At 39.6% G+C, this 1,153,433-nt stretch overlaps 5 protein-coding genes, 1 long non-coding RNA gene, 3 other non-coding genes and 1 pseudogene across 29 annotated transcripts; 6 read left to right on the top strand and 4 right to left on the bottom strand.

The window, feature by feature from the left end:
• Positions 1-104,690: 104,690 nt before the first annotated feature.
• ACVR1 (activin A receptor type 1) lies at positions 104,691-232,284 on the bottom strand. 3 transcript variants are annotated; one of them, XM_061135496.1, is made up of 11 exons: positions 232,182-232,284; positions 175,924-176,099; positions 157,430-157,503; positions 138,614-138,877; positions 136,248-136,459; positions 132,105-132,204; positions 128,395-128,541; positions 121,180-121,455; positions 116,779-116,976; positions 106,637-106,767; positions 104,691-105,918 (listed from the first exon to the last, which is right to left on the bottom strand). In XM_061135496.1, exons 3-11 carry the CDS (start codon positions 157,494-157,496, stop codon positions 105,784-105,786), a joined length of 1,530 nt encoding a protein of 509 aa, XP_060991479.1. In that variant the 5' UTR covers positions 157,497-157,503; positions 175,924-176,099; positions 232,182-232,284; the 3' UTR covers positions 104,691-105,783. The 3 variants fall into 3 exon arrangements, with proteins under 3 accessions (XP_060991479.1, XP_060991480.1, XP_060991481.1); XM_061135497.1 differs by lacking the exon at positions 232,182-232,284 and adding an exon at positions 176,834-176,964; XM_061135498.1 differs by lacking the exon at positions 175,924-176,099 and having other exon boundaries at positions 232,182-232,205.
• Positions 232,285-266,054: 33,770 nt separating this feature from the next.
• On the top strand, positions 266,055-271,204 carry LOC133051088 (uncharacterized). Its single transcript, XR_009691773.1, has 3 exons — positions 266,055-266,134; positions 270,713-270,838; positions 271,091-271,204. It is a non-coding gene; the product is annotated as an uncharacterized LOC133051088 (long non-coding RNA).
• A 5,033-nt stretch (positions 271,205-276,237) lies between these two features.
• LOC133051391 (U6 spliceosomal RNA) lies at positions 276,238-276,344 on the top strand. The gene has a single exon (XR_009691873.1). It is a non-coding gene; the product is annotated as a U6 spliceosomal RNA (small nuclear RNA).
• Positions 276,345-317,321: 40,977 nt separating this feature from the next.
• LOC133051343 (U6 spliceosomal RNA) lies at positions 317,322-317,428 on the bottom strand. Its single transcript, XR_009691842.1, has one exon. It is a non-coding gene; the product is annotated as a U6 spliceosomal RNA (small nuclear RNA).
• Positions 317,429-355,001: 37,573 nt separating this feature from the next.
• UPP2 (uridine phosphorylase 2) lies at positions 355,002-458,639 on the top strand. Of its 4 annotated transcripts, XM_061135025.1 has the most exons (10): positions 355,002-355,209; positions 384,502-384,535; positions 417,959-418,023; positions 422,674-422,791; positions 428,530-428,688; positions 431,616-431,730; positions 439,113-439,322; positions 441,492-441,638; positions 455,936-456,087; positions 457,406-458,639. In XM_061135025.1, the coding sequence occupies exons 3-9, from the start codon at positions 417,962-417,964 to the stop codon at positions 456,085-456,087; spliced, it is 963 nt and encodes a 320-aa protein (XP_060991008.1). In that variant the 5' UTR covers positions 355,002-355,209; positions 384,502-384,535; positions 417,959-417,961; the 3' UTR covers positions 457,406-458,639. The 4 variants fall into 4 exon arrangements, with proteins under 4 accessions (XP_060991008.1, XP_060991005.1, XP_060991009.1 ...); XM_061135022.1 differs by lacking the exon at positions 457,406-458,639 and having other exon boundaries at positions 455,936-457,108; XM_061135026.1 differs by lacking the exons at positions 384,502-384,535; positions 457,406-458,639 and having other exon boundaries at positions 455,936-457,108.
• LOC133051187 (large ribosomal subunit protein eL21-like) lies at positions 437,092-437,573 on the top strand (annotated as a pseudogene).
• A 23,618-nt stretch (positions 458,640-482,257) lies between the features above and the next one.
• CCDC148 (coiled-coil domain containing 148) lies at positions 482,258-759,567 on the bottom strand. Of its 6 annotated transcripts, XM_061135101.1 has the most exons (17): positions 759,335-759,567; positions 743,252-743,324; positions 680,797-680,920; positions 680,378-680,440; positions 678,830-678,951; positions 671,483-671,586; positions 661,420-661,502; positions 661,070-661,221; positions 658,831-658,926; positions 658,573-658,754; positions 635,907-636,045; positions 629,567-629,773; positions 574,701-574,841; positions 542,665-542,783; positions 489,281-489,398; positions 486,967-487,107; positions 482,258-483,031 (listed from the first exon to the last, which is right to left on the bottom strand). In XM_061135101.1, the coding sequence occupies exons 3-17, from the start codon at positions 680,813-680,815 to the stop codon at positions 482,885-482,887; spliced, it is 1,833 nt and encodes a 610-aa protein (XP_060991084.1). In that variant the 5' UTR covers positions 680,816-680,920; positions 743,252-743,324; positions 759,335-759,567; the 3' UTR covers positions 482,258-482,884. The 6 variants fall into 6 exon arrangements, with proteins under 6 accessions (XP_060991084.1, XP_060991083.1, XP_060991086.1 ...); XM_061135100.1 differs by lacking the exon at positions 743,252-743,324; XM_061135103.1 differs by lacking the exons at positions 678,830-678,951; positions 743,252-743,324.
• LOC133051388 (U12 minor spliceosomal RNA) lies at positions 628,641-628,786 on the bottom strand. Its single transcript, XR_009691871.1, has one exon. It is a non-coding gene; the product is annotated as a U12 minor spliceosomal RNA (small nuclear RNA).
• Positions 759,568-759,996: 429 nt separating the features above from the next.
• Positions 759,997-1,008,256, top strand: PKP4 (plakophilin 4). Of its 11 annotated transcripts, none has more exons than XM_061135255.1 (23): positions 760,034-760,133; positions 817,971-818,014; positions 825,663-825,799; positions 891,607-891,719; positions 924,031-924,065; positions 945,981-946,112; positions 946,223-946,413; positions 949,066-949,618; positions 957,674-957,862; positions 959,960-960,179; positions 966,376-966,508; positions 967,621-967,834; positions 982,643-982,826; positions 986,671-986,788; positions 988,183-988,374; positions 988,575-988,748; positions 991,739-991,889; positions 996,739-996,934; positions 1,000,833-1,000,917; positions 1,001,041-1,001,158; positions 1,003,592-1,003,720; positions 1,005,415-1,005,488; positions 1,007,255-1,008,256. In XM_061135255.1, the coding sequence occupies exons 3-23, from the start codon at positions 825,668-825,670 to the stop codon at positions 1,007,501-1,007,503; spliced, it is 3,582 nt and encodes a 1,193-aa protein (XP_060991238.1). In that variant the 5' UTR covers positions 760,034-760,133; positions 817,971-818,014; positions 825,663-825,667; the 3' UTR covers positions 1,007,504-1,008,256. The 11 variants fall into 11 exon arrangements, with proteins under 11 accessions (XP_060991235.1, XP_060991238.1, XP_060991236.1 ...); XM_061135253.1 differs by lacking the exon at positions 817,971-818,014 and adding an exon at positions 767,126-767,232 and having other exon boundaries at positions 760,102-760,133; XM_061135254.1 differs by lacking the exon at positions 760,034-760,133 and adding an exon at positions 767,150-767,232.
• Positions 1,008,257-1,130,070: 121,814 nt separating this feature from the next.
• On the top strand, positions 1,130,071-1,153,085 carry DAPL1 (death associated protein like 1). The gene is made up of 4 exons (XM_061135441.1): positions 1,130,071-1,130,184; positions 1,140,219-1,140,306; positions 1,143,980-1,144,040; positions 1,152,806-1,153,085. Exons 1-4 carry the CDS (start codon positions 1,130,127-1,130,129, stop codon positions 1,152,920-1,152,922), a joined length of 324 nt encoding a protein of 107 aa, XP_060991424.1. The 5' UTR covers positions 1,130,071-1,130,126; the 3' UTR covers positions 1,152,923-1,153,085.
• Positions 1,153,086-1,153,433: the final 348 nt, after the last annotated feature.

Raw genomic sequence — 1,153,433 nt, 5'->3', positions numbered from 1 at the left:
TTCCATTTCCAAGTGACAACTATCCCATTATTTACTTATTAATCTATTTCTTAGGTCAAATTTAATATACCATATTTGCCTGTTCCTAAGCAATTTTCTAAGTTTCAGGGCTGGTGCATTTTATTTTTTCTGTTATTCGTTGATATACATCTATAACTACTAAATTAAGCAGTTAAAATGGGGAAAAATTTTTTTCCCAGATGGTCCACTAATGACTCTCTCCTCTGGCCAACCTATTTATACTCCTAGCTAGGCACCTCAGATTCACCCTTGTCCATTTCCAACCCATTATCCATATTGCAAGCTGAGTGATCCTTTGGACACACGTGTGTGATCATGCTGCCTCCCCTCCCCAACTTAAAATGTCTGGTGGCCTTCCTTATTCAGTGAATGGCAACTCCATTCAGCCCGTGGTTCAGGTCAGGCCCTTGAAGTTATCCTTGACTCTTTTTCTTTCTCCAACACTCTTTATCCTATTTTCCGTGTATCATGTAGTAGGCTCTATCTTTGAAACACACCCAGCATCTGACCTCTCCTCACCGCTCTGACTGCCACCGTCATCAAAGTCACCATTGGTTTTACCTGGGTGATTAATCTAGATTCCCAACTGTTCTTTTACCCTTACCCTCTTACAGTCTATGTCCACAGAGCTGCCAAGGTGATCCTTCTAAAACATAAGTCATATCATATTAGTCTTGTGCTCAAAATGCTCCAAGGACTTCCCATTCCATTTAGAGTCAAAGTCAAGGACTGTACTTCAGCTCCAAGACCCTATTACCTGCTCCCTCTAAGATCTCTTCTAAAATCCTCACTCTTTCCTTTGCTGGCTGTTCCAGGAACACTGGCTTCTCTGCTGTTTTAAGTATTTCAAGTACATTCCCATCTCAGGACCTGCGCCTGAGCTGTTTCCTCTTCTTAGAACACTTTTTCTTCTTATAGCTAAGTGTTTTTCACCCTTACTTCTATCTTTTGCTAAACATTTATCATAACAAAAAAATCTTTTTCTGTCACCCTTTGTATAATAAAATAGGACTTTGCACCACTGTTATTTTTTCCCCTTTCCCTTCTTCATTAATTCTCATGGTACCTATCACTACTTTACACATTACATTTTATTTCTTTATTATCTTTGTCTCCCTCCCCATGTAATCCCCATGATGGCAGAAATCTTACGTTCATCATTCAAACTTCGATGATCAGAACAATACTTGTTTCTCATTGGATGTTCAAAAAAAATGGTTGAATGACTAAATCAGTGATGTAAGAATGAATGAATAAAGAAATGAATAAATGAACATAACCTTCATAGTTTCATGGTCCACCTTCAAAGTCCGCCTCCAGTCTTCTCTCTTGCCGTCACTCCTCTCTTTCTCCACGCCCTAGCTTTTAACTTCTGAAACATGCCATGTTCCCTTCTGCACCAGGACCTTTTACTCATTCTACTGTGTCTGTTAGGAATATACTTTCCCTTCATCCCTCTTTGCCTGCTTAAATGTCAAAGAAGAGTTCTTGTATCTATGGGCAGGCCAGATTCTCTATTATATGTTCTCACAGCACTGTGTACCTTTGGGTCACTTATCACAGTTCTAATCCTACATTTATTATTTGATTGCCTCTCCACGAGAGTAGGATAGAGTCTTTCCCATCTGTTGACCAATAAATATTCATTGAATAAATAAATGAATGCAGATTCAGGTCCTGGTAATAATTCTGTAGGTAATTTTCTGTGTAGATCTGGACAAGTCACTTTCTTTCTCTGACCATCAGTTTCCCTAATAGTAAAATGGAGAAGCTGGTCTATGAAAGGCCCTGTCCAGTTTTCCCTTCTGTCCCTTTGATTTTCTGTGGATTTGAAGGTAGCCATATTCAATGCATGCCTTCTGTTTAGGTGAATGAAATCTAGTGAGTTAAGAATACATCCTACACATTCATTGAAGCAAACTCTGCTTTCTTTGTTCTTGAGCTCAAATCATTCTATAGGAAAAATTTATTCCCTTGGAGTTCTTTTGTCTTCTTTCTTTTGTTCTCTGATCCTTTCTACTGGGAGGACAAAGTTATCATGAAGCCTGTCTAACAATGAGGATGTAAGTTGAGTTATGGAAGAACTCTTCTAGAATTCTCTAGCAATCCTGACTCTGCCCATGAATTATGCTGCTTCTTGAGAGTGTGTTAACTCTCTTATAGGGTTTGTCTGTTACCTCATTTATCTCAACATAAGAATGTTGAGACTCTTTGCTTTAAGAGGCTTATTGTGGGATAAAAGAAGGGACTGTGCCCCTGTAGATATGAAGCAAGCCCCAGATAAACGTTTTATGAAAGGACAGTTTTCCAATTAAAGCCTTTTAGCTCCTATACTGAAGTTGTCTTTACATTCCCTGTTTTATCTCTGAGAATTGCAGAATCAACAATAAAGGACCTTATTCAATATAAGGCCCTGAGTCTGTGGATGAAGGAACTGAAACCTAAAAAAAAAACTGACTGAGTTGTCTAAGGTTACAGAACTACTTAAATGCAGAACTAGGATTAAAATCTAAATCTGATTTCTGGTCTAGTGTGTTCCTAGGAACACTTAGGTTACTAGGAAACTCTAGAGACCTAAACATCAGTTACCTAAGTTGATGAGGTGGGCATGACTAAGTTAATGCAAATCAGCACTCCCACCACTGAACTCAGCACTGAATTTCAAGGCCCCACATCACAGCATGGGGTGTTCAATTATCTCTATTTTTAAGTATTCAACAGTCAGATTGTATTACAGACCAATCTGGGCCTGGTGGAGGCAGAGTATAAGTACCCAAAACCCCTTCATTTCAAATTAAATGTAAATTCACCCTATTTTTCTTAAAGGTGGCTCTTTGCTTTAGCTAGAACTTTCCCCTCACAATTGAAAGCCTTTCTTAGGAGGCTCCTACATGCAAAAATGTTGGCTTCAAGGCCAGGTGGGTCAGAACCAATTGCCAGAGGCAAAAGATGTATTTAATTATAAGGTTTTTGTTTCATGTGGGAGAGCAATCTAAGGATGTGGTGAGTGGCTTTTCTTTGAGTACCTATGAAACTCCAGGTAGCACTTGATCAAGTATATCTAGAGTATGTCGCTGAAAAGGGCTCAGTGTCTTTTTGATGCTGGGAAAGCATAGTCTGAAGGCAGACTCTGGAACCCTGTCCTCACATCTCCATGTTTTTTGCTGTGTAGCCTTAGGCAAGATACTAAATCTCTCTCTCCCTCAGTTTTTAGATATCAAGTGGAGACTAAAAGTGTGTACCTGGGAGGATTGTTGTGAGTTTTAAATGAGTTAAGGCATGCTTTGGACCATGCCTGGCACATAAAACATATTCACGACTGTTTTTGTTATTATTTCTTATCTTGGAATCATATCAGTGAAAGATGGGTGATCTCTAGGATCTGCCCAGAGACCTGCATGACAGCAGATGCCATGTGGGAGACTCTGAGGATCCATATACTCTTCACTGTCCCCCAGTGTTGGCAGAGGCTTTGTTGGGCCTGCATTGTTTGACTTCTCCCCCTGCCCATCCTATCTTCCTCTCCCTCCTGTCTTCCTCTTGCCTCACACAGAAGTTGGTCCGTGATAAATACTCCATTTATTTGTAAACTCCATCTCAGCATCTGGAGAACACACCCAGTGAAAATTGACTTGCAAAGGGTGTTAGTGACATATGGTAGAGAGAATTTGGGAGCAATGACAAAATGTAAAATTACTGAAAAACATTTGAATTCTCAGGGTTTCAGTTTCCTTATCAAGTGGAAATTAGGTAAATGAAGGTAACTATCATTAACATGCAATGTATTATGAAGATTAAGGGAAAGAGTAAAGGGACAAGTCCCTAGTAGTGAATGTTTTAAGAGTTAATTTGAAACCCCCTCTATTTTACCCTTCTGTTTTCTTCAATTTACCTTTCCCACTTCCTTTTCCTAACCCAGTTGTTTTTGCTGTTGTCTCATATATTCCTTTTCCTCTTTGTTTTCTGTCTCTTCACTTGTCACCCCCTTTAATTTTTATTTAGTCTTTAATCAATGTTGTTGAGGTCCATTTTACACAAAATGCATACATTTTAACTGTTCAGGTGATGAATTTTGAAAAGTGTATACACATGTGGATCCACCATCACTATGAAGATACAGAACGTTTCCATCATCACAAAAGATACAGTACGTACTTTTTTGTCTGGCTGCTTTTTTTTCTCAACATAATGTTTCTGGGGTTATCCATGTTGTGTGTGCACTGTAGTTTGTTCCTTTACGTTGCTATGCAATAGTCTATTTGTGAATGTTTTGCAGTGTTTCTGCATTTATCAGATGTTGGGCATTTGGCTGTTTCCAAGTTTTGGCTACCATGAGTAAATCTGCCGTGAACACTTATGTACAAGTCTTTGTGTGGATATAAGTCACCATTTCTTTTCCAGTAGAACTGCTGAATCGTATGTTAAGTGTATATTTAACTTTATAAGAAAATGCCAATATCATGTTGCATTCCACCTAAAAAAGTGTGCATGTTTCAGTTGCCCCACATTATCTCCAGCACTTGGCATTCTCAGTCTTTTGTAACTATGCTAATAGATATGAAGTAAAAGTATCTCATTGTGATTTAATCTGCATTTCCCTGATGACTAATAACATTTCACGCTTTAATGGCCTTTTGTGTGTGTTTTGTGATTGGTCTGTTAAAATATTTTTGCCTGGTTTTAACTTTTTTTTTATTACTGAGTTGTATAGTTTTTGGCATGTATTTTCAATGTAAATTATTTCTCAGATTATGTAGTATAAATATTTTATCCCAATTTTTGCCTTGTCTTATTTTTCTTTAGATCATTTTTCAGAAAAGTTTTAAATTTTGATGAAGGCCAATTTATTATTTTTTTCTTTTAAAATGCTCTTTGTGTCCTATTGATAAAATCTTTTGACTACTCCAAGGTTGCAAAGACTCTCTTATATATTTTTCCCTAGAAGTGGCATAGGTTTTACATTTTTAGGTTTCCCAGTTAGTCTGATAGTCCATTTCAAGTTACTTTTTTTTTTTCTTAACATGATATAAGGTACAAGTCTTATTTTTTTCCATATTGATATCCAGTTCTAGTACTGCCTGTTGAAAAGTCTTCTTTTCCTCCACTGAATTGTTTGGCACCTTTGTCCAAAATTGTATGACTGTATATATATATGTGTGTGTGTATATATATATATAGAGAGAGAGAGAGAGAGAATCTATTTCTGTTCTATTATCTGTATGTCTATCCTTATGTCAGCAACAAATTCTCTTGATTATTGTGACTTTTTAATAGTCTTAAAATAAGATGTGTATATGCCCTCAAACTTTGTTTTTCTTGTCCCAATATAGTCTTTTGGCTACTTTAGGTTCTTTGCATTTCCACACGAGTTTTAGAATCTGCTTGTCAGTTTCTACAAAAAATGCCTGCTCTGATTTTCATTGGAATTTCATTGAATCTATTTAGGGGAAACTGGCATCTTAAAAATATTGTCTTCCTGTCTCAGTATGATGTATCTCTTTATTTAGATGCTTATTAATTTTCTTAGTAAGATAATTTAGTTTTTAGTGTAGACATCTTGAATGTCTCTTGAAAAATTTACTCCTAAATGTTTTAGATGTTATTTTAAATGTTTATTTTTTTTAGAATTTCTCATCCTAATTGTTTGCTGCTAGAGGAAAGAAATAACAACTGATTTTGTGTATTAACATCATTTGATATTGAGATCTTGCTAAATTCACTTACTACTTACAGAAGATTTTTTATGTGGATTTCTTTATATGTGTATGTGGCTAATAATATCATCTGTAAATAAAGACAGCTTTAGTTTTTATTTTCTAATATGTATGCTTTTATTTATTTTTGTTTTTTACACTGGCTAGAACCTATAGTACAACAATTGAAGAGAATTAGTATGAGTGATAATCCTGTCTTATTCAATCTCTTCCCATTAAGTTACTTGTAGGTTGTTTGTAAATGCCATTCATTTGGCTTGAAAGTTTCTAGTCCTAGATTGCTGAATTTTTATTGTGAATGGGTATTCAGATTTGTCAAATACTTGTTTTTACAGCTATGGATATGATTGTATGTTTTTTTTATTCTGTTAAAATGATTTCTATCAATTCATGTTTAAAATATTACACATTTCTGAAGTGAGTTTTTGCAGTAATACCACTTGTCATGGTATACTAGCCCATAGATATATTGCTGGATTCAATTTGATATTTTCTGTTTCGACAGGTTTTAAATTATGTTGTTTTGACATAAGGCTATTCAAAGTTTTTTTTTTTTTTTTAACCCCTTTAGTTGGCTTTGGTGATTTGTGCCTTTCAAGGAATTTTTTTCATTTCCTCTAGTTTGTCAAATCTATTGGCGTAAATTTGTTCTGGTATTCCCTTACTATTCACTTTAAAAAATCTATAGTAAAATCCCCTTTCATTTCTGATATTGGTAAGTTGTATCTGCTCTCCTTTCACTTGTTCAGCTTACCTACAAATTTATCAATTTTATTGATTTTTTTCAAAATACAAGCTTTTCATTTCATTGATGGTTTTTGTTGTTTGTTTTCTAGTTCATTGATTTCTACTCGTATCTTTATTTATCTCCTTCTTTCTGCTTGCTTTTGCTTCAAACCCAGAAGGTTTGAAGAAAGTTTATAGCCTTCTTCAAATTTGGAAAAAATTTTGGCACTATATGCTTACATGTCTCTCTACCTACCCCCACTCACCCCCTTTTTCCCCTTTTCCTGGTATTCCAGTCACATGTACGTCTTGTTGGACCCTTGATGGTGGTGGTGTTACTGTTTAAAATAATAATGAAAACAATATATTTAGAGGTTTACAGTGAAAAATGTTTAACAATTATGCCACAAAAGAGAGGAGAAAGGAGGTAAGTTATGTTGTTGTTGCTGCTGCTGTTGTCTTCTTCCTCTCTATGCTTCATTTTTGAGAATAAATATTGCATTTTCTTTAAGTCCACCATATTTTTTTCCAGTTCCTAATCTGCTGTTAATTATCTCCAGCAAGGGAGATGTTATAGATGTTTTCAATGTTATAGTTTTCACACATTGAAGTTCTTTTTTAGTTCCTTTTTATATCTTCTATTTCCATCCTCTTTGTATTCATTCTCCTCTGATTCTCTATTCCTTTTTCTTCCTTTCCTCTCTCCCTCCCTCCCTTCTTCTTTCCTTTCTTTCTGGCTGCATGACTTGCGGGATCTTAGTTCCCTGACCAGGGATCAGACCCACACCCTTAGCAGTGAAAGCGTGAGTTCTTGCCACTGGACCACCAGGGAATTCCCTTCCTCTGAATTCTAAAGCATAATTATCATAAGCGTCTTGAAATTTCTGTCTACTGATTCCACATCTCTGTGCAATTTCTAGATTTGTTACTATAGACTGATTTTTCTCTTGGTTGGTTATATTTTCTCTTTTTTATACATGTGTAGTGATTTTTTTTTATTGGATTCTGAACATTGTAAATTTTATGTTATTTGAGAGCTGAATTTTGTTGTAGTCCTTCAAAGAGTGTTGAGCTTTGTTCTGTTAATCATTTAGCTTATTGGCAGATAAATTTGATTCTTTAAAATGTTGTTTTTTTTTTAAGACTTCAATAAGACACATCTAGAGTAGACTTTATAACTTTATGGCTAGTTAAGACACCATGAGGTTGCTTCTACTGTGGTTTCCACTGAATGCTTTTTCTATTTCATAGGGACTTTTTACCCTGGCTATTTGTGAACTCAGTATTTCCAGTGATGTGTGAGCTCTGGGGGTGTTCTGCTTGCAACTCTCTGGCAGCTGTTCTCCTTAGAAGTTGTCCTTTACATACTTACAGAATTTCACCTTGTGGATGTGTGGATTAATACTTAGCCAAGTTATAAAGGGGACCCAGTGAATACTTCTCTCTCCATTACTCTTCTCCACACTCTCTAGCTCCCTCAGACTCCTTGAACTCTAAATTTTCTCCTCTATCTAGTGAGATTGCAAGAGTCCTTTGGGTTCCCTCTTTCTGCGCTAAGTTTGGGAAATTTCCTCCAGGCAGAACTGCTAGGACTCATAGGGTTCACCTTCATTAGAGTTTCCTGTAAATCAGCTATCAAAGTCTTGTGCTACCTGTTGTTCGTATAGTTTGCTCAAGTTTCTAGTTAATTATGGCCTGACAGTAAGTCCAAACTTTGCTTCTTCCTAATGGCTTAAAGCAGAAGTCCAAATTTTCATTTTTATCCAAGGTTGTACCAGCACAGAGATTAGAGTCCATTTTCCAATGTTTTTTATAAAGCGAAACAAAGCAGTTGCAGTCCCCTGTCCTTGACCCCAATACTCCCTCCCGATGGCAATCACTTCCAAATCGTTCTGTTGTTTTCATGTTTACTTCCATTTTGTTTATGTTGCTATTTCTTGAGACTTTTGTTTTTAAACTCTGAATTTCTACTGTGGAATACAGAGATGTGGCTCTTTATCATATTCTTCAGCTTTACTCCATACATGAAACTTTCGCATCACTCCATCTTCCCAACAACCATTATGCCATAATTTTGGTTGAGTAAATATTCAGTGTTTACACTGTGTTGGTTTGTGGTTATTTTTATAGCTGGACCATATAACATACTATGATTATTTTTATTTATTGGACACATTTTTGTTTCCCTGGTGGTGGTGGTAAGTTGCTTCAGTCATTTTCAACCCTACTGACTGTAGCCTTCCAGGCTCGCTATGTCCATGGGATTCTCCAGCAAGAATATTGGAGTGGGTTGCCATAGTTGATAACTATCTTGCTTTTTTAATCACCAAAACCTCCTCTAGTTATATATTTATCATCTTGTTATGTTTAAACACTTAAGGTATTCTAGCTTTATCTTATTGAAGAAGATAAAGTGTCTAGAGCCTAATGCCTTTTGACCTGCATTTATTTGGTCTTGTCATCCAGGTCCTTAGAACATTTTCCCTGATAGCTCCCTTTACCATAATCCTAAAGATTTCCTTTGCCTGTTTATTGATTTAAATTCCCTGTTTCCTGTATCCCATGTTTTCTTCTTGGCTTCCCACCTCATTTTTGGTGGATAAAATTCTCTGCTAACTACCTGAGAAAAGATACCTGAGAAATTGCTCTGTTATTTGTTTGGTTTTTGTGAAGTTGTATGCCTTTATTTTACCTGAATATTTGATCAATAGTTCTGCAGATTATATTTTTATAAATATTTTTAATTTGATTAAGAGTGTTTTCTCATTTCCTTATTTGTTAAGAATTTCTTAAGAAATAGGTGTTAAATTTTATCAAATGCCTTTTCTGCCCCTGGTTATATGAAATTTTCTCCCCTCAAAACTTGGAAAGTTTTGTTGTCTTCTAGCTTTCTAGTATTGTTGTGATATTTGATCTCTATGTGATCTATTTCTTTTTCCCTCCAGAAGCTTTTAGGGTTTTTTTTAATCCCTAGTGTTTTAAAATTTCATGATGATGCATCTTTGTATGTTTTAGTGTTGGTTTTCCAGATAAGAAAAAGTTAAGGTTGTATGAGTTTCAAGTAGGATTCTGGGACATCCTCCCACTCGTTAGTGCCAATAGAAAAGCCTCAGGGCAAGAGTCAAGAGGCATGCAATACTGGCTTGAAGTGAAGCATAGGTGAACCAGATCTGGTTGCCATAGTAGTGACTGAAACAAGAGACCAGGAGGATCTGATGTTTTACCTAAGAGGTAGCTGATACACTGTGGGTCTTTTTGCTTCCATCATGCTGGGGTTTTCGTGACCCCTTTTAGTCTAGAAAGTGATGCTGAGTTTGTGAAAAATGTACCAAATTACTTTTTGATGATTCCCTCTCCTCATTTTCTCTGTTTTCCCTTTCTGCAACACCTGCTAAGTAGAATTCAGATCTTCTGATTTTTTCCTGAAACCTTATGTTTTCTCCATTGTTTACATACTATATTGTATTGCCTGACGTTTGGAGAGATTTTCTCAGCCCCACCTTCCAATTACTTGTATTTCTTCATTTCCACTCACATCTAAATTGACAAAGAAGTTGATTGTTGTTTCTGAATATATGTATTTATGTATACACATACACACACGTACACATACCGGATGTTATTCAGTGCTTGCAGCATTTGTTTCTGATTTCTCTGAAATATTAATTATAGCTCATGTGTTGTTTTCTGGGTTTTCTTCTTCATAAAAATGAAGTCTTTGTTTCCTCTATGTTTACCTTTTCTTGTTAGTTTTGACCTCTGTATTTGTGTTAGTGTTGCTCTCCAGGTGTTTGCTAATTAAGAGTGGAACTCTGAAAAGCTGCCTGAAAGCTCTCTGTGCATGGGTAAAATATTTAATTAAAAAGCTTTCAACATCATCTCAAAGACTTTAATTCTTGGCTGGTCAAATCCCGTAGAGAAAACTCTTACAATCTTTGACCTGAAGGGTATATGACAGGCTGCCAATGCTCAGGAATCCAAATGGGGCAAAAGACTGAGAGCAGGACATTTAATACACAAACTTTTGTGGGTTAAGTTTAAAGTAGAGGAGTGTATGCTGTGTTTGTGATAGGGATGTTAAAGGCTTTAGATATAATGGAGGTGGGCTTCCCAGGTGGCTCAGTGGTAAAGAATCTGCCTGCCAATGCAGGAGACACAGGTTCGGTCCCTGGGTCAGGAAGATCTCCTGAAGTAGGAAATGGCAACCTACTCTAGTATTCTTGGCTGGAAAATTCCATGGACAGAGAAGCCTAACAGGCTACAGTCCATGAGGCTGCAAAGAGTCTGACACAACTGAGGGACCGAGCATGCAAAGAAGGTAGAAAGACTTCATTCAAGAGGCAAATGACTCTTATCTAACCAGAGAAGGAATTCATCAATATGGTTCTTGCTTTTGCTTCTTAGTTGATCCTTAGGACTTGGGTGGTAGGAATTCAGGGGAGTCATATAGATGCAGCAAGTTGGAATATAGTAGCGGCTCCAATGAGCATAGTTTGGGGTATAACTTTGGTTTCTCAAATATTAAGATATTTCATGTATAATAGAATATATTTCAAATATGTGTATAATAGTAATCAAGTTTCTTCTGGTAACAGAAACACATTGTAAAACTGAAAGTGTAAGTCACTCAGTTGTATCTGACTCGTTGCAACCCCATGGACTGAAGCCCTCAAATCTCCTCTGTCCGTGGCCTTCTCCAGGCAAGAACACTGGAGTGTGTAGTCATTTGCTTCTCCAGGGGATCTTCCCGACCCAGGGATAGAACCCCAGTCCCCCACACTTTGGGTAGATTCTTTACCATCTGAGCCGCCAAGGAAGCCCCTTATTGCAAACTACTTCAAGCCAAAAAGAAAATTCTATTGACCAATGTAATTGACAAGGTCAATGATAGAATGGATCAGGTATGATAAGAATTCAATGCTCAGGTAGTGTCATCAGGAATTTCCTTCTCTATATCTCTTGGTTTTGCTTACATTAGCTTGTTTTTTTGGTGGGTTTCTCCATATGGTTGAAATTATGAGCATCAACTGGAGTCATAAGTGGCTGGAAAAACTTTCCATATCAGAGAATCTTCCTTCTTAGCCCCTATATTTAGGAAGTGTCATGAGAGGAACTCTGCTGGCCTGCTTTAATGGACCAGTCATGAGGGACAGAGAATGATTAATTGAGTATTAATCACATGGGAAAAGAAGAGCTTGAGTCTGGTGCCTTATCAGGCCAATCTGATCCTCTTAGTCACCTGGGACAGAGCAGTTTCTCAGGGAAAAGGAGCTCTAGGAAGGGAGAGTGAAAAGTGTTGTTACAGACCCGAAATTACTCATTTTAGCTTAATTTATACCTTTCAGCAGTTAAACATGGCTTTCCCTTGAGTTTCACGTTGTATATAGTAAAAGTCACCACTGACTTTAGACATGGGTAAAAGAATGGAGTGTTGCAGTTGTGGGGCATTACACATTTATGAGTTATCCCAACTTTTAGATATTTTCTGTCATTGAAGACCCCACTGTTGAGAATGTAACTTCCTGGGGACTCAGCTCCTATCATGACAATCAATAAATCTGGAACTCACAATAATAAGGTGCTGATGAAAACGGTGATTCTTTTTAGGTGCTTTTGTTCGTGTTTCCTAGGAGTCTTCACACCTTTTTTCTATAGAAGCATAGGGAATTGTATTTGTTAGTACTTCAAGTCCTTACCTATTGGTAAGACCTTGGTAGCCTAAGAGGAAGAACTAAATCTTCTGAATCCTGTTTCATGTCAGGAGGAAAACAAAGGAATACGAGTGTCCCAGGCGAAAGACGGAGGCCTTAAGACCTCCAAGAGTTGAAAGGATAGGGAAAACTTCAAGGCCCCAGGACAATTAAAACCTTAATAACTATTGTAGCTTTTCAGATTCAGGGTTTTTAGGTGGTTCCAGTACATATGAAAGAGAGAGAGAGGCACAATGATTGGGAAAACATGTTGGAACATAGACCAGTGGTATGGGTAGAAAAAACCTGGGCATCAGAGATATTGCCTAGGCCTCATCTGGTTGTGTGGTAGTGACTGTCTTGAGCACTGTGTTGAAAAGGGTTCAGAAGCTGCAGGGAGGAGAACTGTAATTAGTTCAGAAGATCAGTCATGATCTTCTGGGTATGATAGAAGATATATAAGCCTAATAATTCTTTCAAGGGCATTTGGTAGAATGGTCTAAGGAGATGTTCAGAATGCAAACCTAAACACAAAGACTGATGCATGGAACAAGAAATTGGAGTTATTAAATGTTTTAATCTGTCAAATACTGTAGGAATTAAACTGAAAAACACATTGGTGGATTCTTTAAGATTGTTAGTTGGAGGCAGGGCTTGGGGAAATCCATGGATAAATACATTCAAAAAATTATGTCAATGACTTCAACAATCACTTGTGAGTTTTTGGGGGGAAAATTTGTGCTTATTAGTAACCAAACAAATGCAAGGACTATTAGAGCAGACTGTTAATTAGCAATCAGCCTTACCTAATCTTAGTGTATTTGTAAGTTTCAGTTACTGCTCAATCAGTCTAAGGATGCTACTTTGTATACAAAATAACACAAAGTTTCCAAGCACCTCTAAAAGTGTTTTCCTTCATTCAGAAATCAAATGTTTTTTGAGCTTCCACTGCATGCCAGATGTGCTAGGCTCTGGAATATAGGGCTGGTTATGATACACTTCTTCTCCATGTGGAGTTAAAATGTAACATATGGCAACAGCCACAGATCTGGAAGAAGAGAGAGGAAGATTCATCCTGCCTTAAGGTTTGGGGACTGCTTCAAAAAGGAGGTAACATTTGAGATAGGCTTTTAAGGGATGACTAAACATGTTTGCTCCATAAATCCCCCTGATATACCTGTGTGCTTTATCTTTAAATTTCTGAGAAGTTTGAGCTCCTTTATAGATAAGGTATGTCAGGGAACTAAACAAAGGAAGACTTGGATTAAAAAAAAAAAAAAAAGAATGTACCTACTATAGTTGAGTGGAGTGTTGAAACATCAAAGGAAGAGCTATAAAACTTTGAGTAAATGGAACAATCTAATTATATATTATATGGTGACAGTTCCTCTATTTTTATTGTAGTAAGAACACAATATGAGATCTACCCTCTTAACACATTGTTAAGGGTACAATACAGTATTGTTAATTATAAGCAGAATGTTGTACAACAGAACTTTAGGATTTACTCATTTGGCTTATCTAACACTTTATACCTTTTCTGCAACTCTCCCTTTTCCCCTGCCCTATGCCCAGATGGTGGCAACCACCAGTCTACACTGTTTCTATGAATTTAACTATTTTTAGATACCCCATGTAAATGGAATCATGTGAAATTTGTTTTGCTGTGACTGGTTTATTTCACTTGGTATAATGTTGTCCAGGTTCACCCATGTTGCATATGGCACAACTACCTCTTTTTTAAGGTTTAATGATCCTTATTACCAAATTCAGACTTAAATTTAAGAAAGTAGGGAAAACCACTAAATCATTCAGTTATGACCTAAATCAAATCCCTAACAATTATACAGTGGATGTCAGAAATAGATTTAAGGGACTAGATTTGATAGAGTGCCTGGTGACCTATGGATGGAGGTTCATGACATTGTACAGGAGACAGGGAGCAAGACCATTCCCAAGGGGGAAAAAATGCAAAAAACCAAAATGGTTGTCTGAGGAGGCCTTACAAATAGCTGTGAAAAGAAGAGAAGCAAAAAACAAAGGAGAAAAGGAAAGATACACCCACTTGAATGCAGAGTTCCAAAGAATAGCAAGGAGACATAAGAAAGCCTTCCTCAGTGATCAGTGCAAAGAAATAGAGGAAAACAACAGAATGGGAAAGACTAGAGATCTCTTCAAGAAAATTAGAGATACCAAGGGAACATTCCATGCAAAGATGGGCTCAGTAAAGAAATGGTATGGACCTAACAGAAGCAGAAGATATTAAGAAGAGGTGGCAAGAATACACAGAAGAACTGGACAAAAAAGATCTTCACGACCCAGATAATCACAATGGTGTGATCACTCACCTAGAGTCAGACATCCTGGAATGAGAAGTCAAGTGGGCCTTAGGAAGCATCACTACAAACAAAGCTAGTGGAGCTGATGGAATTTCAGTTGAGCTATTTCAAATCCTGGAAGATGCTGCTGCGAAAGTGCTGCACTCAATATGCCAGCAAATTTGGAAAACTCAGCAGTGGCCACAGGACTGGAAAAGGTCAGTTTTCATTCCAGTCTCTAAGAAAGGCAATGCCAAAGAATGCTCAAACTACCACACAATTGCACTCATCTCACACTCTAGTAAAGTGATGCTCAAAATTCTTCAAGCTAGGCTTCAGCAATACGTGAACCGTGAACTTCCATACGTTCAAGCTGGTTTTAGAAAAGGCAGTGGAACCAGAGATCAAACTGCCAACAACTGCTGGATCATTGAAAAAGCACAAGAGTTCCAGAAAAACATCTATTTCTGCTTTATTGACTATACCAAAGCCTTTGACTGTGTGGATCACAAACTGTGGAAAATTCTGAAAGAGATGGGAATACCAGACCACATGACCTTGCTCAAGAGAAATCTATATGCAGGTCAAGAAGCAACAATTAGAACTGGACATGGAACAACAGACTGGTTCCAAATAGGAAAAGGGGTATTTTTTTTTTTATTGGGATATTTGTTTTATTGGTTTTTTGCTCTTGATTCGTAGGAGTTCCTTATGTATCTTGACTATCAACTATGAAATATATGGTTTGCACGTATTTTCTCCCATTGGTTGCCTTTTTATGCTGTTGATTATTTAATTATGAAGGCTTTTTAGTTTAATGTAGGCCCACTTTTCATTTTTGCATTTGCTGCTTGTGCTTTGGTGTCATATCCTGCATGTGCTTTAATTTCTACATTATTTATTGCATATTTACTAAATATAATCCAGAGACCAAATGAAGACCTGGAGGTGGTTAGAAGCAAACCCATGTTTCTCAATAAAAAAGATAATCTTATAGTCCTCAAATAAATTTGGATTCCCAAGGAAATGGCCATCTTTGTTGAGAGACTATATAGCAAAGTGATAAAAAGTGCAATTCTGGAGCCTATCTGCCTATGTATGTTGAGTATATCTTAGACAGTTTTGTTGTTGTTCAGTCACTAAGTTGTAGCCAACTCTTTGAGACCTCATGGACTGCAGCATACCAGGCTTCCCTGTCCACCACTCTCTCCTGGAGATTGTACAAGTTCATGTCCATTGAGTTGGTGATGCTGTCTAACCTTCTCATCTTCTGCCACCCTATTCTCCTTTTGCCTTCAATCTTTCCCAACATCAGAGTCTTTTCCAATGAGTTGGCTCTTCTCCTCAGGTGACCTAAGTATTGGAGCTTTATCTTCAGCATCAATCCTTCCAGCAAATATTCAGGGTTGAGTGCCTTTAGGATTGACCGATTTGAACTTCTTGCAAGCCAAGGGACTCTCAAGAATCTTCATCAGCACCACAGTTTGAAAACATCAATTCTGTGGTGCTCAGCCCTTTTTCTTTCTTTCTTTTTTTTTTTTTTTTTTGATCCAATTCTCACATTCATACATGACTACTGGAAAAATCATTGCTTTGACTAGATGAACCTTCATCAGCAAAGTGATGTCTTTGCTTTTTAATATGTTAACTATGTTTGTCATAGCTTTCCTCCCAAGAAGCAAGCATCTTCTAATTTCATAGCTGCAGTCACCATCCACGGTGATTTTGGAGCCCAATAGAAAAATCTGTCACTGCTTCTACTTTTACCCCTTTTATTTTCCATGAAGTGATGGGATCAGATGCCATGATCTTATTTTTTTTGAATGTTGAATTTTAAGCCAGCTTTTTTACATTCCTCTTTCACCATCATAAAGAGACTCTTTTATTCCTCTTCACTTTCTGCCATTAGAGTGGTGTCATCTACATATCTGAGGTTGTTGATATTTCTCTTGGCAATCTTAACTCCAGCTTGTGACTCATCCAGCCCAGCATTTCACATGATGTACTCTGCATGGAAGTTAAATAAACATAGTGATTAATATACAACCTTGTCATACTCCTTTCACAATTTGTAACCAGTTATTTGTACCAAATAAGGTTCTACCTGTTGCTTCTTGACCCGCATACAGATTTCTCAGGAAGCTGGTAAAGGGGTCTGGTATTCCCATCTCTTTAAGAATTTTCCCTGGTTTGTTTTGATCCACATGGTCAAAGGCTGTGAAGCAGAAATGTAGTCACTGAAGCAGAAGTAGATGTTTTTCTGGAATACTCTTGCTTTCTTTGTTATCCAATGATCAATGGCAATTTGATATCTGGTTCTTCTGCCTTTTCTAAAACCAGTTTGTACATCTGGAAGTTCTCGGTACACATACTGCTTAAGCCTAGCTTGAAGGATTTTGAGCATAACCTTACTAGCACATGAAACAAGTGCAATTGTGAGGTAGTTTGAACGTTCTTTTGCACTGCCCTTCTTTGGAATTGGAATAAAAACTGACCTTTTCCAATCCTGTGGCCACTGCTGAGTTTTCCAAACTTGCTGACATATTGAGTGCAGCCCTTTAGCAGCAACATCATTTAGGATTTGAAATGACTCAGCTTTAATCCCATCAGCTTTACTAGCTTTGTTGGTAGTAATGCTTCCTGAGGCCCATTTAACTACACTCTCCAGGATGTCTGACTCTAGGTGGGTGACCACACCATTGTGGTTATCCCAGTCATTTAGACTTTTTTGTATAGTTCTGTGTATTATTGCGTCCTTTTCTTAATCTCTTCTGCTTCTGTTAGGTCCTTACTGTTTCTGTCCTTTATCATGCCCATCCTTGCATGAAATGTTCCCTTGATAGCTCCAGTTTTCTTGAAGAGATCTCTAGTCTTTCTCATTCTGTTGTTTTCCTCTATTCCTTTGCATTTTTCATTTAAGAAGGCTTTTTTTTTCCTTTTTTTAAATCTCTCCTTGCTGTTCTCTGGAACTCTGCAATCAGGTATGTCTTTGTCTTTCTTCCTTGCTTTTTGCATCTCTTCTTTCCTCAGCTATTTATAAAGCTTCCTCAGACAACTATTTTGCCTTCTTGCATTTCTTTTTCTTGGGGATGATGTTAGTCACTGCCTCCTGTACAGTGTTATGAACCTCTGTCCATAGTTCTTCAGGTACTCTATCAGTTCTAATTCCTTGAATCTATTCATCACCTCCGCTGTATAATCATAAGGGACTTTATTTAGGTCATACCTGAATGACCTAGTGGTTTTCCCTACTTTCTTTAATTTAAGCCTGAATTTTGCAGTAAGGAACTAATGATGTGAGCCATAGCTCCAGGTCTTATTTTTTGCTGACTGTATAGAGCTTCTCCATCTTCAGCTGCAAAGAACATAGTCAATCTGATTTTGATATTGACCATTTGGTGATGTCCATGTGTAGAGTTGTCTCTTCTGTTCTTGAAAAAGGGTGTTTTCTATGACTAGTGTGTTCTCTTGGCAAAATTCTGTTAGCCCTGCCCTGCTTCATATTGTACTCCAAAGCTAAATTTGCCTGTTACTCCGCATATCTCTTAACTTCCTACTTTTGGATTCCAGTCCCCTGTGATGAAAATGACATTGTTTTTGGTGTTCTAGAAGGTCTTGTAGGTCTTCCTAGAAGTGGTCAACCTCAGCTTCATCATCAGTGTTTGGGGCATAGACTTGGATTACTGTGATGTTGAATGGTTTGCCTTGAAAATGAACCAAGATCATTCCGTCGTTTTTGAGATTTTACCCAAGTACTACATTTCAGACTCTTTTATTGACTGTGAGGGCTTTTCCATTTTTGTAAGGGATTCTTGCCCACAGTGTGTGCTAAGTTGCTTCTGTCGTGTCTGACTCTTTGTGACCCTATGGACATGTAGTCCACCAGGCTCTTCTGTCCATGGGATTCTCCAGGCAAGAATACTGGAGTGGGTTGCCATGCCCTTCTCCAAGGTATCTCCCCAACCCAGGTGTTGAACCCAAGTCTCTTAAGTCTCCTGCATTGGCAGGTGAGTTCTTTACCACTAGAACCACCTGGGAGGCCCTCTTGCCCATATAGTGGTCACCTGAATTAAATTCGTCCCTCCCCAACCAGTTTAGTTCACTGATTCCTAAGATGTCAATGTTCACTAATTCCTAAAATGTTGATGTTTACCATGTTCACAATTTACTGTCTCAATTTCTTCATGTATAATATGGAATAATAATAGTATCAGGGTTATTGTGAGGATTAAATGAATTAATGCATGATAAATTCCATATTCCTTGGCACATAACTCATTAAACGTTAGCTAATATTATTATTTTTTATGAAGACAACTAAGCTATATTAATGTATTTATTCAGACTTTATTGTATCAGTTCAGTTCAGTCACTCAGTCATATCTGACTCTTTGCGACCCCATGAACTGCAGCACGCCAGGCCTCCCTGTCCATCGCCAACTCCCGGAGTCCACCCAAACTCAAGTCCATTGAGTCAATGATGCCATCCAACCATCTCATCCTCTGTCGTCCCCTTCTCCTCTTGCCCTCAATCTTTCCCAACATCAGGGTCTTTTCAGATGAGTCAGCATTAGGTGGCCAAAGTATTGGAGTTTCAGCTTCAACATCAGTCCTTCCAAAAAACACCCAGGACTGATCTCCTTTAGGATGGACTAGTTGGATCTCCTTGCCATCCAAGGGACTCTCAAGAGTCTTCTCCAACACCACAGTTCAAAAGCATCGATTCTTTAGCACTCAGCTTTCTTTATAGTTCAACTCTCACATCTATACATGACTACTGGAAAACCATAGCTTTGACTAGACGGACCTTTGTTGGCAAAGTAATGTCTCTGCTTTTTAATATGCTGTCTAGTTGGTCATAAATTTTCTTCCAAGCAGTAAGCCTCTCATTTCATGGCTGCAGTCATCATCTGCAGTGATTTTGGAGCCCCCCAAAATAAAGTCGGCCACTGTTTCTCCATCTATTTGCCATGAAGTGATGGGGCCGGATGCCATGATCTTTGTTTTCTGAATGTTGAGCTTTAAGCCAACTTTTTCACTCTCCTCTTTCACTTTCATCAAGAGGCTCTTTAGTTCTTTTCACTTTCTGCCATAAGGGTGGTGTCATCTGCATATCTGAGGTTATTGATATTTCTCCTGGCAATCTTGATTCCAGCTTGGACTTCATCCAGCCCAGCGTTTCTCATGATGTACTCTGCATATAAGTTAAATAAGCTTGGTGACAATATACAGCCTTGACGTACTCCTTTCCCTATTTGGAACCAGTTTGTTGTTCCATGTCCAGTTCTAACTGTTGCTTCAAAAATGACAGAATGATCTCTATTTGACTCCAAGGCAAACCATTCAATATCACGGTAATCCAAGTCTATGCCCTGGCCAATAATGCTGAAGAAGCTGAAGTTGAACATTTCTATCAAGACCTACAAGACCTTCTAGAATTAACACCCAAAAAAGATGTCCTTTTCATTACAGGGGACTGGAATGCAAAGGTAGGAAGTCAAGAAACACCTGGAGTAACAGGCATATTTGGCCTTGGAGTACAGAATGAAGCAGGGCAAAGGTTAATAGAATTCTGCCAAGAGAATGCACTGGTCATAGCAAACACCCTCTTCCAACAACACAAGAGAAGACTCTACACCTGGACATCACCAGATGGTCAACACCAAAATCAGATTGATTATATTCTTTGCAGCCAAAGATGGAGAAGCTCTAAACATTCAGCAAAAACAAGACCGGGAGCTGACTGTGGCTCAGATCATGAACTCCTTATTGCCAAATTCAGACTTAATTTGAAGAAAGTAGGGAAAACCACCAGATCATTCAGGTATAACCTAAATCTAATCCCTAATGATTATACAGTGGAAATGAGAAATAGATTTTATCAGGTGTGATTATTTTTCAGACTTTTGTAACTTTAGGCATCCTGGTTAATCAGATGTGAAACCTGAATGGGGGCATCTGGTGTGTCACAAATGATGAAATTTGCTTATTTTCTCAGTAAAGAAAATCTAATTTAGATGTTTTCTTAACCTACCAATAGCTTTCTTTGACTACCAATGACAATCTTCTCTCAAATCTTCGCTTATTTTAATTCTTTAAAAAAAAATGAGGTTTAATTAACATAGCAAAATGCACAACTCTAAGTATGCAGCTTAATATTGGCCTTTTTTTTTTCTTACATGTAATGCATACCATATAACCATCAGCCAGGTCAAACAGAATATTTCTGTAACCCTACAATGGTCCGCCATTCTTAACTTATATTTTTATAACACTGATTATTGGGCCACAAAGGAACACGCTTTCTCTTGGTTTTCATCTCAAGTCTCTATGTTGCTTTAAATAACATCCCCTGTGTCACTGAAACTTTACATCTCATGGCCTGTCCACTTGGGACATACCTGCCTCTTGGTTAAGAAATAAATCAGGTTTATTTCATAGAATGTTAAAAACTAATATCTAAGTTATTACTTTTTCCCTAGATAATATTTTAAATAAAGCTTTCCATGCTTTAATTCCCAGAAGTGATTAATGAATGGTAGGAATTTTAGCTATTACTCTGGTCTTGCTTTGGTATTGTTTTTGCACCAGAGATATGTAATACTCCTAAAATTGTTTCATGTTTGTGGTCCTATACACTACTGGCATAAATCAAATTCACTCAGCTGGCATAATGGGATCCTGGAACCTGGAGCAGATTTTTTTCTGTGAAGGGCCAGATAGCGTGACTTTTTTTTTTTTTTTTTTTTTTTGGTTTTGTGTGCTATGTAGTTCCTGTCAAGACTTCTCTGTCATAACTAATCAACTGCTGTTATAGAGCAAAAGGAACCACAGGCAAGACTATAGACTTGGGAATGGCTGTGTTCCAATGAAACTCTATTTAAAAAAAAAAAGCAGACAGTGGACCATTTTTATCCTGAAGACTGTAGTTTACCCATCCCTTGTCTGAGCTTAGCGTCATACCAGTTCTGTGACTTAAACTTTTTTTTTTTTTAACTTTTTTTATTCATCAGGAAATATGGATACTGCTCCCATCAAATTTTTATAAAATCACTTTGCAAACTGCCTAGTGCCCAAATAATTGGTTCATAATAATAATACACAAACTTTGAGACTTAACCAAATAATATTGGGGCTCCTGGAAAACTGTCGTCTTTGTTTCTTTTCTTCTATCTCTCTACCCTGTTCCCTGCTGTTAATCCCTATTTACAATCCCTCCACCAATACACACAAATACCATATCTTTGGAGCTCTATTTTCATCTGTTCCAGCTGCACTCTAGGGTCCCGTTTTCCCACACACATCTACCAGGTTTCATTTTTGCATGCTCCCTATCAGCTCTTCCTCTTCAGATTAGACTGTTAGTGACAGAATAAATATCATGACTGGCCCAACTTTATAAAAGGAGTGATTTTTAGATAAACGACTTGTTCTAAGATGCCCTTGGAGCATCTCACAATAACAGTCTAAAAATTCAGGTAGAGTTTGTGATTCTAAACCCAAACGGCAACTCAGCTCTGGGAAACTAGGAGAAATCCAGGCTTAGAGGATGCCATGTGAAACCATGTACATGCATACAGTTGTGTTTACAAAGGAGGGAGCCACTGACAGCATGCACTGGGAGGTAGGTTAGGGAGAAAGGCTGAATCTAGACCTAGCATACCACCTGTCAGTTGCTAAAATATACAGATTAAACAGTGGGTTTGTGGCAGTGCTATGCTGATAAACTAGTTCCCTAAGGGAAAGCGGGAATGCAAACCAGCACTGTTTGTAGCACTTACAGTTTCCAAGGTGTGAATACTTCCACCATGGCTGCGCTTGTGGGTCAGCAGTAAAGAATTCACCTACAGTGCAGGAGACACAGGCTCGATACCTGGGTCAGGAAGATCCCCTGGAGAAGGAAATGGCAACCCACTTCAGGGAAATCCCATGGACCAAAAAGCCTGGCAGGCTGTAGTACATGGGGTCACAAGAGTCGGATGTGGTTTAGCGACACTTCACCAGGGATCAATATAACAAACTATCAAGCTACCAGTGGATTAACAGCCAGCTCACAGAATCACTGAATATTTCACAATCACTTGTTCCTGTCAGTGCTGGTGCATCACTGGTTCCATGGCTTCAACCATCAGGCAGGTTAGGTAAGATGAAACAGTTTACCTCTAATAGTCACTAGAGGAACGAAAGTGTCCCAGTTTTCTAACTCAGACCAGATAGGTTTACAGGCGGCGATTTTTCTTGACTCTAGGTCCTAAGAAAATGCATGAATATTAAGCTCTTCCTCTGAATTAAATAGTATAACTGGTTAACATTATTTCATCTACATACACACCCCTTACTATATTCTTCATGAGCTAATGACTGATTTCCCCCTCAAAGTATTTACTCCACGTTTTTTATACATTTGGGAAGACTTTTGACAGGAATCTCAGTCCTTGCCTTTTTCAAGATGTAGTCCTCAGATAAGCAGCAGCACATCACCCGAGAGCATTTGGGAAAGCAAAATTTCAAGTTGTACTTTTCATGTCTTTAAACCAGATTTGAAAATGCATTAAAGTTTGGGAAATGCTGCTTTGTGCTCTATTCAATTTATAGTTAGAAGCTAGACCAAAAAAACCCTGATGAAATTTGCTATTTACCAGACCACAAAAACAAATAATCAAAATAATCAGTCTTCTCTCTTTGTAGTGATGATTTGAAAAATTCTATATAGATTTATTTTCACTTGAGATATAAAAATATTCAGAATTAGTCTGATTTAAAACATGAAACTGCCCTTTGCCCAGTCACAGCTGTACTCTTCAGTTCAGTTCAGTCACTCAGTCATGTCTGACTGTTTGAGACCCCATGAATCGCAGCACGCCAGGCCTCCCTGTCCGTCACAAACTCCTGGAGTTTACTAAAACACATGTCCATCGAGTTGGTGATGCCATCCAGCCATCTCATCCTCTGTCGTCCCCTTCTCTTCCTGCCCCCAATCCCTCCCAGTGTCAGGGTCTTTTCCAATGAGTCAACTCTTCGCATGAGGTGGCCAAAGTATTGGAATTTCAGCTTCAGCATCAGTCCTTCCAATGAACACCCAGGCCTGATCTGCTTTAGGACGGACTGGTTGGATCTCCTTCTATACTCTTAGGTAACTACTAAAAATGAGGCAAATTGGAAAGATGTTCTTGTCTTCGTTCCAGCCTTCCCCTTCAGCCTTCTGTCCGTCAATCAATCACATGCTATGGTAGAAAGTGTGTGCCCCTCCCCCAAGATGGCTGTGTCCTAATCCCCCAAACCTGTGACTATGTCATCTTACATGGCCAAAGGGACTTTATAGATGGAATTCATTAAGGATTTCAAGACACGAGAGTATCCAAGTGTGCCAATGAGGTCACGAGGCTCTTGAAAAGAGGCAGGCAGGAGTCAGAGGAGCTGTGACCGCAGAAGCAGAGGTCAAAGTTGTCCAAACATAAACCAAGGAATGTAGTGTCTAAAAGCTGAACAATGGAAAAATAACAATTCTCCCCCAGAACCTCCAGAACAACTGTGATCCTGCCAGCATTAGCCCAGTGAAATCTGTTTCAGAGGTCTAACCTCCTGGACGGTAAGATTACAAATTATGCAAATTATGTGTCCTTTTAAGTCCTAAATGTATACTAATTTTTTTGTAGCAATAAAAATCCCAAACCTGTCTCCCCAGTTAGAATGTAAGCATTTCAAGACCATGATTATGTTCTATTTTAACTATAGTGCCTAACCAATAGGTTCTTCATAAAGGTTTGGAGAAAAAAATGAGTGAATGGGGTAGTAGCCATCCTTCTACACTGCATCTAAATCTCATCTCACTCTTTCACTACATGAAACTTTCCCTGATTTTCCACTACTCTTAGGATAAACAGAACCCTTGCCATGGCCTGCATGCCTGTTGAGCTAGCCTGGTGCCAGCACTCACTCCTGGCTACGCTGGCAGTTTTTCATGTTTGAATCCCTCCCCTCCCTCTCCAACTCCCCATGTATGTGATTATACCCTATTTCTTATTTCAGAACTTCCTCAAACATCACTTCCTCTAGGGATCTCACCCTTATTTGCTTTATAGATTGAATTATTTTTTTGTTTTTGTTTTTGCTTTTTAGCACTTCCATTTGTAAATATAAAAAGATCTTTCTCCAACACAAGATTCTAAGCTGTAGGAGAGCAGAGACCATTTCCACTGTATATTTCAGTGCCTGGTGTAGAGCAAGAACCCAGTAGTAATGTGTTGAGTGAAATTTTTTAAATAAAAATTAGTCATTGCATGTAGAAAAGAAAAGAGAAAATGCTTTAGTGACTTTGAGTCTCACTCGTAAAAAATTATATGTTAGAAAAAAGTTTTAAAAAAAAGTTTTAAGAAAAAAATCAGAAGTCTCTATACTATACAGCACTGTTGTTAGATTTCAGTTTCTGACCTCAATTTAGAATCTTCTATATTGAGCATAGCATCTTCTATATTGAACTACATTTAATTTTAGTTGATATTTATCTGATAGAGCTGTTGAATGACCCCCCTTTGCCACCCCTCCCTTCCTCCTTCCGTCTTTCCTGCTTCCCCCTCCTACGCTATACCTGTAGGTACACCCTACTACCTGTAGTCTTTTCTTTCAGAGGTTTATCAAGTGGTACAGAGCTTGATGTATGAAGCCTTGAGACATTACCAGGAAGTTCTACTTGTGGGGACATGAACTCTAAATTCATTATGTCACTCTATGTTCCTTGTGTCAGGTCAGGTATTGAGAAATTCATGATCCCTCAAACATCAATCTATCAAGGAGCTCTTTCTCCTCAGTCAAAATCAGTTATATTAGAGTGGTCTTCAGTTCCCCCATAATATTAAGGGCTCTTCAAATTCAAATACAGAGCTTTTCCTTGAGGAAGCTGGGCATCAGGTCCTCCAAGGCTTTCAGGAGAAAGAAAGAATAGGACAAATCCCAAAAACTTACTACTTTACCTTCACAATTTATTTCCATCACTTAATACTATAATAGATGCATGAATATGAGATCAAAAAGTTTAGGCCATAAATAAAAACTGTGCTTGAGTATCCCAGTCTGACATTCAAAGCAGCCTTATGGCTTTGGTCATGCATGCATGCTAAGTTACTAAGTCATGTCCAACTCTTTTGTGACCCTGTGAACTACTGGAGAGGGATGCCCGGCCCTCCTGCAAGGGATCTTCCTGACCCAGGGATCGAACCCATGTCTCTCAGTCTCCTGCATTGGCAGGCAGATTCTTTACCACTAGCCTTACCTTTGGGCAAGCAAAAGCAGATATTCATCTCTCTACTCATAAAGTTCTTCTGCCCTCAAAAGAAGATAGGATTCTTGTGTTGACCACCTGCTGAGCACTAGCTTTAAGTAGTTAACCTTCTCTTAAGGTGAAAGAGGTCATGTGGTTTTTTTTTTTTTTAGGGCTTCAGTTTACTAAAGATTCTAATCTCATTTGACAAATGCTTAATGGAGTGATAAACTACATAGTCTGTTTAAAGTCTGTTGGTGTTCTGCACATAAAAGGGTTTTACTAAATGATGGAGAGTGATTTTAACCACTTCTTTATCATTATAAGTGCCCATCAGCATTCATTAATATAAGTCAGTTGCTTCTTTTTTACTTTTTTTTTAACCATTCCCACCTCGCTGAAAAATCTTAACCTTCCATCCGGGATGTTTTGAATGCTGCTTTAGCTCTTAGCAGTGGTTAGATATAGAAAAGAGAATTTCACTCTTAGTGAACTAAGCGCATAAAAAAAAGATTTCAGTAGTCTGAAGTTTATTAGTAGATAAAAGAGAACACATCTTAAAAGAATAAAGATAAAAATCAAGAAGATGAATTCTTACAGTCTTATTTAAACTTGAATTTCATCGTTAAAAGAATGGGCCCTCAACTGTTTCTAAATACTTGGAATATGAAATGCTCTTAAATAAGTAACACCTACAAATGATACTTAGTGTTCTAACATTGGGATCTTGAACTTGAAACTATAATACAAAGAAACTGATTGTATGAACTATTAGCCTTCCCTCAACCAGCTATAAGCAAAAAAGAAAAACTTTCTCAAAGCTGAGCAGTGAAGAAAAGTGAATACATTTGTGTATGCATTATCCAGTTTTAAAGTAACTTTTTAATGTTATTCATAAGTGTGTACTCAGCAAAATATTGAAGGGCAATTTGCCAATAGCTCTTAGTTTAGAATTTAAAATTTTACTTCTAAGATTTCTAAAGAATGATTTGCACAAGTGTATAAAAATATACAAGCATATTTAACTTCGGAAAAAATAGCCTAATTGTCTAATAAGAAATCTATTAACTGCTCAAATCACTAATCATCAGGGAAATGCACAATGAGATATCATCTCATACTTGTCAGAAGGGCTATCATGCAAAAAGAAAACAAAAAATGTTGGTGAGAATGTGGAGAAAAGAGAAACCTTGTACACTGTTGGTGGGAATGTAAATTGGTCCAGTCACTGTGGAAAGTAGAATGGAGGTTTCTCAAACTAAAACTAGAAATACAGTGTGACTCAATGATTCCACTCCTGGGTATATAACCAAAAATAGCAAACACCAATTCAAAAAGATATAGGCACCACAGTGCTCATAACAGAACTATTTACTATTGCCAAGATATGGAAACAAACTGCATCAACAGATGAATGGTTGAAGAACATGTGGTATATATACACACAATGTATGTAATACACATATACAAAATGGAATACTACTCAGCTATAAAAAAGAACAAAATACCACCATTTGCATCGATATAGATGGGCTTGGCATTATGCTACGTGAAATAAGTCAGACAAAGATGAATATGATATGTGGAGTCTAAAAGATAACAAATTAGTGAATATAATTAAAAAAAAAGATTCACAGAGAACAAACTAGTAGTTACAAGTGGAGAGAGAAGGGAGGGACAATATATGGGTAGTGGGGTGGGAGATAAAAAATACTGGATGTAAGATAGCTCAAAGATGTGTTGTACAACATAGAGAATATAGTCAGTATTTTTAAATAACTATAAATGGAAAGTTATCGTTAAAAATTGTATTAAATATAGCTTCTGTTACAATTTTTTATCTATCCTTCCAACAAATTATATAGCATCATATATACTATATATATATGCAAATTATGTAGCATTTGAAAAAATTTTTAAATCTATTAAGTAAATTACAGTACAACCGTAGATGTTTTGGGAAGAAAATTATTAACACAAATAATATCCATGCTATATTGTGCTGTGGTAAAACAGGTTATATGACAGTATTATATATGTGTTTATACATTGAAAAGTCTAGAATAATATGGCAAACTATAAAAGTAGATATATCCAGAAAACGAGATTGGAGAAGGAGGCAATATTTTAACCTTCTATTTTTATATACTTCTATGTCCCTTAGGTTTATATATATATTTCTACTGTCAATATATGTATGTCTTTTACACTATTTGCATATGGGTGTGTATTTGCAATAATTTTGTGCAAATGCCTGAGTAGAATTCATGAAGTACTACATTCCTATCAGCAATATGCAAATATGATGCTGTTTGATGCTGTTAGGGATGTGTATTGTTTTTTTTCACTGTTTCCAACTGTGGGCTGCTAGTATGTAAAAATGCAATTCATTATTGAAAATTGGTCTGGCTAAACTCATTTATTGTAGTGGGTATTTGAATTTTCTTTAGAATTTTTTGTCTACATGATCATGTTATCTAGGAATATAGTTTTACAAATATTGTTGTTGTTCCATCACTAAGTTGAATCCAACTCTGCAACGTCCTGGAATATAGCACTCCATGTATCTTTATCCTTCACTATCTCCTGAAGTTTGCTCAAATTCTTGTCCATTGAGTCGGTGATGCTATCTAACCATCTCATCCTCTGCTGCCCCTTTCTCCTTTTGCCTTCAGTCTTTACCAGGATCAGGGTCTTCCAATGAGTCAGCTCTGCTCATCAGGTGACCAGAGTATTGGAGCTTTGGCTTCAGCATCAGTCCTTCCAATGAATATTCAGGTTTGATTTCCTTTAGGATGGACTGATTTGATCTCCTTGCTGTCCAAGGGACTCTCAAGAGTCTTCTCCAGCACCACAATTCAAAAGCATCAATTCTTCAGCACTCAGCCTTCTTTATGGTCCAATTCTCACATCCATACGTGACTACTGAAAAAACCATAGCTTTGACTATATGGACTTTGTTGCCAAAGTGATGTCTGCTTTTTAATATGCTGACTGGGTTTGTCATAGCCTTCCTTCCAAGAAGCCAGTAATTCCATGACTGCATTCAGAGTCCACAGTGATTTTGGAGCCCAAGAAAACAAAATCTGCCACAACTTCCACTTTTTCCCCCCTTCTATTTGCCATGAAGTCATGGGACTGGATACCATATCTTAGTTTTTGAACATTCAGTTTTAAGGCAGATTTTTCAGTTTCCTCTTTTCACCCTCATCAAGAAGCTCATTAGTTCCTCTTCACTTTCTGCCATTAGAGTGGTGTCATCTGCTTATCTGAGGTTGTTATATTTCTCCCGGAAATCTTAATTGCAGCTTGTGATTCGTCCAGCCAGGCCTTTTGCATGGTGTACTCTGCATAGCAGTTAAATAAGCAGGGTGACAATAGACGCCTTTGAGGTTGTGAGCCAGTCTATTGTTCCATTTCTGGTCTACCTTTTGCTTCTTGACCTGCATGCAGGTTTCTTAGGAGGCAGGAAAGGTGATCTGGTTTTCCCACCTCTTTTAAGAATTTTCCACAGTTTGTTATGATCCACACAGTCAAAGGCTTTTGTGTAGTCAGTGAAGCAGTAGATACTTTTCTGGAACTCCCTTGCTTTTTCTGTGATCCAGTGGATGTTGGCAATTTGATCTCTGGTTCCTCTGCCTTTTCTAAATCCAGCTTGTGCATCTAGAAGTTCTCGGTTCTTGTACTCTTGAAGCCTCGCTTGAAGGATTTTGAGCATTACCGTACTAGCATGCGAAATGTGTATAATTGTGTGGTAGTTTGAACATTCTTTGGCATTGACCTTCTTTGGCATTGGAGTGAAAAACTGGTGTTTTCCAGTCGTATGGCCACTGCTGAGTTTTCCAAATTTGCTGGCATATTGAGTGCAGCCCTTTAACAGCATCATCATTTAGGACTTGAAATAGGTCAGTTGGAATTGCCTCACCTCCACTCTCTTTGTTCATAGTGATGCTTCCTAAGGCCCACTTGACTTTGTACTCCAGGATGTCTGGCTCTAGGTGAGTGATCACACCATCATGGTTATCTGGGTCATTAAGATACTTTTTGTATACTTCTGTGTATTCTTGCCACCTTTTCTTAATATCTTCTACTTCTGTTAGGTCTGTACTGTTTCTGTCCTTTATTGAGCTCATCTTTGCATGAAATGTTCCCTTGGTATCTCTAATTTTCTTAAGAGATCTCTAATCTTTCCTATTCTTTTGTTTTCCTCTTTCTTTGCGTTGATCACTTAGGAAGGCTTTCTTACCTCTCCTGCTACTCTTTGGAACTCTGCATTTAAATGGGTATATCTTTCCTTTTCTCCTTTGCCTCTTGTATTCTTGCCACCTCTTCTTAATCTCTTCTGCTTCTGTTAGGTCCTTACCATTTCTGCTCTTTGTCATGCCCTTCCTTGCATGAAATGTTCCCTTGATATCTCTAGTTTTCTTGAAGAGATTCTAGTCTTTCTCATTCTTTTGTTTTCCTCTATTTCTTTGCATCATTCACATAGAAGAAATAAATAAAAATACATGAAAAAACGAAGGCTTTTTTATCTCTTCTTGCTCTTCTCTGGAACTCTGTATTCAGTTGGGTATATCTCCCCTTTTCCCTTCCCCTTCACTTCCCTTCTTTTCTCAGCTATTTGTAAAGCCTCCTCAGACAGTTACTTTGCCTTCTTGCATTTCTTTCATTTAGGGATGGTTTTGGTCACTGGCTTCTGTACACTGTTATGAACTTCCATCCATAGTTCTTCAGGCACTCTACCAAATCTAATCCCTTGAATCTATACATCATCTCCACTATATAATCATAAGAAATTTGATTTACATCAAATGACCTAGTAATTTTCCCTACTCTCTTCAATTTAAGCCTGAATTTTGCAATAAGGAGCCCATGATCTGAGCCACAGTCCGCTCTTGTTTTTGCTGACTGTATAGGGCTTTTCCATCTTTGGCCACAAAGAACATAATCAGTCTTATTTCCATATTGACCATCTAGTGATGCCCATATCTAGAGCTGTCTCGGGTTATTGGAAGAGAGTGTTTTTACTGTGACCAGTATCTTCTCTTGACAAAACTCTGTTAGCCTTTATCCTGCTTCATTTTCTACTCCAAGACTAAACTTACCTGTTATTCCAGGCATCTTTTGACTTCCTACCTTGCATTCCAGTCTCCTATGATGAAAAGGACATTGTTTTGGGGTGTTAGTTCTAAAAAGTCTTGTAGGTCTTCGGAGTACCAGTCAACTTCGTCTTCTTCAGTATCAGTAGTTGGGGCATAGACTTGGATTACTGTGATGTTGAATCGTTTGCCTTGGAAATGAACTGAAATGATTCTGTTGTTTTTGAGATTGCTCCCCGGTACTGCATTTTAGACTCTTGTTTACTACAAAGGCTATTCCTTTTCTTCAAAGGGATTCTTGCCCATAGTAGTAGATATAATAGTCATCTGAATTGAATTCTCCCATACCCATCCATTTTAGTTCATCATTGATTTCTAAAACGTCGATATTCACTCTTGCCATCTCCTGGCATCTTCTAAATTGACCGTGTCCAATTCTCCTTGATTCATGGACCTAACATTCCAGGTTCCTATGCAGTATTGTTCTTTACAACATCTGACTTTAGTTTCACCACTAGACACATCCACAGTTGAGCATTGTTTCCACTTTTACCCAGCCACATCATTCTTTCTGGAGCTATTATTAACTGCCCTCCACTCTTCCCCAGTTGGACACCTTCCAACCTGGGGGGCTTATCTTCCAGAGTCATACCATTTTGCCTTTTCATACTGTTCATGAGGTTCTTGAGGCAAGTATACTTGAGTGGGTTGCCATTTCCTCCAGTGGATCACATTTTGTAGTAACTCTTCTCTAATGGGGCTTTCCTGTTGCTCAGCTGATAAAGAATCAGCCTGCAATGCGGAAGACCTGGCTCTATCCCTGGGTTGGGAAGATCCCCTGGAGAAGGGAATGGCTACCCACTCCAGTATTCTGGCCTGGAGAATTCCAAAGAGTCAGACACAACTGAGCGACTTTCACTTTCACTTCACTTCTCTAAGGACCTGTCCATCTTGGGTGGCCCTGTATGGCTTGACTCATGCCTTCATTGAGTTACACAAGTTCCTTCACTGTGATAAATCTATGATACATGAAGGCGTTTACAAGTATACTTGTCTTCTAATCTCTGTGCTTTTTGTTCTTTCCTTATTGCCTGAGTGAGACCACTTACACAATGTTAAATGTAAGAGATAAAAAGGTATGTTTTGGTCTGGTTTCCAGTCATATGGGCAAAACAACTTAGTATTTCATCATTAAATATGATGTTAAATGTAGGCTCTTTATGGATGCCATTAATCAGGTTGAGGAAATTCCCTTCTATTCCCTGCTCCTGAGAGTCTTCTTAATCATGCATGACGTTTGCATGCATGTCAAATACATTTTTCATATCTACTGAAATTATCATATGGTGTTTTATTCCTCTTTTAATATAATGAGATACATTGATTCTTAAATGATAAATCAAACTTGATTTCTTGAAATGGAACTTAATTTTTATAAACTGCTGGATTCAGAATATATGTTGCTGGATTCAACCTTTTTATCTCCCCCTGCAAGTTTTATTAAAATATAATTGAAATAAAACATCATATTTAAGGTATACAAAATAATAATTTGATATGTACAGATTGTGGAATGATTACCATGACTTAGTTAACATCCATCATCTCACATTTTATATATATATATATATATATATATAGTGTGTGTGTGTATGTGATAAGAACTTTTAAGATCTACTCTCCTAGAAACTTTCACATTACAATACAGTACGTAACTAGTCACCATGCTGAACATTGTGGGTGTTTGTGTGTACACTCAGTCGTGTCTGACTCTGCAGCCCCATGGACTGTAGTCCACCAGGATCCTCTGTCCATGGGATTTTTAGTCAAGAATACTGGACTTGGTCACGATTTCCTACTCCAGGGGATCTTCTCAGCCCAAGAATTAAACTCTTATTTCTTGCATCTCCTGCATTGGCAGGCAGATTCTTTACCACGAGCACTGCCTGGGAAACTCACACTGCACATTATATCCCCACCACTTTTTTTCTGATTATACTCCATTATAGATTATTACAAGATACTGAATATAAATCCATGTACTGTATTAGTAAATCCTTGTTGCTTAGCTATTTTATGTATAGTGGTTTGCGTCTGTTAATCCCATGTTCCTAATTTGTCCCTCCACCCCTCTGTCTTCCCTTTGGTAATCATAGATTTTTTTTTAACGTCTGTGAGTCTACTGCTGTTTATATAGATTCATTTGTATTTTTATATAACACATGTAAGTAATATCTTACAGTATTTGTCTTTCCTGTCTGACTGACTTTGCTTTGTATGATACTTTCTAGGTCCCTTCATGTTTCTGCAAATGGAAATAGTTTATTCTTTTTCATGGCTGAGTATTATTCCAGAGTGTGTGTGTGTGTTAAGAAAATTGTCTGGACACGGGTTTTTTCCCATGTCTTCAGTTCAGTTCAGTCACTCAGTCATGTCTGACTCTTTGCGTCCCCATGAACCGTAGCACACCAGGCCCCCCTGTCCATCACCAAGAGTCCACCCAAACCCATGTCCATCGAGTTGGTGATGCCATCCAACCATCTCATCCTCTGTCTTAGCTATTGTAAAAACAGATGCTATGAACATTGGGGTTCATTTTTTCAAATTAGAATTTTAAATTTTTTCTGGATATGTACCCAGAAGTGGGATTGCTGGATCATGTGGTAGCTTGATTTTTAGTCTTCTAAGGGACCTCCATACTGTTTTCTATAGTGACTGTACCAGTTTACGTTCCCACCAACAGTGTATGAAGGTTCCCTGTCCTCCATGCCCTCTCCAGCATTTACTGTTTATAGACTTTTTGATTAGCCATTCTGACAGGTGTAAGGTGATAACTCATTATGGTTTTGATTGGCATTTCTCTAATAGCTAGTGATGTTGAACATCTTGTCATGTCCCTGTTGGCCATCTGTAGGTCTACTATGAAAAAAATGTTTGTTTAGGTCTTCTGTCCACCTTTTGACTGGGTGGTTTAGTTTTTGCATTTGAGTTGTATAACCTATTTGTATATTTTTGAGATTAATTATTAGTCAGTTACATCATTTGCAGATATTTTCTCCCATTCACCAAGTTGTCTTTTCATTTTGTTGATGCTTTACTTTGTTGTGCAAAATCTTTTAAGTTTGATTAGGTCACAGTTGTTCATTTTTGCTTGTATTTATTATGACTTGGAAACTAATCTAAGAAAATACTGCTGTGAATTATGTCAGAATGATTTGCTTATGTTCTCTTCTAGGAATTTTAGGCTATCAAGTCTTATATTTATGTCTTTGTATGTATCTTATATATATCATGTCTTATATTTATGTTTTTATTTTATATATGGTATAAGGGAGTATTCTAACTTCATTAATTTACAGGTAACTGCCCTGCTTTCCAGCTCAACTTATTGAATAGACTGTCTTTTTGCATTGTATATGTTTGCCTCTTTTGTCATATATTAATTAACTGTAGGTATGTGGGTTTATTTCTGGGCTGTCTATTCTGTTCTTTTGATCTATATAACTGTTTTTGTGCCAATACGATGCTGTTTTAAAAAAAAAAAAAAAAACTTTGTATTGAGGTATATCCGATTAACAATGTTGTGATAGTTTCCGGTGAACAGTGAAGGGACTCAGCCATACATATACATGTATCCATTCTTCTCCAAACTCCCCTCCCATCCAGGCTGACACGTAACACCACATAACACTGAGCAGAGTTCCATATGCTTATAGTAGGTCCTTGTTGGTTATGCATTTTAAATATAGCAGAGTGTACATGTCCATCCCAAATTCCCTAACTATGCCTTGCCCCCATCCTTCCCCCTGGGAACCATAAGCTTGTTCTATCTGTCTCAGTGAGTTTCTTGGCAAATAAGGAGGCTTGTCTCCTCCACACAGGACCCCAGGACTGGGATGCCCAGATTGTGGCTCAGTCTGCTCATTTTCCAGGGAAAGGATACCTTTTTGTTGGTGTTATATTCACTAGTTTGTATTGTTTAGATTTTACATGTAAGTCACATCATACCATATCTTCCTGAATGGAAAAAAATATTTGCAAATGACTTGACTGATAAGGGATTATTATCCAACATATATGAACAGCTCATAAAGCCTGCATCAAAAAATCGAACAACCCAATTAAAAATGGGGAGAAGAATTGAATAGACAGCTCTCCAAAGAGAAAGTGCAGGTGGCCAACAGGCACATGAGAAGGTATTGTGAGGACCTTCTCTTCCTACAGACTACTTCTGAGAAATAGGCTCTGACCCGATGCCCTACATTTTTCTGGCTACCTGTTTCTGTGGAGAACTTTCTTACAGCTTTGGTTGTATAGGATCTTTTTTGCCAATTTCCAGTTTTCCATGAGAATTGTTCCATATGTAGATGTACTTTTATTTGTTTCTGTGAGGAGATGCCGAAGAATTGATGCTTTTGAACTGTGGTGTTGGAGAAGACTCTTGAGAGTCCCTTGGACTGCAAGGAGATCCAACCAGTCCATCCTAAAGGAGATCAGTCCTGGGTGTTCATTGGAAGGGCTGATGTTGAAGCTGAAACTCCAATACTTTGGCCACCTCATGCGAAGAGTTGACTCACTTGAAAAGACCCTGATGCTGGGAAAGATTGAGGGCAGGAGGAGAAGAGGATGACAGAGGATGAGATGGTTGGATGGCATCACCAACTCAATGGACATGGGTTTGGGTGGACTCCAGGAGTTGGTGATGGACAGGGAGGCCTGGCGTGCTCCAGTTCATGGGGTCACAAAGAGTTGGACACGACTGAGCGACTGAACTGAACTGAACTGAGCTCCATGCCCTCTTACTCTGCCATGTTGATTATCAGCCTTGTATCCCCGGAACTTACTAATCTTATAACTGAAAGTTTGTACCTTTTGACTACCTTCATCTGATTTTCCCACCTCTTACAACCAGAAATCTGATACCTATCTCTATGACTTGGGGCTTTTTTTTTTTCTTTTTTAATTTCTTCTATGATTTTTTGGTTATTCAGAAGTGTGTTATTTAGCCTCCATGTGTTTGAATTTTTAATAATTTTTTTCCTGTAATTGAGATCTAATCTTACTGCACTGTGGTCAGAAAAGATGACTGGAATGATTTCAATTGTTTTGAATTTACCAAGAGTAGATTTATGGCCCAGGATGTGATCTATTCTGGAGAATGTTCCGTGTGCACTTGAGAGAAAGGTGAAGTTGATTGTTTTGGGGTGAAATGTCCTATAGATATCAATTAGGTCTAGCTGGTCCATTGTGTCATTTAAAGTTTGTGTTTCCTTGTTAATTTTCTGTTTAGTTGATCTATCCATAGATGTGAGTGGGGTATTAAAGTCTCCCACTATTGTTGTGTTACTATTAATTTCCTCTTTCATACTTGTTAGTGTTTGCCTTACGTATTGTGGTGCTCCTATGTTGGGTGCATATATATTTATAATTGTTATATCTTCTTCTTGGATTGATCCTTTGATCATTATGTAGTGTCCTTCTTTGTCTCTTTTCACAGCCTTTATTTTAAAGTCTGTTTTATCTGATATGAGTATTGCTACTCCTGCTTTCTTTTGGTCTCCATTTGCGTGAAATATCTTTTTCCAGCCCTTCACTTTGTCTGTATGTGTCCCTTGTTTTGAGGTGGGTCTCTTGTAGACAGCATATATAGGGGTCTTGTTTTTGTATCCATTCAGCCAGTCTTTGTCTTTTGGTCGGGGCATTCAACCCATTTACATTTAAGGTAATTATTGATAGGTATGGTCCTGTTGCCATTTACTTTGTTGTTTTGGGTTCACGTTTATACAGTCTTTTTGTGTTTCCTGTCTAGAGAAGATCCTTTAGCATTTGTTGAATAGCTGGTTTGGTGATGCTGAATTCTCTCAGCTTTTGCTTGTCTGTAAAGCTTTTGAATTCTCCTTCATATCTGAATGAGATCCTTGCTGGGTACAGTAATCTAGGTTGTAGGTTATTCTCTTTCATTATTTTCAGTATGTCCTGCCATTCCCTTCTGGCCTGAAGTGTTTGTATTGATAGATCAGCTGTTATCCTTATGGGAATCCCTTTGTGTGTTATTTGTTGTTTCTTCCTTGCTGCTTTTAATATTAGTTCTTTGTGTTTGATCTTTGTTAATTTGATTAATATGTGTCTTGGGGTGTTTCACCTTGGGTTTATCCTGTTTGGGACTCTCTGGGTTTCTTGGACTTGGGTGGCTATTTCCTTCCCCATTTTAGGGAAGTTTTCAGCTATTATCTCCTCGAGTATTTTCTCATGGCCTTTCTTTTTGTCTTCTTCTTCTGGGACTCCTATGATTCGAATGTTGGGGCATTTCACATTGTCCCAGAGGTCCCTGAGGTTGTCCTCATTTCTTTTGATTCTTTTTTCCTCTCTGCTTCATTTATTTCCCCCATTTTATCTTCTACCTCACTTATCCTATCTTCTGTCTCTGTTATTCTACTCTTGGTTCCCTCCAGAGTGTTTTTGATCTCATTTATTGCATTATTCATTTTTAATTGACTCTTTTTTGTTTCTTCTAGGTTCTTATTAAACATTTCTTGCATCTTCTCAATCCTTGTCTCCAGGCTATTTATGTGTAACTCCATTTTGTTTTCAAGATTTTGGATCATTTTTATTATCATCATTCTAAATTCTCTTTCAGGTAGATTCCCTATCTCATTGTTTGACTTGGTGGGCATTTTTCATGTTCCTTTACCTGTTGGGTATTTCTCTGCCTTTTCATCTTGTTTAGATTGCTGTGTCTGGAGTGGGCTTTCTGTATTCTGGTGGTCTGTGGTTCCTTTTTATTGTGGAGGTTTCACCCAGTGGGTGGGGTTGGACGATTGGCTTGTCAAGGTTTCCTGGTTAGGGAAGCTTGCATTGGTGTTCTGGTTGTTGGAACTGGATTTCTTCTCTCTGGAGTGCAATGGAGTGACCAGTAATGAGTTTTGAGATGGGTCTATGTGTTAGGTGTGACTGGGCAGCCTGTATGTTGATGCTCAGGTCTATGTTCCTGCATTGCTGAAGAATTTGCATGGTATGTCTTGCTCTGGAACTTATTGGCTCTTGGGTGGTGGTTGGTTTCAGTTGTAGGTATGGAGGCTTTTGGATGGTCTCTTATTACTTAATGTTCCATGTAGTCAGGAGTTTTCTGGTGTTCTCAGGTTTTGGGCTTAACTCTCCTGCCCCTGGATTTCAGTTTTATTCTTCCAGTAGTCTCAAGACTTCTCCAACTATACAGCCCTGATAATAAAACTTCTAGGTTAATAGTGAAAAGATTCTCCACAGTGAGGAACACCCAGAGAGGTTCACAGAGTTACATGAAGAAGAGGAGAGGGAGGAGGGAGATAGAGATGAGCAGGAGGAGAAAACGGGGAACTCAAGAGGAGAGAGAAAGATCTACACAGTTCTCTGTTCCCAAAGTGTTCTCCGTAGCCCAGACACCCACAAAGATTCACAGAATTGGATTGGGAAGAGAAGGGGAAAGGAGGAAATAGAGGTGTTCTGAGGTAGAAAACGGAGAGTCAAAAGTGGGAGAGAGTAATCAACACACTCCTGAATAAAAATAGGAACTGAATATTGGATTCTTAAATGTCCAAAATTTATATCACATACTGAAAAACAAAGATTAAAAATCTAGAGTAGAGGTTAGACTCTTAAAAATACAATATTAAAAGCAAAAACAAAAACACAAATTTTAGAAATATATATGAAGTTCAGTTTAAAAATAGGGCTTCTCTTTGTTTTTTTTTTTTGCAAGGTTATAGTGAAATGAAAATGAAAATTAAGGAGTAATAGAGGAGTAATAGAGGACTTTAAAAGAAAATAAGAGAAAAAAGAAAAAAAAAGAAAAATTTTTTTCCTAATTAAAAAAATCATAAAAATATATGAAAATGAAAGTTAAGGTGTAGTGGGGGAGTAATAGGGAATTTTAAAAGAAAATAAAAAAGAAAAAATAGAAAAGAAAAAAATTTTTTTAATTAAAAAAAAAAAAAGTAAAAATATATCTAGGAATTTCTCTGGAGCTGTTGCGGTCAGTGTGGGTTCGGTTCAGTTTCAGATAGCTCCTCGTTCCAGATTACACTTCTCGATATCTATAGGCCCCTTCTGGTGTAGTCGGTGTTACCTACAGGGATTTTAATCTGTTGCACAGGTCCCTTCTGAAGCGGTTCCCTTTGTTTATTTGGCTTCTGTTTGCCGGTCTCTTCAGTGTCTAATTTCCGCCCTGACACAGGCGGGCGGAGGTGGTCTCTTGTTCAGGTTCACTAGTTCAGTCGTGCTGCGGGGAGGGAGGGGCGCTGCAGGCAGATATCGCTGTGTGTGGGGAGCACTCACAGTGTTCCGGCCACACTGGGTTTGCCCCCGCTCACGGGTGTGTGTGCTGTCCCCGTCTACACTGCTCAGGCTCCCGGCTGCTCTATATGGAGCGTGCCCTGCGTGGCATGCGGTTCCAGTTTTCGGGTACTCCACAGAAGTGCGGACTCCGTTGCTCCTGCATTTTGTGCCTTCCCTGCCCGAGCAGCTCAGGCAGCCAGGAGCTTGACGGGCGCACTCTCCCCCGGTGCAGTGCGCCTTCTCCCCTCCGCGGTCCCAGCCTCAGTTTCCGCCTGTGCCTTGTGTTTAGCCGAGACCCTCCCGGCAGATGTCGACCATCCAGAATCTCAGGAAGTCTTTGGTTAGAAACTGGAGGCCTGTTTGCAGTGTGGTAGAGGATGCCGTCTCTGAGGCTGTGTTTGCCCCTTTCCCCTCCCGCCTGCCTCCTGCCTCCAGCGGGGATCAGTCCTTTGTTCTGCTAACTGGCCGGCAGTGTGTTCCGGCTGGTTAATTTTCTCTCTCTTGCTATCCCACAGTTTAAGTTGCTATCTCACGAAAGCTCCCTCCGATTGCTCTCAGGGCCTTCGGGCCCGGTCCTTACCCTAAACAATGCCGCCCGCTCCTCTCCGTTTTGCCCCCACTTGCTGGTGGCAGATGCGGGCATCTGGGGTACTTTTCTGCTGGGAGTTGCTTTTAGGCACATAATCTGTGGGTTTTATTTATTTTTCCTCCCAGTTAGGTTGCCCACCGAGATTCGAAAATTTCCCCCAGACCCGCCAGTGCAAGGGTTTCCTGGTGTTTGGAAACTTCCTCTATTAAGACTCCCTTCCCGGGACGGGTCTCCGTCCCTAGCTCTTTTGTCTCTCTTTTTATCTTTTATATTTTGTCCTACTTCCTTTCAAAGACAATGGGCTGCTTTTCTGGGTGTCTGATGTCCTCTGCTAGCGATCAGAAGTTGTTTTGTGAAGTTTGCTCAGCGTCCAATTGTTCTTTCGATGAATTTGTAGGGGAGAAAGTGGTCTCCCCGTCCTATTCCTCCGCCATCTTGGCTCCTCCTCCATAACAAAGTTATTAAATGTACTTCCAGCTTCTTTAACTGATACAGAGTTGTTTAGGTATTATATTTCTCTTGAAGCAGTTTTCATAATATGTTTTTCCAAGAATTTGTTCATTTCACCCACCTTGGTCATCAAATTCATTGGCATAACTTTGTCCATAATATTTTCTTGTTATCCTTTCGATGTATGTAGGGTATCTTCTTTTACTGTTTTTCCTTTTACGGTTTTTCTACTGATAACTTGTGCCTTTCTATCTCTTTCTTGAAACATTGCTTTATAATTTTATTAACGTTTTCAAAGAACTCAAGAAGAAGGAACACAAAAGTTTAATAAAGAGTTAGAAAATATAAATGATCAGATATAGCTGAAAAATATGACACCTGAAATAATACACTGCAAGAAATCAGCAGAATGGGTAATGTAAAGGAATGAATCAGCAGTCTGAAAGACAGTAGTGGGAATCACTGAAATTGAACAGAAAAAAATAATAATAACAATGAGGCAGTTTGAGACCTCTGGGAAAACCTCAAGCATATTACCTTTCACATTATACTGATCCAGGAAATAGAAGGTAAAGAGAAAGGGACAGTAAACTTACTTGAAGCAATAATAACTGAAAACTTCCCTAATGACCTAGGGAAGGAAACAGACATGAAGGTCCAAGAAGTACAGAGTCCAAAGGAGATTAAACCCAACAAGATCCACAACAAGATGCATTGTAATTAAAGTGGCAAAAATTAAAGAAAGAATCTTGAAAGCAGCAAGGGAAAAACAACTGGTTATATATAAAGGAGTGCCCAAAAGACTGTAAGCTAACTTTTCAGCAGAAACTGCAGGCCAGAGGTTAGTGGTGTTATTAGTAAACATATAACCAAGAACACTCTACCTGGCAAGGCTTTCATTCAGATCTGAAGAAGAAATAAAGAATTCAACAGACAGGCAAAAGCTAAGAGAGTTAAGAAGCATTAAACTGAATCTATAAGAAATGTTAAAGAAATTCTCTAAGTGGAAAAAAGCAGAACGCAAGAAGAAATATGAAAATTAGGAAAGAAAACTTCATTGGTAATGGCAGGTATACATAGAAGGCAGTAGATCAACTGTTTATAATACTAGTAGGCTGTGAAATGTAGAAGTGAAGTCACTCAGTCGTGTCTGACTTTTTGCAACCCCATGGACTATAGCCTACCAGGATCCTCCATCCATGGGATTTTCCAAGAAGGAATACTGGAGTGGGTTGCCATTTCCTTCTCCAAGTAGGCAGTAGATCAACCATTTATAATACTAGTAGGAATGTTAAAAGACAAGGCTAGTAAAATCATCTGTATCAACAATGAGTAGCTAATGGATGCACAAAACAAAGATGTAAAATATAATGTCAAAAACAGTAAACATAGAGGAAGGAGTAAAACACAAGGTTTTTAGAATGCATTAGAATTTAAGAGATTATCAGCTTAAAATAATAATGTATGTGTTGCTGTATATAAATCTGGTAAGCTCAAACCAAAAATCTATAATAGATATACAAAAAAGAGAAAGGAGTCAAACATAACACTAAAGCTTGTCATCAAATCACAAGGGAAAATATCTAAAGAAGAAACAGGGGAAAATCTATTTTAAAAAGAAAAACCAATAATAACTCTGAAAACATTTAAGAAAATGTCAGTGAGTACCCACCTATCAATAACTATTCTAAATGTAATGACTAAATGCTCCCATCAAAAGACAGTGAGTTTATCTTTGTGTATGGTGTTTGGTTTTCTAATTTCATTTTTTACATGTAGCTGTCCAGTCTTCCCAGCACCATTTATTGAAGAGACTATCTTTTCTCCATTGTATATTTTTGCCTCCTTTGTCAAAGATAAGGTGCCCATCGGTGCCTGGGTTTATCTCTGGGCTTTCTGTCATGTTCCACCTTCTAGAGTAATGGAAATAAAATAATAAATATATAAACAAATGGGATCTAATTAAACTTAACAGCTTTTGCACAGCAAAGAAAACTATAAACAACGTGAAAATACAGTCCTCAGAAGGGGAGGAAATAATAGCAAATGAAACAACTGTCAAAGGATTAATCTCCAAAATACACAAGCAGCTCATGTCCCTCAATACCAGAAAGATAAACAACCTAAACAAAAAGTGGGCAGAGGACCTGAACAGACATTTCTCCAAAGAAGACATACAGAATGCTGATTAACACATAATAATACGTTCAGCATCACTCATTATTAGAGAAATGCAAATCAAAGCTACAATGAAGTATCACCTCACACTGGTCAGAAAGACTATCATCAAAAAAATCTACAAACAATAAATGCTGGAGAGGTGGTGGAGAAAAGGTAACCCTCTTGTGCTGTTGGTGGGAATGTAAGTTGATACAGCCACTGTGAAGAACAATATGGAGATTTCTTTAAAAAACTAGCAATAAAACTATGAATACCATATGCCTCAACAATCCCACTACTGGGTATATACCCTGAGAAGATGACAATTGAAAAAAACACATGTACCCCAATGTTCATCACAGCACTATTTACAATAGCTAGGATATGTAAGCAACCTAGATGTCCATCAACAGATGAATGGATAAAGAAGCTGTGGTACATAAATACAATGGAATATTACTCAGCCATGAAAAGGAATGCATTTGAGTCAGTTCTAATGAGGTGGATGAACCTAGAGCCTATCATACAGAGTGAATTAAGCCAGAAAGAGAAAAACAAATGCCATATATTGATGCATACATATGGAATCTAGAAAGATGGTACAGATGCACTTGTTTGCCGGGCAGCAGTGGAGAAGCAGACATAGAGAACAGACTTGTGGACACATTGGGGGAAGGAGAGTGTGGAAGGAATTGAAGAGTAATGTGGAAACATACATACTGTCATATGTAAAGAAGATAGCTGGTAGGAATTCACTGTCTGACTCAGGGGGCTAAAACCGGAACTCTGTGACAGCGTGATAGGGTGGGGGGTGGGAGGGGGGTTTGAAAGGACAGGAGCATATGTTTACCTAGGGCTGACTCATGTTGACGTGAATCAGAAACCAATATTGTAATGCAGTTATCCTCCAGTGAAAAATAGACAGTGTCTGACTGAAGACAAAAACAAGACTCATGTATGCTGTCTACAGCAAACAGATACACTTCAGATCTAAAGAAACACACAAACTGAACTTGAGGGGGATGAAAAAGGGTATTCCATGTAACTAGAAGTGAAAAGAAACCTGGAGAAGTAATATTTTATCATATAAAATAGACTCTAAAATAAAGGCTTAAAAAGAGACAAAGGACATTACAAAAGGATTAATCCAAAAAGAAATAACAATTATAAATGTACCCAACAGAGTACCTAAATACATAGGATAACAAACATAACGGGGGAAACTGATGATAATACTAGTGAATTTTAATACCCCACTTACATCAATGGACAGATCATCCAAACATATTCATGTGGCCTATTAGGCCATGTGAATTTTTTAAAATTTTATATTGGAAAATATTTGATTTACAATGTTGATAGTTTCAGGTATACAACAAAGTGATTTAGTTATACACAGATCTATTTTTCAGATTCTTTTCTGGTCTAGGTTATTATAGAATGTTGAGTAGAGTTCCCCTTGCTATACAGTAGGTTCTTGTTGATAATCTGCTTTATATATAGAAGTGTGTATGTATTAATCCCGACCTCCTAATTTATCCCTTCCCCTCACCTTTCCTCTTTGGTAACCGTAAGTTTGTTTTTTAAGCAAGTGTGTTTATGTTTTGTAAATAAGTTCATTTGTATCATTTTCTTTAGATTTCACACATAAATGATATTACATGATGTTTGTCTTTGATTTACTTCACTTGGTATGATAATCTCTAGGTCCATCTATGTTGCTGCAAATGGCATTATTTCATTCTTTTCCATGGCTGAGTAATATTCCATTTTATGTATGTACCACATATTATCCATTCCTCTGTCAGTGGACATTTAGGTCACTTGCATGTATTGGCTATTGTAAATATTGCTGCAATGAACATTGGATTTCATGTATTTTTTTAAAGTGTGATTTTCTCTGTGTATATACTCAAGAGGGGTATTGCTGGATCATATGTGGCTCTATTTTTAGTTTTCCATAGTGGCTGAAACAATTTATATTTCTACCAACAGCATAGGAAGGTTCTCTTTTCTCCACACCCTCTCCAATATATATTGTTTGGTTTTTTTTTTTTTTTTTTTTTTTTGACTAACACATTCACTTTACTTCTATGAAGTCAAGCTTCCTTATCACGCTTCAACCAAATGAATTCCATTTTTCTGCTTGTAACTCAACTACTTATAAAACATGTTTGTGTTTATTCCTACACAATACTAAAGGCTTGAAGTCCAAGGTCTTTCTCTCTTTTTCTCTGCAATATGTATTGTTTATAGACATTTTAATGATGGCCATTGTGACCAGTGTGAAGTAATACCTCATTGCAGTTTTGATTTGCACTTCTTTAGTCATTAACAATGTTTAGCATCTGAAGAACTGATGCCTTCGAACTGTGTGCTGGAGAAGGCTCTTGAGAGTCCCTTGGACTGCAGGGGGGTCAAACCAGTCAATGCTAAAGGAAGTTAATCCTCATTAGTCTTTGGAAGGACTGATGCTGAAGCTGAAGCTCAAATACTTCGGCCATCTGATGGGAAGAACTGACTCATTGGAAAAGACCCTGATGCTGGGAAAGATTGAAGGCAGGAGGAGAAGGGGATGACAGAGGATGAGATGGTTATATGGCATCACTGACTCAATGGACATGAGTTTGATTAAGCTCTAGGAGTTGGTGATGGACAGGGAAACCTGGCACGCTGCAGTCCATGGGGTTGCAGAGTCGGCCACTACTGAGGGACTGAAATGATGGGATCACAAAAAGTTGGACAGAACTTAGCAACTGCACAATAGAAAACTTGACTTATATATTTTATTCAATTTTCTAATTACTTATGTTAGGAGGGTATTTCTGTACTTTTGTTACTCTTTCATGGTCAGAAGTGGAAGCCTGTGTTATGTTTAAGTGAATCTCAACATTTGGAAACAAATTTAAATTATAGAATTTAAAAGTTTAAATTTATAGAATTGTTTTAAGGTGCGTTAGTTTCCTACTTGCTGCCATAACAAGTTACCACAAACATACTGGCTTAAAAATGGCAATTTATTATCTTACAGTTTTATAAGTTAGAAGCCCACACATGTCTCACTGGGCAACAATAACTGTTGATGGGGTTACATTCCTTCCTAAAAGCTCTAAAGGAAGGTTTATTTCCTGAGCTCTTAAAGCTGCTAACAGCCCCTTCCTTTAACCTCACAGCCAGCAATATTGCATCTGTCATGCCTGTTTTCCATAATCGTATCTCCCTCTAACTACCCTCTTCCTGTATTCCTCTTCCATTTTTAAGAACCTTTGTGATTACATTGGTCCCTCCCAAATAATCCAGGATAATATTCTTTTCTTAAAATCAACTGAATAGTGACCTTAATTCCAGATGTACCCTTTATTCCCCTTTGTTGTTGTTGTTTAGTCCCTAAATCATGTCTGACTCTTTTGTAACCCCATGGACTGTAGACCACCAGGCTCCTCTGTCCATGGAATTTCACAGGCAAGAATACTATAGTGTGTTGCCATTTGCTTCTCCAGGGGATTTTCCCAAACCAGGGATCAAACCCACGACTCCTACATTGGCAGGTGGATTCTTTACCAGCGGAATGTTCACAGTTCTGGGGATTAGGGTGAGGGTATAGTTGGGGGCTCATACCCCATAAATAGTATGAAAAGCCAAAAAACTATGACACTAAAATATGAACTCCCCAGGTCAGCAGGTGCCCAATATGCTACTGGAGAAGAGTGTATAAATAGCTCCAGAAAGAGTGAAGAGGCTGAACCAAAGGAAAAACAGTGCCCAGCTATGGATGTGACTGGTGATGGAAGTAAAATCTGATGCTGTAAAGAACAATACTCCATAGGAACCTGGAATGTTAGGTCCATGAGTCAGGGTAAATTGGAAGTGGTCAAACAGGATATGGCAAGTTTGAACATTGACATTTTAGGAGTCAGTGAACTAAAATGGACCAGAATGGGCAAATTTAAATCAGATAACCATTATATCTACTACTGTGGGCAAGAATCCCTTAGAAGATATGCAGGAGCCCTCATAGTCAACAAAAGAGTCTGAAATGCAGTACTTGGGTACAGTCTCAGAAATGAAATAATGATCTCGGTTTGTTTCCAAGGCAAGCCTCTCAATATCACAGTTATCCAAGTCTATGCATGAACCACTAATGCTGAAGAAGCTGAAGTTAAATGGTTCTATGATGACCTACAAAAACTTCTAGAACTGACGCTGAAAAAAAAGATGTCATTTTCGTCATAGGGGACTGGAATGCAAAAGCAGGAAGTCAAGGGATACCTGGAGTTACAGGCAAGTTTGGCCTTGGAGTGCGGAATGAAGCAGGGCACAGGCTAACGAGTCTTGCAAAGAGAACTCACTGGTCATAACAAACACCCTCTTCCAGCAACACAAGAGATAACCGTACATGTGGACATCACCAGATGGTCAATACCAAAATCACATTCATTTTATTCTTTGTAGCCGAAGGTGGAGAAGCTCTATACAGTCAGCAAAACAAGACCAGTAGCTGACTGTGGCTCAGATCATGAATTCCTTATTTCCAAATTCAGACTTAAATTGAAGAAAGTAGGGAAAACCACTAGACCATTCAGGTATGACCTAAATCAAATCCCTTATGATTATCCAGTGGAAGTGACAAATACATTCAAGGGATTAGATCTGATAGAGTGCCTGAAGAACTATGGACCGAGGTTTGTAACACTGTACAGGAGGCGGTGATCAAAACCAACCCAAGAGGAAGAAATGCAAAAAGGCAAAATGTTTGTCTGAGGAGGCCTTACAATAGCTGAGAAGAAAAGTGAAAGGCAAAGGAGAAAAGATATATCCATCTGAATGCTAAGTTGCAAACAATAGCAAGGAGAGATAAGAAAACTTTCCCAAGTGATCAATGCAAAGATATAGAGGAAAATAAAAGAATGGGAAAGATTAGAGATCTATTCAGGAAAATTAGAGATACCAAGGGAACATTCCATGCAAAGATGGGTACAATAAAGGAAAGAAATGGTATGGACCTAACAGAAGCAGAAGATATTAAGAAAAGGTGGCAAGAATTCACAGAAGAACTATACAAAAAAGATGTTAATGACCCAGATAACCACAGTGGTGTGATTGCTCACCTAAAGCCAGACATCCTAGAGTGCAAAGTTAAGTGGGCCTTAGGAAGCATCGCTACAAACAAAGCTAGTGCAGGTAAGGCAATTCCAGCTGAGCTATTTCAAATCCTGAAAGATGATGCTGTGAAAGTGCTGTACTCTATGTACCAGCAAATTTGGAAAACTCAGCAGTGGCCACAGGACCGGAAAAGGTCAGTTTTCATTCTGATCACAAAGAAAGGCAATGCCAAAGAATGTTCAAACTACTGCACAATTTCACTCATCTCACATCCTAGCAAAGCAATGCTGAAAATTCTCCAAGCTAGGCTTCAACAGTGCATGAGCTGAGAACTTTCATATGTTCAAACTGGATTTAAAAAGGCAGAGAAACCAGAGATCAATTTGCCAACATCCGTTGGATCACAAAAAAAGCAAAGAGAATTCCAGAAAAACATCTACTTCTGCATCATTGACTATACCAAAGCCTTTGAATGTGTGGATCACAACAAACTGGGGAAAATTCTTAAAGAAATGGGAATATCAGACCACCCTACCTGCCTCCTGAGAAATGTGTATGCAGGTCAGGAAGCAACAGTTAGAACTGGACATGGAAAAACAGACTGGTTCCAAATAGGAAAAGGAGTATGTCAAGGCTGTACATTGTCATCCTGCTTATTTAACTTACATGCAGAGTACATCATGAGAAACACTGGGCTGGAGGAAGCACAAGCTGGAATCAAGATTGCCAGGAGAAATATCAATAACCTCAGATATGCAGATGACACCACCCTTATGGTGGAAAGCAAAGAGGAACTAAAGACCCTCTTGGTGAAAGTGAAAGAGGAGAGTGTAAAAGTTGGCTTAAATCTCAACATTCAGCAAACTAAGATCATGGCATCTGGTCCCATCACTTCATGGCAAATAGATGGGGAAACAGTGGAACAGTGGCAGACTTTATTTTTTTTGGGCTCCAGAATCACTGCAGATGGAGACTGCAGCCTGAAATTAAAAGATGCTTGCTCCTTGGAAGAAAAGCCATGAAAAACCTAGACAGCATATTAAAAAGCAGAGACAGTACCGACAAAGATCCATCTAGTCAAAGCTATGGTTTTTCCAGTCGTCATGTATGGATGTGAGAGTTGGACGTAAAGAAAGCTGAGCGCCGAAGAATTGATGCTTTTGAACTGTAGTGTTGGAGAAGACTCTTTAGAGTCCCTTGGATTTCAAGGAGATCAAACCATTCATTTCTAAAGGAAATTAGTCCTGAATATTCATTGGAAGGACCAATGCTGAAGCTGAAACTCCATACTTTGGCCACCTGATGTGAAGAAGTGACTCATTGAAAGAGACCCTGATGCTGGGAAAGATTGAAGGCAGGAGAAGAAGGGGACGACAGAGGATGCAGTGGTTGGATGGCATCACTGACTTGATGGATATGAGTTTGAGCAAGCTCTGGGTGTTGGTGATGGACAGGGAAACCTGGTGTGCTGCAATCCATGGGGTCACAAAGAGTCGGACATGACTGAGTAACTGAACTGATTATTGGGGGGCTATTAGCCTACCTCAAAGGAGAAATAAACAATATACCATAACATCTTCCAATTTTTTATAATGGGTTTGGCTTAAGACCTAAATCAAAAAGAATAACTTCAACTTAAAAACCCTACTGTTTACAATCTTAAGTATACCATTGACAATAGACTTTAAAAAGTATTAATTTCTGCTTTTTTGTGAAACAGAATATAGATGTGAGAACAAACTTAAATTTTTTATTCTGGTATCTATAATTACTACTATTCTTTTTCTTATATTCACAAGTTGCATTAAATATATAAACAAATGTAGATATAATGTCACTGTAGTGCACCTCATGTACAGTTTTGCAAATCTTATATAAAGCTATGTCCTTTTATATCAAAGTGAAGTTCCTTTTTCTAAGGATGAGATCTTTCTGTATGTTTTCTAGTCTTGTTGAGAAATAATGAACCTACAGCACTGTGCAGATTTGAAGTGTACAGCATAATGATTAGACTTACATATATTGTGAAAAGATTGCAACAATAAGTTTAGTAAACATCCATCATCTCATACAGTTACAGAGAGAAAATTGTCTTCCTTGAGATGAGAACTCGTGGAATCTGCTTTCTTACCAACTTTCTAATATACCTATAGTAATGTTAACTATAATCATTAGGGTTGTATGTTACATTCCTAGTACTTTATGCGTCTTATAACTTGAACTTTCTAGTATTTTACTACCTTTGTTCAGTTTTCCCTCTTTCCACCATAAATCTGATCTCCTTTTCATGGATAGTGATCGTGGTGGTAGTGGTGGTGATTTTTTAGATTCCATGTCTAAGTGCGATAATACTGTATTTGCTTTTCCCTGTTTTGCTAATTTCTCTTAGCATAATTCCCTCAGTCTATTCATGTCACAAGTGTCAAAGTTTCATTCATTTTATGGCTAAATAGTCATTCTCTGTGTGTGCGTGTATGTGTATCACATCTTATTCATTCATTGTTCAGTGGACACTTACATTTTGTCCATATTTTGGCTATTATAAATAATGCTGCAGTGAAAATGCAGGTGCAGATATCTTTTCAATTTAGAGTTTTTATTTTTTTCAGATAAATGCACAGAGGTAGAATTGCTAGATCATATGGTAGTTTATTTTAAATTTTTTTGAGGTATAATGGTTATACCAGTTAACATTCTTATCAAAGAATTCACAGAAGAACTATACAAAAAAGATGTTAATGACCCAGAGTGCCCCTTTTCTCCATATGCTTGCCAACACTTGTCTTTTGATACAGCCATTCTTTTTCTGACAGGTGTGAGATGATATCTCATTGTGGTTTTGATTTGCATTTTCCTGATTAGTGATATTGAGCATCTTTTCATGTGTCTATCAAGCCATTTTTATGTGCTCTTTGGAAAAATATCTATTCAGATCCTCTGCTCATTTTTTACTCAGATTGTTGGGGTTTTTTGTTTGTTTTTGCTATTGAGTTGTATCAGTTCTTTATGTATGATTTTGGGTATTAACCTCTTACCAGATAAATTACTTGCAAATTTTTTTTTTTCCATTCAGTAGTTTGCCTTTTTACTTTTGCTTCTTTTTTCTTTTCATGCAAAGCCTTTTTAGTTTGATGGAGTCCCATTTGTTTATTTTTGCTTTTGTTTCTTTTGAAATAACATCCAAAAATCATCAGCAAATCCATTATTAGAAAGCTTACCACCTATGTTTACTTTTATTAGAAATTTTATGATTTCAAGCCTTACATTCAAGTTGTTAATTCACTTTGAGTTAATTTTTGTAAGTGGTGTAAAATAAGGATCTAATTTCATTCTTTTACATGTAAATATCCAATTTTCCCAACATCATGTATTGAAAAAACTGTCTTGTTTCCATTGAGTATTCTTGGCTACCTTGTCAAGTATTAGTTGATGATATCCACATGGGTTTGTTTCTGGGTCTTTATTCTGCTACCTTGATCTATTTATGTAGTGGCTTTTTTTCTACCTTACTGTTTGATTACTATAGCTTTATAATATAGCTTGAAATCAAGAAATGTAGTGCTTCTTCTTTCTCATGATTGCTTTGACAAGTCAAAGTATAGTTTCATATAAGTTTTAGGATTAATTTTTTTTTCTATTTATGTAAAAACTGCCATTAGAATCTTGACAGAGATTGCACTGAATCTGTAGTTCACTTTCAGTATTGTGGAAGAGTTAATATTGTTAAATATCTAATCAGTAAACACAAAATACTTTTCCATTAATTTTAGTCTTCAATTACTTTCATAAATGTCTTGTAATTTTCTCTGTAAAGAAGAAATTCCTTAAATTTATTCTGTTTTATTATTTTGACACAATAATAAGAAATTTTTTAAAATTTGAGATTAGTTGTTAGTATTTAGAAACATGGCTTTTTGTATGTTAATTTTGTATCCTACATCTTTACTGAATTCGTGAAGTAGCTCTTAACAGCTTTTATGGTGTGGTCATTAAAATTATAGTAATTATTTGAAGTATTCTTGCTTTACAATGTTGTATTAGTTTCAGGTGTAGAGCATAGTGATTCAGTATTTTTGCAGATTATACTCCATTATAGGTTATTGTACAATAATGGGTATAGTTCCCTGTGCTATATAGTAAATCCCTTTTTAAAACTATTTCATATATAAAAGCTTTTATTTTTCTGTTAATCCCATTACCCTAATGTGTCCTTCCCTACTTTCTTCTACACTTTGGTAACCACAATTTGTTTTCTTTGTCTGTGAATCCATTTCTGTTTGCATATAGATTAATTTGTATTATTTCATAGAGTCTACATATAAGTAATAGTATATGGTATTTGTATAGTTTGTCTTTCTTTGGTTTATTTCAGTAAGCATAATATTCTCTAGGTCCATTCACACTGCAGCAAATGGCAGTATTTCATTTATTATGGTTGAGTAATATTCCCTTGTGTATACCTACTACATCTTCTTAATCCAGTCATTTGTTGATGGATACTTAGAATTCTTCCAAGTCGTGGCTATTTTACGTAGTGCTTCTGTGAACTTTGGGATGCATGGATCTTTACAAATTAGTGTGTTCATTTTTTTGCAGATATATGCCCCAATTGAAATGGCTGAATTATGGTAGCTTTGTTTTTAGTTTAAGGAACTCCCATGCTGTTTTCCATAGGTGCTGCACCAATTTACATTTCCACCAATGGTGAACGAGAGATTCCTTTTCTCCATGCCTTGTCCAGCATTTATTATTTGTAAACTTTTTCATAATAGCCATTGTGACAAGTGATACATCATTGTGGTTTTGATTTCTACTTACCTAATAATTAGCAATGTTCAGCATCTTTTCATGTTCCTCTTGGCCATCATCAGTGGGTCGTCTTTGAAAAAAAAATATCTATTCAGGTCTTCTGCCCATTTTTTGGATTGGATTGTTATTTTTTGATACTCAGTTACACGAACTGTATATTTTAAATATTAACCCCTTGTTAGTCACACCATTTGCAAATATTTTCTCTCAGTAGATTAATTTTTTTGTTGATGGCCTCCTTTTCTGTGAAAAAGCTTTTAAATTTAATTATGTCGCATTTGTTTATAGTTGCCTTTATTTTTATGTTTTAAAAGATAGATCTGAGAAAATATTGCTATGAATTATGTCAAAGAGTGTTTTGCCTATGATCTTTTACGAGTTTTATAATTTCATGTTTTAGTTCTAACCACCTTGATTTTATTTTTGTAAATGATGTGAGGGAATTAGAACATTTCATTAACGACATCAACTTTTTCAGTCCATACTTTCTGTTTGTGTCATCTTCAGTTTCTTTCATCAGTGTCTTATAGTTTTCCAAGTACAGGTCATTTGTCTCCTTAAGTAGGATCCATTCCTTGGGTTTTATTCTTTTTGATGTGATTGTAAATGGTCTTGCTGATAGTTTATTGTTAGTGTGTAGAAATGCAGTGGATTTCTGTATGCTAATTTTCTGTCCTGCAGCTTTGCCAGATTGATTGGTGAGCTCTAGTAGTGTTCCTGGGGCATCTTTAGGATTTTCTATGTGTAGTATCATGTCATCTGAAGACAGTAACAATTTTACTTTTCTTTCTTTCTGATTTGGATGACGTTTATTTCTTTTCCTTTTCTGATTGCTATAGCTAGGACCTTTAAATCTGTGTTGAATAAAAGTGGTGAGAGTGTACATCCTTATCTTGTTTCTGATCTTAGAGGAAATGCTTTCAGCTATTTACCATTGAGTATGATGTTACCTGTAAATTTGTTATACATGACCATTATGTTGGAGTATGTTTCCTCTGTACCCACTTCCTGGAGAGTTCGTACCATAAATGGATGTCGAATTTTGTCAAAAACTTGTTCTGCATGTATTGAGATTCATTTATTTATTTCTTCTTTGATTTGTTTATTAAAAAATCCTGTGGATATTAAAAAATCCTTGCATTCCTGGGATCAGTCCCACTTGATCATGGTGTATGATCCTTTTAATATGTTGTTGGCTTTATTTGCTATTATTTTGTTAAGGATTTTTGCATCTTATGTTCATCAATAGATGAACTATAAATTTCTTCTTTGTGTGTGTGTTATCTTTGGTTTTGGAATTAGGGTGATATCAACCTCATAAAATGTGTTCAGAAGCATTTCTTCTTCTGCATTTTTGGGACAGTTTGAGAAGGATAGGTGTTAAACTCTTCTCTAAATGTTTTGTAGCATTCACCTGTGAAGCCATCAGGGCCTGGACTTTTATTTTTTGGAAGTTTTTATTACTGATTCAGTTTCATTACTGGTAATTGGTATTCATATTTCTTGGTTCAGTCCTAGGAAATTATAACTTTCTAAGAATCTGTACATTTATTCTATATTGTCCACTTTATTGGCATAGAGTTGTTTGTAGTAGTCTATTATGATCTTTTGTATTTCTCTGCTATTGTATATAAGTTCTCAATTTAGGTTTTATTGATTTGGGCACTCTCCCTTTTTTTCTTGATGAATCTAGATAAAAGTTTATTAACTGTCTTTTCAAAGAACCAGCTTTTAGTTTCACTGATCTTTTATTTTTTAATTTTAATCTCTAGTTTTATTAATGCTCTGATCTTTATGATTTCTTTCCTTCTACTAACATTGGGTTTTGTTTGTAAGGTTAGGTGATTTGAGATTTCTCTTGCTTCCTGAAGTAAGCTTGTGTCATAAACTTCCCTTTTAGAAGTGGTTTTGCTGAGTCTCATTGATTTTGGATCATTGAGGGTTTTTGTTGTTTCATTTGCCTCTCTTTTTTATTTTTTCTTTTTCTCTCCTTCTTCAGTGACCCACTGGTTGTTTAGAAGCGTATTGTTTAGCTTCCAGGTGCTAGTGGGTTTTTTGTAGTTTTTCTCTTGTCATTGATTTCTAGTCTCAGAATGTGGTCAGAAAAGATACTTGATATGACTTCAGTTTTCTTAAATTTATCAAGATGTACCACATGCTACACCATCAAGATCACTTGATGGATGGTGTAGCATATGATATACGCTGGAGAATGTTCCACCTGCACTTGAAAAGAATGTGTACTGTTGCTTTCTGATGGAATGTTCTGTTTATATCGAATCTAGTATTTCATTTAAGGCCATTGTTTCCTTATTGATATTCTGTCTGGATGATCTGTTCATTGATGTAATAACTATATTTTGTTGTTGGTTTCTCCTTTTATGTTTATTAGTATTTGCCCTATATGTCTATGTCCACCTATGTTGGGTACATATATATTTGCAATTGTTATATTTTCTTCTTGGATTGATCCCTTGATTATTATGTAGTATCCTTTTTGTCTCTTAAAACATTCTTTATTTTGAAGTCTGTTTTGTCTGATATAAGTATTGGTGCCCCAGCTTTCTTCTGATTTACATTTACATAACTTTTTCCATCCCCTCACTTCCAGTCCATGTGAATCTCTAGATCTGAACCGAGTCTCCTGTACACCACACATATATAGGTATTGTTTTTATCATTTTAGCCACTCTGTGTATTTTGGTTGGAACATTTAATCAATTTTCATTTAAGATAATTATCAACATGTTCTTATTGCTATATTGTTAATTGTTTGGAGCTTGTTTTTGTAGGCCTTCTTTTCCCCTTCTACATTTGTTCTCTTGTGATTTGTTATCTTTAGCATTGTGTTTGGATTTTTCATTTTTGTGTGTATAACTATTAGAGGTTTCTGTTTTGTGATTATCATGAGGTTTCTACATATCTAGCTAGCTGTCTGATTGTTTGAAGTTGCTGATATCATAATATCAAAAGCATTTTAAAAACCCTGCATTGTTACTCGCCTCCTCTCATGATTGCTGTTTTTGATATCCTATTTTACATCTAATTGTTCTGTATATTCCTTAATTGCTTTTATGTCTGTGCTGATGGGTGGGGGCATGTCCCTGCCCAGTTTTTTGGCCTGAGGTCCTAGCACATAAGGCTTTTGGTTGGGGTCAGGTCTTGGCACTCGTAAGCTGGAGAAAGGATTCCAAGATGGCACATAGGTTGCCTGAAGGCTTCCTGAGCCCATAGCTGCTACTAGGCTTGTCCTTAGACACAGCCCTGCCCACCAAAGAGCCAAGAGCCAGCTCCACCCACCAATAGGTAGGCTCTGGTCCTGCCCTTCAGGACACCTGTGCTAGCCTCTAAACCAGACTTACCACCAGGGGGCAAACAGGGACACCAGACACAAAAAAATCACATTCCTGCAGCGTGTAGATCCAGCCCACCCACACTACCCCAAGGCGGCAGCCTCCAGCAGCAATGTCCATGTGGTAGAAAGCTCCATGGCTTCCACCAGCATCTATGTCCTTAGGGGGAGGTGAAGCTGCCCCCTGCCTACCGTGAAGACTTTTCAAGACCATTATGTAGGGCTAGCCCAGGCTTCTATCAAATTACTGCTCTTGTCCTGGATCCCAGTCCACATGAAATTTTGTGTGTACCCTAAGAGTGAAGTCTCTACTTCCCCCAGTCCTTTAGGATTCCTGAAAGTAAGACCTGCTGGCCTTCAGAGCCAAATGCAATGCTCCGAGGGCTCATCTTCCTGGTTTAGGACACCAGGGGATCCCAGTGTGGGGCTCAGAACTCTCACCCCTGTAAGAGAACCCTGCACTATAATTATTCTCCAGTTTATGTATCACCCACCTAGGTATATGGGATTTGATTATATCATGAATCTACCCCTCCTGTGTTGTTGTGATTCCTTCTTTACGTCTTTAATTGTAGCAGATCTTTTCTGGTAGGTTCCAGTGTTTTTCATAGATGGTGGTTCTGCAGATAGTTGTGATTTTGATGTGCTTGTGAGAGGAGATGAGCTCAAGATCTTTCTTCTCTGCCATCTTCCTGATCCCATACCCTGAGTTCTTTTCTTTTTGATTTTCCTATATCTAGGGTAGGTTTTCGATTTGTGATTACCATGGAGATCAGGTACGTTGATCCATAACTGTATCTACTTGTTTAAATGGAATCACTGAAGTTCAAAGACATTCTATAAGATCTATATTTTTATTTCCCTCTAAGATCTATATTTTCACTTTCCTCCCCTACACTTTGTGTTTTTAGTTTACATTTTACATCCTCATGATTTCCCCTTTACTGTTTATTGTAGCTATGGTTGCTTTTGCTATTGTGTTTTTGCTTTTTTAATCTGCACACTGACTTATTTATCTTCAGTCATTACCATGTTTTGATATCTTTACCATGTATTGATACTTAAATTTTCTATTGGGATTCTCTCTTTTCTATAGATTCTTGATGCTTTTTATTAGGAAATATTCAAATTTTCTTTTAGGGTAGGTTTAGAATTCTTCTATGTTTTCTTTTCTGAGAAATAATTTATCTTCCCTTCTAGTTTAAATGATAATCTTCCTGGGTAGAATGTCATAGGTTGCAGGTTTTTCTTTTTAAAAATTTTGATAATATCATACCACTTCCTTCTGACATGCAAAAATATCTGCAGAGAAACTTGCTGATAGCCTTATGGGGATTCCCTTGTAACTGACTCTTTTTTTTTCTTGTTGCCTTTAGAATCCTCTATTTGTCTTTCACGTTTGTCATTTTAATTATAATTGTTTTGCTGTGGCTCTGCTTGGGTTCATCTTTTGGGGGGATATTCTCTGCTTCCTGCACCTGGGTATCTACTTTCTTCTTTAGGTTTGGGAAGTTTTTGGCCATTATCCTTCAAATAAATAAATTTTCAGTTGCCTTCCTTTTCTTCTTCTGGAGTCTTATTATATAGGTTGGCATGTTTTATAGTATCCCATAGATCTCATCTATTGTTTTTGTTTTTTTAATTTGTTTTTCTATCTGTTGTTCTAATTAGGTGATTTTCATTTTTCTATCTTCCAGATCACTTATGCTTTGTTCTGTATCATTTAATTGACTATTAATTAATTCTGGAATGATTTTTTTCTCAGAGATGGAAATATATATTTTTTATTAAGTCATCTTTATAGATTCTAGTTCCTTGTTAAATGGTCTACATTTATATTGATACTCTTTCTTAATTCAGTTAGCATTTTTATTACCAACTTTTTTAACTCAGTGTCTGGTAGACTAATTACCTGTTTTACTTAATTTTTTTTTCAGGGGCTTTCTCTTATCCTTTCTACTACGAGTAGGTTCCTCTGCCATTTATTTTACTTAACTTTCTCTGTCTCTATGAATTTAGGTGAAATAACAATTCATCAAAGTCTGAAAAGTGTTTTTATGTGGGAGCGTCTCTGTGTAGAGATAGGGGTTTTGGCTGGTTTTGGAGGAGCTAAAATTTATGCAGTGTGTGGGGATAGGACTTCCTTTCTGCTTCATGACTGTAGCCACACCATCAGGAGCAATGTCTACTCCCCTTACTGAAGGGGAAGCCCTGAGTTTAATATGGCTCTCTCTAAGTGTGTGTTATCCTTCCTCCCTGCCCTTGGATCTTTGCCCCAAAGGAAGGGAGTGCTAAAGTAAATGATGCCCATGCTCTCCCAGAGATTCGATGCACTGCCTGTGAAGGCATATGTGGCTCCCCTCAGATGCAGTCCAAGATTGTGTTTTTCCTCTTAGTGTGGTTGTCCCAAATCTAGTGCAGAGTTGTGGCTCGGAGTGGGCAGGGCCAGAGCATTTGCCTGGCTGGGACTGGGATTCAGGTCTTGGGGCTGCAGGAACTGAAGCAGCAACCCAGCTATCAGAGGTCTGGACTGCCTCTGGGGTGCTCTTGAAAAAAAATGCCAGCTCTAGCTGCCATCACCACACCTGAACCCCCAGACCTTGAGCCTCCTCTGCTTCCCTAGATCAGATATTTTCCCAGGACCTATTTGCTCCTGATCCAGCATCAAGCTGTGATGTGGAGTGAATGGGGCCGTAGCATTAACTCAGCTGGGAATGGAAACTGCGGTGTGTTGGTTTGTGGGGGTTTAAGGGGCCATGCTTGACCACCTCCAACTTATCTTGACCCATGGATCTAACATCCCAGGTTCCCATGCACGATCGTTCTTTGCAGCATCACGGTTTACTTTCACCACCAGACGCATCTACCACCAGTGTCATTTCTGCTTTTGCCCAGCTGCTTCATTCTTTCTGAAGCTATTAGTGATTGACCTCTACACTTTCCCCTGGTTCAATTCCTGGGTCAGGGAGATGTCCTGGAGAAGAGATAGGCTACCCACTCCAATATTCTTGGGCTTCCCTGGTAGCTCAGCTGGTAAAGAATCCACCTGCAATGTGGGAGACCTGGGTTCAATCCCTGGGTTGGGAAGATCCCCTGGAGAAGGGAAAGCCTACCCACTCCAGTATTCTGCCCTGGAGAATTCCAATCGGACATGACTGAGCCACTTTCACTTCACTTTCCGCTCTTCCCCAGTAGGATATTGGACATCTTCTAACCTGGGGGCCTATCTTCTGGTGTCATATCTTTTTGCCTTTTCATACTATTCATGTTCATGAGGTTCTTGTGGGAACAATACTGGAGCGGTTTGCCATTCTTTCCTCCAGTGGACCATGTTCTGTCAGTGAACACTGACATCTTAGAAATAAACTAAAATGGACGGGAATGGGAGAATTTAATTCAGATGACCACTATATCTACTACTGTGGGGAAGAATTCCTTAGAAAAAAATGGAGTAGCCCTCATAGTCAACAAAAGTTTGAAATGCACTACTTGGGTGCAGTCTCAAAAATGACAGAATGGTCTCAGTTCATTTCTAAGGCCTACCATTCAACATCACAGTAATCCCAGTTTATGCCCCAACCACTGATGCCCAAGAAGCTGAAGTTGACTGGTTCTATGAAGACCTACGAGACCTTCTAGAACTAGCACGAAACAAAAGATATCCTTTTCATCATAGGGATTGGAATCCAAAAGTAGGAAACCAAGAGATACCCAGAATAACAGGCAGGTTTGGCCTTGGCATACAAAATGAAGCAGGGCAAAGGCTAACAGAGTTTTGGTAAGAGGACATGCTAGTCATACAAATGCCCTTTTCCAACAACCCAATAAATGACTATACATATGGACATCACCAGATGGTCAATACCCAGATCAAATTCATTATGTTCTTTGCAGCTGAAGATGGAGAAGCTCTATGCAGTCAGCAAGAACAAGACCTGGAGCTGACCATGGGCTCAGGTCATGAACTCCTTACTTTTAAAATTCAGGCTTAAATTGAAGAAAGTAGGGAAAACCACTAGGCCATTCAGGTATGACCTAAATCAAATCCATTACTATTATACAGTGAAGGTGACTAATAGATTCAAGGGACTAGGTCTGGTATACAGTGCCTGAAGAACTGTGGACAGAGGTTCATAATATTGTACTGGAGGAAGCGACCAAAACCATCCCCAAGAAGGATTGCAAGAAGGCAAAGTAGTTATCTGAGGAGGTTTACAAAAATAACTGAGGAAAGAAGAGAAGTGAAAAAGCAAGGGAGAAAGGGAAATATATTCCCAACTGAATGCAGAGTTCCAGAGGATAGCAAGGAGAGATAAGAAAGTCTTTTTTAATGAACAATGCAAAGAAATAGAGAAAAACAATAGAAGAAGAAATCTCTAGTCTTTCCCAAAGAGAATTAGAGATATCAAGGGAACATTTCATACAGAGATGGGCACAATACAGGACAGAAATGTCAAGGACCTAACAGAAGCAGAAGATATTAAGAGGTGACAAGAATAACACAGAACTATACAAACAAGATCTTAATGACTCAGAAACCAAGATGGTGTGGTCAGTCACCTAGAACCAGACATCCTGGAGTGTGAAGTCAAGTGGGCCTTAGGAAGCATCACTACGAACAAGGCTAGCAGAGGTGATGGAATTCCGGCTGAGCTATTTCAAATCCTGAAAGATGATGCTGTGAAAGTGCTGCACTCAACACATCAGCAAATTTGGAAAACAGCAATGGCCACAGGGCTGGAAAAGGTCAGTTTTCATTCCAGTCCCAAAGAAGGGCAGTGCCAAAGAATGTTTGAGCTCTCAGACAGTTACGCTCATTTAGCATGCTAGTAAAATTAGCTCAGAATCGTTCAAGCTAGGCTTCAGCAGTATGTGAACCAAGAACTTCCAGACATACAAGCTTGGTTTAGAAAAGGTAGAGAAACCACAGATCAAATTGGCAACATTCACTGGATCATAGAGAAAGCAAGGAAATTCCAGAAAAACATCTACTTTCTGCTTCATTGATTACGTGAAGACCTTTCACTGTGTGGATCTCAACAAACTGTGGGAAATTCTTAAAGAGATGAGAATACCAGACCACCTTACCTGTCTCCTGAGAAACCTGTGTGCGGGTCAAGGAGCAACAGTTAGAACCTTACATGGAACAGCGGACTGGTTCCAAATTGGGAAGGAAGTATGTCAAGGCTGAATATTGTAACCATGTTTATGTTACTCATATGAGGAGTACCATCATGCCAAATGCCAGGCTGGATGAATCACAAGCTGAAAGAGTGCCAGGAGAAATAACAACTTCAGATAGGCAGATAATACCACTGTAATGGCAGAAAGTGAAGAGGAACTGAAGAGCCTCTTGATAAGAGTGAAAAAGCTAGGTTAAAACTCAACACTCAAAAAACTGAGATCATGGCATCTGATCCCATCACTTCATGGCAAATAGAAGGGGAAAAGTGGAAACAGTGACAGGTTTTCTTTTCTCGGGCTCCAAAATCTCTGTGGATGGTGACTGCAGCCGTGAAATTAAAAGATGCTTGCTCCTTGGAAGGAAAGCTATGACAAACCTAGACAGCATATTAAAAAGCAGAGACATCACTTTGCTGACAGAGATCTGTATCATCACATCTATGGTTTTTCCAGTAGTCCTGTATGGATGTGAGAGTTGGACCATAAAGAAGGGTGAGCTTTCAAATTGTGGTCCTGGAGAAGACTCTTGAGAGTCCCTTGGACTGCAAGGAGATCAAACCAATCAATCCTGAAGGAAATCAACCCTGAATATTTATTGGAAGGACTGATGGTGAAGGTGAAGTTTCATTCTTTGGCCACCTGATGCACAGAGGTGACTCATCAGATAAAAGACCCTGATGCTGGGAAAGGTTGAAGTCAGAAAGAGAAGAGGGTGGTTAGATAGCACTGCTGACTCAATGGACATGAATTTTAGCAAATTTTGGGAGACTGTGAAGAACAGGGAAGCTTGGCATGCTGCTGTCAATGGCATCACAAAGGGTCATACACAGTTTTAATGATGGAACACACACACACACACAAAACCATGCTGCCATCAGAGGTCAGTATGGCTTTCATGATGCCTCCTGGGCAAGTGCTGATGTTGGCCACCATCAGTCTACCCAGACAACATCTTAGTCCCCTGGTGTCCCTATATCAAGTCTTCTCCCAGGCCCTGGCAGCCCTAGACCCAATGCTACACTGAGGCATTGGAGGTGGGGTCAGGGTGTTCTTCTGCCTGGGAGTGGGGATTGTGACATGTTGGTCATGAAGACGCCTGTGGCTGCATTGCTTCCAGAGGTCTGTGCTACCTCTGTGGTGCTAGTTGATTTAGCTCCAGCAGTGGCTGTTGCCTCTTCACTAGCTCTTTTCCCAGTACCTTGCTGCCTTAGATCCCATGACAGGCCACTGCATGGAGTGAGCTGGGCCAGGAAGTTTGCCCAGCTTGGGTTGGGGGGTACACTGAGGCAGCAGCCAGCAGCACAGTGGTCTCTCTGCCCTGTTGGCAACTCAACACCCACACACTCCTCTTGAGCTGAGTCTAGGCTTCTCCAGCTATTCCACCTGTCTCAGCACTTCTCTTAGCAGCCAAGAGGGCTTGTTTTTCCTGCCCAGGGCCTTGGGACTGGGATACCCAGTCTGTGGCATACTCCCCTGAATGAGACCCCACTCATGCAGTCTGTCTTTTTCTCTCAGACCCCTTCCATGGTTCAGGTCCTGACCTAATGCTTGTTCTCCCATCCTACCTGGTTAGATGGAATCTTTCCCTCAGCTTTGATTATATAAGTGTTCTGCCAGTTTCCAGTTAGTTTTTCATGAGAATTGTTCCACATATAGATGTATTTTTGATGTGTTTGTTGAGAGTGGTGAGTTCTACATCCTCTTATTCCACTGATCCCCTTCCAGGATTTTCTGTATATAAAGTTATGTCATCTTCAAATAGAAATCATTTTACTTCTTCCTTTCCAATTCTGATGGATTTTAATTATTTATTTGCTTGATTGCTGTGGCTAAAACAAACAGTACTATGTTGAATAGGAGTGATGAGAGTGGGCACACTTGTTTTGTTTCTGATCTTAAAGCAGAATGTTTCAGCCTTTTACCATTGAGTTTGATGTTAGTTGTGGGCTTAATCACATATGATTTTTATCACGTTGAGCTGATACATTTCTTCTATACCCAGTTTGTTAAGGGCTTTTGTTATGAATTTCGTCAAATGCTTTTACTGCACCTATTGAGATGATCATGTGATTTTTTTTTTCATTCCATTAATGTGATGTGTCTTATTGATTAATTTGGGTATGTTGAACCATTCTTATATCTCAGGGATAAATCTCATGTGATCTTTCATTTCATGCTGAATGATCTTTCTAACACTGTACTGAATTTGGCTTAATAGTAGTTTATTGAGAATTCGTGCATCTGTAGTTAACCAGTATTATTGGCCTATAACTGTCTTTACTTGTGGTGTCAGTATCTGGATTTGATATCAGTGTAATGCTGGCCTTTCTAAATGAGTTTGAGAATGATCCCTCCTCTTTGTTGTTGTGGGTTTCTTGGGAGGGGTGGGGGGAAGAGTTTGAAAAGGATTAATTTTAATTATTTTCTAAATGTTTGGTGAAATTCACCAGTGAAGCCATCTGGTTCTGAGCTTTTTCCCTTGGGAGACTTTTTATTACTGATTCAGTCTCCTTACTAGTAATTGATCTTTTTCTAGTTTTCTGTTTCTTCCTGATTAAGTATTGGTTGGTTGTATATTTATAAGAATTTTTCCATCTTTTTCTAGGTTGTCTAGTGTTTGGATTGGAGAAGGAAATGGCAACCCACTCCAGTATTCTTGCCTGGAGAATCCCAGGGACAGAGGCGCCTGGGGGATCACAAAGAGTCAGACACAAGTGATGTGACTTTGCACTGTGGAGTGTTTGGATGTAGTTGTTCACACTAGCTCCTTAAAATCCTTTGTATTTCTGTGGTGGTAATTATAGGACTTCCCTGGTGGCTCAGATGGTAAAGCGTCTGTCTACAATGTAGGAGACCCAGGTTCGGTCCCTGGGTCGGGATGATCCCCTGGAGAAGGAAATGGCAACCCACTCCAATACTATTGCCTGGAAAATCCCATGAATGGAGGAGCCTGGTAGTTATAATATCCCCTTACTGATTCATAATTTGTTGGGTTTTGTCCTTTATTCCTTCATTAGTATAGTTTGCCAATTTTTCATAGAAGCAACCCTTCATTTTATGAATCTTTTCTATTTTCCTATTCTCTATTTCCTTTATATCTGCTATAGTCTTTATTTCCTTTCTTCTGCAAACTGTGGGCTCAGTTTGTTTTCCTTTTTCTGAGTTCCTTGAAGCATAATTATTTGAGATCTTTTTTCTAGGCATGTATTGCTGTGAACTTCCCTCTTAGACTGCTTTGCTGCATCCCATGAGTTTTGGTGTTTTGTGTTTCCATTTTTGTTTCCATACTTTTTGTTTCCCCTTTAATTTCTCCTTTAATTCTTTGATTGTTCAGTACACTGTCAATATCCATGCATACATGAATTTTCCAGTTTTTCTTCTGTTACTTTTAGTTTCAAACCATTGCAGCCAAGACAGTACTTGGTATGATTTTTAATCTTCTTGAATTTGCTAAGATTTGTTTTGTGGCCTGCCATGTGGGTTATCCTAGAAAATGTCCTTGTGTGCTTGAGAAGAATGTTACCAGGTAGAATGTTTTGTATGTCTGTTAGATTCATCTGAGCTATAATGTACTTAAAATCTGCTGTTTCTCCGTTCAGTCTCTATCTGTATGATATTTGCTCTACCCATTGTCAAAAATGTGGTATTAAGCTCTCCAAGTGTTATTGTATTGCTGTTTATTTCTCTTTTTTAACTCTGTTATTTTTGCTTTTGTATATGGGAGCTCCAGTGTTGGGCACAGAAATATTTATCATTGTTAGCTTCTTGATGGATTTACCCCTTTATCATTATATAATTAACTTTTTCTCTTCTTACTGTTTTTATTTTAAAGTTTGGCTAAGTGTACCTAATTCTGCCTTCTTTTTTTGGTAGGGATTGGGTGGTAGGGGGAGGAAGAAGTATTAGCATTTACTCAAAACATCTTTTTCCATTCTTTCATTCTTTTTGTGTCTTTAAGGCTAAAATGAGTCTCTTTTAGACAGCATTTTGTTATATCCTGTTTTTTTATCCAGGCATTCCATGTCTCTTGACTGGAGAATTTATGTTTCAAGTAATCTATTTATGCTTGCTTATTGTTGGATAGGGACTTACTACTGCCATTTTGTTCATTGTTTTCTGACTGTTTTGTAGGTCCATTGTTCCTATTTCTTATTCTGCTGTCTTTTGTTGTTTTGATGATTCTTTTTGTTTGTTTTGGTATCAGTATGCTTTGCCTTTTTTATCATGTTCTTTTGTGTAATAACTACAGAATTTTCCCCCTTGTGCAAAGCATTAGGCTTACATAAAATACCTTAAAATTGATAAACCCCTGTTTCAAACTGATAACAATTTAACTTGAATAGAATTCCTAACTCTCATACTTTATTTCTTCCCTCACACTTTAGGTTATTATGTTACAGTTTATATATTTCTATGTAGTATGTCCAATAATAGACTATTATAGTTCAGGTTATTTGTATCAAGACTGTTTAATTTTTGAACTAAAGTTTGAGTTACACATAATCATTATCATTTTACAGATTCGAAATTTTCCTATTTATTTACCATTACCAGTGAGTTTTATGCTACCTTGTTATGCTTTTATGATGATAATTAGTGTCCTTTTGTCTCCACTCCAAGGACTTTAGCATATTTTGTGAGATGGGTGCAACTATGACAAACTCCCTGAGCTTTTGTTTGGGAAAGTCTATCTTCATTTCTGAAGGACAGCTTTGCCATGTATGGAATTCTTGGTTATGTTTTTTCCTTTCAAAAATTTGGATATATTATACAGTTCTATCCTTGCTTGAAATGTTTCTATTAGGACATCTACTGATTTTTATGGGGGATTATTTATATGTAACTTCTGTCTCTCATGTCTCTTAAAACTCTTTGCCTTTAACTTTTGTCAGCTTGATTATAATGTATTTCAGTGTACCTTTACTCAAGTTCAACCCATTTGGAGTCTTTGGGGTCTCATGAATCTGGATGTCCATTTCTCTCCCGGGCAGGGGTAATTTTCACTCACTATTGCTTTAAATATACTTTTGTTCCCTTTTTTTTTGTCCTTCTTGAATTTCTGTAATGTGGATATTAGTTTTTAAATTACATCCCGTAAGTCACATAGGCTTTCTTCACTCTTCACTCTTCACTCTTTTATTTTTGCTCTTCTGACTGGGTAATTTCAAATATCCTGTCTTATAGATCACTAAAGGCTTTCTCTGTGGTCAAGTTTGTTTTTAAAGCTCTCTATTGAGCTCTTTAGTTCACTTATTGTATTTTTTAGGCTTAGAATTTCTAGAATTTTTAATGACTCTTACTTATTTGTTAAATCTCTTATTTTGTTCATGTATTATTTCCTAATTTTATTTTGTTGTCTTTTTGTGTTTCCTTGTAGTTCACTAAATTTAGGAGGATTTTCTGAATTCTCTTTTTGACATTTCTTTAGGGACAGTTATTTAAGTTTTATTAATTTTCTATGGTGTCATATTTATGATCTTTCATGATTTATTTCCTATACTGGTATCTGTACATTTGAATAAGTAGTATCTTCTTCTAGACTTTACAGGTTTGCTTTGGTCGAGACAGTTTTTCACCAATCAGCTCAATTTGTACTGTAAAAGGTCAGCTGATAACATCCTTGGGCAGTTGAGGCTTGCTATCATTGTTGCTGGGGGTGGTCACTGTCCATGCTCCCATTTTGGAGGAGTTGCCACTTGCTTAGAAAAGGTAAACAGGACTGCTGGCTTGATTCCAGTGTAGGATGGGCTCTATAGCTGCCAGCTAGGAAGCTGTCTAGCTTCCTAGATGGTAGGGACAATACTATACTCACGGTAGGCAGAGCTATGAATTAGCTTCTTTGCCCTGACTGAGCAGCCCTGACTCCAGGGCCCACATGGCTTGTTCTTTGGGGACCCAAATAAAACAAACTAGGCACTGAATTTCCTGACCATATGGGGTCCTTTTTTCTTTTTTCAGTAGGGAAAGTCACGGGCTGTGCTGTCTGTTCAAGTGAGTGCCATTGTAAGTAGGGCTGTGTCTTTATGGTCAGGCAGGTCTGGTAGCTATATTTAACAGAGGATGGCGCTAGAAATTAGCTCCCTGCCTAGGTGAACTAAGTGAGCCAACTTTAAGCAGCTTCCCAAGTGTTCTTGATCACCTTTCTAGTTGGAAGTGACCAGGAGCTATACTCAGCAGCAAAAAGTGTTATAAATTAGCTCTCCTGCCTGGGGGGAGTAGGAGAACCAACTCCAAGCTTGGCAAGGCTCTTATTTGTGGTCTTGATTCAAATCAAACTATTCCCCAAGTTCCCTGCCCAGTGGCTTTGCTCTGGGGACAATCAGCTCTACTCTCTAGCATTGCTAGGCTAAACACTTTCCAGGTATTTTGGCCAACCTTCTGGTTGGATGTGGCCAGTAGCTATATTCAGCAGTGAGTCAGCCTATGACTCAGCTCCCCTGCCTGGGAAGAGGCAAACCAGTGTCCGGGGCTGCCGTAACTCTTCGTTAAGGACTCAAATCCGGCAGACCTGCACCCCACCACATTTCCTGGTCAAACTGTACCACTGACTTCGTTCCGCCATTGAGCAGAGCTGCTAATTGGTATTACTGCTTGTGCACTATAGGTAGGAACATAGTCTGCCAAGATCCAAATGCTATCAGTAACTGTTGCAAGCTCCTACTCCCTTCTCCATCACAATCAGATTCACAGTGGTCAAGTCCTCAAGCAAATTTCCCTGTAATTTCTGTGGGGTGAGGCTGGCGTGAGGATTCCCAAAAATGATGCTAGGGAAGCTGGATGTCCACTCCAGGTTCTCCCTTCCCACTGGAGAAACTGAAGGGGAGACCTTTCATTGTTGTGTTGTCTTGGGAGGAGCAATGCAGTGTGTAGTCATTTTTCTTACCTTCTAACATGATGGGTTTCAGTCTCTGTGGTGTAGGGGGGGGTACTTCAACCTCACCCTCATGTTCTAGAGTTTTCTCAGTAGTGTCTTGTCCATGGATAGTTGTTATTTCTTCTTGTGAGGGAGAATGAGATGGAGAATGACCTGTATTGCTATCTTGGTTATGTCACCTGATTTTTTATTTGGTTATTCTTACTTTTTCACATATGTCAACATCTAATCTGATCTTTCATACAATAATCACAGTTAGGAATATGCTTGAGAATGATGTTATTTAGAGGTCATATTAAGTGATTGTAGCAAGTAACAAAAGCTAATTCAGCCTAGGCCTTACTGAGTATTAAAATAAGAGGGGAAAATCTGACTTTGTTTTGCAATATTACAGATTGCAAAGTGCAAAGAATAAGCCTTCATGTGTGAGCAGAAACTGGCAAAGAGATTCTCAGTCAAAAGTCAGAATGCATGTTTTCTTCTGATTTCTCTCCTTTCCTCATTCTCATTTTGCAAGTGCTTTGAACATACTCCCCTACAGCTGGCTCCATCTTCTTCCCAACCAGTTGTACATCTCTGAAAAAAGATAAATGTCACAGCTTTTATTTCTTGTTACCTACCATTGCTCAGTGGAAGCTGCTTATAACCATATATGGTGCATAATAAAGTGTTGAAGAAACATTCATAAAAATTAGCAAATGATTCTCCATTTCCTGATGATGGTATCATATTTTTAAGAAATTTTCAACACATTAAAAAAATTTTTTTTTCAACACATTCCATATAAATGGTATTTCAAAATCATCTTTTTGTGAAAATTATCCTTTCAGATTTGTGTGTGTTGTGGGCCTTTCCTGGAGGAAACATTAATAAAGATTGCGGATATGACTGTAGGTGAATCTTGAAAATACTTCCACAGAGCAGGAAATAAGCAACCCCAAAAAACATCTCTCCAAACTCCAGAACAGATGAAGTTGGGTCCCTGTCACTTTGACACCACAATAGCAAGGCATTTCAACCCCTTAGCTGTCAGTCCTATGAATTGTCACATTAGTGAGAGAAGAGATTTAGTGAATGCTCTATTTGAGCTAGCAAAAATAAGATTGTCACACTCTCCCCTTTATCCCAGAGCTGTTCTCACTGGTCTCTATCTCTTTTCTCTCTCCTTTTGAAATCTTTGCGTCTGTCTATTAGCCTCATGATTGATTCTTTTGATCTGGCTCTGTTAGTAGATATTATCATAAACTACCATTTATTTGTGTATATCTGTGTGTATCTGTGTCTCTACATGTTAAATCATCTAAAAAGCAACTATATATTAGTTCTTTTTAAAAAGTAAAATATGTAGAATGCGTATAGAAAATTTGGACTTTAGATTTTCTTGGTTTGGCAAATTTTATGTAACAACCCATAGTTCTGACTTTTTTGAAAAACTGGAAAATTGGCAGCATGGGGTCATCATTTTTGTAGAGCAGCAGTCAGTTGGAAAACCCACTCCAGTGTTCTTGTCTGAAGAATCCCAGGGACGGGGGAGCCTGGTGGGCTGCCGTCTGTGGGGTCGCACAGAGTCGGACACGACTGAAGCCACAGCAGCAGCAGTCACTTGGAAGTGACTAAAAGCTGCCTTCTTAGACTGGCTGCTTTTCAGAATGCCTTATTCATCATACTCCCTCTTACACTCCCCTCAGCCTACCTAAGTAATTTAAATGTAAGAACCCTAGATTAGATAAAGCTTCCAGGTGAGGCAGGTATTACCGGAAGGTCCAGCAGCATTTAAGATACATCTGTTCATGGTGTTAGAAAGTGTTCTAGTTTCATTCTTTTACAAGTGGTTGACCAGTTTTCCCAGCACCACTTGTTAAAGAGGTTGTCTTTTTTCCATTGTATATCCTTGCCTCCTTTGTCAAAGATAAGGTGTCCATAGGTTCGTGGGTTTATCTCTGGGCTTTCTATTCTGTTCCATTGATCTATATTTCTGTCTTTGTGCCAGTACCATACTGTCTTGATGACTGTTGCTTTGTAGTATAGTCTGAAGTCAGACATGTCAATGTATGACAAAAACCACTACAATATTGTAAAGTAATTAGCCTCCAACTAATAAAAATAAATGGGAAAAAAAAAAGATACATCTGTTCAGCGTCGACTGCAAAGGGAGGGAAATGTATTAGATATCAAGTATGTGCCAAGTGATCCCAGCTATCAAATAACTCACAGTTTAGACAGAGATAGTCAAGAAAACAAACAGACCAAAATACAATAAGGTGCACACTGAGACCCAGGTAAGAAACAAGTTCTTGTTTCCAATGAATATTCTTCTAGGTAGGCACTGGCAGAGTAATTTCAGCAGCAGATACTAACTCAGGCATGGGAATCTGCATTCAGCACACAGCTCCAAAAACTAGATGAGATTGTTGTTGCAAGGCAGGAATGAGGATTATTACTAAGTTTTCCATATCTCAATTTTTTCATCCATAAATGGGGATAATAATAGCCTAAATAGCCTCTCATTGGTAAGTCACTTCAGTCGTGTCTGACTCTTTGCAACCCCACCCCTGGGATTCTCCAGGCAAGAACACTGGAGTGGGTTGCCATTTCCTTCTCCAATGCATAAAAGTGAAAAGTGAAAGTGAAATCGCTCAGTCACGTCCGACTCTTCCCGACCCCATGGACTGCAGCCTACCAGGCTCCTCCGTCCATGGGATTTTCCAGGCAAGAGTACTAGAGTGGGGTGCCATTGCTTTCTAAGTTACTGTAAAAATTGAGGTGATGTATTAGATAATGTTAAGTCTTTAGAGAATGTTTGCATGTATTAAATGGTTTATAGATGCTAGTTATTTTAATTATATATGGGCTCTAAATTAGGAACTTGGCAGTGGTAGGTGAGGGAGTGTGAGCATAGGAAACTAACACTCAGTTAAGGGAACATGTGCAGACCTCAGTGACTGTATCCAGACAAAAAACACTATATAGACCTTGGAGTAATAAAGAACTCCTGGCCCAGCACTCCTATTACCCTAAGAGTACCCTTTGCATTTTTGCATGGCTATATTCTTTAAAAGACTTCTGTTTTGATGTTGCCTGTCACCTGCTACAAACTTGGCTTTTAGTACATCATTAGTGAATGGTTGTTGAGAAGAGCATATAAACAAGTAAGAAATTTTGAAACTAGATTAATATCAGAACCTTGGGAATGGCAGGGCTGAGCACGGAGATGAGGGTAAAGGGGCCCCAGCTGAAGACTCAGCAGTTCTATGGGCAAAGAATATGTGGTACAGTTGCTGAATACTCACAGCTTTGGGGCAGATGAGTCAACTGTATATAGTGTCCAGCAATTAGCAAAGTCACCCGTGTCTTTCATACTATCTAAGATGTTTCTCAGGCCACCAATCTTTTGTTTTCAAATTAGGGTATATTCAAGAAGAGTCTGTTTTTTAAAATATGAATAAATTTACTGTTTGGCAAGGAAGAAGCAAACGACTATAGAAACAGAACTGCAACTTCTGTCTCTTCTCTGTCTTTCTTGTCCCATTTTTGAGTGGCAGAGAGGAGAGGCAGGGCCATCCTGTGGCCAAGGGGGAGACAGTAAGGCCTTTTGGACAAACAAATCTTGCCTGCCTGGGAAACTGGCCTACTGCTGTTGAAGGCCAATTTTTTCAAGATAAGTGCTTTTACCCAACATTGTTGCAACCCTTGTCCAGTGTACAATGCCCTATGGCATGAACTCCTCTCCCCCTTTTTTGCAGCTGCCAACTTCCCCTCTGGAGTCAATAGCTTGTTTACCAGCCTTGGGATTAGGGACTGAGGAATCCCCAAACCGGGGAACATGGTCTCTGAGCACAGTCCGTTAGCTCATTTCCCTTGAAAGCCTTAAGTACATAGTAAGATTCGTTACTGCAGTGCCCAGCTACAACCCTCTCCTCTCCCAAACTCCTTATAAAAGAAGAGGAAATTTGGAAAGAATTGTTTTCACCAAGAAGTAAAACATTTCTGCTTCTGATGTTCTCTTCATCTTGAATAACCCCTGTCATCTTCAACTTTTTACGTGATTAGGGTCAATTTGTGTGCAAGTGAGATCTGCAGCTGCGTAATTAAGAGGATTCAATGGTACTTGAAATGTTACCTAAGACTCCTTCCCTCTTTTCTCAAACTGTGAGTTCTCAGGCATTGGTTCTCAAATTTAGCAACCATCAGAATTTAGCACCTCCATTGTATGGAGGGTTTGTTAAAACCCAGACTGCTGGCTCCACAAAATTTCTCCCCATCTAAGTTTCTAATTCTTTATGTCTGAGAGGCAGCCTAGTAATTTTCATTTCAAATAAGTCACCAGTTGATACTGATATCATTGATCTAGAGACTGCATGTTGAACCACTGCCCGAAAGTATCAAATCAATCTAAAAATCACTAAGCACTAGAGAAAATTTAGTGGCAAATGGCAAAGAGTATAAAGATTTCAGATGAGCTCTTCTGGAAGCAAAGGCCTATATTATATGAAGATTATTCAGCTGGGTACTGATCAGTGCATGTATGTGATGAAACTAGCCAAAGCTGGAGAAAGAACATCCTGAAAGGAAGAGAGGCAACTGCTGTTGGCCTTCACACAGGACCAGAAATAAAGTCTTTTAAGATTGAAAAATGGTAATTCATGGGGTATTTGGTAACGTACATGCAAGAGGCTTGCCTCAGTATTGGGGAATAAATAATGATTCTCAGGCAGAGCATAGCTCCAGGCCCACCTAACAAATTTTGTTGTTGTTTAGTTGCTCATCCGTGTCCAACTCTGCAACCCCGTGGACTATAGCTTGCTAGGCTCCTCTTTCCATGGGATTTCCCCGGGCAAAAATACTAGAGTGGGTTATCATTTCCTTTTTGAATTATCATTTTATCATTACATTTTTGAATTAGCAGACAGGGATATTGAGCAGTTACTTTAAGTGTGTTCCATATGGACAGAAGTTTGAGACATGAAAGATTTTTGTTTAAAAACAAAACACTCATTTGAACTGAAATTCTACAGGTAAAAAAATCTGTATGTGAGATGAAAAATAAGTTAAATGGGGTTAATGGCAGATAGGGCATTACAGAAGAAAAGATTAGTGAATATGAAGTAATAGAAACCCCCAAAAATATAGAATGAAAAGAGAATTATAAAAAATAAACAGAGCATCAGTGAACTGTGGGACTTCAGGTGGCCTAATACCTGTGTAATTGAAGTCTCCAAAAAAGAGCATGGGAAACTAAAAAAAAACAAAAACCTAAAGTAATGAAAAATATCCAAATTTGATGAAAATAATAAATTCACAGAGTCAAGAAACTCAACAAGCTCCAAGAACAAAGACAAAAGCACACCAAGGCGCATCATAATCAAATGGTCAAAAGCAATGATAAAGCATAATCTTAAACCCAGCTAGAAGGTTTAAAAACAGACACATTATTCTAGACAGAAAAAAAGATTAGGATGGCATCAGATTTCTCATAGAAAAAAATGCAAACAAGATAAAGGAACAAGAAAAATGTCAACTGAGAATTATATACTTGGTGAAAAGTTCTTTAAAATGAAGATAAAATACTGTTTCAGACATAGAAAAGCTGAGAGAATTCATCATTAGCAGAGCCACACTAAAAACGGGTAAAGAAAAAATGTTGTGGACAGAGAAAAGTAATACCAGATGAAACTTGGGCTCTTTGTTGTTGTTTAGTCACTAAGTCATGTCAGATTCTTTGCGACCCCATAGACTGCAGCATACCAGTCTCCTGTGTCCCCAGCTGTCTCCCGGAGTCTACTCAAGTTTATGTCCATTCAGTCTGATGCCATCCAACCATCTCATCCTCTGTTGCCCTTTCCTTCTGCCTTCAAACTTTCCCAGCATCAGGTTCTTTTCTAGTGAGTCAGCTTTTTGAATCAGGTGGCCAAAGTATTGGAGCTTCAGCTTCAGCATCAGTCCTTCCGATGAATATTGAGAGTTGATTTCCTTTAGGATGGACTAGTTTGATTTTGCAGTCCAGTGAACCCTCAAGTCTTCTCAGGCACCACTGTTCAAAAGCATCAATTTTTCAGCACTCACCCTTTTTTTATGGTGCAACTTTCACATCCATATATGACTACTGGAAGAACCATAGCTTTGACTATACGAACCTCTGTCAGCAAAGTGATGTCTGTGCTTTTTAATCTGTCTAGGTTTGTCATAGCTTTCCTTCCAAGGAGCAAGCATCTTTTAATTTCATGGCTGCAGTTACCATCTGCAGTTATTTTGAAGCCCAAGAAAATAAAACCTGTAACAGCTTCTATTTTTTCTCCTTCTATTTGCCATGAAGTGATGAGACTGGATGCCATGATCTTAATTTTTTTTTAATATTGAGTTTTAAGCCAGCTTTTTCACTCTCCTCTTTCACTTTCTTTCTTTTTTTTTTTTTTTCTCCTCTTTCACTTTCATCAAGAGGCTCTTTAGTTCTTCTTCACTTTCTGTCATAATGGTGGTATCATCTGCATATCTGAGGTTGTTGATATTTCTCATGGCAATCTTGATTCCAGCTTGATTTCTCCAGCCCAGCATTTCGCATGATATATACTCTGCATAGAAGTCAAATAAGCAGGGTGACAATATACTTCTTGTACTCCTTTTGCAATTTTGAACCAGTCTGTTATTCCATGTCCAATTCTAACTGTTATTTCTTGACCTCCATACAGGAAGTTTCTCAGGAGACAGGTAAGATGGTCTGTCTTATCCCATCTCTTTTTAGAATTTTCCACAGTTTGTTGTGATCCACACAGTGAAATCCTTTAGCATAGTCAGTGAAGCATCTACTATGTTTTTCTGGAAATCTCTTGCTTTCTCTGTGATCTAACATATGTTGGCAATTTGATCACTGGTTCCTCTGCCTTTTCTAAACCCAGCTTGTACATCTGGAAGTTTTTGGTTCATGTACTCCTGAAGCCTAGCTTAAAAGATTTTGAGCATTACCGTCCTAGCATGTGAAATGAGCACAATTGTGTGGTAGTTTGAACATTCTTTGGCATTGCCCTTTTTTTGGATTAGAATGAAAACTGGCCTTTTCCAGTCCTGTGGCCATTGCTGAGTTTTGCAAATTTTCTGGCATATCATCTCTTAGGATTTGAAATAGCTCAGCTGAAATTCCATCGCCTCCACTAGTTTTGTTCATAGTAATGCTTCCTAAGACCCACTTGACTTCACATTCTAATGTCTTACTCTAGGTGAGTGACCACACCATCATGGTTATCTGGGTCATTAAGACCTTTTTTGCATAGCTTTTTTGTGTATTCTTGTTTGGCTCTACATGATGGGGGTGGGGGAAGCACTGGAAATGATAACTGCTTAAATATTGAGTTGGCCAAAAGTTTGTTCAGACTTTTCTGTAATATGTTGGGGAAAATCCAAACAAACTTTTTGGCCATTCCAATATATAGTAGGTTTCCATTATTATTTTAAGATTGTAAACTTTTATCAGCTAGGTTTCTTTGGGTAACCAGGAATTATCTAGATGGGTTCTTCTTCCCAATTCTTATATGAACCCAGGAGAAAATAAAGGAGGGGAAGAGGCTGGGGAACACTCATACAGAACATGTAGCCAGCTGGCTGTTATGATTTTATTGAGATATAATTGATATAAAATATTTTAGATATACAACAAAATGATTCCACATCTGTGCATACTGGGATGTGATCACCACAAGTAAGTGTAGTTAACATCTATTACTATACATATTTATAGTTTTTTCTTCAGCTGAAAGCTTTTAGGATCTACTTAGCAACTTCCAAATATATAATACAGTATTATTAACTATAGTTACCACATTGTACCTACGTCCTCAGGACTTGTTTATCTTATAACTGGAGATTTGTACCTTTTGACCATTTCGTTTATTTTGCCCACCCACTGGCTGTGGCAACCACCAGTGTTTTTTTGTGTACATACGAGTCTGAGCTTTTTCTTTTTTTTTTTTTTTAAGATTCCACATATAAGTGAGATCATATTGTATTTGTATTTCTCTGACTTATTTCACCTAGCATAATGCCTTCAGGGTCTATCCATGTTGTCACAAATGGCGAGATTCCATTCTTTTTTTTTTAATGTCTGAAAAGAATTCCTGTGTGTGTGAAAGAGGGTGTGTAATCACATCTTTATACATTTATTGGTCAATGACTTACAATGTAATTATTTTAGCATACTATAAATAATACTGCAATGAATGTGGAGTGGCAGATGCATTTTCAAATTAGTGTTTTCATTTTTTTCAGATAAATACCCTGAAATGAGATTGCTGAATTGTATGGTACTTCTGTTTTCCTTTTTTGAGGAATCTCCATTCGCTTCTCCATAGTGGATATAGCAATTTACCTTACCACCAACAGTCACCAAAGGTTCTCTTTTCTCCACATCCTTAACCAATGCTTATCTCTTGTCTTTTTGATGATAGCCATTCTGATAAATGTAAGATTATTTCATTGTGGGTTTTATTTTATATTCCTAATGATTAGTGATATTGAGCATCTTTTCATGTGCCTCTTGGTCATCTGTATGACTTCTTTGGAAAAATGTCTACTCAGGTTCTCTGTCCATTTTTTACTCAGTTGGTTTCTTTTTGCTATTAGCTCTATGAGTTCTTTACACATTTTGAATTTCAGCCTCTTATTAGATACATTGTTTACAGATATTTTCTCACATTCGGTCCATTGTCTTTTCAGTTTGCTAGTGGTTTCCTTTACTGTGCCTAAGCTGTATAGGTTGATATAGTTCCACTTGTTTATTTTTGTTTTATTGCCTTTTGCTTTGAGTCAGATCCAAAAAAATATCAGTATCAAGACCTATGTCAGGGAGCTTACTGCCTCTGTTTTCTTCTGAAGTTTTATAGTTTCTGGTCTTCCATTCACAACTTTAATCCATTTTGAATTAATTTCTGTGTATAGTGTAAGATAAGGGTCTAGACACATTCTCATGCATGTAGCTGTCCAAGTTATTTTTTTTTTTTCATGTAGCTTTCTAGCTTTCCTAGCACCACTTGTTGAAGAGACTGCCTTTTCTTCATTGTATATTCTTGCCTCCCTCTGCCACAGCTTAACTGATCATAAGCATGTAAGTTTATTTCTGGGCTCCCTGTTCTGTTCCATTGATCAGTGTGTCTGTTTTTGTACCAATACCATACTCTTTTGATTACCATAGGTTTGTAGTCTAGTCAGAAGTCAGGGATCATGATTTTTCCAGCTCTGTTCTTCTTTCTCAACATAGTTTTTATTTGGAGTCTTTTGTGTTTCCATACAAATTTGAAAACTAATTTTTTCTAATTCTGTGAAAAGTGCCATTGGTATTTTGATATGTGTTGCACTGAATCTGTAGATTGTCTTGGGTAGCATGGTCATATTAGTATTAATTTTTCCAATCAAAGAACACAGAATGTTTCTTTATCTGTTTTTGCCATATTCAGTTTCTTTCATCTTACAGTTTTCCTAGTACAGGTTATTTACCTCCTTTGGTAGACTTATTCCTAGGATGTGTGTGTGTGTGAATATATATATTGATGTGATGGTAATTGGGGTTGTTTTCCTTAATTTTTCAGTCTCATATTTCACTTTTAGAGAATAGAAATGAAACAGATTTCTGTATATTCAGTTTGTATCCTGCAACCATAACAAATTCATTGGTGAGTTCTAGTCTTCTGTAGCATCTTTAGGATTTTCAATGTATAGTATTTCATCTGCAAACAGTGACAGTTTTATTTCTTCCCTTCAAATTTGAATTCCTTTTATTTATTTTTCTACTCTGATTGCTGCAGCTAGGACTTCCAGTACTATATTGAATAAAAATGGCTAGATTGGGCATCCTTGTCTTATTCCTAATCTTAGAGGAAATGCTTTCAGCTTTTCACCATTGAGTATGATGTTACCTGTGAGTTTGCTTTATGTGAGCTTCATTATGTTGAGAATGTGACAGTGTTCCCTCTGCCCATTTTTCTAGAGAATTTTTAAAAAATTATGAGTGGATGTTGAATTTTGTCAAGAGCCTTTTCTGCATATATTAAGATGGTCATACGGTTATTATTATTCAGTTGGTCAGTGTGGTGTGTCACATTGATTGATCTGCAAATACTAAAAAAAAAAATCCTTGCCTCCCTGGAATAAAGGCCACTTGATCCTAATCCTTTCAGTGTATTGTTGGATTTGATTTGCTAGTATCTTTTTAAGGAATTTTGCATCTATGTTTATTGGTGACATTGGCCTGTAATTTTATGTAATATCTTTGATTTTGGTATGACGGTAATGCTAGGCTCACAGAATGAGTTCAAAACATTACTTTCTCTGAAATTTTTTGTAATAGTTTGAGAATGACAGTTGTTAACTTCACTAAATATTTGGTGGAATTCACTTGTAAAGCTGTCTGGTCCTGGTCTTTTGTCTGCTGGGAGTTTTTAAGTTACTGATTGAATTTTAATACTGATAATTGGTGGTTGATTTTTCATTATTTCAATATTTTTAAATAAGTCATAACATTTTCTTCTGGCCTGAGGAGTTTCTTTTGAGGAAGTCTGCTGACAATCTTATGGAGGTTCACATATCATTTCTCTTTTTTCTCTTGCTACTTTTCCATTTTTTGCCTTAGATTTTTGACAGTTTAACTATAATGTATCTTGGTGGGCTCTATTCAGGTTCAACCTGTTTGGGATTCTTTGGCCCTTATGAATCTGGATGTCTGTTTCTCTCCATAGGCTTGGGAAGTTTTCAGTCATTATTGCTTTAAATACACTTTCTGTCCCTTTCTCTTTTCTTCTTCTGGAACTTTCTTAATGTGGACATTATTTCTTTTGATTGTGTCCTATAAATCTTGTAGGCTTCTTCATTTTCATTCTTTTTTCTTCTCTTATAATTTAAAATGTCTTGTGTTCTAGGTCACTAGTTGTTTTGCATGGTTAGGTCTTCTCTTGAACCTTTCTATTGAGTTCTTCAGTTTGGTCATTGTATTTTTCATCTCTGAGGTTGGTTTGTTTTGATAATTTCTATTCTTTGAACTTCTTGTTTCGGTAATGCACTGTGTTTTTAATTTTCTTTAATTGTCTCTCTATTCCTGTACTTCACTACTTTAAAAGGATTATTCTGAACTTTTTGCCTGACAGTTCATAAATCTCCATTTCTTTAGGGTCAGTTAACAGAGCTTTATTAGCTTCTTTGGTGTCATGTGAACCTGATTTTCCATGATTCTTTATTCCTTATGTTGGTGTCTGTGCATTTGAATAAGCAGTCTCCACTTCTAGGCTTTACAGGTTTACTTTGTCAAAAATGGTTCTTCACTACAGCTCAATATGGATTTCTGGACATGACTGCTGGTAATGTCCTAGGGCTCATTATCAGGGTTTTGCTTTGGGTGAGGTCACCACTTAGGCTCTGAGGTCAAGAGTGAGGGTTGCCACTAGCTGAGAACAGTTGGTAGGACTGCTGGCTTTGTTCCCTGCCCAAGCGGAGACTTCAGGAGGGGCTCCATCATTGCCTGGGTCATAGATCTGGCTTCCTAGACTATACTCAGCAGTAATTGGGGTACGAATTAACTTCTCTGCATTGATGGAGCATCAGGATGTGTCACAGGGCCTGCATAGCTTGTTTAGGGGACATAAATCAGGCAAGACTATGTGCTGAATCCTGAAGAATCCCAAGTATAATGATTTTCTTGTCAGCCATTCTTTGCTGATGAGAAAAGCCACAAACTTTGCTCTCTGAACAAGTATCACTATAAACAAGGCTGATAGATGAGCTTTGCAGCTTTCTGTGTGGTCTGGTTAGGTTTCCTGATTGGACAGGCTGAAGGATGCATTCAACAATGGACGGGACTATGAATCATTTAACTGCTTGGGCACAGTGGGAGAACTAGCTCCAAAGCTGGTAAGGTACTTCGTGGTCTTGACTCAGGCTGATCCATGCCCTAAGCTCCCTGGCAAAATAGGGTCACTGTCTTGGCTTTGAAGCCTATCAGTTCTGCCTGCTATTCTCTCTGCTCAAACACTGCTAAGCTACATGGCTTCCAGGTGTTCTTGGCAGTCTTTCTGGCCAGACAGTGTCAGGAGCTATATTCAGAAGTGGGCTAGGCTATGACTCAGCTCCCCTGCCTGGGTGGGGACAGACCATGTTCAAGGGCCGGCAAGTCTTTGCTTGAGGACCCAAATCTGACAGACTTGCACCTCATCCAATACCCTGGTCAGGCTGCACCACTGACTTGGTTCTGAAGAAGAGCAAAGCCTCTGCTTGGGACTGCTAAGAAGGGTGCTTCAGGTAGGAACTGAGTCTGCCAGAGTCCAGTTGCTGGTTGTTGCAAGCTCCTTCCTTTTCTCTATCATAAACAGATTCCCAGTGGTTAAGCCCTGCAGACTCTCCTGCAGTTTCCATGGGGAAAGACCAGATTGGAGGCTCCCCAAAAGCAATCCATAACACTGGGGGAACTGAATAACCATCTTGGGCATTCTTTTCCCCCTGCTGAAACTGTAGGCTCAGGGGAGATCCTCTCTGTGTGGATACCTCTATGCCAGCCTGGGAGGTTAGGTGATACAGTTAGCATAAGCCGCTCCTCTTACCCTTCTAATGTAATCTGTCTTAGTCTCTGTGTTGGGGTTTGTAAGCCTCACCCCTATGTTCTAGGATTCTCTCAGTGATATTTTGTCTGTGAAGAGTTGTTAGTTATTGTTCTTGGTTGAGGGAGGAGCAAAGTCAGGAATGTTTTATGTCACCATCTTGGTAGATGGTGTAGAACTACTAATCTTTTTGAACAGTGATGATGTGTATAATTTAGAAAAAATAAAGTTACAAATTCACTGATAAGTCACCCACTAAGTCTCTTGGTAAATAGCAGACCGACCCAACTTCTGAAACCAGCACAAAATTGACATTTCAACATTCTGTAATGTTTTTCATTATAGAAAGATGGAAAATAGAGCAAATGTGAAGAAATAGCCCAGAGGAGCACCACTCAAAGATAATAGTTAAATATTTTTGTATAATCTGAGTTTTTCTAGGCATTTTTTCAACAACTGAGTTCCTATCTGGCAAGTACATTTGTGTCCTATATTCACATCTAAAAATGTCGAAATTGTGTAAGAAGATCATTTGTTGGGGAAAAAAAAGCCAACCACATACTCATAGTAAAGCAATTTAGCATACATATTCTATTGAAAAGGAAGTCAGTGCCATCATTTTCATGCAAAAAAAAGCAGAAAGATGAATAATTCTTTTGACAGGCAGCAGTACATATTTATATGAAGGGCACAGGTGGCAGAATCAGTGTGCCCAGGTTCAAATCTCAGCTCTCTGCTTTTGGGCTATAGACTGGACACCATCAAAATCACCTTGAGCCTCAGTTTCTATCAAATAAAAATAGTAATAGTGCCTGCCTGCTACTCTTGCTATGAGGAGTACCTGTAAAACAGTGAGTATAGTGCCGGCATGTAGTGAACATTCAATAAACATTATTATTGAAATTATAATAACCATCTAGTGGGTAACATTTTTATAGCACAAAAATATATAATATCAGGCAGGATGAAGAAAGGCCTGTGTCATCAGTGCTAGAGAAAGGGCAGGAGGGAGAAGCTCCTCTCTGGAGAGATTTAGCAGACCTTCGTTAAATAAATGAATTTGTTTATTCATTAATAAATAAATGGGTTACTTTAACAGCAAAGTTGAAGAGCTATGGAAGTGATTTTGGTGGCATCAGATTTGGGGATAAAGAAAAGATTGTATGGGAAGGGTAAAAGCTACTTAGGGTGATCCAGCTGGTGGAAACTATCAAAATTCAATGCAGCAATGAACTCGGAGAATAGGTCTTGCATGGCAGGATACCTCCTGAAATACATGAATTAATTAGGTTTTGAAAAACAGTGCCTTGGGTCCCTGACAGAGAGAGTGTGTGAGGCAGGAAGCTTTAGAGAGAGAAGCTTACGAATAAAGTGCTCAGAAATAATACAGACCTCTAATAATTGACAGAATCCTTCAGGGTATTCCTTTTTAAGTGGAGAAATTATAATTTATTTAGGGGTAGGGGTGGAGGGGGAGACTGGAAGACTAGCTCTTCCCTGGAGAATATAATATCCTAGAAAAAACAGATTAGTCCAGGACATATGTCACTTGATCAAACACAGTAAGAAATAAAACAACAAATGCTGGACCAAATGATCTTCGTTTTCTTAGTTCTTCTCTTAGGGAGATACATAAACCGGGGTGTGTGTAGCAGGGAGGGTGGAAATAGTCAAAGAGAAGGCACAAGGTACTGAAAAGAGCTGTGACCTAAAAGCTTAGGTATCCAATTTTAGTTCTGCTAATTAGGTGAAAAGTCACACTTTACTACTGCCTTGGTTTTCTGATCTGTAATTTGGGGGTGTAACATCTATTCTACCTTGAAAACTATCAGGAAAGACATAATGGGATAATGATCTATCAGTCAAGTTTAGTCAGGGGACAGAGGCCACACCAGATTTGGGGAGGGTTTTAGTAGAGAGAAGAGTTAAGTAGGTATAATTATTAAATGAATAACTAAAAAGGCCAAATAACAGTTTAAAGTATGGTAGAGGAGGAAATTACTAGAAGCAGCTATACACCTAAGGGCTAAACAATAAGAAGAGAGGGTGGAATTATTAGAAATTAGAGGTTTAAAGAAGAGGACCACAGAGCTGACACTCGGATCTTGGAAAAGAGGGTTCTGAGGGGCTGATGCTGGTGCTCTGAGTTTAGAGATGAGGCTCTGTGCCGCTGGGCTCTGCCCTCTGAGAAATGTACACTTGTCAGAAAATCCTGGTGTCTGGAGGTGGGGGGCACAAGAAAGCTACTTCAGCAAATACTAGAAGAACTGTATTGGATCCTGCTACCAGAAGGCACTGCCAGTGCTGGAATTAAGAAGGGAGGCTGAGGGGATGCTGATAGAATAGAAAGGAGGCCCCAAGAAGAAAGTCTTCTCTCCTTTCTCTTCTTGCAGGCCAATCTCCCTCTAGTGCACCCCATCCCCTTCCCAACTGGTTTGCTGTCCTAGCCCACGCATAACAAAGTAGCATATTATAAGGGAGGGTTTTCAGTTGGGAAACAATAGCTTCATGTCTGATACAATGCCCACAAAGGTTTATGAGAACCTGCCTGTCTTACAGGTGTTTTGAATAGGATGTCTCCATTACATTAGAAAACAAGGGGGTTGCTTTAAAGAACTGAGTGAACCAAACAGGTCTTCACTCACCCTAGAGCTTTCGGTCATGATCTGCAACTCAGAGGATGTGATCCAGTGCAATGAAGGTAGAAAATGTTAACTTTGAGGACTGATGCGTGGCCTAAATAAGTTTGCACTGGTCTTGGAGTCAAGAGATCTAGTCACAACACACCAGCATAACTCTGTCCTCACTTTGCATCCTGGATTCCAAGATAGTATGATTCTACATAAATCTGGCTCTTTAGAGGGGCTAGAATATTTTGTCATCTTCTTAGCTCACCCATTTTCTACCTCCTTCTAATACATATATCTTAAGTGAGGTTGGGTCCTAAAGTCAGCAAATAAGAGGGAGGTCAACTGTGGTCTAAATTGCTTAGAAATATGCCATTTTGAGACCCACATAGAACTATTCATCCGCACAGATAATCCTCCAGACTTAGAGCAATGTGTTCAGTGGGTGAGTACCTAAGGAAACCATTAGATTACTGAAAGACCATGTTGTATAAATGTGTATCACTATATGCTAGGCTACATTAAACCAGCACATGGAAACTAAAATCTATATATTTACTTCTTAGAACTTATTCTCATATAAGTTCTGTAATCACTAAGGAGAATGGCAGGAGATATTTAAACAGTATCATTTACTCACTGTACGCTTTTTGTTTCCTTGTTTCGCTAAAATATGTATACCTACCAGGATGACTAAAATGAAAAAGAAACTCTTAAGTTTTTTTGAAGATAAAGAACAACCAGAGCTCTTCTATGTGGTTGGAATATAAACTGAATAATCCCTTTTGGAAAATGGAAACATATACCAAACCTTATAACCCAGTGATTCCACACCTGTGTACCTATCTGCTACCATCCATACTGTGTGATTTTATATAATGCTTAATAATAAGTGAATATTATATATGTTGTGAGGATAGTTCCAACTCTTGGGGTTAGAAGTGAGATAAGAGCAAAAAGGAGACTTCGACAGTGCTAGTAATGTTCTGCTTTTTAAAAAAATTATAATATATTTGACATCTAATATTGCATAAATTTAATGTGTATGATGTTGATTTGTTACATTTATATATTATAATTACCATTGTTGTGGTAATTAGCACCACTATCACACTACATAATTATTCTCTTTTCTAGTGGTTGGAATTAAGTTTTAATCTTTTAGGAAGTTTGTTGATTATAATATCATTGTCTATATCTTCTGTTCTATGCATTAGAGTTCTAGGACTTATTTACTACTTGTAAGTTTGTACCTTTAAACTTCTGTCCTATCTCCCCACTCCCATCACCTCGTAACCACCATTTTACTCTCTGTTTTTACTAGTTTGGCTTTTTTAGATTCCACATTAAGTGATATTATACTTAGTATTGATATAATGTGATCAAGCCCCATCCATGTGTCTCAAATGACAAGATGTCCTCCTTTATTATGGCTAAGTGATATTCCATTACATATATATACCACTTTTTTATCCATTCATCTGTTGATGGGCACTTAAGTTGCTTCTGTATCTTAGCTATTGTGAATAATGCTGCAATAAACATGGAAATACATATATCTCTTTGAAATCCTTGTGGAATTTGTGGATCTTCTTTTAATTTAGAATCACCAGCAATTTTCTTTCTTATTGAAGTATAGTTATTTATAATATTGTGTCAGTTACAGGTTTTTTTTTCAGATTATATACCATTACAGGTATTACAAGATACTGAATATATTTACCCTGTGCTATACAATAAATCCTTGTTGCTTGTCTATTTTATATATAGTAGTTTGAAACTGTTAATCCCAGACTCTTAATTTGACCCTTCTTCACTCTCCCCTTTGATAACCATAACTTTGTTTCCTTTGAGAGTCTGTTTCTGTTTTTTATATAGGCTTATTTGCATTATTTTTAGATTCCACATAGAAGTGCTATCATATAGTATTTGTCTTTTTCATCTAATATACTTCACTAAGTATAATATTCTCTAGATCCACCCACATTGCTGGAAATGGAAATAATATACTGTTTCTTTATGATAAATAATATTCAGTTGTTTATCACAGTTTCTTTATCCATTTATCTGTTGATGGACATCAGGTTGTTTCCTTGTCTTTGCTATTTTTAAATAGTGCCACTATGAATATTAGGGTGCATGTGTCTTTTTGAATAGAGTTTTCATCTTTTCCAGATAGATGCCCAGGAGTGGGATTGCTGGATCCTATGGTAACTCTGTTTTTAGTTTTTTCAAGGAACGTTCACACCTTTCCAGCAACAGTGTACAGGGTTCCCTTTTCTTCACAACTTCTCCATTTATTGGTAGACTTTTGATGATTGCAATTCTGGCCAGTGTGAGGTGATACCTCATTGTGGTTTTGACTTGCATTTCTCTAAAATCAGCTATATTGAACATCTTTTCACGTACTTATAGCCATCTGTATGTGTTTGGAAAAATGTCTGTTGAGGTCGTCTCCCATTTTTTAATTAGGTTTATTGATTTTCTTGGACATTGAGTTGTGTGAGTTCTTCCTATATTTTGTATATTAAATCCTTGTCAGTTGCATCAGTTGCAAAGATTTTCTTCCATTAGGTAGGTTGGTTTTTGTTTTGTTGCTGGCTTTCTTTCCTGTGCAAAAGCTTTTAAGTTGGATTAGATCTCATTTGTTTATTTTTGCTTTTATTCTTTATCTTAGATTTATCGAAGAAAATGCTCCTATGATTTTTGTCCAAGAATGTTTTGCCTGTATTCTCTTCTAGGAGTTTTATGGTGTCACGTCTTACATTTATGTCTTTAAACCATTTTAGTTTATCTTTGTATTTAATGTGAGGGAGTTTTCTAATCTTATTGATTTAAATATAGCAGCATTTGCAGCACCACTTGTTGAAGTGACTGTCTTTTCTCCATTTTATGTTCTTGCATGCACTGTTGTAAATTAAATGACCATAGGTGTGTGGATTTATTTCTCTGTCCTTTTCCATTGATCTATATGTCTCTTTTTGTGCCAACACCTTGCTGTTTTGATTACTATAGCTTTGTAGTATAGCCTGAACTCTGGAAGGCTATGCTTCCACTTTTGTTCTTTTTCCTTGGAATTACTTTGACAGTTCTGGGACTTTTGTGGTTCCATATAAATTTTTAGATTATTTTTTCTAGTTCTGTAAAAAACAAAAAAGGATCAGGGATATTTTCATAGGAATTGCATTAAATCTGTAGAATGCTTTGATTAGTATGGCCATTTTAACAAAATTCTTCCAGTCCAAGTGTGTGGGATATCTTTCCCTTCTTTGAATCATCTTAAATTTTCTTTATCAATGTTTTATAGTTTTCAGTATCTAGATCTTTAATCTCCTTGATTTTTATTCCTGGGTATGTTATTTTTTGGTGTAATTTTAAACTGGGTAGTTTTTGTACTTTCTGTTTCTGATATTTCATTATTAATATAAAGAAATGTAACAGATTTCTGTATATTAATGTTATATGTTACAACCACTGAATTCATTCATTAGAGTGAGTAGATTTTGTGTGGAGACTTTAGGGTTCTCTATATAAAGTACCATGTCAACTTCAAATAGTGACATGTTTAAATCTTCCCTCCCAAATTGGAAATTAAAATTTTTCTTATCTGATTGCTGTGGCTAGGAATTCCAATACTATCTTAAATAGACATGGCGAGAGTGAGCCCCCTTGGGTGGTTGTTGAATTTAAGGCTTTCAGGTTTTCACTGTTGAGTAGTCTGTTGGCTGTGGGTTTGTTATAAATGGTTTTTATTATGTTGAGATACGTTTTCTGTAGACCCACTTTGGTGAGAATTTTTATCATGAGTGAATGCTGAAGTTTGCCCAGTACTTTTTCTGCATCTATTGAGATGATCATGTGGCTTTTGTCTTTCCCTTTGTTAATATGGTGTATCACATTGAGTATGTTGAACCATCCTTGGGACCTTGGAATGAATTTGATTTGATCCTGAGGTATGATTCTTTTTATGCATTGTTAGCTTCAGTTTGCTAATATTTTTTTTTTTGAAATACAAATTCCTTTAATTAAACACATTTTCAACAAATTAAAGTTTTAAAAATACACCAGGTACAAATCTTTTTGAATTTAAGTGAAATCAAATAAGTTAAAAAAAAAAAAACCCAACTTCATTAATGTAGAAATGAGTGAGCATCCATTAATCCATGTGTTTTAAGAACTTTCTGATTAATATGATCTTCTATTTTGTGATAATATTTTCTTTTTTTTTTTTTTTTATTAGTTGGAGGCCAATCACTTCACAACATTTCAGTGGGTTTTGTCATACATTGATATGAATCAGCCATAGATTTACACGTATTCCCCATCCCGATCCTCCCTCCCCCCTCCCACCTCCCTCTCCACCCGATTCCTCTGGGTCTTCCCAGTGCACCAGGCCCGAGCACTTGTCTCATGCATCCCACCTGGGCTGGTGATCTGTTTCACCATAGATAGTATACATATTGTTCTTTTGAAATATCCCACCCTCACATTCTCCCACAGAGTTCAAAAGTCTGTTCTGTATTTCTGTGTCTCTTTTTCTGTTTTGCATATAGGGTTATTGTTACCATCTTTCTAAATTCCATATATATGTGTTAGTATGCTGTAATGTTCTTTATCTTTCTGGCTTACTTCACTCTGTATAAGGGGCTCCAGTTTCATCCATCTCATTAGGACTGATTCAAATGAATTCTTTTTAACGGCTGAGTAATATTCCATGGTGTATATGTACCACAGCTTCCTTATCCATTCATCTGCTGATGGGCATCTAGGTTGCTTCCATGTCCTGGCTATTATAAACAGTGCTGCGATGAACATTAGGGTGCACGTGTCTCTTTCAGATCTGGTTTCCTCAGTGTGTATGCCCAGAAGTGGGATTGCTGGGTCATATGGCAGTTCTATTTCCAGTTTTTTAAGAAATCTCCACACTGTTTTCCATAGCGGCTGTACTAGTTTGCATTCCCACCAACAGTGTAAGAGGGTTCCCTTTTCTCCACACCCTCTCCAGCATTTATTGCTTGTAGACCTTTGGATAGCAGCCATCCTGACTGGCGTGTAATGGTACCTCATTGTGGTTTTGATTTGCATTTCTCTAATAATGAGTGATGTTGAGCATCTTTTCATGTGTTTGTTAGCCATCTGTATGTCTTCTTTGGAGAAATGTCTGTTTAGTTCTTTGGCCCATTTTTTGATTGGGTCATTTATTTTTCTGGAATTGAGCTGCAGGAGTTGCTTGTATATTTTTGAGATTAATCTTGCTAATATTTTATTTAATATTTTTGCATCTATTTTGCATCATCAGAGATATTAACCTGTAATTTTATTGTTCGGTAGTGACTTTTGTTTGGTTTAGTTATCAGGATGATGAATGCTCCATAGAATGACTTTGGGAGTGTCTCCTGCTCTTCAGTGGTATAAATTCTTCCTGTATGTTTGTTAAAATTCCCCAGTGAAGCCATTGGTTCTGGACTGTTTTCACAGAGTTTTATTACAAATTCTATTTCACTTCTAGTGATTATTATGTTCAAATTATCTGTTTCTTCTTGACTCAGTCTTGGCAGGCTGTATGTTTCTGTAAACTTGTCCATTTCTTCTAGGCCATCCAATTTGTTGGCATATAACTATTCATAGTACTCGCTTATGATTTTTTTGTATTTCATGTTATCAGTTGTTATTTCTCCTCTTTCATTTATTTTATTTGGGTCCTTTCTCTTTTCTTCTTGGTAAGCCTGGTTAAAAGTTTGTTAGTTTTGCTTATCTTTTGAAAAAGCCAGCTCTTGATTTTTATTGATTTTTTCCTATCACTTTTTATCTCTTTTATTTCCTCTCTGATTGTTATTTTCTTCCTTCTGCTGTCTTTGTGGGTTTTTTTATTTTTGGTTCTTTTTCTGATTATTTTAGGTGGTAGTTTCAGTTGTTTGAGATTTTTATTGTTTCTTGGGGAAGGCCTGTATTGCCTATGAACTTCCCTCTTAAAATTATTTTGCTACATTGCACAGATTTAATAAGGTTGTATTTCCATTTTTGCTCATCTCAAGATATTTTCTGATTGCTTGTTTGACTTCACTCTATACCCTTTGGTTTTCAGTAGTGTATGATTTAGTGTCAATGTGTTTGTCCTTTCCCCCTTTTTCTTTTCATTTTTGTTTTCTAATTTCATACTATTTAATTAGTTGAGGCTTATTTTGTGACCTAGTGTGTGGTCTATGCTAGAAAACATTTCTTTTCTTGAAAAGAAGGTGTAGTCTGTTTAGTTTATGTTTTGTTTTTTGGATGTAGTGTCCTGTAGATATTAATGTCTGACTAGTCTGTTGTGTCATTTAGGACTTTTGTTGTTTTATTGACTCTCTGTCTAGATAATCTATACATTAATGTCAGTGGAGTATTAAAATCCCCTACTATTATTGTGTTATTGTCAGTTTCTCCCTTTATACTTGGTATAGTATTTGTTTTATATATTTAGGTTCTCCAATATTGGGTGCATATATGTTAATGAGTTTAATATCCTTTTCTTGTACTGATCTGTTTATATATAACACCCTTCTTTTTCTTTGTGGCCTTTGTTTTAAAGTCTGTTTTGTCTGATATGAGTATTGCTACTCCTGTTTTCTTGTCATTGCTACTTGCATGAATTACCTTTTTTCATCACTTCTCCTCAGTCTCTGTGTCTGGTACTCTGAAGTAAGTCTCTTGTAGGCAACATATACCAGATTCTTGCATTTTTATGCAATCTGCTAATCTGCATCTTTTGATCAGAGCATTTAGTTCATTGACATTTAAAGTAATTGTTGATAATTATGTATTGCCATTTTAAACTTTGTTTTCCAGTTGTTTTTGTAGTTCTTTTTTATTTTTGGTTTTCCTTTTGTGATTTGATGACTTTCTTTTGTATACTGCTTGAGTTCCTTTCTTTTTGGTTTTTGTGAATCTGTTGTTGCTTTTTGATTTATGGTTGCCATGGAAATCAAGTATGTTGACCCGTGACTACATCTGCTTCAAAGTGAGTCATTCAAATTCAAACACATTCTAGATCTACATTTTTATACTCTCTTCTCTCACATTTTGTGAATTTTGATGTCCTGTTTTACATCTTTTTGCTTATCCTTTTACTGTTTATTTTAGTTATAATAGCTTTTATAATTTTTTGGTTGCTTTTAGTCTATGTCCTGCTTGTTTAAGTGATCGTCAACCCATTTATATAGTTGCCTTTCCTATTGTGATTTTTTTCTTTTCTATGATCTTGCTGCTTTTCTATTTAGAGACCCTTCAATATTTCCTTTAGGATAGGTTTAGAATTGCTAAATTCTTTTAGTTAACTTGTCTGAAACATTATTTATTGCCCATTCTATTCTAAATGGTGATCTTACTGGGTAGAGTATCAGGTTGTAGATTTTTCCCTTTCAATACTTTGAATATATTATGCCACTCCCTTCTGACCTGCAGGGTTCCTGTAGAGAGATCAACTGATAGCTTGATGGGGGTTGCCTTGTAACTGACTCTTTTTCTCTTGCTGCCTTTAGAATCTACTCTAACTTTTGCCATCTTAATTATGATAGGTCTTGGTGTGTGTCTGTCCAGATTCATCCTGTTTGGGACTCTCTGTGCTTCTTGTACCTGGATATCTGTTTCTTTCTTGAGGCTTGAGAAGTTTTCAGCCATAATTTCTTCAGATACATTTTCAGTCTTCTTCACAGTCTCTTCTCCTAAAACTTCTATTATGCATAGGTCTTGTATTGTCTCATAGATCTCATCTGTTGTTTTCTTTTTTCCATTTGTCTTTCTGTCACCTGTTCTAATTGGATTATTCTCAATTCTGTGTTATTTTGTCTGCTATTCATTGGTCTTATCATGGCAATTGAGTTACCTCTTTCAGTTGATTCTTCTTTATAGTTTCTAGTTCCTTGTTACAATGATCTGCATTTTTATTAGTAATCTTTTGTAATTCCTTTAGCAATTTTACTATCTCCTTTTATGAGTTTAGGGTCTAGCAGACTGGGGAGGTGTGTTTCATTAATCTTTCAGGAGGTTTCCTTGTTCTTAATTGGAAATAGTCCCTCTGGTTTTTCATTTTAATTAACTTTCTCTGTCTCTATGAATTTAGGAGAAAGTTATCTACTGTGGTCTTAAAGAGGAGTTTTTATGTGACAGCGTCCCTGTGTAAACTGTGTATGTCCAATATTTTTGGTGCAAGGGCTAATTTCAATATGGATGCCAGGCATGTCTTTCCTAGAATGTGCTGGCCATTATCCCCTTGGTAGGTGGTGTGATTGGTGTGGTAGTATGTAGAGCCTGTGTAGGATTTGAGGTGGGGCTGCTTCTTTGCTTTGTTGCTGTTACCAATCTGTTGGGAGTTGGGTTTCTTCTCTAACTGTTGGAGTAGAAGCACTGAGGCTCCAGGTTCAGTCAGGCTCTATTGCTTTCATTGTGTGCCCTACCCAAAAAGGAGGTGATTCCTGAAGCAGGTGAGGCCTGTTCAGTCACAGAGGACCTATACACTGCCCATATTGGTGTCCACAGTTCCACTCAGAAGCAGGCCATGATTGCATGTCTTTCTCTGTTGTATTTGTCCTAGATCTAGTGCAAGACTATGGTATGAGGTAGGCTGTGGTTGACGGTTGGAGCATTGTGGCTACAGGAATTGTTGCGGTGGTGGTGCTGCCTGAGATATGGGCTACCTCTATGGCTGGCTTCTCCTAGAATCTCTCTGCCCCAGAGTTAGTGCTAAGCCGTGGTATGGAGAGGGTAGAGTTGGGCCTTCTCATGGGAAACGAGCCACTGTGTGTTCCTGCTCAGGGCTTGTCTACCAAGATTCAGGGCTCGGTTGTTGCATGCTCACTGTGAAGCTGCCCCCTGTGTGCGCCACCAGTGTCCACTGCAACCTGACCACCGCCCAAAGTCTGTGCTGACAGTGGGCTCTGCAGGTCCACTTAGACCACACCCCGGTGCTCCACTCTGTCTCTGCATAGCTGGGCTAAACCTTTGCCCAGATCTTGTGTTAGTCTGTAGTGTGGAGTGAGCAGGGTTGGGGTGTTTACCCCTTTAGATTGGGAAGTACAGTGAGACTGCAATTGCCAATGCAAGGCTGTTCTCTGCCTTGACTATTAGCAAGCCAACAAGTGTGCACTACCCACAAGGTGAGTTTTGACCACTCCAGTTCTTCTGTCTCAGCAGATTTTACAGCCAAGATGGTGTCTCACCCCTGGGCAGGACATCAGGACTAGGATGCCCAGATTACAGCTCAGCCTGCTCATTCCTCAAGGCAAGGGTCCACCCATGTGGGCCTTTTTCTTATAGATCCCCTCAAAGGCTACAGGTGCCAACCTGATACCATTTTTTCCTGTTCTACCCAGTAAATGGAGATCATTCTTGTAGCTTAGGTTTAATGGGAATTCTTTTGCCACTATGCAGTTAGTGCCCTGTGAGAATTATTCCACATGTAGATGTGTTTTTCATGTGTTTGTGGGAGGAGGTGAGTTCCACATTCTCCTACTCTGCCACCATGATTTGTTGTTTTTCCATCGCTAAGTTGTGTCCAACTCTTTGCGACCCAGTGGACTGCAGCATGCAAGGCTTCCCGGTCCTTCACCATCTCCTGGAGTTTGCTCAAACTCAAGTCCATTGAGTCAGTGATGCCATTCAACTGTCTCATCCTCTGTCTTCCCCTTCTCCTCCTGCCTTCATTCTTTCCCAGCATCAGGGTCTTTTTCAATGAGTCAGCTCTTCACATAAGGTGGCCAAAGTATTGGAGCTTCAGCAGCAGTCCTTGCAGTGAATATTCAGGGCTGATTTCCTTTAGGATTAACTGGTTTGATATCCCCCTCTTTATTTTTCTATAGTAAATCTATTTTAAATTTTTTCAGGAATCTCCATATTGCTTTCTTTTGTGGTTGAACAAATTTGCATTCTCACCAACAGTGTACAATGGTTCCCTGTCCTCCATATCATCACTAGCACTTATTTCTTCTATTATTGTTGATAGCATTATAATGAGTGTGAGGTGATAACTGGTTACAGTTTTGATTTTTACTTCCCTGATGAGTGATATTGAACATTTTTCATGTACCTATTGGCCATTTGGGTGTATTCTTTGGAAAATTCTTTGTCTATTTAGTTCTTCACACTATTAAAAATGACTAAATTATTTTCAGCTGTGCTGGGTCTGCCTTGCTGCGTGTGGGCTTTCTCTAGTTGCAGTGAGTGGAGGCTATTCTCTAGTTGTGGTGCACAGGCTTCTTGGCTTCTCCAGTTGTGGAGCACAGGCTCTAGGGTGTGTGGGCTTCAGTAGTTGCAGCACATGGGTTCGGTAGTTGTGGCTCTCAGGCTGTAGACCACAGGCTCAATAGTTGTGGTACACAGGCTTAGTTGGTCCATGGCATATGCAATCTTCCCGGATTAGGGATCAAACTGGTGTCCCCTGCATTGCAGGACAGATTCTTAATGACTGGACCACCAAGGAAGCCCTAGTTCGTCATGTTTTTAATTGGATTTTACTTTGTTACTGAGTTTTATGAGCTTTTTATATAGTTTAGATATTAATTTGTCTAATATATGGTTTGCAAAATTTTTCTCCCCATTCTCATGATTGCCTTTTCATTTTGTTAATTGTTTATTTTGCTGTGCAGATGCTTTTAAGTTTGATGTGGTCTCTTTTGTTGATTTTTGTGTTTTGTCATTTGTGGTTTTTGGTGTTATATCAAAAAAATCATTGCTAAAACCAGTGTCAAGGAAATTCTTCCTACATTTTTTTCTAGGAGTTTTATAGTATCAGGTCAAATGTTTGATCCATTTCAAGTTAATTTTTGTGAGTGGTATTGAGAGATGGGTCCACTTTCTTTGTTCTGTAAGTTTTTATCCACTTTTCCCAACACCATTTGTTAAAGAGCTATCCTTTCCCCATTGTGTTTCTTGCTTCCTTTGTCAGGTTAAATTGACCATATATCCAGGGATTTTATTCTGGGATGTCTGTTCTGTTCCATTGGTCTCTGTCTATTTTTGTATCAATACCATAATGTTTTTACGATGATAGCTTTGTAGTAGTTTGAAATTAGGAAGTATGATACTTCTAATTTTCTCTTTATCTTCAGTATTGCTTTGGATATTTAAAGTCTTCTGTGGTTTCATACAAATGTTAGGATTCCTTTTTCTATTTTTGTGAGGAATGCCATTGGTGTTTTGATGGGCTTTGCTTTAAATCTATAAATGGCTTTGAGAAGTATGGACATTTTAAACATTATTCTTTCAATCCATGAACAAAGGATGTCTTTGTGTCCTTGATTTCTTTCAGCAAAGTCTTGTAATTTTATTATATATATCTTTTAGTTCCTTAGTTAAATTTCTTAAGTATTGATTTTGGCCCCAATGTCAATGAAATAATTTATTTTTCAGACATTTCATCATTACTGTATAGAAAAGCAATTGATTTCTGTATGTTGATTTTGTGTCCTGCAACTTTAATAAAATTTTTGGTTAGTTCCAACAGTTTTTTCATTGAGTCATTGGGATTTTTTTTTAATGTATAAAATTGGATAGCATATGCAAATAGCAACAATTCTACTTATTCCTTTCCAGTTTGTGTGTCATTTGTCTTACCTGATTGCTCTAGTTAGGACTTCCAGTGCTGTATGGAATAAAAGTGGTGAGAGTAAGCTTTCTTCTATCCCTGATCTTAAGAGGGAAACCTTTCAACCTTTCACCATTGAGTATGATTTAGCTATGGGTTTGTTGAATATTGCCTTTATTAAGTTCAGGTAAATTCCTTCTATATCTTTTCTATATCTTTTAAGCGTTTTTATCTTGGAAGGCTGTTGTGTTCTGTAAAATGCCTTTTCTGTGTATACTGAGTATACTGAGATGATCATGTGATTTTTTATCTTTCATTAATTAATGTGGTGTATTATATTCATTGATTTGTGTATGGCAAGCCATCTTGTATCCCAGGGATAAATCCTACTTGGTCTTTGTATATAAACCTTTCTAATGTGTTCTTGAATTCAGTTTGCTAATAGTTTGTTGAGAATTTTGCATTTATATATATCAGGAATATTTTCTTGTGGTGTCCTTATCTGACTTTCATATCAGGGTAATGCTGGCCTTGTACAGTAAATGTGGGAGTGTTCCCTCTTTCTCACTTTTTTGGAAGTTTGAGGAGAATGGGTCTTAATTCTTTTTTATATGTTTGGTAGAATTCATTGGTGAAACCATCAGGTCCTGGGGTTTTCCCCATTGTGAGGTTTTTAAAATTCAGTCTCTTTATTTGCTTTGTTTAGATGTTCTATTTCTTCCCAATTTAGTCTTGATAGGTTGTGTGTTTCTAGAAATTTATTCATTTCTTCTAGTTTAATATGTCAGCACATAATTATTCATAATGGTCTTTTATTACCCTATTTATTTCTAGTATCAGTTATAATCTCTCCCCTTTTCACTGCTAATTTTGAGGGTTTTTTTTTTCTCTTAGTCTACTTTAGAAGCATGTCTATTTTGTTTATCTTTTGGAAGAATTGGCTCTTAATTTTGCTGATATTTTCTATTGATATTTTGGTCTCTGATTTATTTCTGTTCTGATCCTTATTTCCTTCCTTCTGTTAACTTTGGGCTTAATTTGTTCTGCTTTTTTATTCCCTTGTGTAAATTTTGGTTATTAAAATCTTCTTAATTTTTCTAGTATATGCATTTTTCCACTGTAAATTCTTTTCAGAACCACTTTTGTTACATCCTGTGAGTTTTGATATGTTGTTCTTACTTCCTCATTTGTTTTGAGATAATTTTTTCCCCTTTGGTTTCTTCTTGACCCATTGGTTGTTCAGAAATGTTTTTGTCTAGTTCACATATGTACATTTTCCAGCCTTTCCATGTTCTACTTTTATACTGTCATGATCAGAAAAGATAGTTGCTTTGATTTAGACCTTCCTAAATTTGCTAAAATTCGTTTTGTGTCCTATTATATGATCTATTCTGGAGGTTGTTTTATGTGCATTTGTGAAGAATGTGTATTCTGCTGCAGTTGGATGGAGTGTTCTATAAATGTCTGTTAGGTCCTTTTGTTCTAAAGTGTGGTTCAATTCAAACGTTTCCTCATTTTCTGTCTGGATGGCATATCCATTGTTAACAGTGGGATACTGAAATCCCCTTTATTATATTGTTGTCTCTTTTTAAATTAAAAGTTTTTTTGAAGTATAGTTGATTTACAATGTTGTGTTAGTTTCAGTTGCATGGTAAAGTGATTCAGATAAATATATGTATACACACATATCTATATTTACATATGCTCTGCTGTGCTTTGTCACTAAGTCATGTGCGACTCTCTGCTACCTCATGACTATAGCCTGCCGGGCCCCTCGGCCCATGGAATTCTCCAGGCAAGAATACTGGCGTGGGTTGCCATTCCCTTCCCCGGGGAACTTCCTGATCCAAGGATCAAACCTGAGATTTTCACATCTCCTGCATTGACAGGCTAGTTCTTTACCACTAGTGCCACCTGGAAAGTATATATATATATATATCTTTTTGATTTATGATTTTCTCTGGATATGTGCACAGGAGTGGGATTGTAAGATCATATGGTTACTTTTTAGTTTCTTAAGGAACCTCTGTATTGTTCTCCATAGTGGGTATGCCAGTTTACATTTCCAACAACAGTGGAGAATTCCCTCTGCTCCACATGCTCTCCAGGGTGTGTAGAAATCTACAAATCTGTTTGTAGGTTTTTTTTTAATGATGGTCATTCTAACTGGTGTAAACTGATAACTCATTGTAGTTTTGATTTGCATTTCTCTAATTAGTGATGAGCGTTTTTTCATGTGCCTTTTGGCCTTCTGTATGCCATTTTTTTGAGAAATATCCATTTAGATCTTCTGTCCATTTTTTGAGTGGGTTTTCTTTAATTGAGCTGTGTGAACTGTTTATGTATTTTGGAGATTAATCCCTTGTATCATTTGCAAATATTTCCTCCCACTCTATAGGTTGTATTTTCATAGTATGGCTTCTGTTGTTGCACAAAAGATTTTAAATCTAGTTAGATCCCATTTATTTATTTTTGTTTTTATTTCCATTACTCTAGGACATAAATCCAAAAAAATATTGCTGCAATTTATATCAAAGTGTGTCCTGCATGTGTTTTCCTCTAGGAGTTCTGTGTTATCTGGTTTTACATTTAGGTCTTTAATCTGTTGAGTTTATTTTTGTTCATGATGTTAGAGAATATTCTGATTTCACTTTTTACAAGCTGCTGTCCAGTTTTCCAGTGTGACTTACTGAAGAGACTGTCTTCTCTGTTATATAGTCTTGCCTCCTTTTTAGTAGATTAATTGACTATAGGTGGGTAGGCTTATTACTCTTCTCTCTATTCTGTCTCATTGATGTATATTTCTGTTTCTGTGCCAGTACCAGAAGAGTTTTGATTGCTTCAGTTTTATAGTATAGTACAAATTCAAAAGTGCCTGATTCCACCAGATCTGTTTTTTGCTTTGTTTCTCAAGATTGCTTTTGGGTTTATATACAAATTTTAAAAAATTTTTGTTCTAGTTCTGTGAAAAAATTCCATTGGTAGTTTGATAGGGATTGCACTGAATCTGTAGATTACACTGTGTAATCTAGTCATTTTGACAATATTGATTCATCAAATCCCAAATCATGGTATATCTTTACATTTGTTTATATAACATTTGATTTCTTACATCAGTGTCTTATAGTTTTGGAGTACATGTTATTGGTCTCCTTAGGTAGGTTTATTCCTTGGTATTTTATTATTTTTGATGCAGTGGTAAATGGGATTGTTTCCTTAATTTCCCTGTCTGATCTTACATTGTTAGTGTATAGCAATGCAAGAGATTTCTGTGTATTAATTTTGTATTCTGCAATTTTACCAAATTCATCAATCAGCTCTGGTAGTTTTCCAGTGGCATCTTTAGGATTTTCTATGAATCATATCATCAGCGAACAGTGACAGTGTTACTTCTTTTCCAACTTGGATTCCTTTTATTTCTTTTTTTCTGATTGCCGACTTCAAAAGCTATGTTGAATAAAAGTGGCGTGAGTGGACATCCTTGTCTTGTTCCTGATCTTAGAAAAAAAGCTTTCAGCTTTTCATTGTTAAGTATGATGGTAGCTGCGGGTTTGTCATAGATAGTTTTTATTATTTTAAGGTATATTTTCCCCTATATGCCCACTTTTTGGAGAGATTTTTTTCCCCCCAATGGATGTTAAATATTATCAAAAGCTTTTTCTCTATTGAGATGATCACATAGTTTTTATTTTTCAATTTTTCATATCATGTGTCACACTGATTTTGGATATTGAAAAAGCTTTGAATACCTGGGATAAATCTCACTTGGGCATGGTGTATAATTCTTTTAATGTTTGTTGTCTTTGTTCTGTTGCTGGGTCATGTCCAACTCTTTGAGACACCATGGATTGCAGTATACATGGCTCCACTGTCCTCCACTATTTCCCAGAGTTTGCTCAAATTCATAATCTGCCTCCCCCTTCTCCTTTTGCCCTCAGTCTTTCCCAGCATCAGGATATTTTCCAGTGAGTCAGCTCTTTGCATCAGGTGACCAAAGTATTGGAGCTGCAGCTTCATCATCAGTCCTCTTAATTAATACTCAGGGTTTAAAAAAAAAAAAACAAAAAAACTCAGGGTTGATTTCCTTTAGGATTGACTGGTTTGATCTCCTTGCAGTCCAAGAGAGTCTCAAGAGTCTTCTCCATCACAATTCAAAAGCATGAATTCTTAGGCACTTAGCCATCATTATGGTTCAACTCTTGCATCTGTACATGACTACTGGAAAAACCATAGCTTTGACTATATGGACATTTGTCAGCAAAGTGATGTGTCTTTGCTTTATTAATACACTGTCTAGGTTTGTCATGGGTTTTGTTCCAGGAAGCAACTATCTTAATTTCATGGCTGCAGTCACTGTCTGCAATGATTTTGGAGCCCAAGAAGATAAAACCTGTCACTGCTTCTATATTCCTCCTTCTATTTGCCATGAAGTGATGGGATCGGATGCCATGATCTTAGTTTTCTTTAGTTTTAAGTCAGCTTGTTCACTCTCCTCTTTCACCCTCATCAAGAGGCTCTTTAGTTCATCTTCACTTTCTTTCATTAAAGTGGTATCATCTGCATATCTGAAGTTGTTGCTATTTCTCCCTGGAAGCTTGATTCCAACTTACAATTCCTCCAGCTTGGCATTTCACATGTACCCTGCATATAAGTTAAATAAGCAATGTGACAGTATATAGATTTGTCATACTCCTTTCCCAATTTTGAGCCAGTCTGTTGTTCCATGTCCAGTTCTAACTGTTGCTTCTTGACCTGCATACAGGTTTCTCAGGAGACAAGTAAGGCGATCTGGTATTCCCATCTCTTTAAGAACTTTCCACAGTTTGCTGTGATCCACATAGTCAAAGGCTTTAGCAGAGTCAATGAAGCAGATGTTTTTCTGGAATTCCCTTACTTTCCCCATGGGCCAACGAATGTTGGCAATTTGATCTCTGGTTCCTCTGCCTTTCTAAATCCAGCTTGTACATCTGGAAATTCTCAGTTCATGTACTGTTGAAGCCTAGCTTGAAGGATTTTGAGCATAATCTTGCTAACATGTGAAATGAATGTAGTTGTGTGGTAGTTTGAACATTCTTTAGCATTGCCCTTCTTTGGGATTGGAATGAAAACTGGCCGTTTCCAGTCCTGTGGCCACTGCTGAGTTTTCCAGATTTGCTAACACACTGAGTGTAGCACTTTGGCAGCATCTTTTAGGATTTTAAATAACTCTGCTGGAATTCCTTCACCTCCACTAACGTTCATAATAGTGCTTCCTGAGGCCCCCTTGACTTCATGTACCTCAATTCATAGACCTGAGATTCCAGGTTTCTATGCAATATTATTCTTTAGAGCATCAGACTTTACTTTTACCACCAGACATATCCACAGCTGAGTGCCATTTCCACTTTGGTGTAGCTGCTGCATTCTTTCTGGAGCTATTAATGTTAGTAGTTCCCTCCACTGTAGCATATCGGACACCTTCTGACAGAGGGGCTCATCTTGTTATGTCGTATCTTTTTTCTTTTCCATACTGTTCATGGGATTCTCTCCACAAGAATACTGGAGTGATCTGCCATTTCCTCCTCCAGTGGACCATGTTTTGTCAGAACTCTTTTCACTATGTCCATCTTGGTGGATCAGCATGGCATGTTTCATAGCTTGATTGAGTTATACAGTTCCCTTTGCCATGACAAGGCTGTGATTCATGAAGAGGCTTTTTAATGTATAGTTGGATTCACTTTGCTAGTATTTTGGTGAAGATTTTTGTGTCTATACTCATCAGTTATTGACCTGTAATTTTCTTTTCTCTGTGGTATCTTCATCTGGTTTTAGTATCAGGGTGATGCTGGCCTAATAGAATGAGTCTGGAAGTGTTCCTCCTTCTGCAAAATTTTGGAATAGTTTCAGGATAGATGTTAACTTTTCTCTAAATGTTTGGTAAAACTTGTCTGTGAAGCCATCTGGTCCTGGAATTTTGTTGGGAGTTTTTTAATCATACATTAAGTTTCAGTACTTGTATTTCATCTGTTCATATTTTCTATTTTTTTCTTGATTCAGTCTTCAAAGACTACCTTTCTAAGTTAAAAACTTATCCTGTTCATCTACATTGTTCATTTTACTGGCCTAAAGTAGCTCATAGTAGTCTCTTATGCTTCTCTGTACAAACGAAGATTCGAGTTGCAAACTTTCAAAATTGCAAATGTGTGTTAGGAGGAATCCAAAGAGGTCTTCAGCAACTCAGTGACCCTTAGCAAGAACCTCAAGCTAGATCTGTAAGGATGACTTCATTGAATTCATGCAACACAAGATTATTAATGAAGACCTGATGGAATTGGAGGCCCATTTATATGAACTGTCCTCTTCCAACCCTTTACTTTTAATCTTTGTGTGTCTTTAGGGCTGATGAGTCTCCTTAGGCAGCATAGAGCTGGCTCTTTTTTTTTTTTTAATCCATTCAAGCTACTGTCTGCCTTTAACCTGGTGATTTCAGTCCCTTTACATTTACTGATTATGCGAGAATTTATCATTTGCCTTCTGGTGGTTTACCATCTCCCTTGTTTTTTATTTCCCTCTGCATACCTTAGCAAATTCGTGGTTTTCCCTGTAATTTGCTCAGTCTCCTTTTTTTTTCCCCCATGTTTTATGACTCTATAATAGACTTCTGCTTCTTGGTTAACCAGAAGCTAAGATCTTATTGATGAAACAGCCCTTTTTATTCTGATAGCAACTTATCTTTGTTCACCTATAAAGGTTCCCCTCTTTAATCCTCCTCTTATAGTTTTGACATCACAGTTAACCTTTTTATGCCATAAATTTATTAGCAAGCTATAGTGTAGTTATTCTTGAGTTTTTTTCATTTAAACTTTATACTATCATTAAGTGATTAACAAACCATTCTAATGTAAAGTTAAACATTTTCTAATTTCCACCTTTATCAGAGTACTATGAACTTCCGTGTTTTTCTGTCACTGGCATGGTTTCATTTCAGCTTAAACTCTTTTAGAATTTCTTGCAAGGCAAGTCTATTGGTGAACTCCTTCAGTCCTCATTTAGGAAAGTCTTTAATTCTCATGTCTGAAGGATAGGTTTGTTGTTTAATTTTGGTTGGCAGTTTTTATCCTTCAGCACTTTGAATATGTCCTTCTTCTCTCTTGCAGCATATAGAGTTTATGCAGAGAAACCCATTGATAGCTTATTCGGGGATTCCTTTGTAGGTTACTTGAATTTCTCCCTAGTTGCTTCATCATCATTGATCTTTTACTGGAGTATTGCTTTACAGTATTGTATTAGTTTCTGCTCTACAGTGAAGTAAATCAGCTGTATGTACCCCTATATCCCCTCCCTCTTGGGCCTCCCTCCCACCCACTCATCTAGATCATCACAGAGCACCAAACCAGGCTTCCAGTGCTTTATAGCAGGTTTCCCACTAGCCATTTTACACACGATAGTGTACATATGTCAGCCTTCCTCTCCCAGTTCATCTCCTACCCCACTATCCCCAACCCCATCCCCCACCGGCCACCATATCCACATGTCTGTTGATTTTTGACAGTTTTATTAGACTGGGTCTTGGAGACAGTCTGTCTGCATTGGGATAATAGGTTGTGCTATTACCTTCATGGACCTGTATGTCCAATTCCTTCCCCAGGGTTGGTAAGTTCTCTGATTATTTAAATAAACTCTGCCCCCTTCTCTCTCCTTCTGGTACAGTATCTAGTATTTGCTTTTCTGATAACTCTGAGTTTCACTTTTTATAAACCTTAGTCCTGTCTTTTAAATGAATCATTTCTAAACTCCTTCCATTCAAGTCACTTATTTCTTCTTTCATCAGATCTGTTACTTTTGCTCACTAATGCACTCCTCATGTCATTCACTGACTTCTGCTCCAAAATTTATTTGGTTCTTTTTAAAATTTCAGTCTCTTTGATAAAGAACCTGTGATCATTAAATTTATTCCTAAGTTCACTGAATTTCCTTTCTGAGTGTTCTTATAGCTTGTTGAATTTCTTCATAGTAGCTATTTTGCATTTTTTATCAGATCACAATATTCCATGCCTTTGAGTTCATTACTGGAGAATTAATGTTCTTTTTGTGATACAATATTTCCTTGATTTTCCATAGTGTTTGAGGTTATGTACCTCTGCTTTTGCTTCTGCAATAGCAGACACTTTTCTTAGTGAAGGATTTGTTTTCTGTGGCTATCACAAGTCAATAGGCTGGCACCTAAAAACCTTCTTTTGTGTTCCAGAAGATGACACTGTAGCTCACGTTTCTGGTTTTTCCTTACCAAGGTTAGTTTTCAGGGCTGCGTTCAGGAGCACAGAAAGAGCCAGGAACTGTGGGCTGAGTTGCCTGGGGCTTTGCGGATGCCCGTGACCTGACAGGGGGATCCACGAGTGGGGTACTCCCAGAGGTCTGTGAGTAGACCGCCAGCTGAAATCCCAAAGCAGATGGCAGGAAACACATTATTTTGGTGTTCTCTGGCATTCTTGTTTGCTTCCATCCATCTCCTCTCCTTCCTCCCAGTCACAGAAATCCCCCCTCAGAAATCTAAGAGCTGCTGGAGACAAATAGGTACCTCTAGCAGCCAGGCAGTCTGTCACTCACATTTGGGTTTTCCACCTCTGCTGGCAAAGAGGTAGCCACCGATGCCGACACAAGTATAGAGCACTGCAGTGTCATCCTGGGCAAATCAGGTGCCTCAGTGGAGTGCCCTCTCTCCTCTGCCTTTAAACTCACCTCTGTCCAGCTCTAATAGTGTCCTGGAGCCTCCCCATCAGGTTGGCTGAACCCTTACAAATTCTCTGTCTCCCATGAGTGTCCAACACTCAGTTCTCTACTCTTCAGGTTTTCCTTTTCCTGATCACAGCACGTAGGGGTGAAGCAGGCTTACTGTCTCCCTGGGACCCACAGCCCCTCTGAAGTTCTATTTTGAGGTGCAGAGCTACGCAGTAGTCCCTGCTGTCCTGGTATAATGTGCAGAGGCACTTTTGTTCAGTTACGGATGTGACACCAAAGAGAGAAAAGAACAACTCATCCTGCCATGATCCTGACATGCCTCTAGAAGTTGGTGTTCTACTTCTTGATCTAGGTGCTGTTTCCATGGGTGCAATCAGTGTATAAATTTATAAAAATGCATCAAGCTGTACAATTTTATATATGTATATAATACTTCATATGTTAAATACAACTCCACTCCATTTGGTGAGTATACAGCCAAAATAATTGAAAGGGGGAGGACTCAAATAGATATTTATACACCCAAGTTCATGGCAGCATTACTCACAATAGCCAAAATGGGGAGGCAACTGAAGTGTCCCTCAAAAGATGAATGGATATACATTGTGTGTGTGTGTGTGTGTGTGTGTGTGTGTGTGTGTGTGTGTGTGTGTGTATAGTGGGATATTTTCAACTGTAAAACAGAAGGAAATTCTAATGTATGCTATAACAGATGAACCTTGACATTATGCTAAGTGAAATAAGCCAGTCTCACAAAAGGACAAATACTGTGTGATTCCATTCCTATGAGGTACTTAGAGTAGCCAAACTAAAGAAAAAATAGAATGATGGGTGCCAAGGATTGAAGAGAGTGAGAAATGAAGAGCTATCATTTGACAAGAGTTTCAGTTCTGCAGGATGAAAAGAGTTCTGTGGCTGGCTGGGGCAGTAGTAGCATTACAATGTAAAGAGACTTAATATCACTGAACTGTATATGTAAAAATGGTTATGATGGTAAATTTGTTATGTGTTTTATCACAATTTTTTAAGTTAAGAGTGACCTTAATCTATACCCTCCACATAAATGTATACTAATGAAGTTATTAACTTACCTCTGGTGAACATTCCAGAATTTTAACACCTCTATTCTGAGTTACTCTAAACCCTACATTTTAAACCCCATTGAACACAAGTAAAAAAAAAGCCAACAACCAACTCTTCCCAAGCAGCAAAGATAGGTAAGATGCCAAAAACTGCTTTCCCTCACACAGGATCTTTACACTGAACAAAATGCTTTGACCTTCTTCTTTCCACTTATATTCACAAGTCTAAGGAGGCAGGTCAGACAGTCAGTTTCCCCAGCTTTGTAGTAGCGGCAACAGATCTAAGAAAAAAATAAAATTGCACCCCCTCCACCCCACCAAGTTTAAATTTTCTGGTACCAAATTTAAGATGGAGGCATCCTCCTTAGAACCTTAAAGTTCGTTAATAGACTTATGCAAATTTGACTTACAAATTAGTTTTGTGCTTCTGTTTCCATAAGAAAATGCTTTATAATATGTAGATCTTTTTTTATGTTGAACAAAATTCACTTTGACTTGAAAACATTTTATTTAATTTATACAAATAACTACTAAATACAAAAAGTAGATTAAAACAAAATAGTTATTTTTTTTTCTGGCAGAGTTTAAATGCACATAATGGATAATTCCGAAGAAAATGCATTTTCCCCACAGCGTTCAGGACTAAAATTCTACTGAAATCTTTGCTTCTAAATCAGTAATATATTCGGTGGTGTCACGTGGGTAATGGGCTAAATACGTTCTGCATATGAACTGAAAAAAAGTTACAGTCTACACACATATAAATGTGAAGCACTTAAAATGTGAATTTAACAGATAATAAAAGAAAATGTCCATTTCAGAGTATAGTGTTAAAAACATTTTGGTAATAAAATCATAAGACCACATAAAAATAAGCTTTAACATATGCATGCAGCAGTTTTGTAAAAACTGCTACCTGCACAAGTAATAAATAATTTGCAAAGTTGTGTATAAACAATTCCTAATGTTCAGCGTCATTGTAAACATCAGCACGTGTAAAATGCAGCAAAGTCTGACATTACATTTTGTTTTGCCAAATTGAATTCCTATTATCCAAAGACAGACCAGTGGAGTACACAGCCAACATTTTGGCAAGTTGGGTCTTTAAAATTAAGAGTAACAGTGCAAGTAAGGAATGCAAAGAATTCCTAGTGCAATAAAGAAGAGAAGCACAGGCAATATTGCTGATTAAAAATTCACCACCTCCTTGAGTTTCCCGTGGGGAGTGTCTAGGAGACCTGTGAAGATATGCAAAGCCACTGTCTTAATGCCCAGATCTCTTTTAGGATTTCTCTGTGTTCCTCCAGTTCCCTACATTTGCAACATTGTCTGTCCAACGGTAAGTCTCTGCAGTGTGAACAGTTTGTGAAATGCCCAGGTCACAGTCATTGAGCGAGGTTAGGGTGGTTTTGGTGTCTTCCCCAGCACACAGCCGGGTAAGATGTCTGCCTTGTCAAAGCAGCCATTTGGGGAGGGAGACAGATGGATTCTGTTCTGATAACCAGTCAGGCCAGCAATAGGTCCCAGCTGGACAACAACAACAATGTCAGATCTTCCTTCTTGACACCGTGAAAATGTCAACAGTCAGTTTTCAATTTGTCTAGGGAATTATCGATTTTGGTCAAAGTCTTTTTGATACGCAGGGCTGTGAGTCTGGCAGATGGATTTTGATACCAGCATTCTTTCATCAGCTTGGCCAGGGAAGTCAATGTCTGAGGAGAGAAAGAACCAACACCACAGTGAATAAGTAGTGGGGCAGATGTTATGTCAACCATTTTGAGGGCTCTGCAGGTCTTGATAACATCTTCCTTACACAATAATCAAAGCCTTGGCCACTGATAAAGAAGCCACTCTTGAGTGTCTTAAGGCTACCGTCTGACTTTACCAAGTCAATTACATAGGCCAATCTGGACCCCTTGATGCTTTTATGGGTATTAAAAGCCACAGTACTAACTCAGTTAATACTGAAATATGCAAATAGGGTCATTTCTCAATGTCTTAAGATTTGCTACTTACTACTTAACAACAGCAATTAAGGATTGTTAGCATTAAACAGCCTATGTTTGGAATTTCAGATATGCAGAGACAGAAAGAGTTTAAAGGCATTAATTCAAGTCTCCTGGTTTACAGGTGAAACTGCAGCCCCAGTGCTAGTGGCATAGTAATGAGTCTTCCAATTCCTGGAGCTGGTCCAGGGTAGAAAATCTTGTGAATGTTGTCATTTGTTATCAAGATCTATCGATGTGGCTCTTTCAAGAATGAGACCACTTTGTGAACCTGTTCAACTAGGTCTAAAGCCCTTTTACATAAAATAGGGAGAGAAAGCAACAGAACAGATCACTCTACCAGCTTAAACTCTGGTATGAATAGAATTGTATACAAATGTATAGACAGTATAGCTCTGAAATGAAGCAAGCGTAGTACTCTTACCGGGTCTGAGAACCATCTGTTGGGTATGTTAGGCCTCTGTTGATCCACACAGACTACCTTCCTCATATCTTCAAAACTTGGGTCATTGGGAACCACATCATAGAATGGTGGCTTGTAATCCTCCACAATACCTTCATACATGGACAAGAATTGTGTTGGTTAGCAAAAGAGTAGAGGTTTCCAGCGTGTTATTGATGGGCATCACAGGATACAATGCAGAAAAAAAAGAAAAAGCACTGATCACCTTCCTCAAACTTCAAGATGATCCTAAAAGCCACAGGTAGGTCTTAAAAATACAAGGAAAATAAAGCAAAGGAAGGAAGCCCTGCAGAGAACTTAAGGGCAACAACTGTTAGAAGAAAATGTGACTACTACACAAAGAGAATCTCTTTGATTAAATAGGGTCAAGATACCTAAAGAAGGTACATGAATCTAGTAACTTCAAACCATAAACTGAAATGAAATGCAGTCCATGAACTAGAGCTAGAGGCAAATAATCCAAAACCATCAGCAAAATACCCCTTTCTGTTATTAGGGAAAAAGTCACTGCTGTGAAATAATCCATCCCCTTCAGAGGATGCAAATAATGTAATATGAAATACAATTTCCTCATTCATCCCGTATGTTCTAAGTACCCTCTGTCATTCACAGCTGTCTGTTTGATGGCTCTATTATTTCCTCTTAGATCAAAGGCACAAAATAAAATGCAGAGGACAGTCATTTGGAAAGGAGAAGAATGGCTAAAAAGAATGAACTCTTCCGCACTCCCAGGCAATTATGAAAGTGGCTAATTTCTGCTTCTGCTCCTGCATGGTTTTCAACGCCTTGGAAATCTTTTTCCCCAGCAAAATTACATCAGTTTCTTACTTTTTGCAAAGAAAAGTAGTTCCACAAACAGAAAAATTTAAACAAATAATTTGGAATTAGAAAATGGATTCTTTTCTTTATAGAAATAAAACCCAGAAAATCCATTACTTTTCTTCCATCATCAAAGGCCTCAACAATGTGGATAGTGGATTCCCTGGTTTACTGCCCTCTTCCTCCATGTAACTTCTGTTCCTAAATATCTACCAGATCGATTATTGGCACAGACGGGAAGATAATTGTTTTGCAATCTCCTTTCATTTGTCAAAGAAATTAACGGTGAGAAGCTGTTCTAACAGATCCCATATAAATACAAACCGTTTATGGAAAAGATTAGTCATGATAAGGAACATCTGTTAAATACTATAGTTTTGTTAAACTTCATAGATACATTTTAAAAATGGAATGTAGTCTAAATTAGGTTTAAAAATTATAATTGATATTTTAAAATCTAACTTACCCACATTGCTTGACTGTGTTTGTAACGTGTACTAGTCAGTGGATTAGAACCTTTCCTGGCAAATCATAAACAGTTCAGACTGGGCATAAATCACTGCTTTCAAAAGATGACTTAAGATACTTCATCTCAGAGGCCTTATCTACTAATACTCTTGTCAGGTCCCTAGGAAGCATTCAAACAATATTTTAATTCTTTTCAATACACGTATTACTAGGAGACATCACATAAAACAGAGCTGAACACAGACCTGCAAGATAATTTATACCTTTATAAGGGCCACATGAACTTATATGAAACAGTAGGATTGTGCCTACTTTATCATTCTTTAAAAATCTAGCATAATAGCCATTTGGGAGTAATTTGTCTAGCCAGCTTGGGAAGGGTTATGCGACTATGAAGTTGAATTTTTATGTAAATGCAAAAGTACAGTTAGATTTTTAAAACAGAATTTGGGAATACTCAACAGTAAATTTTACTATATGAAGATGTTTTCTTTTGGGTTTATAGTTCTCCATATTTTAATTTTAACAGCCATTTTTTAACAAAAGGAATCAAGTCTAAAGAGACCATTTAATTCATTATGTCTGGGACTTAGTCACACCTCTTGTCAACCATTGGACAAATGGTTGACTCTCTCCATCTAATGTTGATCATGCTTCCCCAGAATAAAATAAGTCTGGGATTAAACTCCACCGTCATCTAGAACTCCCTCAGGTCAGGGAAAGCAATTATTTCAAAGTACATTACATACCAACCATGTGTGGAACATCATACTAAACATTGAGGATGATAAAAATATAAGACATGCTCTCAGTTTTCAAGGAACTCTAGTGGAAGATGAAGACAAGCCCCTCTCTTTTTTTGCTTGGATAATGGAAATCTTATTTAAAAAAAAATTGTTTTTTTACCCCTTTTATATATCTTGAAAGGCAAAGATAGACGTTCTAAGTTTTACTTGCTAGTTTCCAAATTGGCTCAAAAACTACTTTAATCCCTTAAACTGTGTGATCCAGAGGTTGTCCTTTGCACCAAGGATATACAAATAAAGATGTGATGTTGGTGATCAAAATAATGGGAAAAGAAGATGTGAAAAAAATACAAACTAGGAGTAGGGAGAAGAGGTGGGGGACACGGTGCTCAGGGCATTTTAGAGAATGAACACCACACCACCTGTGTGGTGTAAGTACCAGACATAATAAACCTGGTGCCATGGAAGCCTAACAAACTTTCTGGGAGCCAAGACTTGAGGGAACAGAAAGAGGAATTGTCAAGAAAGACTACGGGACGAGAACACGCCAAGGAGAGGGGGCACTCCAGGTGGGGGGCACGGGGGGGAGACGGGACAAAGACAAGGGGTTTACAACGATCCCTGCATGTTGGGGAGGGGCAGGGACGTTTCCTGTGGCTGATGTGGGTGCACATATGGGGGGGTGGGTGAGAGATCAAGGTTAGGCTGTGAAATGACTCATGTTGTCGAGGCAGGAAGTTACTTACAACTGTTCCTCTTCTGCCAGAAAACAAGTGGACTTTCAAGTCCTTTTACAGTAGCACCCAATAAGCAACTGCCAAATCGTGAGCCAGCGAAGAGAACAGCGTGCATTCAGCAAAGGGGGCTAAAAATATAAAGTACTTCAAGTGCCAAAGAAGTGGCACAGCAACAAAGGATCGAGGAGCGCACAGGAGAGGAGCGCTTCAAGAGTGGTCAAGGAGGGACAAAGCCTGCCAGGCCTTGCTTCTTCACTTTAGGGGGGTGAAACTTCAAGAGCCACAGAAAGAATCAGAGAAATTATCCATAACCTCTTCCCCCACAACGTTGGACATGTGCATCTGATTTATACAGTTTTATTCCTGGACATATGTCTAAGTGATATTTTTCTCTGGGGCAAATATACCTTTACCAACAATATCCCTGGCATTAATTCACTGCCTGGTCCTAAGTAAAAGCCTTAATTGCCAGGCCTTAGTTCCAACATCTGTAAAGGACACATCACGATTTCAAGAATGCCCTGGACAGGGCTTCAAACCACATGAAACACCAGAGGGGTCTTTCTGAAAGTGCAAGTGTCCAGAAACAAGGCCTTCCTCGCGATCCTGCATACCCAAACCATTTGGCTTTCAAAGTTTGGGGGATTTTTTTCAATTGCAGATAATAAGGGGTTGTAGACTTAGTTATAATTTGAACAATCTGAAGATATCCACGCAAAGATACCTGCATGGAGCTGCCGTATAGTGCAGGGAGCTCAGGTTGGGGTTCTGTGATGACCAAGTGAGGTGGGATGGGGAGTGGGGGTGGGACAGGGGATGTATGTATGCATGTGGCTGATTCACTTAATGGGGTAGCAGAAACTAACACAGCACCGTGCAGCAATTACACTCCAATATCCAATAATTAATCAAAAGAAAAAATAATACAAACCAACCCAGAATCCACTTCCCTGTTTGTATTCTAGATCTCTGCCCACCAAGCCCAAAATGGGGCAGTGCGTACATCTCATCACAACAGTGGGCTCACTCCATGTCACACTCTCTCCACTGCCCCACAACTTGGGTGGACACATCCAAGTGACAGGTGAGGGAAAGAGAACCCCCAGCACCTACATACATACAGAGTGCTACCATTAACAGTTAATGCCTACAGGAATTAAAAAACCCTTCAGAAATTAGACCATTACAACTAAACCCACTTTATAGAGAATCAGGGTGCTTTATGGTTGGCTTCTGAGAAAATTCTGTAAGTTAACACAGTGTTTCCTTCAGGGATGACCTGTGAGAAAATGGTTCACAGACAAAACTTTTTCATCTTATTAAATAACTATATATGTATTTTTAACATTATCTTCCATTTAATGCCATGGGATGTTGGCTTTCCCACTTCCAGTAGTGACATTAATTTCCTTTTAAAAAGAACTGTTTGAAAAATTTCAAACGATTAAGAAAATAATGGTCCAAGTGGCACTTGGATAGGAAAAAGATCATAAAGGTAGTATGTGTATGAAAGAATCTTGGGAAGCACTGTTTTCAGAGATGCATTTTTTCATGGTAGGAACAAGATTCAAAAACATATATCTGTTGAGACTTGCCTGGTGATCCAGTGGCCAAGACTCTGTGCTCCCAGTGCAAGGGGCTGAGGTTGGATCCCTGGTCAGGGAACTATATCTCACATGCCACAACTATGATACAGCACAGCCAAATAAATGTATCTTAAAAAATAAATGAAAAATGTTACTTAAAAAAAAAAATCTACTTGTGTTACTTTGCTTAACACTCCTCACGGGGATTTCAAACACAGTTTTCATGCCATGGCCCACATAAAAAACGACCGACAGACAAATGGATGGCCCTCTACAGCCAAGGTGATGACAGCCGAGGGGTTCCAGTCCCAGTCCCCCTTGACCCTGCCTCACTGCCAGAGATTTCAGAGAGTCACACCTGAACCAACAGGGCGCACTTGCTGGGACGCTCTTTTTCTCCCCAAGGGAGGTGCACCTTTCTGAAACAGGAACACAGCTGGAAGGACAGCTCTGTTCTCTGCTAAGTAAAGTACACGTGTGGCAGCGATGACCTCATCCCACTACCCCCACTCCAGTTCATGGGCCTGTGGAACCACGTACATCAAAGTCAAGACTAAACACATCATCTGAAATCTGTTAAAAGTCATTTCCGCTACTGAGATTCCCAGCAAAGAAACAGAGCCAAAGCAAATGGTTCAGAGACTGCTGCCCAGTCGAGCCCTACTAAAAACATTGATTAATGTTACAGTTGTCAGAGGAGACGTCAAAGGCGTAGCCATGTTCTGAGTTAAGCTATAACCACACACCTTACATCTCACAAACCTCAACCTAGAGGGAGATGCTCCACTAGAGTTGGAAGCATTTCCTGGCTGTGGAGGCCTTACAAGAAGAAGAATGCATCATTCACTTGATGCCGGGGCTGTTAGGAGGTTGACATCACAGAGGCTTCCCTTGGTGGACGGGCTCTGAAATGTGTGTCAAGGAAGAGAGACCAGTAAGCAGCAAACACCACTCAGTAAAGTTCTGCTGGCCTCTCGTTATTCTGTCATGAGGTCAACTAACTGTCCTCCTCTGGTCTAGACCTTTAACTCAAGGCCCTAAAATTCCAGGAATCAAGAAAAAAATCCTCCCTTACTACTCCACCTCTATATTCTTGCCCCAAAGTGAAAGTGAAGTTGCTCAGTCATGTCCGACTCTTTGCAGCCTCACGGACTGTAGCCTACCAGGCTCCTCCGTCCATGGGATTCTCCAGGCAAGAGTACTGGAGTGGACTGCCATTTCCTTCTCCAGGGAATCTTCCCAACTCAGGGATCGAACCTGGGTCTCTCGCACTTCAGGCAGACCCAAGCCCACACTTAAAGCCTCAGACAAAATAAACCTGAAAGAAATTTCTTGAATACTTAAAAATTTCTCTAATATGTTTCTCCCCTTCGTTCAAACCTTAATAGACACTGAAGTAGTGAAACAAAACCATGAAACACACTGGATGTTAAGTTGCTGAAGAAAATCGCGTTGTTGTGGTTTCTGTACACAAGCCCATTGTGCTTAGGAACTAGACGCACACGTGTTTCCTTGGCCAGCCCGAGGACTCACAGAGGAGGTTTTCCAAAGTATGTGTGCCAAACATAAGCTTATTCTAACAAGTATTTCCTAGTCCACACCCCATTAAGAGATGTAGCTTGGCCAGCAGGGCTTTTTCAATAAGATACAAATGCTTTTTGCCACACTGGATTCCATCACAAAATAAAGCCAGTCACAGGGCAATGGAAGTGTGTCTGCAGAACCCTTCTGTGGGCAGGGAAGAGGAGACACGTGAAGGGTATGACAGAGGCTCATGCTGCTTGGATGATGCTACAGTCAAAGATGTGCCAAAGGAGGGACAGTGAAGATCATTTCAGTTTTTAAAGCCATAAGCAGATGACCCCAGTATTAGAGCAACATAGCTCTGTCGTTTCTACATACAGGGTTCTAAACCCTGAAAGCTGAGGCTTCAGAGAAAGGACTTCTGATCCCAAGAGGGAACAGCTGCAGGATGCTTGGTTGGGGCAACTAGAGGTATTTTGATCAGACCCAAAGCTAAATGGCACAAGTGAAGAGCTATGATGCACCCACTTACCTGTGGTGTCCACATGTCAAGTTCTGCCTCCACGTCACACTGAATCCAAGTAAGAAAGCAGTGTGTCTGCAGAACTATATATTAAACGAAGAAAGGAAGAGTACTCTGCCAGAGAAGTAGCAGAACTCCAGAAAGAAAGGCCAAGGCCTGGCTACAAGACTGAAAGGAGAAAGGAACCCTGCTTCGGCTTGGAAGAGAGAGCAAGTTTCACGTATCAGAACACAAACCAAGAAATCCTGCTTTCACAGGCTCTATCATCATCCTAGGGACAGTCTTTATTTCCCGGCCTGATTGAGACTGATATAATATATTCCATTTTAACCTGGGATCTCAAGAATACAGTCTCTGACCACAGCACAGCATCACCCGGGGCCCTGTTAGAAAACAAAATCCTGGGTCCAGCCCCAGCCCTATCAATCAGAGACTGGGGGTGGGTTCAGTAGTCTGTGTTTCTAGGTGATCCTACTGTACACTTTTCAGCTTAAGCATTGGTGATCCAAGCAAAACCCTGCCTTAGATTCACATAGAAAATTCACCCAGAAATGGTGAGAAAATGGTTTTCCTTCTGACCAATTCCAAATTCAGTATCAAACTAAACACAAACAGTAAATTCCAAAAGACACTACTGAGATAATTTCAGCTGCGAAAATGGACTGAACTCTCATTTCCTGTACAGACACAGCATGAAGTTTATTATTAGTAGCAAAGAAATGTAAAGTTCCCATGAAAATATAAAATGCAACATATTTTTATACTCATGGTTCACTTGAGGATCGTATTGCTCCAGGAGAACTATCTGGTCATCAATTTTTATAATGGACTCAGGAACTCAAAGGACGCATAATTATAATGACCTTCCTAAGATAAGATATTCATATATTTAAATGAGGTACATTTAATATGCAATAATTTCAAAAATATATATCCTTTTAATGTCAGTTCTTAAAGCTAGTAAGAAAGTGAAATAGGTACATCACACCCTGGGGTGAGCGGGATATTGTAAATTAGAACAACTCTTATGGAAAGCAATTTGGCAATATGTGTCAAGCCATAAAAACATCCATATTCTTTGACCTAATAGGTCTACTTTTTTCAGATTAAGAATAATTCCCTAAATGAAAAAGTTATATGAACAAAGACATTTACTACTGGCCCCACATGGAGGAGATGGGATATCTAACAACATGGAAACAGTTAAATTCATGAACTGACCGTTAACATGACCACCAAAAATGAAAATAGATGAACATTAAAATACACAAATGAAGAAGACACAGATTATATCTAAGAATTACAGAATTACAACTAAGTAAAAAAAAAAAAAATATATATATATATATATATATATACACACACACACACATGGTTGCATAAAGAAGAAGGCGAAAGAAACATGAATGTTGGAAGGCAAAGGCAAATCCTACTCATTTTTCTGTTTGGGGACAGTAATAATACTACTAAATATTAATAGATCTATCTGCAAGCAGCATTGAACACTCGCAAGTTTGAGCTTGGATGAACTAATTTCTGTCTTTGTGCATGTACACATTCATGGGAGAAGGGAAACTAGAGAAGGAGGAAAATACCAAATTAGTCATTGTCAAGGGGCAGTGGCTGATATAAAATGAGACTTACCGCCCCCTAAAAATCAAACCACAGAACAGCAGCTCAACCCACAAACTTTTAGGAAACAGAGAACAATCTAAACCATGATGTAAGTAGGAGATCAGTAAATCAGAAAACATCCAAAATAGTCTCTCTCCCTCTACCCTTCACGATTTTCAGAAATAATGTTAGAAGATAGATTGAGAAAACTATTCTTTGTTGAGCTACCATTTTAAACCAATGACTCTAATTTCCAACTGACTCCTATTAATCACCGCTGATCTTCAAAAGCCATTTGGGTTTAAGCCTGTGACACAGGAACGAATTTGCAACACGAGTTCTTACAAAGCCCAAGTCCCGAGTTTCTGCCAAGTTCGGCTTTCATCACACAGGCTGGCCTGGCACAGCTCCAGCACCCACAGCTGGGTTGCTACCATCCTGGCCCTGGAACATTAACTTCCTCTTCATCTGGGGCAAGTTTCCCATCACACGGTTTATTATGACACCAATCCTTTTCTAACGTGTTTAAGATAAACTAATTAGAATTTGATTTTCAGTTCTAAGCCTCTCAAGAATTATTAGGGAGGGGCATGGGGAAATGAAGTCGCTGTGCAATTTCAGGCAAAGTTCAGACAGAACTTTATACATCAGCAAAACAATCACTCTGTTGCAAACAATTCTCAAGGCGCTTGAATGGCACAAAATGCAAGTCAGTAGCTCCCAACAATTGAGAAACAATTACCAAGAAAATGTTCATGACTCCATCCAAAAAAAAAAAATCTTTAAAAGAACTGTTAGGTTACAATTTTTGTGTGTTTATGCTTAATCTGAAACAAGGGCTCTGATACCCTTAGAGAGTTTGTTAAAACTCTGCTGGGGGGTGGGGGGGGTGGGGAGGGGGAGGGAATGCTACCACAAAGGCTTGCCAATTTAAATTATTACATACTAAAACTATGTTATGTTACCCCAATTCCACTTCACAGAACCTCCTAGTCTCTGGCTGTGTTCTTCTAGAAAATTATGGTTACCCCAAGAATTTCAATCATTACAAGAAAGTATCAGTGGAAGGTGAGATGGAGTATGTGTTAGCGACTCCATGCATTCTTTAATACTTTAAATCTAGGATTCCAGTGGGTCCCAGGAACGCAGAGCATCTCCTAAAAATGAGTATCAGTTTAAATATATAGCATTTTCTTCTGCTTTCTGAGAACAATTTCCAGATGTGTCCTCTGTGAAGTAAGACTTCCAGTTGTGAAGGTGTGAAGAGGTCGATTTAGTGGATTTGAGAGATGCTGCTCTGATACCCGCTTTGTGGGTAGATGAGGCACGTGTTGTATTTGAATGAGAATAGGTATTGCCTCCAGAATGCAATAATTTAAGTTTACTAAAGTAAACTTAAAGTTCAACAGTGCATTTTTTGTATTTTTGGCTGATAAGAAAGATGGAGGTGAAAGGTTATGGTAGGGAATATAGGTTAAGAATTATCAACAAATATGTGCTTCCCTAGTGGCTAAGGCAAACACCACCATTTCATGAAACTTATACAAGGACCAGCATGAGCCTCCTCTTCAGAGCTTCCTAAATGTAAACTTCACTTACTCAGCAAGTACAGCCTGCCTCTTACAAAGGAGTGAATTCCTAGTGTGCAACCGGAGTCTCTTCTCAATAATCCAAACTTGAAAGTAAACGTATCTACAATAGCAAGATTCATCCTTAGATTTACTTGAGCATTCTCCTCATGATAAACATCACTTGGGAAAAGAGCAGAGGAGCAGGAAGGATGGGAGAAAGACAGAATCATGAGGATGGAGGAAAGAAGAAAAATACAGACTGAAGGAAAAATACCAACAATCAAGGAATACGTAGTCTCTTGCAGAAATACTTTTTCTACCACCATTTCCTTTTATGCAGTTAAAACAGACTGCCCTTATGCGCCTTCCACCGACCAGCCATAAATCAAATATAAATGCCGACAGCTTCACAAATACGATTCATGGAACCATGTGGACTTAATATTCCCTTTGCCCTTTTAAAGGTAGCAGGATCAAGAGGACTCAGACAACATTATATGAGATCGGTTACCTACCATTGCTCACCATCCGCCTGGCCACCTCCCACAAGACAAGTCCAAAGGCCCAAATATCGACTCTCTTGTAAGAATCAAAACAATCCACCTGGATAGTTTCATCGAGAACTTCAGGGGCCATGTAGCGTTTGGTGCCCACACGGGGGTTGTTCCCCACATCGAGCTGATTGGTGCTCTGGGAATGCATGACTGCCAGGCCTAAAAGGAAGAAGACAACAGTGTCAACCCACTCCCTTTCTCACGGAGGGTTGCAGGAGGTTTTCAAACCAACCCCAGTCAACAGCGCCCTCTTGTGGCGCCCAAGGTGACTGCGCCATCTCCCACCCCCACCACCCCAGTCATCATCCCTGGAGTGCTGTTGTGATGACTTAGGTGAGAGCAGGAAGTGGGGCTGATGCCAGAAACGCCCTGGGTGTAATAGGTTAATATAGGAACCTCAGAGACAAAAAGTTTTGAGTCAGTAATACACCAAACCAATATGAAGCTGGTGTTCAAAACCCACAAGAAAACAGACTCACTTGTTAAATGGGAGCCTCAAAATGACTTAACAAGGAGCAAATTAAGCTCTCAAGCTCCAGTACAACTCCCACTGGTCTCCAAACAAACTTCAGACCGTTTGAAGAAGGGACTTTGAGTTAATTTATCACTACACAAAGAGGCGACTCCTCCGGGCCCTGCTCTGTCCCTAAAGAAGGACCGCTCATCTGAACAACTGTTACTGTTTAGTCACTCATTCATGTCCGACTCTTTGCGAGCCCATGGACTGTACCTCGCCAGGCTCCTCTGCCCGTGGGATTCTCCAGGCAAGAATACTGGAGTGGGTTGCCATTTCCTTCTCCAGGGGAGCTTCCCAACCCAGGGATCAAAGCCACGTCTCCTGAATTGACAGGTGGATTCTTTACTACTGAGCCACCTGGGAAGCTCCATCTGAACGTAGCCTGGACCAAACCCACGGGCTTTTTTCTCCACAGCCACACGTACATACAGAGAACACTAAGCTGACCCCAGATTCAAAGCCCAGCTCTCATGTTAAATGGTTTCGAAGCACTGTCTTAAACCAGGACTCATTTCAGAACTCCTCAGCCAATTAAAGAGACCCACATTCCTCACAGACCAAGGGACAGATACATGCATGGTTTATTTGAGAATGAAATTTTTGATGCATAGGCAGACCAACTGAAAATGATTTCTCTGACACTGAGAATAATGAAAATTGCCAGAGTGGAGTTAGCAGGCTGTGTAAACGTTTGTATCCCAGTGGGGATCCCTCAGGTCATCTGTGGAGGTTGCTTCTCCACCCAGTGCATGGCTCTGAATGGGTGGGATGATGACTCCACGTAAAGCCGGGAGATAGCTTGCATGTCATCTCAGCCTTAATAATTCCCAGAGACACTGGCAACTGCATTTGACTCAATCAGACTGGTTCCTCTTTCCCTTAATTTTATAATCAATCCTAAGATTCCACAGCTACTATGGACATTTCCCAAATCATATATGCCCCTCCACCATTTCCAGAACCAAACAGTCAAGATAACAGAATACAAAACAAGTGCAGCTTAAATAAGCATAGAGATGCTAGCTGTGGTGGTTTAAAAATATATCCATGAGTGTTTTGAAACTTCTCCCTTAAAGAGGAGAAACTTAATTCCCCATGCCTTGAGCGTGGGCTGGACCATCAAAGACAACATGGCAGAAAAGTGTGTGTTATTTTCAAGATTAGAACATAGAAGGCGTATGTTTTCCTGTTTGCTCTCTGGGGGCATTCATAGTGCTGGAGGATACTCCAGTAGCCCAGTGAGCAGGACCATAAGATAAGGAACTGAGCGTGTCATGTGCGTGAGCGGCCATGAGAGTGAGCCGTCCTGGGGTTCCCTCCAGCCCCACGCAAGCCTTCAGATGCCTGCAGCCCTTACTGACGGCCTGACTGTTACCCCTCTAAGATCCTGAGCCAGAACCACAGACCCGAGCTGTTCTGGGACTGCTGACTGACTGTGTGAGAAAATAAATTTGTGTTCTTCTGAGCTGCTAAGTTTTAGAGGTAATTTGTTTCCCAATAATCAGTAATTACAACTAACTAAAGAGACAAACCAACCAAATGAAATGTGCCTCAATTCCTATTTCAAAAAAACTGGAAAAACTTCAAGATGGATATTAAATGATTAAGAATAATCAGTAACTTTTAGGTGTGATAAAGTATGATTATGGAAGAAAAGTATTTCTAGGGGGTGCATTTTGAAGCATTTAGGAGTAAAGAGTTGTGACGTCTACAGTTTATTTTCTAATGAATTTGCAAGTATATACAGTCAGCCACATATAGATAAAGGAAATTTGGCAAAATTTTAGTAACTGCTGAATCTAGGTGTTGTCAATATGAATGATCATCAAACTATTTTTTCAGTCTTTATGTTTGAATTTTTTTATAATCAAAAGTTAGGAAAATACATTACTGGTATTTTTGCTAAAATACTGGTAGTTTTGCAATATTAATAACAACATAATAGTGACTCTTAATTTCTAGGTATAAAGTAAAAAGCTAATATAAATTGTGGTCGCATAGGAACTATCTCCCGTACTACTGATCTACTTCCCTGAACAATGACCCCTTAAAACACAAAGTTGTGTTTGAAACCATGAATCCAACTGGAGGGCTGTAGGCCAAAATAAATGTAATTAAATAATTAATCAGTTGGGTTTGCTGCAAATTTCCCCCAAGTCCCATAAACCAAAACCAACAGCTGCCTCAGTCTGCCCATATTCCCTTGGTCTCTGGACTGTAACAGCATCTACCATTTAAGTGATTATTTGCAAAGCATTTATAAAATTTCTGAATCTTACATAAGAATCGTGTGAGGCATAATTGACTTTTAGTAACATGAATTAATACATGAACACACTATTATAAAAGTTTCAAACAACAGAGAAATACAAGGCACAGTATCAAACACTGAAGTCCCCCTTGCTAAGCTCCCCATTCTTGCACTCAGTATAAGCAGGTCAGCAATTAGGGCAGGTAAACAGATTCAAGGACCTGCACAAAACTACTGCTCAATAACTGAGCAGTACATTCAGCAGTACTGAAACACACATCACCTTAGCTTCCTAACTCCTGCCATAGCCGTAACAGTCTTCTACACCACAGCTTGCCACAACAAAAATGTGTCATGCCTTCTCATACTTGGAAAACACTGTAAAATAATTTCTCAGCATGAACACAAGGACTTTAAAGGGATTCCAAAGAAAGAAAATTTTCTGATATGTCAAATACTTTGTGTTTAATAACAATTTTATCATTTATGTAATTAGAGCTCATACTGCCTAAACCTTTATTAGCATACCTACAAGACCTACAATGATATGAAAATAAGATACACATTTTTTTATCCAAGTAGAGTGGGCATCCCCAATAGTCCACTGAAATGAAGACCCAGTATTACAATTCAATTCTCATTAGCCTATCATTCAGCCAATATTCTACGGGTCTAGGGTAAGTAGGTTTTATATAGAATGCCACTATAAATGAAAATTATCTTATTTATAATGCAATTAAATCTACATTAAGCATCACTCTACCACCTAAGACTGAGATATCTCAGAAGAGCAAATGGTAAATTGGTTTGGAGATTCCCCCGCCTCACCCCCGCCACCACCTTTGCTTTATATAATTTTGCGTTGGTTACAGAAGAACAATTTTAGATACCATTTTAAAGATAAACTCATTCCATAGGTTATTTAACTGTGTACCTACTTTCTTTTTTTTTTCATTTATCTATATTAGTTGGAGGCTAATTACTTTACAATACTGTAGTGGTTTCTGCCATACACTGATATGAATCAGCCCTGGATTTACATGTGTGTACCTACTTTCTATAAAGGCTTGTAAAATCAGAAGGCACCAGTAGTGGTTGCCTCTCAGGGTGGGCTGGGGCAGGAACGAACTGAACCAGCCCAAACTGACTTTCTAGGATAACAGGAAGATCTGTATCTCGACAGGGATTTGGACTTTACAGCTTCTGTCAAAACTCTGAGAGTTAAGATCTGTGCAATTAATGTGAAATGTAAATTTTACCTGAAAAGAAAAAAGTAAACAAAAACTCCCAGTGAATGATACAGTGGTGAGTATGCTGAAGCCACTGGAAGGAAGGGCTCTTTTGTCTGTGTTGACTTTGAAATGTACCAGAGATTTGAGGTGTACTGATAAATAGGAGGCTGGATATGTGATAACAGTAAAATGTTCATGGGAGAATCTAGGTGGTAGATATACAGGTGTTCACCATGAAGCCATTTCAATTTGCATTCTTGAAATTTTCCATAACTGTTAGGAGAGAAAAAGATGCAACCCAGCTAAACGGGAACATGACAAAAGTTAAAACAGTAAATTAAAAAATACTTTAAAAAATTTACCCAAATCTGCTATGCAACACTGTCCATTCTTCTTAACCAGGATGTTTTTGCTTTTTAAATCTCGATGAGCAATGGCTGGTTTCCCTTGGGTCCCAAAGATCTCTATGTGCAAATGTGCGAGACCGCTAGCTATGGACAGCACTATTCTCAGGCAGCTCACAGTATCCAGAGTAGTAAGCTGAAGATAGTCGTAAAGCGATCCCATTTCATGATAATGTGTGATTAACCACAACTGTGTACTGGAGTGTCTTGATGTCATGTCTGAAGCAATGAAACCTGGAGGGTGCAATGACAAAAATTAACAGACAGTGAGAATTCCACATTACAGCTTTAGTACACGAAACAGTGACCCATAGAGTAGAGATCACCCATGACAAAAATAATTACTCATCAACTACCATGAAAGGTTTACAAAGGCGTCAGCAGAGAAACAGAATGTACTTATTAATGCATTCAAAAGGCATTGCTAATGAATAGGAAATTTTCATATTCACTTCCATTGTAAATAATCCTTTAAAACTTTTTTTACCTTTTAAAAATATTTTACATTGCATGAAGATCAGATAGGAATAATATCTTTGTGCTTACCCACAATGATAGTGTCAAACCCTTCATTGTGCTGGCATTCCAAGCACAGATCATTCATCATCCACCCAGAGGGAACACAAAACCTAGAACCTAGACACCTGTGTTCCAGTCTCGATCTGCCTGTGATCTGCTGTGTAATATTGGACAACTCACTTGGGCTCTTTGGGTTGTCTCTGCTGTAAAATCAAGGGGTGAGTTTATATTAAATAGCTGACTGATTCATTAAATTTAAAAAGGAATCTATCAATATATAACAAGCATCCTCTTCGTCAGTCACACAGGACAATCAAGATGATAGTATTTGTAGGCTAGAAAACAGATTTGAAAAGGAAAAATTACAGTATAATATGAGAACAGCCTTATTGTATACTAATATGTGGAAAGGGCAACAGGAGCCCAGAGCAGGGAATTAGAATAACTCAGACTAGATGTTATGGTAGGCTTCCATCAAAAAGTGACTACTGAAGGGGTCTTGAAAAGAAGTGAGATACTCATCCTGTGATAAACCATAATAGAAAAGAATATGGAAATTTATATATATATATATGTATAACTGAGTCACTATGCTGTAAAGCAGAAATTAATATGATACTGTAAGTCAACTATACTTCAATAAATTTTTTTTAAAAAAGAAGTGAGATATTGAAAGATGTAGATACAGAGGAAGGAAGAAGCTTTTCTAGACATTCTGAGGGGACTTTTCAGCACACTGAATGAACCTGAAGTCAGAGACACTTCTGAACCTGTGAAATAGTGTACCTGTCTTTTCTGCTACAGAGATGCTTTCTTAGCATTATAGAACACTATGAACACACTTGATGGAGAGTGAAATTTAGAACTTAGAAATATAAGGGGATTTTTATTTTAAAGGCAGATAAGACTTGAAGAATTAAATGACTTGTGAAAGTATGAAAAAAAAGGAAAACACATTAAAATGCTTTATATAAAGTACTTAATATAAAATTTGTAACACTTTCACAGATTTTGATTTTTATAACATTTTCACAAATTAGGATTTTTCTCAACATACCAGTAGGATAAATATCATTATACTCATTTTACAAATAATTGAGTTGCTGCTGGGAGGGGCCAAGGATCACACGGCTATGAAGTTGCTACTAACTCCAAGTTTGATGCTAGCTGCCCTGATGCACCATACCTTGCGTAAGAAAGTGCTGGGAACAGAGAAAGGTACCTAATTTGATCATCCTCAACAGAAGCTGTCACTAATTAGTGAGAACTAGCAGTGTGCCAACAGAGAAGGCAATGACACCCCACTCCAGTACTCTTGCCTGGAAAATCCCATGGACGGAGGAGCCTGGTGGGCTGCAGTCCATGGGGTCGCTAAGAGTCGGATACAACTGAGCAACTTCACTTTCACTTTTCACTTTCATGCACTGGAGAAGGAAATGGCAACCCACTCCAGTGTTCTTGCCTGGAGAGTCCCAGGGACGGGGGTGCCTGGTGGGCTGCTGTCTCGGGGGTTGCACAGAGTCGGACACGACTGATGTGACTTAGTAGCACTTAGTGTGCCAGACACAGGTTTAAACACCCCATGTGCAACCCTCCAACAACATGAACGGGATGGATTACATCACTAACATTAAAGTTACCGACACTAAGGTCAGTAATGTCACTGACATTACGGCCGGTAACGTTAAGGTCACTGACATCAACATCAGCAAGCCAGCCAGCAGTCTGGCTCTAGAACCCAGACTCCTCCCTACCAATTCATCCTGCCTTCAGACAAGCTGGCTTCTACTCAGAGAAAGACAATCCTGACGTCTGTACCCATGGGACATCTGTAAAGTGAACTGAACAACACTTCTACACCTTGAATCTTCATCCTTCTCCCGCTTCCTCTAAGGTGGTCCCCACAGCCAGCCTTAGTCTCTCACTCTTCTCCAGCCTATCTTCGTGTCCCCATAGCTGATGCTCTTGGCACCCTTAGCTGACCACAACATAAATCAAAATGTGCATTTAGATGTCAGTTATTCTTGCAAAAGAAAATATTTCTGCTACAACAAGGTCCTATTGTACAGCAGTGTGGGTGCCTCGTCGCTCAGCTGTGTCAGTCTTTGTGACCCCATGGACTATAGCCTGCCAGGCTCCTTGGTCCGTGGGATTTGCCAGGCAAGAATACTGGAGTGGGTTGCCATTTCCTCCTCCAGGGGATCTTCCAGACCCAGAGATCTAACCCACATCTATTGTGTCTCTTGCATTGCTGGCAGATTCTTTACCCACTGAGCCATCAAAAGGAATATCCTATTGTATAGCACAGGGAATGACATTCAGTATCCTGAGATTAAACCATAACAGAAAAGAACACATAAAAAATGTGTGTGTGTGTGTGTGTGTGTGTGTGTATATATATATATATATATATATAACTGGATCACTTTGCTGTATAGCAGAAATGAATGCAACATTGTAAATCAACTATACTTCAATTTTTAAACGTTTCTGCTTGATCATTTTATACCACATGATATCCATCTTTAATAACTTTCTCAAAAATGAGTATCCCAAACTATAGAAGCACCACTCCAAAGAAATTAAATCACTGCAATAAATTTGTGTAGCCTTTATTGATTCTTCTGGCCAAGGGAGCGCAGCATCTGATTGATTGAGTGATTAAATAAATAAATAAGTAAATAAGATTCATTCTCTCACCTTCTCTAAGTCCCCAAGTTCTTAGAGAGGGATTTTTTCTGGCCCTTAATTATGCTTTAGACCTTCAAGAAAAATGACTTTCAAATAAGTAGGATTTTTAAAAGCTGTTTACCACTCAAGTCTGAATTTGTAACTACATTTGCTTCAACATGCTAGAGCATTTTTCTGGGACATTTGCAGATTGAGTCAAAGCCCTCTACTATTAGTGGAGACTGAACAGGTGCCCATAAGTTGGAAGTCTGGCCCAACCATTGGATGTGTTCATGACACAGAGAGAAAGTGATTAGGGTAAAAGTCTTTTTCAGAACAGCCAAAGTCATCTTCCCAGGCTCCTCAAGAACTAAAATAAAACCCAAATCTTAAGCGAGGTAAGCAGTACCCTTGTGAGCCTCTTGAGTGGCAGCTCTTGTGGGAGACAGGCGCCAGGCAGCTCTGACCGTGGACGAGTGAGGTCAGCATGCCGTGGAGCACAGGGTTTGAGAGTGTTAGGCTCCTGAGCCGCAATGCTGGGCATTCACGTGGCTCACCATCCTGAGCTGGGTGATCCCACCTCTGTCACGTTTAAAATCACCACCTTGGGGGCTGGGAGAGAGGCTCCACAGGGAGGGGACACATGCATACTTAGGGCTGACTGACACTGTTGAGCAGAGACCATACAACATCGTAAAGCGATTATCCTCCAATTAAAAATTTAAAAGAAAAATTTTTTAAAGAGTATATACAATATAAAGAAAATCACCACCTTGGTTTCCTCATTTGTAAGATATGAATAGCACTGTCCTATACTTCAAAGGGTTACTGTGAGAATAAAAGAATTAGTACAAGTAAAATGCTTGGTAAGATGCCTACCACACAGTTAAGTGTTCAAGTGTAGTTGGTTACTCATAGCTCAAAATAGCTCAGGGTTCAATTACAACCCCAAATTTTGTAACTTAGTATCTTTTACGGAGTTTCCTTCCAATCGATCTCAAAAAATTCTGACATTAAATGGTGAATCAATACCTTTTAAGAGTATGAGACACTTCTACAGATAGAGAGTGTAATGGCTGCACAATATGAATGTATTTAAATCTCACATGATTAAAATGGTCAACTTAATAGATACTGTACCATAATTTTTTGGTGCTATAATCTTTTAAAAATTTATTTTACTGAAGGATAGTTGATGTACAATGTCATGTTAATTTCTGCTATACAACATAGTGATTCAGTTATACATATATATACACACATTCTTTTTCATATTCTTCTCCATTACTGTTTATCACAGGATATTGAATATAGTTCCCTATGCCATAGAGTAGGACCTTGCTGTTTACCCATTCTATATATAAGTTTGCATCTGCTAGTCCCAAACTCCCAATACTTCCCCCTCCACCATCCTCCACCCCCAACAGCCACAGTCTGTTCTCTACATCTGTGAGTCTGTTTGTGTTTTATAGATAAGCTCATGTCATATTTTAGATTTCACAAGTAAGTGATATCATGTGTACCATAATTTTTAAAAGAAGAGTGTAAGATGACAGGAATTCCCTGGTGATCCAGTGGTTTATTAGGACACAGTGTTTTCACCTACCACACAGGATTCAATCCCTGGTTGGTGAACATCCCAAAAGCTGTGTAGCTTGGCAAAAAAAAGTTTTTGGACTGAAATTCTCACATTAACTCAATCTCCCTGGTTTTAGTGATAAGGAAAAGGATGCTCAGAACATACAACTCTGGCCCAGAGTCACATTGTGGGCCTCTAATTATGTGAGAGTAGAAACCAGCTTCCCAAACTCCCAGACACTGTTCCAAACACCGTAACACAGCCTCCCATCATTCACTTACCTGCTGACTTCTACACCAGACAAAGCAGAACAAAGTGTTGATTGTTTTAGGGAGATAACCAGTGAAGGCCCAGAACTGTGTATGTGTGTGTATAATTATGTATTTCTTGGGGGCTAGAGTTGGCAGTACTCAGGGGTGGGGGAAATCATGATCTCATATTCAAGACAATATGCTCTTCTGATAGAAAAGAAAATGATCACAGAAAACCTCCAAGCCTCTCCATCCAAAAAGCTGCTAAAGAAGAAGTTAAACTGAAAAAGGTGGTACATGTTCTATGCGCCTTCTCAACTAAAGGGACTGACTACACAGTAAAATGAATCCACATAGCTGTAATTGTGATGAGGGTACAAGATCTCATGGATTCAGAATTTCCGAGGATCATTACTTAACAAGAAGTGGACAGTGGTTTGCCTTCTGTGATCACACTGAGGGACCCTAACTTCTCTCCCACGAATTGTATTGCAAAGGTGACTTTCAAATTTCCTGAGTGATTAAATCCAATTTAATCAATATCTGCTGAGCACCTACCACGTGCAGGGAACTGTCCCCAGGACTGGGTGTGAAAACAAAAACCTTATCAGTTGCAACCAGGAAAACAGGAGTATCTACCATTCTACAGTCACAGTGAAGATTAATGAGAAAATGGACATGACAGGCAGCAGTGCTGACTGCATGGTAACTGATCATCACTGCTGTTACACACACAAACTACAACATAAGGCAGTGTATGACAAGAGATACATAGTGCAGGTACGAAGTACCGGAGGGCAGAAGGGTACAGGTAGACCCCCTGGGAGAGTCTGGAAGGGAACTGAGAAGTTTTGATGCAAGAAAGGGTGGCTGGAGCGGGGGTATGGGGATAGTGGGTGAGCAGGACCACATGATGAAGGCATGGACAATACTGAGGAGCAACAAATATCGGAAGTGGCTGCATGTGGGCACGTGTATAGAGGAAGCAGCAGAGACTCCTTGAGACCTCAAAATAGAGCACCTGGAATGCTGGGCTCAGACGTCACACATGCTGCAAGCAGTACGAGAGTCAAAGACATTTTGAGCAGAAGCGTCTCAGCTCCCCAATGGAAGATAACTTAGTATCACAAGATGGACTGGAAAGGCAAGACCAACAGCATTGACACCAGTGAGGAGAACTAGGTGATGCCCGGGGCCCAGCGGGGAGGGGAAGGGGAGGGAAGGACACCAGAAACTGAGACCGTTCTGAGATGGAACATACCATCAAACTGTTAAGAGTCGAGCTTTGAACAACTTTCATACCATGATTTGCAGACAACTTGACTCAGGCTTCATTAATATACTGGCAAATACTACACCGGCAGTACTGGAATAGAAATGAATTCTGGCAACAATCTTCCTATAAGCCAAACCCAATCCAATAGCCATGACGTAGCCAACACTATCCTATAATAAAGAGTCAAATTCTACAGAAACTTTACATCCACTCTTAAAGAAGCACTCCAGGCAGCATTCCTCGCACAGGTATTAGTATAAACACATTTAGAGAAACTTTTCAAAAAGAAGTCGATGGACTAAAGAAATATTCTAACCCTTTATACTTCCATAGCAGTATTTCAATCAGCTCTTCACATATTTCACAAATGTTTCCAAGCTTTAGTTTCCAAATTAAAATGTATGCTAAACCCCTCTCTAAATCTGGGCTTTAAAAAGCAATGCCTTGTTTGAAGGAATGTGCATTTAATTATGATGTCCCTGGGAGCTATGAATCTCTAGGAAATCGTCCAAAGATCTTTCTTAGCTTGATTCAAGTAATAAATATTCAAAAAGGGTGGGGTAAGCAGAACTACTGAGGAAGCCTTGAAGTGAACAATATGGGGCAAATTTTTGTTATTTAAATAACAACCTGCAGAGGAAGACTTAGCAATAACAATTTCCTTTTCATCATCCAGAGAATCTTCAAACTTAGCTCCTCTGCAGATTTAAACAAGAGATTGGTGTGAAAAGAAAATTCAACAGTGTATATAAATGCTGACGGTCCCTATGTCACCATTCAGGAGAGACTTGCATATTCACACACACCCAATCAGAAAGGGCAAAGGCAGGCAATTATTTCTTTCTAGAAAAAAATTGATGAGGGGATTGTGTACTTACCTAAGATATTTTCATGCCTTAGCATCACAGTGTTGTACAATTCTGTTTCCCTAAACCACGACTTCTCATCCCGGGAGGAAAAGATCTTCACAGCGACGTTTTCCCCTTGCCAACTGCCCCTCCACACCTCACCATACCTGCCCTTCCCTGTGGAAAACAGCACAGAGGTGACGCTGGGAGGAGGACAGGACAGCTCACCAATTAACACTGTGCCCGCAACTCTCAACCCCTCCCCTTGGAAAAATACCACTAGGGAATACACTGGGTTGCTTAGAAAGTTCATCTGGGTTTTTCTGTAACATGTTATGACCAACCTGATAAATACCACTACCTCTTGCTTGTAAAGACATCTAAAAGCAAGGTGGAAACTGCCCCTCCCAGCCACCCTATTGTGACATCACATTAAACACGCTCAGAACCTGCATTCATACAATGAGCTGCTAGTTACAGAGTTTACATTTACATCCCTCTCTTAAAAGGTATGAAACGCATATGGTTTGTAAAAGCACATGAAAATTAGTAAGACAGAAAATGGTATAGATTATTAGACTTTGGTGTTGATGAAATCCAAGAAACATGTATGTGGCTAAATTGAATAGCTTATGTGATTCCTCCCCGTCATGATGGATCAACAGAGGCATTTTCTAAGAGTCCAAATTGGTGAATTTACATAGGCCTTTATATTTTTCACAAAGGAGAATATGAAGTTTGAGATGTGTGCTCTGAAGGATTAACACACATGTACACACAAACAGAACAATCCAGGTGTAGGAAATAGACGGGCAGCCACTGCCATCCGTAAAGGATTTCTTGGCAGAGGATATATTTCCAAAGAGGATCTGCAAAGTCTTAAACATGTAATCCCAGAACAGTCCCGATTTCTGACACTGGTTATGGGTGTTCCCTTGTGAGACTCCCTGTGATGCCACAAGTGGGCAACACTGGAAAGGCCACTTGGAGAAGACATTTTCAAAGCACGGCGACCAGCTGTGATCTGATCCATGGAGTACAGTCCCGGCACAAGGGGCGGCTTAACGACATGCCCCTGCTTCCACTCTTCTCCTTAATTACAGGTAGGTGATCAGGGAGGTTAGGTGGAGGAGGGAATTACCATGAGACAATGGGGATCATCACGGGGTATAATCAAAGGTGAAGACAGATGCGTAACCTAGAACACAGTACAGCAGGAGATCCGACTTGCAGAGCAGTGGGGCCTTCCGCCAAGGCTGGTGGCTGATGGTAATCTCAGCTGGTAATGACCACATACAGGAATATATGCATATGCGGGAATACAGCTCTTTGCTGGAAAACTAAGCCGCCAAGAACCCAAACATGGAGAAGGAAAGCGAGTCTGTCCAGAAGATTATGTCCTGAAGCATAATCAAACCTGCTCAGTCTAGATTCCCTTATGATAAGCAGTGTCTCCCTACTAAATACCAATAACTAATCCAAAGGGCATTAAATGAACCCAGGAAGGGTCTCTGTGGGCCACTGTCAAGTCACAAAAATCGTATTGGGTACAGGATTAATTTGAATAAAGTCATGGCAATTGTCCAGCATTTGTAGTTTAAGATGAAGACCAGTGCTAAGATCTATAGCATGGACTGCTACAAAATGGAACACTAATCTTCTCCTGCCTTTGGTTCCATTCTGTATCTTTATCAGCCCTTTGTCCTCATATTCTCATTAGGAAGGAGAGAAAAATACCCCAGAGCATTGTGGACATTACTATATAGTTGCCTCAAATCCTTTTTACAAAGGAAAAAGAGACAGATGTCAGCGTTAAGTAGACAGAACTGAAACAGAAACCTACTTCAGTGCTTTTCAAAGGCTTTTAAGTTGTCAAATGCTTTTTGCAGATGCAGCCTATGCATAAGTTCCTGAAAAGAGAAGCAGAGCTGCCTCAGTCCTGGCCATGGAGATGCAAAAGAGGACGCTTTAACACCTGAAATTCAGAGGTACACTGATCCCACCTGGAACAACTGATCTAGTCCAATTCCCTACATTTTTGAACCAAAAATGGTAAGATACTATCCAAATAGTTCATGACATATATTTTTATCCAAGGCTGTACTACATGAACACTGGAAGCTACTGAAATGCATGGCTCTTTAGCATTAAGGCAGTAAAATGATGAACTTGAACTATTTTAAAAAAATGCTGAAGAATATCTATACAACCACAAACAGTATGCATTTTTAAAGATGCAATATTATTTTGTCCTCTGGACTCTGGGGTCCACCCCTCAGGGCTGCTGTTGCATGAATGGTGAGTTACCATGGGACAACAGGGTGGGGGGTAATGTCCCCCTTCACTGCCTTCTGATCCCAATCCAGTCACCCTTGTTCATGATCAAATAGGATGTTAGCTGGTATAAGAAAACTACCTTGGTTGTAAGCAGTGAGCATGTTGGGAGCTTTTCCACTTTTATTAATATTTTCCCTACTCACAGTCCACCGTGGAGGAGAAGCATGAAGTGGGAGTTCAGAAACACTCACAGTAGCTGCAGACCTAGAGAAGAGGCCACAGGCTCCTGTCAGTAGCCGGTGTACCTGCAGGCGGCGGTCGCTGTTTTTACCACCTCTGCCCACCTGCCTTCCACTGCTGTATTTGGGGATGTCCTGGCTCCCATGAAAACAGGAAGAAAAGTCGGAGGGTAGCAGCAGCCAAGGGTGAAGCAGCCTATGATGGCCAGTCACCTCCCAAAAACAAAAAAATGAGATGACAAGAGCTGCAAAGCCAGCTCATGCGTCTCAAACTGGGAGAACTAGGAGGAGAGTGTGGAGATGGTTCTAATCCATTACTTGTACTGTGGCCATCCCTGTATGCCATCTAAAGGAGAAATTACTGAAAACTGTCGTGAGTTGCAAATACCCAAAAATCAGGACTTTCAAAAAAAAAAAAAAGCATACTGCACTATCTTCCAAGAGGACAATTCAGCAATATATAAAGACAAGCCATAAAAAGTTAAAAAATTTGACCCAGGAACCCCAATTCCTGGAAGTTTACGCTACTCACTCAAAAGAAGCAATGTGTGCCAATTTTTTTTCAAGTATTGTTACAGTTATTACTCAATAGACAATTACACAACCACTCAGATACCTGTGATGTGTACAAACATATGAAAATGTGTATGAGCTTAAAACTGAAAACAGGGACACATTACATACACACTATGATTACATCTCTACACAAATATATTCTGATACAGGAAAAAAAATGTGAGAGGCCATAGAGAAATGTACATAGCTCCTTTAAATAAAGGAGCTATAAGGGTAGCTTTGGCAAGTTTATTTCATTTTTTTTTAAGGGGGAAGAATGAGAAAGTAAAAAATTGCAATAGTCAAGATTATTGTCCAAAAACCAACTTACCTCAGATTCACCAATGCCTATCTTTGGTCAGGAGCAGGCATATTAGTTCATTTTCAAGCAGTCCCAATATCGTGAAGGGTTTACTTAAAACTGAAAGCCTTTGACTAGGTATTTTCTATACTAACTAGTGGCAGACTCCTTTGAAAAGAACTTTACCAAGTTCAAGTGCTCCAACACAAGTCACAGATTAGAAGCACAGCTACTCCACAGGGCTATCTCACACCTCCTGACATTTAACAAGCAAGAGACAGAAGAAGCAGATTTTCCAAGGTCCATATACTTCTAGAACCACAGTGAACACTGCACAGACCCCACAAAGAAAGGGAAAAGAGAATTACCAACACACTCCAGCAGTGTAATCTGACGGGCCACTGTCCTCTGTACCAGAAAAGGAAGACCAGAGCCGCTTCCCGATGTACACGAATGATCCAATAAATCCTGTAGTTCAAAACAAGGAGAAAGAGAAAGGATTGAGGAACCGCTTCCAGGTCAGAGCATGCATCTGGGTGTAACTTGTATGGAGGCTGCGATCCTGGAAACGTGGCCCATCCAGGTGCATGGAAAGCCCCACTGGATGAAGGACTGATCTTATTCCTTAGGAAAACCTGAAGCTAGCCCCTTCTCTAATATGGGATCAGTTTCCCTGAGGGATCTTCCTGAGTAGTCCTTTCTTGTACCCAGAGTTTTAGAATAAAATAGCTGAAGAAAGAAAATGAGTGGACCAAGTCAAAGATGTAAATTAAAAAGCCCAATACAGGGCTGAGCCCAAAGGAAAGCACTAGACAGAAAATGGAGCAAAAATAAAAGGCTTTCAAGTCCGAAAGCTGAGCACAGTTGACCCTATTCTGCCCTGCTCATGGTATCTATCAAGGGATGTATGTTAATTGACATGCCAGCTAAGGAACTCTAATAAGGAACAAACTAATTAGGAATGGGGAACAAACAACTCTAATGCAGTGGCCGTGTGCATCCTCAAACTGGTCCACTCGAGTAGAGAGTGACCAGGATGCAGGTTACCTTTAAGGTAGGCAAGGAACAAGAGGCACAAAATTAATACTTCTATGTCATTTCCTTTTTTAAAAAATAGTTGTCTACTCTTAAAATTTTTAAATGAGGAAAGATTCTTTAAATTCTATAGTGCTTTACAATTTTCAAAAGTTTCTCACACATGATTTCATATACTGTATGTCATTCCTGATGTCAATTACCCACAAAGCAGAGAGAGAAAGAAATATAACTTCCATTAAAACATAAAACTATACCCCAAATCTACTCTGGGCTTCCCTTGTGGCTCATCTGGTAAAGAATTTGCCCGCAAAGTGGGAGACCCTAGGTTCAATCCCTGGGTTGGGAAGATCCCCTGGAGATGGGAAAGGCTACCCAGCCCAGTATTCTGGCCTGGAGAATTCCATGGGCTTTGTAGTCCATGGGGTCGCAAAGAATCAGACACGACTGAGCGGCTTTCACTTCCCTTCCCTTCCCTTCAATCTACTTCTAAAAATGAACACACTGCAAAAAAGATTCCCAATTAGTTCATTCATAAATTTTCCATTCTTACTCTCAGTACAAGCCAAGAAGCAGATGCCTTTTTGAATCAGGAATGGATTTTCTATCATAAACAATACTGTGCCTATGGTGATTGTGGTAATGTTACAGCAATGTTGAGCTGACACTCCCCAAAGCTCCTCCTTTCCCAAACATTGTAGCTGGCCTGTTGAAGGAATACATTTCTTTGTTCAAATTTCATCATCTTTTACTTACTCTGAGCACCACTCTGAAATACTGTTGATCAGCAAAATTACCAAAATCTGAACATCCAAAGAAAGAAATTTAGAATTCTTAAAAGCCATAAAATAGATAATCAGCAAGAAATTGAATATAGATGAAGTAGTTTCACATCTCCCTAACTATCTCTTTTGCTGTTCACTTTTCTCTTTATTCATCCATTTTTTTGAGAGAATAATTTTGAAAATTAAACTGTATTTTTTTAAAATAATGTGCAGTCCTGGTTCTAAACCTAGTTCATAGACTTCAGGACAGGGGGGAAAAGAAATATCAACCGAAGACTAACAAACATTACTTCAACTCTTGGATGCCGAGGCTTCTTTTTCAGTGCAGGGGAGCTGTTTAGTAAGGTAGACATTGCTGAGTCATGTAAATGAGAATATCACTTAAATAAGCATGTCTGTAAACCAATAATGATGACTTGTTTTAAACAGTGTTGTTTACTATGTCATATCGTGATATATTGTCCTTTAACATGGCTGAGTGGAGAAGACTATCTTAGCATATGCTACCATTCTGCTTTCAGAATTATAGAAGCCACTTAGATAGTAATTTAGACTAGAGGTTCCCAGCAGTGCCCAATGTGATTAGTTACATTAGCAATTCTAAGAAACTAAATTCTGACTACTCGATCTCATACTTTTTGCTAAAGTTTTGTCAGGATTCAACCTTGCATCTTCCTTGCTAATAACTCAAAGAACTCATTTAGTTTGCCTTAAAATGTGAAATAAACTTCTAAGTACACTTCTAAAGAAAAACTGATTTTCTACTTTCTGAATGAAATGTCCTTATCCCCTCTCTTCCCAGTTTGATGTAGCAGAATTTAAATAGGTAGGGGGAAGAAAGCTAAACAAGGTTCCTTCCCCCTTTTTTTCATACAAAACTTGACTATGGTCCAGCGATGGAGAAGACAGTAGGACGGGCTAGTTCCCAGCCTGTATCAGCCACCATCAAATGTCTGCACAGCTGGCTAAGGGCAGTCGTCCAGGTGTAGCACCTGAGCTCCCAAGGCTGGGGAGAGCAAGTCTTCTCCAGCAAAAAAGCTTCACTGCAGAACTCGCAGTCACTTTTAGGTTTGTTATCTAGCAGATCAAGACTTAATTCAAGACAGTTTTAGGCAATGCATAGTCATGGCATAAATAACATTGAATCACATTAAATGCTGCCACCCTGACCATCTTTCATCAGTCAATGACAAGGAGAGCATCGATTTTGTGTTGGCATGACTTTTAACATCTTTCTAACATTCACAGATCTTTGCCTTTCTTAAAGGGACCATCTGACTCAGCATAATACCCCTGCCCTGTAGAATGTTATTACTTTTCCCTTCAGCACTTGACGTAACCTATTCATACCATGTGGTTCTCTTTCTCACTTAAAGCTTAAAGGTGCTTTAAAATTAACACTTGACAAACAATTTCAAAAAGTGAAAAAAGACAGTCGCTTTTTAATGTGATTTCATCATTTTAAACTGTGCAAAAAGAGTAACTTCAAAACATACAAATACAATGGCTTCTAACTCTGTGTAAGCCACAGGCTGACGGTGAGCCAGAGAAATGCGGATGATCTGAACGGTGTGTGCTGTACATGTCAAATACACAACAGATTTTGAAAGTTTTTTTAAAAAAGGATGCAAAATATCTCATTAATAATTCTTTATGATTATATACTAAAATGATAATTATTATGTTAACTCTGTTATGTTAAATATATTCTTAAAATTAATACCATCTGTGGGTTGTTTTTTTGTTTTGTTGTAACTTTTTTAAAGACAGCAAAGAGATCAAACCAGCCCGTCCTGAAGGAAATCAACCCTGACTATTCACTGGAAGGACCGATGATGAAGCTGAATCTCGAATACTCTGGCCACCTGAGGCCAAGAGCCGATTCATTGGAAAAGACCCTGATGGTGGAAAAGACTGAGGGCAGGAGGAGAAGAGGGCAACAGAGGATGAGATAGTTAGATGGCATCAACAACTCAATGGACATGAGTTTGAGCAAACTCCGGGAGATGGTGAAGGATGGGGAAGCCTGGCGTGCTGCAGTCCATGGGGTCGCAACAAGTCAGACACAGAACTTAGCAACTGAACGGCAACAACAACTAGAAAATTTTAAATTACACGCGCCACACATATTTCTATTGGACAGCACTGGTTTAACCAAATGAATGCCCTCCACAAGGGGGCAGCACAGGAGCACAGAAAATGTAATGGCTGCTTTTTTGGATGTTAGGTTTTAAAGTCTTAAATTACAGGGTGTTAAAATAATCTAGACAGGAAAGTGATTTTTAATATTAGGCAAAGGGTGCCTTTTTTTGCTAAAAGCACTATTATTGCTAAAAATAGAGTGAGTGAGTACCGTAAACTCCAACCCTGCCCTGCCACCATCAAAATTACAGGTGACCATTGTCTGTCCCTGTCCCTTCACTCCCAAAAGAAAAATAACTACCGAGAGTCAACTAAAATAAATCCACTCACTCATTTAATGTAAAGGTCTGTCTAAAATAAATGTTCTCATGTAGAGGAGACTAAACTCACATAAGCGTGCCAGCATATACTTGCTTAGAACATGAGACACCAGTAGTATGTGTGGACATGGTCCAGTCACCAGGAACTGCTTAGCATTTCATACTTGAAATTAACAAGCATCTTCAGCCATCTCTGTCACACGAGGGGTCCCCTGGAGCCCAAACTCACTGCTAAAGTGCTGTCTCCAACGTTGGTGGTGATGAGCCCTTCAATGGTGCCATATTCCACATCTCTGGGGTTGAGGCGTTCTTGATTGCGCCTTTTAAATTTTCGGAGAGCGACTCCCAATAGGCAGGCTAGAAGGCATACTGCGAACACTACAGACAAAATGATGAGGCCAACCTCCAAGTGGAAATTCTGTGTTCCAGGAAAAGATTTCCCTGGAGATGGGGGAGAGAAGGGTAATTGGCTGTAGGATCATTGTTGTTAATATTTAGTATAACCAATACCTAACAAGTAGCTCCTGACCCCGACCACATAGTTTTTATAAGTTGCAAAGTGCTAAAACTAAAATACTTCATAACACCTGGCCAACAGCCCAGTCATTTAACCATTATTCATTTAGACACAATAGGATTTTGAAAAAACTCCACTGAGAACCAACTTAACGCATCTGTGTGAAAAGTGTTTTTAAAATATAAAGTACTATACAAATCTGATACTATCCTTATTAACTGAAGATCTGATCTGTAAGGATGTTTTATCATCAAGCCCTTACAGATATCATGCTGCAATATTCCTATGAGAAAGTGCTATCTGAGTTAAGACCAAATTATCCAATCTGTGGCCTTCTCTTGGATATCTATTGCTGTATTCTCATTGCTATTTTTGCATAATGATTTGTGCCTAGGAACCTATTCATTCAACTTTCTTTAACTCACTTATTCAACATTAATTCACTCACTTAAAACATTCACTCTGATTCACTCACTCACCTAATCACACATTGACTCTCTGGCTCAGACATTATCACATCACCCATTCAAACATTTATGCATTCATTCACCTGAACACTCACATGTCACAGAGGCTTTCATCTTGTGTAGTGAGTTAAAGTTTCTTAGTTGGATAGTGAAGGTCATAATTAAAAGATCCCAAAGCAATTATCACCTGTGATTTCAGACCCCCTTCCTAAGACATTATACAACCAAGCCCTGTTCTTCCCCACGAAGGTCTTACTCTTTCCATGTCCTGGCCCCTTCAGTCATTCAATCTCAAGCTGAATTTCCTTTATAAATTTCTCTAAACTTTCCAAATCCAAATTAATCAATAACTTGTCACATAATACTCCATGGTACATGTCATTTGTAAAATAAAGCATAAAACTAATTACGTACAACATTAAGTTATAAATATCATGCCTCCCTAATTAAATTAGAAATTCCTTAAGTAAATAAATTTTGTATTACAAGTCTAATCTGGCAGAGTCTTCTGCAGATGAGAAACTTTTCATACTGTAGACATGATTTTTATGTGACTGCAGACATTTTTCATGGTCTGTCCACTCTATTAATCACAGTTTAACTCACAAGGTTTAAAACTTTATTCCATCAAGTACCCTTTTTAGTTTTAACCATTTAATACAAAATCTCTTTTATTATTCAATCCTATTTGCTTACCAGACTTTAACCTTTTCTATAGACCTTAAGGTCCTCACCATAACTTTAAAAATTATTAATTATACAACATGATCTTGTATCAGTTTTTTGTTTTGTTTTGTTTTGTTTTTCATTTTTCTGTCTCTCTCTCTTGCTAGTTATCATTTCTGGCCTTGGATACTTCTCATAACCTCTCCTACAGTTTGTTTCTTTTTTGTGTGAGTGAAAGATTAAGGACACCTATTAAAAATGTAGTATATATTAAGACAGTAAATTTGGCTTGGGCTGAATCTACAGACTAAGGTACATTAATATTTGTAGGGGCTTTGAGATGCAGTGTAGGGCTCAGTTTATGGGGAAACAGTTTCAGAAGAGGATTGAAGTCCATATTGACTATAATATGGAGAAGATTCCACATAAACTATAAGGTTGAGGTGAAACCTCACCCAGCTTCAAGTTGCAGTGATAGATCAGTGGGCATCCGATACAGGAGAATGGCTTTGTCTCCTTCCTCTTAAAGAAGGAAAGGTATTCCTCTCAGATGCCAGAGCCTTATGTTCCATTTTCCTCCCTACATACTCAACATAGAGACAAGTACCTAATAAGCACAACTGTTTTAGAAATTATGATCTCATAGCTCCTTTCAGAAAAAGGTATCAGGAGCTATTCACCTTCTCATGACACCAAGAGACATCTCGTCTGCCAAATCGTCCCCAGAGTAGATATCACTTTGCTCTCTTTCCCCAAAACATCCATCCTCCTCATAGATTCCAAAAGGCCATGCCTTTCTCTTCCTCACTGGACCTAACTTCCTTGTCACTCATTGTTCAAAGACTAGAAGGAAAGTCTTGTGGCTACTCACATCTTTAACCCACAAAGAACCAGGATAAGACTAACTAAAACCCTTGATCTAGAAATAGAAAAGTCCATGGGAACCTTTAGTAGGCAGCTGGGCCGTGATGTTCCTGTTACACCAGTCCCCTTGGCAGCACTCCACAGCCTGGCCAGGTGACGGCGGGGTCTTACAGGTCATCTTCCCCTGCTCGTAGACCTGGAAGCAGCCTTTCTGGTAGACGTGGAAGCCATCATTTATGCTCAGCGAGGAAAAGCACTGCTGGCCTTCACAGTGGTCCTCGTTCCCACAGGAGAGGCCTTCACACACACACATGTAAAGTCTGGGGTTTACCTTGGGCTTCTCGTCTGCAGAGTGGGGAGAGAAAGGAAGACAAAAATCACCGTGTGGGTTGTAACCCCATTGGGGGAATCACACAGTCTCTCCAAGACCAATGCAAACGCATTAACTGAACAGAAGAAAGTCAGGTGAAGCATCACCACTGGTCATGATCTTACATCTCTCATCTGACCAACCACCAAATAATAATCACCTCTCAAGGTATGAATGTGTTTCTACAAGCTGGGTGCGCTTTTACATCCTACTAGGCTGAAGAACGGTTATCATCTGTTACAGGCTTCTGAAAATGGACTTCTCCCATTGTGGCTTTCAAGGTATCTTTGGTTTGGTGGGCTCTCATATCCCAGTTCTTGAATCAGAATGTTTTTACCAGAGCATAATGCTCATTGCTTTTATTTTTTGTAGAAGAGGCTCCTAGATACATAGCATCTGCTAATACCAGCTCCCACTAGCTGCATAGGAAACCCTGTCGACTACTCACACAGGGGCAGCCGATGTTCCTGCCATCACCTGTCTGCTTCAGAAACACAACAGAACAGTAAGAGTTCACAAAGGTGCACGGTCTATAATTACATATCCATATTATCGATAGTTTCGCTTAGATGTCTAGATTAATTTTTCCGTAGGAGAACACTTGAGTTTTTACATTAATTACTATGGGAATTCATCACTGCTAAAACATTTTCAACTGGCAGGAAAAAAAAGCGGGGGGCACTAATTATTGAGGATGGAGGCACAAAAAGACAAGGAATCGAACAGTGTTTGAACAGTCAAGTAACTAGTGGGACTAAAGGAAAAGCCTACACAGGTTGGCCCAAGGCACAAGACAGATCATCAGTGAAGCATACCTCACCAGACCTCCTAATTGTCTCTCTCTGAAAACACTCATTTGCAGTTTCATCTTTCAAATCACTCTTTTCTTTCCTGTGTTAGAATAATTAGTTCAGACTGGTTGGTACCAACAGTTTCCACCAGTGGATAAGGAAAGTGAAGACAGACTATAAACAGCCAATTCCTGGAGGCCCCTGATTAGTCTGCTGAGGCCACTTTGACCAAAGCACTGTTCATATAAAGGGGTGGCGCCTTTCCCAACCCCCTGAAGGTCTGCAGCACACACAGCCTGCCTTCAAGTCCCTGAAGGTCAGTGAGAGAATGGCTTCCTTCTTAAAATAACAGGTCGGATGGCTGTGCTTTCAAGAGGAGACCTTAAGGTAAGGTCTTTGAAAATGTCAAGTTCATTTACACAGATTTGTGTGGGTATGTGTGGAGGTGTGGGTTATCTCAAAAAGAGAAGAGCATTCTTCATCTTTCTTCTTCCCTCTTCAAAGCAGTGAAAAATAGTTCACTGCCCACTGTAATGTGGGTGCCTCGTCCCACAGAGTAAGCGCATACAGACACACAGACACAAGCTTTCTATTTATAATTGACTTGCTCGGTCTTTTGAAAACCACAAGGGGCTCATCCAAGAGCAGAGACATGCCCGAAAGCAGAAAATCCAAAATAGCCGCTGACAGTGTATGTATGTCACCAGTCTCACCCCCAAGGAGCAAGAGCCGTCAGACATTTTTAATGAGCAAGAACGCTAATGAGCCGAAGGGTAGTCTTTTATTTTTCCTTGCCTAGAGAAATCCAAGAGAAACTCCAGCACCAATCTATTTCTATGAGGATGAGAAACATATATATCTGTTGACATAATCCAGCAAAAAGTTTACTCTTGCCAAAAGCAAGTTGAAAGATAATATTTCTAGGGAGTCTAGACATGCTTGCCACTCTCAGATGGCACAAAGCTGTGCTGAGGGTTGCCAACTATGCTGCCCAACAGGTGATGGCTCTTTGGAGGGAAATGGATGGGCGGGGTGAGGGGCAGAGTTAGTGGTGTCATACTGATTTGCGATCATAGCTGAGAATTTAAAAGTGCATGTTGAAAAGCTGTTTAGTAATGTAATTTATGTAAATGTGAGACACAAATGTGTATTTTAAGACCCTAAATAATTTTTAAAGGTCATGGATATCCAAAAATACATACTGAACACATTAAAGAGGTTGTATCTGTTGATGCTGGGTTGGGGAAGAGGGGCTGAAGGGGTAAAATGAAAATAATACAGGAGAGGAGCTGGCCACAGACTGATAATAAATAGAGGAGAATGAATCATTTACTTGCTACACCTACAGTCTGCCAGGAACAACAACAAACAACAACCCCAGGCCATAGAGGGCTCACTCATCACCGATTCTATGGAAACAGATGGTTCAGGGTACCAAAGAATTAATTGCACTTGGTGGTTCTAATAAAAAAAAAAGTCAATTAAAAGAAATAAAGTAACGACAATAATAATTTCTCTAACGTGCCTTCACAGTGAACTCGGTTCTTAAAGTCAGAGCCCAAACTCTAAGTGCACAGGCACAAGATGTCTCCTGCCTTGCCAAGGTCTCTGGCTTTTGAAAGGACATGGGGATGGTCTGACAGATGTTTAAATTGTGACCTAGAGAATACTGCCAGAAGTGAGTAGCCTCAAGTAGATACCGTCTTTAGTAAGATTCAGCCCACTAGAACCAACCCTGCCGTGCATCCAGGCGTAACTGGGTACAGATTTTAATCGGATCTTATCCTGTGGGGTCATACTCTAAGTTAAAAACCAAGGTTTTCAGATCTTCCCTGCCACAATCAGAAAAAAAGGAAAAAAGAAGGAAGACAACTCTTAACTCTATGTAATAATTAACTCAGTCTCTGATATGGGCCATGAGTTCAGTTCAGTAGTTAGCAAATGGGAAAGCATAAAAACTCCACCAACTCTGCTTCCTATTTTGCTTTTCACCAACATTTAATTTTCTTAATTTGTGAATTCCCATATGACTGATTAGCAGAGCCCTTAGTGAATCAGGTTTTTTTTTTAATACAGCCAAATATAAAGACCTTAAATTCACAATCTAAGAATGACCCCATGCACCCCCACACACATCTACACCAGACCCAAACATTAGTTAAACGCCACTTTGGCAATTTTATCCAACAGAGTAGATCAACCTAAGAGACCCCAAAAGGATTTTCTGAGCCAGGATCACTAATTCAACAAAGCAGGTTAAAAGCAAGGTAGTAGCATTTTCAGATCCTAATATTCACAATTCTAAGAAACACAACAGGCCCCCAAATGCCTGTGACTCACTGTTTTCATCTTGTTAAAATTTAGGAATAACCATAACATGTGTGGGCCTGGGATATCTTATTTGGGGTAGGCTGGTGGGGTGGGGAAGTGTGAGAATTATCACAAAGCCCTTTTTAGGGCCACAAACAAGGGTCTGTGGACCTCTAATCTCTCAGACTGAGATATAAATACACTACACATCAGGGAACACCGAGGAAGGATAATCACCTTCTGTGACTGATTTTCAACAGTCCAGCCAGGAAGCGTCACATCTGATATGAAGCATTTTACACTTGCCTGTGCAAATAACTAGGAAGTGCCCTGGCAGAAGGCAGTCCGTCTACTCTACCTAATTGACGCTCATTTAAATAATTCAGTAATTGAAACGTCAAGCCAGAGGTATTCCCTCTGTGCAGAGCTCACCCACACTGTTTGTTCAGAGGGCACCTCCCAGCATTACTCAGTGTTATGGCTGGCACTCTGTGCCCTCTGGAGCCCCAGAACCAGGCCTGTGTGAACACACTGGCAGCCCACGTCTGGCTGGGAGCAGCAGGGAGTCCTTGGCGCCACCTGGAAGGATCCGGGGCTGGCTCTGCAACCACAGGCTCAGGCTGGGGATCCCAGGGGTTCACCAAGGCCGAATCCTTTAAAAGATTCTCCTCGTTCTGGGCGATACCCAGCTCACCATCTGGACACACCTACTCTCACAGCCTAATCCTGGGCTGGCAGAGGAAGAGGCAGAGCAAAGAGCATCGCAGATTTTCTAAGACTGTCCAGAGTTTGGGATGATCTTGTGCCTCAGAGTAAGAGGACCCACATTCATGTCTTAAGTGGGACTTGAGCAACCTAGGCACACTCTGAAGGGACTTCCATGTTCTCCTGCCCACCTGCCCAGTCATGCATTCCAGAATGCTCTGAGGCATTTCAGTTGATGATCATTCTTAATGGTGCACAAAACCCCACGTTTCCCACTGAAGTCTTTGACACAGAAGACAAATGAGAAAATGCTCCAAGTCAACCAGCCTGTAGCTGTGATCCCAGGAATCAGCAAAAGGAACAGCTGAATTTCTTACAGGCTCACCTCAGAGCGGCACAAACAACATTGCAATGATTAGACTACTGTCTATGAGGCCATTGTCCAATAGCTCAGAACTTTATAGGCTAAAAAAGGAACCCCAAACATCCGTGGACTTCTTCCAACAGTATAAACAGTTCATTCATTTGAAATGACAGCTTCTATTAGGCTCATAGATATGGGAGGCCTTCCATCAGCTCCTAAGCCGAGAGTGCAGTATGGCACCTTTCCAGAATCTTCAGCATTTGAGATCTCTGGCATTAAACAAAGGCTTACGGAAGGATTTTGCAATGCCAGGTATCACTGCCAGCAAGCCTGCTCCTGAGACAGAAGCACAAAGGTCTGTCCAGACTGCCTAGAGAAGGGCATCTGATGGTCTGGCAAGAAAGCAGCCTATATGCTTGGAAATAAAAGACACCCAGGTGCCTAAATGCTCTCATTACAAAACATCCACTTAGGGAACCCAAATCATTTTTTTTTTTTAACCTGAACAGAGAAATTGATATTTGGTAAAGTTTAAAAGCCAAGAAGAAAATATGAATAGGGGCAACTGAATAGGATCACATATAAATTAGAATAGCAACAATAAAAAATGATAGTAGGGTTTCCACAATTTTGAACTCATGATGCCTCTACTCTAAATGTGCCCTTCCTCCAAGGTTCCCTCACTGAGCTAATGGTGCCCCCATTTCAGATCTATAAGCCTGACTCCATGACCCTCAAAATGGAGACACACAGGGAATTCCCAGTGGTTAGGACTCAGGGCTTCCAGTGCTGGGGCCCAGGTTCAATCCCTGGTCAGGGAACTAAGATCCCATAAGCTGCAACCCTGCCTCCCTCAAAAACGGGGGGAGACACAGTGGTCACCCTGCCCTGGCTGACCTGCGCTCCACCTTTCCAGCCTCACCTCTGATCCCCTTGGTTCTGGGAAGGGTTCCTCCTGCTTCAGGAGCGCAGGTCTACTAGGTATGGAATTCCCCACCATGGGATGCTGGGCTTCCTTCCTGAGGACACCCCTCCACCCAGTCTGTGCCCATCTTTCCCTTCAGATCTCACCTCATTCTCCTCAGAGGAGCCTTTGTTCACACCCCCAAGTGTAAAGCAGGAGCCCCTATCTACATTCACACACACGTGTCAGCACGTGTTCCACGTCCAAGTCTCCCCTCCAGACTGTGCACCCCATGAGGGGAGGAGCTGAGCCCACTCGGCTCACCCTTAGGCTCCCCACAACTGCCTCAGCCCCCGGTGGGAGGACACGCCTGATGAACGTTTAGCTCCAGAATGAATTTTCTCTTCACAGACAGGATTTAGAGGTGGGAAGAGACATGATGCTGGTTTTCAGAGCCGACTGAGCCTATAAAGTCTTTAAATGTCAGCAGAGATCTTCAGGCAAGGCTTAGTCACCGAGCCAGCGTGTCTGTGCAAAACCCTTCTCCCTGCAGGCGCTCGCCACGGCGTCACAGCTGGTCACCTACTCGGGCTTACAAGTGTGGAAAATTGGTACTTTTTGTGGTATGGTAGGTTTTCTGTTTGCTTGCTTGTGTATGTTGAAAGAAAGAAGTAAAATGCAAGAGTTCTGAAAACAAGGAATTATTTAATATATCAATAGAAGAGCAGGGCTTTTATGGGAGGTCCTTCCAGCCTCTATGATGCTATGGTGATCAGAGAGCCCTGGCTCCAGCCAGTTTAGAGATGTCTTGCAGGACTTGCCTGCTCAGCAGGGAAAGGATGCGTCTGGTCTCTGCTACCATTTTTCTCCTATCAGTGAAAATAATGGCATTTTCAGCAGGGAGTGAGGAAGAGTGAATTACATCATTTTCCCCTTCTTGCTCTGCTGAAGGTGATAAGGATTCCTAAGTCACCCTGCATTTGAACTGCTGAAGCTGGGGGGGGGGGGGGGGGGGGGGCGGGGGGCGGAGAGTTCCATCTGTTTATTTTGTGTCTGGGCTGACTCCTTGTCTCTGAAATAATCCCTGTAAATGAAGTCAATTGCAGCAGCCACACCTTTTATTTCAAAGCCAAAAACTCCGTCTGTGTTTAAATGACTAACAAGTTAAAGAGCATTGTGGGGTATTGACCTAAGACAATACTGGTCTGTCTCTTCCGTGATTTTTATGATTCTATGAACACAGCAGAGACTTAGCTTTAACATGTGTGCCATGTCTGTGAAGCAACTCCTTCACAGGGGAGAAACATGGGGGTCATTATTTAATCTTTCTTCATTTTGTCTTCTTGAATTGGCGCTTCATATAAACAAATGATTACCAGGCCTAATGGAAAGTACCTACTGAGGAATTCTTTCCAAGACAATATACCCCTACTCTGCCCCATGTATTCTTGCATCTAAGTGAAGCTCCAGTTGTTGGGAGAGTAACAGAGAGGACCACAGGCTGAAGGAGGGGGAAAATGCACTGGGGAATTATAAACACTTCAGAGAAGTCATTCCTTGTTTAGATTCAGGAGAGCCGGTGATGTGGGACCATCTATAGCATGTCTTAGGCTTGAAGCTCATCTCTGTGGGAAGAGATGTTCCTGACTCATTTGGGTTATCTCCACCATCCCTTAGGATATCTGGGGAGTGCATGGCTGCTCCAGCAAGGGTTTCCCACACAGGCTCTATACTGAAAATATACTGCATGGGACCAGACAGCAAAGAAGAGCCAACAGAGCTCCTACTTCCGTTCCCCTCCAGAGCCCATGACCTTCTTCTCTGGGAATCAGGGACCGAGCCTCCAAGGTTGCCAATCTCTGCTTACCATCAGTCAGCCGCCACCGCACCCCCACTCCCTTTCCGGAAGCTTTCAAACCACAGAGATAAACCCTTTAAAAGATGGGCAGCACTCCAGTTTGTTAACAACAGCCTTAAACTGCCAGCCTCTAGGTATCATGGCACCCAGAGCTCAAGGCAAAACCATCCAGAAGTAGTTAAATCCAGCTAAATTCCTCCTCTCAAGCTCTCCACCCTATCCCATCCCACAGAAAAGCACAGATGAGGTATTTTCTAGACTCTTTTCTTTCCAGCCCAAATGAAGCCAAAGAGATCAAAATACCCAAGGGGGAAAAAACTGGGGCATAGCCCAAACCTCTGACATTGCTGCTTTCCTGTCTCCCAATTTTCCAATCACGTCCTAAGGTCCTGTAGGTTCACAACTCCACAGAAGGTCAAAGAAAGAAGGAATCCCATGACTACAAGCTTTGTGCATCTGTATTATAATGTGATCTTTGCTTGGCCTATCTTTATTATCCCAAGTCTAAAAATGAATACAGTCCACAAGAATTCATGAACTCCTAAATTCAACACACTTAAAGACTGGCTTCTTCATCAGAGACTGAAATCCTACAAGTCACCATGAAAAAAGTTGAGTGTGGGTCATTTTCAGTTTATTGTTTTCTTACTCCCAAGCCCACAGAAAGGCTCCAGGTGCCTACACTCTAGGTGGGAACAGAAAGCCTTTCTTCAGAGTGCTGTGAACCAGAACTGGCTTTTCAAACACACATTCCACACCCCCTCACGGCCCCCCTCCCAGCTCTGTGGCCCAGCACGCCATTCCCGATTTCCATGATAATCTTGGACCTTGGCAGGAGAAAGACAGCTAAATCCGAGATGTGTCACGAGGCCACTGGCCGGGGAGCAAGAATATCTACACACAGACCAAGGCAAGAACAACAGGCCAGGGTTTCTGCAGAGTGCCTTTGGCTCCCATGGCAGAGCACCGACAGCCTAAAGATAGCCCACGTCTCTAGGAAGGGGCACTTTTAAATAGTAGCTTTAGTACTACCAGTCACTTTAGAAGTTTTTCCTTTCAGAGCCTGCTTCCATCCACACCGGCGTGCCAAGCCTGCCCAACGATGGCAAGCCCGCAGCAGAGATGAAAGCCCAGAAGGAAATGGAAAGAGTCCCAAGGGGAAACAGACAGTTCCTAACATGCTGGGATGCTATGCTGTGCCCACATTTGGACTGCTGAGAAAGAATTACCTAGCAAAGAGACACCTTCTAGAAGTGATCCACAGACAGTCACGGGGGATTAATGAGCAGGTAAAAAATCAAGCAAAAGAGTTTAACTCAATGTCTCCCCCTTTCTAAAACTGTGGCAGAGCACACCACGATGGCTGCTATCCAGGGTTTTTTTTAGGAAAGCCTTTCCCTCCAAGAGAAAACACAGACCTCTCCATTTGTCAGACCCCGTTTGGCTGAGCAAGGAGAAGTGTGTGGTGTCTTCAGCACATACTGTACATCCATAGTCACGGTGGCCACTCACTAACCACAAGACTGCCCAGTGGAACCACTCAGAAGAGCCTGCTCCTTTTAAGCCAGGGCCAAAGTTCCCAAGATCTTCCTAAGAACCACTGAGATCCACGCAGCCCCTCACCTTGGGCAGCAGGGGAGCCCACGCTGTCCTAAATGGCAGTCGGCCCGGGGCTGGTGTACGAGGACAGGTGCACGGTGGGCTATTTTCAGTTGCTATCAGCTCGATCGCGAGCCGCACATGCTCAGTAGGCAGGCAAGTTCTGGTTGCCTTTCCAACTCTGGGCAGCCAAGACATACACCTTCCACAGCTGCCAGGGCAACCAGCAGCCCGGTCCTCCTCCCAAGACGGGAGCAATGAAAACAGTGTAACCTGGCCAGCCACCATGCCAGCCAGCAGGCAAGCTGCACCTCTCATGTCCCTGCCCGGGTTATTCTGAGCTGGGCTTACCGACACTCCATGGCAACACAGGAACAAAGGGCCAGCTAGAGAGGGATTTAAATGTCTCACAAAAGTTGCTAGAAAAGTCAGCAGCCCAGCCTTCTGTTTCCATAATAAAAGTAGCAGTGGAATTAGTGTTAGATTATTGTCGTTTGCTGCTGTTAGAATTTGTGTGCTCCCTACAACAAAGGTCTTCTCTTGGAACTAAGGGTTTTGTTTTTGTTTTGTTTTTGTTTTGTTGGCCACTATCGAGTTGCTATAGTTGGGATGCCTTTGAAAAGGCAGCACGTGGGCCTGTCTGCCCAAACCCTGCAGGAGGACTAGTTGTTCCCTGTCCCTTCACCTCTCATCTTGCTGTAGCCTGTGAGCCACTTCACCGCACAATTCCTTCAAAACACACAAACTGAGCCTAATTAATCTTTCAGTGGGCTTGCCAGGTGGCTCAGTAGCAAAGAATACACCTGCCAATGCAGGAGACACGGGTTCAATCCCTGAGTCGGGGAGATCCCCTGGAGAAGGAAATGGCTATCCACTCCAGTATTCTTGCCTGGAAAATCCCATAGACGGAGGAGCCTGGTGGGCGATAGTCAGTAGAACTGCAAAAGAGTCAGACACGGAGTAGCAACTAAACAACAATCCTTCCATAGCTCTCAGTGCCCTCAAGATCCAAAACACAACCTCATGCACCAGGCCCTGCCAGGCTACTTAGGGCCTCAACTCTCAACCCGAATGCCTTCTACAGGCTGCTCTGGCCCTGCTGGACCCCCTGGGCAGTGTCCCCCATACACCCACTTCTCTGGACTTGGCCCTTCCCCTGTTTCAAAGTCCTCCTCAGTTCTTCCTTTGCTGGTCTAATGCCTGCCCATCCTTCCAAACTCCCTGGACCACTGTCCCCAATCCCAGCCCCACGTGCCATGTAGACTCTACCTGCTGACACCCCAGTATGGTGCTGTAACCTGTGTCTCCTCCAACTAGACTTTGACTCTTTGACAGCAAGTACCCTTTCCAGGTATGTTGACATCACCAGTACGGATCCTTGGCCTCATACTAATCAGTCAGCTAAAAGAATGTTAAGACTGGCTCTCTTTTCCCAAACTTGGAATAAATTCTTTGAAAGGACAGGCTTTCCTATCCTGTCCCCGGTCCAGATCAGTTCCTTGGTCTCTTATAACATTATCTTTTTTGTATTATGATAATTATTCATTTGTCAAATATTCATTGAGCACCAACTACGTGCCAGGCACTGTCTCAGACACTAGAGAGAGAACAAAGACCACCGCCAAGTCCCGACCTCTCCCACACTGGGGCTCACTTTGCATGGGTGACCCCTCACCACCACCCTGTTACCATCCCACATGGCACTGCAGATAATGGCTCTTAACAGGTGAGACAGCCCAACTTCAGAAACACAGTAAAAAGGAAGAAGATGCCTCATGACAGTGTTTGATGCTCTTCTGAGAAAGGCTTGATTCCTATGCAGACCAACAGTCTTCCTTTCACAAGGCGCTCTAACTAGCAATACCGTTTAATTATCAAAAATTACCCTAAACCTTAGCAAAACTGACTGTCTAAAGCTCATGAAATAGGAAATGATGTGCAAGATAAACAGAAGCCATGAGTGTTTAACTCTACATAGCATTCTGCAGCATTATATATTTCACAGGAGTCAAAGTTTAAACTGGACTATTTGTTTTGCTTTCTCTATTTTTTACAACTTTCCTGAATGGGTCTGATTTATTGTTATTATTATTTGGAGGGGAGGATTTCGTATTGGCTTGGTGTAAATATCAGAATTCAGAAAATAAACAAATTCAGCAAATAATAAATAAAAGAGGTTACTCCCTGCTCCAAGTCACCATCTGAATAAAAAAAAATATAGGTAGGGGTTTTTGTTTTTGCTTTAAGGTGTATTTCACCCCCCCCTTCCAAAAGGAACTTCTCATTCTCCCTCCTGTTCACTTTCCTTCCCACATCCCGCAAATATACATATCCTCAGAAAGTCCACGCTCCACTCTAACCCATAACAAAGAATTAGATGCAGCATTGTGGAGGATCTAGGAAACACCCAACTCTGCAGAGCTCAGATTCAGCTGATTAGAATCAGGCAGCAGCTGTTCCAGTGTTACCACCACGGCTGAGAAGGCACAAATGTAAACTTCCCTCTTCCTGTCAAATCACTGGCTTGCAGAGAGCAAATGGCAGGCTACATAAAGTTGTAAAATAATAATAATAATAATAATAATAATAAAAGGTCTGGAGCAACTCTGTTGGAGACTGTCTGGGTTAGCTGTCAGAGTTTTCACCTGAGGGCAGCAAGGACTTCGGAGCAATATGAGCTCTTGGGAGCAGAGGGGAGCGGTCTTTCTGAAACTGTGGGTTATGACCCATTCTGGGTAGGCAAATCGATTTAGCAGTTCAAGCAGTTCAAGTTTCTTTCTAAATGAAATAAAACTAAATAGAATAAAAAAGAGAAGAAACAGGAGTACATTAAACATAGAGTGATAGCTCTTTCACGAAATTTTCTTTTCAGGTGTGTGTGAGTCCTACTCCACGATGTTTCTAAATGCAGGTGCACGGGTCCAACTCTAAAGCGTTTCTCACTGTGAGTCAGTGAAGATCTCAAAGGTTGCCCCACCCTGTGTCTTACACTATCTTGGAATCGACATGAGTTCTGAGTAATTATGACTATTGCATATAACCATTATCAGGGGAAGTTGCCTGAGGACATGCTAGATGGCAGAGGGAGGTTCTCAGCAGTATTTGGAGAGTTACACATTAATTTTTTTTTAATTTTTGATTTTTTCCTGAAGGATAGGTGACTTACAATGTTGTGGTTTCTGGTATCCAGCAGAGTGATTGAGTTATACATACATGTATATGCTTTCTCATATTCTTTTCCACTATGGTTTATTACAGGATACTTAATATAATAATTCCCTGTGCTATACAGTAGGACCTTGTTTATAGTAGTTTGTATCTGCTAATCCCAAACTCCTAATTTATCCCTCTCCTATGCCCTTTCCCCTTACAAATTAATCTTTCAACGTGTTTTGTTTTCCTTGGTGTTTACTTTTCAAAAGCAAAAAATAGCACACATGACATGCCTACCAATCTCCTGCTTCCCCAGTTTTTCCATAAGGAGGAGATGTCATCCATGTTCCTTCCCCTTGAGACCGATCTTTGTAAGAGAGAAGCATGGAAACTGTTGCACTGCCCACTCACTGTTGACCACAGGAAACCATTTAATGAGCTAGGGCCTTGGATTTGCTTTCCCATCTGTTCAATATTTGACTCTGATTGAATTTTCAAGTCCGTTCCACACCCTACCACTAACTTCTTTCATATAAATGCATTGAATATGAGCATTTTATAATGTTCACCAGAAAAAAAAAAAATTGGATGTGGCTTTAGTTTAACTACATACAGCTGAAACAAACATTCCCCAGGAAGGAAAAGCTGAAAGGAAGCTTTGTCACAGCTCACCTTGCATCAATAATACACTCACTCTGGTAGGTGAGAAAATGTGACAGTAAAGAAGCGGTATCTTGAACGTGCACAGCTTCATCTGATATTTACATTTTAGGTCCTCATGACTAACAACTCAGGACATCTCATCCCTCTTCCCAACAAATCACTCATACCATTAAAAAAAAGATTTTATTAAAAAAAAAAAGATTTTATTCTGAACAAAAGGAATAAATTATACTAATGAGAAATGAGAGCAACAAATTTAATACGGAGACATTTCTCTTACATTCATTCACCCCTTCACGAACTTCCTGCACTCTCAATAATGAGAAATTCAAAGAAAGGCTTATTCTATTCTTCACCCCCAGTGGCAAAGAGGGGCACCTTTGTCGACCCTAACAAAAAGTCTATTGAAGTGATCTCCTTCCTTCCCTCACTGGGTAATTGGGCTGGAAAGTCTGAGTAGTGATGGTTTTGGAAATACTAAAATCAAGTCAACCCAGAAAATAATTTAGCACTTAGCAATCTTCTCCAGGACAGGCCAGAATCTCTCATGGCAACAAAACTTGCTGTAATAAAATCTAACTATGGCTTGCAAATGCAATAAAATGTGGGTCATGTTAGCTTTGAAATATTTTTGAAGAAGCAGTATGGTATTCCACTCCAAGTTATTTGTGTCATACTCATCCCCGCAGATGCTCATGGGAACAAAGGTAAAACCAAACAAGGAGTTTCTGGGACAAAAATGGACTTCTCCCGGGTGGCATGATAGCAGTATTAGAGCATGATTAGTCTTATTAATGGGAAGGAAAAGGAAGGATATACGGGTAATTAGGACTCAAGTGCTCTTCTCTGTGAGAGCAAATAAAACTCTTCCTGCAGCTGGAGTTGTATATATAATGAATATGAAAAATGAATACTAGTATGAGAGAGAAATAAAAAACACAAACCCAGGTAAAAGGAACTCATCACTCACTATTATGAGCTCTCACATCAGCCTGTCATATAGACTGAATTGAGCTGGTTCCAGTATGTGCCAGATACAATGTCAGTGGATGTAGCTAATTTAGGGTATCAAAAAATGCAAAATTCTGAAGAAGACTGATAATGACAAACTCTTACACACTATTCCTCAAAGTATGCGTGAGTGCTAAGCCACTTTAGTTGTGCCCGACTCTTTGTGACCCCATGGACTGTAGCCCACCAAGCCCCTCTGTCCATGGGGTTCTCTAGGCAAGAATACTAGAGTGAGTTGCCATGCCTTCCTCCAGAGGATCTTTCTGACCCAGGGATCGAACTTGGGTCTCCCCCGCATTGCAGCCACCAGAGAAGCCCTGTTCAAGCTGTATAATCTTAAACAATAGTCTAAATCAATTCAAAAGCACATTCCCACTAACCTATTTCATTAGGGTAATGGGAAGGATTATGGGAAAATTATATATAAAACAGCCTAATATCTGACACATACTAACCACTCAATAAACAGTACCTATAAATCATTTAAAAGGCGTGGTTATAGTAAGTATTTTCCAGACTCATGAGGTCTTTTTGGCCCCAGAGTATTTAGGATTCCACAGAAAATGAAAATGTTCTAAAGCAGGGGTCCCCAATCTCCAGGATCTAATGTCTGAAGATCTGAAGTGGAGCTGATGAAATAATAATTGAAATAAAGTGCACAATAAGTGTAACATGCTTGAATCATCTTGAAACCATCCTCACCCCACCTCAGCACCATCTGTGGGAAAACTGTCTTCCATGAAAGTGGTCCCTGGTGTCAAAAAAGGTTGGGGACCAAGTCAAACTTTGCCAAAATCACTGTTTGGGACCTGTTATTTAAAATGTTATCACTATATCTAATCAATGTTTAAGAGACATTTGGGAATATTTTGGTAGACAAAAGGAAAGAACCTTTGTTTTTTCTGTTTGTCTTTAGTAGACTAAGGAGTACAATACTCAACAACATATATTAGAACAAAATCTCTATGATTTTCTTATTTATGCACCAAGAATGCCATCTAGCTCCACTGAAGCCCAATTAATATGGTGCCATATCTGTTCTAATACAAACATCAAACATGGGTCCATTTCCTTGGTCATCTAAAACCCTGCATGAGACAATCTATAAGGCTCATATAAAGTTTTTAGTTATCTTCCCTATTATTTACCTCTTTCAGTTAAGTATTTTGTACTTAACATTTACTTTATGACTAATGTTGAGTATATTAGAGTGTATTACAATAAGGATTCTCAGTGGTGTTTTAAAAAAATTTTCTAGTAAACATGCAAAAACAAAGAGTCTTTTCATAGAATACGCTATTGATAGTTAACAAGGAGTTGAGTCATAGAAGGAAGACAAGACTAATATGATTAGAGCACTCTAGGTTATAGCTGGATATTGTTTTTTTTTTTTCAAATTAAAAAAAAAGCTATTGTAACTAAAGGATGATGTGTTTTTTCCATACTTATAAACATCCTAGTGGTGGTATTATACTCAATAGCAAAACCTTAGTGGCATCCATTTCCATTTTAGCCAGACTAACGCATTTCATTACAGATCTTCGCTGTGGCATTAAGAGGTCATTTGCTGGATTCTTTGGGCAGCTTAAGAGCTTAAAGCAGGAAAAAACAACCAATGGCTGAATTGCTAATACTTTTCCATAAGGGCCCTTTTCACTTCCTCTTCCCCCATTCGCTCTCCACTTCTTCTCTATTCATACTCCATTTCTACCTCAATTTCTTTTCCACTCTCTTTTTTTCCTATTGTGCCTACACCATGAGTCCACCAGGACAGCACATGAAACTTGAAGGACTGTCCTACCATACTGTGTACCTAGAGAAGCACATGGAATTTGGAGGGATTTCATTTCATAATGGTCTTTGCTTTTTTGTTTTATTATGATCATATTGTATAGCCATAAAAAAAGGGAAAATCTGAGCAACTTGCCTTTTGCCTCTAGACATGATCAAGTGTCCTCTGGGGGATAAACGCCTCAGCTGAGAACTACGGTTAAACCATCAAATGTTCCCAGTCCATTTCTTCTTATTCCTCATTCCTTCGACCTAAGACCATTCAACCTATCTTCTAGTTAATATACCTTCTACTCCTTTAAACTTCCATGCAGGATCCTTATTTCGTATCTTTTTGGTGCTAATTTAAATGACTGCAGTATGACTGGACTGTGTCAAACAGCACCACTTAGAGTGGGATACAGACTTCTGATGTCTAAACTGGGTGACAACAGCTCTTTCCAACAGAAACAGAGTATGAACTACTTCATGTAGCTGCAAATTTTCACAGTCGTCAAAAGGAACAGGTAAAATTCACATTTTTCCTGTCTTCAAAACCCAGTGTGTCTTTATACTTAACAGCACATCTCAATTTGTATTAGCTGCAATGAGAGTGCTCAATAGCTACATATGGCTCGCTCCCAGACGGGACAACACAGCTCTATGACATATCTCAATGACTATGGGAAGGAAGCAGGAACCGATCAAATACTATAACCTAACATATAACAAAATAGATTTCTAGTATATCAAGGACTGTCTTCCTAAGCGTTGGCTACACTAACTTGTCGTACTATATGCCTCCTTGGAAACTTATCAAATGTATAAAGCCAATCACTATACCCCCAAGAGCCTGTAACAGACACATTAGTCTTACTGGCCCATCTGATCACAACAAGGCTGAGATTCACACCATAAGCACCACTCTTCATGGAGCAACCCTTTAAAATAAAGTCCAAACTGCTTAATGCACAATAAAATATAGTTCATTTATATATCTAGAAAGATTTATACCAACATGCTAAAAGCAGTTACATGTCAGTGCAGGGAATTACAGGCAGTTTTATTTTCTTTTTCTCTTGATTATCTCTTTTGTGGACTCTGCATGGGCAGCTTTTTACATATGAGGAGAAGAGAAGATAGAACGAGTAAAGCCCACAGATGCCAAAGCATTTTGCGGGTGTGATCTCACACAACTAAGTTACCTGTGCCCATTTAGGTTCTCACTGTTCCACTAAGCATCATTCACATGAAAACTCTTTGTATAATTAATTGAACTTAATACATAACACTTTTATACATAAAAATAGAAAGTATGTCTTACACTGTCTTAATGTATATGACATTTACTCAAAATATAGCCACTGTTTCAATCAAGGGACAAACAGTCCCTGTTTTGATTCTACCAAAATTTGTTCACCAATTCAGAAAATTCAAGCACTGCAGGCAAGATCACTTGTGCTAATTAAATCACCAATATAATAAATACACTAGTACCAGTAAGAATATTTACAACATTTATATACACACACATATATATTAATCTTTGATGTCTTAGAAAACAGAAAACATACCAATACATACCAATACATTTTCTGTTTTCTAAGACATCAAAGATTAATATATATGTGTGTATATAAATGTTTGTATTCTTATACAAACATTTGTTACTTCATTACATCTTATAGTGTACTCATGCCCAACTACACTATATTACATTTGTCTATAAATACCATTTTAATTATATGACATAGTAAATTACATATTATTTTAAGAGAATTTTCTATTTCGGATAAGGAATTATACTGAATTTTTAAAACTTACATTTATAAGAAAGGTATGGCGTGTATAAGAATTACATTTTAAGAAAATCAAGGGGCATTATCAAATACATATTATAAAAGGGGGTGTTCACATGCCCAAAAAAATCTAGACACGAACTTATACCCCCTCATAAAAATTATCCAATTAATATTAATAGATCACAGACCTAACTATAACATACAAACACTATAAACTCCTATTAATGATGCAGAAAATCTAGATGACCTCATTGGGTAAAGCAGCAACTTTTTAGAAGTATGATCCATGAAAGAAACAATTAATAAGCTGTACTCCATTAAAATTAAAAACTTCTGCCCTGTGAAAGATAATGTCAAAAGAATGACAAGACAAACCACAGACTGGGAGAAAACATATACCAAAGACATACTTGATAAAGGACTGTTATCCAAAACATACAAAGAACTCTAAAAATTAAACAATAACAAACAACCCAATTGGAAAATGGGCCAAAGACCTTAAAGACACTTAAATAGAGATATACAGATGGCAAGGAAGCACATGAAAAGATGTGCTTTTTTGCATACTTCATACATCATCAGGGAAATGCAAATTAAAAGAATGTGACACTACCACATACCTATAAGAATGGCCAAAATCCAGAACACTGTCACTACCACAGGCTGGTAAGAATGTGGAACAGTAGGAACTCTCATACATTGCTAGTGGGAATGCAAAATGGAACAGCCACTTTGGAAGACAGCTGAGCAGTTTCAACTAGACATATTCTAACATACAATCCAGCAATCACAATCCTTGTTGTTTGAGGAGTTGAAAACTCATACCCACATAAAATCTAGTACACAGATGTTTATAGCAGCTTTATTCATAACTGCCAAAACTTGGAAGCAATCAAGATGACCTTCAGTAGTTGAAGGGATAAATAAACTATGGTACATTCAGACAATGAAGCATTACTCAGTGCTAAAAAGAAATGAACTATTAAGCCATGAATAGATATGGAGGAAACATAAAAGCGTAATAGTAGGTGAAAGAAGCCAATATGAAAAGGCTATACAGTGTATGAATCCAGTTACATGCCACTCTAGAAATGACAAAACCATGGAGGCAATAAAAGCATCAGCTGTGGGCAGATGTTGCAGAGGTGGAGAGGGATGAATAGGTGGAGCTCAGAAGATTTTTAGGGCAGTGAAATACTCTGATACTGTAATAATGGATGTAAGTCATTTCACATTTGTCCAAACCCATAAAATATATACCACCAAGAGTGAACCCTAATGTAAACTTATAAACTGGGATGATTATAATGTGTCAAGGTAGGTTCATCAGTTATAACAAATGGATCACTGTGGCTGGGGGGAATGTTGATAATGGGGAAGGCCATACATGTGTCTGGGGAGGAAGTAGATGACAAATCTCTTTACCTTCCTTTCAACATCTCGAAAAAGATAGTCTTTTTTTTTTTTTTTTTTTAAAAGATAGTCTTAAAAATGGGGGAAGAGGAGGATTAAGTCTGACAGGATTAAGAACAAGCTAGCTGACAGTAAACGGAACACTACACAGTATACTTATCCTACCCAACCGTGAGCCACTTACCTTCCATACTAGGGGAAGGGAACGCAATCATCACGAGCACAGGAAGAATCATCACTCCATCCACCATTGTACAACTGTGGAGGGAAAAAACAAGAGAGTCCAGTAAACCAAAATAAAATGTAACTGCAGGAAGACAAATGAAGCATACCATCTTTAAACTTGTCATTCAAGGCCTTTCTTACAAATCCCTCTTACATATGTTGCCTTACTTCTTAGTAATTTAAACATGTACCCTTTACATGGATCTAAATAAATCATCTTAAAGTGTTAATCAGATTTATCTGCTACTGGTGGTCAATCAGAGACACCATTCTCTGAGTCTACCCTCTTATTAAGAGCTCAAAAGGGACATGAAAAATTCTCAGTTATAAGGCTGGGTATTCCTAAAGGACTTATAAGGATGGGTATTCATAAAGGACTTAAGTTTGAATTTTATCTTATCCCACTGAACTCAGAATTGGCAACAAGAATTCTGAGAAGCATGAATAGACTATTCTAACATGATGCTAAAGATTAAGTGACTGAATAATCCAAGCCAAATTACTATGTTTCAGCTTTACTTTTCCTTCAAAAGGATTAGAGGGGAAGCAATTTACAATCACCATAGAGCCCTAAAAAAGAAAAAAAAAAGTAAAACACAAAACTATAGCTTACACTTCATCCATGACAAAGCAATGTATTCTTATATTAACTTCAAATTTAACAAAGCATAGACACAATCAACACAGGAAGAAATCAAATAAAACTTTAACATATGAAACTATATTGGAGAGAAAATAATATATAAACTTTAAGTTGATACTGCCCTAAAACTACATGGGCAGAAGCTCAATGTTCTGAGTCAAAGGACAACAGAAAACTTTTCCATTTGGGTAATTCCTGCAAAATTTTGGAAATTATGATGAGAGTTTGGTTATACTAATTCTTTATTGCAAAGAATAATTTTAAAAAATTAAACTGTGAACTAGGTACAATCTTCTGGATGGCAAAAATAAAGAGAAAATGGGTAAAGTTCTTTAAGGAAATGGTTCATGTGCTGTGTTACTCTTATAGCTTTAAAGCAAAGAACAAGAACCCACTGCTATCTAAGCTGTTTGGAATGGACACCTTCTGACTCATCATCTTAAAATCAAATTTTTTTGTTAATAGTCTGATTGTTCATACCCCACACCTTTATTCTATCTTACCACCCCTCACTCCAATTTGTCTACAATTGCATTTCAGACTCTCTCTTCTCTAATAGCAAGGTGAGGGACAGGGATAAAGGGAGTTTAATGGACTTCCTTTTTGTATTTTTAAAAGCACAAGAAACATGAGTGACCCTTTTTTTCTCTTTCCGTTGTTATTATTTCCATAGATCTTTTCTACAGCAAGCCCTTATTTAATATACAAATGCCTCACCTCACCCTGGGATCCTCACAATATCTCTGTACCTTTGAACAGAATCACTCTGTTGGTTCCCTCCACTCCAGGTGACCTGAGCCTCCCCTCAACCTCTCTCCTAGCCAACTCCCTCCTCCTGCCATTCATGATCCAGTTCAAAAAGCAAATGCCTGGTGCAATAGTTCTCCATCAGCAGTGATTTCACCCCTCTCAGCACTGGTCTAACACCACTCAGAATCAATCATTTGTCTTCGTCAATCTCCAGCACTGGCCTACTTGCCCTCAAAGGGGTACATACTTCCACAGGCCATACAAAATAATGCATTAAATTATGGAATAAATATACTAAAACTTGTATCCTATTTAAAAAATGATTTAATCTAATATAGTGATAACTTCATCTTTTATGACGTCCACTACAAGAGGTATCTTGCGGAAGTGAGAGTTAGCTAATGTGAAAGAGTGGACATGGTTTGCTTCTAGAATAGTCAGGTTTGAAGGTTTATTTAAGTGGAATCACAGGTTGTAAAGAATCCACCTGCAATGAGGGAGACCTTGGTTTGATCCCTGGGTTGGGAAGATCCCCTGGAGAAGGGAAAAGCTACCCACTCCAGTATTCTGGCCTAAAGAATTCCATGGACTCTATAGTTCATGGGGTCGCAAATGAGCCCTCCCCAAATTGCAAGTGTTCTAAATCCATTAAGGAAACTACAGATTAAATATGTTATTAATGACTACCAGAGAATAGTAAGAAAATGGTAGAGCTGATATCGCTATTCCTAGTGGTTAATCAGTTTACTAGAGAAAAGCAATTAACATTCAGTTCAATGGGACATGAAGCAGGCTCACCAAATTCAAAATTAAAAAATACATTAAAAACTGATTTGCATCCAGTATCACAAACAATAAACATTATCCTGAGTGACTTGAGACTTTTGTCAATAATACAATGTCATTACCATTAGCAATACCATAAATATCTCACCTTAAATCTTCTTAAAAATTCTACTTTATGTACATTTTATAATACGTAGATTTATTTTATATAACAGTTATAAGCAACATACACATTGAGGGTATACACTGAAAAAGCTTTTTAACTGATGAGATATAATCATCAAAAGCCTTTGAAAACCACTCAACTATTACAGTCTTATCTTTGAATTTCCAGCCCATCTTTTCTCCTTCCTTCCACAACTATTGGAAGCCTGCTATGTATTAGAAATTAGAAACTTAAAATGATAAATATATACAAACATGGTCCTTACTATTATGGAGCTTCCACAGTCTGTCTATGGTGGTACTCAAATAACCATACAGAAGACTGCACAGTTAAAAACTGAACTAACTGTTAGGAAGAAAGAGAGTTAAATAAGATTGCTAACAAAACAACTTGAGATTTTTCTGGAGGGTGGAGGAGCTTCCCTGGGGAGATTATATCTAAACAGGAACTAGAAAGATGAGTAGGAGGTACTACAAAAAGGGTAAGAGTATGTGAGTTCTCGTTTGTGTGTGTGCATGCGCATGTGTTTATGTTGGAGTGGTGAACACTCTGGTGGAGACAGGAGCGCATTTAAGGGGAAAGGCAGTTTCTCAGCTTCTACACAGACCCTGTGGCCAGGGGAAGCATGGTGCATCCTGAGGACTTAAGACATATTTCACATGAAAAAAAACAAAAAACAAAAAAACACACCAGGCTAAGATACAGAGAGCTTACAGAGAAGAGTGATAAGGAGAGAAAACCCAAGAAGGCCAGAGAGGTAGCCCCCAAACAGAATCTGGGTAAAACATGGTAAGCCCTAGTAAGTAAGCCCCCTACTCACCTCCCTACATTCAAAGCCCTTCTCCACTCCATTGTCCTTGGCACACCAACAGGTAGCTTCCTCCTATCTCTGGACCTCTCTATATATGCTGCTGCTGCTCCCAGTGATTGGGCCCATCTTTCAGGATCCAATCTGGCAAATTCCTACTCCTCTTTCAAGTCTCAAAGGTCACTACCTTCTAGAAGCTTTCCTATACCTTCATATTCCCTCATTATCCTCTCACATACCACTTTGTTGATTTCATTCATGGCACTTATCATAATTAACAATTATATATTCATAGTCATGTGTGTGCTTTTGAACATCTGCCTCCCTCACTAGACTATAAACATTATAGTAAAATCTATAGTCTATTTTGTTCATCGCTACCAAAGCCAAGTAGGTGCACATTTAATACTTGCTGAATTCAAATTTTCCCTGAACTAATCAGTTCGATTTAACTTTAAAGTCCAAAGAATTAGCAATGCCCCCTCCCCACTCCTAACACACAAGCACCTGCAAAGGAATAGTAAGATTAAGGCATTTATCAACTGTTAACTTTATGGTCTAGAATGTAGTGCAGGTAATAATAGTCAGCAGTTAACAAATCCAAAGCTTTAAAATCAAGAATTCTTTCACAATTAAAAAAATAATTCTAAAGACATTCACCACTGGCAATTTTTCCTGTCACAAAACCAACAAAAGTTCCTGCCCCTAAACACCTTTTAACTGATTATTATTGTGCAAAGAAAATTGAAACAATAATTTAGGCTCCTAAATGGAAAACAGGGGAGGAAAAAAAAGGAGTTATAAATTCAGGCTTCCAAACAAATCTGCTGTTTAGAGATAGATAGCTCAAAACCTGCCAAAAATCTTTGGGAAAAAATGTCAGCATCACTTATTGGTCACCACTTTGTTCAGTGTCTGGACTGTCTGCTGACTAGTTAACTCAGCTATTAAAAAGGGTACTTTCAAAAGTAAAAAGGTAAAAGAAATGCAGAAAGGAGAATGTTCTGGAATAAATTTTCTGATATTTTACTTATGAAAAACATCAATATGATAATGTCCCAACTTGAAGCCTCAAGGATCTATTTCTAAGTTTAAAATATGCTAAGAAGAAAATACTGTTTTTAAAAGTAATTTTCAACTCCTTTGTACTCAAGTATTTTTAACTAAGGAGTTTCAGAAGTGGGCTGGCCCAAAAGAGAAACTGATAATGGGAGAAGAAAGTGGCGATAATCAATAGTTCAGGGATGTTTTAATTCAGGGATTTAAAAAATTTGTGATCTCCAAATCTCTTTATACACTTGAAAATTATTGAGGACTCTAAGGAACTTGTCTATGTGGGCTATTTCTATCAACAGTTATTCTATGAGAAATTAAAAAAAAATTTTTTTAGAAATTTTTAAATTGTTTAATGGAGAATGTTTTAATTACTGTATTTGTCTTTAAATAACAACATATTATCCCATTTTTTTCTAAGTTAAAAAAAAAAAAAGAACTAAATGGAAACACAAATGTAGAGAACAAATGTGTGGGTACCAAAGGGGGAAAGGTCTGGGGGTGGCGGGGGGGCAGGAAATTGAGAGATTAGGACTGATATACATACACCACTGATCCTAGGTATAAAGTAGGTAACTAGTGAGAACCTGCTGTATAGCTCAGGGAACTCGACTCAGCGCTCTAATGGTGACCTAAATGGAAAGGAAATCCAAAAAAACCGGGGATCTGTGTATATGTACAGCTGACTCACTTTGCTGTAACAGAAACGAATACAACACTGCAAAGCAACTATACTCCAATAAAAATTAATTTAAAAAAATTTTTTTAATTTTTAAGAAGTATATTCCACCCCACCCCCCAGAATTGTAGTGAGAAAAATGGTATTATTATGCATTCTGACAAACCTCTATGTTTGGCTTAGTAGAAAGCAACTGGATTCTCATGTATGACTCTGCATTCAATCTGTTATGACATGTGGCATCAGCTGAAACATAGAGAATCCAGCTTCACACATGAATCTGTCTGTGAGGCTGAAAGAAGACGACACTGTGCAACACCCCTGAGATAGTCTGAGAAACTCCAGAGAATCCTGGACCATGCTTTGAGAATCAGTGCCTCACTCCTAAAAGATCGGTTCTTCTACCACACCAGGTAATCAGATGGTACTAAATATTTTAAGCTGAGCATTTGCTCAATACCTGATAAAAATGTTACTGTTCACAGGTTAAGATATCTCTTTAAACTCTCTCACATCAAGGAAGTCCACAAGTCCAGTGGTGAAGGGAAGCCACTATATACATCTATTTCATGTAGGAATAGCACTTTATGTATGCAACTAAATAGTGTTTAAATGAGACATGAAACTGATCAGAAGGGGTCCGGTGTCCATCTCCAATCCAATTGAATCCTTCTGCAATATTCTAAGCCCAAAATCTATAACTGAAAACACTCACAGGCTACTGGGGGTTATAGAATATTACCTGAAGGATTCAGAGTGCAAAATTTTGCCTCCAGTACATACCAACTCCTTGCTGTTCTTGGATAGTGCTCTCTATCCCTGGTAACTGATCTTAATATTTCAGACACAAGGCAAAGAGCTACTCAGAAAAAGGATAGGGACCTCCTATCTTAACCTATGTCCCTTCTTTAAATCAGTACCATCTCTTATAATGTCTCAGGACTACTCCCATGGGAGACAGGACAGTCCCATGATATTCTACTAAAAACAGACAAACCATCAGGGCAAAATAGAACTGCTTTTCAAATCCCATGGTACTTTTCAAACTCCATTTATAGATCAGACTGATATCCAGTTAAGGAGCTAGTCTTTAGCTCAATTTTTAACATGTGTGGGCTTGAAACCAAGTTTGGCATTTCTTTTTCTCATCACAATTTTACAGCTGGATAAAGCCACCGATACACTGGAATACATTCCCTCAAAAATCACAAAGCATTTTGATGTCAGTCACAGAATAACCAAAAGTATAATACACTTCTATATTCAACCTTTAGGGCTCATAGTAAGTAATCTAGTTGATAATTATTGACACTATAAAAGATAATTGTTGATACTATAAAAGATACTTCTAAAACCTAGACTTATGAATAGCACACAACTTGTCATCCATATGTAGAGGATGAAAGAGAAGCTGGAAGAGGAACCCTGAGATTCTTTCCCATCAGAAAATCCTACAAAATGTTCATTTGTCTGGCCTGGTGGCCTAGACTCATTAGCTTTGTCCATTTGTTCAATGCATAATTCACTGAGCACCTACTCGTTCAATAGGGACTTGTTTGATACTCTTCTCAATTCAACTTTAACAATCTCCAAGTTAGAATCTTGAAAGATAGGTTATACATTCATTCATTCATTCCTATTTTGAATGACTTTTCCACCATCCACATAAAGATGCTCGCTCACTGTTGGTGAGGACTATCACGACTGTCCTGTTATATATCTTTTATATGGCCTATGCTATGCCTACCACAAGGAAAAAAAATTTTTCTCTTTAATATAAAAGGTAGAAGCAAAGAAGAAAAGAATTAGAGTGATTCTGCTTTCCCTCAGTTATCTGTCAAAACCACATCATTAGTACAGTAACAGTAGTGCTACTTAGGTAACCAAGCACTGTGCTCAGGGACCCTATGTATTATCTTATTTAACCTCTCCCCAAAACACTCTATAATAGGGGCCCCCAACTTCGGGCTTTCAAGTCTGATGATCTGAGGTAGAGTTGATGTAATAATGATAGAAATATAGTGCGCAATAAATGTAATGTGCTGGATTCATCCAGAAACCATCCCCCTCTCCCCAGTGATGGAAAAATTGTATTCCACGAAACCAGTCCCTGGAACCAAAAAGGCTGAGGACCACTGTTCTAAAATAAATATTCATATTAATTCCATTTTACCAATAAGAAAAATCGGCAGGTAGAAGTAACTCGCTCAAGGACACAAAGTCAGACTCAAAGCCCACCTAACCAGAGTTCAGGTCCTAATCAACCAACATACACAACCCTCACTAAACCAGCCTGTCATTGTTTAGCAACCTGTTTTTGTCATCCTTAACATTTTATCCAAGCTTCAACACATTGTGCACTTTACCTTGATTTTCCTCTTGGAAAACAATCTTTACTCATGGTTATTTGGGTCACCTTTCAAGCATGCCCTCTTTCCATTTCTCTAATCTCAAAATTAATTTCATATACTCTAATTATCTCCCCTACCCCTGAAAAAAAAAAAAAATCTTGATGTGAAAGGAAAAATAAGCCATGTTGGTAGTATACAAGCAGTTTCTACCTCCCACTTCTCATCCTCATTCTTCAATTCTCTTGCAACTCACATGGTAAAATAAAAACCGGAATTAGTATAAGTCAGGCACATTTGGGGGCAAAGTTACACTCAGTAAGAAAAATTCTAGACACAAAACTTTGAGGGAAGGTATACTTACAACCACCACCTCCAAGTGGGACAAAAACCAGCCATTATGTGACAATAGTTATGTCCCTTCTCTGCTCAACAAGCAGAGAGAGAACCCAAGGGCAGCTTGCTCCAGACTACCTGGGCCTTTGGAAAGGGTGGAGAGAGGGGCTGTCAGCTATAGATGCAAAGAAAGGCTAAACCAAAGCCATCATACCATATAAGTTAAGTCAGGGTCTTTTCTCCAGTTCACAAATGACCTGTGAAATATTTTTAACACCACACTCTGTCTGAACTGGCAATGTACAAGTTGCCAGAACTTGGTTTTATATAGACTTCACTGCTGCGGGAGGGTTTCTGGTGGGGTGTTACTTTCAGAATATTAGCATGTAATTTGATCTTTCAAGATAGATGAAGACAAATAGCTTCTTGAACAAGTACTACAGAACTGAAACCCAGCTCCTGGATCAGTTCATCTTGTGGTCAGAGGAAATAATTACAAATGATTTCAGGAAAGAAAGCGCTTAGACGGAAAGAGTTACACTCCAAACATTCCAGCTGTGACAGATGGACCCAAGACATGGTTTGGAATGGACAGGAAAAGAAAAATATTTAAAAAAAAAAAAAAAAAAGGTGAGGGGTGGGGAAATGAGGCTTAATTGAATGAAAATAAATAAGCAGTTTAAGTTAAGCTACCATGTAGGAACCGAAGAATCCCCAGTAGGTTTATTTTAATTGTATACAGGACGGAACTGACTTTGTTACACCCCTACCAGATACACAGATAATAGCTAAGCTAAGCTTCTGATACCAATGTTTTGATCACCCACCACATACCTTTCTGGTATCTCAAGACCTGGTTTTATTTCAATGCGCCTGACTACATGGAAACTCTCCTTCATTTTCCACTTCATTCCCTCTGTATCAAATAGCCACGGCTCTCCTGCTTGTTTCAACTGATAGCACCCATCATCTCCCAGCTGTTTTATTTTATTCTCTTAGGCAGCTCAGGGCTCCTCTCTCTCCAGCTTACAAACTGGGAGGTTTTTGTTTTTGTTTTTTTAACCTACTGGTAGATAGGAACCTGTTATTCGTCCCCTCCTACCCACACCCCCTTCTCTCAGATGAGGCACTGTGCAGTCCATCTAACATCCTGCCTCCTCCCAAAGCCCTCAGTTCGATGCCCCCTCAGCACCTGCCGTATTTCTCACCGCCTGCAGTTTCCCCTTCAGCCTTAAAGTCAGATCTTCCTAGCCCTCCAGTCATCTGACAAAGGGTGGCTTGGGCACTGCCATCTGACACAACTGTCCCAATTCTAAGGCCAACATGACTAACCTGTAATAATCTGAAGGGTGGGGAGAAATTAAGATGTCAGCACCATGTAAATCCATGGCTGATTCATGTCAATGTATGACAAAAACCATTACAATATTGTAAAGTAATTAGCCTCCAACTAATAAAAATAAATGGAAAAAAAGAAAAGGAAAAAAAAAGATGTCAGCACCAGGGACATATATGTCTTTTTGTTTTTGTTTTAAGTGGAAGCACTAGAGCATACTTCTGTGGAGATAAGAAAAACCACCCTTTCTCTACCAGCCTGACCACTCCCCTCCACACTCAAGTCCATTCCTCCCTCACACCGACCCAGCCTCACCCCCTTTGGTGTCCTGCCAGCTTCTTCACAGCATTCAGTGTTGTGTGAAATTTGTCATTTATGTTCTAGTTTATTTGTCTTTATGACGACTCTCCCTCTCCCATTCCTCCTTATTCCACACACCAAAATTCAAGCAGCATGACAGTAAGAACTCTATCTGGTGCATGGCTATATATCCCTGTGCCTGGCACATACAGGCACGCAATATGAATTAAAGCCCATTAATTTTAACTTCTTAGTCAATGCTACACTTTGGGTTGGGTGAGGAGAGGAAGGTGAGGTTTAAGGGATTTTTTTTTACAGCCTGGCAAGGAAGTGACTGGGGGAGGAGGCCGCCCCTTATCCTCTATGTAATATAGCTCCAACCAGGTATTGAAGATAAATTAAAAGATACCATTTGTAACCTGGATTTAGGTTTTCAAGGGTGTCATCCAAGAGCAGCAGCAAAAGAAAAAGATGGCTGGCAGACTCCGGGTATACCAGACGACTCCCTGGTGGACACTAGCCCATTTGGCCAGGACTGCCTGGCTCTCTAGTTGCAGACACCAGCTGATCTGCCCAGAGCCATCCCAAGTGACCTCAGAGACAGCTTCTGGGGCTTGAAAATACATCTCCTACGAGTCAGAAATTGACATATTCAACCCCCCCCCACCCCACTCCACCCCGGTCTTCTAACAGTTATTGACGCTATTTGGAAAGTCATGCTTCCATGCCTATTAATAACCTTTAGAAAGAACCCTGAGGAAGTGTCAAGAGAAAAATAGATCTGGCTGATGGAAGCCAAAGACTCAATCAGAGGTTACAATTAGCAATTAATACATTTAAAGAAAAAGTTGTAACATCTTCTGTATCATATGTTATCTGTTCAGGAGGCTTAAAACAAAATACTGAGCCAGTGAATTCAACAAATGCTGAGTCAAGAACACCAGTCTTTACAGAAAGAAACTCTTTTAAAGGCCCCTTATCTATTTAAATAGAGCAGCTACTAACTTTATCCTCATATCAACAATTCCAGAGAATTTAGCCTGACTGATATCATTAAACCTTTATAGTTATTTATATCTTTATAAAGTTTCTTCAGGTGACACTTTAAATAGTAACCAAATCAATCTATTCTACAATAATGGAACAACTAATTAACATTAATCTTTAAAAAGACTTTCCTTAGTGGTCTTTCTTCTCTCCCCTCCCCCTGCGAGAATGTGATTAATGGAATTCTCTCACAACTTAGCTTGAAATATGCTTTTGCCAGTCGAGCAGCTAAAGCAGAATCAGATAATTGTGGTATGACTCAACAAATGCACAGCTGTTCATTTAAATATATCCATCAAAAGTATAAATACGATCATGAGAAAGAAAATGAGCCGTGTACACAGGGTCAGTGTACAAGATGAACAAGTTAGTAGCGAAGTAACCATAACAGAAAACAAGGAGGAGAAATGAGACGGGGAGAGGCTCTGGCACCACGTGGAAAGAGACCAGGAAACTGGCGTCATCAAAAACCACCCACCCAACCCCAAACGCTCAATGGACCTAAATTAGAAATTAATGGCAAGTAAAAACAAATGCACTCAACTAAGTGAGAAGAAATAAAATCCAGGAAATAGAGGATGCCCCCAAGTGCACAGAGGTAGGAAGTTTACAGGGGGAAAATGATGAATCAAACCTATTACGAAAAACAAAGGCCCTGAGGCAGAGAAAAGCAGATAGAACAGGGTACTCACCTCAGTCCTCTCCCCACAACTTTCAAAGACAGACTTTAGGAAATCCAGAAAATGGAGGAATCCTTCCAATAGTCAATCCCAAAGCAAACAAGTGCAGAACACCACCCTGAGGCAGGCAGCCCCTCTTGGATGTTCTACACATGAGTGTTACCTGAATACAAGGAAAACGAAAACAAGAAAGGGAACAGGATGTGAAGAGGAGCAGGAGGAGCACTGATTAAGAGCAAAGGGCCAATGACAGCCATAAGAGCCCTGCTCCTTCCTTCCTCCTCAGGGGTGGACATAAAGGCCCAGCGAGAACTTGAGAAGCAGAAGGACCTCTCAGGTACTCTTGACTCTCTCTCCTCTATCACTGTGTCACTCATAATATTAACACACAGAACAATATAATCCACAAGGACCATTTCCAAGCTCCCCAAATCATCCAAACTCTAGATCTTGCCAGAATGTAACCTCCCTGGTGCTGGTGGGACCTGACCGCATGCCTGGCCTCGCCATTCAGTCATCCTCGTGCATGAGGAACCATTCACACCTCCACTTGGACGCGCAAACCTCTCTTACATTATTATAAGCGAACCTACTTCAGCAACCACCACCTCCCTCAGTCCCAAGCCCTCCTACATCTACCCTTCTCTCCCCTTGCAGAAAACTTCCTACAAAGAGCACTCTACAAAACTCTGTGCACGGCCTCCCTCTCTCCACTCAGTCCATTACCAAACGCCTCCGGGTACAGTTCTAACTCTTTGTACACTTCACCTTATCCTTCAGGTTCTCAAGGCAGCTTCCTCGAAACTCAAGACTCGGAAGCCTCACTCCCCGAGATTTTTCTTTGACTGACCTGAGATGAGGCCAAGGAACCCCCCAGACCCACAGCAGCTCAGGTGATGCCGAGAATGCTGAGGGTGTCATCACTGGTCCACTGTACAGCATGGCAGCACTGATGACCACCTCCTCCCCCTGGGATCTTCCCTAGCTGGGATCAAGAGGCTCCATCTCTCTGCTATCTTTACGTTTATGGTTCACATCTGCTCAGTTTCCTCGGGTGGTAGTTTCTTCTTCTGCCTCTCTCCTCTTAGATGCTGGCTTCCCTTGAGGCATCACATCTCTTGGCCTTCCCTTCTCCTCATTCAGGATGCTACCCAGCTTCACCACCACTGAGCCAGATCGAACCACCAGCTAGGATGCTTTCTTTACTCATATTTCCCTTCCCTGACTATTCCTTCCTTATCACCTTCTTTCGCTATCATATGTCCTTATCTTTTTACTGGATTTAAAATTTAAAAATTTTTTTTACAACAGGCATTTCAAGTTACATAAAGAAAATGGATAATAAACCCTATTTTGACCTCCCAGTTCCAAAAACAAACAATCTCATTTTCTATATTCTGCCCATTTTATTCCTGATGTATTTTAACAAGAATCCCAGAAGTCACATCATTTCACCCACAAATTCTCTAACAGATAAGGACTTTTTCTAAACATGACTATAAAACCAACATTTCATCCAACAAAATTAAGTCTTTCTCCTCCAAATATCATCTAAAAGCTAATCAGTGTTTAAATTTGCCCAATTTTCAACAACTATAAACATCCCCTATTCCTCCCCCTGAAAACTGCGAAGAGAATGGGGATAGCACACCAAAAAGCAACTGTTTTTATTGCCCTTTCAGTTCTCATCATTAGTGATACAGTGTTAGGACTGTAGCAGTGTTGAGAATACTGTATGCATCCTGTGGAAGGCAGCACATGTGTAACTATAGCCAATTCAAATTCTATTGTTCCGGGCTGTTGCGGACAACTTAAATTTTCTGGGTGGAATCAAGGAGTTAGAGATATAATACTGAAAAGGTTAAAAAAGAACCATAAAACTGAATTTGAAATGGAAGCATCAGTATGAACTCATTGAGTATTATATATATATATATATAATAAGTATACACAGTATATAATAAATATACATGGTTATCCTCTGCCCATTAAAGAAGCCTAGAAACAATGACCTACCTATATCAGTGAGCATTCTGGAGGCCCAGACTGTGGACCTAAACTACCATTTCCTACTAAAAGAAAAAGAACAAGTTGAATTCAACAAACACAATGCCATCACCAAACCCAGCCCGTGGGAAATTAGAGGTCAAATGGCTGGGTTCTCAACATATAAGCTGTAAGGAAAGCAAAGGGTTGGAGGGGTAACCTAAGGTTTAGGAAACTTCAAAAACATAAAAAGAAATGCAAGACTAAATTACAGTCGCTAGATACGCACAGGCAGGTGACGAAACCACACAGGAGGCAATGAAGCAATTATTATAGAAGTCAGGAAGCTGGTTACCTCTGGAGAGAGAGAAATTGACAAGTAGGGGACCCACCAAGGAGCTCTAGGGGGCTGCTAATATTCTGTCTCTTGATCTGCATGGTGGTCACAAAACATATTCACCTTACAAAAATTAACTAAACTATATATACTTTGTGTGATATCTGCATCTGCGTTTTACTTCATATAATAAAAAGGTAAAAAGGAGAAAACAAAAGAGGAATGTGTATTATTTAAACAAAGGTGCAGACTAACACACACCCACTCTCAGAGGCAGTAACAACACCGAGTATCAAATATATATATGCAAAAATTTGCCCAGGTTTGTGCTATAAACAAGTTTATACAATAATCTTCTGAAATGTCAACTACTTTCTATCTTCAGTGGGAATATTGTTTTTTCATGTTCCAAGTTTATTAATTTCTAATAGAGAAATAGGCTTCACTTACCAAGTCATAATTAGAAATCAAGTATTAAAATAAAAGTAACAACATCTTATGATAAGTTGGTCCTTCCTCTCTCCTACTTCAATTTTACATACATTTCATGGGTCAAGGATATAGAACAATTATAGAATCCAAACCAGTGTTTCCCAAACACTGTGCAACATTAATCACCAAATAAGAAAAATTAACACCATAAAGCTATGGACCTTCTCTCACAAAACTTATTTAGCACAATCCCAATAATTGTGTTAACAGGTTTTCTTCTTAGGGTGGAGGGAGTGGTGACTAGATATGATTAAAGTTCTTATTTTTTCAAAGCCACACACACACAGATAAATATAAAAATTCTATAAAAGGAAATTTAAAATAAATATGAAAATTCAGTAAAATGGAACTGCCCCTACAAAAGAGAAAAAACATATTAAGCTCCAAGAGTTTAAGAAAAACATTGTGATCCTGCTACATGCATAGGCAGAGAGATCAATGAAACTAAACAGATATCCCCAAAATAAACCACAATGTATATGGGAATTTATAATACAAAAGAAATCAAAAGAGAAAATTTGGGACGATTTGGTAAAATTGCAATGACCAGTCAATGTGACAGAGACTGCTTATTTTCCACTAAAATTCCTTCTTCACTTCTTGGGCACATGCTGACCAGCACAGATTGCATTCCCCACCCTCCCTCACAACTAGATGTGATCACAGGACTAAGTTCTCACCAATGTAATTAGAAGTGCCATGTGATCACTTGCCCTGGACTTTCTCCTTCGTCCTTCACATGGAAGGAACCCAGCTATGGTAGCGACCCAGCTATGACCATACAGATAACTACGGAGACAAATCCTGGAGCCACAAGACAGACAAAAGCTGCCTCCCAGGGACCAGTGGATATGGGTGGTTCTGCAGACTTGCTCTGCTCACACTGGAACTGTTAAGCGAGGACAAAAATCAACTTCTCTGTTCTTTGACCCACAGCATAGTTCAGTTCCTTGGTTACAGCAACTCAGCCTTATCCTAATTAATAGAGCACCTAAAGAAAAACTGAGTTAGGTTCATACCTAACATTCCAGGTGGATCAAAGATTTGTCTAGAAAAAAAGAACAACATGACACTGCAAGGAACCATGAAATAAGTTTTCAGCTCTAAGAATGGAGACAGTCTTTTGATTGTGATACAAAATCCTGAAGCCAAAAAAAGGTTGATTATATATTTATCTCTATAAATATTGGGGCGGGGGTGGGCTGTGCCACATGACTTGTGGGATCTTAGTTCCCTGACCAGGGATCAAAGCCAGCCTTGGCAGTGTCCAGTCCTAACCACTGGACCACTAGTGAATCCCCTCTATAAATATTTTTAAACATCTTTTATTGACTATCTCTTCCACTATAATGTAAGCTCCGTGTAGCAAGAATTGGGATCTCTTTGCTAGTGTATAACCTAATGCCTGGAACAAGTGCTTAATGCATAAGAGGGATTCAATAAATACCTGCTGAATAAATAGATTAATTTAAGTATACAAAATCTGGTGGCTCTGTGGTAAAGAATCCACCTGCCAAGCAGGAGACACAGGTTCAATCCTTGGTTCGGAAAGAACCCCTGGAGAAAGAAATGACAACCTACTCCAGTATTCTTGTGTCTCCTGCATTGGCAGCTGGATTCTTTACCACTGCAACACCTGGGAAGCCCCACTCCAATATTCTGGTCTGGGAAATCCCATGGACAGAGGAGCCTGGCAGGCTAAAGTCCATGGGGTCACAAAGAGTCGGACACAGCAAATAAAACAACAACAACAAAAACCCAGCAAAATATTTTATACAAATGACCAAATATAAATATCACAAGGATGGGGTGCTAATTTGTTAATGTATAGGAGCTCCTGTGAACTGATAATAAAATAGGAGCTCCTGTGAATTGATAATAAAAAGATCAATAACTCAATAGAAAATAGATAAAGGAATTAACACAGAGGGAACAGAACAGGAAATACAAAGGGTCTTAAAACTTATGAAAATATGCTCAGTGTCAATCAAAATAAGAAAAATGCAAATTAAAGCTCCATTAAACTGTCATTTTTTCATCTATTAATTTGGTGAAGAAGAAAACCTATCAGTTTTACAATTATACTGTGATTGGCAAGGATATGAGGAAGCAGGTTCTCATCCATTGCTGGTGGAATCTAAAACTTTGCAAGCTCTATGAACAGAACAATTTGGCAATAAATTTCAACCCAAATTAAAATGTGCATAATTCTTCGACCCAGCAATTCCAGTATTAGAAATGGATCCTACAGATACGTTCACAAATATGTTTAACATGATATGTGAACAAGATTATTCCCTACAGCCTTGTTTATGATAATAAAATTGGAAATGATCTATATAGTCATCAATAAGGTACTGGTTAAGTAAATTACAGCCCACCTCTAAATGGAATGTTAGGCTTCCATTAGGAAAGAATGCAGCTTTAATATTAAGAACTTCCAAGAAACAGTATTTCAATGAAAAAAGAACAAAACGGTGTATGTTGTTACCACTTGGGTTAAAAAAAAAAAAGAAAGAAACTGCAATAATCTTTAGATTATATGTTGATATATATATTTGAAACCTCTGAAAGAATACTTAAGAAATTGGTAACAATGCTTGTCTCTAGGAAGAATAGAGACTTATTTTTCACTCTTTGGTACCTTTTAAATCTTATAAACATTGATTATTATATTCCTAAAAATAAGTATTTTATAAAATAATAACAATACAAATATTCATTCCTCGCCCCTGATATCTAAAAACTTTTCTGGTGGTTCTCGCTGTCAACTACACTAGGAAGCTATTGAGCTGAACAATTTTAACCCTATCTCATAATTAAGAATCACAGGGCTAGCAATTAACTAACACCATCATGTCCTCCTCCTCCCTCAAATAAATATATGCAAAATAAAATCAGTCTCTTAATTCCATCCCTATTCTTCATTACCTCCTCTTAAAACCCATTCAACCACATGCCACCTTAAATGGGCATGAAAACATCTCAAAATGCTCCAAGGACGGTAGCCAGAACTAACAACTATGCTAATATATTAACACAGCCTAGTGCCAAAGTTCCTTCCAGGCATCCAGAAGATGAAAACTTGACATAACTGACACCTCGGCAACAACCCAAAGCTGTGCATCATCTGCTTGGAAGATAAAAACTCACATCCTCAATGACTAAATGTCCAATGTCAACAGTCAAGGCTTTTGTTTTTGCCCTAATGTGAAAGTTCCCCCACCACCACCCACATCCCCCTTTAAATTTATAGGCTAACCCCTCACTTGACAACTGGTTGTTGTCATGTTACAGCCATACACAGAACACTAAGAAGTCATTACTTATATTGAGATTCTTCTTAAAAGGGAAAATCCTGCTTAAAAGGAAAAATGTCTACAGCATATCAAGTAGAAGGAAAAAGCAAGCTGTAAAACCAAATGTGTAGCCACCTCCATCAATTTTTAACTAATATACACAATCTGTGTGCCTATGAAAAGTTTGGATGTGAAAAATTGTGTGTTCCAGATTATTAGCTATAGGTAAAAGAAAAAAGGAGGGAGGAAATTGTATCTTTATATTGTTTTATACTCTTTGAAATTAAATAAAAATACACTTTTACATAAAAAATTAAAGTTTCTGAAAATAATAAATTAGAACATTCCTCAAAAAAGAAAACTTGACAGCTACTAGAGATCGTGCCCCAAAATTCCTAACCTAAGGAGGCTGCAGAAACCTCACGCTTCTGTCTCTGTGTACAAGATGCACACCATATCCAGGCAAACACAACTTTTAATTCAGAGGCACACCCACCAACATTGAGCACTTCAGGTCCCTCCTCACAGGAACATCTTACAGACCCTATGTAAGTTGTTTTTTGTGTTACCACCATAGCTTAACACAGCCTTAACAGCACCTCATCTTGAGAGTGAGACTTCTTTACATGGATTTCAAAGTACTCCAAGAAAGCGAATTATGAAAATGCAGCTCTGGGACAAAGAAAAGTATGGAGACAATTTAAAAAGTCAGTAGTGGCCAGGGAGTGGGTGGGTGGAGGGATTAATAGGCAAGAGCACAGAGGATTTTTAGGGCAGTAAAACGTTTCTGTAGGAAAATTCTACTTAAAAGGAAAAATGTCTATAATAGGGGAATCTATATTATTACACATTTGTCTAAATCCATAGAATGTACAACAAGAGCAAATAGTAATGTAGACTATGGGCTTTGGGTAATTATAATGTGTCCACGCAGGATTCCCTATTGTAATGAATGGACCACTCTCCTGGGGAGACTGAGAGTCTGGGAGAGGTCAGGGTGTGTGGGGACAGGAATGTCTATGAGAACTCAATTTTCCTATGAATCTAAAACTGCTCAAAGACATCGTCTACTTAGAAGGAAAGCGGGAGAAAAAGTAGTGGTCCTGTAAGGTGAAAAGAATGGCAGAAGCATTTTATATGCAGGGAAATGGTAATATATGAACAATTTGGCAGAGCTGAAAGATAACCAAGCAGCCCCACCAAAAAAAAAAAAAGCCTACCTTCAAAGTAAATGCAAGGATAAAGAGCCACCGGTTTGGTCCTAAATTTCCTAGGTTGGGTTCATACAAACTAACAAATGATAACTGTGGCTAAGAATTTCCTGTGTAATAAAAGAGGAGAGTTGTTAGAACATCTCTACAGCCGGCCCTGTGAGGCCGCTGAGAGCTCCTGGAAAAGCTTGGCTACCTTAGAGCTGGCTCCCAGGCATCTCCTCCCACGGTCCTTCCAGCAGTGGGCTCTTCCCCAAGGCTCCGTTCACTCGCTCCCAGCGGTGGGAGAGGCACTCCCGGAGTCTCCAGAAATAAAGAGAACTCTCCAGTAGCTCTTGCGCTGGCAGTGTGACGCTCACAAGCGGCCCAGTGCTGCAGAGGGGAAGAAAAATTAAGCTATTCAGAAGAAAAGTCTGCAGTTGTCAATGTGCAGGCTAAAGTAAGTGCACACTTGACAAGCCTTTCAAACGGGACCACCAGCCACAGCTGATTTACCATTGCAGCAAGGACAGAAAAGGGTCTGAAAACAGACACGTGGTAGGCTGAGATCATGAGTCCACATGAATCTTAAATATTTTTCTAAATAACACAAAAGCCAGTAGGATCTGAGTTGGCAAACTTCAAAATCAAGTTCCTTTAAAGTCCATATACCACGTACTCTAGCCATTACAAAAACAAACCAACAAAAACAATGGTCTTGCATATATTAATTATTTTATGTACTTGGGAAAAACAAGGTTCAAGCTGTCTAAAAGTACAGAATGAAAGTCTCTCTCCAGACCCCTGGCTGCTATGAGAGATGCTCCGTGTACCAGAGTAATCAGTTTCTCCTGTTTCCACCCAGAATAACCTGATTTGGGTCCATTTTCAACCTCCATTTTCAGCGGTAGAGAGATCTAGTTCAAAGACTCGTAAAACAAAGGTGAGGTTAGAGGCATACAGAGGAAGGGAAAGGGGCTGCAGATAACCATAAAAAAAAAAACCAAAAAGCCACCCAAGCTCCCTTTTCCTTTAGGAAGACTTCAAAAACATCAACATTTGCCAAAGGAAGAGGAAATTTTTATTAGAAGCAAACTTTCCCATTCAAAAAACAGTGAAAAACTTACCCCTTTCAGAAAACAGCACTTTGTTGTTGTTGTTGTTGTTTTAATCTCAAGGACCACTTTGCCAAGAATACTTTCAGGTAAATAAATTTAAGCAGAAAACAAATCCAAAATACAGCATTCCTCAATAATTATTCGGAAGTAAAATCACATCAACCTTGGAATTGAAGGGAAATGTTTTACAAATAACTTTGAAAACTTGCCTCATTCAGTTTAAATTCACAATCCAATTGAAAAGAGAAATTGAGAATATAAAAATAAGATGGACAAAAAAATAAGATACTAAAAATAAGACACACAAAAATATCCCCCTGTAGAAAGGTCAACCAGAAACTTGACATTTTCAGCAATCATTTAGTGAAGTTAAAGAGTAAAAATCCATTTCTAGAGTGGACATCTTTAAAAACAAACTCCAGTTAAGCAGTATCCACAAACCTTGAGTTTCAGAACAAACTGTTGAAACCTTGGTATTTTCCAAGATCCTGGGCCAAGGAAATTTGGCAGCTTCACACCAAAGAAGTTACATTCACGTCTGCTGAAGATTAACTGCATTTTAGAAGGTGGCCAGTTCAAATGGGCCAGTTTGTCTCTGCCCTTCCTAGGGCCGGCCATGTCTTCAAGTTATAGGTACTATTTGGGGAGGAGCTTTAGATAAGCAAGAAAATGTAAAAAATACTGGTCCATATTTTTCTGATTCTTTTTAAAACAGTGCTTTTTTAAAATTACAGATGTACTTCTAATTTCCCTGCCAACTTCCCAGCCCTATCACCTTTCCTGAAGGGAATTCCTTCAAGACCCTATTCAGGTTCTCCTGCCTTACTTCAGCCTTCCCTAATGATTTACACATTTTCCAGCTCTTTCCATTCTAATTCCTCTGTATATATATTCTACAAGACTCACTTCTATATGACCTGGCACTTAATCCTCTGTTTTGAACTACGTTGGTCTCAAAAAAATCAATAAATAAATAAAACTAGGCAAGGATGACATATTATTCATTTGCGCTTTCCTTTCCTCATGGTACCTAGGATACAGTTGGTGCTCAAGAGTTACTAGATAAAAATCAAGTCTTCAAATTGAGCATAGTTTAATATTTGCTTTAAAATTATTAGGCTCTCAAATAACCCATAGGTTGAAGTCAAAACTGTGGTGTACTATAAAGAAGAACAAGTCAGTAAAATGAGAGCAAAGGTGGAAAACAAATTCCAAATACTTGACTTTTCAAATGTTCTCCTCAGGACCCATCTCTGCACCAATACATTCCATGCCAATAGCAACCGTGACAGATCTTGACAGGTCTTGTTCAAAACCCCAAGAGCACTTTTTTTCCCCCCAAGAGCATTTTAAAAAACAAAAACAAACAAACAAGAGGCGTGCACCAATTAAAATCAGTGCTATAAAATAAATACCTATACAGATCTCTCTTGATTTACCTGATTACATCCTGATAAACCCATCGTTGAAATGTCCTAAGCTGAAAATGCACACACCCACCAGACATCGTAGAGGAGCCCAGCCTATCTCAAACCTGCTCAGAACACTTACATCAGCTTACAGTCAGGCAAATTCACTTACCACAAAGCTATTTTAGAATGAAATGCTGAATATCTCATGGACTTTATTGAATACTGTACGGAAAGTGACAAACAGAATGCCTGTGTTGGCTGTTTACCCTGGTGATCATGTGGCTGACTGGGAGCTACCGCTGCCCAGCCTCATGAGACAGTACTGCATGTCTCACGTCGTTTGTTAGGCCAGGAAAAGATCAAAATTCACAATTCAAAGTACACTTTCCACTGAATGCGTATTACTTTCGCACCATCTTAACACTGCAAAATCGTGAAGTCGAACCATCGTTAAGTCAGACACCATGTGCATATAGCAAAGTGCTGCAACCTGTCACAAAACTTTCACTGAACTGAGTTTTTCCCAAAACCTTGGCCAATTTACTTGCTTAGCTATGGACGTTTAATTATTGGCAACTAATCATGCCGTGTGAAAATCTGACCCATAAAGGTTAGAGGCACATTCCTGTGAAGTGATGGAGGGTGAGAGTGAGGAAGGGGAAAAGGAGAAATCCAAAACAACGTTCTAACTCCAACTGCAGGCTTAACATAGTAGTACATTTTTCTTTAATCCAATTTACGAGAACATGCATAGTTTCTTAAAAGTTGTTGTAATATGATGGGACTGAGTAACAAGCAAGCATAAAAGGTACTTAAAATCAGACATGTTCTTGGCAGTCAATACAGCAGCTAAGCAACAGGAGAAAAAAATCAGGGCAAGTTTTCTCAACTTTTTAATTATAACTATATTCTTGGCTTCTAGAAGCTGTGACTTTCAAATACTACAGATCCTTGCCCTTTCAAGACATCATCCCCTATGTAGTGATAGATGTTATCGTGTTATTGTGTTATTGTGGTGATCATTTTGCAATATACACAAATATTGAATCATTATCATGTACACCTGAAACAAATATGTCAGTTGTATTTCAATTTAAAAAAAAAGACAAAAGACATCATTCCACACTTTCCCTGTCTATCCACCCAGCCTCACAACCCAAATAAACCATGGTGTATCTTGCTACAGAATTACTGTTAAAACTGAAATGAAGCAGCATATGACAGCAAGAACACAGACTTAGGAAAGAGTCAAACCCAGTTTTCCAACCTACTAAATGTGATCTTACATAAATCACTTAACCCCTGTTTGTTGCAGTTTCCTTTGCCATGAAACAAGGTTAATATCTCCCATCTCTAAGAACTGATGGCACTTCTCTGGTGATCCAGTGGTAATGCAGGGGGCTACGGTTCAATCTTTGGTCAGGGAACTAAGTTCCCATATGTGGTATGCAATAAGCCCACAGGCTGCAACTAGAGAGCCCTCGCATCTTCATTACTGAGCCCACATGCTCGAGAGCTCGTGATCTGCAATAAGAGATGCCCCAGTGCTGCAACTACAGAAAAGCCCCCACATGCCTCAACTAGAGAAAAGCCTGCATGCTGAAATGAAGACCAAGCAGAGCCCTCAAAAACAAGCTTTGAAAAAGTTAGCAAAAATGCCAGCTATCATTAAGTTCTAGAGCTGTGCTAACTACACACTTTCATTATCTGATTTAATCCTAACAACACAAAAATGGAGAGGAAGGTATTAATATTTCCATTTGAAAGATAAGAAAACAATGTTAGAAAGGTGAAGTAAGTCTGTCCCAAGATCACACTTTTGAAATATGTAGCAAAACAAATCAAGTTTCACTGAGTCCAAAATCTGTGTTAATTACCAGTAAGTTAAAACTGTATCCTGACTATTCCTAAGAATTGAAATGAATTCTTATAGTAGATCGTTTTAGTTCCCTTCCCTGTTTACTACTTCTTAAAATAACAGAAGTTCTAAAGGAGCATGGTAGAAAAGCATGAAGTATACCAATCCCAAACAATACACAAATCATCCACATGATACAGCAAGTGTCCTCTTGTTCTGGCTCTAAAATAACATCGCTATAGCCAAGCATATAATGTCAAGGATCCTTGAAGAATACGCTACTCCAGATACTTGAATATGTGGGCAAGGCATTATTTACAAGTAATTCTGAAGGAAAGCAACAAGAGATGTCAACCAGTTCCCAAGATTCCCAATCTCCAGTGGGCAAAAAAGCAGGTCAAATTCCCTACATGACTGATGCACCTGGGACACCACACAGCCCATGGAACCAGGACAATCACATAAGCTGAGGAAAGATAAAGGCTGCCTGAAGCAGGAAGTAGAGAGGAGCACAGTGAAGCGAAGTCGCTCAGTCGTGTCTGACTCTCTGCTATCCTGTGGAGTATAGCCCACCAGGCTCCTCTGTCCACGGGATTTTCCAGACAAGAATACTGGAGTGGGTTGCCATTTCCTTCTCCAGGGGATCTTCCTAATCCAGGGATCGAACCCAGGTCTCCCACACTGCAGGCAGATGCTTTAACCTCTGAGCCACCAGGGAAGCCCGAGGGTCTAGCAAATCTCCTTCTCCAGGGACTTCCAAATTCTCTATAGCCATTAAGCTTTAGGATTTGGGAAGGAGAAACTGAAATTTTCAGAAAGTTCCCCAGATTATGAGCTATTAACAACAACAACAACAAAACTTCCAAACACCCTTTTCCCATTATAGATACCTAAAAGAAAAATTAAAGAAATAAGAAACAAACTTAATAGTATTTACAAAGAACTATATAGCCTATAACAAATGTTCAAATGCTGGCAACTGTCAGTGAGCATTATTGGGGAGCATTCCAATAGCAAGCCAAATCCAGCCCACAGTCTGCTTTGGTAAACAAAAGTTTTATTGGAACACAGCCCCACTTGTTCATTTTACGTATAGTCTGCGGCTGCTTGCACATGAAACAGCAGAGTTGATAGTTGTGACAGAGTCCATATGGCTTGCAAAGCCTAAAATATTTACTATCTGGCCCTTGAGAGGAAAGGTTTGTTGATCCCTGAAATAACCTGCATTTGGATCTATGAAGAAGGTTAACAGCACTACAGGGAATCACATGTTGAAACTGCCATCTTAAAGGCCTATTTTGCTTTGGAAACGTATTTCTTGGAATACCACTCACAGGATTCATATACCACACACAATGCATATAAATTTGTATTTATTTTATTTGTAAGTGTGACTCACCAGTAGCAGCAGACAGGCCCACAAGCACACGTTTATAACAGCAACAGCTACAAGCAATCATGACCAATTCTCTCCTCGGCACTCCTATCATGACCTGGCTCTGGAAAATGTCAATCTTATCCTTTACTTCCACAGGTTAGCTTTCAACTTGACGTCAGTGGATTCCTTTGATGTACTAATGTCTCTATGTTGATTGTTTTAATTGTCAAAGGAGAATTGCAACACTTTTCCCATGTACCTTTTTTAACTGATTTTTCTTCTGGTAATTTGGAAAAATACAAATTTCTCAAGATATCTTGGGAAGGAATTCTACCCTGAAAGCACTATTCTCTTCAGGTGTACATTTAGATTCAGAATAGCACTCCAACTCACTGGAAAAAGACTTCGGGGGAGGAAGCAGGCATGAGAATGAACCAAGTCTCCAGGATGTTTTAAGGAAAAGATTGAAAAAGATTAAGGTCCGTCTCTCACAGAGTCGGACAAGACTTAGCGACTGAACTACAGCAAAGCCTAGGTAGAAGACCAGCCAAAGTGGGGACCGGAAGAAGGTGAGATTTCCCTGGGATGGATTTAAGGTCCAAATATCAGAGCACCTTCTCTTCCAGAATTTTAATTATAATTTGGCTTAGAAGAGAGGAGTTTACTGTGAACCATCACAGGAGGCAGTACAGTAAAGTACCAGACTACATTTCTGAAGATAACCTGCTAGTAACTTATAACCTCAAATACCATCATCCAAAGTGGTTGGATGGGCCATCAAAAGTCCATTTTTCTGTCCAATCAAAGGCTCATTTATTTGTGCCAGAAATATAAAGCACAAGGATGATGATAAAGCACAAGGATCATGATAAAACTCAAGGAAACAAACGCGCTGGAATACAGTAGCAACGAGAGGCTTCCAGACGTGAACCAACGAGTTCCGGGTTGAGTCCTACCCTGCCAATTACTGTGCCAGAAGTCTTGGGCCAACTGTCTGAGCCACAGTCTCTCCCTTGCAGAGGGACAAAATGAACATCAGGCCTCCCTTGCAGAGCTGCCACATGTGAAGTACAGGGCATCCGGTAGGTGGTAACAGATGATAGCTATTATTAAAAATTTAATATTTAAGGAGCAGGTGTAAGAAGAGGAAATATTGAGGAAGACTGAGAATCACAAGGGTTGAATTAATAGGTTGAATCAATAGGTTGAATCATGTGAACTTGTCAAAATTTGACCACTATGACTCATAAAACTAGTAATTTTAAAATAAATACTATGAAAAAAAACCTGAAAGGAGAAAACATGGACAACTAATACCCCGTACTCATTTCCCCACCAGTGGCAGCCTAGAAGAAATCCAGACACCAGATGGGAAGGCTACAGACTAAAATAGAAAACACCTTCGTCAACTCCTCAGCAGATAGGAGGTGTGACTTCAGGGAAAGGAAGATTCGACAGAGACAGAAAGAAAGACACAGAAACGCACACACCCCCTCACTCACATGTAGCCCGTGTAACTCACTAGCTCGCTCTCTCTTCCTGCTCTCTCCTCTTCTTTCTTTCTTTCTTTCCCCATGCAAGACCAAAAGGTGACTTGTTAACCATTTTGGGAAGAAAACACGGCATTTCTGGTCAGCTGATGTTACCAGCTACATAATAAGCCTTTCCGCAGGCCTTGTAGAGCAGCTAGCAGCTACATAAAGAAATTCAATGGATCCATCACATTTACCCCCTTATTTTTCTATCTCCTTTTCATACCATAGGTATTAGTTTCTTCAAATCTTATTCAGTCTTCACCCAATTAATAGGTCTGCAGTTATTTCATGGTCATGTCAATTCCTGGATGAGATCTGAGTTTTGAGATATCCAATGAGCCCAATCCAAGGTAGCTCTATCCCAGCTATATTTAAGTCTCTCAGAGGTTCTGAGGAAAGAATCAGAGCCTCTTGAGTAGAGAGGGATTAACAACAGGCAAAGGTAAGAAAGAAGGAACTTGTCATTTCTTCCATTGCCTCAATGCACTACTCTCTAAACAGAATCAATTTCACCAGTAGTCAGATCACCTCTCTCTCTCTGTTGGGTCCCACTTTCACGTACATAAATCCCATCCTTGCAGAACTTCCGTGCTCCCCATTTCCAGAAGGCATGCATGTTTTATCTGCTGTCTGGCAGGGATGTGGTAATCCTTGATGACTACCCTCACATGTAACACCGTGTAGGCTTTCATCAGTGGATGATCTCAAAGCACTTTTTACAAGAGTTTGCAGGATTACCACCCACGTGGGCCGGAACCAGATTTTCTAGTTTTCTAATGGGATGTCTGTTTCTCCAAAGCCTCACTCTGGGATTCCTGGGTCTATATACATGTTACTAGACAGGCATTAGCAAAGCTTCAACAGTGAGCTTCTTGAAAGTAGGCACTCTGTATATCCAATGTCCTGCTGTATCTCCAATGCCTGGATCAGCATCCCTCTAGCCTTATATAAATATCTGTGGAATGAACAAAACTTAAAACTACAGAGAAACAAGAAGTATTAACAATTTCAAACTCATTAACTTGATAAAGAAAACATCTCAATCACTAAATGCTAAGTTTCTGTGCTGTGCTTAGCCGCTCAGTCGTGTCCGACTCTTTTGAGACCTGCCAGGCTCCTCTGTCCATGGGGATTCTCCAGGCAAGAATACTGGAGTGGGCGGCGATGCCCTTCTCCAGGGGATCTTCCCAACCCAGGGATTGAACCCAGGTCTCCAACACTGCAGGCAGATTCTTTACCGTCCGAGCCACCAAGGAAGCCACACTTAAATTCAAAGCAGCACAAAATGTACCAAACTCTCATCTGGTGGGAACAGGTTAACACAAGAAACACATAAAGAATTCTAGAAAAATTACTATTTCATAAAAGTAGTCTTCATTTTAGAATGGCAGTAAGTTTTCCCAGTACATTTATTCACAAGACAATTACTCCATGGTTAAGTTCTTCAGAACTGTATTGACAGAAATTTCCAGAAACACTGATGGGGGCTATTACAAAACAGTAGGACAAAAATAAATGAACAGAGAACTAATGCTTTTAAAAATCATTCTTCCAGGACTTTCCTGGTGGACCAGTAGCTAAGACTATGTTCCCTATGATGAGGGGCCAGGTTTGATCCCTGATCAGGGAACTAGATCCCACAAGACAGAATGAACAGCTCGCGGGCAGCAACTAAGGCTCCTGCATGCTGCCAAGGAAGGCTGAAGATCCCATGCACCACACTAAGACCCGGCACAGCCAAATAAATAAAAATAAAAGTTTTCTAAATAAAAATAAAAACTATTCTTCTAATGCCCTCTTCTAACTATTTATGTTGCCAACCTAAACAAAATTTCCACCAGATCATTCTCCCTAATTAAAGTTCAACAAGGATAAACTGAGTAAAAGCAATCAACATTCTTTTCCTAATTGTTTGGTTTAATTTTTATTTGCCTATAGGCACACAGGCATTTCCAAGGCTAGGCGGGAAACTGCTTGCCCCTGTGCAGACTAAACAAGGTAACAGACCACAAAAAGCCCAAGTAAAGTTTAAAAAAATTAAAAGTGAACAAGATTTTGTATGGCTGTGTTTTCTTGTTGTTGGGTGCTCTGTATGTGTACTACATGTCCATAATTATGTCTGATAAGCTATGCATTTTATAAGAAGTAGTTGTCAGACCTGTTATAAGTTATCTGAATAACTAACAGGCAAGCTTCTTGAAGAGAAAAATAGTTTATTTATTGTTCAGCTTTATAATAACTGGGTACCATAGCATCCCTTCCATACCAGATAGTCAACAAATACTTGTTGACTGATGAACAATGAGATTAATTTGAAATAAGTTTAAAATCAAGAATCCAGTGGACTTGGGGTCTACCACTGACCGAGCAGCCTTGAACATTAGACTTCTTCAAGCCCTGCTCTATCATCTCAATAGGATTATTGCAGGGGGTCAAGGGGCAAATGAGAGGAAACACTGCATGAATGAGCTAGGCGCACCCCTGGACCAAAGCTGCATGCCACTGGGAAGTCACCTGTGCTCTCTGGCATCCATTTTTCCTATCCAGAAGTTGAGATTGGTGGTGTAAGTTGCAAAGTTCCCTCCCACCTCAAAGATTCTCTGTTTGGGTATTTCTTTTACAATCAGTAACAGGATTCCTCAAGAATTAACAGAAAAGACTACCTTTTTAATTAAAGTCGGTTTTCTAATCTACTCCTACACTGAAATGCCAAACCAATCCACTCAATAAAAAATAATAACAATTTTCATTTAATTTATCAATTTAGTTGTAAGCTCACAGAGGTTTGCTTTTAATTTCATTTGGGGTTTCCGTGATAGATCAGTTGGTAAAGAATCCGCCTGCAACACAGGAGATCCTGGTTCAATCCCTGGGTCGGGCAGATCCGCTGGAGAAGGGATAGGCTACCCACTCCAATATTCTTGGGCTTCCCTGGTGGCTCAGCTGGTAAAGAATCTGCCTGCAATGAGGGAAACCTGGGTTTGATCCCTAGGTTGAGAAGATCCTCTGGAGAAGGGAAAGGCTACCCACTCCTGTATTCTGGCCTGGAGAATTCCATGGACTGTATAGCCCATGGGGTTGCAAAGAGTTGGACACAACTAAACAACTTGCGCTTTCACTTTCACCAATAATTTCTTTCCCAACTGAAGGATAATTGAGTAAGAAAACTCACAAAAGGGAGTAGAAAAACAGTGGGGCGGGAGGGTCTATCAAGACCAGTCTCTCAAGGAGCATGAGAATGCGTCCAGTTTCCTGGTCAAGGAATCTGGATTAACAAAACTAAAGTCAGCGTGTCCATCTCACCCACCACACCAAACCTGCTCATCTTTATGTTCTGTCTCATGCAATAGAACCACCAATGAACACTGATGACCAAACTGAGGAGTTCTGCTTACAAACCCCACCGCTGCCTTTGCCCCAGCCCTGACGATCTCCCAAAAGCAGCACTCTAGTTCTTCCACCAGGATCTCCTCTATGTACTCACCAACAGCGCCAACATGGCTCCCCTGAGCATCTGCAGATTCCTGGCCCAAGACCTCTCCAGCCTCTTCCAGTCATCGCCCCACAGGTACTGAGATAGGACCTTCCAGCTCCCTGAGGATATCCTGCTCGTGTTGCCTTCTGCCTTTGCACTTGTCTACCTGAAAGGTTTTTTTTTTTCCCCCATCTGTCAATTCCTATGCTTCAGGATCAGCTCAAGTATCACTTCCTGAAGGAAGTCTTCCCTGAAGCCCCCATACCCACACCCTGTCTAAGATATATGCACTCTCATCTGTTGTTCCCAAACTTAATTATCACAGCACCTAAAAAACACACTTCAATTTTTCTTTTAATTTCACTGCCTAGTGAGTCTGTGAATTCCTTGAAGATAAGTAGCATTTTTTCATTTCTGAAACATCAGGGATAGTCTTATAAACAAGGGGTCCTTAATAAATGTTGATAGATGAATGGGTGAACCCTAATAATGAATTCAAAGCAGCATAGGAACTCTCTAAGGGAAATATGAACAGTAAAAATTGAGAAATAACTATGCTAATAGAAAAAAGGAGGTAGGTTTACCAGAATACATGTTTTGTGTTGTCATGACTTTTCAGTCAAAGCAATAAAACTCCCCCAGAACCTAAGTTAAAGAGACTAAGAGAGAACTAAAGCATTTTTTTTTAATGCAAAAAGAATTTGTAAACTAAACTTATACACGAAACGAGTTTCCTACTGACTTACATATGAAAACAAAGAAGTATTCCCTACTCCATAATCTTTTTCTAAATCACACATATACAGAAAAGTTTAGACCATAATCTTTTTCTAAATCACACATATACAGAAAAGTACCAATAGCTTGAGAATAACACTCAAATATGCGAACACTGTAATATTACTGAAAATTAAAATGTCAATAGAATGTAAGAAGGGAAATGATTCATCTTATAAGAATAATGTTAGTTTTCTTTCGGAGAAAATTATTCCCAAGGTGGTACGTGAAGCCAGGCCTCCACACAATTCCCTAGATGAGGCTCTCACTTGGATTGCAAGATCAAACCAGTTAATCCTAAAGGAAATCAACTCTGAATATTCACAGGAAGGACTGAAGCTCCAATACTCTGGCCACCTGATGCAAAGAGTCGACTCATTGGAAAAGACCCCGATACTGTGAAAGATGGAGGGCAGGAGGAAAAGGGGGCGACAGATGATGAGATGGTTGGATGGCATCACCAACTCAATGGACATGAGTTTGAGCAAGCTCTGGGAGTTAGTGAAGGACAGGGAAGCCTGGTGTGCTGCAGTCCATGGGGTCGCAAAGAGTCGGACATGACTGAGTGACACCACCACCAGGCTCTCACTCACTGGTCTCCTCCCAGATGCTTCAGTCAAGGTGCTGGGGGCCAGAGTGGGAAAAAGATGAGTTCTTCTCACCATGACAATGCTACCTTCTTAATGGTTCTCCCCATCAGACCCATTTTTTCAACCTCAACCTTTTTACACCACATAGTGGGAAGAAAAGAATACATACCTAAATTACTATATAATTTAAATAAACTTAATAAACACAAAGAATGTAAAAGAAAGGAGCCCATAGCCAAAGTTGAATGTTAAGGAAAAGAGAAGGAAGAACCGGGGAATAAGCTTGCTGGTTATTAGCACTGACTGTCTGGTATCACTTTACATTTACACACAAAGCTGCTTAATGCAGGAGTCATTTTGAATCATGACTGTATTGATTCATTTAATATATTCAAAAAACCCTGCAATGAAGGCAACCTAGAAGTCTTGAGATGCAGATGATTCTCCATCAAAATAAGGGAAATAGAAGACATATTTTGAAAACTCAAAACCATGAATAAATGCTCAGAAAATCTGTACATAAAAAAGAATGAAATAATGCCATTTACACCAACAAGGATGCAACTAGAGATTATCATACAAAGTGATGTAAGTCAGAAAGACAAATACCATGTGATATTACTTATATGTGGAATCTAAAATATGGCACAAATAAACCTATATATAAAATAGAAACAGACTAAAAAAAAAAAAAAATAGAAACAGACTTACAGACACAGAGAATAGGCTTGTGGTTGCCAAAGGGGAGGAGTGAACTGGGAGTCTGGGGTTGGTAGATGCAAACTATTACATTTAGAATGGATGAACAAGATCCTAGTGTACGGCACAGGAAACTATATTCAATATCCTGTGAAAAAGCCGTAATGGAAAAGAATATAAAAAAGAACATATATGTGTGCATAACTGAGTCACTCTGCTATACAGTGGAGATTGGCCCAACACTGCAAATCAACTATACTTCAATTAAAAAACCGAATTAAAAAAGAAAAAAATTTTTAAATGCTATTGCTTTCTTCTTATAAGTGGGCAGAAGAATGTGAGATTTCTTAGTCTATCAAAATTGAATGTAAGTTTAACAAATGAAAGATTCAGAATTTACTGTTCTGGAGGATTCTGTCAATGAAAACTGGTGTCAACTAAAGGAGTGGTCCAGGAATTTGGCTTCTACTTTCTCTTAGTTCAGAAGATTGTAGGGAGCCCAAACTTAAACTTCTACTTCAGTGATCTTAGCTTCAGAATCAGTCCTATATGCTGATGGTTTCTTTAGGGGATGATTAATATGTTCTAACATCAGATAGTGTTGACAGCTGAACAACTCTGTGGATTTACTAAAAGCCACTGAATTGTATACTACAAAAGAGTGAATGTTTCAGTATAAGAACAAGTCAATAAAAACTGTTATTTTGGGGGAGAATGTGAGGGTGGGATATTTCAAAAGAACAGCATGTATACTATCTATGGTGAAACAGATCACCAGCCCAAGTGGGATGCATGAGACAAGTGCTCAGGCCTGGTGCACTGGGAAGACCCAGAGGAATCGGGTGGAGAGGGAGGTGGGAGGGGGGATCGGGATGGGGAATACGTGTAAATCTATGGCTGATTCATATCAATGTATGACAAAACCCACTGAAATGTTGTGAAGTAGTTAGCCTCCAACTAATAAAAAAAATAAATAAATAAATAAAAAATAAAAATCAGTCTTAAAGCTCTTATGCTTTTTTCTATATAACTTAGACTGTGAGTGTATGCTGTAATGTGCCTGCTAAGTGTATGAGCATATTTTGTCTTCTGATTCATTTTGTGGAAAGAGCCAAAACACTAGGATCACACAGTTTGGGAACTGAACCCAAGTCTGTCACTTCCCAGGCTCAGGGATCTTGAGCACATTACTGTCTGAGCCCCAGTCCCCAGCTATAAAACAAACAGACATTACCTATCAGATGAGGGACTGAGCATCTGCAAATCATCACCAAGCTCAGACTGATGGTGCATGTGTGTGCTTAACCTGACTCTTTGAGACCCCATGGACTATAGCCCACCAGGCTCCTCTGTCCATGGGGATTCTCCGGGCAAGAATACTGCAGTGGGTTGCCATGCCCTCCTCCAGGGGATCTTTCCAACCCAGGAATTGAACCCACGTCTCCCGCGTTGCAGGCATATTCTTTACTGTCTATGCCACCAGGGAAGCCCCAGTAACTGGCAGAAAATTAAAATGGGATGGACTCTAAGAATGACATATTAGGAGTAAGGAGAAATAAAATAATAGACGCAAAAGCAGGAAAGATGTGGCAAATGCAGAGTCAGGACCAAAGCCAGACTGCCTAGAATCAGGGCAAACCTCTCTGGAACCCTTTTTTGGTTCTAATAATGCTTTGGGGTAGTGGTGAGATGAAGTGGGATGATGGGGATCAGGCTAATCCCAGAGCAAGTGCTATTACCAATTTTTCTATGAATACTTCAATCTCTGGAGTCTTCAAGTAATTTTTATGAGTAACCACAAAGCAGAGACATTTTCCATACTTCTATATCCCCTCAACTGTCATTAAGCATTCAGTCCACTAATGGAATTAAAGCCTCTTGATTTGGTTTGCTATTAATTAGAACACATAGTTTGGCACCAGGTTTCATGTTATATAGATTAATTCTATATAATAAAACATGCCTGAAGTTTCTTATATTAGCAGCCTTTGCATCACAAGCCTCAAGATTTCACACCTGTGACTAATTTACATCAGCACAAGTTGAAACTTCGGCTTTCCCATCATTTGTGATATTGCAACCCTTAGGAAACAACTTACCTGACAATTAATACACCTAATCTATATTTACCATCAATAAGCCAAAAGCCCAACTGGGCCTGAATTCCTACAGTCAAAGTCTTTATAGTGGTTTTAATAACATCATTCCTCATGGAAAATGTGCACTATTTGCCAAGCCAACAATTAAAAGAAAGAAAAACATTTTGTATAAAGTGTGTATATATGCACGTGTGTATGTACACACATATACACATATATTTTTTAAAAAACATGTTAACTTTATGCCACACATGTTTCTACCCTCAAAAAACAATTCCAAAAGAGTTAAAAAGATGAGTAAGTTGTCCTGTCCTCCTCCCCCCAGGTAACAGCTACACCACAGCCAACTAAATTCTCTCACTCCAAGTTGCTTAGGAGATCCACAGGTTAACAAACTATAGTCTTCTGCAGCAGCACTTTAAAGTGATAGGAGATTAGCAGGAAAAAATAAATTAGCAATTGTTGCTGTTCACCATCCACACAGCCAACAATTCTGAGAGACATTCCACTGAGTTTCAGGTCACTAAACCCTTATCCATTTTATAAGTGTTTGTCTCCTGCTTTTGCTTTTATACTTTTTAAATCCCAGAGGGAAATGATAACGTTCTGTAAGTGTTAGAATGGCTTAGTTTCTAAAATTGGCAGGAAGGAAAAGGCTAGCTTCCATTAGTTCTAATTTTGAAAGCATTAAGTATTGGGGGAGGAACCTCTGAGATAATAACCTTTTATTTATTTTTTAGTTGTCTTTTTAGTTATTTATTTTTTAGTTGTCTCAGGTGCATTTTTGTTGGTTCTATCAGCATTGCTGTGCAATCAGGTTTATTTTAAGACAACACATTCTAGCATAAATTCAACCGAGTTTCCTAGACTTGTAGCCAAATTTAGACTGATTCAACCAGAAGGTGTCCTTCCATCGTTTTCATGTTGGATTTATGAAGCGTGGCTTAGATACATGTCAAGAAGCTATTTTATTTTAAACATAACTTTGTATGATGAATTTTCCTACACACACACAGTCACATAAAATGCTTTAACTTCTACTTCAGAGTTGCAGTCAACTCCTAATGCCTTTGGCAAAGACAAGATCCAATATGTAAAGTAATTTAGGAGGGGAACAGCAAATAAATATAAATATTCCACAGAAATAGGGGTCTGTCAGGTTGGGAAAAGTTTCCATAAAAACTTCCATATGTGAATATATTCTCTCTAAAGAGAGATAAGTGGTTCCCAACTCTGACGTTTATTGTACATCAAATATCAACAATAGTAAGGATACTAAGTATCTCATACTGATTCACTGTCATTTCTCAAATAACTATGAATTCATGTATATGTATATATCTCCACATGTAATACATATTACAATGAATATATGGGTTGCATATAATAAAAATGCAACTACAACCTTTAGTGAAGGCTCTAATTATTATTATTATCATTTTTAGGAAATGACCAGCACTCCATGCCCTCCCCCTCCCCCAGGTGTCCCCCATCATTAACTCTCTTCTCCTACACTGTGGTTAAAACCCAGAGCAGAGGCTGATGTGTCCTGCCCAAGTCAGAATTCAGGCCCTGACATTTGCAACTTTCAGTGCCTTAGGCATATAACTTAATGTGCCTCATTTCCTTCATCTGCAAAATTAAGATAAAAAGAATTGGACCTGCTTCACAGAGCAGTAATCATAAGGGCCGAATGAATGAATACATGCAAGGCACTCAGAGGAGAAGATAATATATGAGCACCATGAAAGGGTAAGCCATTACTATTATTGATGTTGTTGTTATTACTAGAACCAGAATCTTGACTTTTGTGATACTCACTTCCTTTCTTTTCTTAATGGTTCTTACCTTTTAATGGACTAAAAAACAGTTACTTTGTCTTTGAATTCCCTTCTCCTCTCATTATGGAAGATATAATAGAGTGCATAAGAGAGGATGGTGCTGAACAAGCTCTAACGGGCATCAGAACTTCTCAACCTAACCAACAAATAAGAAATGACTTGCAAAACTCACAAGGAACTGCAACCTAGTTCTCCCCAAAGGTAGGACTGAAAACCAAAGGCCAGTCCAAGGATCCCTCAACCTGTAGAGTCTATCCACAGACTAAAGGGAAACTTTCACATTGATGACAAGTACATAGATTCCAGGGCTTCCCAGGTGGCGCCAGTGGTGAAGAACCAGCCTGCCAAGACAGGAGACATAAGATACTCAGGTTCAATCCCTGGGTTGGTAAGACCCCTAGAGGAGTGCGTGGCAACCCACTCCAGTATTCTTGCCTGGAGAATCCCATCGACAGAGGAGCCTGGCAGGCTACAATCCATGGGGTCACACAGAGTTGGACACAACTAAAGTGACTTAACACATAAGCACATAGATTTCACACACCCCAGGGCTATCTACCCAGAAAGCAAGTCACCAACAATCAGCTAGCCAACTGATATCTTGAACTGAATACACATACTGTGTTCTTTATCAGTAGGGATACATATGTGAACATCTATCAAGAAAACTACAGAGTCATTTATACAGTAAAATCTAAAAATGAAAAGCAAAGTGTCCCATCTGGAACTCAATCAAGTCCTTCAAACATGTAAAATTAACACAGTGATGACCTGACATTCAAAAAAAGATAAGCTAAAGAGCAGTGCAAGTGTGACATGTTAAATAAAGGCCATTCAATATCTAAGATTAATCAATGAGGAATCACAGTTCCTCAGAATGGTCTCTCTAGTTGCCAGTCAAATAAAAACTATACTAAGAAAGATCACATACTTTTTTTAAAAATGCCTAACATGAAGGCTTCACCAAAAGAGCATAGTCTGCTGTGGGTCTTACTCCTCTATCTTTAGTCACAAGAGAAAAAAGCAACTTGAGATACCACGGCCACTGCCCCTTCGTGTGGCCTGGGAGGGAGAATCTGCCACCAGGAACCTTGAGATGGCTCACAATCCACACGGAGTTTCTGAAAGGGGAACACAGGCGGCACCTAAAATCACCACTTACTGCTCTCCCTTATACATTTTATCCAACATCTTCATTCTGTGGTGAAAGCCTTCCATTTCAGGAGGGTAATGGGACAAGTTTCACTCCCAGCCAAACCACCATCAGGTATTTTTGTCAAGATTCACTTCCCTCCAGGGTGCTTGGACACACATGTCCTGCCCTGGCTTTGCCCACCAGGAAATGATGGCCACCCTCTCTCTGCCAGCAAGACTTTGTTTTCTTCAGCTCTGAGTCCCCAGGCCCTGGCATGGTGCCTGAAACATGGCATCCACTCAAGGAAGTGTGCTAAAAAAACAACCGACTGTGTCTGTCTCTCCTCCTCCATGGAGCTCTCCTGGATTTAAAAGCAGTGTACACCCTGACCCTCCCTCATTCTGACAGGTCTAGATAAAGAACACCCCAGGTCTCTTCTGGATGCCCACTGCAATGTACACTGAATCACTGGTTCTTCACAATTTGTTTCATTCAAACTGCACCCAAGAACAGGAGCAGCCTTAAGGAAGCTAATTCCGCAAGCTTTACATTTCTTTCACCTGTAAAAGGAGGCTACAGATACCAACTTCCTAATATATGTAAAGTCTGTGGCATAAGACTTGGCACAAAAGTCAATATCCAAATTATCCGTTCCCTCTCCATCACATACCACACATTAAAAAGCCAAAGCAAGGGCTTCCCTGGTGGCCCAGTGGCTAAGACTCCATGCTTGCAGCGCAGAGGGCCTGGATTCAATCCCTGGTTGGGGAACTAGATCTCACACACTGCAATTAAGAGTTCACATGCCTTCCCCATCCCAATCCATGGCTGATTCATGTCAATGTATGACAAAAACCACTACAATATTGTAAAGTAATGAGCCTCCAACTAAAAAAATGAATGAAAAAAAAAAAAAAAAAAAACAGTTCACATGCCACAACTAAAAAAAAATTCCAAATGCTGCAAAACAAAATTTTTTTAAAAAGTCAAAGTAATTTACATTTCAAACTCAAAGGAAACAGACAGGACTAGGGCACTGGAACCTCTTCGGAGCTACTTTCTGCACCACTCAAATAGCACTTCTTTGCTTCCCTCCTCTGGAGACCCCAGGGCTTACAAGGCTGTGGGACAGTAAGCGCCCAAAGTCAGGTCTCGGCTTACAGCCTTGCTGGCCCAGGATCCAAGCAGAGGGCTTGACTCTGGGCTCAGAAAGCACACGGAGAATGAACAGAACTGAACCAAGCCTTTGTCACTCTTTAGACTGAGTTTTGTTTTTTGTTTTTTTTTTGCTAAGTTTGAGCATGGACATTCAAAGATACTTGGGGGGTGGGAGAGAACTAGAGCAAGACATCTGTGGCCAGTGACTTCTCTTGGTTCTTCGTAGAACTCTCAAAGTGTAAGAATCCTAACACTTAGATACATTTTACAGAAATTAACAAGTTCCTATTGTCACAAACCCAAATTAGCAGCAGACAAATAGGCCTGGAAACTACCAGCCAATTTCATTCTGTGAGTAACCATTAGGTTTTAATCAGATGTGGTTCAATTTCTGGAACAGTGAGCATGAAGAAGGGTTCCTTAAGGAAAGGGAGCAAAAGGGGAGAAAGGAGGCGGGAGGGGGAGGCGGAACGAAGACAAGAACCGCCCCGAGCCATCCCTGTAACACAGACTCTTGACTCTGCCCCTCTTTGCAGCTGTTGTCTCGGGCAGTTGGCACGGAGCGCTGCCAGTCTGGGACCGGCTTCCAGTGAGGGCAGCGTGGTTTTATTGGCTACTGAGGCAGTGCACACACCATTAATGGAGTTTTTATCTCTCCATTTTCCTGTCAGGACGGAACCAGCCAGTCTGACTCTGTTATTATCATTAAGAAAGCCTTTTTTTTTTTTTCCCCCTTCCCCACACACACTCTTTAATCCAAACAACATCTGGGAACTTCAGCCTCTATCATATAAAAGGGAAACAGATTGAGAAGGAAATGGGGGCGGGGGGTGGGGGGAGAATACAGTTCCAGACACACCGAACAATAACCGAATTCTAACAGCCAAACTTATCTGGAGCCACTTAGTATCAGAGAAACACCGCTCACTTCAAAATGCAAGGTACTTTCCACCACCCTGCTTTAAACCTCCTCTAGACCTTGACTGTATGGAAAAAATCCCATTTTCACATGTAGCCTATTTTAATTATTTTTTTTCTTCTGGCCACGCAGCTTGTGGGATCTTAGCTCCTCGGCCAAGAATTGAACCCAGGTCATGGCAGGGAAAGTGCCAAGCCCTAACCACTGGACTGTCAGGGAATTCCCAACATGTAGCTTTAAAAAAAGAAGAAGAAAATTGCTGCTTTCCTAGAGAAGTTCACTTGAAAACTTCTAAAGAATAATCTTTAGAAGATAATTTTTTAAAGAATGATTTTTAAAAAGTGGAATAAAAAATAAAAACCCTTTACAAGACATTAGTAGTTAGGACATCTCTAGTGTACAAACTAACAGGGGAAAAACTGGCGCCATTAAGCCCAGAAAACATGTCCTCCTGTAACAGACAGCTGTCTGCTCTATCCTTTAAGTGTGTTTTTGCTTAGATCATGCTCCGTGAGTCATGGAATCAATAGAGGAAAATGCACAGAGCAAGCTACACTGCAGATTCAACTCAGCAGAGTGGGTTCAAGGCCCACAGCTCCTCCGTCCCTTTCCTGTCTCCGCACGTGCATCTGGGGTCCCCAATGTCCTCGAACATGCCCTGTGGGTTCCTCAGTGTCAGTCCTTGCAGCATCAATTCTCCATGAGCAGAACCTAAAAGCTACAGACCTGAATATGCAGATGTACAGCAACCCATCACACACCTCCACCCCTACTCTTAAGTTTTCTAGAATGTACCAAGAACATCTATACTTAGATTAGTAGGGATTAACTTCCCCAGAAGTGCTAATCACCAAGGGGAAGACATAATCGGAACTGAACATTTCAGGAAAGCCAAAATACAAGCGTCAGCAAAGGTTAATAGTTTATTTTTAATTTATTTTTTTGTCCCATTCAGCAGAAAGAGGAGGAAATCACTGTCTGTCTGAGCCACAGGCTCCCGCTCTCGGGAAGCTCTGCCTTAGAGCCCCTTGCAGTCTGCTGATAATGACAGTCTCAGTAACCTGATCCTCGCACGGTGGGAGACTCGAGTAAGCACCGGCCTCTCTCTGGTCTTGCCTTTCTATTGTCCCACCCTGCAGGGCCAGCTGTTTCTGACAGCCAAATTGCTGCGTGCTAAGCAGTGAATGCTGTCAGAGAAGGAATTTTCATTTCTATAATGCATAGGCCTCTGTGGACAAATTATCCAGCTTATGGTGCTGGCTGCAGGATGCTGCTCCAGGCTTGAAGCACTGCCAAAATGCAGCCTCTCCTCCTCCCTTCTGCCCAGCCCCAAGCTGAGAAGACCGTCACCCAAAATGAATCTGAGCGGCCAGAGATACAGGACATGTGCTTTCAGGGACAAACAAAACATATGTCAAGACTGGCTGGCCGGCTACCGTCTTTGATGTAACGGCACACAGTGAAAGCTAACTGTGCTAATGTCACACCACAGAGCTACCTAGTGTGGGATCCATTAAGACCTACTGTCATTTGATAACCTGCAGTGAGTATTTCTGGGGCATCAGCAAAATCATTGGCCCTGGGCTTCAAAGGGATGTCAGACTTACCCAGAAAACACACCCAGAACTAGAAGACGGTAACCACTAAACAACAATCCACGAGATGGAAAAACAATCCTCTTCCATGATGACAAAGTCCCCAACAGGTGATTTATGGAATCATTTTGTAGGAACCGTCTGCCTCCCCAGTTTCTGTCCACACCACCTTGCACCTTCCAGCCACAACCTCTGACTCTGGGCTGGGGTTATGCTGCTGCTATTGCTAAGTCACATCAGTCATGTCCGACTCTGTGCGACCCCATCCCTGGGATTCTCCAGGCAAGAACACTGGAGTGGGTTGCCATTTCCTTCTCCAATGCATAAAAGTGAAATGTGAAAGTGAAGTCGCTCAGTCATGTCTGACTCTGCGACCCCATGGACTGCAGCCTACCAGGCTCCTCCATCCATGGGATTTTCCAGGCAAGAGTACTGGAGTGGGGTGCCATTGACTTCTCCAGGGCTGGGGCTATAGCTCCTCCTGTTTTGAGAGGATGGAGGGGTAGGGGAAGTAGACCAACCAGCACACTGCATTCTCCAGAGGTGTAGGATGTAGCTTTCGCTGGTCCAATCAGAGGGACCCTTGGGATTTTACAGGAACTGCTAGAAAACAAAGTTGGATTTTTCCATTACACTTGAACCTCAGAGAATATACCATAGTTGTTTTGCTATCAGGAAGTGAGCACCTGCCTGAGAATGGAGCTGACAAAGGAAGAAGAATTAGAGGGGAGACAGCAGGGCCCAGGGGTCACTGCTAGAGTCTGGGGTCAACCCAGATCTAAATCCTGCCCTACTCTAGACTCCTCAGTATGACCAACATTAAATTCTCGTTTGTCTAAGGCTAACGCACGTTGTGTTTTCTGCCACTTGCAAATGCAAACTAACAAATGAACCATCATTCCATCCTAAGGACACCCAGGTTGTTGCTGTTGTTGCTCAGTCGTGTCCAGCTCTTTATGACCCCATGGACTGTAACCCACCAGGCTCCTCTGTCCATGGGATTTCCCAGGCAAGAATCCTGGAGTGGGTTGCCATGTCCTCCTCCAGGGGATCTTCCCGACCCAGGGATCGAATCCATATCTCCTGTGTCTCCTGCATTGGCAGGAGAACTCTTTTACTGCTGAGCCACAAGGGAAGCCCTGGAATTCTCCAGTCAAGAATACTGGAGTGGGTAACCATTCCTTTCTCTAGGGAATCCTCCTGACCCAGAGATCAAACCCAGGTCTCCTGCATTGCAGGCACATTCTTTACCGTCTGAGCCACCAGAGAGGGTCCCAAGAACACCCACTGGTGAACACAAAAGCCCATGCTATAACCTCACCGTGTAAACAAGAAAAACAGTTTGCACTTGGGATACTTCCTGTGAGAACTTTGACTTTTCCCTTCTAGTACTTACACCCCAAAGCGAGTGAACACATGCAAAGCGTCACCGGATTTTGGCCTCCTCTGCAAGGCAAGTCTAAATATCTGACCTGAATTCAAGGAGCTGAGGAAGCTAAGATCATGACCCACATTTTCTTTTGGTGTCATAAATCTCCACAAGATGTGGTCCACGCAGCACAGAGAAAGGGGACCCCAGTGAGTGAGTGGTTGCATCAATGAAGCCAACTCAGAGAAAGGCTGGGAAACCATCAAAGCCCTGACCAGAAGCGGGAGGGGGACCCCTGCTCTGCTACTCGGGGTTCGGGTCGACAACAGCAGCACCTGCAGGCTGAGAGCTACCCAGGCCATTTCGAGTACCACATCGTGCAGCCATCTGTTTTATCATTAACCACTGTCTGGCCAACAAGGGCAGGGTTCAGTTCAAGAACACCAGGAACTCTAAGGCGGGAGGCATATCCAGAACCATGATGGGCCCACAGCCACTTGCTATGACTATAAATATCCTCCTGGCTGCCCGCCTGACAGCAACCACACTTCCTGCTCCCTTGTTGGTAACAGAACGGCAGGCCTTTTCCCCCCAAGAAGTTCAGCACCATGTAGCAGGTACGGCAAAGTGATGAACGGTGCGTGTGAACTTACACACAGCCTGGCGAACCCTGTTTCTCACCCTACTCTTGTCCATACTTGGTTTGGATCCCTAAAGATCAAAAAAGAGGGGACTTCAAAGTTGAAATTCATAAAAGATCTCAGTTTGGGGCTTAGAAAAACTGTAAACACAGAGGCTCAAAACTGTGATAGCAGGAGGGAGGGAAGAAGGGAATTAGAAGACCAGCTCACTTTCAACCCCTTCTCATCATGACAGTCACACAAAGGATCTCCAAACCCTTATGATTCATTCTTTTACCTGAGGGGGCAGGATGGGGGTGACGGCTGAACGTGAATCCTCACCTGGGCAGCAGAAAGAGGCAAAAGAAGGCCATTAAGAAAGAGAAACCATGTAAATATGTCAATGGCCACATTTATCCATCAGCTTCTCAGGGACAATAAAAGGGACTAAAATTCTCAGGACTGACTTAGGCTTAATGGTTAGAAGACTGATCTAGTCCCTCGAACCTGGAGATCACCCCGGTACTTTAGGAGTCATTCTAGGGAACCATCCTTTGTCACATCCGTTGAAAAACAGAAACGGTAATAAGCCAGATGCTGAAGACGACCCCGGCTGAAGTCTCTGGCGCCATGTCCTCCCAGTTCCTGGCATGTCTGGCACACAGTTGATGTCCCAACACATAACGGCCCCCAGAATGGAGGGGTCGCTCCTCCAAACAACTGCCTGACCCCTAGGAAAGGCTGATTCAGAAACGAACAGCATGGAGTCCAGGGGGCATTCTGAACCCCACCGGTTCACCTCCTTTCCTCCCAGCAGCCATCCGTGGACTTGACTAACACGTACTGAGCCGGGGGCGGGGGTGGGGGGTGGGGGTGTCTTAGCACTGGAGGTATGATAGCAAATATGACCAAGTTCTTACCCTCGGGCAGTTTACGTTCAGGCAGAAAACTCCACATGGAAGTTCTTTCATTCATCTAACTGTGAAAGAACTGCGATAAGGCCCTAAATCCGAGAAGACTCCCTCAACTATATGAAAATTATATGAACACATGCTCCTACATAAGGAATACTTTAACTCATGAGCCAATTAACTCTGGCCAAAGTCTTCAACATCCAGAACCTAGAGACTATTATACAGAATGAAGTAAGTCAGAAAAATACTGTATACTAACATATATATGTATCAAATCTAGAAAGAAGGGGCTGATGACCCCATCTGTAGGGCAGCAATGGAAACACAGACATAGAGAACAGGCTTATGGACAAGGGTGGGGAAGAGGAGGGGGAGAGGGAGATGAATGGACAGAGGAGCATGGAAGCATATACACTAATATACGTACAATAGATAGCCAGTGGGAATTTGCTGTATGATGCAGGGAGCTCAAATCAAAACCTGGTGCTCTGTGACAACCTAGAGGGGTGGGACTGTGTGGGAGGTGGGAGGGAGGTGGAAGAGGGAGGGGATACTTATATACCTATGGCTGATTCATGTTGATATACTGCAGAAATCAACACAATACTGTAAAGCAAATATCCTCCTTAAAAATGAATAAATTTAAATTAAAAAAAAGAAGTCTTCAACATCCAGTAACAAAACCAACATTCAAAGTCAGACACGGCCCAATTTACTCAATTTCTAGCACTCCGCGCCCTATCCTCCTTCCAGCCCCGAAATTATCTGATACACTGAAGGGCTTGTTGATGTTCAGTGGCTGAGTCATGTCCGACTCTTTGCGACCCCATGGACTGCAGCATGCCAGGCTTCCCTGTCCTTCACTATCTCCCTGAGTTTTCTCAAACTCAGGTCCATCAAGTCAGTGCTTAGAGAAAGAATTTTAATCCAAAATATCGCCTCTGGGTAGGAAACCGTTCTAAGGCTCATCGACTATGATTTCTTTTCTTCAGTCTGGAAACCAGCAAGGCAGCAGATGAATTCAAGGTTTCCTAGTACAAAGAACAATTTATTTAATCACATCTCTGTGATAAAAACCAAGCATACAGATTAAACCTCTCAGACCTTAAGAGTCACAAAATTATGGCTAAAACCACAAATTTAATACTAATTAAGCCACACTCTAACTTCTATCCTCCTAGTTTGGAGGTAGAAACTATGAACTAATGAGAAGTGTAGCTTTACAGAGCAAGCATAATAAAAAGCATCAGCTCAGGAATATAGTCACTAAGTGTGCTTTTATTCCTATCATTTTTCAAATAAATACCATGCAAATAGCAAGGACTGACGTACTCAACACCACACTACTCCACACACATTGGACTGTTTACTAAACCCTGTTAGAATCTGACTGTGGGGAACATGGAAACATTCCTCAACACCACTAGTGTCCCAGTTTTCCTTGCAGAGTAAATAATAACAGTAGCCACAATTTTTTGAACACAGATCAGGCACCAGATACTGCTATGCTAGAGATCTGCATGCATATTACCCTATTTAATTCTCCCAGCATGCATAACAACACAATAGGAATTATGTCCATTTTGCAGATCATAAAACAGAAGCTCAGAGAGGTAAATTAACTTCTCCAATGTTACAAAGCTGGAAACGTGGCAGGATGAAATTGAAACCCATACTTGCCTGACACCATCAGCCATCCTTACCCATTATGTTAAAGTCTGTGCATTCGTTTCCAGCCAGGATATCATGGGAGAGGATTAACATTCGCCTTCCGGAGCAATCCTGCTATAGAAAGCTGTCACTGTAAGTAACAGTTACATTTCACAGACTCTAGCAGTTGTATTAGGATTCACGGTATAATAAAACTACAAATGAAGGTACCACCAGCTTAAAAATAACCAAAAGGCTAAAAATCATCCCTTCAAATGTTTAAAGGGAAAAACATCAGTGTGCTATTTAGACTTTAATAGGGTGAGACTGCCAACATCCATTCAAAGTAAGACTGAGACTAAAGAAAAAGGAAAAAGAAGATATTATCAGGTAACCTTGAAATTAAACCAAATGAAGAAAATAGTTGGGAAAATAGCCTAAGACCTGCGCTCCCCACTGAGCTGAAAAGCAGATGTGCTTACAGGCCAAGGCCAAGGAGAAATAAGCCTGCTGAGCAGATGATCCTATGAAGTCACCTCCTTGGGGAAAGAAAGGTTGGGGACTGCCCTCCTCATGGTCCTCCACTGTGCTGAGGGAGATCAAATCCAGATGCCCACAAGAACTGTCTTCTGGTTTATAAGATCCACTGGGAAGGACTCCAGGAGAGATCCACACTTCCAGGAGACCAGGTAGACCCAACCAATAGAGACGGATCTGCCAGTCAACCTCAAAGCTTTCCCTGGCCGCTCTCCAAACCCACTGTCCCCAGTAGGTCTGCCCTTGCATTTCTCTGTTCTGTTTCAGCTCCGCAATTTCACTATCAGCTCTGCTCTCTCCTAGCTACTCACTTAAGGTTCCTGAGAAATAAACCCCACCACTACCCCCCCCCCCAAAACAGAATACCAAAAATAAAGAAAAAAATGGCAGGGACAAAGATCACTTTCAAAACAGCATCCTGATCATCATTATGGTAGGATTTTTACGTGCCCCTTTTGTTCATTAAAAAAAAAAATCTTTATCAGTTTCTTAAGCACTCTGCCAGGAGTTAAGGGTTGCAGGGCAAAAAAGCCTTCCTGTCCTCAAGTGCTTATAGTCTGGCCATGCAAAATAACAGGACAGGGATGAGGGGTTCCAAAGCCTGCAGTTAATCTAACGATGTCAGAGGTTAAAGAAGCAAACCATGATTGCTGGCTGAGGTAGGTGTGTAGTGGGTTAAAAGGGGCTCCCCCTCCCCACCCCCAAAAGATACATCCCAGAACCTGTGAATGTGACTTTATCTGGAAAAAGGGTCTTTGCAGGCATCATCAAATGAAAGATCTCAAGATGAGACTGTCCTAGATTATCCAGGTGGCCTCTAAATACAATGAGAAGTATCCTTATAAGAGACACACGAAGGAGTCAGAGAGAACAGGAAAAGACCATGTGAAGACGGAGGCAGAGATTGGAGCAAGGCAGTGCAACGTGAGGAATACCCTCGCCCAGAAGAAGGTGGAAGAGGTCAGGAAGCCAGGGTCCCCGCCATAGCCTGGCCAGGCTCAACATTTTGATTTCAGACTCTTCATCCTCACAACCATGAAAGAATACACTGCTGTTGATTTAAGCCCCCAAGTCTGTGGTAATTTGTTTTGGAAGCTCTATGAATCTAATACGGATGGTGAGGAGAATGATGCTTACAAGGTGAGGGGCAAGGAACTACAGGCAGGGAGGCAGGGAGTGGAAACCACGCAAGGGAAGAGTCAGGGTGAAATGAACAATGAGGAAATGCATGCTGCCACATTAGAGATGAGGGAGGGAGGGAGGGAGGGAGGGGTGAGGTGAGGTGGGAGAGAGAGGCAGAGAGAGAGAGGGAGGGAGGGAGAGGCAGAGAGAGGAGCCTGAAATGTATTTGGGTGAACAAGCAACTGGAATGTCTATCTAGGTCATATTAATTTTATTAGCTAAGAGGGGAGTCACCAAAGACGTCTGAGCAAGGGAATAAACTGTACAATGTGGTGTTTTAGGAAAATTAATCTAATAGGAAAAAGGAGACTGAACTAGAAACAAATATCCAGCAGACTTTGCTTTTGTGAAGAAAGATTCCTGAAGAGCAGAAACCAGGTATTCACATTCTAATCCCCAGAATCTATGAATGTTACCTTATATGACAAAAGAACTTTCACAGACGTGATTAAATTAATGATCTTGAGATGAGGAGAGCACCCAAATTATCCAGGCGGGCTCTAAATGTTATCTCAAAGGTCCTTTAAGGAGAAGGCAAAGGGCGGTTTAACAGCAGAGAGAAGATGTGACAAGGGAAACTTAGTGAAGGGATGTGCTTGGAATTTGTGGAAGAAGGAGCTGCAAGCCAAAGGAAACGGACTGTCCTCTCAGAGCCTCCACAACTGTAAGAGGACAAATTTATGTTTTTCAAGATATTAAAAGTGTGTCATGACTTGTCACAGAATATCTCCTCCTCTCAAATTCAGATAAACCTTTCTTCCCCTGGACTCTTACCAAAATTATTCATTCTTGCTTCTCACCTTGGCTCACTCAAGCTGGTCCCCTTTTATTCTTCCAAAGTTCCTATTCAGCATCCTCTGTTTTAACACTTCCTGGAATTGCTTCAGATTTTCGTGTACATCATAACTCAACATTATAACCAGTACATGCCCTACAATGGGGCTGGAGAGAATCTAGTAATTTATTCACCCACCCATCTTGTTCGAGAAAGGATTTAGGAATAGGCTGTTTCCTTCTGGGGTGATGAAAATGTTTTCTATCTTTATCAGGGTGATACTGATATGGATGAATACGGATGAAAAAAATGCATGGAGCTGTATGTTTAGGATTCGTGTATTTTACTGTATGTGTGCTATAACTCAATAAAAATGTAAAAGAGAAAAAAAAGAAGAAAAAGCTGATTCCACCTCTTCTCTAGAGAACAGGAAAGTAACCATAAAGTCTTCAAATAGGAGGGAAAGCAACATTTGTCACACAGAGCCACTGAAGTTTATCTTTAAAATAGGCTGGGTGGGTGAAGAAAAGGTTGAGCATAAAAGAATGTGTATATATGGTCCCCAGAAGGGATCTTCAGATCAGCTTTTAGAAAGGACATTAAAAGGAATAACTAAAAATATAGAAACAAGAGAAATGCACTGGAAATACCAAACGTTTAGGAAGAATTTACATAGGAGTATATTCCAAAAATTTTTTACCCCCAACTGTAATAAAAGATATGCTAACATTTCAACTCATTGCATGCAAGCATACATAAAACTGAAAAAGAATTTCATGAAGTACTTATCTTTGCAACATATGAGTTTTTATTTGTAACTTTTAGTTGGAATGTTGAGTTTGACCATTAAATTGATCCAGTAATAGATGGCAACCCAGTGTGTAAAAGCAATAAGGCCCAGGTAGCAGGGGTTGAGCTGGACAGGAAGAAAATGATAATATCAAAAGGCAACTAATTTTACAGTTACAGGGAAGAAAAGTTTAAAAGTTTTACTTTACAAAAGAGAGCCAATTAAACACACACACACAAAGAAAAGGCTTTGAAACAATTTGTATTAAAAGGAAAAAATCTGGGAGTTCCCATGGGCCTTGGTTCAAGGCCTGGTAGGGCAATTGAGATCTTACAAGCTGCAGGAGCAGCCAAAAATAAATATATAAATAGGGTTGATTCAGGTAAAGAAACAGGAGGTCTGTTTTTAAAAAAAGAAAGAATCTGTATTAAACAGAAAGTTTTCTTAATATTCTCATTAAAATTTTCTTCTTAATCACTGCCAAGTCCCAGCCCATTAGGATCCCAATTTTGAGACTCAATTCAATACTGAATCTTGAACTTAAAGAACCTATATGTTCTGAGATATGAAAAGGTAAACAAAATATATTCCTCACCTTCAAAGAGTTTATAATCTACCAATAAAGAAAAAATGTGAAAAATACAATTACAAACAGTAATGCTGTGGGAACACAAAGGACAGAGAAATTGCTTTTAGCCAGAGGAGATATGACAAAGACCATATGGAGAAAGAAATGGTATTTGAACTGGGGAGGGGTTCAAATTGTTTACGTACAGAGGCACTTAGACACAAAAGTATACACAGGAAAGTGGCAAACAAATAGTTGGCTGTGACAGATTCAAAACATGGCTCCCAAATTCTTTGGCTCTCTTTCCATTAAGAGATGGAATCTACGCTAATCCTAAGAGAAATGCAAATCATAATTGCCTTGAGGTAACACCTCACATTGGTCAGAATGGCCATCACCAAAAAGTCTATAAATAATAAATGCTAGAGGGGATGTAGAGGAAAAAAAGCCCTCCTACACGGTTAGTGGAACTGTAAATTGGTAAAGCCACTATGGAGGACAGTATGGAGGTTCCTTAAAAAGTTAAAAGTAGTTACCAAATGACCCAGCAATCCTACTCTTGGGCATATATTCAGAAAAGAAGAAAACTCTAATTTGAAAAGACACATGCACCCTGATGTCCAAAGCAGCATTATTTACAACAGCCAAGACTAGAAGCAACCTATGTGTCCACTGACAGATGAATGGACAAAGAAGATGTAGCATATAAACATACACACTTGCTCACATGCACACACACACGCATGTGTGCACTCACACACACAATGGACTATTACTCGGCCCTAAAAAAGAATGAAATAATGCTATTTGCAGCAACATGCATGGACCTAGAATTATCATACTAAGTGGAGTCAGTCAGTAAAAGACAAATATCATATGATATCACTTATGTGTGATATCTAAAAAAATGATGCAAATCAACTTATTTATAAAACAGAAACAGACTCACAGTCATAGAAAACAAACTTACAGTTACCAAACGGGAAAGTGGGGGTAGAATAAATTAGAAGTTTGGGGTTAACAGATACACACTACTATATATAAAATAAATAAACAACAAAGACCTACTGTATAGTATGTGCGTGCCCAGTCACGTTCAACTCTTTGCAACCCTATGGACTGTAGCCCACCGAGCTCCTCTGTCCACAGGATTTTCCAGGCAAGAATACTGGAGTGGGTTGCCATTTCCTTCTCCAGGGGATCTTCCCAATCCAGGTACCGAACCCAAGTCTCCTGCATCTCCTGCTTGGCAGGAGCTACGTGGGAAGCCCACTGTATAATACAGGGAACTGTATTCAGTATCTTGCAATAACCTCTAATGGAAAAGAATCTGAATGGGAATACACACACACACACACACACACACACACATATATATATAAACTGAATCACTTTGCTATATACCTGAAACTGACACAGCATTGTAAATCAACTATACTTCAACTAAAAAAAAAAAAAAAAAAAAAGAGGCGTGATCTGTCTCCCCCTTGCCCTGAGCTTGAATCTGGGCTCTGTGATGGCTTGACCAACAGACTACAGTAAAAGTTTCCAGGACCAAGTCTTAAGAAACTAGCAGCTTCCATTTTCTGTCTCCTGCAACACTTGCTCTTGGAACCCAGCCGCCATGCTCTAAGGAAGCTCAAAATAGCCCATATAGAGAGACCACATGTAGGTGTTCCAGCTGACAGCCAGCATTACAAGCCAGACATGTGATGGAAAGAACCTCCAGACGATTCCAGCCCCCAACCTTCACGCATTCCCAGCTGAGTTCCCAGACGCTGTGAAACAGAGACAAGGTATCCCAGCTGTGCACTTTCCAAACCCCTGCTCTGCTAAACTGTGAGTAGAGTAAAACGGCTTTTGTTTAATGCCACTACATGTGAGACGGTTTACCATGCAGCAACAGATTGACTGGAACCGTGTAGTCAAGAGTATAAGAGGGTGTGGTTGAAGATAACCATGGAAAAGAATCTTAAGGAAGATGCCACACATCTTAAAGTCAATTTAAACAGTTTAGAATTTCTTCTATATGCCATGGTAAGCAGCTGACAGGCTGAAGGTCAAGGGAATTATATGACTGGACTAGGAAGCTATATTAGCAGCAGTGCACAGACAGGAGCTCTAGCAAGTTCACAGAAACACTTGACATAGATACGATAATCTTAAGTGTAGATCTCATAATTGTCCCCATTTTACAAACGAAATTCTTGAGAGACGAAGATCACCTAGAATAATCTGACATCTAATTCAGCAGCAAAATCCATTGGCTCTATCTTCAAAATATATCCTGATTCCAACCAACTTCTCATAACTCCAACCCTGGTTCAAGCCTTCACTATTTCTCACCTAGACCAGTGATCATCCAACTAAATTTATCACCCATAATCAATGAATAACTCTACAAAACACCCTGTCCAGTGAGTTGGGTCCACAGATCACATGTCAAATTACAGCAATGTCAAAGTGCCCTAACAGTTTCCAAACACATAAGCTCAATTTATGTACCTATCATATAATAAGTACAAATACTTCTTGGGATAAGCACTATGGCCTATTGTTTCCAAATCCCCTACAGACATCAATCTTTGGATGGAGGAATGAAAAAAAAGAATTCCTGATAATTCTTGAAATCACAAATCATTTAAAAAATATTGCCAACGTTCTGGGACTTCCTTGGCAGTCCAGTGGTTAAGACTTTACCTCCCAGTGCAAAGGGTGCAGGTTTAATCCCTCATTGGGTCAAAAAATCAAAACACAAAACAGAAATAATACTGTAACAAATTAAAGAAAAACTTTAAAAATGGTCCACATTAAAAAAAAAATCTTTAAAAATTTTATTACCAACATTCTTCACTATTTACTACTGACATCTTTTAAAACTTGTTTTAATAATTAAGAATGCTTAGTAGTTATTTACAACAAGTGAAGCATATAGAAAACATTCAGACACTGACTAATGGCAGGAAACATTACTGTACAGTATCTAAATAACCTAGCAAGGTTAGCAGCACTATGCAGAATCACATGTCAAAACAGCCAATTTAAGGACTTATTTTGCTTCCAAAATTTATTATCTCTTGGCACACCACACATAGGGTTTTATTTTTAAAATACTCTACACATAAGTTCATTAATGTCTATTTGCAAAATGACTCATTGTACCCGTTGGGCCATGAACATACTATACACATATAACCTGGCAATAGCAACATACAAGTCCAACTGGTTATTTGGTGATACTTCTTTCGAGCGTGCTCTTCTTGATTCCCAGAATAGTCAACCTTAACCTTCTACTCCATGTGTCAGCATTTCCTGCTCTGGCTGTCCACTTAAAGTCAGTAGTTTCCTTAGAGTCAATAAAATCTCTGCTTCGACTGTGGCTAGTGACTGCCTCCTGGACAATGCAAGTATCCATCACCTTAAAGGATGGAAACTGAAAAAAGAGTAACAAGCTATCTCAGAAAATTCCAAAACTGGGGGGTGGGGGATGCAGTGGAGGAAGTCAGCAAAAACTAAGTCAGAAAGGATTAAGTGATCAGTAGATGCTCTGGAAAAATTAAAATGAGGGGAAAATGTCAGAGTCAACATACACAGACCAAAGTCCCAGGCAAATTTGTCAATGGATTTCAAACACTTAGCAAGAGATAATCCCTGGGGATCTCAATACTAAGAGTAAGTTATGCAAGATGAACGTAACTTCATTTTTCAATATGACTCCAAAACTAGAAGCACAAGGAAACATATTTTAGAAGAGCATCTGACAAAGTCTCTTATGAAATATCTGTGGTCAAGATGAACAAAAAGAGGGCTTCCCTGGTAGTCTAGTGGTTAAAAATCTGTCTGCCAATTCAGGGGACATGGGTTTCATCTCTGGTCCAGGAAGATACCACACACCAAAGAGCAACTAAGCCCGTGCTCCGCAACGATTAAGCCTGTGCTGTAGAGTCTGAAAGCCACAACGACAGAGCCCGTGGGCCACAGTTACTGAGCCCACACGCCCTCGCGCCTATGCTCCACAACGAGAAGCCACCAGTGAGAAGCCCACGTACTATAAGTAAGAGCAGTCCCTGCTCGCTGCCACTAGAGAAAGACCACACGCAGCAATCAAGACTCAGCACAGCCAAAAACAAATCTTTAAAATAATAATAATTAAAAAAAGACAATGGACAAAAAGATAAGCAGATATAACTGTGAGTTACTGCATTCAAAAAGTGCACTAGAACTCATCTCTTCCCAAAGTGATAGAAACAGAATCCCACAGATTCAACAGGTCAGCGCTATGGAATGAGACCTGACAAAATGGAAATGAATCAAGGTAAATTTAAGGTCCTACATGTAGTAAAGGAAATAAAAGACAAAGACACAGGTAGACAAGACGTACAAGGAAAACAGGCCATGGCAGCAGAAACTGAGACTTCCATGGGTAATCAACGCAGTAAGTACAACAATGTGGATCTCTGAAATACAGCAGTTTCCATGTGTACAAGCATGGCAGTCAGAAAAATGAAAGGAGAGAAAAATCCACTCAAGAATATTGCAATCAGTTCTAAATACCAATTTTCAAAGACTTTCAATCAAACAGAAGCATAAGCAATAAGGTGGGCGGGATGGCAGTGACCACTGGGAAGCCCTGGAAAGATTCTGCTCAGATAAAAGAATATCAGGATGAATGAGCTAGGTCTGATCATGTAAATATGATATTGTACTCTATTCCTTATAGCTGAAAAAAACAACAGCTCTGACCAAGGATAAACAGACGCTGCACATACTGTAGACCAAAAAACCCAACCTTCAGACAGTCAGGGCTGTCCAAAAGTAGAGGGAGCTCATGGTAGAAACTGCGTCCCACAACTTTGCAGAACTTCAGCGAAGCCTGGGGATTCACTCAGAGGGTAGAATTCAGAGCATCACTGGCTCTGGATGGTCGGATTAAAGAACTCCTCATAAGCTTGTGACTCTACCACTAAAGAAGAGGCCACTGAGGAAGTGATGAATACACATCACTTCAGAAACATGCAACCAACGGCAGCAACTTCCGAAGAACAGAGGGAAAGATAGCATTATGTTTCAGAGAAGATGACCAAAGGCTGAAGAAGGAGCAGCAGCAATGAAACGAGGAGAATGAGTAGACTCATTTTTTGAAATGCTTCCTCAGGAAATGGCTTATGAAAGTCATAGGGTTCAAAACATTTTGTTTAATGACAGGAAAGATGTAAGCCCATTTCTAAGCTCAGGGGAAAAAAGCCAACAAAAGAGGATAAATTGGAGGAGTTTGAGAAGAAAGAGCAGAGAAAAAAATAAACAGCAAGATCTTGGGAAAGGAGATTAAACTCAACCTGAAAATATCTGGCACAGGGTTAAGTGCTGGATAACATTGTTAAGACTCATCTTCACATGTACAAACAAAAGTATTTAAAATTATGCTCTTAAAGAGTTATGCAAACATACCCAAGATAGGTACCAATTTTACAACAAATATTACAGTCTGCCATAGTTCCATGATCTAAACGATATTAATTCCCAATAAATTTATCACTTGCACGTAATTCCTAAAACCATACAAACATCAAGATTCCTTTAAAAAGGTCTAAACGCCATAGTATCAAAATTCAATGAAGCAGAGGAGGGCTGACCAATGGACTTAACCCTCAGGCATTAAGTACTGATAACTGACTCAATGGACATGAATCTGAGCAAACTCTGGGAGACAGTGGAGGACAGAGGTGCCTGGGTGCTGCAGTCCATGGGGTCACTAGGTGTCAGACACAACTTAGTGACTGACCACCAACAAATTGGGCTGTGCCAATATGCAAAAGACAAAATTTTAAAAATTAAAACAAAATTAAAAAATTCAAGGTATGAGTGGATTGCTGTAATAAAAGGTAGTATGTTGAGATGTTTAAGAAAGTTCTTCCAGAAGACTTATCACAGAAGTGATGTTTTAAACAGTAACATCTCAAAACCAGATTTAAGACAACATGAATAGTTTACACACTGAAATATTTTTCAAAACAGACTAAGCCAAATGAATGCTACTGACTTGAATTATAATATCCTTCCTGTTTCTAGTTTCACAATGACTCAAATACGTAAAATAGATTATATTAGTCTGCTCAGAATGTCACAATAAAATATCATATGTTGGCTGGTTTATACAATAGTAATTTATTTTCTCACAATTCTGGAGGCTGGAAAGTCCAAGATCAAGGTGCCAGATCAAGGTGCGGGCCAATTCAGTTCCTGAGGAGGACTCTATTTCTTGCTTGTAGATGGTTTCCTTCTTGCTGTGTCCTCTTATGGCAAAGAGACAGCAAGTTCTCTGATATGGCTTCTTACAGGGCACTAGTTCCATCAGGAAGGCCCCACCCTCATAATCTTATTTAACCCTAATTATCATCCACCAGTCATGTATGGATTTGAGAGCTGGATTATACAAAAGGTTGTGCTGTGCTGTGCTTAGTCACTCAGTCGGGTCCAAATCTTCGCAACCCCATGGACTGCAATCCACCAAGTGCCAAAGAATTAATACTTTCGAATTGTGGTGCTGGAGAAGACTTTTGAGAGTCCCTTGTACAGCAAGGAGATCAAACCAGTCAATCTTAAGGGAAATCAACCCTGAATACTCATTGGAAGGACTGATGTGGCAGCTGGAGCCCCAGTAGTTAGGCCACCTGATGTGAAGAGCTGACTCACTGGAAAAGACCCTAATGCTGGAAAACATTGAAGGCAAAAGGAGAAGAGCGTAGCAAAGGATGAGATGGCTGGATGGCAACACTGATTCAATGGACATGAACTTGGGCAAACTCCAGGAGATAGTGGGAAACAGGGAGGCCTGATACGCTGCAGGCCATGGGGTCACAAAGAGTCGGACACAACTTAGCGACTGAACAACATCATCATCCCCCAAAGACCCTATCTTCATATGCCATCACATATGAGTTAGAGCTTCAACATGTGAATCTGGGGGAAATACACACAATTCACTCCATAACATAAACAGATAATATTTTTAAAAATCATCCTCAGAACTGCTACTAGTGATTGTTCCAAAATCCAAATCTGATCAGATCCCTTCCTATCTAAAATTCCCTAATAGCGTAGTTTGGAAGGAAGATCTGAATTGTCCAGCAGAGAAGAAGGAATCCTCACAATGTAGCTTTCAACCACCTCTCCAGCTTTACGTCATATCAATTCCCACATGTACCCTAAGCTACAGTTAAACTCAATTACCTGCTGCTCCCAGCATGTACCACACTCTCCTTATGCCTCCTACCTTTAGACTACATGTTCCCTATACTAGAATATTTTGCCCCTACACTGTTAGGCTTAGGTCCACTTACTCTTTTTTTTTTTAATGCTTTGGTAATTAGTCATTTTTAAAAATTATTTACTTATTTATTTTCGCTGTGCTGGGTCTTCGTTGCTATGCAGACTTTTCTCTAGTTATGGTGGGCGTGTTTCTTATTGTGATGGCTTCTCTTGTTCTGGAGCACAGGTTCTGGGGTATGTGGGCTTCAGTAGCTGTGGTTCCTGGGCTCTAGAAAACAGGCTCCAAAGTTGTGGCCCATGGGCTTAGTTGCTCCATGGCATGTGGGATCCTCCTGAATCAGGGACCAAACCCCCATCTCCTACAGTGGCGCGTGGATTCTCTACCACTGAGCCACCAAGGAAGCCCCTCTACTTAAAGTGTGTACCTAATAACCTCCTTTGAGTTGGAACCTTCTCTACCCTCCTCCTCCCAAAGCTGGTTGGGTGTTCCTCCCCTGGACTCGCTGCATCTTCTGCCCGCCCCGGTGACAGACAGCACCTGCCAGCCTGTACCTGAACAGCTGACTTACGTGTCTCCCTTACTAAGCTGTGAATTCTCCTGAGGCCAGGAATAGCGCCTTTGGCCCCTGTGTTAGCAACACATATCAGCGCAAGGCATATCACATAGTTGGTATCCCCCCCAAAAAAAATACACAGTTAAAAGCATGAATCAAATAGACCATAAAAGAGTTTAAGAGAAAGACAATGGAAGCATTTTTTACTTCCAACATTTCACATCCATTTCCCATGGACATATGTCTAGTTAGTTAGACATTTGCACAAAGCTTTGGTGATTATCTCAGTCACCAGCCAAAAGGAACACAACATAGAAATCACTCCAGGGTCAAGAGCAAAGAGAAAGGAAGAGAACGAATAGAACTGGCAAACACAGGACACATAGCAGAGTGTTTATCTGTGAGAGAAACTTTACACTCCCCAGTGTCACGAGTTCATTTATTACCTTTTAATATTTTTCATAAACGCCAATGAACAACTGGTGGACCCCTCACCAAATAAAACATCTCATTCAGACTTGCAGATGGCAATTCCGGGTTATCAATTGATTAAAGCATCCTCCCTAGAAAAACAACTCACTCAAGCCTCCCTCAGCAGAAATGCCAACTTTTAATACAGGAATCTGAGCAGAATTGTGGGGGGTCTTGGGGGAAAGGCTTTATAAACTGTAAAATCCACTGGTGGTCATTACTGTCTGAATTATCCTTGTGAGGTGATGGTCCTTCAGCGGGAGAGTGGCTGAATTAAGTGAGAGAAATGACGTGGTGCTCCATCTGACTCATATTTTGCCTTTTTCTCCTCTCAAGAGAAACAAGCTCTAATGATACATTTTCTGATGACCAAACATTAACTCATCCACTGAACTCTCCTCAATGACTAAAAAGTTCCTTGCTTCATAATAAACCAGTAGCCTGAAAAGTTAATGTAAATACACACAAGGGAGTCAAATTTTTATATTTTTTCCTCAAGCCATGACACCCTAAAAAAAAGTCATCTTAAGAGCAGATTTTTTTAGACATGACTCTAGAAAAGAGGTTATCCGCCACTTGCCCTTCGTAGAGGCAGGGGGAAAAAAGTGCTCTAATATGCTTTTGTCCTGTGGCTATAATTAAGGTTGAAAAAAGCCTTCAGTTTTCCCCTTGAAGACGTCATCAGATTCGAATGACTCCTGTCTCATCCTCATCTCCCCTCCATGTCTTTCCATTTCCCCTAAGCAACTAACTCCCTGCTTTCAACTTTTCACCACTTATTCAAAGCCTCTCCTCTCTTGTCCTAAAAATTGCTGATTCCATTTCTTTACTCTCTTTCATCATCATTCCCCTTCCCCAAATCCTAACACTAGATCTTTAATGACTCATGGGAAAGATAATTAAAAAAAAAAAAAAAAAAGGACAGTGGTCCATTGTGATAAAATAGAGAATTCGTAACACAAAATAACATCTCCCTTGATTCAAAATAACAAGTATTTATTGAGTGCCCACTGTGTGACCTGTAGGAGCTACAAAACAAGATCAGCTTTCAGTAAAGCTGCAAGCTTTGTGACAGGGGCTGATTCATCTCCACATCCCTCCACTCAGCTCATCAAAGTATCTCATACACAGAGGAGGGCCCCTCTGAAGTCCAGAGAGGTTTGGGCCTCTTCCACTGTGATGCCTTCTGGTATTATATAAAGAAATGCCAAAACTCAGTGACAAAAACTGTGTATGTTTCAAATATTTACAAAACATGCCAGGCAATATTACTGGGCTGGTCTCAAGATAATTACATGGTCCAGTAATGAGACAAAAGTTCAAAGCTGTATGATCCAGGATGCCTTCTTTCAATCCTGTTGGTGTATTTCTGGGCTGTGTCATTCAAAAGTAGTATTAAGACCAATGTGAAGGTCTTGAAAGTGGGCTGCTTGGGCCAAAGGGCACTTCTGTCCACCACCAGCACCACCTCCCAAGGTCCCTACATAGCGGCGAGAGGAGTCTTGGCAGAGTCGGTAAACAACCTCAGCAGTGAACACAAGGTCTCTATCCTCAGGGAAGTTGCAAACTAATTTTTTTTTTTTTAAAGACACACTCTCCACCCCCATCCCTCCCCAAATATAATGGAAGAAATGTTGCACCAGAAGACCAGGACACCATCCTGGATCCATCTCTAATCATGGACAAGTCTTCTTCAACACATTTAAACTTCAGGATTTTCTTTTTTTTCTCCCCCTGTAAAATAGAATATATTAATTTTGGCCATGCCTTCTGTACAAAGGTTATCTAAAGGCTCATATAAGATGTGGTGGTATTTTGGTAAACTGCAAAGCCCTTCACAAATGAAAGCTACATAGGTCCAATGGTTGAGTATTTAATCACATGCTGCCTTATCATTGCCATAAAAAGAAAATGACATTTATAAACATATAAAATCATAATTTGGCATTGTTGTGTCCAGCAAACAGTAAGAAAAGGGGAGAAGAGGTGTGTGGCCATGACTTGAAAGTAGAGCAGTCTTATGGGGCCCCAGAGAGCTCTGGCAATTTTTCTGTGAATATCTGAATATTTCCTTGTAATCGTTATTCCTTGTTGAAATAACTTCCATGAGTAACCACAGAGATGACTAGTCCTCAAACAAATCCAGATTTACTCCCTAAGGCCCCATACTCTGCCAGGCGTCTTCTGCAGTTAGAACTTTTAGAGTCATTTGCAGGAGCAAGTCTCCTCCCTCTCAACCCCTCTAATCTCATTTCCTCCCTCATGCTAAGCTTACACAAACAGGACTAACCTAAATTACCACCCTAAATTACCAAAACAAACTGCCCTGGAGAACCCTTATCTGTTTGGGTCACAGGACTACCCTTCCCTTCCCTTCCTCCAGGTGAGTGAAAAAGACATTCCTCCGCTTTCCAGACTCAGGGTCCCTTCTCCCTGCACACATCCCATGGACCTGCGGCAGATCACTCTCTCAGCCCTTCTTCCCAAGGAGGTTGCTTCCCCACCTTAAACTTCATGCCTAGACCTAGACAGGCTCTCACTGGAATCTAGCTCAGCCTTTTCTCCTGAGCTGTGAAGGTTCTTCTTCTGACAGCTCCCCCTGGATGTCCCAGAGAACCTCAGGCAGGACTAGTCAAGTTTATTTTATTTTTTTTTTCCCAGTGGGTTTTGTCATACATTGATATGAATCAGCCATGGATTTACATGTATTCCCAATCCCGATCCCCCCCTCCCACCTCCCTCTCCACCCGATTCCTCTGGGTCTTCCCAGTGCACCAGGCCGGAGCACTTGTCTCGTGCATCCCACCTGTCAAGTTTAGCCTGGCCCCGTCCAGCACTCCCCACTACCCTCCATTCTGCTCTGCTTTCACCATCTATCCACTCCTGCTGTGACCTGAGACTCTCCTCCTCCTACCTCATCAGGGTCATATCAGTGATTCAACCACCTCAGCAGCCCTGAAATCACCACCATCGTCTCCAGCCACATCTGTCACTGTTTCTTGACCAGACTGCTGTTCCCTCTGGCTCCACGTAAGTGTTCCGCAAAGTGGGACATGTTTGACTGGTGGTCCCCCCGACATAATGCTCCACGGCTCTTCATTTGGTCGCTTTCCAACAGTTAATGTTTCTCCTATTACGTAGCAAACTCTTAAGGTGCACATCGAGACCACATTTCCACAAGTATGGTTGTTTTGAACAAATGATCATGCTCATTAGAATAATGTGGGGAACTTTTAAAATTTCTGGGTACATCCCAGACCAATTAAATCACAACCTGGGTGGGGGCGGGGCTGGAGCATCAGGTTTGGAAATTCCAATGTGCAGATGAATTTGGGAACAACTCTATTAGAATGAGCTGAGAGACAAGTATTTCAGGGGAAAGGCTTGAAACCATTTAAAGAAAATGAGTTAGTCAAAGGTATGGTAAACAGATAGGAAGGGTGCTCAACTCACCCTGGTTTGTCCAGGGCTCTAGCACTGAAGATCCTGGCATAGCTCTTCATCACAGGCAAATCAGGACAGTGGGTGACCCTAACTCGTCAGATGAGGCAGTGTCTGAAATTTGGGAATGAGTGCTAGTCTTTCCCAAAATGTGTCCAGCAAAATACTATCCCCTCTCCCTGGGGTGTGAACAGCTGTGTAGCCATAAAGGGTTCCACTGTGGAATAAGCTGGAAAGACCCCAGGGATATCCCAGGATAGATGATTAAGTTAATGGTTTTCCTCATTGCCAGCTTCCCAAAACTTCCAACATACTCTAGTCACTTACACTGTCTGACAGGACATAGCCTGCATTTCTTAAGCTCGTATGAGAGCCTTTGTTGGGAGCACTGTATGACTGAGGATTCAAGAAACTTTTTGTTAAATGTTGCCTCACTTGTACTTCCAGGCAATTCTGGGAAAAAGTAAATCTTCATGATGTCACTTCTTTCATGATCAACCTCCTGTTTAGGAAAAAAAAGAAAAAGCCCAATGGATTTCCTCAATGGTCCAGTGATTGAGACTCTCCACTTACACTGTAGGAGGCATAGGTTCGATCCCTGGTCGGGGAACTAAGATCTCACATGCCGCAAGGTTTGTTCAAAATGTTAAAAAAAAAAAAAAAGTCTGTCTCCTTTTCTAGCTCTCCCATCTTTTATCCCTTTCTGTGTTCTATTGTTTTACAAATTTTTAGAAGCATTCAAATCACCTGGAGATAGTGCCACAATGCTGATTCTGATTCAGTAGTACTGGGGTGGGCCTGAGACTGCCATTTTAGTGAGGCTAACTCCAGATGACGCCACTACTACTAATCCAACTCGTTGGATGGCATCACCGACTCGATGGACATGAGCTTGAGCAAGCTCCGGGAGTTGGTGATGGACAGGGAAGTCTGGCATGCTGTAGTTCATGGGGTCACAAAGAGTCAGAAACAACTGAACTGCTAATCCAAGGACCACACTTAAGCAGTAGGGCTCTGGTCACTCTCAGTTCTAAAGGATGTTGTCTTTCCTACAAGCCTCTGTGCCTCAAAAGCCCTTTTCCCACATGATGCCTTCCCACCCATCTTTTAAGAAGCTTGAGAACATCACTGTCCTGAGAAGATGACTGTGCTGCCCTTTCAAACAGAACCACACATCCCAACTTTATGCTCACAGCTCCGTTCTGGTGCTGCACTGGCGTAGCTTGACCATTTTCCTGTCTCTCCCAAGCTGAGCTCTGTAACAGCCTGCCTCTACACCTTCAGCACGAGGCACAAAGTAGCTAGTCAACAAGTCTATGTAGAAGGATGGAGTGGCTCCACAGGAAGAGAAGCATGATCGTGGTCCAGGGAAGACTTTTTAAAAATGAGGCTGTTAGCAGAATCAAATTTTAGGCTTCGAGTTTTGTGGTTGAGGATCTTCAGCAGGAGAAACAAGCAGAATTTATGCTATCATTGCAGAGTCAAATCACACTGGATTATCATCGCCTATTTGTTACAGGATACAAAACAATAAAATTCCCAATTTCTTGAAACAAAATCCAGATAAGCTTCTGATTAACATTTAACAAACTAAAATCACTAGGCACCATGGGAAATGAAACACTACTGACCTCTAAATGTGCATTCATCCACTTTATGGAGAATCCTTTAGACAACTCTAAGTTTAAATAAACCTTTGTGAAAAGATTACTCCAGCAGGTTTAACGTAGTCACAGCTGTCAAAATCATGGGCAATGTATCACACTTAAGAGAGCATTTGAAAATGTGTCAATAATTATAATTAGACACTTGTACCAGATCTAATATACTTTCACTACCCTTTTACTTCAATTGATGTGAAATTAAAACCAGTGACTTAAAACTGCAACTCTCAGATCATAATTTAATTCTAAAGTAGATATAAAACCTGTCACACTACTAAGATAGAGTACATTTTACTCAAGAGGAGAAAAGGCCACAGTATTGTAATACATCATTTTAGGTAAGGTGACCACCTTTAACACGCAAAGGGTAAAATATATTATCAAGGTGCAAAGTCTTCCAATATTTACTTTACCCATCTGTATCTAAAAATTTCCCCTTCAAAATTATGCACGACCCACACAGCCCGGAGATAATAATTCTTAACATTCCGGTTTATTTCCTACTAGCCTTTTTTTTTCCTATGTCATACAGTATACAACTACAAACCTGAATTGTACTATGCTTTATGTTTATGGAATTATACATAATTTGTGTGTATGGAATTACACGGTTTTATAGTGTCCTGCTTTTTCTACTCAATGTTGTTTTGTATAACCTCCATGGTCAATCTATTTATTCCAAATTTTTCTTCATGCCTACAATGGATAAGGCAATGGATAAGTACAAGAGACAGGATACACGCACACAGGGATTACCAGACAGACACAGTTCCTGCTTTTGGTATTTAACCACAGATATACTGATTATATATACATGATATATATGCTGTGCATTATATATGCATACATACATATGTATATGTATACATCCATATATTATATATATAGTAGTACATGCAAGATACAGAAAAGGAAGCACTAACTACATGGAATAGCCAAGAAAAGTCTCTTTGAGAGGGTAGCTTTTAAGGTGAGATCTGTCCCTGGAAATTCATCTAATATTTCATGATTATACATAATTTCCATGTTATTCATAATGTGTGTGTATGCATACACACATATATAGTTTTTATGCATATATACCTAACCTTTATAGGTTACTGTAGAACATTTAGGTTTTGTTTTTTTTTTTTTAACTATTTTACAGAGACTTGAATAAATTTGTATACTCAAAGAGCTTTAGTGATTTTTTTTTTTTTTTTGATGAGTAACCAGGGGCTCAAAATCTTTTCCAGAATAATTACATTTATATTAGCAGCCCAAAATTTCCAAGTCTTTCAAGTGAAATAATCCAAGCATGTTGCTTAATTTTAGGGGAGCCAATTCCAAAAAACTACTGAAGTACAGGGAATAAACATGAATTTTATATTACATTTTATTTACTTGGTTTTGAATTTTTAAGTACATCTAATTTGGTAACCACCAAGAAATCCAATCATCTTATTAAACTATACCAGTTAAATATCTCAAAATTTTAAACAATCCCCTCTTTTACTTTCTTCATACTATAAAATACTTTGAAAGAGTTAAAGCAGCCTGCTCTGGTCTGTTCCATAAAATTTTTCTGTTTCTTAAAAGATTGTCTATCATAGACCCATTGCTTTTTTTAAAATGCTATTACAAAAATGAAACATTTTTCCCTAAGTCTAAAAATCCATTGGCTCTATTCTTGATCAATAACAAAAAGCTGACTATATGAGTTTCTTTGTCACTAAAGGCCTACTTATCACTCACCGTATTTCAGAGAGAAAGAGAGAGAGAACCAACCACGTAAGGTCTGCTTTTAACATAAAGCACAAACCAGGAACAGTACTTTAAAACAATCAAAGTAAAGCTGTGGTTAGTAAGGCTCCCAAAGCCCAGGATTCTTCACAGACTCAAAATTATAGAGGGGGAAAAAAGTCATGAGGCTCCATTTACTGGAACAGCCAAAACAGAAGACAACTGGACGAGAATCAGCAAATTATTAAACTTCAGAAATAGCTGAGTCTGTGCCCTTCCTGACAGATAAGAAAAGTGCCACAAAGAAAAAGGTTGATATAGTGACTTTTGGGAGCCCCATTACTGGTTTACACCAGAGAACAGACTAGTGCTTGAGTCTCATGGGTTACTTTCTCATTTCCACCATGCCATTGTGCTTCAACCTATACTGTAAATTCAAATGTAAATATCCTTTAATTCAGCAACTCCAACTCTAGATATTGACCCCCAGATATACAGGAGATAGGGCTTCCCAGGTGGCTTTAGAGGGAAAGAACCCACCTGTCAAACCAGGAGACATGGTTCCATCCGTGGGTGGGGAAGATGCCCTGGAGGAGGGCATGGCAATGCATTCCAGTATTCTCGCCTGGAGAATGCCACGGATAGAGGGGCCTGGTGGGGTACAGTTCATAGCGACACAAAGAATCGGACACGACTGAAGCGACTTAGCACAACACACACAGAGCACACACAAGAGATAGACAGATGGATCTGAGTTACACGGTTTCAGATCTACATATCCATCTATATATAAATCAATATGTAGATAGAGTAGTAAATGTAAAGATAGTCACTGCAACATTGTAACACATAATGTTACCTAAAATAACAAGTGAAAGACTGGCTGAATACATTATGATACATCCACACAATGAAATACCTTTCAAAAGAATGAGGAAACTGGATGGTACTGATAGCAAAACATTTCCAAGGTAAGTTAAAAGAAAAAAGTCAGGTATAGAATTGAAATGTGCACAATATGATACACTTATGATATAAGAAAGGCACATCGGTTTGTAAATGTGGAGACTATCACTGGAAGGATACACATTTAGTTTTAGTCATGGTTTTTCTCCAGAAAGGGAAAGCAGAAAGCTTTAGAACAATGTACCTTTCACTATATGTCCTTCCCATACTTCAAGTCTTGCCTTGAGCACATGTAACATAACACAAAATTTGTTTGTAAAACATAAAATACTATAATGAATAAAAATGATTTGGGGGGAGGGGGGCTGCTCCACGAAGCATGTGGGACGTTAGTTTCCTGACCAGGACCTGGGATTGAACCTGTGCCCCTTGCGGTGGAAGCACAGAATTGGCACTGGATTGACAGGGAAGAAAAATACATTATTTTTGAGGTTCTGGTGGAACACCAGTAAAAACATTGTAAGAACTCATATTATTAACATGTACATGTAATGAAATAAATCTATGTGTGTATTAGAAATAAACCTCCAATTTGAGAAAAAATAAATAAATAAAGAGTAAGATGGCCCAAAATGGAGACTGAAATATCCAAGACAAAAATCTTTCTGAGAACAAAAGAAACGCTCTCCTGGAAGATTTCCATGTTTAATACCCACACCTGAAAAAGATCACTCCACCTAGGCTTAGAATGTCCTAGAACAATAGAACTTTTAAGGATTAAAAGGGAACCAGGGGAGAAGGGGAGTAGCTGATTAAGTAACAATGAGTTGGAGGGACTCCTAAACAAACAAGCCAAGACAAGGGGGGAAAAACTCATCTGAATTTGAAAAGGACATTCCATTCTAAACTGGATAAAGGCAGGAATAAATCCCAAACTGAACCAGTCTCTTTTGACTTTTTCCCCCAATTTCAGGGCATCTGTGATACAATTTAAAAAAAAAAAAAAAAATCATTGCTTGAATTCTCTTCAGCTAAACAAGGCTTAGCAAAATAGGCATAAACGTAAGTTAAAGGTGTCACTAATCAAAAAGTATATCTGCCTTTGATTCTATGAGCAGATGTTCATCAGTTCCCATGTCCAAAAGCTGAAGACTGTTATTCTATTCCTTTGTTCGGATAAACATTTGGTTTATTTGCAAGACAGGGTGCACTTGACCCAAAAAAGAGTCAATAAGAGACTTTGAACTGTTTGTAGCTTGTTCATTTATCATTCAGATCTTAGCCTATGTTTTCCCATTTCCAAAAGGCACTTTCCCACAGCTTCAAGTCCTTATTTCCAAGGTTCCAATATCATATTTCCAACTCCTCACTAGATTCAAATAAGCCCTCTTCTGTATCCATGTCCCACCAGAACCTCAATGCCAATACCACACCCTATCTCAAACCAGGTCCTTTTACTAACCTCCTGCTTTAAGATCAACACTATTCTCCTAGTCATTGGTGATCCAAAAGTCAGATATGCTTGCCCACTACCCATCCCTCCCTCTCTTCACAAAAATGATTTAATTAATCTATGGCTTCTCCAGCCCAAAGTCAAAACCCTAATCCTACTTTCATTTCTTCTTAGATTCTGGCCATCTACCCTCATCACTAGACTGATCACCAACAGAAGGCTATATAACAGGGGTCTTACACTCATGCCTACAGGGACAAGGCAGTTAGCATATAGCAGTAAGGCTGGTTAGGAGTCTGAAGAAATAAAAGAATAAATAGCAACTGAGGCTGGGTCTCAGTACCTGGGGGGAAAACAGGATGAGCCAGGACTCTGGTGAACACAGCACGCACATCCCCTCAGACAGACACAATCACAGGTTTCCTGCAGGAATAGAGGCCTACTGCTGCCAGAGCTTGCAATTCCGCAGGAGTAGGTGGAAGTTTGGACTTTTTTGTGCGAAATTTCCCCCCATTTAAATGTTGGCAACCATTTGAAAAAAATGTTTTGAATGCAATATCAAGCAGGACAAAACTGCAAGGTGGATTCAGCCCAGAAACACTGTTTTCAAGCTCTGCTCTTCAGCATGATGACGTGGGGATGCATAGCCTGGATCAAAGCTCAGACACGGGACCTCAGACTTCTTCTGTCACCCCTCTAAGTCTCAGAGTCTCTTTCTGTAGAATGAGGATAATAAGATGAACTACCGCATGCAGTTGTGTGATCCTTGAACGAGAGAATGCAAATAAGGAGCCTGATCAGGGCCTCCTTCACAGGTACTATTATCTTACTGATGCTCTCTAAAAATTAAGTCTAAAACCTCCAGCCTGGCATCCAAAGTAAACCATGATTTGACTCTTAATCTAAGTTTTCTTCTAAAGTGCTGACCTTCAGGTACTCCAGGCACATTGCAAACAGCTTTTTAACTTTATTAACTTCCATATTTGCTTAGCAAAAAAAAAAAAGAAAAAAAGTGGGAGAAGGGGAGGGTATGCAATATAACCATTTAAATAGGACTGGCCATTCTACTCAGGACACTTTGGCCCTGAAATTAGTGCAAACTGGAAGACACGAGTCTGCTGTTTCTTTGCAATGTCTCAGGTCTTAATGTCTCTCCAAGAAGCTATACCTCAAGGCACTGAGTCTGATTCCAGTGATTAAAAATATGTACAGTTCTGTGTTTTACAACTAGGCTCCTAAACAAAAGCCAGCTACCTCATATTTACTTGCCCCATTCCCTGCTTTGGGAATGTTGCCTGTTCCATAACCTACATATATACATAACAGATACCTCTCCAAATGAGAGCATCAAAATGGTACCTCTTTCCACGGCCAGCTAAACAGCTACTTCCTCAAAGGAGTTGGTCTATGCTTATCCCTCTATATCTTGTGACCAAGATACTTGGGAGTTCTGCCCTTAATAGTTACACGTGCAATTCTTCAAACCCTTACTCAAGTGCACCTTGAGATCAACTTGGTTTTTTACTGAACTTGATAAATGTTTAATAGATGAAGAACAAAGAAGGGGGAAAAGATAAAGCGGCAGCAGCAGCAAGGCAAGGAAATGTTAATGATAAGGACAATGACAACAACGACGGTTGCTGCCATGGGATTTAAGCTCTTATTTACATCTTTTAATGCAAAGAGCTGTCCCTTATTAATCCCGTGTTGCATTTCTAAACAATAAATGTACAGAGTCACCTTCCCCACCTCTCTCTCATCCTTTTGGGGCATGTTACCTGCTGTCCCCATATTACTGAAAAGTCACCTTTCCATTCAAATATAATCTAAATAAACAGGGAGCTAAATGGCTCCTGCCACCAGTTTAAATCAATTAGCCCCACCTTCACTGTTGGTTGGGATCAAGATAATGATGCACTCTTGAAGCTGGTCCAAAACCCATATTAGTCACTTTAACCTGATTTGGAAAAACAATCAAAGACCCCTACATAGAGAAAAGAACAACAGGGTGGATGTGGGGGGAGAAGGTGGGGGAGCAAAGGGGTGTGGGTCATCCGTAGAATGACCAAGGCTCATACAAGAAGAAAAACAAAATTCTTGCCCAGATTAGCAAACATTCAATAAACGAATTAAGGCTAATTTTCACAATATCTAGAACAGGTTTTTTCAAACTGCTGGTTAGAACGCATTAGCAAGTTGTGAAATCAATTTATTAGATAGAGACCAGAATATTTTGTAACAAAAATTGAATTAGAAATCAGAAGGCACTGCAACACTGTTCTGTAAAATGTGTAATTCAGCTTCATCTTTAATATGCACGTGGACGCACATGTATGTACTCAGTCATGATGTAAAATGAATTACTGAGAGTCAAAAATGTTTTTAAAACATTGAAATAGAACGTGTGTGTTTATATAATCTCTGGGGACTAAGATTTTCCATTTTTCACTAGGCCACACTCATAAAATAAGAGAATGTCTGTTCTTAACACCTATTGTGCACAATAGTTCAGTTCTTCAAGTTCAAAAAAGCGTATGAAAAATTATCATTGAGCATACTTTTCCCTTACCATTTTCCTATTCCCAGGAAGGAAGGTAAAGGTCACTCTAGAAAACCACCTTCACTTTTTCCTCTTACTGATTGTCCCTCCATATATTTCTTTTTTGTTGTTGTTGTTAGGCTGGTTGTTTAATTTATTCAGTAATCTGTATTTTTTAAGATTGATGCAAATTATCAACACATTTATTAGCAACTATATGTATACAAAGCATTCTATTAGGAAACGTGTGTGAAAGGTGACATGATGGTATTTATCTTTTTTGTATTAACTTAATTGGAGGCTAGTTACTTTACAATATTGTAGTGGTCCCTCCATATATTTCTATCTTGTCTAAGTTCCTGACATCAAGTTACAAGCCCCAAAGCTCTACCTCTCTTAGTGATATTTGCTTATAAGAATTAAACTATCACTTAAGCAGAGTGAGCAAGCACAGTGGATTTTCACCCAGAATGTAACATCACTCATCAATCTTCAATAGTGAAGATTCAGAATTTGGTTTAAGATACCTCCTCAACCTAGCTCCTCTAGACCAGAAATAGTTTTGCTCAACTTCTTATGTTTTTCTCAGTCCCTGCTCTCCAAACTTCAAGTATCACCCTACATCTAACATTTAGCTTTGTCCAAGATCACCCCATCTTCCTTTATCCCCTCTGCACATTTCTCATCAAACTCAAGGTTACTTTTTAGTTCAGTCAATAATCCTTCCATAACTACCTAAAAAAAAAAAAAAAGAAACAAAAACTACAGCAGTCTTATTTTCAAAGGTATCCATACTGCATGGTGGCCACCAAGGCCTATCTGGCTTTCACAAATGACAAAGGCACCCAGCTGTCAGGCATTCACGTGGAAAAGGTCTACATGGGATACCCACTCAAAGCAGCCCTTAAAAACCTACTGAAAGAGGAGTTTACTTTGGATTCCATCCATTTACCCAAAAGGTCATCCACCTTCCACCTCTCACATGAGTACTGCCTACCACACTATTTTCACTGTCAACTGTTTGAGAACAAATGCAACAGAGAAAGTCAGTGTCAAAGAGTCAATTCACCAGTGTTTGAGTACCAGCCCCACTCCCCAGTCCCTGGTGGCTCAGACGGTAAAGTGTCTGTCTACAATGCGGGAGACCTGGGTTCGGTCCCTGGGTTGGGAAGATTCCCTGGAGAAGGAAATGGCAGCCCACTCCAGTATTCTTGCCTAGAAAATCCCATGGATGGAGGAGCTTGGTGCAGGCTACTGTCCATGGGGTCGCAAAGAGTCGGGCACGACTGAGCGACTTCCCTTTTCAGGAGTCCTTAGCTCTGCAGGGTAAGAAAAATAAGTTGAGATCTTCTTCCCCTCAAAAGACGTGTCATCCTGAAATTCAAAAACAATCAAAAAAGGAAACATATATTGAAAAGAATAGATGTCTTTTGAAATCACTAAGTACAAGTTATAATACCATGCATGATAAAGGGATATAAACAATAGTTCCTTCTACTTAAGAATGACTTTTGTCCCCAGCTCCCAAACTCACATTTAAGGACCTGTGCCTGGCGTCATCATCTCTTGAGACCACCTCCCTGACTGTCTGGGTTATTTTGCCCCTCTCATATACAACCATCCATTCATTCTCTTAGCAATTAAAAAATGATTTACTGACTGTGTGGTCTGGGCCAGGTATTATATAAGGTGCAAGAGATACACAAAAGATGAATAAGACACAAGGAGCCCATTAAGAGGATTTGAAAAGTTTTCAATCAGTGACAGAAACTGAATTCTGCAGAATTTTAAAAATAGAGAAAAGAATAACCTCAAGTCCTTGCTCCCAAAGAGATCAGTCAAATCCCAGCATGAGTACTGAAGATGGCCAAACACTAGAGGAATGTCAAAAGGTAAAATCCAGGAAGCACATGCTTGCAATGAAACCACTCTGAGCCCTAAAGGATTTGGTTCTCCCTTAAAGTGTGGAAAAGAAGGACAAAACAGCCAAGACTTAGCCTTATGATGAGAGAGCTGAACTCCTACAAACCCATCAGGACATCTGTGCTAAAGAGGTCCCTCTGACCTACTCCATCCTTCAAAACACAAACTTCCCCTGCTGCATGCATGCATCCACAAAATCTGGAGAGGCTAAAATTTAAAGTCACTTTCCCAGTCACAGAAATAAAGGTCAAATACCCAGAGCAAACAGTGAAGCAACTCCAATGGGCAAAGTGGAATGTTGGTCAGAGACTAAAACCCAAAAATCAAACACCTGAGTAGTGGTGGCTCTGGAAAATAAAGCTCTCAAGATCACAGAAGTCTTTAGACACATAAACAAGCTCAGATTTCCAGAAACACACTTAAGAGCACAAGAATATTGATCAGTCGTGCAGCTGGTTTGAGTATTGGGGTAGAGGGAAATACATTCATTTCAACTTCAAAAAGGAAGCTGCTGGGCCTCTTAATAATTTTATGAGCATAAATTCAAGTAAAACTACCTTCTATCTGAAACAAACACTGTGATGTGCCAGTCACGCCCACCTGAGCTAGCTCTTCCATAAGCGGTCTTCCCAACAGACAAATCCTGGTTTAGAACTTCTGATTCTTCAACTAGCATGGGAAGCAAGAGCACTCTATAGCTAAGGACTAAAAGAGAAGAGGTAAATCTTCCATTTGGTTCTTCTAAGAGCTGGAGTTGGCTGCAGAAAGAAACAGCAAGTTTTCACTCCAAGGGATCAAAGAAGGCATTTTGTACCAGGAAACCCAATTCAATCCTCACTTCCAGGAATAAAGCCACAGTGCCCAATATTTGCTTGGGAAAATAAAACAGGAGACTATGTGGACTCCAATTAAAATCTCTTGACAGCTTTATTTCCCAGCCTCACCAGTTTAAGGCTGTGAACATTTTAGCCAGGCACTGATTTAACTTAAACACCAACTCCCCAGTCTGAACGGTCACACTTAGCACCAGGTAAAAAAACGAAAGCGTTTTAACACTTCATGACAGTATTCCTTGCCCTGTCCTGAGCACGAGATGTATAAGACAAGGTGATACTGAGAACTTCAGCCCAGCCCATCTCTCCCATAACCGCAGTCAGGAGAAACCACACAGCAGCCTGTGCTATTATTTTAGTCACAATACCGGAAATGAGAGTGGAAATAGGAGAAAATGGGTCGGGGGGTGGGCAGAGGGGCTTACCTCAATCTTATTTGGATATGACAACAATCAGCTCGCTTTAAAATTATCACCTGGGTTCTTGTCAATCAACCAACAGTTCTTGTGTGCCTACTTCAAGAACCAAGCTAAGTCTATATAGTGCAGGGAAATATTCCCCAAGTAATCATTATGTTAATAGTTATGTGTTTAATTTTCTTAATCTTTTTACAAAAAAGTATGTATCCTGTATGTAGGTTATAAAGTCTAAAAATAAAATCAGCACCCATGAACCCATCACTCAATCAAAAACCAGAATATCAACCAACACTGTATCATCTACCTACCTCCTCCACCCCGCCCATATCCCCAGGTGCCTGCAGCACGCACACACGCACACACACACCACACACACACCCCACACACCCAGGAATTCATTATCCAGAATTTGGGATTCAATCTAAGTGTCAATGCATCTTTAGGATTATCTCCTAATCATTCAGGTGAGTTCGCTTTCCAAATACAGCAGTGATATACTGTTTCTTCTTAAAACACGGTGTCTTTAAGGCTTTTTTTTTAAGGTAAACTGCTGCTTTAAGGAGAAATACTAACAGACTAAGTGAGACAGACTTAGTTCTGGTAAACTCATGATGATAGTGTACAAATGAATTAAATTTAGCAAACACTGGCAAAAACAGCTAGGAACAAGGGTACCAGCATCCCACAAACTCCAGGTTCAAATCCTTACTCCACCCTTGACAAGCTCTACAGCTTAGGGTAACTCAGTTTTGCCAAGCCACAATTCTTTATTGTAAGGGAATGGAATAATAATAAAACATATGGTTGTTGTGAAAATATAATGAAAAAGTGCATGTAAAGATCTGAGCACAGTGCCTGGCCCGCATCCAGTCCCCTCCTCCCCAAATCATCATATCTGTCATTAAATTCACTCAAAACATATCAAAGGATTTTGCCACCACCAATAGTTTATATTTCCCTAGTTTCTAACATGTAAAAATAAATCAAGAGGCAGGGATCCAACAGCAGAACAGTCACAGAGGACAATTCCTAGTCCCAGCTCCTGTTTGCCTAAAATTATAGTATACACTCATTGATTCCATCTCCACCTTGTGACCTTGAATAGCAGATCATTTTTCAAATCCCTTTCTGCCCCGGCCCTCCCTCCCCGAGAAGGCTGGACTATTCAATCCAACCTTACCTAGAAGCCTATTACAATCATCACAGGACTAGTTCTGTGTAATCTAGAGTAAACTCGGCATAGTCTTCTCTTTACTGATTCAGTCAGTTTTCCATTCCATGGACAGGTGCACAAATTTGGTGAAACACTACTTAGAAAAACAATCAGTACTATTAACAGAATTAAGTTCCTCACATCTGAAGTTAATTCGTCACATTCCAGAACATGGCATACCCCTCCATCTTTACCCTCCATCATCCTTAGTATCCTTTTAAGTTACTCAGAGGTAACAAGAAACTTATTCGTATTCAAATGATCACTCTGTTACAGGTTACAAAAGCTGTAAAACTACTACCTATATCAAGTTTTATTTAAAACCACTCTTTCCACTTCAAGTAAATCTCACCCATACTGAAGACAATGAACCCATCCTGGCCCTTGTTTTCTCATCTGTCCAGAATTTATTGCAACATCATTAACCACCTTTGAGTATCTTCACAAGGGCTGACGGTAGAAATGTGATTATCCAACACACAATTCCATCAACCTAAGGACTACACATCTCAGCCTCAAAAGACTTCTGTTTTTTAATTCCAGGATAGAAAACAAAAACAACTGAATCACGAAAAAAAAGTGGTTTGGTCTCAGAAGCCAGGTGATCCAAATCCTGTCTAGGCCTAAGATAACCTCCCGAACGACCCCTGTGTCCCCATCAGCAAAATGGGGAAGATCCATGTTTCACACTCAAGCATACTGTAAAACTGGAGGGCGAGGCCAGCGTCTGAGGTCAGCACAAGTCTAGCGTCTGCTGGCTGCCGGAGCCCGGGCCCCCCGCCAGCCACCCACCTCCAGAGACAAGTGCCAGGACATACTATAGTGTTTCCATTTAAGGCCCGCCACTTGGATCAGCCCATCTCTTGAAATTTCTTACCACCACCTTTCCAGGAAGAATTTTTTGGGGGGAAAGGGGAGGTGGTGTCTATTTTTTGCCACCGACTTTCCTTGGGCTGTCAGAGCAGTCTGCATCTCTGGAACAGGATTCTTTAAAACCACTGGGCTAGTCTGTGTTTAAATGCCAGGCCTCTTCTCAAAAATATACAAAATGCGGATGAGATCAGTCCCTTCTCTCATCATCTAACTCCCATCACACACACTTCAAAAAAGAAAGAAAGCCCAATGAAATTAACAAATCCATTGTATTACTTTCCTACCTCTCAACCAAAACCACAGTAAGCACAACTTTTTAACCAAGACTTTTCTTCTGCTACCAAGTGGAATGTTTTCTTCCCTAAGGAGCTTCTTTTTACAGCTTCTCTCCCATGCAAGGAGCGTTCAAAACTCCAGAGGGATAAAGGGGGGGGGTCGGGGAAGACTGGGAGACCTATCTAGCACAAACTGGACAGAGCTGCAACAGTCTAGAACCCGACGGAAGTGAGTGCTTCCAGCAGGGCAGAGGCCCACCTCTCTCCCCAGCGCACCCAGGGCTCCAGCCTCACTGTTTTGGTTACAGTGTTGAAGGAAGGGTTTTAAACTTGGCAAAGTACCGTGCAACATCTGTAACCACATTTGCCTTCTGGGGATCGGAAGATGAATCCCACATTCCTGGCTTTGAAGCTTTTTGAAACTGCAGCTAGGAAGAACGGAGGGAGGGAGGGAGGGCGTTGAGCAGAGTTTATTGGCTGTCTCTCCAGCAGAAAATTCCTCTTGGAAGAGACGGATATTTTGAGGGTGGGAGTGATTTGCCCATCCCTTGACTCTCTACCAAGCTCAGCTGGGAAGGTGAGCCCCGTGGTCAGGCGGCCAGATCGATTTACAAGTCAGAGGCGCACAGCCTGAAGGAGTTCGCTACAGGCACACACACACTGCAAACCCGCGACCACCCCACTCCATGCCTCTGCCCTCTCCCACATCCCACCCGCAGTTCAGGCCCACAGCAAGGCAGTTTTGTTCCGCGGCTGCTTCCCCCACCGAGAGTGAATCGGCTTGGGGGGAGAAAGGAATGAAAGCGAGGGGGAGGCACCGCAGACGCCCACCCTCCCACCCCCAATTCCTGCCCCTTTTCCCGCTGGGTTCTCCCCTCCCTCCGTCCCCCGGGCTCCGGCTGGCGCGGCCGGCGACCTGCCCTCACCTCTGGTCCGGCGGCTGCTGGGGGCTGAGCCGGGGGGAGGCGGAGTGCGAGCCAGCCGGGCGCTGCAGGTCGGCGCGGGGCGGGGCGGGGCGGTGCAGCCGGCGAGGGAGCCCGGAACTCCGCGGAGCTGAGGGCCGGCGGCCGTCCCCGAGCGGCGGCGGCGGCGGCGGGCGGGTGCGGGGGGCCGGGCGCTTTCCAGCCCTGGGGTCGGCGCGGCTGGCCGAGGAGCAGCCTGGCAGCGGCGGCGGCGGCGGCGGCAGCCACCCCGGGGAAAGAGCCGGGGGAGGGAGGGGAGGCGGGGTGAAGAGGAGGCGGAGGAGAAGGAAGGGGAGGAGGGCGGGCGGAATAAACTTCCCGAGGCGCCGCTGCACGGGCTGGGAGGACGGCCGCGGGCGGGGCGGGCCGGATGGGGGCTGGCCCGGGGGGCAGTCGCGGGGGGACGGTCGCTGAGAGTAGAAAAGTTCCCCCAGCGCCGAGGGGCAGGCTGCGGCGGCGGCGGCTGCAAAGAGCCGGAGCCGGAGCGGGAGGAGCGGGAGGAGGAGGAGAAGGAAGTGGCTGCGGAGCGCTCGGCCAATGAGTGTCTGGAGCTGTGATTAACCAGGCAGCAACACATCATTTCCTCCCGGCGCGGATCCAGGGAGCCGGGAGGGAGAGGGAAGACGGCGGGGCGGGGCCGTCCCCGCGCCCCCTGCAGGCGCCCGGCCGGGGGCGAGCCCGCCGAGCCCCGCCGAGCTTGGCCGAGCCGCCCCCGGCGCGTCCCTGGCTGTCTGGCTGGCCCGGAGGAGGCTGCGAGCGCGCCGCCTGCGGGGCTCTTCGGAGGCGGGGAGGCGGCGGGGCAGGCCCCAGACGGGCTCCTGCGGCCGGGGTGGGAGGCGGAGAGGCCGCGCGGCGGGGTGAGTGCCCAGGTAGGCGCGGGCGGGGCCGTCTGGACAGCTCCCGGGGGGCGCGCGGGGCGGGCGGGCCGACTGCCTCCCGGCCCGGGACTGCGGGCGGCGCGCGGCTGGACTCCTGCTTGGCTGACTTAGGCTGGATGCACAGAGAAAAGCCTCGGCATTCTCACCCAGGCCATTTCTGACCTGCCTTCAAATCCGCTTCCACTTTGCTCATTTCCTCGCAAGGTCTGGGGTTATGCAAGGGCTTGCCATTTTCGCAGACCGCCTCCTTAGGAATAAAAATACGCATTTGGGGCGGGGGTGGGGGGTGTCGGGGGATCGCTGGTGTTCTGCGGTAATCTAGCCCTGTCCTAGGCGCCATGGGAGCTTACAGTGGAAAGGAAGGAACATTCCCCGACACAGGGAGGTTGACAACCCCGGTCCTTAGATACACAAAACACTCCAGTGTGCTAATATTATCCAGAGCATCAAAAAGGCATGTGAGGATCAAATTTTGCACGGTGCCTGATGAGTGTAAGGAAAGCACTAAGCCATTTTCTCTGCCCTCCAGAAGTTTACAATGTAGTCCTATCACAAAGCCAAATAAAAGCAAGAAAGCAATAAATGCTAATACCGTAAAGTATTTTTATCTCTACAGGTTCATTCATGCAGCAGGCATTACTGGGTGACTGCAGTACTGCAGAAGGCTGCAAAGAAAATGGATGATCTGGTCCCTGCGGGTCAGGAGTTTACAATCTAATTAGAAACACAAGGCAAATATACATGAAACCCCTAAAAAAGAATCCCCAGGTATAATATAAACAAGAAGATGCAGAAGGAGAAGGGCTTTGTACCTGTATGATTGGTGGGAATTTGGAGAGGAAACTCCAGGTCAATCAAGCATGTGTGCCTGTATGTACCCACCTCCCTCTGTAGAACAGTGTGGCAGGGACATCAGTGTCTCTTGGCTGAAACATCATCCCTGCCACTTAAAACCTTTGTGACCTTGGGCACATTTTTACCCTCTTTAAGAAGGGAATATAGCCTGTCTCAGGAGGTTTGTTGTGCGATTCAAATGAGATTACACACATGTGGGAGCTTCTCAAGCTTCTGTGTAAATATTTCTCAGTCTGGTAGGTTTAGGGAGTCCTCATGTTATTAACCTCTTCAGGTAACCTTTATAGTATCCTGTAGGCTGTAAGGGGCTTCCCTGGTAGCTCAATCCATAAGGGCAGGGATCAGGCTTGTTTTTGTCCACAGTGTATCATCATGCCTATCAGACTGGCACATGTGAGTACTCAATAAAGGTTTGCTGAATAAGTCAATAAATGAACTAATGAATCCTATTATGATCTTAACTGTTCTTTTCTCTCTTCCTTCATAGTGCTCTTTTTGTATGGCTGGCTCAATGCAGAACCCTCTAACATAACCCTCATGTAAACTAACTTGTATTCCAGGAGACTCTCTGGGAGGATTCTGGGTAGTTATTTGTGACCTTGTAACATAGATAAGTTGATTGAGTGTGTGTGTATATATAAAAAAAGGGGGATCCACAAGGATACAGCCCTTCAAACAAGCCTCACTAACACAAGGATACAGTCCAGATACAGTTATTTGGCTTGGATATCTTAATCCAGGGTTTCTCAGTGTTGGTGCTGTAGACATCTTTGGCTTCGGCTGGATAATTATTATGGGGTGCCGTCCTGTGCAGGGTAAGAGGTTTTACAGCACCCTTGACCTCTATGCCTTAGATGTAAATAGGACTCCCTCTGCAGTCATGACAACCAAAAATGTCTCTTGTGCTCTGTGTGGGCTCACTCAGTCGTGTCTGACTCTTTAAGACCCCAGGTACTGTAGCCCACAGGCTCCTTTTTCCATGGGATTTTCCAGGCAAGAATACTGGAGTGGGTTGCCATTTCCTACTGTCTAGGGAGGATACGGGGAGGTGAAATCACTGTCCACTGAGAACCACAGCTTACTCCAACATCTAATCCACTGATTTAACTGGTGGAAAATCACACCAGTAAAGTAACTTGGAGGAAATACATCTTCTGTTGGTCTAAGATTTCCAGATCTCCTCCATCGTATGTTTCAAGGAGCACGACTCTTGTTAATTAATTGCCTGCTGCATTGTGAATTGGCAACTCTTCTGTTTTCTGCATATCCTCCTCCTTTACGCCCAGATCAACATGTTCATTTCTAAAAGTCAACAGCTTTCAAAAACTATTAGGAAACAAGAGTCTTGAGCAACCTAAGAGTCCTGTACAATATTTTCCTGTAAAATTGGGGGAATTTATTACACAAAATTTTGCAGAGTGTAAGTAATATAGACTATAAATTGTAAATTTTTAGAAATGATTTCATTTAAAATAACTATGTAATTCCTTTGAGTGATTTTCTCTCATCTTGAAGCCATTACTTTTTGGCTCCAAGTGAGTTTTCCTTTCATAATGGTATGAAGGAACATGTCTTATTAAAACCTATAAAGCAAAAATCAGCTTAGTTATTTATATCAACTTTGAGAAGCAAATTCTTTAGAAGTATATTGTGGGATGTCTAAGAGCTGGTGTTGACAAGAATCATGATGGATTGATGTGCTGAAGTTCAATTTCTAGAAGTTTCTGGAAGAAAAATAAAGATTAATGGTTGAAGGAATGAATAAACAAATTCTAATAAGTCTGTTCATTTGGTTTGGACATATAGAACCCACCCCCCACCCCCCCCTGCAAAAAATCCCTGCTTCCAGCAGGCGATAGTACTGAGTTTACAATGTGAGCGGACATTTTTGTTCAGCGAGACAATATCATCTGTCTCATTAAATAAAGTTATCTGAGGCATTGGTTTTACAGTTTGTTCATACTTAGTTTGGATTTTACAGTTGTGTAACAGTTACAAGCATATGGAGATTAGTTTACATCTAGTTTGGTGGTTGTTCACATTTAAGTTGAGCGTTGAAAGCTAGGTAGGCATAATAGCTTAGAAAAAAGGCAAAGTTTGAGGACTGGATATGGTTTATGGCATAGCGATTCTCCAATTTCTGTTTTGGTAACCTGGAACTGGGACACATACTCTTAGGGGATCTCCAAGTTCTCTATGAACTTTGTTCTTTTGCTTCAGTTATAATTTTTTTTTAATTGATGTCATATTAAAGTAATTAATATGATGCATATTCTGGATTATATGTTTGTCATGCAACCGTGATTCCACCACCATTTTTTGCTGTGTACCTTTCATGTAGTTTATTTAAATGAAATTTTATAGAACTTATTTAAGATCTGTGAAGGTCTGTGGAATTTTTTTCCTCTTAAATGTGTCCATACATTACTCAAGTGTGAGAAATGCTGACCAAACTGCATCTTTACTATTCCTGGAGAATGATAAATTCAAAGACCCTGAGATCTGGAATTTAGTCCTACTCCTGAGGCCCATAAGAAAGCAGTTAACCAGTATTATGTTTCAAAGATTGAAATGACTGGATCAGAATAGTAAGGGGTGGAAAGGAAATCTTAACCTGAAAGGGTCACTAAAAATCCTATCATTACTGGCACCCTTTCCCTCAAACGGTAATCATTTAACCCATCAGGACGGATACTTGTTTATCTTTCAATTAAACTTTGACAGGTATATGAATGACTCATTAATTGTACATTTCTTACAAGACTTTATTGACCGTCCACCATATTCAAAGAGCTGTGGGAGCTACAGCCACTTCCCATTTAGGAAAGTTCATCCAGTCACTCCCGGCACAGCAGGTTACCAGCAAACCAGTGCTAGGCTACAAGCCAACCATATGATAAAAAGGGCACTATCAAACCACTGCAGAAAGAAAGATTATTCATTAAACAGTGTCGAGGCACTTGGACAAAATCCTGTTATTGCGTCCCCTCACACTGTTCCTGAAAATATGTCCAGAAGAAATAAAAAAGCTTACTTTTTAAATTATAAATTAACTCAGAGCAAATATAGGTAGATACCTTTGGATGGGGATAGGACTATTTTTTTTTTTTTTTTGGCCACACCAGAGGGCTTGCAGGATCCCCACCCAGGAATCGAACCCAGGCCCATGGCAGTGAAAGCACCAAATCTTAACTGCTGGACCACTAGGAAATTAACGAAAAGGACTTTCTAAATAAAAGCTGTGGAAGAAATTAAAAAGATTGGTTGAAAAATAATAATAATAAATAAAAATAAGAAAGATTGGCTGGCTTGACTATGTAAAGTTTTTCCCCTAAAATGTCTTAGGGAATAACCAAACAAATAAAACCAGGGGGGGAGCCAAGCAGTTAAGCTACTTACAACATACACTCAAAAGGGTTAATGTGATTTTTTGGTGATTTTTGGCTGCTCTGAGTCTTCATTGTTGCTTGCAGGCTTTCCCTAGTTGTGGCCTACTAGGGACTACTAGTAGTGGGGCTACTAATAGTGGCGTTACTAGTAGTGGGGCTACTCGCTAGTTGCTGTGCATGGACCGCTCATTGCGGTGGCTTCCCCTGTTGCAGAGCACAGGCTCAGTAGTTGTGGCCCACAGACTTGTTTGTACTGGGGCACTGGCAGCCAAATTCTTAACCACTGGACCATCATGGAAGTCGAAACTCTTTAATAGGTTAAAAAAAAAAAAAACTTAAAAATTAACAAAATGTACCTTTTAATAGAAAGTTGAGTAAATGTCATAATAGATAAGGAAAAATAAAATTTTACATATGAATATTAGGAAAAAAGTTCACTCTAAAAATTGAGATGGTAATGCAAATAAAACTAAGATAAAATGTTTTATACAATTTGTGAGCAATTGAGCATATTCTCTAGTGGTAAGATTGACTTTATAAAGGACATTTAGTTGCTATGGAGAGTGTAAACTGGAAAACAGTTTCTTGAAGATAATTGATGTGTATCAAACACCTTAAAAATATTTATACCCAGATACTTTAATCCCATTTCAGGAATTTATTCTATGAAAATAATCATTAATCACACAAAGATTTATATAAAAGAATGATCATCATCTAATAATTTTGGAAATGCAAACAGTAAAGCATATTGAAAACATAGGATACAAAGATAATATTCCAATCCCATGATATTATAAACATATGAATCCCTCACACTCAGATATACACTAAGATGAAAGACTAGAAGACAATTTTTTCAGATGTGTAGTAATAGCTTTGAATCATGGATATGATTGACTTATTTTCTTTTTTTACACATGTCTGTGTGTTCTAACTTTTCTATATTCCATAAGCAGAAATAATCATTATAAAAATAGAAATGCCTATATTTTTAAAGGGTCTGACAGTCATGGGACAAACCTAACTGGTGAGGAATACATATGGACTTGTATGTGTGAAGTGGGAGTTAGGAATTAGAGAATAGAATTCAAATTAGGCATTTTTGTGCTCTGCTAGTAGGTCCATTTCTTTCCGAAGAGAATTTCTCAGAGATCTCAGAGCCTTATCTCATTCTTTGCTTACACCTCAGTCTCCTTGGGACTCATTTCCTCACAACCTTGAGGGCTATCAAGGGCTGTCAGCCACCAGCCCTGTTCTTGGTCTTGCTCACATTCTGAAGCTGCTTGAGTTTCTAGTTCCCTTCGGCCAGTTCAGTCGCTCAGTTGCGTCTGACTCTGCGACTCCATGGACTGCAGCACTCCAGGCTTCCCTGTCCGTCACCAACTCCCGGAGCTTGCTCAAACTCATGTCCATCAGATCGGTGATACGATCCAACATCTCATCTTCTGTCATCCTCTTCTCCTCCTGCCTTCAGTCTTTCCCAGCATCAGGGTCTTTTCCAAGGAGTCAGTTCTTCCCATCACGTGGCCAAAGTATTGGAGCTTCAGCTTCAGCATCAGTCCTTCCGATGAATATTCAGGACTGATTTCCTTTAGGATATCTAATTCCTTTAACTACAGTTAATTTAGCTACATTGTGGAGATTTGGATTTTTAAAAGCTACTTCCGTGGATAAATGCCCTCAGGACAACCAAATTAATTTCTTCCTCCAATTAAATAGTATACTTTGAACACAACTGTGTAGCTCTTGGTAGAATTCAGCATTACAGTGGCTTTTCATTTTTAAGGAACATCCCTTTGCCTGACTGGTCCCTCTGAACATTGGCATCATGAAGACATTGTCATGAATAAGAAGTCAGATTAATTTTCCCAGTCCTAGTATAGCCCCACTCTACCAATATCTAAAATCCAAAAGGCTTCCTTTTTATTAACCTACTTTTGTTTAATGAAACTCCAGAGATCAGCTGCTAAGGTTAATTACATATAGCAGAGGACTAGCTGTGTGACCTTCGGCAGGTAACTTCTAGATTTCAGAGTCTAGCTTCAGCCTAGCTTCTCCTCCAGTGTAAACGTGAGGGGTGAGTTGCATTTCAGAGGTCTCTCAGTTTCAAAATTCCACAACTCAAGAAGCTTAATATATGAAGTTGCTGATGCTGTGTTTGACATTTTGAGAATGAAGAGCTTAAGATTCTCTAGGAACTGTCCAAAGGCCAGTGGGACTGGAATGAAAGGAGCATATCATGAAGTTACTATAGAGGACTGGCCCATTCTTGCAGGTATCACAAAATCCAGCCAGGGAAGTGATGAAGTGATTAAAGGGGTTTAAGCAAAGGAGTGAGTGACAAGTTTGCTTAAGGTCTTTTATCATTACACCCAGGACATCTATGCTCCTTTGTTGACAAGATCTTTCCCCTAATAATTATTTTGTTTTTTTTTAAAAAAAGATAAAAACTTTGCAAGTACAAAAGGGTATATTGTATCAGTTCAGTTCAGTTCAGTGGCTCAGTCGTGTCGGACTCTTTGTGACCCCATGAATCGCAGCACGCCAGGCCTCCCTGTCCATCACCAGCTCCCGGAGTTTCCTCAAACTCATGCCCATCGAGTCGGTGATGCCATCCAGCCATCTCATCCTCTGTCGTCCCCTTCTCCTCCTGCCCCCAATCCCTCCCAGCATCAGGGTCTTTTCCAATGAGTCAACTCTTCGCATGAGGTGGCCAAAGTACTGTATAAGGAAATGCAAATTTCAGAATCACCAGTTTCCCAGTCACCCAACCCTCTCAATACAGAAACTCTCTAAGCATAGCAAAACTACACCTGTTCTCTTTTGCTTTAACACAGATCATAGCGTGCTATACACTCTTCTGTCCTTTGTTTTCTTTATTTATCACCAAACCAATAATACCAGTTCCCGTTGATAAATAGTCTTTGCTATTACAACAAAGTAGTTTCAATCAGTTTTAGTACTGTTTTTGTTCTTCTCTTCAAGTAAGCATAGACTCACAGAAGTCTAAAATTGGAAGGGACCAAAAATCTCATCTAGTCTCAGCTCTGCCTTTTACAAGGAAAAAGTTTGTTACTGAAAAGTCATGTGATTCCTCAAGGTCTCAACTCCTTAAAGTAAGGCTGGATTCAGAACTCAGTTGTCCTAATCATCTTTAGGTCCCTTTATGCTTCTTGATTATAAAGTTATATTTGTTGCAGTAAAAGTGCTTTTTAAGGGATATGCATGGTAAGATCTGATTTAATTTTTAGGCAGATATGTATGAGCACAGAAATGAGTTTGGAAGGCCATTCAATAAGATGCTGTCAGTGGTAATCTTGGCAATGCAGGCAGCAAGTTTATGAGGCATAAATCACATACCATACAATTAACCCACTTAACCCACTTGAGTGTACAATTCAATGGTTTTTAGTATATTCACAGATTTTTACACCTATCACTACAATGAATTTTAAAACATTTTCATTATCTCCAAAAGATACCCTGAGCACATTAGCTGTCCTTATTTACGTTTTTTATTATTATGTCATATTTCCTAAAAATTTTGAAGTAACTGGTACTGTTATAATAAAAATTCATCTATTTGAAACAAAAATAAAACAATGCAATATTCACTGTGAAAATATACAGAGGAAATAGAAAAAAGTATTTCAAATAAGACAAAATCACTTAATTGTAGTACTTCTGATATAAATAGCTATAATATTTTGGATAATTTTCTCTTTGTCTTTTCTGTGCATATTTATATATTACAAGGAAATAACATAGTTTTCTCTTACTCAGTTATATATGAGCATTTCCTCAGGTCAGTAGATACTCTCTGAGAGTATGGTTTTTTGACTGATTTAAGACTATGGGTCCATCTCTCCACACCTTTTGGTGCCTTTGTCACCGTACCCTCTATTATCCTTGCCAATTTGGGAATTTAAAAACTTCTATGTTTTAATTTGCATACTTTTGATTACTAATGAGGTTGTACCTTGCTCATGAATATATCAACTGAATTTTTTCAATTTTCTTTTTATTTAATGCCCTTTACCTATTATTCCATTGGAATGTTAGTGTTATTTTTATTGATAAGAATATAAATAACTTTCTATTTTTCTTTCCTATTGAGCATTGACCAGGTAGAAATTCCAATCTATAAACAAGTTTTAAAGATTAACTTGGTTTCCACTTCTTATTTCCCAGATTTTTTCCAGTGGGACTGGCTGCTTTTCTTTAAGGGGACTCTTCATTTCTATTTTACTAAAGAAATCACTAAGGATGAGGGGTAGTCTGTGAAGTTCCTTGCAGTCTGATGAAACAGTTCACCAATTTCATTCTAAAGATCCACAAATAATACTTTATTTACTACTAGTAATATAAAAACTGTTTTAATAAGCTTTGATTTTCCTAAGTAGCCAGGTAAGTTATGTTGAGTCAAGTTCACCCACCCTTGTAAAAGGTAACATCAACACTTTGCCAAGTATACTAGGGTGTGTGTAAAATGCACTCAAGGCTCACTCCATTTTTCTTTTTGACAACCATGAGTTTTTAAGCCAGCAAACAGTCTGAATTTTTTGTGTTTGAAATTAATTTTTTCTATTGACTTATCGTTGATTCACAGTGTTGCGTTAATTAACAGTCTGAAGTTTAACTATGACTCAGTTCCCCCAAGTGCTTCACCACAAAGTACAAAAGGTTACCAAATCCTCCAGTTTCTAACCTAGAGATCCAACGTGGAATGAAAAAAGTAAACCTATCACTCTTCAGCAGCTAAAGATGTTATACTCATCAGTATAACTTGGAAAGGAAAAGAAATACATAAGCAGCAAGGAAAAGATATTGATGACAGCGATTATTCCTGGATAGAAAATGCCTCATGTAACCCATTTGGTAAAGAGGGAGGAAAAAGGCAATTTATTGATCTGAGTGAACACACAGCAAAGGCTATTCCATACAACCTCTCAAAGAGCTGAGATGAGCTTTCAATTTAGAAAAGCTTACTCTATTGCTGGTAAAGGTTGGGGTTCCCTGTTGACAAATCAAGCAAAGAGTTGTTGACAAATCAAATGTTCATCAGAAAGTCTTCTACTGTGAATTGTCTGCTTCTACTGAATTTTCAGTTTTATGTATTAGGCCAGTAAATTTAATACTCAGAACACAGCCCTAATTATTAGTAGGTACTATTTGTTTTTTAAAATCAAAACAAAAATCACTTTATTATTTTTACAGTGATCATTGTTTAGCCTTTGAAACAGAATGATGGAGTCTTCTATTTTGAAGAGAGTTTAGAAAAATGTAGTACAGCCTCCACTTGTCTTTTCTTGTTTTTCAATTTTTTTTTTTTTAGGATTTCGTGATGTTATAGTTTCTTTTTAAAGAAAACTTTCAAACATAAAAGAAAAAAAATAGAATAACAAACCCCATAAACTTATTGCCTGGTTAAGCAACTATCAAGATTAGGCCAGACTAGATTCATTTATTTCCCATGCCCCCTTACACACCCTTTTTTTGGCAGGCAGGGGAAAGAAGTATTGTTTAGAAGTAAACTTCAGCTGTCATGTCATTCCATTCCTACTTTTTCAGCAAGTATCTCTAATACATAGGGACTTTTTTTACCCAACCATAATGTGACTATCATACCTAACAAAATTAATGATTACTTGGTATATCTCCAGTTCAGATTCTAATTGCCTAGATTTTCTCAGAAAAGTCCTTCATCAAATCATGATCCAGACAATGCCTGCTTATATCATATAGTTGTTCGGCCTATTAGTAAGTCGCTTCTAATTTTGAGATCATTTAATCCTCCCTCCATACCCTACCCTCATGTATGGATGTGAGAGTTGGACTCTAAAGAAAGCTGAGCACTGAAGAATTGATGCTTTTGAACTATGGTGTTGGAGAAGGCTCTTGAGAGTCCCTTGGACAGTAAGGAGGTCCAACCAGTCCATCCTAAAGATCAGTCCTGGATGTTCATTAGAAGGACTGATGTTGAAGCTGAAACTCCAATACTTTGGCCACCTGATGTGAAGAACTGACTCCTTTGAAAAGACCTTGATGCTGAGAAAGATTGAGGGCAGGAGGAGAAGGGGACGACAGGGGATGAGATGGTTGGATGGCATCACCAACTCAATGGACATGAGTTTGGGTGAACTCCGGGAGTTGGTGACGGACAGGGATGCCTGGCGTGCTGTGGTTCATGGAGTCACAAAGAGTCGGACACGACTGAGTGACTGAACTGAACTGAACTGAACCATACCCCACTCTCACCCATGTTTATTATTGTAGGTCATGGTGGTAAGTGAAGTTGATGCCATTGATTTGTTGATGAAACCAGGTCACTAGGTTCCACTTCCATTTTACTTTTTAACTGTAAGAGAAATAGAGGCTTAAAGAATTTGAGTGAATCCCCCGCGAAGAGGTAGTTAATCAATATAGAGCAGAATTCAGAGCTCCTAACCCCATCCTATCATGCCCTTTTCCCATATATAATGTTGTCATGCTGTTTTACAATATCTATGACTTTAATGTTCTAGTGGTTCAGAACATATTAAGAACATTTTAAGCTTTATTTCTTTGGGAATTATTTACATTTAAAATTCCTACTATTTCCCAAAAGTTAGTCAGGATTTAGAATTTGCAGCTTGCGTTTCCCCAATGCCTGGTCCATTGAAGTTACTCTATAAATGTTACTTTCTGAAAATATACCAAAACTCACTGAAAGACTTAAGTTTTCAAAAATTCCAAATAAAATAGTAACTTGTAGCAGACTAATAAAAAGTACAAGTGCTTTGAATTAAAACAAAATTATTCAAACAATAATAAAATGCACCAAAAATTAAGATCAGGCATTAAAACTTAGAAAATGTCAAAAACAAATTGATTTTAGTTAAGCAGGACTTATATTTTTCTACTGGTGATACAATTAGAACATGAAGTAAAACATGATCATTAGTAGTTTATATATTCTCAGGAAGCATGAAGGTAGAGAGGGCACAGGGAAATGAAGGCCAAAAACACATCTTCTTTCATCCCTTTCTTAGAGTCTCCGGAGAAGATGGAGAGAAGAAACAAAACTTAAATCCATTTTAATGGCTCCAGCTTTGTCCTTTTTAACAAGTCAACCAACAAATCATTTTTTTTAACCAGTTTTAGCTAATAAAGACTTTTATTTGCATATGCTGTTTGCAATCTTCCTGTGTTCAAGAACTCTGATTAGGAATTGTTACTTTCAAACACCACAACTTCCTCACATAAAAATGAATTCTTGGCCACATTTTCCCCTCCGTCCTCATAAGGCTGTTAAATCAGGGGTCATCTACCACTCTCTGGAGTTTATTTCAGTTCTTAAATATATCTAAAGCGATTTAAAAATATTTGTTACAATAGAATAGATTCTGCATGGTTGCTGCTGAATATGTTTTTCTTTCTTTTTTTTTGAGAAGGAAGGAGAAAAACACATTGTTTGAAAAACATGTTTTTAAAATAATTTTATAGATTGCAGATTTTGTAAATGATCATGTTAATTGTTGGGAAGGGGTTCCCAACCTTGTTAATGTCCCCTTCGCATTAGGCTTTTGTTCCCCAGCATTGAATATGTCATTTTCTCCCACAGACTGCATTTCTAGGGGTATAATTGCTGTCTCCATGTAAAAGACAACTCATGTGCATAAATTTCCACTCACTGAAACAAGACTGCCTCCCCTAATTTTAATGCAGATGTGATCCAGGGGGTAGGGTTACACTTACTCCCCCAAGCAAAATGAAACAGATTATACATTAAATATTGTCTTTGGAACCAGGTGCATAGAAACAACCAATTACCTAGACAGCCCATCAAGTCCTGATATGTTTACCGCATTGTTTTTTGTTTTCTCTTCAAACATTTGGCGAATTATTCTGAGGCTTTCATTTCTTTATAATGAAGAGAATATGCTTATTAATAAAGGCCACTTTTGTGTGATTCACTAACAGTTGACTCACAAAAAGCCTTTAAAACCACGTTTGAAAGTTGCTGAACTGAACTTGAGTTCCTGTGAAGACAAAGCCTTATTACTATGAAGAGGAGCAGTGCTGGCTCCTCTGCTTCTGCTGCTGCTTCTTTTCCACATAACTGATATCTAAAAACAATTTAAAAGAGAAAAGGATGTGACTTTGTGAAGAAGAAAGATGGAGGGAGGGTGCTTCTGTTTATCCTTGAGATATTTCATATGGTTCGTACTTAAAGGTTACAGTATCCATATTAATTTATCACGTTTTGGTCACTGCTCCTTCTACCATCTTGAATTTTTATGCATATTATTCCTTCTTTGGGGTTTTGAATTCATTGAAAATGCTGATGAATTCAAGAGTTCTTTCAAGGCTGGTTTCTATTATTCCAAGAGACTTTTATCACTTCCTAAAGAGGGGCTATTTTAGATTTCCAGCCATTAACCTTCCAAAGAAATGTGAAGAAGAAATAGAGTGGCAGCAAAGATGGCATTGATGCAAACCATTAGAAAGGTTAAGTCAGGGGGCTTTGTGGTGGGCATGCCTGACAGTGGACTGAGGGGAGGGGTGTTTAGGGGTAGGAAGGAAGAAGATGTTACTGGAAGTTCCAGGGAAAGGCTTAAGGGTAAATGGCCTAGAGATCAACCATCTGCTGGCTGAGTGGTTCCACAGGTACTAATTTGCTGAGAGTCAGTCCTTAAACTGTATACTCTGAACTTTGGAAGTTAGGGGGAGCTCTAAGCAAAGTAGGTGAAAACAGGAAAAATTCTATATATGTGAACAGGGAAATTGAGTGTAAGCCTTATGTTATTCTTTTTGCTAAACATTTTAGAGAAGATGAAAATACATAATGTGGGAGTAGAAAAAGAACTTGAAATCATCAAAAGTAATAATAATAAGGAAATTCTTCATGAAGTGAGCTCTTCGATATATTGATAATTGGGAGGAAAAAAAGGAAATTGGATCATATGCTACCATTTGAGTTTAAAAAGAAGGAGAGATATACGTCTGTATTGGCTAGTATAATTGGACAAAAATTATTGGAGATAGCAGGATGGAGGAAGAAGGAAACAACAGAAAGACAGGGACAGGGTAATATGTTTCACTTCTTTGAAAAGGAAAAAGTTCAGTGTTTAGAGGAAAACATTGCTAGGTCTGGAGTGAGGCAGTCCTGGTTCTGATTCCTGGTTCTAGCACTTTCTGACTCTATAACCCCAGTTTCCTTATCTGCACGATGAGAAGATAGTACTACCTGCCTCATGAGGGAGCTGAAGATGTTAAGTGAGGGAACATATAACCTGCAGTGGAGGAGGTACAGCGCCTGGGATACATTCATGCAGTGTAGGTGGTCACCATTATTCTTAGTAATACTACCACTGGCTTTCTCACAAATGACTGGGTATTTGGGGAAGAGGGTGGAAGTGGGTTATGAGAATAATTTACTAGAACAGAGCATTTTCAGCTCCGAAGGAGTCTGAAGGGTTCAACACCATCAAAAGAATTTATAGATCACCCCTCTGCACCTGGCACTCTTCTCTGCAGAATTAGCAAATAAGGACCCTTTCCTGAGCTTCATATCATGCACCTCTCTTTTCAAGTTCTGATGGAAAGTAGAACACTGATTGGTCTGACTTGGGGCAAGCAACGAAAGTGTCAGCCAAGGAACTTTTTTGCACTTTTTATGATTTTTTAAAAGTGGGGAGAGAGGGGAGAGGATATTTTCCCTACTATCTACATGATTGTAGGCAGCAGGCTGGGTGGCTTTGCCCTGGGCAGGCTGTGAAGGAAATGGTGTTCCTTGCAGATATATAGAAGGTGTAGCTTAAAGGCTCACCTGACCTGTGAATTTAAGGAAGCAGAGAATGAGTAAGTGGACACAACCTTGAATTTATGTTCCCCCAATCTGCAAGATTCCACAGATAGACCCTGAGTGATTCTGAAAACCCAGAAATTATATGCAGAAGTGTGTTTGTATATGGTAATATGCATTTTCAGGGGAAATACATAACTTTAATCAGATTCTCAAAGAGGGCTGATCTCAAAAGGATTAGAAGGCCCTGCTAGACTGATGATGATTTTGTGATTCCTCCAACATTAGGAACTTGAGGCCTCCACAATAAAGATTTTCCTAAGATAAATATAAAGAATTAAAAGACCACTGCTCTGCTATGGTTGCTTCCTAAGCTGCTAAGCCTGCATGTCTGTTTGTGTTTTGCCATATTCATTTTTATTATTACTTGCTGAATATTCTTCTTTAAATTTGTTCACTTTTTAAACTTAAACGCCTAGTTTAGACTCATCCTGTGCAAAAATATCTGTGAAATCATGGGTATATTGTGCCATTTGCAGTTCTTTTCCGAGTGTATGTTAGACAAAATTTATTACTTTTAAAATTTAAAGATGTTTGTATCATTGCCAAAATCATTTATTGCATGCTCAGAGGTGGGCTTACGGCATTTTAGAAAACAGTCTCTAAGTATTCTAAAATTCACATCAAGCATTCCATTTTATAGGGGAGCATGAGGCAATTAACGCAACTTATTAGAGATTCTAAGCAAAGGGGGGAAAACTTTAAGTCAGGTACCAGGCGATGCTGTATCTGCTAATGACTCGGCCATGCTGTCTATCTCATTGCTATGCAGACAGCTTAAAGAGATTTTCAAACGCTCCCATATTTCCCCACTACCACATAAAGAGAATCAACTAGAGGAAAACCTTGATCAATTTAATACTCTGGTAATGATCCCAGTAACTGAGGAGGGGGAGGGAAGAGCCAGTGAGTTTCTTTCTACTCAAATTCCATCTCATTTTTATTTTCTCTTAATGTTTTTTTGAATCCCAAGTTCCAAAACCTGTCCCCTATTATGCAGTGCAAACGAGAACAGATGGGGAAAGTTATGCTGGAAAGGGCTTTGGAGGGCCACAGAGAAGAGAAATATGACTACTCAATGTGTCACACACCAACTTGCAGCTGCCACCAGCCCTTCCACACGACACGCTGCGTATGGAACCAGCCCATGGTGCTTGGAGGAGCAGGCTGACTGCAGGAAGGGAGTGCAGTGAAAGAACAGTCGCTTTACTTGTGTTTCCTTGAAAATACGAATAAAGAGCAGAGCAGCAGCACAGCCAACAAAGGAGAAATAAATCCAGAGGCCAGCCGGGAAAACAGTGAGCGGTACCCCCAAGTTTTCCAAATGTTAACTGAGAATCAGCTTTATCCTGCCTTTTTATATCAAGCGATGCCTCAGCATTTTTCAAAGTCACATTCAGGGCTTCGCTCTGTCTAGGAATGCTTCCTCCAGAAAGACATGCTAGTTCACACGCATGGTGTGGTGTGGCCTTCCAACAAGTATTTGTCAGTGCTTACATGGCGCTTATGCGTTCACTAAATATTTCAAGGGCAAGGCAGCTAATCTGATCTGGTTTCAATTGGCAGGTCTATCAGGTACTAGCTGTGACACCTCAGGAAGTTACCTTCTCTGAGCCTGGGGTCCATCATCTATAAAACAGCTAACATGACTTACTGCTGAGGGTGTTTGTATTCAAGGTAATATATATAAATGTCTGGCACAGGACTAGTGCTCAATAATGGCAACTATTATTACTGTGATTATCAAAAAGCATGGAACATGTTCTCTCTTTTCTTTGAATTCAATATAAAGATAATAAGAATGTGTGTGTGTGTGTATGTGTGTGTGTATACACACACATATACATGACTAAGAATCCCTGAGAATCTATGCTGAAAGTAATTATGAAGTTAACATGGTTCAAATGATTTGAATCAAATGGTGATTCAGGTCAAACAGACATTATCTATGAACAAATCTTCATGTAAATACCTGTGTTATTAAGTCCTGCAGGGACTTCCTCTGCCACTAGACCCACCTTTGTAGATTAAGTGTGTGAAGTCTTCATACCATAGAATACAGTTTTCCTTCCCAGGGTAGTTCATAAATTACCTAGATCAAAATCCCTATGAGCAGGGATGGATGTTAAAATGCAGTTTCCTGGGCCCACCTCAGACTATAGTTTCAACATCTCTAAGTTATTTTAAATAAAAATGATGGTGATTCTTAAGCACATTGAAGTTCAAGAACTACTTCCTAAAAAACAGGGCCAATGATAATTCTAAATCTGAGTGATTAATTTCTAGCTGCCTTCCCTCTCTCAGCACACAGAGCCAGGCCCACAAAAGCAGCAACTGCTTCTGAGACAGTTTTAGGTTTGGTTGGTCTAGCGTCTCTTCCCCACACCTCTGTTCTCTTGCTTTGCATAGGCTTTAGTTAAGGCCGGACCATCAATACTCTTTGTCCATTGGAGACACTCGTCTGGTTACAGTTTGTCTAGAGAGGGTGGTCATACATCCCAGTTTACCTCTGGCAGTTCCAGGTTGCCCAGCATGCTTATTAAAGCACTTCTTTTCATTTTTAAAAGTGTCCCAGTTTGAATGATTAATTATATTATTACCTGAGGTCTAGAGGAACTCTGACTTATATGTAGGACATGAAAAGAGACTGGCAAAATATCTAAGATGTGTTATTCACCAGTAAAAAAGATACGTCTAAATACTATCAGCAACAACAAGGAGGTGATTTTGGCTGAAGTGACACAGGAAAGATCAAATAAAATTGTTTTATTTCAAGTTATTCTATAAATTAGCATCAAGAAAAGAAAGGCACAGAAAAGCTAGGATTCTAGACTGGTTAATATCTCCCTTCTCACCCAAGCAGCTGAGCAAAAAAGCACAGATCTTGGCACCGATTAGAGTTAGATATTTTCTGTCTTTCTACTTACTTCTGTGACTCTGGGCAAGTTACTCAATATCTCCGAACCCCACTTTAACCATGAAAGTGAAGTCGCTCAGTCGTGTCCGACTCTTTGCGGCCCCATGGACTGTAGCTTACCAGGCTCCTCCGTCCATGAGATTTTCCAGGCAAGAGTACCGGAGTAGGTTGCCATTTCCTTCTCCAGGGGATCTTCCCAACCCAGGGATTGAACCCGGGTTTCCTGCATTGTAGGCAGACGCTTTACCATCTGAGCCACTAGGGGTAATAAGCTACTTCAATTGTGAGGATTTCATGATGTGTGTATAGAGCGCCTGGTGCCATGATTAGCTAGCTGTTCAATAGTGGCAGTTCTGCTATTAATTCTTTCCATTGTGGCCACTCTGCACTGTAGTTCCACCAAAGAGATATGACTTTTAAAGTAATGAGTCCTTGTAAGAGGAGTCATGAGGGTGCTGTGGAAATGGGACTAGATTCCTAGATTCCAGTGTATGAAAACTTCTTCCTTTTCCCATCTTTCTTCATTTTCTGACAAACGTAAAGCCACAAACTTTTTTTTTTTTTTTTTGATAGAAAGAAACTAAAGGGATGAGTAGTAACAGAAGATTGATCAAGAAAGGTATATTTATAATCATGGGTGGGGTGAGAACAAAAGAAGAGAAAATGAAGGAAAGAAAGGAAGGAAGGAAGGGAAGGTGAAAGAGAGGGAGGAGAGAAAGAAAGAGAAAAGGCAGTGATGAGATATAATCACTGGTCAGTCAAAACCTGACTAGAATTTGGGCTGAGAACTTCTGTAAGGGGTGCTGCTAGATTTGGGGGGTTGCATAGGTGGGGTGGGACATAGTCCATCCAATGGAAATGACGCTACTGTTCATCTAACTGTTGCCTCTCAGCCTTCCAGGCTGCTGTTTGGGTGGGCGGGATGGAGAACTACTATTCTGTTAAAACAGAAGAAGAGTTTTAAAGTGGAGACCAACACAATCTGGTCGTATTACAGAGCATTATTCACCCTGATGACTCACTCTCTCTGGCTCCTGCACAGCCGAGACAAGAAGTAAAACCAGTGACCTTGAAGATGTCGGCCAAGTATAGATCTAGCCTTAAGGCCTGATTTTTCAAATGAACACCTGTGTGTGTGTGTGTGTGTGTGTGTGTGGGTGTGTGTGTGGGTGTGGATGGAGAGAGAGGGAGTGAAAGTGAAAAGTGAAAGTTGCTCAGTCATGTCCAACTATATAGCCCATGGGATTCTCCAGGCCATAATACTGGAGTGGGTAGCCATTCCCTTTTCCAAGGGATCTTCCCAACCCAGGGATGGAACCCAGGTCTCCCACGTTGCAGGTGGATTCTTTTACCAACTGAATCACCAGGGAAGCACAAGAATATTGGTGTGGGTTGCCTATCCCTTCTCCAGCAGATCTTCCCAACCCAGGAATCAAACCAGGGTCTCCTGCATTGCAGGTGGATTCTTTACCAACTGAGCTTCCAGGGAAACCTAAGAGAGGGAGAAGGGGAATACATGCTAAAGAGTGTATCCATGAGCAATTCTAAAAAGCTGATACAAAAAACTCTTAATATTTAAATAGCTAACTCAACTAAATAAGAAGTACTTACAAAGGAAATAACCAATATGTGAGTAGTCTCAGCTCAAAGCATTTGAAATGGTACTTCATTGTGGGAACACTTAAAATAATCTTTCTTAGCTAGGAGTTGAATATGGAATCCAGTCCCAGTCATGGATTCAAATCTCTCTCATCATTTCCATTCATCATGACTCCATGAATCCAGTTTGCTGAAGATAATGTTTTCCGTTTTACATAGTGCTTGACACACTGCTTGATGCTTGGAGCCCTACAGACAATACTCAAACAGATGCAGTCCCCAGGCCTTCGACAACATGCAGTGGAGAGCAGAAAATAATAAAAGGACGCATCAGAACATACAGATGTGCCGGCAGCTGCACAAATGGCAAATAGTCATGGCCTTAAACCAGATGGTCCCTGCGGTCTAGTGAAAAATTATCATCATGGAACTCAGCAATGGTTTAAGGTTAATAGATATAGTTAATCTTGGAATTGTGCATTGACTCCTCAAAGAAAAATAAAAGGAAAACCATGAAGCTATTTGAAGCTAATTAAAAAAAAAAAAAAAAAGGAGAACTGCAGGAGTTAAGTACTGAACATCTCTAATAGAAAGGATTTCTACTTACATAGTATGTCACAAAGAACAACCAGGACATGGTAGTAGAGCACAGTATTGTAAACAAACCTTGAAGAATCTCAGTCTGGTCTCTATGTCTGTATGGACAAAGACAGACAGTTGGTATGAGCGAGTCGTAAAAGATGGCTTAAGGGTAGACTTGAGACAACTAGCCTCTTATAGTTTGTTATTGGTGTAAGTTTCCCAAAGTTTACAGTAATGTTTCAGGAGTATATTTGTCCTTTGGTATTTCTACTTTGGGTTTCCCTGGTGGCTCAGTGGTAAAGAACCCACCTGCCAGTGCAGGAAACGTAGGTTTGATCCTTAGGTCAGGAAGACCCCCCTGGAGAAGGAAATGGCAACTCACTCTGGCATTCTTGCCTGAATCCCACAGACATAGGAGTCTGGCAGTTCATAGAGTCACAAAAGAGTTGGACACGACTTAGTGACTTAACAACAACAACAATAACTTATACTTTATATAAAATTTTTACTTTTCTTGGGTACATATAAGTTATGGGAAATAAGGTGCTGTTTGCTCAGCATTCATAGCTATAATTAAACAAAACACTCTTAGGGGCTCTTCTCTGCAATTAGCAGAACCCAGCTCAAAACTCAAGGCTGTATATTGTCACCTTGCTTATTTAACTTATATGCAGAGTACATCATGTGAAATGCCAGGCTGGATGAAACACAAGCTGGAATCAAGATTGCAGAGAAAAATATCAATAACCTCAGATATGCAGATGACACCACCCTTATGGCAGAAAGCGAAGAGCAACTGAATGGTCTCTTGATGAAAGTGAAAGAGGAAAGTGAAAAACCTAGCTTAAAACTCAACATTCAGAAAACTAAGATCATGGTATTCGGTCCCATCACTTCACGGCAAATAGATGGGGAAACAATGGAAACAGTGACATACTTTATTTTCTTAGGCTCCAAAATCACTGCAGATGGTGATTACAGCCATGAAATTAAAAGATGTTTTCTCCTTGGAAGAAAAGCTATGACCAGCCTAGACAGAACATTGAAAAGCAGAGACATTACTTTACCGACAAAGGTCCATCTAGTCAAAGTTAAGGTTTTTTTCAGTAGTCATATATGGTTGTGAGAGTTCGACCATAAAGAAAGCTGAGTACTCAAGAATTGATGTTTTTGAACTGTGGTGTTGGAGAAGACTTTTGAGAGCCCCTTGGACAGCAAGGAGATCCAACCAGTCAATCCTAAAGGAAATCAATCCTGAATATTCATTTGAAGGACTGATCCTGAAGCTGAAACTCCAATCCTTTGGCCACCTGATGTGAAGAACTGACTCACTGGAAAAGACCCTGATGCTGGGAAAGATTGAAGGTGGGAGGAGAAGGGGATGACAGAGGATGAGATGGTTGGATGGCAGCACCAGTTCAATGGACATGAGTTTGAGCAAGCTATGGTAGTTGGTGACGGACAGGGAAGCCTGGCTTGCTGCAGTCCATGGGGTTGCAAAGAGTCAGACACAACTGAGCAACTGAACTGAACTGAACTCAAAACATCCCAAGGAAAAGGGAGATTTTATTGAGAAGATTCATATTTTTCCCAGCTCCCAAGAACTGAGATATAGGTAGGTCTCAAAAACAATTGGAACGACACATACACCATGAGCATTCTCTATCTTTTGTCTTTGTTTCTCCATCATTCTGCTTCACGCCACCCTTTCGCTGACTGCTAATCTTTTGGTGATGCTCACAAGTACACACAGGAAATACAATTGCCAATAATCTACAAGTTTACCTTTCTTCCATTTCAAAAGCAGCAATGAGTGAGTTAAATCTCTTTAGTTTAATTCCAGACTCCTTGGGAAGGACTATGATTGGCCCATTTTGGGTTAAGTACCCAACCCTGAATGAATTAACTGTGTGAAAGGAGTCACACTGTAATTAACTTAGCTCTCTTCATAACCATGTTCGTTTAGATGGGAGGAATAGTCATAGAAAAGAATGGTATTTTCTAGACCAGGGGTCTCCAATCTCTGGGATCTAATGCCTGATGATCTGAGGTGGAGCTGATATAATAATAAATAAATGTAATGCGTTTGACTCATCATGAAACTATCCCTCTTCCCCCATCTGTGGAAAAATTGTCTTCCACTAAATGGTTCCCTAGTGCCAAAAAGGTTGGGGACCACTGGTCTACACAAATCATATCAGTGTATCAAGATGCTTTCAAATAGAAGTAAGAGGTTATTCATTATCTCACATAATAAAACAATTTGTCTGAAATTTGGTGAGTCTGAGATTCAAGTTAACTCAATTCAACCAATATATATTGAGCATCTGCTATATGCCAGTATTGCTTTATGTGTTGGAGATGGTTGAGTGAATACAGCAGACAAAAATTCCTATGGTTGGTTAATTCAGGAACTCAACAACATCAACAAATGACTAAGGTTTATGTTTTCTGTTTTTGTTATTTTTTTTAAACTCTGCCAAGGCCAGCAAGTCAGCTGTAATAATCTCTGACAAGAGGACTAGAACTGAGAACACAAGTTTTAGTAATTCACCTAGAGTTACATAATTATGAATGGAGGAATTGTGATCCTAGATTCTTAGCTGGTATGTAATGCTGTTTCTTCCCTTGGCCTGGAGGGGTCCAGCCTCCCCGATGCGTATGGTTGCCTGATACCTGAACAGAATCGGGGATCTATGAGCTAGAAATAAGTGAGAAATGCTTCTAAAGAGGGAACTACCGTGATTTTACAGCCTGTTGCATTGGGGTTTCATGGGGCAAATGTATCTCCAGGTCTTAAAACTGACCCCTTTATTTATTGGTTAGATGCTGTCCCAGAGGTCATGGTTAGGAGGTCAGGAGAGAGCCTGGGTGGCATGCACAGAATCAAGGCACCTGTAAGTCAATATTTCTATTTGCAAAGGCATTGACCACTACTACAGAAGGGATGGGGCTTACGGCCATGCCAACGGGCAGTTTTCCTAAATAGAGAAGTTTGATATGGCAAAAGCATACAGAGTCTGGAATTTAGAGACTCTGAGATAAGTCCCTCTGATGGAACAGTCACAGAGTTTTTCAGGTATGTTGGGGCAACATTTTGGCAGACGTTGAGGAAAATTATCTCAATTTGGTTCTAACCAAGAAAGGTGCTTTTGAATCTCAAGTTCCCAACCTTGATTTAGGTGACCCTCTTCAGTGGTGGAACTTAGGAACTTCTAGTGGGGAAAAGCATAAATTTAAACAGAATTTAGATAAACTTAATATAGGAGGAAGAGGAGGAGGAATCATATAGATAATTATTTCTATGAAATACAAAGTAGAGGTGTAATGTCCTATACAAAGAACAATAAAGCTTCATATTAAAAGACAAGGAAGTCATCACAACAGCTGATAAATAGACAGAAAAAGTGAAAGTCGCTTAGTCATGTTCAACATTTTGTAACTCTGTGAACTATATAGCCTGCCAGACTCCTCTGTCCATGGATTTCCCAGGCAAGACTACTGGAGCTGGAAGCCATTCCCTTTTCCAGGAGAACTTCCCAACCCGGGGATTGAACCTGGGTCTCCCACATTGCAGGCAGATTCTTTACCATTGGAGCCACAAGAGAAGCCCAAAATACACAGAGAAAACGGAATCATATTTGCAATGAGTAGTGGGTACATGAGTATCTATTATATTATTTCCTATGCTTTCTTTTAATTTTTTCTGAACTATTTCATCAACAAATTTGGTATCATTTTGCTTGTTTGGAATCTGTCATTTGTAATTTGATGAGTTGTCATTAGCAAAGAGGTGGAGAAGAGGATTTGAGTTCTGATGTCTCCCTCCTGCCAGAAGGAAGGGTCAGCTCTGGGGTCCCTGATCTTGGATCATCAGCGATGTTCCTCATATCTTTGCAGTCACAGTGCTGCCTTACTCTCCCCTGTCCCCTGCTCCTTTGCAATTTCTTTCCCTTTATATTTGGGAATTCAGTTGCACCCTACAATTTGCCACTGTCCCAATTGCACCAAGGAGTGGGTGTAGCAGAAATTCAATATCCACTGGTATGTGTCATTGTTCCTGAGTCAACTTTGCTTTTCAAAAACACAATATGTTATTAAACAAAATCTTTCTTCAGTTCTGAACAACAGACTAGTGGTTGGGTTTTTTAATACACATTTAAGAAAATAGTACACATGCCTAGTCCACTTAAAGGCTAATCACCTGCCAGGGTTTATTGAGAGCTGCTAGGGTGGGTTTCCTTTTTACCCCCAATACCAGTTGCTCAGTCACATAATGGCAACATTTTGCTATAAAAATGCTAACTTCTCTTCTGTTGTGCTTCTGCTGTTATTCAAAAACAGCCAAATGGATGTTATTGAAATCCGGTCCCAAAAAAAGGTTGAAATTGCTCCCCAGCTGGGCCTGAGACCCTGTGTGCCAAATTTCAGCCTAAAGAGAATTCTTATATTTGAGTCACTGTGAGCAGCTGAAAATATGAGGTTTGGGGTGGAAATGCTAACAGACTCTTAACTATCATTTTGCAAACCATGTGATTATAACACAATGCAAACCTCCTCTGGAGCAACTCTCTGGCAAAAGCAACAGAAACAAGATGTCTGGGGCCCCAAGTTCTGCCTTTACAAGCTTCTGCCGGGCTAGCAGCAGGCAGGGAAGGCAGGCACTGTCAGCAGTGACATGGACAACCTTTCTGTTTTTGCTGAGGTCAAAAGATGGGTCTCTCTGGTGAACTCCTGTGAAATAACAGAAGTGTGTGCAGCTCATTCCTTTACAGGGCTCCTTGGAACACGGGTTTCTGGTCACCCTTGCTTGTTCTGAAGTGCTGTCGCCAACATGGTGCTCGGTTCCAACCAGACACGAATTGTTTGCCACCTCTAGTCCCATTGGCTTAGTCACACTTGCTCCCATTCCAACTTGGCAAAAATGCCTGTACGCCTTGGCCACTTGCTTCTATCATCTGGCATTTAAACGTGGGCTGAATCTCTCCTCAGTAACGTCCGGGGCCACAGAGATGCTTCAGTTCCAGGCTTTGAACACATGTTCCAGGCGGCAAATGCCCAATCATAGATAGAGTTTCCATAGGCTGATCCATTCATGGGTGGAGAGGTGATCAAAGCTTCTCAAGATCAGCCCCCCAAGATTGCTCTTTCCAGAAGAGTCCCTTACCACACCTCCTACAACACTCAGCCCTCTCCAGGGGCTGTGATGGAAATCTTTCCTCCCAAAGCTCAGTTAGCTAGTATGTTTCTGCCACTTAAAAAGCCGGGTCTACTTTGGGCAAGACATTTAACCACACTGAGCCCCAGTTTCTTCATTTATAAAATGGGGATAGTACCTGCCTTCTATCCAGTTGTAAGGACCAAAAAATATGAGAGTGATTCCTAAATTGCAATGCACTATATGCATTTTTGGTAATGTTATTATCTCCAGAATCTCATTAAAATGTCAAAGTTCTGAGTTAAAACTGTGGTTGAAATCAATAGGAATGGATTGAAAAAATTTCCCATTTGAAATGGCAGGCCCAGGTTCTAAGAATCAGTATTTATCAGATGCCTCATATTAATATAAACTCAGTTCTCTGCTAGGGGCTACAGAGGATACACAGAAGGCAGAGATATAATTGCTAACTTTGAATATAATTTAGCAGGAAACGTAAGATATTTGACAATTAATGATAGGTGCTGTAAATACAGTATCAGTTCAGAAGTGAAGAGGAGTGAGGAAGGATAGAGAAATAGAGTTGACTATTTCTATAGCCATGGGAGATTCTATCATTTATCAAGATCCCTTCTTGAGTGGATATGATCTTCCACCCTCCAGGTAGTTTTAGCAGGTTTGCCAGTCATAATATCACTGTGTGATAATAACATAATGCAAACCTCCCCTGGACCAATTCTATGACTACACATGAGGGCTTAGGCCCCAGGCTTGTCTACCATGGCAGCCCATCCTTCTAGCTGGAAAGACTGAACATGGGAACGGCAGGTGATTCAAATCAGGCCAATGAAAAATCTCTCTCAAGATATTATAGTCTTTAGCAGAAGATGGTAACTAAGGGGAGAGCTTCAGCCATTTTGGTATGTTACTCAGTTTTCCTGGGTCTCTCCCACGTATAATATGCTATTAAACTTTTGTGTGATTTCTCCTATTTTAAAAGATCAAGTTACCAGAGGACCCAGAGCATGATCACAAATCAGTGAGATGCTGGAACTGGCTCACATATAGTGTGCTCATCTCTCCCCAGATCCTCGTGTGCTCACATCATGCGGTAGCTTGAAATTGGCCATCGTGGGAATGTTTACACCATAGAAATTGGCAGATGCCTGAAGTCAGGTCTTTTTTTTCTTCCTCCTTGGAGAACCTCCCTAGTAAATGCTATTAAATATTTACCAGGATACCACTGGGTAACATTTTTAGAAATATTAAAATATTTAAAACAGTGTATCACAGTAACCTTATAAAGGCAAGTATTTGGTGTGATGAACACATTCAGGAACTGAATACTTCTTGAGAGGCAGGAAAGGAATGTGATTTGGGAGGGATACACAATGGTTTCAACTGATCTTGAAATGTTTATTTCTTAAGCTGAGAAACAGGTATGTGAGTGTTCATTATTTTATGCTCTATACTTTGTGTTTTTCTAAAATATTTAGTAAATGATGAGATATAGAATCCAGTGTTCTCATGCAGTACAGATACTTGGGTAAGACAGGGGAGGCACCACACTTAGTCTCTATGTTTAAGTCATCCTACCAGCTTGGCAGTGATGGGGAGATCTGTGGTTCTCAGGTTCGGTGACTGAGTAGACCAGATGAATCTGCAGGATCTCTGGGGCTGCACACAGGTGTCACATTTGATTCTGAGGTTTCAGAAGAAAAAGGGAGTAAACAGCATAGCAAAGAGGTGAGCTGATCTGAGGGGAATCTTTCAGGTGCTTGTCATGATCATTTATGGATGACCCTTTGTGCTGTGCTGTGCTTAGTCGCTCAGTCATGTCTGACTATTTTTGACCCCATGGACTGTAGCCTGTCAGGCTTCTCTGTCCATGGAGATTCTCCAGGCAAGAATACTAGAGTGGGTTGCCATGCCTTCCTCCAGGGGAGTTTCCCAACCCAGGGATCAAACCCAAGTCTCCCACATTGCTGTCAGATTCTTTACTATCTGAGCCACAAGGGAAGCCCCAAAATACTGGAGTGGGTAGACTTATCCCTTCTCCAGGGTATCTTCCTGACTCAGGGATCGAACCGGGATCTCCTGCATTGCAGGTGGATTCTTTACCAGCTGAGCTACTAGGGAAGCCTGGATGACCCTTTAGCTCTACCTAACTGACTGCTGTGGAGAAGGCAATGGCACCCCACTCCAGTACTCTTGCCTGGAAAATCCCATGGATGGAGGAGCCTGGTAGGCTGCAGTCCGTGGGGTCGCTAAGAGTCGGACATGACTGAGCGACTTCACTTTCACTTTTCACTTTCACACACTGGAGAAGGAAATGGCAACCCACTCCAGTGTTCTTGCCTGGAGAATCCCAGGGACAGGGGAGCCTGGTGGGCTGCCGTCTATGGGATCACACAGAGTCAGATACGACTGAAGTGACTTAGCAGCAGTAACTGACCACTGGGCTTCCCAGGTGGCTCAGTGGGCAAAGAATCCACCTGCAATGCAGGAGATGCAGGAGACTTTGGTTCGATTCCTGGGTCAGAAAAATCCCTTGGAGTAGAACATGGCAAGCCACTTGAATACTCTTGCCTGGAGAACCCCGTGGACAGTGAAGCCTGGTGGGCTATTGTCCATAGGATTGCAGAGTCAGACACGATTGAAGTGACTGAGCATGCATGCGCAACTGGCCGGTATAGGCCACCCAGCAGGCTGGGGGCTATATTTGGTTACAGGCAGCAAACAGACCTTACATTGTTTAAGTGCTTGCTTCTAGTCAGCCTGGGTTATAGAAAAACTCAGGTTCTTCTAGCAAGGGGCATGTGTAGGAAATGTTAAGGGTAGATTTACAGCAAACATAAGTCAGGAGATTCTACGAGGGGATGAATGTCACTGGGGGGAAATGCCTTAGCATTTCTATATGGATTTCTGGCTTGTTATCATTCCTAGGTGAGGTGGACTAAAGTGCCTATTTTATTTCCATTCCCCCTTGCTCTTGAGAGCAAGTTAATAAAGCATTTATAGGCTGAACTGGATTTTGTACCTTACCTGACCTCCTTCCTCCTCTTCCCATTTAGTGACACTTACAGTTTGCTAAACACACCATGCTGTTTCTGCACATGCTGTTCTCTCTGCCTGGAATCTACTACCCCACCCACAGTCCTTCTCTTTCTTTAAGCTCCTCCTGTGTGAAAACTTTCCTCCCACCCCTCCACATAAGCAGAGCTTCTCTCTGTCTCCTCTGGCCCTGCTTTTCCTGAGACACACCTTCATCATTTTTCTTTGCTCATGGCAAGGTAGTGACTTGCTCACTGGTCCAGCTCCCCTGCTGTAGTGCTGAGCTCCTTTGTGACAAGGATCCTGTGTTATTTAATTTTATATCTCCAGGGCCTAACACCCTCTCTTTTACTCTATCTTTTCTCTTCAAAACTGTCTGCTAACACCCATGCAGAATTTAGCTGAAGGCAAGGAAGCAAGGCAAGGCGGGGTGGAATATGCCAAAGACAAGGAAATGGACACTAATTGGCACAAAGTCCTAATCCCATTCATTTGTGGAACTTCACTTGACCTAGTGCAGTCTGTGGAAAATAAACCACCCAAGACACAAAGGCTGGATGTATGCAGAAGGCAGGAGTGTGGGGATGATAGCACAGCTCCTCATCTCTCTCTTTCCCTTTCTTCTGTGAACTTCTGCTGCTTTTCTGTCTCCTGACCTTGTCTGCAATCTCCTGAATTGTTATCAATAGCTAGCTCTTTCAAGAGTGTGGTGCCCTGAATTCTGTTCTGAACACAACACTAGTAGGTTCCACTAATTAATTAAATTGTACTTCATAGACTTGGAGTCAGGTCGCTTGAATACAAGATGCAAATTTATGCAACATATGCAAATCACTCATGTTCTCAAATTCCATGAACAAAATCTGGTAGCCTTGAGATAAAAAAGCCCCTGCCAAGCATCATCTCTTCTAATTATTGCTTAATTCCACCCCCCACCCCCCTTTAACATTGAACTAACACTTTCAGGCTTGGCAGGAACTGGTAGACATACAATGAGAATCAGTTATAAACAGGAAGTTCCTTAAGGGCAAAGACCCTGTAATCTATTTATTTTATGTTCTCCAGTGGCTGCTAATATATATACTATCAAGTATACATAGTCTTGCACGGTGCACTCCACCAGCAGTACTGACTACTAAATTAGGGATGATGCAGATAAAAGTCAGGAACTCTTAGCTCTGCAAAGCATGGCAGCAGAATCTAGGAACAAGGAGATGGTGACTTGCCCTGTTGAATACATGTGGCTATAGAAATGCAAGTTAGTTAAACTTAAATAAAAATATTCAAGTTCAGGGCTTCTCTGGTGGTCCAGTGATTAAGAATCTGCCTTGCAATGCAGGGACACTGGTTGGATCCCTGGTCTGGGAAGATCCCATATGTTATACAGCAAGTAAGCCCACAGGCCACAACTACTGAAGCCCACAAATCTAGAGTCTGTGCTACGCAACAAGAGAAGCCACTGCAATGAGAAACCTGCACACCGCAGCAAAGAGTAGCTCTTGTTCGCTGCAACTAGAGAAAGCCCACACAGCAACAAAGACCCAGTGCAGCCAAAAACAAAGTAATTAAAAATAAATAAATATTTTTTTAAAATATTCAAGTTCAGTTCTCAGAATAGCCACGTTTCAAGGGTCTAGTAGTTACGGATAGCTGGTGACTTTCTTATTGGGCAGTACAGATATAGGTCATCTCCGTCATTACAGAAAGTTCCGTTAGATAAACCTGCTCAAGATCTTTGTCCCTCAGGTGTGGTCCTCTGACCAGCAATATAGTATCACCTGGGCGCTTATTGGAAATGCAGGATCTCAGGCCCTACCTCAGGTTCACAGCATCAGAATCCGCATTTTAACAAAGTCCCCAATTCATTCACATGTATATTCGAGTGCAAGGCATCAGTCTCCATCTAGAATAGAAATCAGGGGTTCTCACATTTTAGTCTGCATCAGAATCATCTGGAGGGCTGATTACACACAGATTGCTGGGCAGCAAGGTAAGAGTTTCTGATTTAGTTGGTGTATTAGTTTCCTAGGGCAGTTATAACAAATGACTACAAATCAGATGGTTTGAAACAAGAGAAATATATTCTTTTTCCCAATTCTGGAGGCTAGAAGCCTGAAATCAGTGTTGGCAAGGCTATGCTCCCTCTGAAACCTTCCTTGGGTAGGAAAGAATCCTTCCTTGCCTCTTCTTAGCTTCCAGTGGTTTGCTGGCCATCTTTGGTTGGCTTGAAGGTGCATAACTTCAATTCCGACCTCCATCATCATATGGCATTCTCCTCTCCTCCTTGTGTCTATCTCTTCTAATGACAACAGTCATATTGCATTAAGTTCCCATCCTACTTCAGTATGACCTTGACTTAGCTCATTACATCTTCGATGGCCTTATTTTACACTATGATGTACTAGGGGTTAAGACGTCAACATTTCTTTTTGGCGGAGGGACATAATTCAATCCATAACAGGCGTCTAGGGTGAAATCTGATAATATGTACTTTTAACAACCTCTGAGGTGATGCTGTTGTTGCTCCAGGGACCACACTTTGAAAACCATAGGTTTAAAATATCTACAAAGCAGAAATACATAGAACTAAAAGTTGGATCATGTTATAGAAACAACTGTGTTCAACTTCCCAAATGCGCAGAATTCCATTTTAAAGCACACTTGAAAGATTGCCATCCAGCCTGTGCGTGAATATTTCCAATGACAGGGTTCTCCTTACTAGCAGAAGAGCCTTCTCCACAGCTATGCCTGTGAAAATTCACACCCTTTGAACTTCCTAAATATCTGATATATCTAGATATATCTAGATATTTGATGGCAACTGAATGTTTCAACACTGAACTCTACATTTCCTCTGTGTGACAAAGTTCCCGGAGTCCTGTAGATTCTGGCTTGTTCCAGAGAGCAAGTTTTTAGGGGTGATAATCATGCCTCCCACTGGTTATGAATTAATTAGAAATAGACACAGGAATCCAACTGATGATGATCAAATAGCCAGGTTTATTTCCAGTAAATATACAGTGGAGAGTAGAACCTGCACCTTGACCATAATTAGCCCTCCTACTAAGCGCTACCTAATTGACTTCATATGACAGAGTCAGATACAGAGGAGTAGGACGACTGAAGCAGGGCTTACCCTTAAAGCCCTAGGGTAAGAGTTATAGCTACTACCACAAAAAGAAAGGTACCACCATTAGGAGAGGGCAGATTTCCCTCAAAGAGAAAGGAAAGCTACCTAGCTTCTCTGCCCCCAAAACTCAGTCACCCAGTAAGACCTTCCTTCTCCTCTGACTAGAGTTAGCATCTATGTGGCATTCATCTCGACTATTCTCCTCCTTTCAAAAAGAGCCCTGACGTTCACAAAAGCTCCTCTCTTTCATGTTGCCTAAATGTCTCAGGAAACTGATTCCATTCTCGACTCAAGTCAGTCAGAGTAATTCTAATCCCCTTGCAAGTGATTGGTTCCAGAATGTAAGTTTAAACCAATCAGTTCATAGTATTATCCTAGAGCCTGCTGTTGGACCAGGGATGGGTGCAGGATACATATTAGCTTAATTAGACTGAAGGTGAGAACTTTTATTCACTGGTTAGAAGAGAGATTTTCTAATAAGGAAGCATTTTGTCCCAGGACAGATGGTAGCCATCTTCTAACCACAAGAGGAGAGGGTTTGAAGAAAAAGCTTCTACCTAGAGGCTAGAAGAGTTCAAAGTAGAATAGAGATGTAGGTCCCTCACTCTAGTTATGACATGTTTGCACTACCTTTGAATTTACTATCATTGTTATGAAAGACACTAAATTTCCTTGTTGTTTAAGCTAGTTACATCAGTGTTTTTGTCATTTCCAGGTAAAATATTTGACAATAAAATACTCAAATATTATTCCCATAGTTTAGAAGTTGCCTCATGGAAACCTAAAGAAACAGAATTAAGTCTCCACCTACCAATGCTCCACTTTAATTAATTAATTCTGCTCTTAAAGTACGTACCCTTCACTGGACAGATTATTCCAGACACAGTGCTACCATAAGCTCCCAGGATCCAGCATTGTACCTACCATGGAATACACTCTAAGCAATCATTTATTGCACATATGCAGCTGGAGACTGCATTAACATTTTTAGCAGACATATAATAGTTGTCATATTAAGTTCGGATGAAATAAAACCCCTGGAACATTTTTATAAAAATTTATGTCAAAGCTGTCTGTCTCAACCCTGTATCTGAGCAGTTGCATTGTGTATGGAGTTTCATTTTTTTTTTTTTTTAAATTAACCTAAATAAAAGCCTTGATATTTATTGCTATTCAGGTGTTTCTAGGAGAGTCCAGCCTGTGTTGCATTCAGGTGAGACAATTTTTAATTGGGTCCCATCGTTTGTCACACCAGCTATTTTTCCTATTTTGGAAACAACTTCGAAAGAGATACATATTCCTTCTACATCTTCATATGAATCCAATAGCAAAATGTGGACTGAAACAGCAACAAGAAGAGAAGACCAACTCGAGGTTCATCCATTTTTGCCAGAAGTAACCACTCTATTTCTCTCCTTGCAATCCTAACTTGGCTGGTAAAATAAGAATTTCTGCCCTTCCAGAAATGTCAGGATTATAATGTCTATCACTTTTAGCCCACTCCATTTACTTCTAACCATGCTTGGTGAATTTTGGGGAAGGCACTGAAAATGCTGCCTGAATCCTCTCTGAGTTCTTCGAAGTTTCTCTTAGTCTCTCTGCTCAGGACACATTAAATCTCTTCCACCAAGCCCTGAGCTGCCCCCTAGGGGGAAACCTGCAATGGTTCAGTTAAGCCCATGACTGGACAGGGTGTTGGAATATTAGGAATGATTAGGGGATAGATGGTGGGCACATTACCAACCATAGTCGCCCATCAATTTTACCAAAAACAAAGCTGAGGGGTTTTTTCTCTATTGGGTTGACATTTGCATTTATTTTTCTGTTGCTTCAGAATTTATACAGGTAAGAGCAATTTATTATTAATAAACAGCTAGCAAAGCTCAGTCTTAGCACTCTATGTTTAATTGTCTGATAACTTCAAACCCATCAAGATATATAGCTATTGATGCCTTCAAATGAATCAAAATTAAACCAGGTCTATGATAGTCCCCTACTCTGACAATATAATATTCCAACTCAAAAGGGAAAATAAATGAATTTGGTATGACTTATTTTGAGTAAACTCATCATAATTTGAAATGATTACTTTCTTAGTTTGGACTTGTTATAACAGACTACCATAGACAAGGTGGCTTAAACAACAGAAATGTATTCCTCACAGTTCTATTTCACCTTTCCTTCCCAGGCACACAGACCCACTCTATTGCTCTGCCACCACCCCCACATCTTAGCAGAGTTAAGTGATGAAATCTGGCTGATGGAATGTGAGCTTAAGTAACATATATGACTTTTAGGCCTGGCCCTTAAAGATGTCCTTATGATCTCTCCATTGCCACCTCTAATGTCTTTCTGGCCTGGGTAGCAGAAAGCAAAGGACTGCAAAGTCTACACAATGATTGGAAGAGTCGATGATGGAAGGAGCCCAGATCCCTGAGGTATCACCTAAGGAAAGCTGCCAAAAACAGCTCCCTGGCCAAAGAACACCTGGCCACCTTAGACTGGGTAAGAAGTAAACTTATCTTAAGACACTGTAATTTGACGTCTTTTGTCTAATGACTAGTTTGAATTACACTGCCTGATTCAGATTTCTCACCCTTCTTTCTCATGCAACACATATGTCCCCCAGATGCTTATAACTGAAGTAGGGGAGGAGATACAAATAATGGCTGAGATTGAATTTCTCACTGGCTCAATGGGATCCTGAAAACTGCATTTCATTTGACTTAAAGAAAATGAATTACTTGGAAACAAGACTTGACAACATAGACTAAGAGTTTTACCTCATTTCTCTACCCGAATTCCTTTTTCTTTCTGGAAAAGACAGAATTGAGGAATGTGACCTCTCTGACTGACAAGATTCCCCATCATACACCTAACAGCAATTCTTTCCGCCAAAGTAGGTGTCAGCTTCCTGAACCCCCACACCCATCCTTTTATTTTCAGCCCCTCTTGGTCCTTCAAGGGTATGGACATGACCCTAGAAGTAGCTTATGGGTAGCAAAGAGTTAAACCTTTCTTTCAGGTCTTTAGCTTCTTCAGTCAATTAATTAGACTGAAATTTCAACTTCAGGCTGCTCAGCTGGTCTCTAGTAGCGCTGTCACCCGAAATACTGCCCACCACACATGTGCTTTTGACAGCAAGAGCTGCTCAAAAGCCTCTCCACGCCTCTATTTCAGGAATAATCCAAGGAAAGGGCTGATACCTGTGAAAACTGAGTGCTGAGGTCCTCTCTGTCCACCGCTTCAAAGGAATAACTACCCTCAGCCTGCATTTATTTTGTGCTATAGCTCTTCTTTTTCAATGAAAAGTCCCTGTTCTCTATTCATTATAAGAATAAAGAGCTTTTCAAGTGTGAGTTGCTAAACCCAGAAGGGAACAGAGCTATTTTTAAGAGGGTTTCAACTCTGAGCTGCTGTACCGGGCCAGCCTGCCAGCCGCGGAGGTCTTCCAGGGAGGCTGAAGGCAATCACAGCCTCTCTTTAGGAGAGGACATTCAGGAAGGAAGCTCCTGGGGCAGAAGCATCCCAGCTCTCTGGCCCACAGACAGCCCTGGTGCCTTCATACCTGGCTCCTCCAGGCAAAACCACACAAGGGGGTCGGGGGAGTAGTTTTTATTCTCACTCATTTGAGGTTTGCCTGCTGCCTTAGGTTTCTCACATGCACTTCCTCCAAATAGGAAACAATCTGCTTGATTCTCATCCGGGAGCACAGGGAGGAGGGGGGCCGCCTTTATGTCCTCTCCTATCTTCGTCAAGCCATATGCAACTGGCAGCCACCACGCTTCTCTCTGTGGGAAGAGGATAATCAGAGCCGGATTCCGAATGAAAGGAGAAACATGCAGAGTCGCCTGCCTCCCGTCCAACAGCAGTGGAATCCTTGTGGCCCAGGCCAGTCCAGAGCTCTTCTGAAGTCAGTGCAGTTGAGGGGCAGAGTTGGGCTCACAGATTTAGAGCTAGAGGGCCTGGGTTCAAGTCTCACTCTGGGAGCCTCTGTTCCCTCAGGGTAAAAGGAGGACAATGTTACCATTCTCTCAGAGCTGTTGCAGCTAAGGATTATCCATCCTCTTGTTGAGTTTAGAAAGGTTTGTCAACTCTGCCATGGCACATGTGTGTTAATCACTGATCTGAAGGCTTAGATATGCACTCTAATTTATTTCAAGAACAGAAAATGGTGCTGCTGGATGACAAAGGAGATATTGTCAATTTGATAGAAACTATTAATGATTAGGGCTTCCCAGGTGTGCTAGTGGTAAAGAACTGCTTTTCAATGCAGGAAACATAAAAGACACGGGCTCGATCCCTGGGTCGAGAAGATACCCTGGAGAAGGGCATGAACCCACTCTAGTATTCTTGCTTGGAGAATCCCATGGAGAGAGGAGCCTGGTGGGTTACGGTCCATAGAGTTGCAGAGTTGGACACACCTGAAACGACTTAGCACAGCAGACATTAATGATTCGGTAGGACTGAGAGTATGTTTTCTATCTCCCCATCGCATTAAGTTTTCCACCATAGAAAAGGGGTAGGGAATTAAAACTATTTCATTATTCTGGTAGCTTTTGGGAGTAAAAGATTGAATATATGCTAAAAGGTGATATGGAACAAAAATGCTCAATTAATTTCATGCAAAGAATGGCTAAAGAAAATAGAGAAACATATTTGATTATGATGCACCTTGAACCACAGAGGTATAGAGCTTACAGAGATATGCTTCTGTAAAGAAACAATTTTTAAGAAAAAAATAATAGGAAGAAATACAGGCAAAATATGATGATTAGACCTAAGGGCAATGAGTGCATATACATGGAGGTGATAAGGTTATAAAGATGAGGCAACCAATAAGATTTTGAGCTTCCAGGAGGCCAAAGCAAAAAGGGAATATGATGTTACCAAATTTATATCCTTTATGAGGAACCCCCTACTGCTACCAATGCCTTATCCTTTTTTATCATAAGACTTATAAGCATGGATATTTATCTTCAGGAAGAGAATACTTAGGGAGTTTCATTATGGTCTTCTTTGTGTATTTGATGGGCTGCCAAGTACAAAAAGGAAAGATTGCTTTGGGTAATTCCAGACCACAAAACTAGAATCAATGAGAGTAAGTTAAGGAGAACAGATTTTAGTTAAAAATAAAGAACTTTCTAACAATTAGAGTTGTCCATAAATGGAATGAACTGTCTGGCAAAGAAGTGAGCTCCCTGTTACTGGAAGTGATCAAACAGAGGCTGGCTAACCATCTGTTAAGGATAAAAAGGATTTGTGCATAACGAGAGAATTATGCAACATAATACAAGATTCTTCATGACAGTTTTATTTATAATCATAGGAAAGAAAATAGGATCAACCTACATGCCCAACAATAGGGGATTAGTTAGATTATTTAAGGTACTCTCACACCATTTATTTTTTACAGATTTTACATAGCAATAAAATAATGATATTAAAAATGCTTATAATCTATCACTAAGTTAAAAACAGTCTACACAAAATAGCATATATATTGTGATACCATTTTGTAAGGAAAATTTATGTATAAAAAAATAACTCTGAAGAGTGCATACAAAAAAACATTAATAGTAATTACTATGAGTGTTTGGATTATGGGTGATTTTCCTTTCCTGGGCTTCTCACAGTTTTCCAAGTTTTTTACTTCAAGCATTTACCACTTATGTTACTAGGGGAAAAATGTAAAACAAAAAGAACTCCCAAAGAGTCTCTTATTAACTAGTAGTTTGAAATATATGATGTCTATAATTTTTCAAATCTAATATCTTTTAATTTTAATTTTAAACGGGTTAATTTTTTTCTCTTATTAAATAACTTGTCTTTTAAAAAGATTTCTATCAAATATAAACACCTCCCTACCCAAAAAATATTGACTTAAATTATGAGGTTTTGGCATAAAATCTAATGCATTTCTGATTGCTATGGTCATTTTCATCTGAAGTTTCTTTTGGAAATATGTGGGATATAAATTTAAAACTTTGAACATTAAAGTAGAAAGAGCTTAAGAATTGGAATCAGACAACCCAGGGCCTCAAATTTTGGCTCTGTTGCATACCAGTTCAGTTTATTTGATTTTAATTTGGAATAATAATAATAGATAAGATTTGTAGAAGATTCCCTATGTGTCAGGCACTGTTTAAGTGCTTTAGGTGCAATGGAATACTCAAAACAATCCTCTGAGGTGAATTCTATTTTTCTTATTTTTCAGATGATAAAATTAAAGTGCAGAAAATTTCAATATCTTGCCAAGGCAGAGAGCTAGAAAGTATGGAGTGAAATTTCAATGTCAGGCAGTTCAACCTTAGAATCCAGGGTGTTAACCATTATACCACACTGCCTTACAGAGCTGTGAAAGGACTGAGTAAATCAGTAGATGTAAAGTACCTAGCAGAAAATTGGGCAGTCAGTGTATTAAGTTTCTCTCTAAACTTCTCCACAGCTCTTTGCTCCAGAAAGACTTTTAATTATCTTCCCTAAGACTGCATTCAATCAACACATTGAGGGAAGTGTGGCTCTGTGGTAGGTAGTCTTATGAGTGCGTTATCAACAGCACTCATGTCAAACTTAGGGAGATCAGAAGTCATATCCCACAGGACTCTATTCTGGGACTGATTCTTTAATATTTCATCAATGATTTACATGGATAGAATAGAAAATAAGCTCCTAGAGCTGACAGATGATACATGCTGTTAGCAGATGACACCCATCGTCAGTTAGGAAGGCGGGCATCCAGGACAGGATTAGAATTCCAAATGGCCTGGCAAGATGGAGAAGAGGTGGAGGCAGAGAGAATGAACTTCATTAGCAACCAGCACAGAGTAATATGTTTATTAAGGGGGAAAACATTACGTACTTGCATAACAAGGGCATGACTTAACAACGAATGATTGTTGCTGGAAAGAGTTAACGGTTAAAGTTGCTCATAAGCTGCTGGAAATGAAACAGAAAGTTGAATATGATTCTGGAAATGTATGAAAAAATAGGACTAGGTGGGGGTAAATAATTTTTCCTATTACATGCCATATTTTAAAAACTCTTTTCAAGTGCTGTTTTTTCCCCCTTTTTCTTCAATAGTGTTCTGGATATCTTGGAAAAGGTATATGGAAGGCAACAGAAATCCTTACGATTGCAAAATAAAACCTGAGGGGATAGGAACCAAGAACTTTTCAATGAAGAAGACAAGAATTGTGGACAATTCATGTAAGAATTCTTGATGAAGCAGCCTCTGTGTGTCAGTCTTTGTGCTGGGTGCTGAGAGACAAAGAGAATCAGATCTGGTTTCTGGCCTTGAGAAACTCAGAGACAAGAGGATAATCACTGTTAAGTTTATTAAGAGTCTTATTTAGTACTCTGATATTTGTATGATTCCCGGCTAACTCCTACACCTTTCCTGTATCTCCCTTTCTTCCCTTCTTTTCTCATTTCCTTTTCTTTATTCTTTCCCTTCGCTAGACTTTAGGTCTGTTATTGGAGCCCACCAGCATGCCAGGAGTAGCTGGGAGTATTCAATGGAGCCCCTTCTGAGACTCTGCCAGAACACAAAGCCTCTCTCTTCTTACATTTCAAGGTATTTCTATAAATTTATCTTTCACTCTACATGTACTCCAATAAAATTGCAAGCAATAAAGCAAGGCTGGGAGAGAGAAAAATAGGTTCCCAGATGGCAAATAGATCAGTTTGGCTAGAGAAAATGCTAGAGTAGACATCTTATGAATTTTATAATATTAAGGAATTTGAACTTTCTCTTGTTGATGACAGAAAGTCAATCAAAGTTTGTGAGAAAGGGAGTGACAAGATCAATTTAGGGTTTTGGGAAGAGTAATCTTATTGTGGTAGACAGAATGGGTTGTTAGGAGACATTCTGGAGGCAAGCGTCTCATCAAAAGATGGTTATTATGCTATAAAAAATAAGGACCAGGCAGTTAGGCAATCTGAAGAGTTAGAAGAGGCAGAGACATATAGACATGAGAGACACTGTAAAGGAAAAATCAATATGATTTGGTGCCTAAATAAGTACGAGCATCAAAGGAGCAAGGAATTGAAAACAACCCATAGGTAGTAGACAAGGGGGTCTGGGAAATGAAAATATCATTAACCAACATGGGGCAGTGGAAGTTGAAGGTAGCTTGTGGTAAGGGAATCATCACTAGACAGCTTGTCTTTGTGCTGATGGAACATATAAACAAAAGTCATATATCCAGCAGGGAGCTAGGAATAGATTTCTTAGGTGATCATCCTCACGGAGGTAATAGGGTGTTTTAGACACCTCCACCTGTATATCCCACTGACACATCACATTCTACATGCCTAAAACTGAGCTTGACTGTCATTCACAAGCACAAAGCTTAATTTACATTTCTCTTCAATGTTAGTCATGCTTTTAAACGCCCAGGCTACTTAAACTCAGTCATTTCTGGTGTTTTAATCTCCCACCCTTTCTGCTCCCATGATCAACTAGTCACTCAATTGATTCTGAGAGATCAATATGTTGTACATCAATTCCTATTGCCATAATCAAAGCATGATTTATTCCCTTAACTATCACACAGTTTTATAATAGGTTTTCTTGCCACATAGGTCTGTATTTTTCCACTATTTACAGATTGAAATTCAGAGTCTTCCAGGAATGAACATACCTGTCCAACCTGATCCCTGAGAATATCTATACATACCCAATGTGAAAGCTCTACCTCCTTGCCTTTCTTTAATGATGCCAGGCATTTCTATGCCTGGGGTGCCTCTACTGATGCTGTTCCATTATTTTGGAATAACTTTTCCCACTTAAGGATAGTATCTTTCACAGTTCTGAGTCACATGCCAGTCCCATTGTGAGGGCTTCCTGACCACCCATTGCTTGTCTCTCTTCACTCTAGTTGCTTTTTATGAAAGCAGGAGCCTGAACCAGGAGTGGGAGTAGACATGGGAAGCAGCAAAGGATGCTATAAAAAATCTAAGCAAAGCATTGTGGGGAAGGGAGCACAGAGAAGGGAGAAGTTCAAGATAAAAGGACAGTCTTGGTCAGCCCTGGTTGACTGGGGAGAATTACAGCGAGAAAAAAAATAAGATTATTTGGGCTTTGAGTTTGTTCTAGAGTTGAGATACCAGCAATGAATCCAAACTGAGCTGATAATTTAGAAGTCTTACAGAAATAAAAAGGGTGGTTGGGCTAGAAAAAAACATTTGGAGTTTATATGCAAAGAGATAGTACTAGATGCTTGGGGAATCAAGGAATGGAGAAGAACTCCAGAGAAAAGTCTGTCAGAGAGAAGGTTGAAGACAGAGCTACAAACATATTACCAATTTCTAAAATGAGAGGAAGATATTCAACTAGCAAAAGAGCCAGACAAAGACTGCTGCTGCTAAGTCTTGTCAGTCGTGTCCGACTCTGTGCGACCCCATAGATGGCAGCCCACAGGCTCCTCCGTCCCTGGGATTCTCCAGGCAAGAACACTGGAGTGGGTTGCCATTTCCTTCTCCAATGCATGAAAGTGAAAAGTGAAAGTGAAGTCGCTCAGTCATGTCTGACTCTTTGTGACCCCATGGACTGTAGCCCACCAGGCTCCTCCGTCCATGGGATGTTCCAGGCAAGAGTACTGAAGTGGGTTGCCATTGCCTTCTCCAGACAAAGACTGGCTACTGAGAAAATATTACATATTTTAGTTTTCATAAAAGGCAAGTTTTTGTTTGTTTGTTTTTAACCTTTTATGGGAAACTTTTTTTATTTTGACCATGCTGCATGGCTTGTGGGGTCTTAGTTCCCCAGCCAGGGATTGAACCCAGGCCACAGCAGTGAAAGCACCAGATCCCATAGGAAACTTAATTTCTGAGATGTTGTGCTTCTGATTTATGGAAACTGCTGGTTCTCTGCTCAAATTCGATCTCTTTTAATTACAAATCTTGATACTCAGTGGTATGAAAATTAGTATTCCAATATTACACAAGGATATCCAAATAAAACCAACAACCACCAAATATTAGGCTGTAGAATTTAAAGACAAGTGGGAGAGTAGGGGCTGCTTTTCACATAATCTGATAACATATTGGGGGTAAGGTGGAGGTCTAGAATAAGATGTGTTAAAATGTATTCGATTTGTCCAAATCACAGGTTTTGAAAGAACTTCTATTTAGCACAAGGGTTCTTTGTTGCTTTTGAGGAATTTCTTGAAATAAAAATATTATAAAAATACACGCTTGTTGTAAAAATAATTCAAGCAATCCACATAGAAGTAAATATGAAAACACGCTAGGGGAATTCCCTGGCTATCTAGTGGTTAGGACTCTGTGCTTTCACTGCTGAGGGCCCAGGTTCGATTCCTGGTTGGGGAACTAAAATCCCATAATCTGAAAGGCATGGCCAAAAAACGAGAAAAGCCCATCACAATAAACAATGTGGCATATACCCTTCTAGGCTTTTCAGAATACACACACAATCATATATGCATGTACCTTTTCTATATGTAACATGTCCCACTCCCACCATCTAATTTCCCCTAAAAATAAAAAGCTATAGCAATGAACAGGTGGCGCTAGTGGTAAAAAACCTACATGCCAATGCAGGAAACCTAAGAGATGGGGGTTTCATCCCTGGGTTGGGACAATCCCCTGGAGGAGAGTATGGCAATCCACTCCAGTATTCTTGCCTGGAGTAGCCAATGGACAGAGGAGCCTGGCAGGCCACAGTCCATAGAGTCTCAAAGAGTTGGGCAGGACTGATGTGACTTAGCACACATAGGCATAGCAATGAACAATTACATTAATAAATATTTTATTTGTATAGCACATCCACACACATTATATTTCACATGCATTATCTCTTGGATCTTCACTCCGATGTTCAGAAGTAGGCAGGGTGGGATTATTGTTGTCATTTTATAGACAATATCATTTGTCTAAAGTCTCAAAGCTACTGTGATGAAGAATTTACAGGTGGACTTGGGTCCTCCATCCCAAACAACATGTTTATTTCCTATATCACGCGGTTTCCCACAGCGAGTTTTGCATATCCAGGTCTCCCCAGCCTCAGTCAAAGTGTCTTACAGAGTTTATCAGCTTACAACTTGAATTAGGATACTTCTGAACATCACCACACAGCTGCCTAGTAGTTTTCTTGAGATGGGAAAAATGTGGCCTTGTCAGCTTTATCTGCCCAGTATTTGGATTACAGGTTGAAAGTGATGACAATGGAGGGTACAATGAAAATTCTACAGAACCCCACACTGATGTCCCTATATGTAACACTGATATCTTTGTATGTAATCCAGCTAATAAATTATGCTGAGAATGGGCACATCTATTATTGAACAATGTGTTATCAAAAAAAAAAAAAGACAACAGGCCCCAAACGGAGTCACTTAGGATAAGCCCCATATCACCATACTGAGACTTAATTACCATTTTTGCTCTCTCAGAAATGGAATCTTAAAGCAGTCAGTCAGGAATCTCCTGATCATCACTAGTTAGGTAATCTGCTTGATAGATCCCCAGCATCCCCTAAAGAAAATAACCTTTCGACAACCAGCTCACTCTTTGGCCTAACAAAAAAGGGCTGCTCCTCTCTGCATATAATTACAGTCTTTTTGGTATAGCTCCTTGGAGCTCCTTTCTATCTGCTCAACTGAATGCTGCCAGATCCATTTTTTCTCAATCGAACTCTTAAAATTTTTAATACATTTCAGTTTATCTTTTAACGGTTCTAATGAAGAGAAACTTGGGGGGAGAAATACAAGATGTAGTATAATGGAAAGAGCATGACTATATTTCATTTCTGGGAAACATATTTTCCCCCACATTTTAATACCTGAAAATAGACATTCATCTTACAAACCCACGGATCTTTGATTTGGTAAAGAGCAGTAAGTGGAGATTCGTTAAAACAACTAAATTCTTGTCTAGACTGCATTTCCCCATCTTGGGCAGTGTTGTGAACATGAGGTGATGTATATCATGCACAATACAGACTATTTAAGATGCTCTTAATGATAACTACCATTTATTGAGGGTTTACCCTATTCTAGTTACTGTTCTTTGCACACTGAGAGGCTTTTCTCATTTAATCCTCACAGTGAACCTCTAAGAAAAGTCCTATAAATATCTCAGTTTTATAAATAAGCAAAATGAGATTTTAAAAGTTCAGATGAATATGGCTATAGGTTAAAAACTGGTAGTAGCAAGGCTGGGTGTTGAACAAGGTATGAGGCCAGGGACTCCCAAGTACTACTGACCTACTTATGACCTATGACTTCACGTCATCATCCTTTTATTTGCCTTCATCCTTTCCCATTCCTCTGCAGGTTTACTAGCTGATTTTGATTTGTGATAAACTCAGATGCCTTCAGGAGTATAAACATAGAGCTGGTGAGGGATGGCAGACATTAGGGATGGTGAGCAATATGATTCTCAGCCAGGACACCACACACACACACACACACACACACACACACACATACACACCACACTACACACCACATACCAGACTGACCTTTGGATGACTTTTGCACAGCAGTAAAAAAATTAAACAACACATCAAATTTATCAAGTCCCCAAGGAAAACAATAGCAACAACAAACTTGGACTGGCTCTTTAAAAAGTAAAACAAATTAGTGCTCGCTTCGGCAGCACATATACTAAAATTGGAACGATACAGAGAAGATTAGCATGGCCCCTGCACAAGGATGACACGCAAATTTGTGAAGCGTTCCATATTTTTCGTGTAAATCTATGGCTGATTCATATCAATGTATGACAAAACCCACTGAAATGTTGTGAAGTAATTAACCTCCAACTAATTAAAAAAAATAAATAAATAAAATAAAAAATTTTAAAAAAAAGTAAAACAAATTAAAGTTGTTAGAAATCTTTGAAATCTCAAAAAAAAAAAAAAAATGTACTGATTTCAGCTAACGGTTCAGGAACTTTTGCTAAGTTTCAAAGTGTTAATAATAATATATATTCCAAGCGGATTAGAATGAGACCTGAGAAAAACTTCAATAAAGCTAAAAGAGACACAAAAAGAAGAGAAGCTAGCTCATAGTGAATCTATAACATCCCAGAGAGGAGGTCTTCAAAATGGCATTTTAATTAATGCCTCCTACCAGACACAAGGTATTTTCTTTTCTCTCTTGCATCTTTCTCACGCATCAGTTTTGTAGATAGAGGGCCCCATTTTACAGATTACACAATTAAGGCTCTAGGGAGGGAAAAACTTGTCGAAGGGCTCCCAAGCCTCTGCTTATCTTGTACACTCTACTGGGGGCAGAGGCAAAGATACTGTAAGCAGACAGGGTAGAGGGTCCTCAGAGAAAGAGAACCAGGCAGTTTTCTTGATATTAGAGAAGCCAGTTTTGGCCTAAGCCACTCTGTGATGTAGATAGCATGTTAAAAAGCAGAGAGATCACATTGACAACAAATGTCCATCTAGTCAAAACTATGATTTTTTTCAGTAGTCACGTACAGATGTGAGAGTTGACCATAGGCTGAGTGCTGAAGAATTAATGCTTTCAAACTGTGGTGTTGGAAAAGATTCTTGAGAGTCCCTTGGACTGCAAGGAGCTCAAACAAGTCAATCCTAAAAGAAATCAACCCTGAATATTCATTGGAAGGACTGATGCTGAAGCTGAAGCTTCAATACTTTGGCCACCTGATGAGAAAATCCAACTCATTGAAAAAGACTCTGATGCTGGGAAAGATTGAAGGCAAGAGGGAAAGGGGACGACAGAAGACAAGATGGTTGAATGACATCACTGACTCAATGGACATGAGTTTGAACAAGCTTTGGGAGATAGTGAAGGACAGGGACTTCACTATGCAACAGCTGTGTTGCAGTCCATGGGGTTGCAAAAAGTTGGACACGACTGAGCGGCTGAACAATAACAAAGAGAGTCCCAATTCCTCTTCAAGGGATATACACCACAATCTGGTACATATTTTTGAGTTCTGTAGGAACTCAGGCTCCCACCCAGGTGGAGGACTGTAACTATATGCAGAGACCACAGACTGGTCAGAACCTACGATATGATGATGGTGACATTTTCTGACCCTTGAGACTTCAGTCAACTGAAGCCTGCACTCTGTCAATCTTTTCCCCAATTTGGTGCTGAATTCTCCTCTGTTCAAGCCTCTTTATCAGTATGCATACACTGCGCAAGCCCCCTTCATGGATATGTATATACCTTTAGCCTAAAACTTCTCCAATTTTGCAGTACAGGGAGACTGCAATTTCACTGCTCTGGGAAAGGGCCCGAGTGTTCGCCTTACTTGCTGCAAGTAATAAATCCTTCCTTCTCCTGATCTTTGGCTGGCTACCCAGCAAGAGGCAAACTCTGTTTTTGGGTAACAGTATCATGAAGCCAATGATGACCCTCAGTTGTTCTTTTCAAAGCCTCAAATCTGACTGTATTCATGGTTTGTGTTCTCTTTCTTAAGGAGAGCCCTCCAAATTGCACAAACACTGGGCTCCCCCAAGCCCTGGATCCACACCTATATGGGAATCAAAAGTCTGTGACAACAGCCAACTTGAGTAAGTCAACCTCTGACTCCAGCTCTCTCTGGAGAGAAGAGAATGCCTCAGATGCCAGGATCTCCAGCAAGATCCAGGACAGTGGGACCACAGACACCCTGCGTTTCTCCTGGAGGCCTTCTCTGTCGATGTAGTGATTAACTCTCCCGTGCTGGTTCACCACGCAGAGATGCTTGGAGGGCAAGGTTGACTATATTTTTACAGCTTTGGTCTTTCTATTAATTGTGAAGTTGGCCCTAGCCTACAGGAAATAAGATGCCAAAAGGAAGGGGAGTGGATCCCTTCCAGACCTCTACAAGACTCAGATTATACCAAACCAGGAGCAAAAACCCTTTTTAGCATTTGAAAGGGAAGGCAATTGTATTACTAAGCCTCACTCAACCGCCTCCAGACTTTTCTCAGCCAGAGAACAAAGGAAAAAAAGCAAACACCACTTCACACCCTTATTCACTGGAGGTTAAAAGAGACCTCCCACTAGACAAAAGTCCTTCTAAAGGTCAGCTTGGGAGTGTATTGAAGAGGAGGGCACTGGCTAGGGAACAAAATGTTTACCGTCACTCTGAGGCGGGCTGTTTCTGTTTTCCTTTCAGCACGTGCATGGGGTACATCTGTCAGAATTGGACATTTTCATCCTGATTTGCTTGCTGGTGGCCAAATTATACTTCCTTGGACCTCAGTCGTTTTCAGATTCTTGATTCCCATTGAACTAAGAAAGAAGGGGTACCCTGAGCCAGGACAGCACCCTGGGGATGATTATTCATTCATATTCAACCAGTCAACAGCTCTCATTGATGTGTACAATGTGTCAAACACTGTGCGAAGTGCTGGAAGGATGTAACAATGCAAAAGCTGAAGCAGTGCCTGAACACTTCAATCCAGTAGGGACAGACTGATGTTAAACCATGAAACACAAACACTCCGTTGTTTAAATACAACTAGTTGTGTCTGACTCTTTGCGACCCCATGGACTGTAGCCCACCAGGCTCCTCTGTCCATGGAATTCTCCAGGCAAGAATACTGGAGTGGGTTGCCATTCCCTTCTCCAGGGGATCTTCCTGACCTAGGATTGAACCCGGGTCTCCTGCATTGCAGGTAGATTCTTTACCATCTGAACCACAGGAACATGATAAAGGTTTGAAGGAGCACAGTGTGCAAAGAGAGCTTAGCATGAGAGTGGCGGACATCACATGGGTTGTAAGAGAGGAGAATTCTTTGAGGAAGTGAAGGAGTTCTCTACGCACTAGGGGAGTGGACTTCCCAGGTGGTTCTGATGGTAAAGAACCTGCCTGCCAATGCAGGAGATGTAAGAGAGGCAGGTTTGAGCCCTGGGTTGGAAAGATGCCCTGCAGCGGGGCATGGCAACCCACACCAATGTTCTTGCTTGGAGAATCCATGGACAGAGAAGCCTTGCAGCCTATGGCCTATAGGGTTGCAGATGGACACAGCTGAACCGACTTAGCAGGCACTAAGTCACTTAGTCTCCTGCATTGCAGGTGGATTCTTTACTAGCTGAGTCACAAAGGAAGCCCTAGCAGGCGCACAGAAAAGCTGAAATCATGCTGTTACAGGGGAGCAGCAGGCAAAAACGCCCAGGAACTTCATTGCCTGGCACAGGAATTAGAAGAATACTAATGTGGTTGGAGCCCAGTGGGCAAGCCAGGTTGGTGCTGGGGACTAGGCAGGAGGGGGACTATGGCAGGGCTTTGAATTCTGTAGGCTTTGCCTTCTATCTGCAAAGCAACAGGAAGCTAGTTAAGAATTTAATGAGGGAACATGACTTACGTGGTTTGCAGTATTAGAGAAAGAGTTTTAGGGGCCAAGAGATTGATACAGGAAGACTAGATATTCAGTTCAGTTCAGTTCAGTCACTCAGTCAGGTCTGACTCTGCAACTGCATGGACAGCAGCATGCCAGGCTTCCCTGTCCATTGCCAACATCCGGAGCTTACTCATACTCATGTCCATCAGTGTGGTGATGCCATCCAACCATCTCATCCTCTGTCGTCCCCTTCTCTTCCTGTCTTCATTCTTTCCCAGCATCAGGGTCTTTTCCAATGAGTCAGTTCTTCGCATCAGGTGGCCAAAGTATTGAAGTTTCAGCTTCAGGACTGATTTCCTTTAGGATAGACTGGTTGGATCTCCTTGCAGTCCAAGGGACTCTCAAGAGTCTTCTCCAAACAGCATAGTTCAAAAGCATCAATTCTTTGGCACTCAGCTTTCTTTATAGTCCAACTCTCACATCCATACATGACTACTGGAAAAATCGCAGCCTTGACTAAACGGACCTTTTTTGGCAAAGTAATGTCTCTGCTTTTTAATATGCTGTCTAGGTTGGTCATAGCTTTTCTTCCAAGAACAAGTGTCTTTTAATTTCATGGCTGCCGTCACCTCTGCAGTAATTTTGGAGCCCCCAAAAATAAAGTCTTTCATTGTTTCCCCATCTATTTGCCATGAAGTGATGGGACTGGATGCCATGATCTTAATTTTCTGAATGTTAAGTTTTAAGCCAACTCTTTCACTCTCCTCTTTCACTTTCATCAAGAAACTCTTTAGTTCTTCTTCACTTTCCGCCATAAGGGTGGTATCATCTGCATATCTGAGGTTATTGATATTTCTCCCGGCAATCTTGATTCCAGCGTGCGCTTCATCCAGCCCAGCATTTCTCATGATGTACTCTGCATATAAGTTAAATAAGCAGGGTGACAATATACAGCCTTGACGTACTCCTTTTTCTCTTTGGAACCAGTCTGTTGTTCCATGTCCAGTTCTAACTGTTGCTTCTTGATCTGCATACAGATTTCTCAGAAGACAGGTAAGGTGGTCTGGTATTCCCATCTCTTGAAGAATTTTCCACAGTTTGTTGTGATCTACACAGTCAAAGGCTTTGGCGTAGTCAATAAAGCAGAAGTAGATTTTTTTTTCTGCTATTCTCTTGCTTTTTCGATGAGCCAACAGATGTTGGCAATTTCATCTCTGGTTCCTCTGGCTTTTCTAAAACCAGTTTGAATATCTGGTAGTTCATGGTTCATGTACTGCTGAAGCCTGGCTTGGAAAATTTTGAGCATTATTTTACTAGCGTGTGAGATGAGTGCAATTGTGTGGTAGTTTGAGCATTCTTTGGTATTGCCTTTCTTTGGGATTGGAATGAAAACTAACCTTTTTCAGTCCTGTGGCCACTGCTGAGTTTTCCAAATTTGTTGGCATATTGAGTGCAGCACATTCACAGTATCATCTTTTAGGATTTGAAATAGCTCAACTGGAATTTCATCACCTCTAGATATTAAGCTTTGTCAAAAGCCAAGATGATAAGTTCTCAAATTTTAACGAATTCTCTGGAATTTTGACAAAAAATAGATTCTGATTCAGGATGCTTAGGTAGCGTTTGAGATCTACATTTACAACACAGTTGCCCATGCTTCTGGTCCATACAATACTTAAGGGACAGAGTTTTAGATCAAGGTGCCTGCAATGGAAATGAAGAAAAGCAGACAAATTTGAGAGCTTTCCTTGTGGAAGTCTAGAAGGGCTCTGACTTGAACAACTTGGTGGAAGAGGTTGACATTCACTTAGATAGGATGCACCAGAAGAAAGAGCAACTTTGGGTGGGAGATGAAAAGCTCAGTTTTGGATGTACTGAGTTTGATATGTCCTAGGAATATCTAATTAGGCTACAGTACATATGGATATGAAACTCTGGAATGAGGTGGAAGCTGGAGATACAAATTTAGGAGTTATCAATATGTAAGTAGGAATTGAAGCCACGAAAATGGATACTGTCAGCATAGGGAGACGTTCACAAACTCATATTTGGCCTGCCGGCCACCTGTTGGTCTTGTAAGTATGTTGGGAAGAGAAAAGGTTCAAGACAAAGCAAGTATTTAACATCTGAGTGGTCAGGGGAAGCTGGCAAAAAATATATCTGTAAAGGAGAGGCCAAAAGGATGGAAGAAAAACCAAACTGCTATCTAACAGTCATTGCCTCTCCTTCTTGCTGACAGAACAAGTTTCAGACATGAAGATGGTTTGAAATCCATGAAAGTAAACCCTTCCTGTAAGCCACAGTGGCTGATTCATGGTTGATTTAAATTAGACACAATAATCTCATTCCGTTTTGCCTGAAGATTTGGGCTCTGATCAATGAGACAAAAAAGGAAGTAGGTTGGGGTGAATGGGGATACAAGGAAGGCATTTTTCTTTCCCAGAAAAAGGGTAAGAACAAGAAAAGAGCTTCATAGTGCCATTGCTACCTCCCTTTTCCTGCTCTGAACTCAGCTGTGATGTCAGAGCAATGTCAGCTATCCTAGGGCTGAGAGGAGATAGCATAAGGGTAAAAGTTCAGCAGCTAAGGATGGTGAAATTGAAGGGTGTTCAGGTTGCTGATGATACAGCTGCTCTGGAACCACCCCTCTCTAATTTCTTTGTTAAGTGACATGATAAATGCCCCAAATTGCTTAAGCCATCATTATGGGGTTCTGCCACTTGCATTTTCAATTGCTATTTAAGGTATATTGTAGAGCGTAGTTCTGAAACTAGATAGACATATTTCAGGTAGATACAGTGCTTAACTCTGGACATTCTGTATATTTCCTCATCTGCAAAATGAAGATAATAATAGTATCTATTCAAAAAACTATCATATACTCTTGGTGGAAGTGTAAATTAGTAAAACTACTTTATAAAGTATAATAATTTAACAGGGTTTAGTATAATAAAACTGAAAATACATGAAACTTAAGGTACAGCAATTCCACTTTTAGGTAAATCCTACAGAGATTCTTGCACAATGCATTGAGAGATGTCTGTAAGATTATTCCGTGAAGCACTTTGTATAATAGGAATTAGCAACAGCCTAGATATCCATCAGGGCTTCCTAGGTATCTCAGTGGTAAAGAATCTGCCTGGCAAGCAGGAGACACTGGAGACGCAAGTTCGATCCCTGGGTCAGGAAGATCCTCTGGAGGAGGAAATGGCAATCCATTCAAGCATTCTTGCCTGAAAAATCACCTGGATAGAGGAGCCTGGCAGACCACTGTCCATGGGATTGCAGAGTCGGACACGACCGAGTGACTAGACACAGATGCAGATATCCATCAGGAAAAATTTATACATAAGGTACAGTATAGCATCATGATGGTACACAGTGGAGCAGTTTAAACAGATGAACTAGCTCTATGGATATATACAGTAACAGGGATGGAGCTCAGAAGCTTAAATTGCAGAGTGGGATGTACATTATGCTCCATTTATATACATTTAAAAAGCAGACACTACACTACATATTTTTGTGAATCTGTAAGTCTATGGAAAATAGATTGGAAGGACACACATTAGATACACTCAGGGATGAGGGACAAAGGAGATAAGAAAAAAGAGGGGTCATGTCTAGACAGATGATTATATCATGCCAGTAACGGAAGAGTGACGGATTGAATCAATTCAATTCTGGGCATCTGCAGCTCAACCTTAGAAACAAAATAAAATGAAACAAAACAAAATAGTATCAGTCTTCTAGGATTAAATAACCCAGTGTCTAGCACATAGTAAGGACTTAACAAACGGTGGCCATCCTTATCACTATGATGCTCACCTGCTTTGCTCTGCCTTTTTTGCTTTCCATAGGTTCTTTCTAGTCATTTTAGAAAGATGGTCAGTTTGGTAGGGTATTTCTCTCTGTACCTACATTTCTGTTCTCACTATTGGTTTAAGGGCTGTAAAAGCAAAAGGCTTGGTTTGGGCCAGGCCCTGATGTGCAAAGAGGCTATTCTAATGAGTTAAAAAAAAGTGCTACCAGGCATACCCAGTGGTAGCCCTAACCTGCCAATCCCCCAAATAGCCACAAATAAGAATACCTTACTAGTATAAGTACTTGTATCTTGAATAAGTAGTTTATATTAATCAGGACTAGATTGAGTAAGAGGGAAAATTTTTTCATGCTTGTGAAAATTGGGAATTTCAAGAAAAAGAACTGGCTTCAACTTTCTCAACTAAATCGGGGAACTCTTACTGCCTTGCACCTACCTACTTTTGCTATTTCCACAGCTAAAAGTCTGTTCTTGCTGTGTCCACTTCCAGGTACCAATTTTGAGCCAGTTATGCAAGCAACTGAAAGAAGGTTTGACTCACCAAGTGGAAAATAGAATTTGCTGGAAGCAAATACTATAGTTCATAGAATTAAAGGAAATGCTCAGAGCCAGGGCTTGGGAAGAAAGAAAAGCAGGAAGCAACATGATCTTAGTAAGGAGTGCATACTGTTTCTTTAGGTCGTGCCAGGAGCTTCCCAGGTGGCTCAGTGGTAAAGAATCTTCCTGACAAGGTGGAGTCACTCGGGAGACACGGGTTCAATCCCTGGGTTGGGAAGATCCCCTGGAGAAGGAAAGGGCAGCCAACTCCAGTAATCTTGCCTGTAAAATCCCATGGACAGGGGCCCCTGGTGGGCTACAGTCCATGGGGTCACAAAATTATTGGACACGACTTAGTGATTAAACAATAACAACAAATGGGAACAATCCAATCCAGCAACCTAGATTCCCACCGTCATTCTCCCTGAAGAGTCTGACTGGCTTAGTTTGGGTCACGTAGGGTGGGCCCTGTGATTGACAGCCCTAGTAAGACTCCACAGAATTGAGAAGTTGTAGTCCCCTGAAAGACAAGCAGCTTTCAAAACAAGGGTAGGGCTGCTGGCCTAGCAAAAACCGTAGACGTCTACTTCACAGCTAAAAGTAGTTTGCATCTTATTAGAGGGTTCCAAAGGTCACAGACAGAAAGATGTGATACTATAATGTCACTATCAGCTCACGTCCGATGTTGGGAGCTTACTTCACAATTCTATCTTTTTCTCTTCCATATCTGTAAAATGAAGTTTATGACGCATTCCTTTCTTGTATTACCAGATGTAAATCTCCATAAATTAATAATAACTCAAGAGCTGGAAATGGTCTCAGATCTCTTAAGGGAGTGATTCTCGATCTTGTCTTGGCTGAACAGTTTTTTAAAAGCACACACCCAGAGATTCTGATTTAATTGGTCTGGGAGAGAGAGCTTGGGCATCAATATTTTTTTCTGAGACTTTCCCAGGAGATTCTAACATGCAGCCACAATTGAGAAGTCCTGGGAAAGGCTTTCAGGGGTAGTTTGCTCTCATGCACTCTCCTCCTGCTGAAAGTTCCTCTGTGTCTCCAACAGGTGATTGTCAGCTTGTTTTAATGATTCTAGTGAGGAGAGCATTTTAGTTTGCTTCAGCTGAAATAATAAAATACCATAGGCTGAGTGGCTTAAACAACTGCAATTTATTTTCTCATAGCTGTGCAAGCTGGAAAGTCCAAGAGCGAGGTTCCATCAGGGACCAGCTCCTGGTGAGAGTTCTCTTTGCTGTGTCCCCACAGGGTGGAGCGGGAACAAGCTCTCTGGTATCTGTTCTTATAAGGACACTCATACTATGAGATGAGGGTTCTATCCTTATAAACTCATTCCACCTCAATTACCTCCATAAAGGCCATATTTGCAAATACAGTTGGGGTTGTATTTGGGGGTTGAGGTTTCAATACATGTCTCTTTGGGGGATGTAAAGATTCAGTCTGTACCAAGGAGGTCACAGCTCATTGGGCTGTAGTGGGACTCAAATTATTAGAAAACTCTTTTTCATTAAGCCCCAGACTGTCCCTTTCCAAAGCCCTTCTTAGTCTTAGCTCTTCAGAAAGGCTTAATGGAATTTTTTGTAGTTCTTGTTTAGTTGCGAAGTCGTGTCTGACTCTTTTGCAACCACATGTACTTGTAGCCCGCCAGGCTCCTCCATCCAGGGGGTTTCCCAGGTAAGAATGCTAGAGTGAGGTGCCATTTCCTTCTCCAGTGGATCTTCCCTGACCCAGATTTGAAGCACCATCTCCTGCATCAGCAGGTAGATTCTTTACCACTGAGCCCCCCATACATCAGGGAAGCCCTAGGGAAATAGGAGGCAGCTAATCCAATAAACAACCATTTTGCTAGGCATTTTACATACATTCTATCTCTCAAGCCTCAGGAGGATACTGTGAGGAAGATATTGTGCCTAATTTCCAGATCAAAAGACTGGTATCAGAGAGGATGGATAATCTACCTCAATTAATAAGGCTGATCAGTGGCAAAATGAGAATTCGCACTCCAGGTCTTTCTATCTCCTAAGCCCATGTTCCTTCTATGCTTGTGTTGCAGAGTCATCACTTCTATAGAAAACCCTCAGATACATGAAGGTAAAGCTGCCCACAGGACTGAAAGGAAAGTTCTTCTGAGAACTTGCCTTGTCCATCCAAATACTGCTTCTGCTACTGTGGATGTCTTTGCTTTTCTTTCTCTCCTTTTCTCCCCTTTATTTCATATTTTATTATATATGCTTCATCCTAGTTTTGATTTACTTCTCTCCCCCATGATCTTATTTTTCTTCAGTGTTCTTTCTGGACTTCCTTTCATTTCACAGACTCTAGTATAGACCAGGTATTAGCATGAGTAAGAATCATAGAAATATTCTGATTGACTTGGTGAGGGGGGGATGAAGGATCTACATTTCAAACAAGCTCTCAGGTTGCCACTGGTTAGTAGATTTCATTTGAATGTACTGGAATATATTCACTTTTCAGCCTTTCTAACTAGCTGATCTGTAGAAAGGATTTCATATGCTTTTGTACTTTCTCCTCCACAGGGAAGATCAGCTTGTGCTTTTAGTGCCTTCAATTATGACAGGCACAGACAGAAAAAAGGGCTTCCCTGATGGCTCAGTGGTAAAGAATCTGCCTGCCAATGCAGGAGAGGCTGGTTCAATCCCTGGGTCAGGAAGATGATTCCCCTCCCCCGCCCCCAGAGAAGGAAATGGCAATCCACTCCAGTATTCTTGCCTGGGAAATCCCATGGTCAGAGGAGCCTGGTGGGCTACAGTCCATTGGGTCACAAAAGAGTTGGATATGACTTAGTGACTGGCTGGCTGGCTGGCTAAGTAGCTTCAGTCATGTCCGACTCTCTGTGACCCCATAGACGGCAGCCCACCAGGCTCCTCTGTCCCTGGGATTCTACAGGCAAGAATACTAGATTGGGTTGCCATGTCCTTCTCCAGACTTAGCGACTAAACAACAACAAAAAGAAAGAAAAAGCTTTGAGAGGATAGAATGTCTAGGTCATGAGAGCAGCCAACCATCATTTGTACCTAGTATGATGTTCTTTTTCTGCCTGTCACCCTGTCCCCCTTTTTCTACAACAGCACTTCTCTTTTATTTTGGGGGAGCGCTTTTAGCCCACTCTGTGTGATCCTGGTGGTTCTGTCAATCATGTGACCTCACATATTTCACTGTAGGAGTAAACACAGGAGTCAGAAGGGCAGGTCAGAATGTGTGCACCATTTCCCTGGTCACTGTGATTGGAATCTAAGTTGTTCAGCAAATGATCCACGAAGGGCCAATCAGAATTTTTTTTCAAAATGGCTACAAATGCTGGGAGAAAAAAGGTTTATTTCCTTGCTGTTGCTGGCTATTGGGATGATGCAGGTCTGGTGATGCTGGTTGCTTGCTGTCTTTGCTCTCACATGGAGGGAGAACCCAAAGATGGAGAGGGAGAAAGAAGCCCCAGTGGCATTGCATCTAACTTGGACGTAGCCTGTTTCTCTTAGATTGCCCATTCCCTTGAGTCAGTAACTACTGCCTGGATTAATCTTGCTTGAGTTGAGTTTTTGCTTTTTCCAACCAGACTTAAGCTATAAAATGTGCCCACCTTGTTCAACACTGCATTTCCAATGCTTAACAATCAATATGTGCTCACACAATACTCACCAAATGAATGAACAGAGAAAGATCTCACTGTACAAGTGCTTTTCTGGGTCTCAACATTCACTAAAATACCTCTCTTCCAGGTAACTTCACTTGGAACCTACTTCAGAATCTGTTTTGGTTCCTGGGCTGTAGCAGATTTGGGGATGAGAATCAGTCAATTCAGCTCAGTCGCTCAGTCGTGTCTGACTCTTTGCGATCCCATGAATCACAGCATGCCAGGCCTCCCTGTCCATCACCAACTTCCGGAGCTTACTCAAACTCATGTCCATCAAGTCGGTGATGCCATCCAGCCATCTCATCCTCTGTTGTCTCCTTCTCCTGCCCCCAATCCCTCCCAGCATTAGGGTCTTTTCCAATGAGTCGACACTTCCCATGAGGTGGCCAAAGTATTGGAGTTTCAGCTTTAGCATCAGTCCTTCCAATGAACACCCAGAACTGATCTCCTTTAGGACGGACTGGTTGGATCTCCTTGCAGTCCAAGGGACTCTCAAGAGTCTTCTCCAACACCACAGTTCAAAAGCATCAATTCTTCAGTGCTCAGCTTTCTTCACAGTCCAACTCTCACATCCATACATGACCACTGGAAAAACCATAGCCTTGACTAGACAGACCTTTGTTGGCAAGGTAATGTCTCTGCTTTTTAATATGCTGTCTAGGTTGGTCATAACTTTCCTTCCAAGGAGTAAGTGTCTTTTAATTTCATGGCTGTAATCACCATCTGCAGTGATTTTGGAGCCCCCCAAAATAAAGTCAGCCACTGTTTCCACTGTTTCCCCATCTATTTGCCGTGAAGTGATGGGACCAGATGCCATCATCTTAGTTTTCTGAATGTTGAGTTTTAAGCCAACTTTTTCACTCTCCTCTTTCACTTTCATCAAGAGGCTTTTTTAGTTCCTTTTCACTTTCTGCCATAAGGATGGTGTCATCTACATATCTGAGGTTATTGATATTTCTCCCGGCAATCTTGATTCCAGCTTGTGCTTCTCCCAGCCCAGCATTTCTCATGATGTACTCTGCATATAAGTTAAATAAGCAGGGTGGCAATATGCAATCTTGATGTACTCCTTTTCCTATTTGGAACCAGTCTGTTGTTCCATGTCCAGTTCTAACTGTTGCTTCCTGACTTGCATACAGGTTTCTCAAGAGGCAGGTCAGGCAGTCTGGTATTCCCATCTCTTTCAGAATTTCCCACAGTTTATTGTGATCAAACTCTAGATTGGGCAGAACTGGGTTCAGATGACAGCTTTATAACTTGCTACAAAGTTTAGTCTTTGAGACATGGTTTTCTTCCCCATCCTAAAATAAAGCAATTATGAAGCAATTGTCACTTTGATCTGCTCCATTCCTCCTCTTCACTCCTTCTTCAGAGCTGAACCTGCTCTTTTGGCCCAAGGTGGGGTTTGTCCCAAACAGGGGCCAGTGATCGCACCTTTGTCCCAGCAAGATAAGATTAACTTTACTTGGAATTTAAATTGTAAGTGAAAACCCACAGAAGTGGAAGGTGGTTTAGATAGTCATCTGAAGACAGCGCCATAGACTGGGGAAAGCACTAAGAGCTGAACCCGAGCTGAATTCCTCAGAGCTGTTGTTACTTCTCTTTCCTAACTCTACTTGTGTGGGTCCTCTGGTCCATGAGCCAGTCCGGAGGCCTTCCAATAAATCTTTTTTCTTAGTTTAAGTAGGATACAAACCAAGAGCCTAAGCAAAATCAGTCTACCTCATATATCAGCTTAGAGAATTAAATAAAATACCTGTGAGGTAATTTGCTCAGCACTAGGAATATAATAAATGCTCAGTAAATGTTAGCTATAATACATTTTTTTTTTTTTACTTCAACTTGACTTATTTGGCTCCTACATGGTAAACAAATTAATCTCTCCTAATTATCCAGAAGTCAGTGACATAGAGTTGCCTGTGTGAGAAACAGCTTGACTGTGAACTGGAGCCTATACACCAGTATCTACTCTCCTGCCTTTAGTGAGAGTGAGAATCAGATGGAGAGATTCTGATTCAATAGGTCAGGGTTAGGGAGGGGGTCTCCAGAACTCATGTTTTAAACCACTGATTATTTTCTCTATCTGTGATGTGCCAACCCCTTCTGATTGCACATTGCTTCTCAATCTGGGGCTCTAGAAGCAGACTGCTCTTCAAAAAGCCAGAACCCCCAAAGTTGATTTCATATTCATTATGTATTTTAAATTGTCTGTAGCAGTTCCACAGATCTTAGGTCCTAATCTTTGGAACCTGTAAACGTTAACCTATAAGGAAACAGGGGTTTTGCAGATGTGAGTAAGTGAAGGATCTTGAGATGAGGAGATTATCCTGGGTAAGCCCTAATTATTATCATCTGGGTTGCCCCCAAATGCCACCCATGTCTCAGAGAGAGATTATACCCACACACAGAGGAGAAGACAATGCAAAGACAGGAGGGTCAGTATGATGCAGCTACAAGTCAAGAAATATTGACAGCTACCCTAAACCAGAAGAGTCAAGGAAAGGATTCCCCCCAGAGCCTCCAGAGGGAGCGTGGCCCTGACAATGTCTTGATTTCTTCTGAGTGAAGCTGACTTTCCATGTTTGGCCTGCAGAACTGTGAGAGGATAAATTTCTGTTGTTTGAAGCCACCAATTCTGTGGTAATTTGTTACAGCAGCTGCAGGAAACGAATATACCATCCTACATACATTTGTCAAATGTATTGAAAATCTGTCTAACCAAAGCTGTAAGAAACAAACTTCATTCAATTTATATAGGTTTTTTGGGCCCTTTTCTATCCTTTTAACTTGCCAAAAAGTTGAGAAGAGTTGTTAATGTACTACTCCTCTGGTCTCTCTCACAGACCACCCCCTGCTCAATCACCCTTTGGTAACAGGCACCCAGGTTGATCTTTTTCTCATGCAATTTTGGGACCCTTGGATCTGAGCTGCCATCTGAAAACCCTTAGTTAGGCCCCTTGTGAAAAGGGAATGAAAGACTGTGGCTGCTTGCGATAATAAGCCTTTTCCCCTCTTTTCCAGGAGCAGGTGACTGGTCCACTGCACAGTGGCCTTCACCCATCCCTTACCTCCCTTTGAGATGGGGTCAAGTGAGATCAAACCTCAGGGGGAAATCAAGAGTATTGTGAAAGTCTTCTTCCTTCTTTCAGTTCTTGCCCCTGAAGGCGGGTTGGCAAACTTCTTGGCCAACCCAATACATCACAAGTAAATAGTTCAAGTTCCTCTAGCCACATCTTCCCACTTTACTCCCTTCCATATATTTAACCACTGTTAAAAGTCTGATATGTGCTTTCAGATATTTCTTTAAAGGCTTGCAAATTCCATGGGCATTACATGCCTGTGTGTCTACTTGTACACATAGACATAGAGGTTTTGGGGGTTTTGTTTTAAATTGAAAACAATTATGGGAAATGTTTAAATGCTAAATCAAAGCAACTCTGTTATACCAAGGTCAGAACCACGGTTAGGAAAAACAGAAACTCACCCTGGAGCTGGGGATGTGTGGGTAAATGTTATTTAAGATTTTGAGCCCCAGACTCTGAATCCTCCTGGCCTATAGAAGGGACCATCCCTCTCCATTAAGAACTAGCACACTTTACTTGTTTGAAAACCATGCAGAGACTTTTCCGGCAAGGCAACACATACCTTCCTTATGACCTGCCCTGCTTTCCCTTCCTGGCCCCTAGGCCTATAACTAGGTTCAGCTCCAAAATTACACAGCTGGGGACATGCTAGACCTGATAAGGAAGTAAAGGGACTCTACCCAAAGGAGTTGCAAGACCCACCTTAGAATGTATTTGTAGGAGCTGGAACTGGGTCCCAAGGGTGTTCCATTAAGCAGTCTGGAACAATATATTGGATAGAGAAGAGTTTATCAATTTGTGGACACTCTCTCAGAATATAAAGTTTAGCACTCTGTCAAGGATCTGAGGAGATGGTGTGAACTCATCACTAAAACGGATCTTAGAAGCATGGGAAAAAATGATGGCTCATGCTAAACAAAACTGAAATCCCATGGACAGAGGAGCCTGGCAGGCTATATAGTTCACGGAGTCACAAGGAGTTGGACATGACTGAGCAGCTAACACTTACTGTGGTAAACAGTGGAGAAAGGGGTTAAATGGTTCAGGGAAATGGGCAAGCTGAAGTGGATATCTCTGCAGTGGGAAGAGACACCAGATGCTATGTACCATGGGAAGGACTATCACACTCATCATTGCTAAGGCCATAGGTAATGTGCTGGTCAAAGGAGTACCAGCGCCACTCAGAAGTTTATGAGATGGGGTTACCCATGGGGGAGGCCACTACAGAATTAGGCTCGATGATAACAATGGGGATGTTAGGGCTCCAAAACAATGGAGAATATGTAGTGGTATTTCTCAGGTGGTGCTAGTGGTAAAGAACCTGCCTGTCAATGCAGGAGATATAAGAGACGTTGGTTCAATCCCTAGGTCAGTAAGATGCCCTGGAAGAGGGCACAGCAACCCCCTCCAGTATTCTTGCCTGGAGAATCTCATGGAAGAGAAGCCTGATGAGTTACAGTCCACAGGATTGCAAAGAGTTGGACATGACTAAAGCAACTTAGCATGCACACATGCAGTGGTACTTAACTGCCAGAAGCAATATGGATGTAATTTTCTTGATAAATGTAAGAATCACAGGGTAGACAATGGGGGCTATCTTGTAAAGAGAAATGGAGATGGTTAAGAGAACACAGTATCCCTAGGGACAAAATAGATGGGCGTCCAACAAGAGTACAACTCAGCTTGTACTGTCAAAAGAAATCAAAGAAGGATGACTGCTAGATGGAGGACAATTAAATGTTATGATTGCTTGCTCAACTCCGGGACCTGCATTACTTTTTAGGTTTAAAACCCATTAACTGAGTATTCACTTACAGTTAGGTATCCCAATCATTATGGAGACTGGGAAACAAAGGACTAAACTGATTTGATATTCAGAAATCATGGTCTTTCTGTAAGAATGAAGGCTTATGGAGTGTTGACCAACGACCTACTTACAAGCAAATCTACAGGATCTGTTGATCCACTCAGCAGTCATTTTCACGATCCCCAAATATATATTTGGGATTGACCTATGTAGTATTTGATAGAGTTCCAACTTTGGGTTCTTGGCTTTTGGGTTTAAGGTTTCTTGTGGTGAGGAAGTCCAAGTAGAAGCCTCCGAAAATACTCCATCATCCCCCAATCCCATCCAAGGTCCAAAACCAGTATCACAACCCCAGTGTAGGGAGACAGCAAAAATTAGTGCCATCTTTAAGGACATGAAAAAAAGGAAGGATGGTGGACTCTATCCTATCTCCATTTAATTTGCCAAGCTGGCTCCCAGAGGAAACCAGATGGATCTTGGAAAATGATAGTTTACTGTAAATTTAAACAAATTATCCCCCTAATTGCAGCCACAGTACTAAGTATGATTAATATCTTTACTAAAGCAGATTAACATGATTTCAGGTACACAATACATGACCATTGGCTTGGCAAATGCATTTTTTCACATTATGATAGAAAAGAGCATCAGAAATAGTTTACATTTATATAGAGTAGATAATAATACATATTTATACTTTATTCCCAAAGCTATGTTAATTCTCTGCTTTCTATAAGAATATAGATCAAAGAGATCTGGACCATCTGGACATATTATAGAACTTCACATTGATCCGTTATATTAATGATAATATACTAAATGGGGCTAACAAATAGGATGTGGCCAGCACAGTGGAGGACTAGACATACATACTCCATGTGAGATAAACCCTATAAAGAATTGCATCCCTGACATACGAGTAAACATTTTTAGGCTTGTAGTCAGGGGTGTAGGGCATACCTTACAAAGTAAAAGACAAATCATTCTACCTTGCCACTCCCATATAAAGAAGGAAATCCTATGCTTGATAGGTGGATCTCAGTTCTACGGAAAGCATTTTCCACACCAGAGAATAATTCTCCAGCCCACAAACCGGGTGACAAGAAACGTTGCCAGCTTTGAGTAGGTCTTAGTCAAAAAATAATGTGCAACCAATCCAAGTAGCAGTACAAGCAGCCCTTCTGCCTGGGCCACAAACCTGAAGGACCTATATATAGTGTCAGAGACACCAGTGGCAGGAAAAGATGCAACGTGGTGGTAGGGCTTATGGCTAGCCCCAGTGGGAAACTAACAGCACAAACTCCTGAGACTCTGGTTCAAGAAGAACTATATACTTTTTTAAAAATTTTCAATTTCTACATGCTATTGGGCGTTGCTACAGATGGAATGCCTGATTATGAGACACCAAATGGCTATGCCGCCAGAACTGCCCATTAAGAGCTGGGTTGACATAGAGCCCTCAGGTTGCAGCCAGGTTCACACGAGTCTGTAAGTCAAGCCCGAGAGCCCTGTAGCAGTGTGTTAGAAGATGAGGATGAGCCCCAAGCATGAGAAGGACTGAAGAGCAAACACAAGCTGTACGAACATGCACCCCAGGCTCCCCCAGCCTTCCCCATGTGCATCAGCACCTCTCCCCCACCTCACTATGATCGTATCAGGAATCTCTTATCACCAGCTGACGGGAAAGCAAAAATGCCAAGCTTGGTTTGCAAATAGAACAGCTTAGTATGTGGGTGCTTAAAAATGGGAGCAGCTGCACTGCAGCCTCATTCTGGAGTGGTTTTGAAAGACAGTAGTGAGGGGAAATTCTCTTACTGGGCAGAGTTTAGGGTAATGCACCTGTTTACCCACTTCACATGAAAGAGGTGGCCTGAGGTTACCATATATCCAGACTCATGGGCAGGCACCCAAGAAAGAGTAGGATTGAAAGAATGGAACAAGGAGGTGGATGAACATATGGGAGTGGGAACAAAAGTGTGAAAATCTTTGTATTGTATGTTAAAGCCCACCAGAGAGCATCAACTATGGAGGAAGATCTAAATAGCTAAGTTGACAAGATTATTCCACCAGTCCCTGTCATCAGCTACTTCACGGCTGGCTCAGAGGGTACATGAATATAGTGGCCATGGTAGGAGAGACGAATGTTGTACCTGGGTCTGATATCATGCATTCCAACTTAGCAAGGCTGGTTTAATTGCAGCTGCCATCAAATGCACAATGTGCCAGCGGCATACACCAATGCTGGGTCCCTGATAGAAAACTATTTCTCAAGAAGGCCTCTGGTGTCGTTAACTACATTGAGTCTCTTCTATGTTGGAAACACCAGAGGTGTGTTCTAATATTAATAAACACCTATTCCTGGAATGGGTTTGTTTTTCCTGCCTAGCAGTCTTCAGCCAACATAACTACCCATGAACTTTAAGAATATTTTTGTCTCTGGGGCAGAATCTTATATAACATTGTGTCAGAGAGGGGAGTCCACTTTACTACAAAGGAGGTTTGGGAGTGGGCCTGTGACTACTGGATCCACTGGGCATATCACATACCATAACCACCCAGAAGCTACCTGCCTAATGGAACATTGAAACAACCTGCTGAGGACACAGTCAAAATGCTAGCTTAAAGGTGACACTTCATGAGAAATGACATCCACCTCCCAGAAGAGGGAATCAAAAAAACTTACATAACATTGTTTCCCAAGTAAGATTAATACACAGGTTTAGGAATCAAGGGATGGAAACAGAAATTATCCAAATTGTGATCTCTCCCAATGACCCACTGGGGACTTTGTCCTTTCTGTCCCCACAATTCAAGACTCTATAGCGTTAGAGTTTCTGGTTTCCAAAGGGGGTGCACTTTTGCAGGGGAACCCAGTGTGTGTCCCATGGAAATACAGACTACAACCACTACCTAGGTACTTCAGGGTCCCTTGTGTCCAGGGACTGGCAGAAAAGGAGAGGAGGTATCATCTCGGCAGGGACTCTGCGAGGATCCTGGAACCTGATTATCGGGAGGCAGTAGAAGTGTTCTTAGAAGATGGGGGCAGCAATAAGAATGCATGATATCCAGACAGTAAATACACCTGAGTGCTTTTTTTCTATTCCTATGGTCAATTGTGATGATAAAGGGACATGTCAGCAACTCTGGCCTCAAGAAAGCATGATGACCAGAACTTTGTACTTCTCAGGTATGAGGTAACTCCATCAGATAAGTCGCCACAACCTGCAGAAGTAGTGCTGAAACAGAAGTAATCCAGAATTTTTTTAGAGGAGAAAGACAATAAGTATCAGTTACGGTCCTAAGACCAACTCTAGAGGAAGGGGCTGTTATTTGTCCCACTGACTTTTTCCTTTTAAGTTTCTTTTGTGAAGAGAGGTACATCAAAATTCTGGAAGAACAGCTCTCCAAATCTATTTGTATATATCTGAAGAAATGTATCTGAGTGGCAAAAAGGATGTAGTCAATATGGAAATGAACTGCAATGATCCCTCTTCAAGGAAAGGCTTGCTGTCCTGTCAGCCCCTTCAGAGTTAATCCTAGCTGCAGACAATTGCCTTGCTCAAGAACACATCCTGTTCAGGATAGCCTACATCCAATGACTGGTCATGTGGAGGTATAAAGGCCGAGCCATTGGGGTACTATGATGCCTATATTCTAATATAGACAACTTTGATGTCTAATATAGACAGCTTTGATTGTCTGTATTCCAGAGATCCCAGTGGGGTTAAGATTTTGCCAGAATTACATTGTAGTTCAACTTTCCCCTCTGTTAATCATATTTCTTCCCCTTTCTTTCCATGACTGTTGATTTCTAATAGCTGATTCACATTAAACCCTATCTCAAGGTGTGTCTCTGGAGAACTCAACCTATAATATCTAACACCACCCTTAAACCCCGACTCTGAAGATGTGAGGAGGGTATCCATGCAGTGTGGAATGGAGAATAAGAGCTAATCAGGGTGAAGAAACTATATATATGGAAGAGAGAACAACAGCAGAGTTGTGAGATTTACTATACAGGAAAATTAATAAACAAATAAATATTTCAAAGATATTGGAAGTTGGTTTTTTCACTGCTGAAGAAGGTGTAAACACAGAGAAAGAGAAAACTAGAATAAACTCTTGACATGAAGTTATTGGAGGCATTGGTGTAAACTATTGGTTTTTAATACATTTAGATAGAGATAGAAATTTAAAAAATTGATGCAACTCTGTGTACCCACTGAGGGGAACTGGGAACATTGACATGTTAATAAGTAAGGAGCACATTTAGCACTCAAATGTGGCTTTTAGAGACCATTTTCCACTCAAAAACAAAACTAGGGCTCATTGAGGAAGTGACTGATTCTAGAACTAGGGCAGGAAAAGTACAGGATGATTATAAAATGTCTTGTTGTTCCAGAAAACACGTTTGTTAAGAATTGTGAAGGGTCAGAATGTTGACCCTACTTGCAAACTCAAAAGTTAGCCTACCATGGTTTCAGCAATGCTCACAGAGGACATGAAACTCCTAGGTCGGGTATAAAGAACTGCTAGATATGGCCTAGCAAGCAGCAGGACCATACTCTGTCAGTGCCTCTGACCTCCCAACCCTTGTGGGGTCTGACACAGAGGTGGATGCTGCACAGGCAGGCTATGTTACAGCTGGGGAACCCTGAGCTTAGGGAACCTGAACTTTTATAATGGGCTGTAAGCAAGCTGCCCGATCTTTGTCCTGAAGGGAGACATTATTTTGGTAACACTAGAGGGTAAACAAGCTGGCCCCTGCTCTGGAGGAAGTTACTTTATCTACCTTCAAAACTTTTTGCTATACAAACATTCTTCAAAAGATGGTCTAGAACAAAAACACAGTTGGACTTTCTGCTCACAAGGTGTACAGAAACACCAGAGACCCATGAAAGATTATTTTCCAACTATGTTCAAAGAATGAAAAAGATATGTCAAAATGAGGTTTTTCAATAAACTAAAAATGGAACTACCATATGACCCAGAAGTTCCATTTGCGGGTATATATCTGGAAAAAAAAACCCCCACTAATTAGAAAAGACACATACACCTCAATGTTCCTTAGTAGTAGCCTTATTTATAACTGCCAACATATGGAAACAACCCAAGTGTCCCTCACAGATGACTGGGTAAAGAAGACATTATATATATACATATATATATAAATATATATAATATTATATATGTTATACACACACACACACACTCACACACTATGGAATACTACTCTGTCATAAAAAAGAATGAGCTTGTAAAAAAATCTTTTACCATTTGTAGCAACATGGATGGGCTTGGAGGGCCTTATGCTAAATGAAATAAACCAGAGAAAGACAAATATTGTATGATATCCTTTACATGTGGAATCTAAAAAATACAACAAACTAGAAGCAAACTCAGATATGGAGAACAGACCAGTTGGGAGTGCAACATAGGGGTAGGGGAGTGGAGGTACAAACCATTGGCTGTAAGATAGGCACAAGGATGTCCTGTACAACACAGGGAATGTAGCCAATATTTTGTAATAACTGTAAATGGAAAGCAACCTTTTAAAATTGCATAAAAAGATTTTTAAAAAATACCAAAAAAAAGTAAAAGGACACAGAAGCTAGTTTCAAAATGTGCTAACTGGTTAAATTAGGAAAAATCTGTGCCAGAGAATAACTGAGTAAAAAGGACTCTAACCCATTGAATAAAATAGAAAACTATGACTCTACATATGTATTAATATATATAAATAGTCTCTCTTTCTCTCCCTCTATTTTTTTCTTTACTGGCCCTTCCCTCATTCCTGTTCTGTGGATCGAACTCTGTAATTGTATAGCAGCACATAAACCTTGGCCTCAGAGTGTATTTGGGGGGAAACCCATGACATGATGATGTCCATTGTCCTATTTTCCCCTAAACTTGTTGTATTTTCTTTCTTCTTCTTCTTTTTTTTTTTTTTAATTTATTTGGTTGTGCTGGGCCTTAGTTGTGGCATATGGGAGCTAGTTCCCTGACCAGGAATCAAACCCAGGCCCCCTGCATTGGGAACTCAGAGTCTTAGCCACTGGACCACTAGGGAAGTCCCCATCTTGTTGTATTTTCATTTTTATTTGTAGTTGATATTCCTCTATTGGATATGATATCTCTTATGATCTTTGGATATTAATTTCTTATAATCTTTAGACTTCTTACTTAGTCATCCATGTACTAACTTGTCCAAGGTATTCTTTGTTCAAGAGGAAGCCTCAAATTAGATATAATCAAATTCATATCCTTTTTTTTTTTGCTTTATGATTTGTGCCTCTGAAGTTTTAAATAAGCAATCCATCCTCACATGCAGGCCACAAAGATGCTCTCTTACATTTTGCTCTATTAATTTATAGCTATATTTTTTATACTGGTTCTTAAGTCTCCTGGACTGCCATCTTTTTGTTGTGTTATGTAAAGATACTGTTCATGGGGTTCTCAAGGCAAGAATGCTGAAGTGGTTTGCCATTCCCTTCTCCAGTGGACCGTGGTTTATCAGAACTCTCCACCATGACCGGGTGGCCGGTCATGGCATGGCTTATAGTTTCACTGAGTTAGACAAGGCTGTGATCCATGTGATCAGTTTAGTTAGCTTTCTGTGATTGTGGTTTTCATTCTGTCTGCCCTCTGATGGATGAGGATAAGAGGCTTTGTGCAAGCTTCCTGATGGTAGGGACTGGCTATGGGAAAACAGTGTCTTGCTCTGGTGGGTGAGGCCATGCTCAGTAAATCTTTAATCCAATTGGTGGGGCTGTGTTCCCTCCACCCCTTACACAGGGGTAATGGTGGTAATGGTGACCTCCTTCAAAAGGGCTTATGCCAGCACTGTTGCAGTCAGTGCCCTGACCCTGCAGCTGGTCACTGTCAACTGACACCTTCACTGGAGACTCGGGGATACTCACAGGCAAGTCTGGCTTGGTCTCTTGTGTGGTCACTGCTCCTTTCTCCTGGGTCCTGGCGCGCAAGGTTTTGTTGTGCCCTCCAAGAGTCTGTTTCCCCAGTCCTGTGGACGTTCTGTAATCAGAACTTCCCACTGGCCTTCAAAGTCAAATTCCCTGGGGGTTCTCAGTCCCTTTGCCAGATCTCCAGGTTCGGAAAACTACTGTGGCTCCTAGGAATTTTTGCAGCAGCACAAGAACGTCTTTGATGTAATTGCTCTCCAGTTTGTGAGTCGTCTGCTTGGTGGCTCTATGGTGGGGCTAATGGCAACCTCCTCCAAGAGGACGTATGCCACACGCCGCACCTCCCACGTTTGCTGCAGTGAGTCCCTGGCCCTGCGTCAGGCCATCGCTGACCCATGCCTCTGCAGGAGACACTCAAACACTCAAAGTCAGGTCTGGCTCAGTCTCTTCTGGGGGTCAATGCTCCTTTCCCTGGGTCCTGGTGTACACAAGGGTTTTGTTTGTGCCCTCTGAGCATCTCTGGCAGGTATGAGGTTTGATTCTAAAGGCAATTGCGCCCCTCCTGTCATCTTGTTGACACTTCTCCTTTGCCCATGGATGCAGGGTATCATTTTTTGGTGGGCTCCAACATTCTTCTGTAGATGTTTGCTCAGCAGTTAGTTGAGATTTTGGTGTTCTAGCAGGAGAAGATGAGCACACATCCTCTACTGCACCATTTTTTCTGTTTGATAAAGAAAATGTTCCTTGGTACTTATCTCTGTTCCTTCTTGTCTCTGTTCTTGAACCAAACCACCATTACTATGGTGGTTTTGTACTCTGTCACATTAGCTACGCTGGAAATACATTCCCTATAATTCTCTTTTCTGCATAGTTCTGACTTAGTGTTGGCCATGAGAGACATTTTGTGTGATATTTGAAAAGTAAAAATGAAAAAGCAGCTTTTCTTTTTCTTTCCTTTTAATGCTCTGAAGGTCAGTGGTACAGTGATACCTTGTACATACTGTCACTGATCTGCTAGCTCACCTTGCTAAATCAACCCAGATATTCAGCTCCTCCAGCACCTGTCACATCTCCAAGTTCTGCCCCAAGTGCATGGGCAACTCTGGTGCAATGTGCTGCCTTTTTTTTCTGACCACTCATAGCATTGAGACTGAAGGTGTTGAGAGACAGATGTTGGTTCTCCTCTATCCTGTGGGTCTCAATTTGTCTTTACTGGTTTCAGTTTGTCTGTTTCTCATCCATATCTAACTTTCTTTTCAAATGCTAGTTGATCTGACCCATAGAGACTTCAGGCTCAACACTAGATGCAGATGCAACAGCTGCATAGTCTTCTACCAGCTCCCATAATTGCATGGACTCTGCTGCTGTTGCTACTGCTGCTAAGTCGCTTCAGTCGTGTCCGACTCTGTGCAACCCCATAGGCGGCAGCCCACCAGGCTCCCCCATCCCTGGGATTCTCCAGGCAAGAACACTGGAGTGGGTTGCCATTTCCTCCTCCAATGCATGAAAGTGAAAAGTGAAAGTGAAGTCGCTCAGTCATGTCCGACTCTTAGTTACCCCATGGACTGCAGGCCACCAGGCCCCTTCATCCACAGGATTTTTCCAGACAAGAGTACTGGAGTGGGGTGCCATTGCCTTTGATAAATCATTGTTCTATACCATTATCAGAGTTTCTGCATTTATTTTCCATTTCTCATTCATGTAAATATCATCCTGCTTTTTATTATTATTGTTTCATTTTAATATCATAAAGTTTTATTCTATTCTTAAAAGGCAATATAAATATCTGAGGACACAACTTTTCCATATAAGCTTTAGAGTATACATTTTCTCACAAAATCCAACTGGAGATTTGAGGAACTACATTTAGTTGACTGATTAATTTGGGGATGCATGGAATCTTTGATTGGTTTGCCTTGGAAATGAACTGAGATCATTCTGTTATTTTTGAGATTGCACCCAAGTACTGCATTTTGGACTCTCTTGGTGACTATGAGGGCTACTCCATCTCTTCTAAGGAATTCTTGCAGTAGTAGATATATATGGCCATCTGAATTAAATTTCCCCTTTCTGGGCCATTTTAGTTCACTAGATTCCAAAATTTTAGATTCCTAAAATGTCAGTGTTCACTCTTGCCATCTCCTGTTTACCACTTCCAATTCATCTTGATTCATGGACCTAATATTCCAGGTTCCTATGCAATATTGTTCTTTAGCGCATCAGATTTTACTTTCACCACCAGACACTTTCACAACTGGGGGTTATGTTCCCTCATAGTCAACAAAAGAGTCTGAAATGCAGTACTTGGGTGCAGTCTCAAAAATGACAGAATGATTTCAGTTTGTTTCCAAAGGAAACAATTCAATATCACAGTAATCCAAGTCTATGCCCCAACCACTAATGCCAAAGAAGTTGAAGATGAATGGTTCTATGAAGACCTACAATACCTTCTAGAACTAATACCTAAAAAGATGTCCTTTTCATCATAAGGGACTGGAATGCAAAAGTAGGAAGTCAAGAGATACCTGGAGTAACAGGCAAGTTTGGTTTTTGAGTACAAAATGAAGCAGGGCAAAGGCTAACAGGGTTTTGCCAAGAGAATGCACTGGTCATAGCAAACACCGTAATCCAAAAACACAAGAGATGACTCTACAGGTGAACATCACCAGATGGTCAATACCGAAATTAGATTGATTATATTCTTTACAGCCAAGATGGAGACACTCTATAAAGTCAGCAAAAAACAAGACCGGATGCTGATTGTGGCTCAGATCACAAACTCCTTATTGCAAATTTCAGACTTAAATTGAAGAAAGTAGGGGAAACCACTAGACCATTCAGGTATGACTTAAATCAAATCCCTTATGATTATACAGTGGAAGTGACAAATAGACTCAAGGGATTAGATCTGACAGAGTGCCTGAAGAACTATGGACAGAGGTTCATAGCATTGCACAGGAGGTGGTGACCAAAACCATCCCCAAGAAAAAGAAATGCAAAAGGGCAAAATGGTTGTCCAAGGAGCTCTTACAAATAGCTGAGAAAAGAGAAGCAAAAGGCAAAGGAGAAAAGGAAAGAGAAAACCATCTGAATGCAGAGCTCCAAAGAACAGCAGGGAGATATAAGAAAGCCTTCCTAAGTGAACAATGCAAAGAAATAGAGGAAAACAATAGAATGGGAAAGACTAGAGATCTCTTGAAGAAAATTAGAGCTATCAAGGGGAATATTTCTTGCAAAGATGGGCATAATAAAGGATGGAAATGGTATGGACCTAACAGAAGCATAAAATATTAAGAAGAGGTGGCAAGAATACATAGAAGAACTATACAAAAAAATATCTTAATGACCCAGATGACCATGATGGTATGATCCCTCACCTAGAGCCAGACATCTTGTAGTGCGAAATCAAGTGGGCCTTAGGAATCATCACTACAAACAAAGCTAGTGGAGGTGATGGAATTCCAGCTGAGCTGTTTCAATTCCTAAAAGATGATGCTGTTAAAGTGCTGCACACAATATGCCAGCAATTTTGGAAAAGTCAGCTGTGGCCACAGGACTGGAAAAGGTCACTTTTCATTCCAATCCCAAAGAAGGGCAATGCCAAAGAATATTCAAACTACCACACAATTGTACTCATTTCACATGCTAGCAAAATAATTCTCAAAATTCTCTAAGCTAGGCTTCAACACTACATGAACTGAGAATCCCAGATGTTCACGCTGGATTTAGAAAAGTCAGAGATCCCAGAGATCAAATTGCTAACATCCATTGGATCATAGAAAATGCAAGAGAATTCCAGAAAAACATCTACTTCTGCTTTATTGACTACGCCAAAGCCTTTGACTGTGTGGATCACAACAACTAGAAATTTCTTAAAGAGATGAGTATACCAGACCACCTTACCTGTCTCCTGAGAAACCTCTATGCAGGTCAAGAAGCAACATTTAGAACTGGACATGGGACAAGGGACTGGTTCCAAACTGGGAAAGGAGTACGTCAAGGCTGTATATTGTAACCCTGCTTATTTAACTTATATGCAGAGTACATTATGAGAAATGCTGGGTTGGATGAAGCACAAGCCAGAATCAAGATTGCCGGTAGAAACATCAATAACCTCAGATATGCAGATGATACCAACCTTATGGCAGAAAGTGAAGAGGAACTAAAAAGTCTCTTGATGAAGGTGAAGGAGGAGAATGAAAAAGCTGACTTAAAACTCAACATTCAAAAAACTAAGATCAGGGCATCCAGTCTCATCACTTCATGACAAATAGAGGGGGAAACAATGTAAACAGTGACAGACTTTATTTTCCTGCACTCCAAAATCACTGCAGATGGTGACTGCAGCCATATAATTAAAAGACTTACTCCTTGGAAGGAAAGCTATGACAAACCTAGACAGCATATTAAAAAGCAGAGACATTGCTTTGCTGACAAAGGTGCATTTAGTCAATGCTATGGTTTTTTCAGTAGTCATGTATGGATGTGAGAGTTGGACTGTGAAGAAAGCTGAGCGCAGAAGAATTGATGCTTTTGAACTGTGGTGTTGGAGAAGACTCTTGAGAGTCCCTTGGACTGCAAGAAGATCCAACCACTCCATCCTAAAGGAAATCAACCCAGAATACTCATTGGAAGGACTGATGCTGAAGCTGAAGCTTCAATCCTTTGGCCACCTGATGCAAAGTACTGACTCACTGAAAAAGACCCTGATGCTGGGAAAGATTGAAGGCAGGAGGAGAGGGGACCACACAGGATGGGATGGTTGGATGGCATCACCGACTCAGGGGACATGAGTTTGAGCAAGCTCTGGAAGATGGTGAAGGACAGGGAAGCCTGGCATGCTGCAGTCCACAGGGTTGCAAAGAGTCGGACACAACTGAACAACAAAATGATATCTTTAAATTATGAAGTTTGAGAGCTGAAGTCGTTTCATGTATTAAGGTTATATCTATGCACTTAAGATTTTCAAATTCCTTTCATGGATGTGTTGTGTATTCTTGGTCAACTACTTCATTTTAACAAAATACCTTGATTTCTTTTTGGGAAAAAAAAACAGATTTATTTTTTAAAATAGTTTTATTTGGTTACTGAGAGTAAAGGGAATCAATTTTTATTACAGTCATATATTTGTCAACCTTGTTAAAATTCCTTATTAGTTCTGATAGTTTGTTGATTCTGTGTTGTGTGTGTGTGTTTTAAGTAGATGACCACATCATCTACAAAAATGACGTATGTTTTTCTTCTTTGACATCTTAAATATTATCTTTTTGTTGTTCTTTATAGAGCTAGCTAGTACCTATAATACAATATGAATGAATAATGGTGATAGCCTGCCTTGTATTGTATACCTTTGAGCACTGTTTTTTACTTATTTGTTTACTTGTTTATTTATTTATTGAGCACTGTTTTGTGAGAGAGGTATTACTAGAGCTCCAGTGAAGCTGATATGACTAGTATCCAATCTACAAGGCAGGCTCTCATCATTAACTTAACCACACGCTATGCTCTTTCATCTGTCCCATCTTTGAACACACTGTTTTCTGTCTAGAATTTCTGTTCATTTCTCTTCATTTGACAAATATGGACCCTCCTTCAAGACTAAGCTGAGATGTTATTTATTCCAGGAAGCTTGCTCTAAATCCCTTGTTTGGACTAAATGCCCATAATATCATGTACCTCTGTCTTCACACTTAGATATTTAGGGATATGTCTTCTCTCTTAGACTGTAAGCTATCTGATGTCAGGGATGGTATACTAATAACCTTTGTACTCCTGTTAAGTCCAGTACCTGGAACATAGTAGTTACTCATTTAATTTATTTTGAATATATTTGAATTGAACTGAACTGAATAAAAGAATCAGAGTTGGTAGGAAACATGCATAAATTACCCAGAGTATCCTAGAATCATGATCAGGGACCAGTGTTCATGTAGGGGAGGTTTAAAAAGGAAATGGTAATACAACTAAATGCCTATCAGTTAGGGAATGATTACATAAATAATGGCACATTCATATTATGAAACAGTCTGCAGTAGTTTCTTTAAAAAAGATGGCTCTATATGTAGTGAGACAGAAATAAAAATCTACAAAGTACAGTAAATTTTTTAAAAAGAACATTGAGATTGAAGCTAGTGTATAAAATAAGTTACCTTTGTTTGCAAGTCTGTGCACGTGCATATTTGTATGTGTATATGTATGCATGGGTGTATTTATTTATGTGACAGACTCTGATGTTTGCCTACGCACTGTCCCTTCTACCTTCTCCCTTGTAGTAATATGTCTAATTTCAGGACAAGAATTATAATTGGTTTATCTACAAATTTAATGTGATCTTTATCAAATTATCCATGACATTTTCACAAAACTAGAACAAGTAATCCTAAAATTTATAGGGGAAGACATAAAAGAATTGCCAAAGCAACCATGAGGAAAAAGGACAAAGGCTGAATCATAACCCTTCCAGACTTCAGGCAGCATTATCAATACTGTGGTGTGCTGTGCTTAGCTGCTCCAGTCGTGTCCGACTCTTTGCAACCCCATGGACTGTAGCCTGACAGGCTCCTCTGTCCATGGGATTCTCCAGGCAAGAATACTGGAGTGGGTTGCCATGCCCTCCTCCAGGGGATCTTCCCAACCCAGGGTTCAAACCCCAGGTCTCCTGCACTGCAGGTAGATTCTTTCCTGTCTGAACCACCAGGGAAGCCCAAGAATACTAGAGTGGATAGTCTATCCCTTCTCCAGGGAAACTTCCCCAGTAAGGAATCAAACCAGGGTCTCCTGCATTGCAGGCAGATTCTTTACAGCTGAGCCACCCAGGAAGCCCACGGACTATAGCCTGCCAGTCTTCTCTGCCCATGGGAGTTCCTAGGCAAGAATAATGGAGTGGGTTGCCATTTCCTTCTTCAGGGGGTCTTTCCAACCCAGGGATCGAACCTGAGTCTCCTGCATCTTCTGCATTGCAGACAAATTCTTTACCATTGAGCCATTGGGAAAGCCCAGTTATCAATACAAAGCTACAGTAATCAAAACATCATGGTATTGGCACAATTACGAACACATTACAAAGCCCCAAAATAAACACCCATGCATCTTTGATCAATCTACAACAAGAGAGTCAAAATATACAATGGAGAAAAGACAGCCTCTTCAACAAGAAGTGTTGGGAAAGCTTCACAACTGCATGTGGATCAATGAAATCAGAACACTCCCTCATACCCTACACAAAAATAAACTCAACATGGCTTGAACAATTAAATATAAGACAGGATACCATAAAACTGGAAGAGAACATAGGCAAAACATTTTCTGACATAAATTGTATCAATATTTTCTTAGGTCAGTCCCCCAAGCAATAGAAATAAAAGCAAGAATAAACTACTACTCAAACTTACAAGCTTTTGCACAGCAAAAGAGATCATAAACAAAATGAAAAGACAACTTATGGACTGAGAGAAAATATTTGCAAACAAGGCAACTGATAAATGCTTAATTTCCAAAACATGCAAACAGTTCATACAACTCAATTAAAAAACAAAACAAAACCCAATCAGCAAAGGAGATGCAGGCATAAAGGACAGAATTTTGGACACAGTGGGGGAAGGAGAAGATGGGATGATTTGAGAAAGTAGCATGGAAACATATATATTACCATATGTAAAATAGATAGCCAGTGGGAATTTGCTGTTTGATGCAGGGAACTCAAGGCTGGTGCTCTGTGACAACCTAGAGGGGTGGGATGGGGTGGGGGAGGTGGGAGGAAGGTTCAATAGGAAGGGGCATATGTATACCTATGACTGATTCATGTTGATGGATGGCAGAAACCATCACAATATTATAAAGTAATTATCTTCTAATTAAAAATAAAATTTAAAAAAGACTTTCAACCACAAAAAAAAAAATTAAAAAATGGGCAGAAGATCTAAATAGACATTTCTCCAAAGAAGACACATAAAAGATATGAAAAGGCATGTGAAAAGATGCTCAACTTTGCTAATTATTAGAAAAGTGCAAATCAAAACTTCCATAATGTATCACCACACACCAGACACAATGGCCATCATTAAAATGTCTACAAATAATACACTGTGGAGAGAGTATGACAAAAAAGTGGGATATAAATTGGTGTAGCCACTATGAAAAACAGTGTGGAGGTTCCTCAAAAAACTAAAAAAAAACTACCAACTATATGATCCAGCAATCCCACTCCTGGGCATATACCCAGAAAAGATGAAAACCATAATTCAGAAAGGTACATGCACCCCCAATGTTCATAGCAGAGCAATTTACAATAGCCAAGACATAGAAACAACCTAAGTGTCCATTGATAGATGAATGGATAAAGACTTGTTATACGTGTATATATATATATATAACGGAATACTAGTCAGCCATAAAAGGGAATAAAATAATGCCACTTGTAGCAATATAAATGGACCTAAAGATTATCATGTTAAATGAAGTCAGAAAGAGAAAGACAAATACCATATGATATCACTTATATGTGGAATTTAAAATATGACACAAATTAACTTACAGAACAGAAATGAATTCACAGACACAGAAAACAAACTTATGGCTACCAGAGGGGTAAGGTGAGGGGATAAATGTTGAGGTTGGGATTAGCAGATACAAACTGTGCTGTGCTGTGCTTGTCGCTCAGTCCTATCTGACTCTTTGTGACCCCATGGACTGAAACCCACCAAGATCCTCTGTCCATGGGGATTCTCCAGGAAAGAATACTGGAGTGGGTTGCCATGCCCTCCTCCAGGGGATCTTTCCAATCCAGGGATCGAACCCTGGTCTCCCACATTGCAGGTGGATTCTTTATCATCTGAGCCACCAGGGAAGCCCAAGAATAGTGGAGTGGGGAGTCTGTCCCTTCTCCAGGAGATCTTCCTGGCCTGGGAATTGAACCAGGGACTCCTGCATTGCAGGCAGATATTTTACCAGTTGAGCTACCAGGGAAGCTCACTGTATAGCATAGGGCTTCCTAAGTGGCGCTAGTGATAAAGAACCCACTTGCCAACGCAGGAGATGTAAGAGACGCCGGTTCAATCTCTGGGTCAGGAAGATCCCCTGGAGGAGGGCATGGCAACCCACTCCAGTATTCTTACCTGGAGAATCCCTTGGACAGAGGAGCCGGGCGGGCTACACTCCATAGGGTCACAAAGAGTCGGACACAACTGGAGTGAGCTAGCACAGCCCAGCACTGTATAGCACAGAAAACCATGTTCAATATCCTGCAGTAAACCATGATGGAAAGAATATGAAAAAGAATATAAATATAAATAGATATACATATATATGTAACTGAGTCACTTTGCTGTATACCAGAAGCTAACATGACATTATAAATCAACTATATTTCAATTAAAAAAAAAGAATCATGACTGATTTAAACCATATGACAATCTCATTTCTCTTTGACTGTGTTTGGTCTAGGAGCATATTACCAAGTTCTGCTCTGTCGAAAACTTTAGGAAAAGACTGTCCTCTCAGATAATAGGAAGGCATGAAAAGAAAGTCTCCTTTGCTCATTCCTACTTCCTCCCTGCTTAGGTAGTGATTGAAGCAGATGTGGGAGATTTTGTGCTCAGAGTGCCAGCAGTTACTCCATGTAACCATAATGAGGGGCTTGGAGGACACAGTGGAGATGTCCCAGAAGAAAGACTGGAAAAGCTGGGATCCTTGGCTACACCATGAGCTTCCAGACCAACTGGGTATCATTTACCTCCAGATGGCTGTCAATTGAGGAAGAATTGTCCTAATGGTTAAGTCACCATTGATTGAGTTCTCTGTCATTTGCAGCCAAAATTATCCAATTTGCTAAAGTGGCAATACAGTTTCATAGTAATACCCCTTGAGCACTCCCCTTTATAGTCTCAATTACAATATAGTCTCTGGACTATTTCCACAGACAACACAGGAAATAGTCTACAGTGTTAAAACTCTGTTGGATTTCCAGTAGAACCAGATCCATCTTGCTTGCCTTTATCCTTCACCTAAAATTACAGGTAGGGAATTCCCTGATGGACCAGTGGTTAGGAACCTGCACTTCCACTGCCATGGCCAGGGTTTATTCTCTGGTTGGGAAATTAAGATCCCACAAGCTGGCTGGCACAACCAAAATATTAAAAAAAAAAAAAAAACCACTAAAAGGGACTTCTCTGAAGATCCAGTGTTTAAGAATCCATCTGCCAAAGCAGGAGACATGTGTTAGATCCTTGATTCTGGAACTAAGATCCCATACGCAGCAGGGCAATTAAGCCTGTGTACCACAACTACTGAGTCTATGCACCTAGAACCCATGCTCTGCAACAAGAAAAGCCACAGCAGTAAGAAGCCTGCACACCGCAAACAGACAGTAGCCCCTGCTTGCCACAACCAGAGGAAAGCCCTCTTGCAGCAATGAAGAGCCCATGCACCCAGGGCAACAAATAAAAAACTGCAAGTAGCTTTAAGCTCTTCATTAATACCCAGCATAGTAAAACCTTCTTGTGGGTATTCATAAAGCACAAATAATGACACATATGAAGCTATGATGAACTGGACTCTAGGGAGTTTCCAACATTTGCCCAAGACTTAAGCTATTCCAAGTGTCACTTTGTGTTTGAAATCTCTCACTTGATTTTGATAATACTTTTAAACAAAATGTGTCTGGTAGGGCAAAATGGAAAGATCCCAGTGAAACATACAGGAAAACTCCATGTACACAGTAAGAGAGATGAGGGTGAACTAGAGGTGTGTGGTAACGAAGGAAAAGGGGACTGCGTGTAACTGGCTAACGAGGACATTTTAAAGCTATAAAAAGAGGTGAACATCAACTCGCTTTATTGTATTAAAGACTTCTACCTAGAATGTCAGGGAGCTGACCTCCACCTTGCCAATTAATATTTCCGTGACCTTTGAGATTTTCCTTTTTTCCACTTTTCTCACAAAGAAAAAGAGAAGGGTCAACGGAAGGTGTTCATATGGAAGTGAGAGCCACCTTTTTAAAGTCATTAAACTCAAAGAGGAGAGAGCTCTTCCTGACCATACACAGATATTCTTAACTTCTTCTCATCCCCCAACATTTGAAACATATATTAGTGAACTAAAATTTATTTAGCCTAAGGAGTGAGTAAATTTGAGTTTATATTCTAGCTTTCAACTCTCACTATCTTCTGCATGATCCTAGCCAAGTCACACTTCTGTCATTATTTCTCTAAGTCAGTAGGTACTCCTTGTGTTCTCCCTTCAAAGGAAAGATCACACACTTCAAGAGAAGTAAAGCCAAATTCTTGGAAAGATCATTTCACACCATCCCCAGCAGGCACCAGGAACAGGGGCAGTTGGTAGAGGGGCAGGAACATCTGTGATCTGAGTCAAACAGCCATAAGGTATAAACTCACATACTTAGATTCTGTAAGCAGGAAATTCTTGCTGAGGGTCAAGTTTTCCAAACAAGCAGGAGTTTCCTTTTTCTTTACACATTTTCTTGTCATCTTACTAAGAAATAGTAAATGTTATTTAATAATTTCTTAAAGATATGAAATTACTATTAAAGCCAGTAATTCTTAACTCTATCAAAGCCCGGCTCTCCTTTTTATGATAGATATTTTATAAGACCTGCTTACAATTCTGAGATTAAATTACTTTGTTGCTGTTTGGCCACTAAGCTGTGTCTGACTCTTTGCAACCCCATGGACTGCAGCACACCAGGCTCATCTGTCCTCTATTATCTCCCAGAGTTTTCTCAAATTCAAGTCCATTGAGTTGGTGATGCTATCTAACCATCTCATCCTCTAGTTTAAATAATTAATATAACTTACATAGGAACATACTATCAAAAAAATCCCACAATGCATGATTATAATATAAAGGACTAAATAAAAGCAAAGTTCTTTATAATAAAATATGTACTTCAATCTGAAAATGTCTAGGTGTGACTGGTAGATATAATAACATCATCAGATGCCTGCACGTATATGTAGAATCAGTCTGAGAATGCTATAAAAGCAGACTGATGCAGGTTTGTTATACTGGAGACTCAAAAACCATATGCAGAATTGCTACTCGTGATCTTGAATAACTTATGGTAAATTTCTAACAAAATATTCTTAGAAAGTTTGGATCTATTAAGTATTGCAGAAAATATTTGGTTGTAAAATGGAGTTAGATTCTGAGTTCAGATCATTAAAAACTCCGTTTTTTTACAGAAATGTGTGTCTTGGAAGGTGTTGCAAAGTATGCTGGCTACTGGACAATTCTCACTTCATGAGACTGTCCCATGCATTTTAAGAAATATTATATTCCAAGAATCAACCCATTAAGTAGTACTAACCCCCAGTTATTCTAACACTTTTATAAAAACCTTCCCACAAATGTGTAAAATGCTCTCAAATAATAATATAGTCTGTATTGATAAATTATGCTATAAACAGTGCCTGGCACTCAGTATGTGGTAAATATATCCCTATTGATTGGATAGATGAATGAATGTATAAGTATTATATCTCTAAAGATGATTAACTTTTGATGGCAAGTAACAGAAAACCCAATTATCTAATTGTTAGGCAAATAAGGGTTTATATCACCTTTTTTTTAACTTAACATGTTTAGAGTAATACATCTAGGGTTGGTGCCACAGCTCATGATGTTATTGTTTATGGTTCCTATTCTCCTTCCATTTTGCTGTTGTTGGTAAATCTGTTATTTTATCAATTCATGAATTAGAAACCACAACAGCATCTCTGAGTCTTACATCCATATTCAAAGCAGAAGGAAGAAGAAAGGATCACTGTCTGTAGACTTCGTTTTCTATCATACTGGCCAGAACTGTGTCACATGGCTAGTGCTCACTGCAAGGAAAATGGTGGTCCTCCTACCGAAAGCAATAATTCTGCCATATAAAATGTAAAAAAACAAAGAAAGAAACAAACAAAAACGTTCAAATACATTACTGAGCTGCCAAGAAAATAAAGATTCTAAGAAGAAAAACATTGGTGAAGTGCACAGAGAATTCCTAGGAGGTGGGGAACACCAGGAATGGCTTTTGCCGTTAGACATGTGTGTCAAATTCTGGTGATCTATTTCATTTTTAATGGTTTCACAGGAGGTGTGGATGGGGGACAGATGATAAAGCTTAAGACCTGCTCAATATGTGAAGTCTAATAGTAGTGCTTGACCCAAAGTTGGAAAATGTGGTCTAGTGGTTAGCAATCTACCTGCCAATGCAGGGGACATGAGTTCAAGCCCTACTCTGGGAGGACCCACCCCAGGGCAACTAAGCCCATGTGCCACAACTACTGAGCCTGTGCTCTCAAGCCAACATGCCACAACTGCTAAGGCAGGAGCTACCTAGAGGTCATGCTCCACAGCAACAGAAGCCGCTCAACGAGAAGCTTGTGCACCACAACTAGAGAGTGACCCCTGCTCGCTGCAACTAGAGAAAACTCACGGCAACTAGAGAAAGCTCCCTCACAACAATGAAGACCCACTGCAGCCAAAAATTAATATCACATTAATTTAAAAATTAAAAATGGAAACAAAGTTGGAAAATGAAAAGGCAAGCCACAGCCTGGTAGAAATATTCACAAGGACTTATGTGCAGAATATATAAAAATTCCTACAAATCAGTGTCAAAAAAGAAACAATTCAATTTTTTTCACTGTGCAGTAATGCAAAAAGGTACACGTACATGACAATTTACATACATTTTTGTTTTTCAATTTTTTTAAACAATTGATATTTATTTTAAAATTGAATATTTTTCATTAGTCAAATTATAAAATTCAATTCCAACTTTAAAGAAATTTTTATAAAAGAAAAAGGAGAGCTATGGAAAACTTAACTAAAGGGAAGGAGAAAAAGATACATGAGTGAGCTTGAGATCTTTGGTTAAAGTGAATACTTTCAAGTATCCATGTGTTTAGCATCTTTATCCAATTTTTAAATGGACAAACATTTTGAAAAGATAGTTTTAAAAAGAAGATACACTAATAGCCAATAAGGACTGAAAAGGCACTTAACATCATTAGTCATCAGTGAAATGCAAGTTAAAACTACAATGAGACATTATTATACATCCATTTAAAAAGTTAAAATTTAAAAGACTAACCAAACCAAAAGTCAGTAAGGATAAAGAACAATGAGAAATGTCATACCTTGCTTGTGGCAATATAAAATGTACAAACACTTTGAAAACTGTTTGGTAGTTTCTAAATACTGTTAAGTATACACTTACTATATTCCAAGAAAAATGAAAAATTATCTATATACAAGACTTGTGTACATGAATGTTCACAGTAGTATTTTTAATAATAGCCAAGAAACAAACAACCCAAATGTCCATCAACTGATGAATGGATATAGAAAATCTGGTATATCCATGCAATGAAATATTATTCAACCATAAAAAAAGAACGTGCTGATACATGCTACAATGTGGACAAACCTTTAAAACATTATGCTACGTGAAAGAGGTCAGACACAAAAGCCATATAATGCGTGATATTATTTATACAGTATATATCTAGATCAAAATTCATGCAAACAGAAAGTAGATGAGGGGTTGTCAGGGGATGGGGGAATGGGAAGTGAGAAGTGACTTCCAATGGATATGAGGTTTCTTTGTGGAGTGAGGAAAATGTTCTGGAACTGGAGAGTGGTGATGATTGCATAAGTACCATTGAATTCTACACTTTACACAGGTGGAATGTTCAGTATGTGAGTTATATCTCAACAATGTTGTTATAATAACAGAAATAAATCAAACAAACAAAGCATATGTAAAGATCACCATTGTTGCCATCATCTAAGATTACCACTGCCAGTCTCTTGGTACATAGACTTCCAAACTCATTTCTGTGCATCACATGTACTTATTTAAAGAATAAAAACTGAACTATACCATTTGAAAAGTATTTTTAACTATAACACATATAACTTTGAAATTATAAAGTGATATCAGATTAGAGTGTGATTGCCGTGTAACTGATCTTCGGGGGGATACCTCTAATCTTTTGTCATTAAGTATTATGTTAGCTGTGGGGGTTCTGTTGAGTGGTTTTGGTTTGTCTGTTTATCATTAAAGGATGTTGGATTTTGTCAAATATCCTTTACTACATCTATTGACACGATTGTGTGGGTTTTTTCCCCCTTTATCATATTAATTTGTATATTCTATTGATTTTCATATGTTGCACCAAGTATAAATCCCACCTGACAATGTTATAAAATTCTTTTATATGTTTTATTGGATTCAGTTTGCTAATATGTACGTGGTTGAGGAGTTTTATTTCTATATTTATAAGGATTTGGTCTGCTGTTTTCTCTTGTTATGTCTCTGTCTTGCTTTGCTATCAGGGACATTGGCCTCAAAAAATGAATTAGGAAGTGTTCCATCTTCTTCTTTTATTTGTAAAAGTTTATGAAGAACAGGTATTAATTCTTCTTGAAATGTTTTGTAGAATTCACCAATGAAGCTATATAGTCTTGTGCTTTTCTTTGCTGGAACTTTTTTGATTACTAACTTGAGCTGCTTACTTGTTATACACCTTTTCAGATTTTTCTGTTTCTTCATTAATCAACTTTGGTAGTTTCTGTTTCTAGGAATCTATCCATTTCATCAAAGTTATCTTCTTTGTCGGCCTATACTGTAGGCTTTATATCTTAGTCATCTCAGGATGCCATAAAAAATACTACAGACTGGGTAGCTTAAATAGTAGAAATATATTTTTCACAGTTCTGGAAATTGGAAGACCCAGTCCGCCAATCTGGTTCCTGATGAAAAATCTCTTCCTGCCGTACAAACCACCACATTTTTCACTGTGTCCTTATGGGGCCTTTCCCCACATGCACCTAGGGTGAGGGGAGAGGTGGGGTAGAAAGAAGGGAAGGCAAGAGTGGGGGCGGAGAAAGAGGGAGAAAGATCTATCTCTTCTAAAGCCACTAGTCTCATCATTCTCATTGTGAGAGCTCCACCCTCTTTACTTAATCTATCCCTATTACTTTTCAAAGATCCTATCTCCGAACACCTATCTCCTAACACATTGGGTGTTAGGACTTCAGTATGCGAATTTTGAAGGATACAAACATTCAGTCCATAATACCTTATAATCTGTTTTTGTGTGTGATGTTGATAATAATATCCCCTCCTTCTTTAGTAGGGCTTCCCTTGTGGCTCAGACGGTTAAGAATCTGCCTGCAATGCAGGAGACCTAGGTTTGATTCCTGGATTGGGAAGATCCCCTGGAGAGGGGAACGGCTACCCACTCCAGTATTCTTGCCTGGAGAATCCCATGGACAGAGGAACCTGGCAGGCTACAGTCCCTGGGTCACAAAGAGTTGGACACGACTGAGTGACTTTCGTTTTTTCTTTAGTAATTCTAGTATTTTCTTTTTCGCTTGATTCGGCTAGCTAAAAGATTTGTCAATTTTGTTGATCATTTCAATGAACCAATGTTCAGTTTTGTTGATTTTCTTTATTATTTTTCTATTCCTTATTTTATTTTCACTCCAACCTATATTATTTCTGTCCTCCTGCTCTAGACTTAGTTTGCTTTTCTTTTTCTAGTTCCTGAAGGTGGAATATTAGGCTATTGATTTCTTTCTTTTTAAATATAGGCAAATATAGTACACTGTTTTCATTGCATCCCATAACATTTGGTATGCTGTGTTTTAATTTTCATTCATCTTAAAGTATTTTCTAATTTCCTTTGTTATTTCCTTTTTGACTCTCTGATTATGACTGGGTTTAATTTCCATGTATTCATGAATTTGCCAGATTTCCTTGTTATTAATTCATAATTTCATTCCATTGTGGTTGGAGAACATGTTTCATATGATTTCAATCTTTCAAAAATTATTTACACTTGTTTTATGGCCTAACATACATTTTATAGTGGTAAATGTTCCACATGTATTTGAAAAGCATGTGTTTTTTGTAATTGTTGAATGGAGGCTTCTCTCTCTCTCTCTGTTAATACAATTATAATATCATTCAAGTCTTTTACTAGCTTGATGATTTTCTGTCTAGTTCTTCTACCCATTATTGAAAGTGTGGTGTGGAAATCTCCAACTGTTATTACTGAATTGATTCTTTTCCCCTTCAATTCTGTTAGCTTTTGATTCACAAGTTTGGGATTGTCAGGTATATATCTGCTTATGATTGCTATATCTTTTAAAAGATTTTTAATTATACATTTGTTAGTTGCTCACTCATGTCTGATTCTTTGAGACCCCATGGACTGTGTAGCCCGCCAGGCTCCTCCATCCATGGGATTTTCCAGGCAAGAATTCTGGAGTGGGTTGCCATTTTTCCTTCAGGGGATCTTCCCAGCCCAGGGATCAGACCTGTGTCTCCTGTGTCTTCTGCATTGCAGGCAGATTCTTTACCCACTGAGCCATCAGGGAAACCCAGTGATTGCTATAAGGATAACAATTAATGTCTTAATTTATAAGAGTCTAGTTCAGATTAATACCTAATTCATTACAATAGTATATAGAAACTTTGCTCCTGTATGACTTCATCTTCTCTTCCTGTGTGCTGTTACTGCCATGCAAAGTATACCTTTATAGATTGTGTGTCCATCAGTAAAGAAAAAAAAATACTTTAGAATTTGTAAGTCATTCTATCAAAGTGGTCATGCTAGTCTTCTCTGTATTGTTCCAACTTCAGAATATATGCTGCCTAACTGAGCACAGCATAAGATAGTACTGTCACGAAAAGCTACTCTGGCTTCAGTATAGAAAATGAATTAAAGAGGAGGCCAATCTAGAATGAGAAAACTCAATAAAAGATGCTCAAATATGTCTGGTAAAAGATGATAGTGATCTGAACTAGAGTTCAGGACTAGAGTACTAGAGAAGAGATGTAGGCAAATTAACTAATTTGAAAGATATTAAAGAGATAATAAACTAGCTTTGTTAACTGGATATAGGGTTGAGCAAAAGAAAGGAGTCAAAAATGATTAATTCTCTGTATTATGTAACTGAGGGAATTACAGTGCTATTCACAGAGAGAGAGAGATAACACTGAAGCTTTGGGAGAAAATATGATGGGCTCAATTTTGGATATTCTGAATTTGTGATTCTTATAAGATACTTAGATGGAAATAGGAAATGTTCAGTAAATATGACTAAAGACTTGAGAGTGATTAATATGTATATTGTAATGGAAGTCTTGAGAGTGTATTAGAATGTCCAATAAGATAAACAGAAAAATATTAAGTGATAATAGAAGAGGACCAAGGATGGAATACTAAGGAATAATACTATTTTGAGTTTGAGGAAGAGAAGTGGATTCTTAACAAAAGGGTTAAGGGTGGCTCAAGAAAACTAGGGGAGTGTGTTGTCATGAAAGTTGAAAGAATGAAATATTTCAAGAGTTGAGATGCCACAGAAAATAGAAACCTTATTATTTTCACTGTAATTAGCAATAAGGAAGGCCATTAGTAACAGTGGTATATTAAAGTTGGTTGCAAATTCTTTCCTCTTCCCCCCATCAAGAAGTGAAACTTATTTCCTTCCCCTTGATTCTAGACTGCTTTGTGTTTGTATTGACCAATAATATATGGCAGAAGTGAAACCGTTAACTTTGAGACTTGGCAGCTTCTATTTTCACAGACTTGAAACATTCCTCCTAAAAATCTAGCATTCATGCTGTGGGAACCCCACACATGAAGGTACCATGAAGGAAAGGACTCAAGCTTCCAGCCAAGAGCCAACACCACCTGCCAGCCCTGTGAATGAACCATAGTAGATGTTCTAGTCCAGTCAGGCCTCCAGATGACCACAGCTCCAGACAACACCATGCAGGATAGAATTACCCACTAGAATCATAGTCAATAGGCATAGTCATCGTCAATCCCTGGAATCATGAAAGACAATCAGTGGTGGCTACTGTTCTAAATGACTGACTTTTGGGTTTGTTTGTTACTCAGATTTTTCCCTATTTTATGACCATTCTGTAACATCTGTAAAAGACCACACCCTGTTGGAGCACAGACGTGAATTGCCATGGGTTGAAGAGTGACTTGAAGGGTAGGAACTGGCGACAACTATTTTGATAAGTTGATAGTGAAAGAAAGAAGCTAGCTAGAGTGTCATATGTAAGACAGTTGATGTTTGACAAAGATGTTATGTTAGTTTTTTACTATGAACTATTTAAATGGTGTTTAAGAAGGTGCTAGTATAAGCAGAAGACATTGATGATACAGAGGAGAGATGAGTTAATTGAGGGAGGGAGGTTCTGAAGAGATGGGAGAAAAATCTATTCAGGCTCTTTCAGAAAGGATCTGATTGGTCTCTTTAGGTGTGATTCAGCCAAGAGGTCCTGATTGGTAGACTCTCAAATCCTGACTCCTTGGCAGTTACCCTATGGATAGCTGCTTTTGGCTCAGGTACTAACCATTTTTCTAATTATTTATGGCTTGAATCTTAGGTTGTATTAGTCAGGATTTGGGGAGGGGGCTACAGGTAACATAAGATTTATTTCAGAGACTGAAACATAAATCTGAAGTGCTAGGGTTGGTTAATTCAGCAGCTCCACAGCATCACTGAGGTCCCAGGGTCTTTCCATCATGCTACTCTGTTACCCACAGACTTTTGTCTTACTCTCTTAGGTTCAGTTCAGTTCAGTTCACTCAGTCATGTCTGACTCTTTGTGACCCCACGCCAGTCCTCCCTGTCCATCACCAACTCCCAGAGGTAACACAAACTCATGTCCATTGAGACGATGATGCCATGGAACCATCTCATCCTCTGTTGACCCCTATCTTCCTGCCTTCAATCTTTCTCAGCATCAGGATCTTTTCAAATGAGTCAGTTCTTTGCATCAGGTGGCCAAAGTACTGGAGTTTCAGCTTCAACATCAGTCCTTTGAATGAATATTCAGGACTGATTTTCTTTAGGATGGACTGGTTGGATCTTCTTGCAGTCCAAAGACTCTCAAGAGTCTTCTCCAGCACCACAGTTCAAAAGCATCGATTCTTCGGTGCTCAGGTTTTTTTATAGTCCAACTCTCATATCCATACATGACTACTGGTAAAACCATAGCTTTGACTAGATGGACCTTTGTTGGCAACATAATGTCTCTGCTTTTTAATATGCTGTCTAGGTTGGTCATAACTTTCCTTCCAAGGAGTAAGCGTCTTTTAATTTCATGGCTGCAGTCACCACATGCAGTGATTTTAGAGCCCCAAAAAATAAGCCTCTCAGCGTTTCCACTGTTTCCCCATCTATTTGCCATGAAATGATGGGACCATATGCCATGATCTTTGTTTTCTGAATGTTGAGTTTTAAGCCAACTTTTCCACTCTCCTCTTTCACGTTCATCCAGAGGCTCTTTAGTTCTTTTTCGCTTTCTGCCATAAGGATGGTGTCATCTACATATCTGAGGTTATTGATATTTCTCCCGGCAATCTTGATTCCAGCTTGTGCTTCATCCAGGCCAGAATTTCTCAGGACGTACTCTGCATATAAATTAAATAAGCAGGGTGACAATATACAGCCTTGACGTACTCCTTTTCCTATTGAGAACGAGTCTGTTTTTCCGTGTCAACTTCCAACTGTTGCTTCCTGACCTGCATACAGATTTCTCAAGAGGCAGGTCAGGTGGTCTGGTATGCCTATCTCTTTCAGAATTTTCCAGTTTATTGTGATCCACATAGTCAAAGGCTTTGGCATAATCAATAAAGCAGAAGTAGATGTTTTTCTGGAACTCTCTCACTTTTTCAATGATTGAACGGATGTTGGCAGTTTGATCTCTGGTTCCTCGGTCTTTTCTAAAAACAGCTTGAACATTTGGAAGTTCACAGTTCACGTATTGCTGAAGCCTGGCTTGGAGAATTTTGAGCATCACTTTACTAGTGTGTGAGATGAGTGCAATTGTGTGGTAGTTTGAGCATTCTTTGGCATTGCCTTTCTTTGGGATTGAAATGAAAACTGACCGTTTCCAGTCCTGTGGCCACTGCTGAATTTTACAATTGCTGACATATTGAGTGAAGCACTTTCACAGCATCATCTTTCAAGATTTGAAATAGCTCAACTGGAATTCCATCACCTCTACTAGCTTTGTTCGCAGTGATGCTTCCTAAGGTCCACTTGACTTCACATTCCAGGATGTCTGGTTCTGGGTGAGTGATCACACCATCATGGTTATCTGGGTCATGAAGATTTGTTTTGTACACTTCTATGTATTCTTGCCACCTCTACTTAATACCTTCTGCTTCTGTTAGGTCCATACCATTTCTATCCTTTATTGTGCCCATCTCTGCATGAAATATTCCCTTGGTATCTCTAATTTTCTTGACGAGATCTCTAGTCACTGCCATTCTGTTATTTTCCTCTATTTCTTTGCAGTGATCACTGAGGAAGACTTTCTTATCCCTCCCTGCTATTCCTTGAAACTCTGCATTCAAATGGGTATATTTTTCCTTTTCTCCTTTGCCTTTCGTGTCTTTTCTTTTCTCAGCTATTTGTAAGGCCTCCTCGGACAACCATTTTGCCTTTTTGCATTTCTTTTTCTTGGAGATGGTCTTGATCACTGCCTCCTGTACATTATCACCAACCTCCATCCATAGTTCTTCAGGCACTCTGTCTATCAGATCTAATCCCTTGAACTTTGTCACTTCCATTGTTTAATCATGAGGGATTTGATTTAGGTCATACCTGAATGGTCTAGTGGTTTTCCCTACTTTCTTCAATTTAAGTCTGAATTTGGCAATAAGGAGTTCATGATCTGAGCCACAGTCAGCTCCCGGTCTTGTTTTTATTGACTGTATAGAGTTTCTCCATCTTTGGCTGCAAAGAATATAATCAATCTGATTTCAGTACTGACCACCTGGTGATGTCCATGTGTAGAGTCTTCTCTTGTGTTGTTGGAAGAGGGTGTTTGCTATGACCAGTGCATTCTCTTGGCAAAACTCTGTTAACTTTTGACCTGCTTTGTTTTGTACTCCAAGGCCAAATTTGCTTGTTGCTCCAGGTATCTCTTGACTTCCTACTTCTGCATTCCAGTCCCCTGTAATGAAAAGGACATCCTTTTTGGTTGTTAGTTCTAGAAGACCTTGTAGGTCTTCTTAGAACTGTTCAACTTCAGCTTCTTCGGCATTACTGTTTGGGGCATAGACTTAGATTACCGTGATACTGAATGGTTTGCCTTGGAAATGAACAGAGCTCATTCTGTTGTTTTTGAGATTGCATCCAAGTACTGCTTTTTGAATTCTTTTGTTGACTATGAGGGCTACTCCATTTCTTCTCAGGGATTCTTGCCACAGTCGCAGATATAATGGTCATCTGAGTTAAATTCACCCATTCAAATCCTTTTTAGTTTGCTGATTCCTAAAATGTCAATGTTACTCTTGCCATCTCCTGTTTGACCACTTCCAATTTGCCTTGATTCATGGACTTAACATTCCAGGATTGCTCTTTACACATTGGACTTACTTCCATCACCAGTCATATCCACAGCTGGGTGTTGTTTTTGCTTTGACTCCGTCTCTTCATTCTTTCTGGAGTTATTTCTCCACTGATCTCCAGTAGCACACTGGGCACCTACAGACCTGGGGAGTTCATCTTTCAGTGTCCTATCTTTTTGCCTTTTCATACTGTGTATGGGGTTCTCAAGGCAAGAATACTGAAGTGGTTTGTCATTCCCTTCTGTAGTGTACCCCATTTTTTCAGAACTCTCCGCCATGACCCATGTGTCTTGGGTGGCCCTACATGGCATGGCTCATAGTTTCATTGAGTTAGACAAGGCTGTGGTCCATGTGACCAGATTGGTTAGTTATCGATGATTGTGGTTTTCAGTTTGTCTGCTCTCTTAGGTTGACTCCTGTAATTATCTGAAGATAAATACTGCTGCCCATGGGTTCATATTCAAAAAAAGTCATGTCAGGGGACAGAAATGGGAAGTTTCTCCTTGCATGTTTCTTTACCCAAAGTCCAATAGCAGACTTCTCTAATGGTTAGAATCTCATCATAAGCTCAGTCAACAATAAGACTGATTTTAGGTAGGTGGTTTAAACCTTCTGAGCTTCATTTTCCTCAAATGTTAAATGGGTAGAATAGTACCTACCTCAAGATTATAATAAGGAATATTCTATTAAGTGCATAGCATGGTGGTTGTCTCACAGAACCTCTTTTCATCTTCTCTATCCTTCACACTGTGGTTAGAGTTTATTTTCTAAGAAGCAAACTTGAGGTTCTTCTCCCATTCTTTTTTTTTTTTTTTTGGTAACAAGTGCTTTGAGATTTTTAATGTTCTATTTTTATGTGATATATTGAAATATTTTGACACTGAGCATAGGACTGCAGCCAGCTTAAATAAATTTGGTTCATCTTCTGATGCTGGGGTCTACTCTCCTGAAAGCATTCAGAAGAGAGAAAAAATATTTAGATATATATTATAAAGAACTACCAAGAAAGGTAGTACTAAAGAAAGTTCTAACCATTGAACAATTGAACTCATCTCTCATGCTAGTAAGGTCATGCTTAAAATCTTGCATGTTAGGCTTTAGCATTACATAAACCAAGAACTTCCAGATGTCCAAACCAGATGATACCACTCTAATGGCAGAAAGTGAAAAGAAACACACCGTCTCTTGGTGAGAGTGAAGGAGGAGAGTGAAAGAGACAGTTTAAAATTAAATATTAAAAAAATTAAGATCATGGCATCCAGCCCATTACTTCATAGCAAATAGAAGAGGAAAAGGTGGAAGTAGTGACAGATTTCCTCTTCTTGGGCTCTCAAATCACTGTGGATGGTGACTGCAGCCATGAAATAAGAAAACGACTGCTTCTCAGCAGGAAAGTTATGACAAACCTAGACAGTGTGTTGAAAAGCAAAGACATTACTCTGCTGACAAAAGTCCATATAGTCAAGGCTACAGTCTTATCAGTGGTCATGTATGGTTTTGAGAGCTAGACCATAAAGAAGACAGAGCACCAAAGAATTAATGCCTTCGAACTGTGGTGCTAGAGAAGACTCCTGAAAGTTCCTTAAACATAAGGAGATCAAACCAGTCAATCTTAAGGGAAATCAACCCTGAATTCTCATTGGAAGGACTGATGCAGAAGCTGAGGCTCCAATATTTTGGTCACCTGATATGAACAGTTAATTCACTGGAAAAGTCCTTGATGCTGGGAAAGGCTGAGGGCAGAAGAAGAGGGTGTCAGAGGATGAGACGGCTGTATGGCATCACTGATGCAATGGACATGAGTTTGACCAAACTCTAGGAGATGGTGAGCAACAGGGCGGTCTGGTGTGCTGCAGTTGATGGGGTCACAAAGAGTTGGACACCACTGGACGATTGAACAACAACAACAATAAAGGATAAAGTATGGGTGGACAAGTAATAGTATCTACAACATAGGACCACCCACGTGTAAGAAACTGATTTGGTTGCCTTGATTTTAGGGGTGTGAGATTACTATGTGCTGGGCAGGAACCAAGGTGTCAGAGTGTTCTACTTTGGTAAGGGGGACTCCATTGCCTAGGGTAGGAGTCCAGCCATAGATAGAGTACAGATACTGATTTATGTGTTTGGGTGATAAAGTAAGTGAATGTTCAGAGTGATTTATTCTTATTCCAACTGTAGCTCTCATAGAATGGCCTTGGGTTCCACCACAGCCTTGAGTCTGAGCCAGAATAGTAAATCATAAAGTTCCTTGAGCTCCAGAGAGAGTGCTAACATGAATACTAAATAGCATTTGTGTTATCACATCACTCAATAAAAACATATACCATGCATTATCGAACGCAGTGTGCCTTCTCTAGAAACAATCAGATTTCCCATCTAGACTTTCCTCTTGTTGATCTCAATAGACACAGTGCCATCTACTGAAAATAAAGCACCAATAACCATGGTACCCCCAGGGATTCCCAGGAGAGCCCCCCTTTCTGTGGGCTCCCTGTCTCACCCACTTCCCAGATGGACTGGAGGGAGTAGGCGGAATCCACAGCCTGTTCTCCTGTCACAAACTGCAATACATCTGTTCCCTCCCTGGTGCTTTCCGTGAGCAGCAAGAGTAAGACGGTCCTAGAGGACCTAAGGAGCTTGGCCAGAAATTTTAAAATGTCTGTGAAAGCTCTTTTAGGCTATCCTTTTGCCTTCAACCGGATATACACTTCAATGATCCTATTAATATATAGGCACTCTTTTATAGTAAAACATGAAAGAATTATTGACATGTCTTTCCTTGAGTAATTATGATGTTTCCATGTGATAGTGTAGCAATGTATCAAATTTCTTTTATCTTTGTGAGATTTTTAGTAGGTAGAAGAGATAAGAGGTTAATCACATAATCCTGGAACATTATAAAGACTGCCATGTCTTTGGGATTTGTGAATAACCTAGGTTGCTAATGAAATTCACATATGCCAAATTCCACAGTCTAGTTAAGTGTGTCTTCTTCAGGTCACAGTGTCTCTTGGTTGCATAAATGAAGAAACAAGAGAAAGATTATTGCCAACATTTAGTCATCATGGTTAACAATAAAATAGAAAACTGAAGCTCTTTAAAATACACAGCCTCCTGCAGGACATACTCAACTCCTGCCCTCTCCACCTCTTATTCTACCATTCCTCCTCCCGAGGAACCTTGGTTCTGTCTGGTGGCTAGCCCTTCAGGGACCAATTATAATTTAAAGCTTTGGTTTGAATTGATTTTGATTTGACTTTTGGTAGTCAGGTCTGGCTTTCCTTCCATTTGCCTCTCCAAATCTGGCCCCATTTTCTCTAGTGCATTTGCTGCTCCTCCTTTCTGCTGTCTTTTTATTCGATTTTCCAAAGCAAAAATTCCCACAGTTAAGTTTGTGGTTTGTTAATTTATCGTGAATATTCATGAAATTGCCTCATTAAAAGGGGCATTTGAAGCTGAAACCTAGGTATCTGTTACTACGGTAACCAACAACAACTATTTAGAGCTGCCTGCTTAAACTAGGTAAGGTAAGGGTGGCTGTTGGCAGGACGGTGATGGCAGGCCATCATAGACTACTGGGTGGAGTAGACTCTGGTCTGGACTTCTCAAACTTGTGTTGGATAGTCTTCTGGCTTGGTGCTGTGCTCCTGAATCCTCATGATGCAGTTTAGGAATTGCAAGTTCCTTTCTCCATCAGCTTACTGAGGAGAGTTTGAATTATAAGTTTACAACTTGAAACATACTTGGTCACACTTTATGTGTTCCTGAGCCAGTCATTTACCTGTCTGTGCCTTGTTATCAATTTTAAAAATGTGCAAAATATTCCCTGTGTCACCAGGGTATGTAAGCATCAGTAAGGCAATAAAAGTAAACCCTTTTTGGAAACAGGGCGCTACACTCATGCAGACTAAAATCCATGCTTGAGTCTACAGCTGTTCTCTAGAACCTCTTCTGGGTGCTATCAGTCAACCTTCTCTCTCAAACAAAAGACAGTTTCTTCAATAGAGAGTAGTGTCAAACTAACCTTAGTGATTGCCTCTGCAAACCAGGATTCTCCGAGAGTTCCATTATCCACTGGGCCTGTAAAAGTGAACACTGGCAGTTAGGCATGTCTTGAAGTGTTGAAAAGGTGGTTATAAAGAAAAAAGTACCTTTGATAAATAATCAAGGTTACAAGAAGTGCAAATTACATTCCTTCACCTTTTTTTCCTTTGCCTTTCAGTTGCAATTTTGGACAGAATATTAAAGAGATAATCAAGAGTGGCAGACTTTGTATTAAAAAGAGAAAGAAATGTCAAGTCAGGCAATTCATATGGGAATGCAGAAAGATCTATGCACAAAAAAGTGTGTATTTACTTGGGAGTATTTTGTATGTGTCAAACTACATATCTTGTTAGTATTGCTTTCTTGGTAGGAATATAATGCATTTGAATCAATAAGATTAGACAAAAATGACAGAAAAACACATCTTGGCGAATAAAGCATGGAGCCATATAGACAAAGAGGAAGATACTGCATAGTGTTGACATTCTTATGACCACAAGAGAGAGGGTTGCACTGGGGTGGAGTCTTGGTAGGAATTCTTATGGAACACAATATCCAGGATCATACAGAGGAGGGGTTGAGTTATGGATATAAGTGGATACATCAAACTGTCAGATTTCTTGGGCACTACACCCTTTTGTTACTTCTCTTATTAGCGCAACCGCCGTCAGCATAAATAACTGAAGCGTTAGTGCAGATCTGATGACTCATTCATGTACCTGCATGAAGGAACTGGGGTGGACAGTACTCTTTCTTCAGGTGGTCATAAGTAGGCAGTCTGCTACCTCTAATGTTCTAAATTCCTTTCTTCTCACCAACTGGGTAGGGAATCAAACCTTCTCAAAGATAGGTGGGTATGGAGTAGTTCTCAGAATGTTGAAAATAGATGTTGGAATCAGAATGGGTTCACCATCAAAGAAATATCTTACATGTGTTTTGAGAAAGAATACACAACATAATTTCTCACAAAATTGCTAGTTTTGTGGTTAATGAGAAATCTTCAAAGGGAAAAAAAATACCTTTTACTGTTTACATTTCAAACCTTGTAAATCATGAAATGCAGTTTCAGTTTTTAGTGTAGGACCTATAGAGTAACATGGTTATTGCTGTTAGCTGTAAATACAGTTATTATGGTTGCAGCTTGCTCATCCTAAAATAAAATTCAGCATTTGCTGAATTTAAGTTTAGCTTGGCTTACTTTTCTGCCAAATAGAATATAAGGATACTGCATATAATACTGTGCTAGCTTTTTTTTTTCAACCAGAAATTTGAATGTTCTTATCATTTATTATAAAATTTGCATGCAAAAGCAAAATGGGAAATTTTAAGAGCATAATCTTTGGCATGAGATAGACCTAGTTCAGATCTTAACTATGCCACTTTCTTGATTGGTAGTCTTCATTTAACTATAAAAACTGGCTGAGAAAAATGCTTATCTCATATGGTAGCTACGAGGCTGAAAGGCACTCATGGATGTAGATTGTATTGGGGTATTTGCATAGCTTTTAAAAAGAATACTCATTCTCCCCACCCAAGTCCTGAAACAATTAAGAAACTCAATAGCTTACTTTCAGAAGCACCTGGACAACTAATACTCATAATGATAATTCTGCAGTCCTCATTTGAAAAAAGTACTTGAACCAGGATGAGTTCACATGGCTGGTCTGAGGGAGGTGAATGGAAAGAGTGGACATTGATACAATAATAAGACTCGGGACAGGGACCTGGGTCAGATGAGGTGAAGCCAGAATATAGCCAGATTAGCCTCTATATATATATAGGCTAATACACACACACACACACACACACACACACACACACACACACACACACACACACAGAGAAATGCCATATGAATATATTCTTAGACATGGAAGGGGGCAATTGAATGTCCAGAAGATCTGATGTAACCTTTACTCACTCAGATAATATCTAAAATGGTCCATGGCCCAATAGCTTGCACTTCCATGTCTCTCCTGTAGAACTGATGAATCCTATGCTTTATCAGATGGCTGTACTATTTTCTAATTTCTTTACATATGTACATCGGTTGTGATTCACTCAGCTAACGTCTCCATTAATCTGAACTTCTTGGGCAGGGTTAGGCCAACTATAGCCTGTGGCCAAATCTTGCCTGCCTGTTTTCATACAGCCCGTGAGCTAGGAATGGTTTTTACATATTGCAATGGTTGTACTGGGTTGGGGGGGGCGGGGAAGGAAAAAAAAGAATATTTTATGACACATAAAATTTATATGAAATTCAAATTTCAATGTGTAAATAGCTTTACTGGAAATGAAAAAAAATAAAAGCAAAAGAGTAAGGCAGACAGGAGACATGATCATCAATAACACTGACATTGGAGAGCATAGGCTTCCTGACCTGGAACACCAGAAATAGATTTACCACCTGGTCACAGTCCTGGACAATAGGTCTCCCACTGGGCAAAGGTCTTTTACAGCTTGCCTGAGATCAGTTGGGAGCACATGCTCCCTGTGGGGAGATTTGCTACAGAGAGGCAGAGGCTGGATTATAAATAGCCAGTTTCTTCCAAGATCACCAATGAGATGTATTACTCTCCTCCCAGGGAAGGTAAGGGAGGAGGTAGATGTATCCAGGAGGGTTACAGTTCATGGAGTGCCCTCTCTGGGAGATAACATTAGAAAACATAAAGACTATGAGTGTTCCTTCCAACAGTGTGTGTTTAGCACACTGCTTGGCACAAAGGAACATTTATTATATATGATAGAAGATAAATTGAAATGTATTAAAAATTTTAAAAGTTTATTTGAACAAAAACAAACTTGAATCAGGCAGCATCCAATCTAATAGACTGAAAGGAGCTCTGAGGAGCTGTACCAAATAAAAGACTTTCATAGGCAGAAGAGAAAGAGTCATTTTTTTACTAAGCAAAAAAGTGGACTGGTTATTGCAAGGTTATTTTCCTTTAGGGAATAACAGGAGTCTTTCAGGCAGATTAACCAAACTAGTGATGATCAGGAGATTCCTAACTGACTGGTTTGAGATTACATTTCTGAGAGAGCTGAAACTGCAATTACCCCTTCGTTTGGTGACCTGGTGCATAAATGACTCCATTTTGGACTTGTTGTCTTGTTAACCTATGTCACCTATGTCTGTTATAATTACTGACCCTTAAGGAAAAGTGGGCTTCCTTGATAGCTCAGTTGGTAAAGAATCCACCTGCAATGCAGGAGACCTTGGTTCAGTCCCTGGGTTGGGAAGATCCCCTGGAGAAAGGAAAGGCTACCCACTGCAGTATTCTGGCCTGGAGAATTCCATGGGCTGTATAGCCCATGGGGCCACAAAGAGTGGACATGACTGAACAACTTTCACTTTCAAGGAAAAGTGAAAATACAAATTTTATATTGGAGCTTGATACAGGTGTGAGAACGGTAGGTGGCAAGTCTACAAAAGTGAGTGAAACCTGAACGAAAAAGGTCTTCATTATCTATAATGTACATTTCCATTTTGTTTGGTAGAAAATGGATAAGTAAAAATAATTTTAAGTTGAAGAGAGAGCCTCAAGTTTATATGTCCTAACTCTAACTGTACCATGCAGGATAAAAAGAGTGTTCAGGAGCCAGGTACTGAGCTATGCACTTAAGATAATGTTCTCTCTTAATCACCACAATAATCTTGGGAATGATACATAATCATTATTCTGATTTTACAGATGAGAAAACTGAAGCTTTAAAGGTTTAAATAACTTAAGGTACTCAGCTTGTAAATGAAAAACCTAGAATCTGATTTCTAGTTTACCTGACTCCAAGCCTCAGGACTGGCTTCATGGGCTTGTGACCTGTGCATTTAGCTCTGCTCTTGGTATAATGCTTTGCAGTCACCATCTTAAAATTCTTAACAATTTTAGAACAAGAGGTCCTACATTTTTATTTTGCACAGGGTTTCAGTTCTGCCAAGACATCTTTTCTTTCCATTACCCCAGTCACCAGTTTTACAAATCTGGAGGATCCTACACAAATAAAACTTTCCATTTAGTCAAAGAACTATGGAGAATTAATTATTCCACTCTAGGTGGAATAAACATGTAGACAATTATATATGAATGTTTTCACATTTATACATACAAATATTCACAATTTAGAGCCAAATTTCCATCACCAGACAATCCTTTCTCAGATTTTCTTTGGTTCCTGGTACCTCCCCAGTGCTGTAAGTGGGAACCAAGCCAAGAAGTGGTGAGGACATGGTATGAGGTTTAGTGGGGGGTAAATATATTCATGTCTAAACACATGTGTCTGGTTATATTCCAAGCGCAAGAACAAATTAATTTAGGATTATCTTTTTGATGCTTTCCATATTTCAGCTCCCATCAGTTGGCACAAATAATTAAGGGATGATGGAACACACATTGGCACAATTTCGCAACTTTTTTGAGGCTATAGGCTACTGAAAGGCAGGCAGCTATTATAGAAGATGGGGGAGGGTATTTTAGAAGAATATGCTACATAAGCAGCACTTGAGTAGTTTCTAATCACTTTCTTTAATGGTGAACTCATAATACTCTTTGAGAAAAAGCTACTCTGAATCTTTTTTTTTTAAAAAACAACTTTTTTTTTCATTAAAGAAAAACACACACAAAAAAACACACATAAGCACACACACAATTACAAAATGGAAAGTAATAGGCATATAGTTTTTAACTTGTTTTTTTTTTTTTTTTCCCCTAACTAATATTCTGTGCTGGTCCAATCCTTGGGTCATATTAATAAAGATTCCTTGAGAAGGAAATGGCAACCCAGTCCAGCATTCTTGCCTAGGAAGTTCCATGGACAAAGGAGCCTGGCAGCTCCAGTCCATGGGGTCACAGGAGCTGGACATGACAGAGAGTAACAACACAACAACAATAATTTTAAAGAACTTTTCCAAGTTCTAGATTTGCTTTGCTGGAAGCCATATTGATCAGGGCCCATATTAGTCACACATTTAATAGGGAATTATTATAATGAAACCCTTTCTGGCCAGATACTGAGTAAGTAACTTTAAGGTCATATGACATGCTTTGAGTGAGAAACTGCATTCTGAGAAGACTCTTGAGAGTCCTTTGGACAGCAAGGAGATCACACCAGTTAATCCTAAAGGAAATCAACACTGAATATTCATTAGAAGGACTGATGCTGAAGCTGAAGCTCCAATACAGTGGCTACCTGATGCTAAGAGCCAACTCACTGGAAAAATCCTGATGCTGGGAAAAATTGAAGGCAGGAGAAGAAGGGGGCAACAGAGGATGAGAAGGTTGGATGGCACCACTGTTTCAGTGGACATGAGTTTGAGCAAACTCAGGGGGATAGTGAAGGATAGGGAAGCCTGGCATGCTGCAGTCCATGGGGTTGCAAAGAGTTGGACAAGACTTAGTAACAACAACAAAAGAGACATTTTATTCAGTCATATTAGTAAAGTAACCATAATTCTTTTCATTAATTGGTTCCATCTCAGCAAACATGTTTAGTCAACTACAGACCAAGAGAACAATAGTATCAACTTGTCCTTTAACTTTTAATGTCAGCAGTGTGTCCTCACACCATTGTAGGAGAGTGCTGCAGGCTAAAGGAAAGGCTACATGCAGGCATCCTTCCCTATTGTTTTCTCATAACATTCCCTTGGAATACTGCCCTAAATGCTAAGGGTAATTTATCTGCCTATAGAACTGGACATGGAACAACAGACTGGTTCCAAACAGGAAAAGGAGTATGTCCAGGCTGTATATTGTCACCCTGCTTATTTAACTTATATTCAGAGTACATCATGAGAAACTCTGGGCTGGATGAAGCACAAGCTGGAATCAAGATTGCCGGGAGAAATATCAATAACCTCAGATATGCAGATGACACCACCCTTATGGCAGAAAGTGAAGAACAACTAAAGAGCCTCTTGATGAAAGTGAAAGAGGAGAGTGAAAAAGTTGGCTTAAAACTCAACATTCAGAAAATGAAGATCATGACATCTGGTCCCATCACTTCATGGCAAATAGATGGGGAAACAGTACAAACAGTGTCAGACTTTATATTTTGGGGCTCCAAAGTCACTGCAGATGGTGACTACAGCCATGAAATTAAAAGATGCTTACTCCTTGGAAGGAAAGTTATGACCAACCCAGACAGCATATTAAAAAGCACAGATATTATTTTGCCAACAAAGGTCTGTCTAGTCAAGGCTATGGTTTCTGCAGTAGTCATGTATGGATGTGACAGTTGGACTATAAAGAAAACTGAGTGCCGAAGGATTGATGCTTTTGAACTATGGTATTGGAGAAGACTTTTGAGAGTCCCTCGGGCCGCGAGGAGATCCAACCAGTCCATCCTAAAGGAGATCAGTCCTGAGTGTTCATTGGAAGGACTGATGCTGAAGCTGAAACTCCAATACTTTAGCCACCTGATGCAAAGGACTGACTCACTGGAAAAGACCCTGATTCTGGGAAAGATTGAAGGTGGGAGGATAAGGGGATGACAGAGGATGAGATAGTTGGATGGCATCACCAACTCAATGGACATGAGTTTGGGTAAACTCCAGGAGTTGGTGACGGACAGGGAGGCCTGGCTTGCTGCAGTCCACGGGGTCGCAGAGAGTCAGACACGACTGAGCGACTGAACTGAACTGAACATCAGGAGGACTGCTTCACTGTTTGATTATTAGATCAAATAGGATAATGAACTATGAAACTTGTTTTGGAATCAATAAAGCATATTCTGGTGGCTCAGTGGTAAAGAATCTGCCTGCAATGCAGGGGATGCTGGTTTGAATCTTGAGTTGGGAAGATCTCCTGGAGAATCCCATGGACAGAAGAGCCTAGCTGGCTACAGTCCATGGGGTCACAAAGACCTGGACACGACTGAAGTGACTGAGCATGCAAAACATATTCAGGACACCACATGATATTTTGTTTCTGGCTCTCCTATCTTTTGTTTTGCTTCCAGGTACTCTACTGCTCATTTTGGGAATCTTTGCTCATTTGTTTTATGATAAGGTAATCATTTTACAGTATACAACATTGAAGGTGTATAAAGATCACCCACATTTTTAGATAGTTACAATTTGAGCTCAATACTTTTTAGAACCCTGTTTCTTAGTAGTATTGGAGTGAAGGCTATTAGCTATTTTTAAAATATTAGCAAATTCTGATTTCTCTAGAGACACATTTTCAAATTCCCTTTTCAGGATAGATTATCCCTGATTGTTTACTTCTGCTCCTTAATTTTCAGATCTATGCATATTGGCTATGGGGGAGATACCATCATGTCATGGTCTTTGAGTCAAAGTATATACAGAACTCCACCTTTTCAGGCTGTTATCTCTCAATCACCACCATAACTGAGTCTTTGGTAAGTAAGCCTGTCTAGCTTTCAACAGCCTAACTTTTTCCAAGAAATGGTTCAGTGGTAAGGCCAGGTATTTCCATGAGCATTTAGTCCATTGTTATATTTCTTTTGCTGGGAAAACCCTGTGATAACTTTCTCTGGGAAAAAATGCCTTGAAAGGGAATGTCCATTCTCTGTAAGACTTACCAAAAACCTCCTGTTTTATCACTAAACCTGTGGATTAAGTCAAACCCAGCATTTTCCAGGGAGTGGGTACCCATTATGATCTAACAGAAAATAACTTACACGCCCCAAAGACTTCCAAGGCCTTGCTAATAATATTCATCAATGGAAACCTGGGGAATATTTGTAGTGGTGCATTTAAAAGGCATATGTTCAAAGAAGATACAACAGGAGATTGGGTTGAACTCATTGATATGGGTGTAATTCCTAGAGGTTTTAGATTTAATGAGTTAGCTTGTGCAGCTGAAGGTGACTCTCTCTTCCTTGGTTGACTGACTAAAACTTGGACTTGGTGGTGGCCTACATTTAATGAGATGACAGGCCAGAGCTCCTCAGCATGATATGGAGGAGGGAATCCATAGGCTTACGGAGGTAAGAATGTTAGACTAAATTTATCATGTGCAACTTACATGTTGATCTCCATACCTCTGTTCCACAAGATGGCCCAAAATTCATTCTTTTAATTGAGCCATTGAGAAACACATTAATGAACAGAATATTTGCATCTTTAAAACAGTCTATGGTTGCCCTCATTGAGAGGCTAGGTATGACCATCAGGGATGCTGCCACTGAGATAGGCTCCCTGATTTGATTATAAAATGCTGTGGTGTGGGTTCTTCATGTTTCTTCTGATTAGGATTTAATGAGTCTTAGATCTGGATGTTTACATTTTTTACCAAATTTGGAAAAATTTCAGCCATTATTTCTTCAAATATTTTTTTCTGTTCCATATTCTCTCTCCTTTCCTTTGGGGACTACATTTGCATGTAGGAAGCTGCCTGTGCTGGCCCACAGCTCAGTGATGCTCTGGTGATTTCTTTTTAGTCATTTTTCTCTCTGGGTTTCATTTTGAACAGTTTCTATTGACATGTCTTTGAATTCACTAATGCTTTATTCTGCAGTGTCTGATCTGCACTTAATTCCAATTCAGTATATTTTTCATTTTAGACATTGTATTTTTCAACTCCAGATGTTTGATTTGGGCCTTTTTCATACTATCATCTATTTTTTTCCTTAACACACTTATGGTTTCCCCTACTTCCTTGAACATGTGGTTATCATGCCCTTGACTACTTAGTTCTATTATCTGTGTAATTCTGGATCAATTTTAATAGATTTTTCTTCATATATGGGTTGTATTTTCCTACTCCTTTGTGTGCCTGGTAATGTTTGATTGGATGCCAGCAAGTGCAACCTTTACATTTTTAGATGCTGCATGTTCTTGTATTTCTATATGTATTCTTCAGCTTTGTTCTGGAATATAGTTAGTTTACTTGGAAACAGTCTGATCTTTTCAAGGTTTACATTTTGGGTTTGCTATGCAGAGAAAACAAAGTTCAGGACTGATGTTTCCCCCACTACTAATCATGTAATAGATTTCTGAGTACTCTATGTGGTGTCCCATGCATCGGAAGGTTTTCTCATTCTGGTTGTGGTACCACCATTTCTGGATCTATGTGGGCCCTGAGGATAGACCCACCTGCTCCATTTGCGTGTCTTTCCCCAACCTTGGTGGCTTCCTCACACACACTTCTTGATCGCTGCTCAGTTGAAGATTACCTAAGTAAGCTTCAATATATTTACAGAATATTTTTGATAATGTATAACAGAAATACCACATAGAAAAGTACTTGCTGGCTCATAAGAAGAATCTAGGGATAGAAGCTACTTGAAGACAGAGGATGCAGGAGCAAATTAGGTCATCTCTCCTGGGCTTGCTCTTGGTCCATCTGTCTCTTCTCTCTGCATGATATGGTTCTCTTTGCATGATATGGTATGATTTCTTACTAGAGACAGCTTCCTCCTGACAGAAGGAAAGGTGACCCTAAGCAGTGGCAGCTAACATCATTAAATTTCTAGCTCTTTTTCTAAGTTCATGTATCAAAACTCAAAGAAAACTTACTGGTTTGTTTGGTCTACATCTTCACTGAACCAAATATTATACATGCGAGGTGTATTTTTCTGATAAGGCCTAAGTTAGCCCTACCTAACATGTAGACTGTGTAACTTGTAAAAAAAGTTTTCTTGCTAGAAGGTGTGGAGGGAGGGATGTTGAATAAACAAAATAGCAATGAGCAGTGCACCCAATTTCCTCATCTGTAAAGCACATAAAATAATCTAAAGTGTGACAATGTAATGAGAGCTTAGCACAGTGCCTGGCCGATGATAAAACACAGTTCTTATGTTGTCATCAATAAATTGCGGTTGGCAACTCCAGGTGTCAATAAGTTTATTCATTTCTTTTCATCACTAATCTTCAGTAATGAAGTTTCTCCTTTGTCCCTCTGTGTCAAGAGTGACTTAAATTCCTACCTATGGGCCTTAATTTCCAGGTAACTGGGTTCCTGATCATCTCCCATTGCAATTTCCCAGAACACCTGCTTCTGCCTTGTCTAAGCAGAGACCTTGTATAAGCATCAAATTAGTAGTAGGAAACAGATAATCCACTAGAGTTGAGTAATTTGAAAAGAGTTTAATAAAGGGATTAATAACAAAGGTGTTGGCAGGTTATAAGGAAATCATGAGGGGTAGTGAGGTACTCTGGGCTAGTAGAAAGGACAAACGACAGAATGGTGACTAGAAATGAAGAAAGGAGGCAGCTGACAGGAGCAGGGATATTCAGCCAGTCTGTAGTGATCCCACGGAGAGGGAGCTGGTGAATGAATACCCTGACCTCGACAGCTTCCTGACCTCCTGCGTTCCCCACTAGGTGAAACAAACAAGACACCAAAGGGCACAGGAATCTGTCATTCCAGTCCAAGACCAGCCTGCTGCCTGGGGAACAGGGGAAAGAGCAGATTAGAGGAAAAAGCAGTAAACATATCATGCCCATGTTGTGGTCTTAGTTTGGATGGTTTTCTCTGAGTATATGTAGCCCACCCATTTTACTCTGTTGGTTGATTTTCCAGTCCCTTTGGACTCATGATTTTGTCTCTATTCTCAGAATAATTTACCCCTGGTCATGATCACAGAACTTATGTCTGTTTAGGATTTTCCTGGTCCTGAGGTAGGGACCTCTGAAAATCTATAACCTGGAATGGGGTAAAAGACTGCCAGATACAGTCTGTATTTATGACGAGGAAAGGTCAGTTGCAAGTGCCTGGAAATTTGCAGTCTCATAACAGGAAGTTTTGTTCATTTGTTGTGAACCTTGTATGCATCCTCAATCAAGTCATTTCTTCAATGGGGCGGCTTTACAGGTGGACTGGAAAGAATCTGCTGTCAAGAAAGGAGAGCTGTCACTTTATGTGGACTCAAGTGGAAGGAAGAGACTGGGTTAGCTTTAAAGATCTGCCTTTCAGCAGCTTCCACAGATACAAAATTCACCTCATTTCCCAAAGTCTTTGGAGAGGAAGCCAGGGACATAGGCATGGGTAGTAAAACAGAGAAACACTAATGAAAGAGAGGGAGATGAGGTAAGAACAAGTTGTTGGAAAATACACAGATAAAAGTAAAGTCAAGGGAATGAGTGAACTAATGACAAAACGGAAGGCAGTAGTACCCTGGAAAGATAAACTTTCCACTCAGGAACCACAGGCAATCCCGCAATTACGGAGGAAGAGCAGGACCCAGCCCGGCTTCGGCTGTGGCCAATGAAACAGAGGCCAAGCAGCTGTCCATTATTAACACAGTTAGAGGAGAATGCAGGTCTTGCCAGGGTGTCTGTTCTTTATTTTGAATCCTGCATGTTGCTCTCTGAAACACCTCGGAAGCAACTCAGTCGAGGCAAGTAAGGAAAAGAGGAAGCCTGGCTGTCTGGTAGGCCTGCATTGACCAAGAGTTTTGCTGAGCCATTTGAGATTGGTGGGTGATCTCAGACTGGTACCTCAAGAGATGGTCCCTGGGGTGGTTTGAATATTTTGGATATATTACCTAATATTTAAAAAGGAAACTCATAACCTAAGTGCCCCGTGGCTTAAGTGCATGTTTATTTTCTCAGCCTTTGTCTTTCAGAGATCAGCACTCTGTTGCGGTGCTGCTATTGTAAGGATGAAAAAAATAGAACCGTTTTAATGTGCTGTTTGCATTTCCCGACAGTAAAAAAGCAGCCCATTATTAGCTGCAACACTGTTGTGACATCAGTGGTGACTTTGCTGCTCGGGTTTCAGCTCATGAAATATTTTCCTCCCGGATACAATTATCTTTCCCTTCTTTTTTTTCTTCTTTTTTCACCTTTCATATTTCATCCTCATGCAAATGACTGGCTAAATGGCCATTTATGTTTCTGGTCTTTTCAAGAATGGGCTACCAAGATGCTAACACATATTCTGCTTGACCCAGTTTCAAAACTTTGGACCCCCAGGAGCCACTTTCTTACAACGACCCCTGAATGGGCAAGGGAGCTGTCCTTGTTGTATTGAGGAGGTATAGGGGCATGGAGGAGAAGGCAGTGGCACCCCACTCCAGTAGTCTTGCCTGGAAAATCCCATGGACGGAGGAGCCTGGTGGGCTGCAGTCCATGGGATCGCAAAGAGTCGGACACGACTGAGCGACTTCACTTTCACTTTTCACTTTCATGCATTGCAGAAGGAAATGGCAACCCACTCCAGTGTTCTTACCTGGAGAATCCCAGGGACGGGGGAGCCTGGTGGGCTGCCAACTATGGGGTTGAACAGAGTTGGACACGACTGAAGTGACTTAGCAGCAGCAGGGGCATGGAGTGTCACATGGAGTCAGGAGAGCCTGGCACAAGGGAGGGAAGGTCTCTGAGCTTTGTGCTGGTAGAGGTTGCTGGACCCTGGGCGAGAGGGGAGACTGCTCCATGACAGGGAGGGAAAGGGGCACCGGAGGGGCCGCCGTGAGGTGTGGGAGACTGGTGAAAGAGAAGGACCTCTTCTTTGGGGAGGGGGACAGCAGAAGTGAGAGGAGGTGGGTTATATGCAAGGGATCAATTTAATAAGTATACTGAGGACAACTGAATTCAGGATTCTCATTATTGGAAAAGAGAAATAAGCATATAAAAAGAGAGAAAACTAAAATTTGATATAAGAATTGAATTATAGATATTAGTATGATCTCATGGGTTTTTAAAACATGTAGATATAGAAGTATATACAAAATGTACCTACTTGTATGAGTTTGTGATACTTTGTATCTTGCAACCTTTTTCTAAGTTTGGCATATTTCAAAATAAAACTAAAAAAAAATGTTTATATGGGTATAATAGCACTATTTAAAGTAGAAGTATAATGCTACCAATATGATGTTATTAAATGAATTAAATAAGATAATTCATATGGAGGGTATAATATAGTCCCTGGCACACAGTAATCTTCCAGTAACTATTCTTATTATCTCCTGGGATAAAAACATACCATGAAAATTATTCTGTATCTTTTTTCCCACTAAAAATGTATCTTGGAAAGCTTCTCATGACAATTCATACCTTGTTTTTTAAAATTAACAAATCTAGCTTGTATTCTTTATTATATTACTGTTATAATTAGAAAAACAAAAAAACAATAATTGTGGGAGGGGGGATAATCTGCCTCAGTATGTCATCTGCTGATGACTCATAATTTAATTAATTCTCGTTGCTAATGGAAACCTTTGGTTGAACAGGCATAGCTGTATTTTAATAGCAGCTCTTCAGTGGAGAGTATAAGGAAAAAATATCCAATACCACATCACTGGACACATAGATGTTCACACAAATTTTTCCTATTTTTGTAAAGCTCAGAATGAAAAGCACTGGGTAATTAGAGAAGCTGTTAAAAGTCATTCATTCAATCATTTCTTCAATCCATTGACGAATCCCTATTTAAGGACTGCTGTGATCATTCACAGTTGGATGTGCTAGGAAGGCAGCATGAATTAAACAGGGCCCCTGCCCTCAAGGGGCGCTCTCCTTCTCCTTGGGAAGAGGAAAAACACCCAGTCAGTCTTACATGATACATTAGCTGGTGATAATTTAAACATGAAATCAGTCCCTTCCCTTCATGAAGAAAGCTAATTTGGTAATTTTTAAAAGTTCATGCCTTACTAATCATCTATAATAACTCTTAGTAACCTTTTGAGCCTGGGTTTCCAGATATCAAAAATGGAGATAATAATAATTATAAGATTGATACAATCAAATACATTAAGTGCCCAGCATAAAGACAGCCCCTTAGCAGGTACTTGATAAACAAACCCTTATTTGGTGTTAGTTGCACAATTTTGGGTTCTTATATTTGAGACTAAGAGAATAGGAGTGGCTTTGATTTACAGGGAAGCTGTTTCCTTCCCCTGGTTGGGTGTGTCACTTGTGTGTCCCCAGACCTTACTAGCCTGCTCCAATGCCATTAGGCATATTTTCTTTACTGAGCTGTCATACCTTCCACCCACAGAATATGGGAAGTCCAATTTTCTACTGGGTTGCTTTCCAGAAGGAATCCCAAGAAGCATTAATCCCAAGAGCCTGTCGTAGGCTCTTGTCACCGACCTGGCAGCCCATACTTTGAATAGTCACTTGGCACTGCCCTGTAGTTGGGCCCCAGATGACTTCTTAGAGGCCAAAGTTCACACTAAACTCTTGAAAGTGCATCCAAGTCCAAACATGGCCTTGCCAAATATGCTGAACCTTTGGGTCTTTGTCCTGAAAACACCAAGGAAACAAAGTTTTTAAGAGAATTAGCTGGCTTCACTTATATTTTTAAAAAATTTCCTTGGGTTGCTCTGTAAAGAATGGAGAACAAAACTCAAGAGAAGAAGCAGGAGAGTGGGTTGCTCCTCTGCAACCCAAAAGGGCAGAGAAGAAAGGGAAACAGCGCAGGTTTGAGATCTGGCCATTTTGGAGGCAGAATTGATAGTACTGTTGACGGATTTGTTGCAGGAGTGGGAAGGAGTAGGGAAGTTGCCAGCTTGAACATTTGGATGATTTTATATGGCTGTGCCACTTATTAAAAATGGGAAAAACCAAGATGTCTAATAAAAACTCAACTAAGTGCTAAAGAAATCTCAAGTTGGGTGCTTGACAGTGCAGGGACCAATAAGTAAACTTGCGGCTTACAACTGGCCCAGAATAAACCTCAGCGTCCCAGGCTAGCCCCTGGAGGCTTCTGCATGGTCAGAACCAGCTCAAATACACCAATAAATAGTCCAGGCCTCAGTGAAACCTGGACTCATGCCTAAGCCATCAGTCCCCTTGGAGCAAAGCAGTCTCTCTCCTCTCTTATTCTGATGTATGTTGATTTCCATTTCAGGATGGCTAAGGATGGGAAAAATCATCCTGTACATGCACGATGGCCTCAGCTACACTGTCCAGTTAAAGCAATCAGCAAAAGGCTTCAAAGTACATTTTACAAAATCTAGGCTCTCCAGTTTGAGACTACAGTAAATGGAGGATAGTCCAGGTTACAAACACTTTATGGCCAGAAAAAGTACTCTGCAGCACAGTCCAGTTAAAAATGCCCATAATTCCCATTATAAAGCAGAACATTTTGCATCTCACAAACTGTGGCGTCTGTATACAGATGTATGGAAACCTTACTGCCTTCTCCAAGAATAAGAGTGAGGTACTTGTTTCACATTTTTGCAATAAAAGGGACCATTTACATAAAAATGTACCAATTACATAAAAAATAACAACTTTCCAAAAAATCAGTTGTTTGCATAAACAAAGCTAAAAATCTCCAGTGGATATCCTACCATGTGTATCTGAGGACAGTGAAGAAGGCTTTCTATGGAACAAGCTTCTCATTCTTATTTAATATTTGCATTTGTCAGATTCAGTTCAGTTCAGTTCAGTCACTCAGTCATGTCCGACTCTTTGAGACCCCATGAATCGCAGCATGCCAGGCCTCCCTGTCCATTACCAACTCCTGGAGTCCACGCAAACTCATGTCCATCGAGTTGGTGATACCATCCAGCTATCTCATTTTCTGTCGTCCCCTTCTCCTCCTGCCCCCAGTCCCTCCCAGCATCAGGGTCTTTTCCAATGAGTCAACTCTTTGCATGAGGTGGCCAAAGTATTGGAGTTTCAGCTTCAAAATCAGTCCTACCAATGAACACTCAGGACTGATCTCCTTTAGGATGGACTGGTTGGATCTCCTTGCAGTCCAAGGGACTCTCAAGTGTCTTCTCCAACACCACAGTTTAAAAGCATCAATTTTTCGGCGCTCAGCTTTCTTCACAGTCCAACTCTCATATCCATACATGACCACTGGAAAAACAATAGCCTTGACTAGATGGACCTTTGTTGGCAAAGGAATGTCTCTGTTTTTTAATATGCTATCTAGGTTGGTCATAACTTTCCTTCCAAGGAGTAAGCGTCTTTTAATTTCATGGCTGCAATCACCATCAAGGGAATATTTCATGCAAACATGGGCACAATAAAGGACAGAAATGGTATGGACCTAACAGAAGCGGAAGGTATTAAGTAGAGGTGGTAAGAATACAAAGAAGAAATATACAAAAAAAATCTTCATGACCCAGATAACGATGATGCTGTGATCACTCACCTAGAGCCAGAAATCCTGGAATACAAAGTCAAGTGGGTTTTAGGAAGTATCACTACTGGCAAAGTTAGTGGAGGTGATGGAATTCCATTTGAGCTATTTCAAGTCCTAAAAGATGATGCTGTGAAAGTGCTGCATTCAATATGCCAGCAAATTTGGAAAAGTCAACAATGGCCATAGGACTGAAAAAGGTCAGTTTTCATTTCAACCCCAAAGAAAGGCAACGCCAAAGAATGCTCAATCTAGCACACAATTGTGATCATCTCACATGCTAGTAAAATAATGCTCAAAATTCTCCAAGCCAAGCTTCGACATACATGAACTATGAACTTCCAGATGTTCAAGCTGGATTTAGAAAAGGCAGAGGAACCAGAGATCAAATTGCCAACATCTGTTGGATCATCGAAAAAGCAAGAGAGTTCCAGATAAACATGTACTTCTGCTTATTGACTATGCCAAAGCCTTTGACTGTGTGGATGACAACAAACTGTAGAAAACTCTTCAAGAGATGGGAATACCAGACCACCTGACCTGTCTCCTGAGAAACCTGTATGCAGGTCAAGAAGCAACAGTTAGAACTGGACATGGCATAGCAGACTGGTTCCAAATATGGAAAGGAGTTACATCAAGGCTGTATATTGTCACCCTGCTTATTTAACTTATATGCAGAGTACATCATGAGAAATGCTGGGCTGGAAGAAGCACAAACTGGAATCAAGATTGCTGGGAGAAATATGAATTACCTCAGATATGCAGATGACACCACCCTTATGGCAGAAAGCGAAGATGAACTAAAGAGCCTCTTGATGAAAGTGAAAGAGGAGAGTGAAAAAGTTGGCTTAAAACTCAACATTCAGAAAACTAAGATCATGGCATCTGGTCCTATCACTTCATGGCAAATAGACGGGGAAACAATGGAAACAATGACAGACTTTATTATTTGGGGCTCCAAAATCACTGCAGATGGTGACTGCAGCCTTGAAATTAAAAGACACTTGCTCCTTGGAAGAAAAGTTATGACCAACCTAGATGGCATAGGTTGAGACACATAGCAGAGACACTACTTTGCCAACAACGGTCTGTCTAGTCAAAGCTATGATTTTTGCAGTAGTCATGTATGGATGTGAGAATTGGACTATAAAGAAAGCTGAGCACCAAAAAATTGACGCTTTTGAACTGGTGTTGGAGAAGACTCTTGAGAGTCCCTTGGACTGGAAGGAAATCCAACCAGTCCATCCTAAAGACAATCAGTCCTGAATATTCATTGGAAGGACTCATGCTGAAGCTGAAACTCCAATACTTTGACCACCTGACGCGATGAACTGACTCATTGGAAAAGACCCTGATGCTGGGAAAGATTGAAGGTGGAAGGAGAAGGGGATGACAGAGGATGAGATGGTTGGATGGCATCACTGACCTGATGGACATGAGTTTGAATAAGCTCTGGGAGTTGGTGATGGACAGGGATGCCTGGCGTGCTGCAGTCCATGGGGTCACTAAGAGTCGAATACAACTGAGTGACTGAACTGAACTGCACTGAACTGAGGTTGTGCTAGTGGTAAAGAATCCGCCTTCGATGCAGGAGATGTAGAGAGGCTCTAGTTGGATCCCTGGGTCAGGAAGATCCCCTGGAGGAAGGCACATCAACCTACTCCAGTATTCTTGTTTGGAGAATCCCTTAGACAGAGGAGCCTGGTGGGTTGCAAAGTGTTGGACATGACTGAAGCAGCTTAACACACACACACACACACACACACACACACACACACACACACACAGGGTGTTAATAAAAAATAACACTAGGTTTGCTTTCCAGAGAAGCTACTACCAATGAACATCTTGAAAAGGTACCTTTAAGACCAGGTAGGGGTAGGTAGAATCCTTAGAGGAAAGATTTAAATGTCCAAATAAGACATCAGCTCAACTCAGATATAGTGAGCGGAATCCTCACTCTTCTGGCCTCTTTTGCCCTGATTTCGTCTCCTCCCTAACTTCGAGGTGCCCATTCATTTCTTTCTCTGAGGCTGGCACTCGGCTCAATGTTGCCAGCTTCTCTGGCCTCAGCAGTCATTAAATAATATCTCACAACATCTGTTAAACCCTTTCTGTACACTGGTAGGCAATGTGATAAGCACTTTACACACATACTCTGATCACCTTGTATCAATTCTGTGAAGCAGGGATATAGATTATTATATTCATTTACACACAGAAAACACCAACCATGATATGAAGCCCTTTGCCTGACATGACAGAAGTCAGCTTTTTGTGACTTCAAAGCCCAAGCTCTTTCCTCTTTGCATTCAGCCCCTTCTTGTTCTTTTTCCTTGTTTCTCCTGGCTGGTGCTTCCAGTTAGCAGCCTCTCCATTCAGCTAATTTCCCCACAACAGATTGATCTTGCCCAGCTCTCCAATGCCCTGAGGGTTCCCTGGCAACCACCAGGCCGTAAGGTTCTCAGCTAACTGAGCTTTGCAAGTGCTCTCTGCCGCCCCCGCCTGGCAAACCTTAACACAGATTAATCCCTTGGTCAACACATTTGCTAAGAGTAGCATGACTTCCTTACATTTCCCTTTCCGTGAATCAGACGCTCATGTATTACTGTTTAAATTAAGAAAAACAATGATAAATTGTCAAGACCAAGATCTAAGAATACATTTAAGGTCTCAAAAATTGGACTAAAGACAAAGTAAATTTAACCTGTATTGGATACATGGATCCTCAAGAAAAGTTAACGGGAAGTAAGAATATCAGCGTGCTGCAGTCCAAGGGGTCACAAAGAGTCAGACGTGATTTAACAACTGAACAACAACAAAAACAAAAGAATATTTCAAATTCAAAATCTTTTGAGACTTTTCCTAAAGATGAGAAATTATGATTTTGTGATTTTTCCTAAAGATGAGAAATTTAGATTTTTTTTAAAAAGACGTTATATACCCCGATAAAAAACAAAGAAACAAAAGACTGTATCTTTCGCATGATTTCCTGCTTTTGCAGTAGTCCCGCTTATTTGCAGGGAAAACGTTTCTCAGTGAATGCCTGGAAACTTTTATATCAATATAATTTATATCAATTTTTTTCCACATACATGCATATCTATGATAAAGTTTACTTTGTAAATTAGACACAATGTGAGATTAACAACAACAATGATAAAATAGAGCAATTATAACAAAAATAGTGTAATAAAAGCTAACTGAATGTGGTCTCTCTCTCAAAATATCTTGTACTAACTTAATGCCTTTTCCAAATTAACTGAGCACTTACCAGGCAATGTGGTGATAAATTTTTCAGTTTGAGGTACAGAAAAACAAAACCAGCAGAAGTTTCTTTTTCCTTCTTCACAGTTTCAAAGAGAGAGGATTCCGTCTTACCATAGGCCTCGGCGTTCGATAGTTTGCCTTTCCTCAAGTTGAGCACCTTCACCTTTTCACTTCAAGGAAGCACTTTATAGCTCCCCTTTGGCATAATTTAATTGCCGCAATCACTAGACATCCGCTTTGGTGTCACTATTAAGTACAGTAAGGGTTACCTGAACCCGAGCTCTACAAACCACCGCACCAACAACTGATATGTCGGCAAAGGAAAGATTCACGTCCGGGGCAGGACATCGCGAGATTTCATCATGCTACTCAGAATGGCCTGCAACTTAAAACTTGCTAATTATTTATTTCTGGAATTTTCCTCATTATTTTCAGTCTGCAGTTGACTTTGAGTAACAAACTATAGGAAGCAGAACCTCGGATAAGAGAGGATGATTGTACATATGTCTGTTTATGAAACTTTGCCCAGGGGTTTCAGGAAAGCCAGTATTAAAGTGTAAATTTACTGTTTTGAGTAGATCAGTACTTCTTCAGCTTAATAGAAATAAGCCAATGTGAGATTAGTAGTTATCTCTTGAAATGTTAAATTACTTGTTTGATTCTGTTGTATGCCACGCATACAGTAGGTGTTCAGTCAATGTTTGATGAATTATAAATAGTACCTAAATAGCTTTTACAAATTCTGGAGAAGTGGAAAGGAATGTTATTTGACTTGGGTTAACACTGGAATTTCTGCTAAACACACAGTTGTTTGAAAGTTCTACTCAATAAAATACTGTACTAGTACAATGAAGTAGTTGGTATCCTCTTTCCCCAAAGTTAATGACTTTCTCAAGCATTTGGCTTTCTTACCATAGGATTAGTTCCATTATTTCTAGGCCAGTCAATAGGCACAATTCCAAGATTAAGAGCAATTTGGATCGCTATTCTCCTTTCATCACATATTCATTATTCTCTGTTTGAATAAGACCTGTAATCAGTGTTATTTACCAATCTTTATGGTGAAACTTTAAACCACTGATTATTCCTGTCTTTGCAGGTATTAAACACCATTTCAAATATCCTTTCAATAAATTTGTAGTAGCTAATGAGGTCCATTTTTCCAGATTTTTCAGTCCACTGAAGGCACAGTGAAACCCCGAGAGTCTTTAAAAAGTACGTGTTGTTTAATTGGTGGCAGCTGTTGCTTAGAATGTTACCTAAGTACAGAAGTGTTTTCCCTCTCCTGTTTAATAGCTTGTTAAAAAATCACAGTTTAAGTTATCCTTGATATATATATGGAGCACATATAAAGGTCCCCTGAAGTTCTTTGATATTGAAATTTTAAAATATTGTAAGTCTAATATATGCAAGAAATTATAGGACAGTACTCTTTAATTTTGGATTTAATTACTAAAATTTAAAAATGTATATTCTTTAGGTACTCAGGATAGATTTCTTCAAGAGAAAGTATTAATTTATTGTAGTTAATTCTAAAGCATATATGTTCTGCATTACTTGAATGCAGCATTTTCCTGTTTTGTCCTTGAATTCTTTCCAAAAATCATTAAGTACTGGATACATACAATAATAGCAGATAGGCTTAAAAATCACTATGAATCCAGTGTATACCCACTAACATTTTATAGGAGAAATTTTGAAAAGAAACACACAGACATCTAATGTTCAAAATAACCAGAGCCAAATATAATGATTTTACAGTTGAAGGATTGCCAAGATGTACATTTTCTGAGTGTGGTTTTCCTGAGAGTCTGTATGCAGATGAAATACAGCTTTTAAGAACATAATCTTCATGGATCAGGGCTTTCTTGTCATAGCACTGGACTGACTTTCACGTCAAGGTCAAAGTCCTTTCTGCAGATCTAATTTTAGGTTTTCCATTTCTCACCAGGACGCTGCAGGTTTTGAGTTAGTTGCGACACAGACTGCATTCATTGTGCTGTAGAAAGAGGAGGGAAGCCTCCTCTCTGCGGTTTTCCCTGCTTCTGTCCGGAGACTCCCTGCTATGATCTGGTTGGCCACCCCCTGTGGTCACCTCGCCCCATTAAACGGGGTGGTCTCTGGGATGGCAAAGGCACACTCAGGGCGCTCCTTCCTTTTGTCTCTTTTGGATTTTCCGAGACAGTGGTGAACTTACGCTATCATTATTAATCAAAAATTGCCTAGATCTTCAAACTGTAAACCTGAAGGAAAAGTAGTGAGGCCAAAGGGATTTCATTTAGACGGAGATAGAAGAGACCAGGAAACCAGGGCATGAAGATAGAAAATGTCAAATGTCACTCCTTTACTTTTAGTATTATATACAGAGTGCATAGAAGTCTGTAACAACAACAACAACAAATCAAAGCATTTCCGTTTCATTTTATGGCCTTTCACTGAAAGAGACAGAGGAATGAAGATAAAAGGGCCAGGGAGAAAGCCAAGCAAGCAACCTTCATGTTAGCAAAATCTCCAATAAGAAAAGATCTAATATAATAAGCATATATTTTTTTTCCTAAAAAGAAATCACTTGTTTTTTAAAAAGGAATGTTTTCTATATTTATTATAAACAGTACTTTGATTTTATAAGAAGTTTAGAAGCATATACATCTATAAAATATTTTTCCCTTCGTTTTTAGTGAGGAAAGATTTAAATATTCACTTCTGGATGTTGGAAGATTTTTTGCATCCTCTCCAAGTGCCCCATAAAATGTTATTTTCATTGCATAGCAGCCCCATCTGGTGGTTATTTGTAAACTTTCCACTAAAGATACGTTGCATTTTCTCAGTTACGGGCATAAGTGGGATCCTTCCTTTTAATTTTCTCTGTAGGCTGGATGAAGTTAAGCAGGGAAGAAGAAAGAGCATGCATCAATTCAGTTTAAGAGGCCACAGGCTGGAGAGGGGAAAACATGGTAGGGATTCAGTAAATAAATGCTGAATTAGTGCTGGGTGAAGGGCAAGTTGTGTTCAGAGTTGAGAGGGAGGGTAATAAGATCCCCCAGAGAGAACACCATCATTTCCCTCCTTAATCTGCGAAGGCATTTGACCCTGCACCTGTCTGCTTCGTTAGACTGGGGAGGCTTTCTTATGCATCTCTATATCCTGGTTTTAACACAAGGCTTTGCAATGCTAGGTCCTGCCCTGGCAAGGTCTCTGGTTTTACGCGGCTGAAACACAACTGAAACTAGCTTCCTAAGAACTGGAAAGTAACCAAACGGCCAGAGGGACAGAAGAAACGGTCAGCTCAGGGAAAGCTGAAGCACGGGTTCGAATGCAAGCAGGACTGTTTCTTCCTCCGGTGTCTCAGTGTTCTTGCTGTATTGCCTCATTTGCTCCTCTGCTTTTTAACGGGCTCTCTGCTGCTTCCAGATTCACTGCGCCACAGCTCTCAAACAGGCGGCAATAGGCAGTCAATAAGACTAGCTCTTTTTCCTGAGAAGGAGAAGGGTGCTTGCCTATTGGTCTCCTAGGCACTTCTGTATCTGGACAAAAACAGCTCTTAGCAGCAGTAAAGGCAGCTGTGAAGGGCGAACAGCGAATGAGCTCACACACGGGAAGGAAAGTTTTGGGCCGCTTGTTTGTACGGAAGCCAAGCCCAGGGGTTTTCTTTTATGTTGCTTACCTAGGAAAGTCACAGACAGGGGCTTCCCCAGAGACTGTCTTCTGTAGCTACTGTTTGCTCCAAATAGTTCCAGGAGCCTCCTCGTATTCCTGCAGCCAGCAGGAGTGTGCTTCTGTGGGGTCCCTGATGGCGAAGAACTGAGCTATTTAGGAATGAACTGCCCACCCACTGTTAAGTAATGTTCTGTCTCTAACGCAGTCTCTCCATGGAGGAAAATGTGTTGTGCACTTGGCTGCAGCCTTTACTACGCATCTGCTTGTCAAGCCTCAACTGCAGCTCTGAGGGCCCAGCTTCCAAACAGCAAGTGATTTCTGAAGCCAATGTGGGCCTTAGGAGGCAGACCGCAGCTGGGGAGGCGTCAGGGTAACAGCTAGTCTGCTATGAGGGTCTGGTGGAATCAATTAGGAAAGTTAAGCAGGGAGCCCATCACTGGCTGATTGTGTCTCCTAGAACAACGCCATCTAGCAATCCTCCCCAGAGTTATTCCAACGGCGGTGGACCCTGGAGCGGTGGCTTAAGCTGAAAGGTAGTAAAGTTTAGCTATGGGCATCCCACAATCCAAGCTAAAGCCACAGTTTCCTGAACAGTTTTCCAACAGCACTCTGCCTCTTCTTAAAAGTGCAGTTAATCTGGACCTTTCTCCCCCTTACTGTCAGAAAAGAAATGTGTTCCTGATAATAAATGCTTCCTTTGCTACACCGCTATATTTCATCAGGGCTGTAGTTGGCAAATTGCTGCTGCTTAGTATAAACTAAGTAATGAAACATAAGATATGTGCCTTGTATAATTTGTTACTGGTGGACACAGTTATTCTCTATGATCAAAACACAGAAGCAAGCCTCCACCCCAAGTAGGATCAGATCAAATTCTATCACACCTTCTACCCCAGCACAACAAAACAACCAAACCATTGAGTTTCCTAGGGAAATTTGGTTACCAGGTAACTGCTGGGTCACAGATTCTTTTGAAAATTATTCTTATATTCCGAAAGAATTATTGGGTTATATGGTAATGGAGTGGGTTTCCCTAGAGGCTCAACGGTAAAGAATGCACCTGCAGTGCAGGATCTGGAGGAGACACGGGTTCAGTCCCTGGGTCCAGAAGATCCCCTGGAGGAGGGCACGGCAACCTACTCCAGTATTGTTGCCTGAAGAATACCATGGACGGAGCAGCCTGGAGGGCTACAGTCAATAGGGTCACAAAAAGTTGGATGTGATTGAAGTGACTTAGCATGCATGCATGCATGGTGATAGAGTATCTTGGAATGCTCAGCCAAGTTGATTTGCAGGAGGCAGGAAGCTCAGTCTAGCAACAGGATGAGTAGTAAAATTACACATATCCCTATCCCATAAGGAATCTTTGAGTATCATTTAATTTACCTTCATTATGGTCATTAGAAAAAAATGAACAATTTTTTTTTAAAAGAGATCCATTTTTAAAAATGAGAATTGAGAAAAGATTTTTTCAGGCCTTCCCATTAAGATCCTCTCTTAGTGTCCTTGGTATTTACTGAGTAACCTGTAGGTTTCTGTAGAAGTTGATAGGAGATCTATGTAAGAAAAAATATTCTTGTAAACCAGATAGTGCTGTGGACGTCTACACTGTTGGTGTATTTCTGCTACTTCATTTTTCCAAACTAAGTTTGACAAACAAATGCTGTGGGTCTAGGTCTTGATTACCCAAGCCCTCTTCCTGTGGAATTTGAACTTGAGATTAGCTCAGGCAGCTTTGCTGATTGCTAGCCTTCATCTCTAACCCTGGAGCGAGACCAAATATTTCTTAATAATTAAGTGTTGAGATGGTCCCCTTCCCTCCTCACCTCACAAGCTCAGTCAGGTGGTTGATATTTCAGGCGTAAGTCCAATCCTCTTCAATTTTCCCGTCTGCACAAAAAGGAGAGCCAAGGAAGAGTGACTAGACTTTGTAACTGCTCATTATGGGGCCATTCATTACACTTTTTTGTGTGCAGTATGTTAATAAGCCAAGAGACCATGGCAGAGAGTCCATAACTAATCTACTGTTATAAATAAGAGTAATGGCAATGGTACCAGTATATTCTGTGGACATAATGTGCTGCTGGCTAAGTGTGACATTTTGAATAAACTTTATTCTTGAGGTATTTAAAAAAACATAAAGGCAGTAATGAAATATAGAGCACAACATTAGTTGACACAGCAATTCCTGCCTCCCAAGACCCTGCTAAATAACCAGAGTTTAAATCTCCATCTTGAAATATACAGCTCTTCTAAGATTTTAAGTGAGTTGTAAAACTTTTATGTACTATGCCCTAACTTTATTTTTAAAATATTCTCCACTTTTATAGTAAAGGTGACCCAGAAGTACCTTATGAATAATAGAACAACATATTTAAGCTATTAAATTCACCTCTCTAGATGATACATAAGCTTTCCTGGTACTCACACTTTTCCTGGATGGAAGCAGGAATTGGAAAGTATCTTGAATTGTCCATTTACCCAAAACATACTGATTTTAACTCCAGAAATGACTGAATTGTACTTCAAATGGGAAAACTTAAAATTTCTGCCATCCAGTTGAAACCAGAATTCAAAACCTAACACCACTTATTATAGAAACTTAGAGAAAGTCAAATATTTGTATACCTGAGTGTTGAAATAGTGAAAAGTTCATACCCCCAACACCTGGTTTAGAGTTGTTTTTTTGGACATACAAAAGCTGACTTAGGCTTGTGGGATGAATTTGTTCCCATATACAGATAACTCATTTTAAGTCTAAAAACTAATTAAGGTACTCAAGCACTTTTTATTTATTGCCTGTCTCATCACTGAGTTATGGTTCTCTGATTATATCAAGCTCCCATACATCTGTTAGTGAGGGACAATTTATTTTCTACCTTTCTTTGTTTCTTCTTGTTAAGCTTACATTCTTTGAAAATAGTTGTAGTCTAACACACACACACACACATAAAGTAGGTACACACACAGTATGGCCTTCAGCTTACCCACAATATGTTCAACGTTGCTTGAATATGACAATAGTGTCTAAAAAATGAGAAACCGGTTCATCTATTTATTTCTTCTCTTTCACACTGAAGTCATCTATGATAAGTAGGCTGTATCCTAATTGATCAAAAGCACTTAAACAGTTTCTTTTATGTGGTGCCGTATTAAGCATTATCCAAAGGACAGTAGTCTAAGTCACAGACTAAAAGTTCTATTTTCTGTGACCTGTCAGAAAATATCTACTTCCACAAACATTTATAAGAATGCAATTGTTTACTGAATTCAGAGGTCTTGTTACAACTAATAGTCTCTGTTTCAGTATTCATGGAGGGCAGGGCACGTGGCGATGTCTTTTATCCCCAGTAGAACTCTGCCGTGTGAGCATCAGTTTCCTCTATATCTGTGTTCAGTTGCTCTTCCCTTTTCTTTTTTGTCTTAACTTCCAGCCTCAGTTCTCTTGTTAAGGGAAGAAGCCAAGTGGGGATCCAGCCAGCTGAGTTTAGTGGCTGCAACTATGGAAGATGTGGATTTGGTTGTTCCCCATGTGGCTTTGGGGGAAGCACACTGCTTAGTCTCTCTGGAAAGCAGGTGGGCACTGCAGACAAATGCCCTTTTACTTCAGGCAATGTTAAGTGAACAGAAAGTCTATAGTGGGTACAGTTTTAGCAGGAGGAAAAAAGGAAATCCTTTCTCTTTTGTCAATAGACTCTTCCATCCCTATATTACTCACTGGAGGACTCGGAGACAGAAAATCAGAGAAGAGTAGCAAAGACAAGGAAGAGGCAAGTAGGTTGGAGAGAGGAGCTACTGGGGACCTGCCAGGACCTGGCTGAGGGGGGAGGCTGGGATCTGGCCGCCTCAAAGGTCCTGGCCGGTTGATGGGGACTGTGGGGGATGCTCTTGGGTCTCCTTCCTGGGGCCACTTTAGGCCTCACCTGTTGGTTCGCAGGACGGCTTTAATGTCTTCTGTCGAATTTTGAAAACAGTCAAAACATCATTTTCCTTTAAAAAATTGTTGAAAAACCTCTTCAACAATGGCCTGTGCTGGATATTTCTCAAAAATTTAAAATCCTCTCAAGTGGAAAGAAATCAAATCCTTTAAGACACAAACACACACACCTACATACAGAAATTCTTTCCTACAAATAAAATGCATACTTCATTTTACAAATATCCCTGTCTTGTAACTATTTTAAAAACTATTTCAAAGGGCTAGCATTAAGGAGCTTATTGGAGTGATGGATCTGTATTCTGAAGGTGGTTACCCAAATCTACACATATGTTAACATTCATAGAACTATATACTCAAAAAAGTCAATGTCACTGTATTATAATTTTTATTTTTTATTTGGCCATGCTATATGGCCTGTGGGATCTTAGTTTCCCAGCCAGGGATTGAACTGGGTCCCCAGCAGTGGAAGCTCAGACCTAGCCACCGAACCAAAAGAGAATTCTCTATAGTTTTTAAAAGTGAAATAAAATACATTTCACTGACATAAGAAATAAAAAGTCCAGCTCCCTTGTAAGTTGTCTCCCCTCTGTGATTAGCATAAAGCTAAGATGGCTGTTTGGAAGAAAATAGATTTACTTGAAATGTCTAGACTCTGAAACATTAATGCATCCAGTTTAAACAGTCCTTGTTAAACCCTAGCTGTGGAATTTCCAAAAGTCACTTTCTTTGAGGAATGTGTGTTTTGTTTTCCCCTCTGGGTATTCATATAGATTCAGATTCAGGAAGGTTGCGCTCTCCTGACACTGCACCTCACTCTCCTTGAAACTCAGTGGTCCTCCTTTGCAAAGCAGGGGCTCATTTCTTTTCTTTTCTCAGATGGTTGGTAAGAGGATCCCCTCAGATGAGGTCTAGGGAGAGAGCTGAGTCAAACACCTTGTGGATGACAACTGTGGGCATCATTAGGACCAGCTCTGTGTTCCCTCAAGTCCAGAGACTGGATGGCAGGCTTGAGGCGGCATCTCTGCTCTTCTGCTGAAAAGGAGAAGCAGAAACTCTTCTCTGAGTTCCCTGGGAGACAGTAGTGTTGACACCCCCAAGCAAGCTCTAAACAGCCTCGCACTCACACACCCTGATATCCCAGGAAGAAGGGAGGATGCAGCAGAGAGTTGTGTCTGGAGATTTAGGGGAGTCCAGTGGAGCAGAATGAGGACTCCAGGCGCAGGGCTGAAGTTTGGGTGGCACATGCCAGAATTGTCTGTTTGCAGTTGGCAACCTGGTATTATACCGAGGTTCTGTGGTGTTGAATTTAACCCTTGTGGGCAGAGATCATTGAGGCAGCGTAAACAAGTGGGACAGCCTAGTATAAGAATTCCATGATCCTCTTGGTTCATTTCTATTTTTCCAACTTTTAAAAGACATGATTACAGGGAGATAGTTCACAGTTCTTAGAAAAGCATCAGTACAGTGAAAAACGGAAACACACGCAGTCTCAGAGCAAGAAAAGAATGATGAGGATGGTGACCACTTATGTAGGTAAAGGGGGGAGATGCTACTTGGCTAGAGACTTGGAGGTCTTAACATCTATTGGGCCCCTTTGGCAGCCTGGGTGAAGCCTCTGGAACCCATCTCAGGATGATATTTTTTAATGAAGTAAAATACACGAGATTATAAAATTAATTACATAAAAATACAGGGATTCCATAGATTTAGGTTAAGAACAGTTGTTCCTATGCAGCAATAAGGACCTTGTAGCGCTAAATCAGAGAAGGCAATGGCACCCCACTCCAGTATTCTTGTCTGGAAAATCCCATGGACAGAGGAGCCTGGTAGGCTGCAGTCCATGGGGTCACAAAGAGTTAGACATGACTGAGCGACTTCACTTTCACTTTTCACTTTCATGCATTGGAGAAGGAAATGACAACCCACTCCAGTGTTCTTGCCTGGAGAATCCCAGGGACAGGGGAGCCTTGTGGGCTGCCGTCTATGGGGTCGCACAGAGTTGGACACAACTGAAGTGACTTAGCAGCAGCAGTGTCTTGACCAAACCAGGGAAAGCTTAAAATGGTCATTTGTCTAATGGAAGAGGATAAAACACAGTGGAGAGGGTGTATGTGTCCTACATGCTTGGATTCAAGTTCACAGCAAGGTCAGTAATTATTTTCCTTCTTTTGTGATTTTAATTTTAGCATCTCACCTTCCACTGTGATTTTCCACTGAGATATTTAGATAGACTTTTTTTTTTTAAGTTTGGCTTTGGGATTTAAGTTTTTTAATTTTCTTTTATCACTTCTTTCTACTAACTCTTAGTAGAAATAGATTTTTCTCCCTGATGGAAAAAAGGGGAGAGCTAGTGTCATGCTATTGGCCTAGAAAGGTAATGCATAGGACTTCCCTGGTGGTCCAGTGGTTAAATGCAGGGGGCACTGGCTCGAAACCTGCTAGGGGAAGATCTGAAATTCTGAAGAAAAAAAAAGGAAATGCATGGGTACACACCAAAGGAAAAACAGAGGGTAAGGTCTCTATTTCAGTAAAAATGTCTTACAATAATAATCTCTAGAAAGGACTTTTATCTGTTCTGAACATAATTGAAATAAGGTTAAATCTGATCATTATCATTTCTTATAATTAGAAAATATATTGATCTCAAAAGAGTCATGGGATCTGTATACATTTACTTACAAAAGGGTCCTCACAATCCAATAAATGGAAGCCACACCATAAGGTCACTAAGTTATTTTTTTCAAGTGGAGTCAATGAAGTATAAAGGGACGACCTTTCCTAAATCAGTGGCTTCTAAATCTTTTTGACCACCATGTGAAGAGAAGTATATTTTGCATATATACACACATATATATATATGGCATTATATATATTTGTATTTTCATGAAGATAAAATGCAAATTCCAGAATCCATCCTGGGATGTTCTAATTCTTAAGTCTTACAGTAGGGAAACCCTAAACCTGGCTTCTAAATATCTTCCTCAAAGATGCTGATGAATATATCCCCTTGGAGCACATTTTGAAGAACATAAGAGTAATAGCATATCAGGTTTGAGTAAAACAAAGACCTGGGCTCCCAGGAAGTTGTTTCCCCTCTTGAGCAAAACACAGTTCAAGGACTCCGAAGGCTTCCTTCAACTAACCCACTGAAGCCACTTAGAATAGCTGTCTTTGCCAAAACTGTCAGAAAATCTCCACAAGTTGACCTGCAGAGGAGCAGGATTGGGATGTGAACTGCATGGGAAAAGATCTTATTAGAAGTCGGTTTAATTTAATTAGCAACAGGGCCCCACCCTTGGGAAAACCCCGCAGAAGTCGAAGTGGCAGATTTCACAGTGGCCACAAGGTGGCGATGTTCTGCATCTATTTGAAATGCTCTGCTGTTATCCAGTTTTAGCTTACTTTCAATATTAAACACATCATTAATTTTAAAAGTGTGTATTAATTTTAAAAGGATGCAAGTCGATATGATTTAACAGGTGAGACTTCAAACTTGCATTTCACTCAAATACTGACATGCTCTAGATGGAGGAATTTAGTGAGATTTCCACATCAGACCCCAGAAAAAAGATAAAAATCCGTTTGAGAAAAGGCTGTGGTCCTTGCAAAATGAAAAATGTCACTCAAAGAAAGTGTCTTAAAAGCTTTCTGGGAAGCTGGTTTTCTTGAGAAGTAGCAGATGCACTTTGGTCATTAAAAAATAAAAAGGCATCATCTGGTAAAACTTCCTTTTCACTGGTCTGTAGTCAAGATCAGAAAATGAAAGAGACGGAGTAGGGGAAGAGAGAGAAGAAGAGAGAAAGGGAAGAAGGAAACAAAGAAAGGAAGAAAGAAAGAAGAAAAAAAGCTCTGGGTAAACATACTAACACCAGAAAATAAGAGCCAAGCTGAATCAAAAATAAGAGCCAAACTGTGGCATGGCTTGTGTGGACCTGAAACTTTGTCCCAGCCATTCTACTGAGTTCCCCAGGAGAGCAGTAGCAGGTGAGGAAGCCAGTGGGCTGACAGCAGAGAGAAGAGGCCTTGGGATCACCACAGCTCAGCCTCGGACCACCGGAAGGCCAAGGTCACTGTGAGCCTGGGATCCCAGGAATGGGGAGGCTAGCCACTGGGCTTACAGTGAGGTCAAGGCACCGTTCCACAGGGACAGGCTGCAAAAGACCGTAAGAACCTCAGGCCAGCAGAGAGTGCAGGGGACAGTGTTGCTGGTCACTTAGTGGTCTTTGGGCTGTGGATGTACACATCTGTACACACTTGGCTTGATCTGTTCTAGTGAAAGTGTCAGTCTCTCATCCTGTCTGACTCTGCGACCCCATGGACTGTAGCCCACCAGGCTCCTCTGTCCAAGGAATCCTTCAGGCAAGAATACTGGAGGGGGTTGCCATTCCCTTCTCCAGGGGATCTTCCACTTTTAGTGCGGGAGCAGCTGCAGGCCAGAGCCTCACGCTGAGAACATACAATTCAGTGAATGAACAATGTGTTGGAGGAGGTTAGTAGGAGGGGGCCATAGAGAGGTACAAATCACATCCTCACTCTCTGAGGGCACAGGGGAAAGCTGGTTTCACATCCTGCCTCTGCTTCTCTGTGTTTCTTCCATTGTGCCCTTGATCAGGATAGGAAATGGTAGGAGAAAAAAAAACTCTTTCAAAGAGTAAGAGCTGAGAAGGCCATTGTCTTAGAAGTTTGTAGAGTTTAGGCAAGAAAGAAAACCTTTCTCTTTTCTCTTATTCCCCTACGGTGGGGCCAGGGGAAAGCCGCAAGTTCCGCTTGTTTTGAGGGACAGCCATCCTTTGGTTCAGGGGAAATCAGACAAGAGAGGATAGTGGTTGTCTGTAGAGAGGACAGTGGTTCTCTACACAGATCTGGTGTGTCTCCAGGACTGCAGCCCAGGAGAACCTTCCCTGTGCTGCTAGGCACCTGCTTTGGCAAGACCCTCTTCTATCGCATTATCCATGGATCCAGGGAGATGAGCTACTCAACGCTAGGCACACAGAAAGAACCTATTTGCAGAGCAGAAATGGAGATGCAGACATAAAACTTGGGGACACAGTTGAGGAAGGAAAGGGAGGGATGAACTGAAAGAGTAACATTGGAACGTTTATGTTACTATATGTAAAATAGGTAGTCAGTGGGAATTTGCTATGTGATGCAGGGAGCTCAAATTAGGTACTCTGTGATAACCTGGAGGGATGGGATGGGAGGTGGGAGGGAGGTTCAAGAAGGACAGGACATATGTATACCTATGTCTGATTCATGTTCATGTATGGCAGAAACCAAACACAACATTGTAAAGCAATTATCCTCCAATTAAAAATTATAATTGGAAAAAATCTTTCCAACTCTTGTGAGACTGCTGGGCCATATTTAAAGTAAAATACAGTAGGTGATACAAAGGCACAATTCATTGAATGACCCTTAAATGAAAACCTTATCCCACACTCAGTATGAGAAGTGCCTTGTCTTTGGGGTACATGTCTCACTGACCTGGGCTGATTTACTTACACTCAGGCAGTCAGCTCAGAGGCAGAAATGGAGAAACATAGAGGATGTTAATTATAAGAAGCAATTTCTTGAGTCTTTGTTGGTTTTTACCTTGCATGGCAGACTTCACATTTGAAGATGAAGTTTCTGACCCACAATATGGGGGTGGGGGTGGTGTTCAGAGTGATTTTCTGATGAGTAGGAGTAGATTTGCATGAAATTTTTCACAATGTCCCCTTTAGTCTCTGCATATCTATCAGTATGGTACAGGCAGTGTGTGTGTATGCTCAATCACTCAGTTGTGTCTGACTCTTTGAGGCCCCATAAACTAAAGCCCATCAGGCTCCTCCATCCATGGAATTTCCCAGGCAAGAACACTGGAGTGGGTTGCCATTTCCTCCTCCAGGGGATCTTCCCTACCCAGGGATTGAACCCACGTCTTTGCATCTCCTGCACTGGCAGGTGGAGTCTTTACCCGCACCACCTGGAAGCCTACAGGCAGTAGCCCAAGGAAGGCTCATAGGTTGGCACAGTGGCTGGAATTCTGATGTGAGCCTTGTGGGCCCAGAACTTTCAGTAGCCACTCTGCCTGCTTCTACACCCCTCATCACACACTTCACACTCACATGCAAGACAGTGAGTAAGAAATGAACTTTCCTTAAAAGAGCTGTCTTTGTAAGTATGAATGGTCAAACTGTAAAATAAGAAATAAAGACAATTTCCCTTCAACTATTTAGAAATGTTAAACTAAATATTTAGTTTAAACTAGTAATAAATGAAATGCACTATTCTCAAATCAATTGAACTATTCTCTAATTGTTATTGGATTTTGTAAAAAATGAATTATTTTAAAGAAATGTTTCCTCTAGAAGCAGATGCTATGTTGACTGTTGTCAGATTACCAGAATCTTAGACATTTTAACATCACTTTAGATTATTAGCTGCATTTCTTTAATTTCCAACTAGTGCATCCTTGGTTCTGCCTGGTACCCATGCAGATGTTAGTCTCACAGGAAAGTTGCTGAATGGCCAATGTGTTGGACGCCTTGGCACAGTCACAGAATTATGGTATAGAGTAATATATACTCCTCACTGGAAGTAGAGTAAAGTAGAGTAACTATATAATTTATTGTCCAAACTGGGACACTTTTGAGACTAAAGGAGGCACTATTAATAATTACTTCAGGAAAACAGATATAAACTTGGACCTCCTTACTTTTAGGCAAGGTATTTCACAGAAAGGAAGAAGATGCAGATATAGATATTATTCAAAGGCTCATGGAATTTTTCATATTTTAGGCCAAGTTCTGTTTTATTTTAACAGTAAAATACAATCTTAAAAGTCCTGAGACAATTCAATCACTGCTAGTTTTGCATTTTTATAGAGGTCAGCTAATGGAAAGGATCTCCTTTTAAAAGGAGGCATAGAATCTTGATGTACATTTAGTAATTACTCCTGGGGTAGTCCCTCAAAATTTCAGTTGTTGAATTTTGCAAGCACTTAAAAAAGCAGAAAGGTGAGTGGTTGGGCTGTCAACCAGTAGGATGAATGGAAGCTCCTATTGTTATGAAACCTCATGGTTTGAAAGGCATTTTTCAGCGACATCATCAGACATGATTTTTCAAATTGCTGTCTTGTCAAACAATGAAGCATAAAGATGTGCTCTGGACAACTTAGTACAAGATAAAAAAAAAATTGGCCATTATGTTGAAGGAGATAATGAAGATGAAATATTTAGGTGGAGACTGAATATGAGCAGATGACTCATATTCAAATGACTGAATATGAAAAAATTATAAATTAAGCATTATTTCATTTAATATATAAATATATGACTTTTAATATCAATATATACAAATTAAATATTATGAGTAGTCATTTGAATATTTCATCTGTATCCCTAAAAGTTGATATATTTAAACTGGCCAAAAAGTGTCCTTTGACTCTCTTTATAAAAAATCATCTTGTATTTGGGGTCAGTTTATAGGGCTTCCCTTGGGGCTCAGATGGTAAAGAATCTGCCTGCAATCCAGGAGACCTGGATTCGATCCCTGGGTCAGGAAGATTCCCCTGGAGAAGGGAATGCAACCCACTCCAGTATTCTTACCTGGAGAATTCCATGGACAGACGAGCCTGGCAGGCTATATTCTATGGGGTTGCCAAGAGTCAGACACGACTGAGTGACTGACTAACACTATTTCCAGGCATATATTATCATCATATGTATTTCTGTTCTGTGTAGTTTTATAGCACCTGGCATTAAGGCTAGGAGAATGCAGGGTCCCCCAGCTACTTGTTTGGCCAGAAAACACATTGAAACTCCAGGTGATAGATCAAACCATTAGCCTGTGAGTTATGTCTTCTTTATCCTAAGCCCAGCTGCTGTCTTGCAAAATACCACTATGCATGGGGTATGAGATGATGAAGATGAGCAGATCCTAAAGATGATTAGATGACTACCAGGGTCTCTGCAACCAAAACTCTCAGGTCTATACCACATGACCCAGGGGCACTGCCTTTCCATCAAGCAGTCTCAGTCATAGACCCAAGCCTTAACTCAGTTTGGGGTTAAAAAGGTGGCTTGGGGTACCTTTATCAAAAGCCAGACACTGGGTGCATCTGGAAAGAAGGATGTGTCAACCTGGTCTCTTCTGGCTTCTTGGGAGCTTAATATCTAACTGGGGATGGATAAGGCATGCTACTATACTAACCAGTTCTGCAGCTTTAGGCAAATCCCTTAACCTTTCTGAGGGACTTAAATGTGTTTCCTTCTAGAGATGATTACTCCCTTTCTTTATGAAAATAAAAGTAAAAAGACAGAGAACACTTTTAATAAATAGTTCAGAAAATAAGCACCTCAGAAGTAAAAAGAAACAAAGATCAGTGTGACTGAAGTGATTAGGGAATCATCTGATTTCTTTGGATTTCCTGAAAAAAGGAAATTAGGTTTCCCTCCTCCATTAGCTTTTAGTTTCATAGATTGTGGAGTAGGAAGTAAACTCAAGGTCGGAGGAGGAGAATCCATTTACTTAAGGCCATATAGATACACAAAAGGCCCTTAAGAACCAAAGCAGATCATCTGGCGTCCCAAGCCCTAAAGGAAGATATTACTTAGTAGGTTGAGCATCTTATGGCAATGAAAGTCATGTATTCCCGGTGACCTTGCTTTTAAATGTGATGACCCTGTTCTCCTGATTTTGCACTTCAAAGGAACGGCAGAAACTGTGAGGTGTTAGGGGCAAGCTTAGGGATGGGTGAGGAATGCAGGAATGGGGACCCAGAGGTGCTGGAGCACCGGGTGACACAGCAGTTTTCTAACAAGGATCTGAAGAGTCAGCCAGTGCCAGGTTGGGAGGCTTAGAGCTTTGACACCCTTCATCCTCCAGCTTGCTCTACCTACATTTTGGTTTGGCGCCTTTTATAGCTGGAGACCCAGTTACATGAACTTCTTTATAGAACTCACATGAACTGCAACTATGCCATCAGAAACCTATGAGATAAAATTGAGAAAATAGATTCCATATCTGCTGCAATCCAGGTGGTTCTAATTCCTACACTTTTGGTTTTATTTAAAACTGCAATCCCTTGGTTGGGTAAAATATTTCCTTACTTTTTTTTTTTAGCTGCACCACATAGCACGCAGAACTTCCCTGACCAGGGACTGAATGTGCATCCTCTGCAGGAGAAGCGCGGAGTCTTAACCACTGGACTATCAGGGAAATGCTGCTATCTTTCTTTTTAAATTAAATTTTATTTTTTAAAACTTTTAATTTATACCAGAGCATAGCCAATTAACAATATTGTGATAGTTTCAGGTGTATAGCAAAGGGACTCAGCCATACATTTATATACACGAATCCATTCTCCCCCAAATTCTCCTCCTAAGCAGGCTGCCATATCCTGCTTTCTTTTTTAAAAAAGCATTTCCCTCTTGTTTTAAGCAAAGATCACTGGGATCCAGTCATGATCATAAGCATCACAGCTATCACCGAAACGCCTCCCTTGCGTCCTCCCCGTCTGTACTCGTCACCCAGCTTGCACATCATCCACAGCTTAATATCGCATTCAGTTCTGGTAGGCACACTGCATGGGTGATATTGGAAACCAAGAAGTTCCCAGAAAGAGAACTGCTAGGACAATGCAGGATCTGGAAATGACAATAAATGAAGAACAGGTAAAATTACTGCAGCTCTCTGGTATGGAGAAGAGAATCCATACTTAAAAATTGAGAGCTCGCAGCTGCTCCTAATGCAGAATTGGGACCAGATATGGCTCATTTTGGCTTTGTATAAGGAAGAACTTAGTAGAACTTAGAGCTATGTGGTATTAGAAGTCACAAGCATCCTGACCCCAGACATGTTCACAAGGAGACGGAGGTGAGCATCTTTCAGGCGATGCTGTATTGGGGATTTCTCCCAGGGTAACTTGCAGTGAAAGATTCTGTGTTTGAGCTGATGATACAGAAAAATGTACAACAAAGAGTCTACTGCTTTCCACAAGGAAAGGTGCCTTCATAAATATATAAGTAACAGTGTACTGATAGATGAAACAGGTGAGGGAGTGGGTGGCGAAAGTGAAAGTCCGACTCTTTGTGATGTCCATGGACTGTGTAGTCCATGGAATTCTCCAGGCAAGAATACTGGAGTGGGTAGCCTTTCCCTTCTCCAGGGGATCTTCCCAACCCAGGGATCAAACTCAGGTCTCCCGCATTGCAGGCAGAGTGGGTGCGGAGGGAGGCAATAGATGAGGAAGGCTTCATAAGGACGTGGGATGTGGGGGTGGGAGCTGAAATGTGACAGGGACTCAAGAGATTACAGGGGTGCATCTGGGGCTACAGGAATGACACCATGAACAAACAATTGTGCTAGAACAATGAGTCTGCCTAGGATAGAGAGGAGGATTTGTGAGAAGAGGTATCCTTGAGAAGATTAGAGACACCATAAAGACCAGATCCTGAGAATTCTTGAACCCCAAGTCATTGAAATAAATCCTCTGCTGGTACTTGGCTTGCTAAATAGCAATGCCTTTCATATTTGACAGACAGTGCTGGCCTCTTTGTGCTGCACCTCAGGGTGGCCAAATGCTAGGGTAGACAGTAATTTCACGGCATTTTCCTGACCTCTTTCATCACTGGAGGATCTAGCCCTAACAGGCTTTTAAGGGAAATAGTACATTCTTTTGGCATTTGCTAGTATGAGCCTACCCACCCCTAAACCCTCAAAGCCCACTGTATAATTACCCCCAGGAGGCCAGAGGTCATTTAGAACAACAAGTGTAGGCAACACCCAGCTATTAGAACTCAAATTTCAGAGCTCTCCTTAAATTCTGACCTGAAGCATTTTGGAAATGAGAGGAGGCCCCCAAGTTGGGGGGGCCTTTGCAGTTGGTATTTCCTGTGTGTGGTTTGTGAGGTTGGCCCGGCAGTCTGCATGCCTGGTAGGAGGGGTGAAGCTCAAGGAGGCCCCCCTTCTCAGCACTGGCTGCAGGCCTGCTACAGGCCTCCCTGCCTCCTCAGAGGCACATACTCAGCTGCTCTCTGCCTTTCTGCATTGAACTGGGCATCTTGGGAGGGAAGCCCAGACAAGACTCAGGGCTTCTGTAACCCACTACCTCAGAGGGGAGAGGTGGTTCCAACAGGGAGTGCTGAAAGGCAGCTTTTCCCAAAGGGACCTTCCAGTGAGCCTGTGAGCAGTCAGCCAGCTAGCCAGGCAGTGCTCCTCCTGTCTCCTGAGAGAAGGGGAAGAAGCTAGGGCAGGGGCAGTCCAATAGATGGTCTCCTTGTGGAGTGACCCCTTGGCTAAGATGGCAGCAATAACAGGCTTGCATGGTACCAGAGCTGCCTGCAGACGGCTGCTCCCCATGGTCTCATCTGAGGGGTCTCAGAAACCCCACATTAGCCTATGCTGAGGTTTAAAATGATGCCGTTAGGATAGAGTCACTGGATTTTAGCATAAATCTCACCCTGAGGTTCCCCCTTTAAAAATGCAGTTTCACCAGGATGGAATAAATTAGTCTATTGGTTCATTTCTCCTTGACAGGAGGAGTGCACTGCCCTGAAAGCATCAGGGGCTGGAAAAGGCAGCCAGCGACAATTATACGCTCTGAATTGAAAGAGCAGAGTACCAAGGGCCGCACTTACTTCCTTCATGATTTGCCCTCGCCCAACACAGACCCAGGGGGCGCTAGTGGTAAATAACCTGCTTGCCAGTGCAGGAGACATAAGAAATGTGGGCTCAATCCCTGATTGAGAAGATCCCCCGGAGGAGGGTATGACAACTCACTCCAGTATTCTAGCCTGGAGAATCCTAATGGACAGAGGAGCCTGGCGGGCTATGGTCCATAGGGTTGCAAAGAGTCAGACACAAAAAAAGCAACTTAACATGCACAAAACAGACCCAGTCAAGCATCTCCTGGCTCTGGAAACCCGGAGCCCATGATGAGTCTATACCCTGAAATCGATGCTTTTGAATCCGGCTTTATGTTCAGTCTCTCCAGGAGAAAAACAAGAACACACAGGAATGCAGAGTTTGATCATGATTACCAATTTCAGCTCTCCTATCGTGCCCTGTTCTGCCTGCTGTTCTTGCATTCATTTTCACCATCCCAGCCTTTGTCTTTGAAGTTGGCTTGAGAGTCCCAAATCTGTTCTCTGTGGGGAGAGACACAGCCCTCTGCATGGCAAGCTTTCCATGCCTACCCCAGTTAAGAAACCAGTATCTTGAGACCATCACACATAGAGCAAAGGCTTCTGCACAGATCCTACTGACTGTCCAGCAGATGTCAGTAATTTCTAAGATGTGCTGGGAGCCTGACTTGACAATCAAGTGTCTTCTTTTCCAAACCAGCTTAGCATCCAAAGACCTCAGAGGGGATGTGACTGAGCAGAGGGCCTGTAGTAGCAGAGATCCTGAAAAGGAGAGCAAGGAGTGGACATAGAGTCCATGGTCCTTGCGGAGAAGAGCTGAGATCTGTCGGGTGTCTGAGGATTCCAGCAAGCCTGCACTGTAGAGCCCAGGCTGAGAAATGCCTGGTGATTGATGAGGTGGAGATTGTGAGGCTCCAGATAGGAGTTCATGCTGTCTATTTCACTACCAAGGGATACAGTCTGGTTCTGGCATCAGCTAGGGCCAACCTGTTTAAACTAGCCCTAGATTTCTCATTCAGTTTGAATGAGGCCTTAACTGAGCTAACTGAGAAGAGCCCAGGCACGTCAGTCCAACCCACTGGACTCCATACACCCTAAAGGGACCCTACAGCCCACCCCAAGTGCCTGCAAGTGTGCTAAGTCGCTTCAGTCGTGTCTGACTCTTTGCAACCTTATGGACTATAGCCCTCCAGGCTCCTCTGTCCATGGGATTCTCCAGGCAAAAATACTGGAGTAGGTTTCCATTCCCTTTTCCAGGGAATCTTCCCAACCCAGAGACTGAAATTGCATCTCTTAAGTCTCCTGCATTGGCAGGCGGGTTCTTTATCACTAGTGCCATTTGGGAAGCCCAGTCCAAATGCACAAAAACACAAGTGTTGAAACTCATTTCCTGCTGATTAGCAGCTATTATCCTTACAGGCTGTGTGGATAGGGGATGTCTAGGAAGTTGATTTTCACATTAAACCTAGATTAGTGAGCTCTGAAAGACAAGGATTGTGTCCACTAGTTGACCGACAGTTGAAGTTGCTGTTGTTAATGCTTGGAGTTGCTGTTGCTATGCTAATACATGAGTTGCTTGGACAGAAAAAGAAGGGTACACTGTTGTTGGAGATGGGCTAGGGAAATGCCTGCTGAGCTTCTTAAGCCATTCTCCAAGATTCATAGTGTTACACCTTCTGTTATTAAAGTTACATTTTCTGTTTTGCACTTTTCGTTTTCAGAGTGAAATCTAAAGTGTTTTCACTTGAGCCTAAAGAGCAGGAGGAGCAAATACTCAGCCCATTCACCACTACTGTATCCCTTGTGCTAAGCAGAGACATCACATGTTTCTCCTGGGTCCATGGGTGGCCTTACAATTGACCTCAACACTAAGCTCTGGGCCTTGGCATTCATTACTAATCCATTAGTGTTGGCCTACTGTATGCCATGTTAGATGAAAGCTATTTTCAAGCATAAACTATAACCAGTGGTGCAGGTTTATGTAAAGACCATGAACAGGATTTTTGCTAGCTCTTATCTGTGCATATGCTGGTGTAAGGCTTAGAGAAATACACAACTTCAAAATCAATCAACTATAGATTGTGACACCAATGCTGTGAATATAGATGTTTATGGAACGGCAAATGAAGATAAGACCAGTTACTTCTTAGTACTCTATGCATCAGTTTCCTGTCCCTGCGGGCAGAAGATAAATATTCATTGAATGAATCAAAGAATGGTGATCCGTTGAAAGGAGTGCAGTCAAAATTTCACATTTCCAAATGTGTTTTGCTTCTTACTGACAGCTCCCTGACAGACAGTCAAGGAGACTCAAGGTCGTCTCTATGTTCTTTAAAAAAAAAAAGTGACGTATTGCCAACAAAACACTGGCTCAGTCCAAAGCCTGCATTGGGCTCAGAAAGTTTTCTGTGTTCAAACTCTTTTATTTCCTGGGGCCCCAGATTCATTCTCATCTCAGAGAGCCAGTCCTTTGATGACTTGACATAGAAGATGGAAATATAACAATCCCTATAAGGAGAATATATTTATTCCTTAGAGCTATTATAATAAAGTACCACAAATTGAGTGACTGAAAACAATAGAAATTTATTCTTTCACAGTTCTGAATGCTGTATTCTAGCATTACCCTGGTGGCTCAGCGGTAAGGAACCCATCTGCCAACTCATGAGATGTAGGCTTGATCCCTGGGCCAGGAAGATTCCTTGGAGAAGGAAATGGCAATCCACTCCAATATTCTTGCCTGGGAAATTCCATGGACAGTGGAGCCTGGTGCTCTACAATCCATGGGGTCACAAAGAGTTGGACCCAGCAACTGAGTACATACAGAATGTTGGATTGGGGCTACCCTACTTCAGTATAACCTCATCGTAATTAATTACATCTGCAATTATTCTGTTTCCAAGTAAGGTCACATTCTAAGGTACTAGGGGTTAGGTCTTTGATGTATTTCTTTTTCTGAGGTTGAGGGTAGGAAACACAATCCAATCCATGATAGAGGATGAGAAATGATCCAACTTCATCAAATAATTAATGTTGCCAAATCATGCAAAGTAACATCTTAGATAGGTTTAATTTGTGATTCACAGGGGCTTTAGAAAGAAACTAAGACATCTAATAATGTACCCATAATGGATAGAAATGTTTCTGTTCTATTATTTTCCATCTCAACTCTGATTAGGATATTACCATCCACCTAAAAGATAAAGGGTCCATATTCCATCACCAACTTCCAGAACCATCTTATTTTTAGTTTCCCAAATTTGCATATGTCAGGAACACAGAGTTCAGTATTTGTATCAATAGCACTAGCTTTCTTCGCCTTGTTAAGCTGACTTTTCTCCCCAGGGCATTCCACATACCAGATTTTCGATATGGCTTCAATGCATGTAGAAACAGAAAAAAAATATTCCACAGAGGTTAAAGTGATATGAGGCTAAATTGTTAAAAGAGTTGTGTCTTTAGGATAAGTGGGTACTAAAATAGTTGATTTCAAAGAACTAGATTGATCACCCCGTTTTGGTGGCACCAATAATAAGGACAAACAAAGTGATGATACTTTTTGTTGTGTATTTGTTACTGTGCTTGTAATTTTTTTCACTGGGCAGATGCTGGAATGATATATTTTGTTTTATGCAGCAACTCTAGACAGACAGCTAATATTTTTTCCAGTTCAGTTATTCATAGCTCAGCATTGCTGTAGAAAGAAGTCATTTCATTCCTTTTACTTCGGAGAAAGGAAAGAATTTGTGCTACTCTTCACCGTTGAGCTGGAACAGCCTGTGGCAAATGCCCATTTGCAAAACCACGCTGGGGGAGAATTTTTACTCTCTCTGCTTTCTGACCTCCCCAAAGACATCACTGTCAAGTGCTAGCATTAAAAACTCTATTGAGCCCCGTAGAAGGAAATGGCAACCCACTCCAATATTCTTGTCTGGAAAAGTCCATGGACAAAGAAGCCTGGTGGGCTGCAGTCCATGGGGTTACATGACTGAGCATGCATGCATGAGGGTGGAGGAAGATGGGTTGGTAGTAATAAACTGGTAGAACTAAAAAAAACAAAAAAACAAACAAAAAGCCTCTATTGAGGCTTTCCACAGATGCTGGAGAAGAAAAGAGGGGTGTAGGTACCCAACACTTGGAGTAGACTAAACTTTATCCCTGTCGACCAGGTCACCAAGACTAACATTATGCAGAGTCTACACCATAGGTTCTACTAGGGCAGTCATAATTTTCCCCAGGGAGGAAATGCCTTTCCTTAGAGCCTTGGGGCTTCTGCATACTGCACTGAGAAGATGTAATCCATTTTGGCTGGTTGCACTGGGATACTCTCTGTTCTCAATTAAATCAATTATCTGAGTAATCTTCATAATTAATGGCAGAAGACTTGAGCTGTCAGGACCGGCTGGAGCAAAAATATTTGGGCGTGTGGGATAAGCCACAGTTGTTCTGTGGGTGTCTGAGGCTGGGGCAGGGAAGAGGGCTGATTGCATGCTGCGGGCAACTTTTTCAATTAGCAATGGGCTCTAACTAGATGGCAGAGAGCATTTTCGCTTAGAAGACAGGAGATAGTGTTCCTGCTTAGTCTCTGGCACTAGTAAGCTGTGATACATCGAGCAAGATTCTTTACCTCGGAAAGCCTTATCTTTACTTCTGCAAAATGAGGAGTAAAGTCAGATTGATTTTGTTAGCATTTACAAAGAAAATGCTGAATATCAGGCACTGTAGTAAGCATTATATCATTTAATCCCCATAACCAAACTTTTATGAAAAACAAGGAACAGAGAGGATAAGTAACTTACCCAAGATCACACAGCTAGTAATTTTTAAAGACGAGTTCTAAGCTCCCTCCCTGCTGTGATTTTAATGGTCATTCCTAAGTCAAGTGGAAATCTCTGTGTCCCAATTAAGGCTTAAGTTTAATTTCGATTCTTGCTACACAAAGTTCATAGATTAACAGCATGGGTATCACCTGCAGTCCCACTGGAAATTTGCAATCTCAGGTCCCACATCAAATTTATTAAACCGAACTGGCATTTAAAATTAGATGCTTATGAAAGATTGAGAGGCACTGATCTAAGGCTGACCATAGGTCAGTCAAATTGGAACCACTGCAAGGAATTTCTGTTTTCTCTCTCCTCTGGTAAGGTCTGATGGCCCTAGAATGAGGTGGCAGGAGAGGGATGCCCTTTTGCTTGAAGTTAGTCCTGAGCCAGTTGCCCAGTGCAAGAATCTGTGTTTCATCTTCTCATTTCTTATCCAAGTTATGTGCTCCTGACTCTCTGCCCCACTTCCAAAAGGAAACTTCCAGTAGCCAGAAGAGATCTTCGGGGGCCGACTGCAGAGGGGAGGCCATTATGAATGAATCAATGTATGTGCTAGATGAAATTCTCCAGTGTCCTTTTGCAGGCAGGAGAAATTGCTGTTCTAATGCTCCCACCGGTTCCCCTCCTTTCTATAACAATGACTCTACACAAAAGCTTTCTATGGAAAGATAATTGGATTTCTAACTCTATTTGTTCAAAACTCACTTAACATTATAATGACCCTAGTTACATTGTTTGTATCAACTCATTACTAGTAAAATACCAATTTCTGAATAAATATCTAGATTTTTGTACCTACATCTAGCATTACCAAAGCAAGGAGGGGAAAAAAAGCCAGAAATAGAAATCCATTAATAAAGACAGATACCACATATGCCTTGCTGCACCAGGTTTAAATGTGTTGGGTAAATTTAGGTTTCAATCATTTCAGTGCTATTCTTTATCTTATCTATGTATGCATTTGCTTAGTGTTTAATCAGTGTAATACTTTTGGCAAATGGGTCACTGAAGAAGAAAAATATAACCTGGTGTATTCACAACTGAAGTGCCAATATAACTCAATGTAAAATAAATGAAACATATACTTTAGCTTAACAGTGATTATCCCTCCCTAGCAATGGAGATTACAATGGATTCCTATTTCCTGAATACTCTAGAGGTTCCCCTTTGACATTTTGAGAGCAAAATGAGAGAGAGAAAGAATTTCTAAGGCTTTTTGTGTTTCCATTATGTACAGTGGAGATTTCTTTTTCGCCTTTTCAGATATATCATGTATCTATGGCTTTTCCCCACATTTTTCCTTCTCTACTCTTTCCCCTGGACAAGAAAGAAACTAATATCTTCTTTTTATCCTGTTATATATTACATCCCTAGTACTTATTCATCTTGTAACTAGAAGTTTGTGCCTTTTGGCTTGTTGTTGTTCTATTGCTAAGTTGTGTCCTACTCTGCAACCCCATGGACTGCAGCACGCCAGGCTTCCCTGCCCTTCACTGTCTCCCAGAGTTCACTCCAACTCATGTCCATTGAGTCAGTGATGCCATCCAACCATCTTATCCTCTGTCACCCCCTTCTTCTCTTGCTCTCAATCTTTTCCAGGATCAGGGTCTTTTCCAATGAGTTGGCTCTTCACATCAGGCAGCCAAACATTGGAGCTTCAGTTTCAGCATCAGTCCTTCCAATGAATATTCAGGATTGACTTCCTTTAGGATTGACTGGTTTGATCTCCTTGCTGTTCAAGGGACTCTCAAAAGTTTTCTCTAGTATCACAATTCAAAAGCATCAGTTCTTTGGTGCTCAGCCTTCTTTATGGTCCAACTCTCACATCCATACATGACTACTGGAAAAATCATAGCTTTGACTATATGGACATTTGTTGGCAAAGTGATATCTTTGCTTTTTAACACACTGTCTAGGTTTGTCATAGCTTTTGGCTACCTTCATCCGATTTCCCCCTCCACTCATTCCTCACCTCTGGAAAACTACAAACCTGCTCTCTTTTTCTGTGAGTTTGTTTATTTTTGAAGCATAATTGGACTATGACACTACATTAGTTCCTGGTACACAACATAGTAATTCAATAGTTCTATGCATTGAAAAATGATCCCTACAATAGGTAGGGATCTAATTACCATCTGTCCATCATGGACAGTTATTACAATATTAGCAACTATGTTCTCCATGCTGTACATTTCATACTGTAACTTATTTATTTTGTGACTGGAAACTTGCACCTCTTAATTTCCCTCACCCATTTCTTTCATTTCCCTATTTCCTTCCCCTCTGGTTATCAACTATTTGTTCTCTGCATCTATGACTCTTTCTGTTTTGTTATATTTTTTCATTTTTTTTAAGATTCCATACATAAGTGAAAATATTTGTCTTTCTCTGACTTATTTCACCTAGCTTAATACATTCTAGGTCTATCCATGTTGTTGCAAATGACAAGATTTCATTCGTTTTTATGGCTGAGTAGTATTCCATTCAGAGAAGGCAATGGCACCCCGCCCCAGTACTCTTGCCTGGAAAATCCCGTGGATGGAGGAGCCTGGTAGGCTGCAGTCCATGGGGTCGCTGAGAGTCGGGCACGATTGAGCAACTCACTTTCACGTTTCACTTTCATGCATTGGAGAAGGAAATGGCAACCCACTCCAGTGTTCTTGCCTGGAGAATCCCAGGGACGGGGGAGCCTGGTGGGCTGCCGTCTATGGGGTTGCACAGAGTCGGACACGACTGAAGCGACTTAGCAGCAGCAGCAGCAGTATTCCATTGCCTATATATAACACATCTTTATCCATTCATCTATTGATGGGCACTTAGATGGCTGCCATATATTGGTTATAATGCTGCAAGGAACATGCAGGTGCATATACCTTTTTGAATCAGTGGTTTTGTTTTGTTTTCCTAGAAAAAATTTCTCAGAAGTGGGATTGCTGGATAATAATATTTTGAGGAATCTCCATACTATTTTTCACAGTGACTGCATTCATTTACATTCCCAGCAAAATGCATGAGGATTCCCTTTTCTCCATATTTTCACCAATACTTGCTATTTGTTTCTTTTTGATGACAGCCATTCTGACAGGTGTGAAGTGATATCATTGTTGTTTCAATTAGCATTTCACTAATGATTAGTGATGCTGAGCATCTTTTTATATGCCTGTTGCCATCTGCATGTCTCCTTCAGAAAATGTCTATTCAGGTTCTCTGCCCATTTTTTAATCCGGTTGTTTGTTCTTTTGATATTGAATTATGTGAGTTCTTTGTCTATTTTGGATGTTAAACTCTTGATCGGATACATTGTTTGTAAATATTTTCTCCCTTTCAGTAGGCTGCCTTTTCATTTTAAGATAGTTTCCTTTGCTGTATAAAAGCTGCTTAGTTTGATATAGTCCCATTTATTTAGTTTTGCTTTTGTTTCCTTTGCCTGAGGAGACAGAGGCAAAAAACTATGTATTGCCAAGACCAATGTACTTGAGTGTACTGCTTATCTTTTCTTATAGGAGTTTTATGATTTCAGATCTTACATTTAAGTTGTTGATCCATTTTGAATTTACTTTTGTATTTTGTGTGAGAAAGTTGGACAAAATTTTAAGCGCCACTTTACCTCACATTTGACTTTTGCTGTACAGTTACTTAGGGCTTCCCAGGTGGCACTAGTCGTAAAGAATCTGTCTGCCAATGCATAAGACATAACAGACACAAGTTTGATCTCTGGGTTGGGAAGATCCCCTAAGAGGAGGGTATGGAAATCCACTCTAGTATTCTTGCCTGAAGAATCCCCTGGACAGAGGAGCCTGGTGGGCTACAGTCCATGGGGCCACAAAGGTCAGACACAACTAAATGACTTACCATGCACACATGCACACAGTTACTGAAAGAGTAATTTTTTTTTTTTGGAAAATATTAAAGGACTTCACTTATTCTCTCAAGGGTCTTTTTAAATTATCTGATATTTAAATCACTCTCTTATAAAGCTCAAATTGTGTCCTTGTCCAACTCAGATGAAAGCCTGCATCTTTTGCAGAATGTGCAATTTCACTTCGTTGCAATCAATTTGCATTTTATTTGCATTGTATTGTTGACCACATGGGAGTGCCCAACAAAGATCTTGATGCCTTGTATGAGGGTCAACACACCAGCATAATAGGAAGTTATTAAATGTGAACTAATTACAGAAGTGGTCAATTGATTAATGAACCTTTTTCTGTCCTGAGAATTTTTGCTTCCCCACCTAATCTTAGGACTGCATCAATGTAGTTAATGAGTTCCTATCCTCCCATTAAAACTGTATATAATCCAATTCTCAAGAATTTGATTTGGAATCAAATTTTGAAGAACCAGATTGTATTTCAAATGCCCTTGAATGGGAGACACTATATTAAGAAACTGTTTGATGTTTCTCAAGTAAAACAGAAAACCTACCTAATCTCTGACTTAATCTTACTTTCATAAATCTAGATTTCCAGGAATCATATTTTCTTAGAGCAGGGCACATCCACTTTTCTTACATGAGTTGGGGGCCAATGATGTTGTCTCACTTTTCTCTCCGTGCAGGCGAAGGACCAGGTGCAGGTGGGGCAGGCATGGAAATAAGTTCTCTACTTGCAGGGAAAGAGTGAATTCTTACTGGGAGCACTTCTCCCCTTCCATGCTGCCCTGACTAAAACAGGCCTGTGAAGTTCTCTCTTTTCTGTCCTCTGCAGGCACGAAATGTTGATGCTTAAAGACATAAACAGACCAGGAAAGAACAACCTGTCTCTTTCAGAGCACCTCCCAAAACCTGTAACATCCCCTGACTCATCTGAAAGGGGAAGTGTCTGATGTCTGTTGCGATCACAAAAGCAAACCTTCCCTCAATTTGAGCCAGACTCCACTTTCCTATCCTGTGGGATTGGCAGTGGATAGGGCTGAGATCAAACAGGATTTCACGGCGCTTTTGTTAGATTTCCTAAACAGGCAGCTGTGGGCAGAAATTTAAACAAACAACAGGCCTTGTAAGGGGATCCTGAAATAATCTCATCATTCTTGACCTTGTCGCTCCGTTTCCACAGTCTGACCTTAGTTAAGACCAGAAGCTTGCGCTCTGAGGAATTGCGGCGCCCCTTTTGAATATGCTTTGTTCTCCTCTTCCTCCCAAGGAGGAGAGTGGGTGGGGAGGGGAAGGAGAGAGAGGAGGGGGAAGCTCTGAAGAGCCCACGGCGCTGGCTGGAGAGGAAGGGAGGGGCCATACTGTGGGGAGGAGGCCTTTTGAGGAAATGAGCTATTTCTACCCCGAGTCCTCTCACGACAAAATGGCCGCTGCAGAACCTTCTCCCGCTAGCTCGGGGCTGCACAAGCTCCCACACCCCGTCCACAAAGACCGAAACCAACTGTTGACTGTCTCAGAGCCTCACTTCACTATATCTTAGAGTTCTTAAGGCCTGTAGCTTCTCATTTAGGAGAGGGAAGAGAAATCCTCTGGGGAAAACCCCTTTTGAAACGCTAAACTCTAATGTTTAAAATCTGTTAGCAAACCACACACTTCTCCACTCTCATTGGGGCAGCTGGTTTCTTTCCAAATAAATCCCAGGGCTGCTGAGCATTTTAAGGAGAGATCTTTGGGGGTCTCCTTTAAACTCTGCTCAAAAAGCCTGGCCTCAAGAGAACTGGCCAGAGAGGCCCCTCCTGCAGGCCATGATCCTATTTATAAAATCCTTTGGGACTGGTGTGTCTGGAAGGTGGGTTTAGGAACACTGAACCACCTTGGCACTGCAGAAGGGTGTCAGGTGGTAGCCAGGGTCCTGGGTTGTCAGAAGTCATGCCTGTTAGGTGGGCAAAGAGACACGGAGTCTCCATGGGGGAATCAGATGCCGCCTGTATCAGGTGGTTGTCACCGCAGCGATGCAGTGGCTCACAGAGCATTCATGGGAAGATAGGGGAGAGACGCAGTGCATAACCTCACAGAGGATGAGGAAACCTTGATGGGAAAGGTTGTGTTGTTCTGTGTTGTCTGAAAATGGTGATTCTATGGGAGAGGCCAGTCACAGGAAAATAAGAAGTGTAATTGAAGGGCCTATTACGTACTTGCTTAGGAAGACCCAGAGAGCACAGAAGTCGTGATCCTGCCCACACAGTTGCCTGTAATTTAGTTGGTGCCATTAGAGAAAGACACTTGAAGGTAGAAGGAGCAATTATCTGGGGGTAAAAGGCCATATGAACTGAAAGTTTAGCCTCTGACATTTGATTTCTTTGCACAAATTGTTTCTCTGTCAACTACCCAGTTCTCTAAGCTTGGGAAAGCCTCTGAATTGCCAGGAGGCCCAGGTTCCTCACCTTCAAATGTGCATATCATAGTACTCATCTCACCTGGTTGGTGTGGAGATTAAATGAGCTATGCCTGTGGAGCACTTAGTCCATAAAAGGTACTCAAAAAATGTTGTTTTTCTGTTGCTAAATCATGTTCGACTCTGCAACCCCATGGACTGCAGCATTCCAGACTTCCCTGTCCTTCATTATCTCCCAGGGTTTGCTCAAACTCGTGTGCATTGAGTCAGTGATGCCAGCATTAGCTATTGATATCATGTGTTATCCAAAGATGGAATATAATTAATCTCTAAAGTAGTGTGGCATAACCTAGTGTGCATGCATGCATGCTTAGTCACTCAGTCGTGCCTGACTCTTTGCAATCCCATGGACTGTAGCCTGCCAGGGTCCTTTGTCCATGAGATTCTCCAGGCAGGAATACTGGAGTGGGTTGCCATTCCCTTCTTCTGGGAATCTTCCTGACCCAGGGATCAAACAACCTAGAGTAACTAACAATTCTGAAAACAGAAAATAAGTTGCATTTGAGATAGGCTTGGGAAAACAGTTGGATTTAAATTAACAGTTGAGAGGGGTAAAAATCATTTCAAAGCATGCAAAAAAAGTGAGAAAGGCACAGACAGCAGTGTTTCTATTCCTGCACCCGTTGGGACACTGGTTTGCCTAGAGTAGGGGAATAGTGAGCATGGAGGGGATTTGGGGTTTGTTTACAAGAGCAGAGCCTAAAAACTGGGCTGAGGCAAATCCAAGTCACTGAGATAGGGAAGAGGGAGGGGTCCATCCTGCAAGTCTCTGAACAGGAGGCAATGTGGTGAAAGTAGAGTTTCAGGAAGACTATGGGGGCAAGAATTTCAGGATTAAGGGAGCAGAGAAACTATAGTCTGGCCAGCCAGCTAGGGTGACATATTGGTGATCTGGAAATGTGACAGCTGGGGTCTGGAATAAGGTGGAAGGGTGAATTAGAAAGACTTCCATAGGAAACATGAAATAAGATTTAGTGACACTCACATGCACAGTGTACACATTGTGGAATATGAAAGCTTCAGTTCAGTTCAGTTCAATTGCTCAGTCGTGTCTGACTCTTTGCAACACTGTGGACTGCAGCAAGCCAGGCCTCCCTGTCTGTCACCAACTCCTGGAGTTTACTCAAACTCATGCCCATTGAGTCGGTGATACCATCCAACTACCTCATCCTCTGTCATCCCCTTCACCTCCTGCCTCCAATCTTTCCCAGCATCAGGATCTTTTCAAAATGAGTCAGTTCTTCACATCAGGTGGCCAAAGTATTGGAGTTTTGGCTTCAACATCAGTCCTTCCAATGAGTATTCAGGACTGATTTCCTTTAGCATGGACTGGTTGGATTTCCTTGCTGCCCAAAGGACTCTCAAGAGTCTTCTACAACACCACAGTTCAAAAGCACCAACTCTTCAGCACTCAGCTTTCTTTATAGTCCAACTCTCACATCCATACATGAGTACTGCAAAAACCATAGCCTTGACCAGATGGACCTTTGTTGGCAAAGTAATGTCTCCGCTTTTTAATATGCCATCTAAGTTGGTCATAACTTTCCTTCCAAGGAGTAAGCGTCTTTTAATTTCATGGCTGCAATCACCATCTTCAGTGATTTTTGGAGCCCCCCAAATAAAGTCTGCCACTATTTCCACTGTTTCCCCACCTATTTGACATGAAATGATGGAACCAGATGCCATGATCTTTGTTTTCTGAATGTTGAGTTTTAAGCCAACTTTTTCACTCTCCTCTTTCACTTTCATCAAGAGGCTCTTTAGTTCTTCACTCTCTGCCATAAGGGTGGTGTCATCTGCATATCTGAGGTTATTGATATTTCTCCTAGCAATCTTGATTCCAGCTTGAGCATCATCCAGTCCAGCGTTTCTCATGATGTACTCTGCATATAAGTTAAATAAGCAGGTTGACAATATGCAGCCTTGACATACTCCTTTTCCTATTTGGAACCAGTCTGTTGTTCCATGTCCAGTTCTAACTGTTGCTTCCTGACCTGCATACAGGTTTCTCAAGAGGCAGGTCAGGTGGTCTGGTGTTCCCATCTCTTGAAGAATTTCCCACAGTTTATTGGGATCCACACAGTCAAAGGCTTTGGCATAGTCAATAAAGCAGAAATAGATGTTTTTCTGGAACTCTCTTGCTTTTTTGATGATCCACTGGATGTTGGCAATTTGATCTCTGGTTCCTCTGCCTTTTCTAAAACCAGCTTAAACATCTGGTAGTTCATGGTCCATGTATTGTTGAAGCCTGGCTTGGAGAATATTGAGCATTACTTTACTAGCATGTGAGATCAGTGCAACTGTGCAGTAGTTTGAGCCTTCTTTGGCATTGCCTTTCTTTAGGATTGGAATGAAAACTGACCTTTTCCAGTCCTGTGGCCACTGCTGACTTTTCCAAATTTGTTGGCATATTGAGTGCAGCACTTTCACAGCATCATCTTTTAGGATTTGAACTAGCTCAACTGGAATTCCATCACCTCCACTAACTTTGTTCAAGGTGATGCTTCCTAAGGCCCACTTGACTTCACATTCCAGGATGTCTGGCTCTAGGTGAGTGATCATACCATTGTGATTATCTGGGTCATGAAGATCTTTTTATACAGTTCTTCTGTGTATTCTTGCCACCTCTTCTTAGTATCTTCTGCTTCTGTTAAGCTTAACTGAAAGCTTTTATTGATTCAAATACACTCAAGTTAAACCAAGTAATTAAAGATTTGTACACAAGCATGGAGACTCAGGAAAGGCTCAACAAACTAACTAAAGGAGGTCTCGGGGAGACTAACTGGAGATAGTCTTCTATGACTGAAATGGCTCTAGTAAGGCAACTGTGAGTTTCATTTTAGTGCTCTAGCAATAACAGACTTAATTTTGCTCTGCATGTTGCATCTCAGTTTCCTCATTTCTGACCAACTCCCCACGCTTTATAAATATATTTTATATTCTCTATAGTGCAATAGGGATACTATTTGCAAAATATTAAGCTAATATGTTTTGCTTTCCTCCTGAAGTCATATTCTTTGGAACTTTCTACCTCTGAGGATCAACCATAGAATGCTGTGTCCTATGAGAAAGTAACAGATTTGAAAATCAGACTTGAATGAAACAGATGATTTTCTAAATCCCTTTAGAATTTCAGGAACTAACTTGATGGGTCAGATCATAGAAATCCTCCCAGGGAATGGAGATGACACCTTTTTTGAGAACATACACATGCACACAAGGCTTAGTAATGGTGGGAGGATAATGTGATACAGGTGAAGTGATGAAAAACCCACTGTTTATAAGCTGAAGGACAGTGGGAGAAAGGAGGAGGCAGGGGTAGAGGAAAGGAGACATCAGACACCTATTTTTTTCTTCCTCTTATCTCCTCTCATCACCTCAAGGTTAAACGTCAAGGGCAATGGGCAGCATTAGGAACATCTAGGTAACTTGCGTACTTAATGTGAGGAGTCTGCTGCACTCCACACCTGGGAGTCTGGAATGCCGTGAGTTCCCACGTGCCCTCTGCAGCTCTCCGCGACAGCCTCGTCAAAGTAAACCGAGTGGTGCTGTGCGGCGGGAAAGACGAGCTTTCTGATGCTTTAGTGTTTTTGGTCTGCCTTTGGCACTCCGCGATGTGGATTCAACACAGAGAAAACAGAGCTTAGGGAGCTCTCTTTCTTAGCAAGAGGGTTTTGAAGCTGCAGCAGATGAATGGGAGGGAATCCTAGCCCTTTAGCATCGACAAGAGCAGAGTGGGGCCACATGAGCAGGGACGGCCACCAACCACAGTCCACACTTCAAGAGACCAGATCACAAGTGACACCATCTGCCAATGGCTGTTGTGAGGGCCAGCAGGGCCAGTTCAAGGGTGAAGACTGTGAAGACTAGAGAAGACAGAGGCTACCAAATGGTTTTTAGGCCTGTTTCCATTCAGAGTCACAAGGTCACTTGAGCCCTAGTTACCCCATAGACCCGGATACCATCCTGAAATAGAGATGGGAAAGCAATAAAATTCCAAAAAATTGAAATGCTAAAATCAATACCTCAAGCTAAGGACTAAAGTTTGTTTTGCTTTGTTCCTTTTGTTAGTGGATAGGGGTACATGAAGAACATTAAAGGAGTCCGAAATCAAATAAGGAAGCTCTGTTTTCTCTGCACAGTAGGGTTGTAGTTTAAGTGAACTTATAACACTACCACAAGAGCATCTATCTGTTCATAGTTTCCACTCCCTCCAAACCTCACTTGAAAATGGTCCACTGTGATTTCCCAGTCAACTCCTCAGTTGCTCTCTAAACCATTACCTACAATTTAAATTGCCACTGCTAGGAGTCTGCTTTGCACACAGTGCGTTAGTTCAGGAACTCTGCAGTTGAGAATATTTTGGACCTAGATCACCTTTTTGAGTCAGGTTGCAAGTATTGGGACCTGACCTTTGGTTCAGGAAATAGGAGACAAAGCCCAACACAGGGGAGTCCCAGGAAAGTGTCTGAAGTAGATAAATTAATAGAATAGCCATTTCTTTACTCTTCCACCCATGCTTAAAATCATGTGTGCTTAGTCGCTCAGTGGTGTCCAACTCTTTGTGACCCATGAACTGTAGCCTGCCAGGTTCCTTTGTCCAGGGGGATTCTCCAGGCAAGCATACTGGAGTGGGTTGCCATGCCCTCCTCCAGGGGACCTTCTCAACCCAGGTCTCCCACATTGCAGGCAGATTCTTTACTGTCTGAGCCACCATGCTTAAAGTCATGACCAAAGAAAAACTGGGAAAAGTGCCCTGTAAAGGTATAAAAATGTTGACTCTTGACAGCCCGTTCTTTCCTCTGCGTCTTTTCAATAGACTTACGTAACTGTGACCGAGTTCTTCTACTATCATAAATAAACTTGAGAAGTTCTGTAAATTTCCCTCCTTTTCCTCTACAGGGAATCAGGGATCCATCAGTTCTTACTTATGCAGAATTTCATTTACATTTTCTAGTTACTCTGATATTATAATAGTTAATAAACTGTCAGCATTATATATTATAGTGGAATATGATTTTTTAAAAATTCAAATACATATACTGCAACAGATAAACTAAGACCACACTATAAACTATCCTCATTTTAAGATTCAGAAGAGAGCTCAGTATTTTGCACTCTCTCTGGGTTGTAGTTATGAAAATAAGTTATCATTTTCTTTATATGTGCATCTGAGAGAGTTATGGTTAACAATCTAAGTCAGTTGATAATTCTCTCTCACTTTGCATTTATTCCAAGTTCCATTCCATCCTAAAACAACTTCAAGGTGTCCTGTGGTGTATTTCCTACCTCATAAACATTTTTGTCAGGAGCTCCACATGTTCACCCAGCAGGGGTGTTGAGGTTCATTTAAGGGGAACCATGCCTGGTGATCCACACCGGAGCATGAACGCAGGGCTGCTGAGCCAATGGAAAAGTCACATGATGACCTGGGGGCTGTTAGGAGATGGAGGTGGCTGCTGGTTTACTCACTCATCTAACTTCAGCATAAGTTTAAACCTGCCCTTCTTCCAAGTTTGTAAGTCAGTGGCAAGATGAACATGCTGATATGAGGATTTGGTAGCTGACCTCAGCTTTAAACTTGGGTGTTAGTGTCTACTCAGAGACATCACATAGGTTTGCCCAAGGCCAAGTCAGGAGACCAACAGAAATGGGAAAGCACGGAAAATTTTTTTTCTAATTCAGTACCTCTCCTTAGGGTCCCTTGTGAAAATGACCCTCACTTCAATAGCAGTAGAAAACAGAAGAGAGGGGCATATTACAAAGGAATGTACCTTCATTTTTCAGCTTTCCCTGGTGGCTCAGACAGTAAAGAATCTGCCTGCAATGCAGGAGACCTGGGATCAATCCCTGGGTTGGGAAGATCCCCTGGAGAAGGAAATGGTAACCCACTCCAGTATTCTTGCCTGGAGAATCCCATGGACAGAGGAGCCTGGTGGGCTACAGTCCATGGGGTCACCAAGAGTTGGATGTGACTGAGTGACTAACACTTTTCAGTTATATTTGCAGTTAGGAGACAGCTCATCATCCTTATCCCATGCCCCTATGGCTCATCTGTTAACACATTTAATTCCACTAGTGTTCAGTGAACTCTTACTATATGCCAGACTCTTTCAAATTGTCAGAGCACAAATCTGTTCAGCTAGCTTTTCTCCCACCTCAGCCCTGATATATGAGGATATTTGATTGTTTTGTTGGATTTTTACTCAGGACAGCTCAAAATCTGAAGAGAGAAGTATGTAGGGTAAAGAGTCTCGAGCAGCATTCAGTAGGGAGTAGGTGAAGGGTGGGGGCCTCTGAGAACCCAGAGCCAGCTGTTCAACCAGAGATGGGTTAAAGGGTGGGGTTGCTGGGCCTCTCCCCTCAAGCACCTCATCGAGCACACTGACCATTACTGAATATGAAATGAGAGACAGCACAGGTTTTTGCCAGACCTCTTCTCGTATTTTGCGCTTTATGTCTTTGAAAGGGATACTTGGACAACACAAGTGGGCTGGGGCCAGGGCCGTGTGACTGCCCACTCTGGAGGCTTTCATAGCAATGAATGTTTAGGCATATTTTTTCTTTTGCTGCTCTTCCTTATGATCAGGAAAGCAAATGAAACGGAAGGCTCGTCACATACCTTCCCTCTCTGTTCCCCCCTGATGTAGCAAGACCTTTTCTCATATTTTGAGAGACCTCTCATAGTCTCTCCTCTAAGTCAAGTAAATATTTAAAGAATATTGGTTTAAAGAGTTGCAAATTATTGGTTATCCAGGATTCCTGCTTCCGTGTTTAACCATACTCTTCTTGTTTCACTTGGGCCCACCATGAGTGGCTTGAGAAGGAGGAAATCAGAAACCCACATGAGGACCTGATCGGTGTCTGTAAATACCTGATTCTTCCCATGCTGCTCTCCCTGTCAAACCGAGCAGGTTCTTAAAAGATGTGATGGGAATGATCGAGTCCTTGGCCATCCCTCATTCTCCACTGAACATCTGCCCTTTTCCAGGGCTGAGCCCTGACAACTTAGGTCTCCCTAGTGTGACTCCAGACATTCTGTCTGTCCTGCCTCATCACAATTTAATTGTCATGTGTCTGATGTCCCTAGGGTCCCACTAGGTGACTTTTAATAAAGTACCATATTCTAAAATAATGGTTAGCTATGGAACCATGTGTAACTTCTTCCCTATAGAAAGGCAAAGATTAATAGCAAAGCCTGAGAAATGGATAGTTATTTCAAAGGCACGCAACTGTTATGGTAGGCTTGGACTGATGCTGAAGCTGAAATTCCAATTGGCCACCTGATGTGAAGAACTGACTCATTTGAAAAGACCCTGATGCTGAGAAAGATTGAAGGCAGGAGGAGAAGGGGATGACAGAGGATGAAATAGTTGGATGGCATCACCAACTCAATGGACATGAATTTGAGTAAACTCTGGGAGTTGGTGATGGACAGGGAAGCCTGGTGTGCTGCAGTTTGTGGCGTTGCAAAGAGTCAGACATGACTGAGCGACTGATTCTCTTTCTCTGAGACAAATAGAGAGTGACTTGGGGACACCCTCAAAATCACAGCACCTGGGAGCAGATAAAAAAACCTCCTCTTTTATGCCCCAATCTTTCTTTCTTCTTTTAGCCTCATCAGTTAAGTTCCAAATTGTTTGCAAGTGCAATGCAAACCAGAGGACATCAAGTCTGGTCATGTGTTCTTTCACCCATTTTCCTTTTAAAATTTCCTCATCTGTTTGTGGCCCAGCATTTCAAAGCAGAGAGTGGCTTCTCAGGCCCTTTCATTTGAGGTGGGTAATACATTAGTGAGTCTTTTTCCTACTGTGAACAACAGGTACATGGAAATCATAGTCAGGGGGAACGGCTGTAGCCATCAGACTTTCACATACTCTGTGGGAAGTAGGAGCTCAGGCACATTAACTGTCTCTTGCATTTGGGATCTAAGACCATTTCAAAGGTCTAAGTCTGCAGTAGAATAGTTGTCAGCTTACATCTGAAATTCTAAAGTGAACTGGGGAATATTACCTGCAGAGAAGAAGTTTGTAAATGTTTTCCATTAGTTTCTTACGATTATACATTAGAATTTGAATATGTCTGTTTAAGGCTTACACCCTGTCGACAGTTTTCACTTGGAAGAGACTTCAGTAAAATGGCTCTTAGGTGATATTATTTATTTGGACCAACAAACCCCAGCACAAGTTGAAATAAAAATCCCTTTGGTTCTGGGGTTCTTCCTTCACAGTAGTGATTTGTGTTTTCTTTCTAATAGTCAGTCTCCTTGATTTCCTCAGTTTTATTTTTATTTTGTTTTCTCCTGAGTGGAGCAGTGGAAATAATATGAATAATAGGCAACAACAGAGAGTGGAAGGGATTATGCTGTGTTCCTAATGCAGAAATTTAGCTGAGAGAGATTAGCTAAAGAGATTCATGAGAAATAAATAAGAACCTTTCGGGCTAAGGCTTTCCATGAGTGTATTTCAGAATAGACCAGTTCCTGAGGACGGGTAACATATTATTTCCTTTGTTTTGCATTTTTAAGAACCTGTGAGAGCCATTAGCTACTATCTGCTGAAGACATAAAGGCAGAGACTCTAAGTGAACACTGAGAAGTAAAAGTTTGGCTCCAATTTGTTCACATGGATTAATTGCTTAGTTTCTTTCTTTTTTTTTTCAGGTAGTACTTTATCCTGTCCTTGTTCTCTTATAAGGTAAGAGATGAAAAACTGCACTAACTCCAACTGTAAAATTCCAGTCTCTAAAGGAGACCTTAGAATAGGAAGGATCTGGCATTTATTAAATGAACAAGGAGGACAAAAGTTCTCTAATTCAAGGAATTTTTAAAAGTGAGTTTTTAGTTTCTGCAATCGAATATGAATATGGAATTTGAAACAGGGTGACATTCAAAAGCAGATAATATAACTGGTTGTGAGCTAGTCACATCCATGCAGGGAGAAAATATTTATGGAATATCCTTCATTTTATAAAAACTGAATTTGTTAATTTTTTTCCTATGAAATTTATAAACCAGGGGTGGATTTTGTGTACTTCATGATTAAATCAACTTTAATGAATGTGTAAATTCCTCAGTCAGATATTGAGAAAGGGAGTTTGGGGGACAAAATCCTACAGCACTGTGCTAAGGGCATATGGAGGAATGTCTCTTTTACAGAATCCAGACTCTCAGAGGGAATAATTAAATAGAATGAACAAATTTTACTTGGATAGAAGACAACAGTTACTAGCTTTTTACCAAGCATGGTACTATTCACATACATCATTTCACTGAGTCTTCACAAAACCAAGCTAGTAGGATACTATTATTCTCATTTCATGGGGGGTGAAATGTAGAGATTTTGAAATGTAGGTAATTTTCCCAGCTGTCCTGGCACACACATCTAACAGCAAATCATACACTCTTTTTCCTAACCCACAAGGCCTTCCAAGTAAATGCCCTGCCACTCTGCAGCGGGTAATTCATCTTTCAGCTACAAAAACACAGAGGTGGGGTTAAGGTTGCCAGAATTAGCAAATTAAAATGAAGGACCCCATATATGTCCCAAATATTACACAGGGCATACTCATACTAAGAAATTATTCATTGTTTACCTGAAATTAAAATTCAATGGCTCTCCTGCATTTTATTGGGCAATCTTGGGTGGGGAACTAAGGGCATTTGCTCAAAGGGAAGAACATGAAGAAAGAAGGAGGTAAGATATTAGAACTCAACAGTCAGTCTAAGGACTTCCCTAGTGGTCCAGTGGCTAAGACTCCATGCTCCCAATGAAAGGGGCCCGGGTTTGATCCCTGATCAGAGAACTAGACCCACACGCCACAACTAAGAGTTCACATCCTGCTACTAAAGATCCCATGTGCTGCAAATAAAATACAGTGCAGCCAAATAAATATAAATATTAAAAAAAAGTCTATGGTCCAATAAACAGTGAGAGATCTTTCTAAGGAAAAAAGATGCACCTTTACTTTCACATGAAGCTGCTGGAGAAAGCGTGATGGTAGCGATACTTGGATTTGTATAACCTGGGAAGAAGTACACTTGTAGTAAATGTTCAGTAAACAGTGACAGCATTGAGTTACTACTATCTGGAAAGGACTCTTGTACTGTTAGATCCCTAACGGCCAATGTCCTGGACACCGAGAGTAGCCACTCACTCTACAGGCCATGAGTGACTGAATCAAAAGCACACACTTCAGAGTGATATTAACTATTAGGTATTAACTCTGTCACTTTGATCAGATTACAAAACATCTTTGAGCTTCAATGCCTTTCTTTGTATAATAGAGTTGATATCACTCTCTTTAAGAATTGTTTTACTCAATTAATGGCAGAAGTGGCTTATTTTCTTTTTTCTCCTTCTTCACCTCCTTATAATCTAGAGTAGGAATTGGTGAATGTTTCCTGTAAGACCCCAAATAACAAATATTTTAGGGTTGATGGGATATAATGGGGTTTCCCAGGTAGCTCAGTGCTAAAGAATCTGTCAACCAATGTAGGAGATGAGGGTTTGATCCCTGGGACAGGAAGATCCCCTGGAGGAGGAAATGGCAACCCACTCAAGTATTCTTGCCTGGAGAGTCCCATGGACAGAGGACCCTGGTGGGCCACAGTCCATGGGGTTGCAGAGTTGGACACAACTTAGCGACTGAGCATGCATGCAGGGGACATGTCACACTCACTCAGTTCTGCCATTCTAGTGAGAATGCAGCCACAAACAGCACAGAGAAGTGGTTTTGTCCACTAAAACTTTATTAACAAAAAGGTATCGAATTGAATTTGCCCTGAGGGCTGTGGTATGCCAATCCCTAATTCAAAGCAGGGCTCCTGATCTCTTCCCAAATCTCGTCATTACGGGGAAAGGACGGGGAAAGAAGGAAGCAGGTGCTTCTGGACCTGGTGATTTAGCAGGAATTTATCTCTGACAGGGCATCACTTGTATGTGGTGAATAGCAAACTGCTTCTTTTTTTTAAACTGGGTTATTTCTAAGCAGTTTCAGACTCACAGCAAACTGAGAGGAAGATACAGAGAGCTCTCATATACCCTCTGAGTCCACACATGCATAGCTCCCTGCATTACCACCATTCCACACCAGGGTGGTATATTCATTACAAATAATGAATCTATATTGACACATCATAATCACCCAAAGTCCATGGTTTATGATTCATTCCTGTTATACATTCTATGGGTTTGGATATGTGTATATGTCATGGTACAATAACATGTATTCACCATTATAGTATCATACAGAGTATTTTCACTGCCCTAAAAATCCTCTGTACTCCACTTATTTACCTGGTTCCCCTCCAATCCTTGGCAACTGCTGATCTTTTCATTGTCTCTTTAGTTTGCAGAATGTCACAGAGTTGGAATCATATAGTTTTTTGCCTTTTCAGATTGCCTTACTCCTTTCACTTAATAATATGCATATGGGTTTCTCCATGTCTTTTTGTGGCTTGATAGATCATTTCTTATTAGCACTGAATAATATTTTATTGTCTGATTATACTAGTTTACTTTTCTATTCACCTTACTGACATGTAGCCTCATTACTTCTAAGTTTTGGCAATTGTGAATAAAGCTGCTATAAACATCTGTGTGCAGGGTTCTGAATGGACAAACATTTTTAGCTTTTTTGGGTAAATACCAAGGAACACAACTTCTGGACTGTATGGTAAGAATGTGTTTTGCAAGAAACTGCCAAACTATTTTACAAAGTGACTGTACCATTTTTCATTCCCGCCAAAAATGAATAAGGGTTCCTATTTTTCCAAAATCTTTGCCAGAATTTGCTGGTGTCAGTAGTCTGCATTTGGTCATTCTATTGGCATAAACTGGTATCTTGTTATAACTTCCATTTCCCTGATGACATATGATGTGGAATATCTTTTTATGCTTATTTGCCATCTGCATATCTTCCTTGCGGAGGTGTTTATTAAGGACTTTGGTCTGTTTCTTAATTGTTTATTTAATTTCTAGCTGTTGAGTTTTAAGGGTTCTTTGTATATCTATATATATTTGCAAAACATATATCTTTATCTTTTGCAAATATTTTCTCTGTATACCTGCCTTTTGAGAAGCCCTGATTTAGAGGAATGAGTAAGAAAGACATAAACTGTCAAAATTCCAAGGGAAAGAGTTGATTTTTATGCACTTTTATAATAATATCTAACATATACTGGGTGTTTATTGTGTGTTAACCACTGAGATAGCATTTTATATACATTATCTCATTCAATGCAGTCCAGACTTTCAAAGAGCAGGTACTACTACTATCCCCACTTTGTAGATGGGGAAACAGGTTTGGGAAGACTCGCATGATCACCTCACAATCCAGAACTTAAATTCAAGCAGTCTGACTCCAGCGTCTGGATGCTTGACTCCTACACCATATTGCCAGTGGCAGTACTGTTTAACACAACACAGCTCCCTCAAAACACTGAAATAGAGAAGCCAGGTTTTCATGTGCCGAGTGCAGAATGTGGAAAGGCACCGAAGCATGAAATAACACGGTGCCTTTCAGAGGCGGTGAGAAGTTTGGCATAGCTGGTCTTATTCTAGGCTTCTCATTTCTGTGTCTCAATGAGTGACAACTCCATCCATCCAGTTGGGTCAAGGCAGCAATCTATAAATCATTCTCAACTTTTTTCTTTTCCTTAGCTTCATGACCAAATTTTCTACTCCCTTTAATTTTACCTTCTTTACCCTTCAGGTCTATCTATTCCTCTCCATCTCTTCCACCTCCACCACCACCCTGGTCTGTGCTACTGCATCTCCACCTGGACCGCAGCAGTAGCTGTCTAACTAGGATGCCAGATCCACCCCATCCCTGCCAATCCATTCTCTTCACTGCAGCCAGAGTGAGCTTTCAAAATTACAAATCTGATGACAATGTCATGTCTTCTTCCTCACAAACTTTTAATCTCTCTGATAGTTTATCATTGTCATCAGGAAAAACAAAATCCTTGGTTTGACCTCAGGGTTCCATGGGGTCTGGCCCCCTGTCTCTCCTCCCAGCATCTTCCCACAATAATACTCACTCTACCTCACTCTGCTCCCTGAGCAGAATGGCTTAGCCCCTCTTATCCACATGCTCCCTCCCACCACAAGGGCTGTATGCTGACCATTCCCTCTACCTGGAGACTCATTTCCCTCATTCTTTGCCAAGTTAGCACACATTTCTCAAGTCTCAGCTCAGGTTTTACACCCTCGAATTTGTCTTCCTTGACTTCTGTGACTACGTGATATCTCTCTAAAAATGCTCTCATAATAAACCACAAACTTCCCTTTTATAGAACCTACAAAAGCTGTGATTTTAAGTTAAAGTGGGTATTCAATGGCCATATAGCTATTGAGTCAAAGGAGAGCAGCGAGTTCAGGCATAACCAATTCCAGAGGCTCTAATAATGGCCCAGGCCCTCTCCTCTGCTGTCCACTATGATGGCTTCTTTCTCTGCTAAGCTCTCTTCCCATGACAAAGATTATGTTGTCCTTGCAGCTAATGATCCCAGTTTAAAAGCTCACAGGGCAATCTGACGTTTATTTGTGTGATTATGTTTGTAACGTCTGTCTTCTTCCCTGGATGACAAGGGCACTGTATGTCCTGGCACATGTCCTGGCGCAGAATGAAAAGGTGGATGGATAACTAGATCTCGAATGGGGACAAGGAGAGGAGAGGAAGCAGATAAGACTAAATTAGGAGCATAATGCCTTTAGGATGGCTTTCTGTGGGGCAATCTCTGATTCTTTAAAATTAGAATGCAGTTGATACAAACAACATAGAAGAAGATGATTCAAAACAAATGCTTGGAGGAATTAAGAGGCCTTATTTCAATGATTGTAGTGATATGAAAAAGATATTTTAAAGCTATACTTTATTTTTAGTTTTCAGTTCAGTTCAGTCACTCAGTCTTGTCTGACTCTTTGCGACTCCATGGACTGCAGCATGGCAGGCTTCCCAGTCCATCACCAACTCCTGGAGCTTGCTCAAACTCAAGTCCATCGAGTCGGTGATGCCATCCAGCCATCTCATCCTCTGTTGTCTCCTTCTCCTCCTGCCTTCACTCTTTCCCAGCATTAGGGTCTTTTCCAATGAGTCAGGTCTTCACATTAGGTGGCCAAATTGTTGGAGCTTCAGCTTCAGCTTCAGCATCAGTCCTTCCAATGAATATTCAGGATTGATTTCCTTTAGGATTGACTGGTTTGATCTCCTTGCAGTCCAAGGGACTCTCAGGAGTCTTCTCCAACACCATAATTCAAAAGCATCAATTCTTTGACGGTCAACTTTCTTTATGGTCCAACTGTCATGTCCATACATGACTGCTGGAAAAACCATAGCTTTGACCAGATGGACCTTTGTCAGCAAAGTAATGTCTCTGCTTTTTAATATGCTGTCTAGGTTTGTCATAGCTTTATCATTATTTTACAGTATGTTATTTAATATTTTTAGTTACTGAATAATTGAGATGACAGTACAGAGAACCAGTTTTTCTCATTAGTAGCATCTTACAGTAGTATGACACATCTGTTACAGTTAGTGAACCTATATCAATACATTGTCATTAGCTAATAAGGAACAGTTTATTCTGACTTAGCTTTTACCTACTGTTTTTTTTTTTTTTCTGTTCCAGGATACTATATTAATTCTTAAAGGTGACATTAAAAAATTCCATGAACTAGGTGATTTGAAACAGCAGAAATTTATTGTCTCACAGTTCTGGAGGTTAGAAGTCTGAAATCAAGGTGTCAGTAGGACCATGCTCCCTCTAAAACCTGTAGAAGAATTCTTCCCTGCTTCTTCCTAGCTTCTAGTGGCTTTCTGGCAATCTTTGATGTTCCTTGGCCTGCAGCTGCATAATTCCAATTCTTGCTTTGTTATCAAGTGGCCTTCTCCTGTGTCTCTCTCGTCACAAGGCCATCTTCTTATAAGGATGCCAGTAGTATAGGACTAGGGACCCACTCTACTCCAGTATGTGCTCATCTTAACTAATTATATTGCAATAACACTACTACCAAATATGGTCACATTCTAAAATACCGGGAATTAAGACTTCATCATATCTTTTTTAGAGGGACACATTTAATCCATGACAGACCTCATCCAAAATACACCTCATCCAAAATACCACATTATGCTTAGTTGTTGTGTCTTTTTAGGCTCCTCTTGGCCAGGACAGTTTCTTCAGCCTTCCTTGGTTTCAATACCTTGATAGTTCTAATGAATACTGGTCAGGTATTTTGTAAGATGCCTCACTGTTGATACGTGTCTGATCTTTTGTTTATAATAAGATCAGGATAATGTGTTACTAGTAGCAGAAAATCCACAGAGGTAAAGAGCTATTGTCATCTCATAATATCCGGAGTGCATACTATCAACACGATTTATCACTATTGATGTTCACCTTGATCACCTGGCTGAGGTCGCATTTAGCAGGTTTCTCCACTGGAGAGTTGCTCTTCTCCTCCCTTTCCATATTGTACATTTTGCAAGGCAGTCACTGAGCACAGTCCCTAAAGAATGAGGAGTTATGCTCTTGCTCCTTGAGTGTGGAGTATATACATAAATTATTTGAAATTTATCTGTATGGGAAATCTGTGTCTTCTTGCCGTTTATTACTTTATTCAATCATATGTTTATATCAGTATGAACTCATGGATATTTATTTTCTGTTTTGGATCATAATTCAATACTACTTTATTTTGTTGCTCAAATTCTTTCAGCTTTGCCACTGGGGACTCTTTTAGTTGACTCCTGTGTCCCTGTGACATAATCCAATCAATAATTTTACGCGCGTCTTTATTTTTTGGTACTACAAGATAGGATGCTCCAGACTCATTTTGTATATTTTTGCTTCAGTATCAGTCAGTTCTCCAAGAAGACCTGGTAGTTTTTTATCAGAGAATGGTATTAGAAACCAAAATCTGGGCAATGAAAAGGGTTTTGTGAAAGGGAAATGAATGATTTAGGAAGCTGAGAGGGAGAAGAGAGTTTTAGGTACAAAACTCATGAAAAAGGGAGGAAAGGAATAACCCAGGTTAAACAGTGATTTCCTGATTAAAGTTCAGACAGGTTAGGGAGGAGAGGGATAGTGGAGGGACGTAAATGAAAAGGACAGTACAAAGGGTCCCAAAGTCAACCAAGTGGTATCAAAGCAAATGACCTTGGTATTACCTGAGCTGCTGATTATAAGTCATTGAAAAGACCTTCCATAGCAATCTTTAATTCCTGTCCCACCTCCAAAACAACTATCTACTTGGCTATAACTTCAAGGTCTTGTAAGACCATAAAACACTTCAAAGAGCCAAGCAAGATTGGAAAATGTAGGTAAAGAATCCCTGCACTTAGGGACTTTTCCCCTGCCTCTAGGCATTTAAGGAACTTGACCATCAGCAAACCAAGTTGGCTGGTACCCTCAGCCAGTTTTATATTGGACATGAATACCTAAAGGTCTTTGGCTTCTGCAGCTGTTTGAGTTGATGGTTAGGATAATTGGCTGTTCATCCATTCTGTCATTTAACTGGACCATTGAATTTCTTGAGTCTCTCCTGAGTGTTGTTCTATATGAAGTCATATTTTAATATAAGCTATGTATTGCATCTTGATGGTAAAGCATGACCAACCCTGAATATCTGGCTGACATGAAGATAGGTTTTAGTGGCTGATGTTGGCTATGCTGGGCAAACAACAAAAGTAAACAAACCTGTTGTAGGAAGCCTATACACAGATAACAGATTTTTTATTCAAATGTTGGCTATTTACTAAGAATGTAATTTTAGGTATGTTTTGAATATCCCCAGGATTCAGTAGCTACAATATAGGAGTAATAAAATCTACTTCCAAAGATTATTGTGGGGAGAAATGAGAAAATACATTTATAATGTCCTGAGAACAGCAACTGTCATGCAGAACTCTGGAGAGGGTGCACTTCATTTTCTGTACTCCTCTCCTCAACATGACCTCCCTTTTCTCTCCCTCCATTTTCCTCTCTTCAAGTGCTTAAGCCTTTGTCTCATTCCCTAGTCATTTGTGGTTCCTAAATTCAGCCTTCTTCCCAGGCCTCTCATCCCTCAGTTGCCCCAATCCCAAATAGCTTCTTTCTTTGAAGCTTATCAAAACTCTCATTTCCTGAAATTCTGATCTCAGCCAGGTGTTAAGAAAAAACATTTTGCTGACTTGATTAAAATACATCACATTGCTTATAGGCATTAATATGTTACTTACATGTTAATTAATACATGTTTTTGATATATTAATACATCTCTAGGGTGTGTGTGTATGGACTCTCCCCATAGTCTGTATCCAACCTGAGAATGTAGAGCATGGTAATTAGGTGGGCAGGCTCTGGAATTAGTTTTATGGGTTTCATATGCAGATTTAGTCTCATGGTAACTGTGGGAACTTATGCAAGTTACTACAGCTTTCCACATATTAGTGTCTTTATCTCTATGTGGGTCTAATAAGGGTCTAATAAGCATCTAATAAGGGTCTAATAAGGTCCCTGATACTGGGAAAGATTGAAGATAAAAGAAGGGGATGGCAGAGGATGAGATGGTTAGACAGCATCACTGACTCAATGGGCATGAATTTAAGCAAACTCTGGGAGACAATGAAGGACAGGGAAACCTGGCATGCTGCAGTCCATGGGACTACAGAGTTGGACACCACTTGGTGACCGAACAACAATAATAAGGTTGCTGTAGGATGAAATGAGATGGTTCATACAATACACTTTGAAGAGTGCCTCATGGAAATAAGCTGCTCAGTAAATGTTAGCTATCATGATCATTGATAACTGAGGCAGTCATCTTTCCATCCTACCTCTGCTTTGAATCTCAAGAAAGGTGAGACTCAATCTGATACTTCTTTCTCAAAAGTCTCCTACTGACGAGAAAAGCAGCTCCTTTTGTCTTGTACGTAACCAGAGAGCAAAATTCCAAGAACTCAGCATCCAAGCATAAAGTAATTTCAAGGTTTGTGCTGTAGACTGAATTCAGTCTCCCTGCCAAGTTCATGTGTTGAAGTTATAATCTCCAGTGTGATGGTGTTTGGACATGGAGCCTTTGGGGGGTAATTAGGTTTAGTGGAGGTTATGAGTGGGGTATCATCATGTGAGTGCCCTTATAAGAGGAGACACCAGAGAGCTCTCTGTGTATCTCTCTCTGCCATGTGAGGATGCAGGTAGAAGTTAGCCATCTGCAACCAGAAATGGTCTCCTCATCAGGAACTGGCCATGCTGGTGCCCTGATCTCAGACTTCTAAACTCCAAAATCTGAGAAAATATATGTCTGTAGTTTAAGCCTCCTGGGTTACGGTATTTTGTTATGGTAGCTCAAGCATATTAATACAGTTTGAGTGATAAGATGACCCCCACAACCATCCAAGTATAAAATGTCAGAGCTTTTCAGTGAACTGGTAGAAGCTTACTAATTAAAGCTAAGACTTTATTCATTAACATGTGATCTGGTTCACCACATTAATTATAATCTCAGCTACAACCCCAGCCAGATGTCTTTCAGATGAAATATAGATTGTTATCTAAGCTGGGTAAGAATGTAGTAGTCATTTGATTCACATTCCCATGTTGCATATGAAGTCACTGAGCTCTAGAATGTTAAGAGGTTTTGCAGAAGTCTCACAGCTGGAGCCCAGGTTCTCTCCCTCTGAGGCCTGCGTGCTCTTCACAGAGCGCCTCAGTGCAGATCATCAGTCACAGGGAGGCCCTGGAGGGGCTGCAGAGATGAATTAGCTCAAACCAGAGATCCTAGGAAAAGTGCTTTCCTAAGCTCCATGTGCATATGAGAAAACAGTGTAGCGGCATTAACCTTTTAGTTACTCTGACTCAGAGATGCAAAGAATGGCTTACCTGTTTTCTAGAATTGATCTAAAGTTTGTCTGGAGTTTCACCCTATCCCCTTAGTGTAAACTGAGGTGGGGGTGGCTGGGACAGTGGGTGATGACATCTACATTTGCCAACAAACAACATCACTCTCTCTTCCAACTTGAACAGTCTCTTTTGGATCATTGACCGATTTGAGGTTGGTCTCGCAGATCTCTTCCCTCTCTCTGTGTTCCTTCTCAGGATGGCCTTGACTCTGTGTGTGCAAGTTTGCATGCTGTTCTACAATGCTAAGTCTGGTCTTTGTGCTAAATTTCACCTGGACCTGTACTCTTTGGGTGCAAAATTGGTCCTATCCCACAGCTCCACTAGTCCACCAATTCTTTCAGTGGTTTCTGTCCCTTCACTGAGGCAGTCATGTGGGGATTTTCAGATCTTCTAGACCAGAAATGAACAAACTGTGACCCTTGGGTAAAAGTTTGTTTTTATAAATAAAGTTTTATTGGAACATAGCCAATCCTGCTTATTTACACACGGACTATGGCTGCCTTCATGCTACAAATACAGTACTGAGTAGTTAAGAAGGGAACTGGTCTACACCTCCAAAAATATTAACTATCTAGCTTTTTAGAGAAAAAGTTTGTTGCTCACTGCACTAGACCACCGCTGTCCAAAAGAACTTTCTGCTATGATAGAAACGTTTCCTATTTGCCTTTCAATACAGTAGCCACCAGTGACATATTGTTTTTGAGCACTAGACATGTGGCTCATGTGACTAAGGAACCAAATTTAAAATTTCACTTAATGTGAATAAATTTAAAATTTGTAACACATTTATAACAACAACATCATACTCAACAGTGAAAAACTGAAAGCTTTCCCTCTAAGATCAGGAACAAGACAAGGATGCCCACTCTTACATTTTTATTCAAAATTGTTCTGGCCAAAAAGCACAAGAAAAGATGCTCAACATCACTAATTATTAGAGATTTATAATTCTCTAATCTACACTACAATGAGGTACCACCTCACACTGGATCAGATGGCCATCATCAAAATGTCTACAAATAATAAATGCTGGAGAGGGTGTGGAGAAAAAGGAAATCTCCTACACTACTGGTGGGAATTTAACTAATGCAGCCACTATGAGAACAGCATGGAGATTCTTTAAAAAACCCAACATAGAGCTTCCATATGATCCAGAAGGGCTTCCGTGGTGGCTCAGCTGGTAAAGAATCCACCTGTAATGTGGGAGACCTGGGTTCAATCACTGGGTTGGGAAGAGTCCCCTGGAGAAGGGAACGGCTACCCACTCCAGTATTCTGGCCTTGAGAATTCCATGGACTGTATAGTCCATGGGGTCACAAAGAGTTGGACATGACTGAGCGACTTTCACTTTCACATGATCCAGGAATCCACTCCTGGGTACATATCCAGAAACAATTAAAACTCTAATTTGAAAAGATACATGCACTCCAATGTTCATATCAGTGCTAATGACAATAGTCAAGACATGGAAACAACCCAAATATCTATCAACAGATGATTTGCTTAAGAAAATATGGTATGTACACACACACACAATGGAATTTTACTCAGCCATGAAAAAGAATAAAATAATGCATTTGCAGCCATGATTTGCTTAAGAAAATATGATATGTACATATACATATATATACACAAACACATATATGTACACAATGGAATATTACTCAGCCATGAAAAAGAATAAAATAATGCCATTTGCAGCCACATAGATAGACCTAGAGATTATCCTACTAAATGAAGTAAGTCAGACAGAGAAAGACAAATATCATGTGATATCTCTTTTTGTGGAATCCAAAAAAATGATGCAAATGAACTTATTTATAAAACAGAAGTAGACTCACAGACGTAGAAAGCAGATTTATGGTTACCAAGGGGGAAGGGGTAAAAGGATAAATCGGGAATTTGGGATTAACAGATATACATTATTATATATAAAATAGATAAAAGCAAAGACCTACTGTATAGCACATGGAACTATATTCAGTATCCTGTAATAACCTATAAAGAAAAAGAATCTGAAAAAATATCTGTATTAAAACTGAATCACTTTGCTGTACACCTGAAACATTGTAAATCAACTATACTTCAACTTTAAAAAGGATAAATAAGTTAGGGAAAAAATACAGTTTAACTACCTTCTGTGTCTAGTAGCTATCATATTGGACAGGGCAGCCATAGATACCCTGAATAGGCCTCTGGGAGCCATTCTGAATCCCTCGGGATCTTCTCTGGCCCCTTCCCTGGGCGTCTACATTATCACTCTGGAAACATGTGTTCATATTCAAGGTTTTTAACTACAGGTATGCAACTTTCCAGAGAAGGCAATGGCAACCCACTACAGTACTCTTGCCTGGGAAATCCCATGGATAGAGGAGCCTGGTAGGCTACAGTCCATGGGATCACGAAGCGTCAGACATGACTGAGCGACTTCACTTTCACTTTTCACTTTCATGCACTGGAGAAGGAAATGGCAACCCACTCCTGTGTTCTTGCCTGGAGAATCCCAGGGACGGGAGCCTGATGGGCTGCTGTTTATGGGGTCGCCCAGAGTCGGACACTACTGACGCGACTTAGCAGTAGCAGCAGCAGCAGCGTGCAACTTTCCTCAGGCAGGGAAGAGGAAGATGCTATTAGTCCCTGATGATCCAGACTCTTCCATATCTATGAAATGTTTACTATCCAGCACCACCCACCAGTGTCCCAGGTTCTGACCAAGGGATGGGCTGCAAAGAGTTAACTCTGGAATATTCTTCTGTAGTCTACTGGGTTAGGGATGGCATTGTTCCCTCCTTCCTCCTGTGGCTGGGGCTTCTTTTACAAGATGCTGTATCCTCCTCCTCCCTGAGATCACATCCATTCTTTTCCCTTTCCAGGACAGAAAACAGCTTAACCACAAAGGAAAGCTATCGTACCAGCATTCCGATACATGTCCTTCATAGAACGGCTGCATTAACTTGGTTTATATAAGATAGAAGCTGGACTATGCTCAGATTCAATGCACATTTGTTGAGTACCTAAAGTTTTAAGCCCTCAACCCACTGCTAGAAAGGACCCACTCTGCTTCTCTCCTTCTTCTCTCCCTCTCCTCAAGCTGACAAATACAGTTCCTCATTACCCCTTTGAATCTGCTTCAGTAGCTTTAGAAGAAATACTTGCAACATAAGCATGGCTTTTTCTTGAATAACTTACATTTTTCTAAACTATTACCTTTACATAGCATTTATAGCTGATATAGCACTTATCACCTGTCAAACTTGATTACCTAATTAACTAATTTCCTGTTTCCACATTCAGAATATAGGCTACGTAAGAGCAGAAATTCTTTGGTTCACTGCTGTAGTGTACAGAATTGTACCTGAGAGAAGGTAGGTGCTCAAATATTTCTGAGTAAACAAAAACGTGTGGATTATACCTCATAGGATGCCTTTGATGTTTAAAAACAAAATGCCTTCCACTTCAGTGGTGAAGATGGAGATGGAGCAGGCTAAAGAAGTTGAAGGCTGTAGAGAATCCCTCTTCACAGCCTTGGTGGGGATAGTGAGTGGCAGAAATTGTAAAAGAACATGGAATCTCACTTGCATCAACGGATTAAAAATCCACAACTTTGAGAAGTTAAATGATGACCCATTGTTGGTGGAGAAGAGATAGAAATTCATATGCCCTGCTTTCCAAATTTCAAGTGTTCATCCATTCTTTACTTGATTATAACTACAGTACTGTGCTGTGCTTAGTCACTGTCATGTCCGACTCTTGTGACCCTATGGACTGTAGCCCGCCAGGCTCCTCTGTCCATGGGGACTCTCCAGGCAAGAATCCTGGAGTGGGTTGCCATGCCCTTCTCCAGCAGATCTTCCCCACGTAGGGGTCGAACCCAGGTCTCCCACATTGCCAGTGGATTCTTTACCATCTGAGCCATGAGGTAAGCCCAAAAATACTGGAGTGGGTAGCCTATCCCTTCTTCAGGGGATCTTCCTGACCCAGGAATCAAACTGGAGTCTCTTGCATTGCAGGCAGGTTCTTTACCAGCTGAGTTACCAGAGAAGCCATAAAAATACTGAACTTGAAATTAATTTCTGAAACTCACTTATTTACCTAAAATTTCAAGTTATCAACTTCTGGAGGTGTCTTTATTCTTTTAGTAAAAAAAATTAGGTTGTGGGGATTACTTTAGTTTTTGTTTGAAATGAACTGGAATCTTTTCTTAATTATGTTTTGCCTTAGCATCTTTCAGCTGCAAAATATATTCAACTAGTTAAAAAATAAAGGGCTACTTGCAAATAAACTTTCTGAAGATTTATTTCAAATGAAATAATGTATAGAAAAGTATGTCATAAACATGAAGTATTCTGCGTTAGTAAGCCTTTGCTACAATATTGTCTTTATCAGCAATCCTGAAAAAAACTTTGCAATAAAGTTTTCTTTCTCACCTTACAAAGAGTGTAAGATTATGTAAGATTTTAGAAATCATCTAACATTTAGTTCCTTAATGAAAATAGCATAGATTTCCCATTCTGTTGAAGTGATAGGAATCTCTACAACCTCATCAGATAAAAAGTGATGGCTTTGAAAATGCAGGAGAAGGGTTAAAGTGGGAATCAATGAAATTGTTTTTGTAGTAGTAATTACAGATTGGGAAGTGCCGATTTGGTTTTAAGGGATTTTGAGTGGGAATTTACATGAGGGCAAACTTAATATCAGGGTCGTTAACCCAAGGAGAAACTAGTCTTTATAAGCTTGCTGCAGAGCATTATCTGAAGACATTTCTTCCAACAATCTCCTCATTTTATGTAAGTGAACAAAGTCTATGCAACACAAACAGCCCAAATCTAGTACAAGTGTTTGAGACAAATCCACATTTACGTTTATTTCTTGTCCTTGACAAACATCTCCTCATTCCCTTTTCTCCCCAGTCCTTGACAACTACCATCCTGCTTTCTGCTTCTATGAGCTTGACTATTTTAGATTCTGCCTGTCAGTGAGATCATGTACTATTTGTCTTCTGTGCTTGGCTTATTTTACTTAACATAATGTCTTTAAGGTTCATCCATGTTGACACAAATGGCAGGATTTTTTTCTTTTTTAGGACAGAATAATATTCCATTGCATGTGTATACTACATTTTCTTCATCTGTTACTGAACATTTATATTGTTTCCATATCTTGTTAATAATGTTACAATGAGCTTGAGAGGGCAGATAGATATCTCTTCCAGATCCTGGTTTTATTTCCTTTGGCTATATACCCAGAATTCCACTTATATTTTAAGAAAAGGGATTGAAGAAAAGGCTTTTCCCAAATTTTCATCATTATTTGCCACTTTTTCTGCTCTCCAGTGATGAGTGTGCCTCTAGCAGAGAAAGACCGAACGAGTAGAAATGAGCCAGTCATTGACAGAGGGGTGCACGACATGCTGCCTGGTTCATTGTTTCTTCACATCATTATCGTGGATAAATGGAAGGTTAGCTGCATCCAGAGAAATGTACCACAGGGATCACTTTCTTGTCTGTCAGGCACAGAGACATCCAGAACAATCACCATCTGTGTTTGAAGTCTGATTCTCTGGGGCAGAGCCTTGCTGAAGATAAAATACAGTCATGTAAACATGCCTGGTGTTAGCTCTCCTGGAAGCCCTCTTTCTGAGACTTCTTATTTAACTAGGGGATTTGGGTTCCAAGAACCACACCTCATTTCACATTTCTTTATTTTCATGTTCTATAATTTTTTTTAAAAGAGTGTGTTAAGATAATAAATGGTATTAAGATAACAACTGCCATCCTTTATGATGTGTTAATGAACCAGGTATTTAATATATATTTTCTCATTTTATCTTTCAGATACTCATTTATGGTAATTACTATTATTTCACTTTATAGGAAACAAACTAAAGTCGGGAGAGATTACCAACACGTCCAACAGTTCAGTCCACCATATTGCCTCTGTAGTTGCAATTTTTTTAGCCTACCATTTTGAAACAAAACAGCATCCCTATACTGCAATAGAATTGTGCTTACTGTTTCCTTCTGCTTCCAGAGCCAAGAGTATGGCTCTTCTCTGAATACAATGACTGTCCATTTATCCACACACTGATTATACTCAAGGACAATACATCATTTGATATACTGTTGGTCTATTTTTGTAAATTTTGATGTTTTCTTTTTTTAAGCATATTAAAGCCATAATTCTTTTTTTCTAGCTAGCTCAACTCAAGTAAAAACTTGCCAAACTTTGCAATTTTTTTCCTCTGCTTTGCATTAGAACTGTGAAACTCTTACCAAGATCCAAGCCTTTGCATTTTGTTCACCAAACTATGATCTCATCGGTGTGGGAATGAAAGAGTAATTAAGGCAAAGAAATAGAGGATTAGAACCAGGAGGAACATCTCTGGTACTTGTCCACTGCCCCTTCCTTCACCCCCAGAAAGGAGAAAGAGTAGGCTCTGTCTAAAAGAAAGGAGAGATGCCCAGCAACCTGGGTTATTTGTTAGAAAGCCACACATTGTAGCATTTTTAAAATATTCATTTAAAGGCATTTATTTTAAAATATTTTCAAATAAAAATTACTATTTAAAAATGTGGTATACCATGCCTGTGTCCTATTTTAAATGTTGATTTGCTGTATTGTTACATCTCAATTGAGTTAGAGAATAAGAATCAAGTATTGCTAGCAAAATATATACATAGACATATTCTCATAAAAGAAGTTACAGAATATAACAGAATTTTGTGAAATGCTGATATTGGTATCAAGTTTGATAAGCTTAGAAACTACTTATGACAATTCTTTAGTGTTAACTGAAATAGAGTCTACTTTTAGTGCTTAACAAAAAAATCAAGGCTATCAGCCAGGACATGAAAGCAACCTAAATGTCCATCAACAGAGAAATGGATAAAGAAGATGTGATATGTATGTGTGTGTGTGTGTGTGTGTGTGTGTGTATATATGTGTGTGTATATATATATAATGGAATATTACTCAGTCATAAAAAGAAATAATGCAATTTGCAACAACACAGATGGATCTAGAGATTGTCATACTGAGTAAGTCAGACAGAGAAGGGAAAATATCATATGATATCACTTATATATGGAATCTTAAAAAATGGTATGAATGTACTTATTACAAAACAGAAATTGAGTTACAGATGTAGAAAACAATCTTATGGGTATCAGAAGGAAAGGCAGGGGGTTAAATTGGGACATTGGGATTGATACATACACACTGCTACATATAAAATAGATTTGAGCACTGTACAGCCCAGGGAACTCTGCTCAGTACTCTGTAATGACCCACACGGGAAAAGAGTTTTAAAAAGAGTGGATATATGTATATGTATAGCTGATTCATTGTGCTGTATGCCTGAAACTAACATGACATTGTACATCAACTATATTCCAACAAAAATTAAACAACAGCAAGACATCGGCTATTAAAAAACACCAAAAACTTTTGTCCTGATCCATATTCTTTGTAACGAACCATGTTTTTCTTTTGCCCAAGTGCTGGGTCAGTTTTTTTAAAAAAAAATCTCTGTCTAATTTTTATGGCCAATTATCTGTATTTACTAAACAAAGCATGTGCATGTGCAGGCAACATGGAAAACCTCAGTGAACTAGATATCTTTCCTAAAGTAAACAAAAAGAAGTATTGTGCAAAAGTCAACACTGGGTGAACTTTAAGGAATAAAGCTAATCTTAAATTTCAGAAATGAAGAGTGCCATAAATCACACCAATGTTTTCTTAGGTTAGTCTCCCAAGATAATATAAAAAAAAATTGAAAATAAACAAATGGGACCTAATAAAACTTACAGACTTTTCCAAAGCAAAGGAAACCATAAACAAAATGGAAAGACAACCCATAGAATGGGAGAAAATATTTGCAAATGATGCAACCAACGAGGGCTTAAATTTCTAAAATATACAACCAGTGCATACAATTTAACAACAACAAAAACACAACCCAAGTGGAAAAATGGGCAGAAAAGTCAAAGACACATTTCTTCAAAATGAAATACTGGCGGCCAATAGGCACATGTAAAGATGCTCAACATCTAATTATTAGAGAAATGCAAATCAAAACAACAATGAGGATCACCTCACACCGGTCAGAATGGCCATCATTAAAAAGTCTACAAATAAAAAATGCTAGAGAGGGTATGGATAAAAGGGAACCCTCCTACACTGTTGGTGGGAATATAAGTTGGTTCAGCCACTGTGGAAAACAGTATAGAGGTTCCTCAGAAAAACTAAAAATATAATTACCGTATGATCCAGCAATCCTGTTCCTGGGCATATATCCAGAGAAAAGTTTAATTCAAAAAGATATATGCACCTCTACATTCATAGCAACACTATTCACAATAGCCAAGACATGCTGCTGCTGCTAAGTCGCTTCAGTCGTGTCTGACTCTGTGCGACCCCATAGTCGACAACCCACCAGGCTCCCGTCCCTAGGATTCTCCAGGCTAGAACACTGGAGTGGGTTGCCATTTCCTTCTCCAGTGCATGAAAGTGAAAAGTGAAAGTGAAGTCGTTCAGTTGTGTCCGACTCTTAGTGACCCCATGGGCTGCAGCCCACCAGGCTCCTCTGTCCATGGGATTTTCCAGGCAAGAGTACTGGAGTGGAGCCAAGACATGGAAACAATGTAAATGTCCATTGACAGGTGAATGGATAAAGAAGATGTGGTACATATATAAATAGAATATTACTGAGCAACAAAAAGAATAGAATCATGCCATTTACAGCAACAAGGATGCAACTAGAGATTGTTATACTAAGTGAAGTAAGTCAGATAGAGAAAGACAAGTACCATATGATATGGTACAGACAGAGAATCAGGGACATAGAGAATAGATTGGTGTTTGCCAAGGGGAAAGGGGTGGGAGAAGGTTGGATTGGGAGTTTGGAATTAGCAGTTGCAAATTGGTATTAATATACATAGAATGGAAAAAGAACAAGCTCCTACTGTATAGCATAGAAGCTATATTCATTATCCTCTGATAAACCATAATGGAAAAGAATATGAAAAAGAATATATATATATATATATATGTTTTATATGTGTATGTGTGTGTGTGTATAACTGAGCCACTTTTCTGTACAGTAGTAATTCATACAACATTGTAAAAAAATAAAAAATTTTTTAAAGTTAAAAAAAAAAAAAGAATGTCAGCTCACAAGCTGATGGCATTATAGCCCAGTGGGGATCAGCCTTGGAGCAGACCCTCACGCCAAGTTGCTGGGTTTACAGGACATACAGACATGGTCCTGGTCCTCAGGAGGTGGAACTTGGGCCTGAAATTCCTACATTAAGCTGGGACCTTGGAAATTCTGTACCTTCAGTGAAAGAGGATTAAATATTCAGATGACCAGTCTTAAAATGCAAAAGAAGCTTGTCTCTGACAGCAGATGTGGTTAGAAAAAGTTTCTAGTGAGAAACTGAAACAAAACATGATATGTGGTTGTAGACACAATTTATGCTAGCCATGTGGTGCTGAAATCAAGACAGGAATTTAATGTAAATCTGGTCCTGAGGATACCCCTGGAGCTCCTGGCAGAAGCAAATACAACACCACCACCTTGGGACATTTTCCTGAATCCATCTATACTGTGAAAAGTGAAAATGTTAGTTGTTCAGTCATGCCTAACTCTTTATGACCCGATGGACTGTAGCCTACTAGGCTCCTCGGTCCATGGGATTTTCCAGGAGAGGTTACTGGAGTGGTTTGCTGTTTCCTTCTCCAGAGGATCTTCCCAATCCAGGGATCAAACCCGGGTCTCCTGCATGGCAGGCAGGTTCTTTACTGACTGAGCTACCAGGGAACTGTACACACATAGACAAAACAATACGGAGTCAAAAATGAAAATTATAGATAAAAGAGGGAACAGTCCCTTAGGAGAGAAATCAGTGGACACAACAAACAGAAAAATGAGCACTGTAAGAACCTGACATAATTTAACAGTTTGAAGGAAGTTATAAAATGGTGCTATTTAAAATGACTAAGTGGAAAAATGATGGAGTAGAAATATATAGAAACAATAGGAAACAATTTACAAAGAATAGGCAAGTTTGAAAAAGTAACAATTAGCATATCCACAAATGAAAAAATATTCATCAGAAAAAAAGTCTCAGTGGATGGTATATCAGTTATCTATTGCCATAGTATGTTGCCTTGGACTCAAGAGGTATGAAAGTCTAAAAGTATTAGTTGCTCAGTTGTGTCCAACTCTATGCGACCCCATGGAGCCCACCAGGCTCCTCTGTCCATGAACTTATCCAGGCAAGAATACCGGAGTGGGTAGCCATTCCCTTCTCCAGTGGATCTTCCCGACCCAGGGATCAAAACTGGGTCTCCTGCATTGCAGGCGGATTCTTTACCTTCTGACCCACCAAGGAAGCTGAGAAGTATACAACAAGCATTTATTCCTTATGTGCCTGGAGTCAGCTGGGGCTGCTTAGGTGGCATTGTTGCCCTTGGCTGGGATTGCTCACTTATGAGGGGTCAGCTGGCTTGTGGCTGCTATAAGCTGGCCTCAGTTGGGGTGACAAGGGTGACTGGGCTCCGTTTTACATGTTTCTCTTCCTGCAGTAGACTACTGGGTATGTTCTTATGACAATGATAGAGCAAGGGCATAATAACTGACACATTGTCACTCCTGCTTCATTTTCTTGATCAAAACCATGACTCGACCAAGCCCTGAGTCAAGGTCAGGGCAGGGCATCTCACTTATGATGAGAGAGCATTGCATTGCACAGTCATGTGGAATAGGATATTTCAGGGAGATGTGAAGAATTGAGGACATTACTGCAATAGATTGCAGATGAGTGAAAGAGCTTGTTAAACACATCTGAATAGAGAATGAGTGAAAAAGGACAATCTGAAAAAAACTCTCAATTTATAGCAAGCAGAGAAGCAAAGAGATAGGATGCATGAAAAAGTTAAGACATTAGGAGTACAGACTGAGATGGCCTGTCATATATCTAATAAGAGTGCCAGAGAAGATAGTACATTTAAGGAAGAAATAGTGAGAATTTTCCTGAGTTTATAACAGACCTATTTTCTCATAATTTGAAAGCATGATGGGCTGAGAAGAACTTTATTTTCTTTTAAAGTCATACCTAAATGCACTAGTAAAACCTGAGAATGTGAAGTGAAAATTTCAAAGCCACAGGAAGAATAGACAGATTACTTACTAAAATACAACCATTTGCTGCTGCTGCTAAGTCGCTTCAGTCGTGTTCAACTCTGTGCGACCCCACAGACGGCAGCCCACCAGGCTCCCCTGTCCCTGGGATTCTCCAGGCAAGAACACTGGAGTGGGTTGCCATTCCCTTCTCCAATGTGTGAAAGTGAAGTCGCTCAGTCATAGTCTGACTCTTCACGACCCCATGGACTGTAGCCTACCAGGCTCCTCCATCCATGGGATTTTCCAGGCAAGAGTACTGGAGTGGGTTGCCAGTTCCTTCTCCAAAATACAACCAGTAAATGAAAGCAAACTTTTCATCAACAACAATAGATATCATAAGACAACAAACTAATATCCTACGGGGATTGAGGGAAAACAGCCATCAATATGGAATTCTATATGATACAAAAAAGTCACTACAAAATGAGGGCAAAATAAAAGGCTATGCTAAACAAATATTACATAATGTGCTTTAGAAAGAAAAAAAATAAATCCAGAGGGAAGGAATAAGATCAGAGAAGCAACAGTGATCATAGACAGTGCAGATGTGGATAAACAGGGCAGATGTGGATAATTTAAATTTTTATTAACTGATGATACCACTATAACCAAAATAATGACTATAGCTGAGGGAGGCTTGAAAACAGAGTAAATTAAGCTAATTCACAAGGAAAATGTGAAGGAGTAACTAGAGTTAAAGAATTCCAAGTTTCTTATGTTACTAGGAGAAGACTTGAGGTATTAATTAACTGTAAATTTTGTTAAGTCAAGTATGCTTGTTAAAATATAAGGGTAACTATTAGAAGGACAGAAATAGAATATATAACTTCAGAATCAACAGAGGAAAGTGGAGTCTACAGAGAACCTAATCATTCTATAGAAGGCAGGAAGTGAAAAGACGTGCTCTCTGTCTCTATATGTATAATTAGAAACACAAAATAAGGCAGCAAAAATGTAATCACACTGTAAATGTATTAAACTAAAAAATGCTTGGCCTCACTAATAGTCAGGGAAATGTAAAATGAAACAAAGATACAATTTTCACAATTCCATCACATTGTGAAAAGAATTAAACCGCTAATAACAGCAAATTTGTTGCCAAGAATATAGGAAAATAAGTTATCTTACACACTGTTGGCACAAGTGTAACTTGGTACTTTGTAAGGCAGTGTAATAATACCTAGTAAAATAGAATACATGCAAACATATATCCAGATGTTAGAGAAACTCTCATGTGCATACAGAAGGACATATACATAAGGATGTTAACAGGGAAAAACTGGAAGCAACCAAAAACTGTAAGGTAGAGGCAATCTATAAAAAGCAAGCAGTGAAGATTATATATAGTATTATGCTGTCTCTCTGTGTCACATACGTGTGTGTGTGCATGTGTGTGTGTATAACATACACATATATACCTTAAAGTATGTACTTATAAGTATATTATAGCTACATGAGCAGATTATATGTATATACCTTAAACCTGTCAATGCCATGTGGGTAAATAAAAACATACTTATAAGTAGAAGCTATAAAATGTGCCCTAGAAGGACATCCACCAACTTCAGGGTGGTGGTTACCTCTGGGGAGAAAGCAAAAGTTATCTAAGGATAAAGAAGGTGAAGAGGGCTTTAATAGTCTCTTTTTAAAAAAAATCTGTATTAAATATGGCAAAATGTTGGCAACTGTAAAATTTGTGGCAACTTCATAGTCATTTGTTATAGCTGCACATTTCTATATGTTTGAAAAATTTCATAATTAAAAATTTAAAGAATTCTGGCTAACATAAAATACTCAGAGAAACACCAGCAATCATCACAGCAGAGAATGAAATTCAAAGCCAAGGAGAAGTGTTCAAAGGAATCACATTTTTGGAAAGTCATGACATTCCTAAGGTGAGGCATTAACAGAAATTTAACTGTAATCACGATTATGTACTCTAGATTTCCTACTTCTTAGGCAAAAAATTAATGTTTAACCCAATGTATTGCACTTGGTAGTATTAGGAGAGCACCATAAACACACTGTTCTCTGTCCCTCAGCTAAATTCAAATTATAATCAGTCAGCTTTGACATTTCATGACTTTCTGGACCTGGAATTCACCACCTCCACAAAGTATTAGCATTATTTTCCCACCTGAGCCCTCTTGGGCCACAGCAGTAATAACCTTGGTTTTTTTTGTGAAAAGTTATAACTGAACCTTCCTTGCTTTCCAAGGAAAATAGCCCCCATCTCATTTCAGTGTGAGGTTTGTCAAACTCAGAGCTTTCTTCCAACTGTGAGTCTGTGAGTCTGATTTCCCAATATTCTTCATGTTACCACTTTCATCTGGTGCTGAGAATGAACATGGGCTTTAATCTCCAAGGCTCAAAGTGATTGGAATGACTAGGAGCCTCACAGCACTGTGCTTTTTTAATTCCCTTTGCAGGGACAGCTCAGGAGCAGACACAACTCTCTGCATGCAGGGTGTTGAACTGGACCTAGCTTTTGGGGTAAAATCATGGGAAGTAGTAAGCCTGAGATGAGTTAAACTGTAAAGTGTATTTGGGGCACATTTTAAAGGTCAATTTAAATTTTGTCAATGAGTTGATTTTTAAAATCAGCATTAGGACTGGGCTACCATCCTAATGGCAGTCACAGAGCACACACTTGCTATGGCTTGGTTACACCCTCTGCTCCCATAAATGCACGAAATAGACAACCCTTCCAACCAGGGTAAGATCCCAATCTTGTGTCACCTTTAAGACACATGACAAATTTCCTTCTCTTGTTGATACCATTCTCCGTGGATTATTGTCTTCATTAAGGGACACTAACATTTAAAAGGGTTTCCCTGGAGGCTCAGATGGTAAAGAATCTGCCTGCAATGTGGGAGACCATTTCTCACCACTTTGTAGTTGGACAGACCTAGGTGTGAATTCCAGTCTTGGATTACTAATTGTAGGATCTCAAGTACCTCATTTAACCTCTCTTTGCTTCAATTTCCTCATCTGAAAATTGGGGAAATAATAAGACTTATTTCAGAGGCTTGTTGTGAGGACTGAATGAGATAGTACAGAGTCTGCCCTGTCATAATGCTGAATTAATCACAATTGTTACCAACATTCTTCTTTCCATTAATTTTCCTTGTCCTTCAGATTTCCATTCTGAGTTGAGAGTGATTATTTTGAACTTAGAGAAAAGCATTTTCATTTTATTCTTGTCTGCTATTGATTAAAAATATCATGCTTTATTTTCAAGGAAAGAGATTTTCTTGAATTTTTGTTTGGCATTCTGTGTCTTACATTTCCTTTTCTCTAACATCATTAAGAACAGAAACATTTGAAAAATTGAAGTCAAGCATATTCAGCAGTCAAGTGGTTTCAGTCTTAAGGGTCACTGTTGATCAAGCCACTTGAGGTACTTCTGACCTTTGCTGACTTCGCAGAGTGGCTGTTAATTCACTGAGGCATTGGTGTTGGTGTTAAGATCAGTCACTGGGGAACAGGACATTTAAGCTTTATTACACTGTGGGAGTTGTATTTCCAGTAAGAAAGGCCAAGAAAGCAACCAGGGAAGTTGTAAGTTAAGTCCTTTCCATTTGCAGGTTGACAGGATAAGTCTGAGAATAAGTACCACTCTTTTATGTCTTTTAAGCAATGTCAGGCATGAACAAATATAGTTGGTACTTGATAGTCACTTGCTGAGTAATATGTAATGCCTCCCATGGGTAATCACCTCAAGACAGACTGTCATGGACTAATTGTGTCCCCCCAAATTCACATGTTGAAATCCTAAACTCCAAGGTGATGATATTAAGAATAACTAGTTCACAAGGGTGGAGCCCTCAGGAATGGGCTCAGTGCTCTTGTAAAAGTGACCTCAGAGAGCTCCTTGCTCCTTTTCTACTACACAAGGATATGGGGAGATGATGTAGTCTATACCAGGAAGCAGTCTCTTACCAGACACTGGATCTGCAGGTGCCCTGACCTTGGACTTCCCAGCCTCCAGAATTATGAGAAATAAATGTTTGTTTTTTAAACCAGCCAGTCTGTAGTATTTTGCTGTCTCAGCCTGAACAGACTAAGAAACAGACCCTATCAAGGATGGCTGACAATCATCAAGTCTTCCCCACCCCCCAAAAAAGTCCTAAAATTAAATGCCTATATAGCTTGAACTGTGTTCTTTTATTTATTATTTTCAATCTTTGCCCAAAGAAAAATTTGTGGCTATATATACTTTAAATATTAGAAAATACAATTCTGGAAGGAAAAGCAGATCAATGAAATTCTGTAAATCAAGAGAAATCATTTTCCTCAAGAGAAATTCAACTTTATAAAGAGTCCAGATGTCAGTGCTCTGTGAGTCCCGGAAAATCTGTCACTGTTTTGTATTTGTAATCTCATACACAATAACTGAACAAAAACCGAAGCACGGTAACTCTAGCATCTCCTGGGACTGAGACAGGCAGCTGCAGTTCTATGCTGTCATCCTCCCCATGGTCTCAGCATGGTTCAGCTTCCACTAGAGATCCCTGCCAGTGGCCCTGCTCGTGGCGAAGTCTTCTTCATCTGCTCCCCTTCTGTGTGACCCTGCCTAGAAGAGTCTCATCTAGCTCATACAGACAGAGTATAGCATTTTAACAGACTCATGGAGGGACAAGCACTCCAAAGAACAATACAACCCCTGTGGTGTTCCTGGCATTTGGGCTAGTAAGTCATTACTTATAATTATTACTTATAATATTGCTATATTATTACTTGTAATGCTACTTATTATATTACTTATAATGCTAATGGAGACAGCACTTTTGAGACATATTACTAAACTCTTTTTTTCCTTTCTGTGTACATGACCATTTTCATAGTCCATATTCCCACCCATCTGCTGGGGGGATGGGGATTCGAGTAGAGAATTCTACTATCTATTCTTTATCAGATTATTTCCTATTATTGTTTATTACAAGATATTGAATATAGTTCCCTGTGCAATACGGTAGGATCTTGTTGTTTACCTATGGAGTAGGGAATTCTGATGATTTGAATAGAAATTCTGAGTCCCTAGTCAGGCAATGTGAAAAAAAATGATTTGAAAAATGTTTATGTTTTGGGGGAAAGGTGGGGGAAAGAAAAATTGGGAGATTGAGATGGATATTAACATTCTATTATATGTAAAATAGATAACTAATAAAGACCTACTGTATAGCACAGGGAACTCTTCTCAATACTCTGTAATGATCTATATGGGAAAAGAGTTTAAAAAATTGTAGATGTATGTATGCTAGTGCTAAGTCAATTTCAGTCATATCTGACTCTTTGCAACCCCATGGACTGTAGCCCATCAGGCTCCTGTGTCCATGGGATTCTCCAGGCAAGAATACTGAAGTGGGTTGCCATTTCCTTCTTCAGGGGATCTTCCCAACCCAGGGATTAAACCCATATCTTTTATGTCTCCTGCATTGGCAGGTGGGTTTTTTGCTGCTAGAGCCACATGGGAAGCCCAAAGATGTATGTGTGTGTGAAAATGAAAGTGAAAGTCGCTCATTAGTGTCCAACTCTTGTGACCCCATGGACTATACAGTTTATGGAATTCTCCAGGCCAGAATACTAGAGTGGGTAGCCTTTTCCTTCTCCAGGGGATCTTCCCAACCTAGGGATCAAACCCAGGTCTACCACATTGCAGGCAGATTCCTTTTCTTTCTTTTTTATTTTATCTTTTAAATTTATTTTCAAATTGAAGGATAATTGCTTTATAGAATTTTGTTGTTTTCTGTTAAACCTCAACAAGAATGAGCCATAGGTATACATATATCCCCTCCCTTTTCAACCTCTCTCCCATCTCCTTCCCCATCCCACCCAGGCAGATTCTTTACCAGCTGAGCCAAAAGGGAAGCCCAGGAATATCAGACATATCCCTTCTCCAGTGGATCTTCCTGACCCAGGAATCTAACTGGGGTCTCCTGCATTGCAGGTGGATTCTTTACCAATTGAGCTATCAGTGTGTGTGTGTGTGTTTGTGTGTGTGTGTGTGTATGTGTGTGTATATATATATATATAACAAAAAATAAATTTAAAAATGTTTATATCTCTATTAGCATACTAAAAGCTAGGTCTGCTGAACTTGATTGGAGATTGCTAGAAGCCAGGGAGAATTCAGTACATAAGGGCATTTCACATCAGACAGGGAGAAACGGTATGAAGGGGACCTTATTTTCTAGTTATGAGAATGAGAAGGCAGGAGAAATGGGGTAAGGAGACCAGACAAGGGTCCTTGGTTCCCATCCACTCTTGTGGATAAAATTCAAGGAAAAGAGTACTATTAAATATCTAATTAGGCATAGGTCAGCCTGAGAACATTGGAGCAAGAGACCTGCATCTTTTGATCTCACCCAGGGGAAGATGTAAGGATGACCTGACAGGAGAATGTAGGATGTCTCTAGAAGAAGTTCTGTATTCAACCTGGGCCCATTTCCAATATGGGGTGAGTGAATTAGCAGCCACAGTAGAGACAGAAGAGTCAGGAGAAACAGCCAGACATAAGACTAGTGGCTCCCCAAGCCTAGGTCTGGCAGGTAGAGTCTCGAAACTTCCTGAGTCTTCTCTTGAAGAATGCAGAGGTTCTTGGATGTTGTTAGAAGCCAGGAGGCTGAACAGGAAGGATACAATGGAACAGGGCTTTGAGGCTGGCGTAGAGGCCACAGACTTCAGAGATGGGTGCATGATGTTCCACTAGTGCTAGATGGAATTAGCTGCATCTCAGTAGCCTCATTCAGGGACTCATAGACCAACCCAAATAGTCACAGATTCCTCAGAGCGACACAGTGGACGACACCTGACCTGCCACCTGCCAAATGGCAAGGAACTGAGCACATGGCTCCAGAGGCCCTCCTTTCCCTTACTGCCAAGAAATCAAGTAAATTCTCCCCACACACTCTATTCGGTAGATGTTATTTCAGATAGAAGAAGTGGGTAGAGGCAGGAGATTAGAGAGACTGAGTATGTGTATCAATCAGAGCAGGTCATCTGAATGAGACCATTTAACCAAAGACATGAAGCTGCTACTGACTGGCAAGTTTAAAGCCACCACCCTCTGCCCCAACTTCTAGAACAGTGGGTACTGTGAGAAAGACTGGGTGGCTAATAGATAATAAGGTACATTTTCTTCACACATATGTGTAAAAATATTAAGCTGCAGAACATCTATACAACAAAGGAAACAATTGTGTATTTTTAGATATCTCCTTTCTTCTAAAAAAGATTTGAGGCAATTAAAACCTATATATTGTAAAATAAACACTTAAGGGAAGAGCCAAAAATTTAGTAAGTTTTAAGAATAAAATGATGCAGATACACTTAACATATGTGTTACAATCTATAGAAAGATAGTGCGAGATGGGTGATACCTTGCATCTTCTCTATTCATGGAATGCCAATATGTTTGCGGAAGAAATCAGAAAAGCAAAAACTGTGCTAGTCACACCTGTATTGCCAGAACTTCCTAGACTTCTTGGAGCATAGTGTATGCTCAGTAAATATTTGCTGAATGAGTAAAAGAAAAAATACAGCAAGCATTAGCATCCAAATGGATAACAAGACATTTTTTGAACTCTCAAGTCATCGATAGTGGGCCAAATGATGGAGTTGCGGGGTGGGGGTTCTGGTATGGCAGGAAGAAGGGATACCCTGGGAGACCTGCACAGAAGTGGGAAAAAAGGAGGGAGTGGGTTTGGGGACTTAGCTGTGCTTTTCACCCTATCTCCCCCAAGCTGTGAGTTTGGTGCTGTTGTCTGTGTGTGTGTGATTGTTTCCTGGGCAGAGGTGCCTGCTGTAGTTTCAGGTGAATGGATATGACCTTCAGTGGTACCTTATGCAGCAGAGATTCAGGGCCAGCGCAGAACGAATTGTCTGGGAGGAAGGAACAAGGCACTCAGCTTGGCTTCTGGGAGGCAGGCCTAGCCCGGTGGGCCCTGGGGGCACCTTTGGTCTACAATTAGACTTTACATACGTATACTCATAGCTCACTGATTACCCAGAAAGAAAGAGAAGAACATGCTGTAACTTTAAACTGTATTTCATTAAACTTACATTGTGTGATGAATTAAGAATTGTTTTAACAACCCTGCAATATCTTGTCACTAGCACAATTTGACTATTGTTTATTAAAAGAGTTAAGATGCCAGTTCACTAAATGTCAACATTTAAAATACACTGCAATTAGTGTAAGTTTGTTTTTGGCTTTTCCTTATTTTTTAAAATATCAGAATCTCAAAAAGAAAAAGTCACCAAAGGCCTTGTCTGAGATATTCTGGTGCAAATAGTAAAACCACACAGTGCTACTGATGGTTCTCTCAATGTGATGCTTTTTCTGTCACCTCTATGCATTTCACACACTGTTCCCTGGGCCAGGAGCACAGACTTCTCATATTTACCCACTTCCACCCTCAGCACTATTTTTTTTGGGATTACATCTTTCTTCAAGACTCAACCCACGTATCACATCCTCCCAGAAGCTCCCACTTCTTCCATCTTGGGTTCAAGGCCTCTCTTTTCATAGCACTTGTCATATTTACCACTCATCTCTCTTCTCCACTAGAGCATAAATTCCTTTAGGAAAGACACCATCCATTTCACCCTTTTTGTGTTCTCAGAATTGGCACGGTGTCTGGCACTAGGTAGATGCCCAGCCCTTACAGCAAGGTTCTGGGAATTCCAAGTTTCTAATTATGTCCCTCCCCAGCATGAGAGGAGCACAGTTTTAGAGGGTGGGTAGGTGGCACTAGTGGCAAAGAAGCTGCCTGATAATGTAGGAGACAAAAGAGACGTGGGTTCCATCTCTGAGTCAGGAAGATCCCTGGAGGAGGGCATCGCAATCCACTCCAATATTCTCGCCTGGAGAATCCCTTGGAGAGAGGAGCCTGGCGGGCTGCAGTTCATAGGGTCGAAAAGAGTCAGACATGACTGAAGTGACTTAGCCTGAATGCATAATCCTAAGTTTATATGAGTAAATAGCACAGATTCAGCAGAAAGTATATCAACTGGGGAGAGACACGAATGCTACCCAGTTACACAGCAGGGCTCTGATTTCTTTTCTCCAACATTAGAGGTTTGGGGGCAAGATTAAAGCAGAGAAAATTTTTATCAGACTGAGAATAGGAGGTTGCTGGCACTGTGCAGGAAGACAGTTGGAAGTGAAATGCTTTGTCCCAGGCTAGGCACTGTGGAGAACGGACTTGGTGGAACTGATGCAGCCCCTGCTAATCTCAAAGCTGTGCTGAGTCATGGACTCTTCCTGGCACGTGGCCTCTGCTCACAAAACACCCAGTGATGGTGTGAGTTGGCATTGTGCATGCTTTCTAAACACGAAAACTTTTCCTGTTCTTGTTTAGATGACTGGCCTTTTGCAATACAGACAGTTTTAAAAAATTATCGAGGACCAATCTATCATAAGAAGGGCTTGAGTCTTAAGAAGATTGAAAACTAGGGAAAATAAGACAACTTAGAAGACATGAATTAGTACTCCACTTTCATAGACTGTACAAGACTGTTCTGCATTCCACCCAGATGATGACCACTTGTGTAATGTCCTGGAGAGTTGTTATATGGGGTCCATAAATCTTTGCTGGCATTACCTGGCACAGGCAGTGATGAAATCATTAGCTGACAGGCATAGAAAACAAACTTATGGTTGCCACAAAGGAAAGGATAAATTAGGGAAGGGATAAATTAGGAGTTTTGGATTAGCAGATACAAACTACCATATATAAAATAGATAAACAGCAAAGTCCTAATGTATAGCACAGAAAAATATTTTCAATATTTTAGAATAATCTATAAATCAAAAGAATATAAAAAGAATATATACATGTGTGTTTGTGTATAACAATCACTTTACTGTACACCAAGAACTAATACAACATTGTAAATAACTATAATTTTGAAAAAAGATCATTGGCTGACAGAATTTGCACTGGAAACCAACATGTCAACTGGCCTAATTAATTCACTGGAGTAATTAATTATATAGCATTTTTCTAATTAGTGAATGTTTTCACCTGTCAGAACCAGAGGTAAATGCCACACTGGAATTGGCGACGGTGGGTGGGGGGTGCGGGGTTCCTCCTCATTATACTCAACAGTAAATTGAGAGGAGCACAGAATACTAAACATAAGTGGGAAGGTCCCAGCAGTGGGAAGTGGGCATGCTGAGTCTCAACACTGTCAGGGGGCATTGGGAAAGAGCAGCAAGCAGACCACTTTGAGGTAGGTCATGAGGTCAGAGACATATGTGTTATTATAAACTACAATCAAGAACTACTGTTCCAAATTACAAGCAACATACATGTGCAGGCTTATTTTGCTTCAAAGTTTTCATTACCTTCAGTTTCCTTGGGGATTTTTGGATACCCAAAGTGACAAATGTATGTTTGGTGGTGGCAATGACAGAACTTAGGCTGCTACATCGGTTCCCTATTTACGGCCTTTCCTTTTCAATCAGTAAACTTTGCTAGCTGAGATGGACCAAAGGAAGCCAGTATGGAATTTGAGGAGTTTCCCACAAGGACTGTCACCAGGAAGAGGAGTATCTTCTAACATGCAGACTCCAATTAAGACACGGGCATTTGATACCTAACAAGGACATGTTGTATAGCACGTGGAACTCTACTCAATACTCTGTAATGATTTGTATGGGAAAAGAATTGAAATAAAAGTGGATATATGTATAACTGATTCACTTTGCTGTACAGCTGAACCCAACACAACATTGTAAATCAACTATACTCCAAAAAATTAAAAAAAAAAAAGATATGGGCATTTGATTCTCCGCTGTTATGCACATCCTTACAGAGAAATCCATGCACATTTTGGAATGCCTTGATCTGGTGCTGTTTGGGTATTTATGGACATTTGAAGCTCCAGTTTGCTTGAAAGTCATGAGACTAATATTCTTGGTGCTCTCACCAGCATAGAACTGCACCTGATTGCCACTGGGGCTGAGCCAAAGGTGAAACAGGATGATGAAGTTCCTCTAACGTCTTTTAGATTTTCTGTCTGTAGAAGTATAAAGTGATAAACAACAGCAAACATGGTGAATTCATGGATTTCTTGACAGAAATATGCTGTTTTCTGAAAATATTAGTCTTTATTTTGTTATTCTACCTGGGTTGATTTCTGACAGCTGCTTCATTGGATTTCACAGGCAGCCTTGGGTTTAGCTAAATAAAAAGTACCTGGAAACAGGTTTTGTTTAATTATCAGACCTTCTGTGTGAATTTGAATGGGCAAAGTTCAAATGAAGGGGTGTACTGAGGTCCTGAGTTTGTGTGTTTTTCTCACTTGTGATCACAAAGAATGAAAACAAGTTGATGAGAGGTAGGATGGGGTAAGAAAACCAAATGTTTGGGAACTGAAAGTTTTCACACGTACCGGATACATTTTGAGACAACCTGGTGGATTTGTTATGGAAATCAATGGAGGACTTGAAACCATATAGAGTTGTCTTAAAGTAAATAAGTCTGGGAAGACCCAGAGGAATCGGGTGGAGAGGGAGGTGGGAGGGGGGATTGGGATGGGGAATATGTGTAAATCTATGGCTGATTCATATCAATGTATGACAAAACCCACTGAAATGTTGTGAAGTAATTAGCCTCCAACTAATAAAAAAAAAAAAAAAAAAGTAAATAAGTCTGTGTGCTACCCCAGACCCATGCTGGACAAAGGCCAAATGTAAGGAGAGGGTGCACTGGTCAACAGTTAACAAATCAACCAACCTATCCTATTAAAGAGATAGGATGCCACACCTTCAAAGGGGGCCTATCTTCTTGGGGAAATGTTGCCCTGAGAGCTGGGGTATGGTATAAAAGGCTATGTCAGGGGTAATATTTTTGAATTGATAAGGGAGTTTAGAAAGCTAAGGGGAAAGTTCCATTAGCAGTTTCAGAAGAAAACAAGTTTAAAGGGAGAGTGGCATTCTAACATCATTCTACTGTGATTTGATCTGTAATTGAATAGCAAATTACAATATTTTTATTTTCTGTTAACAACTTAAGAGTGACTGTCTTCATATTACAGAGTATGGCTTCGATTTTACCTGCTTCCAATACATCCTTGAGATCTGACAGGAATACATATGTTGGGTGAGTAATTTTGACTTTTTTCTATTTACTTTGACAAGATGGAGGTTTTTTGGACTTTATATTAAGTGTTCAGAAGATGGATTTCTACAGTTATGTAAGTTTCTTAAGTTCAGAGATCACATAAGTGGAACACAATTCAGAATACAAAGGAAAAACAATGCCAATTTTCTTCTCAATGATATTTTCTTTCCTCAGTTCTTGGGAGAATTTAGCTCATCTTTAAGAAAGTGGGGCAATATGTCAATTACATCTCAATTAAAGAAAAAAGAAAGTGGGGACAAAACAAGTCACAAAAAAAAACATGGAAAAAGAACCAAACTGCCTGAATGAACAAATTCACAGTTCAGCCTGAAATTCAGTGTGGAGTTCAGTCTTTAATTCCAAGACTATATGCTGTATCTGAGATATAATTAAAGGGACCTCCTGGTATCTAAGGCAGATTTAACTGTGTTGCAGCATATTACAAAGTGATTTCATATGCTTTGTGATGGACTTTACATAGAATTCACTTTTAAAATACCATGTAGGTTATTCGTCTCAGAGGTAGACATAAATCTGTTGAAGCTGTCTGCAAATTTAGCTCCAATTCTTGCCCCAGGTTCACAGAACATAATAGAGCATTAATCTTCATGAAGCTTAAGGAATTTTTGCAAGTTCCCTCTGATTTGCTGAGAGTTGTGTAAAATGTCTGCTTAAAGCCTCCATCAGGTCAGCATTTTAGAAAATGCTACACTTACACATCCCAAACAGAAGTAGCCTTCCACTGTGTTCATTTCTCCAGGGAAGTCAAGGAGAAAGAAAAGGAAAAATTATGAAGATGGAGGCAATAGTAAAATGGAAAGACTTCTCAGCCAGTACTTTACTTTGGTTAACAATATTTAATACTGACCATGCCATGTAGCTTGTCATAGTGTGCTAAAAGACTTTATTCCCAACCCCATCTCTGGCTTATGTTTTAGCAAAAAAAAAAAAAAAAAGCAAAACAAGGTAGAGGAGAAGACAGTAAATGCAAGTCTATTTAATAAAAATTATATATCTTGGAAAAACTGAAGCAATTGTCTGATTCATATGGGATTGAATTTGGTATGATACCCCAAATTAATACTTTATTTGGTCATTTATAAGCACGATCATCTTAGAAATGCTTCTTGATGAACCCAATGTAATAAAAATCTTCTACAGACATCTCCCTGCCCTAATTTCTAGTCCAAGGGATCATTAGACAATGGGACATCAAGGAAAACTGAAGAATGAATTAAGAGGAGTATTATTATTAACTTGAAAGTATATAATTAATGGTTATGCCAGTTTGAGAATTTCTTCTTGAAGATAGGAGAGGTGGAGTAGATCAGTGATTTTAAAAATACAAAGTCCCAGATCTCCTTGACCAACTAAATCAGATTTTCAAGGAGCTGGGTCCAGGTATTACTACTTTTTAAAGCACCATGTATGATTCTGATATGTAGTTAGAGTTTGACTTACTGGAGTAGAGTAACTCTTTTACAGAGTAACGATTCAATTAATTCAATTCCCACTCATTCAACTGGGAATCCAAAAGAAAAATATCCAGATAGTGAAGCTGTTTTGGCAGAGTAAGAAAGGAAGCATAATAGAAACTGGAAGAGAAAGTGGTTGGTGGTGTTTCTCAAATTTTAATGTGCATGAGAATCACAAAACAGTTAGTTGAAATGTAGACTTCATTAGATCCAGGGTAGGGAGTGAGATTTTGCATTTCTAACAAGTTGCCCAGGTGAATGCCGCTGACCCTGCTGGTTCATTGACCACTTTGTCTGGCAAGGGACAGTGGGTAAATGTCCTCTTGCCCTTCATCAAGAGAAGAAAGGAGATATCCTTTTGCTTTGAAGCTTATTCTGAAAGTGCACTAATGCAATGGAATATTTTATTTTTGAAATCTACTCTGATTCACTAAGAATCTGTTATCCCAAATGTCTTGGAAATTAATAGTATTTCTGTTCTACTTCCTGAACAGTTAAATTTAATTCAGCAAGTAGAATTTTTAAAGATTTAGGAATTAAAAAAAGATGTATATGTACAGCTGAGTCCCTACGCAGTTCACCTGAAACTAAAACACTGTTAATCGGCTATGCGTGTGTGCTCATTGTGTCCAACCCTTTGAGACCCCATGGACTGTAGCCCACCAGGCTCCTCTGTCCATGGAATTCTCCAGGCAAACGTACTAGAGTGGGTTGCCATTAATTAATTGGCTATACTCGAACAGAAAATAAAAAGCTTAAAAAAAAGATATATGAGAGAGCTTGCATGAGGGAATTCATTTCTTTCTGGGGAGGCAAAAAAATTAACATGTGAAATGCTAAAATAAATGTTTTAGGAGCACAGTGGAGAGGAATTCATACTGACCAGAGAGGAAAGATGCTTTGAAAAGCCTTCACAGAGGATATGGTATTTGAATTTGACCTTGAAGAATGAGTAGGAGGGTTTCCTTTTCTCCATACCCTCTTTATTGTTTGTAGACTTATTGTTCATAGACTTTTTAGATGGTGGCCATTCTAACTGGTGTGAGATGGTACCTCATTGTAGTTTTGATCTGAATTTCTCTAATACCTAGTGAGGGCTTCCCTGATAGCTCAGTTGGTAAAGAATCCATCTGCAATGCAGGAGATCCCGGTTCGATTCCTGGGTTGGGAAGATCCCCTGGAGAAGGGATAGGCTACCCATTCCAGTATTCTTGGGCTTCCCTGGTGGTTCAGCTGGTCAAGAATCTGCCTGCAGTGCAGGAAACTTGGGTTTGATCCCTGGCTTGGGAAGATCCCCTGGAGAAGGGAAAGGCTACCCACTCCAGTATTCTGGCCTGGAGAATTCCATGGGCTGTAAAGTCCATGGGGCGCAAGAGTCGGACACGACTGAGCGACTTTCACTTTTAGCATCTTTTCATGTGCCTCTTGGTCATCTGTATGTCTTCTTTGGAGAAATGTCTATGTAGGTCTCTGCCTCTTTTTGAGTGAGTTTGTTGTTTTGATATTGAGCTGCATGAGATGTTTGTATATTTTGGAGATTAATCTTTTAATCAGTTGTTTCACTTGCAAATATTTTCTCTCATTCTGAGGGCTATCTTTTTATATTATTTATGGTTTCTTTTGCTGTGATGAAGATTTTAAGTTCAATTAGGTCCCATTTGTTTATTTTTTAAATTTTCATTACTCAAGGCAATTTTACTCCAATAAAAAAATCTATATATATCTGAAACCACACTTTAAAAAAAAAAAGTGAGTAGGATTCCAATAATTAAAAAACGGAAGGGTAGCAGAAGGCTGTTTCAGGAACAAAGGCCTAGAGCAAGGGTCCTTAACTTTGGCTTCACATCAGATCATCCCAGAAGATCTGAAACATAATCAGAGTTTTAAATTAATTGGGGCCCGAGCACCAGTGTTTCCTACAAAGCCCCTTGGTGATTTTAATGTACAATCAGGTTGAGGATCATCAGAGATATAGAAAGATACAAGGTTTTTGTTAAGGTGTTTTGAGGTATTTGGAGGGAAATGGGAGGTCTATAGAACAGAAAAGTCCCAGATGGTTCTTGGCAAAGATGGCTGGATCCACTGTGGTGTAGGGTACATAATTTTTTGTCACTACTAATTAAAGCAATATATAATTATTATTGAAATAACCAAGGCTATATAGATGATGTGCTTCATAAATATGAGTGTTTGAATTAAGGTGATTTCTATAAAAGCAATCAATTCACTGTCTTGACTTCCATGTCTTGTATTACTTTACCAAGAGAGGGATGAAAAACCGGTGGTTCAGGCTGCACTGCTGTGATGGAGGTCTAAGCCGGGGTAGTGGCCACTGGCGTGGAGAGGACGTGGTGTATTCAGCATGGTTGATGGAATCCTCAATGGCAGTGCTACTCTGAGTGTGATCCTTGGGCCAGCAACACCACACCAATGAGCAGCTTGTTTAAAAGGCAAAGTCTGACACACACACACACCCCCAACCTGCTGAATCAAAATCTCTAGAAGAGAAGCCATAAAGTGTCCAGTGATTCTTATGCTTGTTGAACTTTGAGAAACACTGGTCTATGGGGCTGAGAGACACCATTGGACTCACAGATTACATGTACACATACACTCAGACACAGACATACACAAAACCCCATGGAAAGTTGAGGAGACAAAGAAATATGCAGAGATGAAAAGACAGCAGTGATAAGATTCCCTCAGCAGAGCGTATGGAAGGATAGCCATGGGAGCAAAAGCCTGCCTGTGCAGAAATGACGGTTCTGCAATTTCCTGGTTATATAATCTTGCACAAGTTTCTCAACTTTTGTAAGCTTTGGCTTCTTACAAATTGAATTATTAGTGTTTGTTACCTAGAATGATTATAGGATTAAATGAAGTAATATGTTTATTATATGCAGTTTTTATGACATTGTGGAATTTTCATGCCTAATGCTATGCCTGGCACACAGTAAATGCACACCAAATCTTTGTCATTTTTATTCATTATACTGTATTTCTTCCTTACAAATCAATTAATCCTAAATGAAGGTTTGTGTCCAATATTTGGGCTTGTGGTTATCATAGATGTAGAATGATATTTCTCTTTTGTGTGGTATCTCTCCAGATTCCTTTACATCTTCTTTGTACTTTTTTTTTTTTTTTTTTTCAGAAAAAGTTTTGTTCATGTTAAAAATCCTTACCTGGACTCTATGGATGAAGATGTTCTCTATCACTTGGATTTAGGAACAAAAACACACAACCTACCAGAAATGTTTGGGGATGTAAAGGTAAAAGTATTTCTAACTTTAGGGAAAACAATTTAATTTCCTCTGGTGATATTTCTCCTTATTTTCCTAACATAAACATTACTCTTTTGACTAGAGAAATGTCAGAGGTCCAATAGGAACCAAAGTCATGCTTATTCTCTGAAACAATTTAGATTGTGTATGTCATAAACAATCATTTCCACCTCAACAAGACAGGTTCCCAAACTAAATCTAATGCAAACATTGTTATTTGACTTCTCTGGCCCCTAGAGATAAATCTGACTTTATTGACAATCCTGCTGGGTGTTCAGAATTCATTATGGTTCAGTTCACTGTTTAACATCTTTATTTATAGATGAACCTCACTAATCTTCATTTTATCAAACCATGAAATAACTCAACAGAACTAACAATAGGATCTACCACTTCCTGAAAACAATTATTTAATATTTCATATTATTAAGATTTTTGTTATTTCATAAGACAATATTATGAGAAAAAATTGTTTATGGAATGTTACTAGGAAAATTATGTCTGTATTATTTATTTTATCTTAAATGTATATGTTAATTATAAAAGTGGCTCATGTTCATTATTTAAAATTGGAAAAATATAAAAAAGAATAATGACTTTAAAAAACACACCTAAGAAAAACTCCTACCATCTAGACATAGATGCCATCAACTTATTTTCTTTTCTTTTAAAGCTTTTTAATAGATTTTAAAATAGTTGGAATTACATAACTTTATATCTTGTGTTTTTCATTTAACTTGATGTCATTAATATTTCCCCATATTTCAATATTCTCTTTGAAACACAGTTTTTATGGATGCCAAGTGCCTATGCCATACATTATATAGTCTAAAGTTGGCTTTCATGTTGAAGTATTTTCCATTATAAACAGCACTCAAATTGATATTTTTCTACCTAAAATTTTTTCACATATAAGTCTATTTCTTTAAGATAATTTACAGAAGTAGTCAAAGGGAATAAACTTATTTTTAAATTAATTTTTATTGGAGTATAGTTGCTTTACAACTTTGTGTTAGTTTTTGCTGTATAGCAAAGTGAATTATAAGTCTATATATATACATATATATATATACATCCCCTCATTTTTGGATTTCCTTCCCATTTAGGTCACCCCAGAGCATTGTGTAGAGTTCCCTGAACTGTATACTAGGCTCTCATTCATTATCTATTTCATATATGAACCTAAAAAAATTTTTTTGTGCTCTAAAAGGCCTACACTGAATCACAGTCCCACTACTAGAGAACTGTGCAGTTTTCAGCTGACTTTTATTCACTCCTTTAGCAATTATAAAAACAAAAATAAAAATTCGCACATCCACTATCTAAATCTTCACATTCCCTCTTTTAGGTGGGTATAGCAGATATTCATTTCCTCCATAAAACAAGGAAATTGAGCTCAGGGTGGTCAAAGGTGGTTAACAAGTTACACCATACAGGGGCAGAGCCAGGGCTTGCCCAGTTCCCAGGATTCTTGCCTACTGCACTACGTGGGCTCTTTGAGTCATCGTAACTGAGAACAGTCCATTAATTGGCAGGGGACACTGGAGAAAGGGGAGGAAGAGGAGGACGATGGTAGGTACATGAAGAAGGAGGAGAAGGAAGGAAAGCGGGAAGAGGGGGGTGAAGAAATCAATCTATGATGCTCATTAACAGTAGGTGTTAAATTGCTTCCTCCCCTCCCATTGCTCCTATGGCACAATAGGAGCTGATCTGATGTGACCTGCCTGTGTCCTTACTCCCCTGCAATCAGTGACTCCTTGCCCTTTCATGGCATCCCTCAATCTTTTGCTTCATCTTTTCAATGTAACCTCTCTTCCTACTGCTGTTTCCGATATTTATGCTCCAAGAGAAATTGATCAAGGCCGTCTGTGATACTCATTAACCAGACTTTATCTGAATTCAGATGTTAGGTTTGAGGTTCATGCCTCACAATTTTTCCAGGACCCTTATATGAGGATAACTCTGATTAATTAAATGATCCATCGTAATTAATAAACTAAGGTGCACATCTAATTAAAAAGACATGTTTTTGAGACAGAACATGATCTATTATTTACATATCTAGGTATCTCTCTCTCTTCTACCAGGTTGGATTTTTATCAGCACTCATTCTTATACTTTATTATAACCACTATCCAATCTTAAAAATTCATAACCCACCTGGTTCTGGACTACTTCAGTAGATTCTCTTTTGGATAAAATGACATGCTCTGGTTTAGAACACATTTCTACCAGAGAACAACTCTATTGATTGGGCCATTTGGATGGCTAGGAGGCAAACGTGTGTGTGTGTGTGTGTGTGTATGTGTGTGTAGATTGGGGAACAAGTATGTAATTCCAAATAATCTGAACTGGCTGTTTATTCTTTAGGGGCAGCAGGTAAAGTCTGACATATTTATTAAGGCTCTTCTCAGAAACTTGCCTCCTTCCAGTTACATTCTTATCTTTGATCGAGAACATGCTAGGTTCAATTACTTGACTCACTTAAATTCCAAGATAGCAATCCTAGGTAAGAAGAGAGGACATAACCCATCAGTACCTGTAAACTTAGCCTTATTTCACAGAGATGATCATTATTAATACCACTGTGTTCAAAGGAAAGAAGAACTTTGAGTGTGTAAAATTTTTAAACTTAAAATTTTGAATCATTGAAATGATCTCTATTTTCTTCATTTTCTTACTTGCCGTACTTAAATTAGGGCTTTGTTAGCTGCTACTTCAAACTATCGGTGGCCTAACACAATGTAAGTTTGTTTCTCATCCACACTGAGTACCAAGTGGGTACCCCTGGTCAATGGGTGGCTTTCCTCCAACTGGTGATTAAGGGTCCAGACTTCTTTCATCTTGTTGCTCTGTCATCTTCAAGGGGTGCCTTGCAAGGAGTGCCTGGGTGTTAACACCCATTCAGCAGACACATGGAAGGCAATCTATAGGATCATTAATGGGAGATTTCTCTGGGTGAGAACTGGAAGTGACACTCATCACTTCTGTTCACATTCTAGCAGCTGGAACTCAGGTGTACGGCCTCATCTAATTGAAGAGAAGGCCAGAAAGTTACATTTAGTAGTGTACCCAGAAAGAAGGGGAAATAGCTTTGGTGAACAGCTAATGTCTTCTGTCGTACTGACTTGACTCAATCAATCATTTGAAAAATATAATGGGGGATCTTTAGAAGCTATCTGCTCAAATTCAGCCTCCAAATATATCCTTTATAAAATCACTAACTGGTGCCCTCCATTCTCTCCCTAGAAATTTCAAGTAATATGGAAAAGCATTATACCACTATGTAATGTGTATTTTAAGTCTTTTTACTTCTTTATTAACATATGAAATATATATACTGAAATAGGACTAGATTAATACAACATGGCAAAGCTAAGTCTTTCAAAACAGTAGGCATATTTGAAAGTGAGTTCACTCTGGCAGTCATTAGGCCAAGTCCTTAACATAGTTTTGCAATGCTTCAGACTCCTTCCCAACTCGTTTTTATCTCCTTTGATAGAACTAGGACAAATCATAATTGAGGAGAGCATAAATCACAGAAATTGTTGCTTAAGGTTAATGTTGGTTGGTGGTCTTCAGTTGCTTTTTACTTCTCATCAAAGCAACCAGACTGAAAATTATGTCCAGAGGTGATATTTAGTAAGTCTGATTTAGAAATAACTCTTTAAGAACAAAAATGCTTTTGTCTATACTTATCATCTTTATGTCTCCAGAAACATTCAGAAATTCCCATTGATTACAGCAATATCTACGTTCAAAGAAGAATTCAAACCGCAAGCTATTCCAACATCTGTTTTGGTTTTATGGTCAATCTGAATAGCTGTAATTTACATTTATGGTACCACACAATGAGGTTATTTTCAAACTACTGTATTTTGTAAAAAGGAAACAACAACAAAAATGACCTCCTTGTACTTAGATCTTGAGCCAAGCCTTAACTATCCATACCCACAAGGGGAAAATTTCATGAATAATCAATAATAATTCAAAAACTCACCTTAGACCATGGTCTTATCCTCTTTGCTACTCAGGCTTGACGAATACCTTTCATTACAGTTCATACCAACTTTAGGCCCCAACCGAGAGCCTTGTAAGAAGGCACAGAAAAGACAATAATGAGGGTAGGAGAGAAGCAGAGGGCCTGGATAAAAGGGTAATTACACACCATAATAGAGAATGAGGTGGCACAGGAATTATTGCTAAATGGAAACGGAATGCATCGTGTAGTGAGACCACCCGTCACTCACAGTAAATCGATTGTGAATTGGGCACCTGACTCTACAACCTCAGTTAGGTATCTCCTTCGGCAGATACTCTTTATGCCTGTGAGAGACCTCATCGACAATCTTTCTGAAGCTCTGCCCAACACTGCCTGCATCAGTCAGGCAGCACCAGCTGCCTTTTCCTTGCTGGATTTGAACCAGCTTTATTTGCAAAAATTATGCATATACAGAAACAAATAAGCAAGCTAAAAGCAGGGCTAGGAAATTGCTCTATAATATGAAAGATGGAAGTTACCATTTGTTGACCACTCAAAAAGTGCCTGGCTTTGTCCTCTATCACACTCAACAAAATCCTCGAAAGGGACTATATTTTTTTTCCTGTTTTGGTGATGATGATCTGAGGCACATAGAGATTACATGTATAACACTGAACAAGCTTCTTCTTAATCAGAGACAGAATTGGGGTACAAAACCAGGCTTCTCTAACTTCAAAGGGCAGTCCTTTAACCACTATGTTTCCATATCTCTCTGACTTGGGGCTTCTTCAGATTCTGTACACTTTGCCACTCAGTTCAGATTCCAGAATGACTTTGCACCTGGTACCTTTCTGTGGACTATGCTTCACTGGGTCTCTGATACCTGCTGCCACTCATCATCCCACTGCTGAGCACTGGTCCCCACAAAGCTGGCTGCTCATCCACACTACACTTAGGTCATGCCCATCCTGTCTCTGGCATCCACCTCTCCCAGCCCTGGGGCTGATGTACCCCTAACAGGCTATTGCACAAGCAATTACCAGACAATTTTATTACTGTACTTTATTAGATTTGACACTCTTGACTGCAACACATATTGTAACTTCAAAGATGTTAAAATGTGAATGAATAAGACAAAAATGAAACCAAATCATTGGAAGTGATGAAATACCATACTGCGATTTTTAGTCTACAATGATAAGGCTTGTTCCATGAGGATTTCTTCTGAATGAAAAGTTGGAAAGTCTTGTGCTTCCTTTTAAGTTTCATGTTAACATCGTGTATTTCACAATAAAAACATATGATTTGGAGGGTGGAATCAGAAAACATATCTAAACTCGTTATTCTCTTATGGTTACTCTTACATTACTTACATTCCATGTCCTCAGAATTGCCATGTTAAGCCTGTAGCCCACTAATGCCCAACAACAGGCTACCCATATGAACTTAAAATGCTGGTAGATGTTCACTGTGACAAAAATACCCACCTGAACAAAATCAACACTTATTTTGATTTTGTGATTATCTTTTTCTTTACTAATTAAGTACATCAAACTTTTTTTCCGGTTGCCTGATTTCCCAGTTAATGATGGCAATTATTTAACTCATGAACATTAACCCAGAAGGTCTACATATATCCTGAAGTATATAACTGAAAAACAAAATAACAACATTAAAGTTGAAAGATGACCCTTGCCTTTTATCTCAGGTACTAAGGCGGGTAATTGTTTATTTTTATTAACAGTTTGTCTGTGTTGGTGGGAGCCCCAACAGAATGAAAGCATTTGCACTGTTTATGCACAAGGAGCTCAGATTGGAGGATGGTGAAGAGGACATCAAGGATATCTGTGCTGGGACAGACAGATATTGTATGTACAAAATTGGCCCCGTCCTCTCCATCAGTGTAAGTACTCAATAGCTGCATGTCACGTAGTCATCACAAGCGAGCAAAAGAAAGTGGGACCTTCCAAATATAGGAATTCCTTTTCCTCTTCTTCTTTGCATTTTAACACAGTTAAAGTAAGTGTCCAGGTGTGACATTCATAGTTGGAAAAAGTCCTAAGGGCAGAAAATAACATTCCGTGCCACTTTGGTATACTTTATTAGTTACGACTCAGCTATGCAAGTTAGGGGGAAAAGGCTTCAAAGCATACTTCCTCTCTTTAGTTTGTAACTGATTAATAAGCCACCAGAAATTTTTCTCCTCTGTGTCTTATCCAGCTTTGGGAATGTTTGGCTTTTAGTACACAGGGTCTAATTTTCAGGATTACCAAAGTGGTGCCATTTAACACTATACTAAGCTTGCTGAAAAGCTGCTAATGCATTTCTATGGAGATCTTGTAAATTGCTCTCCTGTATTTAGAACATGCTAACAGTTCTGGACACACGGTGTCCTGAGACAATATGAAAGTGGAATGACTTGCAATCTTAGGGAACACAAAGCCTCTTTCCCTCTTGGACCCAGGGTGGCATACACTTAGCCAAGTGTAAATGCATGTGCACCCAGCTTGCCTTCCAAGTGGGTCTCTCTGCCACAGGGCTGTTATCTGAAACAACAGCTCTGAGGCTGTACATATCTAGCCACTGAAGCCCCCATAAGGAGACAGTTAACCATGTCAGATGACAAGCAAAGAATCTACAACAGGGTGTGACAATTCTAAGGAGCTGCATTATACATGACTCCTGCACTAGGGGATAACTACTTTTCCTCAGTCACTCTGGAGATGGAAGAATGGATGATCATGGCTGCAAGCCTGGACTGAAGAAGGGAAAACTATGCAACACTAGTGGAACAGCCAAGTTGATCTCTCCTCTGAGTCAAAACACATAAAACCTGCTTTGGACTCAAATGGGAGAAACCATTCATTCATGTATTTGTTTATCTAACAGTTATAGAATATCTATATTAGGAAAAACTGAATACCCCCTGATCTTGGCATATTTTGTCTTACTAACTTTTGTTTGACTTTTAGACTACAACTCTTTGTCCTTTTTTGCACAATAAATGGGGAAGGACAAAAAGGTAAAATTTATAAAAATGAGAAACTATCATAAACAAGTAGTAAAACTTCAGATATAAAAACAGCAGTGACTGATACTGTTGACCTGTCAGAAAAAGAACTGAAATATGCATCATGCCCGAAGAGGTCAGCCAATTGGAAATGAGCCTCAGTAGGCAGAAAGAGGATTTCTAGTTGAGATCCCTTCTTTGAAAATTCTTCCTCTCCAAAAGCTGCTGAGGTGTGTGTGTGTGTGTGTGTGTGTGTGTGTGTGTGTGTGTGTGTGTGTGTGAAAGAGAGAGACAGAGAGTTCAGTAGAAATACACAAGCCCATTTGTCACTTTATCACCATGCCGTATATAAAGTGATAATCATAAACTTATCAAGTATCTGATTTAGGAGGAAACTAATAGATCAAATAATGGTTCATTCTCTTCATTTATAATTGAGGAAATGAGATTTAGAGAGTTTACTCATTAGTGGCAGAGCCCAGACTTGTTAATCTTGGACATACAATTAATATAGGTTTGATTCATGCCTCCAGGAGACTTACGATGGATTTGGAAGTCAGAACATGTTCCATGGCAACCAAAAATAGGAAGTCCAGAGGTTCAAAGTTTCCATAGTTTAATATTCTTGATGGTGAAAAAAAGGGAACTCAAGTGAAAATATTGTGCCCATGGCTGAGTGGTTTTCCAGATTTGTTAATGAAGAACTAGTGGAAGCCATCATCTAACTGCCAAGATGCCCCTGGTGCTTTTGTGCACACACATCTTTGTGCCTGAGTAGAATACTGAAGACCACATTTGACTCTCTTGCATTATGTTAGAAATGAAATAGAAACTGATTCTAAACTTAGCTCCATCTACCACAAATTCCAGCATGGAGGATATTTCTGGAACATTATTAGAACATATTGTAAATGCCAAGAATGGCCAAGTCCTCTAACCTGTGTTGATCTTTATTCTATGACAATGATTCTACTCTTCCAAATGCTGAGGAAGACAGGGTTGCAATCATGATCTATAGCAATTTAATCAACAACTTAGTCTCACCTACACATTTAGTATGGGCTTCCCAGGTGGCGTTAGTGGTAAAGAACCCACCTGCCAATGCAGGAGAAATAAGAGACGTGGGTGTGGAAGATCCCTGGAGGAGGGTATGGGAACCCACTCCAGTATTCTTTGCTGGAGAATCCCAAGGACAGAGGAGCCTCATGGGCTATAGTTCATAGGGTTGCAAAGAGTCGGACACAACTGAAGTGACTTAGCAGGCATGCACACACTTAGTATATGCTCCAATTTTTAGGTGTAGGTATAACCCACATCTCTAACTTTGTACCTTTCAAAGCTCACACAGAGTAATAGCAAATGAACATGGATACATGGAGCAATGAAATGGATTTACTCTTTCATTTACTATGGTGGAAAAGGACTAAATACGTGGCAGCCAAATCTATATTTCCTCGAAATCAAGTCAATCTTGCAAAAAGCTCTTTTTCAAAGACTCACTGTGAAAAGCCCAGAAATGGCACTGCCCTGACACACCAGTACACCATGCTGTCCCCACCTTCTGCTCTTGACAATGAGGGCTGAACTCAGTTTAACTGGCAGGGAGATGCCTCTCTTTGATCATCACAGATGGACCCATCTATCAGCATGTCATGTGGGCGTCAGTTAGAGCTGACTTACGTTTTTCTCAGCTTTGGCAAAGTCATAATGATTATGTAAATTTATCTGCGGGCTGTTAACTTGTAATGAAGGAAGAAAATATGTCCTGTGCGTGTATCAGTCTGTGAGATGTATAATGACTTTCCCTTTTCTCTCCACAGCATGGCATGGGCGTCCCCTCCATTTCTATTATGCTTCATGAACTCATTAAATTACTATACCATGCCCGGTGCTCTGACGTTACCATTATCAGAATCGGTACATCAGGGGGAATAGGTGAGATAAACTGATTTCTATACTATACTAATAAATCCAAGTAGTGGTTCCATACAGGGTAGCTAGCTGCCAAAGCATACCAACATACTCAGAGCCCCGCTGAAACCCAGATGGGCTGAAAAGTGTCAGGAGGCTGAGCTTGAGACAATTTGGAAATTTAAACTTAGAGAAAACTAAAGGAATTTAAAGAAATATGTGTGTGTGTGTGTATATATATACACACACACACACATATATATATACACCCATATATGGGTGTATGTATAATCTTTCTCTTTTTACCTGCATGGAACCCTGGAGTGAGACATCACACTGCCCATTGCCCAGATAGGCTTAGGTGTTCTTAAAGGGAAGAGTGAAACAATTGCTAGGAAATTTGCTTTGAGAATAAGAGTAAGTTTCAAGGATTAGCATACATTTTGAAACTTAAAAATTTTATAAGTGACAGAAATAACTGCTTTCAAGTGAAAAAAAAAATCACTAAGACTTGCCTTGTTTATCAGCTAAGTAAGAAGATGTCAATAGTTCTCAGGAAAGCATTGTTTTTAGCTCATGGCAGTGACTACCCTTTACTTGGCTTGGTCTGGGTCTTTTGTACATGGACATACCAGAAGACATCAGGCTAGGCTGTTAGGGAAGAGTCGGCAGATGCTTCCAAAGTTTTTCTCATCACCACCCCTCCTCCCTTATTCCTTGGCTGGCCAGGCAACTGGTCAGAAGCCTTGTTTATATATCCACCCTGGGTTCAGGTAAAGTTCTGAGGAGACCTTCTTTTTCAACCTTTTCCTCAGGAGCAGATCTTGTGAGAGGATGATTCTACTATGTCAAGAAATGCAAACAGCAGGGCATTGTAACTGAAAATGTTGGGTTGACAGAGTGACAGGACTGAATGGGAATTTTTTTTTTTTAAACTGGGAATTATTAAAAAAATTTGGTCTTAGAATTACACAGGTGGCTAAGTCGTGCTTCACTGGAAACAAACATGTTAAAAAAAAATCATGTCCTTTCCATAGCTGTGGTACAGGAATAAAGTCCATCCAAGACCCTCACAGATGGATTAAAGGACATCTATGGATGTCCATTCAGAAGAGAAGGAGAATGTTAGCAATCATTGTTAGATCAGGCATCCTTCAGGATGGTTGTTTAGCTAATGTTATGCCAAATAGGCAATAGTAGGGAATGAGGCATTTGGGGATGAAATGGATAATGTTGTTATAAAAAGTGCTCAGAATTCTTGAGTTGTGGGATACAAGGATCTGTCTGTGCAGCCCGTGCCCATGAAGTGTACCATCCTGACCGCTGAGGTTTCCCTACGATATTAGCAAGTGTCCAGTGTGGGCAAGGTAACCTACTGACTGTCCAGCTTATGGTCATGGACTCTAGGTGTTTTGCTTCATGATACATACATCCCTTGCAGCACAATGAAGGCCTATGAATTGTGGGAAATTAAAGCAATGTGCTATTGTGGATATCTATCATTTTGAAGTTGGTCTCCTTAAGAATTCTTAACTTATTGGTAAGATGTGTTTGTTTGTTTTGTCATAAGAAGCATTGATTTGGAGATGAAGAATGTGCAACTTGTTTTCTTCCCCCCTTATGTTTCCATTCTTTAGATGAGCCAACAAAACTTGATGATGATGAAGTATTTGAATAAATAGTAAATAGTACATTAGCCTTTAACTGGGATATAAATGTTTCAATGCATCTAAATAATAGGATGGCATGTGAATAACTTCATTATTGATGTCCACATTTTCAGTTTCCTTCTCAGTCACTTTCTTGTCTTTAGGACATTGTGAATAATTCAAGAAGCTACTTTTTTGATTTATTTAAAAAGTATCTGACCTACCAAAGTTCTATTATCATAGTCCACTTTGGGGTCTCTACCTGGCTTTTCTAAATCAACCACATGCTGACCCATGTTGGAATTTATTAAGAACCCAGAAGGATATGGCTATGCACTGTGGTAGAGGTTTGTAATTTTTTTCTATACTAAGTCACATAATAAATATTTTTGGCTTTGCAGGCCATATGGTTTCTGTTGTAACATCTGAACTCTGCCATTAGTGTGGAAACAATCATTAAAAATATGCAAATGAGTGAATGTGGCTGAGTTTCAATAAAACTCTATTTACAAAGATGGACTGGATCTGGCCCATAAGTTGTAGTTTGCAGATCTCTGTCTATGGCATCTCTATGGAAACATTTCACTCATTCAATGAATTTTTACTTATAATGTGAACTTATAATGAGTACTTATAATGTGTCATGGATCACAGCTTTGTTGTGGCAAAGGGGCTTGTGTAACTCAATGAAGCTATAAGCCATTCCATGCAGGGCCGCCCAAGATGGACAGGTCATAGTGAAGAGTTCTGACAAAATGTGGTCCACTAGAGGAAGAAATGGCAACCCACTCCAGTATTCTTGCTATGAGAATGCCGTGAACAGTATGAAAAAGCAAAAAGATATGACACCAGAAGATGAGCCCTCCAGTTCAGAAGGTGTCCAATATGCTACTGGGGAAGAAGAGGGCAGCTACTAATAGTTCCAGAAAGAATTAGGTGGCTGGGCCAAAGCGGAAATGACACCCAGTTGTGGATATGTCTGGTGGTGAAAGTGAAGTTCCATGCTGTGAAGAATAATATTGCATAGGAACCTGGAATTTTAGGTCTAAAAATCAAGGTAAATTGGAGGTGTTCAAGCAGGAGATGGCAAGATTGAACATCGACATCTTAGGAATCAGTGAATTAAAATGGAACAGAAAGAGCAAATGTAATTCAGGTGACCATTTTATCTACTACTGGGTGCAAGAATCCCTTCAAAGAAAGAGTAGCCCTCATAGTCAATAAAAGAGTCCAAAATGCAGTACCTGTGTGCAGCTTCAAAAACGACAGAATGATTTTGATTCATTTCTAGGCAAACCATTCAATATCACAGTAATCCAAGTCTATGCCCCAATCACTGATGCCAAAGAAGCTGGAGTTGATTGGTACTATGAAGACCTACAAGACCTTCTAGAACTAATACCAAAAAAGATGCCTTTTTCATCATAGGGGAATGGAATGAAAAGGTAAGAAGTCAATAGATACCCAGAATAACAGGCAAGTTTGGTCTTGGAGTACAAAATGAAGCAGGGTAAATGCTCAGTTTTTTCACAAGAAGATGCTGGTCACAGCAAACACCCTTTTCCAATAACCCTAGAGACAGCTCTACACATGGACATCATGAGATGGTCAATACTGAAATCAGATTGATTATGTTCTTTGCAGCCAAAGATGGAGAAGCTCTATACAGTTAGCAAAAACAAGACCTGGAGCTGACTGTGGCTCAGATCATCAGTTCCTTATTGCAAAATGCAGGGTTAAATAGAAAAAAGTAGGGAGATCGGCTAGGTCATTCAGGTATGACCTAAATCAAATCCCTTATGATTATACAGTGGAGATGATGAATAAATTCAAGGTATTAGATCTGGTAGATAGAATGCCTGAAGAACTATGGAAGGAAGTTTATAACACAGTACAGGAGGTGGTGACCAAAACCATCCTAAAGAGAAAGAAATGCAAGAAGGTAAAGTGGTTGTCTGAGAAGGCTTTGCAAATAGCTGAGGAAAAAAAAGAGAAGCAAAAGGCAAGGGAGAGAGGGAAAGATATACCCGACAGAATGCAGAGTTCCAGAGAACAGCGAGGAAAGGTAAGAATGCCTTCTTAAATGAACAATGCAAAGAAACAGAGGAAAACAATAGGATGGAAAAGACTAGAGATCTTGTCAAGAAAATTGGCGATATCAAGGGAACATTTCATGCAAGGATGAAAAGTGAAAGTGAAAGTCGCTCAGTCATGTCCGACTCTTAGTGACCACATGGACTACAGTCTGCTAGGCTCCTCTGTCCATGGAATTCTCCAGGTAAGAATACTGGAGTGGGTTGTCATTCCCTTCTCCAGAGAATCTTCCTGACCCAGGGATTGAACCTGGGTCTCCTGCATTGCAGGAAGATTCTTTACCAACTGAACCACTATGATAAAAGACAGAAATGGTAAGAATTTAACAGAAGCAGAAGAGATTAAGAAGAAGTGGCAAGAATATATAGAAGAACTTACAAAAAAGGTCTTAATGACCTAGATAATCATGATGATGTGGTTATTCACCTAGAGCTGAACATCTAGAAATGTGAAGTCAAATGGGCCTTAGGAAACATCACTATGAACAAAGCTAGTGGAGGTGACGGAATTCCTGCTGAGCTAATTAAAAATCCTAAACGATGATGCTGTTAAAGTGCTACACTCAGTATGTCAGCAAATTTGGAAAACTTAGCAGTGGCCACAGGACTGGAAAATGTCAGTTTTCCTTCCAATTTGAAAGAAGAGCAATACTAAAGAATATTCAAACTACCATACGATTGAGCTCATTTCCCATGCTAGCAAGGTTATACTCCAAATCCTTCAAGCTAGGTTTCAGCAGTAGTGAACTGAGAACTTCCAGGTTTACCAGCTGGGTTTTGAAGAGGCAGAGGAATCAGAGATCAACTTGCCAACATTCACTGGATCATGGAGAAAGCAAGGTAGTTCCAGAAAAACATCTACCTCTGTTTTATTGACTCCACTAAAGCCTTTGACTATGTGGATCACACCAAACTGTGGAAAACTCTTAAAGAGATAGGAGTACCAGACCACTTTATCTGTCTCTTGAGAAACCTATATGGGGGTCAAGAAACAACAGTTAGAACTGGACATGAAACAAAAGACTGGTTCCAAATTATGAAAGCAGTATGACAAGGCTGTATATTGTCACCTTGCTTATTTAACTGTTACGCAGAGTATATCATGCAAAATGGTGGGTTGGAGGAATCACAAGCTATAATCAAGATTGCCAGGAGAAATATCAATAACCTCAGATATGTAGATGATACCACTCTAAAGGCAGAAAATGGAGAGGAACTAAAGAGCCTCTTGATGAGGGTGAAAGAAGAGAGTGGAAAAGCTGGCCTGAAACTCAACATTCAAAAAATTAAGATCATGGCATCTGATCCCATCACTTTAAGGCAAAAAGAAGGGGGAAAACTGGAAACAGTGTCAGACTTTATTTTCTTGGGCTTCAAAATCACTGCAGATAGTGACTGCAGCCATGAAATAAAAAGATGTTTGCTCCTTGGAAAGAAAGCTGTGACAAACCTAGACAGTATATTAAAAAGCAGAGACATCATTTTGCCAACAAAGTTTCATATAGTCAAAGCTATGCTTTTCCAGTAGTCATGTATCGATGTGAGAGTTGGACCATAAAGAAGGTTAAGCGCCGAAACTGAAGCTTTCAAATTGTGGTGCTGGCCTTTCGGCCAGAACCGCCACCTTCCAGTAATTCACCAAAATGACCAACACAAAGGGAAAGAGGAGGGGCACCCGCTACATGTTCCCTAGGCCTTTCAGAAAACACAGAGTTGTTCCTTTGGCCACATACATAGAAATCTACAAGAAGGATGATATCGTGGATATCAAGGGGATGGGTATTGTTGAAAAAGGAATGTCCCAAAAATGTTACCATGGCAAAACTGGGAAAGTCTACAGTGTTACCCAGCATGCTGTTGGCATCATTGTAAACAAACAAGTTAAGGGCAAGATTCTTGCCAAGAGAATTAATGTGCATATAGAGCATATTAAGCAAACTAAGAGCTGAGATGCTTCCTGAAATATGTGAAGGAAAATGATCAGAAAAAGAAGGACGCCAAAGAGAAAGGTACTTGGGTTCAGCTGAAGTGACAGCCTGCTCTACCCAGAGAAGTACACTTCATGAGGACCAATGGAAAGGAACCCAAACTGTTGGAGCCCATTCTCTATGAATTCATGGCCTGATGGGTGTAAAAATAAAGACCTGGACTATAAACAAACAAACAAAAAAATTGTAGTGCTGGAAAAGACTCTTGAGAGTCACTTGAACTGCAAGGAGATCAAACCAGTCAATACCAAAGGAAATCAATTCTGAATATTCATTGAAAGGACTGCTGCTGAAACTGAAGCTCCAGTACTTTGGCCACCTGATTTGAAGAGTTGACTCATTGGAAAAGTCCCTGATGCTCAGAAAGAGTGAAGCCAAAAGGAGAAGGGGGTGGCAGAGGATGAGATGGTTTGATAGCATCATCAACTCAATGGACATAAATTTGAGCAAACTCTGGGACATAGAGAAGGACAGAGGAGCCTGGTGTGCTGCAGTCCATGGGGTTACAAAGAGCTGGAGATTTTTAGTGACTGAATAACAACAAAACCTATAATGTGATAGGCATAATACTACCAAGGAGAAAACAGGACAAATACTGCCCTTGCCTTTATAGAGCCTATGTTTTATCAGGACAACAGACAAACAAATGAGGAATTACAAAATGTGTAATGGATCTTAGGACAGAGAGAATCTAGTGAAGAAAGTGTTGGTCGCTCAGTTATGTCCAACTGTCTGTGACCCCATGGGCTATAGACTGCTAGGCTCCTCTGTCCATGGGATTTCCCAGGCAAGAATACTGGAGTGGGTTTGCCATTTCCTTCTCCAGGGGATCTTCCCAACCCAGGGATCGAACCTAGGTGTCCTGCATTGTAGGTGGATTCTTTACCATCTGAGCCACCAGGGAAAGCCTCCTGGGGAAATTGAATGTAAAATCTATCTGTGTGACCTTTTAGACCACCCCACACCCCACTGTGGATTCAGATCTTTTAAAGGAAGGGATTTAAACTGACACTTGAAGAACGGGGGTTGGAGTTAGTCTGATGAAAGTGCATGGGGGAGGATGAGACAGCACGTCAGGCCAGGGGAATAACAGTTGGCAGAAAATGGTTTCTCAAGTCCCAGAGACTTGAGTTCCTGAGTCCCAGGAGCAAACCAGACTTTGTAGCAATGGAAGGTCAGACAAGAGGCCTAATATACATGGGGTGGGAGAGGGGAGGAGGGAATGGATGTGATGAAGATCAAATGGAAGAGAGGACAGTGATGCAAAGAAATTATAGTAATCAAAGAGTTGCAGAGAAGATTAAATATCAAATAGTCACATCACTTTATGAAGACTACTTGCTGGCAGTCTCACTTAGTTTATTTCTGACCTAATTTATTCAAATTTGAGCCCGAAGGCCAATACTAATTTGCATGCCCAAGAGTCATGTTTATCTTGAAATCTAAACCCCATCACATTGTAAATGTGAATCTGGAAAGACAGCAAATGTAAATGCCTGTTTGGAGTGTTACTATTAATTGCATTTGGAAAAGAAAATAATTTAAAACTTGAAAATCCAGAGAATCATTAGCAGCTAGCATTAATTAATGCTAGAAGAAGAGATTATATACTATGTGTCACAAGTCAACTCTAAGTGACATTCTTCTGTAACCACCTATTTATTCCCACACTGCAGGGATTGCACCGGGATCTGTTGTAATAACAGATGAAGCTGTAGACTCCTTCTTTAAGCCCCGGTTTGAACAGGTAATCTTGGACAACATTGTCACCAGAAGCACCGAACTTGACAAAGAGCTGGCTGAGGAACTATTCAACTGTAGCAAAGAAATTTCCAACTTCCCAACCCTCATTGGACATACGATGTGTACCTATGATTTTTATGAAGGTGAGAAGAATTTCTAAACTGTGAAAGCAGCAGAGAATTACCAGCAATACTTTGTTATTCAAACCTATAATTTATATTAAAAACTTCACCATAGAGAATTAATAGTTGGGGATTTAAAGAGGCACTGAAACAGCCTTTTCAACTTACTAAAGAAATGTAAGGACATAATAAGCAGAAGAGACATACACATAATGAATTTATTTTGAGAGTGGGTTTAATCCTCCAAGAACAAATTGGATACTCTATGCAATTAGTGATGTTAGTAAAATCTTATCTCTGTTTATACCTTTAATTTAAACTGGAGAAGGGGGATACACTTCTCTGCTTCTGCCATTTTGAGGTACATTCACCAGTACCTTGAAAAGAAGCAGGTACCTAGAAAAGAGTGGGAACCAGGAAATCATGAGAAATATTTGGAGGAGGAAATCCTGAAGGGATGGAATAGTCTCAGATCAGTTCTCTTCTCTCTCAGCCATGAGTAAAAGGTCCTCAAATCAAATTTAGGAACAAATTGAAGGTGACTTCCAACTAGCAGTTTTTGCTACAAGGGGTGGGGGGCCAGGAGAAAAATCATTCCAGAACAGACCCTGCTCATTCCACAAGAAAGAATCTAACCAGGGTTGGTACCATTCCTTGGAGGACATTCTAGAAATCTTGTAGTACAGCTGTGTCTAAGTATGTTCATCAAACCACATATGACTTCATTTTTAATTATTTTTCTTTTCCCTTTGGATCAAACTCAAAGTACTACATTGAATTCTAAGCAATTATGTGTGAAGATACATTATATTATCTATACTGGTTACTTCAGGTTAGTAAATGTGTTGTCACAACATACGTGTTATAAAATAGGAGTTGCTTTGGGTCTGATAGGGTAAAGACTCCATCTCAGCCCACTGGCCCCTTCATTGGGAGGGTCACCAATGAGTTTAAGCCAGAGCTTGCAAAGAGCACATGTAGGAGTCAATGTTTCTTTGGGCTGCACAGTATTTTTAAAGTGTGAATTATTTTGCCAACATTTATATGTTCTGGATATTTCATATGAAAAATGAAAAAAAATTTCATTTTTCATATGAAAAACCCAGATTTTTGGCTTCTTGAAATAACATAATATTAAAAATATAAAATAATTTATGCTCAGCCGCCCTGGCAAGTCACATCTGGGGCTGCATTCATTGAAGGTGAGGTGAGGCTGCTCCCTTCCCACCAGGCACCTCATTGACATTACCTGCTTGACTTGTGGGACGTCTGCGTTTAGACTGGTTCATTAGTGGTGTTAGCAGGCAGCTCCAAGGAGTGCGGGAGGAGAAGAAGGGACAGTAGAAGCAGCATAAAAGATAAAGGAAAGGGGGGAAAGGAGAGGAAAGGGAGACAAAAAAAGAATTGTGCAATATGGAGAACAGTGTATACTGGCCTCCCTGCTTCAATAGGACACCCTCGGAGGTAGGACCCGCTGACGTCTCTTCCCAGCGCATGCGCAGTGGAGGAGTCATAGCATCTGCCTTTTCTCCAGCGCCTTCTGGCCCCACTTGTAGGTGCAGGTGGAATTAAGTGCTAAATAAACACTGAGAGCATCCTAAAAGGGAAAAATGTGATCACAAAAGGCTAGCGTGCAGCCTGGGGTGTGTGGCAGGGAACAGGGTTGACAAATCAACAGTCTGTAGGCTGCTACCATGGTTATGATGGTCAGACGGAATTGCAATATCCAAACCACCCTCCTGATCCTCAAGTAGCTTAGGATCATCACTGGGGCTTGGAGCATTTTATTCTTCTGCAGCAACTGTTTCTGGGCCATCTGCCAGTCACAGGAGCAACCTGAGATTTTCCTCAAAGGGCAGATCTTCCAGTGACCCTCCAGATCCTGCTATCCCTGGGCACAGTGCTGGCTGCTGAGGCCGCTCAGTGGTAACTTGCCCCAGAGTTGGGGAGCTCAGTGCCGTGGAGACCCCACTCTATGTGAGATGCTTGAGCTAGGCACAGTCTTGCCTCATGTCCTCTGGTAGGATGATTCTGATGGCTAGATTTACTGGCTAGATTTACCTTATCTGGGGTGCAGGCCACAGGTTAGACTTAGCCACAGAGCACTTGGTCTGACAGCAAGCCTCTTAGGGATGCCATAGCAACTGTAGTGGGACATCAAGTCACTAAACATTCTCCATTCTCTTGCAGGCCAGGGTCGACTAGATGGAGCACTGTGCTCTTTTTCCAGAGAAAAGGGGTTAGATTACTTGAAGAGAGCGTATAATGCCGGCGTCAGAAATATTGAAATGGAATCTACAGTGTTTGCAGCCATGTGTAGACTTTGTGGTCTAAAAGGTAAGACTTTCATGAATGCCTAGGGTCAAGTTCTCTTCTTTCATGAAGTTATTTTCACACTTTGGGAGAAGAAAAAGGAATTCAGCTATATATTAATTTGGGTTGAAAGTATGATTATGTCATAATATCGTGTGAGTGGGCAGGACATTATTCCTATTTTGCAAATGAGGAAACTAAACCTTAAGGGTCAAAAGTGAGTTGCCCATGATCACTAGATAGTGGGTTATGTAGCCAAGACTTGACAGCAAGTTCAGTTTTCTTCATCCTAATAGTGACTGCTGTTTTTTACTACAATTGAATTTACTGAGACATGACACAAATAACATATCCCTAAAATAGTCCATCAAAGGACAAAATATCAGTGGAGCAGTGTGTTTTTAGAGTTAATTTACATGCATTTTTGCTTTCCCCACTCTTTTATTTTGAAAAGAAATCAAGAATACAGAAAAATTAAAAGAATAGTATAATACTTAGGTACCCTTTAGCAAAATTCAAGTTTTTAGTATTTTCACGTTTGTGCATCCTCTCTAAATATATATGTATGTGTGTGTATGTATATATGTGTGTATGCATATATATATATATATATATATATATATATACACATATATATCCATCTATTTGGTTTCTTCTTCTAAATCATTATAAGTAAATTACAAATATCATGCCTCATGATATTTTTGTACCTCAGCATCATTTCCTAAGAATAAGGATGTTCTCCTAATGTCCATAATACAATTATCAAACAAGAAAAGCTAAGAAAAGTAAAAATCATTTCATAACATCATTTAATATCCATTCCATATTTAAATTTTCTGATTATCCTAAGAATATCTTTAAAGAGTACTTTAATCCAGTATTGAATTAACTTTATATGCTGTGTTGCTTGGTTATTATATCTCTATATTTTTACAACTAGAATAGGCTCCCTACTTTTCCTTTTTTCCTGGGACTGTGATTTTTTTGGAAAGTCCAGGCTGCTATCCTGTAACACACCCATGTTCTAGATTTTTTTGCACACATCATTTCAGGGTTCCACTTGTGCATTTATACTGAATATTTCCTGTAAAGCAGAAGCAAAATCTAGGGGCTTGATTAGAGTCAGTTCTGTGGCAAGAAGATTTCATAGTAACGTAAACTATGCACATTAGTTTCCCTTGCTCCATATCAGAGAAAGGTAAGGTGAAGATATTCCACTATTAGTAATTTTGCATCACTTGATTCAAGTGGTAACTGTCATCTCTCTCCATTGAAAAATTAATGCTTTCTCTTTGTAAGTAACAAGTTACCTCAGGGATAATAATTTGGCATTTTGATAATTTTGATTTTCTAATTCCATCATTCCTCCAACATTTATTAGCTGGTATTTTTCAAAAAGAGGCTTCCTTTCTCACACTCCTCTCTCTCTCTCTTTTTGGTGACAGGGAGTTATTGTCTTGCCGATTTTGTTCAAAGCAGTGTGTATATACAGCTTCTGTCGTTAACTCTTTTTGATAGTCAAATTATCCCAAAATTGGCTAGGAAGAGTCTCTTCTAACACACTCTTTTGTCCTTTTTTGACATAATTCTCTTAGCTCTTAGGCATCACTTGCATTGTCTTTGCCTCAGGTCTGGAATCATCCATTTCTCCAAGAAGCTCTGCTTCTTTGGGTGGAGAATGGCATTATGAAGTCAAATATGAATTATTTTCATACTCATCTTCTAGATAAAAAATCAAGCTTAACTGATGGAAAAGGTAAAGCTGCAAAGTTAGTTAAATGTTATATATTAACTTGGCTATGAAAGCCTCAGATCTAAGGCTAAATAGCATCATCTAAAATAGTATTTTTGAATGGCAAGCAGTCCCCAAATATGAATAATGATGTTCAAGAAAACATTGGAGCAACTTTTTTTTTAAGAATGCCTAGTTTTCTGGATGCATGAGACAAGTGCTCGGGCCTGGTGCACTGGGAAGACCCAGAGGGATGGGGTGGGGAGGGAGGTGGGAGGGGGGATCGGGATGGGGAATACATGTAAATCCATGGCTGATTCACGTCGATGTATGACAAAAACCACTACAATATTGTAATTAGCTTCCAACTAATAAAAATAAATGGAAAAATAAAATACAATGAAAAGTTAGAAAATAGTAAGTTAGCTAGTAAAAATGTTAATAAAGTTCTAATATTTCCATGGTTTTAGAGAGTTAAAAAAAAAAAGAATGCCTAGTTTTGTTTTTCACATGGCAATTATCTTTTTTCATAACAGTCCATAAAAATGTCATCTATTCAAATGTGTTTTATAGCATGGCACAATACAAGAAGCCTGGTTTTTAAATCAGATTTTTGGCTGATAAGATTTGTCTCAATCATTGTCTTCCTAAAGAAGGAAGAACTTTCTCCTATGTATCAACTGGTTTCCTGAGCACTCAGGCAGTATGGACACAGCAGAGGATGACACAGAATCTCTGCCCTTGAGGAGTCTAGAGGGGAGAGAAATAACAACAAAGAGTTATCTATAACAATACAGTAGTGTGTTAGATGCTGAGGAGCATGATGGTGAAAAAATAAGGCAGGGAAAGGCACAGGGGCAACCAGGGTAGGGAGGAAAACCATGAATTAAAATAGGGAAGGGTGCACGGAGAAGGTGCCACTCAGGAAAATGCCACATGGGTGCCTGGGCAAAGCAGTCTGGGAAATGCAAATGTAAGACTGCCGAGCAGGAGCATTCAGAGCGTGAAGGACACACAGGGAGACCAGTGCGTCTGGAGGGCAGGGACAGCAGTGGAGAGGGTAGGGGATGGAGTGAATGCAGACTGGGTGGTCCCCATGAGAACTGTGACTTTCACTCGGAGCAACATGAGAAGCCATTGGAGGCCTTTGAATGGAGAAGTGATGGGATCTGGCTTGCCTTTGAACAGGAGCACACTGGCTGCTGATCTGGGAAGAGCCTACTGGGGTCCATGGCAGAAGCAGGGAGAAAGGAGGGCTGATACCATAGTCTAGGGAGATATGAACCATAATCGAGAAAGTGAGAAGAAATCATGCTAGATATAGCTTGAAAGCAAACCCAACAAGATTTGTTGACAATGTGATGTGAATTTGGAGAGGAACACAGGAGTGAAGATCAACTCCCAGGCTTTGGGCCTGAACAGCTGAAAGGATGGAGTTATCACAATTGGGGCAGAGAAAATTGGGTGGGGCTTTAGGGGTACTGTGAAAGTGAAAGCTGCTCAGTCGTGTCCGACTCTTTGCGACCCCCTGGACTATACAGTCCATGGAATTCTCCAGGTCAGAATACTGGAGTGGGTAGCCTTTCCCTTCTCCCAAGCCAGGGATCGAACTTAGGTCTCCCACATTGCAGGCAGATTCTTTACCAGCTGAGCCACAAGGGAAGCCTTGGAATACTGGAGTAAGTAGCCTATCTCTTCTCCAATGGATCTTCCTGACCCAGGAATTGAACCAGGGTCTCCTGCATTGCAGGCAGATTCTTTAACAACTGAGCTATCAGGGAAGTCCTGGGGGTACTGTAGTAGACATCAAATAGAGGTTAAATAAGCAGGTGGGTTTATCAATCTTGAGTTTAGGTGTCAAGTTTGGACTGGAGAAGTAAAGAAAGAAAGTTGTAAGTTGACAACATGTAGGTAGCATTCAAAGTCCCGCAATGAATGAGATGACAAAGCAAATCAACGTGGAAACCGATGAAAAAGTTAGGGCAGGTGAGGGAGATCTAGCAGAAACTAAGGAGGAGGGGTCAGTGCAATTTTCAGAACACCTGGAGAGTCTAGTGTCCCAGAACCAAAGAAGAAATCTGCAAAGAAGCAAAGAATTATAGCCTGATAATGATTTACTTGATCACAGGTAGAATTTTAATTCTAGTATTTGTCCTTATTGTCACCTAATTTTAATATACAAAGCTACAAACAAAATGTATGTGGTAACATTTCTAAAAGCATATCTTAGAAGCTGTAAGTCACAAGAAGAGATTAATTGTAGAACCATTACTCTCATTGCAGAATAAATGCACACACAAATACTTGTAACATATGAGTGAAGGATGCAGTTGCATCCTTGTCCTCTTTAGAAGGCCATCATTAATACCCACTTTCAGGGAAGCAATAATGTCTGCTTTCCTTCCACAAGTTAGTCAGGTTGGGAGCCCTAGCTGGGAGTAACTCCCCCTTTCCTGAGCAGCAGCCTAGCCAGCACATGACCTGCAGGAACACCTGGATTCAGATTATTTCTGCTCCAGGAAATGTTTCCTCACATTTCTTTCTCATGGAAATAGCAAGTGGTCACTTGAGTCACGCCTCATCAAATATGCAGATGGAGGAAAATTTGGTAACCAATTTAGTCAAACACAACGTGCCAGGTCACAAACTGCTGCCCTGATGTAAGTTTGGTGATGACCATCAGTTCTTTCTTAAGAGGCAGTCAGAGAGAGTTCTAGGCTGTGAACACTGGACCCCAGTCTTTCTCTCTTTGAGATGTTGCCAAAACCTCAGAGAAGTTACTCTGTTGTGAGGGAGTTTTTGCCCTTGCCACAAGTCCTTGTGACCTTGCTCTCTCTGCCCCCTGCAGGTACCCTCCCAGGCTCTTTCCTCTCTGGCTTGCTCTAGCTCCTGCCCTCTGCTGTGTTTCCCCTTTTCTGCTGCTATCGAAGCTGTTGGTAGCTGATTTCAGCCTGCCAATAGCTGTCTTCCAGGCCACTGATGGAGCCTTTTCCTTGAGCAGATCCCTTCTCGGCTGCCAACATTCACACTAAAGGTTGTATCTGTTAAGTATGCAATTCTGTAGTTCTTGGGAGTATTTCTGTCCAAATTTTTTCTTGGTGACAGGGACTCTTTATCTCCCTCAGACACCACTGTTTCCAAAGATGAGTTCTCGGTACAGGAAGATCAACCCCTGGAAGGTCAACCACCAAGGACACAGACCAAAACCCCATGCATATGATTCTGCCACGTTCCCATCTTTCATCCCCACTTCATTACATCCTACCCCAAACGCAGTGAATGAAGCTTGGAAAAGCTCTGTATGAGCTGGAAAAGCGTCATTTGGGGAAGGGCTGCGAGAGCCTTCACAAATGGCTGCTTTAACATACTCATCAGGGAGGTTATATACTAATGGTAAGCAACACTGGAAAATATGTTTCATCTGGCACCAAAAGCTCAAGACTCCCAGGCCTGTTCCCACTCCCCTTCCATCTTGCTCCCACTGTCAGCAACGTCCCATTCCCCATGTGTCTCCAGATGGCCTTCTCTAATGGCCTTTCAGGTCCCTTTAGTAGTACCAGATGACTGGCTTCATACTAAGGCAATGATGCCTAATGGTTTCAGCTTATAAATAATATTTTATTTGAACATGAGTCTTCTAGAGGATCATTGTTCTAACTCAGAGGAGTCACTCATTGAATATGGACTAGTGCAAAAACAGATCTTTCTGCATTCACCAGGACAAGGAGGTCCTGGGACCCCATGGACTAGCACTTCTTTACAATTCATGTAAGATCTCACTTACATTAAGGGACGTAATTCTCACTTCATCAGGGACATTTTGCATGACTACCTAAACTAAACTCACTCTCATTCATTCTACTTACTCATTCACTCTTTCTACCTCATTTCTCTGTATCATATTTACCACTATACCAAACAACATTTCTTGTTTCTTTATATAGTAACTTACATATAATTTTGCATGTATTAATACATGACGATACATATTTAGCATCTATCTCCAATACAACATAAGTAGTACAAGAACAGGAATACTGTCATTTTCTTGCTATATCTTTAGCACTTGGAATAATATATGTATATGGTCTTTCAATAAATATTTGCTAAATGAATAAAAAGAATGACTACTCGACCTCTATAGACCATAGAAGATAGCTATAACAAACTCAATTGGTTCCTCGGTATTCAGCTACATTTATGGCTTGGGATTGTCTAAAGGACTCTGGAATGCTTCATACTCGTCCCAGTAGGAAGTGGCAAAACCTTATAAAGTTAAGCATCCTTTTGCTATAAGGCTCATATAATACTTCTATATCTCCTAATATCTGATAGATGGACAAACTACTTGAAATGGAGTCATGGACACCTCTACATCACTGTTGTTATCCTGATCTCATTATGCTGAAAAAGAATAGTGGAGTCCATTGTAGTTTTAACAAAGATTTAAGTGAGGGAAATAGTGGTCTTCACAAAATTATTCTACCTTGAAAGGCTGAAGCTTCAGAACCATGTAAACCCACTGTACAATGCTGTATAAATATATTCACCTATGGTTCTTTAATATGCACACATCTTTCCATCTCTTAAAACAAAACCTACTTTAATTAAAACCCCTAACATTCTGGTTAAAGATGATAATCCTTTTGCACTGGGAACTTGTGATATGTTCAGTTTTTATCCATCTTTAAAAGACAGTGTTGGCTGCCTTTTGACACATGCTTGCTTGCATGACAATATATGAAACCTAGTATTTATGCAAGATTAGGTTCACTTAAATCTTCTTTGTCTTTAGTTTTTGGCAGCACTCACAGTGGTTTTTCTTTAGGATAAAGGAAGAATTCACTGTTATTTCTTTTGACATATACTGGGAACTTTGGGGATAAATTCAGTCTTCATAATATTACTTTACTACAGTTTGATGAAAGGGAGCAGAATCCTGACTTTAAGTGCATATTATATTCATCTGCTGATCCCAGAAATGAAGGCTATTGGACTCTGGGAACTGCAGGATGATCATTGATAGAGTAAACAAGATATTACAACAAGGATTAAAGATTATATTCAGTCTGGAGCTGGAGTTATTTCTTAACTCAAAAATGGGTTTTGAATTATTATTATACAAAAGCAAAAGGTGACCCATTGCAGCTCTTCACCCTCACAGTATCTGCTGAGAGATACTGTGGCTCAGAGAGGCTAACAACTTTCCCAGGTTCTCACAGTAACTAAGAAGTAGCTGAACTGGAACTGGAACTGACCTCTCTCTGACTTGAGGCCCCTTTGCACCGTGCCCTGCTGTGTCTTCCCGGCAGCCTTCAATGGATACACAAGGTTCAGAGTCTCTATTCACAGGAAAAAAAAAAAATAAGTGCAGATTTTTCTATTTTATATGTTTCGAGCAGACAGTTGTGCTACTTCAGAAAGCACAGCCCCTAAAAGTTAATCATATATCAAAATAGTGTTGAAATCAAGTAAAGCATCACATTGATACTTATTCAGTTTTAAGTATAGACATTATTTCACAAAAAAAATAAGTCAGTGTATTTGGGAAATCAGACACAAATGATAAGTAATTCATTTATTATGCTTATAAAGGTAAATTTTTTTTAAATTGTTTCTTCTTGTTTTGCTGGTTTTTACATATTTTTAATGAAGGTCAGTGTCTAAAATTTTGTTTGATTCATTTTAATTCTACTCTCCTGTCCTCTATCCTACTTCTGCCTGCCTTGTACCAACACACTCACCCATTAGAGAATGATTTGGATCCATGGATCCAACTTTTTGTGTGATAGCGTTACCCATGACCTGCCTCTCTCCATCTGTGACCCCAGTGAGGAATTCTCCCTGCTGGAGCCCCCAACCCCAGCACAGCAGTTTCCATCCTCTGCCCATCCTGACACAGCTCTGCTTGGAGGTCCAGCATCCAACAGAAGTGCAAGTTCCTAAGGTTGAACCTGGATCTCCAGGAGAGGACAGCATGGTCCTCACACCAAGATAATGTGAGACACAGATGCTGAGGGGGTGGGCTTGGGTGAGACCTTTGAGGTCCAACCTGCTCCCTTCTCAGAGAATAAGACTCAGAGAGTAAAAAGTGACCTGTCAAAGGAAGCACAGCTAGATCAAAATGATGATGGACTAGTCCTGATATCTCCTGCCTCTTTGTTCCCACTTTCTACACTACTCCATAAGGTGTAACAGAGTAACATATTTATCTATTGACAGATTACCTATACTTTCCCCATTTTTTGAAAAGGCATGAGCAGCAGCTTTCAATAAAAGATGAATGTATAAATAAATTTAAGCAAAAATAAACAGAATAAGAGGCATGTAGTTAAGGGAGTGAATGGATGTTCTCAATAGCAAAGAGTTACCTAGAAGGGCAAGACTAAATATGAGTAGTCTGAGTTTCCTAGAAGCAAGTTGAAAATGAAGACTCTTTGAGTAATACAGCATTCATTATCTTGTAAAAGAAAGCATTTGAGGTTTGTCATAAAAATTTATTCAAATGTTAAATGTAAGTGATCAACTGTATTACATTGACAGTGTCTTTAGTAACACTTTCATAAAAGATATGGGACAATTTTTGATAGAAGTTAATATTAAATCTTGGTTCTAATCCAGCATTTCTTTGGGAATCTAAAGTGTTAGGGGGCAGGTATGAACATTTGTTTTCATGTGATTTAATTAGGGATAAAATTTAAAGTCTTTAACACAATAGTTCTCAAATATCAGTGTGCAAATAATTTAACTGATAATTGTTTTTTTTTATAAAATACAGCTTAACTGTCTTTTTTTACTCCTCACTCCTAATTCTGTAAGTCTGCTGCTGCTGCTAAGTCGCTTCAGTTGTGTCTGACTTTGTGCGACCCTATAGATGGCAGCCCACCAGGCTCCCCTGTCCCTGGGATTCTCCCGGCAATAATACTGGAGGGGGTTGCCATTTCCTTCTCCAATGCACGCATGCATGCAAAGTCGCTTCAGTCATGTCTGACTCTGTGCTACCCCTTGGACAGCAGCCCACCAGGCTCCTCTGTCCCTGGGATTCTCCAGGCAAGAATACCGGAGTGGGTTGCCATTTCCTTCTCCAATACACAAATACTAGATTGGCCAAAATGTTTGTTCAGGTTTTCCCATAATACATGGGAAAATCTGAATGAACATTTTGACCAACCCAATACTTTACATGTATATGCACATGTGTATTTTTTTGAAGAGAGGTTCCTGTTACAGCTTTTATCAGATTTGCAAAGGGCGAAAAAAAAAAAAAATTAAGGATCAAAGAGTTGAGAATCACTGGGAGTTCCTGGTGCAGCTCTGAGTGGATTGAGCTCCATGTTGACACTGGTGTGTTCCCATCCCATTGCAGCCTGAGGTCACTTAGCTGACAATCTCCTTGGTGACAGCTAGGTAACTAAATGTCCCTCCACAGGGACATCCTCCCTGCCCAATAAGAGGATTATGGTGGCAAAACTGTCAGGCTTAATTCTGAAAAATTGTTTTGGGTAAGTTAGTCCCTTTTAATTGCTTGTGGAAATTGTAATTTTAGATGACAAGATTATTACAAGCTGCTTGGTAATTGGGCTGCCAGTGTCAAGAAAACCACTGAGATCACGGTGACCTGTTCTTGTCCCTCTTTGGCACGACCCATGAAATCCCTGGAGAAGATGTTTAGTAAAGTCAGCTCTTGCTCCTTGACAAGCACGAGTTTCCTTTTATCTCTCTGCCAAGTGAAGGATTAGAGAAGGACTTTCATCTTTTCTCTGCTACCACCAGCCCATGTCAGCCTTCACAGACTAGCTGATCATTAACTTGAAAAGCTGAGGAAGTTTCTAGCCCTTCCGTTTGCTTGTTTACCTGTTGGGCCAAGTTGCTTTACAACCGGATGATTTTTGAACAAATAGGGTCCTAGGTGAGGAAATATTTGACTCAGTTTCAGTTGGATATTTTCACTGCTTGTCACAGTTCACTGAACAGGAGAGTCAATTTGACTGGTAGGTCAGGACAGGTCTGCCTTATGGTTTGCCATGTGCCAGCTCAGTAGAGGAGGGATGGGAGGAAAAGGAGTCTTCTCAGCAGTCTATGAAGTGGGGAGTTGATTGGCTATTTACTAGCTGTGTCCTCCTGGACCTTTTGACCTCCCTAATTCCTCATTTCATCATTTGTCAAAAGAGGCTAAGAATAATAGTTAGCTTATGGAACAGCAATGAGGTCTAAACAGTATCATAAATACCCAGCATCTAGCAAGAGCTAAACCAAACAAAAAAGATAGCACCTATTATAGTTACAGTCCATTTTTCCTTCTGAAATCCAGAAGTCTGAGATAGCAGAGAAGTCAAAGAAATAAATATTACCTTCATACCCAAATTTATCTTCATGACCTCAAAGCTTGTGAAGGTAGCTACATCTAATCTCAGATCCACTGAAATCCTTCTTTAAATAATGCAGATGAACATAGAGATTATGATACTGCTATCAATTTAAAGTGACTGTCACTGATTTCAGTGTATGTAACCATAGTCCTTGAAATAAAATATTTCATGTGAAACTGGCAATAAAAAATTTGTAGGGTACTCAGTGTTTCTCTCGAGTTCTTTTTTTTTGTGTGTGTGTGTGGTTTTTTTTTTAAATTTTATTTATTTATTTTTTTATTAGTTGGAGGCTAATTACTTCACAACATTTCGGTGGGTTTTGTCATACATTGACATGAATCAGCCATAGATTTACACGTATTCCCCATCCCGATCCCCCCTCCCACCTCCCTCTCCACCCGATTCCTCTGGGTCTTCCCAGTGCACCAGGCCCGAGCACTTGTCTCATGCATCCCACCTGGGCTGGTGATCTGTTTCACCATAGATAGCATACATGCTGTTCTTTTGAAACATCCCACCCTCACATTCTCCCACAGAGTTCAAAAGTCTGTTCTGTATTTCTGTCTCTTTTTCTGTTTTGTATATAGGGTTATCGTTACCATCTTTCTAAATTCCATATATATGTGTTAGTATGCTGTAATGTTCTTTATCTTTCTGGCTTACTTCACTCTGTATAATGGGCTCCAGCTTCATCCATCTCATTAGGACTGATTCAAATGAATTCTTTTTAACAGCTGAGTAATATTCCATGGTGTATATGTACCACAGCTTCCTTATCCATTCATCTGCTGATAGGCATCTAGGTTGCTTCCATGTCCTGGCTATTATAAACAGTGCTGCGATGAACATTGGGGTGCACGTGTCTCTTTCAGATCTGGTTTCCTCAGTGTGTATGCCCAGAAGTGGGATTGCTGGGTCATATGGCAGTTCTATTTCCAGTTTTTTAAGAAATCTCCACACTGTTTTCCATAGCGGCTGTACTAGTTTGCATTCCCACCAACAGTGTAAGAGGGTTCCCTTTTCTCCACACCCTCTCCAGCATTTATTGCTTGTAGACTTTTGGATAGCAGCCATCCTGACTGGCGTGTAATGGTACCTCATTGTGGTTTTGATTTGCATTTCTCTAATAATGAGTGATGTTGAGCATCTTTTCATGTGTTTGTTAGCCATCTGTATGTCTTCTTTGGAGAAATGTCTGTTTAGTTCTTTGGCCCATTTTTTGATTGGGTCATTTATTTTTCTGGAATTGAGTTGCAGGAGTTGCTTGTATATTTTTGAGATTAATCCTTTGTCTGTTTCTTCATTTGCTATTATTTTCTCCCAATCTGAGGGCTGTCTTTTCACCTTACCTATAGTCTCCTTTGTAGTGCAAAAGCTTTTAAGTTTCATTAGGTCCCATTTGTTTAGTTTTGCTTTTATTTCCAATATTCTGGGAGGTGGGTCCTAGAGGATCTTGCTGTGATTTATGTCAGAGAGTGTTTTGCCTATGTTCTCCTCTAGGAGTTTTATAGTTTCTGGTCTTACATTTAGATCTTTAATCCATTTTTAGTTTATTTTTGTGTATGGTGTCAGAAAGTGTTCTAGTTTCATTCTTTTACAAGTGGTTGACCAGTTTTCCCAGCACCACTTGTTAAAGAGGTTGTCTTTTTTCCATTGTATATCCTTGCCTCCTTTGTCAAAGATAAGGCATCCATAGGTTCGTGGATTTATCTCTGGGCTTTCTATTCTGTTCCATTGATCTATATTTCTGTCTTTGTGCCAGTACCATACTGTCTTGATGACTGTGGCTTTGTAGTAGAGTCTGAAGTCAGGCAGGTTGATTCCTCCAGTTCCATTCCTCTTTCTCAAGATTACTTTGGCTATTCGAGGTTTTTTGTATTTCCATACAAATTGTGAAATTCTTTGGTCTAGTTCTGTGAAAAATACTGTTGGTAACTTGATAGGGATTGCATTGAATCTATAGATTGCTTTGGGTAGAATAGCCATTTTGACAATATTGATTGTTCCAATCCATGAACACGGTATGTTTCTCCATCTGTTTGTGTCCTCTTTGATTTCTTTCATCAGTGTTTTATAGTTTTCTATGTATAGGTCTTTTGTTTCTTTAGGTAGATATACTCCTAAGTATTTTATTCTTTTTGTTGCAATGGTGAATTGGTGTATTGTTTCCTTAATTTCTCTTTCTGTTTTCTCATTGTTAGTGTATAGGAATGCAAGGGATTTCTGTGTGTTAATTTTATATCCTGCAACTTTACTATATTCATAGTGGGAGACTTTAATACCCCACTCACAACTATGGATAGATCAACTAAACAGAAAATTAACAAGGAAACACAAACCTTAAATGGCACAATGGACCAGCTAGACCTAATTGATATCTATAGGACATTTCACCCCAAAACAATCAACTTCACCTTTTTCTCAAGTGCACACGGAACCTTCTCCAGAATAGATCACATCCTGGGCCATAAATCTGGTCTTGGAAAATTCAAAAAAATTGAAATCATTCCAGTCATCTTTTCTGACCACAGTGCAGTAAGATTAGATCTCAATTACAGGGAAAAAATTGTTAAAACTTCAAACATATGGAGGCTAAATAACACGCTTCTGAATAACCAACAAATCATAGAAGAAATCAAAAAAGAAATCAAAATATGTATAGAAATGAATGAAACTGAAAACACAACAACCCAAAGCCTATGGGACACTGTAAAAGCAGTGCTAAGGGGAAGGTTCATAGCATTACAAGCTTACATCAAGAAACAAGAAAAAAGCCAAATAAATAACCTAACTCTACACCTAAAACAATTAGAGAAGGAAGAAATGAAGAACCCCAGGGTTAGCAGAAGGAAAGAAATCTTAAAAATCAGGGCAGAAATAAATGCAGAAGAAACTAAAGAGACCATAGCAAAAATCAACAAAGCTAAAAGCTGGTTTTTTTGAAAAAATAAACAAAATTGACAAACCATTAGCAAGACTCATTAAGAAGCAAAGAGAGAAGAACCAAATGAACAAAATTAGAAATGAAAATGGAGAGATCACAACAGACAACACTGAAATACAAAGGATCATAAGAGACTACTACCAGCAGCTCTATGCCAATAAAATGGACAACTTGGATGAAATGGACAAATTTTTAGAAAAGTATAACTTTCCAAAACTGAACCAGGAAGAAATAGAAGATCTTAACAGACCCATCACAAGCAAGGAAATCGAAACTGTAATCAAAAATCTTCCAGCAAACAAAAGCCCAGGACCAGATGGCTTCACAGCTGAATTCTACCAAAAATTTAGAGAAGAGCTAACACCTATCTTACTCAAACTCTTCCAGAAAATTGCAGATGAAGGTAAGCTTCCAAACTCATTCTATGAGGCCACCATCACCCTAATTCCAAAACCAGACAAAGATGCCACAAAAAAAGAAAACTACAGGCCAATATCACTGATGAACATAGATGCAAAAATCCTTAACAAAATTCTCTCGAGTTCTTGATGGAACAAATCAAAGATGTTGGTGACTTATCAAAAGTGAAACTTTCATTTATTAGAAAAGAAAGATGCTTGTTCTTTCCCCTTAGTTTTGCAATTATCACAAGATTTTGTCATCATTCTTTAGAAACTAAATGCTAATAAATGTGCTCCTTCACTGAACTGATTCTTATGTTTAAGCATATTGTTTCACTTTTTTTCTCAAATTTCAAAAGGGTCAGGTCTTGCCTTTAAGGCTGTTCATATCTCTTCTCTGGTTACTTCCCTTTCCAGCAGGCACACTCAAATATTGGATCAAGGAGTAAAATGTCATCTCAGGAAAAATGGCTAGCTCTCTAGTTATATCCTCAAGAAAGAAAAGCCTGCTCTAAGAACTGGACATGGGATAGAAAGCTGGAGGTTTGTGTGTCTTGAATGGCAAAGATCCTTCCTTGTTCTTGTCTTGAATACAAAGCTTTTCTGAGCCTTCACCTACCCAGTTGTAGGGGAAAGGAGAAGGGAGAGTACTGACAACTGTTTCAATTAATCTATTTAGATGGAGTGTTTGATGGGAGTCCACAGAAACCTGAATTATAACATAGAAGTCTAGTGGGTTCAGTGGGTTGCGTTCACACAATAGGGAAAATAAGACACAGCCCATGTGCCGGGGACGTGGGGAGTGTCCAGGTAACGTTTCTGTAAGAAAGATAAACACATTTGCTCAGTAATGGTCTTGTTTACTTTTCCAGCTGCTGTGGTCTGTGTGACACTTCTCAACAGACTTGAATGTGACCAGATCAACTCTCCCCACGATGTTCTCGTGGAGTACCAGAAACGGCCTCAGCTCCTAATCTCCAAGTTCATTAAACAGCGGCTTGGATTACTTGACCAGACATCATAGGTGGGCAGCTCAATCCTTCTCTGCAAATTCCTAGTTCCAGTCATGATGCTGAAGTCATATATTATTTGTGGCATTTTTATATAGTTCTCATTCACATGGTAAAATCATAATTGAGTGATTTTATAAAACCCTTTCTCTTAAACATGAATTTGTTGAAAAGAATTTAATAACTTACATTAAATTAAGTTCAAATTTCATTTTAAAATGAGTTAGTCAGTCTAATAATTAAAATTGTAAAACTGTATTGTGACATTTGGAGTTTCATATGCAGCATTAATTAAGTTCACATCAAAATAGATCAACCACTTGTAGATACAGTTATCCGTCACTCTGCTTCTGAAACCAATCCAGAAATTCATGTTAGGATGTTGTCAGGCACTTCTAGGTGTTGGACAAGTGACAGAAATTGATCATGCACATTCAAAATATTTACAGAAAAAAAGTGTCAGTGTAATGTAGGTCTCTATGAAAAAGCTTCGCATAGGGAAATAGGACCATACTTCATTTTTTTTCCCCCTGCAGGATTTTAGTGCACCACAGAATAGGATTAGAGGCTGAGGTTTGCCCATGTTTGTGATTTTATCACAAGCTGTAAAAACTCTAGATCACACATTGATTTTCAGATGAAAACCTTTGGGAATGTAAAGAAAGATCTTCATTTTTCTTCCCAAATCACACACGATTAAACTATTTTCTAACAATTTTTTCTTTTAAGGAAATGCATTTCAAACGGGCTGTATTTTTTAAATTTCATTTCAATATTAACCTCATAGGCTGAGGAATAATAACAGCTGAATTTAGACTTGAGTTCAAGATGTTAAAGTCATCCTTTTGTGTGACTTTGAAGTGGTCTTGCCTGCACCCTGCCCCGCCTATTCAGTTTGACCCTCTGGCAGGCATATGGTGCCACTTGGAGGGTACACCATGCTTTGTATGAATTGATGCTGCTTGGAGGGGGCAGTTCTTCTAAAGATGATACACTTAGGAGTTGGGAGGCATGGATGGAGGATGGGTGGAGGATGGCTTACAATCTTGAATAGTATATAATGTTGTATACATATATTTATATTGTTGTGGCTCAAATAAAGTTTAATCCCAACCTTGATATTTTTTGCCTACTGTAATCAATGACAATAAACAATCCCCAGAGAGGAACATCAGTCTGGAAACATTTTTGGTAATAGTTATGCTTGGAGTGTTTTTAAAGCCGTCCCAATAATTGACCATTAAATAACATAGTTAGAACTAAAAGTAAGGTAGAATGACATTGTAGTTATTAGTGGGGTTTTCACTGTGTTTCATTTTTTTTTTTTTTCAGACAAAGTGGAAAGTACTTCAGAGTGTTCTCCATAAGCCTTCAATTTGAACTTTTATCTGTCCCTGGAAAATCTTATTTTCCTTTTTACTGAGAGAAGAAGAGGTTATAGGGGGAGAGAGAGAGAGAATTAAATACTCACAGTTAATCCTCCTCTGAGCTCCTGTGTGGGGTGTGTGCATGTGTGCATACATGCCAGAAACCTCGGAAACCTTTTTGATGATTCTGCCTCCTTTATTCCTACATCCAATCAATCACATGCCTATTAATTGATTCTAAGACATTTTTCCAGCCTGTGCTCCAGTGAAAAGCCTTCCCTGTCCTCAAACCAGATTCCTCCCAGCTTCACCCATAGCTTCCCACAGCACCCTCCATAGCTTCTTTAAAGTATTCATGACAGCTTGCAATTGTGTTGAGATTTGGGTCTTTAATGTGTTTAGACTATAAGATTCACGAGGACAAACACTACATTTGTCTTATTCACTGCTGTATCCCAAGCACCCAAAAAGTGCCTATCTCATTCTAGGTGCTTCATTTAAGTGAAGAATGTATTCTCTTCAAACATTTCCCTTACAAACTTTCACTAAAATGCCTCTAATCTTTGCAAACCCATCCTCTCCTTATTCAGTCCCTTGTCAGCTCAGCTCTCCCTGGCTTCCTCCCATCACATCCCACTTTGTGAGGTAGAGAGTTCTCTGCATCATCAGTGTAGAGTTGTGGTGATGTCTAGAACTTCTTGTTTTCTCCTATAGCACGTGACTTTCCCCTCTGTTAAAATCAAACCCCAAATTCACCCTCTTTAGGAAGATCTCCAAGCTTAATTCCCCCTTGATTCATCATACCTAGTTCCTTAGATATCAATGTGTTCTCATTTATATGCTGTTTTGAGAACACTTATGCTTTTACGTGAACTTGGGTAATGGATGCCCAGCTTCATTTGGGAGGCTCCTGTTTCCTTTCTACCCTTTGACTGCCATGGAGTGTTATCCACTGCAGGCATTCAGCCACTACTCACCTATGCCTGTCCTAAGTCTAGGAACCACCTCTTCACCTCACTCCTAACCTCACCTTCTGCAAACTCATTCAGTCTTGCCCTCCTAGAAGTCAGTTCAAGAAACACTTAGACTTGCAAAAATTCCTCTGATTATTTCTATTTATGGGTGTTTCCATGCAATTTTGGTATGTTTTTCCTTTGTTCATTCATTCGTTATAAATCCATATCTCTCCTTTTCCCCCAGAAGAATAAGAGACAATTTATAAGGATAAATTTAAGTACATCAAGATAGTATAAACTAGACATAAGTGGGGGGAAGAAAAGAAAAAGGGAAGGGAAGGGAAGGGCCACCACTGACACAAATCCTGAAGCTAATACCACAGTGCACTGCATATAGCCCATGCAGTGGCAGACAGTAGGTCCTGTTTGGCTCTGGGTTGCCCAGCAGTTGCTTCATAAAGAGAAAACATTTACAGCGCCTCTAAGATAAAAATATGAACTACTCATCAGGAGAAGAACAAACTAGCCATGATTCTAAGAGGCTAGAGAGTAGTGTAGTGGTGAGTGAGGGAGGCGGGGAGGGGGAGAGGTGTGTACATTAATGCCTTTACTCCAGGTCGCTCTCAACACTGGTGCACGTTGGGATATCGGAAAAGCCTTCAAAAAACACCGGGGCCCCACCTCAAACCAGCTAAATGGGAGTCTCTCAGACTGGGATTGGGAAGCCCTATTTTAATAATTTCCTCTGATGATGTGCAGCCTGGGTCAAAAGACACTGATTTTAAAAAAAATAAAAGAATGAATAGTCTGTGGATCTAGCTGGCGCTCCTCCAGATGAACTTCTAGAAGCCTTTTGATGATGACCTCATTGGAAGAGTTATATACAGATCAAGCTCTTTTACTTGATTCTTACTCCTCAATGGGAACAGTATCCTTTTTTTCTAATATTTTCAAGTGTACAATATGATGATTTATGATACATACATTTATGATACTTAATGATTACCACAGTCAAGTTAATTAATATATCCATCACCTCACATAGTTATATGCATTAGCCAACCTATGGAAACAGTATGTGTGTCTGTTGACTGATGAATGGACAAAGAAAATGTGTTATATATATGTGTGTAATATATACATATATATACACAATGGAATATTATTTAGCCATAAAAAGAGGAGGAATCCCACCATTTGTAACAACATGGATGAAACTGGAGGGTATTATACCAATAAAATAAACCAGACAGAGAAAGACATATACTGTATGGTATTGCTTATATGTAGAATCCCCCCAAAAAATCAGATTCATAGAAACAGAGAATAGAATGGTGGTTACCAAGAGCTGGAGCAGGAAAAGGGGAGATGTTGGTCTAAGTGGTCAAAGGATACAAATTTCTAGTCATAAGATAAATAAGTTTTGAGGATCTGATATGCAGTATGGTGACTATAGTTTAGCGTTGTATTGTATACTTGAAATTTGCTAAAGGAGTAGTTTTTTAGCATTCTCACAGAAAAAAGAAACAGTATATTAACCATTTTATATCCCCAGCAATGTGCACAGTGCCTAACACATAATAAAAGTGGATTAATTATACATATTTTATCTCTCTATATATATATATTGCTATCAATTCAATTTTTGTGTTCCCCTCACCTAATTCTTGGGCTTCCCTGATAGCTCAGATGGTAAAGCGTTTGCCTACAATGCAGGAGACCCGGGTTCGATCCTTGGGTCGGGAAGATCCCCTGGAGAAGGAAATGGCAACCCACTCCAGTATTCATGCCTGGAAAATCTTACATTGCATCTCTCACCCTATACTGTGGCTATGTTTGGAAATGGGGCCTATAAGGAATTAGGTTCATTGAGGTCACAGGATGGGACCCTTATCTGATAGAATTAGTGTGCTAATCAGAAGGGACACCAGAGAGTTCACTGTCTTTCTCTTTCTGTACATATATACTGAGAAAGGTCCATGTGAGGATGCAGTGAGAAGGTGGCCATCTGCAAGCCAGGAAGAGAGCTCTCAACTGACATGGAATCAGCTGAAATCTTGATCTGGAACTCCTGGCTTCCAGAACTACGAGAAAATAAACTTCTGTTATATTTATTTAATCACTCAGTCCTTGGTATTTTGTTATGGCACCCACAGCTAAGATACATATCATATATATGAATTACATGTGTATACATATATATATGTATATATAACCCCATAAACAAACAAACAAAAACAACCACGATCAATTGATCAGTTAATGCAAATACATAGCTGACTGCCTGTCAACTTAATTTTGCCTAAATATTATCCCCTGACCAACCTTTCAGAATAACATGTGTATATTATTCAGCGTAATTTTCTATGTGAGATCATTACCAGCCAGTTCAGCTCCTCCGCTCCACATTTCACTGCCAAACACACCAGACAACTGACACACGAGGCAATCTTAGTAAAACTCAATCTTTGGTCCAAAATATACTCATTAACTTTTCCTGTCTTATTTTTATACAGTTATAGAATAGTTATAGAATGTTAGTAAGTGCTCTGCACTACGTAGGTACTTAACAAGGACTAAAAGCTATCACCTTCAGAAATACAACAAAGTGAGTTTAAATTTTATATCCTTCTTTTAAAAACATAGCTCTTCATATTTGGATTCATTTAGGAGACCGTTGATAGCAATCTATGGACCAACTCCACAGAAAAAGGCATATGCACACATGTAACTCTGAGTTTGCATCTAATTCATGGGTTTGCACACCTTCCTCAATCTGTCATGGCAGGATGCCCGCATGGCCTGCCACAGGCCCCAGTCCTTCTGGGTGACCCTAGTTAGAGTGCTGTCCTTGATGTTCTGGTTATCGCTCCCTTCCAGACACCTCACTTCAGTGCTGGTAACAGCTGTTCCGGCTACACTACCTTTGCTGTTCCCTAAATCCTGCTCACCCTTTTGTAAATAGTTCAGTAAATTCTCTCAGTTCCCTAGTTTAATTGTGCCATCTGGTTACTGCTGGGGCCCATTAATACAGCCTCCAAGATACATCTGGGGACCCAGAACCATTTAGAAAAATGTAAGAAACTAAAGTCATTTTATGTGCAGATCTTTCTAATTTTTTTTTTTTTTTTTTACTGCAAAACAGAAGTTAGTATGTTTCTTCTTAACTGGTAGAGTACTTTAAAAAATATATAACCTTCTATTCAAGACTGTATACTTGTATTTAAAATTCTCCTGGAACTCTCCAGGACTTGTAGCTTGAAAAACAGAATGTTCAACTTACATTTTCTTAGCTGGCTGCTGGGCATCCTGTGTATGATAGAATTGAAAGCTTGAGTAAAAGATAGATAAATGGCTTCTATTGCATGCCTCCAAGCTACATGTTTCCTCATCCTGTCATGGAAGGAAATTACAATTGTCTGGCGCACCAAGCTTCATAAAGCCACACTGCTCCTCTCCGGATCCTGTTGCCTCTATTTGTCTGTCTATACCAAGAGTAGGTTGTTTTGGGATTTGATCTACAATCTTCATCTCAGGATTAAAACTTAAGCAAACTCAACCCTTAGTTATTAGGGTCTCTCTTTAACCCTTTAAAAAATAGACTATACAACCATTTAATTCATCAGTCTACCTGGACTTTCTCTATCTCTTAATAATCCTATAATTTTGGCCAGTGGGTCTACCATCCAATGTCTCCTAAGATGAATAACTGAAGATACTTATAATCTGCAATCTGCTTCATTATTTAGTTCTTAAGGGTTTTCCTCATTTCTTGTTTGCTTTTTCAACCCTTCGAAATAAGTGTTACTCAATATAGAATCAGCTTATTTTTCTAAAAACTGAGCAATTTTCACTTGAGAACAAAAGCTCACCATTAAATCACTTTTTCCTGCGCTGGTCACCCTGTAGCTGAATTACTTCTCCATATTCTGGATGTTCAATTACAGTACCATTGCAGGCAAATTTCATGCTAGTTCCTGGTAGAGATTGGACTGGCTAAAGACGACCGGCTGAAGGTTCATGGGTTTTAAGTGCTTTGGCTCACTGAAGCTTAAGTGAGGATTTCCTTGTAATGAGTAGAATTTCCCTTCTGTCCCTTGTCACAAGTTTAAAAATCTCACAGCCTGTATAATGTAACCATTTGGGGTCTGCTTTTAACTTGGACTAGTGTACCTTCAATGCAGTAAACTGAAAAGAGCCATAAAAAAAAATGTATAGCTACTACATTTGTTAGTCAATACTAAGTGTAAAAATAAAGATGTGATGCTAAATAAATGCAGAGATGAAAAAAAATCACTTTTTCCCCTGAAACTTTAAATGTTATTTAAACATTATTTTTATAAGTATAGTTTAAAAATTCATCAGGCAAACAATCTAGAGACCAGTATCATCTAGTTTGTACAGGATGAGTCAAAAATTACCCTCCAAAAGGTAGTAATTTAAGATCATGTTCATTTATTTTCTAAATTTCCAAAGTTTCTTAGAAAATCTGTTACTCTCTACAGTAGCTTAGTCATTAACATTGTGAAGCACTGGGTGCATTCCAGAGTTACAGAAATCATTTGAGTAATCTGATTTTGGCCCCTCCTCTGTTAGAAAAGGAAGTACAGATCTTTAAAAATCTGGTTTCTTCTTTTTACTTTCATATGAGTTTACTTTTTCATCTGAGTTTACAGACAGTTGCATTTGTATTTTCTCCTAACATTGTAACCAACAAAAACCACTGATGTGGCAAATAAATGTTACCCATGTCCCACTTACTCTGGGTAAATAATCAGCAGTGGACACCAATCCCACTAGCCAGATCTGTCTCCTACACTGCATGGTCCCGTCCTCTCCTTTTTCCCCTTGGACTCCAGAGGTTGCACCTGTTCTGGAGCTGGTTCCATGACTGATTTAAGGTTGTAATGCCATTGGCTAGCATGCAAATGACAGAACAAATATAAAGGACCTACTATGCACAAATCACAGTTCTAGGTGTTGTGGGAGAGCAAGACACAGTCACCTCCTTTAGACAATGGACAGACATTCTACTAAGTTTGAGGCACTAAAACAAAGGTGTGAATAACTACAATTCAGAGATAATTGGATAGACTCGAAAAGAGAGGTGGAAATAAGAGTGTTCTAAGGAGTTATTGGACTTCCCAGGTAGTGCTAGTGGTGAAGAATCTACCTGCCATTGCAGGTAAACATAAGAGATGTGGGTTCAATCCCTAGGTCAGGAAGACTCCCTGGAGGAGGGCACAGTAACCCACTCCAGAGTTTCTGCCAGGAGAGTTCCATGGACAGAGGAGCCTGGCAGGCTACAGTGCATAGGGTCACACAAAGCCCAACATGACTGAAGCAACTTACCTTGCATGCAAGAAGTTATCAGGAAAATGATGGTATAGAGGTGGAAAAATTTGAAAGGGTTTCTTGGACAAGGTAGATATTTGAGATGAGCTTTATTTCAGGGTCATAATTCTGAAAGGACTCTAAGGAGGCTTTTGTCATCAGAGGAAAAAAATGTGAAATAAAACGAAGGAGGAAAATACAGGACATATACAAGAATAGTAAAGAATCCTGTTTAGCTGGATCTGGAAAGGTAGCTTGGGGTTCTACTATGTGGGACCCCAGAAGTCGGGGTAAGGAGATTGGATCTTATTCCCAGGCAAAGGCAAGTGACTGAAGCACATAGAGCAGAACTGATCGGTAGTCTGTCAGGATAAGAAGAAGGAGGAGTAAAGTGGAAATAATTAAAAATAACAAAAAACTGAAGCAGGTGGAGGTGACCAAGATGTGACTAATTCCCTCCCACAACATTCCAACACTGCAGGACGGGCGGGTGAAGATGGAGTAAAGATAAACTCCTCTGTAAAGATGGTCCGCCAGGCTTCTCTGTCCATGGAATGCTCTAGGCAAGAATACTGGAGTGAGTTGCCATTCCCTACTCAGGGGATCTTTCCCACCCAGGGATTAAACCCACATCTCTTGCATCTCCTGTATTGCAGGCAGATTCTTTACCCACTGAGGCCCCCTGGAAGCCTTTAAAGATAAGTTAGGGCTGCCAAAGACATTATTTTTTTGTTAGACTAGGCAGCTCCCCTACTTGTGAAGGTCAGTGCCTTCAAATTTCACCTAATAAGTTAAATAGCATACATATTTCAGAATAAAAATTGCCTTCTCGTGTGAAAATGATGTGTTTCCAAAATCTTTCTCTTGCTAAAAGGCTAAGGAAAGTTCAAACATGACAGAGCCAGAGCAGTAGCTGTGGGAGAGAATGGCATTTAAAGGGCTGATGAGTGAGGGATGTCAGCGGTGATCTTGGTATTCATTTAGATAAAACTTCCCATGGCTTTGTGGCTAATAAAAAATCTTCTTTCCCTCAAAGGATATATGTAAAGTAAAGACCTGACTCACAGATAGAGAAAGCAAACTAGTGGCTACGGAGGGGTGGGGGTATGTGCGCAATCTAAGGGTGGGGCAATGGGAGGTGTAAACCGTTGAGTGTAAGACAGGCTCAAGGATGTATTGTACAACATGGGGAATATAGCCAGTATTTTGTAATAACTGTAAATGGAAAGAAACTTTTAAAAACTGTATAAAATTTTTTAAAAAGATTTTAAGAGTAAACAAAAAAAATTGACTGAATAAAATTAGAAAATAAAAGTAGGTTCATCAGTCTGCATCTCTATTTCTGCCCTGTAAACAGGTGAATATAGGAACAGAGCCACAGACACAGAGATCAGACTTGAGGACACAGTGGGGAAGGAGAGGGGGGGATGAATTGAGAGAGTAGCATTGACATATATACACTACCATGCAAAAACAGATAGCTAGTAAGAAGCCGGTGCTCTGTAATGACCTAGAGTGGTGGGATGGGGGTGATGGTGGGAGGGAGGCTCAACAGGGAGGGAATATTTGTGTACATATAGTTTATTCGTGCTGTTGTACAACAGAAACTAACACAGCATTGTAAAGTGATTATCCTCTAATTAAAAAAAAACAAAGTAAAGGCTCAATGAAATCCTGTCACATGCTGCAACATGAACGAACCTTGAGGACATGACGCTAAGTGAAATAAGGCAGACATGAAAGGACAAGCATTGTACCTAGAACTGTCAAATGCAAAGACGGTTATGAGAGACTGAGGGGAACCCTGTACTGGGTACAGAGTTTCAGTTTGGGGTGGTAAAACAGTTCTGCAGGTGGATACAACAGTGGTGACCGTTGCACAACAATGTGAATGCACCTAATGCCACTGATTTCTATGCTCAGAAAAGGTTAAAATGGTAAATGTTATAGTAGGTACATTTTACTATAACAAAAAAGTGAAAGCTCGTTGAGGTCTGCATTGTGGTTTTGATAACAACAAATTCTAACTTACTAATTTTTGGAAAGAAAGTTCATACTATATGGTCTGCTGGTTGACAACCTATCAATATATATGGGCTTCTCTGTTCTACAGGAGGAGTCATGTGGCTCTGAGAAACTTGCTTGGTGAGTGAAAAGTCAGGGCCAGGACTAGGTATGGTGATGGTTACCAGTAGACAGACTATTTTGTTTAATGTTCTCATCTTTGATATAGGAATATATTTGCTAAGGAGGCCTGAATCTTCAGATCAGCCAGTTAGAGCATTCTTCCTCAAAATAGTGTAATCAACCAAGGTTATTTTTCAAAGCACAGTTTATCAGTCAGGAATGGAGTAGGAGAATACTAACACATCAATAACTGTCAGAAAGAATGATGAAATCTAAAATACTCAGAAGAGAGACGAGAAGAGTAACATCAAGAAATAGTCCTACCAGATGAAAGCCAGTGATTTTAAAATGAAAATTGCCTGCATCAACCCAATATGCATTCCCTTTGGTTCAAATGCTTTGGTGTCTCAATGATGGTAGGAGACCATTTAATAAGGTTATTTATCTTTTCAGGTTGTCATAATACATATGAGAGTCTCTAGGATTGAAATATGCTACTGGTGAAGGAAAGAAACTGATATGAAATGGGGAAAGATAATAAGATGAAAAATGAAATATTGAGAAGGAAGGGAGACAAGGAAGGAAGACAGTTGTGAAATAATGTTGTCAGAAGCAAGTCTACTTGGGCTTCTAAGAGACGAAGAGCTTGCATATCCTCAAGAACTAGAGATACCTACAAAAGCTACATGAAACATTTCTGGAAGAGAATCAAAACATGCTAATAAAAAGGAAGAAACTTAAAGCCAGAGTAGCGACCTAAGAAGGTCTTTAAGCTGCTCATGAACTTTAAGCTACATGAACTTTAAGCTTGGGCTTAAAGTTCATGTAGACACATTTTGAGTGAGGTGTTGGGACTAAGCCTCAAGAGAAAAAAATCTGTCAACCTGAACAGGAGATCCTAGTGAATATAGTCTGTCTCTGTCTAGGCAACCAGTAGGGAAAAACATGTAATTCCCTGAGAGATCCAAAATTCATTCTTGATCCTTACTCAGGCTTGGAGTTTAAATTTATATTGCATTCAAGGAAATCCTATTTCAAAATATAAACAGAAAATTAGGTTATGGAACAGAGATGTCCCTGGCATTAGTAAATGCAAATCAGTGTGGGAGAACATAGACCCAGTGGGTGGCAGGGGATTCTTAAAAAACATTCATCCTCATTGAATATGAGCTCATGATAAAAAGTCACACAATAAGCAACAATTTTTGTGTGAAGCAAAGTCAAAGGTCATAAAATACAGGAAAATTATATTCAAGAATTTGAGTTACTTGATGAGATATAGAAAGTGACTGCCAAGGACAATGTCTTTAAAATTATTAAAGCTATAATAGACATAATTAAAACACAGAAATGAAAAATGAAAAACGTCAAGACTGTTTCGAATGATTTTGTTGATGATAATAATAATAGCACAGCACTGACCACCTTTCTAAATGCTTTGCAAATATTAATTCATTTAATCCTCACAACAACACTGTTATATTGCATTATGCTGCTGCTGCTGCTGCTGCTGAGTTGTTTCAGTCGTGTCCAACTCTGTGCGACCCCACAGATGACAGTCCACCAGGCTCCCCCATTCCTGGGACTCTTCAGGCAAGAATACTGGAGTGGGTTGCCATTTCCTTCTCCAACGCATGAAAGTGAAAATTGAAAGTGAAGTCGCTCAGTTGTGTCCAACTCCTAGTGACCCCATGGACTGCAGCCTACCAGGCTCCTCCGTCCATGGGATTTCCCAGGCAAGAGTACTGGAGTGGGTTGCCATTGCCTTCTCCATTGCATTATGAGGTATTATGATTTTATCATTTTATAAATGAGAAAACTGGGGCACAGAGAGGTTAAGTGACTTGCTTCGGGTCACAGATCTAATAAGAGACAAAACTGAAGTTTGTACTAAAACATTCTTTATCCAAATGTTTATCTTAGTCCATTTGGCCTGCTATAACAAAAATACCATAAAATGGGTGACTTACAAGCAACAGAAAGGTATTTCTCTCCGTTTTGAGGCTGAAAGATCAAGTTTTGTGCCAGCATACTTGATATCTGGTGAAAAATTATTTCCTTGTTCATAGATGGCCATCTTCTCACTGAGACTTCATATGGCAAAAGGGACATCAGGGAACTCTCTGGGGTTTCTTTTACAAGGGCACTAGTATCATTCATTTGGGCTCTACTTCTGTCTCAAATGTGTCATAATCATGTGATTTAAGAATTGCCAGCTTTCCTTGTCTGTGTCCTTTGCAAAGAGTCAGGTTTTCTTTCGGTCCAGTCTTTTACAGAGAGTAAAGTCATTTCAAGTGTCCCATTTGTGGGGAGTCTACATTTCACCTCCTTCACTTTGTACAGACAAAAGGCCCAGGCTTCAGTTTCATATGGTTCGCTCTATGTAGTCTCACCCTGGGCCTCTTGGAACAGCGGTCAGCAAACTTTTCTATAAAGGGCTAGATAGCAAGTGGGCTTCCAGGTGGCATTAGTGGTAAAGAACCTGCATGCCATTGCAAGAGACATTAAGAGATTCAGGTTCGATCTCTGGGTTGGGAAGATCCCCAGGATGAGAGCATGGCAACCCACTCCAGCATTCTTGTCTGGAGAATTCTAAGGACAGAGGAGCCTGGCGGGCTGTGGTTCATAGGGTAGCATAGAGCTGGACACGACTGAAGTGACTTGGCATTGCACGCACACAGATATTAAGTATTTTACCTTTGCCAGTCATACAATCTCTGTTGAAACTACTCAGTTTTGTTGTAGTACAGAAGGATCACATGGCAAAAGGGGCAAAGGAACTCTCTGGGGTCCCTTTTACAAGGGCATGAATACCATTCATTTGGGCTCTACCTTCGTGACCTAATCACCTCCTAATATCCCCATTTCCTAAAAGCACCACTTTAAAATCTAATATTAGGCTCATAAGAAATTAGGGAAGTCCTTAAGACAGACAGAAAGCAAAGAGGAAGCCCACATCACAGAAGTAGATGAATACAAACAAAAAATGAGGGGCTGCTCTGGGTCAGGGGTCAGCAAACTACAGTCTGGAAGCCAAAATTGCCTCTCCTGTTTTTGTCAAATTTTATTGGAACCCAGCCAAGGCCCATTGTTTACATATTGTCTCTGGATCCTTTTGTACTACAACAGAACTGAGTAGTTTCAATAGAGGTCATATGACTGGCAAAGGTGAAATACTATCTGTGTGCATGCAATGCTAATAAGTCACTTTAGTCACGTCCAACTCTACACGACCCTATGAACCGCAGCCCGCTAGGCTCCTCTGTCCTTGGAATTCTCCAGGACCAGATTTTCAATTTCTCCACAGAGGTTTTCTGAGGGTGATCTTGGTCATAGCCTCCCCAGAAGTCCTCAGTATTGGCACCCCAATTTCATGTTTTAACTTATGTGCCAAGCAGTAAGTCTACTATAAAACTCCCTTTCCTCCTTGACATAAACCTTAGGACCCATCCCAGCTGGTTTACCTTTTCCCTTCCTTTCATTTCTAAGTTCTCTCTTATCTCTGTGTATAAGATGGAAAAGGAGGTTAGAGAAGGAATGGAGAAGACATGAGTTGTTCCAATGTCCCAAGCAGCTAAGGAGCTGGATTACAAACATTAGTGACACTGGTGAGATGCGTCTTGCTCTGAGGTTCTCTCGTGTCTACTGCTTTTACTGTGTATGTTTTATCTCCTCAAATTCAGAGCATGTTTTAGGAACAGAAGAGACTTTAAACTTTATCTCTCTACCATGTATATCTATCCATATCCAGAGAAGATATAGATAAATATTTCTAGGTTGAGTATCCCATACAAAAACAAAGTCATATAGTTCGCCCATCCATTCATCCATCCATCCATCCATTTATTGAGACAACAAACATTTACTGACTGACCCCTATTCACCTTGAAGCCTGACTAGATGTTGCCTGTCATAGCAGATGGTTTGTGCAGGTTCGAGAACTCCTGGGTTCCCCAGCATTTGATACATAGCACCCTCTAAAAATAATTCATTATTATAAAAGTAAAAAGGCTCATGGTAAATATTAAAACAGTATAAAAGGGTATACAGGAAAAAGTTTTACTTTCCTAGTCACCACTACATCAAACTTTTCTGTTTCAATTACTCAAAAGAAAAGTTGCTGACAGTTTCTTACATATCCTTCCAGAAATGTGCGTTATTCTTTTTACACAAATGAGATCATCCTATATGTAATTTCTGTTGTTGCTCTCCACTCCTCACCTATACAATGCATTTTGGTTCTCCTTTCACATTAGCTCATGTAATTTTCCTTACTTTTCTTGTAATACTTTACTGAGATATAATTCAAACACTATGTAACTCACTCAAATTATATAATTCAATGATTTTTAGAATATTATAGAATTATGCAACCATCAGCATAATTCTCATTCTTTTTTTAATGGTTACAGAGACTATTTTATCTTATGCCATAATTCCAATAAATATTTGTTGAATTGAATTAAACCATAGATTTGGACTAAAAACATAGGCTAAAAAAGTAAATTGTCTAGAAACATAACAATAAAGAAGTTCTGAGACTTCTGCTAGTCTTTTAAGTCAATTTATAACTATGTTATATTGATATGAAACATGGATGAAAAAATATTCTCCACACATTATCTGGATCTTTTCTTTCCAGGTAATAGGGTCCTAATCCACATGGACAACTTGATGTTGCACTGTACTGGATTTTCTTCAGCGAGTCAATTATTTTTACTTCCAAGTAAAGTTTTATTTCATTTTAGTAAGTTTAAAAATAAATATCTTTATTAATAATCTTCCCAAACTAAGCTTGTAACATTTCAATAGTAACAGGACTCCCCCCGCCCCAGCATTTGTTTTAAATATATGTGAAGGTAAGTATTTCAGATTAATACAATATTTATAAAATGTCTAAAGAAATGCAAGCAAATTGTTTTTTAAATTGTTTATAAATATTAGGAATTTAAAGCATATGTGGTACTAAGTAATATTGACATGTCTGGGAAAATGTGCAAAGTAGAAGGAAAATAATACAACTACTCTTTCCCTGCAATTACATGTCCATTTATAAAATAAATTCTCTGAGGGACAAAAAAAGATACTTGGTAATATTAGTAAGGCCTAGAGTGAGAATAGGAACATATATTTAAATAATTTCAGTAAACAAGTCAAGTTAAGCAGTATAAAAAATAGACTCAGGTACTCTGGGAGGTGGGAAAGAAAAATAACACAATCACTTGTCAGAATAAAACAGGAATTACTGTAGAAAGGGGAAATCATCTTTCTAGAGATTTAAAAAATATGCACAGGACAGATTTGATGCTACATTCCTCCCTAATGATTGAGACTTGATTCTATAAGTGGTCATGGAGTTTGTGAATTTTGTTATTATAATCCAGTCCCACACTGAGTCTCAAAGTAAAATACTCAGTGTTTCAAAATGTTCAATGTCTAAATTCCTGAAAAGTTTTCCCCCAGGACCTCTCCAGTACTCTGCAATAATCTAAGTGTTCATCCCCAAATGTATCAGCCAACATACAACCATTTTTCCAAAACAAATCAATCGGATGCCAGAAGTAGAAATTTCAGAAATTGTTTTCTCCTTAGATCAAACTTAATCATTTCTGGGATTTGACTGAGAGCTTTAAAAGTCTGTATCCTAGAGTCTTTCCTCAAAACTTCTCTACGCACTCGTGGTCTTAAAAGACCTTCAATTATCCCAGATTTCCTAAAAAATGTATTTTGTCTTCAAAATGATTTCATATTTTACCTCTGTTTCCTATGCACAGCTAAAGAGATGATGTAGCTGTTTTAATGGTGGCAAAATAAAACCCAAGAAAATGCAGTCTCCATTAAAAGAAATAACTAAATATATGCGAGATGTAGGAAGCCTCACCCTCTTCATGTGTTTTAAAAATAAAAACACTACATAGGACTCTGGATATGGGAAAATGGGCTGAACTCTTTAAGAAGAGAAAAAGCAATTTTCAGTAGGCCCTTTCATAGAGTAGAAAATACTGCTGTGGAAAATAGAACTCAGCAATTAATGTGACATGCAAAAAAAATTAATGTAGAAATATTCTCTTCATTCTACTTTTTGGAGAAAAAGAAAATGATAATTAAAAGGACAGATTAGGGAGATGGAGGGATTATCCAGGTATCTACAGAGGGCATGAGACTGAAAAAAGAGTAACTTTTGTGGCTGGTGCATTGAAAAAAGAACAATGTATCAGAGCATCCATAGTAGCAAACAACGAAACCCACTTAAGCTGGTTGGATAGGAAAGAAGTTTATTGGGTTGCCCCAAAAGTTCATTACTTTTGGATTTCTATAATTTCTTGTGAAACAACTCAAATGAATTTTTTGGCCAATCCAATATTAAAGGGTGTTGGATAGTTCCTAGAATTTCTGGGAGGGCCAAAGAATATGCTTAACACTCACTAGGAGTCTGCTTCCCTGAAGACCTGTTGCAGCTCTACTGGTTCCATGTACATATGTTTGTGTCACCTGTCTTGACAGCTAGATACTATAAGTATGGTAATGGTGTTAATTAGACTTATTGTGGTGATCATTTAATAATATATACAACCATTAAAACAATATGTTGTACACCTGAAGTTAATTATATGTCAATTATGCTTCAATTTTTAAAAGAAAGAGGAGGAGAGGTGGAGGGGCAAAAGAAGGAAGATGAGGAGGAGATAGCAATGATGACAATGTCAAGTTGGCAGATTTAGCTGGAAAATAATAACCCATAGGCATACCTCAGAGATATTGTGGGCTTGGTTCCAGGGCACCACAATAAAGAAACTATTGCAGTAAAGCAAGTCACACAAAATTTTTGGCTTCCTAGTGTATATGAAAATTATGTTTATATTATACTTTAGTAATCTATTAAGTGTATAAAATCATCATGTTCAAAAATGTTTTACCTTAATTGGAAAATAATTCATTGCTAAAAAATCCTAATCATCCTCTGAGCCCTTGATGAGTCATAATCTTTTTGTAGTAAAGGCTCTTGCCTTGATGTTGATGGCTGATGACTGATCAGGGTGGTGGTTGCTAAAAGTTGGGGCTGTTGTAGCAATTTCTTAAAATGACAGTGAAGTTTGCATTACTGGGCTCTTCCTTTCGCAAAGGATTTCTCTGTATCATGCAACGCTGTTTGATACCATTTTACTCATAGAAGAACTTCTTTCAAAGTGGAAGCCAATCTGTTCAAACCCTGCTGGTGCTTCATTAACTAAGTTTATGTAATATTCTAAATCCTTTGTGCTCTTAAGTGAACAATGCAAAGAAACAGAGGAAAACAATAGAATGAGAAGGAAGAGAGATCTCTTCAAGAAAATTAGAGATACCAGGGGAACATTTCATGCAAAGATGGGCACAGTAAAGGACAGAAATTGTATGGATCTAACGGAAGCAGAAGATATTAAGAAGAAGTGGCAAGAATACACAGAAGAACTATACAAAAAAGGTCTTAAGGACCCAGACAACCACAGTGGTATAGTCACTCGCCTAGGGCCAGACATCCTGGAGTGTAAAGTCAGTGGACCTTAGGAAGCATCACTACGAACAAAGCTAGTGGAGATGATGGAATTCCAACTGAGCTATTTCAAATCCTAAGAGATGATGCTGTGAAAGTGCTTCACTCAATATGCCAGCAAATTTGGAAAACTCAGCAGTGGCCACAGGACTGGAAAAGGTCAGTTTTCATTCCAATTCCAAAGAAGGGCAATGCCAAAGAATGTTCAAACTACTGCATAATTGCACTCATTTCACATGCTAGCAAGGAATCCTCAAAATCCTTCAAGCTAGGCTTCAACAGTACCTGAACCGAGAAATTCCAGATGTATAAGCTATATTTAGAAAAGTCAGAGAAACCAAAGATCAAATTGCCAACATCTGTTGGATCACAGAAAAAGCAAGAGAATTCCAGAAAAACATCTACTTATGCTTCATTGACTATGCTAAAACCTTTGACTGTGTGGATCACAACAAACTGTGGAAAATTCTTAAGAGATGGGAATGTCATCTTACCTCACCTTTCTTACCTGTCTCCTGAGAAATCTGTATGCAGGTCAAGAGGTAACAGTTAGAACCAGACATGGATCAATGGCCTGTTCCAAATTGGGAAAGGACTACATCAAAGCTGTAGATTGTCACCCTGCTCATTTAACTTATATGCAGAGTACATCATGCAAAATGCCGGGGTAGATGAATTACAAGGTGGAATCAAGATTGCTGGGAGAAATATCAGTAACCTCAGATATGCAGATGACAGAGCCTTATGGCAGAAAGTGAAGAGGAACTAAAGTCTTTTTGATGAAAGTGAAAGAGGAGAATGAAAAAGCTTGCTTAAAACTCAACATTCAAAAAACAAAGATCATGGCATCTGGTCCCATCACTTCATGGCAAATAGATGGGGAAACAATGGAAACAGTGACAGACTTAATTTTCCCAGGCTCCAAAATCACTGGGGATGTTGACTGCAGCCATTAAATTGACAGACTTGCTCCTTGGAAGAAAACCTATGACAAACCTACACAGCATATTAAAAAGCAGAGACATCACTTTGCTGACAAAGGTCTGTATAGTCAAAGCTATGATTTCTCTAGTAGTCATGCATGTATGTGAGAGTTGGACCATAAAGAAGGCTGAAGAATTGATGCTTCCACCTGTGGTGCTGGAGAAGACTCTCGAGAGTCCCTTGGACTGCAAGGAGATCAAACCAGTCAATCCTGAAGGAAATCAACTCTCAATGTTCATTGGAAGACTGATGCTCTAGCTGAAGCTCCAATACTTTGGCCAGCTCATGGGAACAGCCAGCTCATTGAAAAAGACCCAGATGCTGGAAAGATTGAGGGCAGGAGGAGAAGGGGGCACAGAGGATGAGATGGTTGGATGGCATCATTGACTCAATGGACATGAGTTTGAGCAAACTCCAGGAGATAGTGAAGGACAGGGAAGTCTGGTATGCTGCAGTAAATGGAGTCCCAAAGAGTAGGATGTGACTGAGCAACTGAACATTTAACAATCTTCACAGCATCTTTACCAGTAGTAGAGTCCATCTCAAGAAACAACTTTCTGTGCTTATTCATAGGAAGCAACTCACCATCTGTTAGTTTTGTCAGTGATTCAGATACATGTTCAGGCTCCACTCAAGTCTTCTTGCAATTTCCACCACATCTGCAGTTACTTTCTCCACCAGTGCTTTAAACCCTTCAAAGTCATTGAAAAGGATTAAAATCAACTTCTTCCAAACTCCTGCTAATGTTGGTATCTTGACCCCCTTCCATGAACCACAAATGTTCTTCATGGCATCTAGAATGGTGAATCCTTTCCAGACTTTCAATTTTCTTTGCCCAGATCCACCAGAGGAATCACTATCTATGGCAGCTATAGTCTTACAAAATCCATGAATTGCAAAAGGGATGCTGTGTTAGCAGGCATGAAAACATGAATCTCATTGTACATCTGCATCAGAGCTCTTAGGTGCCCAGGGACATTGTCTATGAGCAATAATATTTTGAAAGGAATCTTTTTTTTTTTTTCCTGAGCAGTAAGGTTCACCAATTGGGCTTAAATAATCAGTAAACCACATTGTAAACAGTTGTGCTATCATCCAGGCTTTGTCATTCCATTTATACAGTACATAAAGAGTGGATTGAGCATAACTCAAGGTTTCTAGGGTTTTCAAAATGGTAAATGAGCATTGGCTTAAAGTTACCAGCTGCATTAGTCCCTAACAAGATAGTCAGCCAGGCATTGACTTGTTCTCTCTAGCTATGAAAGTCCTAGAAAGCATATTCTTCTAATAGAAGGCTATTTCATCTACATTGAAAATCTTTTATTTAATGTAGACACTGAAACTGTGCCCCATAGTATTAACAGAAGCTGATAACTAACAGAAATTCTTGAACTTTCATTAGGGAAGAACAGACAAAGGATCAGCTTGTTAAAACCTCTTTGCTTTTAATCTGACTTAATTGATTAAGTTCACAGTAATATTTTTTTCTTCCTCTTTTCCTCTTTTAAACAGCATACCTTCCTAGCTTCATACAGCTCAGTCACTTTATAGGAACTTGGAGTCAGCTGCTGCCCAGTGTGAGCTGGTTGGAGGCTAAATGGGACTATGACCCTAAAACTGGGCCTGCTCAGATGCCCAATGAATGGTCTTTTGATGTCAAAGAGCCAGAAAACTCTACCCTCAGATCATACTAAGTGTCTCCATTTTGAATATGCAGAATCATATAACCCAGATGTACCTGCACAGAACACTGATTATGTCACCATTTTCCATAACTTCAATCTCCTTTCCCATGCCTGAGACCACCCTGCTTATTCTATAAATACTCCCAAGGTGGATCTGAGACTTGTTCTCCATCTCCTTGCTTGGCTGCCTTGCAAATAAATTCTTTCTTGGTTATGAACCTCAGTGTCTCAGCATTTGGTTTGCTGCACATCTAGCAAATGGATCCAGTTTGGTAACATCACGTTTATTAATTATCTTAGCCAGATCTCCTGGGAAATTTGTTGCAGCTTATACATCAGCATTTGCTTCACTTTGTGCTTTTATGTTACAGAGAGGGCTTTTTTCCTTAAACCTCCTAAGCCAATCTCTGCTAGCTTAAAACTGTTCTTCAGGAGCTTTCCCACCTCTCTCAGCCTTCACAGAATAAATGAATGGTCTGGACTAGGCTTTGGTTTAAGGGAATGCTATGGCTGGTTTGGTCTTCTATCCAGGCCACTAAACTTTTTGCATACCAGAAATAAACTATTTTGCTTTCTTATCATTCATGTGTTCACTGGAGTAGCACTTTTAATTTCCTTCAAGGACTTTTCCTTTGTGTTCACAACTTGGCTAACTTTGGCACGAGGAACCTAGTTTTCAGTCTATCTTGACTTTTGACATGTCCTTCCTCAATAAGCTTAATCATTCCTAGTTTTTTATTTAAAGTGAGAGACATGCGACTCTTCCTTTCACTTGAACATTTAGAAGCTTAGGGTTATTAACTGGCCTAATTTCACCAAGAAATTGTGTCACCAGGAATAGGGATTCCCAAGGACAGTGAGAGAGATGAGGAAATAGCAGGTCGGTGGAGCAGTCAGAATACACACATTTATCAATTAAGTTTCCCGTATTATACGGGCATGGTGTTAAACAATTACAATAGTAATATCAGAGATCACTGAGCACAGAACACCACCACAAGTATAACAATAATATTTGAAGTATTTTGAAGACTACCAAAATGTGAAACATAGCCACAAACAAGCAAATATTGTAAAAATCCCACCAACAGACTTGCTTGATATAGTGTTGGCACAAACTTTCAGTTTTGTAAAAAAAAAAGAAAAAAAAAAACAAAAACACAATATCTGTGAAGCACAATAAAGAACAATAACATGAAGTATGTCTGTAGTTAAAATAAATAATAAAAGCTATGCAATTATTCTACCCCAAGCTGAGAGCTTTCATTACCACCCTTGCCAGAAAGTAGATTCTTGCTTTCTCACACAGCTCTCTTAACAGTGAAGTATCAAATGGGTGCATTTCATTGCCACATAGTATACCATGAGAGGCTGGGGAAATGGAGTCTCTAGCCTCTACTCTGGAAGATGAATGCATAATATGGGGTATTCCCCAATTGTGAGAATGGTGAAGCCAGGAAGCCAAAAATCATTGCAAATATTCTCCATTGGCAGTATGGTTCCATTGTTGGAACTAGAAAGACAATAGGTCTTGACAGATGCAGTATTAGAAGTGAGAATGCAGGGCATAGCATCATGAGTGGCAACCAGATTTCAGGTTTGCGTAAGGTGGTGGATGGTGTTATCGTTACTTTGATGTGGGTGGCTTGAGGGAGAAACATGTTTAGTGCAGGAAAGGCAGGTAGGATCAAGAGTTCAGTTTGAAGGCATTCTGGGAAAGAGAAATGACATAGTTTTTGAATCTCTTCAAATTATTTTATAAACAGAAACAAAAATAAATAGAACAAAGCCAAAAACCATGGTGATAATCTTTACTAGTAGGTGACAAGATATTGCCATATACTGCAAAATAGGAATGGACAGGGAGTAAACCATTGAGAGTTAAAAGACTGCAATGTACCATCTTTGCAGGACAGAAGAAATCAAGTGTATCAAATGGACTTGAGAACCCTAGAAGAGTCAAGAAGTATTTATTGGAAACTTCAGCTGAAACTGGAGTTTTATACTCTCTAATAATAAATGAATATAGGAGTTTGCAATAAAGTCTAAAGGAGCCAGAGAAGTCTGGGTCCCATGAATTCCCAGACTAACAAGTCAAAACTCACTTCTAGGACAAAGTCTCACAATAACGAGAAAACTTCTGCAAAGAGAATCCAAAGAAAGTAGCACAGGAATAACAGTCAAAGGAAATAGCAGGTCCAGATAAAATAAGGGAAGGCAGGAAGACAAATCTCTAGAAAATAAGCTGTAAATTAAAAAAAAAAAAAAATGTTGCATAAACACAACAAAAAACTCTAGAACTGTGAAGTTAGAGGAAATATCTTTAGTCACATCCACTTCTGAAAGTTAAGAAAAACCTCATTTCAAATATAAAAGGAAAAATATATATGTATTCCCAATCCCAAAAGGATCAGATCTTAACACTAAGAGGAAAAAACAGATTAAGAAGCAGAATAACATCCCTACAGATCAGGAATGATCAGCATAAGACAGATTAGAATTATAATCTAAAAATTAACAAAATAATGAAAATAATACAAGATAAAAAATAATAATATGAATTGGAAAACTCAGAAATTAGGTGATATAGTCACAGAAAAAATTCTTAGGAGAAGAAAAACTTTTCAGAAACGAGGTTAACTAGAAGGAACAAAAACAATGGCCTAAGGATTTCAATGGACATTTCTTCAAATAAGACATACAAATAGTCAACTAAGCATATTAAAAAATGCTTAATGTCACTAATAATTAAGTAAATGTGAATCTAAACCACAACAAGATACCAATTCACATCTATTAGGATGGGTGGTAAAAACAAATCAACAACAAAACCAGCGCTAGAGAGCTGTAGAGGATGTGAAGACATTGGAAAGCTTGTACACTGCTGTCGGGAATAAAAAAAGAAACAACTGCTATGGAAAACAGTTTGACCAATTTTCAAGAAATTAAACATAGAATTACTATACCATCCAGTGATTCTACTTCTGGGAATATACTCAAAAGAATTAAAAGCAAGGGGTGTGAACAGATATTTGTGTACCAATATTCAAAGAAGCCATATTCATGATAGTCAAAAGGAGAAAACATACCAGCTGTTCACTGAGACATGAACAAAATATGGTCTTAAAAAGTGGTATATATTATTCAGCCTAGAAAAGGAATGAAATTCTATACATGCTACGGCATGGATGAATTTTTAAAGCATGATGGTAAGTGAAATAAGCCATTCACAAAAGAATGAATACTTTATAATTTGAATTATATGAAATACCAATTTGGAAAACTCAGCAGTGGCCACAGGACTGGAAAAGGTCAGTTTTCACTTTGATCCCAAAGAAAGGCAATGCCAAGGAATGTTCAAACTACTGCACAATTGCACTCATCTCACACACTAGCAAAGTAATGCTCAAAATTCTCCAAGCCAGGCTTCAACAGTATGTGAACCAAGAACTAACTTCCAGATGTACAAGTTGGATTTAGAAAAGGCAGAGGAACCAGAGATCAAATAGACATCCATTGGATCATCGAAAAAGCAAGACAGTTCCAGAAAAATATCTACTTCTGCTTTATTGACTATGCCAAAGCCTTTCACTGTGTGGACCAAAACAAACCCTGGAAAATTCTTAAAGAGATGGAAATACCAGACCACCTTACCTGCCTCCTGAGAAATCTGTATACAGGTTAAGAAGCAGCAGTTAGAACTGGACATGGAACAACAGACTGGTTCCAAATAGGAAAAGGAGTACGTCAAGGATGTATATTGTCACCCTGCTTATTTAACTTATATGCAGAGTATACCATGAGAAACGCCAGGCTGGATGAAACACAAGCTGGAATCAAAATTGCTGGGAGAAATATCAATAACCTCAGATATGCAGATGACACCACCCTTATAGCAGAAAGTGAAGAGAAACTAAAGAGCCTCTTGATGAAAGTGAAAGAGGAGAGTGAAAAAGCTTGCTTAAAACTCAACATTCAAAAAACTAAGATCATGGCATCTGGTCCCATCACTTCATGGCAAATATACGTGGAAACAGTGAGAGATTTTGTTTTCTTGGGCTCCAAAATCTCTACAGATGGTGACTGCAGTCATGAAATTAACAGATGCTTGCTCCTTAGAAGAAAAGCTATGACAAGCCTAGACGGCATATTGAGAAGCAGAGACATTACTTTGCTGACAAAGACCCACCTAGTTAAAGCTATGGTTTTTCTAGTAGTTATGTATGGATGTGAGAATTGGACCACAGAGAAAGCTGAGTGCTAAAGAATTGATGCTTTCGACCTGTGGTGCTGGAGAAGACTCTTTAGAGTCCCTTGGACTGCAAGGAGATCCAACCAGTTCATCCTAAAGGAGATCAGTCCTGGGTGTTCATTGGAAGGATTGATGTTGAAGCTGAAACTCCAATACTTTGGCCACCTGATGTGAAGAGATGACTCATTAGAAAAGACCCTGATGCTGGGAAAGATTGAGGGCAGGAGGAGAAAGGAATGACAGAGGATGAGATGATTGGATGGCATCACCAACTTGATGGACATGAGATTGAGCAAGTTCCAGGAGTTGGTGATGGACAGGAAAGCCTGGCATGCTGCAGTCCAAGGGATCACAGAAAGTCAAACAGGAGTCAGCAACTGAACTGAAGTGAAAATAGGCAAATTCACAGAAAGAGAAAGTAGAATAGTGGTTACCAGCAGCTAGTAGAGATCAATGGAAAGTTCTTTTGGATGACTACAGAATTTCATTTTGGGATTACAAAAAGTTATGGGTATGAACAATAGCTATGATAGCACAGGAATAATTCAAATAATTATAATCAAAATATAGTGTTTTTAAGGATCATCCCTTGGGTGATTCAACAATAAAGAAAGATAGAGGTAGAAGGTCTAATCTGACAGTTCTCCAAAACTTAAGAGATTGATGGACATGGAGGAGTCAGCAAAAAAGTTTGAGAAGAGACTAAGGAAGTCGAAGGTAAAGCAGATTGGTGTCATAGAAGCCAAGAGAGGAACATGTTCCAAGATGGGGTGGTTGTAATGATGCCATGAAGTCAGTAAGATGATGACAGAAAATGGGCATCGAATTTGTCAGTATGGAGTTCACTGGTGACCTTGCTAAGAGCATTGCCAGTGGTGAGTGAAGGAAAAGCTAACTCAGGACAAGTGACAGTAACTAGAAAGTGAAGTGAAAAAGTGAAAGTGTTAGTCACTCAGTTGTGTCCAACTATCTGCTCCTCTGTCCATGGCAAGAACACTGGAGTGGGTAGCCATTCCCTTCTCGGTGGGATCTTCCTGACCCAGAGATCAAACCTGGGTCTGCTGTATTGTGGGCAGATTCTTCACCATCTGAGCCACCAGGGAAGCCACAACTAGAAAGTGAGAAGACAACTAAATACCAGGACGCAGCTCCTTGAAGAAGTTTACCTAAGAGGAGGCGCAGAGAAACAGCCTGGTAGCTAGGGGAAAATGTGAGGTTAATGGAGATCAGTTTTTAAAGTGGGATTTATTCAAGCATAGGTATATGCTGAAGGAAAACTTGAAAATATAGGAGAGAAAGAGCATAACCAAGCAAGACAAATTCTTGTGGAATTTAGAGGAGATGAAACTCAAATCACACGTGGATTTCAGCTTATGCTTTTTTGTGTGTGTGTCATTTAAAAACTACTTACTGATCAGGACTCACTAGATTGATTTAATGACCCACAGTTTGAAAAACAATGGACATATGGCATATTATTTTACCTTCTTGAATCTATTTCTTTAACCATAAAATGAGAATGACAATCTTATAATGTTATGATGGTCAAATAAGACATTATATGCAAAGTATATGTATGGTACTGAGCACACAGCTTGTGCTCAGTAAATGTAACTATTATTAAAACTATTTTTAAAAACAGAGAAAGTTAAAAAAAAAAAACAGAGAAAGTCAATAAGGTCTGAGTCTGGGCATAGCCAGAACATATCTAGGCTGCTGGCCAAACTTCAACTAATATTTTCATCATAACCACAAGCATCAGATCTATGGTGTCACTATCTCCTGCTATGTAGCACCAGCTACTTCTATTTGTGTGATTGTTCAGAAATAGCAAAAACTTAATGCTTGAGTTTTATTTGAAACACTTCCTTCCTATAAAATCATCCAGATATTTAATTGAAAACATGGAAATTTTGACAGCATTCTAAGTTTTAAAACATTCCTCCCAAACAACCATACAAATACATTTTCCCAAGCCAAACAGATATCCCTATGCTTGAACTGCTATTTCTAATTTCTAATTTATTCTTACAGGCTAATTTACAAAGTGAAATTGTTTGGATGATTGGTTTGCAGTAAACATGGTAACCAACCCGGTTTCTAAATTTAGAGAAAGGTTGAGTCTCCTCTTATAATAATGGAGAAATAATAGAAGTATTAATGACAATGAAACTTCCATAATTAAATAGTCAAATTCTGAAATAACAAACAGAAATGAACATTATTAGGTAACAACAGCATATATTGTGACTCTTGCAAATGGTTATTTTGAGCTCTTTTCATGGGATAATGCAACATCCAAAATGCAATTTACTAAATGATAATATATGTTCCAGATGTGTCATAATTAAGTTCCATAGTCTTTGGAGAATTTAGTACTATTAAACATAAAAAGAGATTGGAAAATAGTGCATAAAATTCTAAAAATCATAAAAGAAAGACAATAGATTAATAGATGCTACGACTTCTACGTCTGATAATTTGTAAAATTTTAGAAAGTAGTAATTATTATTATCCATATAAATGTATTCAAAGAAAAATCTTGTTTATGTATAATAGGATTTGAGGATGAACTCTAGATTTTAAATACAGTAGACTCCATATCCTTTCTTGGAGGTTTTTGAGGACTGATTTTTGGTAATATCTCTTTGGCATAAAATGTTTTATGAAGTCCGGCTTCTCGGAGTGCTAACTCAAAACGAAGTCTAGGGTCAGAAATTATCTGTAGGAATAAAATAATATAAATATTATATATATAAATAATATAAGTAATACAAATAATATAAAATAATACAAATAAATTTACTGGGGTAAATTTTATCTTTTAGTTCCATATTTCCCCAAGCTGTATAGTTTGTTTTTGCTAGATGGATGACTAGATGACAATAAATTTTGTGTGTACAGTGACTATAGTCTGGTTATTTTTACTGAAATAAAGGTCAAAATTTTTCGACATTATCACTTTTCAGTATATCAGTGGTTTCCAACATAAGATGTATAGAATATTGTATACTAGATTAGTCAAAATAAAACATTAAAATTATTTAAAAATGGGGCCAAAAAAGCTTACTTTCAGTACTATCATTGATTTGTTATTTATTGTTAGCTGGGATTATAAAATATAAGCAACCATTAATTAAAATAACCCTAAATCACAATCTTGTCTATTTGTCTTTAAACAGACATTTTAATTTCTCCATCACTTGGCAATATGTAAGTTAAATTCAAATACATGGCTACTACTTGAAAAACACAATCAATAGAACCTTTCTTCCAAGGCCAGATTTCTATTTCAAGCAGCACTAGAAAATGGTTCTATCAATCTGATTCTACGTGGAAATAGACATATGAGTGGTTCAATTTCTGTTTTCATTTATAGCTGATTGGGCTTTATTTCTTCTTATGAATATTAATGTCAACAGACACTGTTTGCAGTGATAAAAAGGTGGCCACATATAGATTTCAGCTAATGAAGCATTTTACATGAACATTATCCCCCTAGAGGATGGGATAATAAGCTGTTGAAAGCAGCCCCTCCTTCAAGGAGCTCTTAAACTAACAGAGGTAATAAGAACATACACAGATAACTACAGCCCATGGCAACATGTGACGGATGCTCCAAGAGTACTAGAACATATTGGGACATCTCCTGGTGCCAGTGGGACTAGGATGGTCTCAGGTAAGGAGAATAACTGAGCTAACTTTGAGGTCCAACTTATTCTTCTATAAAGTTGGGAGTGGGAGTGGAGGAGGAAGAGAGATCAAGCAAGAAAGGAAGGCATATGCTAATTTAGAGATGAAATAGGTCAATTTAGGATCACGGTAATTTGGGTGGAGTACTTGGTACCATTGGGGAACACTGAAAAAGGACACTTCTAAGACTAGGACTTGAATTTTAAAAGCTTGAAGTCCAAGTCACGGAGTCTGGGGGGCTACTGAGGTTGTGTTTCTGTTTTCAGCATGGAACTAATATAATCAGAACTGTTGCATAAGGAGATAAACCTGATTATAAGTTCAGGATAAATTAAGGCAGCAGGCAAACAAGAGACAGAAGCACAACGAGTGCTTAAGAGTCTACAACAATTGTCTAGACATTAAGTAATAAATGCCTAAAATTAGCTGGTAGCAAAGGAGAGATAACTGTCCAAAACATTATGAAGGGAAGAATGAATAGAACTTGGCAACTGATCAGATACAGGGACGGGGGCAACAATGCATATAAATGGAAAATAACACAGAATTTTTGTTGGCAAAGCAAAATATTTAAGTCTTAGACTTAGGTTTCTTCTCTTTTGCCCCAAAAGAGTCTTCCTGGCCACTTTCATCCACTTCCAAGGATTCATGCTCCACCTGTGTGCTGTTGATATCCTAATTATCTCCACAATTCACCACTTCTCCCCCAGCTCCAGATGTGTGATGTTTAAAACATTTTCATAATCATAGTTTTTTCAACATATATCAAGTGAAATGGACATCTCCCTCCCATACTGATGTCCCTTTCCCCCATTCTTCTCCCCAGAGAAAGCCAAGTAGTTTCTTGCAAGCATGTATTAGACATCTTCACCCTAAACCTAACATGAACAAAGCAAATGCTCTCCCCCTAAGTCTGTTTTTTCCTTCTGTATTCTTATATGGTTAATGGCAGCACCACCTAATGATTGTAATTTACTGAATTACTACTAGGTGCCCGACAATATGCTAGGCAATTGACATTTAGTATCCTAATCATCACAAGAAACTTACAAATTATTGTTTTACAGATGAAGTAAACAAAACATAAAGATGTTAATAGCTTACACAAGTTCACACAGCCCGCAAACGGTGGATGTGGATTTTAATCCAAAGTGTAGGCTCTTCTCAATATCACTTGCTGCCTAGTTTAGAATCACCCTCACTTCCATTATCCTCTCCTCAGCCAGAGCCATACATGCCTCCGCATCCCACCCTCCCCCTACTCCGCCCTCCCCTGACTCCACCCCACTTCCATGAGGTCTCCACCATCTTCAAAGGACCCAACTCCACCTACACCAATTTTCCATTCAGACACATTGCTATCACATGAAGCTTATTATATATTTCACTTGCTTCAAAGTCTCCCCTCTGCTCATAGGTTAAAAGGTCAAAAGTCTTTAGGAAGTAAGATCTACTATACTTTCCACAGTCTGATCCAAATTTATGTTTGCAGTCTTATCTCCCAGCACCCACCCTTACCATGTACCTTACGCTGAAGACGTACAAGTAAGGACCTCTTTTCACCCTCTTCTGCTTGATCAAACCCTTATTTCCTCAGCCCAGGTACCTGAAAGCTTTCCAGCTTCTGACTTCAGTTCTTTACAAGCCCAGATGCCTTCCCTGCTTTGACTTCTAGAGATACTAGTGCATCTTCTAATTAACCCCTCTTCCTATGCCCACTCCTCCCCCATTCAGTTTTGCTGTTGTTTTTATTTTTTTTTTTTAATTTTTATTTTTTATTATTATTATTATTTTTTTCCAGTGGGTTTTGTCATACATTGATATGAATCAGCCATGGATTTACATGTATTCCCAATTGCTGTTGTTTTTAAATTACCTGGAATGAATTCTGTTACTGATGCCAAAATTCCTCAGTTAAGATGGAGCGTAGGTTCATCTTTTTCGCCTTCTCTGACTTCCCACTCAGGGTTGTCTTCACTCCCTTCCTCTTGCTGCTGCAGCCCTCAGCCCTCGATCAGGGAGGTAGGTGATCTCACTCTAGTGGCATTATTCCCCTGCATTCTACTTTCCTTCCCAACCCAATTCCCCTGCTCACTTCCTCCACACAGAAGAAGTTTATCTTGTTCAGGATCAGCCCTGGCACCTGGCTCAGTGCAGATACAGTATATGTTCCATAAATATCTGCCCTATTAATATGTAAATTGTTCTTTTTATTAATATTCCCTAGCACAGTATGCAGCACGTAATAGAGGCACATTAGATTTATTTGTCATTGGATGAATGTATAAAATTTCCTGCTTTTAAAAATAATTAAACATTTAGCTTTTCTTACATTTGTAAAGTTTACAGCTACTTTCTCCTTTAACTTTCGTGATATCCAGTCATTCATATGTCCTGGCTCCCTCTCTTCCATCCACCTAAAAAAAAGCTTCTTAAAAATCCCTTCTCAGTTATAGAAACAGACTAAAATGATTCAGAAGCACCTAAGAATAGTTAAATAATCTCTTAATACTTTTCCCACAGCAAGTGTTTTATGATTAGCTCCGATACATTATTTTCTGTTCATTTTAATTTCAGAAAGCTTCCCTCTGCTTCATCTTATCAGTATCATCAATTGTTTCATTAATAGGATTTATATTATGCATTTAAACAAATTCTGAATATGATAAATATTTAAACAAAAATGCAATATTAACACAACTTTAAAGTAAAATTTTATAAAATCGTTTTAGATTAAAATAATTTCCAATGACAGATTCATAACATTTTCAGTGTTTTGTTCTATGGTCACCTATTAACATTTTATAATATCAAGAATTGTTCAGTAATTACATGCTATTTATGCTAATATGCATGGTATTTAAATATAAATATTATAAATAATTTGTAACCCAAAATACACACTTCTACAATTCTTATCATCATCATGGCTTTTGCATCAATCTTGCTAATTTCCATTATTACCTGCTGTTCATTGTATGTATTCAATGTGAAGAGTGGCTTTTGGAGAATAAATTCTTCTTCAGTTCCAATACCCATCCTTGCTTTTGATGCCACTGTATCTGACATCATTCTAACAGGATCAAATTGAGCAACAATAGCAACCTAAAAGAAGAGAAAACATGGCTGCTTGGAACAAGATACAAGCTAAATGCTTCTGGGCAACATTATTAATGCTTAATATCCATTAAAGTTAAGAACTTTTATTATTGCATAGTTACAGGTATGACTAAATTTAGATAAAAATTTCTTTCTGATCCAAAGTCAAGGGAAATTTTATATAGAAAACCTACATATTGAATCACCTTGAAAGTAACCAAAAGTAGAAAACATTAATTTTTAGCCACTAGAAATCTATGGCCATAGTAATGACTCCATGAAGCTTTCTAGAAAGCTTAATCTGATTAAGCTGAGTCTAGAGTATATCATTTATGGGTAAAGTCATGTGTGTTAGCATTATTGAGCAAGATGGGTGAGTTTTCATTGTATTGAGCAACTAGATTTCCAGGGACTGTTAAAAACCATTGTTTCCCCTTCCACTGAAAAAACTCCAAGAGTCATTTTAACTCAAATACCCTTGTCCTTTATGATAATTGAAATCAATCAAACCTGCATCCTAGTGAAAAGAAGCCACTAATTTTGTAAATTATATGCCACTATTAATAACACCTGCCTGCTAATTCCTAAAGTCAAGAAATAGCAATAGGAAAATGGCATTTTTAATTCCATTTAGAAATTATAATGACATAACTGGAGGTTGAACATACTTTAATTATTATAGGTTTTACTAGCCAAAATGTCTTTTACTATAATTCTAAACACTGATTACAGATAACAGGCACAGATATTTCCTCTTTCAAAGGTCTCACAGATGGAAAAAGAATATTAATCATATGGACTGTAGTTGTCAAAATGATATTTTGAACAAAATGTGTTTAGTAATAGTGACATTAAATTTTGTCCCTAGAAGGCCATGGTATATCATTATTGGCTAATGATTGATAAATTTAAATTTCATTGACTTTAAGATGACCAGGATGTATATTCCTATGCTTTGAATTTATTTCTACAATCTGTTTTATCAAAGATGGATACAATAGTTGTATGCATTTACACTTCCTTTATATGATTTCATTTAACTTAACTTCCTTGGTTTGAATTCAGATTGACATTTAGTAGCTAGGTGACTTTGGGAAAACTCTGGGCTGCCTCAATTTTCTCTTCTATAAAATAATAATTCCTACATCATAGGGTTGGGGTAGGAGTTAAATGAGGTAAGACCTAAGAGCATTTAGAAGAGGGCTTTACACTTATATTCACACAATGTGAATGCACATTACTACAAACCCATGAGGTAGGCTGTTGTTCTGTGTTCAGTCACCAAGTTGTGTCTGACCCTTTGCGATCCCAAGGATGAGATAGGTACTATTACTATTATTCCCATTCTTCAGAGGAGGAAATAAAGTTTAGGGAGGTTAAGTGAAAGGCCGAAGTTCCCTCTGCCAGTAAGCAGTGAGCCAGGTTGTACCAGCTCTGAAGGAAGCCAGAGGTGGAGTTCTTATCCAAGATTCTATGCTAACTCCCAACCACATAGAAGGAGAACCGGTCAGTCATTTCCTGCCAGCTAGGAAATGGTATCAGAGAAGACTTTGGAGCTAATGAGTTGTGCTTATCACTGTTATGTTAACAATACTGAAAAATTACCAAGCAAAACTACTTTATAACACTTCCTAAGGTCTGAAATTCTTGCTCTTGCTGTCTATCAATACTATTTTCAAAACTTCTGTCTACTTTTATGAGCCAAAGCAATAGGAGGCTTTTATTTCCCCACAAAAACAGTGGTTTTAAAAAGTGATTTTTAACCTTTTTGTTGACTGTGGGATATTTCCAAACAGAGGTCCCTTCCCTAGGGAGGATTATCTTGCTCAAGCTTCACCACATTTTTTTCCGAGGAGAATAAAATCCTTTAGCTACATGCAGGGTTTCACTGCTATAAATGGATACTATTCAGCTTACAAACTAGAGGTAATATGGATGTATTTAAATCTTGGGAGAGCTTTTTTTCAAAGGTTCTGATAAAGTTCTTTTCATATGCTAAGAAACTGAAAATAATTCAACATAAATCTAATTGTTCCCAGGAATGAAGATTGCTGTCCCAATTTGGAAAAGTTACATTTTATATAGCAGATGTCATGAACTAAGTCCTAGTAATAATGTTATTAAGAGCACTTAAAAACATTTTTTAAACCATCCATGAAATTCTCCAAATTAAAAACACCTGTTTCCTCAGTTCTTCTAGTCTCTTTTCTCTCTCTTCCTCTTCAAGTGCTTCTTGAAGGGCCACTTCTTTTTTCTCCATCAAACGCTTTTCCAGTAATTCTTGTCTATATTTAACCCTTTAAAAATAATGCACAGGGAAGTTAGGAGAACATTATGATAATGTTGGAGATGATATGGACAGCAGCATACGGGCAGACGTCATCTCAGAAGTGACATCACTGTCATTTTGTTTTTACTTGCTTTGGATGATTTTTCACATTACAACCATAAAGGATGTTTCTATAAAATATAATTTACATTAATTCTAATAACAATCACAGAACTGCAGGTCATGGGGGCAGGAAAATATGGGGTAAAATCCAATCTTGCTCCTTCTTCATTGAAATCATTGTATTAACCATCAGCTGCCACAACTGCAGCTAATCCAACCTGACAGATGACAGATGACAGCCTTCTAGTAAGTTTTAATACAATATGAGGTTTAAAAGGCTATGTTACTGTTTGAATATACCTAATTTTAAAAAGACAAAATAAAATACTATAATATGCCCAAAGTATCTCAATTACTAGAATTTAAACCAAACTTTATATTGTCACTCATTTTGTCAGGAATGCTCTATCTGGATGGATGTGTGTGTTTGTGTTAAGAAACTTTGAAAATTGCACATTGACTGTAGATGGCAGCAAAAACATGACTTTCCCAGAACATTCTGTTTCCATCCTCCTTAACAGCAGATATTAAAACCGAGCACGTTTAAATACCTGTTTTAATACTCCAGGGTTCACCTGGCCCTCCTCTGTTGCTCCTTTGGGGCAGCCTCCCTAACTATCTTTTTGTCCAAGGTATTATTCTACTGAATTATAGAGATAAGATTTGCCTTTTCAAAAACAGTAGACACCTGGCTTCTCAAGGTAGAAGAAGGAGTTAGCTCTGTCTTCTACCATTGATGGTTTAGATTTAACTTCCTCTATAGCATCCTAAAGGAGATCAGTCCTGGGTTTTCATTGGAAGGACTGATGCTGAAGCTGAAACTCCAATACTTTGGCCACCTGATGCCAAGAGCTGATTCATTTAAAAAGACCCTGATGCTGGGAAAGATTGAGAGCAGGATGAGAAGGAGACGACAGAGATGAGATGGTTGGATGGCATCACCGACTCAATGGACATGGGTTTGGGTGGACTCCAGGGGTTGGTGATGGACAGGGAGGCCTGGTGTGCTGTGGTTCATGGGTCGCAAAGAGTCGGACACGACTGAGCGACTGAACTGAACTGAACTGAACTGAACTGAATAGCATCAGGGCTTCCTTGGTGGCTCAATGGTAAACAATCTGCCTGCCGATACACATTCAATTCCTAGGTTAGGGACATCCCCTGGAGAAGAATATGGCAACCCACTTCAGTATTCTTGCCTGGGAAATCCCATGGACAGAGGAGCCTGGCAGTCTGCAGTCCAAGTCAGACATAGCTTAGAGACTAAATAACAATAGCATCAGTCACACATGTACTTTGCCCTTAGCATGCACACCAATATTTTCCATGGATGTCCCTACACTAGACCATTTTTATTCTGGATCCTGACATTTACTGAGGTGTTCACTACACATCAAGTCTTGTGCTAAGTGCTCATTCAGACTTCACATGTTGGGGTACCATTATTTATCCCATTTTAAAGATAAAGAAATGGAGGCATAGAAAGGCGATGAAACTTGTCCCAAGCCTCAATGGCAGAACCTGAGGTCAAACCCAGGCGAACTGGCGCCAGAGCCTGTGAACAGCTAACTACCACGTTCTTCTCTCTTCTCCCCTTGACAGCTCTACTCACCTCGCTGACTGATGAATACCACAGGTTTGTGTCAAACCCTGTGCTGGAAATTGACAGCATGCCGAGAAAAAGACCGCTCTTAAAGAGCCTGTGGTTTAACAGAGACCAAAGACCAGCCCAAGAACTAAACAAGGTATGCAGTATCTTCAGAGAGGTATAAATAAGGTCCACTGAGGATTTAGAGGAAAGTGAGATGCCTACTTGCTGAATTGTGAGAAAGGCTGGCTGACTTCAGCAAGCACTTTATGGAGGAGGCAGCAGCATCTGAGCTGGGTCTGGAGGACTAGGATTTGGAGAGGCCAGGAGGCATGGCCAAGGTGGGGCAGAGCAAGAGCTGGAATGAGGGTGAGTCCAGGGAGGCTCGGGCTCCGCAAGCGCACGGGTGGCCTCCGAGAGTGGCTGACTTCTTCAGTTTTGTCCCCTGGGCACCTTGTTTGCCCCACCTCGTCACAGCACTGGGCAGGGAAGGGGTCAAGGTGGCTAAACAGAGTGAGCGGGTGAGCAGTGATAGAGAAGCCAGGAAAAGCACTGAGGGGGCTGAGCCTGGTAGTCACATGGCTCCCTCTATGATTTGCTCTTGAGGAGGAAAACTCTTTAAAACCAGGTTGCTCCTGAGGCTGGCATTGAAGCAGCAGCACTGGGAAAGGAGAGGAGGGAAGCAGGCAACAGATACTTTAGGAGTACAAAACCCAGAATGGAATTTGGAAAGAAGGTCCTAAGCTCCCTTGATGGCTGTGGCTGTTCTGCCCCATCTCCCATTTCAAGAGTCACCACAACCAGCTACATGGATTAAAGAATTCACAGACCAGATTGCTCCCTTTCTCTGATGCCTCTCTGTCATAGAAAGCTCTATTTCTCATTCCCTCCATTTTCACTAAGGCGTGACACAACTTTCCTAATGAGGTTCTACTCAATTTAAGCACTGAGTCCAAGCTAAGGGAACTACTGTGAAGGTTCAATTAAAAGACACCCTGGGATTTGACAATTACCATATGTTAATTCTCCGAACTTCTGAAAAGTTTCTCTTCCTTTGGGATGTATAGGTTGCTTTATCTGCTACGAACTTTCAGCTGCTTTGTGGAAAAGTAATAGCTGTTTTAGTTAGAGGAGCTTGACTAGTGAGGAAGAGATTAGAAAGGCGAGTGAAGCATTTGAAGCTATTTGGTAAAGAAAGCTGACTCATGCTTTACTTTGAAGTTCATTCATTCATTCAACAAAAATTTGAGCACATCTCTGCGTCAATCACTGTTGTTAGCAGTGGACAAAGGATTTCAGTACAGAAGACATACTCCTCTCCTCACAGAAGTGACCGTCTAATGTGGATACAAAGATCCAGGCAATTATGGCACATGGTAGCTCTTGCCCTGATGAGACAATGGGGCAGAGGTCATGGGAGAAGCACCTTTGCCAGACTTGGGGCATTAAGAGGAGCAGTCATCAGGAAGTGCTCTGAATTTCAGATCTGAAAAAGGAGCAGGAATTCTTCAGTGGGGGAGAGAACAGAAAGAATGTTCTAACTAGAAAAAAAAATATCATATGAAGGCCCAGAAGGTGAGAGAGCATGGTATGCTTGAAGAACTGAAAAATATTTGGAATGACCAAAAATGATAATTGTGAGGTGAGGAGTACCAAGAGCTGAGGCTAGGAACACAAGGGAGGATAGGTGGTGAGGACTTTGCAAGCATGAGGGCTTTGCTCAAGGCAACACAATCGGGAAACTCTCTCCTGTAATGTGGATTGCTAGGAAGCAAGATCAGAGAGACTTACTCCGATACAAAAAAAGCTTTTCTGAATTAGGGCAGGGGAGGGGTGCTTGTAGGAGTTAGGGAGACGATATAGTCTCAAAATTTATGTAGAAAATAGAATAAGTCAGCATTGTCAGTGTTTTTTAAGGGAGAGGGGAAGAGAGGGAGGAAGCTAAGGTTTCCATGCTGCATGGTGAACGATGGCATTCCTCTCTAAAACTGGGGACTTAGAGAAACCAGGGAGAGAAGGAATTAGGTTGAGTTTAGACATAGATCTACTGTCATAAGATCTGGGCTGGAGAAATGGATGGGGATCTTTATCAATGGCATGGGACTGAGACTGAGAAACAGATAGCATATATACTATATATGTATATAGTATACTATAGTGTATAGTATACTATACTATAGTGGAAGATACTATAGTGTAAGAGGAGGTGGCAGGCCTAGAGCTGATTCCAAAGGAAACAACTCTTTTTTTCCCTACATATGTTTTCAGTATTTATCATTTTATATCGTTTACTCATTCACTGACTGGGTGCCCACACTGTGCCAAGTGCAATTCTAGGGTGGATGATCCACACTGATTAAAAAAACCCAAAACAACAAAACCCTGTTCTCACACTTTCAATTACAGGCATATATTTTCATGTATTTAGAAGTTTAATTTCTTTTCAAAAAGGGGGTAAATTACCAATTTAACTTCCCCACTCTGCTCAACCCAAGGAAGGGGGCAACTTTTAAGAAGGGGACAGAAAAGGAAGAAACTAGGAGAACGAGGAGAAATTGTGGCAAAGAAGAGAATGACAACAGAAACAACAATGTCTCATGCTAAAAATCAGCTCTAATCTAAGATAATAATTGGATTAAATAACAGGGAGCCATTGGCAAACTTGGCAGTAGAGAGGTGGCTGAAGAATTAGTAGTAGGGCTTCCTTGGTGGCTTAGATGGTAAAGCGTCTGCCTGCAATGCTGGAGACCTGAGTTCAATCCCTGGGTCGGGATGATCCCCTGGAAAAGGAAATGGCAACCCACTCCAGTACTCTTGCCTGGAAAATGCCATGGACAGAGGAGCCTGGTAGGCTACCATCCATGGGGTCGCAAAGAGTTGGACATGACTGAGCGACTTTACTTACTTACTGACTTAAGAAAGTAAGGGGTAAGAGAGACAACACCTTCAGTAAGGCTGATGCCAATGAAGAGGAGAGAAGCAAGCTGGGGCTGGAGGAAGCTGATCACAGTTGCATTGGTTCCAAAGTGATGACCAAGATGACTCTGACTGTTGTGAAGATTGGCCATGGGAAATTTTAAGGAGGCATACTCAAATTCTTCATTCTTAGAGAAGAAGAATGTTTAAACTCAAATAATAATTCACTGTAAAAGGGTAAACTCAATACACCCTCCTTTTCCCAGTCTGGATAGAAAAATGTCTTTGCCTAAAGAGAAGTGATGCAGAAATATTACTGGGAGAAAGCCAAATACTCACATATTCATGGGAAAAGAAAATAGCAACACAGTAAAGTCAATCATTTGGAAAATTTTCCACATAAATACCTTTAGCCATTTGAAGTAGCAGATTTTCCCCAAATTAAACTGTTGCTATGAAAGTCAATGTCAGGAAGTGGCAAAACTCAAGTCTTTAAGCTGTGCACTGAATTCCCAAACAGGAATCCTAGGTTCATCTCTCAGTCTGTTTTATGCTCCCTGAGTTGACAAAGGTTGACAGTGCAGCAAAGGCGGCCTTTTCCACTCCTCTTGGGGGAGGAGAAGCATCATATTGTTCAAAAGCAACAGCTGTTGCAGAACCAGGCAGAGCATTAACAATAATCTGAAGAGGATTTTGTTTAAGCTTCCAGACCTGAGTGTAGCTGAAGGGACAAGAAGCTTTTATGTAGAAATGGAAAATTTATATATCATTTTGGAGATATTTTTATATGTGTATTGCATTCGAAGAGAGGAGTTGCTGTTGTTGTTTAGTCACTAAGTCATGTCTGACACTTTTGAGACCCTGTGGACTGTACGCTGCCAGGCTCCTCTGTCCATGGGATTTCCCAGGCAAGAATACTGGAGTACGTTGCCATTTACTTCTCCAGGGGATCTTCCTCACCCAGGGATCGAACCTGCATCTCCTGAATTGCAGGCTGATTCTTTACCACTGAGCCATCATGGAAGCTGAAGAGATGAGTATACAAGTGCAAATAGTTTAGAAACATCATGAACTTCAGTGACACCCTCCTTTGCTTCAGTGAAACTAGCAGTAAGAACCAGGCAAAATATTAACTTCAAAATTTGACCTCCCTCCTATCTGAAGGGAGACACAGATAACTTCAGTCTTAAAAGAAGCTACAGGAACTAACAGGGGGAAAAAAGACTTCAGAATAATTTTTGACAGTGGCAGGTTCTAAAGTTTTGGTTTTTTTTTTTTAACTTAAGCAGTAAATAAAACAGCATTAACAATACATCTTAATTAGGTTACACTAACCAGTACGGAATTCCCACCAAAAATGTTTCAAGGAAGTAATTTGCCCTACTGAATTAGAGGCAGTTTCCAAACAAATCTGCTACTTCATTTTTAGGTAATGTGGCTTATTCAACACTGAACAAGAAATCTTTAACAGGCACATGCTGGAGGTGCTATTGCCAGAGGGGTTTGAACAGCAGTGCAGCATAATGAACCTGTTTCTCCCTGCTGGGAAATCCAGTTTTGGCTTAAACCCCACTCAGAAAGTTGTTCTTCCCACCAAGCAAAGAGACACCCCCATGAGCTCTACAGGACTCCAACAGGGAAGAATGTGCAGATCAAAACATAAGCAGGCCAACTGGCAGCACCTGTACAAGGGAGGTGGTGGAGAAGCCAGCCCAGAGAAAAGAAGGAAGAAAACATACCGGGTGTTCCCATTGGCCAGCATCACCCCTCCAATGGTCAGGGCCATGAGATTCTACAGTCAATGAGGGTTCTGGCTAAAGGCATAAACAGAGACCAGTTCCTGCAAATGTAATGTGAATCCTGATACGAGGCAGTGACATCCTGGTACAGATCAGCATGGGACAAGAACAAAGAGGATTCACAGAGAACTCACAGAACCAGGAGATGAACCCAGGCCAGCCCCAGACAGAGACTATTCTTCTAGCTCAGAGTGCTTACTGGTTCCTTTGTGGGGTGTAAAGGCAAGTTCCTGCTGGAACTTTAATTGATTAATCCAATTAGTCAACATAGAGTTATTGGCAAGCCTACTATGTGCCAGGCAGTGCCCTGCAGGCTCAGGATACAATAATGAAAAATAAAATCCAGACAAACAAGATCCCCGCTCTTAAATCTTACGTTACTTATGGTTTGCTGTATATGAGCATGCCTAAATTAACATCCTAGTAAAATACATAAAATTGTTTTAATAAATTATTTTAAATTTATCACTAAGTCCTAAATTAGAGAGCTTTTTCTTATATTGCTATAGCTTGATAGTTCTCAACTATGACTATCATTAGAATCACTGGAACTTATAAAAACTTCTGATGCCAGGGCCCCACACCACACTAACTGCATCAGAATCTAGTTTGGGGGCTCAGGATTGGTATTTTGTTAAAAGTTTCTCAGTGATTCTGATATGCAGCTTGGTCTGAACACAGCACTGCCTGGCCCAGTGGACCCCTAATTCACACTAGTGTTAGGATCACCTGGAGGGCTTGTTTTTATGTATTTATATTTGTCTGGGCTGGGTCTTTGTTGCTGCATGGGCTTTTCTCTAGTCTAGTCGCGGAGAGCTGGGGCTCCTCTCTAGTTGTGGCACACAGGCTTCTCATCACAGCGGCTTCTTTTGTTGCAGAGCACGGGGCTCTAAGGCATGTGCTTCAGTAGTTGCAGCTCCCAGGCTCAAGAGCAAGGCTCAGTAGTTGCGATACACAGGCTTAGTTGCTCTGTGGCATGTGGGAACTTCCCAGATCAGGGATGGAACCCTCATCTCCTGCATTGGCAGGTGAATTCTTTAACACTGAGCCACCAAGGAGGCCTTGGAAGGTTTGTTGAAGCTCAGATTCTGGAGTAGTGACGTGGGGTCTGATCTGAAAATCTGTATTTCTAAGAAATTTCCAGGTGATGCTGGTCTGGGGACCACAGTTTGAGAACCACAGCACAGATAAATATTTAGATTAAAGGAAATCTAATTGCCTATTATTAGCAAGACAAAACTAGGTGCAAATCACTACCTAGATCAGCTTCTTATTTCTGGTTGCATGTGCTAAACATTACAGTTATATGCCTCAGGATTGATCCAAACTAGAAGTTCTTGCTTTTGTGCTACTGACATTCATGAGCAGAAACTTTAATTTGTGTCATATTTTAGATTCCACATATAAGTGATGTCATTCATATTTCATTGTGTGTGTATATATACATATCTCCACATCTTCTTTACCTATAAAATAGAAACACACTCACAGAACATAGAGAACAGACTTGTGGTTGCCAAGGTAGGGGAGAAGAGGGAGAGGGTTGGGGTTTGGGAGTTTGGGGTTATAGATGAAAACTGTTATATAGAGAATGAATAAACAACTAGGTCCTACTGTATAGCAAGGGAGCTATATTTAGTATCCTGGGATAAACCATAATGGAAAAGAATATGAGAAAGAACATGTATACACATAATTGAATCACTTTGCTGTATACTAGAAATTAACACCAAGTTGTTAATTAACTATACTTCAGTTAGAAAAAAAAAAAAGCAGAATCTTTCAACCCCAACATATCCCCTGGCCTTAACACATATGGATGACAGGTTTCCTAGTGACAGTGGTCCTTCCAGGCTTGGGAGAGCAACAGTGACTATCACTGAACCTCTTTCTTTGCAGTTGCAACAATGGCTATTACTGAACCTCTTTCTTTCCCTCAATGGACAAAACACTGGGATATCCTGACGACAACTGGAAACCTCAGACTCCTGGTGATATTTAAAGGGTCCATTCAATAAAATCAAAGAAGGAAGACACAACTTAAAAGCATTTGAGCAATGAGCCACTCCCCTTGGGACTAGTTCCTGCAACTCCGGGGGCTGGGGGGAGGGGGGTAAATATTTTTCATACTGAAAGTGAAGACCCATAAATGAGAGTGATATACATGTTCCTGTTGGCTGTAATCAGTTCCAACCTAGCCATCTGAGTTCACCTGAGTTGGAAATGCAGAGATACAAACAGCTGTGAAACAAGGACTTAAACCTGGGAATCCAGAGTTAAATATAGGATAAGATGTGAGGAGAGGGTTAGTGAAAGAATGTTATAAACATAATTTTGGCCCTTGCTCCAAGTAAGTGCACAAAGGCACTTCTGCCACATGTACCTCCTCTTTTTGAACTATTTCTAAGTCTTTCCATCTAGTTTTCAGTAATCCTTTTATACCCTCACATAGTCTCAAAATTTTCCTAGAATACTCCTTTCCCAGTGGCATTTCAAGTAGGGTATAGGAAATAAAAGATGCATTGTCTATGAAGAATTAAAAACAATAAGTAAAAGCTGGTCTTTTTTTTTTTTTTTTTTTTTGTCTTTTTAATCACTACGCATCAGCAAGTCTCAACAAAGTTAGTGATAAAAACTCCCTCTACTGGAGCATGCATTCCTATCCCACGGACTCAATTGCACCTTTCAAATATTTCCCTTAATTGAAAACCAGTGCTTCCCAGGTAATACTACTTCCATTGCTACCCATTTACAATGGAGAGAGAAGAAAGATAGCATTTTGTTGGCTCTCTGACAATTCCAGAAAAGTTTTACCCATTGACTTGGGTTAGATCATCCTGTTTCTAATACAGCTCTTGGGATCAACTACTGGCTTCCCAGGTCACTGCCCATATTGACTGAGGGTTACTCAAAACTCCACTCTTACAGTTCCTTGATCTTGAACAGTATATGCTTTTCCACTCCTTTAACAGCCCCCTCCTCAGACCAAACTTGGAGCTTGGCATCACCTAAAACCATTGAAACTGTAGATAATTATCAAATCCATTTTACCTGCCTTCACTACTCAAGATCATTTCATGACTTGCATGTTCTCCCCAAGCTGCACGGAGCCTAAACAATAAGATGTTTGCCCGAGGTGCTTTCCAGGAACTGGGAGTCAGTTCTGTCTTACTTGAACTGAAGGACCACCAACCCTCCAATTGAGCATGCCCAAGTGTCCTCTAGGTGACCTTTTGATATCAGAGAGCTGAAATCTTCACCCTCAGATGGTGCTAAGCATCTCCATTTTTGGATGTGCAAGAGGCCTGTAACTTAGTTACCCCTGAGGAGAATGATGATTACCTCTTCCCAACCAGCTTTCTCCATGCTCCCTATACTTCAGACCACCCTACCCATCGCTTCATGGCCATGGGGGAAAAAATGGAAACAGGGACAGACTTTATTTTCTTGGGGTCCAAAATCACTGTGGATGGTGACTGTAGCCATGAAGTTAAAAGACACTCACTCCTCGAAAGAAAGGCTATGACAAACCTAGATGGCATATTAAAAAGCAGAGACAACATATTGCCACCAAAGGTCCGTCTAGTCTAAGCTGTAGTTTTTCCAGTAGTCATGTACGGTTGTAAGAGTTGGACCATAAAGAAGGCAGAGCATACAACATCACTCATTATTAGAGAAATGCAAATCAAAACCACAATGAGGTACCATTACACGCCAGTCAGGATGGCTGCTATCCAAAAGTCTACAAGCAATAAATGCTGGAGAGGGTGTGGAGAAAAGGGAACCCTCTTACACTGTTGGTGGGAATGCAAACTAGTACAGCCGCTATGGAAAACAGTGTGGAGATTTCTTAAAAAACTGGAAATAGAACTGCCATATGACCCAGCAATCCCACTTCTGGGCATACACACTGAGGAAACCAGATCTGAAAGAGACACGTGCACCCCCAATGTTCATCGCAGCACTGTTTATAATAGCCAGGACATGGAAGCAACCTAGATGCCCATCAGCAGATGAATGGATAAGGAAGCTGTGGTACATATACACCATAGAATATTACTCAGCCATTAAAAAGAATTCATTTGAACCAGTCCTAATGAGATGGATGAAGCTGGAGCCCATTATACAGAGTGAAGTAAGCCAGAAAGATAAAGAACATTACAACATACTATCACATATATATGGAATTTAGAAAGGTGATAACGATAACCCTATATGCAAAACAGAAAAAGAGACACAGAAATGCAGAACAGACTTTTGAACTTTGTGGGAGAACGTGAGGGTGGGATATTTCAAAAGAACAGCATGTATACTATCTATGGTGAAACAGATCACCAGCCCAGGTGGGATGCATGAGACAAGTGCTCCGGCCTGGTGCACTGGGAAGACCCAGAGGAATCGGGTGGAGAGGGAGGTGGGAGGGGGGATCGGGATTGGGAATACATGTAAATCCATGGCTGATTCATATCAATGTATGACAAAACCCACTGGAAAAAAAAAATAATAAAAAAAAAAAGAAGGCAGAGCACAGAAAAATTGATGCTTTTGAACTGTGGTGTTGGAGAAGACTTTTAAGAGTCCCTTGGATTGCAAGGAGATTCAATCAGCCCATCCTAAAGGAGATCAACCCAGAATATTCATTGGAAGGACTGATGCTGAAGCTGAAGCTCCAACACTTTGGCCATTTGATGCAAAGATTCGACTCACTGAAAAGACCCTGATGCTGGGAAAGATTGAAGGCAGGAGGAAAAAGGAGTGACAGAGGGTGAGATGGTTGGATGGCATCATCAACTCAATGGACATGGGCTTGAGCAAACTCTGAGAGATAGTAAAGGACAGGGAAGCCTGGCATGCTGCAGTTCATGGGGCTGCAAAGAGTCAGACACGACTGAGTCTCTGTAAAACAACAATGTATTTCAGTTCAGCTCAGTTGCTCAGTCATGTCCAACTCTTTGCGACGCCATGGACTGCACCATGCCAGGCTTTCGTGTCCATCACCAACTCCCAGAGTTACCTAAACTCATGTCCATTGAGTTGGTGATGCCATGCAACCATCTCATCCTCTATCATCCCCTTCTCCTCCCACCTTCAATCTTTCCCAGCATCAGGGTCTTTTCAAAATGAGTCAGTTCTTTGCATCAAGTGGCCAAAGTATTGGAGTTTCAGCTTCAACATCAGTCCTTCCAATAAACACTCGGGACTGATCTCCTTTAGGATGGACTGGTTGGATCTCCTTGCAGTCCAAGGGACTCTCAAGAGTCTTCTCCAACACCACAGTTCAAAAGCATCAATTCTTCAGTGCTCAGCTTTCTTTATAGTCCAACTCTCACATCCATACATGACTACTGGAAAAACTATAGCCTTGACTAGACAGACCTTTGGTGGCAAAGCAACAATATATTTATTGACAGGCAAAAATATTAATGAAATACATGAGAAATTTTTAAAGAATTTGCATTAAGATATATTGGCTACCTCAGATTGAATAGCAATGTATGCTCTATTCTTTATCCCACAAATACCCAGTGCCCCATGCCTCTGGGAAGTGTGTGTATGTTGGGGGGCATGGGTAGTCTGAGACTTGTTCTCCTGTCTCCTTAATTGGCTGCTTGGCTGAATAAATGCTCTCTTTGCTGCACACCTCTGGCTTCTCAGCACTTTGCTTTGCTGCCTGTCAGGCAAAACGTACTTGGTTTGGGAATACCATTTTCCTGCCAAAATTTTACACTGAGGTATTCTGTTCTGACTCCAATCTCCAGAGTCACTGAATAGACCGACAAAGTTGCAGGCTGAGTAACCAGGAATGGATTGCCTTCTAACCTCCTGTCCTTTATGTGTTGATTATTTAACCTTACTCAACCTGCTATTACTTTAGTTTGTCAGGCTCTCCACTTATCAACAACTTTTATAAACTATAAACTTTGTGCCAGGCATTGGGCTAGGTCTTCCCTCATGAAGCTTACTATCATTCTACTTCTTCCTTTTCTCCCAGGCTGTGAGACACAATCAGATTTACTCAGTTTTCTCTCCAGCTTTGGACTGATGGGTCCTATCTCTTCAAAGGCATGACCACTAGTATTCTTTTGTTATCTTCTTTCCACAACTGCCTTGCCAATTACCAGCTCTCATTGTTTACTGAATTTATTATGTATTTATGAGGTTTGAGCCTTACCGAGACATTTAACACTCCTCCAGAATGATTTTACTTACCCCAGCTACTCGATATTCTCCCTCTTAGCAGAGAACCTCACCTCCTACTTCACTGAAAACAAAAGGCCATAAGCATTTACTTTCCCCAACATGCTTTGCTCATTTCCAATCTTGTTAGGACCATCTTAATTCATCCTTTGCTCCTTAAACCCGGGCTTTTAATCCCATAAACCTGGTTGTCTCTAGGATCTTGCTCCAGGAGTGAATCTTTTCCTTTCCTATTTCTTCAGACACGCTCCCCTTCATGGTCTTTTTTCCTCTGCATATAAACTTCTTCAAATGGGGAAAATACGTAACTCTCAACTTTACTTTCAGCTACCATCTTCTTTGCCGCTTCCTTGCAAAATTTTTTAAAGAAGCCACAGTTTGTCTCTAATTCTTTGCTTCTAACTTGGTGCAACAACCCCTGCAGTCAGCTTCTGATCCTTCCACTCAGAAGGATCCTTTTACTCGGTTGGCTTCTGATCCTTCTACTCCAAGTAGAAACTACTCTCCCCAATGTCTCTGTAAACTCAGGACTTTCTTTTAGAAGAAGTCTTCATCTGACTTGACCTGAGCAATGCCTGGTACTGATGACCACCTCCTTCATGAAATGCAAATCCAATTTTTGACTGCTGTTCCTCACCTTTTACTGGCTCCTCCTCATCTGTGTACCCAAGTTTTCAACACGAATCCTCTTTTCACCATTTAAAAACATTGTCTGGGAACATGACTTCAGCTACAATCAAGGCATGAATAGCTACAGCCTCCACCCCCTTCAAAGCCCCAAATCCTTTGATCTTTTGTTTTTTTTTTTTTTTTTCCTCTATGTAATTTCAGGATTGACTGCAGACAAATCCCTCAAATGTTACTGTATTACAGCGATAGTTAAATGCAGAGCTTCTGCTTTAATGGGCATCTGAGCTTTTTGTAGGAACAAACCTAATGAACCAAGGTTAAGTAGAAATCTGGAATTCCTGCCCACATCCTCTTAGAAAAAAGTCACTAGAACACCATGGGTACCATGGACAGGGCCAAGATTTTGCCTACTCAGTTATTTTCCGTTCACTCTAATCCATAGACCAATACTTAAGCTCCCTTATAACATGGCTGCAATATTTATATATAGTTAGCTACTTCAGCTACCTAAAAATCAGAGAATGTATAACTTTGAGCAATACAACTCAGAACCAAGAAAAATTTTTATATCCTTAACAGATTAGGGCCACAACTTTTGGGGTTACTAGCTATAAACCATTTTATAAATTAGGAGATATCTTCCACAAACAATGATTTTAATATTAGAAGACTTGATTTTTTAAAATCCCTGCTGATAGTAATTTTATTGTGCTACTGCCTGTTATGGCCAAATCTAGATTTTAATAATTAGGCCATACTGTGGTAGACATCTGTTGCTTTTTTTTTTTCCACCCTCTAGCATCAACCTAGTAATATCAATTCCCTTTCCAATTGCCTTTCTTCATTCTATGTAGGTTTATTGAAGCCTTTAAACAAGAATCCCTCGACCTTTCCATGTGATCAGATATGGTTAATATTAAGAACATTACAAATATGACCACAGTGATTGGCCCTCAGTGCCCACATGATTTCAGCTGAGTTAATCAGAATCAGAATCTTTCCCTGGGGATTTATATATAGATATTGAAGAAGAATTCTCCAAGCGAGGTTTAAAATTCTCCAAATGAGGCTTCAAGAGTATGTGAACCAAGAACTTCCAGATGTTCAAGCTGGATTTAGAAAAGACAGAAACCAGAGATCAAATTGCCAACATCCATTGGATCATCAAAAAAGCAAGAGTGTTCCAGAAAAACATCTACTTCTGCTTTATTGACTATGCCAAAACCTTTGACTGTGTGGATCACAACAAACTGTGGAAAATTCTTCAAGAGATGGGAATACCAGACCACCTTACCTACCTCCTGAGAAATCTGTATGCCAGTCAAGAAGTAACAGTTAGAACCAGACATGCAACAACGGACTGGTTCCAAATTGGGAAAGGAGTATGTCAAGGTTGTATATTGTCACCCTGCTTACTTAACTTACATGCAGAATACATCATGTGAAATGCCAGGTTGGATGAAACACAAGCTGGAATCAAGATTGCCAGGAAAAATGTCAATTACCTTAGATATGCAGATGACACCACCCTTATGGTAGAAAGCAAAGAGGAACTAACGAGCCTCTTGATGAACTGAACTGAACTGATTGAAGAAGAAAAGCTTTTTCTTCTCTCTTTAGTTGCTAAGCTCAGATGATACAATTAACCCTGGAACTGCTAGTAGCCATGCCTCCTTTTCCTTCTGACTCCCCCAACCCAGACACATAAGGAAGTTCATTTCAGTGTACAAACATGAACAAATAAGTAGAGAGTGAGAGGAACCTGAAGATGCCATTTGAATCCCTGAGGCAAGAACCACTTCTGGATTCTCATTCATGTGAATCAATCCATTCTCTTTTCAGCCTAAGTTAGCTTGAGTTAGATTTCTCTCAGTTTTTTTCTGAAGAATCCTGACTAATAAACATCATTTACAAGGGAATACCTTTTTTTTTCCTCTTTATAACATACAGAGCTGTTTCAAGTGATAATCAGTTCATTTCTTAAATTGATGGCCCATGAAATGTTAACATCCCATAGGACATGTTAACATCCCACATGACATGTATGCCTTGAAAAATGTGTTGGATGTTCTAGTAAGTTTGAGGAAAAATAAAATAAAGTGAAATGTTTCTTTATAGAAGGAACTCACAAAAGATTTATTATGAGATAGTAGAGTGCATTAGGAATCTCCAAAAGGAGGATTTAGTGTGCCAATTTCCCAAAATTATCTAAGAATAGAAACTTTTTAATAGAATCCAGTTTGGGGAATGTTACTTGCCTTTCCATGAACAAGCAGGGATATTCAACTCTGAGCCACCAGGGAGGCCCCAGTAAATGAACTAATGGGCATAAACACAAATATACTTATTGGTATTATAGCTATAAATGTTTGTTTTCACATGTTCCTTCTGTTAGACTGCATTTCCTGAGTACAATCAGTTCAGTTCAGTAGCTCAGTTGTGTCCAACTCTTTGTGACCTCATGGACTGCAGCACCTCAGGCTTCTCTGTCCATCGGCAAGTCCCAGAGCTTGCTCAAACTCATGTCCATGGAGTTGGTGATGCCATCCAACCATCTCATCCTCTATCATCCCCTTCTCCTCCCACCTTCAATCTTCCCCAGCATCAGGGTCTTTTCCAATGAGTCAGTTCTTCACATCAGGTGGCCAAAGTATTGGAGCTTTAGTTTCAGCATCAGTCCTTCCAGTGAATGTTCTGGACTGATTTCCTTTAGGATTGACTGCTTTGATCTCCTTGCAGTTCAAGGAACTCTCAAGAGTCTTCTCCAACACCACAGTTCAAAAGCGTCAATTCTTCAGCATTCAACTTTCTTCATAGTCCAACTCTCACATCCATACATGACTACTGGAAAAGCCATAGCTTTGACTATATGGACCTTTGTCTGCAAAGTAATATCTCTGCTTTTTAATATGTTGTCTAGGTTTGTAAAAAAAACAGATTTTTTTTTTTTTGACGTTCAAGCTGTTTTTAGAAAAGGCAGAGGAACCAGCGATCAAATTGCCAACATCTGCTGGATCATTGAAAAAGCAAGAGAGTTCTAGAAAAACATCTATTTCTGCTTTATTGACTATGAAAAAGCCTTTGACTATGTGGATCACAATAAACTGCAAAATTCTGAGAGAGATGGGAATACCAGATCACTTGACCTGCCTCTTGAGAAATCTATATGCCAGTCAGGAAGCAACAGTTAGAACTGGACATGGAACAACAGACTGGTTCCAAATTGGAAAAGAAGCACCATCAAGGCTCTATATTGTTATCCTGCTTATTTAACTTATATGCGGAGTACATCATGAGAATTGCTGGGCTGGATGAAGTACAAGCTGGAATCAAGATTGCTGGGAGAAATATCAATAACCTCAGATATGTAGATGACACCACCCTTATTGCAGAAAGTGAGGAAGAGCTAAAGAGCCTCATGATGAAAGTGAAAGAGGAGAGTGAAAAAGTTGGCTTAAAGCTCAACATTCAGAAAACTAAGATCATGGCATCCAGCCCCATCACGTCATGGCAAATAGATGAGGAAAGAGTGGCAAACTTCATTTTGGGGGCTCCAAAATCACTGCAGATGGTGACTGCCATCATGAAATTAAAAGATGCTTGCTCCTTGGAAGAAAAGTTATGGCCAACCTAGACAGCATATTAAAAAGCAGAGACATTACTTTGCCAACAAAGGTGCATCTAGTCAAGGCTATGTTTTTTCCAGTAGACATGTATGGATGTGAGAGCTGGACTATAAAGAAAGCTGAGCACTGAAGAATTGATGCTTTTGAAATGTGGTGTTGGAGAAGACTCTTGAGAGTCCCTTGGACTGCAAGGAGATCCAACCAGTCCATCCTAAAGGAGATCAGTCCCGAGTGTTCATTGGTAGGACTGATACTGAAGCTGAAATTCCAATACTTTGGCCACCTGATGGGAAGAGCTGACTCATTTTGAAAAGACCCTGATGCTGGGAAAGATTGAAGGTGGGAGAAGAGAGAGGATGAAATGGTTGGATGGCATCACCGACTCAATGGACATGAGTTTAGGTAAACTCTGGGAGTTGGTGATGGACAGGGAAGCCTGGCATGGTGCAGTCCATGGGGTCACAAAGAGTTGGACACAACTGAGCAACTGAACTGAACTGAGGTTTGTCATAGGTTTTCTTCTGAGGAGCAAGTATCTTTTAATTTCATGGCTGCAGCCACCATCTGCGTGATTTTGGGGCCCAAGAAAATAAAGTCTCTTACTATTTCCATTGTTTCTCCATCTATTTGCCATGAAGTGATGGGACCAAATGCCATGATGTTAGTTTTTTGAATGTTGAGTTTTAAACCAGCATTTTCACTCTCCTCTTTCACTTTCATTAAGAGGTTCTTTAGTTCCTCTTTTCAATTTTGCAAGTCTGAATTTTGCAATAAGGAGTTCATGATCTGAGCCACAGTCAGCTTCAGGTCTTGTTTTTGCTGACTGTATAGAGCTTCTCCCTCTTCGGCTACAAAGAACATAGTCAATCTGATTTCGATTTTGACCATCCAGTGATGACCATGTATAGAGTCATCTCTTGTGTTTTTGGAAGAGGGTGTTTGCTATGACCAGTGTCTTAGCAAAACTCCGTTAACCTTTCCTCTGCTTCATTTTGTACTCTAAGGCCAAATTTGCCTATTACTCCAGGTATCTCTTGACTTCCTACTTTTGCATTCCAGTTCCCTATGATGAAAAGGACATCTTTTTTGGTGTTAGTTCTAGAAGGTCTTGTAGGTCATCATAGAACTGTTCAACCTCAGCTTCTTTGGCATTGGTGGTTGGGGCATAGATTTGGATAACTGTGATTTTGAATGGCTTGCCTTGGAAAGGAACAGAGATCATTCTGTCATTTTTGAGATTTCACCCAAGTACCCTGAGTACACTGGCTATGTCTTAATTGCCTTTGTATCACCAAGAGCTAGCATAAGGCCTAAAACAGAAGGCATGCACCAACACATGAATGATAGAATGAATGATGAATGAATTTCTAAAGCTATAGAAAGTACCCAATTGAATTTCCTAAGTTGTAGGTAAATAACAGGATGTGGGAGTTGATAAAATAAAAGTTTAAAAATAAATTGAATATATACATCTCCATTAAACCTGTCAAATTAGTCACTGGGCATTTTTTTTTTTTTTTTGGTAAGATTTAATTATTTGAAAAGTGAAAGAGAACTTGAATTACTGTAAAATAAATCAGGTGTCCAGTTTCTTTGGACAATCAGGAACCATTGACGCTAAAAGGCAAACTCAAATGACATCCATGAAACTGTGCTTTTGGAGGGGTAGTGCAAGAGAATGACATGTTGGCTTGCAGGAATTATTTATTATGAACTAAAATTTAAAAAGCTACCCAGGCAAATCAGCATTTATTTGCCTAATTTCCTCCTTACATTCATTTATTCATTGTATTCATATTACATGCCATATATACATGATTGTGTAAAACATGATATTCTGCAAAACACAGGAAAAACCCAGAGCAACTGGAAACACCTGCCAAGTAGAGAAGAGCAGAGCCTATATCTGGATTTATATCTCAAAAATCTGGATTTTTGAGCCTATATCTGGAGCTTGCCACTTGCCATCATATGAGTTCACTAAGAAAAGACATCTGTCATTTGAAACTAATTGGGTAATTTGCACAGTGACTCTTGAACCCACAAATGGTTTACAAAGATAAAAAACGGTTTATGGTAGTCTAGCATCACAATTAATATGCATTGCATTTTAAAAATCTTTAAGATGCACATAATCATTTTATCCATTGTATAAAAATGGAACTCATGTGGAGGGTTTACCTCAGAGCTGTCTTTAAATTCTTTCCACTAAGGTTTATAAATAAAAAGAAATGACTTAGAGCTAAGAAAATTATAAGCATGGGTGATTAGTTTTATCAGAGCTTTTTTTTTCCCCTTCTGAAGGATTCTCTGATTGCTCAGACAGTAAAGAATCTGCCTGCAATGCAGGAGACCAGGGTTCGATCCCTGGGTTGCAAAGATACCCTCAGAAGGGAATGGCAGTCCACTCCAGTATTCTCGCATGGAGAATTCCATGGACAGAGGAGCCTAATGAGCTGGAGTCCATGGAACTGCAAAGAGTCAGACATGACTGAGTGACTAACATACACAAACACAGTGTCTGATAAATCTAATCTCAAGGACTGTTTTCAGAATCACAAATATTGAAAAATACATTGTGTTAGTGTGGAACTTTGAAAAGTCACGCTAAAGAAATATACCACTCTGTTATCAAATCATTTTGGTATGGTTTTATATCTTTTTAACTTCTGACTTTAGTTGGTCCTTGTTTTCCAGGGACAGACACCTGTATCATTATGATGGAACTGGTTTTTCTTCTTCAGGAGTCCTGCCAGGATGGCATTGAGACAACAAAAGAAACCACAGTCCTCTCCCTCAAACAAATGGCTTAAGTAAATAAGATTAATAAAACTTGCCTTCTCTAATCCTGTTTGAAAATCCCCCTTACATTCTCTTTCTTCCTTCCCAGGTCTCTCAGAACTTCTGTAGACAGCAAACATCAAAAAGATCAGATTTTTATAGTGATTCAGCCGCCCACGGCAATGAAGTAAACCCTGATTTTCTTTCAGCCTAGGAAAAGATCAGGAAAGAGGCTTCGCAAACAACCTCTTTAACATTTGAGGTTAAAAAAAAAAAAAAAGCAGTGCAGCAGAAAGGTTACTTTCATCTATACCTTTGGGGGGTTTGTTTCCTTTCTCTTTGTTTTTTTTTTTAAGTAACTCTTAATCCATACCCACCCCCCATACAAACATTATAAAATATTTTCTTTACCAAAATTTTTTGGTTTGACATTTAAAGTATACTTTAAAAAAAAAAGACAAAATATATTTCTTCTGGGGGCATGACATCTCTGGTGCCTTTTTTCCTTTGCTCATTCCCTCAAATGCGGATTTGCTCCTGCTGCAGCTGGAGTTTCCCTCTTCAAGTTTCAACTAGCTTCTCAGGTGACTTCCTGCCAAGGCTCGTCTCTCTTAGCAAGAAGTCTCCTTTCTCTCAGAATTCAGCTTCCCTGAGTGAGTTCTGGAGTTCTTTATTCCTTTTGTTGTTGCTGCTCGGTGGCTAAGTCGGGTCCAACTATTTTCGACCTCCTGGACTGCAGCGCACCAGGCTTCCCCGTCCTTCCTTTAGGGACAGACACCCCACAAAGCAGCGCCCCGTACAGTCTCACCGAGTGAACGCTGGTGTTCGGATCTGCGGGCAGAGGGGCTGGAATCGAGAGCATTTAATGCACCAACTCTGTAGCTTTTTTCAGGTAAAAGGTCAAAGCTGATGTTCTGGAAAGGCTTGAGGCCAAGGGAGGGACGTGTATCTTTCTCCAGAGCCCAAGCAAATAAAGTTAAAAATAGTATTATTGACTAAACTGATAGGGAACCAGCTTTGTTGGAAAAAGTAAGAACAATAATCTGGACACAGATACAAATTACTTTACAAATAATACCTTGGTCACAAACAACAACATCCTTTAAAGGATGCCTGTATTTTCTCAACAGCATTATTTAAGCATAGGCAGAAATAAATCTCCAAAAGCCCTGTATTTTTCTTTCCTACAATAAATTAAAGATGTCCACACCCATATTCCATGGGACTTCTCTTTGGAAGCCTTTCAAAGGAAATGGAGAAATTCCTAGAGGAGGGTCATGGGCCAGAGAGGTACAATAAAGCAGGCTTACAAAAATGCACAATTTGTACAATTTAACAGTCTACTAGAATTACAATTAAATCCCAAACTTAGGGAGCAGCTAGGGAAAGGGTGGAGAGGCTGAAGAGAGAAGTAGTACTGTTTCCTAAGTAAGTTGGTGGTGTAAATACAACAGATAATGAACTTTTATGAAACTGTATTTTAATAAACGTTACAATGGTCCAATGTTGGCCCATCTAGACACAGCAGTGGTTGTGTTTCCTGTATTCAGATTTTGCAGAGAGCAAAGCAATAGCATAAGAGGCTCCTTAGGAAGAAGAGCTCTCTCCCAGCACAAGAAATTTGCAGCAGTTGAGCTCAGAAAATAGGCTGACCTGGCCCTCCCAAGTGGCCTAATCAGGACCGCCAAACAGTAAACCTGCAGGAAAATCCACATAGTCCTTATTAAAATGACAAAAGGGTAGTGAATCTTGCTCCTCAAAGGTAGATTATTTACTCTAACCCAAGCTACTGGGCAATCCAATGGCTTGGATAGCAAAAAGAAGGGTATTTTATTTCCTCTAAAAGCTATAAGCTGAGTGTCTACATAATTCTAATGTCTTAGAGATATAGCCAACCTTGTCACATATATGAAAGGCAACTCACATTTTTCTCTCCAAGTGACTCTAAATTTTAATCTTTATTGTCTTCTCCCAGATGTCACAACTCCTCTCTGCCAGATTCCCCATTATTTCAAGAGACAAGAATATTCCCTGAGGCCTCCTTTTGAATATACATTTTTCTGAGATCATGTCTCTGGTTTCCCTTGAGGACTGTCACACCAATAAATCTATCTACTGCCTGAATCCTTAGTTTTGAAAATAATTTTACCACCGTTGCCAGGCACATCCAACATTTCTCTCTTATACATATTCTTCAGTTCAAGTAAAAAGTCTTGCTTGGGCTGTTTTATTTCTGTGCATAAAAATGTTCATATGCAGAATTTGGCATAATTGCAGATGGAGACAAGACTTTCTGCAAAGAGGCCAGTTCTTACATATGGGCCAAGGAAGACCCTACCTGAGCCTGGTCCAATATAAAGTTATGTCCATTACATGGACTCCTCAGAGGGTATGGTTCAGGGGGCAATACTCTAACAGATCATATGGATTAACTTGAACCAAAAGCTCCCAGTATTAAAAAAAAAAAAGAAAAATACAACAACAACAAAAATCAAAAAGCTCTGCTCTTTTAGAAACATTTAAAACTTTCAAGCCCACACACACTCAGATAGTACTGATAATCCTCTCTCTGTTTTTGGGATTTGGAAGAGCTACAAAGAACGAAGAGCCACAATATTTTGACAAAGTGATATAGTCTTCTCTTTAGGTGTATTTGATGGAAACTTTTGGACTTTTCCCCTTCACTTAATAAAATGTCATAAATACAGCAACATTTGAGTATATGGAGACTTTATAGTGATACAATACATAAATATACATACTTCTCTGGTATATATAAAGTGTCATTATCTTTAAAAAAATTACCTTTTGTATAAAACTTTACAATTTTCAAAGTACTCTCACATACATTATCAGTACAGATTCTGTATTAAAAATAACTTATTATTCAACTAATATCTAAGGAGCATTACTCACTCCACTTCTCCTGATTATGTGAGAGAGGGCATCAGCATTTTTTTAATTTAATTAGGATTTATACCCTACCTATTTCCAAACAGGATTTGAAGTGACATTTAGTATTTCAACCCATTGAAAAACAGCCACATGACAAATCAAAGATATTTTACAGAACCAAATAAAAGGAGTCAGGTGTTTCTAAGAAACTGCAACAAACTGTCAAATCCAGGCCATGAACTTGTTTCTCATAGGAGTCAGCATTTGCTTACTAAGTGGAATGCTGAAACTCTGGGCCTGTGTAACAGTATGTTTCCAGACCTGTCTCACCAGCAGGGTCCCTGGACTGCATTTCTCAGGAAGTGGTTGGTAAACCAAATGTTCTGGAATCTTTAGTAGTTGCTCATTTTTAAAATGCGTTTTCCTGGACCTGACCTAGTATTACTGGTGGTAGGATTCTGGGATCTATGTTTTCACATACCCACCGGGTAATATTTTTGCTCTTCAAAGTTTGAAAACCCTGCTTTCTGGTATCAGTGCTTATTGCATAAGAACTATAGAAAACTTGGCAACAAGAAGGTAGAAAGTTGGTCGACTGATCAGTCTCTTGGATACTGCTTTATGCCTTCCTGTTTCTGCTTGTGCTTACCATACTTTCAAATGCTTTGCCTACTGCCCACTTCATGTTTTACTTTGAATGGTTTCATGTGCTTGACCTCTTCTGACTGTAACGTTATTCTCCTTCCAACAGCCCATCTCCTTCCTATTCATCAGCTTTTTAAAAAAATCCCTGCCATAGATTCCTGATATTTGTGTATGTTCCAGCACCCGCTGGTCACTCCTAAACTCATGTTGATAGCTCCACATGCTACTACACTCTCTGTTTGTATCACTTGGGATCAGTTTACTCCATTGTTCTTCAAGGGAACATGGGAGACACTCTCTTTTCCAGCTTCTGGCCATCAATACCCAGATAAGGCCTTAGGTAGGAGAAATGATCTGATCTCTGCTCTTTAATGTTATTTCCAGTTCATGGGCTTTATTTGATTATTCTATTTGAGGTACATATATTATGCTTTCCCTACTCTCTAAACTCTCTTAGACACAGTATACTGCCCCTGACATTTTCTGCTTTTCTTAATACAGTCACTGGCTTATACTATCGTCTTCTACATTTGATGTGACTCCTATATCTGATGATTTCATATGAAGGCACACCCACATCTTGACTTCAAAATTTATGGCCCTAATTTCTACAATATAATTATCAGTCCTCCAGGCATATATTTGGGAATCAATTCATCATCCTGTAACACTCACTTACACCCAAGGTTTTTCTCTTGTTCTCTGTGAATTTTTGCCTTTCCTCTTCAAATTTAGGATTATACTCTGCACTGCTCTCCTCCCCTTTCAGGATTGTAAAACTTTTTACGAATGTAAAAATTTTACAATATTTTTCAAAAATATTTTCTCCACCTTTGAGAACTATCCTTTGTCCCTAGTTCAGAGCCGCTTTTTCTGGCCATGGACTACTTAGGAAACTACTTTTAAAAGATAGTAGACAGCATAACCTGAGAATTTGTTATGTTTAACTTTGTTCCAAAGTTGTCAGTATTAACAGGAAGATCAGGTGGAAACACCATTTCCACAACCAGCTCCTCTGGTCTTCTTCCTAAGACACCAAAGTTTCTGCACACCTTCCACTTTTCTCCAAACTTACCATCCAAACCAGAACAAGTGCAGAGTATCTGTTGGGTGCATGAGGTTAGGACTTCCCTTCTAAATTTTAGGAGAATTTTATAGGGGAGGCAGCTCAGCAGATAAGGCCCAGCAGATTGGCTCATGGGCAATTCCATAGCAATCAGTAGGAATTCACAATGATATCTTCATGTGACCTTTGTTATATGATTCCTCTGCTGGGATGCGTAAGAACCCTAGTCCAGTGCTACAGCTGCCTCACACCAGTTAGAGAGAGCCAACTGCTAAATATTTAGGACCATCGCAAGCAAGCTAGTTGTTAAATATAGCCACTAATAAACTTTCAGTCCCATAAACTTAAAATGAAATAGATTGTATTTAAAAACAAAGGAAAAATACTCAAAACTCACCATTTTTAAATTACAGTTACTGTTATCTAAGCTCTAAAAATAATATGTAATGATGTGCAATGGTATATTTCTTCATAACTCTGTTCAGCGACATCAAGTGGGTCCATTTGAAACAAGCCACAAGAGAGGATCTATACCTCAGAAATCACCAAACTACAAACTGGGACTCACCCCCATCCTCTCCTCCCACCTCCAGCCAGTTTTTCAATATTTATCAGTCTATTATCGCTGTGAACCCACTTAGTATTAAGATGGAAAGCCACAAAAGAACAGTATAGTTATGTGAACTTTCTCAATTTGACAATTCCCTGCAGTCTGCTTTCCTTTCAACGTGGTCTCGCATCTCCCAAGTCAAAGCCTTTGGAAGCAGAACCTGTATCAAATAACTCACCTGAACAGTGTTCAGTCTTGAGTTTTTACTTTATTTATTGGCTTTCCTCTGTAAGATGAAATCAGAAATTCCTTTATAGAAATTTTATATCTAAATGTTCTCTGCTCAAAATCCCTGCTCATTTGCTGACATTGTATCTCAGGCCCTGCATGCACATGTGTGTGTGCATCAGTATCTGTGTTCTGTGTTTCTGTTTGTGCATATCTGTGTGTCCTATGAAATAGCTGTACAGCTACTTCCGATAGGCTCATTTTAACTTAAAATAACTACAATTTAAGCCCAGCTCTGTATCTACTAAAACACTAGAAAGGGAGATCATTAACTGTCTTAGAATCAATATTTTAATTCTTAAGAGGAAATTCAGTAGGAGGTCAGCAAATGTTATTAAAGGATCAGGAAACTGACTCAGGAAAATCTAAAGAAAGTAAGACTCCTTATATGGCAATGATAAGGCTAATGGGAAACTGAAAGCGATCTTGGAGACTGATTGGAAATTTTATACAGAGGAATCTTTGTTCTCTGTTTCCACTCAGAATAAGTCAAGAAGTATTCAACTTACAGCGCTTTATTGAGAGAACTTTACAAGAATTCAATAAGAGAAAATTATCTTAAGGATTTTTTCTCCTAAAGTTGTTTCTTAATCAGCCATTTTAATCAATGATCCCACAGAGGCTTAAATTAAAGGCAGAGTGTCTTATTTCTAAAAAGTCACCCGTAAGTGCACTCAATGGAAGATGGGTTGTCTGGATTTTCCCCACAAGTAGATATGGACTTTAGCTTTCAAAATATTCTTCAAAGTTCTAAGCCCAATTGAAGGTCATATTTACTAAGGCTAACCCGAAGAGATAGGCATGTATAATTAAGGGATAAGGATATAAATACATAAGACATGTAATACCAAATCAGACCAAAGAGACATTATATCTGAAACTCAGTTTCAGATCATGTCAATGAGGTCCTTTTGTGGGAGGGCATGTGAGGGGCTCAGATAAACAACTTTACCTAATAATCCACTAAGTTCATATGTGTGTCTAATTCCATTTTGAACTCACTTATGTATTTGTATGTTCAACCTCTTAGGATAATTACTTCCCTAGTTTTTATGACCACTTCTTCTGGTATACTGAAATTTGTTGAATCTCTATGGATGCATTAAAATCCTTTTGGAAAAAGATAGAGTATAACCACTAAATGCATTCACTAATTGTTTAATGTGATTAGCAATAATTAATCAAATAATTAAAACAGAATTTAATCCTACAAGATTTAAGACTCCCAAGGATTTCCATTATTTGGCCTCTGCTTATCCTGTATCTTCTCTCACCATAAACTTTCCTCAACCCACTGCATACTTTACACTTCAACTACTTTAAATTGTTTTCAGTACCTTAAAATTGCCATAGAAATTTGGCAATTGACATTTCCCATTTTTTAAAGATGTTTCTTTTCACCACAAAGACTTCCTGGCTTCCCCCTGCCACCCTCTACCTGGTTTAGGTGGTGGGCCCTCATGAAGAATATTTTAGTTTCCCATTAGACTGTCAGGTCCTTGAAAATAAGGACTGTGTCTTGTTTGTTCACTACTCTACATCAAGACAGTAGGCATTCAATAATAATTATGTAAATAATAAGTAGATCAATGGCTTTAAAACAATATCACCACTGTGTTCATATACTAAAGACTCCATCCATTCACTCTGACCCTCACAAACATGGCCCAACTTCATGGCCATTATATTTATCATTTTTTGAATCACACTAGAAATCATGCAGTCCCCCAAGTGCAAATTTATAATGATCTTATACACATGCCAATTCATGCTTTTGTATTCTTTGTTAGTAGTTAGATAGCATCACTGACTCAATGGACATGACTTTGAGCACATTCAGGGAGCTAGTGAAGGACAGGGAAGCCTGGCATGCTGCAGCCCATGGAGTCGCAAAGAGTCGGACATGACTTTAGGACTACACAACAACAACTAGTGGTACTTTGGATTTCATTGTATTTTTTTGGCTGATATCTTCAAGCAAATACATATAGTGGCCTCAGGATCTCTTTAATAGGTTGGAAAGAATCATTTAGAATTATCATCCTATAAACATGGTTTGCAGGATAGAAGAAGCAGAAATGGTGAACTGAGTTTCAATTTATCTTGTTTGATTTTGTATGTTACTGGCAGCACAAACTTTTGGCCTTTGTTAAGGGGAGTTGAAAAGTCACTGTAAAGTTTCAGAACATCTCCTCCTTCAAGGAACAAAAGCAGGAGAAACTTTCATCATGATGAGGGAAACCAAACAAACCTTGGTTTTGAAATTGCTTTGTCCTCACGAAGGTGACTTCTTAAGGGAGGACACCAAAACTAGAGTGGGAAAATAGAGGCAGGGGCCATCAGACTAGTCAAGATTAGTCGAATATAAAGAAGTATGCTCTTTAGAAGTTGTGTGTAGACTTTACGAGAACAATAGAAGAGGGTCATGGCAGCAAAGTATGGATTTTTTAAAAAAAATATCTTGGTCTATAGGAGATCTTACTTGACTTTATTAGTTTGCTCTAAAGTATATGATACTTTAAGTTTAGAAAATGATTTTCTTGTGAATGGCTTCAATAAACACATTTGTTGATATTAAGACAGTTTTTGGCTTATATGTTATTTTAAATTGTTATTTTTAACAGATCTTAGGTGCTGCTGGGTGACATTTTCTGAAATAAATCAAGATTTTAAACTCCAAGTTCCTTCTGTCTTATGGGAAAATCACAGGTGAGTAGGATGATCATTTATTACAATCATTAGTGAAAAATATTGTTATCTGCTTATTATTCAGAACAAACAAATTTTTTTATTTTGGAATAAAAGGGTCAAATCATATAAACCTCCAGCTTGTGACTGATGCCAAAGATTGGTGATTAAGGCATAGGCATTTTTTTCTCTCTTTCCCTCTCTTTATAAGCTTTCTCTCTTAATGATTTTAATGAAAAGTTCAGAGAAAAATTGTATTGATTTTATGTCATGAGGCTAAGAGAGCTGAGACGCTCTCAAACTAGTCATTCTGGTAGTGATTACAAATCATTTTGATGGAGGGAAGAAGATATTTAAAAGGTTCTGTATGTTGTTCCAAAAACTCATCTGCACAAGACAGGGATGAGAAGACAGGGTTTAGTGGCACCATGTTTTAAAAAGATGGCCTTTATCTAGGTTCACACACTGAGACTGATTTTTATGTCTTAACTAGTTTATTTTAGTCTGAACAGTCCCATCACTTTTCCCCCCAAGACACTGACTTTTTTGAAGCATTTAAAGAAGTTGTTTTGTAGAATGTCCCTCAGTTTGGATGTGTCTGGTTATTTCCTCTTGATATCTAGTAATCCCCTTTTATTTCTCTTTCCCCTGAATTTCCTGTAAGTTAGGTCTCAAACAGGGGTCAACAAACTACAACTTATAAGCTACATTGAATCTTTTGCTTATTTTTGTAAATAAAGTTTTATTGGCACACAGTCTCATCCATTTGTTTATATATTGTTTGTAGCTACTTTCTACCATAAGGACAGGGTAGAGTAGTTGTGATGGAGACCATGTAGTCCACAAAGACTAAAAAAATTACAATCTGTCTCTTTCTAAAAAATATTTGTCAATTCTTAGACAAGAAAATTGGTGGACTGAGGTAAAATACCTTTGGCATGAAAGTGAACTATTTCCTATTCAATATCTCAGGAGGCACAATGTCAGGCTACCCAACTATTAGTGATGCAACAATAGTACCCTTGATAGCTAGATCTCCCCATTGAAAACATACATTTTTTTTCCTGTTTCCATTTAGTGAGTAATTCATGGAGTGACATTTTAGCTCTGTATAAATATTCTATTACTCAAAAATCTTCCCTCCAAATGTTTTACTATCCATTGGTGATCTTTGCCTGAAATAATTATTTCATTAGGGGTTGAAAAAGGTCATTTTCCAAATCTATCATTTCTTCAACATTGATCAGGTGATACAATAAAACAAAGTTCACCTTAGAAATCTAAATCAGCAGTATTTTTTCCCAATTAGCTCTGGTTCCTTTGAGTGAAAAATGGTATTTAGAAATCAATATCTAAATTGATTTAGATACTAGACTGTATGATTTAGTACTTACAGTGTATGACCTATGGGCCTGAAAGAGTTTTATTATCTGGTCTTTTACAGAAAAAAGCTTACTGATCCCAGGTCTAGTGGAATGACAAAAGGGAGGGGCACCAAATATTTAAATAGGGGCAGGAGGAGAAGGGGATGACAGAGGATGAGATGGCTGGATGGCATCACCGACTCGATGGACATGTGTTTGAGTAAACTCCGAGAGTTTGTGATAGACAGGGAGGCCTGGAGTGCTGCGATTCTTGGGGTTGCAAACAGTCAGACACGACTGAGCGGCTGAACCGAACTGAACTGAGGTATACTCAGTGCTACTTAAATGTCATTATTTCTAGGGATACATTCAGTGATCCTTTTCAGAGGGAGAAATGTTTATTTTAAAAAGAAAAAAACCAAATTCTTACTGATATTTTTATTTTATTTTAATATTATAGTCTCTCAAAAATGTTATTTAATATAGGTATCTTTTATCATACACTAAGTACTAACCCTGTTAACATTACAATATTCACTTGTATGTTTCATTCTACCACAAATGTAAACTATCTCAGGCTCACAATACCAATGTTATCACTGAATGTTAAACCTACTGAATGAAGTTTAGAATTTCTTTCTAGCATTTTTTCACTTAGAATACACTCAAATAAGGATGTACAGAGCATTATTTTCAAAAATCACGTGAAACAATTTTTTTCTTCATGTGGTTTTATTATCTTAATTGGGGAGGCTATAAAAATTCTTATGACAGGGAAATTTGAATATGGACTGGATACTAGATGATGTTATGGAATTATTGTTCAGTTTCTTAGCTACTTCATGTCAAAGTATTTAATGGTGATGTGTCATATCTACAACTTTCTTTTAAATAGTATGGCAAAACACAGTGTGTGTGTGTGTGTGTGTGTTGAGAGAGAGAAAGCAAGATTACAAATAAAACAAATAGGGCACAATACTAAAAATCCATTAATCCAGGAAAAAAATTTTTGTACCATTCTTGCAACTCTTCTTTAAACTTGAAGTTTTATTGAAGTTAACAGTTAAAGAAATAGGCAGAGAAAAACAGAGGATTATTAGTCCAATATGGATTTCAAAAAGTGATTTACATACGCATGCACAAATACTTTGCCACCTTGGGCAAAATTAATTAATGTGTTTATCTTGGGAAAGAAGCTTTTAATTCTGCTCTGCTTTGTCAGGAGAATCAGACCATATTTAGAGCTCCAAATACTTTACTGTGAAAGGGAACAGACAGAAAGGAATGCAATGAAAGAAGACAGTGGTGTGTTAGGTTGAAAAAATGTCAAGTTTTGTTTTCCTCATCCCAGTCAGGTTTATTTATATACTATTTGAGGCTCGAGCCCAAGTACATAAGAATATCTTGCGTTTTGAAGCAACAGTGTTAATTCCTCTCCCTTTCACCATCCCACTAGACCTGGGGTTAGCAAATTTCTTCTGGAAAGGGCCAGATAAATGGTTTAGGCCTGTGGGCCATACAGTCATCAAATGTATCACACTGTCATTGTCACACAGAGCCATCGAGTTTCCGTATGTGTTACACGGTAGGGGTCACTATGGTACACAAAAGCAGCCATAGACAAATGAATGGACATGGTTGTGTTTCAATAAAACTTAGCTTATGGATACAGAAATTTAAATTTCATATAGTTTCCACACAACACAATTTCTTCTTCTTCTTTTTTAACCACTTAAAGGTGTTAAAAAAACATTCTTAGCTTGTAAGCAATGCAAAAAAATAGAGGGCTAGATATGGCTAAACCCAGAGAAAAAAGGGGGAAACGTTAACAGTTGTACCTTTGTGTTGGCTGCCTTTTAGCTGCTCCATTTGGCTTTGATGAAGAAAACAGGCTCCTTTACATGGTATGACAGGTCAAAGCAGCTTTCTCTCTCTCTCTCTCTTTTTTTTTTTTTTTTTGGTCATGCCTTGCAGCTTGCAGACTTTCCTGTTGGCTTAGACAGTAAAGAATCTTTCTGCAGCAGGAGACCCAGGTTCGATCCCTGGGTTGGGACGATCCCCTGGAGAAGGGAATGGCTCAAGTATTCTTGCCTGGAAAATTCCATGGACAGAGCAGCCTGGCGGGCTACAGTCCATGGGGTTGAAAAGAGTTGGACATGACTGAATGAGTAACACTTTCACTTTTTCTTTTCACTGCAGCTTGCAGGATCTTAATTCTCCAGCTAGGGATCAAACCAGAGCCCCATGCAGTAGAAGTGTGGAGTCCTAGTCACTGGACTGCCAGGAAATTCCCAGCTGTGTCACTAAGCAGACCGTAGAAGTCTCCTCTCAGAGCTTCAAGATTAAAGAAGTCCGTGAACTGCTCATTTCAAGTTTGTAATCAGTGTTTTGGGGAGAAGTCGTGAGGTAGGTAATCATACCTAGAACCTTGATCTGTCAGCCCAGGATCCACCTGGAACTAGAGACAAGTGTTTCCCTCAATCCCTCTGCAAGCAAAGCCACCCCACTGTCTTTACGCTCTAAGGCCATTGCCTTGACAGATCCATGTCATGTTAATACCTCTGTGCCATCAAATTACTTTGCTTCTAGGTATGATGTGTCTTATTTAAACAAATGAATATTAGACACAGATACAGGTAACTTCCTAAGTAATAATCTTTCTTTACAATAATTTATGTACTTTGATAACACTTCATAGCAACCCTGAACAATGATATGTGGTTCACTGATCATGTTGGGGTGCTCCTTTGGCCAGTGAGAATCTCCCTCGGAATCTTCCTCTACTATAAGTGACAAATGAGTTGAAAGCCTACCCCTTCCAAAAACAACTTATAAAAAAGAGGACTTGTAGGGATGAGAATGGATATGTAGGGAGAGAAATACATAGCTATGCTTAATGTTTAAAATGGTTGTCAAGGGAAAGAAGCTTCAGACTTGTTCCGCATGGTTTCAAGCAATAGAAGGAGGATTAACGTGTAGAAGATAGTGGGACAGACCTGGGCATACTAACAACAATAAAGCAATAAGAAGAGGAAAAGAAAAAAAATCCAGTATCTATCCAAAGGTGAAGTGGACTGCCCTGAAAGACAGTAAGTTTAGTATCAGGAGGTACATACATGCCTAGGATATCTGATCACTTGTGGAGAGGGAGTAGAAGAGATCTAAAATTAAAGTCATTGAACTATATTACTTTTAAGACATGACTTTTGATAGGCTTGACAATTTTGAGATGGCATTCTTTTCTTTGTTAAAAAAAAGAGACAAATATAAGGAAAAAAAGAGAACAATTCCTCATTTCTCTAGTTTAACGACAACAAAGATAAGTGTGGCTCATTCACCTACAACAAATCAAGGCCCTACCATTTGTCTAGTAGTAGTTTACTTTAGCTATATTCACTCTTACACTTAAAGAATACTTATTGTGACTGAGTTTTCCCCCAATATGTAATATATGAGAGTATGGTGGTAAAGACAGACACAGATTTCACTCTCATAATATTAACAGCTCGCTGTAAAAAGTTAAAAATTTAACAAGTAATTACACTGGTGTTGATATTTTACAGATATAGGGCACAGTGATGCTCTGTAAACATGAGAAAAAATTCATTAATATTATTCCTTTTGAGAGTTTGGGTCTCTGCAATGAACATTGGGGTATATGTGTCTTTTTCAGTTTTGGTTTCCTCAGGGTATATGCCTAGTAGTGGGATTGTTGGGTCATGTGGTGGTTTTATTCCTAGTTCTTTAAGGAATCTCCATACCGACTTCCATAGTGGCTGTATCAATTTACATTCCCACCAACAGGGCAAGAGGGTTCCCTTTTCTCCACACCCTCTCCAGTATTTATTGTTTGTAGACTTTTTGATGATTGCCATTCTTACCGGTGTGAGGTAATATCTCATTGTAATTTTGACTTGCATTTCTCTAATAATGAGTGATGTAGAGCATCTTTTCATGAATTTGTTAGCCATCTATATATCTTCTTTGGAGAAATGTCTGTTTAGGTCTTTTTCCCACTTTTTGATTGGGTTGTTTGTTTTTCTGGTATTTAATTGTGTGAGCTGCTTGTATATTGTGGAAATTAATCCTTTGTCAGTTGTTTCATTTGCTATAGGGCTCAATATTGAAAATGTGAATTCATGAGATTTACTGAGCCCTTGGCTGGGGGAGTGGGCAGGGGGGCAGTGAGAGAGGGGGGAGTCACTGGGCTTCTGACTGGGCACGGGGGTGAGCGGGGTGAGCCATTTACAAAAAGGAAACACTGGAAGAAGAACTGGAAGGGGTGACTAGTAGCTCCATCTGGGCCATGGGGAATTTGAAGTGCCAGTGAGATAGCCACGTGACAAAGACAGGAGACAGCTGACTAAACATTACACATAAGGAGAAGAGTATGGAGAAGAACTAACATTACCAAGTGTGTATTTCAATATGAGTGTCATTTTATAGATGGCATTTCCTTTAATTCTGTGAAGAACCGTGTAGGAGTGTTCAGTGAGGTAAGCAACTTGCCTAAGTTCACAGACACAGGAAGTGGTAAGGTAGTAATTTCAATATAGACGTTCTTACTCCTTGTTCGAAGTGAAAGGCACATCGTACTCTGTCCCATTAAAAAAAAAAAAATCACCATGCCTGGTGATACTCTTTGGATTTTGAAGGCAGTAAAATCAGCATTTAGGAATGCCTCTTCAGTCAATTTAGAGAGTGACCTGAAAAGCTAGCAGTTTTGAACAGTGGCCAGAGCAAGAGAAAAGTGTCCACCTGGTCTAAGCCACAGTGCAGACGGCAATGCCACTTGGCTCTATGACACTGTGGATTCAGCGGTGCACTGGTATATTCTGGATGACCAGACTGTTCTACAGAGCCTGCCAAAAATCTTGTGGGTTTTTGTATCACAGAAACCCTCAGGATTCAGTGATGCACTCACGCTTTCTTTGCAAGTTATGCTTTTTCTTTTAAGAAATAGCTTTTGGCTTACTATTGGACCCTGGTAATTATTCAACTATCATCTGTCAAGCAGGTACAATGTAATAGGCACTATTATAAGGGCTTCTGTGTTTTAGCTTATTTATTCCTCTCAACAACTAGATATTATTTTTCTGTTCTATAGGTATCAATTGGACTTTTGACTTTAAGACACCAGATGACAATGAGGCTCTATCTACTCATAATAAGCTGAGTGTTATCTAAGCCACCTGGCCATAAAGCTGGGAGTGGTTCATAGCACAGGTTAATAAAAAAAAAAAAAAAAAAGTGCACTAGGCTTAAATATGACCTGAAGACACAAATAATTTGCCCAAAGAGATGGCTCACCCTCCTTTCAACTGACATGCCTCCCTCAATCCACAACTATGGCCCATGGGGCATTCTCCATGATGAGCTGATGAGGCAGAGAACAAATGGATCTGACACAAGTAGACTGCTTTGGTGGGTAGGTCTGGGCTGAGGTGTCCTGAGAGGTGGTAAAGAAGGAAATTTTCACTGAGTATAATTTCAAGAGGAACATCTCATTGTTCACTTTACCTGAGCTAAAGGACTAGTGACTGCCACATATTAGAGACTCAATAAATATTTTTTGAGTCAGTGAATAAATGATGAATTAGTAACACTCTGTGGAAAGTAGTTCATAGTTGGGCCAGCTGGTTAGGGACATGGAAGGAATATTGTTAGAAGATTTGTGACAGGAAGCTTCAGAGAGATTATATGGGTGAACCTGATGGAGTTAGTCCAAAGGATAGAGATAACTTACGGAGGGGATTTAAAAGAAATAGGTGAAAGAGATGATGTGCTTTGTGTGTTGTCTGTCTTCTCCAGAAGGCTGATATCTGCTCAATGGGCTCATGGTAAAATGCCCCCCATGGTGAGAACAGGAACTACATGTTACTCAACTGCATTGATCTGCCCTTATCAAGGCTGATCTGGCTATTGTCACTCTGAACTCTTGAGAGAGAGAGAGAGAGAGATATATACTCTTATAACTTGACACCTCAGTACAGACTTATCCAAGATCTATATGAGTATATGTATACTCTTATAACTCTTATATATATATATATATATATATATATATATATACATATATATAAAACACACCAGGGGAACTAGTCAGTGTTAGCTGTTACATTATATCATACCCGTTCCTTCATGGGAAAGGCAGAAAAAGAATTTGGATTTTCTCTCCTTATATACCACGTTTGTACCATCTGTGCACTCAACATCCCACGGGATGTTGCTTCATCCTAAGGAACTCCCTTCATTCTGTAAGATGTAAGGCAACGGGCTGCAGCCCATATGCTGCCATCCTTACAAGACAAATGGCCTGTTGAAGACTCAGATACATAGTGAGCTGGGAACTAATATTTTGTGAGGCTGGGTGCTATTTTACAGGAGGTGATTTTGCTGTGAAATAGTGACCAATATATGGTGCTATTTCTCAGTACAGTCAGTATATGAACATAGGTGGACCACTGCTTTTCACTACAAACCTCAAAGACCCATTGGCAAAATTTGTTTCCCATCCCTGAGATTCTAGACTCTGCTCATGTTAATCTCTAATACTTCCACCAGGTTGACAAAAATAGTTAAATTGAACTGGACCACAAAGAAGGCTGTGGTGCTGGAGAAGACTCTTGAGAGTTGCTTAGACAGCAAGGAGATACAACCAGTCAATCCTAAAGGAAATCAACCATGAATACTCATTAGAAGGACTGACGCTGAAGCTGAAGCTCCAATACTTTGGCCACCTGATGCGAAGAGCCAATTCATTGGAAAAGACTCTGATGCTGGGAAAGATTGTGGGCAGGAGGAGAAGGGGGCAACAGAGGATGAGATGGTTGGATGGTATCACTGACTCAATGAACATGAGTTTGAGCAAGCTCAGGGAGATAGTGAAGGACAAGGAAGCCTGGTGTGCTGCAGTTCATGGGGTCACGAAGAGTCAGACACAACTTAGCAACTGAACCACAGCAACAAGGAGCTAATGTAAGTATTTGCCTTTGGGGGTTTATCTAACACTAAGTAAATAGGTAGAAAAGGAGGTTACAGTGCTGGCTAGAACAGCTGATCTATCAACAGGAAATAGGACTGCTATTATTTAATAGCAACAGGGAGAAGTAGAGGGAATTCCCAGATCTTCTAGTATCATGGGGCCAGTGATAAAAGTCACCCTATACAAGCCAGAATAGGTTGACCCACTAGGTAAAGAATCTCACACAACCAAGAAGCTGGCTAAAAGCAAAGGCCACATGTAATGCATAATAGAGAAGAAAAATCATAAATTGGAGTTGTGATCTTAACCATTTACCTAAGGAAGGCACTCATCCTTGATTTACCATATACATGCAAACACAAACATATCTATCTATATAACATGTATAAATATTTGTGTGTGCATACTTATTTACTTAAACTAATTTTCTGTCTGCTTCTTTCACCTCTCTTTTTCTTACAGTTTTACATGAGGTGTGTTTATTGGTAGTAAACTTTAAAGTTTAGTTCACTGATCATGAAATATTCAGATGAATCATGACAGACTTGAGAATGATATGGCAAAAACATATCACCTATAAGATATTAAATTTAGGGATGGATGCTATAATAAATGAGACTTTAAATTGATTTCCTTTAGGAATGAGGTAGGCATGATTTGGGTTGTAAAAAGTAAAATTACACAGTATTAGGCAGAAGGCAAGTTTGGGATAGTTTAAGTATAGAAAGAAGGGTACATGTTGATTTTGCCAATTAAAGTTATGGATTGTAAGAGACAGTCTTTTTCTTTTTTTTGTCAGCCTCTGCACCCTCTTCCTCTTTTGAAGAAATGCCCACTATAAGCTGATGCCAGATACTTGCTTTCCCAGCCTCCTTTGCAGTTAGAGCATGAGCATCTGGCCTGAGTTCAGCCCATCACAAGCTTCACTTAGAAGTCAGTGATGCAAAGAAGCAAGGCCTGTGGAGACTCTGTTAAGGCCACGGGCAGTGGCAGTCTGGCAGGAATTTGAATCGTGTTGCCAACAGTGATGTCCGGAGTCCAGGGTCAGCAGAAGAGGAAGTGCAAGCAGTGGCATCTAACAGTCAGTGGTTAGACTCACTGCAGTGATTCTGTAGAGGGAGTTGTAGTTATATGACTCCTGACTCTGATCTTCACAGTCTCTGTGATTTCCAGCCATTTTCTGAGCTGGTTCTGTAGGTGATTCCATAAGCTACCCAAATACCTCTCAGAAAAATCATTTTACTGCAAAATTTGACTCTCTAGTTGAATTCTGCTTACCTAGCCCTGCAGCTTTATAAAGTCTTCCTTTATAAAAACTTTCTAAAAGTTTCTGCCTGGAAAGTATCTCATTACCTGAGAGTGATTCCTGTTGTTTACAAACTAGAACCCTAGTTAATAAAAGGGAGCTGGACTAGATGCTTTCTGAGATTTCCAGGGGCTCTAAAATTATATAACTCTATAAAACTCATATTAAAATATATAAAGTGAGAAAACAACCCAGATTGCAAATATGCTCCTTTCAATAATTACTTTAATATCACCTGATAGCTCTGTATGTATACACATATATATTTTTTGTAGGAGTAGTTTCAAACAAAGATAAACATCAAGTTGTATCCACTACAGCAGTAGCATTTTATGGAAGTTGCCATTACCTTTCTCCCTATCCATAGCTTTATACTTCCATTATAGCTGCTAAATTTCTGCCTACCTAGCCCTGCAGCTTTATAAAATCTTCCTAAAGTTTATGCCTGAAAGGTATTTCATTTCCTGAAAGTGCTTAGTAAAACTCCCTAGCTAAAGACATCAATACCCTACAGCGTGGTTGCTTCAGTTTACACAGTATTTACTCTGGACTATGGTGTAGGGTGCTGGAGGACATAGTCTCTCTTTGCTGCAAAAAAGGAACAGCAAGTCATCTAACTCTAGGTATTAGTGTAAATGCTCAATGGGAGAAAGGCAATGCAGTTTCAAAACAACCCAATGCCCAAAGACAAACTTTCAAGTACAAGAAAGAAGTCTGTGTTCCTGGGGAACAGTATATGAGATAACTTAATCTTGAAAATACCACTCAATCTATCTCTTCTATTTGGAATTATAGCATCTATGATCATTTCACTGATACATACATATGCAGGAAAATAATGATGGGCACAAAGGGGATGTAGTAATGCTCATTTTCTATTAAAATTGTATTATGAAGGGTTTCTTAATACTGCCAGCTCTCAGACAAACACATACCTGCTGATATTTCATTTTAAGTCCTGAACAAGTAACTGCAACAGACAAATCAACTTGGTATAGTAGAAATCCAGTAGCTTTTTTTTTTTAATGAGCAAAGATTTCTAAAGTCAAAAATCAAAGTTGTAAACAATAAGTAAAAGTATCCCAAACTACTGTGCAAAAAGCACTTTCCAATTGCCTGTGGTTTGGAAAGGACCACAGATCTGAAGCTGGACTTGTGCAACTCAGGAGACAAATCACCATCCAAGACCTTTAGAAAGCTCCCAGCTGAGCCATCCCTGCCCAGCTGGTGCTCTGTCTGCTGAGGGCACAACTTTGCTTATTCGATTTCACATTAAAATGAATCGACATATTATGCTTTGTCCACAGATTTCTTAGCCTTCCTCTGTTGATCATGCTTGCTCAGCTAAGACCCATTTGAGGACTGCTATCGTTGCTGTTGTTCAGTCGCCCAGTAGTGGCCAGCTCTGTAGTGTCTGACCCACGGACTGCAGCACGCCAGGCTTCCCTGTCCTTCACCATCTCCTGGAGCTTGCTCAAACTCATGTCCATCGAGTCGGTGATGCCATCCAACCATCTCATCCTCTGTCATCCCCTTCTCCTCCTGCCTTCAATCTTTCCCAGCATCAGGGTCTTTCCCAATGAGTCAGTTCTTCGCATCAGGTGGCCAAAGTATTGGAGTTTCAGCTTCAGCATCAGTCCTTCCAATGAATAGTCAGGATTGACTTCCTTTAGGATTCACTGGTGATCTCCTTGCAGTCCAAGGAACTCTCAAGAGTCTTCTTCAACACCACAGTTCAAAAGCATCAGTTCTTTGGTGCTTCTTTATGGTCCAATGCTCACATCCATACATGACTGCTGGAAAAACCATAACTTTGACTAGACAGACCTTTGTTGGCAAAATAATGTCTCTGCTTTTTAATATGCTATCTAGGTTTGTCATAGCTTTTCTTCCAAGGAGTAAGCGTCTTTTAATTTCATGGCCGCAGTCACCATCTGCAGTGATTTTGAAGCCCAAGCAAAAAAGTCTCTCACTGTTTCCATTGTTTCTCCATCTATTTGCCATGAAATGATGGAAATGGATGCCATAATCTTCGTCTCTTGAATGTTGAGTTTTAAACCAACTTTTTTACTCTTCTCTTCCACTTTCATCGAAAGACTCTTTAGTTCCTCTTTGCTTTCTGCCATAAGGGTGGTGTCATCTGCTTCTCTGAGGTTATTGATATGTCTCCTGGAAATCTTGATTCCAGCTTGTGCTTCATCCAGCCCAGCATTTCTCATGATGTACGCTGACATAAGTTAAATAAGCCAGGTGACAATATACAGCACTCCTTCCCCAATTTGGAAACTGTCTGGTGTTCCATGTCTGGTTCTAACCGTTACTTCTTCACCTGCATACAGGTTTCTCAGGAGGCAGGTAAGGTGGTCTGCTATTTCCATCTTTTTAAGAATTTTCCACAGTTTGTTGTGATACACACAGTCAAAGGCTTTAGCATAGTCAGTGAAGTAGAAGTAGATGTTTTTCTGGAATTCTCTTGCTTTTTCTATGATCCAGTGGATATTGGCAATTTGATCTCTGGTTAAAAAAAAATAAAAATAATAAAAAAAAATAAAAAATAAATAAAAAAAATAAATAAATAAATCCAGCTTGAACATCTGGAAGTTCTCAGTTCACGCACTGTTGAAACCTAGCTTGGAGAATTTTCAGTATTACTTTGCTAGTATGTGAGAGGAGTGCTATAGTGCAGTAGTTTGAATGTTCTTTGGCATTGCCTTTCTTTGGGATTGGAATGAAAACTGACCTTTTCCAGGCCTGTGGCCACCGCTGAACTTTCCAATTTTCCTGGCATATTGAGTGTAGCACTTTCACAGTATCATCTTTTAGGATTTGAAATAGCTCAGCTGGAATTCCATCACCTCCACTAGCTTTGTTCATAGTGATGCTTCCTAAGGCCCACTGGACTTCGCACTCCAGGATGTCTGTCTCTATGTGAGTGATCACACCATCGTGGTTATCTGGGTCATTGAGATCTTTTTGGTGTAGTTCTTCAATGTATTCTTGCCACCTCTTCTTAATATCTTCTGCTCCTATTAAGTCCATAATGTTTCTGTCCTTTATTGTGCCCATCTTTGCATGAAATTTTCCCTTCATGTCTCGAATTTTCTTGAAGAGATCTCTAGTCTTTCCCATTCTATTGTTTTCCTCTGTTTCTTTGCTGTGTTCACTTAGGAAGGTTTTCTTATCTCTTCTTGCTATTCTTCGGAACTCTGCATTCAGATAGGTATATCTTTCCTTTTCTCCCATTGTTTGGACTACTATGATTATGTCCAAATGATCTGTTATCAATCATCCAGTATATAAAAAAATATGGACACACATATACACAAAAGCCATAGTCAATTGTTTTACACTGATGAGCAGATTCTACAAGTTATTATTTTTATTCACCTCTATGGTTGTAAGACAGCATGTTGTCTGTCACTGGGGTTTCTTTCAGTCTTTTAAATGAATGGTAATTTGTGAAACTTTTATAATATCATTTAAAAAACAAAACAGGAAGTCTTGCTAAGAACTATATTCGTTTAATGCCTCATGGTGATCCATGGTTGACATAATTTGGCAAAAGTACTTGTAATGGGGATTTGGTTGACAGAGATTTAATGAACAAGAACTTTCCCACTAATTTGGGGAAATCTCATGCTGAGAAGCAAAAGCTTAACAAACGTTTATTAAGTTTCTGTTGAAGTCACTTTACTAAACATACTCTTTAAAATCTCAAAGATTAGACTGTGGACCCACTTTAAAAGTTCTCAATGTCTTCTAATACAGCATGCTGAATTTTACATATTGTTAGGAAAAGACATGGAAAATAGAGAGAAGCATCTGGTTTTACTACTTAGAAAATGCAATAACTGTCAATTCCCTCCTGTTGGCATGCACCCCAAAATACACACTAGATTAAGAAAACCAATTTAGTGTTAGGAAGGCAGCTGACTCTAGTTTCTTCCTTCCAAATAGCCACTGCCATCTTCAACTTCAAATATTTGTTTTACAACTTAGGAAAACTCTCTTCTTTTGGAAAAAAGAAGAACTAGGGTTTGCTATTGCTAAACATATTTGTTTGCAAACACACACACACCTGCTTAGTGAGAAACATGCAAGATTTTTGCTTACAGAAGATTCTTATAATTGATAAACTCTTCCATGAATATAAAGTTTTGCCTACATGACTTTCCTGAACTATTTCAGTGAGGGTGTAGTATTGAGGAAAGAGAAATTAGGAGCACTTCTAAAAAGAATGTAGTCTTCTCAAGAATCCAATAGATAATTAGAGGCCCATACTTCAAAAAGTATGGAAAGAACTCTAGTACACTGGTTCTCAAATGTTGCTGCATTTCAGAATCAGTTGAGGATTTTCAAAAACTATTTAGGCAGAAATCCCATTGCCAGGGATTCTAATCTGATTGGTCTGGGGCCTGACCTGGACATCAGAACTTTCAAATGCTTTCCAGGTGAACTGATTGCAGCAAAGAATGGAAATTCTGCTCTCTTGCTGCATTAGCATTGACCAATGATATGCTCAGAGTTTGTATCTTCTGTTTCTTGGCTGTGCCCAGCTTCAGATTCCTGGTTATAAAATTATGTCCAGAGGAACTGCTTAAGCAGGTTAATTTGCTTTTAGAAATCTTTAAAATTTCTTTCTAGAGTGTATAGTTTAAAACTTTTTAAAAAATTATTATTTATTTGGCTGCACTGAGTCTTATTGCTGCATGTGGGATCTTCCATCTTCATTGTGGCCTGTGTGATTTTTAGTTGCTGCATGGGATCTAGTTTCACTGAACTGCCAGGGAAGTCCCTAACCATTTTTAATACACTAAAACTATTACAAAGGATGTAAATGGAAAGGGCAGATTATTTATTAAAGGCCACAGTTATAGCCATCCTTGTAGAAAAGAGAATTGGCAAATACAGAGAAAAGAAAGTATATGTTTGCTACAAGAGAGCTCAACTTCAGAAAAGCTAGAAATGGAGCATTTGAACATGGATTTAGAAAATGTCCTCATGACAAGGGCAGCCCTTGCATGGAAGGGTGGTCTAAATTTCTGCTTGTTTACTTTGCAACTTTCAGTGGTAATGGAAAGCAATGGTGCTTATTTTCTGCTGCTCTCTGTGTGTATCTAACATAAAGAATACTCAGTAAAGAAAATGTTTGGAAACAATACAAATATGTCTAAAATTACACCCAAACAAAAGAAACATAAACATCACAGAATCATCACAGCTCATAGAGCTGCACGCCACAGTGACTAGGGCTGTGCCCAGGGGGAGGGCACAGGGGGAAGGCTGTGTATTCAAAGTCCTGCTGGAAAGAAAGGACCACTGTGTATAAAAGAAGAGAGAAAGTTTAACTTACATCAGTGGATGGAAAAAGAAGGCTCTGGGGGAAGCCATCAGGAGATCAAATGACAAGGAAGCAGGAAGACTAGAAAAGGACCTCAAATATAGAATTAGAGAAATGAGATCATACCAGGTATAAAAGGGGTTCCCTGGTGGCTCAGATAGTGAAGAGTCAGCCAGCAATGCGGGAGACTGGGGTTCTATCCCTGGGTGGGGAAGATACCCTGGAGAAGGGAATGGCAACCCTCTCCAGGATTCTTGCCTGGAGAATTCCATGGACAGAGGAGCCTGGCAGGCTACAGTCCACGGGGTGGCAAAGAGATGGACAAGACTGAGGACTAACACTTTCACACAGGTATAAATATTTTGGTAAAAAAACACAAAGAAGTGTACGTTCTTATGTCTATTTTGAAGACTTATTTCTCTTGCCTGAAAAGTGTATCTTCTGTTTCATACTTTTATATTTGAATTCATATATTCACTTCTATACATTTCCATTACTTCTTACTTTTCCTTCGAATTTGAAACCCACAAACAGTTGATGAAAATAAAGAAGTATGTTTTATTTATTATTTTTAAAACTACTGGGGTTTTTTTCTTACTGTCAGAAATATAGGCTCATTGTGGAACTTTTGGAAAGTGCAGAAATATAAAGAAAAAAATCAGAACTGTCCATTTCATTACCTGGAGACAAAAACTGTTATCATAGGGTTATGTTTTTTTCTAGGCTTTTTCTTCATACTGATACTACAGAGACAACATTTTGAAAATATTAACCTCATCTATTTTATTTCTCCTGGATATCATGTTTCCCTCTGACCATTTCATTAGTGTGCAAGGGAGAAGTAGGTGAAGTTCTCAAATACTAGTTCCATAGCTTTCTACCCCTCAGTGAATCAACTGTAACTGATGGGGACTTATTAGAAACACTAAGATAGTTATGGGAGAACCCAAGAACATGGGACTAGTTTCCTACTTTCCTGGTATAAAATACCTCCCAGGGAAGGCCTGTATTTAGCATGTCCAGCATGACATAGGAAGGGAGGTGTTTAGAGACTACATTAGGGAACATTTGCTTCCCACAGTTTGCTCAAGGTCTTACTGGAAGTATAAGTCACACGCTGGGAAAACCAGGGCTGAAAAGACCTGGAGGAGGAGACCTCAGGACCAGAGAAAATGTCAGGATGTGTGATCAGGGGCAGCGTTAAATATTGGCTTGCATCCTAAGGCTCAGTGGGTCCAATTCTGTTACCAGCAGATTGCCTAGAGACTAAGGCCTATTCCAAGGGACGAGAAATACCAAGGACAAACTGGCAAGGGCAGTGAAAACTTTGAAAGATAGAAGATGAGTTCTATAGAAGAACATGAAGATGAGAAGTTCTAAAATAAAGAAGATAAGATAGAAGAAGATAAAAGCAGAGTTCAACATTTATATAAAAATGATATCAGTTCTATTAATATAACAGAGTCAGAATCTGCAGGTCGACCAGCCACTCAATCCTCCATTGCCAAGAGGCTAATAAGCTTTTTTGTATACCTCCACTGGCCAGTACGGCTCCTCTAACCACATGAGGTTACTCTGCACTTGAAATGTGGCTAGTTCAAACTGAAATGTGATGAAAGTGTAAAATGTATAGCAGATTTCAAGAATTTCATATGAAAAAAAGAATATAAAATATGTCATTAATAATTTTTATATTGACGGCATACTGACTGGATGTTGTTGTTAGTCGCTGTCTAACAACCCCCCATGGACTGTAGCCCGCCAGACTTCTCTGTCCATGGAATTTCCCAGGCAAGAATACTGAAGTGGATTGCCATTTCCTTCTCCAGGGGATCCTCCCAACCCAGGGATCAAACCCATGTCTCCTGCATTGGCAGGTGAATTCTTTACCATTGAGCCACCAGGAAAGCCCATGGAATGGATAGATCAGGTTAAATAAAATGTACTATTAAAGTCAATTCTACCTGCTATTTTTAAATGTAGATACTAGAAAATTTTAAACTACTTATGTAATTCATATGACATTTTTATTGGATAGCACTGCATTGTACCCTGGGGACATGGAGGGATGAGGTGAAATTATGGAGGGTAATGAGGACCCTAAGGGGTATCAGAATCTGCATGCTGACCAGCCATATCACCCTTATATTGGAGGAGGCTGTCTGACCTCCAATATAGGTTGGAGTTTCTACCTTTACCACCCAAAGAGACAAAGATAATCTGAAATGAGACCATTTAGAAATGAAAGACTTATGGATACGGGGAGAGGGGAGGAAAGGGTGAGAGGTATGGAGAAAGTAAGATGGAAACTTATATTACCATATGTAAAATAGATAGCCAATGGGAATCTACGTATATCTCAGGGAACTCAAACAGGGGATCTATATCAACCTAGAGGGGTGGGATTGGGAGGGAGATGGGAGGAAGGTTCAAGAGTGAGGGGACATATGTACATATGGCTGATTCATGTTGATGTTTGACAGAAAACAACAAAATTCTGTAAAGCAATTGTCTTTCAATTAAAAATTAAATAAATTTTAAAAAAAGAAATGAAAGAACCTAACATGCTTTTAATTTAAAAGTTCCCATTTGTCTTACTACCCTACAAGAAGGGGGCTCCCAAGGAAGTTGAGATCAGTTAATACTCTTCAAACATTTGGGATAATGTGAGTGAATATTTCACCCTGGTACAAATTAAACTTATATTAAATTGATATCACACTTTACATAAATTTTCAAACTTCCTTTTATACTATTTTGCATATATTAATATTAATATTTTACCAAAAAGAAAGGAAACGATATTGCCTTGAAAAACAGATTTAAAAAGTAATGCTGAAGTGGAATATTATTCAATAATTAAAAGGAAAAAAGCTAATAATATACACAACTATATAGATGAGCCTCAAAAACATTATGCTAAATAAAATAATTCAGTGTGTTACATTTATATAGAATGTCTAGAGAAGGCAAATCTTTGAGTCAGAAATAGATTAATGGTCATTTGGGGCTAGGTAGGATTGGGAATTAATGCAAATGGGTATGAAAATCTTTCAGGGGTGAGGAAAATGATTTAAGACTAGACAATAGGGATGGTTGTACAATTATATAAATTTATTCTATATAAGTGCGTGTGCATGTGTGCTAAGTCGCTTCAGTTGTGTCCAACTCCTTGAGATTCCATGGACTGAAACCTGCCAGGCTCCTCTGTCCATGGGATTCTCCACACAAGAATACTAGCGTGGGTGGCCATGCTCTCCTCCAAGGGATCTTACCTACCCAGGGATCAAACTGACGTCTCTTGTATCTCCTGCATTGTCAGAGAGGTTCATTACCACTAGTGCCACCTGGGGAGCCCCTGGTGGTTGTTTAATCATTAAGTTCTGTCTGACTCTTGCGACCACATGAACTGTAGCCTGCCAGGCTCCTCTGTCTATGGGATTCTTCAGGCAAGAATACTGGAGTGGATTGCCATTTCCTTCTCCTGGGGATCTTCCTGACCCAGATATTGAACCTAGATTTCCTGCATTGCAGGCAGATTCTTTACCAACTGAGCTATGAGGGAAGCCCCTATATAAGTGTAAATCATTTAATTGTACACTTGAAGGAGGAATTTATGGTAACATAAATTATTCTTCAATGAAGTGTTTTATATGTTAAAAGTTGCAGTGTTAGTAGCTTCCCATAAACCATGCTGAATTTTCACTCATCTATATGAAAGACAAAATAGAAAGGTTAAAATTGAAAACTGTTAGCAACCTTGCCTTTGTCAAGCACCCTACCAATATATTGTTAGGACATCAAAAATGAAACCTAAACTATTTAAAAATTAAATAATAAAAACATATTTCAAACCATGTAGAAAGTGGTCAAAGATACATAGATAATATATGCAAATGAATATATTAGAAAGTAAAAGAGATTGAAAACAAAATAACTAAAAGCTTTCAACCCAAGAGAACAGAAAAAGCTCAATAATATTCAGTATTATGCTGCTTCCTCTGTTTTCCTTCAAACATCTTCCTCAGTGAAATTAATTTTACCTAATCTAATCTAGATGCTTCACAAGCATCTATCACCTCTGCATCCCCACTGGCACTTCCTAGTTCAGACACTTTTCACATAGTGACTAAAGAAAATTTATAATTGGCTTCTTGGTCACTCGGTTCTACTTATTCCAAAATAATTTCCAGGTCTTCACCAGAAAAAAAAAAAAAAAGAGCAAAACAAAAAATATGAAATCTTCCAGAGAACCTAAGAAGAGACTTGAACTGGAGAGCTACTCTGGAACGATGGTCCTAGAATGGAGATTAAATTTGGCACACAAATCAGCACTCCATAACAAAGTTTCAATGCAAAAAATTAACAGATTTTTAAATTGAAACGATATAGTAACTAACATATTTTTGAAAAGAACAATGAATGAACACAGAATAATTAAAACAAAAAAATAATTAAAACAGCATGTTACTGATGTAGAAATAAAAATATAGGTCAGTTTTTATTTAATCTAGTCAAGTGTCCATATGGATATAAAGGCATAACTAGAAATGTAATATATAATAAAAGAGTGGCATTTAAAATCAGGGGGAAAGGATGAATCATTAAATAACTGGTGTAGAGATGGTGGTCTATCAGTTTAGAACAATATGAAAGGCTTCCCTGGTGGCTCAGCTGGTAAAGAATCAGACTGCAATGAGGGAGACCTACGTTTGCTCCCTGGGTTGTGAAGATCCCCTGGAGAAGGGGATATCTACCCACTCCAGTATTCTGGCCTGGAGAATCCCATGGACTGTATAGTCCATGCAGTTGCAAAGAGCTGGACACGACTGAGCAGCTTTCATAAGTCAGAAACTTAGCTCACATCCTTCATGAAAAGAAATATCAGATGGCTAAACTTTAGAAGAAACATGGATAATTCATAATATTTTAAAAGAATTAGGTTGGTCTATTTGCAGGGGTATCCATTTTGAAGATTGTGCTTTGCAAAAGTGATGCTTAGCCAGGAGTAAAAATGGGGTATGATGTCCAGTTTTGCCTCAAACTCTGTCATGGTTCAGGAGGGGAGTCTTGTCTTTTCCTAATCTGTCTGCTTCCTATAGGGAATCTATGTACTTTGCCACCAGAAAGTGGTACTTTTTCTAATTGTCACAAAAGTCTTATGTGCTAGCAGCAACCAATAAATAGTAGTTAATAATAAATAGGTAATTTGTCCATACATAAATTTGTTTTTTTTATACACAAATGGTTGCTATAAACTGACCTTGTTCCTGCAAAATTCATATGAAATCTAAACACTCATGTAATGGTATTTGAAGATGAGTCCTTTGGGAAATAATTAGGTTTCAATGAGGTCATGAAGGTAGGGCCCTCATGATGGAATTAGTGCCCTTTAAGAAGAAACATCAGAGAATTTGCTATCTTTCTCTTCCCACCCTCTGAGTATAAAGCAAATGTCTATAAGCTAGGAAGAGGGTTCTTACCAGAAGTCAACAGTGCTGGTACCTTGATCTTGGGGCTTGTAGCCTCCAGAACTGTGAGAAAATAAATCTCTGTTGTTTAAACCATCAGTCTATGGTATTTTGTTATGGCAGCTGGAACAAATACAATGTTACCATAATGTAAAATGTATTGGGTCTTTGTTGCTCTTAAAGTCATATTTTACTTAGGCATATATAATTTGTATGTATGTATTAAACAGCTGATATCAGAGAAGACTTCCACTGGAGAGACTGCATGAGGATCTACCAAAATATACAAACAGCTCATACAACTCAACAATGAACAAACAACCCACCTGGCTGGAAAATAGGCAGAAGACCTCAATAGACATTTCTCCAAAGAAGACAGACAGATAGTAGTAGGTACATGACAAGATGCTCAGTATCACTAATTATTAGAGAAATGCAAATACAATGGGGTACAGCACTTCCTCAAATGGTCAGAATGGCCATCATTAAAAAGTCTACAAATAACCCACTCCAGCATTCTTGCCTGGGAAATCCCATGGACAGAGAAGCCAGGTAGGCTACAGTCCATGGGGTCGCAAAGAGACACGTCTAAAAAAAAAGAAAAAAAAAAGTCTACAAATAGAAAATGCTGGAGAGGATGTGGAGAAAAGGAAATCCTCCTATGCCACTGGTGGGAATGTAAGTTGGTACAGCTACTGTGGAAAACAATATGGAGGTTCCCCGCACAAGCATGCTCAGTCACTAAGTTGTGTCTGATACTCTGTGACCCCACAGACTGTAGCCCACCAGGTTTCTCTGTCCATGAGATTTTCCAGGCAAGAATACTGGACTACATTGCCATTTCCTTCTCCGGGGGTCTTCCCAACCCAGAGCTCCAACCTATATCTTCTGCATTGGTAAGAAGATTCTTTACCACTGAGCCACCCAGAGAGTACTCAGAAAACTAGAAATAGAATTACCATATGATCTAACAATCCTGCTTCTGGGAATATACCCAGACAAAACTATAATTCAAAAAGACGCACACACTCCTGTATTTATAGTGGCACTATTCACAATAGCCAAAATACGGAAACAACCTAAATGTTCATTGACAGATGAATGGATAAAGAAGATGTGGTACATATATACACTGGAATATTACTCAGCCATAAAAAGAGTGAAATAATGCCATTTGCAGCAACATGGATGACACTAGAGATTATTATACTAAGTGAGGTAAGCCTGGAGAAAGATAAACACTATATGATATCACTTATATGTGGAATCTAAAGTATGACACAAACGAAATGAAACAGAATCAGACTCACAGACATAGAGATCAGACTTGTGGTTTCCAAGTTGGGGCAGGAGGGTGGAGAGCGATGGACTAGGAATTTGGGGTTGGTAGATGCAAGCTATTACATTTAAAATGGACAAACAGCAAGGTCTAGTATATAGCACAGGGAACTATATACAATCTCCTGGGATAAACATAATGGAAAAGAATCTTTTAAAAAAAGAATGCATAAAAATTTAAAGCTAAGTCACTTTGCTGTATAGCAGAGATTGCCACAACATTTTGAATCAACTATATTTCAGTTTTAAAAAGTGTCCCCATTATTACACCTTTTATTTAAAGCATTTAAAATGCTTAAATATTTTGAGAACAAATTATGTTAGTGTCTCATGTTTTAAAACATCAATTGACAGTAATCTTTATATCTAATGAATGTTCACTATGTGTGCATTCCATTTAATATCTCACTTATTCCTTGCAACAATTCCATGAAGAAGATACTATTTATTTCTTCATTATATAGGTGAAGAAACTGAAGCACAGAAATCTGAAATAATTTACACAAATGTCACACAGCTATAAAAGATAGAGACAGGATTCTTATGTTGACAACCTGATTCTAGAGCCTTCCCTCTCCACTTCTTTGACATTGTTGAGAAATAAAAATAGGGCATTAGGAGGTTAGTGGAAACTATGGCAAGAACAATGTTAATAAAGTGATGAGGGCACAAGACAGCTCATAACAGATTGAGACAGGAAATGTAATTAGTAAATAAATTGCTATATCTCTTTATTATGTTGAACTGCATAAAACTGCCAATACTTAACCATTGTTTGACCTATAAAAATGTAATTTTCTTATGGTTTAACCTAATATATGTGTTAATTTATGAGTACTGTTTTCAAGAAATTTAATATTAGAGTTAGAAAATAGAAAAATTAAATAACAGAAGTTTTCAAACTCTCAAGGCTATGTGTATGTGTGTTTTTAACAGATCTGGAAACTGCTTCAAGCCTTCTTATTCTGACGTGAGAAAAATGTGCCTACAGTTAAAATATCAAATATGAGATTTGTGAATCATACTTCAGTAGTAGAGAAAAACATTTTAACCAATCAACCACATTCTCAGCATCAGGATGGTTGCAAAAGAACACAATTTCTAGTTCTTGTCAGAAGCAAAAGTTATCAGCTGTTTTTCCATGTTAGATTCTCTCTCACTAAATCACAAAATGAGGACTGTGCTTTTATCTACAATATCATCCAAAATTTTCTGAGAATTATGTTCTGATACATTATCTGGATATTTTAACGGCCCTCCTCACTGACTTTCCATTGGCATAAAAGGATTGGATTCATTATTATCTGAATCTACATTTCAGATAAGTAAAATATACAGATCATAAACTCTTAAAAATTGATAGCTCACTTAGCCCTCCAAAGTTATCCGATTCAGTTTTTTTATAGAGAAAAAAACAGAGCCTAATAGAGGTTAAATTAATAACTTTCCCTAGGTCATACACCATTCAAATAAGATACTAAAACCCCGGTCTCCTGGTTCCTAGTCTTTGGTACTATTTTCACTATGTTATAATATGACACCTAGTTTTCTTTTCTGTTATGTAAGACAGACCCATTTAATTTTCCTTTTCTTCTTTTCAACTAAAGTTCTGAATCAGCTTATCTTGATAATTACTAGGACAAGAAGCACAAGGCTGAAATGGCTCTGTAATCAAAGAAACTCCTAGGCTATGAGGGCAGATTCTACTAGAATCATGAGTCCTAGATGCGGGGACTTTACAGCTGTTCCTTTTTCCCCACCCCCTTTAATTCCTGGGGCTCTCTTTTGTTCCTCTAGCTTAGTTTCAGACTATCCAACCAGCCTTTTGATCCCCACATTTGCCTTGCCTTTAATATTGAACTGCTTGTTTCTGCCTCTGACCCATGGCGTGGCCTGCCTTCTGGTATCCTCTTATCTCTTGGTTTGTGCTTAACTGATTTCTCACTGGTTGTTTCATCACTTAGCCTTGAGCCCTAGCTTTGCTATATTCTTGATTTTCTTCATAATAGATTAAACTCAATTATAAATCCTGAGATACCTGGAAAATCAAGTGAATTTTATTCAGAAAATTGGGGGGAATTGCCTAGCATCTGTGTGGAACCCCAGATTCACTCTGCAACTTAATGACTGGAATTTGAAATTATTTCCATGGGTCACAAAGGAAGCTTCCTAGATATAAGTGAACTTTGTTGTGTAAAATGGTTATGTCATCTTAAGTTACAATAAGTCTAAAATGTAATTTTTAGTACTGTAGTAGACTTCATTTTTAGAGCAGTTTTAAGTTCATAATGAAATTGAGCAGAAAGTATGAAGAGTTTCAGGCAATTTTTTTTACATTGACTAACTGTAAAGAAAACTTTATTATGATTTATGTTACAAAATGAAAGACCTATTTTTTAATTTATCTTTTGTGAAAATCCACTCAGGAGCTGGCTAAACTATATAACTATGCCAGTTACCAATTTATTATTGTCTCTCAGCTCCAAATCTACCCTTCATTGTCTGCTCTATGAAAATAGAGATGGACCTTGTAACATTTCTGCTTTGCAGCTGGCACAGTGCTTGGCCATGATGGAAAAGGGTGCTGGAGGGATGCTGAAGAAGGAAGGGCTTTCCTTCCTAGGTTCTGGGTTTATTCCTCCTTCTTGTTCCTGCTTCACGGCTGCCAGCCAGCACTTGTGGGTATACTCAGGGGTGCTTGCGGAGCTCAGCTGCACCCTGTGGGCAGGTTCCCATCAAATTTCAGAAGTACTCTCATGGTCAGATTCCCATCAAGTCTTGGAATCACAATGCTTGACTTCCAGTTTTGGCATCCTGCACCCAGGTAGGGTGTTCCTGCTTGCCCAGTGACTGAGAACAGCTTCTGGATGAGCCCACAACCACACCTTCTACAGTGAGGTCTGAATCCGAGCTGCTGAGAGGAGGGGCCACACTTCCAAATTTGTTTCTTCCATGAGAACCCTCCTCCAGCCCTGCAACATTCTTTAAACTTTTCTATATCCTTTTATGTAACTGAGACTTTTTTTTGTTAGAATTAATAATTTTTTATCTTAAACTTCCCCGATTCAAAATACTATGTTGTCTCTGCCCCTTTACTGACCTTAATTGATACATTAAACTAGGGAAAAGTAATTTTAATTTTTCAGTGCAGTAAATCCTCCTAAAATGAGGAAACTGGATCTCAGATGTCCTTTCCAGCTCTAAAGTTACATTATTCTAGGAAATTCAAGGTTTTTCCTATATCAAATACCTCTTAAGTATAATAAAAGGAATACCACACAGCACAGTATGATTGTGTATTGTCTTTCTCAGCCTCAGTCATAGTAAATGGGTCTCCCTTTTCCTCTGAATAATGGTTTCTTCCTTCTAGGTCAAAATATTAAGTCACTGCAGCAGCCAGTATTATTTCACACACACAGTGGGCAATCAAATACTATGAAATTCTCTGTGATGATTTTAACTAGGAAGCTATCTAAGGAACAAAATGGAAAACTAGAGATTTGTGTATGAATATGAAAGTTTAAAATATAAGTATCATTTTTCAGTTGGTGAATATAAATATTGTAAGGACATATTAAGTACAGAAAAATGCTCCCTCTGATATTACTTATCCTAACACAATATGGAAGACTCCATTCACATAACACATTACAGAAGACTTCTATTACCACACAATTTACTTTTTTTTTTTTTTACCTTTCTCTGTCTTTTACTGACTGTTCAGCCATTAATTTCTTCAGTTCTTCCAGATGGCGAAGATCTCTCATTTCCATTTCCTGCCATTTCTGTTCTTTATCAGCCCAGTATTTTCTTATCTAATGTATAAATATCACATAAAATTTAAATTAACAACCAAAATATAAAAACAAGGAACAAAGTTATAACAACATTATCCATTGGCTCATATAGCAAATACTGAATTTAAATGGCCCTTCATGTTTTTTGGTCTGCCTGCAAAACATTGACAACAGAAAAAATAAGTTAAAACATGAAAGTACAAGTCCTGAGAAACTGCATGGTTTAACAGTTTCTAAAGTAGAAATGTAACATGTGCTCAAGACCTAAAGTTTTAATCTATGGCTAAAATAATCGACTTTCAGGGAACCACAATAAAAGCATATTATTGTTTCTAAAGTATATGATCTACCTGTTACTCAAGAATATTTTTATTCTCTTATGGTAATGTAGTCTTTAACAAATATAGCATTAAATCTATTTTTACTTTAAAAGCATGAGTTTATTTATGCTAATGGACAGCAGGATATTGAAAGCTTTATGCTTCTGGGGATGTGGCAGGAGATAGGTGGGAGGAAGGAGGAAAAGAAAAAATTATCAGGGTTGTGATAAATAGTAATTCTGACTTATGTGGTAAAATGAAGGACAAATTTATCAAGCTCAAAAAAGTGAAAGTACTGTCTGACTAGGCATGTTTCACCTCCCTTTTCTGGGAATGGAGGCAGCAAGAGAAAACCTGAAGCACACATTAGCTATTTTCAGGGGGCTGAAACCATTATTCCCCTAGTGATGAAGCAACTGAAGTTTATATTTAATTGACAGAGGACCATTCAATGACTGGCCTGCCATGCTGTGTCTGGGTCAAGAGACTGAATCCTGCTCGTAAAAAACAGTACCTTCATGGTGAATGGTAGTGAGTTACTACCAGCAGAGGGGCTTTCGTAAAGGTTGGGTAAGCCTCATCCCCAAGGTGGCATTTTTCTTTTTTGAGAAATGAATATGAAAAGTTAAGTGGTTTTCAGACTTGCCAGGCAACGTGGTCTCTGACCCCTGGGAGAACAAGAAGAGGCATCCCAAGTACCACGGCCACAGCCATAGCAACTCTGCAGCAGGCCTGCAACGCCAGCAGCCACAACAGCAACATCCATTCGATGCTTAAAGAGTAACTGGGTGGCTCCAAGGTAAAGTGATTCTACACCAGACATGGTTGAAATCTGAATTTGGGGAGAACAGAGATGAAGCTAGAAAGGTAGGGGCACCAAAGATGGAAGGTGAAAGAGAGGGTAGGAAAGGGAGGAAAAGGAACACTGACATATTTCAGAGACCTAATTGATAAATGCCTCAGCATTCTATTAGTGCCAGATATGGAAATGTTAACAACCATTACATTACCTCCCTTTGGGTTTATAACTGATCTTTATTTTATTCTTCATACTTTTCTGTGTTACCTTATTTTGTGCAGTGAATATATATTTCTTTCATAATCAGAAAGAAAAAAGATACTTCAAAAGAACAGATACTGGATTACAGGGCATTTTTCTCTGGGTTCTGACCATTGACAGTATTGTTTACTCCCAGCATTGACCTCGAGGGGAAGTCAGTGGTCCTTCTGCCGACAATCCCTTGATAAGAAGTGGACCAATCCCAGGTTGCTGGTATCTTCAGATCACTGACACCATCTGGTTCAGTGGCTTGTGCAGGCTCTGGAAATGTGTCACACTTGAGGCTTTTTGGCATCTCAGAACCAACTATTTCCATCCTTGACTCTGGTATCCTCAGCTTTTGCTATAGCTAGCAAATCACTCTCTCTCTTCTTCCCTCCCTCCCTCCCTCCTGTCTTGACTGAAATTCTCCTGAGTGAAGGATGCTTTTCTTAAGATGCCTTGTTTGCCAGGAGGCTGGGGAATGGTTTGAGAATTTTCCGTCTTGTTAATGGCTACTTTGAGACCACGATGCTGTCCCTCTCAGATACAATGCTTTCTTCCTTTGATGTTTACACCATCTGGCTGTATTACCCTCTCCCTAGCCTTATCACCAGTATGTGTGGACTTCCAGGTCACTCTCAAATATTCATTGAGAATTCAGATACGTGAGCCACAGCCACACGGGTCTTGGCTAGAAGAACTCCTTCTACCTTCCTAGTCGACTTACGTCTGAAGCCCCTCTGACCTGCTAACTCACAGACACATGACTTTCCCCATTCCAGTGAGCCTCCTCCCCCTCCAGGATTCTACTATCATGGAGAATGGCTCCAATTCCAAGAGCTTCAATTATAGCTATTTATCTTACAACCAGACCTATGACCCCTTCCCCATCATCCTCTGTGTTCTGCTTGTATAATTTTATTCCTCTGGTATAAGCCTCGCCACAAGGCTTTGCTAATTAATATACTTGTTCCTCTGTCCCGGTAGACTGCAGAAACTGTGATTTATTATCCTCCGCACTTCCAGCAACAACTAAAGTGTCTAGGAGATAGAATATACCTAATAAACATGTGATTGATGAAAGAATTACACGGCTTTATAAACTAGTACCAAATTGATGGTTTCAGTTGAATCTTTATTGACAATCATCATTCCTTTATGAACTCCTGGCCAGTGCTTCTCAGCTGCTCATGGTATCATTTGAAAGGCTGTTCACTATGTCAAGTTCCACACCTGCCTCTATTTCTTTGCTTTTACCAGAAGAAATGGAGATCCTAAAATATCATTTCCTTGATGTCCTGCTCCTCAGAGGAAGTGATGTCCTTCCTTCTTTCCATCTGGGCTCTATATCCTATTCTCCAATTCCATCTCTATAATCTTCCTCCATCACCTACACTTTCTTCCCTTGTCATTTCAAACTCTTGGTCTTTGCATCTTCTTTCTCACATGAAAATCTAAACAAATATTATTCATTAACCAAAATTGTAAAGTACTTTCTTTACACACCCCAAGACTGTAGCACCACACCCTTCACTGTCCCCTTTCAGTCAAGAATACTCTCCTCCAATTTTGCATCTCCTATTTTAGTCCTCACCCATGATGTTCCTACCTCTGCCTCCACTCCAACTGACTACTTCTACCAGTGACTTCTACCAATAATCAAACCAAATTCATTTTATGTAGTGTCTTATTTTTTTTAGAGTCTCTGAATTTGATTCTACCAATGCTTACTTATAGTCTTAAGAAACTAGTGACTTTGGCATTCATTTATTCAAAAAATACTCATTGAGCATCTACTTTAAGCCAGATACTGTGCTATGTACTTGGGATATGTTGCTTAAAAAGAAATAAAGCCTTGGCTTCAAGGTTCTGAGAGTTTCTGGAAAGAGAGATAACAAGTAAATGAATGAAAAGATCATTATGTTAAATTCTAGGAAGGAAAAAAATATGGCGATAAGTTAGAAAAATCTGGGAAGAACTATTAGAAAGCATAGATTTAAATGACATTTGGATTAAAATTTGGAAGATGAGGGTAAGGAAACAATGAAAAGAGATGAAGGATACCACTGAAAGAAGTGTGAGTTTTGGGTTCAATAGCATTGAGTGAGAATGACTTTGCACTTGTTCAGAATTGGGAAGAAACCAGTGCAGCTGGAACAGGTGGTTCGAATTTAGACTGGAGGTGAGTTTGGTAAACTAGATGGTAGCTAGATGATTAGGCAAGGATTTAGTTCTTAAAAAAGACATAGAAGAGTTTAAAGCAAACAGTGATATGATGTGACTTAAATTTTTAAAAGATAGCTTGAGCTATTGAGTGAAGAATGGACAGTAAAGGAGCAAAGGAGAAATGAGAGACCAAACAGAATAAAGCAAAAATAATCACTGGGATTCAGGAACTTAAGAATTCAAATCTAAAATGTGCTTTTGAGTAGAGTCAGAGTACTCATTGAAGGATTAGATACGGTAGTTGAAGTTAAAAAGAATCAAGGATAATTCCGAGGGTTTTGGTAGAGCAACTGGCTAGATGATGGTACCAATAACTGAGATGGGAAATTAGAATAACAGGTTCAGAAAAGAAAGTCAGGGGCTCACTATTAAACATTAAACAGTTGACATGACTGTATGACATTTAAGTAGAAATTCCACATAAACATCTGGAGGTACACAGATGGATGGCTCAGGAGAATTCAGCACTGGAGATCTAAATTAAGGAGACATTCTCTTAAAATGGTATGATGCCAAGGGACTAGACAACATCTGTAGAGTGAGAACATAAATAGAAAAGAGAAGGCAGTCATGCACTTTCATGTTTATATAAAACTGCCTTTTGCAGTTTTATCAACTAGTATAACTTCATTTTCCTTCTCTACATGTCAGTTTTACTCTACCATTAAGACCAGAACAAATGCTATCTTCTTGAATCTTCCTCTGAACCCTCTAGGAAAAATGTTAGCTCAATCCTTGGCACATCACTGGTCCTTTATTAAGATTTTTTACCCTCACTTCTTTGTTTTGCATTGTACTCTTTCATTTGCTTCCAGGAGGGACTGCCACTGCCATTGTTGTTGATCCATCTGGGCATTTACTACATGCCTGGCATGCTCTGCCCTGCATTACTGCCTGCTAAATCTCCCTGTTCATCATTTAAGACTCAACTATAGCATTGCTTTCCCAGCCTTCCTCCTTCCCCTCTTCTCCAGACATAGTTAGGCACTATTTTATGTATTCTTAGCATAGCACTTCCCATATTGATCTGCATTATTCACCTTTGTATGCCTAGGACATTGTATCATGTCTGATACACAATAGGGCTTAAGTGATCATCGCTAAGGTGAGTGGAAGCATTTTCTGATCTCTGGTCTGAGAATAACAATTATGGATGGGAACCAGGCCAGCAGTTTTATTTGCGGGGCGGTAAAGTCTGAACTAAACACTTCCCTAAGGACAGTTCCATTCACTTTCCATCAGTTAATAAGAGCAGGAAGTGTGTGTCATGAAATACGGGCTTTACAAGCTTCAACTAAAGTTAAGGTTAAGAGTATTTAACTAGCCCTTTAGGACATTTGTTGAGACATAGATTGTAAACACACTACTTTTTAGACTTTTTGAGTGGTCCTTACAGCTTTCCAATGATAGGGGAACCAGAAAGCTAGTGCACAGGAGACAAGTTGAATTTAAACCTTGTTTCTTATAGACTTGCAGATGAAATTTCTTGAAAATTTTCTTTTCTGAAAACCTAAACAGGCCCTCATTATCCTTCATTTCCTCTTGTTACCTTTGATTCTATTGGATAGTCCTCTTTCACAGTCCCACATTTTGTTCATTTTGGTAAAGTTAAGCCACCATAAGTATAAACAAACTCAAGAAACTATTCTCTATATAGATTTATGAGCCAAAGTAATGTTGTGCTATCTTTCCAGAGGGTTTAAGGTACTTTTTATATCCCACCTTACTTTTGTAATCTTCCAAACAATTTGTTTCCTATTAAAAACTCGACCAGTAATCATGATGTTTATGGTATTAGAGTGTATCAGAGTTTAATTTTAAAAATCTTGTGCTAATATTACATAAACATTCAACTATAATTTTTTCATTTCTTCAGTCTGAGTTATAATTCAGCATGGAATAAAAATTTCTTATTTACACATAGAAGGGTTTCCCTTGTGGCTCAGATGGTAAAGAATCTGTCTGTAATGCAAGAGATCTGGGTTTGGAAGATCCCCTGGAGAAAGGAAAGGTAACCCACTCCAGTATTTCTGCCTGGAAAATCCCATGGACAGAGTAGTCTGGAGGCTACAGTCAATGGGGTGGCAAAGAGTTGGACATGACCAAGCAACTAACACTTGCACTTTTCAGACATTAGAAAGTTAGGGCTAAAGCATTATAGTAGGAAGATAGTTTAGTCTCCGATTTCAAGCAATCTATGTGATATTGAATCTTTGAACAAATAAACTTCTGGATTTGCTCCTAAGTCATTACAAAGGTTTCAATGACTTATTCAGGAGGAGGTCATAATCTTTAACCAGATAGACAAAATATATGAAATATGAAGTGAAAAATATCCAGTTCCATTCCTCATAAAGCACCAAGGTAAAACAATTTTAATTTTATTTTCTAAGTTTTCATTTACTTAGCTAATTCCTTTCATCTTTTCTACTTTGGCCTAGAATATACACTGCCACACACACACACACAAATGTGTTGTTGCTATATATGAAAACATGACAGGACCTCTTAATAAAAAAAAAGTACTTTTTGTACTTTAAATTTTCCCACTTGTTTCATGTAGATGTGCCTACATCACATAAAATCACCACCAACAGAAGTCTGACTCATTTCTATGCAACCAATTTGACAATCATCTATATTTTGCCACATAAATTTTCATATATTTGTGTGAACTTCTGAATGGTAAGGAACATGCTTTACACTGTAGCATTTATTTGTAACCAGTAGTAGTGGAAAATTCTGCAAGAGATGGGAATACCAGACCACCTGACCTGCCTCTTGAGAAATCTGTATGCAGGTCAGGAAGCAACAGTTAGAACTGGACATGGAACAATGGACTGGTTCCAAACAGGAAAAGGAGTACATCAAGGCTGTATATTGTCACCCTGCTTATTTAACTTATATGCAGAGTACATCATGAGAAACGCTGGGCTGGAAGAAGCACAAGCTGGAATCAAGATTGCTGGGAGAAGTATCAATAACCTCAGATATGCAGATGACAGCACCCTTATGGCAGAAAGTGAAGAGGAACTAAAAAGCTTCTTGATGAAAGTGAAAGAGGAGAGTGAAAAAGTTGGCTTAAAGCTCAACATTCCTGCAGCTCAATTCCAGAAAAATAAATGACCCAATCAAAAAATGGGCCAAAGAACTAAACAGACATTTCTCCAAAGAAGACATACAGATGGCTAACAAACACATGAAAGGATGCTCAACATCACTCATTATTAGAGAAATGCAAATCAAAACCACAATGAGGTACCATTACATGCCAGTCAGGATGGCTGCTATCCAAAAGACTACAAGCAATAGATGCTGGAGAGGGTGTGGAGAAAAGGGAACCCTCTTACACTGTTGGTGGGAATGCAAACTAGTACAGCCGCTATGGAAAACAGTGTGGAGATTTCTTGAAAAACTGGAAATAGAACTGCCATATGACCCAGCAATCCCACTTCTGGGCATACACACTGAGGAAACCAGATCTGAAAGAGACACGTGCACCCCAATGTTCATTGCAGCACTGTTTATAATAGCCAGGACATGGAAGCAACCTAGATGCCCATCAGCAGATGAATGGATAAGGAAGCTGTGGTACATATACACCATGGAATATTACTCAGCCATTAAAAAGAATTCATTTGAACCAGTCCTAATGAGATGGATGAAGCTGGAGCCCCTTATACAGAGTGAAGTAAGCCAGAAAGATAAAGAACATTACAGCATACTAACACATATATATGGAATTTAGAAAGATGGTAACGATAACCCTATATGCAAAACAGAAAAAGAGACACAGAAATACAGAACAGACTTTTGAACTCTGTGGGAGAATGTGAGGGTGGGATATTTCAAAAGAACAGCATGTATACTATCTATGGTGAAACAGATCACCATCCCAGGTGGGATGCATGAGACAAGTGCTCCGGCCTGGTGCACTGGGAAGACCCAGAGGAATCGGGTGGAGAGGGAGGTGGGAGCGGGGATCGGGATGGGGAATACGTGTAAATCCATGGCTGATTCATATCAATGTATGACAAAACCCACTGAAATGTTGTGAAGTAATTAGCCTCCAACCAATAAAAAAGAAAAAAAAAAGAGAAAACAAAGATCATGGCATCTGGTCCCATCACTTCATGGGAAATAGATGGGGAAACAGTGGAAACAGTGTCAGACTTTATTTTTTTGGGCTCCAAAATCACTGCAGATGGTGACTGCAGCCATGATTTAAAAAGACGCTTACTCCTTGGAAGGAAAGTTATAACCAACCTAGATAGCATATTAAAAAGCAGAGACATTACTTTGCCAACAAAGGTCCATCTAGTCAAGGCTATGGTTTTTCCAGTGGTCATGTATGGATGTGAGAGTTGGATTGTGAAGAAAGCTGAGCGCCAAAGAATTTATGTTTTTGAACTGTGGTGTTGGAGAAGACTTGAGAGTCCCTTGGACTGCGAGGAGGTCCAACCAGTCCATCCTAAAGGAGATCAGTCCTGGGTGTTCATTGGAAGGACTGATGCTGAAGCTGAAACTCCAATACTTTGGCCACCTCATGCGAAGAGCTGACTCATTGGAAAAGACCCGGATGCTGGGAGGGATTGGGGGCAGGAGTAGAAGGGGACGACAGAGGATGAGATGGCTGGATGGCATCACCAACTTGATGGACATGAGTTTGAGTAAACTCCGGGAGTTAGTGATGGACAGGGAGGCCTGGCGTGCTGCGATTCATGGGGTTGCAAAGAGTCAGACACGACTGAGCGACTGAACTGAACTGAACTGAGTATCACATCTTGGAGATAAGAGTTTTACAAGACACATATTTGCTAAGTTACTCCAGTGGAAAATGATATGGAAAGGTTACATTGTACATAGCACTTTTCTTGTATCAATTCATATAAATCCAAACCTATTAATAAAGCATCCAGATAGATACTAATGACAGACCATAGACACCAGTGAACCAAATTGTTTAGTCATGTGGGGTATAGAGGTACATTTAATCCCAGCAGAGCATGGGAACATGATACTTGTCTAAGTCAAATTGTCTATGGAAGCCAAATTCAAGGTTTTTTGTGCTAAAGATGGACCCTCGATCACTTCCATCCTCAGAACCTTTCAACTAACATTATCTCTTCACCCTTTATGGTATAGAGATCCCTGGGGGGTTTAATCCAGGATGTGCTGAAGCTTCTGAGCAAAAAAATTAGCCTCAAAAGAATTATTTTGCAGGACATTCTTTATGCAAAGATGGGAAAACTCTCTACATGGGTAAAAAATCAAAGCTAGTGCTTTGCTTTTTAAAATAGAAAATCAGTTTTTACACCCTCCTGCCTGGTTACTTGAATATAATGGACCTTTTTTCAGTCTACAGTTCACACTATTTGTATTTCAGCTACTTCTTTCAGTGTCTTGAACATTTGTGTCACCAATCTCCAATCTGATAAACAAGAGCATCTACCATTAGTGAGAGGGTAAACTGTCATACTCTTTTCGAAGAATAAATAGGGAAATAACTAGCAAAAGTCTTAAAAATTAAAAAATGAAGTTTAAGAATTAATACCAGATACCTATACAAAGATTTATATATAGGTATACTCATTACAGCCTTAAAATAGGCTGAAAAATTAGAAATAATATAATACTGCCCAAATAAGAAATTGGTTAAATGCAATTATTCACATAATGAAACACTAAGCAACACTAAAAATTATGTAATAGAAATACAGAGTAAAATATGCTAGATATATTGACAGATGGGAAAAATCAGGTTAAAAATAATATATGTAGTACATATCCAATTAAATTAAAGTCCTGCCTGGTGGGCTATGGTCCATAGGGTTGCAAAGAGCTGAACATGGCTAAAACAACTTAGCATACATAAGGAAAAAAGAATATAAGAAGACTCTTATTAATCTTTTGCTAAGGGTTTACAATTTGGGGTGGATTTATCATATTTTGTGTGCTTAATTGCATTTTCCAAACTATCTACAATGGACACAAAAGACTTCATAATTACAAACCTTTTTTGTAATTATGTATGTAATACATAGGGATGTATTAAAAGTATAGCCCCAAAAAATCAAAATTTAGAAGGAATATTTATGGGACATGACTGCTATTCATTCTGGAAGTTTCCAAATTCTATTCCCATATCAAATCAGATGACAAAAATACTGTATATCCTTGTATATAACATTTTCTATATTTGTCACCTTGCATGCGTCACTTTCCCTTTCTATAGAAAAGTTTTATAGAATTACGATTTAATTTTATTTCAAAGGCCTTATAAAGGTTAACACAATATTATATGAGAGTTGGTTTAGACGCTGTAAAACTACTGAAAAAGCTTTTCCTTGGGCGGTTTGCCTCCCTCCCCCTGCCAGCTTCTGATGTGCTAGATGTTGTCTATTATTAGCAAATAAGAACTAAATGCTTCCTTTTAACTTTACCCATGTTCAATTACAGCACCCCTATTTAGTCTTGGTGTGCTGACATAACTATATTCCCATCCTCTTAGTTTTTTGTCTCTTATTCTCTTACTAATTTTCTATTTTAACGATTCCTAATAGGAAACAGATGGCACACTCAAAATTAGGATAAATCCAGAAGAATGTAATAAGGGGATGATGATAAAGAAGATTGGAATGCAGGGCAATCACAAGAGCTCATGTGGTAGCCAGGCTGCTCTACCCAGAGCCAGAGAAGCGCTTGTCAGGTGGCCCTCCCCATTTCCTGCGTGGAGAGAGCCACCTGGCTGGGGCTGAGACCTTTGTTGGAGGACACAGCTAGTCAACACAGCTCTGCAGGGTCAGGAGCTGCAAGAACAGCGGTCCCAACCTCACTCTCTTCTCTCATCTTCATCTGTAGTATTCCACTTTGACTGAACCCAACCAAAAGCCCAAGAATAAAGGAGCCTTCTATAAGACAACTCTCAGGGACATAGAGCAGAATGGAGAGTAGACATGACCGAGTGTGGGTGGATATCTAGCACAATAACATTAGTGCCTTTATTATAAATTGTTTGGAAGTATGTAGTTTCTATATGTGTAAGTAAATAACATGAATTTTTTAGGTGATGTTCACTTTGGTCACTTATGTGAGCATTTTTCCCGTAGCAGAGCTATCAACTCAAATTGGCAATAGCTATTTTCTGCCTCAATGTTGTCTTATGTCCCTAGAACATGATGAGCCAAGAAAGTATTCTGGGGTAAACACATTAGTTATCTCCCTCTTAATTGAAATGCCAGGTGGATTTAAAAATAACTGTGATATCTTCTTTAGGAGTAAGGTCTATTTTCAGTCTGGGCATTGAAATATTACATAATGATCATGTCATATGTTGATATTACTAAAATGAATTTGTCTGTAATCTTGTTTAATTTCTCTCTTTTCATTATTCATTAAGAAGGGAGTATATATACTGAGGATGTTGTATTTCAAAGCCTGAAATGTCAGGGAGAGTGAAAAGTGAAAAGTAATCAAACCTGAGTCATTCAATCATGACTTCTTAGAGCTGAGGTGATTTCAGCAATCATTTAATTCAAACACCTCATTTTACAATTGAGTAAGCAAAATCCCACAGAGCCTACATATCTTACCCAAGGTCACCCACCCTGCTAGGGTCTCCTAGTTTGACATATTTTCCTCTATATCTCAGCATCAAAGTACAGTTGTATTCTGTTCATTCACTAAATTCACTCATTCAAACAATATTTACTGAGTGCATTGTGTCAGGCACTGGAGATAAAACAATAAGAAAATGGACAAATTCCTCCTTTTTATTGGGCTTACATTCTAGAAGAGACAGTCAATAAATAGATAGATGTCAGATGAATGATAAATGCTAAGAAAAAAACTAAGTAGGGGAAATGGACAAAGTGACAGGGAAGGAGGATGATATTTTAAGTGAGTGAGTTACGCAGACATCTGGGAGAAGACTCTTCCAGGCACAGGGAACAGCCAATGCAAAAGGCTAAGGCGACCTGTGCTAGGCTGTTTGAAGAGGAAGAAGCAGGTTTTGATGGGTGGAGCAGGAGAAGTGATGGGGAAGTGGCAAGATAGGAGATCCAAGAGATATTGAGTGCAATGCAGGGAATGATGTAATCTGATGTGACTTTTAAAAACACTCTGACTGCTATGTGGGAAACGGATGAAGAGGGAGGGTGAGAATGGAAAAGGAGGCAGAGAAATTGATTAGAAGAGTAAGAGATTTATAACAGTTCTGATTTGAAACATGGAGCCTTATATTCATGACAATAGGTAAGGCATGACAGTGTGAGTGTAGGATGTAAGGGGGAGGGATGAGTCAAAATATCAAGGGTTTTGAACTCAAACTAGGGCTCTGGGACAAGCTAGAGGAGTGGGATGGGGTGGGAGGTAGGAGGGAGGCTCAAGAGGGAGGGGACATATGAATACCTAAGGCTGATCTATGTCGATGTATGGTAGAAACCAGCACAATATTATAATCATCCTTGAATTAAAAATAAATAAGAAAGAAAAGGACAGAAAAAAAAATATCAAGGTGTTTAGCCCAAGCACTGGGAGAATAGGTTTCTATTTGTTGAGAAATGGAATGTGGAGGAAAGAAAAGGTTTAGAGGGAAAAGCAAAATTATATTTGGGGCATATTAGATATGAGACAGTGAGATATGTGAGTTTGCAGTTCAAGAGAGAAATCTCTATCAGAGATATTAACTGGTAATTTGAGTCAGCCTGTAAATGGCATATGAAGTATACTGGATCAATTGAGATCCCCTAGAAAGTTCCCCAAGGGAACTACAAGACTTAGAGGTAGAATGGTGAAGAGGATCCATCCAAATTTATTGGGGACAACCCAGTGAAATAAAACAAAGAGAACAGCTTCCTCAAAGCTAAATATCAAGTTTTCCAAAGAGGAGGCAGTGATCACTTCCATCTTAATAGCTTATGTAAAGTGAGGACTGAGAATTGACCCCTGAAATTAGCAACATGGAAATCACTGATGCCCTTGACAAGCACAATTTTGCTGGAGTCAAGGGAGAAAATGGCTCCAGAGACAGTGGGTGGGAAGAAGTGAGGACACTGTGTGTAGGATACAGGGGTGATGTGATTTTCTTAAGGGAGGAGGTGTGAAGTCAAGGGAGAGTAATTTTTTTTTTTATTAATAAATACAAGTCAGAATGGTACATTTGTAGGTGAATAGGAAAGATCTAGAACAAAAGGAGGGGAATGATGGTGGTGGGAAAGAGATTTGATGGCCTTGAGTAGGAGAGGGGGAATAGGATTCTGAGCATAAATGAAGGGACTGGCCATAGACAGGAGCACAAATACATAATGCATTGTAAAAGAAAGAAAGGTAGGGAATGGGTGCAGATTCTGATAGGTTGGTAAATGCAATACTGAAAGCCCATGGAAATTCTCTTCTTGTGAAATAAAGTATAAACAGGCTTAAAACAAAACTCACATCAAAATCATTAATATTTTCTTCAGTCAACTGAACAAAAGAACAACACCAAGGAGGCAATGAAGCTGGGTTTTTTTGTTTTGTTTTGTTTTAAACCTGTTCACAAAACATGTCTTATACTTGACACTTCAACTGTGATCAAACTATAATGGTCTGGTTTCTTGTACTGTTAAGCTATAGTGGTTCATTAACCCAAGGAGAGAAATCCTGAGAGAATATTAACAAGAATAAGACAGACTGTACCTGTAGAACATGAAAGAAATACTCCTAGTAAGCAGACTACTAAAGAGATTTTAAATTCACAATTACCTATTTAACAGTTCTGAGTAAACTAGGACAGGATCAAAGCCATGAAAATGACCCTAAAGCAAATAGTTTGAAACCAAGTGTTCTGAAAATTGATTAATCACAAAATTAACAGTAAACAGCAATCAGAGTGATGGGCAGCACAGCATAGTGTTTAATATCATGAATGATGGAAATACACCTCCTGGGTTCAAATCTTAGCTGCACCTCTTAGTGGCTATGTGACTTTGGGGAAATTATGTTCCCTCTATGTATCTCTGTTTCTTCATCTATAAAATGAAGATCATATTAGTACCCACCCCTTAGGGTTATTAAGAAGATTAAATAAACACAGAATAGTGCCTTGCACATAGCAAGCATTGCATAGGTGTCTGTTAATTAAATCAAATCACCGTGAATAATCAAGACCTAGCCAGAAAATGAAGCCAAAAATTGACACCTGGAGATAATTTTTAAGACTTTACTTTTAAAATTTCCTACTGGGAAATCTTTTACAGAAAAACAAATACATCTGCTTCTTGATCATCCTGGCTATTTTTTCCCCCTCCATCTGACTTTTTCTTCAAATTGTATCCTGACAAAGATCAGGAAGGATCCATAATCAGTTTTTCCATGCTTAAAAAAGAAATTCTAATGGAAATCTTCACTTTGAAAGACATGGAAACTAAAAAAGTGAGTCTCTTGTATTACCATCCTACCTTTCTCTCACTTACCGAGTCAAATACCAAGAGCTGACTCTACATTTGGACTCATATTAGAAGGTCATAATCAGTTAATAAGTTCTGTTAATGTTCATTTCTAAATTTTAATGACAAAATACAGAATATTATTTTAAAATTATATGATCCTTTTTTTCTCCCATATCACATTCATTTCTTTACTCATATAACATCATTCGGAGGACTGGTTAAAATTCAGAAGATAAAATGTGAACCCCCCAAGTTTATTTTGGAGTCATTTCTACATGAAATATACATTAACTATCTTTTCCTTTTGACATTGGTCAAAAAATCCTGATAGTTAATTTACCTGCTAGATTTTATAGCACCAATATTTGGGATATTTTATCAAGTTTCCAAATAAAAAGACCAATAATTAAAAAGAAAAACACCTGCTTAAACTTTGTGTGATCACATTTCTGGTAGTTAGTAATTGAGCAAACTACAAAACAGAGGTTGGGAAGTCATTCAATAGATTGGTCCTCAGCCAGATGGTTCTCAGCTACTCCTTTAGCTGTAGTAGCAAGAGGTTCCTTTGCAAAAAAGTTTGCAGTGAGAGATTTGGGTGGGTGGATTTTAGAGAAGAGGTCAAATTGGCGTTCAGAGAGATTCAAGAGACATTTTTAGGGTCCAAAGCATCTAAAAAGTTTTTACATTCTATATCCTTCATTTTATAAAGATATAAAAAAGTGTTGTAAACCAATCTGAGATCATCTGAATGTCCCTTCCTGACTAAATGCCTCCATGGTGGATTTTTGTGTTTCCAACCCAGTTGGTCCCCAGTGGTATATTCCATAAACTGGCAGTATACCTTAAGTTATTTTACTCTAAGTGGGATCCAGTTAGGTCAATTAATCTTTCTCTATCTCCCTCTCCCTCCCCTGTACCTCTTCATTCAAGGTTGAGAAACAGCAGCTTGAGGGAAAAGGATGGAGGATCTGGACCAGGAGATGCTAAACGCTCTTTTTCCCACTGCCTAAATCCCCAAGATCTATATCACCCTCCTCTGCAACAGCAGAGAATTCACTGGAAATGAAAAGCAATCAGTCACAGACATTTGAAGGAAATTGCAGAGGACAGTTCCCTATCCTGCAGTTCCTGTGGTGCACAAATGCATACAATAGCAATCAAAGGCCTAAACAGGAAAGAGAAGAATTAATAGAAAGAGAGCTGATGAACCCTTTTGGAATCAGTCAGGGCAAAAATTTTGTATTCTAAGGCCTGAGCTCTGACCAGTTGTGGCAAAACCAATAACTTTCTTTGTCATAAGAGCATTCTTACTAGGAAGCAATCAGAGCAACATGGGCCAGTGTGAGGATGGATGATATAGGATGAGGAAATAAGAGAAGGTCTAGGCATAAATAATGGCAAAGACACTATTCTAACCACCCCAAGCTTAAACCCTCATCAATACCCACTGAGAGGAGCAGGAAAGTCACACCATAATTGTGCATGTCTATGTACACAAATATACACATTTGTATGTTTGTGTATATGTGCATATATATTTAATTTACTATATATAGTTGGGCTTAATTTAACTAATTGAAAATTTCAAATATAGTTTATTCTACTTTGGATTTTTAGTTTTTCTCTTTTAACCCTTTTGTTTTAGGGTTCTTCCCTAAAAGAAATTCTTCCGTATTATTGGGAAGGGTCCTGAGATGGTGGAGGAATAGGATGGGAAGACCACTTTCTCCCCCACAAGTTCATTGAAAGATCATTTGAAATGCTGAGCAAATACCACAAAACAACTTCTGAATGCTGGCGGAGGATACCAGGCACCCAGAAAGACAGCCCATTGTCTTCAAAAGGAGGTAGAACAAAATATAAAAGATAAAAAGAGAGACAAAAGAGTTAGGGATGGAGACCCATCCCCGGGTCTCCTCCCGGGAGGGAGTTGTATAAGAGAAGATTCCAAACACCAGGAAACCCTCTCACCAGCGGGTCTGTGGGGAGTTTTGGAATCTCAGAGGGCGACATAACTGGGAGGAAAAAATAAATAAATAAAACCCACAGATTATGTGCCTAACCACAACTCCCAGCAGAGAAGTAGCCCAGACACTCGCAACCACCACCAGCAAGTGGAGGCTGAACAGGGAGGCATGGGCTGCATTGCTTAGGGTAAGGACTGGGCCTGAATGCCCTGAGGGCAATCTGAGGGAGCTAACGTGAGATAGCAACCCAAACCATGGGATAGCCAGAGAGGAAAAAAGAGAGAAATTTCCTGTGAAAAGCTCTAACCTAAGGCCCTGCCAGGCCGCTCACAGAACAAAGGACTGAGCAAATACCAGAGGAGAACTAGCCGGCAGGGGACAGGCCCATCCCCCACCAGAGGCAGGCGGGTGACATCCAGAGGCGGAAGGCAAGGGGCAAACTTGGCCCCAGAGAGGGCATCCTCTACCAAACTGCGAGCAGGCTCCCCAGTTACTAACCAAGTCTTCCTGGGATCCTGGACGGCTGACTTCCGCCAGGAGGGTCGCAGCCAGAGATCAGCTCCCCAGAGGAGACACACGGCACACCTGAGACGGTGCTCCCGCTGCGCACCCAGGAAGCCCAGCAGCTGGGACGCGGGAGGTGATGAGACCCACCGCCCCACCTGGGGCGTGTACGCTCACCACGCACCTGGTCGCCTGAGCTGCTCGGACCTGGGAAGGGCACAAAACGCAGGCCCAACTGAGGCTGTGCCTTTGTGGAGTACCCGGGAACCTGAACCTGAGCTGCTTAGACCTGGGAAGTGCTCGCAACCCAGGGCCCGCCTTAGACAGTTCCCCTCCAGAGCAACCTGGAGCCTGAGCAGTGTAGACCGGGAAAGCACACACGCCGTGAGCGGGGCAAACCCAGTGTGGCCCAGACACGGCGAGCACTCCCCACACACGCCAGTGATATTTGCAGTGTTCCTCCCTCCCCGCAGCACAATTGAACAAGTGAGCCTAAATAAGTGACCACCTTTGCCCCTTGTGTCAGGGCAGAAGTTAGATACTAATGAGACTTGCAAACAGAGGAAGACAAAATAAATGAAGAAGAGGGAACTGCTTTGGAAGTGACAGGTGCAACAGATTAAAACCCTGTAGTTAGCACTGGCTACATTGGAAGGGGCCTATAGACCTTGAGAAGAAGTACAAGCTGGAACAAGGAATTATCTGAAACTGAACTGACCCCACACTGCCCACAAAGCTCCAGAGAAATCCTAGATATATTTTTACTATTATCATTTTTTAAATTAAAAAAATTATTTTAAGAACTCTATCAATCCTTTAATTTTCATTTTTATAACCTACTATTACCTTGCAAAAAAAAAACAAAACAAAACCCTATTTTTAAAGCAAACTTTACATATATATTTTCTAATTTTTGTGATTTTGCTTTGTTATTTTAATAGGGTATTTTTGAGAGTCTAACCTCTACTCTAGATTTTTAATCTTTGATTTTTGGTATTTTTTATCAGCTTTGTACCTTTAAGAATCCAATCTTCAGTGCCCATTTTTACTTAGTGTGTGATTACTGGCTTGATTGCTCTCTCCCCTTTTGGCTCTCCTTTTTCTCCCCCAGGTCACCTCTATTTCCTCAAGCCTCAGAGCAAGACATACCAAGCTAATTCTCCAACAACGCAGGAACATAACCCTGAGCACAAAAATCCAGGTGGCCAAAAGTCACACCAAACCCATAGACACCTCAAAACTCACTACTGGAAACTTCATTGCACTCCAGAGAGAAGAGATCCAGCTCCACCCACCAGAACACTGATGCAAGCTTCCCTAACCAGGAAACCTTGACAGGCTACTTGTCCAACCCCACCCACAAGGAGGAACCTCCACAATAAAGAGGGACCACAAACTTCCAGCAAACAGAAAGGCCACCCCAAATACAGCAACCCAAACAAGATGAAAAGGCAGAGAAATATTCAGCAGATAAAAGAACATGATAAAAGCCCACCAAACCAAACAAAAGAGGAGGAGATAGGGGGTTTACCCAAAAAACAATTCAGAATAATGATAGTAAAAATGATCCAAAATCTTGAAAACAAAATGAAGTTACAGATAAATAGTCTGGAGACAAGGATAGAGAAGATGCAAGAAAAGTTTAATAAGGACCTAGAAGAAATAAAAAAGAGTCAATCAATAATGAATAATGCAATAACTGAGATAAAAAGCACTCTGGAGGGGACCAAGAATAGAATAACTGAGGCAGAAGATAGGATACGTGAGGTGGAAGATTGAACGGTGGAAATAAATGAAGTAGAGAGGAAAAAAGAAAAAAAATTAAAAGAAATGAGGACAACCTCAGGGACCTCTGTCACAATGTTAAACGCCTCAACATTTGAATCATAGGAGTCCCAGAAGAAGAAGACCAAAGAAAGGCCATGAGAAAATACTTGAGGAGATAATAGTTGAAAACTTCCCTCAAATGGGGAGAAAATAGCCACCCAAGTCCAAGAAACCAAGAGTCCCAAACAGGATAAACCCAAGGCGAAACACCCCAAGACACACATTAATCAAATAAACAAAGATCAAACACAAAGAACAAATATTAAAAGCAGCAAGGGAAAAACAACAAATAACTCACAAGGGGATTCCCATAAGGATAATAGCTGATCTTTCAATAGAAACTCTTCAAGCCAGAAGGGAATGGCACGACATACTTAAAGTGATGAAAGAGAAAAACCTACAACCCAGATTACTGTACCCAGCAAGGATCTCCTTCAAATATGAAGGAGAAATCGAAAGCTTTACAGACAAGCAAAAGCTCAGAGAATTCAGCACCACCAAGCCAGATCTTAAACAAATGCTAAAGGATCTTCTCTAGACAGGAAACACAGAAGAGTTTATAAACTCGAAACCAAAACAACAAAGTAAATGGCAATGGGATAATCAGTTCAGTTCAGTCACTCGGTCAAGTCCAACTCTTTGTGACCCCATGAACCTCTGGGTTGTGAAGATCTTTTTTGTACAGTTCTTCTGTGTATTCTTGCCACCTCTTCTTAATATCTTCTGCTTCTGTTAGGTCCCTACCATTTCTGTCCTTTATTGAGCCCATCTTTGCATGAAATGTACCCTTGGTATCTCTAATTTTCTTGAAGAGATCTCTAGTCTTTCCCATTCTATTGTTTTCCTCTATTTCTTTGCATTGATCACTGAGGAAGGCTTTCTTATCTCTCCTTGGTATTCTTTGGAACTCTGCATTCAGATGGGTATATCTTTCCTTTTCTCCTTTGCTTTTCACTTCTATTCTTTCCACAGCTATTTGTAAGGCCTCTCTAGACAGCCATTTTGCTTTTTTGCATTTCTTTTTCTTGGGAATGGTCTTGATACCTGTCTCCTGTACAATGTCATGAACCTCCATTAATAGTTCATCAGGCACTCTGTCTATCAGATCTAGTCCCTTAAATCTATTTCTCACTTCCACTTATAGTCATAAGGGATTTGATTTAGGTCATACCTGAATGGTCTAGTGGTTTTCCCCACTTTCTTCAATTTCAGTCTGAATTTGGCAATAAGGAGTTCAGGATCTGAGCCACGAGTTGAATGCCCCAACCAAAAGACAAAGACTGGCTGAATGGATACAAAAGCAAGATTCCTATATATGCTGTCTACAAGAGACACACCTCAAACCTAGGGACACATACAGACTAAAAGTGAAGGGCTATAAAAAGATATTTCACACAAATGGAGACCAAAAAAAAGCAGGAGTAGCAATACTTATGTCAGATAAAATAGACTATGAAATAAAGGCCATCAAAAGGGACAAAGAAGGACACTACATAATGATCAAAGGATCAATTCAAGAAGAAGATATAACAATTATAAATATATATGCACCCAACATAGGAGCACTGCAATATGTAAGGCAAACGAAAACAAGTATGAAAGGGGAAATTAACAATAACACAATAATAGTGGGAGACGTTAAACCCCACTCACACTATGAATAGATTAACTAAACAGAAAATTAGCAAGGAAACACAACCTTTAAATGATACAATGGACCAGTTAGACCTAATTGATACCTATAGCACGTTTAACCCCAAAACAATGAAATTCACCTTTTTTATCAAGTGCATACAGGATGTTCTCCAGGATAGATCACATCCTGGGCCATAAATCTAGCTTGGTAAATTCAAAAAAAATTGAAACAATCTCAAGCATCTTTCCAATAACAATGCGGTAAGATTAGATGTCAACTACAGGAAAAAAAGTATTAAAAATACAAACATATGGAGGCTAAACAACACACTTCTGAATAACCAACAAATCACAGAAGAAATAAAAAAACAAAATCAAAATATGCATAGAAACGAATGAAAATGAAAACACAACAACCCAAAACCTATGGGACAATGTAAAAGCAGTGCTAAGGGGAAGGTTCATAGCAATATAAGCCTACCTCAAGAAACAGGAGAGAAATCAAATAAATAACCTAACTCTACACCTAAAGCAACTAGAAAAAGAAGAAATGAAGCACCCCAGGGTTAGTAGAAGAAAAGAAATCATTAAAAATAGGGCAGAAATAAATGCAAAAGAAACAAAGGAGACCATAGCCAAAATCAACAAAGCTAAAAGCTGGTTCTTTGAGAAGATAAATAAAACAGACAAATCATTAGCCAAACTCATTAAGAAACAAAGGGAGAAGAATCAAATCAACAAAATTAGAAATGACAATGGAGAAATCACAACAGACAACACAGCAATACAAAGGATCATAAGAGACTACTATCAGCAACTATATGCTAATAAAATGGACAATTTGGATGAAATGGACAACTTCTTAGAAAAGTGTAACTTTCCAAAACTGAACCAGGAAGAAATAGAAAGTCTTAACAGATGCATCAGAAACACAGAAATCGAAACTGTAATCAGAAATCTTCCAACAAACAAAAACCCAGGGCCAGATGGCTTCACAGCTGAATTCTACCAAAAATTTAGAGAAGAGCTAACACCTATCCTACTCAAACTCTTCCAGAAAATTGCAGAGGAAGGTAAACTTCCAAGCTCATTCTATGAGGCCACCATCACCCTAATACCAAAACCTGACAAAAATGCCACAAAAAAAGAAAACTACAAGCCAATATCCAGATGAACATAGATGCAAAAATCCTTAACAAAATTCTAGCAAAGAGTCCAACAACATATTAAAAAGATCATACATCATGACCAAGTGGGCTTTATCCCAGGGATGCAAGGATTCTTCAATATTTGCAAATCAATCAATGTGATACACCACATTAAAAAATTGAAAGATAAAAACCATATGATTATCTCAATAGATGCAGAAAAAGCTTTTGAGAAAATTCAACATCCATTATATATATAAAACCCTCCAGAAAGCAGGAATAGAAGGAACATAACTCAACATAATAAAAGCCATATATGATAAACCCACAGCAAACATTACCCTCAATGGTGAAAAATTGAAAGCATTTCCCATAAAGTCAGGAACAAGACAAACATGCCCACTTTCACCACTACTATTCACCATAGTTTTGGAAGTTTTAGGCAGAGCAATCAGAGAAGAAAAAGAAATAAAAGAAATCCAGATTGGAAAAGAAGTGAAACTCTCACTGTTTGCGGATGACATGATCCTCTACATAGAAAACCCTAAAGACTCCACCAGAGAATTACTAGAGCTAATCAATGAATATAGTAAAGTTGCAGAATATAAAATTAGCAAACAGAAATCCCTTGCATTTCTATACACTAATAATAAGAAAACAGAAAGAGAAATTAAGGAAACAATTCCACTCACCATTGCAAGGAAAAGAATAAAATACTTAGGAATAAATCTACCTAAAGAAACAAAAGACCTATATATAGAAAAATTTAAAAAAATGATGAAAGAAATCAAAGACGACACAAATAGATGGAGAAATAGACCATGTTTGTGGATTGGCAGAATCAATATAGTGAAAATGAGTATATGATCCAAAGCAATCTATAGATTCAATGCAATCCCTATCAAGCTACCAATGGTATTTGTCACAGAACTAGAACAAATAATTCCACAATTTTTATGGGAATACAAAAAACCTCGAATAACCAAAGCAATCTTGAGAAAAGAATGGAACTGGAGGAATCAACCTGCCTGACTTCAGACTCTACTACAAAGCAACAGGCATCAAGACAGTGTAGTACTGGCACAAAGACAGAAATATAGATCAGTGGAACAAAATAGAAAGCCCAGAGATAAATCCATGAACCTATGGACACCTTATCTTTGACAAAGGAGGCAAGAATATACAATGGAGAAAAGACAATCTCTTTTAACAAGTGGTGCTGGGAAAACTAGTCAACCACTTGTAAAAGACTGAAACTAGAACACTTTCTAACACCATACACAAAAATAAACTCAAAATGGATTAAAGATCTAAATGTAAGACCAGAAACTATAAAACTCCTACAGGAAAACATAGGCAAAACACTCTCTGATGTAAATCATAGCAGAATCCTCTATGACCCACCTCCCAGAGTAATGGAAATAAAAGCAAAAATAAACAAATGGGACCTAATTAAACTAAAAGCTTTTGCACAACAAAGGAAACTATAAGCAAGGTGAAAAGACAGCCTTCAGAATGGGAGAAAATAATAGCAAATGAAGCAACTGACAAAGAATTAATCTCAAAAATATACAAGCAATTCCTGCAGCTCAATTCCAGAAAAATAAGCAACCCAATAAAAAAATGGGCCAAAGAACTAAACAGACATTTTTCCAAAGAAGACATACAGATGGCTAACAAACACATGAAAAGATGCTCAACATCACTCATTATCAGAGAAATGCAAATCAAAACCACAATGAGGTACCATCTCACGCCAGTCAGAATGGCTACTATCAAAAAGTCTACAAACAATAAATGCTGGAGAGGATGCAGAGAAAAGGAACCCTCTTACACTGTTGGTAAGAATGCAAACTAGTACAGCCACTATGGAGAACAGTGTGGAGATTCCTTAAAAATCTGGAAATAGAACTGCCATATGACCCAGCAATCCCACTTCTGGGCATATACAATGAGGAAACCAGAATTGAAAGAGACACGTGTACCCCAATGTTCATCGCAGCAGTGTTTACAATAGCCAGGACATGGAAGCAACCTAGATGTCCATCGGCAGATGAATGGATAAGAAAGCTGTGGTACATATACACAATGGAATATTATTCAGCTATTAAAAAGAATGCATTTGAATCAGCTCTAATGAGAGCCTATTATACAGAGCAAAGTAAGTCAGAAAGAAAAACACCAGTACAGTATATTAACACATATATATGGAATTTAGAAAAATGGTAACAATGACCCTATATGCAAGACAGCAAAAGACAAACAGATGTACAGAACAGACTTTTGGACTCTGTGAGAGAAGGCAAGGGTGGGATGATTTGAGAGAATAGCATTGAAACATGTATGTTATCAGATGTGAAATAGATCCCTAGTCCAGGTTCGATGCATGAGGCAGAGTGCTCAGGGCTGGTGCACTGCGATGACCCTGAGGGATGGGATGAGGAGGGAAGTGGGAGGGAGGTTCAGGATGGGGAACACATGTATACCCATGGCTGATTCATGTGAATATATGGCAAAACCCACCACAATATTGTAAAGTAATTAGCCTCCAATTAAAATAAATTAAATTAAAAAAGAGAAATTCTTCTGTATTATTAGCAAGAACTTCTATTGACCTAACCAAGAATTGCACATTATCTTTGTGGCACAGTGGGCAAACACACCCTTTTAAAAAGACATCAGAGAAAGACCAATCTGTTTGCATGAAGTGAACTCTTACAGTTGCATGAAGGACTGAGTGTAATATGTATCACATTAAAGGCACTTGGTACATACTTACTGAATAAGCAAATAAGGGAATGAATGATCAGTCTATTTGGATCTTTAGTGACCCATTTGGGATTATATACAATCTTACTGTCAATACTGTCAAAAGCAGAGACATTACTTTGCTGACATCCATCTAGTCAAAGCTATGGTTTTCCCTGTAGTCATGTATGGATGTGAGAGTTGGATCATAAAGAAAGCTGAGCACCAGCACCGAAGAATTGATGCTTTTGAACTCTGGTGTTGGAGAAGACTCTTGAGCATCTCTTCGACTGCAAGGAAATCAAACCAGTCAATTCTAAAGGAAATCAGTGCTGAATATTCATTGGAAGGACTGATGCTGAAGCTGAACCTCCAATATTTTGGCCACCTGATGCAAAGAACTGACTCACTTGAAAAGACCCTGATGCTGGGAAAGATTGAAGGCAGGCGGAGAAGAGGATGAGAGAGGATGAGCTGGTTTGATGGCATCACCGACTCGAGGGACATGAGTTTGACCAAGCTCTGGGAGTTGGTGTTGGACAGGGAAGCCTGGCATGCTGCAGTCACGGGGTCACAAACAGTCAGACTGTCAATATATCTTACTAAGAGCTGATACAATTATTCTATGTGCAAGGCGGTGGGGAGTTAACAGAGTTAACAGAGCTCTTCTGAGCCTAGATGGGTGGTCTGGTTCCATAGTAGCACTATTAGGAATGCCAGGTGGCTGAGCAGTTTTAGCAGCCTGCTTCCTGCCAATGGAATTTGGGGGAATCCATTAACCTCCTTTCAATTCATTCTCTCTGTCCCTTTCAGTATAATCTTACAGCATTTTTGATAAAATTTTCTCAAGAACACAGTGGGACCTTGTGGATTTTACGGGATTCTCTTCATTAGACAAAAACCAATAAACACAAGTCTTTTTGAAATAAACCCTTCTCTCTTTTGCTTTCTACTGATGTGGTTGAGAGAAATTGACCTTAAACTTCTCTGAGGTCCTCTACTTAGAGAATATCTATGAGAAACACCCCTTATCTCTTGGAAAGGTCGTTTATATGAATGGATACACTGACCTTTTGATCTTTTCAAGGTTATTAACAAATGGCTGCACATTAACACTTTCAGCTTTTTCTCTGTGCTATTGGAAATAACCTCTTAAGTCTAGAATCTTTTTCCATTTGGATAGGTGGAGAGTTTCCCAAAGCATCGAGTCCTCGTTCTTTTTAGTTTAACAGTTCCTCTCTCAATTTATCTCACTCCCTTTTACTATAAGAAGCAAAATAAAAATACAGGTAGTATATTCAATATCTTGGAAATTTTAGTTCATTATATATGAAGTTCATTATTTAGCAAGTTTTTCCATTTAACTACAGGACAAAATTCCCTAGGTTTTAGTGCCATAACATAACGGTGATTCTCCTTTCTCCAATTTCTAACAACATGTTCATCACTTCCTTTGAATCCTCACCAGCCACATCTTAAACACCAATATTTCTATTAATACTAATGGTCTGTTCAAGGCATTCTAGTCTTTTTTTCTATCATGCTCCTCAAAATTTTTCCAATTTTTCCCTGCTTCCCAAAGCCAAAAAGATTTCCATATTTTTATGTATTTGTTACAGTAGCATTTCACTTCCAGATACTAAAATCTGTATTATTTTTTTAAACTGCTGTGCAACAAACTAGCACAAATTTAGCTACTTGAAACAATACTCACTTATTAGCTCAGAATACTATAAGTCAGAGGTTCAGCAAGGCATTGCTGGGCTCTTTGGTCATGACATCACAAGGCTAAAATCAAAGTGTTGACAAAACTGAGCCCTCATCTGGAAGCTTTAAAGAAAAATTTGCTTCCAAGCTCATTTCTTTTTTTCTGGCAATATTTGGTCCATTATAGTTATAGGGCTAGACCAGCCAAAGAAAATTCTCTGCTTTTAAAGGGTTCATGCAACTACTTCAAGCCCACCCAAGTTATTTCCCTTTCTCAAGGCTGTTTATGCCATATAATATAACCCAATTAGATAGTTACAGATATCTGGTGTATGATACAGGGTATGTATCACAGGAGAGCAGGAAATCTCAGGGTCCATCTTAGAAGTCTGCCTATCATGGGTCTATTCAATAACTCTTTTAAGCCCCACAATCCTAAAGAAGCAGAGCGTAAAATCTAGGAATTCTTTTTTATTATTCGTCTATGTCCACCTGTTTTTCTACTCTTGGTTCTTTTGATCAGTATATTATTTGCAGCCCCACAGACTGCAGCATGCCAGGCTTCCCTGTCCTTCACAGTAGGAGTACACCTTTCCCAGTTTTGAACCAGTCAGCTCTTTCATGTCCAGTTCTAACTGTTTCTTCCTAACCCACATACAGGTTTCTCAGGAGATAGGTAAAGCGGTCTGGTAACCCCATCTCTTTAAAAATTGTCCACAGTTTGTTGTGATCCACATAGTCAAAGGCTTTGGCACAGTCAATGAAGCAGAAGTAGATGTGTTTTCCTGAAACTCCCTTGCTTTTTCCATGATGTACTAATGTTGGCAATTTGATCTCTGGTTCCTCTGCCTTTTCTAAACATAGTTTGTACTGGAAGTTCTCAATTCATGTACTGCTAAAGCCTAGCTTGGAAGATTTTGAGCATAACCTTACTAGCATGTGAAATGAGCACAGTTTGAACATTCTTTGGCATTGACCTTCTTTCAGATTGGAATGAAAACTGACTTTTTTCAGTCTTCTGTGGCCACTGCTGAGTTTTCTAAATTTGCTGACATATTGAGTACAGCACTTTAACAGCATCATCTCTTAGAATTTTAAACAGCTCAGCTGGAATTCTATCACCTCTACTAGCTCCCTTTGTAGTAATGCTTCCTAAGACCCACTTGACCTCACACTCCAGGATGTCCAGCTCTAGTTGAGTGACCACACCATTGTGGTTATCCAAGTCATTAAGATCTTTTTTGTATAGCTCTTCTGTGTACTCTTGCCACCTCTTCTTAATCTCTTCTGCTTCTGTTAGGTCCTTACAGTTTCTGATCTTTATTGTGCCTATCCTTGTATGAAACATTCCCTTGATATCTCCAATTTTCTTGAAGAGATCTCTAGTCTTTCCCAATCTCTTGTTTTCCTCAATTTCTTTGCATTGTTCATTTAAGAAGGCCTTCTAATCTCTCCTTGCTATTCTAAAACTCTGCATTCAGTTGGGAATAATCTTTCCTTTTCTCTCTTGTCTTTTGCTCTCTTCTTTCCTCAGCTATCCATAAAGCCTTTTCAGACGATCACTTTGCCTTCTTGCATTTCTTTCTTCTTGGGATGGTTTTGGTCACCATTGCCTGCACAATGTTCTAACTTTCTTCCATAGTTTTTCAGACATTCTTTCTACCAGATCTAATTCCTTGAATCTATTCACCACCTCCACTGTATAATGATAAGGGATTTGACTTAGATCATATCTGAATGGCCTAACGTTTTTCCCTAATTTCTTCCATTTAAGCCTGAATTTTGCAATAAGGAACTTATGATCTGAGTGACAGTCTGCTTCAGGCCTTATTTTTACTGACTGTATAGAGTTTCTCCATCTTTAGCTGCAAAGAACATAGTCTGATTTCAATGTGGACTACCTGGTGATGTTCATTTGTAGAGTCGTCTCTTGAGTTGTTAGAAAAGCATGTTTGCTAAGACCCATGTGTTCTCTTGACAAATTCTGTTAGCCTAAGCTTTGCTTTATTTTGTATTCCAAGGTCAAACTTGCCTGTTACTCCAAATAGGTATCTCTTGATTTCCTGCTTCTGCATTCCAATACCCTATGATCAAAAGGACATCTTTTTTTTTTTTTTGGTGTTAGTTGTAGAAGGTCTTGTAGGTCTTCACAAAACCAGTCAGCATCAGTATCTTCAGCATCAGTGGTTGGGACATAGACTTGGATTACTGTGATGTTGAACAGTTTGCCTTGGAAACTGATTGAGATCATTCTGTTATTTTTGAGGTTGCACCCAAGTAATGCATTTCAGACTCTTTTGTTGACTATGAGGGCCACTCCATTTCTTTTAAGGGATTATCACCCACAGTAATACATATAATGGTCATCTCAACTAAATTTGCCTGTTCCAGTCCACTTTTGTTCACTTATTCCTCAGATGTCAATGTTCAAACTTGCCAACTCCTGCTTGATCATGTCCAATTTATCTTGCTTCATGGACCTAGCATTCCAGGTTCCTATGCAATATTGTTCTATATGGCATCTAACTTTACTTTCACCAGACACATCCACAACTGAGCATTGTTTCTGCTTTGACCCAGCCAAAGCATTTTTTGGAGCTATTAGTAGTTGCCCTCTGTTATTTCCCAGTAGCACACTGGACAGATTCCGACCTGCAGGGCTTATCTTCTGGTGTCATAGCTTTTTGCCTTTTTCATACTGTTCATGGGGTTTTCATGGCAAGAATACTGGAGTGGATTGCCATTTCCTCCTTCAAGGGACCACATTTTGTCAGAATTCTTCACTGTTACCCATTTATCTTAGATGGCCTTGCCGATGTGGTTCATAGTTTCACTGAGTTATGTAAGCCTCTTTGCCATGACAAGGCTGTGGTCCATGAAAGGGATTTATCAGATTGGCAAAAATCAAAAAGAATAGTTTAAATATTTTATGAAGTAAAAGAAGTCTTATAAAGTTGAAAACATGCAAATCCTGCAACACAGTGATTCCCACCCAAGGTATACCCTAGAGAAAGCTGTGAATACATGCCCCGGTCATTATACACATGGTGGCTGCTGCAGTACAGTTTCAAGAACAAAACTTAAGAAACTTCCATGTCAACCAATCAAAGAACGGATAAATGGTAACCTAGTTCTACAGTGAAACATAATATAGTCATTAAAAGAATAAACTAGCTGTCTTTACTAATATGGCTATATCTCAAAATACATGGTTAAATAAAAAAGCACGTGCTGCAAAATGATACCGTGTGAAAATATTTATGAAAAAAGTAAAAGAATTAAAATATTTTAAAAGCAATAGATGGTCTGAAGGATAGCAATAACATTCATGGTCAAGACTCCTTTGGGGTGGTAAGAAGAGAAATAGTACAGAGTTAAGTCCTCAAAAGAAGACTTCAATTTTATCTATAAGATTAAATATGAAACAGAATGAAAAATGTTAACAGTTTCAATGCTAGGTGATGAGTACTAATGTTTTGATTTCATCAAGCTCTGTACTTTAATTTTTTTCTAAATGTTAAGAAGTAATTTTTAAAAGAAAATAAATAAAATAGATACCTTGGTCGCATACATTTGCAAGAGGTTGACCATGAATTTGACTTAGAGCTCATTATTCATTCCATCACTGTTTTCTTTGTTGTGGTTGCTGCTGTTTTGGTGTTAGGCCAAGTTCAGTCCAGATCAGTTTAGTCACTCAGTCATGTCTGACTCTTTGCGACTTAATGGACTGTAGCATGTCTGGCTTCCCTATCCATCACCAACTCCCAGAGCTTGGTCAAACTCATGCCCATTGAGTCAGTGATGCCATCCAACCATCTCATCCTCTGTCGTCCCCTTCTCATCCTGCCTCTAATCTTTCCCAGCATCAGGATCTATTCCAATGATTCAGCTCTTCGCATCAGGTGGCCAAAGTATTGGAGCTTCAGCTTCAGCATCAATCCTTCTAAAGAGTGTTCAGGGTTGATTTCCTTTAGGATTGACTGGTTTGATCTCCTTGCTGTCCAAGGGACATTCAAGAGTCTTCTCCAGCACCATAGTTCAAAAGCATCAGTTCTTCAGTGGTCAGTCTTCTTTATGGTCCAGCTCTCACATCCATGCATGACTACTGGAAAAACCATACCTTTGACTAGACAGACCTTTGTTGGCGAAGTGATGTCTCTGTTTTTTAATATGCTGTCTAGGTTTGTCATAGCTTTTCTTCCAAGGAGCAAGACTCTTTTTAATTTCATGGCTGCAGTAACTGTCTACAGTGATTTTGGAGTCCAAGAGAATAAAGTCTGTTACTGTTTTCATTTTTTCCACATCTATTTTCCATGAAGAGATGGGACCAGATGCCATGATCTTCATTTTTTGAATGCTGAGTTTTAAGCCAGGTTTTTTTCTGTCATTTTTCCCCCTCATCAAGAGGCTCTTTAGTTTCTCTAATGGCTTTCTGCCATTAGAGTGGTATCATCCGCATATATGTGCTGATATTCCTCCCAAAAATCTCGATTCCAGCTTGTGATTCATCCAGCCTGGCATGTCACATGATGTGCTCTGTGTATGGCACTTAAAATGACACTACATGCAAACAAATGTTTCAAAATACATCCTTTCATGGCCATACTAATTTATAGAAAGGAAGTTTTATGAAGGGCACACAGGTAGGTGACAAATCTCTAAGGATATGCTTTTCCAATACTGTTGTTTCATAACAGCAAATGTTGGAATTGATAAGTTTTCCCCAGAAATGTGTATAGGTCACATCTGTTCGTTTTTGTTTTTAGTTGCTCAGTCATGTCTGACTCTCTGAGATCCCATGGACTGTAGCTCACCAGGCTCCTCTGTTCATGGAATTCTCCAGGGAAGAATAGTGGAGTGTGTTGCCATTTCCTACTCCAGGACATCTCCCCAACCCATGAATTGAACCCAGGTCTTCTGCATTGCAGGCAAGTTCTTTTACCATCTGAGACACCAGGGAAGCCCTATATTATTTGAGACATAGTTGATATTTATGAGTATCTCTTTTGATGGGGACTTGATGACACCACTTAATGTACTCACTTAGAAATTAAACTGTAAATCACATCTTCTTTGTAGCTCATTTTGTCAAAAATTATATAATTTCTATACATGTTGTTTTTCACGCATATTGACTCTACAACAATTTGCTGACATAAGAGCACAAACCAAGCAAGAATAATGATAACTGAAGTCTAAAAATGTAGAAAACCTGACTTTTAGCGTTAAAAAACACAGTGTTATTTTTTTCTTCAGGTTGAATCTTAAAGGAAAAACTTCTAGACAAGAGTTTCATATGGTTTCAATGGACCATATAGCTTAAAGTATAGCAACTGTGTTCACGAAGCAAACATTTATTCATCAAGGACTATGAATTAGTCATTCTTAGCACTTTAAGCAACTCCAAAAGAAAACATTTTACATATTGTCCAGATCAAGTCAATACAGATTAATGGAAATTCCTTTCTTCATGTTATAGAATTGGTCATAAATTGCCTTTTGTGAATTATTTCCACACAAGTCATAAAATCTTAAAGAAATGTATTCTTTACTATAAATTCTATCACTTTTGTGATATGGGTAAATAAAATACCTAAATATATACCCTATATATTTTTTTAAATCCCCTCTGAAATATGTTTTATCTTCCACAGGCTGTCAATAATTATTTTAAAGCTATTAGTATTTTGGAGAATTCTCTCGAGGTCCAGTGGTTAGGATTCCACACTTCCTTTCCATAGGACATGGATTCGATCGCTGGTCAGAGAACTAAGATCCAACAAGCTACATGGTACAGCCAAAAATAATAAAAATTAAAAATACCTTTTTAAAAATAAGTGTTTTAATCAATATTTTGAGAATTTGGAAACCAATGTTCATTCAAAAATAGGATGATGAATTTGTATCAGTATGAAAAACCAAACAATCTAACACATAATAAACCAAGAAGTAAATTCTTTAAAGGAACTTTTGGGAGTCTATGAATTGTACTGACCCTAGTATAGTGTATTTTCCAATAAATACATCTTTTTATAGTCTTTTGCTGTACTGTAGTCAACCAAAATGCTATTCCAGTACCTCTGGCTTTGCCATGTCCCTACTTAGAACATGCTTTAACAACAACCACAAACCCTGTCTTTTCTTTATCAATAGTATCTCTTCTAATCACAAGTACTTGTGCTTATGAAGTCAATAAAGTGGGTTTTCCTCCAGGTACATAAATCTCTGAAGCTCAAATACATTCAAGCAAGACTCCACTAGAACCTTATGAAACTTTCTAAGAACTGCCTATGAGGATTCCATGCCAAAGACCAAAGTCAATCAAATCTCAATCAGGCAATTAAATATTCATTCACACATTTGCAGCAACAGTATAAATACCTCTTTTTTCTTCTCTTCTCTTTGTAACAATTCCTTCTTCTTCCACAGTTTCTCTTTCTCCTCTTCCTTTTCTCTTCTTCTGGCAGAGATTTCCATTTCCAGTCTTGTTACCTCTTCCTGGCGGGCTCGCCACTGAAGAACCTGAAATAAATAGAAATTCATCCAATAAATAAATACACTCAAGTGATTTCACAGATCATAAGGAGACTAGGTTTTGTATCAAGCAGATGTTAAAGACTTTCCAAGGACACATTAAAATTCTGCATGCACATGCATGTGTGATGTATGTGTAAAGTGTAGAAAGCAAGTGTAAAAATCACCTCATTCAGAGACTGTTCACTTGGATTCATGGAATGAAATTCTAAAGAGTCTGTGATTTGATTTCAAAAGATCTGTGAATTCTCATAAATATTATGTAAAAGTTTTGTGTTTTTGCAGATGTGTTTTTCTGGAACATTATTTCTATTTTCTAGTCAACAGTTTTCAAATGGGCTTAATATCCTAAAACTTAAGAATCCCTGATATGTTTCATCCTGATTTTTATAAGTGAAGAAAATGAGCCTGAATGAAGATGAAAAAAATTAAGACATTTAAAAGAACTTCCTGGGTACTAATAGGTGTTATTGGTAGAAATACAATTGGTACAGCACTTCTAGAGAACACTGGGTAATATGTAAATATATATCACAATATGAAATATACATAGTCTTTCACCCATCATCCCACTTTGAAGAAGTTATTCAAAGAAGACAATCAACAGGACATGTGCACAAATTACCAATAGGAATGTTCATTGCAGTGCTGCTTAAACAGAAAAACTGGAGAGTCTTAAGTGTCTGGCAACAAGAAATGGCTTAAATTAATTACAGCATCATCATGCAACGACTGCCATTGAAAAAGTTTCTATATTTCCATATTCATCAACACAGAAAATATCTACAACCTATTATTAGATGTAAAAAAGCAGGTGCAAAACTACATTCATGGTATGATCTCATTAAAATAAAATATCATCTATCTGTCTCTTCATAGAAAGAGATTTGGAAGGAGATCTACCAAAATAATAATATAGTTTATCTCTGAATAGAAGCATTTCATGGAATTTAAAAAAATGTTTATAATAAACATGTCTTATCTTTGTGAGCAGTAAACCAATAAAACTAACAAAATAAAAGCAAACACACATTCCATGTACACATATAGCTAACAAAGCAGAGAGGAAGGAGATGGATACCTATGCAGAAAATATTTTTTTTGGAAAAGGAAGAAACTAGCATTCTCAGTTTAATATATCATGGTCATATATTTGATATAAGCATGATTCACTGTAGTAATATATGAAATGAAAATTGAGTAAATAAAATATCATAAAATATGGTGAACTAAAATAACTAGTTAAGCTCTTTTTGCACTTTCATTATTCAAAGTTTGTTTTCTAAAAATATATTTTGCTCTATTTATCAAAATATAAGGAATATCAAGGAAATTCAGACTTTTGCTTTTCAACACTTAGGTTTCCCCAACTACTGATAATCTTAGCCATATTTACCTTCTTCTTTTGAACCCTATTCCTAGAATAAGATCATCTATGCCTTCTGTCCTAACCTATTACTTCCAAATCATTCCTTCCTTTATCTACCCTCTGTCTGTAATATGCTATATCAAAATCAAGTGCCCTGTCAAATATTGCCAGGGGTCTCCCTCCTGGATTGGTCTCCGTTTCTTTAACCTTATGGTGGTATTTAACTCTGTCAACCACCTCTTCATGTTTAAAACTCTTTCATTCCTTGGCTATAACACTGTTCTCCCCTGCCTCTCCACCAGTTGATACTGCTCTCTTCCCTTCTTCCTGCTTCCTGTGTCTACCTTATACTCCTAAATCTATTGCTATCCTTTCTCAACCTCGGCCTCTCTGTTTGTTATCTAATGCGCTTGTCCTCACCTCCAATTAATGCCCCATTTTAACCTTGTTAATGTGTAGTCTCTAGGTAGGATTTTTTCCTGTTCCTCTCTTTATACCACCATCTTTATTCCTTGCCTCATGGTGTGACCCAAACTATTCTTTCACCTGAAATGCCCTTTTCCCCCCTATTTCATAAAATGCTTCTTGGCCCAGCACATGTCCCATATCTGCCACTAAACATTCTCCAACCCACATTCATCTCTCTTATTATTTCACTGACCATATCATAACTGTTCTCTATTTTGAGCATAGTATTTCTATTTCCATTTAGAGCAGAGGCCATAATATGTAGGTATTTTGTTTTCCCCTTATATTGTCTAGCAGAGTGCTAGCACATGATAGATGCTCAAGTAATACATACTTAAATTACCAAAATAACATTTCTAAATGGAACCAAATAAATAAAAAAGAAATGATAGCATTAGAATATACCCTTTTACAATGCATAATGAAATAATGGGTTCTTGTTCACGATAATCATTTGCTAGTGAAATTGATCTGAGCTGATAGGAAATGTTATAGTAATGGATGGATTAGGCTGACAACAGTTGAAAACACTGAGTAATCTTAACATCAAAGAGAAACAAACAGCCATTTTAGTTTTTTATTTGAATACACCAAATGTGAAAAAAATACGAAACAGATATATTTCAATATTGATTAGTAAGTAGATGCTATTACGGAAACACTGTTCAAGTTTTTAGGTGTGATCATAGTATGGTTATCCTTTTATAAAGAGTCTTTTTAATTTTAGAGATAAATACTAAAATATAGATAAAATGATATAATATCTGGGTATTTGCATAGGCATGAGAGAGTAGGTAAGGGTATAGATGAAAAAAATTTGACTAGTAAGTTGATAATTGCTGAAGTCGAATAATGACAGACTTTTATATATGTCTACATTTTTCTGTTTTAAAATTTTTATTTAAAAAACATAAAATATAATGTATGTCCAAAGAGATTTGTATAATAAAACACTGGAGACTCAAGGTTCTCAGACAATGAGACCTGAGAAGCAGTGAACTAATGTAAAGAAAAATAGTACACATTCAGCCTTTCTGAGTATTGGGACTATTCCTATAAGTTTCAATAGAAAAAAGTTTGTGTTTTGAAACTATTTTACTCACTTTTGATTTAAGACTAATTTATGGGAATTAATCATTGAATGACTTTGCACATGTAATGTTGTATGATTTATGAAGCCAAATATAAGCAAATACCTATAATTGGACAAGATTTCTGTTTCCAAAGGTAAGTATAGCAAGAGAATAACCAGACCAATAAAATTCAGATATCCCAGTTAATCTCCCAGTTTACCCTTCTTGTCATTTGCAAGTCTAAACAATGTTTTTCCTGTTCTCCAGAAAAGATTACAGTAGTTTTTAAAATGGGGCATACACTATAAATCGTAAAACAAATGCAAGTTGAGCAATCAAAAGCCAATGGGTTATAGATGTTAAACTATGTGCACATATATGAATGAATTGCTGGAACAAAAACTCTGGAGCAAGTCAGCATCAGCCTTTCGAAACTAAATAGCTTCTACTTCATATTAGAATCATGAGAATGGTCAGGGACTGTTAGAAGTTTGCCTACAATCAATAACTCACAATATCATCTGTAATTATACCTATATCCCCTCTCCCCCACAAAATAAGGTGAAAATTGAAGGAGAGAACATTGTTGAAGCTAGCATTATATCCTCCTAAGTAGCTGGAGTTGTGAGATCATGACAATGAGAACAGGCTCTGCAACAGTTAGTATCCAGGAGGTAAGGTAATGGGGCTTTTTGTAATACACAATGGATACCGTGAAGACTCCACTGGGAAAAGGGTGCCATTGAAAAAATCTGTACCCAATGGATCCCCACAGAGGCAGCCAAAGGATTTTCCATGAGGAGCGAATGACAACCGATTATGGTATTTTCAAGTCCAAGAACAAGAAAGTTGACAGGTGGGCAGAGGAATCAATATAAGCACAATAAGCTGAAGTACAGAAGAGCAAACCGTGAGCAAAAGGAAGAATACCCCAGAAGAACATTTTAGTGGCTTTTATTTTAAAAGGTTTGGTAATTATATAGCTTTAAATGGAGCATGTGAACATAACTGTGTAGCAATAACAACCAGGAAAGAACATTACCACAGTGGTAGTCCGGAGCACATTATAAGGAAATATATTATTTAGATTATTAACTACAGAACTTTTTCCAGTTCTTTAGTTAATTCTTTGTTTAATATTCCTGCCAAAGGTACAGTCTTTGAATGAAACCTTAACCTAACAGAGAACAAATGAAGTTTAAAATATGTTAATCTGTTGCCAATAATATATTAAGGATTTAAAATGGAAATGGTTAGTAGTATTACATGGATCCTTTGCTCTTGATGTAAAAGTTAAATAGTTCAAGGGAAATTAATTAACATGCATATTTTCAGAATGAATCAAGTACTAGAAAAACACAAAATGAAGCCCATGTAAACTTCAAAGGCAAAAATGGAAATTAATATCAAGGTAACAATATTAACACAATTTTACATCAAAGTTGAGAGCATTGAAAATAACTCTGAAGTTGGCAACGCAGTATAAAGGAAATGAGTATTAAACTGCTGGTCAGAATACCAGCCTTTTTGTCTTCTCTCTGCCACTAACCAACAACATTGTTACTTTGAGCAAATGGCTAGCCTAGTTTTCTCCCATGTTAAAGTGGACGACTGGATCAGGTGACTTCTATAGTTTCCTTAAGTCCTAATATTCTGATTCTATTTTCTATTTTCCTTATATATAGAGACCACAATATGCTCTGTAGTTTTCTTCAAACAAAATGAATTGCAATGAGGAACATCAGTATTTTATGAGCCTGTTAAATAATAATAGACAATTAAACATTAATTGTGAATTCTATCAGCCATTATTTGTGGAAACATTGTATCATGTGTATTGTTTTATATGGGAAAGTACTATTGAGCAGTGTCTATAACTTATGATAAAATATTAAAAACTGCCATATATGAGGGCTTACTGTGTGCTAGGCCTATGCTTTGTAAATGCATTAATCACAGTGTCAAGTAATCCTTGAAACAAGCAAGCTCTCTCTTCTTCATGCTTCATCTGGCTAACTTTTCCTTATCCTACTCAAGCCTAAACTTAGACATCATTTGTTCCAAGAAGTCTTCCCTAACTTACCATGTTCAGATCAGGTGTCTCTTCCCAACTTCCCTAGCATCTTGCCCTCTCTTGTATTACAGCACACATCAGCATTGAACCACTTGGACTTGCCCGTATCTCAGACTTGGCTACAAACTTCTTAAGGGCAGGGACCAGATTTTTCTTATTCGTGGGCTCTCTCCAGTCTTGCATGGTATCCGGCACTTTAAAGGTTTAAGAAATACTTATTGATAAACACACAGATAAGGCTCTGAGGCTATGCTTGGCAGGTAGATGAACAATATTTCCCTTTCTCCCCCACTGGATAGGTCTTTGGAAAGAAAAGTACCCTCTCCAAACACGTTATCCTTTTCTGAGTCTTCCACCCTGCTGGATCCCTGCTTTCCCCATCATAACTGTTTCCAGGATTCCCAAGTGCCACTTCTGCTTGTCAGACAAGGGAAATATCCAGAAAACCTTGTCAGGATTTTCAATAATGAATTATATTTCTAGCAGTGTTAGAGGATATGTGCAAAGAGTGCCAAGCAAATCTTTTTCTTTTTTTGCAAATCTTTTTCTATCTTCTCCTTAAATGTTCCTATAAGATTCTACAGCTGAGTAAACTTCAAATGTTCATTTTATTGAATCTTTAACAGTCTGATAGTTTCATTAAATTCTTTCCAAATGTCCCACCATTTTTCAATATTACCTAAGCTTTTTTTTTTATCTTATATGTTCCATTTATGTTTAAACTCCACTCATGAAATACAGTACCTGTGCTTTTGCATACATTATTAAAACTTCCTGTTCTCTCCTTGGCATTTTTGCTTAGTGGAAAGATTTGGTTTTTCCTCTTGGTTTCACAATTGTCCCTTGGTTTCTTGGGTGACTTCATAAGTGCATTTTTTGATCACCTCTCTTTGATAACTGCTTTCCATTTTCTGTGACTTTTTACTAGTCTTTTTGAGAATCTCAATGACTATGCACTATTATCTGACTGCTTCATGTCCTTTTCTTTTCAAATAAAATCTTGCCAAGTTTCATTTAAACGGGTCCTAGAGGGTCTTAACCTTAGTGTAAAATAAGACTTGCAGAGGAAGAAACAAACTAAATGCTAATAAGTGAAAAACTGTCAACAGATATTTTTTCCTAAGGGACAAAACTTACAAACCTATCATTGTACTATATTTACAAAGCTGACAAAGCCAAATTGCATAACAGACTCAGAAAATGGGGTTAACAGTCAGGAAATCACTTGCCTGCTGACGATGAGTCTAGGGAAACCATTTCCCATTTCTGGGCCTCGAATCCTCTTCAAAAAATGAAGAACGCTAAATCAGTTTTTCAGACAAAGGGTTATAACTCATTAGTGGATAATGAAATAAATTTTATGGATGGGAACTAGCATATTTTTATGGAAGAAAATATCATAGTGCATCTCATGTCATTACAGCAATGCTGTTTCAGGAAATTTTTATTTCCATTCTGTGTGTGCGTGTGTGTGTGTGTTTGTGTGTGTGTGTATTCATTTGTGATGTAAAATACATTTCTCATGTAGGTCACAGTGAAAGAAGCTTGAAAAACACAGCAGTAAATTCTCTATAATCTCTTTCAATGCTGAGATTCTATGACTGTGTGCTATGAAGACCAAAGCTACTGTGCCGCCATCATTAAGCCACAGTCCTTATCCTTTCTGCGGTCAACCAAGGAGCATAATGAGAGAATCCAGGTTTTGAAATCAGAAACCAGAGATTTAGTCCCACCCTTGTGACTTATTAATGGCACTCCCTGGGGCACATTGTTTAACCACCTCTAACTTCAGAATAATGTAAAATGGGATAAAAATGGCACACACCTTACAGGATCGCTGTGCAAATACCATCAGTTTGCACAAGCCAGATTCTCAAGAATCATCCTGACACTGCCTGTCCTTGACACTCCACATATAATCCATTACCAAGTCCTGTAGACTGCATCTGACTATCATTTGGACATACATTCGATTCTTATCTTCAGGCCTTCCATCCTAGCGCTATCAGAATACATCCTGCATTCACACTGGTTTTATTTCCTGCCCACATTCCCATATCACTTCCTACACTTTTTAAAGATTTCCATCACTCTTAGGGTGAAGTCTAAGCTCCCAACTATGGACTACAAAGCCTCCAGAGTTTGGCCCTACCTATATCTGCAGCCCCAACTCCTAAACCCATTACAATAACTGACTCACCCTCTGCTCCAGGAGCCCTGGCCATAATCCAGATCCCTAAACAAGGCATATTTCCTCCTTCTATGTGGATGTTGAACATGCCATTTCTTTCACTTGCATCTTCCCCTTCTCTTTGCATCCTCCACATCTTTTCCTATTTAATACTTAGCTCCAAATTTCAGCTTCAGTGTCTGTCAGGGGAGTTTTACCCACCCATCCTAGTTGCATGCTCCCATAACTTGCTTCTTTTTCAACATACTTGTCATAGTTTAAAATCAGACATTCAGCTTTGTGATTACATGAACAGGGACCGCTTCCCCACTAGACTATGATCTCCATGAAGAAAGGGACCACATCTGATTGGCTCATCATTGTATTTCCAGTGCCTCACACACCACCTGACACCTAATAGATGCTCAATAAATATGTGTGAAGGGATGAATAAATGAGATAAGAAAGCATAACTGCTATACAAATGTTCAGTATATTCCTGGATTGTTACTATTGTTTTCTAGCTGACTTTCCTGACTTGAGTGCCATTTTGATTCAACCAATTCAGTAGATATTTGTATTTTGGATTAATTTTCACATATTTTTGTTCCCTTCACATGATTCTAATAGCAGTGACTTTGCATTTGCCACCATTTCAAGCAGTTTTTATGGCAATTCGGACATTACCTTGTTCAAAGAAAGACTCAATCTTTTAAGGTATAAGTGGACTTGACCCCATGTATATCACCTTATTTCCTATTGCTCCCCAAAGCAAAGAGCCCAGGCCTTCCTCTGCCTCTGCCTCTTCCTCTCTGCCCCACTGCTACACACCCATGTTTATCTCTGTCCCAGGTCTTTGCCTGGGAAACCCTCACTCCTGCTCATCTGTCCTTCAGGGTTGTTCTTCCTAACATCCTCTCTACTATTTATCAACCTCAGCTCTTGCATGCATCTATGACCGTGTCTCAAAATAGATACCATCCAGACACTCTTTAACTATCTTGCTTTATTTTCATTCCACTTACACTATAAAAAATTATTTACTCTAAGAGTTCTCAACAAAAGGAGGATTTTTTTTCTTATATCTATATTAGATGATGTCAACTAAACCTACTGTTGTAATTACTTCCAATAAATATAAATCAAAACATCATGCTGTACACCTTAAACTTATACAGTGAGGTATGTCAATTATTTCTCAATAAAACTGGAAAACATTTTATTATTGGTCAGTTGATTTATTTTCTTAACAGTGTTTCTCCCTAGATTTTAAACTCCATGAGAACAGGGACTTGGCCTTATTTACTTTCTAACCCAGTGCTGGAACAGTGCCTCCTCCAAAGTAGATGCTCAATGAATATTTCTTGGGTAAACAAACAAGAATGGCTTTCATCAAAAAGATAAGAATTAATGAGTGTTGGTGAGGACATGAAGAAAAGGAAACCCTTTTGCACTGTTGGTGGGACTATAAATTGGTGCAGCCATGGTGGAAAACAGTATGGAGGTTCCTCAAAAAAATTAAAAACAGAACTATCACACAATCCAGCAATTCCACTTCTGTGTATTTATCCAATGGAAATGAAATCAATATCTTGAAAGATATCTGCACTCACAACTTCACTGCAGCATTATTTATAATAGCTGAGACATGGAAACAACCCAAGTGTCCTTTGACAGATGAATGGATAAAGAAAATGTGGTACATATACACTGGAATATTATTCAATGGTAAAAAGAAGAAATCCTACAACTTCCAACAACATGGATAGATCTTAAGGGTATTATGCCAAGGAAAATAAGTCAAAGACAGATACTCTATGATCTCATATGTGGAATCTAAAACAAAAAAACAAACCAAAAAAAAAAAAAAAAAATGGACTTTTAGATACAGAGAACAGATTGGTGGTTGCCAGAGACAGAGGGGTTGGGGAGGTAGTCAAAACGGGTAAAGCAGGTCAAAGGTACAAACTTTCAGTTATAAGTCCCAGGGAATATAATGCACAGCATAGTGACTATAGTTAACAATTCTGTATTGTATGTTTGAAAGTTTCTGAGAGAGTAAATCTTAAGAGTTCTCATCATAAGAGAGAAATATAATAAATATGTGTGGTGGTGAATGTTACCTAAACTTACTGAGGTAATCATTTCCCACAATACATAAATATTTCAAATTATACTATATACCTAAAATTAATACAAAGTTATATGTCAGTTATATCTCAATTGTTAAAAAGGAGGAAAAAATATTTTTTTATTAGCCATTTCACAGGCACAAACTATGTTTTCCAACTAGATTATATGCTCCTTATATTCTGAGGTCAAAGTTTACACAATTTTTATAATCTATAAAATCTTCTGCAACACTAAAAATTATTATTAAAGATATCTGCAATCTAACATCTTGCAAGGAAGTTGAGATAACTTTATGCTGAGCCCTAAGTTTAACTTCAGTATCAGGGATTTTCCATAAAGCCATCAACCCCAGAAATGACTACACTTTTCATTCTGCAATTCAGAGTTTTCTTATCTTGGTCTATGGTTAAAAATAAAATACAAATAAAATATGTAGTACATTTGTCTAACAAGGTATTTGCCTAATTAATGCATGTGAAATAGATTACAGAAGAGAGAAAAAGTTACCTAGAACTCCTTCCTGTAATTAGGATGGCTTGCTGTCTAGAGGGAGAAAGTGGGAGATATATATTATATAATGTAAATAAGTATTAGTAAGTTATTCTTAAATTCACAAGTTTATACTAGCATAATTATACACCTCAAGCTCTGATATTTTTCCCTTAGAGTTATTATTTTAATGAACAGAGCCTCAAGAGAAATACTTATGGATTAGTAAACACTGAAATAGTCTTTTTCTATAAGAATAAGATGATTCTGGAGCTATGAAATGAAGACCACTGCTGAGAATAAAAATTAGGGAAAGTGATTATGGAGTGTGATAAAAGTGATTACAGTTTATGGATTTCCTAACTCATAGGACCCAAACAGGAAGCCTTCAATGAGAGTATTTTTCTTTCCATCAACACAGTTCTTTCTAGATATAGCACAGAATCAACAACAGATAATTCAAAATCTTGGCAGTACTTTTAATCTCTTCACTCAAACTTATTACATCTTACCTATATAAAGGGGCCATGAATAGAAGTCAAGCAGAGATCACAAGAAGATTAACTGGGAAAAATCATAAAAGAAAGTGACTTCCATTATCATCAGCAGAACTCCATTCACTTAGGATGTTATTCAGCAATAAATATTTCAATAGATATAGTGCATGTTGATATATGTGTATTGCCTGAATGCCTTTCTGCAGAAAGAACAGTCAAAACATATCAGAAAAAATAAGCAATATCTTCTTGGTGGACGGGGGGAAGCAATAGGAGAAAAGAGAGGAGGGAAAGATAAAAGATAAGATGAAAAATTAAGGGGACCATTATATGAATGCAAAGGGGCCTCACCCAGATTATCCCTAAAAATGCTAGTGGAAGTTACGCACATCAATTTTCTGAGCAGTCACAAGATAATAAATCCCATTATCTTGAACTTTTTCCAAATAGATACTAAGAAAGAGGCAGATTGCTGTACTGATGTACTATGAGATGTTCGTGAAGCTGGGAAATCTTATTCTTCTCCATAAAGTCTTGGTAAACCTCTGAAATGAATGGTCTGAACAGATAAACACTAAAACAATGTGCACTATTTTTAATTCATTTATTTTATATTCAGTTGTATTTAACCAGTTTTGCTTCTAAATGACAACTCCTTTGCAGTTCCAACTTCCCCAATCTTCAAATTACTTACTCTGCATATGTTTCTCGAAGGAATAGCTCTGACCCCTATATAAAATTCTATACTATTCAACCAAGGAGACAACTCTGTCCTAATTAATAAAAACAAATTGAACTGAAGATATGAAGCATGATGGTATGAATCTAATTGCCACTTACGCTAGGAGATTTAGAAATTTGAATTTGGTCTTTTATGTCTATGTTCTATTGCAAGTTTCCTGCCTCCAGAAAATTACTCCCAGCTAGAAAAAAAAAGATCCTATCTGTCATTACAGAGCTAATGTAACTGACCAACAATTCTAAACACCATTATGTGCAAATGTCTCGGGGATTTTTTACATTTAATGCTCTTTTGTCTTTTCACAGGAGTTCAGTGAATTATGGCATTCCAGGTTTCTCATGTGTAATTCCTGTCATGTACTTTCCCTGCCTCACATAGAGATTCTAATCTTTGAATAATATTGCCATTAGCACTTAAATTGAGACATACTCTGTGAAATTAATAAGAAAATATCTCTAATTTATAATTGAATAAAAGCTTGTTTAAGAGTTAGTATCATGTCAGAATTAATAACACTGATTATACATCTTCATCAGCTAGCTGGATTCACCTCTGATGTTCCCAGGGTTTCCGTTTTGGCTTTTTTCCTTCTCACTCAGCCCATTGGGCCTCCAGTACCATGAATGGGCTCATAGCTCCCAAACCCATGGCTCCATATCCATTTTGCCAACTGCCTGTTGGGTAATCTATAGCCCTCTAAAAGCAGTGCATTCAAAGACAGAATCACTATCCTTCCTTCAGAACCTGTACTCCTTATCTAAGTTGGTGGCATCATAGACATACCCAGCTGCCCAAGCCAAGAGCCACTCTAGACCCCTTTCTCTCCAATATCCTTCACATCCTGTCACTAAATCCTTCTTAATATAAGACTCCTTTATCTCACCTCCAGTCCCAGAGCTACAAAGTTCAGTTAAACTTTGATCATCTCATTCCTCAACTTTGAGAATTAGTCCTAACTGGACTCCCCACATTCAGATTTATCCCATGTCAATCCATCTTCCACTGAATAATCCTGTTATAATTAGAAACCTGATATTACTCCACTTTTGTTGTTGTTGTTTTTCAGTTGCACAGTTGTATCCAAGTCTTTGCGACCCCATGGGCTGCAGAATGCCAGGCTTCCTGTCCTACACTATCTCCCAAAACTTGCTCAAACTCATGTCCATTATGCCAGTGATACCATCCAACCATCTCATCCTCTGTTGTCCCCTTATCCTGCCTTCAATCTCCCCCAGCATCAGGGTCTTTTCCAATGAGTCAGTTCTTTTCATCAGGTGGCCAAAGTATTGGAGCTTCAGCTTCAGCATCAGTCCTGCCAGTGAATATTCAGGACTGATTTCCTTTAGGATTGATTGGTTTGATCTTGCTGTCCAAAGGACTCTCAAGAGTCTTCTCCAGAACCACAGTTCAAAAGCATCAGTTTTCAGTGCTCAGCTTTCTTCATGGTCCAACTCTCATTTCCATACACGACTACTGGAAAATCCATAACTTTGACTATATAGACCTTTGTCAGCAAAGTAATGAAATGTCTCTGTTTTTTAATATGCTATCTAGGTTTGTCATAGCTTTTCTTCCAAGGAGCAAGTGTCCTTTAATTTGAAGGCTGCAGTCACCATCTGCTGTGATTCTGGAGCCCAAGAAAAGAAAGTCTGTCACTGTTTTCATTGTTTCCTCATCTATTTGCCATGAAGTGATGGGACCATGATCTCAGTTTTTTGAATGTTGAGTTTTAAGCCAGCATTTTCACTCTCCTCTTTCACCTAGCCTTTCAATAGTTCCCCATTGTCTCCAGCAGAGACTTAAGTTCAAATATCTGTTGGAGCCAGGTAAGTAGCAAAAGTCAGAAAAGTGGGGTGGGTATAAAATACCCAAGTGGTGGTTGGGAAGTGACCCATATTGACAGGCACATGCTCCACTTAAAGTCACATAAGGGAGGCAGTGGCTTTTGATTCTAGACAGTTGTTGCCACAAAGAAAGGAACTCCTAAGTAATTCAGTTCAGTTCAGTTGCTCAGTTGTATCCAACTCTTTGTGACCCCCTGGACTGCAGGACACCAGGCTTCCACGTCCATGACCAACTCCCAGAGCTTGCTCAAATTCAGATCCATCGAGTCAGTGATGCCATCCAACCATCTCATCCTCTATGTTCCCTTCTCCTCCTGCCTTCAATCTCCCCCAGCATCAGGGTCTTTTCCAATGAGTCAGTTCTTTGCATCAGGTAGCCAAAGTATTGGAACTTCAGCTTCAGCATCAGTCCTTCCAATGAATATACAGGACTGATTTCCTTTAGGATTGATGGTTTGATCTCCTTGCTGTCCAAGGGACTCTCAAGAGTCTTCTCCAAACCACAGTTCATGCTTGTGATACTTTTGAACTGTGCTGTTGGAGAAGACACTTGAGAGTCCCTTGGACAGCAAGGAAATTATCCCAATTTTTCAAAAGAAGTTCAAAGTCTGCATTTGTATGCATATTTCCCAATATTTTAACATTGAAAATATACTCATATTCTTAAAAACAAATATTGCTCACTCAGTCGCTTCAGTCATGTCTGACTCTTTGCAATCCTATGGACTGTAGCCTACCAGGCTCCTCTGTCCATGGGATTCACCAGGCAGGAACACTGGAGTTGGTTGCCATTTCCTCCTCCAGAGGATCTTCTCAACCCAGGGATCGAACCCATGTCATCTGCGTCTCCTGCATTGCAGGCAGATTCTTTACCACTGAACCACCAATGAAGCCCAAAAAGCAAATAAATGAAGTCCTAATTTCATATTTAGGCTATCTGTTTTCAGCTTCTCATCTACCAGATAGAATTCTAAGTCTTTACACGATTTACCAGGTCCCCCATTATCTGTCAAAGATTATTCTTTCTTCATCCTTCCTGCACCCAAACCACATTCCCTGTACCTATAACAAAATACATGCAGTTCTTCAAATATGCCATGCTGTTTTAGGTCCCCATGCCCTTGAATAGCCTCTCCTACTTATTAAATACCCTGCTTCCCTAGTGGCAAATGGTTATTTACTTTTCCAGTCTTAGCTCAAGCATCTCCTCCTCTATAAGACCTTCCTGGATACAGCCACAGTAAAATAATTATCCTTGGTATCACTTCCACCTCTAGGCCATAACCATATGACTCACCAATCCCACTGGGCATGTATCCAAGTGAATTAATTGAATTATTATATAAATAAGCTCACTAAATTGAAATTATTTATTTTAAAGTTGCCTCTTCTATATCAGGACCACGTTTAGGGCAAAGACTTATTTCACCTTTTTATGTCTATTCTCAGCCCATTGCCTATTTAGTAGACATAATAGTATTAGAACTAAATAGGAGATATGAGAGTTGTGTCATTTTTACTATAAGTATTAATGATAGGCTCATTCTATGAGGCCACCATCACCCTAATTCCAAAGCCAGACAAAGATGCCACAAAAAAGAAAACTACAGGCCAATATCACTGATAAACATAGATGCAAAAATCCTTGACAAAATTCTAGCAAACAGAATCCAACAACATATTAAAAAAATCATACATCATGACCAAGTGGGCTTTATCCCAGGAATGCAAGGATTCTTCAATATCCACAAATCAATCAATGTAATACACCACATTAACAAATTGAAAGATAAAAACCATATGATTATCTCAATAGATGCAGAGAAAGCCTTTGACAAAATTCAACATCCATTTATGATTAAAACTCTCCAGAAAGCAGGAATAGAAGGAACATACCTCAACATAATAAAAGCTATATATGACAAACCCACAGCAAGCATCACCCTCAGTGGTGAAAAATTGAAAGCATTTCCCCTAAAATCAGGAACAAGACAAGGGTGCCCACTCTCACCACTACTATTCAACATAGTTTTGGAAGTTTCAGCCACAGAAATCAGAGCAGAAAAAGAAGTAAAAGGAATCCAGATAGGAAAAGAAGAAGTGAAACTCTCACTGTTTGCAGATGACATGATCCTTTACATAGAAAACCCTAGAGACTCTACCAGAAAATTACTAGAGCTAATCAACGAATATAGTAAAGTTACAGGATATAAAATTAACACACAGAAATCCCTTGCATTCCTATACACTAACAATGAGAAAACAGAAAGAGAAATTAAGGACACAATACCATTCACCATTGCAACAAAAAGAATAAAATACTTAGGAGTATATCTACCTAAAGAAACAAAAGACCTATACATAGAAAACTATAAAACACTGATCAAAGAAATCAAAGAGGACACAAACAGATGGAGAAACATACCATGTTCATGGATTGGAAGAATCAATATTGTCAAAATGATGATACTACCCAAAAGCAATCTATAGATTCAGTGCAATCCCTATCAAGTTACCAACGGTATTTTTCACAGAACTAGAACAAATAATTTCACAATTTGTATGGAAATACAAAAAACCTCGAATAGCCAAAGTAATCTTGAGAAAGAAGAATGGAACTGGAGGAATCAACCTGCCTGACTTCAAACTATACTACAAAGCCACAGTCATCAAGACAGTATGGTACTGGCACAAAGACAGAAATATAGATCAATGGAACGGAATAGAAAGCCCAGAGATAAATCCACGAACCTATGGACACCTTATCTTCAACAAAGGAGGCAAGAATGTACAATGGAAAAAAGACAACCTCTTTAACAAGTGGGGCTGGGAAAACTGGTCAACCACTTGGAAAAGAATGAAACTAGAACACTTTCTAACACCATACACAAAAATAAACTCAAAATGGATTAAAGATCTAAATGTAAGACCAGAAACTATAAAACTAGAGGAGAACATAGGTAACACACTCTCTGACATAAATCACAGCAGGATTCTCTATGACCCACCTCCCAGAATATTGGAAATAAAAGCAAAAATAAACAAATGGGACCTAATGAAACTTAAAAGCTTTTGCACAACAAAGGAAACTATAAGTAAGGTGAAAAGACAGCCTTCAGAATGGGAGAAAATAATAGCAAATGAAGCAACAAAGGATTAATCTCAAAAATATACAAGCAACTCCTGAAGCTCAATTCCAGAAAAATAAATGACCCAATCAAAAAATGGGCCAAAGAACTAAACAGACATTTCTCCAAAGAAGACATACAGATGGCTAACAAACACATGAAAAGATGCTCAACATCACTCATTATCAGAGAAATGCAAATCAAAACCACAATGAGGTACCATTATGCGCCAGTCAGGATGGCTACTATCTAAAAGTCTACAAGCAATAAATGCTGGAGAGGGTGTAGAGAAAAGGGAACCCTCTTACGCTGTTGGTGGGAATGCAAACCAGTATAGCTGCTATGGGGAACAGTGTGGAGATTTCTTAAAAAACTGGAAATAGAACTGCCATATGACCCAGCAATCCCACTTCTGGGCATACACAACGAGGAAACCAGATCTGAAAGAGACACATGCACCACAATGTTCATCACAGCACTGTTTATAATAGCCAGGACATGGAAGCAACCTAGATGCCCATCAGCAGACGAATGGATAAGGAAGCTGTGGTACATATACACCATGGAATATTACTCAGCTGTTAAAAAGAATTCATTTGAATCAGTTCTAATGAGATGGATGAAACTGGAGCCCATTATACAGAGTGAAGTAAGCCAGAAAGATAAAGACCAATACAGTATACTAATGCATATATATGGAATTTAGAAGATGGTAACAATAACCCTATATGCAAAACAGAAAAAGAGACACAGAAATACAGAACAGACTTTTGGACTCTGTGGGAAAAGGCGAGGGTGGGATGTTTCGAGACAACAGCATCGAAACATGTATATTATCTATGGTGAAACAGATCACCAGCCCAGGTTGGATGCATGAGACAAGTGCTCAGGGCTGGTGCACTGGGAAGACCCAGAGGGATCGGGTGGAGAGGGAGGTGGGAGCAGGGATCGGGATGGGGACTATATGTAAATCCATGACTGATTCATGTCAATGTATGACAAAAACCACTACAATATTGTAAAGTAATTAGCCTCCAACTAATAAAAATAAATGGAAAGAAATTTTTAAAACATAAAATAAAATAAAAGAATCTAAAAAAAAATATTAATGTTAGGAAAACAGAGATCTTCAATGATATCTGAGAGAATTTAACTTAACTTTCATATAAGTAGAACAACTTTAGCTTTAACTGAGAAATACTTCTAATTTGCCTCTTCTCCTAGGCTGGTCAGTCCTTCACTAGTTATGTAGTGGCCTCAGTGCTGTTTACTGTCTCTTGACCCTGTAAGTTTTGCCTTTTCCACAGTTTTATATAAAACTACATATAGTTTTGGACTTGGCTTCTTTCACTTAGCATAACACATCTGATGTTCAACCATGTTGTTACCTGTATAGAAGCTGATTCCCTTTGTTGTTGAGAAGTATTCTATTTTGTGGATGCACCACAGATTGTTTATCCACCCACTAGTTGTAGGGCATTTGGGTTGCTTCCAGTTTTGGGCAATTACAATTAAGCTGTTTATAAACATTTGCTGCAGGTTTTGTATAAATATAAGTTTTAATTTCGCCTGGATGCATACCCAGTAGGATTGGTGAGTCATACAGTTAAAGTGTAAGTTTAACTTTACAAGAAATTGTCAAACTGTTTTTTCCAAAGTGGCTGCACCATTCTGCACTTCCATCAGCAATATACAAGGGTTCCAGTTGCTTCACATTCTCACCAGAACTTGATACTGTCAGATTTCTGGATAGTTAGTTTTTTGAGAGTAGTAGGAGTGGTTGACTGCAGGAGGGCATGACAACCCACTCCAGTGTTCTTGCCTAGAGAATACCCATGGACAGAGGAGCCTGGCAGGCTACAGTCCATGGGGTCACAAAGGGTCACAAAGAATTGCACGTGACTGAGCTACTAAGCACAGCAAAGCACAGGAGTGGTTGAAGCCATTCTAACAGAAGTGTAGCAGAATGTAATTGTGGTTTCAGTTTGCCTGACATCTTCTAAATAATATTTTCCTCACTGTTCTTTATTAGCTGATATTTCAGACATCTCTGTGCCCTACCTAATATCCTCTTGGTCAACCTTTTGACTGCAGCTGTTGTTATGTCAACCAGTTGCTCACAGATAGGGCCTGAAAGCAACTCAACCTCATCTCACTTCCACCATGTATCTTGCATTTTCTGCCCCATGGCTTCTCTGTCCCCACCTCACATTTGAAATATTTGTAAAAATGTTCTCATTCTGATGCACTGTAAAGCTAGAAATGCAATAAACCTTATACCCTAGTGGGCAATTCTTGACCCATGGTGGACTGAAGCCAATGCATACATACTCCTGCCCTTGGAAGGACAGTTTCACCCCTTAGAAGAATAGTTCTAAGACATTTTCTCTATGGCTCCTCGCAGAATCCCCAGTGGGAATGAACATCATCTTAACATTATTTTTGCCCATAATGGTGACCTGCAAAATAATATATCCCGGGGATGGTTTTCCCTTCTTTCCTGTTCGACTCTTTCAAAGCTCCTACTTTTTCTCCTTGAGGTTACCTCCTGAGATAAATTACCTGTGCACAAGCCTTTGTTTTGGTTCCTGCTTTAGGTGGTATCCAGAGTAAGTCGGCTCTGGGAAGTATCTCAGTTCAAAGGAGAAGTAGGTAACAGAACAAAACTGATCCTAGGCTGATACTCTGTAAAGGACACAACACATTTTTTTTTTTTTTCTTCTTTAGTGAGTAGCATATTTAGTCACGTCTTCAACCATGAGCTATAAGACTGAAAAGTTATGTGACTAAACTGTTGGATTTTTAATATTTAAATATGTCTCTTTAATTAGAACCTTAAGAGGATATATGAAGATAGTATTTTAGATTTATTGAGAATAATAAAATATTAACATCAACTTGCTAAACACTAATATTTAACTTTTATTCCTCACTAAAGGCATTTTCAAATTTGCATTGTCTTAGTTTACTTGCACATTTTGTGACAGAGCCTCATGGAAGTAATATGGAAAACTACTGAGGTGGTTTGCCAAGGTGTAGTCTCCTTTGGAAGGGGTGTTTTATTCTGTACAAGGGCTCTTACCAGGTCTGGAAAGCGGATGTGAGTGACAATGACTCTTATGTCATTTAGAACAGAAGCAAATAACAAAGGGAAGAGTTATTTTATGTGAGGAACAGAGTCCTTGATACCGATAACTCTGGCTACTAAAGTTACACTCAAGTGTAGCTCTGTCTTAGCTTACTTCTAAGAAATGTCCATAGAGAGAACAATTTATAGGTAAACGAGGGATTTTGTAAAGGTTTGTATTATTATTATCATGCTTGACACTGAATACCACCTTTCTGATTATCTACACAGAAAGAGCTTTTTGTTAGCAAGCAGGAAAAAGCTAATCTATTCAGAAGGATAGCGGTCTCAATTTTCTTGATGACAATACACAAGTATAACTCTCTTTGGCACAGATCATTCTGGCATGTATACATTATATATATGGGTTGATTGTATCTATGGACATTCTTTGCGTGGGTTTTCTTTTCCTATTGTGGAAGCATCCTTAGTATTTTCATAAAAGGAGAAAGCTGACATGTTGGTAGACAGAAGCCACATGTGTGTTCTCTTAGAGGATAATCTTGATTATAGGCTTCATAGGTGAATGGTAGAAAAAAATCTCTTGGGAAAAATGAGCAATTCAGGTTGAATGTGATTTCAGATAAAAGTGCTTAAGAGAAAATTATACAAATAACCACTTGGTATTTACAGTAAGCAAGCACTGTAAACATTTTCAACACCCTGCCTTTGTGAAACAGATCTATTCTGTTTCAGCATAATCATCACCACCTTTACTTTAACCAACTAATAGAATTAATGATGCAGGTTTTTAAAGTTAATAAACTCTTCTGAGGGCTTTATGTGTACTCTTCTAAATCTCTCAGATAATAATTTACCAGTATATGAGTAGTTTGCAGTACATCTATTTTATTATACTGAAATCAGATAAAATGTTGTCTGCTGACTATTTTTATTTAGGGCTGTAACTATCATTTAAACAACATGCTTTAAAACCAAACAGTGATTTTGTCACAAAAGTAAATTGCTCTTCTCATTTCTCTATTCCCCTAAACACTCTAGGTTGGAAAGTTCGGGCATCTTACATCCTCTTTGCCTCCTTATAGTAAATTAAGCTCCATTTTCCTCCTTTGTTTTATTTGATTATTCTCCATTTCCTCTCCTCCTACCCAAGTTCAAAAGGCTAGGCTGATGCTCATTGGATTAATAGCAGGGTCAATTATCAGTAAGCTTTGAGGAAACATGACCATTACCTGACAATCTTAAATTCGGCATTCCAAAAGGTTTTCATAAGATTTATAGGGGGAATTTCTGGGGAAAGTACAAAGAGCTATAGTTCCACTTGAAATTTAGGAATGATCTCAGAACAATCACAGGGACAAGCAGAGCATATACTCGAGAAAGAAACAAATATATAGGCCCTAAGTGCAAGTTGGTCTCCTTGATGAATGAGAAGATTTTGGCAATTCCTTTCTACCCCTCTGGTTTACAGAAGGTGAATTATAGTTTTCAGATGAATAGAATAAAGTATACTTCAATGAAAGTCAAAAAGAAAAACAGCACAACTATTGCCCATTGTTTGGCAATTCTTATCTTTGACATAGATAAGAAAACAGGGAAACTCTTTAATGCCTTAACTATACATCAGGCATGAAACTCTCCCCAGGCAGGGTGGATTCACACCTTCTGATGAAGCTGCAAAGGCCCCACCCCAGAGAGTGTTTGTGCCAGGTTGGATGTGTGGTACTTTCTGCAGAGGATGAGGCAGCTAAGTGCAAGTCTGATATGGGAAATTACCCTGGAGTATTCAAAGTTCAAGGAAAGCTTGCCTAGAAACAGGTGTATCAACCCTCCCCACCACTACATTTCTTCTCTTACACTAGGAAAGAATGAAACAATAAAATTCAGAATGTATCTCTTAGACCTTAGAAACTTATCTCAGAAATTGAAGCCTTGGAGACAAAAAAGGTAGATTAACTTTTTCTTCTAATTCAAGGTCATGGCTTTGGAAGAGGCTGGAGAATGTGAGAAGTAAATAACTGGCTCTGAAAAAAGTATTAAGAAGATTTGGTTTCTGTACTGTAAATTATGATTCCAGGTTGATAAACTCCTAGAAGAGCATTTTATAAAGATTAGGAAGGAAATTTTGGCAGAAGTCATACAGATCTGACATGGAAGATGTCAACCTTAAAAGCAGACGAAGATTGGTAAAGAAGTATACATTATGGTGACAACAGGCACAGTATGTAGCGAACAAGAGTGAAGGAAGTATTTGATGATTATCAGTAATAAATAATAATATATCCCCATTGTCCCCATGCCACTTCAACCTGGGACTACAAATGAAGTCACATTAGCATCTGTGACTGCCTCTTCAGTCCACTGTAAAATGTCCCCAAGTGTTTCTAAGGATTAACAGAGGGCATACCAACAACTACATGTCTGATCGGCATTTGCTTCTTTCTGAGATCTCAGGGGAGGATCTGCCATCCCTACTTTGCACCCACTAGGTCTGCAGCTCTTACAGGGCCTCTTCTTAAATTTTATCACTGGTGCTTGCCAAGCTACCAAACTCTAGAGGTGCTAACTACATCTCATTCCGTCTGGTCTTTACTGTCACAGTGATTCAGGATTCCTTATAGGAACGAGTCATGCTCATCACTACATGTCTCAAAGGATTTAGATGCAGTACCATTTCTCCAACATTACCCCTTCTACATTTGTCTCAGGAACCTGAATAACTGAATAGATATATGGCATAAAATTAGAGGATCAGTTTAGGTCCAGCAGGATTCTCCCTTGCTCCACTGTACCTCCTGAAAAATTACCACAAGTCTATTGAGAAGGATTCCAACCACAGCCACTGACTATCTCAGAGAAGGAAAATAGTGTTTTCTCTACAGCTCCCTGGACCTTGCCCTGGGCTCAGAGTCTAAGATTGCTGGCTTCCATGGCTAAGTCCCAGAAGAGCAGTTACCCAAAATACAGATGACCCCACACCAGAATTTATGAAGTCTTACAAGGGACATCAAGGTTTTAATGGAATACCCCTGGGTGTCACTACCCTTTGGATATAAATGAAGTCTATGCTCTGACTATTCAACATGTGATCCATGGACCAGCAGAATGGCATCACCTGGGAGCTCACTAGAAAAGCATAGGTTTAGAATCTATCCAAGAATGAGCAGCTTCAGGAGATCTCCAGGCAATTCATATTAATATTAAAGTATGAAAGGGTAATATTATAAACTATATCACCAAAATTTCCATTTTAGAAAATTACATCACTGTTAATGGATTTGAGTTGTGAATATGCACATCTGTGCACATCTGTATCCATCTGCATCTGCAGCCATCACAGTCACTGTGATTCTACACATAGGTGCAAGCATCTGATCACTGTGTCTCCCATGAGTCTCCCATGATATCACACCAAACATGTACACACCGAAATACATATTATTTTATACTAAATTATTTTAGTTCACTTCCCTTTTACATTATTGCTAGTATCACTATAGTGATTTTATCTTCAAGATGTGTATGCAGGTTGATTGTGTTTTCTATGGATTTTATTTTGGGAAAGTAAATGAGATACTGTAGAAAATTTATTGCAGATAAGAGGCATTGGGTCTGGGGACAATGACAACCACCGCCAAGGAACACAGGAAGATACTTGTGAATTTTAAGCAGAGGAGTAACATGGTCAAATGCTTTGTTTCAAGTAGATTATTCTGGTGGCTGTTTGGAAAACAGATTTAAGGTCACATGGCTGGTATTAGAGGAATCAACATGGTACACTGTGCCTGCAGTTCAGATGAGTGTCAGAAGTGACCACAGACTAGAAGAAAAACTGGGCAGAAAGGATTCTCAGAAACAAGGATGAGAGGATTTCAAGAAGGGGCAAGTCAACAGAGTCAAATGGACTTAGAGGAGTTATGTAAATTAGTAGTTAGGTGGCCATAAAAATGCATGCACAGCTGGAAACAAACAAAGCAAATTCACTTTGCCTTGGCATAAGTGTTTGAGGGAAATGAACATGGAAAAGAAGAAAGAGCAAGAAATGTTTTATTGCTTTCATTCTGAGTAGCATTTTCCCTTTTATTCCTATGTTGCTGCAAATGATCTTGTAGTCTTTGGGAAATGGATTTGCTAAGAAACTGCAGAATGAATTCTAGTCCTAAATCAAATGCCAAATGCGTCACTTCTGGCAGGCCAATTTTCTGTGACTCAATGTTCTTATCCATGGCTTAAGGATAATAATTTGTCCTCTCTCATAAGATAACTTTGGTGACAGGAAAATATATGTCGAAATATTTTGAAAATTAAGGAAGATAACTAAATTGTGATTGTTGTACTGTTTAGATTTAGACAATATAATAGGTTTTCATTCAGAACATCTGTATGCACAAGTGGGAGCCATGCCATTCACTTCTAGGTAGTAATTAGGTTTTCCCTTTCTCAAAAAAGAAAGAAAGGACTTTCTGGTATTAACACTTTTCTATGGCTTCATACTAGGGAATTTATGTGAACAAAGGGGCCTAATAATTCTTTGACTTTTGAAGTCTCTTTTTTTTTTCTCAAATCCCTGTCAATCTAGTTTTATAATCAAAGTATATTCTTTGGAGACCTTTGGTGACAGCTGGAAGTCAGAGTTATAGTTGGCTGTATTTATTCAAAGCATTTTGTAAAAGATTCTTGATGGGGGAATTTTAAATCGGAAAAAAATCTCTGGAGAAATGATTATTACTTTAGAAAAATGTAAGTAGTCATGACGACTCTGAAAGGAAGCGTTGTATGGTGAGCATTTTGCTGTCAATGGAAGTCCCACACAGAATTACCCACCTATACCATCAGCACTACTTGTTAGTACCCAAAAAAGTTTATGGCCTGAGCATTTATTCACTTCATAATCAAAGAATTATACATACAGATTTCCTGACAGGCTCTCTGTTTTGTTTTGTTTTTTAAGAAATAAATGTCTAATTTCTCTTTTTAAAAAACAATTAATTGGTTTTGCTAAACAAAAGGATTAACATGTAAAATAATGATATTTAGCTATAAATTATTTATCTGACTCACAGCTCTCCAAGAGTCTTATCAGGCCAGGACAAAACCCTGGAAGTTTACTGAGTTTATGTTCAAAAACTGCCTCAGTTTGCCATTGAGCCAACTTTAAGGTTGAACATAAAGTGAGCTGACAACCCATTCAGATACATTTCTATTATCATTCAAGAGGACTTCTCTCAGCTGTGTGAAATATTGTGAATATGTGTAGGCATCCAACATGGTCATTTATACACAGATAATCATGGTGCTAGAACAGACTTTGAAAAGGCCTCTTAGGTCAGACTAAGCCTTATTATTTCAAATGTCACACATTTTTCCTAGAGTAAGTATGCTTTGTTAATATGACAAATGGAAAAAGTATGATGCTTCATGCTAATTATCAGCCTATAAATACAAATTCTAAGCTGTCCAACTAACACTAGAAATTCACTAAATACGCAAATTCACTACAGAGATACTAGAACTGTATTTTGCATGTGAATATTAGAATTTTACAACTGAAGACAATTTAGTCCAACTCTTGTTTTTGACATACAAAGAAATTGAGGCCTGGGGATATTAAGCAATTTGTTCAAGTCACACAGATAGTAACAGGGCAGAAACTAGAATTTAAGAAATTCCCTTTAAAAAAATTGGAATAATTAAAATAGATTATGGTTTGAAAGTTAACATTGCAAATGTGTTAAGAATATATATCACTGTTGAAAAATACTCCCAGGGCTACTGCATGTAGTTGTGCAGAGTGAATACAGAACACAGCCCAAGGGGTGGTGCCATTTTAGAGATTAAAGATTAAGAGTACAAACCCAAACAACTACTCACATCAGGGTTGACTGTTTATTTCATTCAAAAGTTCTTTTGAGAATTTGGGGAGCAACTCTAAGGCAGTCTACATCTCTCTGAGGTAATGATGAAACTTCTTGATACGTAAGAGTTTGTATCTACTAAGAAATGTTCCAAATTAGGCTAATGAGTTGTCATAATCAAGGAGACTAATGATTGACCTAAATATATCATTACCATCCTTCCCTCTGACTGGCAAATAAGGAAATTATAACTAACATTTATGAAATGTTATTAAATGCCAGGGCTTATGCCATGTGATTTACACATGGGGCCTCATTTAATACTCACTACAACATAGTGAGTTAGGGCTTTTATTGTCTCTATTTTATAAATGAAGAAGCAGATGTTGGAGGGATTAAGCAACTTGTTCAAGGTTAACGGGCTCATAAGCAATCTAGATAAGACATAAACCATGACAATCTGAGTCATGGCTCTGGCCCCATCCACTATATCAGTGTTTGCAAACTTCAGTCACTAAAGTATCCCTTCATAATCAGATCTGCAGATAATCTGTGGATATTAGTGTTTTTCTTTAAATTGACTCACTTTTAAAAAAACATTAAATTTATAATAATAAATATTAAATTTTGATAATAAACATAATAGATTAGGTATGTCAGACTAAACTGTCTACCAAACAACTAGAAAAAATATTAATAACTAGCCAAAATCTTTTAATACAATGATATTAACTTCTTAAAGAGCTAGGAAAAACTTCTCAAAGATTGAAAGAAGTTAGTGGATCAAATGAGGATTTCCTTTGAGGAATTTGGAAAGCTACTTTAATCAGTTCTTTTTTGAAAAACAGTTAAGCATTTTAGGGGCATTCACTAAATGGGGTAGGGGAAGAGCAATACTTTGAAAAGCTAATGGACAAAACATGAATTTTGAAAGGCTATACCAGTGGAAGCCTGCCTTTGCTTGCGAGCACTTAACTAGAAGCATCTATAGATTCTTAGGACTGGAGGAACAGCGAATGGAGGCTAGCATTCACCAAGAGTAGAGATCTGAGTGAAACAGCCTCTGATAAGGGTTGGGATCCTGAAATTTGAGTGAGTCAAAAATGTTCAAACTTCAAACCTCAGTCCTGGGCTTTTAATGCTTTCAGGTATATGGCAGAAGAGTAGAGGATGTTTTCTAAAAGCAAATTATATCACATAGGCATCAAATTATTTCTACCCATGGCAGATTCATGTCAATGTATGGCAAAACCAATACAATATTATAATTAGCCTCCAATTAAAATAAATAAATTTATATTAAAAAAATAAAAAATAAACTTCAAAAAAATAAATAAAAGCCCTAAAAAATTAAATAAATAAATTTTTTAAAATGAAAAAAAAAAAATCCAATACCTAGTAAATATCCATGTAAGGGAGAAATAACTGAGCTTTGGAAAGATCATAGAGAAAATATGGGTTTTGAAGGGCTGTACCATGGGACCCTGCTTGAGCAAGGACTGGCTAAATCTAAAGGCAACTGAAATTCTGCAAAAATCATCAGAAGTAGACTGTAAATTACTGTGTTTATAAGCATAAAAACTGAGCTTGAAATTTTAAACTCTATGAATTTAACTGTGAACATCTATGAACTATGAACATTGGGCATTTAACATTAGTAAAAGGCAAATAGAAATTCTAGAACTGAAAATCAGAAAAAGCAAACAAGAATTCAGTGGTGGATTTAATTGCAGATTAATAATAGCTGAAAAAAGAATTGATAACCCAGAAGATAGTCAGAAAAAAGTATCTAGAACAAAATATAGAATATAAAATAGAGGGTATATATAGGCAAAAAGGTAAGCATAGAAATATAAAAGGTATTTAATAATAATATATATACATGTATAATTTTATAAGAAGCAAAACAGTTATTCATAAACAGTATTATCATAGACAATCTAACATAACATAGAGATATATTATTAGAATTAATAATTCTTAATATATGAATATTAGAATATCATAGTTATTTATAGTTAATATAAATTATAGTATGTTCTAATAATAAATATTAGATATAATATTGTTAAAGATATCATTTTCAATACCATCAAAGACACAAATATCTAAAAATAAATCTAGCAAAAGATGTATAAGATCTCTGCAAAGAAACTATAAAACTTTACAAAACAAATCAAAATTAAAGGAGACTTAAGTAATTTAAAGAAAGGGCTTGCATAAATCAATGAAGAGATGAGCCACGCTGGGCAGGGCCACTGAAGCTGGCTGGGTCATAGTGAAGTGTTCTGACAGAACATGGTCCACTGGAGGAGGAAACGGCAACCAACCCCAGTAACCTTACCTGGAAAACCCCATAGACAGTATGAAAAGGCAAAAAGATAGGACACTGGAAGAAAAGCACCACCACCGCCCCACCGCCACAGGTCAGAAGGTGTCCAATATGCTACTGGAGAAGAGTGGAGGCCAATTATTAATAGCTCCAGCAAGGATGAAGTGGCTGGGCCAAAGCAGGAATTTCTTTTTGGATGTTCAGCTATGGATGTGTCTGGTGGTGAGAGCAAAGTCTGGCGCTGTAAAGAACAATGTTGCATAGGAACCTGGGGTGTTAGGTCCATGATTCAAGGTAAATTGGACATGGCCAAGCAGGAGAGAACAAGAGTGACCATCAACATCCTAGGAATCAGTGAACTAAAACGGACAGGAATGGGAGAATTTAATTCAGATGACCATTATGTCTACTACTGTAGGCAGGGATCCCTTAGAAGAAATGGAGTAGTCCTCATAGTCAACAAAAGAGTCTGAAATGCAGTACTTGGATGCAGACTCAAAAATAACAGAAGAAAACGAAACAAAACAAAACAGAATGATAATTCGTTTCCAAGGAAAATCATTCAATATCTCAGTAAGCCAATTCTATGCCCCAACCACTGATGGTGAAGAAGCTGAAGTTGACTAATTCTACAAAGACCTACACGACCTTCTAGAATGAACACACACACACACACAAATGTCCTTTTCATCAAAGGGAATTGGAATGCAAAAGTAGGAAGTCAAGAGATACCTGGAGTAATAGGAAAGTTTGGCCTTAGAGTACAAAATGAAGCAGGACAAAGGCTAACAGAGTTTTGGCAAGAGAAACATGCTGGTTATAGGAAACACCCTTTTCCAACATCCCAAGAGACAACTCTTTGTGGACATCAACAGATGATCACTATCAAAATCAGGCTAATTATGTTCTTTGCAGCAGAAGACGGAGAAGCTCTATACAATCAGCAAAAACAAGGCCTGGGGTGGACTGTGGCTCAGTCATGAGCTCCTTATTGCAAAATTCAGGCTTAAATTGAAGAAAGTAGGGAAAACGACTAGGCCATTCCAGGTGATCGTGAAGGACAAGGAAGCCTGGTGTGCTGTGGTCCACGGGGTCACAAAAGCTGGACTGAACAGCAACAATAGCAAGGCCATTCAGGTATGCTCTAAATCAAATCTCTTCTGATTATACAGTGGAGGTGACCAACAGATTTGAGGGGTTAGATCTGGTAGACAGAGTGCCTGACGGACAACGGAAGGAAGTTTATAACATTGCATAGGAGGCAGAGAAAAAGAAATGCAAGAAGGTGAAGTGGTTGTCTGAGAAAGCTTTACAAATAGCTGAGGAAAGAAGGGAAGTGAAAGGCAAGGGATAAAGGGAAAGATACATAACTAAATACAGAGTTCCAGAGATAGCAAGGAGAGATAAGAAGGTATTCTTAAATGAACAATACAAAGAAATAGAAGAAAACAATAGATTGGGAAAGACCAGGGACCTCCTCAAAAAAAAAAGGAGATATCAAAGGAACATTCTATATAAAGATGGGTACGATAAAGAAAAGAAATGGTAAGGACCTAATAGAAGCAGTGGAGATTAAGAGGAGGTGGCAAGAATACACAGAACTGTGTATTTAAACAACGTGTTAAACAACTAAAAAACCACAGTGGTATGGTCAATCACCTAGAGCCAGACATCCTGGAATGTGAAGTCAAGTGGGCCTTAGGAAACATTACTATGAACAAAGCTAGTGGAGGTGATGGAATTCCAGCTGAGCTATTTCTGATGCTGTTAAAGTGCTGCACTCAGTATGTCAGCAAATTTGGAAAACTAAACAGGGGCCACAGGACTGGAAAAGGTCAGTTTTCATTCCAATCCCAAAGAAAGGATTGCCCAAAGAAGGGCAATGCCAAAGAATGATCAAACTACCATAAAATTGTGCTCATTTCACAAGCTAGCAAGGTTATGCTCAAAATCCTTCAAGCTAGGCTTCAGCAGTAGGTAAACTGAGAACTTTCAGATGTACAAGCTGGGTTTTCAAGAAGCAAAGGAACCAGAGATCAAGTTGCAAACGTTCGTTGAATCATGGAGAAAGCAAGGGAGTTCAGGAAAACATCTACTTCTGCTTCATTGACTACACTAAAGCCTGACTGTGTGGATCACAACAAACTGCAGACAATTCTTAAAGAGATGAGAATACCAGACCATCTTACCTGCCTCCTGAGAAACCTGCATGCGCATCAAGAAGCAAAAATTAAAACTGGACTTAACAATGGATTGGTTCAAAACTGGAAAAGGAATACAAGGCAGTATAGTGTCCTGGTACTTATTTAACTTGCAAAGTGCATCATGTAAAACGCTGGGTTGGATGAATCACAAGCTGGAATCAAGATTGCCAGAAGAAATATCAACAACCTCAAATATGCAGATGATACCACTCTAATGGCAGAAAATGAAGAGGGCCCAAGAGTTTCTTGATGAGGGTAAAAGAGGAGAGTGAAAAAGCTGGCTTGAAATTCAACATTTAGAAAACTAAGATCATGGCATCTATTTCCATCACTTAATGGCAAATAGAAGGGGAAAAACTGAAAGCAGTGACAAATTTTATTTTCTTGGGCTCCAAAATCAATGCAGATGGTGACTGCAACCATGCAATTAAAAGAGGCTTGCTCCTTGGGAGAAAAGCTATGACAAACCTAGACCACATATCAAAAAGCAGAGATCACTTTGCCAACAAAGGTCCATATAGTCATAGATATGGTTTTTCCAATAGTCATGTATGGTTGTGAGAGCTGGACCATAAAGAAGGCTAAGTGCTAAAGAACTGATGCTTTTGAATTCTGGTGCTAGAGAAGACTCTTGAGAATTCCTTGGACCAACCACAAGGAGAACAAACTAGTCAATCCTAAAGGAAATCAACACTGAATATTCAGGGTTGAAAAGGCCATTGGTAAAGCTGAAGCTCCAATACTTTGGTCACCTGATGGAAAGAACCGGTTCACTTGAAAAGACCCTAATGCTGGGAAGATTAAAGGCAAAAGGAGAAGGGGGTGGCAGAGAATGAGATCGCTAGATAGCATCATCAACTAAATGGTTAGGAATTTGAGCAAACTCCAGGAGATAGTGGAGGTCAGAAAAGCCTGGTATGCTATAGTCCATGGGCTCACAAAGAATCTGATGTGACTTGGCAACTGAACAACAACAACAAATAATTTAAAACATATACCATGTTCTTTATTTCGTAAAAATCTCCATTAATGCCAAATTTATCTATATATTTATTACAATCTTAACCCTCAAAAGGATTGTTTTTAGACTATGGCAAACTGTTTTTAAATGTATATGACAGTTCCTGTTTTTCAGTCGCTCGGTCGTGTCTGATTCTTTGCAACCCCATGGACTGCAGCACACCAGGCTTCCCTGTCCTTCACTATCTCCCGGAATTTGCTCAAACTCATGGCAGTGCTAAGGTCTAAGAATTACTAAGACATTTATAAAAAAAGAAAAACAAGGTAGGAGGAATACTTTATCATGAATCAACACTTACTTACAAAGCAATAGTAACTAAGGCAGCACATTATCGGCCCATGCATTTCATACAGAAGATGAAACAGAATAGAGGGTAGAGAAATAGATTCATACATTTAGACCACTGGCTTATGACATAGATGGAATTGAAAAGGAGTGGGAAAGGATAGACCTTTTAATAAAATGTGCTGGGATAACTGAGTATCCTTATGATAAAACTAAAATTGGTCCTTTACCTCATGCTATTAAAAAAAAATTCCAGGTAGATCTAGACCTAAGTAACAGAGGCAAAATAATAAAGGTTTTAGAAGGCTAAAAGGAAAATATATTTATGACTTTGACGGGAGGCAAAGATTTCTTACACAAAATATAAACATACTAACCCTAAAAGAGAAAAAGGGACATAGTCATTATTTAAAAACTTAAAACTTTCATTAATGGAATGAAATTGGTCATTTGGTCATCCGATGTGGGAATGGTAGACCACCTTATCCGCCTCCTGAGAAATCGATATGCAGGTTAAGAAGCACCAGTTAGAACCAGACATGGAACAATAGACTGGTTCCAAATTGGGAAAGGAGTATGCCAAGGCTGTATATTGTCACCCTGCTTATTTAACTTGTAGGCAGAATACATCATGTGAAATGCTGGGCTGGATGAAGAACAAGCTGGAATCAAGATGGCCAAGAGAAATATCAATAACCTCAGATATGCAGATGACACCACCCTTATGGCAGAAAAAGAAGAACTAAAGAGACTCTTGATGAAAGTGAAAGAGGAGAATGAAAAAGCTGCTTAAAACTCAACGTTTAAAAAACTAAGATCATGGCATCCAGTCCCATCAATTCATAGCAAATAGATGGGGAAACAATGGAAACGGTGAGAGACTTTATTTTCTTGGGCTCCAAAATCACTGCAGATGGTGACTGCAGCCATGAAATTAAAAGACGCTTGTTCCTTGAAAGAAAAGCTGTGACCAGTCTAGAGGGCATATTAAAAAGCAGAGACATAACTTTGCAGACAAAGTTCCATCTAGTCAAAACTATGGTTCTTCCAGTAGTCATGTATGGAAGTGAGAGTTGGACCATAAAGAAAGCTGAGTGCCTAAGAGTCATTACTTTTGAACTGTTGTGTTGCAGAAGACTCTTGAGAGTCCCTGAGACTGCAAGGAGATCAAACCAGTTATTGTAAAGGAATCAGTCCTGAATATTCACAAGAAGGACTGATACTGAATCTGAAGCTCCAATACTTTGGCCACCTGATGCAAACTGACTCACTGGAAAAGACCTGATGCGGGGAAAGATTGAAGGCACTAAGAGAAGGGGACCACAGAGGATGAGACGGTTGGATGGTATCACTGGCTAGATGGACATGAATTTGAGCTCCAGGAGTTGGTGATGGACAGAGAAATCTAGTGTGCTGCAGTCCGTGGGGTCGCAAAGAGTCGGACACGGCTGAGTGAGTGAACTGAACTGAACTACTAAGAAGGGTACTACTCTTGGATAGCAAGGAGATCAAACCAAACAATCTTAAGGGAAATCAACCCTAAATACTCGTTGGAAGGACTGATGCTAAAGTTGAAACTACAGTATTTTTGTCATCTGATGCAAATAGCTAACTCATTGGAAAAGTCCCTGATGCTGGGAAAGATTGAATGCAGAAAGAGAAGAGGGTGTCAGAGGGTGAGATGACTGGATGGCATTACCAATGCAATGGACATGAACTTGGGCAAACTTCAGGAGACGGTGAGGGACAGAGAGGCCTGGCACGCTGCAGTCCATGGGACGCGAAGAGTCAGACATGACTGGGTGACTGAACAACAACAAGAACAACAACAACAACTGCTAAGAAATTAAAAATGATACACACAGAGTGGGTAAATATACCTGAAACTCACATAACCCACAGTAAGTTTATATCCCAAATATTTAATGAACAAGAACAAACTGATAAGAAAAAACAAGAAATACAATAGAACAAAAAGGATAAATAATCTGAACAGGCTATTTCACAAAGAAGTCCAATAGCCATTAATAATGTTAAAAGACCCTTCAGTTCAGTTCAGTCACTCAGTCGTGTCCAACTCCTCATTAGAAATCACAGTACTGCAAATGAAAATACCACAAAATACTACTTCACATCTACCAGATTGACTAAAATGAAAACATTTGCATATACAAGCATCAGCAAGGATGTGGATTGATTGGAAACGGTATATGTAGTTGGTATAACTCAAAATTGGTACAACTCCTTTGAGGAAAAGTGTAGTTGTACCTTGCAAAGTTGTAAATACACATACTCCATGACCCAGTAATCCCCTCTTGGTTGTAGATCCTATAGAAATGTGATACTGGGGAAATATTTGCAAGAACATTCATAACCGTATTGTTCCTAAAAACTCCTAATATGTGGATAACTCAAATGTCCATCAATAGCAAAATACATTAATCATGATACAGTCACACACAATACAATAATGTACTATTTGATTCCATTCACAAATGTTCAAACACAGGCAAAACTATCCAATTAAGGATGCAGGGCTTCCCTTGTGGCTCAGCTGGTAAAGAATCTGCCTGCAATGCAGGGGACCTGGGTTCGATCCCTGGGTTGGGAAGATCCTCTGGAGAAGGGAAATGCTACCCACTCTAGTATTCTGGCCCGGAGAATTCCATGGACTGTTAATCTATGGAGTCGCAAAGAGTCAGACATGACTGAGTGACTTTCACTTTCTTCACTTTCTTCTTTCATCCAATAGTAAAACCATGGAAATGATTATGACAAAAATTTGGTGATATTATTCTGAAGATGAGAGTTTGGGGCTACAGCAAATAGAGTTGGAGGGGAAAACTATGGTGAGAAGTTGAAAGAAAAGAGCTGAGCAAAGCACCTGGGTAGGGGCCGGGGTGAGGTCAAAGTCTAGGAGAGGAGGGGGCAAAGAAGGATGATGTGGAGCGGGGGTCGAGGGAGGGGGTGGCGGTGGGGGGACCTGAGGGGATGTGTGAGATGCAGGTATGGAGGTCAAGGTGAGTCACTGGAGAGAGGGAGCTGAGGCCTGGCAGCAGCTGAGGAGGGGATGAGCTGACGGTACCTAAACAAGCTGGAGAAGAAAGGAGCCTCACGGTGGGGAAGAACTGGGCACAGGGCACGCTCTGCCAGGCAGTGCAGGTTGTCATTAGATATTAGCAGTTGGTACTTTGTCTCTAGCCTGGCTAACTGCAAAAGACTCCAAATGGGTCTGCCAGCTTCTTCCCTTGGCATTTTAGTCTATTCTCAAACCAAGAGTCAGAGAGATTCTGCTAAATTGTTTTAAGTCAGATCATGTCATTCCTTATTCACTCCAATCACACTACTCCAGTTTCTGCTCTCAAACTGCAATAGACTGGGCCTTTACACTTGCTCTTCCTTTGCATAGATTTATCTGTTACCTTTCACCTAGATACATAACTTGCTTTCTCATCTGGAAAGAGGGTTGTTACTGTTTAGTCACTAAGTCATGTCTGACTCTTTGCGACCCCATGGACTGTAGCCCACCTGGCTCCTCTGTCCATGGGATTTCCCAGGCAAGAATACTGGAGTGGGTTTCCATTTCCTTCTCCAGGGGATCTTCCCCACCCAGGCACCAAATCAGAGTCTCCTGCATTGGCAAGCAGATTCTTTACCACTGAGCCACCAGGGAAGCCCTGGAATAGGGTAGAACCTTTTTTTTCTATTACAAGTTAAGCACTAAAGGGATGTTGCCTAACATGCTTAAACTATATATAAAGGACCATCCCTGGGAACCCTGCCTCCCAGCTAAGGAGCATCAAGTTAAAATACCTTTGTTTCGCTCACAGGAAACATCCTGTCCACCTGTGAATGACTCCAGGAAGGAAAAAATTAATACATCCCCTCTGGAGGCTGACCAGAACAAAGAAATGTTTGACTTTATTCCCCTCCCCCTACACTTTTTTATATAAAAGAAGTCTGAATTCTAATTCAGGCAAGATGTTTCTTTGGAATACCATCTCCCGTGTCTACTGGCTTTCCAAATATAGTCACTATTCCTTGTCCCAACAACTTGTCTCTCAATTTATTGGCCTGTTATGTGGCAAGCAGTACAAGCTTGAACTTAGCAAAAATCTCTTTCCAGTTTTCGCTCAATTGTCAGCTTCTCCCAAAGACCTTTCAGAGACAGCCCATCTAAAATTTTAACTACATTCCCCCCACCACCACCTTTTTCTTTCCTTAATATTTTTGCCACTATTACCTATCACTCTCTATACACTTCTATGCACTATACACTTCACTTATTTATTTTGTTAGCCATCCTAACTTCCACTAAAATATAAGCACCATAAGAGAGTGGGATTTAGGGGCATTTTTCATGTTTGACTCCCTATTACTTAGAAGAATGTTTAGCATATACTCGTGCGTGCATGATTGCTAAGTCACTTCAGTTGCATCCAATTCTTTGCGACATTATGGACTGTAGCCTGCCAGGCTCCTGTGTTCATGGGATTCTCCAGGCAGGAATACTGGAGAGGGTTTGCCATGCCCTCCTCCAGGGGATTTTCCTAACCCAGGGGTTGAACCTGCATCTCTTATAGCTCCTGCATTGGTAAGTGAGTTATTTACCACTAGCACCACCTGGAAGTCCCAGTATATACTCAGCACTAACTAAATATTTGTTGAGTAGATGAACATAAGAATGAATGAATGAACACATCCATCCAAAAATGACAGTTAGAAACATGGGTACCTCTGGCTGTTTCTTCTCCTTCACCCAGTTCTGCCCATTTAATTTTCTAAATATCCCTCTAGCCCTTCTTCTACATCTCTATTAATCATCATTCCAGTTCAGACCACCATCATCTTTCACTCAGATCACAGTAATATATGTCTGACTTCTCTCCCCTCCACTAGCCCTGTCCCCAAAAATCCATCTTTCCCCCAGCTATCAGACTGATCTTCTTAGAACATGTCAGTTTCCTACTAAAACCCTTCGATGGTTCCTCATCACAGGCACTGACTAAAACCCAAGCTCCTTGCCATGACACAGGAGACCCCAAAAGATCTAGTTCACACCTTCCTCTCTCACCACTTCTCATTACTCCCCAACACACAAAGTATGAAGAGGAAACACCAAACTGCTTTTGTGCCCTGACACGCTGTTGCTGATCTGGGAGCGTGGCTCATCCATCCAATGTCTGGAATGTTTTCCCACTTCTCATTTGTCCAAGCCGACAAATACCATCCTTTAGGATTTAATTCAAATGGTCGCCTCTCCCGGTGCCCATTACCGCTGCCTTCTCCTGTAGGCTATGTACCCTTCTCCGTGCTCCCATAAATTTCACACACGTCTCTCCTTATCACACTCCATAATAACTATGTGTCTCTTCCATTGGAATCTGAGATCCTTGAGGGCATCTTATTCATATCTGTATGCCTAGTGCCTATTACAGAGCCTGTCACAAGGCAAGCACTCAAAAACATTTGGTGACTGAGTAAATGAATGCGCTATACTACATACAAAGAAAAATAATTTTTATAATTATCACTAAACAAATTAGTAACATGCAACTTGTGTCACTTTCAAATACTTAGGCATTCAACATATGTTTTTTACAAATTCCATCTTCCGTGAAAATAAAAAAAATAGGCACAGAGCCCAGAAGAATCACTTTTAACATGTCTCTTATGGTCCTTTCATGCCCAGGAATTTGATTCCCTTTACTATAAATGCCTCAGGCACCATCAGATCATTTTTCTCATTTTTTGTTCAACTTAATCCCTTCACTAGCCTGCCTCTCTCACCCACAAGAAAGAACTTTCAGCAAGCGACCATAACCAAATGTAACATTCACTATAATGAGACAGTATAGGAGAAATTCAATAAACCTTATTTTAGACATTTATAAAATGGGAATTTTCTCAAGTACTCTGCAGTGAAAATACTCTAACGGGAATTCACTATGTTAGAATCAGTCTGGTAACAAGTGCTAAGTGGTCATTGTATTCAGACCACTAATGTTCACTAGGTAGAAATGTACTTAAACACCATAGATATCAGTAATTAATATATTTAATTGCTCTATTATCATCCAGAGAGTTCTGTGAAAATACACAGCACATCAAAAAGATGACCTCATCTGTCCATTTGTACACTGTCAGTCCTAAACTTGAAAGTCTTTTGATAAAAGATTTCCTGGGTTATCTGGAGCTAAGGGCGAGGAATCAGGCCTAGAGTTTTTCTACCCAATTATCTTCTCATTCACTGCCTAGGGTTTCCCCAGTCAAACAAAACCAAGGTGAAAGGGCGAACTACAAAAAGCAGATCTGCCCTCTGAGTTTCCAGTTGGAGAAAAGTATATATAGAAACCAGAATGAGCTCTGGTATGATTGAAAAAAAAAAAAAAAAACCAACTATGGGGATAGCTTCACACAGAGTTAGATCTAAGTTAACACCATGAATTGATTTTAAAATGTAAACTTTTTTAAACCATGAGGAACATCAAAGCCAGATGTGAACAATTTGAAGCACAAATAGATTATCAGAGAGCAGACATGAATACACAAGATTCTTCCCATAGCACTTTTTAAAAAATAATACAAATTTCATACAAATACAACGTATTTAATGGTATGTGATACTAATACCTGTGCTTATTGAGTATGTATTATGGATTATAACTGGTATTAGGCATTATGATACAAAGATGAATAAAAATGGACCCTTCTTTTCATATGTTTAGGGTCTGGCAATAGACATATAAACATTTACTCAGATGTAATAAATGTAATATGGGAAGTAGGCACGGGGAGAACAATGTGGGAAGGAGGGAAAGAGCACATTTACCTTTTGCATCACATGTAAAAATCAGATCTCTAAGGAAAGTTGCTTTGTATATACAATGTAAAAGGCGACAATACACCTTATACTTTCTATAGAGTAGATTGTGCCATATGAAAGTGCTGCCACTTTAGCCATTTAGCCATTTCTGACACACAGAAACAGTAATTTGACATGTTTTACAAGTGAGTTTAAAGGAAAGTTTATTTATTCCACATATATTTGTTCATTGTGTAGCAAATACAGGTAGAAGAGGAACAGAGAGGAGGAAGAGTAGCCAGCACCATCATGAACTAAGGGAACCTACGTGGGTGTGTACTAGGTCATTTCAGTCCTGTCCAACTCTTTGCAACCCTATGGACTATATAGCCAGCGAGGCTCCTCTGTTCATGGGATTCTCCAGGCAAGAATACTGGAGTGGGATGTCATGCTCCCCGTCCAGGGACGAGAACCTAAGGATTACATTCAGCACTTAACCAAGTCGTTTTGTTCCTGAAATTTCCCCTGAAGAGTGCCACAAACTCAGCCCACCAAAAATTCTGCACAGCTCAAAGAGCCTTGTGTTTGTTCTTACAGAAAACAGGCCATAGAGACCCTTTGCGAGAATGCCTGAAGCAGAGGCAGAGTCTTAGGGAGGCAGGGACTCCCACACCCCATGCTGGCAACTCACATTTGTGGCCGGTTAACTCTCTCTCTTATTTATTCTCTTCTTCCATAGTGTGCTTCAGTCATGTCCAAGTATTTGTGACCCCATGGACCATAGCCTGATTCTTTGCAACCAGAGACTGACCCCATGGACCATAGACTGATTCTCTGCAACCCCATGGACAGAGTAGTGCGTCAGGCTCCTCTGTCCATGGGATGCTCCAGGCAAGAATACTGGAGTGGGTTGCCATGCCCTCCTCCAGGTGATCTTCCTGACCCAGGGACTGAACCCACGTCTTTTTATGTCCCTGCATTGGCAATTGGGTTCTTTACCACTAGCGAAACCTGGGTAGCCCTTCTTTCATAGTAATGATCTCTTAATCTTGGCTGGATGTCAACCACCTAAAATAGACTACACTGTTCAGCTTGCTGCCAGGTATGGCAGGTATGAGTAAGTGCTTATTCATGGGTGGCAAGTGGACCAGATTGTGCAACCTGGAAAATAAACTTGACAGGTGGTCATAAAGCCTTCTTATTGCCTTTCTCCTGCTGACTGGGGAAGTCCTTCCTTCCTCAGTTCCTATAGTTTTGTCTTTGCAAGAAGATCCTACAAATGAAATCATATAGTGCGTAGCCTTTTGTGTTTGGCATTTTTCACTTAGGACAATACCTCTGATATTCATCCATGTTGTTGCACATATCAGTAGTTTGTTCCTTTTTTTTTGCTAAGTAATAATCCATTGAATAATGGAAGTATCATAGTTTGTTCATCCCTTCCCCGGTTGAGGGCATTTGGGTTGCTTCCAGTTTTAGCATTCACAAATAAAGCTGCTATACATGTTCAATTACAGGTTTTTGTGTGAACATAAGTCTTCATTTTAAATGAGTAAATATCTAGAAGAAGAAGTGTGTCATGTGGTGAAAGTACATTTATTAATATAAGAAGCTGCAATAATGTTATACAAAGTGATGATCATTTTGCAGTCCCACAGCAGTGTTTGAGAAGTCAACTTGTTTCACATCTTTTGTCAATATTTGGTATGATCAGATTTTTTATTTAGATTTCCTAAATAGGTTATAGTCATATTCTATTATGGTTTTGTGCTTACCAGTTGGCACTAGTGGAAAAGAACCTGCCTGCCACGGCAGGAGACATAAAGAGATGTGGATTTGATCCCTCGGTCAGGAAGATCCCCTGGAGGAGGGCATGGCAACCCACTCTAGTATTCTTGCCTGGGAGATTCCATGGACAGAGGAGCCTGGTGGACTTCAGTCCATGGGGTCACAAAGAGTCTGACATGACTAAAGCAGCTTAGCACATACATAGCATTATGGTCTTAATTTGCATTTCTCTAATGACTAGTAATATTGAGCATCTTTTTATGTCTTATTTGCCATATGACTTGTTTTAAGAGTGTTCAAATATTTTACTCCTTTTTAATTAGGTTGTTTACTTATTACTAAGTAAATAAGATACTTTATAAATCCTGAAAATTCTTTATAAATTTTGAGTACAAATTCTTTATCAGATATGTGATTTGCAAATATTTTCTCCTAGTGGGAGGCCTGCCTTTTTATTCTTTTAGGAGTAATGCTTTTGGTGTCGTGTTTAAGAAATCTTTGCTAAACCCAAGGTTATAAAGATTTTCTCATATGTTGTCTTTCCTTGTGTTTTTTAGTTTTCAGTTTTACCCTGAGGTCAATGATCCATTTCGAGTTAATTTTTATACAAGTCACAAGGTATGTATCAAGGTTCATTTATTTTTTTCACCTAAGTATTCAATGGTTCCCACGTTATTTGTTCATAAAACTACCCTTTCTCCACTAAACTGACTTTGTATCTTTGTTGAAAATCAATTGAACATAGATGTGTGGGCCTATCTCTAGACTCTCTATTCTGTTCATTGAGACCCATGATTTTTTAGTAGATATGTGCTTATTTTTAATAAGAATTTAAAAAAACACTGACTTTCCAATCCAAGTTGTGGTTTCCTTTCTTAAATTATCTAATCACTGAATTACGATTTCCTAAAGTTATACTGTACAGTCACTGTAAAATACAAACATTCCATATGATATATGTCACACCAAGAATCCTCACTTGCAAAACATCTTGTGAGATGTTGTTATGACTTGCCATTGAAATGCAAGGCTCTCATTGAAAAGAACATTAAAAAGTACACTCTCTTTTAGACTTTATAAATAGATCCCAATGCTGACAAATGTATTGTTTTTAAACTAAGACATTTTAACAGTGGGGCTACTTTGAATATATTACTTGGAACTAATACATTTGAATCTGTTCTAATGAGGTGGATGAAACTAATAGAGCCTATTATACAGAGTGAAGTAAGTCAGAAAGAGAAATTTAAATATATACTGACACACATATATGGAATCTAAAGAGATGGCACTGATGAATTTATTTTCCAGGCAGCAATGGAGAAACAGGCATAGAGAATAGACCTATGGACATGGTGGGAGGAGAGGAGGGAGAAGGGGAGATGTATGGAGGGAGTAACATAGAAATTTACAATACCATACGTAAAATAGATAGCCAATGGGAATTTGCTGAATGACTCAAGAAACTCAAACTGGGGCTCTGCGGCAGGCTGAAGGGTAGGATGCGGAGGGAGATGGGAGGGAGGTCTGGGAGGCAGGGGACATGTGTATATCTATGGCTGATTCTTGTTGATATATTACAGACAATCACAAAGTTCTATAAAGCAATTATCCTTCAACTAAAAAACTTTTAAATGCATGCTAAATATTAAACAGTTAAAAAAAAAAAGAGTGGGGCTACTTTGAATACATTACTTGGAACTAAAACAGATTCATCAAGTCCCCAGGCCCTGTGCAATTTCAATTAGCTATCTGCCAGGAGCCACAGACAGCATAAGATAGCTGTACCGAGGAAATGTTATCTGCCTCTGTGACCAAAAATCACTCTAGCATGGATGTGTATGATTCCCCAAAGTTCTCCTGATTCTGCTGATATTATATCCAAGGTTAATCACACTTCTCTGAATGTCTTCACCTGCAGAGGCTGTAGTACCCAGGCAGTACTGCACAAGATTCAACACTGGGCTAGTGGTGCCTGGCACAGTTAACCACACCAAGATATTCATGAACAAACGTCCTAAATTGGCAGAAACTACTGAATCCTTGCCAGTTCCTGTGATAAACGAAGCATCCAGGTTTTCCAATTATACTGTTTTTTTTTTCTTTTTTGATTAAGGAAGTATATCAGGTGAGGATCATTATTTCCCAAGAAGAAATTTGCAGTACCTCTCATTACCAAAGGAAATATCCCTGAGATGATGTCAGAAGGATAAACAGAAGTAAATATTAATAACACAGTGGGCTTCCCAGGTGGCTCAATGATAAAGAATTTGCCTACCAGGGCAGGGGCCGCAGGAGACATGGGTTTGATCCTTGACTTGGGAAGATCCTCTGGAGGAGGAAATGGGAGCCTACTCCAATATTCTTGCCTGGGAAATCCCATGGACAGAAGAACTTGGTGAGCTACAGTTCATGGGGTTGTAGAGTCGGACACGGCTGAGTCACTGAGCACACACAATTAACACTATGGACATTGAAAGATTGTTATCAGGTGGTAAAAGCATCCTTGCCCCTGCATCTAGTCCCTTAGGCCATGTGACTGAACGGTAAGCTTTTTGTGATCACTCCTCCCTTTGAGATGATCCTATATATGGTCCCATGTGCCTTTAGCATTAATTTCAGCTGGACCAGGTAAGTGATGGGCCATCACTGGTTCTGACTCCTGCTCATCTTAACCTGCAATCATCACACAGGCAAGTTAGAATAGCATAGCAGGACCCAGACATCATCTGTGCCAGAGTTATTAGTTGTGCACAACAGAATCCACCCTAGTTAAAGAAGGGAAGTATTAATTACAGGGCTTTAGAAAGTTCACAGTCTTTGGAAGGGTCTGAGAAGCAAGCTCTAGACTAAGCATCCAGGAACAACATCCAGATCACACACCACAAAGCTGGTCTAGTAAAGGACATACTGCTTCTGGCTGCCGTCACCACTGACCCCAGAAAACGCTGTATTTGCTTGGGATTGCACCAGCAAGATGGATGTCCATGCCATATCTGTCTCTTCCCTTAACTGTATTAGTCTTTACCTTTCATTTCAGTAGTTGGATTATTATGTGCCTCAGAATAATTTCCTTTGTATTTATCCATCTTAGGAGTTTGCTGAGTTTCTTGAAAATACAAATTGATATCATTCAACAAATTTGGTAAGCTCTCATATGTCACTTCTTCAATATTGCCTATATCTCATTCTCTGTCTCCTGTTTCTAGGGCTTTAACTACATGTACATTAAATCTTTTTACTATCTTTCATATTTCTCTAATGCTCTCTTCTCTATTCTGCTTTTTATTTTATTATTTTTCTCTTTATATATTTCAGTTTGAAGATCTATTGCTCTATCTCCAGGTTCATTAATTCTGTCTTCTGATATGTCTAGTCTGCTCTTAAGGCTCATTCAATGAGTTCTTAACTTAAGGTATTATATTTTGCATTTCTAAAATGCTCATTTGATTCATTTTTATATATTTTAATTTTATACTGAAGTATTCCATATTTTTATCCATTTTCATCTTTACTTATGTTTTCTTTAACACATTAATCATAATTATTATAGTTCTTACCTTTTAACTATAATATATAGATCATTTCTGAGACTGTTTTATTCCTTTATTATCTGTCCATCACTTTTTCCTGTTTCTTTGAATGTTTGGTAATTTTTATTTTGGGATGAATGTTGTGAAGGATCTATTGTAGAGGCTCTAAGTTATATTATTTTTCTCTAAAGAGTGTTTAGTCTTTGTCTGAAAGGTAGTTAAATTGTCACAAAAATCTCCTGGATTGTGTTGATGCTTTATTTTTACCTCTTTTAGGGTAAGTTTGTTTCAGTTTTGTCCACAATCCTTAAGTGTAATTCATATCCTTAAGGTATGACCTTTCTGGAGTTTCAGCTGAATGTCTAGAGTGTTCACCAAGATTTCTCCACATGAGCTCAGCTAGGATTCCAATATCTACACCTCCCCAAAACCATGTGACCTCTGAAATCTAGTTCTCAGCCTTCTAGTAGTTGTTCTCTTTTGACCTCTTGGCATCTCATTCTCTGCATTCAGAGCTTACAAGTTGGCAAAGAACACATGAGATTTTTTTGTAGGCATTTTGAAGGCTTTTATCTGCTGTTCCTTTATCTCTGGTACCCTATCCCCCAAATCCCAGGTGCCTCTGCAACCCAAACTCCAATATCTGCTTTCTTCACCTATCGAGATTATAATTTACTGCTTAGTTTATTTCTCTTTCTTCCTTATATTAAAACATGATGTCAGGGGAGTTTCCTTGCAGTCCAGTGGTTAGGACTCCACACTTTCACTGCCAAGGGCCCAGGTTCAATCCCTGGTGGGGGAAATAATATCCTATAAGCTACAAGGTACAGCCAAAAAAAGAAAACAAAATGAACAAAAAAACCATGAATAACCCATGATGTCAGAAAGAAACCCAAGATGAATACAGGGCTCATCTTTAAGGTTTCTCTTATTTTAGGGATCTTATTCAGGCACTGGCTGTCCAATGCCTACAAACACTTTTAAAACAATACCTTGTTCATTTTTTATTGTTGTTTACCATGGTATCTGTTATTCACTATCAGTGGAATTGAAACTCAAAGACTATATTATAGTACCATATACCATGCAATTTATAAAACCTAAGTCTGTTCTCCAACAGCAAAGGAGGCTAAAATCTGTGGAGAACGGAGATTATGGGAGGAGCTGATGCCATGGGAAATATGGAAAGGGTATTTCAAATATGATTTATTTTAAAAAGTATCTTCTATCTCATTATTATCTGATTTCCCTTACTACTATGTTTTCTTGGTTAAGTCATTCATTAGATAGGCAGAGATAGGGGGGAAGGGCACAAAAAAAAGATGAACTGGAGAAGAGTAAGTACCTGATAACATGGTCCATGCCTGAAATACACCTCAGTTTTATAGATTATCAGCTTTTCTTTGTAAAACCATATGTGACTTCACAGCATATTCAATGTTGACAATTAAGACTTGTATTTCACTTCTTAATGACTTTGAACATCCACATACTTGTTTCTACAGAAGATTCCCTTGTAAATAAATAAGGTAGAAAGAAGGTAGTTAAAATAGTACTATATCAAGAGGAATGGTGGCACTAGTGGTAAAGAACCTGCCTGCCAATGCAGGAGACATAAGAAACATGGGTTCGATCCCTGGGTCGGGCAGATCCCCTGGAGGAGGAAATGGCAACCCACTCCAATATTCTTGCCTGGGAAATCCCATGGACAGAGGACCCTGGTGGACTATAGTTGATAGGGTTGCAAAGAGTCAGACACGACTGAAGTAACTTAGCACACACACATCAAGAAGAGAAAAATGCCTAAGGCTTATTATATACTTCAGCAAGAGTCACTCAGCATCAGTCATGTTCTGATCACTGAGAAATTTGTTGCAAAGGTGGTGTTAGAGGAGTAGAGGAGTTATAGGAGGTATATGCTTTACCAAAATAAATAAGACGGGGCTCCTGCCTGCAGCTGGATAGGGGACCTAGATTTTCCAGTGTGCCAGAATCACTGAAGTTATGATTATCTCTAAGGGGCTAGGGATAACCAAGAATGGACTGAACCTAGCCAGAGACCCAAGAAAGTCTTCCTGTAGCAGACATTTGAACTAAATCTTGAAGATGAGTGAGACTTACCCAGATAAAGGCAGGCAGGAACAGCATTCCTGACAAGCCAACAGTGGCAGGAGCAAGGGCACAAGGTCAGGGAATAAAATGTTGTACGATGCAGTAGCAGCTAGAGATGGAGAAAGGATTACAGGGGTTTGGCATGTTTAAACTGTTAAATATGAAGTGGAGTATCAAGAAAGGAGGCTAGAAAGGGAGCCGGGGCCTATGTTACTGAGGACTTAGAAAGCCATGCTAGGAAGTTTAGCCATATTGCAAGCAAAGGGGTGCTACTGAGGAGTTGTCATCAAGGGATGGAATAACTCAAATAACCAGAACACTTTTAGATAGAGCACGCTACCTGCAGTTTAGGGGAAAACTTACAGAAATGTTTTTGTGGGATGTGAAGCATAGCCATTAGAAGGCTGCAGTAACAGTTCAGAAACAGTGGCCAAGGCCCCGTGATAGAAAGGAAAGGCTTTATAGTTAAGACAGAAATTTTTCCAAATTTGATAAGTCGCTATGAGGGTGAGGAAAAAGAGGAAGCTAAGATAAGTTTCAAGAAAGAAGTGCAAATTTATTATGGGAAAACAAAGATTTCTATTTAGGACACTGAGTTCAAGGTATCTGTAGACTTCTAAGTTGATATAACTAGTATGTAGCTGGATAAATGAGGTTCAAAAGAGAGCTGTTCAGAGATGAGAAAAAACGATTTGAGAGTAATTAGCATATAGAGTAGGGAAAATAATAAGAGGGATGGAGAGCCAGTGAAGTAGAAAGAGAAGAACAAAGAGCAAGGACAGAATCCTGGAAGAAACCAGGGTTAGAGGAGGGGCAGAGTGACAAGTACACACGCTGGCTGAGAATCACCTTAAGACATGATGGAGTGAATGATATTTTGGAAGCTGACAGAGTGAAAAGTGTCCAGAGTGAGTAGTCAACAGCGAGAAAGAAGCAGAGGGGTCCACTAGGATCAGGATGGAAGAGTGTTAATTCCATTAAGTAATACAGAGGTCACTCACCATCTTGGAGAGAGGATAGGAATTTGATGGAGGGAAGACATCACAAGTCTTGAAGAAAAAAATAATCTAGATTATTCTTTCAAAAGTTTGATTTCAAATGAAAGGGTAGAGAATAAGGATGCCCAGTACCTAGAGGATGACAGAGAGGAATACCCCACAGAGTAAAAATAAAGAAATAGAGTAAAAATAAAGGAAAGGGGGTAAACAGTAGAACCAAGTGGTTATATGGGTCAGAATCCCAAACACCAGAGGAAAGGACTGGACATGAATGTGTAGAAGATCTCACATTGTGCATCAGGGGAGAGAGCAGGGGACTAGCAGGAGACAGACACAGGGCAGAGGAGATAGGAATTGAGGATTAATCTTATTTCTCCATGACTTCATTTTATTGATAAAGCAGGAAGTGGTTTGTCTTCTGGGAGTGTGACGGGGAGGGTATACGGTGTTAGGTGAAAGTGTTAGTCACTCAGTTATGTCCGACTCTTTGTGACCCCACAGACTATAGCCCACCAACTCCTCTGTTCACAGAATTCTCCAGGCAAGAATACTGGAGTGGATAGCCATTCCCTTCTCCAGGGGATCTTGAATCCCTGTTTCCTGCATTGCAGGCAGATTCTTTACCATCTGATCTACCAGTGAAGCCCAAGAGTCTTTTAAGGACCCATCTGGAGCTTACCTAAAGTTGGCACTAGTGGTAAAGAACCCACTGCCAATGGAGGAGACAGAAGAGACAGAGGTTTGGTCCCTGGATAGGAAAATCCCCAGGAGGAGGGCATGGCAACCCACTATAGTACCCTTGCCTGGAGAATCCCCATGGACAGAAGAGCCTGGCAGGTTACAGTCTATAGGGTCAAAAGAGTTGGACATGACTGAAGTGACTTAGCACACACACACAATTCTTTGAAACAGGGATAAGAGGACTAGGAAGAACTGGTGAACCAAGGATAAGACTGAGCATTCTCATGTGGACATTTCATTCAGAGTCTGGATAAAATGACTTTTTCTTAGCAGTACGTGGCCACCCAGCATGGAGACAGAGAAAGTCAGTTGTGAGACAGATCTGGGAACAAGGCCCCCCAGTCATTCCATAGACAGTTGAAGATGTTAAGGAATCAAATACACAGCTAACAGAGTGGTCCAGGCTAGTGCTGGGAGGGTCTGGGGCTAGCAGTCTGAGAAAATTTAGGGGACCAAACTGAAGGTTTTGTGGGAGCAAGAGAATGAGAGCTCTATTTTCCCACTTTCCTCTCACCCGTCTTGTGAGAGGCCTAAAAGTCCCTACTTGCTACAGCAGCTGTTGCTGATAGAAAACTAAAACAGAGAGAGAACACATTATTTCAAAATTCCTTTAGCTCTTTCCTTAAAGACACAAATCATCTAAATCACTCCCCAAAAGCCCTTTTAAATTCCAAGACTAAGAACAAAATTATGGTTAAATATTTAACTAATGTTTATTATAGCTAGCATGTTGGTTTTAGAAAGATCAAATTTATGATACAATGAAGTAATATTTTTCACATTCTGTAAGTCTATTTTATAGCACATTGGGGCCCACAGTATAATAAATATCTTCTATTATTTTATAAGATTCTTGTATGCAAAGCTGTGTAGGGCAGAGATAATATTGAATTTCAAATCAAATGAGCTGGCATGAACTTTAAGTCAGGCCATTTTGTCTTTCAGGACATCAGCTTTTGGACTTGTAAAATGAAGACTGAGAATAAATCTCCAAGTTTCTTTCCATGTTTTAAAAAAACCATGAGATGAAAGAGGAGAGTGAAAAAGCTGGCTTAAAACTCAACATTCAAAAAACTAAGATCATGGCTTCTGGTCCCATCACTTCATGGCAAATAGACGGGGAAACAATGGAAACAGTGAGAAACTTTCTTTTCTTGGGCTCCAAAATCAATGCAGATGGTGACTGCAGCCATGAAATTAAAAGACTCTTGCTCCTTGGAAGAAAAGCTATGACAAACCTTGACAGCATATTAAAAAGCAGAGACATTACTTTGCTGACAAAGGTCTGTCTAGTCAAAGCTAGTAGTCACGTATGGTTGTAAGAGTTGGACCATAAAGAAGGCAGAGCACCAAAGAATTGATGCTTCTGAACTTGGTGTTGGAAAAGATCCTTGAGAGTCCCTTGGACTGCGAGGAGATCAAACCAGTCAATCCTAAAGGAAATCAGTCCTCACTAGTCATTGGAAGAACTGATGCTGAAGCTGAAGCTCCAATACTTTGGCCACCTGATGCAAAGAACTGAGTCATTGGGAAAAACCCTGATGCTGGGAAAGATTGAGGGCAGGAGGAGAAAGGAATGACAGAGGATGAGATGATTGGATGGCATCACCAACTTGATGGACATGAGATTGAGCAAGTTCCAGGAGTTGGTGATGGACAGGAAAGCCTGGCATGCTGCAGTCCAAGGAGTTGCAGAGTCAGAAACATCTAAGTGACTGAACTGATGAATATAATTTGATATTTTTAATTACTACAGAATTAATACAGTTACCACTTTTCTTTTATGATATATTTTTGTTATGAACTATAATTTGCTGAGCCTCAGTTCTTGATCAGGAACACAGACTCCAGCAATAATACTGTCTCTATGAAAAATAGAATCCATTTTACCAGTTTACTTTATGCTCCAATTTTTCCACTCTCTGCCCACATTTACTCTTTGGAGGCTGCATCTCTAAAAGTTCAGAGATATTTGTTCACCATATTGTGACCATGTGTCTCTGAAGAGACCCATATTATGTTGCCTTCACAGAATCCAGCCCATGATTTCACGGCTGAGTGCTCTACAGCACTCATATGCAAAGCTGTGTAGGGCAGTTGCACACCTTAACTTAGATTTGTCATTGAGGGTAATATCAGAAAATGCCTATAAATCATCTCTTCAAATGTCTGAGATGTTGAGGGCACTCCACAGAGTATGCTTGATACACTGGGCAGCATGATGTGTGGGAAATAACCAAAACACAGCATTATTTCTGTCCCCTATTCAGATATTTCTCCTGTCACTAGATGAAACCTAGGCAGAAACCATAGCTCACTCTTAGATTACAGAGGGTCCCGCAATCACTTCAAGTCACAAAATATAGTCTTGATTCAAAATTAAATTATCTAGTTCTAAGAGATTAAGCAACTCTTCCCTCTTTATTCAGAAGATAACATTTCCTTTTACTCCCTACATGCTTAGACCATCAGAGCCCAGGAGTGGGAAGGAAAAGGAGAGGAGACATAAAGGGGAAAGGCAGTTTTTTCATGGATGGTAACTGGGGCTGTCTGGTAAACTCAGTAGGTGCTTAATGCTGCTGACTCTTCCCTTCCTATCGGTTTTGTTGCCTGGGCTGCTCCTGGAAAATTTCCCCATACATAATTTCCTTCAGCTACTTCTTTTCCAGCTTCAAGTTCCCATTTATTGCTCTTCCAACTCACTGTTTTGGGTGGAGCCTAAACCTCTGGCAGGAGCCTTGTTGGGCAGAAATATCTCAGACTTTTGAAAACGACCCCATGCCACTAGCCAATGATTTCTTAAATATAGCACATAAAAGATTGATAAACTGTATTGCATTAGGACCTTCCAGAAACCAGAAAAGAATGTCACTCTGACTTTAACCACAAGGAAAAGCTGGATAGCCTACAACATCAAAATTTTTCTTGAATCTAACAGAGAGAAGACATAGGACAATAAACTAGCCTGATATTTAAAGAAAGGTGGATACCTCCAACAAGATAGGCAATTCGAGAGCTATTTACCTGAGGCAGAGCCCCTGGGAAAGACAAGGCCATTTCAGAAGGGATAAGAAGATTGCAAGTAAAATTTTATGATGATTCCATAGTTTCATTTTAACAATTTGCTGCTGTGGCAGAGTCTGAGCTTCTGCCATATGGAAGCTACAGATGCAAGGGGAATTTACACCGCTTCACAAGCTTTTCTTCATAAATCTCATAGAATGTTCCTAAGAAAGATCCAGGTCAGAGAAGGCAGCAGAGGAAGACTCCTGTGGTCACACAAACCAGCCAGAGAGGAACAAAGACCTAATGAACAAAAGGCACTGTGGGTGGGGAGGGAGGCAGAGCTGCAAACCCTCAGGGCGAAAGTGTAGACCCTTTGAGGCTAGGGAAAGGGGGACAAAGAAATCCTCCTCTCCTGAGGAAGAAACAGGAAGCTTTCTCCCTCACAAGAACCAGCAAGACCAGAGGTGAACATCTGCCCTGGGGAGGAGGGCATAGTCACTGAGTAGGTTCTGGCACCATTATCCAAGAACATAGGTCCTGCCTGATACTGAGGCTGAACCAAGAAAGCAGAAAGCCTCTTCCCCAAGCAGGCTAGCAAATGCTAGCAAGAATCTGCACTGGGGAAGGTGCAAGAGTGGCAAGACACTCTCTTGGGCTCAGATTCATAAGGAAAGCCTGAAGCCTACTTCCACCACAAGCAAAGTGACACTAATTGCCAAAAACTGATGACAACTGGTGAGTGGACAAACTGTAATAAACCCATATCATGGAATATTACAGCAATAAAAAGGACTGAACTGTTGGCATTTATAATATCATGGCTAGATCTCAAAGGCTCAGTGAAAAAAGACAGACTCAAAAGAGCACATGTAATACTATTTGGTTATATTTATATGATATTCTAGAATAGGCAGAACAATAGGGACAGAGATCAATAGTTGCCAAAGGCTGAAGGTGGGTGAAGTGTCAACTTCAAAGAGGCATGAAGGACTGTTGAGAGTGATAAAACAGTTCTATATCCTGACTGCGGGGGTGGTTACATGTCCAGCATTTGTCGAAACTCATAGAGCTATACAATAAAAAGGGTGAATTTGTGTGATAGTCACTCAGTTGTGTCCGACTCTGCAACCCCATGGACTGTAGTCTGCCAGGCTCCTCTGTCCATGGGAATTCTCCAGGCAAGAATACTTGAGTGGGTTGCTATTTCCTCCTCAACATAGGGATCAAACCCAGGTCTCCCACATTGTGGGCAGATTCTTTACTGTCTGAGACCCCCGGAAAGCCCCCCAAAAGGATGATTTTAACCACATATAACTTACATCTCAAAGATATTTAAAATTAAAAGAAAACAATTTCATTGCAATTAAATTGTTCATCAAAAAACAACATTAAGAGTGTGAAGAGACAAGTTACAGATTGGGAGGAAAAATGGAATTTGCCTATAGAACATATAAAGAACATACAAATAAGTAAGAAAAAGAGCAGACAATGGAATAGAAAAATGGGCAAAGGACCTAAGTGGCTGTTTCACAAAAGAGGATATTCAAATTGCCAATATGCATAAGAAAAGCTGTTCAACATCTTTATTCTAAACGCAAATGAAAATCATAATGAAGTGCCACTACACATTCATCAGACTAGCTGAAGTTAAAGATTTGGCAATATCAATGTTGGTGAGAACGTGGATTAACTGAAACTGGTTGTAAATTTTTATAACCACTTTGGAAAACTATTTGGAAGTATTTAACATGAGCCTTATGATTCAGCAATTCCACTCTCAGGTAATTATCCAAGAGTTACAACGGCCTATGACCACCATAAGTCAAGATCAGGGATATTCATATCACCATTATCATAATATGAAAAGCTGGAAGCAACTCAAATGTCCACCAACAGGAGAAAATACAAATAAACTGGTATATGTATATGCACAAAATACTACCCAGATGATTATGACATGCAACAAGGATGGAACTCACAGATATGATGCGTGAAAGAAGGATCAAAGAGTATATACTGTATGATTTGACTCATATGAAATTCACCAATAAGCAAAACTAATCTTGAATGATTAGATGAATTCAGAATAGTAGTCATGGATGGGGCTAGTATATATTGGGGTCTTCCCTGTAGCTCGGGTGGGAAAGAATCTGCCTGCAATTCAGGAGACTCCGGTGTGATTTCTGGGTCAGGAAGATCCCTGGAGAAGAGATGGCTACCCACTCCAGTATTCTTAGGCTTCCCTTGTGGCTCAGCTGTAAAGAATCTGACTGCAATGAGGGAGACCCTGGGGTTGGGAAGATACCCTGGAGTAGGGCATGGCAATCCTCTCCAGTGTTCTTGCCTGGAGAAACCTCATGGACAGAGGAGTCTGGTGGGCTACAGTCCACAGGGTCACAAGGAGTCGGACACGACTGAGCGACTAAGCACAGTATATACTGAGAAGAGATGTGAGGGAGCATTCTGAGCCCTTCTATATCTTGACCTCAGTGGTATTTCTATGGGCAGCATACATTTGTAAAACTTTATTCAATAGTACATTTATGTTCTATGTACTCTACTGCATGTATGTTTTCCTCAATGTGATACAAAAACAGAAAATATCCCCTTCAGCACATCCTAAGGTCTAGTGATAATGTGTGCAAAATGAGTATAAACAGACTAGGAGTATATAAGGATTTGTCAAGACCCCTGACCATCCCTCCTCTCTTTTATTCTTTCATAATCACTGAGTATTTCTCACCAGCCACAGATGGGGATGAAACATGCATTAGCTCTGTAGCCCATGGTAGATTGGGCCTTGTGTGTGCGTGTTTGTTAGTCATGTCCAACTCTTTGTGATTCCATGAGCTGTAGCCCACCAGGTTCCTCTGTCTATGGGGTTTCCCAGGCAAGAATACTGGAGTGGGTAGCCATTCTCTTCTCCAGGGGATCTTCCCGACCCAGGGATCAAACCTGGGTCTTCCAAATCGCAGGCAGATTCTTTACCATCTGAGCCACCTTGGAAGCTTCATGTAACTTCTATTGCTTTTAGGTCCTAAGCTTATGCAATGTCAAAAGAAATATCTTTTTGTTTAAAAAACTGCAGAGGAGGAAATTTTCCTCTAATGTTTTCAAACAGATACATTTATTTGCTTGTTTTTTGATTTATTCATTTGTGGCTGTGCTGGGTCTTTGTTGCTGTGCAGGCTTTTCTCTGGTTGTGGGAGCAAGGACTACTCTCTAGTCGCCATGCATGGGGCTCATTGTGGTGGCTTCTCTTGTGGTGAAGCATAGGCTCTAGGCGAAAGACTTCAGTAGTTGCAGCACACAGACTCATTAGTTGTGCCTCCAGGGCCCTAGAGCTTCCAGACTTCCCAAGTTGTATAAGAGGCCAGTAGTTGTGGTACATGAGCTTAGTTGCTCTGAGGCATGTGGAATCTTCCCGGACCAGGGATTGAAGTTGTGTCCCCTGCATTGGCAGGCAGATTCTTAGCCACTGGACCACCAGGGAAGTCCAAGGCATTTGTTTTTATATGCTATTAATTGCTATAATGTAACATCTACCAACTTGTTTTTTCTTTCTAGAGAATAAAATGTTGCCACATTTTCCTCCTGTGTCATTTATCAATAAATTAATATCTGTGCCCTTTACTGTGTGTATGCTGTACCTCAATACAATTGGGTATGTGTCGCATGTACCTTTATTTCTCAAGTACAAACAAGCAGTTGGCAGTATAATGCAGTTACAGAAATAAGTTTCAGAGAACTGCCTAAGGTCACTAACTCCCGGTTCAACAGTTTCATGGGTAATAGTATTCTCAGAAACTCTGTGAGGTCCGAACAGTCTCCTGCCCAGGGACTTCATCAGTGAAGGATTAGTCAACTCCTCGTCCTGTCTCGGCTCCTCCAATCTGTATGGGCCAGGCCATTCTACTCTTTAAGTATAAAGGGGATGGGCACATCACCACTCCCAGGCACCCTGCAGAGTCGGCAGGTCCCCTCAGGGGCAGCCTTCACCCAGGCGCCCTGCATGGTCGGCAGGTCCCCTCAGGGGCAGCCTTCACCCAGGTGCCCTGCATGGTCGGCAGGTCCCCTCAGGGGCAGCCTTCACCCACACAAAAACTCATCTCACATTAGTTGTGAGGATTCAGTGTCACCCCCAATCATAATTTTCCTTACTCAGAAGTTTAAAACATGATACGACTTACGTTTGACGGCCCTTCCAACACTCCTAGAGAGGCCAAATCCACCTGGGGCCTCTGGGACTCTTGCACCCGTGATCCATTTGAGGGGCGCAGTTACTCCCAACACAGTAGCCACTCTTGTTTGCAGTCCTGCTGTTAAGGCAGTTTCTCTTCACTTCCCGATTTTGTGCTGTCTGTACTTCCCTGCGAGCCTCAGACACCAGTCCCCAAGACTACACTACAAGGGTTACCCACTCAACTCCCCAAGCCGTCCTGGAGGTTCCTCACTGGGTCTGGGCAGGAGGAAAACCCAAACTGCTTCCCATCTCACTTTGTTGAGAGCTCACACAGCCCATCAAGCTCTCCCCAGCATATCTCTTCACAAATCCTCCCTCCTCTTCATAACTGGATCCTTTTTTAAAAAAAACATCTTTAATATGAATAAGAGGTTCATGAGTCTGAATAGGTATCAGACATTTACTCTATAATTATGCTGCATTTTCATCCCGCACCTCACGCTGATGTACAGCATTCGTGGTTGGTATTGGATATCCACAATCAAAACTTCAATAACTCCTGTTACAGTAACTTCAGGTTGAACTGTATGAAACTGTTGATTGTTCACAATGTTTTGATATAAAGGAATTGCAATTTCATATAGTTCAAACTAACAATTTTATTCAAAATAGGCTTTTTAGAGAAATTTTAGGTTGGAATTGAACAAACAGGAAAAGTGAATTCTGAAATGAATACTCAGGCAAATACTGAAGCATCATCTGCAAAGCGTCTCACCTTGGCTTTCAGATCAGCACACACTTCCTGTTGTTTTTTCCTGTCCTTAGCCAACATGCTTTCCATTTCATGAGTTGCACAGGCTTCGGCCAGTGTCAGCACAGCCTTCTGTATAAAGTCTCTCCTATTCTTATTCCAACTTAATATCAGGATTCTTCGCTGCTCCTTAGCAAAGCGATATTGGTCACAATATTTCTCATGTTCGACCTGAAAAGAGAACGGATGATAAATGCTTATTATGAAACTGAACTTATGTGTTCTGTCATTGCTAGAAAAGTGAATAGAATGAATTAAAATCAATGATTTTGAAAAGTGAGGACCAAATATCTTAATAGTAAATACAACAATCAGGACCAGGTACCAGTCCCAGATTTTTGGGTCCATGGCTAATTGGTGACTGAGGACCAGTCATTTATTCTTCTTAAGTTCTCATACAGGATGGAGTCAGGCCAGGTGGCCCTAGAACAACTTCTACTTCCATATGATAATGGATCTATGAGCAGAAAACATGATTTCTCCTGCATATAATTTTAAAAATACTCTATCTTTAAATCAGTTTTGCTATATTAATAACAACTTCAGGTGCTTTGGTTAGACATGTGCTAATAAACACTGAAAATCACCACAATAATCCTAAAAATTCAGTTTGCCATTGATTAGGGAAACGATCAGATATTAGAACATCTAAACTTAAAATAATTATAGCATTGACTGTAGCTCTTCCCATCCCATGCTCTTGAAGGGCATACCGTTCTTACATGGGTATCAACAGTTCCTGCTGCCAGTGAACACCAACCCTGGGAGATCTGAGTCTTAAAGAAGAGGAAGAGAGAGAGCCTGAGCAGTTTGAAAAACCTCTGTAGGTGATTCTGAAATACTCCTTATAGAAAGGTGTGTGTGTCTGTGAGAGCTCAGCTGCTCAGTCATGTCCAACTCTTTGTGACCCCACAGGCTGTAGCCTGCCAGATTCCCCCGTCCATGGGACTTACAGGCAAGAATACTGCAGTGGGTTGCTATTCCCTTACCCAGGGGTTCTTCCTGACCCAGGGATTGAACCCATGTGTCTTGTATCTCCTGCATTGGCAGGCAGGAGATGCCCCTATACAAAGGCATGTCACCTGAAATTAAGAGTTGATGACCTACATAATTCTTCATTTTGCCAGTATAGACCCACATCTCTGAATTTAATATACTATTTAACCTCTAAGTGATGTGAGAAAAGAACCTAGCAAACAAGATAAGGTGGCTCCTACCTAAAAATATATATATATATATAATTTGCTACTGTTAAATCATGTCAGTCGTGTCTGACTCTTTGCGACCCCATAGACGGCAGCCCACCAGGCTCCCGTCCCTGGGGTTCCCCAGGCATGAACTCTGGTAGGTTGCATTTCCTTCTCCAGTGCATGAAAGTGAAAAGTGAAAGTGAAGTCGCACAGCCGTGTCCGACTGTTTGCAACCCCATGGACTGTAGCCTACCAGGCTCCTCCGTACATGGGATTTCCCAGGCAAGAGTACTGGAGTGGGTTGCTATTGCCTTCTCCATATATAATTTAGGTATAGTTAATTAAATACATGATGGTATAATCACTCACCTAGAGCCAGACATCCTGGAATGTGAAGTCAAGTGGGCCTTAGGAAGCATCACTACGAACAAAGCTAGTAGAGGTGATGGAATTCCAGTTGAGCTATTTCAAATCCTGAAAGATGCTGTGAAAGTGCTTCATTCAATATGCCAGCAAATTTGGAAAACTCAGCAGTGGTCACAAGACTGAAAAAGTTCAGTTTTCATTCCAATCCCAAAGAAAGGCAATGCCAAAGAATGCTCGAACTACCACACAATTGCACTCAACTCACATGCTAGTAAAGTAATGCTCAAAATTCTCCAAGCCAGGCTTCAACAGTATATGTGAACTGTGAACTTCCACATGTTCAAGCTGGATTTATAAAAGGCAGAGGAACTGGCAATCAAATTGCCAACATCTGCTGGGTCATTGAAAAAGCAAGAGAGTTCCAAAAAAATATCTAGTTCTGCTTTATTGACTACGCCAAAGCCTTTGACTGTGTGGATCACAGCAAACTGTGGAAAATTCTGAGAGAGATGGGAGTACCAGACCACATGAACCAACTCTTAAGAAATCTGTATGCAGATCAGGAAGCAACAGTGAGAACTGGACATGGAACAACAGACTGGTTCCAAATAGGGAAAGGAGTACATCAAGGCTGTATATCATCACCCTGCTTATTTAACTTATATGCAGAGTACATCATGAGAAACACTGGGCTGGATGAAGCACAAGCTAGAATCAAGACTGCCAGGAGAAATAACAATAACCTCAGATATGCAGATGACACTACCCTTATGGCAGAAAGTGAAGAAGAACTAAAGAGCCTCTTGATGAAAGTGAAAGAAGAGAGTGAAAAAGCTGGCTTAAAACTCAACATTCAGAAAACTAAGATCATGGCATCTGGTCCCAACACTTCGTGGCAAATAAATGGGGAAACAGTGAGAGACTTTACTTTTGGGGGCTCAAAAATTACTGCAGAAGGTGACTGCAGCCATGAAATTGAAAGATGTTTGCTCCTAGTAAGAAAAGCTATGACCAACCTAGATAGCATATTAAAAAGCAGAGACATTACTTTGGCACCAAAGGTCCGTCTGGTCAAGGCTATGGTTTTTCCCGTGGTCATGTATGGATGTGAGAGTTGGACTATAAAGAAAGCTGAGCACCAAAGAAGTGATGCTTTTGAACTGTGGTGTTGGAGAAGACTCTTGAGAGTCCCTTGGACTGCAAGGAGATCCAACCAGTCCATCCTAAAGGAGATCAGTCCTGAATATTCATTGGAAGGACTGATGCTGAAAGTGAAACTCCAATACTTTGGCCACCTGATGCGAAGAGATGACTCATTGGAAAAGACCCTGATGCTGAGAAAGATTGAAGGCGGGAGAAGGGGACAACAGAGGTTGAGATGGTTGGAAGGCACCACCAACTCAGTGAACATGAGTTTGAGTAAACTCCGGGAGTTGGTGATGGACAGGGAGGCCTAGCGTTCTGCGGTTCATGGGGTTGCAAAGAGTTGGACACGACTGAGCGACTGAAACGAACGAATTAAGTACGTAATGAAAGAGGTTATGGCTTCACTTAAATATCAGCTACTAAAATCCATTCTATAAAGTTCTTAGCTTTAGTCCTCAAGGCCAAGACTATGCTTAAAACTTGTCAAACACTAAGAAAGGAAGTACACACAATACAGAAATACATACTAATTATCCCAATGTAAGAAGTAAATGCAAAAATATTTATCGTATTAACAGTAGCCAAATACAAAAATCTACACACAGTTAAAAACAACAGCTGGTCACAGATACAAATGCAATCAAATAAGGAATAAAATGAAAGATTCAATTTAATAAATTAAGACTTGTATAAAATCTAGAATGAATTATTAATATTATATAACATATTTTTTACATAACAAGAATTTGCAATAAAATAAAGGTCAGAATTAAAACAAATAACTGGATGGGGATTGATGGGATAGGAGACGTTGGTCATACTAGTTGTGTTGCCTTTGCTTCAGTTTCCTCACCTTAAAATTAAGGATAATTATAGTACTTCTCTCATCCACTATTATGTGTACTACAGGAGTTTACACATGACTGACATAAAATAAATTCTATACATAGGTTAGTATTGTTTTTTTAAATTTATTTATTTTTTATTGAAGAATAATTGCTTTACAGAATTTTTCTGTTTTCTGTCAAACCTCAAGATGAATCAGCCACAGGTATACATATATCCCCTCCCTGTTGAAACTCCCTCCCATCTCCCTCCCTCAAGTATTGTTACTTGATTTAAAACAATTACAAAAATACAGAGTATGTAATAATATTATATGGCATGGCCATAATATTTAAAAGATAAGAGTCCATACATGTTTGTTTACATATATGTTTTAAAGTGAGTTACTGTGAAATTCATTGGTGACATGGTAACTTCTGTTTCCTTGTCTCTGTGGTCTTGTCCAGTAAAGGATGCAACCATAGCTTCCCAGGCCTGTCTCAGGGAAACTTCAGACAAGACTCTGATTTATGAATTTGGGTCATTTATGTTCAGACCCATCTAGGGGATCAAGTGGAGTTGTGGTGGGGATAGAAGTCAAACACAAGCAGAGCCACCCAGAGGACCATGGTGAAGCTCTCTGGGGCAAGTAAGCCACAGAAGAATAAATGTTGCCAGAGGGGTCTCCCACCTTTTTATGCAACATGTTGTTGTTCAGTTGCTAAGTCATATCCTACTCTGTGACCCCACAGACTGCAGCACACCAGGTTTCCCTGTCCTTCACTATCTCCCTGAGCTTGCTCAAACTCATGTCCATTCAGTCAGTGATGCCATCCAACCACAATGCAAAAGCATCAATTTCTTTGGCACTCAGCCTTCTTTATGGTCCAAACCTCACATCCATACATGACTACTGGAAAAACAATAGCTTTAACTAGATGGGATTTTGTCAGCAAAGTGATCTCTGCTTTTTAATACGTTGTCTAGGTTTGAGCAAGCGTCTTTTAATTTTGTGGCTGCAGTCATCATCCACAGTGATTTTATTTTATTTTATTTTATTTATTTATTTTGTTAGTTGGAGGCTAATTACTTCACAACATTTCAGTGGGTTTTGTCATACATTGATATGAATCAGCCATAGATTTACACGTATTCCCCATCCCAATCCCCCCTCCCACCTCCCTCTCCACCCGATTCCTCTGGGTCTTCCCAGTGCACCAGGCCCGAGCACTTGTCTCATGCATCCCACCTGGGCTGGTGATCTGTTTCACCGTAGATAATATACATGCTGTTCTTTCGAAACATCCCACCCTCACCTTCTCCCACAGAGTTCAAAAGTCTGTTCTGTATTTCTGTGTCTCTTTTTCTGTTTTGCATATAGGGTTATCGTTACCATCTTTCTAAATTCCATATATATGTGTTAGTATGCTGTAATGTTCTTTATCTTTCTGGCTTACTTCACTCTGTATAATGGGCTCCAGTTTCATCCATCTCATTAGAACTGATTCAAATGAATTCTTTTTAATGGCTGAGTAATATTCCATGGTGTATATGTACCACAGCTTCCTTATCCATTCATCTGCTGATGGGCATCTAGGTTGCTTCCATGTCCTGGCTATTATAAACAGTTCTGCAATGAATTTTAGACACCAAGAAAATAAAATACGTCACTGTCTCCATTTTTTCCCCATATATTTGCCATGAAGTGATGGGACTGGATGCCATGATCTTAGTTTTTTTGAATGTTAAGCTTTAAGTCATCTTTTTTACTCTCCTGTTTCACTCTCATCAAGAGGTTCTTTAGTTCCTCTTCAATTTCTGCCATTAAGATAGTATCATCTGCATATCTGAGGCTGTTGATATTTTTCCCAGCAGTCTTGATTCATCCAGTCCAGCATTTCACATGATGTACTCTGCATAGAAGTTAAATAAGCAGAGTGACAATATACAGCCTTGATGTACTACTTTCCCAATTTTGAACTAGTCTGTTGTTTCATGTCCAGTTCTAACTGTTGCTTTTTGACCAGCATACAGGTTTGTTGTGATCCACAGTCCAAGGCTTTAGCATAGTTATGTACCATACTGTCTTGTAAAATGACAGACTTCATACTATAACCCTATTATTTTCTAGAGTGTAGGAAAAAAATAATTTTAGAGCACCATTTAAAGTATATACATATATGTACGTGCTGCTCTGTGACAACCTAGAGGGGTGGTTTGTGGTGGGAGGTGGGTAGGAGGATCAATAGGGAGGGAACGTATGTGTATACGCATGGCTGATTTTGCAAAAACCAACATAACATTGTAAAGCAATTATCCTCCAATTAAAAATAACTTTAAAAAATATGTGTGTGCGTGTGTGTGTGTGTGTGTGTGTGTGTGTGTGGTGATTTAGTTGTTAAGTCATGTCCAATTAATGCAACCCTATGGACTGTTGCCTGCCAGGCTCCTCTGTCCATGGCATTTCCCAGGCAAGAATACTGCAGTGGTTTGCCATTTCCTTCTGCAGGGGATCTTCCTGACCCAGGGATCAAATTCAGATCTCCCACGTGGCAGACTGGTCTCTTGCATTGCAGAGGATTCTCAGTTATTGCTGAGCCACCAGGGAAGATGTGTGTGTGTGTGTGTGTGTGTGTGTGTGAGAAAGAGAGAGAGAGAGAGTGTGTGTGTGTGTGTGTGTGAGAGACAGAGAGAGAGTGTGTGTGTGTGTATGTAGTTTAGTAATTATTGACCACCAAAACAATTTAACTTGGCAGCATATAAGGTCCAGCACTCACCAAATCATGCCTCGATTTGTGTGGAAGATATCTTTGTAACATGTCCAGATACAAAGTTCTTCTGCCACAGAGATTCCCAGGATACTGATCCAAAACAGCCTGGTAAATCCAGTGGTCTTGATCACTTAACTGGAAGTTTCTGGAAGCAACAAAAATATCACATGATATTATGATTATTGAGTAATCAAAGAGATTGAAGGACCTCAAACTGTTTAAGCTGTTAGAAAACGACAATGATTACATAAAATGAAGTCTGTAAAAAAATACATTAGCCAAATAAAATGTCTGCTCTATAAAAGGCTCTAAATTCTAACACAATGGTTTCTTTCAATTCATTATTTCATGTTGCCATGAGTCCCAGGCTTAATTTGAAGAGGTTTGACAATGAGACATCATATTTTTAAGATATTCTATCTTTCCTATAACAATATTTTAAAAATCATGACAATGAATGAAATAAACAAACATTGGGAAATAAATTATTAAGCATATAGATTAAAAAGGAATTTTGCTAATTCAACAAAATTCCTATTTCTAGACTAGAGGAAATACAAATGTAGACAAATAAACAATTACATAAAGGAAACTAAGGCCCAAGGAAGGGACATATTAAGGTTTGATATTAAAAGATAGTCTAAAATCATCTTTTACTTTATCCCCTCAACTTCCTACATTGTGGCGCTATGACTAAATGTTGGTAGTAAAAAGATACCCAATGGCATTAGATTTCAAAGTGATAAAGAAATAATTTTTCATGGGATCCCTATAAGTCACCTTCCCATTAACATGGCCACCATGCTCCAAAATACCTTTTTGAATTCAGAACTTTCCTAGGCTTTGTGTTCTACAGGAAGTATTAGCAAAGCCCTATGCAGAGTGAAAAGGTTACAGGATCAGCTTGAACTGTAGACTGAATTAATGTCTCTTTATTATTGAGTTTATTTGCATATCATTATTCTTATTTAATAAGTTGGAATAATCAAATACAGATGCAATCAGAGTGAATATTATTAGCAACAAATATTTCTTTGATCTAAGATGAAGACTTACTATTGTTTATTTCTATCACGTCAATGGTCTTCTACTTTAAAGTTAACTGCAATTTAAAGCATTTTTATAATATGTCCTCTACACCCTTGTAAACTATTTGAAGATTTAAAACAATAAAAACTCTTTAAATCATTGATATTAATTGAAATTTTACCATCCTCATTCAAGTTACTCAGTTTCTTAAGGTATTTTGTTATTCTGATAAGTAGCAAGAAAGATACAAAATTATTTTTCAAAGAAGATACCTTCTCTAACAATTCTGTAATAGGAAGAAAAAGTGAGTTGGAAATGTTCCATTAGGAAGAAACAAAGTCTGCAGTTCTTCTGTATGACATAACAATCTATAGCAGAGAAAGAATTCAAGATTTCATTCATTAAACAAATTGAGGGTTTGGGTTCTCTCTGAATCAGTTATGCATGTATAGACAACCATAAGGCTTCCACAAACAAAGAATCTCAAATAGGAGTATTAAGCCTGAAAAAAAGTTTGCCTGGGTATTTTTGGCATTTAAAACACCCTTGGGCTTCCATGATAGCTCAGTTGGTAAATAATCCGACTGCAGTGCAGGAGACCTGGTTCGATTCCTGGGTCAGGAAGATCCACTGGAGAAGGGATAGGCTACCCGCTCCAACATTCTTGGGCTTCCCTTGCGGCTCAGCTGGTAAAGAATCCGCCTGCAATGTGGGAGACCTGGCTTTGATCCCTGGGTTGGGAAGATCTCCTGGAGAAGGGAAATGCTACCCACTCCAGTATTCTGGCCTAGAGAATTCCATGGGCAATATAGTCCATGGGGTCACAAAGAGTTGGACACAACTGGGCGACTTTCACTTTCAAGTCTTCATGGACAGTATCTCAGGTCCTCTCTCAAGGAACTCATTTCATTCATGATCCACATAAATGCATTTTAACAGCAGAGGTAGCCACAGAAAGGGATTCCCAGGTGGCAAAAGTGGTAGAGAATCCACTTGCCGATGCAGGAGACACGAGATGCAACTTTGATACATGGGTTATGAAGCTTCCCTGAAGTAGCAAATGTCAACCCACTCCAGTACTCTTGCCTGGAAAATTCCACAGACAGAGGAGCCTGGCAGGCTACAGTCCACGGGGTCACAAAGAGTTGGACACGACTGAGGATACACACACATGTGGCCACAGAAATCCTCTATTTCTACTTGGCAAGCAACCAGAAAAAGGAATAGATTCAAAGTCCATTCCTTGTTTATGCTTATAAACTGTTTCTGCAATCAAAAGGACTTGAATACAGTTTGAATTTCCATCTATATTTAACTACAAATGTGGATGTGCAGGGGTGTATGTGCTGGGGAGGAGGAAGAGACAGAACCTAGGTCCAGTAAGTTCTGTTTTTGCTTTTTTTTTTAATTTACTTATTTGCACCAGGTCTTAGTTGTGGCACATGGGATCTCCGATATTTGTTGCAGCATGTGGGATCTTTAATTGTGCATGTGGTATCTAGTTCCTTGACCAGAGATGGAACCTGGGCCCTCTGCATTGGGAACCTGGAGTCTTAGCCACTCCAGGGAACCAGAGAAGTCCCAGTTCTCTTTTAAATTGTCATTTATCTACATAAAGACTGCTGTTGATGCTAGGCTCAGTCACCTTGATGAGCTAGAATTCCCATCATCAAGATGTTGATAATTCACAGATATAACTTTCTCCTCTGGAGAATTGCCCTGGGCCAAATGGGAACAATCTCACCCAGGAGGCTACTCTCCCACCCACCTTTGAAAGCAACCCCAACCAATGATTGGCTGACATGGGGTACAGAAGACCAGCCCACTTGCTGCAAGGTGGGACCAACTCTGTGATGCCATTTGTGCTCTGGAGTTTCACTGTGAGAGCAAACGGTAACCTGTTTCAACTGAGATCTTCTGCACAGACATCTTCCCTTCCTTCATCCTGCTTCCCTTACCATCCTTTTCCTGAGAGCTTTGCCCAACAAACCACTCAAACCGTTCTTACAATCCCTGTCTCAGAACTGCTTCTACAGAACTTGACCTAAGATAATCTATGAGCAATCTTACCCATAACTGTCAAAAATATTTTAAATCCTTTGGTAAATGGAGAAGTGCTTCTAAGCTAATTGCTTTGATGATCTCTCATACTGAATTGTGGTGTAAGATTGTGGCTGTCCTCAAAGAGAAAAGTGCAAATAGCAAACATTTACAAAAATGATTTTTAAATAAAAGCACACATTAAGCAGTGTACATTGCTATAAAAAAATATGGCAGCAGAAGAATTTGTGGCACTCAGTGTATTTTTATACATTGCATGAATGTATTAATTAGGTGCCATTTTAGTGACATTAAAACCACATAAACATATGAAATGATAACATTAAAACTAGATATTTCAAACCAAGTATGCTATGAACAATGATCACATCCATTTGCTATTGATTTTAGAAACCTCACATCTCAACAGCTTTTTTCAATTACCACAATGACACAAATTGCAAGTCATTATTTTGGTGTATGTAAGATAAAAATGAAAAACACACAAGAAATTATATATAAATACTCACAATATTATTATTTTAGAGTATTTATAGCAGTTTCCATCCGAAAGGAGATCAGTCCTAGGTGCTCATTGGAAGGACTGATGTCGAAGCTAAAACTCTAATACTTTGGCCACCTGATGCAAAGAGCTGACTCATTGGAAAAGACCCTGATGCTGGGAAAGATTGAGGGCAGGAGGAGAAGAGGACGACAGAGGATGAGATGGTTGGATGGCATCATCGACTTGATGGATATGGGTTTGGGTAGACTCCAGGAGTTGATCATGGACAGGGTGGCCTGGCGTGCTGTGGTTCATGGGGTCACAAAGAGTCGGACACGACTGAGCAACTGAACTGAACTGAACTGAACTGATAGCAGTTTCCAGAGCTGCCAGCTTAAATTTTGAAGCAAATATTCACATCAGCAATACTAATGACACAGTCATACATTTCCATTAGGATGCTCTTTGTGAGGGAGAAAACTCCCATCACCATATATACACTGAGTCTCCTGGATAATAAAAATTTAATAGGTATGTTCAAACATGATAACTTCTTCATAACAATAAACTAGCTATTTCCTACTTAGCATTTAAAATGAAATCAAATTTAATGTATCTGAATTTCTAAATTCAAATTTGCACATTTATCTTTTCTAGTCAAATATTCATCTTTTCATTGTAGAAAAAAATCTGTATGAGATAGTTTAATTATATGAAATAACTAAGGTTAGCTTTTACCTTCCAAAGTTCTTATTTACTTTACCTGTTTTACAGGTGATTATGATGACAGAAGTTGCTAAATTACACATACACTGAAAAATATTCCAATTACTTTTCTACTTTTGAATTTGAAAAGTGACTATAATTTTAAAGAAAAATTTAAAGAAGACTTTAAAATTATCCTAAAATTTAGTACTTTTGAAAATACCTTTAGACAAAAGGTTTCTGCAATTTCTTTCTTTTTTGTTTTTTTGTCCATCCAAGTTTTCTAATTTAAAATGTTTCAGGAAATTTTAGCCTGCAGGAGTGTGAGATATTTACTTCTCAATACCTACCTTCCATCCATTATTTTGGTCGACCAAAATAATTTCATCATGATTTCCCAGAACATGAGAAAACAGGTAACTCAGAACAGGAGGACGACAAGGCTGTGAGAATTCAACCAGACCAAGGCCAACTGCCCCCCTAATTCCACCTGTTTGAGTCATTATAAAAAGTCCTAACCAGACTTACAATTAACTACCAGTTTTCTTCATAGTCATGTTTAAATCACTTCCCAGGGTTGTGGTTCCATCATGTCTAAAGACATTTAGAAGGGTGGGGACAGCCAAGATGGCAAGCAAGAACACAAGACAACAGGAGAAACAAGTCTCTGAAACTAAAGATTGTGTCTTCAAACTGGCAGAAAGCTGTCTTATATTTTCTCAGGGTAAAGGAGGCTTTCCAGAAAACTGGTAATTAGTGCCTCCTTAAGTTAACTGGTGTAGTTACCAGCGTCTGATGACTGCTTTGATTGGCAAGTGATCACAGTGAGTCTAGCCTAAAGAAAAACTCTTATCTTTTCAAGTGTAACATTGTCAGGAGAGAGCCACTGGTGGAAGAATGTAGATAAAAGATTCTGGGACACAATCTGCTTGTTTGGCTGCACTGAGTCTGACTCTAGCAAATACAACTTGACAACACTTTCCAAAGTTGTCTTCCCAAATCAAAATTATTCTAACACTGAAACTAATCAGCCTAGCTCCTGAAACTGTCTCCCCAGCTACTCACCGCCCCATCCCAGGCCTATTGTCCAAATACAAACTATCTTTGATTTTCTGCCTGGTTTACAAAGGGCTCTCTGACCTCAGACTCATTTCTGACCAACAGAATCTGCTCCTTGGACTTTGTTTGGGTGTGTACATTGTCTTCCAGGAGATCAACTGCCACTTAGCAGTCCTCTCCCTCCAGGCTCCCCAAGCTCTGCTCCGTTTACCTTCTGAGATGGGAACTGACAGTCAGAATAAAGTAGGCTCTTGGGAATATGATCAAAATCCACTGAATTGAAAAATCAACAACAAGCAAAAAAGTGATCTATGAGGTAAAGCCAGAACTTGCACCAGCATCCAAACCACCTTCTTCTGAGGGGTGATAGGAAAGAAATATGACAGGGTTCCAAAAGTGATGGCTCCAGAATTTCTTATAGGAGGGTTTAGGAATGGAAATCTGGTCAGGAGGCTAAGAGATTTATTTGGAAGCTGCAAGTGCTATTTTCATAACAAGCACTCTGCTTTTATTTAGATACTTTTTAAAAGTAGTTTGCATGGAAAACTGATTTTTTTTTACCTAGAATGTGTATTTTTTTTTTGGAGGTGGAGTAGCTGGAATAGTGGCAATACACCTAAATCATCTTTGTCCTTACATCCTTCCACCACTAGTTTTAAGAGGAAGTAGAATTCCCAGCGTAAATTTGGAAATAATATGATCAAGACAAAGCAGCTTGTTAAAAGTAAAACATAATGGCTCAACCATCCCATATGCCAGATTTTAAAGAATTATAGTCATCACAAGCCCAGTAAGAAAGAGAAAATTGTAGCAGACATTGCCTCTACCTTTGCTTCTGCTCATCAGAATCCTGATTTTATTCAAGATTTATCTTCTTCCATAATCCCCACGCACCCACCCACTTCAGGAAAAGTGAGCCCCATTCCAGACTCAGGAGTGAATCTTGATTGATCTTAAACCATTCTCAGGCTCTCCGTTCTTCTTGACAGTGTTTGATATAATCATGGACAAATGACCCAATTCTGGACACTGAAATGGGAGGAGAAGTCTTCTGGGGCAAAGGTTTCCTCACTCTTCAAATAAGACACAAGGAAGAGGTCTCTTTCTGCTTATGAGTGTGGCACTGTGGAACTGCTGTAGTGATCTGACAGAAGGTCATCTATCTATCCTGCCAGAGGGCAAGGCGAGACAATGCAGAAAACTAGGTGTCACTGAGCTTGGACTTCTCTATCTCTGTGCTTCAAGTGAAATAAGAAACAGCCTTATTGTTTATGTTACTTTCACTTGGGTTGAGTATTCTCTTTTTCTAGCCAATGATATCCTATTTGATAGTTCACAGAATGGAAGAAAAATGACTTTTTTAAATGTAGCATCCTAATATTGCTTTGGAAGGAAAGTATCAATACTATTAAGGATACAGCGATTCAAGAGATGCAGAACAAGTGCGTCCAGTGACCAGCATCGACAGGGACACCACTTAGCTGACTGGGAATAGACCAGTGTTCTACACCAAAGGCCATTTTTAAGATAAAAAAATAAAACAAGCTCAAACTCAAATGAACAGAATCAGTAAAGAAAAGATCACCCACAAATGTATTATTTGTTTTAATTTAAAAAAAAATCCTATTGAGCCAAAATCTGCTTTCATGTTACCATTTTATTCTTCATTTTTGAGAAACAAAGATATTTTTAGATGCAATAAAGTTGAAGTGAATAAAATTACTTTAATGGATATTATTACTCAATTTTCCAGGTTCAAAAGCAAGAATAATAGAACTGGACTACTTCTTTGGGATGGGATGAGGAAAATTTTAATTAATGATTATGAGGCCTTCTGAAATTTCATTTGTCACATAAGACTTTTATAATATCACCTCAAACCGACTACCAGTAGTCATTAAGAAATTGTAAGACTGGAATAGAAGAATGATGGTTCTTTTTCTCAGTTTATTATTTTTTAGACATTAATAATGCTCACCTTTGTGTTCTTTTATAGCCATTAGTGTAGCAAATAAGCACAAGCCTATGAGTGTGGTGATTATAATTTCTTACATTACTGGTTCTCCATGGTCTCAGTTCTAATGATATGGTTTCCTCAAAGGATTATATTTACCCACAGTTGGACTTCAAGGTATAAGGACTAGGAAAAACTTGTTATTAACAGTTGGTTTGCTATATTAAATAGGCATTATAATTCCTCTCATATCAAAATTTGGCAAACTTGTCCATTGAAATTTTAATCCTGTCTTTGCTTATAACTGCACAGATTTTCTTATTTTAATAACAAATTCTATCTGTATCATCAGGATAAAAAATAACATATATTAATTGTCTTGGACACAAATCTGTCAAACTGATATGTTTCCATTTTCTTCAATCTGATTTACTCAAGACTAATTTGATTTCATACCTAGTGAAGAACAAAATCCTGTCATAAATGACTCTCACTCCATCCTGTAAAACCCTGATTTTTCAGTTTTCTGTAAAAATGTAGCCTCATGCATCATTATACTGTGTAGCTTCTATTTGAAGCAATTATATCAAGAAGGCAGTTGTGGGCTACAGTGATACTAACAATAAATGCTTCTGAACTAGAAATTTATTACCACTAGTCTTCTACTTTCCAAAAAGACATTTAAATGAACATAACATATACATCAATACACAGACTGAGTTATTAATTAAGCAAAAGCAAAAATCTAGGACTAGTTTTGGGGATGTCCTTGAGAAATTGGACCTATTTTTTTCTCCCTTGATAAAATTCATTCCACGGAAGTCAAGAGAATTTAAACTTCATTTTATTCCAACAGCAAACCCAGAATAGGTTGAGCAATCACCAAGTGTGGCTTTTAGTTTGAGAACACAAAGTAAATATTTTCAACAATGTATTTATTTTAGCAGAAAGCTATGAAATACATATGACAAAAAATAAAAATCTCAGTCTGCAATTATTACCTCTCCAAGAGAAGCATAAATTCCCAGGTAAGGCTGGACAATCCATGTTGGAATACGCCAAGAGAAAATGGGAGTTGCAGTGACCATGGACATTGCTTGAGGGGGTCATTTAACCAGTGTGACTAAGTGAATACGTTAGTGTTCAAATAATAATACTCTTGTTTCTGAGCACTTCTCTCCTTATTAACCACCCTTAACATACAACCAGCCCAGACCAGAAATGTAGAACCTGAGACTGGACATGCCCAGGCACTAAAACTTTCCAAAACTTCTGAGACTATATTCTCAGAGAAAAATGCCACCTGCTAATTAAAGCTCTGGTTTTTCCAGGTGGCTCCAGGGGTAAAGAATCCATCTGCAAATGCAGGAGATGCAGGTTCAATACCTGGGTCGGAAGATCCCCTGGAGAAGAAAATGACAACCCACTCCAGTATTCTCGGATAATCTTATGGACAGAAGAGTCTGGTGGGCTATAATCCATGAGGTCACAAAAGAGTTAGACATGACTCAGTGACTAAACAACAATTAAGGCTCTAGCATTTGAATTTCTTGTAACATCATCAAGTAAGCAAATTACAGTTGTTTATTATGCTCCTTTCTCTCTCTTTCATCTATCTTGTATTCATCAAAATATAGTCACATGTATAAGTATATGTTCATTCAAATATTTTTTTTAGCGCTTCCCATGGCTCAACAATCTCAGATATGCAGATGATACCACCCTAATGTCAGAAAGCAAAGAGGAACTAAAGAGCCTCTTGATGAAGGTGAAAGAGGAGAGTGCAAAAGCTGGCTTACAACTCAACATTCAGAAAACTAAGATCATGGCATCCGGTCTCATCACTTCATGGCACATGTGAAGTGAAAAGTGAAGTCACTCAGTCCTATCTGACTCTTTGCGACCCAATGGACTGTAGCCTAACAGGCTCCTTTGTCCATGGGATTTTCCAGGCAAGAATACTGGAGTGGATTGCCATTTCCTTCTCCAGGAGATCTTCCTGACCCAGGGATTGAACCCGGGTCTTCCACATTGTAGGCAGATGCTTTACAGTCTGAGTCCCCAGGCACATAGAAGAGGGAAAAATTGAAACAGGGACAGATACTACTAACTAGCTATTTTGAAAGTGATTAATAGTTAGGGTAAATTGAAAAATTTTAGTTTAAAACATATAAAACTAGTGGGTCTTCACAATGTACACACAGAGGGGCAAAATTGTTAAAATCATTGTGGGTTTTTAAATACCACTCAAGGTTCAGATCTCATAAAATAATAGAATGATAATTATGAATCAATATTTTAAAATTTAATATATTTATCAAACAATAAAGTAGAAATTACTTGTTATCACTGTATAGTTTTTGCCACATATTGGCTTCAAATCTGACATAGCTAAGTGGAGCATCAAACAATTATGTCTCATCTATATGATTAATTCACCAAATGTTAGGAAATTAAAGCCACAATCTCATCTAAGTCTAAAACAAGTAATTAAACTTGTCATGTTACTAGTGAAATACAGTCCAAATAGAATTTAAATAGCTTCACAAACATACTGAATAAATAAATAGGTTCAACTGCAACCAATTCTTAAAAAAAAAATGTTTTAGTAAAACATTAAAGCTGCATTGTCCAAGAGAGTAACCACTAGCCACATGTGGCTATTTGGCACTTGAAATGTGGCCAGTCCCAATTCAGGTATGCTGTAGTGTGAAGTGCAAACCAGATATCAAAGATTTTATATGAAAAAAGAATGTAATGTATTCTCATTAATAATTTTAAATTATTGATTAAATGTTAAAATTATACTATTTTGCACTAAGTTAAAAATACAATATTAAAATAAATTTTATCTTTTAAAATGTTTTATTATGACTAGTTAAAAATTTTAAATTATATATGTGGCTCACATCACACTTGTATGACACAGCACTGCTCTGGTCATCAACATTTTACCAATACCCTGGTACATATACATGCTTGAAGTGGTGTGGTGTGGGGAAGAAGCTTTCTATTCAGATGGAGCAGAAGAAACTCATTCCTGTTCAGCTATCTACTTTTTAGAAACTTTGGGGAAAATGCTCCTCTATAGCTACAACTGTAAAATAAATCAGTAAAATAGAACTTTTTAAATGAGGTGTATTGAAGATTAAAATTACATATATTTGTCATGTCATGTAATAGATACTCAATAAATACCAATGGTCCCCTCTTCCCTCTTTAACTTAGATTTTTAAAAGTCTGTATTTTTGCTTTATAAAATAGAATCAATATGTATGCCAAAATTATTTATAATCTTACTACCTGGGGATAGCTATTATTATAATTTATGCAGGTAGATAATCTCAGTCTTTTTTTTTTTTCATGTGGCTAAATAGATGTAACACTTTCAGAGGGAAAGGGAAAAAAGAGAATCCATGTTATGTAAACTATTTTATGGCCTGATTTTTTAACTGCATAGCAACTTATTGCAACTACCTATGTCATTAAAAATTCTTTAATATAATTATTAATGACAGGGTGGTATTCCATTGTGTGGATATATCATAATTGATAAAGCTAAATCCCCTATGTGTTGGCTATTTAGTCATTTTGAGATTTTGCTATCACTAAAGAAAGAAAAATAGTATTGAACACTGTCAAAGACAACTATTTATTTCACTTTTATGATTATTTCCCTTAGGATTATTTCTAAAGAGATAAAGATAATTTACACATATAAAGATATGTGATGACATATTGCCAGATTGCCTTGCAAAAGAGTTTATATACTAATCATGTATAAAAATACCCATTTCTCCCATACTTTTAATCTTGGATAAATTCCTTTTGTGTTTTACCATTTTATAAGTAAAAATAAGAGTATTTTTAAGTTTTTCAATGAGTAGAGGGGTTTTCATAAATTCCTCTGTCATTTGTATTATGCAGAATTCCATGGACTGCTACCACAATATCAATTCATCTCCCAGAATCTGACCATATACTCTACATTGAACCATTTGTGTACTAAATCCTCTTAGGGGTTATTCTCATTAGTATCAAACGTACTGATATCTGTCCCATTTTAAGCAAAACAAAAAACAAAACAACAACATAAAAGTCTGGCCCTACTTTCTTGCTCTCCTTTGAAAAAGAACTTCTCAAAAGTATTATCAATGCTCTTTGCCTTCGATTGTTTCCTCCCATTCACTTGAATCCAACCCAGTCAGGCATTTGTTACCACTTCTTCAATGAAAATGATTTACCAATGACCTCCATATGGAGTCAGCAGTCAACCACCAGTCCTATTTTATTTGACTTAGCATATCACCTGTCCTTAGCTTACAGTGCTGCCTACTCCCTCTTACCTTGCCTTCTGGAACAGCACACTTTTCAGGTTTTCTTTGTATTTAACAGACCTAGTATCTCCTTTCTTGATTACTCCTCTTCATGGTGACACTGTAATGCCAGCAGACCCAAGGAATCAGTCTTTATCTTCTCCTTTGTCCCTTCACTCACTGTTTTGGTGATCACATCCAATTTCATGCTGGTGACTCACAAACATGTATCTCCAGCTCTGATCTCTCTCCAGAACTCCAGACTCATAAAACTGACTGCCGTCCCAAAGTCTGTACTTGGACACCTGATAGCATCAAACTCAGCCTTCCAAACCCAAATGCCTGATTTCCCCCTCTGCTTTGCTTACAATCTTCCCCAACTCAGTTGATGGTAACTTCTTCCTTCCAATTCCTCAACCACAAAATTTTGGACTATTCTTTTATTGCTCTCTTTCTCTCACATGTCTTATTAAATAGTAGGTGCTACTGGCATGACCTTTTAAATGTGTCCAAAAGCTGATGATTTCATACTACCTCCACTTCCTAATGCAGGCCATCATTATCTCCCACCTGGGCTTTTAAAATAAAGTTCTAAAGGTTCAGTCTTCTCTTGCCCCTTCTTTTCTCCATCATAAACAGAACAACTGCCAGAGTGATACTGCTAAAACATAACTTAGGTCTTGTTGCTCTGCACATTTCCTCACACTTCTGCTTCCAATAGCTTCCCATAGTACTCAGAGTAAAATTGGGTTTTAGAAATGGCTATTGGGCTCTAAATGTCCCACCCTCACTCTTACTACTTAGATTATACTTTCTACCCCCTCCCCATCTATCACTCTGTTCCTGCTACACAAGACTCCTGCCAGAAACGTACCCACCTTAGTAAACATGGCTAGAACACTCATACTCCATATTTCTGCATGACCAACCCTCTTGCCCCCTTCATAACTTCCCTTCAATGTCACTTTTTCAACTGGGACTATTGCCAAAAAAATCTATTCAAAATTACAATCTGCCTCCTCCCCCACAACTCTAACAACTTCTCTTTTACTCTAATGTCTATTTTTTTCAGAGGACTTTTCACCCTCTAATGTACTACTGTGCATAGTTTAATTAGGTATTGTGTGTAACTGTGTGTCTCCAACTTGCTTCATGAGTACAGGGGTTTTGTCTATTTTATGCCACTAGTTGCTCAACAAATATTTGTTGAAAATATGAAATATAAATAACTTCTTCATCTCTTTTGTCCCTTTTCACTTCTGGCTGTTCATTCAATCAATTAGTTAGCAAACTGTCTTCATATGTTTTAATGATTTTAATTTTTTGTGCCTGATATTTGCCAATATTTCCTATTTATCATTTAATTTTTACCCTTATTATTTTTTCATTAAAAAATTCCTTGTGTTTGAATAGATATTATACTCACAGGTTTCAAAATTCAAAAGGTTTAATAAAATGGGGGGTACAATAAAAATTTTCTCTCACACTCAGACCCCCAGTCTTCTAGCTCCTGTCCCCAAGGGAACAAATAGCATCAATTTTTTTGTATTTTTCAGACATATAAGCAAATATATATCTGAATATAAATATATGTAATGAGAGAGAGAGTACACATTTACTTTTTCCTATTTTATAAAATGTGTACTGTACACTGTTACAAGGTTTCCTTAACCTTGTATCACACCCTAATCATCTTGACCCTTGGAGAGTGTTTCATATCAGTAAATGCTAAGTATTTACCTTTTTTTTTTTTTTTTTTGGCTGTGTCATACAGCTTGCAGGATCTTAGTTCCCAGACCAGGGGAGCTAAGGGTCTCCAGAAGTGAAAGCACAGAGCCCTAAGCACTAGACCTGGGAATTCCCTACATTTTTTTTTAATCCAGAAAATAATACATTGTACAGTTGTACAGAAACCTACAAAATTAGCCCCTATTGATATTAAGATGATTTCTTTAATTTTTAGCTACTACAATGAATAACCAAAAATAAATCACTTATATATTCAAGTATCCCCTGGAGTAAGAAATGGCAACCCTCTCCATATTCTTGCCTGAAAAAACTCCATGGACAGAGGAGCCTGGTGGGCTACTTTCCAAGGGGTCAAAAAGAGTCAAAAATAAATCACTGTATATTCAAGTATACAGTTGACCCTTTAACAAGATGGAAGGAGGGTGGGGAGGAAAAGGTTAGGGGCAATGACCCTCAGTGTAGTTGAATATCTGGGGATTATAAACTTCACCAGTCCTTCTCAGTTTCCCCCACTTTGGTGCAACAGGATGGCTGGAGTTGGGTATTTCCCTTTCGCCACGTGGAAGGCTAGAGTTGCTGGACTTGGGTACTTTCCTGCCCACAGGTAGGTTAGGCTTTGATAAAACCGCTTCCCCTGAGGGCGTGCCTGTGTGCTCAGTTTTTAGCTGGGTCTGACTCTTTGTGACCCCACGGACTATAGCCCACCAGGCTCCTTTGTCCATAGAATTTTCCAGGCAAGAATATTGAAGAGGGTTGCCATTTCCTACTTCAGGGGATCTTCCCAACCCAGGGACTGAACACGTCTCCTGAATCTCCTGCATTGGGAGGCTGAATCTTTTCCACTGTGCAGCCTTTGTCAAGAAGAACAAAATGCTCTGGAGTTACTCAAAATGGTTTTTTCCCCTTCCCCTGCCAGAGACTTGAGGGGAGTTTTCACATATGTTCATTGTGGATATCTAGTGGAACTCCTTGAGGTAAAACTCAAAAAAGTGTGGGGAGCCCCCATGACTAAGTTCCCCTAGAATTTTTAATTCTGAGTTGTCCACACTCAGCATCCAGCAATCCATCAATTATAGTCCAGGTTTTTCTACCCCGACACTGGTTCCTATGAAAGTTTCTGCTAATGGGTTTCTTCTCAGATAATTTGTCATTCTCTGTATTACCTGTGTCTCCAGTTTTGGATGCAGTGATTTGCCCTTGACTTTATTCCTCTGACATATAGAAGAAGAGCTGTTGATTTTCCAGTTTGCTCAACTTTCTTCTCCTCATTAGAGCAGAGTAGCAAATTATAAGCCCCTTACTTGCTGGACAGAAAATTAGAAGTCCATATTGATTCTTTAAAGATTTTATACTTGCCTGAGGAAACATCCTGTTAGATTTTATTAAATGTTTATGTCATTGCATATATTTAAATTTTTTCTTCATGATTTCACTGCAGGTAACATGTTTTAAAAGGACTTCTCTACTCCAAGATTACTTAATATTTGTTTTTATTTTTATCTAATTCTTTTATGATTTTTTCTTATTCATATTTTAATGTATCTGGAGTTCATTGAGTCACATGGAATAAAAGATCTAACCTCATTTTCTAATTTCCTGTTATTTAGCATTATCACATAAATAATCCAATCTTTCCCTCACAGTATAAAAATTTTACCTTTACATCAAATTAAATTATTATAGATACTCTCCGTATTTCTATTTTGTTCCACTGAGCTGCTATAGACATATAAAATCTTCTAATTTGCTTTAATATTAAATATATATTAATATTTGATATGCAAGTTTTACCACTCTCCTAGCCACAATGAAGTCAATTTCACTTCTGTCCTTTATTGTGCCCATCTTTGCATGAAATGTTTCCTTGGTATCTCTAATTTTCTACCTAGGGACAACCACAATGGTGTGGTCACTCACCTAGAGCCAGACATCCTGAAGTGTGAAGTCAAGTGGGCCCCAGGAAGCATTACTACAATCAAAGCTAGTGGAGGTGATGGAATTCCAGCTGAGCTATTTCAAATCCTAACATATGATGCTGTTAAAATGCTGCATTCAATATGCTAGCAAATTTGGAAAAGTCAGCAGTGCCCACAGGACTGGAAAAGGTCAGTTTTCATTCCAGTCTCAAAGAAGGGCAATGCCAAAGACTGTTCAAACTACCACAAATTATACTCATTTCACAGTTAGCAAAGTAATGCTCAAATCCTTTAAGCTAGCCTCCAGCAGTACATGAACTGAGAACTTCCAGAAGTATAAACTGCATTTAGAAAAGGCAGAGAAACCAGAGATCAAATTGCTAACATCTGGTAGAACTTACAGAAATAGCAAGGGAATTCCAGAAAAACATCTACTTCTACTTCATTGACTACACTAAAGCCTTTGACTGTGTGAATCACAATAAACTGTGAAAAATTCTTAAAGAGATGGAAATACCAGACCACCTTACCTGTCTCCTGAGAAACCTGTATGCAGGTGAAGAAACAGCAGTTAGAACCAAACATAGAACAGTGGACTAGTTCAAAAGTGGGAAAGGAGCATGTTAAGGATGTATATTGTCATCCTGTTTATTTAACTTCTGTGCAGAGTACATCACGTGAAATGCTGGGCTAGATGAATCACAAGCTGGAATCAAGATTGCCAGGAGAAATATCAACAACCTCAGATGAGACTATCCTAATGTCAGGAAGCAAAGAGGAACAAAAGAGCCTCTTGAGAGTGAAAGAGGAGGTTGAAAAGGCTGGCTTAAAACTCAACATTCAAAAAACTGAGATCATGTCATCTGGTCCCATCACTTCATGGCAAATAGATGGGGAAACAATGGAAACAGTGACAGACTTAATTTTCTTGAGCTTCAAAATCACTGCAGATGGTGACTGCAGCCATGAAATTAAAAAACATTTGCTCCTTGGAAGAAAAGCTATGACCAACCTAGATAGCATATTAAAAATCAGAGACATTACTTTGCCAACAAAGGTCCGTCTAATCAAAGCTATGGTTTTTCCAGTAGTCATGTATGGATGTGAGAGTTGGACGAAAAAGAAAGCTGAGCACCAAAGAATTGATGCTTTTGAACTGTGGCGTTGGAGAAAACTATTAGAATCTCTTAGACAGCAAGGAGACCAACTTGCTAAAGGAAATCCTAAAGGAAATCAACTCTGAATATTCATGGGAAGGACTGACGCTACAGCTGAAGCTCTAATAAGCTGGCTACCTGATGGGAAGAGCCGACTAATTGGAAAAGATCCCGATGCTGGGAAAGATTGAGGGCAGGAGGAGAAGGGGGTGACAGAGGATGAGATGGTTGGATGGCATCATCAAAACAATGGGTGTGGGTTTGAGCAAACTCCAGGAGTTGGTGATGGACAGGGAGGCCTGGCGTGCTGCAGTCCATGGGGTTGCAAAGAGTTGTACATGACTGAACATCTGAACAACCACCCCCAGTTATTCTTCATTCTGAAACTTTGGGCAATTTCACAACCTTAATCTTCCTAATAAATTCTGGAATAATGTTCAACAATTCTTCAATTCCAATTGTATTAAATTGACAGATTAATTTCATGAGTCATGGGTATTTTGAAATCAGATCAACTATTGAATAAAATTAGGAATTTTATAGTCAAAATGATTTAAGACATTAATACGGACTAATTGCTTTTGGAAATGCAGCAATGAGGTTGGTTTCCCATGCTATTCAAACAAGGTACCAACCCAGTTTCTGCATGTTATCTGTACCCTCTCCTCTCCTTGTTTGCTGCTTTCCTTCACTCACGACATGGCTGCCAGCAGCAACGACACTTGTGTACTTTCCTAGTAGAACCACAGTGAAAAAAAATGCACTGCTTCTCACCTGTATCTAACAAAAGTTCTGAGCTTTGCTCTGATTTGGACCACCTTTTGCTGTGGCCTGAGGAAATGAAGCTACTGACTGGTACACACTCCCAGCTAGGGTGTACCTTTGGATCTGGGGATGGAATCATTCCAATCCAAACTGGCAAGCTGCTACTAAATAGGAGCAGCTAAATGTTGGGATTAACCATGATGCAATGAAAATTTCTTATAATTTAAAAATGTCCCCCAGGTCTTTCAGCGTTCTTAGTCATAGCAGTAGGCATCTATTTAAAATATACACACACTAACTTGTGCAGATGTGCACATACATGTACACAAGCTATGCAAATTCTACAAGGCCTAAAGACTAGAGCCAAAAGGTGAAATGGTCTTATCAAAACAATGGCAAATATTGGCAAATGAGAGTTAAAACATATAATTCATTGTGCTAGTTACAACAGTATATTTACATGACTGACTCACCAATAGCCAGAGATTTCTGATGCCCACCACCTCTGTAGTTATTCAGAATAGCCTATTTATTCTCTTTCTCCTCAATAAGACTACTTCTGAAATCTCATTCAATTTTACTGGTGTTTCATCATTCACTGCCAGCATATTTGTCATAGTCTCTGCAGTTGGCATTTGTCTATAATTTGGTCAGGGTAAATGTGTATATGTCCATTCCCCTCAATATTCCAAGCCTTCTCAAAGGGAAGGACACGTTCTAGTCTAGTCTGCCTGTTGAACCCCTTACCAAGGAGCTTAGCAAAGACCACTGTATATTAAGGATTACTGAATAAATATTCATCAAGTAAAATATATCATTAGCTATATGAAATTTATTCTGGATAATTATATGTAACAAACAGACTATTAAACTAGAATTTATGAACCCATATTCTTCCAAAGTAGTTTTCTATTGCTCTCATAACAGGACTTGCCACTCTCACCTATTGTTTTCACCTTTAATTCACCTCAATTGCACAATCATTTATTTAGAAGCTGCTATGTGCCAGTATATGCTTGGTGCTAAGGATACAAATATTGCTAATTACTTTGTCTTCTAGGGTTTACAGCTTCAGCATTGAATATGCCTTCTGGGAACGTTCTCACCAGCGCCCTTCTGTCTTATTTTAACCCTGTGCATTCCTCAGATTCCATAGTGAATCTTACTTCTTCCGTCAAGTCTTTCTGAGCTATTTTTCCTTTAGTGCTGCTTCTTTGTGTGGAAATCTTAGCATATTCATCTCATTCTCTAATCTCAGTAATGGCAATGGACCTGTGAATCTCAGTCTTTACTGAGTGGTGCAGGGTTACCCAAAAGAAGAGCACAAATTGAGTTTAGATTCAAACAGAGGTAAGAAAACATGTTGTAAAAAATAGATCTTAGTGGAAGGGAGCTGCTACATGCTGCTAAGGCAAATCTTCCATGTTTAAGAGCCATTAACCTAGAAATACCACAGTCTCAGCCAGCTTTCCTAGGGGGACAAGATGCCATCTGGGAGGAAAGGTCATGGGGCAGCCAACCCACTTTAAAACGACAGAGTCAGGTTTACCTCCCTTCATGGCACAATCAGTCTAATTACTAAAACCACCAACAGCAAACACAAAAAACTCCCTCATCCTTGCTGGATGAGTTCTAAAATCTCTTTAACAAGGTTGGGTGGGGAAGGGAGAGAGGATGTTTATTTTACAATTAGAGACAAACTAAGTACATGGTTAATATTTCACTGTGATTGAGTTTCAATTAAAGTATAATTAATCAATAAATAAACTATTAATTATATATTATTAATATTTTCTCAGCTTTATTACAAGATGGGTGTCATGTGAGTGTATGCTTCTCGGTTCTTTGTCTCATCACAACAAAGATTTGGAGTGACGGACATTGAAGCCCCCTCGGCGGGTCGCAGCTCTCGGGAGGACAGACCGTGTTATAGCTCTTAAATAAGTCAGTGTTACAGCTCAGTGTTACAGCTCTATTTATTTAGATAATAGCAGGAAAATCCACCTTCTAGGTGTGAGGGCATGCCAATCCAAAGACGGGAAGAGAAGATGGCTCCATCGCGCGGGGGGGGGGGGGGGAGGGGAAGAGAGAGAGAGAGCTTTGGCTCCTCTTTTTATATGTTTCTCTGTCCCTGGGCCTGTCTTATGTAAATTGGGCCAGCCAGGAGTGTTGTTTGTTTTACCTGAGGTTCTCACTCAGGTCCTCGGACCTTCCTTTGTTCTATTTTCGCGGGCTTCCCCTTCCAGGTCTTTTAGCCACCACCATTTTGGACTCCTTTTCCCTATTCTAACTACCTAACAATGGGAATAAAGGAAGATAGAGAGGCAGGGAGGCAGGGGGCTTTTAGGAGACCAAAAACATGTCTGCCCATGAGGAACATGTGACTGTTGCCACGAGAAGTCAGAAAACAGCTTAGGTCTTGAAAGACACAGACTTCACCTAGGATTGCCTTTCCAAGAGCTGAGACACACAGAAGCTGTCACAGAGGAGTCTGGATCAAGAAGCTAAGAAAGCAAAGAGCTCTGGTTCGTAGGATTTAAGATTGTCCTTGTTACTAATTTCTTAACACTAGTAATTTCACATAGAAGAGCTTCATTCACAAGCAATTCATTAAGAAATATAAGAAATACTAATATTTGCACATTCACCTCTTTCAATTCAAAGGAAGAGTCTTTTACTTCTAATTTACTATAAATATGTCCCTTCAATAGTGTTTCTTTCTTTTTAAATATACATTCTTTGGGGAAAATTTTGAATTCAACATAATAGAGTAAAAGGCATGTTTTCCTACAAAATGTTCCTCAGAAATTATATACTTAACACTATATGAAGTAGGTTATTGATTTGACCCAGGGTGGCATTTCTCACTTTGTTCATTAAATGAATTTTAATATAGAATTTACACTAGAGAAGATGGCCTTGCCAACACAGAATTTTAAGTCACTTAACATTATAGTTGTCATTCAGAAGAGGATTGTCATTCTTATGATACAATCAAAAGTCATTTTCTTATTGCCATTTTACAGCAAAATGGATGGACTTAGAGATTATCTTACTAAGTGAAGTCAGAGAAAGACAAATATTACATGCTATCATTTATGTGTGGAATCTAAAAAATAATAAATGAATCTATGTACAAAAAAGAAACAGATTCACAAACATAGAAAACAAACATATGCTTACCAAAGCAGAAATGAGTGGAGAGATAAATTTGGAATATGGCATTAACAAACTACTACACATAAAATAGATAAGCAACAGGATTTACTCTATAGCACAGGGAACTATAGCCAATATCTTATAATAACATAATGGAAAATAATCTGAAAATATATATATGTATAGCTGAGTCACTTTGCTATACACCTGAAACTAACACAATATTGTAAATTAACTGAACTTCAATTTTAAAAGTGCATTTTCTAAAAAAGTTTATAAAACATGTTTTGTGTTCAATATAGGGCAAAATCATGGTAGATTACAGATAACATAATTATATGGGTATATTTTCCACTGTAATCAATTTTTAGTACTCAATTTTAAATTTTCACTGAAGAGGAGCTTCATATCTTGAAGTGAAAATTCAGTTATCAAAAATTCATGTTTATTTCTTCCAACAAATCCACGAACCTATGGACACCTTATCTTTGACAAAGGAGGCAAGGATATACAATGGAAAAAAGACAACCTCGTTAACAAGTGGTGCTGGGAAAACTGGTCAACCACTTGTAAAAGAATGAAACTAGAACACTTTCTAACACCATACACAAAAATAAACTCAAAATGGATTAAAGATCTAAATGTAAGACCAGAAACTATAAAACTCCTAGAGGAGAACATAGGCAAAACACTCTCCGACATAAATCACAGCAAGATCCTCTAGGACCCACCTCCCAGAATATTGGAAATAAAAGCAAAACTAAACAAATGGGACCTAATGAAACTTAAAAGCTTTTGCACTACAAAGGAAACTATAAGTAAGGTGAAAAGACAGCCCTCAGATTGGGAGAAAATAATAGCAAATGAAGAAACAGACAAAGGATTAATCTCAAAAATATACAAGCAACTCCTGCAGCTCAATTCCAGAAAAATAAATGACCCAATCAAAAAATGGGCCAAAGAACTAAACAGACATTTCTCCAAAGAAGACATATAGATGGCTAACAAACACATGAAAAGATGCTCAACATCACTCATTATTAGAGAAATGCAAATCAAAACCACAATGAGGTACCATTACACGCCAGTCAGGATGGCTGCTATCCAAAAGTCTACAAGCAATAAATGCTGGAGAGGGTGTGGAGAAAAGGGAATCCTCTTACACTGTTGGTGGGAATGCAAACTAGTACAGCCGCTATGGAAAACAGTGTGGAGATTTCTTAAAAAACTGGAAATAGAACTGCCATATGACCCAGCAATCCCACTTCTGGGCATACACAACGAGGAAACCAGATCTGAAAGAGACACATGCACCCCAATGTTCATCGCAGCACTGTTTATAATAACCAGGACATGGAAGCAACCTAGATGCCCATCAGCAGATGAATGGATAAGGAAGCTGTGGTACATATACACCATGGAATATTACTCAGCCATTAAAAAGAATTCATTTGAACCAGTACTAATGAGATGGATGAAACTGGAGCCCCTTATACAGAGTGAAGTAAAGCCAGAAAGATAAAGAACATTACAGCATACTAACACATATATATGGAATTTAGAAAGATGGTAACGATAACCCTATATGCAAAACAGAAAAAGAGACACAGAAATACAAAACAGACTTTTGAACTCTGTGGGAGAATGTGAGGGTGGGATATTTCAAAAGAACAGCATGTATACTATCTATGGTGAAACAGATCACCAGCCCAGGTGGGATGCATGAGACAAGTGCTCGGGCCTGGTGCACTGGGAAGACCCAGAGGAATCGGGTGGAGAGGGAGGTGGGAGGGGGGATCGGGATGGGGAATACGTGTAAATCTATGGCTGATTCATGTCAATGTATGACAAAACCCACTGAAATGTTGTGAAGTAATTAGCCTCCAACTAAAAAAAAAAAAAAAAAAAAAAATTCATGTTTAAAAACTATTTCTTACCAATAGTAAAGCGATAAATAAGAAAGATACTTTGAAAGTGAAAGTGAAATCGTTCAGTCATATCTGACTCTTTGTGATTCCATGGATTGTAGCCCACCAGGCTTCTCTGTCCATGGGATTTTCCAGGCAAGAGTACTGGAGTGGGTTGCCATTTTAACCATATACAAATCTTTAAAACTGTTACTTCAGGGAAATTTCTTTGCAGAAAAAAACAAGAAAACCTCTCCTTTCAACAAACAGTCAATTTAAACGTTTACTGGTAGACTATATTCCAAGCACAAGATGTCTATAAAAATGGTAAATCAGAAGTATAGTGATCCCTAAAAAAATAAAAATTTGATGACAAAAATCTACATAATTGAAGAAGTTTTAGCTTATCACCTGTATATGTCTTCTAATTGCAGATCAAAATCTTGAAGTTTCTTTTGATATTTCTCTGTAAAGTTACAGAACTCATTAAGGATTGAAGATTTCAAGTCAGGGTATGGACATTCCAAAGTTTCTAATTCCATGGGCAGTTCACTAAGCAGGTTACTTCTTTCTTCCGAAGAATGATCTAATATCTGAAAAAAAAATTATATGATTGTTCTATTTAATGTAAATGACAAATTGATAGATTACTACCTGTATTGCACTTACTTCCATGCTCCAGTCTGAAAGATAATTTTCTATTTTCTGTTGCTCTAGCCTAAGTTGTTCATAGACAGCTTTCAATTGTTTCTTCACGAAGTCAACCTATAGGACATTTAGAGCAAGTGGTATGCAAATTATTGATTTATTCAGTATTTAAATTTAAAGTCATAGAAATTTTTCTCAAAAGTCAATAAGTGATGACAAATTAAATAAGTGAAAGTCCCTTTCAGGATTGATGGAAGAGGGTTCAAGAGATGTCACATCTAGGCAGTGTCCATCAGGCAAAGGAGCTTTAAAGGGGCTTCTAGACATATAACCCCAAAATGAGTTCAATTATAGCCACTCTGCACTCACAGTGAGTTTTGTTTGTGATAAGGCAGAAAGCTTACCAGACTGCCTCTGTTTCAATCACCCCCTCCTTTCCTCACATCCTTGCTACTAATCCCCAGATGGGCATTGATTTTTAATGTTCATTTTTAATTATTTGTGAAAGCAATATGACAACACTACAAAAACAACTAAAAAATAGAGTAAGAAAAAAATCACCTAAACACCCACATGCAGTGCAACCATGATAAGGGAGTTTATGCTCTAGTCGGGGAGGTAGTCAGTAAACTCATAAAAAAGTAGGTAAGAAAGCATCAGGAGGAGGTAAGTGAGGTATAAACTGGGTGAGGGGATAGGGAGTGACTGGGCTTCTCTCGTATGAGTGGTCAGTACAGGCATCTCAGAGGAAAGGACATTAAAGCTAAGACTAAAAGACAAAAAGAGCCATCAGTGGGACAGAAGAAACAGCCCATGCGAAGGCCTTGAGACAGGAAGGAGTCTGGCTTATGTGAGGAATAGCAAGAAGGCCAGCACTGTTAGGACAAAGTATAGTAGGGAAAGCAGGGTATCAGATAGATAGTGAGACTAAAGAGCTGGAAGGTGGGGTCAGATGTATGGGGAGTTTTGGTACCAGGTGCCCAATGCACAGTGAGGCCAAGAGATATCAAAATGTCAGAGTTTGGAGCAGAGAAAGGCTTACTACAGGGCCCTGCAGAGAGACAGGTAGTTCATGCCTTTAAAAACCCCAAATTCCCTAAAAGCTTTTAGCAAATCCCTTTTTATAGGAAAGGTGAGGGAGGGGCATAGTTAGTTGTTGCAAAATTCTGGTGTCAGATCCTTTGTTCTCCAAGTCAAGTCATGGTCAGGTCACAAAGATCAGGTAACCCTCCACTGAAACAAATGATATTCTGTTCTGACAAGAAAGAGCAAAGTCCCAAGGTTCAACTTCTCCCCTCCTGCCAAGATCCAGACCCTGGCTTGGTGGAGGGAGTCCCTGTGGCAGCTGGTTACCTTGCCTGGGAGCGTTAGTCCAGCAAGCAGTCTGGGTCCTCCCACCAGTGCCCCGGCCTGGCTGAGGAGGCAGATCTCAGCTGGTGGCACCTTCAGGATCTAGTCCCCAGACCTCACCCAGTCATCATCACTGAGAGAGCAAGAAGCCCAGGAACCAGCTGTCACATGGCCCAAAGTTGCGGGGACCTGGTCCTACAGACTGCGGCCCATGGAGACTGCCACCACCATTAGGTCTAAAAGGTGGGGATTGGGGAGAGGTTTGCTGCTGCTTCAGGGCGTGGGCCTGGCCAGTGGGTGGCCATGGTGAAGGTTCTGGAGCCTTGAAAGGACATAGCCCTCAGCCTTTCCCCAGGTCCACCAGCTCATCTGCTGGCTAGAAGTCAGAGGGCCTGGAGTACCCCAGGGAGAGGGTGGAGATCCACTTCTCACCAAACTTTGTGCTGTGAGGACCACCTCGTGGCTGACTGTTGGTGAAGTGGGACTTGTAACCACAGTGCTAACAGTCACTCCCTAATGGTCACATGCTAACGGTCTCTAAGGACCTCGCTTTAACAGTCTCTCTTTAAAGGTCTCACACTAAGGATCTTACACTAAAGGTCAGAAGCTCAAGCTACAAACTTGCCCCATCCCTATTACAGGAGGAACCCTGGCCAGTAGGAGCCCTGAGGGGATTTACCAGGAGGATGACTTAATCCCTGTCTCTAGGATAGGATCTCAGAAAACACTAGAAGGAGGAGAAAGGAGGAAAGCAGGGTTATGAGGTGATTGTAACATTTCTAGGTGAGAAATGAGCATGTTTGGACAGATTCAGGGATAGAATTTGCTTCTATTTAAGCACACAAAACATACACGTTCATCTCAGACTCTTCCAATATAATATTAGTAAAAGTAAAGGAGATATACTGACCTCTTCCAATACTTTCACAGAGTTAGATTCATTGTATGAGTGTGAATACTGTGAAATGTCATGCTGTCTGTATTTTAGATCTTCTCTCAATTGCTGAATAGGATTTATTACATTTTTAAGATATGTGCACCATTGTTCTGATAACTCCTCTTCTATGGTGAAACAAAATCAAAGCAACACATTATTAAGTTTTTTCAAGAACAGGTCATTAAGACGCAGATTTTTTGGATTCCTTAAGAAAAAACGAACAGCATTTAATATTAAAAGAAAATGAAATGTGTGGCCCACTTTCATCTTTAAAACAAAACTCCCCTTTAAATGTGGGACCAAAAAAAAAAAACAAAACCTACCAAAATTCATAAGGTCAGAAAGACATTCATTTCCAATGTTCTCTTCACTGAATAAGGATTTTATTTCAGATTCCATTTTGTATCTGAAATAGACATTATCTTAATCAATTATATGATAATCATAAACATATATACAAATTAAAAAAATAACTAGCAGTAGAAATAGTCAAGCTAATGTGGTTTCATTCACCTGTTCATTAATTCAGACAGCATACTACATTCCTAACATCAATTAGATAATCTCCAGGACACTGAGATAGACAGAAGTATGGCTGCATACCACACAAGTAACAAAATTAGCCAGACAAGGACAGGATATGTCCTTGCACTATTTCAGGTGGAGAGAGCAGTGGGAAGTGGGGAGCCACTGAGGGTTATTAAGCTGACCACACCAATTCAGATCTGTGTTTCAGAAAGATTTCCAAGGCAACAAGATGGAGGATGGGCTGGAAGGAGGGTGGTCAATAAAAATGGAAGATGAAGAGGGGATCAGGCAAACCTGGACCAACAAGCAGGTTATTTAAAAAGTTCATAGATGAGAAGGCCCTGACCTAGGGAGATGGAAGTAAAACTATATATTTTATATACAAAAAATATAATAAATCTTAATAAACTTTTGCTATATTATGTAAATATAGTCATTTTAGAGTAAAACTATAGCCAGCATTAAATGGACATAAAAATACTGTACTCAAACTCTTATTTATGTCAGGTTTAATAAAAATCATAAAAAGAGTTTTGATTTATTATAATTGTTAAGATACAATAATTTAAATGGCATAAAATAAGAAAATAGCAACAATTGTAACACTTTAATATGATTATTTTTATTTTTGTATGTAAGTTTCTAGCCTTTGTCTACATGCATGAATATTTTAAATAGTTGGAATTATAGCCTATCTACCATTTTACATTAAGACGTTTTGAAAACTAACTAACTTTAATAATAATAAATATTTATTTATTCTAAGTAATTTTTGTAATTATTGTTTACCTTAGTGGCTACATAGTATTCTATTTTATATATGTGCCACCATCTTTTAAGCCAATTTACAAATATGAGACAAGGGTTTTGTTTACATGTATAAAAGAGGGGGTGCTACTGTAGATGACACCATTTCTTTAGCATCTGGTCTTAGTCAAAAGCTTTTTTAAGATTACATATGAAATTGATGGGACTAGATGCCATGATCATAAACATGGCATTTGGTCCCATCACTTCATGGCAAACAGAAGGGGAAACAATGGAAACAGTGACAGACTTAATTTTGGGGGCTCCAAAATCACTGTAGATGGTGACTGCAATCATGAAATTAAACGACACTCTTTGGAAGAAAAGCTATGACCAAACTAGACAGCATATTAAAAATCAGAGATATAACTTTGCCAACAAAGGTCCACCTAGTCAAAGCTATGGTTTCTCCAGTAGTCATATATGGATGTGACAATTGGACTATAAAGAAAGCTGAGCACCAAAGAATTGATGCTTTTGAACTGTGGTGTTGGAGAAGACTTTTGAGAGTCCCTTGGACTGCAAGGAGATCCAACCAGTCCATCCTAAAGGAAATCAGTCCTGACTATTAATTGGAAAGACTGATGCTGAAGCTCAATCTCCAATACTTTGGCCACCTGATGCGAAGAACTGATTCATTTGAAAAGACCCCGATGTTGGGAAAGAGTGAAAGCGGGAGGAGAAGGGGATGACAGAGGATGAAATAGTTGGATGGCATCACCGACTCGATGTACATGAGTTTGAGCAAGCTTCAAGAATTGGTGATGGACAAGGGAACCTGGCATGCTGCAGTCCATGGGGTCACAAAGAGTAGGACACAACTGAGTGACTGAACTGATGAACTTGATATACTGAGAATGGGTGCATGATAGTGGAGTATACCCAGAAATTATTTCATAACATATTTTTTAAAAATATTTACTTAGCTGCATCAGGTCTTCATTGCATCATTTGGGATTTTTTCTTACAATTTCAGTACAAGGGCTTAATTGCCCTGTGGCATTTGGGATCCTATTCCCAACTAGGGATTGAACTTGCACTCTCTCCATTGCAAGACACATTCTTTTCTTTTCTTTTTTAATTGCAGGCTAATTACAATGTTGTGGTGGTTTTTGCCATACATTCACATGAATTAGCCATGGGTGTACATGTGTTCCCCATCCTGAACACCCCTCCCACCTCCCTCCCCACCCCATCCCTCAGGGTCATCCCAGTGCACCAGCCCTGAGCACCCTGTCTCATGCCTCAAACCTGGACTGGCAATCTATTTCACATATGATGATATACATGTTTCAGTGCTAGTCTCTCAAATCATCCCACCCTCGCCTTCTCCCACAGAGTCCAAAAGTCTGTTCTTTACATCTGTGTCTCTTTTGCTGTCTCGCATATAGGGTCATGCGTTCTTTCTAGATTCCATATATATGCATTAATATACTGTATTGGTGTTTTTCTTTCTGACTTACTTCACTCTGTATAATAGGCTCCAGTTTCATCCACCTCATTAGAACGGATTCAAACGCATTCTTTTTAACAGCTGAATAATATTCTACTGTGTATATGTACCTCAGCTCTGCTGATGGACATCTAGGTTGCTTCCATGTCCTGACTATTGTAAACAGTGCTGCCATGAACATTGGGGTACATGTGTCTCTTTCAATTCTGGCTTCCTTGGTGTGGATGCCCAGCAGCGGGATTGCTAGGTCATATGGCAGTTCTATTTCCAGTTTTTTAAGGAATCTCCACACTGTTCTCCATAGTGGCAATACTAGTTTGCATTCCCACCAACAGTGTAAGAGGGTTCCTTTTTCTCTGCACTTTCTCCAGCATTTATTGCTTATAGACTTTTTGATAATAGACATTCTGATTGGCGTAAGGTGGTACCTCATTGTGATTTTGATTTGCATTTTGCTGATAATAAGTGATGTTGATCATCTTTTCATGTGTTTGTTAGCCATCTATATGTCTTCTTTGGAGAAATGTCTGTTTAGTTCTTTGGCCCATTTTTTGATTGGGTCACTTATTTTTCTGGAATTGAGCTGCAGGAATTGCTTGTATATTTTTGAGATTAATTCTTTGTCAGTTGCTTCATTTGCTATTATTTTCTCCCATTCTGAAGGCTGTCTTTTCACCTTGCTTATAGTTTCCTTCATTGTGCAAAAGCTTTTAAGTTTAACTAGGTCCCATTTGTTTATTTTTGCTTTTATTTCCATTACTCTGGGAGGTGGGTCATAGAGGATCCTGCTATGATTTACGTCAGAGAGTGTTTTGCCTATGTTTTCCTGTAGGAGTTTTATAGTTTCTGGTCTTACATTTAGATCTTTAATCCATTTTGAGTTTATTTTTGTGTATGGTGTTAGAAAGTGCTCTAGTTTCATTCTTTTACAAGTGGTTGACCAGTTTTCCCAGCACTACTTGTTAAAGAGATTGTCTTTTCTCCACTGTATATTCTTGCCTCCTTTGTCAAAGATAAGGTGTCCATAGGTGTGTGGATTTATCTCTGGGCTTTCTACTTTGTTCCATTGATCTGTGTTTCTGTCTTGATGCCTGCTGCTTTGTAGTATAGCCTGAAGTCAGGCAGGTTGATTCCTCCAGTTCCATTCCTCTTTCTCAAGATTGCTTTGGCTATTTGAGGTCTTTTGTATTTCCAAGCAAACTGTGAAATTATTTGTTCTAGTTCTCTGAAAAATACCGTTGGTATCTCAATAGGGATTGCATTGAATCTATAGATTGCTTTGGGTAGTATACTCATTTTCACTATATTGATTCTTCCAATCCACGAACATGGTATATTTCTCCAACTATTTGTGTCATGTTTGATTTCTTTCATCAGTGTTTTATAGTTGCAAGGCACATTCTGAACCACTGAAACACCAGGGAAGTTTTACTTAGATATTTTAAACAAAAATATAGCACTTATAAATCATTTAGCTCAGTCCCCTTATATTTTCATCATCCAGAAAGCCATAATAGAACATAAAAACCAACAGAATTGGCTTTGATCATACAGGAGATCAATCTGCTACTATGCATGTAATAATTCTAGTAAGCTCCATCCTGGCTTCCTAGATCAACAACCCTGGCCCAACAGACAAGACTAGTCTCTTTCTCTAACTGTCCTAATTGGCTAACAAAATCCAGAAGCAAGTACTACAAGACAAGCTTGTGAATATACATTGTTTCCCAAATCATATCCTATAAAACAGAAACATCAATAAGATGTTAGAGAAAACTGGGAAACGGTGAACTAAACAAATCAGATAAGTTTACACAGTGCTGGATTTTTCAGAAACTTGATGCTAAAGTGCATTGAGATTCTCCAAAAAAGGATGAAATATGAAATATTTTCCTAATTATGGGACAAGGAAATTCACTATTCTCCATGGAGTATCTTAAAGAGTATATCTATTTTGTAGAATTTGATTTAGAAAATATAGATAAAAATTGCAACGGGCTCAAAGGAATTAAAATTGGTAACTCTTGGGAGGAGAACCTTGCCTTTTCACCACTGACATGTAGACTTAGTACCAAGTGTTCACCAAGTTGAAACTCTGCAGCGCATACTATTGCCTCTGCATCTGAAGATCGGACAAATTGAAGGCAACTTTCCTTGTCCAAATTTCCCATTTAAGTACTTCCTACTGCTACTTGACCTGTCCTCTGGTACCACTGAATATGATGACTACAAAAATTCTCCTGAGTTTTTGTGTGACTGTTTGCCTAGAGGATATATTAATCTACTTCCTAGATAAACTCAGTTGCAATGCAACCTCTCGCAAGATAAACCAGCCTGGTGAGGACACATTTGAGCTCTCAGGACTCCTGAGAGTATGACTCAGGAGTCCTGAGAGTATGACTCTCAGGAGTCATATTCCTCCTACTTTCATACTCCTTGCCCTTCCAAGATGCTGCCAAAGTTCCAGGTGTAGTAGAATCAGTCTCCTTAAGACATCAAAAATTACCCAGCCCCACCTGGTATTTCTGGGGCAAAGTTACCAATTTAGGCAGAACAAGTAAAACATGGGGCACTGGAGAGTGGTGGAGTCAAAAGCCATTTATACAAACAACAGCACAGTGGCAAGGACTGTGAAAGATGGAGTAAGAGAGGATGTTAAAGTTCCTTCACTGGAACTAACAGACAGAAGATCAGCAGAAAATGAGGGCACCAGACAGGCTGAAGGCCAGAGCTCTACCCCTCCACTAAGGAAGGAATTCAGCAGTGCAGACAATTGGGGACCTCAGACTATCTGTTTGATTGGCTTTTCTCTCTTGTAAGAAGCTGTCCCGATTTCTGTGTAACAGAGAAGGCAGGGAAGGAAGTCTCACAATAACCGGCTAAGGGATGAATTCTGAGCAAATTCTCAGGTGGCCTGAGTCACACAGTGTGGATACTGGTCTTATTTTCATATTTAAAGATACTTTTCCAGACAATATTTAATTATTGGTACAACCTCATGATATTTTCTGGATAAAGGTGTTATTTTTAAAATAATGCTTTAAAACTAAAATTATGAGTAAGTGACCACATATATTTGTAAAAGAAACTATAGTAAAAGTAGTAAGGCTTACAAGTAAACCTCTCAAACTTTATTATTCAAAAATTCTTATTAAACTAATAATCGTAATTCTTTACCACATGGCCAATATAAATAACCTCCTAATCTCTAAACCAGTCATTCTGAAACAAGGAAGAAAGTGCTCCTGCCAAAGTGTATCAAGGTCTTCAAGGGGGTATAGTTTGGAAACCATGGTAATAGTAAATATAAATTTATAAATTTAAATATAAAATATAATTTTATACTTTGAAATTTTAATCATCTAATCTTCTTACGATAGATTTCAAAGAACTAAGTTTAGGGAAATGTTTTACTTTTTTTTTTTTTTTCCTAGCAAGGCTAGACCAATTACTTCTCAGGTGATGTGAATGGACTCCACTAGAAAAAAAGAAAAAGCTGCTCAGATCCATGTTCAATGAGTCTAGGAGTTGTAGGCAAATGATTCAATACCACCTCCACATAAACTAGCTGATTTACCTTCTGCAAATAACTTTAATTCTCTGAACCTCAAGGTTCCCAACTCTAAAATTAGGATAACAATGATACCTACTCTGCAGGGTCATTGTAAGGATTAAATGAAACAAAGCATGTAAAGTATTGAACATACTACCTGAAAGTGAAGTGAAAGTGTTAGCCACTTAGCCACGTCTGACTCTTTGCAACCACCATAGTGTGTAGCCCACCAGATTCCTCAGTCCATGGAATTCTCCAGGCAAGATTACTGGGGTCATTCTCTTCTCCAGAGGATCTTCTCAATCCAGGGATCAAATCCAGGCCTCCCACCCTGCAGGCTGATTATTTACTGTCTCAGCCACCAGAGACGCTCCAACATACTACTTCAGTTCAGTTCAGTTCAGTTGCTCAGTCATGTCCGACTGTTTGCAACCCCATGAATCCCACCACGCCAGGCCTCCCTGTTCATCACCAACTCCCAGAGTTTACTCAAACTCATGCCCATCGAGTCAGTGATGCCATCCAGCCATCTCATCCTCTGTCGTCCCCTTCTCCTTCTACCCACAATCCCTCCCAGCATCAGGGTCTTTTCCAATGAGTCAACTCTTCACATGAGGTGGCCAAAGTATTGGAGTTTCAGCTTCAGCATCAGTCCTTCCAATGAACACCCAGGACTGATCTCCTTTAGGATGGACTGGTTGGATCTCCTAGCAGTCCAAGGGACTCTCAAGAGTCTTCTCCAACACCACACTTCAAAAGCATCAATTCTTCGGTGTTCAGCTTTCTTCACCATCCAACTCTCACATCCATACATGACTACTGGAAAAAACCATAGCTTTGACTAGATGGGCCTTTGTTGGCAAAGTAATGTCTCTGCTTTTTAATATGCTATTTAGGTTGGTCTAAGCTTTCCATCCAAGGAGTAAGCGTCCTTTAATTTCATGGCTGCAATCACCATCTGCAGTGATTTTGGAGCCCCCCAAATAAAGTCTGACACTGTTTCCACTGTTTCCCTATCTATTTCCCATGAAGTGATGGGACCAGATGCCATGATCTTAGTTTTCTTAATGTTGAGCTTTAAGCCAACTTTTTAATTCTCATCTTTCACTTTCATCAAGAGGCTTTTTAGTTCCTCTTCACTTTCTGCCATAAGGGTGCTGTCATCTGCATATCTGAGGTTATTGATATTTCTCCCAGCAATCTTGATTCCAGCTTGTGCTTCTTCCAGGCCAGTGTTTCTCATGATGTACTCTGCATATAAGTTAAATAAGCAGGGTGACAATATACAGCCTTGACATACCCCTTTTCCTATTTGGAACCAGTCTGTTGTTCCATGTCCAGTTCTACCTGTTGCTTCCTGACCTGCATATAGATTTCTCAGGAGGCAGGTCAGGTGGTCTGGTATTCCCATCTCTTTCAGAATTTTCCACAGTTTATTGTGATCCACATAGTCAAAGGCTTTGGCATAGTCAATAAAGCAGAAATAGATGTTTTTATGGAACTCTCTTGCTTTTTTGATGATCCAGCAGATGTTGGCAATTTGATCTCTGGTTCCTCTGCCTGTTCTAAAACCAGCTTGAACATCTGGAAGCTCACGGTTCATGTATTGCTGAAGCCTTGCTTGGAGAATTTTGAGCGTTACTTTACCAGCATGTGAAATGAGTGCAATTGTGCGGTAGTTTGAGCATTCTTTGGGAATGCCTTTCTTTGGGATTGGAATGAAAACTGACCATTTCCAGTCCTGTGGCCACTGCTGAGTTTTCCAAATTTGCTGGCATACTTAGGGCAGCACTTTCACAGCATCGTCTTTCAGGATTTGAAATAACTCAGCTGGAATTCCATCACCTCCACTAGCTTTGTTTGTAGTGATGCTTTCTAGGGCCCACTTGACTTCACATTCCAGGATGTCTGGCTCTAGGTGAGTGATCACACCATCGTGATTATCAGGTCGTAAAGATCTTTTTTGTACAGTTCTTCTGTGTATTCTTGCCATCTCTTCTTAATATCTTCTGCTTCTGTTAGGTCCATACCATTTCTGTCCTTTATCAATCCCATCTTTGCATGAAATGTTCCCTTGGTATCTCTAATTTTCTTGAAGAGATCTCTGGTCTTTTTGGTATATACTAAATTACCCAGCAAAAGCTAGATGCCATTGGAAGCCCTTACCTTCTGGGGACCTGAGATTTTTAAATGAAGTTTCTTATGGCGATACATAAAAATATTTTACTTTCAATCTTATATTAAAAGGGAATGTAGATTTTAAAGAACGAGAGACACAGAGTTTAAACTCCTGATTTTCTGGTGGTCCTTAAATTCTTGAAATTTTAGCCATTTCTTGAACTTTCTTTCCATCACTAGTAGTTTTTAATTTCACTGACTACACATTGAAATTAGCCTACATTCTATAATAACACAGAAAGTTATCTTGGAATTCTTCTTGTTTATCCGATTTCAGTTGTCACAAGTTGCAAGACAATGTTGTTACTTGAATATTCCTCATTTCCATTATCTTTGTGTCATTCCAGTTAGCCCAAAAGAATTACTTTCCATAATAATATGTATATGCCTCTTTTATCTACCTCAAGAATAACATATACACACAGGAAGAAGGGTATGGAATAGGCAAGATAACTTTCTCCAGCGTCTTTACATTTGAGTCTGCATCAGTGAGCACCATAATTAAAACTTCCTATTGGCTTTCATTTTTTAATTATACAAATCTAAAAAGAAAATTTTCCAATGGGCTCAAACATTATCTCCATAAAAGGCGACATTTTGCGGGATAAGATGGATGTGATTTATTTTCATTTTGGAAATATGAATGATAAAATCTATATAATTTTTTCTTTAAGTTATATAATAATTTAAAACTATTTCCATTCATGAGCCTTTTATGTCACATGTAGGAATCACTTCCCAGAATAGGAAACCCTATAATATGAAAAGCATGCATGTCAAAAATAAAGTTAATGGTATTATTACTTGGAAATTTAGCTTAGAATGAGACCACAAAAATTATCTGCATTTTATAAAATATATGCTTACAGGTATATATTTTTAAAAGTATACTTTATAAATACCACCATCATTAAAACTAATATATATGCCCCTAAAGGAGGGGAAACACATCTGCCTCCTCTTCCTGCCTTGACCTTTGAAAAGGAATTTCTCTCTCAAAGATTACATTTAAGACCAAGTATATAGTGTGGCTCAGTTGGTAAAGAATCTGTCTGCAATACAGGAGACCTGGGTTCAATTCCTGGGTCAGGAAGATCCCCTGGAGAAAGAAATGGCAACCCACTCTAGTATTCTTGCCTGGAGAATCCCATGGACAGAGGAGCCCGGCAGACTACAGTTCATCACAAGAGTCGGACACGATTTGTGACTAAACCACCACCACATAAAATCATTATTTTGTTTTAATTTATCTTGAAGTGACTGCTGAAAATAACAGCAAAAATCAAAAGTCCAAATTGATTTAGTTATGATGTAGATAGAAATCATTTAGAAATCACTCAATTTGAATCCCTTAGTTCATTTACTGGAAACATTTATCTATCTCTTTCTATTTATCCTAGGTAAAGATGAATATGATGGGATGTTTGTCCCCAAGAAGTTTACCACATTTTAAGAAGACAAATATGTAAGCATAACATTATAATCCAATGTGCTAAAGTATAATGTAAATACAAGTATGAATGGGAGTGCAGAGAAGTAAGTGATTAGCAGATATAGAAGATTATCTCTTTTTTTTTTTTGAAGGAAAGGAAATGTATTAATAGGTTAATATATTTATCAGATTCCAAGTAAAACTGAAGAAATGAAAGGGTTCCTTTTTTATTTTTTGAAAAAATTGTATTGGAGTATAGCTGCTTTATAGTGAAAAAGGAAAGGATCTTAATTTGATTTACTGTCCAATTCAACTATAATGTTACATTTTGATTATAATGGTTTAATTAAAATAGAAAGTTACAGAACATCTACCTAGATAAGTGCAACTCAGTAATTCCTGCATATTCATATTGAGATTTCCCTCAGTTCTTACCTGACTTCATTTAGCCTTTGGTGTTCTTGCCACCACACTTGCTTGTGTTGCTTTATTAGTGTTTGTTCTTTAGATAACTTTGAAGTCTGCACTGTTTTTCTGATCTAGATTCAGAGGAACAAAAGAGAAGCAATTCTGATGTTTTTAAAGTGTTTCCAAAATAAAAATGTTTAATTTTTATTTTCTAAGTTAAATACTTTCTCTTTTTCAATCCTATTCATGCATTTTCTAACACTAGCATCTTTCTAAAGAAAGGTATTTTCCTTTCTTTAGAAAGGAAAAAATCTATTTCCCACACATACAATAAATAATACCTTATTCATCCAACTCAAGGAAAATTTGCATGAATATTCTTTATGTTTTCTTGCCTTTTTACACATCTTCCCTGCCAAGCATCATAATATCATTATTCTTATTTTACAGATGAGGACTCTGAAGTTCAGAAAAGTTAAAAAAATTTGGTCAAGACCATCAAGGTCATAAATATCAGAATCACATAGAACCTTGGTGTTCGGATTGGTTTTATGTAATCCTTCAGCACAGGATGGGAAAAAAATCATTGGATAAGTTATTAGGAGGACTGGCCTTAGTTTCAGCATCTACTAGAAATATGACCTTGAATTGTATGTACAATTTTAATCTTTTGACTCCATGACTTTGTAAATAAAGTTTTTAAAACTTCAGGCAAATCTTTATTTGAAGGTATTAAACAAGGAAATAGTGAAAAAGAGCACTGAAACCCAAATTTTCAAATCAATTTAAATTTTTCCAAATTTTATGACTTTTCAAAAAAAAAATGTAGTACATAATTCATGCTTTGGGGTTTCTGCTAATAAGATATGTCAGCCTTGGGTCTGTTTGCCTTAAGATCCATTCTTGGCCAGCTCCCTCATCTGCTCCACATCGGAGAGCAGCCTGTGTTTCTCAGACACCCCTGAAACTGCCTTCCAGCTGGGTTCAGCCAAAGGGAGACACTGGTAGTGGGTGATTGGAGGGAGGGAGGAAAGGCGAGCCAAAGGATTATTCACTCTTCTTTACTCTCAGAGGAGTCTCCACAAGCATCTGCATTTTCTCCATTGCACCAACATTTCCTGACAGTTCTACCCTGGTTCCAGCTATCTCTGGGTAACCTCAGCCTAAGGGGTGTGCTACAACCTTGCTTTTGCTAAATGGCCCTCCAACCCAGACAAGATAATGACTTCCTTCTGCTGTAATCCCTATGTTGGTTCACAGCCCTTTGGCTTCTCAGCTCCATCACCTGTGTAACTATTTCCTGCATTAACAAACCCCCTATTCTAAATCCTTGAGTATTTGTCTGTCTCATGGTTAGACTCTGACTGACACTGAACTTGTGTATTTATATATGCTTAACTTGTGTATTTCATATCCATACTTTTAAATATCTATAAAAGTGCTCATCTCAAATCAGAAACTCAATGAAATATGCATATTTTATATTTTCACTGCTACTAGAATACTCAGTACTCTGAAAGCTTTAAGAGATCAATACTGAAGATATAAAAACTTCAGAAGAGAAATTCTAAAAAGACTCTGTATAATGCATGCTATTTCTAGCTGTCATTCACTGATTACTATAACCTTGAATTTATCTTTCTGCTGTTCTGGTTACTGATTCAAAATTAGGAGTATAAGAAGACAAAATAACCCAAGCATCACTTAAAAAAACACAAAGTCAAATCTTAAGAGTGCTACACTTATGAAATTTTGGAGAAAAGTATATTTAAGTCAGAACAGGTCATTGCAGAAAAACATATAGCCATCTCTATCTCACTGAAAAAATAAAAGTACATATGTAGTGTTTCTAAATTCAGACACTCTTGTGTTTGCTTGAAGAATGCCTAAAACTCATTCCAACTATTTGCCATCTATAGTCTCTGGAGTTTGTTGCATGAGGCAAAACTTTTAAAATTAGATTTCTTTGACATATTTGGTCCATATTATAAAAAAAATTAAAACACATTGGTGAAAAATGTAGACAGATTTTTATAGCTTAAAAAAATCAATGCTGCTGCCTGTGGACCCAGGGAAAGACCAATTAGATAGACTATAAAAGTCAAAATAAAGCTACTATTTTTCACTAGACACTTCCAATATTTTGCAGAACATCCTGACTTCTTTGTAAATTCACTCACTGACTCTCCTCTTATCCTTAGGCCAAAAACTTTTTTTTAAAAAAAAGAAAAGTTTTTAAAAAATAAAAAGATTTAATATTGTATCTTTATCAATAGAGTAATTTCTAGATGATTCCAATTCGGTTTGCTGAACAACAAGCCATCTGAAGTCAATATTTAAGGTAGATGATTATTTATGCAGAGTGCTGATGAATTAAAAATCATAAAAGTAATACATTCATTAAAACATCAGAAAGTAGAGGTTTTCTTTGTAGTTTACTGTGATGAGCCAAGATAATAAAACCCTAAATGCTGCTAAGTCACTTCAGTCGTGTCTGACCCTATGCAACCCCATAGATGGCAGCCCACCAGGCTCCTCTGTCCCTGGGATTCTCCAGGCAAGAATACTGCAGTGGGTTGCCATTTCCTTCTCCAATGCCTGCACGCATGCTAAGTCACTTCAGTCGTGTCCAACTCTTAGCGACCCCATGGACCGCAGCCCACCAGGCTCCTCTGTCCATGGGATTCTCCAGGCAAGAGTACTGGAGTGGGTTGCCATTTCCATCTCCCAAAACCCTAAATAGGCACCTAAAAGTCCTATGGGCCAGATGACCCATCTTTAGGTAGAAGCAGCAGTAGACAATTTAAGTGCTGGCTACATATGCCTGTGTCAAAATTCACTGACATGTACACTTTAGATTTGTGTACTTCACTATATGTGAGTGATAACTCAATGAAAACTGTCAAAATTAAAAATTACACTAAGATGTCATTCCTCATCTATCATCACATTGGCAAAAATTCAAATGTTCAACAAAACACTATGATGTGAGGCCATGGGAAAACATGCTCTCTCTTACACTGCAAGTGGGAATGCAAAATGATGCAAACTCCCATAGAAGGGAATTTGGAGTTTCACATGGATTTATCCTTTGACCTAGCAATCATACCTATACTAATCTACCTGAAAACTATATTGGCCAAAGTATAAAAAGATAAATAAACTAAGCTATCCACTGAAGCACTGTTCGTAATGAAAAAAGACAAGCACAGAGATTCTGTCAATGTGTTCTTAACAAAATAAATTGAACTTGAATTTCATCAAGTCTCTGCAAATAACTACCAATCACTGGAAATACAAGACATAGGAAAATATGTTTAATGACACCACCAGGATATAATCAGCAAAATCCAGACTATAAGAAACTTTAATAAAGGACAAATACTATAATTTCTTCAAAAAATAAACTATAAGAATATAAGAGAATGGAGGAGGAAACCTTACAAAAGTAAATATCAATTATAATATATGGATATTATTTAGATGCTAATTTGAAAAAACGTGAAAAAATTGGAGACAATCAGAGAGATTTAACATCAATATTTGAAATTATTAAGAAATCATTAACATTTTAATAGTAATAGTATTATAGGGTTTGGGGTTTTATAGCCCTAATCTTTTAAAGATACCTACTGAAATAATTATGGTGAATATTATAATATCTGAGATTTGATTCAAAATAATCTGTTATAGAGGGAAATTGTAAGTGAGAATACAGCAGAAACAATGGTCAAGAGTTGTTAATAGTTTAATGTGGATAATATCATGTGGCAATTAATAACTCCATTCACTCTAGTGTTGCAATTGTCCATATTGTAATGTATTTTACAATTGTAATTTTATTCTTGCAATTGTCCATATTGTAATGTTTTTAAAAACAAGAAATAGTAGATGGATTACTTGAGCTAGACAAGAAGAAATATTCATTATTGCTAAGCAAAGAAATTCAAATAAAAATAATTGTAAATATCTCTTTTGTACTTAAATTGGGAATGAAGAGTTAACATTTAATTTACCAAAAATTGGTCTTGATTTTCTGCCCATCTCTACTCTTTGGCTTCAGGTCTCAGCCTTTGAAAGACTAGAATACTCAAGGTGAGCACTGGCATCTTATCTAGCATACCATAACTTGTGCATGATCAATAACATAGCAATTATATAGGTCACTATCACATCAAATCAGTATAACAATGTCAGCAAAACAAATCAGGGAAGTCTCCTGAATTTATTGTTAGTTAAAAATACTTATTGTTAACTGCTTTTCAAATATAGGTAAGCATTCTAGATGTAAGTTGAAGAAAAATCGTATGTGCTTTAAATGTTAACATTCTATCATTCAGGTCAAGTATGTTTACATTTAATATTGCCACAGTAAAGTACTGTAGTAACTAACAATGATCATTAAAGCTGTTAATTTCATGTGCAAAAAATAAGCATATTCAATTAGTAAAAAAAATTGAGAACTGACTGATAATTAATATAAATATTAAGAGAGACTGTGTTAACTATTTAACACTAAGAAGAATAAAATATAATTTTTTAGCCAACATATTTTACAAAAAGTTAAATAATATAAGAAAGGATAACAGAGACAGTATTATCATAATTCTAGCTGGTGTAGGTTGTTTGATATATTAACATTTATAACATTAAACAAAATAAATCTTAAGAATTATTTTTAATTTTCCATTATCTAACTCCATCTAGGCCATGAGTCTTTCAAGAAAAAGTCCTATTTGGGAATTCATCACATCCTTAGAAGAAGAAATTAAAAGCAAAATGTCAACTTGATATCTCTAAATTAAATGAGAAAGGAAGGATCCAAAAATCATGAAAACAATATTCCCAATACATCTTCCTTATAAAATAAAAAAAAGTGAAATTTGTAGAAAGAAAGAAAAGAAGACTGTTAGAAAATGATGAAGTATCCAGGACACATTTTGTTCTCACTGACCAAAATTCAAAACAATAGATTTTACAAAAATGCTTTAAATGGATAATTCTTTATTATTATGAATCTATGGATACCAAAAATGAAAGCAAAAAAAGCTTGCCAAAATGATTGCTACAGACATTTTCAGTACTGAACCATATTTGGTAGTTTAAAGCAAGAGATTTCTTTGCAATTTGCCAAGCTATGAATCCCAGATAACAAGTTTTTTCTAGAAAATATGTAACTAAAAAGCATCTTCATAAATTATATTCTGTGAACAAAAAGGTACTTGATGTTATTTAAAATATTGGTTGTGGATGGTTATTTGTTTAACCTCACAAATGAATAACACAATAACCAGAGAAGCAGCCTAGTTAGCTGACAGTGCTAGGAAATTATTATCCCTGTACTAGTGCCAAACTTTAAAAATCACCTTAATAATTTAAAAATGTTTATTCTTTGATAGCAATTCTATCCTCAAAGAGAAATTCACTTTGACCAAATATTAATTTTTAACATTCAGTGATTCCCCATTCAAATATGGGGAATCTTCCAAAATATGGGGAATCATCCAAAATATGTATCTGGTTTTACACAGACATTCTTCAAGCAGATGGTCAGCACCCCTAACCCTTGCAATGCTCAAGAGTAACTGTACATCTTCCAATACTGAAAAGGGCATAGATAAAATGTTTGTGGTGACATATTTGTTACAACAGTACTTTGGGAGAGAACTAATAAACATTCATACTTTTTGGCCCAGACATCCCAGTCATGGAAATTTATCCACATAAGGTGTCTATGCATAAAGATATTTATGGAAATATGATTTCCAATATAAAAAACTGGATACAAGCTAAATATCCAATAATTGGGATGTGATAAAGTAAGCATCTTTTTCTTCTTGGAGTAGTTATCACTCCTGTTTTGTTGGCTAATTCTTATTGTCCTTGGGATCCCAATTCAATGTCACTTCCTTAGAAAAGCCTTCCTTTCCACCCAATTAGTATCAAGTTCTGTTATTGTACATCAGACATTTTTTTTGTTTGTTTTTTGGGGGGGTGAATTTAGTTTATACTTAGTATGGGCTTCCTAGGTGACACAAGTGGTAAAGAACCCTCCTGCCAGTGCAGGAGACTTAAGAAACCCAGGTTCGATCTGCTGGTCGGGAAGGTCCTCTGGAGGAGGGCATGGCAACACACTCCAGTATTCTAGCCGGAAGAATCCCATGGACAGAGGAACCTGGCAGGCTATAGTCCGCAGGGTCATAAAGTGTCAGACATGACTGAAGCAACTTAGCATATATGCAGGCACATTCTTAGTACTACTAATTTCATTTCAGGGCTTATTTGATAAATACTAGCTTCTATTCTTCCTCTCTCCTGAAAATATTACACCCCATGAGGGTAGGTGTTGTATTATGCTCACCACTGTACATTCAAGGCACACAGTAAATATTTATTATATGCATAAGTACATACAATGGTATATATACAATGGATTAGCACAGAAGTCAGAAATACGAAAATGGCTTATTAGGATGATAGTTACATAAGAGATTTTCCCATAAATTCTCTTTGAATGTCCTGATAACATTAAATCATTTTAAAGTTGTATCTGAAACAGATAATGCCCAACATTTTAAGTGGTCTCCTTAGTTTGAGGGGACATAGCTCATGAATATACGGTAATTTCTCCAGAATAGGGTAACAAATGCGCCTGAAATCATGACAGTTGCCTTTTTAAAAAGATATTAACAATAAAAAGCAATACAAAGCTAATATAGCACAAAATATTAAATACACACAAAAGTTTGTAAATTGCTTGGTGTATTGCTTCGCCCACCCAAATTTTTGGATACAACCAAGCAATGGAAATGCTACTTATAAAGTATTCTATTATTTAAATAAGAGGGAAATATATTGCATGAGTAATCCTAAACTCATCCATGGTCCTAAAATATTGTGCACAATCACTTGGAATATTAACCTCTTTCAAATCTAGTTGAGGCTCACCTTTTCTTAGATCAAGGCAAAAAGAGAATTCTAGAAAAGAGACACCTGGGGGCATATTTTGTGCTGCAGAAGGAGCTGTAAATTAGATGATAAGCCATGGCTACCACTTATTAGCATTTTTAATTTTTTTAGACTATGTTAGAAATTGTTGAAAGCTAATGAAATAGCTATCTTTCTGAAAATAAAGTTGAATTCAGGCTTCACGGGATTGTTACAAACATTAAATGAGTCATGCATGTAAACTACACAGCACAATATCTGAGAATATTCAATAAATGTTCCCATTCACTATTACCAATAGTTGGAAGGTTCTAAAAACTACTTAGAATGTTATTTACTTTCACATTTCATTGTAAATATCATTTTACTTCCTAGCAATTCAATTTTCCAAACTATTAATAGAAAACACACATACACGACTCTAACCTTTAGCTCTGTAGAGGCAGAAGCTAACTTTTTTGCTTCAGTTAATGCATGCAATTGTTGGTAGTCTACTGGTTTATACTTGGTGCTTCTGATTTCATTTTTCATATGAAATATCAGATTATCTGTTTTTCATCAAAAACAGAAAATGACAAAGAAACAGGGTTATGTTACTGGAAGTCAAAATAGAGTTTTGGCAACATGTTGACTACTAGTCTTATTTTTAAACATTTTAAGCAAATATAAGAAGCAAATATAAGCAGAATATAAGCAGAATAAGCAAATATAAGAAGAAATATATTATAATATTCATAGTATATTTGAAATTCTATATCTAGAAATTTAAAAAATATTACCACTATATTCCTTGAACAAAATTACTTCTAAAAGAACATAAAAGGAATACTTTCATTTGTTAATATATTGAGAATTTTAGAAAATTATATTGTCAAGATAGAGAGTGTGATCATTCTTTTTATTTAAAATGTGTTAGTCATTAACTGTAAGTATTTAAGTATCATGTTCATATGAATCAAATTAAGTAAATATAACTTTTAAAGTCATAGTTGCATTTTTAACCTAGAAAAATTGATTCAATTAAATACAAAAGAGGTTGAAACTGATAGCTAAGAAATTTAATAGGCCAGATAAGATAAAAATGACATAAAATGTGTGGGCAGGCATTCTCCATCCAACTATACAAAATGTCCTAGTTTAGCTTGATATTAACTGTTTTGATAAAATAAAATATAAGTAGAGGATAGTCAAGGCTATGGTTTTTCCAATAGTCACGTATGGGTGTGAGAGTGGGACTGTGAAGAAAGCTGAGTGCCGAAGAATTGATGCTTTTGAGCTGTGGTGTTGGAGAAGATTCTTGAGAGTCCCTCAGACTACAAGGAGATCCAACCAGTCCATCCTAAAGGAAATCAGTCCTGGGTGTTCATTGGAAGGTCTGTTGTTGAAGCTGAAACTCCAATACTTTGGCCACCTGATGCAAAGAGCTGACTCACTTGAAAAGACCCTGATGCTGGGAAAGATTGAAGGCGGGAGGAGAAGGGGACGACAGAGGTTGAGGTGGCTGGAAGGTATCACCGACTCAATGGACATGAGTTTGAGTAAACTCCGGGAGTTGGTGATGGACAGGGAGGCCTGGCGTTCTGCGGTTCATGGGGTCGCAAAGAGTCATACAAGCCTGAGTGACTGAACTGAACTGAAACCCAAGGCCAAGAAACATGAAGTATAAAAATTTGAGTAATTCAAGCATCATTACCTCAATGATGTGAAAAATTCACCTGTGCAATGTAAAGCAACTAAGATTTATTAAGTATATCATGGGTCACATGACAGCAAGAAGGCTCCAAACAACTTAAGGCCAAGCACAGTGAAGGAAAGAATGGTTGGTCTGATTATTGTGAAGAAACCAAAGAAATTTTCACTATGTCCAAAAAAATGAACCTTCCATTATTAAAATTTTGAAGATCAACATTCCAGTTTTATATCACCCATAGTCTACCATAAACCATAAAATAAGCTTAGAAGTAGGAAAAATACCTGAGCTATCATTTTTCTGAATCGTCATGAATAGTTGGTCTCTTTTATTCATGTTTTCCATACCTGTCAAGGAAACAAAAGAGAGCTAAAATTTTACAATGTTATTTTAAAACCTGTTTTAAAGAAATGTTCACTGTAGTATTTGTTGAAATCAAGTTCCAGGACTGGGTGCCATAACTCTTTGTATTTTATTAAAATTTGTTTCTCTTTGCTCCTAGAAGCCTCCCCCCATTAGTTTTTTCCTCTCTGTGCTTTTCCTGGTCTTGGTTTTTCTTCTTCCAATCTCTTACCTCTCTCAGATTGTCCCAGAGACTGGTAAATATTTCATGATTTAAAAATTGTGTATGTTTTATCTTGAGTTCTCAGGAGGAAAGCAAGCACATAAATTACAAAATAAAGCAGCTAGAGAAATTACTTACTACTTCTCTTCAGCAACATGGAGATATGTCATCCACTTCTAGAGAGCAGTTGATGCTTAGCTGTCACCTCCTCCAGGGTTGGACTCAGCTGCAGACAAAGGCCTCGCCAAGAGACACATCATTCCTGGAGCAACCCATACCCAAAGACAGAGTGAGGCAAGGAGGTAAGGCAAGCCCAACAGTTTGGGCTTAATGCAGGTCACTCTGATGGGTAATATTTGCTTCAGGGTCCTCTTTGGGGTTGACCCAGACTTTGTTGAACCTGCATGAAAACTGACTTTTTCTTTTGCCCAGCTTGCTTCCTCCTTTCTTTCACAGGTATGCATCCCTGATAAATATCTAGCACCCCAAACTCTGTTTCAGCATCTCCTTCCTAAGAACCCAACCTGCAATAGCACTGAACGGAACCAACATCTTTTTATGGTACATCCAGGGCAAGATACTAGTCAAGTTGTTCCTCAAAAGAGAGTACACATTTTTCATACATTTTTGTTCACTATCTACTAGGTTGAATTACCCATGTCTAGTGGTCTTTGAAGTAATGTAAATCTTCTTAAATGGAAGAGAAATTAGCAAAAATCCATATTTTCAGAGACTCTGCCAAGTTACCAAGAATCATGATGATTGCTCAACAGTTTTAGGGGTAAGCCTCAATGTGTAATTTCTGTAGGGTCTCTGTTAAAGAATTCTTTTTTTAAGTATTTCATAAATTGACAACCCTCCTTACTGACTGGTTTTTACTCACACACATATCCTAACAATTAAGAGTCTTCTTTGTTCTAGAAGATTTTGCACATCCAATCTACCTGCATGGTCTCAGGCACCCATCACCTGGATAACAGCAGCATTCCACTTTGTACCCTTACAGTGCATCCTCCACACAGCAGCCCAAGTAACCTTTGAAAAGCTCTAATCTGACCTTGCTTAAACCCCTTCAATGGTACCTATACCCTTTGAAATAGAATCCCAACTTATTTAAATGATCTATAAGGTCCTGCATAATCTTGCCCTTGGTCATCTCTCTACCCACATTTCAATCACACCAGTCATTCTTTTTCTCAGACCTACCAAGTTCATTCTGCTTCAAGGTCATCCCACTTATGGTTCTCTCTGTCTTAAAGACATTTCCTTCTTCTTTTTGCCTGGTTGGTTCCTTCTCAACCTTCAGCTTGACCAACATGTCACTTCTTCAGAGAGATCTTACCAGACTTTTCCATCTAAATAAGGAAGGACCCTTCTTTCCCTCTCATTCAATTCTCTTTGTTTCCAGGATAATTTGTATTAGTCTTCACATTTTCATGCTTACTGATCTGATATCTGTCTCCCTCCATGCTTGTCTTATTTCTGATTGCATCCCCAGTCCCTGGCACAGAGTAGTAAGTGCTCAATAACTGTTATTTGAGGAAATGAATAAAAGGTAGCTGGTGGTAGCTAGGTATCTTCTAGCTCCTCAAAAGAACTGAAACAACAATTCCTAAATTCACACTATAGCCTCACTCTCCTAATAATAACCTTGCAATTTTTAAAAAGGTGCTTTGATGTATAGCCAACAGAGAAGAATGACAAGCTTAAATACCCTCAGGGCCATCCAGTTAGTTAAATGAGAGAAGTGGGAAGATATACAACCATAGGGAGTGCAGAAAACATGGAAAATTGAAAAGTATTCCATGCCCAAAGATAATCAAATATGCATTTTTTTTCTTTTTCTAAAAACAAGTACTAGACAAATAAAGCAAACTCCAAAACAAATTTGTTCTTTTATTCAGCAGCCAGTTCCTGAGCTCTGGTCTACTCCTGTTCACATCTAGTTTTCATTTCATTCTCCCATGCATAACCAAACAGTCTAAGTTTGCATCTCCATCCAAGAAAGACTTCACCAGTTCCCTGACTGGTTTTAGTTTTCTCTCCTTGGGGAGTCGAGCACTCCCCAAAGATTTAGGATCGATTTCCTTGGGATTAAGATTATAAGATTGAGGCTCTAAAATAAGATGGGGTTTTGCAGATTTCATTTCAGTTACCTTGCATGCATACTCAGTCGCTTTAGTCATGTCTGACTCTTTGCAGCCCTATGGACTGTAGCCCACCAGGCTCTTCTGTCCATGGGATTCTCCAGGCAAGAATACTGGAGTGGGTCATGCCCTTCTCCAGTTCAGTTACGCTGGTCTGCCCCTATTTAATTTGTTCCTCCTGGTTTTCAGAGGAACAGCATGAAAGCCACACCATGTTTCTCACCATTTCTACATAAGGAAGCAGAATTTGCCACCCCAAAATATGTCTCCTTAAAATAGTATTTTAAACTGGTCATTTTCTAGGAAACAGCAGACACAGAAAACACTCTAGGGGCTCACATTAAAGTTTTTTAATGATATGACCACTTGGCTGCTATATTCGTTCTTTCACTTGGAACAGAAGGTATCATTAATCATATAGAGGCTTTAACAAAATTTATGTAGCAGCTTAAAATAATAATAATCGGGCCAATAGCTTGCTCAAGTTGGAAGTCGCTGTGACTAAATTGGGGTTCTATAGAATTCAATGCATGACCCTCAAGAGTCTGACTGCTTCCCAGTGGGAAATTTGAACTATAATACCCACTGAGTTAATGAGTTCTGGCTTTTTATACATGAAGTGTCTTCTGATGTAACTCGTCCTAACACACATATGTGAAGAATCAAATTTCTGCTCTGAATGATCCTCTTCCTAGTTTAGGGAAAATACTAGGAAAATAGTTTGGTCTAGGAAAATCTTGTCTTAAATCTTTACTAATGGCACTGTTACTCCAACAATTTTGATTACAATTTGTGTGATTATGCCATTTCCACTTTACGCTTACTAGTGAATATGTGAAAAATTCAAAGTGGCAACTTCAGCCCATAGTTAAAATGCTTTGGGTTGACTAATGGCTACTTGAAGTTTCCATGTAAAATTTTCCATGTTAAATAATGTAAGAACACTTAGTTTTAGATATTATTCCATGTTCACATTATGTGACATTTTAGAAATTGCTTATAGTGTTGTCAAAATGTTAAGTCTCTTAGATCTACCTGATTACTGAAAATATTTTAAAATAATATACTTTTATGAGAAATTTACTATTCTGTAAGAAGAACATGTTGATATATAATATAATGATAGCCTTGTAATTGCTAGAGGGCTGAAAAAAACATTTTGATATAATGTTAATTTTATCAGATATGATACAGAATCTAAACTTTAAAAAAAAAATTCACAACTTCAACTAGTCTCTACAGGGTAAGTGAACAATCAGGACATCTCTAGAGATGAGAACAAAATAGCCAAGAGACCATTTGTACAATAAGGCAATCTTCTACAGTGTTAAAATTTGTATTCTGTGACAGGGATTGAACCTGGGCCCCCTGCATTGAGTGCCATCTTAGCTACTGGACCACCAGGAAGGCCCCATATTCTCTTTTAAATTCTAAGCAGAATGGCACACATTACTTCTATAGTGAAACATTATATTTTGTAGTTGGTATAAGATAAAATTATTGTCCTGGAAAAACTAATGGAAACAAAGGGTAAATTATGAGAGCTAATAAAAATGATTACATAAAGTACTCAGTTACATTATAAATATCTCAAAATTAGACATAATGGGAAAAGATCTCATTCAAAACAGCAACCAGGAGAAGGACTTCCCTGGTGGTTCAGTGGTTCAGACTTCACCTTTCAATGCAAGGGTGAGGGTTAGTTAGATCCCTGATCAAGGAGCTAAGATCCCACATGCCTTGCCACCGAAGACCAAAACATAAAACAGAAACAATATTGTAACAAATTCAATAAAGACTATTGCAATGTTTCACATCAAAAAAAAAAAAAAATGGAAACAAAATAAACATCAAAAGAAAAGCAACCAAACAAAACAAAGTATTGAGGTATAATCTGTACAAGAAGTTTATAGAATTCATAAGTTTGTAGAACTCATAAAAAACCACAACAAAATGTAGTACAGGAAATAAAGCTTGGATAGAGAGAAACGATGCTAATTCTGTGTACCAAACATTTAACAGTGGCAAGTTTGAGGTAGTAGGATTATATTTGATTTTGATTTTTTCTTTTTGCTTGAGCAGTTTCTAAATTTTTCTCTTTTTAACAGAAGAAAAACACATTTTAAAAAATACTAAGCAGGAACAAATCATTTTTTTCACTGTATTGGGGGAAATGCTACTGTGGTATTCACATTTTACCAGTTTAAAAAGAAACCATTTCATGACACCAAGGAACCTTTAAAATGTGAACTTGTATATAGCAATATAGTTTTCCACTCTAATACTGAATTGAATTATTTCTTACTAACCTTTTTTATTAAAAGACAAGATATATTAAGTACATTTGTAGAATTTCACAGAGCTTGAAAACATTAGCATTAAAATATTTACAAGGTTGTATTTTAATTCTCTATATATAGGTGTTAGCCACTCAGTCATGTATGACTCTTTACGACCTGATGGACTATAGCCTGCAAGGCTCCTCTGTCCATGGGAGAGGCAAGAACACCAGATTCTCCAGGCAAGAATACTAGAGTGGGTAGCCATTCCCTTCTCCAGGGGATCTTCCCAACCCAGGGATCGAACCCAGGTCTCCTGCATTGCAGGCAGATTCTTTACCATCTGAGTCAGCAGGGGAGCCTTAATTCTCTATAGGGAATAAATGCATATATTAAGCTTTTATTTTTTTAATTATAAAAATATTGGTTAAATAGCATCAAACTGTATAGAAAACTATAGGGTAAATAGTTTCCAGCACTTGTATTTAGCCCTAATAGTTATTTTTAATGTTTTGTTTTATAGTCTTTGAAAGACTTTTTTATGCACATAGAAATACACATCCAGTTTTATACAAATGCAAGCATGATATATTTACAATTCAAGTTGCTTTTGTTTTTTCCTTCTTCTTCTTTTTTTTAACTATACCACATGGCTTGTGGGATCTTAGTTTCCTGACCAAGAATTGAACTTGGGCCCTTGGCAGTGAGAGCACAGATTTCTAACCACTGGATTGACAGGGAATTTCTACAAGTTGCTTTTCATTTAACAACTTGATTATCTTTCTATATCACATTATTTATGTGTCCATGTTTATATATATACTTATCTTTAATGGCTATTAAATGACATACAGGTATGTCATATATATGTTACTATCACGATCATTATTTATATATATATATATATATATAATTTAACTAGTACAAGAATCCATGAAAGAAAATTTCAAAAAAATTCTGCCCTTTTACTGTAAAACCAGATCTATAATCAACAAAAATCTATAAAAATCTCTGCCCTTTTCATAATTCTTATAAATTTGCTTATGAAGCAAATTCTATATGTAGTCAACCTTTAAGAATTTTGCTATTTTTAAGTCTCTAATAGCTCCAAAAGGAGAGCTTAAATCAACCTCGTTAATGAAAAGGATTCACATGCAAACCTAATTATCTCAAATGCTTTTCCAGTAAAAGTCTGGGGAGCAGAGTCAAGCAGAAAAAAAGTATTAACTAAGGCAAGAAACCTAGAAATTTCTGAGGAACTTCAGATATCCACAGACAGTGGAGAAAACTTTAGTGGAGCCACTCATGCCCTTACTTCTGCTATATCCTTAGAGTATTTCAATCATTTTAAAAGCCGGGAGAAAAATGTATAAGCACCTAGTTTGAAGCAGCACAAAGTTGGAAAAAAGAGAGGGGCAAATTTGCGGGGGGGATTTCCAGACACTGAGGTGGAGGGGGGGTTAAATGAATTCATACAGCTTATATCGATAGTCTCAGAAATCTGACCAGAGTCATGACTGGAATTTTCAAGTTTAGGCCAAACAACTGGGGAAATTAAGTAATTATTTATGAAGAAATACTATTTCATCCCTGTTTTATTCCCATAAAAGATAACACTGATCTTCTGCTATGAAAAAACTCACCACCTGTCCTGCTTACTTGACTTGCCACTTTGGACCTGCTTAACCTGAAGACTTTGTTACCTTTCTTGTGACACAATTTGGTAATCTACTTTCTTGTCCTGCATACCTGGACTTGAAGTGAGAGGCTTGTCTGGTCCTTCCTTGCCCTCTTTACTCCTAACCCCTTCATCAGTAGAGGGGTATTATATAATTCACTCCCTGAAAATCATTTGTATAGATTTTTGCAATATTCTTTCATCTGTTCTCCTAGCCCCGGCTACTATCACACAAGTGCCTGAATGAGTGATGTCTCAAAAACCCAAGTATTTCTGTTTTCCCATTGCTTTCCAGACAAAGGTTCCAACTCTGCATAGTTGACAAGGACCTCTTCCTTGACAAGGATACAACTCTTGCCTACTTAGCCCCTTTTTTAGCCATTACCGCATACACAATCTGTATTCCAGCCTTCCCAAACCATTTCCAGATCCCTGAACACATACACGCACACAGATCCCTGAACACACACAAAATGCCTCCCAGAGATTTTCACATTCTAGTCCACCAAAACCTGTGAATATGTTACGTTATACAGCAAAGGAGAATTAAGTGCAGCTAATCAGCTGATTTTACCTATGGAGTATACCTGGAATTACACAAGTGAGCCCAATACAATCACTAGGATTCCTAGAAAGAGGAAGGCAGGAGAGTCATAGGGAAGGAGATGTGACGACAGAAGCAGAGGTCAAAGAGAAGATTTGAAGATGCTACCCTGCTTACTTTGAAGATGGAGAAATGGGACCATGAGCCAAGGAATGTAGGGCTATCACTAGAAGCTAGGAAAGGCAAGGAAATATATTCAAATCTCCATAGAGCCTCCCAGAAGGCACATAAACCTACTGAAACCTGATTTCAACCCAGTGAGACTTTTTATGAACATCTGACAGACTTGTAAGAGAAATTTGTGTTAAGCTACTATTTTGTTATTTGTAATTTGTTATTTAGCAGTGGTAAACTGACAATTCTGTTTAACACCTTCTGGCCTATGAAGGAAGGCCTTTCCTTTGTTGACCAATACCTTATTTTTCAGTCTCATTTTAAGCATCCCACTGGAGCTTTTCCTGATCCAGATTATGCTTGTTTTTCTTTCTTGTGCTACTATTACTGTACTTTGTATACCTCCATACTGATGCATTTATTCATTTCTTCAATGTTTATTGAACATCTATCATATACTAATAAGGGGCTTCCCAGGTGGCTCAGTGGTAAAGAATCCACCTGTCCATGATGGAGATGTGGGTTCAATCCCGAGGTCAGGAAGATCCCTTGGAGGAGGAAATGGTAACCCACTTCAATATTCTTGCCTGGGAAATCCCATGGACAGAGGAGACTGGTGGGATACAGTCCATGGATCCCAAAGAGTTGGACACATCTAAGTGACTAATCAACAACAATGATCATATACTAATTAAGGGATATAGATTTATTCAGGCTCTGCAAAGACCTATCCCGGCCATCTCATCTGAAGTAGCCCCCTCCACCCTCAATCACTGCTTATCCACTCAATCTAATTCTTTTCCTTCATAGTACTTCTCACTATATGGCATTATACTATGTATTTATTTATTTACTTATTTATTAATACTTATTGCAACTTCTGCAACTAGGATGTATGCTCCATGAAAGCTAGGCCTTTGACTGATCATCCCAGTCTCTCTAGTGTCTAAAACAGTGCCTGACATAATAGACACTCAGTATACATTTGCTGAAAAAGCATTGACTGATTATATTAGAGATCACAGTTCCATTCCTAAAGCCTGGGAGTGCTAAAGGCAAACACATACTTTTCACCTCCTCTTCTCCATTTTCTAAAAATCTAAGCTCACCTGTATGAGGTGAAAATTATTATAAAGGACAAACTCCAAATGAAAATGGGCAGTGGAAGAAAGTGCATGTCAAGAAGTAAGGAAAGATAAACACTCCTGCATTATCCTGGTGAGCACTGACTGTAAATTCTTGTTAACTACAATTGAAGGTGCCTCTTGACCAGGTATTCAGCTGCCAGACACAGCACACAAACCCCCAATGTACAGAAACCAGGATAATGTATCTGTTTACTAGTAATTTAAAGATGTCTATACTATTTTACTTTTCCAAGACCTTGAGGGTAAGGACATACTTTGCATAGTAGACATAGATTATCTGGTCTTTCTTATCTCCAACATATACTGAGTGAAAAAATCAAGTTGCACTATGATGCATATTATATGATACCATTAAATAAACATGCACAGACACAAAGAATTCTATGTATCTCTCTATTTCTCCAAACCAAAAAAAAAAAAAAGCCTACAGGTTATACAAATAGATCAAGCTGAAGAGGATACTGCAACTGGAGTTTTAGTTTCAAAGGGAACTTTAGCTTTATCTATAATAAAATCTTGGCTAAAATAGTAAGGGCTTCCCTGATAGCTCAGTTGGTAAAGAATCCGCCTGCAATGCAGGGGACCCCAGTTTTATTCCTGGGTCAGGAAGATCTGCTAGAGAAAGGATAGGCTACCCACTCCAGTATTCTTTAGCTTCCCTTGTGGCTTAGGTGGTAAAGAATCTGCCTGCAAAGTGGGAGACCTGGGTTCGATCCCTGGGTTGTGAAGATCCCCTGGAGAAGAGAAAGGCTACCCACTCCAGTATTCTGGCCTGGAGAATTCCATGGACTGTATAGTCCATGGGGTCACAAAGAGTTGGACACAACTAAGTGACTTTCACTTTCACTTTTCACAGGCTAAAATACTGGCTTTTTTGTTGTTGTTGATGTTACAAAGAGAATGTATATATGTATATTTGTATAATTAAAAGTAATAAATACTACCACAAGAAGTCTTTTTCCTAAATAATTATATTACCTATTATAGAATTAATACAATTATATTCAAGTTTATACATGATTACCCAAGTGGGTTCTGGTACTGAATGCCCCGTATACCAAACATACCCATCTTCGAGCCTGTCAAACTGGGACTAGTTCTGAGCAGCTTGACCCTACCAGGTTGCAACAACCCTGTGAAATCCTTGAAATATCCAGTTAGCTTCATCTTTAATTTTGAATATAATTAAATAATTTTTGTACAAACTTGTTGTGCCTTGTACAAGAAATTTCTTCTGACATCTTTAACTAGATGAAACACAGTACTTTTACTCTTGACTAATGATCACAAATGCATTGCTCCTTCTGCTGATTATAAGAAAAGTGTCAATGTCAAGGTTACAAGGAAGTTTACAGATTTCAACAATTAAATGGAATTTTGATATGCTTTTCACAATTACTGCTGAGGAAATGTTATCATCTGATGTATAAAACTGTGGCAGACAGCTGGTTGACAGTATCCATTCTTCTCATTTTCCATACTAGAAGTATCCAATGTTGTTCAGAGTTAAAACACTGGCCTTCCTTGATACCCCTGAGGATCCAAGTGACCATGTGACACAGTTCCACATGTGGATGTGAAACTAGGTGTAGGGAGACCATCAAGATACACACTAACTATTGTAGAGAATAAAGCCAAAGGGAACCTGGGATCCTAATGACATCAAGTACTGCTGCAACAGCTGAGGACTGCTTTTCTCTGGACTTGTTATGAGAAGAATAAATTCCCAAGCTTCTGCCACCAGGTTCAATAACTTTCAGCCAAACACAATTCTGAGCTGATATAGGCTGGGATGATATGAAGCATCCATGTGACTTTGATGCCTCACCATATAAAGCAGTGCAAAAAATGTTTCTAGAAAATTACCCACCAATATAGGCATAGGATAAAAGATACTGCAGTCGTTGCTCTTCAACAGTAGCATGAGAAAATTACAGCTAGCAAAATTTCCTATTTTAAAACTCCAGTAGAGTTTTATTTGTAATTTCAACACAGTTCAATGAGACTACAGGTAAAAAGATGTGTAGGTGGTTCTGGAAGGGGAAAGATAAAAATCCTTGGAAACTTAATTCCACTATCAAAAAGTAAAACAGAAGAATGTATCTGTGGGGTTTCAATACTTCTGAATAAATCGCTTTTGCACAAAGAATCAATTATGTCAGGAATTTTCCTTTTAAATGCTACACAAAAGTGTTGGAGGTTTTTTAGTTTTTAAAGAAAAATAGCAATCTACCACTCTTTAACAACAAAGACTCTAAAATGCTGTTAAACGACAGTATCTGGAACATGATCACACTAATACATTTTGAATGAATGAAATCATAATAAGAAATATTAATTCATTTTTCTGTTATTGCTAGTTAAAGAAAAGATATCCAGACTAAGATGTGAAGAAACAAAGAGAAAGATTAAAGGCATTATGGTAAAGTTTAGAGAGAGTAAGAAAAAAGAAAATCTGAGGGAAGAAAATTATGTTTACTTCCTCTTTCCCCTTTCCAGTTCTCTCAAATTTGGGTCAACAAACAAAACAAAAAACATCTTCCCTCCCTAGAAAAGCAAACTCATATTTTAGTTCAGCTGCACTGAAGTGGTTACAAATTTTACTGCAGAGGAAGCAGGGCACTGATTTTGAACCATCAAAGGTGGGCACTAAGGTAGGTCTGGTTGAGATTTTCAGTGATAGGAGAGCACCTAACTCGGGTGAGCAGCTTACCCTGAAGAAAATGGAGGGAACTGCTGATGTGGGAAGAGGGGCTGGAAGGGAAGAGTATAGTGAGAAATGCCAAATAGCCTTTTCCAGTTTCAATTTATGTTTCAACCTAGTCCTTCACACAGAAAAGGAAAGGAAAATTCTCTACTATTCTTTATTTCATGTTCTCTTTCCACGGGGACCTGTATTCTCTGAACAATGATTAGAAAGTCCTTATATGAAAAATCTCAGAAATATCCTATGAAAGCTAGAGAGGTAAAAAATAAATCAAAACAAAAAACATTTCTTTCCCTCAGAGAAAGAGGGAAGGAAGAGTTCCCTTTTTGCCTGCAGGGTCAGAGGAGGGGGGGGCTGAGAGAAACAAATAATCCTGTGACACAAGGACAAATAATAAGAATTTGCTTGTACAGGATTTTCCCCTTAACTTTAAAAGAACTACCAAAATATGTTGGTTCAAAATATAACAATCAATAATATATGAAAGAGTAACTAACACATGACTACTATCTATCAGTGGCAATCAAAAATATGAGACATCTAAGATATCCATGCAAAAGGAGATTTTTAAAAAGAGAATCCTAAAGAAAACATATTAGGCCAACCAAATAGTTTTGTTTAAAATATAATTGAAGTCAATTTCCGTGTCTTCAAAACTAAGGTATACCTTAATTCCAGAGTAGTGTCAAGCTTTGGAGTAAGGCTAAGGAAGATTAAATTCCAACTCCACTACTCCCATATTGTGGGACTCTCAGCAAATTATTTAAACAGTAGAAAAGATGTAATATTGTAAGGATGTCAGCTCCTCCAAACTGATTTCTACAATCCCAGCTGAAATCCTAGATATTTTGTGTGTATATGAGTTTGGCAAGCTGATTTAATAACATGTATAGAACTTCAAAAACAAATAGCCAAGGGAATCTTGGAGAACAAAGCTGGACAAAGCTGGGGAATTTACAGCACCATATAATAATATTCACTATGAAGTTGCAGTAATTAAGAGAGTGTATTATTGGGAAAAGGATGGATAAGTAGAGCAATGAACAGCAAGTAGAGAGTCAAGAAACAGATCCACACATAAATGGTCACCTGATTTATGGAAGAGGTGAGTCACACTGCTGTGCTGTATGCAAAAAAGAGTCTTTAATAAATAGTCCTGTGTCAATTGGTTGTCCATATGGAAAAAATGAATCCTGACCCCATACCTCCCAACATTCACAAAAATCAATTCCAGATGTGTTAAAGATCTACAAGCAATAGGTAGAAAATGAGGCTTTTAGAAGGACACATAGGCGAACATACTCATGACCTTGGAGTTGGCAAAGATTTTTTAAACAGTTCACCAAAAATGCTAATCATAAATGGAAAACGTATTAAGTTGGGAAATACTAAAATTAAGAACTTCTGTTCATCCAAATACACCACTCGGGAGTTAAAAAACAACCCAAAGAGTAGGAAAATTTATTTGCAATACATATATTCAACAAAGATTGGAGTCCAGAATACATATATATTTTTAAAACACATAGAAGTAAATAAGGAAAAGGCAGACTTCACAATAGAAACTGGGGCAGAAGGCCTGAATAGCTACTGCACAAAAACAAAACAAAACAAAACACAGAAGCTGATAACCAAAAGGCCAATAAATATTTTAAAGAGCTGAACTTCATTCATTAGGAAAATCCAATTTAAAATCAAATTGCAGTACCTCTATAAACACACTAGGGTGGCTAAAATGAAAAAGGCAGACAATACCAAATACTGGTAAGAAGCTAGAACAACCAGAAAATTCATACACTGTAATAAGTGTACAAATTGGTTCAATTGCTTTAGAAAACAGTGCAGTTATACAATCCAGCCAATCTATTCCCACAGAAATATCCACATACTTTCACAGGAAAATATGTGCAAGAATGTTCATAGCAGCACTGTTTCTCATAGCCCCAAATTAGAAACTACCTAAATGTCTATTAGTGGTTGAGTAAATGAATTGTGGTCTTTCTGTCTGGAACAGTCTTTCCTTGGTTTTCACCATCTTGACACTTTAGAAGATTACAGGCCAGTTATTTTGTCAAATGCCCTTCAATTTGGGTCTGATTATTTTCAAAATTAGACCCAGGCTATGCATGTTTGGCAGGAATATCACAGAAATTATCTGTGTTCTTCTCATTGCATCTATCACCTGATTTCCATGTGTCCATTACTGATGATGTTCACTCTGAATGCTTAATTAAGGTAGTATCTGTCAAGTTTCTCTTCTATAGAATTAATTTTTTTTCCAATTTGCAATTAGTATTTTGTGGAGAGTTACTTTGAAATGCTGTAAATACCATACTTCTCTTTAAACATTGGTGTATATGTTAATTTGTCTATAGTATCTATTGGGCTTCCCTAGTGTCTCAGACAGTCAAGAATCTGCCTGCAATGTGGGAGACCTGGGTTTGATTCCTGGGTTGGGAAGATCCCCTGGAGGAGGGCATGGCAACCCACTTCAGTATTTTTACCTGGAGAATTCCATGGACAGTGGAGCCTGGCAGGCTATAGTCCAGGGAGTAACAAAGAGTCAGATATGATTAAGCAATTAACACTTTCATAGTATCTATCTAGATTCATTTTATTTAGTGGGTTACAATCTGTTATTATATTTATTTTGATACTCAAATTATCTCCACTTTGGCCAGTAGGAACCTCTTCAAGATGGCTTTTATGCCCTACTTAAAAACAAACAAGCAGTTTATTAGTTATAGTTCTATAGGTCAGAAGTCTGGATGTCATGGCTGGGTTCTTTGCTCACTGTATGACAAGGTTGACATCACCACATCAACCAGGCTGAATTTTTTCTAAAGAGGCTTTAGAATAGGACATTTAAACAGTGAGTTCTAAAGAAAACATTATATTAGACCAACAAAATAGGTTTAAAATGTAATTGAAATCAATCGGCATGGCTTCAAAACTAAGGTACACCTTCCCTCCAGAGTGCATGCTCAGTCAGTGAGTCATGTCCAACACTTTGTGACCCCATGGACTGTAACCTGCCAAGTTCCTCTGTTCATGGACTTCTTCAGGCAAGAATATTGGAGTGGGATGCCATTTCCTTCTCCAGGGGATCTTCCCAACCCAGGGGTCAAATACATGTCTCCTGCATTGGCAGGCAGATTCTTTACACTGAGCCACCTGGGAAGCCTTAACTCCAGAGTAGGGTTGAGCTTATTACTCTAGCTATAGGACTGGTCACCATTTCTTGTTGTCAGTCAGGGGCCACTCTCAGGAACTAAACATTAATTGCATTCCTTGCCATGGACTCCCACCATTTTTAAGACCACTAAGGATAATCACTCTCATGTTAAGTCCCTCTCATGTCTCTGACCTGTAAACTCAGATTTCAAGTGCTCATGTGGTAAGATCAGGAGAACTAGATAATTTACCTATAGTAAAGTCAACTAATCTAGGGCCTTAATTACCTCTGCAAAATTCCTCTTGCCATATAAAATAACATAATCATAGGAATATTATCTCCTGATAGTCACACTCCCAGGTATTATGCAAGTTGCTAAAGCTGGGGGACAGGGAGCCTTATGGGTCATTTTAAAATTCTTCCTACACATATATAAAGTGCTAGGACAGTGCTTGGTACATGAAAAACACTATACTGTATATGCATTAGCAATTATCATTATTGATTATCTAAACCATTTGCAGAAACTTTAAAAATAGTAATTACACTTCAAAGAAATAAAATTTTCTAAAAGCTTCTGGAGATCAATTTGGCAATGTGTGTTGAAAACCTAGTATTTCCACTTCTAGCAATTCATCCTAAGGACACATCAGTGGTAAACACAAAGATATATGAAAGAAGATATTAATTATAGTATATTAATGATAATAAATAGCTAAAAGGAAACCAAAATCTCCTTTTAGGGGTTTGGTTAAGTAATAAGGCACAGCTATTCAATGGAATACTATGTAAACCCCAAAGCAAAAACAATAAATAAACAAATAAAAATACATGGTATAAAAAGAATTGATGAGAAGGGAACATACTCCTGTTACAGTGAAATGATTACAGATTACAAAATTGCCTATGTAATTGTATCCAGTTTTCACACAAATACCAAATGGATTCCTGCTTTTCTTTCTCTCTCTTTAGCTGTGTCATAGAGAGCTTCTATGGCATGGCAAGATAGATCTTGACCTCCTTATATCACTGGCTGTCAAAAACATTTCTGGTTACTCCTTAGGGAAACCCAGCATCCTTCCAAGAGTATGAGGTGGACTTTTGGCAAGAGAGGGTCATGTGAAAAGGGAGAAAACATTCTCTGACACCATCTGTCTATCTGTGCCATTTGCCAACGCAAGGGCCTCCTGAAAAAGGAGGCTCTGCGTCACTCCCCTGGCGTCCTGTGCTGCTGTCTTACCCAAGACCTTCCTTAAAGTGCAAAAAATATGTGACCTGGCCTTTGATTCCTAATGCACAGTCCTGCCTTTATACTAAATTGGTTAAATTACACTCTCACCTAAGATTTTAGACTATGATTTTTGTTTGGTTTTAGCTATGATGAGAGCATTCCATGATAGAAAAACATGTATTAATTGAAAAGAAAGGTGACAGATATTAACAATTATTGAGAGAGCACCTATAGTATGCTTTATAACACTACAAAATAGCTATTATTAGTCCCACTTTACAGATGAAAAAACTAATATTCAAAGGAGTGAAATAACTTATTCGAGGATGCACATTTGGAAAGTGGTAAAAATAGACTTTGAAGCAACTGGTTCCCTTTTCACCACACCAATGACTCCTGATGATTTCTGAGACTATATATTTTAAATGCCCCTAGAAATCTTAATGACTAACCTAAGACCTGTGCTGCATGTGACTGCTTCCCTATAAATGAAGGCAAATTATCTATAAGCTATTAATTTTTTAACAGAGCAGATTAATTTTTTCCTAAGCTTTTTTTTCAGTTCTAGCATCTCAGACTTTAACATTCAAATCAATAGATGTGCTTTTAACTGGGGCAATTAGATATCATCACAAGTTCAGGTTGAAACAATTTTTCTCATTGCTCTCTCAACACAAAGAGAGACAGTCTAGACAGGAATTAGTCTTTGGAACTAACAACTTTCAATTCAGTTCAGTCGCTCAGTTGTATCCAACTCTGCAACCCCATGGACTGCAGCATGCCAGGTTTCCCTGTCCATCACCCACTCCCGAAGCTTGCTCAAACTCATGTCCATTGAGTCGGTGATGCCATCCAACCATCTCATCCTCTCTTGTCCCCTTCTCCTCCTGCCTTCAATCTTTCCCAGCATCAGGGTCTTTTCCAATGAATCATCTCTTCGCATCAGGTGGCCAAAGTATTGGAGTTTCACTTTCAGCATCAGTCCTTCCAATGAATATTCAGGACTGATTTCCTTTAGAATGGACTGGTTGGATCTCCCAGCAGTCCAAGGGACTTCTCAAGAGTCTTCTCCAACACCAGAGTTCAAAAGCATCAATTCTTCAGCACTCAGCTTTCTTTATAGTTCAACTCTCCCATCCATGCATGACTACTGGAAAAACCATAGCTTTGACTAGATGGATCTTTGTTGGCAAAGTAATGTCTCTGCTTTTTAATATGCTGTCTAGGTTGGTCATAACTTTTCTTCCAAGGAACAAGCGTCTTTTAATTTCATGGCTGCAGTCACCATTTGCAGTGATTTTGGAACCCCCAAAAATAAAGTCTGTTGCTGTTTCCATGGTTTGCCCATCTATTTGCCATGAAGTGATGGGACTGGAAGCCATGATCTTAGTTTTCTGAATGTTGAGTTTAAGCCAACTTTTCACTCTCCTCTTTCACTTTCACCAAGAAGCTCTTTAGTTCTTCTTCACATAAGGGTGATGTCATCGGCGTATCTGAGGTTATTGATATTTCTCCTGGCAATCTTGATTCCAGCTTGTGCTTCATCCAGTCCAGCATTTCACATGATGTACTCTGCATATAAGTTAAATAAGCAGGGTGACAGTTCCTGATTTGGAACCAGGCTGTTTTTCCATGTCCCGTTCTAACTGTTGCTTCTTGACCTGCATACAGATTTCTCAGGAGGCAGGTAAGGCGGTCTGATATTCCCATCTCTTGAAGAATTTTCCACAGTTTTTTGTGATTCCCATACTCAAAGGCTTTGGCATAATCAATAAAACAGAAGTAGATGTTTTCCTGGGACTCTCCTGCTTTTTCGATGATCCAATGGATGTTGGCAATTTGATCTCTGGTTCTTCTGCCTTTTTTAAATCCAACTTGAACATCTGAAAGTTCACAGTTCACATACTTTTGAAGCCTGGCTTGGAGAATTTTGAGCATTACTTTGCTAGTATATGAGATGAGTGCAATTGTGCGGTAGTTTGAACATTCTTTGGCATTGGAATGAAAACTGACCTTTTCCAGTTTTTTTCTTTATATAAAGCAACTTTACATAGATCCAAAATCCAGGATAATTTCTTGTATCTTTTGCTATTCTCTGACATGATTCTTGATAAATGTCAGTGCCTAGACCCCAGATATTACCAATTGTTCATTTCTTCTTCCCCTATATCCTTCCTACATATTCTATTTTCCCTCATGTTCTCAGGATTCTTCAATCTACATTTATCTTCATCACCTTTAATTTCTATTCATCTCAAGCTCCAACAATTTGTCCACTCCCATTTTAGTTTTGGCCAATCTATCTCTGGCCAGTCACCTCAAATCCATTGTTATATCAGGATGTAAGAAGTGCCCTTACAGAGAACAAATGGTTGAGGAGTTCTGTTTCCTTTTGAAATTACTCTTTGAGCATTTCCTTGTCTTCTGGAATAATTTATTTTACCAGTCTCATCTTGTGCTTTGCTTCTCATAGTCCTGGAATTAGTTATTTTTCCAAGGATTTCTGATTTCTTGAAGGATAGTATTTAGAAGTCAAGATATGGACACTAGATGTATTCATGTCTATCGAGATATCACCACTTTTTGAACCCTATGTATGGGCAGAACTAGAAAATATACACATACACACATTTGTTTGTAGCTCTATTTCTCTTTTTAAAATAAGTATATAAAGAGAAAACACCATGCACAATGATATCTCCAACTGCAGTACAATATAAAGTTCACTCTCATTTTTTTTCCTTATCTATATTTGTAACTCTTTATTCAAGCTGTGATAAATCCAGCCTCCATTATCATGTATACCTTTTATTTGATCAACTCCCCATATCTAATCAATCCCCCATCTCCTATGCCACCCCTCCTCTACCCAAATGCCTTTTTCAGCCCATTTGGGTTCCAACAACCCACAGAAGGTGCCCCCCTACCACCATATATGTTCTAGTGTTCCATGGCAGACTATACCCTTCCAAGCAGACCCCTGCTTCTCTCTGATTCCCCATGCTGCCCTCTGTCTCATGGCATGGACATGTCTCACCCTCCAGTTGAGTTTGTAAATCTCATGTCAGTCTGTCCTTCATTCTTGGGCTCTGAAACTCTATGCTGGGTTACCTCCAGTGGGTGCTCCCTCCCTGACTTCATTTGAGTTCTGACACCCACATCTGGCTGCCCTTCCACATGAACTCAGTTCTTATCCTGGTTGGTCTCTGACATAAATGCAGGTCAGGTCTCCCAAATGAATCCCTTCTTTTCTTTTTCGGACTCCAGTACCATATTTCCTTCTCCCTTCCTGTGGAGAGAGCAGCTTTGTTCCTAATGGCTTTAAGAATAATCCTTCAAGAAAGAAAAAAAAAAAAAAAAGAAGAGAAAACTGGACAGAGGATACATTGTCTTCTTCCTAAATAGATAATGTACCTCAAGCAACTTTGTTGCTATTATGGTTGAACAGTTTTCAGTTGACAACTTTCAAAATATTTGATAAATAAATTTCTTCTATAAGTAATCATATTCTTAAAATGGGTACCAACCAACATTTCCTGAAGTCTTTATTCTAAGAAATTAAAATCTATGTCTATTAAATTAATGAAAGTAATTATTTTTAATGATCATAAATATGGGTAACCAATGATAAAGGAAGGGAACAATATTCATTACGTTTATGAGGGAAGAAAAATATCAAACCACTCAAAAGTGTGAGCTCAGAAGCTAGAATATTAGGTTCAAAACCCAGCTCTGGGGCCTTTGGTAAGTTCCTTAATGTATTAATGCTTCCATTCTCTCATCTGTAAAATGAGGATAATAATGATACTTCTTAGAGTCATGAGGATTATGGCAGATAATGTGCATAAATGTCTTAGAAGAGCATCTGACATCAAAAATATCATCAAAAAGTTATTAATATTATTACAAGGTACTCATAGAAGCCTGAAATTGTGTTCATAGACTATGATTCTTAGACCTTGATTTGAGAAACAGTATATTAAAATACAGACCCTGTCACTTAGGTGATCACTTGGCACTAATATCATCATATCTTTGAAAACAAAAAATAGACATCAAAATTGTACAAAGTGATTTAAGACAATATGGTTATATTCTGCCTTAAAGATTGTGTTTGAAACAAAACATAAAATATTTACATTCTCACGGAGAACTTACAGATCTCCTAGCATATATTGGTGGTCTCCAGTGTGAGAATCACTTATAATATTTTCATTCTCTCTACAACTTAAGGGGATATAAACAAAGACTAAATAGTCTTTTTAATTAATTTGATTTTAGTTTAAATAAGGTCTAGAATAACCTAGAACATAAAAGAAAGAAAAGGAAGTTTATGCATGATAGAATTCATGCTTATCAACTGCAGGTCATGAGATTATAATAAAGTCAATTGAGTGGATCCTAGATCAACTCCAGTGTTCAACCTACTTGCTCTTAAGGGCTAGACCATTATTCTTTCAGAGGCCTTTATCCACATCTTCATAAACTAATAAAAGTAAAACTTCACTTTTCTTGATTTTTAAATGATTTCATCATAAAGCTAAGTGAAGAATGCTCTATAGGGCCACTACCTATTTAGATTCATTCTGCTCTCTGACTTAATTAGCAATTATTTTCTCAAGGATTAACATGTATTTACAGGATAAGTTTCTCACATTTTCTAAATTCAGCACAAAAGTTTAAGTAGAATAAGGAAGATGAAATATCCTGCTCTAAAAATGGGCCGGTAACTCCTTTGGTTGTAGTGAAATAATGCCATTGTCAAACCTGACTCAGGTGAAGGATATGCTGTGGCTGATGGAGAAGGAGCCTTAACTGACTGTCCAGAAACAAAAAGGAAAGACTGCATTGATCATTTCTTGCTTCCACATATATGTACCTTTGTACTAATCAAGGTCATTTCTTAGCACTTGTTTCAGTGAAGTGCTGAAAATTCTAGTTGTCTGATGATTTAAGGTGTCCCACTTTATTTTTTTTTTAAGTTATTTTAAGAACTTCTACCCTATTTACATGCTGCTTGGGACTACAGTAGATATAAAATAACTGCCTTTTGTCCTTAATGAAAACCTTCTAAAAGCACCAGGAAGATTTAATACAGCTATGGTTTATGTCATCTTGAAACTTACACATTACATGCCTCAATTCCTCCCAGACAGAATTTGGAATGGGACTCCTTGGGTAAGGAGTCTTCACTCAAAACAAGAAGATAAAAAGACTAAAAGGCATATCAATCACAAGGAACAGGAAATCTAAGGGCCAAATATGCCTGGAGGAGACTTAAGAAAGGGAAAGACTGGGCAAGGAGACCCGGGCTCAGAATTAGAGGAATGATGCTGAAGAAAAGCAGATGAGACTAAAATAAGGGGTTTAAGAAAAGGAGGGATAGGAATACAAATTAATTACTTAGAGCAAAAAATGTTCAAGTCCTTTTCAATAGCCAAACCCTTTTATAAACAAAATTCTTCCTCCAAGATTTTAAACCTAAGGCCAAAGAAAGCTTTTAGTTGGTCTTTATCCAGGGACTAAAATTCCAAGATACAAAGCTTAACAGTTGTCATAAACCATGTGTCCCACTGAAAGAAACTGGTCTGCTGTGAGCATTCATGAAGCTAACCTGCTGAGAGATGGAGATGTTGAACTTTTTTGAAGCCCAGTCTGAGTCCTGCTCTTTACTCATTTGTTCCACCTTTGTTGGTATTCCTGAACCAATCATTCTTTATTTGACTGAAGCTAGATTGTATTTTAGCTAAGAATCCTGACAAATACACTCAGGCAATGTAAAAGTTTGGCAGAAAGTCATTACTGTTTGCAGAACCCCTCAGCATCTCCACAAAGCATCATGGTTCCCCAGATCAGAAAGTACAGGCCACTGTCTTAAGTTAACAACTGTTATTTCAGGCTTGCATTCATGAGCAGAGAGAGATATAATGTGTGGCTGGGGGCAGAAATAAACTTATACATAATTCATTCATTCACTTGACACATTTTTATTGGACTCCTTTTATGTGCTAGGCACCATACTAGACATAGGTGCTAAGACAATGGATGAAAAAATGTGCTTCCTATGTTCGTGGTGACCATCCAATGGCCTGATGTGCTCACGGGAAGTGAATTACAAAAGGTTGTCTCTCCCTGTTATTGATGGTTGCTACTCTTTCACAATAATGCAATGAAAAACATTAGTGCTTAAAATGAATATATTTATCAAGAACATTTAGTTATACATCAATATCATTTGTGAAATGCTTACCTCACTAGTACTAAGACATACTAGGTCAGCTTATATCTGCCATAAAACCTGAGAAAGCATTTAATCAAGATGACATAGATGAATTAAACATTTGCTACCAAAGTACGTTTTTTAATATTACTAGTTATTGAGGTTTCCCTGGTGGTTCAGGTGGTAAATAATCTGCCTGCAATGGAGGAGACACAGGAGATCGAGGTTTAATCCTTGGACTGGGAATACCCCTGGAGAAGGGAATGGCTACACACTCCAGTATTCTTGCCTGGAAAATTCCAAGGACAGAGGAGCCTGGTGGGTTACAGTCCATGGGGTCGCAAAGAGTCAGACATGACTGAGCAAGACATTGTTTCGCTCCTTTACAATACTGGGGAAATGATATATTTCTTTACTTCTGAAAACACAAGTAAATTGCTAGCCCATATTGCTTTTTAACTAACTCAGTGGACATGAATCTGAACAAACTCTGGGAAACAGTAGAGGACAGAGGAGCCCAACATGCTACAGTCCGTGAGGTTGCAAAGAGTTGGACATGACTTAGCGACTGTAAAAAGCAATTGCTTTCCTTAGCACCAAATATTGCTAAAGAAAGCAAAGACTTAATATTGGGGCTTCCCTCATAGCTCAGTTGGTAAAGAATCTGTGTGCAATGAAGAAGACTTGGGTTCAATTCCTGGGTCAGGAAGATCCCCTGGAGAAGGAAATGGCAACCCACTCCAGTATTCTTACCGGGAGAATCCCATGGACAGAGAAGCCTGGCGGGCTACTGTCCATGGGGTCGCAAGAGGTGGACATGACTTAGCAACTAAAGAGAGAGAGAGCACTTAGTATTATTATTTATGAATATAAATGATTAAAGTATTCTTCTATGAGGGATCCAGAACTTCTGAGGATAACTAATCCTTAAATAGTAAAACAACTGAGTCCTAGTACGATTTGTTGCTGCAGTATCATGACATGAATATGAAAGACTTTTGTCTCTACATTGAAGGACAAGGCCTGGGCTTGCAGAGTTAGGTAAGTTGTAATCATTTATGAGAAAATACCTGTGGAGCTGACCACACTAGAGATCAGAAATTCAAGTGAACATTTCAGGTTCCATAGTTTCCACAGTTAACAGTGGCACAAGTGGAAGATGTGAAAGACAAGACCTGGATGAGGATCTGAGCAAGGGAGGGCAGTTTTAGGGTGAAATTTTAAGAATGATCCCCAATTATTCCCTTGAACTGAGTCTCTTTTTGTCCATCAGACAGGAAGTGGTGACCTCACCAGACATATTCACATTGCAGGATCATCATTTTGCCCCATGTACTAAGACATAAATCCACTTCAGGCATCTGAGTCAAGATGATTCTGTCATCTTGACTCCTCCCCCCTAGTTTGAGGTTGCACTGAGTAACAGCTCAGACTAGAAAAAAAAATGACTTGTGTTTCTCTAAAGACCATTCACTTTCTGTACTGGATCTTCCGTTGATTTATCCATTCACTATTTACTAGGCACATATTATATTCCAATCACTGTGCTTAGTGCTGGAGATACTGGAGCTACAAAGATGAAGATGATACCATCTCCCTCCTCCAACAGCGCTAAGCATTCAGTGTCATGGCAGTGGTCTCTAAACTTTTGTATTACATAAAAAAGTTGGCTTAAAGCTCAACATTCAGAAAACTAAGATCATGGCATCTGATCATGGCATCTTTCCCATCACCTCATGGGAAATAGATGGGGAAACAGTGTCAGACTTTATTTTTTTGGGCTCCAAAATCACTGCAGATGGTGACTGCAGCCATCAAGTTAAAAGATGCTTACTCCTTGAAAGGAAAGTTATGACCAACCTAGATAGCATATTAAAAAGCAGAGACATTACTTTGCCAACAAAGATCTGTCTAGTCAAGGCTATGGTTTTTCCAGTGGTCATGTATGGATGTGAGAGTTGGAAAAAGCTGAGTGCCGAAAAATTGATGCTTTTGAACTGTGGTGTTGGAGAAGACTCTTGAGAGTCCCTTGGACTGCAAGAAGATCCAACCAGTCAATCCTAAAGGAGATCAGTCCTGGGTGTTCATTGGAAGGACTGATGCTGAAGCTGAAACTCCAATACTTTGGCCACCTCTTGGGAAGAGCTGACTCATTGGAAAAGACCCTGATGCTGGGAAGGATTGGGGGCAGGAGGAGAAGGGGATGACAGAGGATGAGATGGCTGGATGGTATCGCCGACTTGATGGGCATGAGTTTGAGTAAACTCCGGGAGTTGGTGATGGACAGGGAGGCCTGGCGTGCTGCAATTCATGGGGCCACAAAGAGTTGGACACAACTGAGTGACTAAACTGAACTGAACTGAACTGAATGTTTTAGTATTTTCTGTCAATCAGGGATATTTACCATTTATAACTTATTATAATCATTATAGATTTCCATTATTGTATTCCTTTTGTTACCTAACAAAAGTGCATGAGTCCAACACACAGTGAGGGTGAACAATACCAAAACTTTGGAGTTTGGAACAGCTCTGCAAGGAGACAGATGGCTTATGCCTTAAAAAATCCCAAACTCCCCAAAAGCCTTTAACAAAGTCCTTTTACAGGAAAGGTGAGGGAGGGGTGGGGTTAGTTGTTGCAAACTTCTCGGTGTCAGATCCTTTGTTCTTGAGGTCAGGTTATGGTCACGTAACCATGTTCCTGTAAACCTTCACCAAATAAATATTATTCTCTTTTCTGACAAGAAAGGGCAAGGTCCCAAGGCTCAATTTCACTCTCTGAGGTCCAGGTCCTGCTAAGAGGAGGAAGATCTCAGTTGGCAGCTTCCTCAGGGCCAGGCCCCAGACCCACCCTAGGACTTAATTGCCTTCCATCTTCTCCACCTGTGGGGTTCCACAGACTAAGTCCTATGCAGATAGCCACCACCATTAGGTTCCAGATGCAGGGATTGGGGAAAGGTTCACTGTCACCTCAAGGCCTGGGCCTTGCCAGTGGGTGGCCTTCACAAGGACCCTGGAGCCCTGCAAGACATAGCCCCCAGCCTATTCTCTGGGTCCTCCAGCCCACCCACTGGCCTGAGGCTGGGTGACAGGGAGGGCCCCAGGTGGAAAGCCAGGATCTGCCTCTTTCTTCACTATCTGCCTGACAACCACCACTCCACTATTGGCTGAATCCCTTCACTAATTGTTGCTTTTTGACAGTTGGTTGCTGGTGGGCGGGCCCATTGTGGCACCAACCAATGCCTGAGCAGGACCACTAACGGTCACTCACTGACACTTGGTTGCTTGGGGGAGGGGCACACTGCAGTGCCTGATCAGTGGCTGAGCAGGACCACTAACGGTTGCTCATTGACAGTTGGTCACTTAGGTAAGGGGCCCACTACGATGCTAAACAGTGGCTGAGCACTGACATTGTTACCCTGTGGTAAAGCGATTGGGATGGGGGAGTGGGGGTGGGGAATAGCGCACACCAACAGCTGCCTGTTAGAGGCTGTGCTCAGCTATACTCTATTACATTTTCATCTAATATCTCAGGGCAAAACAAACCCTTAGGATAATGTTTCTAGGTAGCAACAGTTGAGGTAAATCTACATTTTACATGATCTTAATAATTTTAATTTTAAGGGCTTCCCTGGTGGTTCAGAGGTAAAGAATCCACCTGCCAATGCAGGAGACATGGGTTTAATTAAGCCTTAGTTCGGGAAGATACCATGGAGAAGGAAACGGCAACCCACTCCAGTATTCTTGCCTGGGAAATCTCATGGACAGAGGAGCCTGGCGGGTACAGTCCATGGGGTGGCAAAGAGTCAGACATGACTTAGCAACTAAATAATAACAACAATAATTTTAAATCTTTTTGTAAGAGGCTATCAGTTTGCTATTGTGATTATTTTTTCTTTACTTACAGTGGGTCTGATGGCAGGGCCACCACATGTTATTGCACAAAACCACGTGCCAATCTGTTACTAAGGAAGCCCTCACAGAGGTACAGAGGAGTCCGCTCTCGTTTCTTTATGTTGTTTGTTGTGCCTACATTACAAGGGTCGTTTAGAATCCAGGGAGCCTTGTAGAAATACATTTAAAGCACTTGTTGATTTCACGCAGATTAGGGGAAAAAGTTAACTAATCTATAAGTCCTCTTAAGGGTTTCCCACCGGCACTAGTGGTAAAAAAACGGCCTGCCAATTCAGGAGATGTAAGAGACGTGGGTTTGATCCCTGTGTAGGAAGATTCCCTGGAGAAGGGCATGGCAGCCCACTCCAGTATTTTTGCCTAGAGAATGACCTGGACAGAGAAGACTAGTGGGCTACAGTCCACAGGGTCACAAAGAGTTGGACACAACTGAAGCGACTTATCACGCATGCAGACAAATCCTCTTAAAACCAGAAAAAAGTAATTATGAGATTTCATAATATGCTGAATATGAGCAAATGAATGACAGCAAACTTGGTACAATGGGGGATTGAATGAAGGTACCAGGATAGTTCCATGTATTAAAGATTAGAAAGGCTTATTCTATTTCCTTAGATTTGAAATAAATATAAGTAGAATATCTAATACTGCCTTCCTGTACCCTCCTGTATAGGATTGATCTGTGTTCCATTTGGAAGAACACTGGTCTGCAGAGTGAGACAGAGATACTGCCATCCCAGGTATTGGAGCACAAAGGGCAGACAGCCTCGTTTTGCTCGAGGTGGAGGAAGATGGAGGTGGGAAGTTGGAAGGATAGGTGATGTGCCTGGTAAGCCTTATACTAGGGTGGTTTCATTATGTATAGGGAGACAGAAGGCTTTGGAAGACACAGCTATTTAAGTCAGTGGGGCACAAAAGCTGAACATGTTTGGAGGAGCACAAGCAAGAAGTTTAGGATAGTTACAGGTTAGGGGGCCAAGTGGGCAGCCTTAGACACAGAGACATAATAGATGAAAGGAGGATTGACAGAAATCTGCTAGTGCCAAGAACACTGATGGCTTCAATTTAGAAAAGGGCAGCCAAAATTAAATAAGATGAGCTGACAAGAGAGCAGATCACAGAGGTGTATAGATTTTTAAAGAAAAATCATTGAGGAACATGTCATATTAAGACACTGCTGAAGAGCAGCTTTCCTGAGATCCTTGGAACTAAATAAATGATTCTTAATGCTAAGACTATCACAGAGAGCGTAGCAGTTACCCATAAAAGCCTTTCCTAGTACCAGATATCTGTGGGTTAGACAAAATGAATAATTACATAACAGATTTTACTTTAAAGGATATGATGGCCATTTTGCCTTTAATGACCAAAAATCTCTCTTACGTCCTAGCCTCTGATACTCCTCTTCATAGCTTTCTTATACTTTAATACATCTAAAAACTCTAGAGACTGACTAGTGAGAGAAGAGTAAGTTCAAATAGCTGAGTCCATCTCATTGAACCTTATCTGACAATCACTATCCACTAGTTTTGAATTTATTTGCAAAATATTAAGCTTAGGGAATTCCCTGGCAGTGCAGTGGTTAGGACTCCATGCTTTCACTGCCAAGGTTAGGTTCACTCCCTAGTCAGGGATCTAAGATCCTGCATGCTGTACAGGGTGGCCAAAAAAAAAAAGCTGAGCATGGCTCTTCTATATTAACATATGCATACATTCAAACACTACTCTTCTTTTGGTAGATCATCATGCTGTCCACCTCAAATATCTTACAATTTTATTTTTAATTATGCCTCAATAAAGCTGAGAAGACCTATTACTCTTCTATTCCTGGAAAAATTCAAATTTTGCAGAAAGACAATATACTCTGGTTAAGGCAAAGCAACTATTACCATTGACAAATCAGTAGGGAATTGATTTAAGGATCCCAAGTTGCATAGGAACCACCATGAAAGAATCAAAATTTTTCAAAACTGGTTTTCAGAATGAAAGCAAAGGGGAAGAGAGTGAAACTATTCTGGAATTGCCAAAAAGTCGTGAGAAGAAGGATTTCATGTTGCAAGGAAGCCTGAGCAAATTCTATGAGAGTTGGCACACTAAATATTAAGTGGATGTTTTGGGCAAAGTTGTCTAATAAATAACAGCCAGCACTAAGACTTACCAGATGTCAAGGAACTCTTAGCATGGAATTTCCCTAAGTTCTTCCAACTATTCTCACTCTCGCTCACAGAAGGGATAAAAAGAATTCTGGGAGAACTCCACACTCTTGGGGCTAAAGGAGTGGAAGCAGGAAGAGAAAGCCCAAAGAGGACTTTGAGAATCACCCCTTCAGCTGCTCCTTTTCCTGCATCCTATGGCTCCCCTGGTGGCTCAGATGGTAAAGAATCTGCTTGCACAACTGACAAAGAATTAATTTCAAAAATATACAAGCAACTCCTGCAGCTCAATTCCAGAAAAATAAATGACCCAATCAAAAAATGGGCCAAAGAACTAAACAGACATTTCTCCAGAGCAGACAGACAGATGGCTAACAAACACATGAAAAGATGCTCAACATCACTCATTATCAGAGAAATGCAAATCAAAACCACAAGGAGGTACCAACTCATGACGGTCAGAATGGCTGCTATCCAAAAGTCTACAAGCAATAAATGCTGGAGAGGGTGTGGAGAAAAGGGAACCCTCTTACACTGTTGGTGGGAATGCAAACTAGTACAGCCACTATGGAGAACAGTGTGGAGATTCCTTAAAAAACAGGAAATAGAACTGCCATATGACCCAGCAATCCCTCTGCTGGGCATACACACTGAGGAAACCAGAATTGAAAGAGACACGTGCACCCCAATGTTCATCACAGCACTGTTTATAATAGCCAGGGCTTGGAAGCAACCTAGATGTCCATCAGCAGACCAATGGATAAGAAAGCTGTGGTACATATACACAATGGAATATTACTCAGCCATTGAAAAGAATACATTTGAATCAGTTTTAATGAGGTGGATGAAACTGGAGCCTATTATACAGAGTGAAGTAAGTCAGAAAGAAAAACACCAATACAGTATACTAATGCATATATATGGAATTTAGAAAGATGGTAACAATGACCCTATGTGAAATAGATCACCAGTTCAGGTTTGATGCATGAAACAAGGTGCTCAGGGCTGGTACACTGGGATGACCCTGAGGGATGGGATAGGAAGGAAGGTAGGAGAGGTGTTCAGGATGGGGAACATAGGTACACCCATGGCTGATTCATGTCAATGTATGGCAAAAGCCACTACAATATTGTAAAGTAATTAGCCTCCAATTAAAATAAATAAAAATTTTTTAAAAAAAGAATCTGCTTGCAACACAGAAGATCTAGGTTTGATCCCAATGTTGGGGAGATCCCCTGGAGAAGGGCATGGCTACCAACTCTAGTATCCTTGCCTGGAGAATTCCATGGACAGAGGAGCCTGGCAGGCTACAGTCCATGGGGTTGCAAAGAGTCAGACACGACTGAGCAACTAATACTTCCACTTCTCATGCTCTCAGTAGAGCGTCTCTTCTTTTTTTCATAAACCCTTCATTGAATTTGTTATAACATTATTTTTGTTTTGGATTCTGGTTTTTTGGCCATGAATCATGTGGGATCTTAGCTCCCCAGCCAGGGATCAAACTCACACTCCTTGTATTGAAAGGCAAAGTCTTAATCATCAGACGACCAGGAAAGTCCTAGGCCTCTCTTCTTGAGGTAATTCCAGATTTTACCTCACAAAAGCAGTAAAACTTACCCACCTTGTTCTTACCACACATCGACAGCTAATAATTTTTTTTCATTCATTCTTGCTCCAATAACAAAAGTCTGCTATTTGTTCTCCTTCTAAAATGAGCTTTCTTATTATAAAAAATTCAAACAATACATAAAAAGTCCATCATAATCCTATCCCTTGGAAATAGCTTTTTTGTGATTACTCCTTCAGCTTTGTTTTCTCTTTCAATATTCATTGGGTCTGCTCCTTAATCTGAAGCAAAAAAATAAAAAGTTTTTAAAAAGATTAGATTTTTATTTTAGAAGTACAAAAGATGTTCAAAATCTATTCAAAGCAAAATGCTGCCTTCTTGTAGTATAAATATAATAGAATAAAAAGCACCAAGCAATAATGCAGCCTGGTCTATCTGAAGAGAGATAGCTCTCAGTAAAAAGTAAAGTAGCTCACAAACTTGTATGTCCACTGCCATGCTTCTGAGGTGGCCAGAAGCCTGCCTGTTACCTGAGGGACAAGTGGGGGGCCAGGTTCCATAGTTCCACTCTATCTGAGTGGTGGCCCATACCGCAAAATGACCCCTTCTTCCTTGCTGTCCTAGGAAAATTCCCATGACCTCAGCTAGTTATTGGAAGGATGTAATCAGATTCACTGCAGGTTAATAGGTAAATAAATGAAGAAAAGATTGCTTAACCAAGGACCTTCCCAGGATTATGCTTGTTAAAATACAGAAACAACCCCAAAGGCTAGAGTTTCAGGCTGCATGATAAAGTGAAATGGAGAATTTCCAGTAGTGTGCAGAGATCATTTTGATTCGAGGAACTGCTCCCCACAAAAACCAAAAATCACAAAAACATGGAAAGCCTGTCCCTGACTATGTGAATTCTAGCCTAATGCAAACCTCATTGCAACACTACACTGTAAAAGCAGAAGATCCAGGAGGAAGATCAAGGGCTTTGGAATTATGCACCTATGGATTTAAACCCACCCTGCCCCTCACTAGAGGAAGGCCATTGGCCAGATGCTGTGATGCTGTCATTCAACCTCTCAGAGGGCTTTCCTCACCTGTTAAGCAGGGTTGCTATAGGAATTTAAATAAATAAAATAGCATATATAAAGTGTAGCATATATAAGCACATATGGCATATATCACTTATATAACATATGTAAGTGACACACAGTAAATATAGAAATTATTGCTTATTTCTTTCAGGCTTTATACAACATTTCATACACTGCTATTTTCCCAGTCTTCTGTTAAGCAACACTGATGGAGTGGAAGGATAGTCCTACTACTAGTCATTGGGGACCAATATGGCTCCTTTTCTGGAGAAGGCACTGGCAACCCTCTCCAGTACTCTTGCCTGGAGAATCCCATGGACAGAGGAGCCTGGTAGGCCACAGTCCATGGGGTTGCTAAGAGTCGGACACAACTGAGTGACTTCACTTTCACTTTTTACTTTCATACATTAGAGAAGGAGATGGCAAGCCACCCCAGTATTCTTGCCTGGAGAATCCCAGGGACAGAGGAGCCTGGTGGGCTGCCGTCTATGGGGTCGCACAGAGTCGGACACGACTGAAGTGACTTATCAGCAGCAGCAGCAGCATGGCTCCTTTTCATATTGCATCATTACTCACTGAAATGGTTAGAATGTTGTACATTTTCCCCGAAAGAGGTTATAAACAGGGTAAAATTTGGTCCCCAGACATAACCAGCTTAACCTTCACAGTGTTTTGCTTATTTTTTTGAGTTAATTGTTGACATTCAATATCAGAAATACAACATTAAATCCCTATTTCCATCATCTTTTAGAGAAGTTATGTTTCAACCTAAGTGTTCATCACAGATAAAGAAGATGGAATATTATTTAGCTACAAACAATAATGAAATAATGCCATTTGCAGTAACATGGATGAACCTAGAGGTTATCCTACTAAATGAAGAAAGTCAGAAAGAGAAAATCAAATATTTTATGATATCATTTATAAGTGGAATCTAACAAGAAGTACAAATGAACTTAATTACAAAATAGAAACAAAGTCACAGACAAAGAAAACAAATTTATGGTTTGCAAAGTTATGGGGAGGGATAAATTGGGAGTTTGGGATTCACAGATGCATACTACCATAAAATATCTATAAAATAGATAATCAACAAGGATTTACTGTATAGCACAGGAAACTATATTCAATATATTGTAATAAACTATAATGAAAAATAATTGAAGATAGAATATAGATATATATGTTAAACAAATCATTTTGCTATATACCTGAAATTAACACAATAGTGTAAATCAACTATAATTCAATTAAAAAACAAGTTCATGTTTCAAAAGTGTATACCCTCATAAGAACAACTGCTAGAGTAAGTAAGTCACAGCTGACTTTTTTATGTAGAACACAGTTTCTCAAGGAAGCCACAGTCATCACCATGCCTTAGAATTCCCCCAGCCTGTGGAAGAACATCAGTTACCAATTTACCATTTAGTTTGTATTCTTGTCTTGCTAACTCTGGGTTCTCTCTGCTACTTCTCATTTCTAGCCTGGCTCCTATGGGCATTTGAGTTAGTGACCTCTGCCACAAGAACAAATTAATACATTTCACAATATAGCAGTATATTCAGGTTCTGAAATAAGATAACTTGGGTTTGAACACTGATTCTCCAGATTACTAGGTTTGTGACCTCAGACAAGTTACTTCACCTCTCAGAGTCTCAATTTCTTAAACCCTACAAGAAAAATAGTAACTGATTCATCTCCCAAGTTGGTTGTGAGGTTTAAACAATGAAATATATATAAAGAACCTATCATTCCTGGCTAGGGGCAATAAAGGTTAACTACTACACAGAAGGAGATGATGATAATGACTGGTGTTGCTGCTGCTATTATCACTATATATACTTAGATGACTCTAAGTAGTATTACCACAGTTACTTACTGTTGTTAAGTAGTTGAGAAGAATAAAGTTGTCACAGGCTTTCTTTATTCTCACTCTGCTTTCTCAAGCTGGAAATTGAAATTTGTTGGGAAAGCCCTAAGGAAAATGGAGCCTTTCAAAAGTGGGAAAGAGCAGTTTCTACCAGCACTGCCCAGAAGCACAATGAGACCAGCTGCTGAGTGAAGCAAAAGAGCTTCCAATCTCAAAAGCAGTGAGACCACTGTAAGCCAGATCCCCACTCCAGTCCAGGGGAAGAAGGGAAGACTCTGTCCCAAAATCCCAATAATAAATAGGTTTCAGACAAGCCAACCCATCTGACAGAAAACAGAGTGGGGAGAAGATAGGATCTCTAAAGATTTGAAGGGGGTGGTCCTAAGATCACAGAGGAATAGGACGGGGAGACCACTTTCTCCCCCACAAATTCATCAAGAGAACATTTGAACGCTGAGCAAATACCACAAAACAACTTCTGAATGCTGGCAGAGGACATCAGGCACCCAGAAAGATAGCCCATTGTCTTCGAAAGGAGGTAGGACTAAATATAAAAGACAGAAAGAGAGACAAAAGAGTTAGGGATGCAGACCTGTTCCGGGAAGGGAGTCTTAAAAGAGGAGAAGTTTCCAAACACCAGGAAACCCTCTCACCAGTGGGTCTGTGGGGAGTTTTGGAATCTCAGAGGGCAACATAACTGGGAGGAAAATAAATAAATAAATAAATAAAACCCACAGATTGCGTGCCTAACGGCAACTCCCAGCAGAGAAGTAGCCCAGATGCTCGCGTCCGCCACTAGCAAGCGGAGGCTGGACAGGGAGGCACAGACTGCAATGCTTAGGGTAAGGACCGGGCCTGAATGCCCTGAGGGCAATCTGAGGGAGCTAATGTGAGATAGCAACCCAAACTGTGGGATAGTCAGAGAGAGAGAGAAACAGAGAGAGAGAGAGAGAGAAATATCCCATGAAAAACCCTAACCTAGGGCACTCCTAGGCCCACTCTCAGAAAAAAGGACTGAGTGAATACCAGAGGAGAGCTAGCCCACTGTGGACTGGCCCATCCCTCGCCAGAGGCAGGGAGGCAGGCGGGCAACAGCCAGAGCCAGAAGGCAAGGGGCAAACTCAGCCCCAGAGATGGCATTCTGTACCAACTGCGAGCAGGCTCCCAGTTGCTAACCAAGTCTTCCTGGGGTCCTGGATGGTTGACATCCACTGGGAGAGTTGCAGCCAGAGATTAGCTCCCCAGAAGAGACACACGGCAACCTGAGAAGGCACGCCCACTGCCACCCAGGAAACCTAGCAGCTGGGACGGGGGAGACAATAAGACGCACCCCCAACCTGGGGGAGAGTGCACTCACCAAGCACCTGGTCGCCTGAGCTGCTCTGACCTGGGAAGGGCACAAAATGCAGGCCCAGCTGAGGCTGTGCCTTTGTGGAGTACCCGAGAACCTGAACCTGAGCGGCTTAGACCTGGGAAGTGCTTGCAACCCAGGGCCCACCTCAGACAGGTCCCCAGCAGAGAAACCTGGAGCCTGAGCAGAGGAGACTGGGAAAGCACACACGCCCTGAGCGGGGCCAAACCCAGTGTGGCCCAGACACTGCGAGCACTCCCCACACACACGTCTGCAGTGCTCCTCCCTCCCCACAGCACGACTGAATAAGTGGCCTAAATAGGTGACCACCTTTGCCCCCTGGTGTCAGGGTGGAAATTAGACATTGAAGAGACCTGCAAACAGAAGAAGCCAAAATAAACAGAGGGAACCACCTTGGAAGTGAAAGGTGCAACAGATTAAAACCCTGTAGTTAGCACCAAATACATTGGAAAGGGGCTTATAGACCTTGAGAAGTATAAGCTGGAACAAGGAACTATCTGAAACTGAACTGACCACACACTGCCCGCAACAGCTCCAGAGAAATTCCTAGATATATTTTTACTATTATAATTTTTCAAATTAAAAAAATTTATTTTTAAATCCTCTATTAATCCTTTAATTTTCATTTTTATAACCTGCTATTACCTTGCCAAAAAAAACTCTATTTTTAAAGCAAACTTCATATATATTTTTTATAATTTTTGTGATTTTGCTTTGTTTTTTTAATAGTGTATTTTTGAGAGTCTAACCTCTACTCTAGATTTTTAATCTTTGCCTTTTGGTATTTGTTATCAATTTTGTACCTTTAAGAATTCAATCTCCAGTACCCATGTTTACTTAGGAGTGTGATTACTGGCTTGATTGCTCTCTCCACTTTTGACTCTCCTTTTTCTCCCCTAGGTCACCTCTATCTCTTCCTTCCCGTTTCTCTTCTCTACCCAACTCTGTTAATCTCTTTGTGTGTTCTGGGCTGTGGAGAACACTTAGAGAACTGACTACTGGCTAGATCTGTCTCTCTCCTTTTGATTCCCCCTTTTCTCCTCCTGGTCACCTCTATCTCCTTCCTCCCTCTTCTTTTCTCTGTGTAACTCCATGAACCTCTCTGTGGGTTCCAGACTGTGGAAAGCACATAGGGAATTGATTGCTGGCTAGATTGCTCTTGTCCCCTTGGTTCCCCCTCTTCCCCTCCTGGTCTCCTCTATCTCCCTTCTCCCTCTTCTCTTCTCCATTTAATTCTGTGAACCTCTCTGGGTGTCCCTCAATGTGGAGAATTTTTTCACCATTAACCTAGATCTTTTATCATCAGTGCTGCATGGATGGAGAAGTCTTGAGGCTACTGTAAGAATAAGACTGAAAGCCACAGGTGGGAAGTTTAAGTCCAAAACCTGAGAACACCAGAGAACTCCTGACTCCAGGGAACATTAATTGATAAGAGCTCATCCAAAAGCCTCCATACCTACACTGAAACCAGGCACCAACCAAGAGCCAACAACTTCCAGACCAAGACATACCATGCAAATTCTCCAGCAATGCAGGAACATAGCCCTGACCTTCAATGTACAGGCTGCACAAAGTCACACCAAACCCACAGACATCTCAAAACTCACTACTGGACTCTTCATTGCACTCCAGAGAGAAGAAATCCAGCCCCACCCACCAGAACACCAAAGCAAGCTTCCCTAACCAGGAAACCTTGACAAGCCACTTGTCCAACCCCACCCACAGGGAGGAACCTCCGCAATAAAGAGGAACCACAAAATTCCAGCATACAGAAAGGCCACCCCAAACACAGCAATCTAAACAAGATGAAAAGGCAGAGAAATATTCAGCAGATAAAGGAACATGATAAATGCCCACCCAACCAAAAAAAGAGGAGGAGATAGGGAGTCTACCTGAAAAAGAATTCAGAATAATGATAGTAAAAATGACCCAAAATCTTGAAAACAAAATGGAGTTACAGATAAATAGCCTGGAGACAAGGATTGAGAAGATGCAAGAAAAGTTTAACAAGGACCTAGAAGAAATAAAAAAGAGTCAATCAATAATGAATAATGCAATAAATGAGATAAAAAACACTCTGGAGGAAACCAACAGTAGAATAAATGAGGCAGAAGGTAGGATAACTGAGGTAGAAGATAGAATGGTAGAAATAAATGAAGTAGAGAGGAAAAAAGAAAAAATTAAAAGAAATGAGGACAACCTCAGAGACCTCTCGGACAATGTTAAATGGCCCAACATTTAAATCACAGGAGTCCCAGAAGAAGAAGACAAAAAGAAAGGTCATGAGAAAATACTTGAGGAGATAATAGTTGAAAACTTCCCTCAGATGAGGAAGGAAATAGTCACCCAAGTCCAAGAAACCCAGAGAGTCTCAAACAGGATAAACCCAAGGCAAAACACCCCAAGACATGTATTAGTCAAATTAACAAAGATCAAACACAAAGAACAAATATTAAAAGCAGCAAGGGAAAAACAACAAATAACACACAAGGGGATTCCCGTAAGGATAACAGCTGATCTTTCAATAGAAACTCTTCAGGCCAGAAGGGAATGGCAGGACATACTTAAAGTGATTAAAGAGAAAAACCTACAACCCAGATTACTGTACCCAGCAAGGATCTCCTTCAAATATGAAGGAGAAATCAAAAGCTTTACAGACAAGCAAAAGCTCAGAGAATTCAGCACCACTGAAGCAGCTCTTCAACAAATACTAAAGGATCTTCTCTAGACAGGAAACAGAAAGTGTGTATAAACTTGAAACCAAAACAACAAAGCAAATGACAATGGGATCATACTTATCAATAATTACTTTAAATGTAAATGGTTGGAATGCCCCAACCAAAAGACGAAGACTGGCTGAATGGATACAAAAACAAGACCCCTATATATGCTGTCTACAAGAGACCCACCTCAAAACAAGGGACACATACAGACAAAGTGAAGGGCTGGAAAAAGATATTTCATGCAAATGGAGACCAAAAGAAAGCAGGAGTAGTAATACTCATATCAGATAAAATAGACTTTAAAATAAAGGCTGTGAAAAGAGACAAAGAAGGACAATACATAATGATCAAAGGATCAATCCAAGAAGATATGACAATTATAAATATATATGCACCCAACATAGGAGCACTGCAATATGTAAGGCAAATGCTAACAAGTATGAAAGGGGAAATTAACAATAACACAATAATAGGGAGAGACTTTAATACCCCACTCACACCTATGGATAGACCAACTAAACAGAAAATTAACAAGGAAACACAAACTGTAAATGATACAATGGACCAGTTAGACCTAATTGATATCTATAGGACGTTTAACCCCAAAACAATGAATTTCACCTTTTTCTCAAGTGCACATGGAAACTTCTCCAGGATAGATCATATCCTGGGCCATAAATCTAGCCTTGGTAAATTCAAAAAAATTGAAATAATTCCAAGCACCTTTTCTGACCACAATGCAGTAAGATTAGATGTCAATTACAGGGAATAAGTATTAAAAATTCCAGCATAAGGGGGCTACACAACACACTTCTGAATAACCAACAAATCATAGAAGAAATTAAAAAAAATAAAAATATGCATAGAACAGAATGAAAATGAAAACACAACAACCCAAAACCTATGGGACAATGTAAAAGCAGTGCTAAGGGGAAGGTTCATAGCAATACAGGCTTACCTCAAGAAACAAGCATAAAGTCAAATAAATAACCTAACTCTATACCTGAAGCAACTAGAAAAGGAAGAAATGAAGAACCTCAGGGTTAGTAGAAGGAAAGAAATCTTGAAAATTAGGGCAGAAAAAAATGCAAAAGAAACAAAAGGGACCATAGCAAAAATCAACAAAGCTAAAAGCTGGTTCTTTGAGAAGATACATAAAATTGACAAACCATTAGCCAGACTCATCAAGAAACAAAGGGAGAAGAATCAAATCAGCAAAATTAGAAATGAAAATGGAGAAATCACTACAGACAACACAGAAATACAAAGGATCATAAGAGACTACTATCAGCAACTATATGCTAATAAAATGGACAACTTGGAAGAAATGGACAATTTTAGAAAAGTATAACTTTCCAAAACTGAACCAAGAAGAGATAGAAAATCTTAACAGACCCAAAACAAGCACGGAAATCAAAACTGTAATCAGAAATCTGCCAGCAAACAAAAGCCCAGGACCAGACGGCTTGACAGCTGAATTCTATTATAAATTTAGAGGAGAGCTAACACCTATCCTACTCAAGCTCTTCCAGAAAACTGCAGAGGAAGGTAAACTTCCAAACTCATTGTATGAGGCCACCATCATTCTAATACCAAAACCTGACAAAGATGCCACAAAAAAAGAAAACTACAGGCCAATATCACTGATGAACATAGATGCAAAAATCCTTAACAAAATTCTAGCAAACAGAATCCAACACAAATTTAAAAGATCATACATCATGACCAACTGGACTTTATCCCAGGGATGCAAGCATTCTTTAATATCCACAAATCAATTAATGTAATACACCACATTAACAAATTGAAAGATAAAAACCATATGATTTCTCAAAAGATGCAGAGAAAGCCTTTGACAACATTCAACATCCATTTATGATAAAAGCCCTCCAGAAAGCAGGAATAGAAGGAACATACCTCAGCATAATAAAGGCTATATATGACAAACCCACAGCAAATATTATCCTCAATGGTGAAAAATTGAAAGCGTTTTCCATAAAGTCAGGAACAAGACAAGGGTGTTCACTCTCACCACTACAATTCAACATAGTTTTGGAAGTTTTGGCCACAGCAATTAGAGCATAAAAAGAAATAAAAGGAATCCAGATTGGAAAAGAAGAAGTAAAACTCTCACTGTTTGCAGATGACATGATCCTCTACATAGAAAACCCTAAAGACTCCATTAGAAAATTACTAGAGCTAATCAATGAGTATAATAAAGTTGCAGGATATAAAATTAACACAGAGAAATCCCTTGCATTCCTATACAATAACAATAGGAAAACAGAAAGAGAATTAAGGAAACAATTCCATTCACCATTGCAACAAAAAGAATAAAATATTTAGGAATATATCTACCTAAAGAAACAAAAGACCTATACATAGAAAACTATAAAACACTGATGAAAGAAATCAAAGAAGACACAAATAGATGGAAAAATATACCATGATCATGGATTGGAAGAATCAGTATAGTGAAAATGATGGTCAATGCAATCCCTATCAAGATACCAATGGTATTTTTCACAGAACTAGAACAAATAATTTCACAACTTGTATGGAAATACAAAAAACCTCGAATAGCCAAAGCAATCTTGAGAAAGAAGAATGGAACTGGAGGAATCAACCTGCCTGACTTCAGGCTATACTACAAAGCTACAGTCATCAAGACAGTATGGTACTGGCACAAAGACAAAAATATAGATCAGTGGAACAAAATAGAAAACCCAGAGATAAATTCATGTAGCTATGGACACCTTATCTTTGACAAAGGAGGCAAGAATATACAATGGAGAAAAGAAAATCTCTTTAACAAGTGGTACTGGGAAAACTCATCAACCATTTGTAAAAGAATGACACTAGAACACTTTCTAACACCATACACAAAATAAACTCAAAATGGATTAAAGATCTAAATGTAAGACCAGAAACTATGAAACTCCTAGAGGAAAACATAGGCAAACACTTCGACATAAATCACAGCAGGATCCTCTATGATCCACCTCCCAGAGTAATGGAAATAAAAGCAAAAATAAACAAATGGGACCTAATTAAACTTAAAAGCTTTTGCACAATGAAGGAAACTATAAGCAAGGTGAAAAGGCAGCCTTCAGAATGGGAGAAAATAATAGCAAACGAGTCAACTGAAAAGGGTTAATCTCAAAAATATACAAGTAACTCCTGCAGCTCAATTCCAGAAAAATAAACCACTCAATCAAAAAATGGAGAAGGAAATGGCAACCAACCCCAGTATTCTTGCCTGGAAAATCCCGTGGACAGAGGAGCCTGGTGGGCTGCTGTCCATGGGGTCACGCAGAGTTGGACACGACTGAAGCGACTTAGCATGCATGCATGCATTGGAGAAGGAAATGGCAACCCACTCCAGTATTCTTGCCTGGAGAATCCCAGGGACAGAGGAGCCTGATGGGCTGCCATCTATGGGTCACACAGAGTTGGACACAACTGAAGCGACTTAGCAGCAATCAAAAAATGGGTTAAAGAACTAAACAGACAGTTCCCCAAAGAAGACAGACAGATGGCTAACAAACACATGAAAAGATGCTCAACGTCACTCATTATCAGAGAAATGCAAATCAAAACCACAATGAGGTACTATCTCACGTTGGTCAGAATGGCTGGTTATCCAAAAATCTACAAACAATAAATGCTGGAGAGGGTGTGGAGAAAAGGGAACCTTCTTACACTGTTGGTGGGAATGCAAACTAGTACAGCCACTATGGAGAACAGTGTGGAGATTCCTTAAAAAACAGGAAATAGAACTTCCATATGACCCAGCAATCCCACTCCTGGGCATACACACCGAGGAAACCAGAATTGAAAGAGATATGTGTACCCCAATGTTCATCGCAGCACTGCTTATAATAGTCAGGACATGGAAGCAACCTAGATGTCCATCAGCAGACATATGGATAAGAAAGCTGTGGTACATATACACAATGGAATATTACTCAGCCATTGAAAAGAATACATTTGAATCAGTTTTAATGAGGTGGATGAAACTGGAGCCTATTATACAGAGTGAAATAAGTCAGAAAGAAAAACACCAATACAGTATATTAACACATATATATGAAATTTAGAAAGATGATAACAATAACCCCATATGTGAGACAGAAAAAGAGACAGCGATGTATAGAACAGTCTTTGGACTCTGTGGGAGAAGGCGAGGGTGGGATGATTTGAGAGAATAGCATGTATATTGAATCATGTATATTATCATAAGTGAAATAGATCGTCAGTCCAGGTTCGATGCATGAGACAGGATGCTCAGGGCTGGTGCACTGCGAAGACCCAGAGGGATGCGGTGGGGAGGGAGGTGGGAGGGGTGTTCAGGATGGGGAACACATGTACACCCATGGCTGATTCATGTCAATGTATGGGGAAAAAACCACTACAATATTGTAAAGTAATTAGCCTCCAATTAAAATAAATAAATTTTAAAAAATAAATAAATAAAATCATACAACCAGAAAAAAATAAAAGATCTGAAGCTAGAAAACTTCACAGGGGCAAGGTAGGTATCCACAAGTTAGAACTGCCCCCAGGAAGACAAAGCAATGAGGTACTGGTAGAGCAAGAGGGAGAGGTTGGGAAAGCAGGCCGTCAAGAGGTAATGGAGTGCAAGCTGTGGCCTGAGCAGACAAGCCCCAACATCCACTAGAGAACCCAAAACAAGACCAGAAGGGAAGGGAGATCTACATGATGGCACACAATCTGAAATTACTTCTCCTTAGGGGTTTCCATAAAGTGGAGGAAAACAACTGGGTTGTGCACTGAATATACTCAACAGCCCCAAGGCAAGAGGTTCATCATCAACTCAACAGTCAATATCCATCTTCTACAAAGTACTTTCCTGTTTATCATTTGATCCCAGACTAGCTGTACAAAGTGAAATTCTCCTATTTTACAGATGAATAGAGATGAAGAGATTAAACCATTGCTTAAAGGCACAAATCTAGTAAATGGGGCAGCTTGTTAGAGCTTAATTCTTCTGAAACCCATGACTTTGCACTGCTCACTGCACTGTCTTCAGAAACTGTCTTTTGCTCACTGTGTGGTTTCCAAGGTTTTTTTTTCCTTTAAAGTTTTCTTGCTTTAAGGAATTTTTGTTGTTGTTGTTTGTTTCTTATTTTTAATGCAGATATGGGTTGGTTGAATACAGAAAAAAAAGGTCAAGGAAAACATATGTCAAAGCCTAGAAGAGCATAGCTAAAAAATTAATTTCCCTGGAGTGTGAGGCATGGGGTTACCAAGAGTCCTACCTATAGAACAGAGGAACCTAATTTCCTCACCACCACCCCAACCCCCAGACCACTAGAGTGGGGATTAAGATGTGTTAACATTTCCATAGGGTATTTGTAGTAACTTCATTCAATATATCTTCATTCTCCCAATGGATAGATCAATCTTGTATTATTCTAGTGAGGATGAAGGACTACAGTCAAGAAGAGACCTTTGAAAGTTGTAGAAAAATGTAACTCAAAGGAATATTCTCTGCCAGGATTTAGAACATGCCTATACAGATAGCATAACTTTGCCAAGAACTTTCCAGTTAATACTATGATTTCAACAACTGATTAGAAAGTAAAATGTACTATCTCAAGCTACAGTAATATTGTTTTTCAGGTCATGTGATTCTGCTTTAAGAGATTTTTCCAGACCTGAGAATAGAACATGTCTCTAAGGCTCCCAGTCCAGTGAACTAAACAATGTGGCCTCTTCATTTTTAAATGCTGTTTTGAAATGCACAAATCTTAACACTTCATCAAGCTAAGAAAAGAAACAAAAGGAAAGAAATAGTCTCTTTAGCCAGAAAAAGCTGAGATAGGTTTGAAGACGCTGAAGCTGTAAGGTTGCTAAACTAAACAGAATCAATTGATCCAATTTTTTATATCAAACAAAACCCACCACAAATCTTGCTTCTGTTTTTCTGACTGAGAGTCTGTGTTTTGAAGTTACACAGACAAAAATGCCTATCAAACCCAATGATATGTAAGAGATTCATTCACAAGGGATGCTGATATTTCTTAAGAAAGATTTGAAAAATCTAGTGTATAAGTTTCTAAGACTGGGCTTTCAAACAAGACATGTGTACACTCACACACACACACACACACACACACACACACACACACACACGTACATCTTCTCTCCAGGAGGTACTAAAGTACTCATTTCAATCAATGGGAGAAAGCACCTGCAACACATATAAAATATCTATTATATCACCCATTAAAGTCTGTATTTTTAGAGCTACTGACCTTTATGTGAATGAACAATAAAGCTGTTCACAAACCTGACAGAGAGCAGCTTTTCCAAAGTGAAACAGTGAACCACTGTCCCTAATGCACCCATCAAACTCAACAATTAAAATGGTAGCTAGCACAAAATTTAAAACGCCACTGTAACACAACACTGTCAAGATTATCAGTCCTGGCTCAATAAAAAAATTCTTTGTTTTGCTTTGTCATTTATTAAAAAAAATAAAAAGAACTAAGTTATTTTTCAGATGAATGGGCTGAATAAATTTAAGGCCATCAAAAGACACTCAGTGGTCCACAGCTCCTTATGCTGCTGCCAAAGTAACTTGGGCGCTGGTACCCACAAACTGGTCCTAATATCACTGTTTAAGTAACAAACAGTCATTGTGTGGATTAAACAGGCCCAAATTCAAGTCTCATTTCTTCAGTTACTAGTTGTATGACATGAGTAAATTACTTAACCTCTTAGCTTCCATTGTCTCTTGTAATATAACACTAGTTGCCGAATGGAAATTAGGCTATATTCAGTTATAAATGAAGTTGTAAATGGATTTCCCTTGTGGCTCAGCTGGTAAAGAATCCACCTGCAATGAGGAAGGCCTGGGTTCGATTCCTGTTTGGGGAAGATCCCCTGGAGAGGGGAAAGGCTACCCACTCCAGTATTCTAGCCTGGAGAATTCCATGGACTGTATGGTCCATGAGGTCGCAAAAAGCTGGACACGACTGAGTGACTTTCACTTTCAGTTATAAATGAAATCATATATGTAAAGAGTTTAGCATAGTGCCTGGTAGAGAGCAAATGTCCCCAAAAGTTAGCCATTATTATCACTGAGAAATCTTAGAGGGACTGCATGATTTCTTATCTAATCTAAGATACATGAAGTACAAACTGTAAAAGCAAATGAGGATGCCAAGCTACCCCTCAACAGAAATATTAGCAATGAGGAAGAACTCAAGCTAACTCAGGCTATCAGTTGGTTGAAGATTGAAAGTGAAGTTGTTCAGTAATGTCCAATTCTTTGTGACCCCATGGGCTGTAGCCTACCACGCTCCTCCATCCATGGGATTTTCCAGGCAAGAGTACTGGAATGGGCTGCCATTTCCTTCTCCAGAGGATCTTCCCAACCCAGGGATCAAACCCAGGTCTCCTGCATTGTAGGCAGACACTTTACCATCTGAGCCACCAGGGAAATCTTGGTTGAAGATTGGATCACACCAAAAACAACTGTTAATACCCAAACTGTTTCAGCATTCTAAATTTAAACAGATCACACTCCTTTGCAACATCAGTTTACATTAGACTTTGAAACTGAGTTTTTAAACTTTGCATTTATCATGAAATATCCTTAACCATTTCCTAGATCTGTATACACTTTTCCATGTGGTGTTTTCAGCACAGCTTTTGTGCTAGAAATTAAACTAGTTTAAAATTTTTTAAAGAAATAGCATAGCAATTATCTAAATCATCAAACCAGGAAGGCAGTAACCTAGACAGTGCTCCAGAATATTCCAGTCACTAGAGGGGCTCAGCCTTCCTCTCTGAAATCCTTAACTCAAGCATTGTGCTTCCAGAAAATTAGCCAATTCCACCCTGAGATTTGTAAGAGGGCAATCAATGAATGTTTATTTTAAATCATCTTGTAATACATATATATATATATATATATTCTCTTTCAGATTATTTCCCATTATAGACTATTACAAAATATTGAGCAGAGTTTCCTGTGCTATGCAGTAGATACTTGGTTACCCATTTTATATATATTAATAGTAGTGTATACATTTTATTAATTTTGATAACGTTATGGAGCCCTTGTGAATATGTATGTAGATCAGTTCATTGAAACTTTTTGCAAAGAGGTAAGTTACCAACTGACAAACGAGTCAATAGAATAAAAGGGCACAATGGGGAGAATTTAAATATTTTTCCTGTTTTTTAAGGAAAACGAGGAAAAACAAAAATGCATACTTGTGTTTTCTTTATTTTCACTAAGAAACAGGAAAAAAAGAAACAGAAAAGATTAACAAGAGATTAAAAAAGGCAGTAACAACATGAACATGGTGACTTCTGAAACTTTTTCTGTAGTTATTTGTGAAAACATGAAAATTATAACTAGCTTATGGATGTGAGAACAATCTGACTGAAACATCTGCATCTTGACTGACTGCCAGGCTGGTTCTCTGTGATGCAGATGGACCAGTGTCTTCCTCCTCCTTGACTTCAAGGTACATCTCCCCTAAACCTGACTGCTCTATGACCTTACTGCCCAGATTCATACTTACTTGGATAATTTGAATCCTAAAAAAAAGTTTACAATATTTACAGTAGAAGCTCTGACTTGTAAGAGACCTACACTGTCTCTATACAGATCCAAGGGCTCTCATCTGCTCTACTGCCTGAAGCCTAAGCAGAAATTCAATTTTTTTGTAACAGGGCGAACTCAAAGCGTTGGGCAGGGAGTTTCCTGAACAAGCAGGTCTGGCAGTGGAGAGAAACGGGGCTGAAATCTCAACTGTGCTGCCTTGTAAGCCACACATCCTGGAGTGGGACTGTGTCTGCCTGCTTCTCATTCACACATGCGTCCTATGGGCTAGGGTGAGCCCTGCATCCAATTTGGCACACAGGTAAGAGACTGGCCCTCCTGTATTTTCTGATACTCTTCCCCTCACAGTGAGGCATGAAACACTACAAATATACACTTTCAGGAAATCATTTTGAAGTACACGCTGTTGACATTACAGCCAGGTAGGCAGATGACATTTCCAGCATAACCAATGAGCCCAGTTTTGTCTACATTAATACAAGTGTGGTTTCTTTGCCAAACTTCTCTCTTTCTGTCTCTATTTCCTCTCTGTCTCATTTCTCTCTCTCCCTTCTTCTTCCCTCTCTGCCCCACTCAACATTTCTCTCTCTCTCTCTCTCGCCCACTGACCTTATTCCTAAAACCTTGAAGAAAACAAGATTCTTTCTGCCTGAGTTTTCGATACATGGCTCAAATTTGGGTTGAAACAGTTCTCTCTGAAGCCATCTGCCACCCAAGCTGTTTGCATCCTTCACTGAACTCCCATTTCTAAAACCAGGGAGGAATCAAGGGCTTGCGTTGCCAGCTTCCTCTGAATTCACCCCTTGGACTCTGGTTTGCCCTCTGTTTTTCATTGCTGGCTTCTGGTCCTTCAGCTCCTTCCCCAGGCACCTTCTTCCTTCCCTCATACTCTACCTGGGGTGACCCAGTCTCAAGGCAACTGTCCCTCATTATTCTACCGACAAACTGTCAACTTCCTGCTCTTTCCATAAATAGCATCCCCCAAATCCACAACTGTATGAGAATATGTGAAATTTTTATTTCTTAAAGGACATATTAAGCAAAAGAAGTACGATGATGATATATGTCTTATTTAACTGGAAAGGGAGATACATACAGTTAGGATACTGGCACAATTATTAAATTCATAGCACCTGATTGGGGAAAAAAAAACCAAACGGTAAACACATTTACATATAGAGCAAAATTAAAAACAAAGGGGCTCCAACTGAAGAATATTTCTTAAACTGGTCCATAGTCATGGTCCATTATTAAATGTCAGGGTAAGTAGAAACCTTGTGATTATATGCAAAAAATTTTGTGCTAACTTTCCTGGGGAGAGATTACACAGATTTCATCAACTTCTCAGGGGAAATCTCTGACCCAAATATGCTCAAAATATTGAAGGAGAGTCAGTGACTGAAATATCAAAAGAAACTCACTATAAGTAATTGATAACTTTTTTTAAAATTTAGCATTTTAAAGTACAAATATTAAATTCTATGTATAAATATTAAAATGGCCTCATCATTGGTGGGAGTACATTAATAGGATCAGGTTTTCCGAACTTACTCAAATTGCTTCATATACGATTTTTTTAATGTGGAGGCATTCTTTTTTTTAAACTTTTTATTTTATATTGGAGTACAGCCAGTTAACAATGCTGTGATAGTTTCAGGTGGACAGCAATGGGATTCGACCATAAATATCCATGTGTCCCTTCTCCCCCGAACTTCCCTCCCATCCAGGCTAGTTCATAGATAATACTGAGTAAAGTTTCCAGTGCTGAACAGTAGGTCCTTGCTGATTATCCATTTTAAATATAGCAGAGTATACATGTAGATCTCAAACTCCCTAACTATCCCCTCCCCCCATCCTTCCCCTCCAGGAACCCTAAGTTTGTTTTCTAACTCTGTGAATTTGTTTCTATTCTGTAAATAAGTTCATTTGTAGCATTTCTTTTTAGATTCCACATATAAGAGATGTCATATGATGTTTCTCCTTCTCTATCTGCCTTACTTTAATCAATCTGACATTCTCTCATCAATGGTGGGAGCATATCAATAGGACCAGGTAAGTTTTTCCAGCTTAGTAAATCACTTCATATATGATTTTCAAAATGTGAAGGCATTCTTTACAGTAGCATTTCCTAAAACTTCTCTGATGATGTGAATCACTTGGAGTATTTATATTTAAAAGAGTCCTGGACGCACCCCACAAACACTGAATGGGAATTTAGGAGGCTTAGGAATTTTATTGCCTTTTGTTTAAGATTTTACTTTTTCTGAGCAGCATGAGGTTCATAGCAAGCTTTGGAGAAAAGCACAAAGATTTCCCATATATTCCCTGTGCCACACATGTATAGCTGCTATCAACATTCCCCACCAGAGTGGTCCATTTGTTACCACTGATGAACCTACATTTGACATACCATTTTATTCAAAGTCCATAGTTACATTAAGGTTGACTCTTGGTGTTGAACAGTCTATGGATCTGGACAAATGTATAATGACATATATCTACCATAGTATCAAACAGAATAGTTTAACTGCCCCTGCAAATCCTCTGTGTTCTAGCTGTTCAAATTTCCCCTTCAAACTTTTTTGAAACAAGTATCACAGGTCATTCTTATCAATAAGAAGTATTTTGTGAAAAAATTTCCAAACTTAATATTTGTTCCATCACAGAAAAATGAATGGACTCACAGAAGGAAAACCAGAAGTCCATACACTAATTTTTAAAAAGTATCATTTCTAAAATTAGATTCCTTTCTTTGCAAAATTTTGAATAAAAATGACAATTACAATAGTTTAGAGCATTTTGATCTTTATAGCAATGCAACAAAAATTAAAATTAATTTTGTAATACATCTGTAACCGGATAGGTACAAAGGTTTTTCTACTCAATTTTTCCAAACCAGGTATTACAATACACCTACTGAAAATACGTGGAGAACTTCCTGTTCGTGAGTCTTGGAATTTGATGAATGATCATGCCTAAAGTATTAAGAAATTATTCAAGGAATCTTAGCATAAAAGGCAAGACATTAAAAGAAGCAGCAGGGGGTCAAGTATTCTCTCTCAAACATATGATTCCATTAAACTAATAGATTTTTTCACAAAAGGAATGTTTTTTTAATGTATTACAAATCACCCAGGGAGATTATTTATAATGGTCATTCTAATGGGCTAGTCCTGCTAGTTTACTCTACAGTGCCAGCCTTAATAACAACATAACAGGAGGAAATTTCTTTTTAATTTTAAGTATTTAATTTTTAAAATTAATGTAATCAATTCAATTCCACAAATATTTTGTTCAGTATCTTCTCTAAGCCTGGCTTTAGGCTAGGAACTAAGGATAAAATGATGAGTGAAGGCACAATTCCTATCTTAAAGAATATATCCTGTTTCAGATTTTTAAAAAATTTTCTCCTGATTTTCAAAATCTGGGGTAAACTAAATCCAGGGTTGACAAACTTTCCTGTAAGAAATCAGATAAGAAATATTTTATGCCTTGCAAACTGTAGAGACTGTTTATAACTATCCAATTCTATTGTGTAGCACTGAAGTTGCCATTGTTTGCTGTTGCTGTTTTAGTTACTCAATCCAGTCTGACTCTTTTGTGACGCCATGGACCATAACCTGCCAGGTTCCTCTGTCCATGGGATTTCCCAGGCAAGAATACTGGAGTGGGTTGCCATATCCTTCTCCAGGGGATCTTCCCGATCCAGGGATCAAACCCATGTCTCCTGCATTGGCAGGCGGATTCTTGACCACTGAGTGATCAAGGAAGCCCTAAAGCTGCCATAGACAATATTTAATCTAAAAAGCATGGTTACAATAAAGCTTTATTTATATGAATAGTCTGCTGGCCAGACTTGGTCCTTACACTAGTTTGCTAGTGACTAAATAATTTGTGAATGTTTAAATTTTTAAATGCTCATCTAACCCTTTATCATATCTGCTTTCCTGAAAATGTTTAGACTAGAAATAATGAAAAGTGGTATACTGAGGAGATAGGGAATTCAAGAATGACAGAAAAAATAGACTGAGAGAAATGAAGGAAGTTATTAGATGAGGAAAAGCAGCATCACCCAAACAGAAAGTGATTCAAGAGTGATCAAGCTCTACTGAGCAAGTGTGAAATCTTCTAAAACATTTGTGCAATATCAGCAATAATGATATTATTCTATAGAACAATCACTTTCATGCAAAATCACCTTTATAGTTCTAATATGCTTTAAAAAACCAGATGTGTTCAGTTAGTGTTAGTAGCTAAGTCATGTCCGACTCTTTGAGACCCCGTGGACTACAGCCCACCAGGCTCCTCTGTCCATGATATTCACCAGGCAAGAATACTGGAATGGGTAGCCATTCCCTTCTCCAGGACATCTTCCTGATCCAGGGATCAAACCTTCGTTTCCTGCATTGCAGGCAGATTCTTTACCATCTGAGCCACCAGGGAAGCCCCGGATATGTTCAACTATACTTCAGTAATAAAATTTTTTAAAAGTAGATGTGTCAAAGAATTGCAGATAAAATTGAACTGTAATGCAAAAATCATTTTTTTCAATTAAAAAAACAAACAAATACAAAGGAAAACATCAATATCTCCTCAAATAGTACCAACCCAGAGGCATTTCTTTTTCTCCAAATAATTTTCAGCTGACTCTCAAAGGGTCCTTCTCATCATTCACGCCCAACGTTCATATTTTCAATGGCTACAGTGCTCAGCCAGCAAGAGTGTGTCACCACAGGGATATTATGTGTCAGGCACTGTGTGAGGAACTTTCTGGAGGTCATCTTTGCAGCCAAAGATGGAGAAGCTCTATACAGTCAACAAAAACAAGACCAGGAGCTGACTGTGGCTCAGATCATGAACTCCTTATTGACAAATTCAGACTTAAACTGAAGAGAGTAGGGATAACCACTAGACCATTCAGGTATGACCTAAATCAAATCCCTTATGAATATACAGTGGAAGTGAGAAATAGATTTAAGGGACTAGATATGAGAGACAGAGAGCCTGATGAACTATGGAAGGAGGTTCATGACATTGTACAGGAAACAGGGATCAAGACCATCCCCATGGAAAAGAAATGCAAAAAGGCAAAATGGTTGTCTGAGGAGCCCTTACAAATAGCTGTGAAAAGAAGAGAAGCAAAAAGCAAAAGAGAAAAGGAAAGATATTCCCATTTGAATGCAGAATTCCAAAGAATAGCCAGGAGAGATAAGAAAGTCTTCCTCAGCGATCAATGCAAAGAAATAGAGGAAAACAATAGAATGGGAAAGACTAGATATCTCTTCAAGAAAATTAGAGATACCAAGGGAACATTTCATGCAAAAATGGGCTCAATAAAGGACAGAAATGGTATGGACCTAACAGAAGCAGAAGATATTAAGAAGAGGTGGCAGGAATACACAGAAGAACTGTACAAAAAAGATCTTCATGACCCAGATAATCATGATGGTGTGATCACTCACCTAGAGCCAGACATCCTGGAAAGTGAAGTCAAGTGGGCCTTAGAAAGCATCACTACGAACAAAGCTAGCGGAGGTGGTGGAATTCCAGTTGAGCTATTTCAAATCCTGAAAGATGATGCTGTGAAAGTGCTGCACTCAATATGCCAGCAAATTTGGAAAACTCAGCAGTGGCCACAGGACTGGAAAAGGTCCGTTTTCATTCCAATCCCTAAGGATCATCAAAAAAGCAAGAGAGTTCCAGAAAAAACATCTATTTCTGCTTTATTGACTATGCCAAATCCTTCGACTGTGTGGATCACAATAAACTGTGGAAAATTCTGAAGAAGATGGGAATACCAGACCACCTGACCTGCCTCTTGAGAAACCTGTATGCAGGTCAGGAAGCAACAGTTAGAACTGGACATGGAATAACAGACTGGTTCCAAACAGGAAAAGGAGTACGTCAAGGCTGTATATTGTCACCCTGCTTATTTAACTTATATGCAGAGTACATCATGAGAAATGCTGGGCTGGAAGAAGCACAAGCTGGAATCAAGATTGCCGGGAGAAATATCAACAACCTCAGATATGCAGATGACACCACCCTTGTGGCAGAAAGTGAAGAGGAACTAAAAAGCCTCTTGATGAAAGTGAAAGAGGAGAGTGAAAAAGTTGGCTTAAAGCTCAACATTCAGAAAACTAAGATCATGGCATCTGGTCCCATCACCTCATGGGAAATAGATGGGGTGACAGTGGAAATAGTGTCAGACTTTATTTTTCTGGGCTCCAAAATCACTGCAGATGGTGACTGCAGCCATGAAATTAAAAGACGCTTACTCCTTGGAAGGAAAGTCATGACCAACCTAGATAGCATATTAAAAAGCAGAGACATTACTTTGCCAACAAAGGTCCGTCTGGTCAAGGCTATGGTTTTTTCAGTGGTCATGTATGGATGTGAGAGTTGGATGGTGAAGAAAGCTGAGCACCGAAAAATTGATGCTTTTGAACTGCAGTGTTGGAGAAGACTCGAGAGTCCCTTGGACTGCAAGGAGATCCAACCAGTCCATCCTGAAGGATATAAGTCCTGGGTGTTCATTGGAAGGACTGATGCTGAAGCTGAAACTCCAATACTTTGGCCACCTCATGCGAAGAGTTGACTCATTGGAAAAGACCCTGATGCTGGGAGGGATTGGGGGCAGGAGTAGAAGGGGACAACAGAGGATGAGATGGCTGGATGGCATCACCGACTGGATGGGCATGAGTTTGAGTAAACTCCGGGAGTTTGTGATGGACAGGGAGGCCTGGCGTGCTGCGATTCATGTGGTCACAAAGAATCGGACACGACTGAGCGACTGAACTGAACTGAATATATATATACATATATATATATACAATCCAAATTTGTCAATTACCTGTACCTAAATACTGGTAGTAATAAATTACGGTAACTTATTTTTAAAAGCTTTAATAGAAAACAGGAGAGTCACACAAATGCTATACATTTTTAAAAAAAATTTATGTTTTCTTAAAAACTGTTTTCTGGAAAGAACACCGGGCTCTACAATACTGAAGCTTGAACTAAAATCCTAGCCTGACCAGTCTTGCTGAGTTACTTACTATAAGCCTCTTTATTTTTCTGGGCTAAAAATGCATTATCTCTGAGATGAAGGAGTGGATTAGGTAACTTTTAAGGAACCTTTAAATTCTTAAAATTTTGTGATAATATACATTCCTCTCTGTGGCATAAGTAATAAAGAGCGCCAGGGATGATAAAGTTAATTCTAAGGCAAATGTAATAATATCAATAATGTTATTTCAGAAAAAACTGATGATAACTTTATTTGAAATCTTCAAGATCTGACCCCTGCCTCTTTTTCCAGACTTACGCGCTATGTTCCAGCAACACTTTTCTAGTCCTGGTACCTCTCATTCCTTCCTCTATGTCTGGTGCATCTGTTTGGAAAGTAGTTCTTGTAGCTCTTCAAATGACCAACTCCTTACAGTTGAGGTCTTGATTCAAATGTCACCTCCACCAAAAGACCTTATGTGATCATTCTGCCCAAATTAAAGCCCCTGCCCCCACCATTTCCAACCCTCTTTATCAGAACACCCTGTATATTTGCCCACCAGTAATTATCACTATTTCATTGTTTGGTTGTCCATTTCTCCCAACTAGAACGGAAAAATCTTTGGGACTAGCATTTCGTCTGTCTTGTGTACAATTGGAATGATGCCTGGCATGGAGGAAGCAGTCAATAACTGCTTTCTACATGGACAAATGAGTTAGTAAATGAATAGATGTACTGTAAAAGAAAACACTTTAACTTTTAGAAGGGTTACATAGAAGCAGAACATAAACTTGAAACTGTATGTTGTTTTTCACAATTTGAGAAGATAATAACCCAAACTAAGCCAGAGGAAGCATTAGTTTTCGCTTTGGGCTGTGTTTTTCTATGGAAGGTCAATAGAGTTATATGCTGATCAATACCAAGATCATGTTTTAACTGACTAAGTGAAAAGGCTTAAATTACTTAGCTTTTAATATTTGGAAACAAGCAAGTATCAAAATAATTCTATTGATTTCCAAAGAATTGAAAATCACAAGGCCTAATAATAAAGTCATGAAATAGCTCAATGAAAATTTAATTACTGTAGAAAGGTTACATTAAGAATGAGTCATAGAAGTTTAAAGAAACCTTTTTAAAAAAAAAAAAAAACACAATTCTTTAACTGAATCTGATGCCATAAAGTCCAAGATGCAAATAATTTTGAAGTTAACTCTCAATTTCCCACAGTAGACTTCGGAATTGTAGCAGAGAGGATACAACTTTTGAACTTCATAAATCCTGTATCTGGCACCAGTAACTAAGGTTTTGAGCAATTCTTTTAATTTCTCTGGGCATAAATTTTTAATTTGTAAGACAGGACTGGTAATACATGTTTTGCATTATTACTAATACTTATTTTGAAAATTCATGATACTCTAAAGCACTAAACATGGGATTCAGCACACATGAGATAATAAACAACAACTCAGCTGGACAATGAAAATGTACTGGCAGACTATGGAGAACAGTGTGGAGACTGCTTAAAAAACTGGAAACAGAACTCCCATAGAACCCAACAATCCCACTGCTGGGCATCACACCGAAGAAACCAAAATTGAAAGAGACACATGTACCCCAATGTTCACCGCAGCACTGTTTACAATAGCCAGGACATGGAAGCAACCTAGATGTCCATCGGCAGACAAATGGATAAGAAAGCTGTGGTACATATACACAATGGAATATTACTCAGCTATTTAAAAGAGTACATTTGAATCAGTTCTAATGAGGTGGATGAAACTGGAGCCTATTATACAGAGTGAAGTAAGTGAGAAAGAAAAACACCAATACAGTATATTAACACATATATATGGAATTTAGAAAGATGGTAACAATGACCCTACATGCGAAACAGAAAAAGAGACACAGATGTAAAGAACAGACGTTTGGACTCTGTGGGTGAAGGCGAGGGTAGGATGATTTGAGAGAATAGCATTGAGTCATGTATATTATCATATGTGAAACAGATCGCCAGTCCAGGTTCTATGCATGAGACAGGGTGCTCAGGGCTGGTGCACTGGGATGACCCTGAGGGATGGGATGGGGAGGGAGGGGAGAGGGGGGATCAGGATGGGGGACACATGTACACCCATGGCTGATTCATGTCAATGTATGGCAAAAACCACCATAACACTGTAAAGTAATCAGCCTCCAATGAAAATAAATAAATTAAAAAAAAAAAGGAAAATGCACCGGTAGAGTGAGGCTACAGTTCTCAGGAGTACTGTGTGAGAGGGGAGAGAGGGCAGAACTACCTCCACAAGCCCATTTCCTTCTCGAGAAGCGGGATATGATCACTTCCTTTGTAAAACATGAAATCTGTATGGTTGAAAACTGACTGAAATATTTTGAAGGTAGGCCACTTTTCCCCTAGAAAGAAAATGGCAACCAGCTCTAGGAGGTAAATCGTCTCTATATTTTTTAGAAAAGAATCTGCATTCATAATGAATGTTAACACAAAATTATATTCTTCTATGCTACGTTTTGGCCATGCCAAGCAGTTTGCAGGCTCTCAGTTTCCCAACCAGGGGTTAAACCAGAAGACATAGCAGTGAAAGCCTGGAATTCTAAGCACCATGCCAGTAGGGAACTCCCTTTGCCATTATTTTCAGTGTCATATGAACTAATTTTTACTTTTAAAAGTTACTTAATTATTTGTTTGGCTGTGCTGGGTTATAGTCACAACACATAGGATCTTCATTGCTGTGTGTGGAATCTTTTAGTTGTGTCACATGGGATCTCTAGTTGCAGCATGCGAACTCTTAGTTGCAGCATGTGGGATATCTAGTTCCCTGATCAGGGATCAAACCCAGGCCCCCTGCACTGGGAGTGTACAGTCTTAGCCACTGCACTACCAGAGAAGTCCCTGAACTTATTTTTATTTTTTTTCATTTATTTTTATTAGTTGGAGGCTAATTACTTTACAATATTATAGTGGTTTTTGCCATACATTGACATGAATGGGGGGTTCAGGATGGGGAACACATGTTAAATCCATGGCTGATTCATGCCAATGAACTTATTTTTAAAAGGCTATAAATAAACTATCATGCAGAATACAAGAAATGATGCACATTAGGCATTTATAATACAGTCAATAAATATTTATTTAGGATCTAGCATTCTCATGATTCTATAAAAATAAAAAGGCAATCCAATCACTGGCCCATTCATTCATTCACTCAACAAATATTTATGTAGTACCTAATGCTGAAGACATGAAGCTTATTTCCCCCGGGGATCAAGTGGCTGCGGCATTATTAGTTTTATACCAATATACACAAAGTTCATGTTTAAAGGGAGAGAACGGCTGTCTTGAAGAGGTGACATGAGCTGAAATCTATAAATAAGGATTAAGCTGGAGAAGGGTGTGAGTCAAAGGTAGGAAAAGACACCCCAAACAGAGGTAATTGCAAATGCTGAGTTCTTATGGCAATAAGGAAGGTGATCTCTCCCAAGAACTGAAAGAAAGCCAATGTGGCTGGAGAGCATAGGGTATTGTGGTGACAGAAAAAGAGAGGTAGTCAAGGGCCAAGACTTGTAGAGCCTTATAGACTCTGTTTAGGATTACAGCCTTTGTCTTAAAATCAATGAGAATTCACTGAGGAGATTCAAGAAAGCAGTGGCATGCTTTGATCTGCATTTTGGAAAATTATTTTAACCTGAGGTATTGAGAACAGATTGGGGTAGATCATTGGATAGGAATACATAGATGACAGGTAAGAGACTGTTTTAGTAGGTCAGATGAGTGGTGATATTTAGCTTGGGCTAATTCAGTGGCAATAGTGATGGATGGATGGAGTCCAAAAATTTTATGAGGTGAAACTTACAGGACTTGTTGATGGAGAAAATACACAGAGAGGCATAGTTAGGGATGGCAAGGAAATAAGGGACAGGAAACTGTCCAAGTCCCTCTAGGGTTTTTGACCAGCACAAGTGGATGTTATTGTTGTTTAGACATTAAGCTGTATCTGACTCTTTTGCAACCCTGTGGACTGTAGCCCACCAGGATCCTCTCTGTTCATGGCATTTCCCAGGCAAGAATACTGGAGTGGGTTGCCATTTCTTCCTCCAGGAGATCTTCCTGACCCAGGGATTGAACCTGCATCTCCTGTATTGGCAGGTGTGTTCTTTACCACAGTCACTAAGGAAGCCTACACAAGTGAATAGGGTGAAGCTATAATTCACAAGAAGAAATTTTCCTTGGAAGAAAAGCTATAACAAACCTAGACAGCATATTAAAAAGCAGAGACATTCCTTTGCCAACAAAGGTCCATCTAGTCAAAGCTATGGTTTTTCCAGTAGCCATGTATGGATGTGAGAGTTGGACCATAAATAAGGCTCAACACCAAAGAATTGATGCTTTTGAACTGTGGTGTTGAAGAAGACTCTTGAGAGTCCCATGGACTGCAAGGAGATCAAAACAGTCAATCCTAAAGGAAATCAACCCTGAATATTCATTGGAAGGACTGATGCTGAAGCTGAAGTTCTAATAATCAGCACATGATGCAAAGAGCTATCTCATAAGAAAAGACCCTGATGCTGAGAAAGACTGAAGGCAGGAGGAGAAGGGGAGAACAGAGAAAGAGATGGTTGGATGGCATCACTGACTCAATGGACACGAGTTTGAGCAAGCTCCAGTAGATGGTGAAGGACAGGGAAGCCTGGCATGCTGCAGTCCATGGGGTCGCCAAGAGTCAGACATAACTGAGCGACTGAACAACAACAAATAATTCACTGAAATGCGAAATACTGGAAGAGGGTCAGGTCTCGAGGTTGGTGTCTGGGCAGGTGAGAGGATCACAATTTTATTAACTTGACTTCGAGTTGCCTCAGAGATATCCAAGAAGGCAGGCGGGTCTAGAGTATGTAAGAGAGATGTAGGCTGGAAATAGAGGGTTCAGGGTCATTGGTGACCTTTAATGTTGTAGGTGAGATTTTCCAGAAAGACAAAATAAAAAGGAAAAGGGATCTAAACTAAGCCTTAAAAAAATCTAAGTTTAGAATACCCAGGTAGAAGATGATGAACCTGAAATGAGTATTTAAAAAAATGGCAAGAGAAGAAGGAAGAAAATCAGACTAGGATTTATTAAAGAAATCAGTGGAATAGAATCTTTTAAGAAAGAAGGAGTCAAGGATATCCAATGCATAACCACATACATATACAAAAATACAAACTGTTGAAAGGTTTTTCTGAGGGATTAAGGTAGTAATAGCAATATTAAGAATAACAAATTAGACTTCCACTTCTGATCATGATGGAGTATCAGAGACCAAGCTTACCCTTCCACTGAAACAACTAGAAAACTGCACAAAATTTATGAAACCCATGTGAAAACATAGAAACACATTCAAGAACAGTGTCCATGATTGCTTAGAAAAGAGAAACAAGCTGAATGAGCGTCATGATTTCCCTGGCTTTCAGCTTGGAGGTATATTCTCGATCATGCAATAAGGAGGAATAATTCTCAAGCATTAGTAAATTTGAAGAGTCAGAGATCAGCCATTAGGGAAGCTAAGCTAAGGTATCCAGAAGCTTGTGGAGTAGAGTTCCATAAAAGAAGGGAGCTATGCAGAAAGTCAGCTCCGTAAATCTGAACATGGTTCTTCTTGAGTTTTTGTTGAATTCTAAGAGGTGTGTATAGAGGAGAAAACAGTCAAAATCTAAGCAAACATTGAATGGGAAGATGTAAGATGAGCAGTTACTAGAGTTCACAGAGGGGTGGGAGATGTTCAACTTCATACCGCTTGAGTAAAAAGTCCTTGTTAATCAGCCTGGGCATTCAGTAGTGACCCCAGGAGGCTATACCTCAATAGCAAGGCTAATTTTTGTTTATAGTGAAGGCTACTCAGCACTCATCCTACCAAAGTTTAAGACAAGCCTTGATCTGATCCACGAGTCTTAACTGCCTACCAAACAAGACCCAGCACTAATTTTAAGACAGAAAAATCAAGATGTTCAACAATGTAACATTTAAATGTCCATTATCTGCTCAAAAAGGTCTAAACATACCAAGAAGCAGAAATACACTGACTGATAAACAGGATAAAAAATCAATAAATAGAAACAGATACAGAAATGATAGAGATGATAGGATTAGTACTAAAAAAACTTGAAAAAAACCTCTAATAAGTGCTATAAATAGACTCAAAGGTTTAAAAGAAAACACAAACATAAGAGGAGAGACACAAATAAAAATGATCACAGACTATTTTTCAGAAACTACAAGTCACGAGGAAATGACACAACATCTGTACAGTGCTAAATGAAAAGCAAAAGTTGTTGGGGCTTCCCTAGTGGCTCAATGGTAAAGTGTCTGCTCGCCAATGCAGGAGACACGAGTTCGGTCCCTGATCTGGGAGGATCCCATACACTGAGGAGCAGCTGAGCCCATGCGCCACAGCTATTGAGTCTGTGCTCCAGAGTCTGGGAGCCGCGACTACTGAGCCCACGTACCATGACTACTGGAGCCTGAGTGCCCTAGGGTCCATACTCCACAACCAGAGAAGCCACCACAATGAGAAGCCTACATACCACAGCCAGAGAGTAGCCTTCACTCACCACGACTAGAGAAAAGCCTAGACAGCAATGAAAACCCAGCACATTTCATCTCCTGCTTGTGCTCAAATAAATAAAATTATTTAAAAGAAAGTTTTAAAGGCTGGCAACGTAGAATTCTACAAACTCGGTGAAAATAGCTTTCAACAACAAAGGCAGAACAAAGAATTTTTCAGACAAATAAAAGTTAAAAATTTTTCATGTGCTGAACCACATGAAATGTTAAATAAAGTTCTCCAGGTGGAAAAAAATGATACCAGATGAAAAATATATGTAGTGGTATTTATATCATAAATGGATAAAAAAGAAATTATAACAATGAAAAATGATAGGAGGTGGGAAGTGAAAATATTGTGTGATAACGGTTGGGTTATCTAATGGGTAAACTACTAAAATATTATTAAAGATAGACTAGTATGAGTTAAATATAAATCCTAGAGGTTCTACTAAAAAATCAAACCAATAATCTCTTGATAGAGATGAAAATAGAATACTAAAAGCTACTCAATCCAAAGAAGAAAAAAAAGTAGAGAAAATGAACAAAAAATGGAGTTTATAACAAAAGAAGAATGGCAAGATGGTAGGCTTAAATCCAATCATATTAATAAGTATATTAAAATAAATGACCTAGGGGACTTCCCTGGTGGTCCAATGGTTAAGACTCCACACTTCCACTGCAGAGAGCATGGATTTGATCCCCAGTTTGGGCTTCCCTGGTGGCTCAGAGGTTAAACCGTCTGCCTGCAATGCAGGAGACCTGTGTTCGATCCCTGGGTGGGGAAGATCCCCTGGAGAAGGAAATGGCAACCCACTCCAGCATTCTTGCCTGGAGAATCCCATGGATGGAGTAGCCTGATGGGCCACAGTCCACGGGGTCACAAAGAGTCAGACACAACTGAGCGACTTCACTTGCTCACTTCACTCTGGGGAACTAATATCTCACATGCTGTGTGCAACAGCCAGAAAATAAAAATAAAAGTAAATGATCTAAACACTGCAAGTAAAAGATAGAGATTATCAAACTGGTAGAGATCATTTTAAAAAGGCCAACTTCATGCTATCCCAAAAATACACTTTAAAAATATAGACAAACATAGGATAAAAGTATAAGGATGGCAAGATATATATCCATGTAAAAGTAAATATAAGAAATCCGGAGTGATATAATAATATCAGAGAAGGAAGATATTGGAATAAGATATATTACCAGAGATTAGGGGGACTTTTCATAAAGATAAAGGGTTTGATTCATCAAGAAGAGATATTAAGTCTAAAAATATTTACATCTAATAACTGAATTGCATAGTACATGAAACAAAAGCAGGAACTTTCAATTGAAAGAATAAATAGATAAACTCTCAGTTATAGCTGGATAATTCAAGACTCTTTTCCAAATAATTAATAGAAAGTAGATAGAAAATCAGTAAGAATATAAAATATGTATATAACACTATCAAACAACTTGACCTAATTAACATCTGGAGAACATTCTGACAACAGCAACATATATATTCACTACAAAAGCAAATGAGATATTAACCAAGGTAGACCATATTCTGGGTCTCAAAACAAGTCTCAAAACTTAATAGGGTTTAAGATTTTATAAAGTGTGTTCTCCAAACAGAATCAAATTATGAACAGAATTAAATTAGAGATCTGCTGCTGCTGCTGCTGCTGCTAAGTCGCTTCAGTCGTGTCCAACTCTGTGCGACCCCATAGACGGCAGCCCACCAAGGCTCCCCCGTCCCTGGGATTCTCCAGGCAAGAACACTGGAGTGGGTTGCCATTTCCTTCTCCAATGCATGGAAGTGAAAAGTGAAAGTGAAGTTGCTTGGTCGTGTCCGACTCTTAGCGACCCCATGGACGGCAGCCCACCAAGGCTCCTCCATCCATGGGATTTTCCAGGCAAGAGTACTGGAGTGGGGTGCCATTGCCTTCTCTGAAATTAGAGAGATCAGTATCAGATAAAAGCTGAAAAATCCCTCAATATTTGGAAATTAGCATACTTTAAAAAACAAGTTTAACAAATTATTTGAACAGATGCTTTACAAAAGACATAGACATGTCCAATAAACACATGAAAAAAAAGTTCAACATCTTTAGTTATCAGGAAAATGCAAATTTAAACCATAATAAAATACTACAACACACACATTAGGATGGCTAAACTTCAAAATATAGTTGACTCTTGAACTACCCAAGGATTAGGGGCACCAACTATCTGTTGAAATCTGCATGTAAAAATCTGAAATCAGCAGTTGAAAATCTGCATATAGTTGACCCTGGAAGGTCCTACATCTGTGGATTCTAGCAACTGCAGATAGCATAGTACTGAGATACATACAGTTGAAAAAAATTTACTTATAAATGGACCCTTGCAGTTCAAACACTTGCTGTTCAAAGGTCAACTGTATTGACAATACCAAGTGTTAGCAAGATTGTAGAGCAACTAGAACTTCATGCATTGCTTTCAGGGCTATAAAACAGTATAGCTACTTTGGAAAACTGGCAGTTTCTTAAATAGTTAAACATAAGACTACCATAGGGCCCAGCAAGTCCAAGAGAAACAAAACATATAAAGACTTGTACACAAATGTTCATTGCAGCTTACTCATAATAACCAAAAACTGAAACAACTCAAACGTCCATCAACAGATAAATGGATTAAAAATTGTAGTATATACATATAATAAAAAAATCCTACTCAATAAAAAGGAATGAACAATGATACACACAGTATGGCTGAGTCTCAAATCACTCTGCTGAGGCAAGAAGTCAGAAAAGACTACATGCTGTATGATTCCATTTGTGTGAAATTAATCTAAAATGACAAAAAGCAGATCAATAGTTGCCTGGGAAAGGGTGGTGAGGGAAATTGTTGAAGTGATGAAAACGATTCTGTTGATGCTTAGATAGGTGATTGATTTGTCAAAACTTATCACACTATACTTGAAATAGGTACTTTTTTAATGTAAATATGTCAGTAAAGTTTATTTTAAAATAACACTCCACATTTCCATCCTAATGTTCAATATTAAGAGAAAATGTGGAACAGGAAGACAGATAAAGGTTCATCAGAAAACTAGATAACTTGGAAGTTAGAAACTCAATTCTAAATCTTTCATGAATATATTGCTTTTAAGTGTAGACTCTAGAAGCAGGATAAACCAAGGTTAAAATCCCAGCTCTGACACTTGGTAGCTGAGCAATTCTGGACAAGTTAAGTGACTATCTGTGCCAAAATTTACTATAAACTGGATGGTAATTGACCTTCCCAGGCAGCACTAGTTTTAAAGAACCCACTTGCCAAGGCAGGTGATGAGGGTTAGATCCATGGGTCATGAAGATCCGCTGGAGAAGGGCATGGAAACCCACTCTAGTATTCTTGCCTGGAGAGTCCTATGGACAGAGGAGCCTGGTGGGCTACAGTCCATGGGCTTGCAAAGAGTCAAACATGACTGAAGCAACTTAGCACGCATGTAGGATGATGCGCATACCTACCTCATATCATTTTTCAAGAGACTAAATGAAATAATATATATGAAGTGTCAGGCACACAGCAAACGATATGTGTTAGCTGCTGCTGCTGCTGCTGCTAAGTCACTTCAGTCGTGTCCGACTCTGTGCGACCCCACAGATGTCAGCCCACCAGGCTCCCCCATCCCTGGGATCCTCCAGGCAAGAACACTGGAGTAGGTTGCCATTTCCTTCTCCAATGCATGAAAGTGAAAAGTGAAAGTGAAGTCGCTCAGTCACGTCCAACTCTTAGCGACCCCATAGACTGCAGCCCACCAGGCTCCTCTGTCCATGGGATTTTTCCAGGCAAGAGAACTGGAGTGGGGTGCCATTGCCTTCTCCGATGTGTTAGCTATTATTGTGCAAATCAAAACAACTATAGACTTATTCCAGGATGCTCATATGAGTTGTTTTTAAATCCAACACACTTTACAATGAAAATCACCCCTTATATGTTATAAAGGCAGACAGACCAAGATTTCATGGAAAGAGAGCCTGAAAGAGAATCTGAAATATCATTATAATCTAGAGGTGAGTCCCAAGTCTGGACAAACTGGGGCAATTTTCAACATCTTTTTTATGGGTCTTTGTAAAAATGAGATTTTCATTTCTAGAGCTGTCAATTCACCAAATTGAACTATGAAAACTTAAATAAATGCACAGTACATAAGAAGCAAAATTAAGAGATTCTCAGAGCTAATTATACTAACTATAACATTTCTAAACTATCACGTGAAAAAATATAAAATTAGAAGCATCTAATTAAAATGTTGCAAAATAAGCTCAGATTTAGTTGCCTTATATATCCTGAGACATCTATTGAATAGCAAAATTTCCTTCTTTTTTATGGATGGGTAATATTTCATATTGTATACATATACCTTAGCTTCTTTATTCATTCATTGAAGGATAGACACTTAGGCTGTTCCCATGTCTTCTCTATTGTAAATAATGCTGCAATGAAATTGGACAGCAGATATTTTTTCAAGATAGTGATTTCATTTTCTCCAGATATATACCTAGAAGTGGAATTGCTAGATCATATGGCAGTTCTGTTTTTAATTTCTTGAGGAACCTCCATGCAGCTTTTCATAATTTACATCCCCACCAACAGTGTACAAGAGTCCCCCACACCCTGCCAGCACTTGTTCGCTGCTGTCTTTTTGATGATGGCCATTCTAATAGTGATAAGGTGATAGCTCATTCTACTTTGATTTGCATTTTTCTTATGATTAGTGATGCTGATCATCTTTTCCTATACCTGCTGGCCATGTGAATGTCTTTCTTTGAAAAATGTTTATTCAGTTCCTCTGCCTATTTTTTAACCAGATGATTTGGGGTTTTTTGTTATTGAATTATATATCAATTTCTTACGTAATTATGCAATATCTGACTTTTTCTTGTATGTTAGTATTTAAAATAAAAATATTCTGAAGATATTCTGAAATATTCTAAAGATATGCCTTTATTAAAAGGCAAATTCTTTGCTATGTGACATCGTATGGCTTGGGAATTTTAATCCCTCCTTTTGTCAATATAGTTCTTTTTCAGCTTCAAACACAATATCTATGATCTGAAAAAATATATGCACTAAGTATAACTTTTTGTCAATACTGTTTACTATCATGTTTTCTTTCCATCCTAGAAGAGTATGAGAAAGAGTAAAATATTTGTTGATTTACTCAGGTTCAATCTCCCCCATGTTCACCAACCATGTGAATATAATTTTCTAAATATAATTTTCTAAATAGTATAGAATTTTGGCTTCTTTCTAGTCAAAATCTTTTCTTATGGTTTTATTTTTACATGACATTTGTTACATTTGAGTTACAGAATATTAGGCATGTGACTTCTTAATCAAAATGAATAAGCACCACCTTAAAAAAAACTCATAGAGTTAACTATTGAGGTGGAAAGTATACTTTGCACCAAATTAAAATCTCGTTGTTAGATCTGACTGCCTTTTTCTTATTAAAAGAGCTGTTACACATTAAAAACTTGCTTTGATGGAAAATAGGAAAAAATACCCCATTATCAAAAACAAAGACTTGTTAAAGGTAGTATTGAAAATAAATAATTGGCTTTTGTTCATGAATGGCTAAATGTGTTTTGTGGTTTGAAAGAGCTAAGAACAGATTGCTTCTTTTACATTGTTAGCAAAGAAATGTTTTCATCAATTAACATTCTTTGCTAAGAACAGTTTTGTTTTTTTTTTCCAGTGCTTTTTCTCAAATACAGTATTATATAAATAGGCCTGTCCAAAGGACAATTCCTGGGCTTTTTTCTTTGATGTCTTAGAGTATAATAATTATGGCATGCCAGTTCTGAATTATGGCAGAAAACAAAAAAATCACATTTCAAACAGATAATTTACTTGAAGAAAATGTTGCCAGAGGTAGCCATTACTGCTAATTAAATGAAAGGTACATCACCCACAAATCATGGCAGTCTTCCTCTTCATCATGCTTTTGCCTAACATTTTCATCCCAGAAGGATGGAAGTAGGGAATGAACAGTTGTAAAAGAACTATTAGAACTATTAGAACACACCATTCTACTCACCCTGACTCAGTATTACCCTTCCCTCTTCCACCCTGTGCTGAAGTGATTATCGTTTTCTGAGGGTCAGGTACAATAATTGGCAACATTTAAGGAGCAATTTCTCCTAGCCAGGCTCTATCCTAGGTGCTTCATCTATTTTGATTCATTTAATCCTCACAATGTGTGTGTTAGTCACTCAGTCATGTCCGATTCTTTGCAACCCCATGGAGTAGCCCAATTCCATGGACAGGCTCCTCTGTCCATGGAATTCTCAAGGCGAGAATACTGGAGTCGGTAGTCATTCCCTTCTCCAGGGGATCTTCCTGACCCAGGGATCGAACCCGGTCTCCCACACTGCAGGCACATTCTTTACTGTCAGAACCACCAGGAATGTCCAGTCATAACAATGATGTTTGGTAACACGGTTGTTCCTATGTTGCAGAGTAGGAGCGTAAGGTCAAAGGTCATATAGCTGCTGCGTGGCAGAGACTAGAATGCACACCCAGGCAGTCTGGCTCTAGAGCCCATGGACCTAACTGCTCTATTCTATTCCCCCTCAGGGAATAGAACTCCTCAACACAGAGCAGGGGAGCTCTGTCATGCGTCTTCATTTTTTTTTTTTTTTTAGTAAACAGCTGCTCCCTTGATAGGATAAGAGTAGGTCCTAGAGGGAAAGAAAGGAAGGCAAGATAGAAGTGGGAGCTAAGGGAAGAGATGGATCTCAAACAGGGAATAAGAAAGGAGTCTATTCAAAACAGTTTATGGAAAAATGAAAACAAACAGGGTTGTGGAAATAAATTTAAGGGCTACAGCAAAGTGAGAAAAATTTTTGGTAAATTTTTTTCAAAGAAAACAAGGCCACGATTTAGAATGAGATCATGCAGTATGTCATTTTATACACGAATTAACATAAGCCTGGAAAAGATTTTAGTCTGACTGATAGATTTTACAGATCGGTAAACACAGAGCCAGGGAGATTAAACTCTTTATCCAAGACATAAAGAAGCAGGGAGCATATGCAAGGCTAGACCCCCAACCAGATCTCCTGACTTTGAGCTCAGCACCCTTCCACCAACTGTATCAAACACAACTCATCAGCTTTCAAAACACAGAAATGGTGGTCAAGAGGTTTTTACTCAATTTCAAGAATATAAAAAATAATTACAGCATATACATATTGGAGATTAAATGCAAAAATCCCTACAGTTATCTTCTCAATAATCAAATAATATTGCAGGAGAGTAGCACAGATAAAGTAGTTATTTATAAATGCAAGAAAGAAAACTCTTCATATAAATGCAAAATTTTTCCCTAATATTCTCTCCCTATAAACATTTTAAATTGATATTATTTTAGTTTGGAAAAATTAGGCACATACAAATAATACGTAGCAAACAGTAAAATATCTAAATCATACTGACTTTATGAGACTGAATTCAGGAGTCTTGGGCTAGGAGTTGTATAGCCAGGTGTGTGGTTTTTGTGGGGTTTTTTTTAGTATTTATTTACTTATTTGACTGCACTGGGTCTTAGTTGGGGCACTTGGGATCTTTAGTTGCAACATGCAAGATTTTTAGTTGCAGCATGTGGGATCTAGTTCCATGAGCATGCACGCATGCTCAGTCGCTTCAGTTGTATCCGACTCTTGGCAACCCTTAGCCTTCCAGGCTTCTCTGTCCATGGGATTCTCCAGGCAAGAATACTTGTTCCCTGATCAGAGAATCAAATCTGAGCCCCTTACACTGGGATCTTGGAGTTTTAGCTACTGGACCACCAGGGAAGCCCCGGTACAGCCAGTTTTAATGCTGGTTTATAACCTCTAAAGTTCTTCCCAGCTCGAAAATTCTATAATTTTAGAAAACTGACACTTGAAATAAAGAGTGGATTAAAGTATTAAATTTAAGTGTATTTGACCAATTATACCACCTAACATAAGGCTATAAGAAAATTGTTTACAGTGGCTAAAAAAAATGGAGGTATATAAATGATTATGGTATCTATAATATTTCAGACTATCTTAATTAAAAAAGAAATTTTTACCTAATATTAAAAAATAGGAGGAAGGATGCAAAAAGAAAAACTGATTAAAAAGTAAAAAGGTAGAGGCCTTTTCTGAGATAAACCCTCAGATGTCAAAGAACCTTGTTTTTAAGGTCAACTATAGATACAGTAGCATATTCATACTAAAAGTTCAGAAGTTGACATATTTTACTTTTTTTAATTTTGAAAGTTAATAATTAACATTTGTGAGAATGGAGAAGTATATTAAACCTCATTTTCTAGTTGTGAGACAGGCAGTAGAAAAATATGTGACATTTCCAAGGTCAAACAGTATATCATTGAAAGCCTGGGATTTTAAAATCAGGTTTTCTATTGATCATAAAAATGTATTAATTCTGCGAGGGTGGAATTTTTTTTCATATTTCAAATTCTCTACAGCAATTTCCTTTGCTTTCTTTCCATTGTGCTGTTATCTATGTTTCACTTTCACACCATTTGCATGTGTCAAAAGAATAAATAATACTAGTCCTAATATCACTCAAGATCACTAACCTCTCTTGATTTGGATCACAATAATGATCAACATCTCTGATGATGTTAGAGACTTAAATGTGATTTATTGCAGATAAATGATCGAAATGATCGTCAAGACAAAACATCGAAAATTTAGATTTGAATGTTGTCTTCCAACAACTTATTTCGACTACCTGGAGTAGACAGGAAAGAAAAACTAAAAAACCAAGCCAAAACAAACCAAAACAGAAAACTAATGTCTCTAAATATTCTCCGACACATACTTCTATTAATAAGCATTTTTAGCACATATTTAAAAATTGATCTTATAAATTCTTTAAGTATAATGTTGTAGTAACATTACATAAATTATAAAACACAAATACAGAGAAATCCATAAATACAAAAAAAATTTTTAATGTATATAGTGCTGATAATTTTACCAAATTTTAGTGAGAGTTATGTGGTAGAAAATGCTGTATTACCTTGAAAATCTTGGCTTAATACCTGATCATAGAGGGTTCAAAGTCTAAGGTCAGTTTATTCCCATGCTTAGATATAAGGATTATTGAACTTAAATTAGATGGCACAAAGAGATATGGAAGAAGTGCAAAATTAGTTTCATGTACTCAATTATGATACTCAAATTTCAGTTCATCCATTAATTATACAAAGGTTGTAGCTTAGTATTTTTCTAGTCTAGTAATTTTCTGACTTCACTGATATCAATCAGTTTTCTTAGCAAAGTTTTTTTTTTTTCTTTATTTATTTAACATTTAACATATTGGGTCTAAATCCACTGAAATGCATTTGGAAGATTTTCAATCATGTTAAAAATTGTTTGCAAACGTACTAAGTGTTCATAAATGAGAGTTTTAAGACAATGTGCTCATACTATTTTTAAAATTTTGTTTGTAATAACAGCTTTATTAATATCTAACTGACACTCCATAAAGATATTGTCACCCTGCTTATTTAACTTATATTCAGAGTACATCATGAGAAACGCTGGGCTGGAAGAAGCACAAGCTGGAATCAAGATTGCCGGGAGAAATATCAACAACCTCAGATATGCAGACGACACCACCCTTATGGCAGAAAGTGAAAAGGAAAAAGCCTCTTGCTGAAAGTGAAGGAGGAGAGTGAAAAACTTGGCTTAAAGCTCAACATTCAGAAAACTAAGATCATGGCATCTGGTCCCATCACTTCATGGGAAATAGATGGGGAAACAGTGGAGGCAGTGTCAGATTTTATTTTGGTGGGCTCCAAAATCACTGCAGATGGTGATTGCAGCCATGAAATTAAAAGACGCTTACTCCTTGGAAGGAAAGTTATGACCAACCTGGATAGCATATTTAAAAGCAGAGACATTACTTTGCCAGCAAAAGTCCATCTAGTGAAGGCTATGGTTTTTCCAGTGGTCATGTATGGATGTGAGAGTTGGATGGTGAAGAAAGCTGAGCGCTGAAGAATTGATGCTTTTGAAGTGTGGTGTTGGAGAAGACTCTTGAGAGTCCCTTGGTCTGCAAGAAGATCCAACCAGTTCATCCTAAAGGAGATCAGTCCTGGGTGTTCACTGGAAGGACTGATGCTGAAGCTGAAACTCTAATACTTTGGCCAACTCATGAGATGAGTTGACTCATTGGAAAAGACCCTGATGCTGGGAAGGACTAGGGGCAGGAGGAGAAGGGGACGACAGAGGATGAGATGGTTGGATGGCATCACCGACTCAATGGACATGAGTTTAAGTAAACTCCGTGAGTTGGTGATGGACAGGGAGGCCTGGTGTGCTGCGATTCATTGGGTTGCAAAGAGTCGGACACGACTGAGCAACTGAACTGAACTGAATTGACTGAAAGATATAATATCCATTACAAGTGTACAATGCAACCTTTTTTAGTAAATATACAGTTGTGCAACCATCATCACCATTTAGTTGTAGAACATTTCAATCACCTGAAACTTTCTGTCATAATGACATGCATTCAATGTTCCCATTCCAGCCCAAGATAATCATTGATCTGCTTTCTGTCTCTATTGTCCTTTTTGAGAAGTTTCAAATAAATGGTATCACAATATATATGATCTTTTGTGGCTTTCTATTTTCCTCTTAGCATAATAAATCAGAGATTTATCTATATTATAACATGAATCAATAGTTCATTATTTTTATTGTTAAATAGTATTACCCTGTGCAGTACTTTAAAAAATATTTATTTTTGGCCGTGCCAAGTGTTTGCTGCTGTGTATGGGCTTTCTCTAGTTGTGGAGAGGGGGGCCAGTCTTGGTTGTGCTGCATGGGCTTCTCATTTCGGTGGCTTCTCTTTTTGCAGGGCAGAGGCTCTGCAGTGCAGGCTTAGTTGCCCTGAAGCATATGGAATATTCCAGGACCAGGGATCGAACCTATGTCCCATGCATTGGCAGGCAGATTCTTAACCACTGGGCCACCAGGGAAGTTCCATTGCATAGCATTTTATCTAATCATTATTTGATGGACATTTGAATTATTTCAGATTTTTCCTATTATGAACACTACTATAATAATTCATGTAAAAAGTCCATTGTTTAGGCATATGTTTTTACTTCTCTTGAGATTTCTAAAGGTAGAACTGCTGAATCATATGGTAAACTTGTATTTATATTTTAAAGAAACTGCCAAACAGTTCTCGAAAGTGGGTACGTAATTGTGTGTGCGTGCTAAGTCTCTTCAGTCGTGGCCAACTCTTTGTGACCCAGTGGACTGTAGTCCACCAGGCTCCTCTGTCCATGGGATTCTCCATGCAAGAATACTGGAGTGGGTTGCAGTGCCCTCCTCCAGGGGATCTTCCTGATCCAGGGATCAAAACCAGGTCTCTTGCGGCTCCCACATTATAACTGGTTTCTTTACCATTGAGCCACTAGGGAAGCCCAAATTGGGTATAGCCACCGGCAACTTACAAGAACTAGTTTTTCCACATCTTTGTCATCACTTAGTATTGTCGATCTTTTGCCTTTTACTTATTCTAGTAGTTGTATAGGGCATTGTATTGAAGTTTTAATGTGCATTTCCCTAATGATTAATCATGCCGAGCACTTTTCATTTGATTACTAACCATTTGTATAACTTTTCGGTGAAATATCTAGTCAGATATTTTGTCCATTTATAAAATTGATTTTGCCTTATTTTGATATTTGAAAGTTTCTTTATCTATGGCTGATTCATATCAATGTTTGACAAAACCCACTGAAATGTTGTGAAGTAATTAGCCTCCAACTAATAAAAAAAAAAGTTTCTTTATATATTCTGATGTAAGTCCTTTGTAAGATTATGCTTTACAAATACTTTTTTTCCCAGTCTGTCACTTTTTTGATTTTCTTTGTTCTCTTGAAGAACAAAACTCTTTTTTATAAAGTTCAGTTATCAATTTCTTTTTTCTGGATCACAGTACAGTGTTATAGCTAAGAAATCCTTGCTTAAAGCAGGGTCACAGATTTTGTACTATGTCTTCTTGTAGAAGTCATAATTTTAGTGTTTACAGAACTAACAACTCTTGTACAAGTCTTATAATTTTAGTTAGCTCAATAATGCATTTTTTTCTCCAAGATATGAATTGAGTGTAAGTTCACTATTTTGCACATAAATGTCCAATTATCCTAGTAGCATTCTTTGAAAAGACCTCCTTTCCCCCACCGAACTATGTTGGCATCTTTGTCAAAAATTAATTCACCACCAATGTAAGGACTTATTTCTGTACCTTCTACTCTATTTCATTGATCTAATTAGATGTTATAATTTCTCCTACTTTGTTGTTGTTTGATATTCTTGTTCCTATGTTTGTCCATTTTAAGACTGGCTCATGATTTCTACAAAAAGTTTGCTGGGATTTTAATAGGGATCACCAATGTGATCAAGAAGGAAATGGCAACCCACTCCAGTGTTCTTGTCTGGAGAATCCCATGGATGGAGGAGCCTGGCAGGCTACAGTCCAAGGGGTCGCAAGAGTCGGACACGACTTGGCAACTAAACCAATGTGATCAATAGAGGTCTTATTCTTCTTTTCTAATATTTCTTTTTTTTAATTGATTAATTAATTTTGGAGGCTGCACTGGGTCTTTGTTGCTGCACATGGGTTTTCTCTAGTTGAGGTGGGCAAGGGCTACTCTCTAGTCATGATGCACCGGCCTTTCACTGCGGTTGCTCCTCTTTTTGAAGAGCATGGGTTAAAGGGTGTGTGGGCTTCAGTAGTTGTAGCACACAGGCTTAGTTGCCCTGTGGTATGTGGAATCTTCCTAGACCAGGGCTTGAACTGTGCTCCCTGAATTGGCAGGCAAATTCCTAACATTGGGCCACCAGGGAAGCCCTAAAATTTATTTCTAAGTGTTATATTCTTTTTCATGTTGTCATAAATGGAATCATTTTATTAAGTTCATTTTCAAATTGCTAGTTCTTAGGGCTTCCCTGGGGGCTCAGATGGTAAAGATCTGCCTTCAGTGTAGGAGACCTAGTTTTGATCCCTGGGTCAGGAAGATCCCCTGGAGAAGGGAATGGCTACCTACTCCAATACGCTTGCCTGGAGAGTTCCATAGACAGAGGAGCCTAGCTGGCCTCAATCCATGGTGTCGCAGAGTCAGACATGACTGAGCAACTAACACTTTCACATCACTTTTCACTTTTTCAGCACTAAAAATTCAACTCATATTTGTATACTTGTCATATCTTGTGACCTTCTAATTTATTTATCACTTCTAGTATTATTATTTGTTTTTTTGTATATCTGTTAGGATTTTCATGCATAGAATCGTGTCATCTGTGAATAAAGACAGCTTTAAGTTTTCCTTTCCAATTCATATGCTTTTATTTTTCTTTCCTTTCTGCAATGACTAAAACCTCCAATGAAGTGTTGAACAGAAGACATGAGAGTGGACATCATTTTATTCTCAGTCTTAGGGGGAAATCATTCACCATTACCATAAATGTGATGCTACCTGTAGACTTTTCACAGATGCACTTTATCATATTGAAGAAGTTTCCTTCATCATGAATGGGGTTTTTTTTTGTTGTTGTTGTTTGTTTTAGCATTTTCATCATGAATGGGTATTGAATCTTGTCAATTGCTCTTTCTCCATCTACTTTCATCTTCATTATTTTCGTATTTTAAAAATCTATTAAACTCTAAAAAAATATGCCAGTTCTTGACTTCCAACTTGTATCAAGATGATACTAGCGGGTCCTGTTGACTTACTCCCTCAGAGTTCAACCTCAGAGATGCATAGAAGTTATAACCAACTGTGATGACAGTTAATTGGTCTAGTATATAAAGGAAACAGTGACCCAGAGATGGAAAGGGCTGGCTGCCATGGTCAGAGAATAGGATAGGGAGACTGTTCTTGCTCTTATTTTCTCTTCCTTTAGTGTTCTGGTCAGCTCACTAACACTTCTATGAAGCAGATAGAGAACTCTGTAGTTAAGAAAAATAATGAGGTCATGTTTGCCATAAATTTATTTTAGGAGAACTTCAAATCTAATGTTTTAAACAATTTTAATGTGGTGATCATTTGATGTTCCAGAGTTAGCACTGAATCAAGAACTGTTTTTCAAATGGAGATTATTGACTTGCCAGGTGTCCTGCATCTGATAGCCTTCTTTAGCTTTGGACTTCACTTAAAAGCAGTAGCCATATGGATTTTGTCAGTATTAGCATATTTCTAACATAGGTTCATTTATGAGGACTGCCACCTTCATTTTTGACAGTTTTGCTAAAGAAAACTTGATTGACAGGATTTTTTCTTTCAGTACCTTGAATGTGTCTTTCCACCTCCTTCCAGTTTCCTTTATTTCTGATAAGTTAGCTGTTAATTTTATTGTGGTTTCCTTGTACATGATGAATTGTTATTTTGTTTTTGCTTCAAAACTTTCTCATCTTTGTCTTCCAGCAGTTTATGATGTAGCTAGTGTGGTCTCCTTATGCTTACTCTACTCAGAATTTACTGTGTTCCTTGGATCTGTAGATTAAAATTTTTATGAAATTAGGGAAGTTTTAGGCCATTGGTTCTTTTTTCTAGACAACTACGTCTTTAAATTTCTTATATATCCTTCTAGTCTTCCTTTCCTTCTGTTATTCACAGCTGTCCTACCAATTTGAGGCTCAGATCATTTTTTCTCAATATTTTAAAATTTGTTTTTCAGATTGGATAGTTTGTCAAGAATCTCCATTTAGTTCCCTTTTTATAATCTTTATTTCTCTATTTAGAGTCCCCATTTATTAAGTCATTTTTCCTTTTAGTTTTTAAATATATTTATAGTAGACACTTGGATTAGCTGTCTGCTAAATTCAACAATATGCTTACTCAACCTGTCTACTGGCTACTTATTTTCCTGAATTTGGATACTTTTCTGGTTTTTTAAAGCTGTCTCGTAATTTTTTGTTGAAAACTAGGTATTTTATGGATGTCCCTAGTGGTCCAGTGGTTAAGCGTCTGCACTTCCATTGTAGGGGGCAGAGGTTTGATCCCTGGTGAGGGAACTAAGATCCCCACATGCTTCAGGGCACTGACAAAAAAAAAAAAGGAAAGAAACTCTGTGTGGAAAATAGTATGCTAGTTTATATAGCATATTATATAGGTATTTTATGTAAAACACTGTAACAGTTTTAGATGGAGTCTGGTTTTCCATCTGAGATATTTTATTACAACAATAATTACTGAATCTTAAACTTCAAAATCTGTTTCCCTTGGGTTGTATGGCTACTAATATCTCTGATAAATTTTTCTGCTTTTATTTTTTTTAGCCTAGTTCCTAAACATTCGCATAAATGTCTCTAAAAATAGTATAACTGTATTTTCTTCCTACACCAATGGGATGGTAAAATGACTCTACCCTGAAATAGGAATCATGTTGCTTATCTTCTCAAAGTTCTTCTCTTACTCCCAACTTCAAAGGAGGAAAACTGAGAGTTGAGGAATATAAGGCTTTGTGGGGAGTAGGGAGGAATAGATGCCACACCAAGGAAAGCTCTTTTACCCAAATTTGGTTGGTAATGTTTGGATATAGACAGATGATTCATTTTTTATTTTTTGCTCTTCAGAAATTTTTAGACTGCTCTCTTTAAGTCCAATATGATGGTCATAATATATGTGTTTTGTTGTAAATATTTGCATAATATTTTAGTGAAACCTTTTGTTTTTAAGAAACAAAGACTCATTAAAGGCAAAATAGGAAAAGGATGGGTTGGGGTGACTTTAAGTAACAAATCTCTTAAAGTGATATGTGCACTCCCATGTTTACTGCAGTGCTATTCTCAATAGCCTAGATATGGAAACATCTTAAATGTTCATCAAGCAGATGAATGGATTAAAAAAAGATGTACATATATACAATGGAGAAATATTATTCAACCATGAGAAAGAAAGATAGCCTGCCACTTGCAAAAACATGGATGGACATTGAGCACATTATACTACATAAGGTAAGTTAGAGAAAGATAAGTAAGATTTGGGATTTTAAAAAATCCAATTTCTAAAAATCAGAGCAAAGTGATTTACCAGGGGATAGGGAGTGGAGCAATATGATTGATGTCTAAGGCTACAAACTTGCAATAATTGGCAAATTAGCAATGGAGATCTAACATACTGTATAATGAATATAGATAATAATGGTCTATTGCATAATTATGTAATGTGATAAATATTGCTACACTAGCAATCATATTATAATATATGTGTATAAAAGTAATACATTATATACCTTAAATTAACACAATGTTATATGTCAAATATATTTAATTAAAAAAATCTCATGGGTCAATAAATAATGACGTATATATTCTATCTTCATAGGGAGAATAAGAACCCAGAAAACATCAGGATGAAGGCAGCTATTCTCTCTGGCTCACTTGTTTTCTGAATCTCAAATTTCTAGGAAAAAAATACGATTGGTATTATTATAGTTTATGGGTCAATAGTCAGCTGATGGATTGGCTACACCTGTGTCAGGCCCCCAGCAGGGCTGGTTCCATGGTTAGATGCAAGGTCATGAGACATACAGGACTGCTTACTTCAAGGGCTATGCATATAGATACTTGGAATCATGTCAATTACACTTTCCAGATGTTTAATGACTTTCTGATTTTATGAAGTTGTTAAATTTGCATGATTCTATGGTGTTTCAAAAGACAAAGCAACCTGGATGCTTTAGACGGAAAAAATGTAGATAACCCTTATTTAAACTGTTTGACAAACTTGAGTTTCAACTGCTTTCTCCAACATACAGATTTTATAGCCTTAGCTCTGGATATGATAACTTCATGCCAAAAGACATGCAGCCAGTTCTGTTCACATTGGTCCCCTCCCTCACAGAGGAGTAGAGATAGGTCATGGTAGAGATGAGATCTGAGGTCTTTCTCTCTTAGGAGGATACATGGCAGAAACCTCTACTCTGCTCTGCCATACATTACCTCACTTTTCCACATTGAACCTCTAGTCCCATCTTTTTCTAATTACCGCCCAACATTACCGATTCCAATTTTTCATTGTTGAAAGCCAAATTCTTCCAAAGGCTAAAAGAAGGATTCATGACTGTTGGCATTTTTCTAGTGTGGGAGACACTTTACTAGTCCGAGGCCCTGCAGAGGCTATCATCATGACCACAACATGTATCCGATCCTCTAGGAGAATAGGCTCACACACTATATATCTGCACCTTGGGGTAGAAAGAGTTAGTGCCTCAGTAAAACACTAAAGCAGAAACAATCCTCTTTGGAAGTGGGTACGATCAGGAAACTTTCAGAAAAGGCTCTACAGGTAACTATTTGGCTGGGGTGCTAAAGGCAGAGGGATGATTTGCATATTCAGAGAATGTGCTAGAGGTGGGATACAGCCAATTCTGCAATCCTGAGAGGAATTGTTATTAAGCTCTAGCATCCTCTCCCAGGACAAGTTTATTCCACTGCGCTCTTTCCCTCATTTGCCACTTGCCTCTTTTTAACATTCCTTTTAAAAACAAACACCACCCTCACACCCTAACCAGTGCACTTTGTGGAATTTTTATGTTCACTGTTCCCACCTCCTCCCTAGGCATCTAAGAATGAGGAAAGAGTGTTCCTGCTTTTCTCTTTCCCTTGCTGCCTTTGCTATTCTTTGTCAGGAATTCACTACTAGACATTATAGGCTAATATGAAAATAACATTAGAAAGTTACAAAGTTTTCATAATCATGAAAGGTTCAGGCTGACTTCTTTCTGAGATGGTAATTTAAAAGTTTCTTTGGATTTCTTCTATTTACTTTTATTCTTGAGGATGAGCCACTGTCAGGGGAAGCAGAGACCCCATTTCCCACCTCAATTTCCCAGCAGTTAGAGCCACCAAGGTGGTGGGGCTAGCAGGTGAAATGCTTCCTTTTCTCAAGTAAATAATTTGCACTTCTATGTACCCAAAAGGGTGGGAGACAATGCACTGGAAATCTGGATTGAAGCCTTGCAATTTGCAAGTAAAAGGCACATTTGTAAAGGAAAACCTTGTTGGCAAAAAGAGTTAGGGTTTTGAGGGCAAAGAGCACAATCTTCAGAATCATTTCAGTTGTATTCAAGGGCAGAACTTTGAAAGTGGAAAAAATAGAAGCCACAAGACATTCCCTTCAAATTGTTTCTTAGTGATTTAGCCAATAGAAGGATAGAAGGGAGGTAGTGTTACTGAAGGTCACATATTTGTAAGATATAGGATAAAATTTTTGGAGGAGAGGATGCAACACATGATCTAAGAAAGTGTTTATAATCAATGGAGGAAAATTCTGGGGTGGGAGGATGGCCAATGTTTAAGAGCACAAGTGAAGTGTGAGCTCAGAACAGAAGGCTGGCACCCTTCTCAGCCAGGACTGAAAGAAGTGATGAAGTGTGAAAACTGAGACTGAGGTTTAGGAAAGTTAAGTTGAGAAACCTCACGGTGGATGCCTCAGTCAAGTAGGAGACAAGATCATTAGCAGAACTGGAAGAAGACCAAGTACAGTGGAGGCTGAGTAGAGCAGAAATAGGACAGTTTTGGGAGAAGTGCCCTGAATAATGTCTTTGCATCAGTATCCTAGATAATCACCCTCCTGATTAGGAAAGGAATTTAGAGAATCAGTGAAGATCCAGCCAAGACTGGATAGCATAAACTTTTAGTGGAATAAAGTAATTTCTTTATCCAACACTGCTTGGTTGTGCAGGAGCAAGTTTAAAAGAAATCTTTCATTGGAGCATAAAAATGACTAATAATAATGTGAATGACAACATTTTAAGGGACATTATTCGTGGTGGATTTCAGTAACATTTAAATCATTACAAACATGAAATACACAGTACCAAAATACTCATCAAACATGTGATCTGAGAAATATGCAAAAAAGAAAAGACTACAGGAGTAAAAACTAAATTAGTTCTTGTTTCTTTCCTTTTATGTTAGCCTAAGGCAGGGAAAAGGAAATATGTTTTTTCTTTCCATTTGACATATCTTCTATTGATTATTATAAAAAATTTTTTTAAAGTCATTGGTATTTTGTTAGTACATTAAAACTGAGTTTTATTTATAAAAATTTGCACTTTACTTTTTCTATTCTCTTATAAACAAACACCTAAAAGAAAACAAAAGGCTGAAATTGAAAGCATGATGAGCTAATTTTCATGATAGCAAAGCATGAGATAGCACTCCAAGGTTCCTTCTGATTTCTTCCCAATTCTGTAAATGTTTAGGGGGGAGCACTCATACGTTTAGCTGTTTTGTTTCACAGTCCAATCCTGCATAGGATTATGGACAAAGTTCAGATTTTACTACAAATTGTGAAAGACACTTTCTAATTAAGGTACCATTGAATTTTTAATTATGGCATATTTTTATTATGCTGTAATTTATTAAAAATTTATAAAATTTATATATAAATTTTATTTATATATTATATATATAATTATATATAAAATTTATATATAAAATTTTATTAAAAACATAATTTTTAATTATGGCAAGATAACAAACAATAGCATATTATCCAACTTAAAATTCAGGACACTAGAAAGACATATGTGGCTTGCACACACATTAATCTGTTGCTTTTAACAAAATACTTGAAATTTCCAAAATTCTATCAGTTTTTTTCATACAATATGGTCCCTCCAAATTGAAGGGCAGTAGCCTAAACATAATCTTCTTACTAAAAAAATTAGTGTAAAAATGGCAAAATCAACAAAAAGAAGGAACATAAGAATATCAGTGACTATATCACAAAACAAAATAATGCTTAAAAGCCCAATATGTTCACAAAGTTCTATTTTAATAGCAAGTATCTAGATATGAAAATTATTTACAAAAAACAATTGGTATTTACAAACTAGCAAAGTGACTTTAAATGAAAGCAAAGCACTTATAATTAAAGCTCAAGATTTTCTGTGTGACTCCATGTCTCAGTTTATTTATCAGATTTAGAGATAAACTTGAAAATACGCAGAAAACAAAATCTACTAAGTATAATCTATTTCCTTTACTCTCTTGTGAAGTCATCAGAAGACATGAAGGATCAATTGCCTGTGTCTTGGCCCACCTTGTAAACTCTTAGGGGAAAGAGCATGCACCTGTCAAGCTTATAGTGCAGAATGCACACACAGATGGGCGTTTAATAAATATCCTTCAATGGAGAGATTAGAGGTTTTCTTTGGGAGGCAGGGAACACATTTCATGCAGTGACTAGATGACATCCATCATACAATACGTCAGCCTGTTTCCTCATCAAAATATCAATCAAAGGAAGTCTTTGAATGATGTTTAGTCTCCTTTAAGTCTTTAGACCCAAAATTTTGATGCAAGATCCACCCCAGGGAAGGGGGAGTGGTTGGGAAGAACAAGTAGATTTGATGTGGATCAGTGACGTCAGGAAGGAGCAATGATTTAAGGGATGGGGGTGCAAACTCACCTGGAGAAGCAGAAGGTGCACACGTGTCAAAGGCCAAAGGGCAGAGGCCGAGGGACTTCCTAATCGCAGAAAAAGTGAAATGCCCACTCCCAGGTTCTCAAGGATTCCTTTAGGGGCTCAGCTGTCCCTGCCTTTGACGCGACGGACTAACCCTTCCATGCACAGCTGGGTTTGATGGTGAGACAAAGCGAAAGCTGTCCCAATTTCAATCAGCACTCAGGAATCCCTCGGTAGCTCTTCCCTCCACCCCCTCCCGCACCCAAAGCCAGAGACACCTTCATCCTCACTCCCCACCTTCTCCAGGCCCTCTCGCTCTTAACAGCATCGGTCTCTATGACGACCTGAAACCTCAGTTCCCATTGGTCAGTTCAATATGAGGGCCGGTCCAATGGGAAGGGCCAGCCTTCTCCTTCCGACCAATGGGGTAGGCAGGGAGCAGGTCCGGAGACGGCGGCGTGCTGACGTTCCCGGGAGCCTGGTGCTGGCTGGGCAGGCGGGCAGGCGGCTGGGCGGGCGGCGGCGGCCTCTGGGCAGTAGAGGGGGCTCCGGGGCTGAGTCCGCGTCGACGCCGGCCGCGGAGGCGGCACCATGGGCAAGGGGTAGCGGGGCAAGTTGGCCACCGCCGCCGCCAGGGGTGGTGGGAGAGCCGCTTCGGGGTAGGGGGCGGGTGGGGGAGGGAGGGGCGGGCAGCCGCTCGGCCGCGGCACTTTTTTAATTTTTCCGAGTGCCGCAGCGGCGACCCCACCGCGCTGATGTTCCTGATCCCTGGAGCGACGGCGGCTGCTGCCTAACCTGGAAAGTAAGTGTGCGGGCTCGCGGGAAGGCGCGGAGACTCCTGCTCACAAGACCCCCGGCCCTCGCCCCCTCGGGCCGGAGACAAGACCTGCCTGCGAGGGGCGCGGGGAGGGACGGGGACGGGCGCCTCCCTCCCGTTACTATGTCCCCACCGCCTCGCGGCCGCCTCGGCTTTCCTGCCCCGCCTCGTGTTCCTGCCCGCACTCGCCTGCTTGCTCCCCTCCCCCCGGTAGGCACACAAGTTTCACCCTCCATTTGCTTTTCCCGGCGATTACTCTTCCCCCGGTCTCCCCTACATTGCAGCGCACGACCCCTCCCCGCATTGGCCTTTTTGGATCTAGGGCCCGCAGCCCCAAACTTGAGCGCCACGCCGAGCCCTCCTGGACGTCTGCCGGGAGGCTTCCCCTCTCCTGCCCGCCTGGTTCGCCGCCTCGCGCCCCCAGCACCCCTGGGCGCCCGCCTTCCCGAACCCTCGGGGCGGTCCGTCCTTCCCAGCCCCAACTCCTGCACCTTGCCCCCTCCCCCCCACTCCCTCCCACGTCCCTTCTGCCGGTGCTGTCTTGCGTTTGCCGAGAGTCCCGCGCTTCTAGCCGGTCCTGCCCACCCACCCTATCCAGTGCGCCCCTCTCTCCTCGCGGCGTATCCTCACGCTCCACCCCTCCCGGTTCTCCAGCCGCAAGCTTCCCCGGCTGCCCTCTTGCGCGGCCGCTTCCTTCTCTCCCTGCCAGGAGTTGAAGAGGAGCTGCGGCACCCCCGGGCGGATAGAGTGTCTCTGCCCACTGCTGGCGCTGCCCACCCCTCTCTCTTCCCCCCTCTACCCGGGAAGCGAGGGGCTGAGCGGCTGGGCCGAAATTTGGCTGCGTGTAGGCTGAGTGCGACAAACAGCGCGAGCGGGCAGTAGGGGCGCCGCGGCGGCCGTGGCCGCGCGGGGCGCAGCCGTAAGCAGGTGTGTGTGTCCGGGGGGGACGCGCACCGCGGGCTCTTCGGCTGGCGACAGATTGTGCAGGAATGCGAGGAATGCACCGGGAGCATAGTCCACGCGGCCTGCCGCGGCAGAACTAAAGCCTTCCCTAGCCCAGCTCTCGCTGAGCAGCCAGAGGTCACCGGAGCATCTTCGGAGCTGGTGAGCCTCTCTCCACTCCTCTCCTCCCCTGGCTTTTCTCCATGCGGCAGAGGGCGGCGGAGGGAAAGCGCGGCAGTTCTGTCGGGCTTCAGCTAGTCTTTCGTCTGGGATTTTGCTGCATTGGTCTCCAGGACCGTGAATTTCGTGCCGATGGCGGTATAGCCAAGGTTATTGATAATTGCACAACGTTCTTGGCAAGTTTGGTTTGCAAGGTTTAAATAGTGCCTGGATTTTACGAGTTGGGTTTTTTTTTTTTTTTTTTTTTTTGATCTGCAGGAAAGGGTGCCTAAGGTTCTTTGAGTAATGAGCTTGCAGCCAACGTATTTTGGCTCTATCAAAATATGTCTGTTAATGCTCATGGACGGGGATGTTCTTCAGGAGATAACTTGGATGAATCACTTTGCTGTCGTAAAAATTGTAATTTTTTTCTCGAAAATTGTAATTTTTTTTCTTGCATACTGGACTGTGTTTAGACCTCTTACAATCCATAATGAATAGAAACAGAGAAGCAGTGTTTGGTCAGCGATGGGACAGATAGGACTGTCTGGTACAGTTAAATTCGGGGCGTGTCAGTTACCATTGGAAGTAACGGGGTACTACAGATGATGTATATTTTAAGATGTAATTTATTAGTTGAGGTCGCAGTTCTTTCTCTTTTTTTGGCACCGAGTTTGAACGTAAAATAAAAATACAGGTCTACGACTTTTTTTTTTTTTTTAAGGTCTACGACTTTTAAATAATGGTGATTTATGTGTAAAATCCAAAATGATTATAGTTTTGGTCAAATTTATTTTCCTTAATGCAGAAAAGCCAATTTTTGACAGAAGTTGCTTTGCTAGAACAGGGCTTAGATTGTCTTATTTTAAAAGGTAAAGTAGAAGACCACTTCTCTTTTTGAATGTAGTGTATTGCTGTAGGAAGTATTTATTTTCCTTCCTGGTACCAGTGAAACAGTTACGGAAAATGGTAGCATTCTTTCCTTCTCATGGACATGAGAACAGTTGATGGCCAAAATAAGTATTTCTGGATTTGAAAAAGTATACTATGTATGCTTTTATGTGACACAGTTTGCTTTGGATGTTGAATTTACTATAAGCCCCCATGCTTGGCTATTTTGTATCAGATTCAGGAAAATAGTTGATGGTCCAGCTGTCTGCTAACACCTTCTGTGTAGGGATCAAGGGCATTGAAAAGTATAAAATGAGAGCCTTTTATTTGGTTAAGGACCCAACAGGAAAGGAAAAAAAGAAAAGAAAAAACTTTGTGCTGGATAAGGTTGAGTCTTTCGGCTGCTACATTGTTTTTCAGGTATGGTCATAGTAAGTGGGCCTTCTAATTCAGAGGTTTAGCTCTAAATTAGAGTTAGTAACACGGTGTTGGATATTGAGAAGTGTTTGGAGACGTGAACAGGAAACTTATTATGTAACACACTCCTCACAGCAGAGTTTAACACGTGCATATTTGATGTGATATGAATATATTAGAAAGTAAAAGCACATTTAATTTCTCTACTACGTTAGAAATTGAAATAGCCCATTCAGGTATACAGAAAATGTGTATATACATTGATATCTATGATTGGTTGTATAAATAGTTTTACATGCTTCAAGGTAGGCTTTCAGTTAGAATTATAGTCTGTTTGTTATTGATATTTGAAGAGAAGTTTTAAAATTGGTTATCGTTCACAATAAAATAAACTATTTCAATCATTCCCTCCCCAACTCCCACTATTATATAAGAGAAAGTGCTGTATTTCATGTCTTATATGTTATATAGAAGATTCTAAATTGGGGGACAAATGTCCAGTTATCTTAATTCTTACCCATGTTGTTTTTGGAAGGAAATAGAGGACCAAGGTAGTCCTGGAAAGCACGAGTAAGAGAAGGTAAGCAGAAAGTAGGAGCAGTTGGCATTCATCCAGGAGGGGGGATAAAAGGCTACTGCTGCATATACAAGCTGAATAAACCAAATCTAATTCTATCAGTGGTTCTGACATCATTTCAATTTCAGGAAACTACTACCAAACTCAGTTCAACAGGAACTTTAGCAATTTTATAACCTTGAGTATTCGGATTGTCTGTGTTAAGTCCGAGTTAACAATTTTCTTTCCTTTCTATACAAATTGGGAAAGGGATTTTAGTTTAAAGCTCTTAAATTTGCTTAATTTTTAAAAATCCAATTATTGTCAGTTTTCAGACTGAGTTATTTCCTTGTTGTTGACCAGGGGTTGATTTAAATAGAGAATTTCCATACCCTGGATGATGCCAATCATTTACGTCCAGTGCCTCACCTTACTGCTTTGAAATATTAAGGTATTTTGAGATTGCTCCATAAGCTATTTTTTTTTTATTTCAGTCAAGAGGGATGTCCCTAATTTGCTTCATTCTAAAGTGGCTATTATTGCTTCCTTTTTAAGTGAAAGATGAAGTAGAGGTTATTCAAGGGTTCTTCTAGGGTTTAAACATTCATGGAATTGTATGTCACTTTGGGAAGTTACCTTCACACCTTCAGTGTACTGGGAGATAATTACTTCCTCAATGTGTTAAATGGTTTTTTAGTGTCTTTCCTGCAATGAAGAGGGAAAAAAATCTAATTCATAACACCACTGAACTGGATATGTTGGCAGTACCCAGTAACTATTTCATGACCAAACTGTAACTACAAATAGCTGCAAATAGAGAGATAAGACAGACAGACAAAGTGAAACTTTAAGTATACCTAGGTATAAGACTTGGGATACTGCCAATAAGTGATGATAACAGTTCGCGAATCAGTTTGATGCCCAGCAGTGGAAAATAACAAGTTTCTTTTAGGGTAAGGGGATCAGGCCCTGAGTCACAAACAGCAAGGATTCATGTGTTTGCTGGTTGCAGTTGAGAAGTTGTATGTATGTCATTCAAAAGTTGCTCCCTCTGTCACTTCAGTAATTCAGTGGAATTATGTTGATCTTTTGGAGGCTGTGTTGCCGTAACTAAATTGGGGATGTTACATGATGGTGCCCTTCGTTTAAATTTAGAATGCTACAGACATTCCATTTGTCATTGATCTGAATTTTTTTTTTAAATATAATTTAGATTTATTTGATATACCAGTAAGTGTTGGCTACATTGCGGATCATTTCATTATTCATAGTCTTAATAATATTATAGTTTATTATGACTCCTATATAGTGATGTAGTGGTTCATTGCAAGTGATAAAATATCATTAGAAATTAAACTAAATCTTTAACACTATAAAATATATAAATTAAAATATGGCAGTATTTGAATTATTTTAAGTCATGTCATGGTGAAGCATTTTTCATGAAGCGAATAATGCCTGAGGGTTGGTTAGATGCCATTCTCTGAAGGACAGTATATCATACAGCCCTCACAGAGTCCAGAACTCACAAATTAAGTGTGGAGAGGGAAAGGATCAGAGGAATCAGTAACCCTTTTTTCATCAACAAGCAAGGCATGTTTAACTTCTATAATTGTTGCTTTATTCAATATGAGTTTAGTGAGTTACAGATATCCAAGGATGTTTATTCTTCTCTTCCCTAATCTGCATCCCTGTCCTTTCTCCCCACAACACATATACCACCACCACCACCACCACCAATGCATCTGCCTGCTTGGAGAGCCAGAAAAAGCCCCCTTTCAAGAGCCACTTATATAGAATATAGAAATTGGTGCCTAGTGTTGTAGGTTGAATTTAGAGCAGATGTGCATTTTTGTCATAAAAATGATATTATGTATGAATGCAGAAGGTAAAATGTGAGGTTGAAGGTGGGCTATCAGTGTACTGTGCAGGTTTTGGGGGCTGGCCTAGAACTTTGAATACAGTGTTTTATGGTCACGTACAGCCCATTACAAATAGACTTTTAGAACACTGGATAGGTGGTATCTGGAACTCTGGTCCACTGTAAGCTCTCTCTTTAATTGCAAACATGAAAAGGAGGTGAAAAGCACCCTGAGCTGGGAATTAGAAGATCTGCCATTAAACTGTAACCTTGACAAACTATTTAATATTTGGGTTACAGCTTCCTACTTTTAAAGGTACAGGGTTTGGATTGCATTGATCTAAGATATATTTCAACTCAAGATTCCCAGAGTTCTCAGGGTTTTTTGGTTTGTTTGTTTTTTAAGAAAACAAAATGGTTTCAAAAGCATTCCTGTATATAATCAGTCCTGTTTTCCCTTCTATCCCAAATCATGACAACAGGAGATTTGGATTCTCTTTTGAGACTCTTGATTCTCCTTCCTGTTCATCTTAAATAACTTCGTTTTTTTAAACAGTTTAATTTTGGGAAGTGAGGGGAAGGGAATAGACCATATAATGTTTTTAAGGTACCTCTTTACCCCCACTCTAGTTCAAGGTGAACAGTTGTAGTTTAGGCCAGGGAAAGCCTTAGGGATTTCACCCACACACTGAGTAAAAGCCCTTGAAAAGTATCATTATAAGGCAGTGAGGTATCGTAATTAGCAGCCAGAGTGTCATAGTTCAATTCTGGCTCTTCTGTTTACAAGGTGTCTAACTTGATAAATTATCTAACCTCTCTGGATCTTGTTCAGCTCATCTGTAAAACAGAATGACAAAACTATCCACCTCATATGGTGGTTTTGAGGACTAAATGGGCTAATACCTGTAGAGCACTTAAAATAGGGCCTGGCTTAGGGCCAGCTTTAATACATCAAGTCGTTTTTATTCTTATGTTGTGGTACTTAATGATGCTTTCTATAGCATCTACTATGTCCCAGGCAAATTATTGGCTTGTTTTCTGTGATCTTAGTCAATATGATTATGGATCTGAATAGGATATTTCAGGAAAGAAAATTACCAAACAAAAAATATTATGAACTGGATGGTTTGCAAGAGATTGCCTTTAAAGAAGAGAATTGATCAAAATAAATCAACTAAGGGCATTTTTAAAATAGGGAAGTTGGACCTTCCTTAGGCATGTGGTACTTGAGGCATAGAAACACCACTCACCATCATGTGTAGGAGGTTTGGGTAAACAGCTTAATAAACTGTTATGTTTAAAAGTTAAAAACTGACAGTATTACGCACTTGAAAATAAATGTAAAGCATACCTTTTGAATGTTTATACTGCTATGGTATTTGTAATTCTAACTGTGGTCACTATGTACAGCATCTTTGCTAGTCAATGTATGAAGAAAGTGCTAGTGTAATCATTTATGAACTAAAATGCACCTTGTAAATAAACTCTTTTCTGCCTTTCTGTCTGAAATTCACACTTGAAATTGGGAGGAAACTACAAAAGCAAGAAAGACTAGAAGAAAAGTTTGGAAGATACTTGATGTAAACCAGCAGACAGTAATTTAATAAAGAGTCTCTAGTCCTAGACCTGGCTGTGTTACTAAGCTGGTATGTGTCCCATGAGCAAGTCATTGAACTCCTCTGGGCTCTGGTTTTCTCATCTTATAAAATGAAGATGTTGGCCCAGATGCTCTCTGGAGTCTCTCTGATACTTATATTTCACTTTAGCACAGCAAGCGTTCTCATTCTGTTGCATTTGTTTCCTTGGCAAGAATGTACTGTCTTCTCAAGAATTTGTTACAATTTTCCCTCTGGGTTAAGGGGAGAAGATTGAAGTTACACATCTGAAATGCTCAGCTCCTAAAAATACAAATGTTGCAGCCAGACAAACATTTGTCCCCATAATGGCTGAGTTAGTGGCTACCTTCTTGGACTCATTTGTTAACAAAACAGCCAGTCTTCTGTACACATTTGAGGCTTAACCTCTTGTTGAGACTAAACTTTCTGGAAGTTGGGTAGACAGAAGAGAATTTGAGTGGTGGTTAGATGGAGCTGGTTTTGTTAAAATGAGAAAGACTCACTTATCATTTGTTTTGGTCTTATTTATCCTCAGAGGTTTGATTGTCTTCAAAGAAATTAAACTGAGAGTTGTTCCTCTGGAGAAACTGTTGCTTTTCCATGAATGGAGCTTACTCATCCACCTCTCATCATAGACTATAGGTACTGTCATTTAACTGTAATTTTGTAGCACATAACCAACCAGTGTTTAGAAGTTGTAGTGTATAGTTCAACAGGATGATATTTTACTTAAATTTGTGCTTTGGGATCTGTTTTTTTAAAAAGCAATTAAAAAATCAAGTGAAGAGATTTTGACATGAATCCTGCTCTCTTCCACAAAGGGGGGAAATTTGTATAGAACTTACATATGTATGCATTCATATACAATTGTTTAAAAATTTATTGAGATTGGCTGTTTCCCTTTGCTAATACAATAAGTACATTACTTTCAAAAAAAGAATCAATTATATTGCTGATAATGCAACATTGATTGAATTCTTATTGTGATCAAAGTACACACTTGAACCTACTCTTAAGTTTCTATATCTTAGAAGAGAATTATAAACATTCAGTATGAAAACCAGTAATAACCACTTTACAGTAAAGTTAATCATTCTGTCTGATACTTTGCATCTTCGATTGAGTGGGAAATGGGCTAACCTATTTAGAAGTTACTTCTTGTCCTAAGTACCACCAGAGGTCCATGTGAGGGGGCTGAATGCAAGTAGCACTTCAGGTGTTTGCTGAAGGTCTACTGTGTGTGAAGAGCTGTGTTTTGTATTATATACCTATTATTTTAAAAAGATACATGATTCATTTTGGTTCCATTCAGTTACCATTCATCTGTCCCCTGCTCTGTATTGGACTCAGTGCTAGACCTCATGGCCAAAAAATGATTTTTCCTGGGGAGTTTTGTCATCTATGTTGGATTCAGTATTCAGAGTCTGCATCTTTGAGGAAGCAGTGATTAATTTCACAATCTAGTTGGGAAAGATAAGACATAATGAACTGGAAAAAATTGTCCTAGAAAACTTTGGTATATAAATAAACATGCAAAATTGTTCTGTAAGTGTTAAGGATGAGCTGTAAAATGACTTTGTATTAACTAGGTTTTAGCTAAACCTACTTTTTAGGTGTGTGTTATTTGATACATTACCAGAGTCTAGATAGACAGCTGCGTTAAGCACTATCAGTGGCTTTCTTTGGAAAAAAACTTGCATCTGAAAAAGTGCTCCCTACCAATAATAAAATAGTGATTTCAGAAAAGATTTTAATCAATGAAAATTCATTATATATGAAGAAACATAATTTATGCCTTAAGAACTACCATTTTAGGTAAGTTCTTATCTTTATATTGCATTACTTTGGTTTATTGTGGGTTTTTTAAAAATTCTTTAGGCAATTTGTGTGCCTTTATAAGTCCAAACTTATTATCTGTTATTGAAAATACTCCCTTTTGTTATTATGAATAACCAGAAGAATGTTTTGAAAATCTCTTGTGACATCTGCTAGAATAAATGGTCTCATTGAATCATACCTTGAATCTCAGACTGATGCAGTGATGGGGATTTCCCACTTAATTGTCAATTTGTCAATGACTGAATAAGCTGAAAAGTCAGTTTTTTAAAAAGCACCACAAAAGAAATCAGAAAACGCAATTGGACTTTCACAAGAACTGTTACTTTGAGACCTGCAGTAAGCAACTCAGTTATTAACTGTCTAACTCAGACTGTCCATACAGGAAAAATATGTGTCAGTTTGCTATCTCTGGATAGTGTATTGGCAGTTGTCAATCTTCCCAAATATTCCCTATGAGTTACTTCATCAGAACTCTGAATACACTTTTCCATAGAAGCAACACCGGAGTATATCAGTTCCAAGTTCCTTTGGTTCTTCTGCTTCCCTGAGCTACTTGAGGGCAGAGACTCTGTGTTTTTGCATGACTTAATCTTGACTTCCAATCTTTCTAGACATCTCAATAGAATTAATGGGTTTTTAATTCCAGCCTTGGCATACCCTCACCTACTACTCTTGGATAAATATCTCCGTGTATTAGCAGCCCTCTTTACTTTTGTTTACTACTTTTGTAAGTTGTTTTGGTCTTAGATGCTCAAAACTATTTATTGTTCATGTTTCAATGGAAAAATGCATTCTGCCTTATTTAAACAATTACCATTATAATGCAACTTGCTAGATAAATAATTCTTTATATCAAATTACTTGCTAAAAACATTAGAAACTTTTAAACAGACTGAGACTGATTCATATTCATTATTGCATGGTTTATAACTATGGTGAGGTGAGTTTACATACTGCTGTCCTTCTCAGGCCATTAATATGTAGATACAGAGCGCCAACTCCAGCTTGGTCAGGCTCTGGCTGTGTGACATTGAGCAAACTTTCTGTGTCCTTGCCTTTTGTGAATTAGTAATATCTTCTGTATATTCAGTTGATGAATTAAAGTAAAAAAGAAAAGTAAATGCATTTCTAAGCACATGGAGCCTTTCAAAGAAAAAAGTTACTAAAATAATACAAATATAATTAAAACTGTAAAATTAAATACACGTTAATAATCAGGGAAAAAAAACAACAGGAAATTTCACAGCTTGTTGTGACCTAGTAAGTATAGTAAATCTTTATTTGGTTTTAACAGTGTAGTTAGAAATACTCTTTAAACATTTTGATGGTTCCTTCCCGAACCTCAGGTAGTCACTGTGATAAAATTTGAATAAGTTATAATTAAAAAATTAAATGTTTAGTTGTGATATGATTATGAACTCACAGGCACTTATAAGAAATACACACGTCCTATGTACCCATCACCCATTTTCCCTAATGGTAACATCTTGCAGAACTATAGTACAGTATTACATTCTGTATCTTGACATCAATGCAGTCAAGATACAGAACATTTCCATCACTCCCAGGGACCCTCATGTGGCCCTTTTGAAATCACTTTCACTTCTCTTCTACCTCATCCCCTCCTTATTTCCTAGGAACCGCTAAATGTCCTCTTCCTATGTATTATAGAAATATGTTAGTTATATAATTTCTTTAATTTCATCATTTTAAGAATATTACATAGATGAAATCATATAGTATGTAACTGGAGAGTTTTTTGTTTCTACTCAGCATAATATTTTAGAAATTCAAGCAGGTTATTAACATGTATCAGTGTTCTCTCCTGTTCGGTTGCAGAGTAGTATTCTATAATAAGAATGTACCAGAGTGTAACCACTCACACTTTGAAGGACATCTGAATTTATTTTTTAATTTACAGAGCTACTAGAACTATCTGTACAGGTTTTATGTTTTCATAAGTTTATATTTCTCTGGGGGAGATGTCCAGGAATGCAATTACTGGGTTAAATTACAATTTTTAAAGCTTCCTTTCTATAATTATATACTGAATTACATGTGACCTCAGTAATTTAAAAGTTAGATTTATAGCTTTGGTAAATTACAAAAATTTGTCTGTAAAGTCAAGTCTTTTATCTTTTCTTTCCCCACAAATACTGCCTTCTATGAGTTTACCTTGTTTTTAGCAAAGCCCCATTGTTGACTTTATTTTATTATCTTATTGAAGTATAGTTGATGGACAATGTTATGTAAGTTACAGGTGTCCGATGTATTTGTTGTTTAGTTGCCCAGTCGTGTCCAACTCTTTGCGACCCTAAGGATTGCAGCACGCCAGGCCTCCCTGTCCCTCACCAGCTCCCGGAGTTTGCCCAAGTGCATGTCCATTTCATCAGTGATGCCATCCAGCTGTCTCATTCTCTGACGCCCTCTTCTCCTTCTGCCCTCAATCTTTCCCAGCATCAGAGACTTTTCCAGTGAGTTGGCTTTTCACATCAGGTGACCAAAATTAGGAGACCAAATCAGGTGACCAAAATTCAGCTTCAGCATCAGTCCTTCCAAGAATATTCAGGGTTGATTTCTTTTAAGATTGACTGCTTTGATCTCCTTGGTGTCCAAGGGACTTTCAGGAGTCTTCTCAGCACCACAGTTCCAAGGCATCAATTCTTTGGTGCTCTGCCTTCTTTACAGTCCAGCTCTCACAACCGTATGTGACCACTGGGAAGACTACAGCCTTGACTATATGGACCTTTGTTGACAGAGTAATGTTTCTGCTTTTCAACACACTGTCTAGGTTTGTCATAGCTTCCCTGCCAAGAAGCAGTCATCTTCTGATTTCATGGCGGCAGTCACCATCTGCAGTGATTTTAGAACCCAAGAAGAGGAAGTCTATCACTGCTCCCACCTTTCCCCCCTCTGTTTGCCATGATCTTAGTTTTTTTTAATATTGATTTTTGAGCCAGCTTTTTCACTCTCTCCCTTCACTCTCATCAAGAGGTTCATTAGTTCCTCTTCACTTTCTGCCATTAGGGTGGTATCATCTGCATATCTGAGGCCATTGATGTTTCCCCCACCTATGTTAATTCCAGCTTATAACTCATCTAGCCTAGCATGTCTCATAATGTGCTCAGTATATAAGTTAAATAAACAGGGTGACAAGACAGCCCTGTCGTACTCCTTTATCAATCTTGAACCAATCAGTTGTTCCATACAGGGTTCTCACTGTTGCTTCTTGACCTGCATACAGGTTTTATGTGGTACAGTGTGTCGTGGTTCATAATTTTTAAAGGTTATACTCCATTTTCACTTATTATAAAATACTGGCTACATTCCCCGAGTTGTATGGTGCATCTTTGTAACTTATTTTATGCCTAATAGTTTGTACTTCAAAATGCCGTACCCTTAGAGAATAGGGCATAGAGAATGAGAACTAATTTGTTCTCTGTATCTGTGAGTCTGCTGCTGTTCATACTCACTAGTTTGTAGTATTTTTTAGATTCCATGTGTATGTGATATCATACAGTATTTGTCTTTCTCTGGCGTGTTTCACTTAACATAATGCTCTCTAAGTCCATCCATGTTTCTGCAAATGGCAGTACTTCATTTTTTCATAGCTGTGTAGTAGTCTGTTGGATATATATGCCACATTTTCTTTATCTATTCACCTATCGATGAGCACTTAGATTGCTTCCATGTCTTGGCAGTTGTGAATAATGCTATGAACATTAGCCTCATCACTGGTTTAAAATGGAATTCATAAACTTACTCTGTAGCTTAACCTCAGGGTTTGTTTTTTTGTTATATTTTGTTTTGTTTTAGATGGTAAGTATATTTAATTTCCAATAACAATACTGTATTTCAAAATGTATTTGTTAATCTTAGTTCTTTCAAAATTTCACCTATATTTGATGTAAACAATTGTAGGTAACATTCTTGCAAAACAAAAGTTTATTGTGTACCATCCTAACAGGCCAACTAGAAATTTAAAATGAAGACAGTATCTTTGTGTGTGACTGGAATCCATTCAGTTGTCAGGTGGAAGCCAGCAAGGGTAACTGAAACTTTTAAAGGCAAGGAGTCTGCTTTTTTTCCTAGAAGAGAAGATGTTTTCTAAAGCATAACTTTCATTCTCCATCTCTCCCCAATTTCTCCCCCCGCCCCCAGATTATTAGTCCCCTTTTGTACCTTGAATGTCAAATGTGTTTCTTTTCCTAGTTAAAATACCATCAGATCATATATCTTATTCTGTATTGTTTGTATTTATTCTAAGATTTTTATCAATGCTTTTACATTCACAGTCTTCTGAAATCAAAGCTGAGAAGTGATGACTACACTTAGTCCTAAAACATAGCTTATCCAGTTACATTCTTCTTCAACACTGTACTTTTAAGGATTTGATAGTTTTCCTATAGTTGAATAATATGACCTCAGCACCCTTTAATTTCACAGAAATATGATCTTTCCAACAAATTGTATATTTCCTGAAGGCTTTTCGGTAAGTAACTAGTATGCACTTCTCTGGTGAGCCTGTGGCTTCTTTTCCTTAGTCTAACTTAATATCCTCTCCTAGGTGAAGCCTCCTGGCCCTTCTCTCCAGCTGAAACCTTCCCACCTGTGCTGCTTAGCACTTTGCACGCAATGCTGCTACAAACAGGTGTCCTCTGGTGTTCAGGTTCTCCCGCGTCTGTGTTCCCGGCTGTTTTGAGTGCCATCCAGGTTAGCACTGTGTCACAGCTCTCATAGAAACCCTCACCTATCAACGTGCCTGACATAATATTTTTTAAGCACCAGATGCCTGCTTTGGGTGAATGAATAATGAAATACTTTGTTTATAACCTTAGCAGTCCTTCTCCCCTCTAACCTTAAGTGATTCCCCACTCTGTAGGATCACTTCAGACTCCCAACTTGCCTACCAGTGGAGGCCCTTCACAAGCAAACCTAAATTATTCCCCTTCCTGAACCTTCTACATCAGCAGAACTGGCTTCTACTCACTGTTCCTTGCCTCCTTGAGCTCTGTTCTAATCTTCACGGTCCTCCAAGACCTTGTTCGGCTATTCTGGCTGGTGGTCATCTCTCCTTCTCCAAATGCCTCTTTTCTCTGGGTTTTAATGCTAAACTCCCCCTGTTGGTTTTTCTGTTGTTTTGTTGGGACTGTTAACATCTGCTGGTTAACTTGTCTTTTTCCTCTAAGTTGACTGTAGCTCTTGAGGAAGAGCCCTTGTCTTGTACATTTGCTGTCTACCCTCAGAGGTACTTTCCCTCAGAAAGTAGAGGCACCAAACGACAAGTGCCTTTCATGATGTTGGTGGACAGGGTCAACCTCTAACTTAGAATTACTGAGATGTATATTAACGGTTTCTCATATCCTTCTTTCATTAATAGCTATTTGCAAAGCACCTAGCACATGCCAGTCTTTGGTGTATGCCATTTAGATCGTTTGGAGAGCTCAATTGTCAAATAAGCTACATCAAAATGAAGTTTTGATAGTTTGTTTTTAAAGATCCCTTTGCCAAATATGCTATATTAAGTGGGGGTTTTGCTTCTCTAAGGTGTTGTCTCTGATTTTTATATAGTACTGTCCCATGTTGAAAAGAGTAAGTACTGTGGCTGAGAAAACAAAGTTTTATCTCTTGAACTTGTTTTTTTTGACAATGAAAAGTTTATGTTTCTGAAGCTACTGTGATGTCCAGTCTGATATCACTGACCATATGGACTATTTAAATTAAAAATTCAGTTTCTTATCCTCACTAGCCGCATTTTAAGTGTTGAACAGCCACATAGGACAAGTGCTATAATAATAGGCAGATACAGAACATTTTTGTCATTGCAAAAAATTCTGTTGGAGCTGATACAGAGTGTAGCTGGGACCAATTATAAATAAAATATTAAATACTTTTCAATTAACAAATCAGTATGACATAACTTTACAGTTTCCAAAGTATTTCTATTAATATCTATCTAATCCTTCTAATAACTCTGTAAAAATAAGTGATATTCTACTTTCATTTCACGAGCAAGGAAATTATAAGTGAGTCACAGGAATAGAAAGAGTATCAAAATAAACTATAAGTTCAGTTTGTGGTTCAGTTCCTCATACTAAAACAAGATAGTTGTTATTTAGTGTTAATATTTGATTACTGAATTATAGAAAGCATTTGATGTACAAGAATGTGTGATCTTATTTTTTCTTCACTTAAAATTTCATGAGGTTAAAAAAATTCTATTGGGCTTATCTTTTGAAATTTTCAGTAGAATTCATGGAGTTCTAGTCAATAGCCATTTATTACAGAGGCCCAGTGCTTGGTATGGGAAGGAGGCCTTGGGAAAGGGTACAGAAATGATGCACAAAAGGCCTTATCCCTTTGTTTAAGTCCTACATTCAGGGCATTCGCTCTTAGAAGTGATATTAAAGTAGCAGGTGAGCCTCAGCAATGCCAGGAACATCTTTACTGACTGCAGAGAGGCTCGACTGTCTTCATCAGTGTGGAACTTCAGGTCTGCCAGGACCTTTCCCTCTCCTGCATTCTGTCTGCAGGTTGAGACCTGTCAGGGCACAAAGGTATAAAACAGAGTGCTTTTCTGCAAGGAGCTTGTCCCCAGTTCTGGGGGGAAAAAAAAGAAATAAATAGTTGTTCTAAACAGCTTTGATTTGTAGTTTTTCTTGGAAAATTAAATACTGCCTGAAACACATTGAAGTGTGGGTATGCAAAGTAAGTTAAAAAGCCTGCTGAATAGAATTAATTTAGTGTGTAGAGAGTATCACCTTGCTTCACAATCACAGGAAACCCAAGCAGAGACCTCCCACTTCCTTATTTTTTCTTTTCATGCTGATCTAAGACAGAAATTTCAACTGATTATTAAATTTCGATGAACTAGCTTCAGAGCAAAATATATATATATATATATCTCCTGATGTACAATTTGAGTTACTTAAATGTATCTTGACATTTCATGTTTTAGTATTCGTTATTGTCATTGTTCAGTCACTAAGTCGTGTCTGCCTCTCTGCAACCCCATGGACTGTAATCTGTGCTCTACCCTATATTCTCATTTCTCACTGCTTTTAAGAAGCTAGGTGATTGAGCCTCATAGGGAGAGAATGGGCTGTAACTAGTGTGCCGCTCCCTTCTGTGTGTCTGACTCAGTTTGCTTGTAAAGACATTAGAACTGATGGAGTCAGTCTGAAGATAAGTTTTCATTCACCTTTTTGGGATTCATTTTAATTTTCAGTTTTGTGCTGAGCTTCTTAAAGCTTTTTGGAAGACAGAAGAGCTGGAGAATACATTTTCACTCTGTATCTTTAAGAAGCCATATGATAAGATTTATTTAAGTTTGGGCTAGCTATAGAATGAGACTGAATAGCTTAACCGTGTTTAATCTTTCAGTAGTCAGAAATGTTTAAATGCCTTTGTTATGTTTAATATGGTATCTGAAATGGAATTATTTTTCAATGACTAGCTCTTCGTTTCTTTGAAATAATGCTTAGTTCGATAAACGGCAGTTAATAGAAGAAGGAAATTATCTTGATTTTGTAACTATGAATAAGATCGGAGAAATATTAAAACAGGCATTCATTGATATTTAGGTTGGAAGCTACTGCATGTGTCAGATCAACCAGAAGAAAAGATGACTCTTACTTGCAGTGCGTCTTCTCTCATACGTATGATGAGCTTCTGTTTCTGCAGTGATGTGCACTGTTTGAAATAAAGCACAATTTTTCGCGTCAGCACTTGGAGGCTTTTTTTTGACAGTGAGCAGAACGTTAGACATTTCAGGGTGAATAGCTCTCGTGATCCAGAAAATTCGAGCAGACAATTTAATTGTTCTTGACTGTAAAAATTAAATCTGATACTAAATTTAATCCAGAATCTTTTCATGTAGGATTTTCTCCCTTATATCAAACAAAAATTAAACTTGCATGTCTAAGCAACTAAATGGATGTAACATTCAGAAGAAACTTCATGCTAAGTGATTTATAACCCATCCTCCTTACTCCCTGATCATTATTAATCCTGTTCTTTGACTTTTCTGGCTCCATCCATAACCAGGCTCATGTCTTCATCTTTACAACTTTTCTTCTATCAAAGCCCCCTGTCGGTCTATAACTTTCTCTTCTTTACCTCCAAAGCCCTGAGAAAGAGATTCCTCTTCCCTAGGTGGCTTCACAGTGTTTGCTGAGAAGAGGTGTAGGTTGGCAGGCTGGCTGAAGGTGGGACCAGGGTCCTGAAGCTGCTTTTGAGTTAGACTCTTCATAGAACAGGGTGACCGCATTATACTGATGAATTCCCAGCTACAGTGGGCTTTCACCAGTGTTCTAAGGAAGACAGGGTTTTTGCCCTTCCCTCAGCAGTTCAGTAGAAGAGATAGAAGACAAAGATCCAGGTAGGATTTTGTGCCTCTCCCAAGGCAGCTGCTGTTCTCCTCCCCAGGTCTACACCTAGTGGGAGGTGAGCTCTGGACTCTGGCCAGAGTCTTGTGTTGGTACCTGTGGAGGTCCACATAAAAGATCCTGATTGTGGGTTCACCTCCTGTCTGTGACCCTGCAGAGTTCTGTATTCTCTTGCTTGCCCTCATTCAGCCTTTACCAGTTTGCTGAAAACTCCAGCTCATTTCTCCTTGCCAGCATCCAGCAGCATCACCCCAGGTAGGCAGGTCCATCTCCTTGGAGGTGCCTCTCTTTCCTTAATTTCAGGTTAGTGGGTTATACTGAGGTTTTACCCCTCCGATGAGCTGATGAAAATTGTGAGTTGGCAGACTGTGGTGGTGGTGTGGCTATCATGAGGGTAAGATCTCTGTTCTTTTTTCTTTTCTCCTGGGTTATATGCCTTTTCAGCCACTTTGATGAAGCTCAGTATATCCACTCCCAGTGTCAAGAACCCCTGGCCCCACTTTTAAAGTCTTTTTATTAGAGCTTTTTAATTTTTCAGCAACCTATCTACGTGCTGTCTTGCCACTAGACTGTAGACTAGAAGTCATAAAACTGCCTGACACAGAATGGGCACTCAGTAAGTATAGACGTTGTGGTTTGCATTTTAATCTAAATAAAGGCACTTTTCTTCTTATACTTAATGGTAGCAGCATGTTCAGTCTGTGCCCTGCCCACTTGCCATGGCTCTCACAACCAGCTCATTATCTTTTAGGTTTCTGCAGGCCCCTGGGACTTTTAGCCTGAAGGCTCTGCCACCGGTGTTGGGTCAAGTCAGAAATGCAGGAGGTAGCCCCCAACCATCAATCAATGGGAGCTGAACTAGTAGCCCAACTTCTTAGCCTGATAGTTGAGACATTCCTGGGTCCTGCCCTCTGCAGGTTCCCTGAGGTCCCAACAGACAGGAGATCCATTTATTCCGAGCATTGACTCACTAATGTACCCCTTAGTACATCCTTCCCTACCTCACTTGTCGACCTCCTGTCAGTTGCTTGATTTTTTCCCTTTAGCTTAAGACTTTAGAGCAGTTCTTTCCCTTTCAAAGGACTGGAACACTGAATCTGTTTAGATGTGATCAGGAAATTACTGAGCATCAGGTGCACATGTGGGCACATCTCAACTGGAATTTAGTATATGTGCTGCCGAAGGGAGCACTCAACTGGAATTTAAAGGTATGATTTCAGGTTTAACTTTATGTTATTGGTTATCATCCACGTACACAGCAAAACGTACTGTGATGTCACATTTTAACATCCTTTTCCTCACTTTAAATTGGGAGCTCATCTCCTCTGAAGGCTTAATTGAATTAAAATAGCATCACTTTTTGATTAGAGAACTGCTATTTTAAATACAGGAAAATTCACTTTTAAAATAGGTTTTTTCCTAATTATAAACGTGATCCCTACTTTCATAGAAAAATCTTTAAATTCAGAAAACCATGAAAGAGGAAAGTAAAACCCACCTTTATTTCCCTATATCCAGAGGTGATCACTATAAGCGTTTTGTAATAAATAGTCAAATTCCTTAAAAAATGTATTACTATGTTAAAATTAAGCCACAGATATAATCACACTTGTTTGACAGTAACACTGCTGACAGGGTTAGGGTTTATGGAATCACAATGTGCAGTCCCTTCCTTTTACAGGTGGAAAACCTGAGGTCTGGAGAGGTGGTCACTCAGATTCAAGTGCATGCCTGGATCAGGAGGTGGAGGTACTTCCTCAGGGGTTGTATCTGTGTGTGTCTACAGTCTGGTCATCCTTGTGGAAATCGCCTTTGCTGTCTGAGCCTCTCCAGATCCCATTGAGTCCTTCCCTTGATGGATGCCAGATTGTTTTCTGTAAGCCACATCTCTGCTTTATTTCTTAAGGTGTTCCTTAAGGAACAGGATTCTCCTCTTTAAATAGTTCCCTCTCCATGGGTTCCTCTGGTAGAGGCGCTTGGAAGACTTGCCTTCACGTTGGGGGGCAGGAAACAATGGCGTGTGCCCAGCATCTTTGGGATTTGTGTTACTGGCATCATTTTGGTCATCCAGTCTCCAAGGCAGGTTTAAGTCTTGAAGACGAAAAACAGACCTAAGTCATAACCTGAAGCCTAAGCCAAACACCATGTTAATATCCCCAAATTATTAGCCCGGCCATAAGAGATATGTTGATCTTTTTGAGAGCTAACATCTCTTACTGGTCATTTCATGGATTAATTTTGTGTTTGTATTTAGATTTTAGGTTGTATGAGTTCTTTTTTGTCTTTGTATAGTAATTGCTGCTTTATGCTTTAAATTTTAGAAAGTGCTTAAACACACACACACACACACACACATGTTAAGGAATCCAGATATAGCCCCAGATTTGACATTCAAGTGTCTTAAAAAAAAAAAAAAGGAATCAAACTCTTCCGCGTATTCAAAATGTACCTTTTTCTAAAAAGTAAAAACAAGATACACACTTTTCTTGAATGACTCAAATGTTCAGTGAGATGAATCAAGTTGTTGGTCCCTGAATCATTTATTCTCACCATGTCACCAAGATGGCCCCCTCATATCTACTGTTGGATTTATCATCTTGATGAAGTGGCCTAACCCAGGAAAATCTTTCTGCTTTACGTTAAATACCTGGTCTTAGTACTTGAAGCTTTGGTCTAGTGGTACATTGTGATGTTGACAAGTAAATATGAGAAGCTAAACTAAAGATGGTGAACTTCCCTGGCGGCTTAGACGGTAAAGCGTCTGCCTACAATGTAGGACATCTGGGTTCAATCCCTGGGTCAGGAAGATCTCCTGGAGAAGGAAATGACAACCCACTCCAGTATTCTTGCCTGACAAATCCCATGGACAGGATCCTGGTAGGCTACAGTCCATGGGGTCGCAAAGAGTCGGACATGACTGAGCGACTTCACTTCACACTAAAGATACTATTGAACAAAATCTTTGGTTCTAAAAGAAGTTAGTGAGGTGACTGTGAATGATAGGCAAAAGAAATTTGCATCAGGATTTGTCTTTTGTTGGTATAGTTCATATTTGCTTATTGCTTCAAGTATCATGTCTTGAGGTTGTTTTACTTAAATCTAAGAAACTCAGAGTGGGTGGGGAAGGCCTGTCCATGCTACCTAGCTAGTTGGTTTACAGTCTCCTAAGGGCTGCAGTCAAACCCTGCCATGGTAGTGTTAGTGGGATACAAAAAATCCAGTCCTAGAAACATGGAAGTGATTCATGGCAAGGTTGATGAAGTCACCAAAGTAGGTGTGCACACAAATAGCCAGCCACAAAATCCAGGAGTTTGGCTGTCAGTACATTTGGTTATGTATACATTTTTTTGTATGTGAATTCACATTATCCAAATTTATATAGTTGTGAGGCACTTGCCCAGTACATACAGCCTTTCCTTTGTAGGTACCAGACTTTTTTCTGTCCTGAATTTGTTGGTGACCAGAAACAAATTCAGGATAGGAACCAGTTGGTATCCATTAGTCATTATCTTAAAGTAAAGCAGTAAAGCTATCATCAGTAATTATAGATGTCTTAAGAGCTGGTTATGTTATCTCTGACTTTGCAGCACTGGAAATGGCCAAATCTTTAGGTCTGGAGTCTGACCTCATGGTTTGGCCAGAACTGCTTCAGATCCTTAGATGTCTACATGCACAGTGCTAGACCTGATAGGGAAGTCACACATGGGAACTCAGTGCATTCCATAGGCCTTTAATATACAGTCTGCCTCCAAGAAAAGGAAAAAATGTGCACCAAGGAAAGGAAGAAAACTTGACAGCAATAGATGGTGTCCCAGCTATTTCAAAACCACAGGAAACCTCAAAACTGCAAGTCCAATAGGATTGAATCACAGCATCCTGGGCAAGGTACCGTGTTTCCCATTAGCTAATTTAGATGAGAATTCAGAACTCTAATCCCCTCTCTCCCTTCCCCACAGAAAAAAGTTTTTAAAAAACAGGAAATGATCTAGGCCAACTAACCTGGAGGTGTGCCTTCAACAAATAAGGAATTAGAGGAAAAGCTTGCCAAAGTGAATAAACTAATTAACTCCAGCATAAGTATCAGCTCTTGTGCCATTGAAATATTAATTATGGCCTGATTTCTCTGGAAGCCAAGCAGCAAGGGACAGACTCTGTGAAGAGAAGTGAAATATCAGTCTTACAGCAGAGTTCCCTGGAATTCTATAATATTGATCAACTGGAGTTAGGCCAAGGTTCAATTTCCTGATAACAATTTCCTGATTTCAAAAAGTGACTAAAGCCCCATGCTAGCTAAGCTGTAGGAACCAGCTTCTAAGATATGCAAATAACGCTGTGATTACTATAAGGCCTCATATATATAACTGATAAGCCAGGACCAAAGTTTATAGTCTCAGCTCCTAGAGAGAAACTTCTGGTTCAGGCAGAAAAACGTTTTCAGTGTTTTCTAAAATAGACTGGCAGAGTTTAGAGATCTTAAATTTGCAGTTTTGCTTTTGAAAGGGTATGGTTTGAAGCTTAGCCTCTTGTTAGGTCTAAGATGTGAGGTTGAATAGGAGGAATGTTAGTTTTATCCCAGATTATAAAGGCATAATCATTACTTAGATTATTATGTTTTTAATTAGGGAAGCATTCACTATATCTACTTCTGTGCCTTAAAAGTAATCACATTATGTTTTGTGCTTTGTTTCTGCCATGCAGTGAGTTAGAATATTCTAAGATGAGATGCTCATAGGCAGATGACTTGCTGTGATATTGATTTTCAAAGTTTAATAAACCCTTTGGACTGTGTTGACAATGTGGGCTTTAAATTCTTTGTACTGAAAGGTACCCATTTAAGAAGCATACTAGATCCTAATCAAGATAAGTGGAATCATTAGCAAGCATGTGTCATCTGTCTTCTGTCCACCTCTTCTCAGTTTTTCTATTAAATAGCTTTATACATTTTTAAATTGAATCACCTAAATTATTAGTAATGGTTTAAATCTGAATCAACAGGGTGAAGTACAGACAAAACGTTAATTAACTACATAATATTTTAGTAGTTGTTCAGAAACATAATTTAAAGTGTGATGGGTGAAGGGGGTCAAAAGGTACACATTTCTAGTTATAAAAGAAATAACCCAAGAGGATGTAATGTAAAGCATGATGACTATAGATAATAATACCATATTGCATATATGAAAGGTGCTAAAAGAGTAGAGCTTAGAAATTCTCATCACAAGAAAAAAGGTTTTGTAACTGTGTGGTGATGGATGTTAGCTAGACTTACTGTGGTGATCATTTCACAGTATGTACAAATACTGAATCATCATGTTGTAAACCTGAAACTAATATAGTATTATAAGTCAGTTATGCCTTAATAAGATAAAAACATAATTTGAACTTTTGAGATAACTAGAAACTGATGATCACAGTGATAATGAGACTGTGTTTAGAGTTTTTATGCAATATTTTCAAATACAGAAGAGTACAGAGAGTAATGTAATAAATACCCATGAAGTGTGTTAGTTGCTCAGTCGTGCCTGACTCTTGACCCCATGGACTGTATCCTCTGTCCGTGAGATTCTCCAGGCACGAATATTGGAGTGAGTTGCCATTCCCTTTTCCAGGGGGTCTTCCTGACACGGGGATCAAAACCAGGTCTCCAGCATTGCAGGCAGACTCTTTACCGTCTGAGCCACCGGGGAAGCCCATTGGAACCCATTTTCATGTACTTATTGGCTATTTGTTTGTCTTTAGAAAAGTATCTATTCACTTACTTGCCTATTTTTTGATTGACTTATTTCAAGTACTTTTATTCCAGGTATTGTGATTACCTTTGGGGGAAGAAAATTTTGTAGGAATGAATTATAATGTATGGGTAAAATGTATGAAGAATTGACTATCACATAACACACAAAAACAGTGAAACTGGTTATACTAATTAGCATTACTCATCTATATGTATTATTGAAATGTACAAATTAGTTTATAGCTTTAGTGCCAGATTTTAAAACAGTGTGAATGTTAGTTATATTTCATTGTATTCTCCTTAGAGAGTAATAATTGATAAAGCTTGCATATTTGTAAACTGGGATCATACCTTCTTTAACCGTCCTGTCTAATACATATCCACAAGCCACATTTAGCTGTGTAGGTTTAAATTTAAACTTAATTAAAGGTAAAAACTCAGTTCCTCAGTCACACTTGTCACATTTCAAGTGCTGGATTGCCTTTAAGGGCTAGTGGCTGACACACAGGACAACACAAATACACATTTGCATTGATTGGGCGATGCTGGTCGGAATTATTTTATTCAGTTGTCCTCAAGTGACAGATTTTTAAAAAGAAAAAACTGAAGTGCCATTTAATTAGGTTGTTTCCGTACTTACATGTCTTACCATTGTTCTGAGATGAAGACGAAAAACTTGAACATGATCCACAGGGCCTTGCCTGACCACTTTTCTCTCTAAGCAGAAGTTCTCAGCTGGCAGCTTGGCCTGTATACAAGTCCAAATTTCCAGCTTTTCTAAAACAGTAGTCACTGTTTATTTATTTATAATCAATTGCTTATAATCAGTATATGGAAGGAACTATTCTAAGTATTTTTTTGTGAATTAATTCATCTAACTCTCACAACAACCCTATGAACCAGGTGTTATTAGCTTTATCTTACAGAAAAGAACATAGAAAAACAAAAGAGTGAAGTATGTCATTGAGAGACAGATAGCTAGGAAGTGACAGGGCTGGAATTTCAGTTCAGGGCAGTTAATCTAGATCCTAGATCTCCCCCCATACTCATGACCTGTGCTGTCCTGCCTCAGTTAGGCTCTTAGGGTAACCCATAACACCGTTGTTCAGATTTTTGCATTTATTTGTAGGATTGTTTGATTGAAGTCTCTTTCCCCAACAAGAAAGTTGTAAGTCCCATGAAGGAGAACTGGGTCCTTTCCCCACTTCACCATTTTGACATGTAATAGGTAGTTGATGTATGTCTGTTGAAGGAATAAGTAAAAGTGGTTTGACATGACTCATCACTGAGCTTGAACATGATACCAGAACCTTTTAGAAGCCAAAATATTTAATCCTTTAGTTCATTGTCATTTGTAAAATCAGGGAATGATACTGAAATTTCAATAAAGCAAGTTGAATTCTGATATAAAAAATGTGTAACTTCATAATGCCTAGAGATTTGTTTTTGTAGTTTTGTTTTGATCACAAAGTATGAGAGCAGGTATTAATTAGCTTATGTTCAGTAACACTCATCCGTTATGTCAATAATTAAAATACACTGGCATATGCAATCTAATTAAAGTTATGTTTATAATAACTTGTTAATTTATTTAAAACTTTTTAACAGCATTCGTATTTTGTTATCAAAAGAAAATACATATTCTGATTTGGGCCACAGTGAATTTTTTATTTCTAAGTAAACCTATGTAATCATTAAGAGTGGAGTTCAAACTAAAAGCATTACAAAAAATGGAATTTTAGAAGGAGAATTTTTTTTGGCATTTAATTAATAATCATAGTAAACTTATTTTGAAGATACTTGGCAGCTCAGTTTCCAAATTTTTACTTTTGTGATAGGTTATAATTAAACTAGTTTCTTGCTATTTGAATGTATGTTTGATATGATATAAAAAGAAAATTTTATTAAGTTGTATGAAAAACAGAGACAATATTAATTGTAATTGTGTCATGAAAAAGCAGAATGTTTTTTCCTTTGATAATATTAAAGTAATAAATCATGGTGAAGTCAGGAAATTTAAACAAAATGTGAAACATTTTCCGCTACTTCTAGTGGATGTTTTTGAGAGCTACTTGTTTAATGGCAGTGTAGAACTTAGTTTTAGGTGAGATTTAAAAACTTAAAGCACAGAGTTTTGAATGACTATGAGATCCCTGAAACCTACAGATCTCATCCAGTTTTTTGTGCAGCGTTGCAGCTTACAAAGAGCTGTGGGCGGTCCTCTAAGGTTGGGGTTTAGAACAAAGTGGCCTGCATTCCAAATCCAGCTCTTCTCAACTAAACCACAGGATGGAGTATCAGTTAAAGTGTAATAAATTAGTACCTGTTACTTGGCAAACTGATTTTGGGAAGCAGTCTAGAAATATACTTGAAAGATGTATCTTTTATGTTATCAGCAACATGCCATTGTCATGAAGTATGTAGAATAACAATGATTGAAGGCCTTTCTGTTTGCTTGGGATGGTCCCTCTTGAGTGTGTAAAGCTTGAGGATGGATCATAGACAGTGTGTGAATCCAGGGACTGTCCTTATAGGTTGAGTACAGCTATTTGGGCACTGGTCATTTCAGGCATAGCTGTGTATGCAGAGAATACTTACTGTCAAAATTACAGTAACATTTTAAACTCAAAGAAAAGTATCTTCCATGTAACTTGTATATAACTTTATAGTCATGTATCTGTTTCCAGCCCTCTGATACATGCCTTAAGAAATGTTGTATCAACAGCCTTATATATGGTAAAACTGTAAACAGAATACAGAGAAGTGGCCAGAACATGGAGTTTATCACACAGTGGTTCAACCTATGGTAGTTAGTGGTGACCACACAAGCATGTCAGCTTTGTGTAAATAGTTAAAAGCAATTGCAGGTGACATAGTGGAGCCTTAAAGGCCATAAACAGGACTTTCTAAACTAGCACAAAGCCTTTTTAAAAGTGCATTTTGTAAACTATATAATGCTTCTGTATATTTTATCATTTACCAATTGTCTGTACCATCATCTTTGTAAGTATACAATGTTATCATTGTATGTGTTCTACACACCAGGAAACAGACTGAAAGAAATCTATGACTTGCCTAAGATCTTGCAGCTAGTACATAATAAAATGGGAATTCAAACCTTAGTTTTCTGATGTAAAAAGAAAAGGCCTCTATTTAACCATGCAGCTGTTGTGAGTTAATGTGGATGATGTCCTATGTAGAAGGCTCCCATGGGTTTAGAGTTTTGTTTTGTTCAGGTGTGGTGGTTATATAATCATTCAAGTTACATTTTGGTGGATTTGTACTCACAGAATTTGGGTGTTGGGATAGCTTCTGCAAATACTGTTCTACACTTTTTTTTTTCTTCATACATTTTTGTTTGCTGAGTAAAAGGCATTGCGCTGCCCCACTGGCAGGCACACTCTTAGATCACGGAGACTCAGTGATGTCAAAGGAATGAATGAAAAACAGATTTGGCCAATGTTTGTGTCTTGTAAATAACTAGTGATGAAATATAACATGTCTGATAAATTAAGTAGAAAACTCCAGAGATGTGCCTAAATCATAAATGAAAAGGCTGACTTGTTTCTTCAGTTTGGGAATTATTCATTTATGAATTCATTCCACAGAACTAGATCATCTTCTAGGTAGACCCTCCACATTTTTCAGTTTCTTCCCTTTATACCCACAAGTTTATCACTGCAGCTCACTAAATCATTCCTAACCACTGTCTGCATACAGTAGATTTCTGCACACATACACTATCAGATTTCACATTGTCGTGAAACCGGATTATAAAATATTTTTGAGGGAGAGCTGTAAGATACAGATAGGGTATGAACTTTAAAAATGTGTAAAAGTTTAACAAATATTTGTTGACCCTGTGATGTGCTTGGGGCATCCTCTTCTTTAGCACTCAATAGCACACATTATCTTTACTCAAATTCCTTCACCGTTTCCTCAGCACTTCCTGCATCTTCTTCAGAGATGACTCTTCTTTTGTTCTTCCTCTGGCAACTGAGGCTTCTCCAGAGTGGGGGTACCTTGCTGAAATCACTTACGTACCATGTGCACTTTCCTTATCTTTTTTCCCCTTCATTACCACTCACATTTTCCCACCAATGTGAGAAAACAGCCACAGGGAAGAAGGGATCACCTGACTCTGTCTTAACCTTGTTTGCTGCTTTCTGTCTCACTGATACCCAGGTATCCAATATATGGTAGGATATGGTAGACAGCTCGTAAGGTAGCCTTCTATGATCCCTGCTTTCTGGAATTCACGCCTTTCCCTTGAGCAGGGCCTAATATTCACTTCTATTAAATAGAATGTTCCTATTGGGTGATACAATGTCACTTCCAGGAACAGCAGTGTTACCAGTATCATGATCCTTGATAGCTTTGTGCTGGAAGAACTTAGAATTGGCCTCTGAGTGAGGAAAAGGACAAGGCCTCTGACTGTTTAAAAAGAGCTGTCCGAAAAGGTGTTGATATCTGGAAACAGACAGGAACAGGAGAGCCAGGCTCTATACCTTCAGTAGAAGATTTGTCTCCACTTCTGTTGGCTACCTCTGGTCTTGGAGGAGGTAGTGAGTGCATCTCTCTGAGCCATTATTTTCTCATTTCTACAATGGCTGGAGTTCAAATTTAGGATCATGCTAAATGTCTTCAGTCCACATTCTCTACATCCAGATATTTAATATTTTGCTTTTTGATAAAGATGTTTAATTTACAACAACAACAACAAAATCTCATCTGGGCAAGTTAATTATTTCCTTCAAAAACCTTATGTTGCAGATATGAAATTTATATACCCTCTTAAATATTCTGATATTATTTCTCTGGATATTAGCATATCTAATGTCTCTATTAGCATGTCTCTTTTATTGAGTTACTGTTTACAGTAACTTCCTAGAGATATACTTTTTATAGTTGTGAAGGCAATTTGAATGTGGTCACACTATCTTAGTCTTTTTGAGTTTGTGTTCCTGCCACATCAAAAAGGTTTCTGAAGCTAAAAATGACTTACTTGATACGTGTCCCTTTCTGTACGCTGCATGTATTTTGTTCCTCCTGTGGAGCTGGCATGATGTGCCTGAAACCGTCTTCTGAGCTCTAAAATGTTGCTGGTATCTAATAATGGCACGTGAAATACTGACGGGGTTCCCACGACCCTCTGGCCACCTGCTATAACTGGACACAGGCAAACGGCTTTTTTTTTTTTTTGCCATGATCTCTCTTTTCTGAGCCTCTTCCCACTCAGGTCTCCGTAGTTAATTTAACAGTTTCTTTTCAATGTCAGTGTTTCAGAAACTAAATTCTACTAATTTTCTTTGAGCCCATGTGTGTGTGTTAGTCACTCGGTCATGTCCTGACTCTGCGACCCCATGGGCTGTAGTCCACAGGGCTCCTCTGTCCATGAAATTCTCCAGGCAAGAATACTGGAGTGGGTAGCCATTCCCTTCCCCAGGGGATCTTCCCAACCCAGGGATCGAACCCCAGTCTCTTGCATTGCAGGCAGATTCTTTTCTGTCTGAGCCACCAGGGAAGCCCATTTAAGCCCATGTGGTTTACAAAATTTTCCTGTCTTTGAAATCAGTGAAAATATTTTTAAAGCTATATTTATCAATAAGACAAAAGTAGATACGGTAAAAATAAAATTATGTTTAGGAAAACATCAACCAGATATAGGAGGAAGATGTAAAAGTGAGGGGAATCTGGATTCCTCAGGCTTGGCTTCTGTGCTGATGGGTTCTATATCCCTTGCCACTGTTTTCTCCTAACCCCTAGCCCCGTCTTCTTTGAGAAAACACCTAACAATATGAATCATTTTTCTTCAGCTCTTGGTCATTATGAAGGATTAACATTTAGGAGACATCTCAAATTGCATTTTTAAACAGATGCATTAAAAATACTAGATCAACGAGTTGGATTTACTTAAAATATTTTCAGTCAGTTTAAGGGTGTGCAGTTCGTTAGTACAAGACGGCCTCTACCTGAGACTTTTGAAGGGCGAGGTTGGGAGCGTTGTAGCGGCGTGTGTGAATTCAGCTTGTGAGCAGCTCCTGTGCCAGCAGGTCGGTTGGTGCACTGCGCGTGAGAGTGCGAGGGGGGTTAGGGCGCTGCTGGCCCACCTCTCTTTCCTGCTGGGCTGCTGGCACCTCTGTGAGAACGGACCTGGTTACCAAAGCAAATACAGGGGGGGAAGAAAACGCTTTGAAGGGAAAGCAGATATAGTATCTGCAGACAAATATGTTTACTAAAATGTTTTGAGGGGCTAAAGCATACATAAGTAAAGTATGTGTATTTCGTATACTTTCAAAAACACCTGTAACAGATTTCCACTTTTAATGACTGTTTTTAAAAATTGCTGTTGGGCTTGAAATGGTGGTAATAGCTGATTTGTCGATAGAGACTTGAAGTTTGGAAGTGGGAAATAGCAAGTTGGAATAAGGAGGTATTTTTCTGGAGGAAGAAGTACGAATTGCAATGCTCCTTCAGAGTCTGTGCAGGGTCTGGTTTTAAACATCGTTTAATTGGTCTTGAAAAGGGCACGAGTGTCTAGATTTTCAGTAGTGAACACTCTAAAAGACTGACAAAACAGCCTTTGTTTGTTCGCTTCAATTTTTTTCCCCACTTTGTTCACATTGCTAATTTTTATTTTATGGAAAGTTTCTAGTTGGACTTCAGTGATGGTTGAGTTTTTCATGCATCTTGATTGGGAGCCCATTGACACCATTGGTTTGGGCCAAAGTCTGTGTTTTATTTATTAATTCCTTGTTATTACCATCCACTACATATACCCCGAACCCCCATTACCATGCACGCTAGTCTAATGTGGTTAATGTGTGGGGTTTTTTTGTTTGTTTGTATGTACTCTGTATAACCTGTATTTTATATTATATAAACTGTTACATAAATGGTATTATTCTCCACCAGTTAATATTTTCACTCCATGGTTTAATTTGAAGTTCTGTCCCTGGTCCTGTGTGAATATTAGCTTGTTGATTCTGACTGCCATTGGATATTTTATGATGTACATTCATCCAGTTTTGTTCCTCCACTCCTGTGACCAGAATCCAGATTGCTTCCACATCCCCGTCATCACAGAGTGGGCTGCATGTCTCTTGGGACCTGTTTGGTAGTTTCTCTGGGAACTATGTCTAGAATTATGATTGCTGGGTCATAGACTGATGCGTGCCTGCTAAGACACCTCATTCGTGTCCAGCTCTGCCCCCACAGGCAGCAATACTGGAGTCGGTTGCCCGATGACTGCATTTAATTTGCATAATTCTTACCTGATGGTCTCTGGAATGACTGCATCCATCTATATATCCTCATACCCCATCAACACTCAGCATGGTACAGCTTTCAAATACTTTTGCCAGGGTATCAGGTATAAAACATCTCATTCTTAGTTTATATTTCTTTGTGTATGAACTTCATCATCTTTTCATCAGCTTGTCATTTGGGGGAGGGGAGTATCCTTTTCTACAAATTTTTTGTGGATAGCCTTTGACCATTTTTCTGTTGGGATTCCCATCTTAAGTTCATTTGAGGGCAAAACAAAAATCTTCTGATTTTTCATCTATCTGTAAACTTTATCCATGAAAAAGATACTCTTAAATGTGTTTTCAGACACCTTTTTTTCTTACTTACGGCTTGTAGATTTAAGTCCTTCCCTACTCGGTTTCAAAGATGCTCTACAACATTTTGTTTTAACTTTGCAGTTTTACCTTTCCCAGTTCGGCTTTCTTCCATCTGGAGTTCCCATCGTATCTCACTGCCCTGATCCAAAGCCTTCAAGCGGGGCCTTCTCTGGTGGTCCAGTGGTTAAGAGTCTGTGCTTTCACCGCAAGGACCACAGGTTCGATCCCTATTCAGGGGAGTAAGACCCCGAACGCCAAGCAGTGCAGCCAAAAAAATAAAAAACTTCAGGTAGCCTCAGTTACCTATAGAGTGAAGTCAGAGCACCCAGAGGGTGTATGAAGCCTCTCAACATCTGTCTCATGTTTCCTTCTGTGAATGTGTTCCTTCCAGTCAGATGTGTTTTCACTACAGACTTGACTCATCCTTGGACCTCAGGTATACAGAATATCACGTCGTCTGAAAACATCCCCTAACGGTAAAGTGAGCATTGTTACGTAATTGAAAACGTATTTTTCCTGCTTAAGTCATTTTCAGTCTAGAAAAAGACTTTCCTTTTCTTGATTTTTTAAATTGAAATACTTTTATTTAAATTGTAAAGGTAGTACCTTCTCATTACTTCAGAAGTAAAATCATACAAAAGTGTGCAAAGTAGGGAATGATAAATTTTAAATCCCAGCCCTTTCAAAGTACTGTTTCTTCCTCTTTATTTTATATAGAATTATTTGAGTAGAAGCCTGGGGAGGGATGTCAAAAACCCCAATGCCCAGGCCATGTTCCAGACCAAATAAGCCAGAATCATTGGGAGTGGGACCCAGGCATTGGTATTTTTGTTAGCTCCCTAGGTGTTTCTAATATGCAGCCAATATTGTAAATGCTTTTACAACACTTTAAATCATAAAAAATGGGTCATGTACTGTTCAGCATCTTGCTTTTTTCCCAGATACTTGATTTGCAAGATTTAGAAACTCTTTGCTCTATAGCAGAAGTTAGCACAACATTGTAAATCAACTACAATAAAAAAAAAAAAAAAACACACACACACACAAAAACCCTCCCTTTGGTTTAAAGTTTATTTGTAATGGAAAACTCCATTTATTTTGAAAATGTTCTCAAGTCTGCCAGCCTTGTTAAGCATTTGATTAGCATTATAGAATAGTTATTTTAGATAGATTAACTGTCCCTGGGAATAATGGTAACTTTTGACTTGTTAGTAGTAGTATAAAATTCTTCCCTTTTTAAATTAAGATTCAGGGTTTGTCAGAATTCCTACTGAACGGCCAGTGTCCTTGGGGGACCTTTGTTTCTGTTGTACCAAACGGCAGAATATAGTCAAGTACTCAGTAGGACCTAAGATTTGTAAAAAAAACTTAGAAGCCAAAAGAATCAATTTACTCAAAGTTAAATTGCCTTTTTTTTTTTTTTTTAAACTGAAAAATCACCTTATCCCTTATCCTCAGTCGCTTCCTCTCCTCTGGGCCTATTTTCCTTAAACATCGCTCTCCCGATGTTGACATGTTAAGGAACCTGCTTCACCACCTGTGAGCTGTCCTGCGCTGCCTGCTGCCTTTCAGTCTGGTACCCGATGCTGTGACGCACTCTCATTTTCCCAGCTCCCGGTCCTGACCTCCCCCAGTCCTGCTTGTCCCCCCTTTGCTATACTGGGGAATACTTTTGCTGTCCTAATAGAGGTCTTCCCAGCAGCAAGTAGTCCATCGATGGCCACTCCTTAGTGAAATTTCTTTTCTTCCTTGCCTATTAGGATCCTCTTTTTTTGCTGTCTCCTTTTATCTTTGACTTTAGTTTCTTTAGTTTCATTTCCAGCTGACCACTGTCTTTCTTTTATAAGTTACCTTTTCCCCCCTTCTTGTAAAAGTGTTATGCTTGTTTCCAGTAGGAAATATGGAATAGTTAAAAAAAAAAAAAAAGGTAGAGTATTCAAAATCTCACTAGAAATAGCATTTCAGATTTTTTTGATTCTTTATGAAAAATGGGATCATGCTGCATATGCAGTCTTTAGATATCCATAGCCTTTATTTTCTCTCTACCTAATCATATGTGTTTGTTAGGGGAAGCACACTGACTGAAACGTCCACCCTGGCCAGGCACCACAGTAACCATTTGCATGAGCTGTTTTACGACAGGAGGTCCTGGTAAGGGACTCAGAACTAATAAGCCACCACCAACCGAAGGAGTTCAGGAAGGGTCAAAAGGAGACGCCACATGTCCAGCCACCTCCCAGAATCCTTCTTGCTGGCATCCATTTTGGCTGAACAAGGCGTGCACCACCAGGAAGGACTCTGAGTCAGAATGATCGGTTAAAGACAACCCAGAAACTAACCCCATCACCATAAAACCTGAGACAGAGCCACGTGGCAGAGCTGTTCTCCTGGGTTCCCTTACCTACTGCTCTCCACCCAGGCGCCCTTCCCAATAAAATCTCTTGCTTTGTCAGCACATGTGTCTCCTTGGACAATTCATTTCCGACTGTTAGACAAGAGCCCAATTTTGGGCCCTGGAAGGGGTCCTTCTTCCTGCAACATGTTTACTAAACTGTTTCAATTTTGGTTACTGTTTCGGTTTAAAAAAATTTTTTTAATTAATGTGCATATAGTTAGAGTCAGGTAATACCAAAAAGCATATAACAAATTACAGTAGTCACCTTACCTCATTCTTTTTCCCAGAGGCATGGACTTTTAATTATGTTAGCTTTTTTTCTGATATTTTTCTCTCAACTTCTAAACAGCATGGTTGTAAATGTTTCTTGAATCATCAACGTTCAGTTCAGTTCAGTCGCTCCGTCGTGTCCGACTCTTTGCGACCCCATGAATCGCAGCATGCCAGGCCTCCCTGTCCATCACCAACTCCTGGAGTTTACTCAAACTCATGCCCATCAAGTCGGTGATAACATCCAGCCATCTCATCCTCTGTCGTCCCCTTCTCCTCCTGCCCCCAATCCCTCCCAGCATCAGGGTCTTTTCCAATGAGTCAGCTCTTCGCATGAGGTGGCCAAAGTATTGGAGTTTCAGCTTCAGCATCAGTCCTTCCAATGAACACCCAGGACTGATCTCCTTCAGGATGGACTGGTTGGATCTCCTTGCAGTCCAAGGGACTCTCAAGAGTCTTCTCCAACACCACAGTTCAAAAGCATCAATTTTTTGGCACTCAGCTTTCTTCACAGTCCAACTCTCACATCCATACATGACCACTGGAAAAACCATAGCCTTTACCAGATGCACCTTTGTTGGCAAAGTAATGTCTCTGCTTTTTAATATGCTATCTAGGTTGGTCATAACTTTCCTTCCAAGGAGGAAGCATCTTTTAATTTCATGGCTGGGACCTCTTGGGCTGCAACCTACCAGGCTCCTCTGTCCATGGGATTTTCCAGGCAAGAGTACTGGAGTGCGGTGCCATTGCCTTCTCTGGGTGATTAGTCTAGCAGATAATAATTGTGTTTCACTGTTTTCTTTTGACCCACCCTATTGGGGCCAACCCTTCTGTCTTCCTGCTCCAGACTCAGCTAGTTGCTTTGCAGGGCTGCTTCACAACGTCTATTGCACCAGGATAACCTTCATCAAGGGACTGAAGGAATCCCCGACAAAAAGGCTTGTTGAGAGATCATTGATACAATGATGTTAGCAAATTTGGGCATTTGAGAAGGTCTCAAAGCCTCTAGTCTCTCTAGGTGTCAAGTACTTGCTGCTGACAGTGAGCGTGGCTCAGCCCAGCCTTCTGATGTGTGTGTGCCTGCTCGTTTGTCAGCACACTTTTTACCTCTCAGGAATGCCAGTCTTGGTCTGACCATTGGTTTCCTCTTTCCCACTTCCCTTCTCTCTGCCCCCTGGAGATCCCTTCTCTCAATCTCCTTCATTCTCCTGTATGATAACTGAATGTACTGCTAACTTCTTTGGGGGGGACGGGGAGGGGCGCAGGAAGAAAAGTGGAATCCAGGGGCAAGATTTATTGAAAATGAGGTTGACATTTTCAGACTTCTATTATATTTCAGACTTACTAGTATAAAAAATGGGATTATTTTCTTTTTAAAGTTTAGGACCTTTAAATGATTCACTGAAGAAGAGGCAAGAGTTGTTTGCACTTAGCGTATTTCTCATCATACAACTCAAGATCCTCATCCCTTAGGCTACTTTAGGCATTTTGCTCTGTTTTCAGCAGTCTAGGACAAGAGATTATTTGTGCATTGTAAAAATCATTTCACTGTAGCAATAATTTTTTTTTAAACTACAGAGTGGGAAATGAGTTCTATTTGAAACAGAAAAGACGTTTTAGTAGCAAAAAAAGTGACCTTTATACAGTCTTACCTGAAGTTCATTTGAAATATCAACTGTGCCAAAAACATTCTGTGAACTAGGAAGTTATTTGCAAGTGTGAATAAGTGACTTAAAATATGCCTTAGTTATTTGAAGGTAGATGAGCAAATTATGAACCTGATATGTCTGAAGTGATGATTAATAACATTAAGGATGATTTATTTTGGAATAAAATATTTGAACAAGGCAATCACAGATAGTAAAAACACTTTAAATATGATGGTAGATTGCTTTCATTATTCAGTTTATTTAGATTTTTTAATGTGAAAATTTCTAGATGAATTGCAAAGACTTTTTTGAGATATGAAATACTTTCATTGTAGATAAAATACATTTAATATTTATTTCTTTTAATTTGTGAGTAAACAGTTATGAGCTTTTAAAACCGACTAAAAGGTTTACTTTGGCTATTTGCTAGTCCTTAAATTTGAGCAAATATTTTAACTGCTTTGAGTCTATTTCCTTATCAATGAAGATAAGGAATTATCAAGATACTTCACACCTATAGGGTTTTTTGAAATTCAGTGAGACGAACTAAATGGCCATTCTATTTTTTAAGTTCTTCCCTTTTTAATAATAAAAGAAACTATTAAAACAATATTGTACCATTTTTGAGACTGAAGAAAGACTGGAAAGAACAATAGAACCTTGTGTCAGCCAGGGTCAGTGACACTAGCTCACATTGCTACAAGTCTTCTATGGAGGAAGTTGGCACTCGGCATCAACAGCCCTCAGAAATCCAGAAAGAACATCTTGTCCACAACTTCTAATGGACTGTAAGGCAGTAATCACTCAGGTAGACAAAGACTGCTGAGTTTTTTAGAGTATTAAAAGCTGTACATGTAAATATTAAGCTAAGGGGGAGAGGAGCTGGGGGATGAATGGAGTGGGAATTCGGGATTAGCAGATGCAAAGTATGATATATAGGATGGATGAACAACAAGATCCTACTGTATAGCACAAGGAACTGTGTTCAATATTCTGTGATAAACCATAATTGAAAAGAATGTAAAAAGATGCATGTGTATGTGTATATATATATGTATGTATGTATAACAATCACTTTGCTATATAGCAGAAAGTAATACATTATAAACCAACTATACTTCAATTTAAAAAAAGGAATACAAAATATTAGCAAATACATCATACAAGAGACTTCTGTATAGCCAATAAAGTATTAGTCACTCAGTCAGTTTAAACTCTTTGAGACCCCATGGACTGTAGCCTGCCAGGCTCCTGTGTCCCTGGGGATTCTCCAGGCAAGAATACTGGAGTGGGTTGCCATTTCCTTCTCCAGGGTATTTCCAGATCCAGGGATTGAAGCCGTGTCTCTTGCATCTCCTGTACTGCAGGCAGATTCTTTACCTGCTAAGTCATGGGGGAAGCCCATAGCCGTTAAAGACTTCTGTAAAGCCAATACCTATGTGTTTCAAAAATAAAGGAGAGGTGTATGTATGTGTTTTTAACCTTTATTTAAGTAAATGTATATCAATTTAAACATACCTTTTTTAAATGACTACAGTGATATGCTAACTTTTTCTAGTCCGTGTTGGGCTGCATTTGTGTTTATACGTTTTTGAGTGCCTTTGGTTCTGCCTAATTTATAGCTCTATGATCCTTTCCCTTTTGCCTCCTTTTCCTACTCTTTAGTTCCTTTGCTTTTGCTTGCCCAGTGCTAGGTATAAATCACATGAAGAAAATTAATACTGATTGAGGAGAAGTTATCTTTAAAAATTATCTTCCAGTTCTTTAAAGTGTGGCTGTATAAAATGGTCTGCCTTTTTTTTCTGGACACATAGAGGGTTGAGAGTTTAGGAGTCGATTAGACCCTGGCTTGAATCCAGACTGTGTCACCTGCTCAGTGTGTGACGTTATGCAAGTTATTTAACTTCTTTGGCTTCTGTATTCTCAACAGTGAAGCAGGGATAATATGTAACTCAGTTTTACCTTGAAGATTAAATGATATAATGTTTGTAAAATGCTCAGCTGACTCATAAGAAGTATTCAACAAATAATTAATCACATTAAGTTTCCAGAGATGAAGTGAAGGCCAAACATCTTATTTCAAGTACTGTGTCAGTGTTTAAAATACCAGTAAATGTTGCCTACTCCGTGTAGATTCAAAACCCAAACCAAACCAACCGATAAGACAGAAGTATGGAGTACAACTGTTTTACAACTGTTGTTTCAGAAGTATTATGAACTTTGATATGAAGCACAGCAGATAGAGAATGAGGAAAGGACCATGGGGAAAGGGGGAATAAACCAATCTTGGTGGTGGTGGTTTGGTCATTAAGTCATATCCGACTCTTGCAATCCCATGAACTGTAGCCCATCAGGTTCCTCTGTCCTTGGGATTCTCCAACTAAATAAAATGATAAATGATGACCGGATAACTTCCTTGAGGCAATGTGAGCATGGGCAAAAGAAGGGAGGGGAGAGGACTCATAAGTTTACTGTGTAGCTTTTCACACATCTTAAAATGAATATGAATATAAATAATTTGAAATGGACAAAAGCCATATCCAGATATAATAAAAGTGTTTTTACAGTCTTCACTATATTCTCATGATAAACCCTGTATTTTTGGTACTTTGTCTCAGAACTTTGCCATATTATGAGTTTTACAGTGTTCCCAAATGTTAACTGTGTTGTGAAAAGTAATTTTTGAGCTTCATTTTTCTTTACAACATTTTTCAGTGGTACAGATTGTTGGAAATCTAGTTTAATATGCTGATATTGACCATATAACCATCTTCCCCAGGATGCTTCTTTATAATATCTGGAGATTCTGCAGTGTTGAACCTTGGGAGACAAGTTGGTAGGGCACAAGTCTTGAGGCCCTTCCAGAACTTGTTCCTCTCTGCTTTGCTTCTCTGTACACTTCTTTTAGTTACACTAAAGTGTCCTTTAGTTCAGACACTTGCTGTTGCCCCATACCTCCAGCAGGAAGGTTGTAAATGCTTTTTTTCTACAAAGATGGGAGATCTGGGGAAAGCCAGGTGCCCTGCCTCTTCTGACCATGAGTGGCTTTCTCTGCCACAGTGGGTGACAGTCACACTGCAGCCTGTGGCCACAGAAGAGAGCAGAGCTCCCCGCCTCCCGCAGAGATTGAGCCCCTGGGGCTAGTGCATCAGTTCAGCTCCTGAATCCAAAATAAGTGTGGGAGCTTGTACAGTAAGTGCAGTAAAACCCTCCACATGAAAGAAGCTGCCATGGGGTTGCCTTCAGGGATCCAAAATAGCAATCACTTTAGATTCCCTGCATGTTTGAGCTGTTCCTGATGGTGGCTAATGAGGACAGCTTGTGAAACTTAATTTTAAATGCATGAGGCTAAATGACCAACTGGGCTCTTGTTTAATTAAAAAAATGGGCCCCTTTGACATCAGCACTGTAGATATGAGCATTGCCTAAGGTGCACAGTTGCCAACCTCAGAGGGTAACATTCCAGTGGGGCCCCCACTCTGAACCCGACCGGATTCCACAGCCCTCTTGCTGAGCACCTTGCCCCAGCTGGACCCCTCGGTCTGCAAAGCATCCCAGTACCCACCTTGCTCAGTTTCCGGGCCTATTCTTGTTCTGTGACCCCATTGTGTGTCTAGCCCTAGAGAAACTATACCACCACTGAGTTTTGGCCAAATAATGTTTAGCATGTATCTGCATTTCAAGTTAGAATAGCAGAGGTCAGTGTTGTGATAATCCTAAAGGATGATTGGCCATGTGTCCACTGGCCTGGAGAGAAATTTGTATTTGTGTGGGTGGCCAGAGAGAGCACCACTGACCCTTACTACAGTTTGAAAGCTAGGTGGCCTGACTTCATGACAGTGTGTTATCTATCATGCCATCGTCCTAGTACCTACTCATCCACTTAGCTAAAAATGAGGTCAGTTATTTCTGGGAAAAAAATGGGTAACACTTACACCAGGCTGGGGGGAAAAAAGCCCTTGCCTATAGACTTGTCTCAGGCTTCTGGAATAAAATGAAGTTATTGAAGTACAGAGTATAGAGAGTCTGGGTTTAGAGGGCAGGATGCATGAATTGATTAAAGCCTCACCTCCCCAAACTTCAATTTGCAGTATCTGATTCTATTATTATGCACAGTAACATGTATAAGAAAGTTAGATGGTATTCTCCCAGACATGTTAGGAAGTTCTCATTATTGTCTGATGCTAAAGAAAGCAGTCAAGACAGTCATCTTCAGCAGCAATTTGTTGGCACTTTTATGTACAGTATATGAGGTAATTTAGTGTGTTTTACATCCACAGATAATCAGAGCAGACTAATCTTGCATGTTTGTTTCCTAATTGCTCTATTTTTAGCACTCCCATCATGTCTCTTTCTACTGAAACACCCAAATGCAGTGGCATGCACGTACTCATGGTGTAGTGGCAAAGGGGAAGGCTCTAGTCAGCTCAGTTGCTTCTGTAGAGAAAGCAATCATCCCGAGAACTGCCAGTGACAACCTTGTTGTTTATACCAGCCAAGGTCTATTATTAACCACGCAGAAATTTTCGTTTTTGCCTTACAAGTATATTTTTGTTTTTTGGTAAACATGCATAATAGCAAAAAGTAAAGATAACTCATCCTTACTAAAACCTGAGTTCTATCAAGAAAAGATGCAACAGCGTTTATAGATGTTTTGTTTCCCCGGGCAACAGAAAATGCAGTCCTTGTTTAACTTAGTGGCAGTGCTTTGGGAAAATAGGAGCCTGCAGATGGTAATGGCCTCCATTTTTTCCGCAGAGATACCCCCAGGTCTAGGCTTAGCTTCAGCCTGGGGTCCATGACAGCACGTGTGCAATCGCGCCAGCTCTCATGCATTGTGGCCTAGCGCCCTCTGGTCTGTTGAGCTCTGCTTGTAGAGTTGCCCACTTTGAGACTTGAGCCTGGACTGGGCAAAGCCAGCTGGTAGCTGATGAAGTTGCTGTTCCAGCTTAGGTCCTTGCTGTTTTTCTGTGGCCTTCTCCATCACAGCGACCCAGCAGGTCTGTGAATCCCATATGTCCACACTGAGCACCTGTCCTGGACTCTTCTCTTGTTTTCCCTAGTTTCATTCATGGTACCAGACCTCAGACCCTAGCTCATCTTTGATTCCTCTCTTTCTTCTGCCCCCATGTCCGGTCAGTTATCTCAAGTCTTATCGACTTAATTGTTTGATGAATTATTTCTGTAGTATTTCTCTAACTTACGGTCTCAGCTCAATGCCTCCTTCCAAGTTTCCTCCTGCCTGAACTGTTGGGATAGCTCCCAGCAAGGCCTCCTTTCTGCTTTTCTTTCCAGTCAGGCTCACATGGTCTTCCTGAAGCTCACAGGTGATGGCATCACTCTCCTGCTCAGATATTTCCACTAGAGCCCTAATGCCCATCATGCAGATGAGACCTCATCTGTAATACCAGCCAACCTTCATTTCCTAGGATTCACCACTGTCTCCTTCAAGCACAGTGCCATTCAGCCAGACCAGAGTGGTCATCAGCTCTACACACAGGCTGTAGTATGTTGCCCCCATTCTTCTTCTTCCCGTTTGTCACTCACTGTCCAAGGATGTTTCATCCTGCAAGGCCCTTCTCAAGTATTTCTTCCACAAAAATGTTCCTGACCCTGACACCCTCCTTCCCCCTACACGTATACATACACACATGTGCATGCATGCCATTTACCACTTCCCTTGTGCCTGTTTTATTCTAATTACCTCAGATACTTTTTAACAATGTGTTTATAGCTGTGTGTCCCAGTATTTACTTCTGAACTTAATTTCTTTGTGGTCAGAGTTAGTTTCTGATTCACCATCGTATTCTCCATGGTACCAGGCATGGTGTCCCACACATGAATCAATAAATGGATCCAGATTTTGATTGTTAAGATTGTGTTTCGTTCTCTACAAAATCCCTTTGTAAACTGTACAGAAAGTAGTGTCAAGAAAACGAGTCCTTGGCCAGTTTTAATAAAAGTTAACATTCCTTCATCTCTGTGTTAGCTGGTTTATGAGGATTTTATGGTAACATTTAATTATGTTCTATCTTTAAGCAGGGAAAGATAGCATTATCATAGAAACAGAATGGAGACACACCTACCTTTTTTGCTTTGTGGTCTAAATACATAAATCAATATGAAAATATACATTAAATGCATTTTTGAGTTTTCTAACAGGCCATGGGAGTTTGTGTGTTGAAGAAATCGTAAGGGTTGACTACCATAAGAAATGATATCTATTCTTCAGTTAATTAGAAAAGGTTTTCTCTAAGAGAACATTTTAGACTCTAATACTGGAGAAAAAAAATGCAGAGAGATGTAGGTATCTGGGAGAGGGCATGGACTAATGAAAATGTGTGTGTATATAATGTATATTCTGAGCGACTATGACAGGTGTGCCTTTAGGGCCAATCTAGTCATTCTGGCCAGCAGGTCTGTTTTGGGCCGAATGGATACCAGAGAGTTGTGACAGGACCCCTTATCTGAATGCCCAGCCCCCCTGCTTGTACTCTGCTGCTTGAGGCTGCCCTTCACTGCTAGCCATCTTGTAGAGCTGTTGCTTTGTCTGAGAACTCAGAAATCTAGGAGAATTTAGCTGCTAGACCTGGGCACAGAGGGGTTTTAGATTGAACTTCATATGGACAAGGGTCCTGGCTCAACAGTGCTCCAAAACACTCTGCTCCCTGGGGCAGGCTTTCCTGCTCTGCTGCCTCCTGGGCTAGGACCTTGAGCAGGCTGTTTGACTTCTGAGGTGTATTACCAAAAAGGCTATCATTACCAATGATAACCTCTCACTTCATAGGGCAACAGCCAGTGCAACAAAAATCCCAACATTTGTTATTGCCTTGAAACTCTGCCTTTTTGGCCTTTCTGGGTATCCATTGATGTTGCCTAAAGGAATCATTTTACTTCCAATTGCTACACACCAGGTTGTTTTACGTGCTTCTGTTTTTCAGCGTTCCACGGATGCCACATTACTGAAAGCTGTGTCTTAACAGATTTCTCCCTCCCTGCCCTGCACAGCCTCCCTGCTTGAGGTTCTCACATAGCAGCTGCTCACACACCCTGCTGACATCCATCCACAGCACATGTCCAGCCAACAGAGCTAAATTGGAGTGAGCAGGGCTTCAGTATTGGTGAACTGGCTACGCTCCAGGACTTTGCCACTCCAGTCTTACTATCTGATGTTCAGTGTTCTGTTGAAAAAGCAGATTTAAACATTTCAATAAGGGTAGAACTAAGTTTCATAGCTTTGTGAAAGGTGTATAACTATCTTCAGTCTCTCTAAAGTGTGTTGGTTTTGATTCACATTCCTATTTTCTTCTCAAGCACATGTGCAGTATCACCATGCATTGTTTACTAGGTGAGGTTTTTTACTTGCCTAAAGCAGGTTGTGACCTTGATCTTCCCTTGTACTGTGGAATCTATAGTGTCTTTAAGATCACCCTGGGGCTTCTCCAGATATGTTACTTCAGGAGCATGGTTCTTGGCAGTGGGCAGCTTCAGGACAATATAAAGCACACTAGTTCATACTTACATTCTCACTCAGGTTTTCTGAGAGCTGAAAGCACTTGGTAAAGTAAAATGGAGACTATTAATGAGTTTGCTTTACTACATTCATGACCCTCCATATGAATTCAGAAGACTGATCATGAAACCTCAAGTATCAGAGCAGTTATATTTTAGGAACTGGGATAATCTGGGTTGGCTGGTGATGTAAGCTTTGCAATATCTTGATAGTTACTGGAGATAAGATATTAGACACATTAGTCACCTGCAGGTCCATTAGAACCCAGATTCCTGCCTTTGTAGCTTAGGGTCCATACACACTCTGGTTCTGATCTCCTCTGAGGTATATCTTCCTATTCCTTTTGCGGGGCTCCCCCCAAAGCTTTCATAGATGCTAGATCTCTCATTCCCAACTAATGCCCTGGGCCAAAAACCTTAATTTCTATCATCTCTTGAGTCCATTTGGGCTTTAAGATTCCATGACGTGATGCTTCTCCTTCAGTTCCTGCCACTGCTCTTTCCCTGACATCTTACCTGTCTCCATGTCTCATCAGGTCTGCAGCTAAAGTGTCTTCCAATCACCGCTCACCTTCCATGTGGATCACTGCTAACATTTCAGTTGAAACCCTGCTGCCACTGGACTTCTGCGGCCCCTCAGCCCAGCTAGTCCCATGTCAAATATAAAATGTTTCCAAGGCACTGCTCCCTTTTAGAGAGTACCCAGATGCCCTTGGTGCATTGAGAAAGAAAGGTGGTTCACAAAGTGAACTCATACATTCTAACAGGTGCTGATGGTGATTCAGAATGTTAACTTGTGGTACAGCCTCTACAGTGTGTTAGAGATGGGTTCTGTAAGATTAAAAGTTAGACATTCATAAAAGAAAGAATAGTAAGCTCTCCCTGTTTTAAAATAAACTTTTGGCACAAATTCTGTAGACTTTCTGCTCTCTGGCCTTCTATTTATACATTTAAGAATGCTATGAGAATTCTCAGTAAGAAGGCTTCAGGCCTACTTATACTTCACTTTGCATTGCTATCCACATCTGTTTTGCATAAATTCAGTTAGAATCTCCCCTCGTAGGAATTCTTCAGCCTAATTAAAACTTTGAGCCATAACACATGTGAAGGAATTGGAAGAGCTCCTGGAAGCGACATTTGTCAGATGATATAAGCAGTATTCAAGTTGTTAGCTGTATTTGCTATGTTTCTGGTATTTCTTAGATGTACGTCTACTCATGTAGAAGATATGTCACCAGGAGTTTCAGTGATGGTTTATTTTTAATTTGTTTCATAGTTTAATTGGTAGCTGATTAACACTTTAGCATAGATCCTCTTGATTCTCCTTTTACCTCGAATTTCTTCCTTCTCCAAGGATTCAAAAATATTGTGGTAACTTATAAACAGATAGTTCAATAGCAGACTAAGGGAAATTGCTATTAAAATGAAGTCCCATTAAGTAATTTTATAAAGGAAAGAATATTTTTGTAAAGTGAAACTGTTTGCTTATATAAAAATTAATATTTTATCAAATTACTTTCTTAGAGGGGATATAATTGCAATTTTAAAAATTATGCCTAAAATTTAAGATCTTACATATCTCACTGAAATTTTATGTTGAAAATTTGAACATTCCAAATATTTTTAAACACCTCCTTTTTTTTTTTAATAGGAAATTTAAGCAGCTGGGCATAGTTGATAACCATTCATTTACTCAGAACTGTTTTTAATTCCAAGTCCAGTAAATGAAATATTTTGAGTCAATTATTAACATTCTAAAAGTACACCATTATTCCTATAGTTAAGAAATTATGGTCTTTAGCATTTTTATTATAAGCTTTTCTATAAGTATTACCCAAACTATATCTTCATCTTTGTGTACACAGTTATGAATGTACTCTCTGATTTGTTGTTTTGCATTTTCTCAGCCTTAAGTATGTATCAGGACCACCCAAAGGGCTTGTTAAAAACAAATAGCCATGCTTGCTCCCGGAGGCTGATTCAGCAGGTTGGGGGGGTGGTGGCCCTGCGAGACTGCGTTTTCAGCACTATTGGTTAGGAAATCAAGTAAGCGGTGATCTATTGTGATTTTCAGATATAATGAGTTGAGGTACAAGAGAACAAAGGATAGGTAAGAATGGTTTACTGGAGTTGTATGATTCCCAAACTTATATTTAAGTTGCTTTTTTAGCCATATTCCCTTTTTTGCTATTCTGAGAATATTGCATTTTACTTATTTTTATTTAAATGTGTATAGTGCTGACAGTGTGGTATTTCTTGGGAAATGACCACATGTACATTTGCTAGTTTTCATTAATATTTTGAGAGATGGTGAATGGAGCTTTCCAATGACTTCTATACTATTAACTTTGCGTCAGTGCTAGGAATTCAATATAAATAGGTTTCTATAAAGTACTTAGCCAGTGCCAGGTTTCATAAAGGGGACATTCAGTAAATGTTGAACAAATGATTGTATAGCAGTTCATCTTGCCCTAGCATCATGGAGTTATTCCTTGAAAACAACTGATCCAACTTTGAATATCTGAGAGTTATCTTGTTTATTGACTTTGCAGTTTTTATAATCGTTGCTTCTCATACTTGTGTTCCTGAGGGATGGTTATCTCATTGATAATTTAATGTGTCTACTGTCAAAAGTGGGAAGCAAGTTAAACATAAAATTAAGCTTTTACTCTTCTCTTACTTGTTAGTAATAATTACTGGAATAGGTGTATTAACTTTTTTAAAAAATTCTTTTGGGGATGATTTGGGTTCATTATTCAAGCTGGTCTTAAAATCTTCTTATATATTTTCAAAAAACTTTTATTAGCTAATCTGGAATGTAAGTGTATAGCAAGTTAGATATTATTTTTATATGCATCTTCCAAATTCACAGGAGTTTCCAATTCTTTTTTTAAAAATTTATTTTTTTACTCATTTAGGGCTGTGCTGAATCTTCATGGCAGCATGAGGGCTTCCTCTAGTTGCAGCGTGTGGGCTTCTCTTCGTTGTGGTGAGTGGGCTCTAGGGCACAGGCTCAGTAGTTGTGTTAAACAGGCTTAGTTGCTCCATGGCATGTGGAATCTTCCCAAACCAGGATTGGAACCTACATCCCCTGCATTGGCAGGTGGATTCTTAACCACTGGACCACCGGGAAAGTCTCTCCAACTCTTTATCATTATTACTTTCTGATCACGTTTAGGGCTTCTCTCAGCTCAATTGGTAAAGAATCCACCTGCAATGCAGGAGACCTGGGTTCGATCTCAGTTGGGAAGATACCCTGGAGAAGGGAATGGCTACCAACTTCAGTATTCTGGCCTGGAGAATTCCATGGGGTCGCAAAGAGTCAGAGAGGACTGAGCGACTTTCACTATCTGCTAACTATGTTTACTATGATAGTTCCCAAAATGCTGAGAACATTGAGTATCTATGTAATGTTACATTTTCCAGTTACTTCAGTGCAATTTCAGTGATGCTTTAGCTTCGTTTTTGATGACTCTTCTGTTGATTATGACAGATGGAGTCACTGTAGATTGCCAAACAGCCTGCTCATACCAGTTTGGCCAAGATGCTTCTTCCCTATGAGAAAATGGACAAAAGAGCTTAATGGTGTTTTCAGGTGGAAAGTAAGAGAAATGTTCATTCCTGTCCTGATTCTGATGCCATTGTTTCATGGACTCTAGCTTATAAAACATTTCTATACTGCTCCTGCTTGGTTCATGAGGAAATCATAAGAGTGAGTTATATAACTATTAGAATCCTGATAATAAGGGCACTCCATAAACTTCAAGTTTAGGAAGATGATGAGCTCATTTGTGGGCATGCAGAGTTTTTAACTGTCTGAAAGAATACTCTGTTGATGGTCAGGAAGCATGAAAATTGAAATTGATCTTAGAGCTCCAGGTCATATTTTTAGTGGTTATCCTAAACGTGATCACTAAGGTTTCACCTCCCCCAGCCCCCTTTCCCTTCAAATAGATCTTGTTTGGAAAACCAAACACCTTGGGAACTCCTGGGGCTTAGGAGGAATCAGGACTCAAAAAACTGAGTCCTAGTCATAAGAGGATTGACATGCCGAGGAGTCGGGCATGACTGAGCGACTAAGCAGCACAGCACAGTCGTACAAGGAGGGCTTCGCTGAGGCCGAAGTTCTTCCTCCTGCACCCTGCTGTTATTTGTGATAAACTGGAGAACACAGTCCCTACTATACCCATGCTGCTTGTATTTGAAGCAAGGGACGATGAGATCAGGTAGTGAGGAGTGTTAATATGAAAAATAGCAGGGTGGGTGAGAGGAAAGAAAAGAAAGTCATGGGATGACGGGAAGGTGTTGGTGAGGTCAGGCTCCAGGTGGGGATTGACTCGGCTTAAGTGCCTCAGCAGTATGAGGTAAGGGACGTAGAGCTGGAATGGGAGCATGCCAGGGCCTGGCCCAGCAGGGGCAGGGGCAGTTAGAGGAAGGGGCAGAGTGCCGAGCTCCTGAAGTGCAGGCGCGGGTCAAGGAGGCTGGACCGGGCAGAGGCGGACCTCAGCCAGCCTCCACTCTGGTGCGGAAGAGCTCTGCAGTTCTCAGCAGGCGTGCCTTCAACTCTGAGTTTGCGCTGTTCTTCTTCTGAAACACCAAAACATTTGGAAGATAGTACATCTGAACTTTTTTCCTCAAAGCTGTATGTGAAATTCGAATTTTAAAAAGGTTGTGTAGTAAGAAGGAAGTATTTCTGAGTTGGATATGACAGACTTGTGTTTCTTCTAGGACTCTCCTGCTTTGGTTGCTCACTGCCTTGAGAACCAGCAAACCCCTTAGCAAGACTAGGCTAATGAGCTTCCAGGAATCTCTGAAGTGCAAGCCTTGAGGTGAAATGACCTTCCTCAGGGAGCCTCCTGACTGGCTGTGGTTGAGGAGAGAAGATAGTCCGGCAAGAATAGCTCCTGCTTTTCTTTTTCTTTCTTTCTTATTGGTATTATCTTGAGTTTATTTAGAAGAAGGGTTGAGAATAAGGAATTTGAAAAACCACTCAACTAGATGGTTGTCAAGGGTCCTTTTTGTTTCCAGAGTTCTGTGAAGCTGCTGTTTTTATTTGTCTTCAAGTATATATTGCTACCACATAATTGAGCCGTAAAAACATTTAGATTTGTATTGGTGACCTCAGAAGTTTCTGAAAGAAGTGTGACTAAACGTGTTGTTGACACAAGGGCATCCTTAGCAATAAGAGTTGTTACTGTGTTTAATACTATTTGTTTTGTGTTTACTTCTGAAATCTGATCAAGAATTGATGTCATTATCTCTTCAAAATTTATTCTTATGTCTCTTTGCTTTTAAGCGTTTAGTAAAGCTTTATAAATTAAAATATTCTAAAACTGAAGAGAATAGGGAAGGGTTAGAGTGGAACTTTTCCCTATTCCCTCTGACTAAAATGCTCAACATGAAATGTTGCTAAGAAGTTCCTATAAATGTAATTTCACCTGTGTGCTTTTGGAAGGAATGAAACAGCTGGTTAAAAGATTTTGTTTTTGACTAGAGAAGGTAAATCAGATGTGATTAGGTTAATAGGAGAACTGCTGAATGTTTTCTAAAAGTGCCATATTTAGTTTATGGTCATTGTGCATGACTGCACGTGGAGGACACAGTCTTATGAGGTACTGCCACTACTTTGTCTCTTATGAATAACTGTGAGGAATTGTAGAAAGTCAGGGGTGGGAAAGCCTGTTTCATCCAGCCATAGTCTGTTCTGTTCTTTCTTTCCCTTTGAAGGTCAAGGTGGCATGCCCATTACTTGGGTCTTTTCATATTCTGTGCATTTATCATGATGTGTTTACTTGGCAGTGGTACAGATGTATTGATCCAGAAATGATTGATATCACATACTGAATGCTTGTATACAATTTTGGAGAGAGACCTGTGTGACTAAACCAGTATGATGTGTGAGGATGAGTTTATGCTGTAAATGGAATGGCTTTGTTGTGATGTAATTTCAGGAGCTGCTCATGGCAGCTGTGAGTCGAAAGTAAACTGAAAGCCAGCTGGTTTAGGTATCTTGGTGGTGAAGATCAACAGAGTACTGTGAAACTGGGACTCACTTAGGGCAACATGAGACTGTCCCAACTAAGTCTCAGATGTGTTTCATCTGACACTTTCCCAGCTCTGTCCCTTGCTGTACTGGCTCCATTTGAAAACTTTACTTGCTCAGGAGAATGAACTGCAGGTCTTGACAGGGAAGCAGACTTGACCTCTTCGTTACTTTAATATTTTTCGGTTCATTTGGATCATCAGATTATTGAGGTTAACATTGAGGTCTTGCTCAAACTTCTTTTGTCTCTCTCACAGTAGCAGAAGAGTAGAGAAAATACATTCTATTAAGCAAGTGACTAATAAAAAAAAATAAATAAATACAAAAATAAGCAAGTGATATGAAAGTGATGTTTGGGGTCTTAGAGTTCATAGAATTGCTGAAATGTAGACTTCTACCTGAAAAGCCCTCTAAACTTTTGTTGCCAGTTGAATGCGGGGTAATGTAATGTGAACCCAGGCCCTCGTGGTGGACTTTCGCTCACAATTGAAATATTCCTGGGTCTGCCCCCAGGGGTAGACTCCCTCCATCCTCCATCCCTGCTCATTGTGGTTCTACCACAGAGTGACTGCTGCCTTTTTCCTTCAATAGTTATGTCCAATTTTCCCTGCCCAGGGAACATTTTATCCTTTAGACATTCTGTATAAGACATTGAAAAGAGAAAGGAAGATGCCAGTGAGGGAAAATTAGGAACCACTTTGTGTCCTAGGCAATTCCTCATTCTCACTGACAGTTTATAATTGATATATAGGTAGGAAATTGATACTAAGAGATCCAGCTGCTCTAAGAGTAGGAGTGTAGTGACTCAGAAAGAGGAGAGAATTGTTGAGCTATAAAGTGAGCAGATTGCCGTTTCAGTGTCTTTTTCTATCCTATCAAAATACCAGTTTGCTCCATCTTCACCAAACATTTTAAATTAGTCATATTTATGATGCCTCTGATGTTCAAAATTACGTATGTTGCCGTAATTCTTACAGGGTATAAGGGCACATACTTTCATGTAGCAGATGGTACTTTTGTCATAGCCTTTTTAATCCTGGTATGCTGATTGGGCATCAAAATTTTATATTTACTCTGTTACCTTAATTGTAGAGAGATTCTGGGGTGGCTGTGGAAAGTCATCTGACATGTGTTCTCTTTCTTTGTACTGCCAGGGTTCTAAATATTTATCAACATTACTTATTCATACTCTGTAATGCCATACTTTATTGGCGAATGTTCCACCCTTCAGAGGGCATTAGGTAGGTTTTCCGCAGTACTCAGGAGACATGAGCATAACCCTATCAACCTATCAGTGAACTTCGAATCAGTTTATGATCTTCACATTAATACAGGCAAGCCTCCCTCTCTACCCCCCAAATTAAAATGATACAAAAATAGTTTAAACTCAAAAGTCATACTTCTCTTTTGAGATCTAGTTGTGTCATGCCAATTTAGATTCTGATAGATTAAGAATTTGTGATGAATTCATTTTGATAGACTAAAGTTATCTTTGCACTCTGAATAATGAAGTTTTAAGTAAAAAATAAAAATAAAAAATGTTTCAGGGGTATATATAAAACATAGTTAACCTTTGAGGTATTTTAACACAATTTTAGAATAACTAAATGCTGTTTTTGACCTATTCATTAAATCACAGCACATATATCTATGTTTTTATTAGCAGCAATAAAATATGTCTTTAAAGTATGGAATAACTCACTTCACTCCCTTTATTTTTCTGCCCATTTAATCGGACTGGTGATGTTTCAATATATTGAAACACAATCAAGACTTTGATAACAGCTTTCTGGATTATTGTAGGAACCATAACTCTGATGTATAGGGTTTCATTAAAAGTACACTTTAATTATACGCTAGATCTGCAGCTGAGAATGTAGAAATACTAGTGTGACCGCATTGTGACAAAGGTTGTGTTATCTCCTGCTAATGGAATGTAGCTTCCTTGACTTGTGGCTATTTTCCTGAGTTCTTCCTTTAATAAAAACAAAACCCTCACCCTAAAAAGAAACAGATTACCCAAGTAGGAAGATTGAAAATGAAATCAGACTCTTTCTGACATTTTTAGTGCCAGCTACTGAACAAAAGACTTCTTTAGGGAAGCCGTTTATTCAGTGGCTCTTTGACTATAAGCCATGTAACATATTAAACATTTTTCGGTAAGCGCAGCAGTAGAATGCCAGTTTCGGTTTTCAACTCCTCGGATAGTAAAACCTGTTCTGTCAGCAAGCATTGTATGAAATGCCCTAGCCCTTGTGTTAGACACCAAAGGAAAGACAAATGTCTAAGACAAGAGTCCTGGTTTCAATCAAGTTAAGTCTACATGGATGAGGGAACATTTATAGGACAGATACAAGTAGGTGAAAATGAATATTGTGTGCTGGTTAAGACTCTACTCTAGATTAGTTGGACCAGAGGAGTGAGTCATCAAAAAAAAAAAAAAAAAAGGCATTTCCAGAGCACGTTGAGAAATGCCTTCCTAAGAAGGAGGCACATACAGGCTCTGTTGGAGGAAGAAGCAGTTTGGTGAGGCAGAAGGCAGCGAGCTTGGTTTTATGCTTGCTTGTGGAATCTGACATGACAGGAGGTAGAGTTGCTATTCTCAGGAAGCAGCAAGACAGTCCAGAGCTAGAGCTCTGTGAGGGAGAGGGAGAGGCTGTGATTCCATTCAGCCAACCTCACGGCAGATCTCAGGCCTGGGATTAGCTCCAAAGAGAGAGGCTTTGTGTTGAGGGAACTACTGCGTGCAAGGATGCCCACAGTTTGGGGACAGGCAGATGGAGTGGGGTCCCTTCCAGATTTCTACCTGACTTTTGCCTCTGATTTCTGTGGTGATCTATACTGCTGTATAAATTTCCACCATCCACCATTCTTCATCCTTGAAAGGGCTGCTCAATTCCTCTTGTTCTGGAAGACCACAGTGGTCTGGAAGACTTCTGTGAGCCCATGTGGGTTGAGGGAGGAGAGGAAATAGGCAAAGGTCTAAAAGCCCATGTTAGAGGCTTCTACTGTGATACCAGTCTTCACAGAACATTTTCTCAAATCCTTGGGGTTTCAGTTTTCCATACATATTGTATAGTGAAGTGAAGTGAAGTGAAGTCGCTCAGTCGTGTCCGACTCTTAGCGACCCCATGGACTGCAGCCTACCAGGCTCCTCCATCCATGGGATTTTCCAGGCAAGAGTACTGGAGTGGGGTGCCATTGCCTTGTTTACATTGATCAAATTGTGCTTTTTAGTTATTTTGAGATAAATATTATTTGAATGCTGAAACTTAGCAGTACTTCAAAACAAACAAATATTCTGGCCTTTGGAAGGGGAGAGTTTGCTGTAACTTCAAAATATTTAATGTATTATTTATCTGATGAATAACATTTGCTTGGTTAACTGTGTTACCTGACTGAACTTCCTTCTGGAAAGCAGTACTGAATTTTATTAGAGAGAGACACAGGCAGACAGACACACTAAGACCAGTTAGGGAGATGTTTTCAGAGTGAAACATTTCTGTTGTCCAATTTTATTTACATTCAAGCTTTCATCCAGAAAACATTTATTTAGCTTTCCTTTGACTATGACCTAACATTTTAAATGTTATGTATGAAATAGGAGCATATGTAAACACAAACTATTCATAATTGAAACCCTCTCTGAATCAGTCCCCCAGGATGCTTAATAAAAAAAAACTCAACTAAAATATATTTACTCATAAAAATGGATAGTAGTAAAGCCAGTAGAAATAGTATGTTATGCATTGTATCTTAATTTTTTTATATGTTATGATAACACCTTGTTGGAGCGAAGTTTTTCTGGTTGCTTATTGCAAAGTTAAAGACAGTTCTGTATTATTGCATAGTCTTTTGTATGCATTTGTGCTTCCAGGGAGATCAGATGAGAAATAGACAAATACTGTGAACTTTAATGATTACAGGCTTTATTTTTAAGATGTATAAAATAGGGAAAACCCTAGGTGCTTTCTGGATGTCACATGTGGAATACAGAACCATGCTATCCTGGTTCTTGGTATTGAAATTGTTTGCACTTTAGATGAGTAAATACACTGGTTTTTGAAAGCAAAATTTAAAAACAGATTTTAGATATAGATGATAACCTAGAATTAAGGCATGGTTCTGCAGAAGTTGACTTAAACTATTGAATGTTGAAAGAATCAAATTTCATTGCCGTGGATATGGTGGTCACGCAACATACAAGCACAGCAGATAAACGGGAGTGGTAGACTGTGGATAGGGCCCCATGTACAGCTTTCATGGGCAGCTCGGTAAGTATGTAGCTGTTTGTTTTTAATCATGTTCTTGAGTGACTAATGGACAGCAGTTACTCCTGTTAACTAACCTTTTTATTTGTTTTGGTTAACCCTGTCTTACATTTCTGAATTGGGGTGAACCAGTCCTCAGCTAGATTTTTTGGGGGGAGAAACAGCTAGTGGCAGAGGCCAGGCCTCCCTCAAACCATCCTGAGTTTTGAGGTCACCACAGTGCTGAGCCTGTCCTCAGTTCTGCACTTCTAGGAATCAGACCTAATCTGTAAACCAGAGCACTCATTTATTAATGTCTGAATTCTTAATTGCCAGAGTGTTCATGGTTGTTGAGTAGGCTTCTCCCTTCAGGTACCCGGGTAACTGCTGCAGTGATGAACCTAGAATCCTGTCAAAGATGAGCAGAGTTTCAAGAGAGGTCTCGTTTCAGGACCATCTCTTCCTTTAAAGAGCTTACAGAGAAGAGCTTTCTAGTAGCCTCATAGATTTGACTTCCCCAGACAGGGCCAAAATCTAGGATTTCCTTTCCCGTTCTTCACACCCACAATGTTCCCTCCTTCGATTCTGATGTTAATTACATGTGATGGAGCATAAATCACATCTGTGTTTTATAGTCTTTTCCTGATTATAGATTTTATAAAGTTCTTGAGGGGAATGCATTTACTGGTTCTTAGTTTATTTCCCGGGAGAAGGCGATGGCACCCCACTCCAGTACTCTTGCCTGGAAAATCCCATGGACAAAGAAGTCTGGTGGGCTGCAGTCCATGGGGTCGCTAAGAGTCAGACATGACTGAGCGACTTCACTTTCACTTTTCACTCTCATGCATTTGAGAAGGAAATGGCAACCCACTCCAGTGTTCTTGCCTGGAGAATCCCAGGGACGGGGGAGCCTGATGGGCTGCCATCTATGGGGTTGCCCAGAGTTGGACACGACTGAAGCGACTTAGCAGCAGCAGCAGCAGTTTATTTCCCAGGACTTCCCAGGTGGTGCTAGTAGTAAAAAATCCGCCTGCCAGTGCAGGATATGCAAGAGACTTGCATTTGATCCACAGGTTGGGGAGATCCCCTGGAGAAGGGAATGGCAACCCACTCCAGTATTCTTGCCTGGAAAATCCCATGGACAGAGGAGCCTGGCGGGCCAGTCCGTGGGGTCGCAAAGACTCAGACATAACTGAGCAGCTAAACAGCAACAACAGCAGTTCCTTCATCTTTCATAGCCAGAGTTTTCTCTCTCCTTTTCTTCTCCTCCCCACCCCAGTTTTAATCTGTTGGCATTCTCTGAACGCAGTACATTGTGACGTTTTACGTCTCTGTCTTTGTAGTAACTCTCATCTTCCCGGATGTCTCTCTGTTGTGGCATATTTTATGATCTTGACTGTTGCATTTATCACACTATTTTTATTCCTTTCTCTCCTGTTAGAATGTGAGCTCCTTCAGCATCTTGATGATTCTGAAGCCTAACGCTGCTTGGCACATAAATATCTCTTTGATAGAAGTGAAGATACATTGTCATTCTTCCTCTCATTCTTCATCTCATTGTTTCCTTCTTTCACGCAGCAAACTCTATTGAACACCTACTATGTTTCAGGCATTTTATTGATGCTGAGAATACCATGGTGATTTAGATGAAAAGAGTCCCTGGTCTCACTGAACCTAGAGTGTATGATTGGGAGATGCAGAACAGTGAATAGGAAATTCAGTCTAGTTCACTGCATGCTCCATCTGTGATCAACAAAATGCTAGAAGCTTTGTAATTTTTTTCTTGTGCTTTCTTCAGAAAGCTGTTTGGAGATGTTAAGTGTGGAAATTTGTGTCTCTTCTGGAGAATATAGTATTAAGTGCACAAAATCTAAACTAATTAAAGAAAGTGAAATCTCTCAGTCGAGTCCGACTCTTTGCGACCCCATGGACTGTAGCCTACCAGGGTCCTCTGTCCATGGGATTTTCCAGGCAAGAATACTGGAGTGGGTTGCCATTTCCTTCTCCAGGGGATCTTCCCAACCCAGGGATTGAACCTGGGTCTCCCACATTGCGTGCAGCCACTTTACCATCTGAGCCACCAGGGAAGCCCTGATTAATTAAAGGAGGCTAAAACACAAGTATCATTTCTCTGACTTCAACTTGCTGAAGACAAAGACAAAAAGGATTGTTATTACAGTTGTTAATCTACCATACTTCCAGTTTTGATGCCTTTTTAGATGTAGGATTTTCCAGAGCTACTTGAAAAACTGTAATCATTACATACATTGTTACTTAAACCAGTATTATTAAAAGTGACTTCAAGCCATGTATAAGATCAGTGTTTTTGATACTACTCCAAATCAAAACTGTCAGCTTTCCTTCTTTACTTTTACTTGTGCTTTTAGGAAAGCATCTTCTAGATTAATATCTATATTGAACTGGACTTGTTTTAGGCAAATTGTTGTATGTCTCGGATGGGGAGTTGATCTTCCCAACCACGGTACCAGTGTGTACCATATACCACGTCTGTTTCCACATAAATGTTCATGAGACAAGCATGAAAAATATAATTAAAATTCACACCTGGCCTGGAGCAGGTTGAGTTCTTTTTCTGGAAAACCATTTTGTTCCTTCATTCAGAAATGACGTTTTCCAAGAAATTGTTACCCAACTTAACAGCCAAGACACAACTCCATGCTTAATTTTGTTGGCAGGAGCCTTTATTGAAGAGAACTTTAATATTTCTGTACTACTTTCTTTAAAGTACTTAATGTTTTTCTTTTAATACACTGACATTATTGGAAAAGCTGAGAGAGCCAAATTTTAATTGTGAAGGATGGAGCAGTACCTCTTTCTAGCTTTATTTGCTCATTAATAGTAATTATTATCTTGTGGGATTTCCCAAAGCTTGTTCCTCAGAATGTTAATAGGTTGGCCCTCAAAACAGTTGCAGGTCAGATAAGTGTGAGATACTGAGATAGTTGAGATTAAACAGGTTCATCTGTTTAAATGCTCTATGCCACTGCTTCTGAATCTTGAACATGTGTACAAAACACTGGTGATGTTATTCACATGAAGACTGATTCAGTAGGTCTGGGGTGAGGCCTGGAATTGTGTGTTTCTTCTAAGCTCTAAAGGGCTGCCAGTATAGCTAGCCCACAGGTCTCACTGTAAATAACAACGTTTCTAGCAGTCTTCAAGAGGAAGCATTTCCCACCCACACTTATACTTCCCAACTTTGGAAACATTGTTTCTGATGTACTTGAAGTAGTCCATGGAGCGTATTTTGAGAATTTTTAAATTTTAAATAGAATCTTTCAAGTTACAAGTAAATTTATAATTTAAAAAGAAGTCTGATATAACACTTCTGAGACATCTAATACAGAACTTATAGGTTATTATCAGCTAGAAAGCCTGATGTAAATCGGAAGACATTGAGAAATCGTTTCATGAGTCTATTGTTAAAAAATCACTGTCATGAACTAAAAAGACAAACACTGCATAAAATAACCAGTTGTTAGTAGACTGTATACTCCTTTTCAAAATAGATCTTATAAATGATATTAAATGCTCAAGTCCTTAATTAAACAGTTTTACTTTGTTTTTATTGCCTCTGGTTATTCACTTATAAATTACCATATTTCTGAATCCCCATATGTGCTGTGCTAGTGGTTTTATTAGTCTTTAATCTTTAACATTAGCATTTGACATGAAAAACTAATGATAAAAACAAATTTTTATTTAAACAGCTTTAGATTTGATATAGCTTGCCATACCCTTAATTGCATATATTATAAAACAAGAGTCTAGGGAAGATTTTGAGAAATCTATTAAACCTGAAACAAATTTTTACATATAAAAGATTAATAAAATGAATGCATTATAGCTAGGCTTCTCTCTGCCTCTGTCCTGCTGCTGCACCTAGTATTCAGTTCAGTTCAGTCGCTCAGTCGTGTCCAACTCTTTGCGACCCCATTTGACTGCTGCAGCACACAGGCCTCCTTATTCATCACCAACTCCTGGAGTCTACCCAAACACATGTCCATCGAGTCAGTGATGCCATCCAACCATCTCATCCTCTGTCATCCCCTTCTCCTCCTGCCCGCAATCTTTCGCAGCATCAGGGTCTTTTAAAATGAATCAGCTCTTCACATCATGTGACCAAAGTATTGGAGTTTCAGCTTCAACATCAGTCCTTCCAATGAACATTCAGGACTGATCTCCTTTAGGATGGACTGGTTGGGATATCTCCTTGCAGTCCAAGGGACTCTCAAGTCTTCTCCAACACCACAGTTCAAAGGCATAATTCTTTGGTGCTCAGCTTCCTTTATAGTCCAACTCTCACATCCATACATGACTACTGGAAAAACCATAGCCTTGACCTTTGTTGGCAAAGTAATGTCTCTGCTTTTTAATATGCTGTCTAGGTTGGTCATAGCTTTCCTTCCAGGGAGTAAGTGTCTTTTAATTTCATGGCTTCAGTCACCATCTGCAGTGATTTTGGAGCCCCAAAAATAAAGTCAGCCACTGTTGCCACTGTTTCCCCATCTGTTTGCCATGAAGTGATGGGACCAGATGCCATGATCTTAGTTTTCTGTTGAGCTTTAAGCCAACTTTTTCACTCTCCTCTTCACTTGTCACTTTTTCACTGCACTTTCACTGTACCTAGTGTAGTGTCCTCATTTATACATGCTATTGAAGCCCTTCTTTGAACTTCCTGTATATGAGCTCTTAGTACCCCATTTATCTTGAGATGTGTTTTATTGTGGATGTTTATTTACCTTGTCTTTCCATTTAGGCTGTAAATTAGATAAGAGGTCTTACCCATCTTTATATTTTCAGTTACACCTAGTTATAGTATCTTATTTAGTAAGTTGAAGAGCAATAATGTATTAAATAAACTATATCTTTAGAAGATAATTCAGCATGTAAAATTTAATTTTTTAATCTTATAATACTTTAACACTGATAAGTTAAAATTTCCCCCTGTATCCTCATTTCTTATCTTGGTGGTTATATCAGTTAGTATCACTCACCATGTAAAAAGCCATCTGAAATCTCAATGGCTCAAACAACAGATTTTAAGTTTCTCATAATTCTAGATTGTTAAGGAGGTTCTGCTGGTCTTACCTGCGTTGACTCAGGTGGCTGCAGTCAGTTGCTGACTTGGCCAGGCTGACTTGGCCAGGGTAGAACTTTCTAACATGGCCTGTCTTACATATTCCAGGATCTTGGCTGGATTGCGAGGCCTGTGTCTTCACAGCATCTTTTTTTCTTTTTTTTTTTTTTTTCATCTTTTAATCCCGAGCTCTTTTTACAGCATAGTGATTTCAAAGTTTCCGAAGAAGCTGTATAGCCTTTTTAAGATTTTTCTCGGATGTTGTACATATGCAGTCACTTCGGCCACATTCTGAGTCACAAGAGGCCATCTTCACATTCAAGGGGTGGGCAGTAAGCTCTGCCTCTTCCTCCGAGGAGCAGCAGAGGCTCAGTTCCCTGGAGTCCTGTGAGTGCCCTTCATCTCACTAGGTTAAATAAGAATGTTAGTACAGTTTACTTTCTTGAGCTCCTCACACCTCTCCTGTTGGTAGCATGTGGAGTTTCTTTAAACTCAACCTTCAATTTCCTGAGTTATTTGCTTAGTACTATTTCTTGTGTACTAACCCTTCTTTGATCATATTTGTTATTTGGTTGCAGAACTTCCTTTGAAGAGTATTGAAGCCACATTTTCTTGGGTCCTGGTATGTCCTAAAATGCCTTTATTTTTCTTCATATTTGGATAATGATTTTTGATTAGTACTTAAAAATTATTACTGTAATCATCAGGCTTATGTTAAACTGATTCTCATTCCTTTGTATGCAATTTATTTTTCCTGCATAGTTACATCTACAGTCTTTATCCTTGGAACCTAGAAATTTCAATGATTTGGGTTTAGATGTAATCTGTTTCATTCATTTTATTTACTTATTGGCCCATTTTAAATATTAGTTTTCAGCTCAGAAATTTCCATTTCTTACTTGTTTTAGTAGTCTCGTTTTTTCCTTTCTTCTTTGTACTCATGGTAAATAAACATAACTCCTGGATCTAGTCTCAAGTCTCCAAACTACTCTTACCTTTTTTTTCTTTCTCTCTTCAGGCAGGGAGTGGGGTGCGGTGCTCAGATCGAATCCTTTACATCACTCTTATGAAATATTCTTTTTACAGAAATTAATTCTGCTATTCATGGCATTGATAGAGATTTTTGTTTTTATCCTATAACATTTTCAAGGTCTTTGGCTATGTTTCTCTTTCACACACACGGTTTTCAGTTTAAATGTTAAAGATGTTAGTATACCCCTTCGCTCTTTATGTTTAGGGACTTCTCTCCCTTCTGGGCTTCAGAGCTGACTGAGACCTTGCTGTGTCCGGTTCTCTCCATCTTTGCCTGTGACTGCCGCTTGAGCATGTGCAGGGCAGGGGCCAACCAACCACCTAGTGGCATTGTCTCCCTCTTGATCATCTGATCATGGCGCAGGTCTAAGAATTCCAAGATCCTCTGACTGAGCTCCCTCACCTACTGCTCCAGCCACTCAGCAGGCTTGTGTGTATATGGTTTGGTTGCTTCTGGTTATTTTGCCATAGGTCTGCAACCATTATATTTCTAATATTTTGGCACAGTGATGGCATTTTTTCAGTTTTTAGACTGGCTAATTTTCTTATCCTAAAAAAGAGAAAATGCCTTTTCTGATATTTCATGGTGTTGTGAGTTGGAAAATAGCAGAAATGTATGCTCATCTCCCCTGTCAATCCAGTCATCCCCCCTCAGAGTTACATTCTTATCTTGTTGATTATCCTCATCCTATCTTTTTTGTAGCCTCTAACGTGTCAGTCAGCTATGTGCTTTAAAGGATCCCAAATCCTAAAACAAACAACAAGAAAAAAAACTGAATCTATAGTATTTTCCAAAACAGTTTTACAGGATTTACCTGTCATGACAGGAACTGTGTCAGTACTCCACCTGACTCTGGGGAGCATCATTTACACAGCACACAATGTAAGTGGCCATCTCAAGGTGTGAGTCATGCTATTAATACTTCAGTTTACTAATGCAAAAGACTGGTTACTTGTTCCAAATAGGAAAAAGAGTACATCAAGGCTGTATATTGTCACCCTGCTTATTTAACTTATATGCATTAACTTATATGCAGAGTACATCATGAGAAACACTGGGCTGGAGGAAACACAAGCTGGAATCAAGATTGCCCGGAGAAATATCAATAACCTCAGATATGCAGATGGCACCACCCTTATTGCAGAAAGTGAAGAAGAACTAAAGAGCCTCTTGATGAAAGTGAAAGAGGAGAGTGAGAAAGTTGGCTTAAAGCTCAACATTCAGAAAACTAAGATCATGGCATCTGGTCCCATCACTTCATGGCAGATAGATGGGGAAACATTGGCTGACTTTATTTTTGGGGCTCCAAAATCACTGCAGATGGTGATTGCAGCCATGAAATCAAAAGATGCTTACTCATTGGAAGGAAAGTTATGACAACCTAGACAGTATATTAAAAAGCAGAGAGATTACTTTGCCAACAAAGGTCCGTCCAGCCAAGGCTATGGTTTTTCCAGCGGTCATGTATGGATGTGAGAGTTGGACTATAAAGAAAACTGAGCACCAAAGAATTGGTGCTTTTGAACTGTGGTGTTGGAGAAGACTCTTGAGAGTCCCTTGCTGCAAGGAGATCCAACCAGTCCATCTTAAAGGAGATCATCCTGGGTGTTCATTGGAAGGACTGATGTTGAAGCTGAAACTCCAATCCTTTGGCCATCTGATGCAAAGAGCTGACTCATTTGAAAAGACCCTGATGATGGAAAAGATAGCGGGCAGGAGGAAAATGGGATGACAGAGGATGAGATGGTTGGATGGCATTATCGACTCGATGGACAGGGGTTTGAGTGGACTCCAGGAGCTGGTGATGGACAGAGAGGCCTGGCATACTGTGGTTCATGGGGTTGCAAAGAGTCGGACACGGACATGACTGAGTGACTGAACTGAACTGAATGCAAAAGAAAGAAGAAAAAATACAGAATCCAATGTATTTCACTGGATAAGACAAAATAAAGTGTATTATTATACTTTGACAAAAATTATCAGTAAGGAGAGTAGAAATGGGTAAATAGAGGAAAATCCAGTATCTGATTGAACTTGTCTCATTGAGTTAGTGGAGATGATTTTGTGGGTTAGGGTGATCTGTAGTAAAAGGGGTTGTAGTTGAGTCTTAAGTTATTGCTGTATATTACATCCACAACATGCAAAGAAAGCCTTTTATAATCACATTAGAATGTACTTGGCCTGAAACCTGAACAGAAAATTTCTTGTTAATTTGTGAGTTCACTATGAGAAACACACACGATGTTATACCAACAGTTTTATGTAAAAACTTGTCTTCGATGAAGGTAGTAGTGAAAACACATAACAGTTCATAGCTTTCCAAAAAGTATTTCACAAGGCTCAAAAGAATGCTATCCAATAGAATGATAAAAAGTAATGAAATAAAATGAAGTAATAAAAAAGTAATGAGAGGCTGGAATAAAATGAGAATGCAGTTGTAAGAGTTGATCACAAACTCTTCTGAACTTTTTGTGCAGCTAGACAGAAACAGTCATTAAGACTTGCAGTCACCATCATTCTCTCAGGAAAAACACAGTGTCCTGGCCTTCAGGTACTTTTTTACAGAGAGGTGTGATATGGTAGACAACACTCTGAAAACCCCTGAGGAGCATTCACGTCATTTCAGAACATAGATGTTCTCATATCTTAGTCTCCGCCTCAAGATTCAGAGAACTTTGTCTCCTATTTCTGACACACACACAGTGCAGGATTCTTTCTGTACCTTCCCTGCTTCTGAACTGTGGTTAAAGACCTCCAGCGATGGGGAATGTACCACCTCTGGAGTTTTAGTTCTTGAAATTTTAGACATCTGGCTTTTTACTCCAAAAGGAAAGACCATCCTGAGCTTGCCCTCATAGCGCCAACCTTTAATTTTATAATATAAATATAATAAAACATAACTGTTAGCCAAATTTGATTCAGAGTATAAAGACAGTAGTAGTTTAGGTTAATACAAGTTTGCTACAAAACCATTAGTTTTTGGTCTATCTCTTGGGACCAATAATTCTGACCTCGCTTGTGCTTGGCAGTCCTGAAGAGATTCATAGACCTTTGCTTTTCTGCATGGTCCTTTTCTTGTTCAGGTCAGATTTTTCTCTTCCTGTTCAATCAAGTGTTCTTCCTGTGTTCTCAGCTAAGCTTCAAGCTCATCATTAATTTTGTACTTGTGCCTGGAAATAATGGCGAAATCCTTTCACCATCCTACTCATCCTCTCAAATGAATACACTTGTGTCCATTCCTGTTAATGTGCCACCCATCACTGGAAGTGAACATGGACCTGAAGAAGAGGTGTACATTCCCTTGTCCCTTTCTTTCTATCTCTTTAAATGCTGATATTGATACAACATAGCATCACCTTGGCTTTGTGGAAGCCTCTTTTCATTCTTGATTCACTCATTGTGCTCGTGAACCTAAAGTGCCTTCTAAATCTTTCCCCTGTGTGCTGCTGAGCTAACCTAAATACAAGATCCTATGTTTAGGCTTGGTGTTTTTATTTTTTTTACATCTCATTAGAAGCAATTCATTATTGCAGTGTATCAGCAATTTTTATATTTGAATTTCATCACCTGGTAAATTCAGTATTCTTACTCATTGAATAATTTGAGCATGCCCTGTATATTATTATTACATTATGGTTAAAGTTTTTGGTTAGGGCTGGGCCAGGATCAGAGCTCTCTAGCATTATATTAGAAACCTCTGTAGTTTGATATATTTTGTTCAACTATTTACAGAATGTCAGAGGCAGCAGTTGCCCTTGTGCCAGCCCTATTTCTATGCTGATTATAATACCATTCGGGACTTCTAACATCATCATGCCTCAATGAGTCTAGACACACTGCACTTCCATGGTTACAGTGCCAAAGAGAAATTAGATGAGCTTAACATGACTTTTCTTTGGCGTGCCCCTTTTTGGTTCTCACAGTCATCTCTTGGATAAAATCCTTGTAAGAATCTCACCCAACATCTATGTCTAGCTCTCTAGTTTGTAACATGAAGAAAATCTACTTTCTTCTTTCCAAAAACAGCAATGGCATTTTCCTGTTTCCAGTTTTCTGGCACCTTTTCATTCTCTGTGATTTTCAAAAGAGCCAAAGTGGTCCAGCAACTTATTTGTAAGTGTACTCAGGTCCCTAAAATGTAATTTCCCAGATCAGACCAGTTGAGATAATTGAGGGACGCACAAAGCTTAATTTCTCAAGTCTCTTTGCCATATAAGTAGCCATTGCTTTTTTGCTTTGCTAATGGGGAGAAGTAATAATATTCTGTAACTTTAGACTTAGCTTGATTCCTTCCAACTCCTAAAATTGTTATGAGAGCTAGGTAAATGAACAGATTACTTTACTAGGTATATAACTTGTCAGTATTATGGCATCCCTTCTTTGCCCCATCTTGGTGATGGGCTGCAGGGACTGTTCAGAGATGAGGCGTAGTAAAGTGTCTCACCCTCAGGTATGCCTGGGTACCCTGGTCATCATCTATCCCATGAGTGTTAGTGGTTGCCTGCAGTGTCTCCTAGTCTTTGAGGAATCTGAGAGTAGAAATCATGCCTACCTATGCAAATGTCCTCCCTTGCCAAATAATAGTTTCTTTTTCATCACCTCTTCCTGTTGATTTCAGTGTTCTTACTCCATCACATGCTTCTTGCCTCTGTCTTGATCTGATTTGTATTTTGCTGCCTCAGCTAGATGATGAACCCCTAATGGTCAGTGACCATTCTTTATGCCTGTACCCCCGTATCACCCTGCATGTTGTTACGTGGGCAGAGTGGTATTCAGAAGATGTTCATCTGATACCATAGATCGGGACAGTCATCAGAAAATAAATATCATGAAATTAAGTATGGTACACTCACAATGATGTAATGCAATTACAACAGTATTTTTCAGTATCTTTCTTTAAATAGCCAGGATCCTCCTATTTTTAGTCAAGAGTAATTACTTCCCCAGTGACGTTTCTTTCTTTCCCAAACTCTCTTTGTTCGCTGAAATTTTGCTTCTCTTTTTCTTATACATTGGTTATTTCAGGGTATTATACTCCTGACATTTAAAATTTTTGTTTCTTGGCATTATTTGTTTCACTGTTGCATAGTAACATTTTTGTTCTTTGCAACCATCTGCTTATTTTAAGGTGTGTAGTTTTTTGATGGCATAGAATATTTTCATATCTTTACTAGCCTTAAGTGCAAGTCTAGGATTGTTATGTGTGGCATTTTTTTTCATAGACCTTAAATCTTATCTATAATGAGCACTGGCTAAATACAGAAATGCATTATTTTATCCAGTTAATGATATTTTCCCCTGGAGAAGGGAATGGCAACCCACTCCAGTATTTTTGCCTGGAGAATCTCATGGACTGAAGAGCCTGGTGGGCTACAGTCCATGGGGTCACAAAGAATTGGAAACGACTGAGCAGCTAACAACAACAATGATATTTTGAGTGCACTATTTTATATATATCTATTAACATACATACTAAAAAATAAAGATTGTCATAAAAATCATCCCATGGTGTTGTGGGAAGAATTAGTAAGCTCTTTTTGTAAGTGTGGAAGTGGTGGCTCATGTTAAAGGCACTTAGGTTTTGATCCTGGGCCCACATACTTCAAGCCTGGAGGTCCTCCTCCCACTTGAACTGGAGGTCCTCCGTTTTGCAGTTGAGGCTGTGCTTAGCCTGGGGCCCCACAGAAACTGACAATAAAGAATTTACCTCTAGAGCAGCCATGAGAACTCCTCATGGAGAGCCCCATTAAGGCAAAATACACTTGCTCATCAGACCCATTTTCCATTTCTGCCTATTAATATGGCAACAATAAAGCAACATTGGCAGCACCCTGGAACCTAGCCCCAGCTTCACCAATGTGCAAGTCAGGAGAGTGAGGAAGGAGGTAGAGGCTCAGGTGATATGTTCATCTTCCCTTGTCTTACAGATTATGAGTTTGGAAATAAACATCAAGCTGATATTGACATTTGAGGGAAGGGGGAACTTCTCCCCCCTACCCCCACCTCAGGTCATCCTACAGAAATGAACATTGTTGAAATTGAAAAGAAATCAAAACGTGAGACTAGAATCATTTTTAGGAGAAGACTATGAAGAATGTCAAAATAGCATTTGTGGTCTCAAATACAAGTACACAGAGTAATGTATTAATCAAATAAGATCTCAGGAGCACCATAGTACTTGTGGTCAGATTTGCCTAGTGACTGTTATGCAACATGGAAGAGACAGTCAGTCCTTCATTCATGTATTCATTTATTTGGCGAAGATTAATTGGATATTATATATGCCAGGCTCTAAGCTGGTCTCATGGTATGAAAAACTCTATTCTGGAGGTAACAAGAGAGACTGACAGGTAAACAAGTTATTAGAATATTTACAACATTTTTTGTGGGTATCTTTTCCCAATCTTTCTCAAATTTATATAAAAATCCATATCAAATCAGTAAGTTTCCCAGCAAACACACCACTCTCAGTATGTTATATAGGAGAGGCACCTATTCACTTGACAAGAACCCATTTTTCTGTCACACTCTATGGTCCTGAAAAATAATTTCTCTTTCAACACTATCACCATAGTCATTGTCATCTTTGCATAAACAGATTCCTCTAAGGAAACCAAGCTAGCTCTAATACTCCACCAGCAGTCTTGATTTTTTTTTAATACCGCAGAATTTTGCCTGTTTTTTCAAGCCTTTTAATACCGCAGAATTTTGCCTATTTTTTCAAGCCTTTCTTCTAATGCATAAGCCTCTTCTGCAGTCGTAAAGCATTTACAGTTGTAGATATCTTCTTACTCGTGTACTTCTTTGAAAATTGACCCTTATAGCAGTCTAGAGTGTTTACTATTTTTTTCATGATAAGGCAATCATATTTACTTAATGATGAACTGTTTAGGAAATTCAGGAATTTTATAGCATCTAACAGCTATATTGTCCTTAGTGTATTTTTGAGTCCTCTTCCCTAACACTTTGCATGTCATTTTTAGACTATGATGTTGTTTAAATATTTTCTCAGTGTTTTTTATTGTCATTATTATTCTATTGCTATTTTTTAGTGTTTGGTAATGCTCGTTCTCCTTTGACCCTGGGTGTTGCCTTTTAGACATCATATAGCCGTAAGGCATTGTGATCTTGGCGTGTAGAAGTCTATAGTGGCTCCTGGGAGCCCTGTGTGAGGAGCCCCTGCCTCTTCTGCGCAGAAGCAGATGGAAGTGTTAACCCTTTGCCTGCTTGGTTGCAGGAGGAATGCCAGCTCCTGAACAGGCCTCACTGGTGGAGGAGGGGCAACCACAGACCCGCCAGGAAGCTGCCTCCGCTGGCCCCGGCATGGAGCCCGAGACCACGGCCACCACCATTCTAGCTTCCGTGAAGGAGCAGGTACATCCTCTGATTTTAGACTTGGCAATTCATTATTTCTTCAATGCCTTTAAAAATTAATCTTTGGATGTGTTTTCAATTTGTCTAACGTCCTTGACACCTTCACGTTTTCTGATTATAAGGTGTTTACATCCCTGAGTACATTGGGATGACTGGCAGGTAGAGCCGCTCCAGGTGCCAGTCAGAATCGGAACATGCAGGATACTTGTGCGTCTGCAAGTAAGGACAATATCAGTGGTGATCGGTGTCTCTGTCTCGCTCACCTTGCAGAGTGTGTGCATGCACGCCCAGCTTTGTAAGCGTGTTTCACATCGCTGACTTTTCTGTCAGGACTCCGGCAACTTGAGGCCTGTGACAGCCTTAGATCTGTTGACCGTTTTAACATAGGTGTTACATAGGGTCGTCTCCGTGCTTTTTTGGATTAAAGGTTCTATTCGTTGTGTTTGTCTTAATCAGAGTATACTCATCTTGTGAGCTACTGTTCTAAAACTTGTCACACTGTGCCAGTTTGCTTAAATGTCATGTTTATGTTGATTTTTTTAAAGGCACTTAATACTGTTACCCTTCAGATCCAGGTAGCCTTCTAAATTAGATTTTGATCTGGTGGGCTTAGAGAAATTTTAACTGCTTAAGATTTAGAAGCTTAATAAGGTGAATGTGAGTGTAAACCTCCAGGGAGACTTTTCTTTTTTGCCCTCCTCCCTCGAAAAACACACAAGCAACCAAAAAGTATATGCCTTCTGTGAGAGTTATTTTGTTGGAGATAATCTAATAGTGAACTTGTCTTTTTAAATCTTATGATTTAAATTGCTAGTCTTTTTTTCCTCAAGAGATACAAGCTTAGATGTTATGTAGGCTGGAATTCTTTGCCCATGACTAATGATGACAAAGAGTGAAAGGATGTTTAAAACTTCCTTATTTTATTTTTTGCTGTAACTTAAAGATGGGTGTGTATATAAGAGATTGCTCTAAAACTAGGAGATGTGTCTTGCCATTAGAGCTGTATTTTCAAGAAAAAATTATTTTACAACTTATCCTAGTAGCAAGATGTCAAAATATTTTTCATTCATCACAGAAATTTGAAGTTTTTAAACATTTCACAAACTAAGAATTTGGGAAGACACTAGAAAATTAGTACTATTTTCATTTTCTCCCAAACTATAGATTATCTAAGATTCTATCACCTTTAGGGAGGGAAAAAGGACTCCTTCTTCTTAGTTGTTGAGATCTGACCCAAGGAGCTGTAAAATGAGAAGGCTCTGATTTATTTGTGACTCTTAGTGTATACTGCATTTTGGTAAAATATGACAGTAAATTTATCAAAGTGCCCAGAACTAACTTAAAACCAGAAACTGTGCTCAGTAAGCATAGCAATAGGAATCTTTGTGTCTGTACCTTTAAACTAGATAACCCTGCATGTAGAAGAAATTGGAAACCTATCAGAATTTTTGCCCTATAATTCCTTGATGGCCTCAAATGACTTCAAAATTTTATCTTTTGGCAATGAATGGTGTTTTGAATGGATGTCTTGTGGGAGAAAGCAAAAAGAGTTCTGGTTTCTTGGGGCAAAAAATATACAGATATTTGTTATTTATTAGAATTATCATATGTCTCCCACTTTAGTTAGTGGGAAGATACACTTCTTCTATTCTTGTTCTTAAGTTGAGTCCATTAATTTACATTCACTGTTTTCATTCTTAATTTCTTTTAAGATTGTCAGTGCTCATTACTCAATGCGTCGGTCATTCAACCCAGGACACCATATCTATCTCTTGTTCCAAGATACTTGCCTGATTTTAAATAACTAACTCTAGTTCCTATAGGATTTGTGTGCTACAAAGCAAGATACTCTAATTTCTCTATAATTAGAGTAAAAATTTCTTAGACTTTCCTGAAATGTGTCACTTGCCTTTATCTGCCAAATGAGACAGAGCACAGAAAAGTTACCTAAGAATAAGAAAGGTAATTACTATTTACCTTATATATTTGATTCTAAAATACTAGTCAGAATGTCACATTTGTAGTTGTGTTAGACTCAAATGAAATAGTTAATTTTAGATTATGTCCTTGGTCATGTATTGTATCAAAGAGCAGTATTACTGGATAGGATGTACAATTATAGGGAAAGAAAAGGTGCCTCATTTTCTTAGGCTTGGAGTGATGGGATCAGGTCCGCTCATCTCAGAGAACAGACCTTGTTTGATGGTGGATGTGTCTCAGAACGGATGTTTCATTGGGATGCAGAGATTCTTCCAGTGTGAGGGGGAAACGGCTGGGTTCCCATCATGGCTCCATTACTTACTGTGTCATCTTGGCAAGATTGTAACCTCTCTCTGCCTCAGTTTCTCATTTGTAGAATGAAGATAATAATAGTTATTAAAAACATTAAATTAACCTGTGTAAAATTTTGATACTGCCTTACACTTAGTAAATGCTCATAGTAAAGGCTAATATTACTATTATCATCATCATCTCTACATAAGAAGAAAATACCCTCCCTAAGAGAAGCTGGTGATTCTACTTTTAAATATGTGTCTGTTGGGACTGATAAACTTCTTCCAGGCCACTGATCTGAAGACAAAAAAGCTTTTTTGAATACTGAGCCATGTTTATGCTGTGACAATATATACTTCGACATGGCATTAAACTTCCAAAACTTCACCATGTTGATCTCACCAATTAAAACAGCTTTATGTATTTATTATAAGAAGTAGAATAGTGAAAATAAATTTTCTTAACATGCTGACATAGTACAAACCCGAACATCATGTCAAAGCACTTGGTTAAAGAATTGGAAAATAATATCTTTTAACATGCACCTGAATTTGAGAGGAAGAATCTGAGTTCTTGTAAATTATATCCAAGCCACTACAATATCTCATGTGAATTCCCCCTGGACGATTCATGATAAGTAGTAGGGAAGAAAATGACAGGCAACCAGTAGCCATCTTGTTAACAAATCATTAGTCTGTTAATACCTGAAATTGGATTTAGGGAGTCATAGGAACACTGAAATCTTCCTCTACTGGGCCTCTCTTTCCTTCAGATCCTCCCATGCCAGAAGCTGCTCCTTATTCTTGACAAAATACAGAGATTCATATTCTCTCTCTTTTATGAAGCTGTGACCTTTCATGTTGATGTTAGTCCCATAGATGCATGCATGTGCCTTTATAGAAGTCCTTGCTCTTTTGCAGATAGAAAGAAGGAACTCACTTCTGTTCAAGTGCTCCCTCTTTCATGAAACCAACCAAGTTCACCCCAGCCTGAAGTCAACTCTCTGCTGATCTTTCATAGCACTATACCACTGCTCTGACTCATCACGTGCTCCTTTGGATGATATAATTAAAAGCTACCTGAGGATGAAAATGAAAGTTACTTAGTCATGTCCGACTCTTTGCAACCCTATGGACTATACAGTCCATGGAATTCTCCAGGCCAGAATACTAGAGTGGGTAGCCTTTCCCTTCCCCAGGGGATCTTACCAACCCAGGGATCAAACCCAGGTCTCCCGCATTGCAGGCGGATTCTTTACCAGCTGAGCCTCCAGAGAAGCCCAAGATACTGGAGTGGGTAGCCTCTGCCTTCTCCAGTGGATCTTCCCGACCCAGTTATCAAACCAGGGTCTCCTGCATTGCAGGCGGATTCTTTACCAACTGAGCTACTAGGGAATCCCCTACCGAAGGATAGAGGCAGTTTTTATATGTTGCTTCACACCATGTTATAGGCCACTCCTTGCCTGGACCCTTGAATATACTAGAGCTGCGTGAATGATTGTTGAAAGAGGAAGTAAATAAATAATGCTATCAGATCACTTTGTCACCAACTGGCTATTTTGTGAGGATAATGGAATCTGTGGCCACATTCATAGAAACACTACTAAGCAAGGGAATCTCAAGACAGCACCTAGAAAACTAGGATGTACTCAGCTGTACATTCTTACCTTTAAGACAATTTGGGTTGCACTATATCCATATTGATCTAGAAATTAAATCTGATCTCTGTGTGGAACAAACTTAAATTTTATTTCACATGGATGGTCAAATAATGGCATAAGTCTTTTAAAAATATGAAAGAAATTTATATTTCATCTTCCATCTGTCCAACTTAGCTGAAAAGGAAGTGTAGGGAATTAAAGGGTGTGATTTATCTTGGTGATGTCATAAAATATCCACCATCATCATGTAAACCAAGTAATCACAAAAGAAATGTCTTCCAGTTAAGGATCATCCTTCAAGAGAAAGAAACAGTCAGCCCATGGGATTAGCAAAGTAATGTTTTCCTTGGACTCCAGCCTGAAATTACAGGAAGTTTCAGTTGAACTTAAGCCACCAGTTGGCTGTTGGGTTTATACACTCAGGATCATCATTTGGCAGTTTCTACTGTTCAGTTCAACTCCTGCTGAGAACACAGGCTTCCCAAGATGAACATAGGTGTTGGAAACAAATTATTTTGTTTCCTGATAGTTTTCAGGCTTACCCAAGAATGATCTAGTGCCTAGCTTACATGTGGTCAGGTAAAGAAATATGGCCAATGCAGTGCCCTCAGAGAGCCTTGCCAATTCCTGTGAAAATCATAGGCTAAACTGATTGATTCACCCTTGAAATGGACAGCATGCCTTTGGATGGAAAAGAATTGGAATCTGGTAAGACATTGACTCATTCAGAAATTCACTGCCATCCCTGCTACTTAGAAGTGTCAGCATGCTAATGTCACAGGCTCAGGGAAGCAGTGAGCCAGGAGTAGGCTCTTATTATCAATGGGGGAGTATATTGAACTTTTATAATTGGTAGAATCTCATCCTGGATTGTAGAAATACTCTTTAAAAAATCATATGGCCAATCCTGAATAGCGTTAAATATTTCTCATAGCTCTGTTTAAGGTGCAAGTTGATTTACATTCTGTAAAATCACACACGTAATATTTATTACACTCTTTCATCTTCTGTCATTAAGTTTCTTGAATAATTGAGATCTCTATTTGAACTTGGCCTGACTCCCTAGGTGCTCTAACTTCCATTGTTCTCCCACAAACCACACCCTCTTATTTTGGGTTTATGATTTAAGACGTTAGGAATCCAGGTTTAAGATTGAGTTCAATCCAAATAGCATGAAATGGTAAGCAAAGAATAGATTTGGTAAAACGTGCTAGTATTATGTGTACTTCTCTTACTCTGGTGAAGTTCTAAGTGAGCTATTGGGTATACTTCTTTTGTTATCTTTGATGAGTGAAAATTGGTATGTTCTTCATTTGTGAGGCTTTCAACGAGAATAATACCACCTTTAAAGATTATATTTTCTAACTTTGTGAAAATCACAATTCTGCCTTCATGTGTTCATATTAACTTAAGTGATATTTAAATATCAAAGAGTGAAATGAGAGTCATTATAGAGATCCTTAATTTTCAAAGATAAAAAAGGAAATTTAGATCCCAACTGTGTTCTATTGATATTACTTCATTTTTACATGGATGTGTTAGCTTCAGTAATTACACACCCTTTCCTGTATGGCAGAATGCCCAGAACTGAACAAATTCCAGTATAATTATTTACTTTATTTCTCTGAAACTGAAACAACTCAACTGCTCTACACCTGCTTTTGCAACTTCCTTTAATTTGGCCCCTACATTTATTTACAAAGAAATAGTTCTCCCTGACACACCTCAGCCCCATGCAGAAGACTGAATTCTTACTTCAGCTGTAAACAAGCATAGTTTGTAGCCTAGCTAAGAGCATTGTACTGTAAGTACAACACCGAAAACTTCCCGCTTTCCCTTTTAGTAACTTAGTAGTTTTTTCTCTTGGTGACTGAATTATCTTGGCAATTGTAATTATGTAATATAGGAACATCTTCTGTGCCTGAACTGCATCATCAAACACAAGGTAAGATTGGATCTTTTCTTAGTAACTTCTGTGGGATCATCAAATTTTACAGCTTTTTCTCTTTAATATTATGGAATTAAAGTTCAAATTGGGGTCAAGTGGTAGATGTGTTGTGACTCTCTTTGGCCTGGATTCAAGAATTCTGAATGCTGATACTTGGTTATCTCTTAGGAGATCAGTACTCTTAAATTGCATATGACACAGTGAAATTTTAACATTTCTCTTCCATGTGTTAATGATGTAGGGTACCCCCAGTTCGAGTATCTCTGTGGTTAAATAATACAAAAGAATATACTTAACAGGTTTATTTATTCATGTATTTGAGTGTACCAAAAAAAAAAAAAGCTGTCCTTAGATTGCCAAGTTAGCTAACAACAACAGGTAAATGTTTACATCTGCCCATGTTTTCCAGTAGTCTGATAAATGATCAGCTGGATCTGTGAGCACAGTTCCCAAGTCTTTCGTGTCTGAGGCATACATTTTGAATAACTGATTTTTTGTTCTATTTGATTCCCTTGGAGACATCTTTTTAGATGTATTGACACAATAGGTGGTTGTTTTGTTTTACTTTGTTTTGTTTGACGAGCTCTTAACTTCCAGGAGTTTGAACAGCTTCTGTCTGGCTCTTTTTCCATAGCTGAATTACACTTGCTGATATGGAATACATAGTAGAAGACCCCCCCAATATTTATTGGGTAAATGAACTAAGAGTGTAAAAATGTTCACTATCCCACTGTAGTTGATTTACACTTGCTTTTAACTAGGTTAAAAAAAAAATTTATATATATATATATATATATATATATATAGAGAGAGAGAGAGAGAGAGAGAGAGAGAGAGAGAGAGCCTACTGTGAGCAAAGACTGTCCAGGGAAGAGATGGGAGGGATGGTCAGGAGACCAATAAAGGTGATCTGTTTCATACAATTTCTGCCCTCAGAGGAATACAGAGTTACAAACCATATTGTATATGTTTATTTGTGGTAATTGGCACATAATGAATATTCATTCATTGGAACCACGAAATCCAGGAATATATGTACATATGTTCCCTTTTGTTAATCAGGCTATAGATATATATTATATTATGCCAATTTTATATAAATTTGTTAACTTAGGCATTATTATTATTAACTATTAGGCAAAATTATTAGTTTAATTTTTACCATTGAATTAGCTGTACCTTTGGTTTACATTTGAAAGTGATAGAATATTTTTCCTTTATTAAAACAGTCAAAGTGAACCTTGCCTTTGCATACTTAAAATGATAATTTCCTTTTCAGTTGAATAACTCAGTTCACAATTCCTGTTCAGAGTTAAATTATGAATATATGGAATAATTTTTCCCCTGTACATGCAAACTTTATTAAATGTGAAATGAGTGACTGCTGAATTGGTGAGATTGAATGGGTGACAGGATCATTCAGCATTAAATTCTTTGCGCCGCTTGATTATTTTCTTTACAGAATCACTTCTGGAAAGAAAATTATTTCAGAAACATACTTTTTCCCACAGGTATAACCTTGAAGTTATTCCACAGCTATCGCAGAACAGTCTGTCTTCATGTGTGTGTTCTTCATATCTAAATTGTAGTTTTTGTCACTTTTGCAGAAAGGGGTCCATACTACGTTACTGTGTCTGTTTTTATTTTATTTTATGATCACTTTCCAAAGTGATCAGATCTGCTTGTACCTCAGCAAAGTAATTTAGGCTTTGAGTATTTTGTTCTAGGCACTCCTAAGAAAAATCATTTAAAACGTAAAGTTGATTTCAAGTAATGCAAAGACAAATCTGTGTCTTAGCTTATAGAATCTTAATAGTTTTTATGCACTGAAACCTTCATAATATAGAGATTTATAATAATAGAAAAATCCTGCAAACAAATTGAAAGAACACATTATTGAAACATGAAGATAAATCATGTTATAAAATTAAATTCTATATAAATCATATTTCAGATATGAAAATGGCTATCATAAATTGGAAGAATTTTTTAAATTTATTTTTTAATTGAGAGATAGTTGCTTTACAGAATTTTGTTGTTTTCTGTCCAACATCAGCATGAGTCAGTCATAGGTATGCATATGTACCCTCCCTCTGAATCTCCCTCCCATCTCCCTGCCCACCCCACTGCTCTAGGTTGATACAGAGCCCCTCTTTGAGTTCCCTGAGCCATACAGCAAATTCCCATTGGCCACCTATTTTACACATGGTAATGTAAGCTTCCATGTTACTCTCTCCATACATCTCAGCCTCTTCTTCCCCCACCACCTACCCCCCTGCCTAAACCTGAGTCCATAAGTCTATTCTTTATGTCCGTTTCTCCATTGCCCTGAAAATAAATTCTTTGGTACCATCTTTCTGGATTCTGTATATATGCGTTAGTATACAATATTTATCTTTCTCTTTCTTACTTCATTCTGTATAATAGGCTCTAGGTTCATCTACCTCATTCGCACTGACTCAAATGTGTTCCTTTTTATGGCTGAGTAATAGTCCATTGTAGATATGTACCACACTTTGTTTATCCATTCATCTGTTGATTGACATTTAGGTTGCTTCCATGTTCTAGCTGCAGTGAATAGTGCTGCAGTGAACATTGGGGTACATGTGTCTTTTTCAATTTTGGTTTCCTCAGGGTATATACCTAGGAGTGGGATTGCTGGGTCACATGGTGTTTTTATTCCTAGTTTTTTAATGAATCTCCCTACCGTCTTCCATGGTGGCTGTGTCAATTTACATTCCCACCAACAGTACAAGAGGGTTCCCTTTTCTTCACACCCTCTCCAGCATTTATTGTTTGTAGACTTTTTGATGATGGCCATTCTGACAGGTGTGAGGTGATATCTCATTGTAGTTTTGATATGAATTTCTCTAATAATGAGCAATGTTGGGCATCTCTTCATGTGTTCATTAGTCATCTGTATGTCTTCTTTGGAGAAAGGTCTGTTTAGGTCTTTTTCCTGCTTTTTAATGGGGCTGTTTGTTTTTCTAGTATTGACTTGTATGTGCTGCTTGTATATTTTGGAAATTAATCCTTTGTCAATTGTTTAATTTGTTATTATTGTCTCCCCATTCTGAGGGTTGTCTTTTCACCTTGTTTATAGTTTCCTTTGCTGTGCAGAAGCTCTGCAAGTTTAATTGGATCCCACTTGTTTATTTTTGTTGGTTTTTTTTTCTATTACTCTAGGAGGTGGGTCATAGAGGATCTTGCTTTGATATGTGTCATCGAATGTTCTGCCTATGTTTTTCCTCTAAGAGTTATAATTTCTGGTCTTACATTTAGGTCTTCAATCCAGTTTGCATTTTTCTTTGTGTGTGGTGTTAGGAAGTATTCAAATTTCATTCCTTTACATGTAGCTTTCCAGTTTTCCCAGCACCACTTATTGAAGAGGCTATTTTGCCCCGTTGTATATTCTTGCCTCTTTTGTCAAAAATAAGGTACCCATAGGTGTGTGGGCTTATTTCTGGGCTCTCTAACTTGTTCCATTGGTCTGTATTTCTGTTTTTGTACCAGTACCATACTATCTTGATAACTGTAGCTTTGTAATATAATCTAACGTCAAGAAGGTTGATTCCTCCAGCCCCATTCTTCTTTCTCAAGACTGTTGGCTATTCAAGGTATTTTGTGTTTACATATGAGTTGTGAAATTTTTTTTTGTTCTACCTCTGTGAAAAATGCCAGGTAGTTTGACAGGGATTGCATTGAATCTGCAGATTGCATTTGGTAGTATAGTCATTTTCATTATATTGATTCTTACAACCCAGGAACGTGGACTATCTCTCCAACTGTTTATGTTGTCTTTGACTTCTTTCATCAGTATCATAGTTTTTCTGTATATAGTTCTTTTGTCTCCTTAGGTAGATTTCTTCCTAGATATTTTTATTCTTTTTGTTGCAGTGGTGAATGGGATTGATTCCTTAATTTCTCTTTCTGATTTTTCATTGTTAGTATATAGGAATGCAAGTGATTTCTTTGTATTGATTTTGTATCCTGCAACTTTGCTAAATTCGCTGATTAGCTCTAGTAATTTTCTGATAGTATCTTTAGGGTTTTCTGTGCATAGTATCATGTCATCTGCAAACAATGAGAGCTTTACAACTACTTTTCAGATCTGATTCTTTTTATTTTTCTTCTTCTCTAATTGCCTTAGCTCGTATTTCCAAAACTATGTTGAATAATAGTGGTTGAGAATGGACGTTCTTGTCTTGTTCCTGATCTTACAGGAAATGCTTTCATGTTTTCACCATTGAGAGAGAGTTTTCTTAGAATTGAGATCTTTTGGCTTTTGAAGGAAAATTTAATTTTTCTTTCAAAATTGGAGTTCTAGGCATTTCAAATTTGAATTTCAATTTGTAGGCCTTTACATGTGAACATTCCTATAAACCAGCATGATATCAGAATAATATTACTCATGTGGTATTATCTACTCTAATATGCATACATCTGATTAATACATTTTCCTAAAATCATCCCTAAAGCCTAAATCAAGATAAAGGTCCTTAGCCACTGCATATATGGCCTTCTAATCTGTTCTGGTGGAATCAATTCTTAACTCTTTCCTCAGCATTCTCTTTTCCTTTAGAAATTCCTTTCCATCAAAAGTTGACATAAACCATCATTTTTCCCCTTTGCAAAATATTTTCATAAATTGTTTTATTAATAAAAGAATAAACCTGTTTTGCCCAAGTGTAGAATAAATTGGCACCTTCTTTTTTCACTCATGACCTTATCTACCCTCTGTGTTTCTTGCTTAAAAGAGACAGTTGTTGGAAGAGGGCAAGCTTACTGGATTTTCCTCACTGTCCCACTTTTCTCAATTGTTTCTTAGAAAGATGAATATTGTTTTTTTATTCTCTTATAATGTAAGCAGTTAACAGCAGGATCTTGATTTTTCTTTTAGTTAGCAAAGTATAATGAAAAAGTGAACTGTTACTAAATTATTTTGTGGAAAAATACATCTTAGTAATTGCTCCTGTTGGCATTATTCCCAGCTGATTAGAAGATTTGATGGTCTGTAGGTAAGAATATGAAGCTTATATAGGTATGGATACTGAACAGAATGCTGTTTCACTTAATTTATTTGATCTGCACTATAGAATAGGGAAAATATTTTATTCATGCAGAGCTTTTATTTAATTGGATTTCTTTTTTTAATATCATACCCTTTAAAAACTTCTTTTGATTTCCCATTGAAAACTGTGAAGATGCCCACCCTGTTGTCAGAGTTGGAGAGGAGTTCTACTATAAGGACAGTAGAACAAAATGAGAAGAATGGTTAGCAGATCATTTATGTTAGATCTGCCCTTGTAAGTACAGAGACCCAACATTGCTTTATGTGGTTTTCCTGCTTTTCAGTACAGTCAAATTGCTGTCTCTTCTCTTTCTGCCACCATCATCACCACTACTACTACTACAGCAAAGAAGTGAAAAATTTATAAAAGATCTTATCACTGTTAGTGAGATATAAAAGGCAATAAACTCTGTGGAATAGAAATCCATTAGGAAACTAATATCTAACAATTATTATGACTTAAACTGTGTGCCATGCATTGTGCTAAGTGCTTTTCATGAAGGATTTCCTCTATTATTTATCAAACCTTTATGAGTTGTGAAAATCTGTCAGGTTTTTTTGGCCACTGAACATGTGATCCAGATTTCTTGTTCTTTGCATTTTTCCACCTGAATAGACTTAAGTGAGAAAATACATAGCCTTGAGCGGTAGAAGTAAGTTGTTTCAGTAAATTGTTTTTAATCTTTAAATTAGCCAGAATGTTTTCAGTTGCCTGTAACTAAAAACCTAGAATCATACATATAGTTGTTATTATTACTGCTATTTACAGATGGGAAAATTGAAACTCTGGTAAAGTTGAGTAATGTGTCCAAGCTTACACAGTTAATCAATAGGAAATCTAGTATTCATATCCAGGCAGTTATACTTTAGAGATGCATAGTAAATAATTAACATCTACAGTGAAGGTAATAAAGGAAAAAGAGATATAGAAGAAAATTGAATCACTGTTGTTGATAAATATTATTTGAGAAGTTATCTTGGAATATGGAAGAAAAGAATAAAAAAGATATAGATGTCCCTAGACATGGAGGCCAAAGAGAATAAATCTAACGTAAGTATTGTGGATGTTCTTGAAAAAGATGTTAGAATAATTAGAGCAGAAATAATACTTAAATATAATTTTGAAAGTTTTTCTAAGCAGAAAATATAGCTCTGAGTATACAGATTTGAGGTGGTCAGCACATTCCAGGCATCACATATGAAAAAGGGACCTGTCCAGGAATAATTTTGACAAAGTTTTATATTATACAAAGCTAAAGAGGAAAAGGATTCTAGAAGAATCCATATAAATAGTTTAACTACAGAAGATAAGATCAAACTGACATATAACTTGGTGTGGAGCAGTGTGTTTAGAGTATTGGGGGGGGGGGGGGCGGAATGCTTATATTCCAAGAGTTTTATATCCAGCTAGAATGTCTTCAGTGTATGAAGAATGAAAAATATACTTTCAGACATTTAAGAACTCATGAAATGGATTCAGTCTTGTGCCCTGGTACCCTTTAATAGTTGAAGATGTGCTCCCTTCAGAGAATTACCAAATATAAGACTCAAGAATGAGGAATTTATGGTATGAAATAGTTAGTACATCATCTCTTACTTGATTAAGATTCCAAGCCAGCAATCTAGGGTTATTATATGCTATCAGTTAGATTTTACAGTTTTTCTTCAGTGCTTTCCTGCTTCTTATGGTCCCCAAACTATATTCTCCTTCACATAGTTCAGATGGATATATTACTCTGTCTGATGACTGTCCCTGTTAGCCATTGGTACTATTCTGATTCACTCTTGATAACAGTAGGTAAACTGCATATGTATTTTAGACTCCACAGGAAGAATGCCTAGTCAGTATAGGGTATCATTTAGACATTTGGTGGCATTTTTCATTATCACAGCACTTAAGATGTTTTGCAACCTATAAGCTTATATTGAATTCTCTGAGTCATGGTTTGTTTGCTTACTGAATTTGCAAAGACATAAAAAAAAAATCTTAAGTTTGAGCTGGGAACAAATTTCTATACATGTTTTTATCTTCCTTGGATCTTTGCGTAACTTTAACTGTATGTAAAACATCAGTGTCAGTGGTATCATCTTAGGTATGTTAAGATACGTATTTACTTAGAAGTTTTATAAGGAAATTCCCAAAGGTATTCTAGACTATGAGGAATAGGACTGTGTCCTTAGCACAGGACAGATAGGTTAAAGGAGTTTAGCAGTTACCTATCAGATGAGTGAATAAAATGAATGCAATCTGTGTGGAGTAATTACAAATGAGAAAGAAAAATACAGTAACCACCTAATGAAAGGGAGTAATTTGACATTAACAGACAATTAACAAAAGAAGGGATATAAATAACTAATGTGTGAAATAATATTTTTATCACACTAGTAATTATAGAAATATATATTAAAATAATGAAAATATATCTGCCTTTCATATTGCTAACAGTTAGAGTAAAAAACAGTGTGAGTGCAGTGATGTTAGCAATTTCATGCAGTGTTGCTAAGAGTAAATTGGCAACCATTTTGGAAAGCAATTTAATGATAAGTATAATAAGAATGGATATAACCATTCTTAAGGCCTTTATTATACTTGTCATTAATTACTAGTGTGGTAAAAATATTATTTCACAGGCACCTTAGTTATTTATATCCCTTCTTTTCTTAATTGTCTGTTAATGTTAAATGACTCCCTTTCATTAGGTAGTTACTGTATTTTTCTTTCTCATTTGTAATTACTCAGCACAGATTGCATTCATTTTATTCACTCATCTGATAGGTTAAGTTAACCTATCTGTCCTGTGCTAAGGACACAGTTCTATTCCTCATAGTCTAGAATACCTTTGGGAATTTCCATATAAAACTTCTTCTAAGTAAATATGTATCTTAACATACCTAAGATGATACTCTTGACACTGATGAATAATTCCAATTCTAAGTGTCTAGTCTAAGGAAATACTAAGTGTTAACACAAAAATATGAATCATAGTGATGTTTATGATATCTAAAAATTGGCTACAGCTTGATGTCCAAGTGGAATGAATACATAATAGTACACGAGTATGAAAGGCTTTACAGAGCATTTAAAAATCACATTTCTAAAGAATTTTTAATAACAGGAAAAACTCATAATACAAACGAAATGATGAGACATCTAACCATACAGGTAAAAATTTGCTACAGAAATGCACATGAATGTATACATGTGTGTATATATGCACACAGATGTGCAATCATTAATAAAACAAGAGACACTTCTAAATACTGAGTAAGTATCTTCAGGCTTTTTCCTTTGTATTTTCCAAATTTCCTTACAAAAATCATATAATGCTTAATAAAAATTCTGAAGCCATAAAATAATATGACTGAAGTTTTCAAAAAGATAGTAAAAGGTTCAGTTCAGTTCAGTCACTCAGTTGTGTCCTACTCTTTGTGACCCCATGGACTGTAGCATGTCAAGCTTCCCTGTCCATCACCAACTCCTGGAGCTTGCTCAAACTCATGTCCATCAAGTCAGTGATGGCATCCAACCATCTTGTCCTCTTTCATCCCCTTCTCCTCCTGTCTTCAATTTTACTCAGCATCAGGGTCTTTCTAATGAGTCAGCTCTTCACATCAGGTGCCAAAGTATTGGAACTTCAGCATCAGTCCTTCCAGTGAATATTCAGGATTGATTTCCTTTAGGATTGACAGTAAAAGGTTACCATAGATTAAGTTGACAGAGAAGGAAAGAAAAGAAGTAAGTGTATATAGATTGCCAGTTGTGGAAAATATGTCAGATAAATCATGGTTGAAATGGAAAATTTAGCATCACTGTGATGGCAGCCTTCAGATCCAGAGGGCATCATAGCACAGTGATTAGGAGCAGCAGCTCCCACTTCGGTCCCTGGCTATGCTGGTGTGACTTTGAGCAGGTTACTTTAGATAGAGGCTCCTGTGTCTTCATTTGTAGTAAAATGAGGATAATGGTTCCAGTCTTTCTGAAACAGTGAGTATTCAATAAACATTCACTGGCATTCAGAGATACAGTTGTTACCCTTAAGATGGTTTGAAGAAAGGTTGTGGAAGCAGCAAGTTCTATCCCAGGGCCATTTAGGAAGCACCTGCATCCAAACTGAAGAATATTCAAAGGTGTGGGTCCAGGCTGAGACTTGGCCCATGGAAGGGGTTCTATCCAGAGGACCAGGCAGAGGTTGCATGCCTTAGGGCCCCTGTGGCATCATGCTGATGAAGCTGATGAGAGGAGTCAACATCTTTCTGCACCCATGGAGATAGGGGTTGTATCATCTTCAAGCAATTCTGCATATCCAATTATTTGTAGATACATTTACACAGTATATTCAGAAATCTCATTATAAAATTCCTCAGCTATATCTTTACCAGTTGCCTTGGAGGGCTTTTCTACAAAGAATCATTAAGTCAGAAAAGGAAGATGTAGAGAAGTGTACCAAATACCCATATTTTTGGAGTGCTTGACTCAAGGATATAAACTCCAAGGATGCTTTCCACTGTATTTCAGAGCTTAGAGTAGTGTCTAATACTAATCAACTTTCCATACTTGTTGAACATATATTTATTGAAAATGTCTGTGTGTTCATGGAAAATAGGTAGGGAACAAACCACAAACATAATAGCAAACATCAAAGTCACTTCATGAAGTAGTCATTCCCTAGGAATAATGAGGGTGGAAGTAAGAAGCTCCTTCCCCCAAATACATAGTAGGAGGGGGGTTACATATCCAAAAAAAGAAAATAAAAGTTTCCTCATGACATGTGTCTGAAAATTTATACCTGATATTTTTTTCCCTTCCATTATAAAAATCTAATCTGCCTAACAATGATAGTCATGAGAGATTTGTTCAAAAATGAATGTTCGTTTCTAAAGTGGAATGGTGGTCCTCGCATCTTGTTCAGGACCACACTACCCTTGGGCTTCCTCTGCTTATGCAAACATCTGCCTCTCCAACCCCACCGTCTGTGACAGCAGACTGACTACTTCTCAAAATGATGTCACTCATTGGGGGTAGGGAGTGAGGCATCTGTTCTGACGTGATTATATTTTCGAGCTTTTAAGTGCTTCCAGCAATATTTCATTGAAAATGTAGCCTTAGTGAGTCATGTCTAAGCCTGAAGAAACACTGGTGCTTTTACAGAGAAGTTGAGAGTTTGTCACTGCTGGAATGGCTCATACCTCTAATCTATTCTTGCCTTCCATAACCTGGATGCAATCCAAACCCGATTGTATCCACTCTGACTGATTTATTTGAACTGGCAGAACTCACATGGGTAGACTCTAAATGTTCCCTTATGATATATTCCTACACAGAAGAAAGTAAATGTAGTAATTGGGACTGTCTTATTTTATGACTAGACCTATGCAAAAAAAAAAAAAAAAGGAACCTTTTCCAATACAATTCTTATATTTGGAAAATAACTTCCCAGCTTCAAAATCCTTTAGCCCAGGCAGACTAGAAATACACAGAGACAGAGTAGATTGGCCACAGACCATTGCAAAGCACAAGGTCCAGTTTGTATTGTGTGGCTGTTTTAGGTAGCATTTTGACTGCCTGAAATAGGTTTGTTTTTTTTTATTTTTTTTTTTTATTATTTTTATTTTTTTTTTTTCCAGTGGGTTTTGTCATACATTGATATGAATCAGCCATGGATTTACATGTATTCCCAATCCCGATCCCCCCTCCCACCTCCCTCTCCACCCGATTCCTCTGGGTCTTCCCAGTGCACCAGGCCGGAGCACTTGTCTCGTGCATCCCACCTGGGCTGGTGATCTGTTTCACCATAGATAGCATACATGCTGTTCTTTTGAAATATCCCACCCTCACATTCTCCCACAAAGTTCAAAAGTCTGTTCTGTATTTCTGTGTCTCTTTTTTTTTTTTTTTTTCTCTGTGTCTCTTTTTCTGTTCTGCATATAGGGTTATCGTTATCACCTTTCTAAATTCCATATACATGTGTCAGTATGCTGTAATGTTCTTTATCTTTCTGGCTTACTTCACTCTGTATAATGGGCTCCAGCTTCATCCATCTCATTAGGACTGGTTCAAATGAATTCTTTTTAATGGCTGAGTAATATTCCATGGTGTATATGTACCACAGCTTCCTTATCCATTCATCTGCTGATGGGCATCTAGGTTGCTTCCATGTCCTGGCTATTATAAACAGTGCTGCGATGAACATTGGGGTGCACGTGTCTCTTTCAGATCTGGTTTCCTCAGTGTGTATGCCCAGAAGTGGGATTGCTGGGTCATATGGCAGTTCTATTTCCAGTTTTTTAAGAAATCTCCACACTGTTTTCCATAGCGGCTGTACTAGTTTGCATTCCCACCAATGGAACAGAATAGAAAGCCCAGAGATAAATCCACGAACCTATGGACACCTTATCTTTGACAAAGGAGGCAAGGATATACAATGGAAAAAAGACAACCTCTTTAACAAGTGGTGCTGGGAAAACTGGTCAAACACTTGTAAAAGAATGAAACTAGAACACTTTCTAACACCATACACAAAAATAAACTCAAAATGGATTAAAGATCTAAATGTAAGACCAGAAACTATAAAACTCCTAGAGGAGAACATAGGCAAAACACTCTCCGACATAAATCAAAGCAAGATCCTCTATGACCCACCTCCCAGAATATTGGAAATAAAAGCAAAACTAAACAAATGGGACCTAATGAAACTTAAAAGCTTTTGCACTACAAAGGAAACTATAAGTAAGGTGAAAAGACAGCCCTCAGATTGGGAGAAAATAATAGCAAATGAAGAAACAGACAAAGGATTAATCTCAAAAATATACAAGCAACTCCTGCAGCTCAATTCCAGAAAAATAAATGACCCAATCAAAAAATGGGCCAAAGAACTGAAATAGGTTTTTAAACATCTTCAGAAAACCATGTTCCCCCATTCAGCTTTTGATTCCCACAGCATAGTAGTACTGGCAAGTTCAAAGGTCATGACCTTGAAAACTCAGAGAAATGTCAGATGGCCGCCTGAGAGCCAGGTTGTGAGGTTACCAGCCAGGAGAACCGAGCCAAAAAAGAATAGCCCTCTCCCACAGTCTTCAGCAGGATGCTTTGGAGGGTGCTGCTGGCTACTGGGCAAGCTGGTCAGTCCTGGGACCCTGTAGGAGAGGCACATGGAGCCCCGAGCTGGGGCGGCGAGGGGGGGCGGGGCTCAGTTTGTCCTGATGACACCACTGTGCCATAGGGAGTATTTTTAAATGTTAGCCTTGTCCTTATTTATACTGATATCTGATAATCCTGACTCATCAATGAACTCTTACAGAGTTTCACTGTACCCTTACAAAGAATTCAGTCGTTTCTTAGTAGAATGAGAAGCATGCAGACATTGATGTCAGGCTGACCTGGATTCAAATCCAAACTTCCACAAGTAGCTTTATGCTATTGGGCAAGCCCCTTAACCTTTCATAGCCTGTTTCTTCTGTGAAATTACAACAATGCCCAGTTTGTAGGTTATAGGGTGTATATTTAAAATGCCAGTAAAGGGCTTGGTACTTAATAGGTGGTCAAGCCGCTCTCTAGAAGCAGAGCTGTCAGGAATTTCATGAATACTGAAGTTTTCTGTCTTTGGGGTTTAGTAATAAGTCTGGCATTCAGATCTAATTGCTCCTGAAATTGCTTTTGCAAAATGAAGCCACCCACAGGTGTGGAGTATTGTTTACCCTGTTGCTCTTTGTTTCCTGCAGAGCATTTAGTTTTCATTTTCATCTACTGGAAATCTTTATTTCCCAATCTTTCAGTTTTGTTTGGTGAATTGAAAAAAATCCCACTCCAACCCCTTGTTTCTTGTTAAAACCTGCCTTAGGACTCTTCATTACCTGAAATGGATTTAAACATTCTGCAGTCCAAAATAATGTCATAGGATTATTCTGAAAGAGCTCTCTGTTGGATCCAAGAAGCCATTAATTGTTTTGAGACTATGAACCGTAGCTGGTGGAAGTGGCAGATTCTGACTCGGTGCAGGAGACGTGCTGAAGCAATCTGGTGTGCTTCAGGTCCTGCAGCTGCCACAGCGAGGTGGGCAGTGCTTTGGTTTGAGCCCCAACCCCTTAAAGGCTGTTTCTAAATGATCATGTTGCAAAGAATCCACCCATTTCCTTAAATCAGTTTAGAAAAAGGGATTATTTCTTGAATATATTTTTTTAATATTTTCAATTTTAAATATTAGGCCGCACATGCTCTGTGATATATTGCATTTAGTAAGCCCTTGTTTATCTGTAGGACATGTCTAGAATTCCTATCAAACTGACAGCAGAGATGAAACTCTAGTAGGAAATAGTAACCTCTGACTTCCTTTTCTTACTGGGTGCTAAGAAACAGTGCTCCAATGCTGTGACAGTTAGTGTGTATCTGTACAGAAGCACAAATTATTGATGGTTCTTAGTTACTGTTGACATTTGTTGAGTACCAGTGTGCGTGACACTCACTCTTAAGCACTTTGTATGTATCACCTCACGTCATCCTCACAGAGTCCTAAAATCAGTCGCTACTATTAGTCCCATTTTACAGCTGAAGTAGCTGAGGCTTAATGAGTTTGTCAAACTTAAATCTATCAGAATGTAGACACTCATCCATAGCAGAAACCCTTGTTCCTAGAATGAGGCCTGTTGCAAAATAGATGCTTAACTGATGTTTGTTGGATGACTGAACTTCCTAAAGTTCACACACCTGATTAGAATTCAGGAATTGACAAAAAGGATTCAATTCCAGGGGACTCCCAGACACTAAAGCCTGTAGCTTAAACTTACATGTTTTTCTGCCCCTCTTTCCCCTTAATCAGCCCTCTATTAGACAGTTTCAAGAAACAGAGGACATGATCCCTGCCCTCTAGATGCATAATCCAATGAAAGATGCTTAAAACCCAGTAAAGATGTTCAGAATATACTTGCTAAGCTTCAGAATACAAGTTGAGGCAATTAGGCATTAAAACAGTCAGCTCTGCCATAAATATGTGTTAATTGGGCTTCAGGTTTAGCTGCTCTGAAAAATGAGACATCAGAATATCATGGCTTAAATAAACAAGATAGAAATATGCTTCTGTCGCAGAACATTCCAGAGAGAAGTGGTCCAGAGCTGCTAAGGCAGCTTGCCGCATGGCTGCTGTCAGCATCTGAGACAGCTCCCAGTTCTCATCAAGTTCTGTCAGGAGGTAAGGGTGAAGAATCAGGGGAACAGACGTGTTCCTTTCGGAGGCCATGGTCTAGAGAGGCTTGTTCCTCTCAGACATTGAACTGGGTGAACTGGATCACGTGGCCACAGCAGGCAGCCTCAAAAGCCGGGACTGCAGTCTCCAGCTGAATTCAGATACAATGATGATCAACAACTAATGGTTTTTCCCACAGTCCACTTGGCAAAAATGTGGGTGCCCTGGTCTGTGGGCCTTGTTCCTCTTCTGCCCTCTTTTCTATCTGGCTTACTCTACCTTCTTGATTAGTGCTGGGCTGGGCTGAGCTATACTGGTTGCTCTTTGTGGCTCAGCAAAGGTCAGAATCATTACACTGATTTTTATATTCTCCGTTTAACATTTATAAGTGAGATGCTGTGGAGGATAGACTAAAATTTGATTTCCTTGTGTTTAGTTTTTAAAATTTATTTTATTAGAGTGTAGTTGACTTACAACATTGTATTAATTTCTGCTGTACAGCAAAATGAATCAGTTATACGTGTATATATATAATTTCCCTATTTTTTTCCGTTACGGTTTATCACAGGATCTTGAATATATTGATAGTTTCTTGTGCTGTATATACTAGTTTACATCTGCTAATCCCAAACTCCCAGTCCATCCCTCCCCCTCAAACCTCACCCCTTGCCAACCACAAATCTCTTATGTCTGTGAGTCTGTTTCTGTTTTGTGAAAAAGTTCTTTTTTTTACTATTTTTTTTTGATCCTATAAGTGGTTATCATATGATATTTGTCTTTCTCTATCTGATTTACTTCACTTAGTATGATAATCTCTAGGTCAATCCATGTTGCTATAAATGGCATTATTTTACTCTTTTTTTTATAACTGAGTAGTATTCCGTTGTGTATATTTACTACATCTTTATCTATTCATCTGTCAATGGACATTTAGATTGTTTCCGTGTCTTGGCTGTTGGGAATAATGCTGCTATTTACAGAGGTGCTAGTATCTTTTTGAATTACAGTTTTCTCTGGATATATGCCCAGGAGTGGGACTGCTGAATCACATGACAGCTCTAGTCTTTTAAGGAACTTCCATACTGTTTTCCAGGCTTCCCTTGTGGCTCAGCTGGTAAAGAATCCGCCTGCAATGCAGGAGACCTGGGTTCAATCCCTGCGTTGGGAAGATCCCCTGGAAAAGGGAAAGGCTACCCACTCCAGTATTCTGGCCTGGAGAGTTCTGTATTATGGAGAATTCATGGCTTGTATAGTCCATGCAGTCGGGAAGAGTTGGACACGACTAAGTGACTTTCACGTCACTTCATACTGTTTTCCATATTGTCTGCACCATTTCCATTCCCATCAGCAGATGTATGAGGGTTCTCTTCACACCCTCTCCAGCATTTATTTGTAGATTTTTTAAAATGATGGCCTCATGGTGATACCTCATTGTGATTTTGATTTGCATTTCTCTAATAATTAGCAATTTGAGCATCTTTTCATGTGCCTGTTGGCCATCTGTATGTATTCTTTGAAGAAATGTCTATTTAGATTGGATAGTTTTTCAGTTGGATTGTTTTGTTGTTGTTTAATTTCCTTGTGTTCTCAACAAGTTTCTATTTTTCAATGCTCTTTTGTTTCCCCTTTAATCCTAAATATGCCATTTTTTGAAGTCCTGTTAATATTGCTTAAATTTAAAAAAAAATCCTCATCAAACTTTTCATACTCTTGCCATCTTGTAACATAGTAATGGAAATTACTAAATATGCTATGATATCTTAATGTTTCATTTCTATTTCTTTACTTCTCTTTTCCTGCATTTGGAATAACTATACTACCCTCGGGTCTTAAATTTAGATACATTTTCATAATGTCATCAGGTCTCTCTCCAGAGTTACATCTGTTAGTTTTTTTCCCCTATAATACTGAAAATTTTTCCTCTGCAGTTTATAACTGGAAATGAGTAAATTTCATAACATAATCTCAACAAAAGATTACTCTTTTAGGAAAACAAAAAGTAGTTTTCTAATTCAAACTTTTTAATCCCTAAGAGTAGGAAAGTTATCTATCCTTTTTCAACTTTTTATTTCCAGTACCTGGAACAATGCTCAGCATGTGACTACAGTGCTCCAGTATTTGTTGACTAAATCATATTTAACTTTTTAACATTAAAAAAAAAATTCTCCGTTTTAGTCTGTAGGCTTAGTTTAAAGTATTGCAAAATAATCCACTTAAAGTATTTTGACTCCAGTAACTCCCCACTGTGTGTGTGACTCACTCAGCCACGTCCCACTCTTTGTGGCCTCGTGGACTGTAGCCCGCCAGGCTTCTCGGTCCATGAAATTCTCCAGGCAAGAACACTGGAGTGGGGTATTCTTGTCCATGAAATTCTCCAGAGGATTTTCCTGACCCAGGGATTCTTTACTGTCTGAGCCACCAGGAACTATCCCCTAAGTAACCAGTATATTTACATACAGCACATGCTTACACACAGGTGTATGCACTCCCATGTGTGTATACACACATGCATTTGTTTGGAGGCCCGGCTACTGACGACTTCACCCCTTTGAAATGTTCTAAAAATTGCCATGAAAATGTCCTTATAAGGCCCTCACTCTCAACCTTATTCCATCTAGTCTGTAGCATATAATTTGATTATCTTTGTATTTCAGTAGATTATGTTTTGGGTGTGCAAATTTAGCCAAGGAGTTGAGAAGGGGGGAGGTGAGGAGAGGGACTAGAGGGAAGGAAAAAGAAAGGCGGATGGACATCAGAATTAGGAGAGGGACTGTGAACGAGCCAGGTGACATTCCTGGGTCACAGAAGGATACAGAACTGCTCAAAGGCAGGTCCCGGGCTTTAGCGATGCCACCCTACAGCTGTGGCTGTGTGTGTTTCATTAGTAAGATTATGATTAACTATTAAAAAATGTGTGTGTGTTCCTTGTATTCTATTTAACAAATCAGAAGAAAGCGTAACATCTTAGCGGTGTTTGAAATCAGAAAATAAATTACCTTGTGGAGGATTAGCTTTGGATATCCAGAAATGTTAATCCTGTGAAGCAACTCTTTACTCAAAGATGACAGAGAAATGAAAAATTATTAACTGGTGTAAAGAATCCATGTAGCCAGTTTTAGAAAGGAATGCATGAAAGGTTGTAACTAGGAAGAAGAGCACTGAGGGACTAGACCAGGTCTAGCCATCCTCGTTATCCTTATCAGAGAGGTAAGTAGAATTTTGTTAATAGGATGATAATTAATGTTTACTGTGCACTTGGGCCAGGCACTGTGCTGGTGATGACAGTGTGTATACGAAATAAGTTCCCCCCAGGAGCTCTGGGATCTAAGAATTGTGCAGATTATCTTAAATATTTTAAATGCATGGGAAATGAGGTGTAAATGGGTAATTTGCTGTTTGTGAGCAATAGTGATGAAGAACTTGTTTTGTTTGATGACATTGAGTATTGATTGTGGTCTAAATGGGACATGTCACCAGAAGCCAGAAGGTTCTGTATTCTCAGTCATCCATCCAACTCTGTCTACACGTAACTGTTACCATATATAACTGGCTGTTGGATAAGTTCACATGCCTCATCTGTCCAGACTTTAGGAGAGCACAGATCCATGTCACAAGCGAGCCCTCTTTAAGTGCAGGTGCAAATGGGGAGTAGTAACCGTGGAGTGACATTTAAGGAAGCTGGAGCTCAATGAATGAACTGCCACTCTCCCACCCTCCATACACACACACACACACACACACACACACACACACACACTCTCTCTCTCTCTCTCTCTCTCTCTCTCTCTCTCTCTCTCTCACTCCCACTCCCTCCCTCCCTCTCTCCTTCTTCCTTTTACCCTCAAAGGCCTCTCAGTCACGGGACCAGGATCTGATTCCTTTCTCTCCACATGCCCATGTCATTGGGCACCCAGAGACCCAGAACATGTAGTCCTGAGTCCTGAGCATGGCAGAGAGCAGGCCTAATTTCCATATTTAGTTGGGAGCTACTGGGCATTGGGAAGTGGAGCTTTCATTCTGATTAGCTTGCTTATCTCAGGAGGAAGTCTTCCTTTGCTTCCCCTTTGGGGCCCAGCTTCCTCATCAGACGCCTGGGCCTTCTCTGTTTCTCTGTATACTCTGACTGTACCAGCTGTTTCCGCTTCCTGCAGCCTCAGTTTGGTCCTTTTTTGCTCCTCCTATAACCCCACCAGAAGCACTGTCTCTTGTTTGTTCAAAGAATGGGAAGTGGAAAAACAGGCTTAAAATTTTGAGATATGGGTAAGTCTGTTCTTCTAAGTTGTAAACTGCTGGAGGGCAAGTGCCCTTGTTATACATTGCAAAGCATTAATAAAATCTCACGAACTTAATGCTTTTTATAGTAACAAAGCACAACTATAATGGAATTTAAGCAGATGCAGAAGTTAGGATTTTCCTAATAATACCTACATTCAGTTCATAATCTTCACACGTATTTAAACTTGCTTCCAGTAGTTATTCATCATATCCGTGAAAAATTATAGTTGTTCATTTATATATATATGTAATTATATATAAATATATATGTAATGTATATAAATGTGTGTGTGTGTGTGTGTAATACATCTGCATATTTACTACCTAGTGACATGCTTGTTTCTAACCTGGTACCATAGTTTTTCCTATTTGTAAACTTGTGATAAAATTTCATAAGTACATTGTATAATATGATCTAATTAGTTTAATGTTTATAAAAATTCTTTGAACGTAAGTTCTGTACACTTGGCAGTCAGTTGTGCCAAAATTATGATTGCTTTCTTCATGTAATTCCCAGGACCCAGTTTCTCCTACATATAGTTTCTCTCATGATCAATCAAAAAAGGTTTATATGCAAGTGCTTTTGAAAACACTTCAAAATTAGAAGCATATTTATGGTTGAGGGAGATAGTGGATTATATTATACTTGCTGGTTTTAATCTTGAAAATAAATGAATTGTAAGCTCAGATTAAATTGGTATCGCCAGTCATTTATATCTTCAGTCATTTATACCTTGACATTTGGATTCTACCCATCAAACTCTGCATTAGGCTGTCAGATTATTTTTTAAATGTTTCCTGAATTCATAACACTATTCTGGGATTTATTTGAATTGAATTTTATGTAAGTAGAGACTTTTATGTGATATACTTAAAATAACATTAAATATATTGAATAAGTAAAAGATTTCAAATGCCTAGCTTTTTAGATTCCTTTAACCAAAGAATTTTTACTAAAATTTTTACTAGTTCTTTCCCCAATTTACTTTTTCATATAGTTTGGGGTTTTTGTTGTTGTTGTTCAAACATAATTTTTCGTCAGATTTTTGCTTCACTTTCCTTGAAAGATTATGAAAACCATCTCTATTACTGCATTATTGTTGCACTCTAAACCTGCAAACAGAAAATGCTTAGGTAAAGATGGTTAGGTGGTATAAACAAAAGGCATTGTATATTTAAAACCTGATGCTTTTTTGGAATGTTGCTTTTCTAAGTAGTCACAAGATACTTGGGAGTTCAGCTGACCTCGGTATACAAGAAACAAAAGTGATATTTTTGTTGGGATAGTAACAGCATAAGGCATGAGCCAAAAATTGTAAGCAGTAATTAGCCAGGTAAGGTGTCAAATTCAACCCAATTTCACTTTTGAGAAAAATACTCCCTCTCAAGCGGCTCAGCTTGGTGGGTAGAAGATTAAAACAACCACCAGAAAGAAACAACAAGGGGAAGCATTGAGGCCCAGATTATGAATAAAAAGCAGTGGGGTATGATTTATGGACTGAGAGAAAAGTAAGCTGGGCTTGTATACATGAATGGCTGAAATACCAAAGTTCAGGTGGTAAAAGGTAAGAGATGAGTTGTAATCACACAGCACAAGGCTAGAGTAAGTCAGACTTCTTTTTTTTTAATGTTCATTCTGTCGCTGAATGCTGGGTGATTTTAGAAAAGACTTGACTTCACAGTATTTCAGCTTCCCTACTGATTAGGTGGCCAGGGATGGTATGGCAGCTGTTCAGAGAATGGCATATGGAGTCTGACCAATCTGGTTTGAACTTTGAACTCAGTTTTAATGTAAGTGTTAAATCAGACTGGTAACTTATCTATGGCAAGTATGTTTCAAGAATTTTATCAAGTTTCAAGAATTAATTTTGCATTGTGAAATGCAAATTTGTATTCCTTTACACATTTTTAAGAGGAAAGGTAGACTAATAGAGGAAAGAAGAAGCTGTAGTACATCTCAATATTTGATATAGTATATATAACATTACATTTATACCAAAACCAGCAGAGACACTACATGATTAAAAAAAACACTGTAAACCATTATTTCTCATGAATATAAATATAAAAAGGTCTTATAAAATATTAGACCAGCTCAACAGTATGTAAATATTTAGATCATCATGACCAAGTATGGTTTATCCCAAGAATGCAGGGTTGGCTTAGCTTTTGAAAATTTTGCAGTGTAATTCACCAGATTAAAAGAAAAAAAGAGAGAAAACCCACATCATTATCTCAGTGGATAAAGAAAAAGCATTTGATAAACCTTCAGTGCCCAATCATGATGAAGTCTCTCATCAGGCCCAGATAAAGGGCATTTATGAAAAACTTAAAGCTAGTGTTATATTTCATGATTAAAGACTAAATATATTCCAAGATTTTAACCAGTACAGTAAGGCAAGAAAAAGCACAAAAATTGGAAAGGAAAATTAAAGCAAGAAGAAGCACAAAAATTGAAAAGGAAAATTAAAATTATGTTTTTACAGAGAAGACATGATCTTACATATAGAAAAGTTTAGAGCAGGAGTCAGCAAACTACAGCCAAACTTGGGTTATCTCCTACTTTCATATGACCTGTGACTGTGACTTAAGATGGTTTTTAAATTTTTTTGCCTATTGGACTGTAAGATAGATAAAACCATGTTGGCAATTCTAAAATTAATCATACAGTTACCTCATGATCCAACATTCTAGAGTATAACCCAGGAATGAGTGAAATAAAAACATCCACACGAAAACTTACATATGAATGTTTATAGCACCGTTTGTGGATGTTTACAGTACCCCCGAATTAGAAACAGCTTAATTGTCTGTCTGTATACAGATGAATAAACAAATTCTATTTTATTCATACTGCTGCTGCTGCTGCTGCTAAGTCGCTTCAGTCTTGTCCGACTCTGTGCGACCCCATTAGACGGCAGCCCACCAGGCTCCCCCGTCCCTGGAATTCTCCAGGCAAGAACACTGGAGTGGGTTGCCATTTCCTTCTCCAGTGCATGAAAGTGAAAGTGAAGTCTAAATAAAAAAAAAAAAAAAAAAAACCCACTGATAACAACAATATGGATAAGTCTAAAAAACATGCTAATTTAAGAACTCAGACACAGAAGAGTTCATACTACATTATTTCATTTATGTAAAATTTTAGAACCGGCAAAATTCACCTACAACAGCAGAAAGCAAACCCGTGGTTGCCAAGGAGTAGGGGGAAGGGCATATGAAAAGGAGTTAAGGCAATTTTTGGAGAGCGAGATACCCTAAATCTGATTGGAGTTATAGTGCATTGTTGTGTATGTTCAGTAAAACCCATCAAACTCTGCATCTTTGAAGTGGGTTTTATTATATGAAAGTTATACCTCAAAGGTGACTTTAAAATAAAAAATATTATGTTTTAAAAAACCCAAATGTGACTTGTCTTAAACTGGATTGTGAACTTCAGCAGAGCACAGGCTCTTTGGTAACAATTTTTTTTTTTTAATCTCCTTCATTTAGCTCTGTACTCGGTGCAAATATTTTTGAGCAAATACCTTGAGTATAATATAGAAACAAGGTGACCTAATAGGCTGGGAGTAGTAGAATGAAGTTCCCTGGAGTTCAGCCAGCAAGGCTTAAAGGCCAGAATTCAGATCTGTGCTGAGGCTGGGTGAAGCTGCTGTACATAAAATTTTTGTTTTAGATTTGTTCATCCTAACATTTATTTTTCTGTTGGAGAGGAATGTGTGCGATGTAATCCGCCATGACTGGAATTACAGATAAAGCCTTTGGGATGGCAGACAGGGATTCAGATGATTAACTGTCTGTGGAGTACTTTATAGAGTATAGGAAATGATTTTATTGAAATAACATAAGGAGCCTGTGTTGGTAGTTTTAATAAAATCAAGCCTGACTCATCTATTTGAGGACCAGGATTATGGGAATACCATCTTATACTTCTGAAGTATTTTAAGATTGAAACAGTTACATTCATATTTACTTATGAAGAAACAATTGGATGGACAAGTAAAACTTTAACCCTGTGGAAAAAAATTTAATATTTGTATCTGGCTTCTCTATGTTAACACTGAAGAAATTGCTGTAGGTTATACAAATCCATAATGTTACGTTTCCAGCATTACCAGAGGGTATTTTTACAGAGGAGTATCATGTTTTATTTCATGTCTGAAGAATAAACTTGAGTCAGTGTGTTCTGCTTTTCAGTCCCTTAAAATTTTATTGCAGTATATTTCAGAGTTGGGGAGAAAGTTTTTAGTGGCCTTGAGGCTTCATCCCTATAAGAGATGAGTGATTGGGTTGAATCTGTACCCCTCCCCCAACCCCACCCCTGATTTTGACTTCTTCCCCCATTCTTTGCTTATTCAGCACGCTGGGAATAGCTGGGCCTACAAGTAGTTAGGTGCAGTCAGCCCTCTGAAGTTCATCCATATTTCATCCCTGCTTCCTTCTTTTAAAAAAAAAATTATTTATGTTAATTGGAGAATAATTACTTTATTAATATCATGATGGTTTTTGTCATACATCAGTTTGAATCAGCCATATGTATACATGTGTCCCCTTCATCCTGAACCCCACTCCCCATCCCTGTTTCTCTTAACCCTATTAACTCATTGGCTTATCTTTGCCTTATCAGGAACAAGCCCTTATGGGCTTGTTTGGATCAAGATATGCTATTAGTCCAGGGGATGCATCATTTTATTACTTACATTGTATTCTTATAACTGGACATAGATGTGTCTTGAAGAGAGAAGAAAATTGACCCCCACCTCTGGAATGTTTGCAATTAGTTGGTACTTAATCGATACACACCAGCCATGGTATTTTGGCAGATGTGGCTGCTTCCTCCTGGTTAGAGGGTCTTATGGGGTTGGGTCAGCCTTCCTCTCAAGTATTAATAGTTGAGGAAAAAAGATCAGGAATTCTTGGGGTATAGTGAGTAGACTGTCTTTCTCAGAATCATCCATTATTTTTCATGAGCATCCATTGCTGCTGCTGCTGCTGCTGCTAAGTCGCTTCATTCATGTCCGACTCTGTACGACCCCATAGACGGCAGCCCACTAGGCTCCTCTGTCCCTGGGAGTGGGGCGCCATTGCCTTCTCCAAGCATCCATTACACTTGTGCAAAATTAATCCTGAAATAGAATTAGGAGAGAAAAAAACCCACCTTTGGCAACCACCATAGATGGTTAGATGGCATCACTGACTCGATGGACATGAGTTTGAGCAAGCTCCAGGAGTTGGTGAAGGACAAGGAAGTCTGGCATGCTGCAGTCCATGGAGTTGTAAAGAGTCAGGCACGACTGAGCGACTGAACTGAACTGATAATAATAATTGTTTGGAGCATGAACCACCAATGGCTGCTAAAACTAGTGTATAAGGATGATGAGAAACATGATATTTATATAATCTATTTACATAGTCTCAAAAGTATCTCCCTATAGGATGTTATTAATTACAAAAGGAAAACCAGTGACTTTACAGTGGAAAAATATGATGCACACCACCTAAATAAAGTGCTCTAAGTTAAAATTAACAATAATGGGACAAATCAATGATATGTGCCTTTTCCCACTTTCTCTTCCCCCCTCTTTTTAATGTGCATAGATGAATTTGAGTAAGCTAAATTTTAGGTATAATTTCCTTCCCTGTAGAAGTCCCTCCTGTGCATAAAATATCCTAACCAGTAACTCTGGACCATGATTTTCAAGATGGAGCAGAAGCTTTGGTTGCCTTTCAGACTGTGCTATATACCATAATATATCAGCGCTTTGTGACTGGTGAATTTCTGCCCTTTGACAACCTATAGATAGATACCTTTGATCTTACCTAGCAAGGTCATTTGCCTAGCCATTTGCCTCTCTGTACAAATACCTGTTTTGAAGTTTTGAACAGTATGACTTTTTTGGTTCCTAGATGGGGTTCTTGGAAAGAACACAGACCCTCCAAAGATATTCATATAGACCTACATCGGATTTATTAGAGCTAATTGCCCTCTACCTGTGTATTGCTATATGACCTAAATGTCTCCTGAGGTATGTTGGTTCCCACTTGATCCATTTCCTTGATAAATTTAATATCAGAGCTTTCAGTGGTCTGGTCTCAGTGTGATTCTGCAGTCACCATTTGTATGCTCACTGTTCTACAAGCGTGAATGAAGACTCCCTTCCATGGGTTGTCCTGTGTCTTAAGATGTTACAAATCACAAGAGACTAGCTCAGACACGTTTTATGTCCTATCCTTCTATTAAAGTTCATTTTAATAGACAAATTTGGAATTAAAAATGGGCAACTTTTTTCTCATTTACAATTCATTAATAAGCAGAGAGAGAAGGCAGAGATCGACTTAACTTCAGAACCCACAATTTTAATCTTTCATGTTGATGTATTTAGAAAAGGATTATTAATATTCTGGTGCCTGTATTTTACATTTGTTAACAAAATTTTAAATTAAAACAATTTTTTTATATTGCAGTACTTTTATTGAAGATACAGTAGCTTACTTTGATAAATATTATTTTCTTTCAGTCATTACTTTAAAAATTATATGGACTGATAGGAAATAAAAACATCTAAATTGCGTGAAATATTTATAGTTATGCCTAATACATATGGTTGTGATTTTAAAAAGGGTTCTAAAATGATTTAACCTGATGTAAATAGCATTCTACCTCAGAGCAATGTGGCTAATGGTAATAGTGTTATCCCAGCATCTTAAACGAGAAAACACCAGAAGGGTCAGGTACACACTCTTCCGAGGCTCTTTCTGTGGCTCTGCTCCAAACAAAGTTACATTTATAGATCTCTCAGGGAAAACAAATTTTATTCTGTTGACAATGAAAAGTTAAATCGTACAGTCTCTTAATGTGGAAAGTGTTGCCTGAAACATAGAAGTCTATTTGTCCTGTACATCAAGGTGGATTAGTGAGTGAACCTTATAGCATTATTGCCAGAATTATAAGAAAGGCACTTGTGGGTGAAAATATAACCTAATAAAAAGAAACTATGACGATGTGTGTTAATGTTCTTAAGGCAAGTTTATTAAGGCATAGTTTATATACAATAAAATATACCCTTGTAGTGAGTAGCCCTGTGAGTTTTGACACATGAATACAGTCAAGATTTCAACACATTTCCATCATCCTGGAAAATGTTCTGTAACAGGTTTTTCAAAGGATGGCTGTGAGTCTCTGGACAAAGAGCATGGGACACAGCAAGCGCTCTGCCCTCGAGGCTGAGACTCTGCGGTGGGTGACCTCCAGCGCTGCCCTGTGGGTGAGGTGGCCGCTTAGCACCTGTTCAGTAGAAGACCTTTCCAGTGGAGTCTTCCTGCTTCTGTTTCAATGGCTAATCCCTGACATTCTGCATTCCAGTGAAAAAGTGTTCACAGCCATTCTCGTTGCTAAAATTCTATAGCTGTGGATTTTTAAGTTTATGAAGGAGTGATCGTTATGTTTTACATATTCAACATTTATTGCTACTTTGTTAGTTTAGGCTTGCAAAATTAGTACTTTAAAAGAAAACTTAGAAAAACTTCTGGAAAATGAATGGGATGCCCTACAGGGAATTCATAGTTTAGGCAGCTGGGTCTTTTAAATATGGGAAGAACAGAGAAAACAGATTAGGTTGCTTTGCTGGTTATTTATGCCTTTTTAAAATAAAAAATACAACTATATATGCAAAGTGACTTGCATGAATCACTTTTTTTTAATTGTTTTTAATTGAAGGATAATTGCTTTATAATACTGTGTTGGTGCTGCCATGCATCAGCATGAATCAGCCATAGGTATACATATGTTCCCTCCCTCTTGAACCCTGTTTTTTTTTTAGATAACATTTTTATTTACCCTTACTTTTTTTTTTTTAGAATAACATTTTGCAAATACAGTTACTTAGGTCTCATTATTCTTTTCACTATTAAGTATTAATGACCATTCTCTAATGTAACTCTGGTTTCCCTGCTTGGCTTAAATGGAAAAGAACAATTTCTTTTCTTAGTGTTACAATTCCCACCAGGCCTGTGGTCTTAGGGTTAACTTTACCAAAGCAATTAAAGCTATTAACAAGGACACCGTTTTTATTTGGCCATTACAGCTCAAAGAACTCCCAACTGTTTGCCTCTAGGTTAGAGGAAATGCATTCATTGTTTTAGCAGCACTCATGCTTCTCTACCACATCTTCCCTTTACTGTAGCAGAAATGCAAGTGGGCGAGCCAGTTTCTTGGCTGTAAAGCCACTTCCAGGATCATTGATCAAACTGGCAAAGACTTAGCTTGCCTGCTGCTGTCTTAAAACCAGCTCAGCCAGGATTCTTCCATCTGGTAATTTGATCACCCTTGGCCCTTCTTTATCCCAAAGAGTACAAGTATAAACTGGATATAACTTTAGTTTTAAAAGAGAGATGGCAGCCACTTATTTACCCTAACTCCCAAGGGGAAAAAGTATTTTCCTAAAGAGTAGTTTCCTAAAATATAGGGATATCTCTTCCTAAAATCTTTTGACTTTCCACGAAAATTTTTTTTTAGTCTTTGCAACTATTTATATTTGCTAATTGATGAGTGCTTACGCTACTTAGCTGTACTATCAACCTCATTTTAAAGTTATGTTTGCAAAGTTAATTACACTTATCTGTAAGTGGAAAAATCAGAATAAGCATTTCATATTAGCATAATAGCTTTAGAAAATTAATTTTGTGGCCTTTTATTGCAATATTAAGTAACAAATGGTCATTTTGAAAGAGCCAAATTCAGCTTCAGTGCTTTTTTTTTCCTTAATAGATGTAACAGACTTGTAGTAAATTAATATGCTGTTCTTCTATATTGTGATTATAGTGGGCAGAGTAATGCTTTTCTCGCCAAAAATATGAGGTCCTAATAACTGGAATTTGTAAATGTTACTTTAGTTGAAAGAGATCTTTGTGGATGTAATGAAATTCAGGGCTTCGAGTGTGGGAGATTACCCAGACCAGCTCTGAATGCCTTCACAAATGTCCACAGAAGAAAGAGGCAGTTGGAGATTTGACACATGTTCAGAAGAGAAAGCAGGGTGAAGGTGGAGACAGAAACAGCAGTGAAGTGGCCACGAGCCTACTTATGCCAACAACCATTGGAGCTCTAAGAGGCAAGGACCAAATCCTTCCCTTCAACCTCTGGGAGGATTATATCCCAGCTAACATCCTTGATTTTAGTCAAGTGAAACTAACCTCAGATTTCTAACTCTTTAACTATGAGGGTGTGCCTTTCTATTACAGCAGGCATAGGACACTAATACAGGTTTTGATTCCAGGAGGTAAGGTGCTGGTGTAACAAATACCTAAAATGTGGAAGTGGCTTTAGAACTGGGTAACAGGCAAAGGCTGGAAGAATTTTGAGGCAATGGTAAAAAAAGAAGCCTAGATTGCCTTAAGCTAAATGTTGGTAGAAATACAGACATTAAAGGTGCTACTGGTGAGAGCTCAGAGGATGAAGAATATATAACTGGAAACTAGAGGAAAATTGGTCCTTGTTACAGAGCAGGAGAAAACTTGGCTGAATTGTCTCCTTCAGTTGTGTGGAGCACATGTAAGCAGTGGACTTGGTATTTAGCTGATAGATTTCTAAGCAAAGTGTTGAAGGTACAGCCTGGCTTCTTCTTGTTGCTTATAGTAAAATGCAAGAGGAAAGACAGAACTTGAGGGAAGAGCTCTCAAGTGAAAACAAACCACAGCTTGACAGTTTGGAAAATTCACAGCCTATCCAGATCACCAAAGACACTAAGATTAGAAGGTTTTTAGGTAAGTGTGCTCTAGAGGGAATACCAAGGGTGTGACTGGACAGTCTTCAGTACTTTGAGTGCTTACAAAGTAATTAAGGTTCGAGTATGTTCAGTCAGTCCTTTCTCCTCTGGGGTCTGTTGGTGTGTTTGCAATTGTGAGCCATGTATCCTCCTTGCCAGCAAGCTTCTGGGACACCATCTTTCCCTTATAGCAAGTAGATATTAGGGCCTGTAAACTGATTTCAATAGTAGAGCAGAATGTAATTAGAAAGGCAGATCTGCTACAGAAACGTCGTACCGTGCATTACAAAGCCAAATGTAAATAATTTGGATTAGAGCCACACCACTGGGTGTTTCTAGTAGTGTAAATAACAGAATTGGTAGTATAAAAATAACTCTTCCTGAACATTCTTCCATCCTTTGTTTTGAATATTTGTGAAATGTTTCACTCTGTCTCCAGTACTCTTTATAGGCAAAGGTGGGAAGAGTTGGTTAAATGTATTTGAACATGAAAATGGATGGCAACAATTTGGATTTGCTTTGATTTGACTTTCTGATGGTCGTGGTGGATTTTGCTCATGCCATCTGTGTTCTCACCTGGCTTTACTTTTGGCCATGACGTAATCTGTAAGATGGCTGCCATTTTGTGATAATCCACAGACATAAACGATTTTTTTTTCCTCAGTAACCTTTTTTTTGTTATTAATATGCTATCCCAACTGAGCAATAGACCAAGTCTGAGTATAAACGCCTTCCCAGGTGGCTCTAGTGATAAAGAACCCGCCCGCCACTGCAGGAGCCGTAAGGGAACACAGGTTCCTTCCCTGGGTCGGGAAGATCCCCTGGAGGAGGGCGTGGCGTCACGCTCCAGGATTCTTGCCTGGAGAATCCCATGGACACAGGAGCCTGGCATGCTCTAGTCCACAGGGTCACAAAGAATCGAACATGACTGAAGTGACTTAGCATGCTCTCAAGTGTAATCTACTATAAGCCTGAGGTAGTTTTAACCTCGGGATTTTTTCCCCCCTATAGTTATTGTGGTTATTGTTTATTTAACTCAAGGTACAATACTTTAATACTCCTGATCAAATTCTAAGGGCAGTCCATTTATATTCTGTCACAATCACAATGGAGAATTAAGCAAATATTTATGAACCAGAATAAGGATTCAATATTTACCTGTGATAAAAGGTAGTATTGCCCAATTTATCACATTACTACACTGTAACACTGGCAAGTTCTGAAATAGTTTAAAAATGTCTCTCTTGTTTTCTAAATAAAAGGGGAATGGGCTACATGCAATTAAACACATTTCAATGTGAACGTAAGTGTGAAAGATATCGTCACACAGGGAGGTTTATTTTTTAAAGTTCTTCAGTACACTAATGGCGTACAATTTAGTTTAGCAGCTCGGTGTGCTATAATCAAGAGTGTGAATAGGCAATCAAATCCTTGTGTGGATTCTGCTCTCCAGAGCGTTCCTGGCAGGCCTGTTGCTATGGCACAGTCTCACCTGGGGCTTGTTTAGCTTCTTTCTCAATCAGATATATTGACAATAATGAGCTTAAAAACAGACATCCATGTAGAAAATTCAGAGTGGAGAAATCCAGACAGATAAATGAAGCAATATGGTGCTTATTTTTCTACCTGCACTTTCGAGTTCTTATTTGTGATCCCAAGAGTTTTAAGATCCACTACAGGCATTGCTCTCTCTGTAAAGTGAGCTGGCTATCACAGAAGGCCCTGTTTATCAGATGGGAAACAGTGGAGAAGATCATTTCTAAAAGCTGCAAACTAGATTCTCTTCATCCACAGCTGCTCCCCTGGAACTTGAGACCATCACAGTGCTACTTCACAGTGCCATCTTATTTAGATAATGCCCAAGAAGGACTGATGAGTCACAGTTACTAAGTTGAAGGAGATGGTCACATCAGAGTAAAATAATAAGCCAGGCAGAGAGAACTTTGATGGATTCCTTAGACTTGTATTGTTTTTAAAAGGTATTATCTCCCTCACTTCACCTAGAAAGCAATTTCATTGCTACACTCTGTAGGTCACGGTGTGAGGCTGAAAGACAATGATAGAACCAACTCTGGAGTCACACCACTTAGCTCCATCTCCCTGCTCTACCATCCACCAGGAGTGTGACCTTAGACATCTCAAAAATGAGAGTAACAGTATGTTAAATCATGAGGTGGTTGTAAAAACCAGAGATGCCTAGCATGTAGAAGTCATTCATTAGTTGTTGATTGTACTCCCCAGGTATGATGTGCATAGAAAGCATTAGTACAGTATCTGGCTCATGCTGCTGCTTAGTCGCTTCAGTCATGTCCAACTCGGTGTGACCCTATGAACTGTAGCCCACCAGGCTCCTCTGTCCATGGGATTCTATAGGCAAGAGTACTGGAGTGGGTTGCCATGCCCTCCTCCAGGGGATCTTCTGGACCCAGGGAATGAACCCAGGTCTCCTGCACTGGAGGCAGATTCTTTACCACTGAGCTACCAGGGCAATCCATTTAGCTAATCAGTTCAGTTCAGTCCCTCAGTCGTGTCCAACTCTTTGCAACCCCATGGATCGCAGCACGCCAGGCCTCCCTATCCATCACCAACTCCTGGAGTTTACTCAAGCTCATGTGCATCGAGTCGGTGATGCCATCCAGCCATCTCATCCTGTTGTCCCCTTCTCCTGCCCGCAGTCCCTCCCAGCATCAGGGTCTTTTCCAATGAGTCAGCTCTTCACATGAGGTGGCCAAAGTAGTGGAGTTGCAGCTTCAGCATCAGCCCTTCCAATGAAAACCCAGGACTGATCTCCTTTAGGATGGACTGGTTGGATCTCCTTGCAGTCCAGGGGACTCTCAAGAGTCTTCTCCAACACCAAGCACCTAATAAATAATAGCTAGTAATACTAGTATCATAATTCCTTAAGTGAATCTTTGCTAGATGCTTATTGAAAACAAAGGAAGATGTATAAGAGGATGGTTAAAGTTTGATGTATTTAACCATAAAAAATTGTATTCATATGAATGAAATGGGGTGGAGAGCTAGAAACCATCCAAGCCACTCATTCTAAGGCAGCCAGGTTAGAGTCATCGGCCCAGCAGCCTTTACAGTGAACATGTCATTGTTAAATCCAGCTAAGTATGTGCTGTTCTAAAACTCTGTGCTATTTAAACCAACTTACTGTGTGCTGTGAGAAAATGCTAGAGTTTGCCAATATGTCTTCTTACCTGCCATTTGATAGTCTTGACTTTCATTACACAGTACTGTTTAAATGCTTTAAGTACAAATACATTAGTTTATTTTAAAAGATAAGTGTCACAGGTGTGTATTTAAAGTGATCATTTAGCCATCTGTATGTCTTCTTTGGAGAAGTGTCTGTTTAGTTCTTTGGCCCATTTTTTGATTGGGTCATTTATTTTTCTGGAATTGAGCTGCAGGAGTTGCTTGTATATTTTTGAGATTAATCCTTTGTCTGTTTCTTCATTTGCTATTATTTTCTCCCAATCTGAGGGCTGTCTTTTCACCTTACTTATAGTTTCCTTTGTAGTGCAAAAGCTTTTAAGTTTCATTAGGTCCCATTTGTTTAGTTTTGCTTTTATTTCCAATATTCTGGGAGGTGGGTCATAGAGGATCTTGCTGTGAATTATGTCGGAGAGTGTTTTGCCTATGTTCTCCTCTAGGAGTTTTATAGTTTCTGGTCTTACATTTAGATCTTTAATCCATTTTGATGGCTAACAAACACATGAAAAGATGCTCAACATCACTCATTATTAGAGAAATGCAAATCAAAACCACAATGAGGTACCATTACACGCCAGCCAGGATGGCTGCTATCCAAAAGTCTACAAGCAATAAATGCTGGAGAGGGTGTGGAGAAAAGGGAACCCTCTTACACTGTTGGTGGGAATGCAAACTAGTACAGCCGCTATGGAGAACAGTGTGGAGATTTCTTAAAAAACTGGACATAGAACTGCCATATGACCCAGCAATCCCACTTCTGGGCATACACACTGAGGAAACCAGATCTGAAAGAGACACGTGCACCCCAATGTTCATCGCAGCACTGTTTATAATAGCCAGGACATGGAAGCAACCTAGATGCCCATCAGCAGATGAATGGATAAGGAAGCTGTGGTACATATACACCATGGAATATTACTCAGCCATTAAAAAGAATTCATTTGAACCAGTCCTAATGAGATGGATGAAGCTGGAGCCCATTATACAGAGTGAAGTAAGCCAGAAAGATAAAGAACATTACAGCATACTGACACATGTGTATGGAATTTAGAAAGGTGATAACGATAACCCTATATGCAGAACAGAAAAAGAGACACAGAAATACAGAACAGACTTTTGAACTTTGTGGGAGAATGTGAGGGTGGGATATTTCAAAAGAACAGCATGTATACTATCTATGGTGAAACAGATCACCAGCCCAGGAGGGATGCACGAGACAAGTGCTCCGGCCTGGTGCACTGGGAAGACCCAGAGGAATCGGGTGGAGAGGGAGGTGGGAGGGGGGATCAGGATGGGGAATACATGTAAATCCATGGCTGATTCATATCAATGTATGACAAAACCCACTGGAAAAAAAAAATAATAATAATAATTAAAAAAAAATAAAATAAAATAAAAAAAAAAAAAATAAAGTGATCATTTAGGTTTAGTTTCAAGGAGAGTGGGAGAGAGCCATAGCCTGCCACTTAGTGGTCTTTTCGCACCCTTTCATTCACTCTGCTGGACTCAGAAGGTGTCCTGTGGCAAACTGTGTTATCCTTCCTTCCCAGAGGAACCAGTGTTATTCTTCATCCCATACACAGGCAGGCAGGCATGGTCCTAGGTACTCAGGCGGGTGTACCTCTGAGGTGGGCGTAGACCAGTGGACTAGCCGCTGCTTACCTGAGCCTCAGCCCTGGACAGGTGCACAGGCTGAACGGGATGCTCTGCTTCCTGTCTGCCCCATGCATTCAGCTCAGAGGTAGCATCCTTTCCATAGCAACTTATTACTTCAGAAGAGTTACAGAATTCAGCTCCATCTTTTTCATGTCTATTAACTGGAGGTATGAGTTGTTGGTGTGAAAATACCAGACTGTCTTCAAAAAACAAGAGGAAAAAGCTATTTTTCAGTATTTTCACAAAATAGACACAAGGAATTTTTTAATATTTTTGGCCATGCCATGTAGCTTGTGGGATCCCATTTCCCAGACCAGGGCTCCAGTCTGGGATCACAGCAGTGAAACTGCTGAGTCCTGACCACTGGACCTCCAAGAAATTCCCAGGAAGAATTTTTTTTTAATTGAGATGCAATTGATACATTTGTTGTTGTTGTTGTTGTTCAGTTGCTAAGTCATGTCCGATTCTTTGTGACCCCATGGACTGGAGCATGCCAGGCTTCTCTGTCCTCCAGGAGTTTGCTCAAATCATATCTAAATTGATGTATAACACTGCATTAGTTTCAGATGTACAACACAATGATTCATTATTTATATATATTTGTATGAAATTATCACAATAGGTGTAGTTAAGGAACAGAGTAACATGATGGGAAATATTGTATAAATGTTTGTTCCGTTCAGTTCAGTCACTCAGTCATGTCCAACTCTTTGCAACCCCATGAAGCGCAGCACGCCAGGCCTCCCTGTCCATCACTAACTCCCGGAGTCCACCCAAACCCATGTCCATTGTGTCAGTGATGCCATCCAACCATCTCATCCTCTGTTGTCTCCTTCTCCTCCTGCCCTCAATCTTTCCCAGCATCAGGGTCTTTTCCAATGAGTCAGCTCTCCCCATCAGGTGGCCAAAGTGTTGCAGTTTCAGCTTCAAATTCAGTCCCTCCAGTGAACACCCAGGACTAATTTAGGATGGACTGGATCTCCTTACCGTCCAAGGGACTCTCAAGAGTCTTCTCCAACACCACAGTTCAAAAGCATCAATTCTTCTGTGCTCAGCTTTCTCTACAGTCCAACTCTTACATCCATACATGACTACTGGAAAAACCATAGCCTTGATTAGACGGACCTTTGTTGGCAAAGTAATGTCTCTGCTTTTTAATATGCTGTCTAGGTTGGTCATATCTTTCCTTCCACGGAATAAGCGTCTTTTAATTTCATGGCTGAAATCACCATCCGTAGTGATTTTGGAGCCCAGAAAAATAAAGTCAGCCACTGTTTCCCCATCTCTTTGCCATGAAGTGATGGGACCGGATGCCATGATCTTAGTTTTCTGAATGTTGAGCTTTAAGCCAACTTTTTCACTCTCTTCTTTGACTTTCATCAAGAGGTTCTTTAGTTCTTCTTCACTTTCTGCCATAATGGTGGTGTCATCTGCACATCTGAGCTTATTGATATTTCTCCCGGCAATCTTGATTCCAGCTTATGCTTCCTCCAGCCCAGCATTTCTCATGATGTACTCTGCATATAAGTTAAATAAGCAGAGTGACAATATACAGGCTTGACGTACTCCTTTTCCTATTTGGAACCAGTCTGTTGTTTCATGTCCAGTTCTAACTGTTGCTTACTGACCTGTCTACAGATTTCTCAAGAGGCAGGTCAGGTGGTCTGGTATTCCCATCTCTTTCAGAATTTTCCACAGTTTATTGTGATCCACATAGTCAAAGGCTTTGGCATAGTCAATAAAGGTTTGGGGATGTGTTAAATCAGTATCTGAGTATTAAAGTACAGCTTAACTTATTCATCCATCATCTTCATATTGTTCATTGACATTCATATTTTGATATTGTCACACTATAGAAATTATACATTTTAATTTTTTGAGTGTCCCTACATTTTCTGAAGTTACTTGCTTTGAAATTTAATAAATAGAAAATAGAGCATATGATACTAAGAAGAAGCAACCACTCTTTTTTTAGTCATTTGTCATGGGTGCTGCTTCAGCTACTACTTCTTATGATTTGATATATAAAATTGGATCCTCCTTATATGAGGATTAAGGAAACAGAAAATGATGAAGCAGAACTATTGAAGACAAAATATGATCAGAGGGTGAAGTAAATTATTAACTGAATAGTATATTAGCATTGTATAATACTAAGAGCTTATTAAAAATGAAATTCAAAGTGTCTCTAGTCAAATTACTTCATTTTTCCCTCCACTTATGAATTGAAAATAGATCCCCTGATTTTTGGCAAGTGAGCCCCTTAGGGAAAAACATGGTACTTTTTAAATCATATATTTGTTACTTTATAGGGCTCAGTTCCCTAAAAACAACTGTATGGTTTATACAGCATTTAGGATCTTATTCACATACTCACACCAGTTCCTCTGTAATGTGAGTGTTATTCCCATTTTGTAAACAGTTAAACTGGGGTTTAGAGATGTTCAAATGACTTGTTCAGTATTATTTAGCTAGTAAGTGACAGAGCCTAGCATCAGATCCACGTTGGAGTGCAGGTCTTACAGTCTGTCCATCTTTGTTGTAATCTGCTTCAAACCACAGACTTTTAGTGATTCTTGTAGGTTTTTAAACTCTAATACCTGGGTGAGCAAAGACTGACCCACAGTCCAAATCTGGCCCCCACCTGTTTTTTGTAGCCTGTAAGCTAAACATATTTTTAACTTTTCTAATGGCTTAATCAGAAGATTTCATGACAGTAGAAAATTAGATGAAGTTCAAATTTCAGTATTTATAAACAAAATCTTATGTTTGATTAAATTTGATACAAAATTTTTACTTTTTAAAAAAAATATAGAAGCAACCCAAGTACTTTCTAATGGATGAATATATAGACAAAATGTAGTATATGCAAACAATGTAATATTGTTCAGCCTTTAAAGGAAGGAAATTTGTACACAAGCCTCAGCATTGATGAGGCCTGAAGACATGCTAAGTGAGAAAGCCAGCCACCAATGAGAAATACTGTATGATTCCACTTATATGAGGTCCCTAGAATAGTTAAATTCATAGAGGCAGAAAATTAAACGATAGTCACCACAGGCTGGGTGGAGGAAGAAATGATAAAGTTCAGAGGGTAGATGGTGGTATGGTTACATCACAGTGTGAATGTCCTTAATGCCACTGATTTGTACACTTAAACATTGTTAAAGTGCTTAATTTCATGTTATGTATATTTTATTCTAACATTTAAAATTTAAAATAAATGTGTTATTAAAATTAAAATTTTAAATGTGGGGGGGGGGTTCGCTTCCATAATTTATTTCCAGAACGCATGTTGATATATAGAATTTGTAAGAAAGAGTACATGGATTTTATTTTTATGCTTATACTGAGCATAAGTTGTTCTTTCCTTCCCTAATTGTTGGCAAATTATGGAAGAAAATTCATTAAAACTATAGATCTAGCTGAGAAGTACTTTTCTTAAAGATACCAATTCTTAAAGAGTCCTGCAGAGTTTTGAGAGAAATATATACAGGAGAATTCATTATCAATTCATTTTACAGCATTGATTTTCAAGTAAGGCATTTGTTACTGGTGTCATGTGTTTCATGCCCTTTATGAAAACTAATTGTTAAAATATGCTCTTTTAATAGGTCAGGATTAGAGCCTTTAACTAATAGTAAAAATTAGGTTCTTAGTGTGGTTTTAAATGAAAAAGCAGTTCTTATTCTATTGTATTTATAGAAATTAGTAACAATGAATTCACAAGTTAAAAGAAATTATTCACCTTAAAAGTATAAAATTACAAGTAACCTACCCCACAAACGTCTAGTTCATTTTCCCAGTGGTTAAACCTTACCTGGTTAAGTTTCCTGAGTATATCAAGAAAAAAAAATCCTGCTCACTTCAGCATATGTCTTTTTAAGAAACAATTACATAGCTTTATTTTCCTGGGTAGTCTTTCTTATTGGTTATTCCACACATGTTTGGAATAATGGTATAGATTATACCAGCACATGTGGATTTCCTTCAACCCTTTCTAGCAATTGCATAGAATCCCATCATATAGATATATATAATATATTTATTATATTATACTCAGTATATTTAAGAGTCTATTAAATTGCATGGAAATCGAACCAGTCAATCCTAAAAGCAATCAACCCTGCATATTCATTGGAAGGACTGTTGTTGAAACTGAAGCTCCATTACTTTGGCCACCTGATGTAAGGAGCCAACTCTTTGAAAAAGACCCTAGTGCTGGGAAAGATTGAAGGCGAAAGGAGAAGGGGGCAGCAGAGGATGAGATGATTAGATGGAATCACTGATTTAATGGATGTGGACATGAATATGAGCAAACTTAAAAAGATATTTTGGAGGACAGAGGAGCCTTGCATGCTGCAGTCCATAGGGTCACAAAGAGTTGGGCAAAACTTACCAACTGAACAACAACAATAGCAAATAATTTCACCAGTCCTTCACTGACTAATGTTAGGTAGTTTCCTAACATTTGATTTGTTGCTTTTGTGTACCTTTCCAAGTATATCCAAAGTCTTGGCATTAGAATTGATGGGTCAATAGGTTGGTACACTTTTATTTTTTAGGCATTATTAAATTGCCCTTCCAAGAGTTTGCACCAAGTTACATTCCAGGTCAGTTCAGTAACTCAGTCATGTCCAGCTCTTTGCGACCCCATGAACTGCAGCAAGCCAGACTTCCTTGTACATCACCAACTACCAACGCTTGCTCAAACTCACGTCCTTTGAGTCGGTGATGCCATCCAACCGTCTCACCCTCTATCATCCCTTTCTCCTCCTGTCTTCAATATTTCCCAGCATCAGGGTCTTTTCTGAGTCAGTTCTTTGCATCAGGTGGCCAAAGTATTGGAGCTTCAGCTTCAGCATCAGTCTTTCCAATGAATATTCAGGACTGATTTCCTTTAGGATTGACTGGTTGGATCTCCTTGCAGTCCAAGGGACTCTCAAGAGTCTTCTCCAACACCACAGTTCAAAAGCATCAATTCTTCAATACTCGGCTTTCTTTGTGGTCCAATTCTCACATCCATACATGACTGCTGGAAGTCAAGAGATATCTGGAGTAACAGGCAAGTTAGACCGTGGAGTACAAAATGAAGCAGGGCAAAGGAGTAGCCCTGATAGTCAACAAAAGAGTCCAAAATGCAGTACTTGGATGCAATCTCAAAAATGACAGAATATCTCTATTTGTTTCCAAGGCAAGCCTTCAATATCACAGTAATCAGTGTTTATGCCCCAACCACTAATGCTGAAGAAGCTGAAGTTGAATGGTTCTATGAAGACTAACAAGACCTTCTAGAACTAACACCCAAAAAAGATGTCCTTTTCATCATAAGGAACTGGAATGCAAAATCAGGAAGTCAAGAGATGGTAGGAGAAACAGGCAAGTTTGGCCTTAGAGTACAGAATGAAGCAAGGCAAGGAGTAATAGAGTCTTGCCAAGAGAACACACTGTCATAGCAGACACACACCCTCTTCCAACAACACAAGAAACAACTCACACATGGACATCACCAGATGGTCAATACCGACATCAGATTGATTATATTCTTTGCAGCCAAAGATGGAGAAGCTGTAATCAGTCAGCAAAAACAAGACTGGGAACTTCTTACTGCAAAATTCTGACTTAAATTGAAAAAAGTAGGGGAGACCACTAGACCATTCAGGTATGACCTAAATCAAATCCCTTACAATTATGCAGTGGAAGTGACCAGTAGATTCAAGTGATTAGATTTGATAGACAGAGTGCCTGAAGAGCTATGGTTGGAGGTTTGTGACATTGTACAGGAGGCAGTGATCAAGACCATTCCCCAAAAAAAGAAATGCAAAAATGCAAAATGGTTGTCTGGGGAGGCATTACAAATAGTTGAGAAAAGAAGAGAAGTGAAAGGCAAAGGAGAAAAGGAAAGATATACTCTCTGAATGCAGAGTTCCAAAAAATAGCAAGGAGAGATGAGAAAACCTTCCTAAGCGATCAAAGCAAAGAAATAGAGGAAAACAATAGAATGGGAAAGACTAGAGATCTCTTCAAGAAAATGAGAGATAACAAGGGACCATTTCATGCAAAGATGGGCTCAATAAAGGATAGAAACAGTATGGAACTAACAGAGGAAGATACTGAACCCCTTTAGAGTGCTATAATAATTTCCAAAGGGTGAAAACATCTATTCTGTCAATGAGAATGCTGTTTTCCAGTAACTGGATTGTTTCCTAAGCAGAATCTGTCCTTGTAGTACTTAAACAGTAATTTTTTAGCCCTTGTATTCTTTTATTTCTTCAGTTTTTTGGCTCAGCCAGTAAAGAATCTTCCTGCAATGCGGGATACCTGGGTTCAATCCCTGGGTTGGGAAGATCCCCTGGAGAGGGGAATATCTACCCACTCCAGTATTCTGGCCTGGAGAAATTCCATCAACTGTATAGTCCATGGGGTTGTAGAGTCAGACATGGCTGAGCGACTTTCACTTTCGCTTTAATTAAAGAAGTCCTATGCTTGTTGCAACAAGTGAAGCAGTATAAAGAAGAAAGAAGATTAAATAAATAAAAGAAGATAAACATAAATAGTATCTTGTTCCCTTTTTCATTCCTGTTCTCTAGAAGTAACCAATCTTATGCTCTGCTGTATTCCTTACCACATTTTTTTCCATGCTCAAACTAACCTACATAGAGGTTTTTGTTTGTTTGTTTTGTTGTGTTTTACTAAGGTCTTCAAGTGGCTTTTTCACTTAATTGCATGTAATGGTCCTTCTGAAGCAACAGATAAAGGTCTATCTAGCTCATTCTTTTAATAACCACGTATATAGTAGTTATTATGTATAGTGTGGAGTTTTCATAGTTTGTTAAAATATTGCCATGTAGACAGATTTTCAGGTTTTTTCTAACTGCTGTAATTGATATTTTATGTATATGATTGCTTTTTTTTGGTGCACAATAGCTATCCAGAAATGGAATTGCAGAGTCATGGTGAATACATACACATACACACACACACGTGCACATTTTAAATATTGATTTATTTTTATTGTTTGGCCGCCCTGGGTCTTCATTGCTGTGCATGGGCTTTCTCTAGTGGCTGAGCGGGGGCTGCTGTCTATCTGTGGTGCGCAGATGTCTCATTGCAGTGGCTTCTCTTGTTGCCGAACATGGGCTCTAGGGCAAACAGGCTTCAGTGGTTGCAGCAAATGGGCTCTAGAGCACAGGCTCAGTGGTTCTCTTGCACAGGTTTAGTGTCCCCACAGGATGTGGAATCTTCCCCAGACCAGCGGTCAAATTTGTAGCCCCTGCATTGGCAGACGGAGTCTTAACCACTGGACTGCCAGGGAAGTCCAGAATATATATTTTTCATTGTAATAGAAGTTACCAGATTATAAGGAAACCACACTAACAAGAACAATATATGTCTGTGCCCTTTTCTCCAAATGTCCCTTTCTATCCCTGGATGAGACACTTTGAAAAATACTTGCCAGGAGAAGGAAATGGCAACCCACTCCAGTATTCTTGCTTGGGAAATCCCATGGACAGAGGAGCCTGGCAGGCTATAGTCCATGGTGTCGTAAAAAAAAGAGTCAGACATACTTAACAATTAAACAACAACAATGTCAACCAAAAAAAAAAAAAAGAAAAATACTTGCCAATATGATAAAAACTGGCATTTTGTCATTTGGTTTTCTTTCTCCTTATGGATGAAATTTAATGTTTTTTTCTGATATTTTAATTAGCATTACATTTCAGTGTAGATAGATTGCTTGTTGGTACCCTTTGCCTATTTTTATTATGTGTAAATTTGTTTTATGTGTTTTTAAATGGGTGTTACATGTTAGAGGTTACAGATGTTTCTTGCTCCCTTTTTTTCTTTTTTTTCTTTTTTTGGCATTTGAGTTTGTTTGCTTGATCTTTTGGCATATGAAGTTTTATTTTTATGTATTTGAATATCTTATTTTACCTCTTATGGTTTTGGGGTTTCTTTAAGGATGTCTCTGTCATCCCAAGTATAAAATTATTCGCCTATATATATTTTCTACATTGTTGGGGGAAATGTAAGTTGGTGCAGCCACTATGGAAAACTCTATATTGTTTCCTCAGAAAACTAAAAATAGAATTACCATATGATTGAGCAGTCCACTCCTGGGCATATATCCAAACAAAACTCTAATTCAAGAAGATCAACAAATAAATGAATAAAGAAGATGGTACATATATACCATGAAGCACTACTCAGTCGTAAAAAAGAATGAAATAGTGCTGTTTGCAGCAAAATGGATGCAACTAGAGAGTATCATACTAAATGAAGGAAGTCAGACAAAGACAAATCATATAGTATAACTTATATGCAGATTCCAAATTATGACACAAATGAACCTGTCTATGAAATGGAAACGGACTCAGGGATATAGAGAAGAGACTTATGGTTGCCCAGGGGGAGGTGGTTGGGGGTGAGATGGAGTGGGAAGTTGACGTTAGCACGTGTAAGCTTTTATTACAAATTGGATAAACAGCAAGGTCCTACCATGTAACATAGAGAACTATTTATTCCATTTTTTATGATATGCCACAATGAATATTTTTAAAAAGAATATATATGTATAACTGAATCATTTTGCTGTGGAACAGAAATTAACACAAGATTCTAAATCAACTATCCTTCAACTTTTTTTAATATTTAAAAAAAAACATTCTCTGAGGTCAGGGGTCCCCAGTCTCCAGGTTCTAATTTCTGATGATCTGAGGTAGAGCTGGTGTAATAATAACAGAAATAAAGTGCACAGTAAATGTAATGTGCTTGAATCATCCTGAAACCAACCCCCACCCCCATCACCAGTCTGAGGAAAAATTGTCTTTCACAAAACTGATGCCTGGTGCCGAAAAGGTTAGGAACCAATATCCTAGGTCCTATTTTTATGTAGTAGGTTTTTTTCCTTATATTTATTATACAACTTGTGTGTGTGGGTGGGTGGCTTGAGGTGGTAATCTAGCTTTGTTTTCTCTAATTATACCCGCAGTTCTTTTCCCATTGAAGGAAATTCTACCTTTGTCATAATTAGTAAGTTCCTATATATACTAGCATCTGGGTCTTTAATTTTTATTACATTCTAGGGCTTTATTTGATTTGGGAAAAAGTTTTGAAGCAATAAAGTCAATTATAGTTCTAAATATAACCTTCAAGAATAGAAAATGAGACAGCCTTAGTTTTTTCAGAACATAACCTTCAGGAATAGAAAATGAGACAAGGGTAGTTTTTTCAGCTTCCTGTATTGGAAAAAGCAAGAATTTAGGATTCCATTCCCAGCTCTTCACTTACTAATTTTGTGAGCCTGTGCAAGTCATTTATTTTGTCTCTCCCACCTTGTGGTCGCTCAACTCAACAGTGGCCTCCACTTTTGTAAGAATTAGAGGAAAAAATATGTAAAGTGCCTGACCCAAAGTTGGCTTTCATTCATTGGGACTTAGTATTACCACTAGTTTTAGGACTTAGCAAAAAAAAAATAAGTAAGATATTTAATATAAAATTATATCTGTTTTAAACATAAATGTGTTATTTCAAGAGTATATATTGTGTGGAAGAGAAAAGAATTCTAAATATGGTAACTTAAAGATCCAGGCAAGTAAATTAGTCTGAACAACAAAAATAATACTGTGAAATCTGGCACTTTTTCTAAAACCGTTTTTCTTTATTTTCTATGACAGCCATATAGACCTAACCCAAATAAAAAGTAACATTATTTAACTTGTCTGCTTTTTTAGCTAAGTAAGGAAAATACAGTTATTGGTAGCAAAGTGTAAATTTTCATTGCTTTTCTATATAGCTAACCTGTAGAAGGAACGGAAAGTTTTGGGGGGAAAGCAAGAGAGTCAGAGCAAACCAGAGGGATACTGTGGACCTGAAAATAGGGATGGGCCTGAGACTAATGCAGATGCATTGACATGTCCCAGTTCTGTCCTAAGGCTTTTATGTTTCCTGTACATTAGGGATGTCGTGTGGTTATCAATAATACATTGACTTTTCTTACCCGTTTTTCTCAAGAACCTCAGGACAATTTCTGAAGGTTTAAAAACAAATGGTAATGTTAGAGAAGCCATACAGGTAAAATGTAAAATTAAAAAGGAAAAACAGTGGAATACCTCTTATACCTCTTGAGCTGGGTAACAAGATTTCTCAGGGAACCATTGAACTGACTCGGGCACAATTAGTAAATGTATATTCTTACTCCAGCTACCTCCCCCTTCCCCACACTTTAGTCTGCAAATATCTGGAAAGCAGGAAGAACCGCTGTAGAAGGAAGCCTAGTAATTTAAAAAGTAGAATCATAAGACAGGAGCTACCTGCCCTAGATGGTATTTGTTTTCTGTCTCCATTACATTTCATTAAGTTATTAACCAAACCTTAAATTAATCATTTTGAAAATTAGCCTCTTATTCCCTGGTGCTATTTATTAGACTTACTAAAGAAAGGAAGATTAAATTTCCCCTTGTTTTTGTTTCTGTTACCATTTTCATATTCTTTGCTGTGTTTGCAGCAACTAGTCCACACACAGGAAGTTGGAGGTTGGTCATTTATTCCTCTCACTTTTCCATTTCAGCAATAATGATTTATATGCATTATTATCATCTGTGCAGTCAATTAGCTCTCAAATAAGCATCTGACATTAGGTGATTTGCATCACTGGTCTTACTAATTTTGAAATATTTATGTACTAGAAAACCAAATAAATTGTTAATGTTAAGTCATTATTATTTTTTATATTTTCTTAATGAATGTTAAAGTAACATCTAATCAGATATTCAAGACATTACCTTTTAAAGAAAATCTCCTTTGTGTTTTTGACATTAATTCTACCAAATGCCTACGTTGTTAGAAAATGACAGCAAGAGTTGTCACTGACAACTGCAACTGCAATCGACGCTGACAACAGGCATCAATTTTTCATGCTATTGCTCTTTTACTATTTGTTTGATTACATTAAACATAAATTAGTAAAACCTCAACCAGTAGAAGATTTAACTAGCATTTATATTTACACACATATATTCATACACAGATGCTTACATTTTTACTATTAGGAGACAAGATAAATGGAAATAAAAGAACACATTTCTAGTTTAATAACTTAAAGTGTCATTGGACTGTTAGGTTTTCAGAAATGGCATGCCAAGGCTGGGAAACTCCTGATTTTTTGAAAGGCAGAATATGTATGATGCCTGAGAGCTCAGGGAATTTGACAGATGGAAACAGGTTTAAATAAATGAGGGAAGGGGAAGAAGTGGCATGGGGAAAGTCAGTAATGGCATGAAGCTACTACACCAACTGAAATTATGCGTATTATTATTTTTAAAAAACCCATTTGCCTATGCCACCATGAATAATATGAAATCCATGATAGAGCTGATTAAAGTAGAGTTGAAAAAACAGTCAACACAAAATTTAGGGAAACCAAGTTTCTTGTTGCAGCTCTGCCTTCTTATCTCTTTGTGACTTTAAAGAAAAATAGAAAATCCTGTTGTATCATTCAATTTAAAAATTCATGTGATCGATTATAACATACTAAATAAAGTGTACTGTGTAAAATTCACCGTGAATAAATTAGCAGGGATTACTTGTCTTGCTTTTCCATGAAGCTAGATGAATCAAATATAGATTTCACTCTTCTTTAAGTGGAATTCAGCTTAGTAAATCCAGCACATGTAATGGCCAAGTGCTTTACCCAAGGGCTGGATAAAGGAGTCTAGGTGCATAGGAAGGTGATATTCAGGTGAATGGAGTCAACGTGAGAAAAAGCTCTGAGTGATATGTATGGAAAAAAATGAATAGTTCTGTTCAGGTACAAGAAGAGAAATGACAGGATCCTGAAAAAAAAGAAAGGTTTAAGGCAAACTGCAGAAGGTCTTAAAATAAGGCTGAGTTGACTGTTTATAAGTTGTATTACAGGTTGGCTGCAAGGGGCATGATGCACGGTGGTTAATACCATGGAGTTAGGAGTCAGACTACTGTGATTCAAATCCTGGATTTGGATGACTTCAGACAAGTCAGCTCTCTGTGAACAAGGGTAACCTTCACTCCCTTGCAGGCTGATGAGGAAGTTAGCAAGGTAATGCATGTTAAAGCTTAGCAGAGAGCCTGGAGCACAGGAAACACTCAGGAAAGGATTCTTGATCAATATATTGTCCCTTCAACAGATTTATCTGGAAAAGATGTGATTGGTGAGGCCAGGCCCCTCAGCACCATCAGGTGGGGAGGAGACTTACTGCAGGGTCATTACAATAATCTAAAGTGAATGTGACTCTGAATTAGGATAGTAGTGGCAGGTATGGCAAGGAGGTGAGTGGATTCAGTAGTGGTAGCGAGGTTGGGTGACAGGGTTTGGGAAACCATTTAATATGTGAGGAATGAGGAATAAAAGAAAGGGAAAAATGATGAAAAGATGAAAACACTTGCATTTTTGAGCCTGAGTAAAGAGGAATATGTGACTTCCCTGGTGTCTCAGATGGTAAAGTGTCTGCCGACAATGCGGCAGACCCGAGTTCAATCCCTGGGTCGGGAAGATCTCCTGGAGAAGAAAATGGCAACCCACTCCAGTACTCTTGCATGGAAAATCGTATGGACAGAGGAGCTTGGTAGGCTACAGTTCAGGGGTCGCAAAGAATTGGACATGACTGAGCGACTTCACTTTCACTTTGAAAGAGGAATGGTGGTTCTAGTAGGTCAGTGTGCATGAGGATCTCCTACAGGACCTGTTCAAGCACCTGTTCAAGCTGGACCTGACCCCTCTGATTCAAGTAAGTTTCCGAGTGATGCTGATACTGCTGGTTCAGGGTCCGTACTTTGAAGACCTCTGCAGTGGAGAAATAGAAAACTCAGAAGGCAAGGTGGTGTGACTGGTTGTGGGACATGGATCATCCGTTGAGTAGAGCTGCTTAGCTCACTACCATTGAAAACATTGGTTTGAATCTGATTAGAGGTAGTAGATTTGGATGTCACTGGTGTACACAGACCCATGCAGTGGCCAGAGGGCACCAGGAACGAGATTAAGAGCCAGTGGCAATGAACTTTTTGTAGTGGCAGACTGATTTTTATAAAGCCATCGGTGGTGCTGTAGGAAAAGCGCGAGCTTTTACCTGTTTGCTTGACCTTCTCATCCACATGTGGCTCTAAGCAAAGCTTTCATTCGTGTTTCAGTGTAAACCTCTCTTCCTTTATTTTGATTTCCTAATAAAGGAGCTTTGGTGACAGTTACAGATAAGAGCCTGAGCTTTAGAATATAAATTTAGAGCATCTGGTAAGCCTTGCTATTTCCTCTCGTCTTCATTAAAACTGAAGTATAGATATCAAAGCTAAAACTTGATATAATCCTATGTGATTTGCTACTAGGATAAAACAATAAAGATCTGAATGTTGATCATCTCCTGTATTATTATATATTAGCTAGTATAATAGGAAATAAGATTGGTGGTCATATCTCATATTTTTCTGTTATCTTAAAGAAGATCTAAATGTAAGAAGCATTGGGCATAGGTTAGGGCAACTGACCCATCAGAAGTATCCTAATAACGTGTTCCCTTCCTGTCTTTGGACTGATGTGAGGTCAAGAGTTTCCATCTGAAGGTTAACCATTTGTGGTGACCTCCCTGTTGTAAGTATTCAGCCTGGACCAAAGTAATGAAAACGTGTTTTCCAGTATATGAGGTGGGTAGTGGTGGTGGTGGTTTCTTTTCTTTTTTAGTGTAGAATATAAGGCAGTGCCCCTTAATTCAGTCATCTCAAAATACAATAAAAGTGAGATGAATTTTTAGTGTTGACTAAGTTGTGTTCTGCAAGGCAGTATTGTTCCTTGAGATGTTAATAGTTATTCTTTGGAAAAGCGAGGTTAGTTTCAATAAATGGAAAAATCTCCAGGTAGTACAAAGGCAAGGCAAATTCCTACTGGTAGACACCTGAGAACGTTTTATATTCTAGTGTCGTGTGAACCTCCAAGATTTGGAATCCTCTGGGCAGCATTTTTCAAACTTCCTCAAAGGTTTAAATCCCTTCCAATAAGTGCAAACCTGTGGAACTCTTGTCTGAGAACACATTTTGGTTGAGAAAGGCAGTGTTTCTTTTTAACAAAAGGATCTGCTCAGTACAAAGTATATGATATAAATATCATATACTTAGTTAGCATTTTTATAATTGATTATGTATGATTTGTAGGGACTCCCAAATACACTTAATAATGACTTGTAGTTATTAAGTAAACTATGATAGAAAGTCAGAGCATTTGATCATCTCTATGCTAATGAATGGTTATTTCAAGATTGAGAAGTTTCAGTTCAGTTCAGTTCAGTTGCTCAGGCATGTCCAACTCTTTGCAACCCCATGAATTGCAGCACACCAGGCCTCCCTGTTCATCACCAACTCCTGGAGTTTACTCAAACTCATGCCCATAAGTCAGTGATGCCATCCAACTATCTCATCCTCTGTCATCCCCTTCTCCTCCTGCCTTCAGTCTTCCCCAGCATCAGGGTCTTTTCCAATGAGTCAACTCTTCGCATGAGGTGGCCCAAGTATTGGAATTTCCACTTCAGCATCAGTCCTTCCAGTGAACACCCAGGACTGATCTCCTTTAGGATGGACTGGTTGGATCTCCCTGCAGTCCAAGGGACTCTCAAGAGTCTTCTCCAACACCACAGTTCAAAAGCATCAATTCTTTGGTGCTCAGCTTTCTTTATAGTCCAACTTTCACATCCATACATGACCTGGAAAAACCATAGTCTTGACTGGACGGACCTTTGTTGGCAAAGTAATGTCTCTGCTTTTTAATAGGCTGTCTAGGTTGGTCATAACTTAACTTCCAAGGAGTAACCGTCTTTTAATTTCATGGCTGAAAATCACCATCTGCAGTGATTTTGGAGCCCAGAAAAATAAAGTCTGACACTATTTCCACTGTTTCCCCAGCTATTTCCCATGAAGTGATGGGACCAGATGCCATGATCTTAGTTTTCTGAATGTTGAGCTTTAAGCCAACTTTTTCACTCTCATCTTTCATCAAGAGGCTTTTTAGTTCCTCTTCCCTTTCTGCCATGAGGGTGCTGTCATCTGCATATCTGAGGTTATTGATTTTTCTCCTGGCAATCTTAATTCCAGCTTGTGCTTCCTCCAGCCCAGCGTTTCTCATGATGTACTCTGCATGTAAGTTAAATAAGCAGGGTGACAATATACAGCCTTGATGTACTCCTTTTCCTACTTGGAACCAGTCTGTTGTTTCATGTCCAGTACTAACTGTTGCTTCCTGACCTGCATACAGGTTTCTCAAGAGGCAGGTCAGGTGGTCTGGTATTCCCATCTCTTTCAGAATTTTCCACAGTTTATTGTGATCCACACAGTCAAAGGCTTTGGCATAGTCAATAAAGCAGAAATAGATGTTTTTCTGGAACTCTCTTGCTTTTTCGATGATCCAGCGGATGTTGGCAATTTGATCTCTGGTTCCTCTGCCTTTTCTAAAACCAGCTTGAACATCTGGAAGTTCACAGTTCAAGTATTGCTGAAGCCTGGCTTGGAGAATTTTGAGCCTTACATTACTAGCGTGTGAGAGGAGTGCAATTGTGTGGTAGTTTGAGCATTCTTTGGCATTGACTTTCTTTGGGATTGGAATGAAAACTGACGTTTTCCAGGCCTGTGGCCACTGCTGAGTTTTCCAAATTTGCTGGCATATTGAGTGCAGCACTTTCACAGCAGCATCTTTCAGGATTTGAAATAGCTCAACTGGAGTTCCATCACCTCCACTAGCTTTGTTCGTAGTGATGCTTCCTAAGGCCCACTTGACTTCACATTCCAGGATGTCTGGCTCTAGGTGAGTGATCACACCATTGTGATTATCTGGCTTGTGAAGATCTTTTTTGTACAGTTCTTCTGTGTATTCTTGCCACCTCTTCTTAATATCTTCTGCTTCTGTTAGGTCCATACCATTTCTGTCCTTTATCGAACCCATCTTTGCATGAAATGTTCCCTTGGTATCTCTAATTTTCTTGAAGAGATCTCTAGTCTTTCCCATTCTGTTATTTTCCTCTATTTCTTTGTGTTGATTGCTGAGGAAGGCTTTCTTATCTCTCCTTGCTATTCTTTGGAATTCCGCATTCAAATGGGTATATCTTTCCTTTTCTCCCCTGCTTTTCATGTCTCTTCTTTTCACAGCTATTTGTAAGGCCTCCTCAGACAGCCATTTTGCTTTTTTGCATTTCTTTTCCATGGGGTTGGTCTTGATCCCTGTCTCCTGTACAGTGTCACGAACGTCCGTCCATAGTTCATCAGGCACTCTATCAGATCTAGTCCCTTAAGTCTATTTCTCACTTCCACTGTATAATCATAAGGGATTTGTTTTAGGTCATACCTGAATGGTCTAGTGGTTTTCTCTACTTTCTTCAATTTAAGTCTGAATTTGGCAATAAGGAGTTTATGATCTGAGCCACAGTCAGCGCTTTGAAAATATGACTGCTTTGGTTTTGGTGTCAACCTAGATTAGGGAACAGTATCTGGGATGTTTTGAATATTTCTTACTAGATCTTAAATATTCATTTTTAAAGTAGTTCCCCAGGCCTGACTCAAGAGCCTCAAAGATATCATACCATAATTTGTTCATCTTTTTAATGTGGAAAAGAGAAACAACACTATAGTATCAGTATGTCCTGAGATGGGATGTGTGTGCATGCTAAGTCACTCCAGTTGTGCCTGATTCTTTGCGACTCAATGGGCTGTAACCCTCCAGGCTCCTCTGTCCATGGAATTCTCCAGGCAAGAAAACGGGAGGGGGTCGCCATGCCCTCCTCCAGAGGATCTTCCCCACCCAGGGATCAAACCCACATCTGCATCTCCCACATTACAGGCAGAGTCTTTACTACTAGTGCTGCCTGGAAACCATGATATTAGGACATATCCTGTGAAATCCTGTGGACCTTAAAAATCCAACATATTATTATGCACTGATAATTGATATTTAAGTGATATAAAACTCCTTCACCATACTAAATTAGAAAAAAATTATTATTGGAAGATTTTTAGGCAACAGTAATTAAAGTATAAATACTCTCACTTAAGCACTGATTACATCAAATAATGATCATGTCAGTTTACTCCTTTGAGTCTAAGCAATACTCAGACTTTCCTGCTGAGTTGTATAGGCATGGAAAGCTGTGTCGTCCCCTGGTGTGGTGTACCTGTATTGCTGATGTGAATGGGTTTTTAATGCACAGATATACATCTTTTAAAATTATGTATTTTAATTTATATTAAGATGATTATATAAAAGAATTAGAAATGAGGATTTCAATTATTTTAATACTGAGATAATACTGTTTTTAAAAGGAGTCAATTTAAAGAGGAATATTTAATTAAAGGAAGTATAGGTCAAGGAGAAGGAAACAGATTGAGGATTCCTGAGATTAAGAAGATGTTTTCCGATGAGAAAGATTTAAGCATTAAACTGAGAGGAAACACCGATGATTCAGGAAAGAGAAGCAAGATCCTAGAAGAGGCAAGAGGGCATGGACAGGCCGGGCCTAGACAAGACGGGGACACTGCCCCCACCAAGCCTGGAACAGAACCAAGAATTAGTGGACATTTGGGGGCAGGACATTCCTATCACTAATGACCTGATAGGAATACCTGCTCCTATTTCTTAATTGTCACCATCACAGTGTTAGTAACTATTATAGCCACTCTTGAATTAGTGAATCAACTAGAAGAGCCTGAAGTAAATAGATCTAGTGATGCAAGTGGGCAACTGTAGTCGGATGGCATGACCCCCAAACAGTGAGTTTTTGCACACATTTGGAGAAATAATGGTCTCCAGCAATTAAGGGAAAAGAGAGCACGGCTGACTAATACAAGAGTGTAAGGGGTATATGATTACAGATTCAGCTGACAGGAGGTCTATGAGGAATACTATCCAACTTCATGCTAGTAAGTAGAGGTAATGAGGAGCCAGTGATGGCCAGCTTCCTGCTCTGGGCACCTCAGCTGTGATGTTTGAAGAATGCATAGTCTTCACCAGAGAGAGGTCAGAAGAAGCAGTATTTTCAGGAAAGAACTACATTTCAGTTAAAGCTTATAGTGGGAAATTCTTCTTAGTAACCTTGAGATGGAGAATATTCGGAATACAAAATAACAAGTTTATAAACAATTTGCAAACTGTAGTGAGGCTTCCATAGGGCACAGTTGGAAAGCATCAGGAGATATGTGACTGCTGGCCATCAGTGAGGAATTAATGAAGCTGAGAGGGGCCCTGAGGCCACAAAAGGATGAAGAATACCTTGTTTTCAATGCCAGCGCCAGGGTCCTTGACACTGTGGTCTGGGTTGGAGCTCTTCCTGCTTATTGAAGGAGATGAAAGCAGAAGAACCTAATGCTTGTTGGGCTTCTTGAAGCCAGTAGCAGGAGACATGACTAGGTATGCAGTGTTATTTCTGTCTGAAGGAAACACTGAATCACAATCTAAAGTCTCATTTAGGACTGAAGTACGTGGAGTTTAGGTAAAGGTAAACCTAAATAGGAAGGGAAATGATAGAGCTTTCACTCCAAATGAGCAGCAGGAACAGATTTCACTTGAAATGAGCAGCAGAAACAGGTGGGCAAGAAAAGGACCAAACTAGAAGTCTCAGAAATGGAAAATATTGGCATTGGAAAAAGGTATAACAGATGACATAAACCCTTAACAAGGCAAACAGGGAAATAGTGAATTGGAAGAAATACTAAGAAGTTCCCCCTGAATAAAGCTCAGAAAAATTCAAAGAAAATATGAAAAAGCTGTGGAGACTCCCATTTCTGGTATATTCAATACCCTAACCAGTCTTCCCCTAAAAGAAACTAAATATGTATACTGAATAAAGTGCTTAAATTGTCTTTTCAAAAGCAAGGCTAAGCTGCCAAGAAAGTAAAGAACTCATAGAAAGGGAAACCCAAAATGAAAGTGAGACTCCTAAGCCAAATAAACACTAAACCTGGCTTCCGCCCTGAAGGTGTGTGTCAAACCTAGGTGGTCTTGCACACGCAATTGGATGTTACACACCATGTGCCCTCTGAGGACAGCCTACTGTGGGGAGTCTAATGGGATATCCCTTGCCCAAACCTAAAGCATTAGTGCAAGGGTGTTGAGAAACCTGGCCCCCTGAGAGTGTATGATAGCTCTGCGAGAAGAGGGGACCTAAGTGGCCAGTACGCATATGAAAACATGTTGTTTAGCAGGGAAACACAAAATAAAATAAATGCAAGATAGCACTCCATGCCTATCATCCCATGCCTTTACAAAAAGAAAAAAAAAAAAAGAATGAAAAGAAATTTAAGCCTCCACATGCAGATTTGTATCAGTGAGAATGTACATAAACTGGAACTCTCATACAATGCTGACTGGAATGTAAATTGTTACAACCACTTTGGAAGGTAACGTGATAATCATTATCAAGTAAATTTGAAGATGCACATAGCCTTCAACTCAATACTGCCGTATCTAAGACTCTACTGGAACTGTCTGGCACATGTGTATAGATGATTTATACAAAGATGCTTCTTTTGCAGCATGTTGATAATTGCACAAAATTGAAAACCACCCAAGGGTTCATTATGATGAGAACATACAAATATACTGTGCCATAGTCATACAATAGAATATTGTTGACCAATGGAAATAAATGAACTAGGTCTAGGTATGCTGATATTGATAAATCTCAAAATCATATTGTAATAAAAGCAGTCTGCAGAACACTGGGTGTTTTGTATACCATTTATATAAATTGTATGAATATGCAGAACAACACTATATATTATTTATGGTTCTGTATATATGGAGTAGTAATAAAATAAAATATTCATGTGAATATTAAAGACCAAATTCAAGATAATGGCTTCTTCTGGAGACAAAAGGAGAGAGAGGAATAAGATCCAAGAAAGAGAAACCAGGGGATTTCATTGTATCTGTAATACTTTATTTCTCAAAAAACTTGAAGCAAATGTAGCAAAATAGTAAGATTTGCTAGACCTAGGACAGGTTTGCCAAAGCTCATTGTGTTCTTGTCTGTACTTTTTCAGTACATTTAAAGAATCTCACAATTTTAAAAACTAGGAGTGAGAGAAAACTTCTGTCGTTCGGTAAAAGAATCCGAAAACAATACTGTTTCAGGTTGGGTTCTCACTGAAGTGGAGTTTTCATGCAGAGTGTTTATTATAGATCAGCTCTTACAGAGGAGAGGGGAAGAAAAAGCAGGCTTGGACACAGCGAGGGGTCCAAATACTATGCCAGGGAGTTAAACTGATGGCACACCCTGAAGCACGTCTGAACCGGCTTTTCTCTCCTCATCTCAGTCACTGCTGCACACAGCCTGCCCAGAAGGATATGACTTCCTTGGTCGCGAAGGCTCTCTTCAGCTGAGGGACCCCTGCAGGCATGACCTCTGGGGCAGTGCGTCCTTCCTTGGGCCTCCTCAGCCACACATTTCTGTCTGCCATACAAGAGCATGAAAGTGAATCTTTATGTTTTCTTCTGTCCCCTTGACTCTCAGAGTATGATTATCAATATACTTACCTGAGAGAGATGAAGTAAATATGAACAAAAGCTTCCAAACACATGTGAACTGACATATTTTTATAGCATGTCAGTAGCCTTGACTTTCTTTCTAACCTTGATTATGGTCTTGTTTACCAGAATTTAAGGGGAAGTTGCCATGTACTGGAAAAGGTCAGTTTTCATTCCACTCCCAAAGAAAGGCAATGCCAAAGAATGCTCAAACTACCGCACAATTGCACTCATCTCACACGCTAGTAAAGTGATGCTTAAAATTCTCCAAGCCAGGCTTCAGCAATACATGAACCATGAACTTCCAGATGTTCAAGCTGGTTTTAGAAAAGGCAGAGGAACCAGAGATCAAATTGCCAACATCTGCTGGATCATCAAAAAAGCAACAGAGTTCCAGAAAAACATCTATTTCTGCTTTATTGACTATGCCAAAGCCTTTGACTGTGTGGACCACAATGAACTGAAAAATTCTGAAAGAGATGGGAATACCAGACCACCTGACCTGCCTCTTGAGAAATCTGTATGCAGGTCAGGAAGCAACAGTTAGAACTGGACATGAAACAACAGACTGGTTCCAAATAGAAAAAGAAGTACGTCAAGGCTGTATATTATCACCCTGCTTATTTAACTTATATGCAGAGTACATCATGAGAAATGCTGGGCTGGAGGAAGCACAAGCTGGAATCAAGATTGCCGGAAGAAATATCAATAACCTCAGATACGCAGATTAAACCACCCTTATGGCAGAAACTAAATAAGAACTAAAGAGCCTCTTGATGAAAATGAAAGGGGAGAGTGAAAAAGTTGGCTTAAAGCTCAACATTCAGAAAACTAAGATCATGGCATCCGGTCCCATCACTTCATGACAAATAGATGGGGAAACAGTGGAAACGGTGACAGACTTTATGTTTTTGGGCTCCAAAATCACTGCAGATGGTGATTTTCAGCCATGAAATTAAAAGACGCTTGCTCCTTGGAAGGAAAGTTATGACCAACCTAGATAGCATATTAAAAAGCAGAGACATTACTTTGCCAACAAAGGTCCGTCTAGTCAAAGCTATGGTTTTTCCAGTGGTCATTTATGGATGTGAGAGTTGGACTATAAAAAAAGCTGAGCGCAGAAGAATTGATGCTTTTGAACTGTGATGTTGGAGAAGACTCTTGAGAATCCCTTGGACTGCAGGGAGATCCAAGCAGTCCATCCTAAAGGAGATCAGTCCTGGGTGTTCATTAGAGGGACTGATGCTGAAGCTGCAACTCCAATACTTTGGCCATGAGTTTGAGTCAAATCTGGGAGTTGGTGATGGACAAGGAGGCCTGGCGTGCTGCAATTCATGGGGTCGCAAAGAGTCGGACATGACTGAGTGACTGAACTGAACTGAACTGAAATCACTGGCAGATGCTTTTAACGTTATTTCCTTGTTCTTCTCAAAGGATCCTCCCATAATTTAGATGCCCGGTTTTGGAGGCGGTGGTAAGGATCAGATTTCACACATTATGTTTAGAGGATAAAAAAAAATTAAAATTTAAAATTTATGGATGGTATCACAGCATAATTCTCTTGATGAGTGTTATTTTGGAAATCATTAGATGTGTTTTTATATGACTATAATACTGTCTTCCTTGTCAATCAGTCTTAAGAATCCAGTGGAGACAAAATTGTCAAATGTTTATATCATACTCATTCATCTTGATGACAGTCACATGTGGCAGTTCAACTTATTTTCTGTTGAATTAGTATAATAATTTTACAACAAAGCAGACATATATTTTGCTTGTAAGTTTTCGCAAGTATTAGGTAACCTGAACAGATTCCATGCTTTACACCTTCATGAGAGTCTGCTTTGGGGGCTTTAACTATGTTCTACTTGTGAGAAGGGTGGGGAAATAATGAGTGAAATGGGTTTTATAAAAGTAGCCAGTGATGCTTAGTATTATAGACTCTGCAGCTAGGAGGGATACAATGTGGACTTTACTCAGGCCAAATGAGTGTTAAAGGAATTGCCCAACTTCTAAAACAATCAGCTGCATCATGGGTACTGAGGCTCTTCTCATAACTTGACAACTGTAAATGGTTTCTAGAGGTCTATCAGTCAGGGTTTCTAGTTGCAAGAAAAATAGACTAACATGGCTAATTACGTGGGAAAAAATTACTTATTAGTGGTTATTCATGAATTCCCGTGTTGTCAGGACTGGAGAACAAACCTTGAGACAGCTCTCAGGAATAGTGTTCAAATCTAGGAAACACTGGCACTGCCGTCAAGTATAAATATAGTTTGTGTGGAGGTTATTTCCATGTTAGAAACTTGGCCTCGATTTCTACTACAGGAAGTGCAGCAAGAAGGTGAAAGGAAGAGAAGAAATGAGCTTCATGTTTTCTGAAGTCAACATCTTGGTTTCAGCATCCTAGTCACTGTCTGGCATCTTCTCGGCCTAGCTGAAGTTGCCTATATCTGCTTCAGAGGGAAGGAATTATGGGACATGTAAGTTCAAGTGTCTGCCTTCAAGCAGGAAATTTCCCAAATATTTCCTTGAAAGGATTCTCAAAAGGCCATAGGCAGCTATAGACATAATAATTAAAAAAAAAAAAAAAAACCACTAAAATAGATTTTTTTTTTTATGACTGGAAATTGTGTTACTGTTCTAGTTTGAAACATACCTTAATCCTATCGTGGTAACTTTTGGCCATCCCAAAATGAAGAAACCCTCCAGTCCTCAATCCCTAGTAGCCACTGAACTGAGAACTCAAAAGTTATATAATGGGTTGGGGAATATTTTGAGACTCACGGATGGTCCTTTGCTGGCCCAGCTTAGTACAAGTAGCCAGTCTTCCAGGAAAAGAGGTGTATAATAAACAATCTGCGGCGGTATAGAATCGAACTGCCAGTGCACGAGACTCAGATTTGATTCCTGGATCAGGAAGATGCCCTGGAGAAGAAAATGGCAACCCACTCCAGTATTCTAGCCTGGAAAATCCCATGGACAGAGGAACCTGGCCGGCTAGAGTCCATGGAGTCACCCAGAATTAGGTCCTATAGTCCTTGGGGTCACAATGAGTCAAATATGGCTGAGCAACTGAACATACACAAACAAAAAAATAATTGAAAGAATAGAAGTGTATCACAAAAGCTATGATGCTATCTAAGGACAAAGACTGCGAAGTAAACGTAATAGTATTTATCCTTAAAATCAGTGATCTTAGCCTGATACTGAATTTTGTGCAGTTATTATCTATCTGGTGTTTTGTGGTTGAACAATGATCAGAAGCCTGAGATCTAGGAATTCTTATGTAGAGGTAGGCAGTGTCCCCTTTACCCATTATGATCCTATTGTACAGCATTGTTGGGCCAAAAATTCAGTTCAGTTCAGTCGCTCAGTCATGTCTAACTATTTGCGACCCCATGGACTGCAGCACGCTAGGCTTCCCTGTCCATCACCAACTCCTGGAGTTTACCCAGACTCATGTCCATTGAGTTGGTGATGCCATCCAACCATCTCATTCTCTGTCGTCCCCTTCTCCTCCTGCCTTCAGTCTTCCCCAGCATCAGGTTCTTTTCCAGTGAGTCAACTCTTCACATGAGGTGGCCAAAGTATTGGAGCTTCAGCTTCAACATCAGTCCTTCCCATGACCATTCAGAACTGATCTCCTTTAGGATGGACTGCTTGGATCTCCTTGCAGTCCACGGGACTCTCAAGAGTCTTCTCCAACACCACAGTTCAAAAGCACCAATTCTTTGGCACTCAGCTTTCTTTATAGTCCAACTCTCACATCCATAAATGACCACTGGAAAAACCATAGCTTTGACTAGACGGACCTTTGTTGGCAAAGTAATGTCTCTGCTTTTTAATATGCTATCTAGGTTGGTCATAACTTTCCTTCCAAGGAGCAAGCGTCTTTTAATTTCATGGCTGAAAATCACCATCTGCAGTGATTTTGGAGCCCAAAAACATAAAGTCTGTCACCGTTTCCACTGTTTCCCCATCTATTTGTCATGAAGTGATGGGACCGGATGCCATGATCTTAGTTTTCTGAATGTTGAGCTTTAAGCCAACTTTTTCACTCTCCCCTTTCATTTTCATCAAGAGGCTCTTTAGTTCTTATTTAGTTTCTGCCATAAGGGTGGTTTAATCTGCGTATCTGAGGTTATTGATATTTCTTCCGGCAATCTTGATTCCAGCTTGTGCTTCCTCCAGCCCAGCGTTTCTCATGATGTACTCTGCATATAAGTTAAATAAGCAGGGTGATAATATACAGCCTTGACGTACTTCTTTTTCTATTTGGAACCAGTCTGTTGTTTCATGTCCAGTTCTAACTGTTGCTTCCTGACCTGCATACAGATTTCTCAAGAGGCAGGTCAGGTGGTCTGGTATTCCCCTCTCTTTCAGAATTTTCCAGTTTATTGTGATCCACACAGTCAAAGGCTTTGGCATAGTCAATAAAGCAGAAATAGATGTTTTTCTGGAACTCTGTTGCTTTTTTGATGATCCAGCGGATGTTGGCAATTTGATCTCTGGTTCCTCTGCCTTTTCTAAAACCAGCTTGAACATCTGGAAGTTCATGGTTCATGTATTGCTGAAGCCTGGCTTGGAGAATTTTAAGCATCACTTTACTAGCGTGTGAGATGAGCGCAATTGTGCGGTAGTTTGAGCATTCTTTGGCGTTGACTTTCTTTGAGACTGGAATGAAAACTGACCTTTTCCAGTCCTGTGGCCACTGCTGAGTTTTCCAAATTTGCTGGCATCTTGAGTGTTGCACTTTCACAGCATCATCTTTCAGGATTTGAAATAGCTCAATTGGAGTCCATCACCTCTACTCTCTTTGTTCATTGTGATGCTTCCTAAGGCCCACTTGACTTCACATTCCAGGATGTCTGGCTCTAGGTGAGTGATCACACCATTGTGATTATCTGGGTCATGAAGATCTTTTTTGTATAATTCTTCTGTGTGTAGTTCTCTGTAACAACTGTTATTTCTGCTGTATATTCTCTCACACCAACTGGGCTCCTTGGAAAAGGCCTGTCAATATCAGAAAGCCATAAGATGGACTGTTTTCTTAAGAATGATTCTGAGAATAATTTGTAGAATTTGCTCAGCCAGTGCCGTCAAGTAATTGTGCCTTTGCCTGATCTCACAGGGAGTTAATTCACTTCCCAGTTGAATTGTATTTTACCGTCATAGATAATATGTTGTCAATAATATTATTATTAACAGAACTAAGGTAGTTCTATGTCTGATTAGTTCCTTTGCTTAGGGTTCATCTCCCTGGTGTTTTGAACCAGTAGTCAGTGTCCAATTAAACCACTTACAGTTTAGCATTTGCTTTGAGTAGACTTGTAAAGAGTTAATATGGCACAGGGCAGCTTGAGGTGTTATTGGAGATGTTATTTATGGCTTAAAGCCTTTAGAGTGTATATGATTTATAGATAGTTTATAGCATGGCATGCTTTCTATATATTAAAATCCTGTTAAGATAACAGTGAGATAAGTACAAATAATGTGAAAACATTTCTCCTAGAATAGAATAGTTGTCTTCATGATGCATCATAGTATGAAAAATATAATTTCTTTAGACAATCTTCCATCTTTTTAATACAATTTTAAGTTCTGTATTATGACTCAGACTTTTTCATTATTTTTTCTCTTGTCCCTTCATAGAGTGACACATGAATGCATTTGTGACAATAGGAAAAATGTGTTTGTATTATAGATAAACATAACAAGACTTTTTTTGTGGGAGTGTAATGATTTTTTTTTTTCTTAACAATTGAAAGGCTTTATATCCAATACTGTCAAGCGATTCTCATCACAGGAATTTACTTTTTTAATGCTGGGCTACCATTAAGTATGAGAGATGAAAACATTAGCTGTGAAGGATGAAGAGCTTGTTTATATTGGTTGGTGTGCCTCTAATGTAAGGACTCTGCAACCTTACGTTACATCCCTGTGGCATAAGTACTATTTGAAGACCTCAATTAGAACCAAAGGAAAAAAAAGGCCAAATAAGGATTTACGTGTTTTCAGTTTCAAACTAAGACTGAAATTCTAGTGCCTTTAAGTTTGTAAGAGCTTCAAATCAGTAGGTTGTTTAGGCCCATAATTCCATCCAAAACCCTACTCTCATAAGGCCACGCTACAGTGTTATGTTTTGGGCATGTTCCTGTGTTTCTTGTGACATACATGAATTCATGTATCTGCCTGAGCAAACCTGGTGTTTTATGTTCCTTTTATTTCCTTGAATCACAGGAGCTTCAGTTTCAGCGACTCACCCGAGAACTGGAGGTGGAAAGGCAGATTGTTGCCAGTCAACTAGAAAGATGTAGGCTTGGAGCAGAATCACCAAGCATCGCCAGCACCAGGTACAGGGCCAATGGCTCTATCTTTTTAAATGCCTTTATCTTCTTAACTCCCTTCAAGTCATGGGCCATATTAATTGTCCTAGATGCAGCAAATGATGCTTTTAGTGTTGTCACTGTTTACTTGTCTTCCTAAAATTGGTACCAAAAATGTCAATTTATTCTAATTTTGAGAAACCTCTTGCTATATTGATTATCCTTGTCTTGTGCTTGAAGTGTTTTATCTGGCACTGGTATGGTTCTCTAGTAAAAGCCACTAAGCTGCCTTTAGAAATTTGACTTATTATATGTAGACAAAGTTAATGAATGGTTTTAACAATTAATGGCTAATTATTTGGTAAAGCTAATTGATTTTGGAAACCTGATACTGGTTTTGCTTTTTTTTCTTTTTAACTAAGAAATATTTCTAAGCAATAGCATTTAGCTAGCTTTGAAAAATGCCTTCAGTTTACCTTGAGTTTTCTAGAACTCTGTAAAAATACTACATGAAATGATTACTATTTGAAATAATTGTGTATTCAAATCAGCATAAAACCAGTATATTACTGGACAAAAAAAATTTAATCACAAGTGTTGTTTTATATTTAAATAACCTGTTATGCTATTTAAAAACATCATTAGAATATGAATTACTGCCACAACTCCAACTGGTGAATCACTGTTTATCCAGTCTGTGGGTTTCTTTCGTAGTATTTACATATTCCAAGAAAGCCTACTATGCAGTACTTCTGTTGCTTGCATTTTTAAGCTTAGTTTGTTTATCCCTCAGTAGGTGTGTGCCCGTAGTAACTTGTCTCTCAGTTGTTTCTAACATCATAATTGTTGTACTTCCCTGTATCTCCTATTCATAGCCAAAAAATCCTTCTTGCTGAGTAGAATGCTGTTTGTAGCTAATTGCTATACGTTTAAAATTACTAGACAGATAAATTGTATTCTCATGAATTTTTTCATCTTTGATCCTTAACAGTTACGCACATTAGTATGTTTAGTACAGCATAAAGCACACAAATAAGATGAAGAGAACTTTAAACACAAATATCAAGTACTGTGAACATTTTAAAAACATCAATTTTTTATAGGAAGAGAAATTATAAGCAAGGTGTAAAATTATAAATCAAAAATGTCTAACTTATTTTATATAACTCAATTAGATAATTTATTAAGGAAGTTAAAATTATCAAAACAAAAACTTGTTTTAATTTTACCCAGTTTTTTTTTAAGGTTCTCTGTATCTTTAGCACAAAAAAGAGCACTTCACAAGCTCAGTAATATAGTGTTGAACATTTCCGAAAAGTATGAACCAACAGATTTTGTTCAATAATTTATACTATTAGATAGATTAAATCAATATTTAAAGAATTCAGTTAAGATGTTTATTCTGACAATTTAGACAACTAAAATGAACATAAACACTTCTCAATAAGCTCCTAGAAATACTTGATATTCAATAATACAGGTCAGTAGCTAGAGGAAATAGTAAAGGAGCAAACAAAATCCTCAGGTTCTAGAAATACAGAACCAGAAGCCAGGGTCACTAGTATTGCCAGCGCAGGAGGCCTGGGCAGAGTCACGGCCCCAACAATGCACTAGTCTTGGTTTAATCCTCCTTTAGGGACCAAAGAGTGAGGCCTTGTGTGCTCACGGCGGTACGCTTGAACTTGGAAACATAAGCCATGGCCCTCAAATGCACTCTTGGACAAACTCAGGCTTGTACCCCATGTAAATTTAGAGTACAAATGTAATCGTATGCATTCTTCAAGAATCTCCAGCTGAGAAACTAATATCACCAAAGATGAGCTCAGTTCAGTTCAGTTCAGTGGCTCAGTCATGTCCGACTCTTTGTGACCCCATAAACTGCAAAACGCCAGGCCTCCCTGTCCGTCACTAACTCCCAGAGTCCACCCAAACCTATGTCCATTGTGTCGGTGATGCCATCCAACCAACTCATCCTCTGTTGTCCCCTTCTCTTCCTGCCCTCAGTCTTTCCCAGCATCAGGGTCTTTTCCAATGAGTCAGTTCTTCACATCAGATGGCCCAAGTATTGGAGTTTCAGATTCAACACCAATCCTTCCAATGAACACCCAGGACTGATCTCCTTTAGGATGGACTGCTTGGATCTCCTTGCAGTCCAAGGGACTCTCAAGAGTCTTCTGCAACACCATAGTTCCAAAGCATCAATTCTTCGGCACTCAGCTTTCTTTATAGTCCAAGTCTCACATCCATACATGACCACTGGAAAAACCATAGCCTTGACTAGACAGACCTTTGTTGGCAAAGTAATGTCTCTGCTTTTTAATATGCTATCTAGGTTGGTCATAACTTTCCTTCCAAGGAGTAAGCATCTTTTAGTTTCATAGCTTCAGTCACCATCTGCAGTGATTTTGGAGCCCAGAAAAATAAAGTCAGCCACTGTTTCCACTCTTTCCCCATCTATTTGCCATGAAGTGATAGGACCGGATGCCATGATCTTGGGTTTCTGAATGTTGAGCTTTAAGCCAACTTTTTCACTCTCCTCTTTCACCTTTATCAAGAGGCTCTTTAGTTCTTCACTTTCTGCCATAAGGGTGGTGTCATCTGCATATTTGAGCTTATTGATATTTCTCCCAGCAATCTTGATTCCAGCTTGTGCTTCATCCATCCCAGTGTTTCTCATGATGTACTCTGCATATGTTAAATAAGCAGGGTGACAATATACAGTCTTACGTACTCCTTTTCCTATGTGGAAACAGTCTGTTGTTTCATGTCCAGTTCTAACTGTTGCTTCCTGACCTGCATACAGATTTCTCAAGAGGCAGGTCAGGTGGTCTGGTATTCCCATCTCTTTCAGAATTTTCCACAGTTTGTTGTGATCCACACAGTCAAAGGCTTTGGCATAGTCAATAAAGCAGAAATAGATGTTTTTCTGGAACTCTGTTGCTTTTTCGATGATCCAGCAGATGTTGGCGATTTGATCTCTGGTTCCTCTGCCTTTTCTAAAACCAGCTTGAACATCTGGAAGTTCATGGTTCATGTATTGCTGAAGCCTGGATTGGAGAATTTTAAGCATCACTCTACTAGCATGTGAGATGAGTGCAATTGTGTGGTAGTTTGAACATTCTTTGGCATTACCTTTCTTTGGCAATAGAATGAAAACTGACCTTTTCCAGTCCTGTGGCCACTGCTGAGTTTTCCAAATTTGCTGGCTCACAATCAGATTATTAAAAACTCAAGTCAAAAAAAAACTCATCCATGAGAAGAATCAGTAGGCCAGAGAGTAGGACTTAAAACTGAGAACTTAATGTCATAAGAGAAAGTCTGACAGGTATGCACAGGAAGACAAATACAAATGCTTATTGTAACTTTTGCAAAAGTAAAAGCTGAGAATCAAGATAGATATGGGAAATAAACTGTGAATAAGTAAACTCAAGAGCCATTAAAATGAAATAACTACGTGTCAACAGGGACATCTTTGCAAAGCAGTCTTTTGAGTGAAAACTACAAGTTGCAAAAGAATAGATATGAGGTAATCCTTATGAACATTTAAAAATATATATGGTACTGAATTTAAATAGTGTTTGATATTGTTTATACATCAGTGCATCTCTAGTGGAAGTATAAAAAATATTTCAGGATGATACCAATTTAAGATAGTGGTACCTCTAGGGAGGAAGGGAAGGAGGGAACAATTAGGAATTCAGCTTTAACCAAATCTGTAACATTTTATTTAAGATTGCCATCTGAAATAAACATAACAAAAACATTAATGTCAGTTAAACAAGGGGGTTATTGCTACATGCATGGTGATTAGATACTTTTCTGTACTAAAAGTTTTAAATATAGGGTTATAGTTTGAATTAGGTTATTCCACAAATTCGTTAGAAACTGGTTAGTAGAATCACGTCAGGATTTGGGGCTTGGTGTCTGATTCTCAGTGCCCAGCTTGGTGCCTGGCTCAGCACTGGAGCTCAGCCAGAGAATGTGGGGTGGCTGAGTGGGTCCTGCAGAAGTGGGAGTCTGGCTGACCCACGACAGAGGGAAAGTACGCACAGAAGTGTGTGTCACACTGCAGTATTGGAGGCCCAAGAGGCATGGTAGTGTCTAGGATGTGTCCTGAAAGCACCTCGTGGCTTTTGAGTTGGAAGAGTAAAGCTGGCCTTTGATTCTGGAGAACTGGGAACCCGTGAAGATAGATGAGTGTCACCTTCCATTAGGTCTGTAAAGTAGGCATGTTGAAACACGTTGTTGTAGTTGGAGGTGGTCTGATAGTGTAGGGTGAGGTCAGAATGGAGAGAGGCCGGGCAGCAGGACAGGAATCTGTTATGGAACAGGGGTTGAGAAGAAAGTCAGTTTCTTTATTCTGTGAATTCTGCTTGGAATGATAAATGATCCACTTTGATTGTCCTGGTCCCATCTCAGTTGTATTCTTATGTATTCTTGATGTCCCCAACTAAGTGCTAACCAACTCTTACAACCTTTCCTCTATTTCTCCAGGGAAGTCACCTCTTCATCGAAACTCTTATAACTGTTCCTCTGTGCATGTATTAGCCTCCTAAGAGGTGGTAAGGCCCACCCCAGCCCCAGCCCCACAGCCCTGACACCCTGCTAAGTGTTCATTGAATGAATAATGTTGTTTAATGAAGGTCAGTTTGGTTTAAGTTCCTCAGGTAAGCATGCTTTACTGTTGGTCACTTACTTGATATTCACCCCTTCTCACATCTGCCTTCTTCACACCTTTCATTGTGGTTTTTGGTGGACCTTTAGAAAGACTATTGACACAATTACTTTTCCCAGGTTTAACACTGGCACGAGCCATTTAGAAAATAGTGTCAGTGAAGGGAGATAGGCTTTTACTGTATCACTTGAGAGAGCCCCCTTTTGTCTGCCAGCCCCCACCAACAGTCTCAGAACCGGAATCTAAAGATAAAATAGCTCTCAGACCCAAACCCTCTTTCCTGTCAGCCGTTTCTGATTTGCACTGCTTCCAGCCAGGAAACTTCCTTTCAGGATTCAGGTCCTTCTTACTTAGAAGTGAGGAGGATGGAGGATTTCAACAAGATGGAGGATTTGAAAACCAGTTGTCTTTATGTTGTTTGATTTAGATCCTGTGTCAGAGTTTGTAAGGTGATCTGTAAGATTTTATTTTTCCAAGTCCAGATATGATCTACCAGGGTAACAAAAAGCATACTTCAATTTACTTTTTCAGTTGTCCGAAGTTCTTGCCATATTGGCTTCATCATGTGAAGAAGAAGGAGGCAGTGGCATGAGGGCCTATCAAATGAGTGAGTGAGTGAGTGAGTAAAAGTTGCTCAGTCGTGTCCGACCTTTTGCAACCCTATGGGCTATAGTCCATTCAGTTCTCCAGGCCAGAACACTGGAGTGGGTAGCCATTCCCTTCTCCAGGGGATCTTCCCAACCCAGGGATCAAACCCAGGTCTCCTGCATTGCAGGTGGATTCTTTACCAGCTGAGCGACAAGGGAAGTCCAAGAATACTGGAGTGGGTAGCCTATCCCTTTTCCAGCGGATCTTCCTCACCCAGGAATCAAACCGGGGTCTCCTGCATTGCAGGTGGATTCTTTACCAAGTGAGCTATGAGGGAAGCCCTGCCTATTGAATAAATGACTCTAATATTGTATTAAATAATATACTGTGGAGCCCTCTCCCACATGGCTAGAAAGACCAGCGATTTGGTTTCTTCACACTTGTAGTACCAAAGATGAATTTTTGACCCTGCCATGAGGTGTCTCCATTTTATAGTAGGGAAACTGGACCTTTGCATGTGGTTATTTAGGAAGTGTCCTAAAAAGTGAGATAGACAGTTGCCTTTGGCAGTTCTCTTGCAATCTGCCTTGCTGAGAACATTAGAAAACTATTAATGATTATCAATGATTGCTAGGTTTTCTATTAATGACTGTTTGGAAGTAGTAGTCTTCTAAACAAGGTAATAATAAAAATTCCCATTTCCAATACGATTTTTCATTTGTTTTATTTACTACAAAAAAACATTAGTAACACTAGTAGCAACATCAGCAATATCCATATACAATCATCCTTAATCCGGAATTAATGGTGACTGTATCTGAAGATGATATTTCAGACCACAAATAATCACTGCAAATTGAGAAATCTTGAAGGGGAGATATGGAGTTAGTTAATAGAGAAGTTAGAGACTTTCTGCCTTTGCACCAAGTATGCTATAGTTACCTGTGTATTTAACAGTTATCTATTTTAATATTTCACCTGATTAATGATAGGCTATGAATAGTAAGCAAATTATACCTTTTCTGCATTTATACTGAGTATAATATAGTTATTTATATATTTAAATTTTTTCCTCATGTAAAGTGGGCCTTGGAATCAGTTAATAGAGAAGATACCAATTTTCCACATTTGTTTTGCATATACTACAGTTATCTACGTATCCAACATTTCACCTTATAGAAAGTAGGCTGTGGAATCTGTTTATTTCTGCATTTGTAATGAGTACAATGTAGTAATCTATGTACTACTAAATATTTTACCTCTCTATGTATTTGACACATTTGGAAAGTTCAAAAACCAACAGTGGATGAGGGAATTAGGGCAAAGATAAAAATTAGAAAAATAAGATGAAGGAAAGGTTAAAATAGTATACAAAATGTGTCTTATTAGTATACCATGCACTGGCTCAAAGTAGAGAGCCACTTTGACTCTGTCCTGGTTGCCAGGCTAAAGAAAGAAACATCAGTGAATTATATGATTTAGAGTGTCTGGAAGATAAACACAAACCAGGTTACTCAGGAGGATTTACTGTTCCTGGGGCTGAGACTTGAGAGGATTCTCTTGTGTGTCACTATTAGACCTCTGCATAATGAGGCAGGCAGCATGCCTAGTATTTTCTGTCTGAGTTACAATACAGTATCAGGCTCATAGGGTTCTCCCTTTGGTCGCTAAAGAGTATATGAATGGATAGGGAAGCAACTTAGCTAAAGTAATGCTCAGCTAAAGTAATTCTCCAAGAGATCAATCCTGTCACTCCAGTTTGGTTGGGGAATGATATTCAGCATACGTAGATGGAGGGGTCAATTTCAGGTCTTCCACACAGGCAGCCTGCCATGGTGATGTTCTGTTTGCAGAGCCTCTTAGAGTCATGGGTGGCCTTGGGTTCCAAGGTGTGAGAGGTCCATGTTGCAGATCACTGTGCGGGTGCATGATGCTCATGCCTTAGCAACAGAAATGGTCCTCAGGGATTGCTGAGGTATGTACAGCTCATCTCAGGAGAATCTCATAGCACAAGCACCTCATAGGAAAATAATGCCCTTTAAAATTCCTGCTTCCCATGGGCTGAGCAACAACCTGCAAATCCAAATTTTCATGAATGTAGGATTTATTCTTTTTCTCTTTGCAGTATCATCAGTGGGGTGTTTTTCTCACCTCAGCCGGTTTAGCAAGGGAACTTAGACTTACTCTGCCTACATATACTTCCAAGGGCATAGAAGGGGACAAGGGTGTCCAAAGCTCCATTCTTTTTAACTGACTGTGGAGTTACTTAGCCAATTTGTAAAGTTCAAGAAAATATAAAGAGAAAAATTATAAATTCTACCATTCAGAGATAACCACTTTATTTTAGATCAAGTTTACTGAAGTGTGTAATTAACTTACAGTAAAATTTACCCTTGGTAGCATATGGTTTTATGGGTTTTGGCAATTTATCGTTTAATTGTATAACCACCATCATATCATCATCAATATATAAAATGTTAACCCTCCAAAAGTTAGGCATCCACTTCTAAAAATTTCCTGCATTTCATTCTCTTCAAGAAAAATTAAGTTTAAGATAGTTCCCTCCAGCTAACTTTGTGTCTTATTGCCAGAGCCCCACTTTGATATGCCACTTCTGAGTTTCAGTGGCTCCCACCAGCCTGAGGAGTTCTCAGGGAGACAAGTGCTTGGAGCTGCACCCAAAGGATGCTAATTTAGCAGTGGTTAGAGATGACTACAGCCTTCCCATGGCAAGCTGCACTCAGTGAGTAGAGGACTTGGCCAGGGGAACTACTGCAAGGTACATCCAGCCTTCCAGTGTTAAGTTATGGTCTGTATTGCATGTTTCATCCAAGCAGAGAAATTATACTAGTGGTCAGCTTGCTGGGTAACAAAACTGTGGAAGGAGAAGAAAGTATAGTTCAAAATGAAAAGTCAGCAAATATAAATATGATCTCACAATTCAAGAAATTATCTCTGAGATTTTATAGTACACAATTCCAAAACTATTTCTAATATCAGGCTTAGAATCTTAGCAATGCCCAGAAATGGAAATTTCACTTCTCATTTACTTCTTGATAAAGGAGAAAGTTTATTTCTTTGGGACATGTTGGTTCCACATATTTTCTAAAGTAAATCATAACTTGCCTGCTTCTTAAGATGAAGCACTGAATTTTCATTTATACTGAAGTCAAAAAGACTTAGTTAAAAAGTGCATATTTTATTAATTGTGGAAAATACTAATGACAACTTTTGAAATTAAAGCTTAGTTTAAAATTGTTGCTTTGATTTTTTTTTTTTTTTTTTGCACATTGTTTTAAAATTTGTTTATGCCAGTTGGATGCAGTTGGCTCCTTTTCATTCTCTGTCCTTTAACTGACTGCCATTGGTGTTGGGAAGTACTCTAGACCCTGAAAAAACTCCTGTCCGTATCTATCAACTGAATGAGGGGGGAAATGGGTGGCATTATTGAAATTAAAAAACTTCCCTCTCATCCTAAGATTCTCTCTCCCTTTTGAGTTAGTTAAAGCTTTGCTAGAGTAGAATTCTTTATGGTTTCAGAAAGGTCATACAATCTTGACAAATAGTCTTCTTATCACCATTTAAGAAAAGGACTCTGTTATTTTTTTAATGAAAAGATTTGATTCCCCACTGCCATTCAGGCTTTTTTTTTTTTTTTTTTTAAATACTTTATAGGATCATCTGCTAGTGCCCATCAGGCTTCTATTGATACTATTAAAAATTCTAAAAATGCCTTAGGGCTGACAGTCGCAGAAAAGGCTCTTTCTTGGGTCAGGTCTTTTCTTCAGCAAATATTTTTAAGTCATTGTGAAATATACTTCCTCAAATGGAAAGTCTTTGAAAAGACTGAATGCTTGTGCTTTGACAGCTTATTACTTATTTAACGTACCACTTGGGGAAGATGCTTGATAAAATTTTGTCCCTTTGACCTTCAGTACTCTTACCAGCCAAAACCTGGATTTTTATAATAGTAATGTTATTGAGATATATTTCATATATCATAAACTTGATACTTTTAACTGTATGAATACCTTCAGTAATTTTTAGTATATTCACAGAGCTGTGCAGTCATCACCACTGTCTAATTTAAGAACATTTTCAACATTCTGAAAAGAAACCTGCTACCCATTAGCACACTTCCCTGGTGACTCAATGGTAAAGAATATGCCTGCAATGTGGGACATACAGGTTCGATCCCTGGGTTGGGAAGATCCCCTGGAGAAGGGAATGGCAACCCACTCTGGGATTCTTGCCTGGCGAAGCCTATGGACAGAAGCCTGGCAGGCTACAGTCCATGGGATCCCAAAGAATCAGATGTGACTGAGCAACTTACACACACACACTCATTAACACTCCTTCCCTATTCTTCCTTCCCCCTACCCCTAGGAACCAATAATCTATTTTCTGTCTCTATGGGTTTGCCTATTCTGGATGTTTCCTATATGTGACATCATATGATAAATAGCCTTTTGTAACTGGCTTCTTTCACTTACCATGGTAATTTCAAGATTCATCCATGTTTTAAATATCAGTTCTTTATCCCTTTTTATCTCCAAATAATATTTCACTATATGGATATACCATATGTACATATATGGATTACAAGCTGGATTTAGAAAAGGCAGAGGAACCAGAGATCAACTTGCCAACATCTGATGGATCATAGAAAAAGCAAGGAAATTCCAAAAAGAAACATCAACTTCTGCTTTATTGACTATACTAAAGCCTTTGACTATGTGAATCACAACAAACTGGAAAATGCTTTAAGAAATGGGAATACCAGATCACATTACCTGTCTTTCTGAGAAACCTGTATACAGGTCAAGAAGCAGCAGTTAGAACCTGACATAGGAAAACAAACTGGTTCAAAATTAGGAAAAGAGTACGTTAAAGCTGTATGTGTCACCTTGCTTTTTTAACTTCTATACAGTGTATATCATGCAAAATGCTGGGCTGGATGACACACAAGCTAGAATCAAGATTGCCAAGAGAGATATCAACAGCCTCAGATATACAAATAACAGATGATACCTCTTTAATGGCAGAAAGTGAAGAGGAACCTAAGAGCCTCCTGATGAAGGTGAAAGAGGAGAGTGAAAAAGCTGGCTTAAAACTCAACATTCAAAAACCAAAATCATGGCATCAGGTCCCATCAGTTCAGTTTAGTTCAGTCGCTCTGTTGTGTCCGACTCTTTGCGACCCCATGGACTGCAGCACGCCAGGCTTCCCTGTCTATCACCAACTCCCAGAGCCTACTCAAACTCATGTGCATCATGTCGGTGATGCCATCCAACCATCTCATCCTCTGTCGTCCCCTTCTCCTCCCGCCTTCAGTCATTCCCAGCATCAGGGTCTTTTCCAATGAGTTGGTTCTTCACATCAGGTGACCCAACTATTGGAGTTTCATCTTCAGCATCAGTCCTTCCAATGAATATTCAGTTCCCATCACTTCATGGCAAACAGATGGAGAAAAAATGGAAACAGTGACAGATTTTATTTTCTTGGGTTCCAGAATCACTGTGGATGATGACTACAGCCACAAAATTAAAAGATGCTTGCCCCTTGATAGAAAAGCTATGACAAACCTGGACAGTGTGTTTAAAAGCAGAGACATCGCTTTGCCAACAAAGGTCCATATAGTCAAAGCTATGATTTTTCCAGTAGTTGAGGCTGGATGTGAGAGTTGGACTGTAAAGAAGGCTGAGCGCTGAAGAATTGATGCTTTTGAACTGTGATGCTGGAGAAGACTCTTGAGAGTCCCTTGGACAGTAAGGAGAGCAAGCCAATCAATCCTAAAGGAAATCAGTCCTGATTATTCATTGGAAGGACTGATGCTGAAGCTGAAGCTCCAGTACTTTGCCCACCTGATGCAAAGAGCCAACTCTTTGGGAAAGAATCTGATGCTGGAAAAGATTGAGGGCAAGAGGAGAAGCGGGTGACAGAGGAATGATATGGTTGGATGGCATCATCAACTCAATGGACATGAGTTTGAGCAAACTCAGGGAGATAGTGAAGGACAGGGAAGCCTGACATGCTGTCCATGAGGTTGCAAAGAGTCAGACACGACTTAGTGACTGAACAACAGCATGGATAGACTACATTTTGTTTATTCTTTTATCACCTAATGGCCTTTTTTTTTTTTTTTATTGTTTCCAGGCTTTTTAGCAACTGAGAATAATGCTATGTCTCAGGTTTTAGGAGAACATCCTAAGGGTTCTGGTCCAGGCATTCTTACTTTGGCATCAGGGAGAGATACAGAGAGTAGTCAAGATTCCCCTCTGAGCCTCTCTATCTAAGGCTCTATCTGAGCCTCTTCTACTCCCTCCAAAGGACTTGTCTGCTTTTCTCTCTCCTTTGTTCTGTTATGGTAAACCGTTGTATGTTGCTGAGTTAGCTGAGTTAGTTTTATGTGTATAGTATGTAAGCTGTTTGGGAGTTCTCTGACGTTCATCAATCAGCAGATAGTTCACCGTATTTCCTTTCTTCGCCTTGTGTTTGGTCACTGGTGACTCTTAACAGTCAAACAAATAAAAGCTCTCTATGTAGACTTAAAATTCTGACTAAATGAAGAGTAAACTATTTGATATTTGAATGTAATTATCAGAAACCCTCTTCGGGATTGCTATAGTGAATATTTAATAAATGGATGCTCTTCTGAACAAATTTAGTAACAGTGTATGTTTATGATTCAGCTCTCCTGTGTTAACACAGTAAAAGTAACGCGTCTGAAAGATACAGGTGAGATTGTGGCTGACTACAGCTCTAAGTACGTCCTTCCCTGGAGCAGATTACTCAAGCACAGTTCTTTCAAGAGGCGATTTAATTGATACTTCACAATGCCATTGCGATCACAAGCCAGTTTCATCTGGAATATACTGATCCAAGTGGCAACTATCTCTCTACATTTGAATTAAACTCCATAAACTAAGTCTTATGTAGGGAATGTGGAGAAGGAAATGGCAACCCACTCCAGTCTTCTTGCCTAGAGAATCCCGTGGACAGAGGAGCCTGGTAGGTTGCTGTCCATAGGGTCACGAGTCAGACACAACTGAAGTGACTTAGCGTAGCATGTAGGGCATGAGCTCAAGGTACTTCAACCACTGTTCCCTTAAGATGACCTATTTTAATCTAAGAAACGTGGCCATATAGAATTTGGATTTTAAGCCAAGTAATAGTATCATAAATATTAGAATCTTTTATGGACCTGAAACATTAAACAACAAAATGCTGTAATCATAGTGAATAAATATTTCAAAATGAATTAGTTACTGCTTAAACTGAGCATTTTAAAATGTTAAGTTGGTGATATGGTTAGAAGGAGCCACAAAAAGAGATCAAGTTTATAGTTGGCATCAAAGTTTCAGATTAAGACTTTTAATACATTTGGTTAAATTCAGAAGCAGCCCAGGTGTATCAACTTTCCTAATTAATGAAGAGGAAAATACTTTATGAAATTCAGAAGCCCATGCATCTAAAATATAGGTACCATGCCATTATTTAATTATATATTAAAGAACTAATTTCATTAAAATAACATCATTTCATTTTCTGTAATTTTTCATAGTTCATTTCTATAATTACAGTTCCTAAAATAGGTAACAGTGATGAATTATTGAATCAATACAAGAATTATATTACTAGCCCCCACTCTTAGTCATTAGGTTTTTTTTAAACCATGTGTATATATTGATTAATTATAAAGTTATTTAAATAGCCATATAGTGTATATCAGGATGCTTTTTGGAAAGATTTACTGCCTTTTAGGAATTAATATAATAATCACTTTAATTCTATATTTTCTTATTACTTATTTTGCATTTTTTAATCTTTATCTTGAGAGATGTAAAAAATACTAAAAATTACAGAGAATGATATAACAAAAGTTCAGGTACATACCAGAATTGAAAAGCATTGCTAATTCATCATTGTGGCTTTTTATATAAAAAATATACTAAACATAAAATTCAAGACTTCTTTGTCCCGTTCTCCCTTCCCAGTAGGTATTAACTAAGATACAGTCTTACTCTGTGTACTTTTGTATAATATATATTCATCATATACGTCCGTGGCCTGTGTTTTGTGTGCTTTTTGGTGACATACACATGATATACTCTGTGTGTCATTCATCTTGATTACTCGGTGTTTGAGATCTATTCATATTGATATGTGTAGATCTAGTTTATTTAACTGCTGTTATTTATTTATGTCACAGGATATTAAACTCTCCATTCCCCTATTGAAGAACATTTATGTTACACCTTTAAGTATTTTCAGTAATGCAGTAGTGAACATTTGGAGACATATCTCCTGTTTTACATATATGAGGTTCTAGAAAAGGCATCATTAGAAGTAGAATACTTGGTACATAATGAATGCATGTTTTCCATTTTTCTAGATCTTGCTAAATTGCTTTCTCAGGTTACCACAACAATTGCACCCTCTCGAGCAGTATGTGAAAAAGTTCCAGGTTCCCTCTCTTTCTCTCTCTCTTTTTTTTTTTTCTTTTTTAGCCAACATTTGATAGTAGACATGCCCAGTCTAATGTTTTCTCATTTTACTTTGCATTTTCTTGATGGCTGGTAGGGTTAAGTATCTTTTCACATCCTTTTGATATATTTGCATTTCCTCTTCTATTCATATCCTTTGCCTATTTTTCTAATGAGGAATTTGGTTTATTCTTTTCATTTCTATCATTAGTCTTATTGAGCTGGAATAACTCTGGGATATACATCTAAAATAGTATAGGCCTTGGTACACCACAACACAAAGAATACCTTATTAATCTGTTTTTAGAATATAAATCTTTAGTGTTATGACAAGTATGTAGGAGAAACCATCCTCTATATGTGATATATAAAAATGGATCCCAAATTCTCCATATCTACCCAAACAGATGATACTGACATTCCTTTCTGCTTCTATATTTCCTTTAGTGATTGCATTTGTTTTTTTCTGCAAATGTTTATGATGTCTTCTGTAAATTAATTCAATAAATAGTATACCTTGGCTTTATCACAGAGATACAAAATACAGAAGCCTGGAATTTCCACTCTACTAGGAGGGACCATTGTGTGTAATTAATTAGCCATATGAGAAAGCAGCTTAGAAGCATGAAATGTATGTCTATGTTATATTATTTTTAATTTTTGAAGATTGCTGTGTTGATCAGATCACATTGCCCTGTCTCTTTCCAGGGAGGCCTTACTTTGGTGTTTTTGATTTTCATATCTTTAGGTGAAATTACTTCCTTGTAATTATATTAGAGGGAAGAGAACAGCAGCCATTGAGCACCTATGATACAGTAAACATTTTTGCTAGTTAATGTTTTGTACTCATAATCTGCTTATTGTTCAAGGGTTTCTGTTTTAGTTTGTTTTTGTTTGCTTTGGTTTTTATGATTATTGTAATAACATACAATTATAATAATGTTAACCTGATTTTTTAACATTAAGATATTTTCTCCTAAAGATAATGTTATTCTCTTTGTTTCTCCACCATGCTGTCAAGAATTAGTTACTACCACTGTTTTGTCTGTCCTTCACAGAAATTTTGGGTTGGCTGCTATTTCTATTCTTGGTTGGTCATAGGCATGTTACAAGAAGTCATGTAGATATTATTTCAAAGATTCTGTAAAACAATCTTGAGAAAAGTTGCCACTAATGTACTCTCTGCAATTCATTTGGCGGGGAGGGGGGCAGTTTACCATGCTTTCATCTAATCCTTTTACTCTCCATGATGAGCTAAAGGAAGGTTGGTATTTAAGTTCACATTCTTATTACCATTTGGCAGGTTAAAGACACAGCAGAGAAAGACTGATGTGTGTCATGTGATGTTTCCTTAGTCCTTCAGAGAACTACTGTATACACTGTAGCCAATGATATATAGAAAAGGCAACTGGAAATGTGATTATCCACCTAAAAGTGAGAGCCATTCATTAGTGCATTTTCAGCAATTAATCAGCTTGCCATAAAAATGAACATGGCATGTCTGCCAAGGGCTGGGAGAAACAACTGACAGGTTTGCCAGACTTTGCAGTGACTAAATTGTTATTAGAGCTCTCCTCCCTGAGGCCTCACAATCTATTTAATAACAAATCAATCTAATCTGTTTCTTGCATAGATTTCTCTGCTCTGCTGTTGTGTTACTCTCCAATTAACTAGGGAGAAAACCACTCTGAAACTGAAGAGAAAGAAGGCCTGTGGGCTACAGATTTTCATAGCTAAAAAAATTTTACATTAAACAATTACACATTTTAACCACTTTCAGATAGTTTAGATACAGCATTGTTTTGCATTATTGGATTGCTAGAGGCCAGGGAAGAATGTCTTTAGGGTGTGCATGTATGTTTATTTCTTCTAGCCTTTTATTTTTTTTTTTCAAAGAAAAATAGCAGCCAGTTATGCTAGGATCTTATGATCTGTTGTTTCTGCTTCAGAATACATCAGTTAAAGGTTGATCTATACCCAGCTTTAGTTACATTATCAATAAGGAGGCTAATTGAGCCACAGAGAAAAGTCAAGCAAAATTATCAACCATCATCTAAGAACTGGTGTTTTGGAAGTACAAAATACAGATTTATATCTATTTCCTGAGCAGCATTAGCAAAATACTTTTCAGTAAAGACTTATTTAGAAGTAGTAAGTAAAGCACTTTTGTATTCCTTATGAACATAAATACAAAGGTAGACACTACTATTGACTAGAGTAGTACATTAAAGTCTAAAAGTTAAAATCTTGGGTGAGTTTTTTTTGCAGCCACTAACAAAATAATGTATCTTCATCAGTGATCATCAGTGACTGGCTAAAATCATTCATTGAAAATTGATGAGAAACTTGACAATAAATGGATCAGGCTGACAGCACCTGAGCTCATTGATTTTATGTTTTACAAAGCAAAACACAGACAGAACTTTTGGCCTTCTGATGAGAGGCAATGAGAAGTGCATACCATTACCTATGACATATTCTTGCCCTCGGATTTCTCAGTTATCTGGATTTAAGTACCAATTCATAGGAAATTGGAGACAGAGAAACAGAGTAAATGACACTGTGCGGATGTGTTAGTTAGATCCAGTCTGTCAGGAATTTTGCAGAGCAAATGAAATCAGTCGAAACAGGAAAAAAAGAAAAAGTCAGAGAGAGGGCGAAATTTTGCATGAAAGGAGATTTTTAGAGACATAGCAACCAAATACAATGTGTAGACCTTGATTTGGTGTTGGTTCAAACAACTGGTTTTTTTTTTAATTCAAACAGGGACTTTGAATACACTGACTAGATATTTGTTGATGTGAAGAATTTTACTGGTTATTTTTTAGGTATGATAATGTTATTGTGGTTATGATCTTTTTAAAGTCTCTGTATTTAAGGACTTCTCTGGTGGTCCAATGCTTAAGATTTCACCTTCCAAGGCAGGGGGTATGAGTTTGATCCCTGATCATGGTGCTAAGGTCCCACGTGTCTCATGGCCAGAAAACCAAAACATAAGACAGAAGCAATATTGTTTGAATAAAGACTTTCTGGAAAATGGTTCACATCAAAGAGAAATCTTATAAAAAGTCTATATTTAAAGATACATCTAAAGTAATAAGATATCTGAGACTTGGTTCAAAGTAACCTAGTAATGCAGAGAAAATAGTGGGTAAGGGAATAGGTGAAAAGTGTTGATCACATGTTCCCTTTTATTTGTTGAAGCTGGGTGATGAATCTATAGAGGCTTCATTATACTGTTTTCTTTTATATATACATGTATATATGTGTTTTAAATGTTGTATAACAAAAAGCTTAAATGTTTAGTAATCCAACTCTTAATTTTCTTTTCTTTTTTAAAAATATTTATTTATTTGACTGCACTGGGTCTCCGTTGTGGCACATTGACTAAAATTATGGTTAAAACTTTTTTCATTTTTATAAAGCTAGAATGGTCATATTTCTCAAAATCTGGGTGACGGATGCTTTCTTTAATAGTTTAAATGAAGAATACTTATTTAAATTAAATTAGGTTACGCATCAGCACAGTATGTCCCACCATACTCTGTAATGTGTTTTCCATCAATCACATTGGCTCATTGTGGCAGTGAATGGGAGAGGGAGCAAAGAGGAGAAAGAAAGATAAAACAGACCAACTGCTTCCTCTTTCACTTTCCTCTTTTAATTCATATTTCTTGAAAGAAGAATGCTGGATATTAAAACTAGGAATTTAACAGTCATGTCCAGCCACTTGTCCATTTGCCATGGAGGGTGCTTGAGCAGTGTTTTTGGCTCACCCATTATATGTCAAGAATTCTGGTTTGAAAGGACTTTACTTTCCATGTCATTATAGTCATTCCTTCTCATTCCTTCTAACAGGCTTTTTTTCCCCTATTTTATTCCCCCATTCAGTAGTTTGGAAACCCTGCACACTTATGTTGGGGGATAATAGAGAAGAGAAGGAAACAGGGTAATTATGTAAGGGAATGTGGGACAAATTAGGGATCCGTGAGAGCTTTCAGGGAAGTTTAAAGCATTCTAGAACCACTTTTCTAGGCTGCTAAGTTTTACTACCTAGAAACCTAGCATGAATGAAAGTCACTCAGTTGTGTCCGACTCTGCGACCCCATGGGCTATATAATATAGTTCATGGAATTCTCCAGACCAGAATACTGGAGTGGGTATCTTCTCCAGGGGATCTTCCCAACCCAGGGATCGAACCCAGGTCTCCTGCATTGTGGGCAGATTCTTTACCAGCTGAGCCACAAGGGAAGCCCAAGAATACTGGAGTGGGTAGCCTATCCCTTCTCCAGCTGATATTCCCAACCCAGGAAATCGAACTGGGGTCTCCTGCATTGCAGGCGGATTCTTTACCAACTGTGCTATGAGGGATATGCTCTGCCAGATGTTGATTGTATCCTTATGTGTCCATTCTGCTTCCTGGGCAGTTATTGATGATGCAGGGCCTATACTCTACCCCACATGTGAATTTCTTCCTCCTTCAGGACTCAACAGCTATTTATGGTGCTTGTCCATGAATTTAGGGCTGAAAATGCTGTTATATTATGTATTTTTACACTCTTAATGAAAATAAAAGTTTCCTCAGACATTTAAGAAACTTTACTGGTTAAAAAAAAAATTAATTAAAATCTTCTGGGTAATCAGTGGCTAGAAAGTGAGTATCATTCTTTAGACACATACTAAATTTGATGATGTCTGTACATGAGATCAAAGAATTTATGTGAATATATCATTTTCTTTTGAATGCCAGAACAGGATAAATAGAATGGTCAGTACATGTTTAATAAGACATTTAGGTTTATGATATCTTAAAGTTACTTTTAAGTGAATTTTTGTATAGGCTTTTCCAAGTATTTTATATCCTAAATAATATTCAAAATGAAATTATAGCCTTTATAATGAGGAATTTTAAGGGTTTGGGATGCCAGCCAGTAGATCTCTTACTACAGGTCTCTACACCTTAGTCCACATTAACTATGTGCTCTACCTCCTGTAGAGCAAGGAGTGAAAACAGGACCCTTCCTCTGTTCCATACCAGTGCCAGCTTTATTTTGAAATGTAAGATTTGAAATGTCTTACGTTTTTCTAAAAGAGTTTATTTGTGTGTGCTTTTTTTTTTTATCTTAAATTTTAAAAAATCTTTTCCCTTTCTGTTTCTTTGCCTTTGGAAGAATTTGAAAGACCACAAATGAGGGAGACAGTAACATTTTGTAGACCTCAACACAAATAATTCACAGCAGCTCATCTATTCTGAGGCTTAACCCTTTGCCTAAATATTAGTAACATCATACATTATGGCAGAATACTTAGGAAAGAGAGTTTGGTGTTATGTTTAGTCATTTTATGGGATTTCCTGGTGGCTCAGAGGTTAAAGTGTCCGCCTGCAATGCGGGAGACCTGGGTTTGATCCCTGAGTCGGGAAGATCCCCTGGAGAAGGAAATGGCAACCCAGTCCAGTATTCTTGCCTGGAGAATCCCATGGACTGAGGAACGTGGTGGGCTACAGTCCACAGGGTCGCAGAGAGTCGGACATGACTGAGCGACTTAACTAACTAGCTAACTAACATTATGTCAGAATACTTAGAAAAGAGAGTTTGGTGTTGTGTTTAGTCATTTTACTATTTTCGTCTCAGTTTCTTTCTTTCTTTCAAATGCCAGCTGAAATGTTAGAAAACCTTTCTATTCTGATTTCTGCTTTTATGATAGAAACACTTGTTGTGGGATGGGCTTAACCAGAAGTCATGCTTCCTGTATAATTTATGGAGATACCAGAGGGAACTGTTTGTCTCATTTTTGTCTAGTACTACATTCTTTTTGATCTTCCCCTTCCCCTGTGGTCCTCTGGATCTTTTATTCATAGATTCAGAGTACTAACACAAAATGCTTTTGTCAAAGAATATTTACCTTCTAAAATGTGTGTTCACCTTTAGTCCCCATGAAAGTTACTTGAATTGTTTAAATGGCTAATCTGATATTTCCTGTTCCTTTAATGTGTTTTTGCTGTGCATCATGTACATAATTTTCTCTTTCAGAGACTCACTGTAATATTATTTATTTTTTATCTTGCCCTTTCCTGGAATGTATTTCAGATAGGTGTTATAAGGGTCCAAAATATGGTGAAGTGGCATGAGAGAAGAGTGGAAGAAAGAATTGAGTAAACAAGGGTGAGAACTACATAGAGCCAGTATGAGGTCAAAAACATTCACCCCAGTGTTGAGTTGTGCATTTTACTCAAAACTCATGAGCAGCCTGTGGAAAACAGGACTGCACTTTTATCCCACCCCTTAGTGTTCCTCATGATCTTTTGAAGACTGACATTTTAAAAGCACGTTCTGAGAGCAAGGCCAGTTTTTTCAGGTGAAGTGTCACTGAGCGGGAGGGAGAATATGGGTCAGACTATAAGCCTTTGACCCTTCCCTTATTCCATGAAGCATCATGCCTGCCTTCCCGCAGCCATCTTGCTTGCTCCTTCAGTTGGTCACCCAGGTGATGATGACCTGTGCGTGCAGGTTGCTGGGCAGAATCCGTCACCTGGCACGGAAGAGAACTCAGGGGTCAGGAGCAGCTGTATCCTATGTGAAGGATATCATTTTTAATTCCAGTGCCTTTTCTTTTTAATCCTCAGTGTTACCCTCAGACATACAGATAATTATGAAAAGAAATCCTTTGCCCTGTCTCATATTTTTATTCCTTGCTTAGTTCAAATTATAGGCATATACCATTTTCAGAGGCAATTTAAAACCATAACACATAAAAATAGTAATAAACTACAAGTAAGGGCATGTTGTCATGGTTTCACTTTTCTTTTTTGAATATAATCTTATTTATTTATTTTTGGCTGTGCTGGGTCTTGGTTGCTGTGTAGGCTTTTCTCTAGTTGTAGCGAGTGGAGGCTACTTTTGGTTGTGGTATGCGGGCCTCTCGTTGTGGTGGCTTCTCTTGCTGCAGAGCAGGGACGCTGGGAGAGCAGGCTTTGCAGCACACAGGCTCAGTAGTTGTAGCTCCCAGGCCTAGAGCATGGGCTCAATAGTTGTGGTGAATGGACTTAGTTGCTCCACAGGTAGCATATGGGGTCCTCCTGGACCAGGGATTGAACCCGTGTCTGCTGCATTGGCAGATGGATTCTTTACCACTGAGCCACCAGGGAAGACCTGGTTTCAGTTTTTTTGACTGCTGGTATCAAGTGGTCCTTTGGTAAGAAGAAGGAAATCAGTCTCCATCCAATAGAAAATTTTCTATGGTCTGATAACACAGTAAAGAAATCATGAATTTGAAGGAAGAACTTTTGGTTTTGGTTTGTTGAGATTGATTGTGAATAGGCAATAAGTAAATTTGGAAGAGGCTCCCAAAATTGCAGTATCATTGCTAAGATATCATTATTATCTAAAGGCTAATGATTTCTTATTCTAGGATCCTCAGAACCTCTTAGGGACAATAAAATAGTGAGTTGCAATAGCTGTCTGCCTCCCAGCTCCCCTCCTCTGCTTCAGCCAGGCAAAGCAGTTCACCTACATTGTCTACATACTGGTCTTCCTGTCTTCAATTTACTGAAATAGCCTAGTGGAAAAATAGCTATGCACACCTGTCTTGGGAAGAATAGTCATGATGTATTATTTTTGTCTTACTGCTCTAGTTCAGGCATGAAAACAAAAGGTAGGTCTCTGTTTAATGTAAGGTATTTATTTCCTAATTAATTCTTATCTAACTAAAAGCGAGAGATGAGGTACATTTCGCAAACATAAGACAAACAATACTAGTTAAAACCTATCAGTTACCTACTGGTAGGTGGTATGAGTTCTTGGAATATCAGAAGATGCTTCATGGTATTAGAGAGCCCTTTGATTCCATCTTCGGCTTCTAGACCTCACTTCTCACCTTACTAATGATAAGTATAAAATGAACTCAAAGATGTTCTTGGTGAGGTCAAGGTGAGGAAAAATTTGACCTGCTTACATGATGAATGCTTTAAAACCTGGTACTTCTACAGGCATTATCTTCAAAAAGTGGTTTTCTCAACCATAAATTCAAGAGCAGTCAAAGCTGAAGCACACAATGAGCTTTACTCAGCTAAGAACTCACAAAAAAAACTAATGAAATATTTTACCAGTGCATTAAAAGGAACTGAACAGAGTTTTAAATGTACTAATTAAAAGGGAATCAAAGCAATACTAGATAGAAATTTTAGAAGACTCAGAGTATGGTATGATGTTATTGCCATATTGTTGAAAATTTACCTATAATTAGTGAAAATAGAGAAATTTAATTGATAGACTGGGTTACTCAGTTAAGGGAATTTATTTTAAGTTTAATCTGGTAACACTCCAAATAGACACAAAAAGTTGAGAATCATTAGTAGTTATTTTGCCAGATTCTGGCAGAGGAAATCCTAAGTGCATAATAGGAAACCTGGAGTTAACTGGGGACTCTAGAGTCCCACTTTCATATCTAAGAAGATTCTGAAGCAGTTTATTAAAAAGCAATTTGTAATGCCTAGAGAATAGCAAGGTATTTGTTGTTATTGTTCAGTTGCTTAGTCATGTACGACTCTTTGCAACCCCATGGACTGCAGCACACCAGGCTTCCCTGTCCTTCACTATCCCTGAGTTTGCTCAAACTCATGCCCATTGAGTCAGTGATGCCATCCAACCATCTCATTTTCTGTTGCCCCTTTCTCCTCCTGCCCTCAGTCTTCCCCGGCATCCGGGTCTTTTCCAGAGTCAGCTCCTTGCATCACATGGCCAAAGATTTGGAGCTTCAGCTTCAGCATCAGTCCTTCCAATGAAGATTCAGGGTTAATGTCTTTTAAGATTGACTGTTTTGATTTCTTTACTGTTCAAGGAATTTAGAAGAGTCTTCTGCAGCACTACCATTTGAAAGCATCAATTCTTCAGTGCTCAGCCTTTTTTATGGTCCAACTCTCACATCTGTACACGACTACTGTAATTTCAATGTGAATTGCCTAAGATAAAAAGGCAAACTGACCTTTCATCTTTTAACTGAGAGAAATAAACCTTGGAATCAAGTAAAATGTAGACTTGTAAATATTAGAGCAATGAATTACAAAGGTAATTACAACAAACCAATAATCAGTTGCCAAAATTTTTCTCAAAATGGATTTAGTATCCATATATTACACATTTGCTAATGGAATAACTTCAGTTAGTAATGAATTGGTAGAGAATGAGAAAAATGCATTTTGGAATTTATTCCAGCTACTGAGATTTCATCTCAGTGAACATGAAGTGGTTTTTGAATTCAGGAGTTAACATGTACAGAAAAACAGAACTTTTTTACAATTGAAGTTTAGTTGTGTACAATATTATGTGTTATAGGTATACAATGTAGTATACCTGTGCAGAGAATTATACAAAAAGAATCTTCATGACCCAGATAACCACAATGGTGTGATCACTCACCAAGAGCCAGACATCCTGGAATGCAAAGTCAAGTGGGCCATAGGAAGCATCACTATGAACAAAACTAACGGAGGTGATGGAATTCCACCTGAGCTTTTTCATATCCTAAAAGATGATGCTGTGAAAGTGCTACACTCAATATGCAGCAAATTTGGAAACCTCAGCAGCCACAAGGCTGGAAAAAGTCAGTTTTTATTCTAATCCCAGAGAAAGGCAATAGTAAAGAATGTTCAAACTGCCACACAATTGCACTCATCTCACAGACTAGCAAAGTAATGCTCAAAATTCTCCAAGCTAGGCTTCAGTAGTACATGAACTGTGAACTTCCAGATGGAAATCAAGCTGGATTTAGAAAAGACAGAGGAACCAGAGACCAAATTGCCAATGTCTGTTGGATCATAGAAAAAGCATGAGAGTTCCAGAAAAATATCTACTTCTGCCTTATTGATTATGCCACAACCTTTGACTGTGTGGATCACAACAAACTATGAAAAATTCTTCATGAGATGGGAATACCAGACCACCTGACTTGCTCCTTGAGAAATCTGTATGCAAGTCAAGAAGCAACAGAACTGGACATGGAACAACAGACTGTTCCAAAGTGGGAAAGGATTATATCAAGGCTGTATATTGTCACCCTGCTTATTTAACTTATATGCAGAGTACATCACGAGAAACGCTGGGCTGGATGAAGCACAAGCTGGAATCAAGATTGCCAGGAGAAATATCAATAACCTCAGATACGTAGATGACATCAACCTTATGGCAGAAAGCAAAGAAGAACCAAAGAGCCTCCTGATCAAAATGAAAGAGGAGAGGGAAAAAGTTGGCTTAAACCCCAGCATTCAGAAAATGAAGATCATGGCATCTAGTCCCATCACTTCATGGCAAATAGATGGGGAAACAGTGAGAGACTTTATTTTTTGGGCTCCAAAATCACTGCAGATGGTGACTGCAGCCATGAAATTAAAAGACACTTGCTCCTTGGAAGGAAAGCTATGTCCAACCTAGAGGGCATATTAGAAAGCAGAGGCATTACTTTGCCAAAAAAGGTCTGTCTAGTCAAGGCTATGGTTTTTCCAGTAGTCGTGTGTGAATGTGAGAGTTGGACGATACAGAAAGCTGAGCACAGAAGAATTGATGCTTTTGAACTGTGGTGTTGGAGAAGACTCTTGAGAGTCCCTTGGACTGCAAGGAGATCCAACCAGTCCATCCTAAAGGAGATCAGTCCTGGGTCTTCATTGGAAGGACTGGTGTTGCAGCTGAAACTCTAGTACTTTGGCCACCTGATGTGAAGAGCTGACTCATTTGAAAAGAACCTGATCTTGGGAAAGATTGAGGGCAGGAGGAGAAGGGGACGACAGAGGATGAGATGGTTAGATGGCATCACTGACTCAATGGACATGAGTTTGGGTAAACTCCGGGAGTTGGTGATGGACAGGGAGGCCTGATGTGTTGCGCTTCATGGGGTCGCAAAGAGTCAGACAGAACTGAGCAACTGAACTGAACTGGTGATGGCCTTTCTGACAAGTATGAAGTGACATCTTACTGTGGTTTTAATTTGCATTTCCCTGATTAACAATGTTGATCATTGTTTGCTTCTTTTCACCATTATATCCCAGCCTCTAACAATGTCTGGCACTCAGTAGATGATCAACAAATACTTGTTGAATGGATTCATGTAATATTTACAGTAGACATCTTTTCTGTACGATGTAGAAAAAGCCAAAAATTCCTTTGTAGAATGATTGAAACAATTCTAAAATAACATAGGATTAGCCCTAATAATGAGCAACTCAAAAAATTAATATCAATTAGCATTTATTCAGCATTCTACTCAATTGTGGTTGGATGCAAATAGAATTAAGACACAATCTTTATCCTCAAGAGAGCCATAATCTGGTAGTGGAAACAGATAAGCAAATATTGCAGTTACAATCATATGAAAAACAAGAATCAAGGTAGATTAATTGTTAATACAAAGAAGAAGTGATCAACTTTCATCAAGCTAATTTTTGAAGAATGATTAGTGCTTACCAGAGAGAGTGTCATGGAGGGTATATAGTCTAGACATTGGTACATGCCCATACTCTATTCATAAGTAAAACAGTTTCTAGTGTATTCCTTCCAGTAATTCCTGTCCATTAATACCAAATGAAGCTTAAGTTTTGACTGTGCTTAACTTTTTGATCTATTAATAAGGGCTCTACATATACATACACACATATATGTCTCTGTATGTAGTATAAAACTTCTTAACAACCATTTTTCTAAATAAAACAAAGTGGAATAACTTGAATTCTCTCCCAAGTCAGTGTGTTTTGGGTGAGAAAGTGACAGTGGCCTGCACCTCACTAGTGATAGAGCCCCAACTAGACCAGGGAGAAGGTGAGGGAAATGACATGATAAAGTTACTGTGTAGCTTCATCGAGTTTTCTCCACTCCTCCCTCTCCTATTGTTTCCTACTACTGTCCACTTAAGCTCACATCAGACACAGTAGAATCCAGGAGGAAATAGAGTACTGACTTATTAACGTTGACCATTTTACAAAGATATTCCTGTTATTACTAAGTGATTAAAAAGTGAAAGTAAACTAGAGTGTTCCAATCCATGGGTGTGTGTGACATATATATTGTTACCTTGTACCACGTATACCATTCTGAAATTTGTGTAATTCTGAGTTTCCAGACTGTGTTCTACACATTCTACGCCCAAAATAGTACTAGAAGTGTGAAGCAGCCTGATATGTGAGGAAACTGCAAGTAATTAGAAATGCCTAGAATGTAGGTTTGTGTGGGAAAGGGCAAACTCGAAGGAACCAGGTGGTGGAGGGCCTTCTGCACCATCTGAAGATGTTTGAATCTCTGCCATACTAACCAAGATGCCTGAAATGTATCCTGTATGAATCTGTTGTGTGTTAGCATCAGGAGAATTTCAGATTTCAGTGTTTGAAATATCACCGTAGCAACAGCCTGGAAGAGAGCCTGAAAGGATGAGAAATCAAAGCCAAGCAGACCAGCTAGGAGAGAGCCTGAAAGAATGATCCACCCAGGAGACCATGAGAGGATGAAAGCCTGAACTGTGTACTTGGGGGTAGCGATGGGTTCAGAAGGTGTATGTTCTGAGTGACAGCCGTATGCCACAAACTGTTGTAGGTTCTGTAAGTGAACAAGGCAGACGTCCCTGCCCTTGTGGAGCTGTTCATGAGGGCGATGCGGGGACAGTCGGTCGTCAGTAAAGCAGCTCCGTGTTCTTCAGTGAGTGACTAGGTGGCAATGATTAGATGGGAATTTATTTGGGGGGGGGGGGGGTTTCAGTGTATCAAGTACAAAATGTATTCTATCCAGTACGCAGTTGGAAATACAGGTCAAGAGTTAAGGAGTGAGGTTTTAGCTCTTTTCAGTGGGCCGTTTATATTTGGTCTCAGTCATAAAACATCAGTCAGAACCTTCAGCTACAAACAGTAGAATCCTCTCTGGCCTGTGTAAGCTGGAAAAGAACTTGTCAGAAGCTGTTAGCCGTCAATTTTCAGAATCTCCGGGAAGGCCAGAGAGCCAGCTTCTGAGTTGGGGAATATGGGAACAGTGTCCGCTGCCACTGCTGGTCCCTGCCGCACCCCTCTCACACTGACCAGCCTTCTAGACCCTGTCACTGACGGCTCTCTGGCTGCAAGGGGCTGTGAGCGGCTGGTTTTCTCACTCATAACATAGGCAAATATCACAACAAGGGGATTTCAAAGACAGCTATGGGCTTCTCTGGTGGCTTACATGGTAAAGAATGCGCCTGCAATGGAGGAGACCTGGGTTCGATCCCTGGGTTGTGAAGATCCTGTGAGGGGGACATGGCAACCCACTTCAGCATTCTTGCCTGGAGAATTGCATGGACTACCTGCCTCCTGAAAAATCTTTATTCAGGTCAAGAAGCAACAGTTAGAACCAGACAAGGAACAACGGACTGGTTCCAAATTGGGAAAGGACTACGTCAAGGCTGTAGATTGTCACCCTGCTTATTTAACTTATATGCAGAGTACATCATGAGGAATGCCAGGCTGGATGAAGCACAAGCTGGAATCAAGATTGCCGGGAGAAATATCAATAATCTCAGATATGCAAATGACGCCACCCTGATGGCAGAAAGCAAAGAGAAACTAAAGAGCGTCTTGATGAAGGCAAAGAGGAGAATTAAAAAACTGACTTAAAATTCAACATTCTGAAAACTAAGATCCTGGCATCCAGTCCCATCACTTCATGGAAAATAAATGGGGAAACAATGCAAACAGTGAGAGACTTTAGTTTCTTGGGCTCCAAAATCACAACAGATGGTGACTTCAGCCACAAAATTAAAAGATGCTTGCTCCTTGGAAGGAAAGCTATGACCAACCTAGACAGCATATTAAAAAGCAGAGACTACTTTACCAACAAAGGTCCGTCTAGTCAAAGTTATGGTTTTTCCAGTCATCATGTATGGATGTGAGAACTGGACCATAAAGAAGACTGAGCACTGAAGAATTGATGCTTTTGAATTGTGTTGGAGAAGACTCTTGAGACTCCCTTGGACAGCAAGGAGATCCAACCAGTCCATCCTAAGGGAAATCAGTCCTGAATATTCATTGGAAAGACTGATGCTGAAGCTGATGCTCCAGTACTTTGGCCACCTGATGCAAAGAACTGACTCTTTTGAAGACTCTGATGCTGGGAAAGATTGAGGGCAGGAGGAGAAGGGGATGACAAAGGATGAGATGGTTGGATGGCATCACCGACTTGATGGACATGAGTTTGAGCAAGCTCTGGGAGTTGGTGATGGACAGGGAGGCCTAGTGCGCTACAATCCATGGGATCTCAAAGAGTTGGATACAACTGAGCAACTGAACTGAACTGAAAGACTGCAATAAATATTCAACAAAGGTATTTTGGGCTCCTTTATGTCTGTGAATGAAAAAAAATACATAATTTCTTAAGTGCACGGAATTTTATAGTGATTTATTGCATTTTCTCATCCATACTGTGATGAAGGCATGGTATCTTTCTTAAAACTAAGATTTTTTTTTCTCATTAAAATGAATTGCCTTGATTTATTAATTTGCTGATGATTTTGGTTTTAACTGTAGTTTGCTGTCTAACCAAACAGTCCTAAACTTATGAATGGATTTCATTCTAGAAGGTTGTTGATAATTAAGTTGTTAGAAATTGTGAATGCATCTTCCCACTGAAACATAGTTGTCATGGATGATCCCATTCTTGTATTTCAAAATGTTTTCACACTGCAGAGGAGGTTCTTGGCATATTCAGATGAGAAGTGAAAGGGAATGGAATGGAGTCATCCATGGCCACAATGCTCTGAGACATGTTGTAGACATTCAATAAAAGTTGGGGAAATCTTTTTTGAAATAGATGGCTAGAGGGAGAGAGGGAGGAAGGATTACACCTATGTGTCATGTGGAACTGCCTCTAGTTTTGTTGTTCCAATAAAAGTGACTTGAAACAGCATTTCAGAACTTCATGTATTTACTGCCTGATCCCTGAATCCCAGAGTGGTGGTTCAGAAAGAAATAGACTGTTCTGAATAACATAGAATGACCAGGATTGTGGAATTAGTGTGAAAGTAATTTGGCTGGAATATATAGTCTTCAAAATATACCATGGAATTTTTTATTTTTAATCTTCAATATTAACTTATTTTTCCCTGTGATTTTTTTTTATTGTTTGTCTAGAAATCGATAGGAGAACAAGTAATTTTAATTCAGACTTCCCCATGCCTTCACCTCAGTTCAGTTCATGTCACTCAGTTGTGTGTGTGCAATCCCATGTGTGTGTGTCTTTGCGATCCCATGGACTGCAGCAAGCCAGACCTCCCTGTTCATCACCCACTCTCAGAGCTTGCTCAAACTCATGTCCATCAAGTCGGTGATGTTGTCCAACCATCTCATCCTCTGTTATCCCCTTCTCCTCCTGCCTTCAGTCTTTCCCAGCATCAGGGTCTTTTCAAATGAGTCAGTCCTTCACATCATGTAGCCAAAATATTGGAATTTCAGCTTCAGCATCAGTCCTTCCAATGAATATTTAGGACTGGAATGCCTTACTGTATTTTGATGACCAAAGGTTTTTTTTCAGCACCAGAAATGCTGCTTGCCTGCTTGTTATACAATGAAACTACTGGAACTTCCTACCTAGAGTAGGGGTGAATAATTTGACCTGTTTGAACAAAGTGTTGTTCAGTTTCTAAGTCGTGTTTGACTCTTTGCAACCCCATGGACTGCAGCACACCAGGCTCCTCTGTCCTTCTCTGAGTCTTTTCCAGCACCACAATTTGAAAGCATCAATTCTTTGGCACTCTGTCTTCCTTATGGTCCAACTCTCACTTCCCTACACAACTAGTGGAAAAACCATAGCTTTGACTAGATGCACCTTTGTGGCCAAAGTGATGTCTCTACTTTTTAATATGCCATCTGGGTTTGTCATAGCTTTCCTTCCAAGAGGCAAGCATCTTTTAATTTCTTGGCTGTCCACAGTGATTTTGGAGCCCAGGAAAATAAAATCTATCACTGCTTCCACTTTTCCCCTTTCTATTTGCCGTGATGTGATGGGACTGGATGTCATGATTTTAGTTTTTTCTAATGTTGAGTTTCAAACCAGCTTTTGAACAAAATAGTAATAATTTACATAAGCCTAATCCCTCAGAACAGTGAAGAAGTCAGTATTATTAATACTTTTTCACAATTTGTATTACAGCTGTATATATTAGGGGCTTCCCAGATGGTACAGTGGTAAGGAATCCACCTGCCAGAGCAAGAAGCAGAAGACACTAGGGTTCGATCCCTGGGTTGGGAAGATCCCCTGGAGTAGGAAATGGCAACCCACTCCAGTGTTCTTGCCTGGAAAATTCCATGGATGGAGGTGTCTGTCAGGCTACAGTAGAGGGGCTTGCAAAGATTTGGACACAACTGAGCACACACACACACACATTAAACATCTGTGTGCCGGGCAATGTGCAGTGCACTTGACCTAAAGAGATGCAGAAAGCAGCCACAACCCTTGCCCAGTTTGGGCAGTTAAGATGACATATAATCTATGATCTAAAATTTCAAAAATAAAAACTTGTAAAGATATTTCATTAAGGTTTATGTAAATTTCAACCAGAAGATAATAGACTTCACCACTCCCAAGACACCTGAGTTATATTAAACATTTCTGGTTGGTAATTTGATTTTAATATTGACAAAAAATGTGAATATGTTGATAGAAACACAGTTGGGTAATAGCAACTTTGGTGCTTAGAAAGCTAGTTTAGATAATAGGATTAAATGATAATATTCAAGAGAATTGGAATTCAGTTTTGTAAACCACTTTTGAGAATGCGGTAATATCTTCAGGAGCAAGGCAAATATGCCATTTATTGATATTTGACCAAATTTTCATCTGTTTTTTCTTCCTGTCAGTCCCTTTTGAAATTAGTTAGGAGTACGTCAGGTAGAGGATCATGATCAGAGTGCTGAAGATGAGCATTAACTGATTGACTCTGTTCGTTGGGAGCATGTCCCCCTGGTCACAGCTAGTTCAAGGTCCTGAAATGTGAGCTGCTCGCAGATCACAGACAAAATTGAACTTTGGGGAGTTCTTACTGAATCTAGAGTTTTTAACCAGCTAGAGTTTCATTAGCCACTTAATGACTTGGGGGAAATACCAAGGGACTAACATGGACTTAAAATCTTAGAACTACAGCCCTGAAAGTATTCTTCTTTTCTTTATTTTCGAGTTTCCTTAAGTGCAAAGTCATGTACCTTTTCCTTAAATTTAATAAGTAATTCCAAAATACTTCAATATGTATTTGTTTCTGATTTCTAAATAAAGTACAAATGTTTAAAAAGAAAGAAATCCTTTTAGTTGTAACCCACAGAAAAAACCTCTAGCACTTTGATTTTTATTTTTCTACACTTCTTAAGCATATTGTGTATGTCTATGTATGCATGTGTGTGTGTTTAATACATAAATGGGATCACAAGCTGTTCTACTATATAGCACAATGGTAAGAAGCCCTGACTTTGAAATCAAGCCATCCTTGGTTTAAATCCCAATTCTTCCATTTACTAATGGTATAAGACTGTGTCCAGTTTTTTAATCTGTGAAATAAAGATAATAAGGTACCTCTTCATTAGGTTGTTGTGAACAGTATACAGGAGATAATGTATGTGAGGTACTTTAACATTTAATGAATGCCTAATAATTCAGCCTCTCTTATTGCTTTGTTCTGCTACACTGTCCCCTGAGCACCATGCTTTCCTGTATTATTTTAAGGGAGAGGGTGGACAGGGAGGCTCACATATGTTTTTATCCACTAATTTTTAAAATTGGTACTCTATAAACCGGGCTTCCCAGGTGCCTCAGTGGTAAATAATCCACCTGCCAATGCAGGAGACACAGGAGATGCAGGTTCTATCCCTAGGTGGTAAAGATCCTCTGGAGGAGGACATGGCAACCCACTCCAGTATTCTTGCTGGAGAATCCCATTGACCAGGAGCCTGGCAGACTATAGTCATGGGGTTGCAGAGACTTGGACGCGACTGAGCATACACTCTATAAACTAAGAAAAATATATAGTGAAAATTTACCCCTAAGCTGTAAAACTGTGTGTTTTGATATAAAGATTTATGATATTTAAATTTTATAAAGTAACATTCAATAAACTGACCCCATTAACTTATATGTCTATTACAGCATCTAAGGCTTTTTTGAAAATAAGTAAAATGAATAAACTTAATAACAACCTTTTTGGTTCTTTTTAATGTATATGTCATACAGTGTATGATATATATGTTGTTTTATATGTAGTTTTCACATAAATTATTCCACATAAAGCAGCATAGGCCCTCATATAAATACTGTGAAGGTCACAGTTAGCTGTGCTATTATATTTGTCTTATCCAAGGAGAATCATATGTCTTTTTATAATTTGCCTTAAGTTCTAAGAAATACAAATTTGTCCCAGATTAACATACAGGGTTAAATACTCTCTAAAAATTAATTTAGAACAGTCACTTTAAATTTTGTTTGAGGTTTTGATATACTTTTATGTAATTAAACGTGAAAATTAAATGTTTATGTACAAAACAGATCCACAGTTAAAGTTTACAACCAAACAAGTAAATGTTCCATTTTTTTTTTTCCTTTTTCTCTAGCTCAACTGAGAAGTCATTTCCTTGGAGATCAACAGGTATGAGTTTTTAATAATATAAAAAATCTTTCTTACGTTTTGCCCAAGCAAAGTCTGCTCTCTAAATTTACTGTCTCTTGATGAGATCAGTCTAGCCAAAACTTTAATAGTGACAATATTGAGCTACTTTGCTTAAAGGTAGTACTTCTTAATATGATTAATCTTTTAACATGGTTGAATAGATTTATATATGTCATTTGTAAAGAAATTAAAGGATTGAGCATCAATATTTTTAATGTCAATTCAATATTTGAATTTTTTATCATAAAGAAATACAGTGATGCCCTCACCCACAGTATTTTGTATAATCTTGGAAAGTTCGCTAATCACTTATCTAAGTCAAAGTCTTTCCTTTCACAGTTTTTTTTTCATATTAAAAGAGAAGAGTTGCCTGAAATGTTCATTTTTTTGTACTCAAATGTGGACTACCTGATAGCTTCTAAAGTAGCCTGGAAGATTCTAATGTAGTCTATATGTTCTTTTTACCTTAAGTTCACCTCATATAAAGGATGAATTACATTAAGGAGAGTGTCTCCCACTTTCACAGATGTTTGATGTCTTCACTCACTAAATGTTTACTGAGCAGGCACGTCATGAATCATACACTATACACATTGCTGGTTAGATAGTGATGGACTCCGCACACACATGCCCCTTGCCGCTCATGAAGCTTATAATGTGAGGGACAATGCCAGCAACTTATAAATACTAGATTAGGCCTTGATATCCCAATACTTTGACAGTTTTTAAACAAAGTTTGAATTCAGTAAAACTCAAATCACTAAATGCCTGGTATCAGAGTTTATCTGAACCTGATACCAGGATTCTGGTGTTATTTATAGTGTATACAAGGCTCTTTGCTATTTTCTAAAGAAGCTTTTCCCAAGAAATGTAGTGTTTTGTTCAAAGCATAGATGACATGTAGTATGGAAACCTAGCAGGTGGCACAGTTGTAAAGAATCCATCTTCAATGCAGGAGACACTCAAGACACAGGTTTGATCCCTGGGTTGGCAGGAGCCCCTGGGGAAGGGCAAGTAGGAAGGGCAACTCACTCCAGTATTCTTGCCTGAATAATCCCATGGACAGAAGGAGGAACCTGGCAGGCTGCAATCCATGGGGTCTCTAAGAGTTGGACATGACCAAGCTACTAAGCACAAAGATGAAGAAGAGACATGTGAAAATCTACTTAACAATAAGACTTACAAACAGCAGTTTAGTAGTAGGAAAGACATGGCATGAAATAATATGCGGTTAACTGCCAAGTATTATATAGGAAACATTGTCATCAAATGGACAATCCATGTGTGAGATAACTTTGCAGGGGTGAGCCTGGAGCCTGGGGCTTGACTGGCAGCCCAGCTGTGGAGAGAGTATTGTCATTGTCACAGCAGCAGAGATGACAAAAATGTCTCATGGGACCATTTAAAACTGGTTTGGGAGATGATAAGACATCCAAAGACCACATTGGGCCAAATTATAGAGATCTGTAAATACCAGGGACTTTGAACTTCCTACAGGTCATGGGGAGCTACTGGAAATCCTTTGAGCAAAAAGTCATTCGATTTAAACATTCCTCAGGAGACGTGGCAGTGCTGTGAACTGTTAAAAAGAGATTTGAAGATTTCAGTTTAAAGAAAAATACAGAGTGCATTTGCTACTTAGCTATGGCAGAACTCTACCATTTAATATAAAATTCTCCTGTAAGTTCATGTTTAATATGGCATCATTAATTTATTCCAAAAATATTCCTTGAGAGCCTAGTTGGTTCACACATAGTTGTCACTGTTTAAAACAGATATCCTTGCCGTCTTAAGTGTTTCAGGTCTAGTGAAGATATTTAGCTCTATACACTTAAAATCGGGGAGGGGAATTCTTTAAAGAAAAACTACAAGTATATACCATATTTACCCATAGCTTTATTTTTGGACATTCAGGTGTTTTTCATGGGTATAAATAACGTTATGGCAAACATCCTTGTATATAAAATTATACCTGCAGCTTTGATTTACCTTTTAGGCTAGGTTTTCCCAAGGAAGAAAACTATTCAAAGTATATGAACATTTTCAAGGCTTTTTAGATGTCTAACCAAGTAGTTTTCCTAGAAGAGTTGTATTCATTCTCTCTCCCTTTTGGTATATGAGGTCAGTCCTCTCATACTCCCTCATTAGTGTCATCGTTTATATTTCTAGCTACAAAATATTTCGATATCCTGTCATTGCCCCTTTCTCTTGGATTGTTAGCATTTGTTAGGCGGAAGTTCTTCACAGCCCAAGGAAAATAGCTGTATCAGTCAGGGCCCAGTCACCCAAAGGAGTAACTGTTCCTGGAAGCTGCTGCCATGTCTAGGACTGCAGGGACCAAGCGCTGCGTGGGTTGCCACCAAATTGTAGCAGTGGTGGGAAGTAGAGCAAGGCAGTCTAAGGCATTAGCTGGATCCACAAGGGAGATACAGCCTTCCCAGCAGTGCTGCCTAAAGTAGACCCGGAGAAACATCCTGGCTGAAGTGAACTGGAGGAAGCAGTTATAGATTTCTAACTACCAAAGTCAGGCAGGCACAGTGTGTAATCGTATTGATGTACTCATAAAGAGAATGAACTTAGATTATGAAGACACCCAATAGGGAATGACCATCCCTTAGCATCCTTTCTGCCTCTCCTCCCCACCAGTGTGTTCACTCAGTTTCAATCATTTGACCACCTCCTTCCTGGTAGCTCAGAGGGTAAGCATCTGTCTGCAATGCCGGAGACCCAGGTTCAATTCCTGGGTTGGGAAGATCCCCTGGAGAAGGAAATGGCAACCCACTCCAGTGTTCTTGCCTGGAGAATCCCATGGATGGAGGAGCCTGGTAGGCTGCAGTCCACGGGGTCGCAAAGAGTCAGACACAACTGAGCAACTTCACTTTCTTTCTTCATGATTTACTAATGCATAAAATAGAGATAGATAAAATATTATAGATAATTTGTGAAACATATTTATGTTTCATTTAATATATAAATATTGTATAATCTTTTATTTTTATACACATGGCAAATAGCTCACCAAATACAACTTCAGTAATTCATCTGTCTTCACCACATGCACATTCATAATTCACACCTGAAAACTATACTTCATCCCTTACTTAAATCAGACTATACTCCTGCACAAGTTCGTATTCCAACATGGAGGTATTACATTTACTTACCCTTTTTCCTTCTTCAGGGAAACATAACCTTCAAACACAGCAAACACAAATGCTATTTACTTCACTCTATTATTTTAACTACATTAATGTTACTTGTGTGTTTTCTTAAATTTGCCTAGTTTTCAGCCATTCTTAAGGCGTTTAAGTTGTAACCATGGCAATAAGCTATAATGATGAGAGTAGAAATTTGAAATTTGATTATATGAATAAAAGAAATATCTGGTTTGTTTCATAATCCTTTTTCTAAGCAGTCATCAATGCCCTTTAGAAGTTTGATTGTGAGTAAATGGGATGAAATGACAGTTTTGCTGCTTCTTTTCCTGTAAAGTTTATCTTCTCTTTACCAGTATGCATGCAGAAATACTGAATGTAATATGAAAATAATCTTGTTTTAAAATTTGGCAGTCCCACCCAGAATGAGGTAGAGATGGCTTAAATATAAAGTATATTTAAAAGGTCTTTGGTCTATTTTGTCTTTGGCTAAGTCTTAGCAAAAGAAACATCTTTGTTCAATTATCTTGGTTTCCTAAATAAAAAAGGATCACATGAAAGGATTTAGGATTGGAGGTCTGTTATTGTTCCTCATTTTTCTTTAGTATTTTGAACATTTACTTGAAGACAATTTCTCTACCCTTTCTTTTTCTCTTTTTGGTATTACAAATTTGACTTGAAAAGATTTTCAGCAACAAAGTGAATTGATAGCAAGGCAATAATTTGATCACTACCAGAAATTGAGACCAACTGTTGAATTTGTTTTTAAATAGCTAACTTACTGTAGAGTCATTTTCTAGGGAAGAGCTCAAGATGCCCTAGGCAGAAAAGATTTCCATTTGTGATTCAGTTCAGGATAATCAGCTTGCTTGTTTTTTCTTGGTTAGTTGGTTGATTCGGTTGATTTTTAACTCACCAGGGATTGTAGGCTCTTGGAAAGCAAAAAGCCAAAGCTTTGAATACTCACAGAGATAACTTCCTAGATCATGTGGAATAATCACCCATTCTACAAAACATTTCTATTTTCCTAGATTGATTGGGAAGCAGTCTTAAGGAGAAGCTCCCCTGGATGTTATAAAGTGTTTTAAGCATATATGCTTTGTTGTTATCTCGCATTTCTGTTGTCTTCTGTCTTCATTATTCTGTATTTTCTATCTTACCAGCATTATATATCTCCTCTCTAAAAATGTAAATACACCTCCTCTTTTATGCAGAGGAGAGTTTATCATTTTCTGTTTGGCTTTGTCTTTTCCATAGCCTTTTTCATTCCTTATGACCATGGATTTTGTGAATGTGTTTATGTATATTCTGCTGAAAAGGAGTGAAGGGGGAATGTTGTCTTAGTGTTCCTGTTTCCGCTTTTGTTAATGTGCCACTTTTCCACTATTCACTCCTTCATACCAGTGTATGTATTTCTACAGTCTCTTATGTTCCACCAAAATTTGAGGTAGATTTTAAGAACCCATATAATACAATAGAAAAAAATCCATATTCATAGAAAAAGTATATTAGAATAATAGGTAAAGACCTGAAGAAAGTGAGAATGCAAATTTATGCACAAGTAATTATATTTCTTCATGATGGAAAATATTATATTATGGAAGGTATCTTCTAAAGGATAAACCTTGGCCTTTCCCTTCTTTTAAGAAGTAGCACACCAATTCAGTCATAAAAATAACCATACACTGTGTACTCTTTGCATCAGAAAGAAGGATTGTTGAGTAAACAAGATCCTATATTATAGCACAGGGAACTGTATTCACTATGCAATGATAAACCAGAATGGAAAAGAATATGAAAAGAAATATACATGTGTATAACTGGGTCATTTTGGTGTACTGAAGACATTAACATTGTAAATCGACATTGTAATTCAAGGAAATTTTTTTTAATTTGCTGAAGTAGGAAGTGAAAAAAAAATTAAAGACATAGGAACATAAAAGTAGGGTAAATTTCTGGTTGACCAAAAGGCATTAAGGGATTAATAAACTTGGATGGGTCTTTCATGATAAGAAGGAGAGAAACTATGAATGATTCCATTCTATTCATGTATTTGATATTTGACAATACATGTGAAAGAGAAGGAGAAAGATGGTGGTAAAATAGAAATTTTAAGCTGATCAGATTTATTAGTGCCACATTTATTTATTGTGGAATATGTACTGAAGTGCCATAATTTTAACATGCCATCCATTTAAATCATTATTGTATAGTATATACAGATATTAGTTAATATATACAAGTAAATTTAAGTTTTTCAAAGGCTTTTTTTTTTTTTTACATTTTCTTTATACATTTAAATTTTGCTTCTAAAACGGACACAAGTTTTCTTCCACTGGGATGGGTTAAAAAAAAAAAAACAACAACATAAATACTGAAGATAAAAGATAATTGAGAGACTAGCCCTAGTCAATTTATTTTTCTTTTTTCCTCCATCTGGAGTAAGTAATTTACAACACAAAAAAGAATCAGCACATCATGAGACAAGACCAAACTTAAAGGAGAACACTTCATGCCTCAGTAGAAATGTACTGAATTTGTAAAGGAGATATAGTAGGAAGTTATATTATACATATTCATAAACGGAATATTAGATTAGCAATCATGTACAAAGGACTATTATTGAGCTTGGATCTTATGATTTATTATGACTATAAATTGTATAAGTGACAGAATTTTGTTTCTGCTTCTCTTCCAAATACCAAGAGGAATATGAATATCTCTTAATATCAGCCTTAGAGTCCTAAGCTTTTCTTTGCTTATTTTTTCAGGCCTTTTTTAGTAACACAGTCATTATAGTCTTCTTACCACAATTGCAGTGTTGTAGCTTCCTAAACACTACTGTGAAGGTTCACTTAGCTTTTTCATGTTTTGTTACAAAAGGCATGCGTTTTTTTTTCTCTTTGAGGAATGTTTCTTACTTAAAATAAATAGAGGAATTTGGAGTAAAAGCTAACAATTTCCCTCATTCCCACATCTACCCGTACCATGACCATTGCTCCAAACACCTGCACACACACACACACACACACATTTCCCTCATTCCCACATCTACCCGTACCATAACCATTGCTCCAAACACCTACACACACACACACACACACACACACACACACACACACCTACCTATACACACCCTATATACACACAGACACCCACACCCCTACACATACACACACACAGTAATCCACACCCCTACACATACACACACACAGTAATCTGAAAACAAACCAAACTGGTGAGTGTGTGTGTGTGTAAATATCTACACATCTGCTTTGTTTTCTTTTTACTACAGTGAAGATAATATATATTGTTCTGTGACTTTTTTCCTTAACAACATAGTAAAACCATGCTTGTGTTTCTAAAACACTATGTATAAAGATCTGCCTCCTATTTAATGGGTGTATATTGTTTAGAAAACTTATATAACCAGTTCTTTTTTAGTGAACATTTTGTTTTTCCCAGTTTTGCCCTTTGACAATTAATGGTAAAAATTATCACTGCATATCTGAGTGTTTCTGTTGATCACATTTTTAAGGGTAACTGCCTGGACAAGGGTGTATATATTTCTATTTTGGCAAATAGTGTCAATTTGCCCATGAAAATGCTTTGCGAGATGTGGGAGGGGGAAACTTTTCCTCTACCCTCTTGGGTTAGGTAATTGGGGGCTTGTGAATTTAACTGACAATAGACAGATTAATAAGAATAATAAAAACCCTAAGCATTCATATGCATATAAAGCTCACAAAAGTAGTAGTTCCCTAAATGACTAGGGTTGGGGGTTATGTACCTAACTTACTGGAAAGGATGCAGGCAGGAAAGGCTTCTGTAGGAAGAACAAATGGATTTCCAGGGGAATCAACAAGAGATAAGACAGTTTGTGATGATGTTTGTTTATGCAGGTACAAGGTGCAGGTGGTCTCTCCGTTTTGGTTTTTTTTTAATTCCATAAAATTCCTCCAGAAGGGATCCATGAAGTTTTCTGCTCTTAGTGAAATAAGGGAAGTTCCAAAAAGTCTTCTTTCTGGTACCTGTTGAATCTCAAATATTTAATTTAGAATAACCTTCATGTAAACTCTCCAGGTCCAAGTTCATCCCCACAAACATACATTCCTACCTTTACCAACTGTTATGCCTATCTGTGCTTCCCATGTTACCAGTGGATAGTAACATTTGAAGTGTAAATCATCATGATTATTTAAATATTTAATAATTTATTAGGCTTTTAAAATTGTTTCAAATTTCTCTTTAAGCCTCATCTGCAGATTAAAGAGGGTAAATTATTTAAAGAAATACTTATTAAATATTTATTCAGTCACAGTGCCTGGATACTTCAGCATACCACTGACCATTCTATTATTTGATTAATTCTTAGGAAAGTTGGAGTTATGCCTGATCTTAAACTTAATAATTTTGTTACGTTACCTGTCAGCTTTGCTTTCTTCTCTTTTCATATATCTGATACAGTTTTCTGTCAACAAAAATGCAACAACCACTATCAAAACAAGTGAAAAAAAAACTTCTTATCACCACTGGAGGTAATTTGAGTAACAAATAACCTCACTCCAGAGGTTCCCAAACTTTGCTGCATATTAAAATTGCCTGTGGAGTTGTTAAAATATTATTCCCAGGCCTCCCTACACATGACCAGTTCCTAAAGTGTGGGGCCCAAACCAGACCTCAATAATCTTTCAAGATCCACCTTTAAACAGCAGGTGATTCCACTCTACTGTTTGAGAACCACTGCCTTACTCATAATTAAGTTAATTTACTTACTAGTAATTAAAGAGAAGAATTAAAATTTTATCCTTCCTGTCCTGTGTGTATTTTTCCCCAGGATCACCCAATAACCCTAGACAGTGTAATAAATATAGAAAAATCAATAAAATTAGAAAATCAGCAATTTACAACCCTTAATGAAATCATTGATTCAAGCAAAGATTGTTAATATATGCGAAAACCTCTATGTCCTTAATCCTAGCTGCACATTAGAATTACCTTGTGAATTTTTTAAAAGTCCTAATATTCAGACCACAACTTAGGCTGAGTGACTTGGCATCTCTGAGTGTGGGACTCAGTCAGCAGTAGTTTCTAAATTCTGTGCCCTATACTTCCACCCCAGGCAACCAAGTTGTGTGGTGTGCAACCAAGGCTGAGAATCCTTGCATTAGTAGAAAGGAAGGTGGTATACTTGAAAATACAAACATTAGGCTGCCATCACTTGAATTGGCTGATTGATCTGAGCAAATATAAAAGTTATGATGTGACAGGATGTAAAGTACATGGCATCCTTCGTAAAGTACTCTAACCCACAGAAACTGGACCTGAAAGCTTTTTCTTTCTAAATTTCTGCTTACAAGAAAAATTGTAGTTCGAGGTTGTGTAAATGATACCATGAGAAATCCATCAAACAAATTCAGCATGTGGCACATCCTATGAGTTTATTGCTATGGTTCCAGCAGTGAACCAAGAAAATGGAAATGAAGGAATGGGAAATCCTTTTTAGATTTAAAGGAACTTAAAGAACAATCACAAATGCAATCAGTGAACCTTGTTTTAGCCTGACTAGTGCACGCCACTGAAGAAAGACATTTGTGAGACATCAGGAAGATTTTGAATATGAATTCATTATACAGCATTACGGAATAATGGTAGTTTTCTGAAGTCCTTATTTTATAGAGCTGCAAGTGGAATTATTTAGAGTTCTGATGATCTCATATGAGAGGTTTGTTTTAAAATTCTCTAACAGAAGAAAGGGGAAAGATAAATAGAGCATGAAAAGTGTGGCATAATGTAATTATTAAATCTGGGAGGTGGTTAGTTATACTTTTCTCTATTTTTATATGTGTTTGAAAGTTTATTTCTAAAAAATTTAAATACAAAGTCTGTAAACAAAGGGGTTTAAATTGTACATCAGGGTGACATATGTTAAAGCCTGCCAAGTGTTGCCACATTCTGAAGGCTGCTCCTGATAGAAGCGAAACCAACTATGAGACAGTGACATGCGCTCTTAGGCAGTGCATGGTACTTTACGTTTCCACACAGATGAGATTTTGCTAACATTAAGCAGAATTACCTCTAGCATGCTGGGCATCAGCTTAGAACTCCATTTGTCATTCTGTGCATGGGTGTTTGTGCCACCAAATAAGAATATTAGCATTTTGCTTTAGTCAGTGTGTATCTGAATGTTCCCGAGCCAGTTATTCATGATGCATGAACATACCCCTGAGAAGCTTAAATATTTTGAGTTAGTACTTCATGTAAAAATCAAATATCCAGTTTTAGCCTTTAACATTTTATGTTTAATTCAAACATGTCAAATAAATATTTAAATTCTCTCATGCTTTTAGTGATAATGTGAAGAAATATTCTATTAGCGGGCTAAAATAAAATAGAAATTGTCAAGTCAGAAAGCTCCTCTTTTTCCGTTACCACTTCCTCAACACACTGAGCAGCACTCCCTCAGTTTACAGTTGTTACTTGGGTGTGTGTGCGTGTTAAGTCACTTCATTCGTGTCTGACTCATTGTGACCCCAGGGACTGTAGTCCACCAACCACCTCTCTCCATGGGATTCTCCAGGCAAGAATACTGGAGTGGGTTGCCATGCCCTCCTCCAGGGGTCTTCCCAACTCAGGGATCGAACTCACGTCTCCTGCGACTCCTACATTGCAGGCGGATTCTTTACCACTGAGCCACTGGGGAAGCTTAGCTGTTACTTTGGAAAACATTAACAAAGCTACCATCTATAACTCCACATTTCATTTTTATACCAAACTTAGCCTGCCTTTAGCTTTATCTTGATTATCTTTATCCAAATAGATAATCCAATAGAAAAGTATAGAAAAAAGTTTCACAAGACCCATTCATTGCTTTTGGTGGTGAATATATATGGATTATTTTTTAAGATTCTTTTTGGTTTTTTAATAGAAGAAGTCTATCTCGTATCTCCCATTAGCAAATATTTTTAGTGATGTATTTGATAACTTTTCTTCCCGTAAAAGAATGAAATTTGTCTTTGAAAAATTATTTGAGTGATTTTTGAGCACTTATTTTCCATAGACTAGACTTTACGGCTTCCCAGGTGGCTCAGTGGTAGAATCTGCCAGCCAAGCAAGGTTCGATCCCTGGGTGGGGAAGATTCCCTAGAGAAGGAAATGGCAACCCACTCCAGTATTCTTTTTTTTTTTTTTTTTTTTTAATGATCTTCTTTAACTTGCCTTTATTGCTCAAATTATTTTTGTTATTTATCCATGCTAATCAATTGTAGTTCACTCATTTTCACCATTGCATTGCATGAATATGCCAGAGTTAATTTATTCATTTTCTTGTTGATGAGCAATTGGGTTGTTACCAGTGTTGTTGGGTTTTTTTAATTAATTTATTTTTTATTGAAGGATAATTGCTTTACATAATTTTGCTGTTTTCTGTCAAACCTCAACATGAATCAGCCATAGGTATAGCTATATCCCCTTCCTTTTGAACCTCCCTCCCATCTCCCTCCCCATCCCACCCCACTAGGTTGATAGACACTCCAGTATTCTTGCCTGGAAAATCCAATGAACAGAGGAGCCTGGTGGGCCACAGTCCATGGGTCGCAAAGAGTCAATCACTTAGCAACTAAACTACCACCACCACACTTTTTACATGACAGCAAATCCCTTATTCTTTTCTCAGCTTTTCTCATTAGGAAGTGAGCCCCCTGGCCTTTCATGAACAATCACCTGTTAAACTTGGACACTTCATAGTGTGATCTGTTTCTTTTCATCTTTATATTTCTAAACTTACTGTTTCTATAGTTTGTCATTTATAGGTGCCCTTCCAGAATTTGGCTGAGAGCTTTACTTCTTAAATGTTGAAGGCACTGGAATACTATTTCTGCAACAGCTCTCTGGAAAGTAGACTGCCTCCTGAGCCTCTGATCCTATGAAAAGTGAGAATCCCAATGCCAAATAGCAAGTTCAGTTCCCATAAGACTAAATACTCTCCTCATTTTTCACAGTGTTGCCCCTGTGTGTAACAGCCTTAACTGGCTCCTAGGCCAGAGTTGAAAAAATTGTCACATGCCCAATTCCCTTAACAAAGAAAGTATCATCTGCCTTATCATTGCGTGCTATTACCATCCTAAAAGCCCTGCCAGAACTCACACTACACTACTTTTTATGAAAGGGCACACCCGTAAATGCTATAGCAACTCAGGACAAGGAGAATCTGGCATAAAGTTACAGCATGCTGGTTTGTGAAAGACTAGTTAAAGGGTTGTACATGCTAAGTCTTCTTACTACTGATCTCTAGGTTTCTGTTTCCATGGTGATTTTACACACAGTATAGACCTCTGTCATTTCATATAATATAAACAGACACACAGATTAACAAAGCAGACGCGTTTTAAGAATTTTAAGTTCTTTAAAGAAGTCTTCTGCTTTTTACTGAGCATATTTTCATGCGTATTCAGTATGTATCAGGGAGATACATCACAGAAAAGATAAAATAATTCACTTTGTATTTCATCTTTTACTATGAGCTTAATGGGGTTTATAACACATTTTCAATAGCCCCACAACATTATTGTCCCTTAACACAAATATTTTTCTTAGCTGCAACCTTCTACTTTTTCTAATTAATTGCCCTTTTTTGAGTAATACTCAGGCACTCAGATGAAATGGAGCAGGCAAGAAGGACCATGCTTCCACAAATCCCCTAATCTTAATCACAGATGGAGATTACTTCATTCAACTTTGAAGCTTTTTCAAATTCTATATTTATAGACATTGATTTTCTTGGAAGATGCTAATTTGATGCTTGAAAATGTCCTGTAGGATATTTCTGGTGTCCCAGAAAACATGTTTATGATTTTTAAGAAAAGGTAACACATGTTTACACAGATTAAAGAAGTAGCATTCATACTTTGCCATTTTTACTCATAAAAATATCTTAATTTCATGTTCTGGTTGTACTAAATCACAACATGCCAACTTTTTAATTGTAGTTTAGAGCATTAATCATGAAATGTTTAACCCCATCATGTAAGTGTCTGTGGGTTTCTCTGATAAATTAGACTAGTATCTGCTTCCATTCCACAAAGCAGATGTTTTTAAAAGACATTCATTTGAAGGATTGTGTAAATAATGCATAATTAGTCATTGTGACATGCCATACTGCAGTAAGGAATGCTTTATTTAGTAATTTGAAAATGACCCTTTTGTTTACCTGAGGTATAGTGGCTGTGTGTACATACATTTGTGTGTACATATATAATTTATAGATTATAAATTTTCAAAGAAGCAGTAAATAGTAGCAAAACTATTTTGAAAAAAAGTTTTAATTTTCTTTTAATGATTCAGAAGAGATTTCAGTGTCTTTTTCTCTTCACAGGTATACATTGTAATTGGACTCTACTATAGAAGTAGAAAAATGACTGAAGTGCTTATTCATAGTATAGAATTTGGTTATTTTACAATTCATATTAAATGAATGTTTTACCAGTTTTGTAGAATTTTGTTTTATATTTACTGAAATGTAAAGCACAAAGTATGTATGCTGTACTCTAAACCCAGTTATTTAGATCTTCAAATTAGATTTTTGGCAAATACAAATTTAATATTTTAATGTTCCAGTACTTTGGCCACTTGATGCAAAGAGCTGACTTATTGGAAAAGACCCTGATGCTGGGAAAGATCGAAGGCAAAAGGAGAAGGGGGTGGCAGAGGATGAGATGGTTAGATAGCATTACTGACTCAATGGACGTGAATTTGAGCAAACTCTGGGAGACGGTAGAGGACAGAGGAACCTGGGCACACTGCAGTCCATGGAGTCGCAAAGAGTTGGACACAACTTAGCGACTGAACAACAATCAATATCTGTGTCCTTTTCCATGTTCTATTTTCTGAAGCATTTCACTTAAAAGAAGCACAGGCTTTCCTGGCAGTCCAGTGATTAAGACTCCATGCTTCCACTTCAGGGGGCACAGGTTTGATCCCTGGTTGGGAAACTGAGATCCTGCATGGCCGAAAGTAAATAAATAATAAAAATATGATAGATACTAACATTTAGAGGGTAGATGATTATATTACTTGGGGGTAATTTTAAGTCTAGTAGCTGTCTGTCACTGTATAGAGTTACCAGAATATTGTTGATTATATTCTCTGTGTTGGACATTACATCCTCATGACTTATTTATTTTATAACTGAAAGTTTGTACCTCTTAAGCCCTTTCACCAGTTTTGCCAACTACCCCCTAACCCCTTACCCCTTGACAACTAGTTTTTTCTCTGTATCTATGAGTCCATTTTTGGTTTGTATTTTAGATTACAGATATAAGTAAAATCATATGGTATTTGTCATTCTTTAACTTATTTCACTTAGCATGATACTCTATCCATGTTGTGGCAAATGACAAAATTGCATTTTTAATGGATGGGCCATACACAAGGGGATACCATATCTTTAGTCATTCATCCATTGGTGGACACTTATGCTGTTTGCATATCTTGGCTATTATAAATAATTGTGCAGTGAACATACAAGTGTATATATCTTTTCAAATTAATGTTTTCACTGTCTTCAGGTAAATATCCAGAAGTGGAATTGCTGGATCATATGGTAGTTCTGTTTTTACTATTTTGAGGAGCCTCCATCCTGTTCTCCATCATGGCTGTGCCAATTTACAGTCCCACTAACATGAGGATTCCCTTTTCTCTACATCATTGTTAACACCTGATTTTTGTCTTTTTGATAATAACTATTCTGAGGGTATGAGATGATATCTCATTATAGTTTTGATTTATATTTCCGTATGATTAGTGAAGTTGAGCATCTTTTCGTGTGTCTATTGATCATCTGTATGTCTTCCTTATAAAAATGTTTATTCAGATCCTCTGCCCATTTTTAAATTGAATTATTGGGGGGATTTTTGGTGTCCATTTGTGTGAGTTCTTTATATATTTTGAATATTGACCCCCTAACAGATATATATCACTTGGAGATATTTTCTCCCATTCAGTAGGCTGCTTTTTTATTTTGTTGATGTATAAAAGCTTTTTAGTTTGTATATAGTCTTGTTTATTTTTACTTTTGTTGTCTTTGCCTGGGAAGGTTGATCCAAAAAAATATTAATAAGACTGTTGTCAGAGAGTGTACTGTCTATGTCTTCTTCTAGGGCTTTATGGTTTCAGATCTTACATTTAAGTCTGTAATCCATTTTGACTTTATTTTTGTTGTGCTGTTTTAAAATAAAAGTGACCCAGTTTTATTCTTTTGCATATAATTGTTCAATTTTTCTAACAGCATTTATTGAAGTGACTGAGTTTCCCCTGCTGTATATTCTTGGCTCCTTTGTAGTAAATTAATTGACCATATAACCACAAAGTTTTTGGAGTAGTTTAAGAAGACTAGGTCTTAACTTTTCTTTAAATAATTGATAGAATTCACCTGTGAAGCCAGTCTGGGCCTGGGCTTTTGTTTGTTGGGAGTTTTTGATTACTGATTTAATTTCATTACTAGTGATTAATCTGTTGTTTTTTTTTTTTTTCTTCCTGATTCAGTTCTGGAAGATTTAGTGTTTCTGGGAGTTTATCCACATCTTCTAGCTTGTCTGATTTATGGACTGTAGCCTGCCAGTCATGTCTGACTCTTTGCAAGCCCATGGACTGTAACCTGCCAGGCTTTTCCATCCATGGAATTTTCCAGGCAAGAATACTGGAGTGGGTTGCCATTTCCTTCTCCAGGAGAACTTCCCAACCCAGGAATCAAACGCGGGTCTCCCGCACTGCAGGCAGACACTTTACCATCTGAGCCACCAGGGAAGCCCAAGGGTCAGAAATCATTGCAAAACCTAGGACTGAACCAGGGACCTTTAGATCTTCAGGCTAACGTTCTCCCAGCTGAGCTATTTTGGCCACCTGTTTGTCTGATTTGTTGGCATGTAACTGTTTGTAGTAATCTCTTAAAATCCTCTGAATTTCTATGATGTCAGTTGTAACTTCTATTTGAATTCTAATTTTGAGTCCTCTCTGTTTTTCTTGGTGAGTCTAGCCAAAAGTTTATCAATTTTGTTTGTCTTTTCAAAGAACCAGCTCTTAGTTTCATTGATCTTTTCTATTGCTTTTTCTGTTTATTTCTGCTCCAGTCTTTATTATTTCCTTCCTTCTGCTGACTTCTATCTAGGCTTCATCCTTTTTCCAATTCCTTTAGGTGTAAGGTTAGATTATTTATTTGAGAATGTTCTTATTTCCTGAGGTAGTCCTGTATCACTATAAACTTCCCTCTTAGAACTGATTTTACCTAGTCCTATAGAGTTTGAAGTACTTTGTTTCCACTTTGTTTTGTCTCAGAAGTATTTTTTAATTTCTTCTTTGATTTCTTCTTTGACCCATTGCTTTTTTAGTTGCATGTTGTTTGGCCTTTAGGTGTTTGTGTTTTTGCTAGATTTCTAGTTTCATGTGGTCAGAAAAGATGCTTGATGTGATTTAAGTCTTAAATTTATTGAGACTTTTTTTGCAGCCTAACGTGATCCATCCTGGAGAATGTTCTGTGTGCCTTAGAAAAGAATGTGTATTCTACCATTTTAGGGACCTGGAATGTTCTGTATATATATTTATTAGGTCTGTTTGATCTAATGTATTATTTAAAATCGTGTTCCCTTATTGATTTTCTGTCTGGTTCATCTGTCCATTGAAGTAAGTGTGGTGTTAAAGTCACTTATTACTATATTGCTGTCAATATCTCCCTTTATGTATTAGGTCCTCCTGTGTTGAGTGCACAGATGTTTACAAGTGTTGTATCCTCTTGTTGGATTGACCCCTTTATCATTATGTAATGCCCGTCTTTCTCTCTTGTTACAGTTTGCATTTTAAAGTTTATTTTTCTACCCCAGTTTCCTTTCTGTTTGTGTGGAGTACCTTTTTTCATCCCCTCACCTGTGTCTCTGGATCTGAAGCATGTCTCTTACAGGCAGCGTATGTATGAATCTTGTTTTTTTATCCATTCTGCCACCCTGTATCTTTTGTTCTTGTCTGTTTCCATTAAAAGTGATTATTGATAGGCATATACTTGTATCCATTGTGTTAATTGTTCTCTGGTTGTTTTTTGTAGTTCTCTGTTCCTTCCTTCTTCTCTTCCTCACTTGTGATTTGATGGCTTTCTTAGTATAATGTTTATATTTCTTTTTCTTTCTTTTTTGTGTATGTGTTATGGCTTTTTGGTCTGTGGTTACCATGAGTTTTATGTATAACAACCTGTGAATATAGCAGTCTATTACAAGTTGATGGTCACTTCAGTTTGTGCATATTCTAAAAGGCATTACATGTTTTACTCCCCTCCCTGAATACTTTGTTTCTGAGGTCATATTTTTATTTTGTGTTTTACTTAACTCATTATTTTAGATATAGATGATTTTACTACTTTTGTCCTTTAACCTTCATACTGACTTTTTAGCTGATTGATCTGCTACCTTTACTATATGTTTTCCTTTACGAATGTAATTTTTCTTTCATTATTTTTTTGTTTCTAGTTATAGCATTTTCTTTTCCATTTAAAAAAGTCCTTTCAACATTTTTTTAAAAAAACCAGTTTAGTGATCATGAAGTTCTTTATCTTTGGCTTATTTGGGAAACCCTTTATTTCTCAATTCTGAATGATAATCTTGCCAGGTAGCATATTCTTGTTTGTGAGTTTTTCCTTTTAGTATTTTAACTATATCATGCCACTCCTTTCTGACCTGTAAACTTTCTGCTGAAAAATCAGCTAATAGCCTTATGGCATATTAACCTTTGTATGTGATTTTTTTTTATTTCTTTATCTTTGCCATGTACTCATCATATGTCTTAGTTTGGATCTCTCTGCATTCATCTTATTTGGGACTTAGTGCTCCCTGCACCTGGATATTTGTTTCCTTCTGCAGGTTAGGGAACTTTCAGTCATTATTTCTTCAGATGGTTTTTCTGTTCTTTTCTGTCTGTCTTCTTCTGCAGCCCCCCTGTAATGTGAATGTTAGTATACTTAATGTTGTTGCATAGGTTCCTTAAACTTTCTTCATGTTTAAATTCTTTTTTTCTTTTTACTCTCTTTTTGAGTGATTTTCACCATCCTGTCTTCCAGATCATTGATAACGTTCTTCTTCATCCTCTAATCTGCTGATTTTCTCTAGTGTGTTTTTAACATCAGTCATTTTATTCTTCACTTCTGGTGGGTTCTTTTTTTATATTTTCTGTCTCGTTTTTGAAATTCTCCCTGAATTTATCCATTCTTCATCCTAGTTTGGTGAGCATGTTTACAACCATTATTTTGAACTTTTTATCTAGTAAGTTGTTTATCTCCATCTTATTTAGCTTTTTTCTGAGATTTTGTCTTTTTTCTTTCATTTAGAAGCCATTCCTTTGTCTCCTTTTATTTAACTCCCTTGTATTTGTTACTCTGCATTAGGTATATCAACTTTTCTCCTAGTCCTAGAAGAGTGGTCTCATATAGAAAGTCTCCTCCGAGGTCCAATGGCTCAATTCCTTCTAGTCACAAGAGCCAGGATCTCCAGGAATACCCTCTGTGTGGGCTGCCTTACTTCGTGTGGTTGAACCATGATTGCTGTGGGCACTGTGGTAGATCGGTGACTCCTTGGTTCAGCTAGCTGCGAGGTTTGTCCTCAGTTGCTACAGGCACACTGATGTGTGGGTGGGGCTGGTCTGCCCACAGCTGGCTGTAGGTCCCAGCTGGAACTATTGCAGACACGCGGGTATGCTGGCTGGTTCCTTGGAGTGGGAGCCACATTGGAGGTTTGCTGGTGCTGGCTCGGGTCACCCACTGTGGGGGCAGAGTGAGAAACACTAAAGGGGCCGGTGGGGGCAGGTGGACTGATCAGGGCTGGTCCCCTGGAACATCTGGGCAAGGTTCACAGTCTTTGTTAGGTTGAAAAACAGTAACAGAAATGACACCTGCTGGCAACAGGTCACCCAAGGGAAGGAAAGGAAAAAAAAATAAAATGACATCTGTCAGTGTTTTCATTCCCAGAGACAGTTCCACCAGACCCCTGCCCTCTGGCAAATGTCCCCAGATTAGTCAGTGAATCTCCTTCTCTCATATCGTTAGTGTTTTTCAAGCTGTTGCTTCTGCCCTGGGACTTGGAGGAAATGAGTTTGCGTGTGAGCTCTTTTTGGGCAGATTCTTGGTTTCCCACAGCCCTCTCGCTCTCCCAGGCATTATGGGGGCTCATCTTCCTGGTGCAGGTCCCCTGGGCTGGGCAGCCTGACTTGGGTCCCTCGCTCCTCGGGGGTCCTCCACAGTTGCAGTATCTCTCCCGCTATGGGTGGCTGCACTGAGGGTTTCTCTAGTTCTGACTAGACCACATCTCTGCCCCTCCTGCCCATCTCAGTGTGGTCTTTTCTTTGTATCCTCAGTTGTAGAAAATCTGTTTTCTAGTCTTAAGATCACCCTCAGACATGGTGGTTCTGAATGCAGGTGCTGTTTCGTATCTCCATAGGGGGAGCTGACCTCAGGATCTTCCTGCTCCTCCATCTCCATCCCTCTAAGGTGATTTATTTTAAATATCTTATTTTAGAAAAGAAGCACAGTTGCTTGTCTCCTGGTTTGCAATAAAATGTTCCATAGGCTAAAGAGACCAAATTGCTGAAGTACAGATTTTTTTAGGGTGTCTCCTACTCTTTTCTTATTTAAATAATATCCCCTAATGGTTAAAGAGAGCCATACACAGAACTCTAATGGTTTTGGTTTCCATGGTGATAATTTTTTCACGTTCTGACACTGCATTCCACCTAGTGTTTCCAAGTCAAAAACTTTGATGTTTTGGTATCACAGGTTTTATCTTATACTAAAGCCAAAGCTAGAAACTATCTAAACACCTTTTTCTTTTTAAAAAATGGCACCTTTCCTCATGTATGTGAAGCCTTGAAGCTACCCCAGTGATTCCTCCGTATCTATAGTTTGTTGCCATTTCATGTGTGGTTTCCCCATGTTCCTTTCCTGGATGAAATAAAGGCGGATTGCCGCATAGCTCTGATTTCAGGTCATCTCTTGTTTAGCTTGTCTCAGTCATCCTATTCCCTGTAAAACTCTTATAACCCAGCAAACTATGTATTTTACTTGTTCCTCATAAAACTCCTTCACAAATTGCAGTGTAAGAATGTTTAGGACTGTGGAAAAACAGAAGACTTGCAAATTGAAGCAGATAACTCTCCAGTATTATTAGCCTGATAGAGAGAGCGAGCATGTTTCAGTGTGAACTGGGGGAACCACATGCAATCTGAAACCTATATTGAAATTTCAAACTTAAGAATTCAGAACTGTCACAGATCTCTGCTACCTAGAATTGTACTGTCAAATAATAAATTTGGAGACACATTCATCAAAAACCTATTATTAAGAATGTCAGCAAATCTTTCTGGGGACTAGGAAACAAAACCTTGGACTGAATCTGACATCAAGTTAAAGGATTAGAATGTAGGATTCCCAGTTTGCCTATAAATCCTGTTTCCACTTTTCAACCTAGCTTGATCAGCAATGCCTAAAAGTTACACCTTGCTTTACAAGAGTAAGTGAAAGGTGCTCAGTCGTGTCTGACTGTCAGTGACCCCCATGGACTGTAGCCTGCCAGGCTTCTCTGTCCATGGAATTCTCCAGGCCAGAATGCTGGAGTGGGTGTCCGTTCTCTTCGCCAGGGGATCTTCCCAACCCAGGGATCAAACCCAGGTCTCCCACATTGCTGGCAGATTCTTTACCAGCTGAGCCACCAGGGAAGCCCTTGCTTACATAGACAAATCTTGTTGAACACAAGCTGCAGCACAATGCCAGGTGTGAATCAGTACTCAGTAAAGAGAAGCTGCTGCTCTTTTGGGGAATTTGTTTGCTCAGTAAGTATTTACTGAGCACTTACTGAGTGCTATGCACTTGTCCTAGGCACTGAGGTACAACAGTAAGCAACTCAGACAAAAGTCCCTGCCCACTTTGAGCTTCTATTCTAGTGGAGAGAGGTGGTGGTAAGTGCTATAAAGAAGGACAAGCTGACCTCCTGTGGTAAGTGGATACTACTTAGGTACTACGTCCTCTAGGAAACTTTTCCTAAAGTCCTTAACCCTAGACAGGAACACAAACACATGTGCATGCACACACACACATACACTGTATCTTTTCTCAGCCATATTCTTCAGTTCACTTCTGTCGTGTCCAACTCTTTGCAACCCCATGGACTGCAGCATGCCAGGCTTTCTTGTCCATCACCAACTCCCAGAGCTTGCTAAAACTCATGTCCGTCGACTCGGTGATGCCATCCAACTATCTCATCGTCTGTCGTCCCTTTCTCCTCCTGCCTTCAATCTTTACCAGCACCAGGGTCTTTTCCAATGAGGCACCTCTTCGCATCAGGTGGTCAGAGTATTGGAGTTTCAGCATTAGTCCTTCCAATGAATATTCAGGACTGATTTCCTTTAGGATGGACTGGTTTGATCTCCTTGCAGCCCAAGAGACTCTCAAAAGTCTCTTCCAGCACCACAGTTCAAAAGCATCAGTTCTTCAGCATTCAGCTTTCTTTATAGTCTAACTCTCACATCCATACATGACCACTGGAGAAACCATAGCTTTGACTGTATGGATCTTTGTCGGCAAAGTAATGACTGCTTTTTAATATGCTGTCTTCATTTGTTAAAGCTTTTCTTGCAAGGAAAGCCACATTCTTAGAGCCTGGCATATAGCAGGCCCTTAATAAATAAAGTCAGAAAGACAAATTTCAGTCCTCCTTAGGACTGTGTGTTAAACTCAGAAGATGATGCAGATTCAATTTATAAAGTGAGAGTGAAGCAGCATTCTGAAAAAAATGTTTGTTAGCAACATGAGGGTTAAATTTGAGGAAAGAAAGACTTGTCATCAGAATCTGGGCAAATATATTTTAAAGATACTAGAGAAACAAGAACATATTCGAATCGAGTTGAATAAAATGCAGTTTAATCTATGCCACCTAAATTTATACTATAAGAAGGAGGTTGGAATTGGGAAGAAGAAGAAGATAAATGGTTTTGTTTTTTAAGTTCAAGATTGCAAAATGATATAGTTGAAAATAAAATAAGATAATAGGCAAAAGAGATTTGACTAGAGAAAACAGTAATGAGGCTAAATTTGTCTATTCATTTGGAAAAAAGACAAAAAGCATAAAAGAAGCAAATGGATAAGAAATTAAAATTTCCATTGTTGACAGTTCTGAAAACTGTGTGAAGTCTTTTTGATTTTAGTCCATATGAAATTTGACATAAAAAGCTAGCCCTGCCTTCCAGAGTTTCATCACCAAGCTCAATAATGTGGACATCATGCAAGTTTTCATTTCAAAAGTTTGAGGTATGGAAGATCTTTTGTTTAAATAGCATCATTCTCACTCAGTTTGTTGATCCTCTTGGAGGAAGTCACCCAGGAGGTGAGTTTTCCAAGGGAAAACAAGATCAGTTTTCAGATTTTCATTTAATGCAGCATGTGAGTTAATTTGTGGCTGGTAATCAAGATAAAAAACACTCATGAAATTTAGCAAAACATAGTAACAAGCTGAGTATTTGCAATACTTTTCTATAGAGAAGAGTCAAAATGACTGTGGTTTAAGGTGAAAATAGTCTTATATTAACTTGTATGAAGTCTTGAGTTGATAGTCTTGTATTAAGATTATCCGACGTTGCTGACAAATACCTGATCCTTTTTTTTTAGCAAGTTTTTATATAATGTCATTCATTTTAGCTGATTAAACTTACCTTCTTGCAGATGTGCCAAATACTGGTGTAAACAAACCGAGAGTTTCTGACGCTGTCCATCCCAACAACTGTTTCATCAGGACAGAGCCAGAACCAGGGACCCTCTACTCACCAGAACAGACGTCTCTCCATGAAAGTGAGGGTCTGTTGTATTATCTTTTAAGTATTAGATTTGCTTCTAATGCTTCCATTTTGAAAATGAGCATCAGAAGTGTAAAATAAAGGCATTTCCTGCTGGTTTCATTCCTGCAGGATCTTTGGGTAACTCAAGAAGTTCAACACAAATGAATTCTTATTCCGACAGTGGATACCAGGAAGCAGGGAGTTTCCACAACAGCCAGAACTTGAGTAAGGCAGATAATAGACCACAGCATTCATTCGTAGGATCAACTAATAACCACCTGGTGAGGAATTCAAGAGCTGAAGGGCAAACACTGGTTCAGGTAAGCCAAACACATCTTTGTAAAGAAATGCCCTCCTAATTGATTATGTGTTATTAATTTAAGTATTCTTTATTGAAAGTAAACCCAATGTGTACAATTTTAAAGTTCTAGAATGGATGGCGCAGCAAAATCATTTTACACCATGATGCTAATGAAATTTTAAACTTGAAAACTAAAAATGCATTAGTTGCTACTAATTAAATCTGATAAATTCTAGATATAGGAGAGTAGTTTTTCTGAAAGCAACAAGTTTGGTATCAGGAGAGTAGTCCAGGGAGAGTGTGAGAGAACAGGGTGGTATATTCTAGCCTAGTTGTGAGTTCCTCAGAATACTAGAGCTAAAATGTGCTGTGAAGAGTCCTAGAGGGGCAGAGCACAGCTCCCACACTTGTATAAAATGGGATTGGTCCATTCTAACCAAAGGTTTTGCCTTCATCATTGGAATTTTTCTCTGAAAACACATATCTTTGCTAGAATATAGTTATTCCTGTCTATAGAAAGCTAGTATATAGAAGCATAACCATTCTGGTAGGATTTTCTTACTTGATATTAATAATAATAATGCATATATAATTACAAAAACTCCTTAGCTCCTCATTCATTGCCACTTTATTCATTTAGCCTTCCAGCATATGCCAAAATTAGTAGAAGTTATAAGAGTCCCAAGTGGCAGTAACCAGTAAGGATGACTTTCTGGCCAAGTGCCCCAGTGATTTCTCTGGAGCTGAAAAATGGCACGATGATCAAAGAAGTTAGTCTAACACTAATCTCTTAATGCAATACAGGAAGCCCTGAAGGTACACACAGCAGAGGGCCAGTGCCAAGGGAGAAATACAATACGACTTTGGCTCAAGAATTTAAGGGAAACTTTTAAGTATTAAGAAACGTTTCTGTATTAAAACAAACACAAATATGGTGCATGAAGTTTTAAGCTAGGACAGGAAGTCTTGTGCCCATAGCAAACTACTTCCAGCTGCAATACCCCTCACCCCCATCCCACCCCTTCCTCAGATGATACATTTACTCCTCTGCTGTTTGGGATGCACTGAGGGAATGGTTTGACAAGCTTTATACTAAATGTTTACAGATGTTCATCTGCTTAGGTCAGTCTCTATGTCAGCAGGTCTGAAGTCACACTTCTCAATCATAATTACAAAGTTTTTCTATTTTGCTCCTAAGAGTGGTCAAGTTGACCTTTTCTTTCATTTTTTTTTAAACGTAGGTAAGTTGATTTTGTTCCTGGAAGTTGCAAGGGGGTCTTTAAATTTGCATGTATTCCAGGAAACACATATTGTAGACATCTGAGCCAAGTGTCATCCTTTTTTGATAGTAAACAACTTATATGTGGGTCTTTTAAATTACCTTTAGTACTATTAATAAACCACAAGCACAGATTTTAATTTTCCAACTGCCTACTAATTTTTAAACCACCTCTTTCTTGCCTTATTGTTTATTTACAGTCCCCTTCCTTCCCCAGACCTCCTTTCCATGGCTATTGCCTTAATAGAATTCTTGAGTTTGAGCTCCTGAGTGGTCTCAGACCCATGTCTCAGGCAACCAGTTGCTTGTGACACATGGAGACAGATCATATTTCCTTTCATAGCATCTAAGAACATACAAAGTCCTTGAGTCATCCCTGTTTCTTCCTTTATTGCCCCAATTAAAAGTAACAGGAGGTTGATGACAACTGAACTCTAGTCATCACTAAGGAAATACAGAAAGCTTAGTTCTGAGCTTTTAACCCAACACCCCAGTCCAGCCACTATTCCTTTTTATTGTTGTCCTGCATGAAGACAGGGATCTGAGATGCAATATTTGCAAGAGTCTATGGACTCATAGGACTGGCCATGGCAGAAATGTTCCTTCTTTCCCAGCTGGCCAGAACCCAGTGGAGATTTTGAGCATTCCTTCTGCTGCAACAGATTTGAGGGCTGATTATTCGTATCTCTTTCAATCCACCAGCTTAATACAAGAGCCTGTGAATCAAAGAAAATAGAAAGAAATGGCTGAAATCACTAGCAGCCACAATGAAGCTAAAAGAAAAGACAGATTTGACTAGAGCACTTGTACACAGAGGAGAACCTTTGGACCCCAGACCCTATCCAAATGTTCAGTTACTCCACCTTGAGAGAATACCTTCCTTTTGTAAATGGGGTCAACCCATAAAGACAGATATAAAGATAATTATAGATACTGCTCTAACTTAACATATTGAAAAAGTTTTGTTTTACACAAATGGGTTACCTTAGCCAAACTTAGATTTATAGGGTACACAGTACTTACACTATTCCAGTGACCCTTCACACTTGTGATACAACATACTATGTGTTGTGAAAAGTGAATGGGCAGAGGGTCACGTCATATAAAGACAAAAGTAAAAGGAATATTAAATGTCTTTGTATCTCTCCTTACGGGTTGGTTTTAGTATTCTGAAAGGGAAAGGTGGAGATTAAATCACCAAAAACAAAAAAAGTAGAGCAAGGAAAACAGAATAAGGAAAAATTAAGATTCAGCTCTACAGCTCAAAAATGAAAGGAAAGGCCTGAAATAAATGAGTTCACATTCTGTAGTTAGCTATGTGCATGCTTTTCTGTAATGACCATGGATGCACAACCCTGGATAAACCATTCTCTTTTCTCCCCCTTCCATCAGCCATCAGTGGCCAATCGGGCCATGAGAAGAGTTAGTTCAGTTCCATCTAGAGCACAGTCTCCTTCTTATGTTATCAGCACAGGCGTGTCTCCTTCAAGGGGGTCACTGAGAACTTCTCTGGGTAGTGGATTTGGCTCTCCCTCTGTGACCGACTCCCGACCACTGAACCCCAGTGCATACTCCTCCACCACATTACCTGCTCAGCGGGCAGCTTCTCCATACTCTGCACAGAGACCCGCCTCCCCATCAGCTGTACGTCGGATTGGGTCAGTCACCTCCCGGCAGACCTCCAATCCCAACGGACCAACCCCTCAGTACCAAACCACCACCAGAGTGGGGTCCCCACTGACCCTGACGGATGCACAGACTCGAGTAGCTTCCCCATCCCAAGGCCAGGTGGGGTCATCATCCCCCAAACGCTCAGGGATGACCGCCGTACCACAGCATCTGGGACCTTCACTGCAAAGGACTGTTCACGACATGGAACAATTCGGACAGCAGCAGTATGAAATTTACGAGAGGATGGTTCCACCTCGGCCAGATAGCCTGACAGGTGAGTACAAGGTGACACCCCTACACAAGCCCAGTGGGAAAGTGTTCCATGCAACCGTTGCTAAAACAGAGCATATAACGTGGAAAAACCTTATGTTTTTGTCTCAAAATTTGTACCGCAGTGTACCGCAGACTGCAGGCTGACTTTTCTTTCAGGCTTTATACTTTTTAATCCATCAAATTATATACATTTATATCACCAGACTTCTTTTTCAATGAAAACATTTCCCCCATCCCTCAGAAAACTAGGATATAAAAGGTGAATACTTGTTGCATATTAGAAGAATTGGCTAGAATTCTAAGCTGTTGCTTGCAGTTTTTCATAGTGAAATATTTTTCACTAACTAGGCCTACCCATACTCAAAACCCTAAATTATGTTAAAAGGTGGTATCAGAATGTCTATTCAAATATAATTTTTTTTAAAGACATGCCTTACTAGTGTAGACTAGAATGTGGATTTCCTCACCTACTGCCTTGATTTTTAGCACCCAATGGGAAAGGCACAAAGTTCTTATGAATTGCCTTCAAATGCCACTTGGATTAAGTCAGAAAGACACCAACCAGATCACTGATAGTACAGCTGTTTCTTTCAGAGTTTTCTCATCGTGGGTTTTCTACAGGATGTACAGACTTTTGATTAAAATGATATTCATCTTTAGCTAGTGAAATAAAGTTAACTATGCAGGAAAATATAAATTGTGAAGTGAAAGTCTCAGCCCCCTCTTACCCTCACCCAGTCCCACTCCCCAGTTTATGTGTCTTCCAGACTGTTTTATTACATATATAAGTATATATATTACATATAGATGTGCACACACTGTATTTTTTATGCTGTTGGAGCTCTATTATGTGTATCTCCTATACCTTCTTTTTTTTTAATGTATATGAAGGTTCTACCTCATCCTCCCAAGGGATGCCTAGGACCTTATTTTATAGACATAATTTGTTTAATCACCTCTCTATTAACAGACATTTAGATTTCCTCATTTTTAGCTGTTAGAGACAATCATACAATATATATTATTCCTGCATATTTGCACGTAGCTTACTAAGATAACTGTGAGATCCATTTCTTGAAGTAGGACTGCTGGATCAAAATGTGTGTGTTTTCTTAATGAAATACTATCAAATTGCCCCCACTAAACTTTTATAGATTTTTATTTCCACTAGTAGCTTGAGTCCCTGTTCCCTGCACCTTCAGTAGCACTGCATATTGTCAAGGGGTTTCATCTTTGCCAGTCTGTACCTCACTGTTTTAAGCGGCCTGTGTTGAGTAATGACAGGTTGATAATTTGATGTTTATCAGCCATTTTATTGCTTTACTGCAAACTGCAAGTTCAGGTCTTTTGTCTGTTTTTTTTTTTTAATTTGTAAATGCTTTTTATACTTGAAATAAATTGACCCCTTGCAATATGCTTCTCAATTATTTTTCATTTTCTAATTTGTCTTTTGACTTTTTTTTTTGTATTTCTTACTTACAGAGTTTTTAATATTTATTTTGTATGGTAAAACTAGTATCCTTTCCTTATGGCTTCTGGGAAAAACAAAGCCTTTTTCAGATTTTCTAATTGCATGGTCTTGCACAAAGAATAAATATTGACCTTGATTTTGAGCTCAAGGAAATTCCTAATGGAGAAACTATCTCTTTTTCATTCAGCTGTCAGAAGGGTATACTTGGCTTAGATATTTTCTGGCATGTCTCTGAAAAGTATGCAGCAGAGTGAGCTAGGAATCATTTATGACCAAAGGAAACCTGAAGAGAGAAGTAGTTCTGAGGATTTCTGTTCCCCCTACCCACACCCCTCCGTATTTATGAACAATAGTTGTGCAGAAATCTATGTTTGCAGTAGGGCGAAGAGAAAACCAGGAAAGAAAGTGAGCACATAAAGAACTGTCTCCATGTTTAACCCTGAGGGCTGAACTCTTGTGGTTTAAAAAGCCTGTTTCTCTTCACAATGCAAGTGAAGTTAAACTTTATGTTTCAGGGGGGAAAAAATTATAGCCTACTATGAATTTTTTTGTTCCCTTGAATACCAGTCTTCAAAAGAAGCAAAGGGTTTCTTAAAAATGTTCTAAGGAAGCTTTGGTTCCCATCATCTGTCCACCTGCCCAGTTATTCTGAATGTAGATCCTAATTTGTAAATTCCTTTCTTTTTTTTATTTCAGAAAGTGATGTGTCATATTTACTATGGTTCTTGAGTTCAAAGACTTAACAACCTGCTAATTGAAAAGCCTAAAGCAATATTTTGTAATAGATTCAGACACTTGAATATTTGGTGGTCATAATTTAAATGATGTGTATAAATTATGTCCTACAACAGAAAAATATGTCTGCCCTGAAACATTCATTTTAATATAACCATAGCATATTAAGGCAAGTTTTGAGAATAAAAAGAATTCACATTTGAAAGATAAATTTATGTTTGTTTTCACTGACTTAAATATAGAGGTTTTAAATCACAAGGAATATCTCATTGAGGTAGGTAAACTTGAGATGTATTTGTGGAATTGCAGCAAATTATTTATCCTCCAGTTTAAAAGATACTAAATTATAGTAGCCTTTCTACAAAATCACCTTACTTAATCTATTCAGTTCAGTTCAGCTCAGTCACTCAGTCGTGTCTGACTCTTTGTGAACCCATGGACTGCAGCACGCCAGGCTTCCCTGTCCATTACCAACTCCCAGAGCTTGCTCAGACTCATGTCTGTCAACTCGGTGATACCATCCAACCATCTCATCCTCTGTCATCCCCTTCTCTTCCTGCTTTAAATCTTCCCCAACATCGGGGTCTTTTCAAATGAGTCAGCTATTCGCATCAGGTGGCCAAAGTATTGGAGTTTCAGCTTCAGCATCAGTCCTTCCAATGAATATTCCGTACTGATTTACTTTAGGATGCACTGGTTGGATCTTCTTGGAGTCCAAGGGACTCTCAAGAGTCTTCTTCAACACCACAGTTCAAAAGCATTAATTCTTCAGCGCTCAGCTTTCTTTTGCTCTCTTTTTTTTTTTTTCTTCAGCTTTCTTTATGGACCAACTCTCACATCCATACATGATACTGGAAAACATAGCTTTGACTCTGTGGACATTTGTTGGCAAAGTAATGTCTCTGCTCTTTAATATTCTGTCTAGATTGGTCATAACTTTTCTTCCAGGGAGCTAGCATCTTTTAATTTCATGGTTGCAGTCACCATCTGCAGTGATTTTGGAGCCCAAAAAAATAGTCTCTCACTGTTTGCATTGTTTCCCCATCTATTTGCCATGAAGTGATGGGACCAGATGCCATGGTCTTAGTTTGCTGAATGTTGAGTTTTAAACCAACTTTTTCACTCTCCTCTTTCACTTTCATCAAGAGGCTCTCTAGTTCTTCTTTGCTTTCTGCCATAAGGGTGGTGTCATCTGCATATCTGAGGTTATTGATATTTCTCCCGGCAGTCTTGATTCCAGCTTCTGCTTCTGCTTCCTCCAGCCCAGCGTTTCTCATGATGTACTCTGCATATAAGTTAAATAAGCGGGGTGACAATATACAGGCTTTACATACTCCTTTCCCAATTTGGAACCAGTCTGTTGTTCCATGTCCAGTTCTAACTGTTGCTTCTTGACCTGCATAAGATTTCTCAGGAGTCAGGTAAGGTGGTCTGGTATTCCCATCTCTTAAACAATTTTCCACAGTTTGTTGTGATCCACACAGCGAAAGGCTTTGGCATAATCAATAAAGCAAAAGTGGATGTTTTTCTGCAATTCTCTTGCTTTTTCAATGATCCAGCAGATGTTGGCAATTTGTTGTTTGGTTCCTCTGCCTTTTTAAATCCAGCTTAAACATCTGGAAGTTCACGGTTCATGTACTGTTGAAGCCTGGCTTGGAGAATTTTAAGCATTACTTTGCTAGCATGTGAGATGAGTACAATTGTGCGATAGTTTGAAAATTCTTTGGCATTGCCTTTCTTTGGGATTGGAATGCAAACTGACCTTTTCCAGTCCTGTGGCCACTGCTGAGTTTTCCAAATTTGCTGGCATATTTAGTGCAGCACTTTCGTAGCATCATCTTTTAGTATTTGAAATAGCTCAGCTGGAATTCCATCACCTCCACTAACTTTGTTCTTGGTGATGCTTCCTAAGGGCCACTTGACTTCTCATTCCAGGATGTCTGGCTCTAGGTTAGTGATCACACCATCGTGGTTATCTGGGTCATGAAGATGTTTTTTTGTATAGTTCTTCTGTGTATTCTTGCCACTTCTTTTTAATATCTTCTGCTTCTGTTAGGTCCATACCATTTCTGTCCTTTATTGTGCCCATATTTGCATGAAAGGTTCCCTTGGTATCTCTAATTTTCTTGAAGAGATCTCTAGTCTTTCCCATTCTATTGTTTTCCTCTGTTTCTTTGTACTGGTCATTGAAGATCGCTTTCTTATATCTCCTTGCTATTCTTTTGAACTTTGCATTCAAATGGGTGTATCTTTTCTTTTCTCCTTTGCTTTAGCTTTTCTTTTTTCAGCTATTTGAAAGGCCTCCTCAGACAACCATTTTGCCTTTTTGCATTTCTTTTTCTCAGGGATGGTCTTGATCACTGCCTCCTGTGCAGTGTCATGAACCTCTGTCCTTAGTTCTTCAGGCACTCTTGTCTATCAGATCTAATCCCTTGAATCTATTTGTCACTTCCACTGTATAATCGTAAGGGATTTGATCTAGGTCATACCTGAATGTTCTAATGGTTTTCCCTACTTTCTTCAATTTAAGTCAGAATTTTGCAATAAGGAGTTCATGACTGGAGCCACAGTCAGCTCCTGGTCTTCTTTTTGCTAACTGTATAGAGCTTCTCCATCTTTGGCCACAAAGAATATAATCAGTCTGATTTCGGTATTGACCGTATGGTGATGTCCATGTGTAGAGTCTTCTCTTGTGTTGTTGGACGAGGGTGTTTGCTATGACCAATGCGTTCACTTGGTAAAATTCTCTTAGGTTTTGCCCTGCTTCATTTTGTACTCCAAGGCCAAATTTTCCTGTTACTCCAAGTATCTCTTGACTTCCTACTTTTGCATTCCAGTCCCCTATAAAGAAAAGGACATCTTTTCTGGATGTTAGTTCTAGAAGGTCTCGTAGGTCTTCATAGAACATTCAACTTCAGCTTCTTTAGCATTACTGGTTGGAGTGTAGACCTGGATTGAATGTGATATTGAATGATTTACTTTGGAAAGGAACAGAGATCATTTTGGTTTTTTTGAGATTGCACCCTAGAACTGCATTTTGGACTCCTTTGTTGACTATGAGGGCTACTCCATTTCTTCTAAGGGATTCCTGTTCATAGTAGTAGATACAATGGTCATCTGAGTTAAATTCACCCATTCCAGTCCATTTTAATTCACTGATTCCTAAAATATCACTGTTCACTCTTGCCATCTCCTGTTTGACCACTTCCAATTTACCTTGATTCATGGACCTAACATTCAGGTTCCTATGCAGCATTGCTCTTTACAGCATCGGACTTTACTTCCATCCACTTCCAGTCACATCCACAACTGGGTGTTGTTTTCGCTTTGGCTCCATCTCTTCATTCTTTCTGAAGTTATTTCTCCCCTCTTGTCCAGTAGCATATTGGGCATCTACTGGCCTGGGGAGTTCATCTTTTAGTGTCCTATCTTTTTGCCTTTTCATACTGTTCATGGGGTTCTCAAGGCAAGAAAACTGAAGTGGTTTGCCATTCCCTTCTCCAGTGAACCTCATTTTGTCAGAACTCACCACCATAACCCGTCTGTCTTGGCTGGCCCAACACGGCATGGCTCATGGTTTCGTTGAGTTAGACAAGGTGGTGGTCCATGTGATAGGTTTGAACTTAATCTATTGGGGCTATATAATTTTGTTATTTTTTAAATGTTAATCTCTAAGACTGTGTATTTTTGTTTTAATGCATGAGTAGATAAATAAAAATATTAACCATAATATTACAAAGATTTCTAATATCAAAAAATTGCTGTCTCACTGTAATTCTTAAGTTCTTTATTTCTTGTTATAATCTGTCACATACAGTAATTTCATCTCACTAGGAATCCTGTAACAGGGAATGTTCACTGGATACTTTCTATAGTTCTAAGTGTTAACAAGCTCATTTGGGTCCTTTCTTATGAAATCATAATAAATGGCCACAAAAGTTTTCATATTACATGAATTCCATTGAAGACTTCAGCCAGATCCTTGCACAGTGAGCCTGTCACATTTTGAATGGAACAGAATGCTTTGGTCTCGTTTCACACCACAGTGGGAGTGGGCCAAGTGGGACTTGGCGGGCTTTAGGAGCATCCAGGGCTCAACTTGCCTTGGCCCACGTGTTTGTGATATTCAGTCTCACAGTAAATCAAGTGTTCTACTGAATATGAAAATAGCACCTCATACTGATAAGATTTCCAAGGACAAGGTACATTTTGCTGCCCAGTTTACGTCACAGTTAACAGACAATGCCGGCTCTTTTGTTCAGGATTCTCATGGGCTCTATAAAGAAATGGAGTTTATACTCTGTAAGAATGAGAAATCTGCCAGTAAGTACAAAGCTGAAATCCTCAAATGAGAACTTTACAGTAGCAATCATAGTATCGTCCTTAGAGTTACATGGGCGTTCCATGAGCCACTGGTGAACTAACCTCCCTCTTAAACCTTATGTTTGTGAAGGGCTCAGCCCAGTTCAGGATTTCTCATACTGTGTCTCATTGATCCTTGAGAAGTAGTTTTGTCCAATGTTGGGTGTGCAGTGACAGAAAGGGCACAGAGAGAGCTTCCTCTCAGCCCTCCTAGAAAGTAGCTCTCTGAAGAGGATGAACTGCATTTCCTTTTCGGCTCTATTTCCTCAATTTTGAAATAGGAAGATTTGACTGAATAATCTCCCAATTACAAAATTATATAAACCTGTGATCTTTATTTTAGCAAGTGGGTAGCCAGTAGCCAAAACCCACATTTGTTCATTTAATTTCTTCCCATGTCACATTGCTCTCTGGGATAGGTAATAATCATTCATTTTAGAAGCTTTATGTATTAACTCTCTTGCCACTCCTCACTAAGCAACATATAATTATCACTCACATTCAGCCCCATTTGTTTTTAGTTATGCTCTGATTAAGTGAGCTAACAGGATGTGAATGATTGTATCTTTTTGTAATCAGTTACTGTGTTGATTATTTGCAATCTTTTTAAAAGCAAATATATGCTGACTGACTCCAGATATGTTTATGCTTTTTCTTCCTCATATTTGGAATATAACCTTAGTTGGTATTCTTACAAAGTGACAAATTTTGCTTACTTATGATGACAAATCACAAATTTCTGAGCATCATAGTACAGAAAATAGTATGTCACTTTTTAAAAGAAATTAAAATATTTGCGTTTGAAATCTGCATTATAAACAGTTTGAATGAAAGAGTGGTTGAAGTAACTTAATATTAATACACTAATTTTGTACTTTTCCTTTATACCAGAAAGAAGGTAAACAAGAATCTGGTATGTGGGTTCCTGGAAAAATACCTGTTTTGGTTTTGTCTTGTTTTGTTTTTTTTAATTGCAATAACAAATAATAAAATAATGCTTTATAGATCTTATTAGTTTGCTGATGGTTTTTTAAACTCTATAACATAAAATTTCATGTTTTTCTGTAAAAAAATTGCATGAATAAATTGAGACAAAGGTCAGAACAGTTCTTGAATATTAGCCTATTTGTAAGCACTATTATGTAGGTGTCTTCTTAAGCGTTGGGATATAAAGAGGTATGGGACATGATGGCATGCTCTTTTTGGTCACCATCATAAAATAACTTACAGTTGGGGGATGAATTTCAGAATATCAAGCCATTTAATAATTTTGTGTGTGTATATGTATATATATGTGTATATTTTAGAAAATTTGCTTTTATCCTGCTGCCAGGAGAAAGTCTTACTTTTAGAGTGTACATGGTATCCTGTAAAACTTACTGGGTTTGGTGTTTAGACTCATCATTTGGTCATATTGATTAGGAGTTATACATTTAACCTCACCACAGTGTTCCAAGTTGCTTAATGACGTAATTTTCCTGCCTGTAGGCTTACGGAGTTCCTATGCTAGTCAGCACAGCCAGCTTGGACAAGACCTTCGTTCAGCTGTGTCTCCCGACTTGCACATCACTCCTATATATGAGGGGAGGACCTATTACAGCCCAGTGTACCGCAGCCCAAACCACGGAACCGTGGAGCTCCAGGGGTCACAGACAGCGCTGTACCGCACAGGCTCAGGTGGGCATCAGCTCTCTTTAGTTCCTTTCTTAATTTCACAGGTCCACGAGTAGAGGATTTTATTGAGATGGGTTTCCTGTTAGAAGGAACTCACATTGTCCATGTGGATGTTAGGTAAACAGTTACGAAAGCAGATCAATAAACGGGAAAATAGAAGTTCATTTAGGACCTCTTTACTTGTTGGCTTCCCTGGAGGCTCAGATGGTAAAGAATCTGCCTGCAGTGCAGGAGATCTAGGTTTGATCCCTGGGTCAGAAAGATCTCCTGGAGAAGGGAATGGCTACCCACTCCAGTATTCTTACCTGGAGAGTTCTATGGACAGAAGAACGTAGTGCCTCGTGGGCTACGGTTCATAGGAGTCGGACATGACTGAACAACTTTCACATCATAGATAATATATATTTACCATAGTTCAGTCTAAACAGTTATACCTTAGTTCACAAATAAGTTTGTACAGCTATAAATTTGACTCCTTGAGTTCGAAGCATATCAGAAAGAAAAGCCTTTTGGGAAATATTAATTTGTAATTTTTGTTGCCTAGACTGCATCTTCAGAGAAAATCCTTACTTGAGCTATTGGCTTATCTTTGATTTGGCACGTATGTGACCCAAGTATATTTGGTATTACTCTTTTTTGATACTGAATTTTTTCTGAATGTTTAAGTGGTAGGATGTGAAATTAATTTTCCTTATTATGGACTCAATCTAGGGCAGAATGCCGTGCTAACAGTTATAAAAATAGGGAGCTAGTGAGGGAAGGATTGAGAGTTTGGGATTAGCAGATGCAAACTAGCATATGTAGGATCAATGAACAGCAAAGACTTACTGTGTAGCACAGGGAACTATATTCAATATCCTGTGATTAACCAGAATGAAAAAGAATATGAAAAAGAATTTATATATATGTGTGTATATATATACATGAAATGGAGTCACTTTGCTATATAGCAGAAATTAATACAGCATTATAAATCAACTATACTTCAATAAAAATTTTTTAAGTCAAAAAAGAAGACATAGGGAGCTTGTGAATCACATTCTTGCACCCCTAGTGTCACGTGTGCCACACCACAGTCACTGATAGAGGAGAAGCTAGAGCCTATGACCCCGGGAGCTGCCAGATTGCGCTGCATGTCTCATTTATAGATTCTCAAGAGGCCCCTTCTTTAAAAGAAAAAAAAATTAGTATAGATTCATTAACTTGCCCATAAATGAATTCTAAATAGCAATGATAACACCCTAAAGGCACAACTCTAAGAGCCAGACCACCATGAGGGAAAAGACTGTTATTGCAAAAACTGACAGTTGGGTCCACTGTGGGATATTTCTTCTAAGAAAACATGACAATTTTTAATAGATGTTAGTGGAGAAATATTTTACTCTTTTGGTCTACATATTGAAGAATTTTTTATGAGGTTTAAGAAATAAATAATGTTATTAAAATATGTTAATTGCAGGAAGATTGTAAACACAATCATTGGAGAGCTACCTATTGCAATAATTTGGAAAAAAAATGTTAAATACTCTGTGCAATACCTTATATATAGCATCAGGCAGTAATTTTAGGGAGTAGCTTTAAAAGAATTTGATTGATTTATCAGTCTTCTTTCCTCTAAAGTTTCTTTCTCAATGTTATCAAAATCCACACATCTATAAATAAAATGTATATCAAAATAAGTAACCTGTATTCACTACATGTCCAAAGATTGGTTTCAATAATCTATAAGTTTGAAAAAATATCTTGCTTATTTTTTATTGCTAAATTAAGTTATAAAATTTTCCTATTTATTTCTAAGATCATTTTCCTATATTTCACTTGCAGTTTTGTTACTGAATCTTAAATATATTCAGACTTACTATGGGAACAGATTTATAGTTTCATTTTTGCTCTTTCCTGCTAATAAAATTGATATTAATATTTGTGATATATTAAAAATTCAGTTCCTTTTTCCCTCTAATCAACTAGATTGGTAATATCTAAAAGTAAGCAATTTATAGAATTGTTAAAAACCCTTCTTAAAATTCAAAACATTTTAACTTTGAAAAGTATTTCTTTGTGGAGAACATACTAATCTTTTTTAAAATGTTGACTTTCTAGTAGGTGTTGGAAATCTGCAAAGGACGTCCAGCCAACGAAGTACCCTTACATACCAAAGAAATAATTATGCTCTGAACACAGCAGCTACCTATGCGGAGCCCTATAGGCCAATACAGTACCGAGTGCAAGAGTGCAATTATAACAGGCTTCAGCACGTAGCACCGGCTGATGATGGCACAACGAGATCCCCGTCAATAGACAGCATTCAGAAAGACCCCAGGCAAGTACTAGTTAAGAGTCTCCAGAATGCCACCATATCTCAGGAGTCAACCCGTTCCTTCATTCTTTTTCTTTTTCCCAAGTTGCCCTATCTATTATAGTGTCAGTAACTTCTCATCTCTAATATTTTCCAGTACTGTAGGTCACTGAGGTTAATTTTTAAAGATAGTTTCCTTCTTTTGGTTTGTTAATAATAAAGTTAGAGAATGCACAGGTCTGTGTGACTATCTGCAGCATCCATCATTTTTCAAAATACTTTACCAAGGCAACTACTTGAGATAGCCATAGTCTGAATTACACAAAAGATTTTAAAGGATCATTTTATACCCTTTCTTTTATCTTGACTGATTTTTTTAGATGATGGCTTCAGAAAATGCATGAGGTTGTTTTATACTGGGAAGTCCCAGTGTCATGTATATTTTGAATCATGTTGGTCAGTGCTGTGCTGTGCTTTTATTAACTAGGTCCTTTGAAAACTATTTCCCCCATTTAGGGGGAAATAGTTTATAAGAAATTCTCATAGTGCATAAGCAAAAAATATTTATTTCCTTGTTTTTTATTTGGTCTTGTAGAAAACATGTTTTATTAAGGTATGCATGAGTCATTCAGTACTTGATTGATTTTGAAAAACTAGCCTCATGTCTTTAATGAAAGTCATTTAAAATACTCAGTAAATAAAGATATTTAGAAACTAAAAGAGAATTTTAACTTCCGAAAGAGTGATATTATTTCTAAATTTTAAGCAGCTTGAGTGTTATTTTAAGGCATATATTAGCAAGATTTCATTCTCTCTTCACCTACAAATAGTTATTTCACTGAAAGATTGTTATAATTATCAATTCATTTTTAGCAGCCTACCAGCTCATTCTAATGAATGTGAATTTAAAGCATGAGTGAGCTTTGGTTATTAAAACAAAATAACCTTAGATACTTTGAGCTGAGTGGGAAGCCCATTGCCCCACTAAAACCACTCCACCTATTCACTCTTTTGCCTAAAATTTTTTTACAGTGTATGCGTACATTTGATTCAGCTATTCCTGTTTGCTACCATTCTGTCATTTTAAGGATTTTTAAAAATAATTTGTCTAATAGCATCTCCAGTATGATTAAATTAAAATTTTTTACATGATATTGTTTTTTTGAAGTCATCACAGGAACAACAGAATAGGGCACTCTGATGATACAGAAATTCTCTAAAGACTTTTGAATTGTAGATAATTTAGACCATACCTTGGCTGAACCTGCTGAGAAAAGAATAGCTATCCAGAAAATCAGTGAAGTGTGATTAGAGCTTTGAGTTTAGTATGCATTCCTGAAGACTTAAGTTTTGACCTCTGTTTTGAATTGATTCATTATAAACAAGGATTTCATGTCTGATAATACACTTCAGTTATTCATAGTATGATAATTTCATAGTCTGATGCATAAAACTATTATGGCTAGCTTTGATTATGTGTACCTTCACTGATAATGTATTTTGTAAGATGAATAAATGATTATCTTATAATAGGTGCATTTATTCTAGTCAAAACTGGAATCTAAGTGAGTTTAAAGTTTGAATATTCAAACCAAAGTAAAAACTCATGATAATTTTAGTTTTAAAAATAACAACTGTAATATTTTTACTCACTTCTAAACCTACTTTGTCATTAATGCCACATCATAGTTAGCCTGACACTTTCCCTGTAAGACTAAAGAAATTATTGATGTTTTCTATATATAAGGGATGAATTTTTTTTAATAATTATCTAGTTTAGAGCCAAAATGTATTAATGGTACAAATAATTCATCTGAAAGAAGGAACAAAGTACTTACTGTGGAAAGTGGCAGTGAGACAGAATTCATGTTATTCTTTTTGAGGAGGGCTTCAGCTCTGACACTCACCAGCATAATTCCATTTACCATCGCTTTGATCTTTATGCTATTGTCAAATATTTTACTTCTATATACATTGTAAAACCCATAATATGGTACTGCTATTTTTACTGTAAATAGTCAGTTGTCTTTTAAAAAAATAAAGTCAGAAACATGATCTTTTTATTCACCTACATAATTATTTATAGTTTCCTGTACATCTTCCTATAAATTCTAATTTTCATCTCAACTCATTTCCCTTCAGCCCAAAAAACTTTCTTTAGCTTTTCTTGTGTTGCATGTCTGCTGGCAACGCATTCTCTCATCTTTAACTTATCTGAAAGTGTTTTTATTTACTAATTTTTAAAGGATATTTTTGCTGGCTATAAGATTCAGGATTAATAAGCTTTCATTTTCAGTGCTTTAAAGGACGTTGTTCATTATCTTCAGACTTCCATAGTTTCTGATGCAAAATCAACCAACATTTGCATTATTTTTCTCATTAATATAATGTATCTTTTCTCTGACTGCCTTTCATATTTTTTCTCTTTTTTGTTGACCTTTAGCAGTTTTACTCTAACAAGCCTTAGTTGTATTTTTATTACATTTTACCTGCTTGGGGTTCACTGAAATTCTTTATGTGTTGGTGATTTTACCAAAGTTGGGACATAGTTAACTATTATTTCTGTAAATATTTTTTTCTGGCCCAAAATTCACTCTCCTCTCCTAGAATAACTTGACACCATCTCACAGGTTACTGAAGTTCTGCTCACTTTTAAAAAGTCTTTTTTCTCTGTGTTCTTCATATAAGACTTTATTAATCTGTCTTCAGATTTGCTGTTTTTTTCTCCCATGGGCTCCAGTCTGTTGTTAAGCCCATCCAGTGAATTTTTTTTTCAGACATTTTAATTTGGCTTTTTTTTTTTAATAGTTTTCATGTCTCTGATGACATTCCCCATCTATTCACTCCTTAAATACATCTTTTGCGTTATGGCTGAGTATATTTATAAAAAGCATTTTAAAATCCTCTGATCTTTCCAACATCTATGTTTTCTGTAAGTCTGTTTCTATTATTTTCATCTTTGAGAGTCACATTTTTCTGTTTCCTATGTAGTTTTAAATTATATGCTAATTGTTGTGTGTGATGATGTGATTGTTGTGGATGTTGGCACTCCGTGTTGTCTCCTCTTAGGGTTCTAAGCTTTGTTGTGGCAAATAACTAAATTACTGGCAAGTGCTTTGATCCGGCACAATTGATTCTGCTCCTTACTAGGACAGATCTATTTTAGATTTATTTTACTCCCTAGCACATGGCCCTTACTCTGTGGCATTGTTGTTACTCCTAAACATGGCCTTTGTGGAGACTAAATGCTGAGGTGATCAGTAAGGTCTGCCCTGTAACTAGGCTGAAAGTCCAACATCACCTGATAAGTATCCAATTCTCATTCTGCTCTTCACCAAACCTGCATATATACAGCCCAGTGCTCAACTAATGATTTATGAGTAGGCCATACACAGACTTGTAGCATCTCCTCTGCATAGCCCTCTCCTCTCAAATATCCTGCTCTGCATCTCCAAATTCCAGTCTTTCCCCCTCAGTTAACTAAGACCATCATACCCAAATGAAATTGCCATCCAGCCAGCCCATGTATTGATAGCAGTCTTTCCAAGATAAGTTTCTGCTGAAAATCAAGTTTGGAGTAGGTGCCAGCTGAGCCTAACTCCCCATCTCCAACTGGAGCCCAACCTTTGTGTTGTCTGGCCTTAGTGACACCCTGGGACACTAGAAAATCTTGACCATTTAAAGAGGACAGAATGTATATTTGTAATGATTGAATCTTCAAGGAAAGATTAAATCACACTCCTTGCACTCTGCTAATTACCTTGTAGATTTATATAGTAAGCTGTAGACAGATTTTCATCAGAAATAGTTAACATAGTTTCAATAGTTTCAGTGCATAAATGAAAATCTGCTTTTTACAGAGACTGCCCCTACTTAGTATATAGTTCATTTTTCAGGGCTGATGAATGTTAGTAAAATGTATATCCTAATTCTAAGTATGTAAGATACTTTAAAATAAATCACCACAATTTAACCAAGAAGAAGTCAGAAATGATAGTTTTATTGTTCCTATTTTACAGATGGGAAAACTGGAGTTCTAAATAAATGGTTTTCAAAATCACATCCTAATCACAGGACCTTGGACTTAAACATAGCAGTCTAGCTCCAAATTCTGTGCTTTTCTGTTGCATTATCCTCCCTCCCTTGGTATTTGTGGTTTTCTCAGTGTCCGTCTGTCCCCCAAACTGGAAACCTCCATCCCATCCTTGACTTCAGTTTTCAGTAAGGAGATCATCTGGTTTCTGTCCTAAGAATAGATGGGGGAGGGGTGCTATTTGAAGGACAGTGAGCCCAGGTGGCATGTAATTGGTTCAGCCAAGGTGGAAAGAATAGATGGGTTGGATTTATATTAAATATTTTGGAGATAGTTAACAGAGTTTGCAGGTGGATTGGATGAGAAAGATAAAGGGAAGAGAAAAATCAAGGATGGTCCTATTTTATTTTGGGCAAATGTGGGGATGGTGGATAGTCTCCTTGCCACCAGTTCTTCCTGATTCTAGTATATTCTCTACTTGGCCACCAGAGTTATCTTCCTTATAAATGTGACCATATTGCATTCTCTCACTCTTCTGCTTTAAAACCTCCACCAGCTTACTTTTCCCGTGTGGGAGAACAACACATGAACCACTGAACTCCACCTCTTAATTACTAATCCCAGGTTCCTTGTCTGTCTATATTTAATGTTATTTGATAGTGCCTACCTCACGGGGCAACAGTCAAGGTAAGTGAGATAATGTCTGTAAAGCTCTTGACATAATACCTGACATAGATAAACTCAGTAACAGTTCATGTTAGAGTTTTAAGACTAAGCTTTTTTAGTTTGGCATACATGACCCTGTACATAAAATCATGTCTTTATGTTTATATCTCCAGCACCTACTGTGGCGCCTGTAGTGGGAATTCACTGATGGGTGGTATGAATGTGTGTGTGCAGGTATGAAATGACCTGCCCCTTTGAAGTGGATGAACCAGTTTATAACAGTTTACTCCATCCTGTTACCAAAGTCTGCAAATGTGTTGCTTTGTGAGCCATTTGTAAGAAACTTACCTTTATGCAACATAAGCATAAAATCACATTTAACAAGGATACCAAACAGCCATTTAAATGGCATCAGAAAATTCTGACAATGTGGTATTATCTTTTTAAAAAATGGTATGAAAATGTGTATGTATATTTAGTATGATTGTGTACTCATTATCCAAGGAGGGGGCTAGTACAGGGGTGAGGGCACAGACTCTGAAAGCTGATCGCTTGCTTGCTCTGTCGTGTCTGACTCTTCGCGACCCCGTGGACTACCATGGGATTCTCCGGGCAAGAATACTGGAGTGGGTTGCCATTTGTTTCTCCAGGGGATCTTCCCACCCCAGGGATTGAACTCACATCTCCTGCACTGCAGGCAGATTCTTTACCGCTGAGCCATCAGGAAAGCCCACCTGAAAGCTGATGCCTGGGTTCAAATGTTGCTCGGCTGTTGACTACCTAGGTGTCTTTAGGCAAGTTGCTTAGCTCTTCTGCTTCAGCCCTCCAAATCTGAAAGACTGCTTTAAGTATAAATGCATTAACATACATAAAATGCCTAGAATAGTGCCTGGAACAGAATAGGTGCTCAGGAAATATTACATGCTACTTAATAATACAGTTTTTAAAAATTCTGTACACACACATGTGCACACTTGGTATGTTGAAAAAAGACCAACAGGAAACAAACAGTGGTTTTCTCTGGATATAGGATTACTGGGAAAAAATTTTTTTATCATGTTTTATATTTATTATAATCAAGAGCAACAATATATATTAAATTTCTTACAAACCAGCAGGCATGCAGTATTTCCACTAGCCTTCTTCCTCCCTCCCCAGACGTGACATCTTCTCTCCTAGCTGAAGTGCACTTGTACTCGCACCTGCAAATTTCTTGCAGAGGCAGAAAGGCATAAAATTAGAATCAGAAGGAAAACAAAAATGGAAATGTAACTCATATTAAGAATCTCCTTTGTACCCCTGAATCTTTCTGTGCATCATGATTTCTTTAAGATCATAAGTATCTGTGATATGTTCATCAGTGGAAAAATATTATTTATGTATATTTTTAAAATTTATTTATTTTTTAGGATTTTTGTAACATCCTATTGTGGTCTCCACTCTTTTCTTTTGACAGATGTTTCGTTCAGTCTATGACAGACCCCGCGCCTTCCTTTCTGAGGCCGTGTTTTTCTCTTGCAGGGAGTTTGCCTGGCGTGATCCTGAGTTGCCTGAAGTCATTCACATGCTGCAGCACCAGTTCCCATCAGTTCAGGCAAACGCAGCAGCCTACCTGCAGCACCTGTGCTTTGGCGACAACAAAGTGAAGATGGAGGTAGAGGAGCAGCGCCTGGGATGCCCGAGACAGCAGGCGGGGAACGGGGAGTGGGGAGCAGTACCTTTCTCCTTAGCAGCTGCATGCCTGCGTGCTTGAGAAATGGTCCAGTGCGTCTAGAGGCGTTTTCAGAACGATGTTTTGATACCAGTTACTCTTTTACTTCTCAACTATGCATTTCAACATTTCTTGGGAAAAGCTGCAATGAGGATATTTCTGAAAATACATTTAGCTTTTTCAAATCATGTGTCCACTCATTACCTTATTTATAAAACATGAAGCAAAATCAATTTAACCTGCAGTTTTGAAAGTATTTTCTGTAAATCTATTAGATACAAATTATAATATGTACTTGTGAGCTCACGTATTTTATGAGATTCTGGTCAAGATTGGTGCCAACACATAATTAAGTAAAGGATTTATAGCCATTACTAATTCTGAACATATATGAATATTTTATTTCAGATTTTAAGCATTTGGGGCTTTTATTGAAAATAGTGAATCACTGGTTTTGGCTGGATTTCACATTTTAAGCCATTTTTCCCCCTGCAGTGTCATGCAGCGTTTGTTTTTTTCATCCCTTAAAATTTAGAACAACACACAGTTACAGACCTAAAGGTGGATGCTGCAGATAAAGCACCAAAATAGTCATATGATATACTAATGAAGTGACAAATGGAAGAAAATTTAGAAGAGGAGAGTCACCCAGAGACACAATTCTAGAAAGCCAATAACTTCAGTCAGAACTCCCCTCCTGTGTTTTCTTCAACCCTGCGTAGCTTTGTTGTGCTCGTGTATCTGTGCATTTCACTCAGAAACAGTGTGATCCCTGTGTATGTTCAGAGGCTGATGTGTGACTCTGCTGCCTGCGTGTGGCCCTTAATCTACCCGGGGTCTCCCTTCCTTTCTTTAAGCCATGAACCTGTGAAAAGAGCTTCATCTTAGAGAGTGTCCTTAAAATTTATAAAACATGTTTTCTTAGAATAAAAAGTATCCTTTTGAAATGATCTGAAGTCATTCTGTTTTCCATGATCTTTCCATAATAGTCTTTTGTTTGACCTTTGATTGACCACATGTCACTTAGGCCTGGTACTTAATATTTTTCATTCTAGGTGTGTAGGTTAGGGGGAATCAAGCATCTGGTTGACCTTTTGGACCACAGAGTTTTGGAAGTTCAGAAGAATGCTTGTGGTGCCCTCCGAAACCTTGTTTTCGGCAAGTCTACAGATGAAAATAAAATAGCAATGAAGAATGTTGGCGGAATACCTGCCCTGTTGCGACTGTTGAGAAAATCTATTGATGCAGAAGTAAGGGAGCTGGTCACAGGTGGGTACAAAATGTGATCTTGTCTTGGAGGAGATGTTGAAAACCATCTAGACTCTGCCTGTGTGTGGTGGCATTGTGAAGGACTTGAGGAGGTCTAGGTGGGAGATGATGACACAGTGCTCACAACTGTGACGATGGCTTGCACAAGTTATTCTGATGACTCAGGAGGCACTCGCAGTGCTCCAGTCATCTCTTCTGGTCTCATGCATTGTACTCCTTAGTGAGCAAGCATCAGCTAACAGATGTCTTGTTCACAAAGGGTTGAATACATTATTTTTCATTACATACTCCACAGTAATTACTCATTTTAAATAGATTTGGTTTCCTTTGTTATGAAAATAAACTGTACTTAATGGATTGGCTACCTGCCCCTTCAGTTCAGCCAGTGTCTGAATGCCTGTTAGTATCTCAGACACTTCTCCAGGTAATTGGAGATGTAAAATAAATAAAAGTCCCTGCCCTCATGTAGCACTTTGATTCCAGTGGAGCACAAGTGATCTGCTGTGAATGTCAGTGAGCAGTGCAAGTGCCAAACTCAGTGGAGGTTGCACCGGGAGCACAACTGATGGGTAAGGAAGTTCTCTGGTCAGTGTGAAACCAAAGGCGGCCTAAAAGTTCAGGAGGCATTGGCTGGGTACAGAGGGGATATATTTCCAGTCGCAGGCAGAGGCTCAGAGACAGCATGGGATCTAGGGGCAGAGCTATCAGCAGAAGGGGGATTCTGCAAGAAGACAAGACCAGAGAGAAACACAGGCCTGGTTTGGGGAACTTGTGTTCCCCATGCAGTGGGAGGGATTATGGGGCATGGCATGGCTAGTTTGGACTTTTAAATGCATTCTTACAGCAGGCAACTGGGTGAGGGATTGATTTAAAGTGGAGGAGCCTGGCACCTGAGAGGGCTGTGAGGAGGGTAGGAGTCTAGATATAATAGCTTGTACTATTCATTGGTAGTGGGCAGTGGAGAAGAGGGAGCAGTGAGAGAAATATTTCATGGCCAGGGCTTGATTGTCAAATGTGGGGAGTGAGCAACCCAGAGAAACACTGATTGTCTTGAGGTCAAGCTGAAAAAACCATTCTGTAGGAGGGTGAATAAATGACAGCATTATTTATAATAAAATATTAGGGGGAAATACTGAGTACTCATTGGTAGAGAAGTGGTTAAATGTGGTACATTCACAGTGAAACTACATAGAAGGGTTAAAGTAAGTGCATTAGCACTATCTATAGCAACAGATAAATCTCTACAAATGTTTGCAGAATGATAAACCCAGTATGATACTATAGTATAAGTGTTAAAGTATGCAAGTTGAGGCTATAATTTATTTTTTGGTAGAGACACACACAAGAACGGTAAAATTTTTTATTGAAATGATAAAAGACAGATTCAGGATAGTTGGTTACATCTACAGGGTTCAGGTGGAGAAAAAGGAATTGGGGCGTAAAATCCAGCTCTGTTTCTTTAAAAAGAAAGAGAATTCTAAAACAAATAAGACAAAATGTTAACGCAGCTGATCCTTGGATAACCTGGGGTTTGGAGACACTGATCCCCTGTGCAATCAAAACTCTGTGTATAACTTACATCAGCCCTCCACATATGTAGTTCCTCCATATCTGCAGTTCTACATCCATGGATTTGACCAAACACCAGTTGTGCAGTACTGTATGTAGTGTTTAGCATTGAAAAAAAAGCCACATTATTAGTGAACCCATTCCAAACCCATATTGTTCAGAATTCAATTTCATTTAACAAAACTAGGGGTAGTAGACATCTGGGTGTTTGTTTTATATTTGCTTTGCTGTTTTTCATGCTTGAAATAGTTAACTTAAAATTTTTTAACAACATTTTTTTCAAAATTAAACCCATTCCCCAATGGCTTCCACTGTAAAATCAGAGCTTTAGATTCTGTCAGCTCTTATTCAGTCACACTTAGGAATATATTAATAACAAACCATCTTGAACCTAATATTTAGTTAAGGGGAATCAGCTTTCTTGTAAGATATCAATGTTCAAAGTAAATACCCTGTATTCAAATAAAGTATGAAAATTATGTACTAAAAGTAGAATCCACATTATGTATAATCTTAAACTCCAAAATGGATTGCTTGCCCTAATGTAGTTTGAATATAAATGCTTTAACACATCTAAATTATATATTGATTTAGTTGTATGTACTTCCTCTTTATTAAAATGTTCTTAAAACATCAAACCCTCTCACACCAGAAAAACAATTTGTATTTACATACTGTGTATTTGTATTTACATACTGTGTATTGTGTGTGTGTGTATGAAATGAAAATTAGAACAGGAAATAGAATTAAGAAGAAAAGATTATAGACATACCCGTTTAAGAAGTTAGGACAGTCACTGTGATTACACCCGAAAATTTGTCTTAAGCTCCCTGTTAGGGAGGCATAGAGAAGACGGTGTTATTTGCAGTATATGAGCTTTTTCTTTACTCATATGACATTTCTTTCCCATCACTTTGAACATATATGTGAATGTTCAATATTTTCTCCCAGTGACACACCTGTGCAGCCAGCAAGGCTACCGAATAATGTGTGCAGGCTCCCTGAAGGACCAGGGGCAAGCCAGGGTCAACCTGACCTTGGAAACACAGCATCTACTAGGTCTGGTTCTCTTCTGATTAACTAGGCAGATTTATCATGGCTTGGTCCTTACATCCATAATGTGCAGCTTTTTTCTCTTCTGTCATAATTTCTCACAGGAGGAAGGAGTCTTGGCAGCTTTTTTGTTTCTGAGGTTTTATCCTTGGGAGGAATTGTTACAGTGTCTTTCCTGAACTGAGCTCAAGAAATTTGTTATGATTTAGTGATAAACAAGAAGTAAAGTGCATGAAAGTTTGGTGATTTCTTTTTCATTTTAGAATAAATCAAATTTATTTGAAGTAGAGCCAGACTTTACTACTAAGGGCTTTTATGTACTGATTTACCTGGTGCATACTCTGGATGGGAGTGCTAATTTAGCTGCTTTATTACATATTTCATCATTTCTGTTTGGGAACAGTACTAAGTTGCTGAGAACACAAGATATTTTAAGACTTGGACCTTGACCTTGAAAGGAGGATATGAGTTTTCCCAATTCAAAAAGCTATTTCCCTAATAGATTGTATCAGTTCCAATATAAAACTAGCAACAACCTCTGATATTTCTGTCTTAGAAACAGCTGCCAGTAGCTTTTAGCCTATTTTAGAAGTATTTTTTGGCCATAGTTATAGGGTAGGGAATATTAACAACTGTTTTATAACTCTCTACTTGTACCTGTAACAATTTGTACTGGCGTGTGGATGGATTGCTTATAAAATGTTTTTTTTTGCAAAAGTAGGCTTTGGAATGGGAGTAGCCAGTGTGTAAACAGTTCACTGAGATGACAATATAGAAAGGAGCTGGACCAGAGAACTTACAGAATTGAGTTTCCAGTTTCAAAATGCTATATGTCAGCCCAAGTTTGATTTGTATATAAACATTATCTACCTAATATGAAACTACCGAATCATAATATAAATTGAGCATAGTTACTTGGCAGTGTATGTATATTATATTTATACATTTATTTGTAGGTTAAGATTTATGGAGACAAGAAAAATTTATTCACATTTCTCAGTTCCAGAATTTAGTAGTATAAGCTCTAATGATCAGTAGTGGTTTGTTGTTATTTTAAAATTTATTTATTTATTTATTCATATTTTTGGCTGTGCTGGGTCTTCATTGTGGTGCATGGGCTTTCTCCAGTCGCAGTGAGTGGGAGCTACTCTAGTTGCGGTGCAAAAGGCTTCTCGTTGCAGTGGATTTTCTTGTTGCAGAGCACAGGTTCTGCACATGGGCTTTAGTTGCCCCATGGCATTGGGAATCTTTCTGGACCAGGGATTGAACCCATGTCCCCTGCATTGACAGGTAGATTCTTAACCACTGGAACCACCAGGGAAGTCCTCAATAGTATTTTAAGAGCAACTAATCCCTGATACGTTTTAGAGAATGACAACATCTAGAGATCCTTCTGCCCTTTCATTAACTATTCCTCAAGTCAAATACTCATAAACTGTCTGTAAATCAAGATTGGAGGGGACCTCAAAATTCATTTTGCCCATCAGCCATCTAATGCATGGAGCCCCTGGGTGGCTTCCCTGGTGTGCAAGCCGCCCACCAATTGCTTGAGCCCACAGAGACAGGGAAGTCATTACTTTGTCATTACTCAGTCATTAAGACTGAGCAGCAGGGTTGTCCAGAAAGCACCAAGAAAACATGAAGTATGACTGGAGAGGCAAGGAAGAGAAGCCCTGAGGAGCTCATTTTGCCTGGGAATAGCCACTCCAGTATTCTTGCCTGGGAGATTCCATGGACAGGGGAGCCTGGTGGCCACAGTCCATGAGGTGGCTACAGTCCATGAGGTTGCACAGTCGGACGTGACTAAGCATGCACACGCATAGCCCCAAATCCAGCCTTCCAGATTGCTCCTAACTGGGAAAGCATGTCCCAGGCTGAACTATTTTCATTAAAACACATCTGCTCCAGACTTGGTTTGCAGGGTGTTCTATGTGACTGCATCACCCAGCATTCCCTATCACTTGCCCATCTCCTAGAAAATATCCTTCCAAATACTAATGTTCTGCCAATGTCTCCACAAAATACTCTGACCCTGGCCAACCTTGCATGATGCTTGGTCTTTGTAAGTATAGCCTAAGAGTTCTTCAATTAAGTTATAGTCACCTTTGGATCATGAAATGTTAAAGCACAATGCAACTGTCATGTTCAAAATATTGTATCACTTGAAAATTGGTATCCCCTTGTTCTGTTGTTCTTAATATTAAGTAATTCAACCTAGTTATTAATCCAAAGCCCTTTTTTCTGGTTCCTTTTGTTTCAGTTTGGCATTCCTAACACACTTCAGTGAAGAAATTTTAGCTATTCTTTTAAAAAGATGCCTCGCCTTTGCTTTAATTATAACTGTCCAGGGCCTGCATTTTGGGCCACATCTTTATTTTCAGGGGGAAAAAGGAAAAAATACTTTTGGCCAAGTGTATTTTCCCAGGAAAGTGTGGCTGTCATTGTTAAAATAGTTCTCTAATATGTAACATGATTCTGTGTTTTCTTCATTGTGTTGAACATTTTCCAGGTTGAAACCTAATGAGCTTTTCTTCCAGTAACTGCTATGTGTAGGTGAGGTTTGTATTACAATGATACTTTTTGCCTTTATTGTGCTTAAACCTAAAAGCTGGATAAAGTATGGTTTTCCCCTACTTGGGTTGTAACATGAACATCTACTAGGTCACAGACTGTGGATGAAAAGTGGGATCATCTTGTCACTAGAAAAAAATGTGTTGAATTTACTTGTTCAGGATAATTAGTGTTTCTAAGCTAGGATATATCAGCTTCAAGTTATTGAGTATCCTGAAAGTATCATTTTTTTAAAATTGTAGAAATTGAAGATATTGCATAGAATCTGGAGGTCTGCCTTTTAATGCACCAGATGTCCTAAAATTATCACACTTCTCTTACCCCCATTAACACTGGTGATAAATACCCAAAAGTAGCCTTTGGATAATAATGGACTTTGTTTAAATGACTGCCGTATTCACATTCCTTCCAATTTAGCAAGTGATTATTCATCCATATGGCTAAATAAAATATTTCCACTCTGTTTATTTTAAAATTTTTGGATGCCAGCAATGCATTCCAGACACTGTGAAGAACGTGAAATTACGCATATTCCTTTCCTGATCATTAGCTCCGTATTTCTAATTAGTAAATTAGTAAGAAAATGATAGCTATGCACCAAGAAAGAGTAGATGGGCCAGGCTAAAGTTTAGCAAACAGCAGGACATCCTATAAAGAGCCAGAGCTTAATGGACATACATTCAGCCTTTTGGACGGTTGCTTGCCATTACAGGATGAAATAATTGCTAAACATGTCCCCTTGGCCTAATTAATGTGCCTTCAAAACAGTCATTTATTCTCTGATCCAGAGAGGAGTTGGCCTGCTACTGTCTGTTGTGCTTTTTGTGGGGCCCTAGAGCTGTTTGGAGCCGCATGGGTAGTTTTCAGAAATCAAGCAGCATCACCCCCCCCCCCCCAATTCTCAGCACAAGTCAGTAGAATCCTTACCACTTGGCCCACTTTATAAAATAATAGCATTTTATTATTAAGTGCATTCTCTTCTTTACTGAACATTTCATACCATAAAAATCAATAATGAGAAATAAAATGACAAAAGTTTCATTGGTAGCAAGACAAAAATAGCTTGATAAATGCAACAACTGCTAATTCAAAGTCACAGAACTTTGAGCTGGAAAGGGCCATAAAGAAATCTTCTATTCTGCCCCTGGTATTTCAGCATAAGAAACTAGGGTGCAGAGAGGTTGGCTTCCCTGGCTTCCAGACTGGAGCTGTTTCCTCCATGCCTCTGCCTGCCCCAGCCCATCCCCCAAGTCTGGGGTAGGGTGCAAAAGCCCATTTTCACATCTCATTTGTCTTAATCTTTCAAGTTACCACCAAAAAGGGGGGGGGGGGGGGGATCCCATATCTCCTTTACTATCTGAATTTCACCCAGATGTATAGAGAAATATTTTTGAACTTGGTCACTAGCATGACCACATCAAACTAATGATCAGGTAGTTTCCTTCAAAAACATGTGAAATGTGATCTTAGCCTTGTATTTCAAGATTTGCAGTCTTAAGTATGAAAAGATTTGCCCCTGAAAGTGGAATGTGGCATTCTGTTTAGTGCGTAGGCTTCTGAACATCAAGCAGGATGAGGCAGTCAAGTGGGGAGACTCAGAGACTCCTGTAGAATTCAAGTGGTCAGCCACTGGTCTGGGTGGGGTATCTCAGCACGAGCCAGGCCCCGTTAACGACGCTGTCTCAGTGAACTAGCCAGCATGTTAGTGTGAGAAGGATGAGAACACATGATGAAATACCTCAAAAAGATGCCCAGAAGACCGCACCCATGTTTCTCGGGTCCTTTGCAGTTTTGGAGTCTTTCTGATCTCTTAAGACCTAGGACTGGAGACACTTCTGTCTCTCAGCTGCTCTGCTTGGACCAGATGCCTTAGTGCCATTACAAATGCATAAGTGCATTCCTGGAACACATAGAAGTCAGCTGTGGAGCCTACAACTGCAGGCACTTTTTCCCAGGGGAGTCTCTGTGGTGGTGTAAATGACCTAACTCTGTCAGTGCCTGAAGTGACCTGAAGATCAACCAGGGTGGCTAGGTCTCTGCCCCCACTGCCACCTCTGCATCAGAGCACTTCTTTTAGAAGGATTTCCCTTCATGTGACCTGTTCACTTTTATAAACTGCCCCCCAGCAAAAGCAGTCATCCTTTATGTGCCTTACGGGCCATTCTTAGTCAGCAATTCTGAATTGTAAGCTGATTTCTTTTCAGAGGGAATGCCTTTCCAGGCTGCATAGGACTATATCCCTCCGTGATGTCATTAATCCTCTCAACCTGCCTCTGAAGTTGGGAAATGACCTAGGTAAGAAAGAATATGATGAAATGCAAATGTGGGTCTGTAAGTGGAGCCTTAGAAATTGATAGATCTTTTTAAAGATGCTGTGATCCACCTTTGTATCTGAAAAATCACAGAAACAAAGGCTAACCCTTACGTTCCTTAAATACTCTATACAAATAAAGATCAATCATTTGGGTCCTTTGGCTGGGAAAAATTTAAACAGCCAGAGCAGTCCCCTTCCAATTGAATATGCAGGCTGGGACCGCACTGTGTGCAGCATCTGAGCCATCACTCACTGTGATGGGAAGTGGAGGTCCTGACCACCATGCCCACAGCAGGGTCCAAGTTAGCCTTCCCATGCCTGGCAGGGAGTATGTATTAGCTGAGCAGGAAATCTCAGGGAGCAACCAGGGTCACAAAGCAAGCCCCGCAGCCTGGCTGGGCCAGGCCTCCCTGTGGGACCCAGCTCTCGAGGCAGCCGCACTGCTCCCCACCTAGGATGCCACTGTGCCAACCAGCAATGAGTGTAGCAAAGCCTAGGCTGGCCGCAGGGGCACAGGAAGAAGAAAGCCAGGAGCTAGGACTGTAAGCCAGGCCCAGGACGGCACATTCAGCTAGTTTGGGGGTCACCACACAAGCTTTAGGAATCTCTGCTGAGATGGTCTCATCTTGGGAACCCTGGAGATGATTTTCCCCCCATGACTTGTTTTCCTGGGAATTTATCCAGAGAAAGCCATTACTATAATTAAAGACACTCTCATAGTAATTGCTTTCCCATTATTTCATTTCTGTCTCAGTATCATAATTTATTCACAGCATTCCTGTCCTAGTGGAAAGTTTGAGACATTTACCTGAAGCCACAAATAGCAAATACTTATTCTCACGCTATTTTTTTCCCACTCCCCCCTTGATTTCCTTGTTTCTGTCAACTGCACCATAGTCTCACACATGAGCTAAACAGTTGACTCATCTTTGACATCACCCTCAGCTTACATCAGGCTCCACATTCTCATCACAAGCATCCTCCCTTCCTCTTTGCCTTCCCGTGCCCTCCGCACTCCAGGTCCTCATCACATGCTCCCTGAAGTACTGCCCCTGGACCCAGGCTCTGCCCCTCCTGGTCCTTCGGTGTCACTGTCCCCTCCTGGGATGACCCGTGGCCTTACAGTCCACACTTCCCCACCTGCCAGCCAAATCTACAGCCCCTGTGCTCACCTTCCCTTCTGGGCCAACCCCAGCCTCAAGGTCCCCCGTTTCCTGCCCCTCTCAGATGGGAGAGCACCCCAAGCCCACTTCCCCCTGGCCTCTACCTTTCACACTCCAGCTTGAATGCCATGGTCTCCAGTTCCACACAAGGTGAAGCTTTGCCTGCTCAGTGAACATCCAGGGAGAGGCAACCTGGTATTGGGAGCGAGTGTGGGCTCCAGAGTCTGATCGACTTGTTTCCTTGGTGATCTTTGACCCCTGGCAAGGCCCCCTCACCAGCACCAGCTCCCCAGTGATAAACACAGCACCTGCCGCTTGGGGTTGCTGACCACAGGCAAGCTGGCCTTGTTGCTCTCCCTCCTGGTGACTGCTTGGTCGCTGCTGCCTGGTGCTGTAACTGTTTGTGTCAAGGCCTCCTGGGAGCCAAGGGCCCGCCTGCTTGTATCCTTTAGTGTCTGATGTCAAAGCACCCCTGCCAGCACTTTCCAGTAGAAGTGTCAATGCAGGGCACATGTCATTATGAACTTCCTAGTAGCCACATTACAAAGGAAAAGAAACATGTTTATTTTAATAGTATAATTTGTTTGACCCAATAGTTCCAAAATATCACTTAAACTTGTAAGCAGTATGAAAACTATTAGTAAGGTGTTCTACATTCACGTGTTTCATGCCAGGTCTTCATAATCGAGTGCTTGTTTTACCCTCACAGCACATCTCAGTTCAGACTAGTTGCACTTTACATGCACTTTACGTGCTCAATAGTCTTAATATTTCTACCCCCCTTTTTCAAAGATGCTTGCAGGGCGGGTATACACAACTGCAGCCTGTTCCACGGGGCCCCTGGATACAGAATCACTGGGAGGGGATGACCATGTGTACCACGAAGTGTTCTGACCCCCAGAGAACTGAAACATGACATGATTTGTCATGATGCTTGCTCTGTGCAGGGAACCATGGGGCCAAGACCTGACTGTCCCTCCTCTGAGTTAATACTCTTCACAGCCCTGGGGCTTGGGTGCCTGGTGGACGTCTCATGAAAGAGCATAACTAAAACAAGAACAAACACTGCGTGTGAGGCCGACTTATGAAAGAAAATTCAGGGGGTGGTCAGTAGTGATACCTGACGTGCACTAGTACTTTTTTGGCTGTTTTGTTTTTCTTTTCTTTTTTTTTTTTCTTTTCAGTGTCCATGAACTCTTGTGTTGTTCGGTGTTGGGTGTTCTGTTTTTTTTTTTTTTTTTAATAACTAGGAAGCAACATGAATACTATATAAAAATTAATGGGTTTAGATTTATTTCATATCAGAAAAAAATTGCATAGGCTGGTATGTATTTATGCTACTAGAAAAAGAGCATTTTCCAAATGTTGTTTGGTTTTCTAATATCCTTTAATACATTTTTCAAATGGTGCTATTAGTTTAATTAATCAGGTAAAATCCATTTCTAATTTAACTATAAAATTATCACTTGGCTCTTTGAATAGCTATAAAGCTAGTTTTAAATGTGAGCTCTTTCAAAATTCTGCAGCCAAAGATTTATGTGAGATGGTATTATAATTACTTTATTCATTCTTTGTGGGGAAAATGAGCTTTCATCTCATATGGCAGTATTTCATTGTGGTTACTGGTTACTCTTAATTATGTGTACTTTTTCATGTGGTAGAGAATAAGCAGCATTTTCTTCAATAGGAGGCATGAAATTCCCTAACATATTCTAAATTTGTTTATGCACATTGATAGTTCTCACAACAAAAAAACTAATTGTTTTGAATAAAAACCTCAAGTTTCCTAAGCTGAATTATAGTTCATTTTTAACTTTCTTTTAAGGACCCCAGAGACAGGGCAGTGTGCTGCTGAATACCTCTGAAGCACATTCTACATTAGGATGTTGGAGCTGGGGGTTTATCGTGTTGATGGAGATTGCTAATCCTGAAGCTCTCTATTTCTCATCAGTCTTGCTGCATGTGGGAGTTGGTGTATTTTCTATTCATTACTTACTGCTCTAGGAACATTCTCCCTGACCCATTAAATGAAGCCCTAGACAGACTAAGTGGAAAGAACATTATTTTATTACTACTTTAGTGATGCGGGTACACACAGGTATTATTATTCGGTCTTAAGACTGGTGCTTTTTACTTCGAGTAGAAAAGTCAAATTAATCATTCCATAGCTAAGGCTTTTAAGTTTAATTGAACCTTCTTCATCTAATATTGGTTGATCAGAACTGGTTACTTTAGCTTTCTATAACCTTTATTTTTTAAATAGGAAGTGGGGAAGAAAAACCAATGTCTTGGAACTTGCTCTGATGTTCAAAATGGCAAGTTAAATCCATACCAAATGTAGTTTTGAGTGTTACATGGGAAAGCGCATGACTGGAGGTATAATGTAACCCTTAGTGTGGGATCAGAAAGCTGCCTTTGTGTGGATGCCACAAGCATATCAAAAATAGAGTCTTTCCTTTTTTCTGATCAAGAATAATTTTGAACATTTTTTGAAGTTGCAGAAGATGAAGCCTAAATTTCTATGGCAGACTGGTCTTATGAGTCATCTGGGTTGACCAAAAGATAGCCTAGTCTGCTGCTCTGTACATCTACAGAAGGATTACACATCTCTAAATAATTTCACATTTTATATTTGGGAAACACCGACCCTGCAGTTTTGCAGTTTGAGGGATGGGGACCCAGGCATTTTGGTATAACTTCTGGTTCTGGGAGATGGATCAGCAATGTGCTTCCCCTAACCCCATAACTAAGGTGCTGGTTTCAGCAACTGTCCATTTGGGTCTTCAGGTGAAAAACAAGCAAAACTATGCTGGTGAATTCCCTTGAAGATCCACACCACTGTTCTAACCCTCTCCCTATAGTTACAGACATGAAAGGATATCCTTAGGACACTCAGAAAAGAAGTGAAAAAGAAGGAATGCTTAGAAACTAAATCTGACAGGCAAGCAATAAAACAGAAATCTAAAAACAAATACAGGCTGTTTAAGTGGCTCCATTAACATATATTCCTGAGCTCCTATTGTGTGCCCTGCATAAGTGTAAGCAGACATATAAAAGAATGAGAGTATTTCTTACCTACTATACTTGCCTAATGAAATTTAAATTAATATTAAATTTAGAAATAAAAATGCTCATCATACTGTAAAAAGTCAACGTGGAATTTCAAGCCCACCAAATCATTAAATGGAAAGTTTATTTTGTGTGTCTTGACTGTTTAAGGTATGATGTGTAAAGCACATTGTGCCTGGCAAAGAGTAAGACCACAGTAAATGGCCGCGTTACTGTTGTTTGCTGTTGATTTGTGAGCGTTCTGCTGTCCAGTCCCAAGTAGATGTAATGGTTGGTAGTAGACTGTGAAATGACATATAACACCACTGACCATTCTAAATGCTGGACAAGGAACAGAAAGAGCCAGACAAAATTCTCATTCCGGGACAGAAAATCAGGCCAATCCACAAACCTGGTAACTATCCTTTGCCAGAGTAGATCTTAGAAGGGGCCAGGAGTGGAGGCAGGGACCATGAGAAACAAGCTTTGCTGCCAGCAATCAGAGAACCTCTAGGCATCAGCTTCAAGGTAAGTGTGCTAAGAACCAGCCCCCTTCTTAGGCATGGTTTCACCTGAAGTTTGTGACTCAACACTGTTTAATTTTCTGTATAGATATATCTCATTTTATACCTATAGCCTACAATATGATAGACTTTACTTTCCATAAACCTTGCCTTAAGTGGATTTTACTGGAATGCATTTATTCTGTGAAGTAGAACATAGCTTATTGGATAATGCAGCTCTCCCCCATGTGTAGAATTCTGTAGAATGAGGACTGTGAAATGATTTCGCAGAACAAAAAATTGCTCTTATGGCCTTAGGAATTACATGATATAAAATTGTCAGCAGAGGAGGTTGGGAAATGACCTTTGCCACCACGGCCTCTGGGCCACATGCTGCCCCTGATGCAGGCCTCTTCAGCGCCCTGGGCAGTGAGGCTGACCTGGTTGGCAGGAAATGTTAGAGCCCTATCTGTGGCAGCTGCTCTCACCCACCCTTCTGCACCTCAGCCTGTTGTCTTCTCTCAACTCACCTACCATCTAGGTCAGAACCAACCTTCAGAGACTCGTTTTTCATTCTTAGCTCCCAGGTCTGTTCTGTGGTCATCCGTCCTCAGATATTTTCCCCTAATACAGTCCTTCTGTTTTTCAAACACCCAGTTTTTCAAGCAGCAACACACAAGTGAAGCCCAGTATTTACAAAAGAGGCTGGAGCCACTCTGGGTAAACTGGGGTAGGATCTAGAGCCCTGCCACCAATTCTCCACCCACCCCTCCCCTGGCTCCCCCTGGGGGCCCAGCAGAACCCTCAGAATCCATAGAGAAGTAGGTCCACCTGTGGAGTTTAAGTTCGTTTTGTGAGCACCTACCATGTGCATCTGCCACAAGATAATTATGGAAACAGGTCTATCGTGGTGGACAGAACAAGCTTTAAGAGACAAAGCAGAGTCTTTCCTTATCCTGATTCTGGACTGTCCAGATCCCCCTCGAGTCCGAGCCTAACAAGGTGGGTCACCGCTAAGGCTGAGGTTTCAAAAAGCTGTGCTTATGGTGGGCTGTTCCACCCCAAAGGTTAGGAGCAGAAAAACGGTGAAAGAGTGTCTTGGGGGAAGAAAGGAAACCCAGTCAGCGAGGCCCAGAAGTCAAAGCCAAGTGAGAGCGGAGAGCAGCCAGGAACCAAGACAGAGCCCGGCATCTGCCTCCATCACTGACCATCGACAGCCGTGTGGGTGGGTCAGGGCAGACATGTGGGGAATGATGGTCCTCTCGGTTCATAGAGTATTCTCTTTGGTTCTGGCCTTGGCTTATTATACCCCTCCTCCTCCCTTCATAAAGAAAGAAAGCAAGCTCCTGTCAGTTCTCTCCTGCCTCCCTCCTTTGTAAAGGGCCCTGCGATTTTGTGAGGCCCCGAGAAGGCTGTGTAGTTTCTAGGCTGGCTTCTTGGTCACCAGACCCAGAGCAGCAGTTTTCAGTCTTGTCTCTGGCCTGACACTCTTCAGTCATGTTCACAAGCCCGACACGCTTCCATGGACATGGGCAGATTTTGCCAACTCCTCCCCCCCAACAGGGCCTCGAACATTTTGTGTGCTGATAATTCTAAAAGCACTGTACTGACTAAAGCAGCTTGCCAAGGATCCGTCAGGAGTGTAGGGTTCTGAGGGACTTCAGTGCAGAGGAACCAGCTGCACTGTCTCTTCTCCGTCCCCTTCCCTCTTACTTAGGAAAATGCATCGATGTAAAAATTAGAGTAGGTGTAATCTTGAATTTTCTTTAATTTCTAAAAGAGTAATTATTAGAAAATATGCATGCTACAACAATAATTTAACCCTCTTATGGTTGACACAGAAATGAAGACCTTCAAGTATGTTTGTGATTCAAGTAACACACTCTAATAAGCTAGGTTTAAGGTCTTTTGTCCTAGGAATCTTGATATGAATTACAGTATCAGTAGTTTTTAATTTATTGTGTCTTGCCTGTATCCAAAAAGGAATGGTAGTAATTTGCACATACTAATAACACTGTTAATGTGGAAACAGAAATGTTTAAACCTTTTCTAATAAGGGAGACAAAGCAAATGTGTAACCATTCTTTGTGCCAGTAAGTCACTGCACATATAATATTTATGCTTGAGCTTCCCACTAGCGAAAGTAAGAAAAGAAAGTGTGCTGAAGAGAAAGTGTAAGTCTTTTGAGAAAGAGAAGTTCTTTTCAAGTACTAAATTGTAAAAATGGTTTGTCACAGAGAACATTAAATGTAAGAGATGATACAGGAACCTCATTTTTACAACCATCACAGATGCATCATATTTGTGATCCTTGATTAGATTCTGCCCGTCCTCCTCATGGAGTAACTCTGCTTTGCTTTGCAAAACCACAGTCATCTTGCCTATGGATGACTTGGTGATAAACCGGAAACTCACATATGTTCACTCAATGTTTATTAGAGGTCCAGCCCCAGCCTGGGTGTAAATTCAGGCCATAGATTAGGTTTGGAACAGACTGAATTCCCATCAATTAATGCTAATATGTTCATTTCATTTCTAAAACTGCAGGATTTCTAATTGATTTGCTTTTAAAATCTGCCTTCTCTAGGAGTTCTGTGGAATTTATCCTCATGTGATGCCGTAAAGATGACAATCATCCGAGATGCTCTCTCGACCCTGACAAACACTGTGATCGTTCCGCATTCTGGGTGGAATAACTCTTCTTTTGATGATGATCATAAAATTAAATTTCAGACTTCACTCGTTCTGCGTAATACAACAGGTTGCCTGAGGTAGATATTTTATTTCTTCTTTCCGATTGTCTTTGATTAATATGTGTCATAGCTAAGTTGATTTTAGGATGATTTACTTCACTTTCATTAATATCTCTGTAAGTTTCCAAGTTTGTTTCAAAATTTAGGCCACTAGACTTTGTTCATCTGTGAGGAAAACATTATGAGCACAGGCTTGATAGACATTATCTTGTAAACGACTCTTCTGTAGACTAGTCAAAAAAACCCTTTCAGTCTGAAAAATTACTGACAAAATGCCAGTGTTTTACACTTTAACACCATTTTTCTGGTTATTACATTCTGATTGCTAATGTGTTTGCAGCCTGGTTTTTGTTTAAATTCAAAATGTGGAGGTATAAACTTTGAGTTGTAAAATGAGTAAGTCATGAAGGTATGATGTACACCTTGGTGACTAGGTGCTGTGTGTGTGTGTGCTTAGTCGCTCAGTTGTGTCCGACTCTTTGAGACCCCATAGACTGTAGCTCTCCGGGCTCCGCTGTCCATGGGGATTCTCCAGGCAAGAATACTGGAGTGGGTTGCCATTTCTTTCAACAGGGCATCCCCCAACCCAGGGATCGAACATTGCAGGCAGATTCTTTAGCATCTAAGCCATCAGGGAAGCCCTGGTGACTATGGTGACTATAGTCAACAATATTGTGTTGTAAAGTTGAAAGAGACTTAAGAAAGTTAATCTTAAAAGTTCTCATCACAAGAAATAAAATGTTTTTGACTTTCTGTGATGACAGGCTCACTGTGGTGATCATTTCACAGTGTATACAGATGTCAAATCACTGTGTTGTACACCCGAAACTAATACAATGTCTGGTAATTAGACGTCAGTCTTTTTAAATTGGGGCTTCTCTGATAGCTCAGTTGGTAAAGAATCTGCTCATAATGCAGGACACCCCAGTTCGATTCCTGGGTTGGGAAGATCCACTGGAGAAGGGATAGGCTACCCAGTTTTCTTGGGCTTCTCTTGTGGCTCAGCTGGTAAAGAATCCACCTGCAATGTGGGAGACCTGGGTTCAATCCCTGGGTTGGGAAGATCCCCTGGAGAAGGGAAAGCCTACCCATTCCAGTATTCTGGCCTAGAGAATTCTATGGACTGTATAGTCCATGAAATCTCAAAAAGTTGGACATGACTGAGTGACTTTAACTTTTTTAATGTAATAGTTGAAACCTTTTTGCTTTTCAAAGGGTGCAGAAGGGTGTGGTTTAAACAGTCATTGGATTTGAGTTTTATAAATAAATGAAAATGAACCCAAATACTATTTTCAGTCATTATCTTTAGCACTTGAAATCCAGAAAGCCTCCTTTTAAGTGTTACAGTATTGCTCCTTATTTGCTGGTCATTCTCATCAGTTGTTGCCCAGGTTTCCTGGGAACTTGAAACAAACCTTAGGGCTCTGCCTCAGACAGACTGGCCTCCTGTCCCATTCTGAGCCTTGGTTTCCTCATCTTTAGAACAGGGGTAACAATACCATCTCAGAGTTGTGAAGACTCAGCTTGTATAGAATGCTTTGTGTAGTGATTACACACGCTATTCACGTTTAGGCTAAGATGTCTAAGCATCTCTACAACAGAGCTTGTGGGAGCAGGGGGAAGGGCCTGGGCTTCTCCTCTGAAGCCTTCCCCTATTGGAATGGTTAGGTTAACTGTGGGCTCCTTCGCCTAGAACCGGCGTGGTGGTGCTGAGAAGAGTCAGGCTGTTAGAGGACAGACCAACTCCCTGACTCAGATTCCTGCATCACCAAGCAGGTCACATGGCCTCTACTGCTGATTCGTGGGTCAGCATCTCATCCTCTCCCCATGCCTGAAAGGGGAGACTGTGATCACTCAGCCAGTCTGCCAGGCTTCAGGGAAAGCCCGGGAGCAGGACACACAGGCTCCCCCAGTGGTTCAGAGCTATTAACATTTGGCGAATGCCTTCTGTGTTCATTTAGTGATGACCAAAACAGACTGGATCCCTGCTCTGATAGAACAAAATTCCGTTGATGAAGATAGGTAAATAAACAAGAAAATAACAGATGTCATTTAAAAGAAAATAGGGTGACCTAAGTGTTACTAGGTGGGTACTTTGAAGGTCAGGCGGTCTCTCATAGGAGGTAAGGTAAAGTTTAAGCCTAGATCTGAAATACTACAGGAGCTGCTCGCATGAGGGCCGGTGAGGGAGGTGAGCAGGTCACACATCTCGGCAGAGGAAACAAGGAGTGTAGAGACTCTGGGGCAGGGGCGGGCTTGAGGCTTAATGGGCAAGGTGCAGGGTGCTGCCAGGTTATGGCAGATTTTTTAAATCACAGGAAAGAGTCTGTACCACATGCCAGTGCCATGGGAAACAGGGTTTTAATCACGGGAGTGGGCATGGTTTCTGACTATGATGTAGGGGACAGTGGAGGCAAGAAGCTGAGGCTGTGCATCAATCCAAGCAATCAATGAGAGTGGCTGAGACCAGTCTCTGGAGAGAAGTAGGCACAGTGGGGTATGTTATGGAGGGAAAGGCTGACAAGATTTGCTTATTGACTGACTGTGATAGACAATGAAAAGGGAGAAAGTAAGGACAGTGCCTTTATCTTTGGCCAGATCAGCTGGGAGCATGGAAGTGCTGTTGATGAGGTCAGGCAGAGGGGCGGGGGGAGCAACTGAGGGTTTAGGCTGGTCTACTTTGAGAAGTCTAATTAGCTATCCATACGGTAATATCAGGATAAATGAGTTTGGAGTTCTTGAGAAGGGTTGCCCTAAAGATAGACATTTGGGGGTCATGGGTCCATAGATTGTGTTCCTTGTTAAATCCAAGGAACAGAAGGACACCACTCAGGAAGAGTGCAAAGATAGAGGCAGGGACCAGTATAGCCCTGGGCACCCCAGAGGGACCCACGGGCAGAAGAGGCTGAGAAGGAAGACAGCAGATGAGAGGAAAACCAGAGAGATATGAGGAACAGAAGAGGGCAGCTGTTGAGTGCAGCATAGAGGTTACCGCAGATAACAACAGTAGAGGGATTATAGGTGATAGTATCTCTTTGGCCTCAGAAAAACAAAGGTGAAAAGAGAAGTCATTCTCAATCCCCCTTGCAAAGGCTAATTTTTGCAAAATTGCAGAGTTAGACTACTTGGTTAATGGCACATAAAATAGAGCCTTATAATTTGGCATCAGTTCACAAAGTTGAATGGATAGTAAAATTTCAGTATGGATGAGACCTAAAAACAACTCAGAGTTTTTAATAATTTAAAAGATGAGGAAAATGGTAGCATGACCAAGTGTTCTCATTTAACCTGAAGTTTTTGTATAAGAAATGATGTTTCCTCTGTTCATTCAAGAAGCATTTATGACCATCAACTACATGCAAAAAATGTTTTAATAGGTGCAAGGACTGCCAAGACCTTATGGCCTTACAAGGAAGTAAAACTGCCTGAATATAGCAACCATGTGTGGCTAACAAACATCCTTTCACATGGTGGGGACTTTTGTAATTGCTTTATCTGTAGCAATTCATCTTTTCCTCACAGCAATCCTATGAGATAGTTACTATTATTCCTCCTTTTTTTAGGAGGAATAACTTTAAAAAAAAAAAGTTTAGAAGGAAACTCAGGATAAGCCCCCAAAATAATTATTTTAGGAGGTTAGAAAGTGACCTGTCACAAGAGAGATACAAAGTTCAAGTGTCCCTGCTGTCTTCTATTCATGGCTAATGAGGGGCTGGCTATTATGGTGAGCTCTTGAGATATTAAAATACAGGCTCCATACGCCTCCTCAGACCAGATTTACATGCTGCTCTGCAGTCCATTCTCAGATCATTAAGGTAAGGCTCCATGGCTAATGAGCTCCCCCGTGTCTCTGCCTGTGTAGGAATCTCAGCTCTGCTGGGGAGGAAGCAAGGAAGCAGATGCGGTCCTGCGAGGGGCTGGTGGACTCGCTGTTGTATGTGATCCACACGTGTGTGAACACTTCTGATTATGACAGCAAGGTCAGTGAATGCTGGTTGGCAGAGGACAACAGCTGCTGACCACCACTATCTGCATGCCTTTGACTCTGGCTGGAATTCCTGACCCTCTCCTCTTCGTTAGGTTACACTCCAGGTTAAAGGGAGAATGTCTCTAAAAATTACAAATTAACAGAGACAAGAGAACTTAACGAAAATAGCTTTAGAACCGTGAAAACTGAGTTATTCCATGTGGTTAAGAACCTTAGCAGGGTCCAGACCTTCTCTGTGATTCTCCTGGGCTCAATGTCAAGGTGATTGCCCCACTGCTGTTCTCTCTAATTCTGTATCCCCTGCTGCTACAATCAGATCCATCTGCATCTGCATGCTGAATAAAAGTTCCTGATTGAGGCACTGGAATCCCCCCCACCTCTCTGCCAAACCTGCCTCAGTACCAAAGGATGCCCTTTCTACATCCCAGGCTGCTGCCTTTCATCCGCTCCCTCTGTTCCTAGCACGAGCCCCTTATCCTCCCCTCCTATTTTCTCCATCCGGCCCTTGTACAAGGCATTCTGCTCATCATCCAGGGTCTGCACTGGCATCAGAGGCTGGGGAAGGTGGGAAGAAACAGGAAAGAGGAACTAAATGTGTCAGGAATCCCAAGGCAGGCCAGTCATGTATTGTTCAGATTGGGCTAGACAAAGAGAGGCCACAAGTAGGCCTGGGTTTGAAAATAAGGGTCTGTGAGAGAAAAGAATGATGAGTGAGTGGTAGGCTTGGGAGGAGGTAGAGGAGAATTCAAGGTGACAGCCAGGTTTTCATTTGAGCTTCATTGAACCAAAAGATCCTCAGATGAAACTGAGAGGAGTAAATAAATTGGAAGGGGAAAGCTTGCGGGGCAAAACCGAACTTGGTTTTTGACACTCTGTGTTGAATAGACAGTTGGCCTCTCAGTTAGAGGTATGATAGAGACTTTGGGAGGCCAAAGACCATGTACAGAAGACAAAATGTAAAATGAAAGAGTTCGTGGAACTTTCCACAGATGGAGGGGAGACGTGGGAGATGGAAGAAGAGGACAAAGCTGGCCCTTGGGGGAGGGGCTGTGAGAAGGGGTGGGGTCCTGGTAATTTGGGGGCATCTGCCACTGCAGCAGCCCTGAAGCAGAAACCTTGGGCATTCTCCCCTCCAGAGCCCCGCACATTTCACTCAGCGTGACATCAGATCCTCAGCTGTACTGTGGGTGCTCTGCACACTCTGTGAACTTGGGGTCCCACCAACAGTCTGGAGTCAGAGTTCTGACTTTCAGATTGCAGGGTCCCATCAGTGAAAAACAGTTCTTTCATATTCTACATTTATTTAGTGCCACTGGTGCTTGGTACAGAAGCCTTTTGCGCTAACATGATACGATGGTTTTAACCCTGCGCCGTGTTGGATTTCAGACCGTGGAGAACTGCGTGTGCACCTTGAGGAACCTGTCATATCGGCTGGAGCTGGAGGTGCCTCAGGCCCGGCTGCTGGGGCTGAACGAATTGGATGACTTACTCGGAAAAGAGTCTCCCAGCAAAGATTCGGAGCCAAGCTGCTGGGGGAAGAAGAAGAAGAAGAAAAAGAGGACACCACAAGAGGATCAAGTTAGTATTTTATTTGACATGAAACTCTTAAAGTTTCATTTCTCTGGAAGTAAGAAATCACATATTTGGCAAGAAAAAATTTTTTCTCATGATTCAGCTTTTCTGCATAACTCTAGCTGAGTCCAGCAGAAAGGAATGTTTTCAAATGTTGAATACTGTGTTCACTTTGCCTCCACCAGTGCATGCTCTTTGTCTTTCAGTGGGATGGAGTTGGTCCTATCCCAGGACTGTCGAAGTCCCCCAAAGGCGTTGAGATGCTGTGGCACCCATCAGTGGTAAAACCATATCTGACCCTCCTAGCAGAAAGTTCCAACCCAGCCACCTTGGAAGGCTCTGCCGGATCACTCCAGAACCTCTCTGCTGGAAACTGGAAGGTAGGGTGTCCTCTGCTCATCCACACCTCCATGCAGTCAGACCAACCATGGTCAATGGAAAGGGATGAACGAAGGTGTTTAGGACTTAGTAAAGGGTAGGAGGAAAGAAGTGAGGAGACTGCAGTTGGCTCAGGGGATCCAAGGATGAATATGAGATAGCCCTTCCCCATGAGAAACTGAAGGCAAAAGAGAAAAACAGACATACTGAGTAAGTGTTGTATAGACTCCATGGTCTTGGAAGAGGACCTCTAACCCAGCCTGCTGAGGGAAAGGCAAGGAAGGAGGGACTCCAGGAGGTAGGGAAGAGTTCCTGGGGGGATAGTGCTGCCCAAGTGGAACCTTTAAGAATGAGCAGATGAAGCCCGCATGGTGTGAGGTTGGGTGCAGAGGGAGCTTTCCAGATAAAGGGACAAGAGGGGACAAGAGCCCTCACAGTGAGGACGTCATGGGCGGAGGCTACAGGCTGGTGGCTGAGTTGTGCAGGGGGACGAAGAGTGCCCATGGTGGAACTGGCCCTCGTAACCAGGCCTGACGGCCAAGCTTCAGGAGCTAAAACCTGACCTTCAGACCAGAGGGGCCACTGAAAGGGTTTAAGCAGACAGGCGACATATACAGATTGATGTGGACACGGTTGGATCCCATCTGCAGCTGCACTGAGAGTGAATTTGAAGTCAAGAGCCATGGGGGCTGGGATTCTGTTGGAGAGCCTGATGAGAGATGCCGAGGGCCTGAATTACAGCTAAGATTGGGCCGTTGTTCCTTTCTAATACTTGCAGTTTCTGCCTCCACTGGTAAACGTGTGACTTCATTAGGAAAATTGAAGGTGATTTCCTACTGTTACCACTATAAGCAAGTTCTCAGAACTTTTAAAATATCATCTGACAATGTCTCAGACAACCCTTGTTTGAAACATTTCAACCTCTAGAAGTTTGCAAACAAGTATGTTTTAGTAGAATTATTATAATGCTTGTTTTTGGTTATTTCCTCCATCACCACCTCCCAAAATGAAAATTGTCTGGGCATTGTTTTTTACCATAAGAGTGAAAAGTATTGCATTGCTAGCATGCAACCAGCTGTTCTAATGCTTATATATAAATAATTAGGCCTGGTGCTAAGCCACTGTGGTTTTTTTGTTATTGTTCTTGATGTGTGTATAACTGAGTCACTTTGCTGTATGGCAGAGATTGGCACAACATTGTAAATCAACTATTTATTAATTAAAAACATTAGAAGTGCTAATAGTATCTAAGTACTGACTCTGGAGCCAGACCCCTGACTTTGAATCCTGCCCTACCTCCCTTACTAACTGGAGGCCTCAGATCTTTCTGTCCTCAGGTTCATCATCTATAAAATGGAAATAATACCCACCTCATTATGTGGTTTTAAGGATTAAATGACATAATAAATGTGGAGGACCGTGGACGGTACCCAGCACATAAGTATTCATAAATATTTATGTTGGTGATATAGTGCTCACCTCCAGCATCTTATGACCTGAGAATCATATGGTGATTTTAAAGAAGACAGTAATTAAAATAGATATGATTTGAGTTGTAGAACTTTATTTTCTGGGAGCTTTAGTGAATAGAAGTTAAATGGCAGGGTCATTTAAAATGTAAATATTATATGGAAGTGATTTCAAAGGTATCTAAAATAGTAAATCAAAATATTGGACTCTCATTAAGAAAACAAGATAGTCATGGTGAGAGATATGAGCAAGTCAGAAGCTGTTTTGGGAGTGGTAATGGTGGTAACGTTCTGAAAGGGAGGCACTTGAGGTAAACTGAGCCAGTTGTCTCCAAGACAGGCAGGCATTGGTTTTGTCCTTGCAGGTTTCAGAGGGAGAAGTTGCCAAAGCTACCCAAGTCCTTTACCCAATAGCAAGTTGTGTATTGTGTCTCCCCTGCAGATTTAATTTGATTTAGAAAACAGGAGAATTGACTTCACTTGAAGAAAGTTAATAGGATCTTTGAAATGCATCTTTTCCTTTTATTTATGTTTTTAAAAAGTCCATTTTGTTGATATTAAAGACGTGTCAGTCACATATTTTCATGTTCAAAATAATACAAAGGGCTGGCAGATCTTTGTCCTTGTGTCTTGACCACAGCAGGAAAGTATTAAGATGTTTTATGAGCAACATTTTTCAATTATCCTAAATTTTGAAAGATAGTTTGTATTGGTAAAAATGTCAGTGAAAGCTCAAAACAAGATTAAAGACCCATTTTCAAATGTTACTTTTTCTGTTTGTTTGTTTCCTTGATGACTTCGTGTTCATTTCCAATTCATGTGGTGCCCAAACTGACTCACTGTACAGACTTGCCTCTTAATCACGAAAGAAGTTTTTGATTGTGGATTTTAAAAAAGCAGCAGCAGCAGCTAACTAATCTTGAATGATAAAGTATTTTGCACACAGATATACTTACTTTTTCACCAGTGTGTATGAATTATGATGCTCAGTGTTCCTGGAGAGTTCCTTTTCTTCCAAGGCAAGGGCTTTTTTTCCCAAGCAATTTCTTTGAAGGGTTACTAAACTGTAAATATTGTTGCAGAGAATACAGGGGAAGGATGACTGGATGGAAACAGGTTCTCCTTTAATGTGCACTGATCAGTTACCAGCTCTGCCATCCTATTTATAGCCTCTGGACCTGGCATGGGGCCAACTGCAGAGAAGACACGCCATCCGTCCTTAATCATGTTTATGTAGCTGAAGTAGAAAGTAATCACTGCCTTCTCTTTTCTGCACAAAAATATCTGCCAGATGGTGGTTTGAGGTTTTCAGGCTTTGGGATTTCTTTTTAAATCAGTCATCCTAGCTTATCTTTTTCCCAAACTGGTTTTCTCTTGACTGGCATCACAGATTTAATCTCCAGTTGGAAAAGAAAACATTTAATCTATTAGTTCATCTTTTGAAAACATCTTTCTTAGGTGACAGTAATGCCTGAGAGTTGCCCTCTGTTTTATATTGCTTATTACCTTGTTTTGTTTCCTAGTTTGCAGCATATATCCGAGCGGCCGTCCGCAAAGAAAAAGGGCTCCCCATCCTTGTAGAGCTTCTGAGAATGGATAACGATAGAGTTGTTTCTTCTGTGGCAACTGCCTTGAGGAATATGGCCCTAGATGTTCGCAACAAGGAGCTCATAGGTATGTTCTGGTGACCTGATGAACTCTAAAAAGAAATGACAGCATTTATAAAGCTCTTATTTTGATTCATAAAAATATGACATTTAAATGACTAGCAGCTGAGTCCTGGTCCCTGGTTTCTTAGTGTATTTTGTACGCTTGTGTCTGTCCTTTCTGACCACTCCTTTTCAGCGAGAGGCAGGCTTATTAATTAAACATTGATCCGGAAGGTAAGTGTTCAGAAAAGCTAGCAATTTCAGTCATGTATTACAAAGCTACTTGATAGATTTGGTGTGACTGTTTCCCAAGAGAGATTCATTTCTTAAACAATAAAAAAAGGTTTGACTCTCACTTTTCTGTTTTTTGAGACTTAACATCTGCTAATTCACCAATACTACCATGTTCTAAATTTTAAAAAGAAATCACATGAATGTTTTGTAGCTTTTCCTTCTCAGATCTGTGTAAGTGCTCACACCAAAACAGAGCCACTGCCCCAAGGCCTGACCCCAGGGCAGGGTCAGGATGAGGGAAAGGCAAATGAGGCACATAGGGCACAAAATTCTAGGAGGCATTCACCCTTAAGTCAATTCAAATGTGGCTAGCACTTGCATGAACTTGAGAATGAGCTCCTCTTCAAAGTTCTGCTCTCTTGGCAGCTTACCTTGCTTGCCTCCTAGGGATGGCCACATCCCAAGCAGAGTATGGCACACAGAAAAGATCAGATACCCTCCAGCAGACCGCAGGTTAAACCCTGGATCCACTGCTCACTGGCTGTGTAACCTGGGGTGTCCTGCATTGAGCCCACCAGGCTCTGTTCCTTCATCTCAATTGAAAACTCCTCCTTGGTTTCCATCTCTGAAAGGAAGCTGCCCATGCCAGCTCTCCTCACAATGGACTTGCTGTGAAAATGCAAGCTCCACGCCAGACCCATAGCTGGTGACAGGTCAGGGGAGGAGGAGGAGGAGAAATTAGACAAGACCTTATGTGGATTAGTGAGTGTATATTGAACTCATTAAAATACCCCTGCCATGAGAGATAGGGAAAGAGGAAAGGAACAGGGGCCAGAAGGTTTGCCTTACAGAGTGACCGTGAGAATTCTCTATGGCCCCTCGAACAGTGCCAAACAGCAGTGCTATTTTAAGTCATTGCCTGGATTATCCTGTTCTTAAAACACCATTCCTCCATGGAGCCAAACTGTACCTCACAGAGAGGAAAGGATCTTCTTCCACAGCCTGTTCATACTCCAACTCGTGCCTGATTCCAGTAGATGTGTTTATAGCTCTTAGTTCCCACATTTCCTTGAGAGAAATCCTCTAGGTCCCTAAAGAGAGATTTTTTAAGTTATTTCTGTTACATCTATATTATTTGAATTTATAGTTTGGGAGTTCTTACTGCTAAAAACCAAAGGGTTGGCCACAGATGCCTTGTGGCCTATCATTCCACACATGGAGGAGACAGTGGGAGAACAGAGGGTGCCGGCCAGCTCCGTGAGCGCTGAGACCTGTGGGGAGAACCGGTGTGCATTCCGGGGCCTGGCCTCTCAATGCCTCCCTGTGTTTTTGTGAGTTCCTCACCCCCTTCCAAACTTCAGTGAGCATTTTCTGCCTCCACTGATGAGCTCTATTTTACCCAGCTTTATTTACTCAGGAGTCACTTTTTCTTGTTTCCCCATGAAGATCCCTTCCTTCCTAGGCATTCTGAGCCCCTCCCAGATTCAGTATCTGACTCTGATTTACCCAGCATTTCTGTTTCTAAGAACCACTCCCTTCACTCTTTCCTCACGTCCAGCACTAGCAGTGGACTCTGTCTCCAGAGACATTTCTTCACGAGGAAACACAGTTTTGTGAGCTCACAAAAGTTCCTGCATATTCACCTGAGTCTGACCAAGCCAGCTGTCTGGGCCGCAAGCTCTGAGAGAACTGCTCGGGTCGCTCACAGATGGAGGGAGCGGCCTTCTCCCAAACTTCCAGGGTGCAGTTTAAAACTTAGCAAAATGACAGATTACATGTTGCGGACCTTCTGGTCATTCACAAGTATTCACAATCACAAGTGCTAACTTATCATCTTTTCCTAAAAACCATATTTATCTTTTGGCTTAACATGTCATCACTGTTTTTCCACTCTTGGTAACAATATTCTCTATGAGTAAAGCTCAAGTCTTCCCTTGACATGCTGTAAATTATGGCACTTGTATTCAGGCCCTGTCTTCTGTTGCTTACCACTGTATATAAATAGGTCTTCAATAAAAATCCCATTTAGCATCCACTCAATTATTAGCATAAGAGAAGAAAAAAATTAAGAAAATATTTACTTGCACTTTAGTTAATTTCTTTTGTCTCTGATGCAGTTATTCCAGTTTGTCAGTCAGTAATTGAAATGGGAAAAGCTCAAGATAATTCCATTTTAGAGAAGAGTAAGGGAAATTGAGGGTCTGTAAGGAAATGCTTCAGGAGCGAGGGGGCTCCCCTGTCTTGTCCTATTGGGAACTTTATTATTATATCACTCCTGAGACATACAGCATACTCATAATATTCATACCAGAATTGTACTTGTGTCTTCTTTGAAAGAAACAAACACGTTGTTACTGATGTCAGATGTCAGACCAACTGATGTAAACCCTCAACTTGATGAAAATATGTAACTACCCAGTTCAAATGTTTAGATCGAGAAAGATGTCATGGAAAGTATTTTTGGTAGCCTTACTTGGTCAGCTTAAAACTTATTCAAAGAAAAGTTTTTAAAAGCTTTAAGAGGTACCTCATTGTGGTTTTGATTTGCATTTCTCTGATAATGAGTGATGTTGAGCATCTTTTCATGTGTTTGTTAGCCATCTGTATGTCTTCTTTGGAGAAATGTCTGTTTAGTTCTTTGGCCCATTTTTTGATTGGGTCATTTATTTTTCTGGAATTGAGCTGCAGGAGTTGCTTGTATATTTTTGAGATTAATCCTTTGTCTGTTTCTTCATTTGCTATTATTTTCTCCCAATCTGAGGGCTGTCTTTTCACCTTACTTATAGTTTCCTTTGTAGTGCAAAAGCTTTTAAGTTTCATTAGGTCCCATTTGTTTGGTTTTGCTTTTATTTCCAATATTCTGGGAGGTGGGTCATAGAGGATCTTGCTGTGGTTTATGTCGGAGAGTGTTTTGCCTATGTTCTCCTCTAGGAGTTTTATAGTTTCTGGTCTTACATTTAGATCTTTAATCCATTTTGAGTTTATTTTTGTGTATGGTGTTAGAAAGTGTTCTAGTTTCATTCTTTTACAAGTGGTTGACCAGTTTTCCCAGCACCACTTGTTAAAGAGGTTGTCTTTTTTCCATTGTATATCCTTGCCTCCTTTGTCAAAGGTAAGGTGTCCATAGGTTCGTGGATTTATCTCTGGGCTTTCTATTCTGTTCCATTGATCTATATTTCTGTCTTTGTGCCAGTACCATACTGTCTTGATGACTGTGGCTTTGTAGTAGAGTCTGAAGTCAGGCAGGTTGATTCCTCCAGTTCCATTCTTCTTTCTCAAGATTACTTTGGCTATTCGAGGTTTTTTGTATTTCCATACAAATTGTGAAATTCTTTGGTCTAGTTCTGTGAAAAATATCGTACCATTACACGCCAGTCAGGATGGCTGCTATCCAAAAGTCTACAAGCAATAAATGCTGGAGAGGGTGTGGAGAAAAGGGAACCCTCTTACACTGTTGGTGGGAATGCAAACTAGTACAGCCGCTATGGAAAACAGTGTGGAGATTTCTTAAAAAACTTGAAATAGAACTGCCATATGACCCAGCAATCCCACTTCTGGGCATACACACTGAGGAAACCAGATCTGAAAGAGACACGTGCACCCCAATGTTCATCGCAGCACTGTTTATAATAGCCAGGACATGGAAACAACCTAGATGCCCATCAGCAGATGAATGGATAAGGAAGCTGTGGTACATATACACCATGGAATATTACTCAGCCGTTAAAAAGAATTCATTTGAACCAGTCCTAATGAGATGGATGAAGCTGGAGCCCCTTATACAGAGTGAAGTAAGCCAGAAAGATAAAGAACATTACAGCATACTATCACATACATATGGAATTTAGAAAGATGGTAACAATAACCCTATATGCAAAACAGAAAAAGAGCCACAGAAATACAGAACAGACTTTTGAACTCTGTGGGAGAATGTGAGGGTGGGATATTTCAAAAGAACAGCATGTATACTCTCTATGGTGAAACAGATCACCAGCCCAGGTGGGATGCATGAGACAAGTGCTCCAGCCTGGTGCACTGGGAGGACTCGGGGGAATTGGGTGGAGAGGGAGGTGGGAGCGGGGATCGGGATGGGGAATACGTGTAAATCCATGGCTGATTCATATCAATGTATGACAAAACCCACTGAAATGTTGTGAAGTGATTGGCCTCCAACTAATAAAAAAAAAAGAGAGATTTAAAAAAATAAAAAATAAAAAAAATAAAAAAAAAAAATAAAAGCTTTAAGAGGAAGTTGTAGTTGTGATGCATAGGAATTGAATGGAGAACAGTATTTACTATCATCATTCCTTTATTCTCACTTTCATGAAAATAGTGGAAACTAAAACAACATGATTTAGTATACCAGTTTTATACCCTGATTTACACTTTCTTTTAGCACTTTGCAGTAAAGTTTTATAAACCCATCATTTCCCCAAGTGGCCTGGCTGTGATGTTAACCTGCCCCTTACAGTTAAAATGTTTGTCATTTCCTTCTTCACTGTGGATTTTTTTTCTTTCCTGTTATTGTCTCTTTTGAGGCTTTATCTTAAAGAGACCACGCAGTCACAGTTTTTCAATAACAATAATAACAAAAACCAGATCCCTTCCAGAATTGGAATGAACCCTTTTGTCCTGGGCAGGGAAATATGCCATGCGAGACCTGGTCAACCGGCTCCCAGGAGGCACCGGCCCCAGCGTGCTGTCGGATGAGACCGTGGCGGCCATCTGCTGCGCCCTACACGAGGTCACCAGCAAGAACATGGAGAACGCCAAGGCACTGGCTGATTCGGGAGGCATAGAGAAGCTGGTGAACATCACCAAGGGCAGAGGAGACAGGCAAGTCTGCTGCAAGGGGATGCCCGCCCTAGGCCCTCATTCTTGGGTTGGCCCTGTGCCAAGGGCTTTGGTCAAGGATACATTTCCTGTTGAGAGAGATTTATTTCTTCACTTTTTACATGCCAATAAGCTAAGCAGTTAAAACCTATTTTGCTGGGAGAAGTATTTGTGGTCATGGGGCCCCTTTTCTGTTCTTTATTTCCTTGGAGCATCCCTTAGCCCTACAGTTGTCCTGTCCCTAAAGCCACATGTGGCCATTCTGCCTCCTGGGAGAATCAGACGTGTCATGGGGAGGAAAACCTGAAGACCTATCTCCCTCGGGCATTTGGCTCTGCTCCAGGCTCTGGAGCCTGTTCTGCAAGAACTTCTTCCTAAATCCTCAGTTCTGGGATTATTTGCTCCCACAAAGTACTAAAATCACCACGTGCAGCAGAGCCTACATGTGGCCTCAGGATGAGCCCTGGGCTTGGATCATATGTCACTTCTGGGTGACACCCAGGTAATGAAGCATTAGAAGGATTGGTGACAAAAATTAGCTTCTTGTCACAGAGCCATAGCGCTGACTACGAATTTGCCTTAGTACCAGATCAGAGAATCCTTCAAGGAAGTGGAAAGTGTAGGACACACAGGATGGTACCTCCACTTCAGTTGTAAAATCCCCCGCCCCCGCAAATCTCCTCCTGTAGGGCAGCGGCTTCCCTGGTTTATTTATGGCCTCTCTGGCATCTAACGCCACCAGTATAGCAGGCGCTTCGTATTTTTATTCACTGCTGCATCCTCAGTGTCTAGAACAAAGTCTGGCCCCCAATTCATAAACACTTATTAGCTGGCTGAGCATCAGTGCTAGAAGTCACATTGTATATACTTTTGAAACAGTTTGTTGATAAAATAAAAGAATAATGTAGCAAAGCATAGTCTCCACAGAAAGCACAGCTATCAACATTATCCACATTTCCTTTTAGTCCTTTTTTTCTTATGTGTGTATCTTTTTTATCTCATTAGTATTAAGTACACACACACTCCTTTTTATTTCAAAGGAAATGAAACATTACAGAAAAAGCTAAGGTCCTGTTCCACTAACTCCCCTTCTCTCCCATCTTCCATAAGAGTAACCAAAATCACATTTTGTGCTCTTAAAATTTTGTGAGGTAGCCATTATTTGTGAAAGGCATAAGAGCAGACTACAGAAATGCTGAAACAGTGCCAAAATGTTTGTATATTTTTAAAAAGTCTAGTTTTTTTATTCAAAACAGATTCAGAGAGTCCTAGATCAAATCAAGTTTTCTTCTGAACATAAACTTACTTTCCTTTCCATTCATTCACCAAGCATCTGTCTCCTGCCTCCCTGCCATGTGCTACAGTGGTGTTCAGGTCACACCTCCCCACAGGCAGCTTACATTCCCTGGTCAGAGCAGACGAGGTTCCAATGGAGTGAGCAGCACACTTAGCCTGTGGATGGGGCTGAGTGTGTGGCAAGGAATAAAATCAGGGGTAGTTATAGGGCTCGCCAGGGTGAGGAGGGGCTGTCACAATTTTAGACACAGTCATCGGGAAGACCTCAAGTAGATGGTGCTTCTTGAGCACAGACCTGGAGGAGGGAGGGAAGAGCATTTGGGGGCAAAGGGAACAAGTGGAAGTGCCCAGAGATGGTAGAGCACCTGTGTGTGTGATGAAGGGCAGGAAGTCAGAGGGGCTACAACAGAGCAAGCAGCAGGGAAGAGGGGGAGGGACGGTAACCAGAAGTATAGGAGCCTGTGGATCAGTGTCAGAGGACTCTGACCTTTACTCTGAGCAAAACTGGGAGCTATTGGAGAGTGTACAGCAGAGGAGAGACATGATCTGATGTCCCTGAAAGTAATCAGAGTGACTCCACAACCTCTTCTCCCCTGACTCCTAATGAGACTAACGGTGACAGGACTTGAGGTGGAGAAGTGGTTGATCCTGACATGTTGAAAAACAGAATCAGTGAATGGGATTTACTGAAGGACTAGATGAGCAGCAGGAAAGAAGGAAAGTGTCAAGGATGACTCTGAGGTCTTTGGCAGAAGAGACCATGGGATGAAATTGCCACTTACCGACATGGGACAGCTGGCAGGAGCAGCAGGTTTTCAGGGAGGACCAGAGTTTGGGATGTGATACACTTGAGATTGCTATTAGATGTCCACATGAGGGTCTGGTCAGGAGTGGAATATACTCCAGTCAAGTTCAAGATAGAGGTCCAGGCCACGGATCAATTTGAGAGTCATAGGGTGTAGATGGCATATTTAGAGAAGAGAAGTGGGATGAGATCAACAAGAGATGTAGATAGAGAAGAGAGGAGGCCTGAGGGCTCTGGTGTCCCTCACGGTTTGAGGTCAAGGAGATATGAGGAACCAGCAGTGAGCCCGAGAAAGGGTAGCCAGACCATTCAGAAGAGACCCAGCCACACCTGGTGCCTTGCAAGCCACATGCAGAAAGTGTTTTGAAGGTGAGCGCATATCACATGTGCTGCTCAGCCAGGTAGGACTAGGATTGGGATGTGCCCAGTTGAACAATATTGAGGAGAAGATGGGATGAGAGAAATTAGAGATGAGACTGCGTGGTTGCATCCAGGAATGGTGCTGCAAAGGGAGAGCAGAGGACCTTCCTTGCTTTCTCAGGAGTCGGGTTTCTGCTCAGAGAACCTGCCTCTAAAGATATGTGGCCTAGCTGTTGGTGTTAAGGTGTGCACCTAGCACGCCCCTGCTGTCAGGTTTGTGGAGGAGTCCTTGGAGGTCTGAGGTCTGCCTTTCCTGACCTGATCCCAGCTGCCCAGCATTTAAAGATGGAAAACAATAGCAGCAGCAGTAGCTGCTGCGTGAGACCCTGGCTGAGAGCGGGTGGCTGTGAGGTGTGGAGACCTTGCAGGACCGTCACTGGTGTCTGAAATTTCCTATGCATTCTCTTCTTTCGGGTATTCCTTGCTCTATTGTCTGCTTTGGAAATTTTAAATTTAAAAAGTCTTAGAGTGGTTGGGTCTGACCCAGATTTTCCCTTGACTCACCTCTGGGAACTGAGATTGTGAGGCCCCTGCACTTGCCTACGCGCCACCCCCCTGCTGAAGCCTCAGAATCATCACAGCGCAGATTCTGTTGTGATGGACTGGATGGAGGAGGTGCCACCAGCCTGCTCACCTCTCTTCTTCCCCCATGTCCTGAGGGTTTAGTTGGGAAGATAAGGAATGGAAGAGGACATCAGATCAAATCTTCAACATCAAAATGAAGTCTGAGGACAGAGGTGTTCCATTCTCCTCAGGGCCCCTGAAGTACCCTCATGAGGTGCTCTGAAGGCCTTCGCTGAGGCAGGAAGCTGCATTCCCGCTTCCCTTCATGGTGAGGCCGCTGACTGAGAGGGCCAACTCCTGAGGTGAGCTGCCTGGACTTGTGGTCAGCGGCGCTCAAATACAGCACCGACATTCAACAGTCTTCAGAGAGGGGAGGCAGTAACTGACGTTATTTTCCAAGGCAACTATGAGAGCTCACAGACACATGTGTTTACAAAGAGGTATACATGATAGGAAAATTATAAGAAGGCCTAATAATGGTTCAGCGGATATTTCAGTCAACTTGGCAGGGTCCTCAGCCCCTTGGGATGTGTGGTCACAGTCAGCAGTCATGGGCTCATTCCAACCACAGCTTCTGACCACACAGCCGAGTGCCTGGGAGCCTTTATTTGTTCCCTGCCACATCTGGCCAGCCGTGAACTTGACAGACTCCCAGGGGCCCCTCACACCTTGGTGGTGGTTGCTAGCAGCAGCCTCCTCCCTGCCAGGGTCCTTGGAGAGGGGGCCTCCTGGCCACCACTTTGCTGCCAGAGTCTTCTCAAGTGGAGCCTGGAGCGGTGCTGCCCACGTTCATTAACATGCCTCCTCTTTCCCTAGATCATCTCTGAAAGTGGTGAAGGCAGCAGCCCAGGTCTTGAATACATTATGGCAATATCGGGACCTCCGGAGCATTTATAAAAAGGTAACTTACGAGAATAGCTCTAGTATAATTAGCATTCATCAGAGCGCACAGTCGTGATCATTTATTATCATGAAATGTCATTTTTCATTTTGAGAGGTTTCTTTTTCTCTTTTAACTCCACAGGATGGGTGGAATCAGAACCATTTTATTACACCTGTGTCAACGTTGGAGCGAGACCGGTTCAAATCACATCCTTCCTTGTCTATCACCAACCAACAAATGTCACCCGTCATTCAGTCAGGTCAGTGGGTAAATGCCCCTCCTAGGTGATAGCGTGTGACAGAACGTTGTTTCCCATCCGGAGAAGATTGAGCATGCACGCTGAAGTCTGTCACTTCCAAACAGTGAGGGAAGGAGAGTTTGCTTTTCAAACTGAAAGCCTTATTCAGGAATTACATGTTATTGTAAACAGCAGGCCCACTCTCCTCCTTCCGTTTTAAAGGTTTATGCAAGTTTACACCAACTAGGGTGCACAAAAGTGGCCCAGCCTCCTCTGTTACCCCAGGCTTCTGCTTCACTAGGTTTGCCAAGGGGCCTGGGAACCTGCACTTCATAAACTGACCTGGTGACGCGGATATAGGAGAGTGGAGGAACACACTTTGAGAGCCACTAGCTTGTGCCTAAAAATGGTTGCCTTTGTCTGCCTGCTGGCCATAAGTCTGAAATCTCTTCCAAAGTGATTTTTTTACATTTCTTGATGAAAACTCTTATTAGAGTCCTTTAGACCCTGGGAGAGCCATGATCTCCCCCTGCACCTTACTTCTCACAAGTTAAACCTCTATCTGCTGGCTGCACCCAGACCCCAGCATCCACAGCTCATGGGCAGGCCTTGTAGGTGGCTTTATAGGGATTCCCTATGATTTGTAAGTTGGGAGTCTTGGCAACCATGCTACCTACTTATTAGTGGTATTTAATTTGATAGAAAGAATGTTTTGAGACTCAATGTAATTTTTTTTTTACATGTAAGAACAGAATATTACCACCAAGTTGATTCAGTCCTGTAAATTTAATTCTTAACTAAATGAAACAGGAAAAGTAATAAACATCTTTTATTTGGCTTTAAATCTCCCCTTCTGACATATAAATATTATCTGTTGTATTCAGTTGTGTTCTTGCTGGCAGTCTTATTTCTCTTGTGGACAAATGTGGCCAAAAAGACTAATATACGACTGCGGGTTCTTGTCGCGTAATTAGATGTCTTCACTTATACCAGGAATTTTTAAAAATTATCTCCGCCTACTGCAGTGATATATATTTATATCTTAGTTTTTAAATTATGAGTGGTTTTCCTTCAAAAAGACCTCTGCTTGGGTTTTGACACATTCTTGCTGGGCTCCCAGGTATAGCCTGAGGCCGTCCTGCTTTATAAAAATGCTCAGGATTCTTTAGGGAACTTGGAAAGTGTGGTGCCAGGACAAGTGGGAGAGCTGGCTGCTTAACGAAAGGCATGTGTCCAGGCAAAAAAGTAACTTCAGACAAATTAGGACGTAGTCGGTAAGCAATGAACTCATTTTGAGAACTCAAATAACCACACTGGACAGTGCTGACGAGCCCCATCCAAGTTCCGAGGTCCCTTTTTGGGTTCCATTTGAAGGTGGGATATAATTCACACTTGTTTCTCCAGTTATTCTGAGGGCTGATCATCCATCCCTCAGGGCTAGTGTGATATCTGCTTATGGGCACATCTCATATCTTGCTGACATGTTGATAATAGTGAGGCAGGTGGGGACGTCTACCTACCTTCTAGAAAGTAGGATGAGAAGCACATAGACACTGCCCATGCTCAAAATATTTTCTAGGGAAGATATTCTGCTATCAGTCTTCCTCTGAAAGCATCGATGCATGCAAAACCATCAGTGGCAGGTCTGGGGGCTGCTGCTCTCTAGTGGATCCAGTGAATAAGTGACCACTCTTAATTGTAAGACACTTCAATACAAGTAAGATGATTCCTTAATGAGAAAAAGAAGATGTGCAGTGTTTTCCTTCTGTGCGAAAATGTCCCACAGGATACCTAAGGGTAGATATGTTGTTAATGAAATGTTTGGCTCCAGCTGGATAAAAAAGCTGAACCTTTGTGAAGCTGGGCTTCTCAGCATCCTGAGCTTTTTGATGAGCAGGGCTTACTGAGCTTATAATTTCCCTGACAGCTGATCACCATAAAAGGAATTATAAATTTCATGGGCTGGGCACTCTTATTCAAACACATTTAGAGATGCAGATATTTTTTAAATCAGAAATCAAAACATGCCATAAAACATCTATTTACTGAAGAGCTATACATTAAGAATAATAGATGGGTGTATCACGAGCTTCTGAACTGAGATCATAAAACAGCAAACTTAACTCTTGCATTAGTCTCAAAGGCCTAAGCAGGTCATTGGGACCTGCCATCTCAGTGGGGAAACTGCACGACCCCTGTACCACCCTGGGCTCCCCAGCGATCTCCGGGGTTGACAGCACTGATCATCACAGTGGCCAGTCTACAGGCCACCATCCAGGGACCCGGAGTTGGCTGCCCTCCAGCTCTCAGCATCTCTAAGAGCTGACTTTAGTGCTGGCCACGTCTAATTATTGACCTTTGTTCTTCCAGAAAGGACTTCCTAGAGACACTGACAGTCTGATTTCTCTTTTCTTCTCCTCTCTCTCCCCATCCTCCTTTCACCTGTCCCTTCAGTCGGCAGCACCTCTTCCTCACCAGCACTGTTAGGAGTCAGAGACCCTCGCTCTGAATACGATAGGACCCAGCCACCTATGCAGTATTACAGTAGCCAAGGGGATGCCACACACAGAGGCCTGTACCCTGGTAAGATGCCAGTCGGGTGTGTGATAGAGTATCTCGAAAAGCCGCGTGTCCCCAGGCACTTGAACGGCAGCCTGGGAGGTAACCTCTGCCTGCCTTGAGATGGTCCCCCAGCAGCAAACCATGGTCCACTCTCTCCATCTCCTTCCTGCTTCAGGGGCTGTTGCCTTTCCCACTTGTTTTAAGTAAAACAAGCAGAGGCAATGGTCTGCTGACCACAAATGAAAAGAGCACTGTATCCAAGTGAGAAAGCATTTCCGGCTCCCCTGCAGCACAGGCCCTTTGTCCTGCCCCCTCCCCACTCCCCTGTGTGTTCCAGAAACCTGTGCTCTGTGACATTTGGCAGGGCCAATCTCCTGGACCGATTGATACATTCAAACCTGCGGATGGGGGTCAATTCCATTTGCATTTTCGTGGAAAAGTTTGAATGAATAACAAAATATATAATGTGATTCTCCTCAGAGTGATTATTTATTTTTTAAGAATAACAAAAGTGATGTTGCACAGTATTATTTTTATGTCCTATTCAGAAAGCCGTGCATATAATTTATTTAAAGAATGCCAACCTGAAGGGTTAACCACGATTTCATATTATCTCCATTCTCAGCTATCTTGCAAATTGAAACTACTCTGGAGGTTTCAAAAAGGGGGGGAACCCTCCTTTCTCAAAAAAAGGAAAAAAACTATTTCTTAAAAAGAAATAAAAGCTGGTGGCAATTTAACAACTGCTGGGGGAGCAGTCTCAGTTGTGCTGTTGTCTTTAAAATTGTGATTCCACAGGACTATTTACTAATCGACTGTTGTTACTATGGCAATTAATAGCTCAGAAAATTGCAGATGCTACATTTCAAACACCAAGCTCTTTGCAGAGGAAATGCACATACCAACTGAAGTGCATTGTTGCTTCAGGTTTGCAGTAGCCCGCTTTATTTTAAAGATCGCCTCCTTAGCATGCGCGCCCTTCTGTATCTTCTTTGCTTGCTTCAATAAACTAATTTGCCTCAAATATGTTTCATTTTCCTCATTAAAATAAAAATCTTTGCTAGCCTTAACAATACTAGATGGGTAACCAGTGACATCATCAGAGTCTACTGTGGACTCTTGAAGACAGCTATCTGGTTACCAGGTTCTTTTTAAGACATAGTCAAATATGGCAGACACAAGACTGTGCCTCCAGGTGGCCAGCCTTTTAGAACACAGGCTGTCCCTGCTCCTTGCAGGCCCTGGGATTTTGAATCAAGGCTGTTCTGAGGGCATGGAGCTTGTTCTGCTGTTTCCCTTCCCCCATCTGAGGGGTGGGGGCAAAACTCAAGAGCCCTGGAAAAGCCGTGTTCCTGGGCTCCGGGGGCAAGTCTGCTGTTCAGAAAGCCAGCCAGCGGACATCTGCACAGGTGGGAAGAGCTCCCCATAGTGACCACAGGTTGAGAAGGAATCCTTTTAGGATCTGTGCATTGGCATTGCTTTTTGGTGAAACACACAGCCTCTTTTTGCCATATTCATTAGCCCCTGAGAGCCCTGGGTTAGGCAGCAAGCAGGCTTGATCCGGGGCACCCAGGCTGCTAACTGTCTGGGGCTGTGCCATGCCCGGAAGGCAGGGCCTGTCGGGCACACCACCAGCCCTAGCTCTGGGAGTCCATATGACCTAATGGACCGGATAATGAGCACTAGTTTTAATTTCATAAAATATTTTCTTACAGGCTCCAGCAAACCTTCACCAATTTACATCAGTTCCTATTCCTCACCAGCAAGAGAACAAAATAGACGGCTACAGGTGAATTTGCAATACCATTTTTACAGAAGGCCGATTAGCAGGGATCAACACAGTAAGGGGTCCGCACCGGTTGACATACCTGAGCTGGGCCCACGGCGGGGCCGGGGAGCTGTCCCAAGGGATCTCTGTTCCTTGGAAGCTCATCCGTGGTTTAATCAAATCACTTCTGCAGTAGCCTCTTGTCCTTGCATATCCGAATTGGTAACCCCATGCCACTGATGGCAACCAGCTGAGAAGTCTTTAACTCCTGTTCTTTATCCAACAGTTTCCTTTTCCCACTTTTTTTTTTTTTTTAAAATCTCTGAAATCTCTTCTGTTCTCTGGGTGGGGAAAGATCAGTAAGCACACTTGGTCCTCTCAACTCATTGTTCTCTTTTTTGTATCTCCGTCTCTTTCTCCATCTTCATGGCTTCCTCTGATTCGGGCCTCCATGGTTTGAAGACACTTGAGTCATAGGCTCAGAGGTCACAGTAGACTCAGCCCTACAGGGGTAGACCCCCACTCCCCAGCAGAAAGGGGACTAGTGATTGTAACATTTAATCTCTGCTTTCATGGGGGCCTAAAATTCATTTTGGTCCTGTCTGATGCCATGTCCACCAGGGTCACCTGATCTCTCCTCTTACCTTCCATTAACACAGCAGTTGGGGATTTCCCAAACAAGCCTGTAAGCTGCCCTGCAGATAAGGATGCTCTCAGACCTCCTTCCATATCTTTTCTCTGTAGATGGAAGAAGAACCTCTCAAGTTACTCATAATCTCTGCTATAGTTTTTTCGTCAGGAGAAATATCCTCAGAATCATCACTCTTAAGTTAAAAAGCAAATTTAGCTCTGAAATCCTTATAATATTAGAATGCCTTTAGTTCTAGAATATGGTGTTGATCCCTATGTGGTAAATCTGTAACATCTTGCTACAGGCAGGGCAGGGTGGAATTGGGGCATAATCAGGAGGAAAGACCAACATTAGAACCATTACACTTTTTCTCCAAACATGTGAAGAAATGATGATGAAGTCAGAGATAGACGGCATAGAAGGAAATGAGGGCAGGCTGTGGGTGCCCACCTGTGTTTCACTTTGCTTCCTTATAGCTGAAGTTAGTATCAGCCCTGGCTTGGGGAAAGTCTGTTCCTTTTGAATTGTATTTGCTCACATATCTCTTATAATTTTACTGCTCTCCTGCCGGAGATTGCTTATTCTTTTAAAAGCACAGCAGGGTTTCCAAAGTGTGACTTGTTCACTGGACTACATATTTCTTTTAAAACTGAGGGATGGACTCAATCTTCATCTCTGAGATAAATGTTTTCAAAGATGGTTCTGCAATTACACAGCAATCTGAAGCCCCAAAATCCAACCTTTTAACTGGGTTCTTGATATGCTAATTGTACCCCTGTGTCAAAGCAAAAATAAAGGCCATCTTTCAACGGGCATGCCCAGGTCACAGGTCACAGGCTCTTCCAGAGCAGAGCACAGAACTTGGCCTCTAGGAAGGAGGGAGGTAGCAGGGGCTATCTGGGGTTCTCTCAAGTTGCTGACTTCTAGGAGTCATAGGATAGGACTTGAACCAACTGCCAGCTCACCTGTAAACAATTTAAAATCCTTCCAGTCCACTAGTAAACATACAGTGTGCACCAGGTAAACGTTCAATGATAAATTCACAAACACTGAATATTGCTTTAAAAATATAAAGCAGGAAGCCCACATTAATTTTCCTTAAACATGTACTTCCAAAAATTGCCTTGATTTATTTGCTTTCTCATTTTGCCAACAGCATCAACAGCTGTATTATAGTCAAGATGACTCCAACAGAAAGAACTTTGATGCATACAGATTGTATTTGCAGTCTCCTCATAGCTATGAAGATCCTTATTTTGATGACCGAGTTCACTTTCCAGCTTCTACTGATTATTCGACACAGTATGGACTGAAATCAACCACAAATTACGTGGACTTTTATTCCACTAAACGACCTTCTTACAGAGCAGAACAGTACCCAGGGTCCCCAGACTCGTGGGTGTAGCATCCTGATGCTCTAGAGAGAAACTCTTTCTTTCTAACTTTGTTTGGATTGAGATGAGAAGTCCGTCTTGCTGATTTGCTGATGAAATGTGAAAGTGACATGGAAGGAATGAGTGAAGAGCATTTTCTTTTTTTCTTTTTTGAGGAATTTTCAGGGAAGTGAGGCAACCTTCGGGAGAAAGGACTTTCTAAGCTATACTTAGGTGTTAGATCTAATTACTTGTAGATTCTATAGTCTGGTGAAGGTGTGGGCGATGTGATGAGAGGTTTGAGAAATGGGTGAAATGAGATGGGGGATGTGTAGGTCAAATCAAATTAAAAATGATTTTTTTAATGTGAATAAGTTATGTTCTGATAGTTTGTACAGAAAAGAAAAATAAATAAAATGGATGCCCTTCGTGTTTTATTGCTATTACTAACTGTCAAGATTGTATGCTATTATGTCTTGTAAATTCCTTTTGTTGATGTAAATATGGAAATGCCACATTGGTTAAGTGCCATCACTTGTAACGCAGTATGTCATCTGAAAAGAGATTTGAAGAAACTGACAGCTTAAAAAACAAACGGGAAACCCAAGGAATTGTTAGCAGTTAAAAACAAACTACAACATCCTTTGTTTTCAAAATGAGTAGTGTACCTTTGAAGCACAAAGTCCAGTCTGGTATAGCAGCGCCATGCCCATTCCCCGCCTCTTTCCTAGGACACTTCACTGCCATTTTCTATGCACATGAAAGAGAAATAAATGTGGAAATTTCATCCTTGGAAATTTGTTCCCTGTTCTTTTTGTTTTTTGGTTTTTTTTCTGTGTATGACACAGAAAAGTAGGTGAATCTCATTGCATATAGGAAACAGCTTAAATATATCCATCTATTTTGGACTTTTCCTAGTTCCATACAGTTAATATACTTTGCGGAATGGACTGTTCCACAGAATAACACTGTGAACTTTCCTCTTCTTTATCTATCTTAGTGTTTTTATTTCTTGTGATCTGTTTTTAATCTAATGCCCATTATCATTTTATCATGTTTTTTTTCCAGACTGCTGTATATTTAACACCACTTTTCACCGAAGAGAAATTACATCTGGCAGCCTGGCCCTAACTAAAATGGCAGACTCCTTTTGGCATCATTTTAAGAACTCCATAACTGCGTAAGAACAGTGGTCGGGCACTTATTGGTTGACAGCAATGTAATAAGCTGAAACAAATTCTAAATAATCATTTTGCTGAGTAATCCCTTGAGACAGAATAATTCCTGGCTTAGAGACAGGGTAGGGAAGCCCCACCATGCATGGCAGGCAGGGGTCCTCATAATACCAAGCTGCATCCCTTCCTAGCCCTTCTCCATCCCTGAAGACCCAAAGTCTGAGAACTTCCCAGGTCTTGTGGTTTCCACCCTGGGTCTTACATGGAAAACAACACATACAGCAAGTCAAACCCAGTGGAGTTCACTCAGCTCAGTATATCCTGCAAATGTGATTATAAAAAAGAAAGACCTAGTCTAACCTGTGTGTTTAAATTTGTGAGTATACAGAGAGAGTTCCAAGAGGAAAGTGCTTTCTCTCCCTTGCTGAATGAACTACAGCTAAAGAATTAGGCTCCAAAGTGAAATGGAAATACAGGAATAAGCAAAAAGCTCCCTCACATCCAGCCTCCCATGAGGCAGTAGTGGTAAAGAACCCAACCTGCCAATGCAGGAGACGTAAAAGACATGGGTTTGATCACTGGGTCAGGAAGTTTTGAAATGCTGCCTGTCAGATGGGGGTCCTGGTTCACCAAGCTACCCCAAAGATTTCAAAAATCCATGGACAGAGGAGCCTGGTGGGCTAATCCATGGGGTTGCAAAGAGTCAGACACTACTGAGCACAAGCATCTCATCCTCTTCCTCATGTCCACCAATGGCAAACCTTTCCGAAGTGCAGGCTTTCTGAAATGACACCTGAGCCAGTTCCCACAGTCAGACTGCCCAGCTGCTCCCAGCCTCACGTGCCCTGGAAACCACCCTCTTTCGATGGCAGAAGCTGCCAGATTTCCCCCAGGGAGCTGGCCTCAGGACTTTGGAGATGTCTGGTGTCTGTGTGAGTTTTGAATCACTGTCTTCACTGAACCTGCTTTCCATGCATCTGGCTTAAAGTTAAAGGCCCTCCCCCAGGGAGTCAGGAGTAAAGGACTGTAGCTGGTCTGAGCTCACTGACAGTGACTGCTGCTTTTAGTGACTTTGTCAACATTTGGGGTTGCTTGGTGAACCAGGACCCCCATCTGACAGGCAGCATTTCAAAAACTGATCCAAATTTAGGTTGCAAAGAATTCACTTGGGTCTCCAGCCAGACCTTGTAATGGGGCCAGAAAGAAGCCTGTGGGTGAGAACTGGGCAGAAGATCAGGTGCCTTCTCAGGCTCCTACCTGATAACTGAGGAAAAAAGAACCTGCAGATGCAGCCTGAAAGACCGAGCCCTACCCTCACCCCACTCTTCAAGATATGGAAATAGAAAAGCTCTGCTGAAACTAACTTGACTTTCTGTTGCTGCCCCCAAAATGTCAGGCAGAACTCAGACCTCCTGAAGAGAGCTATGCTTCCACTCAACCATGGTCAGCGTACTGCCCCGCTCCCAAGTCCTGGAGAATCAGGCTTACTGAGCCTGTGTTGGTGAGCTAGACCCGTGCATCTCCACCCTGACCACACATTAGAGCCCCCCCCCCAACACTGACCAGTGGCAACCTCAGGAGCTGGGGTTCAGGCGTCTGTTCTTGAGAAGCTCCCTGGCTGATTGCAGCGTGTGGTCAAGCCACTTGACCTGCACACCATTCCCCTCACCAGTTTCCTGCCCTGGAACCTGAAAATGTAGCAGTTGGAATTAGGGTTGGGGAGAGCTTGCCTGGAAGATAGTGATAAAGATTTGGAGTGTTAAAATGGAGATTTTTATTTTTTTAAATTATGAAAGTATGATGACACATTTACAGGAGACTTGGAAAATATAGAGCAAAGTTACATATAGTTCCACTATGAAAGTGAAAGTGCTATTGCCTCAGACGTGTCTGACTCTTTGCAACCCCATGGACTATAGCCCACCAGGCTCCTCTGTCCATGGAATTTACCAGGCAAGAATAGTGGAGTGCCATTCCCTTCTCCAGGGGGTCTTCCCAACCCAGGGATCAAACCTGGGTCTCCCATATTGCAGGCAGGTTCTTTATCATCTGAGCTACAGGGAAGCCATATTATAATTATTTTTTAAGTAGCTAAGATTTTTAGTTGGAGTTTCAATATCAAATTCTCAAAAATTAATGGAATGAATATACAGAAGAGTAGAAGGATATAGTAGACCTGAAAACCACTGTGAACCAATTCAACATAATTAAGTTTTATATAATTTTCACACAAGAGTAGGATACAAATACTATTCAAGTTCCCATAGACTATAAACTAGGAGACACTACAACATATCCAGGGACATAAAGCAAAGGTGCAAAAATTTCATGGTCTCAAGGTTAAAATTGAGATCTTTAAAATGTCAGAAATGAAAAAAAAAATTTTTTTTTTAAATGTCAGAAATGAGGTTTTTCTTCTTGCCAGTGTACATATCTTTTGCCCATGCAGACTTCTTAAAAAGTTATGAAAGCCCGTGGGTGTTTCATGAGTATGAAAGATGAAGACCTCACGTAACTCCTCCAGTCATTAATCCCTGGCCAGTGTTTGGTTACCCACATGATTGCTGACTCTCACAGTGAAACACCACCAATTCACATTATCCAGCACTCAAGATGCGCTCCTATTATCACCGACATCATTCAGCCCTCACCCAAATGGATGAAACCTGTACTAACAGCTCATTTTACAGATCCAGAAGCAAACTGGGTGAGTGGCCAAGATGACAAAATGAGTGGCCAAGACAAGGTAAGTTAGCACCACAGTCTACCTTAACTACAGTGCTAGTATTTTTTTTAATTGAGTAATTTGAGCTTCAACTGAACTGTTTTCCTGAGAATTTTTCTTCAGTCTTTAATTTGCCGAAGGGAACTTAATCACACAGGGTAAAGGAAGATCTGTCATCACTTACCATAAATAAAAGGCAAGCATAAAAAATGAACATTTAACTATTAAACATACAAATATCCATGTACCACCAAAATTCACTGCCTTCCACCATTGGTGTTACATGAACCAGTCATTTTTGGAAACATGAGTCCTGATTATTCATTCTGATGTCTGTGATAATTTCAGTTGGGCTGAGAACTCCCCTTAAAAGAACTTTGTAAACCATGTCTATGAACACAGGCCCATTAAAACAACTCTCTTATTTTGGAGCCTCAGCAGTGCCTTTGGAGGAACATGTTATCTAAAGACACTGGATGGTTTTACTTCCATGATCACACCAGATTATGAAGAAAAGAAACTTGCAAATTTGGCCATTACTTCTCACTTAGATTTTTTTAAATTGTTTATAACAGCATTATTCATAATAGCCAAAAACTGTAAACAATCCAAATCTCCAACAGAATAGATGAACAAATTGGAATACCCTTGTGTAATGGAATACTAGTTAGTAATAAGAATGAGCCACAGATACTCATAATAGCATGGGTGAATCTCAAAATCATGCTCCAAAGAAACCAGACACAAAAGAGTATACATACAGAATGATTCTGTTTTAAGAAGAGGCAAAAATCTATGTTGATAGAAATCAGAACCAGTGTTGCTTATTGGGGTACCAATATCCAAGGGGTATTGACTAGAGAACTTTAGGAGATGCTGGAAATGATCTGTCTCTGTTTGGTGGCTCTTACACAGATGTATGCATTTAGCAAAACTCATCAAAATGTAGACATAAGATCTTACATCTCATCATATGTAAAATTTATTCCAATAAAAAAATTAACACTTAAAAAGTCACAGAAGAAATGAGTGATAGCATTGTCTGAGACTTAGTTTTATAGCCTAGAGTCAAAGTTAATCATTATTACTAGTCTCCTGAGTTGAGAAAAATCCAATTTAAAAATTTCAAACCTTATAAAACATCCACTTATAGTAGTTTCTCAGACTAAAGATTTTAGCACAAAATTCTTTGTAGTTATATACACAGTCTATTTAAAAGCTGACAGCTTACTAAAAGTTAAACAGAACTCTAGAAAATTTATATTTGAAAAGCACTACATAGGAGAGTCCTTTTGAATGAGCTGTGATTGGGCTGATTTATGTGTGTGTTGACAAGAAAGTAAGTGGAGAAGTAAAACTCAGGCTCATGTTTAAACATGTTCCCAGGAGAGAGAAGTGTGTCATCCCTTTTATCTAATGATCCAAAGAGATGTGTAAATAAACACCTCACCCACCTCAGTGCTGCCCAAGCTGGAGGAAAGAGTGTGGGAAAGGAGCCCTTTCAGCAAAGTACCAGAGAGGTGTGAGCAGAAAAACAAACAGGTCACTGAAATCAGACATAGAGCAGCTAATGGGATTTTTTTTTTTTTTAACTCTACAAATGCAGGGCAGACAATTCAAAGAGGATCTTTGCTGTAGGTTAAGGAAATCCTTACTAGAGAGGAAGAAAACAGTCTTAATTAGTGTGCAACTGGCACAGGGTTGAAGGAGAACAAAGGATGCAAGGCATGTTGGGGGATTCTATAGGAAGCTTCCGTCCTGACAGAGAGCTGCCCTCTGTTGACCTATCCAGGTGTTGGCCTGGGCCTCAGAGAACATGGGATGCCACCCATACAAAAACACTTCTCAGCTGTGTGTGTGAATCCTGTCCTGCTTCAGGAGATCGTGACTTTTGACCTCGGCCTCACTCACTTTAGTCAACAAATGAGTCCAAAATGCAGTACTTGGATGCAATATTAAAAATGACAGTATAATATCAGTTCATTTCCAAGGTAAACCACTCAATATCACAGTAATCCAAGTCTATGCCCCGACCAGTAATGCTAAGGAAGCTGAAGTTGAATGTTTCTATGAAGACTTACAAGACCTTCTAGAACTAACATCCCAAAAATATGTCCTTTTCATTATAGAGGACTGGGATGCAAAAGTAGGAAGTCAAGAAATACCTAGAGTAACGCAAAATTTGCCTTGGCGTACAGAATGAAGCAGGGCAAAGGCTAATAGAGTTTTGCCAAGAGAATGCACTGGTCATAGCAAACACCCTCTTCCAACAACACAAGAGAAGACTCTACATATGGACATCACCAGATGGTCAACACCAAAATCAGATTGATTATATTCTTTGCAGCCAAAGATGGAGAAGTTCTATACAGTCAGCAAAATCAAGACTGGGAACAGACTGGCTCAGATTATGAACTCCTTATTGCCAAATTCAGACTTAAATTGAAGAAAGTATGGAAAACCACTAGACCATTCTGGTATGACCTAAATCAAATCCCTTACTATTATACAGTAGAAGTGACAAATAGATTCAAGGGATTAGTTCTGATAGAGTGCCTGAAGAATTACGGACAGAGGTTCATGACATTGTACAGCAGACAGTGATCAAGACCATCCCCAAGAAAAAGAAATGCAAAAAGGCAAAATGGTTGCCCGAGGAGGGCTTACAAATAGCTGAGAAAAGAAGAGACGTGAAAGGCAAAGGAGAAAAGGAAAGATATACCCATTTGAATGCAGAGTTCCAAAGAATAGCAAGGAGAGATAAGAAAGTCTTCCTCAGTGATCAATGCAAAGAAATAGAGGAAAACAATAGAATGGGAAAGACTAGAGATCTCTTCAAGAAAATTAGAGATACCAAAGGAACATTCCATGCAAAGATGGGCATAATAAAGGACAGAAATGGTATGGACCTAACAGAAGCAGAAGATATTAAGAAGAGGTGGCAAGAATACACAGAAGAACTATACAAAAAAAGATCTTCATGACCCAGATAATCATGATGGTGTGATCACTAACCTAGAGCCAGACATCCTGGAATGCGAAGTCAAGTGGGCCTTAGGAAGCATCACTTCAAACAAAGCTAATGGAGGTGATGGAATTCCAGTTTAGCTATTTCAAATCCTGAAAGATGATGCTGTGAAAGTGCTGCCCTAAGTATGCCAGCAAATTTGGAAAACTCAGCAGTGGCCACAGGACTGGAAAAGGTCAGTTTGCATTCCAATCCCAAAGAAAGGCAATGCCAAAGAATTTTCAAACTATTGCACAATTGTACTCATCTCACATGCTAGCAAAGAAATGCTCAAAATTCTCCAAGCCAGGCTTCAACAGTATGTGAACCATGAACTTCCAGATGTTCAAGCTGGATTTAGAAAAGGCAGAGGAACCAGAGATCAAATTGCCAACATCCATTGGATCAACGAAAAATCAAGAGAGTTCCAGAAAAATATCTCCTTCTGCTTTATTGATTACACCAAAGCCTTTGATTGTGTGGATCACAACAAACTGTGGAAAATTGTTTAAGAGATGGGAATACCAGACCACCTGACTTGCCTCCTGAGAAATCTGTATACAGGTCAAGAAGCAACAGTTAGAACTGGACATGGAAAAATAGACTGGTTCCAAATCGGGAAAGAGTACATCAAGGCTGTATATTGTCACCCTGCTGATTTAACTTATATGCAGAGTATATCATGAGAAATGCTGGACTGGATGAAGCACAAGCTGGAATCAAGATTGCCAGAAGAAATATCAGTAACCTTAGATATGCAGATGACACCACGCTGATGGCAGAAAGCAAAGAAGAATTAAAGAACATCTTGATGAAAGTGAAAGAGGAGAGATTAAAAGTTAGCTTAAAACTCAACATTCAGAAAACTAGGATCATGGTATCTGGTCCCTTTACTTCATGGCCTATTTGCCAGATGGGGAAACAGTGGAAACAGTGAGAGACTTTATTTTGGGGACTCCAAAATCACTGCGATGATGACTGCAGCCATGAAATTAAAAGACGCTTGCTCCTTGGAAGAAAAGTTACGACCAATCTAGTCAGCATATTAAAAAGCAGAGACATTTGCCAACAAAGGTCCATCTAGTGAAAGGTATGGCTTTTCCAGTAGTCTTGTATGGATGTGAAAGTTGGACTATAAAGAAAGCTTAGCACCAAAGAATTGATGCTTTTGAACTGTGGTGTTGGAGAAGACTCTTGAGAGTCCCTTGGACTGCAAGGAGATCCAACCAGTCAATCCTAAATGAAATCTGTCCTGAATATTCTTTGGAAAGACTGATGCTGAAGCTGGAGCTCCAATACTTTGGCTACCTGATGCGAAGAACTGACTCATTGGAAAAGACCCTGATGCTGGGAAAGATTGAAGGTGGGAGGAGAAGGGGACAATGGAGGATGAAATGGTTGGATGGCATCACTGACTCAATGGACATGAGTTTGAGTAAACTCTGGGAGTTGATGATGGACAGGGAGGCCTGATGTGCTACAGTCCTTGGGATCACAAAGATTCGGACATGACTGAGTGACTGAACTGAACTAAACTCACTCACCTTGTGATAGCAGTTGGCTGTTACTCATCTGTGTGATGGCTTGACCTGGCTCACTGTCTTTATGAATGCAGTTATTCAGGACAACCTTTCAAGGCTGCAGACACAAAAAGGAAATTATTAGCAACCAAATTATGACTTGAATTATATCTGTTTTAGTGCTTTTTCCCTGTTTTTATGTCAGCAGCTTCACTGGAAGCAGCTGGCATGTCCCCTAAGTGGCTATTTGTGCCCATTGCCATTGCCTAATTCTGACTTGAAATCACTGAAAAGCATTTTGTGCTGTCATAATTGTTTGTATGAGCTATAATCAGCTCTTTCATTATTAAAGCCCCATCCAATGGATGGGGGAATTTTGACACAGACTTAATGACACAATGGGCTACTTCACCCTCCATTCATGCCCCATTGAGCCCAGAGCTAACCAGTGCATTATCTTGTAAAATAAATTTTCACATCTTATGCTGGATCAAAGGTGTCATTCTGAGATCAGTGGGAAAACATTCAGTTCTTCTTTCAGAAAGCTCCTATTCCTGTTCATTTGCTTCCCAAAAGACAATACCCCTGAAATTTGCCTTTATTTGCTGATGATGAAATCTAATGCATTTGACTCCAGTGCCTTGATGAGCTGCCATCCATGGAGTACTAATCTAATAAAATGACTTCAGGGAGGAAAATGCCCTTCCAGAGTCTCTCTTCAGGGTTCTGTAAAATCAGTGGTCATCCCATCCCAATCCTAAGGAACTCTCTTTTCCTTTTCAGGGGTGAGAATGAGTACAGTGAGGTGTGCCCAGCTTCCTGGGGGACTAGGAGGAAAGATTCAGTCCAGATGGGCTCCAGGTTGGAAATGAGCACAATAGGAGGAGATCTGCCCATTATGTTATAAAAATGGTCATGCACTGAGGAATGCACTTCAAGCCTTTACAAACTATTTTGTGAAGACAAACCAGGAAGCACATTCTACAGCTGAACGATTAAAATATTTACAGATCCACCAACATCACTGCAATCATGGTTGGTCTCAGTGACCAGAAGTCTCCTTTTTGTCTCTAAAGCGTGATCTAGAGATAATGGTGTGTTTATTTCACAGTAATCAGTTTGCAAATAATTAGGTTCCTCCTTATTTCACTTTTATTGCTTGTAGCCTACTTATAAATTGCTTCTTTGGTAATTAACACTACTGTGTAGAAAAGCTATCAAAGGAAAGGTGAGGTGATACTGGAAATTATCAAGTCTGTCACTATATAACATCTTAATTAGAGAAAATTTGGCCTAACACCACCTGGGACTACTAATGCTATCCTCTGAGGTCACATCACTGAGTTGTGGTAGTGGCATAATTATAATCAGCTGATAATAACAAATCTCCCAAAGTTGTGACTTCAACAAGAAGAGTTATAGAAGGTCTTAGATTTTTTTTCCCCTCACATACTGAGATTCATAAAGAAAGGCAGACCAATGCTAGTATGGTGGTTCTTCAATGTCCTCAGGGACCCAGGCTCCATCCTAATCTCCAGGTATGGCCCTTGCCCTCATCTTCATGGTTTCCCAGCTGGCTGCTGGAGCTCCAGCCATCACATTCTCATTCTTCAACAAAAAGAGGCCTTCATTCCTCAACTCAATTTACAGGGAATGTGGAACCTGTCATTTGAATCAGCCTCTTAAAAGAGCTTTTCTAGAATCCATCCCATATATCTCATGGGAAGAGTAATTTAACCTGGACTTGCTGCTGCTGCTTACTGTAGGGGTTCTGTTAGGAAGGGTATGGATAAGGCGAAGCTTCTGTAAGTCTCTGCCCAAGACACAGATGGTGCTGAGATGATCTCTACTCGTCCATTATTGGGGTTCCTAGGAATATAGGCTCCAAACCAGAGATCCATGTTGTATTAATTCTGTGTGTAGGCAGAAGCCACAATATCCATTCATCCCTAGACATGGAAGACAGATCTAGATAACATTTCTCAAGGTTAGGTTGTCCTAGAAGCAAGGTTCCCTAGCAGGTTGGTTTTAATTTACTGCTCCGTCTCGTAGCTTAGATATTAACCATGGAAAGCCAGTTACCGTGTAACCTATGGTCAGAAACACCGCCCTCTAGTGGCTTCCAGTTTCTGAGGGACAGAGCCATAGAAGTCCTCAGAAGCACCTCAGGAGTCCAGAGGAGGGGATCTGGGCCCCTCTCTCCACTGCATCAAAAGCAGCCCAGAGTAAGCAGTTTTCTATCACATGTCCACGTAAGTTTCTTTAGCAAACTTTCTACCCCCCAAAACAAAAGTAATGATAGCCAATGACTGACCTTGTGAGCAGCTCTCTGGAGACGTGTCTGTGCTCCTGACCAGCAAGCCTGGTGGAGTCACAGCAATGGGCAACCTCCCTCAGCCACCCGCTCACTCCAACCTTCATGCAACTATGGAGCATCCCCCTGCAATGTCCTGGGCACAGTGGGAAACCTGATGAGGTTGCCATCACCCCGAGAGCTTGCAGCGCCCCCTGAGCACATCAGAACACACAGCAGCCATCAAGTCAGCTGTCAAGGTAAACCTCATAGAGCAAGAGGAACTCAACGTTGGGGTGGTTAACATCAGGTTAATTCTGAGCAAAGGCAGCAGGAAATCAATGAGAATGGCACGGGGCTAAGGAGAAAGCCAGCTGCACCCAAGGACGGGGAGAAGGTCAAGTGGAAAAGGCAGAAAGAAGCAGCAAAGAATTTCTCTCACTGGTTTGGGTGAGAATAAACTTCTATATAATAAACCTCTGCTGCGTGTTTACTAGGATACCGGGTGTCAAGGGCTGTGCTGAGTGCTTTATGCACATTGGCCCATTTAATCTTCACAACAGTCTGAAAACACTGTGCAAGAGAAGATTGTGCTCAAAAATGGAGCATGAATAGCTAAAAAATCTGCCTGCAATGCAGGAGACACGGGTTTGGAAGGATCCTCTGGAGAAGGAAATGGCAACCCACTCCAGTATTCTTGCTTGGGAAATCCCATGGACAGAGGAGTCTGGCGGGCTACAGTCCAGGGGTCGCAAAAGTTGGACACAGCCGAGCAATAAAACACCGCCACATCAATAAGAGATCTGTTGGCTTCTAGAGCCCCCATCTGTCCTTCTGGGTATCCTGGAGGAAGCAAAAGAGCAGTCACTTCCAGCCTTCACATAATCTAAGTTGATGTTAATGTGAGTCCATGAGACAACCCTGTCCCAGCCAGGAATCCCCCTCCAGGCTTCCCACCAACTTCTCCACCAAATGAGGCTCAAAAAATGCAAACTAGTTTTAATGTTTGCCTTAGCTAAAGATAGTTAGGAAAATACTTTATTGACTTGAATCCAAGCGGATGTGTTTAAAACAATAGAAAACTATATATATGTAAAGTGCCCTGTTCATAAACTACGCTCTGAGTTTCAGCAGATCTGCAGTAAAAGAACTCAAGGAATACAACAAAATCAAGAGAGCACCTTCTCGGGTCGACCAGCCCACTGCCACAAGCCCAGCCTGCAGGAGCAACTCAGAGGGGAACGCTTTGCGGCCTGGGTAAGGGGAGGGGCATGGGGCCCTGGGCAGTGCAGCCTGAGAAAGGGGCTGGCGGCCTCCAAGCCAGAGAAAGGGCCTACCCTCTGCTCTAGCTTTTGTGGAGAAATGTGTTGTGTGTTAGTTGTTTAGTCATGTCCGACTCTGAGACCCCATGGACGGTACGCCCATCAGACTGCTCTGTTCATGGAATTCTCCAGGCAAGAATACTGGAGTGAGTTGCCATTACCTTCTCCAGGGGATCTTCCCGACCCAGGGATCAAATCCAGGACTCCTGCCTTTCAGGCAGATTGTTTACCCAAATGAACGCTGACTCACAACCCTGCAAGTCTAAAATGGGAAGTGTGGACGTTCTGTAAGATGCTAAAACATTTCTCTCTCTCTCTCCATTCTTCACTCCCTCTTTACTCTTCACTACTCTTCAAGGGCAGAGGAGGGACCAGCTGACGTGCCTAGGAAAATCCAAGGTAAGCTGCGGGTGTTCGGCTGTCCAGGTAAACACCAGAGTATCCAGCCTCCCTGCCAGGTGGGGGATCGCCGGGCAGCTGTGTGCTCAGGGACCCCCATCCCCACCTCCACGAAGGCCTGGTTGTGTGAGTTCCGTTCCCCCGGGTGGCTGTGGAGGCCTGCTTTTCGCTCTGGTTCCGGCTGTAGGTCCTAGATCCACTTCCCAAACAAGAGTCACTGACCGGTGCTTGAATACACACAACACCTGTGTTGCTACGTGGTTCTGACCATAGAGAGGAGTGCGTCCTTACACCCACACGGAGACCTAACGGAATCTCAAGATGTGAACCAGGCCCCCTTCCTGGGAAAAGATAAGAAGGAGGTTCGTCTTGGGTGCCAGGGAACAGGCATGCCCTGAGAGCAGGAGCCCACCTTGCTAACCTGGGAAGCACCTGAGTCCCCGGGAACACAGCTGCCCGTTAGGAGAACGTGCCAAAAGCTGAGGTTGAAGCTGGAATTCTCACCTCTCCCTCAAGGACATGGTGTAGGTAGGTCTGAGGTGACCTGCTTACCCCAGTCAGAGGCCAGAGGAAGGCTAGAGAGGCAGGAGTGGGGTGCAGTCAAGGGAAGGACGTCCCCCGAGCCTCGTTGCCCACCCTCAGCGCCTCCCAGGGCTCTGTATTCACGCTGTGTCTCAGGTGCTGAGCACAGCCCTTCGCCTGGATTGTCTCACTGGGAGATCGTGAGGAAAGGGTCACTTCCACCCCATTTTACAGACAAGGAAGCCCTGTCTAGGGAGGTTAACTCACCCCAAATGACCGTGGCCCAGTGGCTGCCTCCAGAGCCACCTCCATAAAGGAACGTCAGGCTCTGAGGCGTCGGATGAGTGACTAGTGACTGCTCCTCTGCTGGGGAACTCTCCCGGCAGCCGTGGCCCTCTCATCCCTGGCGAGCCCTTCCTGGCGTGTGACTGGGCGGGTGAGGCGAGCCAGACCTGCCCTCGCTTCCCACCTCTCACTTTGTGTCACTGTGCCCCCCACCCTGGGAGGGAGAGCAGGCTTTGCCCTCCCGTCCCCAGGGTCCCGTGTCCCCACTAGCTCTAGAAAGCCCCGCTTTTGGTTTCTCCCCCAGGGCCTGCCCTGGGCTTCCAATCACCTCTGTATCCACCTTAGCCGGGTGAATGCTTTCCAGCCCAACCACCCCCAACCAGACCCCCACCTGCATACCTGGAGTGAGCATGCAGCCAGCTCTGACCTCCTTTACTGGAGCAAGCGGGTGGATTTCGGGATACCAAGCAGCTCTCAGCACTTGGGAGACCACTTCATCACTTCATCCTTTTGCTGAGTAAAGGAGTTCCCTGTGTTGCTTAGAAGATTGGTTCCACAAGTCGTCCCGATGAAGAGTTTTATGTTCTGGAAAGCAGAGCATAGCATCTCTCATGGAGATTCACAGTACTCATTTTGAGGTCTCTGAGTAAACTTGGAATAAATATTGGATTCAGAAGTCCAGTATTTTTCAGGTTTATTTGACCAAAGAACACTTTGTTTTGGAGAGTGGCACCCTTTTTAGAAACAGTGTTCAGTGGAACGCCCACCCTCATGCAATATGAGACTACAGTAAGTCCCCCACATATGAGCAAGTCCCATTCCAAAGACAAATTTGTAAGTCCAAAAAAGTTGAACCCCAGGCCACTGCAGTGAAAGTGCTAAGTCCTAACTACTGAACCACCAGGGAATTCCCACAAATCTCTTTAATATCTGGCTTTTTCTTTTTTTTTTTTCTGGCTTTTTCTTAAATTAATTTTTATTGGAGGATAGTTGATTTACAATGTTGTTAGTTTCTACATACAGCAAAATGAATCAGTTATGCATACACACATATCCACTCTTTTTTAGATTCTTTTCCTGTATAGGTCATTACAGAGTATTGAGCAGAGTTCCCTGTGCTATACAGTAGGTTCTTGTTACCTATTTTATATATAGTAGTGTGTGTATATATCAATCCTGATCTTCCAGTTTATCCCTCCCCACTTTCCCCTTGGTAACCACAAATTTGTTTTCTACATGTGTGACTCTTTTTGTTTTGTAAATAAATCCATTTGTGCCATTTCTTTAGATTCCACACATAAGCAATATATAATACTTGTCTTTCTCTGTCTGACTTACTTCACTCAGTATGACAGTCTCTAAGTCCATTCATGTTGCTGCAAATGGCATTATTGAATTCTTTTTCATAGCTGAGTAATACAGCCTTGTATGTTTGTATCACTTCTTTTTCCATTTATCCATTGATGGGCATTTAGTTTGTTTCCGTGTCCTGGCTATTGTAAATAGTGCTGCAGTGAACATTGAGATACATGTACCTTTAATGTCTGCCTTAATTGAAGACAACGATATTTTACCTGCTTCTACATTCAATATGTTCTGACATCACACATCATGTGGTCTCCATAACATGCCACTGAACACTGATGAGAAAATAAGGATGAAAAGAGAAGATGACATATTAGTACTATGCAAGTAATAATTTTTCTTGGGGACCCCCTGAAAGGATCTCTAGGACCCCAAGACCCCTGGACCACTCTTGGAGAACTGCTGCTTCACATGATCAGCCCCGTTCCTTCTTACTCTGCACATACCTGGGTAGGGTGGGAGGATGGATGCAGCTCTCTGCTCCTGAGAGGAGCACATCCATCACCGAGGCATCCACCTCTCAGGGGCCCTGGTGCTCTGGGCTGGCTGATGCTTCTTCCTCTCCCCTGCCCACAATTTTTCACCGGGAGCCCAGTAGAGGAAGAGTCATTTTGCATATTCGTGATGCAGAGGTTTTTAAAGAGCTTTGATGTATAGAATTTTATTAAAACCATAAAATCCCCAAGGTAGCTGTTGTCCAAACACAGATACTGCCTTCATTTGTAAGCCATCCTATTCCTGCAAGAAGGGAGTTAAGCTTTATCTATAATCCATGCCCTATCCTCCTGCAGGGTTTGAGTTGGTCCATGATATAAGTGAGCCAAGAAGAGCTATCTTTTATTCTTCTTCACATGGCAGGAGGATGAAACAATGTTTCATCTTGGCCCTGGGAGATTTGAAGCCCAGACACAAAAGAGAACAGAGGGAAAGAAAGACACCAGCTTGGCAGATCTGAAGGTAAAGACCACATGCTGCGCCCACGCAGAGCACCTCCCTTGGGTCAGCCCCTTAAGACTGAGTGAGAGATGGATCCAGATGAATAGCACCCGGGTGCATTGTTGAGTCAACATTGTTCTTTTGAGTCCCCAGGTGAACAATCAGACACAGCTAATAACGTTTCAGCCTTGGGCCAAAAGGAGAGGAAATGAAACCCTGAGGATCTTGTCTGGAACCGTGGCAGTAGCTCCACTCCTGTTCCCTCTGCATGAAGCTGTGTTTAGGAGGCTCAGGATAGACATTCTGATTTCCAAGGTGGGTGGATAGAACACAGTCCCAGCTCACCCACTCACTGCCTGGGTGACCTCTGGCAAAGCACAAGTCTCAATTTTTACCATCTGTAAAATGAGTTATTGTAGGATTTGCTGAGATAGTGCATGTAAGCACTTAGCACGGTATCTGGCCTACAAAAAGTGCTCAATAAATGCTAGCCATTATTTTATACTCTAGCTCACCTCCTAACATGATTCAGTCCAGTTCAGTTCAGTCGCTCAGTGGTGTCTGACTCTTTGCAACCCATGGACTGCCAGCACACCAGGCCTCCCTGTCCATCACCAACTCCCAGAGTTTACTCAAATTCATGTCCGTTGAGTCAGTGATGTCATCCAACCATCTCATCCTCTGTCGTCCCCTTCTCCTCCCACCTTCAATCTTTCCCAGCATCAGGGTCTTTTCTAATGAAGTCAGTTCTTTGCATCAGGTGGCCAAAGTAATGGAGTTTCAGCTTCAGCATCAGCCCTTCCAATGAATATTCAGGACTGATTTCCTTTAGGACGCACTGGTTGGATCTCCTTGCTGTCCAAGGGACTCTCAAAGAGTCTTCTCCAACACCATAGTTCAAAAGCATCAGTTCTTTGGCCCTCAGCTTTCTTTAGAGGGACAAAAATGCAGGCCCACCCTTAACATTTGCAAAGCCCAGGGAAACACATGCCAAATATATATGTAAATATATACAGAGAGAGATTTAAAAGATATAAATCTGTTAATACTGTTATATAAAATGTTTCATATATTTTCCTCAGGTATCCCTTCATAAGCATGCCTAAAGGTATGGTTTTCATATGACTAAAAGTTTGCAAGATATCAAATATGACTGAATTGAATTATTATTGCAGTTATCTGGGGGCCAGTATTATTTGGATGAATAATAAATACTAACATAATTCATTCTTGTGAGTATTTTGCACACAACATTTTCTTGCCTTCTCCTTTGGCAAAGGTCTTTCCTCTGGGTTTTCCTCATTTACCATATGTATTAGCTTCTTAGGTTAAGAGAATAACCACAAACTGGGTGGTTTAAAACAACAGAGATGATTCCCTCTGTTAGAGAGGCTAGAAGTCCGAAATCAAGGTGTTGACAGGGCCATACCCCCTCCGAAGGCTCTAGGGGATGATCTTTTCATGTCTCTTCCAGCTTCTCATGATCCCGGGTGTTTCTGGTCTTGTGGCAGCAAAACTCAATCTCTCTCTGCATCTCTGCATCGCCTTCTTCCTGGCGTGTCTCTTTATGTTTTATCCCCTTCTTGTAAGAACTCCAGTCGCTGGAGGTAGGCAAACCCTAAATCCAGGATGATTTTATCTCCTGATCTTAACTAATTACATCTGCAAAGACTCTGTTTACAAAGAAGATCACATGCTGAGATGAGAATTTGGGGGGGGGGGGGGGGCGGTGCGGGATACTATTCAAACCAGTGTATCTTAGAAAGAAATGACTTTTTAGCTGAAAGTAGTGGCAGTTGATGTTTTATCTGCTCCCCCCCCCCACCAAATTTCAAATTTGAGGCTAACTTTAGTCTCCTCTTCTTCTGTTTCCCTCCCTTTAGGAGTTTTTTTAAATTAATTTTTATTGAAGTCCTGTTGACTTACAGTGTTGTGTTAGTTCCTGCTATATAGCAAAGTGAATCAGTTATACATATATCCATTGACTTTATTTATTTAGCTGTACCAGGTCTTAACTGTGGCATGCAGGATCTTTAGTTGTGGCATGTGCAGTCTTTAGTTGCAGCCTGCAACCTCCTATTCATGGCATGTGAGATCTAGTTCCTTGACCAGGGATTAAACCTAGGCCCCCTGCATTGGGAGTGGAGTCTTAGCCACTGGACCACCAGATAAGTCTCTATCTAGTGTTTTTTAGATTCTGTTTCCATGTAGGTCATTACAAAGTACTGAGTAAAATTCCTTGTGCTAAAAAATAGTTTCTTATTATTTATTTATTTTATAAGCACTGTGTGTAGGCAGTTGACGTTTTAGAAAACAAAAAGCCATGGGTACCCATCCTTACCTCCTAAATATTCAAGCTGCAGAGAAGTGAAAATAAAGTAGGGTAATCTGGCAACACCCAGCCATCTACTCTCAACTTTAGACACTAAAAAGGTAAGTCCATCCTCTCTGCGTGTTCCTCCTGCTCCAAGCTTTGCTTTTTTCCCTTACAGAAAAATGAACAGAAAATAGCACAGAAAATTGAACTCCATAGGAAGTGTATGGAGTCTGTGACTTTGGTGGCAGTTTTAAAGCATGGCCACAAATTCTTTGGCATTCCTCCCATTGAAAGATCCCTGTCTTAGTCTATTCGGGCTGCTATAAACAAAAGAAATATATTTCTTGCAGTTCTAGCAGAGAAGTACAGGATCAAGCACCAGCAGATTCAGTGACTGATGCACACCACTTGCTGGTGCATGGATGGCCATCTTTTTGCTGAGTCCTCACATGGCAGAAGAGGCAAGGGAGTTCTCTGGGGTCTCTCTTACAAGGGCACTAATGAGCTCTGCCCTCATAATGTAATCACCTCCCAAAGACCCCATCTCCACATGTTGTAGCCACATGTTCCAGGAAACAAACTCACTCAGATGGACAATGCAGATAGTGGAGTGCAGTTTATTACACCCGCGGGCCCAAGGCAGAGTCTCCTTTAGCCAAGGACCCCAAGCAGTTTTTGTGAAAACCTTATATACCCTAAGCATACGTGCCCAAACCCACCTCCCCAAATTCCCTGAAACTAGTCTGAACAAAGGAAAAAGAAAATACAATCAAAGTTAACCCAGGATCATATCCCTTAAGCCTAGGTAGTTAACAGTGGACAATTATCAATAGGCTTGTGGTCATACCCCAATAAGCACAATAGGATGTATGATTCTGTTTGGTTACACAGATAATTAGGGTATTCTTTTAGGCGATGGAGCGTCTAGGTAGGAGCCCTGGGGCTCTTCCTTCGGGGGCCTGGTTTTCCAGTTGGTTTGTTGTTTCCATAATACTGGGCATACAGCTCAGAGTCCACAGTCCAGCCCAAGATGGAGTCCTGCTTTCAAGATAGAGCCTGTTCGGTTTCCTCCTTCACACACTCCAATATATTGAGGATTAGGTTTCAGTATGTGAGTCCAGGGGGACACAAACACTCAATCTGTAGTAGTCCCCTTGCCTTGAATCTGGATAAGCTTGTGTCAGCTTTGTCCAACAGTAGGGTGAAAAGCTAAGCAGCACAGCTAGCTGAGCCAGTCCAGTCTGGATCTACATCCCTTGCTCCCAGACTCTACGCTATCTTCCTTGGTGAACAGCTTATGTGGAAGGGTTACCTACACTTTCTTCAGGCAAATTAAATTTTCTGGAAGTTTGTGTTCTTGAGAAAACTAAATTAAAGCTCCATTGAAAAGGGTAACGCATGTCAGGAAGGATTAATTGAATCAAGACCTCCCTGGGGGTATTTTGCCCCCAAGATGGCCCAACCAGTGTTCATTTGACTCCTTTGTGTGGATTTTTTCTTTTAAGCTCACAGGAAATATTCTTGACGATGAGAGACCTTGCAAGGGGTGGTCTTCTGTTTTCCAAGTATAAGCCCTGGAATTTTCTGCTCATATCCTCTAAGAACAGTTTGTCCAAAATGAAAATAAAGGTAACTTATTTAGCATGTAACTTGTAGAGACCTGAAGAAACAACTTTATGTTAATTTATTTAACAACCCTTAGACTTTCAGGTTTTGATCTAGTTTGTAAGGAGTTTTAAAGTCATCACTCCATCCTAACAAGTCAAATGCTGAAAATCAATAGCTCTTCTTAGATGCACCAGAGAACTGAGGTCAGAGAGAAAAGCCACTGCCCCAAGAGGTGGAGAAACAAAGGCAGATACAAAGAAGCACAGTTTCCCAGAGCAGAAACCTCTGTAGGAACAAGTGCTGGGGTAGGGAAACCTAAACTGTAATTAACAAATTGGTGGAAGTTTAGTCAGTCTCAACTCTGAGAGTTGAAATCTCCATGGGGTCCTCAGTCTTGGGTGGGAGGAGGGCGCAACTCCAGAGCCCTACCAGGCTCCCATAGAGAGATGGGAGAGAAATCCCCTCCTCCTTCTAGGACCAGGAGGGGGGAGATAATCATTCTAAAATAACAATAGAGCATTCTGTTCTCAATAAGACCTGCCCTCCAGAGAAACTATCTTACCAGAATCTTACCTGTTGAGGTTTTAACAGAGCCTAACAGAGCCTGGGGGCAGGGCATTACTCATCTCCACCCCCCTCAACTCCCTGACCCATCTGAGGGGCAGCGGCAGCTCAGTAAGTCTGCGATCTAGTCAGAGGGTGATAGAATAGCTCCTCTCCCTGTATACTTTACCACTACAACACTAAAGGCCACGCACCTCAGTTTTTTTTACCTAGTACATCTGGCTTTCAACAACAATTCACAGGATATACTGCCAGGCAAGTTTAAAGAGACAGCAAGTATTAAAACCAGAGTCAGATATCGAAGAAAAGTTGTTTATATGAAGTGTAGAGAGGGGAGTTAAGGTCTCCAACTATAATCGTGGGTTTGTCTGTTTCTCCTTCCTATTCTATTTCATTTTACTTCATGGATTTTGCAACTCTTGTTTGGTGGATACACCTTGAGTATTGCTAAATTGTTTTCTTGATGAATTGACTCTTTTTATCATGATAGAATGTCTCTTTCTGTCTTTGATATTTTCCTTTGCTCTGACATCTACTTTATCTAATACTAACATAGCCTCTCCTGCTTTCCTTTGATTAATGTTTGCATGATATATCCTTTCCTACCCTTTTACTTTTTTTTTAAACTGTTTTTAAATGTATACTTCTGTGACATTAAGACCATTGGCATCATTGTACAACCATTACCACTATCCATATCCAGACCTTTTTCATATTCCAAAATTGAAACTCCATACCAATTAAACCATAGCTCCCCATTTTTCTCTCCCCATCAGCTCCTGGAAACCACCATACTACTTTCTGCCTCTATGAATTTGACTATTATAAGTACCTCATCTAAGTGGATTCATACTGTATACTCTTTTTTTTTTTATGACTGGCTTGTTTCATTTAACATAATGTCTTCACAGTTTACCCATATCTTAGCAAGTGACAGGATTTCCTTATTTTTAAGGCTAAATAACATATTGTCTGTGTATACCACATTTTGTTTATCCATTCATCCACTGATGAATATTTGGGTTGTCTCTACCTTTTCACTATTGTGAGTAAAGCTACTATAAACATGGATGTACAAATATCTGTTCAAATTTCCACTTCTGTTTCCTTTAGGTAAATACCCAGAAGTGGATCATATAGTCATTCTATGTTAAATTTTTTGAGGAACCACCATACTTTTTTCCATGTGGCTGCACTATTTTACATTCCTATCAGCAGTACACAAGAGTTCTGATTTTTCTTTATCCTCACCAAGGCTTATTATTTTCTGTTTTATTTTTTAAAATAATAACTTTACTAATGAATGGAGAACAAAATGTCAACCCACTCCAATATTCTTGCCTGGAAAATCCCACGGACAGAGGAGCCTGGTGGGCTACAGTCCATGGGGTCATAAAGAGTCAGACATGACTGAGCACACACACCATATACTAATGTATGTGAAGTGGTTTTATCCTTTTGACTTGCCTATATCATTATACTTGAAGTGAGTTTCTTATAGACAGTATATAGGTTGGTCATGTTTTTTATTCACTTTGCCAATCTCTTCTATTTGGCATTTTTAGGTCATTTGCAGAAAAAGTAATTATACTAATGTTAAGGGCTTCCCTCCTAGCTTAAATTGGTGAAGAATTTGCCTGCAATCCAGGAGACCTGGGTTTGATCCCTGGGTTGGGAAGATCCCCTGGAAAAGGAAATGGCAGCCCACTCCAGTATTCTTGCCTAGAGAATGGACAGAGGTGCCTGGTGGGCTACAGTCCATGGGGTCGCAAAGAGTCAGACACGACTGAGCGGCTAAGCACACACACACTAATGTTAAGGCTGAAGCTTGCCATTTAATTTTTGGTTTATATTTGTTCTCTCTTTATTTAATTCCTCTTTTTTCTGCCTCCCATTGGGTTACTTGAATTCCATTTGGATTTATCTATAATTCTTTAGTGTATCTCTTTGTATAGCTTTTTGGCAATCGCTCTAGGCATTGTACTATGTATACATAATTTAGCGCCATTTACTGGTGCCATTTTGCCAGTTTGAGTGAAATACAGAAAACTTACCTCCCTTTATATCTCTTCACCCTCCTCTATTTATAACTGCCTTAAATATTTTTCTACATGCATTTAGAACCACATTAGTCAGTGCTATAATTTGTGCTCCAACCATCAAACACAATTTAGAAAATTTAAGAGGAGAAGTATACTGTAATTGCCCATGTTTTTACTTACTGTGTTCTTTCTTCCTTTCTGATATTCTCAGGTTCCTTCTTTCTTCATTTCCTTTAGCTATTTTTTCAAGATAGGTTTACTTATAACAAATTCTGTTAGTTTTTGTTCATCTCAGAATATCTTGACTTTCTTCATTTTGAAGAATATTATCACTGCCTTTAGGAAACTGACCATTCTTTTCTTTTAGCACTTTAAAATTAATATGGTGATTCCTTCTGTCTCCATGGTTTCTGCTGAGGATATCTACTGTAATTTAAATTAGTTTTCCCCGTAAGTATGGTGTTGTTCTTTTCTGGTTGCTTTCAAGATTTGTTTCTTGTCTTTAGTTTTTAGAAATTTAATTTTTATGCATCTTGATGTAGATTTGAGTTTATTCTATCTGGATCTTACTCAGCTTTTAGAATCTGTAGAGTTATATCTCCTTCTAAGTATTGGAAGTTATCAGTAATTATTTCTTCAAATACTTTTTCATTCCTTCCCTCTTCCTCTTTCTTTCTGGACCTCACCTTTTGTTCTGGTCCCGCAGGTCCCTGTAGCTCTCGGTCTGTTTCAGTCTATTTTCTGTTACTCAGATTGGGTGATCTCTATTGTTAAGTTCTTCTAACTCACTGATTATTTCCTTTGTCCCCTGTGTTCTGCTATTGACCCCATCCACTGAGGTGTTTTATTTTGGTTATTGTGTTTTCCAGTTCTCAAATTCCATTCAGTTCTTCTTTATATGGTCTATAGTGTTGCTGCTATTTTCCTATTTCTTTGCTGAGGATTTCTATTTTTTCATTTGTTCCAAGTATATTCATGATGGCTTGTTGAAGAACTTTTACCATGACTACAGTAAAATCACATTAATTACAACATTTCTGTCATTTCAGTGTTGGCATCTACCAACTGTCTTTGCATTATATTTGAGATGTCCTTGGTTTTTGCTATGATGAATGACTTCCAGGTGAAATGTGGACATGTTCACTTTGTTTTCTGTTTTAGCTGCCTTTCTTTGATGTAGCTCCAGCGAGGGAAGGAAAGTTGTGCCGTCTCGTTATTGCCATGTGGAGGTAGAATTCCAAGTTCCTCGCTCAGCTTCCACTGACACACAGGGATGAGAGAGCTCCTTGTTACTGCTGGGTGGGAATTCCGGGCCCCAATGGGGTCTCTACTGACACCACCGTGGAGATGTCCTTATTACCAGTGGGCAATCCTGAACATCCTGACTCCGTTAGGTGTCCTGGGGTACCACACAGGCAGGGATCTGGGAGGAGACAGTAAGCCATTGTTCTTGGGTCGGGGTGGAAGTTCAGGCCTCCTGTGTGGTTTCCACTACCACTGTAAGGCCGGGAGTGCATCACTATCAGCCAGCAGGGATACAAGTGCAGGCTCCCTGTTGGCCTGGGCTAGTAAAGGGGAGGCAGGGGCCACAGTACTTCCTGTAGTGTCTGGCTCAGATGAAGGTGTTATTCCCTAAAAGTTTTCTCTCTGGTTAGAAGGCCTCTTTCCTGGTCCTTTGATGAGAGAGAACAGAGTTTTGTGGGAAAACTCTGTGCTTATTGCCATTTCCAGCTTTTTTTTTTTTTATTATTTTTTAATTGAAATATGGTTGATATATAATATCATATAAGTGTGTACATAATATAGTGATTCACAATTTTTAAAGTTTGTACTTCATTTGTAGTCATTATAAAATGTTGGCTAGCTTCCTCACATTGTGCAGTAAATCCTTATAGCTTATTTAATATGTAGTAGTTGGAGCCCCTAAATCCCCTACCCCTGTCCTCCCTTCCCTCTACCCACAGGCTAACCACTGGTTTGTCCTCTATATCTGTGAATCTGTTTCTTTTTTGTCATATTCCCTAGTTTATTGTATTTTTTAGATTCCACATATAAGTGATATGATACAGTATTTGTCTTTCTCTGACTCATTTCATTTAGCATAATACTTACTTTCCAAGTCCATCCATGTTGTTGCAAATGGCAAAATTTTATTCTTTTTTGGGTCTAAATAGTATTACATTGTATGTTCATACCACATCTTTATCCATTCATCTGTTGATGGACACTTAAATTGCTTCCATATCTTGGCAATTGTAAATAATAAACATTGGGGATGAACATATCTTTTCAAACAAATGCTTCTGTTTTATTATAGAGTGGAATTGCTGATCATATGGTAGTTCAATTTCTAGTTTTTTGAGAAACCTCCATACTGTTTTCCATAGTGGCTGTACCAATTTATATTCCCACCAACAGTGTACAAGGGTTCCCTTTTCTCCATTTCCAGCTTCTTTAACTTCATATCGTGATCAGTCAGTTCAGTTCAGTTCAGTCACATCGTGATAAATGAGGCAAAAAAAAAAAAAAAATCACTTTGTCGTTCCTGGGGTCAACTTTCCAGGTCAGGCTGTTGCCTTCTCTTCTCTGCCTTTCAAAATCTTCTATGTTTGTTTCATATGTAATGTCCATTGGTGGTTTTCAGTGGTGATTAGCAGGAAGAATTGGAAAATTATGTCTACTCCACCTTCCCAGAAACAAAAGTCTGAGTGAATGGTGTTTAGTAGAAGATTTCTTTCTTTTTTTGTGTGAATCTGATATCTAGAAAAGCATAATCTTGTTTAGTCTAAAAATCAATAAAAACTATAGATATTTTGTATAGCCAAAGGCATAAGAATGAACATTGGCATTTACCACTCTGTTTGAGAGTTGTGCTTTTTTTTTTTCAGAGAAAAGTATTTCTCTGAAATCAGAAATATCTAGGGAAGTCTGCATGTTATGTCCCTCCCTTTGAGATTCTTAATGCAATTAGCATATTAAAGGCTCTGAGAAGATCTCCAGTAAAGAAGTGCTTAATTTTTTGATCCAGTGTTCACCAAATAAATGTGAATATGAAATATGTTTTCCCAGAATATCTGATCATATCCTGTAATAGTGTCCACTTTGGAAATACTGAGCCACACACATAAGCCAGGGAATTATCTCAGGACCTAGGCTCTACAAGGGAAAGCACTGGCATCTCACTATGTGAGCTGTACTCCCAGATCTCTGGAAGGCTGGACACTCTGTCTTGATGGAACAAGCACAGTGCAGGGCTGGGGGGAACATAGTAATCTTTTGCATTTTCCAACTCTCCTAACCTGTGCTTTTACTCCCTTTTAGTTACTGGTTTGTTATCTGTACATTACCTCTACAAGGTACGAAGGGAAAGTATTACTATTTTCATTTTGCATATGATGAACAGAAGCTCCAAAAAAAAATGTGTGTTCCTAGAAGATCCAGAAGTGGATCTGTAGCCTTTGGGCTGCAGAGGCTGCTAGTAATTGCTGAGTCCCTGCAGTTCCCGACTGGGGCCCTGTCCTGCCAGATGTGGGTACAGGGTGGCCTCCTGGGCCTGCCCACCAGAATCCTGTGTCCTGAACCCCAGCTGCATCTCCTCGGGCCTCCCCAGCAGAAGCACCCCCACGGAGCTTCTAGAACATCCCTCCCTGCTCCACTCAGGGCTCTGCCAGGATGGCCTTCCTGCTTTCCAGAAACCTTTGTCCTGTGGAAAATAAGTGCTGTTTTCCAGAACCAAACCTCTGGGGAGGTGAGGGGAAGCTAGAATCCTAAATACAGGATGAGGATCAACATTGCTCCCTGACCCTCACTTCCTCTTCAGCCGCCATAGCCCGCTGTGCGACTCAGGAGAGGAAGCGGCCGGGACTTCAGAAAGCAGATTTACTGAGAAGAGATGTTACCAATACACATAACATCCAAGTGGCATGCCTCCTGCTCCCAGAACCACACAATAGTGACTTGTCTGCCACGTTGCCTTCAGGGACTCAGGAGGAGGAAATGTCCACTCTCTTATTTTAAGGAGGTTCTGCGTGAGGGCAAAACACCGGAATATAATGAGACACTGGATGATGCTATAAAAAAGCTAAACATTTGGCCCAGCAAAGAGCCCCTGTCTGAAGACCTTGATGTTTATCTTCCTTTCTGGTAATGTCATAGCCCTCTTTCCTCAAAATGGTCAATGAGGAGGGCACTTCTTTAGTGGGGAAGAGATGAGAGAGAACAAGGGATTTTTGTAGTTGACATCGCTTGTCTGACTGGCCTCACCAGAGAATGGAATTTAGTGAATCCTATGGTTAGTTCTTTCTTCCTACTTAGCAGTTCTTCTTGCTACTAAGAACATTAACTGAGGCATTAAATTCTTAAAGACTTTCCCCACTGGCCAGGCCTAGCTGCTGCAATGGTTACAGGAGTCTTGTAAGTCACTAATGACTGCTGTTAAAATCTAGCTATAATCTGTAAGGGGAAAATAGTCTCAGACATTCACTTGTTAGCCTGAATTAGTTTCTCTAGCTCAATCAGATAGGTTCAAGGAATCAGACATGGACACAAGACAGATTTGATTGGGAGGGAGGTCAGAAAAACATGGAGTGGGTTTCCTTGGAGGCTCAGTGGTTTAAAAAAAAAGAAAAGAAAAAAATCCACTTCCCAGTGCAGGAGACACAGGTTCGATCCTTGATCCAGGAAGATTCCACATGCCGCAGAACAACTAGGCCCGCACACCACAACTATTGACTCTGTACTCTGGAGCCTGTGTGCCACAACTGCTGAAACCCACATACCCTAGAGCCTGTGCCCTGCAATAAGAGAAGCCACAGCAATGAGAAGCCCATGCACCATAACTAGAGTGTAACCCCTGCTCCCTAAAACTAGACAAAAGCCCTCACGGCAATGAAGACCCAGCACAGCCAAAATTAATTCATTAAGAAAGAAAATATGGAGCACATCCAAATGGTGGGCCCAGGAGGGACCCCAGAAAAGGACTGTAATCAGCCTGGTGCCAGCATAAGAGCCCTCTACACTTGAGGCAGACCTAGTTATGGTGAGAGGAAGGGAGGGATATACTTTGTCTAGTTATCTTTTATTGAAACAGATTTTATTTCACATGTAGCACACATGTAACATTGTGTGCATGTATGGTGTACAGCATGTTGATTGGATACATTTATACATCATGATGTGGTTGGTTGCCATGGTAGCTATCACATCACATAATTATCATTTCTTTATTGTGATGGTAATAATTAAAATCTAGAGCAAGTTTGATTTATAATACAATATTTTTTGTTATCTACATTCACTATACTGTATATTGTATCTCCAGGACTTAACCTACAAGTTAAGTGGCAAGTTTGTACACGTAAATAACCTCTCTATTTCCCTACCTGCCAACCTTGGTAACCACCATTTTACTTTCTGTTTTTATGAGTTTGGCCTTTTAGATTCCACATATAAGTAATATCATAGAGTATTTGTCTTTCTCTGATGTACACCTGTTAGAATGGCTATCATCAGAAAGATGAGACAGCAATTGTTGTCAAAGATGTAGAGAAAAGGGAACATCTGCACACTGTTGATGTTGGTGCAACTGCTATGGAAAACAGTATGGAGAATCCTCAAAAAGTTAAAAATAGAACTACCAGGTGATCCAGCAATGCCACTTCTGGTTATATATCTGAAGGAAATGAAAACAGGATATCAAAGAGGTTACTGCACTCCCATGTTTTTTGCAGCATTATTCACAACAGCCAAGATAGGAAACAACCTAAAGATTCATCAGTGAATAAATGGATAAAGAAGATGTGGGATATGCATTCACTGGAATATTATTCAGTCACGAGAAAGAAGGAAATCCTGTCACTGACCACACTTGAATGGACCTTAAGTCCATTGAATGCTTAAGTCCACTTGAATGCTACACTAAGTGAAGAATGTAGAAAGTCAGGTGAAGGAGCAGGTGACTCAACCCCAGACCTTGCCTCCACCCTCAGGTGGAGCACAATGACTGTCCTGCAGGAGGAGCTGAGAGGAAGTCACAAGAACAGTCAGGACAGAGGGTTCTTTTCCAGATTCTGTCATCACCACCTCGCTGAGCAGCCTGGGACGAATTGCTTAACCTTCAGGACAGTTTCCTCCTTGGGCTAGATCATCTCTAAGGTCACTTTAAGCACTAATATTTCATGATTTAAAAAAAAATAGGACTCTTTTTCTTTTCTTTCCCTAGATTTGCATTTTTACTACATATTCACCTCAACCAAACTTTATAATGGAAAAAGTGAAAGACCCCACCCACCTCCCCAGCCCCACTTCCCCCAGGTTGCTGCCCCTGGAATTTCATTTCTATACATTGAAAGCCGAGAGTTTAAAACTGTGGGCTTCAGAATCACAAGGCCTTGCTCAAAATCCATTCCTTGCTTCTTGCCAGCTCTGGGAACTCAAACATAGTTGTCCTCTCCTGTTCTTGTCCTAATCTGTAAAATTCAAAAATGGGAGTGTGTATGTTACTATGAATTGATACAAATAAACACAACAAGGCCTGATACCTAGTGTTCCATACCTATTAGCTGTTTCCCCCGCAGCAGGCCTCTGCCTATAATAAGGGAACTATAGACAGAGTGGACCTGGGTGCTACCTGCAAGGAGCTCACAGTCTCAAGTCGGTCCAGGCAGCTGTCAGGACCTGCTCTGTGCTTGTTTCCTTTAGAAACAAGGAAATTCTGGATACAGCAGTAAGTAACTAAGGAGCTGCCAGGACAGGCACATCCCATACCATAACATTACAGTACCAATCCCTTCAGGCAAACAAGTCCTCAAAAGAAATCTGGACAATCTATTTAAAAATCTGAAAATGGTATTGCCAAGAAAGCAGCAGAAGGAAAAACTGAATTTCCTATTAATAGTGATATGTTTTTCAGAGCTCCATTCCAGGCAGAAATTCCCAATTGGGCATCATCTGGCATTGAATACTCTGCCACAAAGAAAAGCAGAAATGCTTCTTGACTCAGAGAACAACAAAATCCCTCCTGTCCCCATTTACCCCTTCTTCCCCTGGGTGATGTCCTGCCTACTTCAGCCTCCACCCAAAATTGAGTTGAAGATGTTTATTACCTGTTCCCCAGCAGGTCCCCAGCCTGCATGCACGTTATCCAGCTTCTCTGGTTCATTATCACCACAACTCACCCCTGGACTGATTCAGTGGCCTATGACCTCAGGTTCCCAGTGCGTGCCATCAGCTGGGATCCACTGTGGCTTTCCCCCAACCCCTGAGTATCAGCTGCCCCTTCCTCTGAATCTTTAAGATGTATACCGGTTATAGGGGGACATCAGGAGCTGGCAGGAAAAGCCTGGGCTTTTGGAGTCAGGACTTAATTTCCATAGGTCTCGGTATTCTATTCTCTAAAATGGGCTAATAATAGCGTCAGCCTCATAGACTTGCAGTAAAGACTAAGTGAGTTGAGAATGTCAATAAAATGCTTAGCATTATGCCTGGCATATAGATAATGTTCAATAAAATTAACCTACTTGTCACTTCCTGTCATAATTATATATTTGTCAGCCTGTCTGCCTCACTAGACTGTGAGCTCCTCAAGGGTAACAGCAATGTCTTAGCTATGCCATCTCTGTATCTCTCACTCTCTGTGGCTCCAGACTTTAGAACAGTGGTAGTATATAATAGGAACCCAGGGTATTTGTTATCTATTTCCATAATAATGCTACATAGTGAACCAAAATTAAAACAGTCATTATTTAGCTCATGATTCAGCACTTAGTCTGTTTAAGCCAGCTTAGCTGTGTGGTTCTTCTGCTTTGGGCTGGGCTCAGCTGCAGGTCATGTATGCTTTGATCTGAGGATGGGGGAGGGTTGGGGAGAGTAGGGGAGAGTGGTGGCCATGTCTCTCATCAAGTAGTAGCTGAGTCTGGGCCTCTTCACATGGCATCTGTCAGGGTCCTCAGAGTGGAAGAGTGAAAAGACTCTTGAGGATCCGACTGAAAACTTCCAAATGTCACTTCCACCACATTCTGTTGGCCAAAGCAAGTCACAAGGTCAGCTCAGGTTCAAAGGATAGCAAAATAGATTCCATTATTCCATCCCTTAATGAGAAGAGTGGCAAAGTCACATTTTAAACGGCATGGATTCAGAGAAGAGTGGAGACTTACCACTATTTTTGCAATTTGCCACACCCAGTTTTTCGAATGAATGAGGTTAGTTAGGGAGAGAAGAATGAACCAAAAAGGCAATAAGAAGAAAGGTCCAATTTAAGTCATGGGCAAGGACACTTAAATTCTAGGTTGTTCAATACAAGCAAGATGAAAATTGACCTCTCAAACCATTAAGTAGTTGAGCGCTCTCTAAGGTACAGTAAAGAGAATATGTGCCAATTGGGGGATAAATCAAGATACTCATCTCCCAGTGTCTTGGAAAGGCAGATGAACCTGGATTTATCGAGGACACTCAGTCTCCTGACAGCAGTATAATTACAGACTCCAGCATCATTAATCAGCAACCGCTGACCATCGAGGGAGTCTATAAACCTCTAACTCTCTCTGTTCCAAAACTGATTTGACTTAAAAACAATTATTTAAATTCAAAATACTTGCGCACTTAGCTTAGAAGAAAGAAGGGAAATATTGAAAAGAGAAGTTTGTGGGGTTTTTTTTTTATTAGTCTTCATCTCTAGAACATCCTTTATTAGCCTTTCAGTAATTTAATAAACCTTCTGTTACTCACACATACACAAATTCTGTCAGAGAGACTCATCAACACCAAGTAAAATGGATTAGGAAAGTCCCCATTGCACCTACTGCAGGAAGTCCGTCATCTCCCAATGTATGTGTGAATTTCCAAGGGCAGGGGCTCATGTTCATCTTGTCATTCCTTGCTACCAGCTATTTCCTCACTGTCACCAAAATTCATGCATTGCCCACCTCTCTCCTCCCTTAAGATGTGCTGGAATGGCGCTAAACACTTGTCTTCCTCTCCTGCGAGGTTTTTTGTACACAGGCTCATGTAAGAGATTTTACTTAAGGTTTTCTGGCTAAAGGGGGGTAATTACAGCACAGAGTAAAAAAGAAATTCACTGTCAAGCAAACATCACTGTTCCTAGTTTTGACAGCCTCTGCTTATCAGCGGAGCTTTTCCTCCGGCTCCGCCTCCCACGGGCCCCAGCCTTGTGCGGTGTCTCTGTGCTCTGGGCTCTCAGAGCTCTTTCCAGACCCCTGTGCCACCTCCCTCTGGGCTGGCCTTCTAGCCCCTCATCTCTTCCTCCTCCTAGATGCCAACAAAACTTTAACAGTTCTTGATTCCAAGAGCCGTTTAGCCTTATTTTGTTTCACCCTGACCCATCCGGCTCAAAATTCTCCAAGCTAGGTTTCCGTGGGAACTTCCAGATGTTCAAGCTGGATTTAGAAAAGACAGAGGAACCAGAGATCAAATTGCCAACATCCGTTGGATCATAGAGAAAGCTATGGAATTTCAGAAAAACATCTACTTCTGCTTCATTAACTACGCTAAAGTCTTGGTGTGGATCACAACAAACTGTGAAAAATTCTTAAAGAGATGGGAATACCAGACCACCTTACCTCCCTCCTGAGAAACCTGTGTGCTTGTCAAGAAGCAACAGTTAGAACTGTTCATGAAACAACGGACTGGTTCAAAATTGAGAAAGGAGGACATCAAGGCTGTATATTGTCACTGTGCTTTTTTAGCTTCTATGCAAAGTACATCATGCAAAACGCCAGGCTGAACAAAGCACAAGCTGGAATCAAGACTGCCAGGAGAAATATCAATAACCTCAGCTATGCAGATGACAATACCCTTATGGCAGAAAGTGAAGAAGAACTAAAGAACCGCTTGATGAAGGTGAAAGAGGAGAGTGAAAAAGTTGGCTTAAAACTCAATATTCAAAAAACTAAGATCATAGCATCCGGTCCCATCACTTCATGGCAAATAGATGGGGAAAAAATGGAAATGTTGGCAGATTTTGTTTTCTTGGGCTCCAAAATCATTGTGGATGATGACTGCAGCCATAAAATTAAAAGACACTTGTTCCTTGGAAGAAAAGCTATGACAGACCTAGATAATGTATTGAAAAGCAGAGACATTATTTTGCCAACAAAGGTCTATCTAGTCAAAGCTATGGTTTTTCCATATGGGCTTCCCTAGTGGCTCAGATGGTAAAGAATCCACCTGCAATGTGGGAGACCTAGGTTTGATCCCTGGGTTGGAAAGATCCCCTGGAGAAAGGCATAGCAACCCACTCTACTATTCTTGCCTGGAGAATCCCCATGGACGGAGGAGCCTGGCGGGCCACAGTCCATGGTGTCCAATTAAGCACAGCACATGGTTTTTCCAGTAGTCATATATGGATGTGGAAGTTGGACCATAAAGAAGACTGAGGAATTGATGCTTTCAAACTGTGGTGCTGGAGAAGACTCTTGAGAGTCCCTTGGACAGCAAGGTGATCAAGCCAGTCAATCCTAAAGGAAATCAACCCTGAATATTCATTGGAAGGACTGATGCTGAAACTGAAGCTCCAACAGTTTGGCCACCTGATACAAAGAGGGAGAACTCATACAGAGAAAGTAGAGAAGGTAATATGTAGATGGAGGCAGAGACTGCAGTGATGTGACCACAAGCCAAGACTGCTGGCAGCCCTCAGTACCTGGAAGAACTAACAGACAGATCTCCACAGGGCCTCTGGACAGAGTGTGGCTCTGTGATAGTGATTTTCAACTTCTGGCCTTCAGATCTGTGAAAGAAGAAGTATCTGGGCTTTGGTTTTTCAGCAGTCTTGGCTTGAGGCCACATCACTGCAGTCTCTGCCTCCACGTTCACATTGCCTTCTTCTCTGCTTTCTCTGTGTGAGCACTCCCTCTGCCTCTCTTTTATAAGAACTCTCGTGATTGCGTGTGGGGCCTGCTCAGATAATCTCCCCTTCTCCACGTCCTTAATCACATCTGTAAAGTCCTTTTTTACCACTCAAAATATTCAGAGGTTCTAGATCAGGATGTGGATATCTTTGAGGGGCTTTTTCAGCCTGCCACAGTCTGTCAGGATTCCCAGGAATGGGGCCAGGATAGGAGGAGGAGGTGGGATTCTGACCTCAGGGAGAGCAGGTCCAGGGGAAGGATGGGCATCTTGGTTAGACTAGGGCAGGGCTCTGTAGTTTCCAGGTGCTGGGGACACTGTCCCAACCTAGCAGGAGGGACCAGCTGAAGATGGATCCACTTGTCAGGGAAGGAGTGGTCAGGATGCAGCCAGAGGCCAATCACTGCCCAGCCTCATGGATCTTCCATGGTTGGTGGATACCTACATGCTCCCAGGGTCACATGCTTTGAGTTAAAAGGGAAGCAAAAAGTGACCACCACATCCTTCATGCCCACCTAGGACCCCATCAAGAGCATCTGAGATCTCAAGGAAGGACAAAGAGCCAAGTTTAGCTCCTACTGTGTATCAGGAATAGAGCCAGGCTCTCATACCTAATCTCATCTAATCCCTAGGAGGAGCCATATTAAGTGCCCTTTACAGATGAGGCACCTGTAGCTCAGAGAGGTCAAGCAGTTTGCTTACAGTTGCACAGCAGATGTGAGTTCCGTGGAGGTGAAGAGCTTGAATACAAGCTGTGCAGAGCTGGACTCACATCCTGGCCCTGTACTTTCTGGGGCCTTGAACACAATCTGTTGGCACCTGCTCCTTCCTCTCTAACCTCAGGGACACTGCCGCAGGAAGCATCTCATGGGGTCAATTGTGGTGAACGTAATTCGAGTGCTGAGCTTAGCACTCGATAATGCCCTGATAATCAATATTAATATCCCCAGCCCAGGCCAGGTGCAGAGAGTCCAGGCTCCTCCCTCCTCTGCCCAGTGGGAGGGTCTGCCCAGTGAGAGGGCCTGAGCAGGCCTGCAGCCCCCTGAGCAGGCCTGGGCTGGAGGGCAGTTTCTGTACAAGAAGCACTTGGGTTTGCAACAGCCGGACTCTGCTAGTCCCTGCCCTTCTGCTTCCCCAACAAAGGACAGGGCTGGGAAGCTTCAAGATAATCCCCTGTTTGTTCTCCAACCCCGTCACCGACACGGGTTTCAGTGGGGACGTGAAGAGCCCCAGCCTCGCCCCCAGCCTCGCCCCAACCACAGAGCTGGCAGCCAGACTGGGAAAGCAGGGGTGACCCTGTCCCCTACCCTGGGCATTTTGGGGGTTTGCCTGCACAAGAACCCCTTTTAGAGCTGTGAGTACGGTTACAGGGCAGGCCTGTAATTGTACAAGTTGTTTTAAAGTTTTGGCAAACATAACTGACCCAACAATAGCCAGACTAACATTGACTCTGGAGGTCAGCAAGCCTGGGGCAGCCACAGGGAGAATACAGAGGCCCGCCTGAGCTACCCTGAGTGCCCAAGGCCTGGTGGGAGTGAGCAGTGACTCCCGTGGGCCACGCTCTGGACACACTTCACACTCTCTCGAAAGAAGGGAATCTTCCCTTAATTGAGCACCACTGTATGCGACCCCTGTCCTCCCCATCAAAGGAGAGGGGCTGGTGCTCTGTGAAAAAGCCCAGGCTCATTTCAAGGCCGCTGTGAATTTTTCCCAAATGAACCTCCTGCCCTCAGTTCCAGACCTACCTGGGGGTCTCTAGTTCCTACCCCGAATCCCCATAACTGGCTTCTGTGCCCACTCACCAACTCAGAGAGGGTGTTGTGTTAAGTACCCTCCCCTACCCCTTATTGAGCTCACTCTGTGCCCTGCTGGTTCACTGTCAAACACAGTCCTGTTTGCAAACAGCTGGTAACACTGGCTCCAAGACTTGCACCTGGCCTCATGCAGCACCTGTCTCTTTGCATCGAAATTTAACATTTCAGAGTTCATCTTTTAAAATTTTTTAACATTTATTTATTTTTGGCCACGCTGGGACTTCATTGCTTCTTGAATGCTCTAACTGGGGCAAGCAGAAGCTACTCTCAAACTGCAGCGCTTGGGTTTCTCACTGTGATGGTTTCTCCTGTTGTGGAGCACGAGCTCTAGGGCTCACAGGCTTCAGTAGTTGTGACACATGGGCTCAGTAGTCGTGGCTCAGGAGCCCCAGTGCACAGGCTCAGTAGTTGTGATGCATGGGCTTAACTACTTTAAGTTGCTCCACAGCATGTGGAATCTTTCTGCGCCAAAGATTGAACCTGTGTCCCCTACATTGCAAAGCAGATTCCTAATCATTGGACCACCAGGGAAGCCCTCAGAGTTCCTCTTTCAACATGAGAAGAGCTGCAGGCAAAGCAACAAGACCCATATGAGGCTTCCCTGGTGGTCCAGCAGTTAAGACTCTGCCTTCCAGTGCAGGTCAGTCCCTGGTCATGGAACTAGGATCCTACATTCGACATAGTGTGGCCAAAAAAATGTTTTAAAAAGGACCCATATGGACTGTGTGTGCTTATCTATATATATTTTGGGGAGGGGAATGGACATGCCATGTGGCATATAGGATCTTAGTTCTTGGACCAAGGATCAAACCTGTGCCCCCTGAAGTGCAAGTGCAGAGTCCTAACCACTGGACAACCAGGGAATTTCTGGGTGAGCTTCTCTCTGACATCAGTGACAACAACAAAAAAAGCACTCTGACACAGAAGCAAATTTCCTTTGTTTTTCATTACAACTTCATTTAGCATCTGCAGACTGTGGTGCTGCAAAGGGTGTGAAGTCTAGTCCTTCATTTTATTAATGAGGAACCTGGTGCAAAGACGTCCTCCAAGACACACAGCTGGACTGGAGGCGTAAATTGTGTGACCCCCAGTACATTCCTGCTTGCACAATGACAACCTGGAAGACAAGGTTGGAAACTGAAGTCTTACCAGGACTCTCCTGAAATGAGGATCTGAGCCTCCAACCTGGATAAGTGGGAGCTTACAGGACTGACTTGGGTACCCAGATGGGTTAGCGTGATCCACAGCAAGGGTCAGGAGGCAAAACCAAGTCATAAACAGGCCCAGACTGATTAAGTCAAAAAAGTGAGGCAGACAAAGGGAATCCAGGTACGAGGCCTTGGGATGCCCCCTAGGCCAGGAGGCGGAAGTGCAGAAGGTTGACTTTCTGCCCCTGCAAGCCTGCAGGAGTCAGTTGAGTGGTGCAGCAGCTCATAAACTGGATAGCTGTCTAAACTGTTGGCTCCACCAAATTCACAATCAGCTTCAAACAGCATAAGGAGGTCAATTTTCATAGGTACTTAATAGTACAAACAAGAACTCAGAGAACTTCCCTTCCCTACTCCCAGCCCAGGGCCCTTCCTGCCAGATCAAGAAGCTCCCTGCTCAAGCAGAGCCTGAACTTGTTGAAAACACATTGATTTCTTACATATCTATGTTTGTACCCTTCTGGCTTGACCAGTATGAATGAGCTAGGGAATTGAGGCTTTCTTTAAGTAACTTTTGAAGTCCGTCTAGCCCCATAACAAGCAGTGGGTCTTAGAATGGGGATAGGTAGATCAGCCATCAGTCCTCAAGCCAACTCACAGATGGACTTGTCACTCTGGGTCTCAGTTTCTCCAGTTATGAAAGTTAAGAAGATGAAGATGACGAATAGATTTACCTGATGAAGGTTGATTTTCAGGAGGCCCCAACTTGCACAAGCACTTTTCAAGGCTTATTAGTGTAATTTGCATTTCTTTTCTTATGTAATTTGTAATTATTTTATGTAATTTTTATGTAATTATTTTATGTAATTTGTAATTTTCATATGTAATTTGCATTTCTTTTCTTTAAAAAAGGCCCTCAATTACATACACCTTAAGACTCTATAAAAACCTCATCTAAGCCCAGATGGTGTCATGGAGCTAATCACAGGCACTGAATATTCACATTTTGAAGAAAGATGCCAAAACTCCATGAGATAAAGACTGGAAACTATATAATCTTATCTCTGGTTTTTACCAACTCCTTCCCCTCCCCCCACCACTGATATGATGATGCTGGTATCAACAGCAAGAGAACATCAGACATTCATGAACATGATTCTCCTTGAAAACCCACAGATCTTTGGGTTACAGTTGTGTCCTATTAATGAGAAGATGAGGAGCTTCCACTGTGAAAAACAAAACTAAGTTCACACAAAATTCAACTAGGCTAATTCGACTTCAAGTTTGTGAAGACGGAGAAAGCCTGAAGGGAGGGAAAATTAGGTAGGAAAAACTATGAAGCAGAGAAAGATTGGGGGACAGGTCTAAAGACAGGAAGAAGCCACCCCCTTAGCCCAGGGTCCCCTTACAGCTTGGAGAGAAACATCACCCTGGCCTTGCTAATATTCTAAGTAACAAGCGAGATCACATCCAGCAAAAACCGCTTCTGTGCTGGAAGATTGATTTCATGATGTATTCACTCGAAGAAATTCAGTCATTCATTTTTCATTCAACCAATGGCTTAAGTGTGTGTTGCTAGATGCTGGGGACATAATGACAAGCAAAACAGACGTGGCCCCTCACTCTAGTCTGGAGGAGAATACACACAAGCAGAGACGACTGCAGTGCAGTGTGAGCTATGCTTGGTGGAGGAGGTGCAGGATATCTGGGGACCACAAAGAGAGCTTCTAACCCAGATTTAGGGAGTCAGATGAAACTTCTCCAGAGAAGTGAGAAACCATCTGACCTGCAAGATGAGCAGGCATCCATCAGAAGGGATGAGAAGCATGTTTTAGGCAGAACAAAGAGGGAAAGAGTTGAGTGTTTCTGAAGCACTGTGGCCCAGGTATGTATTGGGTTGTGGGAGGAGGAAGGAGGAGGCTTGACATAAGCAGGGGCTGGATCATGAAAATGTTCAAAGTCTTAGTGAGTGTGGACTTTACCTTAAAGGTAACGAGATTGACTTTATGAAACCACCCAGATGGTATGGGGAGTGGGCTAGAGAGAAGCAAACAATAAAGAGACCAGTTTGGCCGTGGCAAAGATAGTGGCCTCAATGGAAGGAAGCAGCCACTTTGGGATGGAGAGATTTGTGCGGATTCAAAAAATATTAAGAAGCACAATAAATTTGCTTTGATAATTGTTTAGAAATACTATACTATACATGGAATGGACAACCAGTGGGGACCTGCTGTATGAGGTGGGAATTTCATCACCTCTATGTGAGGTGATGACCTGTGTGGGTGAAAAATCTAAAAAGGAATGAATATATGTGGCCACTTTGCTGTGTGCTTGGAGTTAACACAGCATTGTGAATCAGATATATGCAAATAAAATTAAAAAAAAAAAAAAGGAAATGAAGTGTGAAGTGTCCAAGTGTCCAAGGATGACCTCAGGTACATCTGGCTTGAGCAGTTGGGCAGCCAGGTGGTAGAGCCATTTGGAAAGGCAGCAGCTCCAAAAGGAACATGTTTAGTGCTTCTGAACTGAATCACCCATTAGGATAGAAGGAGGCTTCAGAATTCACAGCAGAAGGCCAGGTTGAAAGACCCAGGAAAGACTGAATTGTGAAAGTTATAGAGACCAGGACAGAGGAGAAAAAGGCAAGAGTGGAAAGAAGTCCAAGTGAAAAGATGTTCAGATGAGAAAAGAAGGCTACAAAACCACATGTACAATAAATTGCGTATATGCAAAACATATGCAAAGAAAAGATACTGATGGTATCTTCATGGACAGGTTAGCAACAGTGAGATTAATGCTGATTTATATTTGCTTCTCTTTGCTCAGTTGTGTTGACTCAGAAAAATGCACAAAGTGAGAGCTACAAGTTAAGTTTCACCGGGAGCAAAATGGGGGCTACAGCCCAGAGAGAGCTCTGAGAAACTGTCCCAAAGTGTTCGGAGGAGAGGTTTGTATATATGTGATTTTTGGTGAAGGAGGAGTATATGCAATCAAGCACACATGTTTTGCAGAAGGTTTCTGCTAAGTCTCATGAAGGTCATGAGCTGCTAGTCATGAGAATCAGTCATCCTAGATGTGAGGAGATACAAGAATTGGGCTCATAAAGTTGTCTCCTGAAAATATCTATCTGAAGATCTGTTCTGCCAGTCTCCCCCGACCCCCGCCCCGAGCACAGAGTGCCTCATTTCTGCTCTCCACTTTCACGGGAGTTGTTGAAAATTAGCAGCTGCAGCAGTACATGATTTAATCCTTGTAGATGGCAAATGCCAATGGCAAGCGCCAGTTTGTAGTTGACAGCTGTATTTGCAAAGCTAAAGACTGTACAATAAATGTATGTTTTTTGCAATAAAAATGAGTTATTTTTGAAAAGTGGCTTAAAAAGGAACAATTATTAAAGGGCTTTTAACTTAAAAAGCTTCATTGGAAAGGGCAGCAACAACTGAGTGGACAGCTGAAGGAGGTAAGTAGCATGATTTACTGCCTCACAATCATGGTTGCATATTGGGATCACCTGCAAAATGAAAAAAAAAAATACTGATCCTGGATCCCACCTCCAGAGATTCTGGTTTAATTGGCTGGCAGGGCGGCTTGAGCCCTGTAGATTTTAGTGCTCCCAGGTAATTCTAATGTCAGTGAGGCTGGTGGACCACTCACATAATTAGTGAGAAGTAAGAGGGTTCACTTCAGAGTAGCATTTTGATTTATTAAGAAAAAATAAGAATCTCCAGGATAAAGTTAGTGTGTGGTGAGCCCATGAGGCAGGCTCAAAGGTGAGCAGTGAGATGGCCCTGGCTGTGTTGGGTGTGGGCCAGTCACACAGGATGCTTTTAAATGATAGAAGTGAAGTGAGCTTAAAGGCAATCTAATTTTAAGAGGTGTGGTGGTGGAGAGGGGAACTCTCAGAAATGGCAAGAATTGGGGGCATTTACATGGAAAGAAATTCTGTAGTTTTGGATACATCAAAGCAGTCAAAAACAGGCAGGGAGGCTGGTCCCACGTTAAAGGCAAAGGGCTCGGGCAGCCTAAGGGGTTGTTCAGTAAAAGGCAATGTCAGTGCAGCAACTCACCTGAAGGCCTGCAAGTCCACGGAGGACAGGGTATGGATTATTCACCAGCAGGAGCGGTTGCAGTGTGTTGCAAAACACGCGGCGAAGCTGCACGTGGAGATGCCAACTCGGCAGGGCTGCAAGGACACCTTTTTTGAATTCTGGTCCCACTGCAGATCCCCCTTCTATTTGGGTGAGTTATTTTATTTCTCTGACTTCACTCTCTTCACTTGTGAAAAGAAGCTAATAATACCTGCTTTCTAAGTATTAAAGACAATAATTGTGAAAGCAGCTAATAGGTTTTTTTAAATGTTTTATGTTGGTGACTGTTTAAAATAGGAAAAGGAGGTACGATAGTTGTTAGAGGCAGTCTTCTGCCTCATTTCCCTCTCACCTGATATTCTCTCCATTCTTATTTAACTTTCTAAATTCTAAAGTATGGTGGCTCAGACTGATGAGCTATTTTTCTTAGTAGGAGATTAAAACCGTGGAGTTGGAGGACCTAAAAAGTGTAAAACTTAAAAAGCAGAGTTAACAAACTCAAAACTTTATTTTCTATGTAAAAAAGTATCTTGATGTTAGGAAGCATCAGAGTGAAGCAATGATTACTGAAATTTAAACTCTGAGAGAAAGCAATTTGGTACCGTGTGTGGGACTTTCAGTTATATTTCATGAAATCTGAGATGACTTTGGTTGTAGGATACACCATGTTATGTATTATGAAGGAAAAATGTTCCTTATTAAACTATGACAAAACGCTTTCTTTGCTCATATAATTTTTTTCTTTTTTGAAAGAGCCCCTTAAGCTTAAACATATTGTTACCATGTATCACTCTTATGCTTGTCTAAGGAGAACAGTGGAAAAGTTAGTTAACATGTTTTGCAAATCTTGTTCATGTTCACCTAACTCTTCTGAATCACATTTTAGTCACAGATGTGTGTACTTTTCCAAACATCTATGTCCTCTGGGCTTTCAAGTGAACTGATGATATGGTCTCTCATAATATCCTATATCTTCTTCTAAGTCACTGACATCTCTTGGCAAGCTTTCTTGCCTCGCATGTGATAGGTAATCTTTCTGTGCATATCTCCGTAACTAAACATAACTCAGCTTTATCTACCTATGGATATCTTCCTTTAAGTCCTATAACATGCTGCTTCTCAAACTTTCATGTTCATACAAGTCACCTGGGAATCTCGTCAAAAGCCAGTGTGAAGTAGGTCTGAGATAGGCCTGAGATTCTGCAGTTTTCTCATGGACCCGGGTGAGGCCAACACAATTGGTACCAGTTGATTTGAGAAGTGAAGCTATAAAGCAATTGTTTCAGTGGGTTGCTTCTTTGCAAGAAAATGAGGAAGTGTGGTTGTTTCTCCAGTAAATATTTGTTTCGCTAATATCAAATTTATGCCATGCTGCTCTGTTTTCATGGCCTTCTGTGTATACAACAATTTCTCATTTCAATACCAAATGATAGTATAATCTCCTTGAAATTATTTAAACGGCAGTGAAACTCAACATGTGTAGTGTAGTGCCAGCAATGCACATAATTCATTGGCACGGTGGTGGAGTGAAGAGCGAGGACCAAGTTAGTGTGTGGACAGGCGGTGCTGGACACCAAAGCGGACTGTAAGCTGTACTCTGACGTCAAAGACGCAAAATGTGCAAAAATGTGCTGCTTCAGCTCACAGAAATATGGAGAATCTGTTGTAAATCTCTGTGCTATTTTAACCTCTACTCTTCGCAGTTATTTTTACTTAAGAAAATGCTGAAATCAGCCTTAAGAAGTATGAGAGATAACAGCAATAACCCTAGTGCATTTCTCAGCGCCTTTGTTTTTTAACCTTTAGGTTTCACCTAAGTGAATGGTACACAAGGATGAAAGTTGTTGAGTGTGTGAGCATTGGTGATTTGTGTGCTTTTTTTTAGTATTTATTTATTATTTGTTTGCATTAGGTCTTAGTTATGGCACGTGGGATCTTCAATATTTGTTGCAGCATGTGAGATCTTTCACTGTGTTATGTGGGATCCCTGGCCAGGGATTGAACCCAGGTCCCTGTATTGGAAGTGGGGAGTCTTAACCACTGGACCACCGGGGAAGTCCCTGATTTGGATGTTTTGTAACTGACTTTTCAGCGGTTGAAATCACCTGAGCACTTGTAGCAAACACCTGACTCCAAGTTCCCCCAGCCTACTGAAGCATCATCTTTGGGGACAGACCCTGGGAAACCAAGTCACTCAGGAAAGCCTAACTCAGCTCAAGTTTGAAACCATGGGTTTAGTGTCTTCATACTTTCTGCAGGGTTTAGTCTGTCCATCTCTAGGTAGGGGAACCTGCCAGGTACCAAACACCCAGGCGTTAAAGGGAATGCCACGCCCATCAGAAATCTATCATAGCATTTCTCCCCGTCCTCACAGAGCTTATACCCCAGGTATGGTGAGAGATAGAAGACTCTGTCATGGGCATTCAGAAGCGGGGTGGAAGGAAGAAGGAAGGACATTGCTTCTGATGGATGTGATTGGAAAAGGAAAGGTGGAAAATTGGCTGGGTCTTGAAAGGGGGCTGAGATATGTATAGGACACAACAGAAAAAGGGCCTTTCGGGCAGGTGGTACAGCAGAAACAAAGGCAAGGAGGCAGAGAGCAGACCAGGTGTTCTAAGGAGATGGTCACGTCACGGGATCATAAAGAGTGTGCTGGGAAAGCTTGATGGGGCAATGCCCCAGGAGGCTCTGCTCTCTTGTATCTGGTCTCTCCGTTTAGAGTTTTTAAATTTGTTTCCTTTTCTTCTTTTTCCTTCTTCTCCTCCTCCATTCTAATGTCTTTTCAAGTTGAGAGAGGAGACCCAGAGCCTTTGCTTTTTCATCAGTGCCTGGGCCTTACCCTTCTTCCCTGGGCACTGGCTTCCCCTGCCACTCACCTCGCTTCCGCACAGACTCCCCTGTCTCACCGCCTCCCCTGTCAGCTGGCGTGTGAGGAGAAATGCAAGCACAATGCAATATTAATCTGAGCAAAACACAACTAGAGAGGAAATTTTGCTGCTCTGTTGCAAATAGCATATGGCACTTCCCCAAAGCAAAAAGAAATGATTTTTTAATCATCTGCTGTTTGGGATTATCCACGCTTCCTTTCCTTGGCGTGGATAATTGAGGATTGGCTGTATTTGGATTTCAAAGCAGTTTGGACTTTACTGAAATCCAGGGTTCCCAGGTTGCACCGTACCCCCTGTAGGCATCGGTGCCTGTAATTAAAGTGATCTGCAAACAGAAGGCCACAGAGGTACCTCTGATGTGCGTGGTTACCAGAGAAGGACAGCTGGCACTTTTTCTGTTGTGTGTATGAGGCTAAAAGGATAGTAGCTGCCCTCCTGCAGGAGGAAGGGCCTCTGTGCTCCAGGTCTGGGGTACTGTTAGCTCTAGACATTTCAGTCTGCACTCCAAAAAGCCTTCAGTGAACCTAACACCTTTGTGGGGTGAGACTTCACTATGGTGCCCGTGGGGGTTCAGAAGGAAACGTGAAACATGATGCAAGTAGAGATATTAGAGATGATTTGTTTTAAGGTGGGCAAAGTTTGGCCAACACATCCACACATATTCTGGGAGCTGAAGTTTTGAGGGAAGGAGAATGCTGAATACAGAATGGTTAGAAAAATATGTCTGCTGCCTGTGTGTGTGCAGAGAGGAAAGAGGGGCAGCTTCTTCTAGAGCACATGAGGCTGAGGAGCCAGAGCTGTACAGCTTCATAGAACTTACCCTAGTGCAGGGGAGAGGAGGCAGTGGCTTGTGGAGGAGATGTAAGCCAGCTCTTCACCTGGACGTGTTTGCCACCGAGAGAAGAAGAGAGGAAAATTGTAAATTAAAACATAGGGACACAGACAAGAAGCTCTTGAGGACGTCCTCGGTCTCCGCACGGCGCTGGGGTGAGGGCTGAGATGCCTGGAGGAGCCCAGGAGCCAGGTCAACAGTGGCTGGGCGGTTGGGGCAGAATGACAGGGAAGGAAGGTTCGAGCAGGACTGCACCCCTTTCTGGTGCCACCTGCAGAGGAAGCATCGGCGAAAGCTTGAGCACTCAGTGACTTCCACACGCCACATCCCTCCTTGTTGGTGAGAGTGCTCTCAGCGTTATCCTGAAGCCCACTGACCCTGCCACCCTGCAGGGGGACCCCATGTTCCCCTGTTTAAGGTCAGAAGCAGAAAATGGCTGTGTGTGTCGGGGACCGCATCCCTTCTTTGCTAAAGTCAGAATAGGGAGTCAGGACCCCAGTTACCCCTCACTTGCTGCATGCCCCTGAAATTGCACTGCAGCAGCCTCTTCTCACCCTTCCCCCTGCCACAGCCTCACCGTGAGCACGCCTGCTCCACTGCGATGTTCGCTTGGTTTTGCTGGCTGGCACCAGCTGGCCCATGAGAAAGGATGGCCTTGATCAGTCCAGGAAGGCAGTAGTGACCTGTGGCCAGGCACTCCCTCCCTCCCACTCCTCTGCCTCCGCCAGAGACACTGCTCTTCTCGCCCGTATCATCTGGGGAGATGTTCGCTCAAAACTCCCTGCTCTCCCAGGGAGCATCCACACGAGTATTTATGCCCCTTGTCCATCCCCTCGGACAGCCAGCTGGCTCCCCACCGAAATGAGGGTGGGCACTGGGCGAGGCTGGAAAGCCGTCCACGGCGCCACTTCCCTGCCCTCCTCGGAGAGGACAGCTGGGCCATTCTCATGATTAAACACAGGAACCGCTCCCATTGGCTCTGTGACAGCTTCTCCCGACCATCGTGGTTACTGATTAAAGAGAAGCTGGATTATTTTTCTTAGAAGAAAATTAAAACCACAGACAGAGGGGAGGGGAGGGGGGCCGTGGGGAGCTCCACCGCACTGCTTTGGTGAGAGCCACAGATTGCGCAACCCATCTCCACCCCCGTGACATGCAGCGCTCCTCCGGTCACTCAGGATACAGCCCAGATGGGATGCAGCACTCCGGCCCTGCCTTCACCAAGCATATATCAGTCTTCCCCTGAGTGTCAGGCAGCGTGCTGGGTCGTAAGTGCAAAGCAGTTTGGCCCCCGGCTCCCTCTCCCGCAGAGAGACCAGCCAGCACACTGAGCATCCGGGAGAGAATTTCAGATAGTCCTCCCTCCCGAGCTGTTTTGTCCTGCAGAGCAGCCCGTGCCTCTTGCTTTATAGACTGCAGAACTGCAGCTCTGCTCAGAGGCTAATGTGTGTCCCTCAGCTCTGAAGCAATGACCTGTCCACTGGCAGCTTTCCCAGCAGGACTATCAAGCCTGTACTTCAAATATAGTTTCCTCTAAAAAAGAACATAAGGCACTACCCTGGTGTTTCCCATCTGTGTGCCTGCCTTTTATGGTCTGGACTCTTGACTCTCATTCGAGTTGCTGATGAGGAGCTGGTGAGTGAGCATAGGAGTGGCTCCAGGATTCCTGTATGGGATCCTTGGGGGTAGCTTTGTGGTCAGTGGTGGGGTCCTTGTTTATTGAGCTTGCTAGTTATTTGGGGGATGCTAATGGAGACCCCTGGAAGGTTAAACCCTCTCCCATCACCCCACAAGTCTTTGGCAGCATCCCAGATTGAGCCTTTGTTCTCTGAATAAAGCCAGCACTGGAAATCAGAGCTGCGGCCCGGTTCCAGCCCTGATTGGCTTGGGGGGACTTTGTACAACCCCAGAATTTTTCAAAGACTTGGGATTCTCATCTGTGAACAGACTGGGGTTGGACCATATCATCTCTAAAATCCCTTGCAGTGATTCTAGGTCTTAGAGGTAGGAAATGAGATTGGAGATACAGTCCCCAACGCAAAAAAAGCTGACCATGGTGAGAGTATATCTCTAGAGGAAAAACTGCATGGAACTGCAAATGGTGGAAGTAATGGAAAGTTATTGATCTTTGTCCACCAGCATCTATCACCACCTCTTCTGACAACAGCTCCTAACCTCCATTTGGGAAGGTTTTGAGGATCTTCCAGGGATGGACCCGTGACTTAAAATGTATCCTGAGTCCAGCCACTTCTCCCCAGTTCTGCCTCCTGTGCCAGCTGCTGTTGTCTGTGCCTGCTTCCCCCAACCCTGCCCTTTCCACGCAAGAGCCATGGAATCTTTCGTTGTTGCTGTCACCTGTTTTGTATGTCTTTCATTTTTTAAAAAAACTTAAAAACTCAGATATAATTGACATATGACATTGTATACTTTTAAGGCTTCCATGTTTGATACATTGAAATATTGTACTTTGATTACTACAGTAACCTTACTAACACTTTGTCCTGTTACATATTTATCATTTCTATTTTGTGTTGAGAATCATTAAGATTTAGTCTCTAAGTCACTTTGAAGTTTATAATACAGTATTGTTGACCATAATCACTAGGTTGCCTATTCAATCTCCATAACTTATTTATCTACTAGTTATGTTTCTACCCTTAAAAAACAGCTCTTCAATTTCTCAACCCCCAGCACCTAGTAACAACCATTCTACTGTTTTTATGAGTTCAGCTTTTTTAGATTCAACATATAAGTGAGATCATTCAGGTTTTGTCTTTCTCTGTCTGACTTAGTTCACTTAGCATAAAGCACTCAAAGTCTATATATATTGTCACAAATGTCAGGATTTCCCTCTTTTTCTTGGTTGAATAATATTTCCTTGTATATATATACCATATTTTCTTTATTTGACTCATCCATTGATGGACTCAGGTTGTTTCCAAATCTTAGCTATTGGAAATAATGCTGCAATAAACAAGGGAGGACATATATCTATCCCTTCTAGACATTGATTTCAATGCCTTTGGATATGTACCCAGGAATGGAATTGCTGGATCATGTTAGTTCAATTTTTAAATTTTTTGAGAAGCTGTCGTACTGTTTTCTGTAATGACTGCACCAATTTACATTCTACCAATAACATATAAGGGTTCCCTTTTCCCCACATCCTAACCAACATTCATTATCTCTTATCTTTGACAAAAGCCATCCTAACAGGGGTGAGGTGATAACTCCTTGTGGATTTGATGTGTGTTTCAATGATGGTTAGTGATGTTGAGCAACTTTTCATGTGTGTGTTGACCATTTGTACGTGGAAATCTTGATCCAACACAACTCATGTCTCTTTCCTTTTGAAAAGCCTCCAGTCTCACCACCATAATCAGGGTAAAATTCCATCTCCTTCCCTTGACCTGTAGGGCCAGCATCTTGTGGCCACTTCTCCACCTTCTCTCCTTGTCTGCTTGGCCCACACTGCTCAGACCACACTGGCCTCCACGGCTCTTCCTTAATAAGCTGGCTTGTTCTGCCGCAGAGCCTCTGCACTTGCACCTTCTGCCCAGGTCTTCACACGGCCTCTATTCTCCTTCATTCAGGCCGCTTCTCAAATGCCACCTACTTCCCTGACCATCTCATCTAAAATTGAGCTACACTGTCACTCCACATCACTCTCTACGTTCTTAACCTGCTTTGGTTGGTGGGTTTTTTACATTAACTCTTGTCATTTCTTAATTTTGATTCATCTTACACAATGTATTTGTTTTCTTTCCTACTTGTAAGTTAGCCCCAGTAAGGCAGGGATCTGATCTGTCTTATCCCTACTGTTCCCCCAGCATATACAATAGTACCTGGCATGCAGTTGGTGATCAATAAACACTAGATGGGGCTTCCTTGATGGCTCAGACTGTAAAAAAAAAAAAAAAAATCTATCTACAATGCAGGACACCTGGGTTCAACCCCTGGGTGGGAAAGATCCCCTGGAGAAGGGAATGACTACACACTCCAGTATTCTTGCCTGGAGAATTCCATGGACAGAAGAGCCTGCAGGGCTACAGTCCATGGGGTCGCAAAGAGTTAGACTTGGCTGAGCTACTAACACTCACTTTTTTTTTTTTTTTCTCAAACACTCAGTGAGCGAGTGATGTCAACCTGTGCGTTCAGCATCCTGGCCACACTGCTTGGTTCACATTGCACATGACTTAATCAGATTAAGGCAGGGGGAATCCCTGGACTTTGCCAGGATGGAAGGCTGTGGGTGCTGCCCCATATGTTGCAATGGTGTGAGGCTGAGGCCAGAGCTGCCGCGTGGATCCAGAACCAGGGCCCATACAGGGGAAGCAAGCCCAGGGGGCAAAACCTAGTAACATCCTTAGGGCCTTCCACAAAGCCATGCCTGAAGTTGGAACTTTCCATGGGTTTTTTCAACCAACACGAGCCAGTATATTTTTTAAGCAAAGTAGTTCTGCTTCCTTACATCTCACAGAGACTAGAATAAGGCTCAGGGGAAGAAAACTGAGTGACTTGGCCAAGGTCCCGTGGTCCGACTGGGGCTCCGTTTCAGGTCTTCTGACCACAGAGCAGAAGTATTGGTATTCTCTGCATGACCTGGAAGGGCGCTGCCCTGAGACAGGCAGCAGCCTTGCTGACACAGCAGAGCCTGGAAGGTGGGGGATCATCTTAGCCTCAGGGCAGAGCACCCTGCTGCCTGTTTTTCTGTTTATAGGAGGCTTTTCTTCAAAGTGCCCCACCTGCTTTTGCAAATAACTATTACAAATCTTCTCTGTGGCATGTCTAAAGGAGACGGGTCAAATGAGGGCAACAGATGTTCTCCAACCTTAGAAACCAATGAGTGTCCAGCTGACAGAGGCCAGGCTAACAACACAGGCCTCTGTGACTTGGCTAATGGAGTCACGTGGCACCTCACAGGTGTTTTTTGGTTTGTTTTCATTTTAATTCTGTGTGAAGTGACATCATACAGACAAACCACAGAAGATTTGGATACAGTGTTGACCCATTTTAAAAGAGTAGCAGCAAATAATCATTTACACGGACTCCTCATCTCTAATTTTACATCTCGTTATACACAGGTACTATTAACAGGTGTTTAATCCTCCTTGTCCATTGGCCCCACCAACAGAGCGTGAGGTGTGCAATCCCTTATGGTTTAAAGAGCAGCCCTCAGCCCTCACCAGCCCCTCTCCCGTGCGAGCCGCCGAGGACAGCTTTGCTGGGTGGTCCTACAGGTCCAGCCTGTCTGCCCCAGGGTGAGCTTCATTTCTGGAAGCTGGGCTCACACTGAGTGAATCCTGAGCCCTCCTCTGAGGACTGGGGTCCCCCAGCAGCTTCCTGCTGACAGTCCAGGGGCTGTTCAGGGGAGCCAGCCTGCAGAGAAACATCTCAGCCACACAGCCTCATTTTCCCAGGTATGCCCCAGGCTGCCGAATGGCATCCCATGAGCCATGCGCTGGAGGCAGTGCCTGAACTCCTCTGCCAAGCCCCTGGTTTCTTAGAGTGAGGGATGGGACCCCACTCGTCCTTGGGAGTTGTCCTTTCTGCCCCCCCCAGGCCAGGTTCATGGGTTCCTTCCCAGTGCCAGGCTGATCTGCCACTTGGACCTTACCACCTGGTGTCCATCAGGGGCAACCTGTGGCCAGGCTGTGGGAGACGGTCTACATACACCTGGCAATTGGTGCTTGGTCCCCCACCCCCAGCCAGGACCTTGGTGGGAGGCTGGGTGAGGGACAGCCACCCCAAGCCAGCGGGGTTCTGCCCTCCAAAAGGAATGCCCCTCTCAGTCTCAAGAGGGACAGGGCCAGGGTGGATGTCTTTGGGGAAAGACACAGTTCTTTGGGGAACTGGCCACAGTTCAGCAGGAAGCAGGTCCTGCATTTGTTCGTGGCAAGGACCACATTTCGCTGTCGGTTAGCTGGCTCCCAGCAAACAGCAGTAACCTCGGCCCTAGAACATCGCATGTGGTAGGCTCTCTCTGCAGCTGGACTGGGACATGTGTGGCCATGATGCCCCTTCGACTGTCCGCAGTAAGAGCTGGCACGTTCTAAGTGCCGTTCTCAACACATCGTGTTATTCACTCACTAATCCCCATTACAAAGTTATCATTATCCCAACGTTAAACACATCCCACTTGGTAGACAACCAGGGCACAGAGAGGTTGAGTAACCTGTCTGAGAGCACACGGCAAGTAAGGGGAGGAGCTGGCAGTAGAGTGCGGGCGTTCTGCCTCCAGAGTTCTCCATAGGCTGGGTATGAGGACAGGGCACCATGTGGGTCTCCTGTGTTGCCAGGTCAATGTTCAGGGACCCATCAGATCAGAGCGAAATGGTGGTGAAGGCACTGTCTGCCTCACAGGATGGTTAGAGGTGTAGTCTGGACACTCAGGGTCAAGGTTTTTGTGATTAATGTCATGCACATTGGACTGTGTGACATAGAAGCACCATCAGAGTGCTCTAGCCCAGTGTGACTGGTGAGGCAGAGAGGCAACGCCAGATACCAGCCATGGGCACCTGAAGGGGTGGGCTAACTGGAGCTCATGCTTTCCTCAACCTCAAGTTCCAGTCTCAGGAAAGAGATACCAGAACCCAGCTCCAAAGCCAGCTTCAGGTCCCATCCAAGGCAGCTGTCGTGATCCGAGAAGCCCGTGGCTCCCGCCCTCCTCTGCCTTCAGCCAGGCGCCCACCTGCAGGGGCCCCTTCTCTGTGCCAGGCTTTGGAGGCACTGAGCAGGACTGAACAGCGCCTGCCTCGTATGGCTGTAGCTGGCTCTGCCCCTGTGTAATTCATCAGCATGCTCTGAGGTGAAGAAAAGACCACCTGTCCTCTCTTCCCGTGTCTGCCCACGAGATCCTTCCCCTACAGACCTTAGGGAGGGGAATCTACTGATACCTCGTGAAGAGTCAGCGCTCCTGAGCAGCGAGGGGGTGAACGGGAGACAATGGTTCTGCCAGAAGGAAAGAGCAAAGGCTTGTGGGTGGAGCAGAGAAAGCCGGAGGCAGAGCTGGGGGTCCACAGAGCCGGGCAGCCACTCCCTTGTGTGGCTATGGGGTGGGTGGCAAGAAAACTACCTGACCAGTGGGTGCTACAGAGTAGGCGTAGGAGAATAAGAACATCTTGGAAATCAAGACAAGAAGGACCCGGGATGGAAGCAGGTGGACTTGGCCATGTGAACAAGGACTCTAGAGCTTGGGAACAGAACTCCCAGGAAGAGCTATGTCCTGGACTAAAGAGCCACAGTCCCTAATCACTTGTGGCCGGGATGGCTAGTCTGCATGGGGCCTGGTCCTCTGAGGCAGGCAGACACCTGAACTGGCATTTAACGAGGAGCAAAAGGAGAGGAGAGACAAATGGAAGGTAACAATTCTGAGGCCCAGTCCCAGATGGAGGCTTCAAGGAGAAGCCCCAGTCTCAACACAGCTTTCACAGTGAGAGTGTAACCTGCAGCCAGCTGAGTGTTTTCTCTTTCTCACACCTCACCACAAATACACTTGCCCCACCACAAAGACACTCACCCTACCACATACTCAGCCCACCACAAACACACTCGCCCCACCACAAACACATATGCCTCCCCACAAACACACTTACCCCACCACAAGCACCTTCTTCACACCCACCTCCCCCCACCCCCCCACCACTCAACCACATGTACACACACATACACACACACCAAAGAGTATCTTTTAGGCTATGACCCCAAGGTTGGAGCTCCAACCTTGGGGCCGTGTTCTGGAACAGTGCCACAGTCTTATCTCAGGAAATTTAGAACTGCAGGGACTGAAACCCCTAGGATGAAGTCCAATGAGGCCTTATTCTAAATTCTGTTCTCCAGTGAATGCTGGCAAAATGAGTTTCCAGCTGACAAGCAGAACCACAAAGCCAGACAGTATCTCAAAAGATCATTCAGCGCTGAGGGAACAGACGGGACTCCACCCAAATCTCCCCCAGTAATCACAGTTGCCTTTTAGTAATCCTTTCCGGAAGGCTGATATGGCTCAGTCTCAATCCCAGAATCACTGAATTTTTCTTGGGTTGAAATGGTGCATAGTTATCATGGTTTGGAACCAGACTCAAAATCTGCTTCTCATTATTTATTTACTTTATTATTTATTTACCATTGCTTAAGACATCATTTTTGTTGGAGTCTCTTCATTGTAGAGTCAGTACAATTCCTCTTTCAGATTCTTGCCCCCATTCACATCAGAGTTGCTTTAGAGTGGGAGACTGTGAGGCTGCTGGGGGTGTATTTGCAGGGTGGGATCTCTTACTGGGGGCTGGGGTGAGCACTTAGGGTATTTGTGGAGGGAAAATGAAGAACGCAACAATCCAATGTCCTGGTCAGTCACAGGAAGATGCACAAGCCTGGAGGTCTCTGTGGCCAGCAGATGCCATCTTGTACCCTGCTCACCTCTTATATGTAGTGGATGGGGTGGAGGAACCCAATGCGTGGGGTGGTCCTTGTTCTCCCAAACATCCCTGAGTTGGTGTTGCCCAAAGCTTAGAGGCCCATGGGTTTGTCAGTTTCTTCCTTCAGGTCCTGTGTTCAAACTTCAGAGCCCTGAGGTGAGGAAGAAGAAGGTTGTAGCAGTTTCAGAGGGCAGACCAACCTCCCTAGAGTGCATGGTCTGAGAAGTCCCCAATGAGACTGCTGGTGAAGGATATCATAATGCCCGGAGCCAAGTTTCCCCAGAGCCTCAGATTCTCAGCAGCTAATGCAAACTACCCCCACCCCCCACCCCCAGGAAAGGTCTGACCATGCAAACCCCACCCAAAATTGTTCAAAGAATTAAGCTTTATGGCAGACAAGGGTAAATATGGACACTAGGGTTCTTCTCAAGCTAGGAAGGTATTTAAAGTTATAGGTCTTTCTGCATCTTGCAAATTTTACATTCTATATTTATTTGTTTAATATATAAATATGTTAATTATTTACAGACTGAATTATAACTTTCCCCCCTAAGTTTTCAAATTAAATGTACTTTCTAGGAAAATGCCTGCTCTTTTTTTTGTATTCCTGGCAATAGGATTTAATGCATTAAGAGTGGGCCTATTTTGTTTGTTTGGAGTAAGAATATAACTTTCACTACCATTAATGACAGTGGGATTCTGGACAGAATGCTGTGCTGTTTTCTATGTTTTCCTTTTTTCCCATTAAAAAAAAAATTGAGATATAATCCACATACCATAAATTTCAACATTTTAAAGTATATAATTCAGTTAGTTTTAGCATATTTATACAGTTGTACAGCCATCATCACACTCTAACTTCAGAATATTTTCATCCCCCCAAAAAGAATTGCTGTGTGCATCACCCCATGGCCTTTAGCACTCACCCTCCATTCCCCTCCCTAGACCCTGGCAACCCCTAATCTGCTTTGTCTCGTTGGATACTTTCATTCTTTCAAATCATCCTAAACAACTACTTTGTAAAGGATGAGAAAACTAAACCTCTGAGAAGTTCAGTAACTTGACCAAACCCCACATGTAGTGAGAGGACGAGCCAGGTTTTAAACCCAGGTCTGTCTGACGCCAGCACCTGTGCTCGTGGACACTCCCCTCACTTCCTCTGCCCTGTCTACCGTTGCTCTCATTGCATCCAGGCACCCCAGCGCAACCCGAACACATTCACGGGACCTTGCTGGCGCCCCATCTCTGTGGGGCCAGGTGCCCTGCTGCTGCACTGCAGGTGCTGTCTACCTCACACCTGCTGGGGATCAAGCCAGCCCCTCTTTGGATACCTTTGGGGTGAAGTTTATCCCCATTTGGCCCATGTACTGGGTTCCACCTGCAGGGCAAAGCTGAGGTTTAAAGTAGGGACCTGGCTGAGAATAAGAATGGGACCAGATGCATGAAGCTAGAGAGCGAGGAAGTGCCAATAGGGGAAGCAGGAAGACCAAGAATACCTCACATCTTTGGGGACAATTCATCCTGTTCAGAACCATCCCAGTGACCTGTTATGCACTTAGGACACAGTTGGCAGCCCCTCATCTTTTATTTGGAGGAAAGTTCAGCCCACATGGTTCTTTCATAATCAGGAAGTGTTTCTGGGATGGAAAACTCAAGGAGAGTAGGGAAAACTTGCAACTTTAGATGTCTAATAACTTGGTCATTAGGCCCAATCATCACAAGAAGCAATTTTTTCAGGTCGTTGGCTTTTGATGTGAACTGCCCCTTCTGCCAAAGCACAGACAAAAATTCTCCATGGCAGCACGGTTTAGGTTAGAGTCCCTGTTTAGTGCAACAGCAGGCATGCCTCGACTGCTAATCCCACATGTTACAAGGCATCTTTATGATACCTTCTGCCTCTGCAGTGTACCTTCTGCCTCCACCAAGGCCCCTCCTCCAGTGCTATTGCCAAGGGGAGCAGAGAAAATGATGCCTTTAGCTGTGACCTTTCTGCTCAGAAATCTCTCAGTTGATCAGTTCCCAATATGTTTAATGCGATATTTGCAGGGAGAATGACCTTCATTAAATTGTAAGGTCAAGTGCAACGTTGGAGGAGAGAACCAAGAGAGACATGAGAGTGGCAAGGAGACAGAGAAGGAAATTATTGCTCCCTCTCCCCCAGAGTGTTGAATGAATCCAGAAATACTGAAACAGGTCTCTGGGTCTATGATTATAGCTTTCCAACATCGAAGGCTGCTAAGTCAAGCTCCAAGGGCTCACCAACAAGTTCCCTGTATTTACTCACTTGATAAATAAAGAGCAAGGGGTAAAGTGAAGACTGGCTGCCACAGAGCTCAGTTGGCTGTGTCTTTGGGAGGAGCCAAAGTATTTATTTAATTCAGTGGATGTGGAAGGCATAAACTTCAGCAGTTTTCTTTAGAAGCTTCCCACCCATTCTAGGGAAAAAACAAACCAAGATCCCAAAGTGTTTTCTAAGGGCACTCAGAAAGATTACTACATAGGAAAGACCACAAAGTGTAGCTGCCAGTGAGTTTTTAAACCACATTTGGTTTTCATGTGCCTACAAAACCCAGACAATCAGAACAAGCTCAGGTAATATCCAAGGTAAAATACTTTTCCTGTGTCCCTAAAGGTGTCATTTCTTGGTTATCTTGTCAGTTTCTCCCCAAGATCCTTTGAAATACAGACACAGTTCATGAAGGGAAAAAACAGTATGATAGAAACAAGAGAGCATGTGTTTTGGCATCAAGAACATCTATGTTTCTGTCCTGTTTCCCCCTTTTACTAGCTAGCAGACTGGGCAAGTTATTAAAGTTCTTTAAGCCTGAGTTTCCTCACTCTGCAGAATGGGGTTATCAGTTGAGATTCTTGGGCTACAAGTCACAGGAAGTCTAATCAGTGTTCAAACAGTGGAGGGGCTCAGTGCCTGACTGCAGAAGACCAGAGGACCAGCAGCAGCTCAGTCTGGGCCTTCTCTCTTTCTCTGTATCTGGGCTCCCTGCCCTCGCACATGTCAGCAGTAGAGAAAGGACTGCAGCAGTTCCAGGCCTTTTACACATGCACAAGTTCAGGAGAAAGAGCCTCTCTCCTCCAGTCTCTCTCCCTTAGGAGAAAGCAAATTTCCTTCCCAGAAGCACTTAACTAACTTCTTCTTGTTTCCTATTGGCTCAAAGAAGTCACATGCCATTTCTTAACTAATTGCTATGGCAACAAGGATACCATACCCTGATTGGCTAAGAGCTGAGATAATCACGATAGTGTGATCACTCACTTAGAGCCAAACATCCTGGAACGTGAAGTCAAGTGGGCCTTAGGAAGCATCACTATAAACAAAGCTAGTGGAGGTGATGGAATTCCAGTTGAGCTATTTCAAATCCTAAAAGATGATGCTGTGAGGGGGTGGTGGGGTGGGGGAAAAAAAGAAAGAGAAAAAAAAAAAGATGATGCTGTGAAAGTGCTGCACTCAATATGTCAGCAAATTTGGAAAACTCAGCAGTGGCCACAGGACTCGAAAAGGTCAGTTTTCATTCCAATCCCAAAGAAAGGCAGTGCCAGAGAATGCTCAAACTACTGCACAATTGCACTCATCTCACACACTAGTAAAGTAATACTCAAGATTCTCCAAGCCAGGCTTCAGCAATACATGAATTGTGAACTTCCAGATGTTCAAACTGAGTTTAGAAAAGGCAGAGGAACCAGAGATCAAATTGCCAACATCTGATGGATCATCGAAAAAGCAAGAGAGTTCCAGAAAAACATCTATTTCTGCTTTATTGACTATGCCAAAGCCTGTGACTGTGTGGATCACAAAAAACTGTGGAACACTCTGAAAGACATGGGAATACCAGACCACCTGACCTGCCTCTTGAGAAACCTGTATGCAGGTCAGGAAGCAACAGTTAGAACTGGACATGGAACAACAGACTGTTTCCAAATAGGAAAAGGAGTATGTCAAGGCTGTATATTGTCACCCTGCTTATTTAACTTATATGCAGAATACATCATGAGAAACACTGGGCTGGAAGAAGCACAAGCTGGAATCAAGATTGCTGGGAGAAATAACCTCAGATATGCAGATAACATCACCCTTATGGGAGAGAGTGAATAAGAACTAAAGAGCCTCTTGATGAAAGTGAAAGAGGAGAGTGAAAACGCTGGCTTAAAGCTCAGCATTCAGAAAAATAAGATCATGGTATTTGGTCCCATCACTTCATGGCAAATAGATGGGGAAACTGTGGCTGACTTTATTTTGGGGGGCTCCAAAATCACTGCAGATGGTGATTGCAGCCATGAAATTAAAAGACACTTACTCCTTAGAAGGAAGGTTATGACCAACCTAGACAGCATATTAAAAGGCAGAGACATTACTTTGCCAACAAAGGTCCGTCTTGTCAAGGCTATGGTTTTTCCAGTAGCCATGTATGGATATGAGAGTTGGACTTTAAAGAAAGCTGAGCACTGAAGAATTGATGCTCTTGAAGTGTGATGTTGGAGAAGACTCTTGAGAGTCCCTTGGACTGCAAGGAGATCCAGCCAGTCCATTCTAAAGGAGATCAGTCCTGGGTGTTCATTGGAAGGACTGATGCTGAAGCTGAAACTCCAATACTTTGGCCACCTGATGGGAAGAGCTGACTCATTGGAAAAGATCCTAATGCTGGGAGGGACTGAGGGCAGGAGAAGAAGGTGACGACAGAGGATGAGTTGGTTGGATGGCGTCACCGACTCGATGGACATAAGTTTGGGTAAACTCCGGGAGTTGGTGATGGACAGGGAGGCCTGGCATGCTGCTGTTCATGGGGTCGCAGAGTTGGACGCGACTGAGCAACTGAACTGAACTGAGTTCCTCAGCTTATCAATGACACATGATTCCTCTTGGATTAAATAGGCCCACTTCTGGAGCTAGAGCTAGAGCTGGGGATGGGATCTCTTTCCTGGGAAGGCCAAGGGATGGATGGATGATGCTTAGGTAGGTACCACTAACCCAATTCACAGAAAATTGTGATAATTAGATGAAATATGTGACAATATTTAGCCCAGTCCCTGGCACAGAGTGAATCTCAGTGAGAGAGATTTTTAAGGGGGAAGGTGGGGAAGAATATCATGGATGAAGTGAAACCAGAAATGAATCACCTATCTGGAGGCTACGGGTCAAGAGAACACGCTTCTAAATTGCTTAAAATTCTATTCTAATAACTTATCCAGCTCCCACCACCTCCCAAACACAAACACTTAGTATGATAGAGTTAAGACAATCCTCAGGATGCTTCTAAGCACTGGAGTAGGAACCAGAAGACCATTTCCTGGCTGAAAGACACAACTTGTCTGAGCCTTCATTTCCTCCCATTAGTTTGCTCTTGGTTATTTGCCATCTCTGAAAGTGGCCTCTCGTTGTTCACATGTGCTCGCTCCCTTCAGCCATGTCCGATCCTTTGTGACCCTATGGATAACAGCCCGCCAGGCTGTTCATGGCATTCTCCAGGCAGGAATACTGGAGTGGGTTGCCATTTCCTCCTCCAGGGGATCTTCCCAACCCAGGGATCGAACCCCCATCTCTTATGTCTCCTGTATTGGCAAGCAGGTTCTTTATCACTAGCACCACAGTACTCTTTAACAGGACTTTCTGCAATGATGGAAATGGTTTGGGTGCTGTCCAGTACAGTAGCCACTAGCTGTAGGTATGGCTTAGCAGTTTAATTTTCAATTTTCTTTTCATTTCAATATAAATAGCCACATGTGGCTAGTGGCTACTGTAACGGATAATACAACCCTAGACTGTAGCTTCCTAGACGCTGAGGCAGAAGTTTCTCCTTCCTCCATATCTCACCCCAGCCTTGAGTCAAGCCCTTGGAGGGCCCTTCATCAGTGCCTCTGACTGACTGACTGAATGATGCCCCTTTGCACTCAATCAGAACAGACCTGCCCCCACACAGCTGTGTGACAGAGGAGAGAGAAGTGAAACCAACTTGGGCACAAGAGTGATACGCTGCTTGCTCCATTCTCTGCAGTCCTGGATTGCTTTATTATCGAGGTCGTTATCAGGTCTGCTCCTGGCTGGGTTTGCATGTGAGCCTGTTAATTGTTTGTGTAAATAAGAATGACCCTGGATGGTGAGAGGAGCTGGTCCCTCCTCGCCTTCCTGGCTCAGGGCCCTGCGTTCTGGATTGATGGCCTTTGTCCTGGTCTCCTGCTCACTTGAGCACTTGCTGAGGACATACAGGCTTGAAAAGGGGAGGGGAAAAAAACCCACTCCAGGAGCTGCTTCTACCACTGTGCTCTGGAAGCGCCACCGCTCACCCTCTCTGGGGAGAAACAGTGGCCTCTGTGAACAGGGCCCTTTCTTGGGAGCGCACGTTACCTCTCTCTCCTCCAGAAAAAGGCCATGGCCGATCCTCAGGTAGATACGATGCCCTCCTCCCTGTTGTCATCAAGACGATCGAAGCCCTGCCATCCTTACGTTGAATCTAGAAGGGTTTAGATGTGGGGGTTGTTTTTCAGCTTCGGTGAGGAATAGCTTACTTGTAAACTCTCCCCTGCTTCTGAACTGAGCCTTGAAACTGTCTGCTGATGAAACTGTCTCTTCTCAGGGTGTTTATTATGGTGTGTGCGCCACCTAGCGGCCGCTGTCTGAAATTCAGACAGTTCGGCCACCAATCTGTCATCTCTCTCATTTTTCCGTGTCCAACAAAAGATCTTAGGAAACCTGTCTTTGCTGAGTAAACTCCATTTTCCTTCTACCTCCTTGCAGATGACTCTCTGTGATCCCAAACTCTCCTCTCGTGGAGCTCGGGTCCTAGGAGAGGCCTGGACGTGTTCCCGGGACTTTCCAGTGTCTGTCAAAAGAATTTTACAGGCTGCCTTGAGACTCCAGAAAGCTGCTCGAGAAAGAATAGATGAGCCTTCCTGCTGATGTCCCAGAGCTTCACAAGCTCCCTTGGTGCCAGCAGCACTCTGAGCTGCGCTCTGGCTGGGTTCCTCCACGTGGGATTCAGTCACCCAGGACTGAAACGTGCTTGGGGGGGTCTCTTATCCTTCCTCCCGGGACCACAGCTGCCACACAACATGGATTATGAGCTGTCCCTTGGGATGGACATCATGTTCAGGGAACCATAGCAAATATTTTTTGGAAGTCATTGCTGTTTATTTTGTTTTATTGTGGCAAAGTATGCATATCATAAAATTTACATTTCTGACAACTTCTAAGAATACAGTTCAGGGGCATTAAATCCATGCACATTGTCATGCAACTCTCATCAACTGTCCATCTCCAGAGCTTTTTTGTCATTCCCTACCAAAAACCTTCACACTCTCCACACAATTGCTCCCCGTTCCTCCCTCCTGCCTGCCCCTGGTTACGTTGAATTCACGCTTTCTGTGAATTTGCCTCATCGAACTAGATACCTTACATAAGTTATACAATAACACAAAAATTATACAGTTTTTGCTGTTCTGTGTCTGGCTTAGTCAAACATTTTTAGTTGTGGCTGTTTTCCTTGGGCTATAGAGACCTGGCTTTCTTTTCTGTTTTCTCTGGAGGAGAAATGGGAAAGAAGTCAGCAAAATGAACTTAAACCTTGCTCTTGGGTCCTCGCCAGCCCTGGATGTGCTCTGCGGCTGGGTGTGCCTCTGAAAACTGCTGTGGTGTCGAGGAAAGGAGGAGCCACCGCTGAAATCTCTCAAAACAGACAAGGAAGTGTCCATTGTCCAGTGGCTTAGGCGAACCAGGTCTCGCCTGGCATTTCCTGGCCCAGGTTTACAGGGATCCTAAGGAGGCAGTTACTGTGAAGTCTGACGCCAGGGGCTGTCACCGCAGAGCCTGTGGGGACCTCCAGGGTCTGACCCTGATGGTTTGTGGCCAGGCAGGCAGGAGGCAGCTCTGAGTGTCTGGACTTGGTGGTCGAGTGGTTTTGGGGTTTGTGTGACTGGAGATAACCTGAGGATTCAAGGGGGGTTGTGTCTATACTTCTTTCTTCCTCCATTCTGTAGGAACAGATTGTTTACCTATTGCATGAACAGAAAGGACCCTTTGGTAGAAATGGCTATTATTTATGTGTGTAGGTTTCAACTCTATTATGGAACTATAATTCTGAAAATGACACTTCCCAGGGAAAAAGGGTTTGGAGCGCCAGAGTGAATCATTGTACTGGTAACAACTAACATTTACACAGCATTTAAATGGCTTATAAAGCACTTTTCACTCAGCTCAGTTCAGTTCAGTCGCTCAGTCGTGTCCGACTCTTTGCGACCCCATGAACCGCAGCACACCAGGCCTCCCTGTCCATCACCAACTCCCAGAGTCCATCCAAACCCATGTCCATTGAGTTGGTGATACCATCCAACCATCTCATCCTCTGTCGTCCCCTTCTCCTCCTGCCCTCAATCTTTCCCAGCATCAGGGTCTTTTCCAATGAGTCAGTTCTTCCCATCAGGTGGCCAAAGTATTGGAGTTTCAACATCAGTCCTTCCAATGAACACCCAGGACTGATCTCCTTTAGGATGGACTAGTTGGATCTCCTTGCAGTCCAGGGGACTCTCAAGAGTCTTCTCCAACACCACAGTTCAAGAGCATCAATTCTTCAGTGCTCAGCTTTCTTTATAGTCCAACTCTCACATCCATACATGACTACTGGAAAAACCATAGCCTTGACTAGACAGACCTTTGTTGGCAAAGTAATGTCTCTGCTTTTTAATATGCTGTCTAGGTTGGTCATAACCTTCCTTCCAAGGAGTAAGCGTCTTTTAATTTCATGGCTGCAACCACCATCTGCAGTGATTTTGGGGCCCAGAAAAATAAAGTCAGCCACTGTTTCCCCATCTATTTGCCATGAAGTGATGTCATTTTTCATCCCAAAGAGCAGAAAGAGGCAAGACGCATCTCTAAATGGCACTAGGAAATGGTGCATCATTTATTGGTGTCAATTAATTGGTGGTTATCTCAGATCTGCCCTTGGGCTTCAACTCTTTTCCTTGGTTGAAAAGAAGGATTCAAGGAAACTTGACCTCTAGGCCAAGGTCTTTTAGTTGATAAGTGGGACACGTTGAGTTCAACAGTAACTTATTTCTTTGCGGGACTTCTCAGAGCCTTTAACATGTCTGTGCTCATTGTGACTTCCCCAAGGTGGGATAGAGTACATGTTTCTCACACATATTTTATAATGGAAAAGTGTTTGAGACTAATATTCCTTGGGACACAGTTTGGGAAGTACTGATCAAGAGGGTGGGTCCCTTGGACCAGGGCTACCAAAAAATGGAACCAAAGAGCTTTGCAGAGAGGTAAGGAAGCCGGAGATCTAAGCAGAATGGTCAAGAACCCCATAGGAGGAGAGCACGTGGTGAGGGGCTCGCTCTTGGAGTAAGGGTAGAATAAGTCTGAAGGCAGGATGTCCAGCCACAGAACTTCCCATGGCTGTCCACCTCGTTTGAGCAAGATCGGAGCCGCATCTGTCCTTTCAGTCTCTACCAGGTGGACGCCAGTGGGATATGGAAGAACCTGCATCCACTCGGGTTCAAGGGAAGTCCCTCAAAATGGTCAGGCCCTCTCACAGAGGAATTCAAGGATACCTGAGTCATTTTGTCCTGTGGGGATTGCACTTAACAGGAGCCATCAACACAGGTTTGGAGACCCCTCAGTCATGCCTTTTGAATGACACATTTATTTCAATGGGGTTTGATTTTTATCATGGACAAGCGCAGAAGTTGTAGAAATACTGCTTTCCCAGCCTCTTAAATCATAGGTACGGCAATAGCTGCCATTTTGGAGGGCTTTCACTGTAACATGCACTGTCCTGAGCATTCTACATCAACATTTTTACCTGACTCTCACAACAAACCTTTGCAGGAGGTTTTATTACTTTCTTCATTTTACAGGTGAGGAAATTGTACCTTAGTTAGGTATCTTGTTGTTGATCACCCATCTATAGCTCAGACATTAACCCAAGTAACGTTTGTAGTCTCCATGTTTAACCATGACATTTTACTGCCTCATCACATGTAGAAGATTGCTGGTTGCCCTACCCGCCTATTCATTTTCCTCGTCTAACTTTCCAGAAGGGTCTAATTTATTCCAAAAACTCAAGACTCTATTTCCCAGCTTCCCTTTCAGCCTGTTCACTGAGATATGAGCAGAAGTTGTTGGGTGTTGTTTCCAGGAAGCCTGCTTAAAAGGCTAATGTACACCCTGTTGACCTTTTCCTGATTTTTGTGCGTGCTAAGTCGCTTCAGTCGTGTTCGACTCTTTGCGGCCCAGTGGACTTGTAGCCCCCCAGGCGCCTCTGTCCATGGGATTCTCCAGGCAAGAATACTGTAGCGGGTTGCCGTGCCCTTCTCCAGGGGATCATCCTGACCTAGGGATCGAACCTGTGTCTCTTCAGTCCCCTGCATTGGCAGGCAGGTTCTTTACCGCTAGCGCCACCTTTCCCTGATTCCACCTGCCTAAATCTTGGAGGTGGTGGCAGGAGTTGCAGCAGCCATCTTGGGCCACGAGGTGTCCTTGAGGGTGGACATCCCCATTCTAAGGATGACAAAGCAGAAAGGTAGAAGTCTCTGCCAACCATGGACTCAACACACCCACTATTGAATCCATACCTCCTGAGATAAATTAGCCTTTATTGTTTTTAAACCACTGTTATTTGGATTTTCTTTCAGTTCTGTTAAATGAAACAAATCCTGACAGATACACCAAGCCATATTTCAAATTGTGCTTCCTGCTGTGAATTTCTAACTGCCTGCCCATCAGTGAATAATTTCCTCCATTAAGCTGTTTCCCTTCCACACCCCATGCCCCAGGGAAGCATGTTCCCTCCCTGTCTGATTCAAGTCCTAAGTCCCAGTGACCTTTTCCACACCCACCCAGCCTCTTCCTTTCTAAATCCAGCAATTAATACCATTCCCACACATCTGGCCCTGCATTTTTCTCAGCACCATTCAAAATAATATTAGGAATGTTTTACACCAACAATTGTTTGGGGAGAAGCATGGTTTAGTGTAAAAAGCACTGACGTGGTAGAAAAGTAAGGGGGTGACTTGCCCCTTTGCAAAGAGCAAGGTTGTAAAGAGAGAGCTGGTAGGTGATCGCTTCCTCCACATGAGCCTGAGACCCCCTGACTCGGCCAGTAATGACTTTTCCATTTTATGGGAAGCAGATGGGATTTTAATGGGCTGTGACTATTGTCTATTTTCTTTAAGCAACATACACCGAGATCTCTGCTCCCCTTCCAGGCAATAGGAAGCGTAGTCACAAAAAAGGAGGTAATGTTTGCAAGTTCCTACTTAAACCCTTTCCTTTAGAAATCATGCTGCTTTGTTTTTTATTTCCTATAAACAAGAGGAGACCCCAGCCCTCTGTTTCCTAGATGAAGCAAAAGAGTTGTGATTAGGTAGTACCCCAGTATCACTTTTTTTTTTACCCTGAAGAAAACAAACAAAAAAATGGGTCATTTCTTGATGCAATAAATATGAGGATACTCTTAGCAGGGGCTTCCTGGGGGTGCAAGTGGTAAAGAATCTGCCTGCCATGCAGGAACCATAGGGGAAAGACTGGGTAGAATTTGGGAGGAGCAGTGGAGAGGGGTCCTGGGAAAGCTGGCAAAATTCTGCCTTCTAACAAAAGTACTGGTTATGAGAGTTTTCACTCTATAATAATTTATGAAGCTTACATTTGTTTTATGGGACTCTCTGTGTTTGGTAGCTTAGCTGGTAAAGACTCCACCTGCAGTGTAGAAGACCTGGTTCCATTCCTGATTCTGGAAGATTCACTGGAGAAGGGATAGGCTACCCACTCCAGCATTCTTGGGCTTCCCTTGTGGCTCAGCTGGTAAAGAATCTGCCTGCAATGCGGGAGCCCTGGGTTTGGAAGATCCCTTGGAGAAGGGAACAGCCACCCACTCCAGTATTCTGGCCTGGAGAATTCCATGGACTATATAGTCCATGGACTCACAAAGAGTCGGATACGACAGAGCAACTTTCAGTTTTTTCTCCTGTGTTTGTCTTATTTAACATAAAAGATTTTAAAAAGGGGAGAGGAAGAAGAGATCACATCTTCCCATTAGAACTGTCTCTTAGTCATGTTCATCTGTAAGTATCAGGGTTCTTTAACCCTCTCATTGCCAAGGAAGCAGTGCAGGCTCCAGAAAATGGAGGAACCCCATTTCTGCAGAGAAGTTGTGACAATAATAATTGTCCAGCTAGTTGCAACTAAAAGAATATTATATAATTTTTCTCTTCTAATCTTTAGTGTGAGCCCATAAGACACGCTTTAACAATTTTTCGTTTTATGTTGGAGTATAGTTAATTTACAATGGTGTGTTTCAGATATACAGCAAATGAATCAGTTACACATATACACATATACATTCTTTTTAAGATTCTTTTCTCATGTAGGTAATTACAGAATATTGAGTAGAATTCCCTGTGCTATGCAAAAGGTCCTTGTTGATTATTTTATATACAGTAGTATGTCTGTGTAAATCCCAAACTCCTAATTATCCCCAACCCCACCCCAACATTTCCCCTTTAGTAATCATAGTTCTTTTTTGAAGCCTATAAGTCTGTTTTGTAGATAAGTTCATTTGAATCGTTTTTTTCCTAGATTCCATGTATAAGTGTTTTGTCTTTGTCTGATTTACTTCACTTAGAATGATAATCTCTAGGCACAACCATGTTGCTGCAAATGATATTATTTCATTCCTTTTTATGGCTGAGTAATACTTCATTGTATATACATTCTGTCTTTTTTATCCCTTCCTCAGTTGATGGACCTTTAGTTGCTTCCATGTCTTGGCTATTGTAAATAGTGCTGTAGTGAATATTGGGGCACATGTATCTTTTTGAATTATGGCTTCCTCTGGATATAGGCACAGGAGTGGGATTGCTGGATCATATGGTAGTTCTATTTTTGTTTTTTTTTAACAAGTCTCCTGCCACTGGTAAAGAATCTGCCTGCCAACGCAGGAGACATAAGAGACATAGGTTCAATCCCTGGGTCAGAATGATCTCCTGGAGAAGGGCATGGCAACCCATCCCAGTATTCTTGCCTAGAGAATCCCATGGACAGAGGAGCCTTGCAGGCTACAGTCAGTGGGGTTGCAAAGAATCAGACACAGCTGAAGCAACTTAGTATGCATGCACATGCACACTATTTTCCATAGTGGCTGCACCAATTTACATTCCCACCAAGAGTCTAGGAGGACTCCCTTTTCTCCACACTCTCCTAAGCATTTATTGTTTGTAGACCTTTTGATGAGGGCCATTTTGAGCTGTGTGAGGTGATTCTTCATTGTAGGTTTGTTTTTTTTTTTTTGCAAATAAAAAGACATACTTTTTTTTTCTTAATAGTTGTCTTACAAAGGAAGAACCTGGGGCACCAAGGGGTTGAGTTAACTCGTAGTTAGGAAGTGCCCAGGTGGGAACTCAAATGCAGGCAGTCTGGGTTTTCCTCACCATCTTTTTGACTGGGGGATGGGAAGTGGGGTAGAATCTTCTCTCACTGGGTGTCTTATATTTCTTCCATTTCATTTAAATGAAAATAAAACAGGATCTTACCAGAGAGAGGTGCTTCTAATTTTGGCAAAGCTAGCATTAGCCAATTTGGTCGTGCCAACAAGCAGGCCCAAGCTCCCATTCCCTTCTCAGTGTCATCCCAATGTACCCAGGTCTGAGAGGTGTCCTCACACACAGGACTCTTGGTGCGAAAAGAAGGAAATCCCCAGGCACCCTGGGAGAGTTGCCCTCCCTGAATGGGCCCCTGCCTCAGAGGGATGCAGGGACAGTCTCCCCAGAACAAAGCTCAGGTGACAGAGGGACTCTGTGAGGCATCCGTGAGCCACAGACCCCCAGTGGAAAACACAGCAAGCAGGGCGATGTGGCTGCCGCAGACTGAGTCAGCTTCCTAATGCAGAAGGCTGAATTAAGCCTGACACCTAGAGAAGGAAAAAAAAAAATCGATGATAGCATAGAAATGGTTTGAATGAGAGCAAAATTTGCATTTCTTTGTATTGGGCCATAAATCCTTCTTGGACTTCCCATGAGTCTAGACCATGTTTAATTCTGTCAGTCACTCTAGCCGGCACTGTGGTCTTCAGACGAGGATTTGTGCACGCTGCTCTAATCCCTTGCCGAGGAACAGGGCTCAGGGCATCCACAAATGTCACGGTCGCCTCTGCAGCTGTTAAGTGATGGGCTCGTTGTCAGAGGGGATGCGATTCAGCAGAGGCCACACAGCTTGCCAGCAGCATCCTTTTCCTTGGGTCACGTCATGGACAGGAGAGGCAGACGTGGCACTGTCTGGTCACAGCGGTGGAAGGGACACAGGAGAAGATGTGTAGCTGGGGCCTGTGGGGGAGGGGAGGCACTGCCATACGTAGTCGGGGCTGGTGAGGGAGCAAGGGCATTAAAAATGGTCACCCTGTGACTTCCTTCCATGCATATTCCTCACTGTGTTGCTTTTAATATTAATTCAACAATATTTGTTAAGCATCTGGTGAGTGTTTATTCTAGGCTTTGGGGATCAGCACCAAGTATCATGGATGAAGTCTGTGTCCTCGTGGCATTATGTTCTAGTAAGGGAACTAACCTTCTGGAGAAGCTTATATTCCTAGGCCTGGGTCTCACAGTCTTGCTGCCTTTGCTGCCTGTCCACTGTAGATCTTATACATGGAATGCCAACATGTTACCTTTAAGGATCTGTTGCGAAGGTACCCATTTCGAAAAACATGCTTGGGAAGAGAGATTGGTACAGCTGCTCCCCACTTCCCCAGTGAATATCTCTAATCCCATCCTAGGAACACCAAGGACAGTCATACAGGTTGTGCACTGCACAATGTCATAGGGCACCATACACTTAGATTACAACAGGTCCGCCTTGACCTACCCCAACTTAGGTGATACTCCTGCCCCACCATCAACCTCAGGCAGAAACCTTATCTCACCCTGCCAGGGGAGGAGGCCTTTGAATTCATCCCTACAAATGAGTTTACCCTACTTGACTTCCAATTCTAAAATCTTGACCTGTCTTTGTTTATTCTAAAATGAAAATTGATCTTATTCAAACCCTTTTAACTCAGTGGCTTTCAAACTTCAGTGAAATGCATCTTACACTATGACCCGGTGTATATTTATGTGCATGCATACATATACACAAACAGATAGACAGACAGCTAAAACCTGCCCCTCAACCACTTACATTGTGTTCTCTTTCCTACTGAGAAAAGTGCAGAAGTTGAGAGTGGCCAGGATCTGGTTTTCCATCTCAGTTCCTCAGTTACTAGCCGCATTAACAAAGCAGCACAACCTGAGTGGCTTTTAACAGAAAATATTTATTCTATGACAGCTCTGGAGGCTATAAAGTCTCAAAGCCAGGTGTCAGCAGGGCAGACTCCTCCTGAGAGCTGTGAGGGAGAATCTGTTCATGCCTCCCTCCTAGCTTCAGTGCCGGCCAGCCATCCCGGCCATCCTTGGTTTGTAGACCCATCACTCTCCTCTCCTCTTCCATCTTTACATGGTGTTCTCCCTGTGTCCCTGACTTCACATAGTCCTCTTCTTATATCAACACCAGCCATGTTGGATTAGGGGCCACTCTTGCTCCAGTATGACCTCTTCTGAACTCATGACATCTATAACCCCTTATTTCCAAATAAGGGCCCATTCTGAGATGATGGGGGCTTCCCTGGTGGCTCAGTTCAGTGCAGTTCAGTTGCTCAGTCATGTCCGACTCTTTGCAACCCCATGGACTGCAATATGCCAGGCCACCCTGTCCATCACCAACTCCTAGAGCTTGTTCAAACTCATGTCCATAGAGTCAGTGATGCCATCCAACCATCTCATCCTCTGTCGTCCCCTTCTCCTCCTGCCTTCAGTCTTCCCCAGCATCAGGGTCTTTTCCAATGAGTCCATTCTTTGCATCAGATGGCCAAAGTATTGGAGTTTCAGCTTTCAGCATCAGTCCTTCCAATGAATATTCAGGACTGATTTCCTTTAGGGTGTACTGGTTGGACCTCCTTGCAGTCCAAGGGACTCTCAAGAGTCTTCTCCAACACCACAGTTCAAAAGCATCAACTTTTCGGTGCTCAGCCTTCTTTATTGTCCAACTCTCACATCCACACACAAACTACTGGAAAAACCATACCTTTGACTAGAGAGACGTTTGTCAGCAAATGTCTCTGCTTTTTAACATGCTGTCTAGGTTTGTCATAGATTTTCTTCCAAGGAGCAAGCATCTTAATTTCATGGCTGCAATCACCATCTGCAGTGATTTTTGGAGCCCCAAAAAATAAAGTCTCTCACTGTTTCCATTGTTTCCTCATCTGTTTGCCATGAAGTGATGGGACCAGATACCATGATCTTAGTTTTTTGAATGCTGAGTTTTAAGTCAGCTTTTTTACTCTCCTCTTCCACTTTCATCAAGAGGCTCTTTAGTTCCTCTATGCTTTCTGCCATAAGGGTGGTGCCATCTGCATATCTGTTATTGATACTCCTCCTGGCAATCTTGATTCCAGCTTGTGCTTCATCCAGCCCAGCATTTCACATGATGTACTTTGCATATAAGTTAAATAAGCAGGGTGACAATATACAGCCTTGACGTACTCCTTTTCCTTTTTGGAACCAGTTTGTTGTTCCATGTCCAGTTCTAACTGTTGCTTTTTGACCTGCATACAGATTTTTCAGGAGGCAGGTAAGGTGGTCTTATATTCCCATCTCTTTAAGTATTTTCCACAATTTGTTGTGATCTACACAGTCAAAGGCTTTTGTATAGTCAATAAAGCAGAAGTAGATGTTTTTCTGGAACTCTCTTGCTTTTTTGATGATCCAACAGATGTTGGCAATTTGATCTCTAGTTCCTCTGCCTTTTTAAAATCCAGCTTGAACATCTGGAAGTTCTTGACTCATGTACTGTTGAAGCCTTGCTTAGGAAATTTCGAGCATTAATTTGCTAGCATGTGAGATGAGTTCAATTGTGCGGTAGTTTGAACATTCTTTGGCATTGCCTTTCTTTGGGATTGGAATGAAAACTGGTGGCTCAGTCAGTAAAGAATCGATCTGCAAAGTGTGAGACCTGGGTTCAGTCCCTGGGTCAGGAAGATCCCCTGGAGAAGGAAATAGCAATCTACTCCAGTATTCCTGCCTGAGAAATCCCATGGACAGAGGAGCCTGGAAAGATACAGTGCATGGGGTCACAAGAGTTGGACACAGCTTAGTGACAAAACCACCACCTGAGATGGTGGGAGTTAGCCCTTAGCATGTTTGTTTTGAGGGGGACACAATTCAAGCCTTAACAGACCTTAGACAAGTACCTCAGCTTCCTCATCTGCAAAATGGAGCTAAAAATGGTACCAACATCTGAGGATCAATGAGTTAACAGTGATACATGAAACTCTCAGAGAAGTGCTGTGATGGACTCTGGTAATTACTACTTAAGATCTCACCATTTTTATTTTTATATGCTGGTTATGAACCACTGTATTGACTTCATACCCACATTTTAAAGATTATTGCTCTCAATGTACCTGACCCCTTGCTGTCAGAATAGAATTTCAACTCCCCCACATGGTTTCCATGGTCTTTGTGATTGGCCCCTATTAACCACCCAGCCAACTCTATCTCAGTCTCCCCTCCCAGGGCGAACTTCTCTCTATTTCCTGAATATATTATAATCACTCTTGCTCCCAGGGCTCTCATGCAAGCTCTCATTCTACTACTACCCCTAATCATCTGGAAAATGCCTGTTTTATCTCTCAAAAAGCACCTCCTTCAGGAAGTCTTCCCTTGCCACCAATTATGGATCACTGCCATACAGTTCTTTCTGCATAGCACCTACACACTATACTGTTAATGCCAGTTTACTTGTCTGTGATCTCCCATACAAGCTCCCCAGGAATGGTGTCTGTCTTAACTAATGTTGTGTCCCTGTGCTAAGTCATTTCAGTCGTGTGAAACTGTTTGGGACCCCATGGACTGTAGCCTGCCAGGCTCCTCTGTCCATGGGATTCTGCAGGCAAGAATACTGGAGTGGGTTGCCATGCCCTCCTCCAGGCTTAACTACTGTAAGCTCAACATCAACTATAGTGCCTAGAAAATACCCTTGGTTGCCTACTATTAGCCATTTATTCCCTTCTGTCTTTACCTAATTGATTTTATTCTGGTATCAACAATTCTGGAAAACCAAGGGACATCTCACAGTTGCTCCTGCGCCACACAGCCACTGCTTCCAAGTCGGTTCCAAATCGGGAAAGGAGTATGTCAAGGCTGTATATTGTCACCCTGTTTATTTAACTTATATGCAGAGTATATCATGAGAAATGCTGGGCTGGATGAAGCACAAGCTGGAATCAAGATTTCTGGGAGAAATATCAATAACAGATATGCAGATGACACCACCCTTATGGCAGAAAGCAAAGAACTAAAGGCCTCTTGATGAAAGAGAAAGAAGTGAGTGAAAAAGTTGGCTTAAAACTCAACATTCAGAAAACTAAGATCATGGCATCTGGTCCCATCACTTCATGGCAAATAGATGGGGAAACAGTGGAAACAGTGACACACTTTATTTTGGGGGGCTCAAAAATCACTGCAGATGGTGACTGCAGCCATGAAATTAAAAGACACTTGTTCATTGGAAGAAAAGCTATGACCAACCTAGACAGCATATTAAAAAGCAGAGACATTACTTTCCCAACAAAGGTCTGTCTAGTCAAAGCTGTGGTTTTTCCGGGTGTCATGTATGGATGTGAGAGTTGGATGATAAAAAAAAACCTGAGCACCAAAGAATTGATGCTTTTGAATTGTGGTGTTGGAGAAGATTCTTGAGAGTCCCTTGGACTGCAAGGAGATCCAACCAGTCCATCCTAAAGGAATCAGTCCTGGGTGTTCATTGGAAGGACTGATGTTGAAGTTGAAACTCCAATACTTTGGCCAGCTGATGCAAAGAACTGACTGACTCATTGGAAAATACCCTGATGCTGGGAAAGACTGAAGGTGGGAGGAGGTGACGACAGAGGATGAGATAGTTGGATGGCATCACTGCCTCAATGGACATGAGTTTGAGTAAACTCTGGGAGTTGGTGATGGACAGGGAGGCCTGGCATGCTGCAGTCCATAGGGTTGCAAAGAGTCAGACACAACTGAACTGAACTGAACTGAAGGGACATCTCAGGGTGGATGACAACTGGTCCATTCCAATCACAGAAGCTCATTCATCTCACTAGGAACTGATTCAGGGAGGATCAAAGTAACCCACTTTTGGTCCATGAGATGTGAGATAAGGTCTGCTGAGGCAACTTCTGGAAAACAGTTCCAGGAGAATTCTGAAGAGTTGTGTGAGAGGAAAGAGCCCAGGCCTGCTTCCAGGTGAGTGGACCGCCGTTGTTCTGAAGCCTTGGAGAGAGAGGCACTGGGACAGACGCAAACCTGCTGAGGACGACAAAGCCAAAGTAGCAGAGGAGTCAAGTCCTTGATAATTGTGCTGAGACTCCACAGTTACCCACCCTAGAACTGCCCTGCCCAGACCAGGGATTGAACCCAGGTCTCCTGCATTGCAGGCAGGTTCTTCACCATCTGAGCTACCAGGGAAATCCAATGAGATAATAACTTTTCCTTATTGTTTACTGCTGTTTAGGTGAGGTTTTCTGTCAGTTGCAATTGAAAGCAACCTAACTGATACAGGTACTCAGGAAATATTCTTGAATGAGTAAGTGTTTATAAGCTAAACTTGCTAAAGAGGGAGAAGAGAGGAGAGAACTAGAATATTCACTGTCTACAAAGAGCCATGTAGGAGAGCACTCTTACACACATTGTGCTATTTACTCTTCATAGCCAACTGGTAACCATGATAGTTTTCCCCATATTAGAGATGAGGAAACTGGAGTTCAGAGAAATTGTGTATCCAGCCCAAGGTCACAGAGTTGGTAGGTGCTGGAGCTAGGGAACATTTCCATACTGTTTTGTGAGGACTTAGTTCAACATCTGAGCTGAGAGTTCTCATTGATAGTACAGGTTTTTTGTTTTTCTTTTTTTTCTTCTTTTATTTTCATTTATAGTTAAATTTTTGTCTGCTACTTTAGAAGTTAAGCAATCTAATTTTTATCTTTAAAAGATCACTTCTGACTTTTGACCTACACTCATGTTTACTCACCCCAATTAACTTTCCCATCCCATCACTATCTCCACGTTCCCCTCCAGAATAGTGTCTTATCACCCTTCATCTGAAATCAGGGCCTGAGGGCCCCAATCTAAGGGACAATTCTAACACCTCTCAACCTCGCATCAAGTTACTCTTGGAGTTTCTCCAGGGTTGCCAGCAGCTCTCCTGACAGGAAGCCTGGGAACAGGAAATGAATCCCATATAGACCTAATTCCAAACTACTTTATTTACACTATACCATGAGGCCTGCGCGACACATGTAGCCTTACCAGCATATTCTACCAGTAATCTCAGAAACAACAAAAATCATTTGTTCAACTTTCTGCCTCCCTTTTCTTCTCCCTGGGCTGGGACTACGGGACAGAAACAGAGAATGCGGTCTTTGCTTTGCCCGCCAGAATGTCTGCTTCTCGCAGCCAGCATTTCACAGATGAATGCCGTAGAAAATGCCTTAGCTGCATCCCGGGAATTTCAAGTGCTTTCCTCCTGTTTCTGAGGGAAAACAAACAAACAAACAAACAGAAACTGTCCTTTCTATAGCAAAGCCCCAGGAATTGGCTGTTGGCTGTGCAGAGGGCCTTATGAGCTGGCAATCATGTGCCCTCTTGTGGTCATCTGGAGGAAGTCCCACCAGATGGCTCTGTCTGCAGAAAATCTGCAGGGAGTATGGGATTCAAAAACAGAATGCCTCAGAACGTTTTAATAATAAACTTTATGGTAGAAAGTCACTTGCTTTAGAGTTTTATGTACAGTACCAAGTACAGGTCATGGGTGTTAAAAGGGACATCCAAGCCGTCCACAAATCCTGGCAGGTTTCACTGACGTTGCCCTGGGACTGGCCTCCCAGCCTGAGCCCCCTAAGGATTGGATGGGTTCCCAAAGCAAGAACTCCCCCTGGGAAGAGAAGGTTGTTTCTGATAGGAAAATATTTAATAAGAAGCTGAGGCCTGAGTGGACAATTGTTCTGGCTAGACCCTGGGGGGAGGATCTCTCTCTCTCTCTCTTTTTTTTAATTGCAGCCTAAGAAAGGGGAAGATGAAAAGAACAAATGGAAAAGTGAGAAAGCCAAGTGAGAGAAGGCTGGCCACACCTTCACATGTGAGCGTCCCTGGACTTGCCCCACCACAATCCCACCAAGACTTCAGATTAGTCTGTAAGGCCCACTAGTGAGTCAGGGGTCCTTCCTTTGGGGGTATCTCAAAAGGGGACTAAACTCTTCATCAGAGTCAGTGCAAAAGTAAAAATAGCAGGTGGGCACAGGAGTGCAGAGGCCTGGAGAAGCACAAGAAAGTAAGCCTGATGAGCCCACAGGTATCAGGGGAAGGGATTGGAGCATAATTATCCAAATCTAACAAGGTTTCTGTGGGGGTCTCTAGAAGGTAAAGCTGCACAACTTGAACTTGGTTAAAGCAGATGTTCAGGCTTGGGTGTTCAGAGAAAACTACCTACCTTAACAGCAACTCTAGACTGAGGACCGAAATTCACATCACACTAACAACAGCAGCTTTTCTAACAGTCCATCTGAACTCAGAAATGAAGACTGTGACACTAGGGTTCAAGAACAAAGCCTTTGATCTCAGAATGGTGTAATGAGCTGTTGAAATGCCTCCAGATTTAGTTATTTAAATTCCTCAATGTACGGATATGACAGGAAAGATAGACCCTGATGAGCACCCCAGGTCCAGAGACTTGTCTGTTGGAATATAGCAAATGAGTAGCAAAACTGGGATTCAAACCCAGGACTTTAATTGCAAATCTCACCTTCTTATCCTAAGTCTCCTCTCCCATACATAAAGGCCTTTTAAATTAATTTTTTTAATGGTGAAATAACTTCAATTGAGAAAATCTCAATAGTCAAATCCTTCTCCCTGACCTAATCTACTGCCTTTCTATTGGTACTAGAAAAATAAGTATTGTAACAGCCCTAAAACTGCCAACACATCTGAAAAATATTTAGCTCTTCATCAAAGAATGGGGCCCACCTGACAAAATAAAACCAAAAGAAAGCACCTATAACTCCTCTTTCCCACATCTGTCATGTGTGCCCATAAACAAATTTTATATTCCCTTCCATGGAGATTTCTTTCCTCCAAAATAATCCAGGTATGTGGCTTCTTAACGTGCTTCATCTTACACATGGACACATTGAGAACAGGATGTGATCTGATTTATCTTTGCTTTCCTAGGGCCTAGCACGTTTTGATGCCTTTTGATAAATGAAAAGTGGACAAATGCTCCGAAGTGGGCTGAAGGAGGAGGAATGCTAAAAGCTCTTCCAGTTTTACAGTGAGAAGGAACAAGGGAAAAGGAAAGGCTAAGTCACGCAGGGGCACACATTCACCTCATCACTAGGCAAGAGCATTGCATGCCAGAGTCAGTTTCCCCAGAAGGCTTACATTTATTGCGTGATGATTCATTTATGCGCCTCTAAGAGCTCTTTTCATCCTCCAAACTTACTTGTTCAGGCACGATAAAGCAAAGACAATTTGGAGTCATTTACTTTGTGTCTCCAATAAAAGATGTGGATTTACACAGGCTCTCTTCTCCAAAGAGCTCAGCATGCTTGCCCATCTGGTGTCTCATTTGTCTTCATTTGAAGGCTTTTTGTATGTCAAGGCAGACCAGGACAGGTGACACAGCGCGTGAAGGCTCAGTCCCTCAGCGTTTGTGACCCTTTAGACTGTAGCCCTCCAGGCTCCTCTGTCCATGGGATTTTTCAGGCAAGGGTGCTGGGTGTGTAGGTTTATTCCTGCTCACCACAGGAGGGAGCCCATGAGTCCTTCAGTCACACATTTAGGCTTCGGACACCTATTGCCCACCTGAGAGGCCAGCACGTCTCCGCAGGTACCAAGGGATCTCTGCCCACAAGCAACCTCAGCCTGGCAAGTCTAACGATGGAAAGAGATGTGCAAGCACAGAATAGCAGTATAGGATTACAATATAGTGTGAATAAGGGCAGTGCTGCAGGAATGGATCAGGTACGGGTATGGGGAGTCTGGAGTGGGCATAAAAGGGAAGAAATTATTGAAGGGTTTAAAAAGTAAAGCTGCAGGGGCTTCATTGGTGGCTCAGTGGTAAAGAATCCACCTGCCAATGCAGGAAACAGGAATGCAATCCCTAAACCAGGAAGATTCCACATTCCACAGAGCAACTAAGCCACAACTATTGACCCTGTGTTCTAGAGCCTGGGGACCACAGCTACTGAGCCCCTTGCATCCTAGAGCCCATGCTCCACAACAAGAGAAGCTCCCACAATGAGAAGCCCAAGCACCACAACAAGAGAGCAGCCCCCACTCTCCACAACTAGAGGAAAGCCCGTGCAGCAAAAAAGACCCAGGACAGCCAAAAATAAATAAACAAAATTATTTTTAAAAGGCCTACATCAACATAGTAAAGCTTCACCATAAGTCATAGTAAATGAAATAACTGGAAAGATGGTATCCAATTCTAACTAAATTAATTAGCCTGTCCACTCTCCAAAATGACTGCCTTATATGTTTTCTATGCTTGACTGGAAAATTTGGGTAAAAGAACTAAATGATGCTTCACATAATAGTCACAAAGTAAATAGAAAAACTATTCCCCTGTTTTTAAAAACAGTAAAGCTTCAAATAGCAAGTGTTAATGAGGATGTGGAGAAGTTGGAACCCTTGTGCATTGCTAGTTTGAATGCAAAATGGTTCAGCTGTTGTGGAAACACTTTGGCAGTCCCTCAAGAAGTTAAACATAGAATTACCATATGACCAAGTAAATCCACTCTTAGATATATATACAAAAGAACTGAACACTCAAACAAACCTCTGTACACGCATGTTTATAGGAGCACAATTCACATAGCAGCGCCATCCACAATAGTGGAAACAATCCAAACGTCCACCAATGGATGAAATGGTAAACGAAGTCTGGTGCATCCATGCAGTGAAATATTACTCAGCCGTAAAAATGACTGAAGTGCCTTAGCACTGCGTACTTTGTACTACAACTTCAGTGAGCCTGGAAAACATTATGCTGAGTGAGAGAAGCCAGACCCGAAAGGCCACATCTTGTGTGATTCCATTCATATGAAACGGGGGAAGACATGCAAATCCGTAGAGACAGAGTGTGGACTGGTTGCCAGGGGCTGGGAGAGTGTTGAAAGAGGAGCAACTGTTGAATGAGTATAAAGTTTTATTTTGGAATGCTGGGAATGTTTTGGAACTAGACAGAGATGTTGGTTGCATAACATTGTGAATGTACTGGATGCCATGAAATTGCTCGCTCTAGAATGATTCATTTTATGTTATATGAGTTTCAACCTTAGTAATTTTTTTAAATTAAATTTTTGAAAATTTAAAATTAAATAATTTCTTAAATTTAAATTACTTTAAATTTTGTAAAAGTAAAGCTTGAGCCAAGAGGGACAGAGAACAGGAGGACAGCAGGATTTTGACAGATGGCTGGGAGGAGGGCATTTGAGTCAAAGCATCATGTGTAAGAGAGGAAGCACGTGAAACAGAGGACATGGGAGGTGTGTCTGGATGGGGGAAGCAGTGCTGTGTGCTGGGTGGGGGTCCCCACGGTGGGGCTAGGCTTGGAGAAGGCTGTACCCAGGAATTGAGAATTAGATGGCACTTCATTCACAGGCGTATTGCCTTCAGTCTGTGTCTTATCACAGGCATTTCTGGATTCTTAGACAAATGACTGAGGGGCATAGGGGTTGGCCCAACCAGGGGCAGGGGCACAGGGGGGTGGTACCCCAGCACCACACAGAGCCCTCCAGGCCTCACCTGAGGCCAGGACAAGATTTTTCTCAGAAACTATCAGCTCTAGGTCTGTCTCGAACCACGACAAGAACAAGTGAAGGATCGAGGCCCCAGACTTGGAATCCACAGGGCAGGGCTGCAGCTGTTTTCACTAGGGAGCCTTCTCAGACCTCTAAGTTACAGCCCAGGGCCGAGGTTCTTAAGCTTTACTGTGCCACAGAGCTCTGGGTGCTCCTTAGCTAACAGAAACTGTGCAATAACATAATCCAGAGGCAGTTCTAGTAATTACGCTGTTGTTGTTGTTCAGTTGCTAAGTTGTGTCTGACTCTTTGTGACCCCATGGACTGCAGCACACCAGGCTTCTCTGTCCTTCACTATCTTCCTGAGTTTGCTCAAACTCATGTCCATTGAGTCAGTGATGCCATCCAACCATCTCATCCTCTGTTGCCCCCTTCTCCTCTTGCCCTCAGTCTTTCCCAGTATCAGGGTCTTTTCCAATGAGTTGGCTCTTTGCATCAGGTGGCCAAAGTATTGGCGCTTCAGCTTCAGCATCAGTCCATCCAATGAATATTCAGGACTGATTTCCTTTGAGACTGACTGGTTTGATGTCCTTGCAGTCCAAGGGACTCTCAAGAGTCTTCTCCAGCACCACACTTTGAAAGTGTCAATTCTTTGGCACTCAGCCTTCTTTATGGTCCAACTCTCACATCCGTACATGACTACTGGAAAAACCAAAGCTTCGACTATAGATACGTCAAAACTTTGTCAACAGTTTGGTGTCTCTGTTTTTAGTGATAACCATAAATGAAATTCTGAGGTATCCACAACATCCAAAATGTGATAGAAAAATACCCATGATTTCTCCTGCTGAAAAGACACAGGAGTTAATAATGACTGAGGTGGTTTGTTGTCTCTACTCATGACTGAAGGAGATACTGAATGTCAGTGAGAGGCTGATGAAAACAAAGATGTGCTTCACAGATTCCAGCTGAAGATCCTTGGCATTACACACCAGAAGGGAGGTTGTGAAGCAGAGGCTAAAGCTCCCCTCCTCAAACTGTTGGGTTGTCACTGGTGTCTAACAAAAAGAATGGAGGTATTATACACAGCCTGGTTGGCTTGAATCTGTTCTCATCAAGGTTAGCATTAGGGGAGATGTGATGAGCTGAAGGAGCGAGGGGTGGGTAGGAGAGTGCTGGGGAGGGAGAGATTTCCAAGGGCAGGGTCAGTGGGCGGGAGACATCAAGGCAGCCTGAGGTCTCCTACCTGTGCAGGTGGCTGCAAGTGTGGTGGCGTCTGTACTTTGCTCTCTGTAGAACTGGTCGAGTGAGTTGTGCTCAGTGAGGTTTGTGTACTTCCAACTGAGCAGGGCTTGGTAATGACACCTTTGCTCAGGCAGCTGTGTGTGTGTGTGTGTGTGTGTGTAAGGGTGAGACGTATATAGAAAAAGTTCCCCAGAAATTGCTTTTTTTTGGCAAATGGTGGAGAAGGAAATGGCAACCCACTCCAGTACTCTTGCCTGGAGAATACCAGGGACGGGGGAGCCTGGTGGGCTGCCGTCTATGGGGTCACACAGAGTCAGACACAACTGAAGCGACTTAGCAGCAGCAGCAGCAGAGGAAGGAGGGAGAACTCAGTGCAGCGTGCCTCTCATTCTACTCTAATGACCAAAATGTAAGCCAGCCCCCTCTTTTAAAGCTCCTCACTCCCTTGCGGGGCACCTGGAGGGAATGGCTATGACGCATGTGTCCTTCCCTCCGTTCTGATTGCAGCTGTTGCCTCAGAGCACCCCCGGACTTGTTCTACCCAGCAGAACCTCCGTGCTCCCCGCCTAAATGTCGTCACTATTCAGCTTGGCCTCCAAAGCCCGACACGACTGGGACCAGTGGCTGCCTCCCCTCAGCCTCCTTAGTCATTCCCACCATCCTCACTGGAGCACCCAGCGGGACCGGGCCCCCAGGCTCTCTCATTTCCAGACCCTTCTCTACTGCTCTGGCCCCTCCCAGGTCTGTCTCCACCACCAGGGGATGAAAGGGACTGTGTCCCCTTTACAAGACTTGAGCTTCAGTGCCAGAAGATAGTCAGTGCCTATTTGTTGAGTGAATGAACATTGAGTGGCAAATTAATGCTCACTAAATACAATAGAATGTAGCTGTTTGGGTCTTGTATTAGTCTGCTCAGGCTGCCATGAGAAAATATGACTGTTTCAGTGGCTTCAACACAGAGAAACTTATTTTCTCACAGTTCCAGAGGCCGGAAGTCCAAGATCATGCTGCAGGCAGGTTTGGTTTCTCCTGAGGCCTCTCTCCTTGGCTTGCAGACGGCCGCCTTCTCGCTGTGCCCTCACCTGCTTTTCTTTGTGTGTGCACGGCCCTGAGACCTCCCCCTCTTCTCAGAAAGACACTAGTCCTCTCAGATCAGGGCTCACACTATCATATTAGGGCTTGCCTCATTTCAACTTAATTATCTCTTCAGATATAATTTGGAAATACTGTATTTTTTAAATTCAGTGTTTCCAAATACAGTCACCTTCTGACATACTGAAGGTTGGGGTTTCAATAGATAAATTTAGAAGTGGGGCCATAGTCCATAACAAATCTGGAGCAATTTATTGAGCAGGGTAGATTGCCCGGAGGCAATATAATGGATTTGCACCCCTCTTCTGCCTCTATTGCCTATGCTACCATCTAAATATCTTAATAAACATAAAGCCCAGAAAACTGAGACTGAGCTCCAGCCCTTGTCTTTCCAGGACAGTAGCTTCCTTCGCAGACTTCTCCCTCGAGGAGCTGGAGCTATGGGTTGGGGGGTGGGGGTAGGAGGGGTGGCGGGGAGAACCTCCCACAATCACATTTTCTTAAATGCAAAGAAAGGCTCTTATAAAACTTTTGAAACAATTTAAAAATAACTGAACAGGTACTAATCTCCAAATCAGAAGTACTTTTTGTCTTCATATTCACTGGAGATCTACTCAGAATGCAAGACCCAGAGGATCTTTGGAGAGTCACCTGTAGCCTTTGGTCCCTCCAGATGCCCAGAGCGGGGGCTTCTCAGCTCCTCTGGTTCTGGCTCCCTGTGGCTCCGGTCACTCCTGACTGGCTTCTTCAGTGCCGTTGGCCAGGTAGTTGGTACTGATGCTGCAGAACACAGATTCAGCTTGAAGTTTTGTTACAGACCAAATCATGGTCCCTCAAATCCACATGGGGAAGCCCTAACCCCCAATGTGGCTATGTTTGGAGATAGGACTTTTCAGGAGGTAATTAAGGCTGAGGTCGTGAGGAGGGGGCTCTAATCTGATAGCACTGATGTCCTTATAAAACAGGAAATGACCCCAGAGCTTGCTGTCCATGCACACACAGAGGAGCGACCACATGAGGACACAGCAAGAAGAAGCCATCTGTAAGCCAGGAGAGAGTCTTCTTCAGGAACCAAACTTGATCTTGGACTTCCAACCTTCAAAACTGTGAGAAGATAAATTTCTGTAGTTTGTTACCCGGTCTGTGGCATTTTTATGGCAGCCTAGTATAATCTTGTAAGGCATGAAGAATCCCAGGTCCCACCCCAGACCCACTGACTGATAACCTGCATTTTAACAGGTTCATTCATGAGCACTTGGCAATTTGAGAAGCCCTATCCCGGAGCACCTACCGTCTTAAAACTCTATTCTGCTTTTGATACTATAAAAATGGGCCACTCAGGAGCCTCAGCTATATTGAGGGTTAACAGACAAACAAATTGAATGAAGTTTTGTTGGTTTGTTTTTTTTTTTTAATGACAGAAACATGCTACTGAGTGAACGTCTGATGCTTTTTTTCAGTCCAGCACTCCTTTTCTATTTAAAACTTAACCCATTCCCTGTGGCTCCCACAGTGCTAGTCATTCACAGAGCTCCATCAGCCACCTGTCCACAGGTATGGACACCTGACCCAGGGTTGGCCAAGCCTGGTACCTCACCTGCCTGGCCACTATGATTTGTCAACACACACGACCAAAAAAGTCCAAGCAGAATCCCTTGGGATTTGATAAGTAGATGCTGAAAGAGAGAAGGTATTTCTCTTTTGAATCATAAACTGTAAGAACAAAGGCTTAGAGCTGCCACAACTCAAGGAAATAAAGAGAACAACTTGCAAACAAAATAAGAGATTAAGTGGTAAGAGAGACCCCTGCCAGCATTGTTTGGAACCTGCCTCCCGCCACCACCCCACCAAATCCAGCTGCACCCTTGGACTTAATAGTTCTATAAGCCAGTTAATGCTTGCACTCTGAAGAGATGGATTTCTGTTACATGCAACCAATAGGTTCATGTATTAGCACAGTTCCCCTCACAAACCCTGATCGCTATAAAGCAATATTGAGTCCAGAGGTTGGCCAACCTAGTACCCATATATTTTAGTAATATGTGCAAGTATCAAGTGGAGGGCAAGGGATGTTAGTGTGAAGAAGGCACAGCCTCTGCCTTCAAGTTGCCGCAGTCTTGGAATGGGGACTGCTGCTACTGCTAAGTTGCTTCAGTCGTGTCTGACTCTGTGCGACCCCATAGACGGCGGCCCACCAGGCTCCTCTGTCCCTGGGATTCTCCAGGCAAGAATACTGGAGGGGGTTGCCATTTCCTTCTCCAATGCATGCATGCATGCTAAGTCACTTCAGTCATGTCTGACTCTGTGCGACCCTATGGACAGCAGCCCACGAGGCTCCTCTGTCCACGGGATTCTCTAGGCAAGAATACTGGAGTGAGCTGCCATTTCCTTCTCTGGGGATGGGGACTAGTGGAGAGTAAAGATGCGAATAAGTCATGCACTAAAGGTGCTAAGTGCTGTCATGGACTATGGGCAAAGTTTCAGGTAAATATATTGATAGAGGAGGGAGGGAGAAACTTTGCAAGAGAGCCAAGAGCAAGTTAAGGCTTCACAAGGGAGTTAGTGTTTGAGCAGAATCTCAAAAAGTGGGGGTATCCCAGGAGTTTGATATGGAGAATGAGAAGTTAACATGTATAAAAACAAGGATCTGTGATACACCTACCTGTGGGTCCCCTGAGATTTGCCCACAGAGGGTAAATTTGTGGTTGGGAGTGATGGTGAGAGGTAAGACAGGTTCAGTGACATTGTGAAAAGAACTTGTCCACCATAGAGTCGTCAGATCTATTCCTTAGGTGTGCATGCATGCTCAGTCATGTCCAACTCTTGGCAACGCCATGGGCTGCAGTCTGCCAGGCTCCTCTGTTCCTTGGACTTTCCATGTTGCCATTTCCTCCTCCAGGGGATCTTCCCCAGCCAGGTCTCCTGCATTACAGGTGGATTCTTTACCAACTTGAGCTTCTTGGGAAGCCCAAGAATACTGGAGTGGGTAGCCTATCCCTTCTCCAGAGGAGCTTCCTGATCCCAGAATTGAACCAGGGTCTCCTGCATTGCAGGCAGGTTATTTACCAGCTGAGCTACCAGGGAAGAGCCCCCTGCATTGGCAGGCAGATTCTTTACTACTTAGCCATCCAGGAAGCCCCTTAGGCAGCAAGGAGTTAATGTGGGTTTTTGAGCAGAGATAGGTTATGAGCAGATTTGTGATTCAGTAAGATCCCTCTGCAAGTTAAATGGAATCATTAAACCATGAACCCCTGAATGGCAGAAGTGTCTCCAGTACATAGTAGTAGTTAGTAAATATTTATTGAATCAGGAGACAATGACAGACTCAATGGAGGCAGTAGCAGTGGGACTAGAGAAAAGGGAGACATTTTGAAAGACATTTTGGAGCTAGAATCAACAGGACTTATCAACAATTAATGAGGAAAAAAAATTAAGAATGATTTAAGCAGTTTCTCTCTGGAATGACTAGTAGATGGGTAGAAATAAGAAACAAGTACAGGTTTTCAGGTGAAGATGTTAGCCTCACTTTGGACAAATTAGACGTGGGCCTGAATTTCAGGGTGAACTTTTTGGAAGGAAGTTGGTTTAACAGACAGGAGCTCAAGAAAGTAGTCAGGGCAAAAGATGGGAGGGCCTGGAAGTCATCATCACGAAGAGGCAGCTCAGAAGAGGGAGTCTTAGTTGAGAGAAAATTGCTTCTGAAAGGCTAGAAATTATTCAAATTATGATTGTCCAAAAGAATTAAGAACAGTAAAACACCCCTAGTCCCCAGACCCCCAAACAATGGGGACAAGTGCCTCTGCACTACCAGCAGGGATAAAACAAGGAAGACTCCAGAAATTTGACTGCTTGGCACGTCTAGGCCACAAACAAACCAACCGTAGATTTCTGGAGATTCTGGCTGGCAGCTGATGTTGGACCATTCATGAGAAAAAGCACCAGCCTCCGCTGACCCAGACAACATTCAAAGTCCTGCCAACGCTTGGATGACCACAGAGCCTGGAGGCCATTGGATTTTCCTGCCAAACTGGCTACATGCTCACTCTCCCTCGCCAGGAGTCCTTGCCTGAGCCTCCACAGGCACTTGATAAGATGCCATGGTCCTTGCGGTGGACACACACGGGAGCGCAGGGGGCAAGCAGCAGAGGGAGCCAACAGCCCAGGGCCAGTTGTACCAGTGACACTCAGCTAAACACTCTGGTTGAGCTGAGGTTCAGAACCTGATTTGAATATGAATCTGTAATACTTACTGTCAGAAAGTAGATTGCTTATTGTTATATCCAGATGAGTTGACATCAAAGGGTATCTATTCTATAAAGCAGATTGTATGGCCATATTATAATATGACCTGAAAGTATTAGTCGCTCAGTCATGTCCAACTCTTTGTGACCCTATGGACTGTAGCCTGCCAGGCTCCTCTGTCCATGGGATTCTCCAGGCCAGAATATTGGAGTGTGTAGCCATTCCCTCCTCCAGGGGATCTTCCCTGACCCTGGGATCAGACCCAGTTCTCCTGCATTGTAGGCAGATTCTTTACCATCTGAGCCACCAGGGAAGCCCAATATGGCCTCGGTTTTGTATATATGTATACATATATATGTGTGTGTGTGTGTGTGTGTGTGTGCAGAATATACCTGAAAGAATATATCCCCAGCACTGGAAGCTAGGATGAGGGAATGCAGAACTTTTTATTGTTTCATATAGTTTAGAAAAAATTAATTTTCAAATAAAACTTTTTTCAAAAAACATCAAACATTTAAATCAATCAATCATAGAAGGACAGCCCAATGTTTAATAGATTTCCAAGGCCTGCATGCAAGCATGCATCACTGAACATCATGGTTTCCTAGCGATGCTCTCAGCCAAGTCAGGACAAGTCTCAGATGACTGACTGAAGGGGCAGGCGGCCTCCTGTCCCTGGAATCCTCCCTGTTGGTCTCCCTTCATCCCACCCAGGTCAGGTAAGAACTTGTCTGAAGAACATGTGTAGGAGAAGGGAGTTACCACGATGGTACATGTGGGAGTCACTAGCTGCAAGGACTCCCGTGAAACAAGACTGGGCACTGGATGACTTACTGCAAGTTCATGGGGAATTTAACACTCTTGGTCCAGACCAACCCAGGCTTATCATCCCCAATCTAAGCTAACATGAAATTCATAATCAGTCAGTGATCACACCTAAAGCTGGTTTTTCCTGGCTTTAAGGCAGGTGGATACTTGTTCCGGGCTGACTTCTTTCCCTTGGCAAGACCTTGATTCCTGACTGGTTAAGGTACCTTCCTTGCCAGCCTGGGTAAAGGCCATTTGGAACATAAATCCTGAGATCCTTTCTAGAAAAATCATAATAAACCATGAGAAATCAAGACCGACTAGCTCAGATAACACTTCATAAGCGCAGAGATTTTTTAAAAATTCTCATTTGAGGAATCTAAGAAATTAAGTAAAATTAAAGAAACATAAAAATCAACTTGGAAAATAATATACAGGCATACCTCAGAGGCATGTTTGGTTCCAGATCACTGCAATAAAGCCAAGTCACACAAATGTTTTGGTTTCCCAGTGTATATGAAAGTTATATTCATACTATACTGTAGTCTATTAAGTGTGTAATAGTGTTGTCAAAATAACAATGTATATACCTTAATTAAAATAAATAAAACAAAGAACAGTTACAATAGTAACATCAAAGATCACTGATTCCAGATCACCATGATAAATATAATAGTGATTTTAAAAGTTAGAAATATTGCAAGAATTATGAAATGTGCCACAGAGTCACTAAGTGAGCAATCACTATTGAAAAAATGGCACCAATAGACTTGCTAAAGGTGGGGTTGTCCCAAAGCGTCCACTTGTAAAAACACAATTATTTGTGAAGCACAATAAATTGAGGTATGTCTATACTCTCTATTAATTTTTGATGCTCTTCAAATATTAGGAAATGTCACCATCAATGATAGACACCCCAGATTAGGAAAGAGACTTTCTTTGCATCTTGCAACATCGCCAATGACTCTATTGCAAGAGCCCCACTTGACCAAGGGCTCCCCTGGTGGGTGGCTTATTTGGTAAAGAATCCTCCTGCCAGGCAGGAGACCTGAGTTTGATCCCTGGGTCAGGAAGATCCCCTGGAGAAGGAAATGGTAACCCACTCCAGTATTCTTCCCTGGAAAATTCCATAGACAGAGGATCCTGGCAGGTTACAGTCCACAGAGTTGGAAGAGTCAGACATGTCTGAAGGACTGAACCGCCATGACCTGCCCAAGGCAGGGGGAGACTGTTAGGAAGAGGACTTGAGAAGCTTCCTCTCTGCTCACTCAGCTCCCCATTCCCTCCACCCTCTACAACCCCCATCAAAGGGTTTGCTTGACTATTCCTACCACTGCCACCTAGTGTCCTCATCCTCCACTCTTCTTCCTATTTTATGTTTCTGTATATATTTCTTTAAAATAATCAATTTCTATGCCAGCCTCAGGTAACAGAAGGGCTTTCTGAGTAGTTTACATTGTCTAGACCCAAAGTCTGCGCCTCAGTTTGGAATGAAGTGAAAATAACAACTTTCTAAAGAGAGGTTAGAAATTCTAAGCCAGTAAATTAAGCTACTTCTTTCTCTGGGAGCAGGGATGAGTTATGCATCTGGCCACAAAGCCACCATTCAAAGGTATCACCAAGAAAAGAGGGAGCAGATCACAAAAAAACAAGATCAGCAATGGGATATACCATGTTACAGTACAGCGACCATAATTCAAATTGCTGCTGCTGCTAAGTCACTTCAGCTGTGTCCAACTCTGTGCGATCCCATAGACGGCAGCCCACCAGGCTCCGCTGTCCCTGGGATTCTCCAGGCAGGAACACTGGAGTGGGCTGCCATTTCCTTTTCCAATGCATGAAAGTGAAAAGTGAAAGTGAAGTCGCTCAGTCGTGTCTGACTCTTAGAGACCCCATGGACTGCAGCCTACCAGGCTCCTCTGTCCATGGGGTTTTCCAGGCAAGACTACTGGAGTGGGGTGCCATTACCTGCACTCAAAGGTGAACTACAAAATCTTTGTAAGGTACATGCACCACCCAAAGTGAGGTCACTGCCATTGGTAACCTGGCAGCTATTCTAACCTATGTTGCACTTAAGATACATGAAAAAAGACTTCTGTAGATGCAGAGAAATTAGAACCCTTGTGCATTGCTGGTGGGAATATAAAATGATGTACCCACTGTGGAAAACAGTAGGTAATTCCTCAAAAAATTAAACAGAATTAACATATAGCCCAACAATTCCACCTCTGGGTTTATAACCAAAAGAAGTCAAAGTAGGACTCAGAACAGGTATTTGTACACCTCTGTTTATAGCCGCATTATTCACAATAACCAAAAGGCAGAAACAACCCAAGTTGTTGATTGGGTAAACAAAATGTATTACGTTCACACAGTGGAATATTAATCAACTTAAGAAGGAATTCTGACAAAGGCTACAACATGAACGAACCTTGAGGACTTTATGCTAAGTGAAATAAACCAGTCAGAAAAGAATAAATATTGTATGATTCTGCTTACGTGAGGTAGCTAAAGTAATCAAATTAACACTGGCAGAAAGGAGAAGGGGAGTTGCCAGAGCCTGGGAGAGGGATGGTATGGAGAGTTAGTGTTAAAGGGATACAGAGTTTGAGTCTGAGAAGGTGAAAAAGTCCTGGGGGTGGATGATGGTGACAGCTGCACAACAGTGCAGATGTACTTAATGCAGATGAACGGTATACTGAGAAAGTAAAATGATGAACTTTTAATCTTTAATAATTGTAATAAAATAATAATTATAATTATTATTTACAACAGTTTTCTAAAGACTGTTCTTAGGCCACAGAGAATAGCATTAAGTCCAAGACTTGTTAACCCATGTTCAGGTAGATCCATTTCCACTTTAGGAACTTGGCTTCTGTTTCTGGTTATGATATCAGAAGTCATCAAAAAAAAAAAAAGAAGTCATCAGGTTTTCCCTGATGGTATCACCTGATTTATAATTTTCCAACTTGAGCGTTATGCTCCCCTGTTCTCAGCAGCTGACCACTCCCCTGGTCCTTCTGCCACACCCAGCCCCCTCTGATCCAGGCACAGCCATCTTTGGCTGTCCTCATTCTTCCACATTTTAACCCTACAGGCCTGTCCTGACTTCTAGTTTTACCAGAACTCACTATTATCATCATCTAAAACTCCTGAAGCCTGCCAACCTGCTCTATACAAAGCAAATAAAAGGCCTACTTCCTCATCCTGGAGATAGCATTCTAAAGATGACAATGAGTTGAAGAGGGCAGAAATTCTTTCTTATGTTATGTTTTTAAAATTCTTAGTGGAAGGAGTCTAGCCCATGTGAATTTAGAAAATATAGCCTAGAGATGATAATTTCTCATGATTTTATCTCATCTCCTGCCTCTTCACTCTATTTTCTCCCTCCCTGTGCAAAAAAAAAAAAAAAAAAACCTAAGCAAACAAACACAACTCTACTCATCTCAGGTAGAGTATGAATGTTCACTTCCTTCTTTGAAATACAAGAATCTCACCTTCATTCCTAAGCAGACTTATCAGAAAGTTCTTTTCAAATAAGTACTTTAAATATATTTTGGTAAATAAAAATTAAAAATTTCCACCTACTTATAAATATCACATATACATCTTACAATTATATAGTGTTTTGGAGCTGGCCACCTAACTTTAACAAGCATGATCTGATTTGATCTTGCCAAGAACCCTGGGAGGAAGGCAGGATTGTCAAGTCTCCAAGTTGCAAATAAGGAAACTGAGGCCCAGAGAGGTTGTGTGTAGCCTAAAGTTAGAGGTGACCAATCAAGAAAACCAAGATTCATTCCAAGTCTGCTTCTTATTCAACGACTATGTGTGGCCAAAGCAATTAGCCTAACACCACCAGCAGTCACCACGCTGGCTTCCTTCTGTGTATGGGATTTGGAGCTGACCCTAGAGTACCAAAATTTAGTCCCTGCCCTCAATGGATAGATCAGTGAGAAAAGAAGAATTTAGTCAATAAAATGTGGCATGTGCCAAACACCAAATATGCCCTACAGGCAGTAAATGCAACAAGCAAAGTGTCCTACACCTTCTAATGCATGACATTAGAAGTACTGACACCCTGGCAGGAATTGTGAAGGGAGTCTGAGAAATCTAAGACCCTCTAGAAAAGGATGAGCACCGATATATAGTTCAAACCCCTTTCCAGGCACTGACTGAGTTGGTCTAAGCCAATTGTTTTGTCTGGCATGGCTGTACCTGGGCCTTTCCTACCCTTTTCTGTGGGAGACCCCAGTAATGACTCACCTCCTTTTCCAATCTTGCTACATGCTCAGGTGGGCTGACAAACCTGGCCTAGAGCCTCAGATACCCTTGCTTTCACTTCTGCCTCCAGGCCACATACCGTTACATAATTGCTCCTCCTCCTCTGGAACCACTGCTGGAATATTTTTGTTTGTTTCAATTTATTTACTTTTTAATTTTTAAAAATTTCTATTTTATGGTGGAGTATAGTGGATCAACAATGTTGTATTCGTTTCAGGTGTAAAGCACAGTGATTCAGTTATACATATACATGTATCTATTTTTTTTTTCAAATTCCTTTTCCATTTAGTTTATAATAGAATATTGAGCAAAATTCCCTGTGCTATACCACAGATCCTTGTTGGTTATTTATTTTAAATACAGTAATGTGTATATGTCAATTGCAAACTCCCAATTTATCCCTACCTGCCACCTTTCCCCTTTAGTAATTATTAGTTTGTTTTCTAAGTAAGTGAGTCTGTTTCTGCTTTGTAAATAAGTTCATTCATATAATTTTTTTTAGATTCCATGTACAAGCAATATTATATATTTGTCTTTGACTTCATTTAGTATGATAATCTCCATGTCCATCTATGTTGCTGCAAATGGCATTATTTCATACTTTTTAATGGCTGGGTAATATTCCATTGTTTGTATGTACCACATCTTCTTTAGCCATTTATCTGTAAGGTGATTTTTAGGTGCTTCTATGTCTTGGCTATTGTAAACAGTGCTTGCTACTATGAACGTTGAGGTGCATGCATCCTTTCAAACCATGTTTTTCTCTGGATATATGCCCAGAAGTGGGGTTGCTGGTTCATATGGTAGTTATTTTCTCAGATTTCTATGGAACTTCCATACTGATCACCATAGTGGCTATACCAATTTACATTCCTACCAATAGTTCAGAGAGTTCCCTTTTCCACACCCTTTCTAGCACCTCTTGCTTGTAGATTTTTTGATGATGGCCATTCTGACTCCATTCTGCAAGGAGATCCAACCAGTCCATCCTAAAGGAAATCAGTCCTGAATATTCATTGGAAGGACTGATGCTGAAGCTGAAATTGTAATACTTTGGCCACCTGATGTGAAGAGCTGACTCAGTGGAAAAGACCCTGATGCTGGGAAAGGTGGAAGGGGACGACAGAGGATGAGATGGTTGGGTGGCATCACCGACTCAATAGGCATGAGTTTGAGTAAACTCTGGGAGTTGATGATGGACAGGGAGGCCTGGTGTGCTGCAGTCCATGGGGTTGCAAAGAGTTGGACATGACTAAGTGACTGTACTGAACTGAACTGATTCTGACTTAAGTGATATCTCATGTATTCATAGTTTTGATTTGCATTTCTCAAATAATTAATGATATTGAGCATCTTTTCATGTGCGCAGTGGCCATCTGTATATATTCTTTGAAGAAATGTCTATTTAGGTCTTTTGTCCATTTTTTGATTGGGTTGTTTGGTTTTTGGATATTGAGCTTCATGAGCTGTTTGTAAATTTGGGAGATTAATCTGTTAGGTGTGTTGTAAATATTTTCTCCCATTCTCTGGGTTGTTTTTCATTTTGTTTATGGTTTCCTTTGCAGTACAAAAGCTTTTGAGTTTAATTAGGTCCCATTTGTTTATTTTTGTTTTTATTTCCGTTACTGTAGAAGATGGATGGAAAAAGCTATTGCTACCATTTATGTCAAAGAATGTTTTGCTTAAGTTTTCCTGTAAGAGTTTTATAGTATCGGGTCTTACATTTAGGTCTTCAATCCATTTTGAGTTTATCTTTGTGTATGGTACTAAAGAATGTTCAAATTTCTTTTTTTTTTTTTAATATGTAATTGTCCAGTTTTCCCAGCACCATTTATTCAAGAGACTGTCTTCTCTCCTGCAATATTAGCACCCCTCCTGTCCCTGTAATTTAAGAGAGCAAAATCCTTGGGTAAAGTCTAGAAGACTACTTTAGCCAACAAGCGTCTATTTAGCAAAACATTTATGACTTTGAGCAATCAGCAACCATCAATTACATTAATCATTAACCAAACATTTATGTCTATAATTTACCCCACATATAGGTAGAATAGGTGGCTAGTGGACACTGCCAAAGGCTTGCCCAGTTTATCTTCCAGTGAGACTGCCTATTGGAATTTGCAGGGAGATCTGCAGAGCCTGACACAGCTAATGGCTACCGCTCAACAGACTCTTGTTGATTCTTTCTGGACCCATTAGCCGTATTGTGATATTAGCTGAAAGACGGCCTCGGGGGACACTAGAATAGGACATTTTATAGCGGCAGAGAAAATGGAAACTCCGAAGCATAATACATTGGCCAGTCAAGGCTGGTCTAAGGGATAAACTGAGTAGCCTTGGACAACCAAGGTTTCATGAGGACACAGAGCATCAGAGGAAGGATATCTAAAAGACAAAAGAGAGCAGGAGAGCACTGGAGAGGGAGTGGCCTCCTCCAGTTTGGCCCTGGGCCAGCCCTGAGCACAACTAATGGAAGCCTGTGGAAAAAGAGACACGGCCTCTCAGCGCCTCCCAGCCTCACCTCTGCCTGGGAGAGAGCAGACAGAGAGTGCCAAGGCTGAAATTCAGGGTGCTCTCTCATACTCTGCGGTCTCCCAGGACCAGAGAGGCCTCTTCTTCAGAAGCTCTCAAGCTAATGTCTCTCTGACGCAGCTACTCTGTCAAGAAGACAAGGCTGTTGGACTTCAAGATACACAGCTCCTTGGAATCTTCTTGGTAGAATGGAATCCTGCTCTTAAGTTTTCCAATCCATCCGATTCTGTGGCCAAATGATTTTGTACAAAACATTAAGTCTGTGACTGCCCTCCCTTTGGTGGTCTGCCATATCGTTAATGTGCCAGAAAATAGCTGAAATTAAAGTTGAATGGAGCTGAGGGAGATACTCTGTAAAGAGTATTAATAAGCACCAAGTGTGAAACTATTAGTGGGATTGTTACTGGGATAAATCACCTTTTTAAATGGCATGGATTACTTTGTAGTCCATAGAGTCCAGCCCTCTGTTCTTGATACTTTATCAAACTCAGGAAAGCATTCAGTGTTTCAGCCAATTCTGGACATTGTTCCACTGTAGCTACAGGAAACTGAAACTGTTATCTATGATGGGAATTCTAAGAACAAAATTTTATAGTGGTTTCAGTTTTAAAGTCTGAATGTAGTGTGATATATTGTAACTGGTTACTTTCCCGTGACTTTCTCTTTTTTGTACTTGTAAATATAAGAACCAGTCTACTAGGGAGTCATTAACAATTTAATTTAATATTAGAATTTTTTAAATTTTCTTAAAATGTACAAACTATGATTTCCCCCTTTTGGCTATTTTAGTGGAGATATGTACAATGTGGACCATGTTTCCCAGAATCTCCTTATGGTTCCAGATAGAGTTGGCCCAAAGAGAAATTTGCTTAAGGTTTAGAAAGCAGAAGGAATATGTGTTCATTATTCTCCAAAGGTGACAGACACAGAGGTGTGAGCAACTTCCATGCTTTCTCATTTTCTCCTGCTCTAGATCTAGCTCTTCCAAACTGCCAGCACTACTGACAGAAAACCCCCCAGACCCCCCACCAGAAGCTTGGCTGCAGACTTTTAGAAGCAATAGTTATGAAGAAATCACATCTTTCATCAGGTCTCCTCCATGATCCTACTCTGGCAATTAGATGTGTCTGGTTTCCGAGATAGATTCTCCTGCAAGTTCCACACTGCCCACCATACCAGCAGATCAATGACTTTTCTCTGATCCTCCAGATCCTACTTTCAGGCCCTTACTTCCCCAGCATCTCCAATAGCTTTGTAATGAATCCCTTCCTCCCTAATACACCCAGTAGTTCTGCTTCCCTGATTAAGTCCTGACTGAGTCCCTTGCCTCACCATGTTGAAAGCAGTCAATCAGCCAAAAAGATTCCACAGAGTTAAAGAGTTGCTTCCAACACTCATTCATACAGAAAGGTGTCCAAAGCTAAACTCAATATCCATTAATGATTCTCAGCAGAAATTGACATGAACCTTGTAAAGCTGTAATATTCTATGTAAATCCTCCTCCTGCTGCTGCTGCTGCTAAGTCGCTTCAGTCGTGTCCGACTCTGTGCGACCCCATAGATGGCAGCCCACCAGGCTCCCCCGTCGCTGGGATTCTCCAGGCAAGAACACTGGAGTGGGTTGCCATTCCCTTCTCCAAAGCATGAAAGTGAAAAGTGACAGTGAAGTCGCTCAGTTGTGTCCGACTCTTCGCTACCCCATGGACTGCAGCCTACCAGGCTCCTCTGTCCATGGGAGTTTCCAGGCAAGAGTACTGGAGTAGGGTGCCATTGCCTTCTCCAAAATCTCCTTTAGTGATCTAAAATGAAGATCCGGCCTTTAAGGGAGCTAAGAAGTTAGTTTTAAAATGGTCCTTTGTGGATTTCAAAGATAGGGCTAAGAAGAGCGTCAGCTTGCTGCAAATCTTAAGGCCCCAATTTTACCTTCTCATTCACAACAATACACAAAGGAAAAGGGAATTGGAATCTGTGGTTTTTATGCTGTTTAAACTATAAGGCTCCCATCTTTAGTCATGAGCTGGGTACAGCAAAAACACAGTAATCATAAATATTTTTCCACCTTCTGAAAGTATATTACACAGGAGATCTCCCAAGCACTAAGACTTCCTTTATTATTCAGATATTTCACCCTCCTTACTTACCCCCAAGGGTCTCATCTCAGTCTCTGCCAAATGCAGCGTCTCTTGCTTATCTTATGAATGAATTCCTCCACAAGCGGCAAGCAACTCTTGTCTGCCTCCTTGCTTTCTCTGCAATTTCTTAGGTGCCCAAGAGAACATCCAAGCCCCCAATCCTTTATTTGCTATGTTTTGAGAATATTTTGCCATGTGGTGTTAGGTGTCATGAGAAGACCCACACACAGTATCACATACATTATCAGAATGTCACACACACGCATAGGAAAATAGCAATTTAAGAAAACCTGATAAGTCACCAGAGAGGCAGCTGCCCATGGTAGAAAGATGCATGCAGTTGAGTGGGCAAGATAAGGAGCTGGAATAAAAAGGATACCAAATAGCAAGTAACAGGAAACTTGGGAGAACTGGCTTCTATCCAGTTCTGACTCTACGCTAACATGCCATATAACTGTAGGCAAATCACACGCATCTGTTGGTTCAGAAAGTACTAGTTTTGCTGCATTAGAATGTCCATAGTTTATCTGAGCACGTGACAGCCAGAAACAGAGACTCAATTTTCTAGCCTTGTTTGGAGTTTGGTGTAGCCATGTGACTAAGTTCTGGTCAATGGGATGTAAGAGGAACAATTACATGGAAGTTTCCAGAAATTTCCTTAAGAGAAAACTGAGACGTGTGCTCTTAGCTTTATCACCCCCTTCTTCTTCTTCAGATGTGGCAATATAGAAAGAATTCTATTTTGGAACACAATGACATGAGACATACTCTAGTGACTGAAGTCCAAAGGGAGAAATAGCTTGGGTTGCCAATGACTGGTGAGTCCCTACACCAGACTTTCATGTGACAGAAAAATTAATTTCTATGTTGTTTAAGCCACTGTATTTCAGATCTCTGTTAGTGAGAGCTAATCCCAACAAATGTATTTGTTATTATTTTTTCAATTGTATTTAGGTGTTAAAATTAGTAAGATAAATAACCAATTGAAACATTACTGCATTGTATATATACTTAAATTTATTTGGCTGTACTGAGTCTTAGTTTTGGTAAGCAGGATCTTCCATCTTTGTTGCAGCATGCAGGATTTTTAGTTGTGGCCTGTGAACTCCTAGTTTTAGCATGTGGGATCTAGTTCTTCAACCAGGGACTGAACCCAGACCCCCCTGTGTTGGAAGTGCAGAGTTTTAGCCACTGGATCACCGGGAAATACCCTCGATATTTTTGATACTCTGTGTTAGTTTAATCAGTAGAAGCAGCTGCTATTGCAGTTTTTCTAGAGACCTTTGATGTTAAAAAATCTTTATTCTCATAAATATTGGGATACTTTGCTCTGGAAGTTGGAAAGAAGTTGGAAGTGAAGAGAGGAAGGAGCAGGAGTAGAAGACAAGTCATGCACGCTGCCTTTTTCCACTTAGCAAATTTACATGGTTGACCTCCTGGGCATAACTGGAGAAAGAAAAATAACTGCAGATGGAGGAAAATAGCGTATGGCTTCCCCAAAGCTCAGTAGGGTAATCAACAATATAGCTGGGGTTTGTCCCCAGGTGTCCCAACTGGGGGCCCTGGCTGGGCCTCTTCACCATGTTGCTCTAGGGCTTGTGGTGTGAGCTGCCCAAGTCTTCAGTGATGGGGGAACGTCTGTTTCACTTGTCCCTTTTCTTGCTGTCCTCCATCACTCCATGTCTGCACTTGAGCTAGCATTGTGATGGAGCTCCCTACCCAAATTCTCTCTAGAATTCTAACTCTTTCTCTCTTCCCTTCTTACTCCTCACATCATCTGTTTCACTCTCCCAGGGCTGTAGTCTCCTTCTCCCCTCACCTCTCCTGCCTCTCTGCTAGGATATGCAATATGCACATTTTTATTAGAACCTCCACTGGTCAGCCATCCCTCATCCAGGTATTTTAACTACACCTTGATCCTTGTCAGCTTGGAAGCAGAATGCAGATCCTTCACTGATTATCACAGGAACCTCGATATTGCAAGTACTTTTATTTTCTTTCCTTGTCTTTACTGAATCTCTGTGGGTAACAAAGGGAGATCAAATCAAGCAGCACATTAGATATTTCCCATCTCCAGGAGCATTGTCATGGAGTAGTTTTCTCTCCAAGGTTTCCCACCTTCCCACGCCTCCCACCTCTCTGGCTTCTCCCGCCTTAATTTCTCCCTCCATACTCCCTACTCCTTTTTCTGTAAAGAGCATTTGAGTCCATTTTTCACAGCCTGTCTCTGCAGATTCAGACTCTCCAAGGTGCTTAAACAAATACCTGTGAATTGACAGAAACCCTCTTTAGAAGAAAATTTACCCATTTCCTCTTGTTACCTGACTTTGCCCCCTGGGGCCTCACCTTTCTCTTAAGCTTATCACAAGTATTTCTTCCAAACAAATATAATGCCCTTCTCAAAGGGAAATCTACCAGCAGATGAGAGAATAAAATGTCTCTATTTGTTTCTGCCTTATGGATTTCCATGGAACCACTAATCTAACCTTGGTATATCCTCAATTAACACTTTACTTCATAGTTTGTTAATTTCATGTGTTCATTGACAACTATGCAGCTCTTTCCCTTTTGCTTTATTTTTGTTCTCAAAATTACTTTTCAAAAAAAAATTACTTTTCATTGTGAGCATGATCTACAGCAGTTCTGCATATGTACTTAAAGTCAGGCATGCATTATCCTTCTAGAAGTGTAGTTCCTCCTAGGTTTTAATATTTACTAAAGAATATTTCTAAAGAAACTACATGTACATTTAGCAGAAGGAACAACAATGACTTTATCCTGAGAAATTCAAAACAGAATCTAGTGAGTCGACCCTTAGCCCTGGGCCTGGGATGGGTGTGTGTTCAGTTGCTAAGTCCTGTCTGACTCTGCAACCCCATGGACTGTAGCCCCCAGGCTCCTCTGTCCATGGGATTTTCCAGTCAAGAATACTGGAGTGGGCTGCCATTTCCTTCTCCAGGGGATGTTCCCAACCCAGGGATTGTACCTGCACCTCCTGCATTGGCAGGTGGATTCTTTTTTTTTCTTCTTTTTTGGCAGGTGGATTCTTTACCACTGAGCTACCAGGGAAGCCCAGCTCTGGGCCTTACACCACACATATAATTTCCAGCAGATGGAGTCACTTCTATAGCATAAGGAAAAAGTGTAATTCATTAGCAGGGCATATGCCCATTTCATTTGCTGAGGACAGTCCTAGCATGATTATAAATATTAGCTCTTTTCATTCTCAAAAATGTCCTGTTTTGGACAATAATCCATATGGGCACCCACAGTCTGGAGCCCAGCACAGTGACTATCTGCAGTAGAAGTGGTGCCTGTGGAGCTTAAGGGTATGGGTTCTGGGGTCCAACTGTTTGGATCAAGTTCTGGCTTCCCCACTGGAGTGCCCAAATAAGTTAGGGTTCTTAACTATGAGTGCAGAAACTGACTGCCTGGTTTAGGCAGAAAATGAATTTATTAGGATTGGGAGTGGCTCATCCAACATTGCCAGGGAAGCTGGAGAATGATGCTTGAAGCTAGGCACCTGGGCAAGATCCGAAATCACAGTGCAGAGGTGGTCTGATGGTGGAAGCCACCACTGGACCCTTGAGCACCAGCTGACAGCAATGCAAGGCCAGCACTACCCTGAGAGGGCTTTCCACGCCCCTACTTTAGGTGGCGAGACAGTCACACAGTGGAGGCCTGGGCCACCCCTTCTTTAGGTCATTTGCATATACTTCTTGGATATTCAATTTTACTTGGCTTTTGTGGACTCTAATCTTCATTGGAGCTCTTGGGTTGCTGATTTTAACACATGGGATTATTCAATCCCAATATTTGTAAGAACATGTAAGTTAATAAGCACAAAACAGGCTCTAAACCATCACTATAGATAAAAAAGAAATGGGTAATGTAAAAATCTTCTGTTTAATCTAGAAATATTAGAGGGATGTATTCAGACTTTATTTTGAAAAACAGTACGTACTGACAAAAAATTTATCTATCACTAAATCTATCCCCACAGTAGACTCTGATACACCTTGGCTTTTTTATGGCTCACCTTGAGCAATTTTTTTAGACTCTGTCCAGCTCCTCAGGACAATGCACAACCTGGGATTTATATGTTAGCCACTGACCTTGCTAAATCAGCAGGTGGTTATTTCTGAGTCCTGTGCCTTTGAGCTCTCTGGAGAGGTCATGGGTAGGAAACACTCTCCAGTCACATTCAGATTTATCCTAATGGTTTGGCAAAGATGTCCAGGCAGATGAATCTATGGGAAGATAGAGCACAGAGTCAGCATTAAATGCAGAGGCAGATACTGTTTATGCCAGTCTCCCCAAAGCTGGCATTCCCATCCCCAATGAGCAACCAAAATACTGTCCCTGCTTGCCAAACTCTAGAATTAGAGAGCTGAGCCTGGGCTACTGTTGTCCCATGAATTTAATGGACAATGACGAGATTTGAAGGTGATTCAAATGTGTTCAGCACTCAGTCATGCTCTTGGGAGAGGATGTGCCTATTGTTGTAGATGGAATTTTCTGTTTTAATTACAAACCACTGGTGAATTATATTTGACATTTCTCAAATAATAAGCAAGTCCAGATCTCAATCTTCATCTCACAATTGGATGCTGTGAGAAAATAGGGCAATCATTGTTCCTTCCAGATTTTCATACGCTGAGCCTCTGAGGCGCTTGTGAAACCAGTAAGAAAGGAAAGGCAGGAAGCCTGGCTAAGTCACCTATCTGGATCCTAATTCATCTGAGACATAGCATAAACTTGCTATGCATCCTTTCTCTGAACCTTGAAATTTTACAGGAAATAAACTATGATAGTGATGCTATTTCTGCTAAAAGAAAGGTTAAGTCCTTTTTGAAAAAACAAATAAAGCTGATAATGTAATATATGCATGGATATGAGTACAGAAGAACTGAATTGGAAAAAAAAAAAATCTATGTTCAGTATAGCAAATGTCTGTGAATAAATCAGAAATTGACCGCATGGTACTTCTGCTAGCTTGTAGAGCAACTTGTACAAGTTAGAAAAAGGCAGCCCCTTTTGGGAGGCTGAAAGGGAAACGGGTCTGTGCATTAAGACAAAAGACACACCCCAGGGTATATGGCATGGTGAGCCTCCTGGTTGGACTTGGTGAGGACCATCCAGAGACCTGAGCCTCAGGTCAGTTTCTTGATGGGCTCTTCTTGTCCTGCACTAAAAGCAGAGTGTAGAGATATAAAGGCTGGGGCTGTAATGGGTTGAATTATGTCCCCACAAAAATATATAGACAGTCCAGCCCAAAGTATCTATGAATGTGACCTTATTTGAAAACAGGGTCTTTACCAAAAATCAAGTTAACATGAGGTCATTAGGATGGGCTGTTATCCAATACGTGTGTGTGCTCAGTCATGTCCAACTCTTTGTGACCCTATGGACTGTGGCCCACCAGGCTTTTCAGTCCATGGAATTTTCCAGACAGGAATACTGGAGTGGGCTGCCATTTCCTTCTGCAGGGGATCTTTTCCGATGCAGAGATCAAACCCACGTCTCTTGGGTCTCCTGCATTGGCAGGCAGATTTTTTACCACTGAGCCACCTGCTTATTAAAAGGAGAAATTTGGACACAGAGAGAGACACACACAGATGGAACCGCGTGGAAAGACACTGGGAAAAGAAGGTCACCAACAAGCCAAGAGCGCCCTAGGCCACCAGCAGCCAGGAGAGCATCCTGGAGCCGGTCACTCCCTCTTATCGTCAGGGAGACAGAGCCTAGTCCTACTGACAGCTTGATGTTGGACTTCTGACCACCAGAATTGTGAGCTGATAAATCTCTGTTGTTTAAGCCACCAAGTTTGTGGCACTTTGCTACAGCAGCCCTCAGAACTCAGGCAGGGACCAACAGTAGGGTGCCGCAGAAAGAAGTCTCCAAGTGCGGCCTGTGATTCAGCAACCCCAAGTTGTCTCCAGGGCTGTGGAAACCATGTAGCTGAGACCAAAAGCTGTGTTTGAGCTTTGGGAAGAAGGGCTGTAGAACTGCCAACGTCACGGGAGAACGGAGCTCAGCTCTGCAGGAACATGTAGGGTGGATGAAAACCTGGTCCAAGTCATGGAGCTGCCACTCTAGGCCTGTGGGGAGAACGTCAGCAGACACCTCCCCTATAACACAGAAGTAAGATGGAAGTGCCAGATCTCAGGCCTACAGAATAAGGAGGACAAGGCCTCAGCAGAGCATGGGGGTTCAGAAAAGTACATGTGGAGCCAGGAAACTTAAGCCATTTGGAAATGAAAAGAGAGGTTCCTGACCACAGTCGAAGCAATTGGGCTGGAAAAAAAAAAAAGGAAAAAAGAGTTCTTCAAAAATAACAATGCCTTTATGATATGTTGCTTTTACTTCTATAAAAATAAACAAGATACAAAATTAAAATGTGTATTAGTCATTAATGGCAGGTCTGTTTTCCTTACTGCCTACAGAAACCAAGGGAATACTTGCCATTGGAGGAATTTCAGCTCCAGCCAGAGAGGGATACCCCAGGTCTGCATGATTGCATCACATTGAGACCATAATTGGCTCCTTTAGGCTGCATTGCTGAATGTTTTCTATTGATATTTCCTGCAGATAAACGTCAAGTCATAAATCATGTGTTTGATCCAACGGAAATACCGAAGCAGTTGCCAGTTCAGAAAAAATAACCTTTGATGGCCTAGGAGGGAATTAACTGAGTCTCGTGTTACATTTGTGAAACATCCAGAACTGAATTGAGCCTGCAAGTGAAAGGCAAGTCAGCGCTTCAGAACAAAAACAGAATAATGCATGAGCTCTACCCACTCTTGATCACATCTGAGTACAGGCAGAAGCGCTGGGTTTCCCTTTCTGTCTGTCATTCTTGTCTTACCCACACATAAATGAACTAGCTAAGTGAGGTATAATCATAGTGCCCAAATGGCTCCATTTTCCTAGACAGTTTCAAATCATCTCATAACCACATTCAGTTCAATACGCTCTCCCTTAACCCATAAAAGGGATGTTACATTCCTCTGTCACACAAAATATGAACATTATCCACATCTCCAAACAAGCAGAAGACTGCCCAGATGTGTGTTATTCTGAATCCTTCAATTTGAAGAAAAACTGGGGATTTTTTTTCTTCTAAAGAAAACTGTCTCCGTCTCTTAGAAGAAAGGACCGTAAATATATCACATATTCACAGCAAAACTATCTATAAAATCTTTGGAAATACAAATAATGATGGCAATGCTGTTTTTCAGCTTTGTTTGCCTGCAGCTGATATCAAAGCATGTGGATGTGGCATTTACTTTATATTATACGACAGCAGTGGAATGCTGCCATATGACACCAAACAAATAATCTCGGAAGAGCATTACCTGGAAGTTAATTTTATTATCTCCTGGAGATCTTTAAGGGAGGAGGTGAAAGGTCATTTGTTAAATATCACTTGATATTGTTTCACCAGGTTAAAAATAGCTTTTTAGGGAGTTCCCTGGTGGCTTAGTGGTTAGGACTCCAGGCTTTCACTGCCATGGTCCAGGTTCAATCCCTGATTGAGAAACTGAGATTCCACAAGCCCAACTGTGAGGCCAAAAAAAAAAAAAGAGCTTTACGAAAAATGCAATAACTATATAAGGTCACAGAATCATCCAGTTGGGGAACTTCACAATCAGTAATTAGACTCAACGACTAATCAGTTTAATCTTGGTGATAAAAATGACCAAAAATACTTAACTGAACATTTTTTAATCTGCTGTGTTCCATTGTGTGAAGACACTGAGAGGAAGATATACACACAAAATCCACAAACCATACACACAACATCTGCAAACCATACACACAAAATCCACAAACTGTACACACAAAATCTGACAACCATACACACGAAATCCACAAACCATACACATGAAATCCACAAACCATACACACAAAATCCACAAACCATACACACAAAATCCACAAACCACACACACAAAATCCACAAACCATACACACGAAATCTGACAACCATACACACAAAGTCTGACAACCATACACACGAAATCCCACAACCATACACACAAAATCCACAAACCATACACACAAAATTCACAAACCATACACACAAAATCCACAAACCGTACACACGAAATCCGATGACCATACACACGAAATCCCACAACCATACACACAAAATTCATAGGCCATACACACAAAATCCGCCAACCATACACACAAAATCCAGAAACCATACACACAAAACCCTCAAACCATACACAAAAATCCACAAACCACACACACAAAACCCGCAAACCATACACACAAAAATCCACAAACCACACACACACAAAACCCACAAACCATACACACAAAATCCGCAAACCATACACACAAAATCCACAGACTATACACACAGAATCCACAAACCATACACACAAAATCCGCCAACCACACACACAAAATCCGACAACCATACACACAAAATTCATAAGCCATACACACAAAATCCACCAACCATATACACAAAATCCAGAAACCAAAACACAAAACCCACAACCCATACACAAAAATCCACAAACCACACACATAAAACCCACAAACCATACACACAAAATCCACAAACCACACACACAGAATCCACAAATCATACAAAATCCACAAACCATACACACAAAACCTGACAACCATACACACAAAATCCACCAACCATACACACAAAATCTGACAACCATACACACAAAATCTACGAACCATACACACAACATCCACAAACCATACACACAAAACCAGACAACCATACACACAAAACCCGCAAACCATACACACAAAGTCCAACAACCATACACACAAAATCCGACCAGTGCAATGATTGCACTAGAATCTTTCTATCTAATGGGAATTACAGTAATGAAGTGGCAACTGTCACACTCTCTTGAGGACCTATTATGTCCTAGATGGTGTGCTTATTAGGCTTTACCTGCATCATTTCCTTCATCCTTACAAGGCTTGGAGGCAGATATTAGTAACTCCATTATACAGAAAAGAAAACTGAGGTGTAACGAAGTACCTGCCAAACATCTCACTGTCACTAGGAAAGGTTTGAGATTTTATTCTACTTGCCAGCTAGTCACTTAGCCTGCACCATTTTCATGCATGATGGTAGAAGACACAGAACTCCTGGGTCAAAGATTTCAAAAAACTTTATTTTCCTGGCATAGCAGACAGCAGGACTTTCTTGTACACATAAGTTTCCTACTTTATTGGAGAGACCAACATCCCAGTTTGCACAGGACTGTTTTACTTTTAGCATTGAAAGCCCTGGGCAAACCAGGACGTTGGTCACTGTAGTGCCTCCTGGCCCCCAAGTCTGATGAAGGGACGGAGAAGCAGCCCAGATGTAATGACTCAGAGCTAAGGAATCCCGAGGTTCGGGATATTCCCACTCTTAGAAAGAAGCTGTTAGTAAGCTTGCCCAATGTTTTGCCCCCAAAGTGACATTATTTTTATTATTTTGGATAGCAAACAAATCTGCCTCCCACCCCAGTGGAAAACACTGTATATTCTAAGACTGTTCACTATACAAACATCCTTGCAAAGATTATCTGATACAAAAGCTGTAACCAGTGCAGAAATGTGAGAGACTCATAGAGAACTATTTCCCAACTCCCAGGCAGTCTTAAAATTTAGATTCTTCAGCTGTCAAACATGTGCTATCCTGCTCAGATTTAGAGAGTTAAGGTCAAAAGAGGGGGAGCTTTTCTTTCAGTGGAAGCTTTGAACTCTTAGTTTTGATGATGAAAATTCAGCCTCTGTACATTGGATTGGTGCTAAATTGAATCTTGGAAACAGTCTGGGTGAAGTTAGAAAGAATAGCTTTATTTCCTTGCCAGGCAAAGGGGCACACAGCAAGCTTGTGCCCTCAAAAACTGTGTGTCCCAAGCTGGGGCAGGATTGGGGGAATTTAGTGAAGAGTTTTATAGCAGTGATTCAAGGGTGGAGTGCTGATAAGGATCAGGATGTATGTGCAGGGCCTGCACTCCTTTAATCTGACCTCAAGTGGTCTCCTGGTGAGCTGCTTTGGTTCTCAAGATTGTCAAACTGTGATCATCTCTGGAATGAAGAATGATTAATCAAGGAGTTAACATCTTCCACTTGTTGGGGGGTTTTAGTTCTGTTGTTGTCATCGTTCAGTCACTCAGTCATGTCTGACTCTTTCCGACCCCATGGACAGCAGCATGCCAGGCTTTCCTGTTCTTTCACCATCTCCTGAAGCTTGTTCAAACTCATGTCCATTGAGTCGGTGATGCCATCCAACCATCTCATCTCCTGTCATCCCCTTCTCCTCCTGCCTTCAATCTTTCCCAGCATAAGGGTCTTTTCTAATGAGTTGGTGCTTCAAATCAGATGGCCAAAGTATTGGAGCTTCAGCATCAATCCCTCCAATGAAAATTCAAGGTTGATTTCCTTTAAGAATGACTGGTTTGATCCCCTTTAGCTCTGCTGTTATTCAGTCACTCAGTGGTGTCCAACTCTTTGTGACCCCATGGACTGCAGCTGCCAGGCTTCTCTGTCCTTCACCAACTCCCGGAGCTTGCTCAAACTCATGTCCATAGAGTCAGTGATGCCATCCAACCATCTCATCCTCTGTCATCCCCTTCTCCTCCTGCCTTCTATCTTTCCCAGCATCAGCTTTAGGATTGACTGGTTTGATCTTGCAGTCCAAGGGATTCTCGAATCTTCTTCAACACCACAGTCCAAAAGCATCAATTTTTCGGTACTCAACCTTCCTTACGACCTTATATGACCACTGGAAAAACCATAGCCTTGACTATATGGACCTTTGCTGGCAAAGTGATGCTCTGCTTTTTAATATGCTGTCTAGGTTGGTCGTAACTTTTCTTCCAAGTAGAAAGTGTCTTTTAATTTCATGGCTGCAGTCACCATCTGCAGTAATTTTGGAGCCCAAGAAGATAAAGTCTCTCACTGTTTCCCCATCTATTTGCCATGAAGTGGTGGGACTAGATGCCATAATCTTTTGTTTTTGAATGTTGAGTTTTAAGCCAGCTTTTTCACTCTCCTCTTTGCCTTTATCAAGAGGCCCTTTAGTTCCTCTTTGCTTTCTGCTATAAGGGTGGTGTCATCTGCATATCTGAGGTTATTGATATTTCTCCCAGCAATCTTGATTCCAGCTCATGCTTCAGCCAGCCAGACATTTTGTGTGATGTACTCTGCATATAAGTTAAATAACCAGGGTGACAACATACGGTCTTGACATACTCCTTTCCCAATTTGGAACCAGTCCATTGTTCCATGTCCAGTTCTAACTGTTGCTTCTTGACCTGCATACAGGTTTCGTAGGAGGCAGGTAAGTTGGTCTGGTATTCCAATCTTTTTAAGAATTTTCTGCAGTTTGTTGTGATCACATAGTCAAAGGCTTTAACGTAGTCAGTGAAGAAGAAGTAGTTGTTTTTCTGGAATTTTCTTGCTTTTTCTATGATCCAACAGATGTTGACAATTTGATCTCTGGTTTCTTTGCCTTTTCAGTTCTGTAGAAGAGATCAAAGATGCTGTTATGTATATCTCTAAAGTCTGAACCAGGATTGTCCCAAGGCTGCCCTATTGTTTCTTGACTCCTCCTCACTTTTCTCTGCATCCCCTCCCTTCCCTGATTAGCAACTGTTGGAATCTGCCCTTTGGAACTCAGGGAAGGTCATGGAGACTGGAGTCTATTTCCTGTAAGAAACAGGGAACACATAAAGGTTTCTGTGCCCACGAGCCCCATAGGCACTGCTCGGTTTCAGTCATATTTTAAAAAAAAAAAAAATGGCATGTTCAATCTTGAGTGAATGGTATGTTAAATCTTGAGTGAATTTACAGGTTAGAAGTTTGGCAATATTCTAGAGGTGACATGGTAATCCAAAATAAAGTTAAATGGGTTGGTTAAGCTTCTTGACTTCTGAGGGCTCTTCCTGCCCTGAGAGTCTATTATTTTCCTTCCACATTATTACTACTTGCTATTTTCTTTCCTCTTGTTGTGATGAATGCCTTACATAAAATTATATTCTTCTGCCTCATTTTGAATCCAGGCGAAATTTCAGCAACAAAGCTGGTGTATGTTCTGTTACCAGAGTAATTAAAAAACAAGTTCCATTATAAAAAGAAAAACAAATAAGATTATAACATAGGAGCTCACTTTTTTAAAAACAAATTTTCATTAATCGTACAGGAGTAACCACAGCATCAAACAGATGTGAATTTTTTTAGGCAGAGTTTAAAGTATACTTTTTCTCTAATATTCAGGTCAAATTTCCTTTCTCTCTTTTTTTAACCTGAGGTGCTAGTAGGGGAGGATATTACTGTATGTTTTAAAAGGTGATTTTGATTTCCGTTCTGGGTAGAGCTAGTTCTTCTGTCTATTGCCCTCTAAAGATCAAAGAAAGATGAAAAGAAACAAGTAAGCAGAGAACAAAAGACCTGTGGTAAGTTCCTATATTGCCCGAGTGATAGTTTGCACAAAAGTTAAGCAAAGTATGAAAAAGTTGATAGGAACAACTCCTCCTTCTAAGAGGTAGCTGGTGATTAAGGTGCCCTCAGGCATGGTCACATCACACAGAAACCACGTGGATTAGTTTGCAGGAACAATATGGTCCCCATTCTGGGATCTCAAGACTGCTGGGGGACTATGTAGATTAGCAGTCAGGATCCAGGGGTATTTTCAGTGAAGGGAAATCACTTTCTCCCCCAGCAGGGATCCTCAGGAGCCAGACCATCCATCCAAATCCATGAAGCAGAAGCAACACCTTAGGGAATGGTGTAACTTTTGGCAGACTAGAGAGCATTTGTCTCCCCTGAAAATGTTCAAATTCAACTTTTACAAAATGGCCCAAATAGAGGAGCTTCCCAGGTGGTGCTGATGGTAAAGAACCTGCCTGTCAATGCAGGAGACATAAGAGATGCAGGTTCTATCTCTGGTTTGGAAGATCCTCTGGGGGTGAGAATGGCAACCCACACCAGTATTCTTGCCTGGAGAATCCCCATGGACAGAGGATCCTGGCAGGCTACAGTCCATGGGGTAGCAGAGTTGGACATGACTGAAGTGCCTTAGCAACAGCAGCAGCCCATATAGAGAATTCCCTGATGGTCCAGTGATTATGACTCTGTATTTCACTGCTGGGGGCCCAGTTTCAATTCCTGGTCAGGGAGAAAAGATCCTGCAAGCTGTGAAATGGCCAAATAATAAGTAATGAGATGGCATGGCCAAAGAATAATTAAATAAGTAAAAAAAAAATTTTTTTTTGACAGCACCACGTTTTTGTTGCATGCAGGATCTTTAGCAGCAGCATGTGAACTCTCAGTTGTGGCATGTGGGATCTAGTTCCCTGACCAGGGATCAAACCTGGGTACCCTGCTTTGGGAGCTCAGCATCTTAACCACTGGACCAGCAGGGAAGTCCCATAAGTAAATTTAAAAAAACAAAACAAAAAAACCCTGCCCATATAGACTCTGAGTTATTTTGGGCCATTAGAGGGCCAAACTGCAACTCTGCCTCCCAGGCTAACTCAGACACAGTTTGTTGGAATTTTAGCAGCAGTGAGAAAATACCCATAAAAAGCTTTGGTCCATACATCTGATAAAGTCGAGATATGACTTGCTTATCAAATGCAGTCTGGCTGATTAAATCTTTCAGAACTGACAGTCCATGAGATAGAAAAGAATGAAAGGGATGCTTAGAATGGGATTGGTTTTCTCTCCAAATGAAGCAGAATCTGGCATGCAAAGAAAAAAACCAGAATGCATTTGGATTGTGCAAGAAAATTTAATAACATTTGTTTTCAAGCAGGCTTATTTTGAGAAGAAATACTCCTTTGAGACCTAAGGCCTCTGTTTTCTACTCCCTGACACAAAGCATGAAGACACCGCAGTTTGGGAAGTACAGGCACACAGCCTTATTGATATTGCTACTGGTCACCTGAATAGGGGCAACAAAGGATATTGTGCTTTTCTAAAGCATTTCCTGCTGGCTTAAGAGCACAGAATTCTGGCATTTAAGTAGGGCCCAGTTACCTACATAGATTTGCTCTTGAAATCAGCTCCCCTCCCCTGACTGATACCAACACATTACCACACAACTGCCATTTTATACAAAATACTCTTTACATCTTCTTTTTACTTGCTTCCCTCTCTTGTGCCCAATTTTTTACATTTCCATTCTTTACCTGCTACCTTTGCTCTTTTCTGACCATTCCCACAGTTCACAGGCTTAAGATTCTTTTTTTGTCATTTCTATTTTCATGGAATACATATTGGTCACAGAAGAGAACCCTTAACATGACCATTTATTACAACGGTTTGTCACATTGTCTTCCAAGTGCTTCAGTAAGATTGTTTGGCGACCTGGTATAACAGTCCCCCCTTATCCATGGGGGATACATTTTAAGATCCCCAGTGGATGCCTGAAACCGAGGATAATACTGATGCTGAAAGCTTGGCCTCTGTGCATTGGTGTTGAATCAAGTCTTAAGAACAGTGTTTTGGGTGCAGTACATAAGAATAGCTTTATTGCTTTGCCAGGCAACGGGGGACACAACAGGCTCATGCCCTCAAAAACTGTGCGTTCCAACCCAGGAGGATTTGGTAAGGAGTTCTATAGCAATAGCTCAAGGGGTGTTGCTGATGAGGATCAGGGTGTGTAGAGGGCCTGCACTTTAATCTGGCCTCTAGTGATCTCCTGATGAGTTCCTCTGGTTCTCCAGGTTGTCAAACTGTGGCCTTCTCTGCAGTGAAGACTGTTTCATCAAGTAGTTAACATCTTCCATTTGTTGGGATTTTAGTTCTGTAGTTGGCGTCACCAACTCAATGGAAATGAGTTTGAGCAAGCTCCAAGAGTTGGTGATGGACAGGGAAGCCTGGCATGCTGCAGTCCATGCAGTCACAAAGAATCAGACACGACTGAGTTACTGAACTGAACTAGTTCTATAGAAGAGCTCAAAGATATTGTTATGTGTATCCCTTGATACACATATGCGTATCCCTTGAGGCGGACCCAGGATCCTATCCCAGGTTTTGTTGGCTGTTCCTCCCGTGTCTCTGCATCCCCTCCCTTTCCTATTAGCAACTGTTTGAAAGGCTTCTGTGCCCAGAAGCTCCACAGGGCCCTGCTAGGCTTTAGTACTAAATCCTCTACATACTATGCTTTTTACCTATGCACACAGACCTAAGATAAAGTTTAATTTATAATTGGGCACATAAAATAGTTGGGCACAAAAAATTATAACTATATTGTAATATAAGTTTTGTGAATGTAGTCTCTGTCTCATATCTTATTGTACTGTGCTCATCCTTCTTATAACAATGTGAGGTGTTTAAGTGCCTATGTGATGTGAGGTAAATGATGTAGGTAAATGATGTAGGCATTGCGACATGGCATTAGGCTACAAGACATGGACAAGACAGACTGGGATAGCACGAGATTTCATCACCCTACTCTAGGGATTGTTTATTTCTGGAATTTTCCATCTAATATTTTCAGACTATGGTTGACCACAGCTAACTGAAACCACAGAAAATGAAACTGTAGATCAGGAGGAATGACTGTATACTCAACATCAGTAACATGTTTATTTTGCCATGAGATGCCACATGCCATGAGATCTAAATAACAGATTCCACTCTCCTAATTCCCATCCCCACCACTTCCAAGCATGTGCAAAGATAAAAATGTTGAGGTTGTAAATGTCTATCAACAGATGAATGGATGAAGAAGATGTGGTACATATATACAATGGAATATTACTCAGCCACTAAAAAGAATGAGATAATGCCATCTGCAGCAACATGCTTAGACCTGGGGATTATTATTCTAAGTGAGGTAAATTAGACAGAGAAGGACCAATATAATATGATATTGCTTACATGCTGAATCTGAAAGAAAAAATGACACAAATGACCTTGTTGGCAAAACAGAAACAGGCTCACAGACTTGGAGAATGAACTTATGACTGGAGGCAGGGGGAAGGAATGGAAGGAAGGATAAATTGGGAGTTTGGTATTTACATGTACACACTGCTATATTTAAAATAAATCCCTTTTCATGAAAAAAAAAAAAAAAAAAAATGCTGAGGTTGCAAGTCAGCTTGTGTTAAAATCCATGCAGGGGCTGAAGAGGCCCAGAATCCAGAGTCAAGATTTTTGTCCTAACTGTTCTGCATCATGAAATCCATGGCTTTGTATTTACCACACCTACACAGAGACACAGGATTTCAAATAGTATATAACCCAAGCAAAGAAAAGAAAACAAAGGGACTATTTTTTAAAATCTCTCTTGTTGTCATTATATAAGATAAAAAGGAATTATGTTATCATTACCTACCTTGAAAAGGTATTATATTCGTCACTTCTCTGCCTTTTGGCTAAGATCAAGTGAAAAGGTATTATATTCAGAAATCAGACTATTGGGTGATATAATTCACTAAATTTATTGATATACTATGAAAATTTTAGTATAATATATGCATGTGTGTCTTATTTTTTTAATCTCCAACCAAAGGTATAAAAGAGCAGATGATTTTTGGAAAGTAGATATTCTCTCACAACTTCTCTTTAGGAACTGTTGAAATCAGAATTCTATAAGGTCTGTCAGTGTCTTCAGACTTTCATCAATTTTTCAATTTCTAGAGCACATCAGTCACCATATACATCCACAGCACAATACCCAAGAGAGAGCAGAGAACATGTGCCTCTTTTCAAGCCTGCCCACACCCCAACCCACACAAACATCCATCTTTTGCTGCAGGCAGGTTATTGTAGTTTTTTTCATACCTGCAAGAAAGGGAAGGCCCAAAGCATGGGCATCTGTGGAAATCTTTCAAAGAAGACATTTTGCTTCTAACCTCATCAGTTTATCATGTTTCATATATAACAGCATTGCCATAAAATATATTTAGAAAAGTCATTTTTAATGGTCTAAATGGAATTAGCGAATAGGATTGAGAGAATTATAAAAAACCATTCAGAAAATAAGACTATTCACTGTTGTGTTTCTATTACTTTTTTTTAATTTTTATTTTACATGGGAGCATAATTGATTAACAATGTGTTAGTTCCAGGTGTGCAGAAAGTAATTCAATTATACATATACATATGTCTATTCTTTTTCAAATTCTTTTCCCATTGAGGTTATTGCAGAATATTGAGCAGCATTCTCTGTGCTATGTAGTAGGTCCCTTTTTGGTTATCTATTTTAAATATAGCATTGTGTATCTGTTAATCCAAAATTCTCAATTTATCCCTTTGCTACCTTTCCCGCTTGGTAACCATAAATTTGTTTTCGTGTCTATGAGTCTACTTCTGTTTTGTCAATAAGTTCACTTGTATTATTTTTTAGAGTCCATATAAGCAATATCATATGATTTTTCTTTCTCTGACTTACTTCACTAAGTATGATAATCTCCAGGCCTATCCATGTTGCTGCAAGTGGCATTATTTCATTATTTTTAATGACTGAGTAATATTCCATTGTACATATGTACCACATCTTCTTTATCCATTCATCTGTAGATGGGGATTTAGGTTGCTTCCATGTCCTGATTATTGTAAACAGTGCTGCAATAAACACTGAGGTGTATGTGTCCCTTCAAACCAGGTTTTTACCTGAATATATGCCCAGGAGTGGAGTTACTGGGTCATATGGTAGCTCTGTTTTTATCTTTTAAGGAACCTTCATATTGTTCTCCATAGTGACTGTGCCCATTTACATTCCTGCCAATAGTGTAGGAGGGTTCCCTTGTTTGCACACCCTCTCCAGCATTTATTGTTTATAGAGTTTTTGATGATGGTCACTCTGCCTTGTGTGAAGCGATAACCTCTTTGTAGTTTTGATTTGCATTTCTCTAATAATTAATGATGTTGAGCATCTTTTCATGTGCCTGAAGGCCATCTGTATGTCTTGTTTGGAGAAAGTCTAGGTCATCTTCTGCCCATTTTTTGATTGTGTTGTTTGTTTTTCAGATATTAAACCACGTGAGCTGTTTGTAAACTTTTTGAAGTATTTCCACGTCAGTCTCATCATTTACAAATATTTTTTCTGTTCTTTGGGTTGTCTTTTCATCTTGTTTGTGGTTTCCTTTTCTTTGCAAAGGGTTTTGACTTTATTTAGGTCACATTTATTTTGTTTTTATTTCCATTACTTTAGGAGATGCATTGGAAAATGTATTGCTGTAATTTATGCCAAAGAGTGTTCTGCCTATGTTTTCCTCTAAGAGTTTTATAGTATCTGGTCTTCAACATTTAGGTTTTCAATGAATTTTGAATTTATTTTTAAGTTAAAGAATGTTCTAATTTTATTTTTTTACATGTAACTGTCCAGTTTTCACAGTACCATTTTTGAAGAAACTATCTTTCCTTCATTGTATAGTCTTGCCTCCTTTGTCATAGATTAATTGACCACGGGGCATAGGGTTATTTCTGGGCTTTTTATCCTGTTTCATTGGTCTATATTTCTGTTTTTGTTTCAGTGAAAGAAAGTGAAAGTTAGTTGCTCAGTCATGTCTGACTCTTTGCAACCCTGTGGACTACAGCCTGCCAAGCTCCTCTGTCCATGTAATTCTCCAGGCAAGAATACTGGAGTGGGTTGCCATTTCCTTCCCCAGGGGGTCTTCCCAACCCAGGGTTTGAACCCAGGTCTCCCACATTGCAGGCAGACTTTTTACCGTCTGAGCCATGAGGGAAGCCTTTTGTTTCAGGTACCATACTGTTTCGATGACTATCTTTGTAGTATAGTCTGAAGTCAGGGAGCCTGATTCCCCCACATTTTTCTTTCTCATGATTGCTTTGACTACACGAGATCTTTTGTATCTCCATACTCTATTATGTTATTTGAATAATAGAGAATTATCTTTTACCCAAGATGATCATGAAGTTGATATTCACTTCACCTAAACATGTAAGCACTTAGAAACAGATATTGTAGAGTGGCATTGGAAAAAGTGATTTTCCATTGAGATACCACAGAGGCAAATTGTCCTTGAGAAAATGCAATTTTAAAAGTAGCATTAAGTATGACAGAAACCACTACAATATTGTGAAGTAATTAGCCTCCAACTAATAAAAATAAATGAAAAAAAAAATAAATAAAAGTAGCATTAAAAATAAATAAATAAATAAAAGTAGCATAAAACAAAGAAACTTGATTGCCTTCGAACAAGTACTTCTTGAGGACCTTCAGGTTGGTCATATCTAGGATACAATGAAATTCTCTCTCATCAAACCCATAGAGCATTATGGATGTGGGAGTGGGATGATTGCAGGAATATCTAACAGACTGATGGAATCAGGGAAGGCTGTGGGTCAACTGGAGCAGGGGGCTGTAGAGAGAAAGGAAAGGGAAAGCTCAGAAGCGAGGAAGACAGGGTGAGCAATAGACATTTAGACACTTTATAGGAAACGGAAAGCCATTGTGATCACAGCTCAGACCTCAGACATCAAGTCTTGCTGGGAAGACATTTTCCAAGCCCCCTAACCTTTTATTAACATTTTACAGGCAGACGCGTTTTAAAAAGTGAGATGTAAAAAGCAAGATAAGGACATTTTTATTCCAAGTCAAATGAAAAGAAAAAGAAACAAAAATGCCTGGAACACTTCGTTCGACACAATGAGCCTTCAAATACCTGAATGTTGACCTAAAAGGACAATTTCCTTCTGAGGCTCTCACTATATTAAACATGAGAATGCCAAACATCGCGTGTTCTTTCCTCCCAAAATGAAGGGGTGTGTTTCTCCTTTGGCACTTCATTTTCTATAGAGAGATGAGTTTTGTTTTCACTCTCTAATAGCACTTTTAAAAAGCAGAATGTCATTAAAATTGACAGACAACCTCAACATCACACAAAGAGAGACAACCAGACTTTGTGTGCCTCTTGACATGATTCAGGAGGATGTGCATGATAACCCCCATCAATTATACTTATCCCCCCCACCAAATAATAATAAACCTGAATCTGAGCAAGTCTGTAGATCTAAACACCAGTTTGCAGGAAATACAGTCAGCAGCAAAACATGATAACCACAATAGGACAAATCCAGCAAAATCTAGAATGTGGCAAGTTCTACAGGACTATAGACCCAACTTCTTCAACATATAAAAATAGGAAAGAAACCAAGGGAAGGGAACCTGTAGATTTAAGAAAGTTAACGGACATATATCCACCAAATGCAATGTGTGTACTTACTGGTTTGAGCAAATCATCTATAAACAAAAATTTATGAGAGAATCAGGCAAATTTGAATACTGACTAAAGATCTGATGAAATTAAAGAGTGATTATTGATTTTGTTTAGGAGCCTAATAGTAATATTATATTTTTTATTTATTTATTTTTTAAATAATAGAAATCATTGTGATGAAATTGTTTAACACCAGGGATTTTGCATCTAAATAGTCCAAGGGGCAGGGGAATTTTTGTGTGTGTGAGGGGGAGGTTGTGGGCATGAGGGAAGGTTACATTTGAAATAAGATTGGCCATGTGTTGATGATTGCTAAAGCTGGATAATAGGTACATGGTTGTTTGTTGCATTGTTCTCTTTTCTGTATATGGTTAAAAATATCAGTAATAAAAGGGTTTTGTTTAATGACTAAAAAATAATTCCTTTAGAGGAGACTTCTGACATATACATCAACAATCTATATGTACTTTCTAATTTACACAAGAAGATTATCAGCATTGTTTGCTATACTCCTAGAAGCATATAAAAGCTTCTAAAAAGTAATAAGAAAAATGACCAAAATACCAACAAACCAATAGAAGAATCAAAGTAATTTATGAATAAATGATTCATAACACATCAATAGAAAATACCAACCACTGTTAAACACTAAAAGATGTTCAACCTCACTCATACTAAGTGAGTGCACTTCTCTTAGTATAAGTGCAGATAAAAATAAAATACTGTATTTCACCTCTCAGCTTGACTAAGATCAAAAGTTGGCATATTGGCAATACTGTAGGAGGAAAGAAGAAAGAGAAGTTGCTCAGTCATTTCTGACTCTTTGCGACCCTCTTGACTGTAGCCTACTGGGCTCCTCCATCCATAGGATTTTCCAGGCAAGAGTACTGGAGTGGGTTGCCATTTCCTCCTCCAGGGGATCTTCCCGACCTAGAGATCAAACCCAGGTCTCCCACATTGCAGGCAGACACTTTACTGTCTGAGCCACCAGAGAAGCCAAAGGAAAGGAACTCATATATTTCTGGTGAGAGTTGCCCTCCAAATTTTATGGAGGGCAATTTGGCAATATCAATATTACAAGTGCATGTACCTTTTGATACAGCAACCTACTTCTAGGAATTTATCTTGTAGATAAACTGGCACACACAGGCAGCACTGCATTTGTACAAGATTATTCACTGTAACATTATTTGGAATAATAAATGGTTAGAAACAACTTAAATCTTCATCATAAAGGTACTAGTAAAGTAAATTGTGATATATCCAAACAACAGAGGGTTATAAAGTCACTAAACAATAGCAAAATTTTTATGTCTAATTAGAAAACTATGTTCAAGATATACTGTAAGTGAAAAATGTTAGGTATGTAATATATATACATATGACCATATGTGTTATAAAAAGAAATATATATATACACACACACACTCACACATATACCTATAATTTCTTAGGAAAAGTGATAACCTTGGTTGCTCCCAGAGACCTGGAAGATGGAGAAAGTTGGGCAAGGATCGGGGAACAAATGCATATAGATCCATCATATATGCTTTTGTATCTTTTGAGTTTTGAATTATAGGAATGTGTTATTTGTTCAATAAGTAAAAATGTAAAAGTCTTTGGAGATGTTAAGTTAGATGACTAATTTGTAGGAGAACTAAGACAGGTCTTTGTCAATAAAGAGATATATAATAAATACTTGCAAGGGCTCAGAAATCACGTGAAGCAATCCCCAGGCTCAGAAATTCATTCCCTACTCCATGTGGCACCAAGAGAAGACTGCCATAGACAAGTATGTCTTGGCCCTTTAAGCCAAAGGACCAAGTGAACATTTTCTCCAATAGAATCACCCCTACATGCCAACATCCTACCTAGAGTACGTTTCATGGGGAAACAACAGAGAAAATATTGAATGAAAATAAAAGGAAACAAAGCACTAAAACTGATCCAGGCTAAAGAAGAAAATTACAGCAAAGTCTATGAATTTCCTGCTCTGGTTTTCCAACAGGAAAGGCAGCGAGCACCTTGGGCAGGAGAGGAAAGCCATGGGCAGAGCAGATACAGTCAAACACTGGCCCACAAAAATCTGGTGCCCAGCAACCCTGCAAGGCATCTCTTTCCCATGGCCAGTCTGGCCATGGTTAGAACTTTGTTCAGCATCTTTGGTCCCTGGGACTTTCTAACATGTGACGTTTAACCTGTTGTTAGCGTCTGCCGTTCAGAGAGTAATGCTACTCTTGGACTGTTTTCTTATCGGTGTGCAATACAGATTCCCAGTAGGACTTTTCGGGTGCTTGATGGTTGTGTCAAGCACCTGGACAATAATAAAGATTAAGCCAACAATGGGTTAGTAGCAACTTCCAATCATTTCTCTGCCATTTTATAATATTTAACAACTATCTTGCCTCTCTTTATCTCTTTTTATGGCCTTTTCCCATCCATAAAATGGGCTGACTACATTTTTACCTTTTCAGCATTGGGGAAGTTTGGGTGTTGCAGAAATTGGCGTTTTCACTTATCTTCTCAAGTGTGCTTCTGTAAATAAGTGGCGATTATTATCTCCTAATGAAGACTATCCAGCCCTTTGTCCCAACACCCATCAAGGCCCAAGGCAGGCATATGCGCTTCACTGTTTACCTTATTAGGGCTTTGCAGGTGGTGTTTGTGGTAAAGAACACACCTTCCAGTGTGGAAGACAAAAGAGACGCAGGTTCAATCCCTGGGTCAGGAAGATCCCCTGGAGAAAGACATGGCAACCCACTCTAATATTCTTGCCTGGAGAATCCTGTGGACAGAGGAGCCTGGCAGGCTACAGTCCATAGGGCCGCAAGTTGACTTGCTTTAGGACTATGCCTCTATGCCATCCTGCACACAGAACAAGCCTTGTTTTGTTGCTGGGGAAATCCCCCATCTACAAAGGTGTATGTATGTGTGACAATTCAGAAGCAAGATCCCTACATACATCTCTGAATTATTCACAGATTCTTTGTTTCGGGACCAGCAAGTGGACAGAGAAAACAGCACAAGTTTGCTGCTAAAGGACACTAGAAATTTAAAATGTGCCTGGAGGAGAGGAAATGCCCAGCGTTTTGGAGAGATGGTGGCAGTTGGGCAGTGGGGGAATGAGGGGCAGGGGGGCAGAGGAGTGCTACTTCTGCAAAACAGACAAAGGAAGTTGGTGAACCCAGGAGGTAGGCAGGCACTGGAAGCTCAGAGACATTGTTCAAAACAAGGCACAGGGCCCCTTGCAGGGGCCTTCCTGCTAAGCCACCCTCTCATGTGAAAGTCACCACATTCCTGGTTAGCTTTCTTGAAGATTATTCCTGATATAGATTTCTCATATTTTCAGAACCGGGGATTAGATGCAGTATATAACTAATATATGCAAAGAAGTAGATGAAAACAATAGAATGAGAAAGACTAGAGAGCTCTTCAAGAAAACTGGAGATATTAATGAAACATTTCATGCAAGGATGGGCACAATAAAGGACAGAAACAGCACCTAACAGAAGCAGAAGAGATTAAAAAGAGGTGGCAAGAAACACAGAACTATATAAAAAAGGTCTCAGTGACTGAGATAACCACAATAGTATGATCACTCACCTAGAGCCAGACATCCTGGAGTGTGAAGTCAAGTGGGCCTTAGGAAGCATCACTACGAACAAGGCTAGTAGAGGTGATAGAATTCCAGCTGAGCTATTAAAATCCTAAAAGATGGTGCTTTAAAGTGCTGTACTCAGTAAGTCAGCAAATTTGGAAAACTCAGCAGAGGCCATAGGATTGGAAAAGATCAGTTTTCATTCCAATCCAAAAGAAGGGCAGTGCCAAAGAATGTTCAAACTACCAGACAATTGCATTCTTTTCACATGCTAGTTAAGGTTGTACTCAAAATCCTTCAAGTTAGGCTTCAGCAGTAGGTGAACTGAGAACTTCCAGGTATACAAGCTCATTTTAGAAAAGGCAAAGAACCAGAGATCAAATTGCCAGCGTTCATTGAATCATAACAAAAGCAAGAGAATTCCAGAAAAACATCTGCTTCATTGACTGTACTAAGCCTTTGACTGTGTGGATCACAGCAAACTATGAAAAATTCTTCAAGAGATGGGAGTACCAGATCATTTTACCTGTCTCCTGAGAAACCTGTATGCGGGTCAAGAAGCATCAGTTGTAACCTTACATGGAACAACTGACTAGTTCAAAATTGGGAAAGAAGTACAACAAGGCTATATATTGTCACCCTGTTTTTTTAACTTAAATGCAGAGTACATCATGCAAAATGCCAGGCTGGATGAAGCACAAGCTGGAATCAAGATTGCCAAGAGAAAGATCAACAACCTCAGATATGCAGATGATATCACTCTAATGGCAGAAAGTGAAGAGGAACTAAAGAGCTTCTTGATGATGGTGAGAGGAAAGTGAAAAATCTGACCTGAAGCTCAACATTCAAACAGCTAAGATCATGGCATATGGTCCCATCACTTCATGGAAAATAGATGGGGAAAAAGTGAAATCAGGGGCAGATTTTATTTTGGGGGGCTCCAAAATCATTGAGGACAGTAACTACAGCCATGAAATTAAAAGACTCTTGTTCCTGGGAAGGAAACCTATAACAAACCTAGACAATGTATTAAAAAGCAAAGACAAATGTCCATATAGTCAAAGCTATGGTTTTTCCAGTAGTCACGTACAGATGTGAGGGTTGGACCATAAGAAGGCTGAGTGCTGAAGGATGGATGCTTTTGAATTGTGATGTTGGAGAAAACTCTCGAGAGTCCCTTGGACTGCAAGGAGATCCAACCAGTCCATCCTGCAGAAAATCAACCCTGAATATTCATTGCAAGGACTGAAGGTGAAGCTCCAGTACTTTGGCCACCTGATGAGAAGAGCTGATTCATTGGAAAAAACCCTGATGCTGAGAAAGATTGAAGGCAAAAAGAGAAGAGGGTGACAGAAGATACGATAGTTAGATAACATCACCGACTCAATGAACTTGAATTTGAGCAAACTCCAGGAACTAGTGAAGGACAGGGAAGACTGGCGTGGTACAGTCCCTGGGGTCACAGAGAATCAGACATGACTTAGCGACTGAACAACAGCAAATAACTTATATTAAAAGGAAAAAGTAAAATACAAACATGAGATGAATACTACAGAGCTGCAAGTGCATGAAGAGGTAAAATCATGGCTCCCTACACACAAATTAAAAGAAGAAAGGACTATGATGAAAGTGTTGTATAAATTTAAAATATTATTCATGCCTTTAATATTATATTGTCCTTCCATTTAAAAAGACGAAAAGCTCTCTGGCAACCTCAGCGTCTGGAGAAGCCATTTTACTAGGCTTTTAGCAATACAAAGCATGATCCCAAATACTTTGGTCCTAGCGTGAACTACTCTCTCCCTGCAGTTAACTAGACTAATGCCTCTCTTAGAATGAGGTTTACAAGCCTATTTCAAGGGTAATAACATACTGCTTTCCTGGGATGAGACTTTCATCATGATGAAGGCTCTAGTATATCTCCAAAGTAAATGATCCAGGCTCAGCTCACCTCACTGGATGCAAAACAAGTCTGGGCTCTTAGTCACTAACATAAGACAGGGCAGGGGAGTCCCTACCCCCTGGGAGGGCTGCCCCATGGTGGTGCACATGCACCAGAAGTGTCAGAATTGGGAATCTGGGCCTTCTGTTACCATGGAAGCAGATGGTGGAAGAGTGGGGAGGAATGTGCTAGAAGAAGCCACAAAGGAGGAAAACTGTGGTGGCCTCATCTTTCCTTCTCCCCTTCCTCTACTGACAATTCTGCAGTAAAACAGGTTGTTTGTCTCATAAGAAATCATGCTGCTATCTTATATATCCTCATTTATAGTCCTGATATTAACTTACAGATATTTTCCATGTTGGGGTAGAAAGAAGAAAAAAAGTTGAGCCTATTATCTATTATTCTGTGATGCTTGTGCTCAGTATGTAGGATTGGGAGGAGAACAAAGGATACCCTGTGGATTCTAATCGATTCTTTCTCTCTCCTTGGTTATGTTTGTCACAATCACCTCCTGAACACCATCACTCCTGTCACCTTGGATTACAGTTTTCCTACTTGAGTTTCAAGAGCAATAACTCTTAAGAGTTTTTATCCAGAGCCATTAGAACAAAGAAACCTGAAAAGAGCTCTGAGTTGCCTACTAACTCTCCCTATGGAGGTTCACAACCTACATCCACCGTGGAAAGCTTTGCATGTAAATGAGGTGAAAAGGAAAGTTATTTAATATGACTTCATGGTTAAATAAAGCAACATGTGCTCAGAAGATGTCTTCCTCTCTTGAGCATGCATTATGTTCTAGTCCTATGATTAGTAGTTGGTCTGTCCTTTGCATAGACTCCTATAGGGGATGGTTGCCCTTTGATGTTCTCCTTATTTTTTGCAACCTGTAGATGCAGAGTAATCCATGAGATCTGGGCGACAATCACATGTCTAACTTTTATGCTACCACCCTGTGCCATTCAGAATAGTAGCCACAAGCCACTTGTAGCTATTTACATTGGACTGGAGAAGAAGTTCGTTTGTTGGCACAGAAAAAAAAAGATGGTGCAGAAAAACCCAAATAAACTTTCTGGCCAACCAAATATTTAAATTATTTAATTCTAATTAAAATTAAAAACTCATTTCCTCAGTTGCTCCAGCTGCATTTCAAATGCTCGCATCACATATGGTTGTGGCTACCATTTTGGTCAGAGCAGAAGCAGAAATTTCTGTCTAACCTTGTTGCTGCTGTCACTCATAGAAGGAATCCTCTTAGCCGCCTTCTCATATCATCTTCTACATCCCCCATGAGACTGAATTTCTCTGAAAGCGTGGATGGGGTTGTGTGACCTCTGATACCTAACTCCTAGTCCAGGGCACTTTAGTGAAGGCCACTCACAAAATATTTGCCAATAATATGGATGATCCCTTCTCTTCGCTCCTACAACATGTGCCTACTTTGGTCAATGCTATAGCACACTCCTCTCCCCCAGACACCACCAATTTTTTAAATTCGTTTTCATTCATTTTAAAACCAACACAAAAAAGCTGAGAAAAGACAATAAAACTCAACAGGCAATACTCTCACCTATAGACAACCGCTCAAAATTCTGTAGTATTTTCATTCATTTAACAAATAGATATTTTCATGTACTGAGGTATAATTTGCATGTGGTAAAATTCACTGTTTTCATCTAACATGTGTATGATGTATGTAATCACTACTATAATCAAGATATAGAACATATCTATCAGCCTCCGAAAGTCCCCTCTCCTGCTTCTTCATGGTCAAGCTTCTCTCACCTCCTCCTCTGGCAATCTGGTCTGATCTCTGTTCGGTCATTTTGACTTTTCGGGGAGGTCATATAACTAGCCTTGTCTAAGTGGCTTTTTCTGTCTCACTTCTTCCACTTAGCACAATGCTTTTTAGATTCACCCATGTTGTTGCCAGTATCTTTTCCTTTCTTTTATTGCTGAGTAATATTTTATTCCATGGCTACACCACTGTTTATCCCTGCTACACTTGGTGGGCTTGGCGGTTGTTCCTGACTTTGGGCATTTATAGAATAGGGCTGTTATAAAAATTTACACACACGTTTTTATGGGTACATGTGTTTCCATTTCTCTTAGGAAAATTTCAAGGAATTAGATTGTTAGTCATGTAATAAGCATATGTTTAATTTTATAAGAAACACCAGACTTCCAAAGTGGCCTTACCAGTTTGTTTTCCCACCAGCCAGATATGAGATCTTCACTACCATACTGTATTTTCCATTTTTTCTTAGATGAGTCATTCTAATATATGTGTGATGTAGCTCATTGTGGTTTTAATTTGCATTTCCCTAATAATTAATGATGCTGAGCGTCTTTAATATGTTGTCAATATCTCTGTTTGTGGAGTTTCTGTTTGAATCTTTTCCCCATTTTTAAATGGGGCTTTTTGTGCTCCTTTTATTGAGTTGTAAGAGATGCCAGTATTGACAGAAATGTGTTCTACCAATATTTTCTCCCAGTTTGGGGCTGGTCTTCACTTTCTTAACAATATCTTATAAAGAGAGGACATTTTTAATTGTGTGGAAGAACAAAGAGACATTTCTAACTATCTGCCATAAGCTGAGCTTTGATCGGCACTGGAAATAATAAGAACGCCCCAGCTTACATTTGTACTTTTTCTTTTTAGCAAAATAGGCATCTGTTGGTTTACAGCCTCCTTTTTCACTGTCATATCATGACTATTTTCCACATCATTAAATATTATTCAAAAACAAGATTTGTAATGTGTACATAGTACTCTCGTGGATATTTCTTAATTTATTTAACTATCCCTCTCTATTTTGGGGGTACTTGGGCTTCCCTGGTAGCTCAGTTGGTAAAGAATCCACCTGCAATGCAGGTGACCCCAGTTCTATTCCTGGGCTGGGAAGATCCTCTGGAGAAGGGATAGGCTACCCACTCCAGGATTCTGACCTAGAGAATTCCATGGACAGGAGCCTGGCGGGCTACAGTCCATGAGGTTGCAAAGAGTTGGACACAACTCTGTGACTTTCACTTTCAAAAAATAAGAGAGAGAAATATATGATTACCATCCTTCGCAGAAATCTCTGTGAATATCCTCAATTATTTTCTTAGTATAAATGCCTACAGTTGCAAAGACTGAGACAAAGACATAACACTTTGTTTTGTAATTGCCTCTGAAGAAAGACAGCTGATGTCTTGAAGATCTCACCTTGCCCTCCTTGTCATGCCAGTACGCGACAAAGAGCCTGTCACATTGTCAGTGCATCGCACATACTTGACGGATAAATATTATAGTTGGTGAGAAAAAGAATTCCCCTGAGCTTGATCCTTTTCCCTTCCTCCTGTGAAAGACAGTAAGAGTACCCTTCACCTCTCAGATGAAGGGAATAAGAAGAAAGCGTTCTTCTAAGAGAGAACTGGTCACAAAGATGTAGGTTCCCAGCAAAGCTAGGTGACAAGCCCTGTTGCTGCTCAGCAAAGCCCTTAAGGGGCCCCGCCCCCAGCCCATATAAAGCCAGGGTGCAGTGCGGCGGCTGCAGCGGCTGGCACTCAGCCTCCAGAGCACCGGCACTGCCACTGGCCTTGGCACGCACCATGGCAAATGAAGTGCAAGTCCAGCTCTCCCCACTGAAAGGGGGGCATCCTCCTGCAGGTAGGCTGCCCACCTGCCCTCTGCCCTGCAGGTAGCAAGGCCCCACTGCTGCTGCCTCTGCCCCGCTTCCATCAGTGCCTTCAACAGAGATACCCCCATAGAGCCAAGGCTCTCTGTCTCCTGTGTTAGTTTAACTTCCTGCAAACTGATTTCCTCTTCTGTCTTTGATCCTTTTAGGCTTATGTATAAAAACCCACCTGGGGACTTAACAGGCCCTGGTTTGGTTGAATTAAAGCCTAATGTTCTGTGAGAGGACAAGGGATTGGGCACTGGTAGAAAGGAACAAGTGGAGAGCTTGGACCCTCCCTCTCTGGCTGTAGGTTTGTAGTGACCCGTCCACACCCAGGAGGTGATTTACTGCTCATGGAAACCTTCCTCCCTAGAGGTTCCAGCGTGTAGACTCAGTTTCCCCAAGACGCTTATACATTATCTGACTTGGTGCCCAGGCAAACCAGCTTCTGCACAGAAGACAGCAATGCAGTTTCTCTCGCCCTCCTCAGGTGTGGGGTTGGGCAGTGTTATCAGTAATGGCTTTTGTCTGTCACCAGGCTGAGGAGCACTTTTAAAAAAGGATACGAGCCTGGCAGGGGCTGATGGGAAAAGGTAGCTATCAAAGTATTTTGCCAAGGATCCACAGTTCTGTTTGTTGTTGTTTTTTTAAGTGTGCTATTTATATCAATTCTCTGGAATATGAAAATTATTTTTATTGTACTTAATCATATGTTCATATAGGTTGGCTGAGGCACTCAGGCCTATTTTTAGCCAGTTTGATGTTCTTTCTACTGCCTTCCTCATTTTTTTCCTTGAGAATGATCTCACAAGCTTGACTGTTTTGTTCTTGCCTTTCTCCAAATAACAGAATTTACTTGTTGGCTTCATTCTTTGGCTCTTCTAAGCCCAGGTTATTTCAGTCATCTTTGCTGCAGAGGACAATGGCAGGTATAACCTTCACAAAGCATCAAAAGCTGACACAAGGCTCAGTGGCTTTCCAGTGGGCAGCCCAGGCAAAAAAGAGTCAGAATTTTTACACTAATTCTGAGTTTACACATCTTGGCACCCCGTCATGGTCTCTTGTGGCAGACTCCTGACTTTTTATATTTGTCATTGGATTTAGGAATAATTAACATTATCTACATTTAAAGTTAATGATGCTAACTAATAATCAAGAGCTACCAATGTCAATTATTAGAAGTTTCTGAAAGTGAAAGAGAAGTCGCTCAGTCATGTCTGACTCTGCGACTATAGCCTACCAGGCTCCTCCATGCCTGGGATTTTCCAGGCAAGAATACTGGAGAGGGTTGCCATTTCCTTCTTCAGGAGATCTTCCTGACGCAGGGATTGAACCCGGGTCTCCTGTATTGTAGGCAGACGCTTTACCGTCTGAGCCACCAGGAAGTCCTACCAGGAAGGACTAACTTAGAAGTTTCTACCTAAGGACAAAAGAAGACATCTTCCTGCAGCTTCCATCCCAATCCTTCATAAAACAGTTCAGCTAACGCCTGATTTGCTAAATGACATTTATACACAAAGAACACAGAGGTAAACTCAAGCAAATAAAAATGTGAATGAAACCACCAGGAACTCTTTGTCCCCACTGCTAATGATTGCTAATTACTCTGTGTACATAGCACACCATGACGCCATCAAGCATGTCACAATGCCTCTGGCATGACAATTAATTATTATGAACTGTGACACTACAGATAAGAGGTCTGGGATAATTAGAATGGAGATGAAGGCAGACTTTTGCCTCCCCGCTGAGAACAAGAGAACAAGAAAGCCTCACACTCATCCTCCAGCTTGTCTACTACATAGTTTAACTCTGAACCAGATTGCTACCACACAAAATTTTATTTATTGAACAAAAACAATTCATTTCCAGAATTCCATTAAATTTCACCTGAGTTTTATAAGCAATAGACAGGCCCCAGAAAGGGGAAAGGTCTGACATGGCCTTTGGAACCAGTCAGTCCTAGATTTTAACACTGCTTCCCTTCCACATCGCTGAGCCTCAGTTTTCTTATCTCTAAAACAGGGGCTGTGTGTGCATGCATGCTCAGTTGTGTCTGATTCTTTGTGACCCCATGGACTGTCCATGGAAGGGGTAATAAATAACATTGATATTGTAAGGGTGTTATGACTATTTAAAGAGATAACCTATGTAAGGTACCCAGACATGAATGTTAATCCCTGTAAAGTACAAGCCTGGGAAAACACATAGCTGTCAGAAGAAATTATTTTCTTCCATGGCAAGGCCTCCTGATGTTTGAGGGAGGCATTAGGATCTACTGCAATCATCAGAACAGAAGGAAATTGCATTGGGAAAGAACCATGTGCTTGCCCCATCACAGCTAAAAATGAAACCACTCAAAAGTCAACCAGCTGTAACTCTTTCCCACCTACGCAGCAAGTGTGTAGTGGTTTTTTCTTTCAAGTATGTTATATAATGTATGGCACCTCTGTGAGCCCTGCTTATTTATGTTGTGAAACAAGACTACATTAAACATGAGGTGGCCTGGGCGCTAGGAAGCTTAACTTTTGGTTTTCTGCTGTTTTGATTTACCTCACTTTCAGTTTTATAAGAACACCATCACATGAACAGCCTAAGCTGTGCGATGAGGAGGTAATCTAAGGAAGCTAAGGGCATACATATTGAACCAGAAAGAGCAACAGTTCTTGGGTTTTCTGTATCCCTCACACTTTTTCATTTGACGTAAGGCAAACAAATCAGAGCCATCAAAGGGGCCACTACTGAACCCCCAAAAGAGAATCTGTTTACTGACTCATTCAAGAGAGAGGGAAGTTTAGGGAATGTATCCCCGGCATGCATGACTGTTTAGTCACTAAGTTGTGTCTGACTCTTAGGACCCCATGGACTGTAGCCCACCAGGCTCCTCTGTCCATGGGATCCTCCAGGCGTCTCTGTACAGGGGATTTCCCAGGCAAGAATATTGGAATAGTTTGCCATTTCCTCCTCCAGGAAATCTTCCCAACCCAGGGATTGAACCCCAGTCTCCTGCATTGCAGATGATTCTTTACCATCTGAGCTACCAGGGAAGCCCCGTGTATCCCCTAGGATTAAACTAATGCAGAAAATTGGGAAGAAATCATAGCTGCAGAAGGGCCAGTATGATTTTTTTTTTTAAAGCAAACACTAGAGGCTTAATTCTATCGACTCCAGCCTGTTCATGTCAACTTCTGGGAGCTGATCTGTGAGGTTTGACAGAGAGGTTGCAAGACCACTACCCCACACGGCACAGGGCAGGGGTTTGATAGCAAGAACAGCTGCTTTCCACTTAATCCTGTGTGCCTGGCACTCCACGGAGCCTTCTAGACGTGAAATCAACCCTGCAGACCAATGATGTTCCCACCTCCCTGTTTCACAGAGGAACAAACTGAAAATTAGCAAGGTCAAGGCATATGCTCAGCACCACACAGCTGGAGAGCAGAGGTGCAGAGATGGACAGTCACATGGGCCCATGCCAAGTCCTCTCTCCTTGATTCACAAGCTATTCCTGATGAAGGTCTTTTGATGGATAGTTTATAATTTACCAAAAACTCAACTGTGAAAGCAAAGAAAGTATTTTGCACACATCTGACTTTTAAATTAAAATGTTCAAATGAAAGTTCTAAGTCACAAGGCAGAGTTTGCCCAAACCTTCATGGTGGTCATCTTTTTCACACACGTTCTCCACTGATTATCGAAGGAAAGAAGCTCAATTTTTCTTGGAGGTTTCTCTTTCTTTATCTTAACTATCCTCTACCAAACAAGATGCAAAATGCCTGGAAATCTTAACTGGAAAATTATTATATAGCATTCTAAACTCAAGGATCCACTTTTGAAAACTACAAAAATCCATAAACTGCAAAAGTGACCACAAAAGTATAACACTTAGTCATAGATAGGAAATCAAAATTTTCTTTTCTCCACATCAATGTAGGTTTTCTAATGAAACTATTAAAAAAAAAATCAGCTCTCTCTTACATTCTTTAAAAATCTCTAGTTCATTTTGCTTATTAAAAGGACCTGAAGTTTTGTATTTGAAAATATTTGTAGTCAAAGTCCTGTTAAAATAATGTTAAATCAGTTCATTTTGTACTTTGCCCATTCTAGTTGGTTGTTCTACAAAAGTTCAAAAGGCAATATAGTCCCAAACATGGAATTACATAAATAATTACAAACTTAATTGACCTAATTTAGTTACAGTGAGACTTTGAGGTCTCATGAGTTAGACCAACTAGTTTAAACAAAACTGGCAAGAATCTGATTGCAAATGTTTTTTAAAAATGGCTTGTTTAGGGAATTCCCTGGTGGTCCAGTGGTTAGAACTCTGAGCTTTCACTGCTGAGGTTATGGGTTCAATTCCTGGTTGGGGAACTAAGTTCCAGCAAGCCACACAGCTCAACCAATAAGAAAATGAACAAAAATAAAAAGCAATAACAGTTAAAAAAAAAATGGCTTGTCTAGATCCAGGGAGATCCAGGAGATAAGTGTCAACAGTAGTCCCTGCAAAATTTGGAAGATGACCCTCCCAACAAGGTTCCATCTGGTTCAATCACCCCAGCCTTACTCTGTATCTCAGTGTAGCCATCTATCCTGTGGAGGGATCCTCATCTGCTTTTTCTCCTGTACATTGCTGACCAAGTGAGATTACTTATCAGAAGAAGTTTGGTACAAGAACTATCCTCTGAAAATCCAAGGTGTGGTTGACTTACGCTTCCTAAATCACTCAGAGCCCACAGCCCTGGATAAATTCAGAGACTCCTGGATGAAAGTAAGAATCTTGTGAGAAGAATTTTTTCAAAGTTGGGTATAGCTGCTTGGCAAATGGTGTTAGTGCTGTACAATGAAATGAAAAAGCCATATGAATACATGTATCCCCTCCCTCGTGGATCTCCCTCCCTGCCCCACCCCACCCCACCCTCACCCCTCCAGGCCGTCACAGGGCACCAAGCTGAGCTCCCTGCGCTAAGCAGTAGGTTCCCACTGTCTATTTTACACGTGCCAGTACACACATATCAACATCGATTTCCCAGCTCGTCCCCTCTCCCCCAGCCACGTCCAAACATCTGTTCCTTACGTTTGCGTCTCTCTTCCTGCTCTACAGAGAGGTTCATATGTACCATTTTTCTCGATTCCTTATATATGCATTAATATACAATATTTGTTTTTCTCTTTCTGACTTTACTCTGTGTGACAAACTCTAGGGTCTGTCATGAGAGGATTTTTAATTTCCCCTCAAATGTCTCTGTTTTATTGTTCTGAAGAATGAAGAGCTCCCATGTTTGCATTCTTTTTACATTTTTTTTTCTTTTTTTTTTTTTTTTTTGGCATTTGCTTTCCTAAGTGCACTGTATTCTTTCGAAAGGGAGGGAGCATGATAGATTTTCTTTTGTAGGTAGATGGGAATAGTTAGAATCACCTTAAAGACGTTACAATAAAAACCATCTAGTAAATTCTACTGAATTCCCCAAAATCCTTCTAAAATATTCATGGCAGACACACTTCTTTTTAGCACACTGTGGGGCCAGAAAACATACTATTGTACTATGCAGTCTACTTCACTTTGAATAAAACAGTTATATGCAGCCAGGCTCTGCCTTTCAGGAACTTTTGCTCTTTGGTTTTCATTTTCTCCTCTGGACTTCCCTGGTGGCTCAGAAGGTAAAAGTATCTGCCTACAATGTGGGAGATGTGGGTTCGATCCCTGGGTTGGGAAGATCCCCTGGAGAAGGAAATGGCAACCCACTCCAGTATTCTTGCCTGGAAAATCCCATGGACAGAGGAGCCTGGCAGGCTACAGTTCATGGGGTCGCAAAGAGTCGGACTCGACTGAGCAACTTCACTTCACTTCTGGATAAACAAATGTAAATAATAATAACTACTAATTATTAAGTGCCTCCCATGTACCAGGTGCTTTTGTTACCTCTATTTTCTAGGACAACTCACACAATCAGTATTATTCCCTTTTGAAGGATGCAGAAACTGTGCCACAGAGGAGTTTAAGTATCTTGCCCAAGGTCACAGAGCTCAGGCAGGGTAGAGCTCTCTGGCCCTAATAACATTTCCTTACCAGGAAACCAGGCCTCCTCCGTAAGACAGCCTCTAAAACCCTTGAAAATGACACCATAAGTTTCCCTTGTATCTCTGCTTCCTCAGAAGTGATCTTTCCAGTGTGACATGGCTTCTTCTCCTCTCTGGTCACTCTCCTCTGGACATTCTCTGGACTGTCCATGTCCTTTCAAATGAGCAGCACAGACCCCAACATTCCAAAGTTCTTCTCACTTTAAACTAGTGCTCATTTTAACTATAACAAGTGTGCTTCTGTAGTTGGCAATAATAATCAGTGGAAAAAAACATGTAAAAACCATTACATCCGAGAAAACAAAAGGAATACTAATAGGAAAGTAATTACAACATTCCATGTTTAAAAAGCGTTTGTCATAAGAAGAATAAAAGATACTACTGAAGGCTACTGAAGACCCAAGCTCTCGGTTTGGAGCTATTGTGATTTGATTCCTCTTGGTAGAAGAGACAGCGGTGCTGTGAACAACACCCTTCATACGGAGGCATACTCTCCTCAAGCAGTCTCCGGAAAAGGGCACCCCTCAGTTTATTTCATCTCTATTTCCATTTCTGTTGCTGATTATTTTGTATGCTGTATGTGTGTGTGTGCGTGAATTTAAAGCAGAGCCTGGTGGCTCAGATGGTACAGAATCCACCTCGGTGCAGGATACCCAGATTCAATCCCTGGCTTGGGAAGATTCCCCTGGAGGAGGGAACGACAACCCACCCCAGTGTTCTTGCCACAGACAGAGGAGCCTGGTGGACTACACAGTCCATCGAATTGCAAAGAGTTGGACACAACTGAGTGACTAACACACACACATGTGTGTGTGTAAACACAGGACTTTTTTTCTCCTGAACTATATCTAGTATTATAAAAGTATAGTGATATGCTTTTATTATCAATAAAAAAAACTTGGTTATTCAAAATGACCAAGAAGAGTTTATTCCATGAACACAAGAATGGTTTGATAGTAAAATATTCATTAATATATACTTATAAAATTTTTTATCTATTAACATAATTAACCACATTAAGGAGAAAAACCATATGATCATATACATGAACTATAAAAGGGCATCTAGTCAAATTCAACATGTATTTGTAATTTTTTAAGCCAATGAAACAGTAATTGAAGGATATTTTCTTAATACGATAAAAAAATGTATTTGAACAAGTATATATATTACAAATGTGTGTTTGTGTGTATATCCAACTAAGTACACATTATACTTAATGGGAAAACACTAAAAGCAATCCCTTAAAAAATTAGGATGACAAAGATGTCCATCATGACCACTATTTAATATTATTCTGGATGAAGTAATATTATATTATTTGCAGATTATATAATTTTTAACCTGGAAAATAGAAGGGAATCAACAAAAATACTATAAACAATAAGAGATTTCAATAAGATATGGATATAAGATCAATGATATTAACATAAGAACAACAATCTGTGAGAGCCATAATGGAAGAATAGACCCTCTTTACAATTGCAACAACAACAGCAAAGCGAAAATGCTTAGGGAATAAACATAATAATAAGTGTGTAAGATTTATGTGAACACGTTACTGAGGGACCCAAGAGAGGATGTAAAAAATGGAAAAGCATACCATGTTCTTGAAAAGAGAGCAACCAGGATATGAAGATGTGAATTTTCCCTTTAAAAATAATCTAAGGGCTTCCCAATGGTTCAGTGGTAAAGAAGCCGCCTGTCAATGCAGGAGACGCGAGTTTGATCCCTGATCCAGGAAGCTCCCACATGCCATGGCGCTAACTCAGCCCACACACCACAACTATTGAGCCTCTGCTCTAGAGCAAGTGCTCCACAACAATGAGAAGCCTGCCCACCGCAATCAAAGAGTAGCCCCCTCTTGCCACAACTAGAGAAAAGCCCACACAGCAAGGAAGACCCAGCGCAGCCAAAAATAAGTAAATAAGATTGTTTTTTAATCTATAAATCTAAAGCAAGACCATTAAAAGTCTACCAGCAGGATATTTTTGGTGGGAATTGACAAACTGATTCAAAAGTTCATATGGAAAAATAAATAAGAATAGCTAATAAAATTCTGCAAAGTAAATATAGCCAAGAAAAACTATCAATTAAAATGTTAAGCTACAATCATTAAAATAAAGTTGTAACAGCATATAAACAGAGATTAATGGAACAGAAGTCCAACAGGACAAAAAGGCCAAAAACTTAAACAGTCTTTAAAAAGAAAATACAACTGCCTTCTGAAACACAGAAATAAGCTCAACTTTTAATAAAATATAAGAAATGCAAATTACCTTTCTTTTTCTTATTGGTTGACGAAACCAAATATTTTCTAGTTCACACTGTTGCTTGAGGTATAGGGAAACAAACAATCACTGTCATTGTAGCTAGTGACATTGTAAACTAGTGCAACTTCTGTGAAGGATAATTTGACGAGATTGAACAAAATTACAAATGCACATACTCTTAAAAATTAACAAGATCACTTCTAGGAATTTATCCCATGGATATCCTTGCACTTGTGCAAAATTATGTACATGAAAAGGATATTCATTACAGCATTGTTTTTGATAGTAACAGAGACATCTAAAATGTCCAACATTTGAAAACTGGTTAAGTACACATAGAATGTCCATATAATGAAATTTTAAAGCAGATGTTAAAAAAAAAAAGACACTCTTTTTACATATATCTGTGTATATATTATACACACACACAGATAGGGAACTTACTCCAAAGTGCATGACTGAATGAAAAATATAAACGAACAAGATGTAGAACAATGTATGCTGCCATTAAAATATATAGGTATGTGTATAGAATGTCTATGGATGAATACATAGGAAACTTGTTAACATTAGCAGTATTTAGGGAGGTGAACTGGAGACCTAAAAATAACTGTAGAAGAGACCTTTCCATGATTTTTGAATTATGTGCTTTATGAATGTATATTATTACATAGTCAAAAAAGTAATAATTTTAAAAGAAAAATGAAGTCAATTCACGAGGGCATTGAGAAAGAGAAGAGGTTTTCCTATTTTTCGCTTTATTGAAGCCAGTTTTAGAAAATTGCCAGTCGAACATTTCCATAAAAAGAATTAACAGGCTCAAACAAATCAATGTCCATTTAGCTTTTTATCATTTGAGCTTGTCAGATTTCAAATGTGCAAATTTCCTGGGAACAGAAAAAAGTATTTGCTTTGACTTGCAATATGAAATGGGTTGTTCCTTTTCAAGCTGATTTCATCTGACATTGTTAAACACTTGAGTTGCTGTTAGGTCATCTGTAGCCTAATTAACACTAATTGATCTCTTGAACGGCAGGATTATTAATGCATTTTAATTGCTCATTAGAACATCTGAGCTCCTCCAACATCGAAGTTTGAGGTCTGGGATGGAAGGTGGGTATCTAGTGGGATCAGAAGCATCTCTCTTGAATTAAGTGCCTGTTATCACTGCATGCCCTGACTTTTGGCTCATTTCTCCAATCTAGCTTTTGAAAGCTTTGGTTGGATTAAAAAATTTGCAAGCCTTGCACTTTAATCTTGTGGGAAAACAGGAGGGTCACACTGTAATTGTCAGCTGCTATCATGAAGAATGTAATTGGTTTGATAATAAGAAAAAATGTTTTTCAGTGAAATGCCTAAGGGAGTGCATCGTTATCTCCTCCCAAATCAAAGGTAGAAATACCACTGCTTTTTTTAGCATTAGTTCCCCCTCTGTGAACACAAACAAGTAAAAACCTCAGCCCTTCTCTCCTTGCCACTTTGTTTGATTGAAAATTTTTTTTTCTTCTGTAACATTATCTCGAGGTACTTTTTTTTTTATGTTGTTTTAGCTAAAAGTTCAGCTCTTCAAAAAATTCTGAAATTCTTCAAATGTCAATTCATACTTTGAATAATAAAACCAACTTTCTCTTGCTGCCCTAACCACAACTCCTGTGCTGATGCTTCTTTATTTATAGTAAAAGCTGGAGGAAAGCGAATTTCCAAAAAACAGGAAATTGGCATCTTGGAGAGACACACCAAGAAAACAGGGCTAGAAAAAACAAGGTAGGAGACTGCGTCATTTCTTTTCCTTTTTCATCTCGAGTTTTAGACAACTCTACTGCCAGAAGTCAGAGACTTTGCTGTATCTTAAGGCAAACCAAGCCTCCCTGGGAACTTGCTAACCAGAGTTAGAGGCAGTGGGTGGGGTGGGGTGGGGTGGGGTAGGTGATGGGGGTCAAGATGGGAGGGGAAAGGAGTGGGGGTAGGTAACTACCCTCTGGAGACTCGCTCTGCCCAACCTCCTCTTCTCTGCAGATAGCTTAACTGCCTGCTATTAAAAAAACACAGTCCTGAATATGCATCAGAACTGGACTCAACATCTCTGTATCTTATTTTCACCTTAGCCTTTAAAGTACTACTGTCTCTAAGCTGGCCTTGTTTTTGTAATACACTTTCTGCTGAAGCAAATCTCCTGAATTAAAAATAAATGCTTTCTTGTTTGTTTGTTTCAAATTCCTCACTCAATTATTTAGAAAATAATGGCCACTATATTTGGCACAGCCGAAAGGCATTTGGATACTGAGGTTGTTTTCTTCCTGAATTCCTTCCCGGGTAACCTTGACACGCTGCGGTTTTCTCAGAGCTAAGCAGAGAGCCATGGGCTGGATCTCTGTACAAATGGCCCAGTCCCTCTATGCCTTGGGGAAGGAAAATAGTGCCTTCAAAAAGAAGTAAGCATATGAAACTAGCTCCTCCAAACAGGGGCATTTCAGAGACTACTAATTTCAGGATAATTTCCGTAGGTGAGTTCACGAGTGATTCAAAAGGAGTGAATTAGAAGATTCTCAGATATGTCCTTAACAGTTAAAACGGTAACAGTCTCAGAAAGAACATGTGGAAGGAAGTAGGCTATGGAATTTCTCAGATTTTTTTTTCCATATAAAATTACTTTTTAGATCACGTTAAAAATTTTCTTCTCGATTTCTGGAAAGAATTTTGGTTTTTTGAGGATTTTTCTACTTTAAAATGAAATACTCTATCTCATACATAAAGAATTCATACAATTCAGTAGCCAAAAAGCAAACACACCAGTTTTAAAATGGACAGAAGATTTGAGTAGACATTTTCCTGAAGAAGAATCAGATAACCAACAGGTACATGAAAAGATGGTCAACATTATTAACTCTCAGGGAGAAGATGCAAATCAAAACTACAATGAAATATCACCGTACATCTGTCAGAATGGCTATTACCATAAAGTCAAAAAAGGACAAACTGTGGCAAGGTTATGAAGAAAAGGGAACATTTGTGCATTCTTAGTTTCTAACATAACCACTATGGAAAGCAGTATGGAGTTTCTTCAAAAATTACAACTAGAACTGCCATATGACCCAGCTATTCTACTTCTGAATATTTACCTGAGGAAAATGGAAACACTAACTTGAAAAGATATGCACACTCCCACATTTATTGCAGCATTATTATAGTAGCCAAGATACGGAAGAAACCCAAGTGTCCATTAATGGATGAATGGATTTGTAAAAATGTGATACCTACATACATACATGTATGTGCACACCCACATACACACAGAGGAATATTTTTCAGCCATATAAAAGAAGGAAATCCGACCACTTGTAATAATATGAATGGACCTGGAAGGCATTATACTAAATGACATTAGTCAAACAGAGAAAGACAATTAACATGTGATCTATCTTGTATGAGAAATCTAAGAAGAAAAAAAACCAGGACAACAGCAACAAAAATCTCAAGCTCTTAGACACAGAGAGCAGATTAGTAGTTGTAAAAGCCGGGGGTGGGGCGGGGGTGGGTGGTGACAGGTAGAAAATGGGTGAAGGGGATCATCAGGTACAAACTTGCAGTTATAAAATAAATAAGCCATGTGGATGCAATGTACAGCATAGTGACTATGGTTAATGATTTTGCTGTTGTTTAGTCGCTCAGTCGTGTCCGACTCTTTGTGACCCCGTGGACTGCAGCACACCAGACTTCCCTGTCCTTCACCATCTCCCACCATGACCCCTCCATCCTGGGTGGCCCTACGTGGCATGGCTCAATGTTTCATTGAATTAGACAAGGATAGTTAGTGATACTATATTGAGTATTTGTAAGTTACTAAGAGAATAAACCTTAAAGCTTCTCATTATAAGAAAAAATATTTAACTATATATGGTGAGAAATATTGACTTATTATGATCATTTTGTAGTATATACAATATTAAATAATTATGTTGTACACCTGAAACTAATGTAATCTTTATGTCAATGATAGCTCAATTTTTTAAAATTTGCCCCTTTGACATTGAGTGTTTGTTTCTTCTGAATCAGAAAATAATCACCACATAGTGAAAGCAAAGCTCCAAGGGAGAGTCACATATTACTTATCTCCTGACCCAGCATCTAGGACAGCTCCTAGATTAGACAAAGTACTCTGTAAATGACATTAGACTGTCATTGAATGGTCAGCTGGTTAACTTTGAAAGCCTATGCTGATGTTAAAATCTGACTCAAGCATAAGCTCTGTTTAGTGTGACACTCGTTATCATGCCTAGGCCAGGGACTCAGGAACTAAAGAGTTATAACTTGAAAATGACCTTCTAGTTGGCAGCCAGTGGACAAGTCATTCATTTCTCTGTACCTCAGCAAACGGGACTTACTGTTCATCCAAACATCAAGTGAACTTTATGAGAAGGAGTTGCCTAGAGAGTTATAAAGTGGTGATTGGAACCCTGTTTAAAAATGCAATTGTTTTCTAATAGTCATTAAAAGATGAGAATTGGACTACTGCAGAACATAAACAGCTAGAAATAGCTCTCTTGCGCTATTTACTGGGGATAGATATAGGTATGTGCGACTCGAATCTTATAGAATTGGGAGGCCATTTTAAGGAAAAACAGTGTAAAATTATACATATGAGATGGGCAGGGCCCCTCCTCGAGCCTTGGAAGGAGACTGCACAATGAGATCCTGGAGCTTCCCCAGCTTCCCCATGAAGTCACCTCTGTTCTTCATATTGGCCTCATGTTTGCACGGACATGATGGCTTCCTTTTCATGGACAAATATCTCTCCTTATATATTCTAGGAAAACAGCTTTTGAAAAATATAGAAAATAAATTCCTAAGCATCATCAAATTTATTTTCCTTTCCTAATAACTTCTACTAACCAACACACACACACACAGACAAAATAGGCCAAGAGCAGAGTTCCTTCAAGAAATTACACTGGAAGCTCATCCCTCGTTGAAACTCTGCTGCAAAATAACTTGGCCTGAGAAAAGAAGTCAGACAAAGAAGAGTACCTGCTATGTGGTGCATTTTACGATGTACAAACAAAGTCAAAACTAACATATGGAGCTGTAAGGCAGGGTAGTGATTATCCTTAGGAGCAGCTAGTTCGACTAGTGGTACAAGTCTGTAAATATTCGCCAACCTGTATGTGCACTTTTCTGCATGTATACTCTACTTTGAAGAAAATTTTTAAAATATTAATAAACATTATTATAACTAAAATTAGAATAACTCGGCCTGCAAAGCTTGTAGTTCATGGTCACACAGAGCAGGGCTTTGTGTTTGTTTGTTTTTTAATCTTCCAGAAGTAGCCAAGCAGCATGAACGCTTAAAGACCCAGTAGAAAACCATCTATACAAATCACTTAGCTTCTTAAGTGGGAAAGTTGCTGTTTCTATATGAGGTTTCTTTTCATTTTCACAGTGCCATTGCAAATGTTGCCAAAATACAGACGATGGATGCCCTGAATGACACGCTGGAGAAGGTGAGCCATGGGTGAGGCAGATCACGTGATACCCTCAGCCAGTTTTCACCTCGCTGATCATGCTCCATGGGTGAATGAGTTGATGACTGGAATTTTTTTCCAACTCAGAGGTTTGATGTCCCTGTGAAAGAATCTGCTTTCAGTTCAAGGAACACAGAGTAGTTTTGATGGGAAAAGCTGATGCTCCCGAATTCCTAGTGTCTATTTAAGAAATCATTTCAAAAATAAGATAGGAAATTAAGCAAGAATCACGATGCCAAATTGGCAGAACTTTACATTGCCATCCAGTTAATTCTTGGAGACCTTGACATGTTGCTCTAAATAAGGCAAACTGTGTACTGGGAATTCAGCCCTTTTTGACCTTCCTCCGCACCACTGCTTTCCCATATGGAAATGTTTGATTTGAGGCCAGGATGGGTGGAGGGTTGCCCAGTTTAAGACTGGAGGAAGGCTGGGCACTGGCTGGCTTTATCTAATAAAGTCTATTTATAAAGGTGGTTGGCAATTACTATTTTTATTTCTGTATCTTGAATTTTTTCTAAGTAGCTCAGGAAACTCAGAAAATTCTTCCTGAATAGACAGTGGTTTAATTTTGGGTTCAATAGTTTGTTGTTAAATGTTGTAAGTGATCCAAGTGAGGATCCTTATTCTACTCCTAGGGAGTGGGTGGATGCACTGAATTCAGGCATTGAAGAACCACTATTTCTGTTCCCCCAACATATATTGAAGGTACAGGACTGGGTGTCCTTTGTAGAAGGAAGACTTGCTGTTATTGCCAACACTAGGGGTCTGAAATATTAATAGATTAGAATGGAAATTGTGTGGCTAAACTTCTGGGACCTCTCTTTGGTACTGACTTCTCCTCTTACTGTCTCTGAGGCCTTGACCAAGTTATTGATCTTGCGCCTCTGATTTGTCATTTGTGAGATGAGGATAAGGAAGAGATGGTTGTTGTGTGGCATCAATGAGATTCACACACAGGAATCTCTTAGAACAGTGCCTGACACAGAGAAACCTGTCTGCACTCTCTGCTCTGATTAGTAGCATCAGTTTTATGACAGTGAAATGGACAGTTATGTCTGAAGCCCATGAGGCAGGTGGTAGTACCAGATAAGATCTTGATGTTAGACCACAGCTACAGAGCCTTCTCACGTTGGGGGTTGGTTCTCCCACCAGGTAGATCAGAGGGCAGGTCATAAGTGACTCTTCGCTTTCTGATTTTAGAAGGACAGGGATGGATGGGATGTCTCTTGCATTCTCTGGCTCCTGCTCTCTAAACACCTCATCCTCAGGGGCAAGAGATGTCCACAGCACCTGGAACTGAGTGGAATAGATACCTTCCTCTAAAATATGTTAACCCAAAATAAAGTGTTTAAAGAGAGTGGTCAGTAAAGGTCAATTATGCTGTACTTTAGGTATGATGCTGGAGTCTTCACTATTTTTTAATAGACATGTGTATATGTCTATGGCATAAAGGACTCTTTCCCTGCCAGTTAAAAATAACACTGCTGTATTTCAAAGATAAAATAATCAAATAACAACAGCAATAAGTTATATTTTGAAATCATAAGAAAACACAAAGATGGTGTGCTGTTACAAATATTTTTAACAGTAACTATGTGTTTTTAAAACCCTTTAACACTTAGCTCAATGTGTACTGGTGTGGGACTGTGTACATTACTGATTACAACAGTTTCTGGCATCAGATATCAGGTACCTGGGTCCTATGCTGGCTCTGTCAGCTGTGTGTCTTTAGTCAGGGTGCTTCACTTTTCTGTGCTTCTATTTCCTTATCTATAAATAGGAATGTGATTCACAGTATCCACTTCACAGAGATGTGAAAAGAAAATGATGTTATATAACTTGTGCAAAGGACTCAGTACAGTGCCAGATGCACTTAGCCCTCGGGACGGGTTAGCTTCTATTCCCCGGGGGAGATGTCCTATAGAGCATCACTTGGAATCCAGGCAAAGGATAAGAGACCAGTAATAGAGTCCCAAGATTACCCTAAGTCACTGTATTGAATATGGAGGTTGGTGGGATCCACGTGTTCCCTTACAGCTAAGAAAAATTTTCCCTAAATCCATAATTCTACCTGAAGTTTAATAGGATTTCATAATATAGGTCAACCTGAAGTGGAAAGAACAATGCCTTTTAAAAAACAGATCTGCTGAGATCAGTGGTTGCCAGAGAGTAGAAGGAGGAGTTGACCACAAAGTGGCAGGAAGGAATTTGAAGAGTGATGGAAGGGTTCTGTATCTTGATTGTGGTGGTGGTCACAGACTGTATGCACTTAAGAAAATCCACAGAACTGAATGCTGAAGAGGGCATATATTTTACTGTAGATAAATTATTCTGTAATTTTTTAATGTAAAAATTGTATGATTATTAATAAACAGCCTAATACAAAAAAAGACATAAAATACAGAGATGTGGATTTCTGCTAATAAATTTTCATCTGCATTATGATGACTCCCCCAACAATACATATTGTCATGAAGATCTAACCATATATAATTGGCCAGAAGAAACATTGTAGCAGTAATGAGGGTCATAGACTCTGCATTTATTAGCATTCATTCATGCCCTCCCCTAGAATTGTATCTAGTTACTAGAACCCATGTTAATTCTCATGCCAGTTTAAGAACTTCTAAGAGTCCAAAACAGTGAGAGTTACAACCCTACTCACAGGATCTTATCAACAATTCAACCATGGCAGGAAATTTCTGTCCATGTACTATTCATGTCTGTATACCCTTTTAAAACCAACCTAGATTTAAGATTTGGGAGATAGATTGGAAAATAATCCCCCAAAGGTTGGAATTGTACAAATCTAAGTGGAAAGTAGGGCTTCCCTGGTGGCTCAGTGGTAAAGAACCCACCTGCCAATGCAGGAGACGTGGATTCAATCCCTGACTCAGGCAGATCCCCTGGAGAAGGAAGTGGCAACCCACTCCAGTAGTCTTCCCTGGAAAATCCCATGGTCAGAGGACCCTGGAAGGCAATAGTCCATGGGGTCTCAAGAGTCAGATATGCCTTAGTGACTAAACAATAACAAAGTGGAAAGCAACCTAAAATTCTCTCTCCCACTCTTTCACCCACTCATCCCCACACAGACCTCATGACCAACTACCTTCCTCCTACTCTTCCTTCCTCTCTTGTCAGTCCTTCCTACCTGTTTCAGCCATAAATAATGAAAGAATTCATGTTGCCCAGTGATGGGCCATTCAACGTGTTTATTCCTGCACAAGACGGGTTATATAAGCTCTCCAACCTAAAAATCTGGGAGATCTGGTCTTAGACCAAGTTCCACCTACTCCCTAGAGGTTTTTGACCTTTTAGAAGCCACATAGCTCCTCTGAGATTTATGATTGCTCATTTACTTAATTATTTTAAGGCAAAGAATAAGAGAGAATGGTACTGCCAAATATGTTAATTCTCTGAATAGTCATGGAAGTAAGTTTGGCAATAGTTGTGAAGCTTCTCCCAACAGAAAAGTATCCAGTTAAGCCATTAGTAATGGGGTTGGGTTATAGTGTGGATGTGGGTGTAATGTTGAAGCCTGGTTAAATTGGGGCCACTTTTCAAGCTGCCAGCTGTGTCAACAAGGCCCATAGTGAGAAGTATGTGAAATGGGATCCTGGGGAAGAGGAAGCCATCAAAAGCATCTGCAAATCTAAGAAGGTTTCTCTTGTTCTGTGGATTAACATCACCGTAGGAGAATCCTTGAATTTCATCGACTGAATGTTTTGTTTTAAGCACTGCGTAATGGGGTGTAGAAATCTAAGTGCCAACTTTCAAGTTGGAAGTTAACACCCTGGAAAGATGAATGGAAGAGCTGCCAGTCTGCTAATACCACCTGACTTCAGGCTCTAAAACAAAACCTGCCACTGAGTTTCTTGCTTCTAGAATTTCTTTCACAGCTCTAATCATAAAGACTTTTTAATATACTTCTTTGACTTTTTCTCTGAAGTGAAAAATACAGGTTCTGAGGTCACAACTACCCAAGAGGAAGGTACATTCTCAATGTGAAAGTTTCTATTGATCTGCTTTTCAAGTCCAATATTTTGCCCCTTATGGGATGGAGTTGCAGCCAGGCAGAATCCTTACACACATACTAGCCTTGAATTCTTTCTCCTATGGAGTTACCCTAGTTTCTTTTACCTTAATGAGTCAGACAAACACCTTTCATTCTACAAATCCTATCATTTTACAAAGACTAATAATGAAAAATCCAAAACAACCCCAAAGTTAAGATGCCAGACTAAAGCTCAGCTGTTTGTAGTTTGGAAAGCTATTCCTACTTATTTCTAGTTAAGACTTGAATATAAAAATGTTCCTATCTCCATTGATATAAAATCTACAACAAAGAATTAGGGCATTTAAGGGTTGATTACTTACCATTTCATCAGTTCTGAAGGTAGACCCTTTATAGGCTCTCTACCCACAACCCTTAAGTCTTTCTACTTTAGAGTGCCCCTGATTGAGGGGGTGAAGTATTTGAGAAAAAGAACTCAACTCTCTTGTTGTATTTTCATGCATTGCTATAAAGCCCTGACCCTCCCAAACTTGTACATTTGTAATTTAATAATCATGAGCAGCTCCTCTCAGGTTATTATCCTTGGCAGAATTATTTCCACTATATTCTCAGTCCTATTGATTTTTCCCCCCTGAAATTTACCAGGCCAGTTCACAGATGGCCAACAGCCCGCAGGAGCAGTCTCCCATTCATTCTGACCTGTGTCTTTCCTCTTTGAAGAAGCCATTGAGCAGAACTCTTAGAACCTCAGTTAAATACCTTAGTTAAAAGGTAACCCCTAACCCTTGTGCATTACCAGTGGGAATGTAAAATGGTAGAGCCACTATGGAAAATAATATGGTAGTATCTCAAAAAATTAAATATAAAATTACCATGTGATCTAATAATTTCACTTCTCAATATATACTCTAAAGAACTGGAAGTCGAAATTTGAAGAGAAATTTGTGCAACAGTGTTCATAGCAGCATTATTCACAATAACCAAAAGGTGGAAGCCACCCATGTGTCCATTAACCTATAACTGGATAAACAAAATGTGGTCTATAGACATAAAATGGAATATTATTCAACCTTTAAAAGAAAAGAAATTCTGACACTACAACATGGATAAACCTTGAAGACATTACGCTAAATGAAATAAACAAGACACAAAAGAACAAGTATTGCATACTAAGTCACTTCAGTCACATCCGGCTCTTTGAGACCCCATGGACTGTAGCCCACCAGGCTCCTCTGTGGGATTCTTCAGGCAAGAATACTGGAGTGAGTTGCCATGCCTTCTTCCAGGGGATCTTCCCATCTCAGAGATATTGTATGATTCCACGTACATGAGATACTTGTGGTAGTCAAATTCATGGAGATAGATGTTAGAACAATGGTTGCCAGAGGCTGGAGGAGGAAATAATGAGGAATTATTCTTTAATGGGTACAAAATTTCAGTTTGGCATGATGGATAAGTTCTGGAAATGGATGGTAGTGATATCCATGTTAGCACAAGTTCGTGTACCCGACACATAGTGAGTTCAAACACACCAAAACATCAGAGTTTAGAGCAGAGAGAGGTTTATTTCAAGGCCATGCAAGGAGACAAGTGATTCATGCCCTAAAAAAGCCCTGAGCTCCCCAAGGGTTTTGGCAAAGCATTTTTAAAAGCCAGGTTTGGGGGTGGAATCTCAAGGTATTGATAAGTTCTGCACAGTTCTCTGGTTGGCCAATGGTGAGGTAACAAGGTGATATCACAGTGTTAACATTATCACTCCTTAAACTCCAGGGAGCCTGGGGCTATGTACTCATGGTCATCAAGTAGTTAACAAGTCTTCCATTTGGTAGAGGGGTTTTCACATCTGTAAAATACCTCAGGAAATGTGCATCAAATACTATTATCTAGGGTACTTCAGAGAGGAGCTAAAGCAGAGGATATGGGGGAAGGCCTGTCATGGGAAGACCCCATAGGGTCATGCTATAGTTATAGTTGCATATATAGTTATGCAACAATGTAAGTGTACTTAAAGCTGTACTTAAAATGGATGAAACGATAAATTTTATGTTATATGTATTTTATCACAATTTTTTAAATTACAAAAGAAATGTAGCCCCTGAACTGTGGAGATAACCCTGGAAATGATCAAATCATGAATTAGTGCCAAATTAAGTAATAGGTGTGTCATTGCACACTGTTCTCCTCTCCCCTTTCCTTTTACACCTCCACCCATCATCACTCTTGACACCTTAAGAACAATAATCCACACGGTGGCCTTCTCTCTTCTGTCTCAACTTGTCATCTTGCTCCATCTCACCTTGGCTAATTGCCCAGACTTCTATTATATTAGAACAACTTGTTCATTTCCTTTCTTACCCTCCTTTACCTTACATTTGACTTTAAGTAACTTCCCAAGTACTCCATCTTCCTACCTATAATATCTTGAATGTGATTTAGAGCTAACCTGAAATAATCCATCTGTTTTAGTTGACACTAAAGACACCTAATCTGAAAGAAAACTACTGAAGTCAGTGACTTCTTAAGTTTCCTTTTGGTTCTAACCTTAAAAGAAAAACAAAACAAAACAAAACATTCTGCTCTTACCACACTATAAAATGTATGTCATGGGGCCCAATGTTAATTAATCTGACCCTCCAAAATTACCAGCTCTTTTTTAGGTTCTAAAGCAATATTTATAACCAATACCTCAATTATGTTTCTTCCTTTCTACTAGAATGTCAGCGTAGACCATCCTTGGGTTTAATTATTATATAACTTGTAGCTTCTCATTGTAAACAACACTTTGAGCAAAACAAAGGCAAAGTAAAGAAAAAGACTAGGAATTGCCCATAATCCAATCCCTCAGAGATAAACAGTGTTAACACTTCAGTGTATATTCTTCCAGCGTGTTTAATTTTTTAAGACCAAGAAGAAAGAGCTTTCTGGAGTCAAATTTCACATGAAAGGGAGTGCTGTGTGCCCAGGGACATTTAAGAAGACATGTAAGGCACTTATGTTTCCCTCGCTGAGAAGAGCCCAAACAAGCCATAAACAATGTGATGTTTGGGGTCATGAACAGTTTATCTCCCCTTTTATTTGACTTGAGTGTCAAGGCAAGGGCATCTAAGTTCAATAGAAATAAATTAAATTCCTAGTCAGCTGAGACATCCCTTCCTTGCTGGCTGAGGAAGGTGTCCTTAGATTGCTTTATATTGAGTCAGTGGGCTGGAAAACCAACAGGCCACTGAGTCCAAATTCTCCTCCTAGGAAAACTCTGTCTGAAATTGTCCCAGCATTGGGCATCCTTTATGATCTCATGCTGCCCTTGATGTGAGTTCCATAAGGTCTTTTTGTCCCATATGAACTTCCTCTTATTGCCGAAGTCTCAAGTCTGTGTTTTTAGGCTCAGTTCAGTTCAGTCGCTCAGTCGTGTCTGACTCTTTGTGACCCCATGAACCACAGCACGCCAGGCCTCCCTGTCCATCACCAACTCCCGGAGTCCACCCAAACCCATGTCCATTGAGTCGGTGATGCCATCTAACCATCTCATCCTCTGTCGTCCCCTTCTCCTTCTGCCCTCAATCTTTCCCAGCATCAGGGTCTTTTCCAATGAGTCAACTCTTTGCATCAGGTGGCCAAAGTATTGGAGTTTCAGCTTCAACATCAGTCCTTCCAATGAACACCCAGGACTGATCTTCTTTAGGATGGACTGGCTGGATCTCCTTGCAGTCCAGGGGACTCTCAAGAGTCTTCTCCAACACCACAGTTCAAGAGCATCAATTCTTCTGCACTCAGCTTTCTTTATAGTCCAACTCTCACATCCATACATGACTACTGGAAAAACCATAGCCTTGACCAGACAGACCTTTGCTGGCAAAGTAATGTCTCTGCTTTTTAATATGCTGTCTAGGTTGGTCATAACCTTCCTTCTAAAGAGTAAGCGTCTTTTAATTTCATGGCTGCAGTCACCATCTGCAGTGATTTTGGAGCCCAGAAAAATAAAGTCAGCCACTGTTTCCCCATCTATTTGCCATGAAGTGATAGGACCATGATCTTAGTTTTCTGAATGTTGAGCTTTAAGGCTCATATCCTCACAAATGTCTTCTGGAGGGATGACTAGTGAGCTAATAAGTCACTCCTCAGCTTTCTCTTTACCATGATGGTTAGGTTGAACCATACAAAATAGCCAGTATTTGGCCATTTTTTACCTACAAAAAAAGAAATTTCACATGCTTCAATCTAAAAAATAATAACCCTAAGTTTCCCTAACTTCCTTCAGAGGCTATTTATTTCTGACCTTTTGACATCTGAGGGGTTCCTTCTCCCCACCCCAAGCCCTCTCCAATGTGCCATAGCCTTCTTAGCATATTATGTTTCATATATGCATAGTGGTGCCAGAGTAACTGTTAATATTGGAGAACTGATGAAGATACAGTTAACCATTTCTATCTTTTAAAGTATCACTTCAAAACATATATATAGATGCACATATCTGTACTATTTATATATTATATATAATATATTTTACAGTTAAAAAAATTAAAAACATACTAGTGAAGGAAAACCCAGGTTAACACATATACTCATGGGTATAGAGCTAGAGATGGTATGGAGAAGAGGTTATATCAAAGAAGTAAACAAAACTGTGAAATTCCTCTGACCAGCTGTTTGCTTTCTACTACTTTAATACTTTATGACCCAAAAGATCCAATATGCTTATTTTTTTTTCTTTCCTTCTCACCTCTAGCTCAGCCATAAATTTCCAGCAGTAGTGCACATGGCACATCAAAAACCCAGACCTGCTCTGGAGAAGGTCACTCCACTGAAAAGGATCTACATTATTCAGCAGCCTCGAAAATGTTAAGCTGGGACGTAAAACACAGCCGTCTAGCCAACTGCCTCGAATGTCTGAGAGCTTAGCAAAAAGGACCACACTTTTCATAGGCCTAGTGTACTTGCTTGATAAATAAAACAGCTTTTATATCTTCTTTTGTGACTTCAGATAATAAAACATTCAAAATTGCAAATCCAATGCATTCTTGGAGCCCATTCTGGTCCTAGTTAGCATTCTATTGATGCTTACTACGTGTATAATTTTGTTGAATAAGTGGAGAAGATAGAATGCTGGACTGTTCCACTCCAACTCCGTGGATGAGCTCTTTTCTTCTTGATGCTGACCCTGAATGGTTCCACCCACAGCACGTTCTCCTTGAGGGCAAAGGTTAGAGAGAAGTGCCCTGAGCTTTGCAAGGCCAGCATTCTGTGCAAACATGAGCAGTGATTCTTTTGATACATTTGTCTTAAGATACTCAAGTTTTCACTTGAGGTGAAACGTCTTTTCTAATTTCCCACATAAGTATATAGTTTGTCTTGAA

Source organism: Dama dama, chromosome 33 (genome assembly GCF_033118175.1).
Source record: "Dama dama isolate Ldn47 chromosome 33, ASM3311817v1, whole genome shotgun sequence".
Taxonomy (NCBI): Eukaryota; Metazoa; Chordata; class Mammalia; order Artiodactyla; family Cervidae; genus Dama; species Dama dama.
The sequence above is the reverse complement of the archived record's forward strand: the minus strand, read 5'-3'. Positions and strand labels throughout refer to the sequence as shown.

Coding starts and splice junctions, on each gene's coding strand:
- ACVR1 (XM_061135496.1), bottom strand. CDS start 157,496: ATGGTGGATGGAGTGATGATTCTTCCTGTGCTCGTGATGATTGCGTTC. Junction 116,977..121,179: donor GTGTTGCATAGCAGATTTGG/GTAAATTTTTTA, acceptor TCTTCCTTTTAG/GCCTGGCAGTCATGCATTCC. Junction 106,768..116,778: donor CAGGCGGATGGTGAGCAATG/GTAGGTAACCGA, acceptor CCATGTATGAAG/GTATTGTGGAGGATTACAAG.
- UPP2 (XM_061135025.1), top strand. CDS start 417,962: ATGGCTTCGATTTTACCTGCTTCCAATACATCCTTGAGATCTGACAGG. Junction 428,689..431,615: donor GCCCCGTCCTCTCCATCAGT/GTAAGTACTCAA, acceptor TTCTCTCCACAG/CATGGCATGGGCGTCCCCTC. Junction 439,323..441,491: donor TACCTATGATTTTTATGAAG/GTGAGAAGAATT, acceptor ATTCTCTTGCAG/GCCAGGGTCGACTAGATGGA.
- CCDC148 (XM_061135101.1), bottom strand. Junction 658,927..661,069: donor CTGTGAAAGTATTGGAAGAG/GTCAGTATATCT, acceptor AATGTCCTATAG/GTTGACTTCGTGAAGAAACA. Junction 629,774..635,906: donor ACAAATCGAGGCATGATTTG/GTGAGTGCTGGA, acceptor TTCTCTTTTCAG/GTCGAACATGAGAAATATTG.
- PKP4 (XM_061135252.1), top strand. CDS start 825,668: ATGCCAGCTCCTGAACAGGCCTCACTGGTGGAGGAGGGGCAACCACAG. Junction 946,414..949,065: donor AAGGGCAAACACTGGTTCAG/GTAAGCCAAACA, acceptor CCCTTCCATCAG/CCATCAGTGGCCAATCGGGC. Junction 991,890..996,738: donor TCGCAACAAGGAGCTCATAG/GTATGTTCTGGT, acceptor TGTCCTGGGCAG/GGAAATATGCCATGCGAGAC.
- DAPL1 (XM_061135441.1), top strand. CDS start 1,130,127: ATGGCAAATGAAGTGCAAGTCCAGCTCTCCCCACTGAAAGGGGGGCAT. Junction 1,140,307..1,143,979: donor ACAGGGCTAGAAAAAACAAG/GTAGGAGACTGC, acceptor TCATTTTCACAG/TGCCATTGCAAATGTTGCCA. Junction 1,144,041..1,152,805: donor TGAATGACACGCTGGAGAAG/GTGAGCCATGGG, acceptor TCTCACCTCTAG/CTCAGCCATAAATTTCCAGC.